A 1,153,433-nucleotide genomic window follows, 5' to 3' on the forward strand; every position below is an offset into this window, starting at 1 on the left:
AGCAATGGCCTTGGGCAAGGGGAAGGTCATGAATTCTGGGTTTTTGTTTTAGTTCTCTCCGACCAGCTGTGTGATCTTGAAAAAGTCGTGTGATTTCCCTCCTGAGCCTCCAGTTTCTGTACAATGAGAGAATATGATAGATTCATTTATTTGGGCATCTACTTTGTACAAGCAGTATTTTCAGCACAGAGGATATAACAGTGGACCTTGAATGGTCTTCCCAGCTCTCTTACTTTTCTTTTTTTTTTTTAAGATATATATTTATTGAGAGAGAGAGAATGGTAGAGAGAGAGCATGAGAGGGAGGAAGGTCAGAGGGAGAAGCAGACTCCCTGCTGAGCAGGGAGCCTGATGCGGGACCCCATCCTGGGACTCCAGGATCATGACCTGAGCCGAAGGCAGTCGCTTAACCAACTGAGCCACCCAGGCACCCTCTCTTACTTTTCTATGAGATTCCAAGTGATAAGCTGTCATCAGTGTAAAGTTTTGGGGGTGGGCAGTAGAGATGGTATAGACACATATGGTGATCTGATGGCATAAACTTTTGGGGGGAGTTTCTTAGTCTTGACCATTTTATATCACTTCTTTTCTTTTTCTTTTGAGAATCTAAGAGATTGATCTATCTATTCCATTTTGCCCTGCCTGCAGCTGTTGTTCCTGACAGGGTTTCTGTCTTTCCATTACCCATTCTAACACCAGAGACAGTATCACAGCATTTTTCTGATTCTTTTGCCCTCAAAGCAACAGATAACTTGATTGATGTTTCTATGTTTTGTTTTGTTTTTAACTGTTAGCAACAGTGGTGTGGAGGGAGCTTTCTCCCCCCTCTCTACTCTTTATTCTCAGGCCTGTAGAGAAGTTGAAAGTGCACAAAAAAGAATACTAAGTCTTCCTTGAATTGAAAATACTGAGTTAAAATTTACTTTTTCTGAGAAATGTCCAGATTTGACGAGAAGGGAGGAGAAGAGAATGTTGGAGGAGACTGACCCGTGACCGAGCACAGCTGTGGGAGCCCCAAGGCTCAGGAGGCTCCCTCCTTCTTCTGTCCTTTGCCACAGCCACAGCCATTCTGTCCCCGGGACGCCGCCCGGCCTGGCTGCGCCGTGGGCGAGGACGGGAGACTGGGGAAGGGAAGGGGTGAGCGGGCAACACAGGAGGCGGTGGACCATGAGGGCAGGGGAGGGAGAAGCGAAGATGCTCTGCTGAGAGAAGAGTAGAAGTCTGGCTATAATCTTGAGTGCCGGGCCTGTCATGAAAGCCCGTTTTCTAAAGGAAAGCGTACCTGTCATCAAGTATAGCAATAAGAGGAGAACTGGCTCACGATAAATACGTGTTGTTTTCTAAAATACATTCTAAAGTACTTTGGTGCTTTGAAGGACTGTGCTTGGAATTTTAGTGAAACCCACCGCGATGTGTAGGTGATAGAGGATTAGTTTGTATTGTCTGTCTACTTCTCCGTCTGCCTCAGGAGTTGGCATACGTCTTCTGTAAAGGACGAGAAAGCAGATACTTCAGTCTTCGGGGGCCATGTGGTCTGTGCTCCCCCTACTCGACACTGCTGCTGTAGTGCAAAAGCACCATGGACAATAGCTGAGCAAACGGGTGTGGCTGTGTTCCAGGGACCTTTTATTTATGGACACCTTCCTCAAGTTTCCTTCACTTCCCTGTAATTTTCACGTGTCATGAAAATTTTTCTTCTTTTGATTTTTTTCAACCATTAAAAAATGTAAAACCCTCCCTTACCCTGTGGGCCTTGCTAAGACAGGCCAAAGGCCCGATTCGGCCCTTGGGGTGTAGTTTGTCCACCCCTGGTCTGTCGTCCGTTTGTCTGTCTGTCTGCCCATCTGTCTGCTTCCCACCCTCATCTGTGAGCCTGAATCTCACTCCATTAAATTCTCTACTAGGAATTCTTACTTAAACATGTTGTCAGCTGCACTAAACACTTATAAAGGAGATAGAGAATAACCAATCTGTTGGATCTCTAGTAAGATTCACTTCTGTTTCCATGGTCGAACTTGTACAAGCTTTAAATATTTTATCATCATCATTATAAAATACTACATTTAACATTCTTATTACCAAATTGGGGTGATTCCTTTGTAAAATATCCTTAAGGAAGCACATTATGTCCAGTAATAAATGGTCTTGGATCTTGTTAAGACTTGAAAACCACAGGTGAATGATAGCGTCATGTCCATTTTTACACCCTGAATAGGGCATTTGTTTTTCTGAGTCAGACAGGCAAGACTTGGATGGCTGTATATTACTGTTTATGAGCCTTATCCTTTACTGCAAATCAAGTGTTTATTCCACTCCTGAACTTAATTAGCAGCTAAGAGCTTTGTGCTTTGTATTTTAAGGAAGCATGTGATTTGTTCATTAGTTCAAAAGCAGATTAATTATTATATCTTTAGTCACCATCTGTAAACACATCTAATATTGGTGAGCTCTCCCCTGCTGAGTTACCTTGAAATGCCCTGTGGTGTTTTATTAGCTTTCAATTCCGTGTTTATTACAGTTGGTTGGAGATTTTTCAATTTAGTTTATTGGCCACAGAGTCCAATCCTTCTGTGGAAAAACCACCAATTTCTGAGGGTGAGGGATTTAGTAATGCTGGCTATCAATTTGCTATAAACATTTTCCCCAAGTCATACTGTTTGGGTTTGGATTAAAATATTAGTAGTTCTATTATAAGCCAAGGTGTTTAGCACCTTATGTACTGTCTGGGTTCAAGGAGGAGCAATTGGGAGTAAAATTAGTAACCTGTGTAAAAAAATGTCTTCCAAGTCCAAGCCATCCTCAGAATGATTAAGTACATGAGGGCAAGCAGATAAATGGTTATATTGATGCATTGGTGTTTTGCTATTATTTAATTTTGGCACTGCAACAATCCTTTCAGATTTCAGGTGATTCTCAGAGAATGTAAAGAGCTTGCATAAGGTCAGTGGTGGAGCTGGGCTGTGAACCAAAGTCATATGACTTGTAAGTTTATATTCCTTTTCATTAGTGTCTAGGTTGCCAGGTGAAGTACAGGATGCCCAATTAAATTGGAATTTTATCTTATTAACAAAAACTTTTTTAGTATTAGGATTTCCCTCATATTGCATGGACCATATTTAGACTACAGGTATTTGTTGTTTATCTGAAATGTAAATTCAGTTGGGCATCTGTATTATCATTATATTATCGTTTGTTAAATCTGGCAATACTAATAGAATCCCTTTTTTCTCTCCCCTTCTCTAGGCATTCAAGCTGTCCAGGGACTCCCACTGTGCTTCTGGCTTTTGTTTATTAACCCTGTCTTAGTACCTTCAGGCTCTGTAACAAAATACCATAGACTCGGTGGCTTATAAACATCAAGTTCATTTCTCAGAGTTCTGGAGGCTGGGAAGTACAAGATCAAGGAGCTGGCAGATTCAGTGTCTGATGAGGACCTGATGTAGCCTCACATGGTGGAAAGGGCTAGGGATCTCTCTGGGGCCTTTATGAGGGCACTAATCCCATTCATAAGAGCTGCACCCTCATGACTTAATCACCTCCACAAGGCCCCACCTCCTCATACTGTCATGTTGGGGGTTAGGATTTCAATTTATGAGTTTTGGAGGAACACAGACATTCAGGCTATAGCAAACCCTGTTCTTTGCTTTTTTGGTTTGAAGTTTACCAGATCAGGATTATTAAGTGAGGACCTTATTCTTGCTGATTTTCATAGTGTCCAGTGACTAAGCTGATAAAATAAGTTGGGGTTAACCTGTTTATCAATGCTAATGGCTTCCTGTGTTATTTTTTCCAGGCTACATATTTATTTGACAGGCCCTGCTGTAGCTAGTGCCTTAACACATAGTAACTTCAGACTCCATGCAGAGGAAATGGAGAAGAGTTTTGAAATCATTCTTTTAGTTATTCTGTACTGTTTTTTTTCTCACAGAACCTCAGTTTATGATTTTAACTCTATTTTTTTCATCTAAAATTTGATCATCGTAGTTGTTCATTTTCTCGCTTATGATTTCCATGTCTATTTTGGTGCATTTTCAAAACTGTGTTGTAAAATACTTTTTAAAAGTTTAGTGGATGACTGAGATCCCTAACGATTCCGAAACTATATTTTCACTTTTAGTAAAAGGTGATGTGTTACAATAATTTTTTTCTTTCCTGAGCAGTTAGAACGCAGTGGGAGAAGTCAGAGTTCTCAGTATCTAACCACATAGCCACGTACCAAGGTGGGACTAGACCAGGAGCTAGCTCTTCTGTGCACCTAATCTAGGCAAGTGCCCCCCAGTTTGCCAAAACTCTAGGAAACTTACATTTTTACCAAAAAATCTCAGAGAATAGGCTGGAAAACCACTGGGTATATTAGGGGAATGGTTCATTATCTGAAATTCATAAGGGCCCCAAACTCTTTTTGGACTACTAAGCAGAAGTAGTGTGCTGTTGGCTCTTACCTGGATCAACTCATTTTTTCTCTTCTGGACATTGGCTTTTTCATCTGTGAAATAAAGCGGGGGTGGGGCTGGATGATCTCTGAAGTCTTTATTATGTTGGTACTGGCCCCAACAGAGCTGGATATCCTGAGTAGTTGTTCTGGAAAAGCTTTATATGGGATGGGGTTTCCCAACTCTGTGAAATCCTGTAAGGCATTTGTTGTGGTGGCCACACATCCATTCTTAATCCATTCATTTATTCAAATTCAAATCTCCATGAACTATCCACTGAACCGTGCTTTGTACAAAGCAGACACAGTCCCTGCCATCATGAAGCTATGGTCAATGGAAGAGAAGGCAATAGACAGTAACCATAAGTGAATGAGCAATGCAAATTGAGATAAGTGTTAATTAAGAAGGAGAATATCAGGGCTTAAATGAGAGAGAACAGTGACATCCTCTCTAGATTGGATGTATTTAAACTTTTTGGAAGTAACATTTAAGCTAAGAGAGATCTACTTTCGGGATAAATAGTTACTTCTTGGCTAGACAAAAACAAAACAAAACAATTGATGAAGAGTGTATTAGACATCATATTACATGGTACATGTAAAGGCCCTGAGATGGAAAAGACCCCTGTGGGCCCCAAGCATTGAAGCTTAAGCATGGTGATTTAGTGGCACAAGACGTGGTGATGCTATTCCTAGCGCCCAATTTCCTAAATGTTTTATTCCCTTACTAAATTACTGCCTTGCAGTTGCTTCTCTTGGTGTTCCATTTTCCAGCACCTTCACAGGCCTGTTTTTTCTTTTGAGACATTATTGAGACATAATTTACATACCATAAGGTTCACTCATTTAAAACATACAATTTAAAAAACTAAAGTATAGAAATCAATGGTAGAGTATACCTTCACAGAACTTTGCAATCATCACCATAATCAATTTTAGAACATTTTCATCACCCCAGAAAGAAACACCATGCTCTTCAGAACTCCTCATTCCCCTAGCCCTAGGCAACAGTAATTCACTTTTTGCCTTAATGGGCATTTTTTTCTCTGGACATTCCATGTACATGGAATCATAATATGTGATTATCTGTGTCATGCCTCTTTTTGAAGTTTTCTCTTTCGTGTTTATTGCTTCCCTCTCTCTGCCTCTAAGTCACTACAGTTACAAGCTTTTTCTTGCCTTCAGCGTGCCAACTTGTTCCAGTGATGTGTTTTTTTTTTTTTTTTTAGACCATCAGCAACTTCCAAATTCAGAAAAATTTCCAGATTCTAAGTGCAACAGCCTAATTTGTATTGGTGAAGAGAGGTCTTTCTTGTCACTCATTATTGTTCAGTGTTTAGAAATCTTTACAGATGATCAGTTGGTCTTCTTTAGTCTGTTACCCAAATCCAATCTCTTTCACTTAAAAGTGTTGGGAATCTTGAATGAACCTTTGTAATGTAATAGACACATTATAAAGCTTCTGTGCTCTTCTAAGTAAGAAGAAAATGTGAGGATGTGTAAATTTTGTAGTTTTGGATGGCTCATGTAAGGAAAAATACTTAAAATCTATTCCAGTTATTTTTTAAAAAGTGGATTCTCTGCTTTAAAAATAGAATAGTGATAATTTGGTGCCCAATACTTGTTAGTATGACCTTGATTTATTGACTGATAGATAGCACTATTTGGTTGCTGGTTAGATATCCATAGTCTGCTGAAAATCAGAATGTTATAGTTGAAAAACTAATTTAGTAGCATAAATTGGAAATCCTTGGTTTTGGGGCAGGAAGGAGGTTTCTTTCCTACTTAGGAAAAAAGTATTTTTTTTTAAAAGATTTTATTTATTTGTTTGAGAGAGAGAGTGTATGAGTGGGCGGAGGGGCAGAGGGAGAGGGGGAAGCAGACTCCCCGCTGAGCAGGGAGCCCCACACAGGGCTTGATCCCAAAACCCTGAGATCATGACCTGAGCTGAAGTCAGATGCTTAACCGACTGAGCTACCCAGGCACCCCTGAAATTAAGAACTATTAATATTCATTTACTTTTTGACACCAGACCCCTTGTAGAGTGGAGGGGAGGTAAAGTGTACACTATCGAACCACTCTCTGAAGTCAATTATAGAAAGTATCTTTTGAAGGCAGAAAAAGAAGTGTCAGCGTCTTTCCTGGGCCAAAGCTTTGGCCATTGTCATCTGCATGCCCTACAGAAGGAAAGAAACTTGTTCTAAGTGAGGGAGGAGGGTGAAAGTGAACTCTGCCATCTGAGGCGATGGATGCCTTCAATCCTAGCAAAGGACTTAAGAAAGAAAGACGTTCTTAAAGAAAGCAGGTCCAGGTGGGCTGTCATGCTCACTCATCTTTGGCCTTTGTAAACTGAGCAGGACAAAATTTACAAATTATGATGTAATGATAGACAATTGGAGTCAAAATTTGAGACAAATACTTCCCCAATTTGTTTTAGGTTAAGAAGAGGCTGACGTCAGGTATTTAAGAGCTATTTCAGCTAATGGCAACAGATAGATTATGGAGAATCACTGCTTGTTCTTTAGGCCAGGTGGTAATTACAGACTTAGAGAAATAGGAGTTGAATGTGTTCCATTCTCTAACACCTTCACACGCCTCTTTTTAAAAATTCTCTATTGCGTGTTCATTTGCTTTCTTCTTTTTGCTCCCAAGTCACGGCAATTAAGGGCTTTTTCTTGCCTTCAGTGTGCCAATGTGTCCCAGTGATGTGATTTCTCTTTTCTTGAGACAATTAGTAGCTTCCAAAATTCACAACAGTCTTCAAATTGCTAACCACAGAAGTAGAATATAACTACGTTCAAGGTGTTTAGAAACTCTCATAAGATTGTAGTAATATGAGGAATAATAGGCAAAATATTTTATCATATATGAATATATTCAAATGTTGTGATTGAAGTTTTTAGCTTATTCTTTGTGGAGTCAAATAAGTTAATATCACCTGAATTAAGTGGAAGAAATGAATAATTTCCAAAAAAGACAGTATGTTCTTTCAAGTAAGATTACTCAGAAAATGGTATAGAATCATTAACTGACTTTGGCTGAGTTCTTTGGATCTGTGAGACGTTAGTTTTATTATCCATAAAATGAAGAGTTTAGCCTAAATCTGTCTTCAGTGAGGTGGGTCGTGCAAGGCTGAGAATGAAGAACAGCTTTTTCAGATGATATTGTTTCTTTATATCAGAATCCCTGTGTGTCATGCTCCGCCTCTCCTGAATAAGGTGATTTTATTTTTTATTTGATTTTATTTTTTTGTAAAGCATCCTAAGGTTAACAGTCTTTTAAAATAACTCTCAGAATTAAATCAATTGCCTATGAACTTTGGACCCTGGCCTAACTAGGTCCTCAGGCCTCAAACATAAATGAAACTGCTCACCATGGAAACAGTTGGTACCAGTGGTCTGTCAAGGAAAGCAAATCTTGATTCAAACTTCTGTTCCTCACCCCCAAATCCTCATCCTTAGCTTCTATCATAAATTGCATTGGAAATTAATAACAAAAAAAACAATATTGAACTCCCGTTCAAAGCAGAACTAATTCCCTCCAACATACCCATGGTATATCAGTAAAAAACAGGATTAATCACAGAAAATAACTGTAGTCTTTGGACATGTCAGAGCCTTATAATATATTTAGAGCTGTTCATTCCTCATATCAACCTCTTAAGAAAAAAATCATCCACACGGCTTTTTGTTAAGCAGTGGTGATATTCTAGATGACATATGAGAAGACTTGTCAAATATCCATGACTTGAAACTAGACACAGCATGACTTCTTGTCATTTTAGGGACACTTAGGAGCTAAGTCTGGTAGCTTTGGTATCAGCTTATTTTTAGCTTTGGGTGATGTCTGTTTTTTCTGGTTATTATCCCTGGGCTTCATTTTGCAATTGTAGGATATACACATTATTCAGCAGATATGACCATTTTCACTTAGTTTATTCTGTAAGCATGAACACCTTTTTAATGAGTTAATGGGCTCATTTTTTGTTGGTTGTTTTGCATTTAAAATGGCACTCAAGTCAGATAACCAAAAGCATCAAGTGGAAAAAATGATTATTGTAGAAAAAAGGGAAAGCAGCGTGTTTCTGTAAATGCTTTCATGTTGCTTACTCAGATAAAACCATTTGACTATTGGAAGTTGCTAGGGGAAGCATGCAACATTTCTGTGGCATTACATTTCTGTTTGCTTGTTTGAAGTTATTTTTTAAAAATCTATATATCTGTGTGTGTGTGTGGATATATATATGTATCTATGTGTGTACACACACACACACACACGTGCATGCACGCACAATTTGTTTTTCTAAATGCCTGACTGCCTCTTCTCAGGCAGGGCCAACAGAATGAAATTTAGCCTTGATTATAATGTTCACACTCCTGGAATTGGTCCATGATAACCATTGTGTGAATGACCTTGTGGAAGTTTCCTGTAGCTGCTCTGGCTCCTTGGCACCACAGTGTTCTCTGTGTTCATGCTGTGGGACTGCTTTAAAGTTCAAGTCCCCTTACCAAGCAGCTTGGTATTTCAGAGCCTAAGTCTCTTGTGGCTAAGCGATACAAAGTTGACCTGCTTTATTCCTATTTCTGCTGGATAGCATATTATTTTTCATTAATGTCATAGTATATATTAATTAAGAAGTGTTATTAAAGGACTGCTAGGAAAAGAAATGAGCCTTTGGGTGACCATATAAATTCTTTTATAACTCTGATGGATCAAGACCAGTGAAGCTAGTGGTTAATTTCCATTAGCTGTACTTACACCTGTCATTATCAAAATTCATGGATTGAATGTAGCTTAGAGAGTCTTATGCACGGCCCTATTTGAGCCAGTAGAAATTGGATAGGACTCTTTAAAGGCAGAAATTAGTTACAGGAACTGCGTAAAAGGGGAAAAGAAGAGGATTGATTGTAAGTTGTCAGCATTCGTTGAGCAACATTATTGGTCATTCTTAAACACCGAGAGTGATTCTGAATCAGATTTGTGTTTCTGGTTTTCAGCCTATCTCCATGCCCATCTCTACCCTCAACCCAAGTAACATTTGACTGAAACCAGAAATATTCTCTCTTTATTTGCTACATTAGAGATTTCAGAGGGAATTCTGTTCACCCAGGAAAGAGAAAATCAGGCCAGTTCTGCGAAACTAAAAATACAGCTATGCAAAATTGTTTTCAGAATGGAATTCATTGGCATTTGTTTTTATGCGTGACAACCCTTTAAAATATAGTGTTGAATCAAACTATGATTCTGACTTCAATGATTTTTGTAGTCCGTTTATGAGTACTGACTATAGACTTTCTTATGTGGTTTATACCTACACAGATCTAATTTAAATCCCTGTAGCATGATAGTAACATTAATAATAATAATGATAGCAGTAATACTTACTGAGCTCATAATTTGTGCCTTGACAGTGTACTAAATTATTTTCTCTTTCAGTTCTTACTACCTTTCCAAGTGGGTAGTTTTGGCCCCATTTATAATATAGCAAGGTCTTATCAGTTTGACAAAAATAAAACTTACTGTTAGGAAGAGAAATGTGTTAGTCTGCAGTCTTGATGAGGGTTCTGGGGAGACCAGGAGCCTCTGACGTGCCTTGATGCCTTCCTCATCTTCTCTCCTTTCAAGGCCTCCTCTTGTTGCTGGTGCCAAGACTTCAGAGTAAGAACTGGACGGCAGAATAGCATGACAAGGGATTGGAGTTTTGGGTTTATCTGAGATGGAAGGAGTGTGGGATAGAGATGAGGGTAGAAAAGAAGGGAACCAAAGAGCAAGATGGTGGGAAGGTTTCCATAGAGATGCCACTGCTGCTGCTAATGATGATGGTGACTCTTATTGTTAATTTTGTGCAAACTTGGGCTCTCAGCTTAAGTAGACAGTGCTGGAGAGAGATCTCAAGAAGCACAAAAGGTGGCAGGCTGCAACCTCCCTGGGAACTGGTCATGAGAGAGAGGATTACTTTGGACTTGCACCAGCTGAGGAAATAGGGGTTCAACTTCAGTTTCATTATGAATCTTGATTGGCAGGGAAATGCCCAGGGACATCTCTCACATCACAGATTGGCAAACAGCATAAGTGCTTGTCTGAAGTCACTCATGTTGTCAGGGGCAAAGCAGGGGTGCCAATCCAGGACTCACTCAATTCATGGTACTTTTTTCTGGCACTCTAGGTAATGGTTTCTAGCATGAGGCTTCGTGGAGTGTTGTGATCATACCTGTGTTTACCAACTGTTCTAGTAATCTTCCATTTCTAAACCTGGCAATCAAATGTATTTTTTTAAAGATTTATTTATTTGAGAGAGAGAGTGTGTGCAAGTGAGTGGAGGGGCAGAAGGAGAGGATCTCAAGCAGACTTCCACAGTGCGGAGCCCATTGGGGGACTTGTCTCCATGACCCCCAGATCATGACCCTAGACAAAATCAGGAGTCAGGCACTTAACTGACTGAACCACCCAAGTGTCCCTAATCAAATGTATTTAAAAATCTTTTTAAAATTATGTATTTTAGAGAGTGAAAAGTATGCTTAGGAATATTAAATATTTATTATTGGATATCATCATCATATTATAATCTGGACTTTTTTCTAACATTTTATTTTACGCTCTGGCACCAAGAAGTTATGGAAAATATGGTGCTTATAATCTTCACGTACTTTGTCTTGCTATTATTTTGTTTTCTGAGCGTCATAGAGAAGTAAATTGCCAGGTTTTATAAACTATTTTGTAATATATTGGATTGTCTGAGATACCTGTAGGAGGCTGGAAAAATGGCACCCTGTAAAACATACACTTCCTAATCCTTGGAACCTGTGAGTGTTACCTTTTTTTTTTTTTTTTTTGAGAGAGAGCGAGCAGGCCTGAGTGTGTGGATGGGGAGGGGCAGAAGGAGAGTGAGAATCTTAAGCAGGCTGCATGCCCAGCATGGAGTCTGACGTTGGACTCGATCTCAGGACTCTGAGATCATGACTGAGCCAAAATCAAGAGGTGGACACTTAACCAACTGAGCTACCCAGGCGCCCCTGAATGTTCCTTTGTAAAATGGCCAAAAAGGGACCTGGCAGTTGTGATTAAATTAAGATATTTGCAGTTATTCTGATTATCCTTGGATTATCCAGGTGGGCCCTAAATACAATCACATATGTCCTGATAAGAGGGAGCCAGAGGGACATGTGACACATAGAGAAGAGGAGAAAGCAATGTGACCATGGAGGCAAAAATTGGAATGATGCCACCACAAGCCAAGGAATACGTACAGCTACCACAAGTTGGGAATGGCAAGAAACAGATTCTCCCCTAGAGCCTCTGGTGGGAGTGACCCTACTGACACCTTGATTTTGTTTTTTGAAATTGATGCTGGACTTCTGGCCTTCAGAACTTCTGTGGGAAAATAAATTCTGTTGATTCAGGCCCCAAGTTTGTGATAATTTGTTATGGCATCTCTAGGAAATGAATATGACACCGTGGAGAAGTCCAAGACCTCATCCAACCTCAGTCCATGAAAAAAGAAAGGGCAGGATGCAGGATTTTTTTTTTTTTCTGTTCAAGCCAGGGCACGCATTGCCCAGGTAAAATTCACATACTGCTAAAGTGAAATCTCTAGACATATAGGGGGCCCTTTCTCCTGTAGAAAGGAAGCTCCGATGACAAGCCAGTGGGGGCAGGATGGTCCCCTGTTTAAGGATTCTTGGCAGCGGGGAAATGGCCTATCTGCACAAAGCCAGAATTAGTCTAAAGAAGAGATTAAATATTATGGCTTTTGTTGTATTTTTTAAATTGGAGTACCAGCATACAAGTTATTTTACAGGTTTTTCTCTTTGAGCACACCAAAATAAGAAAAATAATAAAATACATCATCTTTTCCAGAACTTAGAAAAACTTATGTTACTCTTTGACTAGATCTGCATTTCATCCCATCTCTTACTATTATTTTAATTCAAATCAATTAGAAAACTGCATCAATGCTTTATATTATGTAGGGAAATTGTTAGTAATTATGTTTAGACAATGGATTATTCAAGGTTTTCCTTTTATTTAGCTGTGGGAATAAATGCATCCACCTAACTATGTTAACTTAGAATTTTTTTTATAAGTTATTACTTGGTATGTAATACTTTATTTTTTCTATTAACAAAGATTTTAATCTATATGCTTATGCCATCGAATGAATATATCCCGGTTCTTTCTATAAATATCTCTAGTAATATCAAATCAAAAACAAAGTTGTTTTGTTGACATAGCATTTAATTTGAAGGCCACTTATATTTTGAATGGAAATTTTTTAATCAAGTGGCTACAATAGAATTTGACTTCCTGTACCTTCCTAAAACTAAAATTCTCAATGAGCAGCACTTTTCTTTAGAATAAACCAGCCACTATGAAAACAAGCTTCTTCAGCTGGGGAAAAGTTGTGTGCCCTGATTAGCAAGCAAGCCACCCTAGGCTTCAAGCATTTTAAAGTTGAACCAAGGCCCTTGCTGAAGCACAGCTTCTGTTGTTTGGTAATGAGTATTTTGCAGAGTCTTTTCAAAAGTAAACTGTATTGTTCCCTTGCTAGTTGCAGTACATCTGACTGAGGTGATTATGGTTTGTTAAAAAGCACTTTCAGGACTGCAGAAAAATTATCTCTTTGAAAAAATATTCTCCTCCCCCTACGTCTGGTGATAAACTTTTAAAAGCCTTGAACATTTTCTGAGCACCCTAGCAAGGGCTTTACAATTATCTGAAAATCCTACCTCTGATCTCAGGTGCATGGAGTCTAAAAACCCACCAGAGCCCACAGGCAGCACTCTGCTTCCTGAGCTGCTGGTTTGGTTGGGCATGGGATTTTGCATGGTAAGTGTTTAAAACTTTGGTATTCAGAAAGGAATATCAAGTTCTAATAAGAAGTTCTAATATTCAGGACTAACATCTCTGAATAAATAGAGCAAGATTTCAACACTCCAGGGTACTTGTGGTATAGACATTGAGACAGCCTTGTTCATCATAAAAAATGTTAAACGGCTGGGGCATTTGGAGCTTATTTGTATTTTCTGATGGGATATCTGTAGGGCTCTCAGAGTAGTGGTAGGGCATGGCATGGGAGCTCATCTTTTACCTCTTTGCATTTTCATATATCCTTTCTCCTTAGTTACTTGTGTCATTTCATTATTACTAAGTTGAAATGACTACAGTCTTGGTCTTGTTCTAAGGTACTATTTTTTTTAAATATTTGCCTTAATAGACTTTAAATATCATCGTGTAAGCAGAATTTTGTATACAGAAGGCAAATATTGGATAGGGCCTACAACACTCTATCAGTTCATTGAATCATGATTTCCCTACACAAATCCTTCATTTCTTCTTTTTCTTGAAGATTTATTTATTTGAGGGAGAGAGAGAGTGCACATGAGCAAGGGGAGGGGTGAGGGAAAAGCAGACTCCCCACTGGGCAGGGAGCCTGATGCAGGTTTGGATCCCAGGACCCCAAGATCACAATCTGAGCCGAAGGCAGACACCCAACTGCCTGAGCCACCCAGGTGCTCCCAAATCCTTGGTTTCTTAATTTTCAAAATGATCCTATTCCTTCGTTGTCTCAGGACTTTTTTCCTAAATCCTAACGGAGTAAAAAGTCCTATCTGAAGAATCCACCCCACCGCCCCACCTACTGTCTTTGTATAGAGTTACTCTTCTGTTGCTTAGAGAAAATGGAGCTAAGCTACGAAGAACCCATAGGTCTAAGGATCTCCTCCATTTCCCCACCTGCTGTATGGGACTACGGAAGGGATTAGAAGTATCTTCATTTGGCCTAAAAAAGTAACTTCATTTGAACCAGTGAAACTCTACCTTAAAATATAAGCTGCTTCCAAAATAATGAGAGGAGTAACCCTCAGGGGGGACCCCTCACCTTGCCTATTCTTCCTTCCTACCCGCTCTGGCAGTTTTCATTCTTAGCTTTGAAGTTCTTATCCCTTTTGAAAAAAATGCATGTTTGAAAATTAAGTGCATTGGAGTCTTATGCATTGCCCCAACCTGCTAGAGAATCTGTTCTGTTGTTGCTGGGATGAGGTCAGCATCACCACGTTGAACTTTGTTGTCCTTTCTTCATCTTGCCAGGGAATTAGTGTTCTGTTAATTCTCCAGCTATTTCTCTTCTTTGAGCTGGAGGGACAACTGGCCATATAGTTTTGTCCTTTTGGGGATCAGCTCATCTCAGGTGAATCTGAAAGCCTCCCAGGTCACCCTGTCCTCTGTCACTCATCTCTGGTGGCCCACACGGCCACTGACTTTTACTTCCCTTGAAGTGGAACCATCATCCCTCCCTGCCAGGGTTTGACAGGTCAACAGTATTCTGATTTATGCTTACATCTTGAGATCCCAGCTCTTCCTGCTCCCAAGTCTGTGGAGCAGACCTATAACAGCAAACACTGCGCCAAGCTGAAGAGGCCTCTTCCGTTAAACTCTTCCGTTATACCAGCCGCATGTACAGAAACACTGGATTGTTGTCCCTCCAAGGTCCTTCAGTTCCACTCTTTGGTCGTTTAGGTTTTGAACCACTTTAGATTTATAGTAACCTTGTGGAAATATTTTGAAAACTCTCCCCTCTGCTGCTTTCTCACCCAAAAGTAAGTTACATGAAGGCAGGGAGTTTTTTCCCCTCATCTCTTGTAACCTGGTGTATTCCATGCACCTAGACTTACTTGCTAAATGAATAAATCTCTATAGTGGCGTATTTGCATTTTGTAGCAAATACTAATAATGATTTTTTTTCCAAAACCTGGAGAAAAAAATTCCTCACCAATCAGGAGATGGAGTTCAACTGCTTGTTAAGCCTTGACCGTACAACTGTCTACATTAAGACACTTTTGAAAAAATTCCATGTATGTGGTGCTTGTGGTCAATCTACTTATGAAGGTGGCGTGTTACATAAGAGTTCTGTTTATTGGCGGGGATGACAGAATCTGTTTAAATTACCATGTCAAGATGTTAAATGTGTAAGTAAGATGAGTTGCTGCTGGAACTAAATAAAAACTGAAAGCAACTTAAATTAGTTTAGAGGAAGTGAGTGTCCCTTTTATTTTACCTATTAATTCTATGCACAATTTGGCTGTGCATGATATGACCTAGTCATAGGCATTACACAAACATTTTCTTGCATGTGGCAGATAACCATATTAGAAGAGAAAAGCCCAGGTTGATGTGACTCACCTGGTAGTACCACAGTCTTATATTCCTGGTTATATTTATGCCAAAAAATAAAATCTCCAAACCCCTAAATCTATCTACATGGATCATCTAGTTTTGATTTTAATGACTTTCAGACTCTTCAGTGGGAAGTAAATAAACAAAATAACAGAACCAGTTTTATTGAAAAAAAATTAGAAATAAAAACATCTTCTGGTTATGAATAATACATTTTTTAAAGAAAATTTGGAAATTTAAAAAAAGGGCTAAAGGAGATAAGATCATTTTAAATACCAGTTCTCAGAGGGCACCATTAACATACTGATGTATTTCCCTCCCTCTGTTCAGGAAAGTGGCTTCTGAGCTTCTTGTCTGCTGTTCTTGATTCCTGATTTCTGTGACTGGGCCTCCTTCTAGTTCACCGAGTCTGAAGGCTCGGGGGTCATCTTTGACTTCCCCCTTTCTCTCACCCCTTTATCATTTGGCCCTATTGGTTCTACTGCCTTGAGTATTTCTGTGCTCCCTTCTCTGGGGTCCAGCCCCAGTCCTCATCTCCTACTCTCTTGTCACCTCTTCTTTGAAATTCTGCAGCAGCTTCTTACTCACCTTCCTGGCCCTAGTCATACCCTCTTATGCTGAATGCACCATTCTGACACTAGCATTTTCTGTTTTTCTAAATGTTGACCTGATAAGGTCATACTCTTGTTTAAATCCTTTCAGAGGCTCCCACTGCCCTCCTTTCCATAATCTGCCCTGATAACTCCCTAGTCCACTCCTTGCATTTTGCCTCCCCACCTTCTCCTCAGCCATCACCTCAGTTGGCTAGCAGTTTCTAGAATGTCCTTTTTCTTCCTCCTGCACCGTTCACTGCTCCTTGTACCTATATACATTTCTTCCAAACTTCTTGAAGTCTCAAACCTCCTGAAGTCTAAAAAAATGAAACAGAATGGCATGGCAGTGTTGTGTGTGTGTTACAAATACATGTTTTGAACAATAGCTTTCTGTTCCTCCTCCAGAACTTGACCTTGTCATCACTAACTCTGGGAACTCTCCCTATCCAAGACTAACTTGCACTCATTTTGTATTTTCACAGTTTATGGCTGGCACTTAGGCTTTATATGATTTAGGTCAATGAGAGATCCTGAATATATACGAATATGTCAGGTGAAAATTGTTGAGAAGCAGTATTTCAGGTAGATTTTATTTGAAGAGTCAACAGTATATATGGACTGTCTGTCATATGTCAGGTACTGTTCTCTGGTTCCTGTGAATTAGATGGATGGCATCTTTACTTTCAAAGACTTTGTAGTCTAGCAGTGGGAGACATACACCCAATAAGAAGCAACAAATAAGGGGCGCCTGGGTGGCTCAGTTGGTTAAGCGACTGCGTTCGGCTCAGGTCATGATCCTGGAGTCCCGGCATCGAGTCCCACATCGGGCTCCCTGCTCAGCAGGGAGTCTGCTTCTCCCTCTGACCCTCCCCCCTCTCGTGTTCTCTCTCTTTCTCTCAAATAAATAAATAAAATCTTTAAAAAGAAGCAACAAATAAGTAAGATAACGTTACTGGAGATAAATAATTTGAAGTAATAAACCCAGGGTGATGTAATGGGACTGAGTGCAGTAGTATGCTTTTAGACTAAACTAGGAAGGGCTATGCTATTTCATATATACCATTGTACTCTCTACAGGCATCTGCCAATCCTATCCTAGCTTAACATCGATCGATAGTGGGAGCTGTGCATATTATGGGGCTGAAGGTATTAAGGTTAAAGGCTTATTTGGATAAACAGAGGGTATTTAATTAAGACTTGGAGGAAACATGATAGCATTCAAATAATCGAATGAATATACAACGGAACAGAGGAGAGATTTTTGATCACCCAGAGAAGAATGAATGAAGTAAAGCAATAAATAGAATTTACAGAGAGGCATATCTCAACTTTGTGTAGAGAACATCTTTTAAATGCTTATAATCTAATCATCAGTGGAAGGATTTGGTGAGTCTTTGATAGAGGATATGTTCAGGTAGAGGTGATCTATCAAAGGTGAGTAGGGAATTTCATCTAAAGGAGAAAAAAGCAGCCAAGATGGTTTCAGAGATCCCTATTCCATTAAGTTTAGGGGCTTGACCTAGGAACTTGACCTAGGTGCTTGAAGAGGAAATGATCCTAGCCAGAGAAGGAAGACCCCTCAGAAGAAGTAGATGGAACAAGAAGTGACATTTCTCTGGAGAAGGGACATGTAGAAAATATGGAAGAATGTTGATTCACCAACCCAAGTGTCTTCATGCTGATTGGTTGGAGAAAAGGGAAACAGAAGGAAAAAAGATCAAAAGGGAAAGGGTATTATTGAAGAAGATTTTATCAAGTGATTCTGGAATGCTGTAGGTAGCAATGCTCTGCATAAATGTGATGCATCAGTTAAAGGGATAAGCTTTGCTGATAAGCTATTATCTGGCTGGAATAATTCTTAAGTCACTGTTTCTTAGATGATAGTTCTTAGTCCATTAATACCCCAGATAGTATTATATAAATTAAACTGGAATTTTATGTTTATCTTTTATTTTACGCATAATAACATGGCATGTCTTTATGTTTGATATTCAGAATTGTTGATTGAAGCATATTATCTGGACTCAGGCTTGGCCAGGTCAGGGAAATAACAGAGGAACTTACTTTTCTTTAGAGCTGCTGTTACTGGTTTTTATGTTGTAGTTGGCATTTTGGCAGGCACAGGTATTAAACTTGTGCCACCTAGAACTAAATAAAATTAATTTACCTTTCTCAGGCTTAAAAGAAAGGGATCTTGGCTTTTTAGAGGTTAAATAAGCTTTATGTTAATAACGATTGTAGTACAATGCTTCTACTTTCACCAATCATATATTTATTATACATTAGTCTTAGATTATTTTTTTTCTAGCAGAAACATTTTAGTGCCAGTATTTTAAGTTATGAATGCTTCCTAGAGAAAGAGTTAAAGTTTTCCAGTCCAGGAGGAAAAGCAGTCCAAGTGGAAAACCCCCTCATTTCTTATATTTTCCTAAGAATTGAAATAGTCATTTCCTAATCTTAATGCCCTCAGGGCTTTAGACAGACATTGCCACTTAAAAAAAGATAAAAATAGAAATTGAAACATGTTTGATAGGAGTATAAGTCAAGGGAAAATATTAAACCACAAAAAGGAGATTTATATTTTTTCCTTAATATTTGTGTCTCTAGCAAATAGGCTTATTAATCCTTATTGATGGAGGATTTTGATGGTGATAATTAGAATATCATTTTGTCTGACAACTTATTTAAACACTGTATTTCTAAATGAACCATCTCATTTTTTGTTCTGAAAGGTGACAGCATATTTATCATGGTCAGTTTCGTAAATACCCACTTACAAATAGACCTCTTCACACCTGGGTGTGTCTATTTGGAGACACTCAGAAGAAATCCTCCCAGTGTGAATTACTTCTTGACTTTCAGAAGTAAGATGAAATTGCTTAAAATAAAAAGAAAAATAAAAATCTGCTTACTTCAGTGTACATTTGGAAGGTTACAAAAATTGGGTCAAGGGGCACCTGCGTGGCTCAGTCGTTAAGCATCTGCCTTCGCCTTCCGCTCAGGTCATGATCTCAGGGTCCTGGGATCCAGTCCTGCATCGGACTCTCTGCTCCGCGGGAAGCCTGCTTCTCCCTCTCCCACTCCCCCTGCTTGTGTTCCCTCTCTCGCTGTGTCTCTCTCTGTCAAATAAATAAATAAATCTTTTAAAAAAATTGGGTCAAATATTGATACTTGCTTTTTGGTATTTTTCTCTTTTAATTGGCAAGTTAATAGGGATACTTCCTTGGGTGAGATCATTTTCTGTGAACTTGGGGGGAATTGGGTTGCCTGTTTGCCAGTGGACACATGGGAAGTACATCATTGAAGCATATGTTATTTGTTTATTGTGAAATATCAGTAATACAGAACAATATGAATAATAAATTTAATAGTCATCTACACATATGTATCTGTCAGATCTTTACATTTTGTCCTGTTTATCTGAGGATTTTTGTTTTATGAAGTAAAGCATTTAAGATGTATTTGAAGCACTGTTCATTTCATTCACTCAGAGATAGTCACTGTTTGGGGGTATGGTGTTAACATTCTTACTCATTTATTTATTCTTTAGCTATAATATTTTTATCCACAAATATTACTACATCATTTTGTATGTTCTTGAACCTTCTACAAATGGTATGCTATACAAATAATGCTTTAGCTTGTTATTTCACTAATTTACAGTAAGTTTTGAAATATATTCTTGTTGATATATATATAGCTAGAGGTCCTTTATATTGATTACCACAGAGTATTCTTTTATTGTATATTAGCACAGTATTCATATATTCATTCTCCTGTTGATGAACATTTAGATCGTTTTCAAAATTTCTGTTCTAAATAATCTTGCTATGAACATTCTTATGATTTTGCCCAAGCAGTCACGTGGGAGAATTTCCATAGGAGAATAATTGTTGGGTCATTTATTAGTTTCTTATTGCTGAAACAAATTACCCCAAACCTGCTGGCTTCAAACCACACAAATTTATTATCTTACAGTTATGGGGATTAGAAGTCTGACACAGGCCTAGGTGGGCTAAAATTCAGGTGTTGGCAGAACTGTATTTCTTATGGAACCCCTAGGGGAGAATCCGTTTCTTGCTTTCATAGTTTGTAGAGAGTGCTCAATTTCTTTGGATTGTGGCCTCATTCCTTTGTCTTCAAAGCCAGCATTGCTGCATCTCTCTGACTGTTATTCCATAGTCACATCTCCATCTGACTTTCTTCTGCCTTTGTCTTCCACTTTTAAGAGTCCTTGTGAATACATCGGGCCCACCTGAATAATTGGGATCATCTCCCTATTTTAAGGTTATTTTATTAGCAAACTAAACTCCATCTGCAACCTTCATCCCCCTTTGCTACGTAAGGTAACATATTCACAGGTTCTGGTAATTAGGTCATGAACATCTTTGGGGGCATTATTATTCGCCTCCCACAGGTCATAGGGTGTTATAAATCTTCATCTTGACTCCATGGTTTTTAAGTTTCTATTCTAAGTGGTGTGTGCTTAGACTATACTCTCTGAAAGTGTATTAAATCTCAGTTGTTTCATAGCCTTGCCAACACTAGGATTATATGATTTAAAAATGCTATCCAATTTGATGAGTATGATTGGTATCTCATTGAACATCTTTTCATATAATCATTGGCTGCTGAAATTCTCCCTTCAGTTCATTGCCCATTCCTTTCCTTTTCCTAAATTGTTCTTTTTTTGTTTTGTTTTAGTTTCTTATTGATTCATGGGTGTTCTTAAAATATTCCTGTTCCTAATTCTTTGTTGGTTATTTGCATTGCAATATTTTTTCCTCAATGTGATTTATCTTTATACTTTTCAAAAGTTTCTTTGACTGCACAAGTGTTTTAATTACAAAGTTGACAAATTCTGTCTTGAAGAAATAATGTCCTACTTGAAGTCATGAAGATACTCCTTTTTATCTTTTAAATGTTTGTGCAACAGAGTAAACTGTCTATTTTAATATATTTTTTTTGTTTCCGGTTGTATGTGTTTCTATATTTGTGACATGTAGCAACACAAGTCTGATTTATTGGGTTGGCTCAGTTTTATATAGGCTGCAACTCTTGAGAACTATATAATTTAAAGGTTGATGAGTTTATGAAGTTTTATTGCTAGGAATAATTTCAGGGGTGATCTAGTTTAAAACTGAGGCCCGGAGAGACAGGGAGCAACAATTCTAGAACTACTTGTATTGATACAGTGAAGTGCATAGATACTGCATTATATTATCTTCATGGCTGAGGAGTGTACCTAACCTTGAAGAGAAATTTTATACTATTGCTAGATAACTCTTGGACTGAATAAAATAGTGGATGCTGATTTATATCTAAGAAAATAAAACAAGATTTACGTAGTAGAAATTTTCATGAGATGGTAGTAAATTACTTTATTGGTAACTGTTTCATTTGTCAGAAGCAAGTAGTTGTTGATTCCTGTGACTGTAATGCTTATTCATCCTTCAGTGATGAATGCATGATTATAAAAATAAGTAGGGGTGCCTGGGTGGCTCAGATGTTGGGCGTCTGCCTTCGGCTCAGGTTGTGATCCCAGGGTCCTGGGATCAAGTCCCTCATTGGACTCCCTGCTCCGCCTAAGCCTGCTTCTCTCTCTCCCACTCCCCTTGCTTGTGTTCCCTCTCTTGCTGTCTCTCTGTCAAATAAATGAAGGAGATCTTTAAAAAAAATAAAAATAACTAGACATCAGTTTTGTTGAGAATCACCTATTTCCCTCAGAGTGCATATTTTCTTTTGGAAAGCTTCTATCACAAACATGCCTTTACTGTGGACCAGGTTCCAAAAGAGAAACTTCCTTTGACAAAGTCTTTCAATTTTTGTCTGGGTACCATCCACTGCCCCTCCTCCAACTCACTGAACGCATTTATTTTCTCAATATCACTCAATTCTCAGACTCTTCAAGCTCAGGGATAAAATTAAGTGCATTCCTGAGGCCCAAAATAAGCATCTCAAGAATTTTTCACTGTTTTTTTCTTAAAGGAGTGTTGCAGAGGAACTTAAGAGTGAGTGACAGTTGACAGAAGATGTGGTTGCCCGGCAACTGGCAATTTAAATAACTAAGAGCTGATATGATTTACCAACCTGATAAACAGCAAGGACTTTAATACAATCTTAAGGACTGCTACAGATGTTGCATTGAGCTATTTATATGTGTTGATCTGTCTCAGTCTATTTTAATATGTGTGTATATATACATATATATATATATGAATATTTTTTTCTGCAGAACTGGAATATGAAAGCAAAGGCTTTATCTCTTTCCCTATGTGACATTAATAGAAGTTGCCTGCAGTAAAATGAGTTGGTTTAGCCCCTTTGTTTTTATGCAGATACTCAAGTTTCAAAGGAGGCTTTCTCACTCAGAGGAAATAAATGTCCTGTGGATTGAGTGCTGAGTTTGTTTTGAGTTCTGAGATTGTATTTATATACTCAGTAATTGTTACCTTATTTTTTGCAAGTTTTATAATTTGAAACTTCTCTCCATTTTTTGAAATGGAGTAGGAATTGTTCTTTATTCTTTATAGGAATAACGCCGTTTAATAAGATCGGCTCAGAGTGAGTTGGCTTAATTGATTAGTGTGTTTTGCTAATGGGATCAAGTCTCTTGATCCTGTCATGAGCCAGTTAGTTTCCTGGAGCAGGTTGAATACTCTCATCTTGCTAAAGGCAGCCTTCCTGACCCCTGTGGACGTCTTTCACACAGTTCTTCTAGAGATGATAGGAAAGCTGCAACCCATCAGCAATAATAGTATAACAATCCAGAGTACCCTCTCCTGGCAGGAGTCAGCTCTATCATTTTGTATATAAAGAACATGATGTACTTGAGAAGCAGTCTGTATAAAATTCTGTCATCTTTTGGGGAATGGAATGTGCTCATAAAACAAACTACCAACATCCTGTTACTAGCACAGAACTTGAGATAACTTTGAGGGTTATTTTAACACTGAAAATAATTTATGGTATGGGAATACAAAAATAGATCATTTTCATCGTGAAATAGTTGAAGGACACTGCAAGGTAATGTTAAAATTGTTTCTTGAAGCTATTTACAATTCATTGAGGTTAGGACTTCGGAAACTTCCTGGAAGGTAGGACATTTTTGCCAACTGTGCATGTTTGAATAACGCTCAGTATCCTAAAGCTGTAGGCCATGTCTTCCAAGCCACCTTCTCCTTTCTACCTCTGAGTCCAGTGGAAGCTCCCTTTGAATCCCTGTAGCGCTCGTGCTCTCCTGTTCCTTTTAAGAAATGATGCCTATTAAGGCTGCAGTGTTTCCCAATTCCAGGGGCATTTTGCACTGCAGAGGCCCTGACCGTCAGGATGGTATCCCCCATTGGTTGAGCACTGTGCTAAGTATTTTAAATACATTGTTTTTTGTCCCTGCAAGTAGGTCTTAAAGTCAGCAACTTACTGGTGAGCAAATGGAAGGACAGAGTGGTAAAATAATTTGCTTGTGAGAATATAGTAAGAAAATCAGAGGTGGAATTTACATTAAGGTCAGTCAGACTGTAAACCAGTGCACTTTTTCACTGTGTTACTCCCTCTCTGTTTTGTTATTTTGTTCATATATTCAGTGGTTCTCAGGTTTTAGCTCAGTTAAGAATCATTGTGGAAGCTTGTTAAAAACACTGTTTCTGGGCCTTTGTCCCAAAGATTCTAATCTAGGAGGTTCTTAGATCAGTGCCAAGTATCTGAATCTACATTTTCAGGGGAGTCCTTGGATCACACTATAAGAGATCCTAGGTGTGAAATCTGTGAGGCCGGGACTATCTGAGCTACCCTCTGGGCTCTGTACTGAACATTCCTTGTGAGCACACGTTACAGTAAGTACATGTTACATTCAAGCATAGTTAAAATTGTTGTTCCTGTGCTCCATAGCATGAACCTGGGTTGATCTTTTTTTTTTTTTTTTAAGATTTTATTTATTTGATGGTGGGAGAGAGAGCAAGAGACAGAGCACAAGCAGGGGGAGCAGCAGATGGAGAGAGAGAAGCAGGCTCCCCACTGAGCAGGGAGCTCCATGTGGGGTTCGATCCCAGACCTCGGGATCATAACCTGAGCCGAAGGCAGGCACTTAACCAACTGAGCCACCCAGGTGCCCTGAACCTGGATTCATCTTAACCTGAATATAAATGCGAGGTTTGTGTCAGTTAGAAAAGTCAGTAATCATTGGGAGGGTAAAGTTCAAAGAACAAGATATTTGATATGATGATTTATTTCTTACATATCAGTGTATTCTGGAAATTGAGGGGTAACTTAAGATAACAGTGTGCGTTCAAAGGAAGCCTCTGTAGAGAAAGAAAAAGCATAGGTAAGAAAAGAACCAGAGAGGGATGGAATTGAGATAAATCTTAGGTATCAACTGTAGTTCTTTGGGAGTAGATGAGAAGGCAAAGGTGGAAGGTGGGAGGTTGGTTCAACTCATTAGTTAAGGGAGTGGGGGTTTCTTCAGAAAGGGATCAATGAAGTAAATGACCTGTTCCATTGGAAGGGATTCTGGAGAAGTCTAGTAGAAAAGAGGGCCAAAGAGAAGTGAGAAGTAAAAGGAGTCAGTGACAACGTGGATACGTATTGATTGGGGAGGTAACCCGTGCACCTGCCATCTCGTGGCTCACGGCTCATCCTGTTTCCCTTCTTCATCGTGTGGGCATTCTGCTGTTGTCATTCCTTCCCCTCAGGTGCATGTCTGTTCGTGTCTGGAGATATGTCTTGGCTGGCTTAAAATCGAACTGACCACCAGCAATAGGTGGAGAAGTGACTAAAATTATTAGTGAAATCCTCCTCAAAATAGGAGGAGAGGCCTTTGAGGTCTACTGAAATTCCAAGGTCATCTGTTATAACAATGGAACAGTTCTTTTTAGAAGGATTTAGACAGTGCTTGGGGACTATACTTCCTGTTTCTTTTCAGATTTCTACAAAACGATAATTGTTCTTAACTTACTGTTTTTGATAATCTTAGGCTTTCCTTTCCATCAACACCCAAGAAGTGATTTAAAAAATATCGTAGTAACATCAGTCAGTGAAAGATCAGGGTAAGCAGAGTATATTCACAAACAAAGGATGGCACAGTGTATTTCCATAGAATGCTCATTTGCCTTCTAAAAGAAAGAAGCAAAGAAAGGAGAAGAAGAGCTTTAGTAATTAGATCACTGTTGTAACCCTGGTGGAGTGAGAAAGATTAATGGCTGTGCTGCAGAACTGTTCCAGGGTGAGAGGCTCTGTGTATCACAGATTCCTCCTGGGAGGGAACTTGGCCTGAAGTAAAACACAATTCCTATACTAATAATGATAATAATAGTCAACATCTTTGTGCACTTTCTCCTTACCGATTACTTTACACTTACTTTTTCCAAGACTCACAAAGACCTGGTGAGTTAAGTAATTCATGTTTAAGCATCTGAGGCTCAGAGAGGTTAATTGACTTCCATACCACCCAGCTAGTGAGACATTTTACATGGGCAATTTGCTGCATGAAGGGATTATCAGATCTTCAAGAGGTAGGTTGCAGCATTAAAGAAATCACAGACATGTAAAAAAATGTATTCAATATTGAAGTTTGGAAAAGAGAACTATGTCAATCTAAATTTTAGCAAAGGATAAAGGTCTTTTGTGTTTGGCTAGCTGATCATAACCCGTGCCTTCACACTAGCAAGGGAGTAGACCGGGAGCCAGGTTCTTTTAAGCATGCTTGATCGGGCAGTTTTCTGCAGGGAAGGTTATAGTGTAAGAGTTACAAAGCCCTCCTGCGGCCTGGGTATCAGAGGTTGTCTGTTACAAGTTCCTTTACTTCGACTATTACTTCCTTTTACAATTCTATTTTGGACTTCTGTCTCGTGTGTATTTACAGGTAGACAAAGCTCTTTTTCTAACAACCCTTTTGCCATGACTGAAAAGGAGCCTTGTATGTCCTGCAGTTTCTGGGTATTGTGATTCTCGTTTTAAACTCAAACTGATGATAATGGCGGCTGAGACTCCCTATTCCCTCTTGTCCAAGGAGGGAAGTTGCAGGTAGGGGCTTTCAAAGATGATCCAATAAAAATCAGTGCAGTAAGAGTTTTTGATAAAATGGTTTTCATTATAGAGAAGCCATTTAGGACATGACTTGGGTACTGGAGTCCCTGGGGCTAAGCCCAATGTTTTAAAAAAAACAAGACTTACTAAGAAAAGGTCTGTTTTATTAGTGCAGGTACTGTAGTTGGCAGGACTTCTTACTAAATGAAATAACCAGCAGACCACTCCTGATTGTGTTATGTATTTTTAGATGTTACCATTGAGTTATATTTATAGTATAGACTACTGAATTCCATCTTAAATATGCAAAATATATGCATAACTAACCTCCCAAGCTGCGTTCCCTGGTCTATATTACACCGACATTGTAGCCTGTGCTTAAAAGGCTCTCCTAAAAGTCTTAGAATGGAGCTTATTATTTGCTCTAAAAATGTAAGCATGGAGAGTGCGTGTGAGATGTGTGGCCCTCTGGGTGACACGTTCTGTTTTTAGCTGTGATCAGAGGTGAAGTCAGCAAACATCTGGCAAGCAGGTGGGGAGTAAAACCAATAGTCTTGCATAGGTAACTGCCCAGAGACCAGAATGAGCCAAAAGGAGTTGATGTGCCGGTCTTTACCAGTGTGTTCGGTGATATTGAGTCACCAGGTGTCTGCTGTGGTATTAGGTGAGGTTAAATCACTGACTGTGTCATTGGTGTGGCTCTCATTGTGTCCATCAGTTTCCCAGTCTCCAGGGTCTCCAGGGTCCTGTTGCTTAAGACAGCTTTAAATATTGTCAGGAGCATTATTTGTACAGCCCTGCTTCTGTTAACTAAAATTGAAGGGGAACAAAGATCCTTAAGTCTCTGTATCCCATTCCCTCGAGTCTTGATGAATAGTGGTTTGATTATTTTGATATAATTGTGGAGTTTGTAGAGCTTGTCTAATAAAGAAATGGATTTCCTTGAGAGGAGAAAAAGCTGAGGCTAATAAGGTGAGAAGCTGAACCCTTCCAGTGATCTGAGAAATCACTTCAGTCCAAAAGCCTAGAAAATGATGGTATTGTGGATAACATCATCCACAGGCAAATTTGTATTTTGGCGTATGGTGCCTTCCCCTGATCCCTGAAGGCATCCACCCCATCTGGGTCTGCTCTTCCTAGGTGGTGGCCCAAACTGTAGAGTACTTTTTTTTTTGGCCCAAATCCAACAACTTTGTTCTAGTCCTTCAGAGCTCTATACTAAAACATTGGATAAATGATTCTGCCCTGAAGTCAGGCAACTATAGATTCATTAGTTTAGCCTTTCCCCTTTGTTGAGTCATTTATCAAGAATTGCGTGAAAACACAGGACTTAAGTGTGAGGAAAAGAAGGAAGGAGGGAAAGTGGGGTGGGAAGAAATGAATTATGAAGGAACATGAATACCAACTGAAGAATATGCAGGTCACCAAATGTTATTTACTCACCCATTCATTCAGATGGTCCCTAGAGGCAGGGATGCCAGATAGAGGACTTGATAAAGAATCTAATTAATTTGAATAATTGCTTGAGGGGCGCCTGGGTAGCTCAGTTGGTTAAGCATCTCACTCTTGGTTTTGGCTCAGGTCATGATCTCAGGATCATGGGATCGAGCCCTGCATTGGGCTCCATGTTCAGTGTGGAGTCTGCTTGAGATTATTTCCCTCTCCCTTTCCCTCTGCCCCTCTCCCCACTTGCTCTCACTCTTTCTGTCTCTTTGAAATAAATAAGCAAATAAAAGCAAGCTTAAAAAAGATAAATAATTGCTTAAGCCAAGGCAGCATTCACTGAAATGGAAAGAAGGGCTCAGATATGAAAGATATATTTAAGATATTAGTGTACTGGCTTTGGTGATTATCTGTAGGAAATGTAAGAATCAGAGAAGTGAAATGTAATCTGAGGTTTCCAAAATGGGTAATGGAACGTCTTGTATGTACTCAATAAGAGTTTGTTGAATTGAATAGAGTATTAAGAGTAATTTTCTAGTGTTTTCCTTTAAAGATGAAATTAAGGCAGAATTTCACATTCTGAGGCATGAGAGAGAGAGACTGTGGGTCTGATGATACTCAATGCACTGGCACAGTAGGCTTATTTCACCAGTAAACTCTCTTACAGTAGATGTTATGAATTGAGTCAGCTCACGGAGCCAACTCGTTAGAGGAATTGGGGCTATACTGGCTCCATCTAAGAAGAGAAAGGACCTGGGGATGAGTGTGAATAGCTTTGTAGACTGAGCTGTACAACTTGCCCTGTGTCTCAGAAAGATATTTTAGAGACCCACAGTTTTTGTTAGTTATAAAATTACAAAAGCATTGTTTTCTTAGGGACACATTGTCCAAAATAATACCAATTGTCCATAAGGAAAAAAAACTATAGTAAGAAGCTTAGACTATAGTTAAAAAATCAAAAAAGATTGTGGTAGGACTATGAAGTCTAAGTCTATGGAAATGAAAGCTTACACTCTGAGAATTCATGTAGACATTCATTCTAAATTTTCTATTTTATTGTTTTTTGTGACTGAGTTCAGTCTATTCAATGGCTAGATAGGTTCTTTAGTAAAGGAGACTTGTTACTTAATGAGTCATTACTAAAATTGTGATGAGTAGGTAAACACAGTCTTGACATTTAAGCAGTTCTGCTCGAGAGAACACTGGGCTCAAAGTCGGAAGACCAGCCCTTCCATTTTACCACCTATGTGTCTGTGACTAAATCCCTGAAACTCTCTAAGCCTCTGATTCCTCATCTGTAAAATGGGAATAATAATGGCTTATCAGTGTACTCCAAAGAGCTCTTGTGAAGATCAGAGGAGATCATCCTTGAGCAAATTCTTTACGTCTGTAAAGTTCTGCTGACTTGCCATGTGACTACTATGGAGCAGGCAATGGAGGTGGAATGGCTGAAGGACCTCTGGAAACACCCCCACAATGCTATTAATGAGAGCACTGTGGCCTGGGGCACTATAATGTGTCAGTGGCTGCACGGGCAAGCTGGGTCGTTGCAAGATGTCAGCCCCTTGGACTCCTGCACCGTGCTATATCCCAAGATGATATAGCAGTAACTCACTTGTAGGCAGCTAACCAACTTCTCAGAACTGATCTTTTGAAGCAAAGACTCCTAGTCCCTTATTGAGGATTTACTTAGCTCAAAGAATAGATTCAGGAACCAAAATAACCATTCTTGGATCTCAATAGGTGAAAGATTCATAGCAGCAATTTTGCTCTTGGTTGTGTTTATCTCCTTAAATGTTCATGTATGTATTTTTACAGCATGGACAAATTAATGTGAAAATTAATTGAAACTATTAATTGAAAGCAAATATCTGCTTGGATAGTTTGTACTCACAATCAGCATTAACTTCCTTTTTTTCATTTATCTACCCACTCGAAGGCCAGTTGCCTATTGTTTCTACATCAGGCTTATTGTAAGAATGACTAATGTACTAGGGGAAAATTTCCCCATTCTAAGAAAATAGTCTGTTCTCTGCAGCTCATTTGGATAAAGAAATATGGGAAGATTTAAGAATAAATTGCCCATTCTCATTGACAGATATTCTCCCACTGACCCCTCTTTCTTTTCTAAGTAGCTAGAAACGGTCTTAATTTGTGTAAAATTCTCTATCAGTTTTGTCCCTAAAAGGTGTGAACAAGGCTGTTAATCTGTTGATTTTTTTGGCCACAAGGAAAGACAAGTTTATGTAGCTGATGATGCGCGTGTGTGTGCATACACACATATACACACACACGGTGCATGATGTGTAAAGGATTGATCGATACTCCTGAAACAGTTTAGGAGAGATTTTAAAATGACCATAGTTCGGTTATGCAGCTGTAGTCGTCATGATAATTTTGGTTTAATGTGGCTCATTGGGAATGGAGATGCAGTAAATGGAAACTAGTATGAATCAACATAGAAATGCATGTTAATTTTCTTTTTACGGTGTTCAGATAGCAAGGCTTTCATAATATTAGAAGAATATGTCATGATTAGGCAGTTATTAAAATGGCGGGATGGCAGAGAGAGTAGAGTACATTTGAAATATTTACTGATATTTTGGAAGGCACATTCGTATTTGCATCAGAGATTCATTTTGCAAGTCAGGTCAAGAGCTGTGAAGGCAAAACCCAACAATTATGTAACTAGCCACTAATCAGCATGTCATGGACATTATGTATGTTTGGGGAAATAAATGGCAGGTGTGTGGAAGTAGAAACATCTTTTTAATTTTAGATTTGTGAATAAGTAGTAGAACTTTGGCTTTAGTGTTATCACAATTGAACTTTTGGAGATTATTGGTTAAATTTAGTTGTATTTGTATGCAAACAAGTATTAATTGAACAAAGTGACGTTATAGATTAATTTTTTTTTTTTAAACAGAGTAACTCAGCCCCTGATGGAAGATATCTTTCAGTACTACTTCACTTACATACTCTTAAGGTTTCCTGTCTCTTGCTTTTTGTTATTCTTAATTTAAAATTAAACTGTGCATTGAGAATCAAGAATGTATCAAGAGCATTTATGAAATATGTCAGACTGCAATGTAAAAAAGTAAAAATGTCAAAATCTTCAAAGTCCACATTCATTAATTTTAAAGTCTATAAATTCAGATCTCAGTTTCAATTTTGATTTTGCTTTATTACTTTTTAATTATGAAGCAGATGATATCTCATTTTTCTTACCCATAAAGGAAGGGGAGAGTTACAAGTGTATCTATTAGCAGGGTTGATGTGAAAATGATACTAAATATGGCAATGTGTCTACAAGTACTCTGTGACTCTAAAGAACTATATACATGAGTGTTACTACTTTAAAAAATGACATTGACACCTTTTCATTTTGAAGCCATTGTCAGTATGCTTCTGCTGATACAGAAATCAAAAGAGTTCCGCTTTTCATTTTTCATCTTTTTTTTTTGGTAGAAATACTGCTTTCTCATCAACATGGAAATTAAGATTCTTAAAATAATGCTGGTCAGTATAATTAGGTACAAGAAAGTGTAAAATAAGCACATCACTATCACTTTTGAAGGAGATTTATAAAAATATACATTTTATTGTTACTAAATTTTAATCCTTTTCCAGGACCATAGATAAGATGAGAAATAGCCTGCTGAACTGATCGCTCTCGCTTAACTGTTTTAGTTACTAGCCTATTTCTGTGTAGAGACCATTTGAAGTATAATAGGTGCTCTTGGTGATGTTATATAGTTTTTCAAAGGAAATGTGTATTTATATCCTGCTTTATACATTTGGGCAAAAATAGTAATAACACTTTCAAAATACTGATGGGAAAATGAATCCCAATAAATATGTTGGATTCTCAAGATAAAGAGAAGTACAATTCTCAGTGTTACAGCATTCTGTCTATAAAAATAGTGCAATTGGGATATACTATTTTAGTAAGAAACTCATTAAGTGCAACTTTAAAAGCTTCTTCTTCCTCTTTCTTTTTTTAAACTTTGACATTCCAGTAAACTGTGAAGAAAATGTCCTTCCATTTGTTTTTCCTTTGCTGAAGTGTCTAGAAGTGAGAGTACATTCAAATTAAAAGCCGAAAGTCCCTTAAATTCCTTTCAAGAAGTCCATCCTGTAAGTGCCACTCCTAGAAAGACTTGGCTATTATTACTTTTGGAATAAGACTGCAAAAGATTTCAAGAAGAAATGGAAATTGTAATAGGGGTTTTCTCTCACTCTCATAGTTCATGGCCTACTTGTTCCTTATTTTAGTGCATTACATTTTTTTCAGTAAGAACTCCTGTCTCTAGAAGGAAATCTTTGACAGTGATATTTAAGAATACTATGTAATGAGACACTTCTATCCAAATTCCAAAAAATATTTTTAATTGGTATAATAATGATAAGAGCAGACAAATTAGAGTGAATGGTATACAGGAAACTAATTATAATTTTGGGAAGTGCTTTCTTCCTCACAGATTCCTTCCACCCCTATCATATTACTTGGTATTCACGATATTTCTGTGCTTTAAGCATGACTGGTCAGTTTGCTCTTTTATGGATGAAGACTTAAGACACCCAAGTAGTTGGTATGACTGCTTCAAAGACCCACGGTCGCCCTGTGGCTGAGCTGAGATGCAAAGCCAGTTCTGTCTCTTTCTGTGTGGCTTGACATAACCTGTATCGTACACACCTAATTTTTCTGTACGTTCTAGGTTTCTCATCTACCAGCCCCTCCTGGACCAACACTGACAGTTGAAGGAAGGTTGTCGGTCTGCATCCTCTCCTCACCATTGTTCTCCAGAGTCCCATGATGAGCTCGCCAGTGCAGCCTGGTCAGTCTGGTTCCTTCTTAAACTATTAACAGACTTTATATGAAAGATGTTGCTTTGTGTTGCTTCAAAGCAAGCGTCTTAAGTCATGAAAGGACTTTTTTTTTTTCCTGGCAAAGATTGGTTAATATAATGAATTCTGAATTTTGTATTCCATAGCTAATCCTCTATTACATAACCCAGTTTGCTTTCCAGGCACTAATTTCCTTTGCATTGTTATCTAAGCACTAGGCTTTAATCCTTCTGCTACTGATACGGCATTTGGATTGGATTTTGTGACGTTATTAATATTTATTAAATATGATGTAGGCATCTAATTCACACCCATAGTCTTTCTGAACTAATATGTGTCTGTATGCTTTTAAATTGTGCTGTGGGCACACAGTTTACACTTTCTCCATCTCTTTGACACACAGGAAGGATACTTCTCCTCCCTGGCCTTCTTTGCAGCCACTCCTGTTTCCTATATACGTATTTAATTATAATCTCAGCACCTGCTTCCTCTTGAGTCTAGTGTAATATGTGGCTCATATAATGTTGTGATCAACAGAGCCAACACCCATTCCTGCAGGAACAGGGTGTCACTTTTGGAACAAATATAATTCAAGTCTCAGAGTGATGGAGTAGGGTCGGATATCCCATGTTAATCATGGACAAATTGTAAAAGAATTTTCTGCTTGGATCATTATAGGGTAATTTATTTCTCTTTCTCTATATTCTTAAAAAAAACCCCAACCCTTTTGTCATATTGATATCCTTGTTATCCAACTCCTGCGGTTGAAACTAGTATAATATTATATTCAGGATTTACAAAAGGAAATCTTTTGCCAAGATTTTCACTCCGTGGAGTGCCACGCCCAGATCCCCGGCTCTGATATTCCACTGTCTCATCAACCTTTCCCCACATCCTCAACAGGCTGCCTGCCAGCATGTATGTTGAATGTGGAACTGGAAATTATTGTGGGGTAGAATTACGACTGTTGATTCTAAGTGACATAGTAAAGATACACCAGTTTTTCGTTAAAGTCATTATTTATAATTGGCGTTGTCATCTGAATACACAGATGGAGAGTTACCTAGGCCTCTTGTCTCTTGAGTCCCTGTAGTGCAGTGGTTCTCAAACTTCAGCACGCATTAGCATCCCTGGGAGGGCTTGTTAATAATTAGCTGCATCCCCATAGTTTTTGATTCAGTAGGTCTGGGGTGGGGCCCTAGAATTTCAAGTTTTACAGGTTGTCCCAGGTGATGTTACTTTGCCTGGAGACTACATTTTGGGAACCACTGGTCTAGCCTGCTATACTGTTTCCTTTGCCCTGCTCCTCCCAGCCCTACCCTCACCCCACAGACAGCCCTGTGGGGGGGAGCTCCATTGCTTATCACGACTGTAGTGTACTATTATTATCCTTTCTATTAAGATGAACTTAAAATCATGTCTGCATTTTTTATTTATATATACTGCATCTCAAATATAAATTTATTTTAAATTTAATGTTTTCAAAATGGCATAATTTTAAAAAGGCATTTAATTTAGAACTACCGTAGTCAAATTTTTTTTTTTTTTCCTTTTCTGGTGATGGAATGTGTTGGTATCATTAAAAATCGTACTAAAATCAGTAGGAACAAGTTGACTAAGTACAGAAGTGGCAGAAAACTTCCTCCATTTCTGGAAATTATGGTCTAGAATTTATATAGAGGTTTGTTTTTAATTCTCCAGACCAGAAAATAGACTTTTTACATCTAAAAAAAAAGTGTCACTTCCCTTTGTTCTCCACCCACCTCTATCATATCCTCCCCGTATTGGTTGTTTACCTCCCACGCTGACTTCACAGAACAGTGACATGGCAGATTGAATGATGAGAAAATAGAATTTATGGTGGTGACAACTGTATCCAAATGAAACATTTGAAACAGCAACTTTACCAGGATATGTAATCTTGAAATGGACATAAAAGGCAGTTGCCATCATGGCTAATGAAGGCTAAAACTAGATAGGAAAAATTTGGATCCAAATTATAATTAAACTCAATTTATGAAACTCACTCACTTTTAAATAGTGCAAGTGTAGCAATTTCAGTGTCTATGTGGTTTTTAGCATTTTTCTGACACCTTTACACCTGGCCCCACTTGTTTTTAATGAGAAACACATAATCCCATTAACGACATTATTTTAAGTGGTTAGATTCCCAGTTTAGGCCATCAAAGCCTATTTAAAGGTTAACTAGCTTGCAATGAATACAGGAATATTTTGACAACCTTAGTTAAAGAAGAGAATCTGTACAATGTAATAAGAAATATTTAAAATGTCACATGCTTACAGAAAAGTGGACCCGATAGCAGACAGATAAACAGGTGAGAAATATTTATACTTACCCTGAGCTCTGGGCGCCTTAGAGGATTTCTCAGGTAGGTCCGTATCCCATCTACTTTCATTCTAAAAGTCATGTTTTTTTTGGAAGATTGGTGTAAGGGTGATACCACTCTTAGTTTTCTCATCTTATGTGTGGAGCAGGGTGAGATTTTTGTTGCTGTTGAGATAACTGCTTAAAAGGTAAAGAATACTGGGCAGGAAAGCTACAGAAATGGTGTGGATATGTAAGGAGCTGATGGCCAGGAGTAACATTACTGAACTTTGTGTGGTAAAAGAAGGAAAACAGAGAGTGCATGTACCTAACTCCTCCTGAGAGAGAAGAAACAGACACGATTAAAGGGGATCTGAAGTTAAATAGAAGTCTTACTGTCTATCCAGCATAGGTTGTTGGTTGTGTAGAAAGTGGACGTGAATCCTTGCTTCGAAGTGCATATGGAGGAGGGAATAGAATGTATAGCTCAACGTTTTATACTCCCGATAATAACAACTTGTAGCATTTTTTTTAAACTCAGAGCTTCTATATATAAAGAATTGTAATACATAAGATTGGCAAATACTTTGGACTCTTTCAAAAAACATAAAGTAAAATAATACCAAGTACTTGGATTAATTCCATATACATCTGAGGCTGACTCACAGCTGGTAATGTTCTGCTTTATTGAGAGCAGAGGTCTTAATTCTGTTTGGGAAGTTTTTATGAATGAAATATGAACTGAGGGAAGTCATAGCAAATGGGCCAGGTGGGTGGGAGTCTTTTCTACTTATTACAAATGCAAACTGTGATCAGAGACCTGAAATGCACTTTGCATATGTAAAAGGAAATGTTCTGGTCATAAACATGAAAACATTCTTCTGCTATTATTAGCCTGTATCTTACGGTGCCGTATATATTCTGCTGGTGAGAAACAACCTAATCTTTCGATTTAGAAAAAGTGTTTATCTTACATCTCTTAAAAAAAAAAAAGCTATCTGAAAAGGAACTTAAATTGGCCTGAGGCAATCACCATCCATTTGTTTTGCTTTTGTTCTGCAAAGGGCTCTAAGGAGTTATTGTGCACCAGAAAAATAGACTCACTCCAGTTATTCCAGAAATTCTTTAATAGTCAGTGCTTTGGACAGAGTATTTATGTTTGTCTTGAAAATTGGTTCTGGGATAGTGTGAATTCTTGTTTTCCCCATAAAACTTCTCCATCCATGTTCAATTATAGTTGATATCAAGTACTAAATATTACCATCTTGATCATGTATTCAGTCAAACAATAAGTGCTGATTTTTGAATATAGAATTCACTGGTTTTTATTTTAATCTTGGTGCCTCAGTAATGTTCTAAGTTAGAGCGCTGGGTGTTGCTTTTGGGCACTGAGGAGCCTGAATGGAGGGAAGACTGGATAAGATTGGCAGCTAGCTGCTGCAGTTGGGATAGTCAATCATGCAAAGCTATTAAGCATTTAGTGCCAGGCTGTGTGTTGCTCAGTAGGGACACAAAGAGTACTAAATCATGGTTTCTACCCTCATGGACAGCACCCTTTGGTGGGAGAGACAGAAAAGTGAGTAGTTTTGGTCCATTCACTGTATTAAGTATTTTAATAAACAGAGGAGCAGAAATTCATTTCTGCATCTGTACATCAGTATGGATGACATTTCTAGTAATTTGTTTTTTTATCAGGATTGCCAGATCTCAGAAGGAAAGACTTTAGGGCTCATCTAATCTAGAATTTTCCAAACAAGTCAGATAATAAAAATCACATGGGGCTTTTGTGATACAGATTCTCTGACTCCTCCCCTAAAGAGAATTGTGTAGTCAACTTGGGTGGAGGGTACTAGATAACAGATTGCATCATGCTCTTCGCTGTGACTTGGCAAAGTGCAGAAATGTTTTTTAATCTAACAAGCACTAGAATTTCTCATTTTGAGACCCTAGACAAACAAAAAAAAATATACCATTAAATCCTATCTCAATATAGGTTATATCTCCTGTGAGCTAATATATAACTCAGTGATTTTGCTTTCTGCTAAATGAAAAGCTAGTGCTATTGAAAACAAGAGGAGGTAATAATTTGTGGGGAAATTCTCTGGGCTTATGTGTGTTCTCTGCTGTCTAGGACATCCTGTTTTTATGTGGAGGTGACCCAAAGACATAGAGTACATTCCCCCCCCCACTCAAAACTGATTACTACCTATTTTGACCCAAATCAGATTTTTAGTATGACCCAAGGATATAGAAAACATGATTTAAGGCTGGACATTTTTAAGAGTAATTAGGCTGCATCAACCTTAGAATGATTCCAGCATGACTTTTACTTTTGATGAATCTAATTTATATAATGTAATTTTGACAAAAATGTAGCCAAAGGAATTTTTGAAATCTAGAACACAGTGTGCATGATGCCTCTTGATATTGGGCAGTGCTTTTGGCCTTGTGGGCATCTAGGTGAGTTTGGATAGTAGAGCTGTTAAAGCTGTTGTAAAGTCTTGTAATGTTAGTTTTCAAAGCCCATTGCATAAAGGTAGTTAATTTCTCTTTTCTTCACCACCGTGAGAACACTTATAATAATTACTCCACTGATACGGAGTGAGAGGTCCAGGCTTATACAAACAGAAGTTAAAAGGTTTGTGGAAGATCTTATATTCTATTCCTTTTCTCATTGGCAAATGTTAGGCAAAAATTGAGTTTTCCCGCCATGTCTCTATTTTGCTAAGCAGCTGCATTCTCTTATAGAAATGTAGTAGATTTAACTAATGATCAAAAAGTTCTTTGAAATATAAATTGTTACGGAAATGCTAAGTAGTATAAACAATTTGAGGGCAAGCATTAATAAAAACTTCACTGCAAGCATTTTTAAAGAGGACTAATAAAAGTTTCACGGTTCAATTAATACAGCACAACATTGGGTTTTCTAGAAGCATATGGGGCCCAGAAGGCCTGCCCCTGTTTTTAAAATTTACGAACTCTTTAATGATTCACCACTTTTACTCCAGTGCATTACCCACTGTGGTGCCATTTAGTCTTTAAGTAGGGAACTAAAACCAGGACAAAGCTACAAACAAATATCAAAATGTCCAAGTGGGTATTTTCTCTTCAGTTTGTTCACAATATGTTACTGTAGAAAATGAATGGTAAAAGGAAATAGAGTCACAGGACAAATCAGGTAGGTTATGGCTTCCCCAGATGAGTCTGATCAATTGGCTTTTTAATGAAATACAGGTCAGATCTCATTTTAATAAGCTCTGTGTAACTAAAATATTTTCAGGCTCCTAGCTAATTATTTATTTCAAGTTGTGTTCAAGAAAAATAGTCTAAGATAATCAAATAAATCAGTCTCTTGAAGTTTTGTAACAATTTGATGAGAGTACGGTATTGGTGGGAAATAAGGGACGTTAAATGTATTAAATATTATTTTGGGTTTTCTTCTACTACTTTAACTTCCTAGTTAACTGACTCATTTTTTTGCTATTGCTAATTCTAAACTTCTCAATCTGATATTCAAGTTTGAAACATAAACCAGAGAGAGCATTTTATTTATTCTCCAATTCCTGAGGGACAGTGCTTTAAAAGTGAGGCACAAATCTTTTACCAAAATGTTCAGTTTAAATTTATTTTGCACATTTATTTCTTCTCAACTTTACTTATCACAATTAATTTTGGTGGGTAATTCAGTTTATATAATTTTTACTGTGTTCATTACTGTAACACTACCAAAAAACTCCCTCTAATGTAGTTCAAACAGAAAAGAAGGTTATTTCTTCCTCACATAAAGATTAAAAAGACTTTCCCGAGTGGCAGGCTGTTCTTTTTCTAGTGGCAGTTCAGGCCCCAGACAGTTTTTAACTTGTGACTTATCTTCTGCTTTGGATTCCAAGGTCAATGTACATATCTCGATTGAGCTGATGGAAGGGAAATGGAAAAAATAGGTTTATGTGGGAGGTTTCCGTAGGCACACCCACATTTCTTTGGGTTGAATTTAGTCACATGACCACACCTAACTACAGAGGAGACTGGGAAAAGTAGTCTACTAGTGGTCCAGGAAGAGGAGGAAACAAATTTGATGAATAGCTGACCAGTCACTACCACATTCGTCTTGAACATTTATACCTTGGAGTGCAAATAGAGCATTGCTTACAAGAGGTAGGAGTATTTTATAATGTACTTTCAAAGAGACAGAAATGGTGAAATTAGGGAAAATCAGCTTATCTACATTTTCTAAGAGATGCTTAAGGAAGCCTTTCTTTATGAATTATGTGAAAGAGTGAAGCCCTGTAGCTATTAGAAAATTCAAGTTCTGGTTTTAGTGGAAACTTTCCAGAAAATGGGAATAATATGTATAGTGTGGACTATTATGGGTCCTTAATTAGTGTATTAAAGTCATATCAGCAGCATCTGAAGGCTGTGTGCAAAAAGAAAATTCATGTCAGTTTATTTAATTATAGTTATGTATATGCCAAGGAAGAAGTAACTTAATATTCGCCATTCTTACATTTGCTCTTTATTGCATATTGACATCACATTTTTAAACAACTTTGTAGTTTGAAATATTATGATGAAAATCTAGGTCAAATAGGCAGTGGTTGTTAAACACTTGTTTTACACTGATCTTTTCATGAACACAATTTTAAAACAATGCTAGGCTTTAGTTTTTTTGAAGATCCGGAGAAAATATTAGTACCTCAACAAAACACATGGACAGCCTTTAGTTTATAAACAGTATGTGGACCTTAACAGAATTTTCTTTTTCTGTGTATACTTTAGGATTTGCTGTTAATAATACCAAAGTTGTGTGTGTGTGTGTGTGTATGTGTGTGTATACACCTGTGTGTGAGATTGTTTTGCAATGCTATAATAAGTCTCAGGGAATACAGAGGTATGTAGGACTATAGAAGCTCCACTAAATACAAATGCTTTACTTTCTATGGTTTTCTATATATTTAATTTTTATCTGTTATCTTTTAAGAATGTCAATGTACAGCAGTCTTCACCATTTATAATTTATTGCTTCTCATTTGTTATAGGGTTAGAAAGTTAAAGAACCATGTTAAATAAAATCATTAGTGAGGTAAGAATAAATTCTTTAAGTTCTGAAGAAATGCACGAATTCTCTTTTATGAGCAAAATATGTTTCTTTTTTCTTACATGTTGCAATTACATTTTAATTGTCTTCCATCCCCCTTATTTTTTTGGTTCTTTCTGTCTTTGTTATATAGATTTATAAAATTCTGACTTTCTAATAGGTGAGCCATTATTATGGCTTTGATTTTGTCATGCTTACCTTGCAAATTATGATCAATACCTTTTATCCATGCATGTCTCATGTGCGGATTTGTAAGTTGCTTCACAGTTACTTTAATAACCAAAAAAGAAAGGCTTGTGACTTAATTTATTGGTGAATATTTCTTTATACTCTGATACTGATTTACAGAGAGTAGAAGAACTCTGAGGTAGTCTGTGAAATTGTTTTAAGTCTTTTTTCATGATAACTTTCTGGCGTTTGATTATATAAAGCTCTTTTCTCTTATGATAGGTGGTTCTCCTCAGGTAGCACTGCATAATTAATCTTTTCTCCCAGATTCTTAACTTCCAAGAAGACTTTCTCTTTATATTGATATTGTAGTTCCATTGGCAACTGGCCTGGCTGGGGAATTTCCTTTGAAGTTGGAATCTGCCCTAATAATTTTGCCATCTTTGGAATTCTGTGAGTCCTAAGAGAGGGCAGATAATCATAGGGGCACCTATGCAGGCACTTACCTTTTAACTTTCACCTCAGAGGGAATTGTTCTTTAGAAAGAAATGTTGAAATGACATAGGAACAAATTATTAAGAAAAACCAGTTAGTGGGTTTGGATTCTCTGAGACTATAAGCATGTTTAACAAGAGCTGGTGACACCTGGGTCTTTTATTACAGGAAAGGCTGTTTGACGACTTCACCTATGTTTGTCTGATTTTGAGATTATGAGTGCTTTCTGCAGCTCTAAGACTGCTGTACAAATGGACACAGCCAGAACTTTATCTTGAACCCCTCTTTTTAGAATCTCTATCTGGTAGGAAAAAATACAGAAAGTCATTGTAGTCACTTGTTGGTATGTCACTGGAATCTGTGATGTCTGCCCAGTGTATTCATGGGCATGGGCATGGGCATTTGGGGATGGTTACTATCATTCAGGGAGTACTGTCTTTTGAAATAAATTACTAACCCAGTGATTTTGAAATCATTCTTCCTGAAAACCTGTCTCCTCTCATTTATATTTTGTATTAAAATAAATATTATAATTAGGGATATTTTGAAATCTACTTAAAACCACAAAGCTATGAAAATTGTCTTATGTTATTTTTGAATGTGTCTGTATCTTTGTGCCATTAATATAGTGCTTCATTTTTAATGGAGAATTTAATATATCTTTATTTTGGCTTTATGTTTAAAGTGAAACAATAAATTAGAAAACAGATCTTAAAGGTAATAGTATTTCAGTGAAAGGAGCTAGAAATTAGTAGAAAAAGTCAGGAAGCCAATTATAGAAAGGGGAAAAATAATACATACCATAAGTTATCTTGTGTTGGATAATGTGTGCTATCGAATCTCTGAATTTCAATAAAATATGTCAAAGTAGAGTTCATTTTCCCTTCTGTTGGGAGAACTGATAATCCGCCTACCCATCTGCCTTCCTACCTTTCTTAGTTTTCTTTCTTTCTTTTTCTTTTATCCTGCCTAACTCCAAGAAGGATTTGGGATTTATATAATAAGTTTTAAAAAAATAAAATGAGGAAATGAAAGAAAGGAAGGGGAGAATGGATAAAGCAAATGCCCTTGGTACATTACTCAAGTTCTGTAAAGTCGCTAGAGAAGGAATAGATTTAGCTCTGAACTTCTTGGTAGCGAGTCTGTTTTCTCCTGTGAGATTCCTTCTCCTTCAGCCTAACTGATCAAGTCACTGCCCCGTTGGAGAAATGTCAGAGACTCTCCATAACCTCTCCCTGAGGTACACAAGGACCCCATGCCCTTTTCATGTTTGTCTTTCTTTTCCTCCTCAATAAACCATGAGCCTGTTCTGGTCACCACATGGAGCTGTGTGCCTTCCCCAGGTCCTGCTCTTCTGCCTGCAGACCTTTGAATGCAACTTTCTCACTGTTGGGAGGGCCCCCCCCCCCCCCTTCATAATGCTACTCCTTCACTTCTTTATTTATCCTTCAAGGCGTGGCTCTATCTCGTTCTTCTGTGAAGCCTTCCTGGGCAATCCTGGGCTCCTCCGACATCTGTTACCTCGACAAATACGGAGCTTATCTCCTGGAGGGGGAGGTTTTCTTAGTCATAGAGTAGTAATAAACGAAGCTTTTTGAAAGCAAGAGACCTCTAAGATTTTTTTTTTTTAAAGATTTTATTTATTTATTTAACAGAGACACAAACAGCAAGAGAGGGAACACAAGCAGTGGGAGAGGGAGAAGCAGGCTTCCCGCTGAGCAGGGAGCTCGACGCGGGGCTCAATGCCAGGACCCTGGGATCATGACCTGAGCCGAAGGCAGACGCCCAATGACTGAGCCACCCAGGCGCCCCTAAGATTTTTTTTTAAATATAAAATAAAACAATTGGTTATTTTGCTCATGGTTGCTTGATTAGTTAGCTAATATGTTGCCTAGCACGTAAAAGGAGCCAAGTAAGTGAAGAACAAAGGGTATTTTGTGAGGAGGCTGATGCACTTACTTTGGAGGGAGGGGAAGCAGTTGAAAATATCTGAGCCAAATGAAGCTGCTTGATCTCTGTGGTAAATCATGACCCTTCCCTTTGTTTCTTCTTATATTTGTTTGTTGATTTTCTTTTCCTTTTACTTCTTCATGAAGGTTTTGAGCTGTTCTTTAGCCTCTGTTTAGGAGCTACCCACTGAAAAGCTTTTGTCTTTCTAGGGTGGCTTCCCTATTCCTTGAACAATAAACATTGCAATAAGGTGGTTACTGTTTGTGAGACCTGTGGCCACCTATTGAGTTCCCTAAAGGTGATGTCTCTAGGTTTGGAGCTGCTTTACCTAACACAGTGGTAGAGACTGACCTACCAGCCTTTTGCCTTCTAGTAACTTGGACCTCTCCCTGTTCCAGTACTTACAAGCTACCTCCTGCCCCATTAAAAAATACACACTGTAGTTAAGAATAGAGGAAAGAGTAAAAGGATTTTGAATTGTGGTTAAGCAGCAAATTGTTTTAACTTAGAATTCATTGGTCCTACAAAATTTAAACTTTTAAAAAATTAGTGCATTTATTGCAGACCATATCATTAGCAGTCATGTTTTTTATGCACTGGTTTTTTGTGGACCTTCAGTGCAATATGTATAGAGGAAAACAGCTGGTTTAAAATTTATGATTTAAATTTAAAATATATATTTTTAGTTCTTCTCATTTAAAATGGTGAACTCATAAGCACTTTAATATGATAGTTGAAGTCTTCATAAAGATTAAATGAGGATCCTAAATTTTCTGTGTGTCTCCATGGAAGATGTTTTGGCTTTATTATTTGACACTGTTGCTGCATGATACAGGATAGATGAAGTGATCTCTTACTTTGGCATCTATCTAGTCATGTGGGGTTGCTTTCGTATCTGTCCAGGAAGTTCATTTTTCTAAAGATCATGGAAAGAACAGATGGGGATCAGGTAAGCACGTCATCTCTTTCCCTCACTGCTCCCTGTGGAACCTCTTTGGGTAGGCTCTTGTTTGTCACACACAAAAGAAGTATGTCTTTACCCTGAGTGATGCAATGGTCCAGCCTCCTGTGGGGTAACATCCACTGACAATAACGCCATAACCCATTAGTTGATCGCAAACTCCCTGAATCCACAGGGCTTTGCCTCAGTCTAAATGAGTGACTAATTCTTAAACTACAAGGTGAACCTGAGGTCCTTGGGGAATTGGGACATGTTAAGGTTGGATTGTTTATTTTGCTTGTTATAACTGTAGGATCATTAGGGAAATGTTTATATCCTGCTGTGGTTTTATGTTCTTAACCAATATATGAGGTGAAGAGGTTTGGTCTTTTGGCTTCTGCTTTCCTTATATTCTTTTTTTTTTTTTAAAGATTTTATTTATTTATTAATGAGAGAGAGAGAGAGAGAGAGAGAGAGAGGCAGAGGGAGAAGCAGGCTCCCAAGGAGCAGGGAGCCTGATGCAGAACCCGATCCCAGGACCCTGGGATCATGACCCGAGCTGAAGGCAGACCCTTAACCATCTGAGCCACCCAGGCGCCCTGCTTTCCTTATATTCTTTATCATTCTCTACCTCTACCCTCACCCCATTAAGAAAAAGTGTTCACACTCATCAATTCTAAGTGAACCTTGTATCTTTTTCATTGATTTCTTTGTTATCTTATCTGTTATTGAGAAATTATACAAATGCATATTTGAAGTTACTAGTAATAGCCCAAGGACTTAAACAGAAGCTCTGGAAACAAGTGTTACCCGTTATCTATCTGGTATTCACTAAATCTCCCTTCGTCCCAGTTTATTTATTTGGGAAATATGTCATGAATTTGTTATATCAATACATAAAAGACATAATTGTAAAAGAGATATTCAGGAAACAAACTGAGGGTTGCTGGAGTGGTGGGGGGGTGGGAGGGATGGGGTGGCTGGGTGATAGACATTGGGGAGGGTATGTGCTATGGTGAGCGCTGTGAATTGTGTAAGACTGTTGAATCACAGACCTGTACCTCTGAAACAAATACTACATTATATGTTAAAAAAAAGAAGATAGCAGGAAGGGGAAAATGAAGGGGGGGAATCGGAGGGGGAGACGAACCATGAGAGACAATGGACTCTGAGAAACAAACTGAGGGTTCTAGAGGGGAGGAGGGTGGGGGGATGGGTTAGCCTGGTGATGGGTATTAAGGAGGGCACGGACTGCATGGAGCACCGGGTGTTATGCACAAACAATGAATCATGGAACACTACATCAAAAACTAATGATGTAATGTATGGTGATTAACATAACATAAATAAAATGAAAAAGAAGAGAGATACTAAAGCAGCTAGTGTTCATTTAGAATTATTATATACAAATTTGTGGTTTTTTTCTCAGCTGTGACCTGTAACTATGCTTTTGTGAATGTCATCGTGAACACTGATGTCTGTAGGTCTTTCCACACCGGTGAGAAGACCATCGTTTCCATGTTCTGTCACAATTTCTAGTTGTGTCTGTCTCAAGCTTGTTCACTTTTGAGCAAATGGAATTATGCCATCCCTCTTTTTCATTATATGCCAGCTTCCTGCTCTATCCCACCTCCAATAGTAAATGACTGTGTTGCCTTGCTTCACCTTTTGGCGCATTTTTACACCATTTGCCTTGCCAGCCCCTTCTTGTGTGTCCCCCTCTGAATCTGTTCTCTGCCTCTTATAGCTTCTGGTGCTTTAGTTTATGGCAGCATCACTCCAGTCTCTGCCTTTATGGTCACATTGCCTTCTCCTCTGTGTGTGTCTAATATCCCTCTGCCTCCCTCTTATAGGGATACATGTGATTGCATTTAGGGCCCACCCGGCTAATCCAGGATAATCTGTCCATCTCAAGATCTTTAATCATATCTGCAATGTCCTCTCCCCCCTTTTTGACATATGAGAGAACATTCATAGGTTCCAGGGATGAGGAGATGGGTATTTTTTGAGGGGTCATTATTCACCCTCCCCATACCTGCCTGAAATAATTTCTCAAATCCTGCCAGTTTGTAATTTCTGTTCATGCGTTTGTTCATTCACTCACTGAGTCACCAGACTTTCATTTCATGCCCAGTGTATGCCAAACACTGTGCTAGGTATTAAGAATAACACACTGACCGTACTTTTAATAAGTTCATTATTTTGTTGATGAGATGTATGACACAGAGTAAACACAGAGAGACAAGTAGAAGAGAGAGTTTGATCCAGGCTATAAGATGAATTCTTTGTATGTTTCCTTTTACATAATTCTAGAACGTAAGTCACCATCACGCCTCAGTGCTCATAAATTATTTCAGTAACTATAGAGGTTATGTGCAGCCTGTGGACCAGAAAGTGTTTTTGCAGGAGGGAAAACATGTATCAGCTTAAATTCAATTCCAAAGAATTTGTTGAGTACAAAATGAAGCATAGACCTTGCCCTCCAAGGAATTTATAATCTTACACAATTCTTATCAACCCTTGCTGCATGTCAGCATAACAATAGAGCTTTAGAAAAAATATTCTTGCCTGCTCCCCACTGCACCTCATGCTTGATTTTGGGTGGAGCCTAGAGGTCTTTTTTTTTTTTTTTAAGGCTCATCAAGAAATTCTTACATGCTGCTAGCATTGAGCACAGAGAATCTCTGGTCGAGTAGAAGTGACCTGTAACTAGGAAAACAAAGGCATGAGTATTGTTAAAATGTAAGACAGAATGCTTTAAGTTCCATTAAGATATGTAGAAACAAAATAATTTGGATCCTCAGAGGAGGGTGAGATCATATCTGGCTCAAGGGGAATTTGGAGTAGGAAGTATTTGAAATGTCCCTGATAGATGGGTAAGATTTCAAAAGATTGGGTGGGTAAGGTTTAGGGGAGGTGGGGGTGGTCATGGCTGGAGGCAAGGGCGGGGGGTCCACATTTAGGTACCAGATTTCCTTCTGCTCAGACTTTCTGGCCTGGAATCCAGAAGCATCTGAAAAATCTAAATTTAAACCCGGTCTTCTAAGCCATTTCTCAATGGTAGTAGGGTAGAACAAATTTTATTTGACAGCTGATAGGTTGATACATACTTTTTAAAATTTCAGAAACATGATAGCCGGGCCTCTGTCTGCAATTTTAATCTAAGTCCTTTAAATATTAGGAGCAGGCTTCAGTGAGAACAACAGAAATGGAGGGGAAAGTTTTAAGTGTTTCAAAAGAAGAATAGCTGGGATGTGATTTACTGGAAAGACAGAAAAGCACAGTAGGAAGTAACGAAAGTAACTATGAAGTTCAAGAATGATACAGAATTAGTGTGAGTGATATTGATAGAAGAGATAGTCAGCTTTTGCTGAAGTTTTTCTACAAGCACAGGGCTTCACTGCTATATTTTCTTTATTTCATGGAGCTCTCTTCCTGAGTCTTGGGGTGTAGATATGTAGGTATTCTTACCCCTACTTTACGGAGAGGGATGTTGAGACCTTAAGATGTGAGTATCTTGCTCTATTAAGGTCTTTTACAGTAAATGGAGTGGAACAAATCTAGGACTCAGATCTAGGTATCCTAATTCTAGAGTGTGTATTCTTTTTTTAAAATTTTTTTTAAAGATTTTATTTATTAGAGAGAGAAAGAGAGAGAGAGCAGGCGAGCATGAGTAGGGGGAGGGGCAGAGGGAGAGGGAGAAACAGACGCCCTGCTGAGCAGGGAGCCAGTTAGGCCAGGCCCGTCTCAGAACCCCGAGATCATGACCCCAGCTAAAGGCAGACACCTAACCAACTGAGTCACCTGGGTGTCCCTACAGTGTGTATTCTTAACCACAGTTCTGCTCTCAGGAGGCTAGCGTGAGATGTAGAGCTGATGAAGAGAAATTGCTCCCAAAGATAAGAATTTAAGAACATCTAAAGAAAGGTCACAGTTGAAAACATGTGTAGCTTTAAATTAGCAAGCATGACCTTATTAATTAAAAGATGAAAAAAGGAGAAGAGGAAGAAAGGGCCAAGGACTAAGCCAATTGAAACTTTCAGGGACAGTATCTTATCCTTCTTTAAGGCCGCTGGTCACTTGACACAGGATTCATTAAAACAAAACAAAACAAAACTTCCTCAAATATTTAAGGAAGCCAACGAACCCATCTTTCCATCCTAAATTTTTCAATTGTTCTTAAGGTTCTACTTAACTACAGTGACTCAAAAGAGACAAATCTAAACCCTTTCTTCTCTTTCCTGTATTAGTGAGCCTGATTTCGTTTCAGATCCTGGGGGTCTTTGTTGGATTCCGTTTTTCCACCTTCCTTGATGTTTTCCCCAGTGGAAAACGGCTGCTCTGTAGAGAGGTTATGCCAGTGTAAGAGGATTTGTAGAGTAGTTCGGTATTTTTGTTGTTTTAAATCATTGGTAAACTAAGAGATTAAAAGGATAAATAACACACAAATGGTGATGTGTCTTGGCTGTTGGATGTCTTTCTCCTCCTGCTTCTCTCGGAGTGTGCTTGGAATTTCATTTCCTTCCGTATTGTTAATAGAGCAGGCATAAAACAGCACTATGAAACAACCCAGGAAAAAAAATAAAATTATTGCTGTTGAAATATATAAATTATATTCTTTTTTGTTACCTGTCTGTATAGCCAGATCAAGCTTCCTATGCTTGTCTGGTTCTTTTAACGCCCACTGGTCCACAATCTGGATCCAGCATTATTCGTTAGAGGGGTTTCCTGTATTGAATACAAAGGATTTCAGAATAGCTTTATGGTTGTGTCAAATATTTTAATGTTATAAGGCTGTATTTTTTGTGCTGATTTTCTTAGAATCACATTTTTCTCATTGATTTATAATTTCACCTATTACAAAATTAGCACCATACCTAAACTCTTAAAAAAATATAACGGAGCTCTAATCTGTAACCTGCCTGTCTTATTTTTTTCTAATGCTGTAATTGAGTGCTGTGTATAATGTGGTCTTCTTATATAACTCATCTCACCTAACTTTATTAGGAAAATTAATGGAATGGGACTCTGATAAAAGAATTAGAATCAAGGGAAATGTAATTTGCATTAAAGGTCTAGATTGCCTTTCAGAATAAGCAGTTTTATGGTTTGAAGTAAAACAACTTATTTACAGACAGCAATTAACAAGGCAAAAAAAGTCCATCATTCTGTTTGAAAGACATTGGGCAGGTCAATGATTCTCGGTTTGGGCTATGCCTTAAAGTCATCTGTAGAGCTTAAAAAAAACAAAAACAAAAACAAAATCTGATTTAAAAAAAAAAAACAACAAAATCTGAACTGGGACCCTCAACCTCAACAATTTTAACTTAACTGGACTTCTTGTTAGCCCTGGGTATGGGTATTAATTTAAACCTCTTAAGTGATTATAATATGCAACCAATGTTGAAAACCACTATGAAAAGAAACGTCAGGGAAGTGCAAAAGAGCAAGAGAAAGTAAATAAATATAAAATTCTTACTCTTTAGGAAATGACATATATCTTCTATAAAAGGAAATACTGTCTTATTAGTTCTATTTTGAAAGGATGCAAGTTAATTTCATTTAGATATTAATTGTTACAAGGATACGTGAGAATACGTATTTATATGCTTAAAAAAGCTCTTCTTCCGTGTTTCTAAACTCACTTTTTTAAAGATTTTTGAATCTTAACTGTGGGTCTAGCTGTCCCCCCCCTTCATTTCAGTTTATGAACTGAAAATGTACGCTGATTTACAAATGAATAATTCAAAGTTGGTGGAATGAATGTGGCAGTTTCAGTTAATGAAAATTCATTGATTATCTTGTGCATTTTTTTCTCCATAAAGAAGGCATGGTTTCTGTTACAAAGTGATGTTTGGTTACTTTGTGCAGAGTATCTTGTTCATTCTGGGCCTGAACTGCTTTCTCTGTAAGACTAAGATACCACACCTTGCTGAATAACAATGACAATGTATTGAATGTTTATTATATTTCAAATTCTAAGTGTGCCAAAGCTTTATATATGGTATCTCATTTAATTATAGTGAAAACCCTATGGAGTAAGGCTGTTTTCTAGAATCCCTGTTTTAAAGATGAGAAACCACTATCAGAGACATAGATAAGACAGATGTCCAAGGTTGTGCATCTACTTAGGGATAGGACCGGGACGTGAATTCAAGCAGTCAACACCATGAGCAATGGTACAGAGTAAAAATAACCCAATATGAAGACGAATTTTTCTGTTTAACCAATTGGTTAAGATCAGACTTAAAGCTGTGTCATCTTTACAGGAAAGCTTTCCAAAGAGACAGTCCTGATATTTCCCAGGAGAACAGCAGATTTTTCTGTTGAAGCTAAGAAGGAACAGGTACGCTGTGGTGTTAGCAATCTTGACAGGCACTGGCCTAGCAGGAGGATGGGTGCTCTTTGGCGCTGGCTGGGTTTTGAAGAAGGAGCAGTATTCTTACAACTTCCTCAGGCTCACAAGACTCTTCCCCGCACTTCACTTCCAAATTGTAGGAGGGAAAACTTAGTGTGGGAGGAAGCATGGAAGAGAGCTTATCTGGAATAACATGAATGGGCTTGATGAGTGTGGGTAGTGGAAAGCTCAGCAAACTTGTGATCAAAAGACCTCAGTGTAATTCCTGCTTCTGACACTCATGCACTCAGGCCCTAAAAGTCACTCACCTTTCCTGAATCTCAGTTTTCTCTTCTTTAAAATAGAAATAAAGATAGTAGTAACTGAATTCTTTAACTCAAAGGGCTGAAGATCATATGAGATAATATACTGTAGAAATTCTAAATAAAGGATAAGGTGTTTTTAAAACTGTTAATGTAATGTTAATAAAGCAGATTTTTCTTTTCTAACTGGAAGCCTTTATTTATTTAACATGCAGAATTAAAAAAAAAAAAAAAACAAAAACGAATGAAACCCGAGGAAACTTTTGTTCTACAGTACCACTTGATTTCAGATGTCCTCACCAGAACAAACACTTGGACATTTATTTCATCCGAGTGTTCAAAACCCCTAGGCATTTAAGCAGTCTCTAAGTGCACCAATTACTGTCTAATGGCCAAATCCCATGATCGTTTTTCAGTCTTCAATAGAATTGTAATAGCAGTAGTAATTCATTAATTGAACAAGTGTATATTGAGTGCCTACTATGTGTCTGGAATGGTTTTAAGTCATTGAAAGTAAAAGTCAGTGAAAATAAAAGCAGGCAAAAACTGAAATTGTCTGTTAAGCATAAACTAAGGATCAGGTGTTACATATAGTCTCATTTAATCTTCACTGCGATCCTGCAGAATATGTTTTACTAGCATTATTTATAAATGAGTTTACTAGGTTTAGAGAGCTTAAATGATGTGTCCAGCACCTCCTAGCAGTGAGATGGTAGAACTGGTGTTAAAACCCCATTTCCTCTCCTTGCAAATCGTCTTTCTTTTAATCACGCATTTATGAATTCATTTACTCATCCTGCACCCAGTCTAAATCCTTTTGACCTTTGTTCTTTCTATGAGCATCACAGGTATCTCCTTAGCCACCGGTGCTTAAAACAATGGTGCCATTTTTGAAACTCTTACTCTGTTCCCTTCCATGTCAAGCTGGCTTGGAATTTTGATTGACTCTATTTTCCGTTTTTGTTGCCAACCTTTAGCATTCATTACTTCTGGCTACAACTATTGTCATAGGCTTCCAACTAGTCTTTCTATTTTTGGTCTCTCCTCCATTCAGCCTAATTGTACAATGCTGCCTAGTAAAGCACTCCTGCTAAAGCACAAATCTAATATTTCCTTTATCAAAAATCTCCATGGCTTGCCATGGTCTATAAAAAATGGCAGTACTTGTAAAACATTTCTAGAGTCTGTGGCATAGGGCAAACCACATTTCTGGCCTTGTCCCTCAATGTGCCCCTTCCCAGATTGATAACAGTGTTTTTCAGGCTTGTCTGATAAGAATCACTGGGGCTTATTAATATTCAAGTTCTCAGGCCCACTTGAACCTACCTAGCAGAATCCTGGGGATCTGTGAGGCCTGATGGGGTATGGTAAAACCTGCTGGTCCTCTGATGGTCTCAGAGCACAGGGGCATAGTTGTAACCACCATAGGCTCTTGCTACCATTGTTTAGGAAATCAGTCAGTACTGCCTGACATTATGACACTTAGTTATATTGGGTTCTGGCCAACCTTTTACACACATCACTGAGGTGCAGACCAAGTGCCAAAAAACTCAAAGACACATTAATTAAAGTGAATTCTTGAGAGAGGTGATTTTCTCAGATTTGTGTGAGCCTGAGATATTTTTATGTGAGCATATATAGAATATATAAAGGAGATTAACTTGTAAATAAATGTTTAGTTAATATATAGATTATCTCATTTCCAAATTATATATATATGATTATATAATTTTATTATGTATGATTTCTAATTTATATATGATTATATATTATAGATCATATATATTATATATGATCATATATATATATATATATGTGGGAGGGAGAGAGAGAGAGAGAAAACACACCCAGGAGAGAGACATATACATATATAATTGTATATAATTACATGTATGCATAAATAATTATGGGCATTTATATAAATGAATATGAATGTGTGTGTGTGTGTGTGTATAGATGCATACACACACACACACACACACACACACACGGCTTGTCTTTCCAAGAAATGATATAAACTGGGTTATAAGAAGATTTCCCAATATTACAAGATAAAAGACATTAACAATAAGATTATGAAATAAGAGAAAAACAATGACCAAAACATAAGATGGAGTGGAGATATTGTTCTGTAAAACCTCTACATTATCATTGAAATGGCTGTTAAATAGTACATTGAAATAAAGATCACTGCCTTTCTTTTTTCTTGATCCTTCCTAACCTGCACCACAAATAAGTGAAATTACCTAGTTCTTAAGACTTTCTATAGTATCACACTGCATAGTTACAGATTTCTTTATTCTTCTTTTTATGAACCCCACATTTCTTTTTTTTTTTTAAGATTTTATTTATTTATTTGACAGAGAGACAGCGAGAGAGGGAACACAAGCAGCGGGGAGCGGGAGAGGGAGAAGCAGGTTTTCCGTGGAGCATAGAGCCCGATGTGGGGCTCGATCCCAGGACTCTGGGATCATGACCTGAGCCGAAGGCAGACGCTTAACGACTGAGACACCCAGGCGCCCCTGAACCCCAAATTTCAAAAATTGCAAGTAAAATAGCAGCATGCAGTTGTTTTGTTTTGGAAAACAAAAAAGTCTAGCCCCTTTGGCTATTCTACACATTAGGCTTGAAAGTAAATATCGGTAGACGTTTAACTGGAAGGTGAAGAAATAATTTCAAAACCCCTAAGTAAAATGAGATATATATTTATACATTCTGAATGTGACCAATTAATCTGAATCTTCCTTCATTCTTTCTTGCCTGCATCCATTCATTCACAGCATATTTATTAAGAACCTGCTATGCAAAGTGCCAGGAAAGATGTATACCCTTAAAATTTTGCTACAACCTGATGTTCACTGAGTCACAGTGATTTTCTCAGAGCTGAAGAAAGATAAATAAGATCTGTGTCTCCATCCTAGGTTGGTTTGCTTCACCACTGAAGATACTTTTTTAGCGACGCCTGGGTAGCCCAGTCAGTTAAGCGACTGCCTTTGGCTCAGGTCATGGTCCCAGGGTGCTGGGATCGAGCTCCACATCAGGCTCCCTGCTCAGCTGGGGGGTCTGCTTCTTGTGCTCTCTCTTCGTCAAAGAAAGAAATAAAATCTTTAAAAATAAATAAAATAAAATACTTTTTTTATATTGATTTAAACTTTCAAATATGTATGTATCTTTATTCTCTTGTTATTCAGCTTACGAAATTTTTTTTGAGAATTATAGTGGTACTATGTCTGCCATGAAACCAGTGGCTTTACCATTTTACTAGGTAGAATGTTCTCTTTTGCAGGTGGGACAGGCTAATTTAGGATATGTGCCCTTAATCAGTTCCCTGACCTGCTTTTATTGTATCAGCATTCAGGCCTTAGTCATCCCTTACTCAGAGGGTTTGTATGTGCTGGTGTGTGTTTGTACCTGGCTCTTGGAGCTATTCCCTTTCTTGGTAGGGAGAGCCATACTATACACATCCTAGAAGAGGCAGCGAGGAAGGCTGTTGTTGCCCTTGGTTACAGCTCTCCTGTTGTAGTAGAAAGAGGCTGAGCTTTGAAGCTAGGTAGATTCATGTGTAGGTCCAGTCTCCCTCCCTTGTTCACTTTTTGATTTTGAACAAATTATCATTTCTGAACCATAGTTTTCTCATTTGTGAAATATGAAGATTATTTATCTCATGGATTTCATTTGCTGTCAAAAATTGACTTCCCTTTCACGATCAAAAAATATTTACGGAATGTAATTAAGTGATAATATTTGTGGAATTACATATATCAAACTAATCGTGATGATTTGTTTTGCATGTTGGGTTCCTGTTATGGGCTGAATGTTTATGTCACCCCAAAATTCATATGTTGAAGCTCTAGCTCCCAAGGTATTGGTATTTAGATGGGGGCCCTTGGGAGATAATTAGGTTTAGATTAGGTCATGAGACTAGGACCCTCATGATGGGATTAGTGCCCTTATAGGAAGAAGAAAGATCTCCTTCCATGAGCCTGTACCAAGAAAGGCCATGTGAGTGTGCAGCAAGAAGGTAGTCATCTACAAATGAGGGAGAGGACTCTTATTAGACACCCAATCTGCCAGCACCTTGATCTTGGACTTGCCAGCTTCTAGAACCATGAGAGGAAAAAAAATTTTGTTGTTTAAACCACCCAGTCTTTTGTCATAGCAACCTGAACAGACTAAAACAGTTCCCTTTCTAAATTTCTTACAGACTGCTTAGAGTAAGAGCTATAATTTACATCTTTGTTTAGGATCCCCAGTATTTAGTGTACTACCTAGAACAGAGGACTCAATAAGTAAGTGTAGAACACCACTTGAGGAGGTAGAATCCATCTTCACATTCTTCTCATCATCTATAGCCTCAGTGAAGACTCTCTTCCCTGCTCATACACCAAAACCCGTGATGGTTTAGACAAATAGACTAAAATAAAACCTAAAATAAAAACCTACAATTTGATCATAAGGTTCATAGGGGAAACAGTGGGATATAATTTTCACCATGAGGTTGGGTGTGAAACAGAGTGGATTTAGATTCTAGCTCTGCCATGTATTAGCTGTGTTAGTGAAGGAAAGTTGTTTAACTTGACCAACTCGGTCTATTCTCAGATAATCTTGGCAGACTTGTTTTGAGGATTATCACATAATAGAAGAAATGTGAAGGTTTTCTGGATAGTTTTATCACTCTTTTTATTTAAATATGTTTATACTGTGTTTATACTGTTTCTCAATTCCTGAAAGAATGACTGTAGAATCACCCTAAGAACTCTCTTTTGAATATCATTCTTTGTTTCAAACGTGTTTCCTTGTGGCAGGAAGCGATAAAAACACATGGCACAGACAGCTAGTGACTGAAGAGGACGTTAATGGTGTTTGTTTTTCCTCTAGAATTAGTAGTTCAAAAATTAAAAATAAAAATGTGTCTTGCCAAGTTTGGAGAAGACACAGATTGCTTTGATTACAGGATTACAATGGACCTAATTTTTTGACATTAATATTTCTTTCGTATTTATGAACTGAAGTGCTTTCTTAAAGTTAAAACTTCGAGGCTTTCCATTTTATTTTGTAAACTGTAATGAATAAAACATCCAAATACTATTAAATACATGTGGAATTTATTTCTTCTTTACCCTGTAGACTTAGAAATCAAGAGAAGGTTTACAGAATAAAGCATTTTGAAATTATTGACAAGCACAAATGATGCTGTTAGCATTCCATGTCTATATTGTAATGCCTTTGAGGAGACAATGTTTTAGATGGTTTTTCAGCTATAATGGGAAGAAGTAAACAAGACCTTTCCCTAGCTATGTACTGAAAAAACCCAGTTGTGATTGGGAAGTATTCTTTGACTCAAAGCCAGCTCATTTTTCACCAGAGATTCTTGCACACCCACAAATTTGGGGCATTACTAAAGATGGTGAAAATGAGGTGGGATGAAGTGGGGGGTCTTGCAACAGAAGTCATCCAAGTAAGAAAATCTGCAACAGTGACAAAGATGCTATTCTAGAAAGTTAGAATAATTTTATTTCAGGGAACAAATTCTGTAGTTTTGAAGAGAGAATACAACTACTATGAAATACCTTTCATTTAATTAAAATCAAGATTTATGTGGTTTGCTGCTCCTGCCTGAGTTCCATTTTGACTTTCGGTTAGTGACTGCCTGGTGGTTTACAAAGATTCAAATGTACTTTATTATGGGCTAAGAGAGTTCCTTTGGTAGATGTCTAACTTTTTTTTTTTTTTGGCAAAATCCCTTGCATTCACCTCTGCCATGAGATGTGGCAGGAGTCGTACACCCTGGAAAATCACTCTTAAAGACTTTTGAGTGGAAAGGATCATGGATATTTATTGTGAGGAAGAAGAGAGGGCAAAAATGTTACAGGGATTATGTCATTTCATTCAGGAATTAGCTTTATAAAGATTATTGAGGAGCTAGTATTTAGGAGTGGTGGATATTTTTAGATTGCTTCTAAGTAAAATCATGATTTTTCTTTCAATGATCTGGAAAGAAATCATCTAGTCCTGTGTTTTCTGCATGTCATGAACTCTTATTGGGCGATAGAATCAATATCATAGATTGCAGTAAACAGTGGAATAGAATAAACCACATTACAAGATACCAGGGTGCCATGTGCATTGTAAGATTAAGTATTAATTTGTGAAAATGATGTTTGCATTTTGTATAGATAAGTATGTTTCTATATATGTGTAAATATACTTCATTTAATATGAAATGCGTTTTCAGTGTGAGTAGAAGGTGAGGAGGATTGGAAGTGACTGAGTGAGTCCTCTCATTTCTCAGATAGGGTATTAAAAGAGGCTGGCTTCCAGTTTATTTGAGTGGGTCTCACTGAGGTGGCTTATGTAGCATCAGGTCTGTCTTCTGTTAGAATCTTTGTTTTGATCACCTTTGCATCATTTATGTTTTACCCCATACTTAAAAATTTCTGTATTTTTGTCACTAGAAAGTGAGTCAGAGATGCTGATCCGGGGAAATGAATCCTCACTGAGCCTATGAGCACCATGTGGGGGGTTGGTTGTAACTGGTGATGCCAAGTGGAAAAGAGTAGAACCTTTACAGCTTTTGCTCTATGGATAAAACCCGTATTCCCCCTAAGTTAAGTTTGGTGGAAAGTTGGAATAATAATCTAATAAATTTCATCAATAGATATAAGTCATGTTTATTAGCTTCTACCACGTGTTTCAGTTCAACAGCTATTTACTGAGCTCCTGCTTGGTGCCATGTAGTTTGCCATCTAATTACTTCCTCCTATGTGTAGCTAATTAAATTGATCCCTCACTTGGCTTGTGGGAAATCCCAGCAGGTTTACTGAAGGACGTGGTGGTTTGGGGTCATTGGTCAACAGAGATGGAGCTCCATGTTTTGTGACACAGTATGTCACTTTGGAACTCCATTATGCTTGGTCTAGAAATGTTCCTGAATTCAACCTTTCACGCGTTCCGAAGTCCTGCAATGATAAAGTCCAGGTGGAATTTTTTTCTCTCTCTCGCTTTCATAACAAATTGATTTTTACTGAAATTTCTCTCTGTTGTTCTTTACAAAGTGTCCGTGCTGGGGTTTTTTTAATTTTTCTCCTGACAACTTGAGAATCGAGGCAGCCAGAGCCCAGGGGGCCAACTGTCTGGATGCCGATTGCGGTTTCTCATTGCCATGTGGTTACTGCTTCTTGCGTGGAGCAGTTCCTACAGGTGATGTTCTGGTTTTTTGCCTCTCCATCTCTTGTTTTTGAAGTGTTTGTACAAAGGGTATTATTTTGTTTAGTTTGTTATTAGTTGAATATTGGCCATACAAGTCATTGCCCGATGCAGGTCCAGTGTCAGGGAGGGACGGCACCCACCACGAGCCTGCTGTTTCCTGATGGCTGTCAGTCCAAAGAGGAATACCTATTAGGCTGAAGCCAGTGGAGCACGACGTGTAAACAAAACCCAATCTTGTTGGTGTGTCTAGAAAAGCTGCCTTTTTTCTTTTTTAAATTCTTGATCTTTTTTAATCTTCACTAATTTGAAAGATGATACGTGATCATGTGTCGTCATTTTTACTTGCATTCTTCTTAGTGGTTTTGAACATTTTCCATGTATTTATTGGATTCCCCTGTTTTGAATTTGTTTGTGCCTGTTGCATATGTTTCTTTTAGACTATTCTGTTTTTTATTGACTTCAAGAGCTGTTTATTATTGAAATTATATTTTATCACAGTAAAATATATATAACATTAATTTGACCATTTTAACCCTTTTAGAGTGTACACTTCAGTGACATTAAGTACATTCACATTATTGCACAACCATTACCACTATATATCTCTAGAACTTTTTCACCATCCCGAAGTGAAGAAAAAAGAAATCCAGCCATGGCGAGAAGCCACAAATTCGGTGCAATGTCTTACCCATACATGGTGTACAGGCCCAAGGACCTCCTCCACCCTTGGCAAAGGAGGTGCTAACCTTTTCTCCTTTCATACAGCGGTAGAAAAACTGCTTGAGTGATATAATCCTCTCAGTGTTTCTCTGGATCCAAAGCTTCCTTGATTATTGCTACTTCACTTTAAGAGATGTATTCATACGTTAAATAAACGGTGAAAAGCTGTTTTCATAGGACCATCTTACTGAGCAAATTCTGTTTTGTTGAGTCTTTATAGTTCCTACACTTTTTATTTAATCTACTGGTGTTTGATGTTTTCTTCGCTTGCCAATGTGGTATTTCCAGCTGTGCATGGAAATTAATTTTCTGTTTGAATAGACAATTCCAGGAAACTATCTATTAAGGTTATAGGAGGCAAAGAGAATGTTGTTTTACAATTTTTTTCCTGGTATTCTTGGCATTATAAGGGGAGTAAAAAGGTTGATGTAAGAGTCTATGATTGGCAGTTTATTTTTTGTTTTTAACTAATATTATATAAGTAAAATAAACTGTCACAGATCACAAAGGCAGTCAATAATAGAATGTGTTTGGCACTGAGAACTTATCCTCCATTTAACAAAACAGTTCCTAAATGGATCTTCCATGAATTCTAAAATCTTTCTTGGGCAAGAGACCTCTTTCTGTATCTCATTCTGTGGAATCTCAAAATCTAAGGTCCATAGAATCTTATTCAAAACCCCGGGGGCCAGGTATGTTTTGGAATTAAGAATTTATCAGATTTTTTTTAAGGTAGTATGGAACATAAATCCTGTGTTACATGTCATGTCACTTTTTTTTTTAAGATTTATTTATGAGAGAGAGATGGTGGGGTCGGGGAGGGGAGGGCAGAGGGACAGGGAAAAGCAGACTCCCCACCAAAGCAGGGCTGATCCCAGGACCCTGAGATCATGACCTGAGCCTAAGGCAGGTGCTTAACTGACGGAACCCCTCATGTCATGTCACTTTTAATGGAGTTTGGAACAGTTCCTGCTAATGAAATAATTTAATATTTATTTCTGCAGTGAAATTCATAGATATTAATACTAAAAGAGATAAAGATAATAAATAGCTTCCTATTTGTCGAGGCCAGTTTTTGTTGCCAGATGAGCTTAGAGTTGTTGCCAAATGAGTTATGAAAAAACTTTGTTCTTTATGATCATGGATAAGGGACAAATAAAATTTTACTTATATTCTAGAGACTTCCATCTCCCTTGGTTAGAAGTGGTGTGGCTCCATGCTCCAGCCATGCCTGCTTCTCTTCAGCTCCACTCAAGATCTGGACTTAGCCTTCTCAATACTACAGATATTTTTGTTTCTGGGGCTCTGTTCGTATTATTCGATGATTCCTTTGTTGAATTTAATCTCTTGTTTTTCAGCAATTCTATGCCTGGGTTCTGATCCTTAATACCCAGTTTGTTTGCCATCATGGTAAATGTCTCATCATACCTTATATGAATATATATGAATATATGTGTATGTATCTCTATGTATGTATGTATACATATATATGTTTGTGTATATATCTACATTTGTGTGTGTGTATGTTCTTCATTGTTTCTGTTCTTTTGCACCGGTTATTTTCAGTATTTGAAATGCCTTTTCCTCTCCTCCCTTTAAATTTATCCCCTACCACATCATTCTACTAGGGCAGTTTACTTTCTCCCTGAGTTACATCCTCTGTGTTCCCTTAGAGCTTTGTATGTACCTTTGTTACAGTGTGCAGTACATTGCTCCTTAGTTATTACAATAATTATCTCTCTCCTATTAGACTGTAAGTCTTCTGAGAGTAGCACCTCTTTGTATGTCTACTGCCTTACACAGTGCTTGGCATAGCACAAGATTTTCAACCCAAAATAAATAGAAGATGTATATTTGGAGGTGATAGGGTGAGACTGAGGACTAGGGAAAGAGGGATGTGCAATAGAAATACACTCATGAGGGGCACCTGGGTGTCTCAGTCGGTTAAGCGTCTAACTTGATTTTCATTCAGGTTATGATCTCAGCGTTGTGATACTGAGCCTGGTGTCAGTCTCTGTGCTGGGCATGGAGCCTGCTTAAGATTCTCTCTCTGCTCCTCCCTCCACACTTACGCTCTCTCCCTTTCTCTCTCCTCTCTCTCACTCTCTAAAAAGAAAGAAAGAAAGAAATCTGTGAACAAGACAGAGTAGTTTAGAGTAGCAATGCTTTTGTTTATCTTAAATGAACGTTGAGGATTAGAAAACTAAAAGATTTATATGGTTTGGAGAAATAGGAAAACTTCAGAAAGGAGTTGAAGCTGGAGACAAACCTTAGCAAGTGGATGGAATTGAGGTAGGTAAAGAAGAGTGCAGAGTGCTTTCCAGAAAAGGGGGGTGCTTTGCGGAAGGAATGGGTGTGGATGAGTGGAGAAGATATTTAAGTTATTGGCCAGTTACAAGTTCTAAATTAGGAGAGTGATGAAAGGAACAGGTCAGTAGGGCAAGTAGGGCTGGATTATATAGAGCAATATATTGTGAGAAAAATAATTGGATCTATTTAGAGTAAGATGTCATTGTGAATTAAGGAACAGGACAGGAATGATATGTTAAAAACATTTCTGAAAATAAATGTATTCACAGCAAACCCAGTGATGTGTGAACTGAAGGTTGGGAAGGGGGCTGGTTTACATCCTTGCGCTGAAAACCAGTAGGAGATCATAAGGACCTGAGCTGAGATGATGGGAGTGAGACTGAGAATGGAGAAAAAAGAGTGTGACTTTTCAGAAGTAAAACCATGATGTGATGGTTAATTTGACATCAATTGGACTAGGCCACTGGCCGCCAAGATATTTGGTCAAACATTATTCTGGGTGTTTCTGTATGGGTTTTATTGAGATTAACATTTAAATTTGTAGACTGAGTAAAGCAGATTGAGCCTCCGACATATCGGTGGACCTCATCCAGTTAGTTGAAAGCCTGAATAGAACAAAAGGCTGACCTCCCCCAAGTGAGAGAGAATTCTGCCTGGCAGCCTTTGAACTGGAACACTGGTTCTTCCTGGTTCTTCAGAAGCCTGCTGACCTTTAGTTTCAAACGGAGACACCAGCTCTGCAGACTTTGGACTTACCATCCTTCATGTTGTGTGAGCCAATTCCTTATACTCAGTCTCTATTTCTTGGAGAACTCTGACTAATACACGTAGGCTATGGAGACTGACTAGATGTGGATGCTACAGGTGAGGGAAGAATTAAAGATGACTTAAAATTTGGGACTGAGAATTCTGGAGGATCATAATAGTACTATGCCATAGGGGAAGTTGGAATAGGCAGTCAATTCTGAGAGAGCATGTGTTTGGTTTTGCTTTTGTTGACTCTGAAGGTAGTATTGGAGAGTCAAATGAAATTATTTTAAGCGGCTGTGGTAAGGTAGGTAGCTCGTGTGGATTGGGCTGGGTGTGGCATCTTGGAATCCTGTGCAAGCAAGTGAACAGAGGTCACCTGGCAGAACAAAGCCCACAGGGAGTGAGAGAGAGGAGCAGAGGATACAGTGGGAATTACGGACCTAGAGAAGAAAGAGGAGTCTGTACACAAAAACCTAGTTGGTGATAGAGTTCACTCTTGACTATTGGTTGTCAGTTTCCTCCATGAAGGCAATGGTTTCCCTGCTCCTGTTTCCCCAGTTTTAAATGTTGTGCTTCAGATTTGTGAGATCTCTAGGTCATGACTTTTACCTTTATTTTTTACCTTAAATAAAAAATGAAACTGGAATTAGTATTCCTTTGCTCTCGTCTTTTTTTCCCTTTTTATTCATTTTATTAATTTTGCATTTTACTCGACTTCGCTTTTACAGCTTTATTGAAATATATTTCACATTCTATAAAATTCACCTTTTAAAGTGTACAGATCAGTGGTTTTTAGTATATTCACAGATTGTGCCACCATCAGCACCATATAATTTTTCAACACTTCAAAAAGAAACCCTGTACCCATTAGCAGTCACTCACCTTTCCTATCCTCCACTTCACCCAACCCAGCCCCAGGTAACTTTTTTTTTTTTTTTTAAGTAAGCTCTATCCCCAGTGTGGGACTTGAACTCACGACCCTGAGATCAAAAGTCCCATGCTTTATGGACTGAGCCAGCCGGGCACCATCCCCACCCTCCCATCCCCCAGTAACTATTAATCTACTTTTTTTCTCTATGCACTTCTCTATTCTGGAAATTTTATATGAATGGAATTATATCTGGCCTTTTGTGATTGGCTTCTTTCACTTAACATAATGTTTCCAAGGTTTCTGTAGTCAAGGATTTAACCTTGCACAGAGATCTGGCCTTTGTCCTCAGCTTCTTGGGAATAATCTCTAAGCTCTTGCAATGTCATGCTTAATAATATCTTTATTTGCTTGGGAGTCTTGGGTCACCAGATAGTCTGTGGAGGCCAGCCACATCAAACAGTCTTAGGGTGGGGGCTGGCCAGGAAGACCAGGAATGTGATTTGGTGTGGGCTTTAGGTCACCCCCAATATCAATAGATACGTGGAGGGGCTACAGACTGAGATCAGCCACATAAGTAATCAGATATGCCTACATGATGGAAGCCCAGTAAAAACTTTGGCCAGCAGGGCTTGGGTGAGCTTCCCTGGTTGGCAATACTGCTTGCGTATTGTCTATATCAATGTCAGGAGAACAACACTGTCCTGGCTACTCAGGGAGAGGTCAACCAGATGCTTCACATTTGGAATCCTCCTGGACTCTGTCCTATGTACTTCTTTCCTTGGCTGATTTTAATCTAGAGCCTTTTCCTGTAATAAACCATGAGGATATCCCCTTTCAGTGAGTTCTGTGTGTCCCTCTAATTTATTATCACAATTAAGAGGGTTTTAGGAACCCCCAAATTTATAATTAGTGTTACAAGTGAAGGTAATCTCTTACAGACTGCACCCTCCAACTTTGCATGTGGGCTAATCTTGCTCAAGATTCATTCATATTTTAGCACGTATCAATACTACATTCCTTTTTATTACCAAATAATATTCCATTTGAGGAATAGATCACTTTTTTTTTTTTTAAATCACATTCATCACTTGATGGACATTTGGGTTGTTTCTACTTTGGGGTTATTATGAATAATGCTGCTATACACAATTTATGCTCTAGTTTTTGTGTGGACATATATTTTCAATGTTCTTAGCTATATACCTAAAAGTGGAATTGCTGGGTCATAGGTAACTCTACATTTAACTTTCTGAGGAACTGCCAAATTGTTTTCCAAAGTGGCTGCACCATTTTACACTACCACCAGCAATGCATGAGGGTTTCAGTTTCTCCACAGCCTCATCAATGCTTGTTTTTGTTTGTCATTTTTATTTTAGTCATCTTAGTAAATATAGTTGTGATTTGCATTTCCTGGATTGCTAATGATGTTGAGCAATTTTTTGTGTGGTTATTGGCCATTCATGTATCTTCTTTGAAGAAACATCTATTCAAATCCTTTGTCCTGTCTCTAATTGGATTATTTGTCTTTTTGTGGTTGAATTGTAAGAGTTCTTTATATATTCTGGCTATAAGTTCCTTAGTAGATACGCGATTTGCAAATATTTTCTCCCATTCTGTAGATTGTCTTTTCACTTTCTTGTTGGTATCCTTTAAAACACAAAAGTTTTATTGGGGGGGGCACACTTTTTTTAGTTTTTATTTAAATTCCAGTTAATAAACAGTGTAATATTAGTTTCAGGTGTATGATATAGTGATTCAACACTTCCGTACCTTACTTGGTGCCCATCACAAGTGTACTCCTTAATCCGCATCACCTATTTAGCTTATTCCCTCCACCCACCTCCTTTCTGGTAACCATCACTTTGTTCTCTATAGTTCTCTTTCTTGGTTTGCCTCTCTCTCTCTATTTTCCGTTGCTCATTTGTTTTGTTTCTTAAATTCTACATATGAGTGAAATCATGGTATTTGTCTTTCTCTGACTGACTTACTTTGCTTAGCATTATGCTCTCTAGCTCCAACCATGTCATGGCAAATGGTAAGATTTCATTCTTTTATATGGCTGAGTTATACACACACACACACACACACACACACACACACACACACACACACACACACACACACATATACACACCACATCTTCTTTATCCATTCATCAATCAGTGGACATTTGGGTTGCTTCCATAATTTGGCTCTTGTAGATAATGCTGCTATAAACATTAGGGTGCATGTTTGAATCCTGTTTGATCCTGTTTGAATCAGGATCCTTGTATTCTTTGGGTAACTATCTAGTAATGCAATTGCTGGATCAAAAGATAGTTTTATTTTTAACTTTTTGAGGAACCTCCATACTGTTTTCCAGAGTAGCTGCACAAGTTTGCATTCCCACCAACAGTGCAAGGGGATTCCCCTTTTTCCCCATCCTCACCAACACCTGTTGTTTCTTGTGTTGTTGATTTCAGCCATTCTGACAGGTATGAGGAGATATCCCATTGGAATTTTAATTTGCATTTCCCTGATGATGAGTGATGTTGAGTATCTTTTCATGTGTCTGTTAGCCTCTTTGGAAAAATGTCTATTCATGTCTTCTGCCCATTTTTTAATTGGATTATTCCTGTTTTAGGAATAATTTGAGTTTGATAAGTTCTTAGTAGATTTTGGATACTAACACTTTATTGGATATGTCATTTGCAAAAATCTTCTCCCATTCTGTAGGCTGACTTTTAGTTTTGTTGATGGTTTCCTTTGCTGTGCAGAAGCTTTTTATTTTGATGGAATTGCAGTAGTTTATTTTTGCTTTTGTTTCCCTTGCCTCTGGAGACATACCTAGAAAGAAGTTGCTATGGCCAGTGTCAAAGAGGTTATTGCCTGTGTTCTCTTCCAGGATTTTTATGGTTTCAAGTCTCATGTTTAGATCTTTAATCCATTTTGAATTTATTTTTATGTACAGTGTAAGAAAGTGGTGGTCCAGTTTCATTCTTTTGTATGTTGCTATCCAGTTTTCCCAATACATTTGTTAAAGAGACTGTCTTTTTTCCATTGGATATTCTTTCCTGTTTTGTCGAAGATTAATTGACCATATGGTTGTGGGTTCATTTCTGGGTTTTCTATTCCATTCCATTGGTCTGTGTGTCTATTTTTGTGCCAGCACCACACACTGTTTTGATTACTACAGCTTTGTAATATAACGTGAAGTTTGGAATTGTGATGCCTCCAGCTTGCTTTTCTTCTTCAGGATTGCTTTGGCTATTTGGGGTCTTTCGTGGCTCCATACAGATTTTAGGATTGTTTGTTCTAGCTCTGTTAAAAAAATGCTGTTGCCAAATCTGGCTGACTCAGTCGGTAGAGCATAGCTCTTGATCCCATGGGTGTCCTCCTTTGCTCTAGTCTTGACTTGGCATTTAAGTAGACATACAGAAACCAGTTCCACATTTTAATTCTAGGACTTTGATTTCCTTTTCCAAAAAAGCGAAGCCTGATTTAAGCTGAAAACTGCTGGGGAAAATTCGCATGCATATGTCAAAAAGTTGTTCTAAGCTGCAAAAGTAGCCTTGGGTAAATTCAGAAAATAAATTTTACAGCAAATCTTCCTCACCACTTTTTTGGAAGTTTTTATTAATTTAATATTAATCAAAATATTGTAATATATTAAATCAAAGCTTTTATATAATCTTGTCTAAAACATCTTTGGACCAACAAATTTCCTCCTAAATATTAAAAGCGTGATTAAAAAAATTCTTTACAGGGGATCATCCTGTTTTATATAGCTTTAAATTAATATAGCTCTAAAAAAGCCCTAGAAAATAAAAACACACAAGCAGTATTTTTTGTAAAACTCCAATACTATAAAGAAATTTCAGTTCTTAGGAATTTTTATTCTATTACAAAGTCTTCTAACTCTTAAAATCTTCTCATAGAATCAATGTATGTAATTAAGAGAGAAGAGCCACTGGTTAAAATGATCCTATATGTTTACCATACCTTATTCAGCATTATATTGCACCTCCTTATATGTTTCTAGATCTGTGCTATAATATCATATAATCTCACAATACCCATTTTAATCCTTCTTGGGTATTTGGTCAATGTGTGATGTTTAATTGTAGTCTATACCCTTTAACAATTTTTTGACTGTACAGTTTGAAATATGATGGATTTCTAAGAAGTTTGGAAAAATTATGATCTTTCTATTTAAAAAATGTACAGTGTGTATGTTGATATATGTGATACAGAAACTATTGAACAGATGGGAAATAGGTGCCGTAAGCTTTAATCCAAAGGCATTAAAATACTAAAATTAAAAAACCCATTTTCTTCATTAAATGGAACTTGTGCCCCCAGGATATGCATTGTGTGTTAGCTATGGTTTATAATTCCTATTGTCTGCCTTCGTACTTTCTGGTATGTAAGGGCACACTCTCTGTAGGCATTCTTTCTCAGTGACCATCTATGTGCAAATTCCATCTGGAAATAACCTGCCTTCAACCAACAAAGTGCTGAATTTTTTTGGTATTTAACGTCTCTTTTGTTTGCTTTGAGGCTTTTCTAATTGAGGACAGTTAATAGGTAAGAAGTCTCTCAGGAAATAGACAATGTCACAACAGTAATCATTTTTCTGATACAGTTCCTCTACCTACAAAGTAATATCTAGAAATACTGCCTATTTCCAGTATGATACTTGAAAAGTATTTATTTTTACTTCCAAGACATCCTAAATTTCTGGATTTCTTAGGAAGGTGAGTAATTTATGCTGGAATTTATTTTACTTTTGTGTATATTTATATATTCAAGTCACTTAGTCATTCTTGTTGGTCAGCTGACAGCAGATAGAGAAGAGATTAAAAAATAAAATATACATATTTGGGAATATAGAAAAGCATTAGAAAAACTTCTGTGACATCTCTGCTGCATTTATAAGTCACACTAATGACTGCTTTGCTTCTCAGTAATTTTCCATTTGTAACATTTTATACCTGGATACACAAATGTAATGCAGTTGAACAAGAAAACAATTATCTGTCTGGTGGAAATAATGTACTTATCTCATTGAAACAATTGACTTGTTTAAAAATACACAAAAGTTCTGCTCAGACTTTGGTTACCTGTAATTTGTAAAGAATTTCCAGGAAGAATTAAAATCCTCTGATGTAATGGGATCAGCTATTGAATCCATCGTTTGTGAATGATAATTTTCCATTCAGAATTCTCCTGTCATACAAATCTCTATTTGGAATCATTTTGGTTTTGAGAGCTTTTTTCAATAATCTCTGAGTTTTGGCTGGATCCCTGGAAAACTGCACGCAAAGGCTGTATCTTCCAGTGAAAGCTTCATGTTGACTTGTGGGTTCTATGTCAGTGGAACGTTTCAGCACTTTTTGGCCTGGCTCAAATGTTTCTTGGCATTTTCTGAGGAGTTTGGCCCATCCCATCTATAGGATCACACTGGATTCTGGATAAACTCTTAAAGCCATCATTCATCTGCAAGCTAATTTGGGATTTTACTGGGTTTTGGAAGTGGACTAATATCATTGGGCAATTGAGGATTCAGTATTTTTAATAATATTTCCAAGGACATTACCTACTTTAAAAATAATACAAGGAAGGACTACTTTTCCCTTCGCCCAGCACGGATTCTTCTTGTAACTGATCTTTTCACAGAGGTCAATGTCCTGTTTTAATTTCTCAGTATATTTTTTTCTCTCTTCACCAGTTTCTAAAGTTACTGCAGATCAACAGCATTTTCTTTCTGAAAGAGAGGTTTCTCTGGCTCTGGGCTGACTTCAGTCTTATGATGTGGGACTGATGTGGGTTTTCATTTTTCACGTTAAAAGTACTGCCAAAGCTAGTTAATTTTAGTTGTAACATCATAGAATGTTGGTGCCTGTAGGTGCCCTGAAGATAGCCTTGTCCAGTACTCTCGTTTTATACTCAGGGGAGCTGGGCCCAGTTACTTAGTTGGCACAGGAAGCTTAGGCTGGAACTTCTGTTACGACCACTTCACAACAGAGCTGGTCTATGGAAGCCATCTTTCCGCCCCCAGGAATGCTTAAGATCCACCCCTATTCCTGTCTCAGATTTTGTATCTTTAGGTAGTTTTCCTTAATGCTTTTAAAATAACTCTCCATACTTCCTATGAATTTGGAAAACCAGCAAAAAAAAAAAAATGTTTTACATTTGGTTGGGATTTCAAAGTGTTATGTACTCTACCATTCTCTTTGTGTTTGGAGCCATCAAGAAATAAATGTAGGAAAGAGAAAGGGATCAAAATTCCTGCCTTCTTACAAATAATTGGACTTTGGACCACATGTTGGACTCAAGGCTGAAGCTGGCTTCCCATGCCTCCCACAGCTCTGTACTGAACTTAGCCACCCAGTCATAGATGGAGAAGTGTGGGAACTCAGGTGCCCATTTGACCCCCACGTGGGACCACTCTCAGGAAGGGCTGTTAGGGCTGTACCTCTGAGAGACCCCACTGGGAGGCCAAGAGCCTGCCACCAGGGTGCTTTCCAAGGACTCTGGCCAATGAGAGCAGCCCTCCACCACCCATAGGAATCCCCTCCTTTCAAGTAGGTCACCTTCTGGTGTCTTTGTCTTTTCTTCTTTTTTTTTCCTTGCCTTACCACTCCTGTTTCCCATCAGTATTCTGACATCAGTGTCATTTACATGTTCCCCCCTGCGTGATGAGTCATGTTCCCATTATTCTCCTGAATAGAGTTGAAAAAGCGAGGGTAGTGAAGTCAGCCTAGGCAAACTGACCATTTGCATTTGAGGAAGATAAATGGGAATTAAGCAGTGGTGATGAGAGTGCCTTGAACACGTGCTCAGAATATTCTCATAACGGGAAATGAAGAACTCTTCTACTCTGTCATCACCAGGGTGTTCTTCTGACATTTTTAAGAGAAAGCTTGGGGAATACTTTTACCTCTTGATTTGCTGTCTTTGCTTAATCTCTGCCAGCACCCACCATTATATTTTAATAAATACATTCCCAGGTATCTATAGGCAGAGTCAAATGATCTTATTTTGTTTTGCTTTTGTCTCCTCTTGGGTCTGAATTAAGTAAAATTTCAGGTCATAGAACTGTCTGGGAAGTTTTAGTTGATTTTTAGTTTTATGTAGGTTAAGTGACTACTAGGTTTCATGACTGTTTTTTTTTCCCAGATATTTTTTAAGTGTTCATCTCTTTTCTTTACCTTCTACATTAATGGTTTAAGATAGTTACCTATGATGGCCTAGAGAACATTTAACATATCCTTCCCATTAAGGGATTTTTTTTTCTTTAGGATTTCTTGCCTTGTGAAACATGTTGCACCTGTGTGTGTAGACCCTTGGACTCCATTCAGAAGTAAATTAGAAGTAATTGAACATGGTAATGTTCTGGATACTCGCGGATTCTCCCCCACTGTGATGCTCACTCGGCTTCTGCTTCCTTTTAGTTGGTTCGAGGCTATTTAGATGAAAAGATACTAAATGGCAGAGTAGATTTCAGATTTTATGTTTTAAGATGTTAAGATTTAAGATGTTTCAGTACATTCTTGGCATCGAAACCATCGCCTTTAAGATTCATTGTTTCTGAAGATGTGGTTGAATGGACATCTCGCAAATCACCATCATGTTTTTGCTCGGTGGGCCTGTCAAGTATCTGTTACAGTGAGAACTGAGAAGTTGGCGCACAGGGAGTAGCCCAGAGGCAGTCATGGTGCACAGCGGGAGGCACCGGGCCAGGGGGTGGGGTGGGTGGGAGACTAGCGGTGGAGACTTATGGACCTGGCTTGAAACTCAGTACCACCAGCTGACTTTCACAATCTCTCTGCTGCAATTTGCTCATCTGTACAATGAGCATACTAACTAATGCTGTCTACTTCAAAAGTCTTGTGAGAGTTGAGTAAATTAAATACCTGGAAGGCACTTTAGAACAGTGTCTGAAACATTATATGTGCTTTATGAATCTTAGCTGTTAAATAGTCTTCACATTCCTAATTCAGTTAGTGGATCAACGTTTACCTGTATTTTTAAGTGTTTTTCTTAGTACATTATTATTTAGGAAAACCTGACTAGAAAGATCTTCTCTGAGGTATTATTCCTGGCTTGCATTTTTAAGGGTGAACTGTGCATGAAAAGACTATGAGCCTTAATTTTGTATAATTTAATATTAATAAATTAAACCTGGACTCTTTGGTTGTCTGTGTGAAATCAGTTGATGATTTCAGGCAATTTATTTCCCACTGCCAGTTGTCTTCATTGTTGTCCCTGGTTTTGGCACTAAAATTGTCGTATAGTCACATAGTTGCTCAGATTAGAAGGGAATATTGAGGAAATGGTCCTCCAGTTATTAACAGATAAGTAAGCATAAAATAGCTGGATATTTTTGAAGAATGTAGGATAATCTAATACCCAGGGGGCATGAAATACCCCAAGGAGAAAATTTCCTAATATGGTGTGTATGTGTTTGGGTGTATGGTGTGTTACATGGGTATGCCATGTAAGAAATAGTGAAGGAAGAGTTTTGGGGGAACCTAAAAGTTTTATTTTAGTTTGTATAGTAATTAACTTGGCTACATCAATATCAGGAAAATAATTAGAATAACAGATTATGTTGAGTGCCTAAAGAAATATGTTTGACAACTTTTAATTTTCTTTCCTCCTACACACCACTTCCTAGTTTGTTTCTGGCACACCAGATGTGTCTCAACACAGTGGCTGATCCGGGTAAAGTTGTGTGAACATCCGTGGCATAACAAATTTTCTCATTTTCATTCCATTTAATGAAACTGAAATGAGAAGGAGCACTGTATTTTGCAAATGATGCTGTACAGATTTAAGGTGTAGCTTGCCCTTTCTCCAGACCTCTGCATCAATGTTCCCTTTTTCTTTTTCAGTGTTCCTTTTTAAAACTAATGTTAAAATTTGTATGTAAATGATGAATGTACACAAACAAAGCTGATTGTAACCTTGCTTTTCATAGTTAGACACCAGTGGGCTACTGTTGGTTCACAGGAGTTAAGAGGGATGACTGGTGGGGGAAAGAGAAAAAAAATTAGTTACAGGGAAAATTTTTTTTTTTTTTTTAATAATACTCTCTTTTCTATTTTCTAGCTTCTTTGAATGGACCAATTAACTGCTGTTTTTTAGCTTAAAACCAGCTTTAGTTCTTGATCTCCATGGAGCAAATACTTTCCATAGCCATTTTTATTTTGTCTTTCATTTATTTACTGTAGTAATTTTCCCATTATTTTTAGCCTTTTCTCCATTTAAATGCCAGGGCATGTACTACATTTCAGAAGCTGTAATTTTCTTTCAGAGAAATTAATTTTGTTTTTAGCTTTGGCCTCATATGTGATTCTTGTGTGTGTCTCTAGTTTTGAACATCTACCAGTAATTTATATAACCATTTTTAAAAATTTTTAATTATAGAATAAATAATATTACCGACAGAGGGGAGATGTTCCTCACCATACCAACCTGTGCAGTTTGTTTCCTTTTGGTTTCAAGTCATATTCGGTTTCAATTTATATTGCCCTTTTCATATATTATAATCTTTAATGAGTGGTTTCCATGAGCGGTTTTCTGATAATCAGTAGTTTACTCAATCATTCCTCTGATGTTAAAGATTTAGCCTTATAATATTTTGCTACTATAAATTATGTCACCACAGAAATCTGTTCGAATGTGCCTTTTTTTTTTTGTGGGTGGTTATTTACTCAGTTGAAACTTTTGGCTTGATATTATGAGGTTAAAAGTTTCAAATAATTTTATGGAACAAGCGATGCGATTTTTGAAAAAAATGCCCTTTAAAGTGCTTTGTCAAATGGCTTTCTACTGTAAATTACCAACAATAATGTATGGGTTTATCAGTTTTATTTTTCTAAGAACTTGGACAATGTTGGTTATTGTGTTCTTAGTATTTTTATATTTGTTAGTTAAATGTAAAGTGGTACTTCAGTGTTGCCTTAATTTGCCTCAATTTGATAAATAAAATGCTTGAATCCTCTCTTTTACGTGCAGTTAATAATTTGATTCCCATATGCATGTCCATGTTATTGCCTTATTTTTCTTCTGATTTTTGTTTTTCTGTCAGATTGTCCCCTTTTGTAACAAAAAAACCTTTGATATCATGTATTTATAAGCATTTCTGCAATATGTTGTTTTCCTTTTACCATGACTATTACTTTTCTTAGTAAAAGTTAAAGATTAAACTGTTAAACAAAATTTACATCTTATTGTTTCTTTTTTTTTGACTCAAGGTTTAGAAAGCTATCATTAATGTTTCAAAAATACTCAATTTTATTTTATGCTAATTTTTATAAACTAAATCATATTTATACATATATACACAGTCACACACACACACACAATGAAAAGATAGAAGGAGACATTTGTATTATAATTATATTATATGGTATAAATTTTGACCCATTTTCCCCTCAGATCACCAAACGGTTTTCTCATTATCATTTATTAAATAGCTTCCCCCCCCGACTGTTTTGAATTTCCTTTTTATTATATTCTTACATATCATTAGATATTTTACTGGACTTTCTATTCTTACTTGTTGATGTATTTCAAAATAAATATCAAAACCATGTTATTTAAACTATTACCGCTTAAGGGGGCTGGGGATGGCTCAGTCAGTTAAGCCTCCAATCTTGATGTTGGCTCAGGTCATGATCTCAGGATCATGAGATTGAACCCTGAGTTGGGCTCTGCCCTCTGGGGAGTCAGCTTGAGATATCTTTCTCCCTCTCTCTCTGCACCCCCTACCTGTCCTTTTGCTCGCATGCTCTCATTCTCTCTCTCTCTCAAAAAGAAAAAAAAAAAAAAAAAAAAATATATATATATATATATATATATACACTGTTGTTTTATATTAAGTTTTAAAATCTAGTTAGCTCCAACCTTCTTTTAAAAAATCACTGAGTGGGATGCCTTGGTGACTCGGACGGTTGAGCGTCTGCCTTTGGCTCAGGTTATGATCCCAGAGTCCTGGGATCGAGTCTTGCATTGGGCTCCCAGCTTTTCCCTCTGCCTGCCGCTCCCCCTGCTTGTGCTCTCTCTCTGACAAATAAATAAATAAAATAAAAAATCACTGAGCTTCTATTATATACCAGAAAAAGTGTGGAAAGAGAAATGAAAATTACCTAGTTTCCCCACCCCTGGTAGTCAAAGTCTTCCTAGGAAAACAGACATAAAAAAAAAAAAAACCCAAAACCAGACACATTTATAATGTGATAAAAACCGTAAAAGAGAGGTGAATACAGAACTGTGTGGTAGCATAGAGGAGAGTAGTATGTTTTCACCTGTTTATTTTTAAAACTAATGAGTTTTATTTTAATTGTAATTGGTATTTTATGACAAAATAACTTGAGAACATTTGATTTTTTAATCTTACAATTTCATTTAGGATTATTGTCTGTATCTTATTTATTTCTCAATTAAGTTCTATAGATTTCTTTAATATGAAATACTTCTTAGAAGAATTTCAAGTTCATCATGTACATGTTATGAATATTCTTGTGATAGTCTCCAGGTAATTCTATCTTTGATTTATTTCTTTTAAAAAAATCATGTATTTTTGATTTAGCACTCAAGGAAGAATTGGAGCACATACTCTTTCCTCTTTTTGGGGGGGCTCTCAAACATTCATTGATAATACTTCTGGGATTTGATAGGATTTAGCATACACATAAGACACAAATGTAGATGTGTTATCGATATTAATTTCTGAAACTGACAATAGGTCAGTGAGATATTCTTGAACCAAAAAAACATATTCTTAGGAAAATCTGATTGAAATTGTAGAAAACAATCTGTTTTATAGCCATGGAAACTTTAGATGGATCATCTTTGGTATGTGAATTATATTTTCTATCACTGCAGCTGTTAATTGGAGACAGGGAGGGGATAAAAGGCATTCAGGGGTTTTGGAAAATAAAACATAAACACACATCAGAGAGTAATTATATCTGGAATTCTGCATCTGTCAGTTGTTTAAACCCTCCTATTTAAATGCGCAATAAAACTCATTCATTATCTCAGTTTTATAATGTATGCTTTATTTAAAAATATTTTTGTATTGGCAAATTAGGTCAGGAATAAGCAAGACCTCAATGATGTAAATAAACTAATCCCAGTGGATGACTGTCTTTGGACTTTCTCTTTTGTGTAATTCTTTTTGTGTACAGAGAACACTTCTTCTGGCCAGGATCCCATTATAAAAAAGAAAAGAAAGGTGGGGATGTGGGGGGATAAATATTCCCAGAGAGACTCCTTGAATTTCAGCCCTTTCAGTTACATGATCATTCTTGTGGTTACATGATGAAAAGATAATGAGGAGTTGGTTTCCTATCTGAATCATAAAAAATAATTTGAATATACATAGGGCCATTGACTTGAATAAATGGATGCCTTTTAAAAATTCTCTTTTGGGAGGCACACTGAAATGATTTTAGTGGTCCAAGTTCTGTAACCTCAGAGCAAGTTCAAGCAGGGAGAAGAGTGGCAGACACTTGATAATAAATTTAGTCCAAGTGTTTATATTTGATTTATGCACTTCATTCAAAAAAAAAAAGATTTGAGACATTTTATAAGAACATTCTTATAAATGTCATTTAATAATGAGAAGTATAGAGAAGAAAAGATTATCAGGAAAATATGAATAAGTGGGACGTCTTAACCACAACATGAAAGTAAATATATTTATATTTATTATTCAAGTCATGTCTCTTATTACATAGAAACATGCACTTATTTACTATAATTTTTTGTTATGTGTATTGAATCTTTGTATTTGTGTTTTAAAAACAGTTTTGGTTGTATCATTTAGCTCTGTAGTTCTTCAAAGTGATTCCCTTCAAAAGAACTAATGGTTTACCTGTGGGTGATTTCACATCAACCTGTGCAGTTTAGTACATAATTTAAGAGTGTAGGGATAAGTGGTGCCTGGGTAGCTCAGTCAGTTAAGCATCTGCCTTCAGCTCAGATCATGATCCGAGGGTCCTGGGATTGAGTCCCAGAGCCCGCTTGCCCCTCGCCCCTACTTGTGCTCTCTCTCTCTTTCAAATGGATAAATAAAAAATCTTTAAAACAAAAAAGAGTGTAGGGATAAGAAATGTTTGGGAGAGAAGAACAGGCATAATAAACATGTAGAACAGTGATTGAATGCTCCATTGAGAGAGAACTTCAAATGTTTCTTAATAGTTACCCAGATCACAACCTTTCATATTTTCTCAGTAGCTAGCTCTCTTTTCTACTTTACCATCACCTGCAGCAAACAAAACAAAAAATAACTCCCCTAATCTGAAGTCATTTCTAACTAGTGTGGTAGGCTTAATCATTTGTATCCAAAGTGTCCTAGCACATCCATTCGAAAGTTGTAATGAAGTCATCATTGGTAACATAGAGTATGGAAAGAAAATTTAGAGAAAAATTTGATCTAGCTGTCAATGAGAGAGGAAAGAAAGTTGAATAATAAATTAAAATAGGATGAGTTAATGAAAAACAATGAGACTAGAATTTATCATGTAAATTATGTAGCATGTAAATCCTGAATAACAGACTTGACATATTGAGTCTGAAAAGGACCCCTGCCTTCCTCAGATGTGCAATTTCTGCATTTTTAAAAAAAGATTATTTATTTATTTATTTGAGAGAAAGAGAGAGAGATTGAGCAAGGGTGGGGAGGGGCAGAGGGAGAGGGAGAAGCAGGCTCCCTGTTGAGCAAGGAGCTTGATGCAGGGCTCACTCCCAAGACCCCAGTATCATGACCTGAGCGGAAGGCAGATGCTTACCCAACTGAGCCACCCAGGCCCCCCTGCATTTGTTTTTTATTGTATACAACTTAATTGCCCATTAATTGAGTCCTAATCCATTGAATAAACAAAAGTAATTCTTATCGTACCTTAGCAGCTTTCCCTCTCCTTAAATATTATTTTCCTTATTTATTATGTCATTATTTCCAAGCTCCATTAGTCTGTTTGGTGTGTTATCACCCATACACCACTGTAAGCTTGGATACTTTAATGGGAAGAGGTAGGTAGTGACTTCTCTGGTTTTGTGATCTTTTGTATTTTGATTCAATAAAACTTTACTGATCCCCTACTTATGTAACAGGTACCAGGCTAAGAGCTTGATATCTTATCATGCATTGCTTCCCATAATAACTTCATGAGATAAGTATTTTATGGTCCTCATTTAATAGAGGAGAATGCTTATTTTAGGGAGAGACTAACCTAAGGTCACATTGCTAATAATGCTGAATTTTGGTTAAACCCAAGTCTTTGACCTTGAAAGCAGCATTCTTTCCAAAGCCGTATCTCTTGCTAAGCATTTCAGACTTTTACTTAAGATACACTTTGCTCTCTGTTTATTAATTATGTTTGTGTAAAATGTAATCTTCTATTAAGTGAGCTAAACGTAAGGCTGTTGTTATTATCTGGACCAAATTGTCGAATTGAATCATTGAGATGCACCTCTGATTCTTGTTGACTGTACAGTGGTCAGAAGAGTTGGTTCAAATTTCCCTTGGTTCAGATCAGAAGGGGGAACAGTTTTTTAAGGGAAAAAGGAGTATGTAGTTTTTTTGACACTGGTGTTAGCTGTCTTTTTGCCTATTAAGGACAACTACAAACAAATACATTCTATCTGATACTACAAACTGTAAATATTGTATCTGATATAATGAGAAAAGTGAGGCACATATTGGGAATTCTTTCAAACTTAATTGTGTTCTTCAGACATTTATTGAACACCTTGTAAAATCCAGATATTCTACTATGTTCAGTGCTACCCTTGAATAAGACATAGATGTGACTCTCAAGGAACTTAGAGTCTAGTGGAGAAACTCAATTTATAATGAGATAGTACTTTTAAAATAATTCAAATTCAGTAAATTTCTTATGAAAATCATCACCTTTGGGCATTTATCACTTATCTAATAAAGAACATAAGTTCTGGCTAAGAGAGTTTCTTATTTCAGGTACTGTAATGTAAATCAACTTGTACCATCATTTTAAACCTTTTTCAAGTAGAACCCACATTTTACCTTTAGAACTAAAGGATGTTGAAAAGAGTTCAATATAATGTAATTGAGTCACTTAGCAGACCTATTTTAAACCAGTCACTTCCTTTTCTTTCTTTGTACCCCATGACACACAGACTTCCAGAATCAGGAAAGTATTGTTTTTGTTTTTTGGGAGTTGCTATAATATGTGGGATGAAAACTAAGTTAATATGGGTAGTGTTTGTCAGCTCAAGGTAGTAAATTAAATTGAGATTTTCTTCCTTTCCCTTTCTAAGTTTGGGCCTGAAAGAGTTTTCATGTTATAAATTGACAATTTTTATTTATTCATAATGAAATGATCCCTTTTATTTATAGCCAAGTTCATCATTTTAACACTTAACCCTCCATGACAGTCCAGAGGAGAGGAAACTTGGCAACCATTCATTATTATCTGTTTTTACCCTCAGAAGTTATTTATTTGAAAAGAGAGCATGGCAATGACGTCATAGGAATGAAATACTCCCTAACATTTTTATACAGGGCAGCACTTCCTTTGAGGTCTTGATGGTAAATATGACCATACTTAACTTAAAATGCATGCAGAGTCCCCTGGAAAGACAAAAGCATGTAACTATAGCTGTGGAAGGAGAATGTCTAATAATAAAAGGAGAAAATGTCAGTCTTGGATTAATGATTTGGGAATTCCATCAGCAACCATCTACACAACAACATTTCACCTACATTTTAAAGCAGCTCACAAAGCCTTTAAGGAGCTGTGCTTTACCACCTTTGTGCCTGTGTAAAAATCCACCCATCAGAGAAGCCCACTCACTCAGTCCCAATATTACAGATCTAAGACATTTTTAAGAAGATTGACTTATTTATTTGAGAGAGAGAGAGCGAGCGCATGTGAGCGAGGGAGGGGGAGGGGCGGAGGGAGAGGGAGAGAGTCTTTAGCAGATTCCTTGCTGAGCACAGAGCTTGAGTGGGGCTTGAACTGACAACCCTGAGATCATGACCTGAGCCAAAACCAAGAGACAGAGGCTTAATCGACTGTGCCTCCCAGGTGCGTCTGCAAATCTAAGACTTCTAAAGAAAATAGATTTTCAGGCCCTGATCCTGTATCTTGAATACAAGTACAATACTTAGTGGATGAGTTTCTGATGTTTGTTTTGAGCCTGACAGTGCTGTGGTATATCGAGGGAAGTCTAGTGTCAAGGACATCTGAAATTTTTTGAGTTTTGCCTTTGCACCTGAGAATGATGAACTTTGGTGGAAGTGTTGGTATTCTCATGATTTCCTTCTGACACATAGTATCTGTGACTGTGATTTGACTTGGTCTCTATGACAGAGTTATATATCGATGTCTGCTGGTGTCTATGGATGATGAACAGAAAGATCTACTTGATAATGGGTATTTTAAATCTGTGCCTGGAAAGAGTGAGTTTTGTGGTCATGCATTCAGCAAGCAGTTCTGGGTGCTAGTTACTGTGCTAAGCTCTGAGGATGAAAAATGTAGTGAAGACCTGGCCCCCTATAATGATGATAGACATTGAAGTCCAACTGGAAAGACATAAATCAACAATGTTTAAAGCAATATAAAGCATAGACTTGTTCATGTAAAGTATGGTACTTGTGAGATTACTTCTCTTTGGATGAGTACAGTGAGTTGTGTGAGTATATAATGGGGAAGGAGTGAGGAAAGTCAGGAGGAAGCCTTTAGCTGAGAAGGAAGTGCGGAGGAGGCATGGAAAGGTGTGGAGTTATGGAGGGGGAGGGAGAGAGAGTGGGTATTTGAGGCACAAAAGACCAATGCAGGGGAGTGAGCAAAGGGAAAAGTGGCTTGAGGTAAAGGTTAAGGTTCAAGGATTCTCTTGGAAGAGGATTCTTTAATTACTCAAAGATAAAGCTGTTTACTGAGTGATTCACTGAGTTTCTTTAGAGGAATATAAAAGTTAGAATGCTTATCTTTTCAGCAATCTGTCTTTTTTTTAATGTTTCTGTCTAGCACCCAAGACTGTCTTTGTCCTAATTTGATGATTAGGATGATGATGAATAGGATGTTGAGGGATACCACTATGGAAATTCAAATTTAAGAGAGAAAACCAGGGATGCCTGGGTGGCTCAGTCAGTTAAGCGTCCAGCTCTTGATTTCAGCGCAGGTCGTGATCTCAGGGTTGTGAGATCCAGCCCTACGTTGGGCTCTGTGCTAGGTGTGGAGCTTGCCTAAGATGCTCTCGCTTTCTCCCTCTGCCCCTCCCCCACCTCTCTCTTTCCCCCCCTCCAAAAAAAAAAAGATAAAAGAAAAGTTCCTTATTTATTATTCATCTTTATTATCATAAGATTCAGTTCTAGAGTGTTCTGATAGGTTTCTTCCATCAACCTTTATGATTACTTCATTACACAATATTATTAAATTCTGTTATGACTGGGCGCCTGAGTGCCTCAGTTGGTTAAGCATTTGCCTTCGGCTCAGGTCATGATCCTGGAGTCCTGAGATCAAGTCTTGTGTTGGGGAGCCTGCTTCTCCCTCTGCTTGCTGATCCCCCTGCTTGTGCTCTTTCTCTCTCTCTCTCTCTCTCTATCTCAAATAAATAAATAAAATCTTTAAAAAATAATAAATTCTATTATGACAAAGTGAATTATTGAAATTCATTATTAACCTTGTCAGTGGTGAGTGAGCTCAGGCCGTGGAGTCAGAAGAGACAGGTGTGAATACTAGTTGCATTATTCACTGCCTTTTTTACACTGAGCATGTTATTTAGCCTCTCTAACCTTGTTTCTTCATCTGAACAATGGGCTAATAATTATACCACCTTCTTAGGTAGAGGGTAATACAAGCAAGTTTCTTGTTGAGCTATCTTTTTTTTTTAAGATTTTATTTATTTGAGAGAGAAAGAGAAAGAGCGCATGTACGAGAGTGAGTGAGTCGGGGGAGGAGCAGAGGGAGAGGGAGAGAGACAATCCCAAGCAAATTCCCTACTCAGTGCAGAGCCCGACATGGGGCTCAGTCTCACAACCCTAAGATCATGAACTGAGCCAAAATCAAGAGTCAGATGCTTAACCAACTGAGCCCCCCAGGCCCCTGAGCTATCTTCTTTTGATTATTTCATAAGACAGAGGAGGTATCTTTTCTGTGTTTCTCTCTTGGAACATTCAGAGAGGAGGGGGTTCTCAAAATTAGGTTTCAGGGTGCCTGGGTGGCTCAGTTGGTTAAGCAACTGCCTTCGGCTCAGGTCATGATCCTGGAGTCCCGGGATCGAGTCCCGCATCGGGCTCCCTGCTCAGCAAGGAGTCTGCTTCTCCCTCTGACCTTCTTCCTTCTCATGCTCTCTCTCTACCATTCTCTCTCTCTCTCAATAAATAAATAAAAATCTTTAAAAAAAAACAAAAAAACAAAAAAAAAAAAACAAAATTAGGTTTCAGACTGCCATATTCAACTGGTAGTCTATCTTGTGCAGCTGAAGACCATCCGCGGTTTTATGTAAACCTTTTCCTTATCAAAGGTAGTTGTTCATTTATTAATGCAAATGCCTTGTGCCTTGGATGTGTGAGCCCTAAAAATATACTTCCAGTGATAAAAATAGATCTCTTGGAGTTCTGAGATGCTGCTTAATCAGAACCAGCTGCAAGCTGTCTAGAAAATGCGAGTTATATGAGCCAGATGGCTTTTGCCCTTTTTACTTTAGACAGCATGTAATTTGGATAACTACAGCTACGGTAATACATTTTGCCAGTCACACTGTTTGATAAACATATTTGTTGAGAACAGCCACTTCCAATTAGAGACCCAGTAAAATGTTAATTTATTTTAATAATTTCTCCCTCTAGGGTAAGACCAAGAATACTTTTAAAAGAAAGGCCTATTCATAGGAGAGAGTACTGTTCAAGGTTTATTGTATGCCAGTGGCTAATTTTTAGGTTTGGCATTTAAATAATGATGAGTAGTATTCATGACCCACACTTCCATTTTTTTTCTTTAAATTTATTCTATATGTGAGGGACCATAAATTTCCATACTTTATAAGTATGTTTGTTTTACCTGTGGAAAGATGGTTTGGCTAGTTTTAACTTTCTTCTACACAGCTCTAATTACTATAAACTCTAATAATAGTTATTAAATTACTGCTTGTCCACAAACCATATTAGTGTGGTGTTTCTGAGATTTTCCTTTTATGACTGGGATTCCTTAAGAAGGAATTTTCTTTATTAGATGATGTAACCATGACTGATTTTCATTGACTGAAGATTACTGTAAACGTAGTCACTAATATTAGCTGAATTCTAATATCATCCAGTTCTCACTCAGATAAAAGAGCAAAGCTAAATGTTTGGGCTGTTCACACTCTGAAGACCTAAGCTCAGATACAGCCTCCTCTTAAGAGATGTGAAATCAGCAATTCTATTTTTCACTGGTGGCACCACTTCTTGGAAAAGCATTTTGAAGCCTTGATTGTCCATTACATGGGATGAAGTATTCTCTATTTCTTGGGACATCTACCAGGCAGCAAATAATGGATTGCTGAGCACCTCTGAAGGATCTCTTATGTCATAATTTTTCCATAGTTCCAGGCCTTCCAGACTGTGAGATTAGCACATAAATGGTTTTTTTCCTTACCCAGTTTAAAGAGGAGAAGATATTTCATCTATAGATTACTGATATTAGAACATAAATTTCATTATAATAGTAGCTGCAGGTTTATTTACTCTTACGATAGTACCAGAAACTCTGCTAATCACTTGATATATTACTGCATCTAAGCCTCACAACAACATAACATTACAGGTGTATATATATATATATATTTTTTTTTGATTTTTATTTTTATGTTAATCACAATATATTACATCATTAGTTTTTGACATAGTGTTCCATGATTCATTTTTTGCGAGTAACACCCAGTGCTCCACGCAGAACGTGCCCTCTTTAATACCCGTCACCAGGCTAACCCATCCCCCCACCCCCTCCCCTCTAGAACCTTCAGTTTGTTTTTTACAGGGTATATATTTTTATCCTGTTTTATAGATAAGGAAGCAATGGCTTTGGAGTATAATTATTCACATCATACAGAAAGTGTCAGAGTCAGAATTTGAAGCTACTGTTACTTTAATTGTCTGACTCATGCTCTTTAATTCCACCCATTAAGCTATGAAAAGGGGCATTTGACTTAACCATAGCTGTTCTTTCAGAGGTAAATATGCCTCTGTCCATTCTTATATAACAGTGATGCTTCTTAGAATTTATTTTGAGCTCAGATTAATACGTAAAAAGGTCTAATCTCTCTCACTCCACTTCATTAGATACACTGTAACTAATGTACTTTAAAAGTCATATCAATGAGGAAAATCTCATTTTGGTGCTTTTTGACTATGTAGTTAAGAATGATACTGATACCAAGTGCTTTGAGAAACTGGTAAGTTATTTTGTGATATGAAACAGCATAGGAAGCAGATGTTCACCAAATTTACCAAATCTAAATCCTGCTTTTATGTCTTTAACAAACTAAGTGATAAGATCACAGAATTGAGTAATGAATGCAGCAGTTCATACCGATACACTGTGTAACAGGCAGCAGGAAATAAAGCAAAGCATTATTTATAAAGACATCTTAGTTGTAGTTCTGTCCACTCAAAGCAAACTGAGGATCATGGAAAATATTTTATTATTTCTGGCTATTTGGGGAGATTATACTGTTACAATTATTTACATATGGAACCATTAAATATTTTCTTGAGAATGTAAAATGATAGAAAAGCTTGTACTTAAGTACTATAGGGCTTATACTGTCTGTTAGCAAACAGTTGATGTTATTTGCTGTTTCCTGGAAATGAAAGGGTGATATGGATCAAAAATATTACCTGGTAGTAAAGTGATCATTTCTATTCTCTTATAAAATTCTATATTTAAACAATGAGTTAACCCCTTTTTTTCATATCTCACATAGTGTAGCCAATTAAGACACAGATTCAAATGTGCCATCTGATACTGTTGACCCATTTGAAGAAAGCATTTAATGTCATTAGATGGGAGATATAAATCACCTAGAGAGAGTTTCAGTCCTTTCTTTATGTGGAGAGATATAACTTGGAATGACACAATAGGCTGATTTTAGTCAATATATTTAAGTTTTCTGTTAATTTGTGAGATCCTGTAGCTGATGCTGTGGAATGGAGAAGGATACATGAAAAGTGATCTCTGCCAAATTTATCTATGTTTATCCTAATGGGGGTGCATTAGTCCCTTTTCACTGTATGAAGGTTTAGTAGCTTAATAAGTTGTTTGCTTTGCTTAAATGATTTAATAAGGAAGTATTGAGGATCGAAGGAAATGACTATGTCCTTTTCCTCAAAGAGCTTTTGGCATTTGGCACCAAAAGGGTACCTTGTTCTTAGAACTTCAAATGTGGTCCCAGAATATTTTGACTTTCACAGCTTAGGACTCCCAAGAAAATAAGGTAGATGAAGGGAAATCTTTTATTATCTTTATCCAATGACGGACTTTGTTGCTTTTGTCTTCTTGAAGAATAGACATATATTGGGCTGGAAATGTATTTTATAGACCCTTGGGCTCTACTGGCATATTCCAAGCTGTTACTGCCAATCATAGAAATACATATTTAGACCACTTCTGAAACACATATTGTTCCTTGAAGATAGAGAAATCACTCATCTTGGTATATCAAATTAATATGTAAGATGGCTATCTAGAATTGTGTAAATTCTTCATTAAGGCTTCTTTTGTCCTGCACCTTTTCAGAAGACCTTTTTTCTCCCTTTTTTTTTTTTTCATTAGATAACCATAATCTTATTTCTAGGTGTGTAGCGGTATGAGATGTATGAATGTATGTGTGTGTGTTGTGTGTATGTGTGTGTGTGTGAGAGAGAGAGAGGGAGAGAGAGAGAGAGCAAGGGAAAGAAAGAAGCAAAATAAGTTAAATCTCTTTTTAAAAAAGATAAGCAGCAATATTATATGCACATATAAGCTGCCTTTCCAGTATTTATAAATCTTAGCTCTTTTTTTTATTGCGTTGGTAAGACTATCATGCTAGCGTTCTAATGTTAGTGATGGGCGTATGTATATTGGACTTCATTGAAAACAACTCTGTTAAATGCCTAATAGGGTGCTAACTCTACATTAAACTATCCTGGTTTGCGAGCCCAGAGACACATATCCAGATGGTTACTTTTTTTTTTTTTTTGAGGGAGTGTTCTGTTTTAATTGCTTTTGTGACCTATTGATGTCATAAATTTATTAGTAGATTTCCTAATATTAAATCATTCTGGAGTTCCTGAAATAAACTCAGCTGGACATGTTTTATTATTATGTTAATACCCTGCTGTGTTTGATGTATATTTCATCTAACACTTTTGCTTCTGTGTTCATAAATAATATCTGTAGTTTTCTGTTTGTCAGCTCTTTTCCAGGTACAGTGTAAGGGTTACTGGACAAATCATTTATGATCATACAGCCTGCACGTTGTCACCTATCATATCATTCCTTTGAATAGCTGTGGTAGTTTTGCAGATGAAGGTAGTAAAGTATCTTGAGGAAGGGACCATTTTCTAACATACAGGCTACCATATCAGCTAGCAGAAAGGTGAGGGTTCCTTGAACACCCTAAAATAGATTTAAAAAATATCCCCACATTTTTCTATGCCTTCAATGTTTAAAGAACTAACATTAAAATCATCATGGCCTGGAAACTTTATTTGGCAATAATTGTTTACTTCCCTTTTTTCTAGAATTGTTGGTCTCTTTTGATGTATGTTCTCCTCTGGGAGAATCTTTTAATCTTGCTAAAACTAAAAAAAAAAAAAAATTTTTTAAGGGGCGCCTAGATGGCTCAGTAAGTTAAGCATCTGCTTTCTGTTCAAGTTACGATCCCGGGGTCCTGGGATTGAGCCTATCATCAGGCTCCCTGCTCGGTGGGGAGCCCACTTCTTCCTTTCCCATTGCCCTACCCACTGCTTGTGCTCTCTCTCTCTTCAATGAATAAATAAAATCTTAAAAAAATTTTTAAAAAGATTTTTGTTGTTTTGTTTTTTTGTTTTTTAAAACATGATTTATTTATTTATTTGAGAGAGCATGCGCATGGGGGCGGCAGGGGGGGCAGTACCCGGGTGGTGGTGCAGGGGCAGAGGGAGAGGGAGGAGAATCTCAAACAGACTCCCAGCTGAGTTAGGAGCTCTGCGATGGGCTCCATCTCCCGACCCTGAGATCATGACCTGAGCTGAAACCAAGAGTCTGATCCTCAACCAACTGAGCCACCCAGGCACTACAAAACTTAAAAGTTTTTTTAGCAGCAAACTGTACATAGCACTCTTTATAATTCTTTTAATTTTTTCTGTAGCAGTGTTTTTTTTTTTTTTAAAGATCTTATTTATGTATTTGAGAGAGAGAGAACTCAGAAGCAGGAGGGAGGGGCAGAGGGAGAGGGAGAAGCAGACTCCTCGTGGAGCAGGGAGCCCACATTGGAACTCAATCCCAGGACCCCCGGGATCATGACTGGTGCCAAACGCAGAAGCATAACGGTCTGAGCCACCCAGGTGCTCCTGGTAGTACTGGTTTTATCTCTCATTTTATTTTTTGGTCTTTGTCTTCTGAGAGCGAAGATTAGCTTTTTGTTCTTCTCTCTCTCTCCAAATACCTTTGGGTTTATTTACTAGAATGTACATGTTTTACTATTTTTAAAAAAATAATTGCTTAAGCCATCAAAAAAAAAAAAAAAGAAATCTTGCCATTTGCAGTGACGTGGATGGAACTAGAAGGTATTATGCTAAGCGAAATAAAGTCAATCAGAGAAAGACAATTATCATATGATCTCACTGATATGTGGAATTTGAGAAATAAGACAGAGGATCATAGGGGAAGGGAGGGAAAAATGAAACAAGATGAAACCAGAGAGGGAGACAAACCATAAGAGACTCTTAATCTCAGGAAACAAACTGAGGGTTGCTGGAGTGTAGGGGGGTGGCAGGCATGGGGTGGCTGGGTGATGGACATTGGGGAGGGTATGTGCTATGGTGAGCACTGTGAATTGTGTAAGACTGATGAATCACAGACCTGTACTCCTGAAACAAATAATACATTATATGTTAATAAAAGAAAAAAAATAATTGCTTATATATTTAGTGTTTCTTTCTCAGATTTAACTTATTCTCTTTTAAAAATTTTTTGCATATTTTCATTGAATATTTAGTTAACTTATTTTTATTCTTTATTTGCAAGGGACCTTTCTAGGTACTTTTAAGGCTTTCAAATTTGCTGTTGGAGAATTCAATTTGTAGGACCTCTCTGCTGCTGGACTAGTACGGGTGTTACCTCTGTGAGGATCCTTTAGAAACATTTAGTTGAAAACTTGACACTGAAGTTAATCTTAAAATCTGGATCAGGATTATACTGACACTGTCTAATGTTTTAAAATGGCATTTTGGGGGCTCCTAGGTGGCTTAGTCGTTAAGTGTCTGCCTTCAGCTCAGGTTATGATCCCAGAGTCCTGGGATCGAGCCCTCCCAGAGTCCTGGGATCGAGCCCCACTTCGGGCTCCCTGCTCAGTGGGAAGCCTGCTTCTCCATCTTCCACTCCCCCTGCTTGTGTTCTCTCTCTTGTTATGTCTCTCCCTATCAAATAAATAAAATCTTAAAAAAAAAATAAAAAATTTTAAAAATGGCATTTTGTTCTCTAATTTTAAAAGTAGTACAAGTTATCCAAAGAATTTTGGAATATATAGAGAAACACAATTAATTAATTACTCTAAAATCTAACAACTTAAAACAACACACATTTATTTTCTCAACAGTTTTTGGGAGTCAAAAATGTTGGAGTGGCTTATCTGGGCTTTTTAAGCTCAGTGTCTTACGAAGTTGCTGTCAGGCTCTTGGTGAGGGCTGTTGTCATCTGAAGGCTTGAGCAAGGCTTGAACAAGGTTTGGAGGACCCATTTCCAAGATGGTTCACTCACATGTCTATTGATTGGAGCCTCAGTTACTCACTGGCTGTTGGCAAAAGTTCTCAGTTTCTTGCCATGTAGACCTCTCCATAGGGCTGCTTGCTTCCCCCAGAGGGAGTGATCCCAGAGACTGAGGTAGAAGCTCTAATATCTTCATGAACTACCCTTAGAAGTGACATATCCCTTCTGGGATCCCGCCTTACCAACCTTGATACACTGTGGGAGTTTATAGCACAGTGCCACATGTGGGAGTCATTGGGTCTCCTTGAAAGCTAGTCATCACACATACCTCAGGATGTAAAAATTATCTTTAGTCTACCACCCACACATAGTGGATCTTCCAGGGTCTTATTTTTCCCCCCTCCCAATGCAGATATGACCTTGAACATTTTTAAAGAACAAATTAGGGTACATGCTGTTTTTAACTTTTTCTCACATAACAGCAGATCATAAATAATTTTCATGTTATGAAATAGTGTTTCTAAAATAGGATTTTTATATATTTGCTTAGCATCCATTCTTTGTACATGCCATAATTTATTTCCAATAATCTACTGATGTTGTTTTAGAATTAGGTCATTTTGAGTATTTTACTATTATAAGTTATTTATTAATTTTTTTGCCCATAAATTCTTGAGCACATCATCTACAATTTACCTAAAATAAATTCCTAAAAATGTTATTGCTGGGTTGAGGCATATAAACATTTGAAGGCTTTATACACAGACTACCAAAATATTCTCCAGAAGTTTGTATTAAATTTATGTTCCTATTGACATAATAAAAGAAAAGTGTCAGGCTTCTTAATCTGGTTATCAATATTAGCTGCTATATTTGAAAAATAAAATGAGCCTGATAGGGAACATAGTATCTAATTGTAATTTTAATTTTCATTATTGAATTACTCAGTAAGGTAGAATTATTTTGACAGCCTTATCTCTGAATCTGTGTATTATTTTCCTCCTTTATTTTTATTTATTTATTTTTTAATTTAATTTTATTGTTATGTTTATCACCATACATTGCATCATTAGATTTTGGTGTAGTGTTCCGTGATTCATTGTTTGCGTGTAACACCCAGTGCTCCATTCAATACGTGCCCTCTTTAATACCCATCACCAGGCTAACCCATCCCCCCACCCCCTCCCCTCTAGAACCCTCAGTTTGTTTCTCAGAGTCCATAGTCTTTCATGGTTTGTCTCCCCCCTCCAGTTTCCCCCCTTCATTTTTCCCTTCCTACTATCTTCTTTTTTTTTTTTAACATATAATGTATTATTTGTTTCAGAGGTACAGAGATACAGTCTCCTTTATTTTTAAAGTGTATCTTCCTTATAATTACTTTTATTTATTTTTTTTTAAAGATTTTATTTATTATTTATTCCTGAGAGACAGAGAGAGAGAGAGAGAAGCAGAGGGAGAAGCAGGCTCCCCGCCGAGCAGAGAGCCCGATGCGGGACTCGATCCCAGGACTCTGGGATCATGACCTGAGCCGAAGGCAGACGCCTAACCATCTGAGCCACCCAGGCGCCCCCCTTATAATTACTTTTAAAGATAAAAGTAATTCTCATTAACAAGTGTTGTGTTTATTTTCTTTGAAAATATATTTCATTGGTCTTTTGCTTTAGGGCTACACAATGGGACTGTTCTGTAGTGAATTTGGAAATACTGGAAAATAATTAGATGACTGAGGCACTTTGACAATATTGATGACTTTGTTTGATGGTTACTAAAGCCTCCCTAACTTATATATCATTGTTTGAACATTTGCTAGAATAATGGGTTAAGAGTGAGAAAAGATGCTTTTTTTACTTTTGTTGTCAGCCATCTGCCAAAATTTGGTGAGTGTCAAAGAACATTTGTCCAGGGCTAAAAGCATAATTGAGACTTGTCTAGTCTTAAAAAAAAAGAAAAAAAGAAAAAAGGAAAGAGCACTCTCAGCGTTCTCATGGCTGTTTTTACTTGAAAAGTCTTCCTGCTCAGCACTTTCCTATCACTGGTGTTCTCAGTGATGTACAAAAAATCGACCCCTTGAATAGTTTTCTGGATTTCAAAAAAATTTCCTTTTGATAATAATTGATTTGAAACTTTAAATGTTATAAGAGGCAGAGATAGTGAGCTAGGGTTGAACATGAGCACACATTGTCTGATGAGGTAGAAGCAAAGTAGAGGGGAGAGACCATGCAATCCGAAGGGCCTTATTTGATGGGCAGGTCTGTTACTTGCTTTGTGACCTTGGCCCTTTTAGTCTCTATCTTGTCACCTATAAAGAAGGAGCAAGAATGCCTCCTTTGCTACATTCTTTTCAAAATTATATGCTATCTACATAGTGCCTGACACATGCAGTGCGTGGTGCATGTATGAAGTAACAGGAATATAAGTACAGAAATGTATGCTTTTCTTGGAAAGTGATATTTTCCTTTCACAAGACATAAACAAAGTGAAAAATTCAGTGATTTTTTGGGTGAATACTAAACTTATGTCATAATTCTGACCAAGAATGTAGGTGATGGATGAGGGGAGACATGGATAAATACTTATTTTTTGTACCCATGAAGAAATTTGCTGTTATTATCCTTATAAAAGTTTTCTAAAGATTCAAAATAGAATAATATTAGCCCCAACTCTATTTCAAACTGACCATACCAGGCAAAGAAAGTCATAGACTAATAGTATGAGCAGAAAAACGAAACTGGTAGATGTGATAAATTCTGTGGAACTGGCTCTAAATGTATAAATAGATACACATTCATGATTTTGTTGAGGGAGAGGGGTAGGTTTTGAACTGGATTTGAAGAGTGGATTGGCTTGCACAAAACTAAAGGAGAAGGGAGTGTTCTAAATCTGGGGATGGTATGAATCCTGCACAGAAACTGATAGCCACGTGGTGTTTTGCTTGGAGTAAACTGATCTAACCTTGACTCGAGAATCTGAGATTCAATATGGAGAGGGAATGTGTGATCAGAACCTTGATTATCCGGCAGAAGAGCTTAAGCAGACATCAGAGCATCACTTGAAGCTTCTGGAGCAGGAGAGAAGTCATGATTCTAGGGTTTGAGGGACTTTAATCTAGAAGTGTTGCAGCAGATAGGAAGATGCTAGCCCAATAACCCAGGAATCAGGTGATCAGATTCCAAACACTGGATCCATCACTTCTCTCTTGCTCAAGATCTTCTAGTGGTGTGTTCTTGTTTTTTTTTTTTTCCTTTGTGAATTAATTGTTATAAAAAAAGGGAAATTAAAATGTGAGGTGGTTGGTCAGTGGCCACTTACTTTGTGTGACTTCACTTTTGTTTTTTTAATTTAAGCACCCTATTTTTCAAGAAGGCTGAGAAGACACATTCTTTGAAAATCATAGAACTATAATTATGCAATTACAATTACTGTAATATTTCACAATTTTTTTTTCTTTCTAGGGATACTCACTCTTAATTATCCTGGCTACAAATAAGCTGAAAAGGAAGTAGCATATTTTGAGCCCTTATGTTGTATTTTGCATTAGCATTAGCCTCAGCATCCCATTTAGTCTTCACACATCCTTATAAAGCAGGTGATGTTTTCCCATTTTACAGATGTGTACATTAAACTTTCTCAAAATTAGATATCTGGTAAATGTTGGTGTAGAATGCTCTGCTTTGCAACATGATGCTTCCTAAGAGAATCTGGGGGACGTACAATTTTTGGCAGGAGGAATGAGTTCTAAACTAAGAACAAGTAATGTTCATTTTTTATGCCGTAGAGATAGGGAAGTTAGTTTCTCTTGGAGGAATCCAGCTTAATTCTTTCTAAGGGGTATAATATCTAGTCATATGGCTGGTTCCTCTGCTTCCTGAGGAAGTGAAATTGTTCACTAAATTGGGTGGTGGCCTTCCATATTTAAATATAGTTAGAGCTTGCTTTAGTAAAAAATTTAAAAACCATGGAAAATGCAAAATATTTGCTCTCCAGAAGATTCTAATACTCTTCATTGATGAAAAAGAATATCTTGTTTCTACTATCCTAATTATGAACTTTCCACATAACTAGTTTTTGAAAGAAATGAATTCGTTTACATATAATGAGAAGAAATTATTTTTTCTCCTTCTACAAATTATGCTGCGAAGCACAGGTTTTATAGGCTGTAGGGAAGTCCTTCACTTCTAAAGTATAAAAAACATTTTGAAAGTCGAATTAAATTGGACCCCTTCTTATTAAGATTTTTTTTAAATGCTCTGCCTGCTATGGATTATAATTCTTGGTTTCAAGTCCTAGTGGAGATGTTACTTGCAAGTTAAACTCTAAGAAACATGCTTGTGAATTCTTTTATAAGTGGCTCTTCTAATTGCAGTTCTTTCAAAGAGGAAGTTAACACTTAAGTATCTATTAATTCTTGACAAGGACCTTCTTGAACCTAAGCAAAAAATGTTTTAAGAAGTCAGGTAGCTGTTAGCATTATTTGAGAATCTGAGACTAGGAGAATAATTGTTAAGAGTTTCATAATCTTTTATGTTTTCCAAAATGGAAAGGTCTCTTTTTTTCCTTATTATAAAAGCAGTTCTTAAATGTTGAAAAGTACTCAAACAATACTCAACAGTATAAATTAAAAAGTGAAACCTTCTTATAATCTTTCCAATTTTAGTATATGTGTTGCCGAAGCAAGCACAAGCTTCTTATAATCTTGTCCTACTGAGATGACCACTGATTACAGTTTAATCTATATTCTTCCAGAACTTTTTCTTTGCAATTATAAACCTATATTGCCACTATATGTGTTTGAAATAAGATCGATTATACTGCATATGCTATTCTTTAATTTGTTTTTTCTTACTGAATGTTGACCTATTGATCTATTTCTGCATTAGTAATTACAGACTTACCTCTTAGGTTATTGATTTGTTTGTTTTGCTCTTTTAACAACAGGGTGAAAAAATACCTATTTTCTATGTTTTTGTACTTATCTATTTCCTTAGGCGAAATTCATGCCAATAGAACTGTTAGGGAAAGGTAGTGCATATTTAAATTTAAATATTTAAATGCATACACCTTTATAAACCAGTCTCTAAGAGATTTTACCAATTTATTGTCTCATATTGCATGAGAAAGTTTTTTGTCTTTAGTCTTTTCAGTACTGTGAATAGTCAAGTTTTGCTAATCTGTGAATAATCAGTTCTTGCTAATCAGAAAAGAAAAAGATATATATTTCTTTGATTATTAGTAATATGTTTGTGGGGCCTTTATATATCTCTTGGGAACAGCTTGCTTATGACATTTGCTGTAATTTTCTGAAGGTGTTTATTTTTCATATTGATTTAAAGAATTTTTTTTTTTAAGAGAGAGAGGGAGAAAGGTGGGGAGGCGTGATGGGCATAGGGAGAGGGAGAGAGAAACTTAAGCAAGCTGCATGCTCAGCATGGAGCCTGACATGGGGTTCTGTCCCACAACCTTGAGATCATGACCTGATCCAAAATCAAGAGCCAGACACTTAACCAACTGAGCCACCCAGGGGCCCCTTAAAAAGCTTTTAATATATTCTTGATATATGTTGTAAATCATTACATACTTTGAATTTTACCTTTATTGTGATATTTGTTGGAAAAGAACCTTGAAGATTTGATATATTCATATTTATCATTGTTTTTGCTTATGGTTTCTGGCTTTTGTTCCTATGCTGAGAATAAAAACCACAAGTAATGTTTGTTGGGCACCTAAACACTTTATGAGCATGCTCTCATTCAATCCTCATAACAACCCTATGAATAAGATACTGTTAATCCTTCTTTTATAGATGATGGATAAACAACTTATTCAACGTTATAGAGCTTTAATTGATGGCATCACAATTCAAATACAGGCAGTCAGATACCTCCCTAAACCCAAGATTTCTGATACAAATAAATAACAAAATCTCATTGTTTCTACTTTGTTTTCTTTATAAAATTTCAAATATAATGATTCCTATGGAATTCATCATTTTAACAGTGTGAGGAATAATAGAACAGTTTGATTTTATTTTCATCTTATGCTAAATTTATATATTCATGTGTCTGTTTGTGGACTCTATTATAATGATGTTATTTCTCTACTAGTATCATACTATTTAAATTAAGTCTAGTTTATTTTTTCTCTTTAAAACTCTTCTTGATTATTCTTACATACTTTTTCTTCCAGAACCAACATGTTAAATTCAATTTTTAAAGTCTCTCTTCAAAATAGTTTGCATTTGTACTATTAACATCTCTACAGTATTAATCATCCTATTCAGGAAAATCGTACATCTTTTAATTAACCTTTTTAGTAAAGTTGTACTTAAAATTAATTTCATTTAGGTTTTGAACATCTTATTTTTAAGTGCATTTCTAGGCTAAATCTTGATTGTGTTGGTTATTCAAATTTATAACTGCATGCCATTTTGGCAGTGGCATATGTTACTTGTCATTAATAATTACCACGTTGATTTCCACTTTATGATTATGAGGTTAGTTTGTGTCCTCTTTTTGTATACTCAGTGTCAGAGAGGAAGGAATGGTTTCGGTATCTTGGTGGTCAAAGACTCAATGAGCTGTTAGTATCTGAAAATCCAGTTTCATTCATACGCCAATAGTTGATTCGGATTCTGCATATCCATTTCAAGTTAAATTTGAAACCACGATCTTTAGAAACCGGAGTTCTTCAAAATTGAACTGCATGTCATGTGGCACCATTGGAATAGGCAGAATTTCATGTTTAAATTGTCTACCTGAACAGTATGATTTTTTTTTTTTCTCAATTGTGGATGCTTTTGCCGTACATGTAGGTTAGAGGGAGAGTTTGGTATTCTCTTGAGATTGAGGGCCACAGCAACATCACACACACATCACACGCAGTATCTCTTTGCCTTTCCTTCCATTGCTGCTGTGTGTTAGACAACCAGGAAGAAGGAAGGAGGCCTTAGTTTACATTTTCCTTACAAAGTGTGGCCAAGAACTGTAGAAGCAGCAGTGAATGGTGAGTGTTGAATTTCTAAAAGAAATATGAGGCTATATAAATATAATATAATTACAGTAGTGAGAGAAGGCCAGAGGGAGTCAGAAAAAGGAGAAAGGATAATAAAGAGGAGATGAAATTGAAAAAGAGTAAGGATATTGCGATACCCTCCCCCAAAAAAGCTTGAAAGGAGGCTGGAGGATATGGGCTATAGAAGAGGAAGAGGGGGGCATGACAGTATGAAAAAAGTGCAACAAAGTAAAGGTGATGAAAATACAGTAAAACTGACTGATCCGTGCAGGTAGAGTTGTCTTCAAAAATAAAAAATCCAAAACCCCAGTGATCTTTCCCTTCAAACTGCTTAGTATCTAAATAAAGAAGTTGTTGATTTCTCTTTAGCAGGCTATTTTAGCAGTGCATTTTGAAGATTTCTTCATGGAACATTAGGATATTTTACTACCTGACTGAAAGTGAATAAACAGCACTGGAGGATTTCTGCTTTGCACATTTCTGAAGCTTTATTATATCCTTATATAGGTAAAGAGAGAAGTTATACACAGAGCATGCCAAAATGACCACATGCTTCACACTTGCACTACCTCTTTTTATGAAGCTAAATTTGGAGTTTTCAAAACCTCCTGTTTAAAAATACATGCCAAAAGACTTCTGCTTATTTGCACATTTTGTTCCTGTCCTGTACAACTTAGATCTTCATTTACAGTTCTTTTTGGAATGTTTTCCCTTTTGTCATAAACACAAAAGGAAGATATTGACATATAATCCTTCACTATGTTTTATGCAGTAGCATCATAATTCTCAAATTTTGAGAATATATATATTTTTTACTTCAAGTCTAGAGACAAATCTTAGAAGAACGTTTAATTATGTATTCATGCATATACATGGACTTTTAAATATAATTGAATGAATAAAAATGAAGTTGCCACAAATTAGTTTATGCAGGCATTCTTCACTTAAAATAAAAGATACAAGAAAGAAACATTCTCTGACAGATTAATTCTATTATATGATTTATATTTTTCTGTTAAGTTTCATAAAAAATTATAGATTTGTTTTCTCAAAGGGAAAACTTGTCCCTTGATTTTATTTTATTTTATTTATTTTTTTGTCCCTTGATTTTAAATAAGAAGGCATATCCAGGAATATATCAGTCCTTTTAAAACAATATATTTAAACACAGAATAATAATTTTATAAAATTTATGAGCAAACATATTTAGAATATTAATAGCTGTTCTTATGCTCAGTAAAAATGTTAAAATTAGATAAGAGTTCTAGAAACTCTCAAAATATAGTCAATCTACCCTAACTTGACTCATAATATAATTCATTAACCCATTAATCTACTTTCAAAATGCCAATGTGCCTCTTTTTAACTATCTTGAACTATATTTAACCATAACATGTCTATATTATATGTTCCTGGATAAGATAAATTTAGAGTATGTGAAGTTTAAGGCTAAAATGCTGGTGAAATTGCTGTACAGAACTATTTTTTAAATGTGTGATTTTTTCTGCACTGAACTAATGGATAAAAACGATTTGCAAATTAGTGAATTCTTAATGTGCTAGCTCATCTGTTTCCAATTTAGGGTTTATTTCAATAGAGTGCTATTAATAAAAATTTTAAAAGTCTATCAGATTGATGTCATGGGTCTAAAATTTATTAGATTGAAAATGTTAGATGGGATTTGAAAGTAAGAAATATTTTAAGAATAGCTACAACTTCCCTGGAGGTAATAGTTGTACCTGAAGAGTAGATAAGATGGAAGGATGGCATCTAATTGTTTATTCATTTATTCAATAAACAACAATTTATGGAGTACCTACTATTAGCCAGGCACCTGCTAGGTTGCAAGGACTACGGTAGTAAACCAGACACGTATTCCTCATCTTTCAGAGCTTATAGATTATTACCAAAAACAGTACATAGGTATTATAATTTGGGGGTTTGATTGTTCCCAGTAAAAATCTCTCCTTGTCCCTGTATGATTTCTGAGCAAAGTGAGAAATGAAAGAAAAGAGTATGGTGGATGGGAAACAAAATTACCATCTTTATGCTGATAGAGATGGTATGAGACTATGTAGCTTGTATTAAGGGGCAAGTGGGCTTCCTGATATTAAACCCTTTCTAATACTATGGGAAATTTACTCACAGTGTTCTGGTAGTGGTAGACAACTACAGGCTCCTCTGTGGAGAGAAACACCTGGCCTCTGTGACATTAATATCATTGAGAAGCAAAGCACTTGCCCTCTGAATGGTAGAGTGATTCTTTTCTCTTGGGAGAAAGACACTGCTTTGCCCTTTTAAAATTCACCAGGTCAGTCACTCCGTCTTTGGGGGAAGAGTAAGAGTGTCACACGAGAAGTTCCTCCCACGTGAGAGAAACTTCAAGAGTGGGGAGAGAGGCATCCCCCTCATGAACAATAATAGTGTGTGGTTATCTTAGGGTTTATGAGAAAGGAAGTATGGAATGCTGTGGGAACATAAGCTAGTTTAGGGCTTCAGTGGAAGTGAGATTTAAGATGCAGGAGTAGGGGCTAGTATTGGGGAAAGAGTTTTAGGGCAGGATGAGAAACATTTTTGATACGTCTATAGAATTCAGAGCAATTCAGCATGGCTGGTCACAGCCTAGACTATGAGACAGAGTGGAGAGGTATACGAGCTGTGAGCAAACCTCACCTGAGCCAAATTCAGGTGAATGAAGGGCAATTGGAAACATGGTGAGAGTTTTAAGCAGAGCAATAACATAATCAGATTTGTAGATTGGGAATATCATTCTGGCTGTAACTTGGAGGGAAGCAAAACTGGAGAGAAGAGACCTTGTTAGGGAAGGAGGTTTAGGGTTGGGAACGTGTAGATTAGTCTAATTTTGTACATTTTGCCCTTGAAGGACAAGATACTCAAGTAGAGATATTTAAAAGGTTGGTTGAGTGCGTTCACACAGATCTGTTGTGAATGCCTTATATGTGAAATACTGATCAACAAATTTATGTTAAGCTAGGGCTGCTACAAATTTATTTAGACCTCTCACCTTCTGGTAGAAACTTTTTAATACTCTTGAGTATTTTCCTTAGTTTTCTGGTGCATCCAATTATTTGAATAAAAGGACTTAAAATCTTTTTTGAAAGAACATATAAAAATTCACTGTTCAATGTGAGATGCTATTGATATCTTGTGAGTGTTCTGTTATATGGGAGAACAAAGGACAAGCTTATTTTTAAGAAGACACATTTTCATGGAAACTGAACATGCTAAAAGTACATAGTCATACCCAAAATGCATTGTACAACCAGTTTTTCTTAACATGCTGCAAAAATACAACTATTTAAAAGTTGAACTATTTCAAAAGATCATAATTTGTTATCAACTTTGTTTTTAGGTGCAAATAAAGGGCCTGGAACTATATCTGATAAAACTGCTAAGTCTATATGAGAAAATTCTTTGTAAAGGTAATCTTGTACTACCTAGCCAAAGGTCCCTCAGCATCAACTCACAATGCAGCCTGCTGCTTGCTGTCATTTTTTCTTTATTAGAAATATTATCATATTACTATTTTTACAGCTTTTATGTAATGTTATGATAGCTTTCAAAGAATTTTTCCTAAGATTTTGAGAACTTTTGTTTGCACTCTTGATACGAAACAGTGTGACCTGCTAGTGCTTACTGGATGAATTATATGCTTTGAATATCACATTTTCTAAGTTACTGTGCTAATACATTTTTATTCACTTTCCCTTGTGTTATAATAATTATATTTAAGTCTCATGGCAATCTTCTTTAGTCTATATGTGCTCAAAAGATTTATTTGCATTTCTTTCCAGAATAAATCAAAATAAATTTTGCTAGAAGTGGCATCATGTGAATTGAGTTTCTTTAGCTTGCAATTCCTAATCACTGTGCTTTATCTGGTGGAAATGTTAATGTTTGGTGGCAAAAGAATTGCAAACACCTTTAAAAACCCACTTTTAGTCACATACACTTTCATAGAACAAAGGTGACTGCTTAATCAAATATTTCACTATTTCTATTCTGATTTTGTGATTTTTATTGTTTCCAAGTGATTTTCTATAAAGAATAATTATCTTTCTAAGTAATTTCATTGTAATTTATGGATAAGTTCATTGTTTAAATAAAGCAGATGAACTTATGAAAATGAATCTTAAAACTCCATTTTTGTGATAGGAATATAAATCCTTTGATTAAAAGCCATTTTTTGTAACACCACATCCCCTAACATACAGTTTCACCCATACAACAGTCCCGATGTTCTCTGTCACTGTTATAAAGGAAACCCGTGATATTAGAAGGAAATACTTCTAGAGAAATAAAAGGCAAATTATGTTTCCTTCCCTCCAGTGAGGTTGTCTAGAAAGCTCAAGCTGGCTGTGGGGTGAGACCAAGAAGTGAGAAGTTCTCCTTCAAGAAAGGAGCTGAAGTCTCATGACTTCTTCCTTCTCAGCACACCTTCTTTTTTGGCCCTTTCCCTCTCTTTGGTTCTGGGATTGACATGAAAATGCATGTGCCCTCCGGCCCTTATCTTTGTATTTTTACTAGGGGAAGGCTGTGGACTTAGCACAAAGACTTTGAGCTCAGGGAGAGAGTTTAGTCTGAGGAAATTAGGCCGATTAGGATAAAGTTTGCAGCCTACTAAACTAGTCTTGTTATCAGTTCATGAGTTAGTAAAATGGAACTAATGTTAACTAACTGCATGTAGTTGTGTGAGCCTGTCATTCTGAGAGGTACTCTGGGGAGAGTCAAAAGTCAATACGACCCATGCAGAGGAGGACCTAGGATTTGTGGGTTGTGGATCTTACATAGTTTGGGGATCCTTTTTAAGAGAAAGGATACAAAATTTCAAATAAAATGAGTGAAAAAGTCTTGGAAAGTGCCTGGGCAACTAAGGAGCCCTGAACTTAAGCTTCATTAATTTCATAGTTAATCTACCTCTAGCCTCATACATAAGCCTGCACCTATTAAGTGAAATTCTGAGTTGATAATAAAACTAAATATTTTAAAGTAAGTTTGAATGTCACATTCTTGAGGAAACCTTCCCCGCTTCTTTCCATTGTGATTTCACCACATCATGTATACATGGTGTGGTGATGATGCCCTTGCATAATGCACTTCGATTCTGAGATGCAGGCAAACTGAGATGTCTTGCCCAGTAGCATGTTTCTTGTGCCTAGGGCCATGTTTGGAAGGCTGTGGTGGTTTAAGCTAGGATGGAGGGCTGCTGGGATCATGGTACCTTGGAGTAAGTTCCAACAGCCACAGTTCTGGTGCTGTGCTTAATGTGCTAATAGGGGCCTTTAGTGCCATTACCTGCAGAAGCTGTTTTCATCAATCACATGGACAGCAGCAGCCAAGCTCTGTTTTACTCGGTGTGTTCTATATGGGAAAGATACCTTTCACCTCTACACAAAAATTCATAAAGAATCAGCGAAGAGTCCATCCCTCTGGTAGGAAGGAGTAAGAGTCAGATACAAAATGCCCTCAGGAATTTTTTTTTAAAGATTTTACTTATTTATTTGACAGACACAGCGAGCGAGGGAACACAAACAGGGGGAGTGGGAGAGGGGAGAAGCAGGCTTCCTGCAGAGCAGGGAGCCCGATGGGGGACTCGATCCCAGGACCCTAGGATCATGACCTGAGCCGAAGGCAGATGTTTAACCGACTGAGCCACCCAGGCGCCCCAGCCTCTGAGGATATTTTACTTCTTGCTGAACACATTAAAAATGTTTTTCTTAAGACAATAGGATCAAGGGGGAAATCATGGAAGGCACAATTCAGAGATAAAATTTTTTAATTTGATGAAGTTATACTTCATCTAACTTTAGGGTGATTGATTTTAAACCAGAAGTCTGTTTACAGATTTTACAGCTGAGACATCTAACTACATCTAAAAAACATCACAGGAGGGGCGCCTGGGTGGCTCAGTTGGTTAAGCGACTGCCTTCAGCTCAGGTCATGATCCTGGAGTCCTGGGATCGAGTCCCGCATCGGGCTCCCTGCTCAGTGGGGAGTCTGCTTCTCCCTCTGACCCTCTTCCCTCTCGTGCTCTCTCTCAAATAAATAAATAAAATCTTTAAAAAAATAAAAAACATCACAGGAAATACATTATTTCTTTTGAAAAGTGTCTTGATCTTAATATACGAAGGGAGGAAAATAGTGGCTTTTCTTCTTTCTCCAAAATAAGAGAAGTCTATTCTTTATGTTTAGTGTTTGTAAGACTTACGTTTGGGTGTTTGTTGGGGCGGGGGTCTTTATATATCCATGCGATTTATTTTCAACACTCGGAAAAACATAGGATCAATTCTGCAAATACTGTGCTTTATATTGCCAAAGGAGGAATATCCTCAAACAAGAAATTTTAGGGGTTGATCGAAGAAGCTGTATGAAAGTGACAAAATGGGCTGTGTAATTTGCAGTGCTCAGTGCAAAATGAGAATTTGAGAACCCTTGTTATAAAAAATAAAAGAATTTCAAGACAACCACAGCAGAGCACTAAAGCAGATGTAGGGCTCTTCCAATCTTGAGGTGCTCTGCAGTTGCCTGGGTTGCATGTCCACGAAGCTGACCCTGCAAGATGACTTTGCAGGACTTATGAAAGCTGCCGGTAGAGACCTTACTCACTATGTTGCCGGGTGAATTATACAAAAAGATTTATGTGATGAATTCCTCTTTGATCATAGCACCAGAATAGCATTCATTCTAAATGACTTAATGGGGTTTTTTTTTTGTTTTTTTTTGAGCTACCACAGTTATGTGTTGTGCTCAAATGGGGTTCCACAGTTTGGGTTTTCTTCTGTCATTTCTTCTTTATTGTTTGACTTAAGTTTTGTAAGCAGTGTTAATGGGTTTTGGTCTTTTGTGTTTTAAGCCATCTCAAATTTTCTCTTGGAAGTAGGTAAAGATCTTGCACAAATAAACAAAACTCTTAAAAGTGGTTTTAAAAGTTGGTTTAAAAGGCCTATCATCATCAGCATTTTTACTGGGTGCAGTAATAGCTCCATTAATGAAATCAGTGTATTCCCACAACATAATTATTTGTTAGAGACTTCATAACCTCAGGCAGAAATAATCTGGGAAGCAGAAGGATGCATTCCAGATAAGCAAGAGTACAGGACAGAAAATTTAGATGGCAATAAAAATATCTTGAACAAAAGCTTTAGCAGTTAAGGTTAAAGGGGACGAAGGCTGGGCCTTGGTTTATACTTGGGAAAGGAAAATCCATTGGGGAGAAGCGTAGAGGGAAGGGACCTGCTGTCAGACAGCCCTTTGTTGGGGTGATGTAGGCTCACTTTAGTTGTAACATATGCTCTTCTATTCCCTGAAGTTTCCAACAGCCTCAGCCAGTGTCCCAGAAGAGCAAGGAGCCATTGTGACTTATGGAGATGTGCTCTGTGCCTCCCTCCCCAAGTCATCCCACAAGAATTAAAGTAGATTGTCCTTCAAGTAGAACTGCTCTGTTCAGCTGTGCAGGGTTTTTCACTGCACAGATTCATCAGGTAATTCATTGGCATCTGAATTTCTCCCTACTTTATAATGATCAAGCTGTATCCCCTCACATGGGGCTGTGCCCTCCTCTCGAAGAAGGAATACCACATAAGCTAGTGTTGAGGACCACCTATTGAACCCGCTAAGTAGGCTTAGTAGATAGCCTAAGTATTCAGGTGTCCTTTAGAATGAGAAAATGCCTTTCCTTATTAGGGATAAAAAAATATTTCTGATTAAAGACCTTGAAAAATAAAAATATTTTGAGTTAATTTCAGTGTGATTGGGTAATAGTTAAAGTGGAATGGTAAGAGTAGTGATTCTTAATTTTTTGATGGGTGCATGGTAGGTGAGGACCCAGAGCCTCTGTATATTAATTAGAAGCTAGAGAATGGGAGAAATGGATGCAGAAGGAAATACAGTGTTTTTTGCTACATTGGCTTTGGTTAGGTACCCTTGTCCAAGGGTGTTTTTTAATTGAACTATTACTTATACGTGTTAATTGAAGTAGTATTTGATACTACTATTTTAAGTTTTTCTTATCCTTTAGGGATCAAAGAAGTATTTGTATTCCCTTCTTAAAACTGATAGAAACATGTAAAATCATATATGAACATATGGAAGTACGCACATTGGTAAATTAGGTAACATTTTTATAATAGCAAAATGAGAACACGTTAATTTCCATTAAAGATAAAAATAATGAGGACCTTGGTGATTTGTACTGCTTGCTTATCATAATTATGAGCTGTGACATTTAAGTATATATAAAATGAGACTTAGCCTACACTTTCACATTTAAAACACTAGTTATCTTCTAAGTAGAATCTTAGATGTGCATGGCTCTCCTGGCTGGGGTATTCTTTTTCCTTGTTATCATGGGTCTTGACTGTATTCCACCAAAATATGTTGCGTGCCTGTTATTTTCCAAGCATGCTGCTAGAGGTTATAAAACCAAGAGCCCCCAGGGTTACAGTATAGGTAGTACACAGGATTGTAACCTTTCACTTACTGCTACTATAGTCCCTAGTACTTCCTGAGATCACCTTTCCACCACTGTTACAGGCCTCCACATCTTAGGAAAATTACAGTCTTCTCTCTGTTGCTATCTTTTCTGTAAAATCTTCACCTGTTGGGGCGCCTGGGTGGCTCAGTTGGTTAAGCGACTGCCTTCAGCTCAGGTCATGATCCTGGAGTCCCGGGATCGAGTCCCGCGTTGGGCTCTCCGCTCAGCGGGGAGTCTGCCTCTCCCTCTGACCCTCTTCCCTCTCGTGCTTTCTGTCTCTCATTCTCTCTCTCAAATAAATAAATAAAATCTTTAAAAAAAAATCTTCACCTATTTTCCTATTTGGAACTAATCACTTCCTCCCTAGTGTTTTCCAGATTGCTCCATATTTTAATTTTCTATCCTAGTCATTTCTATACATGTTTTTATTCCCCACTGGATTTCAAGTTCCCTGATGGCATGGATTCTCAGGAATCCTTGACTCTCTTCCTCATGGTATTAACAAAATGCCTTTCCCATAGTTGATGCTCAAAAATAGTATGTTGCATTAAATCAGTTTAGATTAAAATAATGGTTGGGACACATGGGTGGCTCAGTCTGTTAAGCGTCTGCCTTCAGCTCAGGTCATGATCCCGGGGTCCTGGGATCGAGTCCCACATCGGGCTCCTTGCTTCACGGGGAGCCTGCTTCTCCCTCTGCCTGCCGCTCCCCCTGCTTGTGCTCTGTCTCACTCTCTCTCTGACAAATAAATAAAATCTTTAAAAAAAATAAAATAATGGTTAACCAACCATTCAGGGACACAGATTGTTGACCCAGTGTGCCATAGAGTCAAGTCGAGTTATTGTTAGCATTCTTAATTTATATTTGTTGCACAGTGGCAAATTTAATACCCAATGTCCTGTCCCTGAACAAATCAACTATTGTCATCATTTTCTGTTGCCTTTTCCAGTCTGGTATGTTTGGATACATAATTTGTATGAACCTATGATCAGAGACCTATAATATAGATTCAGTTTTGAGTTACCTACTCTTCTTTCAGATATGTAGGAGGCTCTTAATTAAACTAAAGAAACAATAAATTTTGTCAACAGTTTAGAACGTTTGAAAGATTATTGCCCAAAGCAGCCTTTTAATTCTGAGAGAAGCATGTCTAGAGGCTTATCAAGCTTCAGAAAGTACATCTTTGAAATGGCAGTGTCATAAATGATGCTCACATATATATATCAGGGGATCACCCCAGACAGAGCTTTTTCTCCAGTGCAACAGCAGTGTCTAATAATATGCGATGAAATTCTAATTATTTTAATGGGATTATTTTGCTTCTTGGCATATCAAGCAATTTGTTTTACACCTTTACTCATTATTTTTCATTTTTAAAGACTTCAATAGAGGAGACATGACAGAACAGGAGTCCTGTTTCATCTCTTGGACCATTAATTATGCCCTGGCAGTTTCAGTCCTGATGAGACCCCCACGACAAATGAATCTTGTCGGGTCATACTTGTTTTAACGGATTTCATTCTTTATACTTCAAACAGGTTTTCTTAGAAAACCATTCATCACTAAACTGTGGATTAAATGATGACAATAATGGAAACATAACCAACAACAAATTGTTCATGGTTGGCTTCTCCAAGGACTTGACAGCTAATTTATAAAACAAGTTATTTTTATAAGTAAGATTTTGTGACTAAAGGGAAATTGCTTAGGCAAAATGCTTAGCATTATTTTGTAGTCTGTGGGGGAGTGATGTAGGCACAGACCTTCATCCTCCTCCCTTGACCCCTTTCCTTTCTACTTCTTGCAAGATTTCAGTTGGCCCTGACTCATTGCCAACACGTACCCTTCAAACAGTTGTGAAGTTTGCTAGTATAAAAGGCTATGGAATCTGTTTTATCTTGTCAACTCAGGGTCCACACTGGAGAGCTTTCAAGCCATATTGTAGGAAACTTGGCAAATAGGTAAAACAAAATTCCCAAGATGGTGGTGTAGGACAGTGAGTGTACCTTTTCAGTTCAGCACAGGCACACACTGGGGAGCAGCTGGAGATGAGAAGGAATTTTGTGACCAGGTGGTGGTAGAGGGCTTTGAAAGCCAGAATGTGGGGTTTGTGTTTTATCCATAGACCTGCGTGACATCTCAGGACCACTTGTTTGGGATACCCCTGGAGCTTGTAAAAAATGCCTTTTTGGGATCCTTCTTCAGACCTATTGTTCGCATTACTGAGGCGTAAGGCCCTGAAATTTGCATTTTATTTATTTATTTATTTGTAAAGATTTTATTTATTTATTCATGAGAAACAGAGAGAGAGAAGCAGAGGGAGAAGCAGGCTCCCAAGGAGCAGGGAGCCCAATGTGGGACTCGATCCCAGGACCCTGGGATCATGACCTGAGGCGGAGGCAGACGCTTAACCATCTGAGCCACCCAGGCACCCTGAAATTTGCAATTCAAACAGATACCCCAGATGATTCTTATCCCACTTTTAGATTGAAAATCAATGCTGCAGGTAAAGAATTTGGTAAAACATCATATTTGTATGTATTTTAATATGTTTGGTTCAAATGATAGCATTTTTATGTGGTATAAAAAGGAAAAGAAAAATAACATGTTTATTGCTTTTTCACAAACTGACACTGGAAATATACCTCTCAAAGACACAGTGTGTGTGCTCTAAGCAGTGGTATGCTGGTAAACGTTTAACAACTAGCTCTCTGAAAATAAACAAATAGGCCACACACAAGTCCTGATTTGTAGCATTTGTTGATTCCAAACTGCCAGCTTAATGTCATTAAATGTACAGTTGGGAAGACATGAACACGGCCAGTTCCAGTTCCCTGCTGCCCGTGAGTTTAGCTCACCCTGGTGAGTACCTGACAGTATCAGTAGTATTGGTGAATGTTAAAATTGTATGGGTGTATTACACACATAGTTATGCTATATGATTATGTATTATGTTATATATACTATCATATTATAATATAGCATATATATTTGTTGTACTCATAGATATGAACACATATGAAAACATTTTATATTTTATATATACATACATATATATATATTTTTGCCACATATGTCCAGTTTTTATAGAGTTAACTATTTAGGCTGATGAGAAATTATGTGGATGATAACAGATATTTCACCTTAAATATAACCATTAATTGTTTTCAAATATTCCCTTAAGTCTTGCAGATTATTCTGTGAGATTGCCATGGCAGGGAAGATGATATCAGCCTTATTTAACAGATGAGGAAACAGAACTGATAAATTTAAAAAACTTATCCAAGGACACATGGCCGACCATTAAGAGGTAAAACCTGACTTAGAAGTTTCTGGACTCTGGCCAAGGCATTTTCCTTCACTTGACACTAATAGTTAAGCTGTAGGATCCATCCAAGGGGAGCTCTATGTATAGTGCTGAGAGAATAACACTGGAGATGTAGCAAAATGGTAATTTTGAGATGTTAGCTGAAGTGCTCCTGCAACCCCATGTTTCCCTGTGTCATACTCTTTGACCTATCCCCACGTTCTACACAGGTAAGGCATTCATTCAGCCCAAACAATTGGCACTTTTTTTCTTGCCACATGGAGCAATCGAGAGTTCTCCGGAGTTCTCAGGGAGACAATTGATAGAATGGAAGAAAAACTAAGGAGGAGCTGAAGTCACCCAGAGGACCTCTGAATGTATGCCAGGAGCTCTCAAAGTATGGTCCCTGAGACCAACTGCATCAACATGACCTGGGAACTGGTTAGAAATGCATTTTCGGGCATCCCACCCCAGATGTACCAAATCTGGAGCTGTGGGGCCATTGCCAGCGATCTGTAATCAGCAGGCCCTCCCAGTGATTCTCCTGCTTGCTCAAATTTGAGAGGAGGTTTAGGTCTTAACCGCCAAAACCCAGAAACCCTAGAGAGGTCGGAAGATTTTAAAGAAGAGAAGACCTGGCTGTCTCATTTCAAGTTGACAGACTTTAAATCAGAAATAACTGGGTAATCACTAATTTAAGTGCATTTACTTGAAGTGACTCAATTAAGTTGTTTGCTATTAACTGGAATTGGGGATTTAAAGGAGAAATTTAGTTTAAGGGAAATTAAGATAGTTACATTGCATACACACCTGGGTTTGTGGCTTATAAAATCGAGTTTTCTTTGTGCACTTTGGATGCGCTTGGAATTTTGTCCTGGAATGAACCAAACAGATGAAGTGAGCACACAGACTTTGAACCTTGTATAGTGTCAGATGGCAGTTCATACACTTGACTGAATTAAGACTCATTATGTACAGCTGTGGGCTGGGGAGGTAAAGCATTTGAAATAGTAAGCTGTGGCCAAATATGGTCCCTGTGACTGGTCCTAGGCCTTTGCACTGTAACTCTGGCCCCCATGGCTTTGACTTCCCTAACTTGATTATGCTTTGTGCTTCTCCTTCAGCTTGTTCTACCTCACTCTGTTCTTAGTCAGGATCACCAACTTATCCCAGTTTGCCTGAGATCTCCCCCCCACTTTTTTTTTTTTTTTTTTAAGTAGGCTGTATGCGCAGCGTGGAGCCCAGTGTGGGGCTTGAACTCATGACCCTGAGATCAAGACCTGAGCTGAGATCAAGAGTCAGATGCTTAATCAATTGAACCACCCAGGCGCCCTGAGATTCCCCCAGTTTTAAAGTTAAAAGTCTCATGTCCTGGGAAACTTTAGTGCTGGACAAATATTAATTTACTTAAGACCAGAACTAGGTATTTCCTTTGTTGCTTTCGCTGGTACATGTTGATCTCACATCTCTGACAGGCTGGTAATCCCAGTTTATGCTGCTCTTGGGGAACTCCAGGATAACTGTCTACTGTGAGTTCCTGTGAAACAGTCACTTACATCTTGTGCACATAGTAATGTTTGTAGAAGCCATGATTTGCAGTTATTTTTAGCACCATGTTAAGTATTTTTACTGATTTGGAGATATCTAGTTACATATTACTGACATAGCCTAACTGCACTTGATTAAAGCTGGGAAACGTCTTGCTGTTGAGTAACTTCAATCAAGGAAAACCACTTAGAGTGGGATTTAAAAACTTGCCATGGCACTGGGGTATTGATTATTTGTGTGATACCTGCAAGTGGGATTTCTTTTTTTTTTAAATTTTTTTTAAAGATTTTATTTATCTATTTGACAGAGAGAGAGAGGCCGCGAGAGAGGGAACACAAGCAGGGGGAGTGGGAGAGGGAGAAGCAAGCCTCCTGCCTAGCAGGGAGCCCGATGCGGGGCTGGATCCCAGGACCCTGAGATCATGACCTGAGCCGAAGGCAGTCGCTTAACCAACTGAGCCACCCAGGCGCCCACAAGTGTGATTTCTAAGAACATTAATCCTGCACTGACGAATAGGATTTGGGGGTTCTGAGATGAAGAGGAAGGAAACATATCTGTTAGCCTAGAATTGAGATGATAAAGGCACACTGGTCACTTAATGGTCAGAATAAAAGAAAATCATGGAAGATATTTTGAAGAAAGAATGAAGTACTACCCTAGGTGACTGAGAGATTGAAGATGCCATTGATTAAAGAAGAGGCAAGTCTAAATGTAGACAGTTGATGTGAACTCAGTTTTAGAATGCTAAGTGTCAGGAACTCAGATGATTCCAAGCATTTGAGTTAAGGCCTGGGAGATAGGAGTGGGCAGCATATGCCCATTAGGGGTGTTCTCTTTTCAGAGGTGTTAGTTGAAACCTTGGAGGTGGCATAGTATCCTTGAATCAGTGTGGCAGATAATCATCAGGAGCAGACAGTTGAGTTGAACCGTGAATCTTTTGGTTATTCCTCGATATATTTTGATGCTTTATAAATAACATTTATTCAGGATTTTATTGTGGTTTCTTCCAAGTTATTTTACAGTAGAAATTTTGGTGAACCAATTAGAACAGTGAGCTGGATTGCACATGCTAATGAAGGTCTTCTTAATTAACTTTTTAATATAAAAACTCATCAAGTTTTTAAGAGCTATTTACTGCTACCATGATAAGGAAATTAGGTTTTGAGAATACCAATAATACTCTAATCCCTCAGTTTCTATAGCATTTGTAATTTGCAAAGCATTTTACCATTTATTATTTCACTCTTTCCCTGACTAAAACTCTTTGAAATAGGTGGTTTCATCCCCAATTTACAGATGACTAAACTGAGGGAGGCTCAGAGTGATGGCCTGCAAAGATATTTGGTCAAATAATTTGTACCTGAGTCAGGTCTTTTGGTTCTTTGACCAGTGTGTTTTCCATAGCACCATAAATGCTGGCTGCCATACCTTAACTCTGGTGTTGTGAGTGGTTCCTCTAGGACCTCCCCAGCGTAGTGTAGACTTTAAAAGCTTGCAAAGATGTGCCTTCATTAATCACAGAAAGACAGCCCCTCTAAATATAGAAGTTTTAGATGGATAAATACATCTGACACTGCCATATGACTTTGGTACCACAATTTTCAGATTCAGTCACTTCTCCGGAACCCAAGAATAAAATCAGGCTGATTGAGGGCAGAAGATGGCTGAGCCAATTAAAGAAAAACCCTAGGAAGCCGGGATTAAGTAGCACAAAGATGCAGATGAGTGAGCTGATGAAATTGCACCCCTAGCTGAAAAGCAGCACACTTTCAGTAAAACCATAGAATGTTCCACTAACTTTTAGCAGTGGGAGTTACATAATCTAATAATTAATTGTCTGTAGCTTCTAGGCCTATTATGGAGGTGTGGAACAGACTCTAGAGGCAGATCACTGACTTGTGTGGTGGTCAGGAACATTGCCTTAGGCACTCAGCTTCATAATGGTAATGCTTACAAGTTGTTTTTCCTGTAATTTCTAACTCTGGGTACGATCCTTCTCCTGCTAATGGGTATTTTAAGTATATCTTAAAGACTTTTCAGTGGTCTTTCACTTACAGCTGGAAATTGCCTACTTTATCAAAAATACTTCCAAGTGTCAAATTTGGCACTTGGTGTCTTCCCTCCCCAAAGACAATGCCCAAAGTAAAAGGTGACAGAATATCCCCAGCACACGGGAGGAAAATGAAAATTATTGGAAACAGAAGGATAACATCCTTTTAAAATTGTTTAAACCACCATAAGAACTAGAAGGAAATCCATTTTATCTGGGTTACTTTGAGCAGACCGTACTGTCACAAAGGAGGAATATGAAATCTGACTTGGAAAGGAAGAGCCCCTGGAACCACGCAGCATGAAGGGAGGTTAGAGAGGGGCTGTGAGCTCATGAAGGCTTTCAGTCACCAGGGGCTATACGTTTCATTTTGATGTACATAAAAGCTGACCAAGGACTTTGTGAAAACTTTGAGCTGCCTTCCTGGCCACCTTGGTTTCTTCCCTTCACCCATAGATCAGCGTCATTGACAACCCTGTTCTTTTCAAGTGGTAAAAGAAGTTAAAAATAAAGTTCTATTTTAGATGTACCTTTGATTTTCTTCAAAAACATCTCAGATGATAGGAAAGAGAAATACAGGGATAAATTTTAGTAGAGACCTGGCAGAATCTTCCTATAGTTTAATCAAAAATGGGCTCAGCTTCAAATATATTAGATTGCCACAGGAGAACGGGAATGCCTTTTGGGAACAGTTAATGGTTCCCGGAATTTTAATCTCCTTTTATCATAATACAGGATGAAAGTTCCAAGGAAAATAAAGACGAACAACGTTTAAAGGAATATTGCATGAAATGTAAGAGGTGACATTTTTAAAAGGAGTAATCCTTGTACAGTTTGCCTTTCCTATGAGATGCACTGCATATTTTCTCTGGATAATTTGGACATCTTCCAAGACAGCAAATTCCAGTGTTTCTAAAGTCCATGTTCTGGTCTCATCTCCTTAATAATGTCACAAGAGGTCTTTTAACTTGGAACTTTATAAAGGTAAATGAAAATACTATTTGGGACCTAAATGGGCACTTTGGAGAAAATTATTTTTAAAATGTTTACCCATTTCTTTGATTTATAACTGCAAATACTACACAATCAAAACTACCATGGTATTCTTCACTATTCTTCCTACTTGGGTGCCGATAGAAGCCTTAACCAAAAGTGGCTAGGTTAGACTCTTTGATTTCAGTTGTGTTTGGGTTTGTTGTGCTGGGTCTGCATTTTTTTTTTTTTTAAGATTTTATTTATTTATTTGAGAGAGAGAATGAGATAGAGCATGAGACGAGGGAGGGTGAGAGGGAGAAGCAGACTCCCTGCTGAGCAGGGAGCCCGAAGCGGGACTCGATCCTGGGACTCCAGGATCATGACCTGAGCTGAAGGCAGTCGCTTAACCAGCAGAGCCACCCAGGCGCCCCTGCATTGTGAGATGATTTTTCTATTCTATGCTGCATGTTCTGCTATTGAAAAAGGCCCTTCTTTGTATTGAAACTTATTAAAAGATTACAGTCATTTGTAATTTGCAATGTACCAGCTATTCAAGTTTCTATTTTTACTATAAAAATATGAAGAATATTTTATTCCATTCTCTGAACAGCTGGTGGGAGAATTTCTCTCAGAAAAAAATATAGCCTGGACTCTTGCATTAGTCCTCTAACTTAACTTTCTGCTTCTCCCTTTGCCCCATATGGTTAATTTCTCACACAATAGCCAGAGTGATCCTACTAAAAGTCTTTTTATGTTATTCCTCTGCTTATAATTATCCATTGGCTTTTCCTATCATCAAAACAAAATCTAGACTCTCCCCTTTTTTCTATAGTGCTATAAGTGATATGCATCCCTCCCCCCCACCTTTCTGATTTCATCTCCTAAACCCTATCCCTTGTTCATTTTACTCCACACTGGCCTCCTGTTGGTGCTTGCATACTGCAGACACAGACCTACTTCATGGCCTTTGTATTCTTTTTCCCCCTTCCTCTAGATATTTGCAATATTTGCTACTCCTCTTTTCCTTCACGTCTTGGCTTGTATTTCATCCTATCTTGAAGACCTTCCTTGACCATCTGAAATTTAGTAACACCACTACCATAGGAGGATATAGGGTCCAGATCATGAAAGCTCTACTCCAGGAATTAGGAAATATCCTTAGGAGATTTAGGACAATAAAAAAGAAGAGAGAGAGAGAGATTTAGGGCTTCCCAGGAGAGGCCTGAATGAAGGAGGCAATCCTATCTGGTCTTAAGGGCCAATGAGATCCTTAGCTGGGGCTAAAATGTGGGCAAGTTCAAATTACAAATACTTTCTGCTCAAGGTATACTGTTTATCGACTATGTTTCTTTAGTCATTTAGTTTGTTAATTGCTACTCAACAAACTAAGCGTATACTGAAAATTCAGAGAGAGCATATCACTTCTCAAATGAAAATGCAATCTACTAATGTTCTCTTTGGGGATTCCTTCTGGGGAATGCCTTGTTATTGCCATAGATGAGTTTATAGCCTTCCCTGGGTGTTAAACAGAGAAAAGGTAACTTCTGCAGCCATTACTGAAAGCTCTTTTTTTTTTTCCTGTATTGCTTGTGTTCTCCCTGACCCTTAGCTGTTTCAGGTGTTGTTTATAGCTGTTTCTAGGAAATAAACTGTGGCCTTCTTACATTGCTGCTCCTTTGTGGTTTCCACTATAGGGTAGGCCTCAGTGTCACCGTAAGACAAAAGAATAAAGAAAAACTGCTTTCTATTTTATTAATGATTTAAAATGCAGTGTTATCATTCAGTTAAAAGCCCAAGTCAACACCATTTTTGGTACCATTTGCTAGTTTTTTGGTTACTTGGCTCACCCATGTTTACATGCCAACCCTCCATGTTCCCTGACACTGAATTGCCTGAGTACCATTATGGTTATACACCTGACTGGATGCTGTTGCTGTTTGTACAGGCCACACCTAATAGAATAGTGGAACGTGCTTCTTAAAATCCAATAGCTTATGAATCTAGGCCATGAAGAGGTGCTAGAAAATGGAGGAGGGTAAGACAGTATGAGTGTGTCAGGAAATTGGGCTACTTCTGTTATGTAATGTCAGCTTAGTTCTGGGATTTTAGCAAACCTTTGGGCATGGATTGAGTTCTAGATTATGGCCTTTGAAGATTGGCTTCCGAAGACTAGAATGCTCTACCCATTTCAGTTCCTTCTAAATCTTGTTTTTCCTCCAGACCATGATAAGGGAGCCATTGGTGTATCTGCTTGTCATTCCTCAGTATACAGTGTTCTGTCATACTCTCTGACTTAGAATTTCTTGATTCCTGTTTTCCCCCGCTAGGCTGCAGTTCCTTGAGAATAGTTCTGAACCTATAGCCCAGTTTCTGGTATATGTAGTCATTTGATACAGCTTCAGGAATTGAAATTTCAATTTACAGTTATTATTTTCTTACTAATCCTTATAGACTATTTTTGCATGGAAGAATTTTATCAGATATTATAAGCCCTAAGTTACTGGAAGAAGCAGGCATCTAACTGACTTGTTTTAAGAAAAAAAAAAAAAATGACTGGATAGGAAACTTAGGGATATTTAAACCCCTGAAATGATATGATTTAATCTGATAATGTATCACCGTCATTATATATTTCCTCAATTTTTCTGGTGTTCTTCTTTTTCTTCTTTATAGAGGAATTTATGGTAGATATTTGTGTCATTCTCTCTTCTTAAGGATTAGGGCCAATATTAAGTATTTTCTTTTTGTTTCGTGTTTTAGAGTAGCATCAGAGTGAAATTGTACTTAATGTGTGTATAATTCATAGCTTTATATATTTTTTTTTAAATTTGTTTTGTTTTTGCCTTCTACTTTCCCATATATCCTCATTTTGGAAACTTATCTCATATTTTTCTTAAATGTTTCTGTTGTCTCCCATATTTTTGTAGTTCAGTTTCTATGAACTTCTTGGTGTTATGTACCCTTAGAAGGGAAAAGTCTCATTAGAAAAGATAAATTTATCTGTATCACATTTATTGATAAAGAATCACATTTATTGGTAAAGAAGACCTTAATGCTTTATTGTTACGTGAGTAAAGGAGCACAAAACAGTACATCTTGGGTGATTCAATTTTTGGAAAGCAAATACTGTTGTAGCTATTTGATACGAAAAGACGTGGAAGGTTAGACACTGAAATACTGATTGAAAAATCATGATTAATATTTGAGATTGGTTGGAATTACGGTGATTGTAGTTTTCTTTCCTTTTTTTCATTATTTCATTCATTCCTTCTTTTAATGTATATTTTTATTTTCTAATTTTCTGCGTTATCAGTGTTAAAAACAAACACCAGGTGGGAAAACATACATAAAATAGTTCTGTGTACATAAAGAAATGTGAAGTCTTTGATTTCACTGATAGCACTGTAAAATTTTTCTTAACTTTCTTTTCTCTGGTTGTGAGGACTGACGTTCAATGCCTGTTTCTTTTAAGCTTTGGAGAGCATGGATTGTGTCATCATCCTCATAGAGTTAAAATGACTACCTTTTTTGTCAAAGCGATCAGGGAAAGAACCCATATTGGATATCCCTTGTAACTTTTCCTGGGCATGAAAAAGGCCCAATTCAACAGCGATGACTTCCAGCCTCCGGGTAAATCTTGGTAGAATGGCAGCGCTTCTTCCAAACTCCACTCAAGGTGGAGACAATTCAGTTGCTGACTGAGGGGTCTCCACACAGAAGAATCATATTGAATCAGTCATAAATAATACGACAAAAGCCAGAAAGGTAAGATTGGAGGAGAAAATGTGGACCTGGGCTAAAGATCAAACCTCACTGCCACCTCCACTTTGTTTTGTTTACTGGAATGAAATACGGAGCTATTTTAAATTGCTGTATAACACAGTGGTATCAATAAAATGCAGCCTCGTTAAAAAATTTATTTTTCCATTTATGATTACATTAAACTTTTGTGAAAATGGAACACACCAGTTTCACAGCAGGAGAGGATAGATACAGCAAGATTCGAGCAAGATTCGAGAAGCAAGATGTTCAGGATTAGAAGGGTCTGAATGGCTGCAAGTGAGGGAAGGATAATGATTATGTGGTAATAGGACTGTTCTGCCGGTTTATGAGGCAGTGATCCAGCTCCCAGAGCAGATAAACTATGGGGTGAAGGCTGGGTTTATCCCATGGAGGGGAATAGATTGTTGCTGAATTGCCCAGCATGGCAGTAAGGCCTTTTCTTTTTTGAGGCAGGAGCTTAAAAGTAAGTTTTAAACTAAAATAAGTAACTTCCCAAATATGAGCAAGTGAACAGTTAAGCAAGGGCAAAAAAATTTTAAAAAAAGCAAATTATGCGGGGGGAGAAGGAGTTGCTGGAGGGGTGGGGATGGAATCCTTTATATGCAACGGAAACTGCAGTTCTAGTAAGAGGACAAAAAATTTCCAGAACCCAAAACAAAAACAAAACCCCACTACCATACATATTGGCAACTGAAATATGAAGTACTCTTTTCCTTAGAAAAGTATTAAAATACTGCAAAATGCAAACAGATTTCCATTCATCTTATTTTAAGTCACTCTTCATTCATTTCTTGACAAGTTATTATGTACATCAGGTACAGCAGCCGTTACAGACAAATGGCATAATATCCTCGCCTTCTTATTGCTTAGGAAGAAGTTGAAAGAGTTCTGTGTTCGGTTTTTCTTTTGTAACCAAGACTGACCAGAAAGCAAATATCCTTAGTTCTGGAGATTCTCCTTTCTTCCTACATGTGTTTGAGCGTCTGAAGGCATATTTGCTTCTAGTAAATGGAGGTGGAATGAGACTCCATCCTCAGTCTATGTTGGTCACTTCTCCTGGGCTCTTCACTTGGGCATGTGGTGTCACTTCGGTTTGGGTGGCTCTGGTAGCAGCTGGTTTCACTCAGGGACAGCTGGGGAAATTTTGCTTCAACTTCCAAAGCTTCAGTGCTTAGTATTAATTCTTTCTCCCTTATGGCTGCCAGCAGGCATCCCCTTGTGGTACTGTCTCCTTAAAAAGCTGTGCTATCAAATGGGCTCATGTATCTTGTACTCTATAAAACTGTAATCCCTATCTCTTCGGAGTGTCTGGAAACTATTAGACCCCCCGACGCCCCCCCAAAGGACGGGGCCACTTCTAACGCTGAGACCTCACTCAGCTGCTCCTCCATTTTCAAACAAAAACTAGCTCAAGAGCCCCATGGGCTTTGGCCTTCCTGTGCAGAGGCCCAGTTAGGATTTGTCTTTGGGGCAATCCCCCAGCTGAAACTTGTTTTCAGACCAATCACTCAAAAAGGCCAACTTCAAGAATACCGAGGTGGCTTTTACGGTTAACTTCTGAGGGTTGCATGGATGAAAAAAAAAAATCTTTTATTCCTCCTTGGAGACACTAAATTTATGAAAAAGAAGACTAACTTAAATTCTCACGGGGTTATTCTGCCACAGTGAATTCTCCATAAAATCCCTGCTATACTTGAGAAGAGGAAGTGTTGTGCCTGTTTGTTCACCATTGAATTCCTAACATCTAGAAAATTGCCTCACTTAGAGTAGTCCTAGTATGTATTTTTTAAAGTAAATCAGGATAAATTGTTATGGTTTTTTAAAAAAAATAGCTATTTAAAGTTATAAATAGTTTTTTTTTAAAAAGTTTTTTTTTTTTTTAACTGTGTGTGTTTTCTTCCAGTTTTCAGTTAAATAGTTTCCAGAAATTAATTAATTACCACAACTGGTTCAGTCCTTGCCCATCTCTGGGAACACTGAAGAGCATTTATTCACAGGATATTTATGGACTGCTTATGTGCACCAGGCACTTATCTGGGGACTTGGAATCTGTCACTAAACATAATGGGCTAAGACCCCTGCCTCTTAGAGCTCTCATCCTAGCAAAGAAGATAATAAACAATGTTTATGTTGAATAAGTTATGTTACCTACTATGTTAGAAAATAAGTGTTGTGGGAAAAAAAAGTTGAGCAGGGTAAGGGAGATACAGAGTAAGGAGCAGTTCGCAGCGTTGAATAGGGTGATCAGGGTTGGCCTGATGGAAATTTGATCTTAAAGACATGGGTGGAAGGGAGTTAGTCAAGTGGATATTTGGGACAACAGCACTCTGAGCAGAGGAAACACCTATAGCAAAGGTTGGAAGTGTACTTGGCTTTTTTTTTTTTAAATGGTATAATACACAACATTTACCATTTTAATTATTTTAAACTGTATAATTCAGTGGCACTTAGTACAGTCACAGTGTTGTGTAACCATCACTACTATCTGGTTCTAAAACATTTTCATCACCCTAAAAGGGGACCCCATACCCATTAAGCAGTCATCCCCTGCATTTTCCCCTCCCTCTCAGACCCTGACAACCACTAATCTGCTTTCTACTTCTTATAGATGTGCTTGGCATTTTGAGGAAGACCAAGAAGCCGTTGTGGGTTGGAGCACAGTAAGTCAAACAAGTTGGTAGGGGAGAAAGTCAGTGAAGTAAGGGAGACCTCAGTTCCTTTTAAGCTACCGTAAGGGGGCGCCTGTGTGGCTCAGTTGGTTAAGTGACTGCCTTCGGCTCGGGTCATGGTCCTGTAGTCCTGGGATCCAGTCATATGTCGGACTCCTGGCTCGGCGGGGAGCCTGCTTCTCCGAACTCTGACCATCTCCCCTCTCATGCTGTTTCTCATTCTCTCAAATAAATAGATAAATAAATAAAATCTTTAAAAAAAGCCACTGTAAGGACTATGGCTTTTACCCTGAATGAAGTAGAGGACCATTCCAGAGTTTCCACTGAAGAATAAAATGCTCCATGGGAGAGTAGATTGGGGGAGTGTGTGACATGGGTAGAAGGAAGAAGATTGATCTATGGAATGAATAAGTCACAGGGTTGGAAGGTAGAACATAGGGAATATAGTCAGTGGTATAGTAATAGCACTATCTGGCAACAGATTGTAACTATGCTTGTGGTGAGCATAGCATAATGTATGGAGAACTTGAATCACTGTATTGTACACCTGAAACTAATATAACATTGTGTGTCAACTGTACTCAAAACATTAAAAAAAAAAAGAGGTTAAGAAGATGATGGCTCAGACAAGGTTGGCAATAGTGGAAGTACTTAGGAGGCATTGGATTCTAGAAATATTTGGAAGCCAGGGCCAACAGGACTTGCAGATGAACTGGATTTGGGGTGTGATAGGAAAGTGAAGTCAAGTATTGATCCAGTGATTATGACTTATATGACTAAAGGGATGAAATTACCATCAGCTGAGATGGAGAAGCTGGAACAGCTTTTGGGGGAACATTAGGAATACGGTTTGGGCAGATTGAGTTTGAGATATCTGTTCATCCAAATGAAAATGTCTAGTAGTTAGATGTGTGTGTCTGGAGTTCTGAAAAGCAGCCTGGAGTAGAGACAAAAATTTAGGAGTCATTATTGTAGAGAGGGTATTTAATGCCATTTAATGGAGGTAGTCATTGAAGGATTAAAGGTGAACAGATAATAAGAAAAGGCCAAGTCCTGAGCGCTGGGACGTACCCTCCTGCAATGCTGAGGGGTACAGAAGGAACCAGAAAAGGAGGAACCAAGGAAGGAGAAAAATCATGGGTGTGTAGTAATTGGAAAGTCAAGTGAAAAAACTGAACCAAGGAGGAGAGACTGCTTAAGAGATTGGTGCTGCCAAATTGACTATTGATCTAGCAAGTTGTGGGTACCTTAAGTGGAATGATTAGCTTGTAAGTCAGACTGGAATGGATTTAAGGAAATATGGGACAAGAGGAATTGGGCATCCTGCACAGAGATAAATGTTTGAAGAGTTTTCTTGGAAAAGATTGGAAAGAAATGGGGGCAGTACTCTGTTCTTTAGCTCTTCACTACCATTAGAAATCTTACTTATCTCCTATTTTAATAACATAATTGTATGGTTAATTCACATGAGTGATACTTTTCTTCACAAAATATTGTTCCAATTTCTTCATCAAAGATTTTCATGACAATCCTTATCATTTAAAAAGAAAAATATATCAGCAAGATAGTAATGAATAAGAAGGCTATCTGAAGAGAAGATTCTTCTTCTGAACCACTAATAATAAACCTAATGTTTTAAAATATAAATAGTTTTAAAGACTATCCAGTAAAGATTTTGTTCATGTGCTTCTTGTAGGTTAGTTGATGTCTATAAAAACTAAGAAGAGTTTGAAAATACAAATTTTTTGGAGATTTTGAAGATATAGGAAGAATTTGAATAGTCTTTCCTTCCAGACCCTTGGAAAAACAGGAAATTGTATGCAGTGCTTATTTTAAGGCCTTTATAATGCTTAATATATTTAGGTACATAAAAATGGATTATGTATAACTTAGCTAATAAAGTTTTGTCTGGGATAATTAAATTTTTAAAATATGGAAGATTAAAAAAGCAATTGCAAATTTACTAATTGAATTTGCTATTTGATGTTTTTAATTTTTTAAATCACAAATAGGTTCTAAAGTTGCTGAGGTGAAAAGAATTTAACTTTTCTTACATGTTCTAGTAATGGAGAAGCATGTAAACACCAGACCATTAATACTCGTGTTATGAATAGATACAGTCTGTTTTAACTAGTTTTGTGCTCTCATGACATTAAAAAGTTTTAGAGAAGAGTTTTCTGAAAAGTAGCTGTATAATAACGAGGAGGGAACCTTTGCATTCATTGGATATGGTGTTTTGATGTGGAACTTGGCTGCTTTTGTTTGCAGTTTTTGAGCCAACACCTTCCAGAACATCTTCTGGCACATTCTTTCATGCTTAGCTCATTTCTTTACCTTTGTAAGTATCAAATGAATGTTTATAAACACTAATGGATAATTTCACAATTTTCAGCTTGAAAATGGACGATTTCATTGGATTGAGGGATGCTAGCTACTCTACTCTCATTCAATAAGTGTTTTACAAGCTGAATATTTCTTATGGAGGTCAGTTTCTCTCATGCACTACATGAGGTGAATGAGGCTGAAATATGAGATGCAAGCAAAGTCTGAGAAAATTGGTTCTGAAAACATCTTCTTACCAGGCTGTGGAAGGGAGAGTCAATCTCAATGAACAGTTGTTGGGTATGTACTACGTGCCAATCATTGTGTATTTTAAATGCTGTGTTTCAAAGAGCTAGATTAATTCACTCAATAATTAATTTATTCATTCAGTCAATATTTATCCAGCATGATTTGGATTATCCAAACAAATATATAAAGGCAGTCATTCTGCAGCAGTTCAAAATAGAAACGACTTATTTTTTACTTTGTAATTAAATCAGATAAATCACTGTGCTACCCAATATCACCTACATTTCTAGTTTTGAATCTAAGATTCAGACTTCTTGCAGCTGGAATCTTACAGATTCAGTTGGGTAAAAAGCTCTTATATCTGTTATCACAAAACTCCTAAAAAATCTTAATTTGTCTTTAGTATTTTATAGTCTTTATATTTCCCTATTTCAGGATATATTTTTAAAACAGATAAAAATTTAATAAACCCACAATTATTTGGTCAGTATTGTCAATTAGTCTTTGACAAAGGAGGAAAGAACATCCAATGGGAAAAAGATAGTCTCTTCAACAAATGGTGTTGAGAAAACTGGACAGCTACATGCAAAAGAATGAAACTGGACCACTTTCTTACACCATACACAAAAGTAAACTCAAAATGGATTGAAGACCTAAATGTGAGATAAGAAACAGTAAAAATCCTAGAAGAGAGCACAGGCAGTAATTTCTCTGACATCAGCTGTAGCAACATCTTTCTAAATATGTTTCCTGAGGGAAGGGAAACAAAGCAAACATAAGCTATTCGGACTACATCAAAATATAAAGCTACTGCACAGCAAACAATCAACAAAACTAAAAGCCTACTGAATGGGAGAAGATATTTGCAAATGACATATCAGATAAAGGATTAGTATCTAAAATATATAAAGAGCTTATACAACTCAACACCTGAAAACCAAATAATCCATTTAAAAATGGGCAGAAGACATGGATGGATATTTCTCCAAAGAAAACATACAGATGGCCAATAGACACATAAAAAGATACTCAATATCACTTACCATCAGAGAAATGCAAATCAAAATTACAGTGAGATATATCACCTCACATCTGTCAGAATGACTAAAATAAAAAACGCAAGAAACAATAAGTGTTGGTAAGGATGTGGAAACAAAGGAATGCTCATGCACTGTTGGTGGGAATGCAAACTGGTGCAGCCACTATAGAAGACAGTATGGAGTTTCCTCAGAAAGTTAAAAATAGAATTGTCCTACAATCCAGCAATTGCACTACTGGATATTTACCCCCAAAATACAAAACCACTGATTCAAAGAGATTCATACTCCCCCATGTTTATTACAGCATTATTTACAATAGCCAAATTATGGAAGCAACCCAAGTGTCCATAGACAGATGAATGGATAAAAAAGATGGGGTATATATACACAATGGAATATTATTCAGTCATAAAAAAGAATGAAATCTTGCCATTTGCAACAGCATGGATAGAGCTAGAGGATATAATGCTAAGAGAAATAAGTCAGTCAAAGAAAGCCAAATACCATATGATTTTACTCGTGTTAAATTTAAAAACAAAACAAAGAAGCACAGGGAGAAAGAAAAAGAGAGAAACCAAGAAACAGACTCACAGACTTAACTACAGAGAACAAACTGGTGTTTGCCAGAGGGGAGGTGAGCGCTGAATGGGTGAAATCAGTGGTGGAGATGAAAGAGTACACTTACCATGATGAGCACCAGGTAATGTATGAAATTGTTGAATCACTATATTGTACACCTGAAACTAACATAACATCATATGTTAACTATACTGGCATTAAAATAAAAACCTAATTTAAAAAGCAAAAATCAGGGACACCTAACTGGCTCAGTTGAGGGAGCATGCCACTCTTCATCTTGGGGTCATGGATTTGAGCCCCATGTTGGCTGTAGAGATTACTCAAATAAATAGACTTAAAAAAATAAAATAAAGGACTAATCCTTTCCTAAAAGGAAGTTTAGTAAGCTCCAAGTTGACAAACCTTTCAGTGTTTGCAGCTGCTGATAGCCATCCATCCTCCCACCCCCAAAGTAACTCTTCCTTATCAGTGATTGATCTTTCTGTTTTTCTGGGAGAAAACACCAATTAAGCTATTAGGGATTAGATACCTAGTGCTTTAATATTTCTTTTTAATATCTGTTAGTCTTTCTTTTAAAGAATAGGTTTTACCCCCTCTGTAGGTAGAAAACTAAGAGAGGTTGTAAATATTTTTAAAATAAGGATTTCCTCCATTATAAAGATGTCTGCCCTAGCAGCTGAACAAATACAAAGAAAATTAACGTTTTTCCAGCTCTGAAGTAAGTAGCAATCTCCTGGGGACAAAAGAGGGAACTATATGTTATTTACATGGAATTGCATTAAGAAGCCCCTGCCATTTTTAAGGATGGGAGCAGCAGTGGGCTATTGAAATAAGAAGGAAAGTCTCCTGTATTTTGATAAATTATACTTGTGTAAAGTTGTGAAAACGCTTTCTGTCTCTCTAAATTATCATATTATTGAAGTTGGGATGGGTTTATGTGAGATAAATCAGAAGGAACAGAAGAACAAGCAGTATGGGGTTTAGCGGCAACATCTTAGAAGGAAGTGATTATTTTTCCCCTGACAGAAACTAGTGTTGTAGTAGAAGAGAAAACATTTCCTGGGCAACCAAAATATATCTTGCATGTTCTTCCAGTACAGTCTGAATCCTCAGCAAAAGGCTTAGACGATGAATTAAACTCAGCAGCCTCCCAGCTTTTATGTTCCTGAAATCTTCTGTTGCTGTTGGTAATCGTTAACACTTGTCTTTCCATCATCCCATTTTCTCACTTTATTGTTAGGCACTTAATGTGCCTGTTCCTTAATTCGGTCCTATAACTGAGTGCAAGGTTAGTTGACTACTCTGTGTCTTTAGCACTTAGCTGAGGGCCTACCACACAGTCAGTGCTCAATAAATATTTTTTAGTGAATGAATTACCACACAAATATCAAAGCTTTTATTATATTGAGCTCTGCGGTGGAATTTGGGTGAGATGGTGAAATAGAAGAACAATTTTTATGATATTAATGAAAACATTAGCAATTGATCCTTTGAACTTTTTCAGGTAAGACCTTACCTACAATTTAAAAAATGATGGGCAGCTTTTAATATTGTGTCAAGTCAATGCTGTCACTCCCATTCATAAAATTTCCATTTAATTTTAACTCTCTGAGTCCTGCCCCTGTCATTCACCTATGACTATCTGAGTAATAATAGCCAAAGGACTTTATAGGTGTGTGTGTGGCTTACAGATTTAAATATTCCCCAATTCTGGGGCGCCTGGGTGGCTCAGTCGTTAAGTGCCTGCCTTTGGCTCAGGTCATGATCCCAGGGTGCTGGGATCGAGCCCCGCATTGGGCTCCCTGCTCCGTGGGAAGCCTGCTTCTCCCTCTCCCACTCCCCCTGCTTGTGTTCCCTCCTGCTGTGTCTCTGTCAAATAAATAAAATCTTCAAAAAAAATATTTCCCAATTCTGTAAATTACTATGAAGTTAGCATAAGGAATTTGCTTTGTTATCGTTGCAGTATGAGTTAAAGGAAGGAAATTATGTGAGGCATATATGCTTATGTCCCTTGAGAGTGTGCTTTCCAAAAATGATGCACTACATTTTCATATTCCTCTAGATTTTTACTTCTTTCACTAAAGAAAGTATCTTACATATTGTACAGATAGTTTCATGTGCTGGTAAGCTGGTCTTGAGACCATGAGAAAATTCAGTATTTGCTAGCACAGAGCATTATCAAATAAGTAGAAATTAGAATTTTCTGCCTTCATGAGGTATTGTTTCAATAGGCAACTTAGACCAAAAAAAGTTTATGAAATATCTGAGGACATCAATGGGAGAAATGTGTAACTACAACCAGTTGCGGTGATAACCCAACTCTAGAGGGGTGACTTGAATCAGTGCCGTGCAGCCAATTCCAGGAATAGTTTGGAGAACCATAGGTCAACTGTCGGAAAGTTGGGGACTGTGTCACCATTCTCCTCTCTTCATGGGTGACAAATAGTATTTGCTTTTCATTAAAATGTGAGCACTATCCATATAAATTTTAGGTTTTTAATAGAGTAGTTTAATTATATATTCTATATAATGGACTTATTCTATCCTATATATAGAATATATCCACGTATATATTCTGTATATCCTAAAGTGTGTGAAACATAGGAGTGACTTTAAAAATACCAAACTTAAGAATACTTTACTATTGTCGTGTTTTGAAAGAGCTACGCATAATCTACTACTTAACGCTTTGGAATTTTTTTCTTTGTTTCAGGCCTCCTTACACCAAAGCAACTCCTAAAAGCATTTAATTGATTATGAAAGATAATAATGGCTGAGGAATTTATACTTGAAATCATATACTTTTGTTTATAGAATGTTTATTAAAAGAGAAATAGTTATTCATTCATGTTTAAATTAAGATAGGTGAATGTAACTTGTAACAAGCCCTAAATCTTTTTTTTTAAAGATTTTTTTTATTTATTTGAGAGAATGAGAGATAGAGAGTACGAGAGGGAAGAGGGTCAGAGGGAGAAGCAGACTCCCCGCTGAGCAGGGAGCCCGATGTGGGACTCGATCCTGGGACTCCAGGATCATGACCTGAGCCGAAGGCAGTCGCTTAACCGACTGAGCCACCCAGGCGCCCCACAAGCCCTAAATCTTGATGGCTTAATACAATAAAGGATTATTTCTCACCATGTCATCATCCAGTTCGAGTTAGTGTTGGTGGTAGTGGGGCAGGTGTTAGGAGCCTCTATTCTCTCCAGTTATTTAGGAATTCCAGCTTCTTGCGTTGCCTGGCTTCACTGTCAGTGAAGGCCTTTTTGTCCCCAGTGGATCCTTAGTATCTGGTCTATAAACAAGAGAGGAGAGTATGGAAGACTGCATCGAAGGGTGTCATTTTTAGTCCAGACCTGGAGGTGCTAGCCACCACTTCTGACTACCTTTCCTTGGTTATACTTTAATCACGTGGTTCCACTTAATCTAAGGGAGCCTGGGAAATGTCATCTGGCCATATGCCCTGAAAGAAAAGGAAACAGGGGTTGGAAATACACAGCACTGTCTCTGCCAGTGCTTAAACATGGTGCATTGACTTAAACTTTTCTGATATTTTGATATACTTCAAAAGTTTCCAACTTAACACGAAGTCAGTGGATCAAATGAAAAAGGAATGACCAAAAACGTAATGAGAAGGCAGACAATACAAAACTCATTGGCTAGTTTGGAAGCAGCTATATTTAAAGAAGTGGCTATCTAAAGACAGTTCAAACTAAAATGAAAGTGCCTCAAATCTTAAACTAAATGTAATAGCATAAGGAGTTGGGGCCAGTTAATTAACTTTGTATCCTTGGACCATTCACGGAATTCCTCTAAGACCTGACTGTATCCTCTGAAAAATGGAAAGAATACTGATACTTGTTTTCATCATTGCTATGAAGCAAACAAAATTATGTCTATGAAGGGGTTCATAAAATATTAATTGCTAAACAAGTTTTACTTCAGGACAGTTGCATTAAGGAAAAATTAACTCCAAGATTGCCCCTGTCATTCACCTATGACTCATGAATTTTCAGTTGGCATAGAGTAGCAGAGGAAAGTCTTTCAAATATTGTAAAATCAACGTTTATCTGAGGTAGACTTTGCTGCTTGTAGGAAGGGTGTGTGGCTGAGTAATAGTTGAAAAATAGCAAGTTATTTTGAGGAAGAACATATGTTCTTTAACAAACAAAATAAGTGTTCAGAAGAATTTTATAGCATATTTAATCACACATTTAAAATAATTTGAATCCTGTAATTTAGAGCACTCTAAATTTTTAATTTTTAAGTGCTTTGTTAAGTGCAATAGTACCAAGGTGTGTACTATTATGTAGAGTTGCATTTTATGAGTAACTCTTATCAGTCTCTGTGAAGGAAAACTATTCCATGATTAATCAAAACTGGAATATGCAGACTAAATATATATTTAATGTGTTTTGCAAAATCATGAATGTATACTTAAATATGTACATACATATGCACACAGCCATAAATGGTAGGTGTGATTAAAAGACACTTGTTTCATACATCAAACGGATAAACAAATAACACTTAATTTGCTTTATCATGATCTGCTGATGCATGGCTACCAGGATTTTGTTGGTGGGTTCCTTCAATAGACATTTAACGACTAGGTTGAAGGGAATAAGGTGGGTGTTTTTAGAATGTTAACAAAAAAGTAGCCTTAACTTCCATCAGGGAACTAACCAGTTAGCAGATGTCATATACAGAAAAAAACAAAATGTAATCAAAGGCAGTATTTTGTAATGATTCAGGAGACAGATAATAAGTGGTATAAATGTAGCAGAGTGAGATTCCGTTCAGATTGGAAAATAGGGAAAGACACCATCATGAAGGGGTAACATTTTCATTGGTTCTTTGAGAACGGATAGGATTTAGCTGTGTGACAGACATGAATAGTACTTTAGTCAGGCTCCATGTTACGAGCAAGATAAGGGGACGAGAGAGGAGCCATTTGAGCTTAAGTAAATGAAATGATTTGGCTGGAAAATTAAATATATAAAAGAATAATGGAAAATCACTCAGCTTGAAAAAATAGGTTGTGGCCATACCCTTGATAGCCTTAAAATCCAAGCAGCTTTACAGACAGCTTTGATGAGATGTTGGTGAATTTCTACAATGGAGTAAAATAATTTAAAAGGCTTTGAAAGCATTATTTAAAAAATCTTAATTGCTGAGGTGACTTCATAGTTATGGTTGCTCTTCAAAAACCTTACCATCCTAGCAGATCTAGGGCTTTTCTTAATAACTTGAAGGGCTAATTTTGTTAGCCCCAGATTTTTAGTTTTTTATTTCTTACCTCTGTGTTGAGTATCCAAGATTATTATGCAGTGCCCCCTATTGTAGGGTTCCTACATAAAAATAGTAATGCTGTTACTTAGTAAGCAGAAAGTAATATTGATCCTGAGTACATGGGAAGTTGGGTGCTAGGTAAAGTGAGGAACACAAAAATACAAAAATATGAATGTTACAATAACAACACCTGTATATAGCATTTGGGAGATAGCAAAAAATAGTATCGAAAATAAATTCTGGGGAGCCTAGGTGGCTCGGTTGGGTGTCCAACTCTTGATTTTGGCTCAGGTCATAATTTCAGGGTTGTGAAATTGAGTCCCAATTGGGGCTCCATGGTAGGCATGGAGCCCACTTAAGACTCTCTCTCTCTCCCCCTCTCTCTGCTCCTCCCCCCACTCTCTCTCTAAAAAAAAAAAAAAAAAAAAGAAAAAATTCTGTAGGAGTTCATAGTTGTAATTGGAGTTCAGAGAAGTTGATGGAAGAATTGCAAGGGCTCTTAACCTCCGGAATGAATGATGAGATTGATGACAGATCAGCAGAGAGCTTTAAGCCAATCAGGCAGCTGGTGATGGGCCATTCCTACCTTTCCAGTTCGTGTTCTGTCTTACTGCTATGAAACAGTCCATTGTCATCAGTAATGGGAATGATAGCAAAGATTTCTGGAATCCTAATTTTCTTAAAAATAACTTTAAGTCAGTTAATAAAAATTTTAGTAAGCTGCAGGGCGCCTGGCTGAGCGCAGAGTCTGTTTCAGTTTCTCTCTCCCTCTTCCTCTGCCCCTCTCCCCCCTGCTCTTTTTCTCTCTCTCAAACAAATAAATCTTTAAAGAAAAAGAAATTAGTAAGCTGCATTGCAGTTTTTGTAGTAAGACAATGATGGAATGCCTGAGAACTGTGTTGCGTGTGTTTTCTGCTTAAAATCTGTCATTTTTCTCCTTTTAATTTCCATTCCTCTGCCATTTCAAACAGGATTTTAAGTCTGTTTATAATATATAAACATAATAATGAAAAGCTAAAAAGTAATGAAATAAGGGCCAGTAAGAAATAAGGAAAGAAAAAGGTGGATGAATTATTTAAGATGAAGTTGTACATACAAAACAGGTGCTAGAGTGCTACTCATTTTCTGTAAATAAAGAGCCCACGAAGCTGTCTCTGGGTTTCCACGCAGCCAACAGAAAAGAGAAAAAGACCGTAGGTTTGTAGATGGGTACTGGCTGTGATATAAGAACAAGCCAGCAGCACAGGAGGAAGCACCACTCTCTCTAGTACCAAGTCCAGAGAGAAATCTGTGATAGGTCCTCTGAGAGAAGCCCCACAGAATATGATAAATAATGAGTGTCCTCAAAAACATCCAAGTAAATAGGACAAAGCTTGTCTTAGGACTTTTAAAAGTATGATTTTATAATGCTTTTGGCTAATTGTTTAATGCCGAAGCAGCATCCAGGAAAACACTTCTATAGAGACCAAAAAATGAACACTAGGCACAAACTTTTTTTTTTAATTTTATTTTGTTATGTTAATCACCATACAGTACATCATTAGTTTTTGATGTAGTGTTCCATGATTCATTGTTTGCGTATAACACCCAATGCTCCATGCAGTATGTGCCCAATTTAATACCCATCACCAGGCTAACCCATCCCCCCACCCCCCTCCCCTCTAGAACCCTCAGTTTGTTTCTCAGAGTCCATAATCTCTCATGGTTCATCTCCCCCTCTGATTTCCCCCCCTTCATTTATCCCTTCCTACTATCTTCTTTTTTTTTTGTAAACATATATTATTTGTTTCAGGGGTACAGGTCTGTGATTCATCAGTCTTAACACAATTCACAGCGCTCACCATAGCACATACCCTCCCCAGTGTCCATCATCCAGGCACCCCATCCCTCCCACCCCCCACCGTTCCAGCAACCCTCAGTTTGTTTCCTGAAATTAAGAATTCCTCCTGCCAGTGAGATCATATGATACATGTCCTTCTCTGATTGACTTACTTCCCTTAGCATAATACCCTCTAGTTCGATCCACATCGTTGCAAATGGCAAGATTCTGGTGTTTTTTTTTTTTTTTGATGGCTGCATAATATAGAGTGATTTAGAGCCTGCCAACAGAGTGTGGTTTGCTGACCTGCAGCTTCAGCATCACCTGGGGGCTTGTTAGAAATGCATACCCTCAGACTCCATCTTAGACCTACTGAATCAGAATCTTCAGGGGATTACCGGGGAGCCATGATTTCAAGTATCTAAGATGATTTATTGGACGTTTAGATATAATCTTTTATTGATCGGAGGGTACAGACTGTCAGCTATAAGATGAATGAGTTTTGGAGCTCTAATGTACAGCATGGTGACGCTAGTAAATAATTATAAGGTATTGTATCCCACTCATACACACATAAATGGTAACGATGGTGATAGTTATGTTAATTAATTTGTGGTAGTCACTTAGAGTGTATATGTATATCAAATCATCATGTTGTATACCTTAAATAGATAAAATTTTTATTTGTCAAAAATAAATAAGTAAAAATTAAAAGAATATTATTTCTCTTTTTTAAAAAAAAGATTTCATTTATTTAAGAGTGAGAGAATAAGCAGGGGGGAGGGACAGAGGGAGAGGGAGAACCAATCACTCCACTGAGCAGGGAGCCCGATGTGGGGCTCAATCCCAGGACCCTGGGATTGTGACCTGAGCCAAAGGCAGACGCTTAACTGACTGAGCTACCCAGGCGCCCCTAAAAGAATATTTCTCTTAACTTTTAACTAAATCTTATATAGCATTGGATTTGGAGATTGTCTCCATGACAATCAAAAGCAAAGTAAATGAAATAAAAATATATTATTTTACTGGTTAAAGGTAGATCTGATGCTTTTGCTATCATCCAAAAAGGCGGAAAGGTGTTAGACGTTTAGGTAATTTAGTTATTATCCACCATGTGTGAAGCACCTATGTTAAGTACTTTGATATAAAAATGAGCAAGACATGCTTCTTAGCTGTTTCTAAGAAGCAATCTAGTAAGGGAGACTTAGTTGTAAACAAGTTGACACAATGAAATAAAAACCAAGTACAAGGTACAAAATGCTGATAGTTATTCCTATTTTACAGATTTTTACAGAGGAGGAAACTTGACGCAGATAACTTGCCTTAGCTAACAATTTAATTCAAGGTCTGTATGATCCTAAATCCAGTTTATACTTTTAAAATGCAGGTTTTTTTTTTTAAATTTTACTATGTTATGTTAGTCACCATACAATACATCATTAGTTTTTGATGTGATCCGCGATCCCCTGTTTTCGTATAACACGCAGTGCTCCATGCAGTACGTGCCCTCCTTAATACCCATCACTGGGCTAACCCATCCCCCCACCCCCTCCCCTCTAGAACCCTCAGTTTGTTTCTCAGAGTCCATAGTCTCTCATGGTTCATCTCTTCCTCCAATACCCCCCCCCATTTTTCCCTTCCTTCTCCTAGTGTCCTCCCTGCTATTCCTTATGTTCCACAGATAAGTGAAACCATGTGATAATTGAGTTTCTCGGCTTGACTCATTTCACTTAGCATACTCTCCTCCAGTCCCATCCATGTTGATGTAAAAGTTGGTTATTCATCCTTTTTGATGGGTGAGTACTATTCCATTGTATATATGGACCACATCTTCTTTATCCATTCGTTTGTTGAAGGGCATCTCGGCTCTTTCCACAGTTTGGCTATTGTGGACGTTGCCGCTATGAACATTGGGGTGCATATGGCTCTTCTTTTCACTACCTCTGTGTGTCTTTGGGGTAAATACCCAGGAGTGCAATTGCTGGGTCATAGGGTAGTTCTATTTTTAATTTTTTGAGGAACCTCCACACTGTTTTCCAAAGTGGCTGTACCAACTTGCATTCCCACCAGCATATAAGAGGGTTCCCCTTTCTCCACAACCTCTCCAACATTTGTTGTTTCTTTCCCTGTCCATTTTTGCCATTCTAACTGGTGTAAGGTGGTATCTCAATGTGGTTTTGATTTGAATTTCCCTGATGGCTAATGATGATGAACATTTTATCATGTGTCTGTTAGCCATTTGTATGTCTTCTTCAGAGAAGTGTCTTTTTATATCTTCTGCCCACTTTTTGACTTGATTATTTGTTTTTTGGGTGTTGAGTTTGAGAAGTTCTTTATAGATCTTGGATACCAGCCCTTTATCTGTAGTGTCATTTGCAAATATCTTCTCCCATTCTGTGGGTTACCTCTTTGTTTTATTGACTGTTTCCTTTGCTGTGCAGAAGCTTTTTATCTTGATGAAGTCCCAAAAGTTCATTTTTGCTTTTGTTTCACTAGCTTTTGGAGATGTATCTTGAAAGAAGTTGCTGTGGGCGATGTCAAAGAGGTTACTGCCTATGTTCTCCTCTAGGATTTTGATGGATTCCCGTCTCACATTCAGGTCTCTCATCCACTTTGAGTTAATCTTTGTGAATGGTGTTAGAGGACGGTCGAGTTTCATTCTTCTGCATGTGGCTGTCCAGTTTTCCCAGCACCATTTATTGAAGAGACTGTCTTTTTTCCATTGCATGTTTTTTCCTGCTTTGTCAAAGATTATTTGACCATAGAGTTGAGGGTCCATATCTGGGTTCTCTTTTCTGTTCCATTGGTCTATAGGTCTGTTTTTGTGCCAGTACCATGCTGTCTCGGTGATCACTGCTTTGTAATAGAGCTTGAAATCGGGCAACGTGATGCCCCCAGCTTTGTTTTTCTTTTTCAACACTGCCTTGGCAATTCGGGGTCTTTTCTGATTCCATACAAATTTTAGGATTGTTTGTTCCAGCACTTTGAACAATGTCATTGGAATTTTGATCGGGATGGCATGGAAGGTATAGATTGCTCTGGGTAGCATAGACATTTTAACAGTGTTTATTCTTCCGATCCATGAGCATGGAATATTTTTCCCTCTTTTTGTGTCTTCTTCAATTTATTTCATGAGTGTTCTGTAGTTCCTAGAGTATAGATCCTTTACCTCTTTGGTTAGGTTTATTCCAAGGTATCTTATGGTTTTTGGTGCTATTGTAAATGGAATTGTTTCTCTAATTTCTCTTTCTACAGTTGCGTTGTTAGTGTATAAGAAAGCAGCTGATTTCTGTGCATTGATTTTGTATCCTGCCACATCACTGGATTGCTGTATGAGTTCTAGTAATTTGGGGGTGGAGTCTTTTGGGTTTTCCACATAAAGTATCATGTTTTCTGCTAAAAGAGAGAGTTTGCCTTCTTCTTTGCCAATTTGAATACCTTTTTTCTTTTTGTTGCCTGATTGATGTTGCTAGGACTTCTAGTACTATGTTGAACAATAGTGGCGAGAGCGGACATCCTTGATGTGTTCCTGATCTTAAGGGAAAGGCTCTCAGCTTTTCCCCATTGAGGATGATATTCGCTGTTGGTTTTTCATAGATGGATTTTATGAACTTGAGGAATGTTCCCTCTATCCCTATGCTCTGAAGAATTTTAATCAGGAAAGGATGTTGTATTTTGTCAAATGCTTTTTCTGCTTCAATTGAGAGGACTATATGGTTCTTCTCCCTCCTCTTAATTAATGTGTTCTATCACATTGATTGACTTGCGAATGTTGAACCACCCTTGCATCCCGGGGATAAATCCCACTTGGTCGTGGTGGATGATCCTTTTAATGTATTGTTGGATCCTATTAGCTAGGATTTTGTTGAGGATTTTGGAATCCATATTCATCAGGGATATCAGTCTGAAATTCTCCTTTTTGTTGGGGTCTTTGCCTGGTTTGGGGATTAAGCTAATGCTGGCCTCATAGAATGAGTTTGGAAGTTTTCCTTCTGTTTCTGTTTTTTGAAACAGCTTCAGTAGAATACGCATTATTTCTTCCTTGAATGTTTGGTAGAATTCCCCAGGGAATCCATCGGGCCCTGGACTCTTGTTTTTTGGGAGGTTTTTGATCACTGCTTCAATCTCGTTACTGGTTATTGGACTATTCAGGTTGTCAGTTTCTTCCTCTTTCAGTCTTGGCAGCTTATAGGTTTCCAGTAAGGCATCCATTTCATCCAGACTGCTGTTTATTTCCATATAGTTGTTGATAATAATTTCTAATAATTGTTTCTATTTCCTTGGTGTTAGTCATGATCTCTCCCCTTTCATTCATAATTTTATTAATTTGGGTCCTTTCTCTTTTCTTTTGGGTAAGTCTGGCCAGTGGTTTATTGATCTTATTAATTCTTTCAAAGAACCAACTTTTAGTTCCGTTGATCTGATCTACTGTGTTTCTGGTTTCTAATTCATTGATCTCTGCTTTAATTTTGATTATTTCTCTTCTAATGCGTGGCTTAGGCATCATTTGTTGCTTTTTCTCTAGTTCTTTAAGGTGTAGAGTTAGTTGGTGAATTCGGAATTTTTCCATTTTTTTGAGTGAGGCTTGGACGGCTATGTATTTCCCCCTTAGGACCACCTTTGCAGTATCCCATAGGTTTTGGACTGATGTGTTTTCATTCTCATTGGTTTCCATGAATTGTTTAAGTTCTTCTTTGATTTCCTGGTTGACCCAAACATTCTTGAGCAGAGTGGTCTTTAGCTTCCAAGTGTTTGAATTTCTGCCAAATGTTTTCTTGTGATTGAGTTCCAGTTTTAAAGCACTGTGGTCTGAGAATATGTAGGGAATAATCTCAATATTTTGGTATCGGTTGAGACCTGATTTGTGACCCAGTATGTGGTCTATTCTGGAGAAAGTTCCATGTGTGCTCGAGAAGAATGAGTATTCTGTTGTTTTAGGGTAGAATGTTCTGTAAATATCTATGAGGTCCATCTGGTCCAATGTATCATTCAAAGCTCTTGTTTCCTTGTTGATTTTCCACTTAGATGATCTGTCCATTGCTGAGAGTAGAGTATTGAGGTCTCCTACAATTAACTTATTGTTATCAATATGACTCTTTATTTTGGTTAACAGTTGGCTTGTGTAGATGGCTGCTCCCATGTTGGGGGCATAGATATTTACAATTGTTAGATCTTCTTGTTGGACAGACCCTTTAAGAATGATACAGCGTCCTTCTGTGTCTCTAATTATATTCTTTAGTTTAAAATCTAATTTGTCTTATATAAGAATTGCTACCCCAGCTTTCTTTTGAGGTCCACTGGCATGGAAGATGGATCTCCATCCCTTTACTTTCAGTCTGGATGTATCTTTAGGTTCAAAATGAGTCTCTTGTAGGCAGCGTATGGATGGGTCCTGTCTTTTTATCCAATCTGCAACCTGGTGCTGTTTTATGGGAGCATTCAGGCCATTCACCTTGAGAGTGATTATTGAAAGATATGAATTGATTGTCATCATGTTGCCTGTGAAGATGTTGTTTTTGTAGATTGTCCCCGTAAATTTCTGTTGTATATAACTCTTGGGGTCTTTCTCCTTTTATAGAACCCCCCTTCATCTTTCTTGCAGTGCCGGCTTAGTAGTCACATATTCTTCCAGTTTCTGCCGGTCGTGGAAGCGCTGCATCTCTCCATCCATTTTAAATGTCAGCCTTGCCGGATAAAGCATTCTTGGCTGCATGTTCTTCTCATTTAGTACCCTGCATATGTCTTGCCAGGCCTTTCTGGCTTGCCAGGTCTCTGTGGATAGGTCTGACATTATTCTGATGTTCCTCCCTCTGTACGTAAGGAATCTCTTCCCCCTCAATGCCCTTAAGATGGTTTCCTTGGTTCTAAGATTTGCAAGTTTTACCATTACATGCCGGGGCGTTGGCCTGATCTCCTTATCTTGGGAGGGGTCCTCTCTGCCTCTAGGACGCGAATGTTTGTTTCACTCCCCAGATTAGGGAAGTTCTCAGCTACGATTTGCTCAAATACATCTTCTAGTCCTCTCTTTCTCTCCACCCCCTCTGGAATTCCAATAATTCTGACATTGGAACGCTTCATGGTGTCACTTATTTCTCTGATTCTATTTTCATGGATTCTGAGTTGTTTTTCCCTGGCCTCCTCTTTTCCCTCTTTATCTGTTATATTGTCTTCCAGGTTGCTTAGTCGTTCTTCTGCCTCAGTTACCGTAGCTGTTAGAGTATCTATATTGGATTGGATCTCCTTGATAGCATTTTTGAGTTCTGCCAGTTCAGCTTTCATTTCTGCCCTTAGAGACTCTATGTTGCCATTAATTGATTTCTCCATTCTAGCCATTGTCTTCACAATTGCTAGCCTGAATTCCATCTCTGACATCTTGGTTATATCTGCATCCATTTGTAAATCTGCAGCATAAGTCATAATCTCTGAGTCTTTTCTATTTTGGGGTCTCCTCCTAGTCAATCTGTTGATGGGTGTTTGGGGGAATGTGTAGAGTCCAAATTATCGACCAGAACCTAAGCAAGATGCACCTGTTTTCTTGGGACCTTAGGGTTGCTGGCCTCTTGTTTTCCCAGCCTGTCTTCTGGGGGAGGGATCTGCTGCGCTGTTACTCAGGCAACCCTGTTAGGGCGGGGCTGCCCTGCCCCCCTGTGGTGGGGGATGGGCTCAGCGGGAATCAGTTTTTGGGGCTTTTGTTCTCTGGCGGTTTTCCCTGGCGGCTTTCCGAGTCTCTTCTGCGAGTCAGAGCTGAAAAGACCCATTTCTAACCCTCTGCCTCAGAGCAGAGAGACCGCCGTCTGTCCTTCAGTGAGCTCTCCAGGCCACACTGTCTCCGTTTCTGTCCGTGATCTTGGGGAGTGCGCCCCTCCATAGCGCCCCCAGTCCTGCCTCCAGTTAGGGCACATCTCTGCTTTTTGTGCTTCTAAAACCACCAGCCACCCCCAGTTTGCAGGCGCGACCCAGCCGCTCCGGGTTTCCGCCCCGGGGGCTGCCCTAAAGTCCTTTCCCCGCCGCTACAGGTCTGGGAGTCTGTGCCCAATCCACACCACGGGAGACTGTCGCTCCCGGTGGTGTAGAATCCCCGCCAGGCTCCCTCCCTTCGATATCTGCCCGCAGAATCATGGCTCCCTGCTTCCTACCTCGAAAGCAACGCCCTGCGATGTTCTGTTTGTAGAGATGCAGATCTCCTTACGTCTCAGGCTGGTTTTGTCGGTGCTCAGAGTGGTCTGTTAGATATATCCAGCTCAATTCCGGTGGCCAGTTGAAATAGGGTCCCCTACTCCTCCGCCATCTTTCCTCTAAAATGCAGGGTCTTTTAAAAGAAAAACAAAAAGGAAAGCCATTTAAAAAGTGACAAAAATAGTCTTATAAATCAGTAGGCTTCTTCAGTCAACTTCAGTTTTTCAAACAGTAATAATTTTGATTCACATCTTTTAGAATAAGTGCTGTTTTTAGTTAATATAAACTGAGGTGAATCCTGCAGTTTTCCTCAGGAAATATTTAAGTAGGGATTAAAATTTTGTCAAAATAGAATGATTACATTTTTTTCCCCTAAAACAAGTAAGATTTTATTGATACACGAAGAGAAGCCATTTTTATCCCTCAGTATTGTGTGAGGTTTAGTGGTTTAGCACATAATAGGCTATCAGTAAATATTGACTGAATAAGGGAATTTGATTTTTACCCTTGAGATCTCCTTCAGAGCCCAATTTTATCAAAGAAATATATTCAGAATAACACAATGTTATTTTATTTAGAAATAACCACGGTGTAACCCCTTTTTACCAGATAGGAGTTTCCCATGTTCAAGCACTTTTACGTCAGTTGGCATTTGCTGTAATTTCCATTCATACTGATGTGTGTGTTTGTCTTATATTCACCTTGTAATGTAAGCCTTTTAGAGGAATTGTCAACTTGCTTAGTAAAATTTGAACAAAGAATGATGATCCCTATAATAAGTCACATCTAGTCTAGCAACCTATGCCTTTCATCAGTTCCCAGTGGTTGCCTTTTAAACTTGGTCAAAGCATTGCTAATCAGATGTGTTCTTTGATAATGCTTCTTAGTATTTACAATACTGCTGTCGAGAAGGCTAGTATTTGTTGAGTGCTTATTCATAGGCAGGCACTATTTTTAGAGCTTTAAAAATATTATCTCATTTAGTCAGCACACCAGTTTTAGGAGAAATTCTTATTTTCTCCACTTTGGAGATAAGACAGCTGAGGTTTATAGGAATTAACAATTTATGCAAAGTCATGGAGCTACTAAGTGGTGTAGCTGGGATTTAGATTTGCTTTTAAAGCTCTGATTACTGTGTAAGGGTAGGAATAAATGAGTAACTAGGAGGTAATGAATTACCAGGCCATTTATTTCTCAAAGAGCATGGCTATACAAAATAGGTTGATCTGGGACATTATAGTGCTCTCTTCCTGGAAATTGACTTTGCTGGGATGGCTAGGCTTATGCTTGGGAAATCACCCAGAGCTAGATCAACAGCTATGTGCAGAGAAGCTAAGAGTCAGTCTGTTAAATCAACTGAACCAGCCTTAGGATAGAGACTTCATGGCTCTAAAACATGGAGTGGACATGTTGGACAACTTCACAGCTGTTTCCAACTTACCAAAATGTATTCTAATGGGAACCCTCCTCAGCTTCTCTGAAGCCAGCACTACCGTTCTCTCCCACTCATTTGGGAATAGATTCTTAAGGATCCCAAGGTATGCATCACAGTCCAGTCTACTGGGGTGATATATTGTAGGGTAATCACACAAGTCCAGAAACCATCATGCTGTAAATCCATGGGACTAATGGAAAGGTTTCTCATCTTCATTCCCACTATAAATTAAGGTTTACACTCTGTATTTAAGATGCACAGAGAGCGCCAACAAAAAGGTTGGTGGCTTAAAGAGAAAACAAGCACAGGATTAAGATAGCTAGGGTTTTGGGGGGCATGCTCTTTTCATAAACACCAAGAAGGGAAATTTTGTTACCTTTTTCTCATGGTGTTTATAAGTTTTTGTGGAGTGGAGTCAGTGAAGTCAAAGGCATACTCCTTAGTTTTTGTTGTTCTTATTGCAGAAGTAAATTAGTGATGACACTAAGGGTTTCATGTGTGAATTGTGGCTGTTTATTCTGTAAATAAAATAGAATTAAATGATCATTTCTTTTGATTTATTTTAACATGGTGATTTGCTGCTTATTAATATAGCCTGGCTAAAAAATTATATCAACTCAAGCAGGTTGGCACTAGCAAAGATAGAAGCACATCCTCTAATCTTTTCCTCTTGCTAAGGTATTATTTTTAAAACCAACAAAGACCATTTAAACATGAATAATACTAAATACTGTCAGTTGCTTTATTCTTTTCTTTTTAAAATAAAACCAAAACAAAGCAATTAACTGCCAAGGGCTATATTAACCCAACTCAAAGGTTGTATATTTCAACATGGGAAAGTAAGGAAGTGTAGAAATTAAATTCTCATGGAAACATTAACTACTCTGCATTTCACCTGTGGTACATTAAAATACACATTTAATAGCCTAATTGAACACATATTAAATTTAACATAACTGAACGGTTGTTAACCTGAGAACTTTAACTTTTGTCTTTCTTGGCTTTTTTGTGCTTAAATTTGCACTTTACATTTCTTTAATAGATTTTCCTACTTACGATACTTTTTTCCTTTCCAAAGATTTAAAAATAGAGTAGTATTGTAATGACCTCTTACCATAACTATGTATCATTTGATAAGAGTCAATTTACTTATTTCAGAAATTAAACCTTTTGTCAGGTTAAATAAAATCCTTTGGAATGATCTGTGGTATCCAACTGTAATCATCAGTCAGCTAATTTTAAGCCAGATATTATTTATTAACTAAAGGCATACACATGCAAAATACCAACCCGTTAATTTTTACGAGCATAATGTAAAATCCAATGATTTATCTTAAGTGCAGATTCTCAACTTGTGGGAAATTTAGTCAAGTGGAACTTTAAAAATGTATGAATTGATTTTAATATATCAAGTTCCAAGCATAGCTTTCTTATTTGGCTAATTCCTTTTTATATAGTTATATCTGGGGACAAAATAAAAAGATAACTGGTTGATCCCAGAAATGTCCTGGTGTAGAGTCTCTGATGACTTTTAGTGAAAGAATTGGGTGTGTTTGATATAATGCTGAGGTCTTTCTCATCCTCATGAAGATGATCTCTGTAACAAGAAAGCAGCACTGGAAAAATTCAATTATCATCTCTTAGGAAGGTCCCTAAAAAAGCCTATGAAGTCAAAGTGTTTGGTTTTATAAGCCCTTTTCTAAATGCGCTGTATGTGCTGAGCATGTGTGAAAACCATGAAACCTCTGTCTGGGGAGTGGGGTACAGAAGATGCTGAACTCAGGAGCTTTTGTACAACTGTTTAGAATTCTAATTTGAAGAGGGACGCACTTTGGCATTTCCTGAACTCTGTCATCTTCAAGGTCTTATTGAAATATGCACCCTTTGTAACATTTTGACTTTTAATGCTTGGATTGGGTTCTGTGTTTTTAAATCATCTGCAAACTATGCAGAGAGAAGTTTGTTCTGATGAGCATAAAGCCATGACTTATTCAGAGCCAGGCGGAGAAATATAAGCTAATGGTAAAGAACATATCTGCAGTAAATTAAGTTCTGGGTCATTTAAGCATTTATATTGATGATGCTTCAGTGTCTTCCTTTGTATAACAAAGGAACTTTTTTCAGGGCCTGCTTTAGGGGTATGTGCAAAGAAGTGCACATGCCCAGGAAACACCTGAGAGAGCCCTTTACCTTTGGCTGATCTTGAGCTTCTGCACAAGGAGGAAGTCAGGACTTAAGTCAGAGGTGTATGTCCACCAGAACATTGAATATTTGCCCCAACATGCATATAGGACCCCTTGACGAAGTCTGGGAGATGTATTGGTTAAAATATTTAAGGAAATCTTTGTCTAAAAACTAGCTGATCACAAATTTAACTGAGCAATGACTTCAGTGGCTGCACATGACAAAAATACAAACTTCAGAGGATTCATAAAAGTCACTGAGCAAACAAAAGCAAAAGCAGCAGGAGCAGGATAAGAAAGGAATCTGATACCCAGAATCACTACATTATATTGTTGAACATGTATAGTTTTTTCTTTTTTCTTTGAAGATTTATTTATCTTAGAGAAATACAGAGAGAGTGGGTGATTGGGAGAAAGGGCAGAGAGAGAGGGAGAGACTCTCAAGCAGACTCTGCACTGAGCATGGAGCCTGCCTTGGGGCTCAGTCTTACGACCCTGAGGTCATGACCTGAGCCAAAACCAAGAGTCATATGCTTGGCTGACGGAGCCATCCAGGCACCCCTACATGTCTAGTTTTCAACAGAAATGTACTACAGGGCTCTGTGCTCAGCACAAAGTCTACTTGAGATTCTCTCCCTCTCTCCCTCTGCCTTTACCCCCATGCTCTCTCTCTCTCAAATAAATAAAATCTTTAAAAGAAAATGTACTACATATGCAAAAAAAGAAAAGTATGGCCCATATATAGGGGGGAAAAGTCAATAAAAACTGTCCTTGAGGAAGCCCAGATGTTAGACTTACTAGACAAAGGAATTAAACCAGCTATGATAAACATGTTCAAAAATCTAAAGGAAACCATGGTTTAAAGAACTAAAGGGGAGAGTATGATAACAATGTATTCTCAACCAAATATACAATATCAGTAAACAGTTGGACATTATGAAAAAAATCAGGTAGTATTTCTCGAGTTGAAAACCACAATACTGAAATGAAAAATTTACTAGGGTAGCTTAACAAATTTGAGCTGGCCAAAGAAAAAGAATTAGTGAACTTGATGATAGGTCAGTTGAAATTATTTGATATGAGGAACAGAGAAGTAAAAGAATGAGGAAAAATGAACAGGACTTATAGAACCTCATCAAGTGTACCAACATGTACATAATGGAAGTTCCAGAAGGAAAGGAAAGAAAGAAAGGAGCAGAAAGAATATTTCAAGAAATACGGTTGAAAACCCTAAGTTTGTATCTAGGAATTATTCTACATGTCCATGAAGCTCAACAAACCCCAAGTATGAAAAACTCAAAGAGAACCACACCCAGACACCTCATAATCAAACTGGTGATGGAAAGATCAAAGATAATATTGAAAGCAGTGAAAGAGAAGAAACTCATCAAATTAAGCAAGCCTCAATATGATTGACAGATGATTACTCGTTAGAAACCATGAAGGCAGTGGGATTACATATTCAAAGTGTTGAAAAATTGTCAACCAGAAATTTTATATCCAGCAAAGCTGTCCTTCAAATTTTAGGAACAAATTAAGATATTGCAAGATGAACAAAAAGAGAGAATTTGTCACTAGCAAACGTGCCCTACTAGAAATACTAAAGAAATTCCTTCAGGCTGAAATGAAAGACTGCAAAACCACAATTAAAGTCCACATGAAGAAATAAAGAATACTGATAGGGGTAACTATATAGGCAATATAAAAGACTGTATAATGTATTTTTGTTTATAATTCTTATTCTCTTAAAAGACAATTGTATAAAACAATAACTATAAGACTATGTTAATGGGTAATAGTGTAGTAAGAAAATGTGTATGACAATAATAACAAAGGAGGGGGGAAGGAACAAAGCTATGTAGTAGCAAAAGTTTTATATCATGTTGAAATTAAGTCAGTATTAATCTTAACTACATTGTTCCAAATTAAGATAATTTTAATCCCCAGGGATTAAAAAACAAAATATATTAACAAAAATCACAAGACACTTACCATTGTACACTACAAAATATCTGTGTAACACAACATAAGGCAGTAATGGAAGAATAGAGGAACAAGGATAAAAGAATAGAGGAACAAGAGATATGACATAGAAAACAAAATGGCAGACATAAATTCTACTTTATTAGCAATTTGTTTAATATAAATGGGTTGAATAAAGCAATTAAAAGCCAGGTATTGACAGAATGGATAAGAAAACATCTATCTATCTCCTGTGTACAAGAAACATAACTAGATTCAAAGATACAAGCAGTTGGAAAGTTAAAAGGATAGAAAAAGATGTACCATGGTAACAGTAACCAAAAGAGATACTAATATCAGACAAAATAGACTTTAAGACAAAAACTGTTACTAGAGACAAAAGAGGACTTTTTTTATTGATCAGTGGTCAATGAAGAAGACATAACAGTTATAAAGATTAATGTACCTAATAACAGAACCACAAAATATATGAAACAAACACTGAATAAAGGGAAAAATAGAAAATTTAACCATAATAGTTGGATACTGTATCACCCACTTTAATAATGAATAGAAAAAGTAGATAGATTATATATGGAAAATAGCAGACTTTAATAACAATAACACTCTAAACCAACTAGACCTAACAAATATCTGTGGAACACTCCAACCAACAGCAACATATTATACATTGTTCTCAAGTGCATAAGGTCTATTCTCTAAGATAGACCAAATATGGTCACCACAGAACAAGTTTCAATAAATTTAAAAGGATTGAAATTATGCAAAGTATATTATCCAACCACAATAGAATGAAATTAGAAATCAAATACAGAAGGGAATTTGGTAAATTCACAAATACTTGAGAATTAAACAACACGCTTGTAAATAACCAATGTGTCAAGGAAGAACAAAACAGACTAAACATATAAAAATAATTACTAATGAATTAGTTTAAAGAAGTCATAGGCACATCGTAGTTTTAAAAAAATTAAACGGCAGTTCTATAAGCGAAGTACTTTATAACCATCATGAAATGAGGTATGGGGGTTGCAAGAGGGACATGGGTATAGAGGCCAGCAATTCATTTTCCATTCATTTTGAAGGATTGACACATCTTATTTTAGAAAGGATGATTTTTGTTAAGACAGTCTTACCCATGTATGCCTACTGTATGAATTTTAGTTCTTATGGGGAAGATTAATTAATTTACTCTCTTACTGACATTTCAAAGCCCTTCTTCAAATCTAGGTTTTAATTAGACAAAATTTCAGGTTGTAAGTGAAAGCTGTTCATATAAGTGAATTTAGAAATTTAGCTATATATTCTTTAAAAATGTTGACTATATCTAAATGGTGTTTAGGCCACATCTTTTTCATTTACTTTTTGTTATACACATTAGTGCCATTAAGGGAAAACTATTATTTACTATAGGGGTATTTAAACATTGTGCCCAGGAGTGTCTGTGTATGTCCGTCGTGATGCCTTGTTAAGTTCAGAGCATATATGTTTTAGAGATGATGCTTATTGAAGAACAACAAGAGCTTTCTATTATAAATGGTAAATTTGACTTAATTTCAGTCTATGTAGGTGGTGAAAAAAACATTCAAAGAAAACTTGTCCCTTTCTTCAGATAAAGGAGAAATCAATACTGGGTGTTTCACATGAATAGATAAAATTTCACTTATAATAATCTCCATGATTGTTGAAGGGAGATCAAAGCAAAAATCATGATATGCACAAAAATGTTGCTGGAAGCAGTATCTTATGAGCTATCTGCTCATGCTATTTTCTTTCACAGAATTTTAAGTTTGAAAATCAGACGTTTATTTTAAAAAATCAAAATACTCATCAAGGAGGAATATTGTATCAGTTCATAGTTGATAGCTGTTTTCTGAACTCTTGTGGTGGGGCTAGTTCAACACTCAGGAATTAGAGTTGGATCAGAAAGAGAATCTGCACAGTCCTTTTAGTCTGGGGGCTTGTTTCCCCCATGGTATCCAATATGTTCTATAAATGGCTCTTTTGTCATATGTTTCCTCAACTGGAAATATTTTGTGCTTCTGGTTCTATCTTTTACATAGCTTTGTGTGTGGTAGACGGTAAATATTAGGTGGATACATAAATACTATGAAAATCTCAACAAAAACCCATGAAGCCATTCTTATAGTATATTTCCAATGTTCCTATTCCTCTTCTTAGTACTTGGTGGTAGAATACGGAGCACCAGGAATGAACACAGCCAGTCTTAATTGATGTTGATACTACTCACAGCTATTGGAATAAATCAAAATGTACATTTTTGATCAATTGATATTTTCATGATAACTCAGATATTTAATAGAGCTAATAAAAACACTAAACCTATTAGAATATTCAGAAATCAAAGAAAATGGTAGAAAAGCTTTTAGAAGATTCTTCCCAAAATATTAATTATGTTGTATATTTTATAGTTCTTTTTAAAAATATTTTATTTATTTAAAGAGAGAGCACAGAGGGAGAGTGAGAGGGGAGAAGCAGACTCCCAGCTGAGCAGAGAGCCCAATTTGGGTCTTGATCCCAGGACCCAGAGATCATGACCTGACCCAAAGGCAGATGCTTAACTGACTGAGCCACCCAGGTACCCCTATTTTATAGGTATTTTCAAAAAGTTATCAATTTCCATGTTTCATTGACAAACATGCAATTGATAATGTAAAATGCTTGAGCTGATATGGTCTTTGATGCCTGCCTTCTTTATCATGTACTCATGGTATTCAGTACCTAGAATTTTCTTCACAAAAGTTGGTTGAATAGCTTGAATTTTATATCTTCCTTTATGGATGTTTAAGTTATACAAATTGCATTTCCAGCTGAATTGAACAATATTCAAACGTCAGAGAGGTTCCCAGAACCAAAGTTTTATAAAAACTTTTGTTGCTGAAAATCTTTTCTTAGGCTCAGGCTCCTCAGTTTTCAGATGTGGTTGATTTTAATTAAAGTTTAAAGAGAAAAAGAAACCATTGGAAAGATATTGGAACTAAATAATTCACTTCTGGTGAGTAGGGAGTTTGCTGTTCTAGTTAATGGTATTCATTACACTGATTAAAAGCAGTGAGCCATTTTGCCCTTGTTTATTTTCCGAACCAGTGTTTTTAGTAATGGGGGTGGTTGGTATTTGATGTTTTATCTGATGAGCTATTTACTGATGGACTGCTTTGACTTTCTCTACTTAAATTGATAACCACTTGAAAGGAACTTATCAGACAAAAGAACAACTTCTTTTCTAGAGCTGGACCATTTATTCCAAGTTTAGACAGTGAGAAAACAATTGAGTAGCTTTTATTGCCACCAGCTGTGCTATGGTTATTTGAACAAATGGAAGATTAAAGGAAATGTGCAATCTCATTATATACAGCATTACCCCAAATCAGGATTCTTTTGCCTAATAAATATTGCAATTGTAGTTGAAGAACTTATAATTACTTGGATTTCAATTGCTATGAGTTTGCTGCTCTTTGAAGGCTCATGTGGGTCTATAAAAATTGAATCTTCTAGAATTTCAGAGAAGGTAATGCTGCAGGGTTTGTAACAACTTTATCATTGTCTTGCAGGTGTATGTATATATCTCTCTATATTTTATATAATATATATAGTGTATGTAACATATATATAATATTTTATAGTAATTATGTATCCACATACTTACTGTACACACACACATACACGCACATACACGTTCCAAAACAAACAACTTGAAAAATAAAATGAACCCTCCAAACTTTGAAAAATTCCATCTCTCATCAAGGAATTCCAGTGATTAATATCATTTGGCTACTCTAGGACTTTGGAAAAAATGAGAAGTGGATGTTTAAATGTTTTAACAGGTTATTTTCCAAGCAATTGAGCAGGTAGTTAAAAATACTTTATTTTCATTTTCTTGCCTGAGACAATCCTAAACTCTATAAAGGTCTGAAAGAGAGTAGAAGAAGCCACATTGAACAGAGTCTGAAGTCTATGCACCAGATGTAAAATCCTCGCACTTGCCAAGCTTCAGGGTTCATTGGTCAGTTTTTGAATCATTGTGTTTGCAATAAGAGTATGGGAACTGGGATTGGCTCCTTGTGGTTGGGCCATTCTGTTGACCTAATAAATATGTAGTTTCATGGAGATTGTTCTTGTACCTGTTCGTTGGTATAACTTATTAAATGTTATCATTGAGGAGAGATGAACTCTTGAGTGTGATAGAGCTGGACAGACCATACAGAAGGCTTTTGGGCTCGATAATTCTTTGTTGTGGTGGCCAGTTGTGTGCATTGCAGGATTTTTAGCAGCATCTTTGGCCCCTACCCACTACGTGCCAATAGCACTCTCCGTCCACACTGTAACAACCAAAAATGTCTCCCAAGTGTTGCCAGATGTCCTCTGCAAGGCAAAACTGTCCCAGCTGAAAATGACTGATAGTCAGTGAGCTCCTGGCAAGTGTGTTGGTTCTTACTCATCTCTATATCCTCTGTGCTTATGAAAGGGCCTGGCATAGAGTTGGACTTTGATGAATGTTTGCATACAATTTTTTAAATACGTGCTTTATTTTTTTATCACTTTTTCTGCCAGTGAGTTCCCATGTTATCAGAACAGGCATAAAATAAAAAGATTCAATGCTGCATTATTTATAAAGAGCAAATAAAGTTAGAAAAATATCTGAATGCCTATTAATGTAGAAAATAGCCAAGTCAATATAGTGCATGTTTTATTTTTCTGTGGAATATTGCACATTCATAAAATAGGTTAGGTGCCAAATCTTTTAAATGACATTGTTTTTTTAAAAAGTAGGTAATAAACCTAAAGAATGATTTGTTTTGAATATATATGTATATACACGTATGTAAATGCATAATTTAGGGAATAAGAAGGGAAATTCTAAATAACTAGTCATGGTTGCTTCTGGCATTATGATTAGATTTTATGTGCACCTTATGAATCATTATTGAAAAATGCCTTCTTTTTCTTTGGTCTTTGAAAAGCCAAATAAAATAGAAAACAGCAAAGTCTGGGTGCATTTTATATCATCATTCAAATTGGCATTTTATTCAATTTTTAATGAAAAGACAAAAATAAATTACAAGCTTTACTTACTGTTTGTTGAAATTAAGTTACCCAAATTTTCTTGTAATTATATGATTTGGCAAGAGCAAACGTAGCATTAACATTGATTTGCTATACTAAACATAATCTGTAAAGAATACTTAGTGTATTTAATAATTATATGGAAATTCCTTAAAATGTTCAAGAAATAATTTATGCAAAGTTTGTCTGAATTGCAAACATCCCTGTGTACTATTGATCATCTCTTACCATTATCGCTTGCCATCATCTTATGGTAAAACTTTCTTGTAGAAATTATAATTAGGGGAGGAAATGTAGTTGCTGCAAGTGTACAGTGTATGATTTTAAAAGAATGATGCAGTTGGAATTATTCGAGTTGCACATATGTGGCTGTATACCTGCATGCCGTACTCAGTACAGATGTGTATATTAAAGTGAGATTGTGTAGGAGCTATTTGTGAATTAATCCCAGCTTTCTTGCATAAATACATCTTAGGTACATACATATTGTCTTGTAAAGAGAAGATTCACAGCTTAGAACATTAGGAGTTCCCATTTCTGTCTCCTTGTCATCATATTGAACCAGAAAGTCCTTGTATTTCAGGCTGCCATGTTTTTGAGTGAGAACTCAAAGAATGGATATTTGATATTAGTTTCCTCCTTATTTTCCTGGATGCTAGAAATGCTGTGATCTCACATTTCATGCACCCCATGCCTTTCCCTCAGCCTGAACACTTTTTTTTCCTGCCTAATTCTTAAGTTTTCTTTAAGCCTTAGTTTTAATAGCACTTCCTCAAGATGGGCATTTCATGATGCCTACTCTCTCGGGTCCCCAGTTGTGCTCATAGCACCCCATACTTCCCTTGTCATAACACCTTAATACAGAATGGTGAGTCTTTATTTAATATCTGTCTTCTCCAGGAGCCCATAAGCTTCTGTAAGGGTGGGAATCAGGCACATTCCATTTACCAGTGTGTTTCCAGAATCTACTAAAGTGCCCAGCATAAAGACTGAATTTAATAAATATTTGATAAATCATTGAGTGGCTGAATGAAGGGAAGAAATCTTAATTCCAGACTTTGTGGGAGGAAAGAGTAAAATGAATGAAGTAGAATTCTCGGCTAATGTAGAGTAGTGCATTTGCTGAACAATGACTGTTTTTCTTAAAAGTTCTGATTTGGATTGTGTAGAATTTTGGAAATGTGAATTTTAGTAATGCAATAAATTGTTAAAGAATAGCAGTATTGCAAATGTTCATTTATTTTCTTCTAAGTTGAGTGCTGGCTGTACTCAACAGTTATAGTTATCACATTTGGATCAAACATTTCCAGTTAAGAGAAGCATTATTTAAAAACCTTAGCAATGTTGGATGGGTGCTTTTCATATGTGCAAAGTAACACACCTTTCAGGCTCCTGATTATATGTTAACCTTGTAAACATATTAATTGGTTTTCATAGGAACACAGTTAAATATATAGTGTATTTAAAATATTAAATACATACACAATATATTTAAAATACTAAGTGTGTGTGTGTTATAGTAAAACTCCTTCAAAGAGTCAGTTAGATGTAGGTATAATTTTTTTCTACAATAAATAATTCTAGACCCTTTATGATGAATCAGATTTTTTAAAAATGTTTCTCCCTTGGTTTTAGCTTTCTCTTCTTGATATTGTCTGAAATGTTGCCTTCTGCAACCTTTTCTGCCCTTCCTTAATTTCTTTTGAAATTGATCTTTAAAAATTTAGTTAATTCTTATCTGAATTTTTCCCCTATGTTAATCTTACCTTAGCTGAAATTAAAGCAAAATAATGCCCAATAGTATATTTATGGTTTACCATCATTATAGAATTTTATTTCTCATGTAAAGTCACAACAATTTGTCATTCATTGATTCATAATCAAAATGCATATAAGGAGCACTAAATGTACAATGAGCTCTGGATACAAAGATCAAGAAGATGTATTTCCATAGTTAGAAAATACAATTGAGGATGTTTCTAACATTTGCCGTATGCAAAAAAAGAGCCTCGGAGTCTAATAAAAGATAAAAAATATCTTCGTGTACAAAGATGATCTTTATTGAAAGCCATTTCAGAAGATTTAGTAAATAGAGGAAGATACTATTCTCATGAATTAAAATACTCAGTGTTACTAAGTTGTTAATTCTCCTCAAATTGAGCTATGGAATTCTAATCAAGTACCCAACAGAATTTTTTGTGGAATTCAACAAGCTAATTCTCAAATTTACGTGAAAGAATAAAGGACCACAGAAAGAAAAGATAATCATGAATAAAAAGAAAAAAAATGGGAAGAATGGTATTATAACATATGTAGACTTCTTATAAAACCATAATATTGTACATTATGCATAGCCAAATGAATTAGACTGCATTGCCAAGAAAGCACCAATTTATATGTGGAAACCAGATATATGACAGAGGTGGCATTGTTGATCATCAAAAGGATGAGTTATTTAATAAATGGCACTGGGACAAAAAAATTGAATTTGTATCCCTGCCTCATAAAAGCACAAAGGCATTTTCAGATGAATTAAGGATTTACATTTAAATGCAAATTGGAAAATATGATATAGAGGGTGGAAGAATTTTCTAAGCAAAATACAAAAAAGCACTATCTTGAGGGAAAGGATTGGTAATTATGAGCAATAATTATAAACATTAAATTTAAAATTTGTACAGTGAAAGAAAAAGAAACAAGTCAAAGACTGGGGAAAGACATGTATGACATAAATTTGACAAAGGATTAGCATTCAGGATATCAAAAAAAATAACGTGGGGAAAACAGGACAAATAAGAATAGTCAATTTTGATAAAATAAAATCTAAATGGCCACTAACTAAACAGCTAAAATCATGATCAGGGAAATGCAAATTGAAGCCACAATGTTATGCAATTGCATACACCCATCAGTCTGACAAAATAAATTTCAGCAACACCAGGTGTTGGTGAGAATGTGGAGCATTGGGACATTTCTTCATATTGGGGAGAAGGGTAAATTAGTACCACTTAGGAGAGCAATATGTTCATAAGTATGTAGTCAAGTTGTGCACCTTATTAGGGCCCATCCAGCAATTCCACTGGGAGGTATAATACCCTAGAGATACTCCTATGTACACAAGACATGTAGAGAAACGTTTATAATACTGAAAAACCAGAATCAAACCAAATATACATCAATAGGAAAAACTAATAATTCAGGGTATTTTGATGTAATGGAATATTATGTGGCTTTGATAATAAATGAGGTGTAGGCATAGATAATCCTATACTCTCAAAAATATGTTTACACTGTTCTGTATTGTTTAAGATTATACATATATGAAATAAAATCATAGGCCTGCTTAGGAGTGACAAATACTAAATTCTTTATGGAACTTGGAGTGGAATTAATGATAGGCCAGGCGTGGATATTGAAAGGCTAACTTGTAGCATAAGGCGAGGGGAGTTTACCCAAGAGCAGGTGTGGACCTTGGCACGATATTTCCTCTAACAGTACTTTTTAAATTCTTATGTGGAACCTTCGCAAAACACAAAATCCTCTCATGTTCTACAAATACTCTTTTGAATTTCTTGGGTAATGCATTCAGTGTGTATCAAGCTTCTTGATGTTATTTTAACATGTCTTTCTGTAATTGTTTTTTAAGTGTGGCACTTTAGTTTTCAGGACTGTTCTGAGTTGTGATTGATCATTGTACATGCATTTTGAATAGGGACATCTGTCTCTGCAGAAGATCATGTCTCCTGACATGCCATTTCTCAGCTTGACAGAGCACCTCTAGAGGGCATAGGTTTTAATAAGAGAGAATATGTGATTTTTTTTCTTTCAAAGAAAGTGGGTGGTGTTACATTTTATAAAGAAGTAATGAATACTTGGAATGACAGCTTACCCAATTTACTTTTTTTTGTGAGCCACATATAAGACTAGAAATAATGCTTATTCATTTTAGCCTTTATAATATTCACTTCAAAAATTTTTTGTAGGAGAATATTTATTAAGTTTGCTCATAGTCATAGCAGACAGTGACAAAAGTGGCTTTTTCTTCTCCTAAATTTTTCTTTTTGTATCCTTATTATTTTTCTTCTAGACCTTAAATGTCTTCTTGCATTTTATTATATGATCAAACTTACATTTTAAAACACATTGGAACATTGTAATTTTTAAAAACATGTTATGGTTTATTATTACTAATTTTAAATCCATTTTGATACTATTATTACAGTCATTCAGTAATCATAGCACAGTTCAAAAAAAAAAGGCACAAGGATGAATGAATGAGTTTTTGTGGACTCTGCCCTTGAGGAGGGCCCAGTTTAGGGAGAACTAGATAAAAACACCTTCATAATGATAAAATGGGAGCACTCAGGCAGAAATAGGGATGATGGCCCATGACAGTGAAGAAGCAGGGACAAGCTCTCTTGAGTGGGGCGACACTGAGCAAGCTGACAGACAAGACAACTGATCTAAGTCTAAACAAGTACTTTTAACTGATCTAAGTCTAAACAAGTACTTTTTTTTTTTTTCAAAGTTTTATGTATTTATTTGACAGAGACACACAGAGGGAACACAAGCAGGGGGAGTGGGAGAGGGAGAAGCAGGCTTCCCGCGGAGCAGGGAGCCCGATGCGGGGCTCGATCCCAGGACCCCGGGATCATGACCTGAGCCGAAGGCAGATGCTTAACGAATGAGCCACCCAGGCGCCCCAACAAGTTTGTTTGCCAGCAAAAAAAAAAGGGGGGGGGGAGAAGGGCAGACAGCTGGAACAGCCAGCCCAAGTGGATAGAAGAGGGAAAGGTCTTGGTTAGTTGAATGAAAAATGAGAGCTTCCTTGTATGTGGAGAGTAGGTCTGTGCGGGAAATGACAGATAAATCCAGAGAGGTGGAATTTCCATTTATACATAGTATTTATAGACCTTTGCTTCCATTTTGCCTGACTCCACTATCTTGCCTTGTACTACCCACTACTCCAAACATTTCTTAGTCGTTGGAGAAGATTCACTGGTAGTTATTTTTCCTACTTCATTCTCTTGTTACCTAACAACTTCTTTCAGTTGTCCTGATTTCCATATATGGGACTTAATTTCAGTTACCGTGTTCAAAAGATTTTGTGAAAAGATCCTACTGCTGATCCAACTAAATGGTTAGCTGATTTCCTAACTAAAGGAAATGTTCATAGTTTAACAAGTCACCAATTTAAATCTCATTGATGAATTCTTCTCTTTGTTTGGTTAATATGACTGGTTCTTTACGGTACGTATTAAAGAAATGTTTATGATGTGTACCTTTATGGAAATAAAGTTTAAGGTTAGTCTTTTTTCCCGTTTGTGTCACTGCACTTGGAACATCCGACCCTTGCAACATCCTACAATCAGGAAGGAATACCACCTTGAACTTTGATTTTGTAGAAATCTCCTCCTTTGAAGTGTTTTAATTATGACTTAACAATTTCCCATTTCTGGATATTTTGGTAAAATTTTAGAGCATTTAGAAATCATATGCCATTCCTTTCAGTTGCAAGAAATTATTCTTTTATTTCCATGATCTGTTAAATGGGTATTTTGGTACTTAAAACTCGTCATAAGTTTAGCTCCGTGTCTAGATTGTTTGCCCTAAACAGCTTAAAGGCATGTGTTGTTTGTTCACATTTTGCAACGACTTTTTAAAAAAAAAATCTTTGAATGGACTGCTTTATTAAAATAATGGAAGAACTCAGTAGAGGAAGAACTCCCAGGGAAGAGGTTAAATAATATAAATAGCTCTGCTGAGAGGGCAACAAAGTTCTCTATTGTGCTGTTGCCACAGAAGCACCAATAATTCAAAACAAGGAAATGGAGTCTCATGTTTAATATAATACAGACTTTTCCCTAGCACTCTGTGGTCTAGGGTTTTTCAGGGATTGGCATGTTTATCTACATATGTCTAAATTTAGATATGCCTTTTATGTAACATGGTAAAAAAGAAGTACTTACGATTCTATAAGATGCAGTTATTTTTTAAGTATTTTTGTTTGTTTTTAAATTGACTCTAAAATATCAGGAACTTTCCTGCTGCAATAATGCCTTAGGACATTGTGAATATGTGCATATGTAGAGAGACATAATCTTTTATGGATTTCACATTCGATTTTAAAAGGTCACTTTGAAAGGTATGAAGAGGTATTTGGTAACGCAAGAGAGAAAAGTCATTTTTTGTAAATAAGCTTTTATTGTGTATTAGAACGTTTCTGGCAGAGCTCTAGTTGTGTTTTATTTTATGCTGAATTAAATTTTATACATATCTGAGATAGTTCAATATCCTCCAAGTTTATTTCTAAAATGACATAGAGTTTACTTTAAAACTCCCAAACTTCTACATCCATGTTTCTCAGTTTCCAGTTTTGAGCTTTCATAATGGAATACTCACTTCTATAGCAGAAGTAGCTCTTGTTATGGGATTAAAATGTTCTTTTTTTTTTTTAGATTTTTATTTATTTATTTGTCAGAGAGAGAGAGAGAGAGAGAGCACAAACAGGGGGAACAGCAGAGGGAGAGGGAGAAGCAGGCCCCCCACAGAGCAAGGAGCCCGATGCAGGACTCGATCCCAGGACCCTGGGATCATGACCTGAGCCGAAGGCAGACGCCCAACGACTGAGCCACCCAGGCGCCCCTACAAAAAATGTTTAAGTGTTATCTACTACCATTTTATTAAACATATTTGACACAGCATAGTCCAGATAGAGACTTCCTTTAGAATACAGTTTTTGTTGTTCCTGTGTTAGCTACCTGCCTTCCATACTAATATTTTACCCTTATTCTTACTAAAAAGTAGTGTTTAGGCAATTCTGATTGTTATGGGCTAAGAATAAGGGAAATGATTGGGGAAATTTCTCATCTTTTCTACCCAATGACTTCATGATGCAGATGAAGCAAAAAATTGGTCAAATGTATATCCAGTATGTATGTGTGTTTACATTTTACCCATTTAATACGGACAAATGTTGCCTAGAAGCTAGTTTTCTCAAAGGCTTAATTCACATACTCTGTGTAAATTGGCCAAATATTATCTTTTACATGAAACTTTTATTAAGGAATTATGATTCCATTTCATTTATCTCTTCTGTCTAGTGTTGAAAGGGGAATTCTCAGAGGCTTGAGAAAGTAATTGTGCATTAGCCTTAAAAATGATTGAAAAGTTAAAAAGGAAGGAAAAGGAAAATGTATTCATCCATTCAGCAAATACCTGTTAAGGAACTACCTCTGTTGAGTTTCTAAGCACTGGAGATAAAGTATTAAAAAGGATGGGATAACCTCATGAAATTTACTTATAATAAATATTTAAAGAGAGGATTTGATAGTACAATCTATTGAGATTTTCTAGTATTGTTATGACTCCTTTCATTCATTCATTCCTTCATTCAGGCAATATCTGCCTCATGAGCACATCAAAACTTTTATTATGTAACCTAATCTCCCTTTCTTCATCCAATGTTACTTTTTTCCAATTTCTCAAAAGGAATATAAGTTTAAACATTAAAAGGACTTCGCTGTCATTGGAAAACAGAGTCAGGATTATCCGTTCTAGAATAATCCTTTCTTTTATTTTACTATTGCCATCCCAACCTTGATACTTTATTTTTAGTGTGGCTGAGGAAGACCAAGTGTGAGATTCAAGAGCAGAGCTTTGTCTATGAGTCTGAAACAGAGCTGGCAATGTTCTATGTGTCCTGGAGCATAATAAGCTATATCTATATGATGACCATGTTTTACATGGTACTAGTGAGCATCATAATTATTCATTGACTTCTATTCATAGATTGTTCTTCTAGAGGAGGGAAATACTGCATGAGCTTTGTGGCCAGTCTTCCTGTTCAGACTCAGTATGCTTGGTGGAACATGTTTTTATTGGAAAGGCTGACAAAGGCTTCCATGACTTTCAGTCTTCAAATGATGAAAATTGAGGACCTTGTGGAAGATTTTAGGAAACCACTTACTTAATTGACTCTCTTTTCAAGGAAAATGTATTTCAAAGGATAATGGCCTAAGATTTGACTCCAGAGCTTCAATGTAGATCAGAAATTCTTCAGGCTGAACTATATAGCTAATGCTCAATTACCTTAGCTTCTATTGAACCGTATTCTAAACACCTTCTTTTGTAACCATCACCTTGTGCCGAAGTCTATATTTTTAGCCTTTAAGCAGAGCTCAAGCCCTGTATTTAGACATCTGACTTGAAGACAAAAATTGCTCAGTGAGCAGAACAAATGTTCAGAAAATAACATTTCAAGGTTAGAGCTAGTGTCCTGAATAAAATTCCTTTTCTTCTTTTCCTCTCTATTGAATATAACATAAATAATGTACCCTGACTGGCTTTCAAGATTAAAAAATCAGAGAATAGCAGTGAACTTGAAGAAGGAAAGAGGGAGTAATTAAAAATTGAAGGGGCTTCGGTTGAACTATTGTTTGCCTGAAACTAAGTATATATTTTATTCCTGATTCAATAGGATTATGGATCTTAAAAGGATTTAAAAAATTGTATAGTAAAGCTTATAGAAAAAGGGCCCAAATGAGCATACAGCCACCTTAAAAAATATTGAAATGACACACGCACACACACACAGAGTCATTATAATATCCTTCTCAGAGTGGCGAGGAGAAAACTATGTAAATATTGTTTATAATTACTTGTAGTAATTGTAGTTATCAATTTTTAACCATTTACAATGTGCTGGCCCTTTCTATAATTGATCTTACTTAATAGTCACAGCAATTCTGTGAAATAGGCATTATTAGCCCCATTTTATAAATGAGAAAATAAAGGCCCGAGCATTTAATAACATTTCTAAGACTATCGAGTTAGTGAGTGGTAGCATATTATGGATCTTTCCTAGGAAAATCCCAGAATGGTCCCTGAAACTCCCTAGTATTGAGAAATAAAAACAGTTTAATTCTTAGGGGAATAGACAAGAGTGAAACAACATGATTATTATTGTTAAACAAGACATTGCAAGGTCCCCGGACCATTTCCAGAAAGGGAAGTCACGTATTTGCACTGAGGGAAAGTGATTATCACTCGGTGGAAACTACTTGAAAGGAATGCAGCTCATTTGGATTGTGTGTGACTTGGTGAGGGACTTAGCCCTTTGTATTCCACGAAGCAAAAGGATGTTGTAATTGCATTTCACAATGGGCCCATAACTAAATGGGTCTGGGCATTCCTTCCTTTTCGCTGCCTGGTGCAGGGTATAATCCTCATTTAGTACAACCCAGTCTCTATGTGAACAGCTAGAACCCAGGGCTGTTTTAATGATCGAAGTTTCTCAACCTTGGAACCAGGGCCCGAAAGAAATGTTGGAAATTCTGGGTGGTTTTTAGACACTGTATTTAGAAACAAATAAAGAACATGTGAAACTCTTTGACCCTTCTCTGATCTTTGGTGTTCTAATACGCAAAGTACACGTTAACCCAGCAGAGGGAGGCATTCCATAGTAGGGCATAGTAATAAGGTAAGGAGAGAGAGAGTAAACAAAGGTGAGTGAAAGATTTATTTTTAAACTTGGTGGAATACCAGGTTTATGTCGCAGAAAGTATAACAGCGGGCTATTATTTGTTGAACTGATTATCGTTCCTCTTTGCAGAATGGGTTTTCTCAGTACACATGGCCCAAGTGGTATCTTAATTAATTCATTTAAAATTCTAAAGGTTAGCATTGCATTTTTATGCCGAGTGCTGTTCTAAAACAGAGATTTTTAAGTACTAAAATTTAATTGCATTTAGTTACTGAGTCATTGACTCTTTCAGAACTCTTGGAAGTTAACATCATTATTTATAGGTGGGAACATTCAGTCTAAGGAAATTCAATGATTTGTTCAAAGGGAAATAGTAGTAAATGGCAGAAGCAACCATCTAAGACTTTGGATTTTAGAAAAGTAGGAAAAACAGACAAAGCAATGCCCCCCTTCAGTTTCTGTGTTTGTGAAGTATTCCACCCATCCCCCTACCCTAGGCGAAATGAGAGGTAGAAAAAACACTCGTGTGGGAGTTGGACACATTTCTGTTCAAACCTGTCTCATGTCACTAACTATACCACTTGGCCAATTTAACCAGCCTTCACTTTCGTAAGTGCTACTATCCTGTTTTGTATGTGAATAGAAAGAAGTCTGGGAGGTTACCACATCAACAATGGCTGTTTTTGTAGTGTAGATGATGAGGCAGTTTTTACTTCCGTCCTCATATATTTTTTTCTATTATTTGATTTGACGCTATATTACTTGTATAGTAGTTAAAACTTCCCCTTTAAATTAAAAAATGTGAATTTTATTTAGTATTTACAAATAATACGCAAGATGCCAATTTAAACTTTTTTTTATCGCCATTAAACGATGGATAAATGATGGCTACATGAAGCATGAGACTCTGGGACCATTTCTATGTCATTTGTTCTGATTTTTGGCTCAGAAAACATGACCTCAATTATATACTCAATTGTGTGGGGTTTTTTTTCTTCCCAATTTTCTGTTATTTCATTTCCATCATAGTAACTGCAGAGAAGAAAAGCATGTTTTGTTCTCATTTGGAATCTAATTTATTTCATAATTTTCAAAAATTTTGTTTTTTAAGTTGTTTGTAATTTTAAGGCCACCACAGGTGAACTATCTGGATTCCAAAAAAAAAAAGACCAAAATAAAACAAAAAAAACACAACCCTCTTTTTATATTCTAGACATTGGTTTTGTAGTCAGAATTATCTGTAGTCAGTTCTAGTCCTCCATTTACCAAATATGGTCAGATTACCTAGTCTTTGGGAAAATTAGTCTCCTCATCTGTAAAACAGATGGGAGAAAACTTAACCCTCAGGATTATTGAAATAATTAAATGAGTTACAATTTTCATCTGTTTGGTATTATGGAGACTAGATAAAGATGGATTTCTTTCTCAGTCACTTGATTTAAATTCAGCACTCACTGTTACTCTTGTCCCAGGTAAGAATTTGCTTATTCATTTTGCAAAAAATTGGATGTAGATTTTAGCAGTCTGTTTTTAAGAGTAATTGAATCTTGTGGAGTAACTAAGATGACCAGCTGACACATTAACATAACATAACACATTAACATAAGGTTGATTTCACCCTAAATTGTTTGAGTTGCCAGGCAAGCTTCACTTTATCAAGGAATAAAATGAGAATTCCACAAAGCCAAAGTAACAATAAAATATGCTTTTGAAGCCAAAAGACCAAGTAAAGGTTGCTGTGATAATGGAGAAGATTCTGACATTCATGAAAAGTGCTGTACAATTTTTTGATGTCTTCAGATTTATGAAATATTTTTTTCCTGATGCTCAAAGTAGAAAACTTGGTCAAAAAAAAAGCAAAAAGAAAAATACAAAATTTATCTACAATTATATCATCCAGAGAAAATATTCTTCACATTCTGGGTTTTTAGTCTTTCTCTCTTGAATATATGGATACATTTTATGTGTAAGGTGTAAGGTTGTGAATGGAGTAAGTTTGTGTTCCAAGATGTGGATAATAATACATCCATGTTTTTGTATCTTTTTTACCGAATATTGTATTATAAATGTTTTTTAGCATCATTAAATATTTTCAATTATCATGATTTGTGGAAGTTGTATTATAATCTGTCATGTAATTATACCATAAGTTCTTTTATTATTCCCCTTATACTGGGCATATAGACAATTTGCAGGTGTTCAACAATATTTTAAAATAACAGTGTAATGGAAATTCATTTACATAAATCACCATTTCACATTTTATTTTTTTTCTTTTAGAAATGATTCCTAGAAATAGAGTCACTCTCAAAGAGCATGAACTTTTAAAAAGATTCTTGATATACTGTGACAATTTTTTTCTCCAGGAAAGGTGTACCAGCTTACATTCCTATCAGTAGTATATGAGAGTACTCTTCACATCATATGCTTATCATCATCTTATATTAGCCTCAACGGAAAGTAAAAATGTTAATCTTTCACAATCTGCATTTATTTGATTACTAGTGAAGTTGAATACTGTGTGTCATTTTTACTGAGAAATACACACACACACACACACACACACACACACATACACACACCCTCCCAGCAACATAAAAACATGTATTCAATGGCAGTTTTAAAAATTTTGTTTGAATATATGTCAGTAAGCAAGATCTTGGCTAAAAATAATCACCTTAGCAGCAAATTTAGTCAAATGCTTAAAGCATTTTTAAAGAGACTGCATCTGGGATGATTTCCTCAGAAAGACATGCTGAGATTTTCATATCACCTTTTATGCTGGGCAAGTGGTAACTTTGTTGCATTTACCCTGGGTTCCCCAACAATGTCGAACTAGAAACTTTCAAACCTGCAAACATCTGCTTTTGTCATCAAAATTGAAAGACATAATTGAAAGGAAAGTTTTAGTTCACAAACTGTATAATTTTCTGGTTCTGCAGAATGGAAATGAATAAACTTGAAAATAAATTTAAGGACTGAAGCTCTAGTCAGCATATAGCTTAAGACTGGAGAAAGGGTGAATTTCCTTTTAGAGTAAGCACTGGCATGACTGTACTCTCTAACAAGAAAAAGTAACATTTCCAGAAATACGTATCATCATTTCCACACTAATTTTTATGATTCTAAAAGTTCCTTTCTATACAGCCTGGTGGTACATTTTTATAAGTTCCCCCCCAAATCAGTAGTGATTGCAGAAGTTTTGGTGTGTATACCTGGGCATTTTAAATGGTCTTCTTATGTATGACTTTTCAAGATCTTAGCTTATTCCTCGAGGATGTCATGTTTGGTCCCTAAGAGGATCAGCTTTGAAACATTTCCAATTTGGGAGAAAATAAGCTTTTATAGGAGTAAAATATGGCCCACATTTTCAACAGACTAAGGGATAAAACTGGCTTATAAAGAAGGCTTTTTAAAAAATTTTATTTATTTATAGAGAGAGAGAGTAGGGGGAGGATCAGAGGGAGAGAGACAAGCAGACTCTGTGCTGAGTGCAGAGCCTGAGCTGAAACAAAGAGTCAGACTCTTAACTGACTGAGCCACCCAGCTGCCCAAGAAGAGGGGTTTTATAAAGTATTTCTTAAGCCTCATAAGGAGTTAATAAAATAATCTTATTGTATTCAAACACGACTCAGCTTCTGATCCTAATTTTGTAAATAGGAAAAAGGTAATTAAGTTATTAAGGCACCTTCATTTTAAAGGTTAACATTATTATTATTATTATTATTATTATTATACTATTGTTTAGCTCATAGGGAAATTTATTTTTTTTACTTTTTGAAAGCCCTAGATGTTTTTTAATCGACAGTTATTTGAATGCTTTCTTTGTCATGCAGTCAGTCTTAGATCCTGGCCTGTGTGGGCTCTGGCTGTCTAATAAAGGAGATAAAGTAATGTCTGATTATCTGGAACACAAGGTAATGAATCCTATTATGTGAGTACATCCTTCTTCTGATTTTCAGACAGCTTAATTTTTATATCTGGTCTTTAGCCAGTGTTTGATATGGAGCAGAATTTAGTATTTGAGAGGAATTTCATTTGTTTGTACATTTTAACTGTGGTCCTTTCTGGCTGTGTTCAAAGAGCTTTTCATAGCTACTGTCTTCTAATGTTTTAAAACTAAGTAAACTTTCTATTGCTTATTTCTTATTGTAAAACCTTATGTGTTCATTTTAGAAAAAAATAGAAAATACTGAAAACTAAAAAGGAAAAGAAATAATACACACACACACACACACACACACACACACACACATATATCAGTAGGGAATTCCTGTTAACATGTTGGCAGATACTCCAGAGTCGATCCTATATAATTCATATATAATTGTTTTTACAAAATGAGATCAAAGTGCCTGCTTAATGTAACCTGCTTGTTACATTGAATATCATATCTTTCTGCATGACAAGACATAATTGAAAGGAAAGTTTTAGTTCACAAACTATCATCTTCTGGTTCTGCAGAAGATTATTTTGCTATTTTTTTTAATTGACAAAGTAGTTCATGTTAGAGATCATGTTAGCCTGCAGAAGATTTGTGTATGATCCTAAGAGTGTTACAAATCTCTTGAAATGAAATTTCACATAAAAATCTAGATGTCTAGGGGCACCTCGTGGCTCAGTTGGTTAAGCGTCTACCTCTGGTTCAGGTTGTGGTCTTAAGGTTCTGGCATCCAGTCCCGCATTGGGCTCCCTGCTTGGTGGGGAGTCTGCTTCTCCCTCTCCCTCTGCCTGCTTGTGCTCTCCTTTTCTCTCTGTCAAATAAATAAATAAAATCTAAAAAAAGAAAAAAAAATCTAGATGTCTACTTTCTCTTGGAAGATGGAAGGCTCTGTACTACTCATAATCTGTAGGTCACAGTGGATAGGGCTGATGGTGGCCCACGTTAGCTGAGGCTTGTGCTCTTCATTTAATGTAGTCCTTTCCTGCTTTCCTTACTTCTTGATGTTCCTGCCTGACTTCTGAAGCAACTGAGTTTGCTAAAGGTAGTGGATTATTTAGGGTGGTGGTTTTTAATGAGGTTGTCCTGGTCTCTGAGGCAAGGATTGGAAAATTGTGGGAACGTTTTTTGGATGCCACAATGTTCACGGAGCTTCTTGTATTTAGTGGGCCAGTCTCGTGGATGTGAGGGTTTTGTAATGTGAGGGACATTGCTACACCTGGAAAAATTTTTCTTGTGTCATGCATTTCAGTTATTTCTTTGGATAGTGGGTGAAACACCTGTTTATAATTATTTGAGCCTAAAAACAAAATCTGCTGCATATCTAAAAACTGTTTTATTCCATTTTAGTGTACACAGAATTTTCTAGGACTCCAACTATCATATAATTTCATATTGTATTATTAGAAGCTCTATGATGCATTGTTCACTGTTTGGAAAATCATGTCACTGACAACAACATGGCTCATGGTATTTTAACCAACATACACAGCTCTATCAGTATGCATTTGTAGCTCCCTTGTTCAGTATTGAAAAAAGGAAAGTTCACGCTCCTTTAAAATCTTTTATGAATAAGGAAAAGTTCTCAGCTCCTGCAAGAGACTATTAATCATTTTTCATGTTTTCTTTATGTCTGTGGTCTGTAATTTGCCTTAGCATGTTATCTGGACTTCAGTTAATCTTATTTTTCCTTTTACTTAATCATGTGCTGATAAGTCTGGTTTATTGTTTCTTGTTTTATCACTAGATTTTATTCTCATGTGCACTCAACTGTCCAGTCTTTCACTTGCCTACCTTTCTTGTAAGACTGACTTCTTATTACATCTCTTCAATCTGGACTTACTCACTGGGTAGTAGGGCAAGCATTGGAGGACTTCTGTGACATGTAAATATTCATGCGTTGGAGCTCTTTATTGATTTTGAAAAATATACTGTATAGAGGTTGGATTTAGAATCTATGAGTTTCATTTTAGGTTAGCAAAAGAGCATTGCAAAATACTTGTTTTAAAGGTGGGGCTTTGTGCTTAATGTTCTGGGTGGGCATCAAGGATGTATCCAACTCCTGATTAGGCTTACAGTCTTCTAGAAAGATATTACATAGAAATAACCTATGGTTAGACTGAGAGGATGATGAAATATGCTCTAGGATTTTAGAGGGGGGCTGGTTGGTATGTTTGAATGGAGGAGGAAGGCTTCTGGAAGAGGCTGAGAAAGTTCGTCTGAATGTAGAAACCTCGGCGGCTCCTTCTTGAGAAGGAGTGAGTGATTCTTTTTCATTTTTCTTTCCCTTCTTTTTGCTCAAGAGCTCTGTGTCTTTTCTTCTTCTTTCCTTGAAGCTACAGAAGCTACAGATGTAAGTGAGAGGGTCATGGGTGTGAAATGTTGATTTTAGGTATTTGCTCCTCCTCTTAAACTCAGACAGATCCGAAGATAGGACCTTGAGGGCTTAGAAATGTGCAGTTGTTGCTCTTCAAGGAAGTTGTAGCTGGCATCTCAGAACAAGGCATGACTGATACTTCAATTCAGTCTAGTACGTTTTCTTAGCTCTAGTTAGAAAACAAACTTACAGAGGTGGAGAAGATATTCAATAGCTCTCCAAAGTTTTTCCTTTCCTTGTTTTATAGATGAGTAGGGGGAATACTAAGAAAGGAGAAATGACAGTAATGAATTGCTAGCTTCCTTAGCTTGCCTTAGTTTACCAAATCTCACTCTTTTTGCAACACCATCACCACATGTGATTATATAAAGATTGCTAGAATTTCTCTGGAGGGACCGAAATTTTCACTTTCTTAGCCAATCAAAGGGAAGGATTAGTGAACTTCAATAATGTTTTGATTTTGAGAAATTCTTTTTCCTGATACAGTGGGACATATACTTCAAAGTGAGTACTCCAGATTTAATTCAAATGCCACACATTGAAATAGCTCAGAAAATTGTGTGATGCAGAGTTCTGGGGTGACCACGTTTTATATATTGCAACCTTTTGGAGTTGGATCATCATATTAGAATTATTTTATTTCATTAAAATCTGTCTTTAGGTTCTATATTTTCTTTTCATTTACTACAGACATTTACAGCTAGAAAATAGGTCAGAGCTTCTTCAGAAGGCATTTATTTAATTTTCCCTCATTCAGAGGCACAGGTCTGCTCCTTGGTCCTATGTTTTAATTGCTAACCTCCAGAGGAAGAGAATCGTCTGAGCCAGGGCCCCAAGTTGTGGAAGTTTCTATATCCGGTAAACTGGCTCCATTCCAGGGCAGAAAATTTATCAACAAATGAAACACCAGCTACTTCCCACACGTCCTCTGATTGCATTAAAAAAATCACTCCCCTTCCCACCCAGCTGAGAGTGTGCTTAGAGTATGGAGCTGACAGACATTCTCTCTCTTCCTCCTCCTCATTTTGTAAAATAGCTGGTTTCTGTAGTCTGTTAGGCTTCTTATTAATAGTAATGAAATGTTCATTCATTAACTGTCTCATGCCTACGAACTAGATATTGTCACTCTCTTTCCCCTCAAGTTAGACTGTTTTTATAAAGTCGTGCTGTAGCAGAGAAGTGAGCTCGAAAACTGATTTTGGGTCTGTAGCATCAGGTACTATTTAACCAGTGGGAGGGACTGATAAAATTAGCAAGTTGACTAACCACTTCCCTTCCTTGTGGCTCTTTAATATTATAACGGATACAGAAAAGTTCAGAAGGACTGGGCTAGTTTTCGAAACCACAGCACACTTTGGCAAAGAGGGAATGTACAACAGAACGGGTAAGTTTCTTTCTTTTAATCTTTTAGGAGAACTGTAAAAATGATAAAGGGGTGGAAGTTTTTAAGTTTTTTATGCAAATAGTCTTCCATAGTTTGTAGGTTGTGGAGAGATAAACCTGTTGCGAGGAGGGGGACGCAAAAGGTTTTCCGATCAGCAGCAGGAGCTCCAGGAACAGCAAACGTGAGCGTGGGCAGAAGGTTCAACTCTTAGAGTATCTTCACTGTCCCACATAGGTCAGAGTAAAACACTCAGGAGGGAGGATTCTTGTACTAGTATAATTTTGGATAGATAATTCCTGCACTCTCAGTTCTTGCAATCTAGACTTCATAATTGTCAGTAGAGTCATTGAGTAATTGAACCCAAATGTCCCTCTGGATCCTGAAATGGCTTAAGATCTTCAGTTATCTTGCCTGTGGTTTAAATTGGTATTGCTTTTAACTTTCTATTATGGAAAATCTCAAATACAAGCAGAAGTAGAGTGCACAGTGCATAGATTGCCCGTGCCCTGTCATACAGCTTCAAGAGTTAGGGACTCAGGGTCCACGTTGTTTCATGCACACCTCTGTGGCATGCTCCCCACTTTAGTCAAGTAGGGTTGCAATATTTTAAATGTGCCAATTCTGAACATTAAATAAAAGAGGTCTAGAATCTCCTCAAGGCTCCCATCAGTTCAGTAATATAAGTTTTAGAGAAATATCATTACAGAAAATTGAATTATGAGTCAGAAAAAGCGAGTTGAACTTCCCAGTCATTTGGCCAATGGGAATGGGATTAGGAGATAGTAGTGAAGATTGTGGACTCTGGGGCTAGACTGCTTTGGGTCAAATTTTGGTTCCATGCAATCCAGTGTTTTTGAGAAAGTGTCCTCATCTTTCTATACCTTGGTTTCTCACCTGAAAAATGAAGATAAATGATAGTATTGATTTTTTTGAGGTTAGGAGACAATGAGACCATCTGCATGTAAAGACTTGGCAAAGTGCTCAGAAAGTGCTACTGACTGAGCATTTACTATGTGCCTGGCATGGCACTGGGTGGTTTTTCTCATTTAATACCCCTCATGTTCCTATGTGAAATTTAGTGTTACTGTGTTCACTTTATGGATGAGGAAACTGAGACACGGAGAGATGAACCAACTTGCCTTTGATTACCCAGCTAATAAACGACAGCCAGGATTTTGTTTCAGATCTGTCTGACTTAATCACCTCTTAGAATATTTGTCCCTGAGAAATCAGTTTATTCATACATATGCAGTCAAAATGCATACACGAATTTGCTCTTAGCCTTCCCAAGGTGAAAGTCATCAGTGTTCCTTTAAAGCAAACTGAATGGAAAAGCTTTTGTCTAGCAATAGATTTCCCACAGTGAAGTTTTCATAATGCCTAATTATAAGCTGGAAATTTGTCAGAAATCTTGACAAATAAAGAGGCTGGTGGGGTTAGCACTCTAAGGGAGTAAATGTTGAACCAAGAGGGAAAAAAAAGAAATGCTCTTTTAGTAAATTAACCATGCCTCACTGGCGGATTTAGTTTTTAAGGCCATTTGTGTCTCTTGAGTTTTTGTAAACGATGGGCGAAATTCATCTGCGTCAATTTTCAAGAACGTGCAGCCCTGTTGTAAAACAAATGATAAACACTGATGCACTGCCGAAATAAAGATTGACTGAATCTTCTGGGAGGTGCTGAAGAGAACTGGGTCATGCACAGTCAGACATTTTAGAAACCTGGGATTGACTTTCAGTGCTCTTTCTTTTAGATTACTGGTACAACTGTAAAAATAGAACCAAATGTGTGAATGAAGGAAGAGGTTAATTTCACAACTTTGGAGAATTTTTTTTTCCCCCTCCAGGGGAGTAATGGTGTTTTGAAAAAATTTTCCTTTCCTGAAAGGGACACTGGTTGGAATTTCCAGCTAAAAATGAGAACATCAGATATAAAATAATTGACTTCTCTTATCTGGCAATCGGGGTGCATTCAGCAATCTTTCATCTTTATTTTTCCTTCATTGGCCACAGAACTTTTGTCATCTTGATAGGATCAGCCAAGCTTTACTTATTAAAACATTGGAAGAGATTTGAAATCCTGCTATCTTTTTGGAGAGAAAGTAGGGGGTAAATGGAGTTGGGACTGCTGGCGGGGGAGGGAGTAAAGTTGGAAAGATCGTCATTATAAAGCATCCTTGGGTTCTTAAATGTTTGAGAAAGTGAAGAGGCTAGTTAGTACTGGTGACTGCAAACCATTTTTTGCGGAATTGTTCTATCACTGTGTTCTCTTTTCTCTAGTGTCTTCATCTCATAAGGACACATCACTCATAACTTGTAAAGGATTCAGAGTTGGAAATTTCCATATCTATGGTTAGAGACAGATACAGAAGTGCCATTTTGCTTGTCATGGTCACCTTCTTTATGCAGTGATGTAATTTCTTTTTTTTAAGGTTTTTATTTATTTATTTAATAGCGATAGAGAGCACAAGTAGGCAGAGCAGCAGACAGAGGTAGAAGGAGAAGCAGGCTCTCTGCTGAGCAGGGAGCTGGACGTGGGGCTTGATCCCCAGGACCCTGGGATCATGACCTGAGCTGAAGGCAGCCGCTTAACGGACTGGGCCACCCAGGCGCCCCCACTGTTGTAATTTCTGATGGCTTTGGTCACCCCCACTAGTGACAGAATACCAATGCCCTCATGCTTCCAAATCGACTTTTTCTGTCCTAATCTTTAATATTTATCACTGCTTTTATGTCACTGCTATTTTGGGGATTAAATATTTAAAGTTTTGAATAAAAAAGGCATTTGTTTTTCCTTGAGATGAGTTCTTTCTCTGTCTCTGTCTCTGTCTCTCTTTTGTTCTTTAGACTTTCATCACAAACTTTTGACTATCACCTCCCTGGAGATTTAGAGATCAATAATCACAGCTTCTACCCTCAGAAAGCTTACAGACTAGTGGGTGAACAAAATTGGATGAAGTGAATGAAGCTGTGGTTCATAAAATATACCCTGTCTTCATTCAACTGGGTGGGGGGCCATTTTATCCCTTGGACATATTTGGCAATGCCTGGAGACCTTTTTGAAGGTCACAACTGGGGACTATTGTGCTATTGGCTTCTAGTGGGATGAGGCCAGGGATGCTGTTAAATATCCAACAATGCACAGGACAACCTCACGCAACAAAGAATTATTTGACCCAAAATGTCAACAGTGCTGAGGTTGAGAAGGGACATAGATGATGATGCAGCCCTGCTCAGCACCCACCATCAGGCATTTGGCAGTAGGAGCTCTTGACTTGGGTTTTTCTGTAAGAGAGTGGGGATCTCTTTGTTCATTATCTTATTTTCAGTAAGTTGGTGTAGCAAGTAATCTTTGAATTTTACTTTCATTGTAAGATTTGGTAGAAAGAAGTGAATGAATAAAAATAAAGTGCATTTGTATGAACTGCCTCTGTAGAATTAATTTTCAATAGAATTTATCTACATGGTTAGAAATAGAGGGCAGTGCTCCACCCTATGGATGTGAGACTTTTTACATCAGAGCTGGAAGCTTTTAAGTAAAGTTGTTATGCTAAAGTGTATATTAGGGAAGTTTTGGAATTAAAAAATAATTTTAAAACTTATTAGATTCATTTTTTTAAAAAAGTACTTTAAAAAAAGAAAGCATAAAGATACTTTTTTTACCCTTAAAAGTAAACATTTTTATTTTCACTTTATTATAAAATAGTTTATATATCTAAAATTGTGTTTATGTGTATGTAGAAGTATAATGAAATACTAGGTACACATAACCAACTTAGGAAACTAATATAACCATTATCAGTGCTGTTTCCTCTGTAACTCCCCACCCCGGAAGGGTAAACACAATTCTGAATTTTTGCTTACTGTTCTTGAATTTGTGTTAAAGTTTTACTACACATGTATGTATACCTAAATAAGCTATAAAATTAGAGCTTTTCATATGCCTGTGTGTATGAAATTAGACCATTATCTTACACCATACACAAAAATGAACTCAAAATGGATTGAAGATTTAAGTCTAATATCTTAAGCTATAAAACTTTCAGGGGGAGACAAACTATGAGAGACTATGGACTCTGAGAAACAAACTGAGGGTTCTAGAGGGGAGGGGGGTGGGGGATGGGTTAGCCTGGTGATGGGTATTAAAAAGGGTATGTATTGAATGGAGCACTGGGTGTTATAAGCAAACAATGAATCATGGAACACTACATCAAAAACTAATGATGTACTGTATGGTGACTAACGTAACATAATAACATAAAATAAAAAAAATAACAATACTCATAGCAACATTAAAGACAGCGCACTACAGTGGCAAATGAGCTGGACAAGGTAAAAACAAACGACAACAACAACAAAAAACTCCCAGGAAAAAATACAGAGGAAAAGCTTCATAACATTAGTCTTGGCAGTGATTTCTTGTATATGACACCAAGAGCACAGGCAACAAAAGCAAAAATAAACAGGTTTTGCACAGGAAAGGAAACCATCAACAGAATGAAAAGGCAACTTGCAGAATGGGAGAAAGTATTTATGAACCACGTATCTTACCTAAAAGGAGTTAATATCCAAAAAATTAAGAAATGCTACAAGTCAGTGGCAAACATAAATAAATAATTAACCTGATTAAAATGGGCAAAGGACTTGAATAGCTGTTTCTCCAAAGAAGACAATACAGATGGCTAACAGGTGTATGAAAAGATGCTCACTATTGCTAATTATCAGGGAAATACAAGTCAAAACAATGATATATCACCTCACAGCTGTTAGGTGGACATTAAGAAAAAAACAAACAGAAAATAGCAAGTGTTGGTGAGGATGTAGAGAAATTGGAGCCCCCATGCACTGTTGATGGGAATGCAGTATGGTGCAGCTGCTATGGAAAACGGTAGGCAGGTTCCTCAAATATGAAAACTAGAATTACCATATGATCCACCAATCATACGTCTGGGTATATATCCAAAAGAGTTGAAATCCGGATCTTAAAGAAATCTTAGCACTCCTATATCACTGCAATATTCAGTTCACAATAGCCAAGAGGTGGAAACAATCTAAATGTCCATCAACAGACAAAATAGAGAAAATGTGGCAAACATGCAATGGAGTATTATTTAGCCATAAGAAAGTATATCCTGTCATATGCTACAACACAGATTAACCTTAAGTAATTTATGCTAAGTGAGATGAGCCAGTTACAGAAGGACAAATTCTGCCTGATTCCATTTATGCAAGTTATGTAAAGTTGTCAAACTCACAGAGAAAGAAAGCAGTAATGGTGGTCGCCAGGGGCCATGGGGAGGGAAAAATGGGAAGTTGCTCTTCAACTGGTATAAAATTTCAGTCAAGCAAGATGAAAAAGTTCTAGAGATTTGATGTACAACATTGTAGTTATAGTTAATAATACTGTACATGACACTCAAAAGTTGCTATGAGAGTAGATCTCCTGCTGTGTGGGTTTTTTTTTTTAACCACAATTTAAAAAAATATGCCTTTAGGATGGACTGTCAAGGGGAAGGGTGGAAGGAATAAAATAAGTTCAACAACTGAGAAATGTAGGCATGTGGTGAGGACAGTGGCATCATTAGAAAGGAGTAGACATCTTTTGTGACTGTCTGTGTCCCTCGATAAAGGGTGAGCCTAAGATCAAAAGGACAGTGTTTTTTAAACACGGTGATAGAATGGAGGTTTTACAGACACACAGAAGGAGATGAGACAAGGAATGTACAGAGTGAGATTGATTTTGCATGCTGTGAAGTACCATGTTCATTATGTGGACTTGTACTTGCTCTGGCAGCAGGACGCCGAAGAGTTTCTCTCTCGGGGCAGTTCCAGAGAGGGATTAGTCACTGTCAGGATGGCAGAACTGGAGATGGCTATCTGAGAGTCTTCAGGGTGGAGTGCAAGTTGAACCTGCATGAAAAGAAGAAAGGGACAAAAGGGATATGAAGTTTGGGGAATGTTTGGGAACAAATAATGGTGGGATTAAGGGAAAAAAAATCACGAAATTTTCCTGTTGCTTTTTGTTTATTTTTATTTTAAAATCATCTACCAATTTATTTCTATTCCACATGCTTTACAGTGTGCCTTATTGTAGTCGATTAACATTTAAAACTAGGTTAGATTCTTGTGACGGTAAATATGATATGGTTTGATTTGTAATTTTTATATGACTTGGAACAGCTTTTTAGTTCTGATTGAGAGGGTAATTATCCAAAAACCTGGAAGTGACATCAGTGCTAGGTAGATTGTGACATCAGCAAAGTTTGTTTCCAGGGCTGCCGTTCACCATTTCCCTTTCTGTTGGTTTCTTTGATCCTAAATTTCCTCCTCTTGAAAATAAAAAGTTGGTCTTAATAATGTGTAAAATCATTTAAAGACATCTTCTCTGCCTTTTGAGCTTCGTGAACCTTCTTCCAGCCTGTTAGGGCCTAAACCTGAGGGATTTCACTCTTCTTTCCTCCCCTCACATACAATTTAAATGTTACAGTTCTACATTCCCTTTTCTCAGAGGCCTGCTAGTTACTGATGCTAATGTGTCAAGTCTGTATTATTCACAGTAATTCACAATACGCTATTATTGGCGTAATGTATTCACTCCCAGATGGTATCTTCACTGGGGGCTTCATTGCTTGCAACTAAAGTGGTGCTTTAATGGTGGACTATTCAGGTATCATGGCAGATGCAAGTCAAGCAGGTCTATGTTAGTATTATTTGTTTTCACAAGTATTTTTTTGGTCCATGTTTAACCTCTGTCATTATAACTTTAGAAAATAAAAGATCTATATTTTTGCATTTTTCTTACTTGAGATGATTTTTTTTTTAAAGATTTATTTATTTTTAGAGAGAGCTCTCACATGTGCACAAGTAGGGGGAAGGACAGAGGAAGAGGGAGAGAGAGAATCCCCTGCAGACTCTGCACTGAGCCAGAGCCGGCTCACCTGGGGGTTCGATCTCTGGACCCCCAGATCATGACCTGAGCCGAAACCAAAGTGGGTCGCTTAACCCACTGAGCCATCCAGGCGCACCCCACTTGAGATGATTTTCAAAAGAAATTTGTACTTTTAAAGCAGTTAACTTTTTTTTTACTCAACTTGTACTTGAGTTAATTAAATAGGTCTTTAAGTCAGTTTTTATGTAATCATGTTGCTGTGTAGGGCATATGCTACAGTTGCTAGATGTCTCAGTATTCCCATACGAAAAGTTACATAAATAGTAAACCTGCTATTTTAGGATTACCTATAAGAAAACTAAAATTTTATTAAAAACATTTACCGGAACTCTTGTTTTGTAATAACATCATGAATGAAAACCCAGTAAGAAGGAGAAAAAGTATTTTATATTTATAGCTAGAAATGAATCTGGTTCAAAATGATAAGAGTTAGATTTTGAACTTTTCTAGAGCCCAACTTTTGTAGAGTTTCAAATGAATAAAGATATTTATATAATTAAAATTCAGTTTATTATCAAAAACTGAATTAAGATGACACTGAAAGAACAGCCTCAGGTGTGTGACTCTGCATTTTAAAGTGATACATTTAATGTTTATGGAAGAGTAAGAAGTTTTTTTTTTTTTTAAAATTACTTTAAAAAGTGATTAGCACCTTCGCTGTACAGTTCCTAAGATTTTTTTTTTGTAACACTGCATAAAATTTGAAGTATTTTTTTGCTTCAAAATTTGACCTACTTAGAAAGTCCTGATAATTCCAGTGTAATATATTCCCTCAGTTTTGTAAGCGCCTTTGGGTAATGTATTGGAGAGGCAAGTAATCTCATCAAGAAGCGTAATGGACCCTATCACATTTCAAGATATATTTTTTTCTACTACTTCTGCTTCAGATTTAGTTCTGTGTTTAATGATACCACACTCTACTGGCAAGGGTGCTTTTCCAGTACTTTAACTCTCTTTGCATACAAATGGTGTTTTTGGTCTGGCTGCCATTGCAGATCTTTTCCTTCAAATTACGTGACATAATTTGATTTTTGACAGTCAAGGGGAAAAAAGTGTTCATCTTGAAAGATTTAGAGAAAGAAAGGTTGTCACTGAATAAAATGCATGGCTGGACACAATTTGAAAAATGGGTTGGTGTCGGCTCAAGAAGGAAGGAATAAACTCCTACTTGCTTGAAAAATATGCTTGGTCTGATCTAAAGAAAAGTCTGCAGGATCAGTCATCCGGGGCTCTAGGCTGCACAGAGAAAGCCCTCCCCATTCACCTTCACCTTAGCAAACACTTCTCCCCTGCTTGATTCCACTGAGCTGCATATTTTAGTCATAGATGTTAAATTTTGAAGGATCCTCAAGAGACTCTCTTGACAAGTAAGATATTCTTTATTATCTAGACTTTTGCCAACAAAATACTTTAAGTCCCAAGAGATATTAAGTAACTTCCCAGGAACTCAGGTATCAACCACCCTAAAAGTCAGGTCTTCCTCCTCTTAGAGCTCTGTCTCTCCAGATGGAGTGTCAAGCGTAAGATCTGATTTTAACTGGTGGAAGGCATACTTCTGTAAGTATCAGGTTTCCTTTGACTTACTAATACTTTAATGAAAAAACACAGTGAACCGAAGGATATTTTAAAAGAAGGTTGTGTAAGCCACTGCAAGAGAGTATGTGATAACATATAAAATATTTTCTGTATGCTAAGTAGAAAAGAGATTATAAAGCAATGTGTTCATTATATGTGGGTTTTTTAAAGATCAAAATAAGAGGCATACCATAAGAACAAATTGTTTTTCAGTTTGCAGATATCTTAAATAAATGTCTTAATAAATATAAATTTTAAAGTTCTTGTGCTATATTCAAAACAAACTATTCCAAGCAGACAGGTAGGTTATATTAAAGCTGGCACAGCTTGCTAGAAAAAAAATTCTTATATATTTTGGAAGACAAATATGATTTCAGATATGTAATTGACAAAAGATTACTTTTAGGAGCAACAATCATTCTACTAATGTTTATGAAACTACAATTGAAAACTCTGAAATTATGGATTCTAGTTAATAAAGAAGCACTCAGACAATTCTTCATGAACCATGCTGAGAAAAATACCGTCAATAAAAGAAGAGTTTAAGAAATTAATTTGTTTCTTTAAAACTGAAGCTAAGAAATGCAAACATACTTGTTGCTTAGGTGAAACCCCCTTTTCCTGCACTGCAATTTTTAAAAAGAAAACATTTATTGCATATGTATTTTGATGACCATATAATACTCATTTTGTGTAAAATTGCTTAAAAGAATATTCCTTCAAGTTAACTCATTCAATTGGAACTTTCCAGCTTCTCAATATCAGTATCAGAATTACATTTTAAGGTAATAATATTGTGAGCTATTGTGTAAGTGATTTGAAGATACAATGTCTATATTCTCAGATGGAGCAAGTTAATGGTAGTTGAAGTTGAATTTTATAATAGAACACAAAGTTGTCTTTATTTTAACCTTATACTGAATGTAGTTACAGCAAAAAACAGTCTAGACACCAATTTTTTTTTTGCATAAATTGATTTAATCCTCTATTTTATTCCTGAGACTTATTTAGTTTCCATTTAGTATCCCACTGGGAATAATAAACAGCTTAATACTTTCTTTCCATATTACTATCTAAGCATTTAAATGTAGAAAGAGACCAAAACTGTGACTTCTACTGTATCTGAATGTATAAATTTACATATAAATTTACATATAAAATGTACAACAATAAACGTGTATAGAATGCATCACCATATATCTTTACTTGTAACTTAATGCTACAGAGACAAAGAGATCAAAATAAATTTTGCCTTCAAGTGAGGAGTACCAGCCCCTACTCCTGTTTCCCAAGTAGGTACTTATGTTTAATTATGAGGGTGATTGAATGATACAATGGGAAAAGGTCTGTCTTGTTATGTAGGTGTTCTCAGATGGTAAGGTCTTAACACTTGTGTTTCCCTGTTCCTTCTCAACTACCACAAAATACAGTATAAAAGAAAATGGATTTTGTATAAATCTTCCAACTTAGTATTTTTTGCTTATATATTTGACAAAGTAACTCATTTAAATATTTGGTGACTCTGCTGCTTTTGAAATCATACATATTTTCATATGTTTATCTAAAATACTCAGATATTGAAAACAGAGGTCTTACCGTCAGTTGGAAATTTCCTTAAGTGGAAATTTCTCTTCTAGCTTTGAAGAGCCCAAGTTGCAATTAAGTAGACAGTGTGCATGTGATTAATAATACTCCCCAGTCTGCTTGTTGTTTACACTCTTGGGTCAGTGCTGCTGATTTTATGCACTTAATTGCCACTTGTGATGTATGCCCATGTGCACAGTTCTCTAATCATGGCTCCAGTGGGGACTCACTTGGCATATGTAGTTTTTATGGATCATTTGAGTCAGAAAATGAGAAAAAATTCAGATAATGATATTAAGTGTGTGATATGTTCGTTTTTGGTTAAGTCATTGCTAATATGTGTGGTGTGGTTGGAGTGAGGAGTCAGGACATCATGGAAAGAGCATTGGTCTTGGAGCCAAGGGGACTTGGGTTTTAACATGATACCATTAACTAGTGAGTGATATGTGGAAATTGACTACATTTCTGAGTCCTCATTTATGATTCTACTTTGTTAAGGTGGAAGTGAAGGTAAAATTAAATAATTTATGTAAAAGTTGAACCTAAACTTACAGAAGGCATAGGCAGTGTCTGGTCTCTAGTAATGCACAGTGTTTGTGGCATAATGAGTGCTCAGGAATTACTTGTTTGAATTAATTAAGGCCCCTAGAATACTGGTAGGTGTTCAAGTGTTAGTTCCATTCTCTTTTTTTGGGGTTCTATATCTGGCTGATTTACTAGCTATGACTATTTAAAACTTCAGTTAAGTAACTTTTATGGGGGATCCTAATTTCCCACATATATAATACTAAGTGTGATTTTTGTCAATTGGTCTTTAGTGCCTTTCCCTAAAAGCATATAATTTTACTGGATGCAATAGCATAAATTAGCCATTAAGAGATTGATGGTTTTTTACAGAAAGGGCAGAACACAAGCTCGTGTAATTATTAAGAGTGTAGTAAATGTATCCCCACTGTAACATAGTCAAGTAGCTAGCATAATAGGCTGTTACATTTTTAGAGATGGCAATGGGGTAGTTATGGAATGAGACCTTAAATTCTTTATTGTGAGAAGCATAGGGTTGGAGTCCATGGCAGAGATTGTTAGCTGTCTAACTAAAATCCATTCCCCCTTGTTCTGTGGAAATAAAATTGCACATGAGCACATGGCTGACCAGGTAGGCCCTGTAATTCTCAGTCCCCGTTTGAGGTGTGTGTGGCCATGTGACTAAGTTCTTATGAACAGAATGTGAGTGATGTGTGTCACTTCTGGATCTGTGCTTTCAGACATTTGTTTGTTACTCTCTGTGTTCCTTCCCTATCCTACTGGCTGGAACTTCAGATGGTTTTGATCCTGCTTCAACCATACCATTTCTAGGAAATGTCAGGGCAAGAGGAGATAAGAGTATTGGTCACTGAAGGCACTGCCAATCTGGAAGGTTACACAAGAGAGAAACTTCTCTATTGTATAAATCACTGTATTTTTTGGTTTCTTTTTTATAGCAAGTTAACTTAAACCTTGACTGATACGGAGTCCCATAGATTTTGGTTGATCTGAGCCCTGCCCGTCATAAGTAATGTGATCTGAGTCTCAAAGATTCAATGCCCTCATGTGTTACATGGTACTATTGTGGGATTATGTAAGAGTGTAGAAGTTCAGCATTTATTTATTTATTTATTTATTTATTTATTAAGATTTTATTTATTTATTTATTTGAGAGAGAGAGAGTGAGAGATAGCACGAGAGGGAAGAGGGTCAGAGGGAGAAGCAGACTCCCTGGTGAGCAGGGAGCCCGATGTGGGACTCGATCCTGGAACTCCAGGATCATGACCTGAGCCTGAAGGCAGTCGCTTAACCAACTGAGCCACTCAGGCGCCCCAAAGTTCAGCATTTAGGGGCACCTGGTGGGCTCAGTCAGGAGAGCATGTGACTTTTGATCTCAGGGTTGTGAGTTCACTACACCTATGTGGAGTGTAGAGAATACTTAAATAAGTAGGACTTAAAAAGAAAAAAGTTCAGCATTTATAATGTATCAGGCACTATGCTAAGTGCGTCCTGTCATTTAATGTTCTTGACCAGCTTATGAACTAGGCATTATTATCTGGATTTTATGAGTGGGAACTCTGAGGAATGATGATTGTAAATTACTTTTCCAAAGGTCTAGGGCTAGTAATGACACATTCAGGTATTAAGCTTAGGCTATTTGACTCCAGAGCTCACAATCGTAAGCAGTACCAGGTGCAATTAGCACAGTGCCAGGAAAATATTAAGCATTAATAGTGCTTATATATAACTAAATGCTAATAGTGTTATTAATTCATTTGGCAAACACTAGTTGAGCACCTCATATAGGTAAGATATAAATGGATTATGCTGTGGGGACCTCAAGGCTGTCCTTGTCTTCAGATCTAACAGGTTAATAGTCTAGAAGACACATACATAGACAAGTTATTACAATGTAAATGCTGCATGAAGGTTGAAGAGAAGTAGGTTTTCTGTGACAAAAAAGGAAATATGGATCATTGAATCTTAGATTATTTACCATAGATTCATGGACTATATCACTTTCTACCCTGTTTGTATTAAATTAATACTTAGTAACTCAAGTACATATGTCAATATCAGTGGCGACAGAGTGGTAATCTAGTTTTACCAGCTAAGTCTTGTGACTTCCCCAGGAGGAATTCTCAGAGTGGAAGGGTGGGGTCCCGAATGGAAGACATTTCAGAATCAAGCATGCTGTCCTGGATATTCATATATGCTCCCTACTCCCTTCATATTCCACCATTAGGGAATCTGTCTTCATCAAACGGGGAATCTGCCACGGTCTTCAATTTTATTGGAATAGGGTAAAATATTTAAGAGCCTGGATTTCTTTCTTTTTTCTTTTTTTTTTAAGAGTTTATTTATTTATTTGACAGAGAGAGACAGCGAGAGAGGGAACACAGGCAGGCGGAGTGGGAGAGGGAGAAGCAGGCTTCCTGCCGAGCAGGGAGCCCGATGCGGGGCTCCATCCCAGGACCCTGGGATCATGACCTGAGCCAAAGGCAGACGCTTAACGACTGAGCCACCCAGGTGCCCCAAGAGCCTGAATTTCTAAGTGATGTTTCTTGCTGATATATCTGCTTATTTTTTAGGACAGGAGGACCTTTCCTGACCAGCCCCATTTGAGTAGCTCCTTTCCCTACTGGCCATTCTCTCCTACTGGACTCTGTGTTTTTCTTTCATGGCCTCACTTTTCCATAATTCTCATTTTTTTTATCTTCTTTCATTTGTACCCTCAACTGTAAGTGCCACACAGCAAAAACCTTATTTTCCCTCCAGTATGTACAGGTCTGCTCTACTAATGCCTCACAATGACAGGTGCTCAATAAACAATTGTTGAATAAGAAAATGGATGAATGATACTAGGTTTGAATAAAAGATAAATGAATTTTCTTGGTTTCCTTTACATTCTATACCAACCTCGAAAAATTCGGAAACTGGAAACATGGGTTGGAGCAGTGGATTTCTGCTTAGAAACCAGAAAGCTAAGATTCGAATTTGCTGGTCCTTTTACCTCTCTCATTCTGCCAAACCATATGTGTCTGAAGAACCATATCTAAATCCTAAGCTAAATAAAGTGTGACTCCCCTTTTATCAGCAGGTTTTCTAGTCTGTAAGTCAACAGAAGTAGTAATCAGTAGCCATCTGAATGACACAAAACTCTGTTCTGTGCTTGTGGAAGATACAAAGAAGCAAAGTTTCTGATCTCTAAGGTGAGTCCCTAGTGGATGAGAAGATAAGATATATACATAACACACCACATTATATAGGACAAATAAAAAGTAAAGGCTGTAATTGTTTAACAAGTTTCAGGAAAGGAAGCTGGCACAATGATCTGGGTTGATCAGGAAAACTTGGGAGTAGGGGTAAAAGGGGTTCTTCCTGGGTCTTGAGAGACTATTAGAACAAGGGAGATAACTTGAACCAAGGTGAGTAGGCTGAAACACCATGGAGTGTTTTAGCTTGAGTTCACCCCTACCCCAGGCAGGCCCCAAAGCAAGGACTCAAATTTAAGTCATTTGGAAACAGTCCAGGAAACTTCAATAGGGGAAATGGGAAAGAGTGTGGAAGACAGTGGGCGTGGGAGTGTGTATGGGGGAAGATATCAAGTAAGTTACTATCCTGGATAATTAAAGCTTTATTCTACTGGGAACTGAGGGAAAGAGTATACAACCTGCACATCAGAAATATTCTATGCAGGAGAGGGAGCTGAGATACTTATATGCCAACTCTTGACTCTAGTCATCGGTTGAGGGCTGCTGGACAGGACTCAGGGTTTGGCATGTGGGGGGTTTATGTCCCCAACACTGCTGGCCACTGGAAAAGAAATACAGGGGCTGGCAGTTGGAAATCCAAGTCTGGCCAGGGCGTTCTGCAGTGGTAAAGGCAAGTAGATAATGAGGATCCATCAGTAGCATGTTTTCAGAAGCAAATCTTAGTGAAGCCGTTCTAGACATGCTCCAAAACTGCATTTATGTGGTTCTGAAGTTGTAGTATTTGTAAGAAAATAAAAGACAGCAGTAAGATATGTTTAACTAACATTGAGAAATTTAGGGGTCTTTGAAATTGACTAGTAGATTCTGAAGCCTTTCATACACAGCTCTGGGGTCTCCTCACCTACTAGTTACTCATGCCACTCCTGAATATTTTTCTCAAACACCTTTTAAAATCAAGGTGCTTCCCTACTCACAATTCTTGGATGGATAACAGTGCTGACAGGATTAACTCCTGCCATTCTTAACCAGACTTTAATTCAAGACTTTCACAAACTTTTCACCTGTTTATTTAGTTTCATCAATATTTTTTTAAAAATATAAATCCTTCACTCCAACCAGATTGTTTACTCACTCTGCTCTGTTTGGCTCCTGTTATTCTGGACACGTGAAACATGTTTCCACTTAAATTTTTCCTGTTCCCTGTGTCTACTTCAGGAGTCCTCTTAAGCAACTGTCTCTTTATGGTCATTTGAACCAGCAGTGACCTCACGCCTTGTCCTCGCTGCACAGTTCACATTGTGACATGTCTTGCATTAATTAGTTGAGTTGTTATTTCTCACTTTTATTATTAAACTTACGTTGTGTGCTTGCGTCTTGGCCCCCCAGCTAGACTGCATACTGCCCCTCTCAAAGAGTATATAGTCTAGCTGGGGGGCTAAGGCACAAACCCATGGACACATAACCCATTTATGAGTTTTGTGTCCATGGGCAAGTGATTGATACCTCCATCTGCATGGACATTTACACTGATCGATCCAAGAAGACAAAAGGCATGCACATAAATGAGACTTCTACCTGATTCACAATAGAAAAGGCTCTTGATACAACAATAACATAGAACATTGACTTTTGTAAAAGTAATGGTAGTGATTTAGGGTCTTTTTTTTTTTTTTTTGAAAGTCAGAGCTCTTCTTGTTATACCGTATCATTTTCTCAAAGTAAGTGCTTAGCTGTCCTTGGATTCCAAAAAGTGTTTCTGACATTATAAAATCGTAACAATCAAAATCCTAGTGATATTTTCAAAACCGTAATCCCATACAGAAAAGCAATGTGTATCATTTACTAACACCAAAGATCATTGTGTGAAAAGAAAGCTACGCATCTGTGACTCTTCACCTGGCCAGATGTACTTTCTGGATAATTAAAATACTTGAAGTCATGCAAAAAGTACAAGTAGAGAAATATTTCTGAAGCTGACAAATATAGATATATATGAAAATGTTATAAATAAGTTAGTCTCTGTTAAAAGGTAGCCCATGATTCTGAAGAAGGATAAAAAAAACAACTTTATGTATACAAAAACAATTTTCAGCACTTTGCTTTAGTTTACATTTATATTCCCAACTAGTTTAAACATTTTGACAGTGTTGTTAACCAATTTTGATTGTTAAAGACTTCTTAATTCCTCTAGTGAACTTGGTTCTGGCAATCTAGATTACTTAGAATATGAAATTTGTAAAACCGAGCCTACATAGAATATTTTAAACATCAAAGAGGAAAAAACTTCACTATTTTAACCCTGTTTCATTCATAGTCATGTAGGTTTGTTTGACCAGGTACAAGAAAGGAAAATTTTTCTTAAGAGAAATTTTATTTGTGGTCTGTAGTTATTTGACCTTTGGAGAGTTTATAGCAAACAGTAATGTTTGCTACAAATATACCATACTTCCTCCTGAAGTGATATGTGACCTGCATTTAAGACATAAGAGTGAATTTTAAATTCCTTAAAGGTGTAAAAGTTTTGGTATCATCTGTAGATAATTGGAGATATTCTACTTTATGGGGGAAATATCTTAGGTGGGTCTGATCTGGAAAGAATGTTCTGTTAATGCTTTTCATGTGCTAGATTTATAACAAAAAGAAGAGAATATATAAATCCAGAATGTAAGTTATACATATTATTGATATGAAAAATCTCTAGCCATTATTTTCCCACTTACTCATACTGTTTCCCAATTTAAACTCCAATTGTGGGGATTAATCTGAGTTTTTATGGATGAATATGAAGACAGGAAAATTGAGTCCATCAGATACCTTATTAGTGCCACATCTTAAGTTCACTTATAAGGCAGGACCTGTGTGGGCAGTTGTAGGAACTGAGGCCCGGAAACATCAGGAATCTTGTACCAGGTCACATGGATAAGAAGGAGAGAATTAGCATTAACTCCAGATCCCACGGTCCTTATGCTTGTTGAAGTCTCTACATCAATCATATCATTCATATTTTATTGCAAAATTGTAGGTTTACTGAGACTGAGCAGAATTACTTGTAAAGGGGGGGTGGTTTTATGCTGTTTGGGAAGAATTGAAGTATGTCATTTCCAGGACAATGAAATGTTCAGCCCTTCATGCAGTATTCATTTTTCTCTACCCAGTGTACATTTATCCTTAGTTTGAACACCCATTTCCCTCAAGGTCTTTCTAACAAGACTGCAGATTTCCCAAAAAATATATTGTGTCAGTGACAGTTTATTCACCTTACTTACATAGTTCGAGGAACTGCTTGTTTAAATTTAGATACTGTTTCTGATGAAATGTTTTGACAAAGTAATACCAGCTTGATACTATTTAAAATATTTTGACAGATGGAAAAATTGTTTCAGTCTGAGTTGAGCAATACTTCATTGCAGTATTTTGCCAGTCAGAAAAAAAATGGGAAAGGTAGCCTCACTGTTCCTGAAAATAACATCCTTCCATTCTCCTTGAGAACAGAAAGGCCTCTGTTCAGTCATAGACTACAATATGTGTGCCACGTATGTTAAGAATTGATGCAATTTAAACGAGAGGGAACACTTAGGGATTACTTCCAAACAGGGAACACTTACTGTTCTGTAAGCAAACAGAACCTAAAGAACTTCTATGAAAATTTGTTTTTATAGTACTTTTTCAGAACCTTCTCATGCCCTGGTGAGTGTGTTCTCAATTAATGATGCTAAATCACTAGGATTTAAAAACTGTCTTGTAGGAAAAAAAAAAATCCTCAGATCCAAATAGGCTTTTGTGTCTTGAATTTTTGGGGATACTATTGTAATAAAAGTATTTTTTAAAACTTCCAAATTAGTTGCAAAGGAGTAAAATGTAGGTGATCCTTGTTTTAGTTACATTAGGCAAATGTGTTGAGGAGATGTTAGGGCAGTGGTTCTGAAAGTGCGGTCACTGGACCAGGATCATCAGCATCACCTGGAAAACTTGTAAGAAATGCACATTCTCAGGCTTCACCCCTGGCCTTCTGAATCAGATACTGGTGGACTTCAACCGTCTGGGTCCATCAGGGTCGGCTGATCATCAAGCCTTTCTGATCATTCTGACGCATGCTGTAGTGTTACAGCTACTGAGATAGAACAGAGGCTTTTAAACGGTCTCACAGAGCTCTTTTAATTCTGCCATCTGGAAGGAGAAGGAATTAGTAAGAAATGATCAGGAAAAGTTTCCCAGGCTCCCCTCAACTAGTGGGCATATGTGAAAGTAGTTTCACATATCATAAGTTTTTATGTTGGGTTCTGCCACTAAACACAGTTTTAAAAACCAGTGGGATATATCTTGCTTTGGAGGAGAATGTTTGGTGGCCCAGAAAGTCTTCTCAGGGTGACAGGATCTCTTATTGTGTCCATATCATTCTAGCTGTGTGGTCTTGAAATTACGCTTGGTCAGTAAAAAAAGAATTGGTCTGTGTCTCAGCAATGGCTTCATGCTCACCAGACTCCCAAGGAACATATGTATAAATAAATGAGAATGCCACTTTTATTTTTCAAATTGCAATGAGAAGCATAAAAATAAAACTTATATGATGCTCATGTTAACCCCTCCCATCCGTTCTCACTGCGCACAAGTTAAAATTTAGAGTTGGAGGGATGTCTGTCCAGTGATTAGATTCAGTCCCCTACCTTCTGCACATTGCTGCAGGTGAGATGCAGAAGTAATAATGGATTATTCCTTTGCAAACATAGAATCAGAAGAACGAGAAGTTGATATTTTCTCCAGGTCATTATGAACCTATAGGAATCCCCTTCACACACACACACACACACACACACACCCATACACACACACACACACACACACACACTTTATCGTCACCAGATTGTTGAAGTCACCTAAATTCAATGTTTTTCTCACCCAAACTATGGTACATAAACTTACTATGTTATTTCCTCCCATTTTCTTTTTTTATAATTTTCCAAGAGATCATTCACAATTATTTCTATATATATTTTAGTATCATTAATTAAATTTTAATAAGATTTGTATTTTTATATAATTTTTTTGTTGCCATCAGTTATATATTGATTTTACTTGTTTATCTCTGAGCTCTGCAGATAATGATGATGACAAAAATAGGTCACTCTTGTTGTAATAAAGATTACAGGAGGTCATCCTTAGAGTGCTTACTAAGTGCTAGGCAGTATACTAAGTGCTGGTACTTATTAATACATTTTTTTCCTCATAGTTAACTATAATAGACTTTCAAACATGACCCCCAGTGAAAACTTAAGACACAGGACACATATAGCCCCAGTCTATATGTTATATAAGAGTGGAAAAATGTTCATGATCAACTTGTACTATATTTTTAAAACTCCTATTTTTTCTTATTCTGTTCCTTTTTTTTTTTGGTATCATTTAATTAAAAAAAAGCCAGTTGTGACTCAGCAAATTGATTTTACTACTCACACTAATGGATTGCAACCTGAAGAATGCAAAGTTGTGCTATCAGATTAGGTAGTATTATTACCCATAATTTGCAGAGAAGGAAATAGGCACACAGAGGTTATGTAAGTTGCCTGTTTACATAGTAAGTGGCAATCTCAGGGTTTAAACTTGGGCAGTCTGTCTTCAAAGTCCTCACTTGTAACACTGTGTTCTGTCTTGTCTACTCAGTACCTTCAGATTGTAGTACTGTCAAGGAGGAATGTACCAAATGGGGAATTTTTCTCTCAAATATGGGTACCAGCATAGTGTTGGCCTCAGAATTTCTTTATGGAAGGGTTTAGAAACAAAGAGCTAGGGACTGGCTTTGGAGCTGCCTTTTTAATTCAGGCACCTTTTCTACTTAGAATGCATGCTTATTCTCGGAAGCTTTTGTAAAGGGATTGATGAAGATTAATACAGAAGGGAAATGGCTTTTGCCACTCAACTACCTTCCTTATGCTACCACGGGAAATTTATTTGAAACAATCCAAGGAACGGTAGGTGGAAAAGATGTTTACCCAAAGTTAAAAGAGTCTTTGTTATGTGGAGCTTCCTGGTGAGTGAGGAAAAGATGAAATGGAAACCATTAGAATACTGTAGGCCTTTTTGTCCTGACTCCTTGTGGGGCATACAGATGGGGCATACATCTGTATGCCCCACAGATGTGAAGGACTGCTCACTTGCTTGAATATTTTTGAATACAGATTATCCTCTCATCAGTGCCACTAAATATCATTTTATGTATGAGATATACAGGTACAAAATTCAAAGAGAGAAAAGCCACAGTGAGAAAAGATTTTATCTCTCCCCATTTTCCTTGATTGCTCCTCTCCTTTCTCCTTACTCTGCTCCGTTTCTTGTGTAGTCCTTGAGAATGCCATGTTGTGTGTGTGTGTGTGTGTGTGTGTGCGTGCGCATGTGTGTATTAAATATTAACATGTCATAACACATTTGCTGTGCCTTGTTTTTTATTCTTACTGTACTTCTCAGAGTTCCATATGTAGAAGTCTCCCTGCTTCTTTTTCACAGCTACATAGTATTTCATTGTATGGACTTTCTAAAATTTACTTAACAGGTCTTCTATTAACAGATGTTAGTAATTTCTAATCTTTTGCAAGCCTTATTCTTTCACATGTAAACTGCCCATAGGGCTCTGTGTCCTCTGTGGGGTCCCTTATTCTTAGTAGAATAGAAGCTTCATAGCCCTCTGGGTCTTCAGTTAGGACTGATAAAGATCAGACTGTTGAATTAGGTCAGTTTGTGTCAGGAAGTTGCTTGATCTCAGTTTCCTTGGATGTCTATTTTTAGCTTCTGAACGGTAATCATGGTAAGAAATCTTTGTTTTGCCCTAGACAGTCATCTCTGGGAAGATTAAAGTGGTCCTCCCCTTAAAAGAGTTCAAGAAACACAATTTACTGACAGTTTAGGGGGTTGATTAGGGATGGTGAATGTTTATTTCTAGAAAGACAAAATGTTTGTGCTCTGAAAGTTCTATCTGCTTTATTCTCCACAGCCATTAAAACTTTTTCAGATTTATTTTCCTGTAATTCATGGAGATTTGGAAAATTATATGGAAGGTATGTATTTTCTTAAATGCATAGTTGCTTATTTCCTTTTCCTGTTTTTTTTGAAGATGATTCTGAGAACTGTTAGTTCAGTTTTACAAAGAAAACATTTCTTCATCATCTTCATTTTCTGTCATCCCTGCATTTTAATAATGTCTTAGCCAATTTCAGGGACAAATATTTAGTACTAGTGAGTGATAATTATGTGAGAAATAGATCTGCTAGGCAATCAAGTGGAAAGTTGGTAGTAATGTATGGATAAGTGATTTGGTCTATCCTGTGTTTTTTCTGACTCCATTATATCCACAGTGACTCAGAGATAATAAAATTGGTGCTCTGTAGCAAAACATCTGAAGAAAACAATGCTGCAGATTCTTTGAGAAAGTGATCTTAGAATTTAATATTTTTCTGTCAGGAGATTTATGACCTGACATTGAGAATTATTAAGGCACAGATCCAAATACGTAGTTCATTTCCTCTTGCTCAACATTTAGTAAAGATGTGGAATACTCTAACTAGATATTGGCTAGCCAAATTTAGGATTCAAGAGTTGATATCCTTGTCACCATGTGTGAATTTTGGACTATTTGGATTTTAATATATGTAAATGCTTTTATAATGTGTGATGAGTTAGGTGACAAATTATTATACATGTTGTCAATTTAATTTAAAATACTGCTCTTAAATATTTTATTAATCTCTGGAATAATAATCTACCCTTAATGAGCTTTAGAAGGTTTCTGCTTTCTTTGTTGCTGAGTTGTGTGGCCTCCACTATACGTAATATCCTGCCTCAATGTTCGTGCTGGGAATTTTATGTTAAATTCAAAAATAATCAAAAATCCAAGTCAGTCTTCAATCATACTCACTTTAGAAATTTTGAGATGTGATACATTTTTGGAGGCGTTTCAGGGATCTATATTGGTTCATTTGAATCTATAATTTGGTTACACATAAAATTAAAGTTAATTTAAGTGGACAGAATCAATACCCTTCTGAATTTAATTAGATGGCCAGCATCCAAGCAAGAGATGATTCTTTTTAGTACCCTCCTATCCTCTTTTCTTACAGGGTGAAATAATTCCTTTGCCAAAGTATGTTGGACAGTTCCCTGGTGACAGGTTCTAGAGAAACTCATAGCTGTAATGTTTCCAGTGTGAGAGAGAGGGGAGGAAAATGTGGGCCAGGAAGCCGTTGTATTCTAGAGATAGTTATATGCCTGCCCTATCTTCACATCACAGTCCAGCCAAGGAAACAATGTCCCATTTGCAGTGGATCTGCAGTGACGGTTTCTAAGCCCAACTTGTAAAACATCATGGTATTTCTTTCAGGCTGAAGCATTCCAGGACAGAAAGACAGGAAGAGTGGGGAAATAAATTATAAATTAGACTGGATTTGCACTTTGAGGATCCGACTATTTATAGTTAGGTTTGATATGGGATGCCTGGAAATGTGGCAGTAAATTGAAGCTCAGGTTTTATTTCAGGTAATAACTTTCTTTTTTATCTCTGTTGGAGCATCCTAAAGGAGTTTTAGAAGGGCTGTATAGTATAACCTTCATCAGTCTTTATGTTCAATGTCATAAACACATTTTTGTGTTATTGAAGAGTAGGTTTTTTTACAATGTTTTAAGGTGATTTGACTCTAGCTCCATGAAACAATTGGGTTGAATTGTTATGCTTGATACTCTAGAAATTATTCAATGTGTCAAAGCATTCTTAGCAATAAGTTTAAAATAAGTTTAGGAATATTTAAGTTACATAAATATATTTCTAATTTTTCGGCTGTCTCGTTAAATAAATTCTGAAATATTTGTATTCTGTAATTCATATTTTTATTTTTTCATGTTGTATTATCACAGATAAATATGTGTTTAGCTGGTTCTACAGGGCAGGCAGAGTGGGGGATGTGAGGAAACTTAAGAAGTTTTTGTCCTTAGTGGTTCTCAGCAATCTGGTTGAAAAAACCTGGCAAAAGTACATGAAATAATTAAGTAACAGGAACCACATAAAGGTTGTAACCTTATTGTGGGTGCCATGCAGAGTATGAAATCAAGGCATTTGTCTAAATCCCAAGGTTAAAGGGAATGCATTCCTTTTGATAAGACCACTAACAAAGAGGAAACCAGTTTTTTTTTTTTTTTGTTCTGTTTCATCTACTTTTTAAAAAATGAACATTTATTGAGCCCCTACTAGATGCCAGGCACTGTTCTGTATGTTCTACATATGTGAATTCCTTTAATCCTTGGCATTTTAGAAGATGGTTACTATTGGGTGCCTGGGTGGCTCAGTTGGTTAAGCGACTGCCTTCGGCTCAGGTCACGATCCTGGAGTCCCAGGATCGAGTCCCACATCGGGCTCCCTGCTCATCAGGGAGTCTGCTTCTCCCTCTGACCTTCTTCCCTCTCATGCTCTCTCTCTACCATTCTCTCTCTCTCTCTCAATAAATAAATAAAAATCTTTATAGAAGAAAAAGATAGTTACTATTGTTCTTATCCTCTTGGACGAAAGTAACTGGGGCAAAGCGTGATTCAGTAGTTGCTCAATGTCTCATAGCTCGTAACTGAGGGACCTGGGTTAGGAAAACAGGCAGCAGGACTTCGCAATCGACACTCTTAACAGCGTGCTTTATACTTTCATATTTTCCTTCCTATTAGTAAATACCTCTCTGCTTTAAACCTAAATAGATGTGCATTTTGCCCTAGTAAAATACAGGCCTTAAGCTAGGATCAGAGACTTGACATTTATTTATGTCGAAAATGAGGATATGACCTTTTGATGTAAATGTTTATAGCACTACATAACTTAATGATTATATTTATCCCCTTTGGTGAGGTGGGGGAAGCTTCTAGGAGGATAACACCCTAACTTTAGGAAGTTGAGAGCTCTTATTTATGCAGATGTGCGTTTCCTCTGCCGGGGAAGATTCTTATGATGACATGTCATAGATCACAAAAGATTTAATCACAGCTTCAGGTGTCCACACACCAAAGATGGACCTTTAGAGACTGGATGGTGGTATCTTTGTCCCTGCTCAGTGCTCCCTTTCGTTTATACTGGCAGATACCTAATTTTATGGTGCATCAGAATCAGCTGGAAGACTTGTAAAATAAAGCAGATTGCTGGTCCCAGCCCCAGAGTTTTTGGTTTAGTGGGTTTGGGGAGAGGCCTAAGAATTGGCTTTTCTAAGTACCCACTGAAGGTGATATTGCTAGTCTGGAAACCACACTTTGAGAACCATTGATTCATAATAAAAATGTAACTGAAAGGAGTTTAAGTTTCCCCTCCCCTTCCTTCCCTTTGTTTTTAGGCCAGTGCTCACTCCTTAAATGCCCATCCTTTTATTTATAAAGATTAGAAAATCTGGTGAATAGCTTTCTTGGACTCTGGAAAAACTCCAGTAAGTCTATTTATAATATAATAATCACTGATAAGATACAGCACTTTCAGTAATAATTGACTGCAATTTTGGGTGCTTACCACGTTGCCAAGCAATTCACTCGGCCCACTGCCTATATTATCTCATATAATAAAACAACAGGGATAGCAATTGGTGCTATTGTTATCTTCATTTTGCATTAGGAAACTAAGGTATAGGAAACCACATGCCTTGCTCAAGATTATGTATACAGCACACGGTAGGGCTAAAATTCAAACCTAGATAACCAGTGAATTCCAATAGCTATGCTTTTGACCACTGTGTTTTTAAAAATCTGTAGTGACGAGCCAACTTTCAGTTAGACTTAAAAGTTACAGCACAAAGTATCCTTCATTTTCGTTTCTCCTTTTATATAAGTTCTTAAGCATCCTTAAATAAGCAGGGGAGAAAAATTTCATGACCACAGATTTTTAAAAGGAAATGCATAAATGTTAAATTCCTGCTTGGAATATGACTTTATTATTTGTAGTGGCCCTCTTCAAATTTCAAGGATTAAAGTATTGATGTTAGGGTAATAAATTCTTGGGGATCGCTTGCCCCTATACCTATTTACAAGGATTTCAAGAAGTAATTGTTAAATGGTTTTGGATCATAGACTTCTTTGAAAAATCAGTTGAAGATCACGAACCTTGTAAGAAAGGTGCACCAAACTTTGTATACTATGCAGCACCTGTCTGTTGGCTCTGAATGAAGACATTCTGCTTTACGACAACAAATAATACATTATATGTTTAAAAAAAAAGAAGATAGCAGGAGGGGAAGAATGAAGGGGGGAATCAGAGGGGGAGATGAACCATGAGAGAGGATGGACTCAGACAAACAAACTGAGGGTTCTGTGGAGGGGGGATGGGTTAGCCTGGTGATGGGTATTAAAGAGGGCACGTTCTGCGTGGAGCACTGGGTGTTATACGCAAACAATGAATCATGGAACACTCATCAAAAACTAATGATGTCATGTATGGTGATTAACATAACATAATAAAGTTTTTAAAAATTAATAATAAAAAAAAGACAACACAGCAGAGAGAAACAAACAGGGCTTTTGTTGCCTCTGTCCCTTCCTGTTTATGTAACCTTTGGAAAAGTTATTACCAAATCTTGTTTCTTCACCCATTAAGTGGTGATGATGAAAAGAAAAATATCTAGCTACTAGGGTCGTTAGGAGGATTAAATTAAAAAACAAATACAAAGTGCCTAGCTTGATAACTGCTACACCAGTGTTTCTCAAATTGTAAAGTGCCTCTGGGTCACCTAAGGGATCTTGTTAAAATGCAGACACTGATTCATTTTGTCTGGGGTGAGGCTGAGATTTTGCATTTTTTTGTTGTTGTTGTTGAGATTTTGCATTTCTAGCAAGCTCTTGGGCGATGCTGCTTCTGCTGCTGCTTCCTCAGGGGCCACACTGAATAGCAGATGCTACACAATGTGTGTAGAAGACATGTTTCTATTAGTAAGGACTCTTACGGGTCATATTAACAAAATATTTTCATTGATAACTTGCACACATTTAGGGGTTATCTGCCAAAATATGCACGTAAATACACACGTATTGAGAAGTATGGCATTTACAGTCTTCTCATTGGGAAGTAATACATTACATACTGGGTTGTGCTGCCCTATACCCCTGAAAATCAATATTGAGCCCTCTTTGGAATAAAATTCTATTAAAAATAGTACCCATTTAAAAATATTCTTGGGGCATCTGGGTGGCTCAGTCGTTAAGCGTCTTCGGCCCAGGTCATGATCCCAGGGTCCTGCTCCACGGGAAGCCTGCTTCTCCCTCTCCCACTCCCCCGCTTGTATTCCCTCTCTCACTGTCTCTCTCTCTGTCAAATAAATAAAAATATTCTTGTGTATGTAATAGCGAATGAAAGATGTGATCTGGTAACTGTGTCATATGTTTACTTCTGACAGTTTCTTAACTAAAGCAATAATAGTTCGTGGATTTCTGTTTATTCTAAGAGGTAACTTTGTTATCTTCTCTTGAGAGCATTGCTCTTTATATACTTTGAATAGGGGATTGCTGATAAAGTATGCTGCACTTGTGTCTGATAAACTTGAATCTTAAAGTAGATTTTTGGAGACATGAGAAGAAAAACTGTATATGAATATCCAGTCACTTCTAATGTTGACAAAAATGGGAGAGTCATACTTACGTGTGTCTTTCCCAAACATGGATTGAGTGACTGATTCCAGTTTGTCCCTGATGACACACTACCCTGCTGCTGAATCTGTTTTCCCTGATAACTGTTGAATCAACTGCTGCCTAAAATTAATGGTGAGACAGGTGAAAAGCTTGTGGAAACTGTGGGATTGTTGTTAAGGCTGATAGAACTTCCTACTTTGGGGAGAATTGATGGTGTAAGACCCGAATCTGTGTTTCATTTCTTTTTGTTAAACAGGTTTAGTGTTGGTGATAGTTCTTCCTGTATTTTATTATCCCATCTTGCACAAATGGCCCAGTATAGAGTTCCTTTAAAATGGCTGGTTCTACTGAAAAGTTTTACTGTGAAAGTGGAAGTGGGGAAAGAAGCCTGCCCTGTCTAAGCTCCAGAAAATATCATGGTCATCAGGAGGAGCTCTGACTAATCATAGTTTCTGAAGACACATGCTTGCTGTTGCGACGGCATAAAAGTAGAGAGAAAAAGGAACCTATCAGAGCCAGCTTCATCCCAATGTCCTGGCCTCTGAGGAAGGTCTCAGAATGGACTGGTTTTCTGCATACACCTGCTTGAGATGCCAGAATCTGTTGGATTAGAGCCTTTCATGAAATAAAGGTGAACTACAAAAGGACTATAGCTAAGGTCTAGAGGTTAATGGAAAGATTACAATTTGTGTGTTGCCATCCAAGAGAAAATGCTAAATAAGTGTGTAACTGTTTTTTACGGATGAAATGTTTTTCCTCAAGCCCACATACTTGATCAGCATCATATTTGCCATTTTCAGTAACAAATGGAATGCAGATGGCATTTATTGCAGTGGGTTTTCTCTTCAGACAGCATAACAGATGAGTAATTTTGGTGATTTCCAGAGTCACCTGTGGAGATGATGAAAATATTTAGACTTTTGAATTCCTATCCCATTTATCAAAAAGGAAATATATAGGGGATGAGGTGAGGTGGTAAGGCTGGAGCATCTGAAGTTTAAACTGCTCTAGAATTAGGTTGAATCCATTTATCTTGGATTAGCAGGCTATTTGTATGTAGCATTCACTACTGATAATGAGAGATTCCTTTTTTTTTAATTTTTTTAAGATTTTATTTATTTGACAGAGAGAGACACAGTGAGAGAGGGAACACAAGCAGGGGGAGTGGGAGAGGGAGAAGCAGGCTTCCTGCTGAGCAGGGAGCCCGATGTAGGGCTCTATCCCAGGACCCTGGGATCATGACCTGAGCCCAAGGCAGACGCTTAACGACGGAGCCACCCAGGTGCCCTGAGAGATTCTTCTTGAGAGATGAAGACAATGAAATATTGTAGACAAAGGGCCTTGGTTTCAAAGAGACTTGGGCTCATAGTTTGGTTCTATCACTTGCTACTTGTATGAAATCTCTCTTTTCCTCCGTTTCCTTATTTGATAGGTGGGGATAATACCTCCTGTATTTTAGGGTAGTTAAGAAGATTGCATGTTAAAATATATGCCTAGTGCTGTGCTCAATACATAATAGATTTTTGCTACTCAAAGTCTGGACCTCAGCATTCCGCAGCATCGGCATCACACAGGATGATGCTAGAAGTGTAGACTCTCAGGCTCTTCCCAGACCTCCTCAACCTGAATCCACATTGGTGGCAGGGAGGCGATTCCTCTGTCCATAAAAGTATGACAAGCGCTGGTATAGATCAACATTAAATGTTAGTCTAGTATTGTTTGTCATGATTGTTCTTTGCTTTACAGTTAGTTAATAACCTTAAACACACTTGGTACTTGAAACAAAAACATTGTATGGTATTTAGTTTTTGGTACTTTCTCTTTATTATTCGCTGCTAACGAGAGTGGTTTCTGTGGCTGGTGCCAATTAGTTTGGGGTTCAGCAAAACTTTCAAAATTGCCTCTCAGATCTTAAAATAGATTTTACTTATCTTTCTTTTTTATGTTTATGCATTGAAACATAAACTCTAAAGCCAAAGAAACAGTTTAAAAGTAGACACAGTGTATTTACAAATAAAAGCTCATTTAGCCACCAATAAAATGGAAACTTGTGAATGCTTTAAGCAAATAGCCAGCCAGATTTAAAAAAATCAGATCAAATAAAATATTTGGAAACTATCCTATTTGTTGATGCCCATAAATTTAAAAATAAGTCTAACAAATCTGCCTTTCTCACAAAGCCTAAACTTTGAGTTCCCATAATTCCTGCAATGAGAAATCACCATTGTAAACACTGTGCTAAATTTAATTTCTTTATTTGACTTTTACAACTCACCAATATATTGCTTGTAATTTAGCTCCAGCAAAAATACACAAGACTGAGTTTACAAGGTAGCTCTACTGTGTTCCTCAGAAAAGTTTTTAGCCACCCAGTTTTGAATAAGAGTTAAAGATGTATTTCCCATCTAGAGCAAGTCCTAAATACTAGTGAAACCATTATTTAAGGCTTTTGAAAAGTTTCTTTGAAATAGGAATTCAGAAGTCTAAACGGCAGCCTTGCCATTAACAGCAGACAATCACAACATTCACCCAACATTCTGATTTTGATTTTCTTTTCTTGGAGCCCAAACTGAGTGAGAAAAGTAACGTTCTTTTTCAGATACACACAGTCTATTTTAGTTAGCACGGCAAGTTGTTGTTGACCAACTTTCAGTTCCAAATTTTATAACCTTAATAACTCATGATGGGGGGAACAAAAGATTTTCTCTCACTCTGCAGACCAAGTGCTTTCAGCACTTGCTGCTCACCATAAGCAGCCCAGCTTTTAACAAGCTCATCAGCATATCTGTGGGAGAAAAGACTTGAGGACGTTCAACTGCATTGAGGTGCCTTGTGATCCTCAAGGATGCTTGTAGTAACAGCCTATTAAATTCTTTCAACAAGTTTGAAGCTATTAGGAGATCTGTGAAGATCTTTCAAATCAACTTGGAGCATTTTTCTTCCTTGGCCCATATTATCTGTTTATGTGAGTAATTTGGGCTGATCAGATACTTGATTATATTATCTTTTTCTCCTCGATGTGCTTCATGGTTGATCTCTCATTAAATCCACTAGTGAATGCTTCTGTGGGACTTGGAAATCTGTCTAACTTTCAGCTAAAAGAGGAACTGTGCTGTGAATTGTATGAGCTCTTATTTTTTAGGACAGTGATAATGACTGAGGGTATAAGATGCTTTGCACTGGCTCCTTTTTCCAACCCTGAAAGATGTATCACGGTCAGATGGGTGGCTCTTCAAAGTATCCTTTGTTGTCAATCATGCTAACTAATCACCAGCAAAGGACTCTTGAATTTGGCAAACTTGGGATTTACTCTTAAAAAAATGCCACTAACTCACGGCACTTGGGGGAACTGTCATTCTTTCAGCTGACTCATTTTTTATTCATTGTTCTCTGATACATGGGGAGGAAGGGAACTCTATTTTGGTAGATATAATTTCATCCCTCAGTGAAATTCTGAGTGTGCAGATAAGTCTGACATTTGCTCTTCCTTTCACTCTGTTTCTCTCTTTGGACCCTCCCACTGTTACAGTGGGGTTGTGGAAGGAGTCCTGGGTTGGGGGGTAAACTCTGATTTTTGCTCCCTGCTCCATGTATGGCTAGCAGTGTGAGCACAAGCAGTCCCATAGGCTCCTTAGAGGAACTTTCCAATTGCCCATTTTTGAGCATATTTATCTAAGTCATGCTTGGGAAGAGAAAACAGCGGAAATAATTAGCATTGACTATGCAAATGTTTATCTTAGGCCGAACCTTATGCAATGGGGATTTTTGTAGGTCAGGCCATTTCATATGGTTCAAACTAATAGATCCTACTATCCACACTTTAAGGCCTAAGGAGATTCTACAGATTTCTTAGGAGATTTTCTTACTATTATAGTCAGATCTGACTTGAGTCTAAACAGTGGAACAGACAGACATCGTTCTTAGTATCTACAACTATTTTTTTTTTTTTCTGTCTTCTCTCTTTCTTTATTCTCTTCCCTTTCTGGTTCAGTCCAGGCCTTCAGAACCTTTACGATCTTCTCATGCTTTCCTTTCATCATCAGTCCTCCTACTTCATTCATCTTCTTACTCATCTTACACTCCATGTGTTATGTGAGATAAAAGAGGGCAAGTGAAGAACAGCTCAGAATTGTCGGTAAACTCAAGAACAGGCCACGTTAAGTAGGGTGATACCTTAATATTCCTAAGGATCATTCCATTTTAACCACAGAATTATTTTGTAAGCTTTAAAAAAAGAGTATGTGTGTGTGTTTCTGTGATTGTGGAATGATAGAAATAATAAAATTAAATTGGAAAGTGGTTGCTTCCTTTGGATTAGAGAGTACTCTTGAAATGGTATGTACTGGTGAGCTTTGGAAAGATTAGTCCATTTGAGAGTAACTCTATATACTGTGTCTTGTTGAAGGTTCACATTCCTGTCTGATTTTAGGTAGCACATTAATAATTGTCTTATTAACTTTTCTTTTCTCAACTAAGCCAAGTTCCAATCAAATTGTGCACCTTGATGCACAATAGAACCACATATCCAAGAAATGTTATCCATTTCTTTTAACTTGGAGAGCTGTAACTTTGAATATTTCATTTAGAATTATATAAAAAGCAAGGCAAAATTGAAGTATTCCTGCTTTCCATTATGTATTAGCCTCAATTTCAAAAAGATACTTAACATTTCAAACTAGCTAAATTTATTTTACTCTTCTTTTAGGTGAGAATTGCTTTAAGATTTCTAGTGGAAGAAAAGTATAGCTTCTACCTCCCTAAGCCTCCAAGATCCTTTCCCTTTTATTTAAAACATCTTCTGACAGTGACATGTAGAAAATCTCATCCATAGGTAAAGCTAACATTAAAATCATCCCTTCTTTTTGGTAGATTTAGCAGCATCAGACACTGTTCATCTATAAAGTTGTGGCATAATCAGAAAATTATTTTTTCTCGTTTAGTACTTCAGGATTTGAATGTGAGCAACACAATTTGGATTATTCAGTTTGTTTCTTTTTCATAATCACAGACTTTGGGCATAGGAAAACATGTTTTTAGATATCAAAGAAGGGGTATTGAGTGTAATTTTCACGATCGTAGACTATCACAGAGTAGTTAATTTTGTGGATTATCATCTTAGATACCGCAGAGTACAATTTTCCTCTGGAAATGTGGTTAGATACATCTCTGGTTGTCAAGGAAAACAATTTTCAGGGTTTACTTAATGTGAACGTATCACTTTTCATACACTGCAGCTCTTATCTCCTACTTACCAGGAGATTATATTGTCATACTGAAAAGGTTTAATTCTATAGACAGAGGCAGAGTGTTTGTTTATTTCTACCTTGACAGTGTGCTGGTGTGGAGCATCTGATTGCTGACTCAGTAGGGGCATCCAATGTATTTTTCTAGTTAGGGTACCAGAGACAAAACCAGACCGATATGGATAATAGGATTTAAGAACAGGATTGAGGGCAAAATGCGAGGTTGCTATGGGAGAAAAGAAGAGCAGCTAGTCTCAGGATTTAGGAAGAAGTAAGAAGGGTGTCCCTTCTGGAGAAAAATCATCCAATAAGCATAGGGGAAAATGAGAAAAAATCTACGAGAGGAAAGGAGGACTCTGGGAAGAACTTGGGAGTTTGGGAAAGAGAAGGGGCCTGGTTTCGTGAAGGACATCAGGAAGGAGAGTATATGATGGAGAAAAGAACTTCATTATTGAAAAGCAGGCTCCATTATTGTACTGAGCCTAGAGATGGTTGGCCCTCTTCTGGAATGAATAGTGTCAAATGTGCACCTATTTCTTACCCCTTCGGAAGTCTCTTAGTAAGTAGTAAACCAAGTCTTCTAGTTGTTCAGTCCCAAAGCTTTGGAATTATCCTTCATCCATTTCTATCTCCCAGACCCACATACAATTTGTCTTAAATAAGTATTGGCTCTAGCATGGAAAAAATACCTAGATCTTTGACTATTTCTCATTACCTCCATTGCCACGCCCCTTGTTTTGACTATGGTCTTCTCCTAGCCAGGTTATTACAGTGGCCTCTTACTTGATAGCCCAGCTCTTGGCTTTGGCCCTTGTCCCCCTGTTGACTGTTCTCAACACATCAGCCAGAGGGAGCTTGTCAAAACCCACCAAAGCATACCACCTCCCTCAGAGGGAACATCCTAGCCCTCATTATGTCTGTTGAGGCTCACCGTCCAGGATTCTCACCTGGCAGCCCATTAGAATCCCCTGAGGAGTTTCACAAACATGCTGATGCCTAGGCTCTAACTCAGACTGACAAATTTGAATCTCTGGGAGTAGTGTGTGGACATTGTATCTGCGCCTCGGTGGCACAGTCGGTTAGGCGGTTAATCGTCTGCCTTCGGCTCAGGTCATGATCCCGGAGTCCTGGGATTGACCTCACGTCAGGCTCCCTGTTCTTTGGGGAGTCTCCTTCTCCCTCTCCCTCTGCTCCTCCCCTTACTCATGCTCTCTTGCTTGCTCACTCTCTCACTCCCTCAGATAAATAAATAAAATCTTAAAAAAATAAAAAAAATAAAATCTCCCATGCTCTAACTTTTAGGGTATCACCAATGAGTAAGACCAAATTCCAACTCTCAAGCTTCTGACAGCTGGCAAGGAAGATCAGAGGGCCCCACTCATTACTGTAAATCCTCCTTCACAAGTGCTACACTAGCAGGATGAATAAATATCTGGGGAACCTGAAGGGAAGTGGGGCAATTACATACAGAGGAGGGAAGTCAGAGAAGTGGCATCCTGCCAGGCCTTGAAGGAAGGGAGATTTTCTCTGAGAGAAAAGGGGAGAAAGTGTCTCCCAGGCCAACCTCATTTATTATGGCTATGAGGAAACATGTTGGTGTGATTAAGAGCTAGGGCAGTTGAATCAGGCAGAGGTGGGTTCAATTACTTTGGCAGATTACCTCACCTCTTTGTGCATCAATTTCCCTACCTGTAAAATGGCGATAAAATCGTACCTACCTCCTAGGGACGTGAGAGTTATCAACTGTATTTGGTACATTGTTGGCACTCAATAAAGTTAAATTTCTACCAAAGCTAACTAGGTATTTCTCTCGAAGAAAATTAAAAAAATGGTTTTAAGTGGTTCATGGCTTGTACTGGGTGCTGTGTACCCTACCTACTGACAGTGTGGTTTTCAGATCGGCAGGATCAGCAAACCTGGTAGTTGGTCAGAATTGCAATGCTTCAGGCCCCATTTCAGAACTGCTGAAAAGATTCTGCATTTTAACAAGATTCCCAGGTGATTCGTGTGCACATTAAATTTGAGGAGCGTTTTTGTAAAGCAAAAACAAAGATGGATAAGAAATAGCTCTTGCCCTTATGGAGCTTAGAGGTCCCTAAAACAACTTTAGTATTTACAGAAATAATTATAATGCAGGGTATAATGTGATAAGTGACATGAGACATCCACGCCAAATGCTAAAATACCACAGATTGTTTTAAGCTCAAATTGAAAATAGTATAAAGTTTCTTTTCTGACTGATAAAGTCTGAAAGTTCTTAAAGCTACAATGAACACTTTTCTTATTCTGCTATCCTCCAAACACTGTAAACTGCAGAGCTTAACATGTGTGTAAGTGCATTGCTAAATTGGGGACAGTTGACCTACAAGTACCAGTTGAATCATTGCCTGACAGAAAAGGAACAAGAAGTACCAAAAGGTAAGAAAAATGACCCTGTAACTTTATGTTTATGAGATGAAATAGACTCCTCAGAGAAAGATCAAGATTAAGATAAAGCATGTGACTGGAAATAGTAAAATTACCTTAATTCTTGACGCTCAGCACTTTTGAAAATAAAACCCTACTTTTTGAATTTAAAAGCAATGATTAAACTAAAGAAATGGCCTATGGTTTCCTCTGTTGACATTATGAAGAAAACATTGAGTTACTGATTATGCCTCTTTAACTAGTACTGATTTCATTTTGTCAAGTTTACCATTGCAAGTTACCAGGACAGCCAGAAATGAAATTTAGTGAAAGAACATCATTAAACTCTGTATAATCATTACAGTGTACTTAATATTGTTGGAAGTTTTAGCAGCAAAATGAATTAAAGAGATAAGTAAAATCTAGCAGGAGACTGGCATCACTAAGTATGTATGAGACCGAGATGTGTATGTGTGGGATTTAAGAAACCTGGACCCATGATTCTACTGTTGCCACCTTCAATAAAAAAACAAAACCCAAAAAACATTCTATAGGAGATACAGAATAAAAGTTAAGAGATAATTTCCATGACATGCAATGATTCAGTCCCTTCCCCTGATGAAATGGAAATTGTTGGGTTTATGCAGAAGCTGATACTTTTGAATTTGAAGACTGTTTCAGAAATATTATAGATACCATTGCATTTTATTTGAGTTTACAGCACAAGCATTTTGCTTTCTTCCCCGCTTGGTTATTTGTTTCCTCTACTAATTTCAGCTAAGTTTCTTCTCTTTTTTGGTTCCTTGTGGTGTAATGTGAAGTTGTTCTTTTTTTTTTTAAATACAAGCATTTATAGCATAAATTTCGTTCTAACATTTGCTTTTGCTGCATTCCATAGGTTTTGGAATATTGTGTTTTCTATTTCTTTTGTTTTGAGACATACTTTGATTTGCCATTTGATTTCTCGTTTGGCCCACTGCCTATGCAGTAATGTGTTGTTTAATACTGATATATTGAAATATTTAATATTTACATTGCAGATTGTCCAACTTTGTATTCTTGTTGATCTTTAGTTTCTTACCATTGTGGTTAGAAAATGTACTTGGTATGATTTCAGTCTTCTTCAATTTGTAATATTTGTTATGGCTCTTCATGTGATTTAAACGGGATTCTTTTGTGTGTACTTGAGGAAAATGTGTATTCTCTTTTTCTTGGGTGGAATGTTTTATATATATCTTTCAGAACCATGTATTCTGAAGGTATGCTTCAAGTAAAAAATATTCTTGTTGAAAAAAAAAATACTAACTTTAACTGAGGGTACTCTTTTAAAATAAAGCACATCAGGGGCGCCTGGGTGGCTCAGGCCTTAAGCGTCTGCCTTTGGCTCAGGTCGTGATCCCAGGGTCCTGGGATTGAGCCCCGCGTCGGGCTCCCTGCTCGGCGAGAAGCCTGCTTCTCCCTCTCCCACTCCCCCTGCTTGTGTTCCCTCTCTCGCTGTGTCTCTCTCTGTCAAATAAATAAATAAAATCTTTAAAAAAATAAAGCACATCAGAGGGGAGATAGGTGAAATAGGTGAAGAAGGTTAAGAGTACGTTTATCATGATGAGCACTGAGTGATGATGTGTAGAATTGTTGATCACTATATTGTACACTTGAAACTAATATGACACTGTAAACTATAGGAATTAAAGTGAAAAGCTTAATAAAACAAAAAAATAAAATGAGTACATAAAAATTTTCAAGTTTGGGGATATTTCACTTCAGTTTGTGTTAAAATCACATGGCCTAGTGTAAGAGAGGCAAAAATAATCATTTGAAATAAATGTTTAACTGGTTTTGTCACTGGTATAACTAAGGGTGCTTCACAAAAGTAAATAAATTCAGCTGAGTTTTATTCTTCATACAAAGATGTTGTAAATAGTGAAAACAGTTTTCACGTGACAAATTTGATGACGTTCTGATATAGAACTGAAATTGTTCATGGTTAATTTTATTTAATATTGTTTTTGTTATTAGTAAACGTAAAGACCTATTGTCTTATTTCAAATTGCATTTTTGCATGGCTTATTGGTTTTGGTTTTACTTTTCAGAACTTCAAATTGAAAATTCCTACTTAACATTCTTCAAATAATGTATATTTCAGTAAAATTACCTGAAAGAATATATTTGTCTTACAAATGACAACATCCTTAGGATTTTTGAAAAAGGATTTACTTATTTATTTGAGAAAGAGAAAGAGGGCACGAAGCTAGTAGGAGCAGAGGGAGAGGGAGGGAGAGAATCCTAAGCAGACTCCCCGGTGAGCACAGAGCCCTAGATCATGACCTGAGCCAAAACCAAGAGCAGGTCGCTTAACTCACTGAGCCACCCAGATGCCTCTTAGGATGTTTTAAAAATTGATTTGGACAAGGAAAGCTTGAAGGAAATATAATTTATTTACTTTTATTTTTTAAAAAGATTCTATTTATTTGAGAGAGAAAGAGCGAGTGAGTGGGGGAGGAGCAGAGGGAGAGGAACAAGCCGACTCTGTGCTGATCACAGAGCCTTACATGGAGCTCGATCTCACGACCCTGAGATCGTGACCTGAGCCGAAATCAAGAGTCCGGTGCTTAACCAGCTGAGCCATCCAGGCGCCCCAGAAGTATAATTTAGATAACAGATATCGAGAAGCAGTTATATTATTTTCTCAGCTATTTTATGCAAATGTGGTGGATATGTCACATTCTCTTCAGGAGCTATCAGTCCTCAGTTTCTCTTCATCATTTATTTCTGGTTTTGTCACAAACAGTAAAACATGCTGGCTCATTTTTGGTACCTGGAACAAAGGGTCTGATTAGGAAGGGGAGCTTGTTCACAATTCATGTGGTCTTTCACCAAAATGAATATATATTTCGGATTTCTCAGCACTTTTAAACTGTTTAGATTTTTAAAAATTCTAGAGGAAGGTCTAGTTACAAGTTGTATACTGTATAGGTTACGTTCTTTTGTGTAAGTCCATCTTTGAAAGTCATTTATTTCTAGTTATACTGCCTTTTGTAGAGTGTGGAGATTTTGTAGAAATCTGAAGTCTTCACAGTCGGAATCCAGGGGACAGCTGATACTAGGTTGTTAATTGAATGAGGTAAACAGAGATCATTGAGGTAAACATCCATCTTTCTCCTCAGTGCCCCATTTTCCATCATTTCACCCTTTTATGATTTAAAGTACCTCAAGGTATCTATAAAAGCAATTAAGAGTAGAGAGACTCTCCCCCCTTTTCCTGTGTGCCAACGACCCATTAAACACCATAGAGGTATGTAACAAGTTATCTATAAATGAATTCTTACATTGATTTTTATTTGAGCTCATTTCACATTTGACATAGTATTTATTGGACTTCATTTAGTAAGGAAACATCTTTTTCATTTTTAATTGATTAGTATGTAGAGTGCTTATATGATTACAAGTACTTGTTTTTAGGGAAATCAACTTCTTAGGATAAGCGGAGTCATTTGCTACAAATTAAATTTAACCCTCTTACTGAAATATTTTATTTTTGGTTTACATATCAGAAACCAGATATAGGGGTGCCTGGGTGATTCAGTTGGTTAAACATCCAACTCTTGATCTCAGCTCAGGTCTTGATCTCAAGTTTGTGAGTTCAAGCCCTTTGCTGGGCTCTGTGCTAGGTGTGGAGCCTACTTAAAAAGAAAAAAAAAAAAAACTAGGTATATTTGACCAGAAAATGTAATGTTATCTATAACTAATTTTCAGTAAAAACTACATTTTTAGTAAATATTAGTTTGAGCCACATGAAATTGCTGATATCTGACCACTTTTGCCCTACAGATAGGCAGTTGCATAGTTAAACTTGATACTAAAAGCCAAAACATGGAATGTTACACTAATTAAAACAGTAACAAAACAAAACATGAAATAGGCAATGCTTCACTCTTGGGGTGCAAGTTTTTATGCTTAAGAAAACAAAAACTAAAGAAAAACACATATTTCTGAGGAACTTGCTGTTTTTATCATCATCCCATAAATGTGAAAAAGCTAATTAAAACTATTAATAACCAGAATGTTGAGGATAAACTTGAAGATCCTATACCAACGAAAGTTGGATAAATAGCAAAAAATACATGAGTTACTCTGAAATAATTTTTGTTTCCTAATAACATCAAACTAACCAAAACTTCCTGATTTTAATTAGTGAGGAACAACTTCTTGGTTATTTTAATCTACTTTTGGTACTTATTTCCTTTTTTTATTGTTATAGGATTAGATGAAATAATCATATCAGTTTGCTCCTTTGTAAAGGAGGAGGTTGTGCTAAAAGTATTCTAAGGTATCTTTCAGCAATAGGCTGCCATAGAAATAGGAAAAAATCTAACATGGTTTAAAGGATATTTATTTAAGCAGTATTTATGAGACTGGAAACATCAGAGTGGAAATGAGGTATGGTTTAGAAGCCTTTTTGCTTTAGCTCATTTATTTTTGGAGTTGATTAAAATAAAATGAAATTGTAAAAATTCAAACCATGACTTTTTTTCTCTTTGAACTTTTTAGTTCCTGTTGAAATTGGAGAGAAACTACATAGTAATTGAAGTGGCTACCAGGAGAGACCAGGCTACCCTCCAGTGCCTTTTACAGTGTGGCCCGCCTTTACTCATTCATTAAGCTCCTGTCATGTGTCAGGACTGGACTCATAGAATATAGGGTGTGGACCTTAGCAGTAGAGATCTAGGCGCTTATTTGGTTAGCATGTTGGGACTAGAACTCTCATACAAGGACAGGCTGTCATTAACCAAACTCGTAAGATTTTAATGTATAACTCTGAATGCAAATATATTGGTTTATAATAAAAATTCTTTGCTCCAAATGATTTAGAATGCACATGTGAACCTACACAGGGCTGACTCACTGAAAGTTACTCTACAGGGAGAATCAAATTATAACTGAAAGGCTGCTTGGAGAGTAAGGTCTGAAGAAAGAATGGAATGGATTGTGTGATTCGGTGTTTGATGTTAGTTTCTGATTATTTCATTTCCTCTGATTTCACAATAGTTATGCACCTGCCAGAGAGACCGCTTGCTCAAAACTGGATCAGAGTATACTTCCCATAGACAGTGTTAGGATGCAGATTATGTCTTTTGTAGACTTCCCTTCCTTTTTCTTCATTTTACATTATACTTTCATCCCTGCCCCAGAGTTTTATATTCCTTACTAACCCAACTCCCTTATCTTAGTGCCTTGCCCCAAAAGGTGCTCAAGAGATGTTTATTAATTGATACTGCATCTAGTTAGCTATAAGATTCTTATTCATTTTGCCTTGGAAATAGTATATATTTTACTTCTAAGATATATTGCATATAAAGTATAAACTATAGTTCATTGCTTCATTCTAAGATGTGTATGTATATAGTCTCTCACATGTGTGTGGGTAACAGGAAGGGCGTGATACTTATCTTCCATGCCTTGATGCTTTGGAAAAATAAAAGTTTCTAATTATATTATTCGGCAAAAGTTCCAGATATGCTGATGGATATTGGACTTTTTTTTTTTTTTTTTTTTTTTTTTGCTTGCCAAATAAAGGTTTAGATTGTGAAGACTCTTATCCAGGGACAAAGCTTCAAAACTAGATGAAACTCAGAGCATCCCTAATTCTTCCCAATTTAGTGAAGCTCTTTGTACTGATAGTGATTATGTGTCGCAAGAGGGGAGAAGGGTAGGAAGAACCTCCTTTGACACACCTGAAGGTCATACTTCAGGTGCTTAGTACTTTGTCAGGAATCTGAAACTTGTTGGTTCTAGTCTAGTCTTCACTAAATGGATGATTTTCACCCCTAAAACTGCTGTCCCATTATTAAGATTAATGCATACACAAGATATTGTGCCTGTAAATAGAAAAGATAATTTCAATGTTTTGCCATAATCCCTCAAGGCATGAGTCTGCAATGTAGACTAATGGGTTGAAAAAGGTACTAACTTCAGAAAAACCAAAGAGGATTAATCTTTCAGAAACTTCTGAAACCACCAACTTCTGTTTTCGATTTTATATTTCTATACCTCAAAAAAAAAAAAAAAAACAAGCAAAAAACTATTTCTCCACCACTCTCTCCCCCTTTTCTAAAAATAATTCCTTCTTCATTTGCTACCCTATAACACTTGCCAAAATTCAGCCTGGAGTGAATTTTTGTAGCCAACTTAGAACCCCAAAATAGAAACTGCTGACAGTTCCTTAAATACAGTAACACTGGCAGGTGCCTTGGTAATAAATTCACAAGCTTAGAATCCACAAAACAATAAAGTTATGCAAATTGGGGCATGTAGGAAGAGTAATCTGAAACAAATGGCAAATTGGTAAGTTTAGCACTGTGGCATCCCGGTTTTACTCACATAAAACAAATAATCCTGAGGAGATCATAAGGAAATCTAAAATCAGGGAGGAAGAGACACAGACGTAATAAGTAAATGAGTACAATTTGAGCTGGCCAATTAACAATTGATTTCCCTGTCACTGCAACCATAAGCGGAGGTGAGAAACGCAACATCTGGTTTTGCATTTCAGGTATAAATAACAAAAGGCAAATGGAAAATAAGGAGAGACCTACCCTGATTGATCTTACCAGAGTTGCGCTGTTTTAATTGTTCCTTCGGCAAGAGTCCCATCAGTCATATTCAGATGAGGTGTTTAATTTTAGTCAAACAATCAAGCATGCAATACATTTTGAATTCCATTTATTTTAAATGTGCCTGCTTAATTATCTTTTACTTTTGTTATTAATCTCTGACATTATTGGCATAATAGAGAGTTGTTTTTTTTTTAATAAAGAGAAAAGGCAATATGTTCAGTTAACTTATTTTTAGGAAATACATATTTTCAATTAAAACTTAAAATAGCTCTGACAACCACAGACAAAAATGGAGCTGAGGCATATAGCACCACCTTTTGTTAGGTGTGTGGTAAAATGTAACTTTTTGAACCTATGCTGTAGCTTGCAGGCTGTAACAGAAATATCTAGTTTTTTCTTTTTTTTTTTATCACCTTTAAGTAATTCTCAGAGAAGTTACAAAATGCCTGTTGCGTGCACAAGAAAAACATATTAGCATAATGACTTTTTTAAATATAATAACGTAGTCATCCTATTTGAGGTGAAGAAATAGTGGATGACTGTACCTTTGTTGTAGGTAGGGACTGTAACTCCCCTTTCTCATGCTATAATCTATTAACTAGTGCTGTTTTCTGACACTGGATCCATTCTGAATAAATCTTACCTGAAATAAAGGACAATACCGTTTGCACTCTTAGGTTTCACAAAAATTGAGTTCACAGACATGGTAGGGACCATCTGTGCACAGCCTCTCAGGAAAAGGAGGTCTAGAGAAACATCTGGAGTCCCAGAGCTAAGTCACGTGTGCTAAGGTCACAGAGCCAGGACTGGAATCCACACACTAAACTTCTGTCAGGCTCAGCACACCTTCCATGACCACATTTGTCAGACATTTAAAAGTTTGGGCATATTTAAAAATAGTGACACTTATTTTCTTTGGAGCTCTAATTAAAATTCTTTCTAGGAGAGGAGTGGGAACTTTATACAGATATGAAATAATTTTTCTGATTATTTCCTCACTTAAACATTTCAAACTAATGACTAAAATATCCCGGTGGAGACAAGACTGACCAGTAAATATTATAACATGGCCTATGTAACCAGAGTTTCCCTGAGAGATTTCCTCATCCCATCTCAAAGATGATTTTTTATTTTTTCACAAGTCTGAAATCTGTAGCTCTGTTTAAGTGCATGTGTGTGTATTTTCTAAAAATCCTCTCCCTAGTCCCTTATTTTTTAAAGATTTTATTTATTTATTTGAGAGAGCGAGCACGAGCAGGGGGGAGGGGCAGAGGGAAGCAGATTCCCCGCTGAGCAGGGAGCCCGATATGGGGCTCAGTCCCAGGACCCTGGGATCATGACCTGTGCCAAAGGCAGGTGCTTAACTGGCTGAGCCACCCACTCTCCCAGTCCCTTAAACTTAATTTTTGCTTCTCCTCTAGCATACAATTGTTTTAATCAAATTAATGAGAAATACATAAAATTTTTGAATATATTCCATAATTGGGCTAATAAAAGGAGAGAGCACATTGGAAGGGGGACTATGGCAGAAGAATCCAAAAAATATTTTTCAACCCTGGCTACTCTGTACTAGATGTGAGATGGTAGGCAAGTCATTAAGCCTCTGTAGATTTCCATTAATTCATCTGTAAAATATTTGTTAAAAAAATTCAAGATGGTGGTTATTTAAGTGGTTGAAAACGCCACTTCTCATTTTGGCTTGTGTTTGTGTTGAAACTAGAGGAAGTTATTCCTTTTCATGTACAATAGACCATGAGCTAATAATTTTGTTAGGGACAAAGAAATCAACAAGCACCTTATAAAACAGTGAGAAAGGCTATATTTCAGAAGTTGGATGATCCTTTGATAAAACATCTATTATGAAAAGATATATAAAGATAAAGATTCTGACTCAAAATATTTACTTGAGAGTGAGAAGTCTATTTATCATGACAAATTTAGTTTCTTGTATTGTTAGAGATTAAGTTGTGTGCCAAAAGATATTAGGTTGACCATATTCTCTGCTTGTAATATAATAAAACCAGAAATTATTAACAAAAAGCTATAACACAAGATAAACAATTACTTGGAAGGAATAAGCCCTTCAAAACTATTGGGTCAGAGACAATTAAAACTGCAGTTATGAGTCATTTAGAAAATAACACTATTCAGGGGGAAAAGAAAACCCTTCTTAAGTGCAGCAAAGCTGCATTCACAGGCAAATATATGGTGGTAAATTATTTCATTTTAAACTACAAAAAAAACAGGATTTTTTTAAAATATAAAATTTAAAAATAATATTAAGGGGAATTGGAGGAGATAAAAAACAAAATTTAAAGAAACCATGAGAGGTGGGGTTCATAGATCCAAGAGCTGGTTCTTAAAAATAATAATTTAGAGGCATATAGGAAGCACCTGCCTTCCGCTCAGGTTATGATCCCCGGGTCTGGGGATCAAGTCCCGCATCCGGCTCTCTGCTCAGCAGGGAGTCTGCTTCTCTCTCTGATCTCCCTCTGTGCTTGTGCGCTCTCTCTCTCTCTCAAATAAATAAATAAAATCGTTAAATAATAATAATAACAGTTTAAACATCTTTGGCGATATAACTAGGAAAAATTGTAAAGCAAAGTTATTTTAAAAATGAATAAAGAAGTTGAAATGAAATACAAATTTTAATAAAAATAGAACTTATAGGCTGATTCTTTATGAAAGTGATAGCAGGCAAAATTTTAGTGGCTACTTATAATTTTGGGGTAAAAAACTGCAATATCTCAAAATGTTCATCCCAGTAAGCTTCTCAAATTTTTAAGAAGTAAATTCTTATTTGCCTAAATATAAATTGATGGAAAGTTTCCCAGTTAATATTTTGAAGGTCACGTAATACTGAATCTAAAACTTAGCAGAAAATATCACAAAAATATATCTATACACCAATCCCTACTATGGATTTATAGGCAAAAAGTCTAGGTAAAATATAACAGATTAAATTTAGCCATATCTTAAAAGAATAATTCACCTCAGCCAGGAAGTGACTTAGTGTCTGGAATTCATTAGTAATTAATTACAGAAATACATCAAAAGAAAAAATCTCACTAGAGATGGATAAAAAGCATGACAAAAGTCAATTCCTATTCTTAGGGAAAATATTAATAAAATAGACATAAAGTAACCTTCACTGTGTAAGAAAATATACTTCAATCAGACAGTATCAGAGAGTGAAATGCCAGAGGCATTTTTGCCAAAATGAGGGTATTCTTATATTTGATGATATATATATATAAATATTCTTATATTTGATGATATATATATTATTGGTGATTACTTTTTCAAAAAGTTTCAAAAGTTTCTCAAGTATATTAGTAAAAACATGTATTTATGTCTATTATTTCCAGAAACTCCATTAAGGTAACAATAAAAGTATAAACTCATAGGAGACAGGAGAGGAGGTAATTACAGAGAAGGGATATGAACATATTTCTGGAACATGGAACATTTCTGGAAGAGGGCTAACTTCGAACCATGGAGGAAACTCAAACTCAATGTCTCCAGGGAGAGTGACATTGAGAAGCAAGAAATTTTGTTCCCCTAAACTCAGAAGGATCCAGGGGTTACATGTTGGGATTGAAAGTTTTAAATTATTTAAGTAGCAATCAGGTCACCGGATCATTTCTCCCTTCTTTGCTCCACCACCCTACACAGTAAGGAGACTACCCTTCTTCTTGCCCAACAGCATTAGAGAAGTTGACTATTTGAAGAAATTAATCCACAGATTTTTGAGACTTTGGGACACTCGGGATATGGGAAACTGGGGGTGAGGAATCGGATTTAATAAACAGGGGATTAAGTGAAAGTATACCTACTGACTGTAAGAATCGTCACCCTACTTCCCATTTGCTGGCATGAAGGCCTGATCTTTCAGAAGAATTGTGTAAGACTGTTGAATCACAGACCTGTATCTCTGAAACAAATAATACATTATATGTTTAACACAAAAAAAAGATTGGAGGGGGAGACCAACCATGAGAGACTATGGACTCTGAAAAACAAACAGGGTTCTAGAGAGGAGGGGGGTGGGGGGATGGGTTCGCCTGGTGATGGGTATTAAAGAGGGCACGTTCTGCATGGAGCACTGGGTGTTATGCACAAACAATGAATCACTGAACACTACATCAGAAACTAATGATGTAATGTACGGTGATTAACATAACATAATAAAAAAAACAAAAGAAGTTTGAACTTTAAAGAGAGAGATTAAGCTTCTCAAACAGAGAGAGATAGAGAGGAAGGAAGGAGGGAGGGAGAGAGGGATGAAGCAAGTGAATGAAAGAACAACAACAACAAAGGAAAGACTCAGAAGAAATACCTTTAATGCAGGGAACAGAAGGAAATTTAGAACAATTTAACAATAGTCTCAGAGAGAAGCAACATATTACATCAATTAAACAGCAAAAGGATGCTATCTTTGTTCTACCTTAGATCCTTTTTCTTTGCTTTAGACTCAGTCTATCTTCCTTCTTTTTTTCTTGGACTCTGTGTATTTTGACTCTTTCCATTTCTTAGTCCTGCACAGTCTTTATGCCACCAAGATTCCAGTCTTCTTTGGCTGGGAGGACTGATACTGAGAGATCCCACCTCCGGATTCATCCTGGATTGCTCATGGACATGCTCCAAGGTCAGACCAGGCCCATGACATTCTTGATACAGATGGATTTGCTGCTGAGCCTGGTCCAGTGCAGAAGACTGTGTTCCTGTTCTTAATTCCTTAGCCTCCAAGATTCTACTGGGCACTGGAGGAGGAAAAGGGTGAGAATGAGGCATGTCAGTCTAAAAATGTAGTAAGAACATTGTGGAAGAGATTAAGAGGGAAAGTAGACTTATTCTCAGGTAAGGGGTGGGGATAAACGCTAAGCTGCTGGTCTCTCTAAGAATGCTTAGAATGCCCTCACTGAAGAAAGTAGTAAAGAAGAAAAGGGCAGGACTATGAGTCATGCTGTGTGTAGGATGATTCCAAATCATTATTTTCCCTCTCTATAAGCAGAAGAGATGAGCGTGGAAGGGATCACTGCCAGAAGCAGTGGTGGGGTAGGGAATTTTATGTTTGGGAGGCTAATCCAAATGTAAGGGACAAGTGTCAGTCATTAAACAGTATAATTCAAAAAGCTTTTCAGCCACACAAACATTTTGTGGCTTGCAATTTTTTCACTTGTTTATTTTATTGTTCATATGAATTAAATAAATTATATAATTATAAAAAATATGTAGTTCAAAGCAACCACTTTCCTTAGGAAAATCAGGGATTCATCTTCTCTAGTCAGCATGCCTGGGATCAGATTTTCACTCGATTGCTAGCTATAGGACCTTGGACAAATATTTTAACCTCCTGTGCTTCAGTTTTCCCATCTGAAAAATGGGAATAATAATTGCATATAGCACATATTGTATCAGGGTCAAACTGTTATTCTTAATATTTTGGTATAGCCTCATTTTGACTTCCGCATGCGATGTTTATCTAATTCTGGTTACCCATTTGTTGTATCTTAACCTTTCTTTTTACTTCTCACATGTTCACATTCAAACATTGATGCAGACGTAGCCACATACAGAAGTACAGCTCAGCAAACGAGGCTGTGCAGTGAATTCTGTAAACAGAAGCTTGTTAGTGTAACGTTAACAATATTTAATAATGTAAATAACAATATTTTCATTTTAGCATAGGGACTTTTCATTATGAATATATACAGCATCCTTCTTTCTATACCTTAAGGAATACAACTAGTAGAAATTTCGTTACAATTCTAGCCTTTTGAGAGAGAGTCGATTATAATTGCTAGCCTAATGTCATGTTAAACAGTTCTAAAATGTCAGTCTTCAAGTTGAGGTGGGTATTGGTATACATGGTAGGGGTGATGAGTGAAATTTGAAATGTTATCCTGTTAATTTCATGTTTCATAAGCAGGCAAACTATCACCACTATTTATTCCTCATCTGTTTTCTTTTGAGGAAGCCAACTGAACATTAAGTTCTTCTGGATGTATTTCTTTAAAAAGTAGTGGTGCCATACCACGTACTGTCATTATTTAAAAACTGTGACATTCTGACAGTGTGTCGGAAAAAAGTGGTGGCTCTATGAAATTTACATGCCTAAGTTTGTAACTAAAACTAATTTTGTCAGGGAATATTTTATAATTACCAAATTAAAGAACTGTATAATTAAAGTAAAATGAGCTCTGCATGTGCCTAGAAACATAATCTCTTAATGCTTTTGTTGGTTTTTCTCCAACGACATTATTTTGTAATGTATATAATTTATTGCAAAAATAGTAACAGAGTAAGGTTGTTTTCCAGAGATTTGCAATCATTTGGAGAAATCCATGAACAGCTTAGTATGTTGAATTATTTTCACATTCAATTTGGTGATTTTTAAAAGAGGAACAGCAAATCAACCAACTTCAAATGCCCCCCTCCTTCTCATACTTCTGTATTTTATTTATAGAAGAGGAAACCTTTCTTCATTTCTTCCTGTCAGCTGTGCAGAGGCAGTTCTACTGAAATTGAGTAAAAGAATATCCAAAATACTTTTTAGCACTTTGAGTTCATCTCTGTTAAATAAATTGATTGAGATGATTATTTTTCTAGTTAAGTTGATACGGAGCTTAAAAGCAGTTTTTTTAAACAGTCCTATATAAAACTTTAAAACATGCTTTCAGTAAGGGTAATTTATTATTACAAATGAATTTTGTGGAAGTGTAATTAGTATTATTTATATTTTGGATTCTAATGTTATAATAATGTGAATTCTTACTTCCTTGATCTAGAATTTTCCTCACACGGACCACTTCCTCATCTTTAGCTAGTCTGGTCATCTTGTAATAGTGTGAGACTTGAGGAGCGTGTATGTTCCACAATGGACTTGATTACTACTGGATAAAAAGCTAATAGCCATATTGGAAAAACCATATTGGTTCTATTTGAAGGAGCCTATTTAGGAAATTGGACATGTGCCACTATATTCAAGAAAGATGGTCTGTATTTATGAAACCATTGCTCTTTCTGAAATTTGAAGGAGATGGGAGAATAGCATCTATGTTTGTGAAGAAATTACATAGATGTGAATTATGGATAAATCATTTAATGTCTCTGGGCTTCAGTTTTCTCATCTATAAAATAAAGATACTGCTTACTCTCTCTAGTGACCTCACAGAATTTTTCAAATGAGATCATGATACAGTCAATATGAAAATGCTTTGAAAAGTATAAAGCACTATGCAAGTGTAAGAGATTATTATTTTTCATTATTGTTTTATCTAGAACTCTTCTAAAGAGATAAGTGCCTTTATTTAAACAAGAAGGGAAGTAGAAAATTATTGTATTTAAGGTAGTTCAGGTCTAAGAAATTAGAAACAGAATGTGCATAAGCCTCTGATGAGACAAACTATGTATGTAAAATCAATTGGATATGCAATAGCAACTTACTATGTTGGCAAGTTGAAGCGTGTGGTAGGGTGCCATTACTATTCATAGAGGGATCTGAACAGAGTAAAAGGAATGATGATGATGTTACAATGATAATGACAACAATTACAGAGATATAAGCTGTATTGAAGCGAGGGTTTGTGTCTTTTCTCCTAATGTTTTCTGAGCCAAGAATTACGCTGCAGTGCATAGATGCTTAATAAATATTTGACGATATGAATAGCAGTTACTGTTAGATACATTCAGATTTTGCACCTGTTTCCACATAGCTAATCAAGAATAGATTTAGTATTTTCTGCTTCTTTTGAGATGATTATGTGGTTTTGTCATTTATTAATACAGTGTCTTTCATTAATTGCTTTTCAGATGGTAAACCAATCTTGCATTACTAGGATAAATCCCACTTGGTCAGGTACATAATACTTTTTATATATTGACGGATTCTGTTTGACAAATACTGGTCTGTAATTTTCTTTTTTTAAAGATTTTATTTATTTATTTTTGCGAGAAAGAGAGAGAGGGCGCAAGTGGGTTGGGGAGGAAGGGGCAGAGGGAGAAGCAGACTCCCTCCTCAACAGGGAGCCTGATGCTGGAGTCCATCCCAGGACCCTGGGATCATGACCTGAGCTGACTGCAGACGCTTAATCAACTGAACCACCCAGACGCCCTGTAATCTTCTTTTCTTGTAATGTGTTTGTCACATTTTGGTATCAGGTTAATGCTAGTCTCATAGTGGGACTACATTGGGAAAGCCACTTGTTTTTGGTTTTCTGAAAGAGTTTGCAGAGGATTGGCATTCTTTTTTCCTTAAATATTTGGTAGAATTCAACAGTGAACTCCACCTGAGCCTGGAGTTTGTTTGCTTGTTTTTGTTTTTTTACAGGAAGATACTTAATTACTAATGCAAATTCTTTAGTAGATACTGTGTTATTCACATTACCCATTTCTTCTTGCATTTTGTAGTTTGTATTTTTCAAGGAATTTGCCCACTTCATCTAGGTCTTCAAATGTGCAGGCATAAAGATGCTGGTAATACTGTCTTATTACCCTTTGACTATTCGTAGAATCTATAATGGTGTCACAAATTTAATTGCTGATATTGTAATTAATTTCTTCTCTTTTTTTAATCACCAGTCTAACTAGAAGTTTACCAGTATTATAAGTCTTCTTAAATAATCAGCTTTTGGTTTCATTGATAGTCTCAATTATCCTTCTGTTTTCTGTTTCTTTGATTTCCACTCTGATCTTCATTATCACTTTTCTTCTACTTGTTTTGGGTTTGCTATGTCCCCTTTTCTAATTTCTTAATGTGGAAGCTGAGATAATTGATGTGAGACCTTTCTTCTTTTCAATTATATGTATTTAGTATTATAAAATTTCTTTTAAATACTGCTAATACTGCCTTACCTACATTCCACAGATGTTGATATGTTGTGTTTTCATTTTCATTTGGTTTAGAATAGTTTCTTTTTTTTTAAGTGTATTCCAAGATGATTTCATATATGTATCCATTGAGAAAGATTTCCTCCTATTGAGGTAATTAACGCATCCCTCATCTCACATATTTACTTTCTATTTTTCCCTGAAAACATTTAAGTTCTATTCTCTTAGTAAATTTCAATTATATGACGTGTCATCAACTGTAGTCACCATGTTATACATTAGATCCTCATACCTTATTCATCTTACAACAATATCTTAAAAGTTTGTACTCCTTTATCAACCTCTCCTTCTCCTCCTCCTGGACCACAGTCCCAGGGACTACTGTGGGTTTATCTTTTTTTTTTTTTTTCCCCTTTTAGTCTCCACATAGAAGTAATACCATGTAGTGTTTGTCTTTCTCTGGTTTATTTCACTTAGCACAATGCCCTTCAGGTTCATTTGCTGAATCATAGGTAGTTCTGTTTTTAATTTCTTGAGGAACCTGTATACTGTTTTCCATGGTGTCTCTTAACAGTTTACATTCCCACCAACAGAGTACAGCGTTGCCCTTTACCTGTTCACCAGCATTTATTATCTCTTGTCTTTTTGATCATAGCCATTCTAACAGGTGTGAGGTGATACCTCATTATGGTTTTGATTTGCATTTCCCTAGTAATTGGTGATATGGAACACTTTTTCATGAACCTGTTGACCATTTGTGTGTCTTATTTGGAAAAATGTCTCTCCAGGCTATTTGTCCATTTAAAAATTGGGTTCTTTGTGTTTTTGCTGTTGAGTTGTGTGAGTTCCTTGTATATTTTGGATATTAACTCCTTATCAGATATGTTGTTTGCAAATATTTTCTCAGATTCCATAGGCTGCTTTTTTATTTTGTTAGTGGTTTTCTTTGCTGAGCAGAATCTATTTAATTCGATGTAGTCACACTTGTTTATTTTAGCTTATGTTGTTGCTTTTGATGTCACAGAATACTTTCTAATTTCCCTTTTGATTTATTCTTTGCCTCATGGATAATTCATAAGTGTCTTATTTATTTTTCAAATATTTGAGGATTTTCCCAGATATCTTTCTTTTAGTGATTTCTAATGTATTACATTTGGGTCAGAATATAACTTGAATGAATTGAATACTTTTAAATTTACTGAGATTTGTCTTGTGACACAAAATATGGTACCACTTTCATAGGAAAATGTTTCACATGTACTTGAAGAAAAAGTGTATTCTACTGTTGAGTTTTCTATAAATGTTAATAAAGTCAAGTTTGTTGATAGTGTTATGCAGATCTTGTATATTTTTGCTGATTTTTCTATCTACACTATCAATTATTGAGGGAAGAGTATTGAAAGCTATTATAATTGTGGATTTATCTATTTCTTCTTGAAATTCTATTAGCCTTTTTCTCTATTTAGAAGCTCTGATATTAGGTACATAAACATTTAAGACTGATACATCCTATTGATGAATCATGAAATGACAATTTTTATCTTTAGTAGTATTCTTTGCTCTGAAATTTGCTTTTGTCACAGCTGTCTTTTGATTAATGTTAGTATATATTTTCCAGTCCTTTCACTTTTAGCCTATTTGTGTCATACTTATAATAAATATCTTGAACACAGCATATAGTGGAACTTTGTTTTGGTATTCAATCTTGCAATCTTTGCCTTTTAATTGGAGTGTTTGACTGTTTATATTTAGTGTGGTTATTGATATGGTTAGGTATAAATCTATCACCTTGATATTTATTTACTATTTATCCTATTCTCTACTTGTTTTCTTTAGTACCTTATTTTTGAATAATTGAGCTTTAAAAATGACTCCATTTTTTTCTCATTTTGTAGCTTGTCGTCTACAACTCTGTTATTTTAGCTTTACTTTATAGTTTGTATTATATATCTTTAATTTATCATAGCCTATGTTCAAATGATATTATACTACTTCATGTACAGTATGAGAACTTTACCTAAAGTATACTTGTATTTACCTTTTCCTGACCATTGTGATATTATTGTCATAGATTTTACTTGTACATTAGTTATAAACCCTTTACTGCATTGTTTCGAGTTTTGTTTAAATATTAGATTATTTTTAAAAGATATTGAAATAATAAGAAAAATTTCTATTTTTCCATGTAGTGCTTTTCATTCCTTTGTGTAGATCATCAGATTTTTCCATCTGATATCATTTTCCTTACATGTGAAGGACTTTAACATTTCTTGGAGTACTGATGTGCTGGTGATGACTTCTTCCAGCATTTGTATGTCTGAAGAAGTCTTTATTTCACTTTCAATATTGAAATATGTTTTGGCTGGATATAGAATTCCATGTTGATGTATTTTTTTTTCTATCAGTACTTTAAAGATGTTGCTCCATTATCTTCTTGGTTACAGTGTTTGTAGCATGAAGTATGCTATCTAATACTTACCTTTGTTCCTCTGTACTTAAAGTGTGTCTTCTCCCCACTTTCCCACTCCCTGCACCCCTTGGCTGTTTTTAAAATTTTTAATCATTACCATTTTGGAACAATTTGATTATAATATTCTTTGGAATAGTTTTATTCATGTTTCTTCTGCTTTGTGTTTTTTGAGCTTATTGGAACTGAGTGTATGTTTTCCATCAAATATGGACGTTTTGGGGGTGGTTTTTTCTTCAAATACCATCCATCATTTTAGAGTTTCAAATATATGTACTTTAGCCACGTGAAATGATCCCACGACATGATGATGCTCTTTTATTTTTAAAAATATACCTTTTCTTTATGTGTTTCATTTGGTAGTTTCTGTTGCTATGTCTGCAAGTCCACTAATCTTTTTTCTGAAATGTCTAATCAATTGTTAGTCCCATCCAGTGTATTGTTCATCTGACACGTTGTAGTTTTCATTTCTAGAACTTTTGTTTGGTTCTTGTTAACATCTTTCACGTCATTACTTAATTTTCTGAACAGGTGGGATACCTTTTCATAACTGTTTTAGTCTGGTTTTTTTTGGTTAATTCTAAAACATCTATTTTTTTTAAATCTGTTTTGGTCGACTTTTCTCCTTAGTTTGGTCATTTTTTCCTGCTTCCTGGCATACCTGGTAATTTTTATTATATGCCAAGCATTGTATATTTTACCTTATTGAATGCTGAATATTTTTTGTATTCCTCTAAGTATTCTTGAGCTTCATTCAAGGACATAGTTAAGTTATTAAAAACTGTTTTATCCTTTTGGTTCCAATTAGACATGAATGGAATACCTCTGTCTATGGATTATTATTTCTCACTACTATTGGAAATCCCTTCAGTTTACTATATTCAGTTCCCCCTTATTCATGAGACTTTCCTCTCTGGTTGGTAAAAATAAGCACTCTTTCTAGCCCTTTGTGACAATTGGGCACTATTTCTTCTATTCTGTTATAGTGGTTTTCTTACACACATATACTGAGATTACTGATTATTTGAGGGAAATACTGTATAGCTCTAGAATTCTTTCTGTTGCTTGCTGCTACACTCTTCTCTCTAGTACTCTGTCCTGTGAATGCTTTGTTGTCCTCAGAGTTTCAGCTTTGTCTCTTAACTTCTGGGAGTCTGCTGAGCTCTTTCTGGGTTTCCACTCACTGTACCATTACTAGAAAACCTTTCAAGACACTAAGCTGTGCAATCTTTCGGCCTACTTTGTATATTTTGCATCTCTCAGGGATCACTGTGCTTTGTTGCCTCATGTTCTAGTGTTTTAAAACCATCGTTTCACATATTTTGTCCATTTTTTGGTTGATTCGGGTGGAAGACTCCATTGTTCCATCTTGATAGGAAATGGAAGTTTCTGATTCATGGTAATTTTTGTATCATAAGAATAATGTCCTAATTTTTTAATTTTTCTTCTTTTAACCAAGAAACCTTGTTTCTCAACCTCTGCCTCAATTTCCTCATTTATAAAATTAGAATTATAATTGTGCCCATTTTCCAGGTTGTTGAGAGATTTAAATAACAGTGTAAAACAGTGTAAAACATTTTAAAAGCACATAGAAAGCTTCTAATAAATTACTCACCTTATTATCATTTCTGTTCTGTTACAAATCACACAAAACAGTCTGTCATTTTTAACTGCATGTCCACTTAATTTGATTCACTTTCTACCTCTTTTAAAAAAAAATTCTTTGTAAGCAAAGGGTTAAGGGGACCTACTGAATAAGTGAGAAGAATTATACATCTTGAAAGACATAATAACTATTAATATTGTCACCTGGGTTTTCTTGAGAGAAGTTTTGTCAAGGACACTTAATATGGTGTTCAAATATTCTTTTAAGAATGAAAGTCCCTATCCAGACAAAAGATTCTCAGTAACAACTCACCAAGTCGTTTATTTGTGATTTGGATCATCTCTGTACTCTAAGTGCATACCATCTTATCTTGTAAAGGGAGATGCACATTTAATCTTGTCTCCCCCCCCCAAAAAAAAAGAAAGAAAAAAGGGCTGTTTAACCAAAACAAACTCAGCAGCTTGGGATTTACATATCTCTCTGGTATCTTACTCATCATTTTTTATTTTTTTTTATTTATTTATTTTTTAAAGATTTTATTTATTTGACAGAGAGAGACACAGCGAGAGAGGGAACACAAGCAGGGGGAGTGGGAGAGGGAGAAGCAGGCTCCCCACTGAGCTAGGAGCCCAATGCGGGACTCAATCCCAGGACCCTGGGATCATGACCTGAGCCGAAGGCAGACGCTTAACAACTGAGCCACCCAGGGGCCCTTACTCACCATTTTTTAAATGCTTGGGTCACTAAAATTACACATTGGGAAACATTTCGGCATTCCCTAAGGTGAAATATAGAAGCTATTTAATAGTAAATACTTCATGTCTTATGAACTTTTTGCAAGGAAGGTAATTAGTAAGTTGCTATTTAAAACCTCCAAGGGATTTTATTGTATATAAATTTTTAATGTGCAGTTATAATACATTAGACACAATTTAATGGAAACAATATTAGGCACATTTCAAATCATCAGAGCATTCAGATTACCTACAGAAGAATTGGTTATGTATTTGGTGTGTGCAGCTCATCTGTATCTATTTGCAGAATATTGACAGTGAGGAGAAGGAACTATACTTTCAATCAAAATTAAAACTAAAATCCATATGGATTGAAATGTAACTAATATTGTTTCCATCAAAAAGAATGAAATCTTGCCATTTGCAACGACATGGATGGAACTGGAGGGTGTTATGCTGAGCAAAATAAGTCAATCAGAGAAAGACATGTATCATATGACCTCATAGATATGAGGAATTCTTAATCTCAGGAAACAAACTGAGGGTTGCTGGAGTGGTGGGGGGCGGGAGGGATGGGGTGGCTGGGTGATAGACATTGGGGAGGGTATGTGCTATGGTGAGCGCTGTGAATTGTGTAAGACTGATGAATCACAGACCTGTACCTCGGAAACAAATAATACATTATATGTTAAAAAAAAAAAAAAGAAGATAGCAGGAGGGGAAGAATGAAGGGGGGGAAATCAGAGGGGAAGACAAACCATGAGAGACTATGGACTCTGAGAAACAAACAGAGGGTTCTAGAGGGGAGGGGGGTGGGGGATGGGTTAGCCTGGTGATGGGTATTAAAGAGGGCACGTTCTGCATGGAGCACTGGGTGTTATACGCAAACAATGAATCATGGAACACTACATCAAAAACTAATGATGTAATGTATGGTGATTAACATCACATAATAAAAAAAATTTTAAAAATAATAAAAAACTAAAATCCAAATTAATATTGGCATATTTTGTTTTTAAATAGGATAGGACTAAAATATATTGTTTTTTAAAAAAGATTTTAGTTATTTGAGAGAGAGCGAGCATGAGTGGGGGGCAGAGGGAGAGGGAGAAGCAGACTCCCTGCTGAGTCAGGAGCCCCACTTGGGGTTCCATCCCAGGATCCTGAGATCATGACTTGAGCTGAAGGCAGATGCTTATTCGACTGAGCCACCTAGGCAGCCCTAAAATATATTCTTTTAAAAAAGATAGCAAAAGATAAAACAGAAATAAATTTGGTCCTAGTTAGAAGACTCGTTTATCTTTTCTATCTGGATTCAGTAAAAGGCGAAAGATTTATGCGATCTGAAGAGAAACCAAGAACAACCATTTTAGCGTAGGTTTTATCTGTACTAATCTTTATTGCCCTAAGAAAAACTAATTTTATTCTAACAAATTTAGCTTTATATATGTATTTACTTCCAGAAGAATGAATTATAGTATTCTTTTATCAAAAAGTAGGAGTGGATGATGTTTGTTATAGGGTACCCATTAAAGTAATAAAGTAGTCAAGTATATCCAGAAGTAACATGGGGAATCTTTGTTTTTTCAGTAACTCAACTCTATTGGGTCTTGATCAAATTGTATCTGTTTTTACTAGAATTTCTTCTGTAGTGGACAATTCAATAAGAAGATCTTTTAGTAGGGTCTTAATGAGTAATTATTTGGGGGGAAGAATGATATATCTGACAGAAAATACTCACTTCTTAACAGAGTTTTCTCATTAATATATTGCCCTAAATCAGGGCATTTTTCAGATTATAAGTGAAAGATTAGAAATGCCTTTTTAAAATTATTATTTTCCTTTTGCAAATCATGATTAGTGTCTTGAACCCAGTAGGTGCAAATGTCTAATAGGATATAATGGTAGGGGTATCATTTATTGATTAGCTGCTATGTGTTGGGAACTAGGTTAGACACATTTATTATCTCATTGATTCCTTCCAACAAGCCTTTGAGGTATTATTATCATCATCTGACAGATAATGAAATTGAGGTTGAGAGGTTAAGAATATTGGCCAAGTAGCAAAGAAAGATCTAATAAAATTGCCTGATTTCAAAGCCAGATGATGATAGTGACAATTTCACGGTATCTGTTTTCACATATGATTTCCAGAAATAGTTCAGGTAGTATTAAAACTAAAATTGCAAATCAACCTATCACTCTGTTGGTCTTGAAAGCATTTTCCTTTGCATCCAAAATTACCATTGTAAAGTTTTCAGAGAGGATAGAATCTGCATATTTGAGCCTTTGTTTTGGCAGAAAAAAATAGTTAAAAATGTGCAATTTGTTCAAAGTGCAAATATGCTGTGGCATTTTGGCTTTGTTCCAAGGGCACAGATTTAACTTGGAATTTTGGTGGCTGTTACTGGGAATGTACTGTTTATCAAATTCAGTGTTAACTGCACAGTTGAAGATTTTCTAGCAAAACTCTTTCTCTTTTTAACTTGAAAAATTCTTTCACCAACTACTGAGGGTTGATAAGTAAAATCCATAAAAAGATAACAGTTTTTGATGAAGAATGTCTTCTATTAAAGGGTAATTCGTTAGGTCATTCAACAGAAAGTTTGCATAATCAGAATTTGGATGATCTGGCATCTCTGCTGATACCTAATGACCTTACATCTTTTTTTTTTTTTTTGGATGGCCTTACATCTTAATGCAAATAAGAGGATGAAGTTTGTAGCCCTTCACTGCCTTAGTGAGTGAAATAACCAGCCAGCAAACACCTGTCAGGTGGTAGTAGATGTTCCGGAAAGGTTTGATAGGTAATATTTTAATCAGATGCATTGGTAATTTTGTGACCTGAAAGCGTTACTGTTTCTAAAGACCAGAATTTCCTTTTTTCTAGATAATTCTGTGTTCCTATGCATAATATGTCTTTAAATATTATGAACATGGAATATATTTTAACCTGTTGCCAAAAAATTTTCCTGTTTTACTTCTTCATTGCCTTTAGAAATTACCCCCTCATCTGTACTTCCAGAGTTGTTAATTCATGCAGATCATGTTAAGCATCATTTTCTCTCATGTGCTAGAACAAATGCCTGATTAAGAAAGAGGTCATTGACATAGGAATCATTATTGTCCTAGCTGACCACACAGTGGAATTCAAGAAATTGTTGAATAAATTCTTGTTTAATAGAAGTATATGATTATCTGCTAGCAGGGCATTTTGTTCTCTTTATTAATCAAAAGAAGATGAAAAAAGAAAGATGACAAGGTTTTGAGGTCTGAGTGGACTGATGAAGGGATTCTCTCTTAGTTTATTTGGCACTCCAGAATATATGTAGAAAGAGGTGAATTTGTTTTTCACCAGGTGGATGAGAGATAATTCAAAACATTTTGTCTCTGGGTTAAGTCCCTAAAGAATCTTTTTATCTTCCTTGTTTGATTGGGTGACTCATTCTTTCCAGGTTGTCCCACCTGTACCTCCATTTAGCATTTTTCTTTTCTTTTATCCATATTTTGGGGGTTTTACTCCCCCTGGTGGCCCCTGGCATGCATTAGAATTGAATATTTTCCAAGGAATCTAGATAATGGTTCTGTCTTGTTTCTCTTAAAGCCTCATGTAGAGTAATATTTATGTCTTAAACACAGCAGCAACCGTATAATTAGAGATGTTTTAGATTTTTACATACTTTTCTTAAAATTTTTCTAGAGAGACTAGAATATACCATTGCTAATTGAGAAAATATAAAAAACACATTGTGAACTTCTGAATGCTAGATCTAATGAGTTTAAGTAAGTCATTTGCTAAAGGAAAGTTATGTTCTTGTTCATAATGAAGAAAGTTTCTTTCTCCCTCTTAAGATAGCAGTAATTGTGCCAACAAGAAAGAAAACAACTGTTTTCATTTTAAAAGAATATGTAAAACCTTTGAAATTGATAGGTTGATGTTACAAATAAATGGAACTAGATGATGTCAAAGTGTAATTTACTTTGACAGTATTTTGAAACCAGTATCACTCATTGTCATTAAATCTTTATGACTGTTTCTTTATGAGAGAATTTAGATAATTTAAATAATTAATTTTAAATCTCAAATATTGTCACATGCTTTTTTAACCTCTGTAGTTTTGCTTTTGTTGGATGCTACAACCTCCAATTACATCATTTTTCTATTTTTCCTATTATTTGTGTTGGTCTAAAAGAAGAATATGAATATTTCCTGAGCCCTGTTTATTTTAGGTGAAAGAGTTGTAATTTTCACATTACTATTTTATTTTCATTTAAAGAAAAAAATCATTTGACCAGGAAATAGTATTTTTTAGTAAACATATTTTCAGAATCTTCCTCTTCTTGAAATCTATAGAATGTGACTGCTTTGCAATAGCTAATGGTCAGTGGGATTGGAGACTCTTATCATTTATATTTATGGCAGGCACTGGTGTGTATGTTTGATTAGTGACTCACATCGTTAATAGTCACTGAAATCTAAAGCGAGAGAAGATGGAGGTTTCCCATTACTTGATTGGGAGCCAGAGGACGACCATTCAGATCATTTTTTGTGGTCCAAGGAGAGTAGAATAACCAGTCTGCCACCTCCCTTCATTTCCGAGGTCTAAATGGTGTTCCTGAGGGGGCATTCACGGGAGGATCTGGTGTGACAAGACAATGTCATACCTATCAGTCATTTTCTTACATCATACCATGGTTTTGGGAGTTAAAAAGAAAATGTTCTCATTTGTTCTGTGTACCATATCAAATAAATATTTCATAGGATTTCTTTTTAGAACACAAAACTTTGTGAAAAATTGTTATTCACCATTTTCGTGTGTCTAACCTAGTCCTAGTTACCAGCATGACAGAGTGCACACTATTCAGCAGTTGCCAGAATACACAGAAATATGTATTTTTTAAAAAGATTTTACTTATTTATTTGACAGAGAGAGATAGCAAGAGCAGGAACACAGAAGCGGGGCGGGGGGTGGTGTGGGAGAGGGAGAAGCAAGCCTCCTGCTGGGCAGGGAGCCTGATGGGGGGCTCAGTGTGGGGCTCCATGTGGGGCTGGATCCCAGGGTCCTGGGATCATGACCTGAGCTGAGGGCAGACGCTTAACGACTGAGCCACCCAGGTGCTCCAGCAGTATGTATTTTTTAAAGCATAATGAAGACTTTCCAAATGAAGACTGCTTTCCCACTCTAATCAGAAAGTAAAGTAAATGGGCATTTTATTTCAGCAACACTCTTAATTATATTACCAAGAAAGAAAACATGAAGAAAATTTCTAGATACTATGAGACCTTGATCACCACCCCCTGCAAGGGGAGGGGGTTGGGAAGGATGGTTTTTATAATGAAGTCTGTGTAAAAACTTTCAATACTAGAAAATCCTCCCTTAGACATTTGCTTGGATATGTAGCCTGTAATGGAAAAACAGAACTACATCTCCCATGTATAGTGTGTTTATTCCCATTCAGCTAAAATCAACAGAAGGATCTTAGACAAAGTTGAGACCTTGCAACAGTTTTTAAACCTGTATTTCAGGGCCCTCTATCTTTGCAAAATGGAAAGATTAATTATTGGGTTCTGCAATGGGTGGAAGGTTTGAAAGGGTCATATATTGTTACTTTTTAAAAGAGAGCTAGGTGGCAGTTATAGATTAGAAAAGAGCCATTATGTAGTAAATACTCAGTGAGGTGTTTTTCAAGATTTTCTACATCATAATAATCTCTTGGATTACTTTTTAAAAATACTGATTTCTAGGCTTCTCCACAGACCATTTATCTTGTTTAATAAAATATAGAGGCAATATCAGTAATTTAGACATGATATTTGGAGTAAAGCTTCATATAGTCGTCTGAGAAACATTTATTGAGCATTTATTATGGACCGGCTGTGAGCATACTTGCTAGATGTGTGATTTGGGGCATTTTCTTTACCTTCCCTAAACCTTAGTTTCTCGTTTTAAAAATAAGCTTAATATCTTACTCAAAAGTTATTGGGAGGATTCTGTTAGATATGCCCTAAGAATTGCTTAATTTTTATTGAGCAATACCATTATTTTTATTCATCAATTACTCTAGGCATAATGATTTAATTATCCAAATTAGGTATTTGTATTGGATACCAAGCTCTCCTTATGAACATCTGTTGTTCTGAACTGGCATCTTTTGGAGATTTATTTAGATGTCGAGACCCCTTAGCACCTTTCAAGATTCAAAGCCTGTCCTAACATCACTTTCTCCCCCATCTTCTCTTTAGACCTTTTAGAATTTGTATATTTCCTTCCTAAGTTCCCATCAAACGCATCTTCCAGCTGCTTAAAACGTGATTCAAATGTCAGTTATTATTTATTAAGCAGTTACTATAATCCAGGAACAATTTTAGGTGCTGTTTATTTAATCTCACTGTAATACTGCAATGTAGGGATTATGACCATTTATATGGAGGTTGAGAAATGTAGTAATTAAGACAGGGTCTTTCAGCTTTGACATTGAAGAATATAAATTATTTTAATCCAGATATGTCAGTATCCATGCACAAATTCTGGCCACCATGCCTTATATACTATTCCTATAGCTTGAGTACAATTACTTTTCCCCAAAATTGGAAAATGCGTTACACACGCTGGTTGCTCAGTGGCTTTCTTTTCACTCAGAGTGAAATTCAGTTCTTCCCAAAGCCCACAAAGCACTGCATGATATGCCTTACATGTTCTAGGATGTTTCCATTTGCCTCAGATATACCACACAGCTCTCCCCATCTGAACAGAGATGCCTCACCAGACTACCTTATATTAGTGAGCTTAAACACACACACACACACACACACACACACACACACACACACACACACACACACACACACACACACACGGCTCCTTTGCTTTACTGGCTGATTTTTTTCTCTGTAGCAGAGATCAATAGCTAACATCTACTAGGGGTTTTAAATTTATTTTGTATTTCTCCCCAGTAAATGTGAGTCCTTAAGAACAGGGACCTAGTAATTATTTAAATATTGAACATTGAATGGGGGGGGACATACTTGATATTTTTTGTATTAGTAATTTTATATTTTTCACAGCATTAAAGCCTCATAGATGATTTCTTGGCCATCATCTTAACATCATCTGTATTAGCTGTATTTTTCACAATGAAGTTTCTGACCAAAAAATATGTTGTTGGATTTCACTTTTTGTACAAGCAGGAATATCACTATGAAGAAAATAGAATATGTCTTTCTAGATAGACTATTAGAATAAAAGAGTGTTTTAAAAGACCCCTTACTCAAGTCACTTAGTAGGTCTTCAGTATTAAAAATACTGAGTACATTCTCTTGCTCTTCCCTTTGGAAGCTAGAGGCATTAGAATGCATGTGAAGATTGAGCATTACCTCTGTATTAGGAGGTTCTCTCCCTGCTGATGTAGTACTTCTATGTACCAGCTCTGGTCATCATCCATCATTAGTAGTAGTATCAGGATGATCATGTAAGTGTGGTAATGTTAATTCAATAGGTTTCTAGTTTTTTTAACCTATTATTCTTTTATCCTCTGCTCTGAAGTTTGCGCTGTGGGAAGCTGGATTTGTAGGTTGTTCAAATTATTGTACGTGTGTAATCTAGTGATTTAAGGACAGTCACATTGTCTTTTCTCAAGTAAGTTCTAGCAACATCATTTCATTGATTTCAAGTAATGTTAATGCTAAGTTTTGAAAAGCAGTATATCTTGGGGCGGCAGGAGTTTTGGGTATTTGATTTCCTCAGCCTCTGGCTTTGATTTCCCTTTCTCACTAGCTGGTCAGTTATGTATCTCGTCAGTGCTGGGATGTTAGTTTCCTCTTTCAGGTGTCTCTCCTTCTGCGTTTCCTTCCTTCTCACTCTCCCTTTCTTCCTCACTTTAATCTACTTAAAAATAATAGGAACTTAGTGACATTTAAGATGCAAATCACGTTGGAAGTGAGGAGGTGGATATTTGTACATATGTTCTGTGAGAGGGGTTTCTAAGTGTGTCCCACTGGGGATGGTTAGTACATTCCACAGCTATAAGGGAAAAATCTAGGTTTCCCAGAAATAAGGTCAACTTTTTTATTATTTGCTTTCAAAACAGAGGGGGTATGATTTATGTAGGATATAAGCTTATGTCACAGCCGCGCAGGTGCTGCCGTGAAGTGGTGACCCCCATCTAATCCCCATAACGACACTGGGCATTGACTGAGTTTGCTTTGTTGTTACCGAGCTGCTTTCTCAGGGGCTTTTAAGTTTCTGAACCCAGCCGCTGGGTAGCTGGCCGGTCTGTGCTTGGTACAAGAACACTGTTTTTAAGTACAACCTGAAGTGCGTTTTATAATCCCTCTCTGAGTTAAATGACTGTCAGTTTGTGATGGTTCCGCTATGACTGAATCTGAAGTCTTGTATTAACTGTCTTTTAAAAAAAATGAATTTAGAATTCACCATAAATCATGTTTTTTTGAATTTTTTTATTGCAGAAAAATAATTGCAATTATTTATTTGAAAAATGATAAAATAGTTGCTTGATACTTACAAGCTAAAATATGCTTTTGATACTGACTTTGATGTCAATGGCTGATTTACTTATATAATTTGCTTTTATTTTTAGGAGGAGATAGTTAATACTCTTCCCTGTTGTTTCAGTATTTTCTTCATTCCACCCCTTAAAGATTAGTGACTTAGTAAATATTTGCGAGTCGTCACAAAAAATTCATTTACAATTTCATTGTTTCTTAACTGTATTTCCATCTATCAGGTTTTTAATATTTTTAAAGGTTTCTATGTGCCCTGGATTTTTAAAAAACATGCCTGAAAAATAGTAATTTTATTTTAAAGTATTAGACTTTATTTTAAAGTATTAACTTTATTAAATTTTATTAATGCTTTTTTTTGATGTAGGAGGAAAAAATCTGTGTATCTAAGTTACGATTTAAGTTAAGTTCAATTCAAGAAGTTAAGAACCATGACTGAGGAGCCAAAGTACCTGAGTTTGAATCTCAGCTGCCTCACATCCCAGCTCTGTGGTCTTGAGCAATGTTAACCTCTTGTGTCTTATCTATAAAAGGTAAATGATAACAATAATACTTATATCAAATGTGTTAAGATAATTAAGGTTAATATTTGCAAATCCCTACATATTCTATAAAGAGATAAAGTTTAACTTTCCCAGTTCAGTGTCTGAGATTTGATGCCTTTCACTTGTGTGTTTTGAGTCATTCATGCTGATTATTACAATTTTATCATGAAATTGTTAGCTTTGCCTTGAATCTCAAATATTTTGAACTGATAGTGAATAAAGGGAAAGTGATAATTCACAAAATTGTCCGCATGGTGAATAAAGGGAAAGTGACAATCCACAAAGTTGTCCCTTATTTGAGGTGGCGTGTGAGACAGGACAGAAGTAGTTTACATAACCATGGAGAACAAAAGCTCAAGAAGAAAGGCATTCCAAATAAATTTATATTTTTCTCACAGTGGCTGTGGGGCACCCTTCAGGTTTCAATTAAGTGATGACAATATAATTAGACTGCAAAACATTCAGTTTCTCAGGAGCTCCTTTGACGCCCTCAGGTCATCTCTGAGGCTTCTCCAAACTGCTAAAGTTTCCCTAGGCTGCCTATTTAGTCTGATTTGTCTGAAAAATATACCCTGAATAAATAGGCCCCTCCAAAGCATTAAAAAAATTAATATTTAACATTTAACAGAAGCTGTAGCAAATATTATTTTCAAAGAGGACAAAAGGGAAGAAGATGAGAGGGAAGAGCCAAGAAAATGTAATATTCTGCTTAAGGGAAAACAGTAGGTTGCTACTGATTTTTAGGCATATATTTAAAAGAACATTTGAGAAGGCAGGAGTACAATTGCAATGAGGATCACATTAGCATAATTCCTGGGTCCTGACAACGTTAGCTGATGAAACGTATCTGCCAGGGAGTCACCTCTGGAGGGCAGTGTAGCTCTGTATTTGTTGCTGCAACTTCAGGTAGCTTGAAACTGTTCCTGACGTTCCTTTCAAAGATGCCTGGCCTTGTAAGATGTGAATCACTCTCCGTGTTAAATACTCCAAGGAAACATAAACATGAAAGGCAAGTTGTTTCTGCTAAGCTGGTTAGACTGTTGCATCGGGGGTGGGAGGATCACCTGAAAAGTGCATCAGCATTGTTTCCGCTGAATTCGTGAAGCTGGGTGCGTAAGTAGGTCACCGACTCATATTTGTCTTCGCCCCCACCCCTTGGTTCAGATACCTTTGTACCTCAACTTTTAAATATCCTTGTTTGGGTCTCTGCCTTACTCGGAAAGACAAATCTGTATCTTCTAAGAAAATCTGTTAACAGCCTAGACAGTTGAACTGTATTGTCAAATCCTTTGGCGCTGTCTAGTGTCATGGAGAAGGTCAGCCCAGCAGCCGGCATACTATCTCCCAGTACCTTAACAAATCAGCAAAATATTTTGAGAAATGCTTTACTTTTATGAACAAAATACCCCGATAGTTATTGGATTTGTCACAGCATCTAAGGTTTCTCTCATAACCATACTGACCTTCACATGCTATTATATTACAAAACCAACTCTTTATGTAATCAAACCAAAGGAAGAATGCTTAATGAGCTATACATGACCCTTAATGAGCTACAATACAGGCATACAAAAGTTATTTTCTTCATTGTATAAAGAAACATCTTTATGTGGGAAAGGCCCGGGCTATTTGAAGTCTCAGGAGTAAAGTAATATTGGGATTTTCTTTTTCCTCTGAAGACTGTTTGAGAGCTTTCAGCAGGGGGATACCACATTTAAAGGTTGCCTGAGATCTCATAACTCCAAGTGTCAGGAAATACGTGTAGATTATGAAAGGCTTTTCTCGTGAGGAAAAGAACTGTGCTTTTCGACCCTAAATCATGACATAGTCTTGTTATACCACAAAGAATTAAAGAATGTTAAGTAAATGACTTTTTTCCCTCCCCTGTGCCTCTGAGGATCGTTATTAATGTTGATTCTTGCTGCTGAGTGATCCTGAAGCTACTGTTGCAACCTTTTTATTCCCTGAGTGCAAATGAATCCTTTATGAGGTAATTGAAGGAAATTGATGACATTATTTGCTGTATCTTGGGTATCAACAGTATATAAATGAAAAACAGTTATCACATTGACCAACACATTTGGATAGAAAGATCTCAGGCTATTTTTCTGCCTCTCCGGACTTTGTACTTTTGTATAGTGAAGTGTAGTAGGTACACAGCTTTTAAAATTATCAATGCCTTGTATTAATTTACCATCAGCTGGTATAAAGGATAAGTCTTTTAGAAACACAAGGAGTCTGGACTTTTTTGTCCAGCCTCATTTTATTTTGTTCCTCTTACTTATTTTAATGTATTCTTCACAAAAAGAACAGTGACCTATTTCATAATTCTTTTCTTTTGAATATTAGTACATAATGTTCTAAGTGAAAGATGTCTTTGACCTTTAAGGTAGATCTCACCTTTTGAGCTGTAGCAAATTCTGGGTTGTGTGTTGTAAGGGAGAGAGGAAAAGCACTAGAAAGGAATTTTTAAGAAATTTTACAGTACAGAGTATAGATGAGTGGTTTAAAAAGAAAACCTATGTTAAAGCAGCACGACTGAATGAGCTATACTAAAAGAACATTCATTTACCCAGCTAAGGAAAAAGTAATCTTAAATATGGTTTCTAGTTACTTTTCTTCTCACTTGTTATATTTGCCACTTCATTGTGACCTTACTATGACCTTACAGTTTATGGCCTAAAGGTAACCATTATGTAATAATGAAAATATGCAGACCAAGCTTTACCACCTAGAAAGAATTGGTTTTTTATATTTTGTTTAAATTAACACACTTTGCTGTTTATAAAACTCTGCTCCTTGGTGCTTGAAGGAAGAGAGTGGCATTAATCGCAATTAATGTGCAGATTTGTGCTTTTAGGGACTGTGTGTGGTGGAGGTGAGTCAGTAGGCCTTGTTACATTAATTAAAGTGGATTCACAAAGATATGTACTGTTCCTAACTTAATAATGCTTTAAAGCATAAATTGTTTAGAAAAAAAGAAACCTAAAAATCAAACTATTGATACCCATCCTTGCTTTCTTCTTCGGTTTGATTTGTTTTATTTTATTTATCCAGACCTAAATTTATTCCATTTCTACCTTGCTATGATTGCATAATCTGATCTTTGTGAAGTAGGCAGTTTATCAATGTTGGTAATTATCCTTGGTAAAAATAAGTTTCAGATAATATTGATTATATTGATTGTGTGTAGCACTCTGGGCTATGTTCAAGGCACATATCTCAGCACTTTTAAATCCCACAAAACTCTTATTTCCATTGCATGGATGAGGAAAGTGAGGTACACAAAATTAAGTGCCCTGCCTAGAGTAACATGGTAAATTTCAGATGGTATTTCTGTTCCAGAGGATGGACTAGAGCTCCAGGTCTTACCTCCTGAGAATCTGTACTCTTGAGGGAATCTTAGTTTCTGTGAGGAGTCTGTGTCACACTACTAGGATTAAAATGATTTTGACCTGGAAGATAATAGGCCAAGTAAAATAAGTCAGACAGAGAAAGACAAATACCATATGATTTCACTTATATGTGAAGTCCAAAAAACAAAACAAATGACAAACAAAAAACAGAATCAGACCTATAAATATAGAGAACAAACTGATGGTTGCCCGAGGGGAGGGGGATGGGCAAAATGGATGAAGGGGAGTGGGAGATACAGGGTTCCAGTTATGGAACGAATAAGTTACAAGAATAAAAGGCGCAGCATGGAGAATATAGTCAATGGTATTGTAATATCGTTGCGCGGTGACGGTTGGTTGCTACACTTACGGGGAACATAACATAATATATATAAACTTGTTGAATAACCGTGTTGTACACTTTAAACTAATGTAACCTTGTGTGTCAACTTTATACACATAAAAAATTAAATTAATTGCCCATAAAAATGCTTTTGACAAATTAAAAATGGAGATTTTTAAAAGCTTATTACCAAAGAAGGGAATAATTTAAGATTTTTTTCAATAATCAATTAAAAACGGATTGCTCATACCAAATAAAGACAAATACAATAACCGTTAATCCTTTGTCAAACCTTGGGATGTGAAATCTTATTTTGAAATGGACCTTTGAGCAGCACATGGAAAGTATACTTATGGTCAATTTTTATATAGGTATTAGAGACAGATTTAATATCACCTTCAAAACTGTGGAAGGTTAAACATACGCTGCATTGAGACATTGAAAAGTAGTAGGTATTTACAGGTATTTCTCCCAAAAGTTTTGTTTGGTAAGGGATTCAACCCCCACTTAATGACATTGATCAAAGTTTGAAGGAGAAACATTACAAAAAGGAAGACTTGTTCTGTGTTAGGGAATATTTAATTCCAGACTTTCATATTTCTAAAATGAAACGAGGGGCAAATCTTTAGAGATATACAGCAGACTAGCAGTTTCCTGGGTCTGGGTCAGGAATGGGTATTAACTTTAAGTTGGCAAGGCAGATCTTACTGGGTGTGATAGCATAGTTCAGAAACTAGATTATGGTGATGGTTATACAACCCGGTTTAAATTTATTTACTTATTTTTATTTATTAAACATATTTTAGAAAATCACTGGGGCACCTGGGTGGTGCAGTCGGTTAAGTGTTGGACTCTTGGTTTTGGCTCAGGTTGTGATCTCAGGGTCCTGAGATCAAGCCCCACTTCTGGCTCTGCACCCAGCGTGCAGTCTGTTTAAATTTCTCTATCCCTCTCCTGCCCCCCTCACATGTTTTCTCTCGCAAATAAATGATTTATTAAAAAAAAACATTGACTTGTACCCCTAAAATGGGTAAGTTTACTCAATAAAATTGTTCTATTTTTTTAAGATTGTATTTATTTATTTGAGGGGGAGAGAGAGCGCTTGAGTGAGTGAGAGTGCAAGAGCAGGGGGAGGGAGAAGCAGGCTCCCTGCTGAGCAGCAGGGCTCGATCCCAAGGATGCTGGGATCATGACCTCAGCTGAAGGCAGACGCTTGACTGACTGAGCCACTCAGGAGCCCCCAAATTGTTTTAAAATGCATGTTAAAAAGTTAATAAAAGGGGTGCCTGGGTGGCGGAGTCAGTTAAGTGACTTGACTCTTGGTTTCAGTTCAGGCGGTGATCTCAGGGTCTTGAGATGGAGCCCTGGCTAGGCTGGGCGCTCAGTGCCCCAGTGGGCTTAAGACTTTCTCTCCCTCTGCCCCTCCCCACCACATGCTCTCTCTGTCTCTCAAATAAATAAATGAAACTTTTTTTTAAAAGAAGATCCACAGTTGTGTTTTCAGAGAGAGCTGTTTATGTCAGATTCAGAATTTCCTCCAGGTGATATTAATTTACTTCTCAAATTTAAAGTCTGACACTAATTGTAATATGTTAGGTCAGCAAAACAGTAAAGATGGATATAAGCGCCTCCTGTTCTCTTTCCATTTACTTTTTCCTTTTTCAGAGTTTTCAGGTTGATTCTTTTTTTCTTATAGCCAGCCTCTAGAGGGCAGCACATGTGTTTTTATTAGAAAGACCAGTTTCTTCTCAGAAACCTTAACTTCCTCAAACTGCAGTGACTTGCAATTATCAGGGATGCCACATTGGTTTAGATGAACCTTCTGATTTCAGGGCTTTGTGCTGAGGACCTTGACAGTTGAGGGCCCTTCCCTCAGCAGCTCGTTGGGATGAGTCATCCCTTCCTCTCTGTCAGTTGTCCCGTTTCTGGATATCTATGCCTTAGAAACATCTTCTGGCCTAACCTACAGTGGTATATAGGAATAATTTCACTTAAGACTTTCACAACATTTTTCTTCTAGAAAGCTTCATTTTAAGGTAAAGACAAGAGTCAAAGAGCAAAATCAGTATTTGTACGTGAGAGGAGGGGAAGACCCCGGAAATTATGATATGAATCCCTAAATCTCATAAGTTTATAAAGTTACACTGGAAGAACTAGCTTTGAAAAGAGACAAACTCAGTGTCAGTATTCTCTTCAATGTATGGATAACTAGGAATGCAGGACTTAAAAGTCTGTAAGAAATTAAGAATTTTTTTGAATTGTGAGATCTAAAGATTGTTTTTTTCCCCTGTTCTTTTCATTTAATGATTATAGTCTTGTGTACATAAAAATCAACAAATAAGGTTGAAAGATTACCTTAATTAGCAGTAAGTTCTGTGCCTTCGGGTCATTTAAAGAAATGACTAGCTCCCTCTTACTCACAAGTGATGGCATTTTCCCCATGGTCTTCGAACTAAAAAAAAAAAATAACCTACAAACTTGTACCGTTCTAGGATCTTATTTATAAGCTTTGCTTTTGATATGGGGATCTGAAACAATTTTAGGCCCCACTCAATGTATCTTCTCTTTACTTTGAAATTCTTCCTACATACCTAGTTTGTGTGTTAAAAGAGTAGACAAATAAAAGAAATAGCTTGAGAATTGTCTGGACATTCACACTGTCTGCATGGACTCACAGTCCAATGATAAAGAATTCCACTTGCATGAACAGAGCAGTTAAATTAATTTTTCTTCTCCCATCCCTCCTTTTTTTTCTTTCTTTCTCTTCTCTCCCTCCTCCTTTCTTCATTTCTCTCACTAAACTTTGATTGCATACTCATTGTGTTCTAGGCATTCTGTTCTGTTCCACCTATACCATAGTGAAAACACAAGCATAGTTCCTGCCTTTGCGCAATTCCAGCCAGTGGAAGAGACAGACAAAACAACATATTGACAAAAAGGGAAAGCATTGTTATGGATCAAAATCAGTTCTGAGAAGGAAGAGGACCGTGAGAATAACTCTAGGGATCAAATTAAAGCTAGGTCGTCAGGAAGAATGTTTCTAAGGAGGTGACTGCACACGGCCCCACAAATAAAGGATTGGGGGAACAGCTTTCTCTCCTGGGAACAGAGTATGAGAAGACCCTGAGCCAGGAAAGAGCTCAGCTTATTCTCAGAACTGAACATGTGTCTAGATAGCTCACTGTGAAGGAAGAGTTGGGCTAAGATGTGGCAGGAGGGGTGGTGGGGCAGCTCCAAAAGGTAATTTTGTGAGGAGTGTGGATTTGTTTCTAGGTTCAGTGATGGCTTTGAAGGGCAAAAGAAAACCATCTCATTTAGTTTTTGTAATTATCATTCTGTCTGCCATATTGGACAGGGGCTCAAGTGAATATGGGAGAAAATTTGGGAGGCAGTTGCAGTAATCTAGACTAAAATGATTTTCTAATTGACTTTTACCTGCATGTTGGGAGTAGAGGAAAAATCTTTTTTTTTTTCTTTAAAGGTATAGTTTTCAGCTTATTAAATGTGGCTACATTGAGAGAGCAGTTAATGATTCATGGGATATTTAAAATACTTCTGGAAACATTAATAAATTATATTTCTAGTTTTATGCAAACTGACATTGATTGTAAGAAGGCAAGGCAATCCAAACATCTTCAAATGAGTGCTTCTCTTTCTGAGGGATGGAACTTTTAAAAAATTGGTGATGAAATGTGGGAATAGTTGAGAACACTAAGAAGTTGGTAGGTATGTTTACATATCCCTTAATATTATTTTGTTAGGAATTTCTCTTCTAATCACATACAATAATGGACTTGCTGAGGGTTAAAACATCAAAAAAACCACACCCCACCTTTGAATAATATTATTATTTCAGGAGACTTTATAAAGGTACATCTACAAATACATAATATACTTATGTTCATGAATGCCAGGGGGCGCCTGGTTGGCTCAGTCAGTAGAGCATACATTCATGAATGCCTAATGTATTTCAGTAGCAAATTAAAATAATACGAACTTACACTATTTGTGAATACTGCCTCGCATAAGTATAAGTATATATTGGTGGTCTTGATGTGAGCAAAAGTGATATGGAAAACAACATTTGGGATATTTTATATCTACCACATAAAATTCCTTCCTACTGAGGTGGTTAAAGTGGCATTAATGCTAAAAATAAAAGTATCATGTATGTCCATTACAGCACTTCTGAGGGACCAGAGGAGAGTTTAACTCCATAGCATCGTCAACCCCTGAGCGTCCTCATTTAGATTTAGGAAGGTAGTGCCCGTAGTTGTGAAGGGCTCAGACTCTGGATGTAGCCTTCCTAGGTTCAAATCCTGCCTCTGAAGCTTGCTAGCTTTGTGACCTTGAGCAAGTTATTTAACCTGTCTGTGTCTCAGTTGTCTTCTCTGTATAATGGGAATAATAAATTCACCTATATTATATAATTCTCAGGATGCCCAAAAGAGTTCTTGTATGGAAAGCACTGAGAGGGGCACCTGGGTGGCTCAGTCATTAGGCATCTGCCTTCGGCTCGGGTCATGGTCCCAGGGTCTTGGGATCGAGCCCTGTGTCGGGCTCCCTGCTCCGCGGGAGGCCTGCTTCTCCCTCTCCCACTTCCCCTGCTTGTGTGCCCTCTCTCACTGTGTCTCTCTGTCAAATAAATTAAATAAAATCTTAAAAACAAACAAACAAACAAAAACAATCATTGAGAACACTATCTGGCACACATGGAGAACGTTCCAGTATTGGTAATGCTCTCAGCAGGACCTGTTCATCACTCAAGCTATTTGTTAAGCTGAATGTAACACAAGGTATGTCAGCAGGTGCCACAAGGTATTTATTTCATAAGGAACATAGGATTTACTGTTTTCGGTGCCATTCCCTGGACATACCATTTTCTGAGCACCTTTTTTCTTTGCCAGAGACTGTAAGAGATGTGACAAGAATTGCTCTGTTAGTGACACTGGAGTAGAAAAGAACCTCTGTCTGGTCATGCTGAGGTAGTGACCTGACCCAAAGGACTTTAAAATTATGTTTGCCTTACCTAGTAATTTTAGAACCCTTTGAATTAATTGTCAACGTAAAGATCTCACTTCCATGTGATTTTCAATAATCAAAGATCCATAAATATGGACCTACTTTTTTTTCATGGCAACCATGGACTGGTACTGAGCGGTGACTAATTCTCGAGAACCATCTCACAGTTGGGGTCTGTCTCTAGTGATCTACCAGAGGAGCTCCAGTGACCAACCCAAGAGCATTTTCTGCCTCATTTTCCTCCCCCAACACAGGCTCCTGTCTACCCACACTGCCTCCTCCTGCTAGTAGTGCCTGTCCCCCACTGTGCTGTCCCTTTCCCTTGACTCCAGAGCCCCATCAGCTTCTCACTTTGTAGTCCTTGGCTCTTCTCTAGATTGTTTTAAGAAAGTTCTACTTTCTTGGACTCAGCCATAATTCCAGCTTAGATGGGGACTACTCTAATCTTCAGTCCTGACCTTCTATCATGAATATATTTCTACATTTTCATTTACTTTAAGCATTTCTGGACAGATTTATCACATCTGACACCAAGTGAATTTCTTTTGGGTCATCACTTTTCTCATTTTGCATTAAGTCAAGTTTGAAGTTCTTTCTCTCTACCTTCATCTTTTCTTGGTCCTTCAGTCTCTGCTTTCATCGCTAGTAGTTTTAGCATCTCCTTACTTTGTTTCCCTGTTCTGGAAACATTTAGGAACCTCATGAGTGGACTATGATATATCAACCTCCTGACTGTTATCCCAACTTTGATCTTTCCCCCTCCACTTCCAAAACGTCTCTTTAGCTGAAAGTTTACAGAGGCTCTTCATTTGCTGTGGACAAAAGAAAAATTTCAGAATCATCATTTCCCCCTCCGTTCCTCTCCCTCCAATGCCCTTCTTCTCACGATCATTTTAATCAAATAAATTCTCTACTTCTTCCAAGGTCTGCTTTAGTCTCATCTCCTTCTTGAAGATTTCCATGTGCTTTCCTCAAAGAATAATTTCTTCCTTAGGAGACTGCTCTTGGTCCCACTCATTTCAAAATTATTATACACTACATTGCTAACAATTTTTTACTTATTTGTCTTGCTTTAACCAGTAAAAGCATATGCTTTCCAAGGGCTGGGATGATTTCTTTCTACTTACTTATTTACTCTCATGGTGTCTAGAGCATTTCTTGGTCTATAATTCTTGATTGATAGATTGACTTTACCTGAAATGTAGCGGAAGTATCATCTTTGTTTGGTATCAGTTGTGTGACGTACAGTTATAAGCAATTTGTCAGTTCCTTAGGCTCATTCAAAACTAACCTGGTTTCCAGGAGCTGAATAGTGTTTCTCGTCTTCTGAGAATTGTAAGAAAGTGTTTTAGTTTAGCAAAGTTTTTTTTTTCTCCCTAGCTGATTCTTTGTTTCTGTACCCTGTCCCTAATAACCATAATGCATTTTATAGAATATACTAAAGTTTCCAAAAGCTGGAGCAATTTATTCTTTTTTTTTTTTTTTTAGTCAGGCATAGCAAGGAGAGAAACTGGGTTTTCTTCTCTTAAAATATTAATTACTAAAATTATAGGTGCTCATTGACAATCTCAAACAGCACACAGATAAGTGAAACTAGATGGTGACTGACAGATCTCCTTTACCTTACCCACACCTCTTTCCTGAAGTTATCCAAACCACTGCTTTACATCCCTTCAAAACAGTTCATCTATTACATGTTGATATCTTGTTTGGGTACCATTTCTTCCCCTAGGAAGAACTTAAATCTTTAAATTAAATTTCAGTTTAAACATTCTCATTCTGTATATTTGGTAAATAATTACATTCAGTTATATTACACCAGGGAAACCAAAAGAAACGTTCATTTCTCTTATTTTGGAAACATTTTAACTGCTTCAATAGGCATAAAATTTTACTGAGGGTTAGATTTCTGTTGAATATGTAGCTAATACTACTTCTGTTTAAGGAAAAGACTTTAACTTTAATTCATAGAGCAATAGTGTTGGAAATGTGTGATTTTCCAAATTGTCCATAGACCACAAAATACTTTAATGTACTGTTTCCTTTATTGCAGAGAGAGAGAGAGAGAAAGAGAAAAACATTTTGGAAGAAAGCCAGTTTATTACTGATACACTCAGGAGACCCATTGTCAGTATATGATATGTTCTTTTCCTCCAAGTCCTCCTTATTTCTTCCCTTCTCGCCTTGCCAGCTTCCCACTCTTCTGGAATTTCTGGTTTAAGGACAAGTGCTGACTCAGCACCAGCTACTGTCTTGAGCTAGTTTTTGTGCTCCTGAGGAGGCGCTTTGGGGGGAGCAAATGGAGCACCAGTGAATTCCCCAGTTCTCTTAGGACTCATAACTCTCTTAACTGATTATGAATTGTTTGTGAGAGAACAGAATGAGCTGTGAGGCTGCAAATGATCTAATCTTTTGTACTCGGCCATGTGGACTTTCAGCATTTATGACATTCAATCCTCATTTCCAAATCTCACTACTGAATTGAAGAAATTAAAGGGTTCTGTTGTCACAGAATAGAAATCCGTGATGTTTATGTGCTGCAACCATTATTCCCTTATATGTCTGTGTTAGAGGGAAGTGATAATGTGTTCATGTTTTGTATGTAGAAGAAACTTGGTTTTTAATAAAAATATGAATCTTAGTAACTGGAAACACAATGTGGCCCAGTCCTCAAAACCATGATGAAGATTCTCAGTACTGAGGAATTTTGAGATTTGTGATTACATGATTTCTAAAGGCTTGAAAAAGCAGTATACACACACAATGGTGTACAGATATAAATAGCTTGGAATTCTTATGAATAAGTGTTAAGTATAAAAGCAGTGATTTCTCTTTAAGAAATGAGCAAAAGGTGGCCTAGGAACGGTGAAATTTCTCTTTTCTCTTACTCACATAATACATCAATCATGCTGTTGACTTTAAATGTCATGTAACTGTTCTTCTACTGCATTTATCTCTTCGGAAGAATTATTCGTGAGTCTCGTATTTGAAGGTAGAACAATCCTGAATAGTGAAAGTTCTGACATGTTTTTAAAGGTCAGAAAATATGTGTTGTTATGTTTAGTTTGTGTCTTTCTTCTAGTAAAAATCTATGCCTGACAGTTACCAAAAGTGTAGAATTTATGGGGAAAAATATTTATTCTAGTTTGATTTAAGTACTGAAAGGTGTGAGTTTTAGACGTGTTGATAAAGGTTATTATAATAGTAAACTCACTAATGAGCATTTTTGCATTTTGGATTGATTAAAGAATGTTTATGTCAAGAAAAGTACATTATGAAAGTAATTACAACCATTAATTATACTAATTCTATTTATCTCTTTTAAGGAAGGGTAGAATTTAATAAGGCGGTTTTTCATAAAGCCTTTAATCCATGACTTTTATTTTAGCCACAGTGAATTTTCATTATAATTTCCTTCTTTACTTTTTCTTCATGTCAAATGAGGTATATATCTTTTGCAACTTCCTGGTGTCTGATCTCAGGTACTTTTAAAGCTAATTGTGAGGATTAATGGGCATGACTTCTATCTAGTAATTTTGTGTTTCAGAAGAAACATTATTAATCCCAGAGAAAGAACAAGCACAGTTTTGCCTGTTTTGCAGAATTTGGCCTAGATTAACAAAGTAAGAATTTTTGGAGACTTCTGGTTCAGTTTCTTAAGAACGGAAGAACTGGGTTTTTTATTTTTGTTTTTGTCTTTTAAAGTTTACATTTGGTGCTGTGCTGTGTAGATAAATCAGTGGAATCTAAGTTAGGCTTGACTTGAAGTTCTGTTACTGATTCACTAAGTACCACTAAGTCACTGCATCTGCCTCCTATTTATCAAGAGATGTTTTCTGCTTCTAATTTGCCTCTCAGGAGTGCAGTGTTATAAGGATTAATTAGAAAAGGCCAGTAGACTGAGCATTGGGGAAGGCATAAATATAGACAGAAGGCAATATTACCAGGTGTCTCCTCATTTTGTGTGTGGTTGATCTCAATTCTGAGAGTCTGGCTTTTTCGCATTTTCTGCAGAGGACATTACACTGTCGGTTGATCCAGTGACTTGAATTGTAAGGATATGAACTGCCCCAGGTTTTTTTTTTTTTTTTTTTTTTTTTTTTTTTTTTTAGTGAAATGCCTTACCATGAATATTTTTTTTCAGAGTCCAACTTTTCCTAAAGGTTCTTCAGGTTTGGAAATTTAATTCTGAATGGACTGGCTGTATCAGGTTACTTTGCAATTGCAATCCATTCCCCTTCCCGTGTTGTTTTATCAGATTCCCCGCAGGAGTTCACAGTCTGCCTTTCAGCAGCCTTTTCACCCTCTTCATCCCACCGTTCAGCCACATACTTTCAAGATGCAATGTTGGCATCACTGGCTTGCTCACGGCTTCTTGGAACAATACTGGCACGAGGCTGGATTGCGGAGGTGAAGTTCCCAGGCTTTTGAGTTACATTGCTGGAGGCTGAATCCCTACTCCAAGCTGCCTGTGTAGCGTTGGTGATGGTACCTCAATTTACCATCTTCAAAATGAAAAACTTCTCAGGGATTCTTCTAAGAATAGTGACTGACACATAAGAAATGTTCAAAATAATACTGTTATTTTTATTAATATTAGAAATAAAATTTAGGCACAGGAAGAAAAAAAAGGCAATCAGAACATGGAGAGGAAACCAACATGGAATGTGTCTTAAAAAAGAAGAGAGAGGGGCGCCTGGGTGGCTCAGTCAGTTAAGCGTCTGACTTCAGCTCAGGTCATGATCTCAAGGTCCTGGAATAGAGTCCCACATTGGGCTCCTTGCTCAGCGGGGAGTCTGCCTCTCTCTCTGCCAGCCCCCCTCCAGCTTGTGCACTTTCTCTCTCTCTCTCTACCTTAAATAAATAAAATCCTAAAAAGAAAGAAAAAGAATAGAGAGTGAATCAGAAATGAGAGAGGTGTATATACAGCTTTGGCACTCAAAGTGTGGTCTGTGGACCAGCAGCATCCGTTTCACCTGGAAGCTTGCTAGAAATTCTGAATCTCAGCTCCCTCTGACCACCCCCCTAGGTTCAAGAAATCTAAATCTTTAGTTTAACCAGATCCCCAGGGAGTTAGTTCACTTGACATGCAGCAGAGTTCAAGGGAAAATTGTTTATTTTTGTGAGGTAGAAAGAGTGCAGCATGTGTTTGCACATAGAAGTAGAGTAGCACCCAGTGGGTGAAAGACTGAAGAATAATGAACACGTGAATGCATGGATGACTAAGAGATGGGATAGGGAGGAAAAACATGGGTGACTGGTGAATTTGAGAAAAACACCTCTTCTTAGACAAACACAAATACTGGAAAGAGTTTAAGATCAAGAAGGGGAAAGATAAATGTGTTCTAATTTGATGCCTTCTAGGCTGCAAGGTGACTTGCTGGGAGTAAACAAGGTAGGGATATATTTAGTAACTGGTTTTCTGATAGGTTTGGAGCCATTGTGGTGAGTGAGGTGGGGCTGGAGTGTACATAAATTTTAAACTCATTGCTAACTCTGATTGATTGGTAGTGGCTGCATGGAATGATTTGTTGAGAAGGATTTTGAGGCCAAGAATATAGTATCCAGATGAAATTAGACTACAGAGGAAAGAGCTATGGTTGATGAGCAGTTCCTGACATTGGTAATCAGGGAGAAGTAGTGGCATTTGCCACCATACATTTGCCATCCTCAGTATAGATCTCCTGGAATTGTATGAAAATTATGGAGTAGAAATAAAGAAATAACTTCAACGTGAATTTATGGTGAATCATTTTTGTAGCATTATTTGACCTTTCTCTAGTAATACTTAGCCTAGGAATAGGAAATGCCATGAAAAGAATAAAGCAACGAGTTTATTTTTTAAAGGTGTGACTATGAAGTCCATATTTCACGCAGAGGCAAATAAAGTGTGCATTTGCAAAATTCCATATTCTAGAAAGTATGGTCTAATGGGAAAAACACATACTATGGAATTCAAACACAGGATTTATGACTTATGTGCTGTGTCATTAGGTAAATTATAGTTAGGCTATTCCTAGAATGAAAAACTCAGTGTTTTCATCTTTAACCTAGAAATAATGGTAGTAATTTCCAAATAGAGTTCAAGATAAATTGAATGAATGTAACATAATGCCAGATGCATTATCTCATATTCTTTTCTCCCTTTTGCATTCCTTTTAAAGATTTTATTATTGTTACTATTTTTTAAGTAATCTCTATACCTAACGTGGGGCTCAAACTCATAACCCCGAGATCAAGAGTTGCATGCTCCACCAACTGAGCCAGCGAGGCGCCCCTGTTGCTTTTGTTTGTTTTTTTCTGTCAATTACTCTTTCTTTTCTTCTAATTTTCTGTGAGCATGCAAAGCATTGAAGAATTATGGATTAGGACTGAAAAATAAAATGGTAGACTTGTATTCCCATGCCCATTCCCCAATAGTATAATTCTTCATTTCCTTCACTTCCTTTGCTTTAGGTGTCATATGGTAGAGATAAACTAAAGGAAAATTAATCATGGATGATGTTGCTTTGCAGAATAGTTTTAGGCAAGGGTCCTTCAGAAGTTCTTTACCAAGTGACTCATGGAAGTAGAGGTTCCATCACAGAACATAGGGTCAGTTATTAGCTGTCAGTATCTTGTAAGTGGTAAGGAGAAAATAATGGCTGTTACAGCCTAGGACCTTGGGAGTAAATGTTTTCTAGATCATGACAATTGGCTTGGATTAACACCTAAAATTTGCTCCAGCAGAAGATCTCTGCCCCCAAATAACTTGCTACAATGTCAGTCAAGACTTGTACTTACTCTTCCATGGGCTCTGGCCTTTCAGTCACACTTGGCCAAGAACCTCTGTGGCTTGTGAACTTTCACATGAATACATTCCAGGAGAGCAGGGCTGAGAGCCAAAGGGTGGAGTGCATGAATTCCATAACCACCTTTTCCTTTTTATTCTTTAAGAAAATTTAAGAACATAGGTTGCTGACAGATGATGACATTTTTTGGCGGGGCTATTGGGTCCTTGCTACAAGGCAGCTTTCCATCTTTGCAGTTACAAAGTTTTAACTTGGTTCCCCAAAAAAAGCTCATAGCTATTGACCTAGCTCATATTCCATTCTCAGTTTGAAATTCCAATGAATTGACTCTCCTTTTTATGTAAAAGTGATGATTTTAGTTAAATAGCCATATTTTCTATGTATTTACTTTATTTAGCTTAAGAAAAAAATTATAGAAAATGTTTTAGATTAAACATGTTTATTAAAGTGTCATAAATTTGGCTAATTTTATTAACACGCAGTTCTTAACATGTAGCATTCACTACCTTTCTAGATAACTTGTTTCTCATTCTCTTCCCATTTGTATGAAATTTCTTCATTTTCTCTCACAATACCAATCAAAATAATGCTTGTTTCTTTTTCATAAGTAATAGATATTCCCTGCAGAAGAGTAAGAAGCGCAGATAAGCAAAGAGAAGAAATAAAATCATATTTAATTCCAGCATTCTGAAAGAGCCATTGTTAGTTCCAGTTCTTCTAAGAGATTGCAAACTCAGATAATTAAGGGGGCAGGGTGATAACAATGAATTAAGCTGGATAGTGGCCATGGGACTAGAGGGAGCAGTTTTTACTTAGTTCCACTGATTTTTGCACCATGCGAGAAGATGGGCCTAAGGTCACCAGTTCCTCCTATGATTCAAGAGAAGAGTACCAAATCTTTTATATATCTCCTCTTGAAGTTTGAATGACATAAAACATAGTAAAGACCATATAGAAACCAAACAGAACAGGTATGCAGACATTTTTCACTCTTTCTTTTATATGTATAAATCTAACCTTAGATGTTGCAATTATGTTTGTAATTTTTCAGTGTAAGGTTTTATACATACAGGAAAATATGCAACATATAATTTATAATTAAATGATTGCATTTGAACTCACCACTCCACTTAAGGACATTATCAGTGCTTACAGTACTCTGTGTTTTACACCAGTCCAATTCCATGGTAACTACTTCCACCAAGTATGTATCTCACATTTTTGTTTGTTTTTTGTAAAAAGAGACTATATCTGTATATACTCCAGAACAATCCTTAGTTTGGTTTGTTTTGGAGCCTTGTAAACATAGCATGATAATATATGCAGTCTTCTACAACTTGCTTTTTTACACTGAATATTACTTTAAAATTCATTGTTAGGTTATAATGTATAGCTAGAACTTACTCATTTTTTACCGTACTTTAATATTTCATGACTTGAATAAACCACACTTGCTTATCTATTTTCCTCTTAATAGGCATTTACGTCATTTTAGGTTTTTGCTATTATAATTAATACTTTTCTGAACATGCTGCTTATACATGTTTCCTGGTACATGTTGTAGTTTTTTTTTCAGGGTAAACCTGGAAGTGGAAATATTGAGTCATAAAATGGGTACATAAAATTTTATAATTCCAAATTATTTTTGAAAATGTTTGGAACCAATTTATACACTTATGATCAGTGTCTGAGAGTTCCTGTTTCTCCACATTTTTCCCAACACTTGTATATTAAGGGTTCTTAATTTTTGTCATATGGAGGATATTAATGTGGTCTTAATTTTCACTTCCCTAATAAACATGAGGCTGAGTGTCTTTGGATGTACTTATTCAACATAGTGTTCCTTTCTAGGGGAAATGCCTCTTGTCTGTTTTTCTTTTGTGTTGTTTCTATTCCTTATTGACCTATAGAAGTTGTTGGAATAATCTGATACTAACCCTGTGTCAATTTTATGTTACCAATATCTTTTCCCAAATTGTGGTTGTCTTTTCACTTTATTTATAGTGTCCTGTGATAAACACAAGTTTTTAATTTTTTAAAACTTACGTAGTTATTTTAGACAGGGAGAGAGTAAGGGGGGGCAGGGGGAGAGGGGAGAGAGAATCCCAGGCAGACTCCACACTGAGCGCAGAGCCTGATGCGGGGCTGGATCCCATGACACTGAGAGGAACCAAGAGTCTGATGCTCAACTGACTGCGCCACCCAGGTGCCCCCACAAGTTTTTAATTTTAATGGATTCAAATATGTTATTTTTTATTTTACAATTAATACGCTTATGTCCTGCTTGAAATTCTTTCCAGTGAAAAGTCATAAAGATGTCTTTCTGTGTTTTATTCTAAAATTAAAGTTACCTATCATATTTTACCTTTAAATCCACCTGGGATTTTTGTATATGTGTGTGTATGAGGTAGGGATCCAGTTTTATGTTTGTTTTCTATATGGTTAACCAAGTGTCCCAGACCAATTAGTGACTTCCAGTGCTTCCATTGCCATATATCAAATTTATTGTGTATCAAACACATGGTTTTGTATGTGGACTCCATTTGGTACCATTGATGAGAACTTTGCCTCTCACATAGACTCTTTGTTTATAAAGCAAAATACATTATTTTGTGTAGATGTGCTTTATTTTCTGAAAAAAAGAAGTTTAGATTAATTTATGGGAAAAAAGACCATCACTTTAATTTCAAGCCTTTACTCTTTTGCTGCCTTTGTGTTGGTTATAAGGATTCGGTCTTCCCAGTGTCTGAAATTCATGATGATACACTTTACTTATGTTGAAGAAGAAAAGACATCCAGGTTTGAGACATATATTCAAGGCAGGAAAAGTGAATATAGAAGCCCTGACATAACAAGTGGCTAAGCCAAAAGGGACGAGCCTTTTGTGGTGTCTCTGATCAGGAACAGGGGTTGTCATAGTTGAACTCACCATGTAGACCACAGGCTTACACTTGACTGTATTACTGGCAAAAATCTTTATAAATATCTAGACACAGTGATGATAAATTATCCTTTTTTTTTTCATCTGCTACTAGTTTAAAGATCTACTAAAACCACTTTTTAAGCCCCTGAAAATCTACCACCTGGCTAAGTGCTTTCACACTATTTACATATGGGACATTTAGAGTTTTCTTAATTTTTTTTCCTTTGTCCTGGTATCTTTCTTTGTTCCTTTATGTGTTTAAAGTGAAAAGTGCTTCCATGTTTTCCATGTCTCAGACTATAAAAACAGTTGACTAGATCATGCTATGTGTTCCTCTATTTTTTTGAATTAGAAATGAAATCTTAAGGTATTGCTAATGAATTATTTTGAGGCCATTCTGTCTCATTAAACATTAGAATATTGAGATGCTTATGTAAACCATTTTTATACTTTAAAAATTCCCTTTTAGGGGCGCCTGGGTGGCTCAGTCGTTAAGCGTTTGCCTTCGGCTCAGGTTATGATTCTGGGGTCCTGGGATCGAGCCCTGCATCTGGCTCCCTGCTAGGCAGGAAGCCTGCTTCTCCCTCTCCCACTCCCCCTGCTTGTGTTCCCTCTCTCGCTGTATCTCTCTCTGTCAAATAAATAAATAAAATCTTAAAAAATTCCTTTTAGTAAACTGAAATGCAAGAAAAAAACTAACGGCTTATGTCATCATTTTCTGTAGCAATATTGAGAATATTGTAATAATTATCATGTTGCCTGGAAATGAAACAAGAGGGTTAACTTACAGAAGATCTATTCTTCTTTTTTTCCTTCCCTTTTCTCTTTCATATCCTTATGTTTTATTTCTTAAATCTTTGTAAGTTAATAGCCTTGCACTGAAATCTTGAGAATGTTTTATCTTGAGCTCTGTATCTACTCTTTATTGATTTAATGACTCCTTCAGTGGGATTTCTCATTGTGTGTGGAATAGATTTCCCCTGAATGCTGTGGGCTTTGCAATGAAGGAGGCTGTGCACTAGACTGATCAACACCAGATAGCTAGGATTCTTATTCAAAAACATCTTTCCAGAAAGGTGCCGAGCAAGTCATGAAAAGTGTTTCATGGTTGGTCAAGGAGAGAGACTCAGAGGGGTGATAGAGAAAGTGTGCCATTCTCTGAGTCTGCCCTTGCCATCATCCTGAAATGGGATTGTTTGCATCAGTATCCCTGCTCTTCCAAGGGGGGAAAACGTTTATAGAGAATCTTTAAATCATTCTAGGGTAGGAAGGAATTATAAGGCCAACTTTTCCACCACCTGCCAATTCAGTAATTTTTTTTGTAGGCTCAAAGCATATCTAAGAAGAGGTTTTCTTTTTTTTTTTCAAGATCTTTAAGACTTTTAAAAAGTCTTTTAAAAAGATATGCCCCCTCCTTCTGCCCTTTTTTTAATAACTACAGTAGAACTTGTCCATAGAGATAATGACACTGAAAAGGAAAAAAGTATGAATTTTAATAGACTGGAGTGTCAGCTATTAAGAAAGGAATTTATTCTTGCAAACCAGTGTGCATGTAGTCTTCTAGGTTCTTCAAGCCCCAAGTGGGTTACCTTCTTCCTGTACTCACTAGCAAGCCAGTCAGTGTGGTTCTAGTTAGAATCCCATAAATCTGCAATATAATTAATTGCATATCCTTTCAAGCTAGCAGTGAAAGGAGTAACACTGGCCAGGATTTTGATGTTTTGCCATATTCTGGAATCAATGTGATGGTATATGACACTGGTGAAAACATTAATTTAGAGGGTGGCTGGAAATTGCTGAAAATATTGAAGTCCAGCTAGTGAACCCAAACATTCTCCTTTTTTTCTACTCTTAGATCAGAGAAGTCCATGTAGTTAAAACTTCACTCCTAATCTAATTCTCTATTTCAAGTATATATGCATAAAACCATATTTTTTTGTTTAGCAAGCTCAACACTGCTTCTTATAATGTATTGTAAGTCTGTAAATCGTAAGTGTGAGGGAATTGGATCATTGTGCTCTGTAAGAAGCATATTTCACAATAGTCCGTTTATTTTATTTGACTTTTATCTAGCCCTTGCTGGCAATATCGTGGCTTTTGTTTGATGCATTTTGCATAAGGGTTTTATTTGGTCCATAATGGGTTGTGTAATGAACTATTTGTCCTCTTCTAGATGACATCCAGTTGCTTAAAACCTATAATGAGATGTCAGGTGAATTGCACTGATTGACACTGATGGATGAGCTTGTTGAAATATTGCAGGGTTTCCTGTAGGGGCAAAGAGGAAAATTGCTGTTTAGAGCTTTGGGTCTCCTAAGCATTGAAACTGTAATCACATAAACAGAACCGCTTCTGCAGGTCCAAGGTGTCATCGTGAATTTTCTGGCTAATCCATCCATTCATCTCAATCGTCCAGAACTTGCGCTTCATGTCACTCTCTGCCTTTGTTCTGCACTTTGATCTTTCAAAATGTCTGTCAGAAGAAAAGTGTTTATATTGAATTATGTGTGGAGAAGGATAGGGTGCATACTTCAGAAGCTTGGCATGAAATTTGCTAAATAAACCTTGCCAGTTGCTCTGCAGCAACAATCAAGGTATGGATTTCAGTTTAGCAATATGTAGATACACATTTTTCCCCTTCAAAAACAACTTTAATGTGGAGGTTTAGGTGCAGGAGATTTTATTTATTCTGTACAATGCGTCTAGCGCCTTTGTTATTATCTGTTAAAATTAATGTTAAGAAAGATACATATTTTAATGAAATTTTTCTCCTAAAATTCTTTTTTTTAAGATTTTATTTATTTGAGAGAGAGAGAATGAGAGAGAGAGAGAGCACGAGAGGGAAGAGGGTCAGAGGGAGAAGCAGACTCCCTGCCGAGCAGGGAGCCCGATGTGGAACTCGATCCTGGGACTCCAGGATCATGACCTGAGCCGAAGGCAGTCGCTTAACCAACTGAGCCACCCAGGCACCCTCTCCTAAAATTCTGATTAAAGTAGTTAAATGAATGCTTGGGATGAAGTATCTTTTTTGTATATATACAATCTCATTGATTATTTTAGTATACGATAGCAAGTGTGTTTTAATATCTGTTATGTCTATTATAATACGTGTGTTAGAATGTACTAGGAATTCTACAACAAACCCAAATAAAATTAGGAACTAATTACACTGAAAGTACTATACAGGCACAAAAGCAGAAAAAAAATGGGTGAATTATTAATAGCTGTATTCTGTCACAGCCTACCTTCTCCTTCCTCATATCTTTTCAATAATTATGGAACAAAGGCATTTTTTTTCACCTTGGGGTACCTCAGATAATTTAAGGACTCTGACTCGATTTCCCCTGACATGATGCCAAGGGCAAGAAAATATGTACTGCTTCCATTCCCCACAGTAACCAAAACCAGAATTCAGAGATCTTTTTACATTAGTCATATGTTTAGTCATATGTCTTTGCTTAATCCGGGTACCTATCTATTTGCTGTCCTGAGACTCTTGAGGTAGGGGCAGATCTTATGCCAACTCTGGGACCCTTTTGATTTGGAACTGAACTGTAGCCTGCAAAGATACTGATAATCTTGTATTAGTTTTTTTTCTCATTGCAGATGGGGCATTCATGGAATCTGAATGAGCTCAGCCAGCCCAATAAGGTAGCTCAAACCTAATGAATTCTGATTTAGTCTTCAATGAGGCCCAGGCATCGGTATTTCTGAAAGCTTTCCTGGTGATTTCAATAAGCAGACAGATTTGAGAACCAATGGGCTAGGGAGATTAAGCACAGTGGTTACACCTGTGGGAATATCAGTGTCCAGACAGAATGAATTACATGGACTCCAGTGAGCCATCTAGAGTGCTAGCCTGCCCTGCTGGTCTTCAGAGGGCTTTTTAATCCTGTGAACAAGGCCAGGTGTTGGCTGCACCTGCAGCAGAGCACCTGTGAGGCACAAGTAACCTGATTGCTGGGTCTGGATTTCCCTGTAGCTCAAGATCACTTCAGAAGTTAAAAATTTTCATCCCTTAAAGGTTTTGACTTGCTTAGTTTTTTTTTTTTTAAGATTTTATTTATTTATTTGAGAGAGAGAATGAGAGAGAGAGAGCATGGGGGGGGAGGTTCAGAGGGAGAAGCCGACTCCCCGCTGAGCGGGGAGCCCGATGTGTGACTCGATCCCAGGACTCCAGGATCGTGACCTGAGCTGAAGGCAGTCGCTTAACTGACTGAGCCACCCAGGCGCCCTTGACTTGTTTAATATAAGCACCCTTTCCCACTCTTAGGATCATTCTCCAAAGGTTGAAAACATTTTTATTGAAGGTAAGAGGAGACAGAGCTGTAATGATTTCCGGCACAGTTTTAACCATGAGACCTGGGCTCAGACCAGACCTTGTCTAGTCCATGATCTCTTAGGGCCAGTAGAGAGTGCTTTCTTGATCAGCTGAATAGCTTCTGGCCGACTTGGTTGTGTTGAACGGTGTTGGTGATCACGTTGGAGATGCTATGAGAGTAGCTATGTTTTATAGATTATAAGAGAGAGAGGCATTTTGTACAAGCAGCAGGGTTCTGAGCCATATAACGGATTTCTCTATCCAAAACAGTGGATTTTAATAAACTAGAAATTTCATATCTACATCATCATTTGCTTAATTTTGGTTCAAGACATAAATGAATTGGAGCCAAAAGATTTTTGAGTTTTTAATCTGCAGTTGTAGTGCCATCTAGCTGAGCTCAAATGAGCACGTTGCTTTTGTAGTGTAGTAAGAAAAGGTGTTTATTTAAGTTAACGTTATTAAAGCAAAGTTGTCTTGTTTCAGAAAAATTTTAGTGAAGGCCTACAGTATATTTTTCCTAACATGAGAAAGACAAAAGGACCATTTAACTATGTCCCTGTGTCAGTTTACTCATCTCTAAAATGGCAATAATCACAATACCTACCTTAAGGGGTCATTATGATACATAAATACACAGGTTTGGAAAGTCTTCGCAATGATATTAACAACTATCCTGTTGAGTTTTATATTCAAGCAATTCAGCAATTCTGATGGATTTTCTTTTATTTGAATATTGAAGACATTTTTCTACTTTAATGGGATTTCATAGTAGGTTAGAGATTCCTTGCCACGAAATGAGGTATAAGTGCCACATTTGCAATGCTACTTCTCTTGAAATCCAGGTGAAACTGAAGGAGCTTTGAAAGAAACACATGAAAACCTGAAATCCTGAGGTAACTTCTTTACTAATCATTGACATTTTTAAGATTTGCCTTGAAATCTCATTTGTTTTGGAAAAAAATTTATAATGTATTTTCTCTGACTTTTAAGATATGCTTTTTTTTCTTTTTAAAGATTTTATTTATACATTTGACAGAGAGAGACACAGCGAGAGAGGGAACACGAGCAGGGGGAGTGGGAGAGGGAGAAGCAGGCTCCCCGCAGAGCAGGGAGCCCGATGCGGGGCTTGATCCCAGGACCCTGGGATCATGACCTGAGCTGAAGGCAGACGCTTAATGACTGAGCCACCCAGGCGCCCCAAGATATGCTAACTTTTAAAGAGAAATAGTAAACTTATGCTTGTGAACCTCTGAATTTTTTTTTGTAGTTGATACTTTATATTTTCAGAAATATGAAAAGCACTCCATAATTGGATAGTTAACTTGGGTACGTCTAAAAAAGATATTAGTTGATTAGTGTTATAAAAATTTTAGAATACAAAAATTATTAAAATTAAGTGGAATTAAAATGTGATTAGTTCTCTGTTAGGTGTGTTTCTTCTAATTTGAATGAATGCTTCTTCACTAAACTATTTGCTCTCTCTGTATTATATATATAGTAATAATATATATGATTAATAACGTATTATTATGTAACATCTCTATTATGTATATTTAAGTATATATGCAGTATTTATATATTTATAATATATTATTTATATATTTAGTATATAAGTTTATTTATATAAATTTAAAATATAATACATTTTATATAAAGAAATTTAGATACTTATTTATGACATAAATAAATATATACATATACTATATATTGTATATCTAAATATACAATATTATATATTTATGTATATTATACCCTAAATCTCTCTATATATTTCTTGCCCCTGCAGCATATGTAGTAGGAGACAGCCATGTTGCAAGGAAGGAGGATGGGCATTGAAGTTAGACCATTAGGCTTACCTGGTTTTGAGTTTTCATTTTCCACTTACTAGCTGCGTAGCCTTGAATAGGATCCCTTAACCTCACAGAGTAATCTAACGTTTACAAGAATAAAGTGGATTGTTTATATAATGGGCTTGGTGTGCAGCAGGCTATCAGTAAGTTGTCCCTCCCCTTTCTATTTAGCCAGGCCCCCACACAGGTGGTGCGGATGGGACCCTGCACTGGCACCTACTGAGGGACAAGTGGGTGCTTTAATCCCCCCTTTTCATCGGCCTCAAGCCCTGGTGTGTGGAACTGCGTTCACGCTGCCTGGGCTGGTGGAGGCCTGGCCTCTGAGAACCCGGGAAGTGAGGATCTCAAGTCTGTGACTGAATCCTGCCTGGCCCTAACCGGCTATTTGATCCTAATTGTGTCACTTTAACAGCTGTCTCTCCCTTTCCTCATATAGACAAAGGGCATTAGAATCTGTCCTCCAGTGCTAATCCTGATGTCATTTTTTTTGAAGACAAAATAAAATAATGCCTATGAAAAAATAACTGTAAAAAGAATATGTCATGCGAATGTCTGTGTAACATAGTTTATTTTATGCAGAATAGGCAGGATCATAAAAAATGCTTTGATTATTGACATTGAGAGATATTATTTAGTAAGGTGGGTGGTCTTTTAAGGAAAAGGCCCAGACTTTTCTGTGACTTCTCAGGCCCAGAGCTGCTGTGTGTGAAGAGCAAGCAAGGCTCGGGAATGAGCCCAAGGAGGAGGTGGTCTGAGAGGTGAGGATCTGGAGGGAGAGGTCACTGTGGAGGGCAGCGATTAGAACATGACATCGACGTTGCAGGGGCCAATAGACACTGTTCAGGAGGAGGTGCTCTGCTCAATCACAAATCGTATCAAAATAAATTCAGGCTAAAAGTAGAATTCCAGTTTCTCTTCTAAATATGATTTGAAATGTGTACATTTGTAATAATTCTGTATCTGAGACATAAATACTACCAAAAAATCATACTAAACTTGTTCTCATGCCATAACTTTGACCCATAGAATGAATGTATACTTCCTTCATGCTTCACATGCAGAATGCTCTGATTGATCATCTTTGACATATTGCATACTCTGGCACCCTAAATTGATATGTATTTCCACTTTTACTATTGAATTATTGAATGAATTATTATATATTTCTTTTGCTATGGGATCCTGGAAATCATGAAGTAATTCTGGAATCATATTGACACTAGCTACTGGCTATTAACCATAATGTTAATGTTATGTTCCCTTTCCTTGATTTAAGAAAGAGCTATCAGAGATGCTGAGGCTAAGATCCAGTCAGTTGCCTGGAAACTTAGGATGGGCCCACACTTTGCTCATCTCTGGCCTAGAATTTCTATTTTACAGTCAGTCTAATTCATCAATAATGCTTTCCGTCTTTAAAAAAAAATTGATATCCGGGAGTGCCTGGGTGGCTCAGATGCTTAAGTGTCTTTTCGGCTCAGGTCATGATCTCAGGGTCCTGGGATCTAGCACCACATTGGGCTCCCACCTCAGCAGGGAGCCTGCTTCTTTCTCTCTCTCTGCCCCTCCCTCTGCTTGTGCTCACTCTGCTCTCTCTCTCTCTTTTTCTAAAATAAATAAAATTTAAAAGAATTGATATCCGGATTTTGTAGAGTTTTCCTTTTAAAATGAGCATTAGTTCACGTTGTAGGTTTTTACTAGTCAGTAATTTTTATTAATTATATTAACTCCTTGTTCACTAGGAAAATTTCTTTCACTTTTTTTTCTTTTAAGAATGGAAAATATACTCAGTGTCCACATATATATATGATATTTGTTTTGGTTGAAGTTTAAGTATAATAAAGAATAATTTCAGTGTAAGTCTTAAATCCTCTTATCTGAGTGAATGTGGTGAAGGTGTCTAGTATGATTTGAAATTTAAATATCAGCCTCCACAGTTCAGCATATTTTATTCTTTCAGTAAATCAGGCAGGCTACAGATATATATTGAGCAGCTATTCTGATCAATCTTTCGTGCTTCATCCTCCAAGGATGATAATGTAATAATGATTCATTGTTAAGGATGTCATTATATTTAAGCATTTTTAAATCTAGTTATTCATATAAAGATAAGGATTTTGCTTTTTATTATTTCACCTTTTGTTCTTATGATTTAAAGCAGAGACTGGGTCCTTTGAATAGACGAGGGAATATGGAAGTGGTTCGATTTTACATGTTGAAAAATACTTAACTTTCATTCCAGAAAATCTAAAGGCGGTCTCAGATATCTCAGTAGGTAGAACAAAACTAGTAAATCCGGAGACTTGAAAAAACAGAGGGACTGAAGAGCTAAATTAAGTGCCACTCTTTGTCTAGTGAACTCATACTGATTGCACTCAGGGACTAGCAAATATGACTGGATGATTAGTGCAGATTTAGGAAAATATAAAAGATATTAAAGTAACTAGGAGGTGAAAAGTCAAAGGAATTTCAACTGTGTGAATATCAGAGCAAACACAAATGTAATTTTTAGCATAAACACAAATGCCACAGTTAAATTTCTGGGAGAGTAAGTCATTTAGTGTGTGTGTGGATACATATTTATATGTTGATGTGTGTATATTATATATATGTGTGTTTATATGTAATATTACACTTACCAAACTATGTATTTATTCTTATATGTGTTTAGAAAATATTTTTACTTTATTTTTTTCATTGCTGATCATATTACAGTATACTGTTTTCATAATAATGCCAGATAAAAATACCTAAGGTTTGTTTAATTCACATTAAGAATAATTAGGGAAAAAATATCCTAACCACAGATAGTCAAATTTTAGTAATCTAGTCTTTTTCCTGTGGATGTTTACCTGAATAAAGTGAATTTTATATATATCCATATCTGACATAGATATGTATTTATTTATGCATATGTGTTTATATGTCTATAAATATGTTTATGTCTATGCATAGTCTCTATTTTGGAGTAAACATATGAATTTTATAAAAGCAGAGCTCATACCAAAACAAAACAAAATGGCTTTATTTCAATATGTCTGAGCAATTGAAACGATAAAGCAGATAGCAAAGGGAACTTGTTTTTATTAAATGACATCTGTATTGTTTTTAGTAGAACTAAATATGGAAAACCTTCTCTTAATTCAATTTTACCTAAAACTGTAATTGGTTATTTGATCTATGGACACATCAGTTTTATTTAAACACCAAAATAAAACTGAAGCTTATTTTTTGAAAGATTTATATCTAAAAATCTTTATTCTTACTACACATAGAGATCTATGTTTTTAGTTGAGGTGCAGTTATTGAAATTTATAACTTCATAACTCATAAATGAATTCTGTCTTTAGTAATGGGATCCTTCTTCTTCTTTTTTTTTTTTTTGAAAATCACCACTCAAAAATGTGGTTCTCTGAATAATAGAAGATGCACTTAAGAGAATGAATCTAACAGCTACATTATTTTTAGTATGTTACTAATAAGCTTATATTGATTCTTAGATAAGTATAGATTGAAATTGTAACTATATTGTCTTACATTAGCAGTTGCAATTTGGTTTCTAGCATTTCTTTCAGTAGAGCAAACAATTAAGTTTGCCAATGTAGCAAATAAGCTCCAAATTCATATATAGTGGAGAAACAAGTTTTTGTTTTGTCTTGCAACAAGAAACCTGCTTGTTTTGTGAGCATCTTCTTAGGGAAATTAATATTAGTTTTTCATGGATCCTTGAACATATTGCACTATTGTAGCTCTTGGTGGTCTTCTGGTCTATATCAGAAATTAAACTGAGTTGAGTAGGGCATCAGGTAGCCCACCAGTTATGTTCTATTGAAAAGTGACACAAAAAACCTAACACAAAAAATCTAACTTCACAATCAGTTTTTAAAATTTAAGATTAACCTTAAGTATGCAATTCTTTTCTGTCTTAGTTTCAAACCCTGTCACAAGGTTACTGAGTTTTTTCAATATTTATTTTTCTATTTCACTGGGAGGATTGGTGTCTTTGTTTATTGTATGGTTGTTTCTCTGGGGCTCACAGCAGATTCTTGGAAATAATTATGGTGTCTCTCTTTTCTGGCTCTCACCTATGGTTTGAACAGATCTAAGAGGTCTCCATTCCATACAGACTCTGTGGAATTCCTAATGGGTTGGTTCAGACTACTTGGAACACCCTTGGACTTGCATCCTGTAGGACTCTTCACTAAGAAAGTCACCCAAAACTAGGATGGTATCTCTCATGCTTTTCCCCACCTGGAGTAGAATGAATAAAACAGGTCATTTCAATCTTGCTCTAAAACCAGTTGAGTTCCTAAAATAAAGTAAAATGAGACAATAAATTATGCCAGTTAAAAGTGTTTGGTGGCTCAGTTGGAGGATCATGCACCTCTTGATACTGGGTTCAATAGTTAAAGCCCCACGTTGGTTGTAGAGATTACTTAAATAAATAAACTTAAAAATCAATCAATACACACATAAATAAATTATCCCAGTTAATAGAGATGCATCGCATTTCCACTTTTCAAGACAAAGAGGGTCTCTCAGATTAGGCTCAAAAATAGCCTCTTTTCAAAAGGCCTAAAACAAAAATGACACAGTATGTTTTTGTTTTTTTAAAGATTTATTTATTTGTTTATTTTAGAGAAAGAGAAAGTACAAATACGAAAATTGCTGTAACAACTCGTAAACTATAAGTCAGAAGAGCATTAAATGAGAAAAATCAATTTATTTTATATACTTTAAAGATACATCCACAGTGAAACCACAATTGTGACATTTTATAAACTGAAAATGAAAGAACAGCAGATTAAATTGCATTGATTTAATTGCATTGTTAGCAGTTTGGAAATTCAGAACACCAAGGAGGAGACGAAGACATTAGCTGTTATAAGTTTGCCATAAACCTTGCTAAGGGTCCATGATTAATAGAAGAGAGTTGTCTGAACAGAGAAGAAAGATGCAGCCAGTTACTATGGGGCTTTTCCTTTGCCCCTGGACTCTCCTGGCACAGATCTGTTCCTCAGAGTAGAAAGGAAGGCTGAAGTCTTGCTCTGTTGGAATCTGTTTACACACGGGTTTTCATCACCATTCCAGAAGAACTCACACTAACGATCTATAGGCTTCTCTGTTAGGGGCTTTTTTTGGTTCTTATTGAAACAAATGCACTGTTTGCAAAACTGCATCCTCATCTGGAGGGAAAAAGCACTTAGTATCCTGGGGTCCCCCAAATATCTTTACTTCCAGCTCTGTGGTTCTGCAAAGCTATTTCTTCATATTTATAAAGTAAAGCTTTTGAAAAGATTAACAATGTTGAAAGCACAATTATTCTGGGTCTTTGACAAATGGTTTGGGAAAAGGCTTGGAGGAATTAATGTGGTTGAAGAAATATTTCAAACTGGAAAGAGCACAGTGTACATTGTCTTCACACAAAGTAATGAAGTAGAACTTAATAATGAAGCTTTAAATAAAAAAATACTGGAGACAACAAAAGAAAACTACTTTTCTAAATTTTTGGCTCAAAAAGGAAATCAAAAGAAAATAGTGGCAATGATGAGATCTTATGTTAAATGTATGGGATAGGATAAAATGAAAATTAATAGGCAAATTTCAGACCTATGTTTTGTTACTATGAAAGAGTGAAAATAAACTACTCAATTAAAAAATTTAAGTGTATAATGCTATGAAAAGAATATGAAAGAAATAATTTTCAAAACAAAACATTGATTAGGAATAACTTAAATAGAGCAGACAAGTTGAAGAGTACATTTTAGGAAAAAAAATACACCGTGATATTATGGGTCTTTTTTCAGAATTTGGCAGTATGTTAGAAAATATTTTAATGTTTTACATGTTTTGGTTTGGTTGTTTCATGTTTTTTGCCTCAGGTATATGCACACTAGGATAGTTCATGAAAAAATTCAGTGCCTTTTTGCTAAAAGGTATTAAATACAAACTTGTTTTTATACAAGTTTTAGATACAAAATTGTGGACCTCTGAGGTTAAATACAGACTTGTGTGTGAGTGGAGTTTTTCTGGAGACTGTCAATATTAGCATCTCAAGGTGGTCTGAAAAGCCCCTACTCCTCAAAATTATTTTCACTGATATAGTAAATCACCTCTGTAGATCAAAGGAGAAAACCTCTGTGGTAATCTTTTAAGAAATCTCCCAAGTGGAGTTCATATCAATTCTTTATTTCAAAACAAAAAAGGAAGGAAGGAAGGAAACAATTTAGTTATAGCAAAATGCTTTCTTAACAGTAACAAGTTATTCCCAAGTCAATTTTTAAGCATCAGTCATATGAAATACTGAACTACCCCAGACATTCTAAGTAAAGAACAAGAAAAAATATCTACCCCCAGGTTCTAGCCAATGTACTAAGTTAGAACCAGAACTTTGCGATATAACTCTCAGAAATATAAAGAGGGCAGTCCCATTATTTTGGAGAATTATTTCATTTCAAGCAACATTCACCAAATATTGAACATCTATCATGTGGCAAGCACGTCTCTAGGCAGTGAAGATCAAGCTGTGTATATGGAATATTTCACTTAGAGTGGTAAATGGGTGATGATAACAAAAGAAGGAAATGAGATTTATTTTATTTTATTTTATTTTATTTTATTTTATTTTATTTTATTTTTAAAGTAGGCTCCATGCCTCGTGTGGAGCCCAGTGTGGGGCTTGAACCTCCCACCCTGAGATCAAGACCTGAGCTGGTATCAAGAGTCAGATGCTTAACCTACTGAGCCACCCAGGATCCCCCCTTCTTTTTTTTTTTTTAAAGATTTTATTTATTTATTTGAGAGAGAGAGAATGAGAGACAGAGAGCACGAGCAGGAAGAGGGTCAGAGGGAGAAGCAGACTCCCCGCTGAGCAGGGAGCCCGATGTGGGACTCGATCCCAGGACTCCAGGATCATGACCTGAGCTGAAGGCAGTCGCTTAACCAACTGAGCCACCCAGGCGCCCCACCCCCATCTTTTTTTAAAAGGAAATGAGATTTTACATAACCACCTTATGTATTCAGATGTGTCATTGCCTACATAGAAAGTCAGTGTATCAGCAGAAAAATCATTAGGAATAGCATGGGAATTAGTAAGTTAGGATGTAAAATATGTATAACAGTTTTAGAATAATCATATCAATTATATAATGGACAAATATCTGCATAATAGCAACAAACAATATAAAAAGCATAGGGAAAACGTAACAAGAAAGCGCTGTACATATAATGAAAAATCTGGGTATGAGTGTGCATACATACGTATATGTATATCATGTATTTTTCTAACTGAGAGAATTCACAATAAATGGAGCAACTTAGGTTTCTGGCTAGAAAGACTCGTTGTACCAGTGTCATTTATCTTTATGATTTTTATAAATTTACTATTACTATAATCCTAATGAAATTCTCTGGGACACTTGTAAAGAGAACATAACATTCATCTGGAATAATAAACTTTAAAGAACAGCCATAAATAATTTGATTAAGAAGGAAAATAAAAGGGCACCTGGGCTACACCATGTCAAAATATATCATGAAGCTGCAATGGAACTGAGCTGAAAAACACAGCAGTCAATTAACTAGTGCAAGGATGGCACATTTGTGGCACAGCTATGGTCTCCTCCCATCTTCTTGCCACGGCAGACATCCATTGCTACGTGACCTGGGCACCCTTCCCCGCTGGGCCCGGACGTGAGCTCAGAATATGCCAGACAGGCAGTATTAGGCTTTCGAAGTTGCCACGTGGGTTAAAACATTTTGGCACCCTGTTCAGGTATAGGATAAAAGAGGCATTTAAATTAGTAAAGAAAGGAAAAATTATTTCGGAAATGATTCTGGAAAAAACTGGCGAACTCTTTGGAAAAAATAGAGTTAGTTTTTTACTTCACATTATATACTAAAATAAATTCCAGATGGATCAAAAGATTGAATGTAAAAAAAGAAGGCAGGAAAGAGCTTGAAGATAATATAGATATTTATCCTACATCAAAGCAAAGAAGGTCTTTCTAGCATGAAAGCGAAGGAAGAAATCAATAGAAGGATGGTTAGATGAAATTATTACAAACTTTCATTTCTCTAAATCTTAGAAGTACTAGTTACAAAACATACTGGGCATGTTTTACAATATTTTTGTAAAATATAATTTGAAAATATGTATATATACACATACATACTAAAAATTGAAACATATAAAACTATAGGCATTCATTTAAGATAGGGAAATTATGGATTTTTTTTTAAATTTTTCTGCAGTAAACATGTATTCTAAAAAAGGAATATCATTTAAGAAGGGAAATATAGGAAACAAATTTTTTAAAAATCTAATATTCAGTACTTTTTACATACATTATTTCTGAATTCCCATAACAGTCTCTTGAAATATGTAATAACCCACTTTTAAACATCAGGGACCTGAGGCTCAGTGAGATTAAAGAAATGCCCCCAAGGAGTCAGGTAGGGGTGGCAAAGTTAGGATCCCAACTGTGTGTTTGGGTGATCCTGTAGGGTAACCAACATCAGTGATCTCTTTCCTGCTTGATGTCAGAACTGGGGAGAAAGAAAGAAAAAAGATTAAGTTTAAATTCAGGACTGATGTTTCAGTAGCAGAAGGGGGCTTATTTTTCTGTGCCTGTCCCTGAGTCCTTCCATGTATCTCCCATTCAGTCCTTCAAGAGGATAGTAAGATAAATGCATTTCTCCTATAGGTGATGTTAGGCCTTTGGAGACAAACCATCAGGGTTGGGTAAAAAGTGAGCTCTTTTTGTTCTAATTTACCACTTGTCAATGTGGGTCTGTGCTTAAAGGTAGTTCTTTGATCCTTCTTTTTTAGGCCCACCAACTTATAAATTTTGTATTTGAGTTCTTCTGATTGCAAAGAGTGTTAATGTTGAAAAAGAAAAGGTTTATTTCCTTATTACAGACATTCTGGAGACTTTAACTCTATGTATTATAGGCTTCTTGCTGCAAAAAGAGGCAAAGTGATGGAATCAAATATATGCATTACAGCTTCAGGTAAGAAATAAGCACTCTCAAATGCGGAAGTATTTTGAGACTGATAATTATACTAGATAGGTATATGTTCAATAAAGCTTTCTTCTCTCTGCATGTGTACTTCTCCAATCCTATCATTTCCCTTTTGGATAATGGCACCGTAGGAAATGAATACATTGATGTTAGTATGCTAGTGAATGCGGCCAGTGTATAGTTTGGGTCTAGCGTGTGTTAGTGTACTAAAGTAAACTCACATATATTTTGGAAATATATTTTGTGTATCTCACAATTGATATGTTTTATTGCTCTCTGGCCTGAGTTTGGAGCCTTTTCTCTTGCTTCTTTTCAGAGGGGAATAGTATTTGAAAACCTCTAGCTAGAACAAATTTCAAATTGACTAAAGAGTATAGTTATATTTAGGATACTGTTCCTCTAGAACTATTTGCTGATGGCAGTTTTCTTCTAAGTTGGTTTTAGAAAATACTTCTAACCACCCTGATTGTGAATTTCACAGCCTCCCAACCTGCGCAAACAAACCCAATGCACTGAAGCTTCTGATTCTTTCATTTTTAATCACCGTTTATAACATTGCAGCCATTGTTGATATTCTCAAAAGAGCTGGAGGAAATAATTCCCTAGCACTGGGCCTTTCACTGAGCTCTTTTCCTCTTTCGAGACTGTTAGTAGCCTCCCCATTGCTTGTCAAAAGAAAAGTCACAGTCCATATAGCCCATGGCTACATTTCAAGCCACTTTTATTATTTAATGTATCCTTTGTTCCAGCAAAATTGTACCATTAAATATTCAGCTGATGATACTTACTCATTTTCTGTTTCTTTTGGTCATCATGATTTTGATTTCCTGGTTTATCTTCCTTGCCCGTATCTCTGGTAAGATCCAATCTGCCTTAATTGTCCAGCTTAACTCATCAGTGAAGCTTTGCCCTTATCACTAACTCTGAACTCCTTGAGATTACTTGTTTGTACCTGGGACACCGTACACTTGTGTAGACTCCCTTTTAAGCTCTCCTGCCAGCCCAAGTAAGGCTTTGGTCGCCTCTTAATGTGCTCTGAGCACCTGGAGCTTGTATCTGCAGTTCTCCCGTTTCTCTTTTCTTTCCTCTTTTTTCTTTTTTCTTTTCTTTTCTTCTCTTTTCTTTTCTTTTCTTTCTTTCAACGCAGGTGTTGGGGGTTGGGAGGGAGAGAGAGAGAGAATCTGAAAGCAGATTCCAGGCCCAACACAGAGCCTGATGCAGGGCTTGATCTCACAACCCTGAGATCATGACCTGAGCCGAAATCAAGAATCAGACACTTCACTGCCTTAGCCACCCAGGCAACCCTCTTTCTCTCTCTCATTCCCTGGAATTCTTTGTTCCTCGCCTCACTTGGTTTCTACTTAACATTAACTGCAGTTTTACATCTTTAGATGGGATCTTATTGTCATTGAATCCCTTTCACTGGGATTCTCATTTTGTGATTTTTATTTTTAAGTGGCCTCTAAGTGGCCCTGTGTATGTCACTTACATTTTTTGACGCCAGAAGAACCTTGAGACCATAACTTGAGACCCAGATCACTCTTACCTTGAGGCTACCCTGTACTTGGCCTTACCTACTAGAGGAAAGAAATTAAACACCTACAAGAATATCCCATTTAACTTCAGTGTCTAAGGTGGTTCCTCCATCCCTTTTGTGGAGCCCAGTTAGGGGAACCGAAGTGACCTATTATGATGAAGTCACAGCTGGAAAAGAGAATGTTCAGTGTCTTCAGCTTCAAGCAATTGGTTCCCACTTGTATTCAGTCCCCAGAGTGAAGAAGATTCTAGATTGCCTTCTTTAGCCTTTTCAGCTCTTTTACTGAGTTCTACTCATGGAATTTAGTGCTAGTCTTTTGGGACACACCACGTGGTCAAATCCATTCTCTGCTTTTGGCAGAGATGTCCCTCATGGGTCCTCTCCACTTAGCAATCTCACCCTGCCCCCCCCCCCGCCCCCGATCCAGCAGTTGTCAGTCTTTTCATGTCTTTGCATCCTTCTTTTGTCTGGTCTTTTATGGAGATTGTTAGTCTCCGATCTGTCTATTTGTGCTGACCGATAAGGAATGGTGACCCTCAGCTCCTGAGGATAGAAGACCTAAAGAGGAAGAGTCTATCTCCAGCTCAAAAGAGTATCTGTCTCTATCTTTGCTTCAAAAGATCTGTTTTTATAACCTTAAACTTTTCCGTGTTTTGGCGTGGGATGGGTCCATGACATGGGATGCCCTGTGACATCTTTTCTGTTCATAACTGTTCTTGCTCGACTCATGTTTATATTTCCAGCCAGGACCTAGTGAGAAGTCTTGCACAAAGAAGGTGATCAGTTAAATGCCGAATTCATAATCCCGTCCATTTTTTTTTTTTTTTTTTTTTTTTAGATTTTATTTATTTATTTCAGAGAGAGAGAGAATGAGAGATAGAGAGCACGAGAGGGAAGAGGGTCAGAGGGTCAGAGGGAGAAGCAGACTCCCTGCTGAGCAGGAAGCCCGATGTGGGACTCGATCCCGGGACTCCAGGATCATGACCCGAGCCGAAGGCAGTCGCTTAAACAACTGAGCCACCCAGGCGCCCCCCGTCCATTTTTTTTTTAAAAATTCCCACTTCTTATTCTCCTCTGCTATTATAGAATCTTAGCACAATTAAAACCTTTTTCTAAATTGCCTGTGTTGTATTTCTCAGTCAAAAGCTTGCAGAGAATATTTTAAACAGTTGTCGTGTGGGCTTTTCCTGAAATGCCATGTCACTCCAAAAGTGATACTCTGCTATTTTGACTACTTGTAGAAAATGAGGAAGGAGGTAGGCTGAACAGAGAGAAATTCCAACTGAAATAGTACTCCTAGCCAAGCCAATAGTGTAGGAACATTGCTTATCTTTAGACTTTTAGAAATAAGAAAGGCAGTGTGAATTTTAAAAAATCTTTCCTATCAGGGGCAAAAATAAATAAGACAATAATGGTAATTGGTGTAGGGGTAAACGATTGAACAAAAGCATCTCCTTTCTTGGGTATTTTAAATACTAATTCCAATAGCATGAGGTGGTTACATGCTTTGTTAGGGACTATGTGTGTGTGAGTAAAACAACACGTTGTATCAGCTTATTATTTGAAAAACACCTTCATGTTTTTTGTATGTTTTAAATTAGGTTGTAGGGGCAGGGAAATTTCCATGGAGGAAAAAGGAAGAGAAAACTTCCATTCACATTCAATTGTAGTAACTGAGTGATTTTCTGTACTTTAAAAGCTTCCTGAAATTTTATTTTTAAATTCTATAATATTATTTTAAGTTATACATAGGAGACTTGTGGGGGTTTATCTTGTCCAGGAAAAAGACTTTATTTCTTTTAACTACGTGAGCATGTTTTATGGAAACAAGATAGACATTCTGACCAAAATTACCCTGGTGTGTTTGTGGCACTAACAAAATCAAATGATGCTACTCCCCAAATTGTCCCCAGAATATTTTATTTATATTCTTAGTGTCCCCTGCCACAGTCCTCTGGAAAGGTCTCCCATGTTCATGATCCTCCATGAACAGTGAGGAAGGTGCCCTTTGTGGGGTACACATAGCTTTCGGAGCTCACTTCCCACAAGCCTAAGCTTGGAGCCACAGTATTGTTTTGTACAGCTTCTGAGGAGAGAAGAGACATGAAGGAAGACAGGTTTTTGACGACTAGCTTCCGAGTGCCTTATGGGAATTCTAATCCGATAATGTAAGTCTTTTACAGTAGGCTCCTTGTTGCTTCAGCAGTTCTTTCAGAAATGTATTGGGCTTCTGATACGCTGCTTCCAGTTCAGTGATTTTCTAAACGCAGTTCCTAACTCTGTTCTTTTTCTCTCCTTTGGTCTCCTGTGCTGGGTTTTCAGTTCAGTGGTGGACACCTTGAATCCATCTGGAACAAAGGCTGGGGCAAGTCATCGGGGTTGATTTGCTCTAGTCTTATATCTGTCACAAAGTCTTTTTTTTTTTTTTAAAGATTTTATTTATTTGACAGAGAGAGAGAGAGCCAGAGAGGGAACACAAGCAGGGGGAGTGGGAGAGGGAGAAGCAGTCTTCCCGCGCAGCAGGGAGCCCGATGTGGGGCTCGATCCCAGGACCCCGGGATCATGACCTGAGCCGAAGGCAGACGCTTAACAACTGAGCCACCCAGGCGCCCCATGTCACAGAGTCTTTTTGCTTAATTGGGAATTTTTAATGGATGTTGTTGTTCAGCGTTGGTCAAATATGAACTTATACTTATTTTTGCTATTTGGGGATCAGAAGCAGTCTGACTTTTTGGTCCGGCAAAGTCTCAGGTTTCTAGACCCTCTACTCCCTTTCATTTCTGTCTCCAAACTAGTTAATTTTGCCTAAGCTCATCTCTGTCTTGTTTTACCTTGTACTAAGCAGCCAGGAACAAACAACCCCTGCTGATGTCCTGGCCTTTTGTGACTGCTTCCCCCAGAGCTGCAGGTTCACTGGGCACTTACTTTTTGAGTTATTGTAGGCTTCTGTTTTACTAAACATTCTTCCAGTGGCACAGATCTCCAACTTTGCAGTTGCTGTATATCTGTTTCTTGATGCTTGATTCCGACCACTAAGCTAATATTAAAATTTGGAGCTTTTGTTATGGTCTCATTCTATTTCAAGTTGTCAGTTCATTTGTCTGTTAAGCTAGGATGGGCACGCTATCAGAGAGACCACACAATGTCAGTGGAGTATCACAGCAAAGATTTATTTCTCACTTACATAAGAGTTCTTACGGTCTTTAGCCCATACGAGTCCTCCTTATAGGAGTTTAAATCAGCACAACAGCTTTCCTCTCCAGAGTCTCTCACAGTTCCATATGGATGGTAGTTTCGAGATATTGTTTCTGATGTTGCCCAGGCACTCCAAGGGAGCCTCAAATGGAGGGGCACTCATGGTCATTTCATAGAGGCTGGATCTGGAGTGGCACATGTCACTTCTGGTCACTTGCCATTGGATATGCTGTTATTTTTCCTTACTGCAAGGGGGGCTGGGATGTATAGGAGGAGAGAAGCTTTTAGGAGTTAGTTAGTGGTCTCTGCCTCAAGATGGTGGGAAGCAATTTATGTGTGTCAAAGGTATGCATAAGAAAGAGGAAAAGGAGTACCTGAGAGGCAATTGGACTTAATGACTCCATGATAAAGGACCAAAAGGTGAAGAAGGAACTGTGCACTAATGTTAATATCATGTGATATTCTGAAGATAGAACTATTCTGCTTTATTTGAGGGTCACAAAGGAAAAGGAGGGGTTTAGTAAAAGTTGGTCTCCATGGTTGCATGATTTAAAGACTGCGTGACTTCCTGAGGATATAGTTTTTAAATTTATTTTGGCGTTTTGTGAACATGAATAACATGTTCTCTACACATATCAATTAGTGCAGTTGTTTTGAAAAAAAAAATACTTTTAGATTTCAATTGTGCTTGCCCCTGGAGAAACACAGAAAACACACACACACGTACATACACATACACACACGCACACACACACACACACACACACACACACACATACACGATTGAGAAGGGAGGCAGTGGGGAATGAGACAAGCATGAGAACCAAAAATTTTTTCGAACATTTGACCATGATTTTCTTGGCTTTGTTGGGAAAAAATAGAGCTACATTTAAAAAGTAATTCTCTGATAATAATGAGATGATGTTCCTGTGTCTCTTGGTAGCTGACTGCTCCCTGGAATCTGCAGATAGAACTGGAGAGGCGGTTTCTGGGCCAGCCTGAAGCATTCTTCAGAATTTTACATAAGATCCTAGTAGGGTCAGCAAGTCCTGTCTCTCACAGTAACTACTGGTTCATAGCAACTCTCAAGAACTTCTGTTCTCGAATGTTTGATTTTATTCTTGCTTCTTGCTTTTTCTTTCTGCCTCCTCCTAGGCTAGTCACTGTGCATGTCATTTCTGAGTTTCTGCAGTAGTTTTGTAATGGCTGCTAATGTCTCTCCACTTCAGTATATTCTGTATCCTGCTTTTTCCTGCTCATAAAAACTGAAATTGCTTTACCTTTTTCGTAGGATACATTTTAAGATCCTTGACTATTTGTGCCTAGACAAGGGCTGGCCTGGCAGCTAGAGATCTTCAGTTCTGGTTTCCGGTTCACCACAATCAGATGCATGACAATAGAGAAGCCTCAGTTTCTCCAGCTTCTCTGCAGAACGATAGCTCTTCCATTTTATTATTGACATTTTTTATATCCTGCCTTATTATCAGCAGATAATGAAGTCATTCAAGTTAGGGATCTATGTTTCGTGCTTTTAATTTGCTAGCAGATGTGGGATTTCACTTTTCACATTGTAGGGTCTCAACTGAATCAATGCAGCCTAAAAAAGAGCTAGAGGAGGGCTAAAAGAAACAATTGAACATCCTTTCCTGCTGACCCTGTTTATTTGCTAGATTGTGACATTCAGAGTCAACAGTCCACTAGAAGCCTTGAAGGCAAGACAGATGGGGAGGTGCTGAATGTAGGTTTGGTCATGACTGACAAAAAATTACTGAAATTATCTAAAATTCTGCCAAGATTTATGTGAAAAACTATGGAGGCATATATAAACATTATTAGGAATGGAAATGGGTCTAACAATGCCTTCATAGGGGTTTAAAATAGTAAGGAATATGTAAAACTGTGTACCATAATTTCTCCAACTTAGATAAAATGAATGTTTTCAAAAAGAAAACCATAAATTGACTCAAGATGAGAGAGAAAACCTGAGGGTTGTCAAGCAGTAAAGAAATTAACTCAGGCCCTTTCCACAGTTTGGCTGTTGTGGACATTGCTGCTAAGATGTCCATCGACAGATGAATGGATAAAGTAGATGTGGTATATATCTACAATGGAATATTATACAGCCATCAAAAGGAGTGAAATCTTGCCATTTGCATCAACATGGATGGAACTGGAGGGTGTTACGCTGAGCGAAATAAGTCAGTCAGAGAAAGACATGTATCATATGACCTCACTGATATGAGGAATCCTTACTCTCAGGAAACAAACTGAGGGTGGCTGGAGTGGTGGGGGGTGGGAGGGATGGGGTGGCTGGGTGATAGACATTGGGGAGGGTATGTGCTATGGTGAGTGCTGTGAATTGTGTAAGACTGTTGAATCACAGACCTGTACCTCTGAAACAAATAACACATTATATGTTAAAAAAAAAAGATAGCAGGAGGGGAAGAATGAAGGGGGGGAATCGGAGGGGGAGATGAACCATGAGAGATGATGGACTCTGAAAAACAAACTGAGGGTTCTAGAGGGGAGGGGTGGGGGATGGGTTAGCCTGGTGATAGGTATTAAACAGGGCACGTTCTGCATGGAGCACTGGGTATTATACGCAAACAATGAATCATGGAACACTACATCAAAAACCACTGATGTATGGTGATTAACATAATATAATAATAAAAAAGAAATTAACTGAGGCCAATGTGTATAGTAAAATAAAACTAGTAAAGTTTGTAAGACCTATCTTGTATAAGAGATAAAACATTAAATTGGTCAAAATTGGAATTAGGAGGAAAAGAATTTTGGAGGAGAGATCTTTTGGCCTGATAACGATCAGGGCCATTCCCATTAGATGGATTAGGCCTGGAGAGTGAAGAGAAAGGACAGCAAAAGAGATTGGAAGCAAATATGGCAGAATATTAATCTGTTTTAAATCAGGCGTGCTCAGGGTGCCTGGGTGGCTTAGTCAGTTAAGTGTCTGCCTTTAGCTCAGGTCATGATCCTGGAGTCCTGGGATTGAGCCCCACATCGGGCTCCCTGCTCAGCAGGGGAGTCTGCTTCTCCCTCTCCCTCTGCCCCGCTCGTTTGTGTTTGCTCTCTCTCATTCACTCTGTCCCGCAAATAAATAAAATCTTAAAAAAAATAAATCAGGCATGCTTCTCATATTATTTCTGTTTCTTTTCTGGATATTTGAAATATTTCTAGGTTTAAAATTAAGTTTTTATGAGAAAAATCCTACCCTTTGCAACAACATGGATGGGCCTGAAAGGCACTATGCTAAGTGAAATGAATCCTAGGAAGACAAATACTGTATGATCTCACTTACATGTAGAAGCTAAACAAACAAAGAAACTCCTAGCATAAGAGATCAGGGTTGTTGTTATCAGAGGTGGATGATGGAGGAGGGGAAATAGAGGGAAATCACCAAAGGGTACAAACTTCCACTTGTAAGATAAATAAGTACTAGGCTGTAATGTACCACAAGATGACTCTAGCTAACCTATGGTAAGTGTTAAGAGAGTGAATCCTATTAGTTCTCATCACAAGGAGAACAATTTTTTCCCTTTTTTTCTTTATTTTTATTGTATTTATATGAGAAGATGGATGTTAGCTGAACCAGTGGTGGTGACCATTTTACAATATGTGGTAAATCAAACCATTTTGTTGCATGCCTTAAACTTAGATAGTGATATGGGTCAATTATTTCCCAATAAAACTAGAAAAAAATGAAGTTTTTAAAAGAATGGAAGAGATGAGGGAAGAAGGAGCAGAAGACTTTATTTGGAGTAGACTTTTGTTTAGAAGTACAGAAGAGTGAACTAAAATTAAAGCTACAGATTTTAGAGTATTATGTGAGTCTCCCATTTCCCATTCCTGCTACTCTGACAGAGCTGCTTTTAATACCGTAGATGCTGAAACTTCGGAAGTATATATATTTTTAAGTGAAATCATTTTGGCCTTCCTTTCCTGGGTTATGGGAAATTGTTTCAGTGAAAATTTCCTACAGGCTGCTTAAAAGCAACGCATGGAACAATGGGCCTCGTGGCAAGTGAAATGCGTGTGGGGAAGTACTTAGAGTTTAATGTGAGTTATTTTTATTTCCATTCATAGACATGTCTCAGTGAAGTTCAACTTATCCCTTGGACAGTAGAAGGCAGTCTGTTAACTTAAAGCTAGACTTTTTTAGTTCCATAAAGCCAACTTTAGGATAGATTTCAAAAGCTAAATAAACAAGTCTACCTCCCCATTAAAAATGAGTGTGTCAGGTTTCTGTGTACTTGTCTTGAAATAATCTGCACTTAGCATTTCTACAGGGGGCCTTCAGTATTCCAGAGGAGGCCATCCTTAACAATCATACCTTGTTTGTTAAAGGGATGCTTCGAGGAGGGGGCTGTCTTAAGTTTATTACTACAGTCCCATAAGTGCCTTGTTGATTTTAACAAAGTAAAATGGAGGCTGGGAACATTGTGCCTATCGAAAGGGAGTGATCGTGAAATGCTGCGAGGCAGCAGAGGCTGAAATCTTTGGAGATGCCCCTCGGTATCCTCTTTCTGTAACGCCATCAAATATTTTCTCAAAAAATTGTCGGAGGAAACGAATGTTACACTTTATAGCAATGGTTCTGAATCTTGATTCTTAATCAGAAATCCCCTGTGGAGTTCTTTTAAAAATATGTATATGGGGGTCCTGTTTTGGAAATTCTGACTCAGGAGTTCAAGGGAGTGGGGTGTGTGTGTGCGTGTGTGTAAAGTTCCACAAATTATTCTGAAGCAAATTCCAGGATTGAAGACTATTAAAGTAAACTCAGTTCCTTCCCTGGAAACTCACTGTGTAAGAACTACACTCTGCAGGTTTCATGCAAACCAAGTTGTTAAAGGGTTACCACTAACGAGATGGTCACGTAAAGGGTTAAGAGAACTGCTGAATGCGTGAGTGTGTCATTTCTCATACCAAAGAACACTTTACAAATCAATCAGTAAAAGTTATTTATGAATTCATTAAATTGTTCTGTATTTTAGTTTTTAAAATTTCATTTACTCTAATTTAACAAGACAAAAGCTTCACTGAGTTAAGTATACGATTATTGGGAAATTTAACAGTAATCTGATTAACATGACAGTTGACATGATTTACAGAAAAACTTCTAACTTTTTATTTAAATTCCAAGTACTTAATATATAGGGTAAAATTAGTTCAGGAATAGAATTTAAGTGATTCATCACTTCCATATAACACCCAGTGCTCATCACCACAAGTACCCTCCTTAATATCCATCATTCATTTAACCCATCCTCCCACTCACTGCCCCTCCAGCAACCCTCAATTTCCTCTCTGTAGTTAAGAGTCTGTTTTATGGTTTTCCTCTCTCTTTTTCCCCGCTATGTTCATCTGTTTTGTTTCTTAAATTCCACATATGAGTGAAATCATATGGTATTTGTCTTTCTCTATTTCACTAAGCATAATAACTCCCATAATGTCATTGCAAATGGTAAGATTTCATTCTTTTTTATGGCTGAGTAATACTCCATTGTGTGTGGTATAAACACACATATCCTCTTTATGTATTAATCAGTTGGTGGACATTTGGGCTCTTTCCATAATTTTGCTGTTGTTGATAGTGCTGCTATAAATATTGGGGTGCATGTCCCTTTGATTCAGTATTTTTGTATCCTTTGGGTAAATACCTAGTAGTGCAATTGCTGGATCATACGGTAGCCCTATTTTTAGCTTTTTGAGGAACCTCCATACTGTTTTCCAGAGTGGCTACATCAGTTTGCATTTCCATCAACAGTGTAAGTGGGTTCCCCTTTCTCTGCATCTTTGTCAACACCTTTTGTTTCCTGTGTTGTTAATTTTAGCCATTCTGACAGGTGTGAGGTGATGTCTCATGGTAGTTTTGATTTGTGTTTCCCCAATGACGAGTGATATTGAGCTTTTTTCATATGTCTGTTAGTCATCTATATGTCTTCTTTGGAAAAGTATTTATTCATGTCTTTTGCCCATTTCTTATTTGTGTTTTGGGGTGTTGAGTTTGATTAAGTTCTTTATAGATTTTGGATACTAACCCTTTACCTGATATGTCATTTTTTTTAGATTATTTATTTAAGAGAGGGAGAGAGCACAAGTGGGGTGAGGGTCAGAGGGAGAAGCAGACTCCCCACTGAGCAGGGAGCCAGATGTGGGGCTCGATTCCGGGACTCCAGGATCATGACCTGAGCCGAAGGCAGTCGCTTAACCAACTGAGCCACCCAGGCGCCCCTAATATGTCATTTGCAAATATCTTCTCCCATTTTCTCAGTTGTTTTTTTAGTTTTGTTGATTGTTTCCTTCGCTGTGCAGAAGCTTTTTATCTTGATGAAGTCCCAATAGTTCATATTAGCTTTTGTTTCCCTTGCCTCCAGAGACGTGTCTAGTAAGAAGTTGCTGAGGCCGATGTCAGAGGTTGCTGCCTGTGATGTCTTCTAGGGTTTTGATGGTTTCGTGTCTCACATTTCAGTCTTTCATCCATTTTAAACATATTTTTGTGTGTGGCATAAGTGGTGCAGTTTCATTCTTTTGCACATTTGCTCAACATCCAGTTTTCCCAACACCATTTGTTAAAGACACTGTCTTTTTTTCTATTGGATATTCTTTCCTGCTTTGTTGAAGATTAGTTGACGATATATTTGTGGGTCCATTTCTGGGTTTTCTATTCTATTTCATTGATCCAAATGTCTACAGTCTGGATAATTACACTGTGTTTGACATCCTACCAAGAGAGAATTATTTCTGTGGAAATGCTATGGTATACGGAGGTAGCTATGATGAAATGGACAGATCATGATATTTGAAGTAAGTTCAGACTTACTTACTTGAAGTAAGTTCAACTTACTGAACCATGGTTCTTCCCCTAGCTGTGTGACCTGGCAAGTAATTTATTTTATTATTTTATTTTTGTTTTTCCATTGTGTTCGTTCGGTTAGTGGCAAGTAATTTAACCTTAAAATAGGGCTAATTTGGGGGGTGCCTGGGTGGCTCAGTCGTTAGGCGTCTGCCTTCGGCTCAGGTCATGATCCCGGGGTCCTGGGATCAAGCCCCGCGTTGGGCTCCCTGCTCAGCAGGAAGCCTGCTTCTCCCTCTTCTACTCCCCGTTTGTGTTCCCTCTCTCGGTGTGTCTCTGTCAAATAAATAAATAAAATCTTCAAAAAAATAGGGCTAATTTTATCAACTTTATAAAGTTATGTTCTTTAAATGAGATAATGAGTGAAATGCTACATAAATATAAAGCAATATTATTAATTATTTGGATTGGGACATCCTTTGTACCTTTTTTCTTTTGGAAAATGAGGTACATATGTGTGTGGCTGTTTCATGTGGTACTTTTGTGTATGTAGATGGTGGAATTGCAGAAGAAATTAATCACACCAAACATTTTCACATTTATATTTTTATCAACCTAAGCCTTCCAAAAGGGAATTATTTTTAATATCTCTGCACTTTTTTTGGAAGGAGTGCATTCTTTGCTACAGTGTTCTTAGGTGTGATCATTCTCCCCAGAGACTGGATTTCTTTGATATTACTTACAATGACATAAAAGATATATTCTATGTGTTGGAAACTTGACATTGCCAACACATATAAGACTTCTTTAGCATGAAACTTTAAACCACTGCTCCCCCAAGGCCATTACATTATTTCAGAGAAGAAGCCTGAAGCTTTTAATTTTTCCTCAAAGATTCTAGAGCTGTAGAATTTCATATTGACTCTGTAACATTTATTAAAATTTTTTTAGGTGAGAAAAATTGGGAGATACCTCCTTCTGAAAATTTATATATTCTAATAGTTGATTCTACATTTAATATTTTCTCACATGATAAATTATAATATTTTGAAATATACTTTTTATTCTATTAGGAGGGTTGTAGGAAAAGGGCAATCTTTTAATACTCCTACTAGTTATGTACACTGTCCTGATAGTGAGTGTCAAATTGTTTCTTATCTCTCCCATGCTCCCTCTCATTCCCCCACTGTGTAGCAGGCAGGAGGTCCTGGGAATAGATACAGACAAGAAACACAAAGTCACTGTTTCTATAGAACTTACATCCTAGTGAGGGAGGCAAACAATAAATAGGTTAAAAATGGATGTAAGATGATTGCCGAAATGGTAAGAACCATGCAAGTGTTAGTAAGGTGCTGTTGTAGAGGGAACGAGAAGTACTATAGATGGACTCATCTCATTGCATGAGACTTGGGATGTGTAAATAGGTTATTCTTGGTCCCCAACAGTTTAGAAATAAATAGGAGCTGATATTCCCCTTTCCCTTTCCCTCCCTATGCATTCTCCACTGTAATTTTATTTACCCTTTCAGGCTTCTCTTGCCTTTTTATTTGAACCCAAGTCTATCCCTGTAAATTGTTTTAAAGGATAGAGGTCAAGGTGTTAATTTTTACACCTGCCTGGCGCTGTTAAGAGATGATGCCCTTAAGTTTCACACCCCTTTATGGAGAACAGGCTGAAAAATTCCAGGTGTCTGATTAGTGGTGTTAATTGTGTTCAGCCAATACATTAAAGACTGCTAAATACTGGAATTTTACTCGGGAAAAGTACTTCAGTTAGCATGTTCTCTTTGGAAATAGAAACTTTGATTCATTTCTGCTTATTTTGATGGTAGAATTAACTTAGGCTTATGGTTGTCATCTTGCCCTAAGCCAAATTCCTTTGGTTTCTTTTTTTTTCTTTCTTTTTTTTTTGGCTTGTGATGTAATGCCTTCCCTCCTTCATTGCCTCTCCCCCTTCTAAGGAGAGAAGTCAATGCTATATTGGAAAAAAAAATTTTGTTTCCTATCTTTGGGCAGAACAAGAAATGAACAGAAGGAATAGGTTTTGGATGCATAAAAATAGGTGATTCAGGGAGCTAATAGACATGAATGGAAATAGAACAGGTGCATACAGGTACAAATGGGCGCAGGAATGTGAAAGATAATAGAAGCAGAAGGGAGTGGTTATGTGGTATGTTAGTGTTCAGATAATTTCTGATGACACAAAATAAGATTTTGTCCTTGGACAACTCTTGCTTTAAACCTCAGAAAATAAAACACTGCCTTGGAATTGAGTTTGTTTATTTTTCCTCTTTCTTTTGTCTTTTAAAAGCTTATATTATTTTCCAGCTACCTTGCTTATAAGCATTGTGGTGGACTTTATAGTTCCTTAAATTTGACAAGTGGAAAGACATAAGATTATGGGTGTGATCCTTTGCTCAACTCGATGGTTGAGCTGTTAGCCTACTGAATTCTTTAAGATATATTTCCTTCATAATTTTATCATTTAAGTGTGACTAAAGTGAGTTTAGCCAATTTTGATACATTTTTAAAAATAATGTGCTGCTGAGCTAAGACTCTCTATGCCATGTTTCAGCCCCAAGCAGATTTTTATGACAAAGTAATGAACCCCTGGAAACGGGTTTATAATGGAAAATGCAACTTGACCTTAACTAGAGGAGCCCAAGTGCACCTTACAATAGCACATTTTTGAAACTTACAAAATCTTTTTCTCCCAAGGGTGGTGTCACAGGAGGAAGGTGTATAATAATAGTTGTATTTACCATAAATACCTAACATATTTTATGATGATTTGATTCTATTAAAAATTTCACCTTATAGATTTTAATAAAGCCGCCTATGGGCAAAGTTATTGCAGTTGGATTTCTTTTCCTTTGCCTACTGGTCTCAGTGGAAAGAAGCAAGCAACCCTTATAAAAGGCTTTAGTTTTTAGTACCTGGTTAATAAAAAATAATTTCCTCTCCTTTGGACTTGTTCATGAAGCTGAAAAATGACTCTGCAGGTCAGTGGTGTGTGGCAAAGCTAATTTCCATAAGCTTTTTATCAGGTGGTACTGAGTAAAACAATATGGGAAAACTGAAAAAGCCACCCTTCTGTACCAAATTTACAAGGGTGAGAGTTATCCTCGGCGTCACTAAATGGGAAAAAAATGACACTTTTTCTTTCAGATCTCTACTACTACAACAAAAATTCTGAGATACAAAAGGTACAGAAGAAAAAACCAAAGTGTATGGAAAATTTCAGTTAAGTATAGACTTAAAAATTGGATGCAAATGGCACTCATTTTTTAAAACATAATAAAACTCAATTTTTTGTTTGTTGTTTTGTTGACAAGGGAACCTCATAGTAGTAAATTTGAGTGAGGCAACACATATCATAGCAACCCAGAAAGTGGTTGTCATTCAAATAAATGCACTCCTCCGCAAGCCTCCTTTCCCCAAACATCACATTTTCTCAGAAGAGCATTAGGAGAACATTCTAATCAAGAAAAGTAGGGCTTCTTCCCCTGAGGTTCAGCAGTGTTTCCTGTGCGTCTTGCAGAATTTGACACCAAGGAACACCAAACCCTTTCTGTTTCTCCAGGATATTCACAGTCCGCCTTCCAGGAAAGAAGTGGGGAACAGGGCTGCATTACATGGCTAGGCACTTGTGTCGTGGGCAGCTCTGATCCAATAGGCTTGGAGTCAGATTCCTTTCTCTACTTCTTCTGGCTGGAGAGTGTCAGTGATGCACAGCGGCAATGTTGCTTAGGGGGTCACAGATCCACTTCCTACCACTGTTGTTTGAAGGCCCCCAGGGCACCTGTACATGGGCCTAGTCCCCTCAGAGTCCAAAGGAAGAATCCGAAACTACAGGGTTCTGGAGAGGTGATGGGTGAGTCTTTCTTTGATTATTTTTTATTTCAATGGCTAGTATAGATCCTCAGAGATGACATTAGATAGCAGGAAGAATGTGCTGCTTGGGCACCATGTCTTACACGAAGGCAAAATGACAAAACCAGTTATAAGGCTTTTGGCAGACGTAGCCAAATAACCGATTTCCCCCCTTTTAAAAACTCAATTTAACAATCACAGCCAAAAAAGGAAAGGCATGTGGTATGGAGTTGTGAGATATTTTGGCTCATCAGGTTAGAAACATACAAGGTTGCTATGGAATTGGTTGGGATAGTGATGAGGAGGACACGTCGTACTACTGATCAGGGAGGCAGGTGTGGAGGATGAGTGTGGACTCAGACTGAGGGTGTTGTTTCCTCACATCAGATGACCTTGGACATGTGAACATTCACTGAGACAGTGTCCAAGAGGTGTGGATAGGAGCCAAAGGGAGTATATGAGAGGTTAGGGGCCAGTTTCTGGAATGGGAGAGGGTGCTGACCAATGAGACAGACAAATTTGAGAGCCCTGCTTTGATTTATACGTGGCATTATGTGACTCAAGTAGAGGAGGCTGGAACTGAATCAGGGCTCTGCTGGATGGGTGAGGCAGAGGAAGGAGAGTTTAGCTGTGTGATGAAAGCAGTTAGCCCCAAGGCCTGGAAAAGGAAGAGCAGTCTCCACTGATCTTCAAGAACTGGAGATTGTGTCATGTAAATCAAGTCTGCATTTTGCAAAAGTAACTTTCCTCTTAGGTTTTCTTTTCCTAATGGAGCAGGGCCTGAGTGTTTAGGTTAAGTTATCAGATGTTAAATAAACACAGCAGTCCAATTTGTGTACACTAGGCTGGGAAACCTTAGTTGTGGTATGAAAATGATGGGAAACTCTTAAATCTAAACTTAATCATTTTGTGGCTGTTTTGGAGGAAATAAATCTTATATTTTGCCCGGCTTTCATTACTTTTAGTCCCTTTTGCCTGTGGCATGTCAACTATTTGCTATTTGAACACTACTCAGAGTTGGAATTTTTATGAAATATTGTACATTTATTTATAGTGTGATGCAGGTATGAATTTACAGGCTAATGAATTTATAGGCTACCAGACCCAAATAAAATGATCTGATGGTCTCCTCCAGGGTGCTGTGAAAGAGATTTGTACTCAAAGAAAGGACAGCTCCTCTTTAATCTTCACACATCTATTGGATGTGATTGTTTTGCAGGATTCGACAGACATTTACCACATTCGGTCCGTAGTTGGGAAGAAGAGGTGGGAGCAGAAGTGCTGGGGGTTGGTGTGGCCCTTTCTCCTGCAGCCGACCCAGCCCTTCTTGACTGAGACCTTTATTCTTCTCTAACCTGAGATCTTTATGCTTTGCATCATAATACCATTTAGCCATGTTTCAAGTGATGGCGTTGGAGTGGGGGTGACGGTGCCAGGCAAAAACTAGTGCCTCCTCAGCACTAGGTCAGCAACGAACAGTACTCATTCCTCTTGTCAAAACCATGCCTGAAAATCTGCCTTATGTGCAGTTCTAGACTACGCTTATTAAATATATGAGCCTTCAAAGAACCCCATGCACCAAGCCCTAGTCTATCCTTGTCATTTTCATTCCACACTCTTCAGTTCCTTACACTTGTTTTGGCCAGAATGACTGCTCCTAGTTCACAGTCTGTCCTTACCTACTTTTGGGATTTATTTATACAGGTGTCCCTCTGATCCTCTTTCCATTTTCTCCTATCCAGATTTTACCCATTCTGAGAGACCCAATTAAAATTAAACTTAGGTTTAAGAAGTCTCCCTTGATTTTCTCAATCTGTTTCCTCTTTCAACTTCCATCAGACTTTATTCATATAATCCTCTGTGTCACTTATTTATTGCCTTGTCTCATTCCTCTCCTGACAATGTCTTTTGTAAATTCCTTAAGTATCTTAATGCAAGATTGGATGAGGTAGGGGGTGAGCCTGAATAGAACACAGGGGCAGTATAGGGAGGCTTTTGTTTGCTAAGCTGAGGAGCTTGAATTTTATCCTTTAGGTGTTGAAGTATCATCAGGAAGCTTTTCAGGTATGTGAAAAGTGTGATAAGATTGTCGGTTTAGAGATTTCAGTCTTGTGGCAATGTGGATAATGAATCTGGAGGTTGGGTACTGGTTCATACTTAAGATTACTCATGATTGGCATGAATTTTTATGCATATAACAGCACATGCGTGAGACAGCTGAGTGAATGGTTGCTTTCATGCCCTTCTTCATTGGCTGGGCACCTCTTTCAAGAACAAACTAAATAACACACTATATACATTATATGAACCTTTAGAGAGAGAAAATTTTGGGTGGCATGGCAAGTCTAAAAAAAAATCCACGGGAAATCTGATGTTCTAAACAGAGTGATTATATAAAACACTGACTTGTGGCTTAAGCAAACACAATCATAGAATTGCATAGCTGTGAGTCAGAGCCGGCTTGGTCCTTAAAGTCCCTTGCTTGATAGCAAATTAGTGGCTAGGGAAATATGTTTACATTTCATTTCTTATTGCACATCTGATTGCATGTTTTGCAAGTCAGATACAAAATTTCTTTATTTACAAATTTGGAGCAGGGAATTATATTGACTATGCATACAGACTTAAGCTTCCCAGTTAAGTGTATCAATACAGTGAGGTATATCCTTATATCATAAGATATTGCCAGTTTGCCATTTGATTTCAAATAGAAATGTACAGAAGATGCAATAAAGAAATTTAGTCACTCTTAAGCTTAAATCATCCCTACGCTATAGAGTGGCATATAAATCTCATGATTTGATCACTAATAATTTATTGGTATGAGGAAAAAGAGACTTAACTATTTTTAAACTCTCTTTCCATGTGATCCCGTTTCTTTCTGTCATATAACTTAAGCACCTTATTATGCTCATTACTTTCTTTGTGTTTTTCTTCTAGACTGCGTGTACTTTGAAGGCAGGCCTGCTGTATATTTGGTTGTAGCCTCTGTAGCCCCAAAGTCTTAACACAGTGCCTAATCTCAGTAATTACTTCATATATGTTTGTTAGAATCTAATGGCAAAATGAATTGAGTAAACAAATGCAAATAAATGAATGAATAAATGAATAAGTAAATGGACTGTAGATGAATTGGCCTCCATCATAAGCATTTATTGGGTATCTACTAAGTCCCAGTTCTGAGCTGGTGTACCAATGGTAAGGAAGGCAGAAATAGTTCTTACCTTTAAAGTTCTTGCTTTCCAGGGCAAGACATATGTTAATCAAATTACTATGGAAGATTCAACTTTCCTAATCTACAGGTTTTATACTGACCTGTATATTGAGTTCTTTGCTCTTTTTCTAGAATGACCTCTGAGTTCTGTTTGATTATCTCTTTTGGTAACCCAAGAATCACTTCTTCTCTGCCAAAGAGAACCTTGAACCCTTGAACGTCCTCTGCAGTAGGTATCCCTTGTTTACCAGGGACAAATAACGTTGTACGTTTAAATTTTGCTTCTCTCTTGATTCCATTCTGAGGTCTCAAGCTGCTGTAACATCTAGAAGTGGAATGGCAAATATTTAGGCAAATAAGGAATCTAAAACTGGGTGAACAGGCAGTGGGAACAGGAGATTCCTAGTCCGTGCCCATCCTTTCATGACTGGTCAGTTCGAAGAGTAAAATCTCCAAACAAGAAACAGTCCCATGGCTCACACGATCCCCAGATCCCCAGCACAATGTGGCTAGGCACTTAGTAAATTACATGTGGTTCAAATTCTCCAAAATTCTCTGAAGCCTTTTTGAGTTAAATGTTAGAGCACCAGATGCATTGGTTTCATAGAATAGTAGTAAAGCTGGCAAAATGGTCTTTTAGACATCATTTAGGACTATGCTCTGGAGATGGTTAAGGAAAATGATGCTGCCACCCTCAGTTGTTAAAGGAAATCTGATTATGTTTCCCTTTGTCTAGACATATAAGAAAATATGTTTATTGGGGTAGATTGAGATCCTCTAAGATTGGATCCTAAATCATTTTTTCAGGTAGAGATAATGAAGTCATAAGCACAAATGCTTTGGAGTCTAACAGAAGTGGGTTTGTGTTCTGGTCATATTTAATTGTGTTTTTATGGTCAGGTTACTCAGCATTGTACTTAAATAGTATGTGCACTGTGAAATGATTGGGAGGGCTAAATGAGATGATACATAGAATTCTTACCATTCCTCATGACACAAAGTTGTACTCAATACATGCTAGTTATTGTTGTTGTTATTATTATTATTCTTAGTCTGTGAATTTGATGCTGGAAAGGAATGAATTCTGTTAAAATCAGCAAATGTTGGGGCGCCTGGGTGGCTCAGTTGTTAAGCGTCTGCCTTCGGCTCAGGTCCTGATTGGGATCGAGCCCCGCATCGGGCTCCTGGCTCAGCGGGGAGCCTGCTTCTCCCTCTCCCACTCCCCCTGCTTGTGTTCCTGCTCTCGCTGTCTCTCTCTCTGTCAAATAAATAAATAAAATCTTTAAAAAAAAATAAAATCAGCCAATGTTGAAGAACCAGCCTAATGATTTGTGCTCATCAGATGATCAGATACATGAGGGCGGGAATGTGCTGTTCTTGTTTTTTTTTAATCACCATACTTTTACAGTACCTTGTTCTTATGTAATAGAAGGCACACAGTAAAATAAGAACAAATGAATGAACCACTTCCTAACTTGTGCCTGTCTGTTAGCCTTTATGTATGTAGATATTCTCTCAGTTACAGAAAAGTCAGACATCATATAATACCTCCACTAGCTTTCTGGTATAAATCTTTTAATTACCCCCTTAGGAGGCTAGTTCACATAAATAAAACACTAGAAAAAGAAAATAGCTCTGCCTGGTATTGTAAGTTCAGAAAAATAACCAATTTCTTAATATGGTAGTAATTCCTAGTATGGCTAGCTGTGCTGGGACTGAGACCAAGGGCTTGACACTAATGGGCCGTTTATGAAACTTACGTAGCCTGAAGTCATCTTATCGGAATGTCGTTAGTAGCCATCACCATTGTTACAGGAAAGAATCGGGAGGCTTTTTTTTCTTGCAGTGTTCTCTTTAGGTTTGTGTGTTTTGTGGGCCCCACATTTGGGATTGCAGTTTGGATATTTACATAAGAACAAACAGTCCTAGTAAATATATAATAATTTCTAATGCAGCCTCTAGGGTATGGGAACACAACAAACAGCACAGACCTATATTGAAGCCACACTAGGAAAGGAACAGATTGAATTTGGAACGAGAGTGACCAAGTCCAAATGAAATCCTTCAGGTAGCGATTTTTTCAAGATAATCAAATCCATTTTTAGACCTCCGCATTTTCACTAACTTTATGCCCCCCATAAAGACATGATTTTTGATATGTATTTGTATGCTTTTACTTATTGGTGACCTTGGGAAGGCATCATGCCTGGAATATAGCTGCCTTGGAAAAAAAAAAATCAAGGAAATATTTTCTAGGTTTTGCTGACTATGCTTTGGAAGAAAACGAATTATGGTACAGGGCTGCAACTTTACCTACTTGTTAATTAGCAGGTTAAACTTTTATGAGTTTCTGGTACCCTGGCGATACATGACTATTAAAATTTGCAGGTGGTTCAAGGGGAGAGAGATGTAAGTTCCTGTGCTAGTAATATATCATAAAAGTGTGTATTTCATGTGCCTGTTGTGAAAGTGGAGACTTTAATACTCTTTCACAATATAAGCTGATTAAGGAATCTTTATGGTTCTCATTAACTGTGGGTCTTTTTTCATAGAAAAGTGAAAAGTGTAATGCTTATAGACAGAAGCAAAGAAGAAAATAATTAGCCACAGTGGTACCTCTTTGAGACTAACTGAAAGCTTAGTGACACCGTCTGCATTCACCTCTCAACCCTCAGAAACTGCTCTTATTTCAGAAGTTGCTTCTACCACATGAAATGCTGTAAATCTGATGTTTTAATCTTTCCCCTTAGAAGACAGGGTTTGCTTAATTACACTTGTGTTATATTTAAATGTTAGCATATTTCCTTTCTTGTGTCTATTTTTTTATCAGGAAGTATAAAGACATATACTGTGGTTAGGGATATGATTCCACACAATAAATTGTGGAAAAAGTGATACGATTGTAGTTTTTTGGAAGCTATACTTTCATATGTTTTCTATGTGGTTTTGGAGGTGGTTGAAACCCACAAATATTGGCTAAATTAATAATTTCCCCCCAAATCTCATAAGTACCTTTCTGTAATTGGGATTATAGCTTATTTTAACATAGACACATAATGAAGTGAATTAGTTTTAATCAAGAAAAGGTGGAAAAATTAACTATAGAAAATATGTTTTATTTCCATCCTGTTTTATTAAGTCAACATTTTTCTTATTTTTGGTGGGAATTTGTTTCTCTCAGTGTTAAATCATGATAAAAAATATTTCTTTTGAAATACTGGATTATGATTTAGTTTTTCTCACTCTATGGTGAATATATAATGTTTCAGGTTGAAGGTACTGCATCCATTTTTTGCGGAGAAAGAAAAATAGAAACTTTCTTCAAAGGTACTCATGGAACACTACATCTAAAAGTAATGATGTAATGTATGGTGGTTAACATAACATAATAAAATAAAAAATGCAATTAAAAAAGTGATAGGACATTGATCAGTGTTAATGATGAAGAAAGAAAATTGTACTGGATGGACAATCCTATTGGGACTTTTAATTCTGACATCAGTCATAAGAACCTTTCTCTAAAACTCTGTGTGCCAAGAACCTATAGCACTTTGTTTTGAAAGAGAATGCTTTCTGAGCACGACAGTTACAAACACACACACACACACACACACACACACACACAGTTAAGAAACTATATTTTTATAAGGTTTAAAGAGTCAATTTTATGGCTTTTTAAAAATAGTTTAGTTTTTAATATCTCATTTTCAAGTGTGTGACAAAAGAGCAACAGACATACAATAAAGTTGAAAGGAATATAACTCTTAAATATTTGTTCTCTTCACCTTACCTACTTTTATATTTATCTAAGTATATTTTTCTTCAAAAAGGAAAAATTATAGTTTCTTTTGACCTGATGAAATGCAAGAGTGTGGGAATAAGAATGCATAGCAAGGCTTCTGTCTCATTTTTTTTTAATTGAAAAAGTACTCCAAATGATATTCTTATCAAGCAAATAGTCTTTTTTAAAATGTGGTAATTATAAGCCTTACCAAAAGTGCACTGTTTTAGTGAGGGAAGCAAACTCCATTTTGTAGGAAAGATGTTAAGAAAGAAAAAAAAAAGCATCTCTAGAGAATTATAATTCAGTCAAGGAAGTATTTGAGAATCAAAGCCTGGTTTTGGAAATCTATTTCTTGCCAAGAGAAAAGGCGCTAAGCTGCTCAGCAAGAAGCAGTTTGCAGCATGGGCTTGTCTGTCAATGTTTGGTAGGTGCTAATAAGCTAATAAGCCAGTTTAGTGTATTTGGTGTATCCACAGAGTACTGGTGGGTACCTCACTTTCAGGAAAGATCCAAGTTATTCTGCAGGAGTTATCGAAACCTACTTTAAGTATTTTGCCTTTTATTAGGCGCCTGTCTAGGAGAAACATTTATTTAAAAATAAGTAATAGGGATGTGTCTTATTATATATTCTTTATTTCCTAGCCAGAAAAACTAAAAACTAACAAAAAATAGCTCACCAAGAACGCTTTAATAACCATAAATAAAATACAGGTGGAGTGTACTAGTCAGAGATATACTAGAGTATACCAGTTGAGGCATGGGTTTCAGCAAAGGAAGTCTTCCTCGGACTGGAATGGATAATGGTAGTGATTGCTTGCAGCTTCATTGGTGAGCTTTGTGCTATGTGCCTCACAGTGGTTTAGTTTGACCATTTAGTTTTATAGGAGCCCCATGTTTTCATAGTTCAACTGTGAGATAAAAGTTATATACGTATTAGAAGAAAGGACAGTCTAAAAAATGAAGACTAGTGAATCGGGAGAGAGTTTGAAACAATAGTATAATGAAATGGATCATTTCTTTATACTTAAAAGAGTATTGATTTGCAAAACTTTAGAAACTCACGTAATATGAAACAGTTTCAAACACATTTTAACAATGTCACTTTAAGGTTTTAAAATATGGCCATTTTCAGAATAACTAATTAAAAATATGATTTGGCTTAAGTGAATTATAAAACTTCTGAGTCAATAATATATGTTTATTACTATATTATTTGAAAGCATTCATAAGTTTTAACTGTCAACTAAATAGGGAAGGTGTCACCATATTTTGAAGAACATGCAAAATAATAGTGTATAATTTCCTATAAATATTTCCACTATGAATTGGTATGTCATGCAATGAGATCACGAAAGAATGTAGAGCTGGAGGAATTGTAGACATAGCAAATTTAATTTGAGGAAAAAGTTGTGATGACTACAATATACTACTGGTTCTCTAGGTTCAATTAAAAAAAACTAAGAAAAAGAACAGAATTCTGAGAAGTAAGGATTGCCACCTGGGGTCTATCTCTGGATTCCTGAGTGTACTAGCTTAAAATTGTATGTTCTTATTAATATTTAAATTAGATCCTAACATTAATACTTTGACTCCAGTTAGGGCTACCCAGGACTTAACCTGTTGAGCTTTTTCACTCTTTATTGCTATATTAACAGAGTATGATAACCTCTCTCATCTATATTAGAAGCTCCATTGGCTATTACTTGTGTCTTTGTTTATAAAACATATGAAACCATGTTAATTCTTATGTTACAAAATTTGCTTGCTGGGCATAACTTTGAAATAAATAGATACTTAGAGAAATAGATAATAATAAAGGGCATGATGAATAGTCGAGGGAGTCAATGTTCTGTCTACTTAGACACCTAACTGAGTAAAATAACATTTCCTATCTCAGCATAGAACTGAGGCTGATGTTTATGCAGCCTAAAACTCAAGATATTCAGTATTTGTGTTATAAGATAATAATGATTAACTCCGTGGAAGATGTTGTGTCTTAGTGTTAAGCTGAGTGTAGTTGTTTAATATTCTGTATTTTACCTTGAATATTGTATAAGCCAGTCATGAATAAGATTTAAATGAAACTGCCAATAAACTCACTTCAGACTAAGACCACACATGAGAAGCTTCATTTCAAAGGAAATTAGAAGGCCAGAGGGAAGAAATTAGAAGTAAATAAATGATGCTTTAAGACTGAGGTACCATAACTAGAATGCTGCTAAGATATTAAAATACTTACACATTTTAAAATTTGGTTATTTAACATTTACTTTTTAAGTGTACTGAAACAAAAACTTGAAAAATATTTGAACTAAACGGAATTTTCATTACTTCTTCCATTTGTTAAAGAAAAAAATTTACTTTCATTGTACTTTTGTAAAGATGTAGCAAAGATATGAGCATTATATTTCATAATGTCACTTTTGTAAGATTCACAGGATAAATTCTTAAATTTAGGATTGGGGAGAATGTTCATTAAAGGAACAACAGCAACAAAGGAACTCTTGTACTTATTCTTATGAAACAATTGGGAGATAAGTATGTCTTCTCCATCATTACTCTTCATTTTTTTTTTTACCTTGGCCAAAAATGGATTGTATAAGTTACCTAAAGTATTTTTAGATATGTTTAAAGTATAGAAGTGACCTTTGAGACAGACACATTTCTGCATCGTGATTTACTAAGTTACATGGTCTAGTCTTTAGTGAGGAGACAAAATAAGTGGGCAGTGTATTAAAAATATCAACATTAACTCGTATATAGAAAAAACATTGTTATAGTGCATATAAATATTTCTTAGGAAAAAAAGAATAAAATATAACTTGAAGAAGAAAGCCTATATTACAAGAAAGTTTGTAACTATGTGTGGTGATGGATGTTAACTAGAATGATTGTGGTGATCATTTCACAATATGTACAAAAATATCGAATCATTATTTATATACACTTGAAAATAATATAATGGAAAATGTTAATTTACCTCAATACAAAAATTTTTAAGAGAAAAAATGGGTAAACAAAATCTATATATATACAATCGAATCTTATTTGGCCATAAAAAGGAATGAAGTTGGGGCACTTGGGTGGCTCAGTCGGTTAAGCGTCTGCCTTTAGCTCAGGTCATGATCCCAGGGTCCTGGGATGAGCCCTGCGTCATCTGGGTCCCTGCTCAGTGGGAAGCCTGCCTCTCCCTCTCCTCTCCACTTGTGTTCTCTCTCCCTTCTCCACTTGTGTTCTCTCTCCCTATCTCTTTCTCTCTCTCTCGAATAAAAAAAAAGGGAATGAAGTTCTAATACACAGTACAACATGGATAAATCTTGAAAAAAATGCCAAGGGAAATAAACTAGATTTAATAAAAGACAAAGGAGGAAGAGAATGGCTATTAGTTATTTTTGTGGACTACCCTTCTTGAATTTATTATTTAATGGGGAATTAGAGGATGGTTGATGTTTCCAACGAGATATCTGCTTTCATTCTTGGTTACTCTGTACATGAAGTGCCTTTCTATTCTGGTTTGGTAAATTATAATCTCTTTATCCCTGGTTTTGCGTAACTTGATTTATGATGAATTTCAGTTTAGTTTTCTTCAAGTTTTTTATGTTTGGAGATCACTGAGCTTCTTGAATCTGTGGGCTTATAGATTTCATCAATTTGGATAATTTCTTTCACATATTTTTCTGTCCCCCTCCAACCTCGTTTGGGGATTTTAATTATACATATATTAGACTCCTTAACATTATTCCATGGCTCATTGATGCTTTTATTATTGTTTTATTCTTTTTCTCTGTGTATTTCTTTTTGGATGATTTCTATTGCTATGCCTTCAGGTTTACTAATCTTTTCTTCTTCACTATCTACTAGGCCATTTATCCCATCCGGTATATTTTTCGTCACACATTCTAATTTTCACCTTCAGGAGTTCAGTTTCTTTTTCATATCTTCCATATTTCCACTTAACTTTTTTTTTTAACATATGGATTACAGTTTTAATGACTGTCTTAATCTCTTGTCTGCTTTTTAACATCTGTTTCAGTGCTGTGTCAGTTTCAGTTAGTTGGTTTTCTCACCATGGGGCATATTTCTCTGCATTTTTTGAATGCATGCTAATTTTTTAGTGGAAGCCAGTCATTGTGAATTTTAACTTGTTGGGTGCTAGATATTTTTATACTCTTTTAAATCTTGCTTTATTCTGAGAAGTAGTACAGTTACCTGGAAACAGTTTTATTCTTTCAGGTATTGCTTTTAAGATTTGTTTGGCAAGATTAGATTAGTATTGGGGCGCCTGGGTGGCTCAGTCGGTTAGGCATCTGCGTTCGGCTCAGGTCATGATCCCCACAGGGAGCCCGCTTCTCCCTCTCCCTCTGCTGCTCCCCCTGCTTGTGCTCTCTCTCTGTCTATGTCAAATAAATAAATAATATAAAATAAAGATTAGATTAGTATTTAGTTTTGGAGTAATTTTTCTTGGCACTGCTACAACAGTGGCAGGGATCTTAGGAACAGGCACTGTTTCTAGCCTGTGTGTGTGCTGGTCAGTTACCTCTAGGGTTTTCCAGTGGCTCTTCCCCATGCCTCACGCAGTTTCCTCAGAGATGTGTGCTGCTCCTTTGGTACTCTGCTGAATATTTAGTGGAAACCCCTAGTCAATTTTCAGAATTCTAGCTCTGTGCAGCTCTCGTCCTTCCGGTACTCTGTCCTGAAAACTCGAGCTGCCCTTCTTAGAATCTCAGATCTGTCTCCTCACATCTAGACCATCAGGGTCCGCCTGGACTTTCCCTCTCTGTGCCGTCACTTAGAAACTCTAAGGCAACACACAGGGACAACTGTAGGGCTCCCTTCATTTGTTTTCCATCTCTTAGGATTAGTATCCTGTGTTACCTTGAGTTTGTCATCTTAAAAACCATTGTTTTAGTTTTGGGTTTTGTCTGTTTCAGGGTTTTTCTTGTTTCAGGCAGAGAAGTAAATTCAGTTCTTGTTACTCCATCTAAGTTGAAAGCAGAAGTTCCTTGACACTTGGGGGAGAGCTGAAGTGAGAAGACTTTGAAGCTGGATATTGAAGGTCTAGCCTCAGAGAGTAAAACTCAGGAGAATAAATCCTAGTATAAAGCTTTATATTATTTTTTTCCTTTCAGAAATTAAAAAATTGCTCATAAAAATTATAAAAACGTACAAACCAGAAAACTACAGCCACACAAACACCTAAAATTCTCTTCAATAAATTCATGAAATAAAATTTTTGCGGGCAATTTAACAGATTATGTAGGTGGTTCCCAAAGTGATATCCATGGATAAGTACTTATGTTTAAGGATGATTTCACCAGACCTTGGAACAATATAGGAGGTTTTTCATAAAACCAGATTTATTCCTTTTAAAAGACTTAATTTTTGACCATGTCCTTCCTACATTTTTAGCGATAAAATTCCAAGCTTTATTGATTTTTTTTGTGATAGGAGATTGATGGTAAGTTGTTTTTTTTTTTTTTTTATAAGTCATTATCTGGTAAACGTACATACAAGTGGCCCATCCTATGTTGATTCCCCATAAAATTTTTGTTTTACTGCTCTAGGTACATGAACAGTTTGGAAATGACTGTTTGGCATGCCGAAATACTTTAGTTCTACCTCTTTGTTTTTATTTACAGATATTGATTACCATAAAACTTTATACAAGAAAGCAAGTATTGTTATTCTTCTTCAGCATTCTTTTATTTGAGGATACTGCATTCTGCCCTGTACAACTCATACCTTTGTGGACAGTGGAGTATATCTCCTCAGCCAGTTCGGGCCATCTTTGTATTTCCTTCTTTGCTCTACCCCATAGTAGCTTTGCAACTCCGTTTTTTCCTCAGTATTTACAAACATTATTTGGAAACTGATGTCTGATTTTGATTGCTTCCCAATAATGTTTCTCTTTATTGTGTGACAAGAAAACAGAAACTGACTTAGTCCCTTCCCTCTTTATCATGAACATATGGCCGGGTTATTAGTGAGGGTTCTCCAGAAAAACAGAACCAGTAGATCGATCTATCTATCTATCTATCTATCTCTCTCTCTATCTATCTCTCTATCTATCAGATCTCTCTCTATATATATACACGTGTGTGTGTGTGTGTGTGTATAGATACACACACACACACACACACACAAACACACACACACACACATATATATACACACACCAAAACCTTGGACTCTCTTATCCTGTATATACAATCTGTTATTTTTGAGATGTCATACTACACACTGCATTATAAAAATAAAAAGTAAAATTATATTTTAAATAAAACTACTGAGTACTTAATATATATGTATATGTATAATGTGTATGAGAGAGAGAGAGTGATTGATTATAAGAATTGGTGCAATGAATTATGGCAGGTAGAAAGCCCCACGAACTGCTGTCTGAAAGCTGAAGAGCCAGAAAAGCTTATGGTGTAATTTAGTCTGAGTCTGAGGATTTGAGAATTGGGAGGACAATGGTGAAAGTTCTGGTCTGAATCTTAAGGCCTGAGAATCAGGATATCTGAGGGCAGGAAAAAATGTGTGCCCTGGTGGAAGCTAAAAGCAGCAAATTCATCTTTCCTCTGCTTTTGTTCTGTTCAGTTTCTCAACAGATTGGATAATGCCCATCAGTGTCGGTGAGGGAGCATCCTTTATTGAGTCTATGGATGCAAATACTAATCTATACCAGAAATACCCTCATAGATGCACCCAGAAATAATATTGTACCAGCAGTCTAGACATCCTTCAGCACAGCCAAGTTGACACATAAAACTAGTCATCAGCCAGTGAGAAAGATGCCTTTTCAATGATGATATTAATAATGATAATAATATTTCAGTGAGGGTAATAATAATAAACACAAGTATCAATTATTGATGTACTAAGAAATAAGTTGTCTCATTCAAAATTTACAGCTCTGTGAGGTGGTTGTCACTATTTTTTAAGAAATTAAGTCTTAAGGAGGTTAAGGAATTGCTCGATGTCACAGCTAAGGGAAAGCTATACACAAGACTCAGGTCTGTGTCAGGAAAAGACCATGCTTCCCTGACTCCAAGTGAGAAGAGGCTTTTTAGTGTTTTCAAAATTGTGGCAATATTTCCTCTCCAGACACACTTCAGAATCTCCAAAGCCGGGCAAATGACTCCATTCTGTGTACTATTTATTGCTCCCGTTATTATACAGAGGAGAATGCTGCTAATGATAAATTATACTCTGTTGTTGAAATAAAGCCTTTCAAACCTTTGAATTGGGTTGGAAACCTTTTTTTAAAAAAAAAAATAAATCTTTTCTTTTGCTAAGATCTCCTAAAATATTTCCATTTTTATAAAAACGTTCTGGTTTCTTTATGAAAATAGCTGTAAGGATATGTCACTGTGTAGGTTCATTAAAAATTACAAGCATACACCATTACTGTGAAAAGTTCCTGCAGCCTGTTTCTTGCACTTGGGGAAGGGTGCAGCTTTCCAGGGATGGCTGTCCGTGAATCTTGGAGGCCTGCACCTGCAGATTCCAGCCTCAGGCATAAGCATCGTGAGAACAGCCCCCATTTTGTAAAAACGAAAAGATCTGCATAAGCATCGTGAGAACAGCCCCCATTTTGTAAAAACGAAAAGATCTGCTGTTCTACAGAAATGTTTGGGACAGAGAAGTGGACCTCAGTGAGATAAACAAAACCTATAAACCACTGAGATTAGATAAATTGCCAGAGTTGTTTGGGAGGCCAGGCAGGAACAAACATTCTCTTCCTAAATGTGGTTTTCCCGCACTTGGGACAAGCACACTATCTGATTACCCCGGATGATTTATTTATCTTTCTAGACTGTTGACATGAAGTCTGAATTTCAGGCCCAGGAATAGGTGTATTTCCTGTAGTTATTTTGTTTGCAGAAATCATTGACTTCTGTTGTGTTACTTTTTGTGATTGTTGGAGCTAACCATATCAGTTTGTATGCTCTTGTCATCCGTAATAGTAAAATCTTAGTAAATCACTCTGGGTTTGAAGTCCAGGTCCTGGCATAATAATCTACAATAAACAGAGTTCCTGCTCTTTTTATGGGTTTAGCTACAGCCTTATATGAGGGATATCAAAGTTTCTTCTTGATACAGAGTTTTCATACTATAAAAACTCATAAAATTTATGTGGCAAACAAGCTAAGCCCTTCTGAAAGCATCCATTCATTTGTTTATGCATTGACTCCACAGATTTTATAAAATACCTAATCTCTGCCAGACGTTCCAAGGGATTCTGGGGACTTCAGTGGTGAAAAATGAAAGATAAGTTTTCTCCTCTTACTGAGCTCACGTTTTAATTGGGAGCTGGAGTGGAGGGGAATAAAACGAACAAAGTATATCCGGTAGTAATACTTCTTTGGAGAAATTAAAACAAATTAAGTAATCAGGAGTGCCTGGAAGCCTGCTTTAGCTCAGGCAAGGATGGGCCTTCCAAGGAGGTGGCAGTTAAGTGGATACCTGAATGAGAAACAGGCTGTTCTACAAAGATCTGATGGAAAAGCATTCCAGACAGAGATGATACCTAGTGCAAAGATACTGCTATAATCTGGACCTTGCTAGACACCCATTATGTCACTTTAATTTGCTAAGCTGATTTGCATTCACTTTTACTATTCACAATTTCTTCTTTACTCTGTCCCATTCCACTTTACCCTTCATGGTTGTGTATTCTGAATGAAAACTATCTTGTTTGCAGACTATAGAAATCTTATTGTTTTAGCTAATGGATTCTGTAGTGTTTTCAGGAATTTATTCCACACATAAAATAATTTTACAAAATGAATTAGCTTAAAAGTGGTTACTTAAGAAACAGGTAAATTTCAAAACAGTCCCCTGCCAAATTTTATATCTCAAAACTTGCCTTAAAATTAGCAGATATAACAACTCTTAAAAACACAAAGAAAGAGAACCACAGTTCTTTTTATGTCTGGAAAGATACAGGGAACTTTTTTCCAAATGAGGTGACTTTGAAGCTGGGAGACAGATTCACATGTTCATAACGTGAAACTTCCAGGGCATAATTTCCTAAATTATTTCTTTCACTGCCCTCTTGGTAGCTCAGTGTCATGGATGAGTGAGTTTACCTCACAAGTAAGCAGTTAGCTCCCCAAGAACAGACTCTTAACCTTAGCTCACCACGTGATTAGGCTCAGGGTGAATGCACAAGATTAATGAGGGCCCTGAGTGAAAACAGTCTCTTGTAAGGACAGCACTAAATCTTGAAAGTCTGGTTGTTATTGTTTGTGGAGGCTGAGCCCTGGACTGGCCCCAGAAGGGATGCCAGTGATGGTCGATCCTGGTCTGGGTTTATCTTTTAATGCCTTGACCCTGGGTTTTTTGTGACTGGCATAATATCATTCTCTGTTGTAATCTATTTTTAGGAGCCACTGAATATTCTTGTGTTTTCTCACTGTGTCTAAATGTGGATCTTTTCATTCTACTTTGACTCTGCATACTTTCCCAGATGATGGAAAGAGGACACATTCTCACATCTGGAAGTGCATGCTTTAGTTCTAGTATGTTCTCTCTCCACGCACACTAAAGACTTTTTCTTTTCCTAAGGTTCATCTTCTAGCAGACAATAAAATGGTGAGAAACGGTCCAAAAATGTCTCATTCTCCTCAGTTTCCCCATCTAATCACTTTTTGCAACCCTATGCCATTTTATTAAAAATAAAATATGGGGCAATGATCGCTGGAAAGAAAGGATAGAATGGAGAAGCCATCGGCAACTAACATTTAATATTGGCAGGTGACATGACCTGGTTGGAGAATGCATATGCAAATTGTGAGTAGATTATAAACAAATGCTTATACACATGTGGAAAATTTGAATCAGCTCTCCTCTGCCCAATTTCCGTCAATTGACTACTAACGGTGGTCTCCAAAGAGCACTCTTATAGGCAAGAATGAGGCATTGATTTTATAAAACAGAATCTTCAAAGGAGGGGGAAACCAAGCCTGTGGGGAAAGAAAGCAGAAGTGTAGCAATAGGTCATGGGAAAGGAAGGAATCACCGTGGGGTTTGGACTTGGAGAGAGAAAGAAGTAGCAGCAGGCTACAGCCCAACCTGTCATTAGCGTTTAAAAAAAAAAAAAAGAGAAAGGAAAAAAAAAGCTGCCACTAACCTCAAAATGGAATGGTTTGAAGGTTATTTTTTCCTCCCTTTAGACTCATTTCCTATCTGAATTTCATGTTAATAATTTCACAGCTTCTTCCCAGCCCTGAGTGTGAAGAGGGAAGGGCTAAGTCTTCAAACTTCCAATCTAATAGTCTTGTGTGTGCCTCCGAAGACTGATGTGGAAAGGTTTCTACTGAGCTAATAGCTGCAAAGACATCAGTTTTCTATCAAAGTCACTTTATAGCAGACTGCTATTGGGTAATTGAGATATACTTTACTAAAATTATAATGGGTTTAAACTAGTGGATTTTATTAATACGTGTTTTATTTTTTTTTTACAACCAATTACCTGGAGTACTACAGTTTATTTGGAAGAGGTATCTTTTGTTTTTATTTAAAAAAAAAGACATTGATTATTTTTATGAATGTTTCAGACTTGGCTTTGTATGCCTTTGCTGAGTGAAAACTTCCAAGAAATAACGTTTGATTTTTTTTTTCTCTTTTTGGCTGTATATATATCTATGTATCTTATCTAGTTTAAGGCTTAACTCTTAGAAAATCAGTAATCCTAATTTATTACTTCTCTTGTAAAATTGAGAGAGGTTCATTTCTAGGTACTAGATGTCCCTTTATTTTTTATTTTATTTTATTTTAAATTTTATTTTATTTAAACTTAATTAACATATAGTTTATTATTAGTTTCAGAGGTAGAGTTTAGTGACTTATCAGTTGCATATAACACCCACTGCTCATTACATCATGTGACCTCCTTAAAGCACATCACCCAGTCACCCCATCCCCCAACCACCTCCCCTCCAGCAACTCTCAGTTTGTTTCCTATAGTTGAGTCTCTTATGGTTTGTCTCCCTCTCTGATTTTGTCTTATTTTATTTTTCCTTCCCTTCCCCTATGATCCTCTGTTTTGTTTCTTAAATTCCACATATGAGTGAAATCATATGATAATTGTCTTTTTCTGATTGACTTATTTCACTTAGCATGGTACCCTCTAGTTCCATCCATGTCATTACAAATGGTAAGATGTCCCTTTAGAAGAAAGCTTTACTCATAAGATATTACAAGATGTTTAAAGAGGTAGCTTAAAAGAACAGATTTAATTAACCACTATATTCGTTTTCCCTTCATGTGTAGCAAATCACCCCAATATACAGTGACTTAAAATACAATCAGTTTTTGCTCATGGTTCTGCATTTTCAATAGTTCTTGGTGGGATTGCTTGTCTGCTCTCACAGCATTCAGCTGGGGCTGAGGATGGCAGGTCCAGGAGGGCCTCTCATTCTCCACAGGCTTTTTTCCATGTGACCTCCTATCATTCATAGTCCCAAGCTTTTTACACGGAGGCTGGATCTCAAAGGAGTGAAAGCCGAAGGTACTAGGCGTCTTAAAGGCTAGAAGTGTTTAATGGCTTCACTCAGAACTGACATAGTACTACTCACACCACTTAGATGAGCCAAAGCAAGTCACAAGGCCAATGCAGATTTAAGGGAAGGGGAAGGGGCTCCACCTCTTGTTGGGAGGAATTGTGTACATTTACAAGGAGGAAAGGAATTTGCCAACACATTTGGAGACTATCTAGCACAACCAGCATATAAATATATCCTTGAATAGAATGAGAAAACTCCTTAACTGGGGCTCCTGGCTGGCTCAGTCTGTAGAGCATGCCACTCTTAATCTTGAGATCATGAGTTCAAGCCCCATGTTGGGCATGGAGCCTACTTAAAAAATAATTAATTAATTAATTAAAAAAAAACTCCCGTCTTTTCGATACATATTACTTATAAATATCATGCTATAATTTTGTAGTCACTCTTAGTCTTGCAATGTGAGTTTGTCTTTCCTTAATTTAGAATTATGATATTCCACATTATTGATCTTTAACGTAGCAATAAAAATTGTACTTCTCCCCCAAGTCAATTTCCAAATGTTCACTGTTACTCACTTGACAATCTACTGAGTTCTTTTTTAAAACATCCCCTTCATCATGGTGTAGTGAAAAGAAGTTGGAAGTAGATGGATTTGGGCTCAAATACCAATCCTACCTCTTATTGATTGTGTACATTTTGGCCTGTTATTTTAAATCCTTTGGGTCTTATTTTCCTCACTTGTATAATGAGAATAATTATATCTACCTCATCAGGTTGGTATAAAGATCAAGTAAAGTAATTATATATAAATTATATAATAGTCACCGAGACAAAGTAGATTTTCCCTTTCCCTACTTTCCATCAATATAATAATTAAGTTCCTATATAAAAATTGTTTTTGAATATTTTGAGGAAATAGGGCCTTCCTTGACTTTGAATTTGATTATTTTAGTCACCTTTTATAATAGCAAAAGTACTAATCTTCCTTTAAATATTTGGAAGACAGAATAAATAGAAAATACAAAGTGTGATATAAATTCTGGAAGTTTTAGCTTTATATGCTTACTGATATATAGTGTTTATATGAAAATTTTGTTTTTGGTGAAAATTGTTTTTCTTATCCTGTATAATGATAACACTCCTCAGAAGGGGAAGACATTTAGCACTATTTCTATTCTGCCTTTTAGATATTGTGTGATTATATTAATTTTACAACAAAAAAAAATCTAAGGGGTATTCTCCTTTAGCCTTTAGTAGCTACATGAAGCAATAGCAATGATAATGATATATTTAATAATCATCTAATTAAGAAACAATAGCAATGATAATGATATATTTTATGATCATTTCATTGTGTGTTCAAATTACATGCTACTCTTATTATGTAACAAAGATATCTCTGGGTTACCTAGGAAAGATTTGTGAAAATAATTTTATTACCTATCTCTCTCTTTTTCTTTTTTTTTTTTTGGTCATAAAATACCCTTTAGTAAGTTAAACCTTTGCTTTTAGTAAAATTACTTGGACATGAATTTTTAGACAACTTTTAGAACTGTGTTCAAATGGATTTAAAAAAAATTTTAATGCAAAATTATTAACAATTGTTTCAGAAAATTTTGTTCAAGCAAATGTAGAAATAGTTGTAAAATGACAGTTTGCATCTGAGATATATGACAACTGTGTTGTGAAAATACTGAATAAAAGCTAAGATTATTCAGTAGGTATTTGACCATGAAAGAGAAAAATACAAAGCTGAAGGTGGTGTGACCTATTTCCCCATTCACAGCTGAGTGGGAAGGTGCTATGTGTTGGGGAGAGAGCTTCTTTCTGATTTTCTCCTGAAAAAGCTTGTCAGCTAAATTGAATTTTGTGTTTTCAAAATATCAAAGCAGATGACCTCTGTGGCATATTTTAACATTTAACTAAGTCTTACTCATGGCTCCAAACGAGGATCTTCCTTTTCCAGGCAATACTAAATTATTGGTGCTTTTGCAGGAAGCAGAAAGTGCTATGGGGGTTGTGATTCTGGAGAGTTAACATTTAAATACTCATTATACATTACATCTATAGAAAATATTGAGAGAAAATTTTTCCCTGGCAAGCTTCATCATGGTTTGGGCTCTTTGTAGAATAAACTGTAAGTCTCTTCTGTACTATCCTTATGATCCTATGTATATAGATGGAATCATCATATGTCTTACAACAGGTCTATTTTATACTTAAGTAATTATATCCCTTTGTAATGAATTCAAGTCAACTTGCCTTCTACCAAGCCAGCATATATTTTTCAACTTTGATAAGAGAAATACTTTTTCATTTTGGACACTGATTGCTGTCTCTCAATGGGGAATAGACCCCCATATATATTAGCACAGTGATAGGTGGCTACGTAATTGCAGACCTGAAGACTCATTATTTGCATTTGATTTTTGGTATTAACCCATGTATAATACTTCTTATGAATAAGTCAGGCATAATTATGAACCACATGTGACTAAATCAGGTAGACTAATCAGGGAATGGATTGGTGTACATCAAGAGCTTTAGAAGAGAAATGTCACTACTTTATTATTTTTCGTATGTGGGAACCTCTGAAGGCAGCCCCTGTGCAAAGGTCATTTGTCACTTTCCAAGTGAGCTTCCATATCAGTGGCAGCATTTTCACAAATGCTAATACTGTTTTTTAAACCTTAGTGAGAAGCATAGAATCTGAATATTTTACTAACATACAGTGACAATGGTACTTAGTATCAAATGGCAACCTTTTAATCCAGGGATAGGTGTGTAAGTAACGATTGAGTTGTTGCAAATTATTTACAAACATTAGGGGCTTTGGGCATATTTAGACCATAATTTATTTGACATGTGAACACCCTGAAAGGAAATGTGAATTTTTCATTCATCATCTTCAAAGAGTATAAAATGACTACCTCAGGCTTATAATAACCAAAAGTTTAGTCACACTCATATACACAATCTCGGGATTGCTTTTATTTACCACTCTCATCCTTATTTCAAGGCTAGTTGTATACTTTATGAATCCACAAATGATTGCCTTTATTGAAAGGTTTGTGTTATTCAAGATGACTTGTAAAGTTTACTCAATCTTCCCTAGCAAGGGAAACAGGAAATTCCAGAGAACACTAGACTCAGCAAACCTATAAAATCTGAGAAAGCAGACCATTATTTCTGGAGACATTTCACATAACACTTTGGGAAGCAATGACTAATTAGTTTTTGGTCTTAACAATAGCACTTTCAGAGGCTTTTTTTTTTTTTTTCCTTTTCCTTTTATAGCTTTCATATTAGGAGAAAAAGGAATGTAGCTCTGAATGATGAAATATTGGCAACGTATGCACTTGCTTCTCTGTAGGAGCTCAACTCTTTGATCCTTACAATTACCTTCATTGCCTGGCCGGCATTAACCGGCTGGAGAGTAACAACCAATTGTTGCAGGCACGACAACATCCTAATATGCTTTGCCTCTAATAACTATTTCAAATTGAAAGCTCTGTTCTATTCCTAAATTCCTCTTGCAGTAAGTTAAACCCTTAAAGGAACATAGGTGCTTGTTCATGCCCAGAGCCTCATCTTTTCTGTGGCAGGCCTTGCCTCACCACCCACCTGCAGCTGCCAGTGAATACTTCCTTATTAGCAGGGGTAAAACTTAACTCTGGGTTCTTTAAGGGTAACTATTTGCATGGTAAATCTCCTTTTCTCGTTTCTCTTTTCTTTCCTTCCTTTCCTTCCTTGTTTTTTAAATTGCTCATTCATTCATTCTCTCATTTTAGAATTTCACTTTCCTATATCCATCTTAACTCGGGCAATCTTCCTTGACTCTTTTTTTCTGCCTATTCTGCAACCCGTCTACCTATCCCTGAATCCTGGTAGCTCCACCTCTACTATAATCCTGCCCATTTTGGCCTGTACCATGGCTCTTGGATTATTGCAATAGCTTTCTCAGTGATCTTGCTTTTGCTTCAAATTCCTTGGCCTCCAACTTGCCCTAGTTGATTCTAAAACCAGCAACCCCAGTGAGCTTTTAGAAGTCATACTGTGCCTCACGTTGGCTTAGAAGCCTCTAGTAGCTTCTCATCTTTCTCAGAGCAAAAGCAGAAATGCATCCCAGGGCCTCTGAGAACCTGTGCTTCGCTCACTCTCATTCATCTCCTGCCACTTGTTCTTCCCACTCTGACCTCTGTGCTTTACTGTCCACATGCCAAGCACATCTGAAGTCGGTGCTTTTGTACTTGCTCCTGCTCTTCTTCGTTCAATACATAGATCATCTCTCCCTGATAGCTGCATCAATCTTCAGATCTGCACTCAATTGTCGCCTTCTCAGGGAGGCTTTTCCTGACCACTCTGCGTAAACTGGCAATCCTACCCCTACTGCACCCCATCCCACCCCACCCCACCTTCCCTTTCCCCTTCTCCTGCTTTCTTCACAGCTCTTCTCACCAACCAGCAGGGTGTGTCCTTATTTAATTGTTTGTGGTCTCTTGCCTCTCATTAGGACATCAACTTCACGGAGGCAGAGAGACTATTTTGGAATCACTGTGTCATCCCCCCTACCCTTGCCTGGAATAATATCTTCCATGAAGTACGGATTCAATAAATACTTCCGATTTGTTGAATGTAAAAAATGAATAATAAATTAATAAGAATTTATTTGTCTGCTTTCTCCTTTTTATCTTTCCTTTGTTTTATGTCTCCCACTACCACTTTCCTTAATTCAGGTAAGTGCTTTTATCTCAAGAGTGTGAATTTTTGTTTCTCCTTAGTTAAAATGTGTTACCTATCCTTCCATTTGTATAGAAAAGTTCTTTCCATACCACCTCCTTAACTCAGGCAAGTGCTTATGTCTCAAGAATATTATTTTTTTCTCTTTTATTACAAATATGCTACCCATCCTTTCATTTTTATAGAAAAGTTAGTTTCCATTGGATGCTGATGCTTCTTTTTGTGTTCTCAATTGCAGATAACCAGTGAAAATTTGATTGTGTGTGTGAGCAAGTGTGTGTATATTTAAACTTGTCTTTACAATGTAATGTTTACAGTAAAAACAAAGGGAGATATAGATCACATCTTTGATACAACTTTCCCATGTTGTTGCTGGTAATTTAAGAACTAATGCAAATGCAAACTTGTAGAGGCAGAAATTCAAAATTTCTCTGCACCAAATCATGGTAATCAATAACCTATGCTATTTAGATACATTTCCAATGAGTCTAAGAGCGGACATCAAATATAAACTCTTCTCAGTAGGCTTCTCTTTAGATTATGTTTTTGCTTTTAACAGAAGTGTTGAGAGAATTATTTCAGTTACACTCAAGTATAATTGCTTAAGGACTACCATAAAATAACATTGATAATTTATGAATACTTCTGGGGTGTTAGGAATTCTTTTTTCTCTTTCTTTTTCTTTTTTTTTTTAAGAGAAGGAGAGGGGTGGGGAGGGGAAGAGGGAGAGGGAGAGAGGGGATCCCAGGCAGTCTCCATGCCCAGCACGGACCCTGATGGTGGGCTTGTGAGATCAGGACGTGAGCTGAAATCAGGAGTCAGATGCTCAACCACCTGAGCCACCCAGGCACCCTAGGAATTCTTATAGGTATTTCATACATTAGTTCACTTAAATTTTAAATTTGTAACAGTTCTATAATCTAAAGAATATCGTCCTTATTTCATATCTTATTTCAGTTTTAGGAAACTAAGTGATTTGGTTTGTCAAAGACCGTAGGGCCAGCTGTGTCAAACCTGGAAGTTGACCCCGTCTGAATTTAAAGCTTATACTTATCCTCCTAAACGAGTGTTTCTCAAACTTGTGTACCACAACCTACACTAATAAAATAATTTTAAATTATGATTACTTGCACACATACATATAATTGAAACTTAAGCTTCATTATGTAATAACCTCACCATATGTAGTGCACTCTGAGATGTTCTATTCTGTTCTAGTCTCGCCTAACATTGCCTCTCCATGACATACCTATCTTCTTGTCTCTCCTCTCCTCTTCTCCCCCTCCTCTGCCCCCACCCCTGCCCCTTTCCTCCCCCCCTCATCCCGTTCCATCCTGGTCCACAATCCACTATTTGCCTTTATGATACACACACTGTTTTAGAAACTGTTTCTATATGCACGAAGCCTTGTGGATACAAAATGTAACAAAATCAGACCTTAAGGGACCTACAAAGGGATGAAATAAAGTAATGATTAGGTATAGTGATCACACAAAGTAATATATTAAATGTCAAAGTCTTTGACTTTGTTACTTCTGTGAGGTCACAAAAGTGGGAGAGATTCCTTGGATACCTCCTTTTATATTTTCAAGAGCCCCACCCTGATAAAACCATGAGAATTAGGGAATTGACTCCCATGATACGGTCATACCATGTCTAGGCAATTTTACCATTTATTTCTTCCTAGTCTATAACACCAATTTTGATACCTAATCAAAAGCTACCATGCTTCAATTTTGTGTGTATTTTTAGTCATGCACTATATCCCCAGTAACGCTGTGATCTCCAAATCAAGGAAGAGCCAAATAAGATTGTAGCTGTGATGGGCTTTGAAGACAGAAGGCTTAAATACCTATAATAAATCCTGATGCTGTATATATTGTTGCTTCCAATATTATTATTATTCTTTCATACCCCTATGATGACTTAATAAGTAAACATTTAAACGGTGTTTGCTGTATTCAAGAATGGAGTTACGTACTGGTTTCAGTACTGTATAATACTTGCAGTACTAAGTATGACTGTGAATTATATATCTCTTTATACTTCGGCATTAATTTCTTTACCTATTTTGAGAAAATCATTCAGTCAGTGTATTCAACAAGCGTTTATTGAGAACTTGATATATAGAGGAAGAGCACTGTGCTGAGAGAACACCATTGCCTACATCACAAAGTGAGAATTCTGTCGTGTGTCCTTTTTACCTCTTCAGCCTCACCTCCTACTTAGTCCTCCTCACAGTCTCTGTGGGCAAGTGCTATTTGAAGGGTCCTGAATAAAATATGCATCCATGCCTTCTTGCTATTTGTACCCCCTGCCAGCTTGCTTATCTGTTCCTCTGTTGAGTAGAACCATGTCGTTGTGCAACCATTATACTTACCTGTTTTTCTGATAGACTGAACTCTCGTGAGGACATACATATATATATTTTTTTTGGGGGGGGGCTGGGTACAGTATACTTTATTGATGGTACATGATAAGGTAGGGCTCCCCAAGCTCCTCCCCTTCTTCAGGGGGTCTGGGATGGAAATGGTGGAGGTCAGGAGATTCTCAGTGTTTGGGGGGATAAGTTGGGGCAGGGACTCTCCAGCAGCTGAGGGCCTCTCTCTTCCTCTTGCTCTCGCTGGGGTTGGTGGTCCAGGGGGCTCTTAACTCCTTGGAGGCCATGTGGACCATAAGGTCCACCACCAGGTTGCTAGAGCCAAATTCATTGTCATACCAGGAAATGAGCTTGACAAAGTGGTCGTTGAGAGCAATGCCAGCCCAGGCATTGAACGTGGAGGAGTGGGTGTCACTGTTAAAGTTGCAGGAGACAGTATGGTGATTAACATAACAATAAAAAAAAGTTGCAGGAGACAACCTGGTCCTCAGCGTACCCCAGGATGCCCTTGAGCGGGCCTTCTGATGCCTGCTTCACCACCTTCTTGATGTCAGAGGACATATATTCTAACTTATTTATTTGGATTTCTGGAGCCTAGTCTGAGGCTTTGCCCATGGCAGATGCTCAGTAAATGCTGAATTGATGAATGGAGAAACATTTGTGAGAATTGACATAGGTTTTTCATCACAAGTCTGGTGCTGCAAGCTATACCCAGTCTCTCAGATTTGGGGCCTTTGTTAAAGCATTCTAATGTGCTGCTGTTTGCATCTTCACCTGGAATCAGGAATAATGCTACTTTCCACCTACTGAACACTGAGGATTATGTTGGAAATTTGAATGTTCAATTTGTGTGCTTGAAACATCTGGAAGGAAGGGTTATGTTATGCACAGGATCAAAATCTGTGGTTATAGACTATATAAACTAGAGCTAAATAAATATTTATACTATACTAATTAGTACTAATAATAGTTATGTGCTATTAGTAATATACTAATAGTAATGCATTACTATTGCTATCATTACTAATAAATGCACAATACTTCTATTGATGGCTCTTATTTTCTGAAGATATTTAAGCAATATATTAACAAAAATTTATAGGATCTTTTACTGCTAGAGTCTTAAGTGTTATTCATTTGAAATTCAATTGAAATCATGTTTTTGAGGAGAATTTCTACTTCAAATAAAATTGTGCAAAGATTATTTTTTGGTTAACTGTTTCAAATGATTAGGCAAATAATCTTAATGGGAAAAATCTGCAGTTGTTGAAAGTTGGTATAATCCTACTAGGAACTCTTGTGAATGGTATGATAAATGAGGAAAAACCTCCTCATTCTGTTCATTTTTTCATTAAAAAATTCATAGGTGGTTGTTTTGTTTTCACACTAATTTCAAGATAGACCTTTAGGAATCCATCTGTCTTACTGAGTTTAAGTTGTGGAATTGTCATTTGGGACTCTTTGATACCTCACACATACAATAAATATTTCACTTAAATTCTTTGCAAGGAAAAAAATGTAAAACATTTAACATCTGTTAAGAGTGGTTGTACCTTTTGAGTTGTAAACTCAGTAGGTTATGTTTTGATAAAAATTTTGCACTTGCCAAATGAGGCTTTATTTTAATATACAGTTTATAGCTCCAGATTATCCTTGTGTTAGCAGTAGCCAGATACTGAAATTTAGATGATGGTGTAGCATTGTTTATTTATGGAGGAAAGACAAGATGAATAGGGGATAGATTTGCTATGACAGAAATAATAGGCATGCTGGTCCTGAAGTTCAAACTCTGGTTCGTATCATTTATTGATGCACAAATCTAACTATACTAATTCCACTTAGATACATATTATTAGCTTATGATTCTCTTCAGGATGAGGCTAATGTGAGGCAAGAAGGATTTCTAAGGCTCTTTCGATGGGACTGGAGGTTTTATTTACTAGCTAAAACTCTGCAAATCTCCTCCTAGCACTGGCAGTCCAGGATCAGGTTTTTGAGCTGATTTTAATTAAAATTGATTTTAGACTCAATTTCACTTCATCTGAAGCTAAAATGATCTGTGGAAAATAGCCTTTTATGTGTGAGAATAAAAGAAGAATTTTAAAAGAGTGTATGGTTATGTGTGTGTGGTATGTGTGCCTGTTTATATATGTATAATTTATTCAAGAACCTTGAAATAAAGCCTGCCAAAAATATCATACAGCTTTTTTGTTACTGTAGTTTGTTTGAGCTCTAGCCAGAGAAACTTCAGCCAACTAAAGTCAGACTCTTGGAATCACCAGTATATACCTCTGTGATCATGGACAAGTCAGTTCAACCCTTGAGTCTCTATGTGCTCATCTGTAATCTGTTTGTTTGCTTGTTTGTTTTAAATTCCTAGCACCAAAATATACACTTCAGAAGGCATAAAGAAAAAGATTGCAAAAAAAAAAAAAAGATTGCCAATTTCACATGTTGTAGACTGATAGATAATATATGTAACATATATTAGATACTGGGTAAATATGTAAATATATATGGTAAATATATAAGTTATATATAAAGTGTTCCTATAGGTAACGAGAAAGAGTCACTATTAACATGGACAAGGGATATGCAGACATGATTCATAGAAGAGATGCAAATGATCAATAAACATATGACATATGTTTAAGAAGGAAAATAAATGTTACTCTTGTTCACCCTGAAGCATTGGTAAAAGTTTTTGGAATATTGGTGTCACTCAGGGTTGGTAATAGTATAGGGAACTGAGCATTCAGATATAGTATTGGAAATGTTTATCATTTCAAAATTTTAAATGTGATACTGTGCAATCAATCCAAATTTATAGAATTAGTTATGATATGGAAATATCTATACATTTGTTCAAACTCATGCATTATAGGCTTTTTATTTATATTCACAAAACAATTGGAAAAGGTTTAATTTATGATATATCTATCATTAGAATGGGATAGAGACATATATCTAGACATGGAAAGGTCTAAGATTGCAAAGGTGAAAAGAAATTATATGCTAGATATATGTTGTGTGTGTGTGTGTGTGTGTGTAGAAAAATGTGTCTGGGAAGGATACACAGCAAACTCTTAACAGTTGTTAGCCCTGGGATACTGAGTTACTTACACTTTTTATTCCTTAAACTTCTAAATTGCTTTAACTTTATGGGGCCAAACTTTTAATAGTATTTTTAAACCAACAGAAGTTCTAAATTATCCCTGCCTACATCACAGCAATGTTAGGTTCTAAGGGAATCAGTGAGTGCAAAAATTAGTTTTGAATACTGCAGCTACCACACATAAAGTGTGTGCATGCAGGCTCTTATTTCATCCTTAGTGTCTGGAGTTATGTAGAATGTGCATCATATGTGATTTTGGATGAGTTTAAATAGCCCCATTTGACAGGCGGTTAATTTATCCTGCATGGCTCATTATTTATTGGATCTGTTGGTTTTGAATAAAGCTAAATATTTCTCTTCTGGTAATCCCAGAGAATTAAAATGGGAAGGATGCCACAAACAGGAGCTTTTTCACTCTTTCCATCTCACATTCTCTCTCTTTCTCTGACTCTATTTCTTCCATTCTGCCTCTTTCTTCATCTCATTTTCATAAATTCTAAACATAGTTTCATATAAATACGGGAAGCAAATTATAGTTTGACTTCCTCATAGTAATGTTAAACTTTGTAATGTTTAAAATTGGTTAAGTCAAGGCAACAAACTGGTTGTCAGTCTTACTATAACCTCTCACCTATTCAAAGACTCAAAATCTTTTGCCCATCTCATTTCTATTTTATCAAGGTCCCAACAGCCTCTGCACCAAAAATGATGATATGCCCACTACTACCTTGCTCTTCTGTCTAGTATGAAACCCTGGGCATTTCTTGGTCCAACAACTTGAGAGGTCCTCCCCCTCATTATAACTGTTTCCTCACTGACAAGGAGACCAATTGAGAAATCGATTTAGTGGATTGAGACCAGCATTTAAACACAGGATTGGGGGCGCCTGGGTGGCTCAGTCAGTTAAGCATCTGCCTTCGGCCCAGGTCATGATTCCAGGGTCCTGGGATCAAGCCCCACGTCGGACTCCCTGCTCAGTGGAGAGCCTGCTTCTCCCTCTGCCTACTTGTGCTTTCTCTCTATCTCTCTGTCAAATAAGTAAATAAAATCTTTGAAAAACAAAACAAAACAAAATACAGGATTGAAAGTATCAGAGTGCACACAACACATAGTAAGAAAAGTGTCATTTATAAAGCTTTAGATTCATTCTCTCCGTCTCTGTCTCTGTTTCTCTCAGATGCTGATAATTCTCTAAGCCTAACAGTTGTGTTTGCCATAATTGACAAACATGACAAAACATGTAAAACCCTGTAATCTATGTGATTTTTCTTACTGTAGCCTCATATGGATCCTTTATGAGCCTTGATCATCTTATATTTAAATATTGCCTATCCTGAAAGCTGCTTGACCTTCAGTCTTCCTGATTAATGTTTTTTAAGTCCATTCAATGTTTTAGGGGGAAGGAGATCTTGCTTTTGGTTCCAACTTTACCACTCTTTGCTCTTGGAGATGTTGGCAGCAGGTCAGTGAATTTCTCTGGACCTTGTTCCTCCATCTACAGAATGGATATAGTGATAGCAGATTTTCATAAAAGCTGGAGGAGTAACCCAGATCATGACTCAGTTGTTTCAAGATCTAACATTTATATATCTAAGACCATATCGTTCTGTTGCTCACAGCAACATCATAGGCTCTTTCATGTCCAGTGCTATGTAGACATCCAGTCTTTTTTTTTTTTTTAAATGTAGTACATCACATAACACCCATATCATCTGTCAGCCCTTATTGTAATATTTTATTTGGGCATTTGTCATTTGTCTTTCTCTCCATTTGGGGTTGACCTTCACATTTTATGAGTTTTTAATATGTTCGCATTTATTGGACAATACAAGATGTTAAATTTTTAAGTATGTATATTTAGAAGTATTTAAAAGTATTCAAATGTACACATATATGCACATGTAAAGTCTATATTTTTGGGGGCACCTGGGTGGCTCAGTTGGTTAAGCGTTTGCTTTTGGCTTAGGTCATGATCTCAAGGTCTTGGGATCGAGCCCTGAGGCTGGCTCCCTGCTCAGCAAGGAAGTCCGCTTCTCCCTTTCCCTCTGCTCATCCCCTTGCTCATGCTCTCTCTCTCTCTCTCTCAAATAAATAAAAATAAAAAATCTTTTAGAAAATCTGTTTTTTTTCTATATAGTGATATGACACTTGCTTAGAAATAATATGTTGTGATTTATCTCAGCTTTCACTTTTCCAGTTGCATAATATAAGTTGCAAATTACCTTACATTCCCAAGACATTTTTCAATATTCACCTGTTTTGAGGTGAAGATCTCAGGAGACCCTATTTTAGAAACCTGAAACAGGGGCGCCCGGGTGGCTCAGTCATTGGGCATCTGCCTTCGGCTCGGGTCCTGGGATCGAGCCCCGCATCGGGCTCCCTGCTTGGCGGGAAGCCTGCTTTTCTCCCTCTCCTACTCCCCCTGCTTGTGTTCCCTCTCTCTCTGTGTCTCTCTCTCTCTGTCAAATAAATAAATAAAATCTTAAAAAAAAAACCCTGAAACAAAAGGAGGCAAATTATATCAAGGTTCCACTCTTCTTCCATCCATCTTCTACCAAGAGAGGAACTTAATATAGTTAGAAGAGCTATAGAGTCACAGAGGAGAAGTTAATTTTCACAGATTTTCCAATTCAGGGACTCTGCAAAGTGAGAGCAAACTAAAGACGATGGATGACCACCAATGATTATGTTAATGCACACTGATATTATACACAGGAATTCTTTCCCATCAGCATTTAGTATTTTCTACCTGTGTATTTGCTATGGGGATCGGATGAGAAAAATTGTAATTTTTTTTCTCTGTCACACTTATCCCTCTTAGAAGACATTACTTCTTGTAGCCTTAACATTCACGTTGATGCTTGTAAATAAGAAATTTGAGACAGTAGAAAAAGCCAAGTACAATTTTTTCCTCTAATTGCTAGCCTATTTTCCAGAGCTGGGGCTTGTATTTCTTGTGATCATGGTATATCATACTCCCCGCCCTCCCAGCCCTACTTTTTCTAATGTATTCCTGTGCTCACCTTCATCTCCATTAGGGGGCCCACAATCAGTTGAATACCATGAATTTTCAATGGAAATATAAGAGCCTACGTTATCTGACATAGTATAATTCTTGGAGCAATCTGAACTAAACTATGTCTGTAATAGGTTATATCCTTTTGAGTGGAAGTAGCTGACACCATACTGTCACTTTGCAGTATCTATTTATAATTCTCTGTGTGGTAGTATCATGGGAAATCTTTATTTTTTTCCTTCTCTCTAGAGTTTTCAGTGGTCGTAGAGTCAAGACAGTGTCTGGTTAATTAGCAGCTGGTTTGTCCATGTCCCCAGAGGCTCCTTAAGTTCCAACCCAGCCACAAAGTACAGCTTCAAACTAGAGAAGGCGACTTTGATGTGGGGCTAATATAATTCACAAGGGGGCACACTTGGGGATTCAGCTACAGTGTATGCCCCAGGCACCCAGACTGATGGCTCATTGAGTCCTCATATCTGAATTATTCTCCTGAACCAACACAACTCAATGGGAGCACCTGATTTGCTAGCGTATTACAGATAGAAAAAGAATTCACAGCAGTCCCTGCCCTTTCATAGAAATGAGATAGAATCTCAGTAATCACTGACTAGCCAGGCGAAGGTCCTACTTCACCTAAAGTGGTTTATTGACTTGAGATAGTTTTCTGAAAGAAATTCCTCTCATTGCATTTGATTATAAATTTTAACAGAGATAAGTTACAGTTCAGGATTAATTTTGTGTGCTAGGACATAAGGGAAATTTCTTTTCCAGTTGTACTGAGAAATAATTGACATACATCACTGAATAAGTTTAAGATGTACAGCATGATGATTTGATTTACATATACAGTGAAATGATCACCACAAAAGGTTTAGTTAACATCGATAAGCTCTTACAGATAGAATAAAAAGAAAAGGAAAAAAACTTTCTCCCTGTGATGAGAACTCTTAGGATTTGCTCTCTTAACAACTTTTCTATATCTTGTGCAGCAGTGTTAACTTTTGTCATCCTGTTGTACATTGTATCCCTAGTGCTCACTTCTCTTCTACCTTGAAGGTTGTACCTTTTGACCACCTTCATATAATCCCCTTTTCCCCCACCCTCTGCCTCTGATAACCACAAATCTGATTATCTTCTTCTGTGAGTTTGGTGGTTTGTTTATTTGTTAAGATTCCAAATTAACTGAGATCATACAGCATTTGTCTTCCTGTGTCTGACATTTCATTTAGCATAATAATGCTTTCAGGGTCCACCCATGTTGTTGCAAATGGTAGGATTTCCTCATTTTTTATGGCTGGATAATATTCCATGGTATGTATATAGCACAACTTCTTTTTCCATTTATCCATTGATGGATGCTTAGGTTTCCATGTTTTGGCTACTTCAAATAATGCTGCCATGAGCATACGGGGATATAGATATCTTTTCAAGTTAGTGTTTTTGTTTCCTTTGGATATATTTTCAGAAGTGGAAGTGCTGGATCACATGATAGTTCTATTTTTTAATTTTTTGAGGAGCCTTCATACTGTTTTTTGGCTGTATCAATTTAGAATCCCACCAACACTGCACAAGGGCTCCCTTTCGCCACATCCACACCAGCATTTGTTATCTCTTGTCTTTTTGATGATGGCTATCCAAATAGATGTGACATGATACCTCAGTGTGATATTTTATGCATTTCTCTAATGATTTGTGGTGTTGAACATCTCTTTATGCACCTGTTGGTTGTTCATCTGTCTTCTTTGGAGATATATGTTTAGGTCTTTTGCTCACTTTTGAATTGGATTTTTTGTTCTGTTTTGTTTTTGCTATTGACTTGTGTCAGTTCTTTACATATTTTGGATACTAACCCTTTATCAGATACATGGTTTGCAAACATATTTTTTCTCATTCCATAGGTTGTCTTTTCACTTTTTTGATGGTTTCTTATGCTGTACAGAAGCTTTTTAGTTTGCTATAGTCCCACTTATTTATTTTTGGTTTTGTTGCTTGTGTTTTAGGTGTGATTCCTAAAAATTCATTACCAAGACCCATGTCAAGGTGCTTTTTTTGCTATGTTTCATTCTAGGAATTTCAGATCTTATATTTAAGTCTTTAATCCATTTTGAGTTAACTTTTGTGAATGGTGTAAGGGAGGAGTTTCAACTTCATTCTTTTACATGTGAATATCTAATTTTCCCAGCACCACTTACTGAAAGATTGTTCTTTCCCCCATTGAGAATTCTTGATTCCTTTGTCAAATATTAGTTGAATGTATATGCATAGGTTTATATCTAGGCTCTCAATTATTTTCCCTTGTTCTTTTTTTTTTAAGATTTTATTTATTTATTTGACAGTGAGAGATACAGTGAGAGAGGGAACACAAGCAGGGGGGAGTGGGAGAGGGAGAAGCAGGCTTCCTGCCGAGCAGGGAACCCGATGTGGGGCTCGATCCCAGGACCCTGGGATCATGACCTGAGCTGAAGGCAGATGCTTAACTGACTGAGCCACCCAGGTGCCCCATTTTCCCTTGTTCTATTTGTATGTTTGTATACCCTACTGTTTTAATTACTATAGTTTTATGGTATAGCTTGAAATCAGGAAGTGTGATGCTTTCTGCTTTGTTCTTCTTTTTTAGGATTTCTTGGCTAATCGGGACTTTTGTGGTTTCCTATAAATTTTAGATCTTTTTTCTATTTCTGTAAAAAATGCCATTGGAATCTTGATAGGGATTGCATTGAATTTATAGATAGCTTTTGGTAGAATTGACATTATAACAATATTAATCCTCCCAATCCACTGATACTGGATAGCTTTCTATTTATTTTTGTCTTTTAAAAATTTCTCTTATCAATGTCTTGTAGTTTTTAGAGTACAGATCTTTCACTTCCTTAGTTAAATTTATTCCTAAATATTTTATTGTTTTTGATGTTATTATAAATGAGATCAATTTCTTCATGTACTTTTCAGAAATTTAGTTGTTGGTGTGTAGAATTACTTGTGATTTTTGTATGTTACTTTTGTATCCTGAAACTTTAATGAATTCATTGATTAGTATGGTATTAGTTATGGGCATACATATATGACCTTTATTATGTTGAGATATGTTACTTCCATGCTTAATTTTTTAAGTGTTTTATCATGACTGGATATTGAATTTTGTCAAATGCTTTTTCTATGTCCATTGAAATGATTACATGATTCTTTTCTTTCATTCTATTAATGTGACATATCACATTTATTAATTTGCATATGTTTGGATTACCTTTGTAGCCCAGGAATAAATCTCACTTTGATTATGATCAATGATCCTGTAGTTTTCTTTTCTCATTGTGTCTATGAGTTTGGAAGCATTTCCTCCTTTTCAGTTTTTTGGAATAGTCTGAGAAGGATTTGTGTTAATTCTTCTTTAAATGTTTAGTAAAATTTACCAGTGAAACCACCTGGTCTTGGGCTTTTCTTTGTTGGGAGATACTTGGTTACTGATTCAATCTCCTTATTAGCAATTGATCTATTCAGATTTTTTATCTCTTCCTGGTTCAGTGTTGGTAAATTATATGTTTCTAAGAATTGTTCCATTTCTCCTAGGTTGTCCAGTTTGTTGCATATAGTTGTTTGTATTAGCCTCTAATGATCCATTGTACTTTTGTATCAGTTCTATGTCTCCTTTTTCATTTGTAATTTTGTTGATTTGGATCCTTTCTCTCTTTTTTTGGTTGGTCTAGCTAGGGGTTTGTCAGTTTTGTTTATCTCTTCAAAGAACCAACTTGTAGTTTGGTTAATCTTTCCTACTGTTTTTCTGTTCTCTATTTCTGTGCTAACATTTCATATTTTCTTTTCTTCTGCTAAGTTTGGGCTCAGTTTGTTCTTTTTCTACTTTCTTAACATGTGGAATTAGGTTATTTGGGATTTTTCTTGCTTTTTAATGTCGGTTTTTATTCCTATGAACTTCCCTCTTGGACTGCTTTTGCCTTATCTCACAAGTTCTGGTATGTTGTGTTTCCATTTTCATTTGTCTCAAGAAAGTTTTTTTATTAGGGAAAATTATTTAGAAATTTAATGTAACTGTATTTTATCTGACAGAAAATTAAACTGAAGAAGACCAACTGAAGAAGTCTCACCTTCCTCATAAAACTTGATTGAAAACTAGTTATGATACGGGGAACACATACATATACATCAAAGAAGGGAATAGAGTTAAATAAATAGGAAATAAGCACTAGTATTATCTTTGAGGGTAATTTTTTAAAAGTCTTGGCTTTTCAGGTGCTAGTTATGGTTCATTTTAAAAAAAATATTATTTTTAAAAAATAATACTTATTTAAGTAATCTCTACACCCAATGTGGTGCTCAAACCCATGACCCCAAGATCAAGAATTGCATGCTTCTCTAACTGAGCCAGCCAGGCACCCCAAAAACATGTTATTTTTAAATAATGGTCATGGGCTTTCAAGATTATGTGTGTGTTTGTGTATTTAAAACCAGTGTTTAATATCTGTGTTAATCAGTGGAGCACCATCCTTCATGTATAAAATAGAATTCAGAACCTAAAAATGCTTTGGATGACAATAGAACCCAGTTTGTATTTATATGCACACACATGAGCACATACATGCAAATACCATGATTTGTGGATGTATGTATGTATGTATCTATCCAGCAAGAGGAGAAAAGAAAAGCTTCATTCAGGCTATTGTAGCGACTAATGAAGATGGTGATTTATTATCAACAGCAGAAATGAAATAAGTCTCTGAGTAGACGCTTCAGTATATATTTTCTACATACTGAGTGGCATATCTTCTAACTAGAAGAAGAAAACTAGGTCACTGTATTTTATCCTCTAAACACTTATTTTAGTATTTCATACTTATTTTAGTATTTAAATTGCTATTTCCAAATACATTCATTTTTTAAGGATATGGAATGAGATGATGGTATCATAGATATAACAAGAGTCTGCTTATTAGGCTTTGCCATAATGTTTTTTTCCTTCAAGGTTAGTAATTCTTCAAATGGTGCCATGTCCAAAGAGGCATTAGTGAATAAATAGAATTGTGTCAACTGTGATGTTAAGATAGATGTTTTATACCAAAATACAAATTGTGAATGATAATGCTATTCTGTTGTCATTTTTCAAAAAGTGGGGATTTGCTGACCCCTCTTCTTGTTCATTATCATCAGGTACCTTTTATAATCTTTGTCATAACATAACTTTCATCCATTTAATTTGTATCTACTAAGAATTATCTTTCTCATCTCTTTCATTTAATGACTTCATTTCCCTAGAATATATAAGGAATGCAAGTTTCAGGGCTGGAAATGTTAGCTGTATATGAATTTCTCAAATTACTCAAGAGCTTAATCATTTCATGACCTGAGAAGGTCATGCCTAGTTGCCGATGCATGTATTGCAGGAAGCAAGAGGTTGCAGTCACCATATCAATGATACAAGAATTCAGAGCTGCAGAAAAATAAACTTTGCACTTTCTTAAGGCAGTAATCATATCATGGCAACAGATTATGTACTTAATCAACTGTAATCTGCTTTCACTAATCATAGAAGGTAAAAATTAGTTCTGTTAGTTCAAGTCACAACTTTAAGTAATAATGTAAATTCAGTTACAGTTGCCTTCCTTTAACTTTTTTGGTGAATACGTCCTTGTTTTCCACTGGAATATATTTTGAATGAGTTGGATAATTTGTTCATATATTTACATTATGTTCTATATGATGGTCTTAATTGACTTTACATATTGAGAAGTTGCCCATTTTCTGCTGACTGCATAATTGCTGTGACTATGTTGTGATAGTATACATAATGCCAAAATATATAGGACTAGATGGCTTTATAATTGTGCTTTAGATTGCACATGCCATCCTTGAAAAAGGATGTACCTATGATAATATGAGTTGATGTTCACAGAGCTTTCTGAGCCTTTTTTAGAGAAAATTTTAACCTAATACTATTCATCGGTGCTAGCAGTTGTTTTTCTGTGTGTTATAATGAGACCTATCTGTTCTTAAATGCCTGGAGGTGAGCTGTTTACAGATGGTTAGAAATGAAGGCATTACTTTGAAACCTCAGCTCTTCTGCATCAAATACGCCTTTTATGCATGGATTAACTATTATGGATAGTTAAATGGGTGAAAAGATAGTTGACAGCAGTATTTGGAAATATCCTGAAAATGGTCTGACCTTTTCATTAGGTGCTGGAAATTAAAGCAGAGAATAAAAAGAAGATTTTAATTTAACCTTTTGAACAAAAACCTGCTCATAAGTCAGACACATCTTGGATATGTTCATGAGCTACTGACGGCAGAGAGGCTCATATATGCTCCTAAAGAGTAAAATTTGAGCACAAGGAAAGAAAACCTTTCTCTGGAACAAGCAAGCTCTATTTAAAAAGCGTAGGTCTCTATTTAAAGAGTAGGACTGGCAAGGGCCTCTGTCATCTGGCCAGCCAAGAGGATAATACGCAGAGACATTTAAATTCAGTGGGACAAACACTACCCTTTGTTGGCTCCCACACTCTCAGACACATACACAGAGCTTCCACTAAAGTTAGAGAACTGTATCTAATTTGGAATTCAAAAGATTGCCAAAAATAAATAGTTTATTGTTATATTCAGATTTTATTCATGGTTTTCTAGGTTGTTGTACATGACATCACTGCTCTGAAGTTTGCCATTCATCAGTATTGGTCACTATTCTTTCATATGCTGAGGTGGGGGGCAGGCTTAATAAAGAAAGAGAAAAGAATGTGTTTAGTATAAATTTGAGAAACCTTGAAAAAAAAGGTTAGAGGTACATTTTGGAGTCAATCATCTCTTTTAATCTGGTCTCCATATAAATTGTATTTTAATATATTATGAGAAATTAAAAAAAAACAACTAAAACTCCCTCTTTGCTTCTACTTCCACTTCTTGTAGAAAGCACTTAATAATATGGTTTTTTCTAACTTTTTGCTCTGTATTTACAAATGTGCTTCTCTCTGTGTGTGTGTGTGTGTGTGTGTGTGTGATATGCATATTTTTCTGTTAGATGCTTTTTAAAAATTCTATGAAATTTTAAAGGCAGCCTCCTATGTAGAAAATTGTAATGCTCTCAATTTAATAGTTGCATCTTATCCAAAGAATCAACCTTTCTCCTAATATTGAGTATTAAGTGTGTCTTCAATTTTTCTCTATTGCAAAAAATTGCCTCAATGAATATTTGTGTTCATATTAACTGGTGAATGTTTGTGATCATGTGAGCTTTACGTTTCTCTTAGGAGTTCTGAATGTTTAAATAAATGTTGAATTCTTCCCATATTGATATATTCTGTCTTGCAACCCTAAAAATAATATAGGATTATTGGTGTATTTAAAATATGGACAATGTTTATTGACCTTAGTGTATCTATGGCATCACTGACCTTTCAAAAAATCCAAATCTAGATATGAGTCAGGGATATGCAAATAAAAAAAGAGAGAGTTTATAATGATTTATGATGAAAAATATTGACACCTAAAATAATCTTTATATGAAGATATGCTTCATACTGTTTATTTTAATATTCCTATATTTCACAGAAACATTTATATACCCCTTGTCAAAATTATGGTCTGTAATATAACCCATTTTTTTGTTTTTGTTTTTTTACTGGATTCTTATTTTTATTTTTTTATTTTATTTTTAAAGATTTTATTTATTTATTTGACAAAGAGAGATACAGAGCGGGAACACAAGCAGGGGGAGTGGGAGAGGGAGAAGCAGGCTTCCCGCCGAGCAGGGAGCCTGATGTGGGGTTCGATCCCAGGACCCTGGGATCATGACCTGAGCCGAAGGCAGACGCCTAATGACTGAGCCACCCAGGCGCCCCTGGATTTTTGTTTTTAGAAGTAAAATAAATACTAATAATGTTATAACATTTATAAAACAGAAGAGATTAAGATGTGTTGAACTTGAGGCACCTGGGTGACTCAGTTGGTTATGCATCCAACTCTTGATTTTGGCTCAGGACATGATCTCAGGGTCGGGGGATGGAGCCCTGTGTTGGGCTCCACTCAGTGCAGCGTCTGCTTAAATTTCTCTCCCTCTGCCCCTCCCCCTGCTTGTGCTCTCTCTCTCTCTCTCTCAAATAAATAAATCTTTAAAAAACATGTGTTGAACTTAGCTATTGTAGAACCATTTGTGTTATTAGTCCATTTAGGAGAAAAACAGAAATGCAGTATGTCCAACACTCCGTTTACTCATTTGTAGCCTAGATTTCGATTACATCAGAGTAATGATCTTAGCCATGAAAATTTCAACTACAAGGTTGGTTTTGTTTTCATGAACAGAAGAAATGTTTTCATTTGTAGAGCTTATAAACTGTAATTTACTATCCAGACTGAATATTGTAGCAAGAACTTTATTATTAATTAATATGTACATCTAGGAAGACTACCATAAATTTTATGCAGTTCACAAGTTTGATTTCTTAGAAGTCTGTATTGGCTCCTATTGTGTACATATTTCTAGTCCAATATAAATTTGGAAGAACAACCAGAGCATGTCCAAAAGGAGAGTAAGGAAATTGCACAGGGTCTTGAAATCATGTCATAGAAAGAACTGTAGGAGGATCTGGACGTCTTTGTCCCATGAAAAAGAAAAAATCAGAACAGTTAAAAAGTATTTCAAGAGTGTTCATATGGAGAATAACCTAAATTTATTCTGTGTAGTTACAGAAAGCAGAACTGAGACTGATGAGTAGATGTTGAAAAGGAAACAAATTTCACTTGTAGTGTAATCCTTATGGATATTTTCTGCTTATACAAATAATGAATATTTATTATTCATTATATATAATATATATTATTGTACAAATGAAAGAAAGTACTAAAATAAAAGTTATCACTTTGGATACTACCATCAAGACATTGTTTGGTGTATTTTCTTACAAGATTTTTATATGTACCATTGTGTTCAAGTTATTTGAATATTCATTATTAGATTTCTACCAGCTACTAGGCTGGAAAAAAAGGAAGATATTATTTCATTGCAAATTGAGTATTTAACAAAACTCACTTCCACTCAAATATTCTTACTTAACATTTCTTTTTTTTTTTTTTAATTCATCCTTTTGGTCATTTTCCTTCTTGGTCAGTTTCTGTTAATTTTTGGATACAATTTGGAAAGGAATTTTTTCAAAAATATAAAATATAAAAAAAAATAATGCAACTATGGTGCAAAGTTTGGCAAAGATGCAGGATTTTGTTAACTTGCTCAGATGATGTTAGAAAAAAGTTTGAGCCACAAAGCTCCTGCAATTTTGTTAGAATTTAACCTGCTGATAATCCAGTAAGAGGGAACCAGCAAGATTTGTGGTGTGGTTGATGCTTAAAAAATTTGAGGGGCAGGGTGAATAATTTGTATGTCAGAGGAGTAAGAAAACACTTGGGAAAATTGATAAAGCCCTAGAACATTTTGGCAAAACTGAAGACTGTTAATGGAACTTACATTTTTTGCTGAAGCTAAGCTCAAAACAGTTTATATTTAATCTGAATGTATTCATACCCTATGACCCAGCATTAGGCCTTTACATACATGCCCAATAGAAATGTGTGCACCAAGATGTGTTAACCAAAAATACATGTACAGATTGTTTATAACAGTTCTATTAATAATAGCCCAGAAGTGGAAACAAAACAATGTTCTTCAAAATTAGAATGGATAAATTGTGATATATTCATATAATGGAACATCATACGGCAATGGAAGTAAATGCACTATTATTACATACAGCAATATCAATGCACTATTATTACATACAGCAATATCAATGAACCTAACAAATATAATGCTGAAAGAAAGAAGTGAGACACAAAAGTGCCTAGTATATAATTTAATTTTTATAGAGTTAAAAAATAAGCAAACTCAATTTATGGTGATGAAAGTCTAGCTAGTTAGTTGATTCTTAAAGGGGATTAGCAACAGAGAGAAGCATGAGGAGAGGTGCTGTGATTTTCAAAATGTTTTATTTCTTTTTCTGGTTGGTTTCTTGGGTGTGTTTACTTTGTGTTAATTCACCAAGATCTCCACCTATGATTTGCTCACTTTTCTGTATATATGTAGCATTAGAATAAAAGAGTTTATATTAAAAAAAACCTTCACTACTCTTTCTCACAACCCAACACAACAATTAATTCACTCTCTGTCCATTATAAGAAGGAGCTCAGAGTTGTAAGTATAACTAAATTTTATTAAACATATGTTAAGATCAACTTATTTTTATATTTTAATTTAGAGAATTTGAGAAAAGGTCCTCCCCTCTTCACTCCCCACCCCGCCTTTTTATTGTGAAATTTAAATTTGCTAATGCCTCTGGTATCTCAGATAATGAGTCTCTAATTTATACCTCCAATATATCCAATATCATACTTTTTATATATGTATCATACTTTTTATATACATTCCAATTTATACATCCAATATGTCCAATATTATACTTTTTACATACATTTCACCTTTTTATATACATTTTATATACATTTATATACAATAGCCATTTTCCATGACATTCAGTATTTTCAATTGAAATATTTCATTGCTGGAAGTACTAAAATGTATTAACCATTTCCTTAATTTGGGGAATTTAAGTTGTTTCTAATTGTGGAAATACTTTTTAACAAAGATGTTAACAAATGAAACAAGTATCTCAAGCGTATGCTCCCTTATTGGAAACATTCAAGCTGAAGCTAGTGGAGAATAAGGGAAATCAGACTGCCACGCCAGTGCATGACAAATATTAGGCTTTTTAAAGGTGTGTGTGGAATGAATTGCTGTGTTTGGATGTCTTTCCAACTCTGATTGCCTAGGACATGTGAGCAATCAGTCAACAGGAATATTGTGAAATGTTTACTAACTGAGGCTATTGATGTATGATGATGTCCGATTCTAATTATTAAATTCACAGCTATGATTCCTGGTTCAACTCCTGGGATTTGATATTTATTCATCAACTTTGCAATTATTTTAAAAATAGAAGATCAGCACCATATATATTGCTGGGAGCCTTTACTTTTGGCGAATGGTAGATAAGATGTCTCCAAAAGTGGCTTTGTTTCAGTGATGGAAGAATGTTTAACAGAGCATGTACACTTTATTTTTATTTTTCATTACTCTTGCACAGTGCTAGTTACAGAGTAGACACTTTTAGTAACCTTCCTTGAATGATCCAACTGTTTTGTAAGACTAACCTATGACTCCATCATTATCATTCTTCACTTAACCATGTGTAAATAAATTTAAGACTTTAAGAAATGCTTTATTATTTCAAGAGTTCTTTTTTCGTATTGAACACAGATGTCTAAAATTAAGTTGTACATTGTTTCTTCATATTTATGCCATAACTAAAATTATTATTTAGTACAAAATTTTTATTCTATGCTTCTTATGGTTTTGAGAAGAGGCAGAGCTCCAGAGATGATATTATGATTGGTCAGTTTTTTTTTTTCTTTAAGATTTATTTATTTTAGAGAGAGCGTGTGCACTCATCCATGTGCACAAGGTGGGGGGGGGCAAAGGGAGAGAATCTTCAAGCAGACCCGCCACTGAGTGTGGTGCCTTACTTGGGGCTCAATCTCATGACCCATGAGATCATGACCTGAGCCGAAACCAAGAGTCAGAGGCTCAACCAACTGAACCACCCCATGATTGGTCAGTTTCTTAATCAGAAGGAAAGGAGAGTTTTAATCATACATTTCTTATATTTCCCCTTTGAGTACAACGCAATACGACATACAAAATGAAGGGCAAGTATCAAGAAGGGGAAAGGAAACAATAGAGCTTACGTGTAATTTATGTTTCCATGTGGCCATATATTAACATATAGTTTATATATACATGTGTATGTGTATGTTTGTGTGTGTACATAGGTAGATATGCATAAATAATTGGGAAGACCAGCTAACCAGAACTACAGATTGTACAAATCCCACATGTGGCATTCCTAGACACAACACATCTCCTGTTTCCATGTTATTTGTAGCCACTGATTTATCTGGAGATGGAGGTACTTCTTGAAAAAAACACCATGGCCTGTCAGCCCTGTTGGCATATTCGGTAAACTGTGTGATACGGGGTGGCTTAGAGAACAGAAGGCAAATTTTAGGAGGAGTTTTGCAACCATTAGGAAAGCATTCCTCCAGGGGAAGAAGTCTGGCTCAATGACATGGGAGAAGTGGGGCAGTGGGGGGTAACTGTGGGTTTGAGAATAGTATGGTGATTTCACTGAATCTGCCTCAGTCTGTCAACGTTTATGGTAGATGCATATCCCAGCGTGTTAAGGTTTGTGTGAGACCTAAAAGAGATGTGGTACAAAAAGTATTATGTCTAAAGTGATTTTGCTGTGGGATCGATCTGAAGTATGGAGTCAGCATCTGCTTTATGAATCAGTAGCCTTGAGTTGTTAGTGAAGGTGGTGTGAGGACTGTGGAGCAGGTCATCACGTTACAGGACAGTGGCCAGTAGCAGACTGAGGAGTGGTGTGACCAGAGCATCAAGCAGCGCCCTGAGTCCTGGGCTAAGCCATGGTAGCAAACTGAACTTCGTGCAGCAATCTTTCAAGAGCAGGAACAGGCCAAAATGAGACTGTGGTCAAAGTATAAAGTAGAAGTGGCCGTTGGAACATTGGCCAAGATCAACCTATAAAAATGATACTCTTAGAAAACAACCAGAAATATCAAAAGTGAATCTCACAAGCTGAAGCTGAGGCCCTTGTGATACATTTGGGGGTAACAAGCTAGAGTTTGGGCTTGATTTGTCAAGGGAAATTTGTGTGAAGCCACAGGTAGGTAGGCCTGCCATTTACACATAGAGGGAGAGCGTGTGAGTAGCAGCTTATAAGCAGCATCAGTATATAATATACATTTGGACGTACATATTGTAATACTCCATCAGGAAAAGCCAATGAAGAGTGACCCTTGTTTCCCAATGCAAGTTAAACATGCTTTCACTTTTTTCTCATTACTGAGACTTTTTACAACATAAATTGTAAGGGACTCATTGTATAAGTTTATACCTTCTTATCAGAATTTTCCTTGGGAATGTCTCTATTCACGAGTTCTGAGTAAAAAATTGCTTTTTATATGTCTGATGTGTCAAAAGACTGCAATTTGCAGGTTATCTATTTATTGAAGATAGTCATCTGCTTCTTATTTCTTATGCCTTTCTCACCCTGGGTTATTTCTGATAATGTTAACCTATTTCTAGGTATAATAATGATAAAAACAGTAAGGTCCACCATCAGCATTGACACAAAGGGGAATGTGTGTTAATTCTGGAGATAAAATTCATTTGGTTAAACAGATCAAAAGTATATACCTTATAGGCTCCTGCAGGCACATAATAGTCTAATACATAAATAAGTAAATGTTTTTCTCCTTGAATGTCTAATCTACAGAACTGGTACCTGCTCCCTGGAATACTAGGTTAAGAAAGAGGATGAGGCTTGGTGGCAAGGAATCGGTAATGCCTACCTGGGAGTGCTAACCTAATGGCTTGGAGGTTGTCGCTTCCCACATATTTGGACACCTGTTTGCCAGTTCTGGTCAAAAGCTTTCCTTAACTAATTAGTTTAACTGGTGGTTTCACTGTCACAGGATATAATAATTACTTATTTTTTGTTGTATTTTCCATAGTTTTTCTACAGATGCTTTAAGTAAATGTCAGTTATTGTATGCAGCAGAGACTAAATTATAAACGTGCATGAATAAGATCTAGTTTAATTGATATACTTGCGCAAGCAACCTATAAATGAAAACCAGATTTCCCTTTAGACTGCCTATAGATGAAAGGTCAGGGATTCCTAAGCTTGAATACGTGAAGACGTTGCTACTTTTCAGTGCAATTGCAGAAATATTTAGCAAGGATGGAGATATTCTCAGAATTAGATTATGCACTAAAAGCCTCATAATCTAATATGAAAACAGACCTATTATTCAGAAACTGTAATTGCCTAAATTATTAATTATAGAATTACTAAAAATTTTCTAAAGTGTTAATTATAGGATAATTAAAAACCAGTTTAGATATAGCAAGAAAATGTCCAAGACTTGTCTCTTTATTAATCTTATGAAAATGCTGGAGATTTACAAAAGTAGAGATTTTAAAAAATTTTTTGAGCTCAGAAAACACCTTTGAATTCATAAGGTGATGAATTGCAGCTCTTCTTGGGTGGTGTAATTAACCTTCTAATTTTAGGTGGGTCACTACAGTTTTGAGATTAAAGCTTTAGAAAATTTTATAATCGCAGTATTTTATATTTGAATAATGCTTTATAATTTGCAAAGCGTTATGTTTTCAGATACTTAATTGACAATATAAATAGGTCAAGTATTGCCTCCACTTTCCATTTTAGGCATCTGTGGCTCAGAAGGTTTAAATTAGTTACTCAAGTTCACAAAGCCAGTAGATTTGGAAGTCAAACCCAAGTATTTGGGCTTTGACTCCCAAATCCTCTTTTTGTTACATTAAGTCCAACATAATATAGTCATGAAAACAGTTTAAAAATACAAATCACTATAAGGCAAAATAAAATTTAATCCTCTTACTTATTACTCATTTGACAACTTGTAGATAGCAGGGAACTTGCTTTATTCATTTCCTAATTAAATAAACTTGTCTTCTACCTTTTATGTAGCTGTTATTTTCAGCATTTATCCTAAAAAATGTGGCATTTGATAATTAACTACTTATACAAGTTTTATTTAACAATTCCGTTGATCTCATTACTGGGTTAAATATAATCATTTTTTTCTGTAACTGTATAAAATAGAACATTTTAAATAAATTTTCATTGTGGATGTTAGTTCTTGCTGACAACAAATATTCAAACTAAAAGTTTTCTTTTACCTAAAAATGGAGATGGATGGCATCAGAACTTACTTTCTTCTTAACTGATTTCTAATTAGTTGTCCCTGAGCACACAGGTCATACATAATTCATAGCTGTCTGTTGTCTGGATTTTTCCTTTTCTTTTTCTAAGTTGAGTGCCTATTTGCTTCATTTAAAGATGAAAATTTGGATAATAAAACAGTGTCAGGGATGTAGAAATGAATGTAGGAAAAAGACAAATCTCTTCCTGTTTGTTGTAAGAAACTTAATATTCTACAACTTAAAAATAGTCATGTAAATAAAATAAAGATAAAATAACTGGCTTTTTTCACTTTAAGTTCCAGATGATTTTTAAAATAGTTTTCTCAATGCTAAGTCTCACTCAGTGAATCCTGTAAAACTTGAATTGGAAATACTTATAGCTGTGATATTCTTGGTCCCTTTTCCCTTTTAAGGTGAATTTTTAGTCAGGATATTGATTTCATTACACAATCAAAAAATCCTGCAGTATTCAAGCATGTAAATGAAATGAAAACAAAATCATTTTGTATTGGTGTTTCTCTCTTCTCTAAACTCAGAAGGAAAAATTCTGACAATGAGAATCTACCAGCCAGTTCTATGCTTTAGTAATAAGTAGAATTAAAAAAAATACATTTAACAGTATTAGTTAATCTAATGCATAATCTAATGCAAAAAAATACATATTAACATAATAACAGTTATTATAAATAACTGTTTTCATTTATTCATTTTCTAAAGGATGGATCCAAGAATCTATCTCAGACCCAGGAGAGTGTGCAGGAAGGAAGGGCCAGGTTGGGGATTGTAGCCAGCCGTCTAATTACACAAATAGGTTCACAGCACAGTTGGGTCACAAATCATGTTTCTAAACTTAGGAGATGAATCTCCACCATAAATTATTGAAAAGCACTCTGTGGTGCTCCATTCTGCATTTCCCACAAATTAGATTACCGAGAGCCATAAAGCATCTTTAGAAAGTGTTTTCCTGGCTGTTTTAAAATTTTCCTTTATCATCAATTAGTGTCAACTTTGAAAACATCAGCCATAACCAGAAAACATGAAACCAGAGGATAAAATAAAGAAACGAGGAAATTATTCTTAAAAGAAGCAGAAGCAGGTTTTTTACCTGTTAGGCAGATGTAACTTATTAATGAATATTTGTGGGTTTCTATATCCCAAACTTCCTTGGGATAAAAATGTAATAATGTGTTACATAAACATAACTCCCACGTTTCATTTCTGCATTGATATCTCTTGCGAAATAAGCATAGGCCAACTAGAGTAAGTTTTTTGGAGATAATTTCATCCTATAATGTAATTAACCCACTCGTGTTCTTGTCATTAAGATCATATTTAACTCTTCAGCTCATATATATTCACCAGTTTCATTCATAAGATCACAAACCTGAAAAGGAGTTGGTGACAGATATTATAAACTAGGGTTATGAATGACATTGTAGTAAGTTTAAGAGGATTTGGCCACTCTGCTTAGCTCTTCTCTATGCTTTCTCTCATTCTGTGTTTATGAAATGGGAAAAACAACCCCTTTTCTCCTTGTTAAGGCATCAGTGAGTTTTAAAAAATATTAAGTCAACAAAGAGCTCCATTTTGTTGATTGGTCCAAAGTATTGTCAACCTGCTTCACCTAAATCGGTCAAAATTGTTTTTCAGATTTTAAATGGAATATGGAGCTAAGTGCTACTTAAGATCTCTTTGACTGCAAATTTTAAAATATCCCACTCACACTGACTAAAGTTAAAAGAATATTGGCTCACAGAACTGAAAACCCTGGAGCAGCTAATAGAACGGGCTTCAGATAGAGCTGTATTCCAGAGTCACAAAACCGTGTTCTTCATCCTCAGTTTTGCTACCTACGGTGTTGGCTTCATACTCAAGTTTTGTGTTATAAAAAGGTGGCAGGACAGCTCAAGTGCCCACGCTTTTTGAGATCTTAAACTAGTAGCAAAAATGAGACTTCCTTTCCCAGGATTCCTTGCAGATGATCATTGAATCTCAGAGTTTCTGATTAGTTTAGATGTCCATGCCTCATCTTAACCTTTTTCTAATGCACAAGGAGAGAATACAGGTGTTTGTTTTTTTTCTGTTTTGTTTTGTTTTTTCGGATCCCAGAAGATATGTATGCAGTCCGCTACCACTTTTCCTATAGTGTTTTGAGTGAACTGCTTAATGTTCACCCTATCAATTTCTACCGCCTCACCTTTTAATTTAGGATAAAATGGAAAGAATTGCCATTAAGTGAAAGGGAAAAGGCTTTTTAAGGAATGAGTTAAAGAGTAAAACTTATGGGACATGATGAAGGTATTTGCTTTTGAAATTTTAATTTAACTTTTAAATTAATCGCCAAAAAATGGTTTTAAAAAGAATATTCTGATTGTTCTTAGGCTTTTAATTGTTTCTTTGTGATTAGTTACTGCTTGCCTCTGTGCAAGTGACTCTTCATATTTACAAATTGGTTGACTTTTGCATCTGGCCTGAATGGTCTCATAACTAATCTTATAAAAATCTGTTCTAATTTACTTTTTTTCCTACCACCTGAGTTTGACATCCCCGTTAAGGCATTAGTAAGTTAAAAAAAAAATATTAAGTTTACAAAGAGCTCCATTTTATTGATTGGTCAAAAGTATTGTTAAACTGCCTTCCGTGTGTTTGAACTCTCAGATCTGCGGGTGATTAAGAATTTTTAAATCGATTCTTCTTTGCCGCTGGATAGGTCCTATTCTGTCAGGTGGGAGCTAGACCTCTGCCATTAGAAAAGAGCAGCCCGTGTAGCTTAACAGGACACGTGTATGTACATAGATACACACACTACATAGATACACACTGATATGGTGCGGTGTCTCTCACGTGGAGGTTGTGTACCTGCAGGCATGCCTCGAATGGCGTTGGGTTTTATACAAAGGTGGGGGCTGAATCACATTTGTTTTGTTGTAACATTTGCTGCTTTGCCATCAAAGAGTAGGTGCAGTTGTGCTGAGCGCTCTTTGGCATTCTGCCCCAGGGAAGTGTTACATTATCAGAAGGAACAGCGACCCTGTCAGTGTTAGTGTGCTGGTAATTAAAATGTGGATGTTTGACCACGACTCTGGAGAAAATGATCAGAAGAATATATTGAAATGAAGAACGTCACTAGGCAGAGTCATGTCTATTGAGCGAGAGGAGAGCTCTTTTAGGCTTGATACCTTAGATGAACATATGTGAAATATGGTTAATGTTTCTGAAAGAAAATGGTTACTAGGAAACGATGAAAAGCCCCCTAATTATGTGACCTCCAAGCTATACCAGTAAATATAGAATTCAGATCACTTTGTGATAAAACTAGTACTAACTAACCTGCTCATATTTTTAATACCTTTTGGTTTGTTTCCAGAGCAAGTAAAATTTAAGGTCTTTTTAAGGATTGGATACAAATTTGCAAAGACTGGATTTACTTAAATGCCCATAGCCAATCCTATTGGCTGAATTTTGGTTTCTTACTGCAGTCGTCTACATCATGGCTGAGAGTAGCAAAAGAGTATCTGGAAATAAAAAGATATTTGGGGGCACCTGGGTGGCTCAGTTGGGTAAGCATCTCCCTTAGGCTCAGGTCATGATCCCAGGGTCCTGGGATCGAGCCCCGCATCGGGCTCCCTGCTCGGCAGGAAGCCTGCTTCTCCCTCTCCCATTCCCCCTGCTTGTGTTCCCTCTCTTGTGCTCTCTCTGTCAAATAAATTAATAAAATCTTTAAAAAAATTTAAAAAATATAAAAATATATTTGTTGTTTAGTTGGCCAAAACTTCGAATTAATATATATTAAACCCTTGAACTCTACCCAAAGCAGTAATAGAGAGAGGACCAAAGATGTTGGCTCTTGTTTGCCACTCCCATGAAGGATCTTTCCTTAACTAAACTTGACTTTCCTACCCCAGCAGACCTTACTCATTTAAAAAAAAATGAACCCATCATTAAAAATCTTTCACAAAGAAAATTCCAGGCTTCACCCTTAATCTGTAACAAAAGTTTAAGGAAGAAATAACATTAAATTATTCTGGGAAATAGAGATCCAGCCTCTACCTGGCAGAATGAGATCTGTGAGTTCAAACACAATGAAGCCAGTTTAGCAATACTTTTGATCAATGAAAAAAAAAATGGAGTTCCATGTAAACTCGCCATTTTAAAACTCCTACTGTAGGTACTGTTCTCTGGCTGCTGTATTTCTTCCTGGGTAGAGCCAGACCTCAACTTGTTTCTTTGGTTTCTTTGGAGTTGAACTGAGCATGAGGGGGTAACTTTCTTTCCCAGGCTATTAGTCACAGCTTGGTCAGCACCACCTTTGGCCAAGACACACTTGACTCAGTTCTGCCACGGGCTACTGCAAGGGGTTGCTGTTAGGAGCTGCCATGAGTCTGAGAAGTAGGATTACCCACTGAGCAAGACTCTTAGGTTGGCTAGATGTGGCTTTGGGCCTTTCCACCTCTCTTTATTTATCTATTTATTTTACCGCTTAAAGCAGACCCCTAGATTCTTTTTTCTCCTTAGCTGTGTGTACCTGAGGTCTGTTACTTCCTACTAAGTTTTAACAGGTAACTTAGAGGTTAAAATGTTAAGAATTAACTCTTCTGCTCTCAGATGATTTAAAAAGATACTCTAGTGGGGTAGAAATTGGGGAGGAAAGCATAAAATTCTGTTAAAATAGTAAAAGAAATTTTCTAAGAAAATGCTGAACAAATAAAATTGACTTTTGGTAGTTGTATACATGCTCAAATGGTTTACTTCTCAAGTTTTTTTGTGGGGGTTGTTTTTTGGAGAGGCAGGGTTAGTTTGTTTTTAACAGTTAAGATAAGCTTCATTTTTCTGACTATAATTGACTAATGGTAACCATAGAAAATGGCCCTTGGCCTCCAATTTTTGCCCCCTTGCCAGTGAATCAGCCTGCCTAGGGTGATGATTTAATTGTCACGGTGTTCAAATTACAAATTAACATTTGCAAGTGTCGATTTGGGGGATTGTGCTGAAGCCTAATAGAGTTCTCTGAGGATGGCGTCCCCCCTGGGGCTACATCATATAACTCCTTTATTAAAATGCAAGGAAATTGCCTACTAGTTATCTTACAGCCTATCTTCCAGTCCTTATACTTGAGAAAGGCATTCATCGAACCTACAGAATCCTCAAACCTCATAGATTTTCCTGTAATAAAATACTTCAGATCTTTAAGTTTGCACACTACTTACAATGAAGTTAACATGAAATGATTAAGTCAATGTATGTTTGTTTCTGATAATCGGAGTAGTCCATGAACACAGGGTACAATTCTAGCCCATCACCACATATGTTTCATAATACCACGAGTACTTGTGCTTATAGTGGAATTATAAAGGGAACAAAGCTTTGGACAGTTGGCTTGGTTGCAGGGCAGAATAAACAATTATTTGTTCAATTGTATGGAATTGTGTGGAATTACAGTATATGACAGCTTTACTTGGGGGGCAAAGTTCCTAGGTCTTTCTATATTTTATGGTTTTCGATTTCATTCTATGGTGTCAAGAGTGCATTTTCCTGAACTAATAGAAAAAGAGAAAAGGCTAGTATGTTTTCTTGTAAAGTAGTTTGAGCAGAAAAATTATTAAAAAAAGAAAAAACCGAAGGCTCTACTGTGACTAACATTTCAACTCAACCTGTTTAGCCGACTCTGGAAAATAAAGAATGGTTTCTAAAGAAGAGTGAAAAAGCCAAAAGGGAAGATTAAATTAGTGGTACTCTTTTTTTTTTTTAAAGATTTTATTTATTTATTCGAGAGAGAGAGAATGAGAAATAGCACAAGAGGGAGAGGCAGACTCCCTGCTGAGCAGGGAGCCCGACATGGGACTCGATCCTGGGACTCCAGGATCATGACCTGAGCCGAAGGCAGTCGCTTAACCAACTGAGCCACCCAGGCGCCCAAATTAGTGTTACTCTTTATGTGGGGAACTCTGTTAGCTGTGGAAAAGAATAACAAAGTCAAGACAGAGTCTAACAAAAAGTTGTGTGTGTGCGTGCTTGTGTGTGCTTGCGTGTGCATGCGTGTGCGTGCGTGTGTGTGTGTGTACATACATACACACATACACTTCTCTCAGACACAAGGACTTTGTGGTCAAAAAAAATTTCGAGTCCTAAGTACTTGGTTAAATGCTGGAAACTAAAACCAAATTGATTTCTAGAATGCAAATTATCTTTTCTTGACACAGATTGGTCCTATAAAATTATAAAATTCATGAAATTTAAAAATAAAAATGTGCGGTGCAGTGGTGACGTAGACACTGGTCATTTTAGTGAAGCATAAATTAAAGTGATAACAAAAAAGACTTGTAATGAAAGTGATTCTTATGTAATGGAAGGATTTTTCAATATTTTGTTTATAATTAACACAAAAGACCAAAACCCAAAAAGTTTTAGTTAAATCCAATATTTCCTAGAAGGTTTACAAAATTGTAACCTAGTAACTGGACATTGCACATGATCTTATTAGTAGCAATATTATGCTCTCTGCTATCATATTATAGGATTCCTATTTTTTTATTATATGAAAATAACACCTCAGTTGGTACTAGACAAAGCAACTGCTTTTTCTTTCATCTTATTTTTTACTGGCAAATTTGAACTGGAACTGTCACTTTTTAGGAGTGACATTGCCTACTTGTATCTCTAGGGCAGGATCTAAAGAGACATTGCCCCAGTTATTTTAATACCCGTTTCATTGCATTACTGACAGAATGTTGAAAAAAATACATTTTCTTGTTTGATTTTTGTTCCCTAATCAACCAAAACCAAATCATCTATGACTTGTTTTATTGGGGGAGTTTATTGGGGGAGCTTATCAGTATTGTCTAACCACAGGACTGAGTGGAATTGAAGCAATTTTAGCAAGAGCAGTCTTTTAGGGGGAAAAAGAAATGGCTCACCTTGCCCATTTATTGTTTAGGAAGTACAGATGAAGGCTGGGTGGAGGGTTGATACGCCTGTGTTTGAATGCTTGTGATTTGTTTTGTTTAGGAAAAAGTGTAATACATTTTGAATAAATTGAATTATTTGATGAAAAGATTATTTATGATACTAAAACTATGTTTAAACTAATATGACTTTAGTCAGGTTTATATGATGATGGCTCACAATAAGGGATGTTGTGCTAAACATTTTACATCCATTATCTTATTTATTCCTCCCAAGTGTTATATTGGGATTAAAAAACTGAGGCCTGGAGAAGTGGAGTAATGTGCTCATGGTCACTATATTAGGAGGTGGTTTTGTTTGACTAAGTACTTAGAATTATCATTTAATTCTATCTATTTAGCATTTGATTCTATCTATCTATCTATCTATCTATCTATCTATCTATCTATCTATCATCTATCTATCTATCTATCTATCTATCATCTATCTATCAGAAACCTCAGAGTTTGAAGCATCTAATCTTAGCATTAAAAAAAGAATAGGCTGGACATTATAAATTTGTCGTAAAAAGATAGATCTTAACCTTTCAAGTAATGATGTTCTAGCAATTCCATATCCACAGTCACCCCCCCAGCATTTCATCTGTCTTGATAAATAGATTATTTGTTGCAGCCTTTTATCCTTTTTTCTCATCTATAGGCTTCCTGTTCTCATCTATTCTTTATATATACCTGCATAATAAAATTATTCTGATACCTGGTTCACCTTATTATTGTTATTAAAATGTGCTGGTAAAAGTCAGGACCTTTGTTTGGGTTGTTCTTCACTTTTTTTAATGGGGTGAAACCCACATGCAGAAACGTGCTCAGTGAATATCTTGTAGTTATAACCTCGCATACGCAGCACTTTGAAAGGTAGCCCTCGCAATCCGTGTTCCATCCTCCTCCCTGTAAGTAACCTCTGCTTTCATTTCCATCAGTGTCATTTATGTTGCCTGTTTTTATATGACACATACATGTAATTAGGTGGTGTACATTGTTTTGTGACCAGACTTTTCCCTCCAGGTTTGTGAGATTCATCCACAATGTTGTTTTTAACTTTAGTTTGTTAATTTTCATTGCTCTATAGTATCCACTCATCATTGTATCAGAATTAATTGACCCACTCTACTGTTGATAGGTATTTTGGTTATGTCCAGTTCTGACCAATTATGAATAACTCTGATATAGAATGTGCTTGCTCACGTACCTTGAGGAATACTGTTTTTAACCCTGTGAATTGTCATGGCATAGGGTATGAGTCTATTGAAACTTAACACTCAATGTCAAACAGTTTTCCAGAGTGGTTGTATCAATCTACAGTCTTCCTGGCATTGCATGAGAGGACTGGTGCCTCTACTTGGTGTCATCAGGCTTTGTAATTTTAGCTATGCCAGTGGGGATATGGTTTGGGTTTTAATAAGAATTTCCTTGAAGATTCCTATAACTATTAAAGACAGAAATTAAAGCTATCCTTTTTATTTATTTATTTATTTATTCATTTATTGTCTCCTATCTTTTATTATGTTACGTTAATCACCATACATTACATCATTAGTTTTTGGTGCAGTGTTCCATGATTCATTGTTTGTGCATAACACCCAGTGCTCCATGCAGAACGTGCCCTCCTTAATACCCATCACCAGGCTAACCCATCCCCCCAACCCCCTCCCCTCTAGAACCCTCAGTTTGTTTCTCAGAGTCCATTGTCTCTCATGGTTCATCTCCCCCTCCAATTTCCCCCCCTTCATTTTTCCCTTCTTACTATCTTCTTTTTTTTTTAAACATACAATGTATTATTTGTTTCAGAAGTGAGCGCTGTGAATTGTGTAAGACTGTTGAATCACAGACCTGTACCTGTCCTTTTTATTTTTGTCTGGATTTCAGTTCTTCTGTTTTCTGATTTTTGTTTCTGTCTTCATGAATGAAGCTAGTTTATAGTTTTCCTGTCTTGGAATCCTCTAGTTAGATTTGGTGTAAGAGATATATCTACATAACGAGTTAGTCAGTGTTCCCTAAATTTTCAATTTCTGGAAGAATTTAGTGTTATTTCTTCTTTAATTTTTCGGTACAATTTACTGATGAAGCTTGGACTTTTCTTTGTGGAAAATTTTTAATTATGAGTTCAATTTTTTAATGGTTTTGTAACTGTTCAGATTTTCTTAGTTATTCATGTATCAGTTTCATATGCTTTGCCTTTCTAGGAATTTTTCCATTTTATTTAAATTTTTCCTTTTTCTTTTCTTGATAAAACCCTTCTGTAATATGTTTGAAGTGTTTGCTTTGTCTTCTTTTATATTCCTGTTTTATTCTTTGTGTTACAATCCCAACACTGTTTTACTTATTTTGTCGTTCAAATTGTTCTAGTTTTAGCCATTAGGAGGTGTAAATTTTTAAATATCTCTTTTCCTGGTTAGAATATAAACTCCATGAGGATGGGTATGATGTCTCTTTTATCCCAAAAGGTTAGCAAAGAGCCTGGCATGTGGTAGGAATGGGTATTTATATCTCACAAAAATCAATTTATGAATGATGAATTGAATGGAATCTGTAAAGATGAGAAAATACCATTAACCTTATTTAGTGCTTAATGATTCCTGAGTTATCTTCATTTTCAAAGTGTTGGGTTATTTTTCATTTTGTTTGTGTCTCCAGACTTCTTTATAGGTGGGGAACAGATGATACAAAAGTAAATTTAAAGCAAATCTCTGTATTGTCAGACTATACATATGTGTTTAGAAAGAGGAGATCATTGTTACCTTGGGTATCTTATTCCAGATTTTTGTTTGTGCTTGTTAGTCACCCTGCCATTCCCCCAAACTTTATAATAACCTATTCTATAATGAATCAGACCTAAGCATAGTTGTGACGGCCTTGGAGTTTTTCCTTAGATGACCACCAGGTTTTTGTAACTTCTAGTTTTACTCCACGGGCTAGTGTGACTAAATCAAAACCCATGAAAAGGAGCTGAGAAGATTTGTTTGCCAGACTACTTATGTATACGTGATCATATATCGACAGAGTTACAGTGTTGACAGAGGAAGAGTGGTAGCTTATTACAATATTCTGCCACTTTCATTTTAGAGAAGAGCACTGCATTTTCATGTTCAAATTTGAGAACTTCTATTATTCACCATCAAGTACAAATCTCATAAGTCAAAGAGCAGTTTTAAATGTCATATTTGTATATGCTATTTCTGGGAAACACCAGATATAGTGTTATTTTAGGAAACTGTGGGTTGACCTTGAAAAACTTACATTAACAAGGAAAAAAAGCACATTTTAAAGGGTGACACATCTAACAAGGAGCTTACAGGAGCAAGAGAAAGTGTGTAGGTGTTCAATAGTAACAACCTAATGGTACTGCATTGTATTTCATGAATGAGGGCAATTCACAAAGTTCCTACAAATAGGACCTGTGTAAGAACATAACTGTCTAGTAGCTTTTTTTTATCATTCATTCTATCAACATTTTACGAGTCCCAGCTAAATACCAGGCTGGATCCTGGTTGCTGTGAAAATTAAATTGAGTGAGTTACAATCCCTTTCAGTGTATAGCTCAGTTTAACGGGGGGAGAACTCAGCACTTACAGGTGTATTACTCATTTCATTTATTTTAGAAGTAATAAATTATAGGTAACATCAACTTTGAGAATAAAATTGTGTCACCTGCTTATGTGTCTTCTTGCATTTAATAAACCAATTGCAAGGAGGACTATGAGGAAATATGTCAAATTTAATCACGGTGATCTCTGTGTATCTCTAATTAGTAGTGCTTTTATAAATGGTCATTGGTCTCTAAAACAAGTATATTATTTCTTAAAACTGGAGAATCAAAAAACAAAACAAAACATTATTGATTTTAAGCTACTATAATTTGCAAAGATAATCTTTATGTTTCCTTGGGTATCCAGAGGTAGAAGGAGCTTTCACGAGAGACATTAGATAGCCTGTTTAGAATCTCTCAAGGCATGGGTTGACAAACTTTGTCTATAAAGGTTCAGATAGTAAATATTTCAGGCTTTGTGGTCCATACAGTCTCTGTCACTATTGGACTCTGCTTTTTTTTTTTTGTTTTTTTATTTTATTATGTTATGTTAATCACCATACATGACATCATTAGTTTTTGATGTAGTGTTCCATGATTCATTGTTTGTGTATAACACCCAGTGCTCCATTTAGTATGTGCCCTCTTTAGTAGCCATCACCAGGCAAACCTATCCCCCCACTCTAGAACTTTCAGTTTGTTTCTCAGAGTCCATAGTCTCTCATGGTTCATCTCCCCCTCCTATTTCCCCCCCTTCATTTTTCCCTTCCTATTATCTTCTTCTTTTTTTTTTTAACATATAATGTATTGTTTGTTTCAGAGGTACAGGTCTGTGATTCAACAGTCTTACACAATTCACAGCGCTCACCATAGCACATACCCTCCCCAATGTCTATCACCCAGCCACCCCCATCCCTCCCACCCCCCCACCACTCCAGCAACTCTGTTTCCTGAGATTAAGAATTCCTCATATCAGTGAGATTATATGATACATGTCTTTCTCTTACTGACTTATATCGCTCAGCATAATGCCCTCCAGTTCCATCCACGTCGTTGCAAATGGCAAGATTTCATTCCTTTTTATGGCAGCATAATATTCCATTGTATAGGGGCGCCTGGGTGGCTCAGTCGTTAAAGCGTCTGCCTTCGGCTCAGGTCATGGTCCCAGAATCCTGGGATCGAGCCCCGCATCGGGCTCCCTGCTCGGCGGGAAGCCTGCTTCTCCCTCTCCCACTCCCCCTGCTTGTGTTCCCTCTCTCGCTGTCTCTCTCTCTCTGTCAAATAAATAAATAAAATCTTAAAAAAAAAATATTCCATTGTATATACCACATCTTCTTTATCCATTCATCTGTCCATGGACATCTTGGCTCTTTCCATAGTTTGGCTATTTTGGACATTGCTGCTATAGATATTGGGGTGCATGTACCCCTCTGCTTTTTAACAGGAAAACAATCATAAACGGTATGTAAATGAATGGGCGTGTCTGTATTCCAATAATACTTGGAAAACTGGGCAGAGGGTTACATTTGCCGTAGTTTGCTTAACCCCTGATTTACAGCATTCATTAACAGTGCAAAGACCTGGTTCTCATACCTCCCAGAATGAGACTACAGAGAAATAAGCCCCTGGAATCTGCATGTTTACCCAGTTGCCATTATTATTACTTTCTACTCTTTATACTTAAGTTTGAGAACTTTCATTTCCTTTACCTACCAGAATACGTGAAGCAGGAATTTGTCTCTACAGTATCCCTGAGGAATTTCCAGTTAGCTTGACTACTCTGAAGTTTGTGGATCATAAGCTTATCAAAGGTGGAACCTCTCTGTCAAATAATTGACAGAGAAAGTACGTAGGCAAAATTTCTGTTGAGTCAAAGTCTAAAAATGGAAACCTGAAGAGAGCAAGGACCTTTTCTTCCCTGTTTACTGCTGTATTTCCGGGTACTGACAATAGGGTAGGTGCCTGGCATAGGGTAGGTATTTTGATAAATATTTGCGGATGAACTGAATGCACTTTTGGCATATAATGTTGCCTTACCTCCAGGTGGCCTGACCATCCCTGTATTTGATTCTCAGGCAATCGAGTCTTAAGCACAGCTTTCCTGCTTTTTACAGGAAAAAAGTTTCTTTTGGGTTTTATCCAGTGTTCCATCTCTTTCGAGTAATTTGGGGGTTATATGTCCTGCTCTCAAGTCTATTGTTCTGACAACAAAGCAGGACGACATTTATAAACACTGATAATGATATTAGCTAAAGATTTTTCTGCTGTCAGCAACAGAAATCAATATGGCCAACTAACTGAGTATCTACTAGGAAAATGAATTAGGTGAGAACTCGGCAGCAGGGCTCTCTGGACCTTCTGTCTGGAATGCCATCCAAATAGAACTCAGCTCCCAACCTTTTTCCACCTCTGGGCCTTTGCACATGCTGTGTTCTGTGCTGGTTTCAAATTCTTGGAGAGAGACTGAGATTTGTTCAGCTAAGGCCAGGTGCCTGCTGTTTAGTTTCATTACTTGGTCACTGGGTTGGGGGTCCTGTTAGGTATCCATCCACCCCATGGAGAGAAAATCAAAGACTATTACCAGCAGGATGTGGGAGTGGGATAAAGAGATGCTAGGAAGACTCAAGTAGTTTAGATATGCTAATTTGGGTGCCTTTTAAAAATAATCTGTAGATGACTGTTTGGATTCTGGTTTTCTAAAGCCCATTCCCATGTTTTAAATTCTGCTACTAACACAAAGCAGCCTGAGACCTCTAACAGGTACAGCCAATACTTCTTTCTATACTGTTGCTCTGCTGTGGATGGTGTTCTTTAATTGCCACGGACTTCTCTAGACCTGAAGATTTGATTTGAAGCCCTGCTTTTGCTGCCTTTTGCTGGAAGATTTGATTTTCAGTCCTGTTTTTGCTTTTAGATTATATTTATTTATACTATATATCCCTGCCTACTTCCAAGAGAAGATTGTTACTGGCAGTTTTCAAATCAAATTCCATGGTAAGAAATGGCACAGATAATATTCAGACAGCTTCCTCTAATCTCTTCACCTCTGGGTTTTTCCCTGATTAGCTGCCACCCAGACAGGCACTGCCCCAGCAGGGTCCGGGACCTGCTCTGCAGGGCCAGGCAGTTCCTTCCCACTTAAAGGCCCCATCCCCCCTCCCCCATCCCCAGCCCTTTAAACTCTCTCTGTGTTCTGTTGCGGTGCTTTGCACGGATTGACAGGTGCTCTGCATGGATTGACAGATGCTCTGCAAGGATTGACAGATGCTCTGCAAGGATTGACAGGTGCTCTGCAAGGATTGCTCTTCCATCCAAGAGCATCGTCTTTCCCTCTTGCCACTCCTTTCTGGGCTGTAGTTCCCCTGGTTGTTGAGATCAGTTCCCTTTGCCTGGAATGTGCCTTTCCTACATATTTACAAGGCTTGCTTCTTCACGATTTTGGATCTCAGCTCAAGAGAGATGCCTGCTCTGTCACCCTTTCTAAATCGTCCCTGCCTCCTAAGTTACTCTATATCCCATTACCCCGCGTTTTGTTTCTCAATGTTGCAATGTTGCAATGATCGTTGTCTGGAATCCCACTTCTTTGTGTTCCTGTTTATTGTTTTCTGCCCCCCCCCCAACTAGAATATAAGCATGGATTTTGTCTCCAACCTATCCCAGATGTTTAGAGCAGTGCCTGGGGTACTTACGGGGTACTCTTTGAACAAATGCATGAACTAAGGCCAATTTGCAATTTTCAAACTATCTTGGATGCGCAGCCATCCATATGCACAGCAGTCTAGACAGATGCACCTATCTGAGGAATATCAAAGCCAGGGAGAACAAAGTTAAGTAATCAGTATCTTTTGGGTTGTGGGGAGCTAAGATCACTGGACTGACTGAATCTCTGGTCCCAGAAACACACATCCATTCAAGGAAAGGTGCTGGGGATTGGCCACAGCTTTTATCCTTGTGCTCTTGGGTCACCCTTTCTCATGATCGCTGCCAGCTCTGTGTTTGCAGAGCTCAGCAGATTATTTTACCAGGCTGAGAGGAAACAACATGCGGTGAGTATGATGGAACCTTAGCAGGAGGCATACGTACCTCTGACGTTAACTCAGGCTACTTATTTTTGCCTCATCCATTTCTAAGACCCAACCAATTCCATTTTCTGTTCAATTGACAGGATCTATGTACACATCAGTCTCACATATCCCTACAGGACAATAGTTCTTCTCCACTTACCTGTTTACTCATAGCCCACGTTCCCATGTGCACATACGTATCGTATCGACCAGTAGCCCCAGGTCTGAAACATGTTGCACAAGTCAAACCATAGCATAAGCCACTAAAATGACTTCTGCCCTCATAAGGAGGAATTCATTTGGTAAATTCTGAGGCGAATGTAGCATCCAAAGATGTGTGCAGTTTTCTCTGGCAACCTCAACTTCTCTCCTGCAATAGTTCTTCATGGACAGCATGTGTAATTGTTCATAGCTATTGTAATATATAATTGGTTTACTTCTCACTGATTAGAGCTTTTTGATACTGTTTTTCTTAGAGCTTCATGCTGATGGATCAACCTGTGGGTGAAATTATTTCAAATAGTTTTAAATGGTCTTTAAAAACTTCAAAAATCAAATTCTCTGAGCTCCTTGGGTAGAGTCTAAGAGGGATCTTATGCTGTATCAGCTGTGCAGTAAATAACATAGAGTAAGTAGGAAGTTTCCTGTATGAATTTATGGTGTTTCACACACATCACTTAAAAGGCAGAAATAAAATAACTAGGTCTTAACTCCCAGGCCCTAGTGCTTCTCAGCTTCTTATCCTGTGTTATTTTAGGCCTTCTAAGAAGACATTGAGGAAGGGGATGGCATCCCAATATTTGCCTGGGGAAGGCTATTTCTGTCTTTCTGTCCGACACTGATATTGAGCCTTGGTAATACCTCCCAACTTTTTTGTGGATGCATGTATGGAAACATTCTGTGTAAGTTAAGTTTTAAAACAGCAATATATTGTGGCACAATGATAAAAATTGGTGAATCTGCATGTAAGGCATGTGAAGTTCTTTGCATTATTCTTATACCTTTTCTGTAAGCTTTACATGATCTAAATAAAGTGTTGAACAAAATATCAGCAACATTTGAGGCGGACTTATGCTTTCCCATTGCAGGTAGCCCCCCTTAGCTGCCCCTGCAGCATCTGTGCTCCTCTGAGAGACTTTAGCCACAATCATCTGGGGAAGGTTCTGCTTAGCTGATGAAATCAGAGACCTAGAGAAATGAAATTTGGAGAAATAAAGGTTGCATCTAATTTTTAGAATGTATTAAAATGATACTGAGGAAGTAACATTTTATAACCACAGAATTTTAATATATTCTTTTATTTGTACACATTTTATTGTCTTTGAACTACAGTTCTTTTCCTTTGGGGCAGTGAGGCAGATTCATCACCAAATTTTAATAAACCTTTACATTCTCACATAATTTAAAAGCAAGTTTGAAATAGATAAAGATTATTTTATATGTTTACCTTGAGCTGAGGTTCATATTCTCTAGTTTCAGGATATTAGAGAACTACTTCTTAATAAAAGCAACACTAGAAACCTGAACGTCAGAGATGCCAAAACAGTGATATTTAACATGATTCATAGCAAGAATCTGAAATGCTCAGAGGAAGAAAAATGAGTGAATATGCTATGAGCCTGCTGGAGAAAGGAGGGTAGGTGGAGACTGGGAAGGAAAGGAGGGAGGAAGAAGAGGAGAGACAAGGTGGGGGAGAGGGAAGCACAAAGAGACAGGGAGTGAGAAAAGAAAGAAAGGTAAAAAAAGGGAGGACCAACAGAATGAATCTGTAAGGACCCAGTGTGCAAATATTGCTGTCTTCACTTCGTGGGAAGTATGTAATATAATTGAAAGGCAGTTAAGTAAGTGTTACTAGAATTTTAAAATAACGTTCATCATGTGGTGTGCGTTCACCCTGCAGGTGTTGTGGAAGCTGAGGTTGCAAGGGAGGTCAGGTTCAATGTCAGGATCAGGTAGAGCCTTTTGCCCAACAAGACTGGGAAGGATCCTGCTGTGGTTAATGGCCAGGCCTCGATCTTCCCACCCAAGGAAGCTGCTGCCAAATCTCTGAAAAGGGACCAAGAGCCATTTCCTCTTCTGGTCACTGCCCCTGAACCCACACAAGTGTCATGTCACCAAATGTTCTGCTTCTACAAGTAGTACGGAACGGTTCTGTCTATGGAATGAGTGAGTTAAGTTCTCTGAGTCATATTTTTGTGGAGATGTAAGAGTTGATTTAAAGAGAATGCCAAGCTTCTTTGAAGCAAGGCTTTGGATAAATATTTTTAGTTACCATCCCCTCTGTCCCTGGAGATACCCTACTATCATCATCAGAATTTTTGGTATTATTTAAGTAAGAGGTTCGTTGTAGCTCCTCATAATGCAAAGGTGGCAATTGGACATTAAATCAGTGCTTTAGCTGTCAGCATGGAGATGCTTTTTTTTTTTTCTAATTTTACTAGCACTCCAGCCAGTCACCATGCCTCCCCAGTCCATGCAGCTGCATAATTATACATCAGATCTCCAAAATGAATTAGTTTATTTTTAAAACAGCTAATTGCCTTAGTGGAGTCATGTTTTACCAGCAGCACAAAAGGGCTTTGTTCATTGCAGGGAAATTTTCTTCTGGAATGACTGTGTTAGGCTCTAGCTTCTGTAATGTCAGTCATAAACAACAAAATATCAGCAAAATCCACCAAGATCACTAGTATTCTGGAGCATCCCATTGTGATTTCAGCATTATTTTTCTGCATGTAGCTCTGTGTGCCCTTAAAATTAAAATGTCCTACTTAGGGAATGTCCTTTGATACAATGATATGCAATGGAGCCCCTTTACATGTGTTTTTTCTGTAGCACAGTTTAGGTCTTGTCTCTTGAAACTCAACTATGTATTTATAAGGCAAACCTCCTATTACATGTTTGGTCTCCATTATGGGTAATAGGCCAATTCTTTGAAATCTAGAATTCTCTCTATTACAACCCAAATTTGAACTTTTTAATTTTGATTTTGGATGCTGTTGAATTTTAAATGAAAGAAGCAGGTATCACATTTAAATTATGTCACTCTGCAGGGGTAGTATTTATAGAAAACCCTGATTAAAGATTGTTTGGTATAGGTAGCCATATTACCTGCAAGGGTCTGTTAGCATGTCCCCTCAGGATGGTATTACCTTGCCAAATTCACATAAGCGATGTCCACAAAGACAAATGGATTCAACCAGAATGTCAAATGAATAGTCTCAATGAAAAGTATTATTCCAGGAGACAAGACCCTCATGACCTCTGACCAGCAAATTCTGGGAAACCAGATTATAATTAGAAGGATGATGGCAGAATGTTGACTGAAACCCATGCTTGTTAGTTATATGGTTTGAATGTTTAATAACATGACTGGATGGATCTGGCCCTGTGGAGCGCAGATGTGGCAAGACCACCACAGAGAGCCTCGGATCTGTCCCCAAACCCAGTATGACAGTATCTGGACTTTGTTGTAATTCCCCAAAAAGGCAAATTTAACTCCTTAAACTTTCAAGTTTAAAGCATTAGTATTTTGGACTGCTATTGAGTAAGAGAGGAGAGCCTAACAGGTACCACACAGTAAAACTTCATTTAAAAAAATCCCCCTTAAATATCTTATTTCTTCCCCAATATTTCTTCCTAATAGCCAATAACCCTTTCTCTCTCTCTCTCTCTCTCTCTCTCTCTCTCTCTCTCTCTTTTTTTTTGTTGTTTTGTTTTTTTCATTCTTTGTCCACTCAGCCCCCCTGGAATATATTGTATTGCTCTGAACAGTTAAACTCTGGCTCTAGATTTGTATTCCCACCAAGAAAAGCAAAGCCTGCAGTTAGCTAAACCCTTCTTTTGTTTTCAAAGTTTTGCTATTTAAGTTTGCCATCTGGAGGTCTCATCTCCCATGCCAAATCAGTTTTCAAATAGTCACCTAATAATTCCTAGGAAAACATTCTGCTGCTAAGAAAAATAGGACTTCCTATGCCTAATTATAGGAATTCTCCAGTGCCTGGGCTTGAACACCCTGTCCCCAGAGCACAGCTTAGGTGGGTACTGAAAGTGCTCACCACTGTGCTCCATGCTTTCTCTGACTCCAGAGAGAGCAATAATATCCCTTCTGATGAATCTTTCTTTCATTTCGTAGCTTCAAGTAATTAGTTACATTGCAGTCAGTTCTGACTAGTATATTATCTTATTTGAGTTCCCCAAGAACCTGAATGTAAGGGAAATAATTATAGCCTCTGAGAACTGAGTTTTAATAGTTGACCACAGGTGTGGCTAAAAGATGTCCAAGGAAGCCCAATAGCCAATGTGTCAAAATTTCTAAACCAAGGCCTGACAGAGGAGTTAATTCGTTTTTATATAAATAAGCAAACAAACCATACTTCTCCATATTTATTTATTTCAGGAATCAGAAGACTATATTTACAAAGCATGATTGAGATGGGGTATTTATTAAGGTCAAATTGTGTCCATATGGAGAAGATAGTTCTTTACTAGTAAAATACGGGTTTGTAATTGAAGAGCTTTAAGATGGTCTCAAAATTCATTTCTGGTCACACTTCCTAGTATTCATGAATCTTCAAAACTTCAAACTGGTGAGTGTCTTATCACTTCATAGATTACAAAAATGTGATTTTCCGAAGTTGATGTTATGTTGGTTTTTTAATATTTGCATTATTCATAAATTATATTGATCCTCAAACATCACAAAAATCAAGAGAACTTTAGAGTAATTATAAATTTTCTTTGTTCTTTTAATAACCTTCCATTGGAGCATAACTACCTTCTGCCCTTTCTGCCAGTGTTCTGTTTATTCAGGTATTTTAAATAACAGTTTCAGTAGTTTTCATTTTGTTAAGTTAAAAATATGTTTGCCTTTCGTGACTTTCTGCATTTAACAGTTCTTGCTTTTGAAACTAGAGACAAAGATCAGTCAATACTTTAATTGCCTGAGGGCTATCAACAGACATGAAGCTTTCCTTAAAGTAGTAATCATTTTTGAAAAAGAAACTGTACTTTTAAGTGCAATTTATGCATTTACTAATTCTATGCTGCACTCTCAAGATGATGGGCTGCACATTAGCTCTTTCCTTTTATGTTTCATTGCTTAATTTGGAAATCAACTTTTATTTCAGGTGCCATAGTAATTTCTCATTGTTGATAGCAGAATTACAATGAGAAAATCTTGAAAAGAATACATTTAGTTTAAATTAAGCCAAAAAAGAAAAAGAGAAAGGTAAGCTTAGCCAAGATTCTGCTTAGGATTTTATGAATATTTAGTTGCCTTAGAAAACACAAAGTCTTGCCACTTCAAATGGTAATTTCTTCAGAAAATCTAGCCTGCATTAAATGGAATGTTTGTGACAAAATAAACTTACACTGTCAATGTGTAAGAGTTCTTATTTTTCAACAGTCTTTATTAATATTTGGTATTATTAGATTCAGTTTTTACCTATCTCCTGGATTTATAACTGTATCTTGTTATGGATTAATTTTTTATTTCCTGGTTATTAGTAATCTTAAGCATGTCTTATATATAGATTGTACATTAGTGTTTCCTTTTCAGTGAATGCCTATTTTTATCTCTTGTCTGCTTTGTTATTGGTTGTATCTTTTCTAACTGCTTTGTAAATATTATTATTATATTCTGAATACTAAACATTGGCTGATTAAATGTACTGTAAATGTTTTCTCTCAATGTATCATTAATTTTCTTTTTTAATGGTTTGTTTACACAACACTTACATTCTTATGTCATATTTATCCATCTTTTTTGTAATGATTTGTGTTTTTCTGTGTCTTATTAAGCATTTCTATCCCTAATCTGAGGATTTGAACATACTCTTTTACATTTTTTTTCTAATTTTTTTTAAAGTTTGCTCTTTGTGTATAGCTCATTAATCAACTTGGAGTTAATTTTGTGAGTGTGTGTGTGTATGTGGGTGTAGTTTAATATAAAGATCTGATTTCTAGTGCTGTTACAATTTAACATAGAGAACCAACTATCTTAGCTGTGTTTATTGAAGATCTCCACTTCTCTGGGGTCCTAGAACTGCCATATGTAAAGTTGTCATACATAAGTGGGCCTATTCTTTGTTGCTCTATTCTGTTATCTTACATAGTAGTTTATATCTGAACCACTAATGCATTCTATTTACAATAACTTACCAGAAATGTCTTGAAGGACAGTAAGGCCCATGTTCCCATTCTAATTTTCAAAATTGCCATGACTTTCCTTGGAGCTCTGCTATTCCATACAAATTTTAGAATTTGCTTATCAAGTGAAGAAGGATATTAATATTAAATATTGATTTTTTCTACCCTTGGACAAAACTTACCTCAATATTAATATTTCCTTGTTGTCTTTTATCTATGATTTCTTTTTAAAAAAGAATATTTATTTATTTATTTTTAGAGAGAGCGGGGGGGTGGGATGGGGAGAGGGAGAGAGAGAATCTTTTTTTTTTTTTTAAGGAGACTCCACACCCAGTGCATGAGCCTGTCGCCAGGCTCCATCACACAACCTTGAGATCATGACCTGAGCCAAAATCAAGAGTCAGATCCTTAACTGACTCAGTCACCCAGGTGCCCCATTCATCTATGATTTCTTAAGTGGAGCGCACTTTATCTAGTTTAACTGTCACTCAAGGTTATCATTAACATTTTAATATCATGTAATATGCTAATTGTTTATTATATTACATAATATTGGGGTGTGTAAAAAGGCCTGTGTATCCTCACTTATACTAGATTACAAGGCTTAGAGAAATTGTAAATCAGCTAATTTATTGTTATAAATCTTCATAATATTAATGAAGATTTTCCTTATCCTTAATTTTATGAATTCACCTCTTACTTTTTTTAAATTAAAAATTGCCTGTTTCTAGCAACACTCTTTCCCTCTTTCTATTTTTTTCTTTTGATCTGTTGCTGACCAACTTGTTTCCATTTTGTTTAAGATAAAAGTAAATGATGTCGCGGGTTTAAGACATAATAACTAGCTACTACTTTACTGATCGACTGCTGTGTACCGATGTTTGTGGTAGACATTGTTATCAAAGCAACACCTCTGTTAGGGATATATGATAATAGCCAATATGTAGATAAAACTGAGGATAACTTGTTCCTGGTCCTAAGGCTGGAATGCCATGTAGTTGTGGGCTTCTCCCTGCACCATTCTGTCTCTAAGATAACAAGATGTTATTGCTGAAGTTCAATCAGAGACCTCGTGAAATATTTAAAGCCAGGCAAGCTGATCCTGCAGAGGGATCAATGCCTTCCCCCGTCCTATGGGCCATGGGCTTCCTGATTTGCTGGACAGTTTCTAGAAAGGGTGGATGAGTAGGAAGAAAAAGAGGCATCCTGGGGCTAGATCTGGAGGAGTCTGTCTGAGGCGCTTGTGGTCGGCTGAGGAAAGCACCTGCTGTGTGTCAGGGCCGTGGACTGAGTGAGAGAAAATGAAGGGAGTTTAAGATGGTCCATGTGTCCTGTGACAACTCATGTTCCTGTAACAAAAATGAAATCAAACATGATTGGTAAACGGGTTAATAACATAAAGTGGATGTTGGTTCCTGTATGATTTTTTCCTAGCAGAGGAAACCAGAAGAGTAGAAATACAGTAACTTTCAGTAAGAAAGGGAAAGGAAAAAGCTGTGAATTGGGCTGCTACATTGCCTATAGGAGCCATGGTGACCGTATTTAAGAAACTAAAAACCAGTGCCTCCATGCAGTCAGCCCGTCCCTCACCACCGGAGCTTGCGCTCAGCCTTGTTTACCTGTTGTTGGCTCATGGCAAGATGCTCTTCCTCCAAGGCCCCCTGAAATGCAACCCTTGCTCCCAGGGCTCCACCTCTCTCCGCATGGGCTCAGCACCCACCATTCCTCCACGGAGAGTCCTTTCTGTTGTCTTGTGTGTTTATCCATCCACCATGACAGCCTTTGGGGCCAAGCTAAACTGTAGCTTTTGGTTTGGGAGGTCAGGGTGGGAGGGGTCCAATAATTTTCTCAATTAATAATTGTAAATTTTAACGATAATATTAGATGTTGATAATGTTGATGATGAAGATGGTAAGCTACAAAATAACATAGATTTTGAGCAGTTTGCTGATAGCCCTATCACCCCATAAACTTGTTATCTAGGCAGCATATTAACAATACGAATCTTCTCTGGAATGTAATTATTGTGTTATATCTGAAGTGCTATGGCATGCATTGGAATGGCCTGTCATTTCCTTCATGGTGTTTAAAAAGTATAAATAAAGGACTTCACTTACTTGGATATTACTTTGGGGTTGGTGACTCCAACGCATACTCTTAACCAAACACTGCTGTGTACTCCTGAATGCTATGGCACAGATTTATAAGGTTATACTTGGCTCTGTTTACTCTAAATAGCAGTGTTTTTGTGTCCAGTAGTTAGGTTTTACCCCAGCATCCATTACAGAACCTTGAAAAATTCTTTTTAACTCAGGGCTTTAGGAAGATCATAAAATGACTTAATGTATGTTAATAAACCATGGAATGATGGATCTTACTATTGAAGTAGGCAAGATTATATTTGACAAATGATGAGTCCTTATGTGAATCTTCAGTTCCTATCTTAGCTTTACCAGGTGGAGCTACGTCCGGCCTAGATTTCTTGTCTTGCATTGTCTGGACACTGGAGTTTCCATTCTGAGTGGGCCACATTATGGCATGATGAGTTTTGTCTGGTTGTTAACTTCCTCATGTCAAGACCTTGCTACTGTTTGCAGAAAAATGATTAGTCTGTGTGTCTATAATTGCCTGTCAGTCACTTTAAGTGCCAAGTCTTCACCACTACCATTTTTATTTTTATTTTTTTTACAGCTACCATTTTTAAAAGGAGTTAGTTTTTCTCCAGTATGTTCATCCAATGCCTATTGTAAATTGTGTATTCCCAAGGCATGATCAGGTAGGCAAGAGCCTCTTTAGTTCTGATCCTGTTCTCCATTTTCTCTGTAAAGTTGGAGCAACAGAAATGATCAGATTCTGTTCTTTTTGGCAAGAAGATAAGGAGTTTGAACTGAAAACAAGAGAAGAACCATGGCCCCTGATGTTCTATGATGGATGCTTCCATGCATGTCACACTGTTACAGGGTGTCTCTTGTTGCCACATTCCAGGGTTATCTTTTTAACTATGTTCCCCCATCTGGATAGTGTTTTGTATTTTTGTTTTGATTTCTGCTGTCTTCCAGCACTAAGTACTTGAGATGTTATTCTATTCCTCTATTCGAAATTGATATGACGAAAGGATAAAAGATAGTATTGAAGGATTAAAAAAATGAATTACAAAGGAATGCCTTTCTTCCAGAATACTCCTTCATAATTAGGGGAGAATAGTATTCCTTCCTAATTCATGTTGAGCCCTTATTTAATCTTATTTTTTTTCTGGAGTAGTATGGCATATTTTCAAGGACACAGTGCTAGGATGCAAAGGACATGTCTATTCCAGGGCCACAAGATCATGGTTTTATAGAGTGAACATTAACAGACAGGTGTGCCTGGCCCTACAGGTCCCAGAGCTTCCCTTACACACTGCCCCTACTGGTCCTGCTCACTTTGCCTGAACACCCAACACCCTTCTTCCCAGAACCCTTTGAAAGAATCAGTTTTTGTTGAAGTAAAGAATATTTGTTGTACAAATGTAGGAAACTCTTGTAATTAAAAACAGAACAAAGGCTAATCTATTTTTTAAGGACTTGGATTACTTTTGCTGCTGCTGCAGTTTTCCCAGTAAGAACATTAGTCAGAGAAAAAGACACTGAATTATGTATTTGATATATGATAGAAAGAAGAAAGAAGTAGTGTGGGGGGAGAAGCATAGACATGAATGGTTCAGTAATATGTACTTAGGTTTGGGGCGGGAAGAAAACTGACTTCTGATTTGTATGCAAGTAAACAGAGGCATCAGAGGATGGTGTGTGAATGCCTGTCTCTAAGAACAGGCAGTGATTGCTGAAATGAAGGAAAGATCAGCAACTAGACATTTTAAAGATTTTACTATTAATTTATTTGAGAGAGAGAGAGAGAGTGAACAAATGGGGGAGGAGCAGAGGGAAAGGGACAAGCTGACTCTGCACTGAGCATGGAGCCCCATGCCGGGCTCGATTTTATGGCCCTGAGATCACGACCTGGGCCAAAATCAAGAGTCGGATGCTCAGTTCAACTGAGCCACCCAAGCACCCCTAAGCAACTAGACATTTTAAAAAGCATTGAGATACAGTTGGGATACAGTGGTTCTGAAGAACCTAATGGAAAAAATGAGGCAAGGTAAAAAATGAAACAAAACAAACAAAACATAAGAAAAATGAACCCAAAAAGATCTATTTGATAGTGGATATGTTTTCATTTATGGATTGTGTCAGTGGACCTCGTTGTTGTGATCAAACTCTTGCCTCGTTGTTGTGGCAAGAGTATGCTTGGAATGAAGAGTGGGCAGGGTATCGACTGTGTCTTCTCATTCAGGTCACCACCGTGTTAAGAAACTTTATTCTGGAAAGTCAAAATTGCTCCCAGAGGTACATAGTAATTCCTGGAGGAAGTATTTTTTAAAATAGTCATTTAAGACTTTTACAAATCAGGTTCTTCCTGTCTTTACTGTCTGATTTCGTAAGAATGATGCTACATTGGTAATTATGTTAGAGTTCCAAGTTAATAGATCTTATTATTAGAAAAACTGATCAGATTTCATGACTCCCTGTACATTATACTCAATGGCACACATTCATAATTTTGAGTACCATTTTAATCTTGCTTTTTCTTACCAACTGATTTGAATCATATACATTTGGATGTCTGACAGCCAGTATACTCTATATTTAATGATTCAAACATTCTTGAGATGTTATGATAACCCATAATTCATTTGAAAGTAGGGAAAAGACTACTTTAGGTTCACCCTAATGATTGACTATTAAAAATATGACTAGTGTTGCACCCATGAGATACAAAGTTAGCCATGTTAGCACAGACCTTGACAATAAGTATGGGTTCTCATTTCTTATCCCTCATATTGGCTTACATTTTTTTTTTTATGGAGTGCTCTGTGTATGGTTGATCCTGTTTTGAGTACAGTACGCTTGACCCTTGAACAACATGGGGTTGGGGCACCAACCACATGTGCGGTCAGGAATCCACATATAACATTTTACTCCCCCAAAACATAACTATAATAGCCTACTGTTGACTAGAAGTCTTACTGATAACATAAACAGTTGATTAAAACATATGTTTTAGGTAACATACTGTATGTTATATATATATTAGATACTGTATTCTTCCAGTAAAGTAAGCTAGAGAAAGAATATGTTAATTAAAATATCATAAGGAAGAGAAAATAAATTTATAGTACTATATTTATCAAAACAAATCCATGTATGAGTGGACCCACGCAGTTCAAACCAATGTTGTTCAAGGGTCATGCCTGAGAGTTTTAAATGTCCTTTCCTACTAATGTTTTCTCCCTACCTTATAAAGGGAACAGCATTAATCTATGCTTGAAAATTTATTCTGATTTAGCCTTCAGAATATTAATTACTCCTAGACTTTAGTTTCCTTTAAGTAGGGTTGGGTTCCATCAAGTCAATACATAATTATTCATTATTTAAAGAATCAAAAAGTAGTAAATTTTTATCCAAGTAAAGTCTTGTAATTAAAATAAGTGAATTTAGGGCGCCTGGGTGGCTCAGTTGGTTAAGCAACTGCCTTCGGCTCAGGTCATGATCCCGCAGTCCTGGGATCGAGTCCCACGTTGGGCTCCCGGCTCAGTGGGGAGCCTGCTTCTCCCTCTGACCCTCTCCCCTCTCATGCTGTTTCTCTCTCTCTCTCTCTCTCTCTCTCAAATAAATAAATAAATAAATCTTTAAAAAAAATAAAAATAAAATAAGTGAATTTGGCTCTCAAGGGGTCTCTTCTACTTACAGGAAGTACTGTGGAGAATTTCCTTCAGATAGAGCCAAAATAAGAAGACAACAGTCTCCACTTCATTACAAAAAAAACAAAAGACAAAAAAGCGAGGTTGTTATAGTTTCAGGTGAAATAACTAATATTAGCTTATCGATTTTTAAATTTTAAATTTTAATACATTTTAATAGATTTTAATAGATTTTAAATAGTCCCTGCCATTTGGAATGAAACATTAGCTGCGGAGACTGCATGGTGGATTGGTGATACTCCTAGGTTGTGATTAAATCACAAACACTTATGTCATTGTAACTAGTGAAGGTTCTGTGTTTCATGTGAGTGTTGCTATTAATCCCTGTTTCTTGTTTCAAAATATCTGATTTAGGGGTGCCTGGGTAGCTCAGTCAGTTAAGCACCTGTCTTCAGCTCAGGTCATGATCCCATGACCCCAGCCTCTTTAGGGGGTCCCTGCTCCTTGGGAAGCCTGTTCCTCCCTCTCCCTCTGCCTGCCACTCCCCCTGCTTGCATGCTCTTTCTCTCCCAAATAAATAAATAAAATCTTTTTAAAAGTATTGATTTGACGTCACAAAGTAAGCATAGCAAATAGCCTGGCACATACTACTCACCTCTTGCTCATTATTTCCATTTCCTATTTTGCAGTTAAGAGTCAGTGACTTGTTGAATACACATAGTTTGTTTATCAGCCTGGAGAGTGATGAAAATTTCCATTTTAATTTTTCTTATCTAACATATATGTACTCATTTTTTTTCCTCTAGGAAATAGCAGAAACTCGTGGCTTTTATATTCTGTTTTATAATATTATAGCTGATTTTGAGAGATAGGAATTATCTCAGTTCAGAATACAGAAATCTAAGTAGGCCCTCTATTATTCACTTCTTGATGTGTGTATTTATAATGTACTATAAGGGGCGCCTGGGTGGCTCAGTTGGTTAAGCATCTGACTCTTGATTTGGGTTCTGATAATGATCCTCAGGGTTGTGAGATCCAGCGCCTAGGCCAGCTCCATGCTCAGCGGGGAGTCTGCTTTGAGGAGTCTTCCTCTCCCTCTGCCACTCCCCATGCTCATGTGCTCGCTCTCTCTCTAATATAAAAATAAATAAATCTTTAAAAAATAATAATGTGCTATAACAATAACTATAGGGTAATGAGTACTTATTATGTTCTTGTCATAGTGGTAGAAATTTTATATTCGTATTTCTGAATATTAAAGCAATGCTGCAGATGTTAATTTGTTTTTTCATTTTTACCATGTTTATTTTATAATCATGATTTCTTAGTCCTTATTAAGTTGGTACAATTTGGGGAAATAAGTACTCCCTTCCCTTTTTTGTTGTATGTGTTTGGGGGAGGTAGAGGGTACAAAATGTGAGAGAATAGGCAAAGGGTAGAGGCAGCAGAAGGATGAAGTTGAAGAGAGACACAGTGGACGTTTATATGAACCCTTCCGGAAGCAAGATCAACCAAGAAAATACGAAATTGATGACATGAGTGTTTTCTTCTCTCATGGACTGAGAAAGTATGCAATAATTCAGGATCATGTTTGGCACACATTAATTATGTAGCATTGTGGTATATGTTTCCTGTCAGACATGATTGTGTATTTTTTCTTTTTTTAAGCTCCACAGATGACATTAATGAAGCACTTTATTTATTTATTTATTTATTTATTTATTTATTAAAGATTTTATTTATTTGACAGAGACACAGTGAGAGAGGGAACACAAGCAGCGGGAGTGGGAGAGGGAGAAGCAGGCTTCCCATGGAGCAGGGAGCCCGATGCGGGGCTTGATCCTAGAACCCTGGGATCATGACCTGAGCTGAAGGCAGACACTTAATGACTGAGCCACCCAGGCGCCCCTATGAAACACTTTTAATACAATATTCAGCAGATATTAATTTGAGCATATAAACCTATTTTACGTAGCAGAAGTCACCATTAGCTGCTGTGTGAAGGGTCCTCCTTTCAAGTAACACTTAATTCTATATTTGGGGCTTCACATCCGAGGAAGTTCTTGAAGGGCACTCCTCCCTCAGTTGGGTTTACAACTCATCTGCAACACTAAATGCAGATAAAATAAAGAACACATCTTGGTTAAAGGTTTGTACATGAAAGCCCCTTACAAATATAGCCAATATTTTGTCCAGATGGTAACTGTAGAGGACTTGTTCTCTTTCCACCTTTTTTTTCACCCATTTCCTCTCAAGGTCTTTATTCCAATGCTCTGTGCTCTAAAGTGAGTGTGAGGCCGAGGTTAGTATTTTTTAAAGTGAGGGAATTGTGACTAAGGAAGGTTAAGTAACTTATCCAAGCTATATAGCTTATAACTGACTACTCAGTGACAGAGGTAGAATTCAGGTCAAATTCTATCTGAATCCAGAGCCCCTCTTCCATCCAGTAAGTCACATTGTGTAGAGTGTTATGTAGTTGCCCTTCATATGAAAGATATTCTATGGTTTTCATGAATCAAGTATAACTTAATATCTGATGCTGAAGTTTCCACATTTTCCAGAATATATCTCTCTTTGATTTAGAAAATATGTGAACATACGGCCCCTCCTTCAAAAGACGTAGACCAGTAGGAGCTTTTTAAACTGAAAGGGAATTCTTCAAGTCAGTGAGAGTATAAAGTGGGACTTTTTAGATTAGAGCTTTAATGTTTTCAGAGGCGTCATGTCATTGTGTCCTGGAGCCAGGCTGGCCATTAGAAGAGCCTGGAGAGCCTCAAGAGCACAGGAACAACTGCGAACATTTTCAGAACTCCTTTTCAGTAAAAATAGTTTCAGTGTCGAAATGGAAAGGTGTTAAGTAAATTCTCTATAATCTTGAATTTTTAAATTTCCTGTGTTTACTCCTAGGAAAATAAAGCATGGTAGAATTTATAATCTCTGTGTTGTATACTGATCATACAAAACTTGTGAATGGTTACCATACTGTCCTGAAAAGTATTGTGTGTGGTGTAATCATCGTATTTACCTGACCAGGGTGATGTCGGTATTGGTTGTGTGCGGTAACCTCTCTTGAGACAGGAAAACGAAGTCTGGAGATAGATTTGGGGGAGAGTGGCTGGTGTGATGGGAATGGCTGATGCAGAAGATGATAGAAATTGTTTGCCTGACACTTACCTGTGAAAGTAAGGATGAATGGAAGGGTAGAAAAATCAAACAAATTATGTGTATTTATATAGATTCCCATATTGTATAGAGTGCTTACTGTTTGCTAGGCAGTGTACAGAAGGCACGTAGATGAATGACAGTTCTGTTCCTGATGCCTACCATGGGGAACAGATACGTAACCCAATTGTTGAAATATCCAATGACTCCTTTGTGATAGAAGTAAGGATAGAGTTAGGTCATTTCATTCATGACTGCATAGATCAGGGAAGGCATTGCCAAGGAAGTAATGTATGGGCAAAAGTTTGAAAGATTAAATAGACTTAACTATTTTTTTCTCTTGTGAAGATGATGAATTACCAAGGGCCACTATTTCTGTCCATGAAATTACCAAATATGAGACTTTTCTATGGGATGAAAGGAAAAAAAAAAGAGATATACGCCATCTGTAAAAGCCATACTTAAAGGATGCAAAGGATAAAAATAAAGGGTTAGAAAAATAACTATCAGACAAATATTGATTAAAAGAAAATCTGTTACATGAAACAGTCCCGATATAGGAAGGATTCCTTACCCATGGGATGTCTGATAAACTTAGTTATATGGCTAATTTCAAATGTTTGTACTTTAGTTTTCACCATTTCTATAAATATTTTTGATCAGTCAAAAAATAAGTGTTGGGCACTTGCTATTTCTTAAATATGGTAGTTGGCATCCAATTAGATTGTTTATGAAGTCAGAATATAATTGCAATATAAAAAAGGTTGCTATTTTCAGTGGCAAGCATTCTGGCATTCTCTTGATTTAAATTGGTGATAGGTAGTGGTTTCTTATGGTAGATATCAGCTTGACCTTTGTGGCAAGAAATGACATTTCTGGGTTGATTTTTTTGATATCTGCTATACTTATATTAGCATGTGGAAATCAGTCTTACAATAGCTCTCAAATATAGTATTCATCCAGGTGTTACATATCACTACTGATTTTTGGTGATCAGAATCCCATTTATTTATTAGACAATAAATATTAAGGTATGGCTACATAAGAAGGACCCCTACTTTGTAGACTAATATAAAATGAAATTTTTGAAGCATACCAAATAGTGAAGATCGGAATGCTAATTTTACTTAACTGGAATTCTTCCAGAATTTTGATCTTCTCAGCCCTGTCGCCAAAATTAATGTTTTGTCTTGCAACTAAGATTTCAGTTAAGTCTCTGGTTTCATAAATATCTTCTACATACATAGTTTAATAAACATAGGATGGGTTGGTCAAGGTTGGTTTGTATTTCAAAGTCGATGCTGTTAAAAAGAAATGATGTTTGATTACCAGTGTGAATCATTACCTGCCATTTAAAGCAAAAGCCAGATTCTGGTTGATGCTTACTGTTATTTCCATTCAGGCATATTGTTACAGACACTAATATGAATAGTTTTACTATGTGAAATAGTTTTAGCGTACCATGATACAAAGTGTAAAAAAATACTGTGTTGTAAGTTTCTCAAGTGACTTTTGCTGGAGAGAAGGTTGAGTCTGAAGCTATGTTTCTTTCAGAACTTTGAGTCAGAATGGTATAATCAATGGAATTTACCAATTAAAAATAGAACATGTGTACATGAGCCAATGCAATTGGTAACCAGACTTTTCTAGAAACTCTGCCATCACTGCAGGTACTAGACCCAGTACTATAAAGTATAGTACCTACAAATGCATTTTTATATTAATTTCTTTGTGCTAATATCTTTAAAATACTACAAAAAAAGATATTGAATACTTTGCTCAAATTGTACTACATGATGATGATTACATTAAGGAATCCATGTGAGATCATTTCTGCTACAGTCTGATGTCTGACCTTTTTCACTGGTTATTCTGTCCACAAGGCAAGAAAAATAAATACAAAAAATGAAAGTACAATTACATTTCACTTGATTTCAACAAAAGATATTTTTTTCAGACATGCACATAGCTTTTTTAAGTTGTGATTTATTATTGATTTGAAGTTAATTATTGAGATTTTAATAAGATACTATGGTAAAATGAATTACAGTGTAATATTACATGTAGAATATTGTATCGTCATACTTTCTCCTCCTGTCATACTTTCTCCTCCTGGAACGGCTGCTCTGAGCTCTGCATATAGAGGGACTGATGTGCAACTGGCAAATATTTAGAAAAACAGAACCTAGAACAGCATAGCTTAGTGGAAAAGAGCAGTGCACACATCCCTATCATCCTAAGTGTACAATGCTGGTCTCATCTGCTAGCGAAGAGATCCTTTTCAGGATGATCCTCCTTTTTATTACCTTGAAAATTCATGGTCTTCTTCAGTCTTTTAGCTAGTTTAATGATTTTCATTTTGAAAAATTGTTCTCTAATAATATTGGCTAGTTTAAAATTGGGCCCACAAAAGATACTTTACCCATTTATATTTTTAGCCATCCAGTCATTGCTTTGGAAAGGTTGATCTTATCTACTGATTTTCACACTTTGTTGTGTGTCAGAATCAGTTGGAGGGTTTATAAAATACAGATTCCTCCCAGAGATTATGATTTAGTAGGTCTGGGATAGAGCCCAATAAGTTGTATTTCTAACAAGTTCCCAGGTGACCCTGATGCTCTGTAATCCCTAGAAATAGCATCAATCACAGATCAACACATCCCATTTGAAGGGGAAAGTTGGGAAAGAAATCATTATCAGTCAAATCAAGGCCAACGATTGTTAGAGTTTTTGTTGATGTTGCTTTGTTTTCGTATAAAACAGTCTCCCTGGAATTTCATTGCTGATGCATTTTCCCAAACCCTTTACTGGCTCTTGGGTCCAGGCAAAATTTCCTTATCGGAAGACCATTTGGTTACCGATTAGGTTGTTTCAGTGGAGAGGAATCACTTGTAAATTGAATATCCACTGTCTAATTAGAATTGGCGCTGTTCCTCCAAGAGATAGAAAATTCAGATAAATAAGCTACTTGAATTAGAAATAAAAATTAGTACACTGTACTCTCTATTCCCTGTCCTTGGGAGCATGTGGGAACCAAGTCTACTGCCTGCGGGCAAGTATGTACAACTTTATTGCTGTAAAAATAGTTTGAGAAATGTGAGGATGGGAGAAGAAGCAATGTGAGTGCGTCAGGGATTGAGTGAGGAGTTCCAGGTATTGGTGAGTAATTTGTAGCTTTCTTATAAAGCACAATTAATATTTCAGGCAAACAAGTTTTAAATCTTAGTGCATCTAGATTCCAGAATCATAGGATTTGGTACTGCGTGAAAAGTCTGTGTCTGATTACAGATGAGCAGAGGTTACCTTATTGTTTTAGAATAAATCAGGTTACACTGCCATCTTTGCTTCTTTCCATTGGGTCTGTAGTCATCACCTAAGACTGATTTGAGAAAATGTCATTGTGAGCTTGGGGTCTGAGGATATTTCTGGAAAGGTTTTGATGCCATATAGAGTTTTTTATACATCTTTTTGTTTTGCCTGTATACCTGCATAAAAAGAATGAGAATTATCATAATCACTTTTGAATGATGTTTTGGTATCCCTGTTATATGTTTATCACTAGTTTTGCATATTCTGTTTAAAACCACTGGGAAGCATTTAGACGGTGATTTCATTTTTTACAGTAGATAAAAATTATTGGATGAGTGTAAATGAATGTAAAATGATTTTAGATCAGTTTCCAACATTTTTATTAAATTGGATTACCATTTATTGAGATTTTTTTAAAGATTTTATTTATATATTTGACAGAGAGAGAGGGAGAGAGCACAAGCAGGGGGAGCGGGAGAGGGAGATGCAGGCTCCCCGCTGAGCAGGGAGCCCAACATGGGGCTCGATTCAGGACCCTGGGATCATGACCTGAGCGGAAGGCAGACGCTTTAACCAACTGAGCCACCCAGGCGCCCCTATATTGAGATTTTTTTAAATGCTTATTTATTCTAGCCTGGCATTTGAGTTAGCTTGTTGTGGTTTTTATATTGTAGAACTTAAAATCTTTCTTTCCAAGTTAGTAAAAGTGGTTTTATAAATGCCCAAAAAGAAACCTAGTGACATTTCTTTACTGACATTGTTGAGATAATGTGAGCGGAATTATACAACAGTCTTAATATTTAAGTTGTTGGTTAATGGAACTATGGTAATCAGTATACTTGGTGGTGCTTTTATGCTTATTTTTCCTCTGAGAATCAAGCAATACCTATTTTATAATAAGTGTCCAATGTCTTTTCACTCGAAACTATTCATTGTTAAGAGGTGAAAGACAAGACAGCTAATGGGGAAAAAAAAACACTGAAAAAATGTAGGGATGAAATGTAAATAAAGCTCAAGTGGAATAATTTGGTCAACATGAAGAAGATACATTACACTATTATGTGGAATGCCTTTTCCTGGAACTTCTGAGAAATAGGGTAATTACTAACTCACTCTTTTGGAGTTTTGTTTCTTATGACTATAAAAGCTGGGGAGACTGTTTTTATCAGTTGCGGTCTGAGGGTATAATTTAAATTTAAAATGACAAAAGATGTACATTATGTCGTTAGTGGGATTTTGTTATTCCTCTTCCATGTTCATCACTAGTTTTGCATGTTCTGTTCAAAACCACTCTGAAACATTGGGTGGTTCCATTTTTCATCACTAGGTCATATTAAAATTTACTCTGAATATCTCTGATAATTATTTGCATCATTTCAGGGAGGGACAGGGTGGCAGACTTGAGAATGCGGTGGGAAGCCCGCTGCATTAGAAACCACCTCCTAAATGAGTGGGTTTCATCTGTTTTCTTCTTACTATAAGACGCTGTTGTTCAAAAGAACTCTTAAATATTCCAGTATGAACAAATAAAAGGGAGGTTGCTCTGGTTTGGGGAAGAACCTCTTCTGGAGAGGACTGTGAGTTGACTCCCAGGTCCCACGGCATCCTGAGGGACAGAGTTTGAACACCATTGTAGCAAATTCTAAATTTCCTCCCAGGTCTAAAATGCCATGCTTCGGTCCATCATCCCTGAGGTAAATTCCTAGCTCCACAATATTTCCATCTCTTGAATTTTATGTATTGATTTCTTAACTGAGTGAAAGTTTATTTGTAATATAAATGGAATTAAATATTTTTTTGACTGATAGAAACATAAGATTTTCTTGTTTTGTCTTAAGTCACATGCACTTTGGAATAACTTCTTTTTTAAAAAAGAACTTGTAACTTACTGGTCCGAATATAATTTTGTAGGAGGTAGAAGTTAATCTACGAAAGAAGGAAAATTCAGTGCGGCTTTCTTCAGCAGTGGGTTATCTGCCTAATGACTTAGCACTCTTCCTTCCTTCCACCCAAACTCTATGTCTCCTTGTTCTCTTTCCCCTGCCCCACACTCTGTCACTCTGTGGTTGACCAAGATCCTTCCTTCATCTGATTGTCCTGGGAACCTTGAAACACTCTGCTTTTCCCCTTTCCTTCTCTGTTGCTACTAATGCGTTAAGAATTATTTTCCCCGCTGATCTGGTTTGGAAAAGCAAGAAGAGTTCTCCGGACTAGTGGATTAACACTTTTGGGTGTGCCCTTGGGAGTGGTTAGATGCTACAACACAGTTTGTAATGCAGAATTTATTTCTCATAGAGAAATGATGTTATAAGTGTACACTAGAAACTATAGAATGTTTAGTAGTATATAGTATAGTTCATTTACTCTACAGGTGAATTCCACAATATGTGTTGGTCTGGGAGCCTATCAAGTGTTATAAATGCTATTTTTTTATAGAAAAGTTGGATCTCTGTTTCAGGTAGAGATGAATGCAGAATATTCCTAGTTGGGGACTGACCATATTATAATGGTTGATCCCAGGGTGCATATATTCAGTGGTTCTGCATCTATCCATTAGACAGACAGCATCAACACTTTCTTTTCCTTTTTCTTTTCCACGTTGAATTTAGCTTAGAGGCTGAAATAGAGGGAACATTTTCAGATCTGAGCTATGTTTTCTTTTTAATTTGATAGACTAGAAACTGGTTGCAATAAAATTGAGAGGTGGTACTAAGATCATATTAGTATTTGTAAAATGGACAATTGCCTTATATAAATAGCAAGTAAAAAATCAAGCGAGTTCTTCATAAACATTTTATTCTGGGGCATGCTTATTTTCTGAAACTACCTCTACTAAATCTCCTGTCAGTCTTGAAACTAGAAGGCAGAAAAGCTTCTAGTGCCACAGCCAACTGCAGTGGAGCCAGAGAAACAGGCAACAAAAATAGAACACCAGGATTGCTGTGCGTGGGTGAGGCAGAAACCACATTATGAGCAAAAGCTTCCAGTATTATTTTAGAACCAATACAGAGCTCTGCACTTCTCTCCTTTCTCTTCCAAAAAACACATACTATAAAAATAAAATGAAATTAAATGTATGTGCATTTGCCCTCTTAGAATTATGATGCTTAATTTTTTTTTTTTTTGCCTTCCTTTCTTTGGAGGCGAATCTCCAGTGTGGAAATACAGTGTGTAAAGCAAGCTTGGAGGGAGGAAAGAGTTAATTGCTTTTAAGGCCCTGTAATAGAGAATTATGGTTTGAAAGATAGAGGCTGGACAGCTGGGTTTGCTGGGGTATTTTTAAATGCATTAATGCAAGCTCCAATCACTCGGCCATGCTTGACCTATTTTTGGCTCAGGCCGACCATTGTTCTATTTCTGTGCCTGTGGGCCATGCCGTTGTTGATTCATATGCAAATGGATTATCACTAGCTTTAGCCAACTTGAGCTGAGAGAGACCAGAGAGGGGGAAGAGACACACACAAACAGATAGAAGGGCACCGGCTGAAGCCACTTGCAGGACTGAGGGTTCTTGCAACAAAACTCTAGCAGCCTGAAGAACTATAAGCCAGGTTTAATTGGTTTCTTTTTCTCGTGGGTAGAGTTAATATTTTTCTACTTATTCTGACAAAGCAATAACCCCGAAGCACATTCCTGTTTCCCACCTGCTTTTAGGTTCTGGGATAACCTAAACTCCAGAGAGCCATAGCATCCACTCGGTCCTTTCTGCCTTGTACACAGGTTGGTAACATAGGAAAAGTGTCCAGATCTTTTTTAAAAAGTGTATGTCCACCTTAACAGAAAGGAAATCCTTGTTGAAGTTGGTCGGCTGCTGCCTTTCCTCGGGGAGGAGGGAGGACCAGGGAGGGTAGCTCCTGGGGCCCGTGCACTGAGCAGCGATGAATCTTTCATGTAGCTGAAGTAAGAGTGATTGGAATATGCTGCAGACAATTTACGAGAGTGACTCGTGTTTTTCCTCAGATGGGGTGGCTGGACGAGAGCAGCTCTTGGCTCAGCAGAGAATGCACAGTATGATCAGCTCAGGTAAGATCCTCTTCCATAACTGAGACATTTTATGTGTGAAAGGAGGCTGACTTGGGAAATGCAGCTAAGAAAAAGCACCTCTCAAGGATTTGCTGCTTTTTGGTGTTGATGTTGCTATTTTCTTGGTGCGTCTGTAGGGTTTAACTTAGATCCCTTCCATTACCGTTTCTGTGCATATTCAGTGTTTAGGGACGACAGCTTCTGAATGAAATCTCAAAGCTTCTGATGAAGGATGGGACTGAGATAAGTAAAATGTAGCTGGGGGTGCTTTGCCTTACTATGCAACTAGAAGAAGGAGATCTGTACTGATTGCAAGCTATTCTAATGGGACTTTAAAAATCAGGTAAGTTCATACTGGAGCTTCAGTTTAAATTGCAGCCTGCACTAGCCTGATGATTTTATATTTACAGTGTGCATCCAGAAGCGCATCTATTTATAGACCTACCTTCTGAAATGTGTTTGCTAGGAGTTGCAAAGGTAGTTTTAATGTGTTTTTTTTTCTCATCATCAGCCCAAAATGAAACTATTTAGGATGGAATAAAATTATTATTAGCAGATGGTTATTTTAATTTTCTTGAAAACCATTTGGAGAGTCTAGCATTGTCAGGCAGATGGACGGCATAGCACACACATAAAGGTGTTACATGCAGGTGCAACCCTTGAAAGAATAACAGTAACAGATTCTAGGTTCCGAATAACAGTAACAGATTCAGTTTCCCCGCGCGCGTATGTACTTGTGCCTTCAAGGCGATGTGCTGAGGAGATCAAGCTTGTCAGCGTTATCAATTTCTATTTGTGAAAAGAGCAGACTCTCCGGGCAATATCACTTAGTTGTAATTGTTGCTCTTCATATTTAATCCTATAGCCAGTTCCTAAAGCTTGGGGGCTTTATATTTCCGTCCTCTTCGGAATGCTTCCGTCTAAATTGGCTCAAAGTTCTCCCTCACATCTTCTGAGTTCCTATGTGGGCTTAATCGTAATTCTAGATGACCACATAGATCTATGCAAAGAATGCAACATAAAGCAGCATTTGCTTGGTAGAGCTAGGATGTGAAAGAAATATTCCACAGGTTGGCACGATGTCTGTTTCAGTGCTGAGCACCTTCCCAATTACGGATCTATGTCTGAAGCAAGTTTTCTTTAAACCTTGGTCAGTTGTGATGATTTTGAGATACTTCTCTTGTCCTGATTTTTTCTTGGACTCAGAATAAGAGAATAATTTTGTGTAATTTGATATGTTTACACTTACGTGACAGGAATTATATTAATTAGTGTCCGCTTATCTGAAGCAAACGTACAAGAATTTTAATACGGTTTATTATCTTCCATTATCTTTGTGGCTATAAAGTTGACAAGAGGTTGGGGAGGGGTCAGCTGGTGGGTCTCAAATGGAACTGGTCACTTAATTTAGCATTTAATTTTTAAATATGGATCGACTTTCTAAAAATAACTGTGTTAGGGATCTTTTCGGTACTACACTTTATCCTTCAGTCCTCGCCTCTGTGTAACAAGTTAAATGTTTCTTTCACATGGTAGAAACAAAGCTGTGCCTTTCAAGCAGGGACTGGCTGCTGACATTGAATCTCTTGCCACAGGCTACAGGTGTTTGCAAACCTCACCGTTTTCAATGTCTTTGATAATCACATGTAACTTTACTCCATTTTTCAGTTGAGATTGCCATTTTCCTGATGTTAAAGCAATAATATTTTCAAGCAGGGAAGTGCTTGAGACTGTCAGTGCCGTTGTCGGTTCTGCAGGAAGGGAAACATCCCTTAAGCACCAACTATTAAATGAGAAGTGATGTAGATTGACATCAACTCCCAAGCCTGTCTGGTATAAATCAGGAACTCCAGGTTCTGTTTATTTTTAAAATTTGAAACCTGAAATCATGTGCATCCATACTACCATGTTGTGTAACATTTGATTTTGTTTAATATGATACAGCCTTAAATTTAAGTCCCCCAGTCTTTATTGTGTAATTCCTCTGACGCATTGGCTCTCAAACTTGGAGTCCTCAAAAGTATTTTACAAAATACTGAAGCCTCGGTCACACCCCCCGAGTTTCTGATTTAACTGGTATGGGAACTAACCTGGAGACTGGAATTTTTAAAATCTTTTGAGCAAATCGAGGGTGCAGTAAACTTTGAGTATCATGGATGTACCAGTAGGTGGAAGTGATGGTGATCCTGGTGACCCATTTCAGTAGGGTTTTCCTTTAAGTTAATTGCTAAATTTGGGGTGTGTTTGTCTTAAAATATCTACAAATTTCATTCCACTCCCTTTTGGACCAGCGGCATGGATGTGATTGATACGCATAGGAAGGGATGGAGTCTTTGGATCTGAAAGAGATATCTGGTGGCAGTGCAGAGTGTTGGAGAGAACATTGTTCTGGGAGTCAAGAGCTCTGTGTTCTAGCAAGAGCCAGTTGTATAACTGGTTACTCATCTGTAAACTGAACAATAATGACGTCCTCCTGTTTATCTCTTGGCATTCTTATGAGGTTCAAATGTAACAACATGTTATTAAAGTGCAGACTCACTATTATAACTATTTTTAGTGAGGGAACCTGGGCTTCTGGCTCTTCAATACTGTGCTCTATCTTGCCGAACATAGATGAATTTGATTGTATGTCACATGGAACAATGATGTTTTGTTTTGATAGTAAGTTTTATTTGGTTATTTTATATGCCAGCTACTTTTTTTGGTTTTCCTGGTCTAATCCAGGAAAGAACTAATCCTTTCCTTGTGCAAATTGTGACTGTAAATCAGAGTAGCTTGTATGTGTGTGTGTGCATGTGTGTTTTGTAAAATGTCTCATTACATAATAAAGGCCAAGAATTTGCAGAATATGTAATTGAACAGTGAAACCCCAACAGCAGATTTCTTGGATTATTGTTTTAAAAAGCTTTGCTTTATTGTTAGCTATTGCTTTGAAGTTCCCATTTGCTATTTTAGTTAAACTGGATACTATGCATTAATAAAGATGATTTTCTTCAGAGATCTTTATAGACTGTTGAATTGCAAGTATTTTATATGGTTCCATTTTTTCCCCTAATATTGACTTAGCTAAGCAAGACATTCTAGGTAGAACTAGGTTTCTACAGCATGGTCCGCTAATGTGTTTAGTTAAAAAGCTCTATAATATTGAATCTTGGAAGTTCTTATGAGTGACACATTTTGCTAGGTCAATCTCTACTTTTGTGGCTTGTGTGGGCCAATATAAGTGATAACTGTGACCGACACTGAAGCATGTACAAATGCTGACTCAGGTCACTTAGGAGTAGCTGGCAGAATTTGGGGTGTTCTCCTGTTGCCAGGCATGTTGCTTAACTTGTTGGGCAGCAGAGCTGTCCAGACAGTATTGGAACGATTACTATAAAAGAATTTCCTAGAGTTTGTACAGCATTAATGTAAAATACATTTAAAATAAGGAAAACTCATATTTTTACTATGTATTCCTACTTTAGGGTATAAAAGAAAAGCATTTAAATCTAAATCCTGAATTTCTTTTATGGAAAACATATCTTCACCTTTCAGAATCCTTCCCCCCCACACCCATGTGCATTGTTGAGGGGAAAGGAATATTTTAGATTCAGTAGCCATTTATGTCTGCTTGGAAAGCAGAATCTAATTATGAAAATGTAATTCTGTGAAATGCTTCTGTCATGTCAAGAATCACTTCTGGTATTTCCCATAATTACTGTTTTGCTGTTCTGTAACCTAAGTTATCTTCACTTACAAGGCTGTTATCAATTTGAATATCTGATAGGTAGTGATCAGAAAGCTAGTTATCAATAGGCCCATTGAGGATGGGGACAAGAATGAGTATTTTCTATTTCTGTGGGAGACACCAGTGGAATAACTGTTCCATCCATTAAGCAAGAAAATTCAATAAAACCCCTTAGAAGACTAAAATAAACCCAAATTCTGAATTTAAAAATGAGGATTTTGATTTTTGAAGATGAGAAGTTTGAAAACTACATAATTTCTCACCATTGATAGATAATGAAGTGATTCCAGAATGGTGTAAACTGGCGAACACTCACCCTGCACATGTGTGCGTGCGCGTGGACACACACACACACACACACACGTGACAGGTACAATATTCAGCATTAAGTGTGTACAGACTGTGATATGACCTAACATATCTCAGAAACTAATAGTCAAGGAAAAAGTGGGACTTGAAGGTTTTTGATCCAAACAGAGAGCCCTAACAGGGCCTGCATCCTAGGCCTCTTTAGAATTTTACTGACAAGATAGCAACTTCCTGAAAATTCTCACTGACATTCTCAAATCTGAAGAGAAGCAAACTGAGTAGATATCCTCAGCTTTTGTGGTGGTGGTGGTGGTTGTTGCTTCTTCTGAGTGAGAAACAGTAGAAATGATTCTGGAAAAGAAACTAGTGAAATGGGTGAACAAACCCTGCCTCTCTGGAGAAATGAAGGCATCAGAGCAAAACTCCAAACTGGGAAAACGATCCATAGGTCTTTTCAACGAAATACCCTTTTCCAGCTAATCTTAGATCTTCCACCAAGAAAACGTCAATTTACTGAATCCATAGAATTGTCTAATAATTGTTCCCCACAAATAGAGCTCCTTAATAAGAACATAAATTTCATAAGACAAGAGCTCAAAGATGAGATGATAAAACAATAACATGAGATGAAAAAGGATATTTTAGATCTAGGGAAACAAATTGAAAATGAAAAAACCATGGTAATTATAGAACAAAAATATTCATTAGAAATAGCAGGAAGCAGAACAGACACCAGTGAAACTCTTTACCAACAAAGGGGAAAGGTTTAAGACAATCACAGGGAATGAAAAAGGAAAATGAATTCAAGCAATTGGAAAGAAGTGAATTAATAAGAAAGACAAAGGCAGCATAACAAAGAGATTATTTATATCCCTGAAGTTGATTTTCTAAAGCAATGAAACAGAAGATAATTTTGTGAAAAGATGAAAGATTATTTCATTGGAAAAGAAAAAAATAAGTCTGTAGATTGAAAAGCCTCTCCTCTGTAAGGACAATTTGCTGCAAATGCTCATCACAGAGTCATATCCTAACTGGGCTATTGATTTTCAAATAATAATTCTTCAGGGAATTCAGCAGGTAAGGAGAGATCTGTGGTGGGGGAAGGTGGGGAGGAAGGGAATGTATGGGATTCAAGAAGGTTTATCAAGAATCTCCAACATTTAATGACAGAGGATAATGAAGAAAAATCTTGGAAGTTCAAAAAGAAGTGTAATCCAATGGTCCATCCAGGCAAGAGTTATTAAAATATAGAGGAAATAGTTAGGCTGGTCAGAAATTCCCAAACATGAACTAAACTGATTGACAATGAAGCCCACACAATGAAGAGATGAATGTAAAAGGAAAAATGAAATTGAGAAGTAGAGAAAGCATAGTAAGATTAATGGGGCAAACAATGAATCTGTTTAAACAAATATGAAACTGCTTATGGGACAGAAAGCAAATTTTATAAAGTAGGGCGATGTTCATAAACATAACCAATATGAGGCATTAAGGAGAAAGAGGTGAAATGGAGGGATGTGTGAAAGTGCTGATATTTTTCTGAGCAGGGACAGACTCCCTGCTGCTTAAAATAGAAACACAGAGGTTAAAAAAAAAAAAAGATTCCAAACACTGATTTTTTTAAAAATAATTTCCTTATTTAACCCTAGGAAGATCTTTTTGGAAATGGTACCTTGTATAGGAAGGAAGCATTTAGGATGTTTATTGTCCCTTCAGTTGCAGTTTTTAATTCTGTTAAAATCACTCAAATTTAATGTTTTTTAAAGAAAAATAGTATCAATGATATGATCTCACTTTTATGAAGGTATATTTTGTTTATCCATCTCCCGGAAGAATTAGTACAAGATAGAAAGAAATCAGGGAAAGTTTCATTTGTGTGGTGGTGGTTCTGTGGCCGGGGGTGGGGGGGGGGGGGGGGGGTGGGGGGGGTGGGGGGATTGTCTTCATCATCGTGCTTTTTCACCTTATATGAATTTTTACAATATGCCCGTATTTTCTACGAAGTGTTTTTTACACACGCCCACACAAAGCTATTGTGCCAAAATCCTAATGATGTTTAATTATAAGTAGTAGGTAAATTAGGTTGTCTTCTGCTGCAAGTAACAGAAAATCCTACTCAAAGTGACAAACAAGGAAATTAATCACTTAGTAAAATAGCAAGGTAGTGGGCAAGACCAGGTGATCAATAATGGCAACAGTATACAGATCCTTCAAACCACTCCCCTCTATTGGCCTTAGAGTTAGTGTCATCATAGGCCTGTTTCCTCCAGAAGGCAGGAGTTGACATGTCTATTTATGCATGACAAAGTGTGGAGACATAGAAGAGATACTTTGCTTCCTTGTATATTTTCTTTAGGAAGTTCTACCCAAAATTTCTCCAGCAAATTGTCCTTCATAATTTATTGGCCAGAATAGCATCATCGACCCATGTATTAGCCAGTCACAGAGAGAAGAATGGGACTCCCATGATAGCTCCTTAGGGTCTTACTAAGCCTAGGAGGGTGGATGCTACAGCTAATCTTTTAGTTTTTATTAGCAAGAAGAAAGGCGGAGAAGAATGCATCTTAGCTAGGCACCAGCAGTATTTGCTACAGTGTATATGCTGGTTGGAATTTTCTTCTTACTTGAGAGAGAGTGAGTGAGAGAGCGAGCATGAGAGAGAGGGGGAGGGGCAGAGGGAGAGGGAGAAGCAGACTCCCTGCTGAGCAGGAGCCTGATCCAGGGGTGGATCCCAGGAGCCTGGAATCGTCATCCAAGCCTAAGGCAGACACAACCAACTGAGCCACCCAGGCGCCCTTCTTTGTAATTTTCTTTAGTTTGTATTTCTTAAAATATAAATAATTAAATGAAAGAAGTAGACCATGTAATTTCTTTCAGTTGAATTGTGTTACTTCATTTTCATGAAGATATTCATCATTTTAACACTGATAATTTTTTTTACTAATATTGAGTAGAAAGCCTTTCTTCGTACTATCTGTTGTTAGAAGGAACACAAAAAAGAGTAGTTATGGAAGAATACTGGGTCTCTGTTGGGTTGTAAATCATTTTTTAGAAGAGGAAAACCAATGCTGTAGACTAATGTATTATAAGCATTTATTATAAATTTGAGTAAAATATTCCTTTAATGTTGTCTTTGAAGGATACAGAAAATATTAAGGGAAATTTATCTAATGTATAAACTTTTCAGTACACTGAAGGAGGATTATTTTTAAAATATTCAAAATGCAATTTCTTTGCCAGTATGTTGTTATAATTATTACATTTTCAGAGTAATGAACAATTTTAACAATCTGGAATAGTAACTGCATTTTAACAATTTTTTTTCTGAATTGGAATACTTTGAAAACAATTTAATTGGAATAAAAGCCCATGAAAATGACTTTAAAAATAAGCTTTCCGTAGATGAAATTCACAGATATTTTGGCATGTGCTTCAAATCAGAGTGGCAGTGCTGTGGTCTGTCCCATTCTTGAAAGGAAGATGAAGTGCCAGTGGTTGGCTTGGATGCATGGTGTCCTTACTATGGGCAGTTTTCCCTTTTCTCATCTTGGGAGATTGACAATCAGGAGATGAAGGAATGAGAAAATACCTTGTATCTACTAGTTCCATTCTACCCCTACTAAGTCACTTGCACAAAACAAATTTAATTTAAACAAATTTTTGCAATATTAAATGACCTACAATTTAAGTGTTATCAGAGAACATTATGTTTAGGGTTACTCTATGATGCTATGGTTCATGAATATAAAACTAAGGAATTCTTATGCTTTAGAAGAGTATCAGTTACATTCATTGTTTTAATATTAAATTTTCCATAGTGAAATAAGTGATAGGCCTTTTATATAGAGAGCTTTTAAAATACCCATTAATTAAATCCAATGAAAACTACATTTAAGGAAGAAGGAAATTTACCAAACCACAGAGTGTAACTAGTCATTTACTTATGATTAAACTCTTTGCATGTTGATAAGGTTGGAAATACCCCAGAACGTCATTATTTTTTTTTTTTTACTTCTTCCGCTCATGGCCTACCACTTATATTGAAACATTTAATTTATAATTTATATTCAGTATTGACACAATTGTAGACCTGTGGATGTCTTTTTCAAGTACTTGAGGTAAGTTTTGGTGGGTGTCTAAGGCATGACATATACCCAAACTGGGTTAAAATAGCTTTAAATTTTAAAATTTGAAGTTAAAAGCAAAACAAAAACCAAGAAAATTTCACTGAATTTCCATTAAATTACATTGTGGCCTGGGAGTTCTTACATTAGTAAAAACATGTTTACCCAGAAAGTTTTCAGGGAACCCCACGTGGGGTGAACTAGAAAAGCTCTTGGTGAATTGAATATGATTTAAATTTTACTCTTGACGGTGGTTTTTAAAAAGTTTTTATTTAAATTCCAGTTAGTTAACATACAGTGTAGTATTAGTTTCAGGTGTGCAATTTAGTGATGCAGTACTTAAATATGACACCCAGTGATCATTGAGACAACTGCATTCCTTAATCCCCATTGCCTATTTAACCCATCCCCACCCACCTCCCCTCTGGTAATAGTTCTCTGTAGTTAAGAGTCTGTCCTTTGGTTTGCCCCCCCCCCCCCCCCCCCCCCCCGCTTTGAGGGTGCTTTTCAAATCTGCTTACAAATAGAATTCAGTTGTGTAATTTCAAATGTATGATTTTGCATCAGGAACCATTCATTTTAGATTTAAAAAAATATCACAATCAGGGGTGACTGGGTGGCTCAGTCGTTAAGCATCTGCCTTGGGCTCAGGTCATGGTCCCAGGGTCATGGGATCAAGCCCCGCATCCTGGCTCTCTGCTCCGTAGGAAACCTGCTTCTCCCTCTCCCACTCCCCCTGCTTGTGTTCCCTCTCTCGCTGTCTCTGTCAAATAAACATAAAAAAATCTTTAAAAGAAATCACAGTTACCATTTTCATGGTTTTCCTGCCACATTCCACTCTAATTGTTTTGTCCCAGTTTAGGAGGTCATTGGTTGAAGCCTTACATTTTCATCATTTTTTATCACTGTTGTTCTTCTTATTGACATAATAAGCTAATGTTTCAGAAGCTTTTTCTGTTTTATTATTTAATCCTTCCTGCAGTTTGAAGAGATCTGTAGTAGTTACAGCAACATTCATATTTTGTAGATATGGAAACAGGTTCAGAGGAGCTTACTGATGGTGATCATGTCTAGGAACTGGCAGGGTTGGGTTTGACCTTGATTTGTTTACCATGTCTCTGTTTCTGTTGACCATGTCTCTGCCTCTTTTTCTCAAAGGGAAAGATATTTTGCATAGGATAATGTGTTTCATATCTGGTGCTAAAAATATGGAATCATCTATATTTATATATAAATGTCTAGGCATACTTCTTAGTGTCCTGGGAGGTTTAAGGCACAAATAGGCAACTATGTTGAAAGGCTTGGTGGAGGAGCCTTACTTCACATTCTCAGGGCTTGATGATGAAATTGGTGGAAGTTAACACTCTCCAGGGCTGAGAGAGTCAAGGCAACCTCCAAAGTTCCATGAGACTTGATGATAACGCAGTGTAATGTGCATACACTGTGGACAGAACCATTATCTCCAATGCATTTGGCATGTTTGCCAATGCTCACAGTACATCTTATAAGTCATAAAAGTAAGGTTTACACCACTTCAGAAGAGCACATTATTACTAATGTAATTTAGCAGAAGAATATTTTTGGGTTTTTTTCCCCCCAAATGTTAGCCCATGGGGTTCAGTGTGTTTTTTGAACAAAATACTAGAATTATACCCACTTCAGTCCTTACCTAGAAATGGGGGGTGGGGGAGTCAATAAAGTCTGTGTCTCTACTCAAATCCTGATATCAACATGCTTGTCACATTCTTAAGCCAAAAGAATAATCTAGCTAACAAAATCTTACTGTATTTTGAATATATATTGGTCTAGTATGGGTTCAGTTTGGACATTTTAGGTGAAAACTGTATGGCAATGTTTTTATGTACCAATATGATATTCCATTTTACTTTATCTTGAGTTAAATTTATGCATTAAATTCACCAGTTGGGTACTAATGCAACTCTTCAAGAGCCAACTCCTTGGTTTCCATGAACTAAGTTTTATAATTTTATTGGCTATGAGAATCTTGAGCCATCTTTATGGAATACATTGTGGAGTCATTATTGATTGTCATGTTAATGACCAACATAATTTATTGCTTTCCAGGGGAAAGAAGCTTTCAGAAGATCATTAAATGCATTAAAATCTGCAGATGCCCACATGTCTGTGTCTCTCCTTAGCAGGCTGACTCCTTTGGGTCAGTTATTCTTAGCCTGGGTATTTCTATCTTATGGCATCGCAGGTCTAAGATTAGCTTGTTAGGCGTTATCATGCCATCTGAGTTACCTCCTAATATAACTCTACACTGGAATGATTATTTATAGAAAGAGCATTCTGTCATTTTTGGGTTATTTCTAGTAGTTTAAATAAAGAAGAATAACATTCAAGTGAAACCACAGATTCCTTCCTGCTGCCAAAACAACATGATAACTGTCTGCTTAAGGGGCAGTAATGTTTAAATGTGTGCTTAGGGTGATTGCAGAATTCTTTTTATCTCTGCCACCTTGACAGAAAAGGGAAGACTTGGGGTATTGATGTAGAATACTGTGGAAAGGCAAAGAAGCAGCTTTGATGCTTTCTGTCACATAGCACAGGAGACTCTGGTTGATGATGACAACAAGAGACACACAGGGTTTATTTTTAGAAACAGACATTGCTAAGCTCTCTGTTTGGTGTTAATATGGCTCATAAACAGGGCTCCTCGTTGTTGACCCTTCCAAGGAAAATGGCATTTTACATACACACACACACACACACTTTTTTTCACTTTGCAAGAATGACTCTATTATTAAGAATATAATTAGAACTTTTTTAAAGCTAAGAAATCTAAATTCTCTAAAATCTCTCTGAAAGATATACAGTATCTTTTAAAATTCCATGAAGACTGGGTCTTAAAGGACGGTTTATGAAAAACAATCAAACGTTATAAATACAATGAATATACAGGTTGGCTATACACTGTGGAAAAATAAGTGAATGTACATCATAAATGACTCAATAATAAATTATAATACCTGTAAAATAATGTCATCTATGCTTCTGGCTTTATTGCAGCAATATATGAAATATAATTATAAAAGATATTATGACTATGATTCATTAATTAAGTTGCTGATTAAGTAGATGAGACAAAAAATCTCAGTATATAAAAAAAAGGAGGTAAAAGCCTCTGCTAACTGTTCTGGTATAACTAACTCTTGTTGAATCCAACAAATTTCATGTAAAAGAAAATGTAGTTTCACATTCGAGAAGTGATCTCTTAGCTTACTTAAACTGTAAGTTTAATTCAGATCTTGGTAATTGATATATTGCTTTAAAATTAGAATTGTGATTTTACTCTCTTAAATTTGCATTTTATAGTTCCTGATTATTCACTCATGTTGCTAGATGATGAAATGCTAAAGTGGTATGTTAATACATTTTATGTTACACATTAATTGAAATGCTTTAGAACAGAAAACTTAGAGCTCTATAAGAATAGTCATAAACTTATTATTGAATTATTTACTGAAAAACATTATGTTTTAAAAGATAAATCTTGTGCTTGCATGCAATATAAGAAATCCACAGACCATTAGAAACTTGAAAAATGACAGACAAAAACAGGAAACACAGCAATTCAAGTGTATTTTCAAAGAAGTCCAGATGTAAATAAATTCAGAGGCTTGGAAGTAGAAGCAATTGCAGAAACTCATTGCATCCCAACCACTCTTAATTAGCAGGTTGAAGGTTTGGGGAGATGATTTAATTGCTTGAAGTTGTAGAAGCTGAGTTGAAATAGTCATTTATTTGTCCATTTTTTCGCTCAAAAAATGTTTGAGAGCCAACCATGTACCAGATATTGTTTAAGGCACAGAGGATACAACTATGAAACAAGATCAGTAGGCATATATTTGACTCATTGTTCAATTGAATGATGGATGGATAAGACTACTTTAGACAGTAATAAGTACTAAGGAAAAATAAAAGAAAAATGAGATAGAAAATGATTGATGGAAGTGAAGGCAGTGTTAGTTAGGGGAGTCAAATAAAGCCTTTTCAGGAGGCTAAGATCTAAAGAACATCTTCCCAATAGAAGTAGGTTTCCCCTCAACATTCATTTGATCTAGAACAAATAGAATGAAAGCAGTTAGAATGGAGCAGAAAGTGTCCAGAAGCTATTTAAACCTCCACTTACCTCTGCCTTGTGTAAAGAATGGGGAAGCTTTTATCAGTGGGTAGATAAGAAAGCCAAGGGAAGGCTGTTAGCTATAGATTTTCTCTATTTTCCAAAGAGAGGTTTTGGAATCAGGTGACCTCTCCCTAGGATTGATGCTTTTGGCTAGAAATTAAGGACCTTTTCGAACCACTTACTTTTGTTCTTCCCCAGAGGTTCATATTTGCCCTTCATTCCAGCTCTAACCTCAAATATGCTGAAACTTCTTACCCAAGCAGTGTGAGACATCCTCGTAGTTTAGTGAAGTGATGAATTCCTCTTCCCTGGGGGCCAAAAAGACTGGGGACAGTATATTCTCATTCACTGAAGTTAGACGTCTGAAAACATTTTCTTAAATTTACAATATTTCACACTTTTTAAAGGGGTTGTATAATACAGTATTCATTACAGGGATATTTATTGAGCCCTTACAATGCACCAAGTATTTAGTTCAGGGAAATCAAGGGATAAACAGCAACTTTGTTGTAGAGCTGTAGAACTATAACATCTAAACAAAATGTTTAGAATACGTTGTCTTCATTGTGTTGGGAAGTGGATAGATTTGTGATTAATTGTTACAAAAGTTGAGTAAGGAAGTATTTAGATCTATTTTTAAAAAGGGAGAAAAGGCAATGTGCTAAGAGCTATTTCCCCCTATGTTCTGCTTTCTCATGGGTAGGGAACAATGAGGCATACACATAGTAGGATGGGCAAACATTTTTGAGGGACTGACACACGATCTCACATGCTTGATGCCTCATGGGGTTTTCCCTCAACATTCCAATTGGTCTAAGTCAAAAGGAATGAAAACACAGTTAGAATAGAGCAGGAAGTGTTCTGGAGCTATTTTAAACTCCACTGAGTTCTGCCTTCTGTAAGGGATGGGGAAGCCTTTATCGGTGGGTAGGTGAGGGAACCAGGGGAAGGAGATTTCTTTAGCCTCAAGAATACTGGGACTGAGCCAAACTCCTGGACAACCTGCCTTGTTGGCTTCACAGTGTAGCTTGAGGGAAATAGTTTATAACTACATTTTTTTCCCTCCAAGGATTGTCTCATTTAATCAATTCAATTATTGAGTACTTGACAATTGTATTTTTAGGCCAGATTTCTGGTTTATCTGTTATTGCCGTGTGTGTGTGTGTGTGTGTGTGTGTGTGTGTGTGTGTGTGTACACTAATAATCAGCTATTTCCTTTTTCAGAAATACCTTTCTGCTGCTCTGTTCCAGTTGTCTTTGCTGGGAGAAATCCTAACTCTTAAAGCACGGTTCAGATGTCTCCTAATTCCCCTCATCCCCTGCAACACTTTCCCAGTTATGTATATTATCTTCTCCCCACAACCCCTCCCCCATAGTTCTTTATTACTGTCTTAGAAGTTCCCACTCTCTGTCTCACACTGTGGTTATTTATGTATGTGTGTCCCCATCCCCCCCATTAGTTATATTATAAGCTCCAAGAGGAAAAGGATCATGTTTTACTTCTATTTTTATTCCCTACAGTGCCTAGCACATAATTGATCCCTAAGATGAATGATGAATGAATGAGTGATTAAAGAGTACAGTGGTAATCACCGTCTGTTTTTATAAAATTTTTATTTTTAAAAAATGATTCCTTTTATGTAGAAAATAAGTCTTTGGTTTTTTATTTGTTTTTGTTTTTGTTTTGTTTTTTGTAAATTTGAACATTATAAACTTCTTGGGATGTTAGAGCCTTTGGCTTCAAATTAAAACCATTCATTATAGAATTAAGTCAAGAATGACCTCCTGTGCTTTGACAATATGTATGTGATCCTTAAATATTTCAGTTATTCTTAGGAAAGGAATTTTGTAATATTCTTATTTGACTTGATATTTTTAATCAATAATTCCAATAGAAATTTCATGAGATATGTGCCTGCATTCAACATATTAAGTGTGAAATAGCTAATTTAAGACTGCCTGAATATAAATGCATTCTTTTTGGTCCAAGGAGAATAAATTTGGTTGTGAAAATGATTATAGGTGTACTTTTATATTATTCAAACACTGCTTCACATTATTTTCTATTTTTCTTCTTTGTGAAATTTTTATGTAGAGATTGTTTTCTTAGATAAGACAAAAATGAATAGATTGCTTTTGGATAACAGCATCAATTTGAAAGTTTTACCCCTCAGATTGCTATTTAGAGCTCATCTCCATTGATTCAAGTATTATTTAATTGGCTATATTCTTTGAGAAGGGAGCAATGGAAAAGATTTTTTTGGTAAACAATTTAATAATCAAATGTTGAATGCCAAGGGTATCAGTAATTTAAAAAAGTAAAATGTCAGGACAGGGAATTCACATAGTGACTTATTAAGGAAAGACAGATGGAAGGAGTGAATCAATCTCTGTACACAATTATTCAAGGAGAAGAATGAAATAAATATATTTATGTCCAAGTGGGAGAGGAACAGTGAAGAGAATTAGTGTAATATAAGTTGGAAAAGATGTAAGTTTTTTCAGGGAAGCTTTGCTCTGGTTTAGCCTTAAAGCTCAGCACAAGAAAGGGTACATTAAGGCCGTTAAGGCTCAGAAAATTAATACAGTTAGTTCATATAAATGCAGGCCAAGAAAGGGGTTGGATAATAAAACCAAATTTTATAACATAGCTGTTGAACTCAGCTTAGTAGAGCACAGGAATGAATATATGCCAGTGTTCCCTCCCTGACTTTGCCAATTGTGTGTTCTCATCATGGTGAGTCCAAGGTAGGTTTCTGACTGCTATAATAGTTGTATTGAGAGGATACAAATCAAGGTTGATTGGCTTTGGATTTAGAAGTTTCTCATTCTTGATGATGGACTCTGAAAAACAAACTGAGGGTTCTAGAGGGGAGGGGGTTAGGGGGATGGGTTAGCCTGGTGATGGGTATTGAGGAGGGCACGTTCTGCATGGAGCACTGGGTGTTATGAACAAACAATGAATCATGGAACACTGCACCAAAAACTAATGATGTAATATATGGTGATTAACATAACAATAAAAACTAAAAAAAAAGAAGTTTCTCATTCTTATATTAAGCATTAATAAGAATTAGTTAAGCAAATTAATTAGGCATTAATAAGAATTAGTTAAGGCAAATTTCCAAAGATTATGATTTTTGCAGCTATAAATTCAGTTACTTGGAATCACTCATTGGTTTTCTTTTCTGAAAGGTAAACATAAAACTGTTAGAAAAAAGTATTTGGGTACCAAGTTAACCTACTTTGTATGCTTTAAGAAGGAAAATACTATAAACAATCTCAGGCAGCAGATAATTAAACATAATAAAAACAATGCTCTTAATCTGTGATCACTTCTTTCAGATTTTAATCAAGAGTCAACTCTCACTGTCCATTATCCCAATAATTAAATGGAAGTTCTCCTGTATCGTTGGCCTGGAAAGATCAGTGGTCTTTTCTTTTTTTTTTCTTCAGCAGATAGTCCTAAACCTGAATATAAATATAACTCTAGAAAACTTTGTTTAAATTCATTCTAGAAAATCTTCTCAGTTTTTTAGATGACTAGAAAGCATATTAAATTTCTTTGTGGACATGGGGGAGAGAGCATCTTTCAATTTGATTTTCTCTACTGCCCAACTTCCTTGCACAATGAACTAGTATGTAGTAGAGATTTTCTTCATGCTTCACTAATCATATATGTGAGAACCATTTTTCACATATACCTGCCATCATTGGATACTTTTGCCAAGCTGAGAGATGAAAAATAGCACAGCATTGCTTTCTCTGATTACTGGTAGAGTTGAATGATTTTCTTTCTTTCTTTCTTTTTTAAGATTTTATTTATTTTTGACAGAGAGAGAGCACATGCAGGGGGAACAGCAGAGAGAGAGGGAGAAGCAGACTCCCCACCAAGCAGAGAGCCCGATGCAGGGCTTGATTCCAGGACCCTGAGATCATGACCTGAGCTGAAGGCAGACGCTTAACTGTCTGAGCCACCCAGGCACCCCAAGTTGAATGATTTTCATATGTTATTAGCCATTTGGGTTTTCTTTTATAGAGAGATAATTCCAGGAATGAGAGAATGGTTAAAAGAGCAATGCCTATCAGTGAATGTTACCCTGTTAATAGATTAAATGAAAAAATCATTAGAGGAAAATATTCGATAAAATCTAATACCCTTCTAGGATAGAAACTCCTTGTAGGGGCGCCTGGGTGGCTCAGTCGTTAAGCATCTGCCTTTGGCTCAGTTCATGATCTCAGGGTCCTGGGATCGAGCCGCACATCGGGCTCCCTGCTCTGCGGGAAGCCTGCTTCTCCCTCTCCCACTCCCCCTGCTTGTGTTTCCTCTCTTGCTGTCTCTTTTTCTGTCAAACAAATAAATAAAATCTTAAAAAAAAAAACTCCTTGTAAACTAAGAATAGAAGAAAGTGAGCATTATCAAACAAAACCCTATCTAAAACTTTGTATTTACTGGTAAAATTAAAACACATTTTCTTTAGCATCAGGAAGTTTGTCTTTGGAGATCCTAGTCAGTGTTCCAAGACATGAACATACAATAAGGTGTATAACAATTTGAAAGGAAAAGAAACTAATCCAACTAATCCAAGTTCAGTTATTTAAACCCCACTTCCCCTCTAGTAACCATCAGTTTGATCTCTATAGTTAGAAGTCTGTTTCTTGGTTTACCTCTCTCTCTTTTTTCCCTTCGCACATTTGTTTCTTAAATTCTACATATGAGTGAAAGCATATGGTATTTATCTTTCTCTTACTGACTTATTTCGCTTAGCATAATACTCTCAAGCTCCATCCATGTTTTTGCAAATGTAAAGATTTTGAATTCTTTTTTATGGCTGAATAATATTCCAACTTCTTTATCCATTCATGAGTCAATGGACACTTGGGCTGTTTCCATAGTTCTGCTATTGCAGATAATGCTGCTATAAACATTGGGATGCATGTATCCCTTTGAATTAGCATTTTTATATTCTTTAGGTAAATAGTAGTATAATTGCTAGATCGTAGGGTAGTTCTATTTTTAACTTTTTGTTGAAACTCCATGCTGTTTTCCAGAGTGGCTGCAGCAGTTTGCATTCCTACCAATAGTGCAGGAGGGTTCCCCTTTTTCCACATCCTTGCCAACACCTGTTGTTTCTTGTGTTGTTGATTTTAGCCATTCTGACAGGTGTGAGGTGATATCTCATTATAGTTTTGATTTGTATTTCCCTGATGATGAGTGATGTTGAGCATCTTTTCATGTGTCTGTCTTTTGGCCATCTTTGGAGAAATAGGTGATGGGGATTAAGGAGTGCACTTGTGATGAGCACTGGGTGTTATATGGAAGTTTTGAATCATTAAATTCTCCTGAAACTAATATTACACTGTATGTGAACTAACTGGAATTTAAATAAAAATCTTTTTAAAATTTTAAAAAAGAGTTGTTTGCTAAAGTACAAAGTCAGCATAAAACAGAAAGAATTAAAAAGATTACACAAAATGGGATACAAGATGATACCATTGACATAGCAATTGAAGCTTTATGGAGAAATTGGTAAAATTATTGAAGAGCAAATAAGAAAACCTGAATGAATTTGAGAGATACTGTGTTCATAAATTGGAAGACTGTGTCTTTAAAAGATCATTTATTCCCAATTCAATCTGTAAATTTCCTTGTCATTAAAACAGCCAACTTTCTTTAAGAAATAGATAATTCATGCATAATACAAAAATCAAATGTACTAAATGGTATTATATAGTAAATGTAAGTCTCACTTCCACACCAACTCTACCAGCCTTTCAATTCTCTGCCTCATTGGTAGCCCGATATCAAATTCTTCTGTGCTTTATAGATGCATTGTATGTCAGTACAAGTTCATTTAAAATGCTATCAGAGAATATTGCATACTGACTAAAACTCAAATGTTAAGAATAAATGCACAAGTGGCAATTTTGTAACACAACAAATGAGAAGAAGGATAGATAGGAAGTCATAGAAAAGCTGTATTAACAATGATTGGTTGGTTGGGCAAGGGACATAGATAAATAGATCAAAGGACCAAAATACAGAATTATTAATAACTTTTCATATGACAGAATTGCATCACATACCATAGTCAGAGGACATACTATTAATTAAATGGTTTGGGAACAATTAATGTGTTCAATTTATAAACTCATAGTCAAATGATATACTGAAATATCTGTTTTTATAATACCATTGTTATTCAGATAGGTTACAATTTAAACTTCTACAAAGCCAATGTATAATGTATGCAGGGTCTTGCATATTTATAGAGGGATGAGAAGGAATTTTTTAAGGTTTGGGAAAAATTTTAGTTAAGTTTAACTAAATTAGGTGACAGAAGTACTCAATATTTATATAGCTCACCAACTTTCAAAAGACAATTTGAGATTGATTTAAATAAAAGATTCAGATTTTAGAGTACTGTGCAGTGAAATAGGGATGAAAGTTTAGTCAAGGAAAAAAGGTAGATACTCTGTAAAGCCTCACAAAATACTAGTGAGTGCCTAAAAACACCAATGAGTAAATAACTTTTAGGCTGAGGCCTGAGTAACTTGAAGAGCCCAGCCATGCACAGAAAAAGCATTCCAGGTAGAAGGAACAGCCGGTGCAAAGGCCCCTAAATCTAAAACATATTTGGCTCTTTTTAGAATAAAGGCTAGTGTGGCCTTTCACACCATTTTCAACAAAACAGAGGGAAAGTGAATAGTTCGGCAAGGACCCTTTGCATATTGCATCCAAACTGCCTTTTCCAGCAAACCGAAAATGACATAGTTCTCATACTCTTAACATAGCGTTTCACAAGCTCTTCCTTGTCTTCATACTTCATTGTCTTCACACACCAATATCTGGTAGTTTGTCTTTAGAAAGCACCATTTGAATGCTAAAGGAACAGAATTTCTTTACCTTTCTATTTTTCCATGCATACCAGAAATGTGCTGAATGTAATTCTTTTTTTTTTAAAAAGATTTTATTTATTTGAGAGAGAGAATGAGATAGAGAGAGCATGGGGGGGGGGGGTCAGAGGGAGAAGCAGACTCCCCGCCGAGCAGGGAGCCAGATGCAGGACTCGATCCCGGGATCCCGGGACTCCAGGATCATGACCTGAGCCGAAGGCAGTCGCTTAACCAACTGAGCCACCCAGGCGCCCTGAGCTGAATGTAATTCTAATCCCAGTGTATGCAAGAACAATTTAAATATTCCATGGCATAGTAAATGTGATAGCTAGAAAACTTGGTGTATTGCTTTATATGTTCATTCATATTTTTATGAAACTAGTAACAGTATGTCAAAGAGTTCAGGAATAATGAAACCGATGAAGAAACACCAGCCCCCCAGTCTCACGGAGCTATACTTTATTGGGGATTATTTAGCTCAGGGCCTGCTACTCTCTGTGTGAAAGTAGGTAATTTCGTTGTCTTGACATCTGTAAACCATGAGGGGAGTTGCCTAGATTACTATTAAGGTCCCTCCCAGCTTTAAAAAAATGTCAGTGAGTCACCTTTTTAATCACCTAAAACAGATCAGGTCATAGCATTGTCTTTCTTGTACTCACTCCAAAAGTAATTTTGATGGAACAAATTGCCACAGTAATGTTTTAGTCTCTCAGTTTATAATACTACATATTTTAAATATATATATATATATATTAATTTATTTGGGAGAGCGAGAATGAGAACGAACAGGGGAAGAGGGAGAAGCCGACTCCCTACTGAGCGTGAAGCCAGACACAGGGCTCGATCCCAGGACCCTGGGATCATAACCTGAGCCGAAGGCAGATGATTAACCGACTGAGCCCCCCAGGTGTCCCAGTACTACATATTTTAGACTTAGAAACTCATTCTGCTCTGATTGGTTATAACTTTTGTCTGAAGCTTGTGCTAGTGCCTTGATGGTTTTGAATGTTTTACCTATTCACAAAAGCACTGGTCAGACCTGTTTACGAAGAACTATTCAGTAACTGTTATGACTTCCCTAGTTTAGTTTGATAGTTTAAAGCAATCAGAACAATCCCCTCCTCTTTGTTTTGCATGCATGCACTATGTGTGTGTATATAATGCATGTATTACAATTTTAATTGAATTAATTTTCTATTTCCCTTTACTGTTCTTCTAAAAGTAATAGAAGGCAGAAGGAAAACTATGACTACGTACTAACCTCTTAGCTTAGAACCAGATATTATTTATTTCCACTTTAGTAATGAAGAATAACATTTTACTGTTAATCAGAAATATAAGGCTTTATCATTAGTGTTCATTTTTTTTCCTTCCAATCTCTTTGACCAGTGACTACATTTGAACTTTCTAGATCTTTAGAATTGCATTTCATTTTTTAAAAAAATAGATGTTATTTTGGACTAATAAATATAGCAGAAATTTCAGTTTCAATAGCACTCTAACAGAAATTATTACAAAGAAGCAGAAAGTTTATTTAAATGCTTTACTAAATATTACCACTTAATATATTTAATTGCTGCAGTCAGTTAGATAAGGCATCATTTCCACCCATCTTTTTTTCTGACCATGTATTTAAATCAAAGGACTTATCTTCACAAAAATAGTATGTTGGATTAAGTACTACAGAGTCCTTAGGAATTTTTTTATTCATAAGTTTTTCTAAACCTCAGGTTTATAGTTAATATTGTTAGAATTCAGAAAGTGAGAGAGACTATATTGGTTATTGGTTCTAGAGTCTTATTTTATTGGGTTTTACACCTACTCTGGGTGATATTTAAATGATGCCAAAGCTACATGTTGCAATCAAGATAACAACAGTATTTTTTCCTTCTTTCTCATTCCAATCTTTTGAAATGTAATGCATGGAAATTTTTCTTTCATATGTTAAGTGTATTTCATTGCTGAATATAGTGTGCCTTACTGAAGTATTCACTTCTTTGCCAAAAACACATCAGTCATTCACAAATATTCAGTACTCTGAGAATGAAAATTTTTTTAGCTACTTGGGTAGTTGGTGAAAGCCAGTTTGCAAAGATTTCTAACTCCACAGCGTTAGACATTATTATGTGGAATCTAGGGCTTAAGTATTAACAGGGCATGAAATAGAATTTGGTATACATTTGGTAAGCTACAATATTCTAGACCAGGAGTTATAGCTGGTTAACAGAATCCTGTTAATCAGTCCTCTGTCTTGTTGATGAGATAAAAATGCATTATGATTTTGGAGAACAAAACTGGTTCTCTCCCTGAACCATTCATTAATATCTAAGAAAGTATCTGTAAGATAAAAATAAAATCCCTGAATTAACTAAAACATGGAAATTCATATAAACAAACCTAAGACCTTGAAGAATGCTTGGCATGTAATAATCGTTCCACAAATGTTTGTGGGATGACCAAATGAATGAATGAATTGAAAATCATTTACAACAGCTGATATTTAAGCTGCATACGTACCTTTGTCCTTTTCGTGTTTCTAGTCCCATTACATTGGGTTATGTAAGCGTAAAGATATATAAAGAATATATTTTAAAAGCCAATATTTGATTTGATAAAAGTAAGGAAGATCTTCTCTTTCTTTGTTATGATACTTTTATTAAGGCTATATTATTATTTTTATGAATATTAACTATGTCATACTTGGAATATGGAAATCCTTCAGTGACTAAGGTTTGGGTAGCTATTAACCTTCAGACAAAAATGGCATTTTCCTTTAAATTTTTCATCCACCTGTAGGCCTCTTTCTATTGGACCACATTCTGTTATCCTAAATTACTATGTGCACTGTAGTTAGGGAATAAAAAAGGAAATGATCGAGCCTGTTACTTTGTTTTCTAAAGTAAGCTTCAAAAGACCCTTAGTAAGGATTTCTTGTGTGTAATATATATTCAGGTAAGTTCATATACGTAGATAATGTAGTTTGGCCAGTAAGAGGCCAAATGCTTAGGTCTTTAGTATGTTCTGGATTGCTGATGTTATTATAGTATAGTATCTTTCAGAAAAGAAAATGTTACCCTAAAACATACTCAATATCGTATTTCCTTGAAAACACTAACAGGAAAAACCCAACTCAACCTTACTTACTGCTTTTAGAAGAGAGCCCTAGAGAGTGTTCTCACGTATGTCAAATTTAAATTCTAGGATAATGGTAAATGAACATCTGATCTGGCTTCACTGGAAAATCAAGCATCTTCTCGCATAAAAGTAAAAAATTACATAGAAGGATTGCTTTAAAGGACCAACATCTGATACTAGACTTCTTTTTCTAAAATAAAAAAAAATCAGCATTCTCTATACATTTTAATTTCTTTTTGAATAATCATGAATGTATAGTCTCATTCCTAATTTCTTGGTTCAAAACTGGCAATCTTACACATAGAAAAAAACCATGTTTAAAGACAAACACTTCTGGAAAGGTTATATGCAGCACCAGGTGCTTATGGGCATTAATGTCAATGGGCTTCACTTTCATGATTGCTTCATTTCACAGCCTTCCAACTTCCTTCCTTCCTTCCCCTCCCTCCTCCTCCCTCCTTCTCTCTTTCTATCTCTCTCCCTTCTTCCATCCCTCCCCCTTTCTTTTCTTTTCTTTTTCTTTTTTCTTTCCTTTTCTTTTTCTTTCTTTCTTTCTTTCTTTCTTTCTTTCTTTCTTTCTTTCCTTTCTTTCTTTCTTTCTTTCTTTCTTTCTTTCTTTCTTCTTTCTTTTCTTTCTTTCTTTCTTTCTTCTTCTTTCTTTCTTTCTTTCTTTCTTTCTTTCTTTCTTTCTTTCTTTCTTTCTTTCTTTCTTCTTTCTTTCTTTCTTTCTTTCTTTCTTTCTTTCTTTCTTTCTTTCTTTCTTTCTTTCTTTCTTTCTTTCTTTCTTTCTTTCTTTCTTTCTTTCTTTCTTTCTTTCTTTCTTCTTTCCTTTCTTTCTTTCTTCTTTCTTAGTACCTCTCAGTTTCTGTGCCTCAAGGTTCCAGGAATGGGCTAGCTGGGTCCTCAGGTCTCTCAGGGCTGAAAACAGTGTGTTGGCTAGGACTGTGTCCTCATCTGGAGCTTCAGGTCCTTTTCAAGATCATTCATGTTGTCCAGAGGATTCAGTTCCTTGTGGTCTGGTTTTTTGTTGGCTATGGGCTAAATTCATTCTTACCTTTTAGAGGCTACTCTCAGGTGCATACTTCCATGCTTTGTGCTGATAACTCAGAAATCTACCTCAAGCTCCAGCCTCACTCCTAAGCCTTTAGACCTGTATCTACAACTCCCACTGTCCATTCGAAGGTTCCACAGATACCTTATTTTAGAAATTGGAAAATGAGTCACCTGCTTGTTTGTATGAATGAGAAAAGTTCAAAGAATGTGTTATGAAAATGAGTTCCAAGGATGTTACATTTCCTCACTACTCCTCACTTGTAGGTTGATGTAAGGCGTGATTGCTTGCATGATATCATGCAAGAACCCAAAACTTTGGGAATGAATGAAATAAAAGGTAAGGTCCTTAGATTCAGGGACTGCTTTGAGTCATTTCCTCTTTCCATTCCTCCTCTCTGCCATACTCAGAGTGTTGCACAGCTGCTATCATAGTTCTTCTACACATTTGTTCTGAAGAATTAGCTATTATATACTGCCCTTGGTGTTCTCTTGTTTTCATCCACGTTTTCCTCACTGTTGATTTGATCATTTTGTCAACCTTTAAGGACAGGACTTTGCAGGTAGAGGAGTACAAGTAAAGCCAAGGTTTCTTAATTAAAGAGTCTTTTATTCTATTTTTCTTCCATTTCTTCCATCTGTTTTCTGCCAAGATTATGACAGCAGAGTGAAAAAGTGGGCTTCTAATGCAAATTTGACAAGAAACAGGGCATTGAGGACAAGAATCTTTCACATGCTAAGGAACTCCTGACTACTTCTGAAGTAGTCATTGGAATGACAGCTCATCTGGCTAAAGTACAAGTTTTTTGTTTTAAAAATACAAATGATCCTCTTCATTTTCTTTTCTCAGTGTTCACACTCACATGCTCACATTTATAGTGTTATACAGTGTGCGCACACATAGTTTTCATTGTTTTCCCTTTTGAAAAAACATGAGAAAATTTCACCATCGACAGATAATCCCATGCTTCATATGTTTTAATTGGGCATTTAAAAGGGCATTATTTGATCCCTGGGTGGCTCAGTCGGTTAAACGTCTGAGGTCATGATTCCAGAGTCCTGGGATCGAGCCCTGCATCAGGCTCCCTGCTCAGCGGGAAGCCTGCTTCTTGAACCCAGAGACCCCCCTCCCCCCCCCCCGCTTGTGTTCCTCTCTCGCTCTCTCTCTCTGTCAAATAAATAAGTAAAATCTTTAAAAAAAAATGAAAGGGCATTATTCATATTCACATAATCTCTCATTTATTGGTTTACTATCTCCCACAGTGCTTGATTTTATTAGGATTAGTCTTCTATAACCATACTGACTTCCAATAATGATTCAGTTGTTCAGAAACTTTTTAAAAAATATTTTACTTATTTATTTGAGAGAGAGAGAGCGGGCAAGCGGGGAGAGGGGCAAAAGGAGAGGGAGAAGCAGATTCCCCGCTGAGCAGGGAGCCGATGTGGGGCTTCTCCCAGGACCCCGAGATCATGACCTGAGCCAAAGGCAGACACTTAACCGACCGACCCACCCAGGTGCCCCAGACTTTCAGTATGAACCAAAATCAGGAGCTTGAAGTGAACCAAAAAAAAGAGCTAGGAGAGCCCAAGGGATCCATGAATGAGTTTTAGGCAGTCCCTGAATCCTTGGAAATTGTCTACACACTAATATATTTGTGTACCCATGCATTTTACTTAGGAGACCATTCTTTGTCTAATTCTCCAAGAAATGTGTGACCCCAGTAAAATGTGAAATAGTCATTTTTAGGAGTGATAACAATTGTGACTATTTGGGCTCTCAAACCTGAGATCAGAAGGCACACATTGAAGGCACAGGGAAGGTAATCGAGCTAAGCTTACCCACAGCCACAATGCACAACAGCAAACCAGAAGGACCCCCCCCGCAAAACACACACACATAAATAGTGAAAAAGTAGAACTAGAATTAAAACCAAAAAGAGCAGCCTAATTTCATATGGGCCCGCCATTGTGCCTACCAAGCCATGAGGGAACCTCCATGTCACAAAGCAGGAACTGATGGGCCCATTGATGGTTCTGTGTTCTCTGTATTGTGGACATCTTTAAAAGCAGGGATATATCTAATCAGTTTTTGAAAAGAGTCCCTCAGAACAGCATTTAAAAAATATTTTAAGGGAGAATCTTCATCTATCTGAAATGTTTATTCCCATATGAATTAAAATAGATATTTGAGGTTATGAGATGTGTCTTCTGTCCCTTAAAGCATTTTTATGATGGAGAATGAATCTTTATATCAGGAAGCCCAGTGCCTTGTTTATTAATTTAACACACATTTGTTGGCTCTTTTAAGTGACTGAGAAACTCTTTATGTAGAATGAACCTAAAGTTTGGTTTTACAAGGCCCCACTTCACTGACCAAAATGAAAAAGATGCTAGCAGAAACTGTAGTTTAGATATTATGCCTTGGGGAAAATATTTCTGTTTATATTAATGAACTTATGAGTAGTGAGGTCATCACAACTCATTCTAGAAAAGATCTCTGTCATTGTAATCCTATCTGGAGAGAATTAGAAAAGAGTGATGTTTGACTTGGCATTCTAAGTCAGAAACAAGTTGTTATATGATAATTGATGCCACTATTTTTCACTAAATGACAGACAGATGGAAAAGAGTTACCATGCATCAAATACCCAAAAAGTGAAGATCTGTAAAGTACAAATACAAACTATAAATCAGTAAGAAAAATGCCAGTAGGTCAATAGAAAGATGGTCAAAGGTATGAAGACCACATTCAAAGAGAGAGAACCAAAAATGGCCAATAAATAATTAAGTAGATGATCATTCTCAGTCATGCTTAAAACATCAATGAGGTGCCATTTTTGCATCCATTATATTAATGAAGATAAAAAGACTTCTAGTACACAATGTTAATTAGGGCTGGGGGAAAGGGCACCCTCTTATATTAGTGGAAGAGCATACTGGTGAAATTTTGGAGAATCACAAATTGCAGTACTCTCAAAATTTTAAATGGACATACTCTGCAATCCAGTAATTCTGTGTAAATGCTATACAAAAATGCACAAATGTGCCAGAATTTGTATACTAGGATATTTATTTTCAGCATTATTTATTGTGGTGAAAAATTGAAGGTGGTTTAAGTATTGAACAATATAAAAATCAATTGCCATAATCCATACTCTGAAATACTATATAGTCATTAGGATTAATAAATAATGTCTACATATATTAACATGGAAGAATGGATTAGATATATTGTTGAGTAGGAAAAACATCCCAAAATGTATAACTATTTACATTAGGATGGTAAGCTCAATTAATAGATCTATGATGATGTTGTCATGTTATTGCTGTAGGAGCAATAGAAAAGTAGTAAATAAGAGTATTTTAATCTAAAGGAAAAAATGCTAGAATAAAAAATAACAAAGATAAACTGTTAGTGCATCACATAAATTTAAAGCAAGAAAGCATTTTTATATCAGTGTGTTAAGTTAAAATGGAAAGTATTAATAAATGTATACAGTAATAAGATTAATTATACATGTCTGGAGCACCTGGGAGGCTCAGTCGGTTAAGCATCTACCTTCAGCTCAGGTCACGATCTTGAGATCCTTGGATCAAGCCCCGTTTTGGGCTTTCTGCTCAGGGGGGGTCTGCTTCTCCCTCTCCCTCTGCCCCTTCTCTCTTCCATTCATGCTCTCTCTCTCAAATAAATAAAATCTTTTTTAAAAAGATTAATTATACATATCTATGAGAGTCTTTCGGTATAGTTCAAAGTACTAAAGTAATGATGTTGTGTTTTTGTTTTCATTCCGAAGACCATCTCTGGCAGATAATTATTATTTACGGTTTGTTATACTCTCCTATTCTTCCTTCTTTACTTTTAGTTAGAGTTCATGGTTGCAGAAGTGGGTTACCTGTTACTTGCAGAAATGTCACTCACTGTTAATATCACTTTGTAGCACAGAAATTTTTTTAGCATAATTAGAGGCAACCAGCCTGCTTAAATAGAGTTGGTTAATTAAGTTATAAAATTCTAAGGGAATATGATGAACTAGAGTAGACATGTGTAGTTAGAGCTTTCTGTTCTGCTTTTTTATCAAATGTTTCTGGCACCTGGTTTTCTCAACTGCCCTTCTGTTGAATATGGTTTTCAGATTGATGTGAGGAAGAGTCAGTAGTACTTTCTGGACAAGTAAGCTCTTCATTTGTAGAGTGATGATATGTCAACACACATTTTCCAAAATAACAGTCCTACTACCCTCAGTGTCTTGGAAAGAGTTACCCGATACCCAGAGAATGGAGTACAACTAGCCTAGAGCCTTGGTCGCATACCAAGCAAGAAGGTTTAAGGTAGCCCAGAGAGCTGGAGCCCTGCTCTGCTGTGTCGACATGTCTAGAGCTCTGAATAAAATTGAGTTTCCTGCTTTAGCCAGAACTGGGTCTTAAAATAACCTGAAGAAATTATAGTTCTGATTACATAGAAAGTGAAGGACTTAGAACATTCTCCTAATAAAGCCATGAGAATGACACAGAGCTTAGTCATCAGCAGTCCTTCCCTAACAGGCATTTTAGAGAGAAAAATAGAGCTTTGAAATTGGATAATTTGATTTGAAATCCTGCCTAATTATTTTAAGAATGCAGAAAACCTTTCTTTTTGGCCAAAAAAATAATGATCTGGAATCCAATTATGAAAGAACAGGCTTTTAAAATGTTTGATATCTCCAGTAATGGAAAAAAAGATTCTGTCTTTAAAATTACATTCTGCTGGAAATCTCATTCTTGGATGTCTTGCTTTTTGCATTTTGAATGGAGGAATTTAATGTAATTTCCTTTTGGAAACATGGCATTGGAAAAATTAGATGGGATGTTTGATTCTGTGTTGGATGCTATCTACTAGGGTACAGATTTTAAGAGCAAACACTTCTAGTTTCATTTTAATTCCCAAAGGGAGATATCTGACTTAACCAGATGCCTTGAGATTTGTCACAATATAGATTGTTTACATGGAATCAGAGCCCAGTTATGCATCTATTTGATTAGCACACCATGAATAAAATAAGCAAAGTGGATAAAGCCTTTAATAATTCCAATTTTTTAAATTATTACTATTACTGTTCACAGTTAATACGCTATTCCAAAAGGCATTTATTGCCACACTGTCTCACCATGTCAATTTGTATCCTGTTACTTTCTCAGAATCCTGTTGATTCATACAGTATTTGTATTGGTGCCATATAAATAATATGACTGATCAGAAACAATGGTCTAGGATTTCCAATTTTTGTAAAAAGGATAATAAAACCAGTTAAAGGAAATCTATATTAAGATACTTACTTTTTTACTTATAAATAAAAGATAGAAATTCAATTAATAAAACTTTCTGCTAGATATCCTCAAATGGTTCCAGTTACTTTTACTACAAAGTTAGCTGGACCATCACAGAATTTGTCTATTTTATTTTTAAGATTTTATTTATTTATTTGACAGAGAGAGACACAGCGAGAGAGGGAACACAAGCAGGGGGAGTGGGAGAGGGAGAGGGAGAAGCAGGCTTCTCACGGAGCAGGGAGCCCGGTGTAGGGCTCCATCCCAGGACCCTGGGATCATGACCTGAGCCGAAGGCAGACGCTTAATGACTGAGCCACCCAGGTGCCTCAGAATTTGTCTGTTTTACATGGCATTTAGATTTAACTAAGTCTTAGCAAAGGGCCTTGAGACAGGAGGTTGAATAAACATTTGTTGAAAGGAAAAATGAGTTATTGAAATATTGTGTCTTCTATTATCATTCTTGAGAAATGGTGGTGAGACAACTTAGTAGAAGTGACTAACAACTACGTATATATGAACACAGGATGTAAGTCTCCAAGGTAATCAAGACCATCAGGAGGATGTTAGACCAAAATTAACACCGAGAGAAATGTGTTATGCATATATTACAGCCCACGTGTGGAAATCTGTTCATTTATAGAGAGATTGCCTCTCTGTGAATGGCTAAGTTGGCTCTTCCAAGCACAAAAAAACTCTTAGGGCCATTCAGAAGTAAGAGCCACACACCGAAAGATTTTAAATCATAAAGTGTCTGATTAGTAAATACATTTTTAGATATAGGGATGGAAATTTTATCAGAGACGACATATGGATGTGGATGACTCCAGGAGTGAGGCTTCAGGCTGAGAGACTCTGAGGAGCCAGAACCTTCTAACAGTATCCTCTGAGGACACTCCCAGTTCTCTGGCCACATTTTCATTTCTTCTCTTGATCTTGAGGATTGACCATTTATTCCTAGTCAGATTCTTCCCAGACCTACAATCAGACAGGACATAGTATCTTAGCTTTCACTCAGGTGCATCATACAGCTCATTTGCTAAAACTGAAACAAAAAACAGGCAGCTTACAAGCAAGCAAACATACAAAATGGCTCACTCTTATTTCTTGCCCCATGTATTTAAACCTTCTAGGTGAGGCAACTGAAATGGGATCAAGGGTGTGTCTTAAAAAGTACTAGTAACATTCTGTGAGTATCAAGTGCTGTGAACTTTCAATGCATGATACTCATTTGTTCCTCTCTAGAACCTTCTTTGTAGGTGGTGGAAAAAAAGTAAGGAAACTGAGCTCATAGAGGCTGGACTGCTTAAATCAAGAAGCACTGATGGATGCGCATTGAATGTATTCCAAAGTGGATATTGCTGTGTCTTGCTTCAGAGCACACTGTCTGGAATTTAGGAAAAAGACAAAGGAAGCAGTATGTGATATATGCCAAAGCTGGAATAAGCAAGATGGGGAAGGCCTGAGAAGCGTTTCAGGGGAGATCATTGAAGGGAAGTTCCATGTGTTTGAGGATGGCTGAAGGGCTTGACCTATGATGTTGCCATGGTTAGGAGATGAAGCTATGGAATGGGCAGGAGACATATTATTAAGGGCCTTAAATTCCATGCCAAGATGGTCGTTGTAAACCTCTGAAGGATTTTAAGCAGTAGAGCTGATGATCAGAAATACTACTTCTTTTTCCTTTTTAATTTAAATTCAAGTTAGGTAACCTTCAGTTAAAGTGTAGTGTTGGTTTTAGGAGTAGAATTCAGTGATTCATCACTTACATATAATACCCAGTGCTCATCCCAACAAGTGCCCTTCTTAGTGTCCATCACCCATTTAGCCATTCCCACCACCCACCTCCCCTCTAGCAACCGTCAGTTTGGTCTCTATAGTTAAGAGTCTTTTATGGTTTGTCTCCCTCTCTGTTTTTATCTTATTTTATTTTTCTTTTCCTTCCCCTATGTTCATTTGTTTTGTTTCTTAAACTACACGTATGAGTGAAATCATATGATACATGTCTTTCTCTGGCTGACTTATTTCACTTGGCATAATGCCATCTAGCTCCATCAGTGTCATTGCAAATGGCAAGATTTCATTCTTAGAAATGTAACTTTGGGGACACCTGGATGGCTCAACTGGTTAAGCATCTGCCTTCAGCTCAGGTCATGATCCAGAGTTCCCGGGATCAAACCTGTGGTGGACTCCCTACTCAGCGGGGAGTCTGCTTCTCTCTCTCTCCCTCTGCCTACCCACCGCCTCACTCATGCTCTCTCTCTCTCTTTCAGATTAAGTAAGTAAAATACTGGGAAAAAAAAAGAAATGTAACTTTGGTTGCAGATGGGACACTCCTTAAAATGTGTTGTATAACTATTATATAGCCTGTTTTAACTCTTAACTGTAAGTGCCTGGGTAGAAATAGTGATGGAATAATGAGAAGGAACTGGAAGGACCACAAATAGAGAAATCAAAAATTAATGCAAAAATTGGGGGGGAAAATCTAGAGTGACTTTCGTATTTCTAGCATTCATGACTGGGTAGATGTGATGCCATTCTTCATTCATTTGACGAGTATTTTTTGAGTGCCTCTTACAGACCAGACACTGCATAGATGCCTAAGATTGAGGAGGGAACAAAACAAACACTCTTGTACATGTGCCCTCATGGAACTTAAAATCTGTGTGTGTGTGTGTGTGTATGTGTGTGTGTGAGTGTGAGTGTTTTCTTCCCATTGCTTGTCTTGCTACCCATCTGGACTGACTAATGTACAGTGGAGCCTGGTGGGGAGCATTGACCAATTTTCACTGAATGAGGGAAGGAAGGAGGAGAGTAGAAAAATCTTAAGCAGTGAAAGCATAGAGACAAAAAGTACCCTATGGAAACTTCAGCATCTGGCTGGGTTGGCTATTCTCAGAGTAATCAAGTATGAGAGATATGTGGAAATTGGGGCTTGGCGCACACACCCAGCACACATACATCTACATGTATACATCTATTTACATATATAGTGAATACGAGAAGGATAATCCGTATGTAATTAACTGCTGTATTTCTTTGAGAACTGAAAGTTAACCATTTTTTATACTTGAAGAAAACCCTAAGTTTTGCAGGGATTTGAAACTCGGAGTTACTAATCAGTTGTAAATTTCAGATGTAGACTATTGCCTTTTCTTATTTAAGGGAACTGAAATTGCCTCAGCCATCCATCTACTTTGTGATGAGGCCTGCTATCAGAGCTGTAGTTGAGAGGGGCTTACACTCTATTCTTAGTAGTTAGTCTAAGTTAAGGCAAGGACACAATTTGTACAAAGATTGGATTCAGGAGAGCAGTATGTTATACATTGTGGATTCAAGATATTTAAATCTAAAGCTAATGGCATAAGATTTTAAAAGGTAGTAATGCATGTGAAAATAAAGTTCAATTTGGGGAAGGAGGAAGATTAAGAGAGTAGGTCTATATACTCTCTCTCTCTCTTTGGGGCTTTTCGGAGATTGAGAGAGACACGGAGAGATTTAGGAGTAAATTGGAGCGAGTAGATATGAATTATAACATTGCTTAATGGAATATTACCACATCAACACCTGGTTGAAAATATACGTGGAGAGTTTGTCTAAAAGATTTTGGGTATGAGGTGTTTGTAATAAAATTTAGTGATTTCGATAGATATATGAAATAAAGATAGAAAAGTATGTATACAGAAGGAAAGTTGCTTTTCTAAATGTAATGTAATGCTTTTAACATACCATCTAAGAAATCGTAGGTGACTCCAAAAGCATTTTAAGGTTTGATAATAGTGACACATAGAAGTTTTTAGTATGTCATTCATTATGAACTAGAAAAAACTAATAAAACACCCTAAATCAGTAAAGCCTCATAGGTTTGCATGTTACAGTGTCCTCTTCAATTGTTCTTACAGGACCAAAATTACTAAGTATTTGATAAATTAAATTTCAGAGCAAGTGTGTTAACACAGGTAATGACTTAGACAGGTTTCAGATATAACACTATATAGCAAATAATATTGGGGATTTAAAACAAATAACTGATAAAAAGTGTCATTGGGGTAGCTATTTTAAAGTCACAGAAATACCAACGTCTTTGATTTTTTTCCTTCCTGAAATTTCTTAATCACTTTGGTAATCACAGAAGATAAACCTTTAAAATTGCCAAGTTTGAGTGTTTAGAAAATAAGTATAATTCTCTCCAAAATACTGTAATCCTATAATTCATCTGTGGTCTTTAGTAAAATAATCCATATGGGTATTAAATAATGTTCATTCTAAACCATCCTGCTTAATTCATGTTTTTGTGAACACTGAGTTGTTTTACCTTTTTTAAGCTACTGTTTTATATATCCCTACCTCCCCTTTTCTCATGTATAATGTAGGGTATCATTTAAAATTAGAAATGCTCAGGTTGCCTGGGTGGCTCAGTCGTTTGAGCATCTGCCTTTGGCTCAGGTCATGATCCCAGGATCCCAGGATTGAGCCCCTCATCGGGCTCCCTGCTTAGCGGGGAACCTGCTTCTCCCTCTCCCTCTGTCTGCTGCTCCCCCTGCTTGTGTTCTCTCTCTCTCTGTCTCTCTAATAAATAAAATCTTAACAAAAGAAACAAAAAGAAAAGCCTTAAATATTTTAAAAAATAAAAATAAAATAAATGCTCCTGAAACAGGATATATTAATGACATGATGAAAATAGGATTACTCTATGAATATAGGACTGCCATTTTGTGTAAACTAAGCCTGGCCTTGGAGAGCAGAGTAAGATGCCCCACTGTCTGTTTTCTGGAGCTTGGATTCTTTGGCCTTGGTTCCATCCCACTTTGAGAGCATACAGCTCCTGAACTGTTTTCCTACAAGTATCTCTTACTTTCTCCATATGATTTCTGGTTCACCTGACTTTGACTACTAACCATCAGTGCTGCCTATCTAGCAGTCCATATCTCCTTGCTACCTAAGGCATAATGTCCTATAGTTTCTCTGTTTTGCGTCTTTTATGTCACTCAGCAATTGCTCTTCACTAGATGAAGCTCATAGTTTTAGGTACTCTCGGAGTTGCACAAAGAATCACATCCCTCAGGAAGCCTGCAGCCTTCATGGGAAAGGAGCACAAAGTATATCTTGGATTGTTGTATGAACTTCTTGATGTATGATATTTTGTTGGAATTATATAGCATTATTTTTAAGTTACTGTCTGAGAATTCTTGTATCCTGAATCATCTTTCTCCTAGAGTGATGCATAGGCCCTCCCACTGACCAATCCCACACCAAAAGGAGCATGCTGTGAACACTGCAAAGTAAAGTATTAGAACTCAATGGCCATCCCCTAGGAAGATGCTCAAATATTTTAAAAGATGGTATTTTATGAGCAGTGGAAAATTTGTCACAGATATATAACTGATACTCCTCTGTATCTACATCTGAAGACTCAGACTCTAGTAGTTGTAATACAATAGATGTAAAAGGCAGAAAAAACCAATTCTTGTCAATGTGTCACCAAACAGATTATCAAAGTTAATCTTGTAAGGGCATCAGGGGAATTAAAGTTGCCTTTGGGCTCCATGTTATAAGAACTCACTGAGATGCCAGACTAGCTCAGGAGCTGACTGCATTCAACAGCAGGAAGGCTTCAATTACCTGCATCAGTACTATTTGTAGTACAAAGGACCTGTGACTTAGGATAGCCTACATAACTTAAAAAGAAAAAAAAAAAACTCAACTCCATCTTAACAGTATCCTGAAGTACAGCCTGAGAGAAAAGGATACATGGGGTCAGTCAGGAGTGTGTAGGATAGTAACTAATTCAAAGGCGAAGGGGTCTTAGGTGGAGCTTTAAAAAATGTTCTGTCTAGTCAATAAGAAATTTGGTGAAAATGTCTTTGAAAGAAAGATAAGCCAGAATGTAGAGCAACATTCTCCATTCTAGAGATTATAACAATAAAAGGCAGCAATATAAAGTGATTTAGTAGAGAAAAAGATGAACTTTTATTTTTTTATTTTTTATTTTTTTAAGATTTTATTTATTTATTTGAGAGAGAGAATGAGATAGAGCATGAGGCGGGTAGGGTCAGAGGGAGAAGCAGACTCCGCGCTGAGCAGGGACTCGATCACGAGACTCCGGGATCATGACCTGAGCCGAAGGCAGTCGCTTAACCAACTGAGCCACCCAGGTGCCCCAAAGATGAACTTTTAGAGGAATGGTGGGTTAAAGAATTCTTGAGGTTATATGTAGAAATTCACTTGGATGTGATAGTGAAACATCATTTGCATATGATTCTCATCTGGCCATTTCTAGGACTAAAGTTAAGAAAAAGAGGAACATTAAGAGAAAAGGGTCAGAGAGTGGTAGTGGTTCTGATATTTTCTTTTACTCTTTGAAACTATACCTTTTACTAATTTTTGAGAAAAAAAATTGTTGGAGAGTGAAACTTGCAGGGCTTTTGCATAATTTTAAAGCTGAATGATTTACATTTTGCCATCTTTCTTCTTCCCATATCGCCGCCTCCTCCTTCGGCTTTTTGGACTTATGTCTAATTAAGTAAATCCATGTTGTTGAAGGAGAATTTTGAAGCACTGAGAAAATTGTTGGGGATCTCTGGGTAATGTCACAAAATTAGATTTGAAAGTAACTGAAAGAGATATTGTGGCTCAATGAGGAAGTTGTCAGGTTTGTGATAATACTGGAAAAAATATCTTTATTGGTTTTCTCTAAATTAGGGTTCACAATACAAAAGTCATTCTGAGAGTTTTAATTAGTATAAAAAGTCTGATATATATTGCACAAAACAGCAATTATTTTTGGTAAATGATTTTTACAGAAAATGTTCAATCAAATTAAAATAAAAATCTTTAAAATAAAAAATTTAAAGATTTTATTTATTTATTTGACAGAGAGAAAGAGAGCACAAGCTGGGGGAATGGCAGGCAGATGGAGAGGGAGAAGCAGGCTCCCCGCTGAGCAGGGAACCTAAGGCAGGGCTCGGTCCCAGGACCCCGGGACCCCGGGACCCCGGGATCATGACCGAAGCCAAAGGCAGACACCTAATCGACTGAGCCATCCAGGTGCTCCTAAGATAAAAATCTTCTATTAAAATAAAAACCTGAGTTTCCTGTTTAATATATTCATGTGGAATTTAAATGATGAAAACTGTTAATATGATGTTACTTTTTGAGTTCTGGACTTACTGCACTGTTTAACCTGTATATCTCTATGTAGAAGATAAATAATTTTTTGAAGATAAAACATAATTTTAATTTAAAAAGCTATTTTAATATTTTATGGAAACTGTCTTCTATGTGGAATATAATTGCCATGAGTTGTTTTCTAAAATAATACTAGGTCAAAATTAATTAGTTTTCAGAAAGTATATTTTTGGAGCTGATAAGTAGAAATGATAAATACTAGTGTAGTGTATTAGAAGTATAGTGCAGCATATTAGTGTAGCAACTTATATATAAGTGCAAACAAAAAGGTAATCAAGATAAGCCAGTATGTTTATAAGCCTAATGAAAGAAGTGGAATAAAATTCTTTTTTGGATCTTCAGACTGAATGGACTTTCTGGTTCTTTTTTTTGTTTGTTTGTTTTAAAGATTCCATTTATTTATTTGAGAGAGAGAATGAGATAGAGAGAGCACAAGAGGGAAGAGGGTCAGAGGGAGAAGCAGACTCCCTGCTGAGCAGGGAGCCCGATGCGGGACTCGATCCTGGGACTCCAGGATCATGACCTGAGCCGAAGGCAGTCGCTTAACCAACTGAGCCACCCAGGCGCCCCTGGACTTTCTGGTTCTTTACTCAGAATTCTGAGATGTTTAATAAGACTAATGTTTATTTTTCTTTGTCCCTTTATTGACTGTTCAGTAGTCTCTCCTATAGCATTAAAACTGACTTAACAAACTCCTAATCATATACTAGGAGGATTCTTTTTGGTTTTGTCCTAGGAAATCACTTCTAAAAGTGGTACAATATTTCCAGTTTATAAATAATTTGTAGTAATAATATGAATAACAGTACATTTTATGGTAGTGGTAGATATACAAGAAGACAGAAATCAGTGAGAATGGGGATTTGGTATGGAATATAGCTTGTCATCTCTCAGAACACGAAGCATCAGAAGGTAATCGTTCTTCGTCTCCACTGCTCTTCCCTTCAACTGCAACAGTTTCCTGCCCAGTCTAGAGCATGTATATTTGGAATGGTCTACACTGCCAGAGGAAACACAGGAGTGAAGAACCTGAGGTGAAATAGCTATTTCAGTCATCAGAGTTTTTCTAGGGTACTTGCATTTCATTTCTTTTTTCTTTTTCTTTTCTTTTCTTTTTTTTTAGATTTTATTTACTTATTTGAGAGCGAGAGAGAGAGCACGAGTGGGGGTCAGGAGCAGAGGGAGAGGGAGAAGCAGACTGTCTGCTGAGCAGGGAGCCCAACGTGGGACTCGATCCCGGGAATGCTGGGATCGTGACCCAAACAGAAGGCAGACGCTCAATCTACTGAGCCACCCAGGTGCCTTCATTTCTGTTTTCTTGCTTGATGTCTTTGTCCCTCTGTGAAATGTTTGTCTGGGTGTAAAGCTTTTTTCCTTACGCAACTGCATAAAAGACAGCTTCTAAGAGCTAAACAAAATAACAATAAGTGGAAATTTCCTACAGCCAAGAAGAAAATTGAGAATAGGAGACAGGAAATAACCAGAAAGGGGAAAAAAATGTTCAAGTAATGGTGAAATGTTTTTATGGTAACCTTTCAGGGAAAGAAAGATACCTCTTACCTCCTTACCCTTTTCTTTCCTCATCTAAAGGTCATCAATTGGCATAGGACATGAAAGCAAATCAGAAGGTGGTAGGAAATCAGCCAACAAAAAAGTAGGGCGATGGTCCAGACCAGAATGAGAACAGAGTTAGTAGTTTTGTGCGTTCTGCATTGTTGCTATCAAACATTTAGCTTGGAGAAATTGGTAGTTAACACGTGAATATCCCTATGGATTTCCAATGTAGATGCCAAAACAGATTAAGTCAGTGGACTAGTCTCTAGGGTTTGTTAAAGGAGTATGAGAAGCTTCTAATGATGCCTTAACGTGACAGAAAAGGCACTCATAATTGTGTGCATTTTACATAATTTATGCTCATACTTCTTGTGTAGTTTATATCAAACATAGCCTTATTTTTTGTTGTTTTCTCTGTTTTTATAGTTAAGAAGGAAGTGCATTCATATATTACTGAGAAAAGTGACTTGGACTAGTTGAATTCACCAATTTTAAAAATCCTTACCTGACTTCCGTTGATCTGATGTAGTACATGATTTGCCATGACATTCATCCTTTCAGTATTTTAATATGACATTATTTACCTATAAAAATATATTACTTACAAAATTTGATCTAATTTATATTCTTTTTAAAGATATATTTATTTAGAGAGAGAGAGTGCTCACACGCGTGTGGTGAGGGGCAGAGGGAGAGGGAAAGAATCTCAAGCTGACTCTACACTGAGTATGGAGCCTGATTCAGGGCTCGATCCCAGGACCCTGAGATCATGACCTGATTTGAAATCAAGAGTCGATGCTTAACCAATTGAACCACCCTGGTCTAATTTATATTCTAATTACTTTTTATAAATAGACATTTACTGCTTTAAGGATGGTGCATTTATAAAATAATATATATTATCTCTGAAAACAATATTGTTAACATCCTGTGGAAGCTGCTCCCAAAATTGAGGGAAACTCACTCATGTGAAGTTAGCCAACCCCACGACTGCTTCAGAACATAAACAATGTTTTACATCCTAGTGTTGAACAAAAAAATGATACCTTTGCTAAAAGCCACTTTCCCAGTGTGGCTCCAACAAATGATTTATACATTTAATGAGATGGCAGGGAATTTTTTCAACTAATGCAAAATATTCTAAGAAAAAAAAACAAAAAAAGAAACACTTATTGAGAAGTCTCTAAAAGGGTATGAAGTTTCTTATTTTACATTCATTAACTTTTTATTTTATTAAAAGTTCAGAAATAGGTTATTGGTCATGCATTGTAAACTCACCATCTGGATCCACCCAGCTTTCTGAGGGATTTCCCCTAATGTTACAAACTTGTGAAGATGTATTTCATGTTGGTAAAAGTATTGGGTGCTTAACTCTATATATAATGTGTGTGTGTGTATAAGATAAAATGCATGTACATAAAATGCATCTTCTTATAAAGTGTTGGGAGTTTAAATACAGATATATAGTTTTAAAAATTTATATCAATCAGTATAGAAAGGCTTACGATGAAAAGAAACTTGTTCTCTGTCCCATTTCACCTTACTCCCAGTCCCACTTCCCATGTTAGCCAATTTTAAGGGTTTCTGACTTCTGTGCTTCTAGTAACAACATCTATAACTTTAAATAAGATGTTTGATTTACTCACTGTAAACATTGTCTGTTGACTTTTATTGCATGGTGATGAGAATAAGTTTCCTCTTCCTTCCCCCATTTCATAATATAGTTACACCACTGTTCTTAGTTTTTCCAATTATTATTATTTTAAGTTTTTGTTAGTGCTCAGTAAACCCACGAATGGTAGGGTTCTTTACTAACCTTCAGTTTATTGTAGTATATGCAGGTTTGAATGATTTGAAATGTAGGTAAGACTACAATGTAGTAGACTGGCAAACTGTAAACACCATATAAATGTGCTTTATTAAGGACTATTGTTACACCTAAGTTGCTATTTTAATTGAGAAAATAAGAGTTTAAACCATTTGACATAAACTGGAGAAATTGTTAAATGATAATTTCTTCAAATTCTTTTCTCTGAAGTGCATGTAATTACCAAATAAGAAATGGACTAAAAAAAATTTAGAAACTTACAAAGTTAAAAGAAAATCACCTTTTTCTGTGATTGAAAAAAATATTCAAGAGCTCTAAAGTTAACTCATGGTGTATATGTTGCTTTTTGACTTCAGTAGCTAAAGTTTCTAAGTCTAAAGTAGCTAAGTCTTCTAAGTCTAAAGTAGCTAAATTTATGAATTTCTTATAAATAAGGAAATGGGGGGGAAATCCTCTGTTCTTTTCATACTTTTCTTTTTGATTCGTCAACTGTAAAAATGTCATTCTGCCTTTATGTGCTTATGTAAGCAAAATTTAGTGCCTTCAATTTCCCAGGACCACAATGCACTGAGTTATACTGAACTCAATTTCAATATACAAGCAAAGGAAATGCGTTTAAAAAGTTGATGACTGATGAAAAATGGACTCTTAATGTTGTGTCAAAGTGTTGATGATTCTGAAAAGGAATATTGCAAAATGGATTTTTCTTGTCCAAAGCATTTGTTTGCTCTTCTGCTTTATAGTTGAAGAATTAAAATTCTTTCAAATTGAATGATCACATTTCAGCTTCTATATCCAAGAATACTACTGTCTACAGTGAGATCTGGAGTGCTCTTAACCATGTCTTTCTAACTGGACTAAATTATTTGATTATTTCAGAATAGAGGGATGGGAAAAGAAATGGTTTAATTATTTATTAAAAAAACAGTTCTGAAAATTAATTTCTACTTTCTTTTTAATTAATGCAGTTTTTATGGAATGTCATAAACATCCATTTTATCCTTCTCTCAGCTCTGATGTTAACTTGGGGGGGCTGTCCATGCCTTAAACACTAACTTGAATTTCAGGTTCTCTATGAATTGGCAAGTAAAATTATTAAAATGTTATATATTAATTCCGTATAGTTTTTCTAGAAAAAAAAAATAAGGCACGCATTTAGTTTAAAAAGTAACAATTCTTATAAAGAAAATAGCAGTGCCCAGCTGTATCTCTCTCCAGTTTCTTTCTCCAGTCCCCAGGGGCAACCACCTTTTGTTGCTCTTGCTTCTGGTCTTTCACCTTAATAGTTCTAAATAATGGGGACACCTGGGTGGCTCTGTCAGTTAAGTGTCTGCCTTTGGCTCAGGTCATGATCCCAGGGACATGGGATTGAGTCCTACATCGGGCTCCTTTCTCAGTGAGGAGCCTGCTTCTCCCTCTGCCTTCCGCTCCCCCTGCTTGTGCGCTCTCTCTCTCTCTGACAAATAAATACGTAAAATCTTTTAAAAAATAGTTCTAAATAATGTCCTCCTATATGAAATTCTGAGTTTATAAATTTTAAGCATTATGTATTGTTTCCTTGCTTGGGGAAATGAGGAATTTCCTCCTAATATCCGTTTATATGTTCACCCACCAGTATACCCATGGTATGCTAACGTGTGCATATGCACACACACACACACACACACACACGGGCACATGCATGCACCTGTCTTCCCCACCCGCCCCAGTGGCTGTAATCATAACGTTAAGTAAAGTCAACTAGTATTGATATGACTAGTCAAATGTTTACTCTTGAACCAACCATGCTTATTGTTCCATTCTGCCCTTTTCCTGGACTTAATTATAAATTTACCCCCCATTTATCTGGTGTTCTGGGCTTAAATATTTCTGCCATGTGTCTATAAAAAATACTGTTCAAACCTGCAACATTTCCGCTCTGTTTTTTCCTGGAGTTTCCAGCTCTTTCTACCGGGAATTGGTTACTCTCTGCACATGGCACTCATCCTGCATGGTTTCCTTCACTGTTCTTCTCACCCCTCTTTCTTTGATCCTTATGGCTTCTTCATTGGTTTTTCTTTTATTTTTATTTTCTGAAGAACATTTTATGATAGCTTATATTTATTGAGTTTTTACATGTCTGATCATGGCATTTTTCTCTCATTATTATTAATACATTTGTGTGGCTGGGCAAAGAGCACCAGTTGAAAATCATTGTGATTTCTGGTCCCAATCTGATTCTCTTTCCTTCCTATGTGGCTTCCTCATCTCCTTTGAAAGCTTTTTAGAATCTTCTCTTTATCTCTGTTCTAAAATTTCACATTTATATGCCTTAGTCTCCTTTTATTCATTTTGCTGGGTAGTTCTGTGGAGCCTTTCAATTTGGAGGTTCATTTCTTCCAATGCTTCAAAGAGTTCTTCTTTGTAAGAACATCCCTTTATCAGAGCATACTGTTCTTATTTTCATGGACTAGGCAACTTTATTAGATAGAGAATATTAATTAAAGTTAAACAAATTTCTATTTTTCTACCAACAGTTTATGCTTTTGCTTTGTCCCCCACCCCCTTAACATTTGTTTTGATCTCTCCTGAATGTTGGGAGCTTTCATATTTAAAAGTGTGCGTTTGCTCAGTGGAAGCTCATTATTTGTGTGGCGACTGTGGACTGCACAGCTTCCTGTGTGGGAGGCTTGAGTCGTTCACAGCTTTTTGATTGGCGGTATCTGTTTTGTGTGCTTGTGTTTTGGGGAATCCTTGCATACCAGTGTCTTTAGATTTCTTCTCATGAGTTGTTCAGCGTTTCCAGAGAGGACTCCTGCAGGCTTCTACTTGATTGGAATATACTTAGCTGCCAGAGTTCACTCAGCAAGTGGATTAGCAAATAGGCTATGTGGAGATGCACCCTGTCTTCCACTTTTCAGCTCTCTGTGCATCTCAGGTTTTCTGCTAGGACCGGGGTCCCCTCTCAGTTCAATTCATGCAGGGAAGAACTCTCTAGTCTTGCAGTGGTAACAGGTGCGGTAGGTGTGGAGGTTGGAGAGAGACCTGGAGACGGGGAGAAATCTCTTGGCTATTGGGGAGAGGACATGGCAGTTTAAATGCTTTGTAATCAGACCTTAAACCAGGCCCCCTGTTTTGGACCCTGAACTGACCACTCACCTAAGTTCTGAATCTCTCAGGGATTCTGTGGTGTGAGCAGATGGTACTTCCTCAAGGCACTTACTTCCAGTGGTGCTGTCTCCATTCAACAGGGCTCTTTATCACTGTTCATTTCATTTGTCCATTTTGAAATTTCATTGAACTCTCTTGCTCAGTTTTGTCATCTCTTCCATTAACTTTTTTATTTGTAGGCTTAGGGAATTTTAATTATTTTACTGCCATTTTACAGTATTTCCAAGGGATGAGATATAAATGTATTTGGTCAGTCCACCATTTTTATTCAGAAGTCATACAGTTTTTAAGTCACCCCATATTAATGTTGTATTACTGTTGATGTACTTCGTATTACTGTTTGTAACGTGAGATATTTTAAGATAATAATATTGGAACCTTCCCAAGAAATTTCCTAAAATAGACTACTGAAGAACCTCATTATGGTCATAGACCTGATCCACATCATAATTTTAATGAGGATGTCCTAAGATTAAATTTTGTGATGGACATTTGTGATCTCTTGATCACAAATATGTGAATATTTGTGATCAAGATCATAGATGTGAATATGAATACATATTCATATCTATACACATTCATTTCTTTGGTGGTAATTCCTCCATCCAGAACTCAGCTCTTCAGCAGTCTCACTTTGTTGGTAACAAATGCTAGAACACAAAAAGTATCAGAAACGTTTTTGAAATAGCCCAAGTTTGCAGTTTGGTCTGCAAATGTTTCTCTGGGGATAGACTGTTGGAGCCTTAAGCAAAAAAGCATTTACTTCTCTTTCATAACCAATTATAATAGCTTTTGAGATGTACGTTTTAAATACACAGCGCTCAAAAAACAAAGCATAAGAAAGTAAGAGGGAAGCCTACCATCAGGCAAGAAACAATCTATGAAATGATCAACCACAAAAAGGCAGACAGAACTAGAAATGGTAAACAAAGGAACTCAAATTCCTATGAAGAGCTTGTAGCAGAAGGTGTAGGTATACCACGCATGTCTCCTGGGGCTCTATCGTTTTTATGGTTGGCTCTTGCCAGCATAGTTCTCTCTTTGCTTGAGAGTTTTCTTTGGTAGCTCAAGCCTACACCAGATGCCTATTACAGGTGCATGACAGGTCCGAAGTGCCAGAGAATTAATGCCACCAGGAAGTATTCTACAACCAATGACTGACAGGAGTTGATGTGTAAATATCTTAGCTTCCTTACCCCTGGGTTAAGTCTAAAGAATGTGTTGTGGACTGGCGACCAGAGTTCCCTAGAGGGATGAAGCTCCAGTTGTCCATAGTTGTAATTTGCTTTATTCTTGGCTGCCTTCCTTTACTGTCTCATTTCCCTACTGTGCTGCTGGTGTTTTATAGAATCATCTCTCAAATAAACCACTTGCACTGAAATCTTTGCCTAATTTAAGAGAACCCAAACTATAAAAGGACCATTTAGATTTGGGGAACAATGATTTATTCAACAGGGCAGTGTTATATGTACAGAAGGTAAAATATTTAATTTCCAGGATGACCCACAATCACTAAAGAAACATTCAGTTATATCAATATATTCTGTTGAAGAACATGAGAATTAGGTATATATTTAAGAAAGTTGTCCCCTTTAAAATAGCTCATATAGTACAGTTCTGGTGTTTGACCTTTACCTGCACAGAAATTTAAACCATCCTGAGTGATTCATTTGATTAGAATTCTGATATCCAAAGTGTTATTGTGTTAATTAAAACATATGTTTGAATTTCAAGAAAATGGGAGATAATTAACTTAATAGTGCTCAATAAAATTCCTACCTAAGCCTTCATAAATTCGTGAGAGTTTACTAGTGAAGGTATTAGTGACGCTAATCATATAGTTACTACTCTGTAGAAACTTTCAAACTTAAAAAAACGTTACATACATATTAAGAAAGAAATGCTGACATGAAATACTGTTGAGTGTTTCTGTGTACACACTTCCTCCAGTCCTCCTGGCAATTTGTTTACTAGAATGTCATTATTGCAATCATATTTCCACATTCTCCTAACCCTCCCAGGATTATCTGGATTCTTTGGGACAAAGCATACTTTCGCTCTGCTACAGACATGGTGGTTAATGGGAATCGTTGTAAAGCTAACATTTGAAGTGTAACCAGAAAAAAGTTTGCCTCCATGCTTTCCCTTCCTGCTGTGTCACCTTCTGAGAAAAGTGGAAGAGGGGTGTCTGGGTGGCTCAGTCGTTAAGTGTCTACCTTGGGTTCAGGTCCTGATCTCAGGGTCCTGGGATTGAGCCCCACATCGGGCTTCCTGCTCAGCGGGGCGTCTGCCTCTCCCTCTCCAGCTCCCGCATGGCTCATGCTGTCTCTCATTCACTCTCTCTCAAATAAATAAATAAAATCTTAAAAAAAAAAAGAAAAGTGGAAGAAATTGAGAGGTGGATTTTTGGACTGGTGTAGGAGAGAGCCAACTCTCTCTGCCGGGAGAATGGAAGAAATGTATCTGTTGTTGTTCCTAGAGGAATGGAACTGAATAAAACGAGGTGGAATAGGAGAGAAGGTATGGAAAAGTAGTGAGAGGATGAAACTAAAGGACTTAAAAAATCGATGTGTCATATATTCATATTTTACTGTGTTTATGCTACACTCTTCTTCCCCCCTCGACAATAAAATCAAATTACCACAAAAAGGCCACAAATGAGTGGGTTTATTTTTATAAGGATCAAAAGGATACTTTTTTTTTTACTTACGTTAACAACAGGATCAATGCCAGGGCATGGATAAAAGTGAAAAATGCAGAGCAGAAAACAGTAATTTAGTGGAGACAGGAAGTTAGAGCCAGAAGTAGCCATAATACTGTGAGGTCCTGGGAATTCCCTTAAATATGAGGAAAACCATTGGGCTTTGCATATAGAGGGAAAACAAGTCTAATCCAATCTGACCTAAAAACTATGTGGTGGTGGAGGTAATGAAGGGCCAGGGAGATACAGACAATACCTGAGTTTTTAACCATGAAGTGCTCACAGACTTTACAGTTCTTGGGAATACCCAGATCCTGAAATTGAGCATCTGGGTTTTAACTGCATGTAAGGAGGTGGCCCAGCATCTTTCCTCCATAGCTCCCAGGCACTGTTGTTCTCAGCGCCTGGAATGATCCCTGCTTTGTTCTGTGCCCCACAAGTTATCATGGGTTTTTTTTTTGTTTTGTTTTGTTTTTTGTTTTTTTTGCTGTAGGCCACTCATTCCCCTGTAGCCTTGATCATATGGAGGAGAGCTACAGTATTTTTTTCCCCTGACAATTCTCTGCCATTATTTTCAGTGTACTTCTCCGGCATTCACCCTCTGAATTTCTTTTCTGGTCATGTATTCACTTTCATTCTCCCATGGGATCTCACTTTCCATTTAGGCCTCTTCTTCCCAGACTTGGTGATGTTTATCTATGTTGTCTGGTATCCCAACTAATGACAGGTCCTGTCTATCAGTTTGCTAATTATCACACAGCCCAGCCACAGCCTTATGAAACAAACATGCTAGTTCAAATATGTTGGTATGTTAAAGTGGAAAAGCAAGATATGTGAGTTGCATACTTAGCAACAGTGACAGGAATTTATTGCTTCACTTTAACTGATATTTGTTTGGGCATAGATGGAAGAGCAGTCTGGCAAGAAGAGAGCATGTGTTTGGGAATCAGCTATCCATGGACTTGATTTTACTTCTACTTCTTACTAATTAAGCAGAATTTTAATTCCCCTGGGCCTCATTCCCTCATAAAATCAGGGTGATAATAGTTGTCTCATGGATATGCCGAGGAGTAAATGCAAAGCACCTTTCACATAATGTCTTTCACATGATAGGGTTGTAGATAAATTATGCTTGCAGTAGTGTAGTCATACTAACGGTTCTAAATTAGTGACTCAATGAATGGAGTACAGAAAGGGGGAAACAGTAATGTTGCAGGGGAGAAACCTAGCAGAAACCTCCTTAACCAAGAGATCAAAGAGAACATCGCCAGTGATATGTATGGAGATCTACTGTACTGATGTGGGAGTGTTAAGGAAGGCATTTCAACTTTTTGTGCCCTTCCCCAAATTCATATCCTCAGTCTAATAATGCAGAAACATCAAACAAACTCAAATCCAGGAACATTCTACAGAATACTTGAGCAGTAATCTTTAAGAAGTGTGAAGGATATGAAACCCCAGGAGAGACTGGAAACCACCACATGTCAGAGAAGACCAATGAGATACAGCCACTAAATGCAACGTGGCACTCTGGATTGGATCTTGGAACAGTGAAAAGGATGCTAATGGGAAACTGATGAAATCCAAATAAAGTCTGTAGTGTACTTCATAGTATTGTATCAATGTTAATTTCTTAGTTTTGGTACATGTCCCAAGGCTATGTATGACGTTAACATTAGAGCAAGTGGGGTGAAGCCTATATGAGAACTTGATGTATTATCTTGACAACTTTTCTGCAAATTTGAAATAATTCCAAAAGAGAAAGTAAAAAAAAAAGTTTTTTTGTTTAACATTAAAAGCAAAATAGTGACAGAGAACAGAGTGGTGGTTGCCAGTGGTTGGAGTAAGTGGAGCCTAAGGGAGTTTTGGGGTGATGGACCTGTTCTGTATCCTGATTGTGAGTATAGTCCTATTAATCTGTACATGTGTTAAAATTCATAGACCTGTACACCAAAAGAGTCCCCTTTACTACATGCCAATTTACAAAATAAAACAAAATGAAAGAAAGAAAAGCAAATGGGAAGAATATAAGGTACAAGAAAAAAATTACGAAGTTGGAATGTTGTTTCTTATCTATAATACTGTCATAATTAAATTGACAGAATGTTATTAAATATTTCTGTTCTTTTATTTAACAAATAGTCATTGACTCCTAATGATGCATTGGACACCTTGCTATAAGGCTTGGAGGCACACAAGAACTTGGCATGTTCTGATATTAAAACAAGTCCTCATGTCAAGCCAGGCCAAAACATACTATAAAAAATTCTTGTGAAGAAATCAGGGTATAAGCATATGAGGAGTTAAATGGCATGAGACATTTACATAATATTTCAAAATTTTGTCAGTATTATATTGAACAAAGTGAATTATGATAACCTAAGTTTAGAGTAGACATTAACATCCTTGGACAAATAGGGAATTTTCATGAAGCAGGTATGTAGAACTAGAGGAGAGATTCTTTGTGATTTAAGACTTTTATCTTTAGGAAAGGAACTTAGCCACTGCAATGTTTTTTTGTTTGTTTCAAAATTGTTCTGGACTGCGTAATATAATTTTTGTGCTTCCCCCCTCCCCATTCATATGTTGAAGGCCTAACCTCTAAGGAGATTTTATTAAGAATCATAAGGTTTAGATGAAATTGTAAGGGTAATCCTCATAAAGGGATTAGTGCCCTTATAAGAAGAGACCAGAGAGTACTCCCTCTCTTTCTCCCCCCACAACCAATCCACTGTGTGAGGATAAAAGAAGAAAGCAGCCTTCTGCAAACCAGAAAGAGGGCACCAGACACTAGAACCTTGATCTTGGACTTCTCAACCTCCAGAACTGTGAAAAATAAATGTTTGTTGTTTAAGTCGCCCAGTCTGTGATATTTTGTTACAGCTGTCCAGGCAGACTAAGGCAAAAATTATAATTAAAATACTTGGGGCACCTGGGTGGCTCAGTCGGTTAAGCTTCTACCTTCAGCTCAGGTCATAATCCAAGGGTCCTGGGATCGAGCCCCACATTGGGCTCCCTGCTCGGTGGGAAGCCTGCTTTCCCTCTCCCACTCCCCCTGCTTGTGTTCCCTCTCTCGCTGTGTCTCTCTCTGTCAAATAAATAAATAAAATCTTTAAAATAAAATCCTCAATATTAGTGAGCACTTAGTATATGTAAAATACTTGTAAGGACTTCACAGGTACTAACCAACATGGTTCTTGCAAGAACCCTAGAAGATAAATATTGTTATGTCTCCCATTTTAGAGATAAAGAAACTGGGTCATGAAGCAGTTTTAAAATAATGTGCCTAAGATCATACAACTGGTTTTAAGTGGCAGAGTCATGATTTGAGTCGAGGTATCTGAGTCCAGAGCACATGCTCCACCCCACCAAAATGCATGGCATCTGTAGTCATGGTTGTTTCATTTTTCCAGCTGGAAATAAGCATAAAATATTTCAGATATCCAAGGAACCCTGATTTTTATGAAAAACTGCTTTAAAATACAACTAGTTATAACACTCTTACTATTATTATTATTATTATTATTATTTTTCTGGAAGCAACTGGCTTTTACCGTGCACTCTAGCTGGCGCCGTGCCCCTTGCTCATGTGCATGGACCAGTACCTTTTACTTTGCTGCCTGCCAGGCAACTTGGTGTGCCAGCTGAGATTCCAAAATAGCAAAAGTAGCACTTAAGTTCCTGAAGAAACTCTTTGAACCATCAAGTATGCCTTGCCATGTCAGTAGACATGGCAATAATCCTTTTACGAGGTGGCGCATTAGCCAGTGTTTCAAAGTGTGTCTTAATTGTCTCTTTGTTTACGATGCTCTTGTAATTCTAATATATTCTTCCCTTAATTTTGTGTTTCCTATTGTTGGAATTGCCTAATTTGTCTAAAATATTCCATTTTGTGTTACTCAGCAATGACCCCATTTGCTTGCAAGCATTTTGGTGACAAACATAATAATTATATGGGATTTTGTTTTGCATTATTGTTTCTGGAACAAGAACAGGAATCCTAATTTCTTTGTACAATTACTGAAAAACAGGGTGCTCTGTAAATGAATTATATGTGGCTAAATGTTCAGCTTTTAGAGTCAATTTAATTCTGAAAGCTTAATAATAAATTTGATACAAGCTGCCAGTGAGCTGAGATGCAGCATACAGCATATGTTCACATGAAAATGTCATCCTTTTACGGTGAGCCTCTATACTCTTTGTACCAAATCTCTCTCTCCGACCTAGGTCGCTTTTTCTGAATTCCACACTCTATATTAAATCTAGCCATGTAGATGGAGGTTTCCCAGCATCAGTGCTATTGACATTTTGGGCTGGCCAATTCTTTGTGGTAGGGGGCTGCCCTCTGCCTTGTAGGAAGTTTGGCAGCATCCCTGGCCTCTACACGCTGGATAGAAGTAGCACCCCATCTCAGTCATGATGATCTGAAATATCTCCAGGAAATTGCCAAATGTCTCCTGGTGAACAATATTTTTTTTAAAAGCTTTTTTTTTCTTTCTTTGACAGAGAGAGAGAGCACAAGTAGGCAGAGCGGCAGGTAGAGGGAGAGGGAGAAGCAGGCTCCCTACTGAGCAGTCCTGGTGAACAATATTATCCCCAGTTGAGAACCATTAACTTAGATATTCTATAGGCTTATGAAAGTCAACATGTACAAAATTAAACTCATTTTCCCCTCAAATATTCTCCTCCAGAAAATTTAAGAACACGTCTGAGGGAAACCTCACCTCTGTCTTTTAATAGCTGTATAACTTGATCAAGCTACTAAGTTCTCTGTACCCCAGTGTCTTCATCTGTAAATAAATACACTAATAAAACCACCTTCATATGACTGATGTGAGGAGAAAATGAACTGATACATGTAAAATATTTAGAACACCATCTGGCCCATAGTATGCTTAAGTTAATGAATGTATTAACAACTGAAAACTGTTAAATGCTAGTGATATTTGTACAATACAGGAAACTCCTCTAAGATTTGTCTTTCCAAAGGATGTAGGCCGATGATTTAAGAAGAGAGATGTACAAGTAATAGTGAACATACGGAACAATGATCGACATCATTAATAATCAAGGAAATACAAAATAGCATCATGATGTAGTATTTAAATATATTAGAGAATATTTAAAAAATACTCAGGATTGATAACTGTGTAGCAAAAAGGCACTGATAAACTATTGGGAGAACAAGAAGCTATATTCTTCCTGGAGGCTCTTTTGGCCGAACATATCGGGGCTTTAAAATATTTATAGCTTTTAACAGTAAATCTGGTTCTCAAAATTTATCCTAAGGGAGTAATATGCTCAAAAATTAATAAAGTAGTATGTTGATTACTCTGTTATTTATGATGGCAAAAACCAGAAGCAACTTAGTAACTGAATAATAGAAGGCTGACAAAATAATTCATGGTGTGTTTATGTCATATAGTATTTAGGTATCACATTTTCAAATAATATTCATAAAATTGAGAAAATTCTCTGATTGTGGTAATTCTTGGTTCAAAATGCCCCCATCACTTTCAAGATAATATTAAAAATCTTTAGGTGTGTAGGAATATGCACACATAAACACTCTCCTTTTAAAGTTATTTTTCAGCAAATGCTTAAAAATAACTTTAAATTTATTTATTTGAGAGAGAGAGCATGAGTAGGGGGAGGGGCAGAGGGAGAGAGACAAGCAGACTCCCCACTGAGCGGGGAGCCCGATGTAGGGCTCAATCCCAGGACCTGAGCTAAAAGGCAGATGCTTAACCGACTGAGCCACCCAGGTGCCCCAAATGCTGCCTACTTATCTAAGCATTTATTCTTCCTAGCTTTCCTTCACAGTTTCCCAACCCCCACACACTATGAGATTCTGATACACCATAAGTAGAAGGGCATGCATCTCCATTTGAGAACCACAGGAAAGATTTTCTGTTGGAGTTGTAAATGGTGACTTTTCTTGTTGTGGAGATAGAGAATGGCTGAGGCCTGCTGCCCTTTGGCCCCAGCTCTGCTCACCTGCTCAGTTTTCTGAACAAACTTTGCTGCTTTACGTTTTGAGCATTGACCCACCAACCCGTTTTCTCAACTTGGATTGCTCTTCTTCCCCTTTAGCTTTTCTCATCTTCTAATGATGAAGCTAAAGCATTACTTACTCTAGGAAGTTTTTCCTAACCACCAATCCATTCAGACTCAAATGTTTTGTCCCTCTGTATTCTTGTGGCATAGCATGCAGACCTGTTCATTCATGCCTTTATCTATCCTGCTACTCATGCATTCAACAAATATACATTGAGCCACTACTAAATGCCAGATGCTACTTTAAGTAATCGCTATAATCTTGGTAAGGAAAAAAAAATCAAAATTTCCTGCTTTCAAGGGGTTTACACTACAATGGAGAAGATAGAATGTAAACAAACCATAAAAAAATAAATTTATCTTAAGAGGCAATTTTGAGCAGGATTTGGAAGAAGAAAGTACCTAAGTGTAGGGGAGGCGAAACTTTACTTCTACCCATCTTCAGTTTTTATCTGGGATTAAAAAAGGTTGACAAGAGAACAAGTTATTAATGCATACCGTGTGCATTATAAGAGAGAAACCTTTAACAAAGAGTAACTCAAAGTGGTGACTTAGAACTCCAGCTTATTTTAAACAATAACTAAGGAAGATTATTCGATAAAGAACAATAAAGTTGTAGAAAAATGATAAGACTAGGGATAGTAGTTTTAAGCTCAAACTGTGGGAAAGTAAATATATGGGAGAAAACTAATGGAGAAAAGTTTGTTTCCAGATTCCTCTTGTGCTGTCTCTAGGATAAGAATCTGTTTCCAGGAAAAGGACAATTTATATCCTGCCTTTATGCAAAGAAGGGGGAGGGTTGAGAGAGATTTTCCTGCATTTGTTGCTTCTTAATTGCCTTCAGCTCAAAATAATTTTTATATCACAGAGACATATTTGGGGATAACATATTCTGGTTTCATTCACAAGCAACAGAAATATCTAAAGGAAAAGCATTCTGGGCATGGAAATAACACATGTAAAAGGCCTGGGCTTGCTCAGTACCTTCCAGGAACAGAAAATGGGTTTGTGAGACTGGATCCGTGAGAAATGAGACCAGAGGGGCATCCAAACGTCAGATCCAGAGCATCCTGAAGCCCATAGTAAGGTCTTTGGATTTTACTCCCAAGTGTGGTTTCGAGAATGGTAGTAACATGATCTTATTTATGCTTTAAAACACTCCTTGCTGCTGTATGGATAATGGATTGTTAGAAGTACAATTAGAAGCAGGATAATCAGTTAGAGGCAGTCACAGTGGTGAGTTAAAGGCTGATGGTGGCTTGGATCTAGCTGACAGTAGTGGAGGTGGGTGGAAGTGATCATATTTGAAAGATATTTTAAAGATAGGGTTGACAAGATTCATTAGATTTGGTCTAGGGTGAAGAAAAACAGAAGCCTCACGGGTGATGCTTGAGCTGTTGGGCCTGAATAATTGGGTGAGTGTTTGTGGTATTTACTTATGTGGTGAAGAGTAGGTGAAGAGTGTGTTTAGGAATGAAAACATGGTATTGGGGTTTAGCTGTGTTACGTGTTAAAAGCCACCTGGTTATCAACTTGGGCATGTTGAAGGAAGAGTTGGACAGGAGTGTTTAGGAGAGGAGTGGACAGAAATAGGAATTTGGGCATCATCAGCAATAGAGAGTACTTAAAACAATGGTACTGACATGTCCACTGGCATGGCTGTGAGTAGAGACTGAAGGAACAAGGTCTGAGGTCTGAGCTCTGGGCTACTCCACCACTGGGAGTGCAGAAAGAGGGTCTAACCAAAGGATTGTGAAGCAAGGGTTAGTGAGATGACAGAAAAGCGTTAAGTGTGCCATGTTAGCAGCCCAAGGAGAGACAGTTTTAAGGAAGTGAGGGTAATCATATGAGTCAAGTGCATTAAGACTTCACTGGATTGGCACTAGGAAGGTCATTGCCAAATGGCTACCTTTGTCATAGAGGTTATGCTATCCCTTGGTAAATGTTCATTTACTTATCTATGCTTTCCATTAAACCTGTAAATCTCAAAAGGGAGCAATTTTGCATTCCCAATGTCTGGAGACATTTTTGATTGTTAGAACTGAAAGGAGTGTGTGCTATTGGGATCCCCTGGGTGGAGGCCAGGGATGCTGCTAAACATCCTTCAATACACAGAGCAGCTCCCTATAACAAAAACTATCCAGCCAACAATGCCAAAAATGCTAACGTTGAGAAACTCTGCAATAGACTTAGTTTCCAAACTGTGTGCTTGGGGACCTCAGGGTGGACCCACAAGAGTGCTATGGGACGGGGCGCCTGGGTGGCTCAGTTGTTAAGTGTCTGCCTTCAGTTCAGGTCATGGTCCCACGGTCCTGGGATTGAGCCCCACATCCAGCTCCCTGCCCCGCAGGAAGCCTGCTTCTCCCTCTCCCACTCCCCCTGCTTGTGTTCCCTCTCTCTCTGTGTCTCTCTGTCAAATAAATAAAGAAAATATTTTTTTAAAAAAAGAGTGCCATGGGACATTTCAAATTTTGAATGAACCCACAAAGACATTTGGTACACACCACATGAAATTGTAGCTCAAGGAAGTTCAGAGTTTGAACGTTAGATCTTTTCATTTTATTTATTTATTTATTTATTTATTTATTTATTTATTTATTTATTTATTTATTTATTTAAGTTTCCATTTTAATTCCTGTTAGCATACAGTGTTAGATTAGTTTCAGTTGTACAATATACTGATTCAAACAATTTCATACACATCACCTGGTGTTCATCATTCTGTTTTATAACATCGTATCTTTGCAGAACTTGGATTTTGGAAATTGCCTTGATAAAAATCAAGTACTTTGTAAAAATCATTCTGGAATAGGAACATTAAGTGGTGGTTTCTAATCTGATTCCAAGGTTTGAAAAGTTGTACAGTGCCCAAAAGATGTTGTTAGGACATAAATAGTTATTAAGTTGTTTAGAACTGACTAGTCAGTAAACTCAATCGATAGTTATTTCTTGTGGCTTAGGGGATTGGTAAAAAAGAATTACTGAGATGCTAAGGGCACCATTAAGGAGAAAGTTGGGAACTGCTGTGCTAGATTTAAAGTTCCTTGGGAGTAGATACTTTGTTATTGGTGTTTTGTGTCCCCAGCACCTAGCACATCCATAATCCAAGTATGAGGTGTGAGATGCCAAGTGAACATCCATCTGGAGATTACAGGAAATTTAATGAATATAAAATGGTGGGCATGGGATAAATGAATAAATGGGTTATGTGTGCTCTATAATGTCAAGGTAATGTTATGGTAATCAGTTTAATTCTGCCTACTAGTTCAATGTACATTAAGAGATCCCCTAAATATCCCCTTATTTGTATATGGTCAGAATCATGGAAGGGGAAAAAGAAAACCTTGGCTTTCTTACTCTTTGGCCTGTGAGTCTCTAGAATGCAATTTCTTGATTTTAGTGCTTGCAAGTTTAGTTCCTCAGATTACATTGAATTATTTTTTACCACTACAAATTTCTATTCTCACTTACATTATGCATATTGACACAACTGTGATCTTATTTTGTAGGAATATGTAAGAGGGGATAATTTGAATATCTCCTAAATTTTTGGATGCTTTTCTTCCTGTCCCTTTTGCCAAGCACTACATGCCCTTGCCTAGTGATTACATAGATGCTAGAAAGAGATGTTCTCCTTAGATTTAGGAATTTTATTTTGTTTCAAGTGAAAAAGAATCTTTTCAGAGTAAAATATCATTTAAGTGTATAAACTCACAGAAACATTCTTGGTGTAGTAGAAAGTAGCTGGCTTTTCTAAAGGAATGTAAATAGCCCTCTAACTCCCACCCTCAGAGAGACATTTTGAGCAAGGTGTTAGCCTCTTTGACTCTTAATTTTGTCATCTGTAAACCTGGAATAAAAATTCTTACCTCTCAAAGTTGTTGTAAGTTTTAAGCAAGTTACCTAATGGCAAATAGACAGCATTGCACCTGACCCCGAAGGAGATACTGAGTAGACCGTAGCTTCTCCTCTTTCAACCTCACTCATCCTGGTACCTTCCTTTATCTTTTTCTCTTTCTTTTGTTTGATGAAGCCGATAGAAAAATCTTACCATTTTAAAATAAACCAGATTTTAGTTTTGTTCGTATTTTTTGTTGTATGATGGTATTTTCCATGGTGTGAAACAGTAGCACATTAGCAAATGTAAACACATTCATAGAAAGGGCTCCAGTGGGAGCAGAGTTGGAGAATCACTGTGTCACCAGGGGCACAGTCCGGTTTTTCCCACCCGAGAGTGTTCTCAGTGAAACTTCTGCCCATTTGTGTGTTCTTAGTCTTGCTCAATTGTTAAGAGCTAGCCTGGGAGAATCGGAGATCATAGACCCCATGGATAATTGTACTCCAAGGTAATCAATAAGACTAAATATACATATAGTAGTACTAACTTCTGTCGGATCTTTTTATAGAGTTGCTAAAATGCAGCCTGACTCCAAAATTGGGCTTGCCTAATTCCTCAGTTCAGTCCTGATCACAGTTCCACTGGTCACTCTCTTCCCTTGCCCTGCTGTGCTCTGCTTTGCATGGGGCTGAGCTGGCAAACATCATTTCCCATGATCCTTTGGTGGCTGTTTCTTTCTTGGTTTAGCCAAAGGGAAGTATTGGGTGGAGGCTGAAAGGCAGATGGCAAAGCTCTGTCATACCTCCCACCCCTTGCCCTGCTCTGTGCCCCCATCCTTCAGGAAGCCCTTCCTGCCATGGTCCCAGAGCCGATCTCATGGTCCCGGTGTTGTTGCCCATGAGGGTGGTGCAGTGACAGCCTTCTGGATTTCTGGCTCCCTCTTGCCAGCTTCTGGGCTCTAGTGTCTTCTCTTAGTTTCTCCAATCTTTGAGACAGTAGTACTTGTTAAATCTCTGGGTTACCTTACTTTCCTCTGTTTTCTGTTTCGTCTCTTCCAAACCTTCTCCAAAGAAGTCCATCATATTAATTTTACTCTATTGGGGTAGCTTGCATGTCTTCTGTTTCCCTGACTAGACACTAACTACTAATACAATGATGGTGATGATCTCTCTGTAACTGCTGATGAGAAGTACTGTGATTGAAAGATCTGAAGACCTAACATTTAAAAGAAACTCAGGAAAAACACGAGGGCTGGAACCTCACACATAAACACAGGTTTCACTTGCTAATATAGACAGGTTTTAATTTTGTAACAAAGGATTCATGTTAAAAAAAAAAAAACTCCTACATTATCAAAAAGAATGTGAGGTATTTGTCACATACAGAAAGAGAGTACGTTTGATTTTCTGTAAAACAGAAGCTACTGTTGAACCTTAGAAATACATTATCAGGAAACCCATTGGTCCATATTCTACCAAGTGACAATAGGACAAGATTTGACCCTGAGGCTTTTGTTCCATGGATATAAAAGCTGAGAATTGTGTGTGTGCATGCGTGCGCATGTGTGTGTGTGTGTGTGTGGGGTGGGTGTGTGTGTGTGTGTGTGTGTGATGGATTTATCCTAATATACAGTACATGCATCTATAGAATAAGTATACGTGAATGAATGTAACATGTATATTGGCACATATTTTTATTTATAAATTGTTTTTGTATTTAATTTTTTGGGGGGAAGCAGAGAAAGTTTAAAGAGATAATATTAGTGGACACTGACAAAGTAAAGGCAAAAACAACAAAAAGGAATTTTTATCAGTCATTTCAGTATAATTGAATCTGTTGTATAATGAGCTCTTGGGTTCATTGCTTTATTAAGTGTATATGTTAGCAGTCTATGGGTGAAATCCTGACTATATAAAAAAGCAAGACTCTTGCCACTACATATATGACCATAGCTAGAACGTATAAGTAACTCTCACATTCAACGGTAAAATAAAATCAATGAAATAGTCCGATTAGAAAATGGGCAAAAGACAAGAAGAAACATTTCAGTAAGGAATATATACAAATAGCAAATAAGCACATGGAAAGATGTTAAATATCATTAGCCATTAGGGAAATGAAACTAAAACCACAATGAAATATCAATATATACCTATTAGAACAGCTAAAATGAAAAATAATAACAATACCAAATGTTGGCAAGGATGCAGAGAAATTGGATTCATACATTTTTGCTAGTGAGAATGTCAAATGATGCTGCCACTCTGAAAAAGTTTGGCTTTTTCCTAAAACATATAAAAATACATTTATTGTATGACCTGGCAATTGCACTTCTGGGAATTTATCCTAGAGAAATTAAAACTTATGTTGACACACACACACAAAAACTGTGCAACATTATTAATTGCAGCTTTATTTGTAATAGGCCTAAACAGTAAACATCTACAATGTCCCTCAACGGGTTACTGTTTAAGCAAACTGTGTGGTATGTCTGTACCATGGAATACTACACAGCAATAAAAATGAAAGGACTATGTTTTTAAAGATTTTATTTATTTATTTGAGAGAGCATGAGAGAAAGGGAGAGGGTCAGAGGAAGAGGGAGAAGCAGGATCCCCACTGAGCAGGGAGCCTGAATCAGGACTTGATCCCAGGACCCCAGGATCATAACCCGAGCTGAAGGCAGATGCTTAACCGAGTGAGCCACCCAGGTGCCCCGTGAAAGGACTGTTGATAAGGTAGCAACTTGGATGGATCTCAAGGACATTATGCTGAGTGAAAAAAAGCCAATCCCAAGAAGTCTCACACATTCTATATGATTCCATTTATATAAAATTGTATCAATGTTAACTTCCTGATTTTGATATTATACTGTAATTATGTAAGATGTAACCATTGGGGAAAATTGGGTGAAGAGTACACAGGGGTCCTCTCTGTTCAGTTTTTGCAATTCTCTGTCACTTCAAAATAAAATGGTTTTCTTTTTTTAAGCCATACTTTGTATAACACTATTACTTATTGGAAAACGGTTACTTTGAAGTAAATGGGTGTAGGGACGTCTGGGTGGCTCAGTCAGTTAAGCCTCTGCCTTCAGCTCAGGGCGTGATCCCAGGGTCCTGGGATCGAGCCCCGTATCGGACTCCTTGCTCCTTGGGGAGCCTGCTTCTCCCTCTCCCTGTTCCTCCCCTCCTGCTCATGCTCTCTCTCTCTCAAATAAATAAATAAAATCTTTAAAAAAATAAAGAATGAAGTAAATGGGTATTTCATTTATTCTGGTCCAAATCACTTGTCTATGTGCCAGGTAACTACCGTTCTGGGTGGCTTGACATGTACCAGCAGACAAAGCAGACGAAATTTGCTGCTCTCCTGAAGCTTACATCCTAAGAAGGATTGTCAGAAATATAATAGATTTAATACGTGCATACATTTTATAAAATAAGTTGCAGAGAAAAAGCCAAGAGATGGGAGTTACCAGGTGGGGAGTGGAGGGAAAGTTATAATTGTCAAACAAAACAAGGGGTAAGAAGCTCTGTGAGAAAAGGTAAGGGATTTAGTCATAATTAAGCTGAGCGAAGAGTTTTCTGGGAACTAAGATGGAAGATGCCTGGAACATTTAAGGAATAGGAGGGAGGCCAGTGTGGCTAGAGGAGAGTCAGTGAGAGGAGATTCATTGGAGGTGGAATTAGAGAGGAAAAGAAAAGTCTGATCTCATAGGACTTGAGAGAGTCATTATTTTTACTTTGAACAAAACAGCCAGCCATTGCAGAGGATCATGTAATCTGAGTTAGTTTAGGACCGTGGCAATCCCGTTGAGAGAGACGTTGGCTTACACTATTTTGTGAGCAGTGGTGTTACAGAAGTGGTCATTTTTTTTTTAAGACTTTATTTATTTGACAAAAGGGAATGGCAGGCAGAGGGAGAGAGAGAGAGAGAGAGAGAAGCAGGCTCCCCGCTGAGCAAGGAGCCCGACGCGGGGCTTGATCCCATGACCCTGAGATCATGACCTGAGCCAAAGGCAGACGCTTAAACGACTGAGCCACATAGGCGTCCCTGAAATGGTCATATTTTTGCTCAAATATATATATTTGAAGATAGAGCCAATAGGATTTCCTGATGAATTTGATGTAGAGTGAGAAAGAATGGAGGAAGTAGAATATGACTCCAAAGTTTTGGGCCTCAGCAACTGGAAGGAGGGAGTTGCCAACAAACAATATGAAGAATACAGGTGGAGTGGGTTTGTGGGGAAAATCAGGAATTCATTTTTAAACATGGTAACTCTGAGATATCTTTTAGACATACAAAGTGAGATTGCTTGTTGGCAGGTGGGTATATGAGTCTAGAGTTCAGGAGAGAGGTCCAGAATGGAGATAATGTATTTTCGCGGTGCCAACACATAGTGATATTTAGGATGAGATTAAATGAGTTCACCAAGGGAGTCCCTGTAGATAGAGGAAAGGACCAGGGACTAAGCCCTGGGAAACTCCAGAATTAAGAGGTCATCAAGGAAAAAAGGAACGAGTAAAGAGGACCAAGAAAAAGCTGCAAGTCCAGTAGGAGGAAACCTGAGAGTGTAATGTCCTCCAAGCCAAGTAAAGAATGTGTATCAAAAGAGATCCAATTACTAAAATATATCTGTTACCATCAGTGCAACTGGGTGTGATAGGATTCAATCTTGCTGCACCTCTAGTTTTTTAAATTCTATTTTTATAGTATGAAACAGGATCGTATTTTTGTTGAAAATTTAGCATATTAATTCTTAATTTTTCGTTCAAGTTGAAACAGAGAACCAACATTGCTTTAATTGCTCTAAAAGCTAGGTTTGGTGTTAATAGCTTTTCTGTGGTGATTCTGTATTTATTGGACCCATTATTTACAGTAAATAATGGTGTGATGTCTTAATAAGATGTCCACTACACTTGTTAATAGGAGGCTAAAGTGAAATGTATTTCATGTGTATTTATTTGAGGGAAAAGAAATTAAGCTTATCTTTATTATGATGTTTGTTATTATTAGCATCTTTTATAAATAAAACTATTTTCTCTTGTGCCTGTGCATGTTAAAAGATTAAGCATTTGACCTGGAGTTTTCAAGTAATTCTTTGTAGTAACTATGATTAAAATTATGCAGGAATTTATTTCAAGCGGTTACAAATATATGGAAGTTTCGCCCTTCTTATAGAATTTGTCCATATGTTTTATTTAAGGATATCGAGTATTCATATACCAAGCACTGGAAGGATTATGGGTGAAAAATACTAGTAATGCAATTTTGCTGTCTAGGAAAAGGGCTAGATTTTCCAGTTTTTAAAAATTTTTGTTTTTCAGCCTACACAGAATTTTGAAATTAATTTGCATGTATTTGTGTTGCATTTTGCTTATATTCTAATAGCACTAGTTGCTACCTCCTAAGTAAGCTTTACAGTACCCACAAGTTACTGTAACAATGTTTAAAAAATTGAAAGAAACCCAAAAAACAAAAAACAACAAACCTAATGAACTGGACTGCTGAGAACAGAGCTGAATAAACACAAGCCTCCCTTTTTACAGTGACTGTTCCAAACTAAGCAGAAGCTGCTTCTTTATTTCAGGGAAGGAAAAATAATGACCTGGTTTTCTTTATTTTTCTGGTGAGCAGTTTAACTGCTACCTCCACTTGGCATATTCTCCCACTCCTTTTATTAGAATGTGGCTATAACTGTAGGTGCAGCACTCTTTACCACAATGTATATTTTCTTCGCCACAACATATATTTTGAGCCATATTTACCAACATAGATATTTAGTTTTTCTCTGAGGTGTGGTCTCAAAGCAATTGTTCAGAGAGAAATTCGACACTAAAACTGGAGGTATAACTTTTCCAGGCATGTATGTGTATCTGTAGAGTTATCAAGGAGAGCTTATTCTCCCAGATGGCATTACCTTAATAGAAACTGCTAATATGCACACACTTGAAAACCATTTGTAATCCAAATGTACTGGCAGCATTTTATTTTCAGAAGTAGTTAACTCTTTGAACCTTTTATTTCATTATCTTCTACTTTTAAAGTGGACTTTATGAAAGATAATAGTTACCCCAGATACTCCTTCGAGTACTGTGTGTGTGCACCTTTGTGTGTATTTGTGTTGTATGTAAACCACTGTGTATTTTGGCATGGCCCGAGTCAGCAGGAAGGCTCCGGGGGCTGAGGTTGCTTTCATCCTATGTTACACCCTCACAACCTTCCTGTTTTACGATAATTCTGAAACCTAATGCTCCTGCCACTTTTAACTCAGAACTGTGTTTATTTGCCTGTGGCCTGTTTTATTGTAAAATAAAAATCTTAAGAACCTTATGTTTTTAGGGTGTTTTCTCCCCAAGAGCAGTATGGTTGTCTTAAAGGCTAAATTACTGTGTTTTAATGGTGTGTAAAGATTCAGTAAAAAATAAATCATGGCAATTTTGTTTTAAGAAGAAACTTTTAAGGGTAATACATGCTATAGACTTCAAAAAGTCTAATGAAACAATTAAGAAGAAACCTGTACCTGTATCTCATTTTATTCAGCACTCGTGTTAAATCTTAGGCTTCAGAAGATTATGATTCCATTCCAGGTGACCATTGGTAGGGGATTAGCGCCATAGTGATTTAAAAATAAGTTTTCACGTATCTTAAATGTCTTTAGGAAGTTTTTCCCCCTGTGCAAGTGATCGAGGGAATTAAAACTGATTTGCTTTCTCTGCTAATGTAATCAGATAGGTGGCTGCCATTGATTTTTATTTCACAGAGTGGCAGCTTACATCCTTCTCTTTCCCTGGTAATGGCCTTCACGGTGATGCACCCAAGTCGTAAATAAGAAGACACTTAGTGAATCTCTTTGAACACTTGATTTATATTTGAAATTATACTGATTTTCATTTTAATCTATCAAGAAGGTATTCACTGTATGTTTACGACATAGCCACGTGTTCTAGGTGTGAGGAAGATAAGGTGTGGAATTCCATCTTTGTCCCCAGGGAACTTAGAGCCTGGCTCGGTATTTAAGGGCACTGTTGGCCTTTTCGGTCGAACAATTCTTTGTTGTGTGGGAATGTTAAACTTCCCTGGCTCTTGATCAGTGAATGTCAATAGTATCATTAGTTATTGTGACAGTGAAAAATACATTCATATACTTAGCAAATGTCCCCTACAGAGGCTGTTAACTATACCCCTTCCTCCAGGACAGTTGGAGGGGCTAAAGTATGCTCTCCATGCATAGGAAGTGATTATAGAACTCTGTTGTTGAAACTCTGTTGAAGGGATGATACTTACCGTAAAAGTTGAGGGAAGACAGGAAAAAAAGTTGGGTAGCCCCTATTTACACCATGTTAGGGTTTACTCTGAAAACTCATGCTGATCTTTCTGCTATGACTATCTTCTTTTTTCATCCCTACTTTTTATTATTTTATTATTTATTTACTTACTTTTTAAGTAGGCTCCACACCGAGCATGGAGCCCAATGCAGGGCTTGTACTCACGCCCCTGAGATCGAGACCTGAGCCGAGATCAAGAGACGGACACTTAATTGACTGAGCCACCCAGATGCCCCGTCCCTACTTTTTAATTGTCCTGGCTACTTCCTACTTAATCATCAAGATAAACTACATTGTTAGAGCTTTCAAGAAGCCTTTATTTAATTTCCTCTTTTCTCTGACTGGGGTGGTTCCTGTGTCTGCTCATATAAGGTTTGGGGTATATCTTTGTCATTGTCTTCCAGCATTATATTGGCATCATGTTATGGATTATAGCTGCTCAATAGATTATATGCTTATTGTGAACAGGAACTATGCTGTGCACCTTTCCTACCTAGGTAAATTCTGTGTGTGTAGTACACCTTTAATAAGCTGACTTGACCTTGACAGGTAAATGGTGTAAGCATCAGTTGTGTAGTTTTGTTGTTTCTTGACATAAAATTAAATTTCTGTTCAAAAGACTCCTTTACTGTTTAACTATGCTCATTTTAAGAAAATTCTCATGCCCTGCTGTTGCAAATGTAATTTAGTACAATGCTTTTGGAAAGTCATTTGGCAGTAGGTATCAAGAGATTTACAAGTTCATGGCATTTGATTCATTAATTCCATTTCTGGGAACCTCTCCTAAGGAAACAATTCTAATTATAGAAAAAGCCTTATGCACAAAAGTCTCCATTTCAGCACTGTTACTAATAGCAAAAAATAGGGAAGTCTTCATCAAACCTGGGTAATAAAAATGGGGCCTTAGCTAATTTCAACAAACCAAGTCTGCTGGACAGTTTGGGGGAATAGTGTATGAATATGATCTGGCTTTTAGATGAGATGAAATTATTTTAAAATAAAAAGGTAGAGATTATTTAACTTAGAAAAACAATATAGCTACAAAATAATGAGTATATTATTTTAATACACATATAGACACAAAAATACATACATGTGGAAATGTGTATACATAAAAGATCCACCAAGATACATTAACATCTTAACACTTAACAGTTAACAGGTTAACAGTGGTAACTTCTGGGTGTTAGAAATTCATGTTTAGGGGCGCCTGGGTAGCTCAGTTGGTTAAGTGACTGCCTTCGGCTCAGGTCATGATCCTGGAGTCCAGGGATCGAGTCCCGCATCGGGCTCCCTGCTCAGCGAGGAACCTGCTTCTCCCTCTGGCCCTCCCCCCTCTCATGTGCTCTCTCTCTCTCTCTCTCTCATTCTCACTCTCTCAAAATAAATAAATAAATCTTTAAAAATAATTCATGTTTATATTTTCTGATTTTTACTTTTATTTCATAATTTTCCACAATACCCATTATAGAAGTGTAATAATAAAAGGATTTTTTTATAAAACAAGGAATTGAAAATAATTAAAATGTGCAAAGGTAACATAATGGTTAATTAATTAAGTCTACATTCTTGATCATTTCATTACATTTATGAGAAAGGTTAATAACATAATAAAATGTATAATAATATTGAGCACAAGAGCAAGGTGAAAAAAAATTTTTTCCATAGTTTGGTCTCATGTGTATACTCTGCAAGTAGATCTCACCATTATTGTTTCTAGATGGTAAAATCCTGGAATTTTTTTTTTGTTTTCTTGTATTTTTTTAATAACTACATAATGGTTTTCATTTGGAGAAAATATACATTACCAAAAATTCTATTAGAAGATCACTAGCGTATGTTTTAAAAGTTTTGGGGTATTCTCTCAGGCAGTTCAAAAAAGTTAGAGATGTGGGGCACCTCTGTGGTGCTGTTGGTTAAGCAGTGGACTCTCGATTTCAGCTCTGGTTGTGGGATTGAGCCCCATGTGTGGCTCTGCTTCCGTGTGGAGTCTGCTTGGGATTCTCTCTCTTTCTCCTCCTTACCCTCCCCCTGCCAATGAATAAATAAATCTTTAAAAAAAAATTTAAAAAGTTATAGTTGCAAATGATGGCAGTATTCTTTTTTAAATAACACTTCATGCTAGAAATACATGTTAGGAGGGGGTTACATTATGTCTGATGTAAAGAGAGGGTAAAAATACAAATTTCATATATGCAAAAATGGTCACAAGAATTTGTGTAAATTCAGCATAAAGTTGGATTCCTTAATACTACATTTCATTGAGTCGTTCATTCACTTATTCATTCAGTAATTATTCATAGAGCATGGACTTGAGTGCTCCGGATTCAGAAATAAGAAATGGAAGAGAAGGCATACCTAGTAAGGGGAGATATAAATGTCAGTTGTCCTACTTTTTGGCTGAAAACTGGAAGAAGGTTAAATTCTTTTATGACAGTAGTGTCATATGTAATCAAAAGTCCAAAGAATCTTTACTATCTAAGTAATATTTACTGAGTTTCCAGATGTCCTCTCAGCTCTTTAATTAGGTTCCCTGATTTCTGTCTCATTCCAGTGTTGAAGTCAGCAGCCAAATGCCACATATGGAAAAATGTTCCTCTGGAAGTAAATGGAATATTTTAAAATTTACTGTCACTTATCTTAATATTTAACTCAATAAAACTTATGTTTCTCAGTGTTTCCCCCACACATTTTCATGTGTCTGTTAAATTGTTGGTAATGCTTCATAATATAGCAGAAAATGAATGGATTCTACCTCATTTAGAACAGTTTTAGGGGTAATGTGATAAATCATTTCTTAGAGTAATTAAATAAATCTAATAAGTACTGTCTGATTTCTTATAAGCTTAACTGTCTTTATTTACTTCCTATATGGTAAATTCAGAAAGCTCTTAACTGTTTATTCAGAGAGGTTCTGAATATCTTTTAACAAGAAAATCTACCTGGGAATCCAAATAGATTCAAGAGCAATTTTTAATGGATCTCATTAGCATTTTAGTTATAAGTGAAGAGAGAATATTTTGTGCTCCCATTCCCAGCTACTTCAGGAATAGTATGATTATGGTTATTTTTAAAGCCAGAAGAAGCTATTTTGGAGTCCCGTTAGTTCAACATTCTAGATGTATTCTCCATGTGATACTGACTTAAAATTTAAAAAGCAGATGTGGGTCAAAGGAGATTCTGCAGATACTTTTGATGTTTTATTCTGGGGCTTTGACAACTTTAAAGCAATGGCAAGATGGTAAGTTTTTCTTTATATGTAACCTAAATACTTCTGGTATATTTTAAAAGTCATCTCTTCCTAAATTTTTTCTATTACAAGTAAAAATAAAAATAATAATTCTTATGCTTGTTCTTCACGTCAGCAATGGTATGTTTTATCTATGACACCAGGGATAGAAACAAAACATTTCATGAAAGATAGACTTCATGAAGAACACAGAGAAAAATAATGATTTGTTAAGGAGGATTTCTTCTAGGAGTAGTAGTAAGCGGTAAGGAGTGAGGAAAAGGGAGTTTCTACTGTGTCTCTTCTACTGTTGCAATATTTTGCCATGAACATACTGTTACTTTTATAATTTAAAACAAGAAGATAACATTTTATTGATTCACACATAAATTATTAGTTCATATTAGGATTCAGGCATATTATGAGCTTAATAAATATTTAAGTAAATTTCAGCATTCACCTGTATTTATTTGTTTTTACAATTGTGCTTACCACCTGCTGAACTTAAAAGAATCTAACATTAAAAGCATTTTAACAATATATGAGACTTGGGAATAAGTAAGCACAAATACTTTAAACATTTCAAAAAGCTCTTTAAAGAATGTCCTTCTTTAAAAAAACTTTTTAAAAAAAAAGTTAAACTTTGGTCTGTAGATATAGAAAGCATTTCTTTTCATAATCAACCAAAATTACTGGATACAGTCTTTGTCATGTAGAACTTCATGTAACCAGTCATCTTTCCTGACCTAATCATGAATGGTTATTCTTCTCATGTTTAACATATTTTATTTTCAGAATCCTCAGAAAACACATTCATGTTCCTACTACTAAAAATAAATAAGCATACAACCTATTCCTAGATGTAGTATATTTCCAGTTATTGGTGTTTGTTTCACAGGCCATGATACGTAAAGGAACTAGAGAGACATCAAGGGTAAAAGGTGACAAGAATGGCATCTGAGAACATTCTGTCAGAGTCATCTAAAAGCTATATATCAGGGCTCATTTCATGACTGTGTTTCAGGACCCATCCCCTAAATCTACACACTATACACACCTACAGATGTGGAAATTGAGGTTGTTCCTTTCCTAACACACCAACATTTGGTTCTGATAATGTCAATGTCATAGGTAGATTTAGTCCCTCTTTGGGCTAATTGTTTTTTATCACAACCATTTTAACTTTGATATGAAGCATGTGGAATTCATAGGGTGCCAACAGAAAACCAACTTGAATCTCTTCCCCTTCTTCCCATTCAGACTAGTCCTGGAGGGAGAAGTATGACCCAGCACTGAGGTTAAACTGGAAGCTGCATAACTTTTTTATCCCTCTCCAATAATTAGAGGTCCTCAAGGCACTTTAACCCTATATTGTTTCCGTTCAGTAATTATCAATGTAACGGTCAAACTTCATTCAAAGTAAAAGTTTTTCAACTTAGATCAGCTGCATAGATAAGCCTGCAGTACTAGGAAAGAGAGGTGTGGTCATCTTTCCTTTTTTCCCCAGTTTTGGGGTTTTGTCCTTCCTCCACCAGCTTGATTGAAGCGTGAAGTTAGGGGGCAGTGACGAGAGGGAAGAAAGCAGGGAAGGTCTTCTGTGTTGGATTCCCCTGTGAGCAGACACCTTGCTTTGGACAAGCGATTAAAGCTGGCTATTTCCCTTATGGGTACAGGACCCCACAGTTCCTGAATTCAGTGAAGTACCCCCCAATTGGCCAATTACAACTGCTCCTTCACACTTTGGGCACACAAGCCTGTACATCTTCAGGATATTCTTGCTGAAGTTTCCTTGATGATGGGTTGTCCCTCCTGGGCAGATTCCTTCCTACTCCAAGGCCAGTCTTGTCACTGTCTTTCTCTCCTGGCCCACATTTGTTCTCCATGATACAGCCACACATTAGACCTAGTGATCAGGTGTTCCAGCCTTTCCCAAGTGGCTTCAGCTACCTTCTCAGCTCTGGTCTTCATCCATTAGATTTCCTAGACATGACTCAGAAACCAGTCTACCGTCTCTCTAAAACTTCAGGGAGCCTATCAGGCTCTGTAAGTGTGTTCTTTGAAGCCCTTCTCACTCATCTTAAGGTGAGGGACAAGCAAGCTTTACGTCACTAAGGAGGAAGGGGTAAAGATGGGGAATGCATTGACACTCTCTCTCAAGGATGCTCCATCTCTTTTCTCCAACTCCTTGGCCAGTTTTACTGCAGCTCTTTTACACCTTTTAGTGTTGAGAAGCCGACAGTGTTGAGTTCCCGCGCTGGTTTTCAGTTTGTTCTTTGGGCATCTAAAATGCAGGAGGAGTTGATGCCTATTTTCCTGGGGCCTCAGCCGAAAGAGAGACAACCATTTAGTAACAGCTTTGGGAATATAACTTCTTTTTAACTTTTATTTAGTCTATGAGGCACTTTTTCATTCAGATATCACACTGCCTCAGACTGATTGGACTTAGCTTTCCGTATGTGTTACCTCTCAGCTGAGAGACTCCAAGCCTGGAACATAACTATGCTAAACCTTGGTATTCCGTCTGTAAAATGGAAATTATGATACTAAAGACTTACAAAGTTATGAGAATTAACTAAACAAAATAGATTTAAAGGCATTAATACAGTTTCTGTAACTGAGTAGTCATTCAGTAAATGTTAACTTTTTAAAGTCCCAAGCTCTTTGTCATGTAATGTTAGCTTCTGCTTCCTCCCCACCCTTGACATTTGTCACCCTGCCACCAACATCCTCTCCATACCTCTCGTGACAATAATGACTTGATATTGCCTGCATATGCCCGACTCGAAAATTTGGCTGTGTAAAGTGCACCCAGGCTGCCCTGTGCATATCTCTGATACTGTGCTTCCTCACCATAGTGTAACTGAATATTTTTCTCCCCAGCTTTGTGCCTTGTTCAATGTTTTGTCACTCTGTGTAGTGATTGACACATCATCAACATTTTGTATTTGTTGAAGGAGTCACTGCACAGATGAAGCAGACTTGCTGAGGGCCAGTTGTGTTTTGGTAGTGGGGAAATGGACAAAGGTGAAATATTTTGATGACATGAGAATTGTGGCGACCATAGGACTCAGCTCGCCTAGAGTCAGAGATGGAGCATGAGGTGGGTAAGGAGAGAGGGATTGTTAAAGAGAAGGCAAAGGGCAGAAAAGAAGACCTTGAAAGTCAAATTACATGTTGTGAAATTTTACCTGGACCTCACCTTGTCTTATCTTCTCCTCTAGACATTAGAAAGTAAGCAGTTACTCAGTTAAGAGACTGAAACCCATGAGGCCAACCGCATGTGCCCCTACATACTGTATTGGTTAGCCCAAAGAAGCACAAAGTGTCGGGGGGGGGAGGAACGAATTAGAAAATGAATCATTTTTCTCTCTTACTTGAAAAACTTGATGTTTTGGTTAAAAAGTTGGAGTCAGTGTTGTGGCATTTTAAGTCGATGTTTTCACACATGCTTCTCCAAAAGAAGCTAGTAATAGTTATGTATGGAATTAAAAATGTAACCTTCACAGCTAGATTGAGAAACACTAATAAGGCATTAACAACATCCAACTTTAAAATTTCTAGAGGAAACAATAGTTTTCAAGTTATTACCTTTTGTATTTCTGAAATGAAGAAACATCTTTTTCTGTATATTAACTTTTTGTTATTCCTGGATCTCAGTATATTTATAGACAATTTTATTAGATTATTTTAACAGCTTAATTGAGATAGATATACCATAAAATTCACTCATTTAACATGTAGAATTCAGTGTTGTTGTTGTTTTTTTTTTATAAAATCACAGGGTCATGCCACCATTGCCGCAATCTAATTTTAAATACTTTCGTCTACCCTAAAAAAACTCATACCAATTGACAGTCATTTCCCATTTCATTTCAGTCACCCCAGCCAAAAGCAATTACTAATCTATTTTATGTCTCTATAAATTTACCTATTCTGGACATTTGATATGAATAGAATCATACAACATTTGGTCTTCTGTGATTGGCTTCCTTGGCTCAGCATATTTCATCCATGTTGGCACGTATCAATACTACATTTATTTTTACTATTGCTGAATAATACTCCTTTGTATGAATATGCCACATTTTATTGAACAGTGCCTCACTTGATGAACATTTGGGTTGTTCTGTCTCTTGGCTCTTACGACTAATACTGCTGTGAACATCCATATACAACTTTTTGTGTGGATGTGTTTTTTTCATTTCTTTTTTTATATATACATAGGAATGGAATACTTGGGCCATAAGTGCTTGTCAACACTTGCTACAATCTTTTTGATTACAGCCATTCTAGTGGGTATGAAGTGGTATCTCACAGTGGTTTTAATTTGCATTGCCCTGAAGACTAACGATGCTGAGTATCTTGTCAAGTGCTTATTGGTCATTTTTATATCTCCTCTGAAGAACTGTCTCTTCACGTCCTTCATCTATTTTTTTTAATTGGGTCATTTGTATTTGTAGTGCTGAGTTTAAACTCTTACAAGCTTCTTTGATATATTCTGGATACTAGACCCTTATCAGATACATGATTTGTAATTATGCTCTTCCATTCCGAGAATAGATGTTACTATTTTCAGCACAAACGTTTTAATTTTGAGGTAGACCAATTTATCTATTTTTTTCACTTGTGCTTTTGATTTCACTACTTAAACCATTGCCTGATCCAAGTCACAAAGATTTATTTTTATATTGTCTTCTAAAAGTTCTATAGTTTTAGCTCTACATTTAAGACCCTTATCCATTTGAGTTCATTTTTTGTGTATGGGAGGTAAGGTTCCGACTTCGTTTTTTGTGTGTCTAAATATCGCACTGACCCAGCATTGTTTGTTGAAAAGATTAGTTATTTATTATAAATTGTCTTAATACTCTTGTCAAAAAACAATTGACCATAAATACAAGGCATTATTTCTGGACTCTTAGTGCCCTTTCATTGGTTGACACATCTATCTTTATGCCAGTGCTTCACTGTCTTGATTACTGTAGTTTCGTAGTTAAGTTCTGAGATCAGAAAGTCTGAGTCCTTGGCACTGTATTTTCCTGTCAAGATTATTTCTTCTATGCTATTCGTTTCAGTTTCCTTAGGAATTTTAAGTTGTGATTGTCAATTCCTCCAAACAAACAAAATAAGACTGGGAATTTGATAGGGATTGCATTGAATCTGTGAATCAGTTTTGAGAATATTGTTTATTAGTAATGTTAAACCTTCTAATCAATAAACACGAGATGTATTTCCATTTATTTAGATATTGAATTTCTTTCCAAAATGATCTATAATGTCATGTACAAGTGTCACAGTTCTTTTAAGAATTTTATTCTTAAAAAAATAATTTTACTCTTTGTTGATGTAGCTCATGTTTTACTGAACTTTTATTTAGTCTGATTCTATTTACTGATTAAAAGTTTCCAAGAATTTCTAAACTCATTGTAATGTGGCTTTGTACAGTTAGGAAACTTTGGTGATGAAGCAAATAGTTTATTGTCATTTATGTGCTCCCATTTTTGTTGTCAAAAGATTTTGCTCCTTTAAGAAAAAAAATCCTATGTTTCTTTGCTCTCTGATTTTAAAATGAATAAAAAATTCAATATTGCTGTAACTGCTACTGTAGTTTAAACATATCAGTGATACTATAAAAAATTGTTTTATCCAGTTGGTCTCCAAATTTTGCTGACTATACTCAAAGATGTCTCTTAAATGCATCATCTCTTTCTTTATTTTTTGTGTTAGGTAGCCCTAATTATTAAATGCTTTTCTTGTGGTGTTCTTTTGTTGTTGCTGTTAGCTTTCTCATTGTTTCCCTCCTCTGGCCTCTAATATTTTGTATTCATAAACCTTTTTTATGACCCCTACAGACAGATTATTTTTTCCTCTTTCTGTGATTTCATAATATAAAGTGCTTATTAGCACGATACCTCTCTCCGAGAAAACTCTCAAAAATTGGCACCTATCAACATCGCTGATTACCTGTTCAGATGGTATTGCCTTTATCATATTCTATACCATTCATACATTTTCTCATTTCTCTTCCCTTAGATTCCCACCCTACTTAGATTCTAAATCTTTGATAGCAACAAGTCCTTACCTTTCTATGTTCAGGGCCCACATAGTTTGGAAATAAGAAAACTGAGTTAAGTGGGGCACCTGGGTGGCTCAGTTGAGCATCTGTCTTCAGCTCAGGTCATGATCCCAGGGTCTTGGGTTAGAGCCCTGTGTCGGGCTCCCTGCTCAGTGGGGGAGTCTCCTTCCCCCTCTCCCTCGGTCCCTTCTCCCCCTGCTCATGCTCGCTCTCTCTCTCAAATAAATAAAGTCTTAAAAAAAAAAAACTGAGTTAAGTTGTAAGAGTACAACTGAAAAAAGTTGTGATTATAAATGAATTAATCAGCCTTGCTTTCATGGCTGTCAAATTATGGATAGTAGTAACTTAGTGAGTGCTTTATGGATCAACAAATGAGATACTATAATTTTCTCAAGTTTGAAGTGGTCCTTTTTTTGACTTGCCTATTCCTCTTAGGCTTCCAAAGACATATGCATTTTTGTTTTTATTTTATTTTTTTTTATTGGGAGGTGAGGGGCAGAGGGAGAGGGAGAGAGAATCCTAAGTAGGTTCTATGCCCAGCATGAAGCCTGATGTGTAGGACTAGATCTTACAACCCTGAGATCTTGACCTGAGCCAAAATCAAGAGTTGGACACTTAACCAACTGAGCCACCCGGGTGCCCCGACGTGTGCATTTTTAAAGAAGACACACTCTTGGCTTTATTTTACAATTTGGTTTTATCTGTTCCATTTGCATAATGAGGGGAAGTCATCATACAAGAATTTAAGCTAAGTGAAAAATAAGTCCTCAATTCTACTGTACAAAACCTGAATCTAAGATGCTAATTTTTAAAAATAATTATTTTCATTCTGAATAACAATGACATGCACTGCAATATTTGTATTACTTCCAGTTATTTGTACCACATGCTTATGGTGTTTGTTGGGTTTTTGTTCCTAATCCTTTTGGTTAAGATACTACTTTTGTACTAATATTTTACTAGTAGGATATTAAGATACAGTTCAAAGCATTCATTTCAGTTTCATACCTTCTTTTCCTGTAACACATAGCAAATGCCATTCTCTTATTTTTAAGCGCACCTTTGGATTCCACTGTGCCCTATGCTTCCCCTTATCCTTTTCAGTGGTAAAATCTGTGACTGTAAGGAGCATGTCTTAGTTTTCTTTGTCTCTCAAATGCTTAAGCCGACATTGAATGAATGTATTTTTCAAAGTATCCCATGGTTTGTTTATCATATAATTTAAAATTGAGAATCTAAATATTTTTCAAAGGGAGGAGAATTTCTGAAAGTCATTTCTTTCTTAGCATCTTAACATCCAAACTCTGCTTGCTCACAAGATGACTTAATCAGCACCATATCAGAGACAGCTTGCTGTGTTTACCATTGTTAGTTGGGCCAGCATATGTCCAAAACAGTTGGAATGAGAAAAACAGCATTGACTTGGAGCCAAACTAGAGAGAGGTGGGAAAAAAGAGTTTTTAGCTATTAAACAGGACCAAATGCTTTGGACAGTATAGGGTACTTTGGTGGGGGGAGTGGGGGTGGGGTGATTTAGCTAAAAAAGAAAGGTTTGTTCATCTCTAAATGCACTGAAATAATAAAAATAAACTAGTGATGAGGCTTTAATGTTAATTCTGTGAGACTTTGTAAGTAATGCTATCTTTTTATGTTAACCAAAAAAGGAAATTCTAAGATGTTTAAGTTGTGGGTAATTTTTTTCAGTTTTACTTTTCAACTTCAGTTTTTTTTTTATTCTTAATTACTGGCAATATTCTGTGACTTTATTAAGCAATGGGAGTGCCTTTGATATCCATCACATTTCAGAGAATCAGAAAAATGTACCTGATTTTTCTCAAATTGGATATCGTATTGCCCTATAGCACTTATAAGTGAGGAAGATGTTTACTCTTATTTTATAAGCAATGAATTACAAAATATAGGTATTTATGTTCCTTACACCCCACTGAGAAACAACTCTTGTAGAAAAAGATATGTTTTCATTGAAACAGAAAATGGAAACTAATGTTTTGCTATTTACAATGGAGGGTTTGAGGAAAAGTTTCCAAACACCACAATCAGGGAATAGAACAATTTTGACCATAATTGAGTTTTGTATCTCAGGCAAAGCCTGCCCTAGGGTAATTTTTAATTAGATAAACCTTTTCTAAAGGAGTTTCTATTTTCCATTCTCTGTCATTTTCTCCTGTTTGGTAGGAATTCTTCTCTTCCCTCCTAAGACCCCTTCTTTTCTCTGGTCAGAACCTGCTCTGCTGGTTGTTGATTTACCCAAAGAAGTCAGTGAAGGCCAACAGTAGTTGCCTCCCTCATGAGATAGACTTTCTGATAGGGACTAATAAATATTCTGTATAATTTGGGGGTGGAGAGAATAGCTCTGGCACTAGAAAGAGGCTTGAGAATCATCACTTCAGCCTCTTTGTTTTATTTGCTTTCTACATGAGGAACCAAAGTCCCACAGAAATAGAGTGATCAAGATTAGAACTGCACACGGAATTCTTTCTGCCATGTTCTGCTTCAATCCTTTGGCAAGATATTGGGCATGAGCCAGTGATGGAAAGAAGATTGATAGATTAATTTATACATTTATTTGTTCTCTAAAACAACGGGGTCCCATGACTGAGTCAGGTGAAACACAGACATGTTTTTAACAATATGATCTTATACCAATGAATTTGGGGAAAGCATTTTCAGAATAGCATAAAAGATGGAAAGGAGGTTTGTACCCTGGGACGTGCAAGTGAGGGTACACAGAGAAGGGAAGGAACTGTATATTCACAATCAGAATCCCTCAGGTCCTGAGGCTTGGTTATCAGGTCAAGTGTGTCAGGCCTGGCTTCCTCTTTTCTGAAGATGAGTTCTTCTTAGGAGGTGCCTTAGTCTTTTATGCAAATGGACATCTGCTGTGCCAGCCCCACCTGCTCTCCAGACATGCCCAGAAATTTCTGAACCTTGGCTTTGACTAAATCCTTGCTTCCTGCCAACTTTACCTTGAGACGAAGAAACCCAACTGAACAGCCTACATAAATCGAACAGACACATGCCTAACTCAGCAGGTTGAATTTCCTTGCTGACCTCCGGAATCACACGGGGTTGTAGCTCCTTCCTTCTCCCCCCTACCCTGGCAGGGAAGGAAAACCTCAGTAACCCCTATACAAGTGCATTTCTTTTAGGATAAATAAAACTTGCATCTATTTTTTGTTCTCTCTTCTTTCTTTTGTTTCATCAAGGCAATATTTACTTTTTAAAATTTCTTTCAATGATTACAAATTCCAGACCATTGATTTAAAGCATTTTTTTAAAACTAAACTTAAATTTTTGTTTTAACAAATGAGTTCTCAAGCTGCTGAGTCTCCTTTACCAGTCTGATCTACATTATGTTATGAATTCTGTGGAAAATAAAATTGAAACCATTGGATTCAGAATGGCTTTGCTAAGCTCTATGATGAGCAATGTATTTCCTATGATCTTGGGTTACATTAATTTAAAATTACATTAATATCTGGAAGAACATTTGGGTAACTATTTTTTTCCATAAGTTTTTTTTTTTTTCCCTTACAATGCTAACTACTAGGGCTATTTTGTTTGAGGCACCGAATTTCTTTAGTGGCTTGGCTACAGATCTATCACTAGGGCATAATAGCCAACCTTGTAGTAGTAGTATTGTAGCTTGGAGGTACATATGTTTCTTTAAAACCTCAAGGTTTTAAAATATTCAGTATAAACTAAATCAACCCACACATTATTAACAAAAATTTTAATGTCAAATAAACACAATGTCCTGTAATTTCTAAACATTCCTTTCCTAAACTCATTCAAACGTTGATTTCTATAAAATGCACTGGTCTTTTGAATACATATATATAGGTAGATACATCCATATATATATACAGACACACACACATAGATATTATAATTATATAGTAACTGCTACACAGATGGGAGCAGTCTATGTTCTTTATTTTATTAAAAGAAATTTCAGTTCAGCAAATACTTGTTCTAGATCTAGCTTCATGCAGGGTATGTTATCTCTGCTTCACGGAAAAGAGATAGGTTAGAAGGAAAACCTACCTGAATTGCTTAGTATGGAATATGATAAAGTGACTTTCATTTAACATCATTCTAAATTAATATTTACCACGAATTTAAGTTAGCAAAATAAAATAGCACTTAAAAAAAAGACATTGTATACGTGACCTTGCAAAAATTAACTTAAACCTGTCTATTGTTCCTTATTACCACCTGTAAACTGGGGATAATAATAAGGCTGCTGTATGAGATGAAAAAAAATCATGCCAAAATTGTAACCAGTGCTCAGCACAGGTTGCTTATTTAAAAATGCCATCATGCTTATTTGTTTTCCAGTTAACCGCTTAATGCGAAGAAGCAACAACGCCTAAAACTAATATATCAATCCGGTGAAAATACTTAGAGCTTCTTTCCTTGTCAGCCTATTTTGCTTCCTAAATATGTAGAGCATAGAGGCGGCTTAGACATTTGATTATCACAGGGCAACATCACTGTGTGACAATAAAAAATTGGCTATAGATTCTCTGCAACAGGTGAGACAGACTTTTTCTGTCAGGGGCAGGTAGTAAATATTTTAGGTTTTGCAGGCCATATCCTGCCTCTGTGGCACTCCCCCCTGACTTTGTAGTTCCAGAGCAGCCCTAGCCTGTATGCAAATGAACGAGAGTGCCTGTGTTCCAATAAAACTTTATTTCAGAACACTGGAGTTTGAATTCCAAATAATCTTCACATGTCTTTTCTTTCTTTTTTTTTTTTTAAACCATTCAAGAATGTGAAAGTCATTCTTGGGTCATAGGTGGTAAAAAAAAACAATAACAAAAAACAGGGCGGGCTGGGGCCCATGAGCCATAGTTTGCTGACCCCTGCTCTACAGACTCCTGTTTATTTTTAATACCTTAAATAGCTTGTTTCTTATACTTGGTTTGTACAAAGTGTACCACTTCAGGTTGTAGACTGATCATCTCAAAGCTGTGCTTAAAATATTGAGAAGTGTTTTGTAATGCTGACAGTTCTCTGAATACAGGCCATTCCTATAAACAGATACTATGAGTTCTACCAGAAATAGAAATTTTAATGACATCTAATTAAATAGAAATGAACAGAGAAAAATTTTACACTTTCTTATGACAGATTATGAAGGTCTTTAATTAATGTACAGAAACAGATATATTATTGATTTCTACTTATTTATGTATATACTTTTTAAAATCAGATTTTTCTGACAACTTCAGGGCTTTCTTTGAGGTAGACCCTTCCACTTATCTTCTAAGTTGTGCCTTAATGGCTAGAGATCATCCCTCATAAGGCACAGGGAATCATACACCAAAAAAGCTCTGAAATCAGAAAAAAATAAGCCACCACAGTCTATCCTGTCAAATCTTTTCTCACACTGTCAAAAAACAGCTGCCTCTTCCTTTTTGTTACTACTTACTTTCTTCAATTAAAAAAGTAATCTAAAAATTTATGAACAACACATTTAAATCTCATTAACACTATTTAAAGTTAATTATGAGTCAGTATCACCACCTCGGATACAATCCAAGGGGATTTAGTTAATCAAGTACTAAAGATAACTTCATTATTAGGCAGTCTTTACCTGGGAGTTAACGGATTCAGATTGGAAAGTTAGATGAATTAAAAAAAAAATTGTCTAGACTCAATTTTCTATAGCTAAAAGAAAAGGATGAAATACCAAATATTCACTTCCTAAATACAGAATTGTTTCTTAACAAAGCATTGAAACACAGGTGTTAAGAAGCTTTGAACTCACCTGAAAATACACAAATGTGTCAAAATGTACAGAAATGTGTTCTACTACAAATCTCTCTATTGTATGTATTGGCAAATACAAGTAAATGGTTCTCTTTACCTCTAAAAATAAAAATCTGGGATATTGTTTTAACAAAAAAATTTTTCAGTCTCGTTTATACCAAGGTATACACCAACCTGAACTGCATAGAGATTAAATTGGATACCTGTTTTGTAGCAGTGGCTAAGGTCGTGGACTCTGGAACTGAATGGGGTCTGTTTTCATTCCTGTTGTGTACCATTTAGTAGCTGTTTGACTCTGGCCAAGTTCCTCTATGGCCTCCATTTCCCTCATCTGTGAGTAAGGATCATAATCATGTCTACCCCATGTAACCAGAGTCCAACCTCATACAGTGTTGTACAAAAGAATGAATGAATTAACATTTATTTTATAAAACATTCAGAACAGTGTGTGGCACATAATAAGCACTGGTATTGGTGTTGGCTTCATAATTTAAATTAAAAGAAAGCAACTCTCCAGACTGACTAACATTATGGTATCTTTGTTCTTAACCAAGTTTAGAAAGCCAAATTTGGAATCGGCATAGGGAAGTCACATTTTATTAGAATGCTCAAGCCCTGAAAACTTTGCATAATTCCAAGCTTGCATAATTGTTTTGAAACTCACATATATTCAACGTGCTTCCTGACAAAGGATAGTGGGTATTTCTACTTATGAGCAAAAGTGGTGCCACCATGTGGCAATAACATAAACACAGGTGCCAATGCATTTGTCTGGCTAGATTTGAAATTATGCAACGTTAGATGAATTTTTTATTTTTTAACATTTACTTTTCCCCAAAATTGTATGTACAAAGTGAAACTTTATTATTTCCAATTCAAAAATTCCAAATTCCCATAATTCCATGACACAGGAATGCATATTCTTTGAAAGAGCAGTAATATAATTTGCCTCTGATTTGAATTTAGCAAATAAAGAAATAATGCAGTTAGAACAGTGATTTTCAAAGTGAATTCCTTGGTGTCTGGATTCCCAGGGGAAGGAACCAGAGCGGTTCCCCCTGAAGAGTTGTGCTCATGCCGGTTTTATACGTTGGGGCTATTCATAAGATTTTATTTGCAGAAAGTGTCCAGTTGTTGAAAGAAATGTTTCTAAAAGCCAGCGCAATCCTATATTTAGAAGGTTTTAGTGGGACTTAAAGACTTTTCGTTTTGTAATAAAGATTTCTTCAGAACTTAACAAACAGCCCAGACCTGGAGAAGGAAAAAAAAAAGAGTGCATTGGTTGAAATCCTATTCCCATTCTGTAGGATTGAAGATTAGAGGGTAGAAAGGAAAAGACATGGTTTGGATCAAAGAGGAAAAGAAGGGAAGCATCATGCCCAGCATTTCTGCTCTTGTTACCCTCCTACTTTCCTGCACCTTTTAATACACACTGTTGTCTTGAATATACTAAAGCACTGAAAGTCTCAGAAAAGATTGAAATATTTTTTTCCTGGTGAAAGGTAATTTTCCTGGCAGGATACAAGAACCAATAAAGGCTCTTTTTCTCTATCAAGAAAGAACACAGTTACGTACTTCCACAAGCAAGGGTTGCTGATTAAGAGTAGAACATATTTTTTTTTTTTAATTGCATTTTCTGAATAAACAAATGTAATTGGGACATGGAGAGTGTTGTTAGAGAGGGGTATCTGCTGAGAGAGCTGTTTGGTCACTCAGTATTCATTAACCTGAAACTTATGTATTAAACTTATCTTACATGTCAGATGAGGCACTAGAACATGGAGTTAGAAGGGAATCTGCTGCTTCAAATATTAGGTTTTCATAATAAGAAGGGAGTATTGTTAGCCCTTTGCAAATAGTAACAATTAAGTAATTATCTGTAACCTAGAGGAACATGTAAGTTGTAGGAAAAAATATGGTCTGTCCTCTGAGGAAACAGTCTGTCCTCCCTTCATTGTAACTCTTGTCAAGGTCAGTTTGCTTGCCCCAGGTGATGAGTGTTCTATGTGGCTAAATAAATAACTTTTTGGATTAATATTTATATTTTCTATTATAAAACACTAAAATTTCTCATCTACTGCAGGTTTCATTTACAGGTACTGTTATGTCAGGTTGAATCTTTATCTCAAATTACAAAATAGTATGTATTAGGTGCTTAGTTCCTATTACCTGGAAGTCACGGAAATTGGCTTGATCTTGTTTCCATAGCGCAAGAAGCTCAATGAAGCTTTTACTTGGTTCTCAAATAGTGAGGAGCTAGCAAACACTGCAATAGTTTAGAACTAAGTGGGTATTACAAATGAGTTGGCAATTCATGTTTGTGTTATGGTTTGTTATGACTGCTTAATTCAAAAGCATATTTGCAGAGAGGGAATTTGAATTAAGTAAATCAAAATAGTAAGGCTTTGATTAAAAAGTTAGCTTTCTTTAACTTAAATGTTGATATTTCAAGGCCTACTGAAATTTTAGTCATTTGTGGTTATTTTTGTTTCCTGTTCAGACCCTTGGGAAATAAGAGAATAGTAAATCAAAGCCCAGATTGCTTCTTGCATTTATTTTCTTTTCATTTATGCCATGTATTCGTGCACTTGAAGAACTAAAGACATGTATAACTTGAACGGAATCACTTTGAGGGAGAATTGTATTTCCAGACTAATCGATTTAAATAATTCTTATTATAAAAAATTATTCTTAAAAAATTATTCTTTTCATGTTCAATAATTTCCTAATTCTTTTTTTATTTCAGGATGATGCTATCAGTAGAGACAGTGGAAAATCAGCTAAGAATATTTGTATTACTAAGGGGATATTTGGGCAGCTTTGTCATCAGACTGAGGATATATTACTTGTTTTCCCCTTTTCCATGTTTGATGCTAGGTACACTCAAATTTACTAATTTATTTTTTCAAAGAAAATGTGCTTTCCAAGAGAGAAAGGACACTACGCATTTCAATGAAAAGCCTTCAATAAAGGGTGTTCTGTATTTTTTTTTTAAATCAATTATTGGTTGGGTGCCTGGGTAGCTCAGTGGGTTAAGCATCTGCCTTCTGCTCAGATCAAGTCCCACATCAGGCTCCCTGCTCTGCGGGGATCCTGCTTCTCCCTCTGCCTCTGCCCCTGCTTCCCTCTCTCTCTTTCTGTCTCTCAAGAATAAATAAATAAAATTTTTGAAAAATTTAAATCAGTTATTGGCTATTTTAGATAAAACAGAATTTTGATTAAATAACTTCGGGGGATTTATTCTTTTCTATTTACATTTAGTAATTTAATTCATTTTTCAAATTTGAGATGAAAAATTTCTGAGCTTACCAAATGCTGGCCTAATTTTCTAATTAATATAACGTTGGATGATCATTTACAAATTAAGCCTTATTGTTTAGATAATTCTGCACTATGGCCTGTTCTTGGTGATCCCTGCTAAGACAAACAGCATGGGTGGGTACATTTTATTTTACTCGGGGTTCCCACCCCACTTCGATGGTTGTCACCTGTCAGTACTCTGGGATCTGGGAAATGTGAAATGACACATTAAATAGAAAAATATTTGAGGTCTTTTTTTTTCAAATACTTACTCACTATTGCCAGAAACGCATTCAGTTATCAATAATTTAGTAATTTAATTTAATTTAAATAATTTAATAATTTAAACAGTCAAATAATATTTATCTGAAATTCAGGCGGTCATAAAGACCTAATAAGTAATTGCTTTAGGATTTTAACTGGGCATATGTATATGTGTGCATATGTGCACATGTACTTCTAATTTCATTCCCATATGATTCTTCTGACCATGGATTGTCCTGGCGAGAAAACAGAAGAGGGCCCAGGTGGGATTCTGGAACACCAACATCATTGCCTTTCATGTGTCATGTTTTCTACATAAGTGTATAGGTTGATCTTCTGTAGCAAAATATGAGTTCTCTGAAGGCTTTCCTTACTTCTTTTGCTGACTAAAAACTGTTTTGTTACTTCATAGGGCTTTAGAAATACTTGCTGAATAAAGGAGTTAATGAAAAATGATGTTAACCTGATGATCCAAAAAGCAATGACTACAATGTTGTTTTAGATACATACAGCCCTAAGTAGTCTCTGGTGTTTTCTTTAGATAGTATAATACCTAAGAATTTGTGCTGCAGTATAGTTACTGAGACAAAGGACTCGATAAACAGATACAAACAAACATCAGATAGCTTTATGCTCTGATATAACCAACAGGATAGAAGGAGTAAAAATGTAAATAAAATTACAAAATTGTATATGTGTAGTTCCAAAACATTCTTAGAAGGGGGTGAGGTGATAGCAGGATTTCAGAAAAGGGAATATTGAGGTGATTTAAATGGATTTAAATCAAGTTCATGGAGTTGAGGGAAGAAAAAGACTTGAGTTTTTCTATGTATTTTCCAAAACCCCATGGATTCTACCTGAAAAAACTCTCTTCAGTGATCAAAATAACCAATGACAAGTGTCAATGAAGCTAGAATCTATCCCCCATTGCAAAGCAAACTCTTAAGATTGCTCACGGTGGGATTGACAGATAGTGCTATATAGTTAGGACAAAATCTATAATGTGCTACTTACGGATTGTCATCTACACATTCCCCAAGACCTCTTCAATTTCTGTTCCAGAAGGCTCGCAATGAAAGCTGCTTATGTTAGCTGATCAGATGATCAGAGAAACATTTGTTTCTCCCCAAATCTAGCACTTGTAGTTCATATGTCCACTTGCCATTGGTTGTGGACAATCCTTTCCTTGGTATAAAGAACTTAATTTCCATGTGAACTGGCTCTGGGCAGCATTGGCGATGCTCCAGCCCGAGTTATAGCTGCTGCAAATATGAATATTAATGGAGATAAACATGGTCCTAGTTTTTATTGCATTTTTTCAAGTTTTAATTTGTAGCTGAGTTGACACATACAAATGGTGGTGAGATTGTGCCTATGCCAATTGTTTGTGAAAACCTGTAGTTTGCACTCTGCTGCTTTGGGATCTCACTTCAGAGGAGCGGCATGAACAGTCTTCAGCCATAGTTGTGATAGTTGTAAATGGTCAAAATTGTGCATCCTTAGAATTTTTCCATCCGTGGGATTTGCCAATTGTTCACTTAAACAGTCTTAAAAAGAATGGTGGATTCTTGTTTGTAAGTCAGCAAAGAGCAACCAAAGATTTCTGGTCTTGAACATACGAAAGTTCTCCCTACTTACCTGTGCTATAAATAACAGTATCTAAAGTGAAGACTTAAACACTCCATGGTGACTAAGTTATCCTTTAAACTCTGAATTAACACTTTAAAAAATATTTTAAAAAAAAGTGTTGAAGAAATTAAATTACAACTATAAACAGGGCATGTATGTTGCTTATACAGGTGTGATTATTATACACATCTATATGATTTGAGATTTTTATTTTGAAACGGGAGATTTTTGTTTCCATGTTCATTAAGAACTAAAAACTATTTCTAAAACAAAATTGCATGCGTTGATTAATGCTAAACAGAAGAAGACATAACTATCCAAGAAACAAGAAAGACACTGGAGAAAGAATGAACAGGATTTGTAAAGTGATAATTAGGACTAGTTAATGTATATTTGGAAATGTTCTGACTGGGCATTTGGTATTAGAATGATAATGTAAATATCACATATATATGTGTTGGCATGTAGTTGAAATCTCAGAGAAACATAGTGAGTCCAAATAAAGTAATGAGGTCTCGAGCTAAAGTAATAGCGATCTGTTAAGAAAACATGATTTGTTTATAATTAGTGCTACTAATAACTACAATTTGTTTGCATCAACTTCTTTCTAACTTTATGTATCACTAGCACCTGTTCTAAGTAATTTATAAGGAATTTGCATGTTCCAAGACAAGACATGTTATGAATAGAGATGATTCCATTTCCTCACTGTTAAAATTGGTTGTAAGTTTTTTCTTGTAAGTTGATTATTTCTAATTACGATAATACAACAGCTGTGGACAATGCCCTTTCCTTCACATTCTGTGATATGAAAGTGACTGTAACTTGTTGAAACTAGCCCTGGTCTTGTGTTACTATTATTGCTCCTGGGGAGGCTTATTAGCCTGTCACAGACGCTGTAAGAAAAATCCATCACTTCTTTTGGAATATGATGAGTCTTTGTCACCCACAATGCAATTAATGTTAAAAATAGAAAGAATGGTTATGATATGATTATGATTAGCCAGAGATGAGCTATTGTCCAAGTAACAGAACTAATCCAGCAGGCCAAAGATGACCTACGCAGAACCATCAGTTTGCTGATTGCCATTTCTCTCTGAGTTTGATGAAATATTCATGCCTTTGCTCTCCTCTCTGCAAGCACTATTGATTTCTTGTATAAACGCTGCTATATTTAGTCTAGACAAATGGAATGTGGATTGCTGCTGAATAAATTGGATGAAAGACTGGGATCTTGCTTGCCGCTTTCTCTCAGTCTTGGGCAATTATTTATAATCAAGAGCAGTTTTTGTAAGTTGAGGGTGATTTTTCACAATTTAGTGATTAGTCTCTGAACAAAGGCAAGCAGTCAGACACAATCATTTCTGTTGGGATAGCAGGTTAAGAAGTCAAATTACCCTTTGAGGTTTACAATAGCTGTTTTGGAGAGTTCTGGGACTTTTTCCCTCCTTATCTTGTTTTGTGGGGAGGGGTTTTTTTTAGGGATTTGATGTTCACAGTTTATGGATAAGAAGAATGCCAACAAGAAGAGACCCCAGGTTCTCCTGAAATTCTACATTGTGTCTTTATAGGGTTAAATTCTGACCTTTGTTTTTTGGGATTTCCATGTAAACACTGGGGGCTGTAGTTTGGCCTTTTTAATGCAAAAATGATATACATCATTAACAGTCATTGCTTTTGGTTGGAATTACACCAGCTCTATAAATTAATGCTCAAAATCTCATGTTACTCCAGAGTCTTGATTGAAAGTTCTACATCAGACATTGCAACTAAGAAATCTTACAGACCATCATCCTCATTTAATCCCAAACTTGTCACAATTACTATCTCTCCTTTGATAAATATCAGTGTTTTGGAAGACACCGTCCACCAAACTATGGTTTTTAATAAATTGTTTTACCATTTTCTTTAAAGTGACATGGGTAGTACCATCAACGCAAGCTTCTGATCAATACATTGAAAAGTGACCAGCGTTAGCAACCCAGGATTGACACCAGCCCCCCTCCCCACCTCTCCCACAAGGTGCATACCACGTGCCTTGTGCCTTGTATGCACACGCAATTCAAGTGATAAGTTAGGACATTAATGTTTCATTTAGTATTTGCAGCCTTAACTTCTACAGACAAGATTTCAGTTAGTCTTTCTCGACTCACTGAAAATAGCTCTTAGATCCTCATGGAAGATTAACTTTGTAGCTCCCCACCTGGAATTTACAAATCTAAGTTACTTAGAGTAGGTAGTCAGAGCATTAAATGCAATTTGGAAAAATACAGAAAAGTAAGACGGGGAAAATTATTTCTGTTTCCACCCTAAATACAACTGTCTTCTGTTCTGTATCTCACTAGTCTTTACTGTAAGAATTCAGAGACTAATACAATCAAAAACGCACTAGAATATATGCTCTAAGAGGGCTGAAATTTTTGTCTTTTTTGCTTTCCTACCGAACCCAACATCTAGAATCAAACCTTGGAATTTAAGATTCTCAGTAAATGTATATTGACTTAAGTTACATTTATTTAAGGAGTTATCAGAGGGTATATGTCACTTTTATTACTGTTTTTTCACTTAATGTTATAATAGCATTCTTCATGTTCCCATAAACATTACTTTTAATGATTGCGTGTTTTTCCACCATATGGATGTGACATATTTTACTTAGACATTTCCTTGTAGTTGGTGGATTTCATTTAAAATGATAATACTTCAGCAAACAGTATGAGAATGGAACTGTATTTTCCTGTTACTACTGTCTCCTTAAGATATATTCCTACAGTTGGCAAACCTGAATCAAATGGTAGAATATTTAATGATTTTTCTTACATATCACCAAATTGTTTTTTAAAAGTTTTAACCATTTGGTAGTACCACTTGCAAAATATAATTATCTACTTGGTCATATGCTTACACCACACAATGGGCATTATACACTCATATGGATATACATGAATCATATAGATGATACTTAATGTTTGGAAAATGATGCCTTACTTTGACTTAAAATTTGCATTTCTTTACTAGTAAGGGTAAATTTTTAAAAATTGTTTATTTAGGGAAGCCTGGGTGGTTCAGTCTTTTAAGCGTCTGCCTTCGGCTCAGGTCAGGGTCCTGAGAGATTGAGCCCCACATTTGGCTCCTTGCTCAGTGAGGAGCCTGCTTCTCCCTCTTTCTGCCGCTTCCCCTGCTTGTGAGCGCTCCCTCTCTCTCGCTCTCTGGCAAATAAATAAATAATAAAATCTTTAAAAAAAACAAAAAAATAAAAATTGTTTATGTTCCTTTATTTTTTTTTCCATTTATCTAGAAGTTTTAGTGTTTTTATTTTCTAGTATTAAATGGAAATCTCATACAATTTTATTTGCATACTTGCTCTTAATATTTTTGTTTTGTTAGCCACACAGTGTTGATTTATTTTCATACACAGGAAAATTCCATTTTTATATAATTAAAAAACCCAGAGCATTTATTGAGAAATGTTCTATATGTTATAAGTCCTTGGATTGGATTATCCCATTTAATTCTTTTAACAGCTCCATGTTGTTACTGCCTATCTACCTTGTCTATGAAGTTTTGGGCTTATATGTCCTACAAATTATCTGGTAGAAGTAGTGCTAAGAATTTTATATATGTTATCTAATTTTTTAAATTTAAATATCCTATAATTCTTGTCAAATTAACTATTCTCATCCAGTCTTTGTTCCTCTAGTGGTTTGATTTGTTTTAAGCTTCCTCACTATTTGTGTGCCTTTCTCATTTTAGGAATAAGATAACTGAAATATAGATTATCATCATTGAAAAAACAGCGCATAGAGACTTGGTGACTTTCACTCCTTCTTGTTTAGACCTGGCACCATTGTTGTGGTTGATTAACTAATCTACTCACCATTTTCAACATTTTAGTATGCAGATTTGTAATTTTTCTTTGCCAGGTCCAACAGCCCTGCAGATACATTGTTGAAAGCTTTAAATCTTAAGGAATTCCTTAATTCTTGAGGAATATATCTTAGAATATACCTTCTGACTCTGATTACAAACTAACATGTTTGCAAGTGTGGAAATTGAGTTGTGAAAGAAGTTTCTCTATTATAACCTGGCATCTTTTCTTCAATAAAGTAGCATTGTTTGTCCTAAGTTGACCTGACTTGTGGTCCAGTAGAGTAAGTTTTATGAATGACTTTGATACCAGGAAATAATTGGATTCATCTCTCTGTGATTTTTTGGGGTTTCTTTTTAGGGGGGCAGGGGGAGGCAGGATTCATGTCTTTGAAAAGAAAAATTTCGAAGACTCATGAAAGGGGGTTGCTGGGTGAAAATTAGCATAGAGCCCATTTTACCAAAACTGATACTCTAAAGACCTTTTATCATCATTGTAAAAAAGGACTACACTTGTTGACATAAAATTTGTTGTTTAAGGTAGAATGTCTTTTAATTTTTGTTTGTTTCCAAATCAATGTACTAAGTTCCTATCCTCTGTCATGCCCCCTCCCTACCCTTTTTTTTTTTTCTTCCTGTTTCTCTAGTGGATGTGAAGTCAGAAGTTCCTGTGGGCCTAGAGCCCATCTCACCTTTAGACCTAAGGACAGACCTCAGGATGATGATGCCCGTGGTGGATCCTGTTGTCCGCGAGAAGCAACTACAGCAAGAATTACTCCTCATCCAGCAACAGCAGCAAATCCAGAAGCAGCTCCTGATTGCTGAGTTTCAGAAACAGCATGAAAACTTGACACGACAGCACCAGGCTCAGCTCCAGGAGCACATCAAGGTAGCAAATATTTCCTTGCCTCTGACCTTTTCACTCCAGGAAGCTTGCAACAGGACATGGGCCTAAGAAGGAACATTGTGGGGGGAGGGTGTTCACTGTGATTAAGACCTGGAAGTATGACCTGGAAGAAATTGTGATTTTACTGCTGAAAACCTTGAGTAAGTAGTAAGAACGCTGACTAAAACCCAGCTTTGCTCTTGGAGGGGCCTCCACCACTCTCATCCATTAGTTTTACAGTATCAACAGTAGGGAATAGTAACTTTCCAACCTCTTTTGAGTTTGTCTTCTACATGATTTTGTTCATTGGCCCCGTCTATTCTCTACCAAGAAGAACCATGAACCTGGGAAGATCCATTTGATACTTTTAAAGAATCTGCATAAACTATTTATCAGAAACAGTAAATAAAGAGCCTTTTTGCTTTGTTTTTGGTTTATAAGGGGATTTTTAAAAGTTTTTATTTAAATTCCAGTTATTTAACAGACAGCGTAGTACGAGTTTCAGGTGTACAATATAGGGATTCAGCACTTCCATACATCACCCGCTGCTCATCACAACAATCGCTGTCCTTCATCCCCATCACCTATTTCCCGCACCCACCCACCCACCTCCCTATAAGTAGATGTTCTGAATATATCCTAATTTTCCCCATGAAGAAGGCCTCAAAATATATACATTTAAAATAATAACATAAAAACTCAAGAGAATTCTATATGAAGAAACTGATGTAAATGTTTTTAATATTTTAATGTAAGTTTAATAGACTGCAGATAAGAATTTATTGAAAGAATTTTGGGAGTAGTTGACAGTTTGAGACCCAAGTTGGGTAAATTATGCTGGGAGAAATATATCCATGTCCCAGAATTTTTTATGATAGACTATTTTGTTATCAAGTCATTTTAGATGTATCTGTGTATCTATTTCTTCTTGTATCTTTAAGATAAATATCACTTTCGCTTTATTTGTGAAATTGTCTTTTCACATTCTTGACAAAGACATTTAAAGCAAAGCTATTTTGGTCCGATTAAGTAGATGTTTAGTTTGAATTTATTATGACAGTAATATAAATCAGCAAATACTTATAATAAAATTCAATTTTTATGTCTATGTCCTTCAAAATGATGTAAATACATGTTAATTTACTAATGCAATAAATTACAGGTTCTAGACACTTGATCTATTACTCACTTGCATATCAAATACAAGCACATTTATGTCAGATTAATATAGATAACTAATCTATGTTCATATTATAAAATTCTACCACACTAATATTACTGTCTGAGAAGTTAAAAATGCTATATGTTCTTCCCTACGTCCTTTCTTTTTTAAGATATACTTCCTTAGCCTGAAAGACCTCTTTTATCTTCTTTTCCAAAAAAGGTTTTGACATCTGATGTAAAACATCATAGTTTTCTTCTTTAGGGAACTTTACTAAAAGAACTCTTGCAATTTATTAATCTTATAAGATACCTTAAAACTAAGAGTGGGGATTTTGTTTTGGGTCTCATATAGAACCAGTAGCTCATGGCTGTATTTTGTAGAATAGGAAACCTTAATTTAGTTTATAGACTTATTTTTAAAGCATTATTATCTGACCCTTGAAAAAATACCAGGAACATTGATGTTTAGATTTCCTTCTCCATTCATTCTTGGCATGTGAGAATGACAGTGATGAATGAATAAAATTTATATTCTTCACCACACTTTTAAGAGTAACTATAATATTTCATTTGGCTGTGGTAACTGATTCATGTTGCATTGAATACAGGGCAATAGTAATACATTACTGGTTTAAATACTTCTCTTCATTTATATTTGATACCTTCTGTAGTTGTAAAGATCAATATAAAAATTTTTGATGTAATGTATTGTTTCATTTTATTCACAAGTTAATAGTAGCAAGTAGGTAATTGCTACTTTAGCTCAAACAAAGTAATACAGTAGGTTTACTGACATCTGGACAATAGAGAAGAGGAGGCTCTTGACAGAAAAAAGATTCTGAGATAGCTCAAAGAAAAACTCAGTTTTTGAAATGATTTTCCAAAGTAATAAGCTGTTTTTCTCAGAAACTAAAGACCTCCTTTAAATTTCCTTTTAAGTTTAGGAAGCTTTTTACATTTTAAATATTTTGTTTTATTTTACTCAGCATTTTTTAAATTTTTATTGTTATGTTAATCACCATACATTACATCATTAGTTTTTGATGTAGTGTTCCATGATTCATTGTTTGTGCATAACACCCAGTGCTCCACGCAGAATGTGCCCTCTTTAATACCCATCACCAGGCTAACCCATCCCCCCACCCCCCTCCTCTCTAGAACCCTCAGTTTGTTTTTCAGAGTCCATCGTCTCTCATGGTTCGTCTCCCCCTCTGACTTCCTCCCCTTCATTCTTCCCCTCCTGCTATCTTCTTCTTCTTCTTTTTTTTTCTTAACATATATTGCATTATTTGTTTCAGAAGTACAGATCTGTGATTCAACAGTCTTGCACAATTCACAGCGCTCACCATAGCACATACCCTCCCCAATGTCTATCACCCAGCCACCCCATCCCTCCCACCCCCCTCCACTCCAGCAACCCTCAGTTTGTTTCCTGAGATTAAGAATTCCTCATATCACTGAGGTCATATGATACATGTCTTTCTCTGATTGACTTATTTCACTCAGCATAACACCCTCCAGTTCCATCCACGTCATTGCAAATGGCAAGATCTCATTCCTTTTGATGGCTGCATAATATTCCATTGTGTGTATATATACTACATCTTTATCCATTCATCTGTCGATGGACATCTTGGCTCTTTCCACAGTTTGGCTATTGTGGACTTACTCAGCATTTTCTATGGGAAAGGCTGAGTTGATGCTTTCAACATTCATTTGGATTTTAGGTTTATGAGGAACACACAGTACATGAAACTTTACTTATATTAACATTATGAATCTTTGGCTTCTGTAATCCACATCTGTTGAGTTAGATGCTGTTATCCCATTTTTCTACCTAATAAGTTCAGGCAGAGAGACATACTGAAACTTACCCAATACAACACACCAGTAAATGGTTGTTCCAAGATTTGTAGTCTTGCCTTGTCTGCCATCAAAACTACCACATCATCCTCCCTGTGTCATGTATCAGAACATCTGAAACTGGGCAGTTGATGTTTTGTTTCTTTCTCTTTTTTTTTTTAAGTGTCATTCTTGCAGTCTTCAATAATGAATAGTAGCTATGGAAATTAAATTGTGTGCTTTTGTAGATTCCTAAGATAGATTAAATTTCAATTTCATTGGGGTTTTGGTTGAAATCAATTTCACCAATCCCAGTAACTGTATAGAATTAATATTTAAGGCAGAGTTTAAGTGAAGTTATAAAGTTTTCTTTTACAATGGAGTATATAAAGTATTCCAATAAGGGATTGATATATCAAAGCCAAAATGCCAAAGATTTTAATAAGAAGAATAACCAGAAATGCTTCTAACCGTATCCTTCTGGGAGAGGTGAGGCTGTCACGTTTGGCATGCGAAGTTGGCTTCCTTTCACTCCAGAGTAACACTGATAACAGTCCACAAAGCTTTTTGTTTTTGTTGTCTTACTTTTCAGCATAAATTTCAGAGTTTTAGGTAGCTATCTAATATAAATAGCAAATTACACCAACTTCATTAGGACTGAGATCTAAAAACAGTAATAATAATTGAAATCAGTATGGTTCAAACTTACAAACTAAATTTCATGTGCATTCTGAACATGATGTTTGACGGAGATTATTTGTCTTACATATGAGGAGCCAGGGCTTTGAGTAGTTTAGTAAGGTGCCTAGATTTCATATCTAGTAATAGCAGAGCCTAAGTGGGACTCAAAATCTTTAGTTACTCCGCAGGGAGCACATTTACTATTATTCATAGGTACCTGTTTCTCCATCCGAGAGAAAACAGACATGTCAACACAGTTATTAAGAATCCTTCATGTTCGGGGCACCTGGGTGGCTCAGTCGGCTAAGCAGCTGCCTTCGGCTCAGGCCATAATCCCAGGGTCCTGGGATCAAGCCGCGCATTGGGCTCCCTGCTCGGCGGGGAGCCTGCTTTTCCCTCTCCCTCTGCCTGCCTCTCTGCCTACTTACTCTCTCTCTGTATCTCTCTGCCAAATAAATAAATAAAATCTTAAAAAAAAAAATCCTTCATGTTCATGTTACTTATTGTTTGGAAGTGAAGTCAAGGGATTCAGACAGCCTGACAGTAGTTTAATGGAAGTGATTTTGTTTTGACCCATCTCTAATCTGAAGGTTTTTGCCTGCTGGATGAATGAAGTAGGCTTCTGCTCTTCTGAGAGAAGAGCTTACTATGGATGTATAGATATATTAATCTGAGGACATTTTCTGTAAGGTTTTGAAGGTTTTTAAAAATATTTTATTTATTTGAGAGAGAGAAAGAGAGAGAAACGAGCAGGGGGAGGGCAGAGGGAGAAGCAGACTCTCCGCTGAGCGGAGAGCCTGACTCGGTGCTCGATCCCAGGACCCCAGGATCATGACCTGAGCCAAAGGCAGATGCTTAACGACTGAGCCACCCAGGCACCCCAGGTTTTGAAATTTTTGACGTTCATTCTGTTTCAGGTAGACTTCCCCCAAATTAACTCATTTCTCACCATTCCTTCGATTTGATTACTTTCAAAACATTTCTCAGGATAATAAATGAAGATTTCAGTTTATTTATCACGGGAGGGACTCGATAAAACAGACTTCTGGGCCATTTTTGCCATTGCCTGTTTCTTATATTTCACATGTACAAAGAGATGCTACTCAGGGAACTGAAGATTAGAGCAAATTTGGTACTGACTTGGTGGGGCGGCACGGGTAATGAAGCTACCTAAAAACGTGCTGATTGATGATCTGAAGACCATCTATGGAGTTAGTTGTTTGTGTTGAGATTCCAATAATTTACCCAAAAAGTGAGTAAAAATGTAAACGAAACAGAAACAAGTTCCAGAAGCTCCTAAGAGTTTGATTTGGGTCAGTGGTGACAATGAAGCCAAAAGAAATTGCACACTCTCATGTCTTTCTCTTCTCGCAAGTTGCAACAGGAACTCCTAGCCATCAAACAGCAGCAAGAACTCCTAGAGAAGGAGCAGAAACTGGAGCAGCAGAGGCAAGAACAGGAAGTAGAGAGGCACCGCAGAGAGCAGCCGCTTCCTCCCCTCAGAGGCAAAGATAGAGGACGAGAAAGTAAGAGGCACCAGGGGTAAAAGATCGATCTCTTCCCTCATGTTCAGCTGGTCGTCATTCAGGAAGAAGCCTGATAAGGAGCGGAATCAAACTTGTCAAAACTGCCTGCGTTTAGTTAAAAGAATAAATTATGGACCCCAATGTCAAGCTTTGACATTCACATCTCCTCTCTCTGCATTCAGTCTGCAGTGTCTGAGGAAGTAAATGGAGCATTTTTGGGCAAGGATACTGATTTCTCTTGTTTTGAACCTTAAAAATGTTCTACTAAAGCAAATTAGCCATGCCCTATTGTGTTTTTTTTCTTTTTAAGATTTTATTTATTTGACAGAGACACAGCGAGAGAGGGAACACAAGCAGGGGGAGTGGGAGAGGGAGAAGCAGGCTTCCCGCGGAGCAGGGAGCCGATGCAGGGCTCCATCCCAGGACCCTGTGACCACGACCTGAGCCGAAGGCAGACGCTCAACGACTGAGCCACCCAGGCGCCCCGCCCTATTGTTTTATTAATAAACTTGCTTCCACATTTCCCCACTATACCTTCCTCCTGCTCAAGTAATAATTGCTCTATAAGTCAAGCCTCCAACTAGTTTTTGAGTACCAGACTTTGGGAAGGTTGAAGGCAGAACATTTGTTAAAAAAAACTATCCACAAGAGGGAGACAGATCCAAATAATTCCCCTTTCTGAGGTCATTTCAAAATCAGGATGTAGCACGGTTTAAAATCAGATGACTTGAACTGGAACTGTCAGTGATTTTATTTGTTTAATGCTCAAAAGAGTTTTTTAAAACGTGAGTTTTTCAAACTAGCAATTCAGGAAAGATCATTGTATTGTGTTCAATCACTTATGTGGTCCCCGTCCCCTAAGACTCTTGATTTTTAAAAGGCATTGTTTTACTCCTCATTTTTTTAACCTTAGGAAAAAATTAGTGTTAATTCTGGGACTCCCTATTCTGCAGAAGCAATTAAAGAAATCATCAAAGGTCCTTTGAAAATTGGCAGTTTGAGCAGTAGTTACAAAACATTACTATGCCATTTTCAAAATCCTGTTTAGACTCTGATTTCTTCTTTTAATAGGAAAGCCTCATATGCAGTGACCAGTGGTGATACTTCTTAATTTTTGCTAAATACTCCAGAGGCACAAATAGACAAAGCCCCAAATCAACATCTATTTCTGTGTGTGTGTGTTTCAGGGGCAGTGGCAAGTACAGAAGTAAAGCAGAAGCTTCAAGAATTCCTATTGAGTAAATCAGCAACAAAAGACACTCCAACAAATGGAAAAAATCATTCCGTGAGCCGCCATCCCAAGCTCTGGTACACGTATGTTCAGTGTTTGGCCTTTTTCATTCCTAGGGGTCAAGAACACAGGTTCTGTACTTGGTCAGCCTGGGCAAAGGACTGGGGTCTGCCAGTTCTCAGCTATGTGGCCATGGACAAGCTCCTTGAATTCTCGTCCTTCTCTGTGAAAAGATCATAATGATTGTACCTGCCCTCCGGGGTTGCTGGAAAGGTCCTAGGAAATAATGTGGTCAAGTATGCAGCAGAGAGTAACACTTAGTAAATGTTAGCAAGTGTCCTCTCGAGGGCAAGGAGGTAGATATGGTTTTGGTGAATGAATAACAGAAATGTGGGGTGGGGCAGAGAAATTAGTTCCTATTTTGCATTTTTCTATTCTCAGATGGTGCATCTGATATCTTTACAATAATTTCTGAAGATTTGGCAGGTTGAGACTTTATTTTACTTGGCTCCATAGAAGGTGGAGATCTGAGCTATTTTTAAAAGACCAGAAGCTTTTTGACTTAAAGAAAGGAAAAAAAAAAAAAAAGGGCAGGAAGACAAGGGAGGGAAGAGAAAGAGAACAGAGGCAAGGAAGTAAAGCTGAGTCTTCCGTGACAAGTTTACCCCTGACCATCTGACTTCAATTCTTGCTACACTGTGAGCCGAGCACACGGACTTCTCACACACAAGCTGACAACATCAGACACTCTGCTTTTACAGATGTTGGGAACCATGTTTCCCCAGCTCCAGTGAAGAGAACTGTGAGATACACGATTCTCGTCTCAGGAAAATAGGAAGAATGTGGTGTTTTTAAAAATCAGGACAAACACTGATAGGCAAATGTTTGGATAATAGGTTGTAATAGAAAATAGTTTCATTTCTCTCATTTTATATGTTTACTGAATGACCATCAGATTTTACACTTAGAGTTTTTTTTGATTCCTCGTATCATCAAGGATAAGGGAATACATACTTGATTACTCTATATTGAAACTGTAAGCATCCCAAGACTTCTATTTAAAGAGTCATTATACTTCTAATTCTGTTTTAAAAGTATCTGCCCTTCTCAACATCCAAAAAAAGAATCACTGAGGCAGATTCCAGAGTGCCATATAAATACTTTTTAATGGTTTACGTAATTTCTATCGGGCATGTCAGTTGACTTGAGAAGCCAGTCCCTGAAGAAAATTTTCAAATGTTCAGTTAACATCACAGGGTGTTTAGAAATAAATACCGCTTTATTACCTAAAATTGTATACATAATTTATAACTAATTTATATTCCTTCTAAGTTAAAGCTCATTTTAAGAAGGCACAATACCTTTTTTAAGTGGGAAACAAATACATGCAAACAGCATGTCAGCTGAAAGTTCTTTAGCTGTCCCCTTGGGTATATTAAACATTTACTTAGCAATCCTTTTTTGTACTGAACTGAACTTCAGTAGGGTCTGACGCCAGACACCATAAATCATTAATTTATGGAATCCGAATTTAATACTTTTTTGCCTGTTAGGCCTAGATGAAGTGCCCTTAAACCAGTTAATTTTTGAGAATGTGTGATTCAGATAAATGATACTGGTAGGATAATCATCATGGTAGTGATACCATGCCCTGTTCATTGTTTTCTTCACGTATCGTAATTGTGGATGTTCGTGTCCACTGGATAATCTGTGGTCAGTCCTGAAAACGTTTCCTTTCACTATATTTATGCGGGGAAGATAAAACATTTTTAAAAAATCAGTTTCCTATTGAAGAAATATGTGATCGCCAACCTTTACCTTGGAGGTGCTCTACAAGTCAGGAGATCTGAGGCTATTGACACAGTGGTATCACTATGGTAGAAAAGCCATCCTCATGGACTTTTATGTACTACCCAGCAATTTTTGAAAATGAAGTCCCTTCTACATGGTTACTTTTACTCTAGCTATTCTACCCGGTTGACTAAAAAGGATTCCGGTGATGACTTTTTCACTAGTATGGCGCGTAAGAAAACACCCACAGTAATCTCAGGTGATCCAAACTCAGGCTCTTGGTTAATTCTCTTTTAGTGAAGCAAACTTCTGTATAAGTGAGTGACTGGACACACAGTGGTCGTTCTTGGGGATCCTGCAGCGTTCTATATAGCTTATTGCTAAAGTGAACGTGGTTCCGTGAGGCTGTGGTTTGTACACACTGGAAAGAAAGAACATAAACACAGCTGAGGCACATGTGCAGCATGTGCAACTGATTACTGCTGACCAACACACAGTGCAAACTCCAGAGCAAATGGTGAAGCCTCTTTTTCTTTGGTAGGGCTGCCCACCACACGTCACTGGATCAAAGCTCTCCACCCCTGAGTGGAACATCTCCATCCTACAAATACACATTACCAGGAGCACAGGATGCGAAGGATGATTTCCCCCTTCGAAAAACTGGTAAGTTGGTTTAGCAAGACTCCACTCGCTCTTCCATAATGTACCTGTGGTTTCACTTTGCCATCCTCTAGAGGAAAGCTAAAGGATTTGCACCATAGCTCTTATGCCCTCTCCACCCCTGCCCTTAACGTAAACACACGTGTGCATGCACACACATACAGCCCCCAATTCCAACATCAGCTGATTCAGGATATAATCGAAGGATCTTTTTTAGTTTAAAAGTTCATTGTATTTGGATTTGAAACAAATTATTATCTTATTGGTAAGAAAGAGTAGAATTAAGGAAAATAGAAATACAATTTCTCCACTAATGAGGACCTCTGTAATTTCCTCCATTTGTCTAAATTTTTCTTCCACCTCGGCCATTTACTGCGAAAAATGGGAGTAATAAACTTTCTTTTCCTCACACGTTTTAAAACCCGTAAACTTTAATTGTGTAAGGTGGTTAAAACAGATAAGACCAAGGCTACCTTCTGAGTTAAGTGACTTGCCTAATGTCTCACAGATTGCAGGAGAACTCTGTGATGCTTTGTACCTAATGATCTCATGTAATTTTTATATAAAAATTTGCTTAGGGGAACTGGGACAATGAAACTTCTATTTGGAGTTTAGTAAACCGCCTTCTGGCTCTAAGCCTAGTATTTGTTTGCTCATCTTCTCCTTTTTCAGCCCTCTGATACGTGCATATTTAATGTGTTAACATGCTTTTACCTCTGTAATAAATATATTTAAACTTCAGCTAGATATAAGCATAAATAGCATTGGTGTACATTCTGTTCTAAATCTCATGTTTTCCAAATACAGTTTTTTTTTTTAGAGAAAGCTGTAAATTTTAAAATCTTTGTACCCAGAACTGATCTGAAAAGGTATTCGGAGAAGATAGTTTGGTCCATTGTATTTTACTCAGGTCTACTTAAGAAGACTAGATCTATGTAATTTGTATTTGAAATCAAGAGAGCAAAAATGCTTTCCAACAATTATATTCATTTCCCCAAGCAATCTTGAATAATTAAAATTGATATACTGTAAAAAACACATGCTTAACTGTTGTCTGTCATAATTTACCTATAGCATAATGAAGATTTAAAAATAAAATCTGTTATAAGTCAGAACTTATTTCCTACCATCTTTTGTACCAGGCACTGGGGTAGGACAGTGAAGTATTACAAAGGAATCTCTGCCTTTTTATTTTAGTAGCCCAAGGAGTTTTGCATTTCTACTATCAGACAATAGGTGTAGTAAAATACAAGAAGCAAAATACCTCCAGGGGGCTATGCGGAGGGGAGAATGAGATTTATGCATTGCATCAGAATTTCACACTATTACGTACAAATCAAATTGCCTTTCACGTAAATAAACTTTGCTGGGATAAATGGAACAAAGCAAAGAGCGAGCTTCCATCTATTTCTAAGGCAGAGTATATAGTTTATGAAAATCGGTCCATAAAGGACATGAGTTTTAAAATACGCCGACTTTGATCTGCTGTCTTGACATTTAGTTGCACCAGTAGCTTATGTAGGAACTATTGACAGAGATTATGTGAATATTGCCCCAGGTCTCAGGGCAGTGACTGGCATTCAAGAGCCCAAGGAGTCACTAAAAGGAAAGAAAACATAAGTCCCCTTTATGGCAGGAGGTTACTGATGAGTGATATAGTTACAGTCATGGAGAAAGACTTCTGCCCTGCTGTGCACACAGCCTTTGAATATATTCTTACCACTGGGAGACTGAAAACGGACTGCAGAACTGACACTGACTTTGAAAAGAAGTGGCATTTGGAACCAGTAAAGCATCCAGAAAGAAAATCTGATCTTTTTCAATACTTAAGAACAAGTACTGAAAACCCATACTTTTTGTCCCAGTTTCCATGAGAACAGTTCAGGATTTTTTTTTTTTCCTCTGTAAGGAATGACTAGCAAGCTGTTAATTTATTCTTGTAAAAATTCTCAGTCCACAACAGAATTCAAAGAGAAATCTTGCTCACTGTATATGTTACAAAATTTTATTCAAATCTGTACTAATATGAAAGACATTTTCTGTGTCTGTGTGATATATAACAATAGTAAAAAGATCCAACCCTTGTCTTTGCTAGTGTTATATTTTCTGTATTTGCCTAATATGTTAAGGTTATTCCCTTTCTAAAATTGAAAATATGATATAAATGAAGCGTCAGGCCGTTGATTTATGAAACCAAACTTTTTCAAGTGTTATACTAATGAAGTTCTTGAACAGCCATTAATACTTTTATATCTGTATCGGGGTTTCAAAATATTTCTTAATTTAATTCCCATCATCTAAAGGAAGGATGTTGTAATTAAATACAGATGTTTTATACACATTATCTAAAGTACTTAAGAGATATCCTTCATTAATTACAAATAGGCAGAATGGAACTCTTCTAACTTTTATCCACGTGATCCATTTGATGTATTTCCAGTCCACTGTGAGAAAGTTTATACATGTATTTGCACTAAAGAGAAGAGCATTGAAATACAGTCAAGTGATAATTTTTACTTCAGCATTTCTTGTATGTTTATGACTTAATAGCTGTTACAAAAAAGCAAACAAAATATTACCATAATCACAAGTAAACCTTTGTAATGATTGGGGAAACTAAGATAATTTTGTATAAAGCTACATCATATTAAATGAAATCTAGAGTAGTGGCATCGATCACATAGTGTAAATACCAGGACAGCTATAATAGAGTCAAACTTTCCTACTGGGGCCTGATTATCACCCTCTGTGGTCTACTTGAATTTCACTGAACTCAGTCTTAGATTTAAAAGAAGTTGTTAAATGAGTGGATTCTCTCTTTTGATCTGCATATAATACTAAATACTTCCAATTTCTTTTTAACCTACCTCAGGACTGACTTGCCAATATGTATTAGCAAGATTTAAGGGAGTAAAGCTGGAACCAGAATAAGAAAAGTTGTTATGATCTTAAAATGATTAAAGTGGCCCCAGGGGTGTCCCTTAAGCAGTGAGCAGAGTTTGGAACCTTTCTTGACCTCCTAGGACCCAGCCAGACAGTGATAACCTAGGAACAGTCAATCAAAGAAGTCTCATTTGTCTGCGGAAATCTGACCTTTGTCATGCAAAGTGGACCTTTACTTCCTTTCCCCTTAGGAGGATCATGGTTGCTCCTAGCATTTAGGAAACATCAGAATAATACAAATAGGTGGCTCTAATCAAGCCCATTCCTAAGTCGCTTTTCTTTTAAATGTAGGAATTGAGAGTCTTTTGCTCCTTTCACAACAATGCACATTAAAGGATTTCGTAATTAGTTGTGAAGTTGAGAATGAAATCATTGTTTCAATTTTTATGTTTATCACCCACACTTAAAATAGCACTTCCTTTTAGAATTAACTGCTGTGTTTCTTTTTGTTCCACAACACAAGGATTTGTTGATACTGAAATTTGTACTATTTTATTGAACTTTTATGTTTTGGTGCCAAATTATACTGTGGTAGGTGATTTTTTCCCCCCAATATAGTATATTTCTAGACTGATAATAAACTATAAAATAGAGAAAGGAAGCATCTAGGTCCAGGTACTTTTGAAATAGTACATATTTCTCCCAAAGATACTGCGTATGTGCTGACTGAATTGACCTACAGAACCATTTGTATTGGATTCTATTCTAGTGAGTGTGTACTTATATTTCATAAAATATTACGGTAAAATATTCTAGAGGTTTTATGCTCCATTATATTATCGGGGTCTTGCTCAGTGAACTTTGCCTTTCTTTGAGTGTTACAGTCTTTCCATTTAATACTGCTAGATTAACCTCTTAAAGTGTGCAAGCCATATAAAGCTTGGCTCGGGCTAACAGGACTGTTCCAGCCCCACTGAAATATTCATTTTAATGGTCAGCAACACTAGAGTCAGACTCATATGGAAGGGGTCCAAACATAAGTTAAGGTTTTGGAAGGCCAGTGTTATTTTCCACACTGGTAAATTGGAAAGAAGGCAGAGATGAGACAGATAGCTTTATAAATCTCCCTCAGAATAGCTGTTAGAAGTTATGTTGTGGTACCTTGGTGACCTATTCAAGTTAGTATAATCCAGAATTAATACAAGGAGGTTTTTTTTTTAATCTTCTTTTTTCTTTTTTTTTTTTTAAGATTTTATTTATTAGAGAGAAAGAGAGAGAGAGAGAACACTGAGCTGGGAGGAGAGGGAGAAGCAGGTTCCCCTCAAGCAAGGAGCCCAACACAGGGCTTGATCTCAGGACCCTGGGATCATGACCTGAGCTGAAGGCAGACGCTTAACCGACTGAACCACGCAAGCGCCCCCCCTTTATCTTATGTATTAAAATCTCTTTCTCCCTTCCTCTGTTTCTCTAATTCTGTGTTTTTCTCGTGATACACAAACACTTGCTCACATGCATGCATGGTCATGCACACACGTTTCTGCATAGATAGCATGAAAATAGCACTTACGCTGCTAAAATATCACTCTGAATCATATTCCAAATTAACAAAAACTGGAGGATTTTTACCTATCTTAGTACTCTATCTTAGTTCCACTGTTTCAGTCATTCTTGATTAAAATTATTAGAATAATCTTTTTGTGATAAAATTACACCAGTACTCCCAGAATCAAGAAGCAATGTGGCACAGTAACAATAGGCTTCGAATCCACCTACCAGTTTGAAATCTGGATCCTCAGTTTTAGGAAATTTACTGAACCTCCTTGGCCTATGGCTCTGTCATCTGCAAAGTGGGAATAATTATTGCACTTGGTTCATACAGTTATTTTGGGAATTCAATGAAGTATTGCGTGTGATGAGCTTAGGATCATACCTAGGATTTAGGGAGTGTTTAGTTAATTTTATGTTTCTAGTTGAGAAGGAATTTAGTTTCACCTATTTTTATGAAGTTAAAACTGTATCTCTTTTATAATGTGGAAAGTCTTTTTAAGGTCTAACATTCTGCCACATTTATTGATTAAATAAGTAACTGGGGAGAAAGTGACAAGCCTTCTTTTTAAGCTCTGTGCAACTTATAGTACTAATGTCAACACTGGAATAAAGGGTTTTGTCAGTTTTGTATTTCCCTGGCATTTCAGAGCCAAATATGGTTTCCAAAAATAGCAGCAGACTTGTTTCTGTCATCTAACAAAGGAGGAACACTAATTGATGCTTTGTGCTCACTGGGGCCAAACTGAGTTTTAATTTCTGCCCTTGACTTTATTTTTAAATTATTAGACTTTAAGTTTTAGAACGGTTTTAGATTTACAGAAAAAACTGAGCAGATAATACAGAGGGCTTTCAGATCATTCTCCACCCCCCCCCCACCCCAGTCTCTGTTCTTATTTATATCTTGCATTAGTGTGGTACATTTGGTATAATTAATGAACCACTAGATACATTATTATTAGTGTAGTACATAATTTACATTAAGGTTTACTCTTAGTGTTATAAAGTTCTATAGATTTTGACACATGAGTAATGTCACGTCATGTGTCCATCATTACAATATAATGCCCAAGAGTTTCACTGCCCTAAAACTCCTCTCTGCTCCATCGATTCATCCCTCCCCCTAAACCAACCCCTGGTAATGCTTGGTATTTTTTCTGTCTCTCTATATAGTCTTGCCTTCTGCAGCATGTCATGTAGATGGAGTCATATAGTATAATGTATGTAGCCTTCCAGACTGGCTTCTTTCACTTGGCAATACGCATTTAAGATTCCTCTGTGTCTTTGTGGCTTGAAAGCTCATTCTTTTTATTGCTAGATAATATTGTGTTGTATAAAGGAACCAGAGTGTGTTCATCCATCTACCTATTCAAAGACATCCTGGCTCCTTTCAAGTTTTAGCAATTATGGATAAATCTATTGTAAACATTCTCATGTAGGTTTTATGTGGATATAAGTTTTGAACTCAATTAGGTAAATTCATAGGAGTGTCATAGCTGGATCTTATGGTAAGACTATGTTTAGTTTTGTAAGAAACGGCCAAACTGTCTTCCAAAGTGTCTGCACTATTTTGCACACCCACCAGCAGTGGATCAGAGTTCTTGTCACTGTATACTCACCAGCATTTGGTATTTTCAGTTTCAGTTCTTTGGATTTTGAACATTCTAATAGGTATATAATGGTTTCCCCATTTTGGTGTCAATTTATAATTTCTTGTATTAATGTGTTATATCTTTCTCCACCCCTTTAGTTTTAATCTATCTGTTTTTTTATTTTTTTCTGAAGATTTTTATTTATTTATTTGAGTGAGAGAGTGAGCATGAGCAGGGGGAGTAGCAGAGGGAGGGGCAGCTCAGCAGGGAACCCTACGCAGGGCTCTATCCCAGGACCTTGGGATCATGACTTGAGCCAAAGGCAGATGCTTAACCAACTGAGCCACCTGGGCACCCCTATCTGTGTCTTTATTTTTAAAATAGTTTTCTTATAGGCAAGTTGGGTCTTTTTTAAAATCCACTCTGACAGTCTCTTTTAATTAGTGTATTACATCATTCACATTCGAAGTGGTTACTGGTATTGTTAGATTATTACCACCATGTGTGTAATTGTTTCCTAATCACTGTACTTACTCTTCATTATTATTATTTTTTTATTTACCCTCTTTTTCTAGCCTTCCTGGAACTTAATTGACCATTGTATGATTCCATGTTCTCTATCTTCTTAGTATATCAATTGTACCTCTTTAACAAATTTTATTTTGTGATTTCCTTAGAGCTTGAAGTACATATTTGTGGCTAAGCTGCATCTACTTTCAAATAACTCTGTACTGTTTTGTCAGTAGAGGTTCCTTGTAACAGTGTATTCCCAGTTCCTCCCTCCCATCCTTTATAATATGGTTGTCATTCTTCTTATTTTTCTGTTGGCTAAAATCACCCAGTATGCTGTTGATATTATTATTTTGAATAATCTATTAGATCAATTAAAAATAAGAATAATAAAGTTTTATTTTTCCTTCATTTATTCCTTCCTTTACATAGATAGGAGTTTCTGACCTATATCTTTTCTTTCTTATTGAAGACCTTCTTTTCCTATTTCTCGCAAGGCAGGTCTACTGGCAACAAATTCCCTTAGTTTTTGTTTGTCTGAGAAAGGTTTTATTTCTCCTTCATGTTGAAAAGATGATTTCACTGAATACAGAACTCTGAGTTGCTGGAGTTTCTTCTTGCAGCACTTGAAGCATTTCACTACACTCTGCTTGCTTGCAAGGTTTCTGACAAGAAATCTGCTCAGTTCTTATCCTTGTTACTCTGTAGGCAAGTTGCTTTCTATTATCCTCTGGTTTCTTTGAAGATAGTCTTCTTGTCTTTGGTTTTCTGCAGTTCGAATATGATATGCCTAGGTGTTTAGCTTTTGATATTTATACTGCTTTCTGTTCTGTGAGATTCCTATACCTGTGGATTTCAGCCATTATTCCAATATTCTTCTGTTCCTTTATTTTTTGTTATTTTAGAATCCCCATTACACATATATTCCGCCTTTTGTAATTGTCCCAGAGTCCCAGAGTATTGTGTTTTGTTTTGTTTTTTTCCTTTGCCTTTCAGCTTGGAAAGTTTCTATTGATGTGTCTTCAAGATCCCTGATTCTTTCTTCAGCTACCTCTAGTCAATTGATGAGCCCATCACAGCATTCTTAATTCTGTGCTTTTGATTTCAAGAATTTCCTCTTGATTCCCTCTTAGAATTTCCATCTCTCTGCTTACATTTACCCATATGTTCTTGCATGTTGTCAACTTTTCCATTAGAGCCCTTAACATATTACTCATAAGTATTTTAAGTTCTCTATGTGATAATTCCAGAATCATCATATCTGAGTCTGGTGTGATGTTTGCTTTGTCTCTTCAGAGTGTATTTTCTCTTGCCTTTTAGCAGGCTTTGCAATTTTCTGCTGAAAGCTGGGTGTGATATATTAGAAAATAGAAACTGAGTGGTTAGGCGTTTGGTGTGAGATTTTATGTTAATCTGGCTGGAACTGGACTGCATTTAATGTTTACCCTAGCTGTAGTTGACAGAGGCTCAGTTTCCTAGTTTCCTGGTTTTGTTTTCTTCCCCTTTCTTAGGATTACCCTAAGAACTCCTTCATAAATAGAGTCTGTCTTACAGCTCCTTACAGTTATAATCTATTGTTGTTATGTTGGAACCCTACTGATATGGTGGTAAAATGTTGGGAAGCATCAGTGTTCTATAATCTTGTAAGTAAGTCTCATTTTTTTAATTGCCCTTCCCTCCAGGTCAGATAAAGATCTGGTAAGATATTTTCCCTTGCAGGGCAAGTTTTTGTTATGTAAAATGCTCTGGGTATATTTTTACATTGTAACTTTTCCCTTCGGCATATTTCAAAATGGTTACTTTTCTCCCCTCTTCCATCCCTACTGTGTGCCTTCACTTACACAGGAAGGGACTTTTCACTAATCTTCTCTGAGAGAACCTGGTTGGGTTCTTATAAGTAAAACCTATAAATGTGTAGGTCTCCCCTAAGTTTGGACCCTGGGGGTTTTAGCTGTCAAGCTAGTCCATATCAATCTCCAGCAATTTGTGACTCCAGTAACTCATCAAAATTACATTTAGAGGTTCCTACCAGTTACTGGCTCCAGTAGCTTCTGCTTCCAGTAAGCTGAGCTCAGCTGTGATTTTCTGTATTTTCCTGGCTCTCCAGATTTCAGAGTAGCACTCTGAGACCTCTATCCTCTGAAGGATGTAAGAAAACCACTTTGATTTTTACTTTGCTCAGCTTTTTTCTTGTGGTAAGGATGGAAGTGAAGATTTCCAAGCTCTTTACATGTTGGAGTTGATACCAGAAGTCTGCCATTGATTTTTAAACCTGTAAAATATTTAAAAATAATTTTTAAACAAAACTTTCCAACTTTTTGAGGTAACACATTTATATTTAAGCAATATAATTCTTACCAATTAATTATAATAGATTTTTTAAAGATTAGCATAAATGATTGACTGTCTCTCTCAGCTTGGTCATGACTAACAAATCCATGTGCTAAAAACTGTGATAGAATAGGCTGAATAATTTTAAATCACATTTTGAAAGGAATCCAATACTTTGTGCTGAAGTCTTTGCCTATTGATTTATTTTATGATATTTTATTCTGTGCCCTCTTCTGTATGTCATCTTTCTCTTCTTTATTGGAAATAACACCCTATTGATTTTGATACTTTGAAAATAAATTTGATGAAATATTGGGTTGGAATGGAGTATAAACTACTGTGTAAGCAAGATCTGGGAATTATAAGGATTTTTTGTCCTGTGTTTTTCTTACTTTTCTAATTATATCAAACTCTAGAGATTTGATGAGGTAAGAAAAACCAATCGTAGCCTTCCAAAAATTAGAAAGTTTAGTTTCCTTTTAAAGTAGAATTTAATTTTCCATATAGGTCATTTACTTTTTAAAAGAAGACTTTTTGATAGATTTAATCTATTGATTATGAAAAGTTAGCTATTTTAAACTAATTCATTGATTCTAAATGCTCATTTTTTTTAGTTTTAACTACATACAAATGAACTTTATTTTTATTTTTTTATTTTATTTTTTTATTATGTTATACTAATCACCATACATTACATCATTAGTTTTTGATGTAGTGTTCCATGATTCATTGTTTGCATATAACACCCAGTTCTCCATGCAGAACGTGCCCTCTTTAATATCCATCACCAGGCTAACCCATCCCCCCACCCCCTCCCCTCTAGAACCCTCAGTTTGTTTCTCAGAGTCCATAGTCTCTCATGGTTCGTCTCCCTCTCCGATTCCCCCCCTTCATTCTTCCCTTCCTGCTATCTTCTGTTTTTTTTTTTTTTAACATATAATGTATTATTTGTTTCAGAGGTACAGGTCTGTGATTCATCAGTCTTACACATTTCACAGTGCTCATGGTAGTACATACTCTCCCCAGCGTCTATCACCCAGCCACCTCATCCCTCCCACCCCCCACCATTCCAGCAACCCTCAGTTTGTTTCCTGAGATTAAGAATTCCTCATATCAGTGAGGTCATATGATACATGTCTTTCTCTGATTTATTTCTAAAATGCTCATTTTTTAGACAAGCATGTCTATAATCTCAATGGGTCTAATGGATGATATTTTCATAGTTCAACCAGCAATGTTTTTTGCTTTTGCATTTTTTGTTAGTGATTGTGCATGCTACAGTTGATAAATTACTGTAGTATTTACCTAAGAATTAAATGGTTTAGAATAGTAAGATTTCTTGTAACACAGAAAAAATATAAATGTATATGTATTTTTTATTTAAAAATGATAAAAAATATAGATATTAATGTTCCTATGAATTATTTATTCAAAAGTTAGTTGTGGTTAAGTTAGAATCAAGGAACAAAATGGTTTAAGTTTCACAATTCAATAAACAAGAAGCTGGTCTCACAGATTGTATGTGCAATATGGATGATAACTACTTTAGAGCCAAGAGCAAGTATCAGTTGCAAATTGTGTGATAATTAAACAACCTTGTAAGAACTTTGGAAATCTAACTCAAATTGTTTGTTTGTGGGGGGAAACTAGTATGAAACAGCTGATATAGGCTAGAAAAGCAAAGCATGGAAAATAATCTTACCGTTTGGAGTTAGATCTGGCTGAGAATTCTAGTATGGTGCTACCACGTAGAGCTATATAAACCATGGACAAATTAAAAGGACTTCTCTGAGGCTTAGTATTTTCAAGTGTCAAGTGTGGAAAATAATTGCCTTGCAGAATTATTATAAGCAATAAAGGTATTGTATGAAAGTGCCCAGCACAGTGCCTGATATATGGCAGTATCAGTACATATTTCCTGTATGAGTTACTAGGAAGGATGGTATGGCATTTGGGGTAGGAATTAGCAGTAGTAGCCAGATGGTATAATAATGCAAGACTTGGAGTAGCAAAAGGAGTCTAGAACTATGGTCTTAACCGTGTCACTAATATACGGCCTTAAACACAGGACTTCATGATTTTGTATCTCAGATTTCTGTGGTAAAGGAAAGGTTTGGAGCAAATGATTCCTAAGATTGTGTATAATTCTAAAAAGGAAATATGTTTCATGAAGAGTAAGATAAGAAAATATTAATAATTTGAAGACCATATAAATAAGAAATAAATGATGGTGCTTTTGCAGAATTATGTCTCAAATTCATTATAATTAACTGTAACAAAGCCTAATGACATATTTTTCACTCCCCATAAAATGCTCAATTAGAAACAGGCAGGACATTTTAGATAAGATTGGAATGAGAAATTGGCAAAAAATAATAATTAAGATTTTTAAAAGCATTTAGCCATCTGTTGTATAATCATGAGAATGATTGAAAAAAGACTCCTAATTTGTAATATTCACAATTTTATAACTTGAAACAACTGGGAGAAAGATTCCATGAAAATATATGTACTTATATATCTCTAGACATATCTAATGAAATAAATTAAAAGAAGAGAGAAAATAAGTAATTAAATGTTTGCAATTATATTTTCTTTAAGTTTTCAGCCTTTTACAGGGTTACTTTGAAATGAAACGGTCCTTTATGGCAAAGAAATCTGGAGGAAACCATTATCTGTTTGCTCAAAAACCTTAGTATTAAGGCAGCTTTTAATAAAAATATATCCTGGCATGCTGGGTTTTTCATCAGGTGGTCTTAATTTACCTAGTCAGAGTTACCTTTATTTTTGTTTCTCGATCTCCTCTTTGTCTAAAACTATTTGCTTTGGAGTTTCTTATTTTTATTTTTATCTCAAGATTTAAACATTCTTTACCACCTATCCATATAAAAGATAAATTCAAAAGTCATTTTTATAAAACCTTCATTGTGGCATTTTCCTCATCTGTATTCTCATATCATTATAATTTTTGTTACAAAAGCTGGCATTGTATTTTAATTATTAGATATCATATTCCATACTGATGTTTTTACCTTCTCAATTAGTTGGTAAAAGTGTCCTTAAAGAGAGTGTTTATGACATCTTCATTCCTTATCTGACAAACCACACTTTGTGCTGGGCCTCTTATCTTGGTGGGTAGCAAAGAAATCAATATACGTAAAAAAGGATGTTTGCCATTAATGAGCTCAAAGTTTTCAGAGTGAGGCACTTGTAGCAGGTTCCTGAAAGGGTGATTGAAAATTAGCTTACTTTAGTTTTTGGTCCACCTTATTTCTTGAGGAACTACTATTTTACATTTCTAGATTTTGAGCATTCTTGAGTAAAAGCAAAGATCTAAACCCCCTGAAGAATATAGATAGAAGACATTGAGATAATTTTTTAGTTATAAGCATTTGGCATATTTAATTGGAACTATCTATTCAATTTTATTATATGTGTTTTAAAGTCGATAACATGGAACAAGTTCTCAGAGAGCATTTACTAGCCTGCTACAGCTGTATTTATGTAGTTCTTTGAAAATAATGGTGGGAAAATTCTATATCTGCATTGTCTAATGCGCTAGCCACGAGGCAGGTGTAGCCACTTGAAAATTAATGCAAATGTGGCTAGTATGCCTGAGGAGATAAGGGTTTTTTTTGAGAAATTTTAATAAATTTAAATAGCCACATGTAACTAGCTATTTACTTATCCTATAGGACAGCATGAGTACAGACCAAGGCAGGCAGAAATGGGGCCTGAGTGTCATGGCAAATCTCTCTGGTGCCCAAAGCAAACATCACTAATCAGTCACAGCAAACTCTTCCTTCTGAGTTTGGACATAGGCTATGAAGCATTTTTAAATCACATCACCCAAAGAAGATATAATGTCTGAGCAGAATTAGACTTTTTTGGGGACTCTTAATTTTTAAGTAACAAAAAACTAATACAAATTAGCTTAGTTTAAAAAAAAAATGGAGGGCACTTGGAGGGCTTCTTTTAACTGTGCTTAGATACTAGTTCAATGTGATCACATGTTATTATTAGAAGTCTGAGTTCCTATCCTAGTGCTGCTGGACTTTACATACAGTAATGCTCTCTCCAAATGGTGATAGGGATAACCCAGTACAGCCCTAGGCCTACCTTTTAATTGCTTAACAAAAATAGGAAAAACAAGCACTTTCCACCAGGTAGTTCTGATAAATTCCCAGGACGAACACACTTGAATAACTTAGGTCATGTACCAGCCCTGAATGCATCACTCTCACAGAGAGAGAGATTACATTGGTGGGGAGACTGCCTCACCTGCTCACCCTGGAAGTTTGAATGGAATTTATAGTTGCTCTCTAAATGGGCCTGGACTGAGAATGAAACTCTGACCAGCATTCATCCTTCTAAAAGGCAGCTCTGATTCTATTAACACTCACTCTCTCTCTCTTTTTAGTATCATGTCATCTGCAGTGCAAATTTCACTCCTTCCTTACCAGTTGTGATGCCTTTTATTTCTTTTTCTTGTCTGACTGCTATGGCTAGGACTTCCAGTACTATGTTAAATAGAAAGGTTAAAGTGGACATCCTTGTTTTGTTCCTGACCTTAGAGGTCTCAGTTTTTCACTGTTGAGTATGATGTTAGCTGTGGATTTTTCATATATGGCCTTTGTCCCTCTATGCATACTTTGTTGAGTGTTTTTATCGGATGTTGTACTTTGTCAAATGCTTTTTCTGCAACTATTAAGATGATCATATGGTCTTGTCCTTTCTCTTATTAATGTGATGTATTACACTGATTGATTTGCAGATATTGAACCACCCTTGCGTCCCTGGAATAAATCCCACTTGATCATGGCAAATAATTTTTAATGTATTGTTGGATTCAGTTTGCTAATACTTTGTTAAGGATTTTTACATCTATGTTCATCAGAGATATTGACGTACAGTTTTCTTTTTTTGTAGTGTCTTTGTCTGGTATTGGTATCAGGGTAATTCTGGTCTCATAGATTGAATTTTGAAGCTCTCTTTGCTCTTTTGTTTATTTGGAATAATTTGAGAAGAGTAGGTATTAACTCTTCTTTAAATGTTTGGTGGAATTCACCAGTGAAGCCATCTGGTCCTAGACTATGATTTGTTGGGAGTTTTTTGATTACTGGCTAACTTTCATTGCTAGTAATTAGTGTGTTAAAATTTTCTACTTCTTCTTGATTCAGTTTTGGAAGGTTGTATGTTTCTAGGAATTTATCCATTTCTTCTAGGTTGTCCCAATTTGTTGGCATATAATTTTTCATACATTTTATGTATGAAATACATAAATACACAAATACCCTCTGTATTTCTGTGGTATTGCTTGTTATTTCTCTTCCTTCATTTCTGATTTTATTTGAGTTGTCTCTCTTTTTTTCTTGATGAAAAGTTTATGAATTTTGTTGATCTTTTCCAAGAACCGGTTCCTGGTTTCATTGATCTATATTGATCTGAGCCTATTAAATCTTTTGTTCAAATATTACGTGATTGTCACACATGTCCTGGGACTTTCTTCAGTGGTCTCTTCAGGTCTGAATTTCCTACTCATTTCAAAAGTCACCTTGAGCACTACAGTTTATAGGAAGCTTTTCCAAATCCTCTTTCTTCTGAAGCAGTGATGTTGAAATCTTTTATAATTCAGCTCCCTTAATTTTCCTTTGTTACCTATGTTATTTCCATGTAAACACTGCTTCTGTATAATAGTGAGATTTACTCAGGGGCAGGATTTGTGTTGTCTATTTTTTTTGGTCTCAACAATAGTGATCACAGTATTTTTCTGTGCTGTATCAGTGTCTTTCAAATTTTTTTTAGCTATGACCTACTGCATAGTGTGGAATACACACACATCCCCAAAACAAAGAAAAATTCACAATAATTTTATCATGTATAATAGTTTCTTTACTATTTTATCTGTTTTATTTTAAAATGCTGGTTACAACACAATAGATTCATATCACATCCCTCATTTTGCAAAATACTATGGAGGATGACTCTGCAAGGTTTATGAAATGAATATTTGCCAGAGAAAGGCACTGAGAACTTTGTGATATAAATCATTTTTGGAATACAGGATGTAATATCAAGAGGAGCATAATGATTAATTACATGGTGATGATGTTTACCTCCTTCAGACACTGTGTCGCTCCATCGTAAAACACAGATAAACCGGAGAGCAGCAAATTACCTTGCTGTGATAGTCGGTAAGGGCTAAGTGGGTAACTTACGGATTTTGAGATTATTATTGGCAGGAATAATTTACACACGTTTTAAAAATATGTTTATTAAATAATAATTTTGAAGGGAATTAATGTTAACAGTTTATTAGATTTATATGGTAGTAATAGATAACATTAGTCACTATGTGCAAGATACCATTGTAAGCATCTTATCTATATATCTTAGTGATTCCATACAGTAACCCTTGAAATATATCTCATTGTTTTTCACTAGTTTTCTAGACAAGGGAACAGTCACAGAGAGGTCAGTAATTTTCCTCAGTTCTCTTTTTATTTACATGGGTGAGTGTAATGCCAGGTTGAAGTGCAGTGCTGGGTTTGAGGACAGTCAGTTTTATTTCAGAACCTGGCCTTTCAATCCGTATGTTTTATACATAAATAAGTGGTATCTGGCTGGTATCATTGAAAAAGGCAGTTATGCTAAAGTTATAAAGATTTTATTTATAGTACCACATTGATTCATCCTAATAAAAGTAGTGAATTATAACAACTTAGATTGTACCGATTATAATTTAACTTTAGTGATGAATAGGGTTCAAAATATTTTAGAGGGGTGTCTGGGTGGCTCAGTCGGCTAAGTGTCTGCCTTCAGCTCAGGTCATGATCCTGGGGTCCTGAGATTGAGCCCGGAGTTAGGCTCCTTGCTCAGCAGGGAGTCTGTTTCTCGTTCTCCTGCTGCCCCTCCCCCCCACTTGTGTCCTCGCTCTCTCTCGCTCACTCTCTCTCAAATAAATAACTAAAATCTCTAAAAAGAAAGAAAATGTCTATTATCGGTAGACACTAATCTATGGTGGGTAAATATATTTTTTAAAAATTTGCCTGTTTTATTTATGTCATTTCTTGAGAAAATCTTCAAATTCCTTTAAAGGTGGCATAACATGAATAACTAAATTAAAAGATTGCCACTGCTTTTTTCTCAGGAACAGGAAAAAGAACCCTGAAATATTGGTCATACATGACATTTCTTGAGTGTGCAAATGCTAATAGTGAAATATTCCTAAAGATAAATGCCCGAATTCAAAGATTTTGTAATTTATGAAAGCATAAATTTTATACTTTAAAAAACTCCAAAAATGCTTTCCTTGTTCCTGTTACCACTTGGTATTATGCTATTTTTGACTCTGATGCTCTATTAAACAAATTTTCTGCCTTCATAAGTGTTCTATTTGTGAAGACATATGATAAATACAAATAGAAGGCATGTCTGTTTATGCATTCGATTGTTTTTTAAAATACCCATTTTATTCCCCAAAAGATTTGATATGGATATAGACTATTTTGTGATTAAAAGGGTAATGTTTTGAAGTTTTTAATGTGTTTTAGACTTTTATAAGCAAGGAGTGAAAGCTAGAGTATGGAGGGAAGTCTTAGTGGAGAGAATGTGTTCACAGCATATCTGAGGCACTGGTTAGGTGGAGAGTTGGGGAGAAGCACAGAGGCATGATCAGGAGTGAGCATCTGAAGGTGGCCGACTTATTTTTGCCACCATTGGGGGAAGCTTTTGCCAGATGAGGTAGTACCAGATGATGCCAGCCCCTGTGAGACTCAGTTTGTAGGAATTCTCTTTCTCTTGAAGCTTGGTGTAAGAAGAGGACCCAAGAAGTCAGTGCAGTGCATTTTCACGTGTGAGAGTAACATGAAACAAGAAAAGCTTTGGAAAGATAGATCTGGGTTATTGTATCCAGATCCGAATGAAAGAAAAGAATGGAAAGCAGAGAGCTTAGCTAAATCACTTTTGTAAAAAGAAAAATAAATATTCAGAGAGCTTTTAAGTTCGAGGTCACCCAGCTAGTAAACAACAGAAGTAGAATTTGAATTCCAATCTTTCTGACACCAAAATGTGTGGATATTAACCTATAACTGTAGATTTCACCATGATGGAAAAGTGATAAAACCAATTGATATAAAGATGTTGAGAACAAAGTTAATGATTTGTGTTTTGATTATACCGATGAAAGATAGGAATACGATGTACAAAGGAAAGGTAACAATAAACTGACTGAAATTTCAGAATTGGAGTTTAGTCTCACAGAAAACTTAGTAAGTTTCAGGCATTTTGAGCCATTTAGGAGAGAATGTGTGTGTGTGGGGGGGGGGGGTTTGTGTGTGTATGTGTGTGTGTAAGAGAGAGACAAAGCAGGGGTAAGGGGAAGAGAGGATATGCATATGAATATTTAGAGAATGAGAGAAATAGTAACTGGTTTAATGGGAATTAAAGAGGGCATGTGATATGATGAGCAGCAGTAGGTGTTATATGCAACTAATGAATCATTGATCATTATATAAAAAACTAGTGATGTACTATACCTTGGCTAATTGAATTTAAATTAAAAAAAGAAAGAAAGCTCAGGGAGGACGGAGGGCAGGAAAGGTGTAAAGAGGTGGAGAACTCAAGGATGAAGAGCTCTGTGCTGCAGAAGGCAAGAAGAGAAATCAAAGTTTGGCTATTTCAAGGATAGGTATTGAAAACATCCTAATACCTTTTGCTTGTTTTTAAGTAAACGATAAAATCCAGAGGTGGTAACTGAGTAAACCCTAGGGATGGATGACATGAGAACACAGGAAATGGATGACATGAGAACACAGAAAAATACTCTTTCAGTAAAGGGATGGAGATACTGGCAAATGAGAAGAAGCCATGACTGGAAGAAATAAAAATTCACTGTAGTTGTTCTCGTTTTTCCCTCGCCCTTTTTGTCGTCAAAATTTGAGTCTGTTCCATCATTACCTGTACAGTTGAGTTTGGAATAGGACATCAGTGACTTACAAATCCCTAAATTAGTGGATTCTTCTTAGGGTTTTTTTTTTTTTTTCTTTTATGGCTTTTGACCCCATTGACCAATGCTTACGTTTTCTCCTTTAAAGTTAAATTCTATATGCTGCTCTTCCATTCCTCTGCTTCTCTCTGTTTCCATTCCTACACCTTTTATGCCTGCCACCCACGAAACAGGATTTCCCAAGTTCACCTGTCTCCTCTCTGTGTCATGTTCCATAGTTTTAATTTTCCCATGTTTTAAATATCATCACTCCATTAAAGACTTTCGTTCTTATTCATTCTAACTAGTTCTTACTTGTTCTAATTGGTAGGTACCTCTGATAGTGGCATTTAACTCAGCTTCCTCATTCATACAATGATTAAACTGATGCTGGACCATCTTCATTTTTTCCTTTAAGTCTTTCCATTTGTGGTAGAAATCTCCATTTCTAATTCTCAACCTTTCCATAGACTCCAGGCTGACATTCCCACGGTGTCCTGGCCTTATTGTCACTTCTGGGTTTACAAGTTGACCCTCCCATCTTCTACCTCAAGCCATGTCCTGAGTTCCTGGATTCTGCTAAAACCGCTGCAGATTTGACCATAAGATTTCCCTTGGCTTCATCGTCTTTTCTCCCCTCTTGTCCAGTACATCACTAAGTGAAGACCTTTGCCCTACCTGCTCTTTCTTTTTTTTAAAGCGGGAATCATCTTTTTAGATAAATAATTTCTCCTTCCCTAATACCTACTGAACAACTTTGCCCAGAACAAGTGCTCAGGTAATAATTGTTAAAGGGAGTGTCTCATCCTTCTCTTCTTGTCTGACTATTATTAGTTCTCCTGCAGAAATGTCGAATCATAATTAAAATCAATTAAATGAGAATCAGCAACATTCTCTTTTTTTCCCCCTACTCTTAGCTGAAGTACAACATTTAAACCACCTGAAATAGAATAAACTGGTAAGAAAAACAATGCTGTTCTTTGAGCCCTGATAGAATACAAATTCAGTGAAAATCTGTTCAAACCACAACTCTAATTAAAGGTTTTAGCTGCCAAATAATATGTTCTGGTTAAAGCCAAGTTAGTATTATGGAGTGTTTCAGGAATAACAGCACGGGCTTTCTACTTTGCTGTTGATTTTCTCATGGGAAACTCATGTAAAGGAGAGTGATACCTCCCTGTTGACTTTAACTTTTAGAAATGCAAAGCATGCTGAAATTGTACATAATTCTCTTCTAAAGAAAAGGAAATAGCATTTCAGTGGTTTTCCTCAGTGTCTTATTGAGTTATGGTGGGGCACAATTATGTCTGTTAAATTGATTTACCAGATGGAACGTTACATTTTATATTCAGCTGATTAAGTTGTAGGAGACTGGAATTGTATCTCATACCATGAAGATCATATATAAAGGCAAAAATATTTTAATTAACTACATTTGAAACTGGCTAATTAGAGGTTTAAACTGTTTTCATTCCTTTAACTTGTACTGTACTAAAAAAGGGAAATTGTTCTTAGGAATGGGCCTTATCCTACAGTTGTTATTGGGCTTAATAATTTAATATCTCAAATGGAATCTATAAAGAAAAAGTAAAATGTTCCCACTCGAGTGAGTTTTAGAAATTGCTTGCTTATCATGGCTATTTAATAGGTACAAAATACTCTTAGCATTTTAGGGTTAAAAGAAATCCTTAACTTACACCCTCATGGATCTTTAACAGAAAATATTTAAAGAAAAATGCTCTATTTTTGCCTTTTTTTCTCCCTCGGATCTTTTCACAAGTAAGAAAATACATTAATAAAGTCTTTACCTTTTATAGAAAATTCAATCTGATAAAATAGTAAGTACTAGGGACGCCTGGGTGGCTCAGTCAGGTAAGTGTCATGACTTCGGCTCAGTGGTCCTGGGACCTGTCCCACATCAGGCTCCCTGCTCAGCAGAGAGTCTGCTTCTTTTCCTCTCTGCCTGCCGCTCCCCCTGCTTTGTGCTCTCTGACAAATGAATAAATAAAATCTTTAAAAAAAACAGTAAATACTAATTTTAAGTAAATGATTAACCTGGTAGTTTGCTAAGTGATGGACATCTATCATTAAAAATTTTCTTTTCATATCTGACTTCCCTACCTAAAAATAATGCCATAAAAATATAGCACAGTAAACCCTGATCTAGTCAGGACCAGTACTTGAGAATATTCAGACTTCCAAAATGGTGCCAACATTAGAATTCATTAGACTGCTGTATTGGCTTCCTATGGCTCCTATAATAAGTTACCATAAACTTAGTTGCTTAAAACACACATATTTATGATCTTACTGTACTGGAGGTCAGAAGTCCAAAATGGATCTCTCTGGGTGTCAGCAGGGCTGTGTTCCTACCTGGAGGCTCTAGGGACAGTTCCATGTCTGTGCTGATTGCAGCTGCTGGGGGCTGCCTGCATTCTTTAGCTTGTGGCCCACTTCCAGCTTCAAAGCCAACAGTGACGAGTTGAGTCTTGAACTGCATTGCTCTGGTGCTCACTCCTCTCTCTCTCTCTCTCTCTTTTTGTCTTATTTCATTTTTCTTTTTGGTATTTCAAAAGACACTTGTGATTATCCTGGGCCCACCTGGACAATCCAGAATAATCTCCTTCTCTTTAAATGAGCTGATTAGCAACCTTAAGTCCATCTGCAACCTTAATTCTTTTCTTTACCATGTAAAGTAACAGTCACACATTCTGGAAAATAGGACCTAGATACCTTGGCTGAGGAGGTATTTTTCTGCCTTCCACAACTTAGAGATTTTATTAGGATGATGTTTGCTACAGAATCCTTTGACTTAATACTTCTTCACTATTTTACTTGAAGTTTGAGGTCTGTTTATTCAGCCAGATAGTCATCCAGAGAAAGTTGGCTAATAGAAGGTGTTTAACTGAAGGTTTGTCTAGAGAAGGGTTCTTGGGTGACCTTGATATATCCAGAGGCAAAATACTGCCTTTTACATCAGTCTGAAATGGATAATAGTGTTTTCTTATAAATAGGGATTGCAGAGAAAATCTATAATAAAGATAATAAAGCTCTGAATTCCATTGAGGCAGAAGTGAATCACCAAGAACATTCTCAGACCACAAAGTTCACAAAATCAAAATTTGCAAAGGGAAGTAATTAATAACGAGACCTGCCCAAATGACTTGGAAGGTTTTGAAACAGGAAAAGAACAGGAAGCAAGGTAACGTTTGAGCTGCATGAAGGACAAACTCCTGTTGGTCAGACGTCGGTGCTGATCAATGGTGCTGTTGATCGATGGAACTGGCTGTGTTTCAGGGTTATTTTGTTTGTTTTTGTTTTTGTTTTAGAGAGAGGGAGGGAGGGAGAGAGAGCAAGCATAAGCAGGGGGAGTGGCAGGCAGGGGAGAAGCAGGCTCCCCGCTGAGCAAGGAGCCAGACAGATGTGGGGCTCGATCCCAGGATCCTGGGATCATGACCCGAGTCAAAGGCAGCTGCCCGACCAACTGAGCCACCCAGGCGCCCCTGGGGTTTTGAAGAGCCAAATATACTAGTGATTACACCTGAAGACTTGAAATTATATTGAAGCAGGTAACAGTTCCAAATAATAGTAATTAAACACTAAAAAAATATATATGAGAATGACAAGATTGACCAGAAAACCACTTACACTAAACTGAACAATGGGATTGTCTGAGGAGACTAATGGGACTACCTTCCTTGTAGTGATCTAATCCAGGAAGCCAGAGACCCACTGGGCAACTGGTTCTCCTTTATTTCATCAGGGGTCCTTCCGCCATCACTGGCTCTTCAACCTCTGCTCTCTCTCCATGCCTTCTGTTGCAGTTCAGTGCCCATTCCAGTTATTGACCCTTCTCTGACTCCAACATACTCTTGTCCAGTCAAGCCTCTGTCTTTTAAATTTTAGATCTAGTCTTCCTACCCTCCTACTTAAGAATCACATAGTATCGCTTCTGTCACCTTCACGCTGCAGTCCTTCCGTGGCACTCGCGAGCTTCCTCCTCCTCCCCCTCCCCTCTGCCCTCACCTCCGCTCTTACTTGTCTCCCCTCCGCCTTCTACCTCCTGCCCCAGCAGGACCAAACAAGTTGCAATCCTATGAAAAAGTCTTTCTGCTTCACACTTACACAAGCCATTCATACCTGGTTTTCCAAATGGTCCTTGCTTTTCCTGAAGCGTATGCCTGAACAGCTCATAGTTTTCTGGAAACGCTCAGCTGATACGTACTTCCCCTCTGTGATGCTCCTCTTGGTGCCTTTCCGTCACCCACCAGGCTACCCTACACACTTAACTACATCCCTTATTCCAAATATGTATATGCCCAAACACACCTGGACATATCTTTGTGTCTCTATTAAACTTAAAATTCTCTACTTAGCTGAGAAATCTTTCAGGATAATATCTATGGCTTGTTTATTATTCTATCCCAAGCATCTTCAGAGAGCTCATAATAGGCACTGAATAAATTTATCTTATATGAATAAATAAATGTATAGAGTAAAATAGGAGCTAGTATACATTTCCTTAGGTATTCAAAAATATAGGAAAATTCTTTATGAAAAAAAATTCTTTTAGATTTTTTTATTTATTCATTTGACAGAGAGATACAGCGAGAGAGGGAACACAAGCAGGAGGAGGGGCAGAGGGGGAAGCAGGCTTCCCGCTGAGCAGGAAGCTGGATGTGGGGCTCACTTCCAGGACCCTGGGGTCATGACCTGAGCCGAAGGCAGACATTTAATGACAGAGCCACCCAGGCGCCCCCTTTATGAAAAAATTTTTAAGAATTTAATTCACAGTAATATTTTTTAGGAAAGAGACTGACTGCTTTTGGATGGCTATAAACTGGGTATGTCAGAAGGAAATGAAACGAAGTAACAAGCTAGACAATGATTTTATAGTTTTATGAGAATAAACAATATTTTCAGATAAACATCAGCGACAAAAAATTTAAAGCCATATATTCAAAGAAAATAAGGTTTACGGCATCTAAGATTAGACAGTGATTTTACTATATTTACCATATATCATTCTCTTAAGTACTTCTGAACTCTCTAAAGTCAAGGGAATGAATATTATAGCCCACATTTGCAGGCAAGAAAATTGAAGCATAAAGACATTGAGTAATACTTGATCCAAATCTAATACCAGACTCTTATGAATGTGACCAAGTAAGGTGCATGCTGAGAGCACAAATAAGTCCAAAAAAGGTTAGATTTATGGTGATACTCAAGGAGTTGTTAGGTGATATGTATTAGTTTCTGGACCATATAGTCTTGACTATGAGGTTGTTTTCTGGGAGAAGTTGTGTCCCTGTCAAATACTGGGCTGCCCCAGTGCAGATCTCACCCTCCAAGATGATCCTGACTCTGTAACGAAATCAGTTCACATCTATGTTTACCCATGAAGCTCTTATGAAGTGTTTGGGTAGAAAGTGTACATGAAACTACTCTTCATGACACTTCTCTTTGAGAGAATATATGAAAGATACATCTAATAAAGGAAGTAAATAAAACTGTAAAGTACATGGTATAATTTTTTCATGTATAGACAGAATTAGTTCATAACTGAAAGATTATTAACAGAATTGAATGATTTATTCTGAATTTTTATTTATAAGAGTAGAATTTTAAAACTAAAGAAGCCTTTAAATAAAAAAGAGATAAATATATCTGTAAATTCAGATTCCCCCCAAAGTGTAGAATATTGTTTAAGTTGTGAAATACTAGTTCAGAATTAAGACTTTGTTATAAACTTTGTTAGAAACTGGATTGAAGAAGACTGAATATGCTCCTAATCTAGCTTGTTTTATTGAAATAATAACTCAGCATTTTGCTGTAGTTTCAAAATACAGGTTTTCAAAATTTGTCTTTACTTGGGTAAATATTTTATACTTGAAAAATTAAAGCATATAAAAGAAAGTATCCTAGATACATATGTCTAGATATATATGAAGGTATTCTAGGCTGTAGGGGATATGATTTCCTTGAATCCAAAACATGTTATTTTTGGTGCCTGCCAGAAAAATGAAATTCCTTTTGCATTCCACATCTGATCTATAAGACCTCTTGCCGTACCATTTAACGTCAAGAGATTCTTAGAAATTAGAAAAGTTGAAGTTCAGCTAGTTCTCTTCTCAACAACTATTTGAAACCCAGCCTTTAATTAAGTTTCCTTTCATGCTTGGATATATGCAAGCATGCATTTATGCACTCAGCAACTGTTTATTGAGACTCACCATGAGTCTATGTAGTTGCTAAGTACTGAGAATAGACACGAAATTATTACATTTACTTTTCTGAGCGCTATGTGTGGTAGAGTAATTTCAGTGAAACAGGGAGGCTAGAGCCATATTGCAGTGGTTTGAGGTTAGGAAGTGGTGGTGGCAAGTGTAAGGCTACTCAAAACAAAACAAAAAACCAACCTTGACTGTGAATTAAAGTATAAATACAGACAGTAGCTAATAACATTTATATCTCAGGAGGGCTTATTTTTATTTGGGAAAGATGTGAGCATGGTTACGTGCTAAGAAGAGAGAGACCCAGAGAGGGAGTTTGAAGATACAGATAGAATAGCCTCTCTTACTATTGCATAATTCGGCTAAATTTTGCTTGACATTTCTTTGAAGCCTTATCTTCCACTTAGTATCCCTTCCCCACCTTGTTAGCATATTTAATCTTTATTCCTTGAATTTGCCTGTACCTTTCCCTGGACGAGGTTCCCTCCTACCTCTGCCTGTCAGAATCTCATTTAGTCCCCAGGATGCCCCCTTCCCTGCCTTTCAGCCACACGCTGCTTATACTTACCATATTGCATTGATCACCGTTAGTCTTTCACTCATTTTTGCAAGACCGTGAATACCTGGGAGACAAAGGCTCTCTATTTTATATCAGTGAGGCAGTTGCCGCAGCACTTAACACCCCCTTTTTCACATTCACTGATTCATTCATTCAATAACTAATGGGTTTATTCTATGTAGTAGGTGTAGCAGAAGTGCTAAATAAGCAATGAAATATAACTAGACCCATTCCCAGCCCTCATGGAACTTGCTGCCTAGGGTCTCAACATTGTTCAATAGCTCTTAATTAAGTGGGATTAAACAATAGAACCAACTAAATAGGAAGATTTCATTTTAAGTATAAAAAGTGATGAAATATTTTCTAACTTATTGTAATTTGTTTCTTTACAGAATTGTATTGTTTGATTAAAGTATCTGTTAAAAATGGGAATTTGTACTTTAAATGTCCTAAAAATTCAAAGAAATTATTTCCTCCTCTGTCCTAGTATTTAAAAAAAAAAAACCTAGCATTGAGTAACAATCTGTATATCCATTTATTCATTCAGTAAATTTCTACCAAGTGCTGACTAAGCCAGCTGAGCACCAGGAGCATGGGAGAAACACTGGTGTGAAAAAGGGTACAGGATTCAGCATAGAGTACTGCTCTTAGATAGAGGAAACTGAGTGTCCTGTCATGGGCCTTTGAGCTTTAGAAGTGCCCGCTCTGGCTCACAGGTGAAGCATCCCTGAATACTGAGGGAAAATGCCCACCCAGAGCTAAGAACCCTGCCATTCTAGACCACATTCCTGTTTTCCCAGGACCTCTATAGATTGTTTTCCCATGCTGCTCTGAGCTGCTTCCTAGGACTTGGCAATACTGTTTGCCCTGTATGTCCATTAGCATTTTTCTAATCATAACAAGGTTGTTCTTGTTTTCAACTGTGAGGAACCTAAGAATCAAATTTCCATGTCAAATGATGGAAGGAAATACTCACAAATGCTCATACAGATTCACAATGATGTGTGCCACTGTGCTGTCTTTCAAAGCAGTGCTGTAGATCACCTAAACATCCAGTTATCATATGTTTAAATAAAATATTGCATACTCACATGTAAATGTGACTAAATAGTATATGGTACAGCCATATAATGTATTTTTAAAAGAATGTGTAACTGCTTGGGAAAAGATCCATAATAGATTTTTAAGTGAAAACAGAAGAAATGGAATCATTTAATTTAAAAATTTTTTTTTTAAGATTTTATTTATTTGAGAAAGAGAGCATGAGCAGAGGGGAGGGGAGGAGCAGAGGGAGAAGGAGAAGCAGACTCCCTGCTGAGCAGGGAGGGAGCCCTGACGCAGGGCTCAATCCCAGGATCCTGAGATCATGACCTGAGCTGAAGGCAGACACAGCAAACTGAGCTAACCAGGTGCCCCAATGGAATCATTTTAAAGAATATATAATTGCCCGTGAAAAGACTCATAAAACATTATTAAGTGAACAAACAGTATACGATCATAAATATAATTTGATTCTCATTTTCAAACACTTTTATGTACAAAACACAAAAGAAACTTGTTAGCAGGCTAAACTCAATTGGGCCCATTTCTAAAAATATTGAACACGTATGACCTACATAATCAGAAGACAGCAATAAATGTTATTATAAAAGAAACACTTGAGAAGACCACACTGGAAATTGAGTAATGTGAGTAACATTTACCAATGTGCTTTTTGAAAAAGAATAATCCTTTTTTAATAAATAGATATATTTGGTATATTCTCAATAAGGAGATGGATAGATGTCTACAAAAGTATTTCTGAATCAAAAAGAAAAGTATTATAATTTATCCAGGAAATTTCGTTCATAAATTACCATAAATGTGACTAGGTATTAGAAGCTAAAATTACCAAAGAAATGATTTTTTTTAAACTTGTAATATGAATTACATATTGTTAAATGGTTATAATTAGAAAGAGTTAGATTAGAAATTTTTCTCCCTGATACCAAAATGTACAAAATATGACTCATAACATTAAAGATCCATATTACCTGAGCGAAAAAAAGCATAAGTTGTGTTAGATTTGTAGTATTATTCTGAATGTTAACTTTGAAAATACATAGCCTTTGTCTAATTATGAAAAGTTTTAATTAGAGTAACCTGTATCTTTAGATCAACTAGATTAGAAAATTTTCTTTGTCTCCAAAGTGTCTTTTCATAATTGTTAACGATTACTTAATTGAACAGTTCACACATGGCATGGGTTCCTAACAGAGTTGGCCTGAAAGGGAGAAGTGACTCAGGCAGGAAACCTCATCTTCCTAAAGGACATTCAAAAGAGAGTGAATTGATGACACATTTTATATGCCTGGTTCTAAGTGACAGAGTGTTGGAATATGGCAGCTCCTAAGGTGGCCCTGTGGGTGGGCAAGAGCAGGAGAAATTCAGGAGAGAGGCAGGGTGGACGAATCCACAGATATCTGGTATAGCAGGGAAGAATGACAATACCAGAGAAGGAATCTGAAGTTGGCAGCAGAGCCCTCAGCTTCCCCTGTGATTATAGTGCTAAATGTGCACTACAGGTAAAATTGTTGCATATCTCAAATATTCATTACTATAAAGATACATTTATTAATCTAGTACTAAATTTTGATGGATAATTATCTAAATTAAGGGTATTATTGACCATTACTCAGCGGAAGTGTCTTCCTTTTGTCCTTATGATCATTTCCAATGAGAATGAAGAACTTCTATATACCATGATACGTGGTATTGAATTTTTGTCTAAATTATTGGTGTAACGAATATTCGTAATTTAGGATTAAAAGTGAACAGAGACAAAATGCACACAGTAGGCAGTCATTTGTAGTAGAAGGTAATGTATTTAAGACAGAAAACTAAATAGAATAAGTAATTATAAACAGGGAAGTTAAAAAAAAAAACTAAGGAAAATACTTGGAGTCAATTACCAACAAAAGAGGGTTTTTTTTTTTTTTTAAGGTTTTATTTATTTATTTGAGAGACAGCATGAGCCAGAGAGAGCAAGAGAGCACAAGCAGGCGGAGCAGAGGGAAAGGGAGAAACAGGCTCCCTGCTGAGCAAGGAGCCCCATGCGGGTCTCAATGTGGGGCTTTATCCCAGGACCCCGGGAACATGACCTGAGCTGAAGGAAGCTGCTTAACCGGCTGAGCCACTCAGGTGCCCTGAAGAAAGAGAGGGTCTTAAATACACTGAGTAAAAGATCAGAAAAGGGTTATTGCCATTTTTGTTGTTTTTATAGGTAACATTGCATTAGGCAAAGGCAGTGAACCCGTTGTAGCTCTCTGTCCTTCTACTTTTTTAATTCATTTTGTTTTAATATAAGTTCCTTAGTCTTATGTATAGACTACATTAAACATTCATTTATTCAACATCTATCTATTGGACGATTTTTTTTGTGACAGCCAGCCAGTTGAGCTAAGTACTTTATGCCACCCCTTTAATTTCCCACCACGATGTCTGTATGGTAAGCATCATTACTGCTCTGTAACACATGATGAAATGATTCGCGGAGATCAAAACACCCAGGGTTGCAATTAGTTCATGAAAAGTTAGCATTGAAATCTGACTCTGGTCTTTTTGGTGTCAGAGACCTGTTTGCTTCAGCAAAAAATACTTTCCATGTCTGTATGTATGTATACATGTGCAAAAATGACACCCCCACACTCACAGCAATCTCTCGGTGCAATGACAAGTCTGGGCCTTGTCACTTACTGTTGGAATCCTAACTGTTTAAGCTGGGCCCCTATTTCTTTCCCGTTGGTTGTGCTCCTACTCTGCCATGCCTGAGTTCACGCTGCACCATGGACATCAGTAGAAGAAAGAGTTGAAATACATTTAGCTCGTGAGGCATCTTGCACATGTTTTCTGTTTCCTTTTAATTTCTTTGAAGTGAAAAGAGCAAAAACTTTCAGGTCTGTCCTCTTTATTTTAATATTGATTGTTTTCATTTAAATGATGATAATCAATTTTTCATGCAAGGTTTTCATTCAGCAGACAAATGCATTCAGATGGGCACACACACTAAAAAGCTTGCCTTCTGTTTCTGTGATTAATTGAGATGTAGAGAGTGATGGGTGTGGAGTAAAAATAGAAAGGCAATTAGTGCAACTAGGCATGAAATACATTGAGATACAAGCAGAATGTCTCCCCAGTTAGTGATCTCTTTCTGGGCTCTTGAGGATTAGCATCCCATTAGTAAGTCACTGGAATGGAAATCTTCAGCCTTTGGGGAGACCAGAGCATTAAAAATGGAATTAACTCCAACTGCAAACTGAGTCAGCACAATAGGTCATTAATTCTACTCCTTGGGTATATATCATGCTGAGCTTTGGTGTGTGGGCTTCTGAAATATTAGAAGTGAGTTTATAAAGCATTGCAAGGACTAAATGATAGTTATCTATCATTCCATCCTTCACTCTCACTGCTGAGATACTAATGTCTCTGGTGGTTCAAAACCAGTGTCGAAATACAGACAAAAGTTTTTACTAGAACCAGTGGATATGGACCTTTACTTAGAAAAGCTGTGTATTGTATATTTTGAAAAAATAAATTTCTGTTGCACTTGCAGAATATTAATGATTCCTAGTTTTTAGAAAGCTGTGTCCTCAACTAATAAAGATAAAAATATCACAATGCCTCAAATAGTATCCTTCTGAAAATTGAGAATTACATCTTTCTGCATGAAGTTGACTTGTTTTGCTTTCTTTAGAAATACCAGTGGTATTATATTTTCAAATAGGAGCACCTGGGTCTTAGTCGGTTGAGTGGTCTGACTCTTGATTTCTGCTCAGGTCATGGTCTTGGGGTCTTGGGATTGAGTCCTGTGTCTGGGCTCTGAGCTTGGCAGGGAGTCTACTTGAGGATTCTGTCTCCTTTTCCTTCCATCTGTTTCACCCCACTCATGCGCTCTCTCCCTCTTAAATAAATAAATCTTTAAAAATTGCTTACAAATAAATTTCTAAGTATAAAATATATTGAAATATTGAATATTTTCAGGCAACTTATAGTACTCCCTGATTTCTGATAATCTTCTGTTTCTTTTCTTAATCTTCTACATCCTAAGAATTGCTAACAGATAATATTATGTCCTTTGATCATCCCTGTGTAGCACAGTCATTAACAACTGCCATTTACTGATTGCTTACCCCAGGGTTTCTCACACTTGGCAATACTGACATTTGAGTCCAGATAATTCTTTGTTGTAGGGCTGTCCTGTGCATTATAGCATGTTTAGCAGCATCCCTGGCTTCTACCCACTAGATTCCAATAGGTTTACCCCACACTGACCATCAGAAATGTCTCCAGACACTGCTAGTTGTCCCATGGTGTCAAAATCTTCCCTGACTGGGAACCACTGGTTTATCCTCTATTAGACATTATTTCACTTGATTCTACAATAACTTCGCAAAAAGTGGGACTTTGTGAATCGGAGCCTTGGTAGGAAATATGACCTACACGATATTGGTCATAGACTTTTCAGAAAGGACTACTTAACAACTGCTTAGAGATGTTGAGGCATCCAGAAAATAGCAATAGTAAGAAGACATTCTCACCCTGAGGGCTGAAAAAGTAAGGAGAAGAAATAATGTTCTGGTGTGTTGGGAAAGCTGGAACCATGGAGAAACCTCTAGAGGGAAATGAAACCAGGAAGAGACAAAGCAATACTATAGCAGAGAGCGAAAGGTACCCTGGCTCCTCCTTCCTCCTTAATCCTTTGTCACTAAAAAGTCCTACCAGTAGGTGAGCCCAAATGAAATCCAACCAGCAAAGGACTGAAGTGATGCAACTCCGGGAGTTAGCCCTATGGGCTCAGACACAGAAGGCAAATGGAATCCATTGGGACAAATGGAGGAAAAAAGAAAAGAAAACAAGAAAAGAAAAAACTGTCCCCAATTTAACATGAAAAACTGAGATTTAAAGAAACAAAGTAATTCACCCAAAGCCAATGTCCTCCATGCACCACTAGTAATCTATAGCTGATGTGCGTAAATGAACAGACATTCAGTGAAACTATGAATTATTCAATGTTATTGACTTTAGTAGCTGATAGATACAAGACCAGAACCCAATTCTCATTCCTAGTCTGTTCACTTTTTTTGTGTTGAGCTTTGAAAGAAATTTAGGAACTCTGTATCCAGCCCATTCTCCAGCAGACGAACATAAGAATGAAAGCTATGTGCTGCCCTGAAAAGTCATTTTTTCCTAAAAAGCTTATGGAATTCTAGGTTTCATGTAGAATGTTTAAATGGCATATGCTGTTTTTCCAAGCTTTTGGCACATTTTTGTCTTGATTGTTGAAACTCGGCCCCAGCTGGTGCAACGTGTGAGGAGAGGGAGGAGCACTGGACTGAGAACCAGGGGATTCGGGGCCCAATCCTGGCTCTGTCACTCCTAGCTGTGCAGCCCTTAGCAGGAATAGCAATAATTAAAATTCCAGAAACCGTTTCTTCCCTTTTGCATTCACCCAGATCTTCACAGTTGTTTTCAGGTATCTAATTTGGTGGCCATAACTCAAAGAAGGTGTTAGATTTTCATGTTTCACAAGTGAAGAGTCAGGCTCAGAAAACACTAGAGTCTCACTGAGTATCCCATAGTTGGGAAGTAGACTCAACTTCACCTTTTCCCACAGAAAACATAGTGCACTTTCTACCCCATCTTTTAAAGCGATTAATCAATTGATTTACTTCCTCTGGGCAGCTGGTCATTAGCATCTAATACTTTAAATTTCATCATAAAGGCACGTCTAGATCAAAGTCTAAGAATCTGTGATTTTTGTCTTTGGGTTATAAGCAGGGCTATGGTGGAAACCAATATTGTTAGCACATAGGGATTCCTCATTTCTTCCTTTCTAGGTTTCAGACTAGTATATTTACTAACTGACAGCTTTTTAGAGACAAAGACTGGGGTTTTTAAAGGAATTTTAAAATAAATATATACAGGGAAACAAATCTAAATGAATTAATACAGTTCCATTTTCTGACTTTAATCCTGGGTGAATCAGATGCTAGTCATACAGATTCGGACTTCTCCACTAAGATAAAGTGGGTTGACACTCCTAGAAGGTCCGGAAGTTCCTCAGTCCTTTGCCCAAACTATTCACCTTCTTTGCCTCAAGTTGGGGGGCCCAGAAAGTGATACATTTCAGGGCTCCGGACATTCAGCTTCTTGTTCTTAGTCTTGCTCTCTGCCCACTCCCTTTTCCACTTTGCAGGATTTTCAAGCTGCCCTTTTTCACCTTTTCACTGTTTTCAGCCATTAAATCAGGTGTACAACACCAAAAAATTGACTTGTTTTATTTTTCGTAATTGAATATGCCTTTCAAGTTCCTGTTTCACCTAGCTTATTCCAAGTAAGCCTAGAATGTAGGGGTTCTCGGTCCAAGGTGTAAAGCTGCAGAGAAGGGAAACAGAAAAGAACAAAGACAAAACTAAACTATAGATATTTGAAGTCTAACCATAAAAACAGACAAGAAGAGAAAGAAAAGATTGTAAGTTCTACTTTGATACCCTTTGCAGTCAGGCAAAAATATAAAATTCCTTCAAACAAAACATTTTCACTGATCAAAAATTCTAGCTGCATGATAACATTTTATCTGATATACATGGTTAGGAATTCTTTGGGAAATGGTTTATAATTGTTATGGTGTTCATACACGAGGAAAGGTGGAGGAGCAATATTTTCAGTATTTAGAAGAATAGACGAGCTAGATTATCTAGGTACAGATCATGGTGTCATCCCTTTTTACCTATGAGACCTTGGGCAAGTTACTTATCCTCTCTGTGTGTTGGTTTCTTCATTAATATAATCAAGTATAAAGAGAATCTGTCCCAGATGGATTTTTTTTTTTATGGTTAAACAAGTTAATATTGACAAAGCATTTAGAACAGTTGTGAACATAGAAAATCACTCTACAGATGCTAGTTGTCATTGGAAACCCACTTTCCATCATCCCTGCCACCACCACCATCATCATCATCACTGATTTGTATTACATAGGGACTCAATCTAATGTTCCCATTCTTTCAGAGTATAGTGGCATAGACACCTAATCCATAGTAACTAAATTACAGAGCATCACCATTTAGAAGAGTTTAACCAAAGAAATGGTAACGTATGTAGGAATAATGTGCATTTGTACTTTGGAACGTATAAACTTACTCAACTTTCAATTCTAAGACTTGGCCACCGTTTCTCTCTACTTGATTGTATACTTAATGTGTAGAAAGGTTTATTCATAGTGACTCTACTTGGTTTGGTGTTATGATACCGAGTACATTTTCCCAGGATTTTAGGTTAGAGACTACCGACAAAGAAATATTCCAGGAGTCAGAATTAGACGTAAATTATATGCTACAGAGGTGTCTTCTTATTACCAGAATTCAGGCCAGAGTCTCTAAAATCACATTAGGGTACTGTTTTTGTGGATATCGAGTTTCACCCTTGAGAGAATTAAAAGAGCTGACAATGACGTATAATAAATCTTACTCTGACCCAAACATATTTAGTGATTAAACTTCCCAGGAATCCCAGTTCTGTCAGCTTAAATAAGTAGAAAACTTACATTTTTACTCCTTTTTCATTTTCCATTTGGAGAAGTAGATTTCATAAAAATAATTACTATATTTGTCTGTTTAATTCATTTAGAGTTAATGCCTTATTTACATGCTTGGAATTTTGATTTGAGATGAAAAGGAACCAGGAAAAGGGTGAGCCGTTTTTTTATATACAGGAGCAACTGGCTCTCTATTTTTTAATTTTTATCTATTTTCTTTGTCTCAATCCCCAGCCTCTGAGCCCAACTTGAAGGTGCGGTCCAGGTTAAAACAGAAAGTGGCAGAGAGGAGAAGCAGCCCCTTACTCAGGCGGAAGGATGGAAATGTTGTCACTTCATTCAAGAAGCGAATGTTTGAGGTGACAGGTAATTGAGGACTGTGCAGACATACACTAAAAAAAAAAAAAAAAAAATGCCGGTAGGAGGAATGAAAATAAATAGCGTAGAACAATATGGCTGTTGCGTATTAAAAGTTATTTTGAGGAGAAACATGTCTTGAAAGGAAATTATATTGGAAACGCACAAGTAGCTCAGTAAACCTTGCCATGCATTCACCAACTGTGTTAAACAGGAAATGAATGAAAAACAGAACTATGTGTCAATCTAGGCATAACTAGGGAACGCCAAAGCTCACCTTCATCTTTTCAGAAACAGGCAGTCCGTTTCAGGAATGCCAACCAGAAGAGTATAGCTTTTAATGAAATTTGATCAGAAATGAGCAGAGGGAGGTCCAAGAAGAACACTTCCCCCATACTCAGACACGAATGTACAAAATACATCTGGGAAAATTAAACTATGTGGAACAGCAAAACCTTGACTTTTCAACAAATTTACAGAACTCATAAATGACTTTATGTGTTTACTAGTGAACTGGGACTTATGGCAGGAGGGGGATATATTGCCTTTGAGGAAGGGAAAGAAACTGTCATTTTCACTAGTCTCCAATGGAAGCGTTCTTATTTTTTTAGCTGCCTGGTTAGTGGTGGGGTGAACAGGTTAGGAAATTCAACCTGATGTCTTACAAAGCTTTCTGGTCCCAGTTGTACCTGGTCTGAAATTAGAGAAGACCTAGGGATACAAGAACCCAAAAAGGCTAGCCAAAATAATAATACTGACTACTGTTTATTGAGTACCTACTTGGAGCTATATGCATTGTATTTGGTCATTTCCTTCGGTTGCATTCATGGAGAAGTGGTAATCTGCAACCCTTTTTTTTTTCCATTTTCAAGGAAGATTGTGCTTAAGCCAGTGTAGTCAGTTGCTATCATTTCTCCAAGATCAGATCTTATCCTTAGCAGGTAAGGGTAATAATTTTTCACAGTGATTTGTTTTCTGTATCTCCTGTGGTCATGAGAGTGCCTACTTTGGGGAGACAATAGGGAAAAGATTGTGGAGGTAGGAGTGGGAAAGTAAAGAACACTAATGTGACATGGTAGTTTGACAGGTTATTTACGAAAAAAAAAATGGGTAGTCTCCTACTCATTCCTGACAGATTAATAAATTTAATACAGATTTAATAAAAAATTTTATCTGAAGCAAAGTATTAGTTGGAAAATATTTCCTTGACAGATAAATACTAAATAAATAAATAAATAAATAAATATCACTTTACCAAAATTTATATTTATTTTTCAATATCAAATATAATCACTATTTGGACCATTTCTAAATTCAGAGCTACAGACTTTTTTCTTCAGAACACAAATTTGTACTTAAGTAAATAAAAATCTTAAGTTTTCATAATAGAGGTACTTGGTGGGATTGGGGAGTGGGAGAATAATCCGTGTTAATGAATGTGAAGAAGATGAACATATCAATTGTCTAATGTAAATAGATATAAGTGATTTTTCTAATTGGAGAGAGTACGCTCCCTCATAATGGGAAAACTTGAAGAAAATAGAAAGCCATATATATTGCTTTGCTTTTTTTGTTTGTTTTTGCTTTAGAATCTGATTAATCTAAGGTCATGTTTATTTATATCAATGTTCTCTTCTATTTTCCTATTAATCTCTTCTTGATCATAACTTTTTCCCCACCATCACTTGCCACATTACAATGGAATTTTGCTCAATACCTGTCTGGGTAATGATTAATTCTAACTTAAAGGGGTTACAGTTTGCTGGAGTTTTACTCAAGTTTCTTTATTTTTGAAATACCATATTTTTCTCTTCCTAATTTTGTGAGATAATGACTCTCCCTCTCATCTGAGGAAATAATGTATATCCCAAGAGGGACTTGTATGTTTATTAGATGCACATATCTGGTCAATGAGCTAGGACTTGTGGACGCTTTGGTAGAGGTTTTTAAACTAGTATGTTGTACTTATTCTCAATGTCTTGGGAGGATCTGAACTACCAGAGACAGCTTTATTCACCTTTTATTCACTCCTCCCCCTTTCTCTGCCAGCTTTCACGTAATTTGGATGAACTCTGTTTGGATCTTCATACTAATTGTTTTTACTGTCTAGTCAGAGACCATCGTGGCATCATATAGCAGTTAAATTGCTGTTGCTGGTCTTCTCACACCTTTGCATCTCCCTTCCCCATTTCCCAGGTTCAAGTGCATGCTTTTTCCAAACCCCATGCCCCGTCTCCTCGCAATAGTTGACATGGGAGCCACTTGCTATCTCCCTCTTTTTTAAGTTCCACAGTTTTCTGCCCTCTTTTCCCATCAAAGACATGTTATTTAACAATTCTAAGCCTTGGCCCTTCCCTGTGCCTGCAGTGCCTTCCCCTCCACTCCCTTCTTCTCCATTGTCCCCATTTCATGAACTACTTCTACATCTCTTCAAGCCCCAGTTGCCATCTCATTTCTTTTCTGAGATTTTCTCAGTGTTCCCAGAAAATCAGTTGCTAGCTTCCCTACCTCCCCAGGTCCAGTGCCATGTTGTAGAAACCTGTTGCAGCAAGTATTTGTTACCTGGAATTCTCATGGTCGCGGCAGCGATTTCTACATAAGGAAATACTTCTGTCTGAGTATCGCACACAAAGATATAAATAATATGACTTTACATTGACAAGGCAGATGTAAGAAAAGAACTTTTTTGCCTTTGTTTTTAAAGACAGGATATGAAAATGAGACTTTAATGAGAAATCAGTGTTTAGTCACACAGGAAAGGCAAGAGTTAGGAGTCTGGGGAAAAGAGCTCCTTGAGGTATTTTTTACTGTGTATTTTTCTCGTTAAAAGAAAAGCAAATAAGAAAGAATCAAAGATAAAAAGCAGATTCATCAAAATGCAAGCAAAATACATAGAAAGGCAGCGAGAAAGATGTGTTTAAGAATTTTACACCAATGTCCTTTCTCCCCCCCTCATCAAAAGCTTCTATAACGTTCTCTAACTGTTCTTACCTAGAAACTATGGAGTACTGTGTTGTAATTTTAACAGTGAAAACAAAGGGAGAAAAGTGGTAAGAGAATTCAGAAGTGCTTCACAATTTTTCACAGTCCTTTTTGTGGACTGAAATGGGGCTCATTGTTCCCGTCGAGTGAGGGGGGAAACAGTGTTTGGTGCTGTATGTTACTTACAGTATCACTGAAGCTCATTCTTGTATGGTTGTCATGAATCTGCTTGTGCTTCACCATGTCTTCCAGAATCCTCGGTCAGTAGCAGCTCCCCAGGGTCTGGCCCCAGCTCACCAAACAATGGGCCAACTGGAAACGTTACTGAAAATGACACCTCAGTTTTGCCCCCTACTCCTCATGCTGAGGTAAGACTCTTATTGTTTTGGTCCTTTTAAAAATTAGATCCTTGATTAGCCCTGTAAAACAAAGTGATTATTTCTGAAGTGTAAAGCCACTGGTTCTTAGTTATTTTTCTTATGAGCTTATCATGTTTGGAATTGGGTTAGAGGTGATCTTATTTACCCAGTTTGGATGACAATTACGGTTCAGAAATAATGAAATGTAACCCTTGAAAAAACCACTCTTAGTGATACTGAAGGTATGCTGCCCAGCGGTTGTACAGTTTGGCAGTGTTGTGTTTGGTTCTTGGTTATTCTGATGGAGGTAGACCCAAAAATAAGTAAAAACAACTTTGTGCAAACCTCTCAGAAGAACAGCCTAGCAAAGTAGGTTTTATCCATTTGTCCTGGAGAGTAATGAAAAAATAATTGAAGTGTTACAGCTGAGGAACGTAGGGCTCTACTGAGCAAACATTTGCTCAGGACCTACTAAGTGCCAGTCATTTTACCTAGCAATGGGAATGTAAAGATGAATAAGGCATGAACTATGTTTCTGAAGAATGAAATAATTAAAGGAAATTGATCTGATTGTATATAGTCAACCCTAAGAACATTCGGTTTTCAACACCTAATTTATTGAAACCAATGATACAAGAATGGAGGAAAATAAATTTGTGAGTCAACAAGAATTTTTCTATAGTTTTGGTATTAGGCTAAGCAAAGGCAACAGTTTGTAAGTAGACACTCTTAGGGAATCAGCTGTTTTGAAGACACCATCAATTGACTGAAACTTGATTTCCTTTTCTGTCATTATAATTCCTCCTTACCACAAATTGCTCTATGCAGGGAAAGCTGGTGCAATAACTTCTCGTATGTAACTGTAACATGCTTCTTCCCTTGTATTTGATACAGTCGTGGTAACTTAGGGTTGAAAGAGACTGATCAAATCTCTGATTCTTGGATCACCTATACAGCTTTCCTGATGTGTAATTATCAAACTTTTGCTACAACACTTCTACTTATAGGGAGCTCCCTTTGCTGTTTCCTGAGACAACTCAGTTGATTTTAGAGAGTTAGCTTGACAGAAATGTCTTCTGTACATTATGCCAATATCTGTGTCTCTATAATTTCACACATACACTTATAATAAATTATTTCTAAATTGTAAAATTACCAGGCCAAAATATAACCGAAGGCAGAAAACCAGAGGTTATTTCTGGTAAGTAAAGAACTTAAAACAGTGAAGTCACTTTTGCTCTGAGGACATTTGTATACTTCAGTGTTTTTTTTTTTTTTTTTAAGATTTTATTTATTTAGTTGACAGAGAAAGAGAGAGAGAAAAAGACAGGGGGAGCAGCAGAGGGAGAGGGAGAAGCAGGCTCCCTGCTAAGCAGGGAGCCTGACACGGGGCTTCATCCCAGGACCCTGAGATCGTGACCTGAGCCGAAGGCAGATGCTTACCGGACTGAGCCACTCAGGCTCCCCTGTGTACTTCAGTTTTGAGTTTTGGTTTTCAGGGCCTCACAACACTCGAGATAGAAGGCGAAGCTCAGTACTGACCAAGGAGGATAATCTAACATGAAATTAAGCTAGAATTTCAAAAGCTCATGTCTGCACTATGTTGGTGAGTCCCTCACCTCTACCCCCAGAAGTCCGGATGCAGACCAGAGCAGGGACAGGATTTCCCTGGAGAAGTTTTAACCAGAAGCTAGCTAGTCCTTGCATGGAGTTGTAGCCCAAATTTCCATAATTTCAAACTGTTATTTTGGTTTAAAGTGCCCCAGATTTGTTAGGGCCCCTCAGTGTCTAGAAAAGCAAATATAAATCCTCTCTAGAAGAATACACAAGCATTCTAGATTTCAAAAATTTCCTTCAATTTTCCAAGGAAAATGGGTAGAGGAGATAGACATTCTTTTGCTTATGATCAGCTTTCAGCTATTTAAAGAATAACAATTCAGGCGTCAACATTGTTATCTCCAGGTCCTTCATCTATTTCTTGTTTTTCACAGTCCTGCTGTCCCTCTTTCTCTTTTTTATCATCCCTTCTAAAACATGGTGCAAGATAGGATAAGTTCTTCACATATATCTGTGATCAGAAATGTAAGTGGGATTTTCAGACTGTTGGTAATAGGTATTTTATTTCTGTTAGTGCAATTGTATGTCAATATTGGTCAGTTTTCTGTGACCCTTTAATCAGTTTCCAGAAAAAGAACAACTTGGTCACAGATGGTTCTAAAAACTTTAGATTTCCATTGCCTCTCAGTTTGAAGAATGATTCTTCAGTAATAGCAGAAACACTAAAGGGTCTGCATTCTAAATCAGCTCTGGATGAATTTTGTGCCCTTGGAAAAAGAAATGACACAGTAAACTACATTCAACAGCATGTATGATTCTTAGAAATGCATTGTTAGTGCTAAAAGGTGCAAAAGACCACTAATAGTATGTAATAATATTTTATTAAGTTCAGAAACAGCAGTATGGTGTCTTGATCGGGAAAGCATAGGTAGTAAAAGTATATTTTACAAAGGTTAAGGGTGTGATGAACACAAGACTTAGCATGTTGGTTACCTCCCTGGAGGGAGCAAGGTGGGGAGGGTGGGGAGAGAAATGGTTTGTTACTAAAGAGGAGGATACATATATTCTTTCATTATAAATACATATCTATGTATACAGTACTTAGTACAACATAGAAGAACAACCAAGAAATACATATTTGTGAGATTAGAAATAAATGGAAAAAAGTGAGATTTTTCTCTTTACATCAAACTTTTTATGACCTGTTATATTGAATCTCCCAAATTATGAGACCTTATCTTTAAATTTCAAAATACATTGGAGAATGAAAATTAAAGGATTTTTTTTTATGTTGTTTCAATCTACTTTTTACTTCTAAAACCTTCACTGTCACAAATATCTGCTTAGAATGCCCTACCTTTTCATCTACTTACTGAACATTCTGTTACTACAAACCTTTCCTTCCACCCCCACCAGCAAGAAGGGAAAAAAAAAAAAACAGAAGGAAATGTGATTTAATGGAGTTTGAAAGAGTAGAGGTATTTCTTCAGGTCAATGACAGGACATTCACCTCCAAAGCTGGAAAGACTAGTTCAAAAGCAAGCAGTGACTTACTTCATAATGAATTAATTGTGTGCCTGAACTATGATCCAAAAGGCCAGGTGGGCAGACCTTTATGCACTGATGGGTAGCCTCTCCGTGGCCCAAAACAAAAAATTCAGCCCTGATGGCTAACATGTGGTTTTCTGCTGCATTGCATTTACAGAGGTCTGTCATGTAATTCTTACTGGAGAGCTAAAGAGACAGCAGAATTCAGACAGAAATGCTCAACAAATTAATATCCTCGCTCTTGTAACACAAAATTCTTGCACCTAAACCAGAAAAAGAGGAAAACAACTATTTTCAGCTAGTTCTTGATTAGCAATCATTTCGGATTTAGTATGATTTTTACAGACATTTTTCAAGATTAACAATAGTGTGTCATTTCATATCAACAGAAATAGTTTCAAGGCGTGAAAAATATACATCATCAACTCTACTTTCGAAAGCCAAGCTAGCTGCACACTTCACTGTTTACAAAATAGGTTTATTCTACTGTCTTTGGTTAAACAGCACAGGCGAATTTTCATTTTCAAATAGTGTTAACAGTGTACATTTGTATGAACTCTTTATTCTGTGACCTGTAAGTAGCAAAGCATGTCACCCGATTCTTTCAGAGCCCACGTAAATGAATGGGATTCTACTCCCTTTTACTGCTTAGGAAAGAGGAAAGTAAGGCTGTATCTCAGGCTGATGTTGAGGCATAGGCAAAAAGAAAATTTTTAGCTTGTCATTCACATGTCTTACATAATTTAGCTGGAGGCTAAGACAAAAGTAGGAGAATTTACTCCTAAGTCCAGCGGAGGAAACAGCACAGCGAACTCAAACGTATGGGTCTTCCATTTGCAAGACTCGGCAGGAACCCTGCTCCAAAACCAACTACTTTGTCATCATTGGTTAAGTCGCTAAACTTGTCCCTGACCTCAGATTCCTTATCTAGTGAAAGGTGGTCATACCTCCTCCAACAGCGTTGTTGTGAGGAATCGGTGTTGGGAAGGTGGGTGGTGAATTGTGAAGTGTGAAAGGAGTTCATTTTTTGTTGTTGTTACCAATACTGACTCCTAGTAGGGAAAACTCATTAGCATGTTTGTCTTCAAGCCAGCAAATCACATTTGAGAGTGAGTCTCCATCTGCTCAGACCACTTCTGTTCCATTTCTTCTATTTCTTACATATGCTCAGTCCTGAACTCGGATTGTTGGACCTACTTGTTTTCCTCATTTGTAAACTTGGTTGGGGAGCTGAAACTTCAGGAGTTTCTATTTCCACTCCAGTCAGAAATGTCTTTACCTATCTAGTTACTTTATTGTTAATACTGCAGGCCTGTGGGTTCAGATGTTTCCACGAATATCAACACCATTATTTTAGATTCCGTAGATTTATTTGATAGCTATGCTAACAGTAGCCAAGCAGCTGGTTTGTTTCTATTTGAACATTAGTGGCTGGCTCTGCTAGGCTATTTTTTAAATCATTTTTTTTTCCAGCAGATACAAACGATTTTTTAAAAAGGATTCTAATAAAAGGTTAAGTGCTCTAAAATCATCTGAAATGTCACTTGTTTTGCCCCAATCTCACATGACTCATCTGCCTATTGTTTCATAATGGTTGTTGTGACATTTGCTGTAAATGTTATGCTCCCTTCTGAGTGGGTGTAGAGCTAGGGTTTTAGATGGCAGAAAATGAGATGCTTTCCCCCCATCTTTGGGGAGAAGAGGTTGCTATGACAGAAGAATCATTTAGGAGGAATAACATGAGTCAATATTGTAAAGCAAGACCTTCAATGAAACCTTCAGCAGTGCCTTTTAAAATGCAAAGGAAGCCCTGTCAAATGATAATTTCTTGTCTCCAGGTCATTTCACAGTAATACATTCTTGGATGTCCAGCAAAAGTAAAAACTTAGAGATGTAAGTTTCTAAAAAAAATTTTCTTCATCATGTGGAGATGTTCATTTTCTATCAGCTCTCTGAAAGGACGAGAGAAAATAAATACTATTTTAAAAATTATGGTGAAAACCATAAAAAAGTATTAAATGATTAAGAGATTCTTTTTGGTTTGGAATTCTTTGTTGTTTTTCGTTTTTGTTTTTTTCATTTTTAATATGGCTCTCTGTGGTTTTTTTTTTTTAGATAGTCTAATTTGGGGGATCCTGGGACGTTTTAAAGCTACAGCAGATTGGGGTTTACAAGCATGTCTTCCTGATTACCATTCTAATACACACGTTACCTGATCATGCTAGTCAGAAGTGCTTCTGTCTTAGGCTGAAGGAGTTCATGTCCAGGGAAGGGGGGCAGGCATAAGCCAGTGAGTGGTAGAGCTCAAGTGCAGGGCACTGAGACCACACTTTCTTTCACCAGTCCCCACTGCTCCTCACCAAAACTCTATAGATATTTATATTCTTTTTTTGATGCTCATGCATATCGTAGGTAATTTTGAACATGTAGTAAATTTAAAATTCTACATCCACTCTTTCTATGAGCGTCTTAAAAATTAGGTGATTATTTACATAACTAGAGTTCTGTCAAAGGTCATCCATTGACTTCTTTGTCTTAAAAATGAGAAAAGTATTTCCTTCCCTTCCCTCCCCCCTTCCCTCTCTCCTTCGCTTCCTTCCCTCCTTCCCTCCTTCCTTCCTTCCTTCCTTCCTTCCTTCCCTCCTTCCTTCCTTCCCTCCTTCCTTCCTTCCCTCCCTCCCTCCCTGCCTCCTTCTTTCCTTCCTTCCCTCCCCCTTCCCTCTCTCCTTCGCTTCCTTCCCTCCTTCCTTCCTTCCCTCCCTCCCTCCCTGCCTCCTTCCTTCCTTCCCTCCCCCTTCCCTCTCTCCTTCGCTTCCTTCCCTCCTTCCTTCCTTCCTTCCTTCCTTCCTTCCTTCCCTCCTTCCTTCCTTCCCTCCCTCCCTCCCTGCCTCCTTCCTTCCTTCCCTCCCCCTTCCCTCTCTCCTTCGCTTCCTTCCCTCCTTCGTTCCTTCCTTCCTTCCTTCCTTCCCTCCTTCCTTCCTTCCCTCCCTCCCTCCCTGCCTCCTTCCTTCCTTCCTTCCCTCCTTCCTTCCTTCCCTCCCTCCCTCCCTGCCTCCTTCCTTCCTTCCCTCCCCCTTCCCTCTCTCCTTCGCTTCCTTCCCTCCTTCCTTCCTTCCTTCCTTCCTTCCCTCCCTGCTTGCTTGCTTGCTTGCTTGCTTCCTTCCTTCCTTCCTTCCTCTGTATCTCCTATTCCCGCTTTCATTCTCCTTGTCCCCATAGGCAGTCATTATCTCCTGTATTTTTGTTTGCATGAGCTCTTATATCATATGCATTTTCTGCTTTGTGTCCAAGAATTTTAGTGGGTATAAATGGCATGGTGTTACCATTCTCATTCCATTTCTTATTTTTATCACTAAGCATATGTTTTTAGATCTAGTCATGTCATTATGGATGCAGATACCTAATAGTTTGCTTTTAATCACTGTAACAGTCCATGGTGGGCAGTGCTCCGTTTTACCTACCCATTCTCCAGTTGGATGCCCCAGTGGCTTCCAGTTCTCACCCTTCACCAAAAACTGCTTCAGTGTATACTCATGGACATCATCCTAAATGATGATGAACGAGAGCTTAAGGAGAGCATTTCTTGAAGATATAATTTCCAGCAGAAGAATTTTGGGGTTGCGATATATAGTGTAATTATTTTATTGTCCTGAATTATTCACCAGAATTGCCATAGCAGTCTGCAGTCCCACCAGCAATATGTGATGGTTTTTACCTTTCTAAATCCCTATGACATTTGAAATGATTTTGTATTTTTCTAATTTTTGCCAGTGTTCTTTTTGTAAGCGATAGAGTCTTTTCACTGAAACGAATAGCTTTGGGGCACCTGGGTGGCTCAGTCAGTTAAGCATCTGCCTTCGGCTCAGGTCATGATCCCGGGCACCTGGGATCGAGCCTCATATCAGGCTCCCTGCTTGGTGGGGAGCCTGCTTCTCCTTCTCCCTCTGCCGTTCCTCCTGCTTGTATTCTCTGGCTCTCTCTGTCAAATAAATAAAATCTTAAAAAAATAAAGAAATGAATAGCTTCTTGATTTCAGTGGCAAAATTAATAGCTCTATTGAGAGACATAATTTTTCAGTATATTTTACTCATCTGAATTGCAAATATTATCCATAAGATAGGCTTCCAGTTGCTCTGATGGTGAGAAAACATTTTGAAGGTCATTATTAAGATGTAAGTAGGCCTCTCCTGACCCAACACCTGACTCCATCATATATCCCTCTTCTTCACATCGTGCTCCTTCTGGTGAAATGCTAGTTACCTATCAAAGCCTGGTATAAAATGGACACCCTGCTCTGTGCCATTGAAGTGATTGAACCCTATTCTAATTATAGCCATTATCTCAGGTCATTAGAGTTTGTTTTCTAGCTTTTCTGTGCACCTAACTAGCACATGAACTTGGTCATGTAGGACATCTTTGTACTTCTACCATCCAGTGCCACACTGATAATTCAACGGAGTTGTTATTTATTAATTGTTTCATGAATGTTAAGAAGTAGTCATTTATGCCTTTAATATTTCCATTTTATCTACCTACAGCAGTAGTTCCCGGTTCTGAAAAATTTTTAGATTAAAACCATCCTTTCCATGTTCTAAGATGTAAAACGTTAGCATTTTAGCACAGCTTTGATTTAAGGGCCAGATCAGTTTCAAAATTGCTTCCTGAAAAGAATCCTGGCTTTGCCCGAAAATGCTTGTGATCTCACCACAATGCTAAGGTGGGGTAACCTTCCAGCCTTGTAAGAATGCTGGTCAGGATCCTTCGTTTTCTCAGTGAACCTGTTGGGCTGGCTTTCAAGTGTGTCTGCAGTCTTTTAGCAGTGTAGATAGAATACAGCTCCAGGTTCTTGCTAAGAAAACGCTAACCTGGGACTGATAGACTGTGCTGACCAAAAAGCCATATTGAGGAAAGTTGTATTTAAAGAAGATAATTTGAGGGCACCTGGGTGGCTCAGTTGGTTAGGCGACTGCCTTCGGCTCAGGTCATGATCCTGGAGTCCCGGGATCGAGTCCCGCATCGGGCTCCCTGCTCAGCGGGGAGTCTGCTTCTCCCTCTGACCTTCCCCCCTCTCCTGCTCTCTCTCTCTCTCATTCTCTCTCACAAATAAATAAATAAAATCTTTAAATAATAATAATAATAATAATAATAAAGATAATTTGAGGAAAACATTTTTTCCGGTCTGTGAAGTCATTTGTGATTCTAGTCATCCTGTGGAAATGCTGGGCCTGTTACCTCATCCGTAATTGAAGGAAATGAACTAAATAATGTCCAAGTCCCTGCAGTTCTGTGATACAATACTATACCAGTTAGTCTCTGTGGGAAGAACCAGCTGTGTACCAAGTGAACCTGGGGGACTCAGGACTTCCCTTGTTTCCTCAGGAACTGTCTCCGTGACTTGAAGACCCTCATGTCTGTAAAGTCACCAGCGCTTTCATGTTCTTCCCATGACCAGGTCAGCTGGTTCCCAGTTACACACATTTGTTCTTTTCCGTTAGTGATTTTGCTTCCTCTTCTTCTCCAAAGCTTCCCCCACATCCATACTTTTCTTACGGTCCCCATATCCTTCAATAATGGCGGCTGAGTGGGGTGTGTAGCTTCTGCAGCAGTACCCGACCGCAAATCTTGTGGCCTTGGTCAGTTTAAAAGTTATATTGCTGATCCCAGTGGGAACCAGAACTGAGGAAATCACTCAGTTTCTTCATAACTGAAGCATAATGATAGTGGCAGAGCGCCTATGAAGAATATGTTAAATGTCCAAAAAGTCCCTGGCAGAGGGCTTGGCACACGGTAGGGGCTGAAAATCAGTACCCTGTCAGACAAGTGGAGCCTCTCAATTTTGATAGGAAACTTCAGGATTTTAATCCCATAGTAAGAATATTCCCAAATGTCTTCACTTTAGTCAAAGCCCACGTGAGCAGCTAGTCCGCTGCTGCTATCAATACATCCAAGAAGAAATATTTTTCTTACTTTAGTATAGGTTTGCTTCCTGGGATGCGGTGGGAAGATACTGCAGAAGTTCATTCTGGGAAACAAAGATGACCTCTTTCGTGAGGCCTGTGGGGTGTCTTTGGTGCCATTCCCACAGTGCATGTCCCGTCTCAGTGCTGTGATGAGCAGATACAACCTGGAATGAATATTATACATGACTTGAAGTGCTTATTTTCCCACGTGTATTTCTCTTCTATGAAAACAGATAAGTGAATGAAATACCATTTTATTGTAAATTATTAGTTTCTGCTAATAAGCTAGTTAAAATATTTTTTACTTCCTCAAACGTTCTTTTTGTTCAGGCATATATTCCAAACTAGAAATTAATGTTAAAAGCGTATGAGTGTAAGCAAAATAAAAGCTTGCCTTTTTAATTAGATCAAATAGGCAACTGCTACTCAGAGCTCCTAAAGTCATGCAATCTCATTGTAATGCTAAAATCTTCTCCAGCAATCTTCATGCGATGGCATTTTAGACAACCTTAATTTTGTAAAGGGTTGCATCTAAAGTCAACGTAATGCTAAAGGTTTCAATATGCCTCTTGGTTTTCATGCACAAATACCTGACTTCTTTTGAGAAAAAACAAAATCTGACTTAGCTTGGAATTCCAAGTTGCAATGAGAAAAAAATCTCCATTTAACCTTCTGCTCTTATTATGTTAAGGCTATGACTCATCTCCAAACAAATGTATGATTGAGGTGATGTTTTGGAATAACATCCTGTGTTTTGGTGGCGCATCACTCTTCAGTGACATTCTGAGGTTGCATTGTATTAGCACATGATATTTTCCCCAGTTAATTGATATCCCAGGTTTGTCCAGGGGAAAATCTACAGCTCCCCCAAACATGCTTGACAAGTTATTATATTTACTTTAGTCAAAGCCCGTGTGTGCAATATCCCTCTTGGAGGTGGTCTATTATTGGAGTCCCATATGCTTTTTGTTTGGGAAGAAAGCAGTCACTGTGTCATACTGTTACATGGAGTATTCTTTTTCAGGGATGTTGTTCCCTTGGGGACCATATCAGGCCAGAGTTCCTTAGTCTAATAAGACCTTTGTAACTCTTATTGTATAAGAGTTCTGGGAGGGAAGCAAGAGTTAAACAGAAAATGTAATTCAAGCAACCATATTAGGCCACATGTGGGAAAACATGACTCTTAGTATTGGATTAAGAAAAGGTATTTGTTGTAAAAATGACTGTGATGCCAAAACATTCAAGGTATGTTCAGGGTAAATGAAGCCTATTGTGGCACAGGGAACTCGTAACGTTTTAGCATTTAGCTTAGCTTCTGAATATGAATGATCTAAACATGCACCACGCAGAGTTGTCTATTCATATATTGTGTATTTAAAAAATACTATTAATTATAGAAGTCCTATATGGTGATATCTAATCTAAGATTTTCTTGTGTGAGTTTTCCCATCAGTTAAAATGATGTTTAATCCGTATAAAGATAATGATTATAGTGGTATTACATACATATTCATCACCCTTAATACAAAAATATGCCCATAAGAATTAGTCACTTTAATTGTTGTACTTTACCAATTGATGACACACACATGGATTATGGTCGATAAAGGTAGAATTTTTAAAAAGAATTTTGCAAACTGAACATAGAAGCCCTTTCCTCAGATTCTGTGATTATGTCTAATGAACAAAATTTTAATGTAATTTTCACATATAACTTTTGGATACAGAAATCATAAAATAAACAATTAAAATACTTGACTATTTTGACTAATTATGATAATATAAAATCTATTTTCTGAAATGTGAACATTTTACAGTAAATTTTATGACATAATAATGTTTTGAGACTGCTTTTTCATTTTTTTTTTTTTTATAGCAAATGGTGTCCCAGCAACGCATTCTAATTCATGAAGATTCCATGAACCTGCTCAGTCTTTATACCTCTCCGTCTTTGCCCAACATTACCTTGGGGCTTCCGGCGGTGCCCACGCAGCTCAACGTAAGTCATTTACACAGCAGCCCAGTGATATTTTCGGGGGGGTCTCTCTTTCATTTCTTGTATATTTAGACTTCAGGGAAACTTGGTAGTGTACTTCTCCTAGAATTCACTCTAAGTTTTGCAGAGACATTCAGTTTGATTTCAAATTAAAGAATTATACTGGTTCACAGTATATAATTTATATAAAAATAATAACTAACATTTATATGATGTTTTAAAGCTTTTAAAAAAGAAAGCACTCTCCAGATGTATTATTTTAGTAGCTCCACACAGCCATCCCATGAAACAGAGAGTACAGGCCACATTTTTACCGAAGAAGCAGCTGAGACTTAGGATATTTAAAAGCCCAAGATCACAGAACCATTAAGTAGCAGTCCTAGGACTCAACCCAGGCCAGTGTTGAGAGGTGAAGCTTCCAAAGCACGGCAGCATATGTTTATAGAATTTATTTTGTGAATGACTTTATTTTCGGAACTTAAGTTACTGACTCTGTGGTACTAAGGAATACATATCTGGAAAACCTCTCTAAGAGCAATATTAAATTCTTCCCCGGAGGTTCAGAGTGAATCAATTACTTTAAAAGTCCTGACATCTGAAATAGGATCTCTCGGAGGTAATTGTCCTACTAGCAGAAGATAGCAATAATTATTTTATACATGTTCCCCAAAATAATATAAATTTTAGACATTGTAAAAGATTTGTAAGCTTTACCTGGAAAAATTCATCTGTGAACTGTGAGTAAATTAAGTTGTACTTATGCAGAGGTCATGTGATGCATTGGGTTTAAAGAGAAATTTATTTCAACCCTTGGCTCCAGTTTTGTCAACTTTAGTGGGACATCTTCCATGGAGTCCAGCTTGTCAAATTCACATCTTTTACAATACGCCCACACCAGGAAATTTTTAAAGAGTTGACCATTTTGTGCCTCATTTATTTTCAGAAATTAAGCCCTGTGTATGGTGGGCTAATTTATGCACGAGCACACCTATACTGACATTATTAAATGGTAGATTTTGTAACTGGGGTCAATCCATATTATACAACCAATCTAAGAGCTATCTGGTTATATTTGGTATTTTTTATAGAGTGGAATGTTATCTTACATGATACAGTAATCTTATACCAGTGAGGAAAAAGCAGAATTTGGATGTTGTTTTGTATCTGGAATTGAAGTAGAAAGGCTTAAAAATACTGATTTCAGTTACCCCCTTGAAATTCCACATGAAGCATTTGTAAACAGTTGGTTCTAGTGAAAAGAAAAAAAAGGAATTAGGGATGAAACTGAGCATAAATATTGATGATATTTTCACATCTCCACTTATTAAAAATTATTTTTCTTCTGTTCCTCTGTTTCCTATTCTTCTGTTGATAAGCAAATAGTAACACAAAAGCTTCTTATGACACATGAATAGGTATTTTATTTCCACTCTTTTTTGCATGTTCTAAGTCATTCCTACCAGCTAACACAAACATACACCACTTTTAATGTGGTCAGAGAGAATTTTTTCCCAAAGGACCAAGTACTAACGCCAGACCATTTAATGTTTCAATGGTAATACAATTTGGTACCGTTAGATGAATAAACCAATGTGGTTTGGGTTGAAGTTTCATTTTTCTTTGCTTCCATTTTGGTGTGGATGAGGCCATCACAATTAATTTTTCAAGCTTAGCATTGCCTTGGCAAAGGGATCTCTAATATTCCATTTCCCCACTGAATAGTGGGAAATTTTAAGGAAAAGAGGCCAGGAGAAGGAATCTCACTTCTAGATTAAACATTGCGTTGACTTGCCATGTGACTAAGACAAACCATTTACCTCTTTGTCCTTCAATTTCTCCATCACTGAAAATTGCTTTGCTTCCCTGGTGCACAGCAATTTTGAAAGATGAAACATGAGTTTTGAAAAGAAACATGCCACATAATTTTGAGGTATTAGACTTCTGCTTTTGTGATACCAAAATGACCTCCATTCATTAAATTCTTTGAATAGGGTAATTCATTATTACTATTGATGATATAATTATTATTGCCTTATTACTGTGTTATCATACATTTCAAGTTCTTAATAGCATTTTTATTTGATCTAATTTCACTTGTAGTTTATTTTATTAAACAAAAGCATCTGAAGTGTCATTTTCAATATTTAGAGATTTGGGGATCTGTTATGAATTAATACAAAATACATGTTTAAATCAAAGTCCTGCATGTTTTATACAACCTTTCATTGAGTTGGCTGAAGAGTTTTATTTTAAGAATTAAATATTGGAACCCTGCAGCTCTGTGAGCTTATTAGAGGACATTAGAGGAATTGCTCAGTCTGCTTGAAACTCCAAAATCCCAGACAGTTTTATCTCCAGCTTCATCACTGCTCTGATAGAGTCATTAGTTTAGCAATTTGAATCGATTTTACATTTCCAGTATACCTTTTTACTTAAACAGTGTACTAAAACATTTCTTAAATAAACTTCCCAGTTATTAAGCCTGAAATTAGCTTTATTTTCAATGTGAAAAAAATCCTTACGTTCAGTACAGTGGTACTCAATACTAACTTGTCTTCAGTGCTTCAACCCTATTTTTATTTCTCCTCTGTTAATTCGGTTAGTTTAAAAAGACACACTGTTGGGCCAAAGAGGTGAGGGCATTAAGAGGTACAGACTTCTAGTTGTAAAATAAATAAGTCACAGGGATGAAGACTACAGGATAGGGGAATGTGGTCAGTAAGATTGTAATCAGTTCGTCTGGCGACAGATGGTGACAGCACTCATCATGGTGAGCGCGTCCAGGGTATACGGATGTTGAATCACTATGTTGTACGCCTGAAATGCATGTAATATTGTATGTCAACTACACTTCAATTTAAAAAAATGAAACTAGGAGGAAAAAAAAAAGACATGCCTTTGTATATTTTCCCTACTCAGCCATCGGTCAGATGGGGTTTTCTTTTGGGTGGAGGAAGGGAGAATTACGGAATAAGAAACTCCGCTAATGGTGTACAGACCCAGTGGATGAGAGAGGGTTACCATCTTTATTATTTCTTGACACAGGCTTCGAATTCACTCAAAGAAAAACAGAAGTGTGAGACCCAGACGCTCCGACAAGGCGTTCCTCTGCCTGGGCAGTATGCGGGCAGCATCCCAGCATCTTCAAGCCATCCCCACGTTGCTTTAGAGGGAAAGCCCAACAGCAGCCACCAGGCACTCCTGCAGCATCTGTTACTGAAAGAACAAATGCGACAGCAGAAGCTTCTTGTGGCTGGTAAATAATAATGGCGCCCTTCGCAGATCATTTTAGGACTTTATCCGTGTTCCAAAGTAAGGTCTTTTTAGCTCAAGGCCCCCACCAAGATTGACAGTGTCACACAAGGGTCTCCCTGACACTTGGTCTTGTGGGAAAGGCTACTGTTCTCATTTATTCCTCCAGACACGTGGGGGAAACACCACACTTATTTAGCCTTCATACATCCGGAGGTGGACTACTAGTGATTCACTGGTCAGATGCATACCTGTCTCATGTTCTGGCACTTCTGCCTGCGTCCTGTACAACCTAGCCGCCTTCTGATGTTTGCCCAGTCGAATCGCTAGTCTTCATCAAATTTATCTCCTATATCTATTTTCTGTGGGTTTTTTTTTCTTTTTCTTAAGCAAAATTGTGCATATGTGTGTACATATATATATATATATTTTTTTTTCAGGTGGAGTTCCCTTACATCCTCAGTCTCCGTTGGCAGCAAAGGAGAGAATTTCACCTGGCATTAGAGGTACCCACAAATTACCCCGGCACAGACCCCTGAATCGAACCCAGTCTGCACCTCTGCCTCAGAGCACGTTGGCTCAGCTGGTCATTCAGCAGCAACACCAGCAATTCTTGGAGAAGCAGAAGCAATACCAGCAGCAGATCCACATGAACAAAGTAAGCCCCCGAGTCAAAAGTCAGGATGTCACAACCACCAGTGGGGAAATCGGGGTTCTCTTCTCTGATCTGGGCACATAAGAGGAATATGTTGGTATCTCTGCATCACTGTCAAAAGGAGATTGCCATCCTAGCCCTCGGGGACAGCCTCACAAAATCAGTATTTTCACCATCATTACATTCACAGGATGTTTGTAGCAACATTGAGATTAGAGATTAGTAAGGTCTTTTATGATTGCGGACCTATTTGAACTCAGAAGCCCATCCAGGCACATGTGTGCAGAGCCCCATTTTTTGGTTTCGTAGAAAAGGCTTGAGGCAGAGTTGAATGTGGTGGATCGACAGCTCAAAAAGTTTTTCGCACAGGTGCAGGCAGGTATGACAAGGTGAGCCCACAAACTATTTCTCAGCGACTTTTATGTATCCATGTTCTATTTATTTTTTAGCATGCCCCACTTTATTCTGAGCTGTGTTTGAAGCAATTTCTCAGAAATGTGTGGTAATTTTCTGGCAGCCTTATTGTGGCCAAAATGGAAAGCTGATGTCTGTATCGCACCACATCCTTAGGTGCTCTCCTGCTGAGGCAACCACAAAGAAACAGTGATTACAATATAACAATATCAGGCAGGCCAGGCCAGTAAAACATTTTCAGTGAATTCATAAGCAAAGCTGGTCTACGAAGTTTTGACACTACACGCCTCTATGGTAGGTTTATAAAGCAGAGTCTTCTTATTCCTGGAAGTGTTACCATCCTGAAGAGCATAATTCTGTCCCCTCTCCTTTGTTACTGTATCACCTACAAGTCTCTTACAGAGGTATGATTATTAAGAAACGACATTCTGTTTACTGATAGGTAGCTAAAAATTGGCTTACTATTGAAAAGCTTTATTGTATCATGATAGAAACAAAGCAACCCCTCATGGGCAAAGGTCTAATCGGCTTTCTAATAGCAATGAGAGAAAGGGGGTTCTTCATCGTGTACTCACTTTACTGGGGGCAGGGCAAAGTTTTTCTCTTCTCTTTGGCCCCCACCTTCACAGGGCGGAGCTAGGAAGGGAGCACGGCCTGAAGACCATACCACTGAACAGAAATCTTTCCAGCCCAGCCCTTTGCTGCCTGCAAAGATGATGTGGGGGTGGGGGAGGGACGGGGAAGTGGGCGCTGGGGATGGATGGCCGCAGCCACTGCCTTTCCTGCCATCTCTCACTATACTGCACACTGTAGTCCACGATACTGCATACTCTTTATATATCATCAGATTGAGCTGGTATTGCTACAGCATTTCTCTAAATTTATCAAATTGTTTTGTATCAAAGCAGTCTCACTGGAGGAGACCCACTTTCTTCTTGTGGAGTGGCCTGGTACTCGCTGACCTGAATGTGGCCCTGCATATGTTTGCTATATTATGGTAGAGTTCAGTTTGTTTGTTTTGTGGTCTCTCAGCACTACTTAAAACTACTACGTATTCTTGAAAAATTGTCCAGTGACTAATGTGAAAAATTTATGAAGGAAGAAAGATTGGAAATCCTACCTTTTGCCTCATAATGTTTTGGTTTGGTTTGGTTTTTTTGTTTGTTTTTTTGAGAGAGAGAGAGAGAGAGAGCAAGGGAGCACAAACTGGGGAAGGGCAGAAGCAGAGGGAGAGAGAGAATCTTAAGTGGGCTCCACACCCAGTGCAGAGCCCAATGTGGGGCTCGATCTCACGACCCTGAGATCACGACCTGTGCTGAAATCAAGAGTCAAATGCTGAACTGACTGAGCCACCCAGGCACCCCGTTGCCTCATAATATTTTGATCTGGAATTAAGTTCATTAGATTCCTATGAATACTTTTAAGAATATTTTGGAATACATTTTTTATGACCTAGAGATGCCAGTGTTTCAGACTCAGTGGTATACTAATAACAAAATCTTTATATGTTAGTATCACACTTGAGATTTTGACAGGCGGATGCTAACCTCAGTCACATGGAAGAAACCAAGATGAAAAGCAGGCATTTGCATTGAGCAATGAGAAAAGCAAATCTTATCAGAGACCTTCTCCCATGTGGAGCTGATTCCTTGGAATCTGTTAAGAATTCTTCCCAAAATTAGAAACAAACGTATACTTTCAGGTACATGTTTGTACAGTGGTTTGATTATTAAATCTTGTCTTAATTAGGCAAAATGAAGTCCAGAAAACTTCAAAGTATAAAGCTGATCTTTATATATTAACCCCTCTCAGCTTGGGTGTTTAGATTACTCAAGCAGGTCTCCAGTTGGCTTTTCTCCAAGTATGTATTCCATATGTTTGATCCAATGGCATATGCACATTGGGTATTCTCCAGATTTTGAAAATATTTCACCTGCCCTCAATTGTCTAAAGGAACAGAGAAGAATCTTATTAAAGAAAATACTGAATCTCTGTTCTGTTCTGAAGTATTCACAATTGAACCGTCAAGAAATGAATTGCTACTGCTCACCCTTCCCCATGAGGTGATGAAAACATTTGTTTCACGTTATGTGAGGGACATAACTTAGATGCCAGAAACCAATGAGTTTCTGTATAATCATCTATTTATGTACACTCTAACCATTTTGAATATCCATTAATGAGAAATAACCACAGAAACTTTAATGTATGTCATTTTTTTCTTGGTATAACGGATGAATCTGTATCGAATCATTTCAAACTAGAGCCAAATAGCTGGCATCATAAAAACATGGTCCCAGCTCTTGAGCGACTTATTAGAGCAGGAAATAATATGCTCGCATAGAGACACAGGTATGCAGATAACGTATTTGAAAATGTCCTTTCATTTTTGCTCCCTCAACTTTTTTTTATGGTTCTTTAAGATTTAGAGAAGCAAAAAATGCAGTGACAATGAAGGAAAAAACAAGTAGATTTATCCCTAAACCTACATTCTATGAAATATGGTTGTCCTTCCTGCTATGAAATTTTTAATGATTTGATTGAATTGCTAATAATCCTTAGAAGAATTAAAAGCAAAGCTGTACTTTTCAGAGCAGAATTTATACAATAATTGACTTAACTAAATTTTGAAAACTTTCTCATATCTTGCTATTATTTGAATGCATTTATGAAAGCAGTCATTCCTGGTTATTGTAACTCTATAATATAAATATTATTTACCATACTAAATAATTTACCTCCCCATTGTTTATTACTTTAATGACATTTACATGGGAAATTTGTGTGTCATAAGAGTTACTTGTCTCATGCAGTTAGGTTGTAAGTCCTTAAGAGCTTAGCAGAAATATCCCTGGAATGGGTTTACATAGTATTTGTATTGCTATATCTACACAGTGGGGCAAGCTAGAAAGGTGAGTGGAAACCCATTAGAATGATTTGTCTCTCTGCTCCATCAGTTTGAATATTCGATTTTCACTGAAAGTATTTGAGAAGTTTAGCCATAAGAAAGTCATGGCTTGCATTATTTGTTCTTCTGCTTTTTTGAGACATTTAAAATATTCAGAAATGCATTAAACAATTTCTGTTGCTAACGTATGGTACATTCTTGCAATGATGACTTGTGAGCCTTTTCAAAAAAACCAAGAGTTTATTTATACTAGCATCAAAAGAAGACTTGCTTTTCCTGGTTATCTTTTTTTTTTTTTTTAATTGGAAGATAAAATGGTTTCTAAAGTAGAATTTTCCCCATAAAAACAAAATGGCAAATGAAAAAGTAAGAGCGTATTGGGAATTTTCTTCTGGGCTCATTTTAAGTTTAAATATTGCAACAGATTTTCTGGTAAAATAAGACTATGATTAATGAAAGCAAAACACACTGCAGTTTCTCGACCATTTTTATGATTTCTGAAGGAGTATTCCAAGCACTGCGTAGTTAATAGAAGGGCAAATCTCTAGGTGTATCACTATCTGAATGATATACAGAAATTTTCCTGAATGTCTTCACGCATTTTTGTTGAGATAATTTCGCATAGACCTCTGCCCCCTACCCAATGACAACATTATTCTTTAAATTATTTGTTATAGTATTAATAGAATAGCATTGATGCACACTAAATAATTTCTATTTTAACTAGAATTTTTCTAGTACCTATGTTTTTTGTATTCATTCTATCAAATCCACATGAGCAGAAATTTTAAGAAACTTCTTCAGTACTTATTTGAATGAAATACTAATTTATTATGCATTTATCCATTTAGCAACTCACTGAATTCTTGCTTTGCACAGACGCTATCTTAGGCACTAAGAAAATAACATTCAGTGTCCTCATGGAGCTTACAGTGTGGGGAGCAGGGGAGTGAAATATTCAGTAGACAGTAATACAACATAACGTATTAAGTACTAGGATAGGGAACACGAGGAAGGAAATTGTTTTCTTTGAGGACGTTAAGACTTAAGACTTTATATCTTCCTTTCTTCCTCCCTCCTTCCCTCCCTCCCTCCCGCTCTCTCCTTCTTTCTTTTTCTTTCTCTTTCTTTTTCTTTCTCTCTCTCTTTCTTTCTCTTTCTTTCTTTCTTTCTTTCTTTCTTTCTTTCTTTCTTTCTTTCTTTCTTTCTTTTTCTTTCTTTCTCTTTCTTTCTTTCTTTCTTTCTTTCTTTCTTTCCTTTCTTTCTTTTTCTTTCTTTCTTTCTTTCTTTCTTTCTTTCTTTCTTTCTTTCTTTTCTTTCTTTCTCTTTCTTTCTTTCTTTCTTTCTTTCTTTCTTTCTTTCTTTCTTTCTTTCTTTCTTTCTTTCTTTGTAATACGCTCTGTGATAAATATCTTATGCATTCCTTTGACTGGATATCAGCCAACACTTTTTTTAAAAACCCACATAAATCATGAGATGATATCTTATATATGTCAAGGTTCACTGTAGATATAAGTATTTATTATATATTTATTACTATGATACTTAGGCATTTTGACATGAGTGCTATTTTATCATAATAAAAATATATCTAAGACGAGATTAGTAAAGGGGAGGCCAAGCAGATGTCCTGCATTGCCCTTATTAAAACAGGTAGATATTATGTTTGACAAGCAAGGCATGAATATAATTCTGCTCAAATGCTGGAATGGAGCAAATGGGGAGTTTTCATTAGTTTTTGGAAGAGAATTTGACCCCTTTACTTGAGTAGTATCTATTCTTTTTCTTGAGATAATTTTCTAACATCAATGTTACATATTCTTCATAACCCCTCATGATTCATACCCACTCCTTGTCTCCAATCATCCATCCACAGCAACCCAGGGGACTATATTCTTTTTTGCCTGTGGTTACACACAAACATAGCATGCGTGTGTGTGTGTGTGTGTTATTTTTTTCCTTATAAAATATCTCTGAAGGCAGTTCTAAAATAGAACTATTTTGTGCACTATTGAGCAAAGTGTATATTTTCCCAAGGAGATTTATTTGAAGAACAACCACTATAGAGATGTAGCATTCCAGAAAGTTTACATTTTTTAAGTCACATTTCCTATTATCAAACAGCAAGGAAACACTTGGTGTTAGCTTTATTTTAATCAAGGTAATTATACCCATGGCTTCCTTCTGGGGAGATTAACATTTTAAGTAAGATTAGAGGAGGACAATGAACCAATCTTTGCTTTTTGCTGCACCTGTTACTCCGAGCGTATCTTCCCCTCCCCTTCTTTTATGCACTGTGCATCCTCCCCACCCCTTCTCCATAGGTACCTTAGGGATAGGATCTTTTACATAATACCAGCTCCCTTTTATAAGGAGGATCCACTGTACACTGGGACACAATGCTAACCTTCTTATGTATATTATCTTCTCAAATTTAAACAACTCACTCTTTTTAATATCACTTAATTTAATTTTATTTTATTTTTAAAGATTTTATTTATTTGACAGCAGGAGCAGTGGGGAGAAGCAGAGGGAGAGGGAGAAGCAGGCTCCCCACTGAGCAGGGAGCCTCCCCCCTCCACTGCAGAACTCGATCCCAGGACCCTGAGATCATGACCTGAGCCTAAGGCAGGCATTTAACCGACTGAGCCACCCAGGCAGCCCACTAAATTTAATTTTAAAGGGCTTGAATAGGTGGACCAACATGACAGGGCTAGCAGTTGACAGAGCTGGAATTCCGACATAGGTTGAATGACACAAAAGCCTGTCCTGAACCTAAACGTGCACTTAGCAATTTAGTGTTGTTTTTATCACTGAGCAGGAGGCAAGATTTTCCCTTTTTTTTTTTTAAATAAGTTTTTACTTTAAGTAAGCTCCACACCAAACGTGGGGCTCGAACTCACTACCCCAAGATCAAGAGTTGCATGATCAACAGTCATGTGAATTCTCTACCAACTGAGCCAGCCAGGGGCCCAAGACAACATTTTCCTAATTTTATTTTTGCCAAAAGTAGAAAACTTACAATTAAGGCAAGGCAAACAAACAGAAAAGGAGGATGATCTTATTTTATGTCTTTATTTAATTTTTGATATTGGTTTGGATTTGCCAAGATGAAGAAATTCCTTTTCCTGATCCTGCTTCTCAACTTTTCACGCACTGCCCTCCATTCAGTTACTAACTTGGAAACCTCTCTACGTGAATCTGATGGTGGGACATTCAGATAGCCACTGGATCGTAAAGCTTTCCAACAGTGGGGTGTGGGTTCAGTATGGCCAGGCCCTGATGTTGTAAAATTGTTATTTTTTTTTAGATTGGGCAAACATCTTCTCATAAGAGCTCTGAGTGAGCCTGACGCTGAAAGTCTACTGACTTCATCAAGTTCAACTGAAATGCAAATTTGGCATCCCATCTATGGGTGGTTGGAAAATGCCTTGTTTTAAGTTTTGAAAAATGGATGAGTAGAAACTTGAACTGGGCTTTCATTTAGGAAAGTAGGCATTACCGTTGTCAAGTTTAATTTCTCTCTCTCCATTTGACGGTATGTTTCCAGGCAGAGTCTTTAATCAACAATTTAGGATTACATTTTGCCCATTAGATGGATAGTATGTCCAAAAACTTCAGCAGGCCCGAAAGGCAGTCTTAATTTTATAACAGTAAAAAGCCCCCTAGATTATTTATCTATCTATAGAGGTTTATAGAAGAAACTCTGACTTTGCCCTTAAATAGATGTTATTTTGACATGATTAGCCCAATGTAAATAGATCCGTGTAGGTATGTGCCGAGCTTCAAAAAAAAAACCCCACTTACTGCCATACCGGCTTACATCATCACAGAGAATTCATATAGAAGCATTTCACTACAGAATTACAAGTGGATGGTTTATAATATACAGAAAATGGTTTGTTGCTTTATTATTAGATGTGATGAAATCCTGTGTTTGTAAAAGAAACTAAATGACCATTTCAGTGGATTAGTGTGTAACATTCATAAACGTTCCCAGTGCTGCTTTCATAATTTGAAGACCAAGGGAAGGACCTCGACCTTTCCTTTTCACTCTACATTGTTCACCTAGTCAGAGACGCTTTTACTGAATGAGAAAAACAATAGTTGGACATGACTACGAGGTAAGGAAATAGGAGAAAGAAAAATCTCTGGGGAATTAAACCATGTGAGTAGTTTGACTGATGTTGATTCCAGGCTGTTCAAAGGGAGAGGGAAGCTAAATAATTTGGTTGTTTCTCAACCTTGACAAATAGTTTCATTTGGCAAGATGAAATAATTAAGTCTTACTAAGGAATTTTTAATAAAGCTAAGTGATTTGTGGACATGAAAGCCACCAATGTGTGGCAGTCTCTTTGTTACAGATTTTGGTTGCTTATAAATTCCTGATTTTAGTTTTCTTCCCCTGTATCTTTCTGCCCTTTCTCTAAATACTGATGAAATCTGAGGGATTAGAGTGACCCTGAAATGTCATATGATCCCAGAGTATTCCCATACCTTCAGGCAGAACTGCATGCAGGGCTAAGCTCCCATATCCTAAGTGCACCCTTACTCTCACTATCAACTTAGTTGTATCAACCAACAATAAAAACTCACTTCTAAAAAATAATTTCCTGGCTTGGAGTCGTTGATGGTGTTCCACAAAGATTTATTAGCAACCATTATGCTGCATGCTGAAAATGAAAATAAGGAAGGCATGTCCTTTCCCTTGAATGACCCATAGACCTGCAAACCGATCATTCTAGTCAAAGTTCTATATAATGAATAGCTCATATGAAGTGCAGCATCTAGAATGCTTGATAACCTTTCCGAGAGAAGTGTATGATGTCCTGCAGAATTATTTATTAGTTTTGCAACTTTCGACAAAGTACTGAACCTCCTCATCCAATAATTCTCTAATCTGCACATTTTAGAGGTTTATAGTGAGGAATACATGAAAGGATATACTGAAAGTGCTCTGTGAACACGGTAAGCGCTACTGGAACTCTGATGCAGTATTTCTATTCTGAACACTAATAGTTTATTTTCCTTATTCTGTTAATGAAAATGGTTAGTTGTCTGGAAGTGCTAAAATATTTCCAAGATACACATTTCCTACTTGCCTCAGTCTTGCATCAAGCTGCTTTGTTGTAAACCAAATCACTAAATGTTGTTCCAGCTTGAGCCTTTGTATTCATCATAAAGCAGACGTTGTTTTCTCTTTAGAACAGTATTATGCTTAATTATTGAATTATTTAGTGAGGTATAATTTATACAGCAAAATGTATTCCTTTTGTTGTACAATTCAGTGAGTTTTCACAAATGCCTATCATCACATAATTACCACAGTTAAGATATAGAACAGTTCTCTCAAATTCCAAACTTGGCCTTGTGTTGCTCCTTTGTAGTCGATCCCTACCCCTACCTCCAAACCCTGGCAAAGTAGTTGAATTTTTGACCATGTAGGGAACATAAAACAACTCACAAGTATGAAGGATGGTATATTTTAAGAGCAGGCAGACACAGCTCTAAATGATCTAAGCCCTAGAATGTTTAAGTAAGAAGGGCCATAAGGGATTATTTTCAGAGGTCGTAGGCGGACACTCTGTGGACTGGATCCATTCCATTGAACTGCTGTCATTGGCCTGCCTAGTATCTTAACAAGTATTTCAATTATTGGTCAATCTTTAAAAATAGAAAGATTTCAAATACAAATCTGGATTTCTGGCATTGTCTGAAAAATTGAAAATCTGGCTACACTGGGGCCCACATTTCCATGTGGCAATTATTTTCTGGGTTTTACTCTTGGTCATCCATTTTAAATAGGGCTTGTGTGCCTACCAAAGCAGGGGTTGATCAATGGGGAGAAAGGGAGATGTTTATGAATCAATTGATTTGAAGATCATTGGCTTTGAGATCTTGTCTTCTTCTTTTTTTTTTTTTTTTAAAGATTTTATTTATTTATTTGACAGAGAGAGATACAGAGAGAGGGAACACAAGCAGGGGGAATGGGAGAGGGAGAAGCAGGCTTCCTGCAGAGCAGAGAGCCCAATGCGGGGCTTGATCCCAGGATCCTGGGATCATGACCTGAGCCGAAGGCAGACACTTAACGACTGAGCCACCCAGGCGCCCCGAGATCTTGTCTATTCTGAGACACAGTTCAAAATCACCTAGGGTGCCTTTCTTTAACTGTGCTTCTGTACATTACCCTTAAAAAGTGAAGAAAGAAAACTTTGAAAGAAAGTATACTATCACCTGAGGATTGGAAAGGAGATTATCAGGGGAAAATCCTATTATATAATAAAAAGACATAAAATTACACAGTGCTGTACAAGAAGGAAAAATAGCTCATTTGTGTTCTTGTTACGTCTTGTTACACTCTCTTGCTGGGGATTTTATGTTCTGAAAGTCGATCTTTCTGTTTCTACTTCTGCCTGCCTCAATCCAATCTTCTGTAGCAGCCGGAGTAACCATTTACAAATACAAATCAAATCATGTCAGGAGCTTGCTTAGGGGCGCCTGGGTGGCTCAGATGGTTTTGCATCTGCCTTCAGCTCGGGTCGTGGTCCCAGGGTTCTGGGATTGAGTCCTTCATTGGGCTCCCTGCTCAGCAGGGAGTCTGCTTCTCCCTCTCCCTCTGCTGCTCCCCCCTGCTTGTGCTCCTTTGCTCTCTCATATAAATAAAATCTTAAAAAAAAAAAAACTTGCTTAAAACTCCCCAGTTGCTCTTTATTGTACATAGGATAAAATCCAAACATCTTTTTTGTGGCCTATAAGGTTGTCATGATCTGGCTCTCACCCCCATCACTGACCTCCTCTCCTGTTCCCTTCCCTTACTTGCTGACTTCCAGCCACGCTGGCCTCCTCTCCAGTCTGTGGGGAATGTCATTCCGTCCCAGGAGTTGTGTTAGCCACTGTTCTGTATGGAATGTTCAACCTCCAGATCTTCTCATGACTCCATCTTGGTATTGGAGTCTCTCTTAGCTCAAACCTTACCTCTTCCGAGGGTCCTTCCCTACCCTACAAATTAGACACAGACGCTCAGCCCTTTTCCCATCGTTCCCTATATATTAAGTTCCAATCTTGAGTTGCTTATTTTCTGCCTCTTCCTCTGAGAGGTTGCCTGACTGACTGCTCTTGTAAGGGTGTGGCATATAATAAGTGCTCAGCAAAAATCGTCCAATGAGTGAAAGAGTAGGTGGGTAACTTTCTCAAACTCATGGGAAACACTGGAAGGAGGAAATTTACAGTATTCTTTCCAGAAGTTAACACTCATTCAAGTTATTGAATTATGAGGGTGTTTGGAAACCGGAAAAAGGATTAAAATTTAATTGCAGGCATTGTTTTAGAGAATCGTAAAAGTTATACAGATAAACACGTTTTTATTAACAATTCACTTCGTCCCTAGATTAGTTTTATATCTCTTCAATATTGGTAAGAAGGGACATTTTTCAGTTTAGACTTTTAATTAGTGTGAATAATGAACCAATATTTAGAAAATATTTCTCTCTTGTTATTTAGTTTTGTTTCTTCTGGCAATTTCCCTAAAATGCACAGAAGCGAAATGGCATGGGAGTATTTTGGCTTGAGGCAGAGTTCTTCTCTTAAGTAGACCTCTCGATTTGAAAGCCCTCCCTGCTCTGCATGTTGTTTTTGAGAACAGTTGGTACATACCTAATCTATTTGTGATTTGAGACAGAATTTTATCATTGTTTTAAAATCTAGTTTCCTTGGAGCTTAAGGGAAAGGTTTCATTTTCCAAAAGAAGAATTTTGCATTTATTTAAAAGGAAAAAAAAAGAACAAAAGCAAAAACTTGTGCCATTGCCCAAGTAAAATCTGTCTTCAAATCTGAGGCAAAATAAGAAAGTGATGAGTTGGGTTGAAGGTCACTTTGCATAGTTTAATAATCACATTCAAACACTTGTGCTTAATGGGTTGTTGACAATTTCTGAAAACCAGATGTCCATCAGAAACAGATTTACTCCTTATACACTCTCGTTCTTAGTTGCCATTCCAAATCTGAAGATATTTGTGGGGCCATGAAAGATCTCCTTGGGAAAGATTTAAAATGTGGATTTGAAAGATACTTTATTTGATAGCACTTATACTTATGTTGACTTCCAGACTGTCAAACAGTGTGACGTGCACAGAGATCTCTCGTGTGTAAAGGTTAGCAGCACAGCCTTTAAATATTATTTCATGAATTTTAAATCATTTACCAGTAGAATATATGATATTAACATGGAATACAAAACATCGAAATTAGGGATTTGCCATAATTATGAGCCTCTCAGGGATTGATAAGAACGGAATCGTAACACTTCAAGGTGTTAGAAACTTCAATAAATTATCATATCCGGTCTTTAGAATGTCAGCGTGAGTGCGGAGAGTGTGTGTGTTACAAGACCAGAACGGTCGTAGATCGCTGGCACTGATTTTAAGTGTTTGGTGCTATAGCAGGGAGAACACGGAGAAACACTGACAGACCAGGAAGAGCATAGATGAAAGGGAAGGAGAAGCACTCTCAGCTGGGTTCCCCGCCAGAGTAACTCACCTGGTGTCAGACGAATGACACACGGTGTGTTTCACAGATGGGCGCTCGGCGGAGATTCACACAGGCTCGCACGTTTATCTGTCACACAGATGTTTCGTCTTGTGTTTTGTAGCCAGCAAGGCAACCGCTCAACTTTGCTGGGGGATCACCTCCAGATGTTCAACCACAGGGAGACTCTGCTACCCCACTGAGAGTAAGCAGACAACTCCTCCCTGCATCTGGGGCCACTCAGCGACAGTACAAATTAGAACAGGGTTAGCCCATACCATCTTTGTAATGGTCACATTTGAAGTTCAAAAACACATACGACACAACACAATCGGAATCCTGAATGTCTTCATAAATAGCCAGAAATTTACAAACAACATCAAGTAATTTTCTTTTTTTAATTTTAAAAATCTAAAATAAGTTAAACCTGGCAGGCAGGTTTTCTGTGACTTTGATCTGTAGATTTTTCTTGCTGATGTTAATTGCTAATTTTTCCATGCTGGCAAATTTGTTTGCTTAAACAAAAACAGCTTTAGTCAGATACCCTTATTCCAGGTATTTAACTCCTTCTCTGCATTTATATTTTGCAAAACTGTTTCCCAGAGATCCCATTTATCACTTTTGTATTTTATGAAACTTTGCAAAAGAGCATATTTTATTTCAGAAATGGTGAAAAAATGGTAGTTATTGTTCATGTAGACATTGTCATTTGCTTCATAATCTGGGAAAGAAAGTGTCAACGCGCTGTTACTAAGCATCAGTTAAGCTTTCAGGTATTTAGCAAAAAAGATGATCAAGAGAGAAACAAGGGCAGATCCTAAATTTTTGACCCATGCAATTGGGTGTTGCTGTTCACTCAGATGAGAAAATTAGGTGAGCAATACATTTCAGTCGGAGGAGAATAAAGGTTTTCTTTGGGCTGTTTAAAATTTATGATACCTATTAGGTATTCAAGATCTAAGGGAAGATGTTATTAAGGATGCAGCTGAATATGCAAGTTTGGAGCTCGGGGAGACATTGGAATTATTTATATTAATTCAGTTGTCATCAGAACATAGTTGTTTCAGAGTAGAATGCAAACTGGAAGGGTATAAAAAAGTTCTAGGTTTCTACTCTTTTTTTTTTTTTTTTGGAGATGGCTCAGCTTCTCTTGGACATGAAATTCCTTCTTTATAAAATAAGGGTTTGAAGAATGTTATTAGAAATTTTCCAATGACTACATTTTATATGTATATGATCTCCACTCGTAAGTTACTGTTTTATGTCAAGAAACATTTCTTTTACAAACCATCAAGGAATTCTGCCCTTGGAAGATCATTTTGCCATTTGGCCGTCTTGCCCAGTTATCGTAGCGTTATTCATTCTGGCACTTTTCTCCCTCATGTTTCCTTTACTACATCACAAGTGTAGAGGAAGCCAAAGGAACTGACTAGAACAAATGGCATTGTTTTCGTTATTGCACACTGAAAATTGTTATATATGTATCTATGTCAGTGAGATTGTAAATACTGACCAAAACTGATTCATGGACTAAACGATGAGATTTCTGGGTACGTCTGTGACCTCAGAAATACATTAACAAGTCAGATTTCAGAAGGTTTTTTGTTAAAATGTACGTATGATATATTCTGTGAAAACTCAGCATTTGGTCACTATTTAGAGATTTTCTTGGACCTACTTGCTATCTATGGGAAATTATATTCCAGGAAATTAGCGCACAGTTTGTCTGGTCTTTAGCTCTAGTGATATCAGCCGCTTACTTTCAAAGATGCTATGATTGTGTCTTGGTGCCCTTTGTGAGGTGCTTTACCCTCACTGACACTTATTAATATCCTAATTAAATTGCCACTGGATTTGGCAAGAATGCAGTCATTACTGACTTTAACAGGAGAGATTTTAGTCAAATAGTGTGGATGAAAGCCTTGTTGGCATGAATTCTAAAGAGAATGGGAAAAGAGAAATGAAGACAGTAAAGAGCGATAACTCAAGGAGTTTTGCTGTGAAGGAAGGTACATAATGGTGTTGGTGGGGGGAGCAAGGGAGGTTTTATTTAAGTTGGATTATCATTTTGAAAATGCACACATAAGAATATTCAGCAGAGAGGGGAAATGTGTGTTGGAGGACAGAGTGGATCATTGCAGGAGTGGATAGGATCCAGACCCTAAGCTGAGGGATTGCCTGAGATAAGAGTGCAGACTCGCTTTCAGAAGAACAGACGTGTTCAGAAGAATGGGACAGCTTGGTGAATGCGATGGTGTAGCAGGATGTCGAGTTTCCCTTCAGAGGCTTCTATTTCTCAGTAAAATAATAAGCACAGGTATCAGCAGGGAGTGAAAAAAAGGTCTGGATTTTAGAGGCTGGAGGAGAGAGGAGGTAGTTTGAAATTGTCATTGTGAAAGAGTGGGAGTGAATTAACTAGAGAAATGTGGTAGGACTGCCAGACAGCACTGAGGGCCCTTTTGAGGGTTTTGCTCACAAATCTGAGGAGAAACATTCAGCATGATTGTAATTCGTTTGTTTGTTTCCTAGCTTATTCAGCTGCTTGGGTTTGGCAGAGATGTGGTATTAACCAAGGTTGGAAGTCTTAACTTTTCCAGTAAAACCCATATTCAAAAGGGCAGGGGAGTCGAAGACAATGTAAGGGAGTGGAAAAAAAAAAAAAAAAAGACTTCTTTATTTGAGAGAGAGTGAGCAGGGGGAGGGGCAAGGAGAGAGGGAGAGAGTGTCCCAAGCAGATTCCCTCTGAGGGTGGAGCCCCACGGGGGGCATAATCCCAGGACCCTGAGATCATGATCTGAGCCGAAATCACGAGTCAGACACTTAACCGACTGAGACACTTAGGCGCCCCAAGGGAGTGATTTTTAATGGCGGAGAATGGAGCCTAGTCCAGCAAGGAGGGATGTGCAGGGGGGTGGGGTGGTGAGGGGGAGTGGTGGGCAGCGAGAACGTGTTAGGCTCAATCACTTAGAGGACCCTCTGGGGCTGAGGAGTGGTTGGGGTCAGAATATTCTGAGAATGAGCCCAGAAGGAAGTCATGTTTGAAACCCATTAAGGAAACTGTACAGCTACCAATAAAGTCCAGGGCTAGGGTAGGACAGCGTTGGGTGCTGAGGTAGAGCAGAGAAAAAGACTACTGCATGTGAGGAAGTCAAGGTACTGAGGGGCCATGTTAGGATGGGGACTGGGAAGGAGAGGAACAGCAACAGACTTCCTGTCATTACCGCTAAGGGCTTTCCTTTTACTTAGCAGGCGCTATCTGCACTTTCCTCTTGGTTATGAAATACTCCCCATATCAAACTTCCAGAAGCTATGGAAGTTGCAGAATCACTCCTCAGTAAGCAGGGACTTTTGGTGTGACATTTCCTGGACAATGGTCACGTGCTCCCTGGTGGACCTTTCATGAATGGCCTCGCGGTTCCTGTCTCATGGCCACACATCCCACATGGTTTTCTTCTCTCTTCCTCACAGAAGTTCTTATGCGCAGGAACTTCTGAATGCCTCCCAGAGGTGTCTGCCTGACGCATACTTGTCCTTGGCTCACCAACTCTGATGTGCTAGCTCCCACGAATTTTTCCAACTAAGCTTGGGTAGCGAGAGGGGAAAGTTCTAGAGCTCACCAAGCATCCATCCAGAAGATGAACTGCAGCAGTCTGCTTGCAGATCGTCCCTCTGAGGGGCTCTTGCAGCCTCCTTCACCTGACTGGTGCCTTTCCTTAGTTAAATCTCCTCTCCCCACGAGAGAATCTCTGTTCTGCTCCTGTACATCACATCTGAGGTGAGTGACAGAGGTTAAGGGTCGACCGATGAGCTCTCCCTCTGGAGAGTGGGTGGGTACTGGTCACCCAAAGTCCCTGTCCCTGGTGTGCCAGCTCAAATTGGGACTTTTCCATTAAAATCCTGCCTGTTTTCTATGGTGTCACGTGTTCTTTTTCTAACAGCCAATTAAACGGGATCCTACAGTTGTATAGCCAGAGTTCAGGAATATTACATTGTCTCTCTTCTCCAAAATCTCAGCAGTATGCAAGGTATAATGTATTTATGTTATGAAGAGCTAGTTAGCATTGGTACAAAAGTCCTGCAAATAGTTTCTCAGGAAGTACTTAGAGACATTTAGAGCATGATGGGATGATTGTTCTTATGCTGACAGCCCAGGAACAATAGATGTTAGATTGTAAGCACAAAGGAAATTAATATTTAAATTTGCCTTCTTCATTTTGACATAAAGTTTGATCGATACATATTCTCTTAGCTTGATTATGTCTAACTTAAGATTGGTGATTCCATTTTATTTATGGCTTTGTCCTACACTGTTTTATTTCTTTAGAATCTTACTCTTAACAGAAACATATTATATTATAAACTGTGTCACTCTCTCCAACATCATCTTCTAGCATTCTCCCCACCTTCTTGTGCTCAAACCTCACTGGCCTCTCATGTACTCCAACACACTGGACTCCTTTTCCAGGGCATATATTGTGCCTCTGGCCAGAAATGCTCTCTACCCTTATTCAACCCCTCACACACGTAACTAATGACTCTTACTTTTCTATCCCTCCTCTTTCTTGTCTCAGCCTAAACATAGCACCCTCTCAGTGAAAGCTCCCTTAAGCACCTCCAGTTCCACTCCTGTGCCAACTAAAATAAGAATAAATTTATCTTTTTGGTTCCTGTCTAACACACTAAACTATAAACTCTACGAGGGCAAGGTGATGGCTGTTTTCCCCGTGCTTAGCACGCTGTCTTGAACACAGTTGACCCTTAATAAATATTTGTTGCATAAATGAACGAAAACCCCCAATAATTTTACCGACTGTGAAATTGAAGGGTTTCGTCAGTGTATGCACAGCCATCTGAGGTTACGTGACCTGGAAGTCTATAAGCCTGGAAAGGGGAAGACACCCTTCAGAGTTGGAGTACTTAAGTATTCTAACTCTAAGCATGTGTTTAGTCTTAAAAACATGGGTGTGTGGGGGAGGTAAGCTTAAACTGTACCAAGAGAAATTGGCATTCATGATTTTAGCGGTGGTATTTCTAAGTGTGCTGCTCATTAACAATATTTGGCATGTTGCTTACATGGGCACTGACTTAACAGGGAACTCCAATCGCTTTTGAAACCACAGTTCAAGGTCTGCCGATGATCAGTCACTGGGGTCATTGTGAATCAAAGTGAGATCTACTGTGACACGAAATCATCTTGAGAATTTTACCCCATTTTATTGAGCTTTTATACCATGATACTTTGCTATTGTTTAAGTTAAATCTGTTTTTGTTTTTTTTAAATCATTGAGCAGTTAATTCATATATACTTCTGAAGATAGAGTCCAATTTAATTTATAAAATAAAGAAAAGGTCTAAATAATAACTTTCAAATTAAAAATAATTCCTTCTTTCCTGTCATTTAATTTGGATATGTTCATAAAACATTTTTAGTGCTATGACAATTTTTTTAAACCCACATCTTTTTAAAGTTTAGGATTTCAAAATCAATATTTCCATGTTTTACCGTGTATATATAAGAAGATGTTTTATTATTTGACCATTCAAGGTATCAGAAAATTAGATAGACGAGGCCTTAGCATTTGTGCTCGTATTTTATAGTGGTTGACATTTGTCAAAAAATGAGATCGTGGAAGTTTTTCATTACCTTTCCATTAATTCCATTACATTTTCTCTTTGAGAGAAAAAATTCTCAGGTTTATTTGGGTTAAATTGTCTCAGTACAAACTACTTGTAAAAGTTCCATGGTTCCCATTGAAAACGCTTATTTACCTTTTCCCCACCATTTTCTAAGTGTGTTAAAGAGTAATCCCTGAAAAAAAGCACTCAGAGACCTCATTCTCTGCCTCCCACATCAACACAATATGGCAGGGATGGGACTGCTTCAGATGCAGCATCACTGAGGAAGTTTGTGGCGTACAAATTCATTCTGCAATTGACATCCAGAAACTAGAAACCAGACCGTACTGAAGTAGAGTCATTAGAAATAAAAGTGTATTTTGCTTCTCTGTTACCACCAAAAACTATTGAATTTTGAACCCCTGAACACTCTCTTCTAGCTGCTTTCGAAATCTATTGAACAACTGAAGCAACCAGGCAGTCACCTGGAGGAAGCGGAGGAAGAGCTTCAGGGGGACCAGGCGATGCAGGAAGACAGAGCGCCCTCTAGTGGCAACAGCACTAGGAGCGACAGCAGTGCTTGTGTGGATGACACACTGGGACAAGTTGGGGCAGTGAAGGTCAAGGAGGAGCCGGTGGACAGTGATGAAGATGCTCAGATCCAGGAAATGGAATCTGGGGAGCAGGCTGCTTTTATGCAACAGGTAATAGGCAAAGATTTAGCTCCAGGATTTGTAATTAAAGTCATTATCTGAATATGAGATGCATTGCCGGTTTTGGTAAATGGATATTATTTCCTATCTGTTTATATTTCTGAATGATTTGATTTTAGTGTTTAAGGATTCTACTTAATGCAGATATATCTATATAGAGATTTCTCTATGTACTGATTTCTATATAGATATCAAGGTTTCACTGAAACTCCACTGGTAAGGAAATACTTGTTACACTAAAATTATACTACATAAGTATACAAGTTATTAATAGGCTTTAAATTCATCCCAAAGCCTGATACACCAATTACTTCTAAGGAAAACGAGCTCACTGTTGTTTTTAGTTTATCTGTTGAGATCAGCGACTGCTGGATATAGTTACCCAGTCTGATCAATGAAACATTCTATTAGTTCTTGATTTTTTCTTTGATATGTAGAATTCAATTTTCACATTGTTGTACATAATGTATCATACTACAGTCTTGAACACTGTTAAAGGTAGTCTGCCCCTTCCTTCCTCTCTCTTTTCGTTAAGTTAAATGTTCTGGTTACCACGCCAACAGTCCTTAGGTTATTGTATAGATTGCAATTGAAAATATTAGGAATAGAGGTGGTTTTAAATATATAGATTGCAAAGTACAGCACTATTTTAAATATTACATTTTGTCTCACCTAGCACTGCTCATTTTACTTTTATCTTGTGTTATTTGATGACATTGTCTATCAAAAAAGATCAAATGAAGCCGATGCAGATATCGGCCAGAAGTAATGTGCAGCATTATGGTCCAATCAGATGCTATATGCTATCTACAATTGTAGAAAACACAGTAATGGTATGATGATTATCTGATACGAAGTCACAATCACGTTTAAAAGAAGAAGGTGTATCATATTTTATAATCATATGATTAGGATCTCTTAGGTAGAATTCCATAATGACTCGGCATTAGACCATACCATTTTGGCAAATAAAAACTTAGGAAAGTTAGGCTCAACAACAGAATGTACTTGTATATAATGCACCTTCAGAAGAACTGTGTCCTTTGATGCTATGAAATACAAACAACTTTGAAGGCAACAGAAGACTCTGTTTATTTAAGTCCGTTCTTTGTCAGGTTCCTGCTGTTCTCCTACAGAAAACTGATTCTATGAGGCTGAACAGGAAATGCCTTGTGGAAACAGGAAGTCCAAGTGATTCATGTAATGAGGAATGTAGGGGGAAAAAAAAAACGGAGGATAGTGTTTTACTCTTTCTGTTTTTAAAGGGCACTCTATGAATTGATTTATTGTCTAAGAAAATAACACCGCAAGTAGGGAAATTGTTAAGGAAGCTTTTCACTGGAACATTTCCTTCATACTCCCTTTTGATATGTTTACCTTGTTTTATAGGTTTACTTTTGTTAAGCTAGTTAAAGATTCCTTGTATTAAGACCCCTTTAATATGGATAATCCAAATTGACCTAGAATCTTTGTGAGGTTTTTTTCTATTAAAATATTTATATTTCTAAATCCAAGGTATTTTAAGGTGTAGTATCCTGTTTCAAAGGAGATATAGCGATTTTGCCAAATGTAGACATTGTAACAACTGTATGTTATTGGCACGTGTTGTTTACATTTTGCTGTGACATTTAAAAATATTTCTTAAAAAAAGGTCACTGCTAAAGATACATTATCCTTTTTTAAAAAGTCTCCATTCAAATTAAATTAACATAACTAGAAGTTAGAAAGTTTAAAACTTTTCCATATAATGAAAGTCCTTCTGATAATTTGACAAATAGCTATAATAGGCAACTTTTCCTATTACCACCATATTTTGGTTAGTATATTCCTTAAGATTAAAATGACTTTTTGTCAGTTGTTTTGCATTAAAAATATGGCATTCCTAAGATAAAATTGTATATTTTTTCCATCTCATAAATATTCATTTTCTTTAAAGTCTTTTTTCAATCTCATAAAAAAGGGATAGTGCATCTTTTAAAATACATTTTATTTGGGGAGGAACATGTGGCTGAGCAGACTTTTGTATAATATTACTTCAAAGATATGTAATCACAAACAAAAAAAAAACCTATTTTTTATAATGTCATTTGAGAGAGCTTCATCAGTACAGTTGGTGGACATTAATTGTTTGAATTTGATAGTCTTTGAATTTAATCAAGAAACTACCTGGAACCAGTGAAAAAGAAAGCTGGACTTAATTCATCTTAGAATTAATTGATAAATGTCTCTTTTCAAATCTACTGTATTTATTATAATTTACACCCTTGAAGGTGATCTCTTGTTTTGTGTTGTAAATATATTGTTTGTATGTTCTTCTTGCCTTCTGTTATAAGTCTCTTCCTTTCTCAAATAAAGTTTTTTTTAAAAGATCCCCTTTCATACATTTGGCTTTGTGTAAACTTGATATACTTAATCGGATCTGAAGCTCTTGCGCTAGGTCTCATATACCAAAATATATTGCCATTCGTTGTTGAAACAAGAAAATGAAGATATTTTGAGCACTTATTTCTCATGCCATTAAAAATAATAAACCCAACAATGATTTTAAACTATTTATGTCAGCTATTATCAAATAGCAAACACATGTAAAATTTGTTGCCTTTTCCGTTTCCCAGTGTGGCCTCTTTTTCATGATATGTTATCATGTTTGATGTCAACTTCCAAATATAAAATTTTATATAAATGTTAATTCCTAACCTTGCTCAACTTAAAAAATTATTTTTAAAAAGGTTAACATAATCCCTCCAATGCAGCAAGCACTCAATAAATATCAAAATAAATAATTTTCCATGTATCATAATAATTTTATCTGATACAGTGACAGCCTGACCTACAAGTATAAAGTAACAGCACATAAACGTAAAAGAGAAAAAAAACTAAATGACCTCCCCTTCTATGGAAACGATTATTATAATACTAGCATAAAGAACAAGGGGCCTGGCTCAGGTAAAGGAAAGCGGGCCATAGACATCCCTGCGCCATGACATACCCAGCTCTTCTTCTGGTCAGTTGCTAGCAGAACTTCCATCAGTCAGTACTTCATAATGTGTTACTGTGTTTTTGTTCCCTTAATCTAAACTTGAATAGCATCATACAAATTAAAATTATTCTAAATCACAACAATATTGCATTAGATTATTGAGAATTCTGGAGCTAATATCATTGACTATTACAAAATGGATTATCATTCCATAATGCTATAACCCTGATAATTTGGTCAGAATTGTGGGAATACCATTAGCTCTAATTTCCTAAAAATTGCCTTTGGACTTTTATAAACTTGATTAACTTGGTACCAGAGATCCTCAAAAAAAGAGTTGGAGGAACCAATTAGATAATGGTTTTATACTGTATATCTGATTTTTCAAGTGTAAAGTGGATGTTTCAATAAAAAGTATCAATCTCATGTTAAGAACTTTCTCTTCAGGAAAATATTTTTTGCCAGGACTTGCAATAAATAAACATTAGACTTCCTGTTCTGGCAGTAAAAATCCACCTTCTCATTGGTGAAGGTGGCTGCTGAAATGGAGACTGTTAACTTTTCATAGACTTGAAAAAGTTGTCTATAAGAAATTTTTTACTTTGTTTTATACTTTTTTTTTCTCTAAAGGATGTTGAAAAGGAATTCAGACACTAACCATTTTTTTGAAACCTAGTACTCAATGGATGTATAGGTAGACAACAGTATTTTTTTAATTTGGCATTTCTTCGTAATTTTTTTTTTAAAGATTTTATTTATTTGAGAGGGAGAGAATGAGAGATAGAGAGCACGAGAGGGAAGAGGGTCAGAGGGAGAAGCAGACTCCCTGCCGAGCAAGGAGCCCGATGTGGGACTCAATCCCAGGACTCCAGGATCATGACCTGAGCCGAAGGCAGTCGCTTAACCAACTGAGCCACCCAGGCACCCTCTTCGTGATTTTTTTCAATAATGGAAGCACAGAACTGTGGGTATACAATTGTGAACTAACAATGATAAATAATCAAGGTCTACAAATTATAACCAATTATAATCAAGAACTTGGAGATGAAAGAGAAGGAATTTGACAGGTAGATTACCATGCCCTTTATTGTTGATAATTCCTCCATCTGGATTTTAAAATTATGAGAGGGCAATCAAAGAATTCTGGCAAATAAAACAAGATATTGGGAATGTGACTTTTTAGAACTTCTTGATTTAGATTGGAAAGGTTTTCTAATTTCATAAGTTGACCTTCTTTAAGGCTTATAAACTGTAAGGTTTAGACAATGCAACCTTTTGGGACCATCTTGATTTACAAAAAGACTTCCACTTTTAACTATTGGAAACATACATGTCTAGCAACTCATTTAGTCCTCACAACAACTTTATGGGGTAGATATTGTCTCGTTGTAGAGATGAGGGCACTGGGGCAAAAAAACGTTATATAAGGTCAAGGTCACCCAGTCAGTGACAGTCTAGCTCTAATTTGAACCCAGGCACTGTAGCACAAGAGTCCTTATTCTCTACCTTTACTACCACACAGAATTTATGCAATAATTCTTTTCATGTGTCCAGGTTTATTAAATCATCAGTTCTCTCTCTCTCTCTCCCTCCCCTCATTAGCGTTTACAAACTGTTTGGAATCAATTTTCTCTTAATCACTGCTATGAGATTAGGACTCTTTTTTTTTTTTTGTCTAATGCATAGATGAGAGGTATCATCCTTAGACACATGATGTTCATTCATTTTGAATCATGAAAATTTGTGAGTTTCTTCTTTTTCTGACCAGAGCCAGTCTTAGGAAGGGGTGAAACAGAATGCCTGCACTTGGGGTTAACTTTCTGGGGGGGAGAGAAGGAGAAAAGATTTCAACCAGGTCACAGCTGTCCTTTGCCACTTACCTTCATTCCCCAATCAAAGCCAAATACCTATTTCTGAGCAGTTAGGACGCTGCCTTTTAGAACCTTTTTTGACCTATTGAGGGTGCATTTGATAATCATTCTGTATAAAATGGGAAAAGGAAAAATAGAGACATTTGTCTTGAGTTCTTGTCTTCCTAGGTGATTTTTCACTTGAAAGATGCATAAATATCCTCTTGAGGGAAGTCATTGGCAATTCGGCTTCTGACCACACCTACCAGAGGTTCTGATTCTGTTGTCCTGACAGAGGGCCCAGGAGTCTACACTTTTCAACAGATAATGTTCTGGAGCTGTCCAGGGGCTCTAAACTACTTCCTGAAATGTGGCCTGACTTTTAATAGCTTTTACCTAAGCTCCTTGGACTCTTCATTCACAGTTCCCAAAATAGACTATCTCATATTTCTCATATATTGTTCTGTTTCATCTGCATTTTAACTCAGCTCTAGGTTATTCTCACTATATTTACTGCTCCTACTGCTGTGATAGTATCTGTTCTTTTGTTTTATTTCTCTCTTCTCATTTAAACAGTTGTTTAGCCTGTTGACAAGAGTATTCACCAAGACTTGGCAATTTATTTTTCTTCGCCAGTTCTGAGCTATTTGTTGCACATTGTGTTTTGTTTTTTGTTTTTTTATTGAGATAAAATGCATAGGACATAAAATTTACCATTTTACCCATTTAAAGTCGGTAATTCAGGTGGGTTTTGGTATATTCGTGATGCTATGCCACCATCACTACTATCTGATTCCAGAATATTTTCATCAACTCAAATCCTGTAGCAATTAAGCAGTCACTCCCCATTCTCTCCTCCCTCCAACCCCTCGCAACCACTTACAACTATTTTGTGTCTCTGTGAATTTGCCTATTGTGGAGATTTGGTATTAATGAAATCATATACAATGTGGCCTTTAGTGCGTCTGCATAATGTTTGCAAGGTTTATGTAACAGTACTTCATTCCTTTTTATGGCTGAATAGTATTCCATCGTATGAATATACTACATTTTGTTTATCCATTTATTAGTTGATGGACACTTGGTTTTCACTCTTTGGCTCTTATGACTAAATGCTGCTATGAACATTCATGTGCAAGCTTTTATGTTAACATACATTATTCTCTTGGGTATATACTTAGGGGTGAGTGAAATTCCTGGGTCCTATGGTAATGCTGTTTAACTTTTGAGGAACCGCCAGATTGTTTTCCACAGTGGCTGAACTATGTTCTACTCCTACTAGCAGGATCAGAGGGGTTGCAATTTCTCCACATCCTTTCCAACATTTTATTTTCCTTTATTAAAATATTGCAGCCATCCTAGTGGATGCGAAATACGAACTCATTGTTTGGATTTCTATTTCACTAATTGCTAATAATGTTGAGCATCTTTAAGTTTACTTACTGGTCATTTGTATCTTTTGGGGGGTAATGTCTGTTCAAGTCCTCAAGCCATTTTTAAATTGGCTTCTTAGTTTTTTTGTTGTTGAATTGTAAGAGTTTTTAAATATATTTACTGGATACCCAAAATATGAATAGGAAATTATCAAACATGTGAGTTGCAAATATTTTCTCCCATTCTGTGGGTTGTCTTTCTGCTTCTTGATTGTGTCCTCTGACGCACATTTGTATTTTTGTTAAGTTCTATTTTTTCTTTTGTTACTTGTGCTTTTGGTGTCATATTTAAGAAACCATTTCCTAATCCAATGTCACAAAGATGTACACCCATATTTCCTTCTAAGAGGTTTCTAATTTTAGCATTTACTTTTAGATCTTTGATCCGTTTTCCAGTTACATACATTTAAAAAAATATTCTTCCATTTGAGTTATTTTTAAAGGGAGAAGACCTTAATGAATGTTGGGCTCCACTTTCTCATGCATCATCTCTGTTTTCCTTATTTCTAGCCGATCTTGGTCTTGCTTGTCTGCCATTCCTGTTGCTGTCTCTCGTTTCCTAGCTTTTGAGGCTGTCCCTTTTCTCTTTCTCCCAATGAACCATTTAAATGCTACAGTCTTGCTGTTTATTGTATCTAATATAAACTGAAGAAAAGATTAAGTTTGTCTTTCCTTTAAGAAATGCCTTTTCTCTGGTGACCTTTAAAAACTAAACCAGAGTTATTTTTCTTCATTTATATGACAGAATTCTATCCTGGTTACTCATTTTTACTCGTGTCTACTTTGCACTTAAATTTTACGTTGAACCCATGTTTACAACTTTGCTTTGATCCTTGTGCCTTTGTTGACAGAATTTCTACAAAGACCCCTGTATTTGTACTGTCCATACTGGTAGCCACATATATCAATTGAGAATTTAAAATGCAACTGGTGTGAATTGAGATATGCTGCAAGTGTAAAATTCACACTAGATTTCAAAGCCATAGTATCAAAAATATATTCATATCTACATGATGATGTATTTGGTTGCATCTTAAAATAATATTTTAGATATATTAGCTTAAGTATTAAAGTTAATCTTACCTGTTTTACTTTCTTGATATGGGTGTTAGAAAATGTAAGATTGTATGTATGGCTTGCATTGATGGCTCACATTATATTTTCTGTTATAGAATCCTGCTTTAGCTTATCTTCCTCTCATTTTATAGCGTGTTAACAGATTCTCACTACATCATTTTAGAAATAGGTGGGCCGTCAAACCTGAACAAATTAATATTTGCTCATGCCAGAATATTTCTATTGCTGTTACTCAGTCCCAGACCAATAAAATGTTAGTGTTAGGAGAGATATGCACATCTTAATGATTTAAGGGTTTAAAGATCTCTGTCTTTACCTTAAAGACAACTTGAAGTCTACCAAGTGCTTTATTAATACTTGTCAGTTGGAAAGACTATTCAATTATCTCTCCACTCATCTCAAAGCTTTTAAATTCACTGTCTGTAAAATGTGCTGTTTTATCCAGCTTTTCCATTTCTGTCAGCGGAACCACTCTTTAGACACTGGACAGATTATCATGAAATCACCTTTGATTATTTCCTCTCCTTTATTTCTTATAAGCAACTGCTACTCCTGTTTCTGATTTCCAAGCCATCATATCTCTTTACTTTCTCTTTGGCTCTGCTTTCCCTGGTCAATACCTTAATAGTGAAACAAATTCATTCTTTTATTATTGCGATAGCTCCCTTCCACATCAGTGTGATCTTTATACTAATTCAATTAACTTACTGTAAAATACCGTTTTCGCCTTCTCTGTAACAGAACCTACAACATCTACCTAATTGTTTCATCTAATTCCGCCTTTATACTCAGACCAAGCACTCATCCCTCCCAGTCTAGCTGAATCACTTAACCATGCACAGCAAATTCCCAGCGTGGGACTCTAACCTCGCGAGTTTCATCAAACTTTTTTCCCTATCTGGAAAGGCTTTCTTTCACTCCCTTTTTTAAAACCTACTTTGCTTTTTCTCCTTTATGCCATCTCTGATTTCTCGAACCCACTCTAACTCTCCGGTCAACTTGGAATTTGTTCTATATAACTTACTGTATAATTTTTCTTTAATTATTACCTATGTGTCATGTCTTTTTGCTTTTGAAGCCAGTGCAAATATACAGTGCTCCTAGCACCACACGAAGAACCCATGAAGTGCTCAATTAAACTTCGTTTGAATGGATTTTGTTTTTTGTTGGTGGTGGTTTTTAGCGTTCAACAATTTATCAGTTGCATATAACACCCAATTCTGGGTTTTATTTTACATTTCTCTTTTTCAAATTTCATAATGGCTAAAGGACATTTTCTTCCCTATTACGATTTCTGGCTCACTTTTGGTTTCTATGTGAAATATAGAATCATTTTTTTCTTGACTATTTATTGTGCTGTATGTCGCATTAGTAATATTTCTTTACACCGCCTCTAGTGATAATAGTTACTATTTAATTTTTATTTTCAGCCAGGGGTTAATGATGGAAATTTTTTTCTTGGTGAATTTATTTAATACTCCCTAAACTGAGTTGATTTGTCATAATTTATATCCTATATGAAGCATCATTGTGCTGTAATGCTGGACACTTTATTTTTTTTAAGATTTTATTTCAGAGAGAGTGAGCGCATGCACGAGCAGGGGGAGGGGCAGACACAGAGGGGCTCAAGCGAGCCCACTTAGGGGCTCAAACTCATGATCCTGAGATTACGACCTCAGCTGAAATCAAGAGTCGGAGGCTTAACCAACTGAGCCACCCAGGTGCCCGGGACACATTTTTAAATAAAAATAGTATGTCAGATAATTTTCATGGTCTTTAGAGTACTAATTTTTCTATATCCATGTATTCTATAGATAGTTTTTGAAAGGTAGAGTTTGGAAAGAAGAAAAAATGATGCATATTAATCTTGGAGACTAAATCAACCTCATCTTTATGCATATTTAAATAAAGAGAAGTATTACTGAACACCTATAAGTTGTTTTGACTACATACACACCAAACTTAAAGAGTGGCATTTCTCCTTGTCTTTGAGACCCATGTGAGGAGCTGCCTCGTGGTTACAATGCTGATGCAATAGTCAGACCACAGGAGTTCCAACTTCATCATCTACTGTCAGTACCACCTGGAGCAAATTACTTAATTGTGCCAAGCCTCAGTTTACTCATTTGTTAAATATGATTAACATTGTCATCTTTTGTTGGATTGCTGTGAAGCTTAAATGGATTAGTTTATGTAAATAACATAATATATGGTAGCAAAATTGGTGCAGAGTAAAAATTACCTATTGCTATTAATGTCATTATTAATGTAGCATCACTAAGAACTTCTTGGGACTAGTAACTTTCTTCTCTTTAGCAGGAACCTATCTCACACTCAGTTTAACTTTTTATTTTTTTATTTTATTAAAATTTTATTTACTTTTGAGAGAGAGAGAATGAGGGGGGGAGGGGCAGAGGGAGAAGCAGACTCACCACTGAGCAGGGAGCCCGATGCGGGACTCGATCCTGGGACTCCAGGATCATGACCTGAGCCGAAGGCAGTCGCTTAACCAACTGAGCCACCCAGGCGCCCCTCAGTTTAACTTTTTCCTAGTGAGTAACTCACTGCTTTCCCACTGTGTGCGTGTCCTCGCCCACAGAAAAGGGTAATATATATATAGCCCACGACCCTGCAGGAGGCGGTCTAGAACTTACTCAGCAGCAACCTCTTCACAATTTGTGGGGAAAGACCCAGGTTGGAATGATCTTTGCGAGATTCTGTAAGTACATTACACTTCTGCCTCTCTGCTTCCTTTCCTTCCACTCCTTTAGCGACTATAAAAAGAACCCCAAGATTTTTTTAGACTTCAACTAAGGAGTCATCAAATTTAAAACAACACCAGGTGTGAATGATCCACATGATCTTCATTCCAAAAGATGTATTAAGAAAAGATATTGGCCAGGGAGACAGTCTTCTGATAAGCTCTGTCTAGGCCACAGCTCTCTTCTAGCATTAATTCCCACCCCCATTATCAGCACCAAAGCCGGCACTCAGGAAGTACACCTCAGAAAATTGGCCTTGCCTAGGAGCCTGCAAGGATTCTCTTGACATTTGCATTGGGCTCAGCCTTTCTTCGGAGTCAGGAGGGAGGAAAAAAAAGCACTAAACTTTTCTGTGTCTTTGCTTTTTAACAAATGCTCTGAGAATCTTTTTTTGAGTGGGAGGATTTTTTTCCCTACTTTCTCAGTTGGGTGAATGTTAAAACTTGTTCAATCTGGGAACAAGAAATCTTGCGTTGCTGCCTCCATCTTAGTAAACTGCATCCCTTGTTTTGAATAGTCATCAGTCCTCTCTGTTTTCCTCCATTTAACATGATAAAGAATAAGCTTACTTTACACTCTATTTTTTAGCATCTTAGATATGTTTTGGTCATGATGGTGTTGTATCCAACTCCTCTTTTCTTTATTTATACCTTCACCAGAGTAAATTTGACATTCAGTTTTTCTGGTACATATTTTAAATGGTTTGATTTTTTGCTTTATTGCTTGAATCATCTGAGAAAACTCATGAAAAAATTCAACTTGATTCTTTTTAAAAATTTTCTTTAATGCAAATTTCAAGTATCACTCTATATTGTATGCCTTTATATATGTATCGCAATTTAATTTTCTTCTAGATATAGAAGCAGATGAAAAATTTTTTCCCCAAGAGGCTCTCCCAGGGATTCAGAAAAGTCCAATTTCTAATGTCCTGGGTTTTTTCTTTCATAATAATTTGAATAAATGATGAGCTAAGTGAATTGAAATGAGGTTTTTATTTTAGTTACTTTAACTCTCTAAATCTTACTCATTTTAATCTACCCTTTTGAAAAGTATATACAAAAATCCACTCGTTATATATGTACAGTTTGATGAATTTTGACAAATGTGTACACCAAAATCTAGATATAGAATATATCACTTCAAAGAGTTCCCTCCTGCTGCTTCTTAATCAAGCCCCCACCCCCCCTCTCCTCTCAGCCCCAGGCAATCATTCATCTGTATTCTGTCACTATGCATTAGTTTTAGTTTTGATTTTTCTACAATTTCATATAATAAATTTTATAAAATGAATCCATGATATTTCTGACTGGATTTTTTTTTTCAGTCAGAAAATGCTTCTAGATCCATCCATGTGTGTATCAGTAATAATGGTCTTGTCTTATTGCCGAATAGCCTTCCATTATATGGATATGTCACAATTTGTTTATGCATTCTTCTACTGATGGAAATTTATGTTATTTCCAGGTGTGGGTGATTAAGAATATAGCTGCTGTGAATACTCTATACAAGTCTTTATAGATATTTGTCTTTATTTCTTTTGGGTAAATACCTAGAAGTGGAGTTATTGAGTTATGAGCTGTTTGTCTACCTTTATAAGAAACTGCCAAATTACTTTTGATTATTTAGTATTTTACATTCTCATCAGCAAGGTATGAGAGAGTTCCTCTTGCTAACACTTGGTACTGTCAGATTTTTTTAATGATATGCACTCTAGTGGATGTGTAATGCAATCTCATTGTGGTTTTATTTTGTGTTTTCTTGATGTCTAGTAATGTGCATCTTTTCATGTGCTTGCTGGCTATTTGTAGAACTTCTTCGGTAAATTGTTGATTCAGCTATGTTGCATATTTTTAAATATTTTATTTATTTGAGATAGCGCCGTGAGCGCGTGTGAGTGCAAGCATGAGCAGGGCAGTGGGGGGCGGGAGGGAGAGGGGCAAAGGGAGAGGGAGAAGCAAGCACTCCACTGAACAGGGAGCCTAACAAGGCGCTCACTCCCAGGACCCTGGGATCATGACTGAGCTAAAGGCAGATGCTTAACTGACTGAGCCACCCAGGAGCTCTGTGCATGTTTTTGTTGTTGTTGTTATTTTATTGGAGCATCTGTCTTTTTATTATTGGTTACGGGAGTAACATATTCTGGGTACAATCCATTTCTGGGTATATATGTTGTAAATATTCTCATCTAACCTATAGTTTGCTTTTTATTTTCAATAGCAGAATGTTTTAATTTTGATGTGTCCCATTCTATCAATTTTTTTCTTCTCTGGTTAATCCTTTAATGTCCTATCTAAGAAAGAGTTGCTTGTTTGTTTTCTTCTTCTAGTTTATTTTTTACGTTTAAGGCAAAGAGCCATTTTGAGCCATACGGTTTTATTGTATGATGTGAAGAAAGGCTGAAGTTCATTATCTTATATAGGTATCTTAAATTTTTCAGAACCAGTTTTTGAAAGGCTTAATTGTTCCTTTGAATCATTTTGATGCCTTTGTTGGAAATCAATTAAACATATGTGTGAGCAAATTTCTGAACTCTTTCTTTTATCCCATTGATCTATATATCTAAACTTTACAACAATACCACAGAACCTAGATTACTATTGCTTTATAGCAAGTCTTAAAATCAGGTAGTATGTTTTTCATCTGCTTGTTTTTCAGATGATCTTGTTGTCATTGGTTTTCAACAACTTGATTATGATTTGGCTTTGGCTTAATACAGGTTTCCTTTCCTTCCTTCTCTCTCTCTTTCTCTTTTTCTTTCTTTCTTCCTTTCTTTTTGCTCACTGAGCTTCTCGCATTTGTGGATTTGTACTTTTTAAATTTCGGGAATGTGTGAAACATTGTTTCTTCTAATATTTCTTCTCCTTTTCTTTTGGGACTTCCATTACACCTAGGGTGGATGGCTTCATATCATCTCACCATTCTATAAGTGTGTACATTTTTTTCTTATTATTTTTTCTCTTTGTATTTCAATTTGTGTAGTTTCTATTTGCCATACTCATCTTTTCTTCTAGCGAATAAACTTCGTTTACTCACATCCAATAAATTCTTCTTTAAATAGTGTACTTTTTAGAGACTTCATTTGGTCCTTTTATATATTTTCTATTTATATCCTCCTTGTATTCATGTTTCCCTTTAAATCTTTGGGCATATTTATAATATTCATTTTAAGCACTTTACTGCTAATTCTACTGTCTCTGCCATTTCTGGGTCTGCTTAATCTTTTTGCTTGAACACGATTCTATATTTCTTTTGCTCCTTTTAATGTCTACTAAATTTTCATTAGATGCCAGATGATTTAAATTGTTATTTTTATTTAAAGAATATCGATCACTTGAACCTTCCAAGACTTGATTTTAAGTTTGGTTAGGGCAGGCCTACAGTTGCCTTGACTCTCAACCTGGTGCTTCTCTCTCACTAATTTGTATGCTCTCTGGGCATCTATTGAATGTTCTTCATGTTTAAAGGGATGGATGACACTAGGAAGTTACTAATGTTAGCCCAGAGCCCTCTGGCAAGAATGAGGGTGCAGAAGGGAGCGTGAGATTCAGGAAAGGTGTGAAGAGATAAATACAGCTTTTTGAGGGGGGGGGACAGAGAATGGGGGAGGGAGCTGCTTCAGCTCACTCTCAGGCCTGGTTTCACTATAGAAGCTTGTCACTTACTGGCTCCTCCCAAGTCAGTTCTGGGTGGCTTGACCATTTTCTCCTAGGCTTTGAATTTCTTGGATTTTGGTCGTCTTCACATTCAAATACAAATGTTGAAGGCAGACACAGAGGAATAATAATAACAATTGCTTATTGATTTCTGGCATATATATACAAACAGACTGCCAACCTATGCGTATTGGATGACATTTGGCATCCTAAAATTATATGGAATAAACCAAATAAAAAATGATAATACTGACTAGTTTTCAAAAAACTTTTCAAATCTCAGTTTCAAAGGTTAGATTTTCTCTTTTTCTACTTTCTCCTTCCCAGTTTTCTTTCTTTTTTCTTTTTCTGAGTAACATGGAATCCCCATGAATTGGGTGTGTTTTTGTAGTTAAATATAATGCTATAATTTTATTAGCTTGTGGTCTGTTAATTCAGTCAACTTTTGCATCTATAGTAAGAAATAATTAGTCTAATGAAGATTCTTAAATTCAAGTATGAAAAGCATAAATAATGGAATATAACATCTGAATATTGGCTACCATAAATGTAATTTCCCCCCAAATTAAGTATAACTTAGAGTTTGTATATGGTATTATATATTCAATGTTTCTGTTTAAACGGATAAGCCATGGTCTGCACTGATTTTGAATTTTCTGTGTCTCTAAGTTAAAATTACCTTGGAATATTCTAATACAGGATCCCTGTGAAGCAGTTTCCTTGCCTTTCTTTTTCCATCACAGTGCTGCTTTATCTAAGTTGACAAGTAGAAATCAAAGCTAATGAAAACCATGATTGACAAAAATGAGTAGCACCTACCAAACCAGGGAAATTCTTCTAGAACATGAAAATATGGATTAATTTAAAATGATGTCGTCTTGAACAAAAGCTAGAAGTGCAATGGCAAACTTAGAGAAAGTTATGTTATTGGGTAAGGAACTGGGGGGGGGTGCATGGGAGAAGTGTTTTCTCAAGAGTTTACAAAGGTTTTGTGCTTTTTGCAATTGATCTTCTGAGTTGCAGCTGGGTAATGGGGAGGGAGGATATAAAAGTGGTAGAAAATAAGCAATAGATTTTAACTTGGATTCAGAAGTATTGAAGTTTTTATTTGATTTAGTGTAGAAATGTGTCCTCAAAGCAATCAGAATATTGGCTTATATTCAAGTTTTGGTAAACCTTGGTGGATGTAGCAGGGGCGTGTGTGTGTGTGTGTGTGTGTGTGTGTGTGTGTGTCTTTTTCATCCTCTTTAATTACAATGGGCTTTTGGATGGCTCCCTAAAGTGAATTAGGAAGTTCTTAGACATTTGGCATTAAAGTCCAGGCCAGGGAAGTTTATGTGAATATTCAACTTCTGATTCTTGGATGATGTGTTGATACTGTATATTTTTTAATGGTTACATTTTCCCTTGAGTAGTATAAAAGATTTACTGTTACAGTTTGTGTGTGGCCAGGCAGTGGCATATGGAAAAGCTGTTTCCTGCTATTTAATTTAATTAGCCCAATCACGTGCCAGCCTTCGGGCATGTCACTCTGGACCTCTGAGGCTCTTTGTCTGTCAAAAAGATGGACAATATCTTGGCTTTGTTTGGTTGCTCAGCATGCTGCAGATAAAACCACTGAAATTTTGACTACTTGTTTAGCCATATCTTTGCATTTTCACCATTTGGCTTTCATTTTCTTTTATACAAAATGATAACATTTTGGCTTTGGGAAGGAAAAAAAAGGAATACTGAGGATGTGAAGAAGAGCTGTTGCTCTTTGTGCTTAATATAGGCTTGAGAATATTATCATTTTCTTGTCGGAAACTTTTAGTTAGTTTGTTACCACTGTGTTAGTAGAAACTCAAAACAATTATCATTGAATCATTTTAACCCTAACTTAGCTACCAAACTGTCAAGCCTCCTTTTTTGGTTTCTGGGTGTATTTAATGTGATTTTCTTTATCTTGCAAAATCTCTAAATCTGTTGGTGAATTTATTGTTGAAAAAGAAAATATTTCATTGGATATTTTGGATAAGAATATTTTAGTTTGGTTTTGTTTTCATAGAAAGAATGGTGGTTAACACATTTAGTCATTTCAAGAATTTTTCCCAATATTTTAGTCTTCCTTTCAAGGTCAAAGACATTTTTAATTTTTTTCTTTAATTGATTTGTTCAAATTTTAAAAATTCTCTTTAGTCAGGTTTAAGTCACTCTTATACTCCTGATACTTTTCAGGCTTTAAAATTAATGAAGAGCATTGGAAAAGAAACATTGAAAAATACATACTGCAACTTGGGAATCTGATTTGCACTGAAGACATCTGCCTAAAGTTCCAGCTGAATTAACAGCAATTTCTTTGAATCAGAGTGACTTGTCCAGTGTGATAAGCTTCTTTGAATATCCACATTTTAAAATTAGGGGTCCCAGATTTGCGATTCTTAATTAATTTTAGACACATGCACAGTTTAGAACCTCGAGAGGATTTGCATATGGACTTAATAATGTCCTGCAAGAGTGAGAGTCAATCACACTGGGCATCTAGTCAGTGTGTGCTACTGTCCTAGGTGCCAGGACACAGCCCCTAACCTCTGACATCTCCTGGCCTTTGGAGCAGTCAGTGGGACCTATACTGAATAAATGACACTTAGTCTCAATGGAAGTATCTTTGTTGCAAAGCTAATAAATGTATGACTTCCCAATAGATTAGGAATTTCCAAAGAATAATTGCATATTTCACTTTGATATAATTTGCAGATAAGATCCTCACCTTTGATTATTTTTAATGAAAAATGTTAAGTGGTAAAAGAAAAGGAAATTAAAACCTAAATATGTAAATCCTCTTAGCCAACATAATTCTTACAACATAATTTACATTCACAATATAGACATTTATAATGATCTCAGAGTTAATATGGCTGCCATCACCCATGTCAAGCCTAAGTCTTCTTAGGGACCTATGAGCTGCAGGGGTTTTGTGTTTTGTTTAAGGGCAAGCAAACAACAGCCAAGTGAAAGCCGTGCTTTTTCATCTTCTAAGGCTTTTCACCATCAGTTCTTCAGTGGTAGTGCAGTTAAATCTTTCATCATTGTTTCTATTTTGAGATTCATTGTTATATTCTCTAGTCTCTATGTGTGATTCATTTTTCAATTTTACTTTATTTTAACTGCATATTTAGAGTGTGATTTTTTTTTTCCTGAGGGCGTACATACACTACCACACATTGATTTTAGGATGCAGTATCCACATAAGAAAACTTTGGTGGTGACTTTTTAAGAATGAATATATTTTTAATATTGAGAAATACCCATATTCTCTACAGAGAATAAACTTATGGCTGAAACACAGTAATTCCTCATAGAGCTCTCTTTTCGGTAGTGAGATTTTACTGAAAATGTTATAAAGTAGAATATGAGTAAGGTTCGAAATGAAATTAGTAATGAGGTAGGCGTTAATTCAGAAAGAGATCTGCTTAAGATTTTTTATGGAAAGAGTATTCATTATTAACTTAAAAGAAGAACCTTGAATGTCGGTATTAAATAATACAACCTGATTTCTTTTTAAAAATGTAACCCTTATAAAATTCTAATTTATTTTACAAAAAATTTATAACCTTGGTAGAAGCAACTATGAAATTTCAAATAGATATTTCCAAAAATAAGTAAATAAAAATGACTATGTCAAAAGAGTGAAGAACTCATTTGACTTGTAGCAAACACTAATCCAAACTTCTTTACATATCAGCATTATATTTTATTGCATGTACACTTACAAGTATATGACTATGTATGTAATTGACCAATGTCCTTCACCTATTTTTTTAAATTGCAGTTCAGCCTACGTATAATCAGTAATAGTTCAGGCCAATTTAATACATGTATACTGAACAGCTACTTGAGCCTGGGACTTGAGCAGGAAATGAGAAGATGACCATAGTATGGCAAGATACATGAGGTAGCCATATGGACTTCTAAATTTACAGTCTCTTGGAGAAATGGACAAGTAAACAAATGGAGAAAATACAGTGTCATTTGTGCTACCATGGTAAAAATATATATAAAGCACAAAGTCTATATAGGTCTTGATCAACATGTTCTAGCCTGTAAGTTGGGGAACTATGATAAAAACTCACATCAGGATGGGGGGGCTGGGTGATGGACATTGAGGAAGGTATGTGCTATGGTGAGCGCTGTGAATGGTGTAAGACTGATGAATCCAGACCTGTACCCCTGAAACAAATAATACATTATGTTAATTAAAAAAAAAAACACCTCACATCAACTGCGCAAGGACCATTGCTACCTGTGAGTACAACTCAGAATTCAGTAAAGGGTTTGACATCTTGTGCCTGGACCTTCTGAAGACTGAGCAGGTTTTGCTCAAGCAGATCTTGAGGTTTCCACCCCACAGGTGTATAGCCTCCACTGTTTTTTGCCTTACTCTGAGGAGCCACACTGAGACCTATATGGTTGTTATTTTTCTTTTATGGCAATGGAGATTTATCAAAGATATTGCTGGTTTCTTTTAGGAAAATTGAGGGGGGGGGTTTGCTTTTTTTTCACCCATTCATTAAACTGGGAGGATATTGTAGGCAGAATTCAAATTTTTAATTATATTTCAACTCTACTTGTTACAAACTGGAATTATCAAAATTTGAGTCAAGCTACTGGGGTTGAGTTTTCTTTTTCTTTCTTTCTTTCTTTCTTTCTTTCTTTCTTTCTTTCTTTCTTTCTTTCTTTCTTTCTTTCTTTTATTTATTTCTTTATTTCTTTCTTTCTTTATTTATTTATTTTTAAAGATTTATTTATTTATTTGAGAGAGTGAGAATGAGAGAGAGAGTACATGAGAGGGGTGAGGGCCAGAGGGAGAAGCAGGCTCCTCGCCGAGCAGGGAGCCGATGTGGGACTCGATCCCGGGACTCCAGGATCATGACCTGAGCCGAAGCAGTTGCTTAACCAACTGAGCCCACCCAGGTGCCCTCTTTTTCTTTTTTTAAAGATGTTATTTTTAAGTTATCTCTACACCCAATGTGGGGCTCAAACTTAAAACCCCAATATCAAGAGTAGCATGCTCTATTGACTGAGCCAGCCAGGTGCCCCTCAGGTTGGGTTTTCTATTTGTAAATTATGTTAATATACTTTGATTATAAAACTTATTTGCCATGGTAAAAAAAATTTAACATATTAGCTATTTTTAAGTGTACAGTCAGTAGTGTTAACTATCTGCACATTATTGTACAAAGATCTCTAGAGTTTTTCATCTTGCAAAATTGAAACTCTATATCCCTGGAACAATTCCCTGTTTTCACCTTACCCCAGCACCTGGTAACCACCTTTCTATTTTCTTTGTATGAGTTTGACTGTTGTTGATAACTCACATACAAAAAATCATACAGCATTTATCTTTTGTGATGAGTTTATTTCACTTATCATAATGTCCTCAAAATTTATCCATGTTGTAGCATATGACAGCACAGTTGCATTTTTAGGATTAATACTCACTATATATATATAAATATATATTTCAGCCTTGTGGCTATTGTGAATAATGCTGCAATGAACATGGTTGTGCAATTATCTCTCTGAGATCCTGTTTCCATTTTCCTTGAGATATATACCAAGAAGTGGGATTGCTGGATCATAGGATAATTCTAATTTCTTCACATCCTCGACAGCATTTTGTTACTGTTTGTTTGTTCGGACAGTGGCCATTGTATTTGGTATGAGGTGATAATTTATGCAATTTTGACTTTCATTTCCTGATGATTAGTAATTTTAACATCTTTTCATATGCATCTTTGCCATTTGTATATTTCTTTAGAGAAATGTCTTTTCAAGTTCTTTCTCTATTTTAAAATCAGGTTATTTTATTGTTGTTGAGTTGTACAGTTCTTAATATATTTTGAATGTTAATTCCGTGTTGAATATACACTTTTCAAATATTTTTATCCCATTCTGTATGTAGATTGCCTTTTTACTCTGTTGATTATTTTCTTTGCTGTATGGAAATTTTTACATTTGATGTAGTTACATTTGACTCTTGTTACCTGTGATTTTGTAACTTTTTAAAATTTTGAAGTTCGTTTTTACTCTCACATAAGAGTAACAATCACTAACTCATGCAGATCAGAAAAAGAATCTTAATACTATTGGCAGCTAAGAACTTTCCTCAAAAGCTACATGAGTTACTGAAAGAGCATTGATGAACACTGCAGCTGATCCTTTTTAGATGATTTAAAGGTGTCTTTTGAACTATGTACTAATGATTGTGATTTCCTTTGAGAAAGGCATGCAATTTTTTAAAATTTTATTTTATTATGTTATGTTAGTCACTATACATTACATCATTAGTTTTTGATGTAGTGTTCCATGATTCATTGTTTGCCTATAACACTCAGTGCTCCATGCAATATGTGCCCTCCTTAATGCTCATCACCGAGCTAACCCATCTCCCAGCCCCCTCCCCTCTAAACTCTCTGCTTCTCAGAGTCCATAGTCTCTCATGGTTCATCTCTCCCTCCGATTCCCCCCCCCTTCATTTTTCCATTCCTACTATCTTTTTTTTTTAACATATAATGTATTATTTGTTTCCGAGGTACAGGTCTGTGATTCATCAGTCTTACACAATTCACAGAGCTCACCATAGCACATACCCTCCCCAATGTCTATCACCCAGCCACCCCATCTCTCCCAACCCCCACCACTCCAGCAACCCTCAGTTTGTTTCCCGAGATTAAGAATTCTTCATATCAGTGAGATCATATGATACTCGTCTTTCTCTGATTGACTTACTTCGCTTATACCCTCTAGTTCCATCCACGCCGTTGCAAATGGGAAGATTTTGTTTTGTTTTGTTTTTTGATGGGTGCATAATATTCCATTGTGTGTGTGTATATACACATCTTCTTTATCCATTCATCTGTTGATGGACATCTTGGCTCTTTCCATAGTTTGGCTATTGTGGACATAAGGCATGCATTTTTTAAATAATGCATTTCTTAATTTTAAACATAAATCAAGGTCCCAAACGTTTATATGAAACAACTTAGTCTTCAGTGGTTTGAGAATCTTATTCCCTACCCCAGAATACAGTTGGCTTATAAAGTAATTTGATAAATAAACATATATATTTGTATACGTTAACATATGTATGCACGTATACGTGTCTATATACCAATGTGTATGTATATACCCCAACCCGACATGCAAAGATGAGAAATATTTACACTTTCATTGATAGCTTTCAGGCAGGTAGACCAAGGTTGAATGTCCATCTTATTTTTTTAATTTCTCTTTTTTTCCTTTTACTTTCACATAATTTCCTTCAAGATCGTAACGGGTTAAAAAAAAAAAATCAAGTGAATGCTGATTTAGCATCTTTCAACCAAGATGACAAATAGCTTTCTACATACAGGCAGGGAGATGGAGAAACACATTCTGTGCTGACAGAGTTTTTGATATTTCTCATGAGTGAAAATAATACAACTAAGTTAGTCATAATATGCAAAAACAGTGTTGCCTAGTATTTAAAGTTTTACAGAAAGCAACATTAAAAAAGAGTACAGAAAGACAAAATGTCATTATTGGCAGGGATATTAGATGATGACCATAACAACCAGTAAAAACTAGTCTGTATTGAGACTTAATTAAATGCCAAACACAGCGGCCAGCAATTTACATATATTATATTAGTTAGTCACCATCTCTTAATTACAATGAAGAAATGGAGGCTTCAGAATAGCAAAACAGTTGCCTTAGGTCAGACATTTAGAAAATGGCAGAGTTCAGATTCCAACTCCAGTCCAAATGCAGAGAGGTTGAGAGACGACTTGGAGCCTCCCAGCCAATTTGTGGTAATGTTGTAACAAATCCTCAGATCTGACACAGACCCACTGGATAAAGTCAAAATATATCTCCTTCATCTTCAAACCAGAAAGCCATTTATTACTCTATTAATGGTTCAACCAAGTCGTTCTTACTCCTCCCAATTATTTCGAGGAAAATGTGCTAGCACTTAAAGAAAAGTCAAAGTGAAAAAAGCTAATAGGAGTCAGGAAGTCATTGAGTGGCTTCACAGTTGTAGCCCTGCTTTTTTCTTTTGGTAAATACCTTCCTTACCATCTTTTAATTCATCTATTTAACTCTAGTTCGTAAAAATGTAGTGGCTGTGGTTTAAAGACATACATAATGTCATTTATGGATCCTCGGCTCTTCAATACTTTTCATATATGATGTGAAGTTTATTTACTAAGTTTGTTTTTGATTTATAATACATGTTCATTCCCTTTGCATCTTAGTATCTATAAAAAACACAAATTTAAATACTAAACTTAGCATGAGTTCTTGGCTCAAAGATCCTTAGCCTGCCAGTAGATTGTGCAGTTTTAATTCTGTCTACTAACATTTATACAAAGTCATTTCCTCCCTCCTGTTAATAATTGTAGTAAAACACCAGGGTTAAAAGAAAGGCTGGAATCCTCTCTCCTTCATATGTAAAGATACTCAGAAAATAATGTTGAAAAGCTAGTTTAAATCTTCATTTCTATGTTTGTTAATTATTTATGCATCTGTAACACGTAGGACATTGTTTTAGGTGGTGGGTATGATCCTGCCTGGCTCTAATAAGCTTGTAATCTGGTAAAAGGAGGATAAGTCAATATACAAATAATTATTAGATAAAAGATGTTAGGTATATATGATAGCTACAGATGTAATAGTACTTTGGGAGTTCCTATGTTCATAATATAACTAAAGGTTGAATTTTCCAAATGCCCTGTGATTTAATATAAATAGTTAATGAATATTTATGCTTTTGAATCCTTTAGCTTCGTTAATGTTATTTCTATATGTACACATTTCGTAGGTCAGCACATTTTCCATCACAAGCAGTAAGCCATTCAGTGTAGAAGCTAGTAAGTAGTCCTAGCTCAATTGTCTCCAGTAGTTACAGCTTAAATAAACCTCCCCCTCAACTCACTGGTCATGCTGGTTCCCTTCGTGTACATTTGCATGCAAAACCACAGACTAGTGTAAGATTTTTTGAAATGACAGATATTCAAAGATACAAGCCTTAATTATGACAGTATGTTTAAGTTATCATTGGTACTGTCATAGAACTCCCATTGATGAAAGAACTCCCATTGATGAGAAAGAAATTGCTATATTAGGGTAAATAACACCTGTGCCATTCAAAGTTATTTTAGTGAATTTTTCATTCGGTTTTACAACTCCAGGCATTTTAACAGATATATCATTATTTTTGCAATATAGTCAATATTCAGGTATGTTTAATATTCACTGAGAAATAAACCTTTTTGGTATATAGAGAACAGAAACAAGGAGTTGACCTCTAAGGCCTTGAAGGTTAATGAATTGCCTAAGATAGCCTGACTCAAAATGAATAGGAATTCAGAAAGGGAGGGAAGGGGGGAAGTCGTGTATTTCTTCAGGGTTTCACAGATAGTTAGATGGACACATTTTATTATGTTTTTTTTTCACAAGGGAGACATTTTCCCCCATTGCATGTTGAGGTGTGGGCTCTTGTAATACAGGTTGTTTTAGTCTTTATGCAATAAATTTTACCCATTATCTACTGTAAAGTCCGGCTAGATACTCTCTGTAGAGCTTTCCCATAATGTAATGTGTAAAGGAGTGAAGTGGCCATCAGATTTCTCTTCATAAGCTAACTAAAACCATAGACACCCCACAAACAGCCTATATAACTTACAGATTGAATGAAAATGACAATATATATATATATATGAGCTTATATATGTATACATACATACACACACATTATGTATGTTGTGATCATGTATATGGTATGTATTATGTGATAATGTGTACTTACATACGTTCAGAGTAATTCTTTTTCTAGTCATCGTTTTACTCACACTGTAGTATTAATTCCCATAGTTTATCAACAGAACAATAGATTTCAAAAGCAACACCAAGAAGTATCATATTCTCAGAGAGCAGGAAAAGGTGGAGGGGAAAATGCTATTGTATAAAACTACCAGTGACCTAGGAAATGCTTATCCTTAAACTTCTAAATAATGGATGCTGCGTGTTAGTTTGTTTATATGCCAATCTCTATGAACAATATGTACAAAGATGATTTGCCCTAACCCCAATTCCAGTCACATAGTTAAAACAATTATTTTAGAAATATTACCACATATGCTCATATATAGTGTGATAAAAGCTAACTCGTGAAATAATTATTTATTATCTCTCATAGTTTTCCTTTTCTTATTTTGATATTAAAGTCTAGGCTTACTTTTTAGAGTTAGCACATCACTTTTTTTTTCCTATTTACTTCTTCCTAAATTTCCCTCTTCCAGTACTAAATTACCTATCCCCTAAGTCCTCTCAAATAGGAGGTAATCAGTGAGGACAGCTAGATGCCAGTGCTTCCACTGAAAAACTGGAAGAAGCACACATCCAGGAGAAATGTCTCTCAGTTTATCTTTAAATTGGAGCAGGGCAGAGGTCACTAGCTGAAAGGAAGTCAAAATGACAAGTACTCTAACAGTTGCAAAGAAAGGTTAAGACAAGTAAATATCTTTCCATGAGACACTTGGACTGTTGTTAGCTACCTGGCACAGACCATTTTCCCCTGGAAAAAAATTAAAACCTCACTGACTCAGTAAAAGTAAGGGAAAATTAGTCTGACTTAATGGAAGTCTCAGTTATAGTCTACTTTAAAAGTGATTTCATTTTATTGCTTCTAAACCTGCGTTCTCTCACATAAAATAAAACTAATATGTAGGAGCAGCTAAATTAAAACTATGGTTTGCACCATATTTTACGTTGAAAAATAAGCATAAATATCATTAGCACATAAAAACTTACTGCTAGAGCCTGTCTGAACCTCAAGGAAGAAATCATTAATTTGGATTTGGAGAGATTCCCTCTTCTATAACAAGCTGCCCATGAATACATTTTCTTCTCTCACTATCGAATAAATAGTGAGTTTAAACTAACACATGGGAGGCAGCAGAGAGATCTCAGAGAGATTACTATGGCCTCTGTTACAATTTTCAAAATTCAGAAACTTGGAATTTTTGTGGGCTTTTCTAGTAGGATATGTCTGAGAAGCAGTGTCACAGGGGTCAGTGGTAATTGCTGCAGAGGACCTAAAGGGTCAGTGTGGAATGATTCAGACTCAGAGAGAAAAAATAATTATAACCCAAAGATCCCAATAGAAATGTTTTAGAAAACATATTGAAAGTATTTTAACCAAAGGAAAGTGCTTGATATTCTTAGATTTTTTTTTTTTTTCACACTAAGGCTAAAGCTTTTGTTGGCTTATAGTTTTACGGCAACGTTGGCTCTAGCCTATTTTGGGCAACCACGGTAGCAATAAGGACCAGTGCTTAACCTGATGGATCTACTGGTCACGTTGTGCCTGCAGCCATTTAGATCAGCAGCAGCCTAGTCTCCTTTGATTTAACCTGGATGTTGTTGATTTGGTCGGTGGTGTATTTTTCTGTGGCTCGAGTTGACTTAAAAGAAGCAATTGCAGTGCAGTTGTCAACTCCATCTAGGGAGAGGGAATAATCCAAAGTGTCCAAATTTTACTGAGAAATGGAATCGCATTCTTGCATATATCGTATATGGGAGGGCACAAATTTCACCATAAAGTGCTTAATAATAAGACTTTCTTCCGGGGGTAATTTTGTCACCTTATCAAGATTTATTGACCTCCAACAGCGGTACTTCATCAAATGGGCTGACCATCCTTAAGAAAGGCTTAGAGACAGTGACTGGAATGAGGCCTAATGCTCGGTGAGCAGCCCTGCCGGGTCAGGTCCCCACTGCACTCGGCCGCCTCTTCCCCAATTCTTTCTGCAAGAGCCCCCTTCTCGGGTAACAGAGGAGATGTTCATTCAAACCTCATATTCAAGAAGACTAGATGGGAACGAAGCACATTTGAGCTTTTGTGAGGAGCCACTGCTGACAACAATATGTGAAAAGGCAATGGCTTCCATTTGCATTTATGGAACTCAGCTGTTTGCGCATTGTATCCCACAGCCATTGGTAGATTGTATGATAGGAGTATTGGGACACTTTTTTTTTTTTTTTTTTTTTTGTATTCATGACAGACAGAGAGAGAGAGGAGGCAGAGGGAGAAGCAGGCTCCCCGCTGAGCAGGGAGCCTGATGCGGGACTCGATCCCAGGACTCGGGATCATGACCTGAGCCAAAGGCAGACGCTTAACCATCTGAGCCACCCAGGTGCCCTTTGTTTTTCTTTTGACCAGAAAGTGTTATCTGTGAACTTTAACTCTCCTTTGCCTACTGAGGCTGAGAAGGTGGCTGTGAGCAGAACTTGTTGGCCAGTTCTTCTCTTGGGGAACAACTGTTCCCGCCGGGCATTTCTCTAATGTTGGCTGAAGTCTACATCTGTGTGTTCGTCCTCACTCAGAACCCTTTCTATATTCGTGCTGCTGTTCTAAAAGTGAGAAGGAGCCCTCTATTTTCACCCGAGTCAAGTTGGTAAAGTACCACTCATGCAAAAAATGTTGCTCTGATATATATTATGCATTATTTTTTTTCTAGAGAAGACACAACTGCAATTATTTAGAGAGAAACTGCTCTTTAAATTAGGTTGAACAAAGAGAAGGTAATGTTAATGATTTTGCAAACAAGAGATAGGGCATGCAACTAGCATATTTTGGCATCGTGCCTTTTTTTCTTATTAAAAGTTGTATCAGACTTGATAATAGAGTGTTTAATTTCCTGTAGGGAATTCACCTGTCCTCACTCATGACAAGAGGTACGTTTCCATGTGATCTTGTAGCATGGGATTATAGTTTTCCACTAAGGAATTATAAAGAAAACAAAACAATTACTGATATTATCAGATACTTGTTTAATGCATATTTATTTCTGAATGACTCTTGTGGAATTCTCTTATCTTGGAGAATTCTGAGAAAAATGCTCATTTTATTTGGGTTGCAATAATTTCACATGCATAGCAGGTAGGACTTTTGGGAGATCTGAGAAACAGCAAATCATTCGGATCAATTTGTGGACTCAAATTCATTTTCTGCATACGAGGGTCATCTTTTGTTTACTGATAGAAAAAAAATTTCTCTACATTGTAAAAATGTAGTATGTCCCAATTAATGCTAACAGATGACCGAGATGACCCAGAAGTTTGAAAATGTTTTCCTAAAACTTTCCTGATGGGTTGGGCACTTTGTATTGCTCATTCCAATCTTACATTGAAGAGTAGAAGGACTGAGTGAACAGAAACTAAATTATATGTTGATGTTTCTGTGGGCTTTAATACCTTGTTACTGTGAGATGGAAGGAGTTGTCGGGTGGTTTTTGGCTTTGGAGTGTTAGGCTCGTAGGTAAAGGGGAGGAAAACAGAGACCACCTCTGACATGAATGCTGGTCTCCAACTGCTGTCTAACACAAATTTCTTCTGACTGTTTTCACATTTATCTTTGATTACTATTTTAACATGTATGCATTCTTCATCTTATCTGTGTGTTATAAATGGCAGTCCTTCAGAATGGATAGTGTTCTAGATAAAATTAGCATCAAATGTGCTAATTTTTCCATGCTAGACAGAATTCAAGTTAAGTTACCATAGTATGCAGTGGTCAAAGATCAAACCATCAGGGTTGCTAATGCTGGGTAGAGCATCTTGATCCTGATGAAGTTACATGACCTAGATATACCAGAGGAACCACTAAAGAGTTTCACCAAGAATGGACAGTTTGTGCCACACAGTGTAAGGGAAAGAGGGTGGATTTTGCAGCGAGCACATCTTGTGTTTGAGTCCTGGCCACTCACTCGTCCTGTGACCTCTTAAGCTCTGAGTCTCAAGTTCCCCTTCTATGAGACAGAGTTGATAATATCCATCTCCCAAGGTCAATGGTGAGTTTTAGAAGGAACAGCATATTTCAGGTCCCTTCACAGAGTAGATGTTCAGTGCAGTACCTGCAGGTTGGAAAGGATAGAAGTATCACTTCCGTTAAGAGCTCACAAAGTAGAAGTAGAGGGCGCCTGGGTGGCTCAGTTGGTTTAAGCGACTGCCTTCGGCTCAGGTCATGATCCTGGAGTCCCAGGATCGAGTCCCGCACCGGACTCCCTGCTCAGCGGAGAGTCTGCTTCTCTCTCTGACCCTCCCCCGCTCTCATGTGCTCTCTCTCTCTCTCACTATCTCTCAAATAAATAAATAAAATCTTAAAAAAAAAAAAAGAGCTCACAAAGTAGAAAGGCTGGATGACTTTAGAGAGAATTTTCCCAACTGTTTTGAAACATCAGTCCAGAGAGATGTTCTCTGGAGACTTTGAATTCTATGTAAGCTTTTGGGAGACACCCAACGAACTTTAGGAAATTAATAGTTCTGAGAAGTCCTGCAACAAAGCAACTTATTTCTTTTTTTTCTTTAAATTTTTTTATTGTTATGTTAATCACCATACATTACATCATTAGTTTCTGATGTAGTGTTCCATGATTCACTGTTTGTGCATAACACCCAGTGCTCCACGCAGAACGTGCCCTCTTTAATACCCATCACCAGGTTAACCCATCCCCCCACACCCCTCCCCTCTAGAACCCTCAGTTTGTTTTTCAGAGTCCATCGTCTCTCATGGATCGTCTCCCCCTCCAATTTACCCCCCTTCATTCTTCCCTTCCTGCTATCTTCTTCTTTTTTTTTCTTAACATATGTTGCATTATTTGTTTCAGAGGTACAGATCTGTGATTCAACAGTCTTGCACAATTCACAGCGCTCACCATAGCACATAGCCTCCCCAATGTCTATCACCCAGCCACCCCATCCCTCCCACCCCACCCCCACTCCAGCACCCTCAGTTTGTTTCCTAAGATTAAGAATTCCTCATATCAGTGAGGGCATATGATACCTGTCTTTCTCTGATTGACCTATTTCACTCAGCATAACACCCTCCAGTTCCATCCATGTCATTGCAAATGGCAAGATCTCATTCCTTTTGATGGCTGCATAATATTCCATTGTGTATATATACACCACATCTTTATCCATTCATCTGTTGATGGACATCTTGGCTCTTTCCACAGTTTGGCTATTATGGACATTGCTGCTATAAACATCGGGGTACACGTACCCCTTCGGATCCCTACATCAAAGCAACTTATTTCTGTGTAACGTGACATTAAAAAATAGGACCATAACATTTTTCAAATGTTGCTGTTCTACTGAACTTACTTTTTGAACCACTGACGTAGGACATTGATTCCTCAATCCTAGTCTTCAGGTATCAAACAGCTGAAGTGAAATGTAATCTATAACAAACCATCTCTCTTAACTGTTTTGTGGCATGTGGGAAAAAGAAGATTTCGGTCTAAGTTCATTTATCTAAGACAAAGTTTGGCATTCCTTGTTGATATCTTACTTCAGAAACTTTGTGGGCCACAAACAGTTACTGGAGATCTGATTAGTATGCAATATTTTCTTGGCATGGTGTGGCTGAGTTTGGTTGTTTGCTGATCTTACAGATAAAAAGGGCGCCTTAAGGCATCCGGGGCTGACAATCAGGTATCTTTTGCAAGCAATTTATATAAGTACCTATTTAGAGTTTATCTTAAAAAGGGAAGTGCATCTTTTGGGTACTGGTAAATAGTGAATTTTTTTGTCCCATCATATTTTGGAAAAAAAAAAAAACACAACAAACACCCTACATTGTAGTCAGATGTTTGCAGTAAAGAAAATAGCCATATTCACTATCTGGTGATCAATACATTTTCAGTATGATTTATATACTGAATTTTGGGGCTTTTTGGTGTTTATATTGTGATAAAATATGCATAATATGTAAACTAGTTTATCTTTATATAGTAGTTAAGAATGAAAACTAGATCAACTTAGATATTATTAAAGCCCTTGGACCCATACGAACCAATATGCAGCAATAAGCGTCATCTCTGACACTTACCTGTTAAAAGGAGAGATCACCAAATCAAACAAATATGTCTTTATTTCTATTTAGTCTATTGTAGCATACTCCTAATAGTTATTAGGATTCATGTATTAAAACTAATAAGACTCTTTTATTGCTATGTACAGAAAATAGTTTTGAATGGGAGAAGAGATTCAATTTAAGATTTCTAAATGAATTACTGAGTAAGAGTAATACCATTCAATTTTCAGGTCAGTTTGTCTTTATAGGATTATGTGATATAACTTTCAACTAAATAGTCATTATCAGAGAAGAAAGTAACATAGCTTACTTTTAAAGAGAAAAGCAAAAAATCCTTCTTTGCCATCAATGTGCTCATTGAGGAGAGAGAAGGAGAAAAATGAGAAAGAATGGATGCTTCTAGGCTAACAGCAGCACAGATTGATCAGTCGTCCAGTAGGGGCTGCTCATAGAGCAGGGAGGCTGATTCTTCTAGCAACACGATTCATGACTCCAAGGAGACTGGGATTTCAAGGCCACTCCAATGTCTGTAATTGAAATAACCTCTTCATACATTCCTGAAGTGACCCAGCCTCTGATATTTACTCTAAGCATGTGTAAAATTAAGGAATCAATAAGTCATTTGCATCTGTCATCTGCCTTAATATGACATTTTACTAATCACATTTAAAATGTTGCTGTGCATCAGTGAGGGGAACCCGTAACGGCATTTCCAAATAGAATCAAAGTATTGTTAAATTGCTTTTAAACACAGATTTAGAGAATGAAATTGAGGGTAGTAAACTAGTAGCCAACTAAAGCAAACAGGCCGGAATGTTGGTAACCGATGGTACACATAGGATCCAAGCAAAACATCTTGAATTGCTAGTACCATAATAAATTATAGTTTTCACATTTGTATTTTGCAAGTGAAAACAGCACTACGTCAAACTTGTGAAATAAAGACCAAACGATGACATTTTTAATTCGCCTACACCTATGGTGACTGGGTAGGCCCACTGTACCATGTAATACATCGGATTACAGAGGCCAAGTAAAGAAGTAAAGGCTTTACTTTCCAAAGTAAGAAAAGGCAAACAAACAGACACTTCATGGCCAACGGGCCACTGCAGATGGGGAGAAAATGGCCCGAGGGAGGCAAAGGGTAAATTTTCACATAGGATCTAATGAACCATGGTGATTTCTCCTTCCTGTGCCCCTCTCTTCTCACAAGAAGACCCATACCACATTCACTACCCAAGGGACTGTGGACTCATTTTCTTCAGAGTTAATTTTCTCTCTTTAAAATAAGGAGATAAAAGGCTGGATGGGGTTAGTTTCCCCAGGAGTGTTCAGAGGGCAAGAAATGGTCAAGAACTGGTTTGTCTCCAAACTCCATTAGCCTATTAGATAACCGAGGCAGGGGACCCCAATTAACGTAAAGAATGAGAGACTTCTAAGGAATGAGAGTCAGTCCTCACAGTAATGGAACTTGGCCTCCTGTTTCAGAAAGGAGACTCACAAATGCCCTTCGTGGAGCAGGACTCTCCTGGGTAGAAAGGATGGGCTGATTTATTTCTCCATGGTGTCCTGGAGTGTATCTGCCCTGATTGACTCCCTTGATCTTGACATCAGTCACTTTGGAGTCAAGATAATGAAAACTGCATTAAAGAGGCCCCTTCAGTTTATGCAAATGGGCCTTTATCTTCAAAGAGGCCATACCCTTGGGAGAGTCTCTTTGCCACTTAAAAGTATTAATAAAATAAAATATGTTTGATATGTCCTTCCTTCTACTCCTTGTTTTCTCTCACTTACATAGGCATGGGGGTGACATTTTGTTTTTGTTGTTATTAAGACCCTAAGCTTTCTTGATGCTTTATCTAAAGCGGTTAAGTAGTATTTGGTTTGAAGGTTGCTGTGTGGAATTACCAAGGACATAGGTGAGGCATAGGCATGGTTCTAAACAAATGAAGTCCTACATCTTGGTACATCTCAGGACTGGATCTCTTGAACCAAGAGGAATGGAGGAAATTCGGTGTGCCAAGGCAACAGGTGTTCCGAGGGGTGATGGGACAGAAGTGATGGCGCCATTAGCAACTCCATTTGCAGATGTACTTCGGGCCACCACTCAAGCTAGAAAAGAATCCTTTTAGGTCTGTACATGGACTCTTTGAGGAGGGAACACAAGAAAATGCACATAGAGGAAATACTGAAATTATGGGGGAGCTTTGTGTTTCCCTATCTTTTCTGCCATGCTATTTAGCAAATAATATCAACATAAAAATGTCAACAAGAGATGAGGATTATGTTGACATGATACAGTCCATGGGTACTTAACATTTTAGTAGATTGGTTTTGAAAGTGGATGCTTGCCTTGAGATACACAGAAGGAGCCTGTTACACAGCCCAGTGACACTTCCAATGACCAGAATGGGATGCAGGGAACCCTGGTAAAAGAATGAACAGTTTGCTCGATAATCTCTGGTGTTTTCAGAATGTTGCCAACGTTAGAGATAGATGGTTTATTTTTACCTTGATGTCAGGTTTGTGTTCCTTAGTATTCTGAATTTAGAATGAACGGTTGGCTTATGACTATCCAACAGGAGCTTATCCTCACCTGAACTTTAACAACAACCAAAAAAAATAAATAAATAAAAATAAAAGACGCACACCCTTAAGAATTGCTCCTTTTTTTGAGAAAAAACAGTTGCCTGAAGAGTAATTTCGCCATTTTCTCTTACATTCTTATTTATTTTGCTAGTGTTTTGCATATACTGTACCTAGGTAGGAAACTGTTTCTGTATTACATATGTGATTATTTTGCTGAGGGCACTCAAACTGTAGTCTTATTTTTGAAAGTTAGAATCTATAATATCTTTTCTCCTAACAGATACTGCCTTATGAAACATACAGTTAAGATGTGATAGGTTGCTTTTGTTTTTAATACCATTTTTTTCCCTTTTCCTTATTATTTTCATTCAGGTGGTGACCATTCACTGGCTCTGTTTACATAGTATTCCAAAACGATAATTTCATTAAACCATTATTTCAAGCTAATCACTGAACTAGATTGCCTGCACAATTATAATTACATTATCTTAAACTTCACCACAAATTATAAAACTGTGTTATAGTTGCATATTTATGTAACTAATTCTATGTTGCGCTTATTACGTAGTATAATAGAGCATATTTTATATTATGCGGTGATATTATAGTTCTATAACCACTATAATGATGAGCCCGAGGTCGTTCTCATGATTACCTGAATGAGGAATTGTGCAGCTGCGCAATTACAGGTGGCATCCACAACATTTAACAACCATTTGGCACAGGCAATGATCAAGCCAAACATAGCGGCGGTGGTAATCCTTGCATGCTCATGGAACATCATCAGCCTTGGGCAAGAGATAGGATTTACAGAATATTTGCTGGAGTTCCCCATTTTCTCACACACAAATAAAAACAACTTTTGAGGAGAATCGAATAAAAGAAACAGGGAGAGTTCCTTTGCTAGGGAAGACACAGAGGCAAGAACTCTTCGAGTTCCAAGAGCAAAAGACTGACCGAGGAATGCAAAGCCTCACATCCTGAACTTGGAGGAACAGCCTTCTAAAAACGGTCTAGCAGATTCCTTTCAGCAGCTGGGAAATCCTAGAGCAGCTTCTCTGAGATTATGTCAAAGCAGATGTTCCTCGTGGCAAGGCCTGGTCCGCGAGAGATGGAATCATTGGCATGTCTTTTATAGTAGAGGCCTATGTGCTTTCCTACTCAGTCGTGTATTTTCTTCCTTTTTCATTTTCTCCTCCTTTCAGAAGGAGTACATAGTAATTGCAGAAAATGTGGCAAAAACAGAGAAGTATAAAAATCATCCAGAAGCCCACTACCCAGATGCAAGCGCTATTAACATTTTTGCATGTTTCCTCTTCCCCCTCCTCCTTCTCTCTCTGGCTCTTTTTCTCTAATTACCTAGCTGTTTTGCAAAGATGGCAAATATTTCTTCCTTTGGATAACATCTAAAGTTTCAGGTAAAAATGTCCCCCTCCAACTCCTTTCTACTGCAGTGCCACCTATATTAAGACTGTCTCAAGCGGTCAGTCTTTCAACACTGATATTCCTAATGTTTTCAGCTGCCTCTTACTCTGTCCCCTGAGTCACCAGGTTTCGCTCAGTCTTCATAGGACCTGTAAGGAAATTCCTCTCAGGGATCTTGGCACGAGCTAAGAGTCAGTGTTCAAGCATTCCTCTCTCTGGTTCAAATGGAATTGAACAGATTTTTCGGTATGCTCACCCTTGCCAAGCTTTCATTTTAGGGTTGGCTATCACATGTTGAGTGTGGTCAGTGTTAAAGCCTTGTCTTTAAGAAAAAAAAAAGACTAGTTGTGGAAGTGTGTGGTGAATGCTAAACACCTCATGAACCAGTGATGTCATGAATAACGCTAACATTAGACCTGCTAAGAGAAGATGCACAAACAAAAATGACGTGATTATCAAGTCACAGGTGCAGGAGGGAAACATATTTGTTATCATACTCACAGATTATAACCCTGGGAGCCATTCACTAAGGATATCAAAAATATTTTTCGATCGGAAGTTAATATATGCTCAACGAGTTGATAATATAAGCTCTGTATTCTTCTCTCCCCCTCCACCACATGCCTAAGTAAACTTTATTTTTCAAGTTGAAAGGACCTTCTGAAATTCCTCATTCTTAATGCTCTAAAACGCCCGGGTTCAGAAAATTAAATTACGCCATTTTTATCTGTTTGAGATCAGCTCTGTTTCCTCCTTTGCTTTGTGTTTACTTTCCTGCAGTAGCTGACATCAAAATGTTTTCTGGAATGCTGGGACTAAATAAGTTATGCTTAACTCAATATCTAATACAAATAGCCCTGGGGAGCTTCAGCGACACAATCATAAAAGCTATAGTTTCTTTTAATAGCTTGCCACACTTTGCTGATATAGTATTTCTCTAATCACCAATCTTTACGTGCCTTCCTGACCTTGGAGCTCTGAGCCCAAATGGCTTTGTGGTATCAAAGGCCTATGTCATTGGAAGAGTGAATGGCTTTCATTTTTCCCCTTGAAACTTCCGGTTCCTGGCATCTGTAAAGAATTACTCTGAGTGGTGTTTTGCTGCCTTGCGGCCACTGCCCTGTCCAATGGAAGTGCCTTTTCCCAGAAAGGTCACAGTGGTCAGTAATAGGTGGATATTGCATTCAGGGAGGAGGCAACTTCAATTTCGGGTTTTTTCTGTTATAATATTCATTATTCTTGCATCACATTAGTTGTTAAAAACCCAAGTCACTTTTGTTTGCAAAATAATCCAGTAAGAAAGGGTACTCTCCTATACGTAATAAGGCCGAAAATGTTAGCAACAGGTTTCATAAAGTCATCCTGTGTGAAGGAAAAAATAAACTTCTCACTTACACCTTTGGAGAAGATTACTTTTTGACCCTGCACGAGAATTCATCTTCAGAATATGTTACTCTACAGGACCCGAAAAGCCCACACAAACGCATGGCACTGCAGTGAACTGGGAATCTTGAAAATGCAGATTCTGTCCTGTAACTGTGTCAGCTAGGGCAACCGCTGATTCATGCCTTATTTCAAAACCACATTTCTCAACACCATCATGTTTTAGTATTCTGCGTAGTTAATAATGGGGAGAGGGACCGTGTGGATGTATTTCTAGAGTACTGGCTTAGGCTGAAAGTCTGAGTAATGGTTAACATTTACAAACATTCCAATGATTGAATGAGTTGTTTTAAATAATTTCTTACGTTCTCTGTGCATTAGAATCCTAAGAGAGAGAAAGATGCGGTGGGAAGGGGACGGAAATAAGGTAGAAGACTAAGGAGAACTGTGAAGCAATTTGATATGTTTCCAATGAGGGATTCTTAATGCAAGGAAGAAGTGTGTGTTAAAAAAATATTAGTATAGATGAACATGATGACAAAATTTAGAAGTACTTTATGGTGTGCAAGTCCATTTATCAATCAAGTTATTTATTTACACAAAATCTGTACCTGCTTTTACTACTCTAATGAACACCCACTCACTCCTGGCAATGTTCATCATCTGTAATTTGATCTAAATCTCTTGGTTATTTTCCCTAAGTGGTTCTTAGAATATTACTTTATATATTAAGATATTCCCCCATTGATTTCCAGCTTATGCTAACTTTGTATTTTATATTTTGTGTATATATTTTAATACCATTGGGGATTAAAACTAGAAAATAAAAATCTCATTTAATTCCATAAAGTCCTTTACTATTTGGGTGAGCATTTTAACAATTTTTTGTTTTTGCTTATTTTATATATAAAATATATAGGATTCTTATAAAATTGAATTCATCCTAAAGGTAAAATCTTGTAGTTTTTTTTTCTATACACATTTTAGCATTGTTTCATGTTACTAAGTATTCTTCAAAATCATGTTTTTCTGGAATAGCCAGAATACCTTAAAGAGAATGCCCATTTAAGGAAATAGTCTCACAGATGATGGTGATAGAGTAACAGGCAAGCTTGTTCTGGCACTGGATGCTGTAAGAAGAAAAAAAAGCTCCTTTTTGGAAAGATAACAGTTCTGAAAATTCTGAGGTCTTAGAGAAATTAGGGAATTTGAATGTTTCCTCTACTTGCACAGCTGTGTGTGTGTGTGTGTGTGTGTGTGTGTGTGTGTGTGTAAGAGCAGAGAGTATTTTTGAAGGCTTTGTATTTCTGTGAAACACACAGTAGTCTTATGAATAAGCTGTCTTGTCTTTATGGTCTTAATTTGACACTCCCTGAAACCCCTTTTTGTCCCCTGCAACCTTTTGCATGAAGATTAGTGACAGTGGAATTGCCTTTCTAGAATTTAGTTTCCTAAAAGTAAAGGAGACAGCTAATTTGTTTATCAAGATGAGATTAGGAGTGAAGCTATCTCTTAGCTCTGTGAGTTAGTAACAGTTTTCAGTCACTCTAAGTCTTAGTTGGATTTATATTTACATTTTTGGAGGAACAGTATTGAGTTCATTACCTTTGGCTCTGTAACAAACCAACTTAAACACAGTGGCTTAAAACAATAAACATGAACTAGTGGTTCCTCTTTTCTAAGCCAGCTCAGGTAGGGCTGAATCATCTGGGATGGCCTCCCTCACCGTTCCTCTGGGAAATGTGGCATGGCTGGAAATGCTGGGGCCTCTCTCCATATGGTCCCTCATCTTCCAGGGGGCCAGCCCTGGTGTGCTCATACTGGGAGGCACAAAGGCTCTCAGGGACCAGGAAGGGCACGCCCCAGTGGGCAAGCACTTTTTAGGTGTCTATTTCTGTCATACTTGCTATTTATTATCTCATTGGTCAAAGCACATCAGATGTCCAAGGTCAGAGTCACCATGGGAGGAAACTACCTAAGGACCAAACATAGGAAGGAATGATTCACTGGGGCCCTTACTGCTACATTTATACCACCATCATCTCCTTAATTTCTGAAACATATTTCAATTGGATAAATACAGGACCTAATTTTAAAATTTTAATAATTGTTATATTTGTGTTTCTGCAAAATTTATGTTAGGATCAATAAACCTGAATATATAGAAACTTGTTTTTAAAAAGAAATATGGCATAGTGTTTTGTTTTGTTTTCCCTCCTTAAGCAAAAATAAAACAAAGCCAAGCAAAACAAAAAACCCAACCCTGTGAGAGAATGAGACTTTCTCCCAGCTTTGGCCTATCATTCTAGTCACTTGAGCTATGTATGAGGATAATGAATACATGTGTTTTAACACAACTGTGATCTGGCATGCCAAAAAGACATTTTTTAAATTCTCTTATTTATCATAGAAATTTATCCTGTTATGCCATCTGTTTAAAAAAAACTGTTTACTATATACTAACATTATGAAACTCAACTGATTAGTATTTATACATAGTTTTAGATGAAGGCAGTCTTTAAAAGGTAAATGATTTTATTAGCAGCTCTCAAATATATAATATACATATATTGCATGTTTTTCCCAACAGAAAAATGCAAGGCTGTTTCGAAATTGTGATTTTTTTTTTTATCAGAATCAATTACAAACAGCCATCACATTTTGGGTTACTTGTATGTGAAAGGCATCCCCCAATAACATGCCTAGTTCATGTATGAAATATAGGAACTATCCATGAGATTTCCAAAGACATTGTAGATTCCCACAGATCTATGATATGTAGATATGATTTCCCATAAATCCATCTGAGGAGAAGGTAGGAAAAGGAGCGTGTGTCTAGGAGGCAGACGAGTTAAAATTCTGGCTCTGTTAATCACTGTATAACCTTGAACAAAATCCTCTAATTTTCTGTGCTTCCACAGGGATATAGGGATAATGTGAAGTCAAAAATGCAACTCCAAGGGTACATAGGACGTCTCAATGTTGGTTACCTTCCCCCCCTCCCCTGTTACCCTTTTTCTTACTGTTTACTTACTTCAACTACTGAAAGCAGTTGAAACCTTCCTGATAAGTTGCATGTTAGGCAATTTGGGAGCAAGGACAGAGACATGATTCTGGGTTAGTCTGAATGTTGCTCGCCCAAGTAAAGGGACAGACAGGCTGTTGGCACCAGCATCAGACCTATCTTTCCATGGTTCTTTCCTGCTCTGCAATTTTCCTGTGTCTACTTTTTCAGAGACCTGCTAAATTTCATTGCACACCGATAAACTGGATTGCTCTGCCTGGCCCTCGTGCTATTATTACTTCAAGAAAAAGGCACTTTGGGGCCATAACGAGAACTTAAAATACAGAAGCCAAAACCTTAAATAAGTTTACAGATACACGTGTGCTTGCAGCACCTCTGGAAAGAGGACGCAGTGAGCAGGATGAAAGTTGGTGACTTGTCTGGGATGCCACCTGTACGGCTTTCCCAATTCTGTGACTTAAATTTGTGTTTTTGCTAAACATTGGATGGCTTAATTTGTCAGTGGGTCCAAATCAAAAACACTTCAGGACAACCATAATGCTACCCTGAGAGAACCCAGGGACAAGCTAATTAGGAATAAAGAGGTGAGATGGAGAGGAGGGTGTATCTGGGTAACTTCACAGGGTGAAATCCCCGCATGGGCCGTGGCAGCTCGGAAATCTGCATAGTAACAAACTTGTCACAAATCAAGGACAACTCGACAGAACAATTAGAATTAACATTTCACTCTGACATTTATCAAAAATCTCTGTCCACATTTTGCTCTCTGCAACAAAAACTGTGGTTTTGTCCTAACAGTTGGCGAGCTGTTGCCTAACTTTAACGTCCGTGGGGAAGGTAGGCACTTCCTGCTACAAGAGTAAAGAAAAGTTACATCTTTTGAAATCCTTACATCCTATATGAATCCCAAACTTATTCCATTTGAATGACAATTACATATTTTGAAATTCACACATACTGTGTGAATCCTACACTTACTCCATTCGAATGACAAATGCTTTAAGAATTCAAGAAAATATTAAACATTTCATGGTAGATAGCATTTGTTTTAGTGACCTCTTCTTCAAAACCTGTTTCATTTTGTTCTTTCCTAAAACTCTCTAAATTGAATCAAAGAAAACCAGACACCCAGAATATATCGTATTTTTTCCACAATAAAAGAAACACAGTTCTGATTTTCTAATATTCATTTGATATAAAATAGTACTTAAAATGTTTTATTTCTGAACAGAAGCTCAGAGGAAACCAAAAAATTAAAGGTGTTAACAGTGTTTTGTAAACTGCAATGTAACGATATTCCTGACTTCCTATTTCCATCACATTGTTATGCATATTCATATATCAGGATGCACAGTTTTCCCAAATAATTAATTTTTGAAATTAAATCGAATACATCAAAAAGTCACAATAAAGGTAGAAATCCATTGTCAGATGTCCAACTGTGCAAATTGATAACTGATCTTTAAGAAGACAAAGATATGTTAGAGCAAATCTATGTTGAATTTGTCTGAATTTCTTGCCCACTTTTCTACATAGAGGCACAAACTGGTATGTTGCCAATTCCATCTTTTCAATATGATTCAGTTTTTTAAGATGTAGTGAGCAAATACATGAAATACAACATATTTACAAAGAATTCCAAATTGGAAGAGCAGGGGAGAAAACAAGGTGATGAAATTAGCAGACAGGTCTGAAAAGAGGTGTGTGTGGGGGGGGTGCAGAAAACTGTACTATCTACCCCCAGACACCCCCGCCCCCTCCCCTCCTGGGCAGTGTGGTATTCCTACTTTTTCTTCCAGATAGAGCAACGCAAATACGATCTGGAGCTGCTCCTCCCTTGTCTCGCCTTTCTCCACAACACTGGCACACATTCAGTCCATTACTAATTTTAGCCACTTCCTTTTGCATATTCCCACAACCAGATCCTAGGCCAAGCCCTGACCTTGTCCTGCCTTGACTAATGTGGCATCCCTGCCACTCCTGGGCTCAGGGAGGGGGATGGCTAAGAGAGAATCAGTATCAAAAACAGCCCTTCGAAACTAGAAGCATACCCTGCTACCCTGCACGTGTCATCTGTCAAGTCCTCTTGAAAGCCTGGGAGTGTCCTTGCTGTCATCAGGACCCAGTGACACCTGGGTGCTCTGCGTGGCCTCCCTGCCCGTGCAGCCTTGGCAAGACTGAACTGGCCACACACAGAAAAGGGGTCGTAGATTCCCAAAGTTGCGGCTCCTATGCCCCTCTTACTTTTGTTCACATTCTTCTTCCTCCATGACTGTTGATTTTGGAAGATTTTAGACTTTCCTTGTTTAGGAATACTGGGAAGTATTGTGGGCTCCTCCTTACCTTTCATGACTTTAAGATTCAGCGTTCTTCCATGTACCACATAAAGCTCTATTGCAATCCATTTTTCCTCCGAAATTGTGATTCTAACTACTTAACTGTCCCTGTATGTCTAGATGCTCCTAATGACTGACACATTCTCATTGATAGCCACAATCGTGGCTGACACCTGGACATTCTCAAATGACCTTCTCACCTGCTTTGACCTTGATATTCTATTCCTTTTAGTTATTTCAAAAATAGGACAAAAATAGGATTTGAAGCAAGTATAGAAGCAAGAATTTGCTCCAAGTGTAAACATATTAGTGATTTCAATAGCTGCTGAAACACCAAATCTGACTTTAAACATCTGAGCAGCAGAAGAGCTATTCTCTTGCACATACACAGATTGAATAAGAAATTTTTTTAAAAGTCTGTATAGCTTACCGATGACCAGCAAGTAATTCCTAGGCTCCAGTATAACAAATTAAGATAGGGGGGCGGGGAAAGGAGTAGAATATAAATTACCACTGGTTCAAAAAAGTTTTCAACATTTTACAGGAACTGGAATACTTTTTATTTTTTGATAAGCAATGGAGAGACAAGTGTTGTCCAACAGAAATATAATGCAAGCCACATATGTGATTTTATATTTTCTAGTAGTCACACTGAAAAATAAAAAGAGACAGGTAAAATTATTTTTATTTTTTTAACGATATATTTTAATTTTAGTCAATATGTTTTACCCAATATATCTTATATTGTCAGGGTTCGTGATAAAATAATTTAGTGAGATCATGTGTTTAAAGGTATTAAATAAATGAAGGAAGGAATTTTAAATTTAATTTTATTTTTAATTTAAACTTATCTATCTACGTCTATTTAACTATAGGAGTCTGGATCCTTTAACATGCTAATTGGTGTCTTGGATCCATAAACATGAGGCTCTTCCAACCTCAGCGCTACTGACATTCCAGAATGTCAGGCCAATTATTCTTTGTTGTGTGAGGCTCTCCCATGCATGTTAGTATTTTAGCAGCATCTCTCATTCCTACCTGCTAGATGCCAGTAGCACACTTCTCTACCTCCTCACCAGTTGGGAAAAGCCAGAACGTCTCTAGGCATTGTCAAATGTCCTTTGGGGAGCAAAGTTTGCTTGAGAACAACTGGGATAAGCTTGTGGAGCATGCCTCCTCCTATTTGTTCATATCTGCTTATCTAAACAGGCCTGCCGTCTTGTATGCCAGTGATTAACTCAACACATATATCCATGCTTTCTAATTAAACTGAATTAACTTAAAACATTTTAGGCCTATTATAACAAATAGGTTATATTAACCTATTTCACTGGAATCAAACATGAACCTATCCGCAGTAGCTAAATTAATCCTATAGTTCAGAGAAATAATCTGCTTTATGTATATAATCTGGGCCAACTTGCGTCCTTGAAGACCTAGATCCTGACCCATCTGAACCTTTCCCCAGTCTTTCCCATACGACTGGGAAACGCCCCATCTCTCTTAGTTTTGTACCAACCAAGTCTTTTATTCCTATGTGATAAAAGGTCTAGCTCCTCTGAAAGCTTTCCTTTTTTGCTTTCTTTTCCCTGAGTAGTAATAAAATGTCCAAACTGCTACAGCACACCTAAACATTTTGTTCATATAACTAAGTTTCCATGTGCATGTTGATTGCATGTCTGACTCATTTATTTTCTCTAAAATTGTAAGCTCCTTGAGGTTAAGGACTTTGCTGATTTTCAATACCTATCGTGGATCAAGGAAACTCGTTAGTAGTATAATATTTGCTTGACGGTTGACAATAAAAATGGAATGTTTTTGTAAGAACAATAATCTGTTCCTATTAATTTTTATTTTTCTCAGTTTACCTTGTATTTTGGCCCATTTCTTTGACATCATTTATATGCTGGACACTGGGATGGGCAAAAAGTAATGAATACACAGGTCCTACCCTTGCACACCCACCAGTGGTTTGAAACCTGGGGGAGATTTTGTATCCAAGGGGATTTGACAATGTCTTCAGAAATTTTTGTTGATCACAACTGTGGCGGGTTGTTACTGACACCTGGGTGATAGAGGTGAAAGATGCTGCTAAACATCCTGCAACATATAGGACAGAGCCCCACAACAAGGAATTATCTGGCCCCAAATGTCAATATTACTGAGGCTGAGAATCCCTGGAAAGAGAAGGGCAAGTCACCAACAGTTAAATTAAAAGCAATGCATGCTATGACAGAGCTAGGTATGGGATTCCACAAAAGCTTAGAAAAGGAAAAAGAATTCAGAGTGCTTGACTGAGAGGTAGAAAAGTCTCCCCAAAGGAGGTAAGCCTAACTGGGTATGCAGGTTGGAAACCAGCAGCGTATTGAGTGAGGGATGAGTCACTGGTGACCCCCAAGAGCAAAGTGTAGGAATAGAGCCAAGAGCTGGGGATGGAGCTCCAGGGAAGCCATTTTTCTAAGGCAAGACCAGGAAGAAGAATTTGCAAAGGGGAGGATAGGGAGGACCTAGAAGAGTAGAAAATAGGGACATTGTTTCTTGGGTTCCGGAGTAGAAGGTTATTTCAAGGCAATAGTCACTAACAATGTCAAGCACCTCAAAGAAGCTCAGTGAGATAAACCAGAAAAATCTCTTTAACATTGGCAAGTCATTGGTAACTTTCATGAGAGAAATCTAAAATGAAGGAGGTAGAAGACAGATTGTCTTGGGCAGAGAAGTGAGCAGGAGGAGAGAAAAAGCATGGGTTTGTCTTCAGGAAGCATGTTTATGATTATTTGTAGAAGAGAAAAATTAAAAACAGTTTAACAGTCTAATAAAGAAGGCATTTAAATTGTTACATATGTGATGCAATAATAAACAACCACTAACAGATATTTAGTATATAAGACTATGGAAAAACAGTCACAGTAAGTGAAAACAAAACAAAAAAAACAAACCCAAGATGCAAACTTTTGTGCAGTATGAAACCCAATTTTTTTATAGGGGGAGAAAAAACTAAAAAAATCCAAAACCAAAATATTAACAGTTGTATTTTCTGGGTGGCATATATTATGGGCGATTATTATTTTCTTCTTTGAAAATCTTTATTCTCCAAATATTCTAAAATGAGCATGTATTCCTATTAAAGTCAGAGAAACTTTTCTTTTTTAAGAAGCTTGGCTAAGAAAGAAAAGAGAAAGTTTTGGCAGTAACTTGAAGAGATTGGGGGGGTGTGGAAAGGAGCGTGTGTGTGTGTGTGTATGTATGTGTGTGTATTTGAGTTGGAAGCAAAGAGAGCATTTTTGTATGGAGAAGGGAGAGAGCCAGTACACCAAGAGAGGCTGAAGATACAGGAGCATGGATGATTGATGGAGCATGTCCCTGAGGGAGCGGGAGGGGATGGAATCCAGATCACAGGTGGTGGGATTAGCCTTGGCTAAGAGGAGAGACATTGCTTCAACTGAAAAATGAGGAAAAGAGGTAAGGATGGATGTGGGTGCTGATAAGAATGTAGAGGAGGGGGCAGGAAGTTGAGGGAGTTGCTGTCTGTTGGCCTCTATTTCCTTTGTGAAGTAGAAGGTGAGGTCATTTGCTGAGTGGGGTCAAGGGTTTACGGAGAATGATGGGAATTTGGAAGGGCTGCTAAGGGAAAAGAGGGAGGAAGGAGACGTGGGACATAGAGACAGATTATCCAGCTGACTTGAGAGGCCAGCTGAGGCTTGAGACTGAATTTATAATGAAGGACACCTACTGCTTAACTTTTGGCTTTCTTTAAGAGCGCTCTGTAACATTAATTTAAAAATAAAGAAAACACATAGTGAGACTGATGAAGAGGTTACAGATCTGGGGAAAGACCCTGAAAAACACCAGTATTCTGGGTGCTTGAAGTGATAATGGAGTTTATGCTAGAAAGGGACAGAAATAAAGCCAAAAGAGGGCTGAAGGGAGTGGAAGTCACAGCGAGGTCTACAAGCTGCAGTAATGGGAGACAGGGAGTGAAAGAACTTCAACAAGGAGAGCTTTGGGCTAAGAATGGGAAACTGAGAGGGAAGATTCTAGGCATGAAAGAGTGCCAGATGGAGGTCAGAGTTGTAGGTCAGCTGCTGTCTCTGTGGACAATCCCAGCTAATCCAGTCACTCACTTGACAGTGAAAACTCAACTTCCGGTTATATGTGGAACACAAAAACTCACAAAATCAATTTAAAAAATCAATGTAGATTGGGGCGCCTGGGTGGCAGTTAGTTAAGAGTCTGCCTTCAGCTCAGGTCATGATTCCAGGGTCCTGGGATCAAGTCCCGCATAGGGCTCCTTGCTCTGCTGGGAGCCTGCTTCTCCCTCTGCCTGCCCCTCCCCCTGCCTGTGCTCTTTCTCTCTCTCTCTTTCTCTGTCAAATAAATAAATAAAATCTTTAAAGAAAATTAATAATTAAAGTACGCTCTTTCCTCTCTTTCTCGTCCTGCCCCACCCTGTCTCTACACACACACACACACACACACACACACACACACGTACATGTGTATAATTTGAAATATTATTAAGAAAATAACATAGTTGTTAACTAATATAGTTGTTAAAACAGACTCCCAACCAAGCAAAAAGAACACTGGACCTTTTTTTCAATTCCAGATATTTAATTGCCATATATCATGAACAAGTCACTTTGATATTAGAGAACAATTTCTCATTGATAAAATGGGTTAAATTATATCTATTAAACAAGATATTTTTAAAGAACTAGATTAAAATTTAAAAATATACTCAGAGCTTTCAGAACCCCAAATAGTATAGCTTGATTCACAAATATTTATTGAGCACTGTGATATATTGGTATTTGTGACTAGGGCATCTAATGATGAACAAAAGAGACTCACTCTTCTCATACACTTAGAAGCAAATAGGGGAATTTCAGAGATTATCATGCAAGTAATAGGGCACCTTCCTTTCTCTGTGATTCTATTCCTTACTCCCTCACAAGACTTAAGTCAGGGTTCTGCCAGGGCCCTGCTAGACAGAGAGCTGTCTCCTGAGAAATATCAGGGAAGAAGGATTTTCATTATTTGTGATCACAATTTGTTAATGTTTCATCTTATGTCACTTTTGTACTTGTTTAATTATCTGAAATCTTGACTTTATATAATCTCTCTTCCAAGCTATTATTTTCACATACTTATATACATGCATACATGCACAGATGTACACAAAAGCACAACATACATAGATGTATATGCATAGAGACATATGTATATACACACATATATACATATTCTGGTAGGAAAAATTCATGTATAATCAAAGCCTAAAGGCAATTGAATATTCAGAATATTAGCCTATTAACAATCAGCATATTGGTGATAGTGTCAGTGATGATACATCTGTTCATCTAACAGGATGACTAGCATTTATGCCCAGGAGTTGAAGGTGCATCAATTGCTTAGATGAGCTAAGTGAAAAATTATGTGCTATGGCCCTAACAAGGAAAACCACTTGAGTTTAAATAACAATAAAGAGCACATGGAATAGAGAAAAAAGTGTATGTAGCACATTTGTTATTATTCAGTGGTGAACATTAGCCAATTGTACATATGTGCATATATATGTACATTTATACATATAAATATGATTTTAGACTAACAATGGTAAAGAACATACATTTAAAATTTACATTTAATAGGATCTTCTAAAATTAACAATTTTATTTATACATAATTTGAATACTCTCTGCAAGTTTGGTAATAATTTTTAATATGTTTGAATGTGTAGACTGTGCCTAGCACTGTGCTAAATATTTTAGGTGGATCATCTCATTTGATTTTAACAAGAATCTCTATTAGATACTAGCAAGAGATACTACTGTTTTTCAAAATTTACAAATTCAAAATATGGGACAACCAAGGTTTTAAGAAGTAACTTGCCTACTGTTGTACAGCTGTTGAGTGATCAACCCAAAACAGTTTGATGTCAGAATCCATGCTCTTCATCATTGCTCCCCATTTCCCTCAAGTAGGGAACATTTTCTCAATTCATCAAATTATGTTGATTCTGGCTTCTAAATATCTCTTAGGTCCATCTTCCTCTCTTCAACCCATCACTGCAATCCTGGCTCTGACCACCCAGCACTGTCAACTGGATTACTATAGAGTCTCCTGCTTGTCTCTGGTAGTCTGACTCATTGAGTTCATTTGTAATCCATGTGGCTGGCCAGTGAGTAAATTAGGTCACATTTGCATCATTTACCCACTGTCTGCTGTCATGATAGCCCCCAGTTCCATAACTCTGGAACAAGAGCCTGATTCAATGCTCTCTAGTACTTATGTGTTCAGGAATGTGTCCATGCTCACTTGAACACCACCAACTCCTGCCATGATCTGCCATGCCCACCACCACTGCCCAGACTTGGGTTGCTGCGTCCCTGGTTCTCAAATCTTTACAATCATCAGAATGCTAAAAGGCCCTTCATTTCCTTTAGTTTTAAATGATTTCTTCTGCCAAAAATGAGAAAATGCCCTCTTTCAAACTTTATGACCCGTTTTGTCATAGGAGGCACCAGAGAACAGTGCTTGTGCCTTAAATCTCATACAAAAGCAGGTCTTTCACCTTTTAACTGAAGGCCTGGTCTCCTGGAGCCCCAATAACCATTCAGTGGGGCCAAACAGAGGGCAGACTTGTTTGCTCCTCTCCATTCCTCATCTTGTCCCAGCTTTTCTCTCATAACCCACCAGAACTCCTCTTTTTCCCTTCAGCAAACACAAAGCAAATTTATACTAATTCAGGGAGCATCGGGCAGGCAGGTTGAAGGATTTGTGGCTCACACAATGGTCCACTGGTCGTGACTCATCAGCTCTGCCAATAACCACTCTTTCAATTTCCATTCAAGTAAAATGAAGTATTAAGTCCTCCATAAATGCAAATATAATCATGCTCTTTCACCTTCTAAAATATGTCAGTGAATACTCACTGCATTTAAAATGGGGTTAAAACTCTTAAAGATGGTTAACAACACACTTTCAGTTTTCTCATCCCTCATCTATTGCAACCTCCTCCAATGACCTTACTTCAAACCCCATATTCTATGAAGTATGGTTTAAAATCTCCATGTATAACTAATGACAGCCTTACCATCTAATAATAATGAGAACTATTTTAGCTTTTACTAAGTTGTGAACAAATTGTGAGCAAGTTGTGAACAATAATTATTATTATTTATTTTTTTGCTGAAGAATGCAGCAGATAAAAAGTCACACCAGTAACACTGGTATTGCATGTTTATTGACATGTAATAAATAAAATATAGTAAGTTCAGTGATAATTGAACATAATCATTTTAAATATCTTATTCATATTTATTGCACATTTTCTTATTTACTTCATAAATATAATTTTCAGTAGCAATTTTGATACTTTATTAATAATACTAGGTACATGAATATGCATGATAATATTATTTTATATTTTTCAGAGAGACAAAATAACTTAAATCGAAGAGTTCATTCATGTAAGCCAGGAATTTATGTTAGTGAAATTTACATTGTCTCTGCCTACTCTACTCAGAATTAAATCCAAATAAACCAAATAATATCAGACAGGATCTTAAACTGTAATTTGAAGCATTATCTAATAGTACTAAATATTATGCATTTGTTCTTTTTAGATATTTCAAGGTTCTTTTGCTAATACTAAGTTATAGCTATATCCCCTTTTGGATTTTAAAAAGAAATCTATTGGTCTGTATCCACAGAAGTAGGAAAGGATAAATGCAGATCGATAAACATTTTAAATACAGTGCAGTGCAACAAATAGGATAATCTCAGGGAAGATAGAATTATTGAAGATTGGTTGTAAGGGGAAACCTGGGAAAACTTTTTGAAATTGAGAATCATCATTTAACTTCTAAAATTTATGAAAATAGTCATTTCTGATGAAAACCCTGAAAAAATTCTTACCACAGGCAATATGATCATTGTACCAATTTAAGTACTAGTTTGTTATTTCAAGCTACAAATGGAAAGGCCTTCTTATATACTGTCAGAATATTAACAAAATGCTATCCTGATTAAGTTTCTTTAATTGAGAGTTTTAACAAAAGTGCAATTAACATTGCCCTATTATTAATTCCACATTATAAGTTTAAAGAATTAATTCCAAACAGTGTCTATTATTGTTGATAAGCTCTGGTGTAATCGATGACAACCATTATAACTACAACTAACATTACATAATGCTCAATATATGCCAGGCATCATTTTAAAATATGTATATTAATATACTAATTCAACACTTAATGAAAATGTCATGACATAGTTGCTACTATCATCTTCATTTTAGAGAATTTAATTTTTCCAAAATCACACAGCTAACAAGTGACAGAGCTAGAATTCAAATCCAAGCAATCTAGCTTTAGATCCCATACCCCTTAAACCACTATGCTCTTTCAGGAACTATAAAATATCTTGAAAAATATCAGAGACCTAAAAGGGTATTCTATTGTAATAAAAAACATGTTTTTCCATTTGATGAACACTACTAAAATCAGGTATTTGAAGTTAATCTAAGTTGAGGCTAAAACAATACAAATTGTATAGCAGGACTGGAGACTGATATGCATATACAGTGGGCAATAGCCTTTAGAAATAACTGTGAAAAGTGAGTTTAATAAAGGAAAATTTGGCTCTTGGTGGATGTTGACAATTTATGGCAGCAAGTGAGACCACTCAGCAGAATCTGCACACCTTTGTTACTATGGGCCAAGTTACTAATTATAAACAAGGTTAATAGTATTGTGATAAGCATGGTAGGTGAGCTGATAACAGTTATCGACCCCTGAGGGTTAAGACCAGGAATATTTTAGAAAACAATAGCTAAAAGATATTAAGACAAGACACATCACAATAGATTTACAAAGCTTTGTCTTATTATCCTGAAAACTATGCAGGGCTTTAATACAAGAAACTTTATTAATATAAAATCTTAGTAAAACAATAAAAATATATGTAAGAAAAATAAACGTGTATAATTCTGGCAAAGGAGCTAAACAAGCATGGAATCTGAGAAGCACTGTATTTGATGGTTGCTGAAGTGGGCAAATATTGTTGAAGAACCTTGAGACTGTGATATTAGTCATGAAACCAGAGATAAGGTAGAAGACTGACCCAACAACAACTGTTACTTTGCTAATAGAGAGTCAATTTTAGTTTAAAATAAAAAACATACTCATCAGATACACATTATTTCATTTTTTAAAGATGATCTGAGAGGTTATGTAAATTTCCCCTAATTTCACATTTGTAAAATGATAGGGTTGGAGTACAAACCTAGGAGTTTTTATGCTTTTTAATAACTTTATTTAGTTTGCTTAGGAAGGTGCATGAATATTAAGTTATCCACGCTACATAAAATATGAGTTATTCTGCTGGAATGATCATTTCAAAATATGAATCTGTTTTTATCAACCCCACTGAATGTCCAATCCCCAGGCCCAAACTCTTGGGAGCTTAAAACTATTCATTGACTTGCCGTTGCTTTTAGGATTAAGATCCAGCCTCTTTATTTTATTTTGTTTTTTAAATTAATTTATTTTTATTTTATTTTATTATGTTATGTTAATCACCATACATCACATCATTAGTTTTTGATGTAGTGTTCCATGATTCATTGTTTGGTATATAGGATGCAAATTCTGTACGGTCTCACTCAACATGCTGCAGCCTCTTCTCATTATAATTATGCATGTTGACCTGCACCACCAGTTCCATGCTACTTACCAGGTGCCCTACCAAAAGACCCACTCTGAACATGCTGTTCACTCCGCACGGAACATTCTTTTTCCTCTCTGTCAACTTAAATCCTTTTCATTCATTTTTTGGTTCAAATATCCCTTCCTTGGAGAAGTTTTTCTTGACTCTCATATATGCCTTACCTCCGTTGCTCCTTTATATTTATTTGTGAAGAACTGATGAATATTTGTGCCCCTCATTAGACTATAAACTTCGTAGGGGAGTGACTGTATCTATTTCATTGTCATTGTGTCTTCTGGTTTCTAACATGATGCCCAACATCTGATAGACTTTTAATAATAGTGAATGAGTGAAAAGATTAATTAATTCATTAAATTCCACCAAAGTCAAGAAATAATTACAGAATTGTTCAAGTTACAATGCCTTTTTTGTGATGTTTATTTTTTAGGTTTGAGGAAATATTTACAAAGGCATTCCTTTCAAAAATTTAAGTATTTTGAGGTATATTATATCACGTTTATCTTAGCAAATGGATCCTAGGATTATTGGTAAAGGTCTGCTTGTGGAGGAAACAGCAATATTCAACTCCGACTTATAGAGACAAGTGTTTAATTAAAATACTTTCTTTATATGCTAAAGGTTGAGCTGTGTGCCTCCTCAAACACTTGTCTATTTTAAAAGGAAAGTTTTCTGTTTTAAGAGGACGCTTGTGGTTAAATGCCAGAAGGAATACAGGTTAAACAATATTCTTTCTCTTCCTTTTTTTGTTAGCTAAACATTTTAGGAGGGAGCTGTCAATAACTGGCTTCTAGTTTGGTGACACAAGAGAACTGGAATATCTTGCCTTTGACGGATGCATACTTTGGGAGACAGGGTGAAATGGACATAAAATCACACATTTTCTAGAACTTGACATTTGGTAATTTGCACACATGTAATTGGACCTGGAGACTGGTAGTGAAAAACGGTGGTTCTCCTAATGTTGAGTTTGGTAAGATGTTTTCTTGGGCTGAGAGGTGAAGGTATAAAACCTAAATCCCTGATTCTGTAGGAGTTCTCACCCTGCTTACTTGGCCCACCTTGTTATATGTTTAAACACGTAGGTTTAAAAAAATCCACTCTGGACATAAAACTGGTTTATTAATAGAGAAACCTAAAAGTTGTAATTAGTGGGATATTATTAAGGCCACTTACTGCATTTTTTAGAGCTGTGATTCATAACATTTTTTTAAAATTAAGAATTTCTTTGATGAAAGCTGCAGACTGTGTCTCCAGAAAATTCACAGATGCACATACTTATACAACTTTGCGCAAAATTTCAGGGGTTTTATATCCATTAGAATTTGTCCAGAGAACCTAGGCTAAGAACACTTATTCAAGATTAATCTATCAAATTCATGTGTCTTAAATAGCAATGATTTATATTGCTTGTCATCCCTCTCATTCTGATTTGTTTTATATCTGGACTCTAATTATCAAAGGGGAGGAATAAAGGAAATGCTCAAGAGATTCATCATAGTCAAAAGAAACCCCTATTTTTCTCTCTTTATCTTCAGGCTATTATTTCTAGACCAGTGCTCTATTGTTCATGCTGCACTGTTCATTGGCCATCAACCAGACAGAGGGTACTGGTCTAGGCCATTGCACAATGTCATCTTCCTCTGGGCTGTTCTGCAATTAAAATAATTTCAATCTATTCTCTTGAATTTTTTTTTCTACAGGCAATTGTAAAAATGTAGAACCAAAAAGCAAATAAAGGAACAAAAATATAACTTGTTTTCTTTACTTTTTATTGTGAAAGAAATTACTCATTATGGACTAGCTACTTATTTAATTTCAAAATTCAAATGTGGTTTCTTTTGTATTCTGTAGTGGAGTAAAATCCCCACTGATTTAAAACGGTCATTTTCCAAGAGCACTGCAGAGTGGCTGGATCTTAAACATTTCTAAAGGAACCAGATATAAATGCAAAGTGCAACCAAGTTAGTAATGTATTTTCTCCCAGAACTCTTATATCTGAGGATGTCTATAAATGCATCGGAATCAATTTATGTACTCTGTACATAGTAGTAACTTTTACCAACATTCCACCTAATGGAGGAACAATGTTGTCAAATAGGTTCAGTTTTAGAGTATAAAATAAACCTCTAAGCCTCGATCCAGAATCATGGTTTAACTACACACCATACTCACTCACACTGCACACGTATATAAATGGTAGTTACACTTGAAAATGATTCCCTCTGATTCTGCTGGTGTTGCTTTACCTGAATACTTTGTAGTGTTCAGCTACCAACAGCTCTGCCTTATGAGACATACTGTTGTTTATAGATTCCTCATGATCTGAAAATGAGGATAATATTTGACATATAAAATTTTACCTTTCCTTTGTGCCTTTTTGTATATTGTTTGATGGCATGAAAAATATGCTAAGCAAAGACTCTTGTTTGGAATGAGAAGAACCTGAGAAGAAGGGACTGAGACTGACCTGACCTCACTGGAAGCAACCAGTGAGTACATGGGAGCAATAATTTATCTACCTGGAGCCTGACCTCTGCTACAAGGGGCCACCACTAGGAACTCGAAGGTTAGTATAGAAATAGTGAGTGCTTTCTGTTGTTGTTGAGCACACACTTGTTATTCTAGCTTCTCCTGGACTGGATGCCACTCTTGCACACTGGAATTCAGAAATTAGGTATTTGTTGAAGGTACCCTCTATCTTATCAAAGTTTTACTTTAAAATGGAGCACTTTACTCTCCAACTCTTATGGTCCACAATTTTTTTCTTAATCACAAGTAATACAAATATTTTAGCAGTTACTTATGTATATATCCATTATATATATAAACAGATGTAAAAATATCTTTCCAAATATATAAGCGTACCACTTACTTATTTATGTTATTTATGTTAACAGAATATGCACAAAAGGAGAAATTAAGAAAGGTGAGATAAAAATGAAATAAAGATTATTTGTAAATATATTTTATCTTGTGAGGTAATGGGATAGAAACCTTTTGCACCATGATGAAAAAAGTGTTATAATTCACATATCATATGGTTGAGTCACTTCAGTGTACAATTCAGTGGTTTTTAATATATTCACACAGCTGTACAACCATCAACACAGTCAATGTTAGAACATTTTCGTCACCCTCAAAAGAAACTCTGTGCCCATCAGCAGTAATTTCCCACCTCTAATCTAGGGAACTGTGAATCTACTTTCTGTCTCCATAAAAGAAAACTTGTCTTATTCTGGACATTTTACGTAAATAGAATTGTACAAAACATGGTCTTTTGTGACTGTCCTCTTTCACTTAGTATAATTTTTTCAAGGATTCATCCATTGTGTAGCATGCATCAGCGCTTCATTACTTTTTTCTTTTGAATACTTAATACTATATTATTAACTACAGTCGCCATGCTGTACATTATATCTCCAGGACTTATTTATAAGTGAAAGTTTGTACTTTTTTTTTTTTTAAGACTTACTTATTTTTTAGAAAGGGCGTTGGGGCAGAGGGAGAAGTAGAGAGAAAATCTCAAGCGGAATCCCTGCTGATCAGGTGGAGCTGAGGCTGGGCTCCATCTTGACCCTGTGATCATGACCTGAGCAGAAATCAAGTCTGACCCTTAATGACCGAGCCACCCAGGCAGGAGCCCTGAAAGTTTGTACCTTTTGACCACTTGGAGGCATGAAAGTGTTCTCTGTGGCGCTGTGGTGTGGCTTGCTGAGATCTTGGTGGCGAAGGACTGTGTGGTAGTGTCGCAGGCACAGGCCGCAGTCCGCCTCGGGGAGTGTCCCTCGGGGTGGCACTGGGTGGTGCGGGGAGGCGGCCTGATCTGTTGCTGCAGGGCACGGCTCGGTGTCCCGGGCGCCGCATCTGGTACATCGAGGGCAAGGAAGATGGAACATATTTCCTCACCACGTAGCAGATGCTGTGCGACCAGAAATCTGAAGTGTACCGTTTGTGCCAGGCTCATCTGGCCTGGCCTTGGACAAGGATGCGATAGGATCTCCACCTACTTGGTGCCTGTGCTGAACTGGACAGAGTAAGGAGTGTTGGAGGAAGCGGAATTTTCTGTTTCCTCAGTAGTAAGACTTGTGAAGGATAAAATTAGAGACGGCAAAACATCACAGGTGTGGTGTACTGCGTGCTTCAGTGTCTGGAGGAGGAGCTCGCACGGAGGAGATTAACGGCGTTTGAGGGCTGGAAGTTGGAGCAGCTGGTCAGCAGTGGCCCTTCCTACAGTTACCGGAGTGAAGACCAGGCCAAGTGCTTCTCTGTGGTTTCCAAGGAGCCACATAACTCCCCATAGGGCATGACAAGTGAGCCCAGCGAGAAAGCCAGGATTTTGCAAGGACGGGGTTCAAGGATATGAGGCACACAGTGTTGACAGCCGAAGAAACATTTTACCTTTTCCCGAGATGCAGCTGTCATGTCGAAGAACCTTGGCTGTGAAAAGAAACCTGTTTTTGACAATTTGTCTAGAAATTTGGTTGTGAATTGTTTCTGCATCTGAGGTGGGTGGTGAGAGATGGGACCAGCTGTGCGAGGCCGGGCATCCGCACACAGAGGAGGCATGCAGGCCTGGTTGGCCTCCGGGTGGGGGACTCAGCTGGAATTTTCCAAGTGCCTCCCAGGCCTGCGACAGGACACTTCCAACCGAGCTGGAAGATCATTAAAGGGTAGCACTTCGAGTGCTACATAAACAGTGTGTAATCATGCCTGGGCCTCACTGGTAGGTGGCCGCAGCACTGTGGTCCCGGGGTCTAGGTGGTTGCTCATTACCTGTTCATGCACCAGGGAGTCCGCTCTGCCTGCCACATGCAATCAGTTGGCCATTTTTCAGCCTCCGTGGGCAGCTGAAGACACAAGCAGCTTATGCGTTTTCACTACCTCCTGGGCCTCTGCGTTGAGGCCTAAGCCTTCTTCTGAGCCAGGATCGTCCTGCCTGACCCTGGCTTGGAACAGCAGTCAAGTCTTCTGATTTGTATTTTCCCAGGCGAGAGATTTTTGTTATCTCTACTTGCCCTGTGTGGATAACCTATCCAGTGTTTTTACCTTTTAGAAAAGCCTCAAAGTGCTGCTACATTTTGCATTGATCTATTTAATCATTTTAAAAACGGATCCTGAGACGGCATCCGTCTCAGGAACTTGTGGAGGAGCTGGTGCCTTTGCCTCAGCTGGGATGGAATTCTGCGTGGGAGGCCTGACCACTTGGCTTCTGGAGCTGAAGTGACAGGTCACAATGAAATTGGATGTTTACAGTGCATCACAAGTGTCTCTTTCTGGCACTTTACTGTTTTCTTTGTATAACTGCAATTCTCCCTGATGTTCCTGGGATGTTTGAGACTTCATATACAACGGGCATGGGCTCTGCCCATGGGACATGGCATTGAAGCTACTAAGATTCCTTTAAAAACTTCTGTTCGAGTACTTTGAGAACAGACCTTTCTCAGCTGGTGGTAGGGATTCTCAGAGTCAAGATCTGGCTCAGCGGGAGCAGCTCTCTGCTTCTTGACCAGCTTCCCAGGGTAGTCGTGCTCATTTGACCACGGGGGCTGCTAACGGGTAGGTCAGAGGCTCTGACACCTCTAGTTTCAAATGCTTCTGAGACTTCTGCCTGTGTTCTATTTTCTTTTCCTTCGCCAATAATCTGATTAACCAAGCATTCCAGAATTTAGGACTTAGCTCCATTATGTAAAGTCTCTTGTATATTGTAAAATGTTTGGCTTCAACAGTTTATCACAACCTTCTTTAGCCACTAGATGACCCATCTCCCCAGCAGAGCCCCTGGAGGAGGGAGGCTTGTTGGTGCCCTTGAGCTGTACTTTATGCGGTGTTTCTGGTCATTTAGTGTTGTTGCATTTATTACCCTGACTTAATAGATAGGCTTGCGGTTTTTAAATTTAAAGACATTAAGAATTTACTAAAATTTATTTTGAGGGGCTATTTATACATTTTTAGATATTTGTACTTTATCAACTTGTAGTTTAATGCCTAAATCTCCCCTGAAAATAGCAAATATGATTGTGTATTTATGAATGAACAACAACAAAAAACTTATTTTGTATGGCTAAATAATATTCCATTGCATAGATACACCATATTTTATTCATCAGTTGATGGGCATTTAGGTTGTTTCTACATTATTATGAATAGTGCTGTTGTGAACATTCACGTTTAAATTTTTGTGAGAGGGTGGCTACGTCATATTACCTTCCTATCAAGTGTATGAAAGTTCCAATTTCTCCACATTCTCACCAACTGTTGCTATTACGTATCTTTTTGATTATAAACCGATGTAGTTGTTCAGAAGTTATTTCTCATTGTGGTTTTAATTTGCAAATCCCTGAGAGCTTATAATGTTGAACAGCTTTTCATGTGTTTATTGGCTGTTTGTATATCTGTTTTAGAGAAATGTTTATTCAGAAAATTTACTTAATTTTTAAATTGGGTTTTTCTTGTTATTGAGGCATAAGAATTCTTTGTATATGCTGGATACAAATCTCGTATCTGGCATATGGTTTGCAAATATTTTCTCTGATTTGTAGATTATCTATTTACTTGGTGGTGTCCTTCTGAAAGAAAAGTTTTACCTCTGATTTTATCTTAATTTATCTGCTTTGGGGGTCTTTTTTTCTTTTGGTCTTATATCTAAGAAGATTTACTTCTATATTTCTTAAAAGGATTTTACAATTTTAGCTCTTATATTTGTTTTTTTAAAATTTTTTATTGTTATGTTAATCACCATACATTACCTCATTAGTTTCTGATGTAGTGTTCCATGATTCATTGTTTGTGCATAACACCCAGTGCTCCACGCAGAACGTGCCCTCTTTAATACCCATCATCAGGCTAACCCATCCCCCCACCCCCCTCCCCTCTAGAACCCTCAGTTTGTTTTTCAGAGTCCATCGTCTCTCATGGTTCGTCTCCCCCTCGGACTTACTCCCCTTCATTCTTCCCCTCCTGTAGCTCTTATATTTGGTTCTGTAATCCCTTTGGAGTTAATTTTTGTGTGTGGTATGAGAAAAGAAGTTTGGTTTCATTCTTTTGCATGTGGATATGAAGTTGAACCAGCTCTGTTTGTTGAAGGACTGTTCTTTCTCCATTGAACTGTCTTGGTACCCTTGGTGCAAATCAGTTGGCCAAAGGAAAAGGTTTATTTCTGGATCCTCAGTTCAATTCCATTGGTTTATATGTCTATCCTTACGCCAGGACCATACAGTTTTAATTACTGTAAGTGTATATTAAGGTATGAAATTAGACTCCACTTCCTATATTAGGATATCTTACCGAGAGTTTGAGCTGTGTGACCCTTGATGCAGGGACTGGGTATAAATGCTAGTGTCTACCTATGTATCAAATATTAGTATAGTTTATTTGATTTTTTTTAAAGATGTAATATATACATTCTTCAAACACAAAATTAAGTGAGCTTCTGTTCTGTTCCAGGCTCTAAGTTTGGGACTGGGATGATAACAGTGCAATGGGGGTTTCTGTTCATAGGTAGCTTGTATCTAATAGTCCCTCGTTGTCCAGGTCTGAGTTAATGTTAGTTCTTGTTTACTTTAAATACACACCACCTTAGCATATTTAACCAATTAAAATATTGATATTACATAAAGTAAAACATTTCAAATAACCTCTAAAATAAAATTAAAATGTATGCTCACTGGGCAATTTGGAAAATAAAGTCAGTCAAAAATAAGAAAATAGCAATCAATAAAGCTATCATAGTATCAGTGTTTAGAACTAATTACTGTTAATTGTCTTCGTCTTTTTAGATTTTTCCTAAAATTTACACACTTAAATTTGTTTTCTCTTCTGTCTCAAATCCTCATTTTAAGTTCCCAGTTTACATCCTTCTGCTCTCATTTCTGTCCCTTGAGTATGATTGTTTCCTCATTGAGATGAATTGGATAATATATGGAAATTCTAAAGACAAAATATACTTAATTGTACATGTTATTGTATTCATTTACCTATCAGTGAAACTTGGTACAAATTAATGTATATTTTATGAATATATATTGACCTCAAAGTAAATTAGCATACCTTTTTTTTTTTAAGATTTATTTATTTTAGAGAGAGTGAGCAAGCAGGCGGGAGGGGGAGGGGGAGAATCCCAAGCAGACTCTCCGCTGAGCACAGAGCCTGACATGGGGCTCTATCTCAGGACCCTGAGATCATGATCTGAGGAGAAATCAAGTTGGCCACCCAACAGACTTAGCCACCCAGGCACCCCCAAATTAGTTTATTTAAACATAATAAAAAACATATTTTCATACTATTTTTTTCTCATCTACTTTTTCTTTTTTTCTCTTTCACTCATTCTTAGTATTTTCCAATAAATCTTTATTTCCTCCATATAAAAACTTAGCCCTTTCGGGGTGCCTGGGTGGCTCATTTGGTAAAGCGTCTGCCTTCGGCTTAGGTCATGATGCCAGGGTCCCTGGATCAAGCCCCACATTGGGCTCCCAGTTCAGCGGGGAGTCTGCTTCTCCCTCTGCCCCTTGCCCTGCTCTTGTGCGTGCACTCTCTCTCAAATAAAAAAGTCTTCAAGAAAAAAAAAACACAAAACTTAGCCCTTTCAATAAAACCATTGCATGTTGCAATAATATTGGTGTTTTATATGTGCCAACTTGTTAAACTTTTAAATTTATTTTAGGTGTATTTGTATACAGAAAAAATAATAAAGCTTATAAAAATGAACATAACATCCAGCTTAAGACATGTCATATAATATACATTATATGGTATATGTTATATTATTATATAATATAATATTGTTATACAACATAAGAAATACAATATACATTTGAAGTTACCTATCTCTCTCTTTCATCCCTTTTCTATTCCTCTGAATTTGCTTTCTTTTTTCCCTTGTCTTCCTTTATATTTTTACTACATTCATGTACATATTTAAACAGTATATGCTATTCACTTGCACATTTTTAAACTTAAATAATTAACGTCATGTACATTCTTTTGCTTGCTTTTTCAGTCACCGTTTTTTACTGTAGATTTATTGTTCATTTTCACTTTTATTAAATATTAGTGGATTGTTCATTGAGGTGGGTGTAATAGTTTGTCCTTCTACAAGCAGTCTGTGAGTTTCTCTTGCTCTATACTTTCACCAATGCTTGGTATTGTCAGACTTCAAATTTTGGATGAATCTCATGAGTGTAATATGGTATCCCCTCTTGGTTTTAATTTACATTTTTTTAACTATAACTGCAGTGGTTTCTATTCATGTATTTGTTGGCTTATTGAAATGTTTCATTATCTGGGAATTCCATGTTCATACTTTTTGTCCATTTTTCTGTCCCCATTTATTTTTAGGAATTATGTATGTAATGCAGACATTAAAAATTACTTTATGCAATAAATATTTGCAAATATTTTACCCCCAGTTTACCTTGTCTTCTCTTCTAGGCTGAGTGGTCTTGACCGGCCGAGGTCTGATTAGCACATGGCCTTGAGTTGTTATGAACTTGTGTCAGAACCTAAAGTGATGCCTACTTTGTGTGCTTGGGTCTGTTCAAAGCAGTGGCTTGGGATGAGGAGGGACTCTGGGCCCTCCTCTCCCAGCCCCAGTCATTAGGCCTCAGTGAAGGGACAGCAGGCCCCAGTTTTAGGGCGTAGTGGATGCTCAGGGTACATTCCAGCCTGTTCAGTCTCTTCTCTTTTCCACAGTGGCTTGTGTTTCACTGGCTCATGTTATATAAAAGTATTTGAATTCCTTTTCTTTCCCAACTGTAGAATGATATTCTACACACCTTTCAGTTGTTTTTTTGCATGTAGTATTAGATAGATATCTAAATTCATTGTTCCCATTATGGATCACGTTTTCCCAGCATCATGTATTGACATTCCTTGTTTAACTGCTGCTCTGTAGATCATCTTTATTATATGTGGCGTTTCCATATAGTCCCATATAGTCATGAATCTCCTTCTGGACTCTCTGTTCTATTCTACTAATCTACTATACTCTATTCCATAATCTAGTAATACTCTATTGTGTTAAATGACTTAGTTTTTAGTATGTGTAGTTACTTGGTTGGGCCTCTCTCCCCGACTTATTCTTTGTGTTCAAAATTCATATGGCTATTCTCTCCCTTTTACCTCCTATACAAAATATAGAATCAGCTGAAACATTACAGAATTAATTTGGGAAGAATTGCTATCTTTATGATATTAATTCTTTCTATCACAGAATGTAGTGCATCTTTTCATCTCACTTTACATCTCTGACTACTAGAATATCACAGGTCAGTGTACATGACCTGTGATATTCTTTTTTTTCCAGGAAAATATATATAACAAAAATTTACCATTTAATAATTTGTAAGTGTATAGTTCAGTGACATTAAGTGTATCCACATTGTTATGCACCCATCACTACCATCTCTCTCCAGAACTTTTTCATTTTTCCAAATTAGAACTCTACCCTTTGCATAATAGCTCTGTTTCCCCCTTTTCCCAGCCCCTGGCAACCACCATCCTGCCTTATGAATTTAGTTACTCTAGGTATGTCATGTAAGTGGAATCACATAGTATTTGTCTTTTGTGACAGGTTTATTTCACTTAGCATAATGCCTTTAAGGTTCATCCATGTTGTTGCACATGTCAGGGTTTGTTTTTAAGGCTGAATAATATTCCATTATAAGTACTAATTTTTAAAAGCTTGTTGACATTTGCTTTATTGTAGGGTCAGTTTTGTAATTATGTACATATGTCCTTGAAGGAATATATTTTATTGGTTGCAAATTTAATATATCTCTAAGCTAGAGAATTGTGTTATTCAAGTCTTCTGTAACCTAGGTCATTTTGTGGAAAGTTTGTCATGACCTCCTTCCCTGATGTGCATTTTTCATTTTTTTCTTTATAGTTCTGCCAGTTTATGCTCTTAACATTTTGAGCTGATGTTCCTAGGTTTAAACTTGTTGTTGTTGTTGTTTTTTAAAGATTTTATTTATTTATTTATATATTTTTAAAGATTTTTTAAATTTATTTATGAGAGACAGAGGGAGAGAGAGAGAGGGAGAGAGAGAGAGAGAGAGAGAGAGAGAGAGAGAGAGAAGCAGAGGGAGAAGCAGGCTCCCAAGGAGCAGGGAGCCCGATGCGGGACTCGATCCCAGGACCCTGGGATCATGACCTGAGCCGAAGGCAGACGCTCAACCATCTGAGCCACCCAGGCGCCCAAACTTGTTGTTAATTAAACTTTCATATTACTTTATATGTACCCTTATATGCTTTCTAATATTTTCCCCCTAAAGCCTGTTTTGTCTGTTTTCAACATGTCTGCACAAGATTTCTCCTCCTCCTCTTCCTTCTTTCTTTCTTGTTTGTTAGTATTTTTTATGTCTTCCTAGAACCTTTTTAATTTAACCTTGCTCTGCCAAAGAATACAGCTGTTCTGTCTTTTAAATTCAGTTTGACTCCCTCCATCTTTTAACTGGTAAATTGAATATCTTCATATCAAGTGTGTTTAGTAGCATGTAGGGATTTGTTTCTAGCGTCTCCTTTTGTGAATTATAGTTGTTCAGCTTTTTCAGTGCTTCATTTTTTTCTCCATCATTTTTTCTCCATTTATTTTAGGTTGATTACTTCTTGGTTTTGCTTTTTTTTTTTTTTTTTTTACATTAGTATGGTGTATTTTCATAACTTTAAATTGTCATTTCTTTTTTTTTTAAAGATTTCATTTATTTATTTGAGAGAGAGAGAATGAGAGACAGAGAGCACAAGAAGAAAGAGGGTCAGAGGGAGAAGCAGACTCCCCGCTGAGCAGGGAGCCTGATATGGGACTCGATCCCGGGACTCCAGGATCATGACCTGAGCCGAAGGCTGTCGCTTAACCAACTGAGCCACCCAGGCGCCCATCTTTTTTTTTTTTTTTAATTTCATTTAAATTCCAGTTAGTTAATAGCAGTGTAATATTAGTTTCAGGTATAGAGTATAGTGAGTCAACACTTCCATACAACACCTAGTGCTCTTCACAACCACTGCATTCCTTAATCCCCATCATCTATATTACCCATTCCCTCCACCTACTTCCCTTCTGATAACCATCAGTTTGTTCTCTATAGTTAAGAGTCTGTTTTTTGGTTTGCTTCCCTCTCTTTTTTTCTCTCCATTTGTTTTGTTTCTTAAATTGCACATATGAGTGAAATCATATGGTATTTGTGTTTCTCTGACTGATTTATTTCGCTTAGCATAATACTCTCCAGCTCCATCCATGTTGTTAAAAATGGCAAGCTTTCGTTTTTTTATGGCTAAGTAGTATTCCATTGTGTGTGTGTGTGTGTGTGTGTGTGTGTATATATATATATATATATATATATATATATATATTACAACTTCTTTATCCATTCATTAGTTGATGGACACTTGGGCTATTTCCATGGTTTGGCTATTGTAGATAATGGTGCTATAAACATTGGGGTACATGTATCCCTTTGGATTAGTATTTTTGTATTCTTTGGGTAAATACCTAGTAGTGTGATTGCTGGATTGTAAGCTAGTTCTATTTTTAACTTTTTGAGGAAACTCCGTACTGTTTTCCAGAGGGCTGCACCAGTTTGCATTTCCACCCGCAGTGCAGGAGGGTTCCCCTTTCTCTTTTTCAAAAATTTTTGTCTACTTTAAAGTTATGCACATCATTTTTATTTATGTAATAGCTACTTTCAAATTATTAACACGCATGTTTAGTTTTAAAAAGTCTAAATTTGGGTGCCTGGGTGGCTCAGTTGGTTAAGCGACTGCCTTCGGCTCAGGTCATGATCCTGGAGTCCCAGGATCAAGTCCCGCATCGGGCTCCCTGCTCCGCAGGGAGTCTGCTTCTTCCTCTGACCTTCTTCCCTCTCATGCTCGCTCTTTACCATTCTCTCTCTTTCTCTCAATAAATAAATAAAAATCTTTATTAAAAAAAAAAAGTCTAAAGTTAACCAGTACTTAAACACACATCCTGAATAACACAAAGACTTCAGAAGATGTAAATTTCCACCACCCCTTGGCATTTTATAAGATAAGTTCTAGGGATATCTACAATTCTAATTTTCTGAAAAGCAAGACCTCTGAAGTTCAAAACACTGTGAATCAAAAAGAATATAAATTTGCTTATAATGCCAAAAAGAAGGAACATATATTCTTTAAAGAAATGGCTTTGGAAATAGAATTTTTAACGTTTTTTAATTATTTTCCCATGAACTTTCTCTTAGATCATATCTTTTATTAAACTAATTCAAATAATTATGATTATTTCAATGATTATTTCAAAGATTAAACACTATAATTTTTTATTTCTGTATTTGCTCTTGCTGAAATTGCATAATGATATTGATTAGAGCACATAATTAGAAACCACCCACATGTCTGGAAGGAAATGTAACCATCGAAACAAAGTGAAAACACAGAAGCCATAAAACAGGTCCCTGAGCAATGGCAGCAAGAAAGCAAAACCAAACCAAACAGAAACATAACCAAAAATCATGGCTATTACAAAAAAATAGAACCTTGAAGTTGCCTCTGCCTCGGGGCTTTATTACCTCATAACCTCCATTAGCAAGCCATCCCCAATAAATATTTTATTCTAAGGGAGAACATTGTGCTTGTCATACAAAGAACTTCAAGACCTTTCCTACCCACTTTCAATCCCCCATGATTTAGAAAGGCCAGGGCCTCAATAACATTGATGTCTTACTAGACATCAATGAAGAATTTACAAAATAGGTGCGTAATAACTCCTCTGCGAAAGTAATTTACAATTTTTATCAGTAGGAGGAGACAGATGATGTTCAGGCATAGTGGCCTTAGACCACTTACTTCATATAACAAAAGGTTGATTTAACACATCTCAGTAACCTGAGAGAATTTCCTGGAATGACCGTCTGGTAAAGTAACCAATCAAAACCAAATCCCCAATTAAATCACCTGAAAAAAGAAAGACTAATGTATGCTTAAGAAATGGACTCAATGGGACACCTGGGTGGCTCACTTGTTTGGGCATCTGCCTTCGGCTCTGGTTGTGATACCAGAGTCCTGGGACCGAGTCCCACGTTGGGCTCCTTGCTCAGCCTGCTTCTCCCTCTGCCTCTGCCTGCCACTCCCCCGCTTGTGGGTTCTTTCTCTCTCTCTCTCTGGCAAATAAATAAAAAAAATTTTTTTAAGAAACAGACTCAATATAGTATATTTAAAAGATTTTAATCAAAAATGCTTTTTTGAGGTGAGAGAGTATTATTCACTTAATGGGCATTTTTCAGTGGGGCTCAATAGGTGAAAGTTTAACTTGGGTATCCATCTGATTTTTATTAACAGGTTTTGTACCTTTCATTTTATTTTTCTGACAATGCAACAGAGAAACATGTACTTAAATTTATACTTAGAACTATGGAAAATAACCATGGACAAAATTATCTCTCATTAAAATTATTAATAGAAATAAAAGCTTCAGTGAAACACTTCAGTCCATTCCAGCTACAACAGAAAAATACTACCTCAATTTTCAACATTAAGCAGGAAGCTTTTTATTGCTGAGGAGCAATATCCATCTGAAATAAAAATGGCGTACCATTTTGTGATACCTTGGTGTCAAATATGCAGCATAATAATGTGTGTCTTACTGGATCGTCAAGATTCCCCCTATATGTTAAAAGCCATACTTCATTTGTAAAAGTGTATAATGTAGTCAACTCTTTTGAAAGTGAATAAACTTTTCTCTCTTTAGGCCTTTTATTGGTAGAGGTTCAAAAATATTTGACCTATGTCTGCTCTTAGGTCTAAGTTTCAACTGTTTATTTTTAAAACTATTTACCATTTTTCTTAATTAAAGTTTTAATATGGGTGGTACATAGAAAGTTTGAAAACCTCATAAAAGTACAAAGGAAAAATAATCCTGAAATCATTCATTTCTTTCTTTGTCTCTTGGCTCCAACACTAAGTAATTTCAGAGTATTGTCCTTTGATAATTGTTTTGTCGGTCTCTATTTTCTTATATTTTTCACTCGTCATTCCTTGGTATTTCTATGTTATTATTGCTTATAATACGCTTTCTTGTTTTGTCTTACCCTCACAGTGAGATCTTAAGGATGACTGTGTTTCTCCTTGCTATTTATTTACTCAACCTGTATTTATTAACACCTGCTGTATGTGAAACACTGCATGGGAATATATGAATCAATGGGCAAAGCTCTTATCCTTATGGAACTTACCGACAAGGGATAAAGTGCTTGAATATGGGGTGTCAACCCACAAGATCGGGAGCCATGCGTAATTCACTTCCCTGTCTGTGCAACCCAGCATGGGATTTCTTTTCTTCTGCATCTACAATAGATATTGGGTGGATGCTTAATGTGATGTATAAATAACTACTGTTGAAAAAGCAGTTGTCTCTTACCTATATGGCCATATTCCAAATTCTAGAGATTGGAAAAGTAGGATTCTGCCTACTTGATTGTGAAGTTCTATATTAAGATGTAACATTGGTTTCATGCTTATAACTTAGCAAACTGTTACTCCATTATCTCAGAGGGTTCCTGTGAAGCTCAAGTAAGCAATAAATATGCTTTATTTAAAAAGAAGGAAGGTGGTGGTATTTTTTACCTGGAGTTCTTACAGCATTGATTTATTCATTAAGAGATAAAACATTCAGTAACCCCAGTCATCTAAATCATGGTTATATTATTGGCCTTTAACTTCCAAATATGTTACATATTTTAATGCCTTTAACTTCCAAATATGTTACATATTTTTAAAGAAAGCATAAGAAAAAGATAAACAAGGCAGCAGGAAATAAGTACACAGAAGAGTTAGAGTGAGTCCCCAGTTCAAAAAGCTTTCAATATTATACATGGAAAGATCATTTCTCTCTCACACATACAACTTATCTAGAGCTTTTCCCCACTCTTTACCTGGTTAATTCAACTTATCCTTCCCATCTCAAATTAAACATCACATTCTTAGATGGAAGTTCCCTCAACATCTATATCAGATTTTCTTTACATTTTTTCATGGAACTCTGCATTTATCTTATACAGCACTCATTATATTTATAATTGCATTATACTGAGAAATATTTAGTGTCTGTATCCTGACCAGGCAATAAACATAAAAAAGGGTCAACATACCAGCAAAGTGTCCGGCACAGAGTATGAGCTCAGTAAGTGGTTATTGCATGTAGTAACTAATATGTAAAAGATGATGGCAGGGAAAAGGAGAGAGAAAAACAAAGTGTGATGGGAATTTAATGGAAAGGGAAGGCATTTAATATAGGAGCTTACAAAGGTTCTATGGAAAATTTCAGGTTTTCTTTAGAGGATGTGTATGATTGCTGAATGTACAGCTGTATAGACACATCTCGAGGGATGATACAGAAAAGATAGATTGGTGGAAGACAAATGATCAGGGCCACAGTATCCATAGACACAGTAGACACTGTGCCCAGAACCCATGATAGTTTTAAGGGGCCCACAGAATGTTTTAAATTTTAATTTTTTGATGAAAAAATGAAGACTACAGTAATATATAGTAATCCAACGTATGCCAATGTAAGCATAGAAAGTAATTTTTAATATATATTTTTTATGGAGGAAGGGACCCAAAAAAGGCAGTAGTGCCCTGGGCTGATGATAATGAGAATGTAGCCCTGGGGACAATATTTGTTATACAGTAGTTAGGATTTGGCTAGAACCTAGAAAAGGAATAGAAGACTTAATGTTGAGAATGCAGGTTGGCCTCAGGTCAAAGAGAGTCCAAATGCCAGGCTGCGGAAGTTCATTAAACTTTGTTTTTTTTCAGAGAATTTTTTGTCAACTTCTTGCTTACAGAGGGCTTTTGGAAGAGAATTCTTGCAGGAAGGAATAGGGTGGATTGTGTTAGAAATAGGGTGATCAATCAAGGACCTTTTGCATTAGGTTAGGTGAGGGTTAAAGAGATTACAGTAGGAAGGGACAGAAGGGATGGAGTTTACAGACATTCAGGTATATATTTACCCATGCATTTTAGATCATATGCTTAAAATTCCCTTTTCCCCATAGAAAATTCCCCAAATCATAATTATAAATTTGCATTCCCTCTGAGTATAAATTCCATGAGAGAAGGGACTATATCAACCTTACTTTTTGTATCCTCAGGGCACTGAAGATGGAGACACTTGAGAAAATAAGAGAGTTAGACTCCTGTCAAAGTGTTAGAACTGTTATAACTAGAACTAGATCCTGACCAACCCATCCTTATCATCAAAGCCAGTGCTCAAAGCCTGAGCATGTGACAAATGCCTTCCAATTGATTGATGGTTCAGTTAGAGCAAAACAGCAGTAACAACATATACATAAACATTAAGTATAACTTACTTTAAAGTTAATTTTAAATGATTATTAATTTCTTGGAAAATTGGGTACTCTTAGCCTATGGTCTATAACTAAATATATATTTATAATCATAACTTGCACATTTATATGCTGCATTAACTCATATACAGAGGAAGTTGTAATGACATAAAACCATGTAGTATGCGTTAAGTACAGTTGTGTTGCATGTAGATCTGTTAGCATTCTAAGTGGGTAATTTGTACACTTAGGATGTTACAAGCCTTGTGCTAGATAGAAATACAAGTATCACATATAATGGCATATGTTGGGTGCTAACAGGTTAGGTTAGTAACAGGAAGGATAAGGCAGATCCTCACTAAGGAGAAGTGATGTTTGTATCAAGTCTTGAAAGAGTAAATGCTAGCCAGCCAGGTAGATCAAAGCAGAAAGGCATGTAAAATTTTAAAATTCGAGGAAATTACTCCTATACTTAAAAAGACTTTATTAATCTTTTGGAATACCAGTTTCTTTATCTGGTGGCATGTGATAATCATCTTTTGTATCACTGTTCAGCTATTTTCAGTGTTTGTTCAGAATATGGAAAAGGAAAGAAACGTAAAAAGCAGCATGAAGGTTATGAATTCCATGATTTTGAAGAAGAGGGAAGATAGTGTATAATATTGATAGGTAAATTAGCTGCCTGTCTGTGTTTTAGAGATTTGTCTTTTTTGGGGTTGGAGGAATAGACTAAGTGAATCTTCAGAAACTTCCAAACTCTGCCTTTTGATTTGATAACTTAAGTGTGAAGAATGTTAACATTGTTAAATCATTGTGATTATATTTAATGCTCTTTAAAGAAACTAACATTTTATAGTATTGAGATTATACCATTCAACCTATGAAAAATTCATGGGTTCTATACCATAATATAAAAACTGAAAGGTATTAAAATGTAGCCATTTAATTGGTAATTTTTAGGATCCCATAAATTTTATTACCAATATTACTGAATAAATTCAAGATAAAATTTTCAGTATTGAGCCTTATTGGCAATTTGAAAGCAGCCAAATTGTTCTCCTACTTTGTGTTGCAAAAATTCTGGAGCTATATTCAAAACGTTGTTATCAAGATAGGAAATGAATCTAAGTCGATGTTCCTCTTGAGGTTAAAGGTCTGTTTCTTTCAATCAGTTCAAATTGACAGGCCTCCTGCCATCACCTCCTCCTTAGCCAGGCAGCCAGGCCCTGGCAGTCAGCGTGAAAACATCTGTTGAATGGATTTATTGACTAGATCTTGTTTTTTCTCTCTCTTTTTCTATTTTTTTTTTCTTTCTCCCTTCACACCGTTTATTATGTCTCTGACCTGATGAACTTAATTTGTTTACACGTTGTTCTCAGTGTCTCCCTCAATGCTTGTCTCATGTTTCTTTCTACTGTGCTCTTTTCTTGGCAACAGCCCTTCCTGGAGCCCCAGCACACACGTGCGCTCTCAGTGCACCAAGCTCAGCTGGCTGTGGTTGGCATGGATGGATTAGAGAAACATCGTCTTGTCTCCAGGACTCATTCCTCCCCTGCTGCCTCCATTTTACCTCATCCAGCAATGGACTGCCCCCTCCAGCCTGGCTCTGCAACTGGTAGGAATCCCTAAAGACTCTCCCTAATAGGCAGGCTAATGCACCGTTCTTGTAGGATTAAGCGATTTAAATGCTCTGAATAACTCCAATAGCAGAACGCTCTATTTTAACCCAATGCAACCCAAATTTTATGAGGTTCTATTGGCTACAAGACAAACAGCACATCTGATAAATCTTGGGCTTAGTATTAATAGCCTCATAAATTGTTATCATTCAAGGGCCTGGAAAACACATCAACAGGTGCATAGGTCCCTTTTGGAAACAAAATCCCTACAACATTCCTTAGCACTGTTCCTCAATCTCTTCCTCCTAGTAGTCATGGCCCCTAGGAAATTTATGATGTTTGGCTTCATTTGACTCTAAAGAGTACCTCTCCCCTAGTTTGTTTTTCATGTTTTGTTTGTTTCATTGTTTTCTTCTGACCTGCCATACAAATGACACCTGGGAGACAATGGTGCCAAGCTACATACGTTAGTTCCATTTCTATTTATTATGGCACGTCTGGGTGGGCTATTTGACCAACCTCTTCGTTTGCCTGCAGCTGTGTTTGATATTTTAGAACCTGGCTACAGAGGAAAACAAACCAGATAATTCCAAGGCCAGAGGAAGGTCAAGTCTGGAACATACACAGAAAAGGGGTGCTATTCACTCTCCAAAGGGACTGTGCTATAAATGTCCATGTGCATAAATACTCCTTTCTGTCTTCACAAGAATGGGGTCCAGAAGATATCCATGCTCTCAAACTTGTGGCTGATCAAATGAAAAATATTATAGCCCCAAGGGGCTCATAACTTGGATGCAGCAAGGGGAGTATTCATGTGCACCTTCTCTCAAAGGCTCTCACAGGTTATCTGATTTATTTTTGAATCAATTTTCAGGATTCAGAGTTTGTTTTTGTGGCTTTGGTGACCTCATGCAACCCTTTGTGCTTGGAAAAGTTAAAACACTTTTTCTAAAATCACATTCCCAAGCCTTGATATCATCTTATTTAAAAATCAATGAATGGGGGCACCTGGGTGGCTCAGTCATTAAGCGTCTGCCTTCCGCTCAGGTCATGATCCCAGGGTCCTGGGATTGAGTCCCACATCGGGCTCCTTGTTCAGCGGGGATCCTGTTTCCCCCTCTGCCTGCCACTCTCCCTGCTTGTGCTCTCTCTATAATAAATAAATAAAATCTTTAAAAAAATAATAAAAACTCAATGAATGGAATGGCCAAGTTACTTAACTTTGACAGACATCTTTAATAAGTATGCAAAAGAACTACTTTTTATAAGGTGTTATACCACAACCCAACATTCCATCCTAGGAGTTACAGGCTGGGTATATTTGCATATATTTCTTGCACCACATTAGCCACTGCCTTGGATCCCTCTATTTCTTAGAGCATAGCAGACCTGCCCTGGTATCCCAGACAACTCAGGACTGCAGCCCAGTATCAGCAGAAGCTGCTTGATTCAGTCATGCCTGGTTCTCTCCGTCTTTAGAGAGTGTTTGCTCAAAACCAGGTATATGATGTAGAGGAATACTTTTGGTAGCTATTCAGATCGGTAGCCTTCAAGAATTACATTCTTCTAAATTCTTTTTCCTGAAAGTATTTTTTTATTTAGCCATAAGCATTCAAAAGAGAACACAGAGCAATAGTCATCCTGTCATAATGACAATTCCACTCACTCAAAATTATTTCCTTAATTTTAAAGTGAACTTAATTATAAAGTTTCATGGTGCTGTTCCTATGTATGTTGCTGTCTGCTATTGAAATCCTATTGATTGAGTTTCTTTTCTTGGTTAAGAGGGGTGACCCTTTCCTGACAAGCTTTGGCCTTTCCTCTGCTTTTAGATGTTCCTTCAATATGAATAAAGCAAGTTCCCTGAATATTAGAATGATACTACAAGTTTAGGAAAACACTGTTGCCAGATGGATAGGGTTGGTAAGTCTTAGAAGAATCCAGGTGAAAGAGTAGACTATAACTGTAATAACATAAGCATGACAAACAACCTAATCATTCAAAACAAATACTGGGTCATTTCAGATGATTAGTTTCTTTCTTATAATGTCAGCATCCTGGTATTTATCAGAGTTTGTATTCCAAACACAAGTAGGGAAATGAACTTGAGATTATTTTCGTATTTAATGGACTTGATAAGGCACATTTTTTGCCTAGTGATTAAATAAACATATTTTTTTAAAAACAGGATTTTAGGGGCACTTGGGTGGCTCAGTTGGTTAAGTGGTTATGCATTTGACTCTTGATTTCTACTCTGGGGGTCATGAGATTGAGTCCACCCCCCCCCCCCCGCTTTGGGCCCATGGAATCTGCTTAAGATTCTCTCTCTCTCCCTCTCCCTCTGCCCCCTCCCCTGCTCACGCGCATCTGTGTGATAGCTCTCTGTCTTAAAAAAAAGTGCACAGGATTTTAGTGTTTCTAATGATCTCGATTTCAGAGGTGAACTATTAAGACTGATTTGTAGTATGTTTGAAAACAAGTATCTCTAAGCATTAAATTCCTTTCTTTTGATTTTTTAACATCTCTCTGTTGTAGATGCATTTAAAAAATCAAAAGTGACATTCAAGTACGTTCCTTGGAAATATTTAGGTTTTTTTTTCAAAAGAAGGTTATACAATCTCACACACTCAGTAGTTGTTCCACTAAAAAGTAAGGAGGAGAAAGCAAATACATTGTAAAGGTGATTTGCTTAAACCCGTCTTATAAGAGCTGTACTTTTTGCCGTAACTTAAAAAGTTATTTAATAGTTAACTCAAATACTTTTCAAGGCACACCTTTTCAAACTTGCGCCTTCCATGTGGATTCTCAGCCACCAGATAGAGCAGCCACACCACTCCCTTTTTGAAAAGAACAAATCAGTGTTCCCAGGGGAAAATGTTTGAATTCAGTCAGTTTTTGAAAGAAGTCGTCAGTCTGTTTCCTGTGAGGACTTGAATGGACCAAGAAATGGACTAATATGTAGACACTACCTGGTGGCCCTACAGAATGCCTGGTAAAGATATTTCTATGGACAAGAAGAGCATATGATCATGATGCTGCTAGTGATAATGAAGAATGTAGTGCACAGCCAGGTTGCCACATATTCATTTAAAGGGATTTTATGTTATATTGTAATGAGTAATAATACTTATTTTTTATAATATTCAATTTAAGAGGTGGGGTTTTTGTTCTCTTTAAAGCCAAGGCATATTGTTTATATGACTTCTGGCAATTAGGGAAAGGGCAGTGTATTTTTTTTCTTTACCATTGCCATATCTTCTGCTCAGCTATTCTTAACAGAGGTGAGGCTTGGCCATGACTCATAACAGGGCATTGACAGTATATGACATAGTTGTCCCAAATGGGATTCACTGAAACAAAAATTTAATGGCAAATGAATTTGGTTGGCTTTATCTTTCCTATCACCCAGTACAATTTAAGATCTTCTATCTTCCCGCGCTAGGCTGCTTTACATAATCTGTGAGAAATTCTCTCTTTGTAATATTGTCTTTTTGCTCAGTATCTAGTGTGAATAGGATCATAGTACTGAAACTAAACCAACATTGTGGAAGCCATTAAAAATAATTTAGTTAAAAGAATTTTTAAATTGATGCTTAGTGGGTAAAACAGCACGATGGAAAGTGAAATACATTTGAATATTTCAGTATGAGAATAGCAACACTGGCTTGCCTTCCTTTCCTTCCTTCCTATGAAAGATGTTTTCTCAAGTCAGGCTAACTCCTTTTAATCCTTCACGTTTTTATTTATATGTTATTTTCTTCAGAAAGCCTTGCTTGGTCAGCTAAATCCAAATTAAATCTTTTCTGATTCCTCATAACAAACTGGATTTTTCCTAAATATTGTGATTATTTATTTCAAGCATTGCCTTCCAATGGGCTCTCCATGAGGAGACTGTGGTTTTCTGTTTTCTCTATCCCCAGTACTTAGGTACATGGCTAGCACATGGAAAGAGCTTAGTGTATATATTTACTATATAATAAATCAACAAACAAATGAACAACTGAATGAAATGAGAGTAAATAGACATGAATTACCTAAAATTACACAAAAAAATATCATTGGTACATTAAGTGAAATTTTGGGGTAACATATTTTTATTAACTAGAGAAAAAGGATACATGTTTATTGAAGGCAATTTGGTAAATCTAGAAAACTTTATATGAGAATCACCCATTACTCCATCACTCAGAGGTAACAATAAGTAAAATATGGATTTATTTTCAGTATGTTTTCCTCTTCCTATGTAGCCACATAATAAATTTCACTTTCACAGAATAAAGGGAAGTTATATGTATGTTTGTGTTCATATTTGTGTGCATGTGTGTATTTGTAAGTATATGTGTATGTGTGTAATTGTGTGTATGTGTGTCTGTTTTAAGACCTCTCAGAGCAACTTCTGTTACCACCTGTATCAGAATGGAGAGATTAATTTCTTTTGGGAAGATAATCAATTTTGAAATTACCATCTTCAGTATATGTGCTTGAAATGTCTCCTGAAAAACTTTTTGAAAAATTGCTCATCTAAATCTCACTGAAGCTGGTAAAAATCGCTATCTTGTTTATTTAGGTGATTAACTGAACTTGATCACATATATTATATATCATAACATATAGCATACATATTTATAAATATATATGTAACTTATACATATTTATGTATATTTATATTTTTTATTTTTTTTGGCTTTTTTATGCCTGACAGTGTCATCCTATTACCTTCACACATACTTGGACACAGACTTATCGGGCACATCTTTTTTGTCTGAAAAGTCTAGAAATATGGTCAAATGCTCAAACATTTGGATAGTCTCAGTTTAGCTTTAACAAGAAGTCTGAATTCATACTGGTATGTGTTTCTTTGTGGGCAGCCTGTTTATTCTTTTCTGTAGCCTCATAGTATGTTTTCTTTATCTTGTTAATTAAACAAAAAACAATGAAGGGGAGTAAATCAGAGGGGGAGACGAACCAGGAGAGATGATGGACTCTGAAAATCAAACTGAGGTTTCTAGAGGGGAGGAGGGTAGGGGGATGGGTTAGCCTGGTGATGGGTATTAAAGAGGGCACATTCTGCATGGAGCACTGGGTGTTATGAACAAACAATGAATCATGGAACACTACACCAAAACAAATTATGTAATATATGGTGATTAACATAACAATAAAAATTAAAAAAAAAACAAATCATCTCTATGGTGAACATTTGCAGTTACATGAGTACATGTCTCTTTCTAGTTATGGTAAAATTCTTCAATTATTTCTATTATTTAATTACTCCGAATTCCTCCTTGAGGGAAATCACAACTTTTTGTTCAGCTGTGTCTTCTCTGACTTCTGTATTTTCCTTTCCTTGTGTACATGCCTAAGTTTATATTCAGTAGCACTGATTTGGTTTCTTGAAATGTAAATTCCTTTTTTGTTGCCTCCAGTGTAGATTTTATAGGGCCAATGTCTTTTGACATTTGAGGATGTCAAAAAGTTTTCTAAAATTTTATTTTGGTTCCTATAGTAAATCATATTCAATGATCTAACTAGTAGGAATGATGTTTCCTTTACAGTTTCTGTAGAATATTCTCAGAGGCCCTGGGTTATGTTTGTTTGTGTTTATTTGTTTTTGCTCACTCATTCTTAAATGTAGAGAAATCTTTATAGATATTTGCCAGCAAGTGAGTGAATTCTGTTTGATTTCACTTTTTCCAACTTATATGCTGGTTGAATCTTCTCTTTGACTATGTTGTTGAATGGCAGTACTAGTCCAAATCCTAGGTTTCAACAGACTATCTCATAGTGTGAGTTGGAAGGCCTGAGGTGGGATTTCTTCCATCCATTTCTTTTTTAGCTGTCTGATACTCTGAGAAGATGATTTACATAAAAAATTATAAGTCTTAGAAATTCTTTTTATCTACTCATAGACATATAGTTTAGCAAATTTTAAACATTCACTTTTGGATATTTCATTTGTTTGATGGACAAATCAAGTTTCACAATTAATAATTACACTATCTGGTACTTTAATTTAAGTGTACCTGTTAAAAGATAATATAACAAGTATTACAGATATTAGAATATAAAGAGTACAGTAGATATAGAACAAAAAAGCAAGATAAGCCTTATGGATAGACAAGAATTATGAATAGAAAGTATAATAGCTGCTGTAGGTATGAAGTGGAAGTTATTAGGAATTACCCTTGCTTCGAGATAGCACTTATTATCCATTTTAGTAATTCTACACATTTAAGGTCTTTTAAAAAATTTTTTAAAAATATTTTTAAGAGGTTATCTCTGACCTCCTAACCCCATATATTTTTTCTTCCTTCCTGTACAGAGTTTTTTAAAAAAAATGTCATATAACTATATTTATACATGCCTCATCTTTACTACTAGATCATGAATTAAATGTAATAAAATGAAATTGTTGGCATGCCAAAATTCGAGTGGTTGAAGCAAGATGGTCAAAGAGTGGTGGCCAACCCTGGAGGTGGCAAGAAAGATGATAAGGACAAGAAAAAGAAATCTGAACCTCCTGTACCAACTAAAGTGGAAGAAAAGAAGAAGAAAACAAAGGGACCAGATGCTGCCAGCAAGCTGGCACACCTCACACTCAGTGCCAGTTAAAATTGTTGAAGTTAGAATTAAAGACTACCTTCTCATGGAGGAAGAATTCATTAGAAATCAAGAACAAATGAAACCTTTAGAAGAAAAGCAAGAGGAAAGATCAGATGGATGATCTGAGAGGGACCCTCATGTCGGTAGGAAACTTGGAAGAGAACATTGGTGACAATAATGCCATCGTGTATACATCTGTGGGCTCAGAACACTACATCAGCATTCTTTCCTTTGCAAAAGACAGAATCTGCTGGAACCAGGCTGCTCGGTCATACTCAACCACTAGATACATACCATCATTGGGGTGCTCATGTTTGACAGGGATCCTTTGGTCACAGTGATGAAGGTAGAAAAGGCTCCCCAGGAAACCTATGCTGGTATTGGGGGGCGGTGGTCAACCAAATCCAGGAAATTCAGGAAAATTTGGAGCTTCCTCTCATCCTGAACATTATAAAGAGGTGGGTATAAATCCCCCAAAGGGGGTCATTTTCTATGATCCACCTGGCACAGATAAAATCTTATTAGCCAACGCAGTAGCAAACCAAACCTCAGCCACTTTCTTGAAGGTGGTTGGCTCTGAACTTACTCAGAAGTACCTAGGTGATGCCTAGGTACTTGTTTGGAAATTGTTTCGAGTTGCTGAAGAACATGCACCATCCATCATGCTTATTGATGAAATTAATGCCATTGGAAAAAAAGGTATGACTCAAATTCCAGTGGGGAGAGAGGAATTCAATGTACAGTGTTGGATCTGTTGATCCAGTTGGATGGATTTGATTCAAGGGGTAACATGAAAGTTATCATGGCCACAAACTAGATAGAAACTTTGGATCCAGCACTTACCAGACCAGGTTCCATTGACAGAAAGATCGAGTTCCTCCTGCCCAATGCAAAGACTACAAACCTCGTCTTTCAGATCCACACAAGTAGGATGACGCTGGCTGATGATGTAACCCTGGATGGTTTGATCATGGCTAAAGGTGACCTCTCTGATGCCAACATCAAGGCAATCTGTATAGAAGCTGGTCTGATGGCCTTGAGAGAACGTAGAAAGAAAGTAACAAATGAAGACTTAAAAAAAAAAACTAAAGAAAATGCTCTTTGTATAAAACAAGGAGGCACCCCTGAGAGTCTCTATGTCTAGTAGACCACTCCTGTGTTCCTTTTTTTTAAGATTTTATTTATTTATTAGAGAGAGAGAAACAGCATGAGAGGGGAGAGGGTCAGAGGGAGAAGCAGGCTCCCTGCCGAGCCGGGAGCCCGATGTGGAACTCGATCCCAGGACTCCGGGATCACGACCTGAGCCAAAGGCAGTTGCTTAACCAACTGAGCCACCCAGGAACCCTCCTGTGTTCCTTTTTGAGTGTGATGTGCAGGATGTGCACTGGGCTGCCTTCATCTGTTAGTCACATGAAATTCTCTGTCCCTGATAAAGTGTGCTCTTTCTCAAATAAAAAAAAAAAAAATTGCTGGCACCTGGATCATAATGAACATTCAATGACTGTTTATTGCGTTTACATCTTTCAGGAAAAGTATCATGCTATCTCTATGTATCACGCTAAATTTCTGTCCTTTGCCCCTGCAAGATATTTAATAAATGTTGTTGAGCAGATATCTTGAGACAGTGTAAAACATCAGGCAGTTGCCAGAAAAGGAATATGAAGTTGAATATCAAGAACTAGACATCAGGATTAGTAGTTTTAGGGTTTAAAGATTCTAGACTCAACTCATAGACCAAAGTAGACTCAACCTAACAGTGTGATATGAGACTGGGTATAAACCTGAAGACAAGAATGGTTTCTGTGGTAAATGACTTAACTACATGTAATGATTAAGAAAAGGGAAAGATAGACAGTAGGTACTTCAAATACTTACCTCATTTAATAAAGCTGAAAGCCAGAGAACGAACATACAGAGTCTGAGCATATCTAGAAAATGTAGAAAAAAATTTTTTGATGGAAAATAAACTTCTAGGGTTTAAAATACAGTAAAGACTTTATGATAAGACTCCTTTGTGTATTTTCCCAAATCCTAATTTTAACTCTTGTCCCACTGATCAAGAGAGAGATTGATCCATTCGCTTATGTTGCAAATGGTAATCAGTAGGGCAGAAAGGGTCAAAGAAAAGTAGAATTCCATATGAATCCCAAAGAGAAGGGCAGGCTTATTTCTCACCCTATAAGTCTTTGTTTTTGAAAAAAAGAAAGGAAAGGAATGGAGATGAAGGATGAGGTTAAAGTCTCACCTTGCACTCTACCTGTTAACACCTCATTGCTACATCATTAAGATGAGTAAGTGGAGGTTTAGAGTTCCAGACTTTATTTATTTCCCCTTAAATTCACATGTCTTTCCAAGAGCTCCTGGACTTTGTATTATGGTCTCCAGATACTTGGCAATAGCTTCCAGCTACCATAACCTATTTTATAATATTTTTTGCAGTGGTTTATGGAGAAAATGTTGTTAAAAGAGGAACAGTACTATGGAGCTAAAAAAGTTAGATATGTCAAGAGATGAAATAGTGAAAAAAATTAACCAACTTGATTAAAATCTCTAGTCTTAAGAAAAACATGTTTGCACAATGAGAGAGATGCTGTACTTTTTGTGTCTATTATCATTAATATATCTTTTATGTAGTATGAAATTGTAGTTGAAAATATGTTAAGCTATCCAACAAGAGGATATAACAATTGTAAATATGCACAAAACATGAGAGTACCCAAATACATAAAACAAAGAGGAAATAATCAATAGTAATAGAATAATAGTAGGGGACTTTAACACCTCAGTTACATAGCTGGACAGATCATCCAAACAGAAAATCAACAAGGAAACAGTGGCTTTGAATGACATGCTGGACCAGATGGATTTAACCGACATATTCAGAACATTCCATCCTAAAAAGCAGAATACACATTCTTTTCGGATGTACATGGTACATTCTCCAGTATAGATCACATATTAGGCCACAAAAGAAGCCTCAAGAAACTAAAAAAGATCAAAGTCATACCATGTATCTTCCCTGACCACAATGCTGTGAAATTAGAAATCAACCACAAAAAAAAAAAAAAACAAACTTGGAAAGACCGCAAATACACAGTGATTAAATAACATGCTACTAAACAATGAATTGGTCAACCAAGAAATCAAGGAAGAAATAAAAAATTGCATGGAAACAAATGAAAATGAAAACATAACATTCCAAAACCTTTGGGATGCAGCAAAAGCAGTTCTAAAAGGGAAATTTATAGCAATACAGGCCTACCTTGAGAAGAAAGAAAAATCTCAGATAAGCAACCCAACCTTACACCTAAAGGACCTAGAAAAGGAACAACAAACAAAATCCAAAACCAGCAGAGGAAGGAAATTATAATAGAAATTAGAGCAGAAATGATATAGAAACTAAAATGCACAATAGAACAGATCAATGAAACCAGGAGCTGGTTCTTTGAAAAAAATCAACAAAATTGATAAGCCTCTAACCAGACTCATCAAAAAAAAAAAAAAGAAAGAAAAGAAAAGACTCAAACAAAATCACAAATGAAAAAGGAGAAATAACAACCAACACCACAGAAATACAAACAATTGTAAGGGACTGTTTTGAAAAACTCTGTGTCAACAAATTAGACAACCTAGAACAAATGGATTAATTCCTAGAAACATATAACCTACCAAAACTGAAGCAGGAAGAAATAGAAAATTTGAACAGACCAGTTATCAGCAAGGAGATTGAATCAGTAATCAAAAAACTCCCAACAAACGAAAGTCCACCACCAGACTGCTTCACAGGCAAACTCTACCAAACATTCATTCATTCATTCATTCAAAAAGATTCTGTTTGTTTATTTGACAGAGAGAGCAGGGGTGGGGAGGAGGGAGAGAGGGAGAAGCAGGCTCCCTGCTCCGCAGGGATGCAGAGCTGTATCCCAGGACCCTGGGATCATGACCTGAGCCAAAGGCAGACGCAACCAACTGAGCCACCCAGGTGCCCCTCTACCAAACTTTTAAAGAAGAGTTAATACCTATTTTTCTCAAAGTATTCCAAAAAAATAGAATAGGAAGGAAAACTTCCAAATTAATTCTATGAGGCCAATATCACCCTGATACCAAAACCAGATAGACATCACAAAAAAGAGAACTAAAGGCCAGTATCTCTCATGAATATATATGCAGAAATCCTCAACAAAATATTGGCAAATCAAACCCAACAATGCATTAAAAAAATCATATACTACGATCAAGTGGGATTTAATCCCAGGACGCAAGGGTGGTTCAGTATTCTCAAAACAATCAAGGTGATGCATCACATCCATAAAGGAAAGGGTAAAAACCATATAATTATTTCAGTATATCAAAGGCATTTGACAAATACAATATATCCATTCATGATAACTCTCTGCCAACTAGGTCTGCCAAATAGGTCTATTATATGTCAACATAATAAAGGCTTTATATGAAAAACTCAGAACCAGTACCTGGGTTGCTCAGTTAAACTTCTGCCTTAACTCAGGTCATGATCTCAGAATCCTGGGATCGAGCTCCGCATTGGGCTCCCTACTCATGGGAAGTCTGCTTCTCCCTCTGCCCCTCCCACTGCTTGTGCTCTCTCTCACTGTCTCTCAAATAAATAAAATAGAAAAAAAAATCTCACAGCCAACATCATACTCAATGGTGAAAAACAGAGAGGTTTTCCCCTAAGTCAGGGACAAGACAAGTATGTCCACTCTCACCACTCTTCTTCAACATAGTACTGGAAGTACTAGCCAAAGCAGTTAGATAACATAAAGAAATAAAAGGCATCCAAATTTGTAAGGAAGAAGTAAAACTCAACTATTTGAAGATGACATGATACTCTAAATAGAAAACCTGAAAACTCCACCAGAAATTTACTAGAAATGATAAATGAGTTCAGTAAAGTTGCAGGATACAAAAATCAATGTACAGAAATCTGTTGCATTCCTGTACACTAATAATGAAGCAGCAGAAGGTTAAGAAAACAGTCTCATTTACAACTAAACCAAAGCCAATAAAATATCTAGGAGTAAACTTACAGAGGTGAAAGACTTGTACTCTGACAACTATAAAACACTGATGAAAGATATTCAAGACAATGCAAGAAATGGCAAGACATTCCACACTTATTAGTTGCAAGAACAAATACTGTTCAAAGGTCTATACTTCCCAAAGCAATCTACAGATTTAATGCAATCTCTATGAAAACAGCCACAGCATTTTTCACATAACAAGAACAAACAACCCTAAGATTTGTATGGAATCACAGAAGACCTCAAATATCCAAAGTAATCTTGAGAAAGAAAAACGAAACTGGAGGTATCACAATACCAGATTTCAAGTTATATTACAAAGTGGTAGTAATTAAAACAGTATGGTACTGGCATAAAGGTGGAACTAGAAATAAACCCAAAATTATATGGTCAACTAATATTTGATAAAGACTGAATATACAATGGAAAAAATCTCTTTGACAAATGATGTTGGGAAAACTGGAAGCTATTTGTAAAAGAAAGAAATGACAACTTTCTTTCATCATACACAAAAATAAACTCAAAATGGATTAAAGACCTAAATGTGAGACCCAAAACCATGAGGATCCTTGAAGAGAGCCCAGACAGTAATTTCTCTGACATTAGCCATAGAAATTTTTTTCTGGATATGTCTCCTGAAGCAAGAGAAATATAAAAGCACAAAGAAACTATTGGGACTACATCAAAATAAAAAGCTTCTGCACAGCAAAGGAAACAATCAACAAAATTAAAAGGCATCCTGCTAAATGGAAGAAGATATTTGCAAATGACATATCCCAATAAAGGGTTAGTATCCAAAATATATAAAGAATTGATACAACTCAACACCCCAAAACAAATAATTCAATTTAAAAACTGGCAGAAGACATGAACAGACATTTTTCCAAAAAAGACACACAGATGGTCAACAGACACATGAAAAGATGCTCAACATAGCTCATCATCAGGGAAATGCAAATCAAAACTATAATGAGATATGACCTCACACCTGTCAGAATGGCTAAAACAAAACAAGAAACAAGTGTTGGTGAGGATGTGGAGAAAAAGGAACCTTTTTGCACTGTTGGTGGGAATGCAAACTGGTGTAACCACTGTGAAAAACAGTTTGGAGATTCCTTAAAAAATTAAAAATAGAACTACTCTATGATCTAGTAATCACACAACTGGATATTTAGCCCCCCCAAGAAAACCCCAAAAACAGTAATTCAAAAGGATACATGCACCCCTGTTTATTGCAGCATTATTTGCAATACCCAAACTATGGACATAGCCCAAGTGTCCATTAATAGATGAAAGAATAAAGAAGATGTGGTATATATACATATACAATGGAATATTACTCAGCATAAAAAGAATGAAATCTTGCTATTTGCAACAATATAGATGGAGCTAGAGAGTATAATGCTAAGTGAAATAAGTCAGAGAAAGACAAATACTGTGATCTCATTATATGTGGAATTTAAGAAACAAAACAAACTAGCAAAGGGAAGAAAAAGGACAAGCCAAGTATCAGACTTGACTGTAGAGAACAAACTGATGGTTACCAGAGGGGAGGTGGGCAGGGGAATGGGTGAAATAGGTGATGAGGATTAAAGAGTATACTTACCATGATGAAAAAAGAAAGAAAGGGAGGGAGCAAAGGAGGGAGGAAGGAAGGATGGAAGAAAATATATTAAACAGTTCCTGTTATGTAATAGCAACTTATATACTTGATATATCTGAATTGTAAAGACGTTATATATCTTTATAATTTGAATGTTACTTTTTATGTCTGCCTGCTTTCTCTTCTGCCTTTCTACATGTCTTTCTTTTGACTTTATTTAAAAATATTTTTTTCATCTTTTGTGCAAAATGCCATGCAGAAATATAAAGCTGATAAGTTAAATACCTGTAGTAGAGGCACTTGCCAGTAGGAAGATAAGGCATATAAAATAAAAGAATACTGAAGAAGTGAGGCTACAAAATCTTCAGGATTCCAAGGAGATCCACTAGTTAGGTTCATCAAGCAAGACTTTATAATGGAGGTAACTGCCCTAGTTCTTATATTTGTTCATTTATTTATGTTTTTCATTCATTCATTAAAAATATTTTTGAGGACCTACTATATTCCAAGCATGTGTATAGACATTAAGAATTCAGACATAAATAACGCAACTCTAGTCTTTGCTTTCATAGATCTCAACAGATAGTGAAGAAAATATACAATTAACAAGATTATACAACAATTACATAATTGTAATAAATGCTCTGAAGATCTAGAGGATGCTATGAGAACATTAAGTAGGAGACCTAATTTAGAGACATTTATTTAGCCTTGAAGAGTGAATAGGAATTAGCCAAATGAGGGCTGGAGTTATGGGGGACAGGAAGGAAGAATTTGGGGCATAGATGGAACAGCATGTATGAAGATCCCAAGGATGGTATGATTTTGATTGTTTTGAAGAATGGGAGGTAGGCTTTGTGAGAGAAAGGGAGATCAAGGGAGGAGGTTTATGAGATGAAGCTGAAGAAGTGGGGAGGGGCCTATCTGTGCCCTGAGAAATTTTAATCTCATCAGTGAAGTCACCAAAGGATTTAAATAAAGGTAGCTGTGTTGTGGCAAATGGAATTGAGTAAAAGTCAAGTAGCCAGTTACAAGGCTTTATTTTAGGAGTTCAGATTAGAGATAATAGTACCTTGGATTGTGTGTGGTTTTGGCTAGAGATAATTGAGTGTTTCAAGTTGTATTTTGAAGGGAAAACAAACACTATTTGTTGGTTCTTTGGAGATGGAGTGTCCAGAGGATACTAAGGTTTCTTGCTTGAGCAATGGTGGGTCATGATGACCTTTACTAAAATGAAGGATACTGTGCATGGCTTAAGATGATGAACTCAAATCTGAGACTTTGTCACTTTATAAATACCATGAGACATCCAAATGGAGATTTTGGATGGCAATTCAATAGACAAGTGTGCAAGTGTACTGCTTAGAAGAGGGATCAACATTAAGGATGAAAATGTGAGTCAGGGGCACAGGGATGTATTTTGAAGGCATTTGAGTGTTACGATTGGATATTATTTGGACCAGCAAAGCAAAGTAACGTTTTTTTCTTAGACATAATTTTTACCACATGGTTTCAAAATACATATGTCATTATTCTGCAATACTCAGATAAATATTTTCCCCTCTTGAGTAGCATTCCTCTAACATGAGATTGTAAGTCAAAGAGAGAATAAAATGCATTAATTAAACTTACTTTACAATAAAAAATTACTGGTCTTTATCTGTTCTTGAATAGATACTTATTTTTGCTCTTTAATTTTGGTCTTGAATTCTTTTGCCCTCATTCCCTGCCCCCAGATAATGTATTTCTATGGTAATTTGTTGGAATATTTGATTGGTTAAATGATTTCTTATGTCAGGCAATTTTGTAAGTAACATGTTTTCCCCCCAAGGAATTGGATTAAGGGTGGAAATCTTTTCAAAATTAACCAGAGTTATAATTATCATCTAATTTGTTGCTTTAAAAAGCCCTATTTTATGTATCCATAATAGTTTGTTTCATCATAGTTTTAAGAATCTTTCTCATCATAGGGTCTAACTAAAATATGAAATATGTTAACTCATGATAATTTAAAAGCAGATTTTATTCATCAGGTATCTATGGAATCTCTACTGAAAGTAGTACAATTAATTCACTTTTTTTTTTACTTTTTCATTTTTTTAGAGAAAAACTTCAAATGTCCCACAGTGTTATAAGATCTACGGTATCCATTATTGCTTACAGACTGGCATAAATTTTGAGAAAAGCACAATAAGCAGGGAGGAAACTGCACAACTCTGAAGGACTTGCTAAGCAGAATAGGCAAGCTGTTGGAAAGTCTTCTAGTTTATTACAAGGCCTGATCCAAAGTGAAGGTAGAATTACTCATGAAATTAATTCATGATTTAAAGAGTCAGCTCATTTTGTGGCTTCAGTGATAAAATTTAGACCTTTACTGAATTGAATTATCTGTCTAAATGTACTTCATAAGATACTGGTAAAATTACAGTATTTTTAAAAGTTTCTTAAGATATTACCGTCTTCATCACTACAGATTTACTAAGCTAGGGTCTGAGTACTGATTAATCCATGGGTTAACCTTTTTTTGCATTTATATCCAGATACACAAGACTAAATAGTTCTTATGTGCTAGGAATTTGCAAATATGTATTATTTCTCTGTTTGTAAATTTATTTTTAAAAGAATATCTTTTTGGGGATAGTCATATTGTCATCTAACTTGTGTCATTACCTTGTATCATTACTCAATCTTGCACTGTTTTCTTTGTCCTGAAGGAATTGCTTACGACCCTCTGATGCTGAAACACCAGTGCATTTGTGGCAATTCCACCACCCACCCTGAGCATGCTGGACGAATACAGAGCATCTGGTCACGACTGCAAGAAACTGGGCTGCTAAATAAATGTGAGGTAATCCTAAATTGGCCACATTCTTTTACTTACTTAAATAAATCCTGTAAAGAGGCCAGTATTCATTTGGGTGATAGTAGAAAAATGTTAATGCTGGAGCACAAACACCATGATGGATGAACCATCATTGGTACTAGTAGCATAGCACTTATGACCTGACTCTGGGCTGTGCACATAGTAGAGACTCAGTCCATGTTGATGGACTGAGCAGCTGCATGATATATGTGTGCTATTATTGTAGCACTTTTTGGTATATACGTTGCATGGTTGTTTCCAAATAGGTGTCATTTATTGAGTTAATTTTCTGAGAAACTCTACAAACTGTTAAGTGCTAAGTGGTTGTTATTTCTAATTATAAACTATATAGTGAACTCAGATATATGCCAAATTTGCCTATGGAATTTAAAGATTAACTGTCCTCCTACCAAGAAAATTCACTTCTTTTTATTGAAGTGGCTGATGTTCTTACATTTTTATGGTAGAGGTTTGAGTACTTTTATTTTATTGGTATTTATTTAGATTCACTTCTGCTGATTCCTCTTGAGTCCCATTTTTCATTTAGAAAAATCTATTTCTTAGGCTTTCCAAAGTAAAAATACTATCAATTCAAAAAGGCTCCTATTGTCAGATTTGCAAATTATGTAACAGTCAGCAGCTGTTTGATTTAGTTGCTATAAATGTCCGTTTTTGCTTAAAACCCAGTAACATTCTATATTTGAGTCTAAGACATTTTTAAAAGAAAAATATCCCCCATGTTTTTTTTCACACTAATTTAACATTTATTGATCAAAGGTATTTTATATTGTGTTCCAAACATGTTCTAGGGGCTAGAATTACAGGATTTCACAAGACAAATAAAGTCCCTGTTATAGACTGACAGTTTAACATGTTGCTCTTTGGTTTTGTTGTCAGTCTTTGCAGATCAGTGAAGGAAATCCAATCTAGTTCTCACCAGTTTAGGAAAAAATTAAATGGATAATATTTTGACTATAGTTATTATCATGAGGAGACAAATATTGAGACTACATTGAATTCACTATACTTTGATAAAATAAAAAAGCAATCTTTGGTACTCCTTTTAAGCTAATTAATTTTTGGCAACCCAAAATGTAGTCCAGAATATTCCTATTGAAAGCCAGTTTAGTTTAAGGCAAATCTGTAAAATAATTTCAATTGAGACAGGAATGTCAAAGCAGACAGAATATTTCTTAGAGTTATGCGCACTTGCCTATATTTGGTAGCCTGAGTTACATCAGTCTGATCCTTCTTCTCTGCAAAGTAGTAAACATGAAAGAATTTGAGCTAGATTTATTTCTCTGATTTCTTTCTTGTGAAAAAGCCTATTATTCATCTTTTGCCAGTAGCATCCATATTATATGGCAGAAGACTTTTTCATACTTTATGGTAAATTATAAAGTTATCATTAAGGTTTTTATGTTTTTGATGATGCACTTTGGAGGCTAAACCACTCTGTCGTCTACACAATCCCATATGGAGTAAATGAAGTAAACCAGCAAGGGGACTTATCTGTGGTGAACTGGTCTTAATGGACATTGATTCATGTGAACATTCTTGTTTCACCTTTGCATCAACTATAGATGTTTTCCAGCGTGACATTCTTTCTGTGCTTTTACCAACTAAGGCATTGCTGTTTACATTTTTTTTTCACTTTCAGGTCTTTATTAAATCCTGGACCCTTACCCCAGCCATTCCAAATTAGCAGTGGCTGATCACAGTCTTCAAATGCGCTGTTAGATTATGGTATTCCTCAAATCTATTACCTGAGGGAATACTGGCTATGAAAGGAGCAAAGTGCCCAGAAATAAATGGAATGTAATATAGCTCACACTAGTCTTAACATTTAAAAATCTGTTATCCATTTCTGATCAGGCTTCTTTTTCAGTTCCCCATACATCACAGTATTTTAGTTCTATATTATTTGAAAGCATAAAATTCAATTTATACAACAGCACTTGACTGATGTGATATCAGACCAAGGGTGAAATGGTAGAAGTACAGAAGGGCTGATGAGAACGAGTGAATCTAGCCCCAGCCCAGTCAGCTAAATAAGTGTCTCTCTGGAAGCAATCACACAATTACAAATAATGCACTTGAAAGCCCAGATCAGCAGATTTGCTCTTAATGAAGGCCAAGCACAAAAATATGATCCATAACTTCACAGTAATATAAACAGAACACTCTTTTTGCTAACATAGTTTGAAAACAGTTCACCAGTTTGATTTCTTAAGTGATGAAATTGTTGCCCATAATATATTTATTTGCTCCTATATTATCAGGTATCTATGACTTTATTCTGACCTAATCTTAAAATGGAATTTCTAAAACCATTAAAAAACATTTTAAGATACCTAGGAATTTGATGTTTGTGTGTAAATGATTTTAGGAATATTCAAAATGGAATTTTAAAAATGATCCATAATCAAACAAATATTACCCTTTTCCAGAGACTTTCAGGTTCTATATAAAATAAAACAAAGTAAAAAAAGGGGTAAAACAGAACCACAAGAAACATGACTTATTTTTTTTCCCTGATTGTTTCTACTGGACAAGTTGGGGAGAAAATAAAAAGGGAACATACAGAGATTATTTCAAACCAGTTTAGCCCATTCAGAAATAGTAGAATCTACTTCCTTAGCCAGTATTCTCCCTAGTAAATGCAACTAAAACAAGTGATATATGTTTATTGTGGATTTTCTTTTAAAGTTTTTGATTTGACAAGTTAAATTTTTTTTAATATTTATTTATTTATTTATTTGAGAGAGAGAATGAGATAGAGCATGAGAGGGGGGAGGGTCAGAGGGAGAAGCAGACTCCCTGCTGAGCAGGGAGCCCAATGCGGGACTTGATCCCGGGACTCCAGGATCATGACCCGAGCCAAAGGCAGTCACTTGACCAACTGAGCCACCCAGTCACCCTTGACAAGTTAAATCTAATGTACACATTTATTAATATATTACTAGCCATCTTTCAAGGATGCTAACCTTTCTGTCTCAAGCCAAATTATTTTGAAAGTTTCAGTGATGCAGAAGAGCAAAACCACAGAAACATAAATCAAGCCTTTTATCAATTCACCAAAACTCAACAATCAGTTGTTGAAAAATCAGGAGAGAAGTATACTATAAGTGGCAAGTGGCTAGGTACATGGCAGGTGCATTAACCAGTTAAAAAGGCAAAAAGTTTCCTATATAGGCTAATAGATTTTTCGGTTCGTGTTTATGAACCTCCTGTAGAGATCAAGGCCAATGACAGTATCTTCCAATTGGACTTGACTTATTCACTCCAAGAGAAAGAATTAGATTTCAGCTTGGGTATGAATGAATATTTACCAGGATGGCTGAAGGACTTAAGGAGAATGAGACCTTTCTTTCTAAATTTGTGTAGGTAGGACTATCAGGAAGTTGAAGTCCAGCTCTGTTTGTTCCTGGATCATGTCTAGAGCATACATTCCTGAGAGGGTAAAATCTATGTGTCTAAGACTCCAGGGATGTGAGTACCAGCCCTTTTGTCTAGGTTATCACTCTTTCCTAAGCAGTATAGACAAATGCCTGACCTGGTTGTAAACAGTAAGAACTCCGCTAAGTTGTCTCACAGGAGAGAGGATTTATTAGATTTTGTAGAAAAGGATATAAGATACAATCTAATAAGAATATGACACCTAGAAGCTGGGTCAGTTTGTTTTTCCCCCACATCCAGAGAGTGTTGTGCTGTCTTTGAACACTATTTTCCTGCCAGGTTTGTGTAGCTACCCATAGTTAGGGTTTAGCCTTTGCTTTCAATGAAGGAATCAACAGAGTTCTGGGGACATATCTCTGGCCAGCAAGCAGAAACCTGAGGCTGGGTAAGTGGTGTTCATTTATCGATTACAGTGGTGCTCAAATGTTAGCATATATCAGAATCACTGGGAATGCTAAGACACAGATTGCTGGGCTCCAGATTCAGAGTTTCAGATTCAACAGTAGTGGAGTCCTATTGGAGTGAGGTCTATGAATTTGTGTTGCTAACACGTGTCTGAATAATCCCGAGACTGCTGATCTGGCCATCACACTTTAAGAACAGGGATACATCGATTCAACAAACAGTATATCAAAATTTTTATTTTCCCAGGCTCCTGTGTTAGGAACTGGAAATATAATACCAAGAAGATGCATACCCTGCCTACAAGGAGGTTACTGTATGGTGGGATCAGCAAACATTAATCAAATGATCACATAAATAAATAAATAAATAATTACAAGATCCCAAGAGGATTTGAGTCACTAGTTTATGTTACAGTTATTTTAAAGACTCTTGCTGATTGAGCTTGGGGAAGAAATAAAATGAGAAAGACTGTGGCCCGCTGCCTCCATAGTCTTGACAGCATCAGAAGGGCCATCTAAATAAGAGATAGAAGTGGAAATATCACATCTTAGACTTCAGGGAGAAAATACCCCAGACCTGATGCTGAATACTTTGCTCTCTTTCTGTTTTTATTCACATTCATTTTAGGATTACTGTTCCACTGGGAAAACAGTAAGGAGTCTCAATTTTACTGGCATTCAGAGAAAAGTCAGCTTCCCTCAACCAACAGAATAGTCAATTTTGCAATTAAACAATGATATGATAGAAAAGATGGCAATTTGAAAACATTTAAAGTCCTCCTTTGTTTCAAAATAACAGACTGATCCACAAATCAGACTTATGTCTGATTGTGTCAGTTTATTTAGCAGTGTAGAAAAATTAATCAAAATGGATTCCTTCAAGCGTTATTGTTCAACGTTAGATTTGACCTTAGTACTGCCATTAATTATCTGTATACTTTTGTCAAATCATTTAACCTTACTGATCCTTGGTTTTCCCATGTGTAAGATGAGGCTCTTAAGCAGGATATTTGCTAGGATCTTTTCCAACTCTGATATCATATGAAATTAGATGGCTAAGAGTTCATTTGGAACATAACACTTTCTTTGGTTAAGAGTAGATGAAATTTTTAGGATATTTAGTAAACATACTGCTTTTTATTTTGTAAGCTATAGTGTAAGTTGGTTGTGCTTACTAGTCCTGATTAGCAGCCAGGGAAAACATTAGTCTTCATTATATTAGATTACAGTGGTTACGTGGGTTAACTTCTTTTGGCATGACGTGGCACTGTTTTTTGAAAATTGAGGTGGTTAGTAGTCCTTCATGCCAGTACTATTTAATTTTTTCCCCTATTGAATCATTCATATTTAGTTTAGTGATTCTGTTGGGAGCAAAAAGCAGAATCAGCAGCTTTCTTGTCACCGTTAAGAAATGGATCTGTAGGGGTTATTTGTCCTCTTTAGGAACAAGCCCTTTGATTAGGTAGCCAGGTTTCTAAAATGTGTGTGCCCTGAAGAAAAGAATGTGCTTTTCTGTGCTTAAAAAATTGTAGAGAATGACCCATCATCTGTTAGAAATGCACTTGCAGTTGTTTTTCCAGAAGTGTTCATGACTCTCAGCCCCACCAAGCCACCCACAGACATTTTCTTGCTCTCACATTTGTTTTGAGAATAATAACATTTTATAATGCTTTTGTTGGATTACATATTACGTGGAATTTGCATTGGCTCTTTGTGACTAATATTGAATAACTTTGTTTTGCTTAATTCATAAGTAAAAACCATAAGCAACATACTGTGCTGAAATGTTTAACTCTTTTATTCAAGTGCCAACACAAAGTAATTACAAAGCAATTCTGGGACCTGAAACCAAGCTACTGTTGCCCCTTCGGACTTCCTCAGCAGTTCCAATGAGAGCAGCTTTAATGTAAAATCTTAAGATGCTAAGAAACTCAAGGCTAGGGTCCCATTCTTTTCCTGCACATACAGGTGATTTTAAAAGATCTTTTGCAAATCTAAATAAAGAAATATAATACTCTTTGGAGAAATACTTTTGAAATGTGCGGGTTTTCTGACATCAGTGCTACAAAGCACTAAATGCTGCAAGTTAATTCAATTAAATATTTGTTTTATAGAGTAATCTAACTAGATGGCAGCACATAACAGCTTACTGTTTTGTTTAGTTTGCAAAACATTTTTTTTGTGTGTGTTTGTGTCTTAGAATCTAACCACAAAGCAGTAAGGGAGTCTTGTGAATTGTCTCTAAAGGATATGGCAGTCTTGGGAAGCAGTACAAATGATCTAGATGTGATGAGTAAACCAGGGTACATTATGTCATTATTCTGAGAGACTTTTGTAAATCATAGTAGAGTGGACCTACGCAGATAAATACATTAAAATTACTTGTGCAGCCTGTATTCAGAATTAAGATGATTTAGAATTTTTTGTTTTGATTTTTATTTCTGAAAAAAAGGAAGAATTAATGTGGAAAACAACCAACAAAAGGAAATAAAACAGGCTGCCCTTCTGAGTCCATTTGGAAAGTGAGACAGGATTTTTTTAAACAGCAGCATTAAAGCTTATTAGCAAAAATGAACAGTTACATGTTTTTCAACCATCTGAAAATTGCTGTTCTAAAGTAATACAAAATATTTATTGTGACAAAATTTTTTTCATATGTAATTACTATTTAAAAAATCAGGGCTTTAACCCAAACCATTAAAACGTTCATTTACAGTTGTTTACAAAATAATTATAATATAGGAGATGTAGTTACATGAAATCATTAAAATTGAGCAGTTACACTAAAGGGTAACATTTTTTACTTTTTGATGAGTATAATGTTTTGAAATGAGTGAAAAGAAAACATTAAAAAATATATAGTACATATCCTTTTTACCACTCAGACCTTTATTATTGAGTGGGATTTGCTGTTTTTCTGAAGTGCTTTTCCAATTGTTCTATGCACCCTGAAATATTTTTAAATAAATTGTAATGATCGAATCAAGCAGTTTTCCAAGCAAGTAGAGGCACTTGTTTCAAGGAACAGATAGAACTTTTTTACTTCCCAACCTTCGCTGTGATAAGCATTAATTGTAACTACTCTTTAGTTTGAAATGTGGGTTAGTACAGTGTCAGTATCTTGAATTCACTTAAAAGCAGAATGAATGGACAGCTCCCTCTTACCTGTAGTTCTGGACCTAGGATGCCCATTAAAATCCACAGGGTGGTTCTAACTATCTGGATGCCCAGGCTGTCCCCAGATAAAGTTAATCAGAAGCTCTGGAGGTAGGACCCAGGCAACAATACCAATACCTTTAAAACTTCCAGAGCTGATTCCAAGGTGCAGATAATATTAAAAATCACTGCAATAGAAACTGAGCTTCTTAACATAAGCTTAATGAAGTAGAGACAAAAAGGTTAATAGAGTCAAATATTTGGAGATGGGAGAGTAACAGAACCTGGCTAAGAAACAAAGGTAGCATTAACTCAGAAGTTCCATACGCAAACTTAAAAATTGGGAAAAGTGTTCATTATTTTGAAGTTATCGGAGGGTAGGAATGTGAATTCTAAAAAGTACTCTTATTTTTCAATTATGATGAAGCATATAAGAAATTGGCTTCAAAAAATAGCTAGTATTCCTTTGAAAAGCTTCCTAGTGTGATTTCCTCTCTTGCCTCAACCATAGTAATTTAGTGCTCTGATTATTATGTTTGCTTCCCTGAGACAAATACATAAATTAAAATAAAGGATATTTTGTTGAGTTTTTGTGTATAAGATTATTTCATATAGAATCTTACCATTTTAAGGATGAAGGGGAACATCAAAGTAATTTGGTCCAACCTCCTAATTTTATAAATAGAGAAACAAAGTTCCAGAAATGTGCCTCCTAGCTGGCTACAGGCATGTTAGAGATAGGCGAGAGTCAGAACCTAGAACTCAGGGCTCCTTACTTGCAGTGTATTTTCTTTCCATGTGACTGACAGAAGGACCACAAGCCTGTTGGGCTGCCTGTCTGCTTAATTACCTCCTTCCTTCTCTCACTCCCCTTACTTTAAAAGAAAAACTCTGACGGGAAAAGGTTATTAGACCACGAGGGATATTGGAAGGAAAGAATGCAGTTGTAGGTGGCAGGGAGGGTTGAAACTATCCTTTATGTAAAATTTAAAGAAACAATTGGTTGTAGCATTTGAAAACTCCAGTAGGTACACTTGGGCATGAGCAATGAGACCAGATTTTTGAATTTGTTTAAGAGAGAGAAGTGTATCAAGAAAAATGAACAGGCCGTGAACTGACCCATTAAATATTAAGTATGGAATTTGTAACAGAAGGTAACTTTGACACTCCTACGTCATTTATGATTCTTTAACTTTTGAAGTCTGCAACCCTGTGAATTTTTGTAGGAAAAAAATAAAAAAGCATCCCTATATTTAGGGACACTGGATGAAATATCTTCAGAAAATGAAATATTTCAGGGGAAATTATTGCCTAATATGTCACCACTTTGAAAATGATTAAAGAAAATGGGGTCTCCCCCAGCAGAGGCAGGTACTTTGACTTGTCAAATTTAAGTTGGACATTTTCTCTTAGTTTGGAACTGCCACAAAATGAGCCCTTTCATGTCCTCAATAATACCAAACCAATGCAATCCATCTGTTCTGCTAAATTATTTCTAGTTCCCTAACCAAAGGCACTGCTTTTTCATGCATTTTATCATGATTTTATGCCCTTTATTATATTTTACAAAAGGTTCTGATTCCTCCAGGGCCAATGAGAACTGATTAGGACACTGGCCTCAATCCAGGCTTTGAACACAGGAGGGGAAGGAATAGAACTGTTTCCTTTTTCCCCTGCTCCTTGGCAGAAAAAAATATGAATGTATACCGTGTGTGTGCTCTGTGTGTGGGTGGGTGTGGGTAGGCTGCATTTTATCCTGTCACAGTATGACTTTGTAGATCATGTTCGGAACATTCCTTTTATAATCAGGTTGCATTAATGGGCTTTATTTCAGAAAGACTGTTTCTTTAGGAAAGAACCATGGTGTGTTGTGAGACTCAGTGATATGGTCATTTTACATAACTTCAGTCAACTTCAAACCTGAATGTAGACTGTTTGGGTCTCTAAACTAAATAAGATCATATACCCCAGGTACTTAGCACTGAGAGTAGGCACTCTGCATGTTAGTTTCTTTCCTACTGTCAGGGAAGAACTGCTTGAATGCAAGTCACAGAAAATGAAAATATAATAATGAATACAACCTACATCGCAGGGTTTCTTTATTAGGAAGATGAAAGAAGAGCTGTAAGTTTTCTTTCCTAAGCCTATATTGGTAAGGTATTTAAGGACTTATATTTAGATTTCAAGTAAGAAAGACCCAGAAGAATGCCATCCCTTATATGCATTGAGTGTCCAAATATACTCAGAATTCTCAAAAATCCTTTTGGTCAGAATCATAGATGACTTTAGATAGACATCCTGCATGCTGAGTATCTCTGAGAACGGAAATCAGTATCTCCCTAAATTATGATTATTGGAGCACTTTATCCTATTTTGTGACTCATTATGCTGTTGACCTTTGACTCAAGAGAGCATCATGAGAGAGAAATGAAAGAATAAAGGCTACACAGGAAATAGAAAATATGGGAAGGGCTTGAATGAAAATATCTATATTTAAGCATAAATATATAATAAATTGCTGATGATAATACCAGAAATGAGAATTGTTGGGAACCTCAATTTGAGAGGAAAAGTTAAATGTGACAAATTTAAGACATCTGATAAAAGTGACACAAAATGGACCTACCCCAGGAGATCCTATGTGTTAAGAAGGAAAACTATTGCTATTTCAGGATTTTCAGCTTAGTCATCCACCAAGTTTCCACAGCAGTGCCCCTGTGAGATATAAATCTCCGAACATGCTTTCTCCAGATCATTTCTCTAGGTAGAAACATTTTTCATACTGAGTTGGTTTTTACTGCTCCCTTTCTGTAGAAACATGCACATCCTCTTTGTAGGTCTTGTTGTCTAGCATTCATAGAAGCAGAGCTGATTATCAAGAATAAGCCCTACATTATATTCAGTGTAATTATTTTTTAAGAAATATATTCTCTAATAACAAAAAGAACCAGTATGAAATGCTTCCTTGGAGTCATAAGGGAACAGAAGAGGGGGGCAGAAAGAAATCAAAGTGCAAACTTAGGACCTGTCTTACATTTTAATAGTGAAAGGTAGAACAAGAGTGTGAACCAGAGCAGAATACCTTCCGAGTAAGTCAGTGCTAAATAGGCTGCACCAGATGTCCTCTCCTTACTGTCAGTTAACTGATACCACACAAGAGGGTAACTGAGAGTCAGCAGGTGTCCTTTTATGATTTATCAGCATTTGGGCTACCATCAATAATTAAATCTTGTTAGCAGATTATTTTTGAAGTGTGTGATTGAGCATTCAGCATAAATGTCAGTGGGATTGTGGGAGAATGAGAAAGGAGTTGGGACAAGCATGAAGTGTATGGTATGTGAATATATGTGACTAGTTTATGAAAACATAAAGATATGTTTATTGTTAATGGTATTTAATGTTATGCCAGAGGCAAAAATTCAATTTAGAGTTGAAAAACATATCTTTATAGAGAAAGAGAAAGGGAAAAAATTGACAAAACTGTATGATAGCAGTCAAAACGTGGGTTTGATTGTTAGCTATAGAACTGAGGTTGTTTAAGATATAGATGTTTCAGTGTATTGGGATGTGAAACGTTAGTGGCTCTTAATTTCATAGACTCACAGAAATGAAAGCTGGAAGCCCTATTATTTCATGTTGTTCATTATTCTGCCAGACTAAGACTGGTTACCACAGTCTGGTTTCCAGTGCTATGCTCATTCCAATTTTAGGTGACTCAGACCGTGGAGTTACCACTGTTTATCTTGGGGGATTTTCCACCAGCTGAAATCTCACAGTTAAAATGTTAACCTTTAATATTTCTTTGAGCATTCTCTTGCTTATTTTATCTCATTATTTGCTCTTCTCTTTCTTTGGTTGTTCTGGTCTTTCATAAATGCTTCCAAATTTAATGTTTACCAGCAAGCCACCTATGTCAATAACATGTTTATTTATTGATCAGAGCAGTGGCTGACCATGTGGCCATGATTAAATTTGCCTTTATCTTCGGCATTACTTACCTGGTTTAATTTCATCATTCAGCACCTAACTGGAAATAATTTCTCTACAGGATTTAAAATTTTTTTCTAGAAATGTAAATTGGGTGTCAAAAACTGGGAACTTCAATGCTATGACAAAGAAAATTCCATAAGCATTTGTTTATTTATTTGGCACATAATAGCACAGTGTCAAGAAGTTTCTGTTTTACATCATTCCCACTACCTTGTTCTTACCCCTCGGGTCCCCCACCATTCCTCTCTCACTGTGACATGATGATTTATTTTCTGTGACAAGCGCAGCTCTGCCCTCTACCCAGTAAACCCCTAGGAAGTGTCCGCATATTGAGATTTTCCCAGCCTACTCCCTTAAACATCAACAGCAACCACATCTCCTTAAACTAGGGAGGTTGAGTATGGAATTGTCCTGGTCCTGAGAGAGGTGTTGTTGTCTCTTGATGTTTCCATGTCAGCTGGTGATTCCATGGTCAGGAACATGAGAGGACGACATTCCCTGAACAGATTCTCTTTGAATTACAGTGTAGTTCTCTACTAATACAATACTAGGAATTAACATTACAAGTACCTTGTTGTGACACATATTTTAAGTGAAATGTTAATACTGCCTGGGTAATTTTAGGAAGCACAGCAATTTTCAAAAGTATGGCTAATTAACTCCATACATCAGCATGATGTTTTTAATTTTTATTTATTTTTATTTTTTTAAAGATTTTATTTATTTGTCAGAATGAGAGAGAGAGAGAGAGACAGAGAGAGCGCACGCACTCTCACAAGCAGGGGGAGCAGCAGAGGGAGAAGCAGGCTCCTGCTGAGCAGGGAGCCCGTTGTGGGGCTCCATTCCAGGACCCTGGGACCATGACCTGAGCCGAAGGCAGTTGTTTAACTGATTGAGCCACCCAGGCATCCCCAACATGATGTTTATTGGGCTTATAGATATGCCAACTGAGAAATGTAGCCAGGAAGAATACTTTGCATATTGACTAACTGACGTTTCACTTAATGTACAATTTTTTCTATGTTGAAGGACCATGGTTTGTTAGTTGAAGTGCAAGTTTCTGCCTAGCATGTGCATAAAAATATTGACTGAGTCTAGAGTGTGTCAGACTATCTCTGCTAAACAGCAGTTTTTGTTTTTGTTTAATTTCTATTCTGTCACAGACTAGTGGTTTTATAAAATACATTAAATTACTATAAAAATAAAATAAAAAATGAAGACACCAAGATTATATTAGATTCAACAGACATAAAAATAGTCTGTCCAATTACTATAAAAGTTTCTAAATATCTACTCTGAATTTCTATATAGACCTCATCACGGACAGTTCATGAACAGTTCCTGAAATGTTACTGACCCCATCGGACACACTTTGAAACACTGATCTAGATTAGTAGTTCTGTGAGGTGCACATACATGAAGTGATCAGCATTTTGGTGATAATCAAATACATTAAAATGTATTGGTACTTACGTTCTTTAGGAAATAATAAAGAATTTGTTCCAACAACTTGTACAGGTGAGTGTAAAATAAGATTTTAATGAATTTACTTCTCAGCCAAACAGTAGCCCCTATTTTTGTTGTTGTTTTTTATTTATTTATTTTTTTGCCGCTGTTTGTTTTTAAGCTGCTACTTTTACAAAGGAGTTAACTATTAAATTTTTTATTATAGATTTATTTTTTATGCCAAAGACTATGCTTTATGTCAGTTGCCTGTTTAGGCATAAGCAATCCATAGGATCTGAACCTTACATACACTCCATTTTTCAAATGTTATTATGGTAGTTTACTAAGCAAATCAGTGTCACATTCCTGCATGATAAAATTCAGTTAATTGTTAATCATCTTAAATGTGACTTAGGTCTTACTTTCTTCTAAATATTGTCAGTGGAGTACTGTAGGCTTCTGCTGTTTTCTTTCAGCGAATTCAAGGTCGAAAAGCCAGCCTGGAGGAAATACAGCTTGTTCATTCTGAACATCACTCACTGTTGTATGGCACCAACCCCCTGGATGGACAGAAGCTGGACCCCAGGACACTCCTAGGTCTGTACAGGTCTCCATTCTACTGAGAACAGCACATTCCAGCACTATCATTAGTCAATGCTCTTGTCAGTTCAAAATACTTGGCAAGCTGTGTGACAAAAAATCAGCTTTTCCAACAGCATTGCTCTGTGGAATGAGTTGTTTACAATAAAAGCCAATGTAGATTAAGAAAATTTTGCATTAGAAAAAATGATAATGCAAGTTCCATGATGTTTACTTTTAAATTAACCTTTATTTGAATAGTTTTTGTTCACTATGTTTCAGCCTACAGAAATGGATGCATTGTTGAGTTTGTTTGCCCACATTTTTAAACTAAAAGAAAAAAAGGTTTTCACATTCTTTATGCAAATTTATCTTCACCTTTCCAATTTCTTTTGTCTTTTAGTTCTTTTTTTCTATGACCTTAACAAACAAAGGGCACAGTACCAACTTACTTTAAGTCAAAATTCCTTATTACTATGCTAGAACACTGCATTTTATAGTAAGATTGCAATTTTTTTAATTTATTATTTTTTAAGTAATCTCTATACCCAACGTGGGGCTCAAACTCACAATCCAGGTTCAAGAGTTGCATGCTCTTCCAGCTGAGCCAGCCAGGCACCCTGCATTTTAAATCTTGGTATAATCTATTTAGTGAATGCTTAACTATGGAATTAAATAGTAAAAAGTAGATGGCAGAAGTAGAAAACTAATAAATATAATTTTTAATTAATATATAATTTTTCATGCATTTACCGTCAGGTTTTAAAATAAAATTTATGTTGCAGAGCTTTACATAAACTTATGAGTGATAGAAACAACAGATTTCAGAAAACAGTTTGTGACAAAACCGTATTTTTGCTAGAACAATTAATTATATTAAATTCATTAATCTTTTATAATGAAATAACAATACACGACATGACAATGTATGCCACAAGGATCATGTTTAAATATTTTAACTAAAAGGGTATTTTAGGGCTTTTTCTTGTCCCTTTCTTTCAAATAAACCTATTGTGTCAGATCCAAAGTATTGGACCCTTTAGCACCTAATTCAACACTATTTCTAGACAGTTTATGTTAACTGGTCCTAACCAGTTCAAAAACAAGGATATGGGGGCACCTGGGTGGCTCACTTGGTTAAGCATCCGAATCTTGGTTTCATCTCAGGTCATGATCAAGCCCCCTTTTGGGCCCCTTGCTCAGCATGGAGTCTGCTTGAGATTCTCTCTTTCTCCCTCTGCCCCTCCCCGACCTTGTGTGCTCACACACTCTCTCTCTCAAATAAATAAATAAATAAATAAATAAATAAATAAATAAATAACCTTTAAAAAACCCCACAAAAGCAAGTATATGACATGTAATAGGCAGGCATCTTATAAAGCAATTATAAAGGGAAATTAACAGTTACCCATTATAATGCTTCCATTCTGCCTTTTTAAAACAAGTGGCAGGCATCCCTAAATTTATGAAGTAAAGGCATATGGGTGAGTGTATGTGAGCATGTGCATGCATGCAGGGTGGGTAGTGGTAGCTTGGAGAGAAATTGATAGAAATGGAAACATAAAGATTACTCAATTTTCATAACAAGTCAGGAAACGACAGATGTTGGCGGGGATGCGGAGAAAGGGGAACCCTCCTACACTGTTGGTGGGAATGCAAGCTGGTGCAACCACTCTGGAAAACAGTATGGAGTTTCCTCAAACAGTTGAAAATAGAGCTATCATACGATCCAGCAATTGCACTACTGGGTATTTACCACAAAGTTACAAATGTAGGGATCTGAAGGGATACATGCACCCCAATGTTAATAGCAGCAATGTCCACAGTAGCCAAACTGTGGAAAGAGCCAAGATGTCCATCGACAGATGTATGGATAAAGAAGATGTGGTATATATATATACAATGGAATATTATGCAGCCATCAAAAGGAATGAGATCTTGCCATTTGCAACGACGTGGATGGAACTGGAGGGTGTTATACTGAGTGAAATACGTCAATCAGAGAAAGACATGTATCATATGACCTCACTGATATGAGAAATTCTTAATCTCAGGAAACAAACTGAGGGTTGCTGGAGTGGTGGGGGGTGGGAGGGATGGGGTGGCTGGGTGATAGACATTGGGGAGGGTATGTGCTATGGTGAGCACTGTGAATTGTACAAGACTGATGAATCACAGATCTGTACTTCTGAAACAAATAAGGCAATATATGTTAAGAAAAAAAAAAAGAAGAAGATAGTAGGAGGGGAAGAATAAAGGGGAGTAAGTCGGAGGGGGAGATGAACCATTAGAGATGATGGACTCTGAAAAACCAACTGAGGGTTCTAGAGGGGAGGGAGGTGGGGGGATGGGTTAGCCTGGTGATGGGTATTAAAGAGGACACGTTCTGCGTGGAGCACTGGGTGTTATGCACAAACAATGAATCATGGAACACTACATCAAAAAATGATGTAATGTATGGTGATTAACATAACAATAAAAATTATTAAAAAAAGATTACTCAATTTTCAGAAAACATGTTAAAATTCAATGATGAGACATAATTTGTATAGTAGAATTAAAGTTATATATTAATATAAAGGCAAGTCAGTCCAAACATAAGTAATCTATGTTTTTTTTTCTCGTTTCTTTTGAAGGAATCAGTCTTTGAACATGCAGATCTTTTACATAAAGTACTTCTTTTGCTATGGATACTGTTGAATAAATGTCCTTACTTTAACATGAATTAATAATCCCACCTAGTTTACCACAAAGATCAAGTAAATTGAACATTAACTTTCATGGTTTTATGAAGTAAAAATACTCATGTATTTAAAGATAGGAAGCTATGTCCATTTTGAAATTTTTTAATTTAGTAGAAAATCTTAATTTTTTTATTCTAACCATAGTCTCAAATGATAAATCATCCTTGGCATAGGTGTAGGTACTTTGAATTTAATTGGGATAAACTTACACATAGGTGTTTGAGAGATGTTTCAAACAACCATTATTCCACATTTTAAGAGAAAGGACATATCTGTAGAAGAAATGAAGAGATAAACTTCAGCAAGTCCAAACTGTTTTACTTATGAAACATGGCAATACTACTGATTTTTTAAATGAAATTTGACACTTGGACAAAACTGATTTTCTCAAAATAGTTGACAACTATCATTTTAAAATGTGATGATTTAAAAGTGAATTCCAATGTATAATTTAGAACCTGGACAAAGGTCTTTTTCATATATGTTTGCCATGAAAACACCAAGTGTCAATAGTTGAGTTTTTACAGGATTTTTTTGTCATTGTCCATTGATGAAATTTTATTGGAATATACCCATCCCCATTCTTTTTTTTAATTTTTTATTTTAATTCTAGTTAGTTTACATCCAGTGTTAATATTAGTTTCAGGTGTATGATAGGGTGATTCAGCAGTCCGTACAAGACCAGGTGCTCATCACAGCAAGTGCAGTCCTTAATCTCCATCACCTATGTAATCCATTCCCTCCCTCTCCCTGGTAACCATCAGTTTGTTTTCTATAATTAAGAGTCTGTTTTGTGGTTTGTTTCTCTCTCGCTGTATTTCCCTTTGCTCATTTTTTTTGTTGTTTTTTGTGGGGTTTTTTTGGGGGGCGGAGAGAGGGAGGGGGAGAGAGACAGAGAGAAAGCATGTACGCATGAGCTAGTGAGCAGGGGAGGAGCAGAAGGAGAGGGAGAATCTTAAGCAGGCTCCAGGGCTCAATCCCAGGACCCAGAGATCATGACCTGAACTGAAATCAAGAGTCCAGCGCTTAACTGACTGAGCCACCCAAGGCTTTATTCTCAAATTCTACATGTGAGTGAAATCATATGGTATTTGTTTTTCTTTTCTTTCCTTCTTTCTTTCCTTCTTTCTTTCTTTCTTTCTTTCTTTCTTTCTTTCTTTCTTTCTTTCTTTCTTTCTTTCTTTCTTTCTTTCTTCTTTCTTTCTTTCTCTCTCTTTCTTTCTTTCTTTCTTTCTTTCTTTCTTTCTTTCTTTCTTTCTTTCTTTCTTTCTTTCTTTCTTTCTTTCTTTTTTAAAGATTTTATTTATTCATTTGAGAGAGAGAGAGATAGCGAGAGAACAAGAGTGGGAAGGAAAGGGAGAAGCAGGCTCCCTGCTGAGCAAGGAGCTTGATGCGGGGCTTAATCCCAGGAGCCTGGGATCATAACCTGGGCCAAAGGCAGCGGCTTAACTGACTGAGCCACCCAGGCGCCCCTGGTCTTTGTTTTTCTATCACTGACATATTTTACTTAGCATTATACTCTCTAAATCCAATCATGTTGTTGCAAATAGCAAGATTTCATTATTTTTTATGGCTGGGTAATATTCCATTGTATATATATAGCACATCTTTATCCTAATTCATTAGTTGATGGACACTTGGGCTGCTTCCAGATCTTAGTAGTTTTTAGTTTTATTAAATAAATTGGCCATATATGTCATTAGTTTTTAGTATTTAATGTGGGATAATATTCATATAGTTGATGATTTTAAAATTAGCTTTAGGTACACATGAGGAGTTCCATAGGTACCTCTCAGGGATCAGTGCAGTAATTTCAGTATTGTGTGCAGGCTACATGAGTAAAGATAAACAGGGATGTTGCCATTATTAGATCCTGATTTTAAGCAAAAAATTCAACTTCTTTTGGGAAGATTTGAGAGGGAGAGCGCGCCCAAGCGCACACTCACGAACTGGGGGGAGGGGCAGAGGGAGAGGAAGAAGCAGGCTTCCCACTGAGCGGGAAGCCTGAGCAAGGCTCCCATTACAGGACCCCGGGGATCATGATCCAAGCTGAAGGCAGATGCTTAAATAACTGAGCCACCCAGGTGCCCCTAAATTCAACTTTGATAATACCTCTGAACTACTTCAGTTTCTCTTGTGAATCCAGAAACTTAGATGGGTTTCCGTAATTCAGATTCTAAGTGAATAATCTCATTCTTTTAAAAGTTTAACTTTTCATCCTTTTTTTGTTCCTTATGAAATTTTTTTTATTTTTTCTTTTTTATGAAATATGGATTTTTGTGGCTTTTTACTTCTATTTTAAAGATCAAAGTTGGTATGTACAAAATATATAAATTTCTAAGCATTAAGATATTTTCCCTCTCTTTAACCCTTTTCACTCCCATACATCCTTTTTTCTCCCCGAGTCCCTCCCAACACAGAGAGGGAGGGGTTAGTATCTGTCATGGTGCATGCACATTTAATTGAAATTCATTCAATGTGTTATTTTCTGAGTTAAAGTGATATTATTGTTTTTGATAGTTATGTTCTGGAGTTAGGGAGGAAGGATTTAAATAGAAGTTCATTATGACCAGACCTATCAGTCTTTGTATCTTGAAAGACACCTATAGCTTATAAAATGATTAGATTTGAAAATGGGCACCATTTATCTCTTTAAATACTCTAGACTCTCTAAGGTGACACTTAAAAACATTTTCTCCAATCATTTCTAGTGCAGGATTTTCCTTTGCATTAATAGTCCTGTCGTTCTTATTACCAGTTACCATTATCTTGTGGCTAGCTAGATCTGAGTCCATGGATAAGGCAATGTACCATTATTAAAAAATAAATCCAGGGGCGCCTGGGTGGCTCAGTTGGTTAAGCCATTGACTGCCTTCGGCTCAGGTCATGATCCTTGAGTCCCAGGATCGAGTCCCAAATCAGGCTCCCTGCTCAGTAGGGAGTCTGCTTCTGCCTCTGACCCTACCCCCTCTTGTGCTCTCTCTCTCATGCTCTCTTTCTCTCAGATAAATAAATAAAATCTTTAAAAAATAAATCAATTCAGTCAATTCAGTGAATTAAAAGTTTTTTACATACTACTAAATTTAAATTATTGATTATTTGGCTGTTTTATATTATTGTAAACCTTACTAAATAAAAATTCTCCTTAAGCAGCTTATCATTTATTTTACTTATTCTCTTAGGGTTTAATGATTTTTAGAAAGTACTTTAAATTTATTACATTGCAATATTACCTTTATCCCTTTTCACTGGCTGTGGAATGAAGAGTTCAGACATTAAAATATATAATATTATATATTTTAACATGTGAAATTAATTGTGACTAATACATCCTTGCAAAATATTCAAGAATACAGAAACATCATTGTTATGAGCAACAACCACTTAAGAAAACTTTGCCCTTCGCCAAGCTACCTGTAAATTTTTTAATGTATTGTATTGATGCTATCCATAAATTTTTTCATGTACTTTATTGATGTCATTATTCCAGTTTTAATATTTTTCCTTGGTTTCCTTATTTTTTTCTGTTGATTTTTCATTTTTTGCTTTTGTTCCCCACCCTTATATGTAATGAGATGTCTTATTTTTTCATTTGCACTTATATTTTTATCATTTCCCATCTGTTAGCAATTGCATTTGAAAAATCAACTCAAACAATTTATTGTTTACAAAGTAAATGTTCTTTGACAACAAAATCTAGTTAGACTTTTACTGACATGTCATGTGAAGTCTGCTGCAAACGTATTTTCAATTTTCATTATTTTTTATTTCACTGATCATCATTACAACAAAGGTTTTGGGATAGATATGATCATTGCTTTTCCTTTAATTATCTTGCAGAGAGGTTTAGGAGTGAATATTTTTGTTTTCTGTATTAAATGTGGTAGGTAATGTAGAAAATGAAAATGTAGGTAAACAAAATGATTAAAAATTCCATGAAATATCAATTGACAGTCACAAGCAAGAGTTTGGTATACATTTTAAAGAAGATATATTTCTATTTACATTATATAGATTTCCCAAAAGGGTTATCCTTATTATAGTGTTTTCTGACTTGTTTGTTTAAAAAGTGGACTTTGAAGAGGCTTATAATATACTTTGTCTTAGTTATATCTGAAGTAGAAATTGAGAATAAGTCTGTGTATTTGAGTAGATGTTTTAATATTTAAAACATTTAAAAAATGACAGTATTTTTCAAAAACTTGTGGCTCAAAACATCACTTTAGAGGGATACACTCAGAGAATAGCTGAGTTATTTTAAGTAAAATGTATATAAAAGATGTGATAAATGATGCGTAGGGCAGCTAAAAATTTTTTGAGACTCAAATATCATAGGTATGTGGTTTTTTCATGTGGGGCAATAGACTCTAGATGTAATAATAATTCATTTGCTTTAAGTTTTTACCTATTTAAAATTTGATTAATTTTCTTCTGAATCAAGTGATAAATCCTATGTGACATGATATTATGTGTTAATAAGCACTAAAATTTTTAAAATTATAATTATATTCCCAATTGATATATTTTTTACATGTCTTCTTAACATGTAGGTGATGCCTCTCAAAAGTTTTTTTCTTCATTACCTTGTGGTGGACTTGGGGTAAGTATGAGTTTGTTTACTGCTTTTAAATAACATAAATTGCCAAAAATATCTCCTTTGATTTATCTATTCAGGCCGTGTCTCCATAGAAGTTATCCTAGACTTCAGGATTGGCTAATAATTTATAGGGCTCAATTCCCAGTAAACATGCAAATCTCTGTGCTCAAAACTTATTAAGAATTTCAAGATGGTAACACAGTGAATTAATCCAACTGTGGGGCTCTTCTAACTCTAGGGCTCTGTGGGACTGCACAGGTCACGTGCCTGTAAAGTTAGCTTTGCTAGACTTTTATGTAGCTGGAGAAAAGGTAACCCAAGAGGGTTTAACAGTTTTGCAGCAGAATTCTGTTCTTAATAGAGTCACACTGAATATGCAAGTACATTATATTCCTGATGAAAATAGCATTAACTTCACAAAGTGCTTTGCCTTGTAGCACATTTTGTTTGTGAACCTCTAGGGCCATTTTTGTCTTCAGTAATTAACAAAGCCTTTTTCCACCCAGGATATTTATGCCACATTTCAAGGACAAATTTATTTGAATCCAGTGACATATGAAGAAAAATGTCTACATTTTTGTGGATGATTAGAACACATCCTTTAACCTGAACTGTATTTAAAGTTAACCCTTACCAGTAGCAAACTGTCATCCTATAGAACTAAGTGTTAAGTCATGTTAGGACAACATAATTCTAGATCAAGTTTCAAGGACTGAGAAATTTAAATCACGTAGGCTTCTTGAATATTGAAGGGAAAGAACTGTGTATGTCATATTTTAGGCAATATTTTGCTATAACTAAATTTTATACAGGGAAATCCCATATATTTTAAGTTAATTCTGTCGTTTTAGTGATTCTAGATTTCACAAGGATAATCTTTCTATTCCTTCACCTATGATTCTGCCCTCTCTAGAAATAAGCATGGCAACTACAACAACCAATATCTGCTTGGATTTTACAGTTTGCTATCATACAACTGAGGTTTATAAGAGCTTTATAAAATAGTTATTATTTTTTTCTTCAACCCAAGAACTGTGATTTTTATTTTTTTCATAGTTTTAGCTCCTTTTTAAAAAATTTTTAGATTTTTTTATTGTTATGTTAATCACCATACATGGCATCATTACTTTTTGTTGTAGTGTTCCAAGATTCATTGTTTGTGTATAACACCCAGTGCTCCATGCAGAACGTGCCCTCTTTAATACCCATCACCAGGCTAACCCATCCTCCCACCCCCTCCCCTCTAGAACCCTTGGTTTGTTTTTCCGAGTCCATCATCTCTCATGGTTTGTCTCCCCCTCCGATTTCCCCCCTTCATTTTTCCCCTCCTGCTATCTTCTTCTTCTTCTTTTCTTTTCTTTTTAACATATATTGTATTATTTTTTCAGAGGTACAGATCTGTGATTCAACAGTCTTGCACAATTCACAGCGCTCACTGTAGCACATACCCTCCCCAAATGTCTATCACCCAGCCACCCCCCACCACTCTAGCAACCCTCAATTGTTTCCTGAGATTAAGAATTCCTCATATCAGTGAGGTCATATGATACATGTCTTTCTCTTATTGACTTATTTCGCTCAGCATAACATCCTCCAGTTCTATCCACGCCATTGCAGATGGCAAGATCTCATTCCTTTTGATGCTGCATAATATTCCAGTGTGTGTGTGTGTGTGTGTGTGTGTGTGTGTGTGTGTGTGTGTGTGTGTGTATGTATACATATATATACCGCATCTTCTTTATCCATTCATCTGTCGATGGGCATCTTGGCTCTTTCCACAGTTTGGCTATTGTGGACATTGCTGCTATAAACATCGGGGTGCATGTACCCCTTCGGATCCCTACATTTGTATCTTTGTGGTAAATACCCAGTAGTGCAATTGCTGGATCGTATGGTAGCTCTATTTTCAACTTTTTGAGGAACCTCCATTCCTGTTTTCCAGAGTGGTTGCAGCAGCTTGCATTCCCACCAACAGTGTAGGAGTACTTTGCCTTGCAGCACATTTTGTTTGTGAACCTCTGCACTTTCTTCACATCCCCACCAACATCTGTCATTTCCTGACTTGTTAATTTTAGCCATTCTGACTGGTGTGAGGTGGTATCTCATTGAGGTTTTGATTTGGATTTCCCTGATGCCAAGCGATGTTGAGCAATTTTCATGTGTCTGTTGGCCATTTGGATGTCTTCTTTGGAAAAATGTCTGTTCATGTCTTCTGCCCATTTCTTGATTGGGTTATTTGTTCTTTGGGTGTTGAGTTTGATAAGTTCTTTATAGATTTTGGATACTAGCCCTTTATCTGATATGTCATTTGCAAATATCTTCTCCCATTCTGTCAGTTGTCTTTTGGTTTTGTGGACTGTTTCTTTTGCTATGCAAAAGCTTTTTATCTTGATGAGGTCCCAATAGTTCATTTTTGCCCTTGCTTCCCTTGCCTTTGGCGATGTTTCTAGGAAGAAGTTGCTGTGGCTGAGGTCGAAGAGGTTGCTGCCTGTGTTCTCTTTTCGGATTTTGAAGGACTCCTGTCTCACATTTAGGTCTTTCAAGCATTTTGAGTCTGTTTTTGTCTGTGGAGTAAGGAAATGGTCCAGTTTCATTCTTCTGCATGTGGCTGTCCAATTTTCCCAACACCATTTGTTGAAGAGACTGTCTTTTTGCCATTGGACATTCTTTCCTGCTTTGTCAAAGATTAGTTGACCAGAGAGTTGAGGGTCCATTTCTGGGCTCTCGATTCTGTTCCACTGATCTATGTGTCTGTTGTGCCAGTACCATACTGTCTTGATGATGACAGCTTTGTAATAGAACCGGAAGTCCGGAATTGTGATGCCGCTAGCTTTGCTTTTCTTTTTCAACATTCCTCTGGCTATTCGAGGTCTTTTCTGGTTCCATACAAATTTTAGGATTATTTGTTCCATTTCTTTGAAAAAAGTGGATGGTATTTTGATGGGGATTGCTTTGAATGTGTAGATTGCTCTAGGTAGCACTGACATCTTCACAATGTTTGTTCTTCCAATCCATGAGCATGGAACATTTTTCCATTTCTTTGTGTCTTCCTCAATTTCTTTCATGAGTATTTTATAGTTTTCTGAGTATAGATCCTTTGCCTCTTTGGTTACATTTATTCCTAGGTATCTTATGGTTTTGGGTGCAATTGTGAATGGGATCGACTCCTTAATTTCTCTCTCTTCTGTCTTGTTGGTCTATAGGAATGCCACTGATTTCTGTGCATTGATTTTATATCCTGCCACTTTACTGAATTCCTGTATGAGTTCTAGCAGTTTTGGGGCGGAGTCTTTTGGGTTTTCCACATAAAGTATCATATCATCTGCAAAGAGTGAGAGTTTGACTTCCTACTTGCCGATTTGGTTGCCTTTGATTTCTTTTTGTTGTCTGATTGCTGTGGCTAGGACTTCTAATACTGTGTTGAATAGCAGTGGTGATAGTGGACATCCCTGTCGTGTTCCTGGCCTTAGGGGGAAAGCTCTCAGTTTTTCCCCATTGAGAATGATATTCGCTGTAGGTTTTTCCTAGATAGCTTTTATGATATTGAGGTATGTACCCTCTATCCCTATACTCTGAAGAGTTTTGATCAAGAAAGGATGCTGTACTTTGTCAAATGCTTTTTCTGCATCTATTGAGAGGATCATATGATTCTTGTTCTTTTGTTAATATATTGTATCACATTGGTTTGCGGATATTGAACCAACCTTGCAGCCCAGGGATAAATCCCACTTGGTCGTGGTGAATAATCATTTTAATGTACTGTTGGATCCTATTGGCTAGTATTTTGGTGAGAATTTTTGCATCCATGTTCATCAAGGATACTGGTCTGTAATTCTCCTTTTTGATGGGGTCTTTGTCTGGTTTGGGGATCAAGGTGATGGTGGCCTCATAAAATGAGTTTGGAAGTTTTCCTTCCATTTCTATTTTTTGGAACAGTTTCAGGAGAATAGGTATTAATTCTTCTTTAAATGTTTGGTAGAATTCCCCTGGGAAGCCATCTGGCCCTGGGCTTTTGTTTTTTGGGAGATTTTTGATGACTGCTTCAATTTCCTTAGTGGTTATAGATCTGTTCAGGTTTTCTATTTCTTCCTGGTTCAATTTTGGTAGTTGATACATCTCTAGGAATGCATCCAAGGTAACTTCTTATTCTTCAGCTAGAACTGCTCTAGTAAACTCTTGGAAGTGCCCAAGGAATGAAGAATGAGTACTGCTTTTGTCCCTGTATGTCCCACACAAAGCACAGTCAGTATCATAAAATAAGTCCTTAATAATGTCCCCAAACACTGACTTTATCCTTGGTGGCAGCAATGGTAGTAGGTAAATCTAGCTTCAGCAAGCAGAGACAGGAGGCGGAAGACTGGATCAGTTTGACTTCAGTGCTGGAGAAGGCTGGAGAGAGGCACTTCTGTTTATTAGATTCACCTCTTGGTCTTCTGAAGGTCTTCTGGTGGTTTTATGTAGGTCCAAGTGAATGTGAACATGTGTATGATCGTGTGTGTGCACGCACAAGCTTATCTATGTTGGTACTCTAGAGAACTAGTTTGATTTGGCCTTTTTTTTTTTCTTTTCCAGAAACCAAGTTGTGTTCTTAGGCATTCAGAAAACTTCTTGCCCTTCAGATCTTGTGTTTTGATATAAGTCCTAAGAGAATCCTCTAGATTTGTACCAGTCTAAATTTTTACTTTTGGGACAGTCCTAGGCATATTAAATATACAAAGATAGCCAGTATGAACTGAGAGTGGTCCAACTTCACAACATGGGGCACTTCAGAGAACTTGGAAACCACCAAAATTGCTCTTGTGTTAAGGCACTCTTCCAGTTCACATTATTGGTTTAAATTCCAAAATACTTAATACTCCCCAATTATTAAAGTAAACTCCAGTCCCTAGAATATACACCATGCTACTAGGTGGCTTTAATATATACCTACTGAGGTCTGATGGATTGACTGGCTTCTGGGGAGACTACCTAGGACATTGTGAAATCAGAAAATCCCTACTTCTTATTAAGTTTTCTCCTAAAATTGCATATGATAATTTTTAAGTTTTTTAATTACAGTATAGTTAACATATAGTGTTATATTAGTTTTAGGTGTAAAATACAGTGATTCAACAATTCTAAACATTACCCAGTGCTCATCATGATAAGTGGACTCTTTGCTTGTGATAATTTGCCAGTAGTTGGTTAGGTTGCTCAATGGGCAAATGGTATGTAAGGTGCTTTAAAGTATATTTTCCAGAATTGCATTTTGAGTGACAATCGCAAGGGTTTCTAAATTCCTTTTTGTTTGGTTCTCCTTTTGTTTGTTACTATGGCAAGACTCACTTCTCATTAGTGTGTGATTGCACTACAAGAAAATGCCTCAGTTGCAGAGAGCATTTTACCAAATCCCAGGACTTGGCCATCATCTAATGAAATAGATAATTAAGGGACTCTGGAAATAAAAGCCAGTGCAGGACCACTTTAGTTCTCACTCCTAAGGGTATATCACTAAAAATAGTGATCATTTTTTCTGGCCATCTGACCTGCTGCTGTGTGAAGAAATCTTGAAATCATTTCTCAGCTTTATTTTTCCCTCTTCACTTGATAGGCCACAAAAAAAACCACAAAAGCAAGGACGAGCAGGCTTTTATGATAATGTCGTCATCAGCTCCCAGCTTCAAACGCTTCTGCGGCTTTTGAGTTGTCATTTATAACTTGGAACTGAATCGACCCATAATTCCCTTGATACACTTAGAGAAATTGATAACAGATTCTGCACTTCTTTTATGGCTCGGAGGAGGCAACTCCAATCACATCACTATTGGCAGGCAATATTATTTTTTGACATGGTTGTAAAAGTATAAAGGAGCTTATGGCATTTGTTTAGATGAGGAATGGGCTCTCAAGCTGTGCTGGGGTTTACAGGACCAGATTAGTGAGAAGCAAAGGGAATATGATGTTTGCAAACAGGATATGATTTTATATATAAGTTTGGGTTTCATGCTCTGTTCCCTGGGGAAAGCCCTGCAGACAGCAGAGAATTCCACTTTTATCCTACAACAGACAAGCTCCTGGTGCCAAAAGGCAGAAAAATAAATGTGGTCAATGGGCAGTGTCAGACCCTTAATTGGAGGAGGAGGAGCTGTGGAAGAGGTAGAACAGTTCCCTAGGAGGAATGAGGAATTGCTGAGCATGGGCAGAACCTGGACCCGCCTAACTGGTCAAAGATGTGCCAAAAATGAGGCTCTGTGAGGTTTAATCAAGGTTCCTTCTCCAGCAGCAACTCAGTCAGTCTGTGAACACGAGGCTGGCTTTTTATTACAAACTTTTACTCTGTCGGTATTCTGTTTGATTACTCCTAAATCTGACACACTGTGGAGGTTAGAGATGTCATTTTTGTGATTTGGAAAGGGAGAGATGGGGAGAGGGATTAGGTGGTTATGGAGAGGTAATTTAGGGCTCATTTCAATTGCCCTGAGGTTTTCAGCAGACATTTCAGTTATGTACTAACTATACTCACTGTACAGGAGGCAGGTTTGGATGGAATGTCTCAAGTTTTCTTTCATTCTGTCAGACTTAAAATGTAAGCTCTCCCCTCTGATATACAAAATTTACATATATGTAAATACTACATGTATACACACACACACACACACACACACACACTCAAAAGAAAATTGTTTGCTATTTTCTACTACATTTGTATCTTTGTATTATTTTACCCGTTACGTTACATTGGGTCTTCCCCATAACAGTAAAAAAAAAAAAAAGAAAAAAAATGTTCTGGTGGCAAGTCTTTTAAAGGACCTCTCTGACTTTCTCTTTTGTATTATAATATCAGAAAATGATTTATTTTATGACCAAATCTGTGGACATATAGTTAAATTCAGTGTAACAGAAATATTTGATTAATACATTTTTCTCCTATTTAGAGTGGTTTTCTTTGAAACACAATCAGTTATTTAGAAGATATAACATATTGCCATGAAATGAAGAGTGAAGGGCAGGAAAAAGAAGACTTTTTGCCAGTGATTAGATAAGGTGCAGGAATGCAAAGACTAATGAGACCACTCTTCTCAGTTGCTCATAGCCTGTTCATTGTGCTGCTTTGGACAAATGTGCTTTGAGAACACAGAGAAGGGGGCTTCCAGAACAGAAAAGAAAGAAGAGCGTTGTTGGGACTATTTGAGTAGTAATAAGCTAAATAAAATTTCAAGAATGATGGGGAATGATATATTTGTATGAGTTTGTGGGAGGGGTATGGGGGTGCATATCCAGACATTAATTGTTTAGGCCATAATAACACACCATATTTTTAACAGTCACACTAAGCTATTGCTGATTAGTAAAGAATTTTTTTCCCTAAAGCAACAACAACAAAAAACCTAATGTTTATGCCAAAATTTGTATGTTATGAAGTTTTGATATTGAGTCAGGAACCCTTTCCTTTTATCATAAGTATATGCATTATGTGCTATTCCCACCCAGTTATCCTAAGCAGGCACAGTGCCTGTTGATACATCTGCAGAAGAGGTGGGGGTGGCATCTGTTTCTTACATGCAGTAATCAGGATAATGTTGATTTCCCCTGTATTAATGCTCAGCTCAAACCTGGCTTGCAGTCAGTGGTTCATTTCCTCCACTGCTGCTATCAGAGATGCATCACAGCCCTCTTCCCTCCAGCACAGTGAGGATCCATTAATATTTGGGATCTGTCTTTTCCCCATCTCCCCTTCTCCTATTTGGATTTTCATTGGTTTTTTTAAACTGGATGCAAATGATACTGGCAGGAACAACCCATAGCCCCTGGAAAAAGTAAAACTGATAAGCTGCCCTAATGAAATTGTTTCAGAGTTTTGGTTCATGATGTGGATTCTACAAAAAATCATGTTGCCCCAGATGTGGAAAATACAGTACAAAATATTATGCAAGCTAGGAAATTCCTTCTAAATAACAAAGGAATTTTCTAATATTGCATAGATTATGCTAATTGTATATACTCAGTAACAGTTGCAGGGAAGTAGATGACACTCCCCACAGAAATAAACATATATACATAACTGTGTTTACTACCAAAAGTAAAATTGTATGTAATCTTTTAAGTGTCTAATGTTCATTGTAGGAAAGAGGACAATTAGAAATGAAAAGCTTAACTTCCTCCCTAATTCACTTAGCTGTAGTATCTCATTTGTGATTAAATAATTTCTATTGCTTTTACTTTATGGCTAAGCACAACAGGACACATTTTGAAATTCCACTTTCATTTTCTTATTTAAAGTACACATGAATATAAGAATAGCTATTAAAATTCTTCTGTTGTCAACATGAGATACCTTAAAAATGCCATCATCAAAGCTGTACGCATGTGTTTTTCACATTCTCAGGACCACAACACCTATAAAAACTATATGAGCAACACTGTCAACCAAAGTAATGTCAAATGCAGAGAAGAAGAAAATATATCCATTTCTGGAATTTCTTGTTCTATAATTTTTCTCTGGTCTGTAATTCGATTTCTCCAAAGAAATTGAAACTTAGACTCTCCTGTTGCTAAAGGTAAATGGATTTGATGAACATTAAACAAAAAGAAATTTATAGTTCTATGAAACAAAAACTCTGAGAAATTAAAAAAAGTACTTGAATAAATTTGAATATACAATCATCTGCTGGTTGCCACTTCTGACTGTCAAGAAAACATAAGGCCTGACTTTAGATGAACTTTTAGAGTTGATAAAGGAAACAGAACTACTTAGAAAAAGGAATCTTTGGTCAGTTTCTATGTTGTGCAGCTTGGAAGGCAGCTAAATCCTGGCCCATCTCACCAAAGTGAAAAAACTGCATTAATATTTTCATTTGTCATATTTCTACCCTGGATAGTTTCTGATCCAGATACTCATCCCTACAACAAACTAATATCCACCACAGAATATTGATACAACATTATTGGATTTGTCTTTGTTAAGTATTTTGACAGAGAAAGTTTAGTAAAGCGTAATTTCTCCATTTTTCAGATTATATCATTTTTCAAAATCCAAAACTAAAATTAGTTTACTGAATGCTTGAGCCATAACAGGCAGTTCATGGCATATTCCCTCGGACTTAATCATTCCAAACTCCTGGGTAGAACCTATAGCTCCTGACTTCTAGGCAAGCAGCATCGTTATTACTGTACAAGGTCTTATTTTAAGATTAAAATAATAAGTGAAATTAAGGACTTGAAAGACTAATCAACGACTTATCTTAGCAACAAAGCTTTTAAATGAAGACTATTAAAAGACTGCTATATTTGAAAATGACACGCATCCAAAATCACTTGGTTAGTTTATTTTGTTACCATATTCTAAATAATATGGTATATATGGTCTCTAATTAATATTTATTGTGGACACATGTAAATATCCTTTAAAGTGATCCTGTACCATTTTGAAGTGTTTCCATTCAAAGAAATAAAAAATAAGGCCCAAACATAGTGAAATTCTTTGCTGCTAAAGACATTACTTTTTTCCCCCTTGACCTATTGCCTCTCCTTTAGACATTTCAACATTATTCATTCAATTTTAAATAAACAGGTATTGAGAGACTCCTATGTGCTAAGTATGGAGCAACTCTAGCTGCATATTCTTCTTCTAAATTTTTTATTTTCTTTTCAGTTCTCACTCATATCCCTTATTATGGATACCACTTTACTCTGTGTTAATCTTCCTCCCTTTATATTCATCAGCTTTGGTGAGAAGGACCTGGGAGTCCATGGTGATATGGACTGAAGGCAAAATATCTGGTCTTTTCATTGAATGAGATCCAAAGTTATTTTTCTAATTAAATATTTGTACAAGACAGCCTTCCTTTCTCAGCTTTCTTTGACAGAGGCATCATATCTTCATTTTGAGAGCTAGTGAGTGCATTATCCAGCGTCAGCTAACTATTCTATTAAAAGCAAGTATGAAAGAAGTCAGATACCCAATACTAATTGGCTTTAGACGTAAACTACTTATAGCTTCTGGAGGCTACCTCAATTTGGGGCAGAATTCATTCACTCATTTATTCACTTGTTAATAAGTATTTATTGATAGCTTATTATAAGCCAGGAACTGTAAGTACAGCAATGAGTAAAACAGAAGAAAAATTCTATCCTGGTGGAACTTATATTCTTGTGGGGAAGACAGATAAACAAATACCCATTAGTTCAAATATGTGTTCGTAATGATGAATATTATGTAGAGAAGAAAGCAAGGAAAGAAGATGGTATGGAATCTGGGGACAGAAGTGGTGGTTAATGGGAAGTGTTACCTTTTGGAGCTTAGCATTGATGAGTGAGGGGTGATCTGGGCATCTGGGCTTCTTGTGGTGATTAACTTAAGGAGGGATAATAGGGGGCACCAGAGTAGGCTTGTCAAGACTGCTCAGAGTTCTGGGTCCCCATCTTCACTCCTGCCTATGAAAATGTGACCATCTTGGGGGGTAGGGTTGTTGTATCTAGAACACACAGAATTCCTGGCCTCCTTTTTGACTCCTGGATTGAGGTGTGGTGGATTTATAGTCACACCTTGAGATCCCGAAATCTCTTTTAAGATCTGACCTTGGAGTTATGGAGGAGCTTGAAAGTGGGGGCACAATTAGCCAAGCTGTGGCTGTGAGATATCTGGATAGCTCCAGATCTTAGCAGCATTATGTGCTTTGGGGTTCCCAGTTCCTGGGAACATTATTTGGACGTAGTTTCCTATTTAAATTGTGCAGCTGCAAATTAGATACAATACTCTAACACCTGTAATGCCCTGATATTTGCATTATATTTCCCAGTGGTTTTTCATGTACATTTTAGCTGCTTCTTTAATAGACAGTATTATATTGTGTCCTCAGTTGTCTGTAGCTGGTCCTTGCTGATTTATATCTGAGCTGCTAGATTCAGGGTGACTGATTTATTGACCCCATTAGATTAGTGCATGAAGCAGAGTATGATGACTTCTCTATTTGTCATGACGAATTGTGTGTTGCATGTATATAGCACAAGGAACACAAACTTTGGAGTCTGAAATTCAGGGCTGTTTTTCTATTAACTTTCTGTTTGTGATACTCAGTGTCTTCATTATTAAATGGGATGAATCAATAAAAAATTTCAGCTGAGTTATATAGGGCTGTACTCTAAACATCTAACTAAAATTATAACACTTAACTTTGACCCAGAAGATTGACTTAATGAAGGGATGATCTATTAGGCGAGATGTTCTGGCCTCAGTAAGGACAGAGAACCCTTTCAGACATACCTACTGATTCTCATAGAACTGGACTAATTCAGTCTCACATCAGAGAGTAGCCATTCTTTACATGCAGCTCCCAATGATAACCTACCTCATGTCTTTTAATCCTCACAGCATTCCCAGAAGTCTTGTTGCTAAAGGTGTAACTGAGGCTTCCTATTCTGCAGAAAAGGAAACTGAGGCTCAGAGAGGGGACTAACTTGTTCAAGTCACACAATTAGTAGGTGGTGAAGTAGAGATCTCTTGATTCCCAAGCTCTTAAACACAGTACTATACACGCACAACTCACCATAATGTCAATCTCATGTGATTATCAGCACTCATTTCCCAAATGAGAATAAGCCTTGCCATAAGAAAGCACAATTGTTCCTTTTGCCAAGAACATTCTTTTTATTGTAATTCCTATGAAGTATTAAATCCATGCACTCAGACATCATTAATTTGGGGCAAAAAATTATGAACCTCTACACAGCATTTTAATTCGAACTAGACAGTGAAAAACCTCTGCCATTGGACCAAAATACTGTGGGAAGATTTAGACTCTCATTTCACACACCTACTGGGTCAGAGTTAATTAAGCTGTCTTGTAGGAGCAGGGATCTAGTATGCACTGTCTAGTGATTACAAGGATTAGAATATTATGAAATACCCTTTCCACAGTATGTTCATCAGATTAAATAAAGTAGTAAGAAAATACTGAGATGGTATTACTTGGCTCTATTTCTAACTCAGTCTTGATAGGACTGACCAGATTACTGTGAATAACAACAATAAGGACTCTTTTGAATGACCACATAACCCACAAGAATTCGTATATTATTGGCAAATCCTTGAGTCCACTAGTATCTTAAGAATCCTTAGAGTCTCAAGATGTAGCATTTTGCCACAACAAATATGTTCCTGTACTTATTCTTATCACTGACACATAAATGGGTTATTTTTCTGAAGATGGAGGGTGACTTAGAAATTGTACATGCAAGGTCAGTAGGGCTGCCAGAAAGCAGTTGATCATATTGGAAGGGGGTCTGTGGTAGAGCATTAATGTACATGGCATGCCCCTTGTCTCTTCCAGCTGCTCCATTAATAGTTCACGCCTTCTTTCCATATGGAATATCGGTCACAGTATTCATTCATCATATCCATGGTTTTACTTGGAATCTGAAGGTCCGCCCTATAGCCACTCTAGTTCTTTTTCATCTCACCATGACTAAAGAAGCTAAGGTGTGGGCATTATAACCTACAAGTGATCCCAAAGGAATGGGCTGTCATTCATGTGTTCCTCCCATTGTGGAACAAAAGAGAGGAAGCATGTGGGTTCCCCACCCATTGTCATCATAAATCCATCCCAACTCCATTTCAAAAGTCTCAAGATTTCAGCAGAACATCCAACGTGAAATGAATATATACATTCAAAGAACTGGCATGTTGTACCGCATGGAGAAGGGAGAACACCCATTGTTAAAGGCTGCAGAGCCGACCAAAGAATAAAGAATACCATAGGTCCTCAGCCCAGAAATATGACTCTCAACATTATCATATGAGAGGAAAAAGTGACAGTCACCTAGAGTTATAGAAGGCTCTCGAGAGTTTTTGAAGTATTGCTATCTACATAACAGCAGAACTCACCCTGAGTGGTTTTATGATTTTAGGAGATATGTCCTTCTGTCCAGACCTGGAGTCAGAGAAATCGGCAATGCAGTCTCTTTTAGTAATTATTATATATCTGAAGTCAGTTAGTTTTTTCTCTTTCTTTCTTTCTTTCTTTCTTTCCTTTTCTTTTCTTTTCTTTTCTTTTCTTTTCTTTCTTTCTTTCTTTCTTTCTTTCTTTCTTTCTTTCTTTCTTTCTTTCTTTCTTTCTTCTCTTTCTTTCTTTCGTTCTTTCTTTCTTTCTTTCTTTCTTTCTTTCTTTCTTTCTTTCTTTCTTTCTTTCTTTCTTTTCTTTCTTTCTTTCATTTGGAAGAGAGAGAGCACGCATGAATGGAGGAGGAGGGGCAGAAGGAGAGGGAGAGAGAATCTTTTAAGCAGGCTCCATTCTGAGCGCAGAGCCTGACATGGGGCTCGATCTAATGACCCTGAGATCATGACCTGAGCCAAAATCGAGAGTTGGATGCTTAACCAACTGAGCCACCCAGATGCCCCTCTTCATCTTTAAAATGGGGACAGTCAGGCCTCTCTTATTGCATTATTGTGAGGATCAAATGTAATGATGTAGGTTATCTGTGGCAACTGTGTGTAGAGAGTGGACACTACTCCACTCTGATGAGTGGCTCTAATTAGGTCTTGTTTTGCAAAGAATAAATAAGCTGCTACCTCAAGGGTGTGATCTAAAAGCTTCTTCAAAGCCCTGAAACCTTCAGGTCTCACCTGACATCATACAACCCAACTAGTGTTCTCCCATTAGAATCATGGCACTTTAGGGTGACTAGTAAGGCGAGAGCAGGGATTTTTTTTTTTTTTTTTAAGATTTTATTTGACAAAGAGACACAGTGAGAGAGGCAACACAAGCAGGGGGAGTGGAAGAGGGAGAAACAGGCTTCCCGCTGAGCAGGGAGCCCGATGCAGGGCTTGATCCCAGGACCCTGGGATCATGACCTGAGCCCAAGGAAGATGCTTAACGACTGAGCCACCCAGGCGCTCGGAACGGGGATTGTTTTTAGAAGCCCTTGTGATGAGGCACATGGGTAGAAAAACTTGATTTAGATATTGGAATATTTGGATTCAAATCTCTACATTGTCACTGCTTCAAAAGTGTTTCTCTAACTCTAAGATATAGATTCTAATTCAATAGAACTGGATGGGGCCTAAGATTCTGTCTCTCTTATAAACACCTATACATATGATGTCAGTGTTCCTGATCCATGGACCACACTTTGAGTGACAAGATCCTATGTGACTGTGGATGGGCAAATCATTTAATTTTTCTGGGCTTCCATTTATTTACCTCTGAAGTAGAGGTGATTAATGAAACATGGTTTGTCAGCCCCTTTGGGGATCAAATACAGCATTACTATGTGGTAATACTTTATCCAAATTTAAATCAACTTTTTAAAAAATCAGTTTTTTCTGGATAAATTAGATCGTGGGCTCCAATTAGCTTGACACTGAAGATCTGGTTGATTAAGACTTATAGGGATAGGGATGCCTGGGTAGCTCAGTTGGTTGAGTGTTCAGCTCTTGATTTTGGCTCAGGTCATGATCTCAGGGCTGTTGGACTGAGCCCTGACTCAGGCTCCGCATTCAGCAAGGAGTCTGCTTGAGATCCTCTCTTTCTCTCTCTCTGTCTCCCTCAAATAAATAAATAAATCTAAAAAAAAAAAAAAAAAAGACTTGCAGGGATAGCCTGTCTCCTTTGGGCAATAGTTATAAAAAATGGAAATTCTATGAGGAGCAGGGGTGAACCATGACAACAGAGGTCTGGGGCACTAGGAGTACCCCAGATGTTGCTGGTTGTCAAGCCAGAGAAAGCTAGCAAATGAAAGCTATAAATCTAGGTGTGGTGCTAACTGAAGAATAGAAAAATGTTCTTCACTAAATTAGTGATGTAATGCGGGACTTGAGTCGGGAGTGGATTTTCACATTTTAGATTTTTTAGCCACAGTCAAACCCTGTCAAGAAATATATTACATAAAATTAACCTTTTTTCATTCATTAATTGATTTTCTTGACATTTATTAAGGATCTATTATATGTCAGACCCTAAAGATACCCATAGCCCTGCACTCATGGCACTTAACACTAGCTCTCATCATATATCATTAAGAAAAGATCTATAGAGGGCACCTGGATGGCTCAGATGGTTAAGCGTCTGCCTTCTGCTCAGGTCATGATCCCGGGGTCCTGGGATCGAGCCCCACGTCGGGCTCCTGGCTCAGCGAGGAGCCTGCTTCTCCCTCTCCCTCTGCCTCTCTCCCTGCTCATGTTCTCTCTCTCTCTCTCTCTCTCTGTATCTCTGTGTCTCAAATGAATAAAATCTTAAAAAAAAGATCTATAGAACACACAATATAGAAAATATTTTTTTAAGTTCCTATCTGTATTTGTCTGCTCAGCCTGCCGTAAAAAGATATCACTGACTGGGTAACTTAAACAACAAATTGTTGTTTACTAACAGCTATATAAATATAAGCTGTTCCTAAACAATAGCTCAGGTACCCCCATGAAGTCAAAATTGATTGCTTTCCAAGTTTCACAGTCATCCTGCATTTGGAACATCATATAACTAGCCTATACTGCAAAGAAATCCAAAGAGAACAGAAAAGAAACAAACACATACAAAACAAAAACATGTACTTAAAAAACCTGATTAACTTTTTAAATAATCATTCTCCCTTTCTTCTTGAGATGCTAATGCCCAGGGTAGAAAAATACATGCCTTTATCCTATCCCTGACAGCAATGAAGATTTGGTCAACTCTATGTTGTTTTAAAAATATATATATTTTTATAGTTCTAGAGATTAGAAGTTCAAGATCAAGTTGTAGGCAGGATTGGTTTCTCCTTAGGCCTCTCTCCTTGGTTTGCAGATGGCCAGTTTTTCAGTGTCCTCACATGTCTTTTTCTGTGTGTGTGTGTGTGTGTGTGTGTGTACATCACTGGTGTCTCTTCCTCTACTTACAAGGATACCAGTCACGCTCCCTCTTTAAAGGCCCTATGTATAAATATGGTCACTTTGAGGTTAGGTCTTTATCATTTGCATTTGGGGGAGCACAATTCCATCCCTAACAGTATCCATATCTACGGTTGACTTTGATTGAAATCCCAATTCTGTGCCTTATCAACTGTGTAACTGTTCGAGTTACTTAAGCTCTCTGAAGCTGAGTTTCTTCTTTTGTAAAAGCGACTAAAAATACCTTTATGAGGCTATCATGGGGAATGAATTAGGTAATGTTTCTAAAATGTTTAACACAGTGTCCAGCACTTACTTGGTGCTCCAATCCATCCCCTACATCTTTCTTTAGATACTGACCAGAGATATTTACTTTATGCTTTCTTTGGGTAATAAATTTGACTTTATTGTCTCTTCCACTGAATCCACTAACAAACTAGGCTTTTCTCTCTCTGAATCTTTCCTACTCCCACCACTTTTACTCTTCCTTGAAAGAAAATACGTACTGGAATCTTCAGCTCTAGACCATAAGAACAGAGGCTTGAGGATAGAAAAATACTGAACTTCTCAAATACCTCTTAAGTGAAAAAAGGTATTCTATTTCCTAAAACAAACAAATAAGACATTTGGCTTGCAGATGCCCCATACTGTATAGAGCTTAAAACAGAATAAGCTATGTGGAAAAATTAAAACTAAAGTTTCTTAGAAATTAAACTGAAATGACTTCAGTGATTTAAAAATATTAGATAATTTCTAAGTTACCGAATCAGAATACTGTCTGCAGAAATAGCTGATCCACAATGGATGATTAATTTAAATGATATACTTTACCTGCTGTAATGCAAAAGTTAAAAAGATGCTTAATTTCTTTCATAGTTTTAACTTTTATATAATGTGCCTAAAATGGCACAGAATCAGTACTGTGATGAAAACCTATTTCTTTGTTGAGTCTGGTGTCTCTCAGGAGGTTTCTAGGGGCATCTGATCATTATTTAAGCTTAAACTCAATTATTCAGAAATGCCCCGTGGCCCAGGCAGCAGCATAACATAGCAGCAGCTGCTTACTGCTTAGTATTGGCTGAGGAGTTTTAGTTCCCAACTTTCAGGGTGAAATATTCAAGGCATCCGTGGAAGAATCATGTACCACATTAACCATGCACAGTGCATATGAAACCTGTTCTGTTAATGGGTAAACTAGTATTATATTTAACTCTGGGAATATTTCCGAAAAGAATCAACAAGCTGCGTTTAGATTATACAAAGGAGACTGTGCCTAAATTCCTTTTCTTCTAAGTCATTCTCTTTCCCTTTTAAATACTTTCACATCCACTTTCAGTACAGGTAGCTTAATTTCTATCATGTGCGGCTTTTCAGAGCATTAGCTTGTTTCGGGTGCCAGTGATTGAGCTATGCTGGATGTGTTTGGAAAAGGCCAACATTCATTCAGGAAACTCCAGTTGAACTAGATCCATATGCAGCTAAGAAAAAAAAAATGTAGCTTTCTGATTAGAAGTAGTTTCTGGCTTCCAGCAATATCACAGATGATTTTTGTTTTTGATGTGCTGCAGAATAGAAAGTAATGTTGGAACCAAAACTCTGGGATTTTTTTCTTAGTGAACATTTACTGAGAGCTTACTGCTTTCACTATTGTGTTGCACTGTATTAAGCACTTTACGTGCATTGAGTAATGCTAATAATAATCCTATGACAAAGGCAGTATAATCCTATGAAGAAGGTGGTATCTCCATTTTTATTTAGAGTATGGTTAATAAGCTTGTCCAAGTTTGAACAATTTGTAAGTGGTAGTTTTTAAGGCCTTATTGGTGGTCATTCTCTCTTGGTATATGACTTATCTTATGCAGGCTAATTTATTAATAAAACTACTTACACGGGGTGCCTGGGTGACTCAGTCAGTTAAGCATCCAACTTGTAGTTTTGGCTCAGGTCATGATCTCAGGGTCGAGAGCTTGAGCTCTGTGTCAGGTTTGCAGTCAGCGGGGAGTCTGCTTGAGATTCTCTCTCCCTCTACCTCCGCCTCTATTTCTCTCCCACCTCCTGTGTGGGCGCTCTCTCTCTCAAATAAATAAGTAAAATCTATTAAAAAAACAGTAATTAAAAGAAAAACACATTTTTTAAAGATTTATTTATTTTAGAGAGAGAACATGCATGCATGTGCACATGCACAAGTTGGGGGAGGGGCAAAAGGGAGAGGGAGAGAGAAAATTTTCTCCAGTAGACCCCCCAACTGACTGAGCCCTATGTGGGACTCGATTCCATGACCGTGAGATCATGACCTGAGCTAATATCAAGTGTCAGTTGCTCAACCGTCTGAGCCACCCAGGCACCCCACCTAATACACGTTTCATTTTTTTTTTAAAGATTTTATTTATTTATTAGAGAGAGTGAGAGAGAGAGAGCACATGAGAGGGGGGAGGGTTAAAGGGAGAAGCAGACTCCCTGCCGAGCAGGGAGCCCGATGCGGGACTCGATCCTGGGACTCCAGGATCATGACCTGAGCCGAAGGCAGTCGCTTAACCAACTGAGTCACCCAGGTGCCCCCTAATACATGTTTCTAATTTTACCTCTAGTTTCACCTTTTCTTTCTACCTCTCTTACTCAAATAGAGTTCTGTGTACAGTTTGGGAGGAAAGTCCTTTCTTTATGAAATCAGTGCTCCTCAAATTATTATGTGGTAAAGGACAAGATTTTGCTTGCTTACTTTTTATTTCCTGTCATACAGCAATGCTTTTGTAAAATGCAATAAAAAAGAATTACTAAAAATGAGATACAAAAAAACGTATAAAACAAAAACTCATTCTTACTGGATTGAACAGATATAAAATTATTCTAAACAATTGCTATAGAAGTTGCTAAATGCTTGCTTTTGTTTATCTTGTTGTAGAATGGTACCACCATGGTTCCATGGACCAAACTGAGTAACAGTATTCTAGACCAGTGGTTTTTGCTATGGTTGAATTTAAATTGACCATCTTGTTATTTGTTTTATATTTGTTACATCTGGTTTTCGCTTGTTTTCTTTTTCTTTTACTGCTTTCCTTTGGATTGAATATTTTAAAAAATTGTATCTTTTATTTCCACTATTGGTTTATTAGTTTTTTATCTATATTTTTAGTATTTTCTCTAGCACTTATACCTATTAATATATATCAAAGTCAGCCTCTGGGTAATATTATACTACTTCATATATAATACGAAAATCCTATAGCAGTTTATTTGTGTTCTCTCCTTCCATTCTACATACTTTGTTGTGATACCTCTGATTTTTACATATGTCCTAAACCCCTCAATAAAATTTTTATTATTTTTGCTTTAGATAGTCAATGTTTTAAAGGAATAAAAATAAGAAAAAAAGGTCTCTTTTATGTGAAAGCCTTCATTATTATCATTTTTAGCACCCTCAGTGATTTTCTTTACCATTTTTTGTAACTCAGGTCTGATAGAAGTATAATACTTCAGCAGTTATTTTTCTGAAAAATCTTTATTTCACCTTTTAAAGATTTTTTTTGAAGATATTTTTGTTAGTATAGAATTCTTTTTTTTTTTTTAATTTTTTTATTGTTATGTTAATCACCATATATTACATCATTAGTTCTTGGTGCAGTGTTCCATGATTCATTGTTTGTTCATAACACCCAGTGCTCCATGCAGAACGTGCCCTCCTCAATGCCCATCACCAGGCTAACCCATCCCCCTACCCCCCTCCCCTCTAGAACCCTCAGTTTGTTTTTCAGAGTCCATCATCTCTCATGGTTCGTCTCCCCCTCTGACATACTCCCCTTTTCTTCCTCTCCTGTTAGTATAGAATTCTGATAGACCTTTTTTTCTTTGAAAACTTTGAAGTTGTCACTCCATTGTTTTCTAGCTTAAATAGTTTCTGCTAAGAAATCTGCCAAAATTCCTGTTTTAGTTCAAGATTTTATGTGATATGTCTTTTCTCTGGCTGCCTTCAAGATTTTTAGTTTTTAGCAGTTTGTGATGTGCTAGGTGTAGTTTTATCTGTTTGTATAGTTGAATTGATGACATTTTTTTTTTCTAGTTATGGTCTGAATCTTTTGGATCTGTAGTTTCACTGTTTTTGAGAAGTTCTCAGTCATTATCTCTTTAATATTTCTTCTGCTTTATTTTCTCTTTCCTCTTTACAAGAATCCATTTACCCCTGTATTACACAGCTCAGGTTACTTGCCTGTCTTGTGACCTTAGCTCCAACCCCCTCCTCCACAGTTAACTAATTAATTATTCAGCATTTTTTATTAGGGTAGATGTGTCAGAAATATGAGGCTACATTTTTAAATGCCCGTAGGCATTACTACAATTAATAAGCTTCAAATTAATTTAAAAATATTGCTGAATTAATTATACATTTCACCACTGTGTATTTTCTCAAGTAACAAATTTTAATGTGCAATGAAACTTTTTGTAGTGCTGCGAATATTTGTAGCATTTACTTGAAATGTTAACCTGAGCATCATTGCTCTACCCTTATCCTCAAGCAAAGCTAGAATCCTTTATAAACATACCCCCATAGTTATACTCTCCACTTCCTATTTTAGAATTTTCAAACATTTTGTAGAAGCAAGTCACCCTGGACAGCAAAAGTTATGCACTGATAGCCCAGGAGCCATATTTAGTACATAGATAATCTTTTAGCCTGGCTGGGGAGTTTTTAAAAAGGGAATTCTTCTCAATCTTTAAGATTGGAAAATTACACCAAGGGCATGCCTCTCATTTACCTTACATTACATTACATCTACATTTCCACTCTGACCTCTGGAGTCTTTTGAACATGTGGCTACTACTAGAGCCCGAATTTGCACCACTTCTGTATGTAAGCCTCTCGAAGCTATTTTTTTGTACTTTTTCCTATTTATGGATTCTATTTGTCTATATAAAGTGTCACCAATACCCCTTAGTTAATATTTAAGTTATAGCTGCTGCAGGTCTGAAAAGTATTTAGGGAGAAGCTTGCTATCGTTATTGCTGTTTTTAAAACCATAAATTACATTGGCAATGTATATTATTCAGTGACAGAGCTTTCAGAGAGTTAGCTTACTTAGAACTCTGATTATTTTGTGAACTGTGTGTCGCACTTTTATTTTGCGTCCATTTTTATGTGGTCATTCTCAGAGTAAACAATTTTTTTAAAGGAAAAAACTGAAAGCAATTAAGTGGTTACTGGAAGGATATGCACGTGCACAGAGGCTTCTGAATAAGAAGAGGGAGTGGCACTCAGGAAGCATTCTTGATTTCTTGCAAAATCCTGACTGTGGATTTTAGTCATTTTAATTCACGCTCCTAATGCAGACTGGAGTAAAAGAAACTGTGAAAGCACTGGTTTTTGAAATAGTGTACCCAGCTCTCAGATACTCAGAATCTGTTTCAAAGGAAATGAACACTTGGAAGTAAGTGAACACTTGGAAGTGTGAATGTATTCACAAATAGCACTTAGATATTTCCGCTAAACAAAATGAATCATGGCAGCCTTACTGTATGCAGGGACAAACCCAACATTCTCATCAACAAACATTTCTCAAGGACTTGACTTTTAATAGGTAGAACTTGTCTGTTTCTTTTTTTTTTTTTCTTTTTTCTTTTTGGTATAGATGCCAGTAATCTTATGATGTCTTTGATCTTTTATTTTGCCACTGATATTATGTAATTATTTCTTTTTTGAAATAATGAAAAGAAATTGCCGTCCCTTTCTTTGATGTATTAGGAAAAAATAAGTTGAGATTGAAGCAAAAGAATGGGAAGATCTGTGAAAGTTTTTTCCTGGCTGTCACTACCATTTGTGAAACTGAAGAAACTGAAAAGGACAGAACAACCCTTTAATATAAGTTTATATTAGTGTCGATTCTATTCAGGAGACAAAATTATTTGGATAAATTCAGGAAAAGAACAATGTTGATAAAAATCATTCTTGGTTGTATTCCCAAGGAAAGGCAAGAGAGAAAACACAACTTTAAAAGTTAACAATGAAAATATAAAGCAGTTTCCTCCCTGTTCCCTCCCTCTCCTCTTCTCTGCATTCTCTGTCTCTCTGCTCTTTTTGCTTCTTATTCTTTCTTTCTCTATATTTTCCTTTTATTCTTGCCATATTCCATAAAGGATTTAAAGCAGCTTTCAAAACAAACATGAAGTGTGTGTGTGTGTGTGTGTGTGTGTGTGTGTGTGTATTCAAAGTAGGTGTCATCATGCAAAAGTGAAAATACAATGAGCTAGGGCTGAGATTAGCATATAAAGTGTGTATTATAATAGCTACTATTTTTACTAGACAAGGACGACAGATTTTACTTTGAGATTTCTAGCAGCCAATATGAAGAAGGTAGCACTGTTATTTATAGGGTCTCGGTGTTTCTAGGGCAGGATTTTTCAACCTTGGCATTGACGTTTTGGGCAAGATACTTCTTTCATGTACTGTCCTGTTGCACTCTAAGAAGTTTAGCAGCATTCCTGGCTTCTACCCAACAGAGGCTAGAAGCTTACCTGGTCCTTCAGTCTTGACAACCAAAAATGTCTCCAGAAATTCCCAAATGGCCCCTGAGTGGGGAGAGGTGGTGGGCAAAACCACCCCCACTGAGAACTACTGCTTTAGTAAAATGGCAAACAAATTAGAAAATGCCCAACTACTCCAGATACAACTTGTGGTATTTGAATTTTTTGAATATTTTAGCAATTTTATACGGTAGAATTTCAATACCTTTAAAGATAAAATATTGATGTTATCAGGTCTTAGCTGATATATTTCAGTAGGAAGATCTTTGATTCTATAAATAAAATTAGAATCTTTTTGTTTTTTATTTAGTTTATTTAGATTTTTATTTTACCAACATAAAAAATCAATATGGATTAAAAATTTATACTCCTTTTTTTCCAAGTTCTCATTCCAGCTGCACTAATTACTAGCTAAATAACCTCTCTGAATTTCATTACAGAAGTGCTTAATAATAGCATCTATGCCAATGGTTGTTGTAAGAATTGTATCTAGGCATAGTGCCTGGATCTTAATAAGTACTCTATAATTATGAGATAATTATTATTATTGTCATTGTTATTTATAAATAATAAAGATCAGAGCTTTATAGAGTAAGGGAATATATAATAAAAATGAAAAACCTGAAATGTTCTTATTAGGTTTCTATCACTTCCTCTGTATATTTCCTGAATTGCATTCTGCTGTGACTCAAGTGAATGAATTGTTTCCGCCATTCATGTTTCATAGATCAGGTTTGATTCAGCAGTCCTCCTTTTTATCTTTTATAGATATAGAGATTACAACATGATGTTCTTCTTTCAGATGTGAATAGTATTACCTAGTGGCTAAGTTTTTATAAGTAGCTATGTAACTGGTCCTTTTTGGGCCCTTACTCTCTTTTCTACCTCTATGCTTCCATAGAGACAGCATCTTCCTAACTATTTTAGGAGACTAGTATGAATAATTGCTATGTGCTTATAAATTGCTGGACTTTTTTTTCCTATCTCTTGTTCTTTTTTCCTTTCTTTCTTCCCTTCCCTTTCCTTTTCCCTTTTCTTTTCTTTTCTTTCTTTCTCCCTTCCTCCCTCCCTCCCTTCCTCCCTCCCTCCCTTCCTCCCTCCCTCCCTTCCTCCCTTCCTTCCTTCCTTCCTTCCTTCCTTCCTTCCTTCCTTCCTTCCTTCCTTCCTTCCTTCCCTCCCTCCCTCCCTCCCTCTCTCCCTACCTACCTACCTATCTTCCTTCCTTCCTCCTTTCCCTCCCCTCCTTCCTTACCTTTTCTTTCTTTCTTTCTTTCTTTCTTTCTTTCTTTCTTTCTTTCTTTCTTTCTTTCTTTCTTTCTTTCTTTCTTTCTTTTTCTTTCTTTCTTTTCTTTCTCCTTCCTTCCTTCCTTCCTTCCTTCCTTCCTTCCTTCCTTCCTTCCTTCCTTCCTTCCTTCCTTCCTATTGATGAGTCCCACTGGCCTCTGCTTGATTATCCTGGGGTTTTCACATTGCTAGTTGCCCTGGATTCTCTGAGGTCCATAATGAAGTGGGTAATGTGACATTCTCCATCTTTTAACATAATTTTTCAAATTGATACCAAAGTATTTTACTTTAATCTCATTTTTAACAACATATAAAATGTATTGCCTATTTCAGTTGTTACTTACAGCCTTCTCCATCTCTTTACCCTTGCTACTCTACTAAATAGACATGAAGCTCTCGAAATAAAGGCTAGGAGGATCTCAGTTCCAGGCTCTGTACTGTTTTCAGAATTGTGCTTCCTCCTCTGATGACTAAATCTTTTTTATGGGCCAAGCTTGTATAATTCTCTATCCTAGAGTATATTTCCATCCTATCTCACCACATTTGCTTTGTTCCTAACACAGAAAGACTTCTTGTGGGACCGCCTTATCTAACATTTCTGAACCACAGTTTTGGACACATGTCAGGTCCAGACCCTTCTACATGTTTATAAGTGAGTTGAACTTTTGGGGGACTATTTTCAAATTGATGGATTTTAATTCTGGCAATAAAACAAAGCCTCTTTGGACAGTTCCTCAGCAGACTACTAAAACTGCCTTCATGTTTTGTACATTTATACAGAAATATTTGAAACTTGAAAGCATACTGTTTTTCAGAATACTCTGTAAGCAAAAGCTTGGTAAAAATTCCAGATGAATTCTGATGGGGGCAGTAAGTTGTATATTGCCACATTAGTTCTAAAATACAGTTATATGTCACTAGCCATGTAACAGCATATCCTTTGGGACTTCTGTGCAGTATCCTGGTTAGATCTTTTCCCTATCATCCAGCCGAGTAAATTCCTGACCTTAAAAATGGGACACAAAATTAGAATTAGTCATGTTTATTCATATGTGTGATAAATATGCTCTATTTTTCCTAATTACACTGATCTTCTCCACAATTACTAATATATCCATCTCTTCAAGATCAACTTCAAGATCAACTTACTATTGGATACAGTCATTTTAGGTAATTGCTCAGTCTTTCAGCTTCTTCCAGATGGCTTTTGGGTATCTGAAGGAGGGATGGAGACCTGATGAGGTCCTTTGACACTTATGCTGTCCTCTGGATAGTCAGGCTTCTGTGGCAATTTCTCTGGTGCATCTTATTGTTTCTGATTGCCTAGCATTTGAAGCAGCTGATTTTCTCCTGATTTCACTGCAAGATGAAGCCTGGCGGGGTTCTCTGGTGGGGTGCTTCTGCTGCACCTTTGGTTTGCCTTTCTCCAGTCTCTCCGGACCTGAAGGGATGGCTTTTGGCTTTTTCTTCCTCTTTTTGTATCCTATCTAAAGCCTAAATCTATAAGCTCTAGGCCTGCTTGTCATAGGTAGAAAGAGTCTCTTTGCTGAGTATCAGAAAGGCAATGGTAGCATTGTCTTGATGCTGTCACTAATGTAAGACTATAAACTGAGACCACTGGCTTATTTCTTGATATATAAAGGAATTTGGGGAAAAAAATCCTTTTTGACCACAAAATCTAGATTTTTATGTGTACTGATGCAAAATCCTATTTTGAATGTCAGTTTCTTCACATTTCTTTTGTATCAATCTTAATCTCCCTTTTAGTCTGTGTACTATTGCCTCCTAATTTACGTGTACATGTGTGCATGGCTGTACACACACACGTATCAGGCTGAAGAATAAATTGGTGGACAGGCTAAGGAGAAGTGAATGTGGTATATGGAAAGAAAAAAGGTACAAGCATGTTGATTTTTTCCAAATTATAGTAGTTTTGGTTTTAAAAATTTGCTTTGCGTGTCTTAACAACTTTAGCAAGATCTTAATAACAAGCTAGTGTAGTCAGCAGAATGGCTTTCTGCTCCACTACCATTTCTTTCCCCTTTCCTGGCCTAATCTAAACAATTTACATTGTTTACAATTATTTTCCATATCCAGAGCCAACTCTGTGTCACTCTCCTAATCTCTCTACCTTCAACTTTGAAATGCTAGAGCACCTGTCTTACAGTTCTTCTGGTCCCAACTTTCACCATCATCGTATTGCCATCTTAGCTCCTTAATCCCGTTTACATATATCCATCTAAATCTAATCCTTCTTGCTCTTTTTCCTTCTTTTCCAGCCACTCAGTATCCCATTTCATGCCAAGAACCACCAACAATTAGTGGAGTCAACCATCCTCTCTTACCTAGAGTTTTTTCTGTCAGAAATTCTTGCAGCAGTTAAAATCAGAGCTTTCATATGACAGTGACATTCTTGACACTATCACTAATACAGGGAAAGGTTTTGACAATCTCTTCAACCAGTAAGAGGGACATAACAGAAGAAGAAATACTTTTTGCCATTGAGAATAGTAGGAAGGGGATTTGGGAGTCTCTTCTAGTGACAGAGTTTATAGTCAGGAGAGTTCATGAGCCATGCATGCTTTCTTACCATTGGAGCTCTTATTAAACTATAACATGGCAAATACATGTGGGTAACTTTTAGTAACTAATTTTGGTAGCTAATGGCCCTTTGAACACATATCTTAGGAAAATATGTTTATAAATTGACTTATAAATGTTTTTTGGATATAATCTTGCTATGGACTGAATTGTTCCCCCCCAAATTCATATGTTGAAGCCCTAATCCCTGATGTGATTTAAATTTAATAGGGCTTTTAAAAGGTAATTAAGGTTAAATGAGGTCATATGGGTGTTATCCTAATTTAATAGGAATGGTGGCCTTATAAGAAGAGGAAGAGAGTGGGATCTGTCTCTCTCCATGTGGCCTCTCTCCATGTGCACTCACTGACGAAAGGCCATGTGAGGGCGTAGTGAGAAGGTAGACATCTGCCAGTCAGGATGAGAACTGAACCAGAATTTCAACCAGAAACCAAATTGGCTGACACCTTCTTGGACTTCCTAACCTCCTGAACTAGGAGAAATAAAATCCTGTTATTTAAGCCACTCAGTCTATGGTATTTTGTTATGGCAGCTGAGCTAAGACAACATCTGTTAATAATTCAGAATTACATACAATTACCTGCTTATGAATAGATGATATGCAAAATCTTGACTATTATTACCATATAGTTACAAACACTGGTTGGAAGTTGCTTAAATAAATGTTTTTTATGTTTAAATATAAGTAAATGAATGGATGATAAATTTCATAGATTCCTAAAGAGCACCTGTTTAGGGATAGGCCTGAACTTTGGATGTAGCCAAAATCTCAAGTATCCATTCCATTGAGCATCTATGTGCCCAGCATTCTTTCAGTCAATAATCATATCTTTATGATAAAAATAACTCCCATATGCTATAACTCTTAGCATCTGTTATATAGTAGGTACCTAACAAATGTTAGCTAAATTTAAAAACATAAGTATCTTGATTGGTAGAGAGGTTCACACATCAAAATTGATGGCATAGACATGGAGTATTACCTCTATGAGAATACTTCCAGGAAGATAGAAAGATATAGACAAAAAGGTGAATTTTAGAGTTATTTGTGGCTATCTAATGCCCCTTAGTGTTATGGTTAAAGAGACGTTCCTAGGTGTTGGAATATTTTTCTAATCAAGTGTATGTTTATAGCTTTTTGGAAGAAATTTTTCTGATTTTTTTTTTTTTAAGAAAAAACTTACAGTGTATTCCAAAGTCAAATAAAAAGGGGTTTGGAATTATATGTGGTTTTGACTCACCCATTAAGTCTTTGGGATTTATTGATTTATGTTTGCTTGCCTTCCCAATAATTTTAAATCTGATTAATGAGGACTTTCTATGGTACCTATAGCTTTACAATAGTTGAAAATTGGCTAAACACTGTGCAGTACAATGTAAATGTTGGTGTTCATTTTTCAACTTGAGCAACCATCTTCCTCAAGGATATATCTTTGTGAAGCTCAAATAAGTGCTTATATTGTTCAGTAAACATAAAACTTAATTTGGAGGGCAGATGATTAAGTTCCATGTCCATTTGATGATTATTTTTTTAGCTGGTAGTGTTGACCATGATGATGTTGACTATTTCAAGGGCTTAATGTTCTTAGAAAGCGAGGGTTATTTCAGGATTGTGGTAGAAAGACATGTGATGTCAGAGTCAGGGTTCTGTATGAAGGTCCTTGGGCCAGCTGAGTAGCCTCTCTAAGCCACAGCGTGCTCATTCAGTAAACACTTATAAGGCCTCTACCCTGTGTTAGGCATTATAAAATGGGTGTAATAGTAGCCTAAAATAGTAGTAGCTAAGATTTGCTTATCACTTTTTCATTTAATCCTCACCAAAATCATATGCAGATGGTACTTTGAAAAGTTGCTGTGTCATAGGTAAGGGAACCAAAGCAGAGAGACCTTAATTAATTAATTGCCCACTGTCATTCAGGTTTTAGCAGTGAAGCTGTAACTTCACCCTGACAATATGATTCAGAAACTTCTCTCTTCACCACTATGCTGTTGTTGAAAAGATCTTAATTTTCTGTTTATTTATGTATTTATTTCCTGTTTTCATTTATTATTTATTCATTGATCTTGACAGAATTTAAGTTGGTAAGGATCTCATGGGAAAAGGCATGTTAAAATGCTTAGGAAACTGCTTAGTGCATTGTGAATATGTATAATTGTTATTTATTGTATTTGTTCCATGTCACTAGGCCTCTTTAACTTAATTCTCTAAAAAAAAAAAACAACAACTTTATTTTGTGTGGGATTTCCTTTCTTTTACAACATTTGAGAAGTCTTGCTATTTGCACAGTCACAAATTTTTTATTACATTTCCTAGTGCTTCAGATAATTTATGTGTTGTAACTTTAGAGACTTCTACCATTTGATTCTGTTTTTTTAATTTTTTATTGCTGTCTTAATCACCATACATTATGATTCTGTTTTTTATATTAATATATATATATTTATACATAAAAATATGTAACATATGATCATTATAGACCACTGTTGTTACATTTTCCTGTCCTTGTTACATGTTATCTTACTGCATGCATGAAAGAGAATAAATAGTGTTTTATAAAGGTAAATCAAAAATATTGGTTTATGCTTTTTTTCATAAGAATGTTCTCTTATAGAAACAACCATGTATTTTTAATGGCCTATCCAATTTAATAATACCAGTCTACATTAAGACCAACCGCTAAACTGTACTAAATGTTAGAAATTTTAAGCTTCTACTTTGAAAGTCAAATTGCTCCTTGCAGTTGAATTTGGAGAATGTTTTAAGTGTGAGGACCACACACTCCTTCCATGTAGGTAGAGAACCTGAACTGTGGTTGCTACTTCCTACTTGCTGACTGCTGCTACTACTTGCCTAATAATTGTCTTTGGCTCCCCGTAAACCTGCAGCCAGAAAGGTATTTGAATTTTTCCCCTCTAGCACTTGCAAATCCGATTTTTATGTATAGCTAAGTGCTCTTAGCTTTTACTCTATCTACTACTGGGGCCTGGTTTCTAGCAGGCCTGTAACTACGCCAGATCCGGCCTATGTAATGCTGTTTGTAATGAGAAATCTAAACAGGGAATGGCAGTGAGGCATGGCAGGAATGTGTTTCCATTGGAGAAGTCAGTATAGAGAAAAAGTATAAGCAAAGCTGTGTCCAGAAGGTCTTTTCAACTGGCCGGGACGGAAGACTAATGTTATTGTACCTAGGCTGTTACCCTGCCAGCCCTTCCTCACAAATTTGCTTTTTCTCCCTTCCTTTCTCCCCTCCCCCGCCCTTCCTTTTTCATCTATTCGTTCTCCTTCTTGTTTTCTCTCTCTCTCTCTCTTCGGGCGTGCTGACTGTTTGCTCAGGTGGACAGTGACACCATTTGGAATGAGCTGCACTCGTCCGGTGCTGCACGCATGGCTGTTGGCTGTGTCATCGAGCTGGCTTCCAAAGTGGCCTCAGGAGAGCTGAAGGTGAGGTCTGGGTTGCATTAAGTGTGGGAAATCCAGAGAAGAAGCTGAAACAGTGATGTTGTTGTTTGGGAATTGTGGAGAGTGTGGTGTGCTAATAAAAGGAAAGGGGTGGAGGGAAGAGGGCAGGAAGATGGCCACTAAGGTGTGATAATAACTAGTGTGTATGTAGGTAGTAGCTGATCTTGCTCACAAGGCCTTCCTCTCCTTGGGGAAACTGCGGTCAGGGCATTCTGGTGTGTTTTTAAGAGCACAGAAATGGTGAGTAAAGCTATGGTCCAGGTTAAAAATACCCAGTATATACATGTCTGTCATGTCCTCCTGGGATTCTCTTTTCAAGCAATTTAAAAAATATGATTACTGAATAGTATGTATAAGCTCAGAATACCACCCAGAGAGAGGGGAGGGGCGGGGGAGGGGAGAAAGGTAAATACCAGAGGGGAAGAACTGGGAGGAAGAAGGAAATTGTTGATTAGAAGGGTAATGATCCAGGGTATGTTTTTCCATGAAAGAACTTCAAAAATGATCTACGCTTTATTGTTCTTTTCTTTTTACGGTCTCTTCTTTTCTACATCATATGAAAAGAACAATGTCCAAACCCCAACGTTTCCCAGTCTAAACAATTTATGAAAGCCAGAGACCTGACAGACGTTGACATTTTATTTGGTATTTTAACAGCGCTATTTAAAGGTATGCTATGTGCGTCTTGAATGCAGTTGCCCCTATAAACTTTGTTGGTGCTAACATGACTTTTTAATGCACTAGTTCACACACTTCATAAGGAAATCTGGGTGGTGTTTGATTTGGTATTTTTAGCAATTGTAGGGACAAGGGAAATATAAGGTGAACAACATAGGCACCACAAATTTTGTTAATCTGAAGTAAAATCTAATTAGGATTATTTTTCATTTTATCTAATGAATTTTGATTCAGTTACACTTGACTGTTCCACTTGCTTTTGTTTTTTGGGTTTTTTTTAGATTTTATTTATTTATTTGAGAGAGAATGAGAGAGAGAGAGAGCACATGAGAGGTGGGAGGGTCAGAGGGAGAAGCAGACTCCCTGCCGAGCAGGGAGCCCGATGCGGGACTCGATTCCAGGACTCCAGGATCGTGACCTGAGCCGAAGGCAGTTGCTTAACCAAGTTGCTTAACAGCCCATGACTGTTCCACTTGTGATAAAAAAAAAAAATGCAGGGTAGGAAGGTACACTTTACAATATATTGTCTTCCCAGAAGCCTTTACTTTAACTCTTTAAGAAGTCAGAACCAATAGAAATAGAGTTTTGAAAAGGTGAGCTGTATTTAAAATATATATATGCACACCTTATGTGTAGTTGACTTGGTCAACATCAGGACATTAATTGCTCATCTCAGGGGATTTATGGGGTCATTAATGTGGTGCATACTACTCAGTCTTTACCTTTGGTAATGAACTACTGGAAAGAGGAAAGGAATCAGCCTTATGGAGAGGTTTTGGCTGTCTGCCAGTAGCACTTTTGGCAATAATTATTCCTGATTGAGAACGTCATTTGTAACACTGGAATAAATTGACATTTTAAAAGAATGATCTTTGAAGGTCTTATTTTCAAAGAATTAAAAAAATACAACAGCTAAGCCACAGTATTATAATTTTTAAAAGATAATGCTGGCACAGAGCCATTTAATAACAAAATGATTATGTTAGCATGCACCGTTTCTAATTGTCATGACTTGGTGGGAGTTTAATCAGTGATTCAGAAACATTCTGAAGTAGAATGTCCACATATTACACTCAAAATCATCATTGTTGTTAGCTTCACAGAATGCAGAATTGCCAAATGTATATACGAAGAGTATTGAACAGAAGCCTAATTGTTTTTTTAGGAGGTAGTTATTTAAAATAGCCAGTTACAAACAAAGGGTCAACAACATAGAGCATGGACATGGTGACCACCAGCTGTACTAACATTGGCTATTTATGTTACGAACAAGAATTCATGCAAACCCTTTTCTCCCCTTGGTTGACAAATCATCAGGCATGGTTAAAAAGAGAGAGAAGAATAGAGAAAAAGAGCCAGCCTAAAAATCGAGAAATCTTGGTCCAAACTCTGCTACTTAAATGTTGTGTCATTGGTGGCCAATCACTTAACTTCACTGGGCTTCAGTTTCTTGTTCTGCAAAATCACCCGGGTGGAATTTATAATGTTGAAGGTTGTACATGATACTGATATTCTTTTTTAAAGATTTTATTTATTTTTTTGACAGAGAGAGACACAGTGAGAGAGGGAACACAAGCAGGGGGAGTGGGAGAGGGAGAAGCAGGTTTCCTGTGGAGCAGGGAGCCCAATGTGGGGCTCCATCCCAAGGCCCTGAGATCATGACCTGAGCTGAAGGCAGACGCTTAACGATTGAGCCACCCAGGCACCCCTGGTGCTGATATTCTGAGCTATTTGCAAATAGATCTGATTCTCAAATATACATACTATGGCATACCAAATAGTAGATATTTTAAAACTAATTTCAACTTATTTTGGTGACTATTTGAGATACTGCAGCTGGTTTGTCTTTCTGATTGTTAAACCCAAGTAAAAGTCCAAGACAGGACCATAACAAAGGCACCAGTGCTGACACGTCAAGAGACTGAGCCCCTTGGTTGCAAATAGTTTGGGGAGGCTTATGGGAATGCCATATGGGAAAGGTAGCAGTGACAAATGATTTGCGGCCACAGTGAATAACTAATACAGAGAACCATGTTTAAGGACCCCCAGCTAACCAAAAATGTCACTCAGTGTCTACTTGTCCCAGACTCCAATGTGACAGGGCTGGTACACTTGCTGGCCAGGACCATTAACACTCATGGTCTTGGAGTCATCACTTCATTCAGATCTATGAAGAAAACAGGGAAGCTTATTTGAGGATACTGGTAAGTTAGCCTCTGATAAGAGATGTAAAAAGAAAACTTCAGTGTTTCATTTTTGGTTTTCAGCATCTACATTCAGTTCTTATATGTTCTACCCCATTGTGCTAGTAAATCAATATAACCTCATGAGACAACATTGGCATATTATAATTCTGTATTTTGTGAGACTGCACGAATTTTGCCTGGAAAACAGAATAATGAAGAGCTTGGGTATTAAAGAGGGCATGTACTGCATGGAGCACTGGGTGTTATACACAAACAATGAATCATGGAACACTACATCAAAAACTAATGATGTAATGTATGGTGACTAACATAACATAATAAAAAAAATGAGCTTTATTTCAAATAGGGTGGTCCTGGATGGAGTGCTGAACTGAGAAGTGAGAGACAGCTGGAGGTTAGGTCACTGAACTCTTAGAGAATGAGGACCTAGGAGATAAGAAGTGTGTATGAGAAAGGAAAATGCTGAGGATAAATGTGATTACCTGGAATTTTTGCTTGATGCTTATACTTGTATATACTTAAGGTATACAACATGATATTTTCCACCACTTGTTTGAACCGAGTATTGAACTATTTATAACTATTTATAACTTGAAAAAAATACTCATCTTTTAGAGCTATATCTATTGCTTGATGCTTACACTTGTATATATTTCAGGTATTCAACATGATATTTTATACGACATTTGACATGCTCACTGGAGTTCAGTGGAAATTATGGGGACTTTAAAGTTTTCTAGGTTTTTAACAATATATACATGTGTATTTTCATGTATAAAACACTCACACAAGTGGAAATTTCTGTAATCAGTAGATGCCCAAACTGGCCATTTCTCAGAGTCTAGTACTAAGGAACACAAATATTCTGAAAATGCTGAAATGTTAGGTGTACTGGAAACTGTAATTGGAAGAATACTTATCTCAAAATGGTTTTATTTGCTATAGGGCAATTATGTCTAGAAATAAATACATCTCTTAAAGATGAGTATTTTTTCAAGTTATAAATGGTTCAATACTTGGTTCAAAAAAGTGGTGTAAAATATCATGTTGTATACCTTAAGTATATACAGATTTTGTCATTTATACCTCAGTAAGGCCAGAAAAAAATGATTCAACACTTACCAGGCTTTCTGAGGATTCATTTTGATGCTATTTTAGCAATGCTATAATATAATCATAAAAAATAAAAATTGCTTTAGTTTGTGGAAGTTTTTGTCAAAAAAACCCCCACCTGATGATCTGAATGATGGATGGATTTCTTTAATGTTTAAATAGATACTGTAACGTCTTGTTGCTAATAAGATCTGCTATTCATTGAGTACCTACCGCTGGCTGGGCAGTTTACATGTAATTTGTCATAATTCTCACAATAGCCTTTGAAGGAAGTACCACCAATAGGAAACCAGCTCAGAGACATCAAGTAACTTTTTAAGATCCTGTACAGTTTAATAAATGGCAAAGGCTGTAAATCTCATAACCCTTTGTTTTTCTTCAGCTACTCTATAAGGAATTTCCTATAGAAATAGCACAAATATGTAAGGGGAAAAAAGGTTAAAGCCATCTCAAATGGTCTAGATCCTCTCTTTCTAGTACTATAAAATATTTAGTACATACGAAAAGACAAGTTACACTAATAACTTACAAACTATAATGATAAACGACACACCTACGAGCCTTTCATCCAACTTAAGAAACAGTACTTTGCTAACACTATTAAAGTTCTCTCAGTACTTACCTCTTTTCTTTCTGACTCAGAAATAATTATTAATCTATTATATTTTTTAAATTATTTATTTTCCTTTCTTTAGTTTTAACCATATGTTGTGACCTTTATACAAATGGAATCTTATTATAAAATATATTATTCCTCAGATTTCTTTCTCTCCACTTAAAATCATGTTATGAGGATTTATCCATATGAATTTATACAGTTGTGATTCATTCATTTTCATTGTGGAGAAGTATTCCCTAGTACATCATAATTTGTTTATTCTGTTGGACACTTTGATTTCTGGGTTTTTCCTCTTCTGAATAATATGCTATGTATAGTCTTTAATATGCCTGCTATTTCACAATGATGTTACTAAGAGTGAAATGGCAAGCTCCTAGGCTAGAAACATAGTCAGTTTCAGTAAGTAATGTAAAGTCCAATTCCAGAGTTATTTGCCACAGTGACATCAGCAAAAAATGGCAGTTTAAACCTCTGAAAATCTTTTCTCCATAAAATCATTGACAAAACTGGCAGAATTTGTCAGGATAAATTTTTTAAGAATTCTGGAAATCAACCAGAATTGTCCAACAACTCAGGAAGCGTGTGTTCAAAACAAAACCAGCTGAATCTTGGTAAGAACAGGGAGCTCTGTGGTAGTTTAATTCACCCTATTCTCATCTTACGCCTTCCAGCTCCCCAGTAGCCTTAACAGATAACAGCCTGCATTTGTCAGTGAAAACCAGTAACTTGGCAGTCTCCAGACGGGGCAAAATGGGCCTGGAGCTTCTTCAAAGCCTCATTCTCTGAGAATTGTCATTATTTGGCCTGTCTGGTGCTTCAGTACCAGACCCTGCTTGCAAGGCTGTCTTTATTTGATGTGACTTGGAGTTCACCTGACATGAAAAAGCTTTTCCCCGGAAGCAGTTGTTGAAAAATTCAAGGCAGTTGGTCAACTTCATGGCTACCTGAAGTGGTAGATAACAGTGGAGAAAACAATAGACTAACCAAAAGCTTCAAAGGAAAAACTGGAGAATGAGATGTGCTAAGGGCTATGAAGAGCCCCATCAGATACCTAAGAATCCAGAAGGCCACATGAGTGATAGGACTGTGTTCACATTCAGGAAAGACCTGAGAAGACCCTCGGCTCTCATCTCAAGGTGATTTTCAGACTCTGTTCAAAGAGGAAGTGAAGGCCAAGGTAGAATTGTCAACCACCTGGCTGAATATTGAAAATGTGTTCAACACACACACACACACACACACACACACACACACACACACACACACACACACTTAAAAAGAGCTTGGGACTATTGGTGCCAAGCATGTCAGGAAATTTCTGTCCAGTCATTTACTCACCACTAAATTAACCAAGCAGAGGCTTCAGTGCCTTACTCAAGATAGAATACGGACTTTATAGAATTAGTTCAGGAAGGGCAATAAGCAAAAAACCAGTGACATATAATCTGTGTGTACATTGTTATTTTATACATAGTAAAACTTTATTCCAATAAAGAAAATAAGTCTGGGGCTCCTGGGTGGCTCAGTTGGTTAAGTGTATGCCTTTGGCTCTCTGCTCAGCAGGAGCCTGCTTCTCCCTCTGCCTGTCGCTCCCCCTGCTTGTGTGCACTCTCTCTCTGTCAAATAAATAAATAAATCTTAAAAAAAGAAAAAGAAAATCCCCCCCCAAAAAACCACAGTGACAAGCCCTGGGGAGGGATGAAAATCTGATTTCCGGAATTGCCATGTTACATTGTTTAAAATGCCCAGTTTAACATAAAATTATGAGACAGGCAAAGAAACATATGAATCCACATGAATAATGAACACCAGTAAAAGTAAATATGTAAATAAGTATAAATTATAGTATATTTGTATATTTTGTTTTTAACTCTTTTTCTCCTCTCAGATTTAAAAGACAACTGTATAAAACAATAACCATGAATCTGTGTTGGTGGGCACACAGTGTATAAAGATGTAATTTGTATGATAATACCAGTCCAAAGGAGAGCATGAGAAATGGAGCTATATAACAACAAAACAAACTTTGTTTTTTTTAAAGGATTTATTTATTTGAGAGAGAGAGTGAGAGCAGGGGGAGGGGGAGAGGGAGAGAAGCAGACTCCCTGATGAGTACAGGGCCTGATGTTGATCTTAGGACCAGCCGAAATCAAGAGTTGGACACTTAACCAGCTGAGCCACCCAGGTGCCCCAAAACAAAGTTTTCTGATACTACTGAAATTTGGTTCATGTCCAAACTAGATTGTTAAATGTTAATTATAATCCACTGGGCAACCAGCAAGAAAACAACAAAAAATATATTAAAGAATGTAAAAGAAAATATGCAAGAATAGTAACAAAGAAATTGGTACACTATAGAGTATTTAACTTAAAAGAAGCAGTAGTGGAGGAATCAAAGAACAAAAAAAGATAACACATAGAAAACAAATACCAGAGTCATTGTGCCAGTTTCGACTACCAGTGCTCTCACTCTTGTCTACATTTGACATTTTCAGATTTTTAAATGTTTGCCAATCTTGTGGGTATGAAGTGTCACCTTATAGTTGTCTGTGTATAGATACAGACAAGTTAATACTGTTCTATCCTTCTTAGACCTTTTATTAATATTTAACAATTATCTCAAGTAAGGTTTTTTGTTCTCAGTTATACTTGTACAGTATTAATATAGCATTACTAGCTTTTTTCTCCCTGAGCATTTGCTTTGTTCATCATTTACTATCCCTTGATTTGTAAACTTTCTCTTTCTTATATATACTAGGTATGTTTCCTATAAATAGCTCATTGCTGGATTTTGTTTTGTAATCTGTGTATTTTACCTGGGGAACTCAGTTCATTTTTACTTAACATCATTAGTAGTATACACAAATGTATTTCTGTCACTGTATTTCGTTTTTTTCTCTTTGACCTATTATTTGTCCCCTTGCCTTCACTCACCCCTTGCTCTGTTTTCAATTGAAAGTTTTTTTCTCATTCTATATAACCTCTAGTTTTCTTTAAATACACACATTATCTATTGTCTTTTAAATTTTAACCTATTTAATAAATCCTACACTTATTTATTCTCTCCATTCTCCTCACTAACAGTACAAGTACTTTAGAACGTTTTAAAGGCAATCATCCTGTCCTAACTATATATGCTATTATAGTTCAGGATTTTAGCTTTTTAAAAAAAAATCACTAATGAGACATTATACATTATACTGTTTGAAACCATTAGTGTTTTTTTGTACTTGCCCACATAGTTACCATTTTCCTTTTTTCTGCATTTATCTTTGTATCTAAAACCTCCATTCTGGAGTTGTTTTCTTTATTCCAGTACCTGTTTTTAGAATTTTCTTTAGTGATGATTTCTCACTTTTTGTTTATCTATGATATCTTTTTTTTTAAAGATTTTATTTATTTATTTGAGAGAGAATGAGATAGAGAGAGCATGATTGGGGGGAGGGTCCGAGGGAGAAGCAGACTCCCCGCTGAGCCGGGAGCCGGATGCGGGACTCAATCCTGGGACTCCGGGGTCATGACCTGAGCCGAAGGCAGTCGCTTAACCAACTGAGCCACCCAGGCGCCCTATCTATGATATCTTTTTGCCCTCATTCTTGAAAGGTAGTTCAGGTTTAACCGTTTCAGCACTTTGAAGATCCTCCATGCTTTTCCGGTTTCCAATTTTGATATGGAAAATATCAATCGCCAGTCAGTTGCAGTTCTTGGAGATATTGTGTCTTTTTCTCTCTGATTGTTTTTAATGTCTTCTTTTTGGCTTTGATATTCTATATTTTACTTACCATGGATCCAGTAGTGGATTTTGCTGACTCAAATTGTTTAAAATATATATTAGCAAAACTGACATTTAATGCAACTCCACGATGATACTTTGCGATGTCAGCTGCATCAGACTGAAAGTTGCAGATTTTAATTACTAATCATTAATTTACCAAATAAATATGTTCTAAGCACCAATTATGTGCTAGGAACTACTGTAAATCCTGAAAATACCAAGACAGGGAAATTAGGTTCTATCAGGGAGAGCAAGGATAAATAGATAAACAAATACACATTGATACAAATTCAGGTGAAAATATATCTTTGGATAAAAAAATAAAACATGAAAGATTTAGAGGGAGCCTGAAGGAAAGGGCTGGCTCTGATAGCTTAGGTTTTCAGGAACACCTTACTACCAGGGAGAGATCTGAGCTGAATGAAATAGGGAAGAATCATGTAGAGATGTGGGGAAAGAATATTCCATACAAAGAAAAAAGCAAATATGGAATCTCTCTTGCCAGGTGGAGTAAATAAGTTTTAACTTGTTTATGGAACTGTAAGAAGGCCCGTGTGTCTGGATCTGAGTTATCTGCAGAGGTCCTCGCAGGAGATGATGTTAGAGAGATGGTCATAGGCAAAATAATAGTATATACCCACATACATATTATACAACATACACATAGATCTGTATACATAAGTAGTCAAATAAATAAATAAAATCTTTAAAAACTAAAAGTATGTTTCCAACAGGCTTCAGGATAAGGATAGCAACTATATTAAATACTAATTATAGATAAGGAAAGCTTCATTGCCGCTTCAGTTTGCCACCAATTTGGCCTTTCTTAAAATACATACTCTCCATCCTGAAATCATACAACAAATAAAGTATGGAATGCAGTATTTGTGTTGACTCCAATTTTGTCCAAGTTCCCAAGCTGAGGACAATGGTTATTAATTACATATGATAGGACCACTTCAATGAGTTTTTTAAGATACAGTCAAATAGGCTTGCAGTTATTTATATAACAAAAAACTAGATAACAGAGATGTGGTTAACAGAAGATTCTTTAAAAGGACTGTAAGTGGGGCACCTGGTGGCTCAGTTGGTTAAGTGTCTGACTCTTGATTTCAGCTCAGGTCATAATCTCAGGGTCGTGAGATCGAACCCCATGTTGGGCTCTGCACTTAGCACGAAATCTGCTTGAGATTTTCTCTCCCTCTGCCTCTGCCCCTACCCCTGCTCACGCTATAAATGAATGAATGAATGAATGAATGAATGAATGAATGAATATGTAAATAAAATCTTAAATAAAATAAAAGGACTGTAAGTATTTTGACTGCTCTGCTCTGTTCCCTTCCTGGGCTTCCCCCAGCCTAAGCTGAATGTGTAAGAGATGGGGAAGGAGTTGAAGGAAATCACTTATATCTACAAATGGAAGAAGTGGCTTTTTAGTCCTTAGCTTGATGCATGTTGAATTATAGAATTTTTTTTAAAGATTTTATTTATTTATTTGAGAGAGAGAGAATGAGAGGGAAGAGGGTCAGAGGGAGAAGCAGACTCCCTGCTGAGCAGGGAGCCCGATGTGGGACTCGATCCCAGGACTCCAGGATCATGACCTGAGCCAGAGGCAGTCGCTTAACCAACTGAGCCACCCAGGCACCCGAATTATAGAAATTTGCAGGATCACTCTACACTGGTACCAGGGTGGGGCATGGAGAAGTTCACTAGAGAGCCTGACATAGGTATCAGGAGTTTGGAAGCTGGGTAAGGATAAAAGAATGCCTAAGTTTGTCTCCTGGAGAACGCGAAGTGGAGAGCTAGCTGAAACTGCCATGTGGGCAGATTGAAGAAAGAGGGGTGAGCAGCTGCAGTGATACTTGGCACTGTTGGTGGGGCAAGGGCTTTTTCTGCTTGTGGCATAGTGGACACTTTGGATGAAAGCCAGATTTGAAACATTTTGCAAGGATCTCACCAAAGAGGTCTACCTTCCAGGGCAAATCTCCCATCTCCTCACTACCTTGTCCAGTAGAACGAGACTGGAGATGTGAGGAGGAGCTGACGAGGCTTGGCAGGTCAGCCGAGTACATTGCCTCCATTAGTGAACCCTGCAGGATGGAGGTCACTGACAGTAACTCTGAGGAACCTGTGAATGTTCCCCGTGAAAGAAGGACAAGCATTTGGATTTCTGCCATGACAGAGGGCTTTCAAAGAACCACAAGAATCTCCAAATTGCTCTGCTAACTCACAGCCTTCATCCTTTTTATTCTCCCACCTTCCAGAGCTGGGGGATCCATAAGCTAGACGTGAAGGGAGTGGCGCAAGAAAGGAAAACAAATAAACTACAAGTTATATAGCCTCCTGCTTCAGCACACACTGAATCCACTACTGGTCCCTGATTCTGTGGGTCAGCAGGTCAGTGGAGGAAAGCTTTAAATTAGATGTGACATTAAAGAGTTTAATTAGACTAAGCTGGACTTTTTAATATCTAAAAGATGAAACTTTCTAAAGCTGAAAAGCTGTGGACTGTATCAGATAAAGACTAAAGAAAGGTTAGTACTGGGACAAAAATAATGCTGTTTCCTTTGTGTAAGTGTTAGTTCCTATTGTTACTGTAACAAATTACCATAGATTTAGTGGCCTAAGTCAACACACATTTATTATTTTCAGCCTTAAAGGTCAGAAAAAGCAGACAGGTCACACTGCGGCCCTGCTGACACCTTGATTTTAGCCCAGTGAGACTGGTTACAGTTAACCTTGCTTAATCAGGTGCTGGCAGAGTTCACTTCCATGCGGTTGTAGCAGCGAGGTCTCTCTTTTCTGGCTAGCTGTCAGCTGCGGCCTGTCTTTAAACCCCAGAGGCCTCTCTGTTCTTTGAACATGGCCCCTACATAGAACCCTTCTCAAGCTGTCATTTTTCTATCATTGCATCCCTCTCTGACCACGGGTGGGAGAGAGTCTCACCTTTTGAGAATGCATGTGATTTGAAGGGGACCACCTGTCTAATGCTGGGTGCCTTTTCCAGCATGTCAAAGTCTTTGATCGTAATCGTGGCTGCAGTGTCTTTTGTCATTTAAGGTAACATTCAAAGATTCTGAGGGTTAGGACATGAACATCGTTTGGGGGACTTCCGCTTACCACAGACAGGAACTGAAAATTCAAAACAGATTCCTTTAATATTCTCACTGGATATGATTGTGAACTGTTTGGTAATCGTTGACATTTAACAAAAATAGATGATATGATTTATTCTTTAATCAAGATATAATGTACATTGAATAGAAGGTACAGATTTTCAAGGGTATGATATGTATAACTTGTTACCAGCACAAGTTATACAATGTTTGAATCAGAAAGTTTCTCATGCCTTGGTCGTTGCTCTCCAGTATAGGCAAACACCAATGTGATTAGTCTCAGAGCTAATTTTCCTGTTGTAGAGCTTTATATGTAAGACAGTATACTGTGTGTAGACTCTTCTGTGTGGCTTATTTCACTTACATAATGTTTTTGAGATGCATCTATGCTGTTCCGTATATCCATATATCGTTTAGCTTGTTAACCTTTATTTCTGAGTAATATTCTATTTTATGAATATAATGCAATTTGTTAATTCCTTTCAGTTTTGGACTACTATGAATAAAGTTGCTGTAAAGATACTTTTCCAAGTCTGTTTTTGGATATATGTTTTTATTTCTCGTGGGTAAATGCCTAGGAGAGAAATAATTGGATTGTAGATTAAACATTTGTGTAGCTTTATGAGAAAATGACAAATTATTCTCCAAAGTAATTACTATTTTATCTGTAGAATCTATAATTTTGTCACCTTTTGTTCCTCAGAATGATAATTTGTGTGTTCTCTCTTTTTTTCCTGATCAACCTCGCTGGAAGATCAATTTTATCGATCTTCTCAAAGAACCAGCCTTTGGTTTAATTAATATATATATATATAATATATATATATATATATATTGCTTTGTTTTCTCTTTCATTGATTTCATTGTTACTATTTTCTTTTCTTCTACTTATATTGGGTTTCACTTGCTCTTCATTTTTGTTTGTTTTAGTTTTTTAAGGGGGAAGCTGAGGTCGTAGACTTGAGACCATTGACCTTAAAAAACAAAAGAGCCAGTTATTTTACCAGCAAAATTCATTTATTCAGGATTAGCAGAGATTTGGGATAGTGGAACTATGGCGAACCAGGAGCAAATCTAGAGAAGAGAGGGGCTTGTTTTTATAGGGGAAAGAAGGTAGCTGGGAGAGGCTTTTCGCTGTGTTCTCATTGGCTGGGCTGCTGTGGAGCAAAGAGAAATTCCTCCTCCTGCTGGGGTATGTAAAGTAAGCTGCTTCCTTTCTGAATGTGAGGTATGCTTCTTAGGGCTAGTGGTAGTGTCTGAGAGCACCCCCTTCAGGGCTTCCCAAATCCATTTTAAATGAGATTTATTTTAATTATTTTCACAAAATGTTTCTTTTTTTTCCAAACTAGACAGTTAGTGCTATAAATTTATTTCTTATTATTTTTAATAAAAATTGTATACATTTAAGGTGAAGACATGAGGACTTGATATACATAATGAAATTTTTACTACAAATCCAGCTAATTAATATGTCTGTTTCCTCATATGATTACCTATTTTCCCCCTACTTTATTGAAGTACAATTAGCATACAATGTTGTAATTAGTTTCAGATGCACAGCATATTGATTCAGCAATTCTGTACATTACTCAGTGCTCACAAAGTGTATTCATCTGCTGACACTGAACTACATTATTACATTATTGACTGTATTTCCTATGCTGTACTTTTCATTTCCATGACTTATTTATTTTATCACTGGAAGTTTGTGCTCCTTTATCTAGTTTACCTACTCCCCTACCAGTGTTCTCTGTATTTAAGACTCTCGTTTTTTGTTTGTTGGTTGGTTTCTTTGTTTTGTCTTTAAGATTCTACATGTAAGTAAAATCATATGGTATTTGTCTTTCTCTCTCTGACTTACTTCACTTAGCATAATACCCTCTAGGTCCATCTATATTGTCACAAATAGCAAGATCTCATTCTTTTTAATGGCTGAGTAATATTCCATTGTATCTTTATTACACATTGTGTTTTATCCTTTAATCTATCAGTGGACATTTGGGTTGCTTCCATAGCTTGGCTATTGTAAATAATGCTGCAATAATCATAGAGGTGCACATATCTTTTCAAATTCATGTTTTTGTTTTCTTTGTGTAAATATCCAGTAGTGGAATTACTGGATCATATGATATTTCTATTTTTGATTTTTTGAGGAAACTCCCTACTAATTTCCAAAGTGGCTGCACCAATTTACATTCCCACCAGCAAACCACGAGCATTCCTTTTTCTCCACATCCTCGCCAACACTTGTTATTTTGTTTTGATTCTAGCCATTTTGACAGGTGTAAGGTGATATCTCACTGTGGTTTTGATATGCATTTCCCTCATGATTCTTGATGTTGAGCATCTTTTCATGTGTCTGTTGGCCATTTGCATGTCTTCTTTGGAGAAATGTCTAATCAGGTCTTCTGCCTATTTTTAATTCGGTTATTTGATTTTTGGATGTTGAGTTGTATAAGTTCTTTATATGTTTTGGATCTTAACCCCTTACCAGATATATCATTTACAAATATCTTCTTCCATTCATTAGGTTGGTTTCCTTGTTATTTTGTCGATGGTTTCTCTGGCTGTGCAAAAGCTTTTTATTTTGGTGTGGTCTCAATAGTTTATTTTTTGCTTTTGTATCCCTTGCCCAAGGAGACACATCTAGAAAAATGTTGCTAAGGCTGAAGACAAAGAAATTACTGCCTATGTTATCTTCTATAAGTTCTGTGATTTCATGTCTCATATTTAGGTCTTCATACCATTTTGAGTTGATTTTTGTGCATGGTGTAAGAAAGTGGTTCAGTTTCATCCTTCTGCATATAGCTTTTCCAGTTTTCCCAGCACCACTTACTGAAGGGACTGTCTTTTCCTTATTGTATATTCCTGTCTCCTTTACAGTAGATTAATTGACTGTTTAAGCATGAGTTTATTTCTGGGCTCTCTTTTCTGTTCTATTGATCCATGTGTCTACTTTTGTGCCAGTTCCATACTGTTTTGATTACTGCAGCTTTGTAGTATATCTTGAAATCTGGGATTGTGACTCCTCCAGGTTTGTTCTTTCTCAAGTTTGCTTTGGCTATTCAGTCTTTTGTGGTTCTGTATAAATTTTAGTATTATTTGTTCTAGTTCTGAAAAACACTGTTGGTACTTTGATAGGGATTGCATTGAATCTGTAGATTGCTTTGGGTAATATGAACATTTCAACAATATTCTTACATTTCATAATTATGGAATATCTTTCCATTTGTGTTCTCCTTGGTTTCTTTCCTCAATGTTTTGTTTTCAGAGTATAGGTCTTTTACTTCCTTCGTAAAGTTTGTTGCTGGGCATATTATTCTTTTTGGTGCAATTATAAATGGGGTTGTTTTTTAAATTTCTCTCTACTTCATTAGTATAGAAAAATGCAACAGATTTCTGTATATTTTGTATCCTGCGACTTTACTGAATTCATTTATCAGTTCGAATGAATTTTTGGTGGAGTACTTAGGGTTGCTTTTCTTTCTTTTTTTAACACAGTGTATCATGTCATCTGCATAGGGTGAGGGTTTTACTTCTTCCTTACCAATTTGGATGCCTTTTATTTCTTTTCCTTGGGTGATTGCTGTGGCTAGGAATTTCAATACTCTGTTGAATAAAAGTTGTGAGAGTGGACATTCTTGTCTTGTTCCTAATCTTAGAGGAAAAGCTCTCAATTTTTCACCATTGAGTACGATGTTAGCTATGGGTTTGTCATATATGACCTTTATTATGTTGCAGTATGTACCCTCTAACCTACTCTTTTGAGAGTATTTATCATGAATAAATGTCCTATTTTGTCAAATGCTTTTTCTGCATCTCTTGAGATGATCATAAGATTTTTATCCTTTTTCTTTTTAATTTGATGTATTACATTGATTGATTTGCAAATATTGAACCACTCTTGCATCCCTGTAATAAATCCTACTTGATTGTAGTGAATGGTTTTAAATATATTATTTCATCAGTTTCTTCATATTTTGTTGAGGATTTTTACATCAGTGTTCATCAGAGATATTGGCTTGTAGTTTTCTTTTTTTGTAGTGACTTTGTTTGGTTTTAGTATCTGGATAATGCAGGCCCCATAGAATGAATTTGGAAGTTTTTCTTCCTGTTCTGTTTTTTGGAATAGTTTGAGAAGAATAGGTATTCACTGTTATTTAAATGTTTAGTAGAATTCATCTGTGAGGCATCTGGTCCTGAACTTTTGTTTTTTGGGAGGTTTTTGATTACTGATTCATTGTCATTACTAGTAATTCATCTGCTCAGACCCTTTTTTTTCTTATGAGGAGAGCACCTGAAATGTACTTTCTAAGAGTGTTACTTAGTGTCTTATTGGGGATTTTTGTGTATATCTTTCTCTAATTGATATAGAATTTAATTCTACAAGAGTCAGAAAAATATGCCCTGTGTGACTTGAATCATTTTATACTTACTGAGATCTATAACATTGTGATTCTCTTTATCTCCTCCTACCCTTTGTATTATCGTATCAGATATTCTACTTTTACAAATATTATAGATCTCCATAACAAATTACCATTTCTATTGCTTCAGTAGTTGAAAACTTTTTAAAGTGTATGTTTCTGTGTGTGTGTGTGTGTGTGTGTGTCAGAGAGAATGAATGTGTATATACATACATAATATAATTTTTAAAACATCTTTTATATTTGCCTGCCTATTTAATCTTTCTGGTGTATGTGTGTATACATACATAATATAAAGATAATTTTTTTAAATATCTTTTATATTTGCCTGCCTATTTAATCTTTCTGGTGTATGTGTGTATATATACATAACATAATGATAATTTTTAAAATATCTTTTATATTTGCCTGCCTATTTAATCTTTCTGGTGCTCTGGTGCTCTGGTATTCATGTGGGCAGATGTAGACTTCCATCTGGTATCATTTCCTTTCAGTCTGAAGAATTTCCTCCAACATTCCTTGTATTGAAGTTCTACTGGCAACAGTTTCATCTTTTGTTTATATAAAAATGTTTTTCTTTTCTTTAATCCTTGAATGATATTTTCATTTGATATTAAATTTTTTGTTAATTAATATTTTACACTTTAAAGATATCCTTCCAGTGTTATTTTTTCCTTTTTTTAAATTGATGATGAGAAATCAGCTATCACTTTGATGATTAACCTCTCTATTTAATGATTTAATACATCTTTTTTCTCTCTGTCTTTAGGACATTTTATTTTTCTCTTTTTTAGTAGTCTTGTGATTAGGTATGATTTTCTCTGTTTTTGTCTTGAGTTCGTTGAGTTTATTGTGTCAGTGGCTTGCTCTTTTTGATAAAATTTGGAGAGCTTTTAGGTAATATTTCTTAAAATACTTTGTTTACCACATTCTCTATATCCTTTGATTCTTCGAGTCCAATTATATCTTTATTTTATCATTTCACACTGTCCCAACTGGCCTTAGAGGGTGTGTTGATCTTGTTTAGTCTTTTTCTATCCTCTGTACTCCTATTTGGATAATTTCTCTTGACCTGTTTTCAAGTTTGTTGTTTTTGTCTTCTCTTGTGTCCAAGCTGCCATTAATCCCATTAAAATAATTTTTCATTTCACACAGCATATTACTCACTTTTAAGATTTCCCTTTCATTTTTTTTTACAGCTTCCTGATCTCTTTTGAAATTCTCCCTTTCACCATTATATTTCTCTTCATGATCTTTTCCTGTAGATTCTTTAACATATCTATTATGATTATCTTTAAACCTTTTTTTGATAATTCTAATATCTGAGTCACTTGTGGGTATATTTCTATTATCTTATTTTTTACTTGAGTCTCATATAATATTGCTTCTTTGCATGTCTTGTGATATTTGATTATATACTAGACATTGTGTTTAAAAATCAGTGGAGACTAGAAAGGGCTTGTTTTCTCTAGGATTTAATTCTTTTAAAATCTCTTTGTGTCCAAAGCTCTTCAGTGATTTAAAGAAAAGTATGTTCTATGGGATGCCTGGGTGGCTCAGTTGATTAAGCATCTGACTCCTGATTTTGGCTCAGGTCATGCTCTCAGGGTTCTGAGATCAATACCCACATCGGGCTCTGGGCTGGGTGTGGAGTCTGCTTAAGATTCTTTCTCCCTCTCCCTTTCCCCCTCCCCTGCCCCTTGTGCTCTCTCTCTTAAAAAAAAAAAAAAGAAAGAAAGAAAGAAAGAAAGAAAGAAAGAAAGAAAGAAAGAAAGAAAGAAAGAAAGAAAGAAAGAAAGAAAGAAAGAAAGAAAGAAAGAACAGTATGTTTTTTGGTTTGTTCAATGATTTATTTTTGCTTTTGCAGGACATCCTTTTATACATCCTTTTTCCTTCTAATCAGGTTTGGCTCTCCAAAACAAATACATTTTTGAGAGTACATTGAAATTCTCTCCTGGTTCAATTTTTATCTCTTATTCTCATAAAGGATATATGTTGGTAATTAGAACAGGGGCACATTAACTTATTTCTCTACTTGATTCTTCAACTTTAAATGAAGGAAATAACAAACATGTTATTAATACACTCTTCAGCACATCCACTGTGAATGGATAGGTAAACATCAAAGAAAGGGAGAAACCTTGGCAGTTACATGTTTACTTTTATGGGAAACTGCCTTGTTCTTGACCTTCTCATTGCCTTTCATACCTAGTGCTTCAACTTTTCTGAGAACTTTTAAATTAGTCAACTTATGGACTGATTTACACCTTTGAAAAATGACATGCAAATACTTAAACCTTTAGATTAAGTAAAAGGTAAGCCTACTGATTACTCAGATTGTTTATTCAGGAACTTGTTGCCTAGTTGGACTGCCTCTGGTGTTCCCACTGCACAACCTGCTTCTTTCTAGGTTTTTATTTTACCCATCTGCTTTTCTGATGGCTAATATTTCAATTTCTAGTTTGTAGTTTTAACTGCCTGCTCCATGGTAATTGGATCTTCCTATTTCCAGCCTTTCCGTCTGTTTCTTGGCTTTGGACTGTCCAGATTTCATTACTTGTATGTGGTTTAGCTCATACTGACTAAAAATTGCTGCTTCTGCCCTCAGACTCTAACTATCTACATCTCTCTCCCCTCTAAACCTTGCTGAGCTTTTCTCAGTCCCTGACACCTATTTACACTTTTAGTCTGAGTCCTAAAGTTATTTTAAAAATAACTTAGATGAGAAAGAATGATTCCTGAAATAAATTTAGGCTATTTTGCATTTACTTACAACATTTTATGCTGCGGTATTTTCACTTCAATATTTAAAATATAGCAAACGTAATATGTAATGAGAAAAAATCTTCCAACTAATTTGTTCATTTTTTATCTCTGATAGTATCAAATTTGATACCTGCTGATTTATGCATAATGCAGATGCTAACTTTCCTCCTTGTTTCAGTCTCTGCAAAAGGCATTGTTTTGCTTTTTGATAGCAGTATCCAAATCACACATATCATACACACTTAGAGAACATAAGTATTTTACACCTTTGTAATTTTATATGGCAATAAATTTCATACATACCCATACAAACTTGTAAAATGAAGTCTGGTCATTTGATTAGGTGTTTTTTCCACACACTGCTGTTAGGTACATAATGCTACATAATTTAATTCCTTTGGTTGACATTCTTTTTTTTAAAGATTATTTATTTATTTGAGAGAGAAAGAGAGAGATAGCAAGAGAGCAGGAGCTGGGGGGAAGAGGGAGAAGCAGGCTCCTCACTGAGCAGGGAGCCTGACATGGGACTCTATACCACGACCCTGGGATCATGACCTGAGCCAAAGGCAGACGCTTAACCAACTGAGCCACTGAGGTGTCCCTTTGGTTGAAATTCTTATTCAATTGTCTACCTTTGATTGAAATGACAAATTTAATTGCTGGTATCTGTTCTTATTATAGTGTATGGTCGTGGATAATTAGAATTTAATGAAAGAAGAAAATTTGCAATTAGAGTAAGAATAATATGACCAAATTTAAAAATCATCTACCTAAAATCCCAGACATTTAGGTAATAGTTATAAAATGTACATTTCTACTCTTAAATTTTTTGAAATTTCATGTATTTAATTGAATAAATATATATATGTACCAAAAGGTACCAAGAATATTAGAACCACCATTGATTGAATGAAAATCTACTGTAGTAAGATGTAAGTATAATGACAAAAGTGATCTTAACCATGAGGCATTTTTTAATACAGTCTTTTCCCCCCCAGTCATCTCTTCTCAGGTCTTGGTCATTCCTATTATCTTACTATTATTATAATATCATATAATAATTACTGTTATTATAATGTCATATTATTATACTACTATCCTCACAGAAGGCTATGATCATCTTTCTTAAAAAAATTTTTTTTCCTGGTTCTTAAAAATAAAACTAAACCAAAAACTCTTTTGCCCTAATTCCCTTTTCTCAGAAGGTTTTCATACTGAGGTCTATTTACATAATGAAAAGTACCTGTTTTTTTTGGTCAGTTTGGTCCAAAAACTAGTCCTGTTTCAAAAAGTTCAGGGAATTAAATTGTTGGACCTTGTGTCAGCTGAAACCGCTGATTGATAAACTAAACAAATAGCTTTTAGTGGGTTATTATTGCCTTACCAAGTCTCTCCTAATGATCTCCCCGCCTCCCAACAGAAACTTCTTCATAGTGAATCCATTGTTACGATTTTCATACAGGGCTCAACTTAAATTATGTGTAATATAAGCACCATCAAATACCCTGTCTCTTTTCTACCAGGAGACTGGTTTTTCATGACTGTGTTTATTCCTATCTATAGCTACATCTTTGCCAGGCTCAAGGTTGTAGGCATTACGGGCCACAGATGCCAGGCTTCCTAAGAACTGTTTTCCAGTGCTGTCATCAAGCTTCTTCCTTCTGGATTCTTCAGGGAGCAGGGCTGGCAGCTGCACATATGCTTTGGGGTCCACCATTCAGTTAAACTGCTAAGGCTGGGCTCCTGTTTTCCTGGCTCCCTTGAGCTCACTCAAAGAAACAAAATGGTATTCCCACATGTCCCTTATTGTTTTCTTGGCAAATCTCCCTACCTCCTTTAACCTCCCAGATTCTAGTGTGTAAGAGACAAACTTTCTTTGTGAAATTTCCTTTCCTCAGAGGCTGTAGATTAATAACATTGATTCTAAAGCAAGCTGTCTTTTTTAGAAAGTCTTTTTTAAGGCTGAAGTTAACTGGTTTTGAGGACTATATTGGCATATTTCAAAATATTATTCATACCAGTGAATTGCAGTGAAAGGCAACCCAGAAGACTGACCTTGATGTACTAATTTCAATGTCAAATTTTATAAGTGGTTTAGATATTATTAGGAGATACCTCTTGACTTAGTGTTCAAGTATTCTGCAATATAATATTTTATCCTTACATTCCTATTCAATCCCTTCCCTTCAGAAAGAATCACAAAACTAGGTTTAATGTTTTATATATAAAATTAACAACTGAGGTATTATACAGTGCTTCTCAAAGACTTGTAGAATTGAGTACAAGTAGATACTAGCATTTGTCAGTAGTAGGTCTTTGAGATGACATAATTTGATCCTCTCTTTCTCATAAAGATAGGTATGATAGGACAAACCAACTATTTACAATGTTTAGAAGACTTAATGCCCTTCTTTTTATTTCTAAATAAAATTTTATTCCAAAAAATTAAAGCTGGGGAGGGGAATTTTCTACTCACATTATTGTTGCCATGCTGTAAATCATGTGGAGCTATTTTTCATCACAGATATTATTAGTTAGCTGAAGAGGAAGACCTCAGATTACACAAAAGGTTCACAGTTACTGTTGATTAGGAGCTTTGAGTGGGGGCTGGTATGAGGCATATTGAACAAATGATAACCTGTATCATATCCATAATGGTCAACTTGAGATTGCAGGTATTTAACATCTTCTTAACACTCATATGCCTGAGCCATTCCTGAAAAGCAGAATCTGAGCCAACTGTTTCACAAGCTCCTACAAGATAAATAGAAGTGGGGGAAGAAAGGCAGGAGGAATGACTATCTGTTTTTCTTTCTCTGCTCCTGAGTTGGTTTCTGATAATCTAAATCCCTAAATCCATTGCCGGGGAGTAAGTGGTAGGAGGGGAAGGAGTATTCACTCAACTTTCATGTATGATCTCCCCACCCCCCAAATTTTAACATCCAGTGTTATCAACAAAGATAATGTGAACAATTTCCATTTAACAAATTTCAGCTTCTTTAGCTGAAAGAATGGACTCTCATACCACTGTATTGATTGGAACCAGCACCATTTTGGATGGGGGGAGAGTCGACAAGTTCATATGAACCATCATAGGTACTAGAGAATTTTTTTTTAAGATTTTATTTATTTATTTATTCATGAGAGATAGGGAGCGACAGAGAGAGGCAGAGGGAGAAGCAGGCTCCCCGCCGAGCAGGGAGCCTGATGTGGGACTCGATCCCAGGACCCCGGGATCATGACCCCAGCCGAAAGCAGACGCTTAACCATCTGAGCCTCCCAGACACCCGCTAGAGAATTTTGATGGACATTTTTGCCTTATTCCACTTTACCTAAATCAGAGGGAAGGTAATACTTATAAAGTGTTAAATGTGACAAGATTAGTAGTATTTAATTATATTTTAAATCCTGTTACAACAAATATTTTTACCCCGCTCCACCAACAAAAAGCAAAGGAAAGGAAAGGAGAAATGAGAAAGAAAGGAAGGAAGGAAGAAGAGGGAGGGAGGGAAAGGGAGAAAGGAGAAAGAAAGCCAACCCATACAACAACTAAAACAGGATCCAACAGATAACATAATCACTTCAAGCGATGATTTTTAAAAAACAAAAATTTACTGTGATAGGAAAGCATTAGGATCTTCTACCCAGTGAAGTCTTACAAAAGCATTATATCCTTACCATGTTTCTGACTTCTTCCCCCTGTGCAACTTAATATAAAGAACGCCAAATTTATTACTATAAATAATTTTAAAGTGTGTCAAACCAGCTAATGCATGCTTTATTTTTATTACTCTTATCTATCATCATATAAAAGACTTGTACACTTGGCAAGCACATTTCTTGAGATGTTAAAAAGGGCACTTACAAGCATACGGATTTGTTGGGAGATTAAGTTGTGCTAGCCTAGCATAGACATGTAAATTTCAGATTCTGGTTGCTATCAGCACTTCATTTTACTAGTGCCAAATGCATTATTCACCAACATATTTGATGATTATAGTTATTATGGAATATCAAAGTAGATTAAAATATTTTCAACTATTTAAAAAATATTTATGTAAATGAATGTTTCTTAAAGTCATTTTCAAAATTGATAACGCATCAGTATGGATCTGGGGTAGCTGGGATTTTGGCTTCCCATGAAATATTTCAAGCACATAAACTACTCCATATAAATTTCCAATTCTGCAAATGTATTAGAAGCAGTAATTCAACCATCACATCTTTACTTGGAAATACATGCTGCAGAGTTTTTCCATGCTGTGCTTGGTTTTGATACATAGTATTTCACTGAGGACTGATACTTAAGTACGTTTGATACTTAAGTACGTGTTTAGAAATACTTTAGTGGTAATATTTAGACATTGGGAGGTAATTACTGAGTTCTACATTAGCAGTGCACTAAAAGAGAAAATTTAAAAACAGAATTCAGTCAGCTGGTTTGACATGCTCAATTAGTCTTTGAATAGTAGGCCGTTATACATAAAACATTTTTCTAAGCAGGACATATTTCTTTGATTTTGTTCCTATAGTGTCCCAAAATAGAGTTAAAGATTAAGTAAAGATCTAATATCTGATTAACTACTTTTAACAAAGAAACACAATCTCTTGTCAATTTATTAATATCACGGAGAATTTCTGTACTATGTACTGCAGTTATGTTTTTATAAAGGATAAATCAAAATTATTAAGTTGCTAACAGGACTACTGACTATTACAGGTGGTTTAAGTTCCAGATCATTGCTTAATATTTTTGAAAATGTATAAATAATCTTTGCTTTTCTCTTTTGGATTTTGTATATATTGGCTAATTCTATTATACAGTGTGTTCTTGACTTTCTACATTACTCTTGTCAGTGGTGATTAGACCTTTATTTTCCATGATTTCTGAAACCTAAATTACTCTACATAGGTTGGAATTAGTAATGGTTCTTACTATCCATTGAATACGTACTTGGGGATGTTAGCAAAATGAAATACACATTTCTCCTGTCCATGGGACTGTCTTAATGATTGCAACAAATAAAATGATCAGATTGTTTTATACTCCAGATTTTCAGTTCCACATGTGCCATGGCTAACTGAGCTTATGTAGAGGAATTTGAACTTTGTTTAGGTGAGGTAAAAAAAAACAAAACAAAACTTTAAAATGGTTCTAGTGATTTGCTTACTCCCTGCCCTTTACTCACCTGGGGAGGGTTTTACTATGCATATAAAGAATACATAAAGTTTTACATTTTGATCATTTTGACCAGAAAAGGAAAATTTCATCATTTACAAAAATAGACTATAGTCTAAAATGATTGGATTCCTGTCCCTCTCATTCAAATCCGTTTTTACATAGAGACAATGACCTATATTCCGTTTCCGTGGCTATATATGGGAAGCAAATAGTCTCCTACATTTCCCCATATGATGACATCAGAGAACACATCTTCCTCCTCTTTAACCAAGGAGAAACATCCATAATACTGATCTAGACAACAACCACCACAACAAAAATATGGATGTGAGAACACTCTGGAAACATTGTTACTGTTAGTGATGCTAAAATACTGCCAAAGCTCTATGATTAGTAATGTTCATGACTGAAGAGAATTTAAAACTTGAAAAGAGATTTTAAAAATCAGATTATTAAGACAAGATTATATCACCCTTAAATTTATATAAAGTCACAGAAATGTACTTCAGAATTTGTTTGCTTAGATTAACTACTTAGTCTTCATAACTTTGAATAAAATATAAAGCAGGGAGTTTTTTCATGAAGTAAAGTAAAAAGAAATTCAAAATTATATGGATGAATAGGTTTTACTACTACATTCTGATATGCTCAAAAATAAGATGAAGTGAAAACATCATACAAACTTCAAGGTTTGAGAAAAAAAAAATTTATGAAATGAAAATTCTTGTTAGCATTAAATTAGAAAATAATAAACTGAGCCTCTGAGTCCATTGTTGTACATAGGTTTTCTTATATAAGCTAGTAGATTATTGAGTTTTTTGAATATACAGTAAATTGATTATTAAAAAGGCTCATTGAAAAATATTTGAAGACTATATATTCTTGAGCCGAGGAAAACACTGGTTCAGGTGGTATCCCATACAATAAAGGTTTATGCCAGACAATAAAGGGTTCAGAAAAATACAAAACAAATTCCATTCAGAAGCCAGTGTGAAAGACATTTCTGTAAGAATAATAATTTCATTTTAAAACACTTTTCCACTATAGTTCATCAAATCAAAGTCTCCATTAATTGTAAGGAACAAAATATTTTATGTGTTTCTAAGAAAGAAGATGCTCCCAAGTCTAATAGGCAAACTCCCACAAAAAGCTGAGATGCAAAAGTTGTGACCTTTGAGATAATGGAGAACTTATAGCCAGGAGCAAATCAAAGGAATCACCAGAAAGATAAGAGCCAGAGTAGTATCTCTTCACAAATTTATTTTATTATTCTTTACTGACCACTGGGTATGTGCCAGGCATAATGTAAGTCTAGATGATAAAATGGTGAGCCAAGTCATAAAAGGGGTGACCCTACTATGGGGAGTATGGATGTGACATTAATTATGTAAGTCATAGTAATAAAAAATAATAAAAACAAATAATCACACTATGAGGTATGTCATTATAAACTAAGACGAGTTCTTAGAAACAAGGGTTGGCAGATCTCTAAGTGCATATTACAGAGGATCTTGATGCTGATCTGCTGGGTCTCAGGGATGGTTTCTCTGCAGGTGATATTGGAGCTGAAATGTGCAGATGAGGAGGTGTTATCCAGGTAAAGGGAGAGGGTATGTAAATGGAAGACATTCCATTCTGAAGTAGGAGCATGTGCAGAGGCCTGTGGCTAGGGGAAACAGGCACGCTGGAGGAACCAAAAGGCCATTGTGGCTGGAGTGGAGAAAGGAAAGCAGATGGTGGTGCAAGATGAAGCTGAAAAGGTAAGCAAAGGCCAGGTTGTACAATGTGGCTAGTCTTAAATGCTTGTTTTCAGGTGCTAGACCATCTGGAATAGAATCCCAGCTGTGTCACTTGCTGGTATGAACCTTAAGCAAGTTCTTTAATCTTTCTACACTTCGATTTCATCATTCGTGAAATAAGGATAATAATGTTATCTCAGATGTTCTTAGGATTAAATCAGTAATAAAATATTAGAGTTTATTATTTATTGTATTTTTATTTGCATTATTTTATGTATTATATATTACATGATAGTATTATAGTATAATGCTATTATTTGTCATTTTGCCTTGTTTATTTTGTTTCTATTAAGAGGAAAGACTTATATGTGTTTTTTACTTTAAAGACAACAATCCAATATAGGAAACAAATGATGATACCAGAAGGAAAGGGAAAAGTGTAAGTAAGCTGTTTCTGAATGGGTAAGAGGCAGTGGGATTAAGTGCACAGGGGAATTAATTGCTCTTAGGATCAGGGACTAGTGGGAGGAGATGGTTAGATTTGATTATGAAAGGATGAGGAAATTTTATTCTAATTGCTTCTATTTTTTAAGTGAAATAAGAAGCTAGGTCATCAGCAAAGGGTAAAGAATGAGCAGGGGTTAAAGGAGATTTGAAGAAAGAGAAGAAGGTAGAAATACTCTTATAAAATAGAGAGTTAATTGGCTAAGGAATGTAGTATGATTGCTGGGCATCCTGGAGAGCCTATCTGAGGTTTGTAATCATGATTTTAAAGGAAGACCAGTTATGTAGCTTTTATCTAGGCTTAGTTGGAGGAACAGAACAGATGTGAGTTATATTTAATTAGTTTTGTAGTTTTATCGGGAGTGTGTTGAAGGAAGAAAGGGACAAAGTGACTAGAAGTATTTATGTACTGTATGTTTGTACCCCCAAAATGTATAATGTTGAAGCCCTAACTCCTAATATGACTGTCTGTGAGGAGGTGATAAAGGTGACATGAAGTCATAGGGGTAGGACCCTAATCTGATAGGACTAGTGCCCTTGTAAGAAGAGGAAGAGATACTAGAATTCTCTCTCTCCCTGCCCTGTGTGTGTACACTCAGAGGAGAAGCCATATAAGGACCCTAGGGAAAAGGCAGACATCTGCAAGCTGGGAAGAGTGCTTTCAACACAAACCCAAACCTGCCAGATCTTAATCTCAACTTCCAGCCTCCAGAACTAGAGAAATAAATTTCTGTTGTTTAAGTCACCCAGCCTCTGGTACTTTGTTATAGTAGCCTGAGCAGACTAATGTACTAGGGGAGTATATTGGAGGGAAAAAAGTACAAGATATCTGAAAGTATATGCGAGGAAGTGGGTACAGTGTTGGACCCTGAAGTCTAACCAGATAAGGAGGGAAGTGAACATGATGATAGGGATGAATGATGGATAGCAGAAGTTAAATAAGGTCAGTGGATTGGAAGTCTTGGTGCAGTTGGGGCATTAATTGGAAAATAGGATAGTAGGAGAGTGTGATGTTTGACATTAAGATTGTGGAGTAGATGTCTCACCAGTAATGGCAAGGTCTAGGAGTATGAATGTAAATGGAAGACAGAGTCACTGAAGACGAGGAGTCAGAGAAATGAGAAATCAAGACATTGAAGGGAGTGTCTGTATGTATGGATACTGAAATCACCAAGAATAATTACCGGAGGAATGATGGAGAGAAAGACAGAAATTCAAAAGGCAAAACGCTCAAGGAGTGGATATAGATTTAAGTACATAGATTTGAGGGATATTTAGAATCAAAATCAACAGGAATTGGTCATGAGTTAAAATGAAATGGGGGAAGGCTAGGGAGAGGGAACCATTAAGGATAACTCATTGGTCTCTGACTTGAGCCACTGGATGACTCATTGGTAAGTTAGAGAAGGCTGGGAGAAGATCAGAAGTTTGATCTTGTATATTGAATTTGAAGTGAACTTCCAAGTGAATATTTAAGTGAAGATATTTAGTAGGTGGGCTAATATTTTGGTCTGGTGCTCAGTGGCGGGCTTATCCTAGAAATAGAGATCTGTGAAGTATCTGATGATGGGTGGTAATTGATTCCACGAGAGTGATGGCATTGCCTCGGAAGTAAGTGTGGAAAGAGGAGAAGAGAAGTCTAAGCCTGGGCCATGAGTAATTTTAATATTTAACTAGCAAGATGAGGAGTAGGAGCGTTCAAGGGAGACTGATTAGGAAGTGGAGAGGTAAATAAACCAGGGGAGCGTGAAATCACAGAAACCAAAAGAAGGGGGAGATGAGCCATGAGAGATGATGGACTCTGAAAAACAAACTGAGGGTTCTAGAGGGGAGGGGGGTGGGGGGGATGGGTTAGCCTGGTGATGGGTATTAAAGAGGGCACGTTCTGCGTGGAGCACTGGGTGTTACGCACAAACAATGAATCGTGGAACACTACATCACAAACTAATGATGTAATGTATGCTGATTAACATAACAATAAAAAATTTAAAAAAAAAGGAAGATGTAGCCAGTAGTGTTTAAAGTTGACAAGGGGCCCCGTAGCATGAGAGCATAAAAATATCTTTGGAATTAGTGACATGGAAGCCATTGGTAACCTTGGTAAAAACTTCCTTAGTGAACTAAGGAAATAGAAGATAAATTAGAGATAGGTAATTGAGGCAGGGGTGAGAAAAGGAGAAAGGAGACAGCAGGGTAGACCACCATTCCAAGAATTTTGCTTGCTGAAAGGGAAGAAAAGTGTAGCAGTTGAAGGGATCAGTGGGATTAAGGATGGAGGTATATTGTACATATGTATATTTGTATTATTTTGGTGTATATATACATATATATATATAACATTTTTATTTTCAAGATGGTGGAAACCCGAGCTTATTTAAATCTGAATGAAATAAATATATATATATAAAATTTGGAATTTTAATATGTTAGAAAAATGTAAATGATGGTGGAAAAGTAGGAGGGGATGGGATCCTAATTGCAGGTGGTAAAATAGAGGACTAACATTTCCTCTACACTAACAGGAGGCAAAAGGAGCTAGACTGCCCCAGGGCTCAGTCTCAGTCATTTTACTGTGTTTATCTTTTCTCTCTGTGTGTGATCTAATCCTTTCTTACCAGAAAGTATTGTGGAGGGTGGGTGCATTGGGTTTTATGCTTTCAAAACAGCAGTGAGACACTAGGAGTACACCAGTTCTGTCTTTTCCTGAATGCAGGCTTGCGTGGTGTGAGAGAGGAAGCAGCTACCACTTGAGCAGATTGTGGAAGAAGCAGCCCCGCTAGACTTTGGCTAAGGAAAGGGGGCACTCAGAAAAGACAAGGAAAATGTAGGGGTGTTTGCCATTAATGAGAGCACAGTGGAAGCTTTGGGTGGATCATTATGACTGAGAAAATGTTTGTTATTGCAAGAAGATAATTTTCAACCCCAGATCAAGCAGTTTAGCAGAATGGTTCCAAATGTGGTTACTTTGGAAGATTATAAAGTGAAAGGCAGACTCCTTTCTCAAGGAATTTGGCTGTAAGAGAGAAGAGGAAAATAAAAATCAAATTCTATTTGATTTTTTTATCTTTATAATCTAGCTAATTATTTATGTGATTTTATTTCCATGTTGTTTCTTAACATGATTTCTATTCAGGTTGATATTTTGGTATATAGTTCTTTATTTTTTAAGTTTTCATTTAAATTCCAGTTAATATGCAGTGTAATATTCATAAATAATACTTTCTAAAGTTCTTTCTTCTGAGTCATTTATTCATACTTTTCCCTCCTGCCCTTTAAAACTTTTCTCTACCTTTATGACCACAGCTCTTCCTGTTAGACCAATTCAGATGTACCTCTCAACTGTCTCTTTGTTTTATATTTTTTCATTTTGAAGTAATTAATGTTTATTGTAAAACCATTTTCAAAAGATATGAAATTATAAATTTAAAATAACCTATATAATAGCATCACTCAGATATATCATACTGTGGCTGTTATTTTTAACACTAATACTTCCAGAGTTGATATCTTTTTGTTCCACTCAGTATTTATAATAACAAAATTTTAATGGCTGTCTAATATTGCATGGTATAGATATACCATAATTCACTTAAACATTCTTCTAATATTAGCTAACTTACATAATTTCCATTTTTCCTATTGTAAATAAAACATCTTTTATATAAATCCTTGTCTACAAAGTTAATAACACCTTTAGGGCAAAAATCCTTTAAGTATATTAGTAATTCTAAGGGTAAATGTTTTTTAAAGGCTCTAAATATATAGAGATGGATTATTTTCCGGGAAGGCTATAATAAATTATCTTCTTCTAGGCAGCATTTGTGAGTGTATAAAGTACCACTACATTGTTAGCATAGAGTATTGAAAAAAAAAATCCAATTTCCTGGGTGGATAAATGTTTTTCCATTAGGATTTTCATCTATTTTTGTTTTTTTTTTGTTTTTTTTTTTTAATTTTTTTATTGTTATGTTAATCACCATATATTACATCATTAGTTTTTGGTGCAGTGTTCCATGATTCATTGTTTGTTCATAACACCCAGTGCTCCATGCAGAACGTGCCCTCCTCAATACCCATCACCAGGCTAACCCATCCCCCTACCCCCCTCCCCTCTAGAACCCTCAGTTTGTTTTTCAGAGTCCATCATCTCTCATGGTTCGTCTTATTTTTGTTTGATTACTAATTTCATTGAATGTTTTTTCTTCTAGTTATTGATCACTGGAAGTTTTTCTTCTTTGTATTGTCTATCCATGCCCTTTACCTGTAAAACATTGTAGTTTTTTTTTAAGCGTATTAGTTTTAATTGAATTGTAAAAGATCATTAGTATTGTCAATCCCAATTGCAGAAATTCATTACATGCTAATTTTATTACCTTGTATTATATTTGTTATTTTCATCCTTTTTTCTTCCCAATAAGATATATCGCACCTATCATAATCTTTACTTAATAATCTATCCTCAGAATTCCTGTAGCACACTAAACTCTCACTCTACAATCTTAAAATTTCTCTGGTCTTGTATGGTTCATTAAATAATTTCCATCATATTAGTCTTTTATTGCCAGAGAGATAGTAAGTATCTCAAGAACTGTTATAGGAAATATGTTAATACCATTTCTACATTTAAAATTGATATTATGTTATTTGACTTCTGATTTGCTTCTGAGATTATCAGTATGTATATGCTCATCAAAATGTAGCAAATTAATCATTGTATGTTGGTTACCATAACATTCTAGAAAAATTTATGTATATTTAAAGTCCTAGGGAATAGATTATTTTTCTTGATATTATATTTATGCTTGTAGTAAGATGTGGAAAAAATATCCCTGGGGTATATTAAAATTATTTTGAAAGTTTTAGGTTTCTACATTAAAGAAATATCTTTTGAGTATGTTACTTGAATCATAGTTAAGTGAAAGGTGGTGTGAACCATCTGATGAATGATTTTTTTTCATGTCAAGCAACCCAACTTTTCTGAGCATGCTGTCTTTGTAAGGATTTATAGTTCCTTGCCTTCATGCTGGAGTTACTTCAGCTTTCCGTGATGCATTCCAGCTAATCTGGAGGTTAAGGCATTCCTTGATCATGGATAGATCTGATTGCTACTCAGCCCTGGAATTCTTTATAAAATTCCAGAATGTGGGCTAGAAATTGACTTAGGGAATCCAATAAAGTTGCAAGTCTTGGCAGCCATCCAAGCTAAATTTATAGACTGGAAGAAATATGGGCTTTCCATTGTTCTCTTTTTCACCTTTCTGGGTTTCTTTTGTGTGTATGTGAGTGTGTGAGTATAAATTTATCATTTTGCTGACAATGGAGTGGAAATAACCATTAAGAGAATCCAGCTAAAGAATTTTCACTTTGGATCTTCCCTGGTCTTTGCAAATTTTGACCCAAACCTGCACCAGAGTGAATTTCTTCTTCCTCTGTAGGATGTTGTTTTCATAAAATAAGAAGTTGTTCTTGAAAATGAATCATACTAGTATAATGATATGCATATTTGCCAGCTAAGGTATAACTCCCGAATCCCTATTCTTCCCCTTGCTCTGTAGAAGCCTTATTTCTGAGACATGATCTGATAAAATATGATCATATATATTGTTTCTGTTCATTCTCTGAAATGGCAATGGTGTCAAGAAAACAAGCTCTGAAGCCTCATTGAGACTTGAATCTTTTCCTGTATGCCTGATGCTCTGTAGTACATGGAGATCCAAGCAATCCTCCCATATCTGATCATTGAAAACCTGTCTTGTTTTTACAGAATGGGTTTGCTGTTGTAAGGCCTCCAGGCCATCATGCTGAAGAATCCACAGCCATGTAAGTACCAGGGACTGTTGCCCATCTCCAAGCGCCACGGTTCCTGGCGGTCACCTGCCCCGTGCATGTCTCTGAAGCCTCTAATTGTTAGCAGATGGACTGAAAAATCTTGCAAGGTACTCCCAGAAGCAGATTTATGGCTTCAGAGATCATATAGCATTTTAAAAAATGCTCTGAACATTATTTATAATGGTTTTCCTGGCTGATTTGCTTTCTTATTTCTCTGTTCTTCTCTATTCCGCAGGGGGTTCTGCTTTTTTAATTCAGTTGCAATTACCGCCAAATACTTGAGAGACCAACTAAATATAAGCAAGATATTGATTGTAGATCTGGTATGTATTCCTGGCCAGAGCTGCATTTCAGTGACTCTAGATAAAAGGGAGTGTATTTGTATTTCTGTGTTAGGTTGTCCTGCTTTTAGCACTTGCAAACAACTGAAGGGTGCGTTTCCTTTGAATGTGGAAACTCATTAAATTCAGGATTGCAGTTCTGAAACCATAAACATTCACGTTTCACTTTCTTGGTGTTAACTGCAATTTAATGAGAAGAAGGCGCAGATCAGGGCAACTTTTATGATCCTTAAATGAATTGATACTTCCACAGTTAAAATAACCCAACAGAACCTGAATTTACTTTTCCCTGCAGAATATAGACTTTAAATAGTCAGATGTGCTGGAAAGAATGCTGTTGCTTTGGTAACCAATTGGCCACTTCCCCTGGTTAGCAATCATGTTGTTTGTTGTGCAACAGTGGTATTATTAAAACAAGTCAGCATGTCATTCTTTCTGAAAAGATCCGAGATCATGTATGCCAGTTTGGGATGACTCCCCGGCAGGAACCTTGAGTGATTAAAAGTCAGAGGCATTAGATTAGTCTTGCATTTTAACATGATGCATTCTTACACAATAGAGTTATAATTTGCTTAACAAATGGTTTGTTTAAATGCAGATGACACTTGGCATGTTGTCTATAGTATGTTCATGAATAATGAGCTGGAGATCTGCCCCATACAAAAAGGCCAACCTAGGAAAGGGCGAAAGAGAGCTGACTGGTGATTTATGAGCCCCGTTTTCGGTTTGCCTCTAGTTCACGAGGAGGTGTAATAGGTTGTCTGACAAAGCATAGACAGGAAATGAACCCTGGCATCCAAAGCGAACCTGCTACATCTGCACTTAATTAATTTTTGCAGGTGATAAAAGATTTAAAGGCAAAATATGTTAAAGGTTTTTTTGAAGTGCAAGGCTTAATAGTCTAAATCTTGTTCATATCTGCACTCATAATTAAATCTTATTGGGAAGTCATGGCCTCACCATCCAGTCCTCTGATTCAGTTAAGCAAGTAAACTAAAGGGTTTTAGAAAGCACGAACAAAGCCATGTGAAGAAATACTTAGTTGAGTTGAAAAGAAGATAAAAGGAATGAAAGACTGATAACCATTTCTAATGCTTGGTAGGAATGGATGTTTTCCACATACTGTATCGTCGCCTCCCCACAAGCACTTTGGTGCTAAGAACTTTACGTGTATTTTCCAGATATGCTTGAGTTTCACTATAGGTCATAGTTCACCATTAAAAAAATGTGTTGAAGGCCTAGATATACTACAACAGCAAGGTCTTAAAGGTCTTAAAATTTTACAAAAATGAGAACATCAGTACCTCTATTCCCATGTACATACAAAATGACATTTTCATTAATTGATAATTATAGATTTGCATGATATATAAGGGAGTAAATTTAAAAAGTAATTTAATATAGTTCTAGTACTATAACTTCTGCTAGAAAGATAAGCCAAGAACTTGAAGAAAGGATAGCAGATGAAGACCAAGGATTGTGGGAAAATTTTTCTAAGCTTTCTAAATTTGTCAAAATTATGCAGGAAGGAGATTGGTAAACTGTCCTATCCTTAGAAATCTTTTAGTATTACTTTCTAAGGAATCTCCTCTGCTATATGGTTCTATGAAGATAATAATTGTTAAGAGTCTCTTTGAAAGCACATTTGGGATATCCAAACTCTAAAGTAATGAATTGTACAATAGACTTGAAAGCAAAAATGCCTTGCTTGTGATAGATACCCCACAGGATTTGTCTGTAAAGTTTTGTTTTTATTTATATATAACATATCTATATTAAATATATAATGTTTATATTCTTATATATTAATATAAGACTGCTCTGGATAATATGATTTATAAAATAAGTTGTTTGGGAGCTCCAAGGAGTGTCCTGTAAACTTTACTGGCCTTTGATTGTAAATTTGCTCTGTTATCCAATCATTAAGGATACTGATTTCCCAGCAGGCTGTAGTAGAGGAGAAGTTTTTGTTTCAAATCCCCCAAATATAGGAAATTCTGTCCAAAGTGTTGCCTCTGAGATCACCACCAGCCTGCATATTCTTACTTTCAAGTCTTCCAAATTCTGCAGCTGCAGGGATACTTTGAGGAAATTCCCTTCTTTCTTCCAGCTGCTGAGAAGGAAGTTTTAAAGTGCCACGTGGCACAGAAACATCCGTTCTCCCTGGCTGACAGGTCTGTTCTGCAAGTTAGCAAAGGAGAAGTGAAGGTTCTTCAATGGCAAAGGAATTTCATTCCTGCATACCCGAAGTCACTAACTTTAGCTAATCAGTGTGAACTAGCTCCACAAATTCTTGGGCCAACAGACGGCAAAGCTACTCCATTGTCCACATCTAGTTTCAGCATTTTTATATGCCTAGTAAATAGAGAGCCAGAGCTCTAATTCACCTCCTATTTGGGGCCATAGCCAAATTCAGAGGCATTGAGTATTTGGGGCAGGAATGATTCTAGTTGATATGTGGAGCTTATTCATTCCAGTTGTCCATCTGGGGAGATTCCAGAAACATTCAAATTGGTGAGGAGAGGGAGCAGTTGCACTTGCTTTTCAATTCAGAAAAGACTGTTCATTGTGTTTGGGGCATGAAGCATCCCCGAAAGTAGGATTTGCATGCATGACTCAGGTAGCTCTTATGCAATGTGACTTCAAGTTGAAAATAATACATTTTAGACTTAATTCATTAAAAAGTCACTCCAAATGTCCTAGATTTGGGGTAAATCCATTTTTAGTTAAGCACCAAATTTAATAAAAGAATTGTCACAAGTACCTGTACTAAATAATTATAAGTGATAATATTAGCTGAGCAAATAGATGATTTAGTTAAAGCTATTTTAACATTATAAGAGAATATATTGGTTCTAAATCCTTATAGAAAATAAATTTTCACAGTATATTTTTAACCAGTAAGAATACTGAAATGATTTTTCAGCATTTCCCAGTAAATTTTAGAAATAAGGTCTATTTTGAGTCATTTAATGATTCAGTTCATCTCATTACTTTAATAATTCCTCACAGTCACCAATAATTTTCTTACATTAGTCTAGTATATATTTGTTGCTGTGGAGAGAAAATCCTCAGATCATACCTGAGTAAGTACTTTTTATGAATATTTTGCAGCAGAGAAAGCTGAAACTGTGTTCTCAAGTTTACATTATAAATTGTTGCCCAAAACTAAAGGTATATTTGGATTTACCTTTATTCCTAAATACTTTGTGAATATGAACATGAAATCAAGAATTATCCAAGTATTTTTAGAATGGATTTGTGTATTTTAATGAATAATGTTTGTTGAACCCTTATTAGACTGTGGGCAAGACTATATTTCTTATTCAGAAATGTATGCGATAAGTACCCAACACATTTTTCAAGACCAAATGATTTTATATCTAAGACAATTTATCATCTTTTATTTGACCTTTTTAAATAAACCTTTACAACATCACTAAAGAAACAGAAGTAATCAAGGCATTATTTTTCTGGTTTTCAAAGTGTAGACCCATTTAGGGCCAGAGCAAATTTTTCTTACAGTGCTGTAAGAAATCTATCATGTAGTAAAAAATCTATCATGTGGTAAAAATGCAGACATTCCTTCATTGTTGTTTTTCATAGTATCTTGTTTGTCCATCCTCTAGGTGTCCAGTAGCAAACTCAAAAGACAATGTGAGTTAGTTTCATTTTTGTTCAGACAAAGGAAAATAGTTTTGCTATCTCTGCCTTCCTTTTTTTTTTTTTTTGAACTTTCAGATATCCAGGGATTAGTATATTTTCAGTAAGCTATTTTTCCCCCCTGATGTGTATGCCTTGAGCCAAAACAAATTTCTGGATGCATACCTTCCCTAATATTTTATGATTCCTTAATTGATTTTTGGATATGTGTTTAATATAAGAGGAGGAGATGATTAGTGTATGTCTACACTGTGGATAGCAAGTTCAGTGCAGGCTTTCAGAATCCAACACAGGGAGGCTTTGGTGGTATTTAGTGAGGGAGTTCTGGGCTAGAGGTTGAAGTGAAGACAAGTTATATAAACCCCAATAAGGAGCAATGATGACCACCACTCTTACTTCACAGATTTGCTAAGAGGATCAAAGAGGTAATGAATATTAAGTATAAGTTAATATATGATGGTTATGAGTTGGGAGTAAGAAATGGATTCAAGACCCAGTCTTGCAACTTTTCCTCTGTATAGTCTTAGTAAATTACTGAAACTCTCTGAATCTCAGTTTACTTTTCTTTTAAATTAGGGGTAATATCATATATGTCATATACTTGTTAGTAATCCATACAAGCTGTTTAATGTAATGCCTGATGCAAAGTTGTAGGAATCATTGTTGAAACCAATAGGATTTTTACTGATATAAAATAAAGTACAATATAAGTCTACAGTTACAAGTGACTAAAATTTGTTTTAAAAAAACTTGAAATTATATATGTTACACATGTAGCAGTAATATTATTTTGAATGCAAATATGTAGATTATTCACTTTTGAGAACTTTATATTTTATTTTGTTCAGGAGATACTAGGAAGCATATTAATTGAGATTCTTAACACTTGAGGTCCTCCAGTGAAGACATTTTTTAAAATGCTATTAGTTTTATTTTTCCCATTTCTTTCAATTCCAACATACGTCTATATCATAAAACTACAGAACCAGCAAGTAACTGTTAAGAGTTAAATCATTATCATATACAAATGTCCTAAGAATTTTTTCATTCATTTTAATGATACAGGGGTTGTTTTTGTTTTTGTTTTTGTAGGAAGGGAGGTGTGGGGGGGGAAGAAAAGGAAGGAGGCTAGGGAAGAGAGCCATGATATAATACTAAAATTAGGCAGATTGGAAAAGATTGCATGAAGCTCTGTGCCATCTTTTTGCATGGCCCAAATGATTTAATAGCTGATGAGCTCATGCTCCTGTGTCTTCAACTCTTGCCGTCACGATTTTACCAAAATAAAGTATGAAGTCCTTTTTGCATCTGGCGTCTCTTTTGAAGTGATTCTAACTGCTGAGGGATTGCTAACTGAACTGAATGCTCCAAGAAGGCCAATTTACTCAGCTGGCTGCAAAGCCTTTGACCTTAATGGTGGGACTTGGCAAATCAGTGCATACACGTATGTTCAGTGTTCTGTCAAGAATTGCGAAAATGCTCTGTAAGCCATAGATCCTTCTGCAAAATACTTGTTTGTAGTTTAAACATTAGTCTTTCTTCAGAGGCCAATGAGGCTAGTTAATTAAGCCTGAGGGGTTATGAACTGTTGGCAGTTAATAAGTCATAAAATTCCTCCATAAAACAGGATGCGAGATTCCATCACTGAAGCAAAGAGTACAAAGGGCCGGTGTATAAATATCTAATTGTACCAAAGGACTGGGCTTTCTCAATGACTGCTCATCTGGAGTCTCCAGGGCATGTTCGCTGTGGTTTCCTGATTTTTAGAAGCCAGTTTAAAAAATGAGTGCATTAAAGGGTAATTTGCCTGAAAGTTCAGGAAGTAAAGGGGGTGGTGTGGAAGCAAGCTGAACAGGAGAAAGAAGGAGGGACATAGTGAGAAGACAGAAAATGAGAAGGAGGGTGGGGAAGAAAGGGAACTAGAAATAAGAAAAGTTGTCTCCACGCAGAGTTAACATGACTGTATTTGTCATCTGTTTTCTTTTCCCTGTAGGATGTTCACCATGGAAATGGTACACAGCAGGCCTTTTATGCTGACCCCAGCATCCTGTATATTTCACTCCATCGCTATGATGAAGGGAACTTTTTCCCTGGCAGTGGAGCCCCAAATGAGGTTCGGTTTATTTCTTTAGAGCCCCACTTTTATTTTTATCTTTCAGGTAATTGCATTGCATGATTACCCCTAATTTTCTTGTCCTTTGCTGGTGTTTTAAATTACACGAGATTACTGAATTGTCCCATGGGACCAAGAACCAGTGCAGAACAAGTGCATAACCCAGAGCACTGGTTGTCAAGCAAAGTTGGGCTGATTTGACATGTTGTTTGATGTTTATTTCAAGAGCTCACATGTGTTTGTTTTCCTCTCTTTTTGCTTTCTTCCCTGCATCCTCCTCTACCCACTGTGTTGTGTTTTATTTTTTTTTTTCTTCCTAGGTTGGAACAGGCCTTGGAGAGGGATACAATATAAATATTGCCTGGACAGGTGGCCTTGATCCCCCGATGGGAGATATAGAGTACCTTGAAGCATTCAGGTTGGTACTTCTTTTTCTGAAAGTGGCAAATTAGAAATGTCCATTGAAACAACATCAAATGTAAAAGAGAAATATAAGTTTTAAACAAGGGAAAGTGGCTAAAGGAGCCATTCCATTAAAGCTCCAAAAAATGTTTTGTTTAGGGGACCTGAATGTAGCTACAAAGCCACATAAAGAATATGTGTAAGAAAAAAGGTACTTCAAGACCTAGTTGTAGTTGTACAGGTATATTGGCCAGTGGCCCAGGCATGTTACCCCCTCTCTACAAAGAAGAGAAGGAAAAATGATTTATTAAGCAGTTCTGGAAACTTGGGCCTATTCTAACATATGTTGTGATTTAGAATGGACATTAGCATATTAGATGCTCTGATAAGGCCTTCAGTACCTACTTAACTTTGTTGAACAGGCATTTCCCAAACTTCACTGGACTACAGATTCCCTTTTGCACATAGCACCACTCAGCATTCTTGGTTCTGCAGAGCTAGCTTACTTTTGGAATGTTGGCCTAGACAATCTCATTTCATGGTAGAGTAAATGACTTTTCTCTTGCATAAAATATTTTACCTCTCACATTAAAACATCAACTGATTAATTAATTGTTTTCAGTTCTCTACAAAATGTAGGCAGTAATTGAAATGTATATTTATATATACATAGTGTATTCTGCTACTTTGTCCTTCTAAACAAACAACTTTTAAAATTAAGCAAGAAATGCAATGAATCAAAAGCTTTCTTTTTGAATATTGAGGTTTTGTTAAAAAAGTCATTTTTATTCTCTAGAGTTAAAAAAATATGTTTAGTCCTCGGAAAAGACTGTTTTATGGAGAACTATCAGATTGTGTAATATGTACCCACTTGCAAGATTTTAGGAGATTTTAACCTATTGGTAATATGTGATTTCGGGGGTGTTTTGTTTAGTTGAAAGCAAAAACAACCACATAAGAAATCTTAGAAGTATTATTTTTAAATTTATCATTTATAAGTTCCCAAATGGGGATATCCCATTGCTAATGTATTTGAAACTTAAGGAAATACTAGGCAAATTTTCAATAAGTGAAGTTTGGGTGAGTTTCTGCTGTCCTATATATAATGCATTCTTCAATTTTTCATGTGAGAGTCATACAGGCCCAGGAAAAATGATAGAAAATCACTATTTTCAAGAAAATACATTAAAAGTCATCACTATTTTCAAGAAAATACATTAAAAGTAAATATATTTGGTTTGATTTTAGGATACTAAGGAAAATTCTACACACATTCCAGGTTTTTATTTAAAAAAAATATATATATTAAAATATCTACACTATTTATAGAAAAAAATAGCTGAAATAAGTTTATTTGCTTAAAGACATATTGTTTATGAAGATATTTTAGGTTAATTTATAATAAAACTAAAAAATTACATTAAGAAACTTTAGGAGTTTCATTATTATGAATTCTGTTTACCTAAATTTGCAACTTAAGAAACATTATTAATATCTTAAAGGAACTCTAATGGGATAATAGACTTTAGTATTATATCACATATGAATTCATTTGTTTACCAAGTTAACTTGATGACTTGCATGATACATGCATTAAATTCTCAACCTTACTATAACAAATGATTATATACCACTGATCTATAATATCGAATTCTTAGTTTTTTATTATCATAATACTATTTGGGGTACATGGCTTTACTTAAAAATGGATTATGCATACCCAGCAGGGAAGGAGAATTTATATTTTCTACTACTTGTTCTTACATCACAAAGTGAGTGATGGGTAAGAATGTTTACAAAGAACCCCTTTGAACCCAACAATTTCATTAAATAATTAGATAATGTGAAAACAGATATTATGTAACAGTATATGTTACTATTTTTTGAATGAAATAGTAAGTGAATCAAGTGCTCCTGCAAGTGACTTAATGTCCTCAAGAATGGCACCTTCTCTTTGCCTGAATGTGGACCCTATATTAGCAAACTTTTCTATAGTTCCCAGTGCAGTCACCATATCTAAGCTTAAATAGAGGAGGCAATATTATTTAGCTAGATTGCAGAAATGTAAAACTTAGCTTTTAATATTTATAATTATTTAAGAACCAGATTTAAACCATAATAATTCTGTTGATTTTGAACTATACTGTGTTTGCCATTCAACTTGTATGACTAGAAGTACTTGTGAACTTGTTATAGAGGAATCAAGAAAGTAAGTCATCCATTCAAAAACATTCATAGAAACATATGCCAGGCACAGTGATGAGCCCTTGGAATTTTGAGCTGACTTGCTCTCAAGGATCATAAAAGAAGTGATACCCACTGTTCTAGAGAATCGATGTGCTTAGACATAAGAGAGGATAAAATGATCAACTCTTCCTGCAGGGTTTCAGGAAAGGCTTTATCAAGTATTGTTTGACCTGTGCTTTCAAGGATGAGTGGGAGTTTCAAGGGGTAAAGGAATTAGAGTGGGGCGTATTCATAATGGAAAGAGAGAATACTGTGAAAAGCATGGAGTCATGAAATGATCTTGCTCTGTTGGCTTAAGAGCGTAAGGGTGGGATTGCCTGGCAGGAATAGAGATCATACTCCATAAACTCTTTGTTGGCAAAGAATCGGAATATATAAATTCCTTTCTAATCTGGGGCTTTAGTGAGATATACTCCAAAATAATTTTTGATGTAGTATTACCTTATAAGCATATACTTTGTAATACAGCCCTTGTTTCCCAGTATTAAAACTGAATATCTTTTTGGCATCTTTTGTGGGTGCCCAATATGGAGATGGAGGAAAAAATTAATCATGCCTTTTCTTTTTTCTTAATTTTTAATTGTTTATGGACTGTGATAAGGATCTTTGAAGGGAAGGCTTCTCTCTGTAAGGCTATAGGGGGATATAAGATGGCTGCTTATTTTACCAACCTACATTTGTCAAATATATTATTCTTGTGGTTTCTATTATGTATTTCTTCTATAGCAAAAAGAAAATTGCAGGCAAATAAAACGTTTTCATGTTCGCTGTAAGCGTTAAAGATAATTTAAAAAATTTAATAGAATATCTAAATTAGTTCACATAACTAGTTATTTCTTCCATGTAGTTACCGTTTATCCCTAAAATTATTGAAGGATATATTTAAGATTTTTCATTAGTTTTTAAAATGTTCACTAATGTAAAATATCTTTTATGTGGAACTAAAATGTATTCCAAGGCTACCATTTTATAAAATAATTATGGCTATTTTGATTGAGGTCTTACATGCCAGGTCCTAGATTAGAAATTTTATAAAAATTATGGCTAATTCTTTAGTGGTTTGTATAAGCCACAGAACTTCTAATTGTAAGGGCCATGGTGTGAACTCAGTGTATGGCTCTAAAATCTCTCACACCACATTGCTGCTCTTTTCTAGTATTCATGACTTAAAAGATTGAAGAGTGATAAAGCACAGTAAACTTTTACCAAAATATAAGACCTTCACCCCCAATCTAAGTCACAAATGTTTAGTACACAGCATGGCAAAGAAGAGCTATTCAGTAATATTGGCTGAATAAATAAAAGAATAAATGAATGAGTCAAAGAGAAGGAATGATACTAGCTACAGTAGAAGCTTTGGAAACACCTGGTATTAAGTGAACCTAGCAAAAGTCTGAAACCTGACTATCTCTTGGCCCTTCAAGGAGTATACTTTACAAGGAACTTTGAACACCCATTCATTTGCTTATAATATTGTCAGATGTCTTCTCTTCCATTCAGTAAATATATTGAATGCCTGCTAAGCACTCTCTGTTTCAGTCACTTCAAAATATTGTTTCCAGGGGCACCTGAGTGGCTCAGTCAGTTAAGCATCTGACTCTTGATTTCAGCTCAGGTCATGATCTCAGGGTCCTGAGATGGAGCCCCACAACAGGTTCCATGCTGAGTGTAGAGCCTGCTTAAGTTTCTCCCTCCTTCCCTCTCCCTCTACTCCTCCCCCTGCTCACACACACACACACACACACACACACACACGCTCTCTCTCTCTCTCTCTCTCAAAAACTATATATATATATATATATATATATATATATATATATATATATATATATATAAATTCTCATCTGTAGTGACTAGATGAGCACTGGTTACATCATTTTTTCTAAAGATTAATTCTTTAAGAGTTCTGCAAATGGTAGAGTGATTATTTATATAAAACCATTTAAATAGTTTGTAGTGGACAGGAGACAATATCTCATGCTTCTAATTAAATCTAATGAGGGCAACATCTCTGAGTGTTTAAAAAAAAATGAGTAGCAATTTACAATGTGGTAAGATACTAGCAGTTTTGAAATTTGCCTATTTTATCCAACAAATGAATGAATGACAATCCCTTTGTGCCTTTTTAATTTCAAAAATAAAGTACAAGCCCCTTAAATTCAGAAGGTTTTGTTGAAATAATAAATGACTCATTGGGCACACAATGAGAACTAGTTAAGAGAGTGGAATAGGGGCGCCTGGGTGGCTCAGTCATTAAACGACCGCCTTCGGCTCAGGTCATGATCCCAGGGTGCTGGGATCGAGCCCCACGTCGGGCTCCCTGCTCGGTGGGAAGCCTGCTTCTCCTCTTCCACTCCTCCTGCTTGTGTTCCTGCTGTCAAATAAGTAAATAAAATCTTCAAAAAAAAAAAAAAAGAGTGGAATAGAACTGTTGGTATGCGTTCCTTAGATTCAAACAAGTTGTGATTTAAAAAATAATAACTCTTGGGGCACCTGGGTGTCTCAGTTGGTTAAGTGTCTGCTTTTGGCTTACAGCATAGGTCATGATCCTAGAGTCTGGGATCTAGCAGCATCACTTTGGGGCTCCTTGTTCAGCAGGGAGTCTGCTTCTCCCTCTTCCTCTGTCCCTCCCTCCAGCTCCTGCATGCAAGCGTGCGTATGCTCTCTCTCTCTCTCAAATAAATTAATAAAATCTTAAAAATATAACAACTCTCCAAGCCAATGTGTTATAGTCTATAGTACCGTAATTAATACGTGTTAATGGTGAAGATTTCCAAAAGGCAAAGGATCTATAAATATCAGTAATCCAAGAATATTCACCTCAGGGGAAAACTCTGAATGACTCTATTTCACTGGGACTGTTAGTATGCCAACTAAAAAAGGAGATTTGAGTGAGTTTTCTAATCTAGAAAATAAATATCTAGTCAAAATTTTTGTTGTTATTTTTTATAAACTATTTTTTCTTTATTGACTTATGAAGTATCTCTAATCAAAATATTTGTACTTGCAAATGTAGCTTTTGCTAAAATACTTTGACCACATAACCAAGTAGAATGTTTTAAAATTTGTGTATTAGTTACATCATCAAAGCAGTCCAATCACTTGATACAGCCTGTATCTTTTTCTCCTGGCTTTGGTTCATACCTGTTTGCTTTAATGATAAAAGCAAATTGAAAATCCATTAAAACAAGACTGACTGGAGACTTGACTAGATAGCATAATTATTGTCAGTTCCTCAAACTGGATTCTGTTCTAGATGCAGCATCTTTAAAATAGGAACCATGGCTTTCCATGACTCATATTCCACTTGTGGCAAAAATAAAGAATATACATTTAACTTAAAAGCAAGGAATTGAGCCCTTTATTGTCATATTCGTAGAGCAAGTGTTTCTTAGCTAGTCAGCAGGTCTAGTTTACCATGGAATGATTGGAAGTAATTTTGGTCAGGGCACATAAGTAAGTACAACATTTTATTTTCTCTCTTTGTTATTTTAACAAACATATCACTATTCTAATTAATTTTAGAGCACTGGCTTCTAATATTCTTGTCATATGCAAGAGGTTGAAAAAGAGGTTGCTAAATTTTGTCTGAGACATGAGGTGAGGGATGCTTGGCTGGCTCAGTTGGTAGAGCATGGGATTCTTGATCTTGGGGTTGTGAATTCATGCCCCACGTTGGGTGTAAAGATTGCTTAAATAAATAAAATCTTTAAAAAAAGAAGAAGAAACGAGATGAGATCATAATAAATATGTTCTCTCTTGTTGTAATGACAACTAAGTAAATATTTTTATGGTTATTATTCTGTTTATTATATTTTAATGTAATTTAATGCTAAGAGAATGGAAAGTAATATCATTATAAAAGTAATAACAATGATAATAGCATAGTAATATAGACCATTTACTGAAGACTTAATATTTGCTAGTTGCTCATTTCTTTTCATCTTTACAAGTTGTTGAGCTAAGTGCTCACAATTGCTACATGAGGATACCAAACCCCTTTTGAGTTTCAGTGGTTTCCTGTTGTCACACAGCTGGTAAATGATGATCAGGAACTCAGTGGCAACAAATGTGAATGTGGAGACAGTACTCCTTTGGCCCTAAGCTATAAACTATAGTTCCTCTATCAAAAACTAGGAGTGACAAAACAATAATGTAGTGAGAAAGTCTTTGCAAATGCATTTTAGTCTATCCAGCATTTGATTTGGACATCTAAATTGGCAATAGTATTTTAAAATTGAAAATAAGTCCTAGATTTTCACTACCCTTGTATCATGTAATAACTCCCAAGCCACTTCTCTTTCTGCCTTTCTACCTCATCTGACATAATAAGGGAGCCTATCAAATGAAACCCCTATATTTTTTCTTCCCTTTGATAATCAAACTATTTACAATGGGAAATATATTTTTCCCTTCTTTGTTAAAATAAATGTTTTCTTTTTATGTATACATTTAAGATTTTTTGAAATGGGCATGTAATTGAACCTGAGAAATACCAAATTTAATTTTAATGGAATGTAGAGTGATAAATGAATTTTTAGATCCAGTTTTGAAATAAAGAATGATTTGTTGTCATCTAAAAATCATACTCAATACTGCAAAATGATTTGGGGTCTTATTTTGTCTATAAGAGCTGTGGTTGATGCTTCCCAGTCTTGAAATGGATTCTCAATTGTTAGTGACAACCAAATATATTATGCTTATGATAGTGTGTATTTTCCCAAGGATGTTGAAGACATTTTAGGAAAGAGGGTGGAATTTCTTGAAGCAATTTGCCAATATGAAATACTGTACATATCAAATTGGCCCTACTACCATCTTTCCCAGACCATTTATCATAGCTCACAAATCAAGCCCACATTTTCTCTTTCTAAAAGACTTGGCTAATAAAGAAGATATGGGCTTCAAATCCGAACTTGTCAATCAATCTTGGGAACAAATGATTTTCATCTATTGATATTTTATTTCAATGAAGAGCAATGCATTATGAATTTATTGCTTGTGTGATCAACAGTTTTATTCATTGTCCAGATTCTTTTCTTTATATTCAGCATATAGAGATGTTTTGAGAATTTTTATCAGAACAGGTCAGAAGAAAAAGATCCATAAGAATAAATTTTAGAAAGCTGTCAGTTCTATCTGTTCTTTAGTTTCAGCAACAAGTATAGTTTAACAACATTTTTTTCTCTTTCATCTGTGCAACATATTGTACCAATTTTCATCAAAAAAATTACAATTTCTATAGGTGTGTGTCTCTAGATACCCTTAGAATTCTGCTCTTTGACCCTGGGAGTAAATTGATCTTATGCACACCTGTCTTCCTTAGGAAACTTGCAAACTTCATTTTTGAACTGAGCATCAAAGAGATATGATATTATTAGACAGTATAGAGCTCAGGTAAAAAGTCCAGGAAGTATCTTGAAGTGCTTGAAGTTTTTGAAAGGTGAATTATATTATCTGCAGTGAAGAACTATTTAAAATAGTTCAAATGCTGTAACATAGTTTTTATTATTATTTTAAAAGGTCAGATCCACTGTAAAAATTTTAAGACAACATTTTTCCCTTCTGACTTAGAAATTTTAAAGCCATAAATTTCCAGGAATTTGTGTAGCAATGGTACAGTTTTCCAAATAATAAGGACTAATTAAAAGAGTAGCTATGTTCAATTAAATCTTTTCCCTAGCCGTTCTAAGAAAGAAAGCAATTTGCGTGACTAGGAATTCCTTGTTTTTATTTTCAAGACGGAACAATGGATTATAAAACTCTTGCCTTGCACAGATCCTTCCAACATATGTGTAATACTCAGAGATATCAAGAGATGAAAGCTTTCCATGAAATATTGTGGAGCTTTTTAGGCCAGAAATAGCAGATCTTTTAGACTGTCGAGCAACTCAGATCAATTCATTAACTTAAATTGTGTCATTTTATAATAATGGAATTGCCATGCATTTAATTATTATATAAGTATAATTAAGAAACTCTGGAGTCCTACTTTTTCACAATTTTAGTAAATATTTTAAGATTATGCTTCATTTACTGCTAAGATAAAACCAAATAGAAGTTACTTATTCTATATTTCATGGGACAGCTGTTTATTAATCAAATTTCAATGCCTTTGGGTTCTTAGATTTTTCTTAAAACTGAATAATACCCCTTCATTTCCATGATCTTATACCTAAAGTTTGCTATAACTAAATTTATTGAGATACAAATATGAAAGAAGAGATACAATTTTTAATATATCATAAATATAAATTTATAGTCTCTTTGAGAATGAGATAAATGTAATGTTCACTAATAAAAATTCACTTATTCACTTACTAACCTTTCGAGGTAGAGGAGTCATCTTTGGGAAACTTCTGCTCAACAGAAAATCTGTTCAGCTATTACTTTTGAAGTTCAGGGCTGAAGTTTACACCATTTTCTGGTAGGCAGGACTTTCAGAAAATAGTCCAAGTCTTTGCATGACATCAGACATCTGGATGATAGACTCAGTTTTCCATATTTCATCCCAATGATTTGATGTCATGTAGATGAAACTTGTAAATCAACATCTGTTCTCATTTATGCAGACATTTAAACTCCTCTGGCACTCTTCTAGAAGGGTGAGGACTTTTCCTTGTATCTGTTACAAATCTGCCCATCTTTCTTGTGGGCACCACAGTCTTGGGACTGGTTGTCTAAACATCTTCTACTCTAAAGAGCAGCATTGCTGTTGTAAAGCCATATGGAGGGCAGTGGGTTTATGAACTACATAACTTCTAATGGGAAAGACTTAGCAAAATAACCTTCTTCCTATTATACTTCCATTATATTTTGCATATATATTTCCATGATATAGTGGCTGTTATATTTTGCAATTTAAAAAGTAAGAGAAGAGGTATGATCTTAGCAGAATTTTAAATCCATCTACATTTCAATTTGGAGATATTTTGTATACCAAGACAATTGTGGAAAAGTCCATCAAGAAAATAACATCTATACATTATCTGACCTATTAAGGAAAGATACATATTGCTGTACTTGAAAACAAAATACTGTTTTACCTAGGATGTGTATTTTTGGTTGGTTCATAACTTCTTGAAATTAAAGCCATATTGGAGTTACTGTAATATACTGAAGTTCAGAAACAAATCAACATTTTTACTTGAACAATAGTCAAAGGCAAAATAGTGAAGGGGAGTTTATTTTCAATCCAGAGCAAGAATGAAGCAGACATGAATTTATAATTTAAAAGTTTTGTAGCCGAAAGAAAATTGGTCACTTGACCCTCTGCTTTCAGTTTCAGAAAAAGTCTCAGACATTAAAGTTCCCACATCAGGCTTCTGACTTTGCTATATATCCAAGTTCTCTCCTTCGTGCAAGTTTCTGATACTGTTAATTCCCTTTTATAGTGCAGGATTTCTAGATTGAAAATAACATTGCAGAAATTATTCAGTGATGCCTTTTTTGCCAATAAATATAATTACACCAATATAATATAATTTATAGCAGGTGAAAAAGGCAGGGTCAGAAATAATAAAATCTGGTGAGTGTCATATTTTACTGATTTAGTGAAAAATTGTTTGATTACATTCTGAATTTTTCAGAGACCTGAAGTCTGCCAAAGTTGGTTAATATATTCCACTTAGTTTGGTTTTTTTGAGGATATGACAGTCGATAAAAACCAAATAATTATATGTAAAATCCAGATGAAAAATATTTAATTAATAGGCAAGAAGGAAGACTCACCTGTTAGTTTAATAGTGTCAATTTTTTTAAAACTTAAGAAATTAATATTTTGTCTTCTGAAATAGCAGTGACCTATATCAATATCATTGCATTATAAATAATGTTTGCTATATATACATACATACCTGTATACATACATATAATTGCATTACATATAGATACATATATGTATATGGACATGGCATATATACACATTTGCCATAAATATATATATGTGTGTGTGTATGTTTGTGCTTGTTTTTGTGTATAAGATGTTTGACACAGTTCTCTAAACATGCTTTTGAAGAAATTAGTATGTAAAGATTTCCTCCCGTTATCAGAGCTGAGCATGAAATCCTGTACCAAATTTGAAGGACTTATGAAGCCCAATTTAAAATTTTGTTGTTTTATAATAACTTTGGAAAAGTGCATTGTTCCTTGTAAAATACCCACATGTTCTCCTCTGGAATGGCTCCAGACTGTAACTAAACCACGAGGTTGCCCCCTGGTGCTTTATGTATTGTTTAATTGTTTGCCTTTGGTGGATGTTTTTATTAAAAGCCTATTATTTAGGATAAGACCAAAGTGTCATTTTAAGAACAACAGAAACAGAGCTGTTCAGTGCCATAGTTCTTTTTCATAGGTGTGTTAGTGAACACTGGATGCAGCTAATGAGCCTGCCGACATTTTTCTTGTAATACTTCAAAAAGAGCAACAACAACAACAAACAAAACCCTGGATTTTTATTTTTCTCCAATAAAACATGACTGGATTGGCTTAGAAGAGCTGTGAGTCTGTATGGCTGTGCCCAGGGTAGAAGGGAAGAAAGATGTCAATATGTGTTTATTGGCTCTGTTTGTGTTTGGTCCGTGCTAGCCTGGAGTGTCATGCACTTTGGTGCTTGTGGCCATTTGAAGACTGGGGAGCCCGGGGCAGGGAAGTCCACGTGTTAGGAGGGCTGTGGTGGCATCCTGGGGTGGTCGCCAGCCCATGTGTGCTTTGGTGCATGTCAGAGCTTTAAAGGAAGTTCTTGACGTCCAACTCCTCCCCATAGTCCAGTTGCAAGGTAAGTATCATTCTGAGATTCTCAGATCACTGTGAATATATATAAATTAGGTCTGGGGAAAGGTTTTCATTCAGTGTTCTTCTTGAGCATTTTCTTTTCTGAAGTGGCATCATATTATCACTCACTGATTTCTCAGAAGTTGGTTCTGGAAAGAACTCACGGTGTTCTCTAGCTGTTCCTTGCCACAGAGAGCAAGCAAGAATTCGATTAGTCTTCCTCCCAAAGCACTTTTTGTGACTGTGACCCACCCTCAGGCCAAAAACTCAAAGGCACTATACCTTGATATAATTTCTAGGACTTAAATGATCTCATTAAATTCCGATGTTAGATATCATGTTGACATATGAGGAAATATGATTATTGACAAAATGTAAGCCTGTTATACACTATATCACTTCAAAAGGAGAAAGGCCATTAGGGCATAATTACATCAGAAACAGTATACACATTTGGCTGGTTTATAAACTGTCACTTTCAGAAGTACGAAGACGTATAAAAATTTCCAAAGGTTCCATTATGACCCTATTTCCAACAGTATTCTCTGACAAACTAAATAAATTACTGCATATATTGGACCTTTGAGGCTTGGGGCAAAGAATGGAAAAATTATTTACAAAAGCTTGAAAATATTTAATCACTAGAGGCAGGGGGGCAACAGTGTTTTAATTAGCAGGTCCTCAGGCCATTGGCTGACTGGAGGCTTTCTCAAACAACCACACAAATGCACTGAATAGCTGTTTGCCAGCCTTAGGGTCAGGCCTGAGATGAAACAGATAAGATAATTGGCTCTAATGAAATCCAGAAGGCCTTGGCTTTCTTGTCTGAGCTTGGATTTGAAAAGTGCGTGTGGAAGTGAGGCTTAATTCAAACCAGAACTGAGCTAGGCCCGTTTCTTAGTGACTTTGATATTGTTTGAAGTTCTAAAAGTGTTCGCCACACCACTAGCCTGCTGGGCTGGGCCTCCCTGGTACCCTTAATTACTAAGCTTTATTGCTGACTTTACTACACAGGAAAGGGGCCATTATATGTTCCATCAACATCAGCTCTTCTCAGATTGGAGGAAAGGACAGGGTTAAAGGCCACTGTAGGAAGGCAAAAACTTCACTTTGAGGTAGTCAGATCATTTACCAGTGTTGAATTTCACCGTTATGCCCATACATTCCTTACAACACAGAAGCCCAATTTCCATTTTTTAAACAAGTGATTACTTTTCAAAACATTTTTGTTTGTGCCTGTTTCTTGCAGAAAGAACATTTATTTTTAGGGGCTAAAATGATTGCACCTGATATAGTGAAAAAATTTATATATACAACACCTCCCAATTAATCATCACACCAAAAAGGTCTGGCTGGATTCTGTAATAAGGAGGATTATTATTAATGCCCCTTTGAAGTGGAAATAAGTGAGGAACCCTCCTGTGGTGTGAGAGTTGTCCTGACACCCTGAGGAATAAAGATCCCTCAGGAGACTGTACAAGATTAAAGCCCTGCTTCTAGAGTCTTTCACAAAGAGGCTACACAAAAGGGTTCCTGATCCAGTCCAAAGCCGAGAAGCAAGGAAAATTGAGGTAGTCTCCCTCTTAGGGGTTGGCTCTAGTGTCACCAGGGAGCCCATCCTCCTGAAGTTTGTTGGTGTTCCTCTTTTGCTCCAATTGAGAAAGATGGTTTATGCATCTTAATGAGGTAATAATTATTCAACCTTTAGCCCTCTATGAGGAGACCTGGACATGCCATAAAAGCCAAGGGGCATGGAATCAGGGCCTATTTCCTGTCTTGTTAATCACTTTTTGGGTAAGAAAGTCATGAATGATCCATCTGACTTTGCTCCTTTTGAAATAAAGTTAATTATTTTTGCATTATTTAAGTAAACTTGACATTAATGTGTTCTAATTTCATGCATGATCCTGGTGACCATTCATCCAATACTCCTTTCTGAGTATTCTTGTGCACAGGCTGGACTGGGCACTAGTTCTCCATAAGGATATGGCTCTACCTACGTAACCATATGGAGAACTCAGCACAGTCAGTGTTAGGAAGACAAAACGGAGCCTTTACTCCCTAATCTCTCCTAAAAGAAATTAAGGAGGTCCTTGACAGACTTTTGCCAGTGATGAACCTGATATCAGCACACACCAGAAAAAAAGAAAAGAGTCTTTGAATACTCAGCTAATTGACAATATTTGTTTTTTCATTATACACTAGTTTGGGTTAAAAATGTCTCCCCAAAATTCATTTGTTGATGCCCTAACCCCCAGTGCGATGGTATTTGGAGTTGGGATGATGAGGGAAGTAATTAGAGTTAGATGAGGTCGTGAGGGCAGAGCTGTGATCTGATGGGATTAGTGAAGAGACACCATAGAGCTTTCTCTTCTCTCTTTCTCCCCCTGTGAGCATGCACCAAAGAAAGGCCATGTAAGCACATGTGGCACCCTAATCTCAGACTGCTAGGCTCCAGAATTGTGGGAATTTCTATTTCTATTGCTTAAAGCACCCAGTATGGTATTTTGTTATGGCAGCCTGAGCAGGGTTAAGACATCTACCACAAAGATCTTTGGGAGACCAAACAACCCAGTAATGATTCTAAATTTGAGATACCAATAAAAGGATTTTCTACACTACCCTCCGCTAAACACTAGATTCAGGGGATGCTAGCAAGTGTTTCTCAACAATAAAAATACCCTCTGATGAAAAAAAATCTCCCCTTGAGGATAAGTAATTTGCAAAAGCAAATTTAAGACTTTAATAATTTTCGGTGTTAAGGAAATCTATCTTATATTAATGCATTGTTTCCTCAAATTACTTAAACATAGAATGCCCCGCTCCTCAATTTATTTCCTCCCAAATAATTACAAATATTATGGAAACTAGCATTCAACAGAACATAGTTTGGAAAATTCTGACATATAGGGTACAAATGGCGTTGTAAACAGTTCATTATTAATGAAATATGATACAAAAGTAAATAAAACACATTGACTCTTACCATTCTCACAAACAATCTAGTTAAAAATAAGTGCAATATATTGCATAACATGTTACATATTATTTATAATATATCACATTATTAGATAAACTGAGCACTTGGGTGACCCATATTCTACAGATTATCTTCTCCATTTTCCTCTGGTTTCATCTGAGTGTTTCTTAGATAGCATAGAGTCATAAAGCCAAAAACGAAAGGAGAAACAGAGAATCAACAAGAGAGGGAAAGGGAAAAGAGGGTCAGTTTTCTTTGATATCACTATTAAATCATCCAGTGAATTTTCTTAGGGTAAAGTTACTGCCATTCAAAATTATAGCAAATTGGTTATATTTTACAGTCACTGTATATGTTTTGTTTCAGCTTAAATATGTGCACATATCTCCCAAGCTTACTTTAGATCAGATATGACACATTAAAAACATGGATTTGTTTCTTTTTAACTCTTACAAATAGCAACTAATTGCAGTGTGAACATATAATTGGTTTTATGGTAAATCCATTTATAGACTTACAAAGTTGTAAGACCTCATTTGTTATTCATGACTGTTTTGCTGAGGGAAAAGGGGGGAAATTAGTTTGTCTTTATGTCAATAGGGAGAGCTTTAATTAGGTGAGTATCTTTTGTGATAAGAAAGCACTCCTGAAATAAGACGGTAAATGTTAAAACATATTACTTTTCTGGTTGAAAAAAAAAGTGGCTTTGGAAGTGGACCCTGTGGCATCATGGTGTGGCCATGTCATTTTGTTTCTAAAGATAATATTTCTAGATGTACAAATATTCTGAACTTTATTAAACCGCAGCTGTGGTTATCAGATATTTATTCAAGTGATATTACAATTATCAAAACAATAAATCAACGAAGTCCTTAGTCATTTGCTTAAAATGCACTTTCATTTTACTGCATGTATAAGTACTCAACCAATGTCTTTAAGATGTCCATGTTGGTTGAATTATATAAGTGAAAGAAAAAAAGCCTAAATAAAAACACACAAATAAGCAAAAAAAAAAAAAAAGTATTTTTTCTATCAAAGAATTCAGACAACATGAAATAGTATTATGACAGAGAGACTTTATGATATTTAATAGAGTCAAAAAAAAAAGAAAAGAAAATACATACAAAAGAATGTACCCTTCCTTGGCTAAATTGACCCTCACTCCAATATGCTGCATATGGGATGTGCTTGGGAAATCATGGTGTGGCTGGGTTCCAAATGTGATGCAGACTCGTACTTCTTGTTCTGGGAAAGGCAGATGTGTGACAGTTCTCTCCCCAAAATGACAGTTGAGACAATTCTTCCATGGAATAAACCTACAAAATGTTTCCATCCATGAATCATCAATAGCTTTTACTTGGGCCTAGCATAACAAAGAAGTTTCTCTTTTATCAAAGTTCAAAAGCTCTGCATCTATTGAAATATATTTTTTGTCCTTAAACATTTTTATACATTGGACAGGTTACTTATAAGATCACACAGGAAATTAGTGTCAGGGCTAGAACAAAAGTTTTAATGTTCCCTCACCATTAATTCAAAATGGGAAACTGAATGAGTGCATTCTCAAGACAAACTTGAATGGATTTAGAAGTATACTGAGAAGAAGCCAATTCTGGTTGCAGTGTTTCAGTTTGCCCAGCAGTGACTTGCCTCTTCTCACACCAGATTTCTACCAGGGGGATCTGTGCTGCAGTGCCTGCCTATAATTTCTTTGGTGCTTTGCTTTATGATTATCTCTTGGTAATTATCATCCTTTATTTGCCTTCCCGTGAAACTGCACTTTTAATTTTCAAAGGGTACATGTAAAAGGTTAAGACCTGGATTTATATGATGTAATTCTTCTGAAATTTTAGTCAGTGTATTGATTTATATTACATCATCCAATCAACTTTTCACAATTCTATTAGCATGGAATGTCTGTAATTCTGTCTTTTAAAATACATTTATGAAAGCAAACAATTTTCCATTTTCTTTCTTTTACGAAAACATCAGCTCAAAGTTGGTTTCCTGAATGCTTAGATTCATTAGACTTTCTTCCTCTTTTATAATACAGGACCAGCCACTCAACAATGCCTTCTTCCTTTCTGGCAGGCAGGTATGCCTGTGGGGAAAATACCATAGAAACTGAGGTTTATTGGAAACTTGTCCCCAGATAAAACTCTCCCTAACATGGCTCCTGAGTGTTACAGAAATGGCATAGCTTTGTTCTGACTGCCTGATCAATGTCTCAATTCAGCCTTTGGAGCTTGAAGCATGTTTCATAAGTAGTGGATGTGCAGAAAGCTGCCTTATAAGTAACTGACCTAATATGGGCTCAACTGTAAGCTAGTTGCTATGTAGGAAAATGCAGAAGTATCCCACAGTCCCCCGAGAGAAGTTTACAGTCCTGGTTGGGAGAGAACATTACTATGAAACAAAGAGAATGAATAAAGCCTGCAGAAAAAGAACACAGGATTGTTAATTCAAGCCTTATAAACAGCCCCCACTTCCTCAGGCATCCAGGGAAGGATAATTTCGTACAACACAGTCATGTTAGCATTACTACTCAGGGGCAGACCCTGTTTTATGGGTCTCAGTCTTGTATAATCATGGGGACTCTCAGAAAAAGAATACAAAGGAAAAAATTGAAAAAATAGTTATAGGGCCTTGGAAAGTGTCTATGTGAATGAGGGGCTCTGGAAATTAAGCTTCACGAGCTTAATAGTAAATATGCCTTGGTTCATATAACCCTAATGCCTTGGATTGCATGATTTTGGAATGAAACAGTGTGCAACATATCATGTAATGAGCCTTAGATAAAATTAGTGGCTATGTTAGCTAGTAATGGGAAGTAGAGACATTCTACAAGGGTGGAAAATTTCTTAGAGAAACTGCCCTGACGGAGAATGCTCCTGATATAAAAATTCAACAGGTGTACATTTTTCGTCCTAGGGCACACACCAAGGAGATCAAAGTAAAGGATTTTTTTTCCTTCTCTTTCCAGTATCTTTTAAGGTAGATTTAAAATGAATGAATGAACAAATGAATGAGTGAATGAACGACTGATTAGAAGGATCCATAAAGGGAAAATAATGACCTCAGTTCAAACAACAAAACAAATCAAAATGGGGGTGGTGAGAGCAACCGATGTTTGCATGGGAAGTACACACTTTTCTTTTGGTTTTGGTGTGAGGAATCTGCACCTGTTTGTGAAAATGTTCAAAGTCTGGACTGAGGCAAGTCCTTGAGCTGGCCTGGCTCTGACTTTCCTTCTAAGGGGTAGTGTTGCTTTAATATGGTTCACATGTAGGGTGTTTCATCTTAACCAGAGTGACTTATATTAATGAAATGAAAGAAAATATTCTTGACATCTCCAGTCTCTTTTTAAAAATATTAAACATGTCCAGGACTTTTGTATGAATGCATTTATTAAAACAAATGGATACTAGCCCTTTGGCCAAAGATACATGAAAAAGTGCTGAACATCACTCGGCATCAGGGAAATCCAAATCAAAACCTCAATGAGATACCACCTCACACCAGTCAGAATGGCTAAAATTAACAAGTCAGAAAATGACAGATTTTAGTGAGGATGCAGAGAAAGGGGAACCCTCCTATGCTGTTGGTGGGAATGCAAGCTGGTGCAGCCACTCTGGAAAACAGGACAGAGGTTCCTCAAAAAGTTGAAAATAGAGCTACCCTACGACCCAGCAATTGCACTACTGGATATTTACCCCAAAGATACAAATGTAGTGATCTGAAGGGGCACATGCACCCCAATGTTTATAGCAGCAATGTCCACAATAGCCAAACTATGGAAAGAGCCCAAGATGTCCATCAACAGATGAATGGATAAAGAAGATGTGGTATATATATACAATGGAATATTATGAAGCCATAAAAAAAAAAAAACACACACGAAATCTTGCCATGCAACAACGTGGATGGAACTAGAGGGTATTATGCTAAGTGAAATAAGTCAATCAGAGAAAGACAAGTATCATATGATCTCACTGATAAGAGGAATTCTTAATCTCAGGAAACAAACTGAGGGTTGCTGGAGTGGTGGGTGGGAGGGATGGGGTGGCTGGGTGATAGACATTGGGGAGGGTATGTGCTGTGGTGAGCGCTGTGAATTGTGTAAGACTGATGAATCACAGACCTTTACCTCTGAAACAAATAATACGTTATATGTTTAAAAAAAAAAAAAAGACTTTGAAAGCATAATGTCAAGACTGAACCAACAGGGCACATTGGCTTTATTGGCTTTATCTTCCATGACCTACTTGTGATGTCAAGTGCTTCTGTCCAGACTTTTCTTCCTGTAACTACCATATTCCTTGGCTTCTATGGGGTGCCCACCTGGTTCTCCTCCAACCTCCCTGATTTTTTCCTGGCTCTCCTTTGTTGACTCCTCTTCTTCTTCCTGCCCCTAAAATCCAGATGTGCCCTGACCCTCTCTTCTATTTGACATAGTCCCCCTTATCCACTCCCATGGCTATACACAAAATAATCCTTAAAGCCATACTGTCCTTCCACACTTTTTGCTTAACTCCAAATCCAACTGCCAGTGGACATCCCACAGACATCTCAAGTTCCACTCTTCTCAGACTGAAGGGCCTTGGAATCCTCTCAGTGACACAAGCACCAGACCCATGGCCATTTCCATTGTTTTATCTCACAAACTCTAGACTTAACCACCTGCACTCTAGCCTTCATGCTATCAATCAGAAGAATGTTCGCCAAATCAAAAGTCCAACAAGCATTGCTTAAAGCTTTTCAGCACACCCTACACTCCTGCCACAAGATGGCTTGAAGTTCAGTGAATGCGCCATTTTGTCTCATATGCTCTATCTAGTAAAGTCCTTTGAATTCCTTCACATCCAGCTCAAACTTTGTCCCCACAGAGGCATCTCACCCCGTGAGGAGGCTTAACCATTTCCCTTGTTGGCACCACGGTTCCTTGTAGCCACCTTTACCATAACTCTTCCAATCACAGATATTTGTGTATATATCTCTATCCTACTTTATTGTAAGTGGTTTGAGACAGGAAAAATTTCATTCATATTTATAAGTCTCAATACCTCATGTCACACTTTTCACATAATAGATGCTCAATAAATATTTACTGAGTGTGTAAATAAAAGAAATAAATGGAAAACTTAAAGGCATTCCAAAATAAATGGGTAGGTGACCCTGAGTAGGGTTAAGTCCATTAGGAAAAAAAGAGTTTGGGGTTTCCATACCAATTCTGAAAATTCTAAACAACCATTAAGATCAGACAGTGAGCATCAATTCTAAGGTAATTTATTCTGTGATTTAGACTATTCTTTTGTCTGGCTTCTGAAAATTTGATCCTGAAACCATGATTCTCAAAACATGTTAAGGACATCATTAGAAATCTGATATTAACCCTCCTTGTGACCTCATTGGAAACAAATTATGTGTCATCCTTACCTTTAAAGTATCTTTGAGAATGTTAAGATTTAAGAATTTAGGTTCTGGTGTGTGATTGGTATTACAAATATAGAACAAATAATTTCAGCAGAACTTAAAGCAGCAGAAATATTATTTTCAACTATTAGATTTCATTACTGTACATATGCCTGTCCCTACACAGCACTATTATGTAATTAAATTCCATGGAAATTAAACAAATCAGATGAATAAAATTTTTTTTGAAAGAGCTAGCATGCATGAGCAGGGGGAGTGACAGAGAGAGAGAATCATAAGCTGGCTCAATGCCCAGCAGAGAACCCAGTGCAGGGCTCAATCTCATGACCCTGAGATCATGACCTGAACAAAAATCAAGAGTCGTACACTTAACCTACTGAGCCACTCGGGTGCCCCCAGACGAATAGATTTTTTTTCAAAATCAGGTGATTGGATTTTTCTAAGAAGTTACCTATCTGACAAAAACAGGCGAAGAATAATTCACACGTCTGGTTATCTCCGCTGCTTATTGAACTATAATTTATTCAGTTGATTGTGACATTTAGAAAAACCAGAATTAGCCAAGGAAAAAGTTTACTTGCTAGGACCATATTGACATACTTTTAATTCCACTAGTACAAGTTAGCAGTAATCTATTTTGGGGAGACTTTAAAGTCGAGACTACAAAAGTAAAAGTGAATAAAATTTTTATTAAAAAAAAACTTTTTGTCCATTGTTGTGGGCAGATTTCACGAGATCTGTACCAGAAATTTGCCCAATGTGATATAGCCATATGGATTTGGTAAGTCAGGTGGCAACTATATAACACATTCCTGAAAAATGCTTAGCTTCTATCTGCTGGTTGATATGTCATTACACTGCCCTACATTAGCAACTGAAAAATGATAGTTTTATTTTAGATATCTTGGACATATATATATTAAGTAAGTGATATTCTTGTGGATCTCATGGTAGTGATGATAATCATAATGATGTTGATGCTGGTCATTTAATAAGTACTAAGATTCTTATTGTATCCTACAGCATCAAAAATAATCTATGACACTTCAAGAGTATTATCAATTAGGGAGTGACTGGGTGGCTCACTTGCTTAAGTGGCAGACTCTTGGTTTTGGCTCATGGGTCATGGGATCAAGCCCTGCATCAGGCTCCACACTCAGCACAGTGTCTGCTTCAGATTCTCTCCCTTTTCCTCTCCCTCCTACTCTGCCCATCCCCAGCCCCCACTCACACACACGCTGTCTTTCTCTCAAATTAATAAATAAAATCTTTAAAAAAGTATTATCAATTAGAAAAGGAAATTAGAAGATGGGTCACTACGTGGGTAAAGAAAGTATAGAAATGGCTAAATGAGGACAAATAAAAAAACAGAAGAAAGGAAGTGAGGACAGAGTATAAAGGCTTAAGTATGAAATGCCAAAAGAAAAAAATTAATGGAGGAAAATGTAAAAAGTCCAGTAGAGGAGTAAATAATCAAATTAGGGGTACTTTTTAAAAAATGGATGGGAGTAAGGAGCCACTACAACAAGGAAAAAACAAAAATTGAAAATGCCATTATTTCAACTGCTATAATTTATGGTCATTGACATTATGGCTTTTTTGCTCAGTATATTTTGTCATTGCATTTAAAACCCCAAAGAAGGCAATGTGGTCAATGTCTGTACAAACCGATCAGATCTTGTGATTGTTAAATATTTTGAATATCACCAAAGTTTAAAATAATGCTTTTATAAGGCAATGGGAAAACTGATGCAATTGGTTGCTAAAGCGATTGGTGTTGGATTTCAGAGGTAGATGGAATTAGCTAGAAGGGATCCTTTAATCCCACCACACTCTACTCTCCAAAGGCAGAATCTAAAGCAAAAGGACATGCCTCCATCACACAGCCAGTGAATTGCAGAGCTAGATTCAAACACAGATTGTCTGACTTCAAGCCCAGGGCTTTTTAAACTAGATTACATACAGCAAATTTTTCTAAATATATGTTCCCCAAAGATCTATCTTGCCCAGCGTTGTGTTATTGTAGAGAAGTTTGAAAGCTTGACTAATTGATTAGTGGCTGTTCTCTGTGAACCTGACATAAATGCACATTTTCTCTATTTAGAGAAAATAGTTGAAATAATTTTTTTTTAAACCTGGCCCAGTGTCAATGGCCCTACTTTCCTTATTCCTATCATTTTGAGAGATGGTTGTACTCTAAGACTTCACCGTGAGTGCTCCTTTCCTGCTTGTTCTCTGAAGGTACTGTTCATAGTTCATCACACCCACTGTATTTAGAAATGGTGGCCATGCTGAACTTTAACACTCCTTTTCAGCTGCCTGTGGTTTCACCACTTAAATATGTTAAATTTAATTAGGCTGTGGTTGCTAGCCCCTTACTTTTTAGCTTACCATTCTGTCAGTCAATGTTTCCCTTGCACAGGGTGGGAAGAAAAAAGGGGGAGGGGATTCTAAGCCAAATCCAGGTCCAGCTATCTACCCAAACGGTAGCCGATTCTACTATTGACTCAGTCTGTTTCCCAGCTTCTATAGAACCAAGAGACCTTTGCAGTAGTGGAAACATTCTTTTACTTCTACGCACTGCTGTCTTCCTTGACTTCATGCAGAGAAACATGAGGGGCAAAATAATTGTAAGCATTACAGCCTTTCACTCTAACGACCTTGACTCTGCACTGGGATAAATGTCTAATTACAAAGAATTCAGCACAGACCACATTAGCGGGGCTGATGTTTGCTTTGCACACAGACCAACATCTGTTGTATCTTTGGAGTGGGGCTCTTGGTTAGGGGAACTGAATCCTGCTGTTCTCTTAAAATGCATGTTTTGAAAAGGAGGTACTCTTACAATATTTTTAATCCTGAGAGATATTGCATCATAGGTTCAGGCTTTATAAAGGCTTACAGCCCCCAACAAACAGTTGTAACTGGTTAGATTTTGAATCTAACTAAACTAACCCAAAAATCAGAATCCATTCCTTGAATTAATCCTAAAAATCAGAATGTGTTTTGCAGTTTTGGTCATTATGGTGAACAGACAGAATTGACCACATGGCAGTCTCCTCACCACTCATGGCTACTCCATAGAAACAACCTCCAAAGGGTGTCTGTATGATTGATTGTAGGAATTGTTTAGATACAACTTCTGTTTTTCTTAAACTGAACTTGGGAGTGGGCAAAAAGAGGTGTATTTACAAATGTATTAGCATCTTACCTAATTTCAGTTTATTAGTTTGTAATATAAATGCAGGAAACAGAATTTCATGTGCATTTTCCTTTGAAGTACCACAGCAATTTACTTGTTTTTTCTATTAACATATTTTTCTAGTTAATATGAACAGTACAGTCTAATGTAACATCAGTTCAGGTACAAAATATTTCTATACAGGGAATCAATTTTCTAGTTTGCCCAGTGTTATAAAACACATTGCCTAATTGCTTAAATTATTCAGAGCCTGAGCTCAGGAACCAGATTGCCGCGTTTCATACCTCAGCTCCTTTACTTACTACTGGCCATTTGACCCTGGGCAAGTTAGTTAAGCCATCTGTGCCTCAATTTTTCACATCTACAAAATGGGAAAAATTAATAAATTAATAGAAATATTTTTGAGAATTCCGTGTGGAATAGATGAGTTTAAGTAAAGCACTCTTCTGACACAAGCTAAGTGCCATTTGCTCTAATTATTACTATTTTGAAATAGGCTTCCCAAAGTAGTAATAATAAATAGTAGTTATAATAAATACCTAAAGAAAAATTTAGATTAAGTCTTTCTACTATGTACTGTGCTTTTATATTACTTATGATTTTTCAGTAGTAAATATCAACATACGTCTAATGATCTAATCAACTAAGTACTTCACCTCTGTATAAGAATTACTATTTATTTTTATCACAACAGTAGCTAAATACAGATTTTCTGGTCTCCTTCTGAATTTTAGGTTTTTTTTCTTCTTAGAAAAGGTTCTAAAGAGATTTTTTTTTCCTTCGAGAAAGCTTATGCTAATTGACTAAGGACTTGATTTCCAGTTCTTAATGAAAATCACCACAAATACATTTCTGAAAGTTGTCCTTGTTTTTAATAAAGTATAATATATTTTAAAAGTTACATATCACATTGGTGTATCACAGTTCTGTCACAAAAATACAAATTTTCCTGGAAATAAGATGATGAAGAACAATGTAGGGGTCTGAGGCCTCAAAAAAGACTGCCCAAAAGGGACTGTTTTCAGAGAATTTCTCTTCTCCAGGACATCTCCCTGCTCATATTCCTACCTCAAATTAGCTAGAGAAGGGCATCTGAGGCTTTTATAGAACCCATGGGGATGCAGACTGATATATACATAATACACACTTATAATGGACTGTAAATGAATGTTGATGTAGAATTGTTTTAGGTGAAAGTTTCTTTGTAATGCAAATAACTCACTATATGTGTTATTCATATATCATCATCTTTCATTCAAATTGCTTTCATTCTTATTGAAACTATTCTTTGGGGTAGTGTATGTTCACCAAGTCCAAAGTGCCAGTGATTTTTTTTCTTTTAGCCAGTATCATCCTTCTCAATCTCATAGTAATTCAATATTCTCTTTCTCAAAATCTGTACCCCTTTTGATTTTTACAGCATTGTGGGCTCCTGGATCTCTTTCTGTAATTTTAAGGGCTCATTCTGTTTTGCTTTTTGTTTCTCTTATTCTTCCTTCTCCCCAAAAAGTAGAGTACCCAACATTCTGTCTTAAGCTTCTTATATATCTAGGAACTTGATCTAAATAATAGAAGCTTTCATATTCATAATTTGGTTTGCTAATAAGACTATAACTATATTAGAGAAAAGTTGGAAAATGGAGATACACAGAATTCGTCACCTATAATTCTTCTCACAAAAGACTGTGTAATGACTTTAGGATGAATATGGCAATTAAAATTTTTCATATTTAATATAAGTATAGTTTCGAGTATATATTAAATCTTAATTTAAATTATGTTCTTGGGAAAATTAAATTGGGATCCTTTTAAGATTTCCAGTATTTGACTGTTGATTCTGGTTGCAAATGGTGATTAAAGAACTTTTTTTTATTCAGAAGCCATTTTGATGATACCAATGGAAGGTCTTTGCTAGAAAATGTAATAATAGAGAAAAATACATATACTATTTTCATAGAAATGTATACTTTAAAAATAGCACTCTCTCTTACATAACCACATTTAATACCCTAAACTCTGGAAGGTAGTAGTATTTTCATCCCATTTAACGAAGGAGAAAACAGAATAGCAAACTCTGCATATTAATAAATGTCTAAGATGATTATAATTTTTAATCTATAATTAATACTGATAAATCTTTTATACTCTAATTATGACAGTAATACTTGTTTATTACAGAGAATATGGAAATAAAGAAAAGTATGAAGAATAAAATAAAAAATATCATTTAGAATCACAGAATCTCAGTGTAATCTGTAATGATTTTGCGTATTTTCTTTATCTTTCACATGTATTTTGACTCCTGCATTTTTAAAGTTGTTGTGTTTTTTTGTTTTTGGGGGGGCTTTGTTTTTTGTTTTTTTAGAGAGAGGAGGGAAGGGCAGAAAGAATCCCAAGCAGGTCCCACACCTCTCTTGGAGCCCAACGCCAGGCTCGATCTCACAGCCTTGAGATCGTGACCTGAGCTGAAATCAGGAGTTGGACGCTTAACTGACTAAGCCACCCAGGTACCCCAACATTTAAGTCAACATTATAAGCATTTTTCCTTATGTCCTTAGTTATTCTTTAAAACATAATTAAATTCAAGTTATGACTATAAACCTTTCTATTATTTAGGATTAATTAAAATATAATTTCTAATAGCTATATAATGTTATTGAATCAGTTTTCTAAGGGTGGACAGTGCACTGTCATTATTTAAAATGTTGAGCAGAATTTGGTTTGTCTCCATTAAATCTGGTTCTTTTCTTAAGGAAAAAATTCTGGAAGTTGAATTATCAGTCAACAAATGTGATAAGTTTTTGTTTCTTGATAGAAACCACCCAATTGATTTCCAAAAAAGATCCTAAAAATGTGTAACCCCACCAGTAACATATATGAGTACCAATTTCAACTCACTTTTACCAATGTAAAATTTTAGTGTTTAAAAAAAAAAAACCTTTGTGGATCACTAGATTGCATATGTGGAACTAATATTACACTGTATGTTAAGTAAGTGGAATTTGAATAAAAACCTAAATAAATAAATAAACAAAATTTAAGAAATAAAAATAAATCTTTTCTAATTGAGATAAGAGGGAAATGACTTACTTTATAGTTAATTTACATTTCTTTAATAATAAGGTGGATATTTTTTCAAATCTTTAATGAGCATTTATATTAATTCATTACATGCCAAGTTTTTAGAAGATTTATTTATTTCAGAGAGAGAGAATGAGAGCACAAGCAGGGTGAGAGGCAGAGGGAGAAGCAGATTCCCTGCGGAGCAGGGAGCCCAACATGGGGCTCCATCCTGGGACTCTGGGATCATGACCTGAGCCGAAGGTAGACATTTAACCCACTGAGCCACCGAGATGCCCCTACACGCCAATTTTTAATAGTAATTTTAAATAACTGTTTGAATTTTTAAGAATATTTAGTTGAATATATGAATCCTTGTATTGGTTGGAATATGGTTGCTTTAAATTTTGGAAACGAGAAAAATTTTTCGTTTGTATTTCATCTTCACCGTCCTCTTTTGTTATAGCTCTACTGGGATCGTATGCTGTAATGTCATGTTTTTTTAACTCAAATCTGTTCCTAGGTATAGCTTTTAACAGTCCTTCTTGCTATCTGTCTCCATGGCCACTGCCTTGGCTAAGGTCTGTATTATTTTCTGGTCACCTCTCATTGCATTCTCGTCTTTTCTTTACATTACTGCTTTTATTTAAAACAAAGGTAGCATACTGTTCTCCACCTTAGTGATCTCTGCTGGATCACTGTTGTCGAACCATGAAGACTGTATGTTCCTTAGAAGTAAATAAATGTCTGGTTATTCACAGTCTCGGTTTACATTTTTCTCTTACCTCTCAGCCTTATCTTTTCCTGTCTCTCTTTGATTCTTCTAAACTCCAGTTTTCAACTCTTCACTCCCATGCCTGTCATAATTCAACTTCATTGAATTTTTACCATTTTCTCTACATGTTATGTCTTCCATGACTGTCACAAACTGTTCCCTTTGTCTGAAATTATTTTCTTCAGATGGGTAATTGCTTTTCTTCCCTTAAACTAGTATCTTTTAAGCTGTGAGGTACAACTTGTTAAAAGACCATGAAGTCAATTTTGTGGGTCAATACTGGCATTTTTGATATGGACTATGGTAGAAAATGTAAAGATGTAAGTATTATTTTATGAAAGTCTTGTTTTAGTTTGTGTGTGGTGTGTGTGTGTGTTTGTTTACAAGTGAAATGTATTTTTTTGCTCTTGGTTGTGTTTGAGAATTTTGAAACCACTGAGCCACACTGCTTAAGCAAGCCAACTGAAATATCATTTTATCTATAAAGTCTTTCCTCTATATTCTAGGGACAGTTAATAACTTCCTTTTTCTGTGTCTATATGCATAGCTATATTTTTTAGAGTACTTATTTTGAAATGGGAGAACAAAAATCTATATCTGTATTGGAGAGCTTATCATTTTGAACTGGGGGAAATTTGTTTACAGATCTATTTTACACATGTCCTCAAATATAGAGGCTTGTGTTTATAGTATGAAATCCAACATCTTGGCAAAGAGATTCAGTGTAGATAGTTAATGAATGCATAGTGGATACATGAGTGAACAAGTGAACAAATCTGTGAATAAGACAACTTTGTCAAAATCCAGCTTTAGCTTTGTTTTCAAATGGAAATGTGACAAACCAATTTTAAAATATTTATGAAATGTATGCTGAAGTTTTAAAAAAGTAACTTTAATCTTTTCTTTAACATTTTATTTGAGAGAGAGAGAGAGCACGTGTGGGAGAAAGGGCAAAGGGAGAAGCAGGCTCCCTGCTGACTTAGGGCTCAATCTCAGGACCCTGAGATCATGACCTGAGCCAAAGGCAGATGCTTAACTTACTGAGCCACTCAGGTGCCATAATCTTTTTGATATGAGCATGTACAACTGCTGTGTAGATGACTGTAGAGGATTTTTTGGTTGTAAAACATGTATGCACAAAGGAGTATTAGTTTTCAGGCTTTTTATTCATTGGAATCTTGGGTCCTACAAAGTGTTCAGCCTGTCACTGTATCACTATAGCAACACTCACATGCCACCATAACATCCAGTTTTTTTTAAAAAATGAAGATAATTAGTCAGATAGCTAGCTATTTGTGTATATGGAGCAAGACATCTGGGTATTTGGAAAAATGGATGATCATTATGTTTTTTACTTCTTATCTTGAATGTTTGTGTATACTTAGAAATTGTTTTCATGCTAATCCAACTGACAATCCGTAGTCTGACTCATTGTGATATGTTATATTTTTGTCATAACTAATAAAATAGCAAATATCATTTACTCTATCAGGCCACCATGGAAAGTCCAAACTTGTTGGTGGAATGAACATTGTGGTTAGAATTGTGCCTGAAAGGGGCACCTGGGTGGCTCAGTTGGTCGAGCGCCCGACTCTTAGTTTAGGCTCAGGTCATGATCTCAGGGTCGTGAGATGGAGCCCCATGTCGGGCTCACGCTCAGCACGGAGTCTGCTTGAGATTGTCTCTCCCTCTCCCTTCCCATCTGCCCTTGCCCCAACTCATGCACACGCATGCTTTCTTCTCTCTCTCACTCAAATAAAATAAATAAATAAATAAATAAATAAACAAATAAATAAATAAATAAAATCTTAAAAAAAAAAAAAGAATTGTGCCTGAAAATAAGTTTCTCATGAATGTTCACAGCCAGTCTCATTTCTACTATTTCCTATATAATGGGGCATAACATACCTGCTTCCTTTCTAATTCACAGAAACATTGAAGTGATTAATTTGATACATACGATACACCCTCATCTCTTCATAGAATCATAGCATTTAAAAACATAATTTTTCATTCAGTAATGCAGTTAAAAGACAGTGAAATTGTCAGGTTTCTGAGAGCATGGTCTTTGGATTCAGGTAGATCTGGGTTTGAATCCCAGTCATGCCAGTTACTTGCCAAATCAAATTGACAAAAATTTTTTTTACTTCACTGAGTCTCAGTTTAATTATCTATAAAATGGGTGAATAAAATATATAATTTCAGGGGCGCCTGGGTGGCTCAGTTGGTTAAGCGACTGCCTTCAGCTCAGGTTATGATCCTGGAGTCCCGGGATCGTGTCCCGCATCGGGCTCCCTGCTCAGCAGGGAGTCTGCTTCTCCCTCGGACCCTCTTCTCTTGCGTGCTCTCTATCTCTCATTCTCTCTCTCTCTCTCAAATAAATAAATAAAATCTTTAAAAAATAAATAAATAAAAAATAAAAAATACATAATTTCAGGTTTATTATAAGAATTCCAGCACTAGAGATAATATAAGCTATGTAACTCTATGCCTGGCATGTGGTGCATTGTCAAAATGGCTGGTTGTTAGAAGAGTTAGCTTGCCTCCACCATAAATGAACTATTTCTTCAGCTTTGGGATAAATCCTAATCCCCTATCATTTTCTATATAAATAAAATTAAAATTTCTTGATCTTGGACTGGTCTCCTGATTGAGGAGATACCCTCACACTGCACTTCAGAACTCCATTCAGTTCCCAAGTTCTTTCCTTCTCTGTTTCTTTCTGGCTATGCCTGAGGGATTTAAGTTTCTAAATTACTTGCCTTTTTTTCTTGTTCATCTTGTATTGTTACGCAATTAAAAGAAAAAAAATCTTGATGATGCTGCCCTCCTCAGAAAGGCCACATCAAAAGGTAGAGTTCACCAAAAATAATACACTTTTTCCGAAGACACAAACAGTTCCTTGAAAAGGATGTCATGCTGTAATTTGTTTTGTGAATTCCATAAACCACAGAACATTTACTTACAGTAAAGTTTGACCTTTCTTTTTCCTTCTTTTTATGTCTACAAAGCTTCATCTTCTCTTCTTTTGAGAACAAATATAAAGCTAACATTCTCTTTAAAGGGTGTGTGTGTGTGTGTGTGTGTGTGTGTGTGTGTGTGTGTGTATACACACATATCCTAGATTGGATTTTATTAGAATATTGAGTTTAATTTTTAGCTAGGGTCTTTTGACTTAATGCAATCATATTTTATGGAATGCAATCACTTGTGCAAAGACCAAAGAGAGGCCCATTTGAAACTTTACAAAAAGAATATTCTGTGCTCATAAGGTGATGGGAAATACAATATGTGCACTAAGCTCCACATTGCACCCCACTGAAAGCAGAGAAATCCCTATGACTGATTTGATGGTAGTAAAATCTCTTTAGGGATTTTTTGGATAAAGAAAGTAATAACAAGAAATAGGCACATAATTAAGTTTCCAAGATGCACGTGTCACTAGCATCTTATTGTCCCTCTGGAGGAGAAATTTACTATTGACTTAGGTAGACATTTTTCCTGCTATGAGCCCATAAAAAAAAAAATCAGCCTTTCTAAGTTCTCTAAACAATCCTCTGCTATTTGAGTTATAAAAACATTTTACTGTCATTTGTATTCTATTTTCCACTCATTATGGCAATGTTTTACAACCACCAGGTTGCTATAGAAATGAAAATAAACAAAGATTTAGAAAGATACATGATGCAGGGGCTTGTTCTGCCTCTCTTGCCCAAATATGTGGATTATGTTCTCTAAATATATTTTCTTCCTCAGTTGTCCAGTTGGTCTTTACGAAGGAAACAAAATTGAAAAATCTGTGGTCTGATATATGTAAAAATTTTTTCCAAAGTCTTCTTAAATTATGTTCGTGTCCTAAGAACAAATTGGTCTAAGAGAAGAGAGAAGAAATTAGAAAAATAAAAGAGAAAAAAAGGAAGGGAAGAGGGAAGAAAAGATGAAAGGAAGAGGGAGAAGGAATAAGGTAGGCATAAGAGAAGTTAGAGCTTAAAGTCTGCTGTAGGTGATTGTGGTAACCATAAATTGCAATTTTGCAGGGATTCAAGAAGGAATCCATAGTTCTAGGGAATTACCCTAGAGAAGATCTTGGTCCTTTCTGTTTTGGCTCAGCTTTGGTTACTTAGGACTCAGTCCTTTGTTCAATGGGTAGTGGCAGAGCCCTAGCTTTTACAAATTTGGAAGCACTGATTTAGTAATACTTATGAAATTAACACATAAGATCATCTGTGAGTTACTAGACCCCCATTTGGAATCATAATAAAATATTTCTTGAAAACCAGTGTTGCAAAATAATAGCCACAGTTTTAGCATATTAAAATACACAGCATTTATATACTTTCATAGTGACTGGGAAGGGACATATATAAACATACATGCATTTCATTTTGTATTTCAAAGCAAAAGAAGGTTTATTTCAATAAAATTTTAATATTAGCTCTTAAATGACTTCTAGAAACTCCAAACTAATCATGTCTCAGAGTTTCCTAATTCTGCTTTGTTAATTTTTCTAGACTAAGTCTTAAAATAGAGTTCAACAAAAGCAAAATCTATTAATTCCATTACTACTCTGTTTCTGTATGGTAATTACATAAGATTCACTTTATCCATTTTGATACACTAGCATTATAATTTTGCCCAGCTTGCTGTGCCTGAGTATAGGATTTTACCTAGGAATCCAGCATCATTCCATACACAGAGGAATAGAAAATATAATACCATGAATATAATAACATGACCTTCACTGACAGTGTCCCAAAACCAGGAAGAGCTACTCTTTTTTTTTTTTTTAAGATTTTATTTATTTGACACTGAGAGACACAGGGAGAGAGAGAACATAAGCAGAAGAAGTGGGAGAGGGAGAAACAGACTTCCTGCTGAGCAGGGAGCTTGATGCGGGGCTCGGGGCTCCATGCAGTGCTCGATGCAGGGCTTGGTGCAGGGCTCGGTGCAGGGCTCAGTGCAGGGCTCAGTGCAGGGCTTGGGGCTCGATCCCAGGACCCTGGGATCACGACCTGAGCCAAAGGCAGATGCTTAACGACTGAGCCACCCAGGCGCCCCAGGAAGAGCTACTCTTGAGAAAGATTTTCCTCCCAACTCTGAGTTCAGAGACACATTGAGTAATATCTCTAAATTAGTAAGAATTATTACTGCCCATATGACACATCTTAGGTAAGGAAAGTCCCTTAGTCCCTTCAAGTCTTCATTCTTTTTTTTTAATGCCAGAATTATAAAATTAGCATTAGTATTTTAATATACTAAAGAAATATAAACTTACTAAATGTCACATTTAAAGCTCTAATTAAAAGAATAAATGTTATGGACTAGGAATATATGAATATTATTGTATTAAGGACACATACACACATATTTAGTTAGAATGTACAGATTCCTGTTAGAATATATTGTGAGATATTATGACATACACACACATTTAAATGAAGTAATATGAGGTCTTAGACCTATTATTATGCTTTTAAAAGTGATGTTCATACATAGTTTCCTTATTCTCATCAAAGATTCATTCTTTTAAAACCACAGTACTATAATTAACATTTTAATGTAGCAAAATAATATAAACAAACTAAATTTCATATTAGAACTCCAAACTTTTTAAAAAAGTGATAATTCTGCTGTAGTAATATAACTCATAAATACTTTTTTTTAAAAGTGTAGTGGTTTCTCTAGAGTCCAGAGTACTCAAAGGAGAGAGACACTTCAGAATTGACCCAAAAGGATAAGGGTGAATAAATGAGTATGTAACACAGATTTTGTTCAGAAAGGATGCTGAGCTTCAGGCAGTGGTTCTTCTTTTTTCCAGTTTTGTTGAGATATAATTGACATATAACATTGTATAAATTTAAGGTATACAGTTTAATGATTTGATATATGTGTAAATTGCCAAATGATTACCACAATAAGATTAGTTAACATCCATCATCTCACAGTTAAAATTTCTTCCCTTTTGGTGAAAACTCTTAAGATGTTCTCTCTTAGCAACCTTCAAATATGCAATACGGTATTGTTAACTATAATCCTTATGTTGTACTTTACATCACTTATTTATTTATCGTATTTATCTTACATCTATTTATCTTAGAACTGGAAGTTTGTACTTTTCAGCCACCTTCACCTAATTCCCTCATCCTCCAAACAGGTAATGTTTTTTCTTACCAAATGCAAAAGAAAGAGAATAAGAAGGTGAGAAAAATGTTTTTTTTGATGTAGTAGTTCTGAGACATAAAAAATCGTGTTTTGTGAGAACTGCATGTGACTTCAGAGACCATCTAAGTGAAGCTCCCTCTACTCCCATTTTTTTTTTGTTGAAGAAACTAATAGTTGAGGAAAGACAGTTTACTAAGGTCATACATTTAGGAACGGGCAAGAACAGAAACCAGATTGTTATTGAGTTGGTTGTCCATCGATCTTCCTACTTCATTACAATTGTACACTGAAGCTAGATAATTCAATTTTGAGATGGTACACAGGGTAAAACATTGCAGAATTTGCCCCCCCCCCTTTTTTTATTTATGAGAGAGAGAGAGAGTACACAAGCAGCGGGGAGGAGCAGAGGGAGAAGCAGACTCCCTGCCAAGCAGAGAGCCTGATGTGGGTGGAACTCGATCCCAGGACCCCAGGATCATGACCTGAGCTGAAGGCAGACGGGTAACGAACTGAGGCATCCAGGCACACTGGTCCCCCTTTTTTAAGGCTTTTGTAGAAACCCCACCTTTCCCCTTCTCCCTCTCTTTCATGCAGTGTTCTAGTGCTCATCAAAGCAAGATGGTTAGGGAATAATGCCTTTGCACTGGCAGAATTCCTATTTAAATGCTTAATTTGTACAAATACAAAAGAACTAGACACTGAGAAACATACCTAAATCGATCAACAAAAATAGGTTAAGATAAAAGGAAATTAATATTGTGCAAAATTATTGAGACAAAAAACCATATAGACCCAAGAGAGGAAAATAGAACATTATATGAAGAAATAGAATCCACATCATGTACACACTACATCTTCTGAAATTGTGAAGACTTTTTATCCCCTCTTTTCCTCTTTTTCTCATTAGTATAATGTCTAGATTAAAAATTAATTAAATGGGTTTTTGCCCATATTCTTATAATTATCATCCCTATTCTGTTTTTATGCTTGGACAGTTTTGTAACCAGCCGGCCAAGAGAGGAAAGTGGGATGATCTGATGATTACACTCAAAATGAAAGCTCATATACAATTAAATGACAAAAGAAATGTAGATGGCCTTTTAATAAAAGAAGCATTTCAAACATATTTGTGAAATGAGCAGAGGCTGAATAAGGGTGAAAACATGAAAAACCAGAGAGGTTATCATTTGGCATTCTATTCAGCAATTTATTGAGTACCCACCATGTGGGAAGTACGATTTAAGTCCCTCAGATACATCTTTCAACAAAGAGGCAAACAGTTTCTTCCCTTGGGGAGCTTGCGTCTAGTGGGGAGAATCACAGATAATAAAATACAGAGTGAACATAATACATAGGTAAATCATGTATCACTTTGGAAGATAGTAAGTGTTATGGGGGAAAAAAGAGCAGGATAAAAGACTTAGGAATGATAGAGGTGGGGTAGGTGTGGGGAAGAGTATCAGGGAAAGGTCTTACTGCCTTTTGTTCATGATACCTGAGCAAAGATTTGAGGGAGGTGAGGGAGTTAGCCATCTGGAAAGAGCACTCCAGGCAGAGGGAGTAGCCAGTGTAAAAATCCTGATGACCAGAGTCCATCTAGCCTATTTGTGAATAGAGTCCGGGTGGACTGTTGTAAGAGATGGGATCAGATTGATGCTGGGCAGCCTCATTGTGCAGACTTGTGGGCCCTTAAACAACCTTTACTTTTACCCTGAGAAAAATGATTGGGATCTGATATGCTAAACATATCAACCTGGCTGCTGTCTTGAGAATGGGAGTACAGAGTAGGCAAAAGAGATACTAGGGGTACCTCCCAGGAGGCTGTAGCTCTAATTAAAATAAGAGGTGTTGGCACAGGCCAAGGTGATGACAAAGGAGGTGTTGAGATGTGGTAAATTTCCGGATATAGTTTGAATGTGTAGACAACAGGTTTTCCTTCTGGCCTGGAGATGGAGGTAAGAGAAAGGGAACTGCTGAAGATGGAAAATTGAGGCAATAAAGAAAACAGAAGGCAGACAATATATGTGTGTGAGTGTGTTTCTGTTGGGTGTGTGAGGAGATGCAGGGTGGAATTTAAGGAAGAAGAGCAGGACTTACTGAAGCTGGTACTTCAGTACCAACTGGGACTACTGGGAGACACCACCAGTATACTTGGTGTGCTTAGAGCTCCCAGAGCTGACCTTCTTCCACAAATATCCATGATATCCCTTCCCTTGGTGCACCCCCTGAAGGGGGCTGGTCTAGTGATGAGTGAGGTGCTGAGGGACATCCTGAAGCACCGGCCACCACAATCACTGCCTAGAATCTGTTTAGCAGCTGTTCCTTGATATGCTGCCTTCATCACTTGTCCAAGCATGAACTGTTATGAAGAGTTTTCCTTGGGAGCATCCTTCTCCTGAACTTCATGCACAAATGTATACAGATGGCTGAAAAAGTGTGCACACTGTAATGTGCATTTTGTTTTTGTAAGAAAAATCTGAAAGGAACAGAAGTCCTTGTACCATTTGAAAATGTGCAGTTTTATAATCTGATGCTTTTAAGTGGGGACTTAACAATTAAAATACAAAGAGAAGTGTAGGCTTGGATTTTCACCTATAATTCATATTTACATGATTATAATATGCCATTATAAATTACATAGGGAATTAGAATCTGCTGTCCTCAGAGGTCAAAAAGACCTCATAATTCTAAAAGATACTTTAAAATACTTAGCTCAATTGATGAGGACAGAAATGATATAAATCAGATCATGTCACTGTTCTACTCAAAACTTTCCAGTTTCCTTTCTTGTTCAGAATGAAATCCAAAGTCCTTACAATGGCCTATGAGGCCCCATATGAACTGGCTTTATGCTACCTTTCTGACCCCATTTCCAACCATCTTTCCTTTATCCATTTTATATCAGCCATAATTGCTTCCTTGTGAATACACCAAAGACCCTCCCACTTCAGGTTCTTGCATTTACTATTCCCATAGGCCAGGGTTTTTTTCCGCATAATTCACTTGACCTACCTCCTCACTTAACACAGTGCAGCTTTATTCCACTGTCACTAGCTCAGAGCTGCTTTCTCTATGTATCCATATTTAACTTGCACCACCTCCCATGACTCTATGTTTATTTTTCACTGAAACCCTTTCTTACAAGCTTCCTTGTGTATTTATACACTGTCTTTCTCCTCTATTAGAATGTAAACTCGATGAAGGCAGGAGATCAGGGACTTTGTTTGCTATAAACCCTGCCTACCATAGTGCCTGGAATATCCCAGGAGGTTGGTAAAGATTTGTTGAGTGAAGAAAGTGAATTGAATGAACTGTGTGATGCACTTAGCCTCCAGTCAACTTTCCAGTTCTTGAAACTCTTGCCACTACCATCTCACGGCCCCTGGTTTCCTCAACATCAAGCTTTCCTGGTCCTCTTTCAGACAGGGCTGGGAACTGCATGCCTTTATAGCCTTCTCTGCTACTGCTACCCCATGTGTACCACATGCTCCAGTTATATCAAAGTATTTGTCACAAGTCTCCATGCTCTTTTAAATGCCCACAACCTTGCCCTTGTTAGTCCATCTGCCTGAACTGCCCTCCCTACTTTTTTCTTCCTGCCAACCTCTTACACTAATGTCCAAATTCACTTTTCATGTTCTTTCTTCTGTAGGAGTTTCTTCATACTGTCTTCATCCCTGTCTCTCGGTACATTGTGACTGAATTTGTGCCATGCCATACTGCAAAAACATGTTTCCTTCTAAGTTATGAACTCCTTTAGGGCAGAACTACAGTTTGTTCGTATCTTTGAATCCCAGCACAGCCCCAGTGCCTGTCATACAACAGGGGTTTAGTAAGTGACTTCTGAATGTCTACAAAACTATGGATGACTGTATAGATTATAAAGCTTTGAAATGCTTTAAATTTTGAGTTTAAGGCTGAAGAATCAAGTCTTTTGTTTTTCCCAAAGCTGTGCTCCCCTGCACTGAGCTTGCCACGTGAGTGGGTAGCGTCGTATATGTTTACTTCACACACACCTCGGTGGATCATGGGAAATCACTAGTGTGACTCAGCTTAAATAAAGCACATGCTTCAGTGTCAGTGCAATCAATTCTTTGACCGTTGACTAGTGATGAAATAAATCTGGAGATCTGATTCTAACTGGGGAGGTTCTGAATTAGAATCACATTTCACAGAAATAAATCCAAAACGGGATTCTTTTCTCCTATGACAGAATCTCCAGTGGTCAGTTGGAGATGAGAAAGCAGATATGCTATCATTATTGCTTTAGTAGTTTGTTTTCTAGCAAAGAAATACACATACAAATCATCAGGTGCTTGGACTCTATCATTCTCCTATGATACATATACTACTTTGGTCCTATGCTTCTCTGTTTCTTTGGTTTACTTCCTTGATTTAGAGAAGTACATTCTTAAGTAAGTTATTCAGAAAGGGTGTCTTGGAATTAAATTTCTGAGTCCTTATGTGTCTTAAATTATTTTTATTTAACATACTTGAATAGTAGCATGTAGTAGCTGGAAGCAGAATTAGAGTTTAAAAATCATTTCCCTCAGAATGTGAGGATATTCACTGTTGCTGATTAGGACTCTGATGTCAGTCTCCTTCTTGATTTCTTTTGAGGATGACTTTTTTCTTTATTAAGGATCCCTGGGGAGTTGAAGTTTCATGAGAATATGTCTAAGAGTGTATATATGTTTTTATTCATAAGGTTTTGCATCAGTTGGAGTTACCAAATATGTAGCCTTGAGTCATTTTTCAATTCTAAGAATTATCTTCTGTTATTAGTTGAAAATTTCCTCCCCACTTTCTCAGCATTCTTAGGGACCCTGTTGTTCAAAGATAGGACTTTTGGATTAATCCTTTTTGTCTCATATTTTCCCACTTATATTTGTCTATTTGCTTCCTTTTAGGAGGAATCACTTTAATTTTATTTTTTCAGAGCTTCTATTATTTTATGCAATTGTAGTTTTTATCTTTAAGTACTTCCCTTTTCTTTGATGTTCCTCTTTTATATCAGCATGTCTGTATTTTAAAATATAAAATATTTTTCTGAATCTCTTTGAGGCTATTATTTCTATTGCCTGAACTATCTCTGTTTTTTTCAGAGTTATTTATATTTATTTTAATCTTTTTTTTTCTTTATACTGCTGGTTCTCCTTATATGCCAGGAAATTTCTGCTTTGCCATTGTTATTTATGAAAGTAGTAACTGGTGTCAGATTTTTCCCTGTGGTTGTACAAATGGGTCAAATGGGAGCTCTGTGTCAGGGGGTGTGGGATGGAGTATGTGGACCGCTAAACCCCACTTTGGGGTTAGCATTCCAGAAGATGGCTCATGGTCTCTGAATCTCCCTAAATGACAAAATAAGGAAGACTGTATTTGGGGGCAACAGTATCCACACTAGAAGCTTTGGCTTTCTCCAGACACCTCCTTTTCTTAAGAGAATCATCTGAATGTTCTGCCTGGGATTAAACACTGGTTGTGGGCAGAGAGAGGGAAGGTGATTAAGGTGTTGAGATATAGTTATGGTCTTCTTAACCAACTAACATTTCATTAATCTCTTGTTTTCAGTCTTGACTCTTCCTACACCATACATGTTTCTTTACTGGAGTTCCACTGGGTGGGAGTGTCTCCCATTTCTTCTATGGTCCCAAGAGAGTGTGTGCAGGGTGGCAGCTTTTGTTTATTTCAATTTTTTCAGTATGTACCTAGTCAATTTCCCTCTTCTAGAAATTTGTTTTAAAAAATCTCTGTTTGTTGGGGTGCCTGGGTGGCTCAGACAGTCAAGCGTCTGACTCTTGATTTCAGCTCAGGTCATAATCTCAGAGTCTTGAGATCCAGTCCTGAGTCCAGCCCTGAGTACAGCCCAGCATCAGGCTCTGCACTCAGTGGGAGTCTGCTTGAGATTCTCTCTCTCCCTCTCCCCCTCTACCCTTCAAACTTGCACTCTCTCTCTCTCTCTCTCTCTCAAATAAATATATCTTTTCTAAAAAAATCTCTGTAAACATCTCTTCCATCCTCTTTTGTTGTCATAAATTATTTTTTTGTATTCTGATGCTTCTTAACATTTTATCTTAAAATACTATTGGATTTCCAGGAAAGTTGTAAGAATAGCACAGAGTTCCTATATGGCCTACACTCAGTTTCCCCTGATGTTATAAATTTACATAACAATCATATAATTATCAAAATTAAGAAATTAGTTTTTGTACAATACTGTTAGCTAGGCCACTGATTTTGAATGAGACTGCTGTTTGTCCACTAACGTCCTTTTCCTCTTGTAGGATCCAATCTGGAGTCTTACACTGCACTTAGATGTCATGTCTCCTTAGTCTCCTCCAATCTGTAGCAATTGCTTAGTCTTTCCTTATTTTTCCTGGCCGTGACTTTTAAGTATACTGGTCAGTTATTTTGTCCAATGTCCTTCAATTTAGGTTTGCCTGATGTTTTCTCATTATTAGATTAGATTAGCCTTTCTCATGTATCATATCAGGGACTATTGATGTTGATATGTCTTATCACAAGAGATGTTAACCTTGATCACTTTATTATGGTGGTATCTGCAGGTTTCTTCATTTTAAAGTTCCTGTTTTTTTTTTTCCTTTACAATATCTTGGGGAAGATACTTTGGAAGATATTATGCAAACAACAACTTTCTTCTCAAACTATTGCCCAGTAATTTCAGCATCCTTCCATGGCCCTTGTCTGTACCAATTATTTCTGTCTTATTCGAATGGTGATTTTCTATTTCCCTCAATTCTTCTATACTTATTAGTTGAAATTTTTCTGTAAGGCAGAGCTATTTCTTCTCCATTCCATTATTTTTTAATCTCTCTGTGGACACACAGATACTTACTTGACTCTATTGATTATAATCCAATACTGTCATTAGTTATGGTCCTCAAATTGTCACACATTTGGCTATTGGGAGCTCTTTGACATTAGGTCATATGACCTATTGACATGTCCTTATCTTTATTTGAGCATTTCATTGTTTTCTATCACCATAACCTGTTCAAAAATAGCTTGTGTTTCCCCTGACACAGTCTTGGAATCAACCACTTCTCCAAGGATCCTTGGATCCTTTTATTGGAGATTGATATTAGAAAACAAGATCTGGGTACTAATGGTGCTCTTTGCTACTGGACTGTCATTGATTTTGGGAAATACATATTAACCCATGCACACACACATACACACACACCTCAAGTTATTTCTGTGACTATTTGCCTGATATATATTTAAAACCATGAATTCATATATGTATTCTTATGCTTTCCTGTCGGTAGGATATTGGGAAAGATGACAGACAAACACATATGATTTGTTTGCTATCTTTAACCAGAAAACCTGATAGTTCGGATAAAATTTTAAATGAATGCCTTTGAGGATTTGTTCTATTTAAGAAAAATTACAGTTTTTCCCACTTACGTTTTACCCAAATGTGTTTTTTAATCTTTCAGACATGATAGACCTTTTGAATTAATCAGTCTACACTGGCATAAACAGAAGAGTACAAACACTTCATGTACATTGCTGAAATAATTGCCACAATAAAGAGATCTGTGGTGTCTTAGTTTCATCAGTTTATCAGAGAACTGAGCATGAAAGACTTTGAAGTCAACAATAGGAATATAAAGACTCAGTTCAAAATTTAGCATGTCTTTAAGGCAAAAGAGTTTGTAACATAGTAGATACTCATTATATACTTGTTGAAATAAGTGAGTGAACCTTACCAGTACCACTGTTAAGCATCTGTTACCATGTATTTCTTCAGTACACAGCTTATATTGTAGCACAGCATCACAACTCTTAGAATTATGCATCGTTAATGCATTCAACAAACGTCTACCACTCAGACACAATTCTGGGCATGTATTTTTTTTCCCATTTTCCGTTTTTCTTAATTTTTGGAGTAAATTCAAGTGTATAGGATTAGTCCTGCAAAACAGAGCATTTGAAATGTGTGAAATTGCAAAAACCATTTTTGTGAATTCAGGAATGATGTACATAACAAAAGTAGTGTTTTCTTCAGATGGAAACTAGCAGATTCTTTATATTTGGAGATATGTGGATAAATAGATATAATTCTCCCATAAGTTGGTAAGATGTCTTTATTAACAAAATAGTTGCATTGAAATAAAACCTATTCCATTCCATGCAAATTTCTATTTTTAGTAATAGTAAAAAAATTAATAGTAAAAAAATTTTTACTATTTTTTCCTAAAGTAAGAGTAATTTTCTTTCATTTTGGCAAAAATGGATATTTAAAAATGTTTTGATGGGGTGAATTGTTTGTGTCTCATTCTTTCATAGTGTATACCTTCATTTAATGGAATATGTCATCTAGTACCTTCCTATGAAAATATTTGTTAGAGATCCTATTTTATTTTTTTAAGATTTTATTTTATCTTTTTTAAGATTTTATTATTTATTTGATGTAGAGCACGCAGGCACACAAGCAGGGGGAGTGGCAGGCAGAGGGAGAGGGAGAAGCAGGTTCCCTGCTGAGCAGGCAGCCAGTCACAGGGCTTGATCCCAGTATCCTGAGATCATGACTTGAGCTGAAGGCAGACACTTAACCAACTGAGCCACCCAGGCGCCCCTATTTTATTTTTTTTTAAGATTTTATTTATTTATTTGAGAGAGAGAGAGCACAAGCTGGGGAGAGGGGCAGAGAGAGAGGGAGAAGCAAACTCCATGCTGAGGAGGGAGCTGGACACGGGTCTCCATCCCTGGACCCCGAGATCATGACCTGAGCTGAAGGCAGATGCTTAACTGACTGAGCCACCCAGAAGCCCCAAGATTTTATTTTTTTTTAATAATCTCTACACCCAACATGGGTCTCAAACTCACAACCCCAAGATCAAGGGTCACATACTCTACCAACTGAGCCAGCAAGGTGCCCCCTGCCCCACCTTTTTTTTTAAGATTTTGAGATACTATTTTTTTAAGAGTTTGAAAGTCTGAAACTTGATTATTGTACTCTCAATGTTGATTGGCAGTTTGGATGGATAGGAGATTCTAAATTTGGAAAAGTTTCCCAAGTGACATAATCAACATGGTGACACATGTTGTTCCTGACTTTGCTCCCCCTCACAAGAACAACTAACAAGTATTGAAGGAAAAGACACCACTGAGAGAATTCTAGAACATGGGGGTAAAGCTGAAGCAACCCCCTCACCACAAAGACCAAGAAAACTGCATTAGAAGAGTAAGAAAAGTGGCTACACATTGACCACATTCCTCTTAACCCAGGCTGGCACATCACCACACAGAGAGGTCTCCCCCAAGCCTCTGGTTCCTCCAGTGGGAAAAGAGAACCTAGAGGGGACAACACCCCAGCACTGTGGATTATTTTGCAGGAGCCCCTACTCTGATCTCACACCACAAGGATTACAGGGAAACCTGTGGGGCTCAACCACGGAGAATCTGACTGTGGTAGAGAAAGGAGGGTCTTGGCAACAACCAGCACACAGATTTGGGCAGCCCATGTTCATACCTGCAGTACCCAAGTAGTAATCCCAACCAGTGGTTTTGCTCATCTGCAGAACCGAGTCAGGAGTTCACTCTGACCAGAGAACATTGTGTGCAGATCTACCTGATTCAGATCCTCAAAGGAGTTTTGTGGGCCCTAGAGCCAGGTTTGCCCAGGCTCAGACAATGAGTTGAATTGCAGTCCCACCCACTGTGGAAAGTGTCTTCTGGCCCCATCTGACCAGAAGGGCTGGAGACAGTTCCTGGAAGCTGTGGCCCAAAGGTATTCAACCTAAGAGGCAGGCAGGCAGAGCTGATTGCCACCAAAGCAAAGCCAGTACCAGAAGTGGAGCTTTCCCTTGCCATACACAGATAGGAAGATAAATTCATAGCCAGGGCTAAGGGTATCTCCTAGACCTTCCCAAAAGACAGAGCCTATCTGGAAAACTGAAAGTTGTCTGGAGCCACCCTGGCCCCTCCCACTGCCACCCAGGCAAGGGAACTGAGATAGCTCCACCTACTCTAGAGAGTGTCTTTCTGTCCTATGTGACCAGAAGAGCTGAAGACAACTCCTGGAGACTGTTCAGCACAGTGGTACTTAAACCATGAGGTGGGTCAGCAGAGATGATAGTCTGCATAGCAAAGCCAGCGGCCGTGTATGATCAGGAATTTTGGGGTTGCTGATTGGCTTATGTTAAGACAACAAAGAGTTTTGTACTTGGCTTTCAAGCTGCTTTTCCTTCTGCACCCTTGTGGGGAACATAATTTTATCTCTACTCATAGCTGAATGCAGTCTTCAGCCTGTTTGACCAGGGAACCTAACCAGAGCACATGGGAAATTGCATAGCCCATTCAACAGCCCAAGGTACAGCACTTGAACATGTGGCACTTGAGCATGGCCTGTGGCTTCCCCATCTGCAGAGCAAAACTGGTAGACTCAACTAACCAGGGAAAACTCTGGCTTGATTCTGTAACTGAACACATGTCCATCTGCCTGATGCACAGCAAAGTCAATCACTGATATATCAGGTATGCAGAAAGGAAAGGATTTACTTTAGAGGCAGCCAAATGAGGAGATGGGTATGACAGGGCAAGCCTCAAGTCCACTCCCTGAGGGGGAGAGAACAAGTTTCTTTTTATAATTATTGGGGTTAAGATCACACACATATTGATTTATTTTTTAAAAACATTTTATTTTTTTATTTGAGAGCGAGTGCACATGAGTTGGGGGGAAGGCAGAGGGAGAGGGAGAAACAGACTCTCTGCTGAGTGGGGAGCCTGACACAGGGCTCAATCCCAGGACCCTGGGATTATGACCTGAGCTGAAGACAGACACTTAACTGACTGAGCCACCTGGGTGCCCCAAAACACATATTGACTTAAAAGGGCAAGAAATTTATGACTATTCATAAGAAAAGATGGAGCAGGCACACTGAGCAAACACATATGTAACATACATCCCATGTTCACTTTGGGTGATACTTAACATCAGGACAGGGCAAAATTCAGCTCTTTGACATCAGGAGGTTATCTTGGGACAAGGAGAAGGAGTTATGGTTATGCTCTGAGAGCTCTTATAAACTGGAAAGGGTTTTGGGTTCATTATCTTAGGTAAGGTTGCAGGGCCTAATTTGTTCATAGGCTGGAATCTTATCAGTTGACATTGAGTCCAGGCTTCTACAGAGACACCTAGTGTATTTTTAGTGGGGTCTGAGCACAATAGCTAACTAGGGGGAAACAGTTCTCTGAAACCCAAGCTCTAAATTTTCTGCCAGTTTCAACCTCATTAACCCTCATTAACCCTATGGGGCACAGTTTCAGTTCAGATCACCAAACAAGCTATACAGGCCCTTATTCTCGTTTCCTTGCCAGGGCAAGGAAACTAATTCATAGCCTCATCTGTTTCTGAATATAGTATTCAGTCCCAACCATTCTAGTAAGCCTGACTAGAGAATCCAGGCAACTGTGGAGTTCATCTTATAGCCTTACTTGGGTAGGGAACCAAGCAGCAGTCTTACCCGGCTGTTCTCAGCCAGTGACACACCTCCCCATCCCTATCCTTAGAGCTCAAAAAGTTGCCTTGCCCCAAAATAGACCATAATAGCAGACCCCAACTGCCCAAGGACATTACCAGTTGACACACCCACAGACCCAAACTGAGCTTACTGGTGAAGAACTGTCTCTGCCAAAGCAAACCAGTAAAGTCTGAGAGAGGAGGATCATTACTCACATATGCAGATACCAACATAAGCAGTCAAGGGTCACAAAAAATCCAAGTAAATGTGATACTACCAAAGGAAAGTTATAAACCTCCAATAATTTTCTCTCTAAAGAAATGGAGATCTACGAAGTGCCAGATAGAGAATTCAGAATAATCCTTTTATGGAGGGTTAGTGAACTACAAGAAAACACAGACAACTTCAAGAAATTAGGGAAACAATTCATGAACAAAATGAGGAAATAACCATCAAAAAAAAAAAACAAGCAAATCCTAGAATTGAAAAACACAACAACTGAACTGAAAAATTCAATAGAGAGTTTCAAAAGTAGACTCCACATTGCAGAAGAAAGAATAAGTGACCTGAAGAATGGGGTATTGGAAATTACTCAGAGGTGCAAAAAAGAATGAAAAAAAATGAAGAAAGCCAATAAGAATTATGGGACACAATGAAAAGAAACAATGTTCGGGCGCCTGGGTAGCTCAGTTGGTTAAGCAACTGCCTTCGGCTCAGGTCATAATCCTGGAGTCCCAGGATCGAGTCCCACATCGGGCTCCCTGCTTGACGGGGAGTCTGCTTCTCCCTCTGACCCTCTTCCCTCTTGTGCTCTCTATCTCTCATTCTCTCTCTCTCAAATAAATAAATAAAAAATCTTAAAAAAAAAAAAAGAAACAATGTTCACATTATGGGAATTTGAGAAAGAGAAGAGAAAGTGAAGGGGACAGAAATATATTTAAAATAATAAAGGCTGAAAATGTTCCAAACCTGGGGAAAGAAGTGGACATCCAGATTCATGAGGCCCAAAGGACCCCAAATTGGTTGAACACAAATAGGGATAAACTGAAATATATTGTAAGTAAACCGTCAAAAGTCAAAAACAGAGTTTTAAGAACAGCAAGAGAAGAGAGAAGTTCCATACAAGAGAACCCCCATAAGATTATCAGTGGATTTTTCAAGAGAAACTTTTCAAGCCAGAAGAGAAGGGGACAACATATTCAAAATATTGAAAGAAAGTAACTATCAACCAGGAATTCTATACCTGGTAAAGCGGTCATTCAGAAACAAAGGGGAGATAAAGATGCGTCTGAACAAACAAAAACTAAGGGAGTTCATTACCATCAGAACTGCCTTACAAGAAATGCTTAAGGGAATTCTTTGAGTAGGAGTAAAAGAACATTAATTGACAACATAAAAACATTAAAAGGTAATATAACCTCATTGGTAATGGTAAATATATAGCCAAAGTTAGATTCTGCAATATGTTAATAGTGGCACACTCACAACACTAGTTTAAAAGTTAAAGAAAAAAAGAACATAGTAAAAATAACCAAAATTACAATAATCTATTATTAGTTACACAATATATTTTAAAAATGTAAATTATAACAGCAATAACCTAAAATTGAGGGGGAAGAGAAATAAAAGTGTTAATTTTATGAAATCTATTGAAGTTAAGTTGTTATTGGTTTAAAATAGGATGTTAGAAGTTTAAGATATTTTATGTAAACCTCCTAGTAACTACAAAGGAAAATCTTATAGTAATTGCACAAAAGAACACAATAAAGAAGTCAAAGGATACTGATACCAAAAGACATCAAAACAGAAAAAGACAGCAGGATAAAAAACAAGGAACAGTGGATCTACAAAACAACCAGAAAACAATGAACAAAATGGCAATAGTATGACTTATCAATAATTACTTTAAACATGGATGATATGTATGAAGGAGATTAAGAGATACAGACTTCCAGTTTTAAAATAAAAAAAGTCATGGTGATGAAAAGCACACCATAGGGGATATAGTCAATAATACTGTAATACACTTATTGTGGTGAACATTTCCTAATGTACGTAATGGTTGAATCACTATGTTGTACACTTGAAACTAATTTAATATTCTATGTCAACTATGCTCAGTTAAATTTTTTTATTTAAAAAATAAACATAATGATTAAATTACCTAATTAAAATACATAGAATGGCTGAATAAAAAAAAAGAAGAAAAAGATCCAGCAATATTCTGCCTAAAAGAGACTCACTGTAGCTTTAAAGACACACATAGACTGAGAGTGAAATAATAGAAAAAATATTTTAAGCAAATGGTAACCATAAAAAAGCAGGAGTAGTTATATCAGACAAAATAGACTTTAAAGTGAAAATGGCAAAAAGAGACAAAGAAGGTCACTATGTAATGATAAGGTGATCAGTACATCAAGAGGATAAAATAATTATAAATCTTTATGTGTCCATCATTAGATTGCCTAAATATATAAATCACAAACTACCAGAGCAAAAAGGAGAAATAAATGGTAATTCAGTAATAGCTGAGGACTTTAAATACCCCACTCTTAACAATAGGTAGATCATGCAGACAGAATCAATAGGGAAAGAGCAGACTTGAACAATGCTATAGACCAAATGGATGTAACAGATGTATACAGAACATCCTATCCAATAACAACAGAATATACATTCTTCTGAAGGCCACAGGGAACATTTTCCAGGATAGACCATACATTAGACCACATATAAGTCAGCAAATTCAAGAAGATTAAAATCATACCAAGTATCTTCTTTGACCACAATGGCATGAGACTAGAAATTAATAACAAGAAGAAACCTGGAAAATTCATGAACACATGGAAATTAAACAACACTGTCCTGAACAATGAGTGGATCAAAGGAGAAATTAATGGGGGAAATAAAAAGTTTTCTTCAGACAAATGAAAATGGAAACAACATATCAGGCTTTGCAGGATGCAGCACGAGCAGTTCTAAAGGAAATTTATAGCAATAAACATCTACATTAAGAAGCAAGAAAGATACCAAATAAGCCTATCTAACTCTATACCTTAAGGAACTAGAGAAAGAACAAACTTAGCCCAAAATTAGCAGAATGAAAGAAATAATAAAGATTGGAGAAGAAATAAATGAAATAGAGAACAAGGCAGAGGATCACAGAGGAAGGGAGGGAAAAATGAAACAAGTCGAAACCAGAGAGGGAGACAAACATAAGAGACTCTTAATCTCAAGAAACAAACTGAGGGTTGCTGGAGTGGTGGGGGGTGGGAGCGATGGGGTGGCTGGGTGATGGACACTGGGGAGGGTATGTGCTATGGTGAGCGCTGTGAATTGTGTTAAGACTGATGAGTCACAGATTTGGACCCCTGAAACAAATAATACATTATATGTTAATTAAAAAATAATAGAAAAGGTTAACCAAAGTAAGAGTTACTTCTTTGAAAAGATAAACGAAATTGACAAACATATAGCTAGACCAAGGAAAAAAGAGAAAAGACCCAAATCAACAAAATTATAAGTGCAAAAGGAGACATTAAAACTGGCATCACAGGGGCGTCTGGGTGGCTCAGCCGGTTAAGCGTCCACCTTCATCTCAGGTCATGATCCCAGGGTCCTGTTCAGTAGGGAACCTGCTTCTCCCTCTCCTTGTGCCTGCTGCTCTCCCTGCTTGTGCTCCCTCTCTCTGTAAAATAAATAAATAAAATCTTTTTTTTTAAAGATCTAATCAGTGAATTCAGTAAAGTTGCAAGATACAAAATTAGCATACAAAAATCAGTACCATATTCTATACACTAACAATGAATTTTCTGAAAAAGAAATAAAACAATCCCATTTACAACAGTGTCAAAAATAATAAAATACCATATATAGATTCAGTGCAATCTCTATCAAGATTCCAATGGCATTTTTTACAGAGATAGAAAAAAACACACTCTAAAAAAGAGATAGAAAAAACCACAAAAGACCCCAAAGAGTCAAAGAAATTATGAGAAAGAACAAAGCAGGAAGCATCAAACTTCCTGATTTCAAGCTATACTATAAAGCTATATTCATCAAAACAGTATGGTACTGGTGCATGCGCATGCACACACATGCACACACACAAAAATAGAACAATGGGACAGAATGCAGAGCCCAGAAATAAGCCCAAGCATAAAGAGTCAACTAATATTTGAGACAGGAGCCAAGAATACTCAGTGAAGAAAGAACAGTCTCTTCAGTAAATGGTGCTGTGATAATTGGGTATTCACACATAAAATAATGAAACTGAACCCATATCTTATACTAGTTACAAAATTAACTTGAAATGGCTTAAAGACTTAAAATTTAAGTCCTGAAACCATGAAACCCTGAGAAGGAAGCATAGGAATAAAGCTTCTTAACATGGGCCCTGGTAATGATTACTTGGATATGATATCTAAACTGCAAGCAACGAAATAAAAAGTAAGTGTGACTATGTCAAGCTAAAAAGATTCTGCACAGCAAAAGAAACCATCAACAAAATGAAAAAACCTATGGAATGGGAAAAAATATTTGCAAATCATATATCTTATAAGGGGTTAATATCCAAAATATATAAAGAACTTATACAACTCAAAAAAAAAAAAACAAAACACAACCCAGGTTTTAAAAATTCCAAAGGACCTGAATAGACATTTTCTAAAGAAGATATACATAAGACCAACAGGTACATGAAATGATGCTCAAGATCACTAATCATTAGGGAAATGCAAATTAATACCACAGTGAAATATCACCTGAGGTCTGTTAGATGGTCATCATAAAAAAGATAAGAGATGACAAATGTTGGCCTGGGCGTGGAGAAAACAGAAACTTTATGCACTATTGGTAGAATTGTATATTGGTGCAGCCACAATGGAAAACAGTATGGAGAATCCTCAGAAAATTAAACTGAGAACTATCCTATGATCTACCATTTCCACTTCTGAGACTATATCCTCAGGAAATGAAAACACTAACTGGAAAGGAATCTGCACCCTCATGTTCGTAGCAGCATTATTTATTATAGTCAGGACATAGAAACTACCCAAGTGTTCATGTGGATGAATGGATAAAGAAACTGTGGTGTGTATATACAATGGAATATTACTTGGCCATAAAAAAGAGGAAATCCTACCATTTTCAACAACATGCATGGACTTTAAAGGTGTTATGCTAAATGAGTGAAATAAGATAGACAAAGAAAGACAAATACTGTATGAATTCACTTATATATGGAATTAAAAAACAAAACTAAAAAAACAAGACAAACTCAGAAAAAGAGATCAGACTTGTGGTTATCAGAGGCTGATTGTAGGGGCAAGGGGAATTGGAGAAAGGTGATCAAAGGTACAAACTAATAGAAGATAAATAAGTAGTAGGAATGTAATGTATAACATGATAACTGTAGCTAACACTGCTGTATGATATATTGGGAAATACTATGAAAGTTAATCCTAAGAATTCTTATCATGAGAATTCTTTCTTCTTTTTCCTTTTATTTTACCTAGATGAAAAGGATGTTGGCTGAACCTATTGTGGTAATCACTTCACAATATGTATAAGTCAAACCACTATGCTAGACACCTTAACTAATACAGTGCTTTATGTCAATTATTTCTCAATGAGACTGGGAAAAAAGAAAAAAAAATCCTTAGAATTTTCTTTGTATGTTGACTTCCTAAATGGGTTCCTTAATTGTCGCATCTAGTTCTGTCAACTTTCCATGTCTCTGTTTTGTGTTGTACTTTATGAGAGAACTTGTCAACTTTATCTTTTAAACAATCTATTCTGTTTTGTTTGTTGTTTCCTCTTTTAATAGCACCCACTTTTCATTTTCCAAATGTACTATTTTATATCTTTGAGGGTAATCCTCATTTTGGTAATTGTAGTGTCTTCCCTGAATTTTCTCTGGTTTTCTGAGTTCCCTTTTGTTTGTATGTTAGTTTTGTTATCTTTTATCCTAGAAATTTTCTTCAAATAGTCCTTCGTATTTGAGAAAAGGGCACTGAGAAGATAAGTGGGAACTCTGTATGGTGAGTGGGGCTTTTGAGTGGTACATTCACTGTGGGAAGACTGAGGGAAAAACCTGCCTGTTGGTCTGAGTGACTCACAAGTGTCATTCTCTCTAGGTATTTTCTCTTCGGTCCATTTGTTTCTCCAGGAAAAAAGTCAACTTGCTTTTTGTAGCTTCCTCTCTGCAGACACTTAGACTTCTGTTTTAATGTTCCCCTCTGTAGATCATCTCCTTGTTTGTCATATTTTCAAATTGGCAATCCCTGTCTCCTTTACTATCTTTGTCCTTCAAAAATATATACATATCTGTTTCCTATCCATATGTAGATAGAAGCCCTTTTGGAGAAGATAGTGAGCTGTGCCTTGAAGGATGTTTACCCTTCAATCAATCTTACAAGTGTAGACTAATGATGGAGAAAAGAAGAGGAGGGGGGAGAAACTTTCCAAAGAGAGGGAAAGGAGATGGAAAATTGGTTACTATGATGCATGTGATTGGATGACAGCTTGGTTCAGTCGTCTACCTCCATATTCTCCTAAGAGTATTATTTGTTTTCAAAGGGAATACATAGTATTAATCATACTAAACAGATGGAGTTCCTTGATAAAACAGTCTTGATTCCTTGAGACAATTTAGTCCAATATATAATATCCCAGATACATATATCACATGGTATTTCACTTATATGAAAAGTAGTGAATTGGTAATATATAATACTTTTATGAAAATTATAATGTAAGTGTTGGTATTGGGAAGGAAGAGGATTCAAGATATCTCTCCTGATACTGTAGCTGTATTAGAGATTCTTAATTTTATTGAAGAATAAAATAATGAAACTGTACATAGTAAACAAAATTAGGTTTTCACTTAATTTCACTGGTGGGCTAATTCAGATGTGAGTGGCTTTCCAATTGTTAAAAAGACTACCATGGAAGTCACTTACATGGACATTTATGAGTTTGAAGTATTGAGATTTTATACTTTTATAACAGTAGTGGAGTTATGAAAAACATTTCATTCATTTATGAGTTTCAAATAAGTATTTTTTGTTTTATAACTTCAACAACTTCTTGTTTAAATTTTTAAGTGTAGAACTAATATGTGGTCACTTTAAAAATTTAAGAAATTTGCAAACAAAAAACAAAAAGAACTTAATTTTGTCACTATTTAAAGGATAGCAATTTTAATATTTAGTTTAGTTATTTCTCTAAAACACACAACAGAGAACTTATCACTTTTTAAATTTGCTATTGTGTGCAGTTTCCCCATCTTTTTAAATAGTCCTTGGAAATTTGAATGTTAATATTGGCACATTGGTCTCGAAGCCTACATTAATTTTTTAAATTTTATTTTACAAAGCCCAGTAGCATCTATTAGTCATTTTCTTTCAAATCCAGCACTGGGGAAAAGGGGTTGGGGCAAGCTGAGAAGGCTGAAGAGGTAAATGCTGAAGTGTCTGAGTGGGGCCAGCAGGGGTTGCTGTCATGGATGAGGCTGCCACATTCCTGGTGTCTCTGACCTTGGACTCACTTAACATTATAGTCTGGATTCTATTAAAGAATTTTGTGTTTTTCCTTTGCAAGATTTACCCCCTACCATGACAAATATTTAAAATTTTTTTTTTTTTAAGTTAGAAAGGCAACTTTTTCTCAAAAGAAATTTATAGTTCAAATTTACACCAAGTTCTCACTAACTGGAGCAAGCCGGGTTTTCACTAAAGCTTCGACTTTCCTCTGTAAAACATTAGTCACTCCCTTGGAAGAAGCACTTTTTTATAGGCAGTGGGATAAAACAGCCACAGATGTGCATGTAATATGATGGGCTTTAGAATGTACCTGCAAAGCATTTTTTTTTTAATTTAGAGGGAAAAAAAGATGAAAGAAAAAAGACTGAATTGGGATGCTAAAATAACAGTGATTCACTATTAAGGAAATGATAAGTTTTTGATCCATTCAAATAGTGTTTTCTTTTTCCCTTTTCTTTATTCTTGGGAAGTTCTTGAGGATGTGCCAAGTCATTTTCATTGCACAGTTTTTAAAGATATTCACCATTCCCATGTGTAACTGGTTGCTTTTTTACTGTGCAGGACTGTAGTGACGCCTGTGGCCAAAGAGTTTGATCCAGACATGGTCCTAGTTTCTGCTGGATTTGATGCATTAGAAGGCCATGCCCCTCCTCTGGGGGGGTACAAAGTAACAGCAAAATGTGAGTATATCTTTTAGAAATTTATGATATGCTAAGACATAATAACATCTTTTAGGTCTTTAAAATAGATAGGACCTTTTACATGTGTCTAGTAAACTTAGGTAAGACTTTTGAAAATAATTCAGATTGTGTTTATTGCTATTAATCTCTCTGTAGATATTTGCCCTTAAGAAAAACAAAGTTAAATTGTTTCCTTTGGTAGACTTGATGGGGCATTTCAGAACCTTTATGTTTTTCAGGAGTCTCGTTTTCCTATTTAAAAGCAGAAGTGATAGGACTTCTGTTTAAAATATGTTAAATGACATCAGAGGTCATGAGTCTAGAAAAGCTCCTGGGCTTTTTGAAAAGAGAATGGAAGTCACTGTTTTTATTCCATTGTACATGTGGTAAAAAAAATAGCTCTTTCCTAATAATGCTATGGTCTTCTAGTTTGAATACAGAAGTGTAGTTCCCTTTGCTCAGAGGCTCTGTACGTTCCTATGGACAGTGCTCAGGTTCTCTACTGGTCTTCTGCTGTGTTGCAAAGGTTAACTCTTTGGCTGTGTTCCTTAGCAACTAGACACCAGATGAACAAATGAATTTTGTGTTATACTGCATTTGAATAATGTGACCTAATGGAATCTAGCTAGAAAGAGGCTTTCTTCAAGAATAATTCCCATGCTCTCTGAGTATGAAAATAAGGCATATGTATAGTCCATGCATACAAATGTATGCTGGTACTCTGGATATATATAAAAAAGAAGGAAAAAAGCAGAATTGCACAAAGAATCCACTATTGTATATTTTAGTGGGGGTTGGAAACAAATCAAAACAACCCAAATAGTTTTAAGTGAGAGAGATGAGTTTAGAGCAAATGTGTTCTATTAATTTGAAAAGAACCAAAGAACCAGCATTATGCCAACCTTTGTTTTTAGTTGGCTTCTCATGTGAGAGAGTTTTCTGTACTCTTAATTGTTCCAGTAATATTGTTAGGTAGTAACTATTTTTAACTTCTATTATTTACCCAGGGTTTTGGGTGCCTTGTCTATTGAAAACATATTGAAAGAGGCAACTCCACAAACACAAACAAAACATAATAATTCACAAGTTTGTAAAATTAGTGTTTGGTTTTATCGTATGTCTTTATGATCCCTTTTCTTTCTTCATGGAATTCCACTCAAATGGAAGTCTATCTTCCCACTGCAGATAAACCTCATTAGCATCAAGACTGGTGAAGAGTTTAGTCTAAATAAAGAAAAAAAAAAAAAAAAAGACCTTGTACTCCAAGTTGATATACACCCAAACAATGGACAACACATAGAGCAAAGACAGATATCTAGAAAAGGTGTTCCTTGCCATTAAGTATAAGAATCTCCCTTGGGAAGGAGGAATGTCTGTATTTGGGTCTTTCTTCCTGCCAAGAGGGCAAATTGTAATGAGTCTATCTATTTCTCAGAACTAACTGGAAGGAACTAATCTTTTTGTTTGTTTGTTCATTTTTTTATTATGTTAATCACCTTTTTTTGCCAAGTGGAGTTCAAATACCAAATGTTATCTTGGAAGGTAGAATAGAACATAGTAATAGCATGGTTTCTTTTAGTCATAGACTTAAGATACATGGTTTCTACTCCTTTTAGCTTTAATACAATGCACCAAGACCTTTATTATGTTGTGTTCCTTTATCCATTTGGGGGGAAGCTCTTCATTGCTCATGATAAATTTGTCTATAATCTCTCCAACTCCTCACCCCTCCTTATCTGTTTTCCCTTCTTGTGTCTTTTCTACTCAACAGACCGTGTTTCCTTACAAAGTGACTTGTTTCCTAAGAAAAATAGACATAAATTTTAACTGATTTAATAATTGGCCCTTTCTTGAGTACCTACAGGTTAGGGAAAAGATACGCAATGAGGAAAGGAAATCTTAGAGCTCAAGAGATTATAGTAGAGACTACCCAAAACAGTTCACATATTGCATAGATGAGAAAACTACTTTATTTTACCATCTGAAATAATTGGGATTAAAATAAAAGTACTTATTCTGAATTTATATTTAGATAAAATTGCATGAGGTTTTCACTGGATTTTTTCCACTAAAGAGAAAAATGTTTCATAAAATGCTTGAGAACAGAGTACTTGGACGCATACTGTAGAGGCCATTTTGGTGCCCTAGACCCTTAACTCCCCAAGCACAGTCTGTGATAGACACTGACTAGTCCCATGATACTTAAATGAAAAACCACAGAGTATCATATCTGGGCAAGTGTTTGTATATATCATCTCATGTAGGCCTGAGTTTGCCAACCATATTTTCTAGAGATGCTGCCATAACTGGATAGAGGTTAGGATTACCAGACAGCTGTATAACTATACAAATAGCTCACCCCTGGGCCTCTTTGTTCTTTTTCTAACCACGTGGCAGATGCATTTATGTTGCTTTGGTCTGTAAATTCTCAACAGGCAGTTAATATTGGGCCTTCACTGTCCTATGCCAGAAGTCATCCTCCATTTCAGAGGAGTCTCAGAATAAGCTGGAAATGGGCTAAAACCTACAGTAAAAAGTAGGTAGAAATTACAGAAACAAATTCGTAACCTAATGTTTTCCCATTTCATCTAAAGTCACCCTTGCTCCAAGTAGAATGTCCAAGGATTTTAGAGAGTGGTTTTGAAGATACTGTGTCAGAGATGCTAAAATTTTACTGTCTTAGCACATTGAATAAATCTTTTAAAATAATTCTGTTTAATAGCCCTAAAAATAAAAGATAAATTAAGTCAAAACAACTAGTGTTTTCATTTTCATTTGTATTTAGGTATCTAATTTATCTGATTTTTTTTAAAGAATTGTTTGATGCTATGACAAAAATTTCAGTGCAAACATAGAGTTGATTTAAATTAAAGTTGATTCTTCGCTAGTACTATTTTTCTTCCTTTCTTCTCTCATTTCTTTACATATTAATTATTCTCTACAACAAAAATATTCATATTTGGGCTGAAGTTTTAAATAAATCGTCTGAATTAGTTATTTAAAATCTATCCTGTTTTTTCAATTAACCACCAGGATTAAGGCCCACACTGAAAGGATTAAGTATCTTTATGTCCTACCCTAAACACTACATCAAACTTTGCCATGAAGTTATCAGTGTATCTTTTTAAAATACCCTCATTCAGATCTAAATATCTTCAGGTTATAGTTTAAGAAGGTTGGCATGACAGTTAAGTGCCATGTTCCAACAATAAAATTAAACAAAATTGATTCATCATATTGCAGCACCCCCTGGGTTTACAGTGTTGTCAACATTAAAAAAAAGAGTTTCTTCAGTTCAAATTAATTTGCAGAAAAATATGTTTTCTTCCTTTTCAACACTTCTATATGTTCTCTCCTTTCATTGGCTTCACATAGTAAACTATGTGCAAATTTCTTTTATCGTATGAATAATAATTTTCCTTTCTTTGCAATAATTCAAAAGTCATTGTGAGATGATAGCCAAAAGTCTGATTAAAAAATATATGATCTTTTTTTGAACAGAGAGTATTTTGTAGCCTTTGAGATATTAACTATTTCCCTCAGCAGATAAATAAATGTTATTTTGACAAGTAAAGAACAACCATTAGTTGACAGAAAAAACCAAATAACGTATCTTAGTCTTGAATTACCATCTTCTTTTTGCTAAAATGTTTTATCCTTTTTAGTGATCCTCTTTTATCCCACTGTGACAGGGAGAGAGCACTCTTTTGAGGCAGATACCTGTATAAATGAATTCGTACTTAGCTTTAAGTTTTTCCTGAGGAAGTACAAAAATTCCTTGATTAGTCAGTCCTCCAAAAATAAGTTTCTAGGAAGTTGAGTGTTAAACCAGTCAACAAATAAGTGCCAACAAATAAACTTGTTAAGTATATGAGGTTATGTTGGTCTACTTCATCAGCTTATGATGGATGTATGTGCTTCCTCCCTCTGTATAGAGAGTGTATGGCTCAAAATATCTTCTGTCTGCACATTTTATTTGTCCACAGAGTTGAAGGCAGATAGAACCAGAATTAATTGCATTTTGGTGAAGTTGGCTTTTTTCTTTTTCTCTCACTGATGATTCTAGCCCTATCTTAATATGTCCATGGTTATCCTCTGTCTCTAATTTTCTCCCCTAGAAAGAACTTGATCACATTCACTTGTATGTTTTATTTATTACCTAATTATATACTTTTTTAAAGTGAGTATATTTCAGCTAATGTGATAGTTCTTTTTGACAGTTGAATCTTTTATTATTTATCTGTAATTGTGGAATCAATGCTTTATCTTTTCCTGATAGAATTTTAGGCCATAGCAAACAGGCATGGAGAAAAGAAATGTCTGGAAGAAATTTACCAAATACCATTTCATGAAGGACCAACCTCAAGCTTGAACTGTTTCAGTTCTTTTAGATTAGGGTGGAAACTGAGGGAATATTATACACAATTGATTACCCAAAGTATCTTCCCATCCAGCTACCATCAGATTAACTTCTCTTATACATTTCTGTGCTGTGTCCTCAGAAGCTAGAACACTGCCTGGCACATTTTCTAAATAACTTATTTTTTTTTAATGAGTCAAGCTAGATGAACCCATTGTCTTTTAAGCAAGTCAGATGCTTTCTTCCATATATTTGATGCTTCTTAAATTGGATTTCATGATTATTTTTTTTTGTAATTACTATCCCCCATCACTGCACTTCTTTCCAAGGCTTAGCATATTCATATCTCCTGTAATATTTTAATTAACATAAACCTGTGTTTCTGACAATGGTCCCTTGTGCAACATTTCCCTTTAATAGAAATAGTATTGAAAAGAATGTAAATATTAAAGAGGGAGTCATGGTTTCCTTGTAGCAATGGGCCTTGGACAAAAACACTGAGTTCCCACTAGAATCTAGATAGTAAAATAACTCATTTCATTTCTGTTCGGAAAAGCAGGACAGTGGGAGAGTGAATCCTTTAAATAATAAACTTGAAATAAAGATGAAAATTTAAAGGAGAGTACAGAATAGCTCATTTTGTGGTCGGAATATCTGTGTTCAAGTCTCAACTTTGTCCCTCACTAATTTTGTAATCAAATTAGTTTCCTAATCAGAAAAAAAAAGTGGGAGATTAGGGAGATAAAAATTATACCTGCAACATAAGGAATAAGTCATTAGGCGTTGTGAGTTAAAAGTTTTGAATTTTATTGTTAATATCATTTCAACAATTCTAAACATTCAACAAAGGTCTTAGATGATGTATTTGAACTCAAAATATACAACACAAATATTGTAACTTGTTGGAAAATGTTTGAGATTCTTATTTGAACAAAATGGAAAGAGGATAGCCAGAAGTCCTAGGAAGCTGTGCAAGATTCTAGATAAATAGTAGTGGATGGTCCCTTCAATTAAAAGTCAGGTTGGTAAGGTAAGTCCCAACATCTTTTTTCTATATCCATATACATTCCTTTATTGTAATAAATTTGGGGTTAATTGGAATAAATGGCAAACTTTTAAAAGAAAATAACATGTTGTTATTTTGTGATGAGGATAACTTGGGTTCTACCTGCCTAAAATCTGTGCCGTTTGTTTTGGTATATTGAGGTGTGCTTGGATTATGACATTATTAATACACTGATCCAGAATAAGGTATCCAGTGATGCATTTTTAGCAACTGAACTATCTGAAATACAGTTGAAAATCAGAAAATAAACAGCACTTCTGAAATGCAAAAATAGATGCAGAAATCCCATTTATAAATATATAGACCCACCTTCTTGTTTCTTACTAAGATTTGTGCTTAATTTGTTACATTTTAACTAGTGTATTTGATTGTCTAATTTTAACACCTGCAGAAGATTTAAGGAACTGTTTGGTAGCAGAGGTAGATGAATGGATCGTAGGCATACTTCTATCTCTGAAGTTCTTAAATTTGGGTCCACAGACCTCCCAGGAGTCCATGGGTAGAATTCATGGGGCTCATGAGCTTGGATGAAAAAAATTACATAACTATTTTTTAGTAAAACAATTACTTGCCCTTTTACTTGCCCCTTATTAGCTGTGTGAATTTAAGAAGGTATTTCTTTTCATTATAAATATAGGAAACAAACCATAACAACGCCAACAGAAATGATAGCTGTTTCATATCACTTTATTGTTGTGTAGATAGTTCCAATGATCAGTTACTCTCATCATTACTTTGAAGTGATAGTATATATCAGACCTCCTGCTCAATTAGTTATTTGATGCATTAATATAGAATTACATGCATTATACCATGACTTTCCCCCATATTTTGGTACTTTCAATATAGTAGTTTCCTTTGTTACTGTGTATTTATTTTATGTATTTAAAAACATTCTGAGAAGGGATCCATAGGCTCTACTTGGAACACACACACACATACACATACACACACACACACACACACACACACACACACACAGTCTTTACTTTGAGGCAAAGTATAGTTTGTTTGTTTGTTTGTTTTTGCTAATTTGCTTCTCACATTATACCTGGCGTCGATATTCTGTTATATATAGTTCATCTCTGAAGCAACCCTGAAAAAAATACTGAGTATTCTGGTTTTCCAAAAATTTCTTACCTGTAAAATAAACTACATATATGTCTCACATTGCAAGATCATCATGTCTTGTAGCTGGAAGGTAACAGATGTTGTAAATAATTACTAAGCTTCACATCAGTAATCTGTATATTAGTATGTCTTCCTTTTAGAGAGAATAAACTAATGCAATCTGGGAATTCAGAAATTTTGGTTAAAATTATACACCCATTTTCAAATTTTTAAAAACGTTTGGGTGATTTAAAAGATGAAGAGTAATAAAAAGAATTATATAACAAATTCATTGGTTCTTCTACTGCTCAGAATTGGCAGCAGCCAAATATTTTCATCATATTTGTTCCAAGACTTTTGTTTGTAAAAGAAATAGAACTTGCAGATGAATGTGAGCTCCGCTTTAATCGCTGCCCTATTCCCCTTCTCCTCTAACTTACTGTCATAATTTGTGTTCTTTCCAGTACACACACACACACACACACACATTATACAATAATGTTTTAGTGAGTATGGTTTTAGATTTGCCATATATTGCAAAGGTAAGCATTATCATTCTGTTCATATAGTTTATGGAACTTGCGTATCTTTCCTTTTAAAATTGTTTTGACATACACTCATGAATATTTTTATATCCTTTTAATTTCTGTGTATTAGGCCATTATGGACACATACCATCATGTATTTTATCTATTCTCCCATTAATGGATCTTCAAGATGTTTCTAGATTTTCACTATTTAAGCAATGTTGAAGTGAATATCCTTTCACAAATCTTTTATCTGACACTGACTTTTTTTAGTCGGGTTGGAGTTCTGTTTCTTTTTCAGTATGTAGCAGTATGTAGCACTTGGGTGCTCCTGGCTGGTTCAGTTCAACATGTGACTCTTGATCTCGGGGGTCATGAGTTTGAGACCTATCTTGGGCACAGAGATGACTTAAACAAAAAATTATATGGCAGTATGTAGCACTTATAAACATGGAGGGAGAGAGCTAAAGAAGGAAAGGATTCTTCTACCTTCCTTAACTATTCCTCAAACCATTATCTACATCCCTTGTCTTTCACATACACCCAAACAACTAATCTTGCTTCTTCTCTTTACCGTTTTATACTTTATGTATCATACCCTTTCCTTTGCAGTTAAAATTGGCAGAGAGGCTGTTGTTGTGTACTAATACACTTCAAGTCTAATTTGAACTTTAAGGGAAAAAATGGACTAGAAGTCATGCAATAGATAAATAAAATATTATTTTCAGGTGTTTTCCAACAGTACTTTAGAAATTAAACTTAAGTTCAAAAGGTGGGATTTTCTACTCAAAGCTAACCCAATTGGCTATCCTATCAGTGACTGTGGAGAGCACTATGGCCCTGAAGTTGAAAACACAATCTGGTCATCTAGTAGATGAATCATAATCCTGGCCTGGGCCCTTAGAATGACCGCAGGAATGTCACTCAACCTCTTGAAGATTGTTTCCTTGACTGGAAAGGGACATTAATTTCATCTTGGCAGTGTTGTTGGTAGTAGATGATAGAGTAGTACCTGCTGGCAGTCTTTGAGTTTTTACTCTGTGGTAGGCACTATACTCACTACTCTGCATTATCTCATTTCATTTTTATGATTAAATGGGATAAATATAGAAAGCATACTGTTTTGTATTTTTGTATTCTTTGATCTTCTTATTACCCTGAAATCACTGAAGATGATTTAGCAGTCATTTATATTTCTAAATTTTTTAAAAAGTGACAGAAAAATTAAGTGACTTGCTCAAAGACATGGAACTGAAGAATAACAAAACCACAACTTGATCTCATGTCTTTTAACTTCTAGCTTAACATACTTTCTACTTGACTCGACAAGTTATTAAAAATATCCCAAATAAATGAGTAGGGTTTTTAATTGCTGTAGAAGCTTTTTCTGAAGTATGCAAATACAGAAAATAAAAGGAAATTTTCCCAACAATGAATTTCTTATTTGTATACAATTTTCCAAGTCATAAAAGTAAGCAGAGCTTTCCAAATATATGGGACCTTACCAGTTTGTATATAATATTTGCTATTTTTCATGGAACATTCTGCATAAGAATTAGTCAGGGACTTAGTCTTTGGCTCAAAATTCCCACATACCAGTCTCTTTGTTGTACTCATAAGCAAACACATGGCTCCCTGCAAAGAGGGAGAAGTGGATTTACAGGAGATTTATATTCATAAATGTCTTAGGCAACACAGTTCCTTATAACAGTCAACATAAAGAAGTAACATAGCTAATTAAGAGGAAAAATTTCAGCATATTAAAAAAATATCAGTTTTGGGAATGATTTTATTTTGAAATGACAGCCAGAAGATTTATTCAATGAGTCCTTCATGTTTTACTATTATCCTGCCTTCATTTTCTCATTCAATTGCGTGTTACCTTACACCACATGAACAACTCGGATACCAACTTATAGAATATTTTCCATCTGTAGTGCTTAGTTACTGATGTCATGAAAAAATCCTTAGGGTAGGATGACTACTACTTAACTTTGAAGAGCAAAATTACTGTAACTGTACCATAACTGGGGCCAGATCAGCATTGCTTTTGGAAAAGGAAATACATAAGCAGAGATTGCCCTGAAAGAGGATTCCAGTTGCAACTGTAAAGTGTGGACTTTATTTCACTGACACTAAGATGCGCTTTTTCATATTTTAACATGTCTGAATTGGGATGCCTCTTACAATTTGATGGCATTTCATTGTTGGATTGGCAGGGTTTTTTTTACTTTTCATAGTGATATATAAAAAAATGGTCGCAATTATTTTGTGCTATATTTGATGACGTCTTAGATTCAACAAAATATATGATTTTGCTCTTTGGGATGGTGTTTTAAAAATCCAAAGGCCATACTAAAATGATAGCTTAGATATCCATTTTATATTCCCTCTCTAGGCTTCCAGTGGTTGAATAGAATTGCAAGAAAACAAAAAAATTAAAATAGCATTACAAAACAAACGAACAAACAAAAAACATTATCAGGGAGAAATTTTATTTTATTTTTGTTTAAGATTTTATTTATTTATTTATTTGAGATGGGGGAGGGGCAAAGGGATAGGGAGAGGGCAGAGAATCTCAAGCCGAGTCTACGCTAGTAGATTCTCTCTCTTTTTTTTTTTTAACGATTTTATTTATTTATTTGAGAGAAAGAGAATGAGAGATAGAGAGCACGAGAGGGAAGAGGGTCAGAAGGAGAAGCAGGCTCCCTGCCGAGCAGGGAGCCCCATGTGGGACCCGATCCCAGGACTCCAGGATCATGACCCGAGCCGAAGGCAATCACTTAACCAACTGAGCCACCCAGGCGCCCGACGCTAGTAGATTCTCTTCATGTGAGTTTGCTTTTAGCTTAGACAAAATTGCCTTGCCTTGGTCTAAAATTTCCATCTGACCCCTTTTTAAAAATGATTTTATTTATTTATTAGAGAGAGAGAGAAGCTCCCCAACTGAGCAGGGAGCTCGACGCACGGCTTGACCCCAGGACCCTGGGATCATGATCTGAGCCAAAGGCAGATGCTTAACTGACTGAACCACCCAGTCACCTCTCCATCTTACCCTTTATTTTGATGATCACTCTTAACTAAAACGATTGGTTTCCAATTCATTTTACAAATCAATACAAAATAGAACCCATTAGTCGAATAATTTGTTAAGTAATGTCACAGGGTCTGTACCAGTACTCTAAGCGTATGGGCCACGGCTTTGTGACTGAGAATTGTCTACTAGCATGTGTGTGTGTAATGAAGTCATTAAAGACATTATAAGGGATTAAAGTGTACTTCTTACCTACAGGAAGTTTTTCTCACACTTAAGTAGTGTGAACTAGAGAGCCATGAGGGTGTGTTATGGTGGTTTCCAAACTAGTAGGCATCACCATCACCTGGTGGCCTTGTTAGGCTTGCTGGGCCCCAATCCCAGAATATTTTATTCATTAGGTCTGGAATGGGGCCTGCAATTTGCATTTCCAAGTTCCCAGGTGAAACTGATAGGAACCAAATTTTGAGAACTGGGCTAGTTATAGAAAGAAAAAACACAGGATTTGGAGTTACTTGATCTATAGTTTTCATCTAATTGGCTACCAGCTCACTTTTCTGTGTCTTAATATTATCTCTCAAACAGAAATAATACAAATTATATTCTTTTGGCTAAATGTAGGGCTATTATGAGAATTAAATGAGGTAATGGAAATAAATGAAAAAATGCTTTCCAATATGTGACAATAAATGTAATGAGATATCAATGATATTGTACCCATTAAATTCAGGGATACTATTGTTTTCACACACATGAGCTAGATTCAGAATTCACATATCAAAATACTTTTGCAAACTTATATGAAAATAAATACTAAAATATTTCATTACTTTGAAATTAAAAAAAAAAATTCTTAGCGAGCATGTGCTCGAGCAAGAGGAGGGGAAGCGGGAAAAGGAGAGAATCTCAGACTCCATGATGAGCACAGAGCCTGATGCAGTCTGTTTCCTTTTTTCTCTGATGTGGTAGAATTTATATATAAACTGGAGAAACTACCTATTTCAAAAATTATTTTGGGCACCTGGGTGGCTCAGTTAGTTAAGCATCTGCCTTCTTCGGCTCAGATCATGATCCCGGAGTCCTGGGATCCAGCCCTGCATCAGGCTCCCTGCTCAGCAGGGAGTCTGCTTCTCCCTCTCCCTCTGCTCCTCCCCATGCTCATGCTCTCTCTCTCTCTCAATCTCTCTCAAATTTTTTAAAAAAGAAAATATTTTACCAAATCACTGACTACCTATGGCAGATCACCCCAATGCTTACTGTTCTCTTCCTGAAACCACAGTACAATTTGAAAATGGATAGGTGGAGCTAGTGATGAAAATACAAAAGTAAGGCCAGAGGGACCAATTAGCCCAAGGTAGTGTACTGAAGATTTAATTTCTTTGGCCAACCCTTAGTTAATTCTAACAGTGTAGGATATTTTGGCTAGTTTATCTGAGCTGGGTTTCATAGCACATACTTGTGCACTATATAAAATCCAGTCATCTCATTTAGAATTGCTTATCTCAAATTGAAAAAGAGTTGCCAGCTATGTTCATTTATTTACAGTTTTCTGGATCTACTTTAAACAGTTTTCTCAGATGTTATTTCTAGTCAAAGATTTCTCCCCTTAGCAATGTCCTTATGCACAATATTTCCTTCCTGTTTTAGGGTAATCATCTAAGTAAGTGTCCCTGTGTAAGAGTCCCTAAAATCACTTTATCTTCCAAGTAGCTAGCAGAGGGAATCATTTATTAAATGCAGCTAATTTCAGTAACTGACAGGCACATGAGGTGCCCAAAGAAAACAGAGTGTCAGGCTACTTGGGATGGTTCCAGGAAGGTCGTCTACTTTAAGAGCTGCATTTTATTAAGGATTGTGATGGTTATTGAAACTTTTCCTGTTGTTTTACTCAGTAGTCTCAGGGGGGCTGTTTGGCACTAGGGTGCAAAATGAGATCAGCAATTAGGAAAAGACACCACTGCAGGCATTTTAAGAGTAAATCATTGAGTACCCGACTTAATAACTAGTAAGTGCCAGGCCAAAGCAATAGCCTAAGGTTTTTGGAGAGTCCGGCTTTTTACTCTTTCCAGTGTTCTTGCTGCTGTGGCTGTTTGCGTGTCTGCCTCCAGAGATGGTGCTTGGGTATTTGGCAAGAGGAAGGTTAATTGCGGTCAATTCTTGATTCCAATAAAGTAGATCATCCAAAGGTTTTGAAGTTTTATCATCTGGAAGCTAAAATCCCTTACACTGGCCACATTTATTTATCTAGGGGCAGCCCTAGAGTCACCTTCCACATAGTACAGAGGCGTTGGTATCATAACAGCCTGGCAGGTCTCTATATGAATGGATCTGTTCCCTCTGGCGGCAGGGAGAACACTTCCACCTGATTTGTTTGATGACTGCCACATTGGAGAAGAAAAAACATGAAGAGCGGAATGTTAAGTGGCTTCCTACTTGCAATCCTAAGCCACACTTTCCGCCTCCAATTTTCCTAGTTGTGTTTACTCCTACTATCATATAACAAGAATAGAAAAGGAATAAGGAGACATGGTAAGACTTAGAGTGGTGTATTGGAAAGTACATTAACTAGGAAGTAGGAGACTTTTATTCTAATCCTGATTCAGACACTAAATATCAGTTTAAAAAGTTGATGTCCCTCGTCCTCACCTTTAAGATGAAACATTTGAAACAACTAATAGAATGGTTTAAAATTCACTATCTAGAATAGCAAAAGCTGTAAGCATTTAATAAGTGTTTATAATCTAAGGCAAGCACATTACATCCATAACAGTACTGTAAGATAAGCAATATTGCTATGATTCCCATTTTACAGATGAAGAAACTAAAGCATAAAAAAAGAAATGGCCTGATTTATGAAAGAGCTACAGCTGGAATTCACAGGTGGTCTAGTTTCAGAGCTGATAAAAATGTATTTTTCTTTCTATATTTGTATCAGATACTGATCTTGAAAACAAGAAGGGGCAAGGACCAGGACATGTTTAGGACTTGCATCATCATAGAGATCCAAGTTTATTAAGTTCACTCCTTTGGCTGAAATAGCTACATTTCTTTTCAGCTATTTCCATTCTTTTCCTTTCTCTCCTGGAAGGTCTTTTTGTATACTGAGAGCATAAAACTCTCCACCATGAAGACTTGGGCCCTGTCCTGTGAAGACAGAAAGAGGTATACCCTGCCCCTGTGTACCTATTCTGTCATCATGCTTTATGAAAAGATAAGCAAAGTGGGAAAAGGAGATTGATTTCACAGGAACAAATTTAGAGGGCCCAGGAAGATGTATTTGATTTTGTCCCAGAACACAGTGTTACTGAATCTTTCTCATGTAAGACTGATGAAACTTCTTTTTTGATAGAGAGATGAGATTTATTTTATGGATAATTACTGTTGAGTTTTAGGAGCTTAAGTTTATGTCCCATCTTTTAATTTTTGTCTTCTAGGCTGTTAATTAATGCTTCTCATATTTGGCTTTTCTTCTGAAGATGTGTTGAGAGCCTACATAAGGCTTGAAGTAGGCAAAAAGATTGAAAGAAAAAAAAGGAATTCTAAGTAACTTTACTATTAAGGCAGTGACAGTAGACTGAAATAGGCATACACCTCCATATCCAGGGCTTTCCTACCATGTTTTTGCCCTTTTCACACTGATAGCAATAGGGCTATCAGAAAGGAGAGAAAACTGCACCTGGTAATTATCTGCAAAGCCAAGTCACTCACTTAGGGTGACCACCTGTAGTTGTGTGATTTGTGCTTAGCACAAAGGGGTGCATGGTGAATGGGAGCTAACATGTTCCCTCTGCTCCCTTCATCAACCAAATACCATGGTCCTGGGGCTGCATCAGTCTAAACGAGTCACAACTCCCTATTCTAATGCAACTTACATATCCAAGCTGTGCTGTCTAAAAGTACCCACTGACCACATGTGGTAATTACTTAAGTTTAAATGTAATATTTAAATTTATTGAACTGTGTATTTCAAGTGCTCAGTAGCCATGCATAGCTGGCAGCTGCCACCTTGGACAGCACTGATACAGAACATTTGCATCATCACAGAAAGTTCTTTTGAGGAGCATTTCCTAGTGATTAAAGATGAAACAAAGTAAGTAAACATGTAATACATTAAGATTTGTTTATGCTATGAATAAAATTAAAGTAGGGAAAGGTTCAGGTTATGCTGGGACAAGTGTCATTTGCGCTTTTAGAAAGGATCAGAGATGGCCTTACTCATAAATGACATTTGCATGAAGACCCGAAGGTGATGAGGGAGCAAGCTGTGAGACTATCATAGAGAGGAGCATTTTAGGCACGAGAACAGATAGGGCAAAGGTCCTGAAGCAGAGGTTCCTTGGAGTGCTCAGGGAATAAGGGAGGGCAGTAGAACTGAGGTCAGGTGATCAAGTGAGAAGGAAAGTGGAAGAGGTGAGGAGTGGTTATATTTTGATTTATTTTAAAGGTAAGTCAACTGAATTTGCTGACAGATTGGATCTGGATGGGGTGGGGAGTAAATGATAACTCTAAGGTCTTGGGTCTGTGCACTAGTTAAGAAGGAGTTGATGCTAACTGAAATGGGGAAGGGTGTGGAAGGATGTTAACTGAAACGGGGAAGGATGATCAGATATTCAATGCTATACACATTTGATTTGAAATATTTCTTAGACATTTGAGTGCAGCTATCCAGAAGGCAATTGGATATACATGCTTTGAGTTCAGGATAGAAGTCAGAGCTAAAGATATAAATGTAATTGTTACCAGCATGTAGATGGTATTTAAAACCATGAGACCAGATGGGATCCCCTTGGGGCAAGTATAGAGAGAGAAGAAGATCTAAAGACTGGGACTCGGGGCACTCCAACCTTATGACATCAGAGTCCCGAGGAGGAGCCACATGAGGAGTGGCTGATTTTCACTAGCAAAGCATGGTGTCCTGGAACCCAACTGAATCAGATGTTTCAAAGAGGAGAGTGTAATCAGCTGTATCAAATGCTGTCAATGGGGCAAGTAAATAAGAACTGGCCACTAAAATCTGGTAACACAGAGGCCACTGCTGACCTTATCTATAAAGGATTTGATGAATTAAAAGCCTGATTAGAGAAGAGAATCAGAGGAGAGGAATTGACTGCTCAGGTAGACCATTCATCTTTTGAGGAATTTTGCTCTAAAGGGATTAGATAACTGAACAATAGGTGGGCAGAGGAAAGTAAATGAGTATTTTAAAAAAACAATTAGTAAAATAACAGCATATTTATGTGATGCTGGGAATTATTTCATACAAAGCAAAATCTTGATGTGGTTGTATAGAGAGGAAAGAATTTCTGGAGAAACGTCCCTGAATTTATGAAGGGAATGAGACCTAGTGCACTAATGGAAGATTTGACCTTAGATACATGGAAAATTTATCCATAGTAACTGGAGGAAAAGCAGAATACATGGGTCCAGATGCTGGCAGGTGTGTGAATGTACTGGTAAGAGATTTATGAAATGTGCTTCCGATATACTTCTTTAGTGAAATAAGAACCAAGGATATCAACTGAGAATGAAAATGGGAGGAAATTTGAAGACCACAGAGAAGATACACATAATTAGCTAGGAGACCATAAAAAGGAATCTAGTAGGAGAAGATGGCGTGGAGCAACCTTAAGGGCCTACATTAAGTTTCATGGACTTCACTTCAAAGTGAGACAGTTGAGCAGAACTGTTATTTTCACCAGCCACATTGAACAGTAGAGTTTAGGATTAAATTAAAGTGAAAGAGGCAAGGAAGCATTTATCTGCTGTGCTATGAATTTTCATCTAGTTGAAGGGGAGAAATGAAAAATGTAAGAGTATAAGAGAAATGAAAAAATGACTGGATCAAAGAATTGCAGATCCCAGAACTATTGCAGTTGAGGTAGTAGTGAGAGTAAACTGAAAAGATGTGAGGTGATGATAAAAAAGGAGAATGCTTGGAATTTATATTGTAGAAGTGTTCTACTAATTGCTGTTTAAAGGGACCAGGTCATGATCATAAGAGAGAATCACTAAATCCTGTTCTAAAGATCTTTTCACAAAGGGAGTTACTTTAAATTTTAATTGGGTTCAGTGTATATTTTCTCTGAATTAGAGTGTTATCTCTTTATGAAAGAAAAAAGATAAGATGAAATTAGTTGATGCTTAAATTTAAAACTAAAAAATAATGGGGCAGCACATTCCCCTCAGATAACATCAGATCTCTTTGGCCTCTTCTCTTGTGAACCAAGACAGTGCAGTGTTGGGGTTTGCATTTGATCAGAAGCTTAAAGTTCTTGCTCCACCCAATTTCCTCAAGTTTACTGTATAGGGACTTCAAATAGAAGCCTAGTACCAATAAGTATTATTTCATTATGCTTAGTCACTTTCTTTTGAATGTGACTTTCCAAAAGAGAGGAATGACTGTGTCTTAGGTATGGATTCTCTGCTACTTGACTATATATAACCATAAAGAAACCATTGGTCTATTTTGTATAACGAGGGAAATCTCAGAAAAGAGCAGGGACAGGTTTTATTAGTGCCAAAGAAAAAAATCAAGAAGATACTTTTTCTACTAAGTAGGAAATTCTAAGTGTTATTTATGATAAAAGGAAATATTTGATGAGATAAAATCAGTTGATGCTTAAGTTTAAATTTTGTTTTTCATTAGTCTTATTTAAGTTTCCAAAATAAATGAACAAACAATTATTTATGTTTATTCTTGAGAGATAAATGTGGAAATATTTCTGCCTACTGATTTGAAAATTTATTGGCAGCCAATGCAAAAAATAACGCCCCCCCCTGAAAAAAAAACAAAAACTAGAAAGTGGGCAGTTGCTTACTTTAAAACCTAACAAAAATGTGCACATTTTCTCTAACTTTACAAAGACTGATAAAACATTCAATTTGGTCAGGCAGGATTCATTCGCCATTACCTTTAAAAGTAGAAGGTAAAAACTTATCTTCATTAAGTGACACTGAATGTCTGGCACCACATAACTAACCAGAGAATTCAGTAGCTTAGAGTCTATGGGATGCCTCAAGTTCAAAGGGAAGAGAGACATCCTGTTTGGTGTTTTATTTCACTCATGCTGTTTAAACTGCCCAGATCCCCTTAAGTGTTTTCTTTTTCATTCTGAGCATGATCTTCTTTGTTCCTCATGAGTAACACAAAGCATAATAAAAACTCAATGTCAGACCAAATAATTTTCAGAATGTATCGCAAGATTTTATTTTTTAGGTAGAAAGATTTTCGTACAAAAAAATCATTTTGTTAATGATGGCAAAAACAGGTCACATGGTCACTCTCCAGTACCTGTGGCTTGTTAAAGAAGAAACAACACTGGTTCAGAGTTAGCACATCTAACCCAATACCTTCGAAGTGCAAATTCTATTACTGAAACTTTTATTTAAAAAATCTCTATTGAGAAACACTGACAGTGACAACTTAAGCTAACTCATCCAATGAGGGAAATTCATTCTCAGTTTCTGAAAGCACAAGCATGAACAAAGAAACTACCTCTACATTTAAAGATACCTTAAGATATTCTAAGATACTCTAAAAAATTTAGCAACATGTATTCATTCAGTACAGAAAATGCAGATGCTGGGGCACCTGGCTGGCTTAGTCAGTAGAGCATGCAGCTTTTGATCTCTGGGTTGTGAGTTCAAATCCACATTGGGTGTAAAGCTTACTTAAAAAAAGAAAAAATAATAAAAATTAAAAAAAAGAAATTGCAGATGCTAACCTTTTTCTAGTGTAAAATCATGACCTGTAATTTCTTTGAATGCCTCAAAGCTTATTTCCACTATATTTACTATTTTTAAAACTTAATCATGGAAAAATGCCGGCTGAACAAAATCTGGTCTGACTGAATTTTTGAGAAATGGCTTTAGTGATATTTTTCTACATACTTACTTATAACAGAGGCTGATAAATAAATATGAAAGTATAAGTCTTATATGTTAGATGTATATTGAAATTTGGCTGTCACATGGGGAAAAAATAATAAGGTCTCTCAAATGATCACTTACCGAGTAATTTCTGAAATCTGAACGATGCTCGAAGTCTTGGGAGAATTCATGGTTTCTCAAAACACTAGGACTTTGCACACTTTCTCTTTGTTTTCTTAGAATATATCATAAAAGAATAAATATCTTGTGACTCCTAAAATCTAGTGTTCTCATTTACCACAAACTGTTTAAACCATGCTTTGGGGGCTTCTGCTATCTTCTGCTTAATTCATCTACAGAGTACCAAATGATCAAAGTTGTAGTTCATATTCAATTTGAATATATTCTCCTGGAGAAGGTCTGATTAAGCTGCTTGCTTTGGCAACCAAAAAGGATCAATGATGAGCTATAATTCTCCATATAATATTTTAAAATTATTTTCCATTTTAAAATTTTATTTTGTGGAGCACTTGGATGGCTCAGTCGGGTAAGTGTCTGCCTTCGGCTCAGGTCATGATCTCAGGGTCCTGAGATGGAGCCCTGCATCAGGCTCTCTGCTCAGCAGGGAGTCTGCTTCTCCCTCTCATTCTCCCTTTGTGCTCTCTCTCTCTCTCTCTCTCTCAAATAAATAAATAAAATCTTTAAAATAAAATTTGCTATTTGTTACATATGTTAAATGTGTACAATTAGATTTTATAAGTGAGTATAAGACAAATGTATTTGCTCCCCATCCAAATAATTAAATTTGGTTGTTCTTTTAACATTGCTCCCCCATTCCGCTAAGGGTCTTTGCCACCAGGGAACAATGGCATGGAAATAATGTTATTAAAAGACCACATCCATGTGTGGTCTTTCTAGATTGCTGCTTTTTACTGTCATTCTTAAGATGTCTCCTATGAATCAGTCTCTTCAGGAACAAAAAAGGATGGTAACAACATTTAAATTTTTGTATGTACAGAAATTAGCAAAATATATTTTGTACATTTAAAGAAATCACCTCTTCTGGAGCATGAACTTATACATAGCTACTATCCTTACAAAGCATTATTTTAGACATGTCTCAGTAGAACTAGTTCTCAATTATTGAATCATTCGTTGATTCACTTGTTTCATTTAAGAACATTTATAGAGTCTTTAAAATATGCTAAGTGTTCACAGTATATTAAGAGAGACATGGGGGCGCCTGGGTGGCTCAGTCATTAGCCGTCTTCCATCGGCTTGGGTCCTGATCTCAGGGTCCTGGGATCTAGCCCCACATCAGGCTCCCTGCTCCTCAGGAAGCCTGCTTCTCCCTCTCCCACTCCCCCTGCTTGTGTTCCCTCTTTCACTCTCTCTGTCAAAAAAATAAATAAAATCTCAAAAAAAAAAAAAAAAAAGAGAGAGAGAGAGAGACATGTATTCAGCTATGGCAAAAATAGTTACATTAACCTGTGGAACACAGATGAGAAAGTAGATCAGTTTACCTGTTTGAGAAAAGACTCTGCTGACAAGGTAACTTAAGTACGGCATGAAATGTTCAGTGGTACTCAGCCAAATGGGACAGACACATAAATGAAAAGAATCCTTAAGGTACATTGTATTTTCATGGAAATAATGAGTGGCCTCATGTAGATAGTACTTGGAATATGAGAAGGAGAGTGATTAAGGGAATAGATTATCTCTAAGGGGGTTTTCTGTGGCCACAAAATGAAGTGAGTTTTAGTAATCAATCTTGAGGGAGGCAACATCTCATTTTATTTAGGTTGCAAACTCACAAGAAGGCTGCTTCTATGTATGTATGTATGTATGTATGTACATATGTGTGTATCTGCTTACCTGCCTACCTCTACCTACCTGTCTTATTTATTTATCCATGTATCTCTCCATCCATCCATCCATCCATCCATCCATCCATCCATCCATCATTCTACCTATGTTGAGATTCACTTTCACAATATTTGAATAGAAAAATGGAATAATACATTTTCCTGGCAAGAAAAAAGTTAAGCCTGATTTAGTTGATTTTTATGACAAAGAGGACTGATATTGCCAATTCCATTGTAGGCTGGATGTTTTCCATAATTTGAATAAGCTGCATCAAGTGGTCCAATATCTCGACGAAATGTTTTTAAAGCACTTATACAATGTATTTAAAATGCACCTTTTAAAAAATACTAGCTTATAAAAATATTAGACATCCCTTTTAAATATGCAAGAGAGTATATAGTTTTTCACATTCACTTAAGATTATGCTACCAAAAAGGTATGAAGATTGCTGAGTTAGATAGTTATTGGGTAGGGAAGGTTTCCAAAGGTTTAGGTTTTGGAATCTCCACCATGTAAACTGTTATTAATGAGAAATCATGTTTTAATCTTAGGATATATTTGCTATGGTTTCACTGATTGAAACCATAACTTTTGAATGAGCTGTAGACTGTTCTCTCTCAGAATCAAAATGCTGATTCAGTGTCCCATCAATAGATGGCACTTTCTTTGTTGTGTTTAGATTTGAACTGAGTTCTAATATAGTAAATAGCTATCAGTATGATTGAGTTAACCCAGCGCTTTGGTGTTAGCACTGGCATCACTTTTTCTGAAAGTCACTCATGCTTCCTATACCTGAACATGAACTTGTTTTCTTCTTTTTCATTATCTTTACTGAGATTCGTGAAGAATCTGGTAGCCTAGGTTAGGTTATATTAAAGACATTGATAGGGAAATACAGTCATTCATTAATAGCAAGTTTCAACTAATTTTGTGTTGGTTAAATAAATTATACTTTTATAAGCTCCAGAAGATACAAATTTTAATTATGTGTTTTATTACAAAATTTAAATTAGCAGTATTTTAATTATTACTTTAGAAGCCACAGTGGCAAAAAAAAAAAAAAAAAAAGGAGAAGACATAGACAGTGGCTAAACTAACTTACAAAATAATTAATAAGTACAGTGGTTTAATAATATTTTAAATCAATATATAAGCCTTGAATTATTCAGTATAATTTGTCATCTGCCAAGTAGTACAGATAAGGCAGATATCCATATAAATCATATCTAATGTTTAATAAGCTACATGCTCTCCATGACCTGGCATATAACAAAATGATTTTATATTGGGTTTGAAATATTAACAGAAGAGGGGCGCCTGGGTGGCTCAGTTGGTTAAGTGTCAGACTCTTGATTTTGGCTCAGGTCATGATCTCAGGGTCATGAGATCAAGCCCTGCATCAGGCTCCATGCTCAGCAGGGAGTCTCTTGAGATTCTCTCCTCTCCTTCTGCACCCCCCCCACATGTGCACTGTCTCTCTTTCTCATTTCTCTCTAAAATAAATAAAATCTTTTAAAACAGGAAAAAGGGAGTATTAACAGAAGAATTCAGGTTTCTATTTCTTATTTCCAGATCTCAAAAATGAGAATGTTTTGTGTGTTTTCTGAAATGAAGTATTCTTTGAAATAGTTGATAATATGCACAACTATTTGAAAGATAACAGAAGAGAGGATTCCTCTGTATATGGATCTCAAACAGGGAGTTTCTCTAAAACAATAAAAACAAAAAAAAAGCCCTCATCACACAATGTACTCAAAAGAAAGCAAAGAATTCCAGCAGCACAGCATTTCAGAGGTTTTCTTTTCTCCCTCCCCAAAGGATGTATGCGTTTTCTGAATGCATACTTGAGTTTTGTTTTAATTGTGATAGTCTTATTTTTAAGTCTAGAAAGAACAACTCAAATCCCCTGAACACATGTGCACAGACACACACATGTACACATGCTTGCACCTACACATACTGTCATTATTTAGAGAACAAAGGTAAATAAACTTAAAATATGTATCATTAACATTGGGAAGGTGCTACAATACCGAGCAGTAAGCATGAAATGTACTTGATCCTGGGTTGTTGTGAAAACTATGAGTTAGCCGATTCAAGAACAGATGGCCTCTATTCACCCCATGTGGCTAAACTCACAAATGCCAACCTCAGAGACGCCTTACCTTTGCCCTGTCTGTCCCTTCTAGGCTAGTTCTGTTATATTAAGGGTTATTGCCTTCTTCACTCTCCCTGTAATCAGCTTTTGAAGTCCATGGCCACGAAGGCAGTGTGAGACACCATTATGAGAGAGGTGTTTGCTTAAAGATATAGTCCAAGCAAGATCCCATGAACCCCTTGATAGTCTAGCAGGAACCACAAACTCTAGCCAGTATCTTCTAATCCCCTGAGGATTCAGCACTGCCTACCATAAAAACATAATGGGCTGTTTATCTGAGCAGCCAGGAGATAACATCTTAAAGTTACAATCTGGGTTACAGACTAGTGACATGAAGCAATAAGAAGTTTCAATACCTCCCTTGCCCTGGGAAAAACAACATGTGAACAACCCACTGTATAGACACCACTGGAAGCTCCTTTCTCATGCTAATAAGAATCACAAATTTCCCAACATTTTTCTGTTAAATAAGTCAAATATACTTGGGAAGAAGTGGAAGGACCCTGCCCCTTACTCCAATTGCATGCTTTGTACTATTTTTGAAGTTTGAGGCTATGTTAGGAAATATTCCCACTGGCACAATCAAGTGAATTTTTGTGGCACATTTTGACTTCTTTTCAAAGATTGCTTAAATTTTGCAACATTAATCATGATTGTCTAATAAAATACTATAGAGATTCCCAACAAGATACTTTATTCCCAAGGCTCCCATACTGCAGCAGATCAGATGCTCATTTGTGTGTATGTGTGTCTGAGTGTGTGTGAATAAATATTTTCTCCTCTAATTCTTTCATTTTCTGCTGGGGCAGAATTAAAATATCTTATTAAACTTTTAAAACCTCCTTCTTAAATGCCTGTCTTTATCTGTATTGCTGACATTAAGAAAAAGAAAAGCTAGACTTGATATTTAAACTACATCTATTTAACACATTATGTAGTGGGGATTGTATGACCATTTGTTCCTGGCGAGCCTGTTTTGTTATTATCAGTCACTGGGAGAATCTCATGCCTTTAGGGGATTTTTCCCCCTCAAATAAATGATCTCCATGATTGTGGATAGTGGTTGCATTAACCTTTTAGTTGCTAGCCTCTTCTTCACTGGATATAATGGATATTTTGGCATATATAAATATGACTATTAACAAACTACATTTCGGGGCACCTGAGTGGCTTAGTCGTTAAGCGTCTGCCTTCAGCTCAGGTCATGATCCCAGGGTCCTGGGATCAAGTTCCGCGTCGGGCTCCCTGCTCTGTGGAAGCCTGCTTCTCTCTCTCCCACTCCCCCTGCTTGTTCCCTCTCTCACTGTGTCTCTGTCTGTCAAATAAATAAAATCTTAAAAAAAAAACAAACTATATTTCAACCAACTTGGTTCATTTTAACCATTTCCTGAATATTGATAGAATTGTTTTCATAACCAAGGCTATTTAGTCATAAAAATAAGCTCTATGAATTGTTCTAATATGTTTTATCTTTTTTATCCTTAGACTTACATATATACATTTCTAATCTATATTAAACAAGTAGTTTTCTTTTTCATTTCTCCCAGGGGTAAGTCATATTCGACTTGATCACAAGCTTTTTGGTCTTACCTACTTTATTTTCTTCTACACTTTCAATAACCCTTTAAAGTGAAAGAGGAAAAGTACACATAAAATTGCTCTGCAATGTGTAGAAATAGCTTAAGTCACAACCATGTTGTGCTATTCAATAAAGCTATCCTCATGGGTGACTGCCCCTAGAGGCTGAAGCCTTTGCAACTAATCTCAAAGAGAATACACTCCATCCTAAACGATGACTGAGAAGTGAAAAATCTGCCCTCCTTGGGAATGTGCACTAATGCTGCTCTCTCCTACAACTTAAAAACATTTTTTTGGCTTTAAGCATTTGTTTAATCAAATCCTAGTGAAGGTCCTTCTCACTCCTGGGGCTGTTTAGTAAAATATGGATTAGGACAAAGCCCTCTAATGTGTCCTTAGGAGAGTCATCATGGTGAGATCCACTGAGGGGTGGGGGGAAATAAACAGTCTCCAGAAAATAGCTTTTAGCCAAAAAGGAGAAAAATGAGGCTCTGGCAGGAAAAACTCCCCATCTTTGAAACAAAACTATGAAAGTAAAGTATGTTAGTAAAATAGATTTCCCCAAAGTTTCATTTGGAATAGAATTTTCAATATAATGAAGATAAAGCACTTTTTGAGAACCCCCATCTAACAATATTTCATTCCTAATAGAATTGCCTATGAGCAACTGAAACAATTGACAAGGGCAGGGGAAAATAATTGATTGAATAAATTGTATCACTGAAATAAATAAAAATATACTTAGCTCAGTTAAACATCTTGTTGGATTTCATAGGATATAATTATTTGACTAAGAATCAAACTAGCACATAAACAAAAGAGAAATACTTTTGATTTTAGTACCCGAGGAATAGAAAATGGTTGGGAAAAAGAAATTTCACACTATTTGTAAGTAAAAACATTTCTCTCTACCCTAAATGTGTAAACTTTCTGAATCCAAGACTGTCACTGATATCATTCCTTGGAGTTTTTTCTAAAAGTATAATCATCTACAGTAAGAGCATTAATTTATGTATGATATTGTGCTATGGGTTGAACAAAACAAATTATGCAGAGAACTCCCTGCCTTGTAGGAAAGGTCAGTGTGATATAAAAAAAAAAGCATAATATAAAGTTATTCACAGGGAAATGAACAAATATATTCAGTAATTTGTTTTCATGAGCTTACTTGCAAACAGTGTACCTGTTCAAACCAAATAAGTTTATTGATTATATTAGGAAAAAGGGAATGCTTTGAGAATTGATGGAATTTTAGCTTTGTGGTTAATTAGAGCAAGGCTTGTAGAGCTAGGCAGAACTGGTTTGGGTCCTGACTCCACCACCTTTTGTAAACTACATGACTTTAGGCTAGTTGTTAACCTCCCTAAACCTCAGTATCCTCATTTATAAAACAGAACTAACAACTAAGCTTTATTCATACTTCATGTAAAATACTTGCATAGGACCTAAACAATGGTGTTAGGACAAAATTACAGGCATACCTCATTGTATTGTTCTTCACTTTATTGAACTTCCAAGATACTATGTTTTTTACAGATTGAATGGGGCAACCCTTTGTAGAGCAAATATTTGGCACCATTTTCCCAACAGCATTTGCTTCCTTTGTGTCTCTGTATCACATTTTTCTCACAGTATTTCAGCCTTTTTCATATTTGTTGTGGTGATCTGTGGTCAGAGGTCTTTGATGTGATTATTGTAATTGTTTTGGGGCACCACGAACCGCACCCATATAAAGTGGCTAACTTAACTGATAAATGTTGGGTGGGCTCTGACTGCTCCATCCACGGCCATTCTCCCATCTTTCGCCCTCTCCACAAGCCTTCCCGTTCCCTGAGACACAAAAATATTGAAATTGGAACAACGAATAACCCTACAGTGGCCTCCAAGTGTTCAGGTGAAAGGAAGATTTGCCATCTGTCACTTTAAATCAAAAACTTAGAAGGATTAAGCATAGTTAAGAAGGCATGTTGAAAGCCAAGATAAACCAGCAGTTTAAGCCTCTTGTGCCAAACTGTTGGCCGAGTTGTGAATGCAAAGGAAAAGTTCTTGAAGGAAATTAAAAGTGCTACTCCACTGAACACATGAGTGATAAGAAAGTGGAACTGCCTTAGTGCTGATACGGAGAACATTTTAGTGCTCTGGATAGACCACACCAGCCACAACATTCCCTTAAGTCAAAGCCTAACCCACAGCAAGACTAACTCTCTTCAATACTGTGAAGGCTGAGAGAGGTGAGGAAGCTGCAGAAGAAGAGTCTGAAGCTAGCAGAGGTTGGTTCGTGAGGTTTAAGGAAAGAGGCCATCTCCATAGCATGACAGTGCAAGGGGGAGCAGCGAGTGCTGATGTGGAGGCTGCAGCAACTTATCCAGAAGATGTAACTAAGATAATTAATGAAGGTTGCTGTGCTAAACAATAGATTTTCAATGTACACAAAACAGCCTTCTTTTGGAGGACGATGCCACCTAGGACTTTCATAGCTGGAGAGGAGAAATCAATGCCTGGCTTCAAGGCTTCAAAGGACAGGCTGAGTCTCTGGTTAGGGGCTAATGCAGTGGGTGACTTTAAGTTGAAGCCAGTGCTCATCTACCATTCTGAAAATCCTAGAGTCCTTCAGAATTATGCTAAATCTACTCTACCTGTGCTCTCTAAATGGAACAACAAAGCCTGGCTGGCAGCACACCTGTTTACAACATGGTTTACTGAATACTTAAGCCCACTGTTGAGAACTAGCGCTCAGAAGAAGAGATTCCTTTCAAAACATGACCGCTCATTCACAGTGCACCTGGTCACCCAAGAGCTCTGACGGAAATGTACAACAAGATGAATGTTGTTTTCATGGCTACTGACACAGCATCCATCCTGCAGTCCGTGTGGATCAAGGAGTAATTTCAACTTTCAAGTCTTCTTGTTTGAGAAATACCTTTCACAAGCCTATAGCTGCCATAGGTAGTGATTTCTCTGATGGATCTCGGCAGTGTAAATTGAAAACCTTCTGGAAAGGTTTGTGCCACTCTAGATGCCATTAAGAACATTGTGATTCATGGGAAGAGGTCAAAATATCAACATTCACAGGGGGTTGGAAGAAGTCAACCCCAGCCCTCATGAAAGGCTCTGAGGGGTTCAAGACTTCAGGGGAGGAAGTTACGACAGGTGTGGTAGAAATAGCAGGAGAACTAGAACTAGATGTTGAGCCCGAAGATGGGACTGAATTGCTGCAATCTCATGATAAAACTTGTTGGATGAGGAGTTCCTTCTTATGGGTGAGCAAAGAAAGTGGTTTCTTGAGATGGAATCTTTTCCTGGCGAGGATGCTGTGAAGATTGTTGAAACAACAGCAAAGGATTCAGAATAGTACATAAACTTAGTTGGTAAAGCAGCCACAGGGTTAGAGAGGATTGACTCCAGTTTTGAAAGAAGTTCTCCTGTGGGTAAAATGCTATCAAACACCACATGCTGCAGGGAAATCCATTTGCAAAAGGAAGAGTCCATCGATGCAGCAAATTTCACTGTTGTCTTATTTGAAGAAATCGCCAAACCGCCCAGCCTTCAGCAACCACCATGCCCATCAGTCAGCAGCCATCAACATCCAGGCAAGACCCTCCACCAGCAAATAGGTAATGGCTTGCTGAAAGCTCAGTTGGTCATTAGCATTTTTTGGCAATGAAGTATTTTTAATTAAGGTATGTACATTGTGTGGGGCGCCTGGGTGGATCAGTCATTAGGCATCTGCCTTTGGCTCAAGTCATGATCCCAGGGTCCTGGGATCGAGCCCCACATCAGGCTCCCTGCTCAGCGGGAAAGCCTGTTCTCTCCCTCTCCCTCTCCCCCTGCTTGTGTTCCCTTTCTTGCTGTGTCTCTCTCTGTCAAATAAATTAATAAATCTTCTTTAAAAAAAAAAAGGTAGGCACATTGTGTTTTTATTTTTTTATTTATTTTTGACAGAGAAAGAGCGAGAGAGGGAACACAAGCAGAGGGAGTGGGAGAGGGAGAAGCAGGCTTCCCGCTGAGTAGGGAGCCTGATGCGGGACTCAATCCCAGGACCCTGGGACCATGACCTGAGCTGAAGGCAGAAGCTTAACCGACTGAGCCACCCTGGCACCCCTGTACATTGTGTTTTTAGATGAAATGCTATTGCACACTTAATAGACTACGGTATAGTGTAAAATAACTTTCATATGTCCTGGAAAACTAAACAGTTCATTTATTGTGTTGTTTGCTTTCTGGTGGTGGTTGTGGAACCAGACTTCCAGTATATCCATGGTTTGCCTATAGATAATCTGTAATAATCCTCTCAAGTTTATATATTCTTCCTCCTGTCACTCCTTCAAAATGACCTCCAGTAGAATTTCCTTTCTTAGAATTTCTGAGGACATCCATAAGGAATCTGTTTTAACTTTCTTAATTTTCTCTTTTACGATTATCTCACTGACTTCCAGCAGTTAATCATAAGAAAGGTAAGTTTTCCTATTTTTGCAGAAAATGTTAACTGTTCACTAGTCCTTCTTGCCAGCTGTTTATTCTCATGTCTTCAGTCCTCTTTCTGCCAAATACTTTAATGTGTCCTACCAATATCTTAAACCAAAATGGAGCTTCTATTTGTTCCTAAGGGCTCTTCTCCCTTTTGTTGCCAATTACCATTAGTTAAGAATGTGCTGTTTGGTTCCCTCTGGTTTGGTGTCTTTGTAGTCCAGCATACTGTTCCCTCTCTCTAGTTTATCAATCTGGAGTCACTTTAATGTTTCACGTAGAATTGGAGCCAGATACCTCATATTCTGCTCACCTCTACATGACCTTTATACAACTGGCAAAGGATCTACAATCAGAATAATGCTGGCTACGACTGAGAACAGAGATTCAGCTGAATGTCTGAGGCTGAAATACTTATAATTACAACAGGCACAATTCCTATCTTTCCAATAACACCCAAAAATTGGAATAAGTACCAGCTTTAAAATATTTTAGATAAAAAATATAATTTCCCTATTTCTTTTAAATAGGTAAAGGTTATTTTCTACTTTAGTAAGAAGTAGAAATTTACTGAAATAGTAAAATTTATTTTCTACTTCACATCTTTATATAATGGAGGTAGAAGATAATTATGAAAGAAAGACTCAGTGTTCTTCACACTCCCGATATATTAGAAAAGAAGAATAAACCAATACAGCTAACAAGTCAAAGAATTCACAGTGCAGCTATCATGGTCAGGGCACCATGCTGCCACCATGATAATAAAATGTGGTTAACGTAAGATGTAGTCTTAGCCCTTTTCACTAGAGCTGCCATAACAAAATACTGCAGGCTTAAACAACAGGAATTTATTTTCTCATAGTTCTGGTGGCTCAAAGTCCAGGACTGAGATGTCAGGAAGTCTGATTTCTCCTGAATCCTCTCTCCTTGGCTTGCAGATGTCTCTCCCTCTCTTATAAGAACACCAGTAATATTAGATTAAGGTCCTACCTAATGGTATCATTTTAACTTAACCGCCTATTATTAAGGATCTTGTCTCCAAATATGGCTATATTCTTGAGGTACTAAGGGATTGGGGTATAAATTTGGGAGAGACAGAATTCAACCCACAATAGCCCTGATGGAGATTAAAGTCTATTTGGAAGAAAAGGAACTATACAGCAGGACTAAAATTGCTGTAAAATCCTTGGATATATAAAATATTGCACTGGTTTCTTATTCTAAATAAAATTTTATCTGACTCACAGTTTCCCACTTGCTAGATTCAGTGGGAATCCCTCTAACCATCCTCGAAGTCATTCTTAGACTTGAATGAGATTGAAGAGGGTTACATAGTTTGAAAGTTTCGGAGGGGGCCGTAGCCTTTAGTCCATCATGGTTGCTGTTTTTCACTGTCCAACTCATGTGATCCATTTGAAGGCAAGTATTTTCACTTACTCTGTTCCAAGAAAAGACACAAGGATATTTTTGTTCTCCTTTGGCTCCCAATTTCACAAACTCTTGGTGCTCTGTTGCTGTCAAAATGTATATGCTGTCCTATCAGCACTCCTGCCTCTTCCTGATAAGGGAAGATGAGATAATTCTCCCTATCATTTGGAGAACCTAGTCTTTCATTTAGTGAATTTTAAATGTGTGCATTATTCTCTGTTAGCACCTCCATATCCATTCTCCAACCTGCTTGGTGCCCTAGGAGGCACCAAACCCCCTTGATTCTAAATGATTGTGGCCATTGGGGGGTATTGGCAGGTGCCTAGAGGACAAGACATCCTCTTCTACTTTCACCTGACTTTGGACAAGGGCTGCATTCTTCTACCTAACATTATAGCCTCTATCACATGGCCTTTTGCCCCCTTCAGCTGCAGATCTCTTATTTCTTTTCATTGCCCCTCATGCCTAAAGGTTGCAATGGTTTTACATTGTTTGAGGTGTAGCTTCTGCCTCAGTAAAAAGCCCCCTTATTAAACTCTCTTCTCACACTTTTTGAGGTGCCATCTGTTTCCTACTGAAACCTTAAGTAATGTTGCTGGGGATGCAGTTATGAGAATAAAAAGATATATTCACTGTCCTCATGAAACTTACTTTTGGGGAGTGATGAGAGTGTGGGAATAAGATAGCAAACAAAAATGGATAATGCTGGTAGCAATAAGGGTTAAAGGAAAATTAAAATGATTTGACAGAGAGTGGCCTGATGACTACTTTAGATTTAGGATTCTCCTTCCCATCTCTATGAAGCCACATTTGGTATTAGGGCAGTTTCACTTTAAAGGTTTATTTATTTATTTTAGGGGGGGTGGTCAGAGGGTGAGAGAATCTCAAATAGACTCCACGCTGAACCTGGAGCCCAGTGCTGAGCCTGGAGTCCTGTGCTGAGAGCGGAGCCCCATGCAGCGATCAATCTCACGACCATGAGATCACCACCAGTGATCACATGGAAGCTTAACTGATTCAGCCACCCAGTTGCCCTGGCCAGTTTCACTTTAAACCAAGCTCTAGTCTCCCTTTTCCTCACCCTCGGTGATGATCTATACTAAATGGTCCTAACAGAGCTGGACTTCCAAACAAATGCCTGGTGGAGATTGTTGTACCTGGCAGCTTCTTTTTTTCCCCTGAACAGCAAAAGTCATCAATAGCCTCTGAAGACTGAAGAACCTTACACTCAGAACCCAAAGGCCTGTGATTTCTCTGTGAATAGAAGAGAATGTGTGCATGTATGTGTGTATTGGGAGGATGAGGGGTTGGAAAAAACATCCTTTTATTTTCCTGAAAGGAAGAAGAAGCACTAGTTAACATCTCAAATAGATCGTTGCAAGAAAATTTAAAGTAATAGAAGACAGAATAACTAAACCTTACTGATTCTTATTTTCATCATGTATATTTGGATTTATTCCACTGCTAAAATTCTATGAATTTATGTGTTTGGGTGATAAATGATTGACAAAGTAAGTGCTTTAGGCTTTTAGAAGATCACCTCAAATCAAGATGGTCAGAGATAGGTCAGATTTGTGAAGAAATGACATTCAAGAGACTACCCTGTGCTATTTGCAAACTCCCCTTACTGTGATGTTTGAGCTCTTCTGCATAAAGATCTTATATTTAGCAGAGTAACCTCAAATCCTCTGCTTTTTCTTTCTCTTTAAGTTGCTCAGTATATTCTCTGCCTTCAGAACTCTTCCTCTCACTTTCACTGGCCAAATTGTACGATCTTTGAGCTCCAGCATAAAATATCCTCTCCTTAAAAAGCCTCCTGATTTCCCAGCTGCAATTACTCTTGTTAAACAGCTTGTGATACTCTTGGAATCTCTTCTTTTGCTCATCCCTTTATCTCTGTCCTGTTATAAATCATGACCTTACCTTATGTCTCTCACTGGCTTGCAGGCACTTGGGAATTTAGTATAGCATCTTAGAGTTGGTGGATATACACTAAGGCTACCTTGTCTCTTACAAACTTAGTGAAGATGTATTCAAAGCTCTTTTCCAAGACTTCAGAAAGCCCATTTTTCTCTCCATCATTATTATGAAGTATTAGGTTGAGATGGTGCGGATGGTGGGATATTTGTAGTTTAGTGGGTGTCTTAAAGTTTTAAAGCTCTGGAAAGCTCTAATTTGGGTCAGTGAATACCAGAACTTTTATCCTAAAGATGAGACAGTTTGGGTATAAACCCCAGGAAAGAGAGAACGTGGGTTAGCAGGAAGATCTTTCTTCTCTCTTCACATCAGGAGCATCCTCACATGAAAAGAAGAAACCAACTCCATGTGCATTGCAAAGCTTAGAAACAGCAAGCAGGTTCTATGGAAATAAGCTCCAATAAAAACCAAATGATCCCAAGGGTGGGGAATCCATCCTGCATGATATAATACCATTCCGAACACAGAAAGGTGAATTTTTTTCTTTATAATTTTGTTTGAATGGGAAAAAAATAAGTTTAACATAGAGGTGGAGGAAATAGGTTCTCACAGAAATCAGTAGACTACTCTGATTTGGAAAATGTTTCCCAGGTAAAATAGACATTACCCAGATTAACTCTATATTAAAAACATTTGTCACTAGGTGAGTAGAAATTTTTAATTGCTTCTTTTTTTAATAAAGATTTTATTTATTTTTTGACAGAGAGAGACACAGAGAGGGAACACAAGCAGGGGGAGCGGGAGATGGAGAAGCAGGCTTCCCATGGAGCAAGGAGCCCGATGTGGGGCTCCATCCCAGGACCCTGGGATCATGACCTGAGCCGAAGGCAGACGCTTAATGACTGAGCCACCCAGGCGCCCCTAATTGCTTAATTCTTAAGTGTTGAAGTTTTTTTTTTAAAAGATTTATTTATTTTGAGAGAGTGAGAATGAGAGAGAGAGTACATGAGAGGGGGGAGGTTTAGAGGGAGAAGCAGGCTCCTCACTGAGCAGGCAGCCCGATGCGGGACTCGATCCCGGGACTCCAGGATCATGACCTGAGCCGAAGGCAGTCGCTTAACCAACTGAGCCACCCAGGCGCCCTTAAGTGTTGAAGTTTTATCTAAAAAAAATTTTTAAAGAAGGGGCACGTCATAAGATGCTATGATGCATATCAAGATTGTGTCATTCATGTTCCTACCAGTTGAGTCATACTGTCAGCTTAAGAAGTCTCCCACAGATTTTTGATGTCATATTATTTGATAGGCAAAATTTGACTACATGTGGGTTATACCACAACCTCATAAAGCAAAGTAGAATCCAGCAATGAAATCTTAGTGTCCCATCCTTATGAGAAGGGTCACAGACCTTTGGAGTCATAGCTAGGTAATTCCTTGGAGAAGGATGGACCAATGATCCTCAGTGTCCTGCAACCCAGTGACATGGAATCTGTAATCCTGGAAAGAAAACAAAATGTACCAATGGCAACATGCATAGCATATGAGGTATTCCTACAGTTTACCTTACTCTTAGTAATATAGTGACATATTGGTTAGAATAGTGCTATCTTCAGAGTAGGTATAAGAATGTAGGGTCATTTTCAGCATCATCCAGATCCAAAAGAACCTTGAAAGGGAGAGTTAAAGGTGACTTCTATAGAATTGGTTGTGATCAAATTTATACCTATGTTATATGTCATAGTATATTTTACTATGTACACATTGTATGTACACCTAGTATATTTTAGATATTTTTACAATGCTCTTTTCATGATAATGTATTTTATTCTAAAGGAAGAGACATAATTTTTATAAAGTTTTTTCTATATGTTAAGAAGCGGTATAAAAATCTTTATGTGGAAACTATTTTTAGATGCTACATGGAATAGTTGGTACTTCAAAAATGTATGTATATTCTTTTAAAAGCTTCATATTCCAGAAGTAAGCATAATATAAAAGTTAGGAGCCATATCAGTTACATTGCTGCTGCATAGTCAAAGCTTAATAATTTTCCATTGAATATGTAGATAGGAACTTTAGAATTAAATATATTTAGGTCTAGCATAATAGCTGAGTGATCTTTGGGAAGTTATTTTCAGTTTCCTCATCTACGAAAATGGATATAAAAACCTATATTCTTGGGTTGTTGTAAGAATTAAATGAGATAATGTTTTAAAACTTTTTGAAAACTACAGAAATACCCAATAAGTGAGAGAAAGTACTATTATAATGGGGCTTTTTTCTTTATCAATAGATAAAAAAAAACCTCTAAAAAATGCGTTACATGTCAAATTAACATTCTCACTGAAAATCAGTCTGATTCAGTGGTTCTCAACTCAAGGTGACTTTGCATTCCAGAGTATATCTGGCAATGTCTGGAGATGTTGCAATTGTCATAGCTGGGTGGTACTACTAGCATCTGGTGGGTAGAGCTCAGGGATGTTACTAAATACAATACACATATAATATAATATAATATAATATAATACAAGGCACAGGACAGTTCCCTGTAACAAAGCATTAACTGATCCAAAATGTGGATAGTGTGCAGTTTAAGAAATATTGGTCTGATTTAAAATTTTTTTAAATTGTATGTGATATTACTTGCAATGATTTTAATAAAAACTAGAATGATTCTCTTGCTAGAATTTAGGATGAGACAGATTTGTGTTGAATCTAGTTAGGCCTGAGATTTAGGTCTTCCACTTTCATCAGGGATATGCTTGTGGCTCCCTCAAAATGTTATACCAGAGTTTAGGTAATCTGTTTAGATTAATGTTATCACCATGCACTATAAATAATACTAATAATACTATTAGAAAACTACCTAAAGAGGAGTTTTCAGTGAAAAAAGTTGTATTTAGTTGTAACACAACAAATGAATAATTTCTCCACTTAAAAATTCTCTGTTTCTCTTTTGGGCATTGAGGGGAATCTTGCATTCTTGAGAGCTAGACCAAAGGCTATAGCAGTATATATAAATAATGCAGTCTTTTCAACACCATGGCTAATTTCCATGGTCAAACTTTCTCCAGTTCTTATACAAATCTTTTCCATATCCCTTCTGAAGGAAGAGATCTTAATTTTCTATGTCTAAAATCTGTTTGTATTCAAGACAGTCATTCATATCAGAATAATAAAATTTAAACTACTTGACATCGAAATGTTTTTCATTTGTAGATGGAGACCGTTGTCAAAGTAGAATGGGAGGAAGTTTGGCAACCCATCTGATGATTATTTAATACTTAAGGGATTAGGCTACTTGACATACTTGGTACCTCCCTTCTAGATACTTACAGTCCAAGATTCTAAGGTAATGACATAGCAATACACACTTTACTCCCCACTTCTTTTAAAAAAATATATGTACAATTTTCTTATGTTTCATTTGGACCACATGTGCTTGATCCTATGCCAGAAAATAAGAAGAATCTTATACCAACCTTCCTAATTACTGTTGACATCAAGAGGAAGTAAGTTTTCATTAAAGTTTTAAGAGGTGTTTCAGTAGATGTGAAAATGCAATTTTATTCTAGGCATAAGAGAAATTAAAATCCTAGAAGCTGGAAATATAAAAAGAAAATCAATACATTGAATAACAGTAAAGGGATTAAAGAATAGTAGGCAGTATTAGGGAAGTATGAGGAGTTTCAGGATGTAGGCAGGTAGAAATAGTAGAAATAGTTTCACATATTCCAATTCTCCCCTTCAATCCTTACCCAAAAATTATGACTAACAAAAATAAATTCCAGCTTCCGATTCTTAATTGAAATACTCAGGATAAAATGTAAAGTGATCATTATAAATTTTAAATTAGTTATTGTGAATAATCTAGGTATAGAGGACATTATTATTATGCAGGTAAATATTTAAAAACTAGTTCTCCAAAACAACAAATTTAGGCCTGTGCTATAATATTCCCACTTGGCCAGTTTCAGCTACCAATGTGAAATCACTTTCACAAGTTGAGATGTACAGTAGCGAAGTATCATACATTTTTTTTACCTGTCAATACCATAGATGCAAATAAACCAGGAGCATAAACAATAGCAAAAGTACTAAAATAATTAGCACATGATAAGTTTTGAGTATTAAAACCTTTGTTTTCAATATAATTTTTCAATTTTATATATATATATATATATTTAATAGTGGCTCTGCTTACACCTGGCTCACAAAGTTTCTGAAAATTTGGCAGTTCTCACAAGTTGGTATGAGCTGATCACTGATGCGGATGGTCTTTCAACTTCACATATCACTTTGCTGTATGGAGTTGGAACTTGAAATAATAAATGACAAGTACTCCTTGAAAGTGTATTGAAAATCAATACATTGGATAAAAACCATGATTTTTGAAATTTTGACCATTAACATTATAGCACAGAAGAAACCCTAGAGTGAAAGTTTCATTTTAAAAGTGGAAAGAAGTAGAATAAAATATAGCAGGATTTGGAAAGAGTATAAATATTAGAATACTTAATATGATAAAAAATAAGAGATTACATAAAAAATATACAATAAGGAAAATGACTTTAGGGACTAAGAATCTTTTAGCTTGTTCATATTTGCATATAGATTTTAAAGGGGCATTTGGATTACAAAATTCCATAATTTGTTCAAATAATATGTATGACCAGTGAGTGAATGACAATGTGAAATCAACATGTGTGTGTGTATGTGTGTTATGTTTGTGTATTTGTGTTTAAATGTGGCATCTACCAGACCAAATTTGAAATGCAGTTTTTATTCAGGATCCTTGAAATTTTTGGTAAAGATCGCTTGTAATTAGAGCATGAAAACAAAGTAGATATTTTCTTTGGACTGCCTAAAAATTTAAGGTACATTTTTGTCTTTATGTCAAAAAAATTGGGTATTTTAAGAGCTAAGCCCTATATTGCAATGCCTTTATCAGAAATGTGCCATTTAATATATTGCTCTAAATTTTCCAGTTCCTTTCTTCAGAAAACCACAATAAACTATTTTTAGTTGATTAAAATAAAGTAAAATGCTTTAATTTGGAAGGGAAAAGTATAGCTGAAGCTTGAGTTTAACCGGAAGAAAATTGCAAAAAGGCATGTACCACAACGAAGCTTTGAAAATGAAGTCCTGAAATAATGAAATAATGACAATTTGTAAATCAGGAGTTCAGAAGTTCTGTTGCATGATTATGTTGCAGTTTAATTTCTTTATATCTCTCTGCCATTCTTAAAAAAAAGCAGCTAGAACTTCAAAGGGACCTCGCATGTGTTCCAAATCAGGGCTTCAGAGCTGATGTCTGACAGCCCAGAAATTAAAACGAAATAAATGTGCTGTTTAAATTCCCATTTTTTTCCAGCAACAACAACAACAAAATCACTTTTTCTGTGTTATGGGTTTTTTTTTTTTTTTTCTTAACTAAAATTCTTTTCTTTGGGATATTTCTTCATTTACCAGTTATGGACCTGGGCCTGTGCGTACAGAATCCCCATGAACTTCAGAGGGATTTCAGACAACCAGAGGGGATGTCAAGACCTTGGTATCAGCCTTTGCAACTTTTTCTGTACATTAAAACAGATCCCCCCACTCAAAAAGGAAAAAAAAAGTAAAAAGACAAAGAACCATAGTTGTTAGGCCATGCCCAAACACCTGCATTTGGCTGTTCTTGCATTTTCTTGGGATGACGGAAACAGACATTTCCAAAGAACAAAGAAAGGCTCAGGATGGTTTGTGTTTGAAAGTGCACTAGCGTGGATATGAAATGTCAGTCACCAGCCAGAAATTTGGCAGCCATTTCTTTGAGTTCCAAAGAGAGTAATTAGAGTTTGACCTGAAGAGCTCTGTTATGCAGGGGGGAAAGATTAGTTCTTCACTAAGATAGACTTGTATATGCAAAGGAACTTCAATATCATCTACAACAATTTCTTAGTTTCACAAATGAGGTAGTGAGTACAGAGCATCTCATAGTGGCAGTATGGTTTGCTAAAGATAATACAGTAAAATGGGTATAGAATTTTGGTGAAATCTTTCATGTCACTGAGTGGTTATAGAAGTGGATATAGAAGCTATTGGACCTCAGAGAGAAACAAGCACATAAACACTTTGGGTTTAGGGATTGCTTTCTACCTACTTATCAGAGCCATTACTCTTAAACCTATCCCTGTCTTTCTCTTTTAATCGATATTAACAAACATCCAGGAAGTGTGGGCAAAAAACAGCCAGGAACAAAGGGTTCCCCCTTCCTGCCTTTGAAAAGAAAAGTAAGCCACCCTGGGAATATGCTAGATTTAATGGGCTTGGGTTCTTTCTCTCCTTTCCCACATGCCATCTTGTAGTCTGCACATCTGGCCTGCAGAGTATCCCAGAATGTTTATTTCCGGACCTTGAGAGGCTTTCCTGAGCATTACTGGGGTAGAGTCCACACTTTGTTCATGTTAAGTTACATTTGGAGATTATATAGTGCCTGAATGAAGGAGACAATACACTTCAGATTTCACATTCCCTTACAAGTTCTGTGAGCACATGTGGTAGGCAGAAAAGAGACAGTAAAGGTGACCTAAAATACTTTCAAAGTTCACAGATAAGAAATCTTCCTACATTCCTGGGGAAAGAGCAAAGAAAATGACAAAGCCCTGATCTCTCAGCTCAAACATGGCAATGTTTACAGTCAGTCATGACTGAAAACTCAAATTTAAGCATAGGTACTGCTAAATCTAAATGTCCTTTGGACTTTAGTTGGTATGGGAAGCAGTGGCATTTGATTTATTCAGTAAATACTACTGTTTTGGCTTACTGGCTGATGTGCCAAAAATTGGGATGTTGAACTACTCTTCAGCATCTTACAATTAAGTTGAAAATAAAATAAGATATACATGCAAGAAAAGACAGTATCTGATTAAGGGTATTCTGTATGCAAAATGTGTAGTGATCAGGGAAATTTCTCCAAGTAGAGCTGGCTCTTCAATGATGAGTTAGACACAGATGAGAGGAGGAGAGAAAGCAGATGGAAAGAGGGACACGAGCAAATGTATCACATTTGTTCTTTACAACCATTTGTTGGGCTTTACTTTGTCCTCACATTGTGCTTAAGTAGATATGTGAATTCTTCCATGTATTTACCATAACTTCAAGTGTTATTATCCCCAGTTCACAGAAAAAGAAATGGAGACTCAAGGACATTAAAGTACGTGTCCAAGATGACACTGGTGACAGAGAGAGAAATAGAATTCAAACTCCCAAATCTGTTACCCAATGTACTCTCCGGAAGGAAAACCTATATAGGAACAGCAATTTGACTATATAGCATATGGGGGCCTGGATTACCAGCCAAGTAGTTTGAGCACTATAATTTGCACATGTTAAGGGAATTTTTGGAGGAGAAACTGTAGAAGATGGATAATGGATAAAATATTTAGACCTGATTGATTAGATTGGGATATGCAAAGAAATGCTTTACTGGCAATTTGTGATTGAGAATTAGATATAGAAAAGAAGAGCAGTGATGGAGATTTCAGTCTTTAGTGAATAAATTTAACTATGACAGTGAAAAGATTCACTGATGGACAGTGTTTGCAGAGGGAGGGTAGAGTGTTGAGGGCAGAATGTTGGAAGAACCCATATTTCTCAGGTGAAGGAGCTAAAGGAGCTGGCAAGGAGATTCAGAGGAGGAGAGGGTGGAGGAGAACTTAACAGTGTGATGGCGCCAGGCCAGTTAAGAAGAGAGTTTCATAAAGCAGGGGAGGAAAAAAGGTTAATGATACAGAAAATCAGAATATCGTTCAAGAGATATTCTGTAGGTTAATGTATTTAAATGAGATATTTATTTATATACAATTTTCTCCATTTGTTTAAGCTAAGAATAGACACAAGAGTTGCATGCTTTTTTCACATGATCATTAAAAATTGCCCCTAAATTAAGCCACTAAGATAGCCATCTTCTTATTACTTTTTATTTACTGCCTGTCTCTCCCACACTAAAAAGTTAGCATATTCTTGCATAAAGTATCACACACAACCAGTTGGACCATTTATCGCTACAGATGCTGCTACCTCTGTTTTTTTCAGTCAGAAACAAAAACCTCAGTAGACCCGATTATTTGAATCTACCAATTGAAATGATGAAGTATCCTAAGAACCTGCTTTTCCTTATGTGTTCAGTGATGATGACAGTTGGAATTCACCAGAGTTCTCCATTAATAAGCTTTGTTTTAATCCCAGGAGCTGAAAAGTTGTTTTCCATTGAGAATCACGGCCTCTTAAATCTAGTTCTCTGGTTGTTTGAACAGAGCCCAAGTCTTTTTGTTCAATAATATACTGTGTCTCAGATCCTCTATTCAAATCAAGCCTTGCACTTTGAAGTGGTAGGTAATAAAGAGGCAAGTACCACCCAGAAAACTTTCCTCAATAAATACTTGACTTAATAAGTCATCATTAATTTAAAGGCCTAATTACAAAGAAAATCCAGTGTGCTTAGGGAAAATTTTATTATCTTTAGAAACATAAGTCTAAAGGGTACTTAGGTGTCATTTTGCAAATGATTGTTTCCAAAGAGCTGCCTATTATCTATATAACCTGAACTATTTATCGTTAGCAGAAGATTTCTTTGTGTTGGCATTTTACTCTTTATAATTTATCGTAAAAGTAACCAAAGTGATAGTAACAAGGTTTGATCTTAAATATGAGTAAAATAGTTTCCTTTAAGACTATAGTTTGGGAGGGGCGCCTGGGTGGCTCAGTTGGTTAAGCGACTGCCTTCGGCTCGGGTCATGATCCTGGAGTCCTGGGATCGAGTCCCGCATCGGGCTCCCTGCTCGGCGGGGAGTCTGCTTCTCCCTCTGACCCTCCTCCCTCTCGTGCTCTCTATCTCTCATTCTCTCTCTCTCAAATAAATAAATAAAATCTTTAAAAAAAAAAGACTATAGTTTGGGAGAGCCAGGACGGGGTTCCATTTGAGAAATCTTCCTAATACAGGAAAAAGTCTTTTATAATTCCAGAATTTAACTTATTTATATTTAACTTATTATAATGAGTATGGCATTTTTTATGAGTTTTACAAATATTGATATTTAAATATTGAGCAGAGACCCCCACATATAAAGTTTCTTGGATAACCCACTGACATAAATTCCCTGTGTGAGAGCCCTTCCTGAAAGTGTATTTCATGAGGACTAGTGAGAAAAGGAGGATAGCACTTGAAAGGGAGGTTGGGATGCATCCCAGGGCGGGGAAGAGGTGAAAGGGCAGGTTGAAATGCTGCCTCCTATGCTATCTCATGGAAGCCCAAACCTGGAATACCAATGTACTCTATTGTTTTTATACCTATTTGTTTTATTGATATAAACAAAATAAACTGGATCTGTTTTGCTTGTTTTTTTGGTAGGCTTAAGTCATTGACTACTACAAAATTATAAAAGATATCAAGGGATCAACCCAAATGGCAGAGCGGGAAGGAACCTTCAGATTTTGTAGTCAGATAGCACTTAGACCTCAGTTGAGGGACTTATTTTAAATACAGAGTCTGGGTCTCACCCCAGGGATTTGGATTTTTAACTTTGTTGAGAATTAGGCTCAGGAATCTGCGTTTTAATAAATACCCATGTTATGTTTAACCAGAGGTTAACCTTACTTTAAGAGATCCTGACTGAGTCCAACCCCTTTATTTGATCCTTAGAGAAATAAAAACGTAAACATGGGAATTTGCTTTGCCCAGCACATCAGAGAACTTGAACTATAATTTAGTTGATAATACCCATTTTAATTGTTGATTAAGGTTCTCCAAATTCATGATCAGTGGTGCCACATTGGTGCTGTCACTGATGCTTTACAGGACTGACTAGGTAATCTTTTCTAGAAACTAACATTCTTTAGGCAATAAGAATCAGCAAATGTCTTGGGAGGATTTAAGCAGCTGGCAGAGAATATCTGGATATCTCTTCAGAGAAATAATGTCTCTTTAATAAATTTAAGGTTGAAAGTACGATGAGTTACACAACTCTTTTGAGACATAAAGGTTATGATAAAAGCCATATTCCTTTAGTAGTTACTTTAAATTTCTGTTGTCATCTATTATTAGGTAATTTGGGATACCCAGTTGCTTTTTTTTCTGAAGCTATAACACTTATGACAGGGATAAGAAAAATGCCACTGGTTACATCATAATAAAATTCCCACATTTTTAAGCTCTAGGTCTGGCTGTTAATATCTAGATCTTGAAATTTTAACTATTTTTGGTAAATTTGAACTGAGACTTTAAGAGAGGGGCAGTAGATCCAATAGCTGCATATCCCAAGTGTATTCCAGTTTGACTTCTAGCCTGGTGCATTTGTGATTATCTTTAGTCTGACAATCAGTTGCCTAATCCCATTACAGACTCTTGCTGAAAGACGTCCATGACCTCCCAGTTCTAATAATTGTAGAATTACCAACAGATTACGCTCCTTCATTTATTCTTAAACATACCCAGCTAATCCCAAAAGTCCTGGCAACTCCTTTTTATCTTTGATCTACCCACACTGAATCTGGCCTCAGCTTACTTCACTCTCTGAATATTCCAGTCTTGTCATCTTTCAGATCCATTAAGTGCCTTGAAGCGTTTGACCTAAAATGCCACCACCTTCCCTGAAATATTCTGTCTTTGCAATGCTGAAGTTTTTATAGCATTTTACATAAATTGGATAGTGAGCCTCTTTAACAAAGAAACTACCTTAAAATTCACGACTTCTAGCATGATCAAAGGAAGGCTCCTTTTTTATTTCCCACAACTCCAACTTGGGAAAACAGGGGAAAAATATGCAAGATAAAAGCCATGATGCACTGTGCTCTGGAATATTTAATTTTCTTCTCCAAAGGATGATAGTTACATTCAAGTATGTGATGGATATATGAGGTAGTTCCTATTTTCGTCTACTTTTAGTTCATTCAATGATTTTTTTTTTTTAATGTCAGATGGGACCTATAGCCTGTAGACCAAAACCACTTTGATAATAGATATTTATTTGTATTATTTTTTATAATAGGTATTTAAAATGAAACCTTTTTTGGTCCACATTGGCAAATTTAATCATGTAATTTGTAAATATTATATAGGATCCTGGCCATGTTTACACCACAGACTTTCTGCCACACTGTTGGAGAATGGGCTACTTCTTTAAGAGCTACTTTTTTGGGCTTATTAGATTCTTATGGGTTTTGCTAAATGCTGCTTTCCTTTGTAAATGTTCTTTAAGTATTTCAATTAAATGGTGATTTATTTTAAAAATCAACAATAACAAATGTGTAACAGAAACCGAGTTTTACAGAATTCTTAATCTTTAACAAATAACTTCAGAGCAATTTCATATTTATTTAACATACAATTGCTGTTTAATTTAATCTAAATTAAATGGTTGCTTGAAACCTATAATTTAGAGGGTTCCTGAATCTCTCTTTATGGTAGGAAAAATGAGAAATCATCAGTTTGGCCCAGAGGGTAGATACTTATCTTTTAAAATCAGGTATTTTTGTCTTGAAATTAAAAACCTAGGTCATTTGGGAAATGGAATTCCAAGGAATGTTTTTGGCAATGAGTTACATGTCCTCCTGTTCCTTAAAAGAGAATTATTTGGTTTAATAAAAACTTTAAAATTTAGCTGATACTTATGATGGACTATCATCTTATTTATAGGCATCTGTTTGTGAAAAACATATACATTGAGACTCAGTAGTGGAGTTTTTGTTGTTTGTTTGAAGAAAAAACAAGATTACTTTTGGTACTATGTGTTAGGTACTGTGCTCATTGAAAATACCAGTTTAAAAAAAAAATAGCCATGAAGTAACCACAAAGACAAGTAGGACGAACTACTGGATCAACTTTTTGGCAATAGTAGCTATAAGTATTGCCATGACCATGATTTTCTGAGCAGAATTTGGGGAATACTGCCATGGATTAATGCTATACTAAAGTTGAAATGCAAGCTTAGTTCCACAGGTTAGTTTGAAAAGCAATTTTTTTTTTTTTTTTGGTGGGGATGGGTGGGATGAAGGAAGTGATAGTGGTGGTGGTTGTGGTAATTTGTTTATTTTCAAATTGACAATATCAGAAAAATCAAAGTAGATATTTCTTTTCCTGAAAATTTGTTTTTATGAATGTAAATAAAACCTTGAGTAAGAAATAAAGGGTTACAGTCATTAAAATTTGATGATTAATATTCAGACACAAGGACGATAAATGTCTATAAGCTTATGACTATAGCACTAATACATTAAACTAGTGCTTCAGTATTATTGGGGTTTAAACACAGGCAAGTGGTTTAAAGGACAAGTCCCAGATTCAACAAACCACTTTCTTATCACAGTTTTGCCATTGATTGTATTGTTTGGGCAAGTTAATTTCTTTTTAACTCATTCTCCCATTAGGGTAGTTGTATGATGAATAAATGAGATAATACTGCATTTCAAATATATAGCATTGTGCCTGGTGATGTTAGCGTTCACTAATATTAGTTTATAACTGATATAAAGATAGGGACTGTCTTTGTTGTGCTCAAAACTATATCCTTATTAGCCAGCACAATTCTTGTCACATAGCAACTTCTCAACAAATATTTCTGAAATGAAGCCCTAGTTTCACTTTGTATAAAAGTAAATTAACAAAATTCATTATAAATATTATAGTATGTAAAAAATAGTCTGTGACAAGAAAGACTTGACTTTTTTCTTTCGTCTGTTGTATTTCTTTGAACCTGAACTTCTGTCACAGATATTACTCCTTACCAGTTTTTGAAAATGATTTTCTACTTACACTGGCCACAGTATTTTTTAACAAGTTCTTAGAGAAAGGAAAATAGATATTCTACAGTAGGTGTATCTTAAGAGCATAACATTTTTCAGTGCCCTGCAATTCTTTACTTTTCTCCAAAAATTGCTCTCCATTACATGCTTACCTCATTTTATTGTGTTTCACTATATTGTACTTAGCAGACAATGTGAAATTACACATTGAAGATTTGTGGCAACCCATGTCAAATACATTGATGCCATTTTCCCAAGAGCATATGCTTGTTTCATGTCTCTGTGTCACATTTTGGTAATTCTCACAATATTTCGGCCTTTTTCATTATTATTATATTTGTTGTGGTGATCTGTGGTCAGAGGTCTTTGATGTGATTATTGTAATTGTTTTGGGGCACCACGAACCGCACCCATATAAAGTGGCTAACTTAACTGATAAATGTTGGATGGGCTCTGACTGCTCCATCCACGGCCATTCTCCCATCTTTCGCCCTCTCCACAAGCCTTCCCGTTCCCTGAGACACAAAAATATTGAAATGGGAACAACGAATAACCCTACAGTGGCCTCCAAGTGTTCAGGTGAAAGGAAGATTTGCCATCTGTCACTTTAAATCAAAAACTTAGAAGGATTAAGCATAGTTAAGAAGGCATGTTGAAAGCCAAGATAAACCAGCAGTTAAGCCTCTTGTGCCAAACTGTTGGCCGAGTTGTGAATGCAAAGGAAAAGTTCTTGAAGGAAATTAAAAGTGCTACTCCACTGAACACATGAGTGATAAGAAAGTGGAACTGCCTTAGTGCTGATACGGAGAACATTTTAGTGCTCTGGATAGAAGACCACACCAGCCACAACATTCCCTTAAGGCAAAGCCCAACCCACAGCAAGACTAACTCTCTTCAATACTGTGAAGGCTGAGAGAGGTGAGGAAGCTGCAGAAGAAGAGTCTGAAGCTAGCAGAGGTTGGTTCGTGAGGTTTAAGGAAAGAGGCCATCTCCATAGCATGACAGTGCAAGGGGGAGCAGCGAGTGCTGATGTGGAGGCTGCAGCAACTTATCCAGAAGATGTAACTAAGATAATTAATGAAGGTCGCTGTGCTAAACAATAGATTTTCAATGTACACAAAACAGCCTTCTTTTGGAGGACGATGCCACCTAGGACTTTCATAGCTGGAGAGGAGAAATCAATGCCTGGCTTCAAGGCTTCAAAGGACAGGCTGAGTCTCTGGTTAGGGGCTAATGCAGTGGGTGACTTTAAGTTGAAGCCAGTGCTCATCTACCATTCTGAAAATCCTAGAGTCCTTCAGAATTATGCTAAATCTACCCTACCTGTGCTCTCTAAATGGAACAACAAAGCCTGGCTGGCAGCACACCTGTTTACAACATGGTTTACTGAATACTTAAGCCCACTGTTGAGAACTAGCGTTCAGAAGAAGAGATTCCTTTCAAAACATGACCGCTCATTCACAGTGCACCTGGTCACCCAAGAGCTCTGACGGAAATGTACAACAAGATGAATGTTGTTTTCATGGCTACTGACACAGCATCCATCCTGCAGTCCGTGTGGATCAAGGAGTAATTTCAACTTTCAAGTCTTCTTGTTTGAGAAATACCTTTCACAAGCCTATAGCTGCCATAGGTAGTGATTTCTCTGATGGATCTCGGCAGTGTAAATTGAAAACCTTCTGGAAAGGTTGTGCCACTCTAGATGCCATTAAGAACATTGTGATTCATGGGAAGAGGTCAAAATATCAACATTCACAGGGGGTTGGAAGAAGTCAACCCCAGCCCTCATGAAAGGCTCTGAGGGGTTCAAGACTTCAGGGGAGGAAGTTACGACAGGTGTGGTAGAAATAGCAGGAGAACTAGAACTAGATGTTGAGCCCGAAGATGGGACTGAATTGCTGCAATCTCATGATAAAACTTGTTGGATGAGGAGTTCCTTCTTATGGGTGAGCAAAGAAAGTGGTTTCTTGAGATGGAATCTTTTCCTGGCGAGGATGCTGTGAAGATTGTTGAAACAACAGCAAAGGATTCAGAATAGTACATAAACTTAGTTGGTAAAGCAGCCACAGGGTTAGAGAGGATTGACTCCAGTTTTGAAAGAAGTTCTCCTGTGGGTAAAATGCTATCAAACACCACATGCTGCAGGGAAATCCATTTGCAAAAGGAAGAGTCCATCGATGCAGCAAATTTCACTGTTGTCTTATTTGAAGAAATCGCCAAACCGCCCAGCCTTCAGCAACCACCATGCCCATCAGTCAGCAGCCATCAACATCCAGGCAAGACCCTCCACCAGCAAATAGGTAATGGCTTGCTGAAAGCTCAGTTGGTCATTAGCATTTTTTGGCAATGAAGTATTTTTAATTAAGGTATGTACATTGTTTTTTAGATGAAATGCTATTGCACACTTAGTAGACTACAGTATATTGTAAAAATAACTGTAATATGTACTGAAAAACTGAAAAGCTCATTTGGCTCACTTTATTGCTGTTGTCTAGAACCAAACCCATAGTATCTCCAAGGTATGCCTGTATCATCCTGGACTCTAAATCCACAAAGTCAGGTATTACATTCTAAGAGGGTTCAAATCTTACCTGTGGTGTTTTACTTGCTCAATGTATCTAACCTCTCTGTGTTTGTTTTGTTACATCTACAGTAACAATAATGGTAAATACTTCTTTTGTCTATGTGTGTGTTGGGGGGTGGTGGAATTGAGCATCAAATAAGTTTTAAAGTATTTATCACGGAGCCGACACTGTGGTAAATTTATATAAATTAGCTATCATACACGTTTCAGCCAGGTTCATAAAGTCAGCTTTATGTCTCTCTACTATTTATATATCAGCCATTTAATTAACATGATGAGGGTGCCCAGCACTCTACGAAGCAGTGGTAGTCAGGCATTGACATGGTCCCTGTTAACACCCTGGTAGGATTAACTTACAAATTAAGGAGTACATAAAGATCAATAGGTATAAGGGGGCATATAGAAATAATTCTACATTGCACATGGGGTTTAAGATGCTGCTTGTGCTGAATTTCAAAGATGAGTAGGAGTTGACTGAATGTGGACAGGATATTTCATCAGCAGAAGCTCATAAATGTGGGCAACATTTGATTCACCAAATTGTATAGATCATAATCTCTAAGTCAAGGGAAGACTAAATGTGGGGGAATGGCAGAAGATGGGGCTGGAGAGGGAAACCATGTCTTGAAGGCTTTGGATTTAATCCTGAATGGTGTAAAAAGTCAATGACAGGTGGTTAAGTAACTGGTATTTTGAGCTCACTGCTGTATGTGAGTGAGCCTAAAGTTTTCTGGTGGCATGCTTGCTTATCTCTATACTCAGAATCTTCTCCTAACTTGTACACTCTTTCAGGCATGTAAGACCTCCCAGAATTCCTTGAATACAGGACATATTAATTAGAAAAGCCCTGCAATGTCCAACCAGATGTGGCCAGTGATCATACCTCTTTAATAGAGCCCTTAATTCTTTAGAAGAGTTCACAATTCTAGAAATCTCTCTGCTTGAGAAAAGTCCCCTAATCTACATAAATTCAGGCTCATCCAGGAGTGGAGTTCTTGTGTTCTTTTAAATGGAGTGACCCACAGATTTTGGCTTTGGTTCAGGCTAATAAGGGAAATCCACATCAGTGACTTTATTTGAAGAATCTCATCAAAACTGAAAACTCATCACAACCTTATTGTTTCCCAACAACCCACCTTCCCCAGATACAATAGACTGTTCAGGCATTGTCAAGGTACCTGTCTTATTCCTCAGCATACTAGCACTTTGTACTTGGAGAAGATAGGTGGGGAATTAGTGAGGACAGTTGGATACTTTGGGCACATGGTGACACATATTGGTTACCTCATCTTCTAAGTGAAAAGTAAACATGCTTTATTTTAAAAAAAAATTTTTTTTTTCACTTATTTTGAACAGGCAGTAATCTCAGTGGATAAGGCTTCAGACTCTAAAGCCTGAGATGAGTCCTAACATTACTACATTCTAGTTTAGAATGGGGAAAGTTACTCAACTTCTGTTTGCTCCTCTATACAAAGTTTTATATTCTTTGTAGCTACCTCATGGTGTGAGGATTGAATGAAACATCTCTACAAAGTCCAGGGACCTGCACTCGGTGAATATTTTAGAATGTCTAATTGTTGTAGTTGCCATAGTTGTAGTTTCAACTTTCTTAGTCCTGCAATACATTCAGAGATATGTGAAAATTTAGTAGCTTAAAACACCACCATTTGGTTCTGTAGGTCACAAATCTAGGGATACACTACTGAGTTCTCTGCTTCACGTCTTACAAGGCTGATATATCAGCCAAGCTAGCTCCTTATTCTGAAGGTTCCAAGGAACAGACCTCTTCTGAGTTCATTCAGGTTGCTGGCTGAAATTCAGTCTCTTGAAGTTATAGAAATGAGGTCCCCATTTCCTTGCTGGCTAAAAGTTACCAACATTCTATCTTACATGATGCCCTCCATTTTCAAACCAATAATGGTACATCAAGTCCTTCTTATTATTCAGATCTATCTTTCTACTTCCTCTTATGGGACCAGCTGGAGAAAACTCTTTGCTTTTAAAGGGTTCATGGGATTAGTTATATAGCCACCCCTTTTCTGCTCAACACTGTCCCATATTTCCCTTTTGGTTTATTTATTCAACTTAAAAATCCTTTTGCCATACCACAGGGTATATAATATGCATAGGTTCTACCCACACTCAAAGAGAAGGGGATTATACAAGGGCAAGAGTCATTAGAGTTATTGGAGTTATGCTGAGAATTTCGCTTACCTTACTAATTTAAATACAATCGAGTAGACTTGAATATGTTCATTCCAAATTCACTCATTCTATCAATAGACAAGTACTGTACCCTACCATGTACCAAGCTGTATGTTAGATTTGTAAGTATTAATCACTTGTTGACAATTTACAGTTTTGAAATAAATTTTTAAAAAGCTGGATTGTCTAGAAATATCAGTTCCTCTCCTCCAGTCTTACTTTTGCATTCCCCATTTTGTTTTCTGGCACTATAATATGTATGATCTTTTGTCAGCATAATTGAGTATTCTAGAACTATGTTTACTAATTGAAAAACTAAATAAATGAAAAACATGATACCATCTAGATGATATTGCCTATTTATCTAATAGAGCATTTGAATAATTGAGAGGGCTAATGGCCTAGAGTGAGGAAGTAATAGTTAACTGATACTGCCTACGTGTCAAGTACTGGATGGAAGCATTTTACATATATTATTTCATTATCTTCTGAGTTTCTCTAAGCAGATGTATATCTTTCATCTATTAAGCTTTATTTAAAAATGTGTTTATTTTATAACAATTATTATTTTTCTATGTTAAATTTTATTTATCTCTGTACACGCCTCTTCGTTCCTTGGGGGCAGGAACTATGTTATTCATCCATGTATTTCCCTAGCTGTGATTACAGCATGTGCTCAGTAAATACAGGTTGAATTTGAGTAGTGAAAACTACTGTAATGGGATCATCATTGCTTAGCATGAGTCTGTTCTGCTAGTGTTCCATCCCACTTGGCGAATTGTGCATGAGCATCAGTGAGAGAATAGATCCCATGTGTTTGATGCATTATTGAAAACAGCAGTAAAAACTAGTGATTGGCAAATCAAATTGCAATTGGGGTTTGGCAAAAAAAAAAAAAAAATTGTTGAGAGGTAGGAAGAAATGGCCCTATGATGTCCAAAAGCATTTTCTAGGGATTTTTTTTTTCCTCCCTGGTTTTATATTTGTGTTTTTTAAGGGAAATTTAATTCACATGTTTCTGGTTTGTTTACACTGAACACACCAAAGCAATGATTTGTAAAAGCAATTTGGTGTCTAGGAACTCTTTCTAAACTTCCTTTTGAACTAAAAATCATGTCTAAAAATATGGGCAGTATTAATATCTATTGAGTTGGCTGAATGGTAAGAACTGCACTCACTGAGAGCTTTGGGTTCCCACCCCAACTATACTGTCAGCTGTTTACCTTTATAATTCACCTTCCTGGGTCTTAGTTTCCTCATCCTTAAAATGAAAAGATTGGAATATATAATCTTAAAATTTAGTTCTAGATCTCAAATTCCATAATTGAAATCTTATATTAAAAAAGATTAAAAACTGCTATGTGTCTTGGTGTATAGGAATGCCACTGATTTCTGTGCATTGATTTTATATCCTGCCACTTTACTGAATTCCTGTATGAGTTCTAGCAGTTTTGGGGTGGAGTCTTTTGGGTTTTCCACATAAAGTATCATATCTTCGGCAAAGAGTGAGAGTTTGACTTCTTTGCTGATTCAGATGCTTTTTATTTCTTTTTGTTGTCTGATTGCTGTGGCTAGGACTTCTAATACTATGTTGAAATTAAGGAGTCGATCCCATTTACAACTGCACCCAAAAGCATAGGAAAAAGTACCTAGGAATAAATCTAACCAAAGAGGCAAAGGATCTGTACTCAGAAAACTATAAAATACTCATGAAAGAAATTGAGGAAGACACAAAGAAATGGAAAAACGTTCCATGCTCATGGATTGGAAGAACAAATATTGTGAAGATGTCAATGCTACCTAGAGCAATCTACACATTTAATGCAATCCCTATCAAAATACCGTCCACTTTTTTCAAAGAAATGGAACAAATAATCCTAAAATTTGTATGGAACCAGAAAAGACCCCGAATAGCCAGAGGAGTGTTGAAAAAAAAAAGCAAAGCTGGCGGCATCACAATTCCAGACTTCAAGCTCTATTACAAAGCTGTCATCATCAAGACAGTATGGTACTGGCACAAAAAATCAGACACAGAGATCAATGGAAGAGAATAGAGAGCCCAGAAATGGACCCTCAACTCTCTGGTCCACTCATCTTTGACAAAGCAGGAAAGAATGTCCAATGGCAAAAAGACAGTCTCTTCAACAAATGGTGTTGGGAAAATTGGACAGCCACATGCAGAAGAATGAAACTGGACCATTTCCTTACACCACACACAAAAATAGACTCCAAATGGTTGAAAGACCTAAACGTGAGACAGGAGTCCATCAAAATCCTAAAGGAGAGCACAGGCAGCAACCTCTTCGACCTCAGCCGCAGCAACTTCTTCCTAGACACATCACCAAAGGCAAGGGAAGCAAGGGCAAAAAAGAACTATTGGGCCCTCATCAAGATAAAAAGCTTTTGCACAGCAAAAGAAACAGTCCACCAAACCAAAAGACAACCGACAGAATGGGAGAAGATATTTGCAAATGACATATCAGATAAAGGGCTAGTATCCAAAATCTATAAAGAACTTATTAAACTCAACACCCAAAGACCAAATGATCCAATCAAGAAATAGGCAGAAGACATTAACAGACATTTTTCCAAAGAAGACATCCAACTGGCCAACAGACACATGAAAAAGTGCTTAACACCGCTTGGCATCAGGGAAATCCAAATCAAAACCTCAATGAGATGCCACCTCACAACAGTCAGAATGGCTAAAATTAACAAGTCAGGAAATGACAGATGTTGGCGGGGATGTGGAGAAAGGGGAACCCTCCTACACTGTTGGTGGGAATGCAGGTTGGTGCAACCACTTTGGAAAACAGGATGGATGTTCCTCAAAAAGTTGAAAATAGAGCTACCCTATGACCCAGCAATTGCACTACTGGGTATTTACCCCAAAGATACAAATGTAGTGATCCGAAGGGGCACATGCACCCCAATGTTTATAGCAGCAATGTCTACAATAGCCAAACTATGGAAAGAGCCAAGATGTCCATCAACAGATGAATGGAAAAAGAAGATGTGGTATATATATATATATATATATATATATATATATATATATATACACACACACACACACACACACACACACACACACAATGGAATATTATGCAGCCATCAAAAGGGATGAAATCTTGCCATTTGCAACGACGTGGATGGAACTGGAGGGTATTATGCTGAGTGAAATAAGTCATTCAGAGAAAGACAGGTATCATATTACCTCACTGATATGAGGAATTCTTAATCTCAAGAAACAAACTGAGGGTTACTGGAGTGGTGGGGGGTGGAAGGGATGGGGCGGCTGGGTGATAGACCCTGGGGAGGGTATGTCCTATGGTGAGCGCTGTGAATTGTGTAAGACTGGTGAATCACAGACCTGTACCTCTGAAAAATATAATACATCATATGTTAAAAAAAAAAAAAAAAGATAGCAGGAGGGGAAGAATGAAGGAGGGGAAATCGGAGGGGGAGATGAACCATGAGAGATGATGGACTCTGAGAAACAAACTGAGGGTTCTGGAGGTGGGGTGGGGGGATGGGTTAGCCTGGTAATGGGTATTAAAGAGGGCATATTCTGCATGGAGCACTGGGTGTTATACACAAACAATGAACCATGGAACACTACATCAAAAACTAATGATGTAATGTATGGTGATTAACATAACATAATAATAAAAAAAAACTGCTATGTGCCAGGCTCTGTCTGATGTATGGTGCTTATTTTTTTGAGGTGCCTTTTTATCATTAGATATTCATTTCAAATACATGAGACAGAATAATTAATCCTTAGTTATATTTACAGGTGAAAAAACTAAGATTCACGTATCTATTTGAAATATCAAATTTATATATAAAACTAGGGCACATAGTAGGAATTTAGTAAATAATTGTTGATTTGTAGATAGATCATAGATGGAGAGATGGATGGGTGGATAGGTGGATAGATAGTCAAAATGCCAGTCAAACTTTCTTGCCATCTTATTCTCAGGAATTCTTCAGGATAAATGTTTTCCAATTTCGTTTTTCAGAAATAATGGCATTAAAGTATTCTATTGTCTCAGACTTTAAGATATAAACCAACTATTCATTTTTTTTCAAAAGATACCGAGAATATAAACTCACCTCCTGGACCATCACTGACTGGAATAGTTGAAAGTACCTTCTTTAAAACATATGCAATATTTATAGGGCTGCTTAGAATGAGCCAACTGAAAGATTTAATGATAATAATCTCCATATTTCTTCTAAAATTGATTTCCGGTTTCAGTGAATTTGGAAAGAGTCCTAGGACATCAAATAAATAAAGATCTTAACATGAAATGCATCTTCAGAATATGTTCATAAATTTACATTTTAAACATGACCAGAAAATATATATCTTTGCCCATTATTAAGGTAATACTTTAATGAAAAATTTTCATTTGCATGAAATAAACCTTTTTGGCTACAGATGAAAGGATTTTATGGTAGCAACAATGGTTTTGTGAGTTAAATGATCCCAACATCATCAGGAACGAATCACAAGTGCCTACCACATGAATTACAGCACCATGAGTCTTAAAAAGGTATTTCTGTGGAAAGCATTCTTCCCATCTGTAACAATCGGATTCTGCTTTGAAGTCCTGCTAGAGTCTCATAATACATGAGACAGCCACATGCTACCCAAACTTCTCTCTCAACTTGAGTTTGACTGCATTTTCCCAAGAACAATATGGCAACTTAATGATGAAGGGTTTTAGAGAAGAAAATGGCTACAGTTTTTGTAATTATACTTCACTGTGTGTGAATTCTTAAGTCATCTTTTCTGGACGTAACTGTAGAAATTATGCCAGTGGATATGCAAAATTAAATTTCAAATTAAAATGGGACAAAAGTGTGTCTCCTTTGATCCCTATGATATTGAATCTGCAGTGAAGTCTTCACAAACATTTCAGGCCCAAATGAAACTAAACTGTTAAAAAATGAACAAATTGTTATTGAGGCTTTTTAACTGTATCAGAGTTACAAAAATGATATAAATCAATAACAGAGTAGGTTGTCAGTATTTCAAAAAGACTGTCACTACTCTGATTTTCACTCCACTACCTCTCCTGAGTGGATATGAGGGGGAGGATTGCCTCTCTCATCCTGTTGTTTTTTGGGGTTTTTTTTGTTTTTTACTTGAAGCTTTCCTCAGCAGATGAAAAATAATACTGGAGAAACACTTGCAGTAAATGGGAGACTGACATCAGCAAAGTTAAGAGATTAATAGTAGAAGTAAAATGACTTGTCTAATCAGTCACTTTGTGTTGTGTTTGTGTGTGTGTGTGTGTGTGTGTGTCTATTTCTTTATTAATCCAATGAATCATGACCCAGGTACTTTCTCTTGCAGTTGGTTGCTGATTCTAGAGTCTAATCTATTCCAGGATGGCCAAATAATAATGGTAACTACATTGTAGGTTAGAGAGAGTTCCTCTTCAGTGTACAACAGAATTCTCTCCGTCTTAACTTCCCTAGAGAATTCCAATTCAGTAGTTTTTGTAATTTCATAAAAGAAACAGGCCATCTGGGAGTATATCTCATTTCCCTGAGGTTCTATAATAATGTTTCAGTTATCCACAACAGGCATTGCTGAATACATTTAGGTTCTAAAAGAATGAAGTATAGAGAGTTTAGGACCTTTGTTCCCATTTTTCCTTTATATGCTTTACTATTTATTTATGTTCTATCTCATCACTGATAAGAAAGAAAAGTTAAAAAAAAAAAAGAAAAGTTAACAGTAAAAAGAACAGGCCTCTTTCCATTATAAAATAATATATAATAATACTGGCATCAAATAAATGCTAACATGAAATGGCCACTTTAACGATACAAGAAGATATTATTTGCAATCATATATAAAACTGAAAACCTAGTAACAACTGAAATGTCTAAAAACAGAGGATTGATTGGTACATTAATACATTCAAAATAATATTGTACAGGACTTAAAAAATTTTTCCCACTATAGATATTTGTGAGTATAAGTTAAAAAAATTATAATATGATAGATACTGTTTTATTTTTAAAATAAAACAACAAACATGAAATACCACAAAAGTAGAATTGGCTTATCTTTGGTTGGTAGGACTGTGGATTTATTATCATATATAATTATTTTACTACTATTTATCGTTTTATTATTTATTCAATATTAGACAATACATTTATATAATATATAACAACATATGTAATACTATTTAATTTTATTTACTATTTATTCATTACTTTCTATTATTTTCCAAATTTTCTACAATGAACTTAATTTTGGTTTTCAAAACAGTTTTTTTTAATGGAAATTAAAATAAAGCTAGTTAGTGTTTCCTTTCACTACCACTATATTCTAAGAACTATTTGGGAAACATTAGAAGCATTTGAGACATACTTTTGAAGAGTGAATCCTTTTTTGACCTATGACTTGGTTATTAAATACACTTTAAATGTATTGTTTAATTGTTGAGACTTCTTTGAGCAACTTTTCATTTCAAACAACTTTTCTGAACTAGTAAAAATGCTGACACAATATGACATATAGCCAGAAGTAATACCCCGTAGAATATCAGGAAATCAAATAGAAACATAATTTGAACCACGACTATATTTACAACTTACTTTATAATTCTTTTCAGACACAAAAAATTACATTTGCTTCTAGTAAATCAACAGAACTGAACAGGATTTCTAACTGAAAATGCCCTTCCAGTTCTCTTTCTCAGTGACATCTCATTCTTGGTAGTTACCACTTCAGCTGTGTTTGGTCTTGAAAAGAAATGACTTGTTACAATGTAGCTTCCTTCTCATGCTTGTAATTTAATGCTGATTAGATTAAATTAATTTAATGCTTTTTGAAACAACCAGGCTGCATACAGGATTCTTCAGTGTAGTAGCAGTAGTATAGGAGTGCTAGTACTTTGTTAATGCTTCATTCTGGAAGATTTCCTCAAAAGAGTAGAAGGTGCCAAATTTCACTTTGAAAAAATATTTCTTACAGAATTCTGTTGTAGTCAATGCAGTGAGGTAGTGGGGAAGACTGTCAAGTCTGATTTTCAGTGAATATATACCAATTTCAGTAACTAACTTGAGCCTGCCCATGTTGCTACTCCACAGGCTCCTCCCTAAGCTCTACCCCCAAACTCCCAAAATAATCCAGAAGCTAAAGGTATATGTAGACCTTAAGAACCTAGTTCTATCACCCTATCTGGTGATGTCTTGGCCCAAGATGCAGCATGTTATATAGATGCGTTTTTCTACTTGATTACTTTTTCCCATAGCCCTCACACTCAGGACACTCCGACTCCCTTGAAGAAAACATTGCTAGTTACAGTCTCACTATAATTTTTCAACTTCAGGTTAAGTTTATTGTAACATGCAGGTTTTTTGTGAAAATAGGAGTAAAAGGTCATAAAAGCAACTTGCGATTATGCCTATTAATAATGTTACACACACACACACACCACTGAAACTTTTATCTCACATGTCCTGATAAATAATACTTCGACATGAATAGCCATACTTGGCTATATATATATCATATATATGTACAACAGTAGTGGACACAGTAGAACTCAGGTTAACAAAACTAAAAAGTTATTCTTGAAATCCTTGAGTGAAAGAGAGGGCACAGGCCTTATAGAAATTCATCTCTTTATTTCACTTGAATCTATTGTGCATGCATAATTCAAAAGTTCAGCTGCTTCAGTCTGTGGCTTAAAATCACATGGGTAACATGTGAATGGAAATAAACCCTGTAGGTAGAAGAAAGAGGAATTTGGATAGAGATCAAAGATTAGCTTCATTCCATTCTTTCCTTCCACTTTTTACTATCCCATCTAAATTTGGTATTTTATGAGCCTTTTTTTTTTATTTCCAAGGGAAAGAATGGAGCTTAAATCAGATTTGAGACTTTCTCTTTTTCTAAATCCATGTGATTTGATCTGCTCAGTAATGACTTTAGATAATTGAATGCTCAATTGTTAGGAACCTTTAGTATGAAAGATATGGCATACTGGCTTGATTTATTATTATATGTTTTAATTTCTCACTATAGCCCTGGTTTAGAGTTATAGGAAAAAACTTCTGAATATTTAACAATACGATTAGCAGAAATATTTGCCTTTTTGCCTCTGAGTATTATGAGTATTTCTTGCATTTTTATTTTCTGGAATGGAACTAGTTACTATGTTCTATTAGCTTTGAACATTTCTAAGTATTAGAAATCAGAACTTTGCATTACACATTTTTGAAAGCTTAGCATTCTTTTTATAGTAATCATGTAAGAAGGTGGGGAGTTTAGTATGGTCATCCTCATTTCTAAGTGACCCATGGAAAAGACTCTTATTGGTATCAACATGAGGTCCAGAAAAAGTGAGGAATATTTCAATGCTTGAAAACAGTTTTTATCTAATTTTAAAATACTTTTTAGAATAATATTTGCTAACTATTTCAGAAACATAGAGTAATTATAAATGACTATTTTGACTTCTATCAAAATAGTAGCTAAATGGATAGAATCAACAATGAAGTGCTTCAAGGTAGTGGGGAAGTGAAATCTTGTTTTTGGCTTACTTCAAATGCTAGAGCAGTACATCATTAGTTTTTGATGTGTTGTTCCATGATTCATTGTGTATAACGCCCAGTGTTATTGTAAGTTCTTGTGAAGTTCTGGACAGTTATGGTTTATTGGGTGGATATCTCAGTGCATTCCAAAGATTAAGATTATATTATTCTATTGTTCCAAATGAAAGAAACTTAGTTTGGTTTGGGGGTCTAGTTGTTTCACAACTTGATAGGCTTTCAGCTAGTTCTATCAACTTTGTTCTGAGAATTCCTTTCTTCTCAAACAAAGACCACAATGCTTTAGAGAAGAACAGAGATCAGGTTTGAAAGTAGTTCAGCCAGGCTTGTAGAGTGTGCACTTCCATATTCAAGATTATTCTTTCACATTTTTATGGATTTAGATATATTCTAAATATTGTAAGTACTATATGAATAAAAAAATGAAAAAATAATCTTGTACTGTAGAATGGCTAATACAAGAAGCTAAAAATTTTGAATTACTGTAAATATTGAAAAATGAATGATAAAACTATAGAGACAAAAAGGGTAATCGATTTGCAAGTGTTGGAGGCTGGAGAGGATGAATAGGTGGAGAACGGGATTTTTATAAAGGACAGTGAAACCATACGATAGGATAATATAATGGTAGATACCTGACATTATGCATTTGTCAAAACCCACAGAACCATACAACACAAAGAATAAATCCTAACCACTGGCTTTTGTTAACAACAATATATCAATACTGGCTCATCAGTTGTAGCAAATGTACCACAGTAATGCAAGATGTTAGTAATAGAGGAAATGACAGTGAGGTATATGGGAACTCTGTACTTTCTGCTCAGTTTTTCTTTAAACCCAAACTGCTCTTTAAAGTCTATTAATTATTAAAAATAGAATTGATTTAAAAATTAAATGTTTATTCCTTGCAATTCCTTGCGAGTTCTTAAAGCAATTTATAAAAAAATGAAATGCCAGTGCTGTGCCTGTGCTGTGTCTGGGTGTCTTTATTGCTTGAAGTAAATATGGAGTCAGGTAGACTTCCTTATTGTAAGTTCTTGTTTTTTTATTTTATTTTATTTTATTTTATTATGGTATGTTAGTCACCGTACAAATACATCATTAGTTTTTGATGTAGTGTTCCATGATTCATTGTTTGTGTATTACACCCAGTGTTACTATAAGTTCTTGTGAAGGCTGCTTTTCACCTTGAGATCCAGCTTGGAGACAGGACTAGGTTTGCCTCCCCAGCTGCTAATTTCCATGATATTCTCAAAGTCTTCTCTCATCAAGTAGTAGGCTTCCATAAAAGCAATAACATCCTGTACTCCTTCTACCCCTTGTGAGGTCAAGGGCTGTACACCTGCATCCCTTATATGTGACAGATAATCCAGATTTACAGTCCTTTTGCTGGAATCAGTTTTGAGACTCATGTGCAGTGCTAGGTCCTGTACAATATGATCATGTTTGCTGGTAAATGAGTGGTTCCCCAACCAGCTTGGGAAGGTAAGAAACTGGGTCATGTACCCCCTCATTAACTCTCCAGAAAGAACACTGGCATAAATGGCCTGTGTGGACAGAAGACTCCAGTTTTGCTTACTCTGGATTTGATGGTCCACTAGGTCACCATCACATATGCTATCTGCTGCTCTGCTTAAAAACATCAGGTGCTTTTCCATGTCACCCCCTGCAGCTACAGGCTTCACATGTATGTAGTTCTCCTGGACAAATAGGGGTGCTATTGAATAATCAAGAAAAAAGAGGTCTGATTTGTCCACAAATGACATATGAGCGGTCTCCTCTCCAGCTGCAAACACCTTCTGGGCAGCATCAAATGGGCCCAGTCTCATATCCTTTTTGGCTCTATGAGAATCAGCCTTGGGCTGGTCATACGTTAGTGCCTTACTTTGTGCACACCACATCTTCACACTGTGTAAAACCTGTCTGATACCTTGATTAGTTCCCAAAATTATTTCATTCATAGCTGGAGGGGGGGGCTCTTCAAACCCTCTTTAAATGCAATAGACATCATAGCACCCTTAATCTGTTCAACTCAACGTCTTTGAAAACTAAGATCAAAACAATAATGAACCAAAGAGCAAATCTTGGAATGATTTCTATCATTGCACATACAAATAATGGGAATTTTTTTATGTTTTATCAGACCAATTAATTCCTGAATTCCTTCCCTGTCCTCATTGCCTGCCATGCCATCTACTTCATCCATGATGAGAGCATGTTTTGTGCTTATTGAATGGGCTGCTCTACCTGACCCATGTTGAGAAGTTGAATAAAAGCCTGTGATGCTGGTATTATTCAGTGATTCAGCAACAATCTCCTTCAAACTGTTTACTCCGAGTGTCACTTGCATTCAGTTCCACGTAGCTATATCCCAGTTCCTGACAAACCAGAGACTGGATTCTGAATACAATGAAGAGTTAAATGAAGATGATTCTCAATCTGATGAGAAAGACCAAGACTCTATGGAAACTGATGCACTGATCAAGAAAAAGACAACATCTTCAAAGCCTTCAAAATAAGAAAAAGACGAGTCCAGAAAAGGAAAAAGTTCAAAGAAATGAAACTGTTTTTGACTACTGATAGCCACTTTTTACTCACCTCGTTGACGAGTCTAGGTTGTCTAGATAATGCCTTCTTTTTCCAAAGAAATCATATTTTAGCATAATGGGGCAACTCAGTAGTCCCATTATAAATATATGGTGGGGTACAGCTAGAGGGATGTAACCAGTAGGCTAAAATACACCTCTTATAGAAGTTGATAAAAGTGCTTGGGTCCTCCACTGTCCCCTGTCAATCTAATTAGATTGTACTTCATATTGACTGTGTATAATCAGAAACTACATGTGGGCTTTGGAGTCAGATTTTAGGTAACAATACTATGCCTGGGAACATTGGTACTAAGGCAATTTTTGTAGGCTTAAGAATTTATCCTAATGGCCGTTATAGGACTGATGCTGATTTTTTTTAAAGTGATTACTATAATGTGAAATTTTGTAAATAAATCACAATACAAAACAAAACAAAACAAAAACAAAAAAATGAAATACCATATTGAACACATGGTTTTACTTATTTTCATTTATCTTATTTCTTTTTTGTCATTGTCCTTGAAATTGGGCAAGTTGGATGCAGTGTTAATTTTTTTTAAATGTTGAATGAGAGACATTTACATTTGGCAGTCTGAGAGTCTATACATCCTGAGACACTTCCACATGAAAATAGCAAAACTACTTTTTAAAATTTATGAATGACTTCCAAAAAGATGAAGGAAGGTGAGCAAATGCTGTAGCTATTGGCTACCCTGGGCTATCCCAAAGTCTCCAGCTGGATAGAGCTTGAACATAATTAATAGATTACTGCATACCGGAAAAGGGAGTCAAAGCCTTGGGTCTATGAAGGGAGAAGTTTTGCTGGAGACCAGCATAAAGAAAGGAATAAGAAAGGGTAATTCTAAGGAAAAGGGTGAATGGAAGAGGAAATACTGCTGAATAAAAATATATGTATATATATATATATATATATATCTTAGCTAGGGCTATGAATAGAGGGAATTGCAAAAGCAATGAAAATAAAAAGGGGGGAAAACTCATTTTTTACATGAGAATTTGTAATCAGGTTTTGGGTCCACATTTACAGTAACTGTGCATTAAAAAAAAAGTCCCTGTAATCTAAGAATTTAAAATTTATCCTAGGTGATAGTATCCCAGCCATCCAGTAGAGGCAAACAAAATCACACTCAACCCAGGTTTCAAAAATAGATAGCAAGTTCAGTTCAGGCTCCAAAAACTTCTTATATAGGAAGTTCCAATGTACATGATCTCAAAAAAATAAAAAATAAAAAATAAAAAAACAGGAGAATTAAGACATCATGAGGATGAATCAGCAGAAACAACAAATAGTAATACTAGGCCATAAAGACTTCAAATAACAGATACAGAATATAAAATAATTATGGGTAGGGGCGCCTGGGTGGCTCAGTTGGTTAAGCGACTGCCTTCGGCTCAGGTCATGATCCTGGAGTCCAGGGATCGAGTCCCACATCGGGCTCCCTGCTCAGCAGGGAGTCTGCTTCTCCCTCTGACCCTCTTCCCTCTCGTGCTCTCTGTCTCTCATTCTCTCTCTCTCAAATAAATAAATAAAATCTTTAAAAAAAGTAATTATGGGTAAAGAAATAAAGGAAGAAATAAAACCATGAGCAAAGAATAAGAAATTATAAAAATAAGAAGTTATGAAATCTAACCAAATAGAACAGTATAATCACTGAAATGAAGGTACCAATAGAAATGTTAAACAGTAGATTAGACACATGTGGAAAAAGAAAGACTGGAAGGTAGATCTGAAATAAATATATATATAATTCAGGACAGAAAGAGACATAAAAAATATGAAACAAAGCTTAAGAGACATTGAGAATATAATGACAATGACCACATACATCTAATTGGAATTCCAAAATAAGATAATAAATAAACAACTTTATTTCAACAAATTTGAACACTTAAGTAAATTTCTAGAAAAATATAACTTACGAAGATATAGAAAGCATGAGTAGTCCTATAGTTGTTAAAGAAATTCTATCAGTAGTTAAAAATCTTCCTCAAAAACCACAAAACTCAAATGGTTTTCCAGGAGATTTCTACCCAACTTTCTAGAATCAGATAATGGAAAAAGTTGATCCTGACCACATCAAAATTCAACATGGCCAATATAGGACTGAAAAATTATAGATTAACCCCATTCATGAACATAGGTGAAAAAATCCTAAACCAACCACAGTAAAACAATTCCAACTGTGTACAAAATATATAATTACATCACAACCAAGCTTATTTTACTCCTTAAATTTAATGATGGCTTAATATTAGAAATACTAATTAATGTGACTCATAACAACTATGAAATTATAGGAGAAAAAATATCTCATTTTGGTATAAACAAATTTAATATCTATTTATAATAAAAACTTTAATTCAAAGTAGAAATAGTAAGGTCCCTCTTAAAACTGAATGAAACCACAATAAGATGCCATTATTCACTCACTTACTTGACAAATTATACCAAACATTGGCAAGGATGTGACTAAACTGGAATTCTTATATACACTGCTTCTCAGAGTGAGGTTGATTATTATAGCCTTTTAGAAATAATCTAGTATTATTTAGCAGCTTTTAAGCCACAGTGATTTTAGTCCATTGTTGCACATGTGAACCACAAGAGTGTTATAAAAATGTTCTGTGGGAATTGTTTGTAATAACAAAGCATTGGGGTTTTGTAATAACAAAAAATGCAAAAATCTGTCATCAGGAGATTGGGTAAATAAATACTTTTACACTCATACTATGGCCTACTAGACAACAAAGAACTATAGCTGCATTTATCAACAGAGATGAGTTCACAAGATATTGAATGAAAAGAGCAAGTTGTGAAAATAAAAAACCATTTTTATAAAGTTAAAAAAAAAAACAAAGGAATTATCAACACAAAGATCCTAATTTCCCACAGAGAGGAGGAGGGATGTTAACAGAAGTATACAAGGGGCTTCAAAAGTATTGCTAACATTATTTTCCTTAAATTGGAAAGTGAGTGAACATGTGTTTCTCATATCATTATACTTTATAATATATATAGATGTTATTTATTTTTTACATTTATCAACTATTTCATAATCAAAATTTTGTCTATAAAAATCTAATGTGATGTCTATAAAAATCTAATGTTATAGTTAAGTAATTTGAGGTGATACAAAAAAATTTCCTTTTATAATAAGACATGATGGAGATAAGAAACGAAAATCAAGCAAAGGAGATTATTGACCTTATTAACACTTGTCAAATGCTATCAAGTTTTTCATCCAGGTACATATAGAATGTGTTGTGAAAGCCACTACTGTGCACTGGGGAGGAGCGATATTGTTTGGTATAAATTTTGGTTGTGATACTTCTTAGCTGTGGGATCTTGGATTTTGGTTCCCGCATTTGTAAAATATAGATAGTAATGGCACCTAATTTATTAAGTTTTTGGAAGTATTAAGTGAATTAGCTCATGGAAGGTGCTAAGAAAGGACACACACATAATAAAAGCTCAATCAGTATTAGATTCTAGTAATATTCTCTTCTGATTTAATACTTTGAAATGTTCTGTTTGTGTTATGATAGGCTTTGGTCATTTGACGAAGCAGTTGATGACATTGGCTGATGGACACGTGGTGTTGGCTCTAGAAGGAGGACATGATCTCACAGCCATCTGTGATGCATCAGAAGCCTGTGTAAATGCCCTCCTAGGAAATGAGGTAAAAAATTAAAAGTACACAAGAGTAGGGCTAAAGGACTAGGAATGTATGCATGCATATATTTAATTTTTTTTAATCCCATGTAATCAGAAAGCACAATGTTGCTCTTCTAATTTTAAGAAAGAAGGTAAGCTTTTAGTTACCTTCTAAGAAAGAAGGTAAACTTTTAGAAGTTTACATGTACTCCTGTTATATGGTATAACTGTTGTCCAGTTAATCCACATAGCACTTCCCTCAATCAGATTATTTGTGAGCTCAATAAATAAGATAACTCTTGGGAGGAGAAATGCTTTGTATATTGACCCAACTAATAAGCATTGAAACACTGAAAAACAAATTACTCAAAGAAAATTTCTCTCCAGATTTTCCATAGGATTGTATTAGCACAAGGGGGAAAATAAAGTTTAAAAAAAATTTTATCTTTATTGAAATATAGTTGACAAAATTGTAATTCATTTAAAGTGTACGATGTGATGATTTGATATATTATACACTGTGAAATGATTCCTTCCATGAAATTAAATTCACACATTCATCACCTCACATACTTTTTGTTCATTTGTTTGTTCATTTGTTTATTTGTTTGGTGAAAACATTTAAATTCTACTTTCTTAGCAAATTTTAATTATAACTATAGGCATCATGTTATACATTAGATCCTCAAACCTTGTTCATCTTGTAACTGAAAGTTTAAAAACCTTTTATCAAACTCTCCTTATTACTCCCACCCCTCCAGGCCCTGACAACCACTATTCTACTCTGTCTCTACAAGTTCAACTACTTTTTTCAGCAGGGGAGTGGTCAAAATAAGTGATACCATGCAATATATTTTTCTCTGTCTGGCTTATTTCACTTAGCATAATGCCCTCCATGTTTATCCATGTTATCAAAAATGACAAGATTCTTTTTTTTTAAAGATTGAATAATATTCTATTGTATGTATATATAAATACATATATACACCACATTTTCTTTATCCACTTACCTGTTGGTGGACATCGAGTTTGTTTCTGTACCTTGACTATTGTAAATAATTCTGCAGTAAACATTGGAGAACAGATATCTGTTCAAGATAGTGATTTTGTTTCCCAGATTATATACCCAGAAGTAAGATTGCTGGATCATACATCATAAAACATGTGGTTTTAGTTTCTTGAGGAATCTCCTACTGTTTTCCATAGTGGCTGTACATCTTACCTTTCCAACAACATTGCTCAAAGTTTCCCTGTTCTCCACATCCTTACCAGCATTTATCTCTTTTCCTTTTGATAATACATGAGGTAATATCTCATTATGGTTTTGATTTGCATTTTCCTGGTGATTACTGATATTGATCACCTTTCCATGTATATGTTGGCCATTTTTATGTCTTCTTTGAAAAAACATCTAATTGGGCCTTTTGCCCATTTTTAATTGGTTTATTTGGGGTTTTGCCTTTTCGTTTTTTTGCTATTGAATTGTATGAGTTCTTTTTATATTTTAGATATTAACCTCTTATTGGATATATGGTTTGCAAATATTTTCTCCCATTCCATAGGTTACCTTTTCATTTTACTCACCTTTGCTGTGCAGACGTTTTTAAGCTTGATGTAGTCCCACTTTGTTTGTTTGCTTGCTTTTGTTGCCTTTACTTTTGGTGTCATATCCAAAAAAAAAAAAAAAAAACATTGCCAAGGCTAATGTCAAGGAGATTATCCCCTATGTTTTCTTCTAAGAGTTTTATGGTTTCAAATCTTATGTTTAAGTTTTTAATCAATTTTAAATTGATTTTTGTGTATGATGTAAGATAGGAGTCCAGTTTTATTCTTTTTTGTATGGCTGTTCAGTTTTACCAACACCATTTATTGAAGAGACTGTTCTTTCCCCATTGTATATTCCTGGATCCTTTGTTGAAAATTAATTTACCAATGTGCATGAGTTTATTTTGGGCCCTTTCTTCTGTTCCATTAATCAATGTGTCTGTTATGCCAATACCATAGTGCATTGATTACTTGTAGTATATTTGAAATCAAGAAGTGTAATGACTCCAGCATTATTGTTTTTTCTCAAGATCCCTTCATCTGCTTGAGGTCTTTGTGGTTTCATATGAGTTTTAGAATTTTTTTCTATTTCTGTAAAAAATGCCTTTTGATAGGGATTGGATTGAATCTATAGTTTGCTGTGGGTAATATGAACATTTTAATAATATTAACTCCTCTCATCCATGAACATGGGATATCTTTCCATTTATTTGTGTCTTCTTCAATTTCTTTCATCAATATCTTGCAGTTTTTGGTATATAGACCTTTCACTTCCTTGGATACATTTATCTCTAAGTATTTTATTTTTTTATGATACCATTGTAAATGGGATTGTTATATTTCTTCTTCAGATAGTTTATTGTTGGTATATAAAAACTGATTTTTTATGTTGATTTTGCCTTCTGCAACTTTACTGAATTTGTTTATTAATTCTAATAGTTTTGTGGTGGAGTCTCTAGGGTATTCCATATATATCATGTCATCTGCAATTAGAGACAGTTTTACTTCTTCCTTTCCAATTTGGATGCCTTTTATTTCTTTTCCTTGCTTAATTGCTCTAGATCATACTTACAATACAATGTTGAATAAAGGTAGCAAAATCAGGCATCCTTGTCTTGTTCTTGATCTTAGATATGGTGTTAGCTCTGGGCTTGTCATATAGGGTATTTATTATGTTGAAGTATGTTCCTTCTATACTGAATTTTTTTAGATTTTTTAATCATGAAAGATGTTGAATTTTGTCACATGTTTTGTCTGCACCTACTGAGATTATCATATGATTTTTATCCTTCATTTTGTTAATGTATCGTATCACATTGGTTGATTTGTGTATGTTGAACCATTCTTGCATCACTGGAGTAAATCCCACTTGATCATGGTGTACGGTCCTTTTAATATAATGTTGAATTCAGTTTGCTAATATATTGTTGAGAGTTTTTGCATCTATGTTCATCAGGGATATTGGCTGTAGTTTCTTTCCCTGTAGTGTCCTTTACTGGCTTTGGTATCAGGGAAATGCTGGCCTCCTAAAGTGAGTTCAAACATGTTCCCTCCTATTCAGTTTTTTGGATGAGTTTGAGAAAGATGGGTATTAGTACTTCAATATTCGGTAGAATTCACCAGTGAAGCCATCTGATTCTGGACTTTTCTTTTTTGGGAGCTTTTTGATTACTGATTCAATCTCCCTACTAGTTATTGGTCTGTTCATATTTTCTATTTTTTCAGAATTCTGTCTTGATAGGTTTTATGTTTCTAGGAATTTATATGTTTCTTCTACATTATCCAATTTATTGATGTATAATTGTTCATAGTAGTTTTTTATGATCCTTTGGATTTCTCTGTCATAAGCTTCTCTTTCAAATCTGATTTTATTAATTGAGGCTTTTCTCTTTTTTTCTTAGTCTAGTTTAAAGGTTTATCAGTTTTGTATATCTTTTCCTAAAACCAGCTCTTAGTTGCATTGATCTGCATTGATTTTTTTTCTATTTGCTGCATCCCATAAGTTTTAGTATGTTGTATTTCCATTTTCATTTGTCTCAAGATTTTTAAATTTCTCTTTTCATTTCTTTGACCCATTGGTTGTTCAGGAGTGTGTTGTTAAATTACCACATATTTATGAGTATTCCAGTTTTCTTTTTGTCATTTATTTCTAGTTTTATGCCATTGTAGTCAGAAAAGTTACTTGGAATGATTTCAGTCTTTTAAAATTTGCTGAGACTGGTTTTATGGCCTAATATATGATTTTTCTGGGAGAGTGTTCCATTTGTGCTTGAGAAGAATGTATTTTTTGCTGCTGTTGGATAGAATGTTCTGTATATGTCTTTTAGGTCCATATGGTCTAAAGCATAGTTTAAGTCCAATCTTTATTGATTTTCTGTCTGGCTGACCTATTCATTATTGAAAGTGGGGTATTAAAGTTCCCTAATATTGTATTTATGTGTATTTCTTTCTTCAAATCTGTTAATACCTGCTTAATAAATTTAGCTGCTCCTATGTTGGGTGCATATTTACAAGTGTTATATACTCTTGATGAATTGACCCCTTTGTCATCATATAATGACCTTCTTTGTCTCTTATTACAGTTTTTAAGTTACAGTCTATTTTTTCTGATATAAACATACCTACACCTGCTTTCTTCTGGTTTCCATTGGCATGGAACATCTTCTCCATCCCTTCATTTTCAGTCTGTGTATACTTAAATCTGAAGTTATTCTCTTGTAGGCAGCATATAATTAGGTCTTATTTTTGTATTCATTCAACCACTCTATGTTTTTTGATGAAAGATTTTAGTCTATTAAGTTTGAAGTATGAATTGATATGTACAGGCTTACTATTGCTATCTTGTTGTTTTCTGGCAGTTTTATAGTTCCTTTCTTCCTCTCCTGCTGTCTTTTTTTGTGTGCATTGATGATTTCCCATAGTGTTATGTTTTGATTTCTCTGTCTTTTGCATACTTCTATAGGTTTTTGCTTTGTGGTTACCATGAGGCTTGCAAATATCTTATAATAGTGTATTTTAGGTAGATAACATCCTAACTCTAATGTATATAGAAACTACATTTTTACACTCCCTTCCCACAATTTATGTTTCTGATTTCTGATCACAATTTATACCTTTTTATATTGTGTATTCATTAAAAATTATTGTAGTTATACCTATTTTTAACACCTTTGTCTTTTAACCTTTACACTAGAATTGTAAGTGATTTCCCACTATAATTATAATATTAGAGTATTCTGAATTTAATGTTTACCTTTATCAGTGAATTTTATACTTTCATAGATTTTTACGTTACTAGTTAATATTCTTTCATTTCAGCTTGAGGAACTCCCTTTAACAACTCTCGTAAGGACAATCTAATGATGATGAATACTTCAGCTTTTGTTTGTCTGCAAAATTGTATCTGTCCTTCAATTCTTAATGAGTGCTTTCTTGGGTAGAGTATTCTTGATCAGCAGTTTTTTTCTTACTGCACTTTGAATATATCATGCCACTCCTTTCTGGTCTTTAAGTTTTCTGCTGAGAAATCCACTCAAAGTCTTAAAGAGATTCCCCTATCTGTGAAAAGTTGCTTTTTTCTTGGTGTTTTTAAGATTCTCTCTTTGTCTTTAACTTTTGAAAATTTAATGTGCCTTGGTGTGTGTCTCTTTAGATCCATCTAATTTGGTACTCTTTGGGATTTCTATATTTGGATGTCTGTTTCTCTCCCCAGGTAAGTATAGTTTTTAACCACTATTTCTTCAAATAAGCTTTCTGGCCCTTTGCTTCCCCTTCTGGAATTCCTATAATTCCTTTGATTTGCTTCATGGTGTCCCATAAGTCCTTTAAGCTATCTTTACTGTTTTCATTCTTTTTTTTTTCTTTTTGCTGTTTTGACTGGATGGGTTTCACTGCCCTGTCTTTGAATTCACTGATCTTTGCTTTCATTTAATCTAGTCTCCTCTTGAACTCTTCTATTGAATTTTTCAGTTTGGTTATAGTGTTCTTCAATTCTGTGATTTTTGTTTGGTACTTTTTAATATTCTCAATCTCTTTGTTGAAATTTTCACTTTGTTCCTGCGTTGCTTTCCTGACCTCAGTGACATCTTCACAGATTTTTTTTTTTAATTCAATTTAGTTAACATCTAGTGTGTTATTATTTTCAGGGGTAGAATTTAGTGATTCATCAGTTGCATATAACACCCAGTGTTCCTTATATCAGGTACTCTCCTTAATGCCCATCACCCAATCACCCAATCCCCCCTACCCATCTCCCCTCCAGCAACCATGTTTATCTCCTATAGTTAATCTTATGGTTTGCCTCCCTCTGTTTTTATCTTATTTTATTTTTCCTTCCGATCCCCTATGTTTATATATTTTATTTCTTAAATTCCACATATGAGCAAAATCATATGGTATTTGTCTTTCTCTTACTGACTTATTTCGCTTAAAATAATACACTCTAGTCCCATCCACATCCATGCAAATGGCAAGAATTCATTCTTTTTGATGGCTGAGTAATATCCTATTATATATATAGAATGTATATATAATTAAAAATGTGTGTTTATGTGTGTGTGTGTATGTGTATACACACACAAACACCAGATCTTTATCCATTCATCTGTCAATGGACATCTGGGACCTTTCCATATTTTGGCTCTTGTGGACAGTGCTGCTATAAACATTGGGGTACATGTGCCCCTTCAAATTACTGTTTTTGCATGCTTTGGATAAATACATAGTAGTGTAATTGCTGGGTCATAGGGTAGCTCTTTTTAACTTTTTTGAGGAAATTCCATATGGTTTTCCAGAGTGACGCTTTATTTTTTATACTGAATGTATACAAGTGTTAAGACTGTGTTATATGTTTTACCTTTTTTTCATGAACTTGCAATATGACCACTTACAAAATAATTTTTTAAATCTGTCATGCATATTTTTATTAACATATAATGTATTATTTGTTTCAGGGGTGCAGGTCTGTGATTCATCAGTCTTACACAGTTCACAGCGCTCACCATAGTACATACCCTCCCAGTGTCCATCACACAGCCACCCAAACCCTTTCACCACCCTCCACTCCAGAAACCCTGTTTGTTTCCTGAGATTAAGAGTCTTTTATGGTTTGTCTCCCTCTCCGGTTTCATCTTGTTTCATTTTTCCCTTCATTCCCCTATGATCCTCTGGTTTTTTTCTCAAATTCCTCATATCAGTGAGATTATATGATTTCTCTGATTGACTTCTTTCACTTAGCATAATACCCTCTAGTTTCATCCACGTCATTGCAAATGGCAAGATTTCATTTTTTGATGACTGTATAATATACCACATCTTCTTCATCCATTCATCTGTTGATGGACATCTAGGCTCTTTCCGTAGTTTGTCTATTGTGAACATTGCTGCTATAAACATTGGGGTGCACGTACCCCTTCGGATCACTACATTTGTATCTTTGGGGTAAATACCCAGTAGTGCAATTGCTAGGTCATAGGGTAACTCTATTTACAACTTTTTGAGGAACCTCCATCCTGTTTTCCAGAGTGGCTACACCAGCTTGCATTACTACTAACAGTGTAGGAGGGTTCCCCTTTCCCCACATCCTCGCCAACATCTGTCGTTTCCTGACTTGTTAATTTTAGCCATTCTGACTGATGTGAGGTGGTATCACATTGAGGTTTTGATTTGGATTTCCCTGATGCCGAGTGATGTTGAGCACTTTTTATGGTCTGTAAGGCCATTTGGATGTCTTTTTCTTCTTCTTCTTCTTTTTTTTTTAAGATTTTATTTATTTATTTGACAGAGAGAGAGATCACAATTGGGGTGGGGGGGCAGAGGGAGAGGGAGAAGCAGGCTCCCGGCCGAGCAAGGAACCCAATGTGGGACTCGATCCCAGGACCCTGGGATCATGACCTGAACCAAAGACAGACACTTAACTGACTGAGCCACCCAGGCACCCATCCATTTGGATGTCTTCTTTACAGCGATGTCTGTTCATGTCTTCTGCCCATTTCTTGATTGGATTATTTGTTCTTTGGGTGTTGAGTTTGATAACTTCTTTAAAGATTTTGGATACTAGCCCTTTATCTGATATGTCATTTGCAAATATCTTCTCCCATTCTGTCGGTTGTCTTTTGGTTTGATGGACTGTTTCTTTTGCTGTGCAAAAGCTTTTTATCTTGATGAGGTCCCAATAGTTCTTTTTTGCCCTTGTTTCCCTTGCCTTTGGTGATGTGTCTAGGAAGAAGTTGCTGTGGCTGAGGTTGAAGAGGTTGCTGCCTGTGCTCTCCTTTAGGATTTTGATGGACTCCTGTCTCACATTTAGGTCTTTCAAGCATTTTGAGTCTGTTTTTGTCTGTGGTGTAAGGAAATGGTCCAGTTTCATTCTTCTGCATGTGGCTGTCCAATTTTCCCAACACCATTTGTTGAAGAGACTGTCTTTTTGCCATTGGACATTCGTTCCTGCTTTGTCAAAGATTAGTGGACCAGAGAGTTGAGGGTCCATTTCTGGGCTCTCTATTCTCTTCCATTGACCTATGTGTCTGTTTTTGTGCCAGTACCATACTGTTTTTGTGCTGTACCATCCTTTTGCTTTACAATATTTGTTCTTCCAATCCATGAGCATGGGACATTTTTCCATTTCTTTGTGTCTTCCTCAATTTCTTTCATGAATATTCTATAGTTTTCTGAGTGCAGATCCTTTGCCTATTTGGTTAGATTTATTCCTAGGTATCTTATGGTTTTGGGTGCAATTGTAAATGGGATCAACTCCTTAATTTCTCTTTCTTCTGTCTTGTTGGTGTATAGAAATGCAGCTGATTTCTGTGCATTGATTTTATATCCTGCCACTCTGCTGAATTCCTATATGAGTTCTAGCAGTTTCGGGGTGGAGTCTTTTAGGTTTTCCACATAAAGTATCATATCATCTGCAAAAAGTAAGACTTTCACTTCTTCTTTGCTGATTCAGATGCCTTTTATTTCTTTTTGTTGTCTGATTGCTGAGGCTAGGACTTTTAGTACTATGTTGAACAGCAGTCGTGATAGTGGACATCCCTGCCATATTCCTGACCATAGGGGAAAAGCTTTCAGTTATTCCCCTTTGAGTATGATATTCGCTGTGGGTTTTTCATAGATGGCTTTTATGAATTGAGGTATGTACCCTCTATCCCTACACTGTGAAGAGTTTTAATCAAGAAAGGATACTCTACCTTGTCAAATGCTTTTTCTGCCTCTATTGAGAGGATCATATGGTTCTTGTTCTTTCTTTTATTAATGTAGTGTATCACATTGACACACTTTTGCGGATGTTGAACCAAGCTTGCAGCCCAGGAATAAATCCCACTTGGTCGTGAATAATCCTTTTAATGTACTGTTGGATCCCATTGGCTAGTATTTTGCTGAGAATTTTTGCATCCATGTTCATCAGGGATATTGTTCTGTAGCTCTACTTTTTGATGGGGTCTTTGATTTTGGGATCAAGGTAATGCTGGCCTCATAAAATGTGTTTGGAAGTTTTCCTTCCATTTGTATTCTTTGAAACAGCTTCAGAAGAACAGGTATTAATTCTTCTTTAAATGTTTGGCAGAATTCCCCTGGGAAGCCATCTGGCCCTGGGCTCTTGTTTGTTGGGAGATTTTTGATGACTGCTTCAATTTCCTTAGTGGTTATGGGTCTGTTCAGGTTTTCTATTTCTTCCTGGTTCGGTTTTGGTAGTTGATACATCTCTAGGAATGCATCCATTTCTTCCAGATTATCTAATTTGCTGGCATATAGTTGCTCATAATATGTTCTTATAATTGTTTGCATTTCTTTGATCTCTCCTCTTTCATTCATGATTTTATTAATTTGGGTCCTTTTTCTTTTACTTTTATTAAGTCTGGCCAGGGTTTTATCAATCTTATTAATTCTTTCAAAGAACCAGCTGCTGGTTTCGTTGATCTGTTCTACTGTTCTCTTGGTTTCTATTTCATTGATTTCTGCTCTGATCTTTATTATTTCTCTTCTGCTGGGTTTAGGCTTTAATTGCTATTCTTTCTCCAGCTCCTTTAGGTGTAGGGTTAGGTTGTGTATTTGTGAGACCTTTCTTGTTTCTTGAGAAAGCCTTGTATTGCTGTATACTTTCCTCTTAGGACCGTCATTGCTGTCCCCCAAAGATTTTGAACAGTTATGTTTTTGTTTTCATTTGTTTCTATGAATTTTTTTAATTCTTCTTTAATTTCCTGGTTGACCCCTTCTTTCTTTAGTAGGATGCTTTTTACCCTCCATGTATTTGAGTTCTTTCTGACTTTCCTCTTGTGATTGAGTTCTAGTTTCAAAGCATTGTGGTCCGAAAATATGCAGGGAATGATACCAATCTTTTGGTACTGGTTGAGATCAGATTTATGACCCAGGATGTGATCTATTCTGGAGGATGTTCCATGGGCACTAGAGAAGAATGTGTATTCTGTTGCTTTGAGATGGAATGTTCTGAATGTATCTGTGAAGTCCATCTGGTCCAATGTGTCATTTAAAGCCTTTATTTCCTTGTTGATCTTTTGCTTAGATGATCTGTCCATTTGAGTGAAGGGCATGTTAAAGTCCCCTGCTATTATTGTATTATTGTCAATGTGTTTCTTTGATTTTGTTATTAACTGGCTTATATAATTGACTGTTCCCATGTTAGGGGCATAGATATTTACAATTGTTAGATCTTCTTGTTGGATAGACCCTTTAACTATAATGTAGTGTCCTTCCTCATCTCTTCTGATAGTCTTTGGTTTAAAATCTAATTTGTCTGATATAAGGATTGCCACCCCAGCTTTCTTTTGATATCCATTAGCATGGTAAATGGTTTTCCACCCCCTCACTTTCAATCTGGAGGTGTCTTTGGGTCTACAATGAATCTCTTGCAGACAGCATATCGATGGGTCTTGTTTTTTTTTTATCCAATCTAATACCCTGTATCTTTTGATTGAGGCATTTAGTCCATTTACATTTAGGGTAACTATTGAAAGATATGAATTTAGTGCCCTTGTATTGCCTATAAGGTGTATATTGTCTCTGTTCCTTTCTGGTCTATGTTACTTTTAGGCTCTCTCTTTGCTTAGAGGACCCCTTTCAGTATTTCTTGTATGGCTGGTTTGCTGTTCGCAAATTCTTTTTAGTTTTCATTTGTCCTGGTAGCTTTTTATATCTCCTTCTATTTTCAATGACAGCCTAGCTGGGTATAGTATTTTTGACTGCATATTTTTCTCATTTAGTGCTGTGAATATATCCTGCCAGTCCTTTCTGGACTGCCAGGTCTCTGTGGATAGGTCTGCTCCCAATCTAATGTTTCTGCTGTTGTAGGTTACAGACCTCTTGTTCCGAGCTGCTTTCAGGATTTTCTCTTTGTCTCTGAGACTTGTGAGTTTTACTATTAGATGTCAGGGTGTTGACCCATTTTTATTGATATTGAGGGGGGTTCTCTGTGCCTCCTGGATTTTGATGCCTGTTTCCTTCCCCAAATTAGGGAAGTTCTGTGCCATAATTTACTCCAGTATACCTTCTGCCGCTCTCTTCTTCTTCTGGGGTTGGAATTATTCTAATGTTGTTTCACTTTATGATATCACTTATCTCTTGAATTCTGCCCTCGTGATCCAGTAGTTGTTTATCTCTCTTTTTCTCAGCTTCTTTATTCCACATCATTTGGTTCTATATCACTAATTCTGTCTTCTGCCTAATTTATCCTAGCAGCTAGAGCCTCCATTTTTGATTGCACCTCATTAATAGCCTTTTTGATTTTGACTTGGTTAGATTTTAGTTCTTTTATTTCTCCAGAAAGGGATCCTCTAGTATCATCTCTACTTTTTTCAGCCCAGCTAGTATCTTTATAATCGTCATTCTGAACTCTAGTTCTGAAATCTCACTAATGTCTGTATTGATTAGGTCAGTGGCAGTCGGTACTGCCTCTTGTTCTTTTTTCTGAGATGAGTTTTTCTGTCTTGTCATTTTGTCCAGAGGAGAATAGATGAATGAGAGAACAAAATGCTAAAAAAAAAATGCTAAAAGGGTAACAACAACCCCAGAAAAATACACACTAATCAGAAGACACCTGAAACTGGAGGCGGGGAGGAGGCAGAAAGAATATGATCAGGCTGGTGAATATAACAGAGCCACACACTAGATTTTTGGTATATTTTGGTCTGTTAGGAGAAACTGTCTCACAAAATTTTAAAGAAAGAAAAACATATATATACAAAAATCAGGATAAATACAATGAAGGGAGGGAATATGACTGTAAAGATGAAAATTAAAAAGATTTTAAAAAAGGAATTGGTAAGTTGGTTGAAAAAAGAATGAAAAAAATTTTTTTAAAAATTAAAGAAGAGAGAATGTGATCATGCATGAGACTAGGACAATGTCATACACTAGATTTAGGGTATATTTTGCTCTGTTAGAAGAATATGACTGTAAAAATGAAAAATTAAAAAAGATTTTAAAAAAGGAATTGATAAGATGTTGGTTGAAAAGGGAAAGAAGAAAAATTCAACTAAAATAATAGAGAAAGAGAAAAATAAAGAAAATTTTAAAAATTAACTTTGAAAGGCTAAAGCATCTTGGGAAGAAAGCCATAAATTCTATGTTCTGTATTCCTCTAGTCCTGGGGTTTTGCCGTTCTCATTGATCGGTAAACTTGGTCTTGGCTGGCTGTTCTTGCTGATCTTCTGGGGGAGGGGCCTGTTGCAGTGATTCTCAAATGTATTTGCCTGATGCGGAATTTCTCCTCCCTTGCCAGGGGCCAGGCTAAGTAATCTTCTTGGGTTTGCTCTCGGTAGCTTTTGTTCCCTGAAAACTTTCTGTACAGCTTTGGAGGACAAGAATGAAAATGGCGGCCTTCCAATCTCTCATCCCAGAGGAGCCGAGAACTCGGGGCCCCACTCCTCACTGAGCCCTCAGCGAAAAGCAGTCAATCACTCCTTTCTCCCTGGTCTCTGGCTGCACTCCATGCTCACCCAGCCTGTGACCGAGCATTTCTTTCTCTGGCACACAACCCTGTTTGGAGTCTCCAAACCCAGCAGATTTCTGCGGTGCACTCCCTTGCCGCTCCTACTGGGGGAGGAAAGGGAGTCTCCCTGGACCCACTTTTTGGGTCCCTGCTGGAAGAGTAGTGGCCCAGCTGTGCTGTGGATCACAGTTTATGGCAACCCAGAGCTGGGAGCCCGCTCCTCGGATCTGTCTTTGTAGCCGACTTCCCCGCTCCAATACCTGGGAACTCTGCCACATTCAGGCACCCCTGGTCTTTCTGTGACCCCGAGGGTCCTGAGACCACACTGTCCCAGTGAGGGTTCCACCCCCCTCTTGGCCACTGGAGCGATGTCCCTCAGCGGAGCAGACTTCTAAAAGTTCCAATCTTGTGCTTTGCTGCTGTGTCATTTGCCGGTAGGCAGCTGAGGAAGCTTCCTCCCCCCATGGTCTATCTTCTCGAATATCGCCTTGGATTCACTTCTCCACACATCCTACCTTCCAGAAAGTGGTTGCTTTTCTGTTCACAGAGTTGCTGTTACTCTTTTCTTCAATCTTCTGTTGAGTTGGTAGGTGTTCTGAATGATTTGATAACTATCTAGCTGAGTCCTGGGACCAGACAAAATTTAGGTCTCTTACTCCTCCACCATCTTGCTCCTTCTCCATGCATATTGTTTTTTATCAGTGACTTATGCTTTTGCCTGTAGTATTTATGAAGGGGAAAAAAGTATTTTTTCTTCTGCATGCTGAACACATAAGTTTTATTGTCATCTTTATCTTACAAATCTGTAGTGCTTCAACATGATTATTTTGCCATATATATTTATTTTTATTTTATTTTATTTTATTTTATTTTATTATGTTATGTTAGTCACCATACAGTACATCATTAGTTTTTGATGTAGTGTTCTATGATTCATTTTTTTCATATAGCACGCAGTGCTCCATAAAATACATGCCCTCCTTAATACCCATCACCAAGCTAACCAATCCTCCCACCCCCCCTCCCCTCTAAAACCCTTGGTTTGTTTCTCAGAGCCCATAGTCTCTCATGGTTCATCTCTCCCTCTGATTTCCCCCCCTTCAGTTTTCCCTTCCTTCTCCTAATGTCCTCCATTCTATTCCTTATGTTCCACAAATACGTGAAATCATATGATAATTGACTTTCTCTGCTTGACTTATTTCAGTTAGCATAATCTCCTCCAGTCCCATCCATTGTTGATGTAGAAGTTGTGTATTCATCCTTTCTGATGGCTGAGTAATATTCCATTGTATATATGGACCACATCTTCTTTACCTATTCGTCTATTGAAGGGTATCTTGGCTCTTTCCACAGTTTCACTATTGCAGACATTGATGCTATGAACATTGGGGTGCATATGGCCCTTCTTTTCACTACATCTGTGTCTTTGGGGTAAATACCCAGGAGTGCAATTGCTGGGTCATAGGGTAGCTCTATTTTTAATTTTTTGAGGAACCTCCACACTGTTTTCCAAAGTGGCTGTACCAACTTGCATTCCCACCAACATGTAAGATGGCTCCCCTTTCTCCACAACCTCTCCGACATTTGTTGTTTCTTGCCTTTTCAATTTTTTCCATTCTAACTGGTGTAAGTGGTTTTGACTTGAATTTCCCTGATGGCTAATGATGATGAACATTTTTTTCACGTGTCTGTTAGCCATTTGTATGTCTTCTTTGGAGATGTGTCTATTCATGTCTTCTGCCCATTTTTTGACTTGATTATTTGATTTTTGGGTGTTGAGTTTGAGAAGTTCTTTATAGATCTTGGATACCAGCCCTTTGTCTGTAGTGTCATTTGCAAATATCTTCTTCCATTCTGTAGGTTACCTCCTCATTTTGTTGACTGTTTCCTTTGCTGTGCAGAAGCTTTTACTCTTGTTGAAGTCCCAAAAGTTCAGTTTTGCTTTTGTTTCACTTGCCTTTGGAGATATATCTTGAAAGAAGTTGCTGTGGCCGATGTCATAGGTTACTGCCTATGTTCTCCTCTAGGATTCTGATGGATTCCTGTCTCACATTGAGGCCTTTCATCCATTTTGAGGTTATCTTTGTGTATGGTGTTAGAGAATGGTCAAGTTTCATTCTTCTGTATATAGCTGTCCAATTTTCCCAGCACCATTTATTGAAGAGACTGTCTTTTTTCCATTGCATATTTTTTCCTGCTTTGTTAAAGATAATTTGACCATAGAGTTGAGGGTCCATATCTGGTGTTCCATTGGTCTATATGTCTGTTTTTGTGCCAGGACCATGCTATCTTGGTGATCACAGCTTTGTAATATAGCTTGAAATGAGGCAGCATGATGCCCCCCAGCTTTGTTTTTCTTTTTCAACATTTCCTTGGCGATTCAGTGTCTTTCTGATTCCATACAAATTTTAGGATTGTTTCTTCCAGCACTTTGAAAAACGACATTAGAATTTTGATCAGGATGGAGTTGAAGGTATAGATTGCTCTGGGCAGCATAGAGATTTTAAGAATGTTTATTCTTCTGATCCATGAGCATGGAATGTTTTTCCATCTTTTTGTGTCCTTTTCAGTTTCTTTCATGATTGTTCTGTAGTTCCATTGTATAGATCTTTTACCTCTCTGGTTAGGTTTATCTCAAGGTATCTTATGGTTTTTGGTCCTATTGTAAATGGAATCGATTCTGTAATTTCTCTTTCTACAGTTGCATTATTAGTGTATAAGAAAGCTGATTTCTGTGCATTGATTTTGTATCCTGCCACACTACTGAATTGCTGTATGAGTTCTAGTAATTTGGGGGTGGAGTCTTTTGGACTTTCCACATAAAGTATCATGTCATCTGCGAAGAGAGAGTTTGGCTTCTTCTTTGCCAATTTGAATACTTTTATTTTTTTGTTGTCTTCTGATTGCAATTGCTAGGACTTCTAGTACTATGTTGAACAATAGTGGCAAGAGTGGGCATCCTTGTCATGTTCCTGATCTTAAAAGAAAGGCTCTCAGCTTTTCCCCATTGAGGATTTTATTCGCTGTGGGTTTTTCATAGATGGATTTTATGAACTTGAGGAATGTTCCCTCTATCCCTATACTCTGAAGAGTTTTAATCAGGAAAGGATGTATTTCGTCAAATGCTTTTTCTGCTTCAATTGAGAGGACCATATGGTTCTTCTCCCTCCTCTTATTAATGTGTTCTATCACATTGATTGATTTGCGAATGTTGAACCACCCTTGCATCCCGGGGATAAATCCCACTTGGTCGTGGTGGATGATCCTTTTAATGTAGTTTTGGATCCTATTAGCTAGGAATTTGTTGAGAATTTTGGAATCCATATTCATCAGGGATATCAGTGTGAAATTCTCCTTTTTGAAGGGGTCTTTGCCTGGTTTGAGGATTAAGGTAATGCTGGCCTTATAGAATGAGTCTGGAAGCTTTCCTTCTGTTTCTATTTTTTGAAACAGCTTCAGGAGAATAGATATTATTTCTTCTTTGAATGTTTGGTAGAATTCCCCAGGGAATCCATCAGGCCTTGGACTCTTGTTTTTTGGGGAGGTTTTTGATCACTGCTTCAATCTCCTTACTGGTTATTGGCCTATTCAGGTTGTCAATTTCTTCCTGTTTCAGTCTTGGCGTTTTAAAAGTTTTCCGGAAGGCATCCATTTCTTCCAGGTTGCTCAATTTCTTGGCATATAGTTGTTGATAATAATTTCTAATAACTGTTTCTATTTCCTTGGTGTTAGTCTTGATCTTCCCGTTTCATTCATAATTTTATTAATTCGGTTCCTTTCTCTTTTCTTTTGGATAAGTCTGGCCAGTGGATTGTTGATCTTTTTAATTCTTTCAAAGAACTAGCTTCTAGTTTCGTTGATCTGATCTACTGGGTTTCTGGTTTCTAATTCATTGATCTCTGCTCTAATCTTAATTGTTTCTCTTCTAATGCGTGGCTTAGGCATCATTTGTTGCTTTTTCTCTAGTTCTTTAAGGTGTAGAGTTAGTTGGTGAATTTGGAATTTTTCTATTTTTTTAAGTGAGGCTTGAATGGCTATGTATTTCCCCCTTAGGACTGCCTTTGCGGTATCCCATAGGTTTTGGGCTGATATGTTTTCATTCTCATTGGTTTCCATGAATTGTTTAAATTCTTCTTTGATTTCCTGGTTGACCCAAACATTCTTGAGCAGAGTGATCTTTAGCTTCCAAGTGTTTGAATTTTTTCCATTTTTTTCCTTGTGATTGAGTTCCCTCTTTAAAGCATTATGGTCTGAGAATATGCAGGAAATAATTTCAGTCTTTTGGTATCGGTTGAGACCTGATTTGTGACCCATTATATAGTCAATTCTGGAGAAAGTTCTATGTGCACTGGAGAAGAATGAGTACTCTGTTGTTTTAGGGTAGAATGTTCTGTATATATCTATGAGGTCCATCTGGTCCAGTGTGTCATTCAGAGCTCTTGTTTCTTTGTTGATTTTCTGCTTAGATGATCTGTCTATTGCTGAGAGTGGAGTATTGAGGTCTCCTACAATTAACGTATTATTATCAATATAACTCTTTATTTTGGTTAACAATTGGCTTACATAATTGGCTGCTCCCATGTTGGGGGTATAGATATTTACAATTGTTAGATCTTCTTATTGGATGGACCCCTTAAGAATGATATAGTGTCCTTCTGTGTCTCTAACTATGGTCTTAAGCTTAAGATCTAATTTGTGTGTAATAAGAATTGCTACCCCAGCTTTCTTTTGAGGTCCGTTGGCATGGAAGATGGATCTCTCTCCCTTCACTTTCAGTCTGGATATATCTTTAGGTTCAAAATGAGTCTCTTGTAGACAGCATATGGATGGGTCCTGTCTTTTTATCCAATCTACAACCCTGTGCCATTTTATGGGAGCATTTAGGCCATTCACGTTGAGAGTAATTATTGAAAGATATGAATTTATTGTCATCATGACCTTGTTTTTATAGTTTGTCCCTGTAAATTTTTGTTCTATATCACTCTTGGGGTCTTTCTCCTTTTATAGAACCCCCCTTAATATTTCTTGCAGGGCTGCCTTAGTGGTCACATATTCTTTCAGTTTCTGCTGCTCTTGGAAGCTCTGCATCTCTCCGTCCATTCTAAGTGGTGGCCTTGCCAGATAACATATTCTTGGCTGCATGTTCTTCTCATTTATTACCCTGAATATGTCTTGCCAGCCCTTTCTGGCTTGCCAGGTCTCTGTGGATAGGTCTACATTATTCTGATGTTCCTCCCTCTGTACATAAGGAATCTCTTCCCCCTACTTGCCCTTAAATGGTTTCCTTGATTCTTTGATTTGCGAGTTTTACTATTACATGCCGGGGCATTGGTCTGTTTTCCTTGATCTTGAGAGGGGTCCTCTCTGCCTCTAGGACATGAATGTTTGTTTCATTCCGCAGATTAGGGAAGTTCTCAGCTATAATTTGCTCAAATATATCTTCTAGTCCTCTCTGTCTCTCTCCACCCCCTCAGGGATCCCAACTAATTCTGACATTGGAACGTTTCATGGTGTCACTTATTTCTATAATTCTGTTTTCATGGATTTTGAGTTGTTTCTCCCTGGCCTCCTCCTTTTCCTTGTTTTCTATCAATTGGTCTTCTAGATCAGTAATTCATTCTTATGCCTCGTTTACCCCAGGTGTTAGAGTATCTAGATTAGATTGGATCTCACTGATAGCATTTTTAAGTTCTGTCAGTTCAGCTTTCATTTCTGCCCTTAGAGACTCTATGTTGCCATTAATTGATTTCTTCATTCTAGTTATCGTCTTCATAACTGTTACCCTGAAGTCCATTTCCAACATCTTGGTTATATCTGTACCATTTGTAAATCTGTGGCAGAAGTCACAGTCTCTGAGTCTTTCCTATTTTGGGGGTTCCTCCTCCTAGTCATTCTCTTGAGGGGTGGTTGAGGGAATGTACAGAGTCCAAAATATTGACCACAACCCAAGCAAGATGCATCTGTTTTATAGCGAACTTAAGGTTGTCAATCTCTTGTTCTCCCAGTCTCTTCTTGGGGAGGGGCCTGCCATGCTGTTACTCAGGCAACCCTGTTTGGGCAGAGTTGCCCTGCCCTCTGTGGGGAGGGGGAGTCGGCTCAGTGAAAACTGATTTTGGGGGGCTTTTGTTCTCTGGCGGCTTTCCTGGCAGCTTTCTGCGACTCTTCCAAGAGTCAGAGCAGAAGAGACTGTTTCCAGCCCTCTGCCTCAGAACACAGAGATCACAGTCTGTTCTTCAATGAGCTCTCCAGGCCACACTATCTCCGTTTCTGTCTATGCTGCTAAAAACTCCCCGTCCTGGGTTTGTGTGCCCCTCAGCAGTACTCCTAGTCCTCGCCTCCAGGTAAGGGCATGTCTCTGCCCTTTGTACTTCTAAAACCACCAGCCACCCCCAGTTCACAATGTGCAGTCCGCCACTCCAGGTTTCAGTCCAGGGGGCTGCCCTAAAATCTTTTCCCCACCGCTACTGGACTGCGAGTCTGTTCCCCATCCCCAGCACAGGGGGCTTCACTCACCGGCAGTGCAGGATCCCTATGCTCCCTCCCTCTTCCGTTTATCTTCCGATATCTGCTGGCAGAATCATGGCTCCCTGCTTCATACCTCGAAACCAACTGCCTGCGATATTCTGTTTGTAGAGATCCAGATATATCTTCTTACATCTCAGGCTGATTTTGTGGGTGTTCAGAGTGGTCTGGTGGATATCCAGCTCAATTCAGGGGACCGGTTGGAATAGGGTCCCCTACTCCTCCGCCATCTTTTTCCAAGTCTTATTGTGCCATATTTATTTACGTAAATATGTACATTTTTTATCCTAAGGAAAATATGAGAAAGAAAACTTGAGCAATCTTTAAGTCTTTACTCTGTTGTATAATTTTAGGCAGCACAGTAACTCAAGGAGGTAGCCATCTAATGATTAGTATTATTATTAGTGAATTGCTATTTCAGATCACACAAAGTTCGGGGTGTTTAAGATTTTCTAAGTATTTGAGTCCTGAGTTTCCAATGAACAAATGATTTAAAAAATAATGTTGGACTTTTGTTTTGTTTTGCATGTATGGCAATAAAGGAGTGCAAAAAATAAATGCTACTTATATCTTGTCAGTTAATGTTGAGCTGCCCTATTTGCCTACCAGAAAACATATTTTGCATATTCACCTACAGTCTCAACTTACTTATTTGATTTTAAATATGGAAACATTTTAGAGAAGCAGACTGGTTTTAATATTTACATTATAAAGGCTTATGCCAGATGTGCAGAAAATCATAGTAGGTTGTGGATTGTGGCTCCATGGATGATTAACCTGCCCAGAAAAAAATGTTACCCAGTTGCAAAAGCCAAGTACTTTTCCAACTATGTGAAAGGAAATTATGGATTTCACTGGCTCTCTTTGAGCACATCCATTCAAATGAGATTCTATTTCTATGGCTGGTAATCTTTACACTTGGCCTACTTTATTCTTCCAAGGGAGGATTTCCAGTGAGAATGGAATACTTTTTTGTGTGTGGTCTCTTTCTTTAAGAGATGACTATATTTCAGAACACATTCAAGTCAGTTTTGTGAGTTACATGGTTTTCTTAATTTGTCTGAATATACTAAAAAGCTAAATGGTTGTGTTTCGTACCTTCCTTCCACTGCATGACCTTTTGACTGGAATGTCTGTGGTCATTTTATTATATGGGCTATTTCTAGAGATCAGATAGACTGTTCTCATAGAGCAATTAGTGACGTTAGAAAAATGTCCCCTAATTTAAATTTTGGGACCTATTTTCAAACTACTCTATACCTTTACTCTGCATTTTTAGAAAGACCAGACTTGAGATAGAGGAAGGAATAAAAATGTCACTGGTCAATCTTAAACATACCCATGTGGATGTATAGGTGCTAAAAATTCCAGTAAATGACAACTGAAATGATTATTTTTGGCTATATTGACAATTTAATCAACTGTAATATCTGGACATCTTATAGTAAATTCGCTTTAGTTATTATAATACCCTAAATACCACCTTGTCTTTTTTCACTGATTATCTTTAATTGTATAAGCATAATCTAAAATTTGTGTATCATGAACTAAAGAAAGACAAGTTTAAATAATCTCTGGTTTTCTGTATTTTTTTTCCATTGAGATTTCTTTGGAATATAAATAAGATTATAAATTTCCCACAAGATACTTTAAGGAAAACAGATGGATTTGGTATATTGAACTTTGAAAGGTAAATTTTGGTGTGTCATATCTATCAGTATGCAGAGGAACAAAGCTTAGGAAAAGAAAGATTTTTTTTTTTTAATGAAAAATGGAAGAAAAATACATGTGTGTTGTGCATTATAATTCATTTGAAAAAAGGAAATGAAAATGTAATACTTGAAACAACTTAAGAAACAAAGAGTTCTTCTCACTTTCATTGACAGTATAATTTATAATCCAAGGTCTGGCTTTCTATATATTTTTTCCAGTTCAAAGGTCATCATGACTAACAGCGTGACTACATTGAAGTTTTAAATTTCATTCTGTTAGAAAAAATAATGTATAATAAGACATATTGCATGTACCTCCTCATTTGAAAAAGTGCATACATGTAGTTTTCACAGTAGTTTTATGTAGTAAGGTCTAGGTAAGAGAATTTTTAAAAAAATCTTTCAAATACCAGTTATTGCAATTTCAAATCCCAGTTTCCCTCCAAACTCCCTTTTCAAGTGATTAATAGGGCAATTATAACTTATTATCTGGGATTTCACTTTTACAAATAGCAAAATGTAGTAAAGCTTTAGCTTTAAAATTGGCAGAACCTACTTTGGCTTCTCAACACTGAACATGCAATTGAACTCAAATTAGGAAGGTCAAGAAGGGCCTTTTTGAGGGACTCTGCACTTTGTCAGATGTATTTATTCATGTGCAGAAGATTAGAATTCATAAACATTTTGCCAGTTTTTTAAATGCTATTTCTTTTCCTTGTTGTTCTTGGCCAGGCTATATCAATACAGCAAAATGCTGCTTCATATGACTTATTATCAGCAGAATAATATGTATTACATAACCCAAAGGGATTATAAAATCAGCAGGAACTCTTGGCTCTGCATCTTAGTGTAAATATATAGATGGGTACCAAAAAACTTGATTTTTTAAAAATTAAGTTATCTGAGTGACGCAACCAAAATAGGTGTTTTTCTTTTTAAATATTTTTTATCATGAAAGTGATCTAGTTAGCAAAACATCTTTTAGTTATTCTTTTAAGAAATATGCACAAGGTCAGTCAAAATAATATACTATTGGATTAAAACTAATTTAAGCATGGTACAGAAAATTCCTTGAGGCAACTGATTTTGAAGACATACCAGAAGTCCATTTTTTTCTTTTTCTTGGCAAAGTTCAGAACTTAGATTTATCAGTCCAATCAGTGTATGATGAATATTTTTGAACTTCTTCAGTGAAGCACTTAGAAACACCAGTGTGGGGTTTGTGAGAAATTGAAGTGACTAAATCAGGAGAGTCAGGTTGCTTGAAATGGCATCAGAGATCCTTATGCAAATAGTTACATCATTTTTAGAATCAGTAATAGAAATATTTGTGAGGTTCTCAGGGAAAATGATTTTGGTAGTCTGTATTTGTGCTGGCTAACAAACAATGGCACAGTTACTTTAAGGCCAAATTTGCCTACTGTTATGCAGAGCCCATTAACAGCACCCTGGGTTGCTTCCCCTGAAAGAAATGTTTCCAAGAGGTGAGAAAAGCTTAAGCTGTTGGCATTCCTATGGAATCTAAAACAAAAACATTTAAAAACTTGAGGCAGGTAAAAGAAAGGAGAGGACATAGAGTAGGAAGAGCCTTGGGTAGTAAGTTGGAAACATGGCCATTAAAAGGCCACCTGTCAAAACAGAATAAATGACAGTTTAAGCTTGTTAGAGAAAAAAACAAATTGCTGTTGACATGGAAGTTGTTGAGATGACACTACAGCCTCTGGTACTGAAGGTTTAGCTCTTATATTTGACTCTATGGCATGTTTTTTCTTTTGAATGGAGCACTGGGTGTATATGCAAACAATGAATCATGAAACACTACATCAAAAATAAATAAATAAATAGAAAAAAATGTTTTTTATTTTAGTAAAGTTGACAACGTTAACCTTAGTTTCTTTTCTTTCTTTTTTTTTTAAGATTTTATTTATTTATTTGACAGAGAGAGACACAGCCAGAGAGGGAACACAAGCAGGGGGAGTGGGAGAGGGAGAAGCAGGCTTCCTGCAGAGCAGGGAGCCCGATGTGGGGCTTGATCCCAGGACTCTGGGATCATGACCTGAGCCGAAGGCAGACGCCTATGACTGAGCCACCCAGGCGCCCCCACCTATTAGTTTCAAGGGTATAACAGTGATTCAGCTTTTTGCTATGTTATGCTATGCTCACAGCAAGTGTAGCTACCACCTATCACCATACAATGCTATTAAAATATCGACTATATCTTTTTTTACATCTCCTTCACTCTTTTTAAGGTTTGTCTTTTATTCCTTCCTTCATTCCTTCTTCCTTTCTTCTTCTCTCCTCCCTTTCTCCCTCCCTTCCTCTTTCTTTCCTCCCTTCCTCTTTCTCTCTTCTTTCTTTTTTTTAATTAAGATTTTATTTATTTATTTGAGAGAGAGAGAGAGAGCACAAGCAAGAAGAGGGGCAGAGGGAGAGGGAGAGGCAGACTGCTCACTGAGCAGGGAGCCTGGTGCAGGCTCAATCCCAGGACCCTGGGATTATAACCTGAGCCAAAGGCAGGCACTTAACCAACTGAGCCACCCAGGTGCCCCTCTTCCTCCTTTCCTCTCTCTCTTCCTTCCTTTCTCTTTTTCTTTCACACTTTCCCTTCTTGCCTTCCTCTCTCTGTTTCTTTTACTCCTTTCTCCTCTTTGTAATAACTGCAGTCTCCTGTTGAGTGGGCTTAGCTGCTTTTATCTGACTTGGACTTCAGCAGCAATGGCTACACTTAGTGGTTGTACATGTTGATAATCTTCCCAAGGTGACTTTTTGCTCTAAGGATGCTGAAAAAGTCTCTTAAATTAACTCTAATAGGTGTTGACAACCACCCCTGAGGTGAACTCTTGAGATGGTACTGTCCAAGTTGGTCATCAGGGGTTTATTTGCTTTAGATTTTAAATAAAGATGTTTTGCCATCTCTTCATCCTTCAGATTATGTATGACTGACTCCACTGGGGAATTGGTGTGAATCTGGCAAAGCTTGCAATCTCTTAAATAGTTGGAATTCATGAGTAGAGAAAGGGAGAATTGAATACAGGGACAGTGTATGACAGTTCAGAATAAGTTTTTCCATGGTTTCTTTCTTAGACTTTGAATCCTATCCATTCTCTGAAAGAGAATGTATGAATAATTTAAAGAGAGTAAAAATGTTTTGGAAAATATTATTTGAAGATTCTTTCCATTGTAGATACGGCCCATGATTTTGCATTTCTTATAATCTATAGGGTTTGTAAGAAGCAGAGCAAAAGTGATATGTGGATATTTTGTTTGTTTGTTTTTCTGTTTTAGCAAATGCCAAATAAAGTAGAAGATATCTGGTAATTCAAAACTCCATCATGTAGATCTTATATACTGTTTATCTGTAGGCTTTCCAGAAGGTGTTAAAAGGAATGTGGGCTGAGAACCTAGATACTTCATAGGGTTCCAATTAAAGAAAGAAAGCATTTCTTTTCAGTAGTGAAACAAACATGTTGTGACACTCATTTATCTGCCCATTCATTCAGTAGTTTTTTTATTGGACATCTCTTTTTCCCAAATTTCTAATACAAGTAACATTAAAAGCAATATAAACAAAATACTTTGGGAATGTAATATAGGGCCTTTTGTTTTTAACTATGAGAATGAAGGAATATTTTAATAGAGGTAACATTTAACCTTGGTCTTGAATAAAAAATGAGATTTTGACAAGCTAAAATCAAAGGGAAGGATTTATCTGTTGTAGTAAAAATATATAGATAAAGACATTAAGACTTTTTGGAATTGTGGGTGGCTCTGTTTTGGGTTTGTTTTATTTTTGGCAGAGGAAAGGCTACTTTGAATGGAATAAAAGTAAATAATGAGGCTGGATCAGTGGTATGGAATATGATAAGGAATTGGAATTTCTGTGGAAAATATGGAAGACTTGAACAAATAAGCCCCATACTTTGGGGTAAAATAACAATAAAACAGTGTGTAATTTTTGAAAAATGCAGACTCTTATACAAGAAATAAAGAGTTTCTTAAGCAAATAATCATTAGGCAGCATTTTCCCCTGATTATTAATAAACAAAACAATAGTCTATCAGTGATATGTTGGAGCTGGCTCTCAATGTCAGAGCTAAGTGTATGTGTATCTCTACTCAAATCTGAGTTCAGGGACATCACACTGGTATCTTGAAATAGGCCTTGGTGGGAATATTTACAGCATGGAATTCACCAAATGCTACAAATTACAGCTATTTCTGTTAAACATTTACCAGCACACCACTGCTACATGATGTGAAACAGGTCTTCTTAGCAGAAAAATTGACATTTGGAAAAGAGTATAGTACAATCTTTTTACTAAACAAACAAAAATAAGTAAGGAAAAGCAGTTTAAAAACATGCAAATTAAAGAAGAGAAAATTAAAAAACACATGCAGAGGGAAGAAAACTGAGGATCAAAGGCAGTCAAACAGGAGGACTTACCAAGTATAACTATCAAATTTAAGCTTATTTGAAAAACAAGGTTTTGGCATATAAAATGAATTAAGCTTTCTTTATAAAAGTTAGTATCTAAACTATGGGCATTGTGTTAGGAAACTACACATAAAGCACCGAGCAAACTTCCCTTCAATGTTACTAAAACTTCATTTTAACATACACCTTTCTATATATATAGTATTTCCCTAACTCACCTGTGGTTTGAAATGTTTTCTCATTGCATTGCACATCCATAATCCTACCTCAAGGCTTAAAAATATTGATAGTGTGAATTATCCAACAGATTACATTCATTATCCTCTTTCCAACAGACCACTATGCCTCCTTTTTACATTTAAGTTCATTTTTAATTATTTAGCTAGTTCTTGCTTGGGTGTTTATGCCACAAAGTCCAAACTTGCCATAGTTCAATATCATAGAAACTATGGGGTACTATTTGGATATGATAGTGAATAGAGGCACTTATTCATAGTCTTCCTTCTTCCATTCATTAGCTGATATTTTGTGTCATGGTAGCTTTGTTGTTGTTGTTGTTTAGTATTTACTTATTTTTTTTACAGAAAGAGAGAGAGTCGGGGAGGGGGGAAGGTTTGAGGGAGAGAATCCCCAAGCAGACTCCCCACTGAGCACAGAGCCTGTTGCTGGGCTCATCCCACAACCCATGAAATCATGACCTGAGCCAAAACCAAGAGTCAGACACTCAACTGATTGAGCCACCCAGGTGCCCCAGTGTCATGGTAGCCCCAGCAATAAAAAGACCAAATAACCTCAGTAATAATCTCAGATTCTAGCCTGTATGTCCCGCTTTATTTTATTCAAGGATTCCTTCAATATCTCGTGTGGGCTGCATGGTCATGACTGTACCCTTTGTTTCTTGGTTTTCCTGATACTCTCATAAGACTTGTTAGATTTATATCACTCCTCTTGGCCAGAGATGTTTCTTTATTGCTATGTGATATCACCCTTCATTATCCACATGTAGGTAGGATACGGGCAGACTCAGTCTGAATAATCTCAGTAGTCTGTCAGTGTAGTAACTTGATTACCAATGGAATCCATCCTGATTTACTTTTTTTTTTTTTCCAATCTGTTTGGTCAAGGATTTTAATGACTTCAAATGAATAAGGGATTATTTTGAGAATGACTCATGAATCACAATGTGGATAAAATTATAACCAGATTTACTTAAGCAATCAAACATATACAACTAATTGCAGACATCTCTAGGACAATTAGTTAAATGAAAGTTGAGTTTTAACCACCAATCCCTCCTCACTGGGGAATTGATAATAGTTCATCAGCATGGAAGGTCGGGTCTATATGGTAAACTACTTCCCTTATCCTCTTGGTCTTGATCATCATATTCTTCCAAAGTTCTGCAATATCTTTGATCCTGACAACTGAACCCTTTCTCAATTTTTTCTGTGTTGCTTTGCATGTTATAGTGCATGTTTCAATCCCTTTGTAAATGAATTTGTAGCCTGTATCTAGGAATATAACTTGTTGTTTTTGCTGAAACACTTATAATCTCATTTTTTTTCCTTAAATGCCTGATAGTATAGTAGAATAAATATGGACTCAAGAATCAGACTTAGTTTCCTTATTCCCTTATGTCAGAAAACATATTCTCTTTTTTAAATGTCTTTAATTATAAAGCATAACATACAGAAAACTGTATAAGGTATGAATGTACAACTCAATGAAATACTACAAATCAAGCACATATATAACCATCAACCAAGTCAAGAAATAAAATAATCTCATCACTTCAGTAGGCCCCATATTTCCTTTCCCAGTTAGTACTCCCTTACTCTTTTCTGAAAGTAACCAATTTTGTTTTCTAACATAATTAATTTACCTATTTTTTAACTTTATATACATGAAATCATACAATATATTATCTCTTTGTATATAACTTCTGTTGCTCAGTATTATGTTTGTGAGATTCATCCATGTTATTACAACCAGCTGTAGTTCATTCATTTGTACTATTATATAGTACTACACTTCATAGAAAGAATAGGAAAATGGGGGCGCCTGTGTGGCTCAGTCAGTTAAGTGGCTGCCTTTGGCTCAAGTCATGTCCCAGGGTCCTGGGATAGAACCCAGCATCAAGCTCCCTGCTCCACGGGAAGCCTGCTTCTCCCTCTCCCACTCCCCCTGCTTGTGTTCTCTCGCTGTGTCTCTCTCTGTCAAATAAATAAATAAAATCTTAAAAAAAAGAATAGGAAAATGCCATAGTTTATTTGTTTATTGTACTTTTATATTTTATTATTTTTTTATTCTACTTTTAATGAATATAGAGAATTTTTCAGTTTGGGGACCATTATGTACAATGTTATAATAGACTTTTATATATGTTTCTTGATGCATTTGTACACACATTTCTGTTGACTATATATCTAACAATGGTATTGCTGGGTTGTGGGATTTGCATGTGTTTAGTTGTTGTAGGTAATAACAGACAGTTTTCCATAGTGGTTGTCACAATTCATACTCCTACCAGCAGTATATGACTGTTCTGTTGTTCTGTATATTTCCAACACTTGCTATTGTCAGTCTTTTAATATTTTAGACATTCTTTTGGGTGTGTGATAGTATATTATCATGGTTTTGTCTTCACAAAATGCTAATGAAGTAAAACAGATCTTCATTTACTTTTTGATTATTTGTATATTCCATTTTTGAAGTACCTATTAAGTCTTTTATTCACTTTCAGATTGTCATTTTTCCTACTGATTTGAGCAGTTCTTTATGTATTCTTGGTTAAATGTGTTGAAATATCTTGTCTAATTATCCTTTTAATCATGTCCTTGATAAATAAAAATAATTTTTAATGTAGTTCAAATCTATCATTTCCATTATGATTAGTTCTTTTTGTATTCTTTTAAAGTTTTCTTTGTACCCAAAGCCATGCAAATATTCTCCTCATTCCTTATGGCTCTGCAGTAGTATCTTTGTCTATACACTCATGGAGATGCTCTTCTATTCCACAGATCTGTTTGTCTGTCTTCTTGACATTATTAGACTGCCTTAACTACTGTGGTTGTATAAGAATTCTTGATATCTGTTAGAACAAATCTCCCACTTATTTTTTGTCTTCAAGATAGTCCTGGCTACATTTGTCCCTTTTGTGTTTTCATATAAGATTTTAGGATCAGCTTGTACAATTCCACAAAAGACATATAAACGGATTTAGTTTATCAATAAAAGCAAAGATTATCCCATTGTAATAAAAAGTGCTGTTTAAAGGTACACTTTCTGTAATATAATAATAAAGTTTGAATATAAAAAAGTGAAGAAAAAATTAAACTACAGAAATTAACTGAAGGAGAGCTCATGTAGCTATATTAATATCAGATAAAGTGGACTTTAAGACAAAAAAAGGAACTAGAGATAGAAATCCTTCATAGTAGTAAAATATTCTATTAACTGAGAAGATGAGACAATTCAAAAGCTATATATCTAATAACATAGCTTCAAAACATATCAAGCAAAAATTGAAAAAAACAAATGGAAAAATAATCAAAACTCCAATCATAATGACAGATTTTAACACACCTCATCAGAAACTGATTGAGAAAGAAGACAATAAAAAGGAGGTATGTAGATTTAAATATTTTCATAAACTAGCCCTCATTGAAATATATAATGGGCCATACTCAATAACTGCAGAGTATCATTCCTTTCAAGGACTCATAATGTTTTCAAGAACAAACTGTATTTGGGGGGCATAAAGTAAATTTCAATAAATTTCAACTAATTGAATTCATACAGAGTATAACCTCTTACCACAATAAATTAAACCAGAATCAATATTACATAACACAAACAAAGACATTCCATGTTTATGGATTGGAAGACCTGATATTGTTAAAATGACCATACTTCACAGGGATTTCAGTGCAATCCCTATCAAAATCCCACAGAAAGAGAACAAAAATTTTTAATTCATATGAAACTACAAAAGACCACAAGTAAACAAATCAATCTTGAGAAAGAACAAAGCTGGAATCTTCATACCTCCTGATTTCAAAATAGATTATACAGCTTCAGTAATTAAAACAGTATGGCAAAAATGCCATAAAGACAGACTTGTAGACCAAGGGAACAGAATAGAAAGCACAAATGTGGTCAGCTGATCTTCAACAAGGGTCCCAATAATACATAATGGAAAAAGGATAGTCTCTTGAACAAATGGTGCTGGGAAAACTGGCTATCCACTTATAAAAGAATGAAACTGGACCTTTATCTTACATCACACACAAAAAAGAACTCAAAATATTAAGATTTAAATGTAAGACCCAAAACTATAAAACTTTTTAAAGAAATCAGGGAAAGTTTCATGACATTGGTCTTGGTAGTGATTTCATGGATATGATACCAAAAGCACTGGCAACAAAACCAAGAATAAACAAGTAGGACTACATCAAATTAAGAAGCTGTACAGCAAAAGAAACAAGAGAGTGAAAAGACTTGGGGAAAATATTTGCAAACCATGTATCTGATAAGATGTTTATCTCTACAATATATAAGAACTCTTTAACAGCTCAGTAGTAAAATATACTAATAACCTAATATTAAAATGGGCTAAGAACTTGAACAGAAATTTGTCCAAAGAAGACAGCTAATGGCCACAAAGTATATGAGAAATGCTTAATGTCACTAATCGTTAATAAATGCAAGTCAGAACCACAATGAGATGTCACCTCATATCTGTCAGTATGTCAGCATGACTATTATAAAAAATGCCAAAGATGAGTGTTGGCAAGGATGTGGAAAAATGGGAACCCTTGCATGCTGTTGGTGGGAATGAAAAGTGCTCTAGAAAACAGTATACAGGGCCCTCAAAAAATTAAATATGGAACTGCCATATTACACAGAAATCCTACTTTTGGATATTTATCCAAAAGAATCAAGATCATGATCTTGAAGATATAATAGCACTGCCATGATCATTGCAGCACTATTTACCAAGGACAAGATTGGACACAAGCTAAATGTTCACTGACAGATGAATAATAAGAAAATATAGTATATACATACAATGGTATACTATTCAGCCTTTAAAAGGAAAGAAATTTTGCAATATGTGAAACATGAATGAACCTTGAAGACATTATGCTAAGTGAAATAATCCAGTTGCAGAAAGACAAATACTACATGATTCCACTTACATAGGTATCTAGAATAATCAAATTCATAGCATCAGAAAATGGAATGGTAGTTGTCAGGGGCTAAAGGGAGAGAGAAATGAGTTACTAATCAATGAGCATGAAGTTTCAATCAAGCAAGATGAATAATTATGCTCTAGTGATCTGCTCTATGACATTATGCCTATAGTCAACAATAATGTACTGTACACTTAAAAATTTGTTAAGTGGTTAGATCTTATGTTAAGTGTTCTTGCTACAGTAAAATAAAATAAAAGTAAGATACCAATGATGTAAAATAAAATGAAGTATAAAAACAAAACTGAAAAAATAGTTATGTTATTTGAAATAAAATATAATTGGAAAATCTCATTTATTTGGAAATTTCAAAATACAGTATCTCATGCGCCAAAGGAATCATGATGGAAACTAGAAAATATTTTGAGTTGAATGATTATGAAAATATGAAATATTAAAATTTGTGTCATGTATATAAAGGTGAATTTGGGGAAGTATAAAACTTTTAAATGTGTATATTAGAATAGAAAGTTTAAAATTAAAGATAGAAGCATACAACTGAAGAAGTTAAAAAATCAAAGCAATGAATTGAACATGAAGTAAGCAAAAGAGATATAAAAAAAAGAAATAGTGAAATACAAAACAAAAATCATATATGATTTTTAGAAGTCAAAGTTTAGTTCTTTGAAATAATTAACAAAATTGATAGAACTCTAGCAAGACTGATTGACAGACAAAAGTTATGCTTTACCAGTACTCAAAATGAAAAAAGGGGGTCTTAGTACAAATTTTAATGTATTAAAGAAAAATTGTTATGTAAAAAAAAGTTGAAATTTTATTTGAAATGGAAAACTTCTTATAAAAATACAACCTTGCAAAAACCGAATCAGAAAGACAGAAAATTTGAATGGCACTATAATTATTAACAAAATTGAATCTTGAATGCCAAATTTACCAAGAGAAAATACTAGACCCACATAGTTTCATCAGTGAATTCTGTAATTTATACTGTTACAGAGTAAAGGGAGGAGAGATGGGAAGAACACTTCACAGCTGTTTTCTTAAACCAGTATAATATGACATCTCAAACTTAAAAGAACATTATAAGAAAGGAATATAATAGGAAGATCTTGCTCATAAGCATAGCAGTCAAACCACTAAGCAAAATATTAGCCATTCATCAATATCTTAAAAACCCATAACAAAGTTGTATTTAAGCCAGGAATATATTAACTTTCCAAAATAAGGAGCAGCTGGGTGGCCAATGGTTAAGCATCTTCCTTCTGCTCTGGTCATGATCTCTGGGTCCTAGGATCCAGCCTTCGTTGGGTTCCTTTCTCAACAGGGAGTTTGCTTCTCACTCTGCCTCTCCCCTCTCACTTCCTCTCTCTCCCTCTCTCTTTCTCTCAAATGAATAAATAAAATCTTTTTAAAAAATTCCAAAATAAGTAATTATAATTTGCCACATTGAGAAAATGATGAAGAAATATACCATTTCAATAGATGCTTAAAAATCAGTTGATAAATTAAACACCCAATTATGATAACTACTTTTGGCAAACTGGGAATAAAAGGAAAATTTATTAACTTGATAAAGGATATCTGCAAACATTCTACAGTATGCATCAGATTTAAGGGTGAAATATGGGATTTTTCTTTGAAATCAAAAACAAGGCAAAGAAGCTCACTTTTACTGCTTCATTTTAACATTGCACAGTGGTCCTAGACTGTGCAATAGGGTAAGAAAAAAAATAAAGATTGGAGAAGAATAAACAAATCTGTTATTTTTTACAGATGATATAATTGTGTATGTAGAAAGTCTATACAAAATTATTCATATATACATTACTGGAATTAATAAGTTTTAAAGAAATTGATACTCAATTTCAAAATCATTTGAAGTTCAAAAATCAATTAAAACATCAATTAAAATCAATTATATTGATTTAAAAATGAATTATCACTATTGTTCTTCCTAGTCCCTCACCCTAAACCATACCCTGACTATAGCAGACAACCAAGAGAAGAACCTATTCCACTTAGGTCTCTTAGCTCTGGAGGGCAAAATAAAGGCAACCTCTTCATGTTTTCTTTCAATTAATCTTTCCTTCATTCATTCAACATTTTTAAAATACCCACCCTATCCCAGGCTCTGTCTTTGCCTTTAAATGGCTCACAACAAAGTAGAAAATAATAGACGTGGCTTACTACAATAAAATGTGTAGAGTAAACAAGAATATTTGTGTGGAAAGAAGGCACAGAGGTGGAAGCAAATTGCTCTATCAAAGAATTTTAGAAAAGATATCACAGAGCGGGCATTGTTTGTGTTGGTCTTTGGATGATTTAGTAAGGCTTCACCAATTCAAATAAGGATAGAGAAAATCGAATTTAGAAGAAACAATAAATAAAGGCATAAAAGTGTGAAAATACTTGGCATATTTGGGAAACATAAAAGCTAACAAGAGTAGTTAGTAGATCCTTTGCTTGATTAATGTATACATCTATCCTCATGTACCTGTTTGCAAAATCTCTGTAGCTTTGTTCTCTTCTGTTCTGAATCATGAAAATAATAAAGTTGATTTTCATGTTTTATGAGTACAGCGTGAGTTTTAAAACTCTTACTCAAAAGCATCTCCAAGGATACCCTTGCCCATTTCTATAAATGCATCTTAGCCAACTAAAATGACTTTTGATTATTTTTTTAAAGATTTATTTATTTATTTGAGAGAGCGAGAATGAGAGAGAGAGAGATTACATGAGAGGGGGGAGGGTTAGATGGAGAAGCTGGCTCCTCGCCAAGCAGAGAGCCCAATGCGGGACTTAATCCCGGGACTCCAGGATCACGACCTGAGCTGAAGGCAGTCACCTAACCTACTGAGCCACCAAGGCGCCCCAGACTTTTGATTATTTAAATGATCTGATTCTAAAGAATATGAAAATTACTTATTTACAACACAATAATAGCCACAATTTTTATAGTGTTTTAAAATAGCTGTACAGTTAGAAATTACATGATATGTAAAACTTAGCAAACATCTGAATACATCAATATGGTATTGCCACTTTGTGTAAAAAATGTAGAAAAATAAATGTCCTTGTCACTGAGTCAGAACATTTCTATAAAGTTCTATAACTAATGGTTGAATTTAAGCTTTAGATCTAATAAAGCGGGATGAGAACTTCATGTGTCAAGAGGTTGTGTTAAAATTACCTTGTATCTTATTACTCCATTATAATTGTTATTACTTGATGGAAATGCTCAACAAAGATAGCATGATGGGTGTGTGATATTTCCTACATCTGCATCTGCTTTATCTTCCTATAAGTTTTAAATACAAAAGTACTCTGATTTACATAAAATATATCCTTATTTAGCTTTCAATAACTCTTAACTAACATTGATTAGACTCAATAGCCAATGATTTTGCTACGTCTTACTAGCCAAACTAAATACATAACAGCTTTACTGCATATCCTTAATTTTTGCCCCAAATTTAAGAAAAATGACTATTCATTTAATATTAAGTCATTACAGTTAGTTATTAGATTACTAATAATGACCAATACTTATAAATATTTGTTAAATAGCTGCTTTAATCAGATGTTTTTAGTGCTTTTAATTGTGAATGATTAAATCAACACTAGAAAATACAACTCAGTTCTGTGGTCCTTCTATACAAGGTTTTAATTTTATGAAAACTAATGATGTAATATATGGTGATTAACATAACAATAAAAAAAATAAAAAAAAAAAAAAAAACAGACTCTAAATGGCGTTTGCCTTCTTGCCAATTCAGAGTATTACCTATTACCTTCTCTGCAGAGCTACCAAATTAAAAATAAAGAACCTACATTGATAACTTTCTGAATTCATCTCTGTGTGTATACCCTTAAAATGAAGCAAATTGGGGCAATTTATTGAAGTTTAAATCCTCTAAATGACATTCACCTAAAACATGCAGGGAAATGGTTTGGGAGGTTTAAATTATCAGTGTAATTGCTTTAATTTTCTAGGTTGCTTTATAAGTAGACACAACTTTATCATATCCAACTGACGATTCCAAATTGGATGTTTAGGGTTGTTTGTATTTTTACGCTCAACACCCTAAATCACGTTTAAACGTTCTGCATAACCCGGGTCTTAAAAATAGCCCACAAGGGCGCCTGGGTGGCTCAGTTGGTTAAGCGACTGCCTTCGGCTCAGGTCATGATCCTGGAGTCCTGGGATCGAGTCCCACATCGGGCTCCCGGCTCAGCGGGGAGTCCGCTTCTCCCTCTGACTCTCTTCCCTCTCGTGCTCTCTATCTCTCATTCTCTCTCAAATAAATAAATAAAATCTTTAAAAAAAAAAAAAAAAAAAAAAAAAAAGCCCACAAACCTCAATGCAAGAGAGTTTCAGAAGTGAGGTTTTTACATTAATCTTCCTGTAGTTTTCTTTCCAGTAGCCAACACCTTTCAATTTGTCAGCATTTTTACTCTAATGTCTCAGGAAAGATTTTTGAAGAGCTATATGCTGAAATCACCTCGTTCTTTTGTTCTTAGATATTTAAACATTGATGTTTCAAAATGTTTTATTAGTAAAATCTGCCTGATTTCTATTAAAATTTCTTTCACTCTGAGACAGAGTGAAAGGAAAGAGTATTTATAAGCAAGGTAGTTCAACCCTATCTAATTCTGGAGTAACTTTTCCAAGTAACCTTCTGCCTATGATTCATTAATTTCTCTGAGTTAAGAGCATGTTACTAGGATAACATATTCTTGAAGATACTATCTGAAATACCAGATTTTTTAAAAATTATTTTAAAAAATTTTAAGAATTTGAGATTACAGCACTGAAGTGTTTTTTCTCACTAAACTGAATTCCAAATAACCTTTTGATGTTTTAAAGGTTTTTCTTTGGCAGCTAAGGAAAACACTCTTGAAAGTTCTATTTCGTGAATTTACCCATGTATAAATATCCCTAAGCTAGTTGGTTATACTATGGCATCTGGAAGAAAGGTGCTATTGTTTTAGATTCCATGATTGAAGTATAGAATAATCAATTCAGAGAGACCCTGGGGGGAAGATTCACTCACATATGCTGTGGAAACTTGGAATTCCTGAGTTCTTAGGTTTTTTTCTTCAGATGAAGAGACATAGATGAGTATGTATTTCAGTATAATGTCTAGTGACATTGGTTCCTTTTCATGCCATATTATAGTTTGACCATCAGTTTGAGACTATTAACTTTACATTTTCTAATAAAACTCCTTTTTTGTTAATACCTTTGTTACTATAACTTTCTTTAATTTCTAGGTCACAGTAGCTAGACAGCTATTCTGTTTGCAAATGTTCTGGCTCTGCAGTTTCTGGTGCTATACACCAAGCTACATCATCAAGGTATTCTTAGGATGTAGCATCAGATTTAGTTCTGTCAAAACACTCCATAAATTATTTAAAGTTCCTCCTTATTTCTCGGAAAGCAATGTTTGCTAAGCTTGTCCATGAAAAATCAGTATAATTCCAGAAGATCATGATATATTTGCAAGACAGGAATTTGTCCCATGTTTCCACATGGACATCTGCTTAGTTATAAGAACAGTAGAAGTTAAATGAAAATGCACAGTTATTTCCCCTTAAAAATACAGTTATTTAGCTTTGGTTTTATTTGAACATTTTCTCCACCATTTATTTAAAAACAGTTGGATAAGAGCAGCTGTGTCTCATGGCTTTCTATTGTGAAGTGTCCAGAAGTGTAAAGTGGTTGGATGTAAAAAACACTGCAAAAATATGGATAATAGACTGCCCACTTTCTGTCCACTACAACTTCCCTGAGATTTTGTTTGCAGGGCCCAGCTGCATATACAGACATGATGGAATTTGGTTTGTGAAGAACCTACAAAAATTACACAAATAACTCAGATTTTTAATGAATAATACACAGACATGCACCTGCTTCAGGAACTTCATAGATTAGTTTTGTGACCAATGGAAAAGTCCTTTGGAATTCATGGCTGCAAAACAGAAAATAAAATTGGCTACACTTTTAGAACTACTATCAGCAAAATGAAAATATTAACTAGTTCTTCGAGCAAGCTTTTTTTTTTGTGGGGAGAGGGGTTGTTTCAGTTTTCTTTGCTTCTGTCAGACTTACTATAAAGTCATAATATTCTGCTTATTATTATCTACTGTTCTTGCAGCTGGAGCCACTTGCCGAAGATATTCTCCACCAAACCCCGAATACGAATGCTGTTGTTTCTTTACAGAAGATCATTGAAATTCAAAGTAAGTCTTTAAAGTTTTTTTTAAATTTCTAATCAGGTACAACTAATTAAACTTATATTGAAAATGAAAGCACATGAAAAACATATTTGAGTTTCCAAATATGAGAAATATATTTAGAATTATAATTTGCACATATTATATATTCATACCTAAATGTGTTACTGCCTTGCTCTTACTGTGGCGATCTAAACTTACACTGGTAACTCAGAGGCTCTAGATTTAGAATCTTGTTTTTCTCATATTTTCCAAGTACTTGGATTTTTTTTCATTACTATCACTAAGTATCTATCCAAAACAATGAAATTAATCTAGAAATTTTTATTATATTGTCTAATCTTAACTAAGGGTAAGTTGTGTCCTAATGATGTTGGAATTCAGCAATCATTTACTGGTTTTAAGTTTGTCAAGAGAGGAAAAAGTTAATGAGAAAGCCTCACTATTAGAAAATACAACTAAAGAAAGGAAGGAAGTCAGAAATTTTACTATCCAGTCCATTCATATTGCTACTACTTTGTGAAGAGTTACTCTTTTTAGATGGTAACACTTACACACACACACACAAACAATTCAAGCAGGAATTAACATGAACGTTAGCATGAAGGAGAAAACCAAATGGCAAAATTATGTGTGAAGGATCAGGAAAACCCTTAGCTTTGCTATCATCCTATAGAAGCATGTTTTAAACACCACTTAAGAAGCTTCCTGCTAGCTTTCTGAGTCCTTGCCTTTGCTTGCTCAGTAGTAATTTGTAGATATGGGTGTATTTGGAGTTCTGTATGATTCATTCATCTGGTGCTGTGACTATTTACAAATTATGCCATACAGGAGCTCAAAACAATCTCCACTTTACTTAATTTCATTCGTGCCTGGTCATAGGTGTCACATAAATATTTATTAACTATATATATCATAACTGGAATAAAGTCCATATTTAAAGATTTTCAGAGAATGGAAAGGTAAACATTCAAATACTGGGGACCAAAACCTCTGAAAAAAGACTAAGATAAAGGAACTGACAGATGAAGAAGGGGAGGCTGGAGAAGAATTCATAAGCTTGGGTACAAAATCCTGTCATTACAATAACTCTCTCATTTCCACTGAGAGTAAATTAAGAGGCTCTATTATATGTTATTCCAGATCTCAAGGAAAGGACTCTGAAGTGATCTTTGATAGCCTTCTCATATTCATCTACATCCAATCTAATACCTCCTTCAGGTCATCAATAGTATAAAAATATCTAGTTTTTATACATATTATTCTTTTTTATCCTGAGCATTCTTTTGCCATTATACACAGATTAGTAAAAGTTATTTTTATGTATATTCTGAACATATCGCTTTCAGTAAGCATTCTTGAATACTTATGATATGTTGATGGAAGATAACTTGATCAGTTATCAAGGCACAGAAGTTATGAAGAAGAATAAGGTAAAGTTCTTGGCATTAAAGAGTTACAATCCAGTGAGTGAGAGACACTTAAATAAATCTTCCAATACGGGGCCATGAGGAGAACTGAGCTCATGGAGAAGGAGCATTCTCTTTCTTAAGTCCCTTTCAGCTGGGTTGAGAGATACTAGAGTGAGGAAGGCTCAAGGAAGGTTCAAGGAAGGCTTCATGGCAGTGATAGAGCCTGAGCCTGGTCTTAAGGACTGAACAGGGTTTTGGCCAGATGAAGAGTGAATGTTTGGAAGAGAACAACAAAACAAAAGGTCTCAATTTTTACACAGGTATGAAAAATTCATAGTTTGTATCTTCAGAAACTGTACTATTGCCTTTTGTATAGATCTAATTTCCTAGTAATGACTTTCTACTGCATGACTTTTTTCATTTTAGCAAAAATTACATTTTCAAGTGATTTTTGCACTCTGCACTAGCCAAACAAACCTGTTTGACTCTTAAAAAAGACCGTTCTGTCACAACTTGCTGTATGAGAATTCTGCCACTATGGATTGTGGATATTAGTCTTCTGTTCCAAAATGCATTTCATAGTACCCCACACTAACCATTTACCCCATTTAAAATTCCATTTCCTTCTGAACTCCTAGTGAGGATTGCACCCAGCACTTATAAATCCAATACTTCCACAAACTCTCAGCAATAACATGTGGGTTTTAATTAGTAGCATTTTTCTTTAAATTTTTTCTATTATTTGAGTTTTTTGTGTATTTTATAGTCTGTTAGTCTTGGTTCCTTAGTTAGAGGGTAATCATCAGCAGGACAGGAATCACATCTTTTCACCCCTGCAGGTACCTATAGAAAGGGTTGGCAGCAGGGGAGAGGTTTGAAGTGCATAGGAGCCTGGAAATCAAGAGTAGGCAGATTTAAGTGTAGGATTTTATCTTCAAGGCCCTAGGGAACCAGAACTTGCATCAAAGGGAGCTTCTGAAGAAGACCTCCTTTTTCTTAGTCATAGACATATAATGTAGTAGATGTTGTTGGCTACTCAGCAACAATGCCTTCCTCACTTATACTCAAAAGAAGCCTGGTTTTACTCATGAATCCTTGTCACTGGATACCATGCAACTCAGGGGAAGATGAACTTATGCCCAGCTATAGGGGAGCTGTTCTTAGTCTAAGGCTAAACTAGTCAACCCACTTCACAGTGATTGGTTAAGGAATGAGTACATGACCCAATTTTGGCCACTGAGAATCAGAGCTGGCTTCATGGGTGTTCGGCCTCTGCAGTCACATAGGCCACACACTTAGAAGAGTTCTGTGCATGGTTTAATGCTCTTACTGTTGCTGTCTTTAAATGTTTATTAAGTTTTGAACAAGGGGCCCACATTTATTTTACACTGGGCCCTGTGAATTATGCAGCCAGCCCTGATAAAATTCAAGGTGGTAGTGATGTGAAAAGGTATTTGCCAAGAAAGGCTGATACTAACATCACCACAGGGTGAAAGCACTAAGGTTGTGGATGAGAAGGAACTGAATGGTGAGTCAAGGAAAAGGGAAAGACAAATACAAGATGAGAGTGATCATTTGGCATTTGGGACATAGAATAGAATCACTACAGAGAAAGTTGTTTCAGACTTCGGCTTTGACACTCTGTGGTACATTTTATGTGGTTCTGTGAATTGTGTGTCTTTTGGGCCCATTTAATTGTATGTCTTTGGGGCCACTCTTCCAGACTACAGAAACAGAAAGGGGTTGCATAAGGTCCATAAAGCAATAAAATTAAAGTCAGTGTTTCCGAGTAACAAACTTTATAATGGCTTGAGAAATTAAAATTATGGGCTTCTGGCCTAGCAAACAATTCTAGATTTCCTTACAAACTATAAAATTTTACTCTTACTTTTACTTTTCTCTGTTTTATAACCCAGTCTTCCATTTCAAGTGCTCTTATAGGACTCCAGGCCCTTCACTGGGCTCCGCATTTCCCCTTTAGTGGGGAAAGTAGTCAAAATTCACCACATAATTTGGATCCCAGTGCAAAATGAAAATGTGTGAATGCTTCCATGTTAAAAAATTACCACAATTGAGGAAGGTGACCACAGAGCATTGAACCAAGCATGGGGACTCTTCTGTACATGGGGGACCTTTGCAGCTGCACATGTTGACTTTAAGGTAGCCTTTGTTTAACTAAAGAAACTCCTCTTCGCATATGTCTCTGAGCATCACACAGGTGCCTCCTTTTAACTTTGGGGGATGTTTGAATTTCAGTCTACCTCCTAGTACAGGTTGTGAAGGATTCTTTTGTGCTTCAGTTTGGGACTACAATATCAGAAAACTATGTAAATGTTGAGAAGCAGGATTTGTAGCATGTGGGAAACATTCAGGCAAGTTCCTAGATAGCCTTGTCCTGAGGCAGACAGTGAGGTGCTGACAGGCCTTATGTGAATTTCTCTTTGAGAACTGAGCCCCCCAGCTGAGGGTATGCAGGTGCTGGAGGCTGTGATTAGCATTGGCCCTTTGCCTGGCCACATGTATGAGACTATTTGGCAGCAGGACCATCCTGTTGTCCTATCCTTGTTTATGTTACTGATTTAACTGAGAAGAAAAGACCTTACAAGGCAACACGTCAGGACAACCATTCCTCCTGACAGGTAATAAAGACCCCTCCTGACAGGTCAGGTTCTGGTTTCATCTCAAGATGGTGGATGTATACAAAGATCAGACATTTTTGAGATGACAAAAGAGATGGTCAAGAAGCTTCATGTTTGCACATGCTGTTCACTCTGCTAACAAATGTTTTGCCTCATCCCTATAAGTTTTCTAGACTTAGTTCAGATGTTATCTCTTTTGGGAAGCCATGTATCTCTTCATTGTTATTCTAGATTAGGCACATTTCCTGTGTGTTTTCATAGCAGAGATTGTTTTTGCTGATGTTCTTTGTTTTTAGTCATTGAATCCTTTGCACAGTGTCTGGCACATAGTAGGCATTGTGCAAATGTTTACTGAATGAATGAATCAGCTAATCTGTCAATATTTGCCACATTTTTTTTTCTTAGCCATGTTGATTTTTTTAACTAAGGTAATTATACTCCTTGCCTGGCTAACCCATGCAGACAAGAGATTAAGAAGAATGGGCAAAATATATGCAAGCTCTTTTCTTCTGTCTTCCATAACCCATAATGATGAATCATTTCTAAATTGGAAAGAATATGGATTACTTGTGAGCTACCATTTCTGTCACTAATCTTTGAGATGGCAATTCTCAGAGCTGAAATTAATTGTTGGCTGATGACTGTAATCACCAACAAGTGATGCCAGGTAAGCATCAGCCCAGAGAAGGATAAGTGATCCTCATATGTATGTTTCCTTTCCTAAAACCCATCCTAAGAACTTATAGAGTCCATTGCACTCTTCTTCCTTTCTTTTGCATTGGAAGATAAGAAGCAAGTTTCCCAAATGCCTTTTTTCACACCAGTCCTGGCCCATGATACCATGTTTACTGATTCTGAAGGGAGGAACCATGAAGTGAGTTTTTCATAAAACTTAATTCATGTAGTATGAAAGACTATAATTTTAAGGTCCAAAACATGTAATGAATGATATTGATATTGATCTGTGAAACCCCAAAATATGAAAACCACAAGTATAGAGCCATGGTTTCCTTTTATTTATTTAAATTTTTAGTAAGAAGGGTACTCTTTTTAAGTGTCAACCAGTTTTCTAGACCGCCTGCATGATAATAGTGATAATCATAGTATCTTTTGATTTGTGGATCAAGAAAAATGTATATGTACAAAAGGATTTGAGGATTCTTTAAAAATTTTGCTGCAACCCTCCAGTGTTTTGCAGCTGATAAGTTGAAAAACACTAGTGTAGAGGATTTAAAGATGACAAGAACTTCAATATAATCCTCTCCGCCACTCACAAGCCATGATTAATAAGACACAAATTTTCTGAGAAATTTCCAGAGGAATGGCATGGCATATCACCATCCTACTTTACTAAGTTGGATCTACTGTGGCAACAAAATGGGAAATAAGAGTCAGGATTATAAAAAAAAATGGTTATTTTCCCCCTCGGCCCCCACTCTCATCTTTACTCCAAGGATTCTTCCTTTGTTTAGTGGATTGGGGTCTTCTTAGAGCTTCTTATTATGCCAATCACAGCAAAATGGTTACATGGGCCAGAATGAGGAAGGGACAGTATTTGTCAGGTATATTCTTGTCAAACAACATCCATGTTTCCAGCATATAAAATTTATCAGTATAGCTAAGTCTCTCTATTTCTTAAAACACACATATGTGCATGTACGCGCGCGCGTGCACACACACACACGCACACACACACACACAGTTATTTAGGTCAATGAGAAGTTAATTTGTGGTCCTCTGAATTTACCCAGCTTTTGAGGCCAGTATGAAAAGGGATAGGATTTTCTCATTGCAGGAGAATATACCACGTGACCAGGTAATTGACTGAGGTAGTCAGTTATCCCCTGGTTCAAGCACCGCAATGAAATAAGAAGTAACATGGGATGCCTGGGTGGCTCCATAGGTTGAGCTTCTGCCTTCGGTTCAGGTCATGAATCCAGGGTCCTGGGATCAAGTTCCACATCGGGCTCCTTGCTCAGTGGGGAGCCTGCTTCTCCTTCTGCCTGCCACTCCCCCTGCTTGTGCGCATGCTCTCTCTCTCTCTCACAAATAAATAAAATCTTAAAAAAAAAGAAAAAGAAGTAACAAATGATGTTACAAGCAAACGAAGGCAAGCTAATTTTGTTGATTTCATTTCTACTCTATTTCCAATGGAGATTACTAGTTGGTAAAATAAAATAAACTGTTGATGTACCCACTAAGTGGATAATCAGAGGAGTGCTATTCACGTCTCTTAGCGATTAAGAGATCTAGATAGTAATTAATGAAACAAAGCTATTAAAGTAAGACTTGTTCTAAAGAGACAACCATTGTCTTTTTAAAATTTTTATTGTTATGTTAATCACCATGCATTACATCATTAGTTTTTGATGTAGTGTTCCATGATTCATTGTTTGCGCATAATACCCAGTGTAATGCCATTCTCAGCCATTTCCTCCCATTAGACTAATACCCTTTATGTACCCCCTTACCAGGGAGAAGGGGCATTTACATCAGACAAATCAGGAGAAAATCCAGATTGTTTCTAAGCTGAAAGGAATATGTATACATCTCTTGTTGTAAGGAAACTGTCCAATATCTTGACCTCATGGGGCTATGCACACCGATTAAAGAGTTGTTCCCCAGATTGCAACATATGCTGCATAAATCATCTTACAACCTTTACTAGCTTCTTGACTCCACACCCAATCCTAAACCACATTCAGTTTTCTTCTCTTTTTGTTCCTTCTTATTTCATTTTGATTTTCTGTCTTTTTTTTCTTATCTCTTTCTCTTTTCCTCTCTCCTCCATCTTCATCCTATTGAGGTCCAGGGAAGAAGAATAAGAGATAACCCACAATGTTGGAAAGGAACTTTTAACTCATAAGGATTTGGGGATTCATTTCAGTCAGAGAAGGAACATGGTCAAATCTGCATTGCAAAAGATTATTATGTCTGCAGTAAGGACAGGAGATTTAGCATGGCTTATTGTCAGATGTGAGCAGTTTATTTCAGAAGTAGAATTGAGTTGGTATGGTAATTAATTGGCATGGAGGGGATTAATGGATTTCTAGATTTCAGACTTGGACAACTGAGTAGATGGTGGTGTCACTTCCTGTGATAGGGAACAGTGCAGGAAAATAACGGTTTGAAGAGGAAGATGAAAAACATTAGACTTAAAGAAATTTGGGATGCCCGGCCTGCTCAGTCGGTAGAGCATGTGACTCTTGATCATGGGGTGAGTTTGAACCCCATGTCGGGTGTAGAGTTTACTTAAAAAAAAGAAGAAGAAGAATTTTTGTTAATTAAAATGCTTGAAGTTGGGGGGGAGGCAGCATCATCCTAAATATCAGTTTTTACTACAGTGAAGTTATTGAGGGATATTAGATTAAATTATTTACACACTGCAAACCCTGTAAGCTGCTAGCAAATAAAAAAGTAACAATTACTGAGTGTTTTCAGTGTGCCAGGTATTGTTCTAAGCACTCTTATTAATATAAATTAACTCATTTAATCTTCTTAACTACCCCATGAAGTAGGTACTATTTTCATTTCCAGTTTACAGCCAAGTAAACTGAGGTACATCTAGGTTAATTAACTTCCCCAAAGTTAGACAGTTAATAAGTGGATAAAGGCAACATCATAAATCAAGCAGTGTAGTTCCAGAGTCTATAGTCTTAACCATTATGTTATTCTATCTCACAAATAAATTCATTCTTTTTGCAATTTTTGTGTATCCTTTTTCATTTCTTTAAAAAATGACATGTTTAGGAAAAAAATTAATTTAACTGATGATTTGGAGTTTTGGAAGTTCTGGTTAATTGAGGTTTAGTCAGTCAGTTCTAGAAGGGTAGTGCCAAATTACAAGGAGCCATGGAGCTATGAATCTACTTTGGAGCCACTTGTAAACTTGTAAAATACATCTAATCACAGAAAAATGCAAGGATTGGCAGAATTTCAAATTCCTGCCCTTTTGAGTTTAAAACCTTCACTGTTGTCAGGTGTGAGCTGCTATTTGTCATAGATTTTTTGGCTGAGACAGAGGCCTTGACGTTGCAGACCTGGGCCAGGCAGACCTGCATTGAAGAAAAGCAGCATTAAACATTTTCCTACTATTAACCCCATCAACCCTTGCTTGCATCAGAGCCAGATCAAACTTGTACTGTAGGTCTTTGAAAGTTGATTTTGAACTTCTAATTAACCATTCTCTTGAAATTTTGAGATTCTGATTATTGTTTGGTGGAGCACTAATACTATAAAGTACCAAAACCAAAAGGAAAATCTGCTATCTGCTTAGAGATTTGTCTGGAATTTTTTTTTATTCCGACTGCATCTGTAATCATGATTTTTCTTTCACTCATGTTCTACTAAGGCAAAACTGATCAAACCATGAGAATAAATAAAAACTATGCATGTTTCCAGGACTGAACCTCTTTAAGAATAGGAATGCACTGTAATTATACAGTCAACTGTTAGCACCCAGATGAGCTTCACACATACATTTGATTCCATTCACTGAGATAAGGTGTGTTTAGAAGGTCAAGTTCAGGAAAAGATCATTTGCTAGGTATTTATATATATTATATCTAGTCCTCACACAACTCTGCAATGCATAATTAGCATAATTAGTTTCATCTTGTTCATTAATGAATTGAGGCTTAACAAGTATAGGTCTCTTGTTGAAGGTCTTTCCACAGGTAAGCAGGAAAACCAAGATTTGAATTCTGATATGACTATGCTATCAAAGCCCATTTTCTGTTAAAGCATATGACCTCCTGTTTCTCTTTTCACAGATAAGAGCAGAGTTTCACCACATTTCCTATTCCCAGATATCCCAGGATAGACACTAGAGTAGACCTCTCCTAAAATATGAGAGATTCTGCCTACATTAAAACAATCTATTTTAATATATTACTAGACTTAGTAGAATGTAAGGGAATAGGAGGAAAAAAGAAATAAGCTGAAATTTAATAGAGTAAGTAGCACAAACAGGGAGGGTATCCCTGGGTCAAATGACAATATCAGTGCATGAGAAAGCCTAAGATCTGCATCATAGTTGGGGGTATGAATTTGATGGGTACCAAAGAGGTTTTATCTTGCTCTACTCCTAGTTCTGAAGGAAGCAAGAGTATCCTTAATTTAGACCCCAGTGTATGCTGAGACCAAGTTCAACAAAATGAACTCAAATTCAAATTCAAAATTTGAATTCATATGAATTCAAATAAATAAATATATACTTATTTAAATAAATGAATAAAATCAAGTACACAGGGCACAAGACACTAGGGAAAGTCAACAGAAAAGAGAAACAAGAGAATAATAAGCCTTATTTGTGGGGTTAAAATGGAGGAAGGGCACTATTTTCAAGTAATGATAACGGATTAAAAATACTCATGTACTTTCACTCCTCCATGGAACTCCACTAAGATAATAAAAAAGAGGGGTTTTGTTCTGTTTTGTTTTGTTTTTCAGACATACACTCATAGGAATAAAGAATGAAAAAGGAAATAATATGAACCTGGAGAGCAGATGACCATCTGTTACTGTCTTAGCAGACCCGGGGGTGGTGGGGGGAAATGTATCCCAAGCCAGTACTGGCAGGCATATCTCTTGCCAGAGAGGGATACATCAGACCCATATGCCATAGAATTGTCAACCCACACACCTAAGACTCTTCATTTCGTTTATCATTTCTTTTAATTCATTTTCCTTTCTTTTCTCCACTTCTACATCCATCTTGAAAACAATAACACTTAAATTCATTTGCCTTTCAATCTGCCTTAAAAATCTTACCTTTCTACTTAACCAATCTAATAAAATCTCAACCCTGGATATATTCTACAGAGAACTTTCTCCAACACGGGACCTAAATAAACACGTCTGCTCATGATTGTCCTGCATCATAGCAGTTTGGCTTCCTGTAAATTTATGATCACCAAACTCAAATGGACCCATTGTAATCCTGCTGTTTCTCAGGTCAACTTGCTCTACCTTTCAAACTTCTCTGTCCTCAAACCTCTATGCATCTTACCTTTACCTCCCCCCTTAATCTCAGCAACAAACCTTAAACTCTAGCTACCAAACTGCTATTTTTGAGCTGTTCGTTGCCATCAACATTTAAGCACCCTAAAATACCCCTCATCTTAAAAAAACAAAAGGAAACTCCAGCTACCTCATTCCTTCAGTTTACCACCCATTTCTCGTCAACCCTTTCAGAACAAAGTCTTGAAAATTGTTTCTGTTTAGTCATCCCCATTTTCTTAGCTCCAATCCCTGTCAGAACCTTTCTAGTCTGGTTGCACTCTGACCCATGGTCACCAGTGGCCTTTCTGCTGCCAGATTTAAAAAGGTGATTTTTTTAAACTTTTTATTTTGAAATGATTTTAGATTTAGAGAAAAGTTGCAAGTATAATACAGAGTTCTCATATGACCTTTATCCAGCTTCCCTGAATGTTGACATCTTGTATAACCTTAGCACAATTACAGAAACTAAGGAATTAACAGTAATACAGTTCTCTTAACTAAACTGTAGACTCTCTTTGGAGTCCACCACGTTTTCACTAATTTCCTTGTTCTATTCTAGGATTCAGTCTATGATTGACCCATTACATTTAGTTGTTGTATCTCAGTCTTCTCACATCTGTCATTTCCTCAGTCTTTCCGTGCCTTTTATGAGCTTGACACTTTGAAGAGTACTGGTTAATTAGTTTGATGAACATCTTTCAGCTTGGTATTCTCTGATGTTTTCTCATGAGTAAAGTGAGGATGTGCATTTTGGACAAGATTACCACAGCAGTGATGCAGTTGCTTAGTGCTTCAGATCTGCGGTACATAATGTTAGTATGTCCTATTTTTGGTGAGATTAACCTTGATCACTTGATTATGGAGCTCTCTAATGTGATGTTACCATGTTTCCCTTTGGAATTAATAAATATGTTGGAAAGATAGTTTGCAATTATGCAAATATCCTGTTTTTTTTCCCCAACCTTTTGTCCACTAATTTTAGCAGCCATCAGTGGATCTTACCTGCAAAAATTATTACTCTGGTATTCCAATGCTGATTTTCTATTTTCCTTACTCCTTAGAAGTTATTATTTAGGAATTATCTGTAATGAGGAACTGTCCTTTTTCTTTCCATTATTAATTTTGTTGCACAGGTTATTTTAGCTTTGGTCATTGGGAGCTCTTTCAGGCTGGCTCCTATGTCCTTTTGACATGGTCTGTCTTCTTGTGAGCACTTTCTTAGTTTCTGGAATCATAAAATGTTCCAAGTTCACCTTGGTTTTTCCCTACCTGTATTAGTCTGGATCCTCCAGACATAATCTATATAACTAACAATAACTATAACAAATATAAATATAAACAAATACATATTATAAGGCAATAGTTCATGCAGTTGTAATTGAAGCTGAGAATTCCAAAACCTGCATTTGGCAAGCTGGAGACCCAGAAAAGTAGATGGCATGATTCCAGTCCAAGTACAAAGACCCAAGAACTAGGAAAACCAGTGGTTTAACTTCTACTCTGATGCCAAGGACAAAAGGATTGATGTCCCAGCTTGAAGACAGAGAGAGAGAATTCTCCCTTATTCAGGCCTTCAACTTACTGAATGAGGCCCACCCATACTGGGGAGGGCAATTTGCTTTACTCAGCCTATTGATTCAAGTGTTAGTCTCTTCCAGAAACACCCTCACAGACATACTCAGAATAATGTTTAACCAAATAGTTAAAACAAGTGTTTAACTGGGTACTCTGTGGCCCAGTCAAATTGACAATAAAAATTAACCATCACAAGTCCACCTCTTGTCAACTTGGCACCATACACATCTTAAACCATACTTAATCTCCATTTGTAGAAAATAACAAAGTCATAGTTCTGCCTAACATGATACAACTTTCCTGACTACAACTGAAAACACACTAAGCACTTCACCAGGAGAGTAGCTACAGTTTTGAGTGATGTTTGCTCTTCTCATTATCCCATATCTTAAATACTATGATGTAAAATTAACAATACTTAAATGCTATGAAATAAAGTTGATGCATCTTATGTTATAAGATAGGGGAGAAGGGGACAGAGAAAAACAAAGATACTTGCATACAAATATATTCATAATAAATAAGGAGGAAAAACGCTCCTGACAGTTATATTCTTTGTTACTGTAACTTGTCATGTGGCCATAGTTGGTGTTTATAACCACCTTCTTCTATTACCTATTCTGTATTCCCTTTGCCTTCAGGAAGCAACTCAGCTGGTTATGGTTCCTTACCTGGTGGAATGATTCAGACCTTCATTCTTGAATTAGTAGTCCTGCATAGATTGAGTTGTTGTAGTTTTCCATTGACCTCAATCACAGGGCATAGTGTACTAAAGTATGCCCAAAGGGATCTCCTTGTATTCCACACATTCTCTTCCTTACTTCCATTGTGGAGTAGCAGGCCAATGTTCTTTGATAATCAGGATTAATCATCCCACTCACCACAGTAATTCCTTTCTTTGCCTATTGATTTGGAAGCATGAGGAGTCCAAAGTGGCAAGGCAGGAGTTTTAACATCCAGTTTAATGGAATCATTGTTGTATCCCTGGTGGAAGCTTTCTTCCCTTTGGAACTAGGACCTTTAGGCTAGCAGAGTGTAAGGTCTCAGGAACAGAAAGTAAAAATGTTGCCAGTGGGTGACTAGATGTAATATTGAGTGGTGAGACTCCCATTTCCACCCCTTGATTTGTGAACACATGAATCCTGGATATGGGAGAAACAGCACCATATATTGGATGCTGATTAGAGCATATGCATCCTTCTAGAGAAACTTGCCCCAGTCCTACAAGATATTACTACCTGGCTTGTACTGAAACTGAGTCTTCTAAAGGCCGTTCCACTATTCTGTCAAACCAGTTACCTTGACTCTGCTGTCCATTATGCAACCATACCCACCTTGTCTTTCGCAGTTGAATGCTGCCACTTGCCCCCTGCCACCCGGATCTAATTACTCCCACTGTACTTAGGCTTCCCAATTCAATGACCATAGTTCCCACTGTAAGTTATGGTCTACAGAAATGAGCAATCACAAGGCTCTTCAGGAATTCCAGGACCACCCCCTCACAAGTTTATTTCTTAGAGTTGTGGTAAAAGGCATGCCTTCTGGACCTTTCCAGTGTGAATGAGTAGGTCCTAAAGGACAAATATACTCTAACAGTCCAATCTCCCTATGTCTTTGAATCCCTTCCTCTTCATTAAACCAAGAAAGGTCTGACATTTCTAAATCACTCACTGAGAACCAGCTTTTTGTCCATGTTTTAGCCAACCAAACAGACTGCTGGTGCCCTTCCTAACGCCCCTGGATGCAACATTATATGTAGAATCTCTTCTTACTGAGCCCATCATTCTCTACCTAAATCCTTTTCACACTATATATTCTCCTTCTAAGTGTACAATATGAGTAAGTTATTTCAACCCTCTTTACTTCAGTTTTCTCATCTATAAAATAAAGAAAATGAAAGATTCTATCTCACAAGGTAGTTTTGGAATTATATGAAATAACATATACATTAGCATAAGCATATCATAGATATTCAATAAGTGTTTCATATCATTTTACTTATTGTTGTTTTTGTCCCAGATCATAGCTTCATAGTCGTCTCTATAACTCTAAAAATTTATATCTTCAGCTCAGACCTCAGGTCTGTTTATTAAAGTTCTAGCTCAGCATCTTTCCCTTGATACCACAAGGGCACATCTCGTCAACATGTCCAAAGCCATTGTCATTATTCTTTTCCCAAACCTCAACCTCTTCCAGGTTTCTTGATCCAAGTAGATGGCACCCTTTTCCTACTAGTTTTGCTATACAGGAATCTAGGAATTAGTTTTCATGTTTTCTTTCCATTGCTGTCTACATCCAGCCCATTGCTCCATCCTGTTTGTCATATCCCTTAAACATTTCATTCATCCATCCACTTATTTTTGTTCCCATGGCCACTGTCCCAAATCAGGCTTTCTCCTGGACCATTTTTATATCCTAAAAGTAGTCTACCCACATCCACTCTTGCTGTCTCCACTTATTCTCTAAAGTGCTGCCACAGTAATTTTTTATTTACTTATATTTTTTTACAAAATAACACTGAGTCTGTATACCTCCTTGTTTTAAACCAGAGGTCAACAAAGTTCTTCTGTACAATGTAGGATGGTAAATTTGTAAGGCTTTGTGTTGCAGCTGTTTAATTCTTCCACTGTAGCAAAGAAGCAGCCATAGCCAGTGTGTAATGAACACAGTTGTATTCCAGTAAAACTTTATTTGCAAAAACAGGGTGTGGGACCAATTTGATTTCTAAAAAATGAGAAATCTTAAACAAGTGGTTATCTGGATGGGATGTTGAAATAACAGACACCAATTGTAAAAGCCACCTAAAATTCTGGCCTGGAAGGTGGAAGGAGAAATATTCAACATTGCTGCCACCTGGTACACCAGGCAGGTGTGCTACAGCCACAGCTTGTGACATGCATGAAGGCACCAAGCCACCAGGGGTTGGGATTAGGGGAAATGTGGGGAATAAAGGTTAGGGATGGTTAAAATATGTTCAAGAAATAGAGAGAGAGTAGTCCTGAATGCAGTATTTACACTCTGAATGTTTCTTCTACAGAGGTTTCATCAATTATTGAACATTGCAACTTCACAACTATTTATTTTGTGGTTACATATTTTAATTTTGCTATCAATACAATTAGCTGAAAGATGCTCAGAAACAAATGTGCATGTCAAAAGATGTAGTGCTCAATTGCTTTTTCCTAAGAAAGTTGATAATGACCATGTAACTTACACAAAATGTTTGTCGATGTTCATCATTCATCTTGGGGACATAGTGATATCATGAGTAACATGAATCCTGAAGACATTATGCTGTTGAATGAGTGGCAGTGTCCACTTTAAAATTTAGTATTATTAGGGGCACCTGAGTGGCTCAGTCGTTAAGTGTCTGCCTTCGGCTCAGGTCATGATCCCAGGGTCCTGGGATTGAGCCCAGCATTGGGCTCCCTGCTCAGTGGGGAGTCTGTTTCTCCCTCTACCACTCCCCCTGCTTGTGTTGCCTCTCTCGCTGTGTCTCTCTCTGTCAAATAAATAAATAAAATAAGTACATTAAAAAGTAAATAAATTAATAAAAGAAAAATAGAAAAACAAAGAAAAAAAAAAACTAAGTCCAAAGGAGGAAGTTTAACAAGTGCAGTTGCAGATTGTGCATTTACGTATCACTTTAAGCAGCATGACTTTTTATTTAGATAAAATCATGCATCTACATTTTTAAAATAAATTTTCAATTTCAAGTGTTCTTTTCAAGCTCCAAAGTGAGGTAATAGTTCCACTGGAGGTAATAGTTCTTCCACTGGAAGAATCTCTTGGTTCAATGATAGAGTGTCCTTAGATGCTTCACACAGAAAAAAATCAGTTCTAATAATGGTTTGATATTTTTCATTCAACTTATGGAATCAAAGTAGTTTTTAGAAATAAACCTGCCAGAAATGAAACATAGGGTATTACTGTAGATGCTATTGTAAATTACAGTGAAAAATCTAACACTGACAATAGGATCATTTGATTTTGTGTTAATACGCAAATTTAGATTTTGGTGGAGCACAGCTTAATCTTAAAGAACAGAAATATATTTGGCATTAGTTTTAGAGAACATAAATTCCTTAATTTTTATAAATACTTAATAAAATATAAGTTCAATAAAATTTTATTTAAAAATTTCTTTAAAAATCGGGCTCGATATTCTATCAATGGAAATTTAAACTATTTTTCTCAAAATTTACAATACCTTTATATAAACACAGCGTGAAATACAGGTAAATGTACAGTTAAATGAAATACCAAGTTTTTGAAATACAACTGATATTGATGACAAGAAATAAAACCTTCAGCATGGCAAATCAAAATTTTGTAATCAAAATTTCTTCTTTGGTGCCCATTATCAATCATACTTTAGAAGTGTTTAAGATGATTATTCTATAGTAATATTGAACTGTTTTGCAAATGAGTTTCTGAATTTTTATTCTATTTTTTCTAATCAGTTAGAATTCATTAATCAAAATAGTCGATAAATGGACCTCTGCCCCCATGTATGATGTATGAAGAACTAACTACTATAGGAATTGTCCTTTGATCAGAAATAAAAGAAATCCAGAAAAACGTATATATGGAACAATGTTTTTCGACACTGGACAACAAATACTAAAGGCCTATGAACCCAGCAAGGAAAAAACAAGGAAAGAGAAAAATGAGGCCTACAGTTGCCTGAGGTTACTAATATGAGGCAATTTCCATGATTCAGCATAGGGAGGGAGAATTCAAACAGAATCCAGTGGTTTTTCTGAGTTGAAGATAAAGTAATCAGAGTTTGGGGAGACTGAAGTGACTAGAATTTGTGGGGCAGAATATTTGAAGTGAAGTTGTTGCACAGAGAAAGAACTCTGTGTATCTGTACAAGAGTTTCTTTAAACCTTTGTCTTATTTTACATGCATGAAGTAAAACTCCACAAGGCTGGGGAAACCAGTAGGTTAAATAATTTAAGAAATTCACATATGATTGGGAATAGTTTGCATTCCTACTAGCCAGAGTGGAGAGACCTTGTAATACATAAGGCAACATGTAGAGATATCAAAATGGTTTTCTCTTAGTTTTAGGAATAAATTAGCCTTATACTAAAACCTGCTGTGAAGCCAGTCTAACAAAGAGTACCAGCAAGCCTCAAAGGGATCACACTGATTGCAAGTAATTTAATTGCATGCCCAAATATAGTCCAACATCTTCAAAGAACACAACAAAACTCTATAACCAGATATGTTCAAATTAACAATGTCAAGCATCCAAATGAAAATTACCAGGTATGCAATGAAGTAAGAAAATATGGCCTAGAAATATAAGACCAAATTAATTAAACAGAAACGGAATCAGAAACTCAAGGCATGATGGAATTAGCAGACAAGAATGTTAGTTATTCCTAATATGAAGAGGAAAGTTCAAGCATAATGTAGAGAGAAATGAAAAACCTAAAAAACATGCAAATGGAAGTTTTAGAGATAAAAATACAGTATTTGAAATAAAAAAATTCTATACCCTGAAAGGGTAAATGGCAGAGTATACACTGCAGAAGACCAAAACAAAACAAAATAAACAAAATAATGAAGTTGAAGAATAGAAACTATTCAAGTAAAGAATAGAGAGAAAAATACTGAAAAATAGTAAATCAGTGGTATATTGGACAGCATCAATTGGCAAACATACCTATAATTAGAGTCCCAGAAAAAGCAGCAGTTGGGGAAGTGTTTAAAAAAATAGTGGGAAAAGGTTTTATAATTTGATGAAAACTGCAAATCCACAGAACCAAGAAGCTCAATCAATCTCAAGCAGAATAAACATGAATAAAATCACACTGAGGTACATTATAATGAAATCTTAAAAGAAGCCAGAGAAAAGAAAAATCATATAACATACAAAGAAACAAAAATAGAGATGATAAGATAAAAATAAGAATCTTTTAAATCTCAGATGTATTATGTTAAGTGAAAGAAGCCAGATATTAAAGATTACAGAGTATATGGTTTTATTTATATGAAATTCTAGAAAAGACAAATGTACAGTGGCACAATTTCAGTGATTGTCAAGGGCCAAGAAGAAGGGTAAGAAAGTGACTCCAAAGGGCCAAAAGGAGGTTTTAGGGATGATGAAAATATTCTGTATTTTGATCGTGGTAGTCGTTAATATGCATCACTGCACATATTTGTCAACATGCATCATAACCCGCCCTTAGAATTGGTAAATTTTATTGACTGTAAACTATACTTAGTGAAGCTGATAAAAAAAATAGTTATAAAATGAAGCAAAAATATAAGCTTTTGAAACTATAAAGAATTTCAGTTACAGAAACAGTGTGTCTGATCAATTTAAAGAAAAACATTTAAATTAATTAAATTAATCCCTACAAAAGCAAAGGACAAGTTGAGGATAAACATGCAAACCACAGGATTTGATTTTGAAAATCTGTAATTGGGCTTTCAAAGATGTCTATTTGTTGATAGAATCATTGATAAAATTCCTATTCTTAGTGGCAAAATTTATACTCTGTTCTGGAATAGAATGAAACTGAGAAGTCATATGATTTTGCAGCATCTAAATTTAGTAAGTAAAATTTTGTAGAATCATGAATGGGGAAAACTTTCTTGATAGGTTTGGTTTACATAAAATGTTTGCCAAAGAAAGGTACCTATGAAAGGAGGAAAAAGACATTAGTCATGAAAATATTTGTTATGAAAAAGTCACTCATTTCAATATTTTAAAAATTGGAAGTGAAAATATTCCACATTTAGCAGAAATGACCACAGAGCACCACACTTGTGAAGACAGTATTTGCCAATCAAAAATACTATAGTCTCTTGAGAAGAGTAATTAAAGATGCCACAATTTCAAATTTATTAACCATAAAATTCCACGTTGAAGTGCAGGCAATTTTATGAAAAAAATCTAAAATATTTAGACCACATTGAAACATTCTTCATGAAAATACCAATGATATTTTGTCAGTGAGAAATATGGCCACAAAATTGATTAATGTGATTATTTACCAGCAATCATAATTCTGCTTATGTTATTTTCTAATGTTTAGATAATCAGTATAAAGCAGTTATTGTGCTTTGGCACACATGAATTACTCTATTTTTTATTTTTTAGAATGAATTTTAGTTGTGAAAATAAACTTTTGAATAGGATTATTTTATATTTTATAGATCCACTGATAAAAACAATTTGTTGACCAATAAATAAACATTTCAGTGGCATATAATTTTTATTTTTAGCCCCATTTTAAGCTTAAAATTGCTCCAACTTGGATGAAAAATTAGCTGGCCACTCTATTGATATACCAACTTTCAGTACGTCATTATTTTTGCATATATACAATACTTTGGAACCCAATAAAATTCTCCATTTAGCTTTAAAAATCTATCTTAAAAAACTATTAAGAAGGTCTGAACTCTGGAGAATCCATGAAGTGAGGTGTTTTGTTAGTCCCAGGTGTTAATAATCTCTGAAGTTGTTGGGGATTGGAAAAGGTTTGCCACCAGCTTCTTGTCCTATGAGAACATGGTGTGTAATAACAAAAGACAGTATTATTCAAATGGCAAGAACAAGTCTGAGAAGTGACTCTTAGCCCCCAGAATGATGAGGAAGGGTGAGGTTTCTGGAATCGGGAGGCTTTCGAAGTGTCAGAGGCTTTGGTTGGGAAAACTTTTGGCAAATGGGTTATTTTTAACACAGACCTTCATATGTCAGCAAATACTTATTTTTCCAAATTGTTCATTACCAAGAACAATGTGGTTTATGCTGAAGTCTGATTACACAGTACCTGCAAGATGTCCTCTCCTGGCTCATATCTGACCCAGTAACACTCCATCTGTGGCCTCCCCTCTAATTCTTGAGTGTCTGCATCCATTATCTAGTTTTTACCTTTATTTTAGATTCATTCTTTGCTTTGCCGTTATCAGACAACACAAAAATGCAGAATAGTGAAGGCTAAATAGAGAGAAAGGAAGGGAAGGAAGAAAGGCAGAGAGGAAGGGAGGGGGGAAGAGAAAGAAAGAAAAGGAAGGAAGGAAGGAAAAGAAAAGAAAGGAAAAAAGAGAAAGAAAGAAGAGAGGAGGGGAGGGGAGGGAAAAGGAGGGCAGAAGAGGTGAGGAGAGAGGAAGGAAGAAAGAGAAAAGAAAAGATAGAAGAAAGTGCTGAAAAGTGGGGAGATTTACATAGCAGGCACAATGAATAAGGATAGAAGATATGACCAAAGGAGTATGCATGTCCAGTTTTAATGGAAAACCCCTCTCTTTTGACAGTTTTATTGCTTTAGGAGAGCAATCCAGTGGTGGCTGGTTACTAATATCTTGCTTTATAAATAGCAGCTCCTAAATACTCTAGCGGTAAACCTTGGTTCATTTCTCTTGTGTGCTAATAAGGGTATTATTCTCGTACAAACAGATATGATTTTCTAGCACATATGTTTCTGAAAGAAAAAAAAACCTACTCATCATGTGAAAATATAACCCATAAATTTGGAGTTTGAATTGGCTGCATATTGTACAATCTATGCTATACCCACTTACATTTTAATTATTCTCCTTTACAAATAGAGATAGTAGTCTATGAATGTGTTATAAATGTAGAATATTTCCTTTGTTTTTATAGGCTTTGCCAGAGGCCATATTGAATTCAAAGTTTTGGGTTATTTCTGAGTCAGAAACCTCATACATTTGGATAAAAACCAAACTTCCAATATTTAATCTTAACTTAGCAGGATATTTTATACACATTAAATTTTATTCAAAAAGGTCTTAGCGATTTAAAATCTTTCTTACTACTCACGTATATAAAGGCTATCATTCTGCTGAAAAATCATTATTAATGATTCATACCTTCTGTCCTGATTGTGTTTGGGGAATAAAGATGTTTGTTTTGTCTATGGCCAAGAATTCTCTTCTTGAGGAAAAAGTACAATGTTTCAAAATTAAAGCCCATGGTTATTCTAGATGTGCCATATTATCTAAAAGTAAGTGTTTACTGACCTCCTCAAGGGTTTAAAGACTCACAGAAAAGTAAGATTTTTCTTCCGAAACAAATTCATTCTAACATCCAAGAGTAAGACATAACATGAGATCAGAAAAATCATTGAGAATTACAGCAGGGAGAACCCTTTCATTATCATCAAGCCCACCACTATCATGTTATAAATGTGGAAATTGTGCCCCAGAGTGATCCAAATGACTTCTTTGGGTCCAGTGTGTAGTCCCTAATGTGGAAATCTTGACTTTTAGTTCAAGGCTCCATCTTCAATGGACTTCTTACTCATGCTCTTCAATGAGCACTTGTCTCCAGTTTTATGATAGCTTCGTCAGTGTCTTAGCTGGTAAACAGGTGCTTGCCGTCATATAAGATTATGAGAAATGAAGAGTAAAAAGAACTAGTCTCAACATGGTTGTCTCCCTTGGTGCAAAAATCCCATTCCATAGAGTCAATAAAAGGTGGATCAACTGAATCGCATATCTGAGGAACAAGGGTAACCTGTTATTACCAAATATGATTTCTTTAGTAAAGCAGAGAACATATATAATTCTCTTGCAATGTACATAATTCCTTTAAGTTGAGATTTTTTATATATTGAGTCTGTTTTTGTATTTTAATGTGTAGTAGGAAGAGGGTAGAGGAGAACTAAATAAAGGAGGATAACATTGAGTCTGTTTTTGTATTTTAATGTGTGGTAGGAAGAGGGTAGAGGAGAACTAAATAAAGGAGGACAACAGAGTACAGAGTAAGAGATATTTTGGAGTCAGTCAGTCCCAGATGAATATTTCAGCTTTTCTGCTTCCTATCCATGTGATTTTAGAATGATTACCCAACATTGCCTACATAACTATCACAAGGATTAAATGAAATTATAAATTATGAATGTGAAACAACTAATAGTCTTTGGCATGTATTAGGAGTTCAGTAGTGCTAGTTTCTTTCCTATAGTGTACAAAACATAATTTAACCCATAAACCACCAGCCACCTGTTGTTTGTTTGTCAGAGGCCCCATATTAGTCACTCTAGAGAAAAAGAAAAGGATGTCACCCAGCATCACTAATTTTCTGAATGTCATGAGCTAAAATAATGGGTTTTTTTAAAGATTTTATTTATTTATATGAGAGAGGGAGAATGAGAGAGAGAGAGCACGAGAGGGAAGAGGGTCAGAGGGAGAAGCAGACTTCCTGCCGAGCAGGGAGTCCGATGCCGGACTCAATCCCGGGACTCCAGGATCATGACCTGAGCCGAAGGCAGTCGCTTGACCAACGGAGCCACCCAGGTGCCCTAAAATAATGTTTAATAATATTTTGTGAAACACAGTACGGCTGAATGCTCTTATAGATGGCATATGGTATTTCCAACTTGAGGAAGATTATAACGACATTGTGTTCTAGAAAAATTAGGGTCTTGGAATATAATTGTCAATTCAGGGTCATCTTTCAAAGTTAAGAGAGGTAGGGGTGCACTACAGAATAACCCAAGATACATTTTCATTGCCTACTTCCTAAACTTCTCTTTAGTCCAGCTCCTCATTTCTGTTCTGTCACTTCCTTTTAGTTTTAGACATCATTATTTCCTACCTGGATTTTTGCCAAGATGTGAAATTGGTTTTCCTGCCACCACTCTCATCACCTTCCAGTTCATTGTCCATGATCTGTCCAGAGGGATCTTTTAAAAACTTAAACCTGATTCCCTGCCTCTTCTGCTTAAAATGACCCCTTTATACCTACATGTTGAAGTCCAAGATTATTCACGTTATTCAAGATTGTGTGTTAATTAGCCCATGTCTACCGCAACAGTCTCACTCATCACACTCAAGACTTTTCCAGACATTCCAGTAGTTCCTAGCAGTGGACTTTGTACCCCCCCTCAAAAAAACACAGAGACTTGAGACTTTAGTCTCTTCACATTTGTGTGCACTATTTCCTCTTCTAGGAATACCTCACCACCACCACCTCCCTTTATTTCAGGTTGATTAACTTCTGATGGTCTTTCAAATATTTGGTCAAGTATTTTTTTCTGGCAACTCTTCTCTCACTTTCCCATTATCATAAGTATATGTTCTACTTATTTCCTCTCAGGATCACATGGGCCTTTTCCACACAGTATTATCATTTAGACCATGAATTTCTGGGTGTGAGGGAAGTATCTTTATGTCCTCAATACCTCAAAATATTAGTGTGTGGGTTTATTCACAGTTAGAATTGCTATCATTTGGTCCAAATTGAAAGCTTTATGATTCTCAGACTTTGGTCAGAATAGGTGATTACAGCAAGTAAAATTGTAGGAGGCAACTATGTCAGAAGGTTCTGTTGGCATGGGAAGTAGATGGGGAGACTGAGTCTCCTCCCCTAACATGATATCCATTCCTTTGTGAAGCAGTAAGCTAAGGAAAGGCCGATTGCAAAATGTTAGTTAGAGCTGGAAGGGATTGGAGATCATTCCGCTGTTGTGAGAAGCAGAAATGAAGGGCCAGAAAGTCTTGCCAGCATGATAGGATGGTCAGTGGCAGAGCTTGGTCTAGAACCCGGTTATCTTCCTTCCCAATCCATGTCAAACTCCTGCTTCACTGGTCAGGCTGCAGAGATCGTTCTAACCTGGTAAGTCATGTCGCCATATAGGAAGATTGTTCTGCTCTGATTTGGGACTACTCAACACTGGACAAAAAGATAGCTTCAGGCTGCAAGAAGGCCATCGCCTCGCTCTTTCATGTTTATCCCGCTGGGAGGTTCTCATGAAATCACCTCTCTTCCTCTCATTCCCCTTCCCTGCCTCAAAAAATGAAACTTCCGTCTGACATATGGAAGGGTGCCAGCATCAGCCAGTGCATATAATAAAGTTTTAAATCAGTTATTGTTCTAGTACACACCCTAGGGTTGAGAAAGAAAGAACATCCAGGACTAACAAACCTGATTGTTCTGGCAAAGTTGCCATTCGATTCCTGCTGGCATTTCTGGGCTTTTCTTTTTCTTTAATATTCTAACCTCATTTTTTTTATAAAAAGGTAACAGCTCAAGTAGCAATTCTTAACATTACTATTTCATTCAATTTCTCCATGAGACTTCTACCTCCCAGTCTCTTGAGGATTTCCCAGAGGGCACTATGCCTAGAGTCTGCTTATTACTTTAGAGACGGCTGTCAGTCTGATAGTGAATTCATTAGACCGTGGATTATTCCTCACTTTATGACCCTCTAAGCAAAGGAGAGACTCAGGCTTGGGACCATGAGCACCTCACAACTTGGCATTCTTAGATTGAGAAAAAGACTTAATCATAACATTTAAGAAACCAAATTACAGCTGTGTATAACAGAGAATTTTAACTTAACAACTGCTCTGAATTGGATCTATACAAGTATTCTGATTAATACTGCTCTAAAATTCCTATTAAAGTATGATGTATTTTTTTTTTCTAGGCAAGTACTGGAAGTCAGTAAGGATGGTGGCTCTGCCAAGGGGTTGTGCTTTGGCTGGGACTCAGTTGCAGGAGGAGACCGAGACTGTTTCTGCCCTGGCCTCCCTGACGGTAGATGTAGAACAGCCCTTTGCTTCAGAAGATAGCAGGTATGGATCCCACATGGGGGAGTCAAGGTCAGTAACATCCAGGCTCATCATTAGCACTTGTGAACCTCTCTCCAGGCTTTCCTTCACTTGTCTCCTCCACTTTCACCACCTGTCTTCTTCAAAGCCATAGATGCCACAGCAAATGCTGTAGGCCACCAAGAATTCATTTGTTTCATTCTTCATGGGAAACAGAGCTGCAGCATGTCATTGCAGTTCACAGAGAATTAGAGTGGATGAGATACATAGTGAGAGAAATCACTCCTCATTGGATAATTTAAGTGCAGATCATTATGGAAAGAGCTACTTGTGTGTTTTACTTCTTTCCTTAGTTATCTCTATTTTTCCAGGTATTCTTTTTCCTTCTATCATCATTTTAAAATTACTGATATAACAAAGTGAAAAAAGGAGAGGGGAAGCTGGACATATTACTAGTCAGTTGGATAACCTAAATACATACAAGCTCCTTCTGTGACTGCCCTTATGGTACAAGGACTGGATAAAGATAGAAGTTGCCTCCAAAGGAGAAAAGAGTGTGTATAAAGGAATGTGTGGACTCTTGAGTCTGATTTTATTCCACTTTATGATAAGAAGTTGATTGCAATTAGTCTTCATATGAATATAGCAGTCAGGAAAAGAAAAATAAGGTTAATCTAAGATTGGGTTTGCTTGTTCTTTAAGAAATGTTTGTCGGTTTGTGCATTTTGGTGTTCATCATCTTATCATGCAGATAATGCTACATTCAGGATTTTTTTTAAAAGTCTGCTACAATCAAAGCCATCACAAATGTACACATGTATTAACACTGGCGCTTTCTGTGGCTGGCTTCAAAGTCACATTTCCTCAATTTAAAAATGAATCAGGTAAGGCTTTACTAAAGCTCTGCCAGCTTGCAGTTTTAAATTGCTTATGAGAAGGAAATCATATTCCCTCCATCAATAACATCACCATTAATTACACAGATCCTGCTACCTAGTACCTGGTTGGCAATTTTCCCAAGAATGCACAAATTTGAACAGTTTTAGCTTTCTTGCTTTTACTGGATATTCAGAGTTTAATGGATTTAACATCTTGCTTTGGTCAAGAGCAGGAGATATATTGAATAAGAGATTTCATTTTTAAGCAAGTATTTTTTCTTACTATAAGTACTTAAAGACCAGATTACCTATAGAAAAAAATAGTTGTACAATATTGTATTAGAAGACACCTTCATATGGCATCTGGAACATAAAGGAAAACTTATTTTATTTCTTTGATAATATGAACTAACCCCCTACCGTTCCCAGCTAAGAACCAAACCAAGTTCATAATCCAAAGGTGTTGCAATTATTCCCAAGGCCAAATGCAGTTAGTTGTCATCTGAGGGCTATAAAACTGAGGAAACTAACATCTGTTATTGCTGGATATAAAAGGAGTATATCTATTCTTTAGAATTCATTTACTAGAGAGAGATGAAACTAAATTCCAACCTGGCTGAAGTGAATTGTAAAAAATTTTGCTTAGAATAATTAAGAATAATAAGTTATGTTATACACCCCCAAGTAATATAAAAATCTCAGCACTTTGGCAGGAATTGGCTCTATAAGCATGCTTGCTTATCCTCGGGTAAATGGTGTGTTTGACTTCTGATAATCTACAGGGACTTAACCCTGGCTTCAGTTCACAGTGATTTCTTTGTTTGTTTGTTTGTTTGTTTTTAGTTCACCGTGATTTTTAAGCTTCCCCTGATGGCAGAGAGAGAATAGGAATGGGAATGTTCTGATGTATAGGGAAACAGAGTTGATGCTTGTGACCTGGATTCATGTTTGTTTATCAGTATTAGACACATTGTATCTATTTTGACTGATTTTTCTTATGGAAAGAAAAATGGTTTTGCTTGAAATATATTCTATGGCTTTGCACTTACTTTTTCAGCAGAGGAAAAGAAAAATGCTTCTAGAATTGACTTTTGCATTTCTATTGAACCATGCATGAATTTCATCAGAGAGAGTCAGAGACAGAGAACGCTTGAAAGCCACAAAACATTATTCTTTCCAGGGGCATGCTATTAGAATTGTCCCCCTACTCAATACAGGAAAGACTTTCAGAATGAGATAAAGAGGTGGAAATGTTCTTGGGCCTTTGTTATGAATGTAATATTATAAGTACACAGGAAATTTAAAAATTAGAAAAATCAGAAAACTAAATGGATGGAAAAGGGTGAAGGCAAGATTCTTTTTATAGGAAATTCTTGCCAATTATTTTGGAGGATATATTGGTGTTTGGAGTGAGATGACTCATTTTGTACTAGGATTTTGGGTAAAGCAGCTCTTTTCCTGGCCAACTCATATCTGACTCATTTACCACTAGTGAATAAGGGATAAAACGCTCCTGGCTAAGAACCATTGTAAGTATTTTTTGTTCATTTTTCTTGGATGGGGGGGCAAGAGGGAGATGACAACACAGTGAAAACAGTCATTTCATTTTTACAACTTATTGATGGACCATGAAGAGTAAATTATTTGAAAAAGGCTGATATGTGGGGATGCATTTTGGGGATGATTAATTGAAATACAGTTTTCAAAACATAATCATCAGGTGGCAAAGGACTTGAGCAAGAGAGAAAAAATTAGAGGATCAGAAAAAAAAAGACAAAAAAATAAAATGGGGCCCAGTTATATGTTCAAAGAATATTTAAATAGATAGACCTGGTCACATAGCCTATCATTTAGAAGAGAGAACTGTGATTTTGGGTTTCTTCTTGTTTGGTAGGAGACTGCACCTTTAGAAGATTATAGCTTGCATTGGTTGGGTATCTGTTTTCAAATGCTTCTACTCTGAAAAGTTCAGTGCAGTATTTAGGTTTATTCTTGGATCCTAGTTCAGGCTCTGCTAAAAAATCAAGAAAAAGCTCTCTCTGTCAATCAGAACCTCAGGATGATCAACTATTATGTTATTGGGAACACATTTACACTCTAGAAATCCTGACTGTCTCTTTATCTCTCTCTTTTTTTTAAACCAAAACAAAAACTGAAAGTTACATTTTTCAAATGTCAGTTTGACCTATTGATTATAGTGTGAATCATGTTAGATTTTCTTAGTATGATCCAATCTGGTTGTTTATTTAATCATTTCATCTTCAACTTTTGGCAACTTTTCTCATGAATGAGATGGTTTCAAATCATTATATAATACAAAAGGATGAGAAAATATATGATTCCCAGTCTAGGTGGGTTTTTTTCTTTTTGAGTAACTGTCTTATTCATGAGTATAAAAAAAAGTATTACGATATGCTGGAAAACCCCAGGTATCAGCTCCCTTAGCTTTAAATGGCCTATCACTCGTGCCAAGGACATTAATAACCACATTTTTCTGTATTTGAAAATTTACATAGAAATATAGACCACTGTTAAATATACATTCATGTCTAGAAATACAACTTTGTTTTCCATTCTTTAGGATTGTGTCTCCAAGGCTTCTAAAAGCTAAATATTGTACAAATTATGCAGGTTTCTGATTTTTCTCTATGATACCTTTATTTTGAGCACTTGTTTATTTCACCAGGCAAACATTCCAATATAAACTTTATTCTTAATTTTCATCCAGTGTCAACAAAGTCTTAGTTGAAAAGTGGGCTAAGTGGGCTAAGATTTGGAAGCTCCTAATAAAAGGAAAGATAATCTGACCCTTCTTTTCTTCTTTTTCCCCCTCCTTCTGGGACCAACTTTTTATCTTTTCAGTGCCTACCATGTGGTCATGGGGCCTGTGCAAAGTCTGACTTAGTATGACAGGGATTCAATCCAGTGCCCATTTCTATATTCAGGGTTCCATTCTGAATTCTTTAAAGAAGTGTTTTATAAGGAAAAAGAAACATATTTGAATAGAACTGTGAGTAAAATAAGATGCGTGATAACTTTAGCTTCCCATCATCTCATCTTCATCCATCTCTACTCCTTCACTCTTGTCTTCTTCCCACTACAAAGGAAGAATAGAGTGTGACTCTAGAGTCAGTTTGCAAAGGTTCAAATCCCATCTTCAACTTAAAAATTGTGTGATCATGGGCAAGTTACTTATCTCCCTGGGCTTTATTTTCCTTGTCTTTAAAATGAAGGGAAAATTTCATAGGGTTTTGAGGATGAAATAAAATCATGTGTCTTAACACAACACCTGATACATAGTGTACTCAATAAATGTTGGTTTTATTATTTTTTCCATCATTTTTCTTCTTCGACTATTTATTTTTTTTCTCCTTTAATACATAGCTTATCATCCAGTGATCTATATTAGAATATAAAGGCTGTACCTAGGCATCTAACTGTTCATAGGTTAAATCAATAGTATGGTCATTAAAAACAAGAGTTTGACAAACAATCTCTAAGCAATAAATTGAGTTAATTAATCTGCAATTAGCTGGCTTAACTCAAGACTTTCACAATGCCTAATACATTGTAGGTAATAAATAATGAATGAATGAATGAATGAATGAATGAATGAATCCAAATACAGAAGACAAAATGTCGTTAAAATGGTTATATAACATTTTATAATGATACCTGAGCAATTCTTGTCTCTCTTGATTTACTATGTTTTCTGAGAGAATCAGTGTTGTTATATTTTATAAGAGTTTTCAAAATGTGTATTTTATATTTATTTTCATTTATAGTACTCATTGACAATGTCAATTTTCAGATAACTAGAATCCATAGTACTCATATCACAAATATGGATTGACTGAATAAACATAATAAAGGAGGGGGGGCAAAGTGTCTGTCTGAATGGAGAAAGGAATTGTAATAGGGAGGGAGAAAAAGTTGGCAGTGATGCTGACAAATTACAGGATTTTCCTCCAGCCTGCAGAATGAGGAAGGAGAATATCCAGTCCATTCATTCTTTAAACACTTTCTGATTATTCTGTATGGGCCAAAGTGTTGAGAGGCAGGGTCACAAAGCTTCCTCATAGTCCTCAAAATGTTCATATACTTAGGGATTATATTAGTTTTCTACTTCTATCTTTAAAAATTACTATAAATTTAATGACTTAAAATGACAGAAAGATCCGAAGGCTGGCACAGGTCTCTCTGGGCTAAAATCAAGATGTTGGCAGGGCTTGGGTCCTTTCCAGGAGGCTCTAGGGGAGAATCTGCATCGTTGTCTTTTCCAGCTTCTAGAGGCTACCTGCATTCCTTGGCTCATGACCCCCTTCCTCTACCTTCAAAGCCAGCAACTTTACGTCCTGCTGACCTTTCTTCACTTATCACATATCTCTCTGAAAGAAGAAAGCTGGGCAAGCTGGCTTATAAGCTGGGAAAGATTCCCTGCTTTTAAAGACTCGTGATTAGATTAGTTCCACTAGGTTAATTTCTTCATCTCAAGGTACTTAACTTTAATCACATCTACAAAGTCAGTTTTGCCATGCAAGGTAACATATTCACAGCTTCCAGGGATTAGAACATAGACATCATTGGGGGCTATTATTCTTCCTACCACAGGATTAGACATGAACAACCAACTATGGTAAGGGACAAGTAATTTGCTATTTTGAGCTGTAGAATAAAAGAAGACCTAACACAGGCCTAGAAATGCAGAACAAATCACAGAATAGGAAAACTGAGCCAGGGTGGAAAAATATATAGGATTTCACCTAGTAAATAAGAAGAAAGGTATCTGATATAGAGACAGTAGCTTGAGCAAACCATCTATTTTTTTAAACTTCTACTGACAACAGGTCCAAAGTACATTCATTGCTCATCCAAACTCTTACAGTAGTAGTTTTCTTACTAGTTCCCATAACCACTTTTGCCTCCTTTCCAATCCATTTTCTACACAGGCAATCAGGGAGCTTTTAAAAACAAAACAAAACAAAAAACAACTGGACAGCAAATCCTGTCATGCCTCTGTTTGAAGACCTTCAGTGCATTTCCATTTTCATTAGCATAAAGATCATCATTCTTAACAGGACCCATAAGCCCTCCAGGATTAGACCCTTCCCTTAATTTTGTACCTTATATCTGACATCTTTCCTCTTTGTTTTCTGATTTGTGTTCCAACAATGAACTTGTTTCATTTCTTTTTTTTTCAAATTGGGGTATACCTTACATATAATAGTATGTACAAAAGATATTTACCTATTCCATATTCAAATGAACGTCACCCAGAACAAGATCAAGAACATTTCCCTTACCCAGAAAATTTCCTTTGCCTCTTAGTCAATGCTATTTCCTCCAGAGGTAATTTTTTTTTTTTTTTTTTTTTTTTTTTTTAGGTTTTAACACTGTAGATGAGTTCTGCCAAACTTTAAATCTCATTTAAAGGGAATCAGTAGTTCATGCAGCTTTTTATCTGTCTTCTTTTACTCCACTTTAAGCATAATGTTTTTGAGATCCATCCTATCAGTAGTTTGTTCATTTTTATTATTTTCATTATCCCCGTGTATAAACACACCCTAATTTGTTTATCCATGTACCTGTGGATCAATGTTTACCTTGTTTCCCACTTAGGGCTATTAATTTTGCTAGCAATTTTTATCAAGACATAATTGATAGGTAACATTGTATCACTTTCAGGTGTAAAACATAATGATTTGATTGATATATGTATATATTATGAAATAATCACAATGATTCTACTTAACATCCATCAGCACACATAGTTATAATTTTTTTCTTGTCATGAGAACTTTTAAGATGTATTCTCTTAACAACTTTCAAACAAAAAACCACAGGATTATTGTCACTATGCTGTATGTTACATCTCCAGGACTTATTTATTTTGTAACTGGAAGTTTGTACCTTTTGACTACTTTTACCCATTTTGCCTACCTCTTACCCCTACCCTCACCTCTGGCAACTACCAATCTTTTCTCTGCAAGTTCAGGGTTTTTTTAGATTCCACCAACAAATGAGATCACATAGCATTTGTCTTTCTCCATCTGACTTATTTCACCTAACATAATGCCCTCAAGGTCCATCCAAGTTGTCACAAATGGCAAGATTTTCTTCTTTTACTATGTTTTTCTTTTTCTTTCTTTCTTTCTTTCTTTCTTTCTTTTTCTTTCTTTCTTTCTTTCTTTCTTTCTTTCTTTCTTTCTTTCTTTCTTTCTTTCCTTAGAGAGGGAGGGCATTTTGGGGGTGCAGGGGAGGAGGGGCAAAGGGAGGTTGAGAGAGAGAATCTTAAGCAGGCTCCATGCTCAGGGTGGAGTCCCATGTGGGCCTCAGTCTCACGATGCATGAGATCATGACCTGAGCTGAAATCAAGAGTCAGATAGTTAACCAGCTGAGCCACTCAGGTGCCCTGATTTTCTCTTTTTTTTGTGGCTGAATAATACTCCATTGTATCACATACATTTTCTTTATCCATTCATCCACTCATAGAGACTTGGGCTGCTTTTATGTCTTGGCTATTTTAAGTCATGCTGCAGTGAGTATGAAGGTGCATTTGTCTTTCTGAGTTAGTATTGTCATGTCCTTGGATAAATACCCAGAAGTGGAATTGCTGGATCATATGGTAGTTCTATTTCTAATTTTTTGAGGAAGCTTCATACTGTTTTCCTAGTGGCTGCATCAATTCACAACACACCAACCATGCACAAGTTTTTCTTTACTCCTCGTCCTTGCCGTCACTTGTTATTTCTTGTCTTTTGGATAATAGCCATTCAAACACATGTGAGATGGTATCTTATTGTGGTTTTGATTTGCATTTCCCTGATGTGATTAGTGGTGTAAACACCTTTTCATGTCCTGTCAATCATCTGTATGTCTTCTTTAGGAAAAATATCTTTTCAGATCCTCCGCCATTTAGGGCTATTATGAATAAAGCTGCTATGAAAATTTTTTATTATTGTGGTAAAAAACATGTAACATAACATTTGCCATCTGAACCATTTTTTAAGTGTACAGACCAGTAGCGTTAACTGTATGCCCATTATTGTGCAACATATCTCTAGAACTTTTTCATCTTGCAAAACTAAAGCTCTATACCTATTAAACAACAATTTATCTTTTCCCCATTCCCCCAGCTTCTGGCAACCACTATTCTACTTTCTGTTTCTAAGAATTTTGCTGCTTTAGATACCTCATACTAGTAGAATTATGAAGTATTTGCCCTTTTGTGACTGACTTACCTCACTTAAGCATAATGCCCTAAAAGTTCATCCATAATGTAGCATATGACAAGATTCCATCCTTTTTAGAACTGAATAATATTCCATTGTAGGTATATGCCACATTTTCTTTATCATTCATCTATTAATGGACATTTAGGTTGCCTCCACCTCTTGGATACTGCGAATAATTCTTCAGTGAATATGAGTGTGCAATTATCTCTTCAAGATCCTGTTTTCAATTCTTTTGGATATATGCCCAGAACTGGAATTGCTGGATCATATGGTAATTATATTTTTAATTTTTTGAGGAACCTAAGTCTCTATGAAATTTTTGTACAGGTTTTTATTTTGTGAACACAAGCACTCAGTTTTGTTTGATATATACCTAGGAGTGAAATCGCCAAGCTACAGGGAAGCCATGTGTTTTACTTTGTAAGAAATTTCCAAACTGCTTTCCAAAATGATTATGCCATCTTTCATTCCCACCAGCAATGAATGACTATTCCAGTTGCTTCATACCCTCACCTACACTTTGTAAAATCAGTCTTCAAAATTTTAGCCTTTCTAGTGGGTATGTAATGGTATCTTACTGTGGTTTTAACATTTTTTCCAAAGACCCATATTCATGTTCACATCATGCCTCTTGGCACATACCCTCCCCTCTGTTTGGAGTACTTACGTCCTTTTCCTCCCACTGACCCTATGCTGGCCTCTCCCTTTTCTTCCACTTATCCTTTAGATCTCAGATCAAATATCACTTCCTCTTCTTGGAGATTGTGCACTGACCATCAACCCCCAAATTGGATCAGATACCCCTGTTATATTTTCTATGTCTCCTCTATACTTCTAATACCTAGAACACAGCCAGGGTGTATAACAGACACTCAGTCTATTATTGTTTGAGTCAGTGAAAAGTTCAGTAACGTGGGGAATGTCAGAACTGGTAGAGATGTGGAACTTTGGAGGCTATGGGAAGGTAAACTATGACAGCCATTCTGGAAAGCAATTTAGTACCATTTACTATACACAAAACATATGACCTAGTAATCCTGCTCCTGTGATATATACTGAAGACTTTCTCATCAAGGGTCATTAAAGTACATGTACTAGGAAGTTCACTATAGCTTTATTCATGGTGGGTACACAGAGGGAGTCAAACCTGGGGTCCATTATTGAGAGAATGAGTAGTTAAAATGTGGCAGATGTATACCATGGGGATGCCATGTGGTTCTTAGCCGCTACAGACTAGATAAACATAACTGCATTGAAATATGTAATAAATACAGTACTGATTGAGAAAATTAAGCAACAGAACTTATATATGTATATAAAAATAAAATTTACATAAAATAAAAATATATGCCCACAAAACAATAATATAAAGCTCTGAAGAACACCTTACCAACAAAATAATGCACATAGCATTAGATTGCTTGCCTTGGAGGAGGAAGAGAAGGTAAGATATTAAAGATATTAAAATAAATCAATAAAACAAGAGAAAATATGCCTTACTAAATAACATTATTAATATAAATAAAGAAATACTCTTTCAAAAATCATAAGAAATGAAATACATTTAAGGAAATATACAAGAATTTAAGGAAAATACAAGAATTTAATTTTATGCTCTACATTTTCTCAAGTTAAATTCTTTACTTTCTGCTTTATATTTTTGTAAGTTTTCTTAACCTGTGATTGCTGGACTGAACAGGTCCTTCTCTTAAATATGTGTTGTAATCTTTGCTCTTTATTGACAGAAAATGATCAGTGTTCACTGTGAGGTTGGCTTGCTCTAATAGAAGTTTATGTCTTTCAATTAGCTAAACCATTGACCTAAAATTTATTTTTGGAGGTTTTACTTTATATGTATTCTGACCTTACTGTGTCTCCATCTTACCTAATTACAAATGAAATTAAATTCAAAAATGTAAAAATTGCATCTCTTCCCTTTCCCCATCTCTCTCCACAACTGTGTTTTTGTTAATCAAGTTAAACTTGGTGTGTGTACATAGATGATGGAAGTGTGAAGCCCCCACATTTCCAGAGCATTGCTTCTCAGTCTTTCACCGAAACAACCATTAAAAGGTCATTCCTCACCAGTTGACTTTCTAAGTGTTTCATGAAGATGATTTCTTTAAAAAAATGATCTTTTTAAAGAAATATGTAGACATATAAAACAATTACCTAGGAATATGAATTAAGTAAAGACAGTACCACCTCCACTGAAAGCTATAATAAGATTAATCACAATGGCAGGTATAAATAATACAATTCCTCTATAGTTGTGCAATACTTTACAGTATATAAAGCATGTTCTCTTAAGTTACCTCATTCAGTTAAGCCTGAGGGCAGGTCAGGGACTACTTCAATTTTAAAGAGAAAACTGAGAATCTAGAAGTGTTGACTTGGTCAAGGTTAAATTTTAGAAAGTGGCAGAGCTCGGACTTAAACACAGAGAATCTACCTTGAAATCCAGGAGATTCTTCATCCTGCTGTGCTACTAACAATATTTCTATGCAGCAAGACACCGAGAGAATTTGTCAGTTATGTGGATGTGTATTTGATTCGGTAGAAGGTGGAGATTAGTAAGTGGACTATTTTCAAAAGAGTGGTCAGTATGAAATGATTTTCAAAGTCAAAAGGGAAGAGAGGCATCTGATGAGAAGTTTTATATTGTACCTGAAAGTCCCCATGTTTCGACAGAAGAGGATCCATTTTTGCCAGTAAGTGTGGGTTGCACATTAGATACCCTGCTCATGTCCTCAGAGCCCAGACTGGACATGTATATATCTGGAAAATGCACAGATCTTCCACCAAGGGTAGATATGTATTACTTACATATGTGACCCCTAGGACATTTTCTCTACACACTATTGTCTCTGAAATCCCAGCCACAACTGAGTCCTGGGTGTGGGGGAAAAGATAATCTTGCTGTTGCTTTGGGTTAGAAATAGGAAAATGCAGGTTGGGGGAGTGATGTCACTAAGATGGGAGAGCAGAGACCTGAGCTTTAGTCCCCCAACAAAGATCAGTAATTGGACATCTATCCATGAAAAAAAAAAAAAAAAGAACAGCTCTGGGAGAGCTCAGCAGTCCACTCAAGAAACTTTAACAACAGAGTGGAACAAAACAACAGAATAACCACCCAAAAAGGGAAAGAAGAACAGCCTCATTTTGCCTGAGTCATTCCTTCCTCCAGGCTGATACTACTCAGCACCAAGAGGGCCTGAGCTAGAAAGAGTTCCCCTTGCTGGGAAGGGAAGAACAGGTTGAGTGACCAGCATCCCCAGCCTTTTGGGACACTGCAGGAAAAACCCACTTCAGTTTCACCCCACCCAGAGAACTGGCAAAGCTGAGATATACAGAGATGGCTAGGAACAAGGAAGAAGGGTGGGGGCTACCAGTATCAGATATGCAATGGGGGTGAGCATGGTTTCCAAGGACATGCTCTGCAAGGACCCCAGCAGCTTTCACCGATGAAGAAGCCAATGTCCAAAACAGCTGCTTCAGACCCCCTGCAGATTTTACCACTGAGGATTTTACCCTACAGGTTTTCATCATGCTCACCAGTTGCCCAAGTTTTTCCCCATTTCCTCCCTCTGCCACCCATGCCTCTGGAGCCTGGGATTTATACCAGCAGCCAACTCCAGCTTCTGTGGCTATGCCAGTGCAAGACACCAACCTTGACCCTGCCACTGACCCACCACCATGCAAACACTCAGGGCTAGCCCTTCCTGCTATGCATCTGCACATGCTGGCCTGACTCCCATCACAAGCCTCCACTGCCATGTGTGCACACATGGTAAGACTCTGCAGCCATGGGAATCCATGCTGACAGTCAAGGCCCCCACAACTGCCAGGGGACAGGATTCAGCTCTCTCTTCTGTCACTGGCCTGATCTGCTGAGCCCACATGCAGCTAGTCCCTCCAACTGTGCACCTGCACACTCCTGGCCAACTCACCATCACTAGCCTAAACTCCATGCCCATACCTGTGGTGAGACCCTTCAGCCACAGGAGCATACTCCAAAAATCGAGGCCCACATCTAGCCCTGACTCCTGTAACTAGCCTGCACCATTGGGCTCAACTGCATCTAGTCCCTCCAGCTATGTCCTGCACCCCACCAGCCTGAGTCCCAACACTCACTTCCACTGCTGTGCACCCCTGGGAAGGCTTGCAATCACAGGAGTATATGCCAAGACCCAGTGCCCTTGTAGCCAAGTGTGTGCACCACCAGCTCCAGCCACCACAGTGACCTGTCCTGGTCCCTGGGTGCTGTACTTGAAGAAGATACTGAGGACTCCAAAATCCCTTGCAGTCACTCCAGCACCTCCCCACTCGCCCTGCCATCATAGTGCTCACCAAAGACTACACAGCTGTCAGTGTTGTGGGCCTGAGATGCCTGAGCCAACCAAATATCATGCTTCCTGCCCCAGATACAGAGCCACAGGGATCATGAAGAATCGGAAACCTGACATGACCAAAGTAACAGAGTAAACTTCTAGTAACTGACCCAAGGAAATGGAGATACATGAATTGCCTGAAAAAGAATTAGAAATAATTGTTTTAAAGGTGCTCAGAGAGTTACAAGAGAAACAAACAATTCAACAAAAATCAGGAAAACAATAAAAGAACAAAATGAGAAGTTCAACAAAAAGACAGAAAACAGTAAATAGTCAAAATTTGGAGCTGAATAATACAATAACTGAACTAAAGAATAAAGTACAGAGCTCAACATCAGACTGAATCAAACAGAAAAAAGAATCAATGAAGTCAAAGACAGATAATTTGAAATTATTCAGTCAGAGGAGCAAAAAGTAAAAAATGAATTAAAAGGAATGAAGAAACCTTGAGGGATTTATGGGACATCATTAAGACAATCTGTGAATTACTGGAGTCCCAGGAGGAGAAGGTGACAGAAAATTTATTTAAAGTAATAGTGGCTGAACTTCCCAAACCTGAGGAAAGATTTAGATATCCTAGTTTATGAAGCTAATAGGTCAGCCCAAAATTCCAATCCAATATGATCTTAATAAAACAATAATAAAACTGTCTAAATCAAAGACAAAGAGAGAAATTAAAAAGTATCAAGAGAAAAAAAATTATACCAAGGAACTCTCATAACCATCAGTGGTTTTCTCAGCAAAAATCTTGCAAGCCAGGAGAGAGTATGATGATATATTCAAAATGCTGAAATTAAAAACCTGCCAACCAGAATAGTTTACTTAGCAAAGTTGTCCTTCAGAAATGAAATTGAGATAAAAATTTTCCCAAGCAAACAGAAGCTGAGTTAGTTCATCACCACAACAACTGCCTTACAAGAAATGCTGAAAGGAGTTCTGTAAGCTGAAAAGAAAGAATGAAAATGAATAACATGAAAGAGACATAGAGTGGCTAAATGGATTTAAACAAACAAACAAGACCCATCTATATGCTGCCTACAGAAGAGTACTTTAGTTTTAGGGACACACATATGCTCAAAGTAAAAGGATGGAAAAAGATATTCCATGCAAATGGAAACCAAAATAGAGCAGGAGTAGTTATATCAGAAAAAATAGACTTTGAGTTTAAAACTGTAACAAGGTCATTATATAGTGATAAAGAGATCAGCTTATCAAGAGAATACAACAATTATATATGCATCCAACATCATAACACCTAAATATATTAAGCAAATACTAACAGATCTGAAGGGAATAATACACAACAATACACTAATAGTAGGAGACTTCAGTGTCCCACTTTCTGCAATGGATACATCTTCCAGACAGAAAATCAATAAGAAAACATTGGACTTGATCTATACTTCAGGACAAATGGATCTAATGGACATGTACAGAACATTTCATTCAAGAGCAGGAAAATACACATTTTGCTCAAGCGCACATAGAACACTCTCCAGGACAAATCACATGTTCTGTCACGAAACAAGCCTTAGCAAATTTTTAAAAACTGAAAATATACCAAGTATCTTTTCTGACCACAGTGGTATGAAATTCAGAACCAATAACAGGAGAAAAACTAGAAAATCCACAAAAATGTGGAAATTAACACACTCTTGAACAATTAATGGATCAAGGATGGAATCAAAAGAAAATAAAAAAATATCTTGAAACAAAAATGGAAACACAATATAACAAAATTTATGGGGTAAAGCAAAAGCAGTGTTAAGAGGAAAATTTATAGCAATAAATGCCTGAATAAATAAACTCAGACAACCTAACATTACACCTTAAAGAACTTCTAGGAAAACGATCAAACCAAGCCCAAAATTAGCAGAAGAAAGGAGATGACAAAAATCAGCAGAAATAAATGAAATTAGCAGAAATAAATGAAATAAAGAATAGAAAACAACAGAAAAGGTCAACAAAATTGAGTTGTTTTTTTAAAAAATAAAAAATTGGCAAACCCTTAGCTAGACTTACCAAGAAAGAAAGAGGATTCAAATAATAAAATTATGAATGAAAGAGGGTACATTACAACTAATACCATACAAATGCGTCATAAGAGACTATGAACAATTATATGCCAACAAACTGGATAACCTACACGAAATTGATAAATTCCTAGAAATATACAATATACCAAGACTGAATCATGAATAGAAAATCTGAACAGACCAATAATGAGTAAGTAGATTGGATCTGTAATCAAAATCCTCTCAACAAAGAAAATTCAGTCCCAGATAGTTTCACTGGTGAATTCTGCTAAACATTTAAAGAAAAAATAACAGCAGTTCTTCTCAAACTTGCCTAAAATATTGAAGAGGAGAGAACACTGTCAAACTTATTTTAATGTAGTCCACATTACCTCATTCCCACAGTCAGATACTATAAGGATTCTACAAGAAAACTATAAGCCAATACCCCTAATGAAATTTGATGCAAAAATCCTCAACAAAATACAAGCACTTTCAACTACACATTTAAAGAATAATTCAACATCATCGAGCGGGATTTATCCCCGAGATGGTTCAATGTGTATAAATCAATCACTGCGATACACCACATTACTAGAATGAAAGATAAAAATCATATGATCCTCTCAATGACAGAGAAAGCAACTGACATTTAATATCTTTTCATAATAAAAAACTCTTAAGAAATTAGATATAAAAGGAACATACCTTAACATAGTGAAGGCCATATATGACATGCCCAAAGCTAACATCATACTCAACAGTAAAAAGTTGAATACTGTCCCTCTAAGATCAGAAACAAGACAAGGGTACCTGATCTCACTACTCCTATTCAGCACAGTACTGGAAGTAAGCAATTCCTATCAGAATTCCAATGGCATTTTCGACAAAAATAATTTTTAATAATTAAATTAAAATTTAATAATATGAAAAAATTCATATGGAATTTAAAAAGACCCTGAATAGCTAAAGTAATATTGAAAAAGAACAAAGGCATCCCACATCCTGAGTTAAAACTGTATTACAAAGCCACAGTAATCAAAACAGTATGGCACTGTCATAAAACCAGACACGTAGACCAATGGAACAGAACTGACAGCCCAGCAATAAACCCTCATTTATATCGTCAACTAATACCTACCAAGGGAACCAAGGATATTCAGTGGGGAAACAATCTCTTCAGTAAATGGGATTGAGAAAACTGGATATTCACCTGCAAAGAATGAAGTTGGACCCTATCTTACACCACTCACAAAAATTAACTCAAAATGGACTGAAGCCTTAACTGTAAGACCTGAAACTATAAACATAGTTATAGTTTAGAAGAAAACATAGGGGAAAAGCTTGATTTTGGTTTTGCCATGATTTTTTGGATATGACAAAAAGAAGAAAAAGCAACAAAAGCAAAAATAAACATGTGTAACTACATCAACCTAAAAACTTCACACCAAAAGAAACAATCAACAAAATGAAAAGGCAACCTATGAAATAGAACATATTTGCAAACCATGTATGTATGTGATATATGATGTATTTGTAAACCATGATACGTATATAAGGGGTTGATATTCAAAATACATATGGAACTCATACAATTCAATAGCAAAAAATAATAATTTGATTAAAAAATGGACAAAAGGGGCACCTGGATGGCTCAGTCATTAGGTGTCTGCCTTCAGCTCAGGTCATGATCCCAGGGTCCTGGGATCAAGCCCCCCGTCGGTCTCCTGCTCGGCAGGAAGCCTGCTTCTCCCTCTCCCACTCCCCCTGCTTGTGTTCCCTCTCTTGCTGTGTCTCTCTCTGTCAAATAAATAAAATCTTTAAAAAATGGACAAAAATAATAATTGGATTAATAAAATGGACAAAGGACCAGAACAGATATTTTTCTAAAGAAGACATGGCCAACAGGTATATGAAAAGATGTTCAGTATCCCTAATCAGTAGGGAAATGCGAATCAAAACCACAATGAGACACCATTTTACATCAGTTAAAATGGCTAGCATAAAAAAGACAAGGGATAACAAATGTTAGTGATGGAGGTTCCTCAAGAAATTCAAAGTAGAACTACCATGTTATACAGCAGTCTACCTTCTGGGTATTTATCCAAAGGAAACAAAAATCACTATCTTGAAGAGATATCTGTACGCTCATGTTCATTGCACTACTCACTATAGCCAAGACAAGGAAACGACCTAAACCTCTCTTTCCATTGATGGATGAATGGATGAAGAAAAGGTGGTATAAACTGCCAGCGGAATATTAATATTATTCAGCCATAAAAGAGAAGATTCAACATGGGTGAACCTGAGGGCATTATGCTAAGTGACATAAGGCACACAGAGAAAGACAAATACTTATCTGTATGAGCTCACTTATATGTAAAATCTAAAAACATTGACCTCGATATGTATATAAGATGATGGATGTTAACTAAACCTATTATGATAATCATTTCACAATAAATGTAAATCAAACCACCTTAAACTTATACAATGATATATGTCAAGTATTTCTCAATAAAACTGCAAAAGGCCCATGTTGAACTTACAGAAAGAGAGACTAGATAGTTACCAGGAGCTGGGAGTTGGGGGCAATAGGGCAATGTTGGTCAAAGTATACAAACTTTCAGTTAAAAGATGAATAAATTCCAGGGATCTAATGTAAGGCAAGGTGACTATAGTTAACAATATTGTATTGTATGCATGAAAGTTGCTATGAGATTAAATCTTGAATGTTCTTACCATAACAACAACAAAAAGAATGGTACTTAGGTGAAAGATGTGTTTTTGTGGTAAACATTTTATAATATATATGTGTATCAAATCATCACATTTTACACCTTAAATTTATATAATGTATATTAGTTGGATCTCAAAGCTGGAAAAATTTAAGAAAACTCAGTCTCCATTAGAGTACCTAGTTTGAGGATTCTACACCTATATTATCCACATATTCTTAGATGTAAATAAGTTTGCATGTCACATATTAATTAGCTACTTAAATGTTTTCTTTAAGAATTTTCTTCTCAGAATGCTGATAATTTTAGTTTGGAAAGATTTTAATAGAGTATGACTCATTTAAATAGCTTTTATCTTATATGGCAACTCTAAACACTTTCTCACAGCTTCCTTATCCAGTATACTCTTGGTCAGGCTATAACTTCGTAAGAAAGGATTTTTTTTTTTTTGTGCTCCACGTAGACTCATTTGGAACTCCCTCATTTGGGTAATGTTAAATAATGAATAACTGATATTTTTCATTCTTTAGAGGATCCATTAAAATCCTTTTTATTACCATCTCATGGATAAAACCTATTTCAATATTTTAAATTTATTACAAAAACACTAAGTTAAAATGGCAACTACTTATAGATACATAGAAATCTTGGCTTTTTTTCCCTATAAATCTATAAAAAAACATAGCTAACTAGTCTTCATAAACAGCCATGTTTTAAACATGGCATTTTTTTCTAATATGAAAGTAACTCATTATAGAATACTGGCAAATATAAACTATATGAAAAAGAAAATGAAAACCACCTATCTATTATTCCACCACCCAAAGAGAACCATCACCCAAATATTGTGTTTCCTTAGTTTCCTGTGGTAGCATAGGCATAACTCTGTATCTTTGTGCCATTCACACAATATTATGTATGTGTTAGATGACAAAGGGACAAATCCAAAATATTAAATATGTAATGTCTCATAGTGTTTATTATTTACAAGTCAATTTTATCTCCTTTTTTTTTCCTTAACCTTCATTAATTCTGTTAGGAACATTTTTTCCCAGCGTTTTGAACCTGAAACCACCGCTTCATGGAAGTGTAGTTACAACATTAGCAATTGCAACATTAGCAAATCCTAGAGCTCAGATTCAAACTCAATTCTCTTGGCATCTCAAATCCCACTTTTCTTCCCTCGACAATCCAACTACTTCATGTATTTGGATTTCTGCTACAATCTGTCCCTTTGACTAAATTAAAAATCATTCTAAAAGTTTGGGGCACCTGGGTGGCTCAGTCGTTAAGCATCTGCCTTCGGCTCAGGTCATGATCCCGGGGTCCTGGGATCGAGCCCCGCATCGGGCTCCCTGCTTAGCAAGGAGCCTGCTTCTCCCTCTCCCTCTCCTGCTCCCCCTGCTTGTGTTCTCTCTCTCGCTGTCAAATAAATAAATAAAATCTTTAAAAAAATAATCATTCTAAAAGTTTGTCTTAAAACACCCTCAGAGTGTTACTAAATTAAGTTTAAATATCAAGTATAAATTTTCAAGCAATTAGTTTTGGTTTTGCCTGAGCAGAACACCCCACAGATGATGCCGAATAAAAACTATTTACACACTACTATAGAGGATTTCTTGTAAAAACGTTGGGTCTGTAGCAGCGATTTGCTAATCAAATTCAGAATTTGATTTGAAATGCCTCCGGCAGGCAGCCAATCCAGTTATGAAAAAACAGAAGCAAAAACTAGAGCCCTGGTGAGTCTCCTCCAGAAGCGAGCTGGGTCCTTTGCTCTCATTAGCAAACTGGTTCCATAGGAAATCATTGTGATTGCTCCTAAAATAAAATATTGTAGTTAATTTTTTCAATAAATTATTGGACTGTACTAGACACAAAACATGTACATTTCAGAATTTAGAATTATAAAATATTTTGACATGTTTTAATATAAACAGGAACATTTCCAGTGATTGCTTGGATCTAAAATGTTTTTCCACTTGACATTTGTTTATACTTCCTAGGAAAGAAACTCTATTTATGGATAACTGAATAACACAAATAAACATCAGAGAGAGCTGAAAAATCAGCTTTGATTATGCATGAAAATCTACAATGTCATTGTGTACTCTTATGCCGTATTCTGATTGCCTGTTTATTTTTACAGAACTGCTGGTGAGCCTATGGAAGAGGAGCCAGCCTTGTGAAGTGCCAAGCCCCCCACCCCCATATTTCCTGTGTGTGACATCATTGTGTATCCCCCCCACCCAGCACCCTCAGACATGCCTTGTCTGCTGCCTGGGTGGCACAGATTCGGTGTAACATAAACACTGGGCACAAAATTCTGAACAGCAGCTTCACTTGTTCTTTGGATGGACTTGAAAGGGCATTAAAGATTCCTAAAACGGAACGGCTGTGATTCTAAAGTTACAGTAAATCACGGTTGGAAGAAACTACTTCCAGCATACTTTTAATATGCTGGGTGACCCACTCCCAGGCCCAAAGTATGAACTAATGACATCCAGTACAGCATTAGATACTATTAATTATTATGGATGCTATGACAGCCAGTGAAATTTTGGGCAAAACCTGAGAAATACTCATTCCTGACATTCTGATCAGTTTCTTATTGGGTAATTTTTGTCAGTCTTAAATTGTTTATAGGATTTGCTTTCAACTATGAACGGATAGCAGTTCCCGACATATTGTTGTTTTGTTTTGTTTGTTTTTTGGCCTTTGGTTTAACACATTGTTCAACTCTTGCTAGTAAGAGTTCAGGATGGAGGAACTGGGATGAGGCTTTTTTCAGTAGAATAAACCATGCTATATCTCAAAGTCCAAATGCCAAAGGAACCTCATACTGTATGTAATGGTGCAATATTTTATGTCACAGTTTTTGAAAAAAATAACCCTATTTCACTAACATCCCTCTGTGTATTCTCACACATGGGAGATTTGCAACTGTATTGAGGATGAGGCCTCCCATCCCCCTCATACATCCCTTGCTCTGATAATAGTTTCAAGCATATGTTCCACCGAGGATGGTCTTAATTTTTTCCAAATCTCTCAAGAACTTAGTTCTCACTTTTCATCTTATTTCCTCCATCACATCCTTTCTTCTTACCTTTCATTATTCCTTCCTTATAGAAAAGCTAAAGATTACCTACAATCTCCCCAATTACTCAGGAGCTTTGAGTATTTCATTTATTTTATTTTTTACTGTTCAGGTTAACACAGTTGCTTGGCAGGATGTGTTCTTTTAGCGGTGACAGCATTGAGGTGAAGCAGTATCACTGAATTTTCTAGATCTTCAAAATGTGTTAATGAAGGCATTGCCTATTTGAGGTCACCTTGAATTGTGTTAACCTTGAAGTTGTGCCTTCCTGTGGAAAAAACACACACAAAACCACAAATTTAAACTTTACACATGTTGCCTTAATGTCAAAGGCTAAAAATAAAGGACATTTATTTCTGAGATTAAAAGTGGTTTACTAAATAGAACTAGGTTATGCCCCTACCTCCCAAAATTTTATTTCAATGTATAACTCAAACACCTAAAGACATTGATGTAGAGTACCTCGCAGTATTTAATATCGGACAATGCTTTTGAAAGAGTTGATGTTTCTTTTTATATATTTTCCTAACTCAAAGGATATATTAAAGCCATAAGTGAAGATTGTCATGCTTTTATTCAGAAATCTAAAAGAAACTTTAATTAAAACAAGGTTTTAGGGAAGGCCATGATATGAAAGATATAGAACAATATGGTTTTAGTTAAAGAGGACTCTAACCTGTAAATCAAAGATGAAAGATCTCACTCAAGTAGAATTATATAACTCCTTTTTGTTATATAGTCAGACCATATTTTTCATGCATTTAGTTTTTTTAGGATTACCATTTTAATTTTAAAGACTTTTACTACATATACAAAAATGGCTCAATACTTAGTTTAACATCTTAGAAATTTGAGATACCCTTTGAAATAGGAAATCTGAAATGGAATGTAACTCAGTATTAGGTAAAAATTAGTTTTATTGCGTAAGGGTAAGGTCAATCTAGATTCACAATAGTAATGAATTTTTGAAAAAAATTAATATTTTCAGAGAAATTCATGCCAATCATATTTGCTAGCTCTTGCTATTTTCTGTAATTGTTTGAGGAGACTTACTTACAGAAAACCAAATAGTGAAGCCAAAGGGAAAAAAAAGACACCACCCCCTTAACAAGGAAAGTTATATCATATTTTAATTGGAAACGTAATTGTGACTTTTAAAAATCAACTTCATAGTAACAAATCTCTGTTATTACTTTTAGTCCTCCCAGATATTTTTTTAGATATTGAATAATAAAATGAAACAGTATAGTGCAATCATACTAATTTACTGAAGTTTCCTATAATAATTTTGCCACATACCTGCTATACACAGCCATCAAACTGATAAAGCCAAATCACTAGGACATCTCCATGGTTCTTTAGATTTAAAACAGACACATTAATGAGTTAATCACACATCCTCCCATGTGATACTGTACCAAACTGGTTGCAGTTAGGGTCTTTAGGATACACCAAGAGGCAGATAAACTATGGAGAGGATTAATCACAGCTGAATGTAGTTGTAAGAACAGAATGCCAGTGCTTTTTGATTATACCGTTAAAAGCTGTAGTATAGCCCTCAGGGACAGAATGGAGGCTTTTGGAGAATATCAACGCTTCTTTTGAAATAGACCAGCACTTTTTAAAAGGGTGGTTTCACTTGGTAATAGTTTTCTTCACTTACACATTTAATTTTTATTACTCATAATAGTAGGAGGTTATTAGAATTCTCTGAACATTATCAATAATATATCTTTCTGATCCATACTTTGAAGGTTAAATACATAAGCTTTCTCACAGTCTCATAGCTCATACATGATGAATATAAATGATGACTTTTTAGAAATCAATTAATAAACAATCCTAGGGCTTAATAAGTTTTGATAATAAGTACAAAAAGAAAATTAATTTTCTCAATTTATAATATAGTACAATCCGGGATTGCATATAAAATTGAAAAACAGACAATTTTATTAGGATAATAAGTAAAATGGACTTCAAATGGTAATTGAGGTTATTTAATTATTGCTTAGTAAATAGGAAGAAGATTTTGAGATGAAGTATTTTAAGACATTTTTAACAAATTTACAACATCGATATTAGAGATAGAAATCCACTTTTGGAGAAAACAGAGATACTCATGAAAAACTATTACAAATCACATTTTCCATTACCAATCACAAGAATTGAAATCTTGCCTTCAGTTTTGACTATAACCCTTTGCAAAACTTTCACATACTCACTGAGGATACCAGAGGTACCTGGCTGGCTCAGATAGTAGAGTGTGCAAACCTTGATCTTGGGGTTGTAAGTTCAAGCCCCAATTGGGTGTAAAGGTTACTTAAAACTCTAAAAAAATCCAAAAACAAACAAACAAAAAAAAACATGGTGGGTTTGAAAGCAGGACGTTTCCTCATACAATTTCAGAAACTATAGGACTGGTCTCCTAACAGTTTAGTACTGTTTTATTTCCAAAGGTCATTCATAAAGCTTTGTGGATTTACTGGGTTTCTTCACAGACTCCATGTGGAAGTAAAATAGAATGAACATGTGGAAAGTCTCCTGGGAGAAAATTTCTCTTCAATCAGCACTTTTATACTTATTTTTTATGCCAGCATCTATGTTTAGGATGGTTTATTTAAATATTTCTTGCTGTTTTTCTTTTGAAAGTTTGCACTCAATTTGTCTCAGTGAAAGTATTAAATGTCTAATAGCCACAAAACAAACAAACCAAAGGTTTCTGTCTTAAAAGCAATTCATTCTGAGCTTGAAATAATCACTCTGTCAGAATTTGACATTGTCATTTCTAGCAGTATCTATCTTAACATTCTTTTCCCACGTCAGGAATGAAATCACTTGGCTTGCTGAGGAAATTAAAAAAAAAAGAAGAAGAAGAAGTAGGGAACAACACCTGTTCAACTATTCCATAAAGAGGGCATTTTCACCTCCAAAAGAAATGAAAACCAGATGATCTAAGCTAAGAAATGGAGGCATTTTATTGTTGTCTTCAAAACTGATCATCAACATGGTCATGATCTTCATCAGGTATCTTTTCTGTTCCCAGAGGACACAATTATATTTTGGTCTCCAGCAGTATTTTATACTATTTACTGACTTTTGAATGAAGTATTATGAGTATTACATCACCTGAATCAACACCATCACTGAAATATGTAAGTGCCTATGTGTGGCTTCTTTTCCTAGTCATATTTACATTGAAAATCATAGCTCTTGCCTCCTTGCTTTTATTCCATCAAATGCTTCATGAAACAAAGCAGGCTTGTTATGTGGTCCAGAGTATAAATTTTTTAGATGAACATGGTATACTCATACAGGACTCTAAAACTTGATTTCTCCAAATCAGCTACAGTCTCTTTTTTTTTTATGAAATACATGGCTGGTTTTATATAATGGTTTATGCAACAACTGAGTCAGCTATAATATGCTGGAAATTGCTGGGTCAGACAATTTACACTTAGACTATTGATCTGGGGTTTTTTGGACTTGATTTCAATAACAGAGTAATAGGGGTGTAACAATTTCTCAAACCATTTTCATTCTCAAACTGGAACTTCTAGCAAATACGTGGTGAATCCACCATACAGTGCCAGTCTTTCTAACCAATAATTTATTTTCCACCTTTCTCTCCTTCCCTTGTCCAACTGCCAATACCAAATTGCCATATCTAAACTATCAGAGTAATTTCTTAAATCTCTATATTTCCTAGGTAGAAAAAACCTTGGCAACTTATCTTATGAACACTACTAGGTATATTTTGATTCATGCCAATTTATATAAACTCTAGTAGATACTCTTTATCTTCCTTTTTATCTCTTCCTTCTCAAGAACCACTTGACTTTTTTTACTGTTCTTATTTTAAAAGATAGATCCAGTTATTGTCTTTTGGCCTACAAGTTTGGACCTGATACTTTGTTTTATTAATACAGAATTTTTCTTTTGGTCTCAAATACAGTTTTCCACCATTCTTGGTACTGCCAATTGTGTTGTACTATTATCACACAAAGGTGATTGTACATATACTTTTCTTGCCCTTTGGATGATGCCTTTGTGAGTCAAACTCAGAAGCATAAACCCTAACCTGAAGAAAAAATGGCAGAAGAGTAATTTTAAATCAATATAATTTGGAAATAAGATATTATTTCCAGACTATTCAAAGAAAATTGGAGTTCTTTTATTTTTCTGTTTGGGCCTTAGGCACATTAGAGGCAAATGTTGCAACATCAAATAAAATAAGGAGGGTCAAATGTTTTGTGGGACAATGTAGTCGTGTCCTTTAGGCTTCATTTCAGTGCCCTTTCTTAGAGTTGGCATTTTATGACACTTGATATCTTGCAGCAATTTCAGGCTATTGCTTTTATTAACTTAAAATTGAGTAGAAACAAAGTAAAAGGACAACTGAGGAATTAGGAATTCTGAGATCTGAGGAGGAATCACACTTTTTTGGGGATGAAAAAATTGTTTTTAGATAAAAATCTACATATGCTTTTTCTAAATTTTAAGATTCTCAAACTTTTTCTGGAGGAGCAATGTCAGTGTCTATTTCCACAACAGCTGGGTTATATGAAATTGCCCTTTTAGTGGTTGCTAGGCATAAGAAGCATTCTGTTACAAGTGAATGATCATTTTGTAGATTATAGTCTCATCAGTTTGTGTCATTTGAAAGCAAATATCCTGATATTTTTAAACAAGGTAGGCAGGGCAGGCAAGAAACCAATATTTATTATTCTCATGATTAAACACTTTAGACCAGGCTTGTTGATGTGTGTGCCAATAATCTGGAGTTTCTGGCTTTGTGTAAAATTAAAATGTCCTTTCTATTGTGGTCTGATATCTATTTCTGTAATAAGATCAGTTTGTTGTCCTCTGTGCACCAGTGGTTTTGCCCTTAATTTTTTTGGCTAGCATTCACCAAAAATCTGTCATCCAGAGCTGCTGAGAAAAATACATGTTGCCAAACTTCTTTTCTTAAAATTGTGCTGCCAGTGTTTTCCCAGATGTGAAAAATAATTATCTAATAAAGGATTAATATCTAATAACAATACCATTGTTTAACATGCTCATGGAATGTTTACCTTCTTTCTGATTCCTTTTTTGTATTTGAAAATATTAAATGGCTAATTCAATGGTGTGTTCCAAATTATTGTCAATGTTGTTAATGTTGTGATTCTCCTTCAAAGAGGATGAAAGATCCCCCTTTGTCTTGTGTTTTCTACTGAATTAGATTTTCCTCTAGTCCTAGTGTGAATAAAAGCTGTTTGAAATAAAAGTGTTCTTATTTGTCTACCTCCTTGGTGTTCACCATTAGACTCTGAATACTAGGTATTTGACAAGTATTTGTTGAATGAATAAAATATTAATTATAAATTACTGTGACATATACTGTTCCATTTTCAAAAACTGAAAGGATTATTTGCAAATAAATCTCCTTTATAATGTGAGAATTAACAAAAGAAGAAAAGTCAATTAAGACAGAGTTGTTCTTTGAATGTAATGTGCTGGTCAGGATAAAGAATAGTAGCTAACACTGGTTAAGCCCAAACTCGTGCCTGTTACTCTACTGTACTGAGCATTGTACCAGAATTATACTATTCATCTCATGACCTCTACATCATGTATCATTACTTCCATTTACAGACGAGGCATGGAGACTGAAAAAGATTAACTCATTTACTCACCCATTGTTAAAGATAGTAAGAGAAAGGCTTAAATCCTTATCTACATCTATCTAGCTCTAAAGTCTGTCCTCTCTCCAAATGGCAAAGATGGCATACCAAAGGCATTTTTTTAACTATAAAACTATGACTAACGTTCAGAATAGACTATATACTCAGTCTCTGCTAGCCTTATGATTTTATTAAATTATCATCTTAAATGGATTTGGTAATTGTGGCTAGGTTTGTACAGTAAGTACAAGTTACAAAACAGTTTTTCCCCCTATTTCAACATCTTTCTTTAGTCTAGCCAATAACCCTAAGATGTCTTTGGAATACATATTTCAAAAACTCGAAATCTATTCCAAGACCAATACTTATTTTTGTATATAACCCCCTGCAATGTTTAACAGTCTAAAACATAACTGTTTCCAGTGGACAATGGCTTGGATTCTTTCTGGGAAAAGAGTAATATTTTGTCTAACAGAAAGTAAACTTGAGATGGAGTGGGTGGGTAGAGTCGGTTTCAACGATAAACACCTTTGCTTTAATCAGATTTATCAAATGGCAAATGTTACTTCATGGTTCTTTGTTTCTTTTAAGTTTCCATGGTGAAAAAAGAGCAATTGAAAATGTGGAGTATAAGTAAAAAAATGAGAATGAGTGTATTATTTTTAAAAACTAGTTTGTAGTTAAAAATAGAAGACTCAAGAATTTCTTTTGCTACTTACACTTTTGGAATTATTTGACTCAAAGTACTTCCAAATATTGCAGTTACTCCTCAGCTTTGTAATATCAATATCAATTCCCATGGTCCTTCCAGTTGACCATAAATGGATGATTCCCCACATATCCTAATAAGTACTTTGGAAAAGACTGATAGTTGCTCTTTCAAATGTCATAGAATAGGGGAACAAGATTCAGAGAAGGAGGTGAATGAATTCCCATTTTTAATATTTAAAAAGCTAGAGATAAAAAAGATTGCATTTACCTTAGATTAAGTCAAATTTTTTGAGTCCTTACTATATTTAGAGAAGGCACTATTAACTTACTATTGAAAGCTATAGGGGCGCCTGGGTGGCTCAGTCGTTAAGCGTGTGCCTTCAGCTCAGGTCATGACCCCAGGGTCCTGGAATCGAGCCCCTCCATCAGGCTCCCTACTCGGCGGAGAGCCTGCTTCTCCCTCTCCCACTCCCCCTGCTTGGGTTCCCTCTCTTGCTGTCTCTCTACGTCAAATAAATAAATAAAATCTTAAAAAAAGAAAAGCTATATAGTACATGTAAAATTTGATAGAGTCCCACATACATTTTTTGCTTTTTCCCCCAAAAAAATCATTCCAAAAGACTAAGATTTAAAAACTTAAGATGTGATAAAGTATATCAACTTAGTGATGTAATAAAATTAATTTTTGATTAATTATACATTTATGAAGATTTGATTAGATATGAAGACTTTATATCCATTGTAAATGAGGTTTTTGCCCTTTAGAATCTATTTTTAGTGTGCTCTCTTTTTCTCCATTGCTATTTATTTTAGTTGTTTATTTTTAAAATAAATATATTAATAGTTATTAAATCCTTAGTCTGGGCTCTAATTTAAATCTCAAAACACTCCCTTGAGAGGAATAATTTAATAGATAAAGAAATTGAGGCTTAACTGCCAGAAAAAAGCCTATCTTCTTTACTGCTATCCAAACGATTATACTCAATGTAACCAGCATTCACTGAATGCCTACAATATGTTGGTAATTGTTCTCATAATAGCATAGAGAATAACAAGAAAATTGGCAATATGACTGTATAAAAGAAATGAAAGTTTCATGAGAACTCCCTCTTATATAGCTACAAAAGAAATACTACCAAAGAATAGATTTGGGTTTAGAATTGTGTGATACTAAGGCTTTAAACAAAGTGTCACCTTTCTCCATCGAATTATGACATAGAGGCAGACAGAATACATAGGAGAAATATTTGTTCTCTAAATTATATGTAATTACATTCACAGGAAGATTTGGGCAAAGATCTATCAAAAGAGTCGATATGATTTAAGGCGTTTATTAATGTCCCTTTCATCCCTAATGTCTACCAACCCTAATGTCAATATTCAATTAAAAGTATATAATGTTGAGAATTAGAAAAAGATTAAATTTGTAGAGACCCTAAAAATCCCCTTAGAAATTGCTTTCTAAATTGTAAACATTTGCATTTTTGTCGTTATTTCTTTTTTTAAATCAGTTAATTATAATTTCTGTGCAAGTCCCAGATAATCATGTTCTTCAATAACCATTTCTGCTTTATTTCATTTGCCCTTTAATGAAACATAATTTCCAACCTCTTTTACTTTTTAAAGCAATGATCTTGATAAATGATACTCTCAGTTCTTTCATCAGACCCCAAATCCTGATAGGCTGTACCACTCTCATCAAACAGACTGTATTTATAGAGGGTCTCTGTGCCATTAAACTTGCTGCCACTTTGAAGTTTGAATTTCCCCAGTTTAAAATTCAGCCCAGGGGTGCCTGGGTGGCTCAGATGGTAAAGCATCTGCCTTCAGCTCAGGTCATGATCCCAGAGTCCTGGGATCGAGCCCTGTATCGGGCTCCTGGCTCAGCGGGGAGTCTGCTTCTCCCTCCGCCTCTCTCCCTGCTCATGCTCTCTCTCTCTCTGTATCTCTGTGTCTCAAATGAATAAATAAAATCTTTAAAAAAAAAGTAAATTAAAATTCAACCCATACTTAACTAAATGCATTCTTCTTTTTTTATTGTTACATGTATGTCTCTCTCTCTCAAGACCTAGCAATCCCACACAGTCAAAAACGCTGCTTTGCAATTAGTGAATATTATAAAAGAATAGCTAGATATAAGGAAATAGTCCCTTCTTGTCACTACTCCTTTAAGCTCAATGGAAAATGAATGGAAAACTATATAGAGCCCCATACTATAAACTGTTATAAAATCACTGTCCTTTCTGTTGAGATCAAGCCTAGTCAGGTATATAGAGCTTTAAGAAACAATTTTAAAAGCAGCCAAGTATATGAATCTTGTTTACTCTCAAGTTTGGTTGATGTATTCCCAGAGAAGAAAATACAGAACTGAAAATCCAGACTTTTGGTCTCCAGACCCATTTCTACCATAACCTAGCTTGTGATATTGGGTAAATTCATTATCTTCTCATGGCCTTAATTTATTTTTTCCCTTTAATTAAAGCTTTGAAAGTTAAACATTATACTTCTGTTATTTTAGGAAAATTATATGTTATATTTCTATTATTTTAGTGGTTACTTATATTATTGAAATGCCCACTTGACTTAATATTACTTAGTCTTAATCATCCATCTCTACTTTCCCCTGACAGAATACAAGAGACTTAATTTGCGTTGATTCCTATATACACTATTTTATTATGTCTTATTTATGTCTTATTATTTCACTTTGTTTTTGAACCTTGGTTTTATTTATAACAATATTGTTTTAATACAGTGATTAATATTTTCTATTTGTGACAACAATAATCATAGTAAGCCAGTAATTATTGAGATTTCATTATGTTTGCCAAATTTCTTGCTCAATAATTTTGCTTGCACCCCATTTTTTTCTTCTTTCAGAGTTGGAGTGATTAATGTTCTCCTACTTTCTCTGTCTGAAATGTATTTTTTTGGCCTCACTCTTAAATAATATGTTGGCCGAGTATAAAATTCTAGGTTGCGAATTATATTTTTCTCAGCACAATGATAACATCATTTTATTGTAGTCTTACCACTACTTTAGCTACCAAGTTGTCTGTAATTGTCTAATTATTTTTCCTTTGAAAATAATCTCGTTTTTCCCTCTAGATCTATTAAGATCATCTCTGTAAGAAGGTGTGATCTTTGTGTTTATCCTGCAAGAGACTTGTTCTTAAATCTGAAAATTAAATTCTTTCTTCTTTCTGAGTACTCTAAGTTATTTATGACTGAGTGTAGCCCCCTCAGTCTTCTATTTCCTTCTTCTCTCTCATTGGATGTAGCTCTTATTAGACCCATATTGATAGGCCTCACTGTACTTTTTGTCCATAAACTTGCCTTTTCCATTTTCCATCACATTGTCTTTTTATGCTGCCCTCCGCAAATCATTCAGGTCTAATTTTATGCATTTCCATCCTATGAAGTTTAACATTCAGAGACCACATTATTCATTTTAAAAGACGTACTCACTTTTTTTTCAATATTCCATTGTCCTGATTTCTTGTTTTCTTATTGCTCAGACTTCTTGTTTTACATTTCAATTATTTTCTACATACTTAATTTATAGTGTCTATCAGCGTTTTCTATGATCTCAAGTACTCAGGCATTGTTTAAATTGGTTTATTTACTCTTTTGAAAATGTTTTATTGTGAATTCATGTTCAGTGGGCTTTTACCTGTGGAAATTCCATGTTACCTGGATTGAGGACATATCCCTCTTGAGCAGTTTTTGATTTTCTTCTGGCATGGATCTCAGGGGTGTTACCATGTAGGACTATTTTGATATTCATTTTGCTGCTTGTAGGTTCGTTGACCAAATAACTAATATGAATTTAAATCTCAAATCTATGTGCAAGCTTACCAATCATCGGGAGAAACTTTTTTTCCCACCCAGTGTCCACAAAGAAATTACAGCTTCCTTGTCATTCTGTTGTCTGTGGGCAAATATATTTTTTAATCTACTCTACCACTTAGCAGGTCACCCTTTCAAGGATCCTCTCTAATTGTGACCATGTGAGTGCAGGATGGGTTTCTCAGTTCCAATTTTTTGCCGCAGGAAGTCCCAAGTGTTCATCTCTGTATAGGTATTAAAACATAAGCCCTTGGGTAACTTACACTGGCAAATCCCTATGACCCTATCTCAAGCCCATGGCAGCATCAGCTCTCTCACCTGCCGCTCTTATTTTCAGTGCCTTCTTCCTTACTGGTACTTGGAGGTTTTGCTGGCTTTGGTGAATTTATCTGTACATTTAAAAGAATTTTTCATCTGGTTTTTCTTTATCTTTGTGGCAGACGTGCTATGCTTTAACTGGTCCTTTCACACCAACAGTACTGAAAGTGGTCTCAGACTCTTTCTGTGAAATGAGAGCCCTGGATATCTAATCTCTATAGTTTTGTTTAGCTCTGGTATTCCATGAATTCTTCATATGCACGAAATTGATGTTTAGTTTCTGAAACCGCTGGTCTTCTACTGCTTAAGAGAGCTCCTCACTCTGGGTAATTAGAGTTACTACCATAAGCATTTTTCACAAACCTAAAATGATAAGAGTTTGCAGACTACCTCAAAAGAGAAAAGGAAGTTAGAAGCACTTATGCTATCTGCAGAGATTTAACTACTCCTAATTATTTGCTGTTCCTACGCTCTGAAAACTACCTGACAATGCAGTGCTGGTAGTCCATCTTTGAGTTGTGCGTGCTTAATCTCACTGTTGGTAGCAAATTTGAAGAGGATGGAATAGTAGTGAGTTCCACTTGTCTGAACCTTAGAAGTAAGGATAGGGTTACATGGACATCATTTTCCTGTCTCTCAAAACATGACAGGGAAATAGATACCCGTCACATGTCAGAGAGTGAAAGATTTGGGCTAATGCTTGGCAGGAATATACATAGCTGAGGTTTCATTTCTTTGCTCTCTAGTACACACTGTGGCCATGTTAAAGTTCAGGCTTCACATTCCTTTCTGGTGAAAAGGGATTTAATGAATATGCTACACGTTCTTCTAGATGCTAAATGGCATGCGTCTTCCTCTCATTTTGGCTACCCCTTTTGGAATACCTTGGATATATTGTACATGGGTATCTTTCCAACTAAAAAGTACTTACTGAGAAGGAAGAGAAATCATTGCTGTGGGACAAAAACAATTTTCCTCAAAAAAGAATGTACAAGCACACAAAAAAGATGTGGGATTTTTATGAATCATATCCTGTAATTTTTCACTTTTTTCCAGCTACCTCCTTCTTAGAACAGAATCCAAGAAAACCAAAGAAAACTATTTGTACTGTGAGCAAAAATTTTGCCAAATTGAATTACATAATTCATCTAGCAGATTTGATGAGTTCCTGGATGCAATTTGCAAATTTGCATTTTGGGCACAAGGAAATAATGCATTTGTTATATATGAGAAAACACAGTGCTTATTACAAAACCATATTTTGTAACTGCTCAGGAATGTCTCTGTATATATGTGTAGTATATATACTTAGGCATGAAACTTGGCTATTTATCATGTATACTTCAGGATATTTGACAGTGAACACGGTTAACTATGGAATCAAATTTATGAATTATTAGAAATTAAGCATTTTTATAAAATCATGATTAAAATACTAATTATATTAATTAACTATGACTGATCAACTTCCAAAACTTTGGAAAGGAATATATTCACTCTGATGAATATTTGGATTCAGTGTACATTATCCCTTATTTCTCAAGATTAACATTCTCAATTATGGAGAGGAGGGTTATTTTCAGCACAAGATGTTGGACTAGGAAGCTCCTGGGCTTCATTCTCTTTACCGAATTATCAAATAAACATCCTCAAACTGACTAAAATAACTTCATAGGTACTCTGGAAAACAGCTAAAGATTACAACAACCAAGCCAGTGCCCAATCAAGAAAAAAGCCACAGAATGGTAGTAAATTTCCTGGCGCTTCTATTCACCTTTGCCTCAGCCCCTTCACATCCTTGCACAATTCTCTTCAGGTCAGGAGGAAGTGGCTTGTCTTAGTCTGCTCAGACTGCTATAACAAAATACTATAGACTGGGTGGCTTAAAAAACAGACATTTATTTCTCACAATTCTGGAGGCTGAGAAGTCTGAGAACAGGTCACCAGAATAATTGGGTTTTGTTTAGGGTCTTCTTCCTGACTTGAAAGTGGCTGCCTTCTTATTATATCCTCATACGGTGGATAGAGGAAGCTCTGCTGTTTCTTCTTTTTCTTATAAGAGCACTATTTCTATCATGAAGTCTCCACTTATATGACCTATATAATCTAAACCTAATTACCTCCCAAAAGTTCCAACTCCTAACACCATGCTTTGGGGGTTAGGAATTCAACATATGAATTAGGGAGAGGGGCACATTCAGTCCATAACAGGGCCAATTCCTAGTTCCCTCCCTTGGGCTGGAAAGAGCACAGTGGAAATTGTAAAGTTCTGGCAATGTAAAAGGATTAAACTCCCCAATCAAAAGATATACATTGGTGGAATGGGTTAAAAAAACAGGATCCAGCTGTGAGCTGTCTATAAGAGACACATTTTATTTTATTTAAAAAAATTAGTTGAAGTATAGTTGACACACAATGTTATATTAGTTTTAGGTGTACAACATAGTGATTTGACAAGTCTATGCTATGCTTATCACAAGTGTAGCTACCATCTGTTACCATATAACACTATTATATCATTGACTAAATTCCCTACGCTGTACCTTTCATCCCCATGACTTTTTAATCTCTCACCCCCCACCACTTCACTCATTTTGCCCATCCCCACAACCCCCACCTCCTGGCAGCCATCAGTTTGTTCTCTGTATTTATGGGTCTGTTTCTGCTTTTTGTTTTTTGTTTTTTAGATTTTACATATAAGTGAAATCATATGGTATTTGTCTTCCTCTGACTGATTTCATCTGGTATAATACCCTCTAGGTCCATCAATGTTGTCACAAATGGACTGAGTAATATTTTTATGACTGAGTAATTTTCCACCATATATATATATAAATATATATATATATATATGCACACATATATGATATATATATCATCCTTTTATGACTGAGTAATATTCCATTGTATATATATCACATCTTTATTCATCTACCTATGGACACTTAGGTTGGTTTCATATCTTGGCTATTGTAAATAATGGTGCAATAAACATAAAGATGCATATATCTTTTCAAATTAGTGTTTTTGTTTTCTTTGGGTAAATACCCAGTAGTGGAATTACTGGATCATAAGGTATTTCCATTTTTAATTTTTTGAGGAACCTCCATACTGTTTTCCACAGTGGCTGTATCAATTCGCAATCCCACCAATAGTGCACAAGCATTTCCTTTTCTCTACATCCTCTCCAACACTTGTTATTTCTTGTCTTTTTGATTCTAGCCATTCTGACAGGTGTAAGGTGACATCTCATTGTGCTTTTGATTTTCATTTCCCTGATGATTACTGTGCTGAGCATCTTTTCATGTGTCTCTTGGCCATCTGAATGTCTTCTTTGGAAAAATGTCTATTCAGGTCCTCTGCCCATTTTTTAATCAGATTATTTGTGGTTTTTTGGCTTTTAGTTGGATAGGCATTTTTATATATTTTGGATATTAACCCTTTATCTGATATATCATTTGTGAATATCTTCTCCCATTCAGTAGGATACCTTTTCACTTTGTTGAAGATTTCCTTATGCAAAAGTTTTTTATTTTGGTGTAGTCCCAATAGTCTATTTTTTCTTTTGTTTCCCTTGCCTAAAGAGACATATCTAGAAAAATGTTGCTAAGATCATTGTCGAAGAAATTACTGTCTTTCTTCTGTAGTCTTATAGTTTCAAGTCTCACTTTTAGGTCTTGAATCCATTCTGAGTTTATTTTTGTGTATAGTCTAAGAAAGTGGTCCAGTTTCATTCTTTTGCATATAGCTGTACAGTTTTCCCAGAACTATTTATAGAAAAGTCTACGTTTTCCGCATTGTATATTCTTGCCTCCTTTCTCATAGACTAATTGACCATATAAGCATGGATTTATTTCTGGGCTCTTTATTCTGTTCCATTGATCTATGCATCTGTTTTTTGTGCCAGTACCATACTGTTTTGATTACTACAGCTTTGTAGTATATCTTGAAATCTGAGATTGTGATACCTCCAGCTTTATTCTTTTTCAAGATTGCTTTGGCTATTTAGGGCCTTTTGTGGTTCCATACAAATTTTAGTATTATTTATTCTAGTTCTATGGAAAACACTGTTGATATTTGAATAGGGATTACACTGAATGTGTACATTGCTTTGGGTTGTATGGCAATTTTAACAATATTAATTCTTTCAACCCATGAGCATGAAATATCTTTCCATTTGTTTGTGTCATCTTCAACTAAAGGGACACATTTTAGATCTAAGGACACACATAGGCTGAAAGTGAAATGATAGGAAAAGATATCTCATGTAAATAGCAACCTAAAGAGGGCAGAGATGGCTATATTTTTATAAGAAAAAAATAGAGTTTAAGTCAAAAAGTGTCACAAGACAAAGAACATTGTATACTGATAAAGTGGTCAATTCACCTGGAAGATATAACAATTACAAATATCATGCATGAAACATCAGAGCATGTGATATATAAAGCAAAAATAACATGAAAACTTATGGGATGCAGTTAAAGCAGAGCTAAAAGGGAAATTTATAGTTTAAATATTTCTATTAAAAAGGAAGAAATGTCTTAGGGCACCTGGATGGCTCAGTTGGCTAAGCGTCCGACTCTTGGTTTCAGCTCAGGTCGTGATCTTGCAGTCATGGGATGGAGCCTCACGTTGGGCTCTGCATTCAGTGAGGAGTCTGCTTCCAACTCTCTCTCCCTCTCCCTCCCACTCACAGACACTCTCTCTCTCTCAAATAAATTAATTAAATCTTTAAAAAAGAAGAAGATAGGTCTGAAATCAACAACTTAACTTTATACCTTAAGGAACAAAAAGTAAAAGAAGAACAAACTAAATCCGAAGCTTGCAGAAAGAAGGAAATAATAAAGATAAGAGCAGAGATAAATAGAAGAGAGAATAGGAAAACAACAGAGAAAACAAACATGACCAAGAGTTTATTCTTTGAAAAAATCAACAAAATTAATAAAACTTTACATAGATTGTCTAAGGAAAAAAGAGAGAAGACCCAAAAAAACTACAATCAGAAATAGAAGAAGGGATACTACTACCAATTTTACAGAAGTAAAAAGGATTATAACAGAGTATTGTGAACAACTGTCCTCAAACAAATTGGATAGCCTATAAGTAATGGATAAGATTTTAAAAACACAATGTACCAAGACTGAATCATGAAGAAATAGAAAATCTGAATAGGCCTATAACTAATAAGGAGAGTGAATCAACAATCAGAACGCTTCTAACAATAAGGTGTTAGAACAAATGGCTACAGTAATGAATTATCACAAACATTTAAAGAACACCTCTCCTTCTCTGTCTCTTCCAAACAAATGAAGGGGAGGGAACACTTCCTAACTCATTTTGTGAGGCCAGTATCAGCCTGATATCAAAGCCAGACAAAGATACTAAAAGGAAACTATGAACAAATATTCCCTTTGAATATTGATGTAAAAATCTTCAACAAAATATTAGCAAACAAAACTCAACAGCGTTAAAAGGATTATACGTTATGACCAAGTGGGATCTATTCCTGGAATACAAGGATAGTTTAACTTACAAAAATCAATCAATGTATTATACCACATTAACAGAATGAAAAGAAAACCCAAATGTTCATCTCTATTCATATAGAAAATGAAGTTGACAAAATTCAACATCCTTCACAATAAAATTTTAACAAACTAGGAAGAGAAGTGACCTACTTCAACATAATAAAGACCATATTTGAAAACCAACAGCCAACATCATATTGGTATTAGTCACTAGGTTTCTCCAGAAAAACAGAACCAATAGGATATATACATATAAAAATAGTATAAAGGATTTACTGACAGGTTTGTGGAAGCTGACAAACCCCAAGATCTGCATTTGGCAAGCTGGAGTCCTAAGAGAGACAATGGTGTTATTCCAGCATAAGAGGTAGTAGGTTCTAAACCCAGAAAAAGCCAATGTTTCAGCTTCGGTCTGAAGGCAGAAAAAAACTGATGTCCCCAGGTGAAGGCAGTGAGGCAGAAGAAATACCCCTCATTCATGGGAGGGTCAGCATTTTTGTTCTAGTTAGGCCTTCAACTGATTTGGTAAGGCCCACCCAAATTAGGGAGGACAACCTGGGTTTTTCAGTCTATTGATTCATGTGTTAATTAGAAACATCCTCAAAAACACTCCAGAATAATGATTGACAAAATGTCTAGGCACCATGTAGCCCAGTCAAGATGACACATAAAATTAATCACCACATTATTCAGTGGTTGAAGACTGAAAGCTTTTCTTCTTAAATCAGGAACAAAGATGACGATTTTCACCACTTTGATTCAACATTTTACTGGAAATACTAGCCAGAGCAACTAGGCAAGAAAAAGAAATAAAGACACCCAGATTGGAAAGGAAGATATTAAAATTATATCTGGTCACCGATGACATGATCTTCTATGTAGAAAACCCTAAAGGTTCCACGATATCTGTTAGACCTAATAAGCAAATTTAGCACAGATGAAGGACAAACAAAAATCAGTTGTGTTATATACACTAACAATGAACAATTCAGAACAATATTTAAAAATAATTTTACTTACAAGAGCATCAAAAAGAATAAGATGCATAGGAATAAACTTAACCAAGAAAATGAAAGATTTGTGTACACTGAAAACTACCAAACATTTCTGGAAGGAATTAATGAACACACAAATAAAATGTTCTAGGAAAGGAAAGACAGCCAGTGTTCATGGATTGGACTTAATATTTTGTTAAGATGGCAATAATACCTACAGCAATCTACACATTCAATGCAATTCCTATCAAATCCTAATGATTTTTTTACAGAAAAATCCATCCTGAAATTCCTTTAGAATTTCAGGGGATCTTGAATAGACGAAACTATCTTGGAAAAGAAAAAAGTTGAAAGTTTAACATTTTCTGAAATCAAAACTTACTACAAAGTTATGGTAATTAAAACACTGTGGTATAGGCATGATATCAGACATATAGATCAATGGAATAGGATAGTGAGCCCAGAACTAAATCTCAATGTATTTGGACAATTGATCTTTGACAAGAGTACAAGACAATTCAACAGAGAAGGGACAATATTTCCAACAAAAGGTACCAGGAAAATTGGATAGCCACTGTATGGTGACTAATGTAACATAATAAAAAAAAATTAAATGCTAGAAAGTAACACACGAGTATTAGCTTCAGTTTACCTTATAGAATGTGGCTGAATCAAACGTGTGCTACCAAAATGAAAAAAATAAATAAATAAATAAATAAAGTTGGACCCTTACCATACATCATATATGAAAATAAACTCAAAATGGATAAAGACCTAAACATAAGAGCTTAACCTATAAAACTCTTAGAAGAGAACAAAAGGAAAAACTTTGTAATGTTGGATTTGACAATGATTTATTGGATATGATACTAAAATCACAGACAAGAGAAAAATTGTTAAGATGAACTTTATCAAAATTAAAAACTTTTGCTCATCAAGGGACATTATCAACAGAGTAAAAAAAAAACAAAAACAACCATGGAATGGGAGAAAACATTTGCTACTCCTGTATCTGATATGGAATTAATATCCAGAATATATAAAGTATCCTACAACTCAAGAACCAAAAAACAAACAAACAAACAAACAACCTGATTTTAAAATGGGCAAAAGACTTGAACCGACATTTCTCTGAAGAAGATATACAAATGACCCAATAAGCACATGGAAGATGTTCAACGTCACTAGTCATCAGAGAAATGCAAATCAAAATCAAGAAGAGAGCTACTTCACACCCATTAGGATGGCTGTTATTAAAAAAACAAACAGAAAATAACAAGTGTTGACAAGGATGTGGAGAAATTGGAACCCTTATGCATTACTGATGGGAATGTAAAATAGTACCACCACTATGGAAAACAGTTTGGCAATTCTTCAAAAATTAAACATAGAATTATCAGATGATACAGTAATTCCACTTCTGGGTATATACCCAAGAGAATTGAAAGGTCTCAAAGAGATATTGGTACACCCATGTTCATAGACACATTATTCGCAATAGCCAAAAGGTGGAAGAAACCCAAATGTCCATTGACGGATGAATGGATAAGTGAAACGTTGTATAGCCATACAATAGACTATAATTCAACCTAAAAGAAATGAAATTTTGACACATGCTACAATATGGATGAAACCTGAAGACATTTTGCTAAGTGAAATAAGCCAGTCACAAAAAGACAAATATATGATCCCACATATGAGCTTCCTAGAGTGGTCAAATTCTTAGAGACAAAGGTGGAATGGTGGTTTCCAGGGGCTGGAGAGAGGGCTAAGTTAGTGTTGAAAGGGTACAGGTTTCAGTCGGAGAAGGTAAAAAATTTCTGGAGGTGGACAGTGCTGGTGTTTGCATGACAATGTGAATATACATAATGTCACAGAACTATATACTTAAAAGTTGTTAAAGTGGTAAATTTTAGATTGTATATATTTTATCACAATATAAACATATTCTAAATTTTTCCTAAAACGTTTGGGAAAATTTCAGAGATGAAGAACTCTTTACAATGAGTGAGAAACTGTGAGTGGACACATTTGGAAGAAACTTGGCAGCAAATAGCTCATTAACATAATAGTTAACTTTTGGCTTCACTCTTCCAAGTGAATTTCATGTCCACATGTAAGATGCCGGACTAAGAATACTGAAGGTGATAGTGTATTTCCGGTATTCACAAAAAACAATATTATTGTTTCTTGCACCGTTATTTTACACAAAATGCATATAAACATTACAAAGTTCTTTGTACATAACTCTGTGAAAATAAATAAAGCAAATATCCTTCTAGTGTAGTGTAGTGTAGTGCTTGACGTTAGGCTTTTTGATTATAGTATTTAAATGCTGAACATTAAGCATTTAATTGCTGAAGTACCCATTCCAAAAGATAACTATCTTAAATAGACGTATCTCCAGCCAGCCGTGTAACACAGCTACTAGCAAAACAACCAGATAACGAATTAGCTCCCCAACCCCTCCCTGCCCTGACTGTCCTTTTACAAAACCCTGGTAACCTAGACCACTTGAGTGACCTCATTTCTTCCTTTCTACTTCCCAATTTCTGCTCTCGTGCTTTAGTCAATAAAGAGTGAGCTTGCAAAACTTAGACATCCCAATCTCAGACCCTAATAAAGGAAGAGCCCCAAAACTGCACCCTAACTCATGACCTTGCTCTATGGCCCATAGACATGCCAGGTATTCTGCCTGGAGGATAACAAATCCCTTATTCCCTTGTGAGTAATAAATCTTGTTCTTTGAAGTATCCTACTGGTTTTTGCTGAAGTATGTCCTGCAGTCATAGTAAGAAGCACAAGATTGGTCCAACCACAAAATTAGCCCCAGTGGGGTAAGTGTCTGCAAGGGCTTGCTATCAATAATGGGGCCAGGAGAGTGCCTCCAACATTCCTAATCAAAAGTATCACTATCAATAGTCTGTGCCCCACACAACAATCTTTGCAAAGTCATTGGCATATCTGGTAGGAAGGACTAAGATTCCTTTTGTATTCTCAAATATATCCCCAAATCTTAAACCATTTTGCTTTGCCTCAGCATTTCTCTAAACCTGGTTTCCGCATTGGAGGCTATGGTAAGGATCTGATGTTCAAGTCTGGTAAACTCTTATATAGGACTCTATGCCAAAGTCATTCCTAAACTGTATCATCAGAACTATTCAGCCCTCTGCCCTAAATTTACCTGCAATCGTACAGCAGACAGTGTATTTAAAATAAGGAAAGTTTTTAACTTCATAAGGAAAAATACAAATAACCTTAAGAAAACTGTGCACTAAATTTAAACTCATCTACCCACAGGGGTATTGTGTGCAAACAGAACTTAGAAGGCGGAAATACCTAGGAACACTTGACGGAAAACACCAGGAGAGCAGAAGACACTTTAGAAAAGAAGGCTGAAAGAGCTAAGAACAAACCTGCTTTATAGCATGACTGTAGAAAAATCTTCAAAAGGAGGAGCTATATGTTACTCTTTGCTATGATTAATAACCTTTCTTCTAGTAGAAAATGGAATCTCTTTTCTTCCTGTTCATCTGCACTGAATCGAGAATTTTTAGTAGAAAAAAATCCCTATACTCATCTATTCATATACAGTGGGGGAAATCTATGATCTACTGAATGATTTCATTTGAAGCCAACCACACAAAAAGAAGCAGTCTTGCTTTCCAAGGCTCTAAGAAGTTGTGAAGCCTGTGCAGATTAATGTGTGATAGATATAACACCACTGCGTATTAGCTGGGGATTTCTTTACAAAGAGCTTCTGCCCTTGGCAGTTGCCACAGTGGGGTTTTCCTGCCCTTAGAAGGAAGTACTGTCCGGAATGTTAATTCGATAACTATGATTGTTGTGAGCCGAATCATATTAAGGGGTAGTCTAACTAGGCAGCTGCTTTGGAAGCCAACTATAAAAGGTACTAAAATATCACTGGAAAAAACAGTAATATGATGCCAGCTAACACAGATTTCCACATGGGATTTCTTACACAACTGGCAAAAGGTCAATTGGCCCTGATTTCCCTGAAACAGATAGCACCCCAGAGTAGAAATAAAACACACTCATTACCCTCACTAGCCCATCTCTACTGAAAAATTTTGCCACAGATACATGTAGGTTATGTGGTGCCACTTGCTATAGGTCCTAATTCCTGCAACCAACAAAGCCATAGTTTCCTGAAGGCGGTAGCCTTAGGCCACGTAACCAGGAACAGGTGATTTATATTTTTATTTGAACCATTTAATTTGTCTCCAAAGAATATATTTAGTTCAGAAAATCATTTTTTTAAAAAAGAGGAAAAAGAGGATATGCCGTGGCTCTGTGGAAGCTGGGGCTGGGACAGTTGGTGGGAAGGAAAATTTAAACATTATCTCGATCTTTAGTGAGTGTGAGTGACTGATGCTATATGATGAGGAGTGACGGAAAATTTGTGAAATGAAAATGATCTCAGGAAGGGAAGAATGAGGGGGGGGAATCGGAGGGGGAGACGAACCACAAGAGACTATGGACTCTGAGAAACAAATGGAGGGTTCTAGAGGGGAGGGGGTGGGGGATGGGTTAGCCTGGTGATGGGTATTAAGGAGGGCACGTTCCGCGTGGAGCACTGGGTGTTATACGCAAACAATGAATCATGGAACACTACATCAGAAACTAATGATGTAATGTATGGTGACTAACATAACAATAAAAAATTAAAAAAAAATAAAACGCCTTTATTAAATACATGTTAATTCAATAACAGTATTGGAAACCAATTAGAATATGAGTAGGAAACAGCTAAATAATTCACATCCTTCTTGAATATTGACTTTACTTTTTTTTTTTTTTACTTTACTATTTTGTTAGAGGTTTTGGAGTTGGGAATACAACTTTTGGCCACCAGGGGATCGTTTATCCCTACTGCCATTTCAAAACTCAGTGGTCTTCTAAGCATACAGTACACGGATAATTCATGTTTAAGCTACGGCAAATTGATAAGAAGAAAAGGGAAAGAAATTACACAAAATTTTATATATGGAAGATAAGAAAAAAGAAGCTACAGCTTATGATTAGGTCAATAAGAATTCAGAAAATTAAGTAATACTTATAGGGTATTAAGTATTTCTTAATAGGGGATTATTCACTGGGTTGGATGACAAGGGAAAAGACATGGTCTCTATAGGACCCTGTATATATCTTTGTGTTACCTCAGAGAAAAGAGCCTATGCTTCTATGGGAAAATTCTCCAACATGCTCTCATTAGACCTTCAGGTTCTCAGATCCAGCAGGTGCTATCATAAAAGACAGACATTTGAGGCACTGGCTCTTAACACTGAAAGAAATTTTTTAAAAGATTTTATTTGTTTTTTTTTAGAGAGAGATAGAGAGTGAGAGTGTGGGGAGGAGCAGAGGTAGAGGGACAAGCAGACTCCACGGAGTGCAGAGCCCAACACAGGATTCAATCTCACGACCCTGAGACCATGACCTGAGCCAAAACCAAGAGTCGAATGCTTAATCAACTGAGCCACCCAGGTGCCCCAACACTGAAAGAAATTTGATGTTGTGGTTTGAGGATGAAAAAAGAAGAGGTAAGAAAGCATGTTGGAAGACAGGAGTGACTGGCAGAATGGTTGGTTACTCAGGGTGCTGGGTGGGGAAGGCAATAACTGCTGGATATGGAAGGGTTTAGAAGACCAATTTTTGACTAGAGTAAGCCCAAATTGTTAGCACTCTACCACTTAAAAGGATTTGCAAAGTATTGGTTTAGAGAGGCCAACTTGGAGGAAGATGATGTCACAGAAAGGAAAGCAGTAATAACTTCTCTTGACATAATGAACGTGAGTAAAACTATACAAAAGAACTGGATTATGAACTAGGAACTCTTATCCAGAATGAGGAGACAAGTTGAAAGATTTTCAACTAGGAACACAGAAATTATATGAACATCGGGGAGAATAGGAAAGGAACATATTTTATAGAAAGGAACATATTTTATATAAAGATGCATATTTTGTCTAAGTAGTGAACATAGGGAAGCCCTGTCATGCTATCCCCACATGTCTTTTCCCACATGTAAGAATTAGATTTTTCAAGTTCTAGAGAAAATCCAAGCAAGCTGTCTTCCACTCTTTGGAATGTTCTGTAACTTCAAATGTTTTCCTTTCTTAATCCCTTGGAAAATTTGTATAAAAACTATAACAGATTTTACATTTTTAGCATCAAAGACAGAAGGCAATTAGCAGTTTTCAGTACTAACCTTCGTTAATAAATTTTAATAAATGACCAAATATAAAACTTACCCTCAACAACCTTTGCATAGTGTCTTATACATAGATGTTCAACAACGCTTGGATGGTCTGTTGGTTGTCTTAGGCTCTCCTCTCAATGATCTTTTGGTGGTATTGAGTGAAATCCCTGTGGCAAGGCATGATTAGTTGGGAGGGTTATTTTTACCATATTTAAAAAGCAGGCTGAGAAACTGACAGAACTATTGGCAATGCTTATACTCTCTCAGTCACTCAATTTGAATTACTGCAAGGCTCTCTGTGCTTCATATGTAATTCCTTTTGCTCTTCGAAGAATTTTATTTTTTCTTTTTCTTTTTTATCTGTGATAAGTTTATGTGATTTGCTTTTATGGTGGTGAACAGTCATAATTTCTGCTATGCTAACTTAGAAATGAAGCTATCCGGTGACTTGTTTAATGGGCTGAGGGTGGCATCTGCTCTAGGTTTAATATGACTGCCTTAAAAATATCTTTAAAAATGGACTTTTTCTTTATAGACAATAGCTTGGAATTTGATTTACATATATAAATTTATTTATTTATTTATTTATTTATTTATTTATTTATTTATTTTTATTTGTTTTCACAGTAAATTTTAAAATGCAATTTACATTGCAATTGCCTTGATAGATTATCCAAGACAATCTCACTTTCCTCCAGCCTTTAAAACCTCCTGGAGTACCCCTGCTTCCTAATGAGGTCTCCAATTTGTTAAGTGTTTATTTGGTCTTAAGTTTTGTAATTACATGATAAGTGAGCGATAGACTAATATTTAAAAAATTAGTAAGTACAGTTACAATCTTAACTGAGGCCAGACTTTCTGAAATGGATATACTATGGCTTCTCCCCACTCCTCCCACCTTAAATATTACACAGTGAAGGGTGAGTTGAGGTCACTTTAGTCGTTCAATAAGTCCTGAACATAGGAATACTAATAACTGAGCAATCCTCACTGCAAACATTTATTGGCAGTGACAGACTCTGTGGCATTTTTGCAATTAAAGATTTTTATCCTTATAATCACACTGTGATATAGGTTCCCAAAATAAATTATAATATTCCTGTTTTACAAATGAGAACATTAAGGTTTAGTTAATATGCCTCAAAGAGCCCCATAGCTAATAAAAATGTTAGAATTGAGAATCTAAGCCAAGGTCTTGAATATTGTACTTCATTTATACAATGGAATTGAAGCATACTTGCAAATCAATTTATTAATAAATCCGAACGGCATTTAGAACCCTTTATACCTAAAACCTAGGGAGCACATGAAAGTGGATGCCTAGGCATGTTCTCAGCCAACCCCTGCTGTACTTTGTGTGCTGTTTGCTAATGCTAGTGATTTAATTTGAGGAAGAATAAGGCAGAACTGTGGGTATGAAAGTATGTCTCCATTGTCTATACAATATCCAATAACCTTTACCCAGTGACAGAACAGTAGGTTGCTCAGGTGATGCCTGCAGTACCTTGATCTCAGAGACTTTGAGTCTAAACCAGGACGAAAATCTCCTTTGGTCTAAACCATTGTAGTTGTCTGATTCTCCTTGATCACTTACTGATCTGGAAGTGGTCATGCAACTTTCTTCTAGCCAACAAGCTGTAAGAATAAGTCTGCTGGGCTGAGCTTCTAGAGAGGCTTTTTCTTTCCCAAGAAAAAAGAGTGGGCATGGCTGGCATAGATCTTTGACCCTCTTAGTTTCTTCTTCCCTGGATTGTGGACATAATGCTTGCAGGTGCGTCAGTCGTGTTGTGACCAAGAAATGACAAGCAGGAGGATGAAAGCATGCTAAGTACAGCAATGTACAAAAGCTTGCATCCCGGACAGCGTTGTTGAGCACCTGCATCAGCCTTGGACAGCTTACTACTGACTCTCACGTTATGGAGGGAAAGAAACGCCCATGATTTTTACGCTGTAGATTTTCACTTATTTGCAGCAGAGTATATTGCTAACTGATAAAATGTCTCAGAACACAACCCACACAATAATAACTGGCAGACAATTTTGTTGATATATTTATCAAACTAAAATTCACAAGCCCTCAAACCTTTGCTGACCCTACCACCGGGTACCAGCAAGCTCCGTCTCATCCAGCTTGAGTCCTGAGCTAGGCTCAGTGCCTTTGGATTTTGAGCGGCCAGAGTAATGACTTGCAGCAACTCTGGGGTATTTGCTTAAGTCATGACATATCGTGGACTTTAGGCTAGCAGGTTGATTTAAGATTTTATGATATACTTTAGAACAATAAATACCTAAAATTTTGAAAAGAGTCCATAGTAATATTGGCAGAAATGACTGTGAGTAATCTGAAAAAGAACTTGGAGTGGTGGAATTCTGTAAGCATGAGACTCATTGAACAAAGGTCCCTGATTGATTATAAATTGTCAATGTTAAATTTATGAGAGAGTTCACGATCTTCATCACAAGACATTTTGAATCTTATTTCTGATATGCAGTCTGATTTGCATGAATCCCTTCCCAATCCAGGCTTCACTTTATTAATCTATAATATTTCCCCACAGACATTGTAATCAGCCAAAGAAATAACAATTTGGGGAGCTTCTCTATATTAAAAAAAAAAGAAAACAATTTCTGAGAAACATATTCAAGATTCTTGAAAGGCATTTTAGGTATTTAATTGAATTTCAAAGTGCCTGGAAATAAGGGTAAGGTACATTTATAGACACTCATCTTTGTAAAAGAGTTTCCTCCGATTTGGTTTGGTTTGATATAAAACTTCTAGTTTATATAAACTATTAATTCCCAAAAGAAAGAATATGAATATAATGCTTAAGATTTCTGAACTGTTATTTATTTTCCTGACCTTGGAGAAGAACATAAGCAAAGTACATGAACTTGATCTGTTTTTATTATCATTTGTAGCTATGGAAATGTAATTAAGTGAGTATAATTTAGTGCTTTGGCATCCCAAGTCACAATATGAAAATGACTTTAAGCTATTCTTTGACTAGAGAGTACATGAGAGACCAATAAGGGAACATTTAAAAGCATACTGCAAAGAAAAATCACTTTCACTAGCATATAAGAGATCTCAATGACATCTGATCAAGAAACAGTTGTATAACTACATTATTTATGAGGTGCTTTTTTTTTATTTTGTCATTTCTTTACATTTTCAAATATCCCTTATCAGGTCAACATGCTGGAGTCATTTGAAAGCTCAGTTACCCATTAGGAAGACCAAAAATTCAGAAGTCTATTAAATGCTGTGTTAAGTGGAAATATATAGCCACTTTAAAGTAGGTGCTTCAGACAGTAAAGTAACTAAACACATAATTTCAGAGAAAGGGTTGTTAAATAGAGTATAGGATTTTTGGATATGTAGTGTGCACACATACATTTTTCTTTCGGTTGCCTCTAAGTGAAATTGTCTTCAGTGAACATTATACTTAGTCCAGTCTTTGCTGATGGAAACCCCAGCAATGAAACAATGAAAAAATGTACAAATAAGGTGTAATTTGCTGTATCTCAACTCTAATATTCTTTACAATTTTGTAATGGTCAAGGCCAGGGCAGCTACCTGCTTTCAAGCAATTTGAAAAGTCATTGCCTTCACTTTGCCATTTATTCAAGTTAAAGTTTTCGACGTAAAAACATCGAGAGTTACTTATGATTTTTACTTATGCCTGTCCCACAGTGAGAGAAAGCACCTTGTCTTTTCTTTCATTCACTCAACCAACAAATATTTATTTAGTTTTTACTATGTGTCAGATATTGTATCTTGGGCTATAACAGTAAACTAATCCAAGACCCTTGCCCTAGTAAACCTTATATTCTAGCTTGCAGAGGTAGTCAACAAATAATAAAGGTAACAAATATATTAAACAGTAAGCTATTAGATGGCAATGCTGTGGGGAAAAGAAAGTAGAGTAGGATAAGGAGAATCAGGAGTTAAGGAGGAAGAGTATGAAAATCACAGTTTTAAATGGGCTCATTAGGGTAGGTTTTATTTCCATGGTAAAATACCACCACTAGGGTTAATCTCAAACTACCAAAGATTTGAAAAATGGCTTGCAAAATTCCTGAATATTTAACAACTGGCACCCTTGAACTGGTAAAAGTTGGGAGAAAAGTCTGGGTTAGGAATATACGATTTGGAGTCACCAAAATACGGATGCTATTTAAAATCAAATATTTGTTGGGGGGGGCGGTGCCTGGGTGGCTCAGTAGGTTGAGCATCTGACTTCAGCTCAGGTCATGATCTCGGGGTCCTGGGATTGAGCCCCGTGTTGGGCTCCCCACTCAGTGGAGAGTCTGCTTGTCCCTCTCCCTGTGGGCCTCCCCCAGCTCGTGCTCTCTCTCTCTCTCTCTATCAAATAAATAAAATCTGTAAAAATAAATAAATAAATAAATAAATAAATAAATAAATAAATAAATAAAATCATACATTTGGAGGAAAACACCAAGGGAGTAAGTATAGATAGATGAGAACCAAAGATTTAATCATGGTGAATTTCAAATGGTTCTCTCAGGTTGGAAAGAATAGAAGAGATTAAAAAGGGAATTGAAAAGGAATAACAAAGTGGACAAAAGTGAGTATAGCGTCCTAGTGAAGAAAGTGTATAAAAAATGGATTCAATATCTATTTTATTTGAGGTGCATTTATTTTTTCAGAATGAGTTTTTGCCCATCCTAAACATGTGGCATCTAGGATTTAAAGCTATAGAATTACAGTCTAATAAAATAATAGGCAATATACACTTACCATAACAATAAACAAAAAATAGCATCCATTTTAGTAATTTCAATTTGATTTGCATTCATTTCTAAAAGGAATCTGAGACCTTTTATTAGAGATTCCACTATCAAATCAGAATTTTATTTTCATCTTTTATCTGTTTGGGACACGTAAAATTTTAATCATAATCCTTAGCTTGTAACATACTCTTAGCGTTGCAGTCTGCTTTTATTTATATAGCTATTTATGTATGTGTATTTACCTTACCTAAAATCCAGCACCCAAACAAAAGTTAAGATCTTGAAAATTACCTAATTTAATGATATAATTTGCCCACCATTTCATTTGTATGGCTTCTTCTACCCAAGGTAACCATCTTCATGAAGCTTATGTTTATCATTCCTCCCATGTTTTACTTTTTATTATAGATTTAGTTCATCCATAAATATCCCTTCAAGGCATACTTTATTTTAGTTCTTTTTTGTAATTTGTAAAAAGCATAAAATGTTTGCAGTTTTGACACTTTTTCATATATTATATTGCTGACATTACATATTGTTTTGTTTCAGTAGTTCGTTCATTTCAGTTGCTGTATATATAATATTCCATTATGTACATATATCTCATTCATTCATTATCAAGTTGATGGACCCTTGTATTGTTTCCCTATTTTTGCTAGTGTGAACAAAACTGTTGCAAACATTCTTATACATTTCTCCTATTGTATATGTATCTGTTCCATTGTTTTTTTCTAGCCCTAGCACAAATATCACATTATCTTAATTACTTATAGCTTCATAATAACTTTTAATATCTTATGAAGCAAGTTGTACCAATTTGTCCTTCTTCAGTTGTATCTTAGCATTTCTTGGTCATTTGCTCTTTCATATAAATTTTAGTAACAACTTGTCAAGTTCTATAAAAAGTTTGTTGAAGTTTTTATTGTAATTGAATTGAAACCATATATTTTTAATTTAAATTTTAGGTAGCTAACATACAGTGCAATATTGGTTTCTGGAGTAGAATTCAGTGATTCATCACTTAATATACAATACCCAGTGCTCATCAAAACAAGTGCTCTCCTTAATACCCATCCCGCAACTAGCCCATTCCCCACCATCAAGCCTCAGTTTGTTCTCTATCACTAAGGGTCTCTTATGGTTTCTTTCCCTCTCTCCTTTTTTCTTTTTCCTTTCCCATATGTTCATCTGTTTTCTTTCTTAAATTCCACATATGAGTGAGATCATATGGTATTTGTCTTTCTCTGACTGACTTATTTTGCTTAGCATAATATACTCTAGCTCCATCCATGTCATTGCAAATGGCAAGATTTCATTCTTTTTGATGGGTGAGTAATATTCCATCACACACACACACACACACACACACACACACACACACACACACAAATATATATGTGTATATATATGTATAATCACATCTTCTTTATCTTTATCTTCTTTATCCATTTCAACAGTTGATGGACATTTGGGCTCTCTCCATAGTTTAGCTATTGGTTATAATGCTGACATAAACATTAAGGGGCATGTATCCCTTCGAATCTGTATTTTTTGTATCCTTTGGGTAAATACCTGGAAATGCGATTGCTGGTTTGTATCCTTTGAGTAAATACCTAGTAGTGCAATTGCTGGATTATAGGGTAGTTCTATTTTTAACACTTTGAGGGACCTCCATACTGTTCTCCAGAGTGGCTGCACAAGTTTGCATTCCCACCAACAGTACAAGAGGGTTCCCTTTCTCCGCATCCTCACCAACACCTGTTCTTTCTAATTGAAATTATATATTAACTGGGAATAAGAATTGGTTCATGTGCTTATGAAGTCTGGCAAGTCCAAAATTTGCAGTCAATGTCCCAGTTCAAGTATGAGTCTGAAAGGTGACAGACTGCTGTAGAAACGGGAAAAGTCAGTATCTGTTTGATGTTGGGCAGGAAGAGCTGATATTCCAGTGTGAAGGCTATCAGTCAGGAGAATTCTCTCTTTCTCAGCAGAGGGTCAGCCTTTTGTTTTATTTACTTCAACAGATTGAATGAGTCCCACTGACATTATGAACGGCATCTGCTTTACTCAGTCTAATGATTTAAATGTTAATCTCATCCAAAACACTCTCACAGAAACACCCAGAATAATGTTTGACCAAATATCTGGGCACCCCCTGGCCCAATCAAGTTAACAGATAAAATTAACTCTTACATTCATCTACTGAGATGATCATATGACTTTCTCTTGTCATGTGTTAATATGATGGCTGATAATTGATTTTCTAATGATAAATCCTACGTCATGAGTTATCTTTATATACATGAATTGAGGGGGGTTTGGCTAATATTTTATCAAGTTTTTACATTTGTCTTTCTTTTTTTTAAGTAAGAGAAGAGTAGATTTAATTAGGAAAAAATCCACGGTAAAGTAGGAATTAAGCTCTCATTAAATAGTCATATTTAATTGCAGAATATATTTTTTGTGTGTTTACCTAAGTGAGATTTGCCTATAATTTTCCTTTCTTGTGCCCTCATCTACATTTGGGAATATAATTACTTAAGCAACTTAAGATGAATAGAGGAGTGTTTTCTATTTCTCTCTACTCTGGAAAAAAATGTATAATATCAGCTTTTTTGTTTCTTTGGTATCTTAAGAACTTGACTGTGAAAACCATCTGGACCTAATGTTTTCTATTTGGGAAAAATTTTAACTACCAACTCAGTTTCTTGTAATGGTTATCAAGACCATTCATATGTCTTATATTTTAGCAGTTTTAGTTAGTTACACCTTCTTAGGAATTTGTCACTGCTGCTGTTTTCACATTTAATGACAAACATTTCTTCATAATTTCCTCTTACTATACATTGTTTATGTCTCCTTTATCATTTCTAACAATGCTTATTTATGCCTTCTCTCATTTTCTTAGTCAGATTCAACAAAAGTTTGTCAATATATGTCTTTTCAGAGATTCAAACTTTTATGTTTTTTTATTTCTCTGAATCATAATTATTTTCTATTTCTGTAAAGGTCAGATAGTAAATATTTTCAACTGTGTGGGCCATATGGTCTCTATAACAACTACTCAACCCTGACATTGTGGTATGAAAGCAACCATGTTCAATACTAAATGAATTGGTGTGGCTATGTTCCAATAAAACTTTATTACAAAAACAGCCAACTGGCCCACAGGCTACAGTTGCTGACCTCTGTTATATTTCAGTAATTTCTGTTCTTATTTATTTTAATTATTTATACTTTCTTTGGGAGTTTTCTGTTATTTCCCTGGGCTCTCTAGCTGAGTATTTAATTCATTAATTTTTGGCTCTTTTAAAATAGTTTATTATTAGCAATAACAAAATATTATTTAAAATGTAGTGCTTTACTCGAATTCTAGAATTTCGGATACATAAAAATTTACCCCTGAAAGTGCAGTTTAGTCCATCTCTTTAAAAAATGAGTTAAGTAACTTTGTGGATAATTATTTTGTAAGTGCCAATAGGCACAGATCCTACTTAGTGCATTTCAGATAATAATAGCACTGTAGAACCAAAAACTGTCTAGTCTTAGAACAGGAGTTTTTACATGGTTCAAAGAGAAGGACAGACATCTTTAGGCAAAATAGTTCCTAAGAATTATGGTAGTATCTAACAGAAGCCACTAAACACAAACAATCCAACAAAAGGAGCAAATAGAGTTTTGGAAACCCAGAAATGCAACAAGTTTGTATTGCGCTTGTTGCAGGTTAGATTCTCTGGAAGTAGAGGCTGAGATGACGTTTTAGGGGACTATACCTGTGGAAGGGAGAGGGAGATAGCAGAACAGGCCAGAGGGGAAGTCAAACTTGGATGTAGGCTCTACAAAACTTCAGCCAATCCTACAAGGAGATCTGAAATTAGAACAGCCCTTCAGAATTATCCAGCATTGAGCTGAAATGGTCAAGCCTTTATAGTCACACCTTTCCAAGTCATTGGATATGGGCTGCCTCCGGAAAAGTGTGGCTATAACCCCGATAGTCCTCTGTAGCTGAGGAAAACCTTGAAGGAGCTGACACTGGAGTCTGCCTGCTGATAGCAAGCTAAAGTGTCCTCCCGTGATGTGAGGTCTGAACAGCACCACAGTGCTCCAATAAGCTCCTGACATCAGGTTGGGCTCCAAGATGGTACCATTGGGCATGCTCTTTAAAATACCATTCTAAGAAGATAGGGACATAGGTTTTGGGTTAATTTTTCACATCCCTGAAGCTTCCTATTAAGCCATCCACTAAAATGCTTCACATTAATTGCAAGATTTTACCTGATCTAGAGATTGGAATCCCTAGTTCCCCAGGATATTGGTCCTGTCTTATCGACAGTGCAGTGTTATTCTTGATTTAGCTTCTCCTTATCAGGTGTGCATGTGTGTATTTTCTGACAAAGAAACAAAATGCCAATAAAGAATCACGATCACCTAGTACACCAGAAAAGATTAAATTTGCCAAATGAAGAAACAGAGATTTTTGTCACATTCCTTAGCTCTGAAAAATATCATCTGCTTTTGGAGAAAAGGAAATTACACAGAATATACAAAGCTTTATTACAAGCATATTCAGGATGCATACAAAGCACACCAAGGAGTAGACTGAGCTACTGAGAGGTAAACAGGAGAATAGGTAAAAATGTCATTATCACATGTCATGTGTGTACATTCCTTTCAATAGTGTAAAATCTAATTTTATGAGTTAATAAGTAAATGACTATTTTTTAACTTTTTTACTATTTTCTACTCTTGGCTGTTGTGCTATTTTAAAGGTACAAATATCCTGTGATTTTTTTAGAATATTTGGCAAGATGACATTATGTTCCTGGGAAATGTTCTCCCCTTGTATTTTCTTGTTGTGTGTGTGCACTGAAGGGACTCAGTTATTTGCGGGGAGGGGGGGAGATTCATCTTCTATCTAAAGGCTTTCTTATCAATCTTTGAAAATTTCTTATCCTCTTAGCCAAAGAAAAGAAAGGCTGTATAGAGCATAGCTCAGAAAAAAGCACAATACGTTTGCCTTCAGTGGCTTCTTCCCAGACCATAAACAGCTTGAGGTAGTATAAGTCAAGTGAAACACCATCTCTTAGGTGCCTCCAAAACATTTAGCCTAGACATTTGTAATCTATAAATTTTGTAAACCAAATTTCAGGTTTCTGACTTAAGAATCACCAGTATCTGTAGCTATTAGTGGCAGTAATAGCGGTCAAGGAGTGTTCAGTGTCTTCTATTTCATGGCCAGGGAATATTTTCCTGTGTCTTTATGGTTAATGCCACAGTGCAAAGTGCTTTGTACTGTACACAATGTGATTATTTGTGAACTCACCAATCTTCTGTGATTTTCTCACCTCTAGAATTCATCACCTCAGAGTTTGCTTTTTGCTCCATCTTATATAATTTTTTAAAATCACAAATTATTTTATATATTATATCAAACCTGAATAATTCACTAGGGTAAATTATTCCAACAATTGCCACTTTGGGGCCCTTTTAAGGAGTATTATTGATCTCCCTATGCATTATTTTGCCTCTAGTGTACATCATACTGTAACTCAGAATGTAGTTGTCTTGATGGATTTGCAGCCCGACGGACAAAAACCACAGCAGTCATGGCCAATTTTCCCAGTTCCATTTTATGGAGTGTTAACTGAGAAGCATAATTTTGACCTTTTAATGATTGGGCCTTAGGTATTTTTCCCAAACAGCACTATTCAAGGGAGAGGAAGTGATTCCTATTAACCTATAGGACACACTTAATTGGGAGGACTGTCTAATTGAGACATCTTCCAGATACTCCATTTAAACATAATGATGTATAATGGCAGTAACTGCCACTTAGTTGGGAGAGTAATTCTGATACATCAGAAAGCAACCAAAACCATTGAAGGGTGTTGCTTTCCTGTTAAAAGAGTAAATTTCTTACAGGTTCACAAATTATATTTTTACTTTTCTAAACTCTCAACTCCTGTGATATTGGGGTACTTCCTATTATTTTTAGCCCCATTGCTACCTTGAAATTCCAATTAATAAGAGCTGACCAGTGTAATTAAGACAATTTTTATTTAGAATATTATCTTGGAAAATGTAAGGGAACAAATGAAAATTACCAAATGTCTATCCTGTGTCAGGGGCTATATTATGTATTTTAAAAATATGATATTTCTTTTGATGTTCCTAAGCTATTATTACTCACATGTTAAAATGGAGAACCTGAAGCTCAAAGAGGTTAAGTAACTTGCTTGCGACTACATAGCAAACAGAAGTCCACGTGAATGGCAAGCCTTAATCTATTTGAATCTCCTTTGTAGCTATGGGTTCTTTGGGCTTTAAAAAGGGTCAATATGGTGTTAGGACTGATCCACACTTTTTGAACACCCGTGATGAATAAAGAGGAATAACAAATTTGGATTCTATTTCTACACTTTTTCACTTAACAGCACCAAGTCTGTTAGATGATTCATTTATTCGTAGAAACAGTTCACATTTTCCAACATTTCAATTTACTAGGTGAAAGTGAAATTACAGGAATATGACAATTAGGTTGAGGATTATACTGCTGCCACCACTAAAAGTGTCTTTTTTAAGAAAGTCATAAGAATATCAGAGCCAGCAATCTTTCTCCCAGCCTAGCTTTCTGGACAAAAGAAATGATACCCTAGGTTTTATCTACAACACTTCTGGGCTAATAGAAGTCTTTATGTTGGCTTCCAGGGAACACACACACACACACACACACACACACACACACACACACACCACTCTACACTCCAGTTATCCCAAAGCAATAGCTATTATTTAGACATTTGCAATCTGTTCATCTACCAGAATTAAGTAAAAAGAGTGGAGGAAAGAAGAAAGAAAGAAAAAGAAAGAAAGAAAGAAAGAAAGAAAGAAAGAAAGAAAGAAAGAAAGAAAGAAAGAAAGAAAGAGTGGAGGCAGTTTTCCAAATTGGGAAAATTTTAGGGAAAAAAAATGAGTTTGCCTGTCTGTATTGATCAAATTCCCCTGTAAAGTGCTTAGTTCTTTTGCTTTTGCTTTACTTGCATAGAGATATCTAAAATAAAGCCAATAATATTAATACTCAGTATAATGTCTACAAAACTTTTGAAACTAAGTCAACAAAAATTTTTAAACTTTTCTATAAATTTAAATTGAAAAAATGACACACCTTGTCTCCAATTATTATATTTATCAATTAGCCCAACTCATATGTAACGGACTACTTTAGTTTCTCATTATACAAGTGATTACTCCTGATTTTTTTCTGATTAAAAAATATGAAATAAACCTCAAGATTTTGCTAAAGGATTTTGCTTGAGATTTTTGTGGGATTTAAATAATAGGAAGCAAACTTTTCTATAATGCTGAACATAAATATTTATGTCAGGGTCATGCTTGAGATTTATTTATTTGTTGGTTTTTACAATGGAGAGCTTTTTTTTAAAGATTTTATTTATTTATTAGAGAGAGAGCACACAAGCAGGGGGAGCAGCAGAGGCAGAGAGAGAAGCAGGCTCCCTGCTGAGCAGGATGCCCAATGTGGGGCTCCATCCCAGGACCCTAGGATCATGACCTGAGCAGACGCTTAACGACTGAGCCACCCAGGTGCCCCAATAATGGAAAGCTTTTAAATATAGTATAAATTATTATCAGAATGATATTACAATGTCTTGTAATCTCTTTGTCCAAAATAAGAAAATATTTAAATAGAAGGACTAGAATTTCTAATTAGTTTTCTCTAGTTCATTCCTAACTTTATTTTTTTAATTGAATATATTCAACATACAACATTGTAAATTTAAGGTATACAGCATGCTAATTTGATACTTATATGGTGAATATGATTGTCATTGAAGAGATATTTAGCACCTCTATCACATTACATAGTTATTCTTTCTTTTTAGTGGTTGGAATAATTAAGTTTTAGTCTCTTAGCAAAATTAGAGGTATATTTAGAATTTAAACAAACAAAGGTTCTTACAGGAAAACATTTTTCTGAGAAATATGACTCCTTTAAATAAATGTTGCCTAAAAACGATATATATGTATGTTTACATATGTATATATAAATTATATATATTTCTTTATTTCTTTCTGATTTATTTGGAATTGGTATTAGCTTCAAGTCACTGCCCTTTTTCCAAATCTATTCCAATCTCCCCAAGGAGAGCTTAAACCTTCCTGATTGTAAACATTCTTTTTCTCATTTTACTTCTTTAAATGTTAAGAGTCCACCAGGGTGAGGATTTGACTATTTGGGTCTTCATTTTCCCATTATGCTTTGGGGAGATGCAGTTTCTCCTCATATATATATACATATATATATATATATATATATATATATGTATATATATATGTAAAACAGAAGCATCTATGTACATTTAGATAAATTAAAATAGAGAGTAGGTGACTTTCTGAATTGGATACCTCAGCATAAAGACAAAGGACATCTGACTAACTTGATCTGGTATATCAATACTAACACAATGCTATGCACTATTTAATCAGAGGTATATATTGAACATGTGTTCTGTGTAAGATAATGGGTATAAAAACAAACATTCTTTCTTGCCGATAAGTCTATGGGGCAAGAGAAGGGATAGGAAAAGACAAATTGGGGTCATTTTTTTACTGACTGGCTGACAAACTAGTCCTTCAGACATGAGTATTTGGCAGACATTTTCTCCAAAATTACCAAAATGAGCCTGTTGCTCCAAAACAACTGAAAATGTTTGTTGCTCATGATAAAATTTAATCTTTCAAAAAAAATTTTTGAATTTTGAAAAACTTGTATTAACCACACTGAGTTTGACAGTTTCCCAATACTTAAGACTTTTTGGGTGAGACTGGTAATATTAATGAATGCATGTTTCTGATATTGTATAATGAAATGTGTCAATATTTGGAAGTTCTGCATAATTTGGTTAACCAATAGTTTTCAAATGATCAAAGCATAATGTTACAAAATCGTAGACTGGTGAAAGATCTCTTCAGAGTACGAGATAGACTAATAGATTTTAACATAACAGAGAAGGAAAAGGGCATTGATGTAATTTCAATTTCAAATTCCACATTGCAACTAATCTTTTAGAAACTACCATTGTTGAGTTTTGGTGTACTATCAAAGAAGAATGTTGGTGACCATCTAAAACGGGTAGTAAAATACAGTTGACCCTTGAACAACATGGGTTTGAAAGGTGTGGATCCACTTATACAAATACAGTACAATACTATAAATTTATTTTCTCTTCCTCAAATTTCCTTAATAATATTTTCTTTTATACAGCTTACTTTTTATAAGAATATAGCATATAATACTTATATAAAACATGAGTTACTTACTCACCTGTTTATGTTATTAGTAAGGCTTCCTATCAGCAGTAGACTATTAGTAGTTAAGTTCTTCGGGTGTCAAAAGTTATACATGAGTTTTCAACTGTGTGGGGGTTGGTGCCCCAAGCCCCACATTGTTCAAGGGTAAACTGTACTCCTTCTTTGCCAACTATGTATCTTTGGGAAGCCATATTTTTACCATATATGCCAATCAAAAGAACATATTGCAAAGGTTGAGTCAGAAGCAGACTCTAACTATCTTTTCTAAAACCAGTCATCAATAGATACACAAAGCTCTAACACCATGTCACTTTTTTCACTATATTTCTTACTCTTAGAAAACATAGTTATTCTTTAGGAAAGTATTTCTAAGTTTTCGTTTCTAATAAAGTAAATACATATAACCCAGGTAAGCAAAAGCTTTTTGGGGTGTTCAATAATTTCTAAGAGTGTGAAAGGTACCTAAGACGAAAGGGTGTGAGAACCCTGGGTCTCAAGGGAGACTCCGGCTATCCAAGAAAGGCCATCAAGGGATTCTGATTTTCCAATAGAGAATTTAAAAAAGAAGAAAGGTTGGAAATCAGTGATTACTATTCATGAGGTAGTTGCCTTTTGAGTTCTTAAAATTCTGTCATAGTTTTTTCACATCCCAGTGTTTCAGGGGAAAGATGCCTGAGGATGAATCTGTTAACTTTGTGCTCTTTGCGGGGGGAAAGCAAAGTAGTCATATCATGAATTGCTGTAATAAAGTAGAGGAAGAGCAAGCACTAATAATGGAGGCTAGAAAAGAGGAGGGAGGCTGGAAGGAAAGGAAGGAAGAGGTCTTCTATTGCTCCAGGTGAAGCCTCAGTAAACACTGACAAGAAAGCTGAAGCTACGGGTGGAATGAACTCAAATGAGGTTGAGGAGGGATTCCACCTGAAGGAGTGTAAAAGATGGCTATGGGATTTCTGGCTTAACATCTTCAGTGTATTGTGCAAGAACTATGGACTCCCCCCAAAACCTATAATATTACTATTGACCTCTAGCTTTCTACCTTCATGTGATTCTCAAAATTTCTACCTAAAATCATAAGCCAGGAAGTTCTTAGTGTTCTGTGACTAAAACATAGGACAGTATGAGTATCAGAAAGCATTTGTTTGAATCAACTAATTTTACAGATGAAGATTTGCCCATTTCATGACAGAACTTGCACTGGAATCTGGGTTTTCTGACTCTTGAATCTGCAGGGGTTTGGTTTTGGTTTGGTTTGGTTTGGTTTGGTTTGGTTTGGTTTGGTTTTTTTAGTAGGCTCCATGTCCAGCATGGAGCCTAATGTGGGGATTGAACTTATAACCCTGAGATCAAGATCTGAGCTGAGATCAAGAGTCAGACATTTAACCACCCAGATGTCCCAAATCTGCAGTTTTTATGAATATAAAGAAAAATGACACCTTAAAATTTTTATCCCAGGGAGACCAAGAGATTCATTGCATACTAAATTATCAGGATAGTTTTGACCAGGGTGCCTGGGTGGTTCAGAGTCAGGTCATGATCCCGGGGTCCTGGGATCAAGCCCCATCTCCGTCTCCCTACTTAGTGGGGAGTCTGCTTCTCGCTCTTCCTCTCTCTCTGCCTCTCTCTCCCTGCTCATGTTCTCCCTCTCTCTCAAATAAATAAATAAAATCTTTAAAAAAAAGTTATTTTTGACCAATGTAAATGTTCTGCAATCTAGATTTAAATTCACTGGATACATCAGAGCTAGATTAACCAGAACAGCCTGGCTTTTCCATGTGAGATATTTTAAAGAGGAATTTCAAACATCATCTGCATGTGCAACCTAAATCCTTTTTCATTAATTCCATCTGCAGCCACTTTTGCTTTTTCCTATAATGTGTAAGTCACTTTTCCCTCTTAAATGTATTGCATCCACCCCTTTTTTATGATGTGGCAGTATTATTTCTCTCAAGTATTATGATAGTCTATTTCCATGCTCCAGTTAATAGGTCACAACAATGGTACAACATGCTATCCAGAAAAACACTTGATTCTCCACATTAAAAGAAACAGGGTGTGGATAATTCAAAATGGTGACTAATCCAAGAAACATTTAAATTTGTAATGTGTTTTGAGCTAACATTAAACATGGATATAATTGTATTTTGTAAATTCTCCTCAAACAAATGAAGTCACTCTCTTAACATCTCCGTTCTCCTTGTTTTTGCTGTCTAATTATCCATACCCTATCTCATATCCTCCCTTTGGTATACTCCATGATAGTTATGTCTAAAGCCTTCAAAAGAACACTTATTTTAGAAATATAAAGAGCCTGATAAATTACATAGTTGAGATATAGCAAATATTTACATCAAAAGTAATTCTTTTCTGCCCTACGCCCTTAGCAGACATCTCTTACTGATCATGGTACTTTTGACCAATGGGCCTAAGTTCTGCTTTGGAATTCTTCTCAGCCCAGCACTCCCAGACATCTGGGTTTGACTAACACAAAAGTTAAGACCCATCTGAAACTCCTGATCTAGACATTCCCACCAACAGTCCCACCAAGGATGCTCACTCCTTATTTGGTAACAGTTGGCTAGATACACCTGTAAGTGTAGAAGGCAAAACTCTTCATTCCAAATCTGTAAGGCCTTTTGTAGCATCTTTTAGTATCAAGAGTCTGGCTTCTTTAGATTTAAAATGAGTTAATTGAGTTAACCCATTTAACATGAGTTATGTGAGTGTATATAACATAACTGCTACCTGTTAAAATGACAATAAGATTTGATTCTAAAAATTTACAGTGCAGACAATTACAGTGAATCCATATTATTGTTTATCTTAAGTAATTCTTAATTTGGTCATGCTTTCATTTTTTTGAGCTAAATATGTGGCTTTTTTCCTAGTTTTATTGAGAAAAAGTTGACATACAGCACTGTATAAGTTTAAGGTTTACAGCATGATAGTTTAATTTACATATAATGTGAAATGATTACCATAATCAGTTCAGCTAACATACAATAAAAAGAAAAGAGAAAAACAAATTTCTCCTTGTGATAAGAACTCTTTTTTTTTTCCGATGGGTTCTTTTCTTTAAATTTTTTATTGTTATGTTAATCACCATACATTACATCATTAGTTTTTGATGTGGTGTTCCATGATTCATTGTTTGTGCATGACACCCAGTGCTCCACGCAGAACGTGCCCTCTTTAATACCCATCACCAGGCTAACCCATCCCCCATCCCCCTCCCCCTAGAACCCTCAGTTTGTTTTTCAGGGTCCATCATCTCTCATGGTTCATCTCCCCCTCCTATTTACCCCCCTCATTCTTCCCCTCCTGCTATCTTCTTTTTTTTTTTAACATATATTGTATTATTTGTTTCAGAGGTACAGGTCTGTGATTCAACAGTCTTGCACAATTCACAGCACTCACCATAGCACATACCCTGCCCAATGGATAAGAACTCTCTCTTAACAACTTCCCCGTATATCCTACAACAGGGCTAGCTAGAGCAGTCAAGCAAGTAAAAGAAATAAAACATATCAGAACTAGAAAGGAAGAAGTTAAACTGTCTCTATTTGCAGATGACATGATTTTATATATAGAAAATCCTAGAGACTCAACCAAAAAACTGTTAGATCTAATCAATGAATTCAGTAACGCTGTAGGATACAAAATTAACATGTAAAAATCAGTACTGTTTCTATACACTAAGAACAAATTTTCTGTAAAAGAAATAAATCAATCTCATTTACAATAATATAAAACAGTAAAATACTCAGGAATAAATTTAACTAAGGAGGTGAAAATTCTGTACTCTGAAAACTATAAGACATTGATGAAAGAAATAAAAAAAGACACAAATAAATGGAAAGGTACCCCTGTATTCATGGACTGGAAGAATCAATATTGTTAAAATGTCAATACTACCAAAAGCCATCTATAGATTCAATATACGATCTCTATAAGATTTCAATGGCATTTTTTACAGAGACAGAAAAAACTCCTAAAATTTACATGGAATTACAAAAGACCCCAGATAGCCCAAGAAATCATGAAAAAGAGTAACAAAGCAGAAGGCATTACACTTCCTGATTTCAAACTATACTATAAAGCTACAGTCATTGAAACAGTATGGCATGGGCATAAAAACAGACAAATAGACCAACAGAATAGAATTGAAAGCCCAGAAATAAACCCATACATACACAGTCAACTAATATTTGAGGGAGCCAAGAATACTTAATGGAGAAAAAACAATCTTTTCAATAAATAGCGCTGAGATAATTGGGTATTCACACATAAAAGAATGAAACTAAACCCCTACCTTATACCACTCACAAAAATTACCACAAAATGGATGAAAGACTTAAATGTAAGACCTGAAATCATGAAACTCCTAGCAGAAAACATAGGAATAAAGCTCCTTGACATAGGCCTGGGTAATGATTTTTTGGATATGACACCTAGAGCACAAACAACAGAATCAAAAATAAACAAATGAGACTATATCAAACTAAAAAGCTTCTGCACAGCAAGAGAAATGATCAATAAAGTGAGAAGACAGCCTGTGGTTGAGAAAAATGTTTGCAAACATATATATATTAAACATGTATCTGATGGGGGGTTAATATTCAAAATATATAAAGAACTCATACAACTCAACAGCAAAAAAAGCAAATGGGCAAAGGACCTGAATAGACATTTCTTCAAAAGAGATATATATATATGAAAGGCTAACAGGTACATGAAAAGATACTAAATGTGCTTTCATATTTTCCAAAGAGTATTATTATAACTTCCTGCAAATTACTTTTCATTTAATTAACATATTTTACTACTAAAAGACCTTAAAGATATTTAAAGCCCAGACCCAATCATCGCTCCCACAAATAATGTCTATCTGAACTATTTAGCTGGATGTAGCAGAGATAGGCTGATTGGGTGCCAAATCAGTTTCCTCCCTCTCCTGGGCACACAGCTAAGCTAGTGCTACTCAAAGTTCCAGTCCACTTCTAGAAGCTTGCACCAGAATGTAAATCAACAAACTGCTTCCCTCATCAAGAAGGTTGTTACCATACTCAACAGTGTCCTTAGTGACAGTTGATTTACATCCAGAACAAGTTCTTATCTTACGGAAGATCAGTAACACAGAGTTTTTAGATGGGCAGCCAGCGCATGAACCACAATTTGAATACCATTTACCTGGACTACTGTCTCCCTTGTAGTAAGATCAAACCACTGGCATGTGGTTGGAAAGGAGGCCCACCACTTCCAGGGCTGCAGATAAAAATCTCCCATGCTTTTCCCCATTGTGCAGTGACTCTGGAAGCAACGTGGTTGAAGATGATGTAATTGGGCCAAGAGCCTAGGTCCCTTAATTTGCCTATATAAACACTTACATTGGGCTTTATATGTGCAAAATATAAATTGCTATGTTAAATCGCTCGATCACCTAATTTAAGTGTAACCTTAACTACTGAATTACATAATACATGTGCTTACATGTCAAGACCTTTAGTCAGAAGTAATCCACTTTACAAATCAGTTGGCTTTATTTATTTTTTTTAAGATATTATTTGTCAGAGAGAGAGAGAGAGCACAACCAGGGGGAGTGGCAGGCAGAGGGAGAAGCAGGCTCCCCACTAAGCAGGGAGCCCGATGCAGGACTCGATCCCAGGATCCTGGGATCATGACCTGAGCTGAAAGCAGACACTTAACTGACTGAGCCACCCAGGTGTCCCAGGCTTTATTTTTTTAATGATTGTCTCATTTTCAAAAAAAAAAAAAAAGATAGTCAGAGTCTAATAAATTAAGTTTAAATTTTAAGCATTTTCTTATTCATGAATATCACATTTTAATTTATTGTTTTTTTAAGCCCTAAGTAAGCCTTTCATTTTTTGTAAGCAGGTCTTGCCTGTCAATTTGCAATTGGAACAAGCCAATTACAAATGGCTTGATTTGCGTATATGCTCAAATTACTTTTCTTTGAAGATCACTCTTACCTATAGGCCTTATGTGTAAGGAGTTTGAGTATATCTCTATCACCTGGAATAAACAAGGCTCTGGATAACTGTCTGTTGAATGAATGATGAAATGAAGGCTGTCATTTTTCATAGCCACATTATCAGCACACCCTTCCATACTGAAAATATTGTTCATTTTAAGATATGGATCATCACCAGGGCACCTGGGTGGCTCATTCGTTAAGCATCTGCCTTCGGCTCAGGTCATGATCCCAGGGTCCTGGGATCGAGCCCCGCATCGGGCTCCCTGCTCGGCGGGAAGCCTGCTTCTCCCTCTCCCCCTCCCCCTGCTTGTGTTCCCTTTCTCGCTGTGTCTCTCTCTGTCAAATAAATAAATAAAATCTTTAAAAAAAAAGATATGGATCATCACTTTTTATGCTTATATCTGCATTTGCATTTGTGCCTCTTTGCCTTATATAGTGCAAAACATCTTTTCTTGATATTAGAACTCCAAATGGAGCCCTCCTTCTGTAGATTGTACCTATTACCTATTAGTATACACAATAATAATAGTCAAAATTTATTGTGTGTCACATGCCAACTAGGTGGTTTTAAACTAGAGTCACTAATCCTCATAATAACTCTCCCAACAGGCATTATGAGGCCATGTTGTAGTGAAAAACTAGGGATTGTTGAGGGTACCTTGTCCAAACTCACAATGTGAGTAAAGAAGAGCTATAACTTGTATTCCACAGGCCATAATATTTCTATTATCTCATTTTATCAAACACATTGACTGACATATCTGTACATTTCTACATGTCTTTAATGTGATTTTACTGCACATGTTATTTGTAATCAACACATTTAATTCCACTATTCCACAGCCTATGAAACAAGCTAATTTCAAGTGTCTGCTATATGACGAATACTTCCTCTTTATCATGAAACTAGGTGTGTTCTAAGACCTCACTGTAAGGATCCTGTTTATTGGTCAGAATATGTTAACAATATATTTACTGGGGCACCTGGGTGGCTCAGGTGGTTGGGCGTCTGCCTTTGGCTCGGGTCGTGATCCTGGGATCCTGGGATCAAGTCCCGTGTCAGGCTCCCTGCTCGGTGGGGAGCCTGCTTCTCCCTCTGCGTCTCTCTCTCTCTCTCTCTGTCTCTCATGAATAAATAAATAAGATCTTAAAAAAAAAGTATATTTATTGAATGAACCAGTAATTTTTTTGTGACAGGTCCAACCTCTGACAAAAAGAGAGCAAGACATTGGGTAGTTTCTAAGCTTTCAGCCTTCTTCCCAGTCTCTTAACATAGTTTAGTGATTAAGTGGCTTAGGCAGAGTCAGGTTCCAGGCTCAGGTATCCCATTTATTGGTCACATTGACCTTGAACCAGTTTCATAAGCTCTGCAGTTAACAGTTTCCTCAGCTTCCTATTTCATGGAATTGATTTGATGATTAAATAAATGAATGCATACAAACCAGTCAACACAGTGACAAGCAAGTGCTAAATGCTAAACAAATAGCAGTTATTACTATTACTAGTCTAAATTTCTTGTTTCCAATTTCCAGCTTTGCATCTCTGAATCTTTCACTGGAAACTGTCCTGTTGCCTAGGAAGAAGATCATGGTAGTATATTTCATCAGGGGCATTTCCTCTTTGGGTAAATACGTGGAACAGGGGACTACAATACGATTAATCATAAAATGGGAAATAACCTAGATAGAGAAAAATATTGAGAAATATGACAGTAATCTTTTAGGGTGATTTAAGTGACATGTGAATTGATATGCACATCATACACATCTACTATCCCTAATGAATATGAAAAAGTATGCAAATGAATGATTAATTTTAACAGTGTTATTGTTATGAACAATAATATCTATGGGCCTCTGGCACAGGAGTGGCTCAGAGGAAATAGGATCTACTACCTGAAATTCTAACATGGTATCCTTCAAACTACCTACTTTTCCTTTTTTTCAATTTTTTTTACATTTCTTTTATAATAATATCTAAAATGATGTTATAAGATTTTGCTGTTTTAAGTCCTTTTTAAATTATCCTGAATGTTTTAATCAATTAGAAAATTTAACACTACTGAAAAATCACTCCTGAGAAGAACATTTGAGAGAACTCCCCAATATGCTGCAGATCCATGTCACAACATAAAAACTAAATAGAAACTGCTGTCCAAACTCACTATACGATGATAAGACAAACAGAGAAAAAAAAGACAAGAAACAAAGCAATGTCAAAAATTGACGGTTGGCAAGGGTTATTTAAACAGTATCCACCCAATGAAATGTTTTATAAAAAAAAATTAGACAATAAATTCTGTCATCTTGAAAAGATATTTCTAGAGTTTCCTGTTTTCCTCCACATTGTAGAACTTTGTGTTCTTTAGTATAGGTGGAAACAGTCAAATAGGAATTTGGTTTTTAATGTTAAGCACATCTAAATACAAACCAAATTTTTATTTTATTTATTTATTTATTTTTTATTTATTTTTTAAAGATTTTATTTTTTATTTATTTGACAGAGAGAGACACAGCAAGAGAAGGAACACAAGCAAGGGGAGTGGGAGAGGAAGAAGCAGGCCTCCCCACTGAGCAGGGAGCCTGATGCGGGGCTCTATCCCAAGACCCCAGGACCATGACCTGAGCTGAAGGCAGACGCTTAACAACTGAGCCACCCAGGTGCCCCACAAAGCAAATTTTTAAAAACTAGTATGAAAAATTACTGGAATTCTTCAACTAACCAGGCATTTAGTATCTTAATGAACTTAGTCTTTTCATGAGCCCCAAACAAAGCAATTTAGGCAAATCATCTAAAATGTTTTTATAATATACCAACTCAAAATTTGATCATCATAGCAAAAGAATTTTATATAGAGTGTATTTTGCATTGCTATAAACATAGCTTTTATTGGAATGCAAAGTATTACAATTGAAATGACACAAAATATGAAAAAAATACCCATAATTATACCCATATTTTTAAGTCTTTTTTCTACAAATACTTAAAAAATTCACAGTAAGATTAAATATACTAACAATTTTGCATTTTACTTTTTTCACTTATAACTGCTTCCAATATCATTAAAAATTCTTTCTAAAAATAATTTAATTGTTACATAATATTTCAACATATGGATGGTACTATAATTTATTTATTTCCTAATATGGGATATTAAAGATAATCCTATCCTTGATATTATAATCAATTCTTTTTCAGATATCTTTAAATGTAAATTCTTATTCACCTTTCCTAAAAAAAAAAACAAAACACCAGAAGTCTAGTAACTATTATTATTGGCCCAAAAGAGAATGAGTCAACATCATTGGTATGCCCTTCAACACTATTTAGCAATCAGGATAGCTTTGCTAATCTCAGACGCAAGAGTTAAAACTTTTTAAAATCTGCATTAGAACTGGGGTTGAATTTTTTTAGTTATATTTATTGTATCTACTATCCATTGCTTATGACCTTGATACCCTTTTTTTTTTCAATTTATGTCCATTTAAAAATAGTCATATACAGAGAGTAAGAATTTAGGACAAACTATTATATGATTCTCTATTTACAAGTTATGCTAGTCAAGTCAAAGATCGGTTTAGCTTTCCTTCATTTAAAAAGCATGGGTGTTATATATAAAACACAGATAAGAAGGTGGAGGGAAGGCAGACCAACTACTGACATTAAGGCCCAAAGAATGGACAGAATGGCATAAGTGGAGGCCCATTGGGAACTCCCTACCCTTATCCATCGGTGTCAATGGAGTCCAAGTGAAGACTCTGACTTCCACTACCATCTGGCAGTAACAATGTGGCAGCTTCCCTCACCCAGTGAAGTGGTGTCAGAGAAGGCTTGCTAGAACACAAGAATTAAACAAGATCCAAAGTCTTCTAACATAGTACCCAAAATGTCCAGATTTCAATCAAAACTCACATGACATGCAAAGAATCAAGAATATCTCAAACTGAGGGCGCCTGGGTGGCTCAGTTGGTTAAGCGACTGCCTTCGGCTCAGGTCATGATCCTGGAGTCCCGGGATCGAGTCCCGCATCGGGCTCCCTGCTCAGCAGGGAGTCTGCTTCTCCCTCTGACCCTCTTCCCTCTCGTGCTCTCTATCTCTCATTCTCTCTCTCTCAAATAAATAAATAAAATCTTTAAAAAAAAAAGAATATCTCAAACTGAGTAAGAAAAGACAATCAACAGATGCCAACACCAAGATAACACAAATGTTAGAAGTACCTGACAAAAATTTTCAAGCAGCTGTCACTAAAATACTTCAATGAGCAATTACCAGAAATAACACTAGAAACAAAATAAAGAAAGTCTCAACAATGGTATAGAATATACAACGAACTGAATGGAAATTTTAGAAATAAAAATTACAATAACCAAAATTAAAAATCTCAATTAATAAGATCTGGACTTATCTCCAAAATGTAAAGAGATTAGAAGTCATCACTCCCACGCTTAAACCAAGAAAAAATAAACCAAACTAAAAATCAATGACTTTTCTTGGATCCACTGTGGGACTGAAGTCTAAGGGCAAATTACCACCCTGAAACTGGAGAGACAGGTGAATTCAGAACATCACAGCTAAGATTTACTTACCTGAAGCAGAAGCTGGTGGAGCCATGAGCTTGTAGTAATACTTAAGTGAGAATTTTGATGACTTGTTGGAGGCTGAATGTGAACTAGTGTGAGAGTGAGAAACTCCTGGGGGCTGCATTCTTGGGCAGAGTCTCTCACATTTTTGTGGACTTACCTCCAGGAACCCCACCAAATTCTCATGGTGAAAAATCACAGAAAGATCCCTTTGTGCCTCTGGTAGAAAGGTGAAGGGTAATCATTGTGAAATATATTCTCCATAACAAAGGTCTACTGCTCCTACTCTCCAGGGGAAAAAGACTACCAGAGCCTGACCCAACTCAAGAAAGGGCATTTTTCCCATTCCAGTCCCATCTACACTTTTTGTCTAACTCAAGCGAGAAGGGGAGCAGCTAAAAATACTTGTAAAGATCACAGCTCAGGGTCACAGGCCCCCTAAAAGATTGATTTAAACACAAGTATATAGAACACTTTCCCTCCTCAGGCACATGCACCCCAATGTTTATAGCAGCAATGTTCACAATAGTCGATATATACATATATATATATACACACACACACACACACACACATATATATATATAAAACGGGATATTATTCAGCCATCAAAAAGAATGAAATCTTGCCATTTGCAATGGCATGGATAGAACCAAAGGGTATTATGGCAAGCAAAATAAGTCAGTCAAAGAAAGACAAATACCATGATTTCATTCATATGTGAAATTTAAGAAACAAAACACATGAACATAGGGGAAGGAAGGAAAAATACAATAAGATAAAAACAAGGAGGGAGGCAAACCATAAGAAACTCTTAACTATAGGAAACAAACTGAGGGTTGCTGGAGGGGAGGCGGGTCGGGGGAATGGACTAATTGAGTGATGGGCATTAAGGAGGGCTCTTGATGTAAGGAGCACTGAGTGTTACATGCAACTGATGAATCACTATATTCTACCCCTGAAACTAATAATACACTATATGCAACTAAACTGAATTAAAATAAAAAATTTTAAAAAAGAACACTTGGGATGCTTGGGTGACTCACTCAGTTAAGCATCTGCCTTCAGCTCAGGTCATAATCCCAGGGTCCTAGGATCGAGTCCCACATGGGGCTCCTTGCTCGGCAGGGAGCCTGCTTCTCCCTCTGTCCCCTGCTTGTGCATGCTCCCTCTCTGACAAATAAATAAATAAAATCTTTAAAAAATAAAAAAAAAAAAATTTAAAGAACACTTTCCCTCCCCACTACACCTCACCATCTTGTAACAGGGCTCCAAGATAACGGTGCATTACAGCCCAACAAGCTGCAGAACACACACTGTCTGAAGAGGGTACTTTGGGAAGCCCAAAGTCAACAGGGAGGAAAAGAAAACGGACAACTCCTGGTTGGGATGCGTTCAATGTTCACTGTTAGTGTAAAGCTTCACCCTAAAGACCTGCTTACCTCAGTTCTTATTACTGGATACTTCATATCCAGATATCAGTAACAAATAACAACAAATCACAGGGCATGCTAAAAGGATAAAAATCCACAGTCTGAAGAGACAAAGCAAGCATTAGAACCCAACTCAGATACGACACGGATTTTGAATTATAGAACAGAAGAGAGAACTTACAGTTACTATAATTAAGATGTAAGGGCGCTAGTGGAAAAAGCAGATAACGTGCAAGAACAGATGGGTAATGCAAGCAAAGAGAAGGAAACTTTAAGAATGAAAGAAACTATTAAAAATAAAAAAAGTGTTTTTTTTATTTATTGATCTCCGTATTGTTGACACTTATTCTTTCCTAGTTTCTCTCTTCTACTTAATTTGGAGTTAGTTTGCTTTTTTTCTTGTCTTCTTTACATGGATCATGGAGTTTAGATCTTACTTCTTTACAAAAAGAATTATTGAGAAATGCAAATTCTCCTCTGAACACTGCTTTAATGGCATCCCACAAATTTTTACACCTTGTGTTTTCATTCTTATTCAAATCACAGTATTTTCTAATTGTGATTTGTTCTTTGGCATATGGGATTATTTAGAAGAAGATAGCTTAATCTTCAAACATTTGGTTATTTTTGAAGTAAATTTTGTTATTCAATATCAATTTAATTCCACTGTGGTAAGAATTAAGTATACAATCTATGTGATTTCAATTCTTTTACATTTTTGAGGCTTATTTTATGTTTGAGAATAAGGTCATTCTTGGTGAATGTTCCATGTACTCTTGAAAAGAATATATATTCTACTGTTGTTGGTTACTATGTTTTATTAATCATCACTTAGTTGACAGTGTTTTTTAAGTCTTCTATATCCTTACTGATTTCCTGTGAACCTTTTCTGTAAATTATTGACATTTTCAACTACAACTGTGGATTGCTGTTTTTCTCCTTTCAGTTCTGTCAGTAGTAGAAGCAGATATGTTGAAGCTGTGTTATTTGGTGCAAACACATTTTGAAATTTTAGGTCCTCTTGATGGAATTAACCCTTTTATTAATATGAAATAACCCCCCTTTATCCCTGTATATTCCTTGTCATTAAGTCTTCTTCATTAGATATTAATATAATCACTACAGTGCTTAAGTGTATGCATGGTATATCTTTTTCCATCCTTTTACTTGAATATCTGTATATATTATATACATATATTTTATTGTTATATCTTCATATAATATAATAAATTTCTTCTAATTTGCATTATAGTTGGATGTATGTACTTAATTCATTCTTTTTTTTTAAAGATTTTATTTATTTATTTGAGAGAGAGAATGAGAGAGAGAGAGAGAGAGAGCACATGAGAGGGGGGAGGGTCAGAGGGAGAAGCAGACTCCCTGCTGAGCAGGGAGCCTGATGCAGGACTCAATCCCGGGACTCCAGGATCATGACCTGAGCCAAAGGCAGTCACTTAACCAACTGAGCCACCCAGGCGCCCCTGTACTTAATTCATTCTTACAATCTCTGCCTTTTCTTTTCATAAGCCCCTTTTTTAAAAACATTATTTTGGGGACACCTGGTTGGCTCAGTTAGCTAAGCATCTGCCTTTAGCTCAGGTCATGATCCCAGGGTCCTGGGATGGAGTCCCGCATCTGGCTCCTTGCTCAGTGGGGAGCCTGCTTCTCCCTGTGCCTGCCACTCCCCCCTGCTTGTGTGCTCTCTCTCTCTCTCTGACAAATAAATAGATAAAATCTTTAAAAATAAATTAATTAATTAAATTTTTTAAAAAGATTTATTTATTTATTTATTTGAGAGAGAGAGCAGGGGGAAGGGCAGGGGGAGAAGGGGAGAGAGAATCTCAAGAAGACTCCCTGCTGAGTGTGGAAACCCACACTGGGTTTGATCTCACGACCCTGAATCATAACCTGAGCCAAAATCAAGAGTCCAATGCTTAAATGACTGAGCCACCCAAACAGCCCTCTTTCATTTTTTTTGAGAGAGAGAGAGATAGAGAGTGTATGCATGTGCATGCCCATGCACTGTAGGGGGGAAGGGCAGGGAGATAATCTTAAGCAGACTGCCTAATGAGTGTGGAGCCCCACACGGGGCTCAGTCTTACCACCCTGAGATCATGACCTAGGTCAAAATCAAGAGTTGGATGCTTAATGGACTGAGCCACCCAGACACCCCAAATCTCTGCCTTTTCGTTTGAATGTTTAGACTCTAATTAATGTAACTACCAATATAATTGGGTTTAAATCTGTCATCCTATCTATTTTTCCTATCTTTTATTTTTTCATTTATTCATTTTATTCTCTTTTCCTGCCTTGTTTTAAATTCATCATTTCCTAGTTTGGGCCAATGGTATACATCTTTTGTTTTTGGTTTTTGGTTTCTTTTTTCTTTTCTTCCTTTCTTTCTTTTCTTTCTTTTTCTTTTTTCTTACATCTGATGCCAAGGTTTTTGTTTTGTTTTGATTTTCTAACAGTTGCTCAAGAATTTATAATATTCATCTTTAACACATTGGAGTCTATCATCCAGTAGTATACCACATCAGGTAAAAAAGTAAGAGCTTTACAGCTTTATGCTTCTATTTTCCATTCCCATTGTACATACTTTGCTGTTGATTGAATTTTGTTGTCTTCCTTCAAAGAGTATTGAACTTTGTTTAGTTTGGCAGTTAAATTATTCTCAGATCAACTTAATTATTTCAAATCTTAGTTTTAAGTTATATTTATGGAAGGTCCAGAGTATCCTTTACTTTATATCTAGTTCAGCTTTACTATTAAGGCAATGTATTTTAATATTTAGTGCTGGGCATTAAATTGAATGCCCCAGGTGTTCGACAAGGTTTCTAGCTAGTTGGAACTCAGATATCTAACTCTCCCCAGTGAACTCTAGAAATTGTTCAGCTTACAGCTCCCCAGTCGTTCCCAGCCTGACCTCATGAAGCTCTATCCTATACAAGCATGGTTAGCAATTACAGACTCCAGACACCCCTATGCAGAGTCTTATGCCCCCTTTTTATTTAGCTTCATCCTCTCTGGTACCTTGTATTTTCAGTTGCCTCAGCCTCCCAGAACTCTCACTTCTTTTTTTGTTGGTCAGCAAGACTGTTGCTTTCTCCCTGGGCTCTTCCTCCCTGCCTCATTGTCCAGAAAATTTCAGGCAGAAAGCTGATGCACTTTGTTTCCCTTCTCTCAAACATCACAATCCTGTACTATCTGTTTTTCAACATTTGAAAATGATGGTTTCATATATTTTGTTGACCTTTCGAGTTGTTTATAGTGATAAAACAAAACTGGGATTAATTTATTTTTCATGGTAGAAGCTGAAGTCTATGAATTTCCTATTTTTGTTATCTGTAATGTAATAGAGTGGTGTGAATCCCAACTCTACTATGCTTAGCTATGTGACTCTGACCACTTTATTTAAATTTGGTGGACTTCCTCTTCCTCATCGGTAAAAAGGGACATAAAAACATCTAAACCACTAGTCTGTTCTGCTGCTTGAGGTAAATATGTTAATAAATACATCTAGGAGGAGCATCTAAAGGTTAATTTTCTACCTCCTTCCAAGAAAAGTGACTATGAAACAAGACCATTTTCATTAAATGGAACATTAATCAAAAATATAAAAAGCACAATTTTATGATACATAAAATGTAAATTGTTCCTTAGTGCTCTCATTGATGTCTTCAAAACACATGCTAGGTAATGATTAAAATCCGTATCCTAAACTCACACCTCTTTGTGGTGTCAGTGTTCAAGCTCTTGCCTCAATCCACTCACAAAGCTCCTATTCTCTGGAGAGGTAGAAGCTTTATGAACAGACTCAGGCAAGTGCTCAATTCTCCCATTTGTGAACTTCACCACTTGCTATCTGCACCCATCATCAGCATTATCACCTCACTCTTTATAAGTTTAATTATTAGCCATTTTGCCTGATTCTCTACCCTAACTACAGAATCCCGGACACTTTCCTAGTTTGACCATTATTCCTGCCTAGTGATTCCCCTGTTACATTATCTCCACCTAAATTGAAGGCTGAGCAGACAGTTCTGTACATCTGTGCCTCTTACCATATATGGACACCAAATAGAATCAATTCTGTGAAGACACACTTGGCTTCTTTAAGAGCATAGTCATCACATGGCTGAGATTTAGTAGAAGATGTGAAATAAAAACATCATCTTGCACTTTCTCAAACAGGATCAATCTTGGCATAAAATTGGGAAGCCCCTGAAACCTCTTGAGGAGAAAAAGATCTACATCTTTAAGAATCAAAATCTAAAGTGTTCATAATATTCAACACACAATTTCTGAGCATCTCCTATGTGCTAGGGACTTTTTGGGTTCTAGAGGAACCAAGATGAACAGAATATAATACCTCAAGTTGAGGAAGAATCAAAACAATAATATTTGGAAGGTGTCATAAGTTGTAAAGGAAGTTAGGAAAGAAAACTATGAAATCAGAAAACAAAACTTGTATGTTCACCTTCTTATACTGCTTCATAAAGGCACAAGATAGATTTTATACTTTGTGTGATACTCCCATTCCAAAACAAAACAAAACAAAACAAAAAAGTTAATAAAAATCCAAAGCTTCCTCTAACATGGCAATTTCTATTATATTTTTTATCCAAAGACAATTGATTGAGGAACTAATTTATATCACGATGGTTAGGGGCATTATGGATTTAAACCCATCATTATTAAGATGCTTTTGAGTAGGTTAAGTCCTTCTTTGTATCTAAATCTTTGCTGTTAGAAGTCATACAATAGGAGATGTGAAGCAATTAAATGGTAACAGCAATGAACCATAGCAACGAAGCAACCAGAGTAGTGCTACTCAAAGGATAAATGGCATCCTGCAAATCAGTTCATGATCGAAGTAAGAATCTATAAAGCCTTTAAAACCCTTATCATCAGGGTATCACATTCTTAAGTCTTCTCTTAGATTCTTCAAAAATCATAAAGCAATACAAAGTAATAATTATAACAATATGTTGTTCAGTTTGTAACATTTATAGATATAATAACCAAAACAATAGTATCACAGAAAGGGGGAAGGGAACTCCTAACTATAGGAGTAATGTTTCTATATCTTACCAAAATTAAGTTAGTGTAAGTCTGATTCTAAGGAGCTGAGATGCATAAAGTAGCCTTAAAAGAAACCATTCAGGGAATCATTTTTTTTTTTTACTTAATGCAAAAGAAAGCGGTGTAAAAGATACACGAGATGTATTAATATTTTAATATTAAAATATTAATATTAAAATAATAATAATATTAAGAAACACAGTACTTCCCCCCCAACTCAGATTACTGACAAGACAAGGATGTCCACTCTCACCACTTCTATTCAAAATTATACTGGAGGGTCCAGGAATTAGGTTACTCTAAAGAAATAAAAAACATCCAGATCTTGTCTATAGAAAATTCTAAGAAGTTTACTAAAACAACAAACAAGCAAAGTAATAGAACTAATAAATGAGTTCATTAAGGTTTCAGCATCATTACAAAAATCAGTACTGTTTCCATAATTTGCAATGAACAATCTGAAAATGAAATTAAGAAAAATTCAATTTATAGTAGTATCAAAAACAATAAAGTGTTTAGGATTAAATTCAACAAAAGAAGTGGAAAACTACAAAACATAGTTGAAAGAAATTTTAAAATATCTACATAAATAGAAAAAAATCTCCATGTTCATGGATTGGAAAATTTAATATTGTTAAGGTGGCAATACTCCCCAAATTAATGTATAGATTCAGTGCACTCCCTATTAGGATTCCAGCTAACTTCTTTATAGAAATTGACGTGTTAATTCTAAAGTTTACATGGAAATTCAAGGGATTTGAAATAGACAAAACAATCTTGAAAAAAAAATCAAAGTAGAAAGATTCACATTTCTCAATTTCAAAACTTACTACAAAGTTACATTTATCAAGGCAGTATGGTGGCGGCAAAAGGGTAGTCATATAGATCAAATAAATAGGATTGAGAGTCCAGAAATAATGCCATGTATCTAAGAACAACTGATTTTCAGCAAGAGTTCTAAGATCATTCAGTGGGGAAATAGTTCTTTCAACAAATGGTGCTGGGAAAACTTGAGAGCCACATGCAAAAGAGAATGAAATTGAGCCCTTACCTCATAACAGGTACAAAAATTAACATACATGTAAGAACTAAAAGTATAAAACTTTAGAAGAAAACATAATGAGGGGCACCTGGGTGGCTCAGTTGGTTAAGCAACCGAGTCTTGATTTCGGCTCAGGTCATGATCTCAGGGTCATGAGATGAAGCCACCTGTCAGGCTCTGCACTGGGTGTGGAACCTGCTTAAGATTCTCTCTCCCTCGCCTTCTGCCCCTAACCCTGTGCTCTTATGCTCTCTCTCTCTCCAAAATAAATAAGTAAATCTTAAAAAAAAAGTGATAAATATTTATGACCTGGAATTTGGCAATGAATTATTAGATATGACTAAAAGCATGAGCAACAAAAGAAAAAATAGGTAAATTGGACTTCACCCGAATTTAAAACTTTTGTGCTTCAAGGGCACTATCGAGAAAGGAAAAGATAACCCACAGAATGTGAGAAAACATCTGCAAATCTTATATGTGGCAAGGGACTTGTATCCACAATATATAAGGAACACATAAAATTCAATAACACAAAGATAACCCAATTCTCCAAAGAAGATATACCACAAATGACCAGAAAGTGCATGAAAACATGCTTGACATCATTAAGGAAATGCAAATCAAAATCACAATGAGATAGTACTTCATACACAGTAGAATGGCTACAATCAAAAAGTCAGATTATAGCAAGTGCTGACAAGAATGTGGAAAAATTGGAATCCTTATGCACTGCTGGGGGGGAATGTAAAATGGCAAGGCCACTTTGGAATGCACTCTGGTAGTTCTTCAAATAGTTATTTTGTTTTCAAATAGTTAAACATAGAGTTATTATATTACCCAACAATCCCACTCCTAGCTATATTCCCAAGAAGGCGAAATGTATATCCAAACTAAGACTTGTATGTACACATTTATAGCAGTATTACTTATAATAGCTAAAGAGTGGAAAGGACCCAATTTTCCATCAGCTGATGAATAGATAAACCCAATGTGGTATATCCATACAGTGGGATATTATTTGGCCATAAAAATGACTGAAATACTGATACATGCTACAAAATGGATGAACCCTGAAAACATGACGCTAAATTAAAGAAGCCAGTCACAGAAGACTACATAGTACATGATTCCATTTATATGAAATGTCTAGAATAAGCAAATCAATAAATACAAAAATAGATTGCTAATTGCTTAGGGCTGGTGGGCATAGGAGCATTGGGGGATGATCATTAAATGATAAACGGTTTCTTCTTAAAGTGGTTCAACCGTTCGAAAATTGTGGTAATCCTAGCATATATCTGTGAATATACTAAAAATCATTGACTTGTATACTTAAAGTGGATGAGCTGTATGGTATGTGAACTATTGCTCAGTAATGCTGTAAAAAATCTACTTTTCAACTTATCAGTTGTAAAACTGAACAATATTTAGAAAACTTGAAAGAACACGTGGCCCAGTATTTTTCCCTTTGAAGCCTTGTGTTAATAATAACTTTGTTTCTGATTCCTTTACATGTAATTCATCAACATGGTTTCTAAGGAGGCATTTGATGACTAAGGGGACTGGAAAACCTTTTACATAGTGAACCTTAGTTGGATGTTTTTCTTTTTTCCCTCTGAACCATGATGCTGTGCTTGACAACATTAGTTTTAACTTAGTTCTGGAAAGGTTCATTTCCAGTTCCAAACTCAGATCTCAGGAATTGCTAGGGAGTCCTACATTTTATAAAAATGCGGAACATATTATTTCCTCTGATTTGAATGATGAAGTAGATTACGTGTGACACTGATGAGCAAGATAGCAAGTTCAAACGCTTGAAGTTTTTAGCCATATGTCAAGTAACACATAGCACCCATAACATGCTTTGCACTAGTTCTCTTTCTTGTGGCTGGTACATTGGTGGGGGGTGAGAAGGGCTACCACAAGGGTCCTTCCTTGAAGAGGCAGGATGGATAGTGTGGTCAGTAACCAAGAAAATAGGGCTTTTATTTTGTTATGCTTAAAACTGAGTAGTCAGTTAGGTTTTGAAAAAATATTTGAAAATAATCAATCACATAAAGACTTTTAGAATAATGTTTGGTCCTAGATATCAAGTGACCCAGTTTACCTCCTCTCCTCCTCTACCCAGTAGGAACCTTCCTACTATTGTTAAGTCAGAAACAGTTTTACAACATTTTCCATTGCTGGGGAATAATCATCCTTACCTCAACTGCTCCTGAGTTACTGTGAATAAATCAGATTTACTGAGGGAAGGGGAAGAGGTAAAGGGAAAACCATTCATCCCAATGAACTAATGTTATTTAGGAGTGAAGGTCCAACCTTCCCCCCCTCTGCATACACATATTTTTGCATTTGTGAGTGTGGCTGGGAAAGGATTTAAAGTGTGGGCAAAACTGACAACAAATTTAGATTGAGGTAGCAAGTTTGTATTTTAACTGTGCGGTAGCCATGTTAGCATTAGAAAGCTGAGGGATTCTCAGCTCCAAACATACACAGAACCATAGGGAGAAGAGTCCGTAGATAGCTTTTCTTCCTTTCCTTAAAAACGAAGAGTAATTTTTTTTTTCACATCTTCTGTGATGATAGTAGTAACTCCAATAATAACAAAACCAAATAGTTATTAGGGAGTATGATGTGACAGACACTGGTCTAAATCCTTTACCTGGACAGGTAATCCTATTTAACTTGCACACCTTCTTGAGACACATACCATTATTGTCTATTTAGCAAATGGGGAAACTAAGTGTAAAGAGATTGAGAGCCTTGCAAAACATCATATGGCTGGGCAGCCACAAGGGAGATGTGAATCAAAGGAAACAGACTTGGGAGGCCATGGGCCTCACAAATATGTGACAGTGAGGGAGGGATCTGGGGCAAGTGAACAAGCCACATGGCCAGCATATTAATTCAACTCCCCAACCATTGACCGAAAGCCTTTTATATACAATGAATATACACATGGACCCCAAACATACCATTTCTACCCCACATTAAAATGGTTGGCCACTAGAATTAAACATGGATGGAAAGGACAATTTAATTTATTTTTAGACCTTACTTTGCTTATGGCTGGAAAGAAAGACTTTCAGTTGTGTACACAATATCCAATTTATAAAGCATTTTAAAAAAACAGATGAGACTGTGGGATTGCAGATTGCTAGAAATTATATAAAAATGACTTAAGTGTCCTACATAAAGTACCATAAAGTTAAAAGAAAACAAGTCTCCCTGCTGAAGAGCCGTAGCAGAGTTGCTGCCTAAATTAGATCAATCATATGATTTAAACGATTTCTCTAGAGGATGGGAAGGGGACATGAAGAAACAGGAATATTTAAAATATTTTTTTTAAAGCCCTTCTGGAGACGTGAGAACAAACGCAGCTTGAACAATGTGGGCACCAAGCCCAAAACTGCCAAGTTGCCTTTGGGAATGAAGACAATTAACTGTGTTCCTGGATGGGTAACAAAACAGACTGCTTTCCTCTTCTCCTACCTCCCCTGTAATAAATAGTCAAAGATGCATCATGTGAAAATACTGTGTCTGGACTTCGAGGCCATATGCTGACACTGAGAATCTGAAATGGGCTGACTCATGGGTCTTGTGAATTTTTTCTTCATTGTCCCAATTAATAAGGTTAGTTGAAGTCAAGTTATGAGAAAATCATTTGAGAAAGGACGAATGATTTTCCTTTCTTTTCAGAAAATGCCACCCAGCTTTTAATTACACATGTTGTATTTATAAGAAGCCAATATTTTTGTTTGACTTTACTGAGAAGAGTAGTGTTTTGACAATTCTTTTACCTTTCTAAGAAAGCAGGATACTTAAAAATATTACCAGGCTCTAACTAGCTATGTGTCCCCAACCCCATTAGAGTGGCCATTTTGACTAGAAACGAAGTTGGATAGGGGTGAGGTCATGGGGCCTTGAACCTGACAAACTTAAGTTGAAATCCTGGCTCTGTCCATTAATGGCTGTGAAATCTTGGGTAAGTTATGTAACCTCTCTGAACTTTATTGCATCATTTGTAAAATGAGGATTATATACATCACTCTGTGGGTTACTTTAAGAATTAGAGGTAATGTGTATATGGATAGGATATATGCTGACTTAGTTAATCAGTTAATAGCAACTGATTTTTTTTATCTCATGAAGTGATTGGCTCACAGGTATGTCTACTAATCAAAATGTTCCATGATCTGACTGAGACTACATCGGACTTTTTCAAGTCTTTTATAAAGATCCGCTTTAGCTAAAACACTTTGGACTTACAGGAGACCCAGATATTTTTTGTTGCTCCTGCAATGCACAAAGTATGAGATGCAATAGGGAGTAACTTGAAGCTCCAAATTCCTAGCCCCTCATGTTTAGCAACAACCTCGCTACTTATTCAAAAAATATTTACTCAACTTTCATTGTATGGCTAACATTGGGATTATAGAGGTGACCAAAACAGACAACACTTTATCCCTATAAAATTAACATTTACAAAATAGGGTGGGGATGACAGGAGCCGAGCTATCAGTTTGGAAGACGTAAGAAACAAAGGCTATGGAGAAATAGAAGACAGGATTATAGATGGAACTGTGGGTTATTTGTGTGGATCGATCTAAAAAAGAACAGGTGTTTGAAGTAGCTCTTCCTTTATACAATGAAAAAAAGTGTTTCTTAGATTATTTAAATTTTTATCATTTGCCACTTCTGATTTTAATTTAGGTTTTGATTAATTACTCCAGCTGGGTTTTTTTTTTTAAAGATTTTATTTATTTATTTGAGAGAGAGAGAATGAGAGATAGAGAGCACGAGAGGGAAGAGGGTCAGACGGAGAAGCAGACTCCCTGCCGAGCAGGGAGCCTGATGCGGGACTCGATCCTGGGACTCCAGGATCATGACCTGAGCCGAAGGCAGTCGCTTAACCAACTGAGCCACCCAGGCACCCTGGGTTTTTTTTTTTTTTAATCCATAAGTCACCACTGTATCTCCTAGGAATACCACGTGTATATTGGCAGGATTATAAATTGAATACATTTTATGTTTTCTGCAATGTCAATAGGACTTGAGGGAAGAGATTTCTTTTCAAGGTATTTCGAGCAAAATTTTTCAGTACTCTTTGGACAAAAAGGGGCTCTGTTATGGGCTGAATTGTGTCCTCCCAAAATTCACATGTTGAAGTCCTAACCCCCTAGTACCTCAGAAGGTGACTGTATTTTGAGACAGAGGCTTTAAGGAGGTAAGATTAAATGAGGTCATTAGGGTGAGCTTAATTCAATATGACCAGTGTCCTTATAAGAAGAGGAGATTAGGCCATAGGAATACACAGAAGAGAGGCTATGTGAAGATACAGGGAGAAGCCAGCCATCTCCAAGCCCAGGAGAGAGGCCTCTGAAGAAACCCACCCTGCCACACCTGGAGCTTGTATTTCTAGCCTCCAAAGTTGTGAGAAAATAAATTTTTGTTGTTTCAATCCAGCCTGTGATCCTTTCTTATGGCAGCCCTAACTAACTAACATAGACTCTAAAGTAATATGAAAGCCATGTAGCCCATTTGCCTTCTCAGTCATTTATTTTTCAGGTTATGTGACTTCAGCTCAGCTCATAATGAGGTAGAATTATTAACATTTTTTAACATTTATGAAGGAGCCTCAGTCTTCACCTTTTAGAACCAAAGATGTGCTTTCCTACTTCAATACCCTTGGTGTTTTTTTTTTTTTTTTAATTCCCTTTTGGCAAAGAGGTAAGGTATTAGACGAGGACCAGACCTCCATATTTCTTCTTTATGAAAGAGGAGAAACATTCTGGGGAAAAAAAAAAAATGGCATTTCCATTTTGATTTCTGAGGTCTCACTGGAATGCAACATAAAAGTTACATCCTATTCTTGGGGGCAGAGATAAATCTGAACTACAAAACTATCGTAGAGGAGATTGAAAAGAGTTTATGTTTATTAATTATTTCCTTGATTTTTCATTTCTCTCTCCTTTCTCCTGTGCCATCAAAAAAAAAAAAAAAAAGGCAGAGAGGGCAACAGGTTAATAAACAGTATCTGTCAGCAGGAAATGATTTGGGATGGTATAGACTAGTCCTATCTCATTGATATCTTAGAGTTTAACAGAAAGTCGGAATGCTGTACCAGCAGAGCAGGAAATTCCTTACAAGCCCCCACTTCCACATCTGCCGCCTGTTTTTAAATCCATTGACTGAAGTTCCACAGTGTCCCCAAGTTTCCTCAATTAATCTGTAAGTTAGAAATTCCCTACTAGTGCCTCGTTATCTTTGGTAGATGAAAGACCCCTAAGTCTTTTTTTCCCCCCAGAAACATTAATACTGTAAAAATGTTTGCAAAGAGGTCATGAGAACGGGACACCGTTCACAGTCTGTGCCACACGCATCCACACAGTTATCAGAATAGCGCATTTGTAAAGTCCCTTATATTTCTAAAGTTTTTCTTAACAATTCTCTCACGAAACCCTGGTAAGTAGGCAGTGACTGTGCCTGTCCTGCTAACTTCTGAGAGGGTGTGACGGAGGCGGAGACTAGTGGCAGAGAGATGTCAACAAATAGGTGGACCTAGAACCCACGTCTCGGGCTTCCTATCTAGGATATTCTGTTACATAAAGGTACATAAGTGCTGTGCTTATGTGCACACATTTTAGCTTTTTTTGGCAATTTGAATACAGCGGCAATTTTTTTAATCTGGTAGTTTGAAATTACTGATCAATTGAGTGAAAAGAGTTACCCTGGTCATTCATGTAACCTCTGCCTTAGGGTCTGGAGTATCTGGGACACAGGTGTGCTTTGTTATGTCAGTGGTGTTCAGGGCAATTAATGTTTTCTTTCTCCTGTCGCCTATTTAGCACACAGCAAGGCTGGCCTGCTCGAGAATCCTCCGTGATCCTTGATTGCATTACAAAATATGATCAAAAGACTCTACCTCAATGGGCATGATTGTGCTGCTTGCTAAACTCAATGGCAATTTATTTAAATATGATACTCTGCAGGAGAACTCCTTCAAAGAAAAGGCACAACAGGCAGTTTATCATTTCCATGCGAGGCATTTGCTGTTATTGCCTCTTGAAAGCATTGGGGAAACAAGGATAATGCTGGTGGAAGAGTTAAAATGTGATATGATCATAAGCCCCGCTCTCTCTGAACAATGCCAGTTATGTCCTAGAGTTAATAGCTTGGTGGTCCCTTCTTAACACAAATCAGCCTTCCAAACAGAGGAAAGAGATGGGTGTGGGTGGTAAGGAAATTAGGAGCATGGATTCTAGACAATAACACATCTGAGATAATCGAGTGATGCAAGCACATTACTATCCAGTGTGTGGCAGAGTGCCGCTAATTCACTCTAAAAAGCTAACTCAGGCAAATATAAATTAAAGCATGTGCAGGACTGGATTGTAAAAAATAAGGGCAATTAGCACTGCAGTATGTGCACATCTGCAATAATCCTGTTTGATGCATCTTCTATTAATTAACTTTATTGGAAGGAAAAAAAATCAGGTCAACAGAAGGAAATGCACAGCTTTTGGCCACTACAAAGCATTTCCAAACATTGACTAAGTTTGCCATGTAAATGTGTCAAATGTCTTCCTTTAAGCCCAGAATAGAAAGGCAAAATGATGCTTATTTGTAAAGCTGTGATTTTTATGCTCACAAAGTTTAATCTTTAGGAGCGCATTATGACAACTTTTGTTCATGTACTAATTTTTCTGCCTGGTAACGTGTTTCCTGTGTTTATGGTGGGGGGGGAATTATGTTAAAAGGTAGGTTGACTAATTTCATTTATTTATACATGAATTGCAACCCGACCAAATCTATGATTTGGAATACGTCATATGAAAAATTATAATTATGCTCCTGAATCTTTATTTAATAACATGTTTTAAACATTTCTATGTTCAAGTACAGAAAGCCAGATTTTAGATCTAAACTAATATATAAAAATTCAACCAGTGTGGAAAGTGTTTTTAGACCGCAATAATTAATCCTTTTAGAAGTATAAAAATAATTTAAGTCCGACTTAATAGGTTGTTAAATGTTTCTCACTAAAGGATTGTTATTTTACCAGTATTTTCTGAAATCACTAATGTAGGCAGGCGAATTATCAGTGTTCAATAAATTGAAATGTATATTAAGAAATGAGTACTTCTTAAATATATCATCCATTATGTCGCATTCTTACAGTCTATTTGCTTTTAAGACCGAGCTCTAAAATGAAAAAACTATATTTGGTGAGGTAATGTTTATATCAAAAAACAAAAATTATTTTTCTTAATTAAAATTGGAAGCAATTTATGCTTTCTGATTCAATTCTTTATCTTTCAGATTCCAAATGTGCTTACTTTAAGTAACTGATACATCTAGTTCTAACCACCTTTCTTTTTCATTTACAAAAAAAGCAAATAATATCACGGTAAATGAAGCAATACATTAATTTATTAATTTTCACTGTCTAATTATTTTGACAAAACTCCAGTGCCACAGAAATATTTTTAAAAGTATACTATGACTGTTATATGACAATTCATTTTGAATGATACCATCAAGGGTATATCTATAATACAAGAACTGTTAAGTCTTTCTCTATTTATAGATTTTAAAAATTTAAAGCATTGTATTGAATAGAGTAATATAATTTGCTATGAATGAGGCTTAATTGTGATAATAAATTACATATTTAATAATTTTTTAAAATAAAACCACTTTTAATATAGATGTTTTCATTAAAAATTCAAAATACATTTTCTGCACCAAATAATAATTAAATATTAAAATGGAAAAAACAGGCAAGTATAAATTCTTGAGGAAAAGTGTTATGTCATTTAAATCAATTCAATACAATGTAATTACAAACTGGATTAAATATTTTCATCAATAGAAATTTGCTCTTAACTGATTTATGAATTTCAGTTTCTACATGATTATATGTAAGATAATGTTTGAAAAACATCACTTAAAAAATATATATACACTACAGCCATTGAACTTTTGCCTTCTGTGTTGTGTACATACAGGAGACTTTATTTCCTGGGACCTAATCTGTGTGAATAACCTGGATCTCTGGCCTCTTAAGTAAAATCAGTAAAATAGATGCACTCAAAAGCATTGTTTCTCCATATACCAAATGCAAAGATTGTACAAGTGAATATTACTTCTAAAAATTCACTGGAGAATATAATTTTTGTCAAGTTCATACCGTTAGAGACATCTCTACCACAGATCAAAATCTGCATTGTCATTTTAGAAGACTGTTGAATTTGCGATTTTTCTCTATGGATCAAGTTTAGGCAAGAATTGTGTTTAGGAAGAGTATTATTTGATAGTAAGTCATTGTGAATATTAATGTCTCAGATAAATTGTACTAATCATGTGTGCCTTCTACCACATCCTCCTGTCAATACTGTGTTTTTTTGTTTTTGTTTTTGTTTTTTTCAAATATTTGCATGTATGTGGGTGCTGGGGGCTACCTGTCATTCTTCAAAGGTCTAAAGTCCCTTGGACATAGAGCCAGATCAGAGTTTCCGCATTAACTCTCAATTTCCTGGCTTTTTGAGGGCTTCGGCAGACCCATAATGTTTCTTTAACATTGGTGGGGTTTTTTTTTTGTGGTTTAATATTTCTAAAAGCAGTAAATTATTTCCAGCGTATGTAAAAAAGACAAATTTCTCTGTGGTTAGTGACCACAAAACAAAACAAGAAACAGAAATACTTCAGAGAATGAATCCTAAAAAAAGTTTCAAGTTATAAACCCTTACTTTGATGTCATACGTGAAAAAGGAAATTTTGATGAAGAATTGTGAACTAATGCTTTAAAGAAGGCTCGAAGCCAATATACATTCCTGTATTTATCATTTTCATTATCAGTAATAAGCATGATAATTGTACGTAAACACATACATTCATTCTGTCTCATAGACATATAACATAGCTATGAACTACTGAATAAGATTAATACTGACTAGTAAAGATATCTTATGAATGATTTAAGATAGAAATAATCTTTGATTTAAGGGATAAACAAAAAATACTTTCCTTTAACAAGAAAATAGTATTAGCAATACTATTAGCAAATGACTTTTAAAAGCAGAGATGTTATCGACTTATCACTGCTTTTGCATTTGCTCCCAGATTTTGAGTTTTTATTTTTTAACTCTAGTAATTTGAAGTTTAGAATGAGTTTTTGGATTTTTAAATAATGCTTTATTTCACAGTTTAAGTTATAATTTTTTAGAAAATACATTTTAATCGATCTTACAGATTTAAATTTTGCATCTGACAGAGAATGTCTTGATAAGTTACTTTGCAATGGTAATTTAAAACTGTATTTTATTGAAGCATCATCAGAGATATTAGATCATAGAATGACAGAATGATAATGCTTGTGATGTAATCTACCATTCTCCCCAATCTTAGAGAATCTGATGCCCAGACAAATTCAGTTAATTGGCAAATAGCACAGCGAATAAGTGGCGGAGCTTAGACTAGACTTGTTCTCTTTTCATTTATACCCTAAACTAACTCAACTACATATCAGAAATGGAACTTTCATTTAGGGCAAAATCAATAATGCAAGAAGACCTCATAACCTCAAAACAAAGATACATATGCCAACGAAAAGGCCAGAAGAGCAAAAACCATGCTTAGATTATTTAATAAAGAAGGAAAAATCTTAAGCATCTTTCATCATTTCATGTTGCTGACACTTCACCTTGTTTCTCCAATGTGGCTTCATTTGTAGAGAGAGCACGAAGCAATGGAGATTTCATGGAAGAGAGAGACTGATAATGACAAGATGCAGTACAGATTCTAGACTCTCAAACTCAGGCAAAATAAGATCATTGAGTTTTTATCTTCTTTTCATCATTACGGCTGCTTGTTTATGCATATTTCTTCTGGAGCAGATCAAAACTAAGCTGAGAACCTGGATGGTATGTACAGATAAAGAAAATGGGCATATCACAGAGATTTCTACCCCCGATATGGTAAAACCAATGTTATATAAGGAACAGCTTTTTCTAAACTTTCTAAATTACATATCTTAGACCCAAGAATTTCTAAATTTAGAAAAATAGGAAGATACACACCCAAGATATTTTTCTTTTTATATAAAACTGACAGTAAGATGGACTAATGACAGCTTCAGGATGTATGATACTAGAATTGCTCCAGAGCTTTTTTTTTTTCTTTTTGCTTTTGGTAATAATCCTTCAACTGGAAAGATAGGTTTCACATTAGAAACTCAAAAGGAATATAAGATGAAGGCAAGAAAAGCAAAACAAATAAGTCTTTTGTTTAATAAATTATTTTGTTTCAAATGCACAATTATTTTCAGATGAAAACTATAGTCTCATTTATTATGAAGTCCTCTCTATTAAAAATATATGTACATACTCCCTCTGGAATAAAATCCAGAAGTGACTTTACTTGCAAAAACAGAGTTGGGATCCTGCCCCACTGAATTTTAAAAGTAAAAGTAAATTATGAGACGGTGTCCCAAGAAGATATTAAAACGTAAATGTTAAGTGGCATATCACAGTCAGAATTGTCAAACATGGAGTTAACTGTAAATCATATAGTGATGCCAAGGAATAATCCAGATGCAAGGCTCTTTCAGATTAATAACTGTGATGTTGAAGCCAGTGACTATGCTTGAAATGATGAGCAAAACTAAATTCCAGGAAAGAAAAAGATAGTTATAAGTACGATATAGATGAAAAATTCTTCTAAGTGTTAAAATGTGCAAATAGCTTAAAGAATTTACATATATATATATATATACATATATATATGTATATATATATATATATGCATAAACACATATCACATTAAATCTATGCTTCCTAGCTGAGGTCAACACATGCTCTCCTACGTATAAGGAATGGAATTTAAAGATCATACTTCCACTTTCTATGTGCAAGGGATATTTCTTTTATATTTTAGACTCACTGATTTTTCTGAAGAAGGCCCACACATTTCTTTGTCTTAAACATTTCCAAAGTTGCTACTCTATTCTCCTTCCTTGCATTCGAACCTCTTTTTATGTGCACAAGGGTGCCATTTCTTAGAGATTGTCATCCTGCAAGGGCAAGGAGCAGATAGGTGGATGTCAAAGGAAACACAGCCATGCTAATGGTCTGGTAGATGTTACTACTGTTTCCAGCAGTAACAAAGGCTCCACTGTGTGCCCTCAGGTGAGTCACTTAACCTGCTGTGTCACAACTGCTCCATCTGCAAATTAGATAATCACCTTTGCCACCATTTTCCTCTCGGGGTTGTTTTGAGAATGTCATAACTGGTCATTTGTTTGATCTATTCAAGAAACACTCAGTGCCCTTGGACCCCTGAATGTGCACACTCAAGTGCAAGCTCAGTTATGAAGCTGCATCCAGCAGGAATGTTTCCTTACTGAAAGAGACAAAGGGCAGCCCATTGAAGAATGCCAGACCCAAACGGCATCTTGAAGGCCTCTGAGATTCTCAGATGAAAGGCTTTATATAAAAATAAAGTATTGTTATTACCTAGGCAAAGAAAAATGCATGCATTTTCTGTCAGCATTCAAGAGCCATACATAGTGGTGCCCTCTGCCCCCCTTTGATATTTCGTTTGCATTTAGTTTGATGACAATATAGATAAATTCTCTATTTGGTGCCATTGGACCTGGGTTGCATTTCAGTGTGTGGAAAATGACGAAATGAAAGAGAGAACCTTTTGAAAGAAAGTGAAAATAAATGTAATAGCCAAAAGCCAAATAATAGTCATAGTGTATTTAAAGTCTATTAAAGAGCAGAAGTCAGGGTATCAAATGCACACTCTCTCATCCTCTGTGGTCAGCCTACTACGTGGACCACCTGCCTTAAATTATACAAGTTCACCGCATCCCTGGAGTGAGGGGGAAGGCAAGAGAAGAATGGGGGTGGAAAAGCAGCTTTGCCATTCATACTAATCATGCCAAATTTAAAATAGTTTTAGAATACCTCTTTTCAATTCACAGTCAATTATATTTAAATCTCTAAACTGCCACTCTTGGGTTTGGAATAATGTATGCATATATATGCAATAAGGAAGTAACTTGGAGTTTCAGTTTTTCAGTAGAAACTGATTGACATACACCATTTAGTTACCAGTGTTCATACTGTTTTAGGAGGTGAAGGGGTAATGTAGAGCTCTGTATAGCCCAGGAATATAGGAAAATGGAACTCTAACTGGCTAGAGCAGAAGAGACCCTTCTGGATAAACTGCCCCCGTTTGGTTAAGAAGCACATGTGGAAACTCTGTATTTGGGTCTTTGACAGAAATCAAGTGGAACCAATTTCATAGACATGAAAATGTACTGATAACAAGCAAGCCAGATTTCTTATTAAATTTGACAATTACTGCTTTTGAGGTGCCAAGGCTGCTACCCACGGTTGTGAGGGATGTTCACTGAACAAGGGCACTTGGTCCATGGGGTAATGGGGCCTGACATCAGCCCTGCTCTGATAGGCAAGCTATAAACCCTGGAAGAAAGGGATCCCTTTACTTCTTCACACAAAGAAATCATATAGGCAAATGACAGCTGTGGGCTCCATACAGAAAGACACTCTAAAAGACTTAAGTTAAAATGAATGCCTGAATCTCAATGTTTTAATACATGTCTTCTTTTGTGCTTATTTGGGTTTTCGTTCTAAACCTGAGAGGTAAGTATATGAATTATCCCACCATCATAGTATGAGACTGTCATATTGTCCTTTGGGGGGAAGTTCTTTTAGATGTGAATTCTGCTTCTCTGCCTCAGTTTCCCTAATAGTATAATGGTGATTTTCAAATCAACAAAAACGTGATGTGACAGGTGCTAAGCAAAATGCTGGGATTCTACTAGTGAGCTGGATAGGCACAAAAAGCTTAAAAATCTAATAAGCAACTATAATCTATAGGATGTTGCTACAGAATGTGCATTGGAAAAAAAGAAAAGTAGCAAAGGCCAAAAGAAAATGTTCCTATAGGGGCGCCTGTGTGGCTCAGATGGTTAAGCACCTGCCTTTGGCTCGGTCATGATCCCAGGGTTCTGGGATTGAGCCCCACATCAGGCTCCTGGCTCAGCGGGGAGCCTGCTTCTCCCTCTCCCTCTGCCTCTCTCCCTGCTCATGCTGTGTGTGTGTGTGTGTGTGTGTGTGTGTGTCTCAAGTGAATAAATAAAATCTTTAAAAAAAAATGTTCTTAGAGTCACTTTTACTCTCTGTTCTAAAGTTTCCACTCTGAGAACGCTAAATGCAGAGTGAACCACTTTTGCCTCTCCATTTCTATTCTTCCACAGGTGGGGGGGGCCTTAATTTTCTGCACCACCCCAGAATATCAAAGAAAACCTCTTGCTGGGGCCTTCAGCACACACGCAGCAAATATCCACAGGTGAGAACAACCTTCTGTGATTAGAGGTTCCTTTGTTTGTTATGATGAACATGACCCAGTCACTTCTACATAGTCTTCAAACTTTAGAGAGGCCCCCAAGAAATGTTTGTTGACTGAATAGTCATGCGTTTGTTTAATTGAAGGCAGTGTCACGGTGGCCACCCACGCAGCCTGCCACTTGGGGAAAAGTGGTTGGGGAAGAGTGAACATTTCAAAATTGCCTCAGCAGATCTACATGATATTTAACTCTAGCTGGGCGATCAGACAAGCGAGTAGATCTTTCACAGCAGTGAGTGACAGTCATTTGTGGCTCTACACGCGAGAAAGTTCACACACTCTTTACCTAGGGTGTTACTTTTCAGGATTGTGCTACCTGCAACTTGATTTCAAATTGTTCTTTGCATCAGTAACTCATGAAAACAAAACCCACTAGGAAAGCATGTCAGTAATAAGAACAGCATCACAGATTGCAAACTGAAAAGGCCTCTGGGGTCATTCGCGGAGTAGGAAATCCCACTTATGATCACTCTCCTTTGGTTCTGCCTCATTCCATAATCACTCCATGGGGCAAACTACACTCCTGGTTTTTCTACCCAACAAACAGTTTCTGCACATGCTAGTTAAATTATCTTTCTTTTTCCAATAGTCTTGAATTCATAAGAGTATTCTTTGTGGTAATTATCCTTATAAGAGGCAAAAATAATGGTCTTGGGGCATTTTTCCACAAACAAGGCTTTGTATCAATAATTGTAAAAATCAAAATAAAATAATTCATAATTTAATTTAATTCATAATATCACTATTAGAATTTTTAGTAAAAATAAAGACATACCCATTTTCATTCTTAGGAAATGAAAGGATAAAACAGCTAAATAGGATGCTGATTTTTACAATTTACCAGGTGTTACATCTATACGCAAAGAGGTGTCCAGCCTCACTTACTAACAGGCAGTCATGGTCCTGTTATCTGCTTTGTTTATGCAAAACTGTAATACAAGAGAAAAAGGGTGAGCCTTGGGGAATAGTTGATCAGCTAGAAGAAAATGGGTAGTTCTTATACTCAGGCCAATTCTGGATTTTACTCTCCTGCTTAAAATTTTGAAACCATGCTCCCAAGTAGAGAAATGAGCACAGACTAGGCCCAGTTAGTCTTGAACACTTTGGACTTCACAGTCCTTCACTGTAAATTAAATGGGTTATCAATCAAGGAAGGTATGTAAATCACCATCAGCCTAATGTTGACCCTGAGAACCTCTTGTCTAGGGAAGCAGAAAACCAGGTACCCAAAGAAACTCTTAAAGGCATTGTGAAGTAAACCACAAGGAAAACGAAATGATGACAACGAAATCAAACCAACTATCAGGGTTTATCAGAGGGTTGGTCCAAAAGTAGCAGCTGACCAACAAATTAACCTGCAATTCAACAGTTAAAGTTTGATGTCATTTTTTAGATATCAAAAGTCCTATGGAAGCTGTGAGTGAGAAATAAGCTAAAGCTCATCAGTGGAAAAAGTAGCTACCTAAGAGACCCTAATTATATTTTGGAGATTATTCCAAGTTGCATATCAGTCTTGTTCATCACAGCCAACTACAGAAATAATACCACCCATGTCACCTTCCAGCATAAAGGGCTAGCTCTCAACATGGCAGAATTATAAGCTAGAAAGAATTTTTGGATGAAACATTTCAGAAAAGCAATTCATGGTAGCTATTAAAAATAAAAAATGGCCACAGCAATGTGCACTTCCTTCCATCACCTACTAGAAATACTATTTGCTATCATAGACATTACTGACGGTTTTCTACAGAAAACAAATGCCAAACACATAAGAGTTCAACGCTAATTTTTCCTTACACAGAATACAGATGACCCCTTTGACCACCAACCTGTCTTTCATGCTAGTTTTAGAAACCCTGTCAGGAAGAATAAAAATTTCTGCGGCTTGTGGAACTTTTTCAGGGTATAAGGTCTTGACCAGCAAATATGAAAGTATATTGTTTGGTTTCCTCTCAATATCAATACTTAGTATCACATTTTGGGTCTTGTAAGTGCTCCCATATGTTTCAGAAATAATTAAATTTTTATTGACATTTTGGCCTGCCTCCTAAAGATGAATATCCTTCAGCTGTTAAACATTTGATAGGTTTGAAGTTGGAAAAGTTTTTTATTTAATATTTTTATGCTCTTGAATATATACATACAGAAAAGACAAGAGGTGACCTGAATCTTTTGATGTAGTGATTAGAACTCTAGGAAAAAGGCAGTGATTTTCCAAAAACTCTCAGGCTGCCCTTAGAGAGGAGGGGAATAATCGGTATGTCTTTTGTCATATGATTAAGCTTATCAAATCAGGATCGTTTCTGCATAAACCATGAACTCTGATCTGGTTTTTGTTTTGTAATGTTATAAAGAATGAAGAAAGCTTGTATATTGGAAAATACTTTTTTTTTTTAACAGGTTCTTGAGTTAATCCATTCTCTTTCACCCAGGAAATCAGGCTTACTTCTCAATTCGGAAAGCAAACTGCTGACCTTCAAGTTACTGATCTCGAAGGGACTTGGGAGGAGGGAGTGTGGAGACTCGTCAGAGAAAGACTGAAATAGTCAGACACTCTTCCCCCAAATATCACAGATTCCCAGCCTTGTGGGATTCTAAGCAAATAACCAAAATATCACTCAGGGCTAAACCTTCCTCTGTAAGCAGACATTTTCTCGCGGTGCCCTGGCCTCGACCCTCCTCACCGCTGGTCTTCAACCTGCGCGGCTAATTCCTTCCTTAATTTGCCTTCACCTTGGGAAAGAAGAAAGAAAACAAAGTTCCTCCTCCCCAGTCCCCAGTCTGCTACATTTCGAAGAAGTGGCTGGAAAACGTCGATTCCACTGGGAAAAGCCTCTGCTGGAGGCTACTGCGGGTCGGGCCCACCTTTAGCTTCAGGTTGACAAATGTCTTCAGCGCGTTCTCAGCTCCGCGGGCCCTAGGGGGTCCCCTAAAATCGCAATAGTGTCCGCCCTGTCTGACCTGCCCCCCTGCAGCGGCGCACATTTCAGCTTTTCAGCTTCACGGTGGAGCTCGCAGTAATTGAGTCGGGAGGGTTATTTTTCCTGGCCTCGCCTCACCGTCCCGAGACTGCGGGGAGCTTTCGGAAAGACATCGCCCCTCCTCCCCCGCCCCGAGGTCCCGGCTGCTTCTGAGCTCTGCCCTGGCCTCCGCCCCGCGGGAACCAGGATTTCGATCCACGCGGCCTCGGCCAGAGGCTTAGGCCGGCGGGTGAAACCACCAGGGGTCCCAACGGAGGGCTTATTCCCGCCCCGCTTCACAATTGGGGGTCAGATCGCATTAACACCAAACCGCCAACGGGCCGGGAGCAGGTGGTTCATTGCATAAAATAGAGTTAACTGCAAGAGACTAACTTTACAACGGTGACTTGGTTTCCCTCCGTAGCTTGGTCATCAAAAAAGGTCTCTCCCTACTCCTCAGTTGCAAGGCGGGGAAAGGTTCTCAGCTGCTCAAGAAGGCTAGTGGTGCATACTGTCAGCTTAAGGTGACCCGCAGGGTGGCGCGGTAGGTGCGCCGGCTCCCATCCTCGCGGCTATTGGAAGCAGGTTTCCCTCACCCCTTCCTGGAAGGTAAGAGCTTTGGCATCTGGAAGTGTCAGAAAGGAGCCTTTTGCCATAAATCATCCTGAAAAGCATTCAAATCAGACAAGCGTCTAGAGACCCCTTAGACACTCCACCCCCAAAATCCTAGATCAAAGTCCAATTCCTGGAACCATAAACACCTATTATAAGCAAAATCCTACTTATCTGGAGGATGCTAAAACTGAGAGAGAAGGAAGGAGTAAGAGGCATTTGTCGCTGTAAATCCTCCGCACAAATTCACAAACTCTGTCTTGTCTTAGATTTGTCAACTGCTTTCTCGGGGATGGCCAACCACAGCTTTTCTCAACTCGCCCAGTACGCGTTTCTGGGGTCCCCCGAACAGCTGGCTGGAGAGTTTAGAACGCGGGACTGGACATTGGCTTTCGCTAGTTTTTTCAACCAAGAGAGAAGCAGGTGCGAGAGAGTCCCGAGCTGGGGAGGTGGGAGCGGGAGAAAGAGAATTCACTACTTGGTTCTAGTTTAGAGACAGCAAGTGCTCTTTACAGATTACACTAGTGCGGCAAACCTCCGTGCGAAGCACTGTTCGTCCGAAACTTCGAAAACTCCGAAAACAGAAAACACCCGCCCAGGCAATTTCTGCTCTCGCTGAACTCCCCCTCCGGGCTGCGTTACATTTGCACCATAACACTGTTAATTTCCGAGTTCTCTCAAGAGGGATCAGCAGAGGGACAAGGACACTAAAAAGGGACCTCAAAGGGTAGATGTTTAAGATTCTGAGAGAGCAACTTTCTTGCCTCAGAAATGAAAAAACTCCATTTTTTACCACGACTTCCTTGGTCAATCTAGAGTCAACCGATTGTATTGAAATCTCAAGTCTGGAGCAGGGATGGCCCAGCAGGGCGTCTAAGGCGGAAGCTAGGGGGCGGCGGGGTGGAGGGTAGGAGGTTGGCTGGTGGGGGGGGTGGGGGCTACTAGCATGGAGAGACCTCCCCCCACATACATTCCCTTCCCGGAGACGCGCTCGCTGCACCGGTACCGCGAGAGGGGGCCTTAGGAAAGGCGCTGGCAGCTAGTTGACTGCAGGGTTGAGATTATTCGACACGTGTCTTTACTCCTCACAATCCATTTCTTACGGGTGATTTATGAACGAACCTCTTTGATCTGGGACGGTTTTTATCTGTCCACTGTTACAGATGACAGACGCGGCTGCTAAAATGCCTCGTTCCCGCTGCCTAAAAGCTTGCTCCCCCCTTCCCAAATGCTGTTGCTTTTTCTCTGGTGATTCCCCCACCCCCTGCCTCTTCGCTACCCTCCCCTACCCCGAGCCCCGTTCGCTCTATTAGTTGCAGTCCCTCCGGATGTTTTAAGTCAACAAAAAAGCGCTGGGCAGGGTCAGCTGGGAGCCAAGGCAGGCAGATTTGGGGCACGCTATCCCCTTGGTGCCACATGTGTTGGGGTTCTATGAAGGCCTCCAGCCAGGGATCCAAAGAACTAGCTCCCAAAGTGCGGGTACCCGCCTTGGGAAGGGAGAAGGCAAAGCCCTGGCAGTCAAGTTCCCGCGGGAGCTGGCTTTGCTAAGAGAAGGGACGTGGAACCGGGATGCGGAGGGCAGTGTGGTCCGGGGTTCTGTGCCGACGGGGACTCATCAGAACAATCACGTTGGCTTAACCAGGGAGGGAAGGAGGCGGCAGAAAAGGGGGAGAGTGGGTCACGTTGCGTGCCTGCTAGTCCCTAATAGGTAAAGGAAAAGCGGAGTCTCAGAAGCGGTTATTAATAGTAGATCTTTTTTTTTTTTTCTTTTCTTTTCGTGTGTGTGTGTTAGTAGTATTTCATTAAAACCATATCCAGGAACAAAGAGCTGCTCTTTCATGTCTCTTTGCTTTGTTTTTACTCTGACAGGAGTTCTAAAAACAGGATTTTCCAAATCAAAGGATCCCTGCAGTTCGTGCCCCCTCCCAGCCCCCCTTTCCTTTACCAAACTGCTCTTGGTATCATTATCCCACTACGGATTCTTATACTCTTGATTTAGCCGGAGGACATTTAATAGCTGACTGGATTAAATATTGCAGACTCCAGCCTGCACTATTTGAAAATCCGGGTCGTGGACTGTGCCTAACTTCAGAGAAGGAAAACTGATCTATGAGATGTGTTTTAAGTTTCACTCAGTCGAGGCCTGGAGAGAAGGAAGAGGAAGAAGGATTCTCTGCTCCAGGTCTCTTTCATATGTTACAAAGTTAAAAGTTTTAGAAGGTGTGTGTTGATGGGGGGGTAGCAAGAGAAGTCAAGGGTGGAATGAGGCGAGAGGCAACCTTAGCAAGAGACTAACAGAAGTTTCCTTCTGTCATAATGGAAGAGGGATTTATAAGGACATTTTTAAAGTAAAGAATGCTGTTCTGGAAGTAGGGTTCTGCCCAGGAATGGAGCAAGGTTGTAGGGGTGCATCAGCATACCTCTCTGAAGGATTCATTATCATTACTAAACTGCAGTACTGACTCGGTCTCTTTCTGCTGCATGTTGGCTTTCAACAATAGTAACAATTCTTTGATTTGGTGTTAAGTTTCAGAAACAAAAAAGGAAAAGAAATTTGGACTATTGTGTCCAGTAGTAAGTTTAGAAATGGAGGTCTGGAGGCCCCAAAGTAACACATATCAGAGTCAGGGTATTGGGAGTTCAACCCAACATTCATCTTGGCTAGGCAAACCCAGAGGTGCAGGATCTGAGGTCTTCCTCCAGGATGCTTTGGGGGCCATAACCAGATATGATATGTACCCAAAGGTAATAAATCAATGTTAAGTTCCTTCAGGGACGGCTGGATGGGTATTTAGATTAAATACCATAGAGAGAAAAGATGTGTCTGTTTATCTGGTCTTGTGCATTTTTAAAACTGTCACCCTTAAAGCTAATGGGATCATTTTGAATTTATTTCAATTCTTTGGAAACCCAAAGAGGATTAATAAAAACTCTGACAGTAAATTAAGATTTAATATTGTGGAAGAAAATACCCCAACTTTTAATTTTTTTTTAAATACAGAGGTGTATGGGCAGCTAAAATAAGCCAGGTGCAATTGTCTGTGTAACAGTGACTTAGGAATAATGTTGCATTTAAATGAAGAGCCACAGAACAGTTCATTCATTTAATGTACAGTCTTAAAAGTATTGTCAACAAATATTTAAAACCTTAATGTGTGCAGAGATCCAGGCCTGAGCCACCCGTTAATATTCACAATAGCCTCTATGAACATCTCTCTTAGAACAGAGAAAGGAATTGGACTGTCTTCCACAACTGGGCAACTACTAATTAATTTTAATTTTGTTTATGAACTGAGCTTCTTCCTTCCTTATTTGTACACGTGATTTTTAAGAATCCTCAATCAAACCGATAATTTAACTTCGTAAAAGCCCTACCCAATGGGCAGCAAAGATCCCCAGAGCCTGGGTCCTGGCCCCAGGAGGGAGGGATCACCCGCTCATCTTTCAGCCCAGTCAAGCATCTTGGAGGTTTAGGGTCTGTCAGTCCTGGCATTCCTTCCCTCTTATCACTCTCTACCCCTTCAAAAAGGCAATTGATTAGTTTCAGCTTTTCCAAACCGAGATCGGATACGTTTCTCAGGATCAAAAGTCTCCGAGAGGCCAAGACAGAAACGTGGGGGATGGGGAACGTGAAGAAGGAAAGCGCGGGGGTGGGGGGTGGGGGTGGAAATTTGCCAGCCACCCAACCCTCTGCACCCAAGGCACCTAGGGGATGGGCGGGTGCTGGGAAGGGATAAGATTGTGACCTCTCCTGGAAGAGGCACTTAAAGATTTAAGATGTGTCTTCCCTTTCCGGAAGCAAATATTTAAAGGAGAAAATAGATATCTAGAAAAGGAGGTTGATGATTTATGCCTGGATTTTCCTCCAAGCGTTTGCCTTCCTTGTATTTACAGGCGTGGCCCCATTTGCAAATTGTACATCTGTTCTCTTCACGTGACATTTCATAAAAGCCCTAACATCTGGGCAAGATAAACTTCCTTCAGGTACCTGCTTAACTTTTCACTTGTCACACTCGCATCACCCCCGGTGGGTTCTTTTCGCCCTCCCGCCTGACTCAGTGGCGGGGTCTGTGGAGCGCTTTGTTCCAGCCCCCACGCTCTGGCCCCCAGCCTCCTAGGACCCCACATAGCCCCCACCCCCCAACGCCAACCTTTGCCACGGCCAGCTTCTTTGGCAGACCCCATCCTTACGTCTCCCGCCTCTGGTTCCACCGTGCAGGTAAATGAGGGCACCATCTTGGACCCAAGGAGAAAAGTCAGATTGCCTTCGGTTCCGGCTTCAGACCAAAAACAAAACAAAACAAAACAAAACTGCCTAATAAGCAATATTCAAACTCGCGCTTCGATTCCATAGTCTCATATACATCTATATACTCTTCAGTGGAATGAAAAAAGAGGGCTGCTGGTTCTGATGGTTGTCTTTAAATGAACGTTCGCTCTATCTGGTAGATGTTTAAACTGCGTGGTTTACAGAAATTTAATTTCATTTGCTCGTAATCTCCCTTCCCTCCCAAAGAAGGCTGCCTTTGGGATGAATGTTTTTAGAAATGTTTTTTTTTTTTCCTAATCTGGAATTTTGTTCACGCGGTAAGTACGAAGACACATCCACAAACTTGAGGGGGGGGGGAGGCGGGAAAGGGAAGGAAAAGAAAACAGTCCACGTAAACAAGAAGGACAGCCTTTCGAGGCCTTCGCTGCAGCAAACCCCAAACGATCTCATTGCAGGGCGCCCACGAAATCCCGGCTATAATTGAGTGTTTTATTTGAGGTTTTCTGACCATGTGCTTTTTGCCATGGTTACTAGGACTCTGATATGAGAAGCTGGGTATTCATTATGATTCCGTCCCATCCGTTCCCCCAAGGTTTAGCTCCCTGGCCTTTATAAAGACGGAGACTAGAAAGGGGGGACTTTTGTGCCAGTGATTTTAACCTGCCCCACCTTCCAGTGACCTGCCACATGCTTCTTCCCTCTTTATAGACATCTGGGAATTCCATACATGCCTTAAACTCCAATTACACACCTTCTTCAAAGGACACGTGCTTTGATTTGCTAAGAACATTAAGTGGGCTCACGTCCTGGGGCCTTGGGACAAAAGCAAATGGCAAATGTATCTCATGCCCTGTTTACTGGGTCTATCTTTGGCTGTTCAGTAAATAAGGATAATTAATAATCCTGTTTGCATTTCCGAGGTCTCGGATTCGAGGTTTCTTGGGAAAGAATGGGGTTGCCGTCTTTGAGAAATCATGAGGTAACCGATCTCTCCTTCCACTTTGTCGGTGCACTTTCCTTCCACTTTCGCTGGTGCTGGGGGTGGGGCACGCTTTACGACACACGCGCAGAAAATTCTGGAAAAGTGGCCCCCCGGGGGGAGGGTGGGATCCCCCGCCCGACCCATGTTTGTCGCTAATACAGGCCTGTCTCTGGAAATGGGAAGTTGGGCCTTTGCCTGACTCTGTGGCGGCTCCTTCTGCTACCGCTGACACTTGGAACCGCCGCCTCCGCGCAGCGGCCAGACTTGGGGCCCCGAGCGGTCCACGCAGTCGGAGAAGGGCGCGGACATTGTCACTCTCCCCACCGTGTGGCCCCGGCCCGCCACCCACGCAGGGGAGTCTGGGCCAGCGGCCCCCCTCCCGCGCGCGCCGCAGGTGAGCCTCCTGCTCCCCACGGAGTTCTGTTTGGGTTTCCGTGGCGTTTGTACCCCGCAGGTTTGTTTGTTTTTCTTCAAATTACAGATGCAGGGAAAACCGCCTGACATCATGAGAGCGGGACAAACGCTCACTTTGAAGGATTCCTGGGCAGGACTTCAAGTGAAATCATATGCCTGAGAAGAACTTGATACCGGTCTAGAGAAAATAACCAGTTCTGAGTTTGCCAAACCGTGGAATGTGCAAAATGCTCGACTTTTTTGCAAGAGGCCAAGTGTCCCTTAAAAAGCTCTATTATGAATATGAGCCTGAGGACCGAAGGAGCAAGAAGCTTGTGCCGTTGTTGAGTGTGGGAAAAAAGTACACACAGTATGTGAGTTTCTGCTATTTAACGTTATTTTATTAATAATATGTACCACTTTAGGGAGGGTACCTGCAACTGTGCATGAATTATCATCTGTGCATGTGCTTATGAAGTGTGTGCATGAAGGGAAATGTGTGCATATGTTCTCATATGAGAACAAAAATTTACTGCTTTCTTATGACTGAAGGCTATCAATTCAACAAAATTAAAAGCAAGATTTAAAAAAAATTATATATGTACACATTCTTACTCAGTTGTTTAGAATTCACCCAAGGCAATTTTATACAGCATTTTCACTCCAGTAAATGCATTCTGGCTAAAGGGTAGAGTCCCCTGTCCAGCCACCACATTAAATTCTCACTTCTGAAGCAGAGGTAATTCATTCTAATTGTCCTTTAAATAAGAATAGGTAGCAAAAATAAAATGAAAACAGGAAATAATGGTAGAGCTAGAGAAACACAGGTGGCTTTATTTCTCTTCTAAAAAAGAATTCACCTTGTCGTGTGTATGGGGGAGGACAGTGGGAATACAAAAACAGTCTGCAAGCTGAAAATTGTATTCTAATAGTTAAAATTTCCACCATGAATTATTCTCAAAGTAAAGCTATCTATCACCTTTCATTCATTCATTTATTTATTTCCCCGAAAACCTCGGGGAAAATATTACCTTCAGGTTAGCAACATAAATATGGCATTTGCTTTTCTCCAAAGGGTTTTCCCTTATGAGAAAAGTAAAGAGAATAAAACACCAAAAAAATATAAAAAAATTTAAAAAGGCAAATGATAGGCTACCTTTTTTTGAAACTTCTGGGTTTTGTATCGTCAGAGATAAGAGAAATTACCTTCTCAGCAATGATGGTCAGCTCCATCCTGATGTACATCAAGAAATCTGAAATATCAAATAGTCATACCAAGCTAGTGAACAAGGAGATTCCTCCATGAACAGTTTAGAAAATGGAGGTGGTAGGATGATACACACAGAAGAGAGAATTACCATCCTGATGCTCTCCCTCATCCTTCTAGGGTACCCACCTTACATTTCTACCCTACACACACACACACACACACACACACACACACACCCAAACACACACACATTCTCTCTCTCTCAAACATACACATACACACACACACTACAAATACACTCACACCCTACAAGTACACACACGTAATCACTTTCCCGGCTCGTGTAGTTATTTGGTAAAGGACTATCAAAATCCAAAAATTAATTCCCCAAGCCTTCACTAATCTCCCAGTGTGTAAGTCAATGCTACAGGCTCCTTATTTGTAAAACATGGTCTAAGATATTCAGAATAGTAAATTTACAATACTGTTGTGTCAGCATTCTCTGATGATGTGTGGGAGGGAAACAAAAACCTTCAGGCAATATAATAACCTCAATCTGAGTTGAGCAAACACGATCTGTTTGGATTCATATACACTTGTTTGCCATAGCCATTGTTTGAATTAGACAGCAAAATTATTTTCCAGTTTGATCCCTGATTACACCTGAATGCAGTCAACTAGAGGTAAAAGTTAAGAAGTGATACAAACTTACTACTTCTAATGATATTAGTTATAAAAGCCAATGTTTTCCTAGCTCAGAAATAACCAGAATGAAATAAAAATCAAGCCCCATTTGTTTTGCTGTTACTATTTTACTTAACTTCAGGTTTTGTATACCTATAAGTAACCAGGGAAAAACTACATGTAATTTTGAATAAAATATATTTGCTAATGAACTCACTAGAAAATGAATAGCTCTGGTACTTCAAATTGTGATTGTTCCAATAATTACTGAAGATACTGAAAGTTCAGGTTCTTTGTTTATTGTATTTTACTTCATACTTAGATGTTCTTTAAAGAAGGAGCATACTGCCTGAATGGGTAACATCAACATGGAAAAAAATTAACTTTGGTTCTTCTTTTAAGCAAACATTACACTAAATATCATTTTCATTCATGAAAAAAAGGCAAATTGCTTTGTAAATGGAATTATCTTTCCTGCTGAATTTAACTTTATTATTTTCTACGTATTCCTACTGATTTATCACGTGTACAGATACAGATCATTTTAATAACACTTTGTGCATCCTTTCAGTGCAACGAACCTATTACTTAGAAATCCTCACAGTGGAGGGCATGACAAAAATAATACCGTAACAAGAGAAAATGGTGCTGGCCTCATATTGCTTATTTGCATTTAACTGTTTTACAGCTGCCTCCTCAAAATATAAGCAAGAGAAGTGAGTAACAAATTTGTTAAGTTTTTGCTGTTTGGGGACCTGATAAGAGATGAAGGATAGATGCTACAAAGCCCACTGAACACCAAACTGGAATAATAATAAAGCTGTCTTTCTAAATAACATGCCTGTGCCTGTCAGTAGCTAGTTTATTTGCGTTTTTCACTGCTTTGTTTATATTAGTGTCCCCTCCCTCCTGGGTGCCTCCAGAGTTAAACAAGCAGATATTTACCTCCAACTTAATCCTGAGCTTTAAAAATATAGACCAAACTCTAAGGTTCTTAAAATTTTCAATCATATTTATTTATTGCAGAAAAATAATATACAAAGATATTTACAAAACAATCATAAAAATATGAATGCATTTAGACACCGGATCTATTTGCATTTTACCATGGGTCAACAATAAATAAATAGAATGTTGTTTTTTGTATTTTAAGTTTTTTTTTTCTCTCAGAGGAAGGATGTAAAAAGGAATTAACTGACTGTGATTTTGCAAGTCAGTTTGATCCCCGTATTTTTATTTCTAAAGACGTTCTTAAAATTCCTCTGGTTGTTACCATTTTAAAATGGAGAAAAGTCCATAATGATGCCTTTCCTTTCAGTGGCTGATTGGCACGACCTCTTGAGAATGCATGCATGAAAAAATAAAAATAAAAACATTCTTCGTCAAAAAAAAAAAAAAGGAACACAAACAACTGTTCAGACTTCTATCAGAATGTAGAGGTGTGAGGATGGTGCCGCTGCCCGTCTGGGAATCACTGTCCACGGGCCTGTCTCGCTTTCTCTTTTAAAAGTGCGCCCCACGCCCTGTTTCTTTGAATTTGGGTTCTGCTCTTCTAATTTCCAAGAAAATCTTTGGCATATATATTTATTTTTAGTTATCCAGCTCCAGAGTCTCTAGACTGTCCATTTTCTCCTTCTCTGGAAACAATGACATCTGCAAAAACCCAGAGGGGGGAAAGTTGGTTATTGTTTAGGTCTTCGTGGCTGTTTGCTAAGACTAGTGAGTACTGTTCTTATCACCACTACTGAGAAATTACGCTGAACAACCTGGAAGGATTTCAGCCCCAGGGCAAGAGGAAGTGGGTGGGCGGAAAGAAGGAGGAGGTGGAATTTGGAAGCATTTGTTTTAAGGAGAACGAAAACTTAAAGTCCAAGGAAAGGGAGGCCCTGGCAAGAAAACCGTCCTCATACCCATGACCCTCGAATCTCTCTCAGTCTTCCCTCCTGTCTGTCACGCACACTCACGCACACGCACACTCCTCATCGGGGCGCATGCCCCTCTCCCTAGCGGGGACCGACCTGCCTTTCAGGGACGCTGGGCGGGGGGGGTGGGGTGGGGGGGGAGGTGGGGTTTGAGGTGGCGGTGCCAGGCTGGGTGGGAAGGCTGAGAAGCGGGTGAGGAAGGCAAGGTGGACGGGGAGCCGCGGCCCGGCCGTCAGTCCATCTGCCACCTGAGCGGCGGAAGGGCGAAGGGGCGCAGAGGCGCCGGTCCTTACCTAGGTCTCCGGCCCTGCCGAGGGGGTGGGGAGCTCCGCCTGCTAGTGGGACGCGGACATGGACCAGGCCCCCTCCATCCTCCAGACCGAGAAGGCGTAGCTGAGCCGCTCGTGGGCCACATAGCTGCAGCTTGCCATCTTGGAGTCCAGCTCGTCGCTCTGGAGAACCTGGTAGAGGAAGTCGATGTACCTGGCCGCCAACTTGAGGGTCTGGATCTTGCTCAGCTTATCCGAGGGCAGCGTGGGGATGATTTTCCGCAGCGCGGCGAACGCCTCGTTCAGCGACTGCGTGCGCTGGCGTTCCCGCACGTTGGCCATGACCCGCTGCGTCTGCAGCTCCTCGTACGACTGCGGGCTCCCGCCGCCGCTGCTGCTGCCGCCGCCGCCGCCGCCGCCGGCGCCGCCGCCGCCGCCGCCCGCAGACTTCTTGCCGCGCTTGCCCTGGGCCGGGCTGCCCGGCTCGTCGCCGCCTCCGACGCCCCCGCCCGCGGCCCCGCCGGGCCCCGCGCCGCCGCCCGCGCTGCGCCGGCTGCTGCGCCGCTTGCGCCCCCCGCGCTTGCCGCTCGGCGGCTGCTGTCGGTCCGGCTCCTCCTCGCTGTTGCTCAGGCTGTCGTCGGCCGGCGAGACTGGCGAGCTGGACACGTCCTGCATCATCTCTCAGGTGGCAACGCGCGGCCTCGCAGGCCCGGGGCAGAGGGGCGGCCCGGGAAAAGGAGGAGAGCCGGGCGCCTCAGCCCGCCAGCTTCCCCCGCGCGCGGCGCCGGCCCGGGCGGTGCGGCCCGCCGAGGAGGGAGCGGGAGGAGGGACGGGGAGGATCTCCGCGGGGAGGGCGCGCGGGGGAGGCGGGGAGGGAGGCGGGAGGGGGAGGGGACGGTGTGGATGGCCCCGAGGTCCAAAAAGAAGGCGCCCAACGGCCGCACGCACACCCTGCTCGGCCTCTTGGAAACGCTGCCGGTGCCGGCGAGCCCGCGAGGTGTCTGGGAGTTGGACGAAAGCTGCAGACTTGGAGGCTCTTATACCTCCGTGCAGGCGGAAAGTTTGGGGGCAGCAGTGTCATTGGCCTGACGTGGGGAGGAGGGACTTTTCGAAGTTTTATAGGAAAGTTTCCGCTTTTCAGCCCCGCTTCCCCGTCCCCACCCCCCCATCCCCCCACCCCCCCTTCCTCAGGGTCTAACAATTCGTTCTCCCAAACCATTCAAAAACGACCTGGCTCGGGCGGCCGGCCCCTCTGCCCGCCTCCTTTACTGCCCTCCCCCTTCCCTCTCCGCCGCCCTCCGCAGGCGGGCGCGGGGCGATTTCCTTCCGCGTCGGAGCGCGCGGGCCGCGCCCCCGCACCCGAGCGCAGCCCCGGAAAGCGGCCGGAGGGGACCTTTCGGCCCCGGTGTCAGTCCCTCCCGGACTGGTTGTGACAGCAGCGGCAGCAACAGCTTCGACGCAGTGGGTGATGTCTCATCTCGCCCCAGTACCCTCTAGGTCCGTGGGGCCGCTTTGGGATTGCTGGGGATGGGGCCAGTAGCAGGATAACTGGCAACCGCGGAGCTCCCCCCAGTAGCCAGGTAGACGGGCCCCCAGAGTCGCAAAGGCCAAACCACCGCGGCTGGCCCTGAGGTCGTGGGCGTTTTTGAAGACGTGGCTGCGGCGCGGGGACTGCGGATCTGTGCCCCGGCCTGCTCTCACCCCTCCCTGAGAAGCATCTGGGCCTTCCTTTTCCCTCCACAGTGACCCAGTCTAAAAGCTTCCTGCCACTCAAAAGACTGCACCTCCGACGGTGTTAGAGACAGTTCGTTCTTTCTCCGAAGTCAGTCCTGTCCTTGGAGAAGGCAGCGGGGCCGGAGAGGGACAGCGCAGCGTCTTCGCTGCGGCCCTGGTCTCCTGAGCTGCCAGCCCAAGGTGGAGGACCCTGTGGCCATTTCATCCCTACCCTACTCTCAAATAAAGCCCCATATTGTGACCTCTAAAGGTAGGCTTATAAGAGAGTGAGAGTGCGATGGGGTTCAAGCCCCCGAACACGCGCGTGGCTGACGGTTGTGAGACGCACCTTCTCCACCCTTCATTCCTAGGAGGTGGAGTGGACAGTTATGCTTCGTGTGACCCAAACGCGCTCCAGTTACTCGGACACTTTTGTATTTTAAGCCATTCTAACGAATACCTTAACAAGGAGCCCCAGAGCCCCAAAGAGGGTGTTAATGCAGATTCTGGCAAATAGGAGGCAACAAAAGTTGGTGGGCTGGAAGGGAAGCCAGGGGAGAAGAGAACCTCCTCTTTGCAATGCCAAACTTGTTTCTCTTTTTTGGAACGAGTTGGGATAGTGTTCATCCGTTCTAAGTTGCAAAGCAAACTAGAGGTCAAAAGCAGTAGTCGGTTTTCAGGGGGGGTAGATTTAGGGGTGCTGAGGTTTTGTGTGCCCTGCGCAGGCCGAGCTCCACTCACGCTCTCCCCAGACTGGCCTGTCAGAGGAGAATTAGCTCAGCATTAAGTCTCCATTCCGGCCTGACCAGGGTAGAGGCTGTGGGTGTGGGGAGGAGGAGAAGGGAGCCCAGGCAACTGGAGGGCAGGCCATGTAGCTTTGCCTCCCTGAGGCTCACAGTTTCAGTCCGGAAACCCTGGGGTCTGGAGCGCCTTGAAGGGCTCAGACTTGGGGGGGGGGGAGTGAGGGCTAGAGGCATCCCTCTCTCCCATGGGGGTCTAACAAGGCTGTGCTTTCTTGGGAGGGGTGACTTGCAGGATTTGGCTATCACCAGTTTTACAAATATGCAGAAACAATGACCACAGCGTACCAACTGGCCTGCCCCGAGAGTCACCGCCCTATTTGAAAAATGAGATCCTGTCTGAAAATTAAGGATATCTCCACTTACAGTATGCAGGCAGGTATCCTTAAAACGAAGCGCACTGTGATAAGTCACCCTTTTGTTTACATCTTCTGCCTTTAGGATTTTATCTCTTGGAAGCTGAGAATAAGGCAGAAATTCTGCCACACTCTACCAAGTGTTCTCGTTTATAAATGCGAGTTGCCGATTATTGCACAATTTTTATTTGAAGGTGGCTGCAGAAATCTTGAAAATTTTACACCTTTACCTCTCTTTTTAAGATCAATCTCAAATCTTAATTTTGTTTTTCTTTTCCCTTTAGTGGAATCCTTAAAACTAAAGAGATGGCTTTTTCCTACGTGGCTATGGGTAAGCAAGACAGGAAAGTGTGGGCAAAGTGTAAAGGGAAACTTTACCTGACCAAGGGGATTTGGGGTTGGGGGATGGAAATGAGGGCAGAGGAGCTGGAGGAGAAACCAGGTCCACAGCAGTGCAGGAGCCAGGGATCATTAGCCAGCTGGACTTGGAAAGTCATCAATCTCCAAGACTGGTTCTTAAACACGTGAACCCAACCCTATTCTGGGCACTAAACTTATAGGGGATGAAGAGCGCCTGGCCTGTTGGGTACCAGGGATCCCTGGGGCTGAGTCTGTGCTCTCGCTCTCCACGCCAGGATGCTGACAAGAGAGTTTAAAATGAATGACCTAACCAGAACCGTCCCAGCATGGAATCTTCCTGACAGAGTCACAATGAATGACTTTAGTTCTGAGAAGAAATTTCTCTTGAACTCTTCCAAGGAGTGGAGGTTGAGGATGAGGGGGGTTTTGAGTGCCTACAGGTTACTTTTTGAGCAGAAGGCTGTGGATTGCCAAATGAATTACCTCTCAAAATGTCTGGGGCTTGATACTCCCCACTTTGCAAACTAATATTTCACAGCCGGATTGTCCCACTCTGTTCATCTATAGGTGTATCTTACCTAACATTTTACCTAACAATTTTCTTGTCCACACTTGCTGGGGAAAGCAGACTTAGTTCGAAAATCCTAATTTCAGGCTCTTAAAAACAGTTTTAGAAATTTCCCTATGGGGCTGAACTCAGCTTGACTTGAAGGACGGTAGTGGAGAACTACCTTCTTTGGGAATACTGGATTAATTGGAATTAAATCATTTTGTCTACTTCTAAAATAAATTCCCTGAAAAAAAATTAACTGAAAACAAAAAAGTTTTTCTTTTGCACTCAGATGATTCAAAACGAGCTTTGTTTTCAAAACTGCAAACTTGGCATGTTCGCAGTCCTTCCTGAGGAATGTGTGCTGTGTTGAAAATTGAAAAAAAACTACTGTTAGAAGAAACAAAGTTAGGAATCTCATACCGAGTGTATGCAGTAAGTATGTATGTATGTGTATTCTTCCAGTTTGACTATATATGCACTGATATTCTCTTAACAATAATCATTTATAAATACTTTTAGAGAAGGAAAAGAAGCATACATATGCTATAGAATTGGTAGCAAGATAGGAAATTTTGGAGTTGGATTTGCACAAAAGGGGAGTGTTTGAATCTGTTCCTACTCTTCTTAGTCTTTGGATGACGTACCACCTGTAGATTGGCTTAGAGTTTTGTGAAATCATTTCTCTGAATTGCATGAATGAAGCACAGGAGCGTTCACACAGAAGGGGGCGCAAATTGGAGAAGGCTGCCGTTGAATGAGATTGTACATCTTAGATTTCATCTTGTTTTGAACACTCCACAGGGATTGCCTAGTTTGATATTGAAGTAAGAGAATTTTATCAAAGTGGAATATAAAGTTTGTGTCAGCACAAGTGACTTCCATAACTGTGTGAAAGCAGATTCTTTCTCAGCAACACAGGCAGCCTTCATGATGTTTGAACACCTTGCCCTAAGTAAGAGAGCATTCTCTTTCTCTTAAGGATAGTTTAATTCATGAATTTAACTGATTCTATATTTCTCCTTCTGAACCTCTTTAAGGAACTAAAATTATAAAATGTGAAACTTTCAATCCAGAAATAAAATGAACAAGAATAAGGCATAAGAAATTGAGTTGCCAAGAGCACCTCAAATGAGCCAATCAAATTTTCAAATAATCTTTAAAATATCTGACGTTCTGCATTCAAAATGAGGATAAGGTAAAGAAGCATGGTATGCTGAACTCGTATGTAGAGAGGAATCCGAGTGTGGAAAGTGTGGAGTCTTGAAGAGCCTCCCCCCCCCCCCCCCCCCCCCCCCCCCCCCCCCGGCCACACACACACCTTTATTGGCTTATTGGATGTGCAGGCTAGAGAGGTTGTGTCCCATCTTTGCTGCCAGTTAACCTTGGTGAAATACACTCTCACCTATTTCAGGGAGCTGCTGGAGTAACTGAAGAAATAATGAAAGAAATACGTAGTTATTCATAGAGGCTTTTATCATGGCCATAGGCTTCTTACTTAGTAAGCGTTTTTATCTTCTCTTTTTCATTATCAAGCAATTTAAATCTAAATCTAACGGTTTATATTTTGTGTTTTTCCAGATCAAGTTGCTTTTCTGATTACTCATGACTTTCATCTCTCTACGCTTCAAGGGATTTCCTTTTTTCACAAATGGCTTTTCCTGAAGCCTTAAGTCCTATTTCCATTGTTTTGATTGATTCTTCCTGCACAAAACATGTTGTTTGTGCCAGTGACCACAAGAGGACACAATTTCCTAGAGAACTTTGTTTTAAAAGAAACGTACCCAAGACCATGACTGACAAAATAGCAAAAATACTGCACAATCTGTGACTGTCATTTTGGGTATGCCTATTTGATTTATGTTACTTTTATTAATTAAAAAATATACATGAGTTGGCATTAAAACCTTAGGTTTTTTGGAAGATAGACTCTTCTTTTTATTGTAGAATACAAAGGAAAAACGTTTATAAAAAATATTAAAATACTACCATTTTAAGGGAAAATGTTTATTTTACATTAGTAGAATTTTGTACAAAACTCTGAGTGACATGGAATTTTGCTTTCTCAATTTTAGAATCATGTTTGGCAATGTAAAACAGTTTTGTTATTTTTTTAATATGTGACTATTCCAAAATACCATTAAAAGTTTGAATTTTTAATTTCAGCATTTGGGATGTCTTTACGTGAAAAAATGCACGGAAATTATGTTTTATGGTTATCAGTTACATTTTAATGCATATCATAGGTTAAGAACGACATTATTTTTCAAAGGTAGGGAAAAATAGGACATTTTTAAGATGCCGACTCCCAACACTTCCCGCAAATTATTATGTACACTGTTTAATGTAAGATCACTTTCCTCTTTCCTGTTACTTCTCAAAAAAAGTTTCAGAGCATCCGATTACTTTGTAAATGAAAATACATTAGAATGAATTATGTCTTGATATTTTTCTAGAATTTTATAGTTCTGGTAGAGTGCCAATGACAACGAGGCTGGGGAATCCCTGTTTCATTTGGAACTCAATGCTTTGGTTTTGCATTTGTATCTTCTTGCAGATACATTCCTAATCACATTTTCAGAGACCCTGCTGGAGGAACTGAGCAGTGGACCAAAAGAGCTGGAAAGAGAAGAGAAAAAGACAAGAAAAAAAGAACAGAGTGAGAATAAGGAGGAGATCAAGAGAGAAAAGAATGTGAAAAGAGTGAAAGAAAGACTGGAACAACTGACCAAGACTGACAGAGAAAAAGAATGAGGCTTAATATGTAGGGGTCAATGATAAAAGGCTTAAATCACAAGAGACAGAAAGAAGTGCACTTAGTGGGAAGCAGAAAAGCACCAGGATTATTTGCCTCAGTTTCTGCTCAAAGAGACTGTTGTAAGTAGCTACCTGTCCCTTGGTGTAGGCATTTGATTTTAAAAATCCCTGTCATTCTCACTGAAGTTGTAACAAGAAGTAAGGAACTGGGTGGAGGGCCATGAAACTTTTAATTGAGGTTAATGTTCATCTTTAGATATGGTCTATCCAGAATTAGAGTAAAGGTGATATATGTTGTCATTCCTGCCTCTCAAGATGGTGGAGGGGAGGATATCTGGGGGGTGGGAAGAGACACTGAGGCCATTACTCTATGAAAAAGGTTTTGAACCTTGGTAGGATTTTAGAAATCCTAGCTCATTGTTTATTTTCTATTTGACCTCCATGATGGAGATCAAATTTGGTGTCTTTCCATGTGGGTAACCAAGATCAATACTTTTGCCTTCCCCACCTCAGATACCTCCAGGAAGACATAAATATAAGTGATGCATTTTATTCTCACGCACCCCTACTCAAGTAAGGTTCTGGTTCTGCCTAATGGTTCATTCAGAAGACCCGAATTCTGGTTTCAACTGGCACTAATTAGTGACGACACGTTTTTTGACTCTAGCAAAAACACGGCAGTTTCTAATTATGTTAGGTGCTTGGAGTAAGAAGATTGAGTCCCCAACATCAAGGATGTCACAGTCTAATGAGAAGTCAAACATGAAAACAATTTTGTAACATGGAGAGCTAACTGCTGTCATAGATGTTTTCAAAGAGTGCCAAGGAAGGACACTGGACCTGGTCTGGGGACAGGATGCCTTTGTGCACTGGGAAATTACCTCACTGCCGTGGTAGCCTCCAGCTCTACTTTCAGGAAGCCTGTCCCAGAAAGAGAAAAACACAGAAAGGCCCACAGACCGAATTAAGATGCACGTGTCACATGGCTTATTAAGTCTACTTAAAACCTACAGCAAGAAAAGGAAGTCGAGTAGGTTAATATACTAGAATAGGTTGCAAACAGGCAGGAAGGGCCATGCTCCCCAAACCCTGGAGTTCACAGGTTCACAGTCTTCTCTCTCTCTCCCTCTCTGTCCCTCAGTCAGCTTTCCTTGCTGATGGGATGGTTAAGAGGTCCAAAGTAAGGGTGAGCAGTGATGTAGGGTGCCCGGAGGTAAAATAACTTGCTCTATTACAGAAGGCCAATACTCTCGTCCGCAGCTGGAATGTGACATGTAGCCTCTGAGCAGCTATGGATTTTATCTGTCTGTCTGGGCCAGAGGACAAGTGGGCCAGGTAGGACATTACCAAACAGGGAACCTAAGACTTCATGAATATGGGATTCCCGGAGAGCCTCATGGCTATTTGATGTTACATAGTCTTTCTGTCCCTTCCTACTTACTTTAATGTTGTCTAAGATGTCTTTCAGGTTACTTGTTTCCATACTTAATGTCATCTATTTTTTTTGTCTTGCTTCTATGCTTAATGTCCTCTATTCTCTTGAGCAGAATTGGATATTCATAAATATTACAGGAAGCATACGCTGCAGTGTTCCTGCAGTACCCTTTATCTCAGCTTTACTCTAGAACGACACTTGGGTAGGAGGAAGGAAAGACACTGGGAGCAGCGTGGGCAAAGGCAGGGGCTCTGGAGCCTGTGAGACCTGTGCAGAGGCTTGTACGGAGTCTTGCAGGGCTGGAGATGGAAGGGATGTGAGAATGTCTGGGAATGACACAAAGTTTAGATCACTAACTTTGTGTGCCATGCTAAGGAATTTGGGTTTTATTCTAAATGCAACTGGGGAAACTGAAGAATGTTAAGTAAAGAAAGGACATGATAAGATTTATATTTTCGAAGTATCAGCCTATGAACAGATAGTGCAGGGGATGGATTAGACAGCTATGGGATTATATTTAGGAACTTCTTGCATCAACCCACAATATACATTATGTAAGTACATCAGTTTACTTATGAGAACTTACACTGTTGCAATTGCTATGGGGCATGTGGACAGGATGATATAAAACTGAGAGAAAAGGACTGGATTCAGGAAGATTTGGAGACATCAGTGTCCTCATCTGGAAGAAGGAAGGAATTGGATAGATAATATGAAAAATTTCAAAAATGTATAAACTTGAAAGACTTAGAAATTATCTAGCCTGACAGGTTTATAGATGAAAAAGTTTTCTCTGTGACTGCTTCTAAGTCTACGATTTGGCACTATCTGGAACCTGAAAGCATTTTCCTATGTGATGAGAATGAGTTTCCTTCTGGAAACTGCTTGTGGCCCACTGTGGGCCTAAACTTTTGTGCCAAAAATGAGTAAAATAGGCAGTAAAGTAGTTTGAAGGGGAGCAAGAGAGGCTTCCTCCAAAACCACTTGATCCTTTCCATAGTCATGCTGTAAACCTGTCACTGGTAACTCATTAAATCGTGGCCTGGCATTGTCCTCTCCAGGCTTGTCTTTTGGAAGGCAGAGGCCCCAATATGAGGTAACACATTAGCTCACTAACACCTTTGAGTGAATTCGATTGTCTGACATTTTTCTCAGGAAAGGAGGGGCCCAGGGTAGCCAAAGGACACTGGGGCAAATTGGAGGCAGGATTGAAAGTCTAGGAAAGTTGTGAAGAAAGGAACGATTGTGGTACTAAAGCCTTTGCAGTTTTTCCAAGGCCTGTCCAAGCCTTCCATGCCTGCTCTTCAGTGTGGCTGATGTTGACCAGTTCTCTCTTTTGGATTCAGTTCTAGGTAGATCACAGTGAGATAGTGGGGAAACAAGAACACACTGGTCTTGTCTCATCATCTTGGTGTCTGCCAAGGTCTTAGAACCTTGAAAAGTGTTTATCAAATAAGGCATACTCTTCTATTTCACTCTCAGCTATGTGTTAAGGGCAAATATTAATCTCTTTAATTATAACGGACCTATTTAGATGGAGTTCTGTTCAAGAGTAGAACTATTTCCAGGAAATATGAAATATATATAATGACTGAGAAAAACAACAATAGCCACTAGTAATCATAAGCAACCTTAATGGCAATTTTAATTTCACAGCCAAGTTTTTTGCCTGGGGATAAATAATTGTTAAAAATATTCTAAAGAGAAAGACAAAGATGTTAAATTTGAAGCATATTGGAAGGCTCAGAATATCTGAAGAAAGACACTACAAATGAGTTACATTTAATTTATCTTTTAACAGGGCCATTCTCCAAAATAGCCTTTAGCCTGATAGAATTATTAGGAAAAATCAATTCCCCTTCTAGGTTCATGAAACATTTATTCATTATTATGTTCATTATATTGATTCTTACATGAAAAATTGGACACCCAGATATTTTATAAAGATTCATTAAAACATTTTACAGTACTTTGTTTAATACACATTGTAAATGGGAGAGAGAATTTCATGGCCAGCTTTGGTAAAACAGAATGACTATTGGATTTTATTTGTGAATATATTAGCAACAGAAGCTGCAATCACAAGGTGCTTTAGCTTTTGTCATTTCCCTGAGTTAATAGGTATGGCAGAGGATCATATTATTGGAGAATAGAATAGAATAGAATGAAAGCAGATTAAGAATCCACATCATTTCCCTAGATTAAACTAAATGATCATTCTAATTTAATTTATTATAAAATTCTTAAAACATTACAATTGCAGAACTGGAGAAACTACTTATAAAAAAAAAAAAGCACTTGAGTAAAATCATGGACTGCTAGAGCTAGAAGACATTTTAGAAGTCCAGAGCACGTCTCCCTTTTCTGGCAAGAAAGAATGGTCATGGAGAACAGTGTAGTAGATGACAGCCCAGATTCTGGAGCCAGTCAGCCTGGGTTCGAATATGGTTCAACTTCTCACTACCTGTGTAACCTTAGATGGGTTACTTATTCCTCTGTGCTTCCTGTGAAGGAGAGAGAATAATGTACATCATCAGTGATTGTCATGATGAAATAGAGTCATAACTGTTTATTTTTTTAAAGATTTTTTAAATTTATTTATTTGACAGAGAGAGATACAGCAAGAAAGGGAACACCAGCAGGGGGAGTGGGGGGGGGGAGGGAGCCCGATGCGGGGCTCGATTCCAGGACCCTGGGATCGTGACCTGAGCCGAAGGCAGACGCTTAATGACTGAGCCATCCAGGTGCCCCAAAATAGTCATAAGTGTTTAAAATGGTGCCTGGCACTTGATATGTGTTTGATATCATTATTTTAAATGAGGACTAAGTTATGCGGTACCTGGTAGACTGAGATGTAGCATTTGCATTCAATTCTAAGTGCAAAAGGAATGGTTTAAAGGGTAAATGAGGAAAATAATTGGTGATCCAGTTCTGTTTGAAGAACAATGGTTCCTATATTCCTGTCTCACTCCCTGAGAACTCAAAGTTCAGGGTGGAGACACTAATTGGAGGAGATTCAGTAATTTATCCATGCCCTAGCTACCAAGAAATGGTAACAGGAGGCAAATGACCTCCATTTTCCATAGTAGGTGGTGTATTGTCTGAGCTAAAGATTCATATTCAACTCTCCACTTGATACGACACTTTCACACAGACATATTGAACTTACTGTCACTCTCGTATAACACATTCATCCCATAAGTCCAGTAAATTATTTATCTCATTGCTTAACCTAAAAACCTAGGAGCCCTCATTAATCCATCTCTTACCCTCAGCCCAAGTGATCATGAGGAGTACAGGAGTACTCCATCCAAGTGATAATGAGGAGTACTGTCTCTTAAGAAGACCGACAAACTGGGTATTCAGGCAACAGTAGGAAGTTAGCTTGGGTGTGGTGTATTCCTAACTCCAACAGAGATGACGTTTCCAGAGTTCACACCCTTGAGACTCCCTGCAGCACAGCTTAGTGGTAAGTGGCTCATGTTAGAATCTGTTTCATTTGTTAGTATATTCTTCCTGAGAAGCCTATAAGAAACCAGACTGTTCCCATATTCTTCACAGGCTCCATAATGTGCAAGATGGGCACTCCATAAATACTTGTTTGTTGATTATTACTCTCTTTAGAAATGTACAAAAAGTGCAGGTACTATCACAGGTTAAATATTTCTTAATTTACCTCAGGGTTATCTTAAACTTCCATTTTAGCCAATAACTCAAACCACAGTAAAATGGAGTATTACCTATTCCTCAAAAATCAGAGATTACAAACACATACTTTAAAAAAAAAATACTAATTTGGAGGGACACCGGGGAGGCTCAGTTCATTAAGCATCTGCCTTCAGCTCAGGTCATGGTCTCAGGGTCCTGGGATCGAGCCCCGCATCGGGTGCCCTGCTCCACGGAAAACCAGCTTCTTCCTCTCCCACTCCCCCTGCTTATGCGCTCTCTCTCTCTGACAAATAAATAAAATCTTTAAAAGTAAATAAATAAAAATACTAATTTGGAGCTGTTTCTTCCCACAGATATTCAATCAAATATTACCACTAACTGGATTCTGAAATTGTTCAATAAACATATGTAGTTTTGCTATAGCTATATATGCCTCATATATGTGTGTGTGTGTGTATACATACACATATATATACACACACATTTTTAGCACAATTTTTTTTGTATAGCAGCATTAGCACAAATACTGGTGAGGAGGCAAAAGACTACAGTAAAGCAAAAAAAAAAAAAAAATCGGTAAATTCTCTCTTTTCATTGCAAAGAAGAAGCTGGAACAGCTGACCTTGAGCTAGACGACAAGGAAGACCTTCCAGCTTAATAGTTACAGAGAGCTGGAGGTTTGTGTAATAAAATAGTTGGGAGAAAGTAGTGTGGGAAGTACCCGATCTGAGGCTATGGCAATTCTAATGGGTCAGAAACGTGGCTCTAAGAAGTCTAGTTAGTTCTTTGCTGAAATGTCAATCCTGTTCTTTTCTGAGTCCTCAGGATGGCACAGCCATTTAAGGAGTGGTGCATTCGGTCATGATGTGAAGATATCACTCCACCGCAAGTGTCAGAACTCAAGAGTATTCACTTGATGACATCCCTGTATAGAAGAAATAATGCTGACCCAGCAATGTGCCAAGGTCTATGGGATGTATGGGCTTTTCTTTGGGGGGAACAGAGACTGGTTAGGAGGCCCTCTCAGTTGTGACCCAAACTAGATAGTAACAGTGGAGTTAGAATTGGAAAGAAGTGACTGGATTCTAGATATATTTTAAAGGCCGAGTCAGTAGGATTCACTAAAGATATGATATGAGGTGTGTGGGAGAGACATCAAGAAGGACTTTAGGGCTTTTTATTTGAGAAAAAATAGGGGGGCATTGGCAACCACTGAGATGGGGAAGACTGGTGGCCCACATTTCAGGGGAGAGAGTTCCATTTCAGACATGTTGAGTTTGAGATGTTGGTCAGAAATCCAAGTGGAATTGCTGGGCAGTAGTTGGACTTGTGAGTCTGGGGTTTGTGAGAGAGGTCTGGACTGGAGGTAAATTTCAGGATATATCAGCCTATCAATGGCCTTTGGAGCTGTGTAACTGCAGGAGATCATTATGGGAGTATATGTGAGGAAGAGATGAGTGGAAAAACCAAAGATGGTAATTATTCTGGAGAGAAAAAATAATCAGAAAGGGTATGGGGGTTAATGGGGCAATACAGTTTTAAGTAGGGTGATATTTATGAAATTAGAGATAAGTTATTTTCCCAAGAAGAAAGCAGGACAAGTCGAGAAGAGGCAATAATCAATAATACAAGACATAAAATAATTCTCCACAGTGGGAAAAATAGTTAACACAGTTCACAGGATGGATTGGCACACCGTATTCCAAGCAAAGTGAATGAAAACAGGTCCATACCCATTAATATTTTCAGAAAAATGTTGAAGAAGATAAAGAAAGCATCCTATAGGCATCCAGATAGAGAACATAGGTTATTTATTTATAAAAGAAAGGCTACTTAGGTCTTTTCCATAAGAACACATGCCAAAAGAATATCATAGTCCATGAAGTTCATATAACCAGCCGAAGTCACACATATGGACAAGTGTGGAAAGACTCAGAAAATACCATTTTCCTCTTAACAACAACAAAAGATCAAGTGTATTTTTAGGTTACCAAGAATGACACAAGAACATGGTGAGCAATGATGCAAGGAAAGAGAGCAACCTAAGTCCAACCAGTTGTTATAAAAATGACAAGAGTAAGTGTGAAACTAAACAAAAAATTCTTAAAGGAGAACACCTTATAAAAATAGTCATGTATTTATAAATAACAATTCCAATAAAAGATTTGAGGTAGATGACATAAATAGAAAAAAGTCAGCAGGAAGACATGTTAAAAATAAGCAAGATAAATGAATCAAAACAAAAAACCAAAAGAAACCAAGGGTATAAAGTAAAACATAAATTAGCAGAAGAATGTCCTATGTATTTTTTTTTTGAGGACTTATATTTAAGATGCCAGAAATTCTAGTAGGCTAGTTATCTTTCTTGTATCTGTGTATTTTTTAATGGTCCAGGATCAGAAACTTGACTCTATGAAGTCTAGTATACAATATGAACAGGTGTCACAAAAAATTGTAAGATCCATAGGGTCCGCAAGGGAAACACACACACACACACACACACACACACACAACACACACACACAAACACACACGCACGAGTCCAGGAGAAGTCCAACTATTCCTGATACTGTGACCTGCCTGAAAGAATTTTCTTTTTTACTTAAGTTAATTGAAAAAGGAAACATTCAGTTTCATATGACAGTATCTGTATATTAAATACCCAACAAATTTCATAGGGCTGTTCCTTTTTAAAAAATAATGTTATTTAACATAGGTTTATAATATTATGGTGACAAAGAAAATTTACTAAAAGTAACATTACCAAAGGCTAATTTCTTTCTGATTGTGTGGTTTAATCCTGTCATAGATTTTTGAGTTCTTGAATAATATATATACTTTTGGCTATATTCAGTAAATATTGTCTTTCTTAGCTGAGATATTGAAAGTTATTGAGAAGTGATTTTGAGATTGTACTCCCTGAAACTTGATAGTAAAATGAAATAATCTAAGTTGCAAAAACCATTGAGCCCAACAATAACTTAAATGGAAAACATGCTTAATTTGAAAGCTTTGTTGCCCCTATTGGGAGGCAAGAGTGTAACAATTAACAATTACCATCTTCTGTAATTAGCCCAAATCTACATTGTCAAAAAGAAAGTCACAAAAGACAGATGAACTAAAAGCATGCTAGATTTCTTATAATTTAAAATTTTGAATTTAGATAAGATATATTTTAACTTCTTTTTGAAAAATTGTATTACATTCAAATTTATATTGTTTATACTGTCACAGAATGACAGTACTTTGAGCTGTGTTGTTTAATGCATACAAGCTGATTTCTACTCTGTCCCATTTCATGCTCTCTCATTTTGTAGAGCTAGACTGTTTTTCCCTTCCGAAACATCAGAATGGTACCCTGTAAGATGAGACTAGGGTATGAGGAATTGCAGTGTGTTATAAACAGGTGGGGGAAAGGCATAATGTGTAGCACTCCCTCTCTCATATCAGCTTCATGGTTAGAACAATTTCAACTTAGTCCTTGCCTATTTGTATTTGGGCCTTAAGCTTAAAAACTTGTGTAGTGTGAGTTCATTCTGCCCCTTCATGGTGCACAATATTAATGAGACCCTATTATGTGTCAGGCACTGTCCCAGGCACCTGGGAAGAAGAGATTATATTAAGTAGGATATGGCACTATAATAAAGAGATTAAAAATAAAGTGGATTAAATAGCACAGTTTATTTATTAAAAACTTGGATAGGTGTGACAGGCTTGGCTCAATGGCTCAGCCTTGTTGTTTTAATTTCTTACTCTATTATCCTCAAAATACGACTTTCAATTCATGGACCACATGACCACCCTAGGTCTCATTTCAATTTTGCATTCCAGCCACTGAGAAAGGAGAAAAGCCAAGGGAAGACATGTCCCTCTTTTTAGAGCCTATCTAGAAATTACATGTGACTACTGTTCATACCCCATTACTAGATCATAGTCCCATAGCCACAACTAACTACAAGTGAGGCTCTGAAATATAGTCATTAGCTGGATAACCATGTCAAACGTAACCTTCACAGGTTCCATTGCTAAAGGAAGAAGGGGAGAACAGATAGTTTTAGATAACTAGCAGGTTCTTTATCAGGTAGTGAACAAAACAGTCATGAACCTTGGCTTCTATGTGGATTTACTCTTTTAGACCTAGTCATAGTCTGCATGCTAGGTGTATGGCCCTTTTACTCAGCCTGCCAATGCTCCTCTTCCCAGCAGCCTAAGGGCATTTAAGTATAAGCTACTACACAACTTAAAGTATATTAACTACATGTCTTCTATTATATCCCAATACCTAGTGTTTCTGAGGCTCTGACATATCCCATCTAGTATCTGCACAAGCTGGATGCATGAGGGACATTCTACTGTGAGCTCATTTTAGGCAAGATATCTTAACCAAATGAGAAAATTGTGTTGAGAACAGAGCCAAGTTCATAGTAAGCGTCCAATAAATAATTTGATGGGTTTTTGTGAAATTGGTAATGAAAGCACGAGAACTGGATGCTGAATAGAGCAAGAAAACTCAATCCGATCCAGCCCAATTTAAATGTAAACTGAGCCTACGTTATTGCTACTTTTCACTGTCTCCTCACTATGACATTAAGTCCTTACTTAGTTTAGGGCTACACATAAAAATGACCAGGCACATTGACTAGGGAAAGGGGAGTCAGAAAATTGTTCATCTTCTTGATCATTTTGTCAACCTCTCTCTCCCAAAGGAGATATTTATGTAACCCACTAACTTCACTAAGCTGAATAAAATATATCCTCATGTTTTCTTTCTCTATAATTTCTGTAGAAAACAATTTGCATGCATTTTAACAGAAGGAAAGACTCTAGAAACTTTCAGTTTTATATGCTAGTATATAAAATGTAGTCAATGAGTCCAAGAGACTGACAGCATGAATGGGGGGAAAAAAGCTATGTGGGGGAGAGAGAGTAAAGGGAAGCAAGAGAGATCTATAATGATTTTATTTTTTGTTACACATAACCACTTATCCTTGCGGCATGAATGATCAATGAAGAACTAGTAGAACTGTAATACAGTGTAATACTTTGAAAGACAATTACTAATGATATAGGAATATTAAAAAACAACTACAACTAACTTGTAGCAAATCAGCATGAAGGAAAAACAGATTTATGCAATAGTGAAGTAATTTAAAGAACATCCACAAAATCAGAGACATAAGAATGGCCTTATATTCTAAGGTGATGATGAAAATGTTATAAATCATATCTTCTGACTTGGAAATTCTCCCAATGGTTTGAATTTTATTGCAGGAGAACCTCTGTTTCTGAATTAAATGTCATAAATCTGAGAATTGTATTCAGTTTTGCCACATGATCCATTCAGTAGTAAATATATGGTCAGCCTCCATGAAACTTTTCTAGTCACCCTGAGATTCATAGTTTAGGTAGTCTGAGTAGTACCCTTTCCTCTTAAAAGATGCTCCCTTGGGGTTTGTCTACACTGTCCTCTTACAAGTAGGACTTGGAATTTCTGACCTCGGTGCTGCCCTTGACATTGCTTTGGGTTCCTTGGCATTGTAACTTGGCAGATTATGTCTTATATAGAATTGAATATAGATATGAACCAGACTTAGTCTCAGCCCATAAGTTGTGTTTTTCTTTTGTGGAGATGATGAAATAAATACCTTTATAAGCAAATTTTCTCTGTTTTAAGGTTAAAATTTCACATTTAGAATATCATCTCAATTTAGTTTTAATTTTGCTAAGGAGCAAGAAAATGAAGTGAACAAGAAAAGAAAAAACACAAAGTAACTCTGTCCAGGAGCACAAAGGTTGTGATATCCAGTTTGACAGATTTATCTAATGCTTATACCATACACCCCTCCTTTTTCCCCAAGCATCATAAACACAGTAAATATATGTTGGGTACTTTAGCTGACAGTATACCTTCTGATTAATTATGAATCAGAGACTCTAATGACATTCATCACATGAAGGAAATCTCAAGGATTATGTGGTCTTGAGGTGATAGCTTTTTGTTAGATTATCAGGCAGTAATAAGCTATACATGTGTGTCACACACACATATTTCTGAGGTATTTAAGAAAACAGCCCAATTTAGATGCGAGAAACTTTTTCACGCTCTATGAACACAAAGCGAAGCAATAATAATACAGAAAATGAGAGCAAGGGAACAAAATACAAATTGCATGAGATACAAATCATCCTACTAGCAACAAATATAGTACTGAAGGATGGTATAAATTGAAACCATAGGAACTAACAGTAACTCTTAAAGGAGTCCTTCAGTCTTTGCTTGTAAAAGTTCCTTACCAAACTGGACACACAAACAATGCAGGGCCACCTTCGCAAGGAGTATATGCTAGCCTCCAGCTAATTGACAGGGGCATAGAGGTACATGATGGCAACGTTTGTCACTGTTATGTCTAGAGAAGGAGACAACTAGGTCAAAATCTGGTTCCACCACTGTTTGAGCTTGGACAGGATATTTTATCTAATTTGAACTTGGTTTTTTATTTGTAAAGTGAATATATTAATATTCATCAGAGTATTTTGTAAGGATTGGATGACATAGTGTATGTAGGCTGCATAGTAGTTGATCAGTAAATTAATTGCTGTCCCTACTGGCCTGTGGTTCCTCACTCAGCACTGTCTGCAGTGGGGGAGCTAAGTCCACAGGAGTGCCTGTGACAGCTAAGGCAAAACACCAGCCAAACAAATATTATGGGGTTTATCCTTCATTGTTTTTCAATTTGCCCTTGGTGTTCCCTTTGACTTGTAGTGAAGATAATGGATTTGGGGAAGAGTTAGTAAACACTTTTGTTTTTGTGATCTTTTCTCTTTAGCATTCACCCAAATTTTCATAGTCTCGATGACTGATTAGTTTTTGACAGTTAAATGTGAACAAAGAATTGTAAATACTATGTCACGTGAATGAACCAATAGGCAGGGTTTTATTCTGTACAAATTAGCTCTCTAGGGGCTAATATGACCATATTCTAAGTATTAATTTAGCTTGTGTGGCTTCCACTGAAACTGTTTTGGTTTCTATGGAGACTTTTGCTCTGGTTTACTAGTATATAACTGTTTCCTCACCTTTTCATTTCCTGAAATAGCACCAAGTACAGTATCTAAATTTTGACTAATATAAATCAAAGCACATGCTTTCCTTTCAGTAAAGTCCTCTATTTCAACATATGTGCAGGATTTTCCTTTTTAATGCATTAGACATCTGTTATTGCTAATGGGGATAAAATGTCACATGTTAAAAACAATAAAAGTTATTAAAAGCAGTGCAAGTTTGAAATATTTTGAAATTATGTTAGAAATGAAATTTTTTTCTTTTAATATATGGCAGTTTTTGAAAAGTACCTGAAAATGAATATGCATATGAATATATAATTTTGAGGATCACACTTACCTGGTTCTAATATATCCTTTTAAATAATGAAATAAACATTTAATGTTTACACACACACACACACACACACACACACAAGGCACATGCACATGTACTCATATAGGCATTGTAATTCCCATGGAGTTAAATAGGAAGAAAAATGTGGTGCTAATTGTTTAAAAGCCAGGAATTTTCTTAGAAATTAGTATAGTTTACTGTAGTTATTTTTATTAGGCATGTGTATGTGTGTAAATTTTGGGTAAACTCAGCTGTGTTTAAGAAGGCTCAAAACATTGTTAAAATTTCCATTTGCATTTTCCATTTCAGTGTCAGTAAAATTAAAGTGCATATTTGCTAAGTACTTTTCCTTTTAATTTTTAACTCTGTGTATTTTTTTTAAAGATTTTATTTATTTATTTGACAGAGAGAAAGCACAAGCAGGGGGAGTGGCTGGCAGAAGGAGAGGGAGAAGCAGGATCCCCGCAGAGCAGGAAGCCCGATGTAGGACTCAATCCCAGGACCCTTGGGATCATGACCTGAGCTGAAGGCAGACGCTTAACCGACCGAGCCACCCAGGCGCCCTAACTTTGTGTATTTAATGGTAAAATTTATTCCTTATCTTTCTAATTAACTTCAACGTCTCTTGTATGTTTGGGGGGGGATGTCAGAATACTTGTTTTATTGAAGACAGGTTTATAATTGAAAAGCAGTGTTTTCCCAAAACCCAATAATTTCCTTTATATAAAACAATACAAAAACTGGGAAGCTAATCAAGGCTGTTAAAAATCAGGTTACTGGATATCCTTGTAGGGAGAGATAGGCAATAATTGGAGGGAAGCATGAGAGGGTCCTCTAATATGCTGATAATGTTATGCTTTGCAGTATCCAAAGAAAAATATTACAGTATATCACACCTAAGCATGTTAAATACCTAGTTTTAAATGTTTTAGAGTTAAGAAGACAATAGTTCTCACTTAAGTAACAGTATCCTGACATACAACTAAGAGTAGAATTCACAATTTCTATTGTGTGGCTGTTTTTAACTTAAAATAATTTTATTATTTTTTTGTTTTGATAACATTTAATATCCATTCTCTTATCAACTTTCAAGTCTATAATATTGTTAATTATAATCATCATGCTGTATATTAGACCCTCAGAATTTATTTATAACTGGAAGTTTGTACCCTTTGACTAACATCTTCCTATTTCCTTTGCTGTACAACTCCAGCCACCATTCTACTCTATTTCTATGATTTTGGCATGTTTAGATTCCACATATAAGTAAGAATATACAGTATTTGTCTTTCTCTGTCTGACTTATTTCCTGTAGCATAATGTCCTCAAAATCCATCACGTGTTGCAAAAGACAGGATTTTCTTCTTTTTTTAAAATAACTAAATAATATTCTATTGCATATATATTCCATATTTTCTTTATCCATTCATTTGTCAGTAGACACTAGGTTGTTTCCATGTCTTGGCTATTGTAAATAATGCTACAGTGAACATGAGGGGTGCAGATAGTGATTTCATTTCCTTCAGATATATACCCAGAAGTAGGATTGCTGGGTCATATAATAGTTTTTATTTTAATTTTTTGAGGACCCTCCAAGCTGTTTTCCATAGTGACAATACTAATTTACATTCCCACCAACATTGCACAAGGGTTCCCCTTTCTCCACATCCTTGCCAGGACTTACCTCTTTTCTTCTTGATTATAGCCATTCTGACAAGTGTGAGATGATATCTCATTGTGGTTTTGATTTGCATTTCCATGATGATTAGTGATGTTGAGCACTTTTTCATGTACCTGTTGGCCATTTATAGGTTTTCCTTGGAAAAATGTCTATTCATGTCCTTTGTCCATTTTTAATTGGATTATTTGTGTTTTTGCTATTGAGTTGTATGAGTTACTTGTATATTTTGGATATTAACCTCTTATCAGATAGATGGTTTGCAAATATTTTCTCTTATTCCAAAGGTTGCCTTTTAATTTTTTGATTGTTTCTTTTGCTGTGCAGAGCTTTTAGTTTGATATAGTCCCACTTGTTTTAAAATAACTATGCTATTTTTCTGACTACAAGAGAATGTTAGAAAACTGGAAAAATATATTCAAGTATAAAAATGACCAATTCTCCTATAGCATATATAAAATGAACATTTATATTTGTATACGTAAAGATATGCATACATACACACATATATTTACACATATTCCCATATTAAACAGAAATGAAATCATGCCTTACATTTTGCTTTATACTTTTTCATTTATCATTTATTGGAATCATTTTTCTACAGCACAGTCTCTTTCATACGTCATCCTTTTAATGACCACAACAATTTATTTTATTTTTTTTAAGATTATATTTATTTGAGAGAGAGAGAGCGTGCACACGAGTTGGGGGGAGGGCCAGAGGGAGAAAGAGAAGCAGGCTCCCTCCTGAGCAGGGAGCCCAGTGTAGGTCTCTATTCCAGGATCCTGAGATCATGGCCTGAGCTGAAAGCACACGCTTAACCAACTGAGCCACTCAGGTGCCCCTAACTGACCACAACAATATAAAACAAGGACTTACATTTTTTTTTAAGGACTTACATTTTTAGATATCTAGGTTATTTTCTCAATTTTAATATTATGAACAATCCCTAGATGCATCTTTTTAATCTAATCTTTGTACATGGTATTATTTCCCTAGGCTAAATTCCTACCCGTGAAATTTCTGTAAGCAAGCTGTAAGAATCCACAAAATGTCCTAATGTTGTAAAATATGGTTTAGATCTTCCCAACTAGAGCCAAAGTTCAGAGAACATTCTTGAATCCTTTCTAACGCCTTTCTTTATATGGTAAATTACCTGAACTTCAGATAGTCTTGAATCTCTCCAAGAGGAAGTAGCTCTGCTCCCAGGGAAAATTCTGTTTTTCTCATTGAGTAAATGACCCTCATCTAATCAATGAGTGTTCTGTAGGTTTCCCGAATGGCAATTCCAGACATTTTCTTTTCTACAATTTACTGGCTGCTGGTCTTAGTAATTATATTCAGGTCTGATATACTTACATGGGGCTGTGCTCAGTCAATAACTGGAGTAATTCCTGGGCTTATTTTCAAATGTAAAGACACTGATGCTCACTTGAATTTCGGTGACAAAAGTTAGAAATGTTCAACAATCATTAATATTATGACATATGGAATAGTCAAAAAAGAGGTGGCTATTAGTAAAAAAAAAAAAAAAAGTGAAACTACCAAAGTATGGTAGTTTGGTATGGAGGAAAAGAAGAAAAATGAAACCATTTTTAAGATTTGAGCTAGTAGTGAAAAAATTTACATATGCACCATCCATTCTAAAATACATGTGAAGGCATTCTGATAAAAATACTTTTACATGTATGCATGTTTGCATGTATGTGAACCATACAATGGAAGGAGGGGTTATAACCAATAGAGAAACTCTGAGGATGTCTTGGGTAAGGACCTTGAGGTTTGAATTGAGGTATGGTGCATATTTTCATGTGGATGTAATGTGGGAAGATTTTTGTTGTGATTTGTTGTGTAATACTTTGAGTCCTGAGCATTTTTCAGCCTGCTTCATGTCAACTTAGAAGCAGTTGAATGCATTTGATGAAATGCAATATACTAATAAGGGTATGAAGTTTAATTTGTGGTTGCATCATCTTGAAACAAAGTGGCATCCCATATGTATATTTTAACTGAGCTCATCTGCTCTAATTTCAATGGACTTTGGTGAGATTAAGCAAGCGAATATTGATGAAAGAATTGGTGTGGCATGTTCAGTAAGATCTACAATTAACAAAACCACTTCTTGTCAAATGCTTGTTAACTACAGTTACCACATTTTTTGGTCAAAATTATGAACCCATGGTGAGAATATTTGAAATTGGGTCTGTTCCCCAAGTCAGAAAAATTTTAGTAAATTTCAGAAGACCCTTTACCATCCCTCAAACAAACCACCTAAAGTTGAAATAAAGCTTTTAAAAGGAACAAGATGTGATAATTATCCTTTTATATTTCTATGCAAGGAAGAAAAAACATTAAAATAGTAGATATGAAAAAAGAGTTACCCATTTTTATTTTTATTTTTTAACATGTATTTATTTATTTAGCACGAACGGAGGGGTGGGCAAAGGGAGAGGGAGAGAATCTCAGACATACTCCTCACTGAGCATTGAGCTGACATGGGGCTTGATCTCAGGACCCTGAGATCGTGACCTGAGCTGAAATCAAGAGTCAGATATTCAACCAATGGAGCCACCGAGGCACCCCCATTTTTATTTTTTTATTTTAGTTTTTTTAGAGTTACCCATTTTTAAATGTTGAGAAATTATCTGTAAGTTCAGACCAACTTTATCTTTTCAAAAAAACTCCTATTTAAATTGCAAATAAATCTAGGCCAAAGTGTACAAAACTTTTTAAAGATTTTGTATAAATTTTTGTCAGAGTGAAAAAAAATCTGTGGATAAAGAGAATAAAGCCAAGTGCCAAATTTTCAAAAAAGTGTAAATGGCAGAAATAGCACAGGATGTCCAAGAGTGCACTTTGAGACCCAGCTTCTTTCTCTGCTGCTCCAAAGAGGATCCTTTTCTCTTTTCCTCTCTCAGTCTCCTCTGTGGAAAGCAGGTGGCCATCATTTAACCTTCTTGGGTGCACAGGGACTTCTATATCCCGCAGGGAACCTAAAACAAAGCATGATTATGTACTCCATTTGACTGAGCTGAGTTCTAGGTTTTCATATTTCATGTTTGTCTAGGTCAGGTATGCGTAAGTGCTTAGTAATTGAAGCAGTCCTACTTCTCAGTTGCTGTTACCAACACCACAGCTTTCAAGATGAATTTGCTCAAAAATAAATTCCCAGAGGATACTGGGAATACTACCTTTTCATATAAAAAGCCTTATATACAAATTTTAGAGGTTATTTTAGAAATGTAGGTTTTACAGTGACCTTCCTGGCAGATCAAAGGTCGTGATTACATGTCATGGACCAGAAGCCTTGCCTTTTTATTTCCTTTTTAAAAACAAAATTAAACAAAAATTTGCTATTACAGTGGTGGATTGAATTTGGCATAAATGCCATGCTATTTAAAAGGCTGATTCTGTTAAGAAGAAGCAAGACAATTTACTACTGTTTCTGTATGTGTTTTCATGAGCCTTTCTAAAAGGCTGAATTGTCATTTTGCTCTATATACACATTCAACATTGAAATAGCATAAACAATAACAATAACAGCATTCACTAAATATTTACTTTGTATTAGGCACTGTACTAAGCACTTTATGTGATCTCTTCTGATACTTTAAATAACTCTGTGTTTATTACTTCTACTTCACAGACCAGGATTGGTACTGAAGCCCAGATGTTTTAAGTGAGTTATCTAATCCAGTAAGTGGCAGAATTAGGATGTGTAGCTCTTCCAACACTCAAATTCATACTTGAGAATGTATCTGGCCAAGGAAGTCAGAATGGACCCAGGAACCTAGAATCAGATAATCACTTCTTGGCTATGACCTTCAGGGGTAAAATCCTGATTTTCATTCCAGGATCCACATAATACCATGCACAAAAATTGGCTTCACTTTCACAGGAAACACTTGAAGAAAAATTATAGACCAGGACAAGAATCAAGTATAAGTGAATGTCTCCTTAAAATTAATGATAATTTACATTTCTTAAGTGCTTTATAGGTTCAAACAAATGTCATAGTAATTAACTGATTTTTTTCAGTTTTTATTTTGAAATAACTGTAGATTCACAGAACATTACAAAGGTGGTATAGAGAGGTTCTGTGTACCCTTCACTCAGTTTTCTCCACTGGTTACATCTTACATAATACACTACAATATCAAAACCAGGAAATTAACACTGGTGTAAAAAGACATAGTTTTATGTCATTCTATCACATATGTAGGTCAGTGCAAATACTGTTGCAATTAAAATACAGAACTATTCCATCAGAAATTATCTGATTTGAATAAATGCACACTTATTTAGAAAATATATACTTAAGTGTAATGTCTAGGCTGCTGATGGAATAGAACTTTCTTCTGCATGAATTGAGATCATTTTGTCTCAAATTTAAAGTCACTTACCTATCCTTTCTTTTTTAATATATATGCTATTGCAGTAGAAGTTTAAGGAAGGGGTTTTGATCTCTCTGTTCAGGTTGGGTGTGTATTGTTCCACTTAGAAAGATGCATAGACCAGAATGAAATGCTGACATTCAAGTATTTCAGGAATAAAAAATATCAGAGGAAAAAAATGTATCTGATTATTTTCAACTTATTTAAATGTACTTTATTATGAGTTCTGCTTTTTACAGATTTTGTACTTTCATATATTACCATTGGTGGTAAAGGTGATGCCTTTTTTCATAGAGTTTTGTTGCCATAGAATTGGAAGGGATATGATGGTGATGGTGATGATGATGTTGACGATAATGAGTATTTTAATAGTAGTTACCATTTACTGAGCGCTTGCACACCATTTACTCGGCATACATATTTCAGTCAGTCCTTATAAGGGCCCTATGGGGGGATAATGTTATTATCCCTATTTTAAAGATGAATAAACTGAGGGTCAACAAGGCTAAATAAGTTGTTTTGGCTTCCATAATATGATGTAATGCACTTGCAATTCAAACCCGCTTCTGTCAAATTCCAGAGCTTGTGTTTATAATCATTATGTTCACCAAAAGAGTTTTGTCTCTTCTCTTCTGGTAGGATTGCCCTGAAGCCACTAGAGGAAAGTTTTCGCTTTAAAATATCCATAGAAGGTTATTTCAAGGCCTCTTCAAAAACTTACACCAGTAATCAACCTTGACCAATCTAATTGCAGATACTATATCCCTTTGGTACATGATAAATCCATGTCCACATTTCTGATCCTCAGTAAAGATAAAGGATACTTATTTTTACTACATCATTTCTATTTAAAAATAATAATCATATATTCATTCACAAATAACCTCAGTCTCTAAGAATTTGGTCTCAAATCCTTGATTGGGTATAAATCTTAGTTTTACTGTTTATTAGCTGATTGAGCCTGGGAAAGTTATTTAACTTCTCTATTCCATACTGTCCTCATCACTGCTAGGATGATCAGTGTTTATATCCTAAACTTATTATTTGAACTTTAATAGTTATGTAAAGAATCCAACTGTGTTTAGAACATGTGCTGTCATGTAAGTAATACAATAAATAGGATTATAGATATTATTACCTTTTATTATAGATATTGTTACTATTTCCAGACCTAATAATCCAGTTATTTGGTTTTTCTTCTTGAGACCATTTCTAACTTCAACATTTCACTAAACCATGGGATTAAATATAGCCAACATTTCACTAACCTATAGGACTAAATATAGTCAGTTCAAGATCTGATTGGTAATAAATACAGCTTGTGATTTTACTAAGTTTTGGAGAAATCACAAAATGATCTGCAGTAAAATAATTGTGTAATCATAATTCCTTCATTTGTTCACTCATTCAAACACATATATATGATGCTGCTGCCTTTTATTGTACACCAACTGTTTGATCTATTTCCAAATTCTCATAGATATTTTCCTCCCTTTTGAAGACTGGAAATTATAAAAAGGTGTCTGTCACAGCTGCTTTGAGGTCATCTGTGTTTGCTGACTGCAGGTGGAAATCTCTTTCACAGAGCTCTGAATAGAAGGTGGTAAAATTTGGCCTTTGAGGGAGCCAGACTCTACTAGCCTTTTGTATAATTTATCATCCACAAAGTGTGTTAAGGTGCTTTTGATCTTTGGAAACAATATCTTTCAAAGTAATGTGTTGCTTATATGTGACCATTGGCCCTCTTTAGGTGTCTCAGTATCATGCTGATTTCAATGAGTGAATGAATTTTTAAGATGGTACACTGATGACTCACTTTAATAGAGAGACTCTCGATCCTGTTGAAATCCATTTGGGAGGATCAAATGAGAGGAGGTTTGTGAATGGTGCTTTGAAAACCATAAAGCACTAAGTAACCATAAGTCATTTTATTATAATTTCCATCATATTTATTAAATTTTTGGTTTCACTGAACATTAAAAGTTCTTTGCTTTCTGCAAGATTAAGGGTGTGATTCTGTCAAATATTAACTATAAAGAATATTTTAAAATACATTCGTACTATTCTTTGCGTTTCCTTATATTTCTTTATGGAGTATGTTTCAGGCAGAGAACTAAAAATTTGGGGTCACAGAGAAAGTTGTGGAAATTTATCAGCTTTGGTTTATAGAGACTTGAAGTTTTTTCCATCTTTCTGGTATTTTATTCATGTCAGTTTGCATGGCTTCTTTCCTTTCCTTCTCTTCCTCCGCCAGGTTTGGTTTTGAGCTTTGGATTCAAAGAAACCCCAAAGTCAAAACAAAATGGTCAGAAATGCTGACTCTTGTTTTGCAAACGTTTTTAGTCCAGCATTCACAGGAAAAGAGGGCACTGACCAGAAACTAGGACTAACTTCACCCAGAATGTTGGCAAAGTTCAGGAACCTTTTAGTGAACTTGCACCAAGATATAGATATATAGATATATAACAAAACTTAAACATTTTTTTATTTTACATTAAAGATAATTTAATGAAATAATATCACCCTATAAGAAGTGGATTTAGTACTTAAAATTCAGTATTAATCTACCATTTATTTTTGATAAAAACAAAATAATTTACATTTTGTATTAAATACAATCTCTTGGTTTTTCAAATTGCAGGTTCATTTTGGAAGCTCATATTATAAAATGTACCTAAGTGTTCATTACCTTTGAAATTTTCTTTGGAGATTTGTAATTAAGGAAACAGTTATGCTAAACTCTGCTTATCAGATTTCAAATCAGAATTTTTATAGCTTTGTTATAAACCTTCCACCATCGTGTTTTTATAATGGAAATGCTGACAAATGCAATAATAAATACCAATCCAAGGGTTTTAATTGTTATGTTCATGCAGGAATTATGCATACTAGCATAATATTTGGTTCAGTTTTCAGTGTTAATTTTGCCAAAATCTGCTTTCACATTCGCAACCGTAAAAGATGATCGCCTTGAATAGCTGCTTGTTGATGTCAAAGCCTTCTGATTATTTTTACTTTCTTTGGAAAGTCTGATTATGTCTTTCAAATATGATTTCATTTAGATCTTTTCTTGGTTTACGTGTCTGAATACTAATAGTAACTGGATAATTATGGAGAACTTAGTTTGAGACCAAAAGGCAGGTTTCAGTCAGTAAATTGTGTATAAATAAATCACCTCCAAGCAACATCTGAAATGATACTTAGTTTTCCAAATATCCAAATAACTTATAGATTTCAAAAACATTTTTACAATTTTCCAGAAGTTATTGACATTAGGACTTTTTTAATTGGTGGAAGGTATTAAAAACCAATATCTACTTATATTTTATTCATGTTTAAAAGATAAAGAATAAAACATTTTAACAGACTAAAATCACTTGTACTAAAAAGTACACTGGGGGCACCTGGGTGGTGAGGTTGGTTAACCATCTGACTCTTGGTTTTGGCTCAGGCTTAGGTTGTGATTTCGGGGTCCTGAGATCAAGTCCCGCCTTATGTTAGGCATGGTACTCACTGCAGAGCAGCCTGCTTGGGTTTCTCTTTCCCTCTCCCTGCGCCCCCATACTCGCTCAAGCTCACTCTCTCTCTCTCTCTCTCCCAGGTAAATCAATCAATCAATCAATCTTAAAAAATGTACACTGACAGATGGCAGCTGCATCTGTGGTGAGCATAGCATAATGTATAGAGTTGTTGAATCATTTTTTTGTATGCCTGGAACTAATGTAATATTGTGTGTGACAATATTACAACTACAGGAAATATGTCAACTACAGGAAAAAAATAAAAGTACACTAAATTTATGGATCTTATATAAAAAAACTAGAACGGTCATATTGCTTAGAAAAGTTGAGTGTCGAAATATGGAGGTGTAGTGGATTCATGTTCAAGATGCAGATGATTTTGTCTTATCTCTATGGAGGATTTGGTGTGAGAAATAAGTCAATCCATTTCTTTTGTGTTTATAATCCTTATTTGGCTTCAAATTATTCTATTAGTACAATGATTAAGAAAGTACCTTAAGAGACTTTGACATTTTAAAGCAGCTTCTAAACATACAAAAACATTTACAAAGAACAAAACATTTGCACTTTAACAGATTCAAGATTGGTGGACATAAATTTTTTAGTGATAATGAAGAAATCACTTTTCATATAGAGTCTTTTTAGATATTATTTACTATGCTGAAGAGGTATTCACTGTAGGATATTAAGTGCTTCCTAAGAATATGACAGAATGGTTCAGAGTATGGATGGGGTTAAGGATGATGGAGGCTTGTATTTACTCTTTAGGACCCAGTGATTTTTTTGAGGTCCTTTGTCTACACAGATTTCTTTTTTAAATTTCTGGTTTTCAAAAAAATATTGATGATTCCTAGAGTTGAACCATTTTTTAAAAAAAACTTAACACATCAACTTTTTTTTTACGTGATGTTTAATTCTCAGGAGGACTTTATATGGGGGAAGGAAGGGAGACTGTGCAAGTTCTTTCAATTCTGAACCCACTCTATATGTAAAATGTCAACACATTTTTCACTGATTAAATAAATAACTGGATAAGCATGAAGTATTGATGGAGTCACCAGCACTCCATAAGAAGTTGGGAAACAATACTGTTTAATGAAAAGTTGAGAAATAATTAGTTATGTTCTTTCAACATATTAAAATGAGTAACTTTAAATTTATCTTTAAAAATAGAGGAAGATACGCTAGTCTCAGTGACCAAAGAGTTATCTAGAAAAAGAAGAGAATGAGTAGTTTTACTTTATAAAACTGATATAGAGGTCATTGTCCAAATTTCAGTTCATTTTATTAAAGGCACTAGAGAATAAAAAAAAAATACACTCCCTGATTTTGCTGTTTTTTTTTTTTTTAATCTTATCTGGTTACATTTTTTTCCTTTTACCTGTTATACTGATGGTATGGTAGAGGTGGAAAGATATGGTGAAAAGACAGTCAAAATATGAAATCATCTTTGGTAGGGTAGTCATTTCAGAACTATTTCAGTTCCTATAGATAGAAGAACTAAGAAAAATTTTAAATAAAGACACTTGAGAGACAAACCAAATCCCTGCAATGCTGGTGGGCAGGAGTGTGGACTGGCAGAACCCACCTGAAAGACAAGCCATTTGTAGCCACAAACTTAAATGTACATTTGATGAAGAAATTTTACTTCTAGTTATCTAATACCAGGAAATTATCACAGGCAGAGAAGACATTTAGAAGAATGCTCTTTGCATCATCGTTTATTTTTTAAAAAAGGAAGTATCTTAGCTATCTACTTGTAAAGAACTGGCACTAAATTGTGATACATCATTACAGCAATAATATACAGTAATCAAAATTATGTTTGAATAATATTTAAAGCCAGGGAAACGTGCCCATTCTATATTGCTGAATGGAAAAAGATCAATATCTAAAAGTATCTCAAATTTGTTAAGCATATTTAATTTATATCTGTACAGAAAAAAAGTTAGAAGGAAATAAAAATGCTAACTATGGTAATGTGGAGTGATTTAAATTTCATTTCTTTTTTTGACTTTTGTTTTCCAAACTTTCTAGGATGAATATATCGTACTTATTAATAAAAAATGAATTATATTCCTAAAAGTATAATAGGGAGAATTGTGTGTATGTATATTGTATGTGTGTGCGCAAAGGTGTGTGACGTGAAGTGGCAAAATAAAGTATTGGGCTTTATCCTTTAGAATTTCTGAATTTACGATTAGGCGGGGCTTGTTCACTCAGGTTCCTCCTCACTTACCTACTCCTATCTGAAGAACCCCAGTTCAGGTGTTAGCAGGTCGCCCAGAAGGAAAAACCCTGGAATGGCAGAGGATCCAAACCAGAGGTGGGGGCCCTCGCCTAGGTTCTGCTTCAACCTCATCTCCATCACACACATTTTCCAAAGTGGAAGAATGCATCTCCTCCTTTGAGTTTTTGCTTTGCCCGTTCCTAGATGCGGCTACAAAGAAAGGTATCTTCTCTACCTACAGCTAAAAATTTTAAAGTGCGCGCTCAAACTGCGCTGCGCCTGGGAAGACCAGGTCATTCTCCCGGAAGCGCAGGGGGGACGCCCCGCTCTGCGGCCAAAGTTCCGAGAGCCTAACATCGCGAGGCAAGCCCAGGAGCATCCCCGACGCTTGAGCCCGAGCAACCCCAGTCCACCTCCGGGTTCAAGCGTCGGTGTCCTGGAGCGACCCGAACAAGGTTTCCGGTTCTGCGAGTTAAGGGGAAGAGAGGGGAGAATGATGTCCCTCCTCAGAGGTCGTCTGTTCCCCGGACTCCCCTTCCTTCCTTATTTCCTTCTTTCTGTCTCTAGACAAGCCAAAGAGGACCAGACCAGAGGTCCGGAGTCCCTTGGCCTCTCAGAAGACCCCGCACCCCTTGCAAATGTTTCTGTCGCAGGACCCCCCCGCCCCGCGCTAAGGGCGCGGGCGGGACCGGAGCGCCTGCCCGAGACTGGGCAGAACTGACTCTTGAGAATTAAAAAAAAAAAGTAAGAACGTCTGTTTCTTTTCTTTTTTTTCTTTTTAAGGAAAAGAGAAGATTTTGGACTCTACAGAAGCCCCCGAAGTCTGCAGTTTGGGGAGAGGATTATTAGCTCCTCACCCAATAGGCAGCAGAAGCTGTTTCTGGGCGCTCGCGTCAACAAGCCCAGCGCGTTCTAACTCCTAAGGCGCCACGCCCGCCCCTGCCCCAGACTCCACGGAGAGCGTTCGCGTGTATATTAACTCTACGGCTGCCACTCATCTCGAGGGCTGTGGGGATTTCGCAACTCCAAACCAAACTCCAAAAGGCCAGACATTCTGTCTTGAAGAGTCCCTCCTGGCCTTTCGGCCGCATCCTGCCGGATCCCGAAGCACCCCAAGGCCGCGCGCGCCCAGGAAGAGGGGACAGACCCCTCCATCCCACTCCGCCTCAGCCGGTTTCCTTCTTTTCGCAGCCTTCCAAGAGCTCGGTCATGAAGGAAATGTAGACGATGGCCAGGCGTAGGGTCTCGATTCGGGACAGCCTCTTCTCGTAAGCAAAAGTGGGCACCTTCCTTCGCAGCTGGTCGAAGGCCTCGTTGAGGTTGAACATCCTCTTCCTCTCGCGGATGTTGGCTGCCTGGCGCTGAGCATAGGTGATCACCCTTTTCCTCTTGGGACGGCCCAGCGGGGAGGCGCCTCTCCCATGCTCCTCTTCCTCCTCCTCCTCCTCCTCCCCCTCGTCTACTTCGCCCTCCTCTTCTGGGTCCTCCTCCTCAAAACGTGCCAGCCTCCCGCGTCTTCCCTCTCGGAGCACAAGGTCCCGGTCCCCAAAGGGAACCCCGGGTACGAAGTCGCAGAGGAGAGGGTGCCCAGGGGAGGCCAGGGACAGGTCTGCGACGAAGTCCAGCACGGTGGCGTCCACGCACCTCTCCGGATAAGCCGCCATCGCATCGACTTGGCCCTGCCTCGCATCGGTTTCTCCCAGGGAGGGGCGAGACTCCTAACAGCTCTGAATCTGATGCGGCACCATCACCGAAGGGCCAGGGGAATTAATATTTATAACCAAGTTGATAACAGGATTAGTGGCACCGATAGGGAAGGCTCGGACAATGTCGTCCTCTCGAAACTGATGGAAGAAGACAAGCTTGAACACGCATGGAAGTCTCAAAGGGATAGGCCTCCAATTCTGAGATCCTTTTCGATGCGCCACCTGGGACAGTTTGGCAACAAACCCCCAGCCTCTTACCTGCTGTGCTTTTTGTGTCTCTCCTCACCCCCCGCAGCCAACTAATATTCTTCAGGCTCCTTATCTCATGTAGCTCTTTAATTTAGCTTTGGATTTTCAAAGCAAGGATGTTTTCCACCACTCTGGCTTCTCCTTGGCTTCAGAGTAGAAGTCCTGAATCTTGCCACCCGAGGCTGCCAATGGGTGTGAAACAAGTGCATGTGCTTTTAATGATGTCCTGAAGAGGGGCCCTGTCTGCCAGGGGTCGAGGGGAGCTGTTTGTCTGGTATCCCAGTGCAGCGGCTACTGAAAGGCAAGATCTTCCATTAGCTTAAGTAAGCACGGTAGGGGGGGAGCGGAGAGCGCATTCCCAAGAGTCGCTGTTGGAACCGGCTTTCTCCTTCCAGGGCATCGAAACAGCTCTCCTGCCGCGTTACAAACCCTGACTTCTAAAGTCGGTTTTGTTGTAATCAGCCTAACAACTGAGATACTTGACTTTCCTTTCCCTACTTATCTCCTACTCATGTAAAGTGAAAGATTTTACTTCAGGGCAAAAGTTATGACGGCAATAAAATGAAAAAAAGGAGGCTCCTGATATTTTCTCTGAGTGTACTTCACTAACCCCAGAGTGGGGGGGCGGGAGGGCAAAGCAAACTCTCCCTCCCCCAAAACAAAACATCTTCAGTCTCCTTTCAGAAACGCGATTTACCCTTTGATAAGCCAATGGGTCTATCAGCTCACCCTCTGTTGCAAAGTCTTTGGACTTTTAAATTGCGGATTGGTATTTGTGAACAAAGATAAATCTTCACTTCCATCTGGCTTATTTTCCTCATTGATTGGTACTGCCCTACAGGACTTAAAAGTGGAAACTACACTGAATTCTATTTAAGGGAGATTTAAGAGTTATCATTAGATCATGTTTTTGAGATGAAAGGAAATTTAAAATTTGGTATAAGGAAAATGAAGTTTTACTGTTTTCATATTATCTCTAATATTTTAACGAAGAAGGGTTCATTTTTCCTTCTTTGCCAGTAGCTATATTTATTTGGGATTTTTAAGAAAACATGGAAGAGCAGAATAACATGTTAGAAAATTGTTTTAAAGATGGATTAGAAGAAATAGCCTTAAAGGGTGAGTAAAGAGAGGCCTTTGTCCCAGGAAGAATTCCCAAAGATAATTCCTACTAAGGAGGTAAGTTGTGTGGCTGCTGTTAGTACATTGGACAGCTCCCAGAAACAGCCTATTTCTTACAGGTCAGCACAATTCCTTTTCTTCCTAGCCTCCCTTGTGTACTCCCAGATACTATTAAAGCAGTATCATCTTGAATGCTTCTCTCATTCATTTTTTTCTTTTAACCCATTTGTGTCTGTGTTCTCCCTTACTCTTTTGTCCTTTAGTTGATTTTCTTTTCTCGCGTTTATTCTTCACCCCCAAGTGTGCATTGTGTTAGGCAAAGAAGATTGAAATATATGTTCTTGAAAGATGTTAATGAGTATGAGATCCTTGATTATGATTACCTATTGATTTTTACTCAACTTCTTTCAAAGAGAAGACTGAGAAATAAAAAATGAATTAGAATTTCAACATTGGTTAAAGGATAAGTAAATGGGAGAATTAATTTTTTTTTTTTTGGCAAGCAGTAACATGCTTTCTAACTCTTGTTTAACTTAATGTGTTATTTAATATTTGGACACATTTTATACTTGATTTTTAGTTGTTAAATATTTCTCATGACTTCTCTTTTAAGCACAAACATAAGTGGATTAAATACCTCATCTTGTGAGAATCTAGTTTGACAACAAAATATATTAGGACACTTATTGAAGAGAAACATGAGAGACATTTAAAAGTAAAATTTAATAAAATAGATGTCAGAAGCTATCATGGGACTTGAAACATTTTTCTTGGACTAAAAATCTTTATGATTTTATGCAAGGGGGTGAATATTTCAATAACCTTATCACAAAGGAAACTGAAGCAAAATTAATGTAACCCAATGCATAGGATTGGTTTGAAATATTAATATTAAAATATTAGGGAATTTATTAAGAATGTCTTAATAGGTATGTCTGTAGCAATAATTTAAAAATATCCAAAGATTTTTAAAAAATCCCAAAATTTAAAAAAAAAACCCAAAATGTAAAAAAATCTCAAGATTAATACTTCTGCTTATACCAAAATAATTTCAGTTTATCCTACAAGGTTCTAATCCTGGGGACACAAGTAGAGCAAAAATGTTAAAATCTTAAGTTGTAATGATTGACTCTGTTTTTTGTTTATAAATATAATTATGGAACAGAAATAAGTGAAATTGTTTTTCTCTTCTTCTTTTGAAAAATCTACTCTAATTTTAAAATGATCTTTTGGAGAGGTGCCTGGGTGGCTCGGTCAGCTAAGTGTCTGCCTTCGGCTCAGTTCATAATCCCAGGGTCCTGGGATGGAGCTCCACATTGGGCTCTCTGCTCAGCAGGAAGCCTGCTTCTCCCTCTCCCTGCCTCTCCCCCCTGTACTCTCTATATCTGTCAAATAAATAAATACATAATCTTTAAAAAAGAAAATGCTTTTGTGGATATTTGGTTTCACAGTAAATATGCGTAGTAAATATAGTTAAGTTTATATAACTGATTTGAAACAGTTCATCCCAATGGGAGGAACCATTAAACCTCATTAAACTTACTATTCATTTTGTTAAAATATTTCCAAATGAAATCAGTATCTTTTCTGCCCTTAGAAGCTCCAGGAAAAATTTCAAGAAATGTAAAAGGAAATCAATTCTAGGGTTTGTCCATACTTAGAGTTAAATTCTTGCTTACATTCAAACTCACTTATTGCTATTCTACTTATAATCCTGAGTTCAAATGAAAGTAAGGGCTCCTCAGAATGTTGTAGTTCAGGGATTGGCAAACTTTCTTTTTAATTGGCAAAATAGTAATTTAGGCTTTTTACAGGTCATACAATCTCCGCTGAACTACTCAACTTTGCTTTTGTAGTATAAAGGTAGCCATAGACAATATGTAAATGAAAAAGAATGGCTGTGGTCTCTGAAACTTCATTTACAACATCATGTAGTGGGCTGGATTTGACTCTTGAACTGTAGTTTGCTGACTCTGCCCTATTTAATAAGCCTATCTTCGCATTCCTTGGAATACCTCTTATGGGGACTTGCTAACATAAAGCATTCAAACATATATCGGGGTGCCTGGGTGACTCAGTCATTATGTGTCTACCTCTGGCTCAGGTCACGATCCTGGGGTCTTGGGATCAAGCCTCATCAGGGTCCCTGCTCAGAGGGAAGCCTGCTTCTCCCTCTCCCACTCCCCCTGCTTGTGTTCCTTCTCTCACTGTCTTGCTGTCAAATAAATAAAATCTTTTAAAAAAAGCATTCAAACATATAAGTGAATATTAAGTTGTTGAGCACATATCTTGTTTATATGTGTATATGTGTGCCAGGAAGATGCAGAGGAAGTGTAAAAATGCTCCTGAAGCAACTGAATTTGTAGGTACCGTCATTGAAATGACATTGAGGTATGTTATAGAGTAAGAAGAAGAGGAGGCATACATACCAGGCTAAAGTTACCATTGTCCAGACTGAAGGCTTTCTAGTCACTGAAAGAAAACAGATACCAAATATGATGATCTGCTCTTTAAAATATTAGCATTACCAGTTTTTGGGTGAATTACATTTAACAAAGAATAAGTAAGGAAAAGACAAAATTCCTGGAAAACAGTCTCCTACTTTGTGAAGTGCTTTTAATTGTCAAAATTCATTCAATGAAGGCAGATGTTTCAAGAGGTTTATTTATTTCCACTCTTATTTCCACCTAACCCCCCCCCCCAACAACTGTGGCAGAAACTGCTCAGCGTTCCCCAGTATCTACTTACCTTTTTTCCTTTTAGTAACAGACCCACCCACACATATGTTAACGGGGCACATTTCTGACCCACTTCATTTTTGCTGAGCACATGTCTACCCCTTGACCGTGGAGTAAATGAGACATAATCTGTGCAAGTTCAGGTTGGTCTTTGGAAATGAAATTGTTTGCTATCCACTTGGTGTTTTGTTCTCTTCGCCTAGCCTGGAAGGTGGGTGCTTTGGCAGTGAGCTAGCACTGACCATGTAAGCAAAGACAACACCCTATGGCAGGGGGTGGAAGACGTTTTCTATACAGGGCCAGATAGTATCTATTTCAGGTTTTGTAGGCTATATGATCTCTGTCACAACTATTCAGTTCTACCACTGTAAGGTGAAAACAGCCACAGAAAATACATAAATGAATGGAGGTAGCTACGCTCCAATTTTACTTACAAAAGTAGGTGGCAGGCAGATTTTGATTCTCAGGTTGTAGTTTGCTAAATCCTGCCCTAGGTGATGCAGAGCAACAGAAGGCTGGGACTTGAAATGCTCTCATGAAGTGAGCTGTACCTCTCAAATTCAGATTAGTATGTGAAAAAAATATATACTTTTCAGCGTATCTCAGGTCTCTTTACACGCTTTTTCTGCTGGTGCCTAAAAAATTAGACAATGATTTGAAAGATTAAACAGATGCACTACTTTATTTTTATTTTTTTCAAATTTTTATTTAAATTCTAGTTAACATATAGTGTAATATTTGTTTCAGGAGTAGAATTTAGTGATTCATCATTTACATATAACACACAGTACTCATCATAGCAAGTGCCCTCCTTAATAACCCATCAACCATTTAGCCCATCCCCCACCCACCTCCCTCCATCAACCCTCAGTTTGTTCTCTATCACTAAGGGTCTCTTACAGTTTCTTGCCCTCTCTCTTTCTCTCTTTTTCCCCCTTCCCATATGTTCATCTGTTTTGTTTCTTAAATTCCACATATGAGTGAAATATGGTATTTGTCTTACTCTGACTGACTTATTCTGCTTAGCAGAGTACACTCTAGCTCCATCCATGTCATTGCAAAGGCAAGATTTCATTCTTCTTGATGGCTGAATAATATTCCATTGTGTGTGTGTGTATATATATATATATATATATATATATATATATATATATATATATACCACCTCTTATTTATCCACTCATCGGTTGATGGACATTTGAGCTCTCTCCATAGTTTGACTATGGTTGATAATGCTGTTATAAACATCGGTGTGCATGAACCCCTCTGAATCTGTATTTTTCTATCGTTTAGGTAAATACCTAGTAGTGCAATTGCTGGGTTTTGGGTAGTTCTATTTTTAACTTTTTGAGGAAACTTCATACTGTTTTCCAGAGTGGCTGCACCGGTTTGCATTCCCACCAACAGCACAAGAGTATTCCCCTTCTTCTGCATCCTCACCAATACCTGTTGTTTCCTGTGTTGTTGATTTTAGCCATTCTAACTGGTGTGAGGTGGTATCTCATTATGGTTTTGGTTTGTATTTCCCTGATGATGAGTGATGTTGATGTGTCTGTTATCCATCTGTATGTCTTCTTTGGAAAAAATGTCTATTCATGTTTTCTGCCCATTTCTTAACTGGGTTATTTCTTTTTTGGATGTAGATATGCTACTTTATATCTATTTTTAATTTTTTTAAAGATTTTATTTATTTATTTGAGAGAGAGAATGAGAGAGAGAGAGCACATGGGGGGGGAGGGACAAAGGGAGAAGTAGGCTCCCAGCTGAGCAGGGAGCCCAATGCAGAACTCGATCCTAGGACTCCAGGATCATGACCTGAGCGGAAGGTAGTCGCTTAACCAACTGAGCCACCCAGGCACCCTATATCTATTTTTTTAAAAAGATTTATTTATTTATTTATTTGAGAGAGAGAAAAAGAGAGAGTACGTGCAGGGGGAGGGGCTGAGGGAAAGGGTGAGAGAAACTCAAACAGATTCCAAGCTGAGTGCAGAGCCTGACACGGGGCTTTATCTCATGACCCTGAGATCATGACCTGAGCCGAAACTAAGAGTTGGAGGCTTAACGGACTGCACCACCCAAGCGCCCCTATATCTTTTTTGAAGTATCACTTGTAAAAATGTCTTAAAGTCAGATATTAATTTTTTTTTGTCTCAGGTTTTTCCTCTTCACGTGAAATAGTTCCACTTCAGTTAGCCTTTGGAATAAATGTATTTTCCAAATTTTCAATTATATTAGTTCTTGTATTAGTTGTTGTTTGAACCCTCTCCAAAGTCTTTCTGAAAAACATGTGGAAAACATGGAAGAAAAAAAAATCCCTCAGGATGTTATAAACTAATACCCTCAAATAATTTCCTTTTTCATCTCGTTTCCTATACTATAATTTTGCACATTATTTTTGAATGTGACTTTCTTTTGTAATAAACATTATAGATTTGACAGTCATCCTTAACTCCGTAAGTCACATATGTGACTTTGCAATTTAATAATTGTTCAAAAGTTTTTCCTCTTATGCTATTTATGATATGGAGAAAATATTAGTATTCAGTTGAAACATATGTAAAATCAAATCATTTTCTAACCTAAAAAAAAGTGGGCAATTTAATTTGGTTTAACTTAACATATTCAAAGACTCCTACTTAATAAGAAAATGAAATTATATTTAAAATTAATATTATATATGAATGTCCTACCTGCATTAATATATACAAATTATAATCTGTTATTCTATTGTACACTAAATGGATTGCACACTAAATTAAAAAACACACTATATAATTTTTTTCAACAAATTTTTATTGAATGCCTATGATGTGCTTGACCCTTGTGTCATTGATCTAGGAATTTGATATATGTCAGTAAACAAGATGGAAACAAAAAATTCTTTATGGTGTTGAGGGTGGTAAGTGGTATGGAAAAAAATTGCTTAGTATAAGTGAGATCATGAATACTGACAGGGTTATGTTGCTACTTTAAATAGAGTTATCTTGTAACAGTCTGATTGGAAAGTGTTATTTGAATAAATGCTTGAAGGTGGCAGGGAGGTAGTTGGTTGCATATCATGTGAGAGTGTTTCAGTCAGAGGTATTTTGGAGAACATTTCAGAGAAGATAAGGTAGAATACTTGCAGTACTGAAAGAACATCACAGAGGCCACCAGACAGAAAGAATTGGGGGAAGGAAGAATGGTAGGAGATGAGGTCAGTATGGTAGTATGGGGCAGGGTTGTATTATGTAGGGCATTTTCAACCACTTAAGGACATTGGCTTTTACTTTGAATAAGTTGAGGATCCACTGGACCCTTCTGAAGATTTACTTACTGTTTAAAATAATCCTTTTGGCTAATGTGTGGAGAATAAATTTGACTGGGAACGAGAAGGAGATGGTGAGACCTGACCAGAGGCTCTTACAGTAACCCAGGTTGGTATCTGTTGCTGGGTTGTACAGTGGTTATATTTAGAATATATCTTGAAGAATATTCAGTAAGATTTGCTGATTGTTTTGTATGTGGCGTTTGAAGAAAAGAAAGGAGCCAAGGGTAATCCCAAGGTTTTGGCCTGAGCAACTGGAAAGTATGATCAGTTGATATGAGAAAGATCCCTGGAAAAGCAGATCTGGGGGAGGGTGAAGATCAGAAGTTCAGCTTTGAACATCTTAATATACTTATTAACAGTCAATTGGTGACACTGAATAAGTTTCTATCTCTCTTGGGGTAAAAGTTATCACCATGTCTTGAAAGGCAGCATTTTACATGATACATTATTTTCCCACCCCAGTACCCATGAGAACTCATCTCTTATTTTCCCCCTTCCCTCACTCTGCTTTAGCTATGCTGGTCTCTTTGTTGTTCCTCAAACATGTAGGCACATAATCTGTCCCAGTGCCTTTGCATTTCTGTTGCATCTGACTGTAATACTCCTTTCCTTAGCTATCCACATAACTCATTCCCTCTCTTCCTTCAGGTCCCTGGATGATGCTGGCTTATCAGAGAAGCACTCCCTGACCATCCTATATAAACTAGCACTCCCTCTCTCTTGCACTCCCTAGCCCTCTTGCATTGCTTTATCTTTCTCCAAAGCACACAAAACATCTGGCACAGTGTATATTTATTTCTTCACTTGTGTGCTTTCAGTTTCCCTTATTAGAATATGAACTCCAAGTGCTAACCAAGGAAGTGCACTGACTGGATTTCTCCTTCAGCTGCAAGGACTGCAATTAGCCAATGTGCTCCATCCTCAGTGCCTTAGGAGTCACTGCAACATTCAAGGTGAGGCTATACTCCTCCTGGTTAGCCTCAGCTCTTCCTGGTTAGCCTCAGCACAAAAGGAACTAGAGCCTGGCCATTTCTACCTAGTATGGGACTTCCTAATAGATGATATTTGCTCCAGAATTCCCTATTCTGTTTGCTGAGCTTTTTTTCAGCTCTGCATCATAGTTTGAGGTTCTTTCTGTGTTGCCTTCATTCCTCCTCTTCCCCCCACCCTCCGCCCCGATGTCATATAAGTATTATGGCCTCAAGCTCTTGCCAGCTCAATTCTGTTTTCTCCCCCTTTATCTTTCCCAGGAGTTACCTGTGAGTAATCAAGCGGAGTTATCACTCCCAAGAAACTCCAAAACAATAAAAACCCCACCATTAAAAAAAAAAAAAACACACAAAACCCCCCACCACTTTGCAATAGTAATAATAATAAATGTTATTGAATACTTACTACATATTAAATCCTGTGCATATATTATTTCATTTAATACAACAGCCTTATGCAGAAGATTCTCTTATTTCCCATTTTCCAAATGAGTCTCAAGATGGTTGAGCTCACAAATGTGTAAATGCTCATGTTAGGATTCAAGCCTAAGTCAGAAACCAGGGATTTGATTACCCAGTTACAATGCTTCCCACTAACTCATGTCTTTATCTTTCTGATATCAGCACCTAGCACAGACTTGAACACAATATTTCTTCAATAACTTTCAGTCTGTGGAATTACATGTTCAATTTTATTTGCATTGAGTTTGGAAGCTTTTTATCATTTTTTTTCTTCAATGAAGAATATTGTGTTGGGTTCACTAGATATTTTCATTAAATAACTTTCTTTAAGTGAGGATACCAGGGGTATCATTTAGATTTATTTCTGTCCCATATTATCTCTTCTAAATTTAAATGATTTACTTAAGCTTAAAAATGCTGGCTGTTTCAAAACTAACAAAGTAAGACTTTGAAGTGAAATGGTTCCTAACCATTTTCCTGCTTCTTGACTCACCAGCCTTCCTTGGGCAGGGTTTTCTGGTTATCCTGCCACTGTCTTTAGCCTCTTTGTGGCTTCTTATAGCTATCATTTGAGGATTATGGAATCTCCATATTGGTTAGTATCATGGATGGAGAAAACCATCATCATGGTGGAAGCCATTACTGTCATTATCTCTGTGGGTCCTGAAGGATGATGACCCTCCAGAGGACTCTATGGCAAGAGAAAATTCTAATTTTTAAAACAAATTCCCTTTCATCCCAACCAAGTGGCATTAATATATCAGTCATCTTATTTGGTGAAGTGGTTTGCTACACATTTTTGTTATCCTCTTTCTAGATCTCTTTCAATACATTCCCTCAGGATTTCACATATTTCTCGGATCCAAATTTGAGCCTTTCCCACTTTTGTCTTTTAGGGCCACAGTGGCTCACCCACATACTAGTATTAACTTAAAGGACTTTTAAAAATTACTAGTGGCCATATCCATAGATCTATTCTCAAGTCTCCTCACACTTTATCTCACAAATGTATGCAGTCCCAGTTTGTCTCTCTTTTTCTCCAGGCTTTAAAATTTAGTCTCTGTTACCCCTACCTGGATTTATGATTATGCATTATGGTTTGATCTGTTATTCTTCTCCATGGCTAGTTGACTTTGAAGTGGCTCTTGGGATCATTATCTCCAGATTGGTTATCTTCAGTTGGAATTCATCAGGAAGTGAATGATAAACTTCTTTCAAGTCATTGCAAGGTACAGTTATAATACGGTAGACAACTGAAGATAGCAGGGAAGGTCAGATACTAGAGTTAAATTGTGAAGATGCTAGAGAAAAAAATGATCAAGTACTTTTTCAAGTTTCTGACAATTTATCTCTAAAAAGGGTAAAAAAAAAGATTTGCATGATTTGTTTTGTTCTAACTGTAGCTCACAGTGTGGTAACTCTGACCTTGTTTGGATATCAGGTTTGAACTTGGCATGCTATGGAAAGTATATGGAAAGTGTGAGCTGGTTAGTGTTGTCCTTGGAATAATACCACACGTTGTTAGCTACTGTCAATTCTCTTTGTCTCATCTGAGAAGAAACATGCCACACGCACACACAATATTATAATGGTTGGGCCTCTAAGGCCTTAGACTTTTTCAGGGTTCCATATTGTGCCTTTTCCTTTCTACCCATTTTGCTCTCGTCTTCTTGCCATATTTTTATTGATTGACTCTCAGATCTCGTAATGAATATCCCTTTCCGTTAGGCCATGGATTCTATATGACTCTTATTATGATATTAAAATCAAAAAGGGTGGCCCATTTTTAAGTTTTGTAGGTCACAATCCCACTGCGGCTCGCCGGCCCTGGAGCGGCACGGTCTGGACGCCCGCGCATGCCCTCTTCCCTGCTCTGCTCTTGGCGCCGCCGGCCTAGCAGAGCACGCGCCGGCGGGAAGAGCTCCTCGTCCGCCTGGAAGGCGCGGCTCACACGGGGCAGGTAAGCCAGGCTGAGGTAGACTGGGAGCTGGGCGGGGCTGCCGACCCGCCTGGGCCTCGAGTGGCCGTTTTGGGACTGAGGACTTTCTGGACAGGGGCGTCCAACCTCCCTAGTCGCCGGGCTTGCTTCGGCCGCGGGCTGGTCGACTCGCTCGGTACGCACCGGCCAGCCCCTTGATTTTGGCAGCGGTCAACGGGTGCTTTGGTGCCGGAAGTGCTGGGGTCGAGGCGGGCTAGGGACTTCCGGTTATAGCCGAGGGCTTCTGTTGGTCAGGCCTGCTCCAGTGGCGGCGGCGACAGCACCGCGACCTCGGGGTCCACCGTGCAAATGATGGGCGGGTGGGCAGAGGGGGGCGGGACTTGAGGCGTCGTCAGCGGGTCGCGGCGGGGGACCCCAAAGCCCTCCGTGTGGCCGGCGGAGTCCGCGGAGCCGGGGGCAGCAGGCAGGGGGCCCGAGTGGGATAGGGTGGACAGAGACTCGCTGACGAACGGGGGCGGCGCTTCCTAGGCTCCCGGGCCACCGCTCTGGGGACTAGGCGATGGAGCGTCGGGCACGGCCTTGCGGTGCTCAAACTCTGGGCGAAAGCGGGCTCAGGTCTCCGTCAGCGCAGGCTGAGCGCCGCGCGGTGCAGCAGGAGGATCGGCTGGCTTCAGGCGCGGTGGTGGGCGGCGGCGGCAGCCCCTGCTGGGAAGGAGCCGGACAGGGACTGGTCCATCTCGGTGGAACGTGGGGAGCCCACCTGGGCGGGCAGTGAGGGCGTGGTCACCGTACGATACAATACTTGGAGCGCTTACTATATATTGTGCACCTGCTCTTTACCAATTATCTGTGTCCCTTCTCAGCCAAAGTATGCGTAGTTGGCTGCTTAAGTATTTCTCTTAGTATGTCTCAGTCCAGACCAAGACATTTTCTGGCATGTAAGTAATCAGTTTTACTTTTCATCATGAATACCCAGAGGGAGTAGCTCTTTTTCTGATAGGATATGGCTATGAATAATACCCGAGTAAAGCAGTGAATTATTTTACCTTAGTAAAATATTGGTCTGGAATGTTCCATTTTAGGGTTCTCGTTTTCCAGCAAGAGAAGGTTGGTTTCGATGAATGTTGGAATCATTGTGGAATGAAGTTTTACATTTGTATCTTAAAATATGCCATCTTCAGAATCTTAATTTATTTAAAGTTAATGAAAATCTAAACTTTGTAGGGTGCTACTGGAGTCCTGAAGGAATCAACTGAGACTTTTTGTAGTAACAGTAATTACAAAGAAAACACTAGCATTTAGAAAGAGCACAAGGCCTCTCTCTAGTCTCCAACTTACTTCACAGGGAGAAGTAGTTTCTGGTGCAGATTCTAGGACATTTTATTGGATGACAGTCCTAGTGGATACAGCTTGCATAGGTGGAGCTTCTGCTTACCTGGGTATTTTCTTCTTCTTCTTCTTTTTTTAACTGCTGTTCATTACATTGTGTGGAAGTTAGGAAAGTGCTGGATCATTCCCATGTCACCCTGCCTCTGATTTCCCTCTCCTATCTGACTCTCCAGATTTTATTTGTCCTCTGAGACTGGGGATGTGTACTTTAGACAGGCCTTAAACAGATCAGAAAAATACAAAGTTTGTTTTGCATTTAGGACGATGATTCTCACTTGATCTATACACCACCTATCTCAGAATGACCTGCTAGCTAAAAGGCAGATTTCTGGACCTACCCTTGAGTTATGGAATCACAGTATCTGAGGGTAAACAGAAGTTGCCCTATCCAGCGTATCGTTATGTATGCTAAAGATTTTGGTTCGTGGGTTAAGCCTTACAGTGATTCACAATCCTGTCTGCATCTCAGAATTGCTCTGAATTGAAAGCTATTGATAGTGTGATAATATCCCGGAAAAATTAAATCAGCACTTGAAGTGAATTCCCCAGGTGACTCTAATGCACTTACAGTTGAATTCATGGATTAGGAAAGCAATACTGCCTAATTAGTGAAATTTTACTTTGATTTTACTTTCTTTCTGACCTCATATTATGTGGGTTTAATCAAAGTTAGATTCCTAATAGAATCAGTTCATTCAACAAGAAGAAAGATGAGATGCATTTAGAATCCATAATAACACAACTAGAATATTTGTGTTGAGCTTTTAGCCTATGAAACTTTGTTTTATGTAAGTTGTACAAATAAAAAATGTGATCATCTTAAAGTCAAGTTAGATAAATTTTGTACTAAAAAATGGAATAGGTCTTTTAAGAGTAATAACAGCTAACATTTGTTTAATATTTCTAATTTTTTAATTGAAATATAGTTGAAATACAGTGTTATATTAGTTTCAGGTGTACAACATAGCTCTTTGACAGTTCTCTCATCTATGCTCACCATGATAAGTGTCCTTACCATCTGTCGCTATACGACATTAATTACAATATTATTGACTATATTCCTTACATTGTACTTTTCATCCATGTGACTTATTTTATAACTGGAAGTTTGTGCCTCTTAATCCCCTTCACCTATTTTGCCCATCCCCCCAACACTTCCCCTCTGGCAACCATCAGTTTGTTCTTGTACTTATGATTCCGTTTCTGTTTTGTTTTTTAGATTCCACATGTAAGAAATCATATTCTATCTTTGTCTGGTTTATTTCACTGAGCATAATACCCTCTAGGTTCATTGTATTGTCACAAATGGCAAGATCTCATTCTTTTTTGTGCCTGAGTAATATTTTATTGTATGTATTTACCACATCTTCTTTATCCATTCATCTGTCTATGAACATCAAAGATTCCCTGAGTTTTGTAAGATAATGGTTAAAGTATCACTTAAATTGAAAAGAAAAATTCTTTACATCCATCTATCCACCTTGCAAGTGTTGGAAATCTGATGCTTAAAGGCCTGGTTACCACAACTGATGCTGGGTGTTTTCTTTCATCCTTATATTGCCAAGACATAATCAATACTCAGATTCATGTGCTATGTTTGTGTATCAGGTCATCTTCTAAATGACTTCTTGGAGTTTTTGTATATCAGGCCATCTCCTAAATGACTTCCTGAGGAATGGTGAATCATTTTTTTTTTTTTTAAGATTTATTTATTTATTTGAGAAAGAGAGAGAGAGAGCATGCACAAGCAGGGGGAGTGGCAGAGGGAAGCAGGCTCCATCCTGAGTAGGGAGCCCAACTCAGGGCTTGATCCCAGGACCCTGGGATCATGACCTGAGTGGAAGACAGACACTTAACTGACTGAGTCACCCAGGAGTCCCTGGTGAATCATTTCTTAGTGGACTCTGGTTTCAGTCATCATACACACACAGGGTACTGAAGGATGTATATTCACCTATATAGTTACTGAATTGTCATTTATAAATTTTAAGTCTGTGGTGATAATAATTTTATTGAACTTGAGCATTTGATTGATGTGATATAACTTTTTGGTTTTGAAAACAGTAATCATAATTTAGGCTGCAGGGAAAAATCGGTAGTCATTTCATAATGCAATTTTTGAATCAAATAGTCAAAACCAAATCTCAAATTTTAGCATGCAATATATTTTCTTTCCTACAGAGTGCAATTTCCTAAGAATATTTTCCATAAAGGGAAATGGAAATGTATCAATCTATTATCATTTTGCCTTCATTGATAAATAATTATAGTCATGAAGATGTTAATTTGTTTTATTTGACTATTAATCAGTTTGTTGTCATTGTTCAGTGCTTAAATAGGCTAGGGTATAAATCCATAGATGGATAGGATTTTTATAGTTAAGATACTAAATCAGAATTATGTGGTTTGAAATAATGCTAAATGTAATCAGAAATGATTTGCATAATATAGAAAGTGTTACAAAGTGGCATAGTAAAGATACTTAAAATATATAAAACATTTTAGGGCTGAGTAGTATTTTGCTTATAAGAAAATCATCTATAAATATGGCAGAACTGAGAAATGAGGTTGGCTTAATGAGTGACTGTTAAGAAATTGTGAGGCTTTAAAACTAGATAAAGAGATTTTTGTTCTGATTTCAGTTCCCATTTTAGCACATCTACCCAAATCGTTTATTGCTTTAAATCAATATCTGCAGTAATCTCTAAAGTCCTTAAAATTCACCCTCATCTCTTTTAACACATGGGCCATATTATTACCAACCTAAAGAACTTCTCTGATACTCTTTAACACAAAACCTTCAATTTGCTCAATATTTAATTTTGTTATTCATATAATATGAACTCCATTACGTACCATTAAAGACTCTCCATACTCCTCTGTCTTCTAATGTACCATTAAACCTCACATGATCTCTCTTAACCATGTAAGGAATATGCTTTCTTTGTTTCTGATTATTTTCCTTTGGTCACAGTACATACACTGAACTTGTCATCCCACACCGCTGACTTACTTTATTCATGTATCTGCTCCAAATGTTTCACATTTCCTTTTTTTTTTTTTTAAGATTTTATTTATTTATTTGTCAGAGAGAGAGAGTGAGCATACAAGTGGGGCGGGGGGCAAGCAGAGCAGGCAGAGGGAGGAGAAGCAGGCTCCTGCTGAGCAGGGAGCCCAATACCGGACTCCATCCCAGGACCCTGGGATCGCGACCTGAGCCGAAAGCAGACTTTTAACCCACTGAGCCACTCAGGCATCCCTGATTCACATTTCCTAACTGGTCTCTGAATATCTTACCCCACCATAATGCATATAATTTTTTACTCTGTAACTAAAAGTGACTCTTTTAAAATTGCAAATCTAATCACAACTATCCTGTTTACAACCTCTCAGTGACTTCAGTTATTCTTAGGATGGAATTAGAAATCTATTATATGATTTAGGTTTTCATTAATCTCATCTCTCTCATCCTCTCCAGACTCACCTCCTACCTTTTCTCTTTATTCCATACATGCTTGGGCTCCTTGAATTCCTGGGAATAGGCCCTTTTGATGTGAGATATTCTCCACGCCGTTGGTACCACATCCTTCTGGTTTTTGTTTTTGTTTTTGTTTTGCCTCCAGTTCTTCAGGTAGGAAATAATGACAGATATTGTGTAGTTAGTTCTCTTAAAAAAGAAAGAGAAGAGGACTTTTGGGCGAGGTGGAACAATAAGGACTGAATTTACTTTGCTGCTTAAAACAAAGAAAAAATGGACAAAATATATGTGAAACATCTCAGGTGGTAGGATTTTAAAACGATCCTCAAAATCTTTATGTATCACACAACCTGTGATTATAACTTTGGCCACTCACCTATCCACATACATTTCTTCATCAATAAATTTAATTTATGTATATTGAGAGAAATATAATGCTCCTCAAAATGGATCTTAGGCTTAGATGTAAAACCTAAAACTGCAAGACTTCTAGAAAAAACGTAAGAGAAAATCTTTGTGATTTGAGTTATGCAAAAATTTCTGAGATTTGACTCCAAAAACATGATTCATAAAAATACTACATTGATAAAGTAGACTTAATCAAAATTAAAAGCTTTGATTTTCAAAAGACATTCTTTTTTTTTTAAAGATTTTATTTATTTTTTTGAGAGAGAGAGAATGAGAGATAAGAGAGCATGAGAGGGAAGAGGGTTAGAGGGAGAAGCAGACTCAGCAGGGAGCCCGATGTGGGACTCGATCCCGGGACTCCAGGATCATGACCTGAGCCGAAGGCAGTCGCTTAACCAACTGAGCCACCCAGGCGCCCTCAAAAGACATTCTTAAGAGAAAGAAAAGACAAGCCACGAGGCTAGGAGAAACTATTTACAATTGCGTATCTGAATACATAAGAAGTATAGTTAGAATATAGTATATTTTTAATATTATATATAATACTATAATATAATACTATATTGAATACTATATCAGAACTCAATTGTAAGAAAACAAACCACACAATAAAAAACTAGGAAAAATTTTGGACAAGCACTTTAATAAAGCAAATATATTTGTGATGAAAGCACAAGGGAAGAGGCTCAACATCATTAGTTAATAAGGAAATAGAAATTAAAACTGCAATAAGATACTACTATATACCTATCAGAATGGAAAAATAAAAAAGATGAAATTTTAGAGAAACTGGAACTATTATATTCTTCCAGTTGGAATGTAAAATGATATGACTACTTTGTAAAACAATTTAGCAGTTTCTTAGAAAGTTAAACATATACTTACCATATGAGTCAACTATTCACTCTTAGGGTATTTACCCAAGAGACATGAAAGCATATGAGTTGCACATGAATATTCATAGAAACTTTACCTTAATAGCCCCCAAAATGGAAAAAATCCAGATGTCCATCAAAAGATGAATAGATAAGCAGTGGTATGTCTAAATAATGGAATATTACTCAGTAATAAAAAATGGATTATTGATTCACACTACAACACGGATGGATCTTAAAAATAATTATGCTGAATTAGCAAACACAGAACAAAAAAGAGTACATATATTATGATTTCACTTATTTAAATTTCTGGAAAATGTGAACTTATCCATAATAACTGAATGCAGATCCGTGTTGGCCAGTGAATCAGGGTATGTGGTTGGGAGAGAGGATTTAGAAAACAACATGAAACTTGGAGTTGATGGATATGCTTATTATTTTGATTGCTGTGGTAGTTTTACAGAGATGTACAGCTATGTGAAAACTTCCCAAATTGTGTTTAAATAGGTGCAGTTTATTATATGTCAGTTACCAGTTACACTTCAAAAAGGCTGCTTTTACCAAAAAAAAAAAAGGAAACAAAATCCACACTTGTACACAAAACAGAGTATCTCTAACAGGCAAAACTTCCCTTGAGCTACTTTTTTAGCTTTCCAGAGTTGATGAGAGGTGTGATTACTCAGCAGACTGAGTAATCAGTACACTCCCAGAAGTGAGAATCACAGACTAGTGGGTTTGAAGAATGTGGCTGTTGGTGGCTTGAGAATACACCTGGGTTCTTGAGGTGTAGACTGGGAATTCCCAAAACCTTAAAAGTTGTTTTATCAGGGATACTTGGGTTAAATGTCTGTCGGTTAAATGTCTGCCTTCGGCTCAGGTCATGATCCCAGGAAAGGAGCCCCGAATCGGGCTCCTTTCTCCGCGAGGAGCCTGCTTCTCCATCTGCCTGCTGCTCCCCCCCTCTGCCTGCTGCTCCCCCTGCTTGTGCTCTCTCTCTCTGACAAATAAATAAATAAAATCTTAAAAAACAAGTTGTTTTATCAGCTTAGAATTCTGGCCCATGGTGTCCCATTATACATTTCTTGAAATCAGTGTCCTGGTTTTGTGCCATTAGCAACTCTGAGATTGCTCAATACGCTATTGTTTAGATTATGTATATAACATTGAATGTGGGTAGAGTGTTGTGGAATCCAGTTTGTAATTGCCTCAATTGCTTTTGGTAATTCTGGCAAAGGCCTTCATATCATAATTTTAAATTAGTTTTTTTTTAGTGGATCACACATACAGAGCATACTTTTAAAAAAGTGTCTTGAGGGGCGCCTAGGTGGCTCAGTTGGTTGAGCATCTGCCTTCGGGCTCGGGTTGTGATCCCAGGGTCCTGGAATCGAGCCCCGCATTGGGCTCCCTGCTCCATGGAGAGCCTCTCCCATTCCCCCTGCTTGTGTTTCCTCTCACTGTGTCTCTCTCTGTCAGATAAATAAGTAAAATCTTTAAAAAAAATAAAAAAATAAAAATAAAAAAGTGTCTTGATTACATTTATCATCAGTATGTAACCTAATGCAATTCTCATCTTAGACTTTGATGAAATGTAGTATGATTCTATTATTTCGGAAGCTTAGAAAGCCTTTCTGTGTGATGAGCAATTAAATGTAGGACCAGTGGTTTTGGTAAATAGACTAAAAAATATGAAAGCCACATAACCGAAGTAGTTATATAATACTAAACAAACTTTCTGAAACATATTTTTAGGGCTTTATTCAGTACAAAAAACATGGAATCAGCAGTTTTCTCATGGATTATTTTTTTGATGGCTTAATATTCTGGTCCTTGCATGACTGAAATTATAGTTGGAGTACACTGGAATTTACATTGCTGTAAAATTTCCTTCCCTTCCTTTGCTGACTATTGTTATTGATTGATATGATGGTCTTTATCTCATATTATAAAGATGTTCAGTTATTTATGTTGAAATCTCCAAATGCATTTTTAGATCACATAGAACAAATTAATTAGGATTTTTTGACTAATTAATAGTATTAGATATGTCTCCCATCAAACATGAAATCAGTATGATTATAACATTGCTCATATAGACAGTATTAGGTATTAACAATCAGTGAGATTCCACCTAACTTTAAACAGTTTGGTGGGGCAATTCTTAATAGGCAGTAATGATTACTCCTTTTTCTAAAGAGTATCACAGATTTCTAAGCAGTAGATTGTTCATATCTGAATATTTCTTGCTTATCTAAATTCACATTAGAAGTTTAAAATGTGGTTTAATTTGTACTCATTTTTGCTAATTGAGACCTGGGCTAGAAGTTTGTAAGTGGTAAACAAACCATTTTTTTCAGATATTCATATTTATTTTGACCATGGCTTAACTGTACAAATTGGTATCATTTTTGATATCACATTGGCCTTTTCCAAATGTATCTATTTTGTATAAAGACTTTCCAATTTATTCCCTACTTTTTTTTGCGGCGGGGGGGGGTCATGTCTACCTCTTCCCTCTCCATTCTTTTCTTCAGTTGAGGTATGGCTTAAACTCCCTTTTAGTGAGATAAATACTGTGACCTCTCAGGTAAGACTTCCAGACTTTCTCCATCAAAATCTTTGAATTTTAGTAGGTAGAGTCATATTTCAGTACCATTTTGAAGTTTCACTTTAAGTTCTTCATTTGTCTTTTGAAGCTTGAAATTATTTTTTAGTTCTTAATTTTATTTAAATATAGTTTAAAAATTTAAATCATTGGTTTCAAAAATTTCTGCCATTTCCTCTCCCCTTGCCTTCTCTAGTTATATGCTCTACAGCAACACTACCTAAAATAAATATAATGCAGGCCACATATGTGATTAAAAATTTTCTGTGCCTGTACCCTGTAAGTTTGAGTCCAATTAGGAGACATAAGTCACATAGTAATTTAAGCTGGGGAAGCTTGATATAAAGAATTATTGAGCTGAGAGAGAATAACTATGAAGATGTAAGGAAAACTATAAAAGGTACCCTAGAGCTGAGGGAGAATACTCAAGGAAGGGTAATCTTGGCAGGGGGCACTACTCCAAGGTTGAGGTTGCTGAGGGACGGTGTACTCTAGAAATTTGGCTGGGGCAGGGCACCACCAGATGTCCTCAAACACGCGTACTGTTGATGACTATGCCACAAGAGCAAGATAAACACCACAAGCTCAGCATTCGGAATCAAGAAGAGGAGTCCCCTTCATCCTGGCAATGTCTGTCTAGCACCCTCAGACAAACCTTGAAAGCACATGGACTGTAAAGGCAAAATGCTTTAGGAATCCTGTCCAGGGTGCCAGGGTGGCTCAGTCAGTTAAGTGTCTGCCTTCAGCTCAGGTATGATCCCAGAATCCTGGGATCGAGTCCTGCATCGGGATCCCTGCTCAGCAGGGCACCTGCTTCTTCCCTCTCCTCCCCGTTCATGTTCTCTCTCTCTCAAATAAATAAATACATAAAATTGAAAAAAAAAAAAAAAAAAGAATCCAGTCCACTCTTACAGAGCAGATACTGGAGAGTAAATTTGGAGCTCAAAGATAATTAATTGAAATTGACACATAACCATATATAAGATTAAATAGGTGAAATTAGTTTTAATAATATATTGTGTTTAATGCAGTCTATCAAAATATTATCAATTCAATTAATAGAAGTATTATTAATGAGATACTTTCCAATCTTCTAAGTACTTAAGTACTAACTATTTAAAATCCAATGTAGATTTTATACTTATAGCACATCTCAAGCTGGACACGAAATTTTCACTGGATATACTTGATCTGTATTTAAATTTCAGAAAACTTACAGTTGAAAAAGAAGATTTATATATCCAAATTGTTTGAAATATACCTAACAGTTTTCCAAAAACTTAATTAAGAACACAAATCATTTTCCTTTAATATTTACATTCATATTGATAAAACTGATTCATAGTTTTTGGAGGAATTGATATGAACTTAAAGGAAAAACACCAGTTTTAAGCTTGTGTCTAAGTTAAATAAATTCACTAATTCTTGTGATAACTCTTGTGATAATATTGAATTCAAGAGTATTGCAAAATGTAAAATTAACTGAATTCATCTATATCAACAAAATGTTCTTCAAAATTTCTTTTAGATTTGCAGCCAATTTACATAATGCTATCAACAATTAAAATCTTCTGCATATAGATCCATGTTAGAAAAATGTATAAAAGCATTATTATTGACGATATTATGAAGTTTCAATTTTAACAAATTCTCACACCTGTCCGGCTATGTCATAAATAAGCTTTTCCTTTCCTTGGTGATTCAGCTTTAGCTCATTCATATGCAGTGTGGTATGGATTATAATTTGATAAGCAAGAAACCCACCTGGCTTTTAAAGAACATATACTAGAACATTAGGATCAGAGTCATCTTATAATGAAAAGAGGTCTGTGGGTCTTAAATCTTCTATAGACATGAAGTAGACAGAGAAAGTTAATTCAGCTCTAAACACGGGCCAGAAGGCAAAGCCAATAGCTATGGTAAATCACTCTCAGGCAACTGGTCTGGCTTCAATCAAGGAACTGATGTGTGTTTAGCTGTATTTCAAGAGTTGTAATAGATCTGTGATTGCTATGAGCCTGCCTTCCTCTTCTTCCCCTTTCCCCTGCTTTCTGTGGCAGAATAGACGTAATGTGAAATTTACCATCTCAGCCATTTTAACTGTACAGGTTAATGGTATTAAATAGATTCATATTGTACAAGGATCACCACCATCTAGCTTTGGAACTTGTTTCATCTTGTAAAACTGAAACGCTATACTCATTAAACAATAACTCCTTATTCTCCCCTCCCTCAGCTCATGGCAACTTCATTCTACTTTGTGTCTCTATGATTTTGACTACTCTGAGTACTTTATTTAAGTGGAATCATACAGTATTTGTCTTTTGTGACTGGCTTATTTCACTCAGCACAGTGTTCTCAAGGTTCATCCATCTTGTAGCATATCAGAATTCCTTCCTGTGTGAAGCTGAATAATATTCTATGTGTATATACTACATTTTATTTATCTGTTCATCCATTGATGGATACTTGAGTTGCTTTCACGTTTAAGCTACTTTAAATAATGCCACTATGAACATGGATGTACAAATATGCCTTAAAGACCTTGCTTTCATTCTTTTTTATATATACCCAGAGTGGAATTGCTGGATCATCTAGTAATTCTATTTTAAACTTTTTGAGGAACCACCATACTGCTTTCCACAGCAACTATACATTTCCACCAACAGTGCACAAGAGTTCCAATTTCTTTACATCCTTGTCAACACTTGTTATTTTTTGTTTGTTTTTTAATGGTAGCTATCCTAAGGTATATGAGTTGGTATCTCATTGTAATTTTCATTCATATTTCCCTAATGATTAGTGATGTTGATTATCTTTTCATGTGCTTATAGGCCATTTGTATATCCTCTGTAAAGAAATGTCTATTCAAATCCTTTGCCTGTTTTCAAACTGGGTTTTTGTTATTGTTGAGTTTTAGAAGTTATCTATATATCCTAGATATTAATCAATTATCAGATATATGGTTTGCCAATGTTATATCCCTTTTTGTGGGTTTATTTTTTAATCTGCTGATAGTGTCTTCTGATGTACATAATTTTTAAATTTTCATAAAGTCCAATTTGTCTGTTTTTTGTTTTGTTGCCTATACCTTTGGTGTCATATCCAAGAAATGATTGCCAAATCTAACACCGTGAAGATTTTCCCCTATGTTTTCTTCTAAGAGTTTTATAGGGCAAGGGCTTGGAATAGTCGGGGGAGGTACAGCAAAAATGGCCACCTGCCTCTTTGTCTACATCTCTGTGATTAGAAGCACCAGCCAGTGATCAGAGTACAGATCCCTGGTTTTTGGAAGACAGTGTCCTTTTTAACCACTGTGGTTTTTAGAAATTGTATATAAGCTGTTCCTGGAACGCCCATATGGCTGCCTCTTATGTGGCTGGGGAGTAGGCACCAGGTTGCTGCTATTGTGCCAAGAGCTGAAATTGATCAAAATTAACCACAATCGACCCTCCAAGCCTTCTCTTAGAGATTACAAACCCTCCATGGTCTCCAGAGTCCCAAAATAGTTGGACCAGACAGATATTGTAGTCTAGGTGGGGAGACAGATTTCTGGTGCTTACTATTCCACTATTCCCAGAATCCTTTCTGCCTTACTTTATCTTTATGATAAAGTTATTTGGACATAGGGCAACCTTTAAAATATGCTTTAAAGAGCCCACTAACTTGGGCTGGAAAGGTGTGACTAGATCTTGGAAGATTCTAGTGGGCTTCCCTCTGGTTCCATATTAGATATTATTTTAAAATGACTGATTTTTTATATACAGTGATGTTCTAATAGTTTCTTTGTCCAATATGACATTTAACCAATAAGTAGTTGTATTTATCAGTCTGTGGAATGGAATCTATAATATCTAGTCACTTATAACGTAAAACTAGGTGATAGTAATTGGGTCATAATTTGTTTTATTTGGTGAAAAGGACTAAATCAAGCATACCTACTGAGTTTGTAGCAAATCATGTTATTAGCCAGTGCAAAGTTTCTGTTTATTAAAAAATCATTTACCTGATTTTATCTGCAATTTCCCTCCTATATCTTCACCCTTATGAGCAATCTTAGAGTGTTTAAGGTATATCCTTGTGTTTATATTTGTTCTTGCAAAGACTACACATACATTGTTGTGTGGATTTTTAGTTTACATAAATTGTATCATTATATAGATCTAATTTTCTTATTTTTTCTATTCAGCATTACATTTTAAAATCTATGTTACTTTTTAAATATCTAGTCAATATTTTCCCTATTGCCACACAGTAGTTTATGGTATGTATATATACCCTTTATCTGTCTCCTTTCTCGATGGTGGACTCATACAGCTCCTATTTCTTATCATTGATTGCATAGCTTCTCTTGTGGATTGGATCATAAATTTTATTCAGCATCAAAACAGTGCTATTAAAACTGGATTTGAGATAACCTAACTTCATATATGTAACTTTAAAGACTCATATCCTATGTTTCTCCCTGGGAATTTAAATTAAAGGCTATAGGAAGAAACATTTTAGTCCCAAATTAAGGGGCCACTGGTTTTCCCACAGACTTACTAATGAAGTGAATCAAGCCATTAGAGTGTGGTTTTAATTCTGTGTGAATATCAAGTATTGTTTAAATAGTCATTAAAAAATACTTATGGAAAGAAAAATTCTCCCATGGAAGTGCATGAAAATTGTTACTACCATTATAAAGTCATTCAAAAGGAGCATATTATTTGCTATGCAGTCTATCATAAATTCTTACTTTTCAAAATAATTTTAAGTACTATGAAAGAATTGCTGTTTTCTTCCCTCTAATCTTGAACCTTGGCAACTTTGCCAATTCTTCTGAATGGAATTGAAGCTATAATCCCCAAATAACACCATCCATCAAATTTTCAGACTAGTGGCTAACATGAATAAGTACACTTGAACCCCTGGTCAACCTTATGTACTCGTTATAGGCTACCTCAAACTTAAATTTCTAATAGAATATAAATTACTTTCTTCCTATGAACAATGACTAAACATTAAATTTCAATACTTTTTGTTTTTCTTCTTTTAGACAATTAGGAAGTTAACATATTTAAAAATAAATTTTAGGGGAGTGCAGGCAAGATGGCAGAGGAGTAGGAGACCTGGATTTTGTTTGGTCTCAGGAATTCAGCTGAATAGGGATCAAACCATTCTGAACACCTACGAACTCAACAGGAGATCGAAGAGGAAAGTAGCAACAACTCTCTGAACAGAGAAGCGACCACTTACTGGAAGGTAGGACGTGCGGAGAAGTGAATCCAAGGTGATATTCGGGAGGATAGATGGCGGGGGCTCCGTCGGCCACTTCTGGCAAGTGATAGAGCCGCGGAGCACAAAATCGGACCTTTTAGAAGTTGGTTCCGCTGAGGGACGTCGCTCCAGTGGCTAAGCGGGGGGTGGAACCCTCGCGGGACAGTGTGGTCTCAGGACCCTCGGGGTCACAGAAAGACCGGGGGGTGCCTGAGTGCGGCAGAGCTCCCAGGTATCAGAGCGGGGAAGCCGGCTGCAGAGACGTAGCCGAGGCGTGGGCTCTCAGCTCGGGGTTGCCATAAACTGTGATCCGCGGCCCAGTCGGGCCACTGCTTCTCCAGCGGGGACCCAACAAGTGGCAGAGCTGGGAAGACTCCCCTTCCTCCCCTGGGAGGAGCGGTGCAGGAGCACACCACAGGGATCTGCTGGGTTTGGAGACTCCACACGGGGTCAGGTACCAGAGATAGAAACACTCGGTCACAGGCCGGGTGAGCACGGAGTGCAGCCGGAGACCGGGGAGATGGGAGTGACTGCTTTTCTCTGGGGGCACACTGAGGAGCAGGGCCCCGAGTTCTCGGCTCCTCCGGGCGGAGATTGGGAGGCCACCATTTTCACCCTGGTCCTCCAAAGCTGTACCGAGAGCTTGCAGGGAACAAAACTCCTGAGAGCAAACCCCAGCAGCTTGCTTAGCCCGGACCGACAAGGGTGGGGCAATTCCACCTCCGGCAAAGACATTTGGGAACCACGGCAACAGGCCCCTCCCCCAGAAGATCACCACGAACAGCCAGCAAGCCAAGACCAAGTTTACCGATCAAGGAGAACGGGAGAACTCCAGCGCTAGGGGAATACTGCACATAGAATTCATGGCTTTTTTACCATAATTCATTAGTTTTTCAAAGTTAATTTTTTTAACTGTTTTTTTTGAATTTTTCTTTTTCCCTTTTTCAACCAACATCTTATCAATCCCCTTTTTAAAAAAAACATTTTTTATTTTTCATTTTTAGAGTCATATTTTTATCCCTTCAGAGTAGTTACCCTTATTTTTGGCGTATATATATATATATATATAAGTTGTTCTCTCTTTAAAATTTTGAGATACAGTTTCTTCTAACAGATCAAAATATACCCTAAGTCACTAGTGTATGGGTTTGTTCTAGTCTCCTGCCTGATCACATTCTCTCCCTTTTTTTTTTCTTTTTTTTAAATCTTTCTTTTTAAAAACAACTTCTTATCAATTCCTTTTATAAAATTTTTATAATTTTTATCTTTACAGTCATCTTCCATCCCTTCATTGTATCAACCCTTATTTTGTACATATATAAGTCTTTCTTCCTTTAAAATTTTAGGAGGCACTTTCTTCTAACAGACCAAAATACACCCGAAATCTAGTGTGTGGCACTGATCTATGCACTAGCTTGATCATATTTGATCATATTCTGTTTTTTTTTGTTTTGTTCTGTTTTTGTTTGTTTTTATCTTTTTCTTTTTCCTTTTTTTTTCTCTTTCTTCTTTCTTTCCCTTTCTTGTCCCCTGGTTTCAGGTCTTTTCTGATTTGTATAGAGTATATTTGCTGGAGACGTTGTTAACCTGTTAGCATTCTGTTCTCTCATTCATCTGTTCTCCTCTGGACAAAATGACAAGAAGAAAAAAATCACCTCAGTGAAAAGAACAAGAGGTAGTACCGGCTGCCAGGGACCTACTCAATACTGACATTAGTACGATGTCCGACCTAGAGTTCAGAATCATGACTTTAAAGATACTAGCTGGGCTTGGAAAAAGTATGGAAGTTATCAGAGAAACCCTTTCTGGAGAAATAAAAGAACTAAAATCTAACCAAGTCGAAATCAAAAAGGCTATTAATGAGGTGCAATCAAAAATGGGGGCACTAACTGCTAGGATAAATGAGGCAGAAGAGGGAATCAGTGATATAGAAGACCAAATGATGGAAAATAAAGAGGCTGAGAAAAAGAGAGGTAAACAACTACAGGATCACGAGGGCAGAATTCGAGAGATAAGCGATACGATAAGACGAAACAACATTAGAATAATTGGGATCCCAGAAGAAGAAGAAAGAGAGAGAGGGGCAGAATGTATACTGGAGGAAATAATAGCAGAGAACTTCCCTAATGTGGGGAAGGAAACAGGCATCAAAATCGAGGAGGCACATAGAACCCCTCTCAAAATCAATAAAAATAGGTCAACACCCCGACATCTAATAGTAAAACTTACGAGTCTCAGAGACAGAGAAAATCCTGAAAGCAGCTCGGGAGAAGAGATATGTAACCTACAATGGTAGAAACATTAGATTGGCAACAGACCTATCCAGACAGACCTGGCAGGCCAGAAAGGGCTGGCATGATATCTTCAGAGCCCTAAACAAGAAAAATATGCAGCCAAGAATACTATATCCAGCTAGGCTGCCATTGAAAGTAGAAGGAGAGATAAAAAGCTTCCAGGACAAACAAAAACTAAAGGAATTTGCAAACACGAAACCAGCCCTCCAAGAAGTCTTGAAAGGGGTCCTCTAAGCAAAAAGAGAGCCTAAAAGCAGCATAGATCAGAAAGGAACACAGACAATAAACAGTAACAGTGACCTTACAGGCAATACAATGGCACTAAATTCATACCTTTCAATAGTTACCCTGAATGTAAATGGCCTAAATGCCCCAATCAAAAGACACAGGCTATCAGATTGGATTAAAAAACAAGACCCATCAATATGCTGTCTGCAAGAGACTCCTTTTCGACCCAAAGACACCCCCACATTGAAAGTGAGGGGGTGGAAAACCATTTACCATGCTAATGGACACCAAAAGAGAGCTGGGGTGGCAATCCTTATATCAGACAAATTAGAATTTAAAACAAAGACTGTAATAAGAGATGAAGAAGGACACTATATCCTACTTACAGGGTTTATCCAACAAGATCTAACAATTGTAAATATCTATGCCCCTAACATGGGAGCAGCCAATTATATAAGGCAATTAATAACAAAAGCGAAGAAACACATTGACAACAATACAATAATAGTGGGGGACTTTAACACCCCCCTGACTGAAATGGACAGATCATCTAAGCAAAAGATCAACAAGGAAATAAAGACTTTAAATGACACACTGGACCAAATGGACTTCACAGACATATTCAGAACATGCCATCCCAAAGCAACGGAATACACATTCTTCTCTAGTGCCCATGGAACATTCTCCAGAATTGATCACATCCTAGGTCACAAATCAGGTCTCCACCGGTACCAAAAGATTGGGATTATTCCCTGCATATTTTCAGACCACAATGCTTTGAAACTAGCACTGAATCCCAAGAGGAAAGTCGGAAAGAACCCAAATACATGGATCTAAAGAGCATCCTACTAAAAATGAATGGGTCAACCAGGAAATTAAAGAAGAATTTAAAAAATTCATGGAAACCAATGAAAATGAAAACACAACTTTTCAAAATTTTTGGGATACAGCAAAGGCAGTCAGTCCTGAGAGGAAAGTATATAGCAATACAAGCCTTTCTCAAGAAATAAGAAAGGTCTCAAATACACAACCTAACCCTACACCTAAAGGAGCTAGAGAGAAAACAGCAAATAAAGCCTAAACCCAGCAGGAGAAGAGAAATGATTAAGATCAGAGCAGAAATCAATGAAATAGAAACCAAAAGAACAGCAGAACAGATCAACGAAACTAGGAGCTGGTTCTTTGAAAGAATTAACAAGATTGATAAACCCCTGGCCAGACTTACCAAAAAGAAAAGAGAAATGACCCAAATCAACAAAATCATGAATGAAAGAGGAGAGATCACAACCAACAGCAAAGAAATACAAAGAATTATAAGAACATATTATGAGCAACTCTATGCCAGCAAATTAGAAAACCTGGAAGAAATGGGTGTATTCCTAGAGATGTATCAACTACCAAAATTGAACCAGGAAGAAATAGAAAACCTGAACAGACCTATAACCACTAAGGAAATTGAAGCAGTCATCCAAAATCTCCCAACAAACAAAAGCCCAGGGCCAGATGGCTCCCCAGGGGAATTCTACCAAACATTTAAAGAAGAATTAATACCTATTCTCCTGAAACTGTTCCAAAAAAATAGAAATGGAAGGAAAACTTTCAAGCTCATTTTATGAGGCCACCATTACCTTGATCCCCAAACCAGACAAAGACCCCATCAAAGAGGAGAATTACAGACCAATATGCTTGATGAACATGGATGCAAAAATTCTCACCAAAATACTAGCCAATAGGATCCAACAGTACATTAAAAGGATTATTCACCATGACCAAGTGGGATTTATCCCTGGGCTGCAAGGTGGGTTCAACATCCGCAAATCAGTCAACGGGATACAATACATTAACAAAAGAAAGACCAAGAATCATATGATCCTCTCAATAGATGCAGAAAAAGCATTTGACAAAGTACAGCAACCTTTCTTGATAAAAACTCTTCAGAGTATAGGGATAGAGGGTACATACCTCAATATCATAAAAGCCATGTATGAAAAACCTACAGCGAATATCATTCTCAATGGGGAAAAGCTGAGAGCTTTTCCCATAAGGTCAGGAACGCGGCAGGGATGTCCACTATCACCACTGCTATTCAACATAGTATTAGAAGTCCTAGCCACAGGAATCAGACAACAAAAAGAAATCAAAGGCATCCAAATCGGCATAGAGGAAGTCAAATTCTCACTCTTTGCAGATGATATGATACTGTATGTGGAAAACCCAAAAGACTCCACCCCAAAACTGCTAGAACTCATACAGGAATTCAGTAAAGTGGCAGGATATAAAATCAATGCACAGAAATCAGTGGCATTCCTATACACCAACAACAAGACAGAGACAAATCAAGGAGTCGATCCCATTTACAATTGCACCCAAAACCATAAGATACCTAGGAATAAATCTAACCAAAGAGGCAAAGGATCTGTACTCAGAAAACTATAAAATACTCATGAAAGAAATTGAGGAAGACACCAAGAAATGGAAAAACGTTCCATGCTCAAGGATTGGAAGAATAAACATTGTGAAGATGTCAATGCTACCTAGAGCAATCTACACATTCAATGCAATCCCCATCAAAATACCATCCACTTTTTTCAAAGAAATGGAACAAATAATCCTAAAATTTGTATGGAACCAGAAGAGACCCTGAATAGCCAGAGGAATATTGAAAAAGCAAAGCAAAGCTGGTGGCATCACAATTCCGGACTTCCAGCTCTATTACAAAGCTGTCATCATCAAGACAGTATGGTACTGGCACAAAAACAGACACATAGATCAATGGAACAGAATTGAGAGCCCAGAAATGGACCCTCAACTAATCTATGACAAAGCAGGAAAGAATGTCCAATGGCAAAAAGACAGTCTCTTCAACAAATGGTGTTGGGAAAATTGGACAGCCACATGCAGAAGAATGAAACTGGACCATTTCCTTACACCGCACACAAAAATAGACTCCAAGTGGTTGAAAGACCTAAACGTGAGACAGCAGTCCATCAAAATCCTAAAGGAGAGCACCGATAGCAACCTCTTCGACCTCAGCCACAGCAACTTCTTCCTAGACACATTGCCAAAGGAAGGGAAGCAAGGGCAAAAAGGAACTATTGGGATTTCATCAAGATAAAAAGCTTTTGCACAGGAAAAGAAACAGTCCACAAAACCAAAAGACAACCGACAGAATGGGAGAAGATATTTGCAAATGACATATCAGATAAAGGGCTAGTATCCAAAATCTATAAAGAACTTATCAAACTCAACACCCAAAGAACAAATAATCCAATCAAGAAATGGGCAGAAGACATGAACAGACATTTTTCCAAAGAAGACATCCAAATGGCCCACAGACACATGAAAAAGTGCTCCACATCGCTCGGCATCAGGGAAATCCAAATCAAAACCTCAATGAGATACCACCTCACACCAGTCAGAATGGCTAAAGTTAACAGGTCAGGAAACGACAGATGTTGGTGGGGATGCGGAGAAAGGGGAACCCTCCTACAACTGTTGGTGGGGATGCAAGCTGGTGCAGCCACTCTGGAAAACAGTATGGAGGTTCCTCAAACAGTTGAAAATAGAGCTATCATACGATCCAGCAGTTGCACTACTGGGTATTTACCACAAAGATACAAATGTAGGGATACGAAGGGGTACGTGCACCCCGATGTTTATAGCAGCAATGTCCACAGTAGCCAAACTGTGGAAAGAGCTAAGATGTCCATCGACAGATGAATGGATAAAGAAGATGTGGTATATATACACAATGCAATATTATGCAGCCATCAAAAGGAATGAGATCTTGCCATTTGCAACGACGTGGATGGAACTGCAGGGTGTTATGCTGAGTGAAATAAGTCAATCAGAGAAAGACATGTATCATATGACCTCACTGATATGAGGAATTCTTAATCTCAGGAAACAAACTGGGGGTTGCTGGTGTGGTGGGGGTTGGGACGGATGGGGTGGCTGGGTGATAGACATTGGGGAGGGTATGTGCTATGGTGAGCGCTGTGAATTGTACAAGACTGATGAATCACAGATCTGTACTTCTGAAACAAATAATGCAATATATGTTAAGGAAAAAAAAAGAAGAAGATAGCAGGAGGGGAAGAATGAAGGGGTGTGAGTCGGAGGGGGAGACTAACCATGAGAGACGATGGACTCTGAAAAACAAACAGGGTTCTAGAGGGGAGGGGGTGGGGAATGGGTTAGCCTGGTGATGGCTATTAAAGAGGGCACTTTCTGTGTGGAGCACTGGGTGTTATGCACAAACAATGAATCCTGGAACACTACATCAAAAACTAATGATGTAATGTATGGTGATTAACATAACAATAAAAAATTATTAAAAAATAAAAAAAATAAATTTTAGGATTTTTAAGAGATTAATTTAAAAATAATAATAGTAAGAGATTAAGGCTTTATTTCCAGCCAAGAATTTAGTATCATAGATTAAAGGTGGTCACAAATCACTTGACCTTTTTTTCATTGACTGGTAGGGTCTCATCTCCACGTCTGGAATCTAGGTGAGCTCGGTGACTTTTGGATCAGTACGGTATGACATGGTGACCTTGTGTCTCTTTCTAAGTCTAGCTTTTAAGAAACTGGTAGTTTCTAATTATAACATCCTGGCATGCTCATTGGGAGTGCAGTCATCTTCCATGTAAGAAGGCTGATTGTACCAGGAGAGTCATGTTATGAAGCTCAGCTGGCCACATGGAGAGCCAGATGGTTGTCTAGTCAGCCCCTTGCTATTACAGCCATTTCAGCACAGGCACCAGACATGAGATAACCCTAGCCCCAGCCGCTCTCTAACTGTGAGACCCCAAACAAGAACCACTTCAGCTGAACTCAGTCAACTCACAGAACAGTATGAAATAAGTAGTTGTTTTAAGCCATTAAGTTTTGGAAGTGATTAATATGCAGTACTAGATATTAGGAACACCTGATCTCCAAATTGTTGCTCAGGTTAATGGGATGTTGTGGGTAATTGCATTTAAAATAAAATGTATCAATGGGGCCATATGGACTCTCTTTTTACTAAAATAGTGTATTTCTATCTATGATAACTGGGACAAAAAACAGGAAATAGTAAGAAGTTGCTGAATGTTTAAGGACTGAACTGAGTTTGAAACTAATTGTTGCAGTGACCTACTGGCCAAAGAAGTCCAGAAAGAAAAAGAGACAAATGTATTTGCAACTGTGGATGAATTTGATGAGCCTGAGAATGATTCTATTCTTATAATATCAGAGAGTGTATCTCTTAGGAGTTCTTTCATCATCCCCCAGAGAACAGTCAGCATTTCTCTGTGGGGCCCTATAGACCTGGGAAATTTTTGTTTTGTGAGATGAATCTTTATTCACTTCTCTATCTGGGACTGTTTGTGTATTATCAGAATATGTGAAAATGTCCCATTGCATATTTGTATACTTTCCACCATCCTACCTTTGAGTCCTAGATCTGTACTTATCAGACCCATGATCTACCTAGATCACTGGCACTCAGTATCTTACTCTGTAAAATGAAGATAATGACTGTAATCATTATTGTGTTTATAAGTTTATTTTATATAGTTTATAAGTCTTTTATAAGTCTTTATTGTGAAGAACAAATAGAGAATTCATGAAAACCTCGGGGAAGTTTCTGGCAGATAGTAGATGCTTGATGCCCAATGCCATATTATTAATATTAATCTTATCACCATATAAATAATAACAATGGAAATAAGTAGCAACAAGAAAGCTTGTTTACAAAGAGATTAAGTTTATAGTTTCTCTATTTTTGAGCAAAGGGTCCAGTGGAATCCCAGTCCTTCCCCACTGCTATTTGCAATTGTCTTAAAGATTAAAAAAATATCTATTTCCTTGAGTAAGTAATAAATATTTGGATGCCAGTGTAAACTGTTCTCTGTGTTTTTCTTTCATTTTAAATAGAACAAGTCTATATTTTGGAAGAATGTATATCATGCAGTATGGACCAGGTAGTGGAGGACTGTATAGTTCTCAGATGATACTTAAGAATTTCTTGCCTAAGGTTGAACTGAGTAAGGAACAGTACAGGGTGAGGGGAGATGACTTTCCCTTCCTGGGGTAGTATAAAAGACATAAAATTCTTCATAATGTGGGGGGTTCCCCCCACTTTCATACATTAACTCTCTCCATTGCTTGTCTTAGGGTCCTCATTTTCTACGTGTAATTACATATATTTGTTGCATCGCCTCATCTTTGGGAAGTTGTTCATCTCTTCCTCCTGCCAGGGTCCCTCACCACTGTCCCCTTCTCTGGCTAATGTGCAACGTTTATTTTTCTACTCTGACAATAGAAATCACTCTGGGAAGTCTGCTTAGACGCACTAAAAAACTAAAAAGTTACATGTCTCCTTCCTTAATGTTTGTGTGACTGCCTGAAATTTGCTTTATCGAACACCTGTCCTACTCTACTGAAAAAATGTCTGTCTCTTCCAGTAGATTGTAAGATCCTTGAGGGAGCTTGTTTTCACTGGTGTGTACATTGCTTGGCATACAGAAAGCAGGTACTCAGTAAATACTTGTTGAGTTAAGGAATAAAGAGATGCCCAAGTCAGAGGATCTACTCTGTTGAGGCCTCTCAGGAGAAAAAGAGCACGCTGCTACAGAAATTATAAGCTGTGGCTCAGTCCCCTCTTGTTCAACTACCTTTGGAGCTAGTTGAGTTTTAGAACTTTCTTTTTCTTTCCATTTACTTTAGCTTTTGTGTTTCCATATTTATCTAGTTTATATCACATATTACTTATGGGCCTGAGCTCTCCCTTTGTTAAAACATTGACCTGTTTTTATATTTTAACCCAAAAGTTTGCATTTGTTTTTGCAGTAATAGTGGTGGTGATTGCCACTGCAAACATGGATGTTCCCTTAACACACATTAAGACCTTATCACACTCTATAGTATTCCAGAAAGGAAGGTGAACTGTTTTCAAAGGTAATAAATAGATTTAACAACAAAGGATGTAAACACCTCATGAAACAAAAAGTCTCTAGTCATATGAATGACTTGTGGCTAAACATTTCAACAGGATCCGCCTTTGTTTCTTTGATCTTTAGGTTTTTTACTTTTGAATGTCCGCACCTGGCAAATGCAGTAAAATACACTGCATCTGGATTACAGAATGCAAATAACATCCGTTCAGGCAAACCTTCAAGAAGAGCTGCCTTGGTATCTGCATCATGCATTGGAAATAAATTGATTTGGACTGCAGTAGGAACTTTATATAATTTTATATGATTTTTAGCTTTAACTTTTTTGGGGGATGGACCTATTATGCCTCCCTCTTTGGTACTGAATAGGACATTTTACTATTCTTGGTCTCATTTTAATACAAACAATATTAATCTAGTATTTTACTAAGAAGGATTAGTCTTGCTTCTTAAGTGTACCTTCCTTCTTGCTTTGCTTTAAATGACTTCTAAAACACAGGAGAGAATTATTCATTAGCAATATTCTTAAAAATTTCCTTTACATTATTTATTGTCCTTAAGTTTTAGGTACCTTGGAAAAATGTAAAAATTTGAAACAAGAATTTTTTCCAATTGTACATCATCATGACTTCCTTTTTATCAAAACTTTTATGAATAGGGTTAGGAAAAGTGCAGGGATTGGCAAAAAATAGATGAAGGCAAATATTAATTATTGTGTATAATTGAGTAATGTGCCTTGGGGGAAAATGTTTCTGAGACAGGTTTTATGTTAAATAGACAACCATGTGACTCAGTGCTCCAAGAAAACTTGTATATTATGTTCTCTTTAAGTGGATTGTTAAACTTGCTTTTAGATATAATAAAAGTGATTCTAGGTTACTTAAGCAATTTATAATAATTTTAAGGTCTTTTTACTGAAAGCTATTTGGTTATTATGTATTTATATGTGGCTGAGGCAACTGGGTTATGATTTTTAATTTCTATTATAAAGTGGCCATTGTTTATAGAAGGTATGCTAAGAATATGTTATATTCAAAGTGTATAAAATTATACACAATTAATATCTATTCATTCAGACAGTGCTTTGGTTCTTTTAATTTTTTTCCTATCCCTATCCATCTAAATATCCAGATGTTTGGTGTTACATGTGATTGTATGAAAGCTCTGATCTGAAATCCTATGGCTTACTGGATTACCCTTTACCCACATGGTTTAAATTAATAATAAAAAAATGAACCAGGGCAATCTTGAAACAAAAGAACAAGACTTTATTGTATAACAGAATTGCAGATGTGGAAAGGTGCTCATAATAAAGACAGAATATTTCTGTTTCATAGAGCATCTGGAATGCCACAAGATCTCTAAGTTATCAGGAGCTAATGTTAGACAGCCTTGGTTTGCGATTAATTTAATATTCAGAGAAACTTTTTTTAAGGCTTTATGCCACTCATCATCATAATGTCATTTTTGCAATCCTAAAATGATTTACAAAGTCAACTCTCCCCCCTAATTTCTAAAACAATATTAAGACATCAAAAAGTTTCAGATACAAACTTCAAAGGGCAGCCAAATCAGAGATTTCTGGCTAAGACAGTTTAGATCATTTAATATCCTCTGGTTTCCCTAGGATTAAATTACAGCTTATAGAATTCTTGGAATCTAGCTAAGGAAGTATTATATAATACAGCATGGCAATTTTGGGGAGGCTGGGAGAGGACTGCACAGAGAAGGAGATTCCATCTTTCCAATGTATCAACCTTTCAGTGAGTGCTGGTGAAATATTAGAGGTGGGAGAAGTTATCCCAGTGTGAACGCGACGCTCCAGTAACCAAAGAAATGTTCATGTGTCAGCCCAGGATGACGTTCCTGTGGGGACACTCACTTTCTTCTTTGTTGAGTCGTCACATTAGAGTGAAGCTTAGGTTCAAGGAGTGAAATGAGGAATCATGAGTGAATATCTGAGGCAGGAACTGATAACAGGAATTCCTTCTGACACAGTCCCACGAAGACAGTTCTTCATCCCTGTGGTTTTCTAGGGACAACAGTGACTGCTAGTTGCTTGCTGGTGCCACCATGCCGTATGCAAGAGTCACACCACACATCATTCTGACTGTATGAACAATCCTGTATGTCACCACTTGGTCTCTCTGAGGAAATTCAGCATTTTCTAAAAGAACCGCATTCCGCTCCAAGTTGAGCTGGTAAAGGAGAGGGTCTGTGAAGCAAATGTTAGTGCTGTGACTCAGCCAAAACATAAGTGATTGTTAACAGGAAATGACCTGGTACAGAGGACTTTTCATCCCAAACATACACGTGTCGCCAGAAAGATGAGCGCGTTGTACGTTGTGAGGTGCATAAAAGCAAGCTCGGATCACCGTCAGGATGATATATTTTTAAACAAGATTTTGACGACCTTGGGCTACCCCAGTTGGTCTGAGAGTAGGTTTGTTTCTATGCCTTAAGTTGGCAACAATTGCACTGAAGTTTTCATAATTGGAGAGGGAAGCAACAACAGCAAAAGATAGGAATTAGAGAAAAAAGCATTTATAGAAAAATTACTTTTCACAATTTTAAATTTGATGTAAAAATATAAATGTGTACCTGTGGTTCCTAACTTCACTGTTTTGTGCATATGCACAAGAGCGTCAGTACCCTTAAGCCACAACAGTGTGATTTAAGTGAGAGATCTGCTTAAACATTCAATGCGTCTAAACCACAGTCTTAGGAAAACCAGAGTTCCCTTTGTAGATAAATTTCAATTTAGCATAACTAAATAGATCTAAACCCTTATTAGTTCAAGCTGCATTTTATACTGTTCCTAACATGTGTTGATCCTCCCAGTGTATTTTATTTGCACTTCACCTTCTAAATGTCGATATGCTATTCTATCAGAACGTGATTACTCTTTATTGTTTTTAAAGGGCAAAGAGCAAAACTGTCTATTTGCTATAGCATAAAAGTCTTGCACAAATTCCTCGATGTCATATTTTTGGGTCCATTTTCTTCCTTGGATTCTCCTGTGTAGTTAGTTACCTAGAATTTCTTTGTGTGTAAAATGTCTCAATGAAAGGAAACCTTAACAGCACGTTCAAAACTGTGGTCACCGTGACCATGATGTCACTTTACACTTTCATTGCATGATATTGGTTTGTCTATCCTTGTTTTATTTTATTATTTAATTAATTAATTTATTTTTTGGTCTATCCTCATTTTAAAGATAAATGAAAGTTGATGAAGAGGGAGTAGGTAAAAGATAAAAGCACCAATAACTTTAGGCAGCAGGGTAGAGAGAGACACAAAATATCAAAATAGAGTTGAAAGACCCTGTATAGGAGAGATGGCTACTGAGCTGTGGTTGGAGCCATGCCATGTGTTTTGCCAAAAACATTAAAATTATGGTAATAAATAATGGTGGATAGAGAAGAAGACCCATTTAAATTGGGTTTGACTTCAGGGAGTTCATCAGTGATAAAATGTTATCCTTTTGCCTTTAGCTTGACAATCCTTCCATCAGCTTCCTATGTATCTGCCAGCATCTGGGTTATTTAATTTTATTTAAAAAATCCAGTTTCCTCTCTGTTGAGGTCACACACTAGTGCTCATCAGGGACCAAGTAGGTAGAGAAAAAGGTAGAAGGTAAATTTACCTGTTTACCAAATAGGTAAATCCTATTTGGGATTATATATTTTTAAATAAGATTTTAGAAATCTTTGATCTGGAAAGACTCTTTTTTTTAATTTAAATTCAATTAACCAACTTAAAGTTTCAGATGTAGTATTCAATTAGTTTCAGATGTAGTGTTTCAATAATTTATCAGTTGCGTATAATACCCAGTGGTTTCTTTCTAAAAGGTGCAGCTGGTACCTCAATGCTATCCACTCACTGCTATGTGGGAACATGAGGTTTTTGTAGGTGTAGATAACTCCTCACCATGTTAATAAGAAAACAAGAATTCTATTTTCCTACTACTAAAAAAAGTGCTGTAGAGAAAGTCAAAAGCAAACATAAAATTTTAGTATTAAGTAATTCATTTCAGGGATCTTTAACTCAAGGGAATTAAATTAAATCACATAGGAACATAATTTTGTGTCTGGATATAGCGACCACATGGTAAAATACACATTCCTTTCTTTGAAAATCAAAAACCTGTGGAGGATATGGAAACATATGAGATCCTGGATATCCAGAGGGGAAGAATCAAGGCTTTGTATTTCCTTTATTCTATCAGTTCTTCTCACTTTGTCAGTTTTTTTTTTTTTTCTCCTTAAGAATGACTCTCATGCAAAACCAAGGGACATTAGAACACAGGTTTTTTATGAACCATTATGTCTTCCACTGTCAGATTTTTAAAAAAAACTCGTATATGTTGTTAAAGCAAAAAAAAAAAAAAAAAAAAATTCCAGTGATTACATCAAGGTGGTTTTGAAGGCACTGCTCTATTAAGTCCTCTGAACTTACACAGGTTCCCCCATAGACATATGTCATCAGTTGTCTGAATTCCATTTAGATTATGTTTCTGAGAACTGAACATTCACTGACAAGAACATGTGTGCTAAATGCAAATATTTGATTTAAAAGTAGGATTTAGCAGGATTTGCTGTGTCTATTATGCAGGAGATTGCTGTAGCCTTATTACTTGTGAGATGGTTTGGGGGCATACCTTTTAAAAATCAATCAGGAGCCTTTGATAAAGGGCCTAGGTAATGTCATCTGTTTTTCAGGTATTCAGTTGGTATGTGTATTTGTTGGAAATCACTTGGACCCTATGAATTACATGGTCTCTGTTAGACTACTTTTTACCAATGAGACTTGTGTTATTTTTCAAATAAATAAAAATATTTTATGTATAAGGAAAAATTTGGTAACATGAGAAACGTGTAAAGACCATAGCAAAGAATTATCTTTCAGGCAAGATATGTCTCTTTGTAATTCTTCATCAAATACTAATTGTAATAGAGCCCCATATAAAGTAAATTTATAGCTCTAACCAGATGGTTTTAGGTTTTTCAAGTAGCAGGAATGAAATTTTTTTGTATCTGTGTACTTTTTTAGTTAAACATAAATAGGGAGAGATACATATGAATTAATACAAATGACTCAGAAGCTAAGAAATCTCTTTAATTAAAATAAATAAATCTAAAGAAGCTAGATGACTTTAGGTATGCTTAGACTCCCCAATTACTGTTTACAAGAGAAAATATAGGTAATGGTATATCAGTCTTCTCCAAAGACATGTGCTTTCCAAGATGACCTAACATTGAAGACCTTTCCTTTGTAGTTAGTTGCTAATGTCTAGGTTCATCTCTTGCGTTGGGCAACTGCAGAGACTGGTCTGGATCTTGTGTTTGTTTAGGGGAAGAAGCTGAGGAACACTGCACTGTACTCTTTTTCTGAACAACCAGAAAACGTTAAAAACAAAAGAAACACTAAAACTCAATTGAGCAGAGTCACATGGTAAGTAGACGTGTAGCGGATGGCAAACTCCGGCTAAGGAGGAATTGTGAATTAGGATAGAAAGATAAAAGGAGGGTGGACAAGAATCCACATGTTTATCCTTTATAGATATTATTTATTCTGTATTGCTCTCTTGATTTATTTAAAAATATTTATTTAGTGCTTCCTATGTTTTAGGCATTGTACTCTCTGTCTCTGGTCACCCTCTCCCTTCTTCTGTCATAAACTTGATTTAATTTGTGGCTAAGTCACCCTCTTGCCTTTCTATTTGATTTTTCTCATTCTCATTTTGTTAACATCGACATAGTACTGCTTTTGTTGTTTCACTCTACATGCTCCATGTTGGTCATTAAAAATTATGCAAAAAACGTTGTGCATTGGCGTGAGACAGATACTTAAGTCTTTTTCCAGGCACTCTGGCGGTTAGGAAGGTTGCCTCCAAGGTATATCGGACAAAGAGCAGTATGTCCATATAATAAATTTGTAGTTTCAGATAAAGTAGCAGATGAGGTGTAGCGGCAAAAACCATGAACTTGGAAACCAGGATTCCTGCGCTATACAGAATTAGTTATTACTCTACATGGTATTGAAAAGGTCTGTAATATTTCTAGCCTCACTTCCATCCTCTATAGAATTAAAGGGCTTATTTGGTTATTTGGTTACTAGGGTCCTTTCCATTATAAAATTAGTTCTATTATTTTAAGAGTACAGCCTTATTAGGGAGGTGAAATTGTGTTATCTATTCATTTGGTCGATCAGGAATTTATCTAAATTAATTTATAAAATGTGAATTAATAGTATCAGACAAGACTCCCTAAGGTTATCTGTTTAATTAACTTTTTAGAATCTGGGAATCACCAGGCAGTATAACTACTAAAAATTTCAGGACTCATTAGCAGAATGAACAGGTATTTTTGAACATCATTAAGAAAGTATGTAACCGTCCTCATTATTGTATCTCAGTATCTATAAGAAATAAACTTTCCTGGAGTCATTTAAACTCACTTGCTTGTTTTAACTCTCTCAAAAGATAAGGTGAGTTAGCGCTGTGAACTGTGTAAGACTGTTGAATCACAGACCTGTACCTCTGAAACAAATGATACATTATATGTTAAAAAAAAGAAGAAGAAGAAGAAGATAGCAGGAGGGGAAGAATGAAGGAGGGGAATTGGAGGGGGAGACAAACCATGAGAGACTATGGACTCTGAGAAACAAACTGAGGGTTCTAGAGGGGAGGGGGTGGGGGGATGGGTTAGCCTGGTGATGGGTATTAAGGAGGGCACGTTCTGAATGGAGCACTGGGTGTTATATGCAAACAATGAATCATGGAACACTACATCAAAAACTAATGATGTAATGTGTAGTGATTAACATAACATAAAAAAAAGATAAGGTGAGTTAGACGTCAATTTCTTTTAAGTAACAACCATTTATTGTTATTGACAGCCTCCTTCACACTCCATGAAGTCATACCTCTGACTCTTTCTTCTCTAGAATAAATAGTATTTTTTAAACATTGTATTTGCCAACTTAAGGGGTTTTCAGTGAAGCTAAATGATCTAAAATGAATGTTTTGAGTAATTGTTACTTGGTGAACTTCACTGTATCACAGGGCATAAAACAGAAATATGATCTCCTTAATCTTGATTCTATTTTCTACATGTTCCATAACTTCCTCCATCAATACAACCAAAGCAGCTGAAAGTTAGAAAACTGTGGTACTTGTCTTCAAATCCCTTTGCACTTAGGTAGTGGGTGTGAAAACAGGAATGTAAGAAACAGAACATGTGTGATATATGAATCAAAGTGTAGAGGCTATTTGGTGTGAAACAATGTGATCCTTGTAGCTCCTGCTAATGCATCATTCAGCAAATGCCTGAAGAAGACAGAGTTTTCAATGGCAAAAACAGTCTCCTGGAAATAGACCCTTCATTCAGTCTTGCATGAAACTTTACTGGATGAAAACAAAGAAATATCTTTATCTTACCAACTTAAAATAGGTGACTGTAATTGGATATACATAACAAATACATGGAAATAAATTTGTTCACATCATTACCTGTATTCTGCAAAACTAGCTGCTTTCCATTTTCAGTTAAAATTCTTAACAAGTCAAGGTGTCACATGTAACACATGGAAACAAACAAATGTGGCTAAGGTATTTTTTTTTGAAGGGTGTAACTTAATTGGTTTTCCTGACCCGATATTTTGGCTCCCAAAATATGATTGTAGTAATTAGGTAGAATTCACACAGCCCCAGACAGCTGAATATAAATACTTAGAAACATTCTTTAATCCAGAACTTCATGAAGGTGATATGCGTAATCTTTGAGAATGACCGAAACACAGACTTCTATTCAGTTAATTAAATATTATTATATAACAATTTAGAGAACAAATGTTGCAAACCTCAAGTCATTTTATTCAAGAACTGATAAAAATGGATATGGGCAAGAAAGAATATGGAAAAGAGAATTGTTCCATTCTGGTCTTACACAGGTATTTATGATCTTATTTCTGTGTGTTCCTGATTTTGTTTGTTGTTTTTTTTTAATTATTTATTTTTAAAGATTTTATTTGTTTGAGAGAGAGAATGAGTGCTTGCTTCGGCAGCACATATACTAAAATTGGAACGAGAGAGAGAATGAGAGAGAGAGAGGGAGAGCACAAGATGGGGGAGGGTCCGAGGGAGAAGCAGACTCCCCACTAAGCAGGGAGCCTGATGCAATACTCGATCCCAGGACTCCAGGATCATGACCTGAGCTGAAGGCAGTCTCCCAACCAACTGAGCCACCCAGGTGCCCCCTGATTTTGTTTGTCTCATGTTCTTGTATGCCTTTTTTCTTTGTTTCAGTGGACCCTGTTTCTATTTGCAGAAAATACTTTGTCTCTATTACTGCAACTGCTCTAAGATCTCTAAATATTGATTAATACCATGACTATGGAAGTTTTTTATTTTATTTTTCCCCTTCATAAGCCCTGTGGAGTATCTTGAGCCATTTATTTCTTCAGCATTGACTTCCCTCATTTGTTCAGTACTGCCGGTCAACTTTCTAACTGGAGAGTCTATTCTCTGATATGTACCTCTGCTGTGATTGGAAAGAGTCAGATATCAGAATGTTTTACTTCTCCTGATTCCTGAGTGGGGCCAGAGTTGAAAATGCATCCTTCTGTGGATGGCCTCATGACATAAACTATGGAATTCCATTAAACAAGCCCAAACTTTCTATTGTCCCCTATCCTCATCCCCCACCTATAGAATTTCAGAAATGTTACTTCATATGAGTTTCACCACTTCTGGTCCCTTGACATTCCAACTTCCTTCCCCATTGCCAGGCCCATGAACTACCAAGTCCCCACCTGTTTACATCATTTTTGCATTTGCAGTTTCGCTTCCTTTTCCTGGGGATATTTTGCCTGTGTTTCCTCTAAGTAGATCCTCTGCTCTTTCACAGAACCTTTTCAGTTTCCCCTCCATTGTTCTCTGTATCCACAGGCTGGTTGCAGCGTGGACAGGTGGTAGAAACCGTTGGAATGTGTTTTTTCTTTTTTTTTACTTATGTATAATTTGAACTTGGAGTGTGGTCTGTCTAATGCTGAAGCCATGGGTTTGTGTGGATTGATTCTTACCTTGTTGATTTTATTGTTTTGGGAGGGTGAGGAGGAGATTTGGAAATGGTCACCATTGTTCTCCAAACCCCCAGCGTTTGTATTTTTAATTAAGGTATCATGCGAGCTTGTAAATATTGTTGGAGGACTACATGGTATCATGGATATAAAGGTTCAAACACTCCATCTAGAATATAGTTGCTCACTGGAAGAACAAAGATTAGTTTTCTTCTATCTTGTGGGGGACGTTTTAGGGACATGTCTTGTAAGCTGTGTGGACTTAATCATTGGTGTTTCTTATTATTACCCTTACGTGTGTCTACTGCCACCAGGATCAAAATTCTGCTACTCACTTTTGGTTGAGTCCAAGCCCTGATTCCTTTTTATATAGGTGTTGTTCCATTAGGATTTTCAACAGTGATATTTAAAAAAATAGAGTAACACTTTAGAGATAGCATATGATTGGGACATGTTATATCTTTTTACAAATGTCAGAAAAGTGCTTGCGGTTAGAATGCCTCAAACTTTTAATTTTAGCTTTACCTCTGAGCAGCTGTGCATATTGGAGTATATGTGTTTGTATAAGCTTTCTCGAATTTTTTGGGAACAATATTGTGTATAACATGAGCAAGGAGCAAAAGATAATTAACCAGGTGTTTCTTCAGTCATCTTGTGATTGAGAATTTATACTAACTGATGGCTAGCTCACCCTGCAACTCAAAAATAAGATGCTATGACTTGTACATGATAAAGGATTCATTGGAATGATCTGATTTCAAGGTGATTTTGTATATAATGGAAAAGTGGGAAGATTTAGAAGAGAAATGAGAATTTCATTTCATTTTATATATTTAATTCACTAAAATCTTATACTAAACTGAGAGTTCATTTTAAAAAGTTGTTTGCTCCTGTTACTCTCCCTCTGTAAGTTTGGTTCTACTACAAGAGCCTCTAGCCTTCAATAAAATTTATATTAGTCTAATATTATTATATGATCACAATACTAATTAATATTTTATGATAGATTATAACATAAGGTACAATAGTTGTTACTATGTTATACTAATATGTTTATACTAGTATGGCATGTATGGTAATATAATATATAAAATGTATATTTTAAGTATGATAATATAACATGTTTCATCTTGGTCTTTCTTTTATCATAATGAGTATCAGTCTTTACCATGTGACTCTAGCTCTTTGAGGATACAAATTGTCTGTATGTTCAGGGTCAGTATGCTGCACTTAATGGATCATCCCTAAATTTCTATTCCTTAGGTACATTTCTTAACATATCAGCTCATTGAAATATGAAAAGTCCTCCCCCCCCCAAAAAAAACCATGTTCTGTGTCAGGTAAGTTTTAAAAAATTGTAGGTTAAAAAATAGTTTATAGGTTTCTTTTCTTTTTTAAAAGATTTTATTTATTTGACGGAGAGAGAGAGCATAAGCAGGGGGAGGGGCAGAGGCAGAGGGAGAAGCAGGCTTCCTGCTGAGCAGGGAGTCCCAGTTGGGGCTTGATCCCAGGACCCTGGGATCATGACCTGAGCCAAAGGCAGACGCTTAACGACTGAGCCACCCACGTGCCCCATAAATAGGTTCCTTTAACAGCAGGACTTCTCAGGGTCTTTGATTAGCCCATGTGTATTGTGACTCTCACAGGGAAGTTTTAGCATGAGTGATTGCATTCATTCATTCATTCATTCAGCATATTTTTAGTGTCTTACATGTGTCAGGCAGTGTTCCCATTTATTTGGACTTGAACAGAGAACAAGAAGTCAGGGTCTCTTCTCCATGGAGTTCTCCACTGACAAAGTTTTTTTCATTATCATTATTTAAATTTTTTTAAAATTTGAGTATAGCTGATGCACAATGTTACATTAATTTCAGTTGTACAACCTGGCGACTCAATATCTTTACATATAGTTATGCTGTGCTCCCCACATATGTAGCTACCGTCTGTCACCATGCACACGGTATATTTTTCCAATGGATATCTCTTTGGAATAACTATTACTCTGCCCTTAATATTTTTTTAAAGATTTTATTTATTTATTTGACAGAGAGAGCACAAGTAGGCAGAGCAGTAGACAGAGGGAGAGCAAGAAGCAGGCTCCCCGCTGAGCAGAGAGCCCGACATGGGGCTCCATCCCAGGACTTTGGGATCATGACCTGAGTCTGAAGGCAGTTTGCTTTAACTGACTGAGCCATCCAGGTGCCCCTGCCCTAAATATTTTAATTAATATTAATATGATACTATGTACCTCTCTCTTCTTCTGCCTCTGTTTTCACTTCTATTTAGAGGTACTTGGATGCCTGATCACTACCATAAATGCTAATAGCAAATATTTATTGAAATTAATGAAATTAATTTAACATTTTGTGTCAACTTACTCAAAAAAAAAATTAAATAATGATAATGAAAAAAACTTTGTCAGTGGAGAACTCCATGGAAAAGAGACCCTGACTTCTTGTTCTCTGTTCAAGTCTGAATAAATGGGAACACTGCCTGACACATGTAAGACACTAAAAATATGCTGAATGAATGAATGAATGAATGCAATCACTCGCACTAAAACTTCCCTGTGAGAGTCACAATACACATGAGCTTTGATTACAAAGACCCTGAGAAGTCCTGCTGTTAAAGAAACCTATTTATGGGGCACCTGGATGGCTCAGTTGGTTAAGCATCTGCCTTTGGCTCAGGTCATGATCCCAGGGTCCTGGGACTGAGCCCCAAGTTGGGCTCATATGCTAGTTATGTAAATAAATGAACGTTGAGTTCCCTAAATAAAATGACAAAGCAAAATGATACAACCCTACTTAGTCCTGAAGGTAAAACCCCATTACTTTTGTCCTATTTTAGTTTTCCATTATTTATCATTTTATTCCTAAACTTCCACTAAGCTTAACATTTACACATGGGATTATTTCCCTGGGTGTGTGTGTGTGTGGTGTGTGTGTGTGTGTGTGTGTGTGTGTGTATTTTAGGTTTCCAGTCACTGCAGAATTACAGGAATGCTAGACAATTAAGGGTTTGATTATTTTGGTTCCTGATCATCTTAAGAAGTGGTTTTTTGTTCCAAAACCAAGTAGTGGCTGAGAGTAGAGACAAATTGCATGGCTTATTTGGAATCTCAAAAAGTCCCACAAAGAAACTATTGCTTGAAAAGGATATAGAACCAAGAGGAGAGGCACCAGACCAAGATGTTTCATCACCAGAGAGAGAAACAGGTTCCAAACAGTGGTGGTCCACAGAGATCTGTTGATGGCCATTGTGTCAAAGTTCTCATTCTTACTTTTCATTGACAGGGAGCTGACATGCATCTCAGCTGTGTCAGGAAATGTGTTTTGACATTTGAGAGGTGAGAAGAGAGCCAGGGAAGGAGACATTGGGGACCTTTTAAATGATTATACAACTTAAGCCAGATTCTTATTCTGTAGAATAGTCATATCGAGTTATAAGTATGAAAATCTGCCTCTACCGTTTTATAGTCTCTGAAGAGCTTAACATTTCATCTTATTTTAAATAGCAACAATAATGTACTTCAGCTGCATTTAGCATTATAAAGTAGATATTTAATGGAATTAAGTCACTGGAGCTTTATCCTCTGATATAGCCTTTAATAATTATACAAAGCTTTGTGATTACTGTTTTGGAATTATTTAACTTTCATATCAGCCATATTTGGCCAGTTCAAAAGACAAACTGTGCCTTTATCCCTTTATTTCTAGATTCAACACAGTGTTGTGCAATGAAAAAGTAAGTTATAATTCTGTTGAGATTGGGTGTTATTTCAAGTTTAGTTTATGAGTTAATGAAAACTGCTTCAGAATTAGGTCAGGCTGTTGTGCGTTTGCTTTTGTGCAGTAATTTCTGCCTCTTGCTCTGTGAAGGGTTATGGGGTTAGTACAAGTAATCCCTTCTGCTCTCTCTTCATGCTCTGTGATCAGGATATAAACAAGAAGGGTATGCTGATTCAAGGAAAGCATTTTTTCAAAAGGGCTACTGCCTGCTCTGCCCCAAATGGACCTCTCAGAATAGTGGCCACAATTTTGGTTAGTCACAACAGGCTGGGGAATTCTTCTTCCTAACAAGACATGAAAGCAGCATATGACAATAGATTCCTAAGTTCAGCAAAAGACTGGTTAGAGAGAACTGAATTCATCCTAGACAGTTTTCTAAACAACCAAATTCAACTTTTAAGTTAAAACAAATCAAAACAAAACAAAACAGCAAACAGTCTGCTGTTTACCCGCTCACCCACTGGAATATTGTTGGAGAACAGGGTCATACAAGACCCCCTCCGGTCATCATTCTGGCTTTGAGTCTTTACTTCCATGATCTGTACTGGCCCACACATCTTACAGACCCACATGCTGATCGCTTCCTTGAACCCGAGCCCATATCCTCATTGCAGAGGGTTTTGTTTATGTCTGCAGTTGCTCACATGCCATCTGTGAAGCATCGAGCTATTGTGCCTGTATTTCTACTGGCTCTAGTTATTTCTCTTCCTATTTTCTATGGCTCAAATATGTGCACTTTTTGGGAAGCAGATGTTTTTTCAATGTGAATGGTTCTGCTAACACTTAACAAAAATCTATCTGCTGCAAAAGGCCTTTTGCACTTGGGGTAAGTAGGATTACATTGACCTCCCTCAATTTGAGCAGGAAAAGTTAGGTTCTCATTTGTATATTATCTGGAAGGAAATTTCTTTCTTATATTTTTCACAAAATTTTGTTTCTCAGGATGTATCCTGCCTCTTGGTACTAAATACCCAGTAGAGGGGATTAAAATTATTCTGCTTGTTTTCTAGATGGTGGTTTTGCTAGGACCAGGAAGCTGGTCCTTAGGAGCTGCTTCAGAGATTCCTCAAGATTACTATTGTTACCTGAAGGGTAACAGTGGGATAAATATTGGCTACTTTTTTTGTGCCCCAGAGATGGTGTTGGTGATATGTAGGGACAATGGGGTAATATATAAAATGCATAGGACAATGTATGACACACAGTATGTGCTACGTAATTATTACTGTTGTTGCTGTTTGTTATTTCTGAGCTTATAATGGAACTACTTGTGTAGTAACCAGAGGACATGTATTTTCCCCTAAATAGGCTTATCATGGAACTCAAGGAAACAATTAGTGTTACTCCTGTCAGAACTGCAACTTGCCAATTATAAGACTCTATCTAATGAGAAAAAAACTTCGCCCTAAAATTTTACTTCTTTTTAATACTTAGAAGTGCTTTATTTGCCATTTTTTTTTTCACAGAAAGTTTTCTCATTGAGGCTTTTTAGATGTGGCTTGCATCTCTCAAGGTACAGAGGTGGTAGTGGAAGGAATAGGTGCCTGCTTTAGGTCACTCTCTTTATCTGTTATGAAACAAGGTAATATTTCAAATAGGCACAACAGATGAAGGAACAGTGGCACAAATGGGCCGATGTTTTATCTGAGTCAGTGGCAACTTGAAAGGTTTATTGTGACATAGCTAATACAGGCCTGGATGCAGAGTCTGAAGATCTAAGGATTGTTTCCAGCTTGAGCTTTCTATCAGTCACTTAACCTTTGTTTCTCTCCCTTAAGAAGAGTATAAAATTACTAACCCAAACCAAGAAGGGACAGAGGAATAGTTAATTATGCAGAGGTTTTGAGTATCGAAATTCTCAGAAAACGTACTCTTTAATTACTACAGTTTCCCTATAGTACTTGAAAAATGTTAATCTTTTCCTTGTTCTCCAAAGTTCTGGATTGTGTTCTGTTGGAGCCCATCAATTATGACCCTACATCTTCCAAAAAAAAAAAAAAAAATAGCTTCAACATGAATATTATGAGGTGACAAGGTAATGAAAGCAGATAAAGCCTGCATCTAGTGAAGAATTATTTTTTTAAAAAACTTAACCGTTTTGGTTTTGATTAGAGTTTAATAATGCCCTTTACAATTATACATAGGGTAATAAATAACTGATATTTATGTGACATTTTATTGTTTTGCAAATGCTGCTGGCACATGTTATCTCACTTAAACATCACAACAACTCTGTGTGAAATTGCCTGAGGAATTTGGATTTCAGATCTATTAAGTGGCATGCCCAAGGGCACACAGCTGGCAAGAAGTAGACCCAAACATGGACTTCCCAGCTTCAACTCCAGTGTTCTCCCTAAAATCCACCACGGCTTCATCAAAGACAAATGACGTTGTCCCTTAGACTTGTATCTGGTGAACATTCTGATCAATATGTGCACTACTAAAGACAAAACCTACACAGTGAAATTAATAATAAAATAATGGTTTGGTCTTCCAGGCAATCATCCCAACCACCCCTACCGCCAGGTCCCCAAACCCCAAACTTTCTATTTACCTCAAATAGGCAAATGCTCTAATTCTTAATTTACTTGAGCATTATGGGGGTAATGTCCTTATGCAATACTGAAAATGAATTTGTGTTTTTTCTTTAACTCTGTCTAGAATAGACACTTCTTACATGATGTTCTCATGTATCACAAAACAAATTCTCAAACATATTTTGGTGAAGAAGTGGAGGAGTGATTTGAATTATGATACATCCGGCAAAGCTGTAGTCATCATCGGTAATTAAGTCCAATTTGACATGTTTATCCTTCAGTGCAAACAATGTTACCTGATCCAGTTTCCTTAGTTCTTGATATTTTACTATGTTTCACCTCTTCAGTCTATCTGCTGGTATTGATTATTAAACACTTGGCTCTTTAAACTGGGGGAAATTCTACAGAGCTATCTCATTTGTTTCCGATATTTACCTGTGAGTTACCACATATATTGTTTCTGTGAGCTCTGTCAATAGAAAGAAATGAAATGGCTGCCATGAAGTCATCTTTGCTCTGTGTTTGATGATGATTCTCTTTTCTTTGTCCGGCTTTAGCCTTGTAGAAGTCCATCATAGCAACATTAAGTGACTTTTAAAAAACACATAAATTCCAGGCCTGCCAGCCTTCACACAATGGATTTTCCTTTCTGGTTTGACTTTGTGTCTTTATTATACTTCACACATTTCTGAGCGGACAGGCAGTTCTGGCTTAGCCCTTCTCAGAACGGCCATTGCCCTGCATTGAATTGGCTGTTGGCTTATCAGTTTCTTTCTCTAGACTGCAGTCTCTTGTAGGAAGAAGGCTTTATTTTGTTGGAATTTCACCCCACTCCTCCTGCTCTTAGAGTGGTGTCTGACACACAGCACAAGTTATTCATTAAATGCTTGGTGATGCTGAGCGAAATAAGTCAGTCAGAGAAAGACATGTATCATATGACCTCACTGATATGAGAAATTCTTAATCTCAGGAAACAAACTGAGGGTTGCTGGAGTGGGGCTGGGTGGGAGGGATGGGGTGGCTGGGTGATAGACATTGGGGAGGGTATGTGCTATGGTGAGCGCTGTGAATTGGGCAAGACTGTTGAATCACAGATCTGTACCTCTGAAACAAATAATGCAATATATGTTAAGAAAAAAAGAAGAAGAAGATAGCAGGAGGGGAAGAATGAAGGGGAGTAAGTCGGAGGGGGGAGACAAACCATTAGAGATGATGGACTCTGAAAAACAAACTGAGGGTTCTGGGGGGGGTGGGAGGATGGGTTAGCCTGGTGATGGGTATTAAAGAGGGCATGTTCTGCATGGAGCACTGGGTGTTATGCACAAACAATGAATCATGGAACACTACATGAAAAACTAATGATGTAATGTATGGTGATTAACATAACAATAAACAATTTAAAAAAAGAATGAATATCAAATCAATGAATTAAGACAGCATCTCTGTTCTAATACCTGGCTGTTTTCCTTGGGCATGATGCTCAGCACCTACCTAAAAAATGGAGGCAATGATAATATTATTGACAGAGACCACTGTAAGAGTTAATTAGACCATTCACTTGAAAGTTTTCATACTGTGAAGTGCTCTTCAAAAGATGATTATGCTGATTACCACACATTTGTATCTGCACGTTGTTTTACTTCCCATAATTATATCATAACTACTTTTTTGCTATAGTTCAGGTCTGGTTTATTACATCTATTAGTATGTAACTAGCTTCTGTGCTTCAATTCCTGCTCTTTATTCCACACTGCACCTAGTTTAACCATTGAAGTATTAGATGAGATTGTCAGTTCTTCACTTCACACCCTTCAACAGAGGCTTGTCTCTTGTACACCACTACATCCCCAGCTCCCAGGCCCGGGCCTGATATCTGTGCTTATAAGACTCTGTTAGTTATATATCCAGTATCTGGAGGCCTCCAAAGAAGGGCACAAAACTCTTTCATCACATGCCTCCTGTGTATCTTCCCAGCCTTCAATCTCACTCCAGCAAGAGTTGGATACCTATCCAGGATTGTAGTAGTGAGAAACATTGGCAAATTCCCCAAACAGGCCATGCTCCTTTACACCTCAGTGCCTTTGCATATGCTTTCCTTTTCTTCCCTGGAGGCAGTTTCCTTCCTCTGCTGGAGCACTTGACAAATGTGTATCCCTTAAAATTCAGCTTAATTTTAAACTCATCTTCAGAGCACTTCCCTTTCACCCAGAAGAGGTTTCTTTCTGTCATTTGGGTTCTCATAGCACATTGCATGTAAGCATGTCTATACAGTATGCAAAGAATTTATAATAATTGTTTGCATGTGTGTTCTCTTCACTAGATGATGAGCTCTTTGTGTGGAGCTGAAATGTAATGTCTGTATTCCTTGCACCTAATGTGGTACTTGGTACTCCATAAGCACTCAGTAAATGTTTTTGAAATGAATTATTATACAACCTTTGTAACTATAGTTTTATTGGCAACAGTATATTCTACCATATTCTTCTAATAGAATTTACTTCACTATTCTACTGTTGTGGAAACTTTGGAGATTCCCAGTGCTCTGTACGTAGATTCTCATCTCAGGTGAATTTTTCACTTAGTGTAAATTCTCAGGCAATGTGAATATTGAAGAATAAAGTTTCTGATAAATAATGCCTTACAATTGTTAGGTTAAGTTAGAAAGGGGAAAAGAAAACACCTTTGCAAGCCTATTCACAGGCAGGTGCTTTGCATACATAGTCACATACTTAAAATACTTAGTTATCTATGTAAAACATGGGGAGTTTATGTGCACATGGGACTTTAATTTCTATAATGAGTATATAAAACAGGAACCAAATTGCAAAATGGGTAACTAGCATGACTAGGCAACTCATAGAAGAGGAGCTATGAATGGCTTTCAAGTGTATGAAGAAATGCCCAAACTTACCAGTAATGCAAGAGGTGCAAATTCATACATCAAAAATCATCATTCACTTCACTCAGAATGGCAAAAATAAGAAAGGGAGTCATTAGCAAACATTGGCAAAGGTGTGGGAAGAACTAATATTTTTTTGTACTGCTAATGAAAGCGTAGACCTAAGTAGTCATTCTAGAAAGCAATCTTACTGTACTTAGCAAAATTAAGTCTGTTTCTTATAGTATTATTTGTGGTAGCAGGGAGGTGAAGGAAGCCTAGATCTCTAATGCAAGCACACTACATAAGAAATGTGATAGATGTGACATATTACAGTGCAGCAGTTAGAATGACATACAACAATATAAATCATAACAACATAATATCGAATGAAGGTAGGATAGAGAATGTGATACGTACTTACTCTTTCTAATACGCTGTTTTCTTTCTCATGCTTTAAGAGTAATGAGATAAAAAAATAGTAATGAGATCATATGATTATAGTTTTGTCTTAACCTTGTCCTAGCAAGGCAGAAGCCTCTATAGTAATGTTACATAGTCATGTTACAAAGCTATAGTTATTTCTTTTTTTAAAAAAAGATTTTATTGATTTGTTAGAGAGCGAGAGAGAGCGCGAGTGGGAGAGGCAGAGGGAAAGAGAGAGAATCTCAAGTAGACTCCCTGATGAGCATGGAGTCTGAGGCAGAGTTCAATCCTAGGACACTGAGATCATGACCTGAGCCAAAGGCAGCTGTTTAATCGACTGAGCCACCCAAGCACCCCATTTCTTTTTTATTTTTTTGAACATTTATTTATTTGAGAGAGAGAGAGAGAGAAAGAATTGGGGGAGGGGCAGAAGGCAAGAATCCTTAAGCCAACTCCCCACTGAGTGCGAAGCCCATCACAGGACTCTATCCCAAGGCCTGGAGATTATGACCTGGGTCAAAACCAAGAGTGGATGCTTAACTGACTGAGCCACCCAGACGTCCCAAGCTATAGTTCGTTTTCTTTCTCTCTCTCTTTCTTTCTCTCTCTCTTTCTTTCCCTCTTTTTCTTTCTTTCTCTCTTTTTCTTTCTTTCCTTCTTTCTCTTTTTCTTTCTTTCTTTCTTTCTTTCTTTCTTTCTTTCTTTCTTCCTTCCTTCCTTCCTTCCTTCCTTCCTTCCTTCCTTCCTTCCTTCCTTCCTTCCTTCCTTCCTTCCTTCCTTCCTCCTTCCTTCCTTCCTTCCTCCCTCCCTTCCTCCCTCCCTTCCTCCCCCCCTCCCTCCCTCCCTCCTTCCCTCCCTTCCTCCCTCCCTCCTTCCCTCCCTCCTTCCCTCCCTTCCTCCCTCCTTCCCTCCCTCTCTCTTTCCTCTTTCCTTCCTTCCTTCCTTCCTCTTTCCTTCCTTCCTTCCTTCTTTTTCTTTCAAGATTTTATTTATTTGACAAAGAGAGAGAGGGAGTGCAAGCAGGAGCTGGCAGGGGGTGGGGTGAGGAGCAGAGGCAGAGGGAGAAGCAGACTCCCTGCTGAGCAGGGAGCCTGATGCGGGACTTGATCCCAGGACCCTGGGCTCATGACCTGAGCTGAAGGCAGATGCTTAACCAACTAAGCCACCCCAGATGCCCATGTAGTTATTTCTTAAAGTACTACATGATAAAATGAATTGATTTAAAAAAAAAAAAACTAAAGTAGATTTTTCCCTCTACAATATGATTGTGAGATGCTATTCTTTCCTTAATATTTAAAAGTATATTTTTCAGATCACTACATTTTAGAAGTATTTTTCTTTTCTCTGAGAAGGAATGGAGGTCAAAGGACTAAGGAAAAATAATTATAAAGTATTTAATTTTCCTGGTTTATTTGAGAATCCAAGAGATTACTTGCTTACTTTTTTGTAGTATTTTTTACATAGACTATTTTGGTAAATGTTTTCCATTTTCTGTTAAATTTAAGTTAGAAAAAGTGTTAAACCAACGAATTTAAACTATCATAATGGTAAACTGGAAAGCAAAGATAGAGCATAATGAGTGAAGGATACTACAAAGTAGAGAAGCTGACATAACTTTTTGGACAAGTCTAGAAGTTTAATATATCTCACTGTTTCTGCCATTTATGTTTTTCCAATTAGAAGTTATCATGGATGGAGATGGTCAAAAGGTAAACTTCCAGTTAGAAAATAAATAAGCCATGGGGATGTAATGTACAGCATGGTGACTACAGTAATACTGTCCTATATATTTGAAAGGTGCTAAAAGAGTAGATTTTAAAAGTTCTTATCATAAGAAAAGAAAATTGTAACTATGTGAGGTGATGGATGTTAACTAGACTTACTGTGGTGATCATTTCTCAGTATATACAAATTATCAAGTCATAATGTTGTACACCTGAAACTAATGTTATATGTCAATTATATATCCACAAAAAGAAGTTATCGTGGTTATTTTCACCTAGTCTATTTTATTGACTCTGAGATGTGTCCAAGGTAAGTAAGTCCTGTGAAGTCTTCCTCCTAAATATCTTTGTAATTAATTTCCTCTGTTTTACCATAACTTCTTTAACTTCTTCCTTGGTTTGCCATAATAGCTTTCTTGTTCTGCAGTCTCTCCTCACTACAATCCATCTCTCCAGTTATCCTTTTAAAATTGTCACTGAGTTGCTAGTTGTCCCATTCCCTGCTCACTTTCTGCTTCATCTTCTGACACACTTCTTCCACTGGGCTCCCTGTGCCTAAAATCATACCTTCATCTGGTGAACACAATGTGTTTAACACCCAACAGAAAACTCCTCCCTGTCTGAAGCTTTTCCAGGAAAAGTTGGGCCCCTCCTGTATATTTCCATTGTGCTTTGTAAATGCATCTATTACAGCACTTATCTCAGTAAATTATACACATTCGTGTAGGAGTCCATCTTCCAAGGAAGAGTCCTACATAGACTGGCAGGGCTAGTACACATATTTAATATGTGTGTCCTTAGAAAATAATTGGGGTAGCCATCTTGGAAATGAAAAAAAAAAAACCCACAATTACTAAATGATGGGAAACTTTCTTTGTGAGAACTGGGATATCTATCGATCTAGCTACATATCATCATTTTATCTTTTTATCAGTTTTTTTTCCTGAAAAAAGAAATCAGAATAGGTGATGGAGAAGGTATTTTAAATCCTTTTCCCCCTCTCTTTTCCCAAATATATATATGAACCAAATCTACAGATGTGCCTATGTCCAAAGCCTAAAGTTACTGATTTACCTTAAAGAATACTATTATTTATGCCATGGGTCTTTCACCTTAAAATTAGTTTTATTATAGCAAAATTGGGCTGAGGACTTCTAAAGTCACAGCCATTGATATACAGAATGGGAGTCAGATGTTTGAAAGTTCCATTGAGTTATTTTTTAAATACCATGCTTGTGTTAATTTATAATGAATTTAGATTGAAGAAACAACTGTAGGCATGAAGGAATGTCCTTACTATTACTATGATTTTGAAGTATAAACAACAAAATTGGGGATCAACCCATTAAATTCTTATACTTTGGTCCTATTCTAGCTCCCTTTTGGGTATAAATAAGACATGGTTTTTATGTAATTTGGAAAGTTCTCTATAACTTTGGGGAGATTTTTTTTCTATTATTTGTTTAGACAAAAAGACAAAACTGGTAAATTTAGGATTCCTTTGTGGAAAGTCTCTGTAAATGAAACTAATGAATCTTGATTCAATAAACTTGAATGAATATGTATTTTGTCATAGTTGAATGATCTAAGTACTCTGAAGTCAGATGTGCTTTCAAAATACTCCCATAAATGTAAATTCTTAATTATGACCATTTTTTAGGGTATTTATCTGTCTCTTGGTGGTTGTTGCTACTTTGGCCCCTTTTATATGTTTTGGACAGAGAGGGAAACACAATGCTTGCATTCCTGTGGTTGCTATAGTAATGGAAAAACACTACAGCTGTGATTGTAGACTTGAAGGAAAAGACTGAGGTAATTTCAGCCCTGGAGACTTAGTAAATATTAATTGTGAAGAAGAAAGCTCTCAGTCTCATTCTTTAATAGCTTTTTTTTTTTAATATATATAAGAGCCAGAAGTCATTACACTGAGATAAATTGTGACTCAATGTTACTGCCTCTAATTACATTCCGAAGGTAGGTTGAAATGTTAACTAAAATTCTAAGCAGTAGGATTTTGCATTCGATTAAATGCACTCTGGCTAGAGATGATACTGTGTGACACAGAAGAAAGAACTATGGTGTGATTTTTAAAAAAGAAAAGTTGTAGATTCTCTCATAGAACAAAGAACTACAGTTTTCTCTCAGGTGTTTTTTGAGTAAATTTTTACTGAATAAGCATTCCATTTTAAAGTGCTCTTTGGATGACAGTTGTATGTCCCATGTAGACCAGACCCAGAGAAAATTCCTTTCTGTATTGCTTAGAGCCCAGACACTGTGACAGTCCAGGGTAAAAGAGACTGAAATCATAGTTGATGCTCAATAAATGTTAACTCCCGTCTTTATTGTAGTTATTACTATCATTGTTGTCTTTAAAATAGCAGGTGTTACATTATTGTTGCTTTAGTTCCAGGGGTAGCAATTTGAAAGGGGATCAGGGTTTAGAAGTTGAAGGTGAAAGTCAGTTGTCATAAAGACAGTACAAATGCCAACCTAGCAGGCAGAAGGACCCGATAGTAGTGAGTAGGTGTGGTGTTTTCATTAGCAGATAAACATTCATTGAGTGTATATGATGTATTAGTCACTATCTTAGGAATATGGGTACAAGGAGATGTAGAACAATTATCCTTTCTGCCCGAAATGGACTCACAGAGGATTTTGGATTATATTACTGAAAATCATATAGTGTTTATAACATATTAATATATTATTATATGGTAATAATTATATTATTAATATATATTAATAACAATATATTTTATATCTCTATACATTAATACTAATAGATGTTATATTATTATATTTCTATAAATATAGTGTATATATATGTAAATAAAATATTACTGTGTATACACACATACACTGTTCTTTTACCATAATTTGAGAAGCACCGCTCCAGAGGCATGTATAGGGTATATACAAGCACAGAGGAGGGTGAAATGGAATGAAAACTTTATAGAAGCACCCCTGAAACCTGGTGAGTGGGAATGAACTGTGGGGCCAGGCTCCTTAGATTTAAATCTCAACCTTGCCATTTCCTCCCTGTGTAATGTTGGTTGTTATTTAGTATCTCTTTGTCTCTGTTTCCTCTTATGGAAATGTAATAAGTACCTATATATAGGGTATTATGAAGATTGTGCTTGCTCTAGTTGGAGATGAAATGAATGTGTCTACCTATCTCTCTGTCATCTTCTGTATTAGCGTAGTACCTGTCATATGCAAGTGCTGTGTATGTAACAGTTGAGCTGTTATTTGTGATAAAAGTTGGGCCAGTAATACCTTCTACTGTCAAACAGTTTATTTAACACCAAGTCCTGGGCCTTCTGGTTCCTTGGCTTCAGTGGAACCATATAAGAATCTATGGGTCCCATAATGAACATCCCTTTAGAAACAGTGTGTTGAATACATATACATTCTAATCTCACAGGGGTTGTTTTGGAGAATCATTAAACACTGTTAAAAATAATACTGTTCTCACAGTCCTGGAACAGACTATGTGGAGCGTACAAATTGGAAGCAGTTTAACTAAATATCATGCTTGCAATTAAGAAAGTTTACTACTATTAAGACTTTCAGGGGTTTTGTTGTTGTTTTTTAGAGAGAGAACCGAGTGAGCAGGAGGGAGGGGGAGAGGGAGAGAGAATCTTAAACAGGCTCCTCACCCAGCACAGAACCGGGCTTGAGGGGCTTGATCCCACAACCCTGAGATCATGACCTGAGCGGAAATCAAGAGTCAGACGCTAAACTGACTGAGCCACCCAGGTGCCCTGAGACTTTCAATTTTAAGTATGAATTCATATTTATTTATGTCCAGTGTATCTTTTGTTTTTAAAATTTTTTTTCTAGTGTATCTTTTAAAATATGGCATATCCTTTCCAGGTGGCAGACAAAAACATCTTGTTATACCTTGCTACTTCCTTGAGGCCCCATAGAAAAACTTGTGACTGGTATAAATCTATATTTTAATGGACATTTCTGAAATATACCTTCTAAGTATGAGAGGTCATACCTACCCATTTCGTGGGGTGTAATTCAGGAAAGGTAGATGTGCCTGTGCATGTGTCACTACACTATTATTGTTATTGCTGTTATTGTATTACCCTTATTATTAGTAGGAACAGTGGACACCATACTCACATTCCTGCAAGAGATGTATGATTTGATGTGCATTTACTAGTCATAAGTACCCTTAGGCATTTCAGATTTCAAAAAAAAATAAAAAGGTGATGTATAGAGGACTGAAGAATATTTGGCCAATGATTTCAAGGTCCAATAAAGCTTAGTAGAGTTATTGCCACTCAGGATTTAATACTTTGTCTTTCAAGTCTCATAAAATGATTTAGTTTTAATAGATTCTAGAGACATTTATGTCACACTTAATTGATTCCATAAATTCAATTTATGCGAGTCTAATTTATAAGATAGAATGCAAATTTACTTTCCTCTGCAAAGAACTTCAATGGCTCCTAATTACTTATTGGGTAAACTCCAAATCTGTCAGAATTCTTTGCTCCATGATCTGATTCAAGCTACTTCTCAACCTCATTACTACTTTCTTTCTAAATTCGTGACCTTCAGTTGGAGGAAAAGAAAATGCCACTTAGGCCCTCAAGTCCTCCAGTTTTTCCAGTAAGGACTTTAAAGTCATTAGAAATGCATCCTCCATTTCTTTTGTGTTCAATCCTCCCATGTGAGTCAGGTGTCCTCCCAGGTGAGTCAGGCAGCAGTTGGTGGGTTTGATTAACTAATGATTAATTTGTATTCATCTCTCATATACATGGTCCAGAAATATATCTCACTCTTAATTAGACATAGCAGTTCTTCATTATTCTGTCTGTATTTTTTAGCAGGAAGCTGTCAGTTGCTAAGGTACATTTCTTCATTTTGGGATGAATAATGTCCTCCGGGTTTTCAAGGGCTCAGCATTTTTTTTAAACCATTTTTTGAAGGAAAGGGTGTCATCTGTTCTATTGCAAAAATTCTAATGTAGCTTCTGTGGAAATCCTCAAATGTGTTGTGTTGCTGCAATAGTATAGAATTTTTTTTCTCTTTTTCTAGCCTATGTCAAATTATTATTTTTTTCTGTTGACCAACCCTTGAGATTGGCTTTGAATGATCTCCTTTCTAGAATCTGTTTCCTTTGTCTGAATAATTCTTCTGTGCTGTCTAGCAAATCTTCAGTCTCCTTAACGAGATGGAGTATATAGAACCATTTAAAAAACTTATCTACATTCTGCATTCTGTAAAACTATTAAATCATTGTGAGGGAGTCCTTTGCAGCCTGGGTATCAAGAATGGCTTCCCAGACTAGACACTTGTGAGACAATTCCTCATAGTTAAGTGGAAATATTTTTCAGTGAGAAGGGAAAGGAGGAGTTGCAGGTAGAGGGAAGAGCATATCCAGAGGCAGAGGAGTTGTATAGCAATGTGGCATATTTGGGTCCTCCAAAGTGCTGGTTTTGTCTGGAGCTTATGGAACAGAGAGCGTGGTATGAGATGAGATAGGGGATGAGAGCAGGTGCTTGGTAGGAAGGATGTGTATGTCATATGAAGGACTTTAAATTTCATTTGAAGGATTTTGGTCTAGGGACTGATGATAGTCCAGAATGAAGAGTCTTGTTGGATACAGGGAGATAAGACAGGAAGTGACTACAGAGGTCCCTGTGATGACAACCTGGAGTAAAGCAGGAACAATGGTGATAAATAAAGAAGAGATAGAAATGAAGAATATTTTACTGGTTGAATCAGTAAGAATTAGTGGCTGACTGGATGTTGGTCATGAATGTATTTCCTTTAAAAATTTTTAAGTTATTTTTAAAAATATTAAAACCATTTCAGTATAGCATTTGTAGTAACACAAAACTTCCAAGTGAAGTTAATATGTTATTTAACTTCTCTGTATCTCAGTTTGCTTATCTTTTAAAAATGTCTTAAAAATTGTAGTAAAATATATATTGCATAAAATTTACCATCTTAATGATTTTTAAATGTACAGTCCACGCTAATTATCTTCAGGTTGCTGTGCAGCCAATCTCCAAAACTCTCTTCATCTTGCAAAAGTAAAACTCTGTACCTCTTAAACCGCAACTACCTCTCTCCTACCCCCAGTCCCTGCCGTGGCAACCACTGTTCTTTCTGTTTCTAGAATTTAACTGTTCTGGGTATCTTATATAAGTGGAATCATGCAGTATTAATTTTTTTTGTAACTGGCTTATTTCCCTTAGCATATATTGTCAAGGTTCATCCACATTGTAGCAAATGTCAGAATTCTTCCTTTTTAAGCTGGATAATATTTGTGTGTGTGTTGTGTGTGTTTTATATGCCACATTTCATTGATCCACGCACACATCTGTCAAAAGACTGTTGCTTCTACCTTTGAGCTCTTGTGAATAATGCTGTTGGGAATCTGGGTGTATCCATTTGCTTATCTTTAAAGTGCAGATAACAATAGCGCCTTGCCTCCTGGGGGGATTTGTGAGAATTAATTGGTATTTAACATAATGATTTGCATGAAATAATTACCTGATGAACTTTAGTTATTTGCATTGCCTCTGGGTGAGAAAGATAGAACTGCAGATTAGGAGTAGGGGAGGGAAGGAGAGCACTGAACGAATCCAGCCTGATGGGGGAAACAAGATTGAAGTTGTGTAGTCAGGGCGCCCTTCCATTCAGTTCCCCCACTTCTGCTCTGATCTATTTCCAGGCTTACCATACAGCAATTTCATTATTCATAACTGCTTTTGATGTAAACCAAAGTTTGATTTTTCAACTAAAAAGAGGATCACATTGCAAAGTATTTTGGATGCTGAGGAAAGGTTATCTTACATGAAATTTTAGGCTTTTTCATTTTATGATTCAAGCACATTAGTGGTGGCAAGACCTGAAATAGACACATTTCAGTAAAAAAGCAGCGTAAGTAGTAGTTGCTTGATGACAGATGGAGGAATTTAGTTCATATCTAAATATGAGCTTTGTTTATTTTTATCAGATTACCAACTCTGCAAATTGGATTAATGTGTAATTTTAAGCACGGCAGGCATAAAACTTTATAGAAGGGTTTTTTATTTCTAGCATTTCCATCTTACTATTTTTTAATTTTTACAAAACTGATGTTGGGCAATAGCATATTTTTACTCTTTTTTCAGAACTGCCATATCAAATAATTCTGTGTCTCTGATAGACTCCTTGAAAGAAATTGTCTGGGATCACATCTGCCTAAGATCTTGCAGCTCACAGGGAGAGAAGCTCGGACTGTACTGCTAGGAGTTTGTGGGGGGAAAAAAAAAAGGCCTTGGTGTTTTCCCATTCCCAAACCCACATGAATTTAGATCTGTGTTCAAGGTCACTGTTGGACCCTTTAATAAGCTCAGCTCTGGGCTCAAGACCAGTGATTCCTGGGCCTCTGCCATCAGTCTGTCTTTTGGACTAGGGAATAGAAATCTGAATTCAACATCTATGTAATCCCTTCCTCTAGCTTCATGTGTCCCTATGTAACTTTTTTAGTTTTTCTTGTCATCTAGATATCAAAGTGACAGCTTTTGGCACTTTTGGGTAGCGGTCCCTCAACTAATGAGCTGTAAAGGTTTAAGGATCACCACACTCCTGGCCTCTGCTCTCTAGCATCAGAAAAAAAAGTCTTCTGGGGGAAAAGACAGAATATAGTGTGAAAAAAAATGGTTGCAGTAGAGTTTGAAAAACACAACTGAATATGTCTTTCCATTAGATAAGTTCATAATTTTACTTTGGTTTCTAATTTGAAGGAAAACTGGCCATATAGCACAGGCATAACAAAGAGAACTGTGACCTACTGCAGAGTGTACAGAGATGATTTCATCCAGGTCCGAGCTCTGCTCCATTTCTTGGGAATGCTATATTGGAACACTAGGGTACACACTGTGACAAGGACTGAAGGACTGAGTGGGGAATCTCCTGTGTTCCCTATGTGCTCCACCATCGTGGGAGTTGTGTTGTCAGAGACTGCCTGCCTTCTTCCTACTCTTGCAGGATTTCTTTTCCTTCGGTGCCCATGATTCTTGGTCATGCCGCTTCAAAGAATGAAGAATGTAGACCAGACAGAGTGGTGGGCAGCAAAACAGAGTTTATTGAGCAATAGTAGAAAGCTCCCAGGGAGGGAGTGGACCCGAGAGGGCTGCTGATTTGGCAGTTTAAATCTAGGAGTTTTGGGGCACCTGTGTGGCTCAGTCGTTGAGCGTCCGCCTTCGGCTCAGGTCATGGTCCTGGGGTCCTGGGATCGAGCCCCACATCACGGTCCGCGGGAAGCCTGCTTCTCCCTCTCCCAATCCCCCCGCTTGTGTTCCCTCTCTCACTCTCTCTGTCAAATAAATAAAATCTTTAAACAAAACACTGTTAAAAAAAAAAATCTAGGAGTTTTATGGGCTCTTTGGTGTGGGCTGTTTTAATCTGATTAACCCTTCATGTGCCTGTCACCCAATCAGGTTTTTGTCTACGCACTCATCTACCTATCAGGTGGCTGTTCATGTGGGAAAGGGTGGAGGACTTCTTCCTGGGTGGTGTTTCCTAGGGTTGGGGACTAGGAAGGCTGGGGCCGCCACTGCAGTAAGGCATGCAGGCCCCAGCAGGCCACCAGATCAAGCTCTTTGTTTAAATATCCTCCTGGCTGTTGAGCTGGCCCCGGGAGCCTGGATGGGGACAGCCAAGGCCATTTCCTTCCTTTCTGTCCCATACAAGTTGTAAGTCTTTCTGTAGGAAGACTTAAAGCTGAGGCATTGAGTAAAGCCTAGAATAATAGGATGGGGTCTCTTTTCTTTTAACGGTAGTTTCCTCTTAGGATGGGCGCCCCTTGTCCCTGCCTGCCTTTCTTCTGACTCTCCTCCATTACTACCACTAACTCCAGCTGTCCTACAGAGGGGTGTTATTAGGTTGACTTCAGTAAAAACAACTGAAGTGATTTTCTTTCTTTTCTTTTTTCTTTTTTTAAGATTTTATTTATTTTGAGAGAGAGAGAGAGATCATGAGCAGGGGCAGAGGCAGACGGAGAGAGAGGATCTCAAGCAGGCTCCACACTGAATAGGGAGTCCAACACGGGGCTCCATTCCACAACAGTGAGATCGGGACCTGAGGTGAAATCAAGAATCAGTCCTTAACCAACTGAGCCACCCAGGTGCCTCCTCAAGTGCTTTTCTGAGACATTCACAGCCCTTTGATGATCTAAAAATTCTTCAAACATATGTATGATCCCTGCTAACTCCAAGACCTAATTGTGCAATTCTTTACTTGTGGTTGCAAGTTATACCTGGCAAAATGTAACCTATCCCTATAGACTGGGTGCAATCACAGGTTCTAGGTACAACTCACGGTTTAGAGTTACATGGACAACCATCGGCATTCTGGGCAAAATCACAGGCTCTAGGGACAACTCACAGTTAGAGTTACATGGATGACCAAGAAACAGAATCTCCATTTTGTCAAGAGGGAAACCACAATAATTATGAGTATCAAAGTGGCAGATTCATTGAATGCAATTCAATTATGATTCTATCGATCAAGAGATATGAATTTGCATTCATATTTCTTACTGTGATTTGTGGGTATGGATATATGAAATAATATTTTATATTTTTGAAATCAATGAATAAAGATTATGAAAATAATTTTAAACAACTGAAATAATCTGGAGGTAGTTTCCCATTTTTTGAATCGGTCTTATTTTAGCTGACTTCTGGTCTCAGTCTGTGTACTAATATTCAGTTATAGAACAATTAATTCAGGCTTTAATGGAAATTCATTAAAAATGCACGAAACTAGCTACAGTGCCATGTACATATTTTCCATACAACAGTCTATATTTGTTGCCTATTTACTGCTTTTAAGACCCTTTCAGTGATTTTAAAGACAATATTATGTTTTATTTAAAAAATGGAGATAAAAATAAGCCTAAAATGATTATCACATTAATTTTTTAGTCAGAGTAATTATTGCAATCCTAGAAAAATATTTGGCACTTATATCTGTAAAATGCTTTATTAACTAAATTTCTTTTTCAGCATGCTTTAGTAATTATTCTCTGTAATTAAAGATTATCTTATTACTGCAGTATAATAAAGTGAATGTTAACAGATTAATATTCTAATTCTGTAATATATATCAATCCTTTATGTATACTAAATTTAATATTTTACTGAATCTGCATATACTTTGCAAATATTCTCCTATATTTTAAGTTGATTTAATTTAAAATTTGCATGTATATTTTCAGAACATCTATTGATGAAACAATAAATGAAGATTTATTATTTAGTAATCTTTGATAATTTATTATTTAGTTTAATTTGACATTTATTTTAATATATTTGCCTTTGTTATAAAAGTAATTCATATTTATTGATAAAATTTAAACAAATATAAAAATAAATAGAAATTACAAAAATATAAAAAAATAAATAGAAAAATAAAAAAATTAAAATCAGTTATCACTTTAATAGCCAGATAATATTTAGTTAGCATTTAGATGTATTTTACATATGTTCCTAAATAGGATAATCTTTATTAATATCCATGGTTTTATATCTCTATTGATCTAAATGTACTATGGATATGAAATTGCTGGTTGGCAAACTACAAATATATACATATATTTTTTCTATTCATGTGAGGCAAGACTCCCTATGTCTAAAACTATATAACATGACTTTATTTCTCTCCTTTTCCTCAACCCCATACTCACACAGCTGATTAGGGTGGGTAAGTGGCTTAACCAGGGCCAATGAAATCTTTCTCTGGGGTATTTGGGATTGGAATTAACAGATTCCAGCCAGCACTCCTTGGTCTGTTGCATAGAGGGAAACCAAACATTTTCTGACCCGTAAATCAGAAGGCAGAGGAAGTCAGGTTGCAGCAGGGGAGGAGGGTGAGACAAACCAATGGAAAAGAATGGAATTCAGAAATAGGGAGAGGGTTCTAATTACCATGAAAGCCATGGTTAATGTATTTCCAAGGCTCCAATAAACTCCTGTCTTTTGTTTTCATGATACATTTTCTTTTTTGCTTAACTGAGCTGGAGTGGGTTTTATTTATTTATTTATTTTAATAGCAGAAGAAACTTAGTTGGCATAATATTTCTACCAACTATTTTATTTAGCAAAATATCATGGACATTTCCCCAGCTTATTAAATACTTTTTATAAAAATTTGTTTTTACGTTGTGATTATTTGCTTATTAAAACTTCCATAAGTGTAAGTACTCAGTTAAAGAATGTGAATATGTACACAGCTGGTTGCCAATATTTACTAATTTTCTAGAAGAAGCTATATAAAGTAATGAATTTCCTTGTACTTTTACCAGTACTGGGTGTTATTAGTAACAAATATTTTAAATTGAGATTTCAAGTAAATGACACGTATACTTGAAAACATAATAATAATGGAAATAGTGTACCATACACAAATTTCTTAGCTTTTTAGAGCACTTATAATTTAAAATTAAATTTTATTAAAATATTGAATGTAAGTTTTCATAAGAAAAATCAAAGCCCCAAATATAAGATGTGATCTAGAAAAACAATAATTAAAAAATATTATTTTGCAAAGAATAAAAAGAGGAAGGATTTTTTATGAAATATTGAGTTAAAATGCTGAAATTCTGTTTTTTTTTTCCTGAGTGGAGAAAAATTACACTTATAATTACCAGACTGTAGTTGGTCATCCCATATTTCCTTAGTCATAAAGACTTCCAGTGGAAGAACTTAAGTAATGTTCAGGATTGAGCTTTTCAAAATCTAGACATTATTTATTGAAGTAAAATATCTGTATTGACTGAACAGCCTATTTAGAAAAATCTGTTTTATAAAAATAAAGACACCAGGAAAAAAGGATAAACCTGAAAGAATATTTATTATAGCTTATTTTTGGTACCAAATATCCTCATGAAAATGGGCAAAATATGAATTTCTATTATTGATTTGATTCAATTATAATATATCTCCATATGGAATATTATGTAGCTAAGTCTGTAAGTGAAAAGTTACATGTAAGTACATATGTCTGTACATGCTGTCTGAGCATAGAAAAGGGTGAGAGAAAAATGTATCTAAAAGCATTCAGAAAAAGTGTTAACACTTGGTATTTTGGGGACAGTGAGATGGGGGAGAGGGATGAAGAGATTACAAACATGACACTTTTCTTCACCGACTTGGTAAATGTGCATGATTGTTTTTGTAATTAGGAAAAGAAACTTTGAAAAAAATTTAAAGAAAGAGAAAAAAGGAAAAAAGGAGTTAACATAAATCACTTAATTTAGGAAAAAATAAATGCTTCTTATCTGATAGTTGCCCACCAGTAATTAGACTTTTTAAATTAATTTTTTATTTTGAGCTAAATGCAGATTCGCAGGAAGTTAGAGAAATTATTCAGAGATCCTGTGAACTCTTTACCCAGTTTCCGCCAATGATAACATACTGTAAAAACCATAATATAGTATCACACCAAGATATTAAGATCACAAATCTTATTTATATTTCCCCAGCTTTACATGTACTCATGTGTGTGTGGGTGTGTTTAACTCTATGCAGGGTTCTCATTTATGTAGGTTGTTGTATCCACTCCTGCAGTCAAGACATGCACCCTTGCACTCAAGAACAGTTCCAACACCATGAAGATTTTTATATCAACATCTGTCTTTTCTATACATGTATTTTCCTCCTCCATCTCATCCCTGACCCATGGCAACTACTATTCTTTTCTTTAGTTCTCTGGTTTTGACATTTCAAGAATGTTATATAAATGGAGTAATACAGGGGCGCCTGGGGGCTCAGTCAGTTAAGCATCTGCCTTTTGCTCAGGTCATGATCTCAGGGTCCTGGGATCGAGTCCCACATTTCCCTGCTGAGCAGGGAGTCTGCTTCTCCCTCCCCCTGCTGCTTCCCCTGCTTGTGCTCTCTCTCTCTTTCTGACAAAGTCTTAAAAAAATGGGGTAATACATTAAGCAACCTTCTGGAATTGACCTTTTTTATTCAGCATTATTCCCTTGAGATTCATCCAAGTTGTAGATTGTATCAATAGTTTTTTTTTTTTTCCCTCCCCCTTTTTATTGCTGAGTAGTGTTCTATGGGGTGGGTATACCAGTCTGTTTAACCATTCACCCACTGAAGGACATCTGGGTTATTTCCAGTTTGGGCCTATTATGAGTAAAGAGGCTAAAGTTTTTAATGTAAATATACATCTTCACTTCTCTGTGATAAATACCTAGGAGTGCAATTACTGGGTTGCATGTTAGTTGCATATTTAGTTTTTGAAAAAACTGCCAGACTGTTTTTCAGATAGGTTGCACCATTTTACATTCTTACCAGCAGTATAAGAGTAATCTACTTCCTCTGCATCTTCATCAGCTTTTGATGTGCTCATTATTTTTTAGCCTTTTTGATGGGTGTTCATTGTTTTAAGATTTTTCAGTGAAACAAAACTCATTAAAAATGGTGCTTAGAGTATTCTTTAGTATCTCTGAGAGTCTAAGATCTCTAGGCTTATAGGGATAAGATGAACCTTAAAAAGGTTTTAGTCTCAAAGGGTATATAAATGTCTCAAGGAGAACTTCTGTTCCTCATATTTTCTGCTTTCCTTGAAAAACTGAAGGCATATATCACTGTCACTGCCTTAGGTATGAAAATGATAAAATTCCAATTCTTTCAACAAATCCAGCAAATATTTATTGAGTGCCTAATGTGCAATAAGCACTATTCTAGGTGCTGACACTATAGGAATGAAAAAAATAAATACCTGCTCAAATGCCAAGTATATTATTGTTGATGCTTGGGAACACCTAATAAATAACACCACCCCTTCTTCCCCAGTTGGTTTGAAAACAACCAATAGGTACAGGAGTTGAGAAAACTGGAGATTAAAATGTGTCCTAAATTACTGACAAAACTATCTGGAGAATATAGCTCAGGTTGGTGGAAATAATGAGCTTCATATCACTGTTCCCAATCTTCAGCAGAATTACCTGCACAGACACAAGAAATTGTGGAAAGGCACAGGCCCCCACCCCAAATGTTCCTTATCAGGGAGTACACGTGTTCTCCAAGGTAGGCATTCTCAAAGACAGGATTCAGAAGGGCTGGACCATGTATTCCTCAGGTTTTCCCTCATAACCTCATTCTTCAGACAGAAGAAAGTATTTTATTCTAATAGAATCTTCTTCACAGAGGAACAAAAGGACTGGGGAATGGAAATTCTCCTGTAATGATATTACTAATAATCCTTGACTAAGATTAAAAAAAAAAAAAAAAAGATCTTGTCATGTTGCTGCCTTATTTAATCTTCCAATTTATTATGTGGCTTTTACCCTGGAATATGCCGGCTACTATTTGCAGACTCCTGCATAGTTTTTCTTAAATTTAAATATGGAGTCTACTTGGAAGGTTGATAAACAGGAGTAGGAAGAAAACCCAAGGAGAGTGGCCGTATGTTACAAATTAGACATATATTTACTTAAATTATATAATAGGCTTGGGGTTTGAAGGAATACAATAAATGTTACTCTTGTTTTCCTTCTGAGTTTAAAACCAATTTAGAGAGAGGCACAAACCATTTAGACAGATGGATATCAAAATATAGGCTTAATGCAGATAAATGATACTTTGCAGGATGTGGCAATGATGAAATACCTAATGTTCATCCTCAGAATTGGGCTTACCCACCAAGTTACAGATAGTCTTAAACAGCCACAGACTTTCCTACATGGGAGTTCTTGTCTCGTAAAATGTGTGGCTTGGAAGAGCAAACCAGAATGCATACTCACTGTAGACAGGGAGGTTCTCAAAAGGAAGAAAGGCGAGGAGGCTGAATTACTCATGGTCAATTTCTTGTTCCATATCATGTTAGTCACGTACATCTCTCCATCCTCTGCTTCTCTCCCAGAGGATGGAGAGAGACTGGAAATGTTCAGTAGAAATCTTATCTTAGGGAAAATTTGAATAGTGAGGGATAGATATTTCTTTTTTTTTTTTTTAAGATTTTATTTATTTATTTGAACAGAGAGAAACACAGCGAGAGAGGGAACACAAGCAGGGGGAGTGGGAGAGGGAGAAGCAGGCTCCGCGCTGAGCAGGGAGCCCGATGTGGGGCTCGATCCCAGGACCCTGGGATCATAACCTGAGCCGAAGGCAGACCCTTAATGACTGAGCCACCCAGGCACCCCTAGATATTTATTTCGAACAGCACATAAACTTAAGGCTAAATTCTGGGGAGACATGCTGATATGTGCTTTTCAAAAGGAAAATAAATAAAAGTAAATAATTAAAACAAAGGGTAAATAGACAAAAGAAAATAAACTGGAGCTTAGGATACTTAAAAAAGATGTTGGAGGAAACCTGAAGAATAGGGGCAAGAAATGTACTGGTGAGTTTTGTGTGTGAGTGTGAACAGATGCATCAAAAATTAAGATAAACTTTTAAAAAGTATAGCAGGGAGAATATAGTCACTAATTATTGCAATAATGTATGGTGACAAACAGTAAGTACACTCATCATGGTGAGGTTTGCATATTGTATAGACTGTCACATCACTATGTCGTGCACCTGAAACTAACATTGTCCTCTATACTTCAATGATAAAAAATTTTAAAAACCTAATAGTTGAAATTACCTTAAAAATTTAAGGTAAATTTGCTGAAGCCTTCTGTTGCCTGTTAACATGAAAGTAAATACTTTTGCTGGTCAGTATATGAATTTGATAAACTGTGCATTCATAAAGACTTAAATTGTAAATAATTTCAAGGAGAGTCTTCATGATTAATGAAATATGATTCAATAAGTGGTGACTGAGACTTCCTATATGTCAAGGGATAATAAAGCAGAGATTTGGGGACATAATATGGTAAGTTTTTCAATGTAATGTCATTTGTATCATTATTTAGAATCCAATGCATGTATCCCTTTTCTCGAACCTCTAACAAGCCAGCTACCAAAAATTGGATCAGCATAGGTCCAATGGAGTAGGGTTTAGACTTCGTAAATTTTCCAGGGAAGGGAGAATGTCTATAACCCTTCATAAGATACCAACAGATATATGTTAGAATCATCCCTGGAACTTCTTAAAATGGATAATACCAGCTTCCATTCTAAAATGTTCTGTTCCAGTAGTTCTAGGCTGTGGCCATGGAATCAGCCTTAGTAACAGGCTCCACATATGTTACTAGGTAAAGTGAATCTTGAAAATATTGACAGCTGCAGGGACTGTGCACATTGTCTTTCATGCTTTGTGCCATCATTAACTATGATCATCATTAACTCTTGGTCATTATTATGTAGTGTTTCCCTTGAAACAGTTTTAAGGGATGTGCTGTGACATTCTAGAGCCACTCATCATGTTTCTACCCCCAGAAGTGATAGAAAGATCATCTCTGGAAAAACATTTTCAAGGCTTTTCTTCTCTTTAAATTTGGGAAGTCATCAGTACTGAGAAAGTAGATAGTACAAACGATATCTCTCTGTTTACTGGGATGCAATTAGATATATTTTCAGATGCATTTTAATGTTATGCAATCCTGTTTTCTTGTGACTTCCTTCTCTTTGAGTGGTTTCCCTCTCTTCAGAAAGAAAGCAGATGTTACCTTGACCAAAGGGATGTTGATGGACAGGGTTTTTTTTTTTAATTTGTTATTGTTATGTTAATCACCATACATTGCATCATTAGTTTTTCATGTAGTGTTCCATGATTCATTGTTTGTGTATAACACCCAGTGCTCCATGCAGAGCGTGCCCTCTTTAATACCCATCACCAGGCTCACCGATGCTCCCACCCCCCCGACAGAACCCTCAGTTTGTTTTTCAGAGTCCATCTTCTATCATGGTTCGTCTCCCCCTCCGATTTCCCCCCCTTCATTCTTCCCCTCCTGCTATCTTCTTCTTCTTTTTTTTTTTTTAACATATAGTGTATTATTTGTTTGAGAGGTACAGATCTGTGATTCAACAGTCTTGCCCAATTCACAGCGCTCACCATAGCACATAGCCTCCCCAATGTCTATCACCCAGCCACCCCATCCCTCCCACCCCCCACCACTCCAGCAACCCTCAGTTTGTTTCCTGAGATTAAGAATTCCTCATATCAGTGAGGTCATATGATACATGATTTTCTCTGATTGACTTATTTCGCTCAGCATAACACCCTCCAGTCCCACCCACGTCATTGCAAATGGCAAGATCTCATTCCTTTTGATGGCGGCATAATATTCCATTGTATATATATATACCAATTCTTCTTTATCCATTCATCTGTCGATGGACATCTTGGCTCTTCCCACAGTTTGGCTCTTGTGACATTGCTGCTATAAACATCGGGGTGCATGTACCCCTTCGGATCCCTACATTTGTATCTTTGGGGTAAATACCCAGTAGTGCAATTGCTGGATTGTATGGTAGCTCTATTTTCAATTTTTTGAGGAACCTCCGTACTGTTTTCCAGAGTGGCTGCACCAGCTTGCATTCCCACCAACAGTGTAGGAGGGTTCCCCTTTCTCTGTATCCCTGCCAACATCTGTCGTTTCCTGACTTGTTAATTTTAGCCATTCTGACTGGTGTGAGGTGGTATCTCAATGAGGTTTAGATTTGGATTTGCCTGATGCCGAGCGATGTGGAGCACTTTTTCATGTGTCTGTGGGCCATTTGGATGTCTTCTTTGGAAAAATGTCTGTTCATGTCTTCTGCCCATTTCTTGATTGGATTATTTGTTCTCTGGGTGTTGAGTTTGATAAGTTCTTTATAGATTTTGGATACTAGCCCTTTATCTGATATGTCATTTGCAAATATTTTCTCCCATTCTGTCGGTTGTCTTTTGGTTTGGTGGACTGTTTCTTTTGCTGTGCAAAAGCTTTTTATCTTGATGAAGTCCCAATAGTTCATTTTTGCCCTTGCTTCCCTTGCCTTTGGCGCTGTTTCTAGGAAGAAGTTGCTGTGGCTGAGGTCAAAGAGGTTGCTGCCTGTGTTCTCCTTTAGGATTTTGATGGACTCCTGTCTCGCATTTAGGTCTTTCAAGCATTTTGAGTCTATTTTTGTGTGCGGTGTAAGGAAATGGTCCAGTTTCATTCTTCTGCATGTGGCTGTCCAATTTTCCCAACACCATTTGTTGAAGAGACTGTCTTTTTGCCATTGGACATTCTTTCCTGCTTTGTCGGAGATGAGTTGACCATAGAGTTGAGGGTCCATTTCTGGGCTCTCTATTCTGTTCCATTGATCTGTGGGTCTGTTTTTGTGCCAGTATCATACTGTCTTGATGATGACAGCTTTGTAATAGAGCTGGAAGTCCGGAATTGTGATGCTGCCAGCTTTGCTTTTCTTTTTCAACATTCCTCTGGCTATTTGGGGTCTTTTCTGGCTCCATACAAATTTTAGGATTATTTGTTCCATTTCTTTGAAAAAAGTGGTTGGTATTTTGATGGAGATTGCTCTGAATGTGTAGATTGCTCTAGGTAGCATTGACATCGTCACAATGTTTGTTCTTCCAATCCATGAGCATGGAATGTTTTTCCATTTCTTTGTGTCTTCCTCAATTTCTTTCATGAGTATTTTATAGTTTTCTGAGTACAGATCCTTTGCCTCTTTGGTTAGATTTATTCCTAGGTATCTTATGGTTTTGGGTGCAATTGTAAATGGGATCGACTCCTTAATTTCTCTTTCTTCTGTCTTGTTGTTGGTGTATAGGAATGCCACTGATTTCTGTGCATTGATTTTATATCCTGCCATTTTACTGAATTCCTGTATGAGTTCTAGCAGTTTTGGGGTGGAGTCTTTTGGGTTTTCCACATAAACTATCATATCATCTGCAAACAGTGAGAGTTTTACTTCTTCTTTGCCGATTCAGATGCCTTTTATTTCTTTTTGTTGTCTGATTGCTGTGGCTAGGACTTCTAATACTATGTTGAATAGCAGTGGTGATAGTGGACATCCCTGCCGTGTTCCTGACTTTAGGGGGAAAGCCCTCAGCTTTTCCCCATTGAGAATGCTCTTTGCTGTAGGTTTTTCATAGATGGCTTTTATGATATTGAGGTATGTACCCTCTATCCCTATACTCTGAAGAGTTTTGATCAAGAAAGGATGCTATACTTTGTCAAATGCTTTTTCTGCATCTGTTGAGAGGATCATATGATTCTTGGTCTTTCTTTTGTTAATGTATTGTATCCCGTTGTTTGATTTGCAGATGTTGAACCCACCTTGCAGCCCAGGGATAAATCCCACTTGGTCGCGGTGAATAATCCTTTTAATGTACTGTTGGATCCTATTGGCTAGTATTTTGGTGAAAAATTTTGCCTCCATGTTCATCAAGGATACTGTTCTTTAATTCTCCTTTTTTGATGGGGTCTTTGTCTGGTTTGGGGATCAAGGTAATGCTGGCCTCATAAAACAAGTTTTCCCTCCATTTCTGTTTTTTGGAACAGTTTCAGAAGAATAGGTATTAATTCTTTTCCCTCCATTTCTGTTTTTTGGAACAGTTTCAGAAGAATAGGTATTAATTCTTCTTTAAATGTTTGGTAGAATTCCCCTGGGAAGCCATCTGGCCCTGGGCTCTTGTTTCTTGGGAGATTTTTTTAATGACTGCTTCCATTTCCTTAGTGGTTATAGGTCTGTTCAGGTTTTCTATTCCTTCCTGGTTCAATTTTGGTAGGTGATACATCTCTAGGAATGCATCCATTTCTTCCAGGTTATCTAATTTGCTGGCATAGAGTTGCTCATAATATGTTCTTATAATTGTTTGTATTTCTTTGGTGTTGGTTATGATCTCTCCTCTTTCATTCATGATTTTGTTGATTTGGGTCATTTGTCTTCTCTTTTTGATAAGTCTGGCTAGACGTTTATCCATCTTGTTAATTCTTTCAAAGAACCAGCTCCTAGTTTCGTTGATCTGTTCTACTGTTCTTTTGATTTCTGTTTCATTGATTTCTGCTCTGATCTTTATTATTTCTCTTCTGCTGGGTTTAGGCTTTATTTGCTGTTTTTTATCTAGCTCCTTTAGGTGTAGGGTTAGGTTGTGTATTTGAGACCCTTCTTGTTTCTTGGGAAAGGCTTGTATTGCTATATATTTTCCTCTTAGGACTGCCTTTGCTGCATCCCAAAGATTTTGAACAGTTGTGTTTTCATTTTCATTGGTTTCCATGAATTTTTTTAATTCTTCTTTAATTTCCTGGTTGACCCATTCATTTTTAGTAGGATGCTCTTCAGCCTCCATGTATTTGAGTTCTTTCCAACTTTCCTCGTGTGATTGAGTGCTAATTTCAAAGCATTGTGGTCTGAAAATATGCAGGGAATGATCCCAATCCTTTGGTACCAGGTGAGACCTGATTTGTGACTCAGGATGTGATCAATTCTGGAGAATGTTCCATGGGCACTAGAGAAGATTGTGTATTCCGTTTCTTTGGGATGGAATGTTCTGAATATGTCTGTGAAGTCCATTTGGTCCAGTGTGTCACTTAAAGTCTTTATTTCCTTGTTGATCTTTTGCTTAGATGATCTGTCCATTTCAGTGAGGGGGGGTTGTTAAAGTCCCCCACTATTATTTATTGTTGTCAAAGTGTTTCTTCACTTTTGTTATTAATTGCCTTATATAATTGGCTGCTCCCATGTTAGGGTATAGATATTTACAGTTGTTAGATCTTCTTGTTGGATAGATCCTTTAAGTAGGATATAGTGTCTTTCCTCATCTCTTTTTACCATCTTTGTTTTAAAATCTAATTTGTCTGATATAAGGATTGCCACCCCAGCTTTCTTTTGGTGTCCATTAGCATTGTAAATGGTTTTCCATCCCCTCACTTTCAATTTGGGGGTGTCTTTGTGTCTAAAATGAGTCTCTTGCAGACAGCATATCGATGGGTCATGTTTTTTAATCCAATCTGATAGCCTATGTCTTTTGATTGGGGCATTTAGCCCTTTTACATTTAGGGTAATTATTGAAAGATATGAATTTGTGCCATTGTATTGCCTGTAAGGTGACCATTACTTTATATTGTCTGTGTTCCTTTCTGGTCTATGTTGCTTTTAGGCTCTCTCTTTGCTTAGAGGACCCCTTTCAATATATTTTGTAGGGCTGGTTTCGTGTTTGCAAATTCCTTTAGTTTTTGTTTGTCCTGGAAGCTTTTTATCTCTCCTTCTATTTTCAGTGACAGCCTAGCTGGATATAGTATTCTTGGCTGCATATTTTTCTCATTTAGTGCTCTGAAGATATCATGTCAATCCTTTCTGGCCTGCCAGGTCTCTGTGGATAGGTCTGTTGCCAATCTTATGTTTCTACCATTGTAGGTTACATATCTCTTCTCCGGAGCTGCTTTCAGGATTTTCTCTATGTCTCTGAGACTCGTAAGTTTTACTATTCGATGTCGGGGTGTTGACCTATTTCTATTGATTTTGAGAGGTGTTCTATGTGCCTCCTGGCTTTCGATGCCTCTTTCCTTCCCCAAATTAGGGAAGTTCTTTGTTATAATTTGCTCCATTATACCTTCTGCCCCTCTCTTTCTTCTTCTTCTAGGATCCCAATTATTCTAATGTTGTTTGTTGTTAAGAAGTTGTTTGAAAAAAGAATGAAGAAGGTTTAAAAAAAAAAAAGGGAGAGAATGTGATCAGGCAGGAGACTAGAACAAAGCCATACACTAGTGATTTAGGGTATATTTTAATCTGTTAGAAGAAACTGTATCTCAAAATTTTAAAGAGAGAACAACTTATATATATATGCCAAAAATAAGGGTAACTACTATGAAGGGATAGAATATGACTGTAAGAATGAAAAATGTTTTTTTAAAAGAAGGGATTGATAAGATGCTGGTTGAAAAAGGGAAAAAGAAAACTTAAAAAAAAAGTTAAACAAAAAAAAATTAACTTTGAAAGACTAAAGAATCCTGGTAAAAAAGCCATGAATTCTATGTGCAGTATTCCCCTAGCGCTGGAGTTCTGCCATTCTCATTGATCAGTAAACTTGTTCTTGGCTGGCTGTTCTTGCTGATATTCTGGGGGAGGGGCCTGTTGCTGTGGTTCCCAAATGTCTTTGCTGGAGGCAGAATTGCCCCGCCCTTGCTGGACCGGGCTAAGTAATCTGCTCAGGTTTTCTCTCGGGAGCTATTTTTCCCTGCAGGCTTTCCCTACAGCTTTGGAGGATGAGAGTGACAATGGCGGCCTCCCAATCTCTGCCCCCGAGGAGCCGAGAACTTGGGGGCCCCGCTCCCCAGTGTGCCCCCAGAGAAAAGCAGTCAATCACTCCCATCTCCCCAGTCTCTGGCCACAGTCTGTGCTCACCCAGCCTGTGACGGAGAGTTTCTATCTCTGGCACACGACCCCGTGTGGAGTCTCCAAACCCAGCAGATCCCTGCAGTGCGCTCCCATACCACCACTCCCGGGGGGGAGGAAGGGGTGTCTCCCTGGATCTGCTGCTTGTTGGGTCCCTGCTGGAAGAGCAGGGCCCAGCTGTGCTGCAGATCACAGTTTATGGCAACCCCAAGCTGAGAGCCCATTCCTCTGCTCCGTCTCTGCAGCTGGCTTCCCCGCTCTGATACCTGGGAGCTCTGCCGCACTCAGGCACCTGAGACCCTGAGGGTCCTGAGACCACACTGTCCCGCGAGGGTTCCACTCCCTGCTTAGCCACTGGGGCGATGTCCCTCAGCGGAGCAGACTTCTAAAAGTTCTGATTTTGTGCTCCAGGGCTCTATCACTTTTCAGAAGTGGCAGACGGAGGCCCCCTCCCCCACTGTCTATCCTCCCGAATATCGCCTCAAATTCACTTCTCTGCATGTCCTACCTTCCAGAAAGTGGTCGCTTTTCTGTTCAGAGAGTTGTTGCTATTCTTTTCTTCAATCTCCTGTTGAGTTCGTAGGTGTTCAGAATGGTTTGATCCCTATCCAGCTGTATTCCTGAGACCAGACGAAATCCAGGTCTCCTACCCCTCCACCATCTTGCTCCAGTGATGGACAGTCTTGATGCTTTTTTTTTTTTTGAAAAGTCTATAGCAGAAAATACTATTAAGACAGTTAAAGAATTTTCAAAATCCCTTAAACTTATATTAACACATCCAAGTTGCTAGATTTCATAGAACAGAACAGATAGGAAGTTGGGAGAGGAAATCAGATGCAAAAGTTCTTGTACTAGGGTTAAACCTTGAAGGGGGTAGGCGAACATGTAGGTATGTTTGGAGATTATGCATCAGCATTAGGAGCCTGCTCATTTAGGTATAATCCAGAGAAGCTTCAGACTCCAGCAGAAACACAGTTTCCTGCTCAAGTCCTGGCCACAATTGCAAGAAAAGTTTGACTAGATGGATGAACCAAAAACTACACTCCTAGTCATAGTCTGTTCATGCCATGTGAAAGATTCCACAAATTTCTGGTTGGTTGCAGGGAGAGAAAAAGGAGCTGTTGAGGAGGCTGAAGCTAGAGAGTCAAATACACCTTGATTCCCAGTCGCATTATGAAGAAAGGTAAGAAAGGAAAGAAATTGGAAAGACTAGGATATTTACAAAAGAAACTAATTTAAGTAACTAGGTAACAAGTTAACTAACTAAGCCAGAAGACACTGAGAAACTAAGACACCATTGACTGAACACATTTTTCCAGTAAACTTTTATTAGGCATAAGTGGGAATATACAGTGATAATCTACCTCTAAATCTGCATATTCATTATAAGGTTGTAGCATTTTTTAAAAATATTTTATTTATTTATTAGAGAGAGAGAGACAGTGAGAGAGGGAACACAAGCAGGGGGAGTGGGAGAGGGAGAAGCAGGCTCTCCGCCCAGCAGGGAGCCCGACACAGGGCTCAATCCCAGGACCCTGGGATCATGACCTGAGCAGAAGGCAGACACTTAATGACTGAGCCACCCAGGTGCCCCAAGGTTGTAGCATTTTATTCAGCCTGCCCTGATATTATTCAATCTGCAGCCATGAGGTGGGAATTTCACATGGATTAGCCTTAGAGTTCTTAGTTATTTGTAAAAAGTGCCAATGTTCAGTACCAGCAGAATGTTGGCATTTAAGGAATGCTACCACCACTATACCACGAAACAGTAGCCAAGAATAAAGTAGCTTAATAAAAATACATGTTTTATCCACAAAGTGTTTCCATCAGCTTTCCACTACTTTTAATTTCAGCAGTTTTAAAAATAACATGAGATTGTGAGTAAAACTAAATTGAATCGTTGGAGTCCTAAGATATAAAATAGAGCCCTTGAACTAAAAGAAGAAGTCCCAATTTCTTTTGACTCTGTGCTGGTAGGCTTTGGATCCAATGGTGAGATTGTGTGGTGATAGTTATCTCTTTTTCAAATATTCATTTTCTTCCATTCATTTTAGAAACAATAGAGTGCCTAAACTGTGGCCAAATTATACATATCACCAATATAATTTTCATTTCACTTTGAAATGGCTGAGATGATTTTTTAAAAAAATTTTGGCTGAGATGATTTTTTAAAAAAACAATGTCTTGCTGTTTTTGACAAAGTACAAAGAAATGAGGATTACAATTCTAGCTATACCATAAATTTATCACAACCTATGGTGCAGTTTTAAAGATTCTTGCTCCTGGAAATAATGACTGCTATTATTTCCACATCTAGATGTGTTCCCAACCAGACCATGGCACAGAGTTTAAGTCATTAATCCTTTCTCACGATGGCAGTAATTACTTTTAAATGATCCTGTAGTGATCTTGATTGCCCTGCCACAATAGCATTTAGTAAATATGGGGAAAAACAAGGTATGTGGAAAATTTTGTCCTTTTATTCTCTTTTCAAAGGAGAGAGCATGAGATTTTTTTAATACATCTATCTCATTCACAGTCTTATCTTTGTGGCAGAAGTACTAAAATGACCTGAAAGAGTGCTAAGTATTTAGGCATCTACATTTTTAATAGCCATGTCATGGAATGTTATGTTTTAAGCCTCTTTTCTCCTAAACAATCTGTTGAGCTACGTCTGAGCAGCATCAGACTCTATCACACCTTATAAAAATGGACCTCACATATTGCTATTTGCTGAACAAAGAATTTTCTTTTATTTATCTTATAATTACACTGATTGAGTTGCAAAGAGTTCCTCTGCTTCCATCATGACACTGTTAAGACAGGTCAATGCCTACTTAATACATTATATAAACACTTCTTATAAAGATACTTGTCATTTGATTGAGGTGCCCCCCCAATCTATGATGAACTGATCTTGAGATTCTTAATTATATCTACAAAGACCCTTTTTCCAAATAAGGTCATATTCATAGGTCCTGGGGATTAAGACTTGGAGATATATATATATATATATATATATAGGCAGTGATGATGGAGCAGGATGACATCTATCAACGCACTACATTAACTTAGTATGAGTTATTTATTTATTTGTTAATGCACATTCTCATTCTCACTCCCCCTCCCATTAGAATGTCAAGACCATGATAACAAGGATTAAATATGTTTTGTTTATATTGGTGCCTTGACCAATTTCTGGCACACAATGGGAGCTTAATAAGTATGTGTTGAATGAATAAAAGGAGATAATGTGAACAAGATATAGGAGTTATAATTGGAGTTGAAAGTAGAAAAACTGGGGCAAGAGAACTTGGAAAAGGAGTCAGACTTGCGTGAAGAAATACAGAAAAGAATGGTGCTCCTGAAGCCAAGAGTATTTGCATCATTAGGGAGTGATTAATAATGTCAAATGTCAAGCTGAAAGAGGCACAAAAAAAGGCCTCAGTGATTGGGTATTACATTTCTTTTGGTTCTGATGAAGATCTTCATATCACTTGGAAATATGTCCAAAGCTGAGGCAGGTTTTGCTTCTGTATTCTTGGTATCTTTGTGGCTATTTCACCACCTTATTACAGTAAGATAGAACAGATCAAGAAGGAAATAATTTCTGTCACTGGATTATAACTCACTGACTTTGTTATTTAGTAATGTTCTTGTGGTATCTCTTACGTTCTAGACCCACTGACTTACCAGTCTACCTATTCGGTGTAGATTTGATGTTTGATAATTATTGGAGGCTATCAGTATGTGTATTATTTCCAGACTCAACTTTTGAAACTGGACGAATGTTTTTACCCTCATTAGTTCCATTCTGCTAGTTCCAATGCACACATTCTGTTATGACAATTTGTAATATTTCTTTTCCATTGATAATATCTGAACAGCAGAATTTAAAATAATTCAAAAAATTAAATTCAGCCTATTCTTAATAGAAACATGGAAGTTACTTCTAGTATATAAACAGCAGCACTTAGTAAATATGTAGAAGTATGTGTTTTATTCAATAACTATGAAATTTATTAATTCTTGGACAATAGTGCAACGTGCCCATAGTGAAGATAAACATCTACGAAATAGTGTAAGCACTTCAACATTAACCATAATGGAGATGAGATGAGTTATTATGTGCAAATGTTCCAAGTGTTATTACCTTAAAACATTTTATTACAGTTTAATTTTTGAATATATGTGTACTATATAATTCATATAACCCACATTTTACCTGGTACAATTTATCAAATGTAAAACTGTCCAATTTTTGAAATTAGTTCCAGTCTATATTATATGGACATTATATATTTAGGAAAACAAAGTATTTATTTTGAATAAATAAATAAATAAATAAATGCAATCATTCTTTAGTCCCCAGAAAATGTAAATACTTTCTTTATACATTTTAATCAAAATAATTCAGTCAAATTTCAAAATTCTGTTTGAAATTAATGTTTTCCTTGGAATTACAGCATTTTATTTTCTCCTAGCACTCTCAAATAGGACTACATTTACTTATTTATTTAGAAAGGGAGGAGGGGTGAGGAGGGGCAGAGGAAGAGGGAGAGAGAGAATCTTAAGCAGACTCCACGCCCAGCATGGAGCTGAATGCTGTGCTTCATCTTACAACTCTGAGATCATGACCTTAGCTGAAGTCCAGAGCAGGATGCTTAACTGACTGAGCCACCCAGGTGCTCCTCATTTATGTAATTTACAGTAACATTATTTCTTAATTATTTTATAGATATGTATCAGTAACTATAGAGAAACAATGTTATAATAAAATATATTATATAGTGCATAATTATATAATACCCTCTTGTAAATAGATACCTAAATAATTTTTATTCTACTATGACCATTCTTTTTCTTTTCTTTTTACAAACTCAGAAGCTAGCTCTCTTTTTTTTAATAAGAATGTTTATTGAAGCACTACTTTTATTATTTTAATTTTAATTTTATTTATTATTTTCTAGGTGGGCTCCATGCCCAGTGTGGGGCTTGAACTCATGACCTGGAGATCAAGAGTCACATGCTACTCTGACTGAGCCAGCCAGACACCCTGGAAGCTTGCTCTTTTGCATCTATTTTTTTGTTAAGTCTGCTAAAGAGTCTCTCCACTATGAGTCAGTTAGCATCTTTGGAGACTTCGTAAAGTCTGTATTGTGAGTTTTCTAGCATTCTGATCTTACAGCTTTTTGCCTACCTAAACCCTTTACCTTCATTCTACTTCAGCCTCTTTAGAGCACAGAAAAGTTTTTGTTGAGTCTATTTTGCCTCTTTGGTGGGCCTTGCTTCCTGCTGTGCTATAACTGACCCTTCCTCCAAGCATGTCCCAGGAATGCTTCTTGTCCATTAGGGTCTTACTTCATTGGCTCTCTGAATGCTGGCTCATTCCTCTGCATTCAATATATGCTTTTGGTATCCTAAGTTTGGGCCATCTCTTACCCCCAGTTCATTAGTTGGCCTTCTCTCTAATCCCTTGATGTTAGTTAGTTTCTCCCTGTAGCCTCAGATGAGAAGAATGTCACCATCCACTACCTTCCCATTGTGTTAACACTCTGACCTCTCCAGCAAGGAAGGGCCCAACCAAAACTTTTAGATCCACTCTTTGAACTATAAATCATCTATTCTCAGTGTCTTGCCTTCTACATTTGTACCCTCTAATCACAGATCTTTTAAGGCTTCATTATATGGACTCAAAATCCTCTTGGTCTTTCACCCTTGTTCTGTCTCCATGTGCTTTGTTGGCCCCATGATCAGTCATTTTCACAGGACTTTCTCTAGTAATTGGGATCCTTAGCTATTGGTAACTCTCCTACTTCCGGGGTGTCAAGTATTAATAGGAATCACTCATGAAACCGTGCTCAGGAGATGGATACTTTTTGGCATGACCTTTCTTGGCTATTATCCTTTCCCTCTCAAGAAATTTGTGTATCTAAACCAACTGCAACACCTTTGACTCAAGACGGGATGTATCTCCTTGTCAAGACTAACAATGCTCTAGATTCAATTTGCCACCACTAAGACATGTGTTTTATTTTGCCCTTCATCCTCTACCTTTTCTTTCTTTCCCTTTTCTTTTTGCTTTCGTGTTATCCATTCCATAAAAATAAAGTACCTAAATAAATTAAATAAAACTCACTTAACCTTAACACTCATGTACATTAAACTATTTTTTCTTAATTCTTTGCTTCATACCCTGACATGAGGTAGGAACACACTAAATGGTTGCTCCAGGACCTCACTGGTTTATTGTTTTCAATTTATAATCTAGCTTTTACCTCCAAACCCTCTACTGAAACTGAAATCTTAAAGATGAATGATAACCCTATACAATATCCCTAACAGAATTTCTTAGTCTCTCTCCTCTTCTATTTTGTTAGACCACTGCCACTCCCTTATATCAGTTTTTTTCCCTTCTTTTTTTTCTTTCTTTTCTTTTTCTTTTTCTTTTTTTAATGTAGGCTCCACACAGAGCCCAATGCAGGGCTTGAACTCACGACCCTGAGATCAAGACCTGAGATGAGATCAAGACCTGAGATGAGATCAAGAGTCTGACTCTTAACTGACTGAGCCACCCAGGTGACCTCGGTTTTTCTCTTCTTTAAATTTATTGTTCTTTTTCTTTCTGTGAGGGAGGCAAGCAAGAGAGTGAGGAGGGGTTCTAATAGTTATTGACAGTTAGCTATGTACAAGGCATGGGGTTATGTGATTTTATATATATCTTATCTCTTTGATTCTTCAGAATAGTTCTGTGGGGAAGATATTTTTACACTCAAGAAGTTCTAGTGATTTTTTCAAACTTACACAGACTTGGTGGAACCCAAATTTCGACTTGTGTTCTATCTTCATTCCGTTGCATCCTGTGACCTCATATGTCATTTCCTCTTTCCACCCACAAAATGTAGGTGTCCCTGTAATTCTGTCCTCTGCCTTGTTTATTTTTTATTTTTATTTTTTTAAAGATTTTATTTATTTATGCGACAGAGAGAGACACAGCGAGAGAGGGAACATAAGCAGGGGGAGTGGGAGAGGGAGAAGCAGGCTCCTGGCTAAACAGGAAGCCCGATGCGGGGCTCTGGGACCATGACCCGAGCCGAAGGCAGACGCTTAATGACTGAGCCACCCAGGTGCCCCTCTCTGCATTGTTTAGTTTGTGACCTTTGTCTTCATGTCTTGAGCTTATATGCACATGGCTCCAAAATATATATCTTAAACCCAGACGTCTCAAAACCCTTGACTTTTCTTTCTGTCCTTCCCTCTTTCCTCTTTATCTCTTTCCTACTTTTCTTCCTTTCCTCCTGCTCTCCCTCCTTCCAACTCTTTTTTCCTCTTTTGTTTTAAACATTTTTTGAGCATTCACCGTATTTTCAAATAATAGGTGGTTCACGTTCATGGTCTTACTCAAAAGGCACACTTACTGGTAGCTCAGTTTAAACAGAGGAAACAGAGACTTAGAGAAGTCATGCAACTTGCCAGAGGTCAAACAGCTAGCAGGTGCAGAATCAAACTAGGAGCCCATTTTTCTTTGAAATCTTTGCTCACTTTATCATGCTCCTGAGAGATGACTTACTGTTTTCTGGACATGCACACTGCTTTCCCACTGTTGCCCTTGCTTATACTGTTCTCTCCTATTCTGTCAGAATTCTACCCATTCCTCAAGGTGATCTCCAGTAGACCTTCCACCAAACCCCTTGATTGGATATGATGTTTTCCCCTTTCCCAGCTCATAGCACTTTGTGTCTTATGTATTTATTTTCCTGTGTGCATGCATATATGTTTTCTTCCTATAACTGTCTAAGTTCCTTGAGGTAGGAACTGCTTTTTACACACTATAGGTGCTCTCAATAAATTTTGTTGAATTGAGGTGAATTCCAAACTGGCAGTGCATTGTTTTCTTAAAAACAAATAGAGCAATCATATATTACAAATACAGTGTTAGTTAAAAAGCAATGAGAGGCAGAATTGTTTTTCCTCACAATTTAGAGATTAATGAAATGTAGACTGCATTAATATTTATTTATTTCATGGTTTTGTAGTTTGTTAAATTTCTTTTCCCTTTTACTCAAGTGATTACTCTCTTACCCATAGGATAGGAGTTCCTAGAAAACCTTCCATTGTTAACATCTACAGTTTGTTGATTGGAAACAATTTCCAATGGCAGTGAGCTCATTGTATATGATGGTATTTTAATATCTCTTTAATTTTTCGGTAATTCCCTCCAAATCCAAGGAAAGAATTCCAAACCTGTTGTCAAAAAATTAAGCAAGGCAACTACAAGAATCTGATCAAACAAGGTTGTTTGGCATTTCTTGTTTGTTTTATTTTTAGTTTCTCTAGTTTCCAGTTTTGGAGATCAGACTTAAAGCATTTTCATGGATGCAATTCCCACAGAGAGCCATGGGAGATTGGTGTGAGAGGGATAGCAGCCCGGGTATAAAGGAATTGTGTTTTGCCTTTCTTTTCTTTATTCTCCAGCTGCTGTTCCTTAAATAAAACTTTAAAAATAACTTTTATGGGGTGGTTAATAGATTCCTACCCTGTGGGGACAGGCTACATTCTCAGCTGCCCAACATTTTAAGCAGGCTCTAGTAATTTGGATAAAGAAACAGGCTCTGGTCTTGAGTCTTGAAGAATTGCTACAGGGTCAAGGTGAGAGCAAGGGAAGTGTGGACACTGGTGAACTTGTATTCTGCATATACTTCCCTAGAGGCTGCAGGAGAAGGAAGGGGCAGAGGTCAGGTAGTGAGGAGTGGGACAGAGTCATAGGGATAGTCTGAATTGTATGACAAAAGAAGGAACGTCACAGTTTTTAAATTTAGAAGGTCCTGTGCCTTTCTCAAGTAGTTTATCATTCCTTGGCCCAGTTTTTATTGAGTTAAACTTAGATATTTGGCAACCTATGGAAGTACAGCAGGTAGTGTATACCCTCACTATGCATCCATATGAAATCCATGTGTGTCAGGTTCCCAGTTTTCTTAGGGGAGCAAGCTGGCGGAGGTTTGTTGGAGGCTCTGAAGTCCCAGTGGTCCTTATGTAAGCCTAACTACCCTCGGAGCACACAGGTGGAGCTGTGACACCTGCCTAGTTGAATCTGTGAAGCTACTGGTTTGGCTGCTTGTACTGCATAATCCATTGCCCTGCTCTGTGAAAGAGATTTGACTTTCATGGAAAAATGCAAACTGGAATGTGGGGAGGGGTTCTTGGATATCAGCTCTCCTCTCCACCCTGCATATTTATTCCATTGCACGCTTTACAAATGAGGGAATAGATAGGGTATAAGAAAAGTGGGCAGAAAATTTACATTTAACAAGTGCCTTCTGTGTGCCAGGCACTAGTAGCTATCAGGGTTTATAGCACTTTATAAAAAGTACTTTGACTTTTGCTATTTGCTTTTCATAATAGTCACGTGAAGGGTGCAGAGTAGATGTAATTATTCCCACTTTGCTGATGTAGATACTAAAGTTCAAAGCTTTCAAGTGATGCTCAGGATTAAGTAGTAAAGAGGTTAACCAGCATGAAGGTATTTAATGACTTCAGGCTGCCTGGGCACAGTAGAGACTGAGCACCTGAATAACTACCTAACACACTTTGGCATTTTGTAACTCTTCAACAGAGTTTTTACCTGATAAAAGCTAATATATGTGTCTATAGAAAGTTCCCCGCAATTCCACCACACTAGATTGTCATTATGGCTTATTTCCTTTCAGTTTTTTCATAGGCAAATACAAATATGTAAATTGGCATTATATCTGTATAAAGATTTTTATTCTACACATACTATTGTTTTCCCCCATGATTTCACTCTTTATGTTTTACTTTATATGATATTAATAATTATATAAAGTAAATAAAATAAAAATATATTATTATAAAACTAGATATTTTTATTTAATACAGTTATATTAATACACTTATATATATTTATATATTTAATACATCTATTAGATATGATAGTATATGTAATCTGATCTAGTTTTATGATAACATATTTATATTGTAGTTTATTTAGTCATTTTTCTACTATAGTTTTTATTTTTGTATTGTAAGAAATACAGCTGTTATTTAAATATGTATACCAAAGTCACATTTGAAAGCAGACTTGAAGGACATCTGTGCTCCTTCCACAGTTTGGCTGTTGTGGACATTGTGAGATTCATAGTCATGTGTTTGAGCAGCAGGAGTCCATATGAGCACTGCTGGGATTTTTACCTATGTAAGCCAGTCTGTCCCTTTCCTCCTTACAGTATTTTGAGTTGGGTTTCTGCACCTGTAAGCGGAAGCACTGATTTAGTGTCCTGGCTCAAAAGGGTATGAACACCTATGAAGGTATTTATACATCTTGCGATTTACATTCTTTCTTTTTTTTATTTTATTTAAATTCAATTAGCCAACATATAGTACATCACTAGTTTCAGATGTAGAGTTCAGTAATTCATCAGTTGCATATTAACATCCAGCGCTTGTCACAACAGGTGCCCTCCTTAATTCCCATCATCTAGGTACCCCATTCCTCCACCCACTTCCCCTCCAGCAACCCTCAGTTTGTTTCCTGTAGTTAAAAGTCTCTCATGGTTTTTCTCCCTCTCTGATGACTTCCCGTTGAGGTTTCCCTCCCTTCCCTTATGATCCTCTGCACTGCTTCTTATATTCCATGTATGAGTGAAACCATATGATAATTGTCTTTCTCTGATTGACTTATTTCACTTAGCATAATACCCTCCAGTTCCATCCACATCGATGTAGCCATTTACTTTCTGACAGCACTACAAGCCGTGGAGTGCTTATTTCTGTGTATCAATATTGACACATGTAATATGCATTTTAAATGTGAAAACATTCCTTTTCATTTCTAGAATATTTTTCATGTGTTATATTTCTCCTGTGATTTGTCTGTTCTTCTCTAATTTGCCTTTTAATTTAGGATGTTAGTATATTTCTCCATATTTTAGAACTCTTTACATTAAAAATATAAATAAATCTTTTGAATAGTTGTGTCATATTTGTTGCAGGTATTTTCCATGTTCATTATTTGATTATAATCGTACTAATACTGCATATGTATGAAATACTAAGCATGGAGTTTTTTGTTGTTGTAGAGTTTTTATATTTAGAATGTTCTCTACCTTCCCAAGATGAATATTTTTATGGTTGCCTTATGCTTCACTTTAAAATTTAGTGTATATTTCTTTTGGAATTTATTTTGGTAGATAAAGTAATTTTATTTAGGAATATTTTGGATGCAAGTCACAAGAATTCAGGAGCTTTCAAAAGTTAGGTTGCTTCTTATTAATACAGAGATGTTTCACAGAACCCATGTTTGGGATGCAGTCACACTTCAGGGAGAGACAGGGTACCAGGGGCATGCCGTTGGGATTCTGCTGTTTTTCTTCTCTGGCCTGTACTCTCATTGCATTTCCTCATCCTTCTCATTTGTTTTCTCTACTTCCTTCTCCCAGTGGGAACCATCGAACCATCCAGAGAAAGACTAACTCTATACTCCCAATCCAAATTCCACTAAAGTGACTCTGTTTTTCTAGTTTGAATATGGTGCTTCAGGTTGCCCTGAAACAAGGATGAACCCTGGCTTTTAGGAGCTCATTCTCTGTGGATCAAATTCTGTATCAAAGAATCAGAAGAAGGGTAGTTACCAGGAAAGGGGAAATATTTTGAACTGCAGAGACAACTGATAGGCTTGTAGTCATTACACAATTGAAGACCTCACTTGATTATTTCTTGAAATAGTTTTCCTAACAAGTATTGGTGCTCTGTCCTTTCACTACTGATTTTTAATATTTGCTTTGTCATATATTAAACTCCTAAGTGTGCTTGAAAGTATGTATTTCTAGACTAAGATTTTCTAATAACATTGGTTTCTGTCAGTTGTTACAACTTTATTTCCATCCTTATATTAAGATCAATTTCCCTTTCTTCTTCTTTACAAATTTGTTGTATACATATTCTTCCATTTATTCTTCTGGGGAAATTTGTTGCATTTATGAATGATATATTTTTATAATAACTATTCTAACTTATTAAGGAAAGCTATTATTTTTATTCATTTGTCTTATACCTGGCCACTTTTCTAATCTTCCATAATTCTAAAACATTCTCAGTTCTCTTGGAATTCCAGTTACATAAATTATATACTGGTCAATAAGAATAGTCACTTAATCTTTTCTCTTCTAATTATATCTTTTATTTCTATTTTATATCTTTTAGAATTGTTCAGAATGTCCAATAAGACAATAATTATGTTTATGAGTATTGTTATGGGCAAGAATAGTAAGTGGTATTTACTGACACCATGTGTCAGGTGCTATTAGAAATTTGTGTGAATTATTTTATTTAATCCATTATTACTATTACTCTAAGTTTGCTGTTGAGGAGACTGTGACTTGGAGAGGTCAAAATAATTGACCAGAGTTACAAATCTCATACATGGTAGAGCTGGCTTGCAAAAACAGGTCTGTCTGACTCCAGTAACCATAGTTCTAATGATTATCTAGACTACCCATTTTAAAAAGGAAAAAACAATTATTTGAAGTTAAGCTTATATACTGAGAAAGCCCAAGAGAGTTTTATAACAAAACATTAAATGTTTCTTGCATTTCTAAAGAGGTCACTGGTAAACTTTGTATCTTTGAAGTCTTCTGTGAAAATGATTAGTTAATACTTTTTGCAACCTTCTCCATGGTTGATAGTCTAGCCAAGTTTTCTGTTTTCCTTTAGGTTAATGTTGATTACTACTTTTTTTCCTCCTAGAAAATTCTCAATATAATCGAGAATTTCATAATTACATTGAATAGCCCTTGTGAATTTTTGTTTTAAGAAAGAGCTGTAATGTACATAGCTCTGCCGTTAGAGTGAAGTGCATAGGTGACCAGATCTCAAAAGTTCTCTTTTAAGGGGCGCCTGGGTGGCTCAGTTGGTTAAGCGACTGCATTCGGCTCAGGTCATGATCCTGGAGTCCCGGGATCAAGTCCCACATCAGGCTCCCTGCTCGGCAGGGAGTCTGCTTCTCCCTCTGACCCTCTTCCCTCTCGTGCCCTCTCTCTCATTCTCTCTCTCTCAAATAAATAAATAAAATCTTTAAAAAAAAAAAAGTTCTCTTTTAAAATGAGAAGAAAGAAGTAGTATACAATTGTTAAATCATATCCAAAGGATTTCCATTGCATTCTTGACTTAAAAAGGCTATTGTATGCAAAGATTGCCAAATGCACGCAAACTTGTTACCTTTTTGGCATTTGAGCACATTTTGCATTATGTGTTGGCACATCATCATCCAAATATAATATAATAACATAATAACTGCAATTAGTATACTCTGTAAACAAATAGCATATCTGATGGGGAATGAACAGATTAAATGTATAGGGAAATTACCCACTGGAGTATGCCAAAAATACAATGGGGTGGACTGTTGGTCTAGTTGGACTTATACAGAGACAGATAGACCTTTCTAGAGGCATCTGCTGACATGCTTCAAACACAAATCCTGGCAAATTCAGGTGAGCAAAATAGGCCTGGATTGATTGTATTTTCAGTGTGGTTGAAATGTAGTAATTAGTGACTTTATCAATAAAGCAGATAGAAATTTACATTCAATTTTGTAGCCATTTTAATTTTATTCTAGATATAACATAATATAATGTATTCACCTTTTGATATTTGTTATATTGATCAAGTAGGTTGTATGGTTGTGAGTAATGAACTTGGAGCTCAGTTTTGGTCTTACCTTTGATACTGATTTTCAATTTTGGACAGATAGTTTATCTCCTTGAGTTTTATTGCCTCATCCATAAAAGAGATAATGAATGACGCCTATATGCAGCCAAAGAAAGAGAAAACATTATAAACTTATTTAAAAAAAATATTTTATCAAGGCTCAAACCAAAAGGCCCAGAAAAGTTAAATATCTTTCTCAGAACACAGAGCTTGCAGTCGGATTTAGGCCATCCTCCTTTTCCAATAGATCTAATTCTAGGTTCTGCATGCCTAGTGGCATTAACAGTCTTTTAACTAAAGCTCTAGCGGCTGAACGAGTCTTACCTTGTAGACAGGGTAATGATGTTATTAATTTGGTACAATACATATACTTCTGTTTGTTTTACAGATCTTTAAATATTCCCTTAGTGACTAAAGGAACTTAACTCGTAATATTAATAAAATGTTAGATTAATGCATTTATATGTAAATATTACTTCATTATATTTGATACTGTATGTTAAAAAGAATTGAGTAAATTTTAGGATAAATAATTAAACATACGTGGCAGATTGTGTTTTCCAAAGATGGCCACAATATCTCCTATCCCATGCTTTGGTTTTACATTGTGATTTTGAGAAGGGAGTCTATATTACTTCATCTTGAACTTAGATGGACTTGTGACTATATGGAAGTGACTTTCTGTGACTTTTGAGGGTAGACATAAAAGGTGGTGCAGATTCTACCTTGGTGCCTTGAACACTCAGAGTGAAACCCTGTTTCTCAGAGTGAAACCCTTCTCATGCTGTGAGGAAGTACAGACTGGCCTATGTGGAAAGACTGCATGAGGAAGCACTGAGACTGCATGAAAACAGAGAAATGTATGGCCAGTCCCCACTGGTTGCAGCCCCAGTTACTGTCTGTTTGAAACCACAGCCCAACTCAGAATCACTCAACTGAACTCTTCCCAAATTTCCAAATTTCCTATGGTTGAGTAAAGAGACAAGTGTTGAGTGGGATACTTTCTGAGAAGTAGGTGGATGGAGCCTTTAAAAAAAACAGTTGTGTCTAATTTTCTATTTGAAGTTATCTACGTGGCTGTAATGTAAAATTTTCCCTCTCTTGAGGAAATTTTCCTATGAGGACAGACCCATATTTTGAATGAGTGGCTTTTGTTTTGACTTCCTAGAAATTACAGAATGTTGGGGCACCTGGATGGCTCAGTTGGTTAAGCATTGCCTTTGGCTCAGGTCATGATCTCCATGTGCTGGGAATGAGCCCCAGATGGGGCTCCCTGCTCAGCGGGGAAGCTGCTTCTCTGTCTCTCTCCCTCTGCCCCTCTCTGTTCATTTTCTCTCTCTCAAATAAATAAAAACTTAAAAAAAAAAAAAAAAGAAATTACAGAATGTCCTGGATCTCCTATCTGGGTTGAAGCAGTGTAGACAGGTACAGAACACTCAGAACATTTAGGTAATCCAAAACTGATTCATTCAGTGGAAGCAGCTGCTCAGAAAGACCAGAGGTTTGGAAAGGTATTACTCATCTAAAGGATGTGGAATGAGTGAGTAGTCAAATAATCTAGCTGAGATCTTAAGGCATAAGTGGATGCCAGTTGACATCTGGGCTACATGTGTTACACGTGTTACTGATGTTTATCAACAAGCTATTATTTAACATCATTCTGAATGGCTCTCTAGGTGTTAATCCATCTTAGTTATTGGGACTGATAGCATTTTTCCCCCCTGACTTTCTGTAAAACTGACTGTATTGGAGTGGAATTGTCTTTATTTTGATTATTATATTTCTTCAAAACTGTTGATGAATTTAATCATAGAAATGAAATCTTCATATATATTATTTTTTAAATTCTACATATGAAGTCGAGCAGTTGAATACATAATGTATATCATAGCTACAAATATTCAAGTCTTAATCACCAGTTTTATTTAAAAATTACTTTAAATTTTAAGTATGCCACAAAACCTAGCTATTTCTACAGAACTTATCCCATCATATTTAGTAAATAAAAATCTGAAAATATCACTCTACCTTATAATTACCTCCATAAAAAACAGCAACATAAAACTGAAAAATATAAGGAGCCTCCTCAGATGCATAATGATGCCATAAATATAGCACTGAATTCATTTACAAATGCTTTTACAATAAATGCCAATAAAATACACCTCACACTACATTTCTGAAGAGACATTAACCATGAACTTACCGGAATGTGCGTAATTAAAATAGTAACTCTGGATGGTATTGATGGTTCCTGGGTTAAGTACTGGAGGGATTCATGTAGGCAAAAATATTTTATTTCCATATCAGCTAATCTTGACTTTAAGGAACAGTCTCTAATTCTTTACATCTCTAAAACATACAAGCCCTGTGCCACCTGTTACTTTATAGGGTGCTTATATAGGCTTCTGGCTTTTTCCTCAATTACATTTCCATTTAGAATTATGTGTGGCCTATGTGTAACCTCACACCACAAGTTTTCTTTTAAAGTTTTATCTCATTTAATAATCATTTTTTGTACCAGAAAATGTAATTGCTAAAGTAGTTTCCTTAGTTTTTCTTTTTTTTTTTAGTACTAAATGTACATAATGTATGGTGAACTTATTCATACAACCATCACATTTCATTTGTGTGTTCTGATTTATCTATAATTTAATTTTCTGGCTAAGGAACTGTTGCTTTTTAGACCACTCCATTTTCTTTTCATTTCTATCAACAAGGCTAGCTCTTGGTACTCTTTGGGATTTTCCACAGATACAATACTTTGTTCATTTCACAAGACTTATTAAAAATATTGGGGAAGGGACATAAATGAAATCTTGAAATCAGTATATTGAAGTGAGGTATAGAAACTTTAGATGGACACCAAGGCTCACTGCTATACCAGTCTCTAAGTCCACATGATTCAGATTGTAACTCAGAGAAATATACCTTGGGTTTCATAGCCTTTTAGGAATTTTTAAAGTTTTGTTTTACTAAAATTGGAAATGTCAGTTACTCAAATGCCATGGATCTATATAATTTTAGTTAAGACCTATATCAAAGGACTTAACAATAACTGGGAGTAGCAGCTAACAGTTTTGTAACCATTGTCAATAGTCAATATCTAAGGTCTGTCCTAATTGAGAAGTTGTTTCCCTTTCCTGTCATTTAAAGATGAAGAAAAAAATGTTTGTGCCCTCTAATTTAATCCAAAATCTTGGAAGAGTCACTCTGACCACTTTCAAAATCTGGCCTGGGAATAAAAATGAAAGTATTTTAAATTTCACACTGCACTAATTATAGGTGCAACTTTGAAATTTCTCCTTCTCTTAGATTTGACAAATGTTACCTGGTGTTTTCATAATGACATAACAGTTTTGTGTAGTACACAATCAAAATGTCATTATAGTTTATTACCCAACCACTGAACATGCCATTCTTTGCCAGACAATCTTTTCTTAGTACATGTGTTTCAAAAGCACTTACTCTGTAAATGAAAGATTAAGGCTTAGCTGACCTAGATTGAGCTGTGGGGATTTAAAATCCAGGGATCAATCATCTTGAGTCTACCTCAGTTCAATTCTTTTTTTCAATTTTTTGGATGACTCAGTCTAGTTTTCTGGACAAAGACAAACTTTCATGCTTGCTTAAAAAAGCCTCATAAATGAAAACAAACAAAACATGGTGAAATAAGCAAGCATGATTAGACGATCCTCTTTTGAATAGGATACCACAAGTAGCTTCTATTTTATATTCTGTTGGTAGAAACTGGAAATTATATTGCTGTCTCTGTATTTGTAGTAGAGATTGACTGAGAAGCCTAAGCAGATATATAGTTTTATTTGAAAATAAACCCATCTTCACAAAAACATCTCCTTTTCAGCTATGACATTTGATGACATTTAACTTCTCTTACTCCTAAGCCTGAGATGAACAGAAAATTCTTTTATCCCTTATTTATGAAGAGCCAACAATAGAGAGACCCAACATAGGCAGTCATTGCTCTTCTTCTTCTTCTATATGACGTTATGTCATAAATTAATGAAAAAACAAAGATAAAAACTTTGAAGAGTCCACAGTAGATATGGAATTTTAAAAACGTAATCCTATATAGAGGAGTTCTTTTTTAGAAGTCAGCATTATGTCCAATTCTGCTTGCTTTTTAGGAAAAGGGAATTATTGAAAATATCTTTGGAATTTTAAAAACTCAGTTTCCACTGGAAATGAAAAATACAATTAAAATTAAGGATACTTTTGACTCTAAAAGAAAACCAATCTTATGTAACAATTTGATTACATATTAAGACATGATTTAAATATGCAATGACAATAAGCTTCAAAATACACTTATTTTTCTAGCAGACCTTATTTGAAAATTTATTGTATATTGATAAGAACTTAAATAGAAATGGAAGACTTAAAATTTAATGTTATACTTTAAAAAAATTGAAGTATAGTTGACACACAATGTTACATTAGTTTTAGGTATGCAACACAGTGATTCAACAAGTTTATATGTTATGCTGTTTATGCTCACAAGTGTAGCTACTATCTGTCACTATACAAAACTATTACAATACCACTGTTTATATTTCCTATGCTGTACCTTTTATTCCTTTTATTAAAAGGTTATACTTGTTTAAAACATTCAGTAACTTACACAGAAAAACAAACAGTATAAACTTCCTTTTTTCACTATGATGGAATAATGGGATCAGATTTACTCTCTCACATTAAACAACTATAAAACCAGACAAAATAGATGAAATATTTGTTTTCAGGCAGTGGCCAAAAGGTAGCACAGAATACTGATTCTTAAGAGAAGGAAAACTAAATATGGGAATCTTACAACTGCCTTAACTCATGGTGTTTCCAGGAGGTGGTGTGTTAAGAGAAACCTCAGCAATGTTGAGAAGCCATGTGAAGCTGGGGAGAGAGAGTTTGAGGAGCTCAGGTCACCTAGAATTTGTGGGGCAAAATAACAAATAGGGGGCAAGACAGACCTAGAACTCCAAATATATGCATGGGATCCTTTTGAGGTTCTAGCTGAGCACTGTTCTATACATATTCATGAGGAAAATACATGAAACTAAGAAATGAACAGAAAGGAGTAGACAAGGCAATCTCTGGAACTCTCATAAGACTGGAAATACTTCACGTTGCTACCAACCAAAGTGGAAATATTTCCTAATATATAGGACATTGGGTAGAATTCTCAGAAGTGTATTGCCTTAGTGGCAAAACAAAATTATACTCAAATAGAGGCTTTTCTGAAATTGTTCTAAAAAGATTAAAAGCAAGTCTCAAAAGATGAAGTGATTCTATTAAAGTTAGCTGCATCCTTAAATTAAAATCAAACAATATTTAAAGTAATATAACAAAATCCCAACAGGTAAAGTTCACAATGCCTGAAACAAAATTAAAAATTACCAGGCATGTAAATAAGCTGGGAAATATGGTCCAGAAGGACTAAAAGAGTTAATCAATAGAAATAGACACAGAAATGACCCAGATGACAGAATACACAGAAAAAGATGGAAGAACAGCTATTATAAATATACTCCATATATTCAAGAAGGTAGAGAAAAAATTAAGAAGAGAGAAACATATGAAAAAGACTCAAAGGAATTTCTAGAGATGAAAAATATATTTGAAATGAAAGATACACCCAAAGGCCTTGAAGAATACCAAGTTCAACATTGTAGAAAACTTCTTTCAAGTTGAAGACACAGCAATGAAAAATATGCAAATTAAATTACAAGGAGAAAAAAAATATGTAAGAAAAATAGTGCAAAATTGACCTGTGGGATGACATTAAGTATTCTAATGCATGTTGTTATTAAAGTTTTGGAAGGAAAAGGTAGGGGAACAAAAATGATAATAAATGAAATAATGGCCAAAAATTTTCCAAATTTGTTGAGAACTGTAAAACCATAGATCTAAAAACTCAGTGAACTCCAAGAAGAAGGTATATGAAGAAAACCCCACCAGGTGATATCATAAACAAATACCTGATAAAGAAGTAATGAAGAGACAGTTTATGAGTAGGCAGAGGAAAAAAAGGTATTACACACACAGAACAAATATAAATGTGACAGCAGAATTCTTGTCATGAACTATGCAAAGTGAGCAGACAGCAGAGCAACATCTTAAAACACTAAAAAAATACAACTGTCATTTTGAATTATATGCAGCAAAATATCTTCCAAAAATGAAGGAAAAATTAAGACTGAGACAAAACCAGAAAGAACTCATTGTCAGCAGAACTGCACCATAAGAAATGTTTAATGTATATACAATGGAATATTAGCCATCAAAAAGAATGAACTCTTGTCATTTGCAATGATGGGGCTAGAACTAGAGTGGATTACGCTAAGTGAAATAAATCAGTCAGAGAAAGACAAATACCATGTGATTTCCCTCATATATGGAATTTAAGAAACAAAAGAAATAAACAGAGAAAAAGGAGACAAACAAAAAGTCAAATTCTTAAATACAGAGAACAAACTGGTTGTTACCAGAGAGGAGGTGGGTGTGGGAAGGGATGAAATAGGTAAAAAGGATCAGAGTATACTTATCTTGAGCACTGACTAATGTATAGAATCGTTGAATCATTATACTGTATACGTGAAGCTAATATAACACTGTATGTTAATTATACTTCAATAAAAAATACAGATTTTGGAATGATGGGTCACTCTCTTCTAGGTTTTTTTTTTTTTAAGATTTTATTTATTGGGGCACCTGGGTGGCTCAGTCGTTAAGCCTCTGCCTTCAGCTCGGGTCATGGTCCCAGGGTCCTGGAATCGAGCCCCACATCGGGCTCCCTGTTCAGCAGGAAGCCTGCTTCTCCCTCTCCCACTCCCCCTGCTTGTGTTCCCTCTCTTGCTGTGTCTCTCTCTGTCAAATAAATAAAAATCTTTAAAAAAAAAAGATTTTATTTATCTGTGAGAGAGAGAGATAGAGAGGGAGAGAGGGACAGCATGAGCAGGGGAGGGGCAGAGGGAGAAGCAGACTCCCTGCTGAGCAGGGAGCCTGACACGGGGCTCGATCCCAGAACCCCAGGATCATGACCTGAGTCAAAGGCAAACGCTTAACGAATTGAGCCACTCAGGCGACCCTCTTATAGTTTTTAAGAGAGAATGAATTAAAAAAGAAAAAAATAAGAACTTTAAATCATGGTCTTTTCTATATTATATACTTGATTTTTTCCCTCAAAAATGTGAAATATATGTCAATAATAGCATGAAGGATGGGAGGAAGTAAATGGAACTGTATTGTATTTTAAGATTCTTTCAGTATATTTGAAGTAGTATGATACTTAATGGTAGGCCATAATAAATTAAATGTGTATGAGGTAATCCTTAGAGCAACCAATAAAGAAACAGAGTTTAGATAAAAAGCAAATAGTGATGATAAAATGTAATCACACATGACATTTTTTCAGTTAATCTAAAGGAAGACAGGAAAAGAGGGAAAAATAACAAAGAATAGATGGAGCAAATATAAAACAACCATTAATATTCCAACCATATCAGTAAATACACTAAATGTAAATGATCTATACACTCTATTTAGAAGGCAGAGATTCCCAAATTGGACAAAAAACAAGGTGGAACTACACGTTCTTCCCAGATAACCTTCTTTAAATATAAAGTAAAGAGATAGTAAGAGGATATACTGTGTATTTACATGTATTACATATATACTATTTTTGGTTACCCATTACTTTGATGTATTTTTATATTCTTTGTTTCATTTTCTATGGATACATATTTTCTTTCATATTTCCCATGTTTTATTTGACGTGATCTTCTTATAATGAGGTTGGGAAATGTTCTGTGAAAATTTTTCTTTTAATAAAAGTTACTCCCCCCTCTTTCTATTTCCTGCCCATATATGAAGGTATTGTGCCATTTAATTCATTTCCTTTGTTTGTTAAATGGAAAACATAAAGTATAGAAATGTAAATAATAAGTAAAGCATCAGTTCTCCCTTCTGGTGGTCACCAGTTCTCTGTATTCATCGGTCTTCTGTTTGTTTGTTTATTCATTTGTTTTATTTTTTAGATTCCACATATAAGTGAAATTTACGGTATTTGTCTTTCTCTGACTTATTACATTTAGCATAGTATATAATACTTACCATATCTTCTTCATCCATTAATCTAATGATGGACACTTAGGTTGCTTCCATATCTTGGTTATTGTAAAATAATGCTGCTGTAAACATAAAGAAGTGTATTTTTAAAACATTGTTCAAAGTTAGTGGATCAGGTGAAGTCTGCAATTTTGTCTTTTATTATTCTCATGCTTTTACCAATTTAGATAACTGGCATGGACTTTAATTACTTTTGGCTTATTCTTTTTTTCTCTCTGAAGGTTGTGACTCTAACATTTATATTATATTAGGGTACATAATATAAAAATAATTATCTTGTATTACAAAAGTGGTAATACAAAACACTTCATGATAACAAAATACTCATCTTATAGGGCCCTAGGAGAATGGTCTAATAGTTGCAGATTTAAAGAATTTTGCTTTTTAAAATATGCTTATTTTTATACATAGAGAAGTACGTTTATTGCTCAAGTGGAAGCAACAGTACTTTAATGAATTAGAAGTTTCTTAAATGGAAAAAACCTCTGTCCTCCTAACAAAGACTATGCGTCTTTTTCTTTTTAAGATTTTTTTTTTTAATTTATTTTACAGAGAGAGACACAGCTAGAGAGGGAACACAAGCAGGGGAAGTGGAGAAGGAGAAGCAGGCTTCTCGTGAAACAGGGAGCCTGATGTGGGGCTTGATCCCAGGACCCTGGGATCATGACCTGAGCCAAAGGCAGACACTTAACAACTGAGCCACCCAGGTGCACTGTGTCTTTTTTTCTTACTTTACTTTCAAGACTTTGGTTTAATGTAGTGAACATCAATTTTTTTTTTCAGATACTAATTACAGATTATTTACTAATTAGATGCTAATTATAGATCAGTTGTTCTTAAGTTCATTTTTTTCAATAAAAACTCATTTAAAAAGCATATTAAATATGCAGATTCCCCTAAGCTCTTTAGAGATTCCTATTCAAAATATGTGGTGTTATGTCCAAGAATTAGCATTTCTGACAACTGCCCCAGGTGATTCTGGTGCTAGTGGTCCAAGAACACTTTGAGAAACACTAAACTAAACTTTCTGAGCTTGTATAGAACAGTGGTTAGTGATTCTTAAAATAACCTGCACAATCGTACTGCAGCGATTGTCAGCATAGGTTGGAAGGATTCTTCGATGAGTAAGGCAATATTTTCCAAAGGAATAAAACATAGCTGTCTGGTAGTTCCACTTCTTTTTAAATTAAATCACTAGCTGCAGCTTGCAGGTGAACTGAATACAAGCCTTCCTCCTCTCTTTCTTGCTTACTATTTAGAAACCAAGAGGGAGTATTCCTGATATAATATTGACAACAGGAATATATTAACATGAACCTGGAATAACTTAAAAAAATGAATTATCTCAAAGATATATCTTAAGATAAACTCTTCCAAACTTAGATCTAAATCATCATAATTAGTATATATACTTCAGAAGTTAACTGGCTTTAATGTCTAATAGGCTCACTAGACGTGCGTTTATTTTTTATATCTAAGAGCACATTTTATAGTTTGTGAAAACAAATATATAAGGACTTAAAATTGTTTAAATGTGGATACTTTAGAGTAAAATATTGATCTCATTGCCCAGGTTTCAAAAATATTTTTTAATTATTTATTTTTTGGGTCAAAATTTCTTCAGACTTCTCATTTAAAAGAATGTCTACAATGGTAGTTTGGTAACTTTGATTTTTATTGAATTATATAGGCTAAAATATATGTACCTATATTTTATGATATCGAACCATTAGGTACTTTATTCTCCATTGTTTCATGCTTTGAAATTAACTCCAAATTATTTCCTGAGGGTGTTGAGGGGGATGAAGACTAATGTGTCTCTTAGGCTTCACTTTGTTTTACAAAAGGATGTGGACATGGTCCCCTTTTAAAGCCTAGACATTTCCTTTTGGCAGCGAAGTTGATCTGTATTTCTTTTCTTGTCACACAGTAAAACCTTGGGACCTTTGCAGTCTAATATTAATCAAATGGTCTATCTCAAGAAAAATGGAAATTATATTTCTGGAGAATTACTTGAAGGACGTGCCCTTCACCCATTCTTCTCCTTTTCTAACTTCTAGGTGGTTTAAGTATCTCTTTCTTGTGACTTTTAAAAATCATTTTATATAGCTGTCTTATTGGAACTTATGGTCTTCTGTTTCTCCTGCACATTTCTTCTTAAAACCAAGTTAAATTAATTATGAAAAAATTTAGGTATATAGGACATTTCAGAGAATGAAAAAATCATTATTCTACCACACAGACATTTCTTAAATGCTAACATTTTGGGTCCTATTTGCTTCAAACCTTTTATGCTTAAAGGGCTAGGTATCAGATATAAGGTAGAAGCCCCCTTTTTATTTCTTCTGAACCCATTCTTTGCCCTTTCTTTCCACATATAATGAACTTCCTGAAATTACTTGTCTTCCATCCAACCATCTTTTGGTTTTTATACTTTTATCATAACAGTGTGTTTTACAAATATTAAGTATATTTAGTGTGTTTTAATTTTTATGAAAAACTAATGCAGATATACTATACTTTTTTTCCAGCAGTCTTTCACTCAATATTATATACTCTAGATGAATTTGTGTTGACAAATTATGCATTCTTTTTAATTGTTATGTAGCATTCTGTGTATGATAAACCACATTTTTTATCTTTTCTTGTGTTGTTGGACTTTTAACTTTCAAAAGTTTTGATATTATGAGTGATCTGGTAAAAATCTTTGTATACATTTACTTGTGTAAGAAATATTCTAAAATCATAAAAAAAGAAATATCCTAAATTCCTTAAAGCTGTAAATAATTAGATCTACAGTATTCTTGCATGCCAGGTTACTTTAAAAGAGTTCCTTTGGTTTTACTGTCATCAGCAGCCTATGAAAGTGTCTCTTCACATCTTCATAAATACTTGGTTTGGCATACTTAAAAAATTGTTTCCAACCTAGTGAATGTGCATGGGTATATCACTATAGTTTTGATTTAATATCTATGATTACTGTTTTACCTGACTACCTTTACAGAAGTGTTTTTCTTAATTAATTTGTGAGAGTTCTTAGTGTTTTTTCAATAGTAATCATTTGTGGGTTAGGGGTTGACAGTTGTCTCTCAGTTTCTGGCTTATGTTTAAATTAAGTTTGTAGTGTACTGAAGCTTTTCATTTTAACTGAGTCAAGTAGGGAAAATAAAATGATTGTGAAGAACATGGACTTTGGATCCAGTCCTGGTTGCACATAAATCCCAAGACCTTAGGCAACTTAACCCCTCTGGGCCTCATTTGTACAACAGGGATAACAATAATACCTCCTTCATAGGTACTTAGTACAGCAGTACAGAGAAGGTACCTACTATATGTTCAAAATATTTCTTTTTAAAATTTTTATTTAAATTCTAGTTAGTTAACATACTGTGCAGTATTGGTTTCAGGAGTAGAATTCAATGATTCATCACTTACATACAACAACCAGTGCTCATTATAGCAAGTGCCCTCCTCAATACCCATCACCCATCTAGCCTATTCCCCACTCACCTCCCTCCATCAACTTTCAGTTTGTTCTTTAGAATTGTGTAAGACTGATGAATCACAGACCTGTACCTCTGAAACAAATAATACATTATATGTTAAAAAAAAAAAAAGAAGAAGAAGAAGCTAGTAGGAAGGGAAAAATGAAGGGGGGAAATTGGAGGGGTAGACGAACCATGAAAGACTATGGACTCTGAGAAACAAACTGAGGGTTCTAGAGGGGAGGAGTGGGGGGATGGGTTAGCCTGGTGATGGGTATTAAAGAGTGCACATATTGAATGGAGCACCGGGTGTTATACGCAAACAATGAATCGTGGAACAGTACATCAAAAACTAATGATGTAATGTATGGTGATTAACATAACATAATAAAATTAAAAAAAAAGAAAGAGTCTCTTATGGTTTGTTAGCCTTTCTCTCTTTTTCTCCCTGACATATGTTCATTTGTTTTGCTTCTTAAATTCCACAGATGAGTGAAATCATATGGTATTTGTCTTTCTCTGACTAACTTATTTTGCTTAGCATGATACACGTAGCTGCAGCCGCATCATTGCAAATGGTAAGATTTCCTTCTTTTTGATGGCTGAGTAATATTCCACTGTAAGTCTCTGTGTGTGTGTGTGTGTGTGTGTGTGTATTCTTTATCCATTCATCAGTTGATGGACCTTTGGGCTCTCTCCATAGTTTGCTTATTGTTGATGATGCTGCTATAAACATCGGGTGCATGTACCCCTCCAAATGTGTATTTTTGTATTCTTTGGGTAAATACCTAGTAGTACAGTTGCTGAGTCATAGGATAGTTCTTTTTTTTTAACTTTTTGAGCAACTTCCACTCTGTTTTCCAGAGTGGCTGCACCAGTTTGCATTCCCACCAACATTGCAAAAGGGTTACCCTTTCTCTGCATCCTTGCCAACATCTATTGTTTCTTTTCTTGTTAATTTTAGCCATTCTGACAGGTGTGAGGTGGTATCTCATTGTGGTTTTGATTTCTATTTCTCTGATGGTGAGTGAAGTTAAACATCTTTTCATGTGCTTGTTAGCCATTTATATGTCTTCTTTGGGAAATGTCTATTCATGTCTTCTGCTCATCTCTTAACTTGGTTATTTGTTTTTTGGATGTTGAGTTTGATAAGTTCTTTATAGATTTTGGATACTAACCTTTATCAGATATGTCATTTGCAAATATCTTCTCCCATTCCATAGGCTGCCTTTTGACTTTGTTGATTGTTTCTTTTGCTATGCAGAAGCTTTTTATTTTGATGAAGTCCCAATAGTTCATTTTTGGCAAATTATATCTTTATGGATTTTAGTTTTTATGGTATTAAAGAAATGTTTCTGATACTGAGGTCATAAATATATCCTCTTATATTTTCTTAAAAATTTAATGTTCTGCTTTTCGTACTTAGATTTGTATTCAGATCATCTGGAGTTTACTTTTATTGATGGTATACAGTAGGAATCTAACTTTTTTTCTCTATGGTAGCAAACTTCTCCACCATTACTTACTTATCCATCATAACCTTTCCTTGTTCATTTATAATAATGTTACTTCTGTGATTTAATATGTTCTTATGTATGTATAAGTATCTTTCTGTATCCTCTGTTCTGACTGATTTGTCTAAAACATGATTATTATCAGGCATTTAAATTTTATTTTAGCTTTATAATGAGGTTTGTTATCTAGTAGGGCAAGTCTCTTTTTATTACTTCTTTAAACTTTTCTTGATTATTTTTGCCCTTTACTCTTCCATATGAATTTAAGAATAAACTTATGTTGTACACACACACTCACACACACACACACACACACACACCCCTTTTTGTAATTATAATTGAAATTCACCAGACTTGTAGATTAACTTAGGTAGAACCAATATCTTTAACATACTAATCTCTGAATTGTTCATCAGAGAACATGGTATAACCTTCCAGTTATTCAAATGTCTATCCTTTTTTAAAATTATTTTTTAGTAGAGAAATCCCAGATTAAATTTTTCAGAGACCTCACATATTTTTAAATTGATCCTTTTCCAATTTTATGTTGCTACTGTATAGAAGTGCAGTTGATTTTTACATGTTAACCTTTAATTCAGAAACCTGCTGAACTTTTTTGTGGTTATAATAATTTTTCTATAGATGCTTATTCATCTGTTATGCAGAAAATCATATTTATGCAAAAAGTAACACTTTAGTTTTTCCTTTTCCATTTCATATAGTTTCTATTTAATTTCCTTGTCCTGGTTTATTTATGTGTGTTTGCCATTCATTTTTGCAAAACTCCTGTCAACAGAATATGCATGAGTTTTCTTTTTTTTTTTAAATCTAGGCTGAAATTATATATCTTTTAATGGATAAGTGACTTTTTTATACTTACTATAATTAGTGATATGTTTGTAATAATTCCAACCATTTTATATTGTACTTTCTATTTTCTTGCCCCTCATCATATCTTCCTAACTTTTATTTCTAGCTAGTGTTATAGAATTAAATATTTGTATATATTTAATTAAATATTTGTATATGACTAAAGAAGCCTGAATTTAGTCCACATTTTAATCCTTCTCTGGAACAGTAAAAGAACTCAAGAATGCCTTTACTCTACTTTCCTCCTCCTATTTTTTTTACTTTTTTTGTCAAGTATATTAGTTTCCCCTTACTTTTATTTATTATTTATTTAAAAATTATGGCAAATATTTATATGTTCTTTCATCCAGCAAATATTTATGTGTACATATAGGCAAATCTTAGACCTCTGCTCTGAGTTTAAAAGGGTAATCAGGGGTGCCTGGGTGGCTCAGTCAGTTAAGTGTCTGCCTTTGGCTCAGGTCATGATCCCCGGGGATCGAATCCCATGTTGGGCTCCCTGCTCTCCAGGGAGTCTGCTTCTCTCTCTGCCCCTCCTCCCACTCGTTCTCTCACTATTTCTCTCTCTCAAATGAATAAAATCTTTAAAATAAAAGAATAAAGCTTTCTTTAAGAAAATAAAAAATAAAGGGTGATCAAAACGAGCAAACTGTCTCAACTATGTATACATGAATGTTAAATAGGTATATAGAGAGGTTTTGTTTTTTTTTGCTTGTATTAGCTAAATAATGTGATTATCATACTGCAAACCTTTGTTTGTTCTGGGTCATTTTAATAACCTTGTAGAAAATTACAAATTAACTTGATTTTAGTATTCTTTTTGAGTCACATACAACTCTTCTCCTGCCTTTTAAATTAAATCTGTGTTTTCAAGAGCCTTTGTTCCTGAAGTGAACTTATTTTTTTATTTGTATTTATCCACATTATTTTCCATTTCATTTATAATTGCTGTAATAAAGTATGGTCATAGTTGCTGGGGTTCTGGTGATGTTGTTGTATGTATGTTGAGTGTACAAGCAACCATGGGAATTAAAAAGTTGTTTATTCATAAGTCCGTGCCTTATGCCTTTTATTTAAATTATCCAAATTAGTTACTATTATTATTCTTTTTTTACTATTATTATTCTTACTATCAGTGAATACTTATTTAGATTTATTAACATTTTAATAATTTATTTCTTTCTCATTGCATACCACTTCTTCCTTCTGAGTTCACTTTTATTCTTAGCAAATAGTTCTGTTGGGGAATATAGTGATTAGGAGTAAAATTTTAAATAAAATATACAATTCTGTTAATCTTTAGTTATAATTTTAGGAAAAAGTAGTTTTAACAATTTGAGGTAAAAAGGATTTCTACTTTCTTTTTAAAGATTTATTTATTTATTTTAGAGAGAGGGAGGGAGAGAGGGAGAGAGAGAGTGTGAGCATGAACAGGGGGAGGGGCAGAGAGAGAATCCTTAAGCAACGCTCCACTGAGAGCAGAGACCAACATAGGGCTGGATCCCAGGACCCTGCGATCATGACCAGAGCCAAAATTAAGAGCCGACCACCTAACTAACTAAGCCACCCTGGTGCCCCAAGGATTTGTAACTTAAAAAAAGAAAACTATAACAAAACAAAAACAAAATAATATAAATTCAGATTGTATTCTTATGCTTGATCCCCTCCTGGAATTTTGATTTCTCTGCTTTTTATCTTATTTTATATTGGTTTTTAGAACCCTTTCTAGATCTGGGTCAACAGCTGAGTGTGTTCTTTTTTCAAGGAGGAAGTAGATTTTCAGGCCGTATTAAAGATGCTGAGCTCATCATGTTTCTCATCTGAATCCATACCAGCAGTAGAATTCCAGTCATCAGACTCTTGAACCTACAGATGGATTGAAACTCTGTGAGCTCTTACTTCTGCTTACCACTTGAAGTTTGATTTATCTCCACAATTCTGGAAACCAAGATTTCCCTTTTATAAGGTCTTTGTTTTAATATGATTGTATTTTGTACAAAATTCTTATATGAGAAAATCTCATGTGTGTCAGTTTAGACATTCACATTGCCAGACAGCTATGACTAGTTTCTAGTTAAGTAAGATGAATTTGATGGATGACTTTTTGTTTCAAGATCTTTTAAAGGTATTTTTGCTTTCAGTGTGGTGACAAAAGCACTGTTTTCCTCTTGGGCAAAACCACTGTTAGCTTTCTTAAGTACATAGTGTTAGTAGTAATTTTTTCACAGAGATAAAGCTGATGCATGTAACTTTCAGATGGCTTTACAAAAACCTGTGAACTTGAGTCTTTGGTTATAATAAAATTGGTATGTTTCAGCTATCATAAAGGCAAACTTAGAGAAGAACCTCTCAACAAAAGAAGCAGTTTGTCAAGAATGACAGCTGGAATTTCTCAGCCTCTAGTGCCAGAGTTGACTTAAATCAAGTCAACAGCCACGTCAGTGGTAGAATCCATGGTCTAAGTTTATTCACACAAATCATGGAGATATAAATGTTTAAAAAGCCACCCTTCTTTATCGTTTTGAGTAGTGATTCTCAAATTGTTCTATTAAAGTATCTCTATCATGCTTACTTTAAAATCTAGTGACCTGTGTTTTCTACTTCAGAGTTTGTTTAAATTGTTTAATTATTGATTTGCTTTTCTATATCCCCTCAATTTTTTATATGATTATACCTGTACACAGATGTGTTACAGCTATTTTGTGGCATTGTATATTCCCTTAGTATTTCTTTGTAGATACATATTCTGTTTGAAAAATTAAAGTTTATTTTTTTAAAGATTTTATTTATTTGAGAGAGAGAGAGAGAAGGGGGGGCACAAAGGGAGAGTCAGAGGGAGAAGCAGACTCCCCACTGAGCAGAGAGCCTGATGCAGGGCCCCATTCCAGGACCCTGAGATCATGATCCAAGTGGAAGGCAGACACTTAACCAACTGAGCCACCCATGCACCCCCAAAAATGCAAGTTTAAATAAGACTACTTTATGATTGCTTTAGCTGTGCAATATTGAGTAAGATAAAAGGTTTGAAGATGACTGTCCTGTTATTCATGATTTTTAGAAGTTTACAAGAATGTACATATTCTTTGAAGTTTAAGGACTCTAGAAATCAGATCTATTCAAGTGAGCTTGTAGGGAGAGGGGAAACTTAGTCTATACTTGTTATGAAACACTTGTCTTAAATTTTTTGTAAAAACAAAGTACATTACAGAGTCAAAGAAATACTAATAGTATTTATTAGATACTCTCTGTGCCAGGCATTGTTTTAAATCTCTTTGTATGAATGAACACACTTAACTCTTCAAAACAAAACTATTATATGTCATGCCCATATAACAAATGAGCAATCTGAGGCAGAGGGAGGGTGAGTAACTTGCCTGAGATCACATGATCAGTAAGTGGCTCAGTTAGGATATGAATCTACTTAGAGCCTAGGCTTCCTGTGGTTAAGAATAAAACAAGAATAGTTGAGTAGAGGTGAGACTCCTATGATATCTCCTAACTTCTGATTTAGTGCTCTTCACAGGGTATCCATTTCTTGTGGATATTAAATATATGTTATTGATGTCCATTGGTTTCCTTTTGCTAAATTGAAGGGTAAAATAATTTATATTCACAAATTTGGGATTTGAAAGGTGTTCCTAGCAACTTAATCTTCAGTATGTTTGATATGGCATTTATAATGGGAATGGTGAGAATTTAACTGTCTTTCATTTCTTTAACTCTTAAACTGTGCATTAATTGCTGATAAGGCAAAGAAACTTAGGTTAAGTGATTATATTTTTCGGTTCTTTGTATTATTCCTTTCTTTCTACATTTTGGTATGACTGCAGAGTTGTCTAGATGGATTTGTTTTGTGGTGTTTCATGGCCATTTTTCATCAGTTATAAATAATTATCAGTATTCTGTCAAATTCTGAAAGCAGTGCTTTATAAGTTTCTAATAGAATCTAATATAGAACCATTCAGAGATGAGTATGCCATGAGTTGGAATGAGAAATTGATGGTTGTTTGCATTTCATTCAGTTGCAACTTTGTAACTCAGTGTGTTGCGAGCTTTTTCTCCTGATTTATCAGTATTCACAGAAACTGTAATCTTTTTGATAAAGTTCTATGACCAATCAATACGATATTTCAATCAACTTAACCATTTTGTTCTTGGTAAACCTGTCTGATAAATAAATTTATGAGTTATTTCTTAATGTTCAAGTTAATTTGCCACGTTTAATGTAAGAATGGTTGAAACTCACTGAGATTAAAAGGGCATTGTCTAAGATAGAAAGACTATAGAGATCTGCTTCCATAATTGTACGGTAATCACATACTGGCCTGCACACTCGTAAGAAATGTCTTCGTTAATTGGGATCCTTGTACAATTGGTCAGGTTTTGGATATTCCTTCTCTTGAATAAGAGGGTATTTAGCTTTATTTATGATTCTGAAAATGCATCTTTGGATTCTCAATTGTAAACTGGCTACCACAAATGCTATGTTCATAAGTTCCTTAACCATTATGGTAACATTGATGTACCAAGAAAACTTATCATTGCCAAAACTGTACCACAGATCTAGAATCTATTTAAATGAGAGCTCCAAACCATTTCATTTACTTTCAGAAAACAGAAACTTAGAATGTTGGCCTTGAATTACATTGCTACAAATGCATTTTCGTTTAGATAATATGGTTAAATTTTTGTACTTAAGAAGCATTTAAATTCCATCAATTTAACTATTGTGTAAAACATTATGATAAAGATTCAAAACATTAATTAAGGTCTAATATTGGCTAAAATGTATATGATTCTAGTGGTTGATTTAAGGCTAGCATATATGTGGCTGGATAAATAAGAAGTATTTTAGATTTTTTTGGAATAAGATTTTTTGGATTAAGACATTTTAAAATTTAATCTTGATTTACTTCCACATCAACATGTTTATTTTAGAACCAGAGCATCTTCCATCCTATCTTATTTTTTTTCCATTTATAATTTTTTAAAAAAACTCTTAGGAAACTGAACAAATTACTAATTGAAAGGAAATGCTATCCCATCTTACTTTTAAAATTACAAAACATTTTGTAGAGGAGCTGACGTAAGAGTTATGGGAGCAGACTATGAATTTGAAAGTACATTTGGGTTCTTTTATATTCTTAAACCCACCAGTACTACCTTCAATGTATTTGATAATTCTTTTAGATAGGATGACACATCAGGATAGCAGAACATACTGATAATCTTGAGACATCATAGATGCTAGATGTCCAAAAGGAAAAGTTCCCCATCTCTTATCCCATATGTCTATAATAAAAACTATCAATGTGGGAGCCTATTATTAAGAAGCAAGCACAAAAGTGAAAATTCATATGACCTGATAGTAAGATTGACCACATAATTTATTATCTGGTTTTATAAACCCAGAAACCTTTGAGAGTGAAATGGGGCATTATTAGTAAAATTGACCCTTGAAAACACAGAGGTTAAGGGTGCAGTTGAAAATCCACATATAACTTTGACTCTCCCAAAACTTAACTATTAATGACCTACTATTGACTAGAAATCTTATCAATTACCTAAATAGTCAACACTAATTTTGTATGTTAAGTGTATTATATTCTGTATTCTTATAATAAACTAATTTAGAAAAAAGAAAATGTTATTAAGGAAATCATATGTAAAGAAAATATATTTACAGTTCTGTACTGTATTTATAGAAAAAAATCTATGTATAAGTGGACCCATGCAATTCAAGTTCATGTTGTTCAAGGGTCAACTATAATTACACTGAGACAATAGGCATAAAGTAAGTCTCTCCTGGATATATAGTTAGCTCATTTTTTTAGCTCCTTGCCCTGTTATATATTCTGTTTAGCACTCTGAATATAAGATTTACTTAAGGCAGGTACAAAAATACCAGAACAGCATTATGTTATTCTTTTGGTCAACAGAGGCCAAAGTTATGATTGAACAGACCCCTTAGGGTTGAGCTTAAGGCAATATTCCTAAGGGTATAACTTATAGGCCTTGCTAGAGTTCATTTTTAGCTTGCTTATAAAGGTGGGGAATGCTTTTAAACTAGTACATGTGAATCACCCGAGGATCTTGTTAAAATGCAGATTCTTATACAGCAAGCCTAGAGTGGAGCCTGAGATTTTACATTTCTGATAAGCTCCCAGGAGATGCTTATGCTGCTGGACACTGGACCCCACTTTCAGGAGCAAAACTGTAAATTATTTTAGGCAATCCATACATCTGGATTACCTCTAATTTCACTAATGAATGCTCATTTCATCACTCAAATTAACAAGATATATCACTAGTTTCACCAATACAAATCCATTTTAGATATCCAGTAATCAAATTAGCAGAACTTTGGCTATTGATCGAAGACAGAAATTTTAGGAGGGATGGATAGCTACCTCTCAAGTTTGGCCCATTCTTATAGTATTCTGCATCTTTATGTGTTAAGACTGGGTGTTTTTGATTAGCTTGTCAGTTGACCACTATGCAAATAAGCTTTCTTGGTAGGCAGCTGGGTGTTGCCTTACCTTAAGTAATATATATGTACTATATCACATTGCTTATGCTCAGGTGTTTCAAAGTACATTTTAGGCATCATGACTCAATCTATTTTGCCTTTCATCTTCCCATAGTCAATATATACTATTTGTGAAATTTTCATAGTTGTGTGATCATCTGATGCTAGCATGAGGGAGAACACAAATACTAGGAGGTTGACCCGAATGTTACATGACAGGGACTCACAAGATAAAGATAAAGGTGACCTCCCAAGACAGGTCTCTTAATTAGTGACATAAGTCTGAATGGTCATCTGAACTCCCCCTGATAGTAATGGGAGAAGATTTTATGTCTTTTCAAAATGTACTCTTTTGTCATATGGAGCCTGGCTTCTTTGGCACATTTGTCTTTGATGTGTTTGAGTTCTTAGGTCAGTCATTTAATGTTTTTGTCATTGTGTTTTTATTTGTAATACAACAAAGAATGTCACCGCATTGCCAAGATGATTAAATGAGTTGATATATATGTTTTGAAAAATTAAGGTGCAATAAGGATGCTGAAATCACCAATTCATATTTAAAATAATATTCAACTCAAAAAAATAATATCAATGCTTTGTAAATCATCACATGTCACTTTTTGTGGCCATAAACCCATGAAGATATTGAGGGAAAACAAAACTATCTTCTCTTACCTCCTGATGTCTTAAGAATTAGTGATATGGTTGGGAACATACACAAATGTATCCAGGTAAAGCATAAGGATGTGTATAGATTTGGCTTGTTCAGTTTTCAAAACTGAGAATGCAGAGATTTTAGAGTAAAGAGGCTCAGATATTGCATTCCTAACTTTAGAAAGTATAACCATGAAATTGAGTTTTCTTTGTGTTCTAAAGAAGGAATCGTTATCTTCTTTCTCTTCTAAGGTTTGACCCTCCTGCCTGGACAAAGAGTACTTATGCCATATAAATGACCATTTGTTTTAGATTTAAGTAGATGGATATTTTCTTTTCTTTTTTCTTTATAACTAGGATCACAGACATTATGGAAAGTCTCTTTGAAGTTTTATGCTAAGTACTTTCTGCTAAAGCTCTCATTTTTCTCTCTTTACTCACTGCCTTTCCATTATGATAAATCACTGAAATCTCACAGGCTTATCCTTACAACAAAACTATCATTCCTTTCTTCCCTCTTTTTATTTTTCTTTTCCTTTTATGAAGTTTTGATGACTTAGATGACTTAGGCTATACATACTACTTCTGAGAGTTATGTTATATAAATAGTAGTTTTTCATCTACTAAGCATGGATTCCCCCTCCAAAGCATGTCACCTGTGAATCATATGGTAATTGTGAAATACATGTTAAATACTAGTAAAATAAAAATAAAAAGAATCAGACCATTTATCATTTATCTTAATCCCACCTTTCTACTTTGTCACTGTATCCTTCACTTTCTTTACTCACCATAAAACAATGCTGAGCTGAATCTTTAACTCATTTATGCTATTCACTATACTAGACACAACTTATAACATTTCCCCCCATGCATACTACCCAGAGGTTAATATTACTCAGTATAAAATCTGTAGTGAGCTTCATTTATACCTTTTCATATTTCTGGTCTTCAAAAGTACATATATTTTATTCCACTGTCATTTGAATGAAGTTTTGCATCACGTTTTATTTCTTATGTATGATATCAATAATAAACAATTAATGGGTGTGTACTGGGTACATCTCAAAAAGGTCTATAAATAATTACTATAAAATTCCAATAATTACTATAAAATTCCAAAAATAAGAAGTCAGTACTTAAAATCTGATTCACATTATATTAAACAATGTTTGCAAAAATCACCGTGAAATGGACCACAGTTACTATTCCATTTTAAATAAAGTTATATAAAACTCCCTTTATAAATCACTGAATAATAAGACTTTAAAAATACAATTTAAAGATTTAATTACTGTTGCTGCGATTAATATTTATTTTCCAAGAAATCAGCCTATAATGATAGTTTAAAAATTATCAAATCCTGTTAGAGAATTAAAAAAAAAATCATACACTGGGAATTAAGGTATCATAAACAAATCATTCTGTTTAATTGATATAAACAACATTTCACAAATTTTCCAGAATTCCACTTGAATTGGACTGAAAAGAAAATTATTTCTATGAATTGCACTCTATCAAGTTGCTGATAAGCCAATTTTCCAAGATACAAATGTGACACCAGAGAAAGCTGTGGCCTGTGTATGTTCTTTGTTTGACAGGAGTCCTGTTTTATTTATTTTTGTATCCCCAGCATCTAATATATCCTGGAATATAGCTGTTTCTCAATAAATGCTTGATGACTGATTGAATGAATCTAACTAGCGTATCTAGGAGAACACTAAATTGTGATTATTCTTTCTCTTATAGTTATTTTTCCTCAGAGAACAGATACATTTTGTAGGTAAATTTCCACATACAAATTTGAACATTAGGGTAGATATATTTTCCTACCTGGTCACATTTGTAGTGGTCTATCTGTTCTATCATATTTTCATATATTTTCCCAATGGCACTATAGATCAAAAAGAATATAGTGAAAAAGTACATCTTCCTATAAAAACGTCACCTTTTAAAATAAACATGATTATTGTGATCTAAATATTAAAATAACTATTGCAGTTTTTTGTTAATTAGTAGACAAAGAAATCTGATGCCTAACATGGTTTCCAAACACCCCCTTATATTAGATTAATCACAATCCTTGGTTCATGAGATTCTATCATTGTTGGTACATGAATGGGCACATGTTTTTAAAGATTTTAATTTTTTTATTTGAGGGAGAGAGAGGGGCAGGGGGCGAGGGAGAGAATCTCAAGCAGACTCCCTGCTAAGCATGGAGCCAGGGGTGGGGCTCAATTTCCTGACCCTGAGATCATGCATGACCTGAGCCCAAACCAAGAGTTGGACATTTAACCAACTGAGCCACCTAGGCACCCCTACTGTATTCTTGTTTATTTTTTAATTTTAACTTAAATATGTATGCTTAAACAGTACCTTATTTAATTTTATTTGTTTTTGAACTCATAAACAAGCTATTATAAGTACATGTAGTTTGACATAAATCAGGGCTGAATTATTATGTGCTTGTTTTTAATTCATACATTTTTAGTTCTACAGATATTATATGATATTCCAGATATTTTGTTAGACTCTCTCTATATGAATTAAAATTTGACAATATTCCAGTCTGAGGGGGATTCTCTGTCTTTGATGAAGACAAGTAAACTTACTGTTACTATGCGATTTGACAGAGAAGATATATGCTATGTACTTTTATGATGTGTATCAGAAGGAGGATCGAGTTGAGTCTTGAAGACTGAATAGAATTTACTTAAGCAAGGGGTACTGGCATCCCAAGATTTTTCTATGTTTGCAGGATATATGTAAATTGGTGGCATAAATGGAAAGGTGTCTGGAAAGGAAGGCAGAGGTCAGATTGTGAAAGACTTTGAAAGCCATTCAAAGAATTGGAACACTCCTCTGTAGGTTCTAGGGAGCCTGGAAAGATTTGAGGAAGGACAAAACAGTTATGTTATTTAGAGAAATCACCCTAGTAGCAGCTTGGAAGACAGGTTACAAAGGAGAAGTTAGACATGGTTTCCAGACTATGGCAATGGTCAAGGTAAGAAATATTGAGGAACTGACCTAAGATGGAGGGTACTGATGGAAAGAAGTGGGAGATTAATAAGGAGTTTTGACCAGACCATCAACAAGACTTGTTTACTAGTGTGAATGATTGGTGGGAATTATGCTGAAAGGTAAGAAATTTAAGAAGACTTTTGGTTTTTTGGGCTGGATTACCAAATCACTGGTGGGAACATTAGCTCAGTCTAGGTATTTTGTGTAAAGAGAAATTTTAGTGAGGGATCAAGTTGGGGTGTGGGGAGAGTGTTTAGTCTAAAACATGTTGAGTCTTCTAGAACCTGTAAGACAACACCTAAACCCAGCTGATTATCTAAACACAAGACACTATGCTAAGAATTCCGGAAGGAACAAAATCAAACAGTTTTGAGCCTCACTTTTACTCTCAGGAAAGGATTGATGTAAGGACCCAAGTGTCTCAGAGATAAGACAGAATATCCTAGGTGGCATCAAAGGGAATGTGCAGTGCTATGATTTCCTAAAGAGAGAAAGCTCTATTCTCATTGAATCATCAGGATGGGCTACATGAGTGAGCTGCTCCTTGAGGTTTACCTTGCCAGAGCATGAGTCTTTTAGTTAAAAGAGATGATGCTGAAGGAAAGAAGTACAGGAAACTAGAAATGGATGTAATAGAGAGGGGCATGGTATACAGGTAGGAATCGTGGAATATATTTATAGAACATCTAGTCCCTCATTTTGACTACAATTTAAAGTTCAAAAAAAAAAAAAAAAAAAAAACCCAGTAGTGAATGATGAACTTGAAATAAAAATTGGGACCAGATGCAGAAGGGCTTTGAATGCTAGGTGTTGTAGTTTATTTAGTTGGCAACTGCATTGGGAGTTGGAACTTTATGCTTAAGAATGGTTTTAAGGCTAAAGTGACCATATCAGAGTTTCACTGGGGAGGATAGAAAATTGTGAAGATCCTGTTCAGGAGCCTATTACAGCAGTTCATAAAGAGAAAATGAAAGCCATAAAGGGCAGTAGAAAAGAGTGACAGGGTGGATATAATTTCTTATTATTTTTAAAACAAAAATGAAAAGAAGGAGGGAATCATGGATGGTTGTAAGAATTTGGGGTAGAAATTTGATGGGAAGGCTGGTGATAGCTGTGTGGATCTGGGATGATCCCAGATGACTGTGTCTTGGAATAAATATATGGTTCTGGGTAATTGGGAGGAAATGATTCTCTGAGAAGAAACAATTACCAAAAATAGCAAAGCCAGAAAAGATAAAGACTAAGTAAAAATAATTGTGAATCGTTCATTACCTTTGAATGGCTTTGTTAAAATTGTGAGCATAGAGGAAAGACTAACAAGGGCATGGGATTTTCCCTTTATTTGTAACATGATTTAATGAGAATAAAGATTTTCAAGTTTCTTTTCAACTCTAATGTTCTGGAAGTCTAAGATTCTGTGAATCTTAAAAACTTTTGGAGAGATCAGGGAGTGGGTAAATAGAGGTGTTATGTGTCAGGATGGCTTGATTACATTTGTCAATAAAGGTCAGTGGTCCACAAGGAGTAGAGATAGTGCAGAAGTGAAAGAGAAGTGATAAGGATAGAGCAGGACTCCTGGAGAAGGAGGAAGGGATGAGATGAGAGCTAAAGTGTAGATGGAAATAGTCACTGTGGAAAGTTGGGCACGTGTCCACGGCAGCCATGAGGAAAGAGAAGGTGGGTAAAGATAGAGGAGGGATACAAAGGGATTTGAGGTAGCGTATGTGCTTGGGGGAATCAAACTCCTTCCCTTTGAGGGAGCGAAGGGATGTGGAGAGGGAACTGGAGGGGTCTGCGGATCATCTGCAAGTACTTGCTCTCAGGAGCGCAACTGACAAGAGGAGATGCACTGAAAATTGCCCAGCAGGCGTGAGGCTGTACCCTGCTTTGTGGCTCTTTGTCTGCATGAACTCCATATAATTTACTTAGGCAGACAGTGGTCATTCAGAATGTTTTAAAAAATATTAGTTTTCTGGTGAGTGTAGGGATAGATGAATGAACTTTTCTATAGCCCTCTTCCAGTGAGATTAATTGAGGCTGTAGAGCATTAGGACATGCCCGCTTGTCATGGGGAAAAAAGTATTTGATATAGTTTGGAAGGGTAGATATTGTTTCTTCAATCCTTTGCATTTTATTTAGAGGAACAAGTATTTCATAAATTCTTAGGCTTTTCCTCTCCATCATCAGCTTAGCTCAAATTACCATAGTCAGCAGTGTTTTAGCTTTGGATTGAGGGTAAAGTGGCATTCAGGGTGAGAAGCCCTGAGGCAAACCTCCTGTCCAATATTACGCAGGTTTAGAAAATCTCATGCATTTAGACATGCAATGCCTTAAAATATTAGCCATGCATAAAAATCTTTTTTTTCTCAAAGAGCTTATATAAATAACCTTATGTATATATTTTTAATTAGAAATTCATGCCCAGGTAGACCATAATAGTGGCAATACATATGTGTTTGGTTTTTTCAGCGATTAAAGAGAATCTTCAAGAGGACCGTTGGCAAGATCTTTTCTGTCAGTAGTTGTCTATAAACCTCTTTTACTTGCAGTCACAGTGGGAAACTGGAGCAGGGTCAAGGGCACATACCATTTCTTTGTGCCAACGGATCCCCAGTAATTGGACTTCAAAACGATGTTGAATACTTGTTCCTTGAGGACCAGACTGAGACTTGTGTAGCATTTAACAACAAAATACTATTCCCCGGCCAAAATCAAAATCTTAAAATGTAGACAATATACAGTCTTGGACCTGCTCCACCTGCTTTTGAAAGCTGCCAAATGTTTACTTTCTTCTCATTTTGTCCTGTGTTGTGTTTTTACTCATAACACATATTTTGCACCAAAAATAATTTACTGGCTTAGTGGGAATAGAGTCATAAATGAGGAGAAAATGGAGAAACTGCTGGCTGGCAGAGCAGCCCACGATTAATAAATTGTGCAACATGTGACTTGGCAGCTCTTTGATTCACCAGCAGAGTCCCCTCCCTTGTAAATTCTAGTTGGCTTTCCCATACATTATTATGTGGATTCCTTATAACCACTTCCCTTTCTGATTTTCCAGAGACAGAGTATAAAGTTTCCCTAAACGCCAATAAAATGTGAAATTGTATCCCCCTCTTTAGGCTGGCTTTGTGCAGTCATCTTCTAAAATAAGAACAGCCAACGTCTTAAACTTTGCTGTTTGCTATTTTTATGTCCATTCATTAGTTACAGTTCTTTGTAATATCACAGTTTTTGTTTCAGTAACAGTGTTAATTTGGGGGGAGGGATTCCTATTGAGAGAAATTGTGTACATTTTCTTTTTTTCCTTTAAGAATAAAATTAATTTCACATACCCCTGTGAAGATATAGCCATGTCCTTAAATTAGTATAGATTATACACCAGTTTCTCCAACCACTCAAAATCGGTAGGTGAATGTACTTGAATTAACTATATTAACCTCAAATCCTTCAACACATAATCTTGGTTCGCTGGTATATTCCTGAAACAGCATAAACACACTGGAGTTTCAAATGTTGATTTTGTTTACATAATCAGAGAGTATTTGTTTTTTATGGAGGTAATAAATGCAAGCATTGTTATTAACTGTGACACATTAAAAACAAGGATTCTTTACTGTACCATTCTGAGACATTTGTTGACAAGCTTTTAAGAGGAGGTTTTCATTTTGAGCAAAGGGGGAGTGCTGGAGGGATATAAATAGCTTTCATCGCGTGCAGTGTCTTCTGAGAATCATTTCTTTTTCTTTCTTTCTTCTTTTTTTTTAAATGGAACTTTGGCAAGGAAAAGCCTAAAATATATACATGGCATTACATCATTTGTATTAAATCATTTTGTGTTTTGAGTGCTTTCTAGATTCAGAGAGTAGAAATTAGTTGGAGTGAAAAGATAAGTCGTTCAATATGTCTGAAAGCCTCAGAACCCATGTTCCTATATCAGAAAAAGTTCATGGCATATTTATATCAGACCTGCAGTGTACAAGCCCTGAGTGTTTAAAAGTTGCCATGAGAAGAAACTGGAGAAAGGAGTTTGGTAATTTGGAATGAAGAGAATGTAGCTTCACTTAATTTTGATTTCTGTAGTTCCCCACAAAACTTAGGGAACACAGGTAAAGTTTTGGAATTTGTGGTATGATTTTCCCTTTTGCATTTCTAAATGCATGACTTTGACACTTATGGCACTTGGACATTTCCCTGTCTTTGGAGATTGGGCTTAGTGTGAAGGGTGGTGTGTCAATTAGGCACATTTCTAAAAAGAGAGAGGCTTAGACAATATTTAGCTGTGTTTTTGCAAGAAGGTGATAGGCTTGAAACCAGGTTTGTGGGGGAAGAGAAAGGGTTGTCCATATTTCTTTAGCTCACATTTAGATATAAAAGATTCAGCCTGGAGAATCCATACATAGAGTTGGACCTTGGTGTAGCTAGGATGCTCCTTCTGCTTGCCCAAACAAGGCACTTCCATGGTAGAAAACAGATATGACATATAGAAATAAAAGAAAACCTCTTCTCTCTGGCTTCAGGGAAGTGTGGGAAGAAAGGAGATGGGTGTGGTTGATGAAATGAAATCCAGTGGGCCTTTTAGGAGGGATGAGGTGAGCTATGCAGAGGCTGAAATGGGCCATCAGGCCAGGGTCTAGCTGGAGACTTGGAGACATCTGGGTGTGAAACCTGTTTTAATTGAGGAGAAAAATCAACAAAGGTCCAGTGGCCCATGTTCTCAGGGGGAATCTGTTTGGCCCAAAGAATGGACAATGAGCTAGTCAGCTATGGTGTTTAGCAACAGAAGCCAGCAGGGTATCCAGAAACCAGGTGGATTGGGAACAATATGCTAGAACAAGGGGATGTAGCCAGTGTATAGGGTCAGGAGAAGAGGAGCCCAGGAATCATCTAAGATGGCAACTACCACTCAAAGGGACTGTCTATATATGTGCATCAGACTGAATTTTAAACTGGATAACGCCAGTTATTTCCCCTGCAACTATCCCCAACCAGTAGGTGGCAGCTTGGGAAGAGTATCAGCTTAATTATAAGCTCAGTAAAGGAGCTGCATTTTCTCAGCAAATTCCAGGACTACTGTCCCACCACCTATACTTTGAGCAATGCTCTGGACAAGTTGCTAAATTTGCTGGTTGTCTCTTGAGCAGTATCACTATACTTGAGTTGCCACGTGTCATGTGATGTCCTGTTGTATCCTTTATTTACTCTGTGGGAAAGTGGTAGTAAAAATTCATTCCTTATGCTTTTAAAAAACAAAATAATAAATTTTTTCCATAACTCCTCTTTGCAGACATTGGAAGTCACAAACTGATAGTCCGTGAATTGTATCAAGCATATTATAGTTATGTTTTATTTGACCTATAGGGTGTTGTTTTTTTTTAAATGAAGGTAATCTTCAGAAATTAGAATATATCACAAAATAGTGGAGTCTGGCTACTATTGAAAAGATTCGGAAGTCTGGCAGTATGGTGCCTGGATTCCTAAATGTCACTAATTGCTAGAGCTGACTATTGGGTGCCCATTTCGTGGATGACATACTCCACTTTGCCACTGCTATACTTCTGTCTCTACGAGGCTGGTTTCATTCATGACCTGTAGCTCCCTGGTACTCTTTGGCATTGGATTTGTGACTGCTGCATCCAAAGGATAAATATGTGCTTTAATCCTATACCCCAGCCTCCCACAGTGGGCACTGAACCTATATTTTCCGCCTTACTTTTCATTATCTTCTAAGTTTCCTCCTCTTCAAACACAGCTACAATTTCTTCACTTGTGCTTGCCTGACCCCATTCCTTTCCTCATGGTGTTTGAGGTTCTTTCGCTGCAAACGACACATACATATACTTCCAGTCTCTTCATAGCCTCACAAAACCCTTAGAGTGTAAGAGTTAAGTCAAACCAAGACCACAGATATTTCCTTAAGATGCCACTATACACACAGCATTGTGTTGGATGCTGCTGGGATCCATTCCCATAAGGAGATAACAGTATCTGGGGGAGTAAAACACGTAAACACATAAAAATTAAATTAAACATCTGGGGCATTAAATAACAGATCACTAGAATAATGGAGAAGATATGATGAAGTGGTATAATGCGTGGCGCCACAGAAATCTGTCCGAGTTACCCACATCATCTGTATCTCCTTAGGTTAGGGAATCAGAATCCTGGTTTTGTGTCAGAGAAGAATAGCTCCATTTCTTTCAAGGGTATCACTGAAATGTCAATTTAAAAAATTTATTCATTGAAATTGAAAACAAAATCTAAGCACAGATGCAATTTATATCAATTTACACTTCAATTCCATATGTGTATACACACATAAAAACACATAATGAACATTTACTAGAAGTTAATAAAGAGTAAAAGCATGCACTTAAATTTCATGGTTCTTTGAATTTTTTGGTCTTCCGTGGTTCTTCAAAATTTTGCATTTTAAAACTTGATAATGTTGAAACAGATAGAGGTATTTTCTTACCACTTAGTATAAATTAAAAACATGATATTTTTTCTCAGTTTACCGGAGTTCTCCTAGAAGAACTTATTGCCATGAGAAGTATGTTCTAGGAAACATGAGAAATTGTTTTTTCTCTTTCCTGTTACACTGTCAGGACTTATTTCTTTATGCTTAGACCTAGTTAAGAAATCACAAAGATGTCCTGCTGGTAAGCAAGTTAACTGCTAAATAAGGCCGTAGGGTTAAAGGTTAACAGGCATGGCTTCAACAACAACTTTTTATAATAGACAGGCACCACACCTATTAACCTAAACACCCTATTATCTCTATCATATTTGGCTGTATTTTATTTCAGTTTCCACCATTCCCACCTAGGAAAGTTGTTGTTCCCCTTAGATTCCTGGGACTAAGTCACTGTTGCCATTCTGAAATTAGTTCTCTCTATTGGTGCCATTCACATCAGGCATTTAAAGTATTACTTAATTAAACCAGTATGAAATAAGTTCTAAAGAGAGTATAGCATAAATAAGCTGAATTAATGTTGTTCTTTCTTTTTGTTGGCTTTCATGAATTACTTAAATTGGGAAAAATGAAGCAGCATCTACCAAGAGGTTATTGTACTAGAGTATACATGACAATCCATTTATTTCAACCAAACTAGTGATTAATTAATGTAGGTTAATTACTTAACCTTGCTGGATGGTATCCTGTGGGGGTTAGTGATGACCACCCATCTATAATTCTGCCACTGCTGAGGGAGAGGAGTAAAAGCATCACAGGAAACTGGAAGGTTTAGAGTCTTCCACAGCCATATTTACATACTGTGAAGAAAAACTCTTCATGTTCCTATTTGAATAGCCCCACAGGTTTCAGTTTAGAAGAAGTGGGAAAAAAGGCACAGGGGAGTTCAAGAATACTCCCTCTCTCTATCGCATTCCCAGGACACCACTGAAAGCTTATCAGGCCTTAGTTGAAAAATCCCTGATCCTTGCCAGTCTGTTGCTTAGCAACTAAATCATTCTCTCCTTCCCCTTTTGGTCTACTCACCTTGCAACCTAGAAGACCAAAAAAAAAAAAAAAAGAGAGAGAAAGAAAAAAGAAAAAAAAAAGAAAAAATCTATCCCATATGTGCAAAATAAGTATAGGGACAAATTTTCATAGGTTTAGGGCCATGTCAGGAAAAGTAGCTAAATGGTAATGGTATCTAGGGTATTTCTGATGAAATGAGCTTTAAGTGGATTTGAGTAGCAAAATTTTACCAACTGGAGTAGTTATTTGTACAAAAATCATTTAACGGCCCTTGATTTCCAAATTCATTAGCAAGTATTTTTTTCTCTGGAAAAAAGAGAAAGAGGGTCTTATGTTTCCTTTTTAGTGAACAACCAAAAGAATAATCTTAAAATTCTTGAAGGTTGGTGCCTAGAATAGGGACATCATGTAGGTTTTCTTAACAATACCTAAACTTCTCTTGTACTAGGAAAATGTGTATGATTTCCATTTTATGTAAACTTTTATTGTTTAAAAAACACAAACGAAGATTTTAAGAAAAACATTTTACCTTCATGTATATACTCATTAGTTTTCATCTTTTTTTTCAACTTACTTCTTTCTAAATGTCCAGATTCTCTAAACATTTACTAGGGCAGAGGAGAATCTCTGCTGGAGATACAATTGTCAAAAAAACGCATAATTTGAAAAAAAAAACCACAAAATTATACAAACACAACAGTATAGTAAAAAATGTACTGCTGATAAAGTTTTCTTATCCAAATATTTGTAAAGTGTTTTGCCAGAATGACAACCACCACAACAAAACCAATGGAACAAACTTTAATTTGGGGCCGCAAGACTGTGTAAAGCAGGCTCGCTGATAATTACAAATTAGGCAAAATTGTGGTTAGCTTAATGAAAAGGCTCAAAAGTGTGCCAGGCCAATGGCAAAGGACCTAAATCTAAAGACAGACAAGCTTTTCTTGATTACAGTGATTACATCATGGTCATTAGAATTTAAAGTAACTAACCCAAACACAGACATCATATCTTCATTTGATAGCTGTAGTCTAGTAAATAGTGGGAAAGGATGTTATGTATGGATTAAGCTTGATGAAATGAAAACAGACATTCTTTTTGAACCTGTCTGGCAAGGAAAATGAAAACTTCAGAATCAGGCAGTAAAGTTAACTTTTAAAGCTCTGGCTCTTTGATTGGAAGGGGTCTGTGTAGTGTTTTTGGCTATTCTTTGTTTTATAGGGAAGCCACTGCAACAGCTAGCCATGCATAACTCGTTCTTGCCTGCAATCTGTAGTCAAGTAAGATGTTTGAGATCTACTCTTTGGAACTTAAGACAATTAGTATATTCAAATTTTCAAAGTATAACGAGGTCCTAGCATGGTTCAATATTTGTTTTCTCATCAGCTATAATACAGTTAAATCTCAAGTGTGAGTTTTGACTCTCCAAATGTGGATCTTCAAGCATTATGCAGGGTCCCACTCTGCTCTGCATGTAGACAATTCATGCTGAGAAGACAAATGCTTTGCTCAGGGGAAAGGGATGCATTGGGTTACAGTTAGAGCTACATACATGAAAGCAAGTCCTTTGACCTCTGACTCCCAAACCCCCTTTCATAGCACTACCTGTGGGAACACTGCTTCTAAACAGAAGAGCAGCTATTTAGTAAGATCAGGGGAATGAGGAAAAGAAAAACAAGGCATAGAGCCTAAAAGGATATATTACCTGTCTTACTGATAGAAGATTTCAGCTTGGATTAAGAAAAGGCACCATCCCCCCTTTCTAAATTTGACATTGAGAAAATGAAGATGAAGAAGAAATAGACTTACATAACAACTGCATTATGTAATTTTGAGAAAAAAAATAAAACTGATAAGACAACCTGTGGTCTGATCTTCAGTAAGGCATTCAGTGTTAAGTAAAGAGAAGGAACACCCAAGTTAAAATCAACTTCGTCATTATCATCATCAAAAAGCATTTATTGAGTGTCTGGATGCACTGAGCACCATTGAACCTACTATGTTTAAAGTGCTTAAGAAAGGAAACTAAGTCTTACTATAAACACAGCTCAAGTAACTTGAATTGGTATCAGTTCCTTAAATTGTACCTTAAAGAAACCATTAGGCTGTTTGAAGAAAAAGTGTATAGAGACTGCATGTGAAGCCTGCATGTTTTATCACTCGGGTAAATAAATGGTTTCATTTTCTACTTTTCTGAAGTTTCAAAATGGTCAAAGGGACTCACAAAAGTTTCACAGCAATTCTCAGATAAGGTTTTATTATCAGAAAGAACAAAACATGGATTAAATTAATCTTCCCAAATGCATTTTCTTGACTTACTTTGTCTTAAAATAAAAGTCAGTCAAACTTGCAGGGTTTTATATTACCTATTGTCCTAGCATCTGCCACAGCCAAGGAGTTTCCCTCAGAGCCCAGAAAACACACATTCATAATGGCATTGCCCAGGAACTGTTCAGTCTGTTCAGATACCAACAACCTGAAACCTTAGTCTACTCAGATGGAAGCCAGGTTGGTGGCCATGTCAGTAAGAAAGCATGAAAGCCTCAGTAAACAGAGATGCACGTGTTCACCCTCTTTCCAGACACTGGCTCCCAAATGATTCTTATTTAACTGTTTTGGGCTAGGATCAAGCAGAAGCATTTTATAAATCTCCCTAGGTGAATCTAATATTCACTGTTAAAAAGTTTAGGTTCTTTTATCTATTTTTTTTTTTTTGTGATTATTGATTTTTCAAGTAGAGCAGAGATCAGAATGACTGTACATCTAGGAGATGAATAATGTGTTCAACGTCCTGGATACCTACAGAATCTGATTACTTTTCTTTTGCCTGTTAATCCCTGCAGCCCTGCCATGGAAGATAAGAGAGAAAAGGAGCTCTAAGTTATATGGACTTGGTCACTTAAAAAGTGGTAAATTGCAGGGGCGCCTGGGTGGCTCAGTTGGTTAAGCGACTGCCTTCGGCTCAGGTCATGATCCTGGAGTCCAGGGATCGAGTCCCGCGTCGGGCTTCCCGCTCAGCGGGGAGTCTGCTTCTCCCTCTGACCCTCTTGCCTCTCGTGTTCTCTATCTCTCATTCTCTCTCTCTCAAATAAATAAATAAAATCTTTAAAAAAAAAAGTGGTAAATTGCAGTGCAGATAATGAAACCTGGTAGCATTATATGTGTAGTCAAATTGGGTTCCAACTCTAATGGGCCCAAGTGGGGCTACTGGGAGATGCATTTATCATACTGGAGAGAAAACCAATGCAGACAGAGTTTGAGGACACCGGAGAGTTAAGCAGTGAAGACTGAGGAACCCAGAGTCAGAGTCTGGTAAGGAGGTAGTGGGTGAGGAAACCATACGGATAAGCAAGGAGGTCTACTTAGGTGAAGAATAACATGGCAACAGAGGCCGTGTTCTTGCCACTTAGAAATAATACTCATATTTCTTGTAGGACACAGTATAAACGCACAAAGCTGAACAATGAGTTCAGGAAAATATATAAAAATATCCAACAGAGAAGTCTGAAGCAGTAAACATCAACCCCAGTTCTAGATCATTGATCGTTTCAAAATTGTATTGATCTGATAAAGACAATAAAAATATCAGTGATTCATGTGCATCAATTTAGTGTTCTAGAGGCTTCACATATACTATCACATTTAATTCCTATCATGATGGCAGATAAGAATTATTTTTTTTTCAGATGAAAGAACTGGAAATTCAGTGATCTTAATGTCTGAGGTACATACCTATTAATGATAGAATTAGATTTAAACTATCTGCTTGTGGGGCACCTGGGTGGCTCAGTTGGTTAAGCAACTGCCTTTGGCTCAGGTCATGATCCTGGAGTCCCGGGATCAAGTCTCGCATCAGGCTCCCTGCTCAGTGGGAAGTCTGCTCCCTGTGACCCTCCTCCCTCTCATGCTCTCTGTCTCTCATTCTCTCTTTCAAATAAATAAATGAAATCTTTAAAAAAAATAAAAATAAACTATCTGCTTGTATAAATTTAGGTGTTTTATCTCCTTTATTTAATTGTTTTATATATTACTTTATTAAAACTTTTGTAGTCCAGAATAGAGATTCAGGTAGTAAGATTCAGGTAAAAAATTGATGCTTTTGGTAACATTTGTGAAAACTTAGATTTGTTTTGGCTCATTTTTTTATGTTTTTGTATTTTCATATACTCAGTTCTTTTTCTCATAGTTTTGCAAACCTTGCTAGGTATATATGAAGTGCTAATATTTGGCAATAAATTTTTAAAAATCTTAATGTCAGTAGTTTGTCATAAAGTTAGTAGAATTAAATGTACAGGAGCAGTATTTGCCTTTATTATGCAGTGAATATTTTTAACAATTACTTGAAATGGTAATATAAGGTTTCTAAGAGTCCATGATTCTGGGAAAATTGAATAATAGGGTTTCAAATTTCTTTTAAGCAACATTCAAACACCAGTTAACTTAGATTTTGTTTTATTAATACTACAGTATTTAAAACATAAATATATTTATATTTATATTTATATTTTAACCATAGAAGTTGTCTGGATAGGAAATTACTGTAATGTTCCCAAATCCAGAACCTAATTTGGTAAGATTAAGAACTCACACTTTATTCAATCCTGAGTGGCTTTTAAATTTTCTAATATGCTGATATTTGAATTAAAAAAAATTCATGAAATCTTTCAAAAGTCACTCTTTGTGTTTAAAATAAATGTATGCTATGAAGACAGCATTAATCTCAATCAATAAATCAGTTTATTAATCTTTTTCTATTTATTGAATGCTCTTGTATGCTCTTGAATGCTCAAGAGAAAGATGATAAGACCCACTTCCCAGTCTCAAGAAAACATACCAAAAATTACAAAGGGACTAATGTAAGACAGCAATGAGTAAACAAGTGTTTAAATATGTGGTATAAACTTTATTCTTAAGACATGAAGGAAGCATAAAGGAAGGCTTGGAGAAGGGCTTATAAAGGACTTGGCATGTTAACTAAATGCTCCATGAAAGACGTTATTTAAAGGTGGCAGCAGCTTTTCAGACATAAACAAAAGATGGGAGTAAGCAACTTGTGATAGCTAGCAGGAGGGAAGTGTTCATTTTACAGAAGTGATGATGCTGGAAACAGAAAGTAAGTCAAGCTTATGGGGAATCTGTTTTCCAGCAGTGTTTTAGATTTGGAACAACTGCTGAAGTTTTTTTAGATAGGAGCTAGTCTTGAAAAGATTGGTTTAGGGGCGCCTGGGTGGCTCAGTTGGTTAAGCAACTGCCTTCGGCTAAGGTCATGATCCTGGAGTCCCAGGATTGAGTCCCAGGATGGAGTCCCAGGATCTAGTCCCGCATTGGGCTCCCTGCTCAGCAGGGAGTCTGCTTCTCCTTCTGACCCTCCTCCCTCTCATGTTCTCTCTCTTTCTGTCTCTCTCTTAATAAATAAATAAAAATCTTAAAAAAAAAAAAGATTGGTTTAAAGAGGATCAAGTGCATGATGTTTTGCACAATGGCTTTTTGGAGAAGAAACAGGGTATGTAGCACCTGAGTGACAAGGGCCTGAAGAGGTAGTGGCAATAGAAAATACTGACATTTTCTGTGACACCACTTGGTGTTTTTCACACTTTTGCAATGATATAATATTAAAGATTATTTTTGAAAAAGGAGAAATACTCCTTTAATTGTTCTACTCAAACACAAGAATTTTTATTTTAGAGTATGCCCTCCTAGTCTTGACTGCCATATGCATTTTGACATTGTGGTACTTAAAGAGGTATGTAATTTAAAATTTTTCTTGAAATAGTATATTTTTTAACAATTCCTGTGACAGCTAAAAACCAAAAAGAACTTTGTAGAAAAAAATGGAAAATTGAATGCCTGAATACTAGGGTTGATAAAATGATAAAAAAATTAAATGTGACTCTAAACATATCTGTAACAGTGGTGCAAATAATAGAGTGGGAGCTGAGTAGTGAGTGAATATTAAATTCAATTTTAGACATACTGACAGTAAATTAAAAAATATCTCAAAGATAGCTGGACACATGAGACTAGAGTTTTGGTCTGGAGATACAGATTTGGTGACAGAGAAATAGTATGGCATAGACTTTATACAGATTCAAGTTTATTATGATTTTTTCTGTTTATTATCTGGGTAACTTCAGGCAAGTTATCTAAGTCCTTGGGGGTTTTAGTTTTTTTAAAAAGTAAAACCTATCTTTCAGGCTTTGGGGCTAGTACTTTGTAGACACAGTTAAAATGTTTATTCTGAAGAAATAACAGTTATAAAAAATTGTAGCATCTCCATTGTCATTTCACTCTAATTGAACATTTCTCTTGGCATAAAATTGGGAACACCATTATAAGCTGATATGAATTTTCTTTTTTTTTTAAATCAGGAATGTTCTATGTTGAGCAGATTGGCTCAGTACATTCAAAACCATCTACTGGTTTGGCATAAATCTGCTCTAAATCAGACGACTGAAGGAATAAAACAGATCATCATATATATTATTTTATTTTCCCTAAATTAATTTTAAGCCAACACTATATAACCTTCCTGCTTTTAGCATCACTAATGTAAAATCCCTATTTTTGCAAAGCTGTCTGAGAAATGAGTAATAAGAAATGGTGATTTCTGTGTAGCCGGAATATGCCTATCAGAAATGATACTTGATGAAATGTGAAAATGCTGATTAATGAAGAAGAAATTGTACAGGTCTGGGAATGCAAGATAACTTTGTACTCCAAGTTGCATCTGAAAGCAATGTATAACAGGGAAAATGCTCTGCTTTAGCCTGTGAATAAAAGAACTTCAGTCTCTGTGACTGCCCATCTGGCATTTTTCACCAGCACCAAATTCATTAGCAATGATTAGTCCTTTTCTCCAAACCCCTCACTCAAAATAAGTAAATAAAAGGAGAGTTTGGGCAGTAAAAGATCAAGGAACAGTATCTCTATTTTGAGATGTCCTTAAGTTATCCCGATTGGTCAAAACCTAAACAAGCATTAAAGAAGGAGCTACGTGATGAAAAGATGAATTCTCAGTAAACATCTCTAATGTTATGTTTTATTTAAGGTAACATAGAAAATTTAGTTGCAGTAACTCACAGATATTGACAATTTCTCGTGTGAATTTAGATTTAAAATGATGGAAGCATTCTCTATTTCTCTACTTCAGCTACAGGGAAAAATATTTATAGCTTGTTTTATTGGTATACTTATTTATAATAGAAACCCTCAGAATATACATAATTTGCTTTTTCTTTAGCTTGGTTCTTTTTGTGTATAATATTATATTGAAAGGTATGTTCAAAGTTAAGTTATCATGTCATTATAATATAATCATTATATTGTTTGATATTGTAAAGCCAGTAAGATTCCTAAAGGTTTTAGTAACTGTCTTCTACATTTATACATCAGCAGTGTAAATTCTAGATTTTAGGATCCAGTTTTAACTTGAAGCTGGAGTGAGATAGAGACAGAGATAGAGAATTTATGAATAGATTTCCTCTAAGGAAATCCCTAAATCATTCACTTCTCAGAAATTGCTGTTTTAGAGAGTGCTTTGTAAAGAACATGACATAATATGGTATGCCTAGACTAAAACCAGAATTTACAAAAATGTTAGAAATCTTTCTTCAATGTACTGATTAAATGCATATAACATGAGTTAAATATTAGGCATTAGTTATAAAGAAAGAAGATACACAGTGATCAAAATACTGTGGTGCTATACAATCATTTTAATATTAGATTTAAATATATGCTAGTTAACAGTGCTGAGAAATAATATATTGTTTTATCGAATTCCACAGTATAGTTTCTTTTCCTAAATATTGTCTCATTCATCCATGGATAAATTCCTGTTATGTTACTTGTTGCTGTCCTTAGACAGTTTTATAGTTTGTCATTAGGATCAGATGTATTAGTAGAGTTATAGTAATCACTATAGTGATTGGCTAAAAAAAAAAAAAAAAAAGGCACTTTTCCTATCCACAGCATCTAGTGTGTTTCTATCATTTAACCATTGTGGTTCATGTAATAATAACATTACCTTCTTTGCATTGGCCTGCTAGAAAACTGAGCCAAATCCATGCCCCAAATCTAAAAAGTTCAGTGGACTTAAAGCATTCTTTTCATATATTAACCTTTTTTTCTCCATGCCCTTATATTTCCTTAATCTTAGTTTAGTTACATTATATGATTTTAGATACCCATTCTGTAACAAGATTTGTATATGTAACTGCATATTTAATATCATAAACATATCCTCCAAGAGTGCTTATAACTTCTACCACATAAAGAACATGCATTCTAAGAAGCATGATGGAGAGAGCCACAGAGCTTTTCTTTTCTTGGATCTGATTTGTAAATGTGCTCTCAAATACAGTACTTGCAAGATCATTTAATTTTTTTTTAAAAAAGTAAAGGAATCCAGTGAGAATGCTAATGTTTATTGAGCGCTATGCTAAGCAGTAAATATATATATAATCTCATTTGTGCTCATGTAATAACCTTATAAATGTAGGTACTATTTTTATCCATGTTTTACTGATGAGAAAAATGAGGTCCAAAACCTTAAGTAACTAGCTGGATGTTATAGCGTAAGTGGTATGACTATAATCAAAAACCTTGAGCTCCACATTCTTGCAAAACAAATCACTTAGGGAACAAGTAATTTTCATGCATTTGGTGTAAAGCTATACTGTTGATGGCCCACGAATTTCTTGGTTAATTCTGCCACTGAGAGATTAATTTTCTGCCATTAGAGGTCAGTGAATATCAGTTGTCCCTCATCTTTTCCCAGTTTGCTAAAGGCTACCAACCAAGGAATGTGTGTGTGTAGGATGGGTAGGGGAGAAAGGATTTCGGAGAAAGTTAATTCTTCACAGGACGAGGAGATGCTGAATACTTCTGAATATGATCTCCTTACCCTGGACATTATTTCTTGAAAGCCATAGGGAAGGGGTATATAGTACCAGAAACAAGTCTTTAGCTGTAGATCATCATTCAGTTTGATAATTCAGGAGCTGGGCTTTCTGATTGGAAGTAACTGGTTGGAGGCACACAGAAGTCATTCTTTAGGAGGGCTTATTCTCTCTCTGATGGCATTAGCAGGATTGGGAATTTAAATTGTTGCTTTCAAGGAGGATCACTAACAGCCTAGAATGAGAACTAGTGGAGTGAAATATTAGTGGTGAGGACACGGAAATATTTCCTTGATAAACCAATTATTAATAATTGTGGTGGCAAAATTTGCCAAATATTTGTGACAAAGACTGCTGATTCTTGTTTCAACTTTATCAGGAACCTTCCATGATGTTAATTTTCTGTCTTCATTGAAGGACACATCTGTTGGTTAAAGTGCTAATAACCCAAGCAGGTCCATTTGAAGTGTGTTGAACCTCTGAGTCTCTTTCCTGGTTATTTTTATTTGTTTAAAGATTACAAATAGGCTGTTCATTCTTTGAAATGGGAGCAAGTTTTATAAGTTTATCTATTAATGAAAACCAGAAGTCTCTGAACTGTCCTACCACTTGGCCTTAAATGTAGCTTGTGATAAACTATAAATCCTTCTTTCATCAGATGTTCTACAGATACATTTTCCTGATGTACACTGTGAGTTGATAGTTTATCTCTGCAGGGACTATGATTTAGTTTTGCAGATGCAGTAGAAGAAAGAACTACCAATAGTTAAAAATACTTGATTTCCATCTGGGCAATTTGGATTCTCTATTGACATAACTGTAAAACAAGTATGAATAAAAATGTTCTAGGAGTGCCTGGCTGGCTCAGTCAGTAGAGCATGTGACTCTTGATATCAGGGTCCTGAGTTCAACCCCCACGTTGGGCATGGAGCCTACTTAAAAAAACACAAAAAAGGAAAAAGGAAAAAAAAATGTTCTAGCAAGAGATGTCTATTGAAGAACAGTGTGGGATATAGACTACAGGACTGGAAGTTAACAACCTTCATTAACAACAACAAGCTGTTGTTCTAGTGTAACGACAGACTAGCTTAACACCTTGATAAAGTCATTGAACTTCTCTGGGGCCATTCTTCTCATTTGTTAAACACAAACCTTGAATTCTAAATTTTTCTCCTTGCCCCAACTCAGTGAAGGTCATTTCCCCACCCCAGCTTTGTTTGAGACCAGAAGTGTGTCCATTGTCATCCCTGATGGTGTGAGTAGTTGCCCAATTAATACAGCCTAAGAAATGAATATTTGATTTGGTTAGCAATACTAGATGAAGTCTAAAGTTTATGCAACAGCTGTGGCTTTAATTGTTTTATGTATTTATCACATCCGTGTTTTACAACTATTGGTTGGTACAGAGGGGACAACAGGCTTTTTTTCTATAAATGTTTTACATATTGTAACCCGTTTTTTAATGAAATCAGTTATTTGGCTGGAATTGAAGAAAACTGGTTTTTGTTTGAGAGGCTCCATTTAAAAAAAAATCGACGGTACAAAAGGCTCAAAATAGGTGTGTTAGATTATGAAATATAAGGATTCAAAAAGCTGACTTTTATCTGTCATGAACTTCGTCTTATTTATGAAGGAATTTGATATCATACATAGTTGGCTCACATGGAGTTATCTGGGGGGAGGCTTATGTTTTATTTTTACAAATGTGTTAATTAGCTATTTCACTTTAAGCTAAGTTAGGCTATTCTTGTTTAAGTAAAATGGTCAAAACAAAAACAGAAGTTGAGCTGAATGAGATTGTTTTCAGAATTTATTTGTATCATATTCAAAAGTTATAACTTAAATAACAAGGGCTATGGATCTAAAAGCACATATAAATTCCATTTATTTAATTTACTCTCCCCTTACTTCCCCATCCACCTCTGAAAAGTCAGCAGTTTCCAGACTATAACTTTTGCTGAGACGAATTTCCAGCTCAAAGTTATTACATTATGTTTGCTAGTGTTCTTCATTCTACCAAAACTCTAAGTTGATATTCAAGAACAATTCACTCAAGCTTTGAAAAAAGTATCTTTTCTGGTTTTCTTAAATCTTACAGCTATTTTGAGTGCTGTCCAAGAAAGAAAACAGATTACGATTTTTGATAACATAGGAAGAAAATATTATTATCACGGCTTGAAATCTGTTAACAGGGACTTTCTTTAGGGAAAAACAGTACAGTAAAGTACAACAGAAATTTAATTACAAGGAGATTTTCCACTTGTCAGAAATGTTTGCATTAATGTCAGTAATAACTACAATAAAGAGACTATTGTCTGGTGCTGCAAGAAAAGGAAAAGATGAAAGAGATTGTTTGTAATCCCTGTTACAGATACACTAAAGGGTATTTGATTATTTAGATTTTCTTTTGGATGACCCTAAACAAAATATTAGGTAAAAATATTAAAGCAATGCTCATTTATTAGTGTCATGTTGATTATCTGCATTTTACCAGGAAACTGTCAAGGATGCTTTTTGTCCTTCTGGTCTGGTAGGGAAGTAGGTCATTAAGTATATAATAATTAAGGAAAAATGTGACAACTATAGAAAATCTTTTATCTTTTACTCATCCATCCTATGCTTTATACCCTTAAGTTCAGAGCACTGCTTATAGGATGAGCTTTCATGAGCATTATATGAGAAATCCAGATATTAAATTTACTTTGAATCTTAAGGACACTATAAGAGTCAGAGTCCATAGAAAATCCCTTGGCAAATCAGACAGTGATTTCAAATGTTCTGACTATATGTCTTCTTGCTATAGAGAACAGAAAAAGATCCTAATGAATTTCTTATAAGGAACCAAGAGCAGTCACAGGAATTAAAATTTGATATCCATCTAACATCTGTTGGAAAGACAAGAGCACTTTACAAAAGAACCCTTACTATGTGTGAAACTCTTTACATATATTCTTTCATTTTTCCTCACAACACTTGGTTGATGCACATATAATTATGCTCTTTTCAGAGACTTCAGAGAAGCAAAGTGCATTTCCTAAGGCCATTCAGCTAGAACATGGTAAAGCCATGATTGAGACGAAGGTCTGTGGAGGTCATATCCCACTCACTGGTTTTAACCACACCATTTTTCTACAGCTCTGCTGGGCAATTTGAGAAATCCTCTGACATGAATTTTAAGGCCCAAATAATAAAAGCAAAGCTGTTATCCGGTGCTTTCCACCTATGGATAATGGGTGACATGCAAGTTAATATAAGGCATCCTTGAGTACAAATATTCATAAAGCATTATCTGTAGATAATAAAGGTGTCACATACTACTATTTGTTAAATGTAAATATAAGCTTTGTGAATAAGACCATGTAAGTTCAATTATTTATTAGCACTGATTCTTAGGAGCTTTATTATTATCACTTCCCTAGCAAATTACTGACAACAACAAAAAAGTCTTGTTGAGGATCGACTATATGCCAGATGCTATTTCTAGTCACTGGGGAGATAGCATTAAAGAAAGTGGACAAAAATCCCCACTTTTGAGGAGTTTAAATTCTAGTGTTATGTGTACTGCATTACAATGTATGTGTTTGTAGCACAACCAGAATATTTCCTAAAATAATATTGGCCTTCTCTGAAGATATTGCCTTTGTATACTTATCAGTGGAGATGGAGTGGGAAATGATTCAGACTAGTATCTTGTATTTCCGAAAAGAAGTGATTTTAGAACTGGACTGGGCAAACTGTCAATAAGGATCAGCCTATGCAATCCTTCCACTCCATGATATTGTTAGAGACGGTGACCCTTATCACAACTTGGTTTTTGAAAAGTAATATTAAAAGATCGCCTGAAGGATTCTAGTCCATCTATTGTGCTAAATGGCATTCAAATTTACCCCTGGATAAAATGAGGCAAACAGAAAGCTCTGTGAATAGATTGTGTGGTTTTGGCAACCCTTTAAAACTGCATATATGAAATTGTGCTTTCCTGTGAACATGGTAAGGCAGCCACAATAAGAAACAACTCTGTGGAGCTCTCTATAGGATGTAGGGATATTACTGAGGATGATGTTTCTTAAGTTCTTCAGGGTTCCCTCTAAGAGGAACTGTAAGAGACTTTTGTGTGAACTTCAGTGTAGGAAAATGTGTGTTTCTCTGGGACAGCTGGTATGTTTTTATCTTATGCATGATGATAATTTTGTAACTGATCATATTTCTCACTTCAGTTTGTCTGGTAAAGGACTTGGAACTGAATTTATGGTACACCTTTTAATTCTTTTGCAGAAATGTACATATTTGTTTCTGAGTTCTTACTCTCTGGCTTTTTTATAATATATGAGCTCATTTTCTCTATTTACTGATTTCCCTAATTTAAAAATTTTATTTTACCATATAGATTTTTCTAAGCAACTGCAAGTACTTTGGGAACAAGGCAGGCTATATATTCATTAATGAAATAAATAAAAGAATAAGTGCTAGAAGAGATTTAAAGAAATCAAGTACTCTAAGCCCATCTGTCTTAAAGTCACATCAAATGTAAACTAACAGTGTAAGGTGACTGCCTGCTATTTTCTTTAAAGCTCTTCAAAACTGGCTCTTGAAAATTCTCTTTTGAACAATCTTCAGATTCCTACCCCTGTCCTCATGGTTTGCTGTTCTTAAGGCTTCTCATATCAATAGAGGGTGGTTCAAACAAAACAGTTTACCTGAAACAAGAAGTTAAGCAACTGGAGATAGAGTTGCATGATATGTTTGTGACATCTAATTTGAATTCCACCACCTGCATCTTTAGGAACCTCACATTTTTGTAACTAAGTCTAAGAATCTTTACCACAGGTAACAGATTGGAAAGGACATTTTAACACCTATGTTTCTTTTTGCATCCTGTATTTTTCCTGTTAGGCTACTTTGAAAAATCATTTAATTTCAGTCTCCTATAGAATAGAATTCATATGAATAGGAATGTTTGCTTATATAACAAAACAGATTAAAAAATCACTCAATATATGTTTCAAAGACCCAGCTCCATGAAGAATATAGAGCTGTCTTTATTCTCTAGTCATGCTAGTCTATCTTCATTTTTTTCAATAAGAATGTCAGTCATACCCAACTGTCAGTTTTATTGGTTTATTAACTGTAGAACTTTTGAAAGTTTGAGTTCACTGGACTGATGATGGTAGATCTCTTAAGAGGAATTTAGATTAGGAGATGTACAGCTCTCACAGGTCATATTAAGCTTACTTTCCCCACGTATGACTATAGTTCTTTTCATAGAGCACAGTTCATACTCCTCCATGGTCCCAAGGAGATTATACATGTAAACAAGAATTTTCTCTTGCGGGGTGAGAGAGGAGTCGAGCAGGATGTGAACCAGGCTAATAAAATGTGAATTTATAGGTGTTCTGCTTCTGAGCCCACTCTCTCTGTCTGTTAGGACCAGCCCTTGCTAATCCTTCCTCACTGCAGAGAAGTGCTAGCTTTTTCTTTTCCTTCTTTCCTTCCTTCCTTCCTTCCTTCCTTCCTTCCTTCCTTCTTCTGTCCCTCCCTCCCTCTCTCTCTCCCCCTCCGTTTCACCCACCTACCCTTCCTTCCTTCCCTCCTTCCTTCTTCCCTCCCTCCCTCCCTCCTTCTCCCTTCCTCTGTCTCTCTCCCTCTCCTCCTTCCTTCCTTCCTTCCTTCATAGATAATGAATATGAGAGTGTGTTCTGAAGATAGTACAAGCATTGCAGACATCACAGCAAACCCATGCAACCACATCAGGGCTCAGGTGAATTAGGAGGAGCCAAAGCCCAAGTTGACAATTTCTCAGAGCTTGCTAATGTGACCTTTAACTTGTCCATGTACTTGAAAAAAAAAGACACTATTTCCTTACATTTTTTTCTGAATGTTTTAGTTAATTTTGAACCAATTCTTTGTCTTGATAATTATCTGCATATTTATTTTTTCCCATTTTTAAAATTTTTTGTTATGTTAATCACCATACATTACATCATTAGTTTTTGATGTAGTGTTCCATGGTTCATTGTTTGTGCATAACACCCAGTGCTCCATGCAGAATGTGCCCTCTTTAATACCCATCACCAGGCTAACCCATCCCCCCACCCCCTCCCCTCTAGAACCCTCAGTTTGTTTTTCAGAGTCCATCATCTCTCATGGTTTGTCTCCCCCTCCGATTTCCTCCCCTTCATTCTTCACCTCCTGCTATCTTCTTTTTTTTTCTTATCAAGACAAAGAATTGGTTCAAAATTAACTAAAACATTCAAAAAAAATGTAAGGAAATAGTGTGTCTTTTTATTTCAAGTACCTCTGAAACAAATCTGCATATTTATTTTTAAACACAAATATGATCTAAATAAAATCTTCAGAAGCATTTGAGCAGCAGGTAATTTCCCAGACCCATATGGTTACCATGTTAGGAAACTTTTTATTTATCACTTAGACAAACAAACATTCCTCATGGAAAAAAAAATACTGAACACAGCATTTCTATTACAGTCACAAATAATAAACCATGTAGTTTTACAAGATATCTAACACTTTTCTCAAAGTGAAAAGCTTTGCAGAGGTAATGTAAGATATTCCTGTTGAGCAATTCTTAAAATGCATAAGAATGTAAATGGTCTAAAATTGAAGTTAACCTCTTTTGACAATTCTATAATATCTACCATTACAGACTCAAAACAGGGCCATGATTCCATATGAAAACTTGGCTAGTTTGGCCTTAAAAAAAATTAGGATAAAAAGCCATGCTGGATGCTCCCACATACTTTTTCATAAAAATATGATTTGATCTGATCGTCATAGTCTGGAACATATTTTTCTTGGTATTTGGCTTTTTTCCTCTCATGCCTGAAATAAATTTTCTGGAGTCTGTGTCTTTGCTACATACTATGTATTCAGAACAAAAATATCTTTCTTCTCTAGGGAGTGACTGAAGCAAACGCTTCTTTACATGGGATATTTTATTGCCTGCACTTTTTCAGGTGCTTTTGCTTAGAAATATCATGTATTACATTTTTATTTCTTCTTATTTTTCTAAATGTACTAAAATCCTCCTTCTTTTCTTGTCTCTTATTAACTTTCTTAAGTCCTGTTCAATCTGCCACTTACACAAATCTTACATATATCTAGAATACTGCCACTTATCCCCTACGGTCTTACTTTGTTTTTTATTTCCATCCACTCTTTGTTGCTTTTCTTAGTACAGGGTCTTTGGAAATGCTCAACAAATATTTGTTGAAGGAATGAACAAATAAATATATGTATTGCATTTACCCAAAACTGTCTTGTGTTGTAGTTAAATTTTGCACATATAAACTGTAAGTTCTTTGAGGGCTATAATGTTGGGATATACTTCCTTTCCCTAACACAACTATGTGCACGTATGTGTATATGGTATGTGCATTGTGTGCGCACGCACACACACACACACACACACACACAGACACACACAAACAGCAGTTAGCTCATAATATTGCCACCATAGGTGATAGATGTCAAAACATTTATATTGAATATGTAAATTAAGATAGCGTAGTGGCAAACCAAACATGGAATATATTAATACTACATCTTAAATATGGTGCCATTCTTCGTTCATTTATGGAACAAATATTTATCAAGCCCTGTAATATGCCACACACTGTTCTGTGAATATAGGCAGGTATTTTGAAGAACTTTGCTAGAAGGGAAAACAGAGAAATGAGGAAGTTTCCACAGGGACTATTTAGGCCTAGGGAAATTTTTTGTTTGCTTTTTTTATTTTATGAGATGGTCAGTATTACAGCCTATATATGTGTATGTGTGTTGTGAGGAGAAAAATATATCCAACAATGAATAACATCTGTTCTCTGCTCCTGAGATGAGGGTGAGAAGTTGTGACTGGGTCTCTCTCTCTCTCACACAGACACACACACAGACACACAGACACACACACACAGACACACAGACACACACACACACACACACTCCAGTGCAGATTAGTTTAGGATTCTTGAGATTGGCTTGAGATCTGGTAGAAAAATTTAATATTGGGAGAGGGTCTTAATTTTTAATTCCCTTCATCTCATTCCCCCTTCTGAGTGAAAAGCCTATTAATATGTTTGTAGAGTACTCATTCGTTTCATAAGTACTTTATAAAGGCCATTCTGTTCATTAGATGTTGTTCTAGGTGTGGAGAGAAGTGAACAGACGAGTCATATGCCTTCTTGGTATTTGTACTTTGTTCTTGGTTTATTCATTCCAATTTTCCATTGCACATCTGTGACACACTGGTCTAAATAGTATAGGTTGAAATATCAGATTTAAAATGCAATCCTATTTCTATGGGATTAATTAAATTTCTATTTTTATGAATGCATTAGAATGAACAAAATTTCTTTGTCATATTTTGGAGGCTGCCAAGAGCTTTTGGAGCATAGTTTAATTTTATTGAGAAAAATATTTTTAATTACTTACAATTTCTGTGATTATTAACTCCACTAATAACAAGTAAAACCTTTAAGATTTTCTTTTTAATGTGATATAGGGCTGTGAAATACTCTTTCCAAAATAAGGATCTGGGGAAAATAAAAACACTTTCACTCCGGTGAACATCCAAGTCTAGGTCACACACTCATATCTCTTATTATCTGGGATAAATATCTGCATCACAATCCCAACTAACCACTATATTCACTATGTGACTTGTCATGCAAAAATTACTAACTGTGTATTGTGTGTTTGATTGGCATTTTTGTTGTCATTTCCACCTTAGCTTTTCACAAAAGATTCTTTTAAACTTGAAAACTGAACCACTTGGAATCCTTTTGGGGAAAAGTGAAACAGGGAGTTTTACGTGAATCTGTTCTACAATGACATACGCCCAGCATGGGGTGGAATGTGAAGAAGGGAAAAGGTTGAAGAAACCGAACAACTTTATTGAGCCTCCTGTGTGGTGTTGTTACAGTAGGACATTATTATTTCCCTTGGAGTGGATCCCCAGAGGAGCAGATTCCATCTTAGTCAAATGTCTGAGTAAAAACACAATCACTTGATTCAAAGCACAGGCTTTTCCTAGGAGGATCTGTCAGCTTGGATGGTTCACCCTTCTCTTGTCTCCCACTGATACAAAGGACCAACAGTTATTTATCGTTATATGAGACATTACAGTTTTTCTTCGTAATTAATCATGTGGTTTATTTGCTTGCTTTCTGCAAACAAAACTGACAAAAAAATCCCAGTGTAATATTTCCCATGTGTTTTAAGTTTGTGTTTTCACATCCACGAGCATTATCTAGTTTATTAAAATTGTGGTTAACTTATAAATATATGCAATTTAAGGAAATAATGACATCTTCCTAGGTTTGGGGGATACTAATATTTGTTGAGGACCTACCACGTGTAGTGTATTGTTCCAGGTGTCAGAGGGGGGACAGTGATACTTTCCATTTCAGTGTTGGGATCATGGAATTACAATTAAATTGGAGAAAGGAAACATGAACATACAGAATTTACAGAATGCAAGAAAGAATGTTTCTTTGGAGGAAAGTTTTTGGGTTAATAGTTTGTGAGTTACTTATTTTCCTCCACATTCTCATTTAAAATGCTTATGTGCCTCTTTTTTTTTAAAGTTAAAATAATCTAGTAACAGGAAAATCTTGCAGTAACTTTTCAAGGGAACTTACCCAAAAAGATGAAATATTTTAACCTGGAAGATGTGAGACATTTTAGTAATACAAAGTTCAATTTGAGAATAAAAATGTTAACTTTTAAAATTATTTTGTAATATTTTCATACAATCTTAATTCTGAAGGAGCTGAGCCACTATTTATC

At 36.6% G+C, this 1,153,433-nt stretch overlaps 3 protein-coding genes, 1 non-coding gene and 1 pseudogene across 10 annotated transcripts; 2 read left to right on the plus strand and 3 right to left on the minus strand.

Annotated features, from left to right (window-relative positions):
* Positions 1 to 57,986: 57,986 nt before the first annotated feature.
* Positions 57,987 to 58,118, minus strand: LOC113912101. Its single transcript, XR_003516721.1, has one exon. It is a non-coding gene; the product is annotated as a U6atac minor spliceosomal RNA (small nuclear RNA).
* A 104,569-nt stretch (positions 58,119 to 162,687) lies between these two features.
* HDAC9 (histone deacetylase 9) lies at positions 162,688 to 901,744 on the plus strand. Of its 7 annotated transcripts, XM_027573169.2 has the most exons (30): positions 162,688 to 163,088; positions 176,818 to 176,932; positions 183,918 to 183,981; positions 208,353 to 208,464; positions 359,116 to 359,178; positions 446,327 to 446,568; positions 451,628 to 451,778; positions 452,966 to 453,092; positions 455,342 to 455,463; positions 488,909 to 489,040; positions 492,266 to 492,381; positions 503,314 to 503,436; positions 506,479 to 506,689; positions 507,126 to 507,343; positions 525,242 to 525,505; positions 594,413 to 594,590; positions 610,557 to 610,690; positions 623,197 to 623,232; positions 623,637 to 623,757; positions 631,034 to 631,083; positions 660,651 to 660,758; positions 692,667 to 692,722; positions 692,967 to 693,054; positions 698,729 to 698,848; positions 699,169 to 699,266; positions 751,479 to 751,597; positions 815,296 to 815,429; positions 851,937 to 852,021; positions 876,058 to 876,205; positions 895,585 to 901,744. In XM_027573169.2, exons 3-30 carry the CDS (start codon positions 183,955 to 183,957, stop codon positions 895,622 to 895,624), a joined length of 3,423 nt encoding a protein of 1,140 aa, XP_027428970.2. In that variant the 5' UTR covers positions 162,688 to 163,088; positions 176,818 to 176,932; positions 183,918 to 183,954; the 3' UTR covers positions 895,625 to 901,744. The 7 variants fall into 7 exon arrangements, with proteins under 7 accessions (XP_027428970.2, XP_027428971.2, XP_027428974.2 ...); XM_027573170.2 differs by lacking the exons at positions 594,413 to 594,590; positions 610,557 to 610,690; positions 623,197 to 623,232; ... (10 more) ...; positions 876,058 to 876,205; positions 895,585 to 901,744 and having other exon boundaries at positions 451,637 to 451,778; positions 452,966 to 453,086; positions 525,242 to 527,883; XM_027573173.2 differs by lacking the exons at positions 488,909 to 489,040; positions 594,413 to 594,590; positions 610,557 to 610,690; ... (11 more) ...; positions 876,058 to 876,205; positions 895,585 to 901,744 and having other exon boundaries at positions 451,637 to 451,778; positions 452,966 to 453,086; positions 525,242 to 527,883.
* On the plus strand, positions 601,069 to 602,341 carry LOC113911020 (annotated as a pseudogene).
* A 76,833-nt stretch (positions 901,745 to 978,577) lies between the features above and the next one.
* On the minus strand, positions 978,578 to 980,579 carry TWIST1 (twist family bHLH transcription factor 1). Its single transcript, XM_027574668.2, has 2 exons — positions 979,799 to 980,579; positions 978,578 to 979,236 (listed from the first exon to the last, which is right to left on the minus strand). The coding sequence occupies exon 1, from the start codon at positions 980,450 to 980,452 to the stop codon at positions 979,841 to 979,843; it is 612 nt and encodes a 203-aa protein (XP_027430469.1). The 5' UTR covers positions 980,453 to 980,579; the 3' UTR covers positions 978,578 to 979,236; positions 979,799 to 979,840.
* A 30,843-nt stretch (positions 980,580 to 1,011,422) lies between these two features.
* FERD3L (Fer3 like bHLH transcription factor) lies at positions 1,011,423 to 1,014,924 on the minus strand. The gene has a single exon (XM_027573077.2). It carries the CDS (start codon positions 1,012,301 to 1,012,303, stop codon positions 1,011,806 to 1,011,808), a length of 498 nt encoding a protein of 165 aa, XP_027428878.1. The 5' UTR covers positions 1,012,304 to 1,014,924; the 3' UTR covers positions 1,011,423 to 1,011,805.
* Between the last annotated feature and the right edge of the window lie 138,509 nt (positions 1,014,925 to 1,153,433).

Source organism: Zalophus californianus, chromosome 12 (genome assembly GCF_009762305.2).
Source record: "Zalophus californianus isolate mZalCal1 chromosome 12, mZalCal1.pri.v2, whole genome shotgun sequence".
Lineage (NCBI taxonomy): Eukaryota > Metazoa > Chordata > Mammalia > Carnivora > Otariidae > Zalophus > Zalophus californianus.

What these genes read in the sequence shown, in the direction of transcription:
- HDAC9 (XM_027573169.2), top strand. Translation starts at nt 183,955, where the DNA reads ATGGAGATTTGGAAAATTATATGGAAG. An exon ending in CCAGCCTGGCTCTGCAACTG is followed by an intron (nt 594,591 to 610,556) that starts GTAGGAATCCCT and finishes TTTGTCCTGAAG; the next exon opens with GAATTGCTTACGACCCTCTG. An exon ending in GCTGAAGAATCCACAGCCAT is followed by an intron (nt 692,723 to 692,966) that starts GTAAGTACCAGG and finishes TCTATTCCGCAG; the next exon opens with GGGGTTCTGCTTTTTTAATT.
- TWIST1 (XM_027574668.2), bottom strand. Translation starts at nt 980,452, where the DNA reads ATGATGCAGGACGTGTCCAGCTCGCCAGTCTCGCCGGCCGACGACAGC.
- FERD3L (XM_027573077.2), bottom strand. Translation starts at nt 1,012,303, where the DNA reads ATGGCGGCTTATCCGGAGAGGTGCGTGGACGCCACCGTGCTGGACTTC.